Source organism: Ambystoma mexicanum, chromosome 4p (genome assembly GCF_040938575.1).
Source record: "Ambystoma mexicanum isolate Mex_15411 chromosome 4p, UKY_AmexF1_1, whole genome shotgun sequence".
Classification (NCBI taxonomy): Eukaryota; Metazoa; Chordata; class Amphibia; order Caudata; family Ambystomatidae; genus Ambystoma; species Ambystoma mexicanum.
The window spans coordinates 812,932,650-814,086,082 of NC_090927.1; the positions used below are offsets into that span (position 1 = coordinate 812,932,650).

The window sequence follows — 1,153,433 nt, forward strand, 5'->3', positions numbered from 1 at the left end:
CGCACCTGGTCCCCCTCAATCTCTCAGCACTCTTCGCCTCCCCTGTCTCGACCCACCACCTCATTCCCCCAATCACCTCCTTCCCCCGTGGCTTCACCCTTCCTGAAACCCCTTTCCCTCGATTTCTCATCAAGTGCAACTGAAACTCCTAGCCACCCACACCCCACCTTCAAATCCCCCAAAACAAACCCGATCATCCTAACACACGCAGCCACCCAATCCCGCCCAAAGCCAGCCAATTTTACTGCTCGCCCACTATTCCCATCGACCATCACCCACCCTACCCCTCTCCACCTTCCACTCTCTCTGCCACCACCCCCTTCCGCTCCAGCCCCGAGACCAACCTTGCCTACCGATGTGAACTGCATCCTATTTAATGCCCGATCCGTTGCAAAAAACAGACACTGCATCTTTAACCTCCTCGCCTCTGACAAACAAGACCTGGTTTTCATCACCGAAACTTGGTTCTCTGACGACTTTGCCCCAATCGCTAATGAAGCCTTCCCCCCTGACTAGTCCCTCATCCCGCTGAACCGTCCCTCCAGAGGAGGGGGGAGTAGCATTCGTCTTTAAATCTCTCTTCCATGCCTCAATCATCGACAACCAACCTTTCATTCCTTTCTGCGAATCTCTCCTAGTTAAACTATCCATCTCCCCGTCGCTCTCACACAGCTTCCTAATAATCTACAGGCCCCCTGGCTACGATAGACAATTCGCAAACAACCTCTGCGACTCTATTGCCACCCTTCAACTAAACCATCCCAACCTCACCCTTCTTGGAGACTTCAACATATGGCTCGACATCCTCACCAACCCTATGACACACTCTCTGGTTGACGGTTTAGATGCAATTAACCTCCAACCCCACATAAATGGCCCGACTCACTATAAAGGACACTCTCGATGCCATCTTTAGCTCCAACACCCGGATTCATTTAAACCCCCCCACCCCTATCATCTGGTCCGATCACTTCATTCTCTCGTTCGCCATTCACTCACCCGACCCCCTTCCCGTACTCGAATCTGAACCTCTGAATCTACGCAAATGCTGGAAAAAACTAATAATCATCCCAGACCTAGCCGACGCACTCCTCCAGTCTCCACCACCTACCTACCAACTCAATAAACAACTAACCCCTGACGCCTTTGACTCATGGCTCAACGCATCTCTGATACGGCTCACACCCCCTTGCAAACTATCAACCCGCCGTGGCCTCTTCCCCAGATGGTTCACCCCTGAGTTGAAGACCACTAAACAACTGTACAAATACCTAGAACGCAAATGGCAGAAAGACAAAACCCCGGAGAGCAGGGCAATCTTGGCCCGACACCTTTACCAGTACAAGGCCGAAATCCGGAAAGCAAAAAAAGCCCACTACATCTCCCGAATCCTAAACTGCAAAAACCCAAGCAAAGAACTCCACAAAATCATCTCCGAATTCACCAAACCGGCTTGCACCACGACTGTCCCGACCCCCTCACAATCTCTGTGCGACTCACTCTTCCTCCACTTTTACACCACGGCTCTCGAAAGAACAAATACTCTAGCCACCAAACTGGCTTGCGTACATCCAGCTGCCAATTCTCCCCCTATACCGGCCAGCCCACCAGCCGCGACCACTACGCAACCAACGTTCGAATCGTTTAGTGCAATATCAGCAGAGCAATTTCTCAAACTTCTTTCTGCCCGCAAACCATCTGGATCTCCGCTGGACCCTTGCCCAGCCACAACCCTCAAAGAAATTTTCGCTTACACCTGCGCAGGAGAACACGCAAGATCCATCATAAATGCCTCCTTATCCTCTGGTATCTTTCCTGACGCATTCAAAATGGTTCATGTCAAACCTCTAATTAAAAAACCTTCGCTCGACCCCCTCGAGCCCAAAAACTACCGCCCCATCTCAAACACCAGGTTTCTTGCCAAACTCATTGACCGAACCGCCTACTCCCAACTAAATGACTTTGTCAAAACCAACAACCTCCTTGATCCCACACAATCAGGTTTCAGAGCCTGTCATGGAACAGAAACCACCCTAACTTCAATCTGGGATGACCTTAAAATGACAGCAGACTCCGCGGGATGTGCCGCACTAATCCTTCTTGACCTATCCGCCGTCTTTGACACAATCAATCACTCAATCCTCCTAGACCGCCTCCACTCCCTAGGAATCCGTGGAACCGCTCTTAAATGGATAGCTTCATTTCTCAAAGATAGGTACCAAATAACGACACTCTCCACCTACACCTCCCAAGCCAGACCAGTCGACACAGTAGTCCCACAAGGAGCATGCCTATCCACCCTCCTATTCAATCTCTACTTAATCACCCTCCCACCGATAATTCGTTCACACAACATCCTGTGCTACAACTACACCGCCGACACTCAACTAATTCTAAAACTCCTGAACTCACACCCAACTCCCGACCTGACCTGGCCTCCTGCCTCCTTGACATAGAACTCTGGATGTCCCAAAGCCACCTCTTGTTAAACCCCTCCAAAACGGAAATCATGATATGTGGCAACGGAGAACTTCTTCCGCACCCGCAGCCGCCATGGGCAACTCACCAACCCCCTCCAACTCAGTGAAAAATCTTGGATGCACCCTTGACTCTGGCCTAACACTCTCGCGCCAAGTCAACAACGTCTCAAAGTCCTGCCACTACCACCTTAAAACCCTTAGGCGCATCTTTCCATATCTCTCCTTTCCCAACAGACTCTCCGCAGTCCAATCAATCGTTATATCAAGACTGGACTATGCAAACCCCCTATACCTCGGAGTCCATGCGTACCAACTGAATAAACTCCAAAGGGCACAAAATGCAGCTGCCAAACTACTACTTGCGCTCGGCCCGAGAGACCACATCTCCCCAGCCCTTAAGACGCTGCACTGGCTTCCAGTAACCCAAAGGGTGACCTTCAAAACCGTATGCATCTCCCATCGAGCATTGCATAAAACCGGACCTCAATATCTCCAAGACAAGCTAAAACCCTACCACCCCCCTCGCACCCTAAGATCAAGCTCAGCCGGCCTCCTAGTCATACCTAAGACAAACTCAGTCAGGTTAGGTGGGTCATCATTCTCAACCTTGGCCCCCACACTGTGGAACTCACTCCCACCCCACATCTGCCTAACTGAGGATTTAGCGTCCTTCCGCAAACTGATGAAAACCTGGCTCTTCCCCAAAAACCAACCGGTACTAAACTAGCCCAAACAGCATCTCAATGACACCAATCCAACAAACTACCTGATGCAAGAAATTGACAGCTAATTAACCCCTAATATAAACTAGAAGGACAAACAGAATTAAACGAATAAAGTAGATCAAAGCAGCGAAATGGTTAAAAAGAGTAAATCATATGGAATCAATAACGAGAATTAAACTGCTAAAATTGACAGAATGCAGGTGGAGTGAAAGAAGTGAATGATGTGGATGAAACAGTTAGAATGGATGAAGCAGGTGGAACAGATGAATGCGCTGAGTGGAAGAACAAATAACTATATAGTTCGAATAAGTGTGGAAATCGAATGAATATGTAGATCGGATGAGTGTATAGAACTGATAAACATGTTTAACGGATGAGTATGTAGAGCGGACGAGCGTGTATCGCAGATGAGTCCGCAAATACAGAGAAGCGAGTAGAACGCAGGAATGCGTAAACCGAACGAGTGTGTAGAACAGATGAGTATTGTGGCGCGGATGAGTATGTAGAGTGCACGAATGTGGATAGCGGATGAATACGGAAGTGCTGTGAGTGTGTAGATAACCGGAGCAGATGAATGTGCAAACCTGGCGAATGTATAGAACCTATGGGTGTATAGGGCACATGAGTGTATAGGGCGGGCGAGTGCACGGAGCAGATGGGCGCACGGAGCAGATGGGTGCATGGAGCAAATGAATATATAGAGAGGGTGAGTGCGCATGACAGACGAGGGTATAGAACAGATGAGTGTATGAGTTGAAGTTATAGAACAGGATATTACTGTTGGATGCATGAAAAGCACGAGTGCAGAAAGGGGACGAGTGCGGAAAGGGGACGAGTGCGGAAAGGGGACGAGTGCGGAGAGAGGGTAAGTGAGTAGCGCGGATGAGTGCGTACATTTCAGAGCAGCGAGTAGAATTCAGGAATGCGCAAACCAGACGAATGTGCAGAACGGATACGCATAAACCGGATGAGTATGTAGAGCCCACGAGTATGGATAGCAGATGAATAAGGAAGTGCGGAGAGTGTGTAGATCGTCAGAGCAGATGAATATACAGACCTGGCGAAACTATAGAATGAATGAGTGTATAGAGCACTTAAATGTATGGAGTGGATGAATATATGGAGTGGATGAATGTATGGAGTGGGTGCGTGTACGGAGCGGAAGAGCGGACAAGTGTACGGAGCGGAGTGTACAGAGCAGACGAGTGTACAGAGCGGATGAGAGTATGGTGTGGAGATGAGAGTATGGTGTGGAGATGAGATTATTGAACAGATAAGTGGATGCTGCGGATGTGTGTATGGAACAGATAAGTGTATGGAGCAGATGAATGAGTGTATGGAGCGGATGAATGTATGGAGCGGAGCAGACTAGTGCACGTGGGGTCGACCGGAGTGTATTATACCAGACTGGGGTGCACGGAGTGGATATGTGTGCACGCTACGGACTGGAGCGCATAGAATGGGACGTACATGGTATGGTTTGGAATGCAGAGAACGTTGAAAGAGCATATAACCCACCATATCACACCACCACGCTTACTCTCTCCTTTACATCACCACTCAACTAGAACACAGAGATACTATGTGACACCATTCGGTATAACTGTTCTCATACCAACATCCGCTGCTTACTCCACATCACTCTGAATAAACACTGCTGGTTTCACACCCCCAGCCAGGCGTTCTCCTCAGGCCTAACACAGCCACAACCGTTCTGGATAAAACCTGCCAGAACGAACACATTCTCCTGATCCTTCAACCACCACACCTACCGCTAAGAAGCAGCTATTACACAAATACCGCATGAGCTGCACACATACCCGGTGCTCACATGCACCTTTGACACTCTCTACTGATCTGAACTTCGGTTCCCAAGGGCGTTCAACCTACCAGCACATTCAGACCATACCAATAGTATATAAGGCGCTATAAGTGCAAAATAACATAACATAACTCCTCCTATATCTACAGGTTAAATATCCAATCTGTTCAGGAAGCTCACCGCCCAATGGGCTTCCTGAACAGACAAGACAAATACCAAGTCCGCATCTCTGCAAATCCCAAATCCTCCACATGACCACTACCCCCTCTGAACAGAACACAAATCTCCTCTACCTAAGACCACGAGTATTCCGTTCTTCTGGGCAGCGGCACAACTCCCACATATCGCCCTTTACACAGGATACAAGCAAAACATGCCCCGCAGCACGGGACGAATACCCCGCTCTACAAATTGCTGCACAGGACAAATTCACTTCCCAAATACCCCCTCTGCGAAAGACAAATAAATAAGCCCCTCCGCGCAGGAAAACAAATATTTCGTCGTTCATCACGCGACCACATATCCTAAAATGTAAAGTGACTGACCACAGAATTGCCTGGGAACTACTTGCATCGCAGCACGCGTTGGTTCAGAATCTCGGAGACATTAGCGTGTTGATCAGCTCGCAGGCACGTTGCTTGCACTGGCGCCTTCCTTCCTCCCTTCACACTCTCGGAAAGTAGCCCAGACAGCAGGCGTGGCTTATCTGAAAGCGACGTGAAACTCACGTGGGGAGCAGGGGTGGGGCGTTGCTAGGCACCGATCCTTAGATGGGAAGTAAACACTACTCTTGGGACAGGCAACGCACATCAGCTGCTATTTAAATCCGCAAACCTGTTAACGGTCGATTACAGCTTCGCTGGGTAAACTAAAACAAGTAGAGGTGCGTTATATTAACCGTAATTGACGTGTGTCCAAGTGTCGTGTACGTCAGTTACCCGGGTTTTCCAGGGACCACGGCGAAGGGTTGCCGATGCGTGTCGGATCCGTTCTCTGAAGTGATGATGTGCATACTTTGCTGAAAAGCTTCCTGGTCGAGTGCATTATTTGGTCTCCCAACTATTGTTCTGTTGAACAACTATCGAAAACTATACTATAGAAGGACGGGTAAAAGGTATTTCCTTTGAAAAGCATTGTAATACTAATCACATTTTTTTCAGTTGAATTAATGCAAGGCTACAAACACCAGAATGCATTATTGTTCATGAAACCCCAGTGCTAGATATTTGTGGCCCAGGTGGCATTTAGTTCTCTGCAATTTAACACTGTAACTTACAAAGGTAATCAGTTGTGGTCAAAAATACGTGTGACCTTTGAGTTTGAAAGCTACCCTCCTTACCAAAGCTTTGACCAGTTATATTTCCCGAGCCACAGCATTTTAAGGAACATTTACTGTAGAACGGGAGTCTCCAACCTTTACTTTAGCAAGAGCTACTTGTAGTTAATCCATGTAAGGCAGGAGCTACTGACAGGGATGGCGTCAGGGCCTTTCAATCTTTTCGAATCAAAGCAATATATTCCTTTCTATATTATTTTCGATCTGGGGCTTTAAATGTGCGCTTTGCAGTGCTCATGTTACAACATTCATTTGCTGGAGCCCTTCAGGCCATCGTTTTGAATTGACGACCTGAAGGGCTCCAGCAAATAACATTTGTAACGTGAGCGCACACTAAAATCAAACAAATGCACCCAGGTGTCAAAAGCTGCTAGCCTCTGGGGTGGTTAAGTCCACGAGTATGATCATTTGTACCAAGATTCTTTTGGTTGTTTATTTGCTTTTTATATATAAAAAATGAATGACTTATGCATTTGCCATGACATTAATAACTTCAAATTTGTTTTATTTAATTATTGATACAGATGACTCTTAAAAATAGTCAAGCATATCAGAATGTGGGAAACCAATCGGACATTCAGTGTGAAGGGTGACACTGCTCGCTATCCACCAATGCTCAGCAAGCTGGTGTCTAGCTTGAAACCGCAACAGCGCTGAAATGCTGTCAGATGGGAGCAAAGTTTTGATTTCAGGAAGTTCATGTCTGAACAAGGCAGATTCACATAGATAGGCAATAGCATCGGCTGATAGTGCATATACCCTCCTTGCCATAGTGTTGCACCTAACTGCCCACCTGACATGGCGGACATGAATTCAGGACAGGTTTTCAAATCTCTTACAACAGAGAGCCATGGAAGGCACTGCGCTCCTCACACTTGCACCATCTATATAAGTGCATTTGTTTTCTATCAAATAATTAGCAACTTTGAAAGATGTCACTGGAACAGCATTTGCATTGCAGCATTTAGTTTATCCACTTTTCAGGATTACAGGCAGCTTCTTTTGCAAACATTATTTTCATAATTGTGTGTATTATAGCAAAATGCCTATTAACGTTCAGAACCGTATATTAAAGAGGCACATTTTCTTTTACGCTGCAAGAAAAAAATCTGTTGGATAGGGCGCCTGCATCTGAATCCAGGATTTTAACAGTGGTAGTTTATTTAGTTACAAAGGATTGTGAGAGCCCCTCCACTGAAAACGAACATGGGTCAAATGCCCTCTTCAATGCAATTTCTTCCACTCAGGGCGGCCTACAACCACGTTTTAGCTCCATGCACCCTTCACAGAGGAGAAATAGTCATTTGCATATCAGTCTTTGTCCCACCCACAATGGCTGTCCACCACTGAAATGCTAGGCATATCTCCTCTGAACAAGAGTATCATCAGCAACCCCAGACATCTGTGTTGGCCTAGTCGGGCCTCATCAGTGAGGTGAAACTGAGCCTCTCTAAGACATAGTGAGCAAGTGGTCCATGTCTGGCTTACCTTGGGTTTATTAGCTTGAAACCCCAAGTTTTACAATGTTTCAAAGGATTCTAGGAGCCCCTCTACTGAGAACAAACATGTGTCAGATACCCTGTTCTATGAAATTTCTTCCACAGAAGAGGGTCTACAACCACGTTTTAGCTCACTGCCCCCTTCACACAGCAGAAATATCCATTTGCATATCAGTCTTACTCCCGTCCCCTTCCCTCCATATTCTTATGGGGGCATTCCGTTCTGCGGGACGGGACCGGAGCACTTTTTGAAGCATCAAAAATATTATTGTCCTTTTATTTTTACGCGAGGCCACAGCGCGTGGCTGTAGCACTGCCTTCTTGAGCCCCTCCCTGTGCATCATCCTTTTCTCCGCCCGGTCGGGGTCGGACGCACTTGCATTGTGGATATTTTTGTTTTTTCCATCTTGTCCTTCAAACTTCTCTTTGTCTGGAGTGCTTAGGCCCAGAACATTAGTGGGATTCTTGTCTTTCCTGCAAGTCACTATCCGTTCGGGCACTTCAGCGTAGGCTCGTCAGGTGGGATGACGTGTTCCAGTGGTTACCTCTGGCTCACCTTCAACAGTTCATCGATAAGAAGAGGAATCGCCCAGAGAGTTCCTTACTTTTCAGGGCACCCCGGCCATGTGACTCATTCACAGGGTCGTCCGGCATTGGGAAGGCCTTTAACGGCTCTAACCTTACCAGGGTTGGCACTGAGGTATTCCGAAAAGGATCTAACCTCCGAGGTTCCCCTTCAAGGGCTAATTCTACAGTGTTAACTCTTGAGAATTGTGAATGTCAGCAGGTGCCACACTTAGATAGAATTGTGAACATTAGACTGAGTCGCACCTAGATAGCATTGTGAAGGTTAGCAAGTGCCACATCGAGATAGAATAGCGAATATTAGCCATTGCACATCGCCATTGCACATCTAGACTGCATTGGAAATATTACCAATGCCACATTTAGTTAGAATTGTGAATGCTAGCTTGATTCATATCTAGACAGGATTTTGAAGGTGGGCCACTGCCGCTGGATATAATTGTGAATAATGGCTTGCGTCATATATAGACAGGATTGTGAACGTTAGCAAGTGCTGGATCTAGATAGAAATGCAGATATTCACTCGCCACATCTAGAAAGAATGTGGAAATTTAGCACATATCACTTCTAGATAGTGAGGCCAACAACTAACCCACTAACAATTTCACCCCTCTGCATACACCTCTCAAACTCTAGCCAAACACAACCACAACCCTAAAGCACAACAAACCGCCCAAACCTCACTACACCGCAATAACAAAACAAACCACTCATAGCTGCGCACGACTGCTAATGACCAGAAAACATCGCCAAGCTCAGCGAATGGTGTTAACCGAACTGAAGCTGCTAACAGCACATCACTGCTCTCTTGCAACCTGCTCATTCCCACTAACTAACCCCCCACCCCCTTTCCTTTTCAAATCCGCCAGAGCGCCAGGGGACCACTCCGGTGGGGATAGAGCGCGCTACAAACATCCATTAACATTACATCCCCAGTCGGGGACTAAACATACCCAGATTTTTCTCAAGGTTCCCCGGAAAGGGGCTAAAAGTACTGGGGTTGCTCCCGAGGATCCCCAAATAGGGGCTAAAAACAAAACCTGCATAACTGAGGGTCCCCACTCTGGGGGTCTTGACACTCGGCATCAGCCTGAGGTTCCCCTCAAAGGGGCTAAACTCCATCCCCATCCTGCTGAGGAAGCAAAAAAGGCAGGAAAAACTCCAAAATCTTCCCGCACCGGCCCTGCCGAGGTTCCCTCTCAGAGGGCTAAAGTCGATTCCGAGGCTAAAAAGGCGGACACACATCCAAGGTCTTCAGTACCGGCTCTGCCGAGGCTCCCTCACAGAGGGCTAAAAATTGACTCCAAAGCTACTATAAATTCTGTGGGGACATTGGCTTCACATAGGCTTGTGACGCAGATCTCTTCAAAGAGTGACAAAATGGCAGCTCCACCTACGCGGTCGGAGGCCTCCATTTTGTCGGGTCCCAACGGTCGTTAACAACTTTGTCAGGAGGACCTGGGATAGGGGTTGAGCCGCTCTTTTCATTGCCCAGCCTGGATAGCAGAAATCCATTGTGGCCGGCAATCGCCTGGCGCTCAAGATTTCCTCTTCCTCAAACAGTTGCGCTCAGCCAACGTCCACTCCTCGGCATAATGTTGATCCAGTCAGGCGAAGACCTTTGTGACAGCCTACCTCAATGGAGTTGTGGGGGTACCGTCCGTTGGATCGGCCATTACCCACTCCTCAGCTTAGGCCATCCCCGGAGGATGCATTCTTTGGCAAATACCAGGCTCTCATGCACTCGGGCACGATGAAGGTGTATTTTAGGGAACTCTTCAACAATATGTACCCTTAGCCTCTTAAGCCTCATCCTGCTCCTCCACTTTCCTAACAAGCTCCGGAATTGCCTCCTCCACTTTCTCCAGTGCTGCCAACTCCTGTTGTGCTGTGCCCTGAGCTAAAGTGGCCTGCTACACCATGTATTTTGGAACAGCCTTCAGTTTCCGGCAAAAAGGACGAGGGGTAGATGGACAAAGATAATGAGGACCCTCCCCATTTCAGAGCGTTTCATGACAGGGTGCTGCATTTGATGGTGTTGCTAGAAATTCCAACTCCTGCAGGAGGGAGCCCTCTCGGGGGGGGGGGGGGTTTGTGGGGGGCCCTGACCTTAAAGTCACAAGAGCTGGGGTCTTTTTCTTCAAAACGTTGTGCTTGCAGAAGCCTGCAACATGTGGGAGAAACTGCATACTGTGCATCACATTAACAAAAAAAGTACACACGTTAAAGTCATCAGAAGACATTCCATTTGCTTCCTGTCCACTTCTTCCTCTACAGTAGTGGCGGCGGCTACGTTTAAATCTCGGCCTTCTTCCTCCATCTCCTCTGCCGCTTCACAGGTATTGTCTAAAGAAGACAAGATCCCCAATGGTATCGGGAAGAACATTTTTGCCAATACAGGGCTTCAGCTATGTCGGGCAAACGCAGAGGTCATACTTGCGGCAGCCAACCTCAAGTTATGGAAGGAATTTCAGGACTGTATTCCTCAAGACAAGCTGGAGGACTTCAAGAAAGGCCTGTCTGATCCCAGAGTGTTGGCTCAGGATCTGCTCAAGGCAGCGGCCCATCATGTGGACACTTTGGCCTGGGGCCTTATGATTCAGGTCGATGTTTCCCGCCAGGCATGGCTCCATGCTACAAAGTTTTCAAGGGAAGTCCAAGAAAAGTTACTTGACCTGCCCTTTCAGGGAAAAGAGCTTGTCTACTCCTCCATTGATGAGGAACTGAACAAAACAAAAGTGAGTACGCTAACAGCTAAGTCTTTGTCTGTTTTAGCAAAATGGTCTATGCTCAAAAATCTGAATCCCGATCAAGATCCTTCTTCGTGTTTTAGAGGTTTTACGGACTGAAGAGCGCACCAGGCAGACTGTTCCTCCAGTGGGCCCCCGTGCAAACAGCAGAGACAAGGCAGCCATTCTTACTCCTGGTCCTCAGCCTCCTCTTAATCTACAGGTCCCCTTGCCTCTATTAAATCCACAAAATCATGTTTTTCATCGGTCCCACGTGTCTCCAGTGGGAGGGCAGATTTCGTCTCAGCTGGAGGTGTGCAGGACAATAACAGATGACCGGTGGGTTTCATCCGTTGCCTGGGCTGGCTTTTGGCTACCCCTTCCAGATACCCCACATTCTCACTCTCCTTTAGGACAGACAGGGTCTCTTTCTCTCGGGCCGAGGTGCAGAAGCTCCTGAACCTCAGGGTGGGGGGTGCGTGTCCCTCCATCGGAGTAGAGGAGGGATTTTATTCTTGTCTGTTCACAGTGCCCAAACCCACCAGGCTGGCCTGCACACTATTCTAAACCTGTCCAACTTCAACCTTTCCCTTCCTCAAGAGAAATTCAAGATGATCACGGCCAACCAAATCCGATCCTCTCTTCTAAAGTGCAGCTGGCTCAGGAGGATCTCCAGGATGCTTAGATGCATATTCTAATATGGCCTCAACACCGCTAATTCATTCTCTTCTCGGTAAGGACGGAACATTTCCAATATCGAGTCCTCTTGGTCTCAGTGCAGCATCGCGGGTCTTTAAAAAAAATAGTTCAGTCATTGCAGCGTTCCTCAGGCTCTAAGGAATCCACATCTATTCATATTAAGACGACTGGCTGCTTCGGAGTCAATGTCTGCAGACAGCAGCAAACAATCTTCAGTCCCTTCTCCAACTACTGTTCCGACTTGGGCTGTTGGTAAACGGGCAAAAGTCGATGACGGTTTCTCAGGACCTGATTTTCTTAGGTTTTCGCTGGGATACCATCAAAGCCAAAAATCTTTCTAACGGAAGCTAATAGATGAGACGCACACCACTAGCGCTATGGAGCAATTGGTCTCAAGCTTCAGACCCAGACTGACTCCCAAATGAAAGCAACCCCATCATCTATTCTGGCGGATCTCCAATAGGGGTCGACTCCTGCCAACCTCTCGGTGGGATCCTCTTTTCAAGAGCCGTCACCACAAGTCACAATAACGACAGACTCCTACATTCTGGGCTGGGGGGCTACGTTGAATCATCTGGAGGTTTTCGACCTATGGACACCTCCGGACAGGATGTCTCGTATCAATTACCCCAAGCTCTTGGCAGGGTTTCTGGCATTGAAAGCATTTCGGCCTTCCATTGTCAGCAAGGTAGTGAGAATATGCACAGACAATTCGGTTGCTATGTTCTATGTAAACAAACAGGAAGGCACCAGGGCTCCGCCACTTGTGAACCTAGCCATCCAGATTTGGGAGTGGGCAGTGCAGAACTATATCAGGCTACAGGCAGTGCACATTCCTGGGCAGAACAATATTGTGTCGGATTCCCTCAGCCATCAGTCTGTGGCAAACCACGAGTGGGAGATCAACGAGAATTTTCTTTTCCCCCTTTTCTCACAGTGGGGCACTCCGACAGTGGACCTGTTCACGACATCAGCCAACAAAAATCTTCCGTACTATACCTCCAGGGAGGGACTCTGTGCATCTTCCTTGTGGGATGCGCTCGAGATTCTGTGGTACAGCATGCTAGCGTATGCCTCCCCCCTCCCCCACAGCCCCCCTACTGCCCTTGATTCATTGGTCGCTCTGGAAACTAAGTAGTGCCAACAGTTGCACTCTGCTGTTCATAACTCCTTGGTGTCCAACCAGGTTCTAGTTCTCTGAACCGCAGCACCTGTCAATACGCAAATCCAATCAGGTTGCTGCAGATCCCCAATCTTTGGCACCAGAACAATCAACAGGTGTGGCATCCCTCCCCACAATCCTTCAGTTTAGCAGCAAGGTTCCTGAGTTCAAATCCTTAGTGCAGTTTAGTCCATCAGAGGACAATATGCGTATGATTCAGGCAGCATGCAAACCTTCAACAAAAGCCCAGTACTAAAGCAAATAGCTTGGATTCTGTCACTTGTGCCTTGCCAAGCAGCATGACCCTTGTTTAGCTTCTATTGAGTGGGTCCTGTCATTCATATCATATTTAGCACCCACGGGCATCCACATTTTGTCATGCAGAACGTATTTGTCTGCCATTGGGGCTTACCTTAGCATGGATAATTGCTCTTTCACTCTGACAAATTCTGTCATAAAGAGACTTTTCTCTGAGCATCTTCATCTCTTCTCTCCAGTCAAGCCACCTCATCCTAAATGGGATCTTAATGTGGTCTTCACCTCTCTGTCACAAACCTATTGAGCCACTGGCTACTGCAGAACTCCAGTACCTCACCTGGAAAGTGGCCTTCTTGGTAGAGGTTCCATCGATCTAAAGAATAAGTGAGTTACAAGCCCCCAGTTTCCTATTAACCAATCGATTTCCTTACTGGTCTACTTTCCAGCCCGCCTTCAGATGCCGAATGGGCCCTCCATAACTTGGACGTTAGGAGGGCACTGAAGTTTTACCTACAAAGAACAAGCAACTTCAGAGGCTCTTCGCAACTCTTGTTGAGGTGTTCCGCAGGGGTCTAACCTCTCTCCCTGGCTGTTCAACCAATACCTGGCACTTCTTGCCCACCACACCACCACCTCTGCCCCAACTTTCATTGTTCTGCGGACGACACTCGGCTCATTTTCAGGCTCCCTTCCGCCACCTCTTCTCCTCTCTCATCTCTGACTGTCTGTCCGCTATCCAGGAGTGGTGTGCTGCCATTGATCTCTGCCTTAATGCCAGTAAGACTGAGATTCTCCTCATTGGCACACCTGCTCCCTGCTTACCTATCGCTCTTTGGCCAACCTCCCTTGGCCCTCTTCCTTCTCCCACCTGTGAGGCTAAAAACCTTTGGGTCATTTTCGACTCCACACTCTACTTTTCTCCTCACATCCTGCTCTCCTCACATCTCTGACATCTCTAAGAAGTTACACTACCAGCTGCACCTCCTTGGAGGTATTCTTCCTTTTCTCTCCTTCCCCCAGAAGCTCACGGTCTCCAGAGCTCTGCTTCTCTCTAGGCTGGACTACTGCAACAGCCTCTTTCTAAATCTGCCTTCTTCTACTCTCTGCCCTCTACAACTCATCCAGAACAGGACTGCAAGACTTGTCCTTGGCCTCAAGCCCAGGGATCGTATCTCTCCAGGACTGAAATCTCTGCAGTGGCTCCCAGTGGCTGCGAGGATTAAGTTCAAAGCCATCTGCTTTGTCCAGAAGGCCTTCTGGGGCCGGGGGCCTCAATACCTTCAACTCACTCTTCCTAAATATCTTCCCTCTCGAGCTCTTCACTCATTCGCCTTCAACTCCCTCAGGGTCAATCGCTTCTCCAAGCAACGAGTTGGTGGTAGAACTTTCTTCGGCTGGGGCCTCCCTCTGGAACAGCCTCCCTGAAACTTGAGGAGAACCATCTCCGGTTCCGGAAGCACCTCAAGACCTTCCTCTTTGCTTCTGCTTTCTCACCTCCTCTTCCCCTGCTGAACTCCTGACTGAAACTGCACTGGTCACCTACCCTCGGAACTCGGGCCCAGGTGCCCTCCCCCGCCAGCTGCACACCTGCACTGCCTCCGGGGCAACCCCTGCCCTTGGGGCTGTTTCTGTATCCCTACAGCTCCCACCAGCTCTTGACACTTGATGTCTGCACTTGCCACAAGCTGGCTGCACCTTTTACCTATTGTTTATTTGTTACAGGTGATCCTATGTTCTGCACTGCCCCTGCCACTCCCCCCGCACTTTTCCTTTCCCCTCTCCCCTGCACTTGCGCGATCTCAACTTCACTTGGCCCAGTAAGATGGTTGTCTCTGTGGTCCCTCTGTACCCCATCCCTGACCTCGTCGTGCCTTGAAACACTTGTGTATAGGCACGTTATAAATACCATACCATATAATGTCATATCTTTGTTACCTTGGGGAATCCGAAAGGAATCCCTACCTCCAAGGCTTCCATCTTGTGTTGGATTGCTTTGTGTATTTCGGAAGCTTATACGGTACAAGACCTGCAAGCTCCAAAAGGCATCCACGCACATCTGATGCGAGGGAAAGCAGCGTCTTTTGCTTTTCAGAAATGTTTCATGGGAGACCATTGCCAAAGCAGCTACATGGGCATCACCTTGGTCTTTATGTAAGCACTATTGCCTTGATCTCAGTTTGCGGGCTGATGCCCAGTTTGGCCAGGCAGTGCTCAAAAACCCTTTTCTGTAAACTATTTCCATCCTCCCGTCAAATGCTTGGCAATCACCCGAAAGTATGGAGGAAAGGGGATGGGACGTGGGAGTATAACAGTTACTCACTGTATTTTGGTGCTGGATTGCCCTTGTGGGTGGGACAAAGACAGACATGCAAATCGATACTTCTCCTTCGTGAAGGGTACAGTGAGCTAAAATGGGGTTGTAGACCCTCCTGAGTGGAAGAAATTCCATAGAAAAGAGTATTTGACCCATTTTCGTTCTCAGTAGAGGGGCTCCCACACTCTTTTGTAATGGTAGTTTATTTGTTTCTTTTGGGGCTGCACATGCATGGTGAATTTACAACCTTGCGATTTTTGGCTGCATCCTGGCCTTGCGTTTGCCATATATTCTTAGGCGTGCTTGGTGGTCCATGATAATGGTGAATTCTTTCACATAGAGAAATAAATGAAAATATTTGCAGGCCCACACGACCGCTAAACTTTCTTTTTCTGCCTGGGAGTAGGCTTGTTCTATGAGGGACAGACTCCTGCTGGCATATGCCACTATAAACCGCAAATGGGGCATTTTGGGGTTATGTGGCATCAGTATGGCTCAGAGACCGACCTCTGGCATCAACGATCACCTCAGTTGTTCTGTCGGCATTGAAATATGCCTTGTCTTCAGCTTTTGTGATGTTGTGACAGATAATTTCAAATGCTGCCTGGCTCTCCAACCATTTGAATTCCTGCTTGTATTTAGTGAGTTCTTTTAGCGGTGCACGGATGGTGACGTAATCCTGCAGATATTGTGAGCAGTAGCTTGCCAGTCCCAGGAACGATCGTAAGTCCGAAATATTTTCTGGCCTCAGGGGTTCCTTCAGTGATGCCCCTTTGTCAGGGTCTGGCCGAAAGCCTTGTTCCAAAAAGATGCGTCTGAAAAATGTGAGTCTTCTTGCGGAACTCAGACTTGGTCTTATTTAGCGTCAGATGAGCTATTCAGACATGATGTAGGGTGGTATCGTGTTCCTCTACCGACTTGCCGAATACCAAGGCATCAGAATAATGTAGACAGTTTGGGATGTGCCTTATGACATTATGAATTTCTTCCTGAAAGATCTCGGCCACCAACGATACACCAAAACTCAAGCATTTGCATCCAGCTGCTGGTATCCTTTGTTAAGGTCCAGTTTGGAAAATACTGTCCCTCCATGAAGGAGGTGAATCATTTCTGTGATTCTTGGTGCCTTGTGTCTTTCTCTCTGGGTTGCCTTGTTTGCCCTTCTCATGTCTACACATAATTGTCTAGCACCATTGATTGCCTTCTTTGTGACCGGTACTATAGGAGACACCCACGGCGTGGGCCCAGTTGCTGGTTTGCTCATATGTTGGTCCAGTAGTTTCTTGATTTCATCTTCCACCTGGCACTATATGTTGAACGGTATGCCCCTGTAGTGTTGGGCCTCCGACTTGATTGTTGGATCAATGTGGAGTTACACCTTGCAGTTTCGTAGCTTGCCTAGGCCCTTTAAATAGATTTGGGAATGCATTTTCGACATCTTCGTCATTTGCAATGTGTTTATGCACCATCATTTGGTAGAGCACATGCACCAGTCCCATGTCTACTGCCGTCTTGAAATCAGGATGCAGCCACTGTTTGTTTCTGTTTTCAATACGTGAAGTTGGAGGAGAGCGGAGTGCAACTTGTGAGAATAGGTAGCTGATATTACACCTCTACACGGCAGAGGAGTGTGTGACTCGTAAGGGTAGATGTATACAGATGACAGTTTTAATTTCAGCGTTTATGGTAGGTTGTCATACGCTTCCTCGCTCAGTGTGTTCACTGTTGCCCCCGGTGTCGATCAAGAATTGCATTTGGACAATACGCCCATGGATCACTAGCGTTGGGCTGTGCACCTTGGCTGCATCCTGTCCGAGTGTCCACACATACCCCTTTTTCCCCTGATCATCTACAGACAGTGTGGATTCGCTGCCTGACGGCGCTCATACCTTAATGTATCTGACATTCCTCTTCAAATGCTGGTATTCGTGCCCGGCCGGTGAGCTCTGTTCTCTTCGGGTGTAGAACCTGCTGCTCTTTTTCTACAGGTCAATTTTTATTATTTATTTTTTTTTTCTTGAGCCATGTTCACTCCAACTTCATTGCTGTTCAGTCGCGTCAACCTCCATTTCTCCTCGCATGATCCTTTCCCTTGTCTCATCACTGGTGCGTTCTTGCAGGTGGACCGGAAATGATTGTCACCACCGGTGCTTGCAGCTTGCAACAGTATTCAGATGCTGTCAGATGGGATCAAAGTTTTGATTTCAGGAAGTTCATTTCTGAAAAAGGCTAAGGCTGATTCGCAGAGATAGGCAATCACATTGGCTAATAGTGCAGATACCCTCTTTTCTATAGTTTTTGCACAGAACTGCACTCCTGACATGGCAGACATAATTTCAGGACAGTTTTTAAAATCTTTTACATCAGCCTCAGCCACGGGAGTCACTGCACACTTTACAATTGCACCATCTGTAAAAGTACTTTTGTTTTTCATTAAATAATTTGCAACATTGAAGAATGCCTCTCGAACAGCATTGGCATTGCAACATTTAGTTTACCTAATTATTAGGATCTCAGAAAGCTTCTTTTGGGAACATTATATTCATAATATGTGTGCATCACATGTTACTCTTTATTGCCACTATAATTTGGGCACTGTAGATTAAAGATGCACATTTTCTTTTTACGCTGGAAGAAAGAACTGTGGTTTCCAACTCTGGATGGAAATGGTACATATTTTGCCTTTGTTTGGATGGTGCATCTGCACTTGGGTATTCAGCAAATACCATATTTTGCTTTGTCCAAAAATAAAATCCATTGCCAGTTTATCATATCCTAATTCATGCAAATTACTTGCATGCCAAGTCACTGAATTCAGCTAAGCAAAAGTAAGCCAAAGCCTACTTTGTTGACTACACAATACAAGTTTTTATGTTAAAATAATTGACAAGACTGAAAAAATGAACATTTGGAAACCATCTGATTAAGTTATATGCAAACAAAAGTGTAAATCACAACACCAAACCAGATGATATATTAGTCGTTATATTAACATTTTGATCAAAGAGTGTATGGTTGTAGCGAGGGGTTACTTATTCATAATGGGTGGCGACCTGCCACTCGTCTGCCCATTACGAAGGAGGCAGTATCCCAGGGAACAGCTCACTGGATTGCTGCCTTTCCCTGCAGGAATCATGCAGGCGATTCTGGTGCTTGACCAATGGACAATGCTGGCTGGCATATATAGATCTTTCAGACACATTGGGGGCTGCACCTTCACATATTATTTGCAATGTAATCAACATGTGTTTTGCAGTGGCAGTGCTGGCATGTCCCACGTCCTGTTGGTGACCAGGTATCTACTGGACTATACCATGTGTTTGAGAATTACTTGTAAATTGTATGGCGTTTTGCCTATTTTCTTTTAGCAAAAAGAGTTCTCATGAATTACAACTTTAACCCAGTAACGAAAAGGATGACACTCCCGTGCCAGAATTTGAAAATATACATACAGATCTCTCAAGATCTCCCAGTTATAAACCCTATTAATTGTTATCTCATCCCATGGCTTTCCTCAATGTTCACTCCTTGCATCCACCACCCTGTTTTGTACAGTGCTTTGTTACTTAATAACTGGGCCTAATCTACATGAATCCTATACATATCAAAATATATATATTTCTGATGTTTGTTAATCTGCTTAGAATCACATGCTATGCATAGTCCGACATCCAGTGGTCACCGCTGAGAATTGCATCTTGTTTTTCGAAAGTCGAAAAGGGACGTCGACATAGATATGTCTGTAACACTATCCCTATAGTGACGTGTAGAGTACCCAAAATCCCTCACGTGTTGAGGTCCCTCAGATTATTTTTTTCCGCCCAGAATCTGGTCGCCTTAAGCGAGCTTGTAAGAGACATTGCCATTACTCGACCTTTGGTCGTTTTTTGTTAATATCGTTAACTAAACATCACCTCCATCCCTCTTTCGACGGCCATTCCACACCGCTGAGACCAGATCTTCGACAGACAGTGGTTCGACGGACGGTGATCCTATCGGCGCTGCCGACCACGTGGCCTGGCCTCGCCGGCCTGCACAGTAGGGAGAGTGGGGGTCGGGGTGGACATTTGTTTCTTCTAGAATGCCTTTCCTTTCCTCCCCTTTCCTTACGGGTCGTTATCACTTATAACTTCCTCAGCTATGGAGAGGACTCCTTTTAGATTTTGCCCAGTTTGTAAAGGCAAATTTCCATGGAAGGACAAGCACAAGTGGTGCAACCGCTGCTTACCCCTCGAACATGAGGCTGGTTGCGCGGCCTGCAAGCTCCTTCGACCAAAACCTCTGAAGGAACGCAGGGTCAAAAGGTGGGCAGCCTATGGGATGTTGAAGGCTGATTCCTCGCCCGCTGCCGCCGCCGCTGCCGAGTGTGACGAGGGAAATAGTGATAACTTGACCTCTGTAACGGAGGTTGTTGATTTCCCCCCCCCCCCCATCGGAGCGCTCTCGCTCCGTACCGTCTGTCCCTGGCCCCGACAGGCACGGCTCTGACCCTACTTTTGGGGATGTACACCCCGGCCACACTGACACACAAACAAGTCACTAAGCACACAACCCACGGTCATTCGTCGAGTAAATCGAGGAAGGCCTCAGCGCCAACGGAGACACCGACACAGCCGGCGGCTTCCACCAACCGTAAGGGTCGGCAGCCCTCCCCGCAGCCGCATGCGCGCCTAGCAACTGGGCCATCTAGTACAAAGGACGCTACCACTAAAACATCATCCGTTGAAACATCTTGGATGAAGGCGTCCGTCGACGGCAAGGTTCCAGCTCTGCCGAAAACTACTCACCACCAGCCCCCTACTGAAAAGATGGTCATGGAAAGCATAGCAAGGATAGTCTCCCAGGACTCTCAGAAACAGCTGGTGAAGGAGTCACCGAAGCCCACTCAGGTCAAGGAGACGCCGAAACCTAGCGAAGGTGTGCTGAGAACGCCGGAACCTCCCCCTAGGTCAAAGGAGAGACCCAGAGGTACTTCTCCACCGTCAGGCCCACGGGAAGGCTTCTCGGAAGTGCGACAGGGGTAACTCCTCCACTTTATGGGAGAGATCTCGACGCCTAGAGGCAGAGGAGCAAGCCTTTCTGCCACTAGACCGTTCTGGGTCGTTCCAGTGGACTAGGGAGAGATTTGATTCCTGTATGAACAGGCTGGCTAGGTTTGTGTCCACTTCTGTACACACTACACCTAAAAGGCCAAGGGAGGTATTCCCTCAAGACCCTATAGCCAAAGTCCAAAGACTTTTCAACCCCCCCCCCCCTTGAGGAAGAAATCGACACATATGACCTCACTGAAGAGGATCCCCACTTTCAGGAAGAGGATGAATTCATAAATACTGAGGATTTAGAAGACCCTGGTGGGGGCTTTGAAGAAGACCTCAACATGGGTGAGTCACACCCTTGGCAGTCCCCAGGGGCGTCATGGACCCTGATGCTTTGGATCTGGCCTCTCCACAGACTACGCCTGTCAGAGATCCTTCACCTGTGGACGATCAACCCACATTTAATGCCATGCTACGCAAGGCGGCGGCACACTTTCAAATCGGTACGGGGGAGACTACCCCAGAAGTCGATTTTGTTGAAAGAATAATTAAAGAAAAGCCACCTGCTAGTCAAGCCATACCTCTCCTCGCCTCCATCAAGAGACGCCTCATTCTCTCTTTATCTACACCAGCCTTAGTTAGAGGTGTGAACCCACGGATCGAGAAGCTTTTTAGCCCCTCACCCTCAGATCCCTTATATATTAGGGGTCATTCCATACCAGATTCTCTGGTGGTGACCACCACGAGAAAAAGGGCGAGGGGTTCCACTGTCCACCAGTGAAGCACCTCCAGATAAAGAGGGGGAAAAAGCTCTATGCTCTAGGGAAAAGGATTACATCCTCTGCAGCATTCGCCACGCCTTTTGCCAAAAATACCGCTCTGTTGGCTAGTTACGCTGATGCCCAAAGGGGCCTGTTGTAACGCTCACCTGATTCCCGCAGAGGCGCCGGTCTTGACTGGGTGAATGCCGTATCTTCAAAGGTGATGTGTAACACACGGTTGGCTCTTTGGGCTGGACCTCTGTGCACTGTATGTCTGACTCAAAGAGTAAGATGTCTGCAGATAGAAAATATGGGATTAATGAACTGGGGTTATTGGGTGCCTCTCTCCTCTTCCCTTTCTCTTCTCCTGTAGAACCCCAAAGGTTAACACCCTCACCTTAGGTAAGTGAACGCCGAGCTCTCCATCTGCCTCGGGGCAGGGTGCCGTAACCAGTTTCTTCACTGGATAAGGGTGCAGGCCTCTTGACCTCAGAGGACTGCTGTCCGTCGTTAACTGCGCGAACGGTAAGTTCTGGGCACTTCAAATGTCTTAAGTCTTTTGTAATGATATCTCTTGTTTTGCAGGGTTCCGGCGATGGCGGGCTGATGAGAGTTGAGGATCGAACCCGCGTGAGGAATAGAAGCGCCTGGAAGCACGTAAGTAAGCGCTTGTAGCCTGCTTCACGATGCGCACTAACTGTCCCTTTTTATCTTGCAGGTACAAGTTCAGAGCTTTAGAGAAGCTGAAGGGTGCTGGAATACCCACTGGATTCAGCGTGGGAAGGAGTAATGGCACGTGAGTAATAAAGTTGCCCAATGTCTTTAAACGCACCTTCTTTTGTCTTTCAGATGCGGGATGCAGCGCCGAAGGCCTCCGGAGCGTGCGAAGAGCTGGTAAGCTTTTGTCTTTCAGATGCCGGAATGCAGTGCGAAGACCTCTGGAGCATGCGAAGAGTAGGTAAGCCTTTATCTTTCAGATGTCGGAATGAAGCGCGAGGCGTTGGGGACAGCCAATGGACCAGGTAAGAGATGCGCTGCCACTGAAGACCGTAGTGCTAACCTGTTCTTTCTTTGTCTTTACAGGTGCTGCTGAAGACTGGATTCCAGGATGGTAAGCCTTTGTTCCCTTAGGCCCAGGATCAGAAGCAGAAGACACGATGAGCGTTCTGTTGCAGAGAATGCAGAATAACGCAAAGCAAGATTCATCCATCGGGTGTGGTTTAAATAGCCTCCTGTAGTGCTTAGGGGTCTCCTTCCACAGCCACGCCTAGGTAAGAAAAGAGTTCCTGCTTTCCAGAAGAGTTCCAGTGTTCTGAACCTAGGGAGTGGCTCCTGCCCCACCCAACAGGAAAAGTAGTCCCAAACAGAAGAGGATCAGGGGTTCAACTGGCAGGTAAGTAAGCAGCATGGTCTGCTGCAGGTAAGTCCACCCAAGCATTATGAGCCCGGCGCTTCCAGCGCTGGGACTGGGCATCTTTATGAGCCTGGTGCCACTGGCGCCAGGACAGGGTCCAAAAGGTCCCAATTGGGACTGGCTGGCACTCGGAACCGGGGTTATGGGTCTGCTTCCAAGGGAGTCGGGCAAGTCCTGATCTTTTGGAAGCAGAGATCATGACACCTGTTGCGCAAAGGTCTACAAGAAGTCCCCAAGCCTTTTCGTACCTGCTTATTGGCCACCGTCACAGAAGGCACTCGAGTGAACCAAAGCATAATCAAGAATACTTTAGATGCTGCAGAAACGGCTGGCCGTTCTTTAGTCCAGGGCGTACTCCTTAAGACATGTATGGCTTAGAAACTAAGGTTTCAAGCCAGAAACACAGGCATCCCTCATTAACTAACAAACCCCTTGAGGATTCCAACCTGTTAGGTAAAGCGGTTGATGACGCACTGGAAACAGCTAAGAAGAAGCATGAAACATTAAAAACCCTGAACCAAATCACGAGACACCCAAATAAGCGCGGATATGGCAATAGGCGCTTATTTCGAGGCCAACGACAAAATCAACCGTACACCTCAGCCAGCAACTGGTCCTCCCCTCAGGGAACCAGTGGCTACAACACGCAGCATGATCAAAAAGGCCAAGGTCGTGGCAAAGGAAGAGGTTGGGGCCCTACTCCTAGAAGCTCCCTGGCCACCGCCACCAAATGACCCGAAAATTCGGGTCCCCTCCCACGCATCCCCGGTCGGGGGCGGTTAACGTCTTTTCTGCAGGCATGGGAGGGGATTACCACAGACCGTTGGGTACTGTCAACAATAGCCCACGGTTACTGTATCGAGTTCAGCCGGTCCCCGACATTCTGTCCTCCAAAGGGAAGAAGTCTCATACCAGAACACCTTCTCATCCTTCTGCAGGAAGTGGAATCGCTGCTGCAAAAAGGAGCCATAGAGGTTGTGCCTCTGTCACAGGTAAAGTAGGGTATTTATTCAGTGTACTTCCTTGTACGCAAAAAGGATCTAACCATGCGCCCTGTATTAGATCTGCACCCAGCGAACAAATTTGTAAAACCGCAAACATTTTGTATGGTGACTTGCAGGAGGTAATCCCCCTGCTAACACAGGAGGATTACATGGCAACACTGGACATGAAAGATGTATACTTTCATATTTCAATGTTGCCAGTGCACAGAAAATACCTGTGGTTCATGATAGAAGGCAAACACTATCAGTTCAAGGTGCTACCCTTTGGCATAGCATCAGCACCAAGGGTATTCACAAAGGTACTGGCAGTGGCAGCAGCACATCTGCGCAGGTTATCCATTCCAGTTTATCCTTACCTCGACGACTGGCTCATAACGGGGGATTCTTGCGAAACATGCCTCTCAAATACCCAAAAGACTATAGACCTCCTGTTCCACTTGGGCTTCTCCATCAACGAGAAAAAGTCCAGTCTAGTACCCAGCCAAACCAAACAATTCCTAGGGGCTCTAATTCAAAACAAAGGACGGCCTTGTCTTCCCCTCCAACGAGAGGGTCCAAAACATGCTGTTTCAGATCCCTCAATATGTAGTCGGTCGAGAGGTGATGGTACGCAAAGCCATGCGGTTGCTAGGAATGATGGCTTCATGTATTTACTTGGTTCCTCACGCGCTCCTGCGCATGTGCTCAATGCAAAAGTGGCTCAACAGCCAGTGGTGTCAGGCCAGTGGACAATGGGGCGATCTGGTGGTTGTCTCGCAAGCCCTGGTTCTCTCGCTGCGGTGGTGGTCGAGGGAGAACCTCGTGAAGGGGGAAGTCCTTCACCACCCCCGCAGTGGAAGCCAATCTAACCACAGACCCATCCCTCACAGGATTGGGGGCTCACTTGTCCCATCAGACTGCATATGGAGTTTGGTTGTCAAGTGTGGCGTCCAACCACATAAATTTGCTGGAATTGTTGGGGGTCTTCAAAGCACTAAAACCCCTATTTTTTCTCTAGTGTGAAAAAAAGAAAAAATAATGATGGACATGGAAGACATACTCATACATCCGAAAAAGTATTAATGGTACATAAAACTAGCAGAAAGTACCATGGTACTTCAACTCAGATTGTGAAACAATTCAACAATTATAAAGTATGTATATGTGTACACTTCACATGCTTTGTGTAAAGTCACATATCATTCAGGTAACTCCCACCAACAGATTTCACTCTTTCCACGTTATATTTTGCTCATATTTCTTCCATCTCACTAGTTTGACCTTTCTTTACTATTCTGTCTTTTGCTATCCTCACATGACTGCAACTGAAACAACTGGCGATTGGTATGTTTTGCTATGCTTACTTTTGCACAAATGGCATTATTCACAAATTGCATGTTTGTATATGTATTTTTGATGAATTGTCCGAATGCAGTATTTGACTCGCCCTGATGAAGGAGATTTTCTCCGAAATGCATTGGCAAATTAAGTCAATATTTTTGGATGCTGTGACATATTTGCTTCCTCACTAAAAAGCTATTAGTGACCTTCTTTTTGAAAAAATTCACCTTTTTGATATAAATTGGTTATTATGAAACTAAGAACAGTGTCATTCGTGATGATTCACAGAAACTTCATTTAAGTTCGTCATATCTAATTGTGAATAATCTACAATTTAAAAATTAGTGTTTTGAAATTTCTTATCCCCACTGGGACCAAAAGGAGAGCGACTGCGTGGCTCGGCTTACTACCTAGCCTTCTGCTTTGTGTATTTTTACAGTTATGCTGTCTCCAGACTCTTCGCGGTCAGCTCCCATCAAAAGTGTAAATTGACTAAACCTTTCCAGACTCTTTAAAAATGTCATTCAACGTGATCAGATTCAAGTGGTGCCCACTCATTTTTTGCTTTGCTAAAGCAATGTTTAAATCCATGGCTGAAGTCGAGGCTCTGATCGGTCATTGGCAGTGCTGTTCTCGTGATATCCGAGGACTATGGGAAATGTAGGACGGGCAGCCGCTGTACCCCCGTCTCCAGGAAATCCTCCAACGCCGGAGGAAAGGAGCAGAGAAGTGTTGTCTGTCAAGTCGAACAGCTGGAATTCTGCCTTTACCGAGTCTAGCAGACGTGTGTCTGCTGCCATTGTGTACCGTGTGAGCTGGTAAGGCTTGGCGTAGCTTCTGAGGTGTAACAGCATCCACCCCCAAAGGCAGCGCCAACCCCCTATGGGCATGGAACAGCCACAGAAGAGGCGGGACAAAAATGTTGGCAAGCGGCTCCCATGACCTGTCCTCGGGGCCATACCCCTTGCAATCGATAAGATAGAATGGCGGCCCCTTTCTCAATCGGAAATCCAAAATGGCTGCCACCTCATACGCTTCCTCCCCTTCCACCTTGACAGGAGGAGGCCGACGAGGCAGGCGAGAAGTGGGAGAACAAGGCTTCAGCAGGGAAACATGAAACAAACCTTCCACAAAGCCGGCAAAGAGACGAACAGCCACTGGATGGAATTCAGCAGAAATCACAAAAGGTCCAAAAAACCGGGGCAGTAGTGTCCTTTTACCCGGAATTTTTAGATTCTGCGTGGAGAGCCAAACCCGCATCCCTTTCTTGTATTCTGGAACCAGAGTACGACGTTGATCTGCGTAATGTTTAGCCCTTTCTTGGGCCTGGACAAGATGGTCATGAATGGACTTATTCAACGCATCCATGTTACGGAGATGCGCCTGAGTGGCCGGGTTCTCAATAGGAAGAGCTGGGTCTAATGGCAAAATCCGTGGGTGTTGGCTGTAAAGTGCAAAAAATGGGGACACCCCGGATGCTGAATGCACCGAATTGTTGTTGGCGAATTAGGCAGGGGGTACCATTGACAACCATTTATCTTGATGTGGAAGGCAGAGACACTGTAAGTATTGCTCCAGGGTAGCATTGACCCTCTCAGTCTGTCCGTCTGTTTGCGGGTGGTAGGCAGAGCTGTACCTGTCACCAATACAAAGGGAATAGGTCAATGCCCTCCAGAAGCGGGAGGTGAACTGAGTTCCGCTGTCTGATATTATGATTGCGGGTAAGCCAAAGAAGCAGAACACGTTCCTCCAAAACAGATCTGCCAGTGCAGGAGCCATCGGGAGACCCACACAAGGCACGAATATAGCCATTTTCATGAAATAGTCCACGATGACCCAATTCGTGTCGTATCCACGAACAGGAGGTAAGTCAACTGTAAAGTCCACAGAGACCATGTACCAGGGTTTATGCGGCACAGGCAAATGTAGCAAAAGACCAACGGGCTTGGAGCGAGAGGACTTGCACTGGTAACAGGCTGAGTAGGTGGAGAGAGTCTATTACATCTTTCGACATAGAAGGCCACCAGGCCCAGCAGCGTAACGATTCCAGCGTCTTTTGTTGACTGGGATGCGCTTCCATGATAGTCATGGGACCAAGCAAGTGCTCAACTTTGTGCTTCACCAGGTGGCATGAACAAACTACCCTGGCTGTATGGCATACTGTGTACTATGTCAAGGTTAAGAGCCATGCATTCTTCAGGATGTCTAGAAACCCAATTAGAGACCACTCAGCGTAACTATAATTGGGGTGTACAGGCGCACACCACCCTGCAAGGCAAAAGCAGGGACTGACCTCCAGGCTCAGTGCGGGACTCCATGGGCAGGCGAGACAGCACGTCCGCACAAGTGTTCAGGCGAGCCGGACGGTACGTGATCACAAAATCAAACTGCAAAAAGAAGACTGCAATGGTCCGAGAAGACCGTGACCGAGTGGCGCGCTCCCAATAAATGATGTTTCCATTCAGAAAAGGCCTCTTTTATGGCCAACAATTCCCACTCCCTCATTGGATAATTCTTTTCGTATTAGGTCAATTTTCTGGAGAAAAAAGCCACAGGGTGCATCTCACCCGAAACGGGACAATGCTAAGAAAGCACCGCCCGACCGCTGTGCCTGATGCATCAGCTTCCACTAGGTAAGGTAAGACCGGATTTGGATGTTGCAGCACCGAGGCTGAGGAAAAAGCTGCTTTAAGAGCATCAAAAGCCATCTAAGCCTCCATATTCCAAAGATAGGGTTGCTTAGAACTGGTCAAGGCCGTCAGGGGCGCCGGGATGGAAGAGCAAGAATGGATGAATCATCTATAGAAATTCGAAAAACCCAAGAAAGACTGAAGGGCCTTGATTGTAGTGGGAACGGGCCAGTCGAGTACAGCTTTAACTTTGGAGCGACTCATCTGAATGCCGTGGTTTGTCAAATCGTAGCCCAAGAACTCCACCTCTGTGGAGTTAAAAACACATTTTTCTGCCTTCACAAACAGGTGATGGTCCCTCAATCTTTGTAACACTAGACAGACGTGTTCGTTGTGGAGTTCTATCTAGGATGAATAGATTAAAATGTCATCCATATAGACCACCACGAATTGGTCAAGATAATCATGGAAGATATTGTTCATGAATGCCTGAAAGGTATCGGGAGTGTTACACATGCCAAAGGGCATGACCAAATACTCAAACAGCACATATCAGGTTTTAAAAGCTGTTTTCCACTCGTCCCCTTTCCTAATGCAGACAAGATTGTAGGTCCCCCGAAGGTCTAGCTTAGCAAACACCACTTAAGACCCCAATTGATCTAAGAGCACGGAAATCGGAGGCAGTGGATATTGATTTTTTTTCTTTTTATTTTTATGGTACTGCATTTAGAGCTAGATAGTGAATGCAAGGCCGGAGGCCACCCTCCTTCTTGGGGACGAAGAAGAGCGGAGAAGCTGCGGCGGACCTGGAGGGCCAGATGAACCCCATAGCTATGGCCTTATCAATGTATTCTTTTAGCACTTTATCTTCAAGCAGTGTAAGGGAATGTACTCTACCTGACGGTATCTTGGCACCGGGCACCAAATCTATTGGGAAATCGTACGGCCTATGAGGTGGCAAAGTCTCTGTCCCCCTTTGTCAAAAACATCCCGGAAGTGTAGATACTCATGCAGAATGCGAGAGTCTGAGTTGGACGTTATGGCCCCAATGCATGCCATGTATGCCACCATGGCCTGACGAGAAGACTCAGGGACACGTGTGTGTTCTGGAAGCAGTTATCGTTACATAGCTGTGAAGCAAATTGTATGATTATTTTTGGACCAATCAATAGCAGGATTGTGGTGTTGTAACCAAGGTATTCCCAGAATGACCCTGAATTGAGGGGCCTTGATCAAGTCGGAAGATGTCTGCTCAGCATATCCTTCAGTTTGCATGTGTAAGGCGGAGGTGTGTTATGTGACCAACCCAGACACCAAAGAAGTGCCGTTCACGGCGTGACTGCCTCGGGCTGTGCTTTGTTTAACACAGGAATGCTGTTTGTGACGGCATAATCGTAATCCTTATAATTTTCAGTGGCGCCAGTGTCGATTTATGGCCAAGGCTGGAAAAGACTAATCAGACCCCGCAGTGAAAACCACCGGAAGACTGACCGGAGCAGCGGCGGTGCCCCCTGGGAGTCCAGAAAACACCCTTGGCGTAGGGACTCCTTCTACTGCTGGGTTTTTGTGTTTACCAACTTTTTAACAGGTTTCCTAGGACAGTCTTTAAGCTGGTGTTCATCTGATCCGCAATACATGCATAAATTGTGCGACTGGTGGTGTTCTTGTTGGGTGAGTGTCAATGGACCACATACAGCCCCTACCTACATAGGTTCAGGTGCTGAAGGCACAGGGCCTGCAAACTTACATGGAGAGACCGGATGAGGGAGAGGTTTCCATTCCGCCATCCTTTCCGTGCGTCGATCTGCATGACCAGATCTAACAGTTCCCCGATTATAGTTGGAACAACAGGGACAGTGGCAAGAGTGTCTTTGAGTTCTCTGAGAGGCCTTGGTAGAAAACAGTCGATTTCTTTTCTTCAGGCCAATCCGTTTCAGCAGCTAACTGATTGAATCGGGCCAAGTATGTGAACATAGAGGTATTCCCCTGGCGAAGACTCAGGAACTCCAAGTCCAGGGCTTGTGACTTGTAGCGGGTATCAAAAACCCTAATCATGGCTGTAATAAGTGCATCACGATCATATAACAGGTAGCTGTTTGTTTCTATTAGGGGATTGGCCCAGGATGCGGCCGTACCACCAAGGTGTGAGAACACAAAAGCTGCCTTTGTCGTACTGTTGGGAAAGGCAGTGGGGCAACAGAGGAAGTGCAGCTTGCACTGATTAATGAACGTTCGGTACTGTTTAGGGTCACCGGAAAACTGCATGGCCATAAGGACAGGAGTCGACTCATGTCTGAGATATGAAAAGCCCAAACCAGATGCCGTAACCCATGAAGTGTCCAACCCTTGAAAGCGGGTGCTAGCCAGATTTACAAACCGTCGATCCTATGACGCAATGCGTCATGGGCTGCTGTCATATCGTACCGAAGATCGGCTACTAGTTGCACCAAGTAGCCAAGGGGTCTGCATTTTCCATGGCTTCTGTCACTCACTGGTCGGTGATGAAGCGAAGCAGGGATGGCAGGACTCTATAAATTAGGGCTCAGGCAGTGTTGGAGCTCAAGCCTCCTCTCTGAGAGGAAAAAACTATTTTCTGTGATATGACCCTTTGCTGAACCAATTCAGCACACAAAGGGCCTGATCACTTAAAAGAGCAGAGAGAACACCCCACCACGGATCGAGCTAAAAAGGAAAAAAGCACAGATCAGTGATGTGGTAAACGTAACAGAGGCTAGTAATGGGAATGGCAGTTTAATGAGTACCTGAGTCAAGCTCCCCTCCTTCCTAGAGGACAATAACCTTGGTTTCCCTATGATGCAGAGGTAGAGATATGGCATGTATACTAACTTGTCAAACAGTACGGCAATATACATATTTCACAGGAAGAAGAGGTTCTTACTGTGGTTGTACAGAGGGACGGGTTGAAAGAAATCCACAAACACGACAGGATAAAACAATAAAAAGGGTTATTAGTGTGGGAAGTCTTGACCGGGCGGCACGAGGGGTTCTCTAGGTACGAGTAGGGACACTGGGTGCAGGGTGTCCGCAAGTGCACAGAGACAAAATCCACAAGTAATCAAGCAAACAATTCAGTAGAAGGAAGGGTGCAGTATGAGTCGGTACAAGAAGCAGGAATGGATAAAGTTGGATGCACGCAGGAAAAACAGAATGTTGGATTACCATGTGGCGGAGTGAAGGCTGGAGCAGTCCATATAGAACAAGGCTGGGTATGCGGACAGAACGTTCTGAAAAGGCCATGCGCGTAGAAAAGCCTGTTTCGGTTTTGTGTAATCAGAGCAGACAAACGTTAAGCAAGGCATTCCGTGTAAGAATTGCCGGTTTTGGTTCACATGGAATTCAAGCAGAGAACGTTATCTGAGGGCAGATCGCGTAAGAGAAGCCGGTATCAGTTCATGTCAGCTCAAGGCAGACAAAACGGTAAGCAAGGCAGTCCAGAGAAGGAAAGTTGGTTTCGGTTCACGGGTAATCAGGAATAAGTTCAGGCAAAAGAAGACAGAACTTCAAACGCGGGGAGCTACTTCAAACAGAAGCAGCGGTTGGTGGTTAAAGCAATGTTTAAATCCATGGCTGAAGTCGAGGCTGTGATCAGTCATTGGCGGCGCTTTTCACGTGATATCCGAGGACTATGGGAAATGTAGGAACAGGCAGCCGCTGTACCCAGTCTCCAGGACAGCCTCCGACGTTGGATGAACAGAGCAGAGAAGCAGAATTCTGCCTTTACCGAGTCTAGCAGATGTGCGTCTGCTGCCAGTGTATACCGTGTGAGTTGCTAAGGCCCGGCATAGGTTCCGAGGTTTAACACCCTTTCTGTGTTTAAACATTTTTATTAGAGTAGTATAGTACAAAAACAGTTATCCATTTTAAGCAAATATATAACATCAAATGTCAAAATGTATGTAATTTATGTGAAAGAACTTGAACAAGTAGTTTCATTTAACTTATTAGGATTGGATAATGAATAAGACAAACGGGGGGCATAGACATAGTGAGAGGACATGAGGCAATATGTAAGGGAGGGTAGGGATACATGACTAAAAAAAATCAATCATGAGTGTTGAGATAATGTATGAACATATTCCATTTTCTGTAAAATTTATGTAAATCGTCAAATGAAAAAGCATGTCATTTTCCCATTCGGTGGATGGAGCAAATAGAATTCCATCAAGTATTGTGAAAACATTAGTTGTGTTCTTCCAATTACATGTAATATTTTGAAAAGCAATATTTTTAAACAGGTTAAACAGAGTAGGAGAGTCAATCTGTTTTTATAACTGAGTTAACAATCATGAGATTAGCAAGCTTTAATGGTTCTGTTAAATGGAAGATTGTATTGCATGCGTGACCAAATCTTGGACCAGAAAGCATGAACCTATTTACAAATGAAAATTAAAAAAGTAAAATCTGCATTTGGTTCGGAACATGACCAACAGTTGTTGGGTAAATTATCTACAGCTTTGGCGATAAGCAAAAGAGTAAGAAAAGCATGATGAAAAACGAAAAATAGGTTTGGGGCGGCAGGGGTTGTAGACTGACATACTTTCCAAATTTTGGTCCAATGATCCGAAGAGGGTTGAAAATCCCAATCGATCTCCCATTGTCTAATAATACTGAGATTAAGTGAGTTTGGAGAGGGAGAATCATTTAGAAATATATCAAGTTTGACGGCAGTAATAGCAGGATTCTTAACTAGGAGGTTTAAAAAAGGAGAGGGATTTTTGGTTGAAAGTACGTAAGTGTAAGGATTTAGTAATGGACTTGATTAGTGATGTGTAGAAGGAGAGATATGAATTGGGGATATTATATTGCAAACAAATCCTTGGAAAAGAGATTACCTCTGAGTTGTGGAATAGTTGTTTGATAAATTTGATACCTAAAGTGTACCATCTGTATATAGTAGATTAAATTTGGTAGAATTCTGCTTATGAAACCAAAGAAAAATGTCCTTAGGGTTAGTTTTAATGAACGCGTTAGCGGGGAGTTTATTCCATATACCTTTTTAAAAAGTGTAGTGAAGGAAAAGTAGTGATGTTGGACCAGGATGAGGTCATTAGGAAGCGGGAGAGTGGAGAAATATAGCTAGCTTCAATATTGAGCCAAAGGGGAGCATTCTCAAGGTGGGATTCATAATGTTTAAAGGCGGTTAATTGTTTTAAGACAAAAGCTTTGTGATATAATTGACAATTAGGAAATGTAACCCCTCCTGAGGATTTGGGAAGTCTTAATTTATTAATGGAAATGCGTGGTACTTTATGATAACATAGGAATTTAAGAAGAAGGGAGTCAAGTTTTTTGTAGAAAGAAGTATGAATTACAGTGGGAATCATGGATAGTGAATAAAGGATAATGGGGCTGATCATCATATTAATAGTGTTGAGACGTGCCCACCAAGATAGAAAAAGAGGCGACCATCTTTCAATTATTTCTGTAACTTTTTCAATTAGATAGCTTTAAGATTGATAGTAGTGTGGATATCTTGCGATGAAAAGCCCTAAATACTTAATATGAGAGAGTTGCCAAGATAAGCATGATAGAGGGGTATTGGTAGGGTGACATGCATTAGTGAGGGGCATGACCTCAGATTTATAAAAATTCAGTTTGCATCCAGAAACAATGGAAACCTTATTTATAGTAGAAATTACATGGATGGAAGAGGCAGGGTCAGAGAGGTAAATTAGGATATCGTCTGCGTATGCAGATGATTTAATTTCTATATTATTTATAAAGATACATTTGATGCTAGTATTCATTCAAATGCTTTGAAGAAGGGGTTCTAAAGCAAGATTGAATAATAAAGGAGAGAGGGGACAACATGGCGAGTTCCTCTTTCAATTTGAAATGAGGAGGAGAGGGAATTATTGATAAGGATACGAGTGGTAGGTGAAGAGTAATCCATTTTAATCAGATTGATGAAGTATGTAGGCAGGCCATGCCAGGTTAATGAGTGGAACATGAAAGACCAAGAGACGCAATCAATTGGTTTCTCAGCGGCGAGGGCAAGAAGGACTAAATTTTCATGTGAATTTTGAAAGTGAGCAAGAGTGTTAAATAAGAGTCTGGCGTTAGATGAGGCAAGGCGACCTTTGATACAACCGGATTGATCGGGATGAATGCATTTGGGGAGGTACAGTTCTAGTTATTTAGCATAAATCTTTGAATCAGAATTGATGAAACAGATGGGTCTGCAGTTTTTAATTATAGATGGATCTTTTTCGGGCTTGGGAAAGAGTATTCATCGGGCCTCACTAAATGATCCAGGGCTTTGTCCAATTTCAACAAAATAGGAGTATAATTCTAAAGGTTTAGGTGTAATGGAATCAATTAAAGTTTTATAAAAATCTCATGTGAATTCCTCAGGGCCAGGCGCTTTATTGGGTTTGAGATCAAGTATGGCTTGTTTGATTTCAGTAAGGGAGATAGGTGTGTGAAGGGGAAGAAATCAATCGGGTTGGAGAGATTTTCTTTTTTATTTGCTTCAAAGAAATAATTGATATCGGCGGTGTTTGGAGAGGGATCAGAAGCATATAAATTAGAGTATTGTTTATGTCTTGTGGTTTGGTTAATCTATTACCCTCCGAGGAGATAATATGGATTTTCTTCTTAAAATACGACGCTAACATTTTGCCAGCATTGTTGGATCCACTGTGGAATTTGGTTCAGGACCCGAGTAAGGAGCTAGCAGCTTTTGTCAGTACAGGGTTTATTGAATTCAATATGTTTAGCCATAAGAGCGTTCAACGTGTTAGGATCTGGGTTTGCATAGTAGGATTTCTCAAGACGTTTGAGGCTAAAAGGTTGTTATGGGTGAATTCAGATTGCCATTTTATAATGGCAACAAATTGAATTATGAAGCCACGGATGGGGGCTTTAAAAGCATCCCAGTTGTTGTACATAGAAGGGTGCTCAAGGCGATTATTAAAGAAAAATTATTTAATGAAGGAATTAGTTTTATCTACAAAGGATTGATCTTTAAGAAGAACAAATCTACATCTAGGAGGGAACCTAGTGGTGGGAGTCAATTCAAGAGTGGTGGACACAGGGACATGGTCTGAGATAGTTATGGGGCCAATTCCAGAGTTTAAAATGGAAGAAGTTAATGAGGAGTTAGCAAAAAAATGATGTAGTCTGGAAAAGGATTGATGACCTAGTAATAGGTAGGTTATTGATGATTGCGTCCACAATGATCCATCGGCCTTTCTTCGCTAACTGGTGTGAAGTCTAAATGCTTATTGGTTAAAATAGATATTCCACCTTTCTTATCCAAAGCATTTGAAAAGTGTATGGCTGATCCAGGGGGCTCTAATCTTGATATTTTCATGATGAGGTGGGGAATAGAACATAAAATCTTTAGTTTCTGGATGGCAGAAACGGCAATAGTCAATTAGGTTTAGGTTTTGTAATACATTTAGAAAGCTGTTCCGGGATTTGGAGTTGATCAAATTCGAGGAGGATTTACGGTCAAGAGTGAAGCCAAAAATCTGGTTCATATCACCACAAAAAAGAGCTTATCAGGGTTAATGTGTGAGAGCTTTGTAGGAGAATTTGACCAGAAAGGGGCGTTGGGAGCATTGGAGCCATAAACATTAACAATAGTAACGGGTAGGTTATTGATGATTGCGTCCACAATGATCCATCAGCCTTCTGGATCTATTTCTTCGCTAACTGGTGTGAAGTTTAAATGCTTATTGATTAAAATAGATACTCCACCTTTCTTGTCCAAAGCATTTGAAAAGAGTGTATGGCTGATCCAGGGGGCTCTAATCTTGATATTTTAATTATCGGAGCTTAAATGAGTTTCTTGGAGATATATAATGTCGGGTTTCTGCTTGGCCAGTTGGGGAATAATCTTGCTGCATTTTATTGGATGGCCCAACCCTTTAACATTCAATGTGTTAAGTTTAATAGACATTAGAAAGGATAAAAAACAATAATGACAGGTGGAGTGTTGGACGCGTGTTGGACCTGCGACCATCCTGCTACCTTGCTGCTACTGTTGAGTAGCTTTTCTATCTCTACTACCATTGGGAGGCTGTAGGCGGACCCTCTCCCATAAAACACTCACTCCCAACACGGAGTGTTGGACGAGGGATGAGTAGAGGGAACACCATGGAACCTCATTTAATCTCAAATTTGAGTGAAGCGCCAAACACCCAGGCACCTCGTACCCGGAGCCGCATGAAATTGCCCGGCATTGGGGGACCGCCAGGCTCCCAAGAAGAGGAAGTGAGCAGTGCAAGAAAGACATCTGCTGCAGAACATGCATGGGAGCGGGTTACAGGGGAACCATGTGCGGACAGAAGCCGAAGTGAAAGTCATGAACACACCAAAACAGATCAGGAGCCACACTACCCAAACCCGCTCTGCCCGAAAAAGTCTCCTGGAACAAGGTATGTCCAAATGCATGCTCACAGAACAGTTAGATGCTCACACAGAGCTTATAGACAAAAGTCTCCCCGCTTCCCCTCCCCCGATTAAATTCCTCCTTACCTGGCATGGGAGAGCTGCAGAGTCTGGATTTGCGCGGCGTTTTCTCCCGTCCAGATCCATCGCAGTCTGTGGTCTGCGAACCGGCCGGAGGAAGTGCCCATGCGTAGGTTGCTCAGGCCTTCCGGCCGGGTCAGACAATGGCCCGGCGGCGCAGAGGAAGCCGATGGAACTAGCGACAGCGGGGCGGCTGCCCCTGCTGTGTGAGATGCCTCTTGAGAGGGTGTCTGGAGTAAAAAGCAGAGAAGCTTTCTGCTTACCGTAGGAAGAGGCCTCCTTTGACTTTAAACAGAGGAAAAACTAAAAATGGACCAAAAACATTAAAATCACTCATGCAAAGTCCTCCCTATGTGAGTCTTGATTCGCCTGGTTATGTGGATGCAATGGAAAGTCCAACTCCAAAAGAAAATTGTTTGATGGTAAATCAGACCTCAAACAATTGTCGGGAAAGCGATAAAAGTGGAGAAGCCAACCTCCAAAACTTCATCGATATCACACAAAAAAATAAATTGAGCCCACATAGGAAAAGAATAATGGGTGGTTTGGAAAAGGGAAACAAACAATCCCCCAAACAGAAACCCACAAACACCCTGCTACAAGAAAAACAAACAAGACAAATAATGGTGCAAGTGGATCACAGAAACAAGCCCTTTCCCAAAAGTTCATATCCCGAGCCAATTCACTATCAGAAGTGAAATCAATAAAATGGCACTTTAAAAAGAAAGAACTACCAATTTAATTGAAAAATAACACCAACCAGGAAGAGCCGAAAATGTACCCCAAAAAACAGTAAGAGGAAATGGAAATGTCAGACCACGACCTCCTCTTAGCCTCTGAGAGATGCAAGCAAATCCTTTCCCATGAAGATTGGCCAGCTCTAGAAAAAAGCGCCAATAGACGAGGATACAACGGCCACAGCGTTTTGTGGCAATAGAAGTGCTCTTGTAGTAGACATTAATGAACAAACCCAGAAACAAATACAAGCCCCAAATGAAACAAGCTTGGAAGATGAGGCCCAGCTGGTTCCTAACATCAACTCCGCAGATATCGAGAACGAAAAGAAACTTTGGTGAAGTAGAAGCCAATAAATCAATACTAAATATGGCTCCGGGAAAAAAAGAAAAAAGCTGCCAATAAAAGCGCAATGAGCCTGGAAGAGATCGAAAACAGCAAAAAAAATCCAGCAAACAAAAATACTTCTGCTATTCAACCAGTGAAAAACCACCACAAGAAACAGGCGCTGTATCGCCATTAGATTCACAGACTGAAGAAGCCGGACATATTTCCCCAGGATACACTACACCGAAAATATAAGACAAAAAACCCAGACCAGAACCTGTAGCATCTCAGAATCCTTGGCCAAATGCGGACATCTGTGCTAATATGCAAGCGGCAGTCGGCTCAATGTTAACGATAACACTAGCTCCCTTCCTGAAGTTATATGAAGCATTGCACGAAAACTACAGAGCTCAATCCACCTTACAGGCCCTTATTCAATATAAATTAATATATGAAGAGAACTACATTGATGCCACTAAAGAAAGGAGGTCCCGAGAAAAAGAATCAGAAAACGTCATCTTTAAGACACTAATCGATCGAATTGAGGATGCGTGGGAGGATAAGAGAGCCTTTGTACACTGTTTCCGTGACACCATCGCCTTACTCAAACCGGATGCCAGCAAAGATCTTGTCCAGACTGCAAATAAGAACACATCAACAGAAAAAGTGGACATAGCGGTAAGGATGACAGAGGACCAAAGAAAGGCAAATGAGGATGTCGATCTGAGCAAGAAAGCCGAAATTCTAACTAAAAAAGCGATAGTCCTTATTGACAGGCAAGAAGCTGCAACATCTGACAAGAAAAATAAAAGAAAACAGGGAAAACTGTAAAACAGCACAGGTTGACTGTCTAAAACAAAACAAGGATATCTTCCCATTGTTTAACGTGGAAAATACAAATGATCCATAAAGGCAATAAATGGGAGCAAGGCCAAAGCAACCTTTAGAAAAGCAAAATAAAAGACAAATGGTGGCTGCGGAGAATCTAACTAAAACGACTAAAAACTTGCCAAAGCAAAAATGTGTGACAAATGAAGGAACACAACAGTTCATTTGAAACTTGAAACCTCTAGGAAAAGAGAACGACCCTGAGTCAAAAAATAAACGCATACAAAGAAAAGAAGAGGTCTTAGAACAAAAGAAACAAGAACGAGAATACATCAAAGACGTTGAGCTAGAAATGACGGAAGAAAGCTCCATAAGTGACTGCAATGACCAAGAAGCATTACTACTCTTGTCAGTTTATGAGGACGAAAGCTCACGAGAGATAGAGGAGCAGGATGTCGAAGAAAAAGCATACAGGAAAAATAGCTCAACGAATGAAGAACTGGAATGTATGGAAATAACATCACTGATCTTCCGTACATTACAGGAAAAAAGATCCGCTAGAGGAAAAGAATGAAATAGAAAAAACGAAACGCATCCTATTTAAAGCAATGATAGACCAGTCTATCCAAGACCAAGAAAGAAGGAGAACACACTGCATCAGGAGCTTGCAATCAAAAGAAGCTCAGAAACAAGGGGAAAAGAAAGACACAAGGAGCGATAAGAACAAACGGGAGCCAGAGGAAACAAGAGCAACACATATAAACTACCAATGGAGAGAGTCTTAAGAGCAAATGACAGCTAGATTCTAAACAGATGAAACGTAATGAAGCTACTGCACAATGTGCCTCAACTGAGAGTTATCGAACCAAAGGATATAAGAATTGTGGCTTTTCCTAAAGAAGACGAAATGGATAGAATATGCATTCATCTAAATTCAAAGGCAGTAATGAATCTAGTATGGCTGGCCGCGGACAAACTCTGAGTACTTGGCTTTGATATCAAAATGGAAGGATCACATCAGAGCGAACAAGAAACAAAGCAGGATGCACCAAAGAAAGAGTCTTGAAAAATCAAAGCACTCATCTGTGGAGTTAAATGCAGAGGAAACTGATCATAGACCTATGAGGTTTTCCCCAATGCTGGCTACAAAAAGAAAATGCTAGACCAAATATCGAGAGCCGCCAGAAACGACCCAATTCACGTCTTGGAATACACAAGGATTTCATCTTCTAACTGAAAAGTTAAATGAGGAAGTGCTGACGGCCGATGACACATGCATCCAAAAGTGCTGGCAACAAGAATCCCCATACATACACGGGGCCTCATGCTTCTTGAAAAAAGCCTATAAAGGGAAAAAAAGGCAGACCCTCCGCAGGCCTTTTAACAATCATAAAGAACAACTATAGCAGAAACATAGTACGCGCGATACAACCATCTCCTCTGATACAGATAATAATCACGCAACAGGAAGCAAATGGAAGAAATAAACAAAAGGAACAAAAAAAAACAAATAAAAAAGCCAAGGATGGAGAAGCATTACTGGAAACAGTCACGAAATACATAAATATGCTGAGATCTGAATACCACAGTCCGGCCATAATTATGTGTGGAGATCTAAATATAGACTGCATTAACAGAAAAAATGCACAGATAAATACGACCAGTTACAATCGACAAAAACGGTCAAGATCTCAAAAATGGCTTATTGAGATGGAGAACCGTGATCTCTTACAAGTAAATGGAGCTTTAGAGGGAAATCCCACATGGGTATTCCATAACGCAAGTGCAACATTGGACTATATATTATTTTTTGTCGATCGAAACTTTTGGCAAAATAACCTCCCTGAAAATTGTACCAACAACAAGCAGCGATCATAGAATCCTAATTCTCTCATGTCTAGTCCAGCTACACAGCAAAAAAGTGATAAGGAATTAAGAAAAACGTGGACAACCGAAGTTAATGTGAGTAATGGTCTAAACAGACTGAGATTGTCAACAAAATCAATCCCAACATTAGTAAAATCAATAGACAAATGGGAAACAGAAAATGATGTGGAGTATGAAGCTTGCCTCACAATTTTCAGAGAAGCAAATGGAACAAATAGAAGGGACACAAAAACTATGACGCACAAATTTGACTACGAAATAGCAGGGGAAAAAAACGTCAACTAGCTAGAGACTTGAGGACTTTGAAAAGACATGATATCGACTGTGTGAAAATAAAAAGAAAGGCACCAAAAGCATATCGTAATTGGGCCGAATCACACAGAGCATTACTCTTTCAAAAGGATTCAGAAAATATGCAGATGACAATCCGCAATAAAAATGCCAAATTTCTGTGGACTCTGCTAAACCAAAAAATCAAGCCTCAAGGCGAAGAACTACTCCACCCCATTCCCGAAGCAAAATGAAAGCAATACTTTCAAGAGACACATAACTGTGAGGCCTTGGAAGATGCTTTAACACAAGACTCCACCGAGGAGCAGGAGCTCCAACGAGTAGGTCCCGACACTGCAGGAGCAGCGGGCTTACAGAGGAGAAGCTCCCACCACCCATGAGCCAATTTCGGTAAGCGCTGCTTCTTCACGCTAAATCGCCCAAATCTGCAATTTTATCCCTCCATAATTGCAAACGGGCGTTCCTGGAAGCCCTGATTCAAAACCGAGTGTCCAGATTCGGATTGCCTTAAAGAAGCACTTTTAATGTGCATTTCCTGCATTCTGGTACACGAGGTACCAAGCATCTTCCAAAATGGCCACCCGTTTCTGCCTGGAGCCCATCTGCCTAGCCAGGCTCCCCACAACAGCCAATGCCGCCATCTGATTGGCCTGTGACCGTCCTTAACAGCCATTGGCTGCCGGCAGGCAAAGCCGGCCCACAATCTCCAAGGCACACTGGTCAATGCTACTGCCTGTTATATGCCTGTTCCATGCCGTTCGACTGCCCCTGCCGGTCTAGACCATCTGTATAAGGTAACTTCTATGCTGCTCCTACACTGCCTCTTTTTACGACACCTCCGCCTGCCTATTATCCTTCATCCGTTACTCTGAACTGTCGTCCTGCACACTTGAGTACAATCTACAAAACTACTCGGCTATGTACTACAATTGTCGTTTGTTGGCTCCTACCAACCAGAAAGCATCACTTGCTCTCTGCTGACTGTGTACTGCCTGGGCCAATTTGTTCATGCTTACTGACGATTCTTAAACTGGCTCAACTATAGTGAACTTGCCCACTGCTATTTGTGTGCTGCCATAGTTAAAACCAAACCTACTCTATGCTGGTATTGTACTGCCCTAGCTGACCTCAAACCTGCCGATAGTGATCTGTGCACTGCCTTAGTTAAGCACACCTGTTTATTACTGATTGTGTACTGCCCGCGATTTTGAACCTGCCTATTGTGGTCTATGCACTACCTAGTTAAAAGCACACCTGCTTATTGCTGATTGGGTACTGCCCGCGATTTTGAACCTGCCTATTGTGATCTGTGCACTGCCTTAGTTAAAAGCACACCTGCTTATGCTGCCTATTGTGTTCTATGCATTGCCTAGTTAAAAGCACACCTGCTTATTGCTGATTGGGTACTGCCCGCGATTTTGAACCTGCCTATTGTGATCTGTGCACTGCCTTAGTTAAAAGCACACCTGCTTATTGCTGATTGGGTACTGCCCGCGATTTTGAACCTGCCTTTTGTGATCTGTGCACTGCCTTAGTTAAAAGCACACCTGCTTATGCTGCCTATTGTGATCTATGCATTGCCTAGTTAAAAGCACAACTGCTTATTGCTGATTGGGTACTGCCCGCGATTTTGAACCTGCCTATTGTGATCTGTGCACTGCCTTAGTTAAAAGCACACCTGCTTATTGCTGATTGGGTACTGCCCGCGATTTTGAACCTGCCTATTGTGATCTGTGCACTGCCTTAGTTAAAAGCACACCTGCTTACTGCTGATTGTGCACTGCCCGTGCTGATTAGGAACCTGCCTATGGTAAATTTAAAAGTACACTTAGTCTCTGCTGACTGTGTACTGCCTTAGTTGAATTCGAACCTGCCGATTGTGATCTTTGCACTGCCATAGTTAAAAGCACACTTGCTCACTTGTTTGCACATTGTACCTTAGACCATTCTTTGATTGTTTAATTTAGGTGGACCTGCAGCTAGAGCTGCTCCCACCTGTTTGCACATTGTACTTTAGACCATTCTGTGATTGCTGAATTTAGTTGGACCTTGCAGCTACAATTGTCCAGTCGCCAGTGTTTTAGGCATTTTGCGCTAAAATTCAATCTAGATGCCAGCATGCTTGCACATCCTCAGTGTATTTCTACAATTTAAATCTACTGTATGCTAGCTCACTGTACTCCCTAGTCATTAGTGCCCCAAGCATTAGCATTTAAGACACACCACTGCTTAGACAGAAATGTCCCCTACCTGCCTTATCACAGTCACCTTAATCCTAACACTCATCCCCGCTATACTTAGCATAATGGCCTCTACTATCAAAACTAGCCCCCCCAAGGATAGAAACTTGAGACTCAGGTCCAGACTGCCCAGTTATTACGAACCTGTAAGTAACCATCCGAATAATGCCAATAGACTTACTAATACCCAGCCCAAAAACCTACCTCGATTAGTCAAGCAATCCACTTATACTGGCGCTCAAACCTCTACTAAAGTACCCACAACCTTAGAGACCATACTACCTAAAACTTGTCAAACTACTAAACACAACAACTCTTTGACACTAATAGGATCCCTTATTAATGCAAGATCAGCGGTGGCCCACGCCACAGAAATTGCTGACATCCTAAATAATGACAATCTGGACTTACTGGCCATAACTGAGACCTGGCTTCACGATGCAACAGGACCAACACTAATGCTAGCAGTGCCCGACAAATACCAAATTCTCAGAGCTGACAGGCCAAATGCCAGAGGCGGTGGACTAGCCATCATCTTCAAATCTACCCTTCCCATCAGACCCGCCATTCCAGCCTCCTACTCATCCTGTGAAACACTCACAGCCAAAATGTCCCTCTCTAATAATCGTACGCTCTCAATCCACCTGATATATAACCTCTGGGGCCGCTAGGCACCTTTTGAAGACGATCTAACCAAACTCATAGCTAACAATACTAAAGATCACTCCCAAACCTGTCATGATGCCTACCTCCTAGGAGCCAGGTCCGACCCAGCAACCCCAGAGGCAGGCATCATTCCCCCCAGGGAAGTGCCAGCGGGCCCAAGCTGGGGCCCTTTGGACACAGTCCTGGCGCCTTAGGCGCCAGGCTCATGTTGGACCCCTGTCCTGGCGCCTTAGGCGCCATGCTCATAAAGCTAGACATATGTTCAAGTGTTTTAATGTGCACTTACCTGATGCAGACCATGCTGCTACATCCAGGCCCTCTTGAGGCCTGAATGGAACTACTTTACCTGTGGAACTACTTTCCCCTGGGTGTGGTCGGGGAAGGATACATACCTGATCGGTGGAAGGATACATACCTGGAACTTCTTCCAAAGCTATTTAAACCACGCCCGATCAGCAACTCACGCTTCGCGTTGTTTCTGCTCCTCGCAGCTGGACGCTCACCGTGTCAGCTCCTGCATCTGGACTTCAGCCACGCCTGTCAGCATCCTGGGACACCTGCTAAGAGAGAATTGGAGAGAAAGAAGACCTTACCTGCTAAAGCTGCATCACGGAGACATCACACCGACAATCCTGAAAGGGAAGACATCATTTTAAAAGCATTTCGCTTTGATCGCTGCAACGCTGCATTTCACTCACCTTTCCTGGGCACCTCCATCTTCAGCAGCGTTCATCCGGACCCGCAGCCACTTCCCTGAGCCTAGAGAGAAAAAGACAAGAACACAAGGTGAGAGAAGGAAGGGAATAGGAAAAGCTCCGTTTCCTTCTAAGACTTACCTGTTGGGTCATTCCCATTTCTTTTCGGGTCCTGCCGCTTCCTGGCATTCCGGTCCCCGGCCCCTATGGGGAAAAAAGACAAAGACATTGAATGAGCGAATGCAAAGACATTACCCGAACGATCATCCAGAACTTACCTGTCATTTACTGGAACTGCACGTTTCACTTCGGGTCGGCGCCATATCTCCGGCATTCCGAACCCCGGCCCCTAAGGGGAAAAAGACATAAGCATTAGCGCTTGCTGCAATAAGACAATGAACATTTTTATTAAGCTTGAACCTTTGAACTTGTTACAGAACTCTTACAGCGCCTTACCTGAATAGTCAAGCTTATTTGAACTTCCATCAAACCTCAATCCAGTGAAGTAACTGGGTTTCAACGCGCCCCTTCATCAGAAGCAGGATGGACAACTCATCCTTCCAGACCCTAAGGTGAGACTTCACGGGGAATCGAGGAAGGGTATCGTGGAGGGTTGGAAGGGAGTGGGAGGCTTGAGCATTATTCCGTCAGTAGGTAATACTCCCTTTTCACGCACGGGGGAATATTCCTGCGAGTCAGAGAGTCCATCTTCAGAGTCCTGCGCTTCACCATTGAAGAAGCATCAGCACTCGAAGCCAGACGTGCGCCTCCGTGGGAATCAGGTGAGCGTGACAGACCCTACTGTTGGGAGACTTCAACCTTGGCTTTAATGAAACGGACAATAAACATGCAGAGTCAGTCGCAGCCCTGATCAAGGACCATGGGCTTGATCAAAAAGTCCTCTCCCCCACCCACATCAAAGAGGACCCTCAATTGGGTATCTGAACTGAATTGTAATATCAGTATTACAGATATTGCTCCTCAAACATGGACTGATCATTATCTAATAACTTTCTCCACCACACTAGATCTCCTGAGCCCCAAAATCGACTACACGGTTCCTCCTCTCCCAACTAGAAGCAAGAAGGATATGACTGCTGAAAATATTATGCCTCTCCTCCTTCCAGCGATATCAGGACTGAAAAGTAACAACCCTGACGCCTTAGTAAATACTTTCAATGATGCTATGATTAAAGCCCTAGATGCTACTGCCCCATTCAAACTGCGCAAAGCAAAACAGAAAGACCACCTAAATGCCTGGTTTACACCCCACCTCAAATCTCTAAGACTACAAAAAAGAAAACTCCAATCTATCTGGCGCCACTCACCCACTGAAAGTAACAAAAATACTCTAACTGAATTTGCCAAAGCCTACAAAAAAGAAATAATCACAATCAAGAAGAACACCTTCAACGATAGGATTGAGAAAGCTAACTCTAATACTAAAGAGCTATTCGCCATCCTCTGCGAATTGGAATCCCCCATTCAACCCACAGACAATGCCCCCAAAAACAAAATCTGGTGTACCAAAATCCAAACTGCCCTCTCTAACAAAATGTCCTTGCTCCAAAGCAAAATTGCAAAAAAAAAAAGGCCACACTGTTACCCTCTGACCAACAAATACCCCAACCTCAGGAGAAGAAGTCTACCGCACCCTTCAGATTCAAGACTATCTCCATAATTGACACAGAAAAAATAATATTGTCCCTCAAACCATCCAACTGCAAGGGCGACTCCTGCCCTGCACAAATAATAAAGGACGCAGCTAGGGACTTAGCCCCCTTCATTACCAAGCTCATAAACTCCTCCTTTAAATCCAACACGGTACCTACCAACCTCAAAGAATCATGGGTCCTCCCACTACTGAAAAAACAAACCTTAGACCCCACTATCCCTACCAACTACAGACCCATCACCACTGTGCCGTTTCTACTTAAGATCGTAGACAGAACCGCTTACATACAAATCTAGGACTACCTGGAAGCCAACCACCTGCTTGGCTCACGGCAATCTGGCTTCCGCCCACTCCATGGGACGGAAACAGCTCTATTAGACCTCAAGACACAAATTGAGGAACTAAAGGATACTGGAAAAACAGCCCTGCTCCTCTTACTGGACTTGTCGGCAGCGTTTGACTTGGTAGATCATGCAGTCCTAGGCAACCACCTCGAATCTGCCGCCAACTTCACTGGAGATGCCATTGCTTGGGTCCAATCCTTCTTAGCTAATCGCACTATGCGAGTCTTCTCCACCTCCGACTCGGCTGACCCTATCAAAATAACTTGTGGTGTCCCACAAGGATCTTGTGTCTCCCCCACCATGTATAACATCTTCACCAAGCCTTTGTTTGACAAGTTGGACAGACTGGGTGTCACCTACACGAACTACGCAGATGACACCCAGATCCTCATACCCCTTTCGGGCGACCACGAGACAGACTCAGCCTTGGTGAACAAGATATACACCCTCATTCAGGCATGGATGGCCTCACATGGCCTCTGCCTGAATGACGATAAAACCGAGATACTAATCCTAGGCTCCGAAGCTAATATCCAAAAACTAGGCCCAAACTACACATCCTTCAGCATTGATAACAACCCCATCAAAGTGATGCCTGTGGTTAAAACACTTGGATTCTATCTGGACTTCTCCCTCACTCTCAAGAAGCAGGTCAACTCCCTCGCCTCCTCTACCACCTACACCGGCAAACTCATCCGCGCAGCCAGACCGTACCTCTCCAGCTCTAGCTGCATCACTCTAGCTAATGCTCTCATCATGTCTAGGTTAGACTACTGTAATGCCCTGTACTCGGGAGCTAACAAATACATCACAGACAAAATTCAAAGACTGCAGAACAATGCCTTGAGAGCAGCACTAAACATCCCCCACAGAGAGCACGTCACCAAATTCAGGAAAGAGGTTAATTGGCTAAAAATAATGGACAGAATCTTACTCCAAACAGCTTCCATCACCTCTAAATGTCTGAACAACCTAGCCCCCCCCGTATCTTATGGAAAGAATTACGAGGAAAACCTCCACGCGACCCATGAGATCGTCCAACACCTTTAAACTAGAAACTCACTGGTTTAAGCGATCGACCGCGGGAGGAACTAGCTTCCCAGTCAAAGCTGCTCACTGTTGGAACAAGTTACCTCTCGACCTTAGAACTGAACAACCGTACCCTAAATTTAGACACAAAATAATTAACTGGTTGCGGGCCAATGACACATAACCTGACTAACACCCACCTACAAGTATATTATACATAGCTTTATAGTTTGACCTATAAACTTAATCATATATTCAGCTACTAGACAGTCTTGCTAGAATGCTTCGTACTCCTTTAAGCTATGTCTTGTACTTGCACACGTGTTTGTATACTTTACTGTATATATTTCTTTTTACCTTGTGTTCGGTATACTCATGCCAAATATTGTATTACTGTATATATTTCTTTTTGCCTTGTGTTCGCCATATTCATGCCAAATATTGTACCAAGCTTAAGTCTTCATGTACATTGCTGCGCCCGGTTACCCAAGGGTTTGGTGCGCATTACCAAATAAATAAACAAACAAACAAACAAAGACATAACGAAAGAAACTGGATGGGATATAAAATTTAAGAAAAGGGGAAATTGTGTTAATGATCACAAAAGCAAGCAGATCGAAAGCACCAGGGCCTGACGAATGAAACACGAAAGCAGGCCCCAGAAGAATGGGCATATATGTGTAGTACTCTTCACAAGAATTGTAAATGGAGGACGGATACCAGGATCATGGACAACATCGATAACCATTCCCATACATAAAAAAGGAGACACGGCGACCCCCGAGAATTACCGCCCAATATCTCTTCTGGACGTGATGGGAAAACTTTTTGCTGGTATACACCTAAAAAGACTAAAAGAATAGTTAATAAGTTCAGGGAACTACGATCACAGGCAAGCAGGTTTTGTAGGAAATGTAGATTGTAGTCTAAACCTACTAATTCTCAACCTACTAAAAGCAAAAACCATTAAAGAAAACCAAAAATTGTTTATTGCTTCAATAGACATGGCTGCAGCCTTCGTCAGAGTAGATTGACAAACTCTGTGGTCAAAGATGGCAGAAAAAGGCTGCCCACCAGATCTGATAAAAGCCATCAAAGCTCTGCACACAAATACATTGATGCAAGTGAGATTAGACCAAAAAGGAAATCTATCCAGTGCAATCGCGACAAATAGAGGGCTAAAACAAGGCTGCCCGCTAGCGTCCATACTTTATAACTTCTATATCCTAGAAGTGAAAGAGTGTCTGGATACATCGAGAACATGTTCGCCAAAAACAGGCGAAACCAAAATAGGTTGTCTCCTATATGCAGATGACCTAATAGTGATGGACAAAACTCCAATCGGCTTACAGAAAAAATTGGAAGCTCTAAACACATATGTGAAAGAAATCAAACAAAAAATCAATCTGGAAAAATCAGCAATAATGATAATCAAAAAGCCAGGTCCAGTGGCAAAAAGAGCATTCAAATGGCACATAGACAAAAAATAATAGTGAAAAGTACAAAATATCTAGGAGCAATCATAAATGCAAACTGGAGTGACCAGCCTTGGATTGACCATCTCCAGCATAAAACAGACCAATTAACAGCACAGGCCTTAATCCTGAAAAGTAAGTTTTGCAAATTCTCAGTGCATCCGATCGTGGAATTCTACAATGTGAAAGTAATTCCATCTATTACATACGCAGGCGGAACGGCCCTGAGAATCCCGATGGGAAATCTGGGACAGACTTGAGGCCAGATTCTGGCGCAAAATCTTGAGACTCCCGTCCTGTGTACCAATAAGTATAATACGACATGAACTGGGACTACATTCAATGCAAGTCTGAATTGTCTGGAAAGCTCTTGCCACCTTCAGAAAGATCATTTTGTTCAACTGTCCACCACAATACTTAATATTGAAAAGAGAAACCGAAAAAATGCCTTTCTGGCCATTAGTTGAATGGAAGACAAAATGCAAGGAGATATTGCAAAATATGAGTGTAACAACTGAAACCCTGTGCAAACAGCCATAAAAAGTGAAAACACTCCTGTTGTCTGTTGATTGGACAGAAACAGAACGTGCGCAAGCAGCTTCGAATTGCCATACTTTGTCAACTAAGATCACCAGAGCTCCACAGACTTTGCCAGGATATCTAGAAAAAAGCACAAACCAGAACCATAGACATCTAGTGCTTTCGCCTGAATATCTTAAGAACGAAAATCAATCTGTTGAAATATGGCCTGGTAAAGGAAAAAGGATGCTGACTGTGCAAACAAGACGAAGAATCAACACAACACTTAATTCTCTTTTGCCCAGAACTGCGAACAGAAAGGGGACGTCTATCACAACCAATATTAACGCCAACATGTGATCTAGACCCGGACTAATGGTGGTCAGCAGTGTATGACGAGCCAAATCGAAAAACTACAAGAGGCTTTGGAATGTTTCTGGAAATAATGTTAAAGAGACTGGACCAAGCCTAAAGAACAATTGAATAATGGACCTATTAAAATAGAATGTTACTAGGCAAAAGTAAAACACGTAGCCAAACCAGAACTGAAATTGATGAAGGGAAAAGAAAAAGAGGAAGTGTTTGGCTTGTGTTGTGAAAGTGGGAACATTTCTTTCAAAAGCAAAAGTTTTTATTTTTTTTACGCTGAAAGCTTTAATAATAAAAAAAATAATGACAAAAGTACAATGTGAAGCATAAAGAAAACAAACATTAGTATGTAGCCATAAGTAAACTTTTAAAAATGTCAAAGCATCAATGGAATAAAGATTACTAAATTCAAATGTAACATTGGAGTACATAGGGAAAAACATAAGGAAGGGAAGGCGACAATAGAAAAAAGTACATGTAGGAGTATATAAATTGAATATAAAAGGATGTATAAAAATAAGTAATGGCAAAAGAGCAAAGGTAAGATTAGTTGGAAAGTAAGTGAGCAAGAGTATCATGAAGGATACCAGAGTACAGAGATGAGAAAGTACAGGCGAAGAGAAGCAAGAGCAAGAGGTATTAGTTCCAGTTACATTTTGTATAGGCATGAACATGGATAGTAGTCATTAAAAACAACAAAGCGGAGTAATCAAATGATTAGATAAGCAAAAAGGAGATCGTAAATCGGAAATGGTAGTTGCGGAGTATAAGCATCCTCAAAGTTAATCAAGTTTGTAAAGTTGAGAGAGTAGGATCCATAGATTTAATGTGAGATCTTGATTTGTCTCTTAGATGAGTTGAAGTGGATGGAGCGTCAAGTCGAATAGAGGAAGTTGATCTACTACGTTTGGGTGTATATTTGATGTGTTGATTTCTGAGTATTTTGAAGGCCGACGGTTTAAGTGGAGGATCAAGTTTTGAAGTGTTGACCCAATGGTTCAGAGAAGTTACATCCATCGGTGACGATTGAAGAGCCTGAAGCAGATTATGAAGGTCATTTGGATCAGTAAATTTCTTGGTGGGGCCAATTGGAATAGTAATGATCATCCTTGCAGGATCTAGCAGACCATATCTAACGTTAAGAGATTTTAACAGAGGTCCCATGTCCAGGAATCTTTTCCTTTTGGCTTGTGTAGCCCTGGAAAAGTCTGGAGAGATAAAGATTCTGTCGTTCTATAAGAGGATGGGGGAGTTCTTCCTAGCAGCCAGTAGGAATTGGCGCACTTGCTGATGTCATAGAAAGCAAGTAATAAAGGGTCTTGGCAAGGTGTTGCTGTTGGAAACACACGGTCGAATCCTGTGGGCGCTTTGCAGGTTCAGTGGAGGTGAAAAGGTGATCCCTAGAACTGAGGGGATCAAGTTGATAAGAAAATGAATAGGATCATCTTCAGTTTTTTGCGAATATGTTACTTGAGATCAGTACGAGTAGCGTGTTGAGTTGGATTGGGATGATGAATGAAGTCAGCAGAGGATGTGATTGAGAGCTGGTTAAAACAATGGAAGTTTCATATCAGAGTACAAGTAAAGGGGACAGCCACAAGTTGAATTAATAAAATGGAGGAAATGGGACTGATGGAGTCTTAATGGTAGGTTTGTCAGAAATTGCAAAGAAATAATTAAGAAGACCCAAACAACGCAGTGATCATTGTAGTTCAAGTAGACAAGTAATAGTATGCAAATATGACTAGTTATGATGCCTTCATATTCTGTTGTAGATTGGAAGCAGTATGAGTGCAAGGATTAAGGTTATTTAATAACTTTAATTACATTACAAATTGTCTTCTAAATCTAAGTGGTCAACACCTTTCCATATCTAACTGCCTCATTTACGTATATTCCTACTGTTACATCTCTGGAGCTCGCTTTTTGAAGCAGCTTGATATTTTGGCCACTGAAATCGTCGCTTGACAAGCTATTATAGCACGCCCCCTAATCACGCCTTCCCTTTTTAATCAGCCATCATTTACACCTCATAGTGACAATGGCCACAACACACATTTTCTATTTACTTTTGTTATTGGTAGTTAACTTAATGTTGGAACATAGCCCCAAACCCTTCAAGCCCAGACGCAGCCCCTCCTCTCAATGTGCACACATATTTTGACTGCTTTGTAGGAAGAGGAGAGGCAAGGGGCAAGGGAAGAGGCCCAGGGACTTCTGACTCAAAAATAAACACACAGTTCTCATTTTGGTGTCACATGGAAAGAGCTACTGACTGGGAAGCCTCAGGTGAGCTACGGTAGCTCGCGATCTTCTGGTTGGAGACCCTGGATTTACACTCTGATTCTTTTAGTTGTGGTCAGGGCTGGTCTGGCCTATTGGGAACTCTGGAGATTTCCCGGTAGGCCTCAGCACTCTGGGCCTCTTGTGTGTTGCATTTCTAAATGTTCCCATCGGAAAAGGGTTGGACTTGATAAAAAGGTGTAATATGGGTACACTTTGAAAATGATTTCCAGGGCCTCTTTTGGTTCCCAGTCCACCCCTGGTTGTGGGTGCAGCATCACCCTGTTCATGTTCTCCATTTGCTGATCTATGGCGGACTCGGTGCGGGCCATGGCAAGTTTTTTTTTTTTTTTTGAGTGAGCTCTGCTTCTGGAACAACTTCTTTCAGAATGCCCGAGACTCGCACCCTGCAATGACCAGAGATCGAGTGCTTCATTATTCAGGTATCTTTAGAAATCATAATGCTTTATTTTGATTCGCAATCTCATTACGAGGTTATCAATAGTTTCCCCTTTATTTGTCATGTCATGTGGAAGATGTCTCTCATAATCCACATTGGTGTACGGAGCAAAATATGTCGACAGCGCCTCTTTCAGGTCCTCAAAAGAGGCTGTCTCATTGTCTAGCAGCTTGCAGAGAAGATCTATTACAGCAGGGCATACCCCCCAAAGACAACATGTTTTTTTTTTCCTTTGGTCATCTATGAGCCCCATGGGTCCTATGTGTACCCTCTCGTACCCATCTTGCCCAAGGTTGCTGATGTCCATCAGGTTGAATGCTGGGGGTAGATGCAGAGCCAGGGAATCGCTCTGAGCTGTCTGAAATCCCCCCAATGCCCTTGCAGGCCATATGGCCAGTATCTCTTGCTCTGACATGATGAGGGGCTGCACTTTGATGGGTTTACATAACAGCAACTTCTGACTTATTGCGACAGTGTTGTGGGTCCTATGTCTGTTGTGTATTTTTTTCTTTTTTTATGTTCCCTTTTGGTCTTGCCACCTTAGTTTGCTGGCCTCCCCTTGATCGTGCTTGCAGGGGATATTGGAAGCTTCTCCAGGGATTGGTGGCAGCAATTTGCTCACAATTGCAGGCCTCACCACGACCTGGAACGTTGGTGGGCCGTAGTCCGCTCACAGTGTCCCTTCCTGTGGACGGATCTGTTGGTGCACTGTACTGCTGTGCTTCGTGTCCCCCACAGCCACCGCACCTTGATGTGCCACCGCTCCCACCTTTACAGAGCCGGCTGCAACCGTTTCTCTGCAACAGTTTCTCCGGATCCTTGCGCACGACACACTGTGCTTTGAAAGGTTGTACTTTTTCACCTCCTTTTTACATGTGATTTAAGGAAAGTCATGTAAACACAAGGTCAGAATTAGCTTTCCATTCGGCTGGCTGGTGTGTACCAGGAAGCAACTTCTAGTTATTTCCTACCGAGACTGCAGCAATAACTCTAATGCTAGCTAACATTTTGTTGTTTCCTGGCCATTACCTTTGTGCATTGTGGCACTTTCTTAAACATGGGCAGATATTGTTATGCTTTTTCTCCTTTTACTGAAAAAAACAGCTTTAACGTGAAGCGTTCGTACCAAGCTGCATTCACTCCCCACAAGGCTACTGGTGGTCACAGCCTGGAAGTATGCATGCATAAGGGCATACAATCAATTACAAGGCTAAGGCTTGCAATTAGTTTACTACTGTAGCATCTAGAAACCCCTATTCAAACTTTAGGTGCTATATTGTTGCATGTAAACTGCATGCGTTGCTAGCAAAAAATAAAAGCATGCACTCTTTTGCCTAGAAGCGTATTTGTAGATGCTAAGAAAATACATAAATGATTCTATGTATTTTAAATTAATTATTAGATTAATTCCCACCACTGGTCATTGCATCAAGATATGAAGCCACCTTGCTATGGAAACCATTTCTTATTCAAGTACAACACAGAATGGTTCTGGTTCTCTTTGCCCAGCAGACAATGGACTATGGTATTTTAATCTTATTAGCACATGTATAGACACTTCAAAGTTTGAACTGGTGTTCTTTGAGGTACATCATAATCATTGTTCCTTTTTCACCTAATGCGAGGGTGAGGCCTTCCATCATGTAAGTGTGGCGTGTGCTCACAATTGGCCATAAGGTAGTACGCTATAACTTTAGTGTAGTTGAGGCAGATTGTGTTTAAAATATAGAGAGATTTAGCAATAATTCAGGCTCAGGATACTCTAGATGAGCTTGGAAGCTTTGGTTGAGAAGGACTAGGAAGCACATTGGTGATGCAAACAGAACTTGAATCCCAGATTTCCGCAAGCTGATTGGATAGCTGTGGCCTTCTCTTCTGCATTCTATGCAGTGCCGCTGTGGTTCGCCCCACAAATTCCTGGAACCAAGCAAAGCGGTCTGCCTCTCTGGATGAGGAGTGAGGGAGGAATCTGGGGTCATCCTGTGTTCGATCTGATTCAGGTTTGTGGACAGGGCATCTCCTCCACAGTGTGCTGCAGTTGTGCAGCTGGCGCCATCCCTACATATTCCTCCTTGTTTTGCTTTTGTCACTTTGTACTCAAACATGCTCCCAGTTCTGGCTTCTGATATTTCCTTTTGAGGTAATGGTGGTATGTCAACAAATTTGCAGTAGAACACAAGTGGATACAGCCTCTGGATACCATGGACGTCTGTGTTCGGAAAGGGTTTTAAAAAATCGATCTTGCCAAGGCAGTGTTCTGGTTGTGAGTCCTACCCACACGTGTCTTGCCAGCTTGATTTCTTTGTCGATTTGTTCCTAATTAAGGAAAAGACAAAAAGCTGCTCAAATTGAGTGCACTCAGAAGAATCAAGACGGCTGCTGAATTCAGCTCTGAAATGGAACAGGTCAGCTTCAAGGCGCATGTTGAAATTGTCAGCCATAATCCAGCGTTTAGCACAGCACAAGATGGAAATTCCATGTATTGCAATCACTACAAGTAGCCAACTCATCTGCAAAGTTGTCAATGCCCTGATAAATGTGTTAAATGTGTTGAATGTTTTGAAAGTTTCCGGGCCCTTTTTAAGCGCTCATTTTGCAACCACAGTGAATGCCCCTGGCATCATATCCTCAAAGGCTAGAACTAATTCAATCTGCTTTACTGCTTTGGAATATGAAGTGAGATAAGAATCTTCATTGCTGCACACCTCGATTCGAAGGCTTTGTAATCGTGCCAAATAAAGTCTACATTTTGGGAATAATAGCTGCTGATGTTTGGCGATGGTAGGAACTTTAATCTTGATTGACTGGGTGTTTTGGTGGGTCAGAAGGACAAGAGACGACTGTCTTCCACTTCAAGGGTTTTATTTTATAAAATAAAATAAGTGAACTCCTAGATATCTCTAAACTATGAGTTTTCCCTGTCTAACACAAACTAGCAAGTGAGTTCATCCGTCGCCATTGAGGCCAAAAGAAAGAACTGTCCTCTGTCCAAATTTAATCTACTCTGTCCCTACCACTATTCAGAAAAGAGCCAGGGCACAGGATAATGACTTTCCTTTGTTCTGCTTCTCAGCAAAGTCACTTTAGTAGTTGTTGATTCCCAGGTAGTTCTTGGCAACTACTTTCATTAGTTCATACAGTTCAGAAATGGGATTCTTCAGCTTCTCTAACGTGTCCTTGACACCTTGCTTTTCCCTTCTGAGGTTCCTTCTATCCCTTTCTTGATTTTCTATATGTATTGCTCTTTCTTGACTTAATGTCCACTCTTTCCTGGCTGAGCCATTTAACAACACATTCACCAGGTGTCTTACTTTGCTTCCACTCTTCATTATTACTGGGACGAGTAGGGAGGTTCCAGGGTTTGAGTATAATTTTGCCAGTTATGATTGTCACTTGACTTTCACTCTTACTGTGTCACGTATGATTCATATACCCCTTATATTTGTTATCCGTCCCAGGTCTCCCGCTGTCCCTCTTACCTTTCCTTGGGGTTAGCATCACCGGGCCTGTCGGCAGGATGGGAAACTCTTCTAGCGTTGTTAGGTTGGCTTCGCTCTTCTCTCCTTCTTGCGCTCTCTCTCTGCACTCATTCTGCTATGCAGGCGGGTCCGTGGTCACGGGGTTGTTACTCGACTAGACCGTCCACCACGTCACGGTCACGCCACCGCTCCCTATTCGGCTTCTTCATTGTGGTTACCTTTCCCCAGTTTCTCCGTATTGCAGCTGTTCTCGTGTCACTCTCGCACGCCAGCTGTCTTCCTGATCTGCGCTTCTCAGCTTCTCTCAGCTTTCGCAGCAACATGGGTTTGAAACTCCCAAACTTCCCTCAGGGATAGAGCTCCTCCATTTCTTTTTATAATGTGCAGCTGGGCCTTGCCCAGTGGAGCTATATGGTCCTTTCTCACTTTCCACTTTCCATGGTTCGTTCTGTTTCGCTCTTCTTCTTAGTATTACCAGCTTCTGATGCTTGATGGTTCTGTCTCACTCAATCACTCTTCTTCTTCTCAGTATTACCAGTCTCTGAGGTTTGAGTGTTCTGTATCACATGAGTACTCTCCTTCCCAGTATTGATAACATATGTTTACTCACGTTGAAACATTGGTTTTATGGCACCGTAACACAGTAGCTTGTTCTTTTTGGCCTTTTTGAAGCTTTGTTGTTACTTATGGGTTGTAAGTGAGAAACTCGGTGTGTTCCTTAGTGGAATTGGAGTAATTGTCCCCAAATGCGAAGTCACTCTCATTGAGGTCCAGCTTTCCTCTACCACTATGTAGGGCACTGTATTGCGGCTACACCTCCCTAGCCTCACAGGGAGAAGTGACTGAATCCCGCAATTCAACACACTGGATTGATTATAAACCCACAACATCTAACTTGTGCATTTACAGTGATCCTGCTGGGAAGTGTGTCAGCATGAGACATTTGAATGCACAAGATAGGAACCATTTGCTATGCTGTGTGCCTGAGTGGAATGGTGCAACAGGTGTAACATGGAGTTTGTGTAATGTTTTACTTGCAGAAATCCACTTGTAGTGCTTGTGTGCACACTTAACGGGTGGAACCCGTGTCGTCACGAGCACAGTGTTAATTTAGGACTTGATGCCGAACACAGGCATGAGTATGTGGGATTTCATAATCGACCCCCACCACCCCCCCCCAACCTAGGTTTCATCAATCCGGTGCATATTTCCCCAGGAGTGTAGTACCTGACAAACCATAGAAGGTGTGTGGATGGGCATATTTAAAACGCCATGCAAAATCCAAGTGGGCATTTCAGGTTCACACACCCGCCGGTCCCCGCCCTATCTGAGACTGTGCATGGATGGAAATTAATATTGGATAATGTGAGGGGTCAGAAATGAGAGGCGGACACAGAGTGGTATTATTTACCCCACCAGACATCTTTATTAAAGCAAAGGGGTAGGAGAAAGGCCTCTCTGTCCCTATCCTATCAAGAGTTTCTCTCTGCCTAGGAAACTAAAACTAAAGATCAGTCTGTGTCTTGTCATCAAAATTATAACAACGGCCATGGTGTCCGAAATATATCTGGCCCTCACACTAAAATAGACAACTAAAGTGTAAGGAAAAGTGTCCCTGACTTGGCTTTACTCAAAATGTTTGAAGGTGAAAAACGCATGAGTAAATCTAACAAAATGGTTTCTCCAAAAGAGAAGTCCTTAGCTCCAGAAGGTGGTTCCTTTACCCTGGATTACTTCAGGAAGGATGTGTGAGAAACCAAAGGGTGTTTCAATTTCTAGTCCCCGGGAATCTCTCTCAGGTGGCCAGGGCACAGCCATCGCCTTTAGATTCAGACCCTGGGGGTGAACCAGTGCGGGAGGATCACCTGGGTGGGGGATCTTCTGGGGGTGAGGCAACCGATGGTGAGACGCGGTATTCCCCCCCCTTTCCCGTGCCCATACCCCAATATATTTTGTAGGAATCTCCAACATCCCAACTCTCCCACCCGCACCCCTTTCTACACATCCATTGGCCAAGGGCAACTGGGAGTAAAGAGGCTAACCCTTACATATCTCATTGGACATGTCCCGCTAATCGGGCCAGGCAAAGTCAGGCACTTGACCTTAATCACCTACATCTCATACCCATTTGCTCCCCCCCCACGGATCAAAGGTGGAACATAGAGACCCACTTTGAGCAAGGTGGAACACGAGAAGGAGCAGATCTTCCGGGTCCAAGGTGAACTCATCGGAGCAGGACGACTGATCGAGAGACTAGAGCGAAAGGTATGGAAACCCTGAAGATCCCTGCAGGAGGTCGTCGCCTCCGATACGCAGAGAAAGCCAAATCCCAGACAAGAAGAATCCTCCATTGTGTTTCAAGGACACCAGCAACCCTCCTGGGTGAACGACAGAGTTGGGGAGGCGAGGCTAAGCCTGTGGTATTAACCTTGACTTGTGAATGAAAGCCGCAAAGACAAGATAAGAATGCACACAGCCGGTGAGTTAGCGAAACACATGAAAGACTGGTTTGTGTCAAGGAAAGATTGAAGCCGCAACAGTGTATCGCACAATTGAAGGTTGCGTGTGTGCTGATGAGACGCAAAAGAAAGCAAACCAGCAGTGAACTTTGTTACTGATACCTGCGAAACCAGTGATGGAGAGTAGCAGAGTGGTCCGGCGAAAGGAAATATCCCACTCGAAAGTCTCTGTGAAATGTTTTGATGTCTACTTATAAAACTACAAAGTGAGCAAGCTCTGAAATGCGCAATAATCAAGATTGACCCGACGAAAGGGGAAGTTAAAAAGGTGAATGCTTTAAGTGAAAGATTTCTTTGAACTTATTGTGCTTGTGGTATGGAACTACTAAGACCAAGAGACACTGGTGCAAAGCTGAAGTAAAAGTCAAAGTGGTCCTACGAAGGTCTATGCTAAAAGCCTTGCACATTCGAAAGTCTTCGACGTCAGTGAAAGGTCTGAGCCCGACTGAGGGAGACCTGGAATATTAAATAAGTTAGGCGAAGGGACACCCTAACGAATATGAATGTAGCCTGCAAGTGCTGCGATTGCGAGGTCCGAGCCAACCTGAGGTAAATCTACGTTGAATCAGGTACTTTGTGTTGAGCGGTCCGAGCCTGACAGAGGGAGACCTATGTGAACTTTTGCTAAACTGTGAAAGAACTTTTGGCAAACTGGAATAAGTGACTTTAACGTGGAAGGCCAAACGGGCCTCGACCCACGTTTTTGAACTGCCTTTTTTTGATAAACTGAGCCACAGTGCGTCATTCTGTTTACGGGGGCTTGCCTCAACTCTGTGTTGTCCAATATGGGGAGGAGAGCCGATTCCGCCACCTTGATTCTTTGTTATAACACTGACTTTCCTTTGCATACACATTCCCCTTTACACACTTATTGTACAAGAGATAGGGCAGGCATTAGGTTTTGTTAGTATAGGCCATTTTGATTTGATATAAGACTGACTAGGACTGTGTTTATTTGTATTATTTGATGTTCAATACTTCTCCCATCATAGCCAGAGGGCAAGTAGGAGGTTTTCCGAACCCCAAGAATCTAATAAAGGTTTTGAAACTTGTTCCTCTTGTGTCAGTATCATACTTGTGATACCATGCCTCCCTTACAGATGGTACAATTAATGTTTTCCAAAGAGGGTTAGAATGTCTTTTCCAAGTAACAGTTTCTCAAAGTTAGTTAAAGTCTCTTTCATACAACTGTTGTTTCAAGGGTGGCAAAGTGTCTATTCTATACAACTGCACCACAGGTGGTAAAGTGTCTCTTTTGCACAGCTGTTTCAAAAGATGGAAAAAGGTCTCTTCGATACATCTGCTTCATGAAGGCTAAAAGGTCTTTCATACAACTGCTTTAAAAATGACTTCCCCTGCCAGGAAGTCCTCATTGGTTTCCTCAGATCCCCTGGTATACTCCCCTGCCAGGTATCCTTGTACAATGTCTCTTTTTTAAATTCATTTATTTATTTTTATTTAAAATTGTGTTTGATGCAAACACCTTTACAATACAATTTATGAATACAAAGATTGCTTAAACCAAAGGTTTTACAATTAAAAGAAAGAAAGAACGTTTCTCTTTTCTTTATGCCCTTTGGGTGGATTTCCTGGTATACTCTCCTGTCAGGTATCCCCTTCTGGGTTTCATAGATCGCCTGGTACACTCTCCTGCCAGGTATCTTTTCTCTCCCCAAAAGGCTCACTGCCTGATATGTACATTTTTTTCAGGTCGTCTTTCAATATCCGCTTTACTTATCTTCTAACATAGCACAGTAACACTCTTATACTGTCTATACTCCCTTAGATTTCACATGCCTCAAGCTCCCCCATATGGACCTCTCACATATGAAGACTTGTTCAAGTTCCACTTCTCAATTTCTTCATCAACACTTATTTGCTTGGGACAATGCTTGCTCCACTTTTCCCCATATAAACAATTCTTGGTATTCAAATGGCAACCTTAACTGTCCGTGTGCTTGTCGGTATGCCCTGGGGTTCCCGCTATCTTTGGGCCAACTTGTTGGTTTTTCATGGTGTCCGCAACCTCCTGTGCATTGCTGTGGCAAAGTCTTGCAGCGAGAATGTTGTCCCCCGCTTGGCAGTGTACGTCTTCTCTCTCTGACTCCATACACAACTTCTGATAACCGGTGAAAGTGGTCTTTAAATGTCCTGCGCAGCCGATTGGTCCTAAAACAACTAGTCTGCATGTTGTGCTTAGGGCTTCTCTCAATTCACATGAACTCCTTGTCCCTCTTCCTCGTCTCAGTACCTGAGGCACTATGGGATTGGTGTCCATAGTTTTTAAATGTATTCTTTTTGGGATTAGTGCCTAATGAATAGGAAATGAGATTTGTGTTTTTGGTACTTGAGGTATGAATGATATCCTGTCTAGGACAAGAAGGGGTTTTGGGATTTTACAAACGGGGGGGGATGTGTATAATGACAATAGGCCATCAGGGATTTTGGAATTCTAAGTTCTTCCTCACATGAAAGAGCAGAATACAGCATCTCTCCTGGGGAAGTTACCACTTCTTCCCCAACAGCGATCTCCTCTCATGTGATCCTCCCTCACAATACCACCCCCAGGGTCAGGGTCGGATAGCGGCTGCAGTCCACTGGCCACATGGGAGTAGATCGTAGGCTGGAGATCTATGATGACTCCACAGGATTCATCACAATGAGCAGGAGCTAAAAGCAGCTCTTGAGCATTGTAAGGAAGGCATGGTATCAAAATAAGACACACAAGTGACCACAGTTCACTAATGTTGATTGAACTTTAAGAAGGGTGTTATAAACGCCTATCTAATCCTAAAACTACAAATGGGAGCAAGCTACGACCAACAAATAATAGCGCAGTCCTAGTAGTGGCTCCTCAAAATAAAAGGGCCTATACTAAAAAACCTATTGCCAATCCTTACAGCTAAATACAAATCGTGTGGAATTTTGTTCATGAAAATGGAAGTGTTCACAAAATGATGGGTCAGGATGTTCAGGCCGTTGGCCCCCCTTCCCTATGTTTTCAGCATGGGACATGGCAGTTCACTCGAGCATAGCACACTCTCGGGCTTCTTCGGCACAAGGACACCCTTCCATTACCAACATCAGAGCCTTCCATGCCGATGTCTCTTAAGTTATCAACGTATCTTGATTTAGAGGGCCTAATATACAAAAACCAACAAAGTTCCTTTACAAATATTCAAGTCAGGTGAGTCACTCTTCACCATGGATCCCGCTCACCTGTGCTCAGATCCTTTTTATATCACAATCTTTTTAGTTTGGATCCCCCTCTCCAGTACTTAGAGAATGGGCCTCATTATAAGTCTGGTGGTAGCCATGCCGGTAAAACCAGCAGGCTGCCGCCAGACTTGCAAGATTTTCCGGGGCATTACAGTTCCGACTTCCTTTGTCTTGTCTTTAAATCTCTTCATAATCTCGCCCCTCCTTACCTCTCTTCTCTCCTCTCATTCTACACCCCTCTCGCTCCCTTCGTTCTGCTAATCTCTTCTTACTTTCTGCCCCCCCACCACCATGTGCCTCTTCTCATTTCCGCTCCTTGCCCCCTTACACTGGAATTCCCTACCTCTCTATCCGCTCTCCCCCCTCCCCAATGCCTCCTTCCGCTCCTCATTGAAAGAACTTCTTCTTCACTCCCCTCCCTGATACCTTTCCCTCTTTCCATTACCTCCCTCCGTTTATTACCTCTCCTTGTCCTCTTTATCTTTATCTTTCCCGTCTCTCTTATGATCTCATCTTTTATCGCTCACTTCACTCATTTTTTCTCTCCTTCTCTTTTCTCCTTACCTCCCCTCCCCTCTCTTCTTGCAAATTGTTCTAAATGCCGATTTTAAGACTTGATTCATGTATACTGTTTTGCTTCTACTGTTCCGTGTTTGATGTGTTTCTTGTTGTTAACTGTAAAGCGCCTTGGATGAAGGCGCTATATAAAATAATAATAAATAAAGTCAGGCGCTAGAAAAGGTAAATCCCCATTCCCATTGAGTCCATAGGACTCAATGGGAATGGGGAGCATGGCAGCACCAGCACCGTGTACAACAGTGCCTGTGCTTCCATGTAGGTCTGTGAGCAGGTGCCGTCCCGCTCGCCAGGTCAGGCCTGGCGGACGGACAGCAACCGCTCGCAGACTCGAAGTGTGCCGGTCTGGTAACAACTTTGCCAGTAGGCTTACCTGCACAGTTGTTACTGGACCAGCACACTCCTAATGAGGCCCAATATCTTTTTTCGGGTGACTCACGGTTCACCCCGGATCCCCCTCAGCCGTTCTCAGATCCCGTTTACACAATTGGTCTCCCTCAGCCGAGCTCGGACCAGTTGCAGCTCGTATCAGCTATCAGACTTTCTAATGTGCACAGGATTTAGCTTGATCCATTGCAGGACCACTTCGATTTCACAGTTTACAATTTTACACGCTCAGTTGAATACCTAACAGAGTCCTTCGAATGAGCACCCACGTGGTGCCAGACCACTCTGTATATGGTATCTATATTGGTTTCAAATGTTCAGACACTCCTTTGGATATTCAATTATATTTGCGTCGCTCATCACATACGTCCCACAGTCAGTTCTTTGCAGATTTCTTCATACAATGTTGCTGCTTGCAAACTTGGTTCTAACACAGACCGGTCTCCTATCAGTCTCCCTGACTGACCGGCTGTGCGGACTTTACTGGTGCTGCTTTGTTGTAGGATCCAAGGGTAGTACTACAGCGACAATTGCTTCTCCCCGCCTCGGCTATCGATGCGGGAGAGCCCCGGGTACCTTCGACACACAAGGCACCTTTCTTCAGCTTTAATTCACGGTCTTATGTTTCTTATTCTCAAGAGGCTCTTGAAAGTTGCGGGTATCCTCCGAAAAGGCCATGGGCAATTCCCTCCTTGCAACCCTTTCTGGTCTTGCCGTCTTTCTCCTCGTATTGAACTGCCATCTCGGAACTGCTGCTTCCTCGTGTGTTTTACCTTGCTCGGAGTGTACTTTTCGTGCTCGCCTTTTAACCGCTTCGGGAAGTGTAATGGAAGCCAGGTGTGTGTAATTATCAGTAATTGCCTGACTCTGCCTGACCCTTGCGTTGGGACATGTCAGGTCTACTGCTCAGGTGTCAGTCCATTTTCTCTCACAGTGATTGTCCATGCGAAAGTGGTTGTGTCAGGAAAAGAGGGGTTGAATCCCTAAGTATCCTACCTGATAGGGTGGGGAAAAAGTGTTAAAGGGAAGGGGATACCGCGTTTCACCATCCAGTCTCCCACTTCCCAAAGGCCCCTCATCCAGGTGATCCTCCCACACTGGTCCACCCGCAGTAACTGGATCCAAAAGCGATGGCCGTGTCCTGGCCACCTGGATGACATATCCTCAGGGATTAGCGGGTGAGACACCTTCTGGTTTCTCACAGTATCAGTATTAAACGGTGACCAGGAGGTACCACTGGGGAACTAAGAGCTAGTACATAGTGTAATGCAAATATAACCTCCACATAAGATGAAGACATATACTTTTGTCAATTATTTATTACCCCTTATGCTTTAAATATCATATTTATCTATCCTAATGTTTAGTTTTAGATTGCCCCAAATGCACAGTTACATTCACATAAGTGTATTTGTTCAGCATCAGCTGGCCAGGAGAGCCAAAAGTAGCTCCTGGTAGCTGTTGGTATACAGCTACACAGGCTCTTCTGAGCTACAGGCAGGAGCTAAATAGCTCCCAGCACCCCTTATTTTTAAACCCTGCTGTGCGATCGGCTCTACCAGTCTCCTTCCCTGATTGCTTGAAGATCCCTTGCTAGCACCTGCCCACTCCCCACCCCCACCATTTTAACTCCCCGCTCCCTTGTTTCTGTTTTCATCGCCATGTTCTTCCACCTATGATTGTAAAGTGCCCAGTCTCTTCCTGAAGCTAGGTTAAAGCTTATTGAATACTAAAAAAAAAAAAATAATAATAATTCAGATGCCTAGGCAGATGAACCCACAAAGTTTCTCTTGAGTATGCTGGGCAAAAGGAATGTAGGACCTGGCATTGTGTGGTGTATTGCCACAGTGGACAAGTTAAGCATATCTATCTGCTGTGATGAATCCGTAGTGATTTCTCCCTCCACCCCCCTCCCCCAAAGACCTCGGCCTCGGACCTTGTGGCCAGGTAAAGGCAGGCGCTTTCTGATCCTGAACTTGGCGGTGGTGTTCTGTGGGAGTATCACATGAGGGAGTAAACGGGTCAAGAGGAAGGGGAAAATCCTTTCTTTAACTTTTGCCGAGTTCCTAGAATATTGATGGTGTATTGTAAAGTGGAAAGCGTAAAGAATACAAACTTTCATTCGGGACTTCAAGTCCCAGAATTCCCTCAGTACTGAGACGAGGGAGAGGGATACAGAGGAACAAGGATGTTGGAGTGATCAGCTAATTGACCGGAATGACCTACACCTGAGGGGGAGGAATAAAAGGGCCCCCTCAGGTTTAGGTAGTAGAGAAAAAGAAGAAGCAAAAGCAGTTGTAGTTTGAGAAGCACAAGAGACGCGGGCTGTGTATGCTGCAGGAGAGAGGAGTAGAGAAGCTACTCAGACCGGTGTGAGTTCGGGGAGGGTCTGTGCCTCTAATATCCTAAACAGCAGAGGTCGCACAGCGGGAAGCGTGTTAAAGAAACGCTTACTCAAGAATACTACACCTTGTAGAGCTATTGCAGCAGAAGGCAGTTTAGTGTGAGTAGTCGAGAGGTCTCGAGTAGCAGGATTGCACCGAAGACTCTCGGAGGCAGAACGCCTCCAATTCAACGTGGCATAGGCAGCAGCAACCGTTAGAGACTTACAGAGGCAAGTTAGTAAATCTTTCAAATACCGAACAATTGTACCTTTCAAATGAATACATCTTACGAATACCAAACTGTTGCAGACTTGGAAAAGGGACTAACATTAAGCCAAACAAGGTCCAGGAATGAAAGTGTGAGTTTAGGTGAACATCAACAGCCTGGTGGGGCGGTTGTATTAGAAACCCAAGTATACCACCAATACCCAAGCCAAAAGACAGTGAGAACCTGGCAACATCAGTCCAATAAATGTTGCCAAACACAAGAGGGGAATAGTGAGAAGCCCCAAAGGTGTAAAGGTTGCTATTCAGGTTTGAGGATACCTATCATTGTGGTCGATGTAGATTCACATTGCTACAATCAAGATGGAAGCAGGAAAATACTTGATTCTAAACATTTGTTTTCTGTATTAATGCAGAAGGGAAAGAAAGGTGGCAAACAGGATGCCCTTCTGCAGGTGGTTATCCAGAGGGAGATGAGCATCATTTGTGGAGAGGTCCTGACAAAGATCAATGTGAATGTCTGTTCCCTGAAAGCTGTTAACCTGCTTATGTTTTAAAAATGCCATTTAAGCTGCTGTTAGTCTACTGAGAAAGTTACAATTGAAGCACTTATATGTTTAGGTAGACAGGCAGGCAAGTAGGCCCGTAGGGCAAGAGGTGATTTCCCGGAAGAAACCTGGTGAAAGGTTACGCCAGGCTGTAGAAGGAGCAATCGCTAAAGAGTGGTACCATTGGAAAGCAATATATATTAAGTTGTGACAGTTGGGGAAGAATTGTGAAAGCTGACTGAGAAAGTTACAATTCTTCCTGAAGTCATTACTTTTTTTTCTTTTGTTTTCTTTTTTGGTAAGATCTTTTTATTAGATTTTCATCAAAATACAACTCCATCACATAGGTTCCAACGAATTACACTAACAAGAACTGACACAACAATTACATCATAGCAATAATACTATTCATCTATTATCTAAAATCCAATTATAGCCTCATCTAAAAATACCAATACACTACCATCCTATGTGAATAATAGAAGAAAGTGTTTATAATATCTCACACCTAAACACATAATACATCACATAAGACAACAAAAAAGGAAAAAAATAAAAGGGCGGGTGTCCTCTCAGTCTCTTCTCTTTCCCTCCACCACTCCACTTCATCACTCATATAAAGCATTAAACGATCCCCATAACGAAAGACAATCTTCCTCTCTATCTTTATCTTTCAATTAAATGTTTTCATATTTAGATAGGATCTGTAATTCCACCAACCAGTAGGTTTCTTCCTAGTCTTCTAGGCCCTAAGGATTGACTTAATCGCTACCATCATAGCTTTATCTATCCAGATATTATGTTTCCTAATGTTTACACACTTCCCTTCATGTAGAAGTAAGATCACATTCGCAGCCGATCTCTGGATGACTATGCCAAACATCATCTCAATTCTATCAATTACTTCTCTCCAAAAATCCTGTACTCTTGGACTATCCCAAAGTAAATGCAATAGGGTACCTCTATCCATTCCACAACTCCAGCATGTATCATCCGTCCTGAACTTCAATTTGGACATCCTTACTGGTGTCCAATAAACCCTACCAACTACCTTCTGCCTAATTAGACATAGACTCATATCCAGACCTGAATTCGTACCAATTCTAAGAACATCTCTCCAATCTTCCTCCGAAATGACCACATTATCATTCGACCATGTATCCCTTAGCTTACTCCATGCTTCTATATAGCCTACCTCCATAGGCATGAGATGCATATATGTACGGTCCCCTATTTGGTTATTTGGTTCATGTTTTCCTTACTGCGATTCCCTCTTAAGTCCGTCTTCTATTTTTACTATTCCGTCTTCTATTTTTACTTATTTTCTCTCCGTACGTATGGAGGTCTTTTTTGGATAGACCCTTCTTTAGCATAGTCGGTCGTCTAGTCGACCGCTACACTTTGCCTCCAGGCCAGCCCAGCACATACCGCCGTCTGTATCGCATGTCAGACCGCGCGCCTATTGAGATTGGCTCACGCATTGCAGCGCACTGAATCACAACAAACACGCCATCCTGGCGGCGTTTCCAGGTATGAGTGCGTCTACACTGACAACCTTAGCTCCCGCACAGTTCGTGCACATTAGCCACATCCGTGACTTCCTGTCTTAATAGATTTTATCATGTTGATCCTTTCAGAAGATGACAACACTTTCCTTAGACGCTGGACCACATCAGTAATGGACCAGGTTGCCGAAATCGGTGTGGACTGACCTCTAGCAAAACATGATTATTTCACTCCGAAGAGTGAGTCAACTGATTACATTTATTTGTAATACACCACTACAATTATGGACTACATTTTTTTCATAATCTTAGTTATCTACCTTGTTATTTGAATTTCTGAAGTGACCTCACCCTTCATAGGAATGAATTAGAGGCTTCTAGAGGTGAGATTTTATTAATCAGATGTCTTCAAATTAACACATTGACAGCGCCTATATGAGCATTTATTTGATATAGATGCTTTCTCAAACAGTACTTTGTTTTTGGATTCTAATCGAACCCATAGAGCGAGAGTATAGAATGTTATCTGCCATCATCTGAAATACTTTTGAGGAAAATGTATTTCTTTCATTAGCACACAAAGAAGGAACAGCAACTTAGTATCATTAAGATACTTTGCCTCATGTTCTTGTTCTAACAACCATGTATGACTATATGGTGGATTATTCCATGCTAACACTCTTATGACTTCATTAGTAGTTTCTTATTTTCGTGCTAACAATTATCCTCTAATCTCTGTAGTGACATTCCATTTATTGAGGCTTATGTGAGCCTATTTACAATGATACATTTTGTGTGACATGATAGGAGTGTATTGAAATTAGACACGAGCATACCCTAGTTCTCATTGAGTGCTGAATTAGACACAAGCATACCCTAGTTCTCATTGAGTGCTGGCCTCTGCAAACCACAGAATGTTTCAGTTAGGTAATATCATGCGCTTCATTGACTTTGCCATTGACAATTACATTTTTAAAGGTGTGTAAAGACCACGGTTAACACCATGAACTGTTAGTCCTTTGATTTACCACTTACGATGTATTGGGAGAATACTAAACTATCCTTTGGTTTGTTTCTTAAACAGCATTATTTTTGCTTTTCAGTTCTAAAAATTGGCTCTTGAGGAAGAGAATGGATTCTCGAAACGCATCAGCCATTTTAATTGTTGATTTATCTACACAATCCTTTGTTCCTTAGTGTTATTTTCTGCATCTAAGAATCTAATGTTTAAGAAATCATTGAGCAAATAAATAACTGCTCGTTTTATGAAAACAGTCTCTTGAATACCATGTTTATAAGCTACAGTCATTGAATAACAATAGTTGGATATAAATAATTGTTGAACCGTTTGATTACGGACTAGTAACAGTGTGCAGGGGACGGGAGGATTTCACATTTTTGGACCCTCTTTCTCTCTTTACATAGTTGTAGTAGTGGACCTGTGCCAGATCCACTTTTCTTCCCCCGTACCTTGAAAACTTTAAGAATTGAGTACATTATTCACCTCTTATTTTTTTAAAATCTGGAGTGCATCCACACATCTTTCTTTTCGCTAACATGCATATATGTACGTACATTGTACTCCTGTCCAATCAACAGCTTACAAATCTCTGGTTTCTTTTCCAGTGATTTACCAGCCATACTCTTCCTCTGATTAGTCCACAAAATCAAATCCACATATCTACTCCGCTCTCTTCTCCCCAAGTTATACTTATCTTGTAGTTCCTCCAATTGCAGCAGTCTACATCCATCTAGTAAATCACTTAGATTTAATATACCTTTCCTAATCCAACTCTGCCAATGCAAACATTTTATCTTTGAATTGTAGTGTCTCATTATGCCATATAGATGCATCACGACTGAAACCAAAACTTTGACCATTCTCAATTAACCATGACCACAGAGCCAGTCTAGTCGCAACTATAGATTGTAATTTCAACCTCTTATTCAACAGCTTTCCCATAGTATAGATATTATCCAATTGATGAGGAGCACATATCTCACTCTCCATGCGTAACCATATTGGCCCTTTAACATTCTGTTCATCAAAATAGTGCAAACTCATCTTGAGTAAAAAGGCCTTATAGTATTTTACCAAATCCAGGCAACCAAATCCACCCCCCTTAACATCTTGCATTAGTATATATTTTGGGATCTTTTACCAATTCCCCACAAAAAAGTTTGAAACAGTTTGTCAATCTTCAGTAATTGTTTCTTTTAGATTCATAAAGGTATTGACTGCATAATGTACAATACCTTAGGTAATAGAACATTTCTAATCATGTACATTTTTGCCCATAGATTCAAATTCAATCTTTCCTATCTTTTAATAGACATTGCAATTTTGTCCATTACTTTATCAGTGTTATATTGAACTATTTTATTGAGATCACCAATTATATGTATACCTAAATATTTAACACCCCTAGGAGACCATTTACAGTTCCAGGATTTCAAAATACTACTATCACATGTCCTAGACAAAGGAAAATTTCAGTTTTGTCCCAATTTACTTTATGTCCCGACAGTTTCCCCACTTCCAAACATTTGTTTCAATATGGATCCACAAACATCTGGATTTGAAAGAATCATCATCATTTCATCTGCATAAAACAAAAACGTAACTTCTGTATTTCCAACACAGAAGCCCCTAATCTCCTTGCATTGTCTGATGTATGCTGCTAACAGTTCCAATGCCAAATTGAACAAAAATGGCATCAGGGGGCACCCTTGCCTCGTACCTTTTAGACAGGGGAAAGGATCTAGAAATCAATCCATTAACAAATACTTTTGCCTTAGCAACATAATGAATACAATCAATTATTCGCATGAACACTGGACCATACCCCATTTTAAACAGAGTGAATTTCAGGAAATTCCAATTAACTCTATCAAAGGCTTTTTCAGCGTCAAAGAAGCCTATGATCCCACTCTATTCTCTCCCATAATGTATGCCCATAACATTTAACACAGTCCTGATATTATTATAGCCAAATCTAACTGAAGTAAAACCTGCCTGTGATTCATCAATCAAATCTCCCACACAATTCATCAGCCGATTTATCCATATTTTGGTAAAAATCTTTAGATCCACATTCAACAAAGACATTGGTCTATAGTTTCCGCACTTTTTATGATCTTTGTCTGGCTTTGGAATTACAATAATCTGAGCGTCCTTCATCGTCCTTCATCGATTCACACAATACCCCTGACGATAGAAAATCATTAAAAACCATGCACAAAATTGGTCGCAAACATTTTATAAAATTCCGAAACCAGACCATCTGGCCCCGGTGACTTTCCATCCTTCAACTCTAATATTGCATTATAAACGTCAGCGACATCAATCATAGATTCAAGTTTAATTTTCTTTTCAGTAGGTAACCTGAGATATTCATTTTATCAAAGAAGTTACCCAGGTCTTCTTCACTAGGAGAGAGTTCCTCTCTGTATAATCGCAAATAGAAATCACACAAATACTCACAAATGTCTACATTCCTGTGCAAGGTGTCCCCTTCATCAGTTTGTATGGAAGTAACACACGTGTCAGTCATCATCCCCTTAAGTCTATTGGCCAACAACTTACCATTCTTATCACCGAACTCCCAGAACCTTTGTTTGGTCTAAAACAACCCTTTTCCTGCCAGATTTTGTACACGATTCCTCATCTCACCTTCTAGCTTCTTCAATTTTATCTTATTTGAGTCTATATCTACAATCGCACACGTCTTCTGTAGTGCCTTAACCTCCTCCTCCATCTCTTAGCATGCGTCGATCAATTCCCCTCTCAACACTTAATATCCACTGAACCCTCATTCTCCTCAAAATAGTTCTTAATAAAGTCTTCTAATCCAGCGATTACCAATGGATCTTTGAGTATACCTGCCTGCACCCTCCATCTTTTGGATTTCTCCCTTGTGCCCCTCAATTTTTTTTTTTTTAAATCTTTATTTATAATTTTCAAAACAAAGACCCAACGCAAACTCCTGACTCGAGGCAGATGGACGGGAGGGCTGGGTCTCCCCTCAGTGGTTAGATACTACTGTGCTTCCCAACTGGCCGCCATGTTGAGATGGTCTCACCCAAAAGAACCCCCTAGATGGCAGGACATTGAGCAACACAGCACAGAGACGCCTCTACGTCATCTTCCCTTTCTCCCCCGGGAAACGCGGGTCCACAGAGGAGCCCTTCTACGTGCCACAAAAACCACACTCCATGCATGGGATAGATTCTGTGCCCAAAGAGGCATCGCGTCGGGTTTGCAAAATCCAGTTTTCACTCCTGGGCTTCAACTTAAGTCTTTTCTTCTATGGTCGAAAGAGAAACCTCTAACACTAAGGGATCTCTACGAGAATAATTTCCCTCTAACCTTCGACCAGTGCAAAGTTAAATTTAATCTTCCTGAGACCGAAAGGTTTAGGTACATCCAGCTCTGTCACTGGATAACCAATCCAGGTGTAAGAAGGGCAGCAACTAGATCCCCCACAGGGTTAGAGCTGACGCTGATGGAAGGTCAACTCACCAGAAGGGTGGCTACATGCTACCGTCTTCTAGAAGAGGAGGCAAGAGAAGAGAAAATGCCCTATATGACCGCTTTGGAAAGGGAAAGGGAGCTGGGTAAGAGAAATTGATTAAGAGTCCTTGCAAAGGATATGGGGAAGAGCACACAAGGTCTCTAGATGCACCACGGTAAGGGAGTGTGCGCTAAAAATGTGTTTTCGTTGGTACTTTTCCACGCAGAAACTCCATGCGATTAATCCCGATTATCCGGATACCTGCTGGCATGGCTGTGGGGCAAAGGGGGACTTAAGCCATCTGTGGTGGTACTGCCCAATCATCCAGTCTTTCTGGCTGGAGGTCAGATCCAAGATTAGAGACATTTGTGGAACTCTTCTCCCCATGGATCCGCTGATAATGGTTTTGGGAGCCACCCCAGACAACGGTACATACCCACAGTCACGCCCTAAGGCGGAATTGATAACTCATCTGCTCATAGCAACCCGGCTTACTCGTGCCAGATTTTAGCAAGACATTGAAGGCCCCCATATCGCGTACTGGTGGGTTAAGGTATGGGATTTGCTGGGCTTGGAAAAGTTAACGGCCACACTGGAAAAAAAGACGGCTAAGTTCTCAAGAATCTGGGGACCTTTCTTGCCGAGAGGGAACATATGGTTTTCCAACCTCGCCTGATCAAATATCTCCTGAAACTTTAAGGGCCCTCTAAAGTGGATACTGGGGAATATGGAGGATATCGCTGAACTGGGATGAGGGCATTGGAGTCTGAGGCTGTGTTTTAATTGGAGGACAATATGGGCCAGGTTTTTTTTTTGTCTGTTTTGTTTTAAAAGCATTCAGCTTGAAAACTTCTCATATGATGCCAGTTATTAATGAATTTGATGTTTTGCTGACTCTATTCTGATAAAAATGAAATATCGTTGAGTTGATGGTTTGTAGTGATTCCTAATATGCTTCCTCATGAATGTATTTGATGGTCTTATGATTGTTTGATATTTCAATAAAAAATATTTTGTCAAGAAGAAAAAAACAAACAAAGAACCAACAACAAATAGAATGAAAAGAAAAATAGAAATAAAAACAAAAGGAGAGCAGAAAACAAAAACAAATCAGCACTTATTCCGCCCAACCGTGGGACTATCCACTTGTCCCAGTTCGTCCCTTAGTGTCCCGCCTCGGCCTCCCTCCTCCCCGCCCGCCCTCGGCTGCATGCGTTCATTGCATTCTTTTACCCATGCCCTATGCAATTTGTTTGATTGCTACTCCCTTTGTACCAGTTCGTTGTCTCTCAACTAGCTGATTGACTCTGGGATGCGGAGGATGAAGAGTCTCCCTTGCTATTCATCAGGTGTGTGACGTAGTGGCTCCAGATATCCGGGCGGCGTGCTTGTAGGGGCAATATTTTTATGAACTCAGTCTCCACGTCTTGACAGTAGAGAACGTGCTTCTGCCATTTTGAAAATGTGGGCACCGGGCCCTGTCCCCAAGCCATGGCTACTCTCCTACATGCTAGGACCAGCAATATATTTGCCAGTCTGGGTGTCAGTTAGTTTTGTCATTCCAAGAAGCGCTATTGTGGGGACAGGTTTTAGTTCTTCCCCAATTATTGCCTCTGTCTCTTGAAGGACTTGCGACCAGAAGGTGGTTAGTGCCGGGCAGCCCCAGGCAAGGTGTAGGAAGTCAGCTGCAAGTTTTCCGCATCTCACATTTCGCTGCTGACTCTGGATTGTGGATGCATCTTTTAGCTGTGGTGTAATATGTTTCCTGGAGATACTGGAAGTGGATAAATTTGAACTGGGAGTTCAGTGCAACCTTCTGTGTCTGATTAAGTATGTACACCCATTCTTCGTCAGGGATGGGAGCCTGCAGTGCCTCTTCCCACCGCTCTTTCGTACGTGGATTTTCTGGTGCCGTGTGAGCTAGGAGCGATCAGTAAATCGATGACACTAGTCTGCCTTCCCCTTGCGCCTGGATCACGCTATGGAACAATTGCCAGGTTGGAGGCTGACGTGGAAATGAAGGGAAGAGAGTCTGGATAGCATAGTGCAGTCTGAAATATATGAAAATGTCTACCGAGGAGGTACTTCCTCTTTCTTGTTGTGGTGTCATGAATGTATTTTCAATGAACAGATCGCCGAGTGAGTGGACGTGTATTTTATCCGCCCATTGGAGGAACACTTTTGCGTTTGTGAGGGGGATTCCGGGTATGAATCTGACGGGTAGGAGGGGAGAGTATCTGGTTGTTACCCCATACGTGTGAGCGATTATTTTTTTTCTTCCAAATAGCATATGTGGCTTGTACCACATTTAGCGTGGAGTGCGGCACTGACTGTTGGCTAATGACCGCCCTTAGCAGATTAGTTGATGCAAGGGCTCCCTCTATCTGAACGTGTGGTCTGATGAAATGGGTGTATACACAGTAGCTCAGAAAGTGTGCCTGCGCTGCCCAGTTATACCGTTCGAGGTCAGGGAACCCTAGCCCACCCCTTGTCGTTAGTAGTGTGAGGGTTGAATAGGACACTCTCGCCGGTTTCCCGGCCCAGATGAGATCTAGCGTTGTGCTCTTTAGTTTCCCTAGGTAAAGGCGGGGGGAGTAATATTGGGATATTGGTAAACAGATAGAGTTTAGGTAGGATTATCATCTTAACCAATGACGATCTACCCCAGATCGTCAGTGGTAGTGCTTCCCATCAATTTACTTTCCCCTGCAGTGATCTCAGTGTGGTTTCATAATTATCTTGGAAAATGTCTTTGTGGTTCAGGGACAGAAGGATCCCGAGGTATCGTACATGGGAGTCTTCCCACTTAAGGTTATATTCATCAGCAAATGGTTGGGTGCTGGGGGTTAGGAGGAAAATAATTGACTTAGAGTGGTTGGTTTTCAGACCAGAGACCGCGCTCATGCATTGTGGGGTTTAAGTTTTTGGAGGGGTTCTGAATAAATAACACAGCGTCATCTGCATAAAGCGAGATAACCAGTCTGTGGGGTCCTATGTTCAGGCCTCTTTGGATGTGTCGTGATCGTAGGCCGGAGGCTAGCGGTGCCATCACCAGCACAAAAATCTGCGCTGATAGTGGACAGCCTTGTCTGGTCCCGCGTTGGATATTTACAGTTGTGGATTTTGTTGAATCAAGGATGATGGTTGATTGTGGTTTGTTATAGATAGCGCGACCATTTTGATGAATTTGTTCCCCAGTCCAAGTTGACTGAGCACTGCGAACATGAAAGGCCACTCAACGGAGTCAAATACTTTCTCGGCATCAAGAAGGACTACAACTGCCTGATGTGAGGGTCAATTGCTCCCCTGGCTCCAAACATTCTTCCTATGCCGAACGTTGTATTGCGGCCAGGTACAAAGCCTACTGGATCGGCAAGCACCAGTGCCAGCATGAGGGGGGGATCAGTCTATTAGACAGTATTTTGGCTAAAATTTTGTTATCAAGGTTTATTAGGGAGATTGGTCTGTATGAACCGCATTCCTCGGGTGGTTTGTCTTTTTTATGTAGGAGAATTACGTTCGCTTCTCTCAAAGTCTGCGGGAGAATGCCTACCTCCAATGCCTCCGCGTACACCTTCAGGAGCAGTGGAGCTATTAGGGGTGCAAATGCTTTGTAAAATTCACCTATTAAACCGTCGGGACCAGGGGCTTTGGTGTTGGGTAGGCACTTTATTACTTCCAGTATCTCATCTAATGTAAGGGGGTCGTTCAGGGGTTCGCGTAGTTCCCTCTCCACCCAATACAGCTCTGTGTCTGCTAGGTATGTGCGCAATAGCTCGGGGTCACTGGGGTGTTTGGCGCCGTATAGGTCTTGGTAAAAGGCCAGGAAAACCTCAAGTATTTCTGCCTCTGTGTGGACTAGTGTGCCTTGTGGGGATCCGATTCTCTCCACTAGGGTGGGTTTTCTATCAGCTGCGATTAGTCGAGCCAGGATCGCTCCATACTTGATGGATCAGGTGACCACGTCGTAGGAATTTCACCTCTCGTTCTGCTGTGTTTCTAAATTTGAGTAGTTCTTCTTTAAGCTCTGCTTGGATATGTTTTTGATCTGTGGAGGTGAGCTGCAACTCCAGGGTTTTCAAGTGTTCTTCGCTCGCGGCTAGTTGACGTCTGATTGTTTTTAGGATTCCGTTTTCCTTGGCGATGCATACACCTCTTATATAACACTTCAGTGCTTCCCATAGTGTTCCTGCTGATGGGACCGAGTCCTGATTTATATTTAAAAATGATATGATTTCTTCTCGCAGCTCTGTTGCGAATACCTGGTCCGTTAGGGCTCTGGGTTTGAAGCGCCAGTGTGGAGCTCCTGCTTTCCCTTTGGGAAGAGTGCACTCAAGGGTCACAGTTGCGTGGTCAGAGAAAGTTCTCGGAAGGATCATGCACTCGCCCCATTGGAATGCACTTTGTGCTGAGACAAGAAGATAGTCTATTCACAAGCTTGTATTGTGGACCTCAGAGTGGAAGGTGTATTCGCGAGACTCCCAATTGCTGTGTCTCCATATATCTACCAAGTTGTATGCTTTGCATATCTCCTGGACTTGAAGACTGGCTTTGGACATCGGGTTTGCGTAGGCCTGTGACTTGTCTTTTTGCGGGTTTAGGTGTGTGTTGAGGTTGCCGCCCCATATAATGGTTGCTGCGCTGGTCTGTGTGAGATGGGAAAGGACCCAGTCAAAGTTGTTTGCTCCATCCACGTTGGGGCCGTATGAGTTCGCAAACACGATTTCCTTCCAATCGACAACTCCTGGAACCAGGAGGGCTCTGCCATTGCTGTCTTTTTCTACTTTTATCAAGCGGAAGTCGGCTTTAGGGTTGATGAGGGTTGCCACCCCTTTAGTGCCACCCCTCTAGTGTAGGATGAGTAGGAGGAGAAATAGCGATGACAACCCCAGTTGCGAGCCCAGGCGTGTTCTTTATTTGGGATTAGATGAGTTTTTTGTAACATGGCTACATCGACCTTGTGGCGCTTAAGGAACTGCAGGATCTTCCTAGTTTTGGATGGAATGTTGCCTCCTCTAATATTCCACGTTGCTACCTTGAATTGGGTTGGCATGTTCCATGTTCACTACGTTTGGGCTGTGTGTCGGCTTTCAGCAATCTGAAATGGTACTGTGGTCCATCTGGGGGCCTGGTTGTGTCTGTTTGGCATAGACTCTGTGAGCGGGGGGTGAGGTGGCGCGGAAGTGGGGCGGATAGTGCTTAATCAGAACAACATACGTAAACAGAACCTTACACGGATAACCCCCAACTCATCCGTACGCTTTTCCCCCCCAAAAAAAGTTAATGTTGCTGTGCGTGGGGCACTAGTGACCTGCCAGGGGTGGGTGCTCCTCTTACCATTTAAATCTGATGTCCTGACATGTAATATCGTTTAGTCATGAATGCGGATCGCTACTTCTTTGCGGGTCATGGTGGGTTTGTCTCTGCTCGCTCCCTACGGGGAGCAGCCTGGTTGCCACTCGGGGTCCCGCAATCATGCCTGTCAATGAATAAGGAGGCGTCTTCTGGTGAAGTGAAGAAATAGACTTTCCCTTCGAGCTGGACTCAGAGTTTTGCGGGGAAAAGCATCGAGTATGCGATTTGGTTGTCGCATAGCCAGCGTTTGACTACTGTGAAGGATCTCCTTTGGGCTTGGACCGCTGGGGAAAAATCAGGGAAAATTTGAATTGCATCTCTGTCATATTGGAGGTTGCCTTTCTCCCTTGCAAGCCTCAGAATGGTGTCTCGGTCTTTGTAATTCAGCAGTTTGGCTATTACTGGTCGGGGTGGTGCTGCGGGGATAGGTTTAGTGGTCGGGATCCTATGTGCCCTCTCAATTACAAATAGTTGTGAAAGGGCCGTGTCTCCAAAAAGGTCTCTGCACGTTTTTTGTACATGTTCCTCCATTTTGTTGTGTGCTGGTTGTTCTCTTATTCCGACCACTAATATTGTTCCGGCGGGAACGACCTTCCAAATCTTCATTTTTGGCCATAACTGTTTTCATTTGACTTTCCAGTTATGTCACCCTCAGCGTTAGTGATGTTGCGCCGTCGTCCAGATCTGAAATTCTCTGTTCGGCTTTGTCTAATCTGTCTTTGCGCTTGTCCAAGCGATGTTGCACAAGAAGTCTACTTTGGACGACAGCGAGTCAATTTTGCTGTCTAGGTTCCCAAACCCTGTTTTTAGGTCTAATAGGATCTCGCGGATATCTAGCTGCTGTGGGTGGTCTTCCTCCAGGCCCTCAGGGTTTTGTGGGGAGCCTGGGCGATTTTCTTGTCTAGGGGTTTTGGAGGAGGGTCCCGCGTCGAAGTTAAGCTTCTGCTGCAATTTGTACGATTTGCCCATTTTGGTGTTTATCTGGGGCTCTCCGCACATGGGTGAAGCAAGCGGGCTGATGTGGGACGAGCCAGGTCCAGGCAAGTTGGCGGGTCCTTCGGTGCCGGGATGAGTCGCGTGTAGGTGGGCCTCTTGTTATACCGTGTTTGAAGCAGCGCCGGCTGGTAACGCAATTCTGGTGGGGAAGGGGACTAGGTCACGCACCACAGCCAATGATTCCACAAGCGCAGGGGTCCGTGCTGTTTTGACTGGTTCTGTCCCCAGGATCTCTGAGAGATGCTTCTTGTTTACGGCGGCAGGGGGGGAATGCTCCCCCGTTGTGATTTTGCTCCAATTGGGGGGGGGTGGGTGGCCGTCAACTCAGTGGCTATTCAGTAGTTGCAGACCCAGGACCTTTGTGGATTCGAATACATTCGTAACTTGCCTTTCATGTGGCAATGGGAGCCAGTCCTGACATGTGTTAGAGCGCAGCCTGAGGTGTTCTGTGGAGCCCTTGCCAGGGAGTTCCAATTGAGTAGTTGCTAGTGTCTCTTAGGATGTATGTCAGAGGCTTGCAGGGCGGGCGTTGACTGAACTTTGCCAGTGTTATGGGAGCCACTGGGAAATGTTGTATTGTGGTTTCTCTTGTTAACACTTGTGGTTGCCCACTTGGTGCTGGAACTGCACTGTTCCCTTTAATTGCATGTGTCTTTCTTGATGGTGATTTTGTGACTCAGTGATCAGGGCCTTGTTGAGAGCAGGCGGGGAGAGGAGTTTGTGCGACTTTACGGCCAGGAAGTCTATGCAGCCAGAATGCTTGGGTGTGCCGGAGGTGGGCCATTGCTCCGCCCGTGAATCGCCTGCTATGGTGGCCCGTTCCAATCCCCAGATTTGTGCCCAGTTGCCTCCGGTCTCGCACCCGAGTATTGGAGAGGGTGGCTTTGCCCCGCGGCGCTCCGCACCCCTTCTTAGGGGTTTTCCTGCTGTCTGGTTGGGGCACTTCAATGAGGGGAGAAAGCGCAGGGAGGTCTCTCGCCCCCTCCCTCCGCCTGTTGGTCCGCCGCACCGGGCGGGCGTGTTCCTCCCGCCTGCACCACACGATCTGAGCCGTCCCCCTCCCCGCCGCCACACTCCTCACCTTTCTGGTGCTGACCGGAATGGGGCCAGCCCCACGGCTGGAAGCTGCGCTCCCTTCTCTGCAATCCTGCAGCGGTCGCGCTGCAACAGCCTGGGGATGCTTCGAGGCCCACCGCTCCACACCAGCTCCGACGATGCGGTGAGCTCGCGCCGACTCCCCGGCCCCTGATGCCAGTGGGTCAGGGACTGCCTCGGCGGTGCTCAGGGGAAGCTTGATGAGGCCTCGTGGATGCGGCCTTTTGCAAGGACGCCTCCCGCGGCATAGCCCGCACAGCGTTCTGGATCTCCCGGGGTGAGTTTCTTAGTAATTTTGGGAGAAGCAGATGCTACATTCTTTGCTGCATTCGGTATGGTGCAGGAAAACTGACTGCATGTCAGGATTGCGCTGATTTATCCAGGATTAATTAGGATTCCTTTGGGAGCTCACAGAGGCGCGGCTATCTTGGTTGGCCTCTAGCGCCCTTCCCCCGTGCCCCTCATATTAAGCTGCATGTCAAGTAGTGCATGATCCGAAATACCTCTCTTTAATACTCAAGCCCATTGTCTGACTAACCAGTCTACTACTAATAAGATAATAATCAATCCTCGAGTATGAATTGTGAACTGGAGAATAGAAAGAATATTCTTCTCCTTGATGTAGTTCCTGCCATACATCAACTAATCTATATTTGAATGCGAAAGCACGTAACCCTTCACTAACTTTCATTATTATTCCTGCAATCTGATCTTCGGTCTAGCTTGCTATTCATTACCACATTAAAATCGCCTCCCAAAAATGATATCCTCCCCTTACATTTTATCCAAAAGATCACTCAACAAAGCAATAAAATGCACATTTGGAGAGCACGGAGCATACACTGTCCCAACCGTCACTTTCATACCATCATAGAGTACATCAAGTAAAAGAAGACGACCTTCATCATCCTTTATTTTCTCTATTTTAATTGGCAGCCCTTTTCTGAACAAGATGCTCAACCCCTCGACCTGGAATCATAATAGTTAGAAACTACCTGCGAATATCTGGAACTAGTCAAACAGCATTCAGACTGCTCATTTAAGTGAGTCTCTTGCAAGAAAATTATATCCCCCTTATTTCTCCAAATCCTTTCCATAACTTTCCGTCATTTAATAGCACAACCGACACCTTTCATATTCCATGCAATAAAAGTTAACGGATTCATACTTCAGTGCTCTACACTAACTTACCTATAATATAACCTAAACAAATATGTCACTTTATCAAGCTAACCCACACTGCAATATAGAAAGTGAGAGGAAGGAGAAAAAGAAAATAAGAAAACAAAAACAACATATCACGTGTTCTCATCATGCAACGTTAGGAAAGACGCATGAAGGTACTTTCCTTGGTTCTAATGTGGCGCTTACCCGAAAGTTGATATTGTTTATTTCCAACAGGAAACGCAACATTCTAAGTTGTTTGAATAAACAGTATTTCCACGGCGGCCATTTTAAGATGAAGAATTAAGGCAAAAATTGAATAAAAAAATAATATGAAATTAGGAAAGCTCAAAAATAAAGGGAAGTAAACCACAACAAAATCAAGGTAAAGTCTAGATCCAGCTCCTGCATCCATGAAGCACACATTTAAAGCAATTCAGAACTCCCTTTTTTTTTTTTTTCTTTGACATTTTTGCAATTTCCACATCTCCATGGGGTCTGAATCCAGATCTGATAAAAAAATCTTCTGCAGATTTATTGCCAGTGAATGAGTGTAGACGGCTATCAATCGCAACTCTGAAGATGGCAGAGTAGATCATATAATATTTAAAATGTTTCTCACTAGCTTTTATCTTGGCTTTATCAAAGGCCCGTCTCCTCTCCAATATGTCTCTACTGTGGTCCACAAATATTATCTTATTGCCTCCCCATGCAAGATCTTTCAGTTCACGAGCCCTTCTCAAAATAAGTTGCTTTACCGTGAATCTTAAAAATGTAACAATAAGATGCCTTGGTGTCTCTCCTAGGGAGGGTTTAGGTCCCAGAGACCGATGTGCACTCTCTGTCTTCAAGGCAACTGTTGAGTCTAAATTCAGTAACTTTGGCAATGTTTTTTATAAATAATCAATTGCATTACCTCTCTCGGCATTCTCTGGAAACCCAGTTAAACGAAGGTTATTTCCCCGGGAAAGATGTTCTTGCTCAGACAACTTTAGAGTGATCTTCTCATTCATGATTTTTAGCTCTCTTACTTGATCCATCAATGTTAGAGTCCTTTCATCCACAGTGGTCAAAAGTGTCTCAGTTGAATCCACTCTCTTGACCAGCTCTTCAAATTTTTCTTCTGATTTAAAGAGAGTTGCCTTTATTTCTGCAATATCCAATGTCATTTTGCTCCTCAACTCCAGAAGTTTATCTTCTCTACTTTCTCCTTTGTCTTCTTGTTCAGCTCCTTTTTGTCTTTTGGCTGGCTGAGTTGCCTATGGGGTAATTGGCACAGACCTATTAATACATTAATAATAAAAACAGGGACTCCGCATATGGCACAGGAGCACAGCTGTTATGCTGCCATCCCTGGAGCCGACAGTTCTAGAATCCCTGAAGTCATTCTTAAAACAGACAATTCTGACCAAACCATTTGTTGCTGCCAAAGATGTGAAAGAGTTCGCATTCCAGGAGGTGTGAGAGTCTTTGGACTTTGACAAGTTACCTCATTGAAAAAAAGGACTTTTATGTTAAAGTTGGATTTCTTTAGTTTTCTTTTAAACTGTGAAGAAACCCTTGTTTGGATCTGGGAAAGAGGAGTTCGCCCAGTCCATGCAAGAGACAGTGGTTACATTGTGAACAAGGTTATATGGTGAATACGCTTGTGGAGTTGAGTTGCCATATTATATCTTTTTGTTTTGATTGTTGCATACGTGTGAGGGTTAGAGATTCCTTGGTTAGTGTTCCCTTTTAGTTTACTATAGGCAGGAAAATGCACATTAGGGTAGGGATAGTGCTGTATTTATTTAACCTGTTTTTATTTAATAAAATGGCAGAAGTTAAAAACACTTTACAAAGTTGACCACCTCACATTTCTGACCCCTCACACTGCCATGAACATGAACATCACATTCCAGTCTGGAACTCCTCTGCTCAGAGTGCTTCAAAGTCTTTTACAACAGGAATATTTACTGCTGCTTCCTGATTGCTTCTAATAATGGACAAGTCAATTTGGACCAATGCAACTACATCTTTCATGACATCCCTTCATGCATAAAATCCCTGCGCTAACGCTTGATCGTTAGAATCTGATGTATGAAATCCCTACCGCAATGCATCGCTCTCGGTCTGCAGGATTTGCATTATTGGTTGTGAATAAGTGGACATTTTACTTGTCATGGACACCTGTCCTTCCTTGCCAGGTATCTTAGGTTCAAGGAGGGCACAGGTAGCTATCCTCCTGACATGCCCTTTATAATGGACTGTCCTCCCATGGATTCTTCATCTTAGATATCTTCATATCCTGCTTTGCAGTCTCTGGAAAAACATTCAACAGCAGGGGGTGCTGTGCATCTATGGCGCTGGTGTCCCTCGACGGGTACCATTCCTGTGTCTGGACATCATGTCGATGATGGTCTAAGTCGCATGCACGCGCCTGTTGCATCAGTTCTGTTTTTCTGCATGCTCTCAGAACGGTTAGACTCGCCTCAGTGATTCTCTTGTCATGATACTTTTTGTGATTTGATCACAATGTCTATGCCGAAAACCGAATTGAAGAGACGTGCGGACTGTGCTTCGAAGATGTTGATCACTAATCCACACAGGATTTGTCGCTGGTGCCTTGGCGAAGTTCAGGAAGTCATCAGATGCAGTTGCTGCCATTCAACGACCTGTAAGGCCTCAAAGGAGAGAAGATCAAAGCTCACCTGCAGTTGATCAGTTTCAAAATATCCATCTTCCACACCTTTCAAAAAAAGAAAATCTTCTGAAGGTAGGACTTCAAACAAAGACAAGTCTCCAGAAAGGTTAAAAAAATTCTCCAAACACGCTCCAACAAACGATCAAGATCCAGGAATGATTCCTGTCACTAATCTTCAACACAGAAGAAGCCACACCATTGTTTGTCGTCTTCGGATTCATCGCTCGACACACATCAGGTACATGTTCCCCAAAAGACTGCCCTGGCAGCCGTCTGGTTTCATTTCCGTGAGAAAATGATGGAAGTGTTTTCGAAGGCACCCCCTCTTGGTCCCTTGAAAGAGCCAAAGAAGGCTATTGATCAAACCGTGTCCTCCAAGACCGGCAGGGAATCTGGTAAGGCTTTGACCTGCGTGGCTGGAAACCCTCTTCGATGTCTTCTCAAGTGGCATTGACAGCATCGATCCGCTGAGATTGCATCAGAGCCAAAAGCTTCAGTGACTTTCTCCTCGAAGGAGTTGAAGGGAACTTCGATGTTAGCGTCAAAGTTGACTTTGAGATTCAAACTCCAACCTAAAACTGATTTACGCAAATCCTTTGGGTCCATTTTCAAGGAAGATGAGGTAGACTACCCTTCAGGTATGAACGTTTTGGAAGTCCTAAATGTTCAAGAGGAATTTTATTTCCAAGCAATCCCGTCTAGAAGACCTTCATGTTTGAAGGATGCCAGTGATTTGGATACCTCCCCCTGAGGTTGAACTTGACATTCCTCCAGAGGGAGACTATTCTGCATTCATCAAGCACTTAAATCACCCATGAGACATAGCAATGCCCTTTGTACATAGATGGAACCCAGGAATTACTCATTGTCATTGTTGTTTGTACACCTAACCCATTTCTCCCCTCGAACACAATTTTAGTGGTAGGTGCGGCTTCACTCCACACACCCTGCACATACATACATACATACATACATGCAACACAAACACTATTACACATCACCTTTGCCATAAGACTGAAGATACTTTCAATGACACAAATTCAAACTGTAGCTACCCACATAACTCTCTCTCTCATCATCATCATTGTGTTTGATTCAGAGATGCAATTTGTATTCCATAAAAACAGTACAAATACGTTACTATAAAAACACCTTCCGTAAGAACTCCGGAAAAGCCCAGACAGTTTGTGGCCTAGCACAAATATGAGCATGCAAAAGTCGTTTGTCATAACATACTTCTTAGCATACATTTCCTCAAATAAAGTGGTTTTTCGGTTTGTAAGCAGGGACCAACCCACACAAAGTGAGTTGGCCCATAGTAGCTATATTAGAGCAGGTCGATATTGCACAAATCCCATTTCAAGCAATAAGGGCCGTAGGACACAGCCACTCACTTTTGCATGGGCAGGGCAAAAGAAAACCAGATGTGTGAATTCATCATAGGGCACATCACACATAGGGCAGGACTGATTACCATTCACCCAGACCAAGCCGCCACCAGCGCCCTTAGTGGGACACAGTTAAACCGTGCCTTAGTAATGGGTCTGTCGGGAATTCTGTCCACAGCAAATGTTTCTGCACATCTGGGGACATAATGATCATTAGCCCTCTGTTCTTGGCTTTCAGTAGCTCGCCACTTTCTCTATTAGAGCTTGCATACTCCTAGAAACGGGCTGTGCAAAGTTTTACCTCACCTCGGGACAGCATATTGCCAGGAGGAAACAGATGTGTAATATTAATTGCCCTCAGTTGTTTCATAGCATGGCTCAGCCATGGGATCTTGCCACCGGGATCTTTAGCAATCAAAGAAGTGATCAGCTTGTGAGTGAGGGTAGCTCTTCCATTGCCCCTAAGCTATTGCAGGACAGGCTGCAAAGAAACCACATCCCCAATTGGTCTGCAGCCCAATTCCATGCATACTCTAAAGTTTAGAGCCGACGATGGCAGGCTCAGCAGTTTCTTGAAGAAATAGTTCTCCACTATTTGGACAGCATCACAATTTGCATAGCCCCGCAGCTCAATACCAAATCTAGCCACTGAGGCCACCTTGCCTTTGCGCAGTTTGAGCAATAGATCAATTGGTCTGGCTTTAAACATGATCATTGTCCTAGAAACACCACCCAGGGCCTGCTTGAACCGCAAGTTTTTTTTGCACATGTGAGCAGTGGCACAAAAGCTGGCAGGAAATCTGACCCCCAGGTAGTCAAAATGATCGACCCTGGGAATCCCACTACTCTTACAGTGCATGGCCCTGAATTTAACTATGTGCCTTCCCTTCCAACAGACCATTACAGCCGACTTTGCCGCGTTCACCACTAGGTCTAAACCCATCCATGAAACAGCATAATCGGAGATAAGGGACTGTGGAGCTCTCGGGTGCTATGTGCCATCAGGACTAAGTCATCTGCATATACAAGGACCGGGAGAGACCTACCACCTATCCTAGGTACATCTGGAGAGGCGTTTAAAGAGGTATTAGTAGAGGCCATTAATATACAGACAGAAAAGGAGAGGCACCAGGACACAGCCTTGGCGCACCCCCAATTCAACAGAAAAAAAGACTCTGCAATGTCCATTAGCGCCGCTCCTTAGACTTGCCTGTGTAGATTCATGCAGTTTAGCCAAGAGACTCACAAAGCAGAGGGGCAATTCAGAGACCTGAGCACGTCCCACAACTTGGCACACTTCTCCTTGTCAAAAGCTGTGCTCAGGTCCATAAATGCCAGAAAGATAGGCTCTTCCTTTACATATAGTGAATGTGTGGTTACCAAATAAAGATTGAGAACCTGCTCTTCCATGCCCAACCACGGCCTGAATCCAGGATTTTAAAAAGAGTCTAAGAGCGATATAGGTCTATATGAAGCGGGAGATGCCCTGGTCCCTTTTTACAAATCGGCTGTATGATCGCAATAGACCATGAGGGAGGTTGTACCCCACCCGCGCAGATAGCATTAAAGCCCTGAGCTAAAACAGGGGCCCAGAAATCAGGGGCCATGATAAACGGGTCTGCTCGGACATTATCTGGGCCCAGAGCTTGATTACAATGTTGGCTACCTATGGCTATCTTAATCTCCTCCACCGAGCAGGCAAAGCTAGTCTTGTTGCAACCAAGAGCTAGGCTCCCTGGTCTACCCACAATATCGGGCCCCCAGTTCTCTTCCTCCCGACAGGCACTATATAAGGAGGAGAAATGCTCCAGCCAATCCTTATCATGAACATTGCTGACCGTAATATCAGAGTTGTATTTATATAGGGCACCACGCTGTCCGATCTCCCAAAAAGGTTTGGTATCATTGTCCCTGAGGCACCAACCCAGGCGCCCCATGCTTCCGCCTCAATGATCCTTTTCCTGACAGCCAGAAGCCTCTTATAACAGGGCCTGGCACTAACAATATTATTGTTTGAGCCCCCTTGGGACCGCAAGATGGAAAGAAGGTTCAACTTTTGTGCACTCCGAGTCAAACCAGCCCACCCTCTGTCGATTTCCAGTGGGGCGCAATCCGGTAGAGTTAGAGTGCGCCAAACCAGGTCCAGGCAAGCCTTCTCCATTCCCCCGGACGTACTAGCAAGAGTACATTATTACAAGGTAAAAGAGAAAATGATGCAGGGAGCCAGGAACTCTAAACAAATCCAATTTAGAGACGCAACCATCCTGCTATACCAGCACCTGGCAAACGGCACAGTCCTGAACAGGAAGGCATTGAAACACCCAACACAATGGCTCAAAGAAAAGAAGGTCCCATATCGCTGGGGCTTCCCAACTTCACTAAATTTCACATGGGAGACAAACCGTGGCAAATCCACAATCCAAACGAACCGGAGAAGTTTTTATGGCCCGAGGAGGAAAGCAGAGAATCAGAAAGAGAATCAGCGTCCCCAAACCTACAAGGACACTCTCCGCGGTGGCTTGGTCGAGAGTGGCTCAAAGGCACAAGAACATGGATAAAATCTGAGAAGCGGCCTACCCTGGACAAGGTCAGATTTCCTTTCTAGATCCTGCGACCCGGTCAACCACGATGGGATCGGACAGTATGCTCACATTAGGGGTGCTGCTAGCTCTACAAAGAAAAGATGAACCGCCAATTATGGCGGTACCTCTGTGGGGGTGGGGGGGAGAGATTGCCTCGGTCTGAGAACCAATAGCCTTAACCGCTGAAATAGAGGGAACTCTCAAGTATGCTGAGAGAAGTTTATATCTAAATTATATTTCTGAGTTATGCCGTTTATTGAGCAAGGGCCCAGTTGGCCTCTAGAATAGTCGGTGGCGGGTAAGAGCCGGATACCCTGTTGATTGAGGGCTGCACTCAACACTGACAGTTATGGGAAGGAGGAGAGGGGGAGGGAAAAGGGGGGGATTGAGGGGAGGGGGGAAATAACCATGAGACCGCAGGTGACGACAAGTCAGACCCCCATATACAGGAGGCCGAACATGCAGATCCAAACAATAGCGAAAGAACTAACGAGAGTCATGGGATCCGATAAAGAGCGTGAAATACGAATAATAACATGGAAATGTATAGGGACTTAACTTCCCGGGTAAGATGAGGTCCGTAGAACGTAGATTAGCCCAGCTCACGGCGGACCTCGTATGTCTGCAGGAGACCCACCTTCTACAGGCGGATGAACAACATGTCAAATTTAAAGAAATAGTGCGCTCAAAAATATTATTGTCCCGAGCACTCGGGCATGTGTTTTTAAGCATACTTTGATTGATCGTACAAACATGTCCTATGCACCTTACCATAGCTTTCCTCACTTTTACACATGCGAAATCAGGCAGCAGGGTGCGGCCATCTTGTGCTAATCTTATCCTTTGCTGCATCGCCCTAAGGTGAACTGCCCTGGTGGCACTAATTCATATCCTCCGCCCCTGAGGCTGACATCACCATTCCTAGCGATATTCTCTGCCTATCTCCATAATGTTACTGTGCAGCGTAGCCAAATGTGCCCAGTCATCACATACGTGTTGACGTCGGTTGACGCAGAACCCGGAATATCAACACACATCCTCTCACAACACAGCGCATCTCAATTTTGAATACAAAACATTACTTTTAAAGGAAACAGCAATACTCTGCAATTTATAATGTGCTTTTATTTCACAATAAACGCTCCGAGAACATCCAGCGATTGCCATATTCAACCACACTGGTAATTTCTTTCTTTGTTCTCGATCCACAAAAGTTTATCGTGAGTCAGTCTTCCTTTTGGGTATAAGAAGCACATTGGACGCACCCGTGAATTGCAAGCCTTTGGCATCAGCTTGGCACTATGACACCGTGAACGATGTCAGGTTGCTCCTTATAACTAGTACCTCGAAAGGGCATATTGGCCCGGGACGATTGTCCCAAAACAACGTCGTTGTGATCCAGCCATGTAAGTGTATCTGCAGCTGCCGGCTAAAGAAGCCATCAAGTGGTGTGTGGAATCGATGAGTCACAGAAAGGCAGGATGTAGATGTGTAGAAAACATAACAGAAATCAGTGACCGTTCTTTATTCAAATTTATCAATTTACCCATTAATTATGCACTGGGTGAAAACCAACAAACACAAACGTGTAATAATGGAAACACAGAGGAAACATTGTGGAAAGTTGGAGTCTACAATGTGTTAGAGAGGTTAGTGCTATGGGGTATGTTTAGCTCGCAATGGGATGCAGAAGTTGACGGAAGAATCCAAAGAACACATAGACAGCATTTTAACGGAATATTAGTGTAGAATTTGGAATTGGTGGAACCTGGGGGAACCCAAATGTGGACTACGTACATTTTGGTGCTGGACTGCCCATTTGCCCGGGACAAAGACAAGTACACACACAGGTTGTTTTTGTGTGTCAATGCAATATGCCATAAACAAGAACCCATTACAATGTAAGCCAGCAATAATGGTCAGATAATGAAGCGTTTACTCGTTCGTCTATAAAACCGTATATAGTAAAACTTACATAGTATTCCGCCTTTCCATTCTCTCTGCGTAACGCAGAGACTCCATTCAGATGAACACATTTTCATAAAATGAAATTGCATGTTCCTTTGTCCAGTTTTGGAATGGTGAACCTTATCATATTTCACGGTATTACACACCTCCATTCATTCCATTCGGAATCCTCCCTTTCTTTCAAGGCCGAAAAACAATCGAACCTTATACCTTGTAGGATGCGCGGGTGTGCACAGCTCACAAGCAAAATTTAAACACTGTGACCTTCACTTACAATGTGAGCGAATAGCCTTCCAGACGACAGTGGCATCTGAAATATTTTTGAAAAACAAACAAATTGTTTGCTGACATCCACCAATGCGGCACAACATTTCTAGTAATTTACTTTTTTTAATGAAAACAGTTTACTTCCAAATGCCTTATTTTTAGTGTCCCTCTGTTAAGCTGCTCTCTCTCCCAGTGCCTCGCACAACAAGCACCGAACACCTGCAGCTCAGCCCGTCTCCTGTTCTCAAAGCAAATCCGCTAATCATTTTTGCAAGTAGCAAGTCTCGAGCACTGACAAAATGTGCTTGTACGAGAATGTCAAAGCAGGCCCTGCTCCAACCCTAGTGCACAATCCATCTCTGCTCACTGACTCATGCCATCTCCAACCCCCTCCAGCCAGGCCGCTGTACCCTGAACCCATGACCCCTGTTCCCTTTGAATGCATCTGGTCCCCAGTCCCTACCCCCGCACCACCTCAACTTCACCTTCCATATACGTAATCAGGAGTGATCATATATTTTGGTAACACTGACACCTCTCCCCACTGTGTTTGAAACCGTAAGACTTCAAGGGCCGCAAATCACGGCCCCTGTGATAAGGCATCACATAGCAACGACCCCTAACACATGGCCCCATAAAAGTATAGGTCAGAGTGCACCTATGTCTCACCAACAACCCCCTTTGATGCGTTGTTTTGCTTACAGTCAGTAGTTATTGCGTGGCAAGTTTCTTTTGTAGCCTAGGTCTCATTTCTTTGTGGGAGGCATATTTATTCAGCTATTTGGACACATGCATGGTAAGGCAACTGTAGAACCCCAAACTTGCTTTCATGCTGATATCCATCTGACCCTCCCCCAATCAGTGAAGGAGCCACAAGAGCTTGACTAAAGCGGGAAGTGTGAAAGCACAGCGTTACACTGTATGGCATCCTCAAAAAGACACTTCTTGCCAAAAAAATTGACAAACAGGATACATTTCAAAAGACAATTTGGACGCTTTATTTGGACACTTTATATAAACATTGATGAACAAATAAATAGTTGCTAATCATTTGTACTGGGAAGTGAACTGTTCCACGAGGTCTGCTTTCAGTGGACAGGGCACGTTTGCAATGTTTTGTGGCAATGTGTGTGTCCTAGGAACAAAATCATGAGCGATTCCATGAGTATGTATGTCCAACGCAGTCAAAGTGAGATCTTTCACAAAATCGAATTCCATTTCCTGGTATATTGGCTTGACCACCCATTTTGTGCTTCTTTTCGTAAAGGCCATTGTGTAACGAAGCATCCCAAAGTTTCCTGCAGTCCTCGATTGTTCTCTCCCTACGTTCTCGTTATGCGCTAACACCGCGAGTAATGTCCAGAATTGCATCCAGTCTATGCCAAAATGCAATCTCTTGGGCTTGTACTTTAGGCACATATTGTGGAACACCTCCAAATCTCCTGTTTGACAGAATTCTGTGAGCCCCTTCAGATCTCTTGATGGAGTGAACCCCTTCAGATCTCTTGATGGAGTTTTATCAAACATGATCTTCTCAAGAGCTTTGTGTGGAGGTGAAGGGTGATGATGGAACCAACCACTTCTTTTTGCGTTCCTGCTTCTCCGATAAAGGTCCATGTGCACATTGGTGAAAATGTTGGTTCTCTGTCCATGAGTGAACGTTGGAACAGTGGTGCATCAATGAGTGCCATTTTTCAAGTAGAATTTCTACAGACCCACCACACGTTTTGGTGTTCCATCAAAGATGGTTGCTCAAAGACTGGGAGCACTGTAAAATATTTTTAGAACCCTTTATTTTTTTACCAGCAGCTGTGATTTCTTTTTTTTTTCTTTTTTTTTATTGATCGATTTGGGAACATGCCATATATCAAATTGATGGTGAATGTTTAGAAACTGCTCTTGCATGGCCTTGGCTATTGGAACATGTCTGTCAGTGGCTATGAGGTCAATTTGTATTCCCCTCGATTGGAGATCTGCCAGGCATTTTATAAAACCATGTTTCTCCATGGCCACTGAAGATTTATATTCGGACACCTGTTGTTTAACTGGCAAAATGGAGAGCTCTTAGAGCAAATACCAAATAAACCCAAAAGGGTAATGGAGAGACTGGCGATAAATACCCTGGGAAGAAGTGATATGGTGTCATATGCTAAGAGAGGATGACTGGAGAAAATACGACACAAAGCTGTCTCTTAAAAACTTTGTTATTGCAGTACAAAAATAGCACGAGAATAGAAGAGAAAGCACTAAAGAAAGGTCCCAGGAGACAGACAGTATATAAGGGGACCAAGTCCCATGTAATCTAATCAAGTCTGAATTGAGAGAGTATAAAATAAGAGACAAGCGTGTGAAAAATATATAAAGACTCATTGGCCACAACATATCCTTAAAGAAAGCATGCAATGCAGGAGTGTTGTCCCCAAGAAATAAAAGCGCTAATGGGGGAGATATCCAGGCTTTATTGAGGAAGAGTATAAAAGCATAAACCGGTGAAACCGAGACATTTGATCCAGAGACTATTGAAGTCACCAACCCAAGATAATAAGGATCCTGCGCTTGGATGAGTCTACCTGACCTTACCACTAGGATAAACAATTTAGAGTTAGGTTTGGACCGAGGACATTTTATTTCTAAGAGTTCCTGACAACTGATGAGCATTCTTCATTCCTTTAGATAGGCAGGGTGAACCCTTTAGCGATGGGGAAAGTGTTTCCATATATATATAATTTCATTATAAACCACAAAAATATCCTTAGTGTCCCATGCCTTCTTTCGATCCGCCACAGAACACTTTAGCAATAGTGAAAGGTAGGCCTGCTCTATATAAGGATATTTTTGAGGCATCGCCAAACTGGCTCATCAGCCCCAACTCAGAGAAACAGTTACTCCTTAAGACACCTTTTGAACAACTAGAAAATTTAAGTAAACAAGAGCTAAATAAATGGTGGGAAATTAAGACCCTCAAAATGTACCTGTAAGTAAATCGGATTCCTAGAGGCCTCCGCATATGTATTTTTCCTCCCTTTGAAGAAGATGAGATAACAGCTTTCAATGACTGGGTAGACTTATTAAACAACACATCAAAAGAGATGAGGATACGATTAATAAACCAAGCGGCAATGGTGCATGAAAGAATCATGAAATCCATAGAGGACACCAAGGAGGCTATTAAAAATTTGGAATGCCCAGAAATTACATTCAAGAATTACCAAATTTTAGATGAATATCTTAACAACTATGAAAAGGAACTAAAATTCAAAAAACAAAATGTTCATCAGATGAGGATGACTATATCAAGAATCGAATCTTTACATTCCAAAAGAAGTCTGATGCAAATGCAAAACAACAATTCAAGAAGAAAAGTCCAACAGACAAAGGTTTTGCCTCAACACCATCCTCTTCAGACATTGAAACCTCCAGCGAAAAGGAAACACTGGAGATTGAATCCACTCCGGCACCATCAAAGCCAATTAGAGAAAATACACCAAAAACTGATCAAATTTCTGAACCAATATCCTCTCCTTTTTTGGAAGGTTTTGAGGCACAGGAAAAGCTCGCAAACAAACCCAATAATTCCTCGTGGAGTGCCACAAAACCAAAAGCAACGTCCAGGTCCCTCCCTCTCCAACATCCCAGAGGCAAGTGGGGAGGCAGTAAAACACGCAAACGAAAATCAAGGAGTGGAAACAAGAGCCCAAAAATTAGAAAAGAGAAGGTAAACTTAATAATAAACTTATCAAATTTCACAGTTACTCCGGCATTAACTACAGCATTAAGCAAAGGGCTAACATTCAGCCCAACATATAGAGGAGACTATTTTCAGACCCAACTAGATCTCTATAAATTCTGCAGAAAATTAAAACTTAAAAAATTCTTTGAGGAAACCAAGAAAAATAAAGAGACAACCTACACCAATTCCATCTATACTTACAGAAAACATGGTTGAGGACACAGTGGATCGATTGAACATTGAGGAAGATCAAATGTATACAACAGAAATCTTTTTTGAAGAAGGAACAAGGAATATTCACTTGTCTATCTGAAGAGACCAGTATTAAGCCCAAATCCACATTTACACCAATATTCTCATCAGAAAATTCAATAGAAATCTTTCAGAAAACCGTGAGTGATAAAATTAGAAAAAACTATTTGAGTGGAAACCAAACTAGAACAAAAAGTAATTTGACTCGAGAAGAAAAATTTGCCATAAAAAAATTAGCAGAGGACACCTCAGTGATAACTAAAGCGGCTGATAAAGGAGGTAAAATTGTTTTATTATTTATTTGTTTAGTTTCGAAGAAACTTTACAAAATTACACTAAAATCACAATACAATAAAAAACACAGTATATCAAAAACACAGTATAACAAACACTGTAAATCAAATCCAAGTCAGATCAAATCCATTATGACAATAAAACAGTAAAAGACTAAAACAAGTACAATCTATCATACAATAATAAATCCAAGCATTTACCAGCAATTTACCAGCAATTACCAACCCTTTCGTTCAGACAACCCATTAGTGCACTTTACACTATCTGAACGTTTTTTAATAGTAAACCACAAATAATACATAGCGATATGGACTTTTTGGCTGTCCATGTTGAGACAATAAGCCCAAAAATGATCACCCTTTATGTATTCCAAATTGTGAACAAATGGTCCCAGCCACTTCATATATTCTGGGCCCAATGTCCTACATTCAGTGAAAATATGTTTGGCAGTCTCTGGGCTAAGTGCATTTTGTCACAAACGACAGTATCTGTCTTTTTTAAGAAGGCCCATCTGTGGACCCATTACTGTTAGTATCTGTAGCTGATTTATCCTCAGCCTTAGCCTAAATGCCTGCATACCCCTATTTGGGCATTGTCTATGGTAGGCTTGAGGCTGCAGATAATTATGCACAATATTTGACATACATGCGTAACTCTGTAGAGACTCTACGTGCCTATAATTTGCCACCCAATCCCACTGTCTTAACTTTTTGGAAAAAAACCCTCTTCAGTGTAGCATAGGGTGTGCCCCTGGTAAAATCAGAGAACCATCCTATGTCTTTGAACATGTTATGGACCACCAGTCCAAAACTGTCTCTACCATGTACCGGGGCAGCCAGGAGACTAAGCAGTTGACATCGAGGATTTGTATGGATTTTGATGTATAACAACCCACGTCTTCTCAACAATTCTCCTTTAAGAGAAGTAAAACCAAATTCGAGTCTTATATACTGAATTGTTGCAGATGGCCTGAGTCTCAACATTTGCGTCCAGAAACTGCCTTCTAAGATGTCTAACCATGATAAATCAGCCATGGCCAGGGTTCCAATCCATAGAGTATTGTTGGGCTAAAACTTTGTTTGTACAAGGCAATGATTCCCTCCAATGAATACCCTGCTGTATTCCTTACTAATTTCGAAATAGAGTGGATCATCCTATGGGCTGTAACCTTTTTTCTTACCTTTATACTCTTATAAGATGTTGTGCTATCAATATCTAACCCCAGATATGTATACACCTCAACTTAATCAATTATTCCCAGGTCACACTTAAGTATAGGTCTCTTCACCTTCTTAGCTGAGACAGCCAAAATGTTGGTCTTATCCATATTTATGGTCAAATTGTTTAAATCTGCATATTTACAGAGTGCCATGAACATTGCCTTGATACCCAAGAAGGTGTAATTTAAAAGAACCAAATCGTCTGCATACAATATGCAGGGCAGGGGACTACCCCTTATCCTGGGACAACAACCCACCTCTGTGTGGAGCCAGTCTGGGACATCCGCCATATACAAGTTATACAGGGTCGGAGCCAGGGTACAGCCCTGTTTAACTCCTTTCCAATTTTCAACCATCTCGGTAATGACCCCATCGTCCGTAAATCGGACTGATGCCTTAGTAGATAGGTGCAATCACTGTAGTACACTAACAAGCCATGCAGGACAACCGGCTTTAATAAGTTTTTCCCAGAGTCTGGGCCGATCAACCGTGTCGAACGCGGCTTTGAAATCAACAAAAATGATGTATAAAGTCTGGGTACCGGATTCGAGGGTACCACGTATGAGTAAATCCAATACCCTGAGGTTATGACTTGTACCTGAACCAGCCCGAAAGCCAGTTTGAGTAAAATGCAGGATCTTAGATTCCTCAACCCACTGATTCAGAGCAACCAATATAAATGACGCAAAGATCTTCCCTGTTACATCTAATAATGACAATAGTCTATAATTCTCGGGGAGCATCCTGTCGCCCTTTTTGTAAACCGGTAAGAGAACCGCATTATGCCATGTGTCTGGTATATACTGATTTTGGCATACCTTTGCAAATAGAGCTCGTAGAACGAGGGCCCACTGGTCCGGGTTCCTCTTAAGAACAATGTTAGCCAGCCCATTGGGACTGGGGGCTCTCGAATTATTCAATTTAAGAATTACTTCTTTCAAGGACTCTGTGGTGAAGGAGAGTGGCCACCCCCCCTCCACAGTAGCAGGCAGTATAGTTTGTATTGGGTCCCCCCCTCGATTTTTTTTAAATAGGTTACCCAAGTTTGCCCTTGTATAGGGTTTACTGTGTGTTTTCAAACATCCCCCTTGGCTTTTGACAGTACCGACCATATTGAACGGGTACACTTTCCCCTTAATAATTTAATCGTATGTTGCCATTCAGCATTCTGGATGGAATATTTCCATTGTCTAAGCCAACCCTGGTAGGATCTACGGAGATCTTTACAATGGTTCGCCGTCTCTTCACATTTAACTCCCTTTAATGCCAGACGGATTTGTTGATGCATAGATCTTTTTATATCCCGAATGTTTTTATCGTAGCAATTGGTATATTTATTACAAACCGCCACACCCCGTAATGCAACCTTACCCAGTGTACTAGTGAGATGTTGGATCCTTTTTTCAATCTCACACTCATTCATGCAATCTATATTGCTTATCAATGCACTTGGGAATTACCAAGAATACCATCTAATTTACTTAAAGTATTTTCAGTCCACCTAATTGTATTACCTGTGTGGTTAACTTCCAGATTTTTGACTCCACTCCTATCCCTCTCTTGTATAGAAATGTCCATATCCAGTATTACCGGATCATGATCACTTTGTTCCATACCATATACTGTAAAAGATTGTACCCATTGTAGGCATGCATTGTTCCCAAAGAGGCACTCCCTTATTACCTCTCCAGGTATATGCCCCTAGTATATCCCCTGTTGTTCTACCATTCAACATCCATACATCGTATAGGCCCAAAAAAGAAATCCATTTCCTACCTTTACTATTTGCTAAAATTTGATGCATATTGCTTTTAGCCTGGACATTTCCATACGTAGGTCTAGGTGTGTTGTCAATATACCGGGCATTCAAATCCCCTCCTACAACTATTAAGAACTTCTCATCCTCCTCCACCTTAGTGAGAATGTCCTCCAAGCTATTATGGATCTCATAAATTGTTTTAATGAATAGAACATACTATATAAAAGAAAGGCCTAAAACACTTGAATATGGTTGATTGCTGTGAAAAACTGGTAAATAACCCGTTACCGGATTTGGAATCCGAATGGAAATACACAATTAAAAACTGGTATGAACTGAGTCTGCTTAGTGAAAAAGAATACTATGGTCTACTCACCAAAAACTCTATTCAAGCAGCCATGTATTTTTTACCTAAAGTACATAAAACATTCAGCAATTTTCCATCATTATGACCAATAATAAATGGAATTAGATCAATCACAGAAAATATTTCTCAATACATTGATACACATCTCCAACTGCTAACAACTAATTTAGCCTCTTTTGTGAAGGATTCCAAACATATTATTCAACAAGTAAATCCAATTCCATGGGAAGAAAACTACCCGTTTGTCACCTTGGATGTAGTTCAACTCTACACTAGCATTCAGCACAACAAAGGCATGGAAAGCACATCAATCTTTCTAAAAACTAGATCCATCTCTTATCAACAAAATCAAATGATTCTAGAAATGCTCTTCTTCTGTCTCCATAATAACATCTTCACATTCAACAATACTTACAACTTCAAGGTACAGCGACGGGGTCGAAGTTTGCCCCTCCATATGCAAACCTCTTTATGGGTTTTTTTGAACTTCAACATGCATGGAAACATCCACTTTTCAACAATAATGTGAAATTCTGGGGACATTGCACAGCTGGACATCTATGTAACTCATCTTAATGACAACAATTACAATCTATCCTTCACAAAATCAGTTAGCCCCACAAATATAGAATTTTTGGATTTGGAACTCTTCATAGAAAATTCACAGATCCGTACTAAACTGTTTACAAAACCATCAGAAGGAAATGGTCTCCTTTATGCAACATCATATCATCCGAGACATACAATTCAAAACATACCGTATGGAGAGATTCTTAGAATAAAACGAAACTGCAGCACTATTCTCACCTTTCAAGACAATTTGAAGAAAATCTTTTCAAAATTCAGACAAAGAGGCTATGGCATAAACAATATTAAAACGGCAATAAAAAAGGCAGAAAAAATTTCTAGAGAATCTCTACTCATTGACAAACCAAAAATTGCAAACACCAGACGTAAGACCCAATTCATCACAACTTACAGTACAGAATCTAAGAATATAAAAAAGGTACTATCAGAAAATTGGAACATTCTCCTTACAGACCCAAGCTTAAGAACACATCTGGATGAAACAGAAAGCATATGCTTTCAGAAAGCCCCACCATTAAAAATCATATTAGTCCAAGCTTCCTCAAACCACTACCAGACACAAGAAAAATATTTTTTCAATCACTCACAAAGGGCACCCACAAATGTGGGCATTGTAAACTATGCCCTTTGCTAAGCACTGGGAAAAAGGAGATTGTATTACCAAATGGAAGAATCAAACAAATCAACCAACTTATTAATTGCAAATCAACATTTGTAATCTATGAGCTAGAATGTGTTTGCAAAAAAATGTACATTGGTAGTACAATAAGAAAACTCAAGGTGAGAATTTCTGAACATCTTAGAGCAATTAACAACAAAGACCTAAGATCTCTGATATCAGTCCACATAATGGAAAATCACCCGACGTTGGACCTATCCGATCTAAAGATTTTTGGCTTGGAAAATATCTCTTTACCTCCCAGAGGAGGAAACAAAGAAGACCTTTTGAGAAAACAGTAAAGTAAATGGATATGCATTATGGACACATGCATAACTGGTTTGAATTGCGACACAGAAATGTACAATTGTCTATGTTTTGCATCTTGTTAGATTGATTATGAACATGTCTGACTAATTTAAGTTCTATATATGATTTGTCAATGTATAAATAATAATATCAAAGTTCAGGATGTCATTAATACGGAAAATGTATCAACTGTGTTCAAGATCCCCTTAATTTGCATTGCAGTAATTAGAAATAATTATATATATCTCTCGCATAATGATTGAAAATATTCCTTTTTAGTCAAAACACTCTTATGTAAATATATTTAATGTAACTGTCACGCTCCAAAACGTAAATAAGGCTATCTGACATTCATATTTGAAGACCATCAAGTGAAATTTAAAAATTAAATTTGGAAAACCATAGAAAAGATAATTTCACTTTGTAAGGACAAACAAAATGGCCGCTGAAACGTCAAGTAACGCGATGACGTCGTCACATCGCGCATAATGACGTGAGCGCGGTGTGATGTCATCGCGCCTCGCGCAAGGTATAAATAAAGCGTTTCAAAGCCGAGATGCCGCAAAAGCAGCCGGCAGCACTCTGAATAGTAACAGGACCAGGAAGGACGTTTTTTTGAAGATTGAAATTAACAGTAAACCAAGGTAAGATCACTTAGATCTTTCTCAGCAGGCATCTCTTTGTTGGATAACTAACAAAATTCCAAGCCATTTTAAAATTAAACATTTATTATCTGGAAAGACCCTTCGTTTTCTAAGTAAGCCTTCTCTATTTAACAGAATCTACTAAGAATCACCAGCAGAGAGCTGACAACATAAACATTTTTGCAGAAAAGCACAGTTATTGCATTTAAACAACCATAAGTTAAACTGACTTGGACAAAGTGAATGCACCGCATAATGTGTGCATTAAGGAACTAAATAGGGTGAGTCAAGAAAAAACAAATTATTTTACATTATCAAAAAGTTTTTACTAGAATAATATTGGTGACAATGGTCTTTTTTTCTTTCCTTCTTTTTTCTCACAATAATGTTAATTTGATTAGGATTTGCTCTCCTGATGAACCATTGTAAGTAACAATGGGGAAACAGATGTCGAGAGTGGAAACAGAAATAATTGAGTGGGAAAATTGATATTATTCTTTGAGAAACTTTTGTTTATTGATTATTTAAGTGTGAAGTAAACACTTGGACTGAAAAACTTTAAACAAAAAAACAACGGAATTGCACACGTGGGACTGAAAAAATAATGGAATTATACATGTGATGGTAACATGTGGAACTAAAAATAAAAAGTACTTTGGAACAAAACAAATGACAAGTATTGAAGATTTTTTCTCTCTAAATTGAAAATTGGATCTTTAATTTGAAGACTCGTAACAAATTTAACCCTAAAGGTTGGCGCATTTGAGTAAAACTTTAATTTCTCATATCAATTCATTTTCTAACTGTTACTGTGTAGCAGCCACACAAGGATTTGAGAATTACTCATGCAGACAACAACATTGTTTACAGAATACAACACTTTATAGAAAGCTGTCGCCAGGGATAAGCTTTTTTTGGTTGCAATTTTTCTTTATTCAATAAGGATATTTTGTGGTTTATAATGAAATTAAAGTGTCCCACTACTTCTTCCGACCTGCCACAGCACCCGGTCGCAGTGGTTCTACTGTGAAATAAAAAAAAACATCCTGAGGCCCAAAACACCAAATCAGAAAAATCCAATTTTATTGCATTTATTTTTATTGTGGGGGTGCCCCCTGCAGTCTCCTCAACATCCCCCTACCTTTATATATGCCCTCACCCAACCCGTTTCTATTTGTTTTTTAAAAAAATTGTGAGAATCCTGCATGAAGTTTATTTAATTTTTTTTAATTCAATGTTTTTGGCCTCAGGATTTTCGCTTTTGTTTTTTGTGGGGAATTACCATCACGGTTATGAGTGTAAAAGTAGTATTAATAGGGAGTGCCCATCAGGTGGGAGAAAGAAAATGAAATTAAGTTGTGGACAAAGCAGTGTGTGATAAAGGATAATGCATTGTGATTAAAAAGTACAGTATTCTGAAATGTATTTTTCTTCTCCAGAATGACTCATTCTCAGGCTGAGAGCGTGATCAAGAACATTATTCGCGAAATAGCCCATGAATGTGCAACCAAAGGGCAGACTGTCTCAGAAACGCTAGTGGCCTTTATGGTAAGGAAGAAATACCAACATGACATGCATTACTTTACTTCAGGTAGCATCATCCCCATTTACACACTTTAAATCAAACTACTTTGGACTTCTGCCACAGAGAAAAAGCACATAAGATAGAAGTGTCAAAGTTCTGTGATGATTGTGTGGGCTCAGTTTTTACTTTTCCAGGTGTGTTCTGTTTTGAAATGCCACCTGCATTTTCTACGGCGCACACAAGATAATTATAATTTATTTATACAGATAACAACTATGTTTTTTGATTGCAAAAGAACGTACAATAAATAAGAGATCACATTTGACAGGAAGCTGTGAGCTGCTTAAAATGGGGTAAGTTCAATGGTACAACGTCCTTTCATCGACACCAGTTTTTATGACTGGTGTTTTTATGAAGAGTTTTTGCTGAAAAAACGTTTCCAAATGTTTTTGGGGGTGGGGAAGGGCATATAAAGGGTTGGTGGGTCAGGAATAACAAAGAATAGGTAGAGGACACAGGATTGGACGGAACACCACCCAAATATAATACAATATAATATAATACAAATATTTCAATGAGTTTTTCAGCAAAAACTATTCAGAAAAAACACCAGTCATAAAAACGGGTGTCGATCAAATGACATAGAACCGTTCAAATTACATTCGGACCAGTGCGAGGTGACAGAAATGCGAGACGCACACAAAGGTATAGTTTTCTCGATGTTTGCCATTTATTCAAGGAATAGGGGGTGAGATAAATGCCTCTTTCCCTATCCTAACAAGGATGTCCCTGTCTAGCAAACTAAAACTAAAGAAAAATGTCTCTGACCCTCCCACTAATACACACACCAAATCTTCAAATCATCAACTAACTACTATGATCCCTTTCCTGGTGTACTCGCCTGCCAGGAAGAAAACTCCTACAATTGCAATAGATCTTAGTGGCCATATTTGTTCCAAGATTCCCCACACCCGTATCCCTTGTAAGGAGGGCTGAACAAATGCTGTCTCTTTTTATAGTCTCTTGACTCTTGGCAATGTGGGCTCTGGGTTTCCCAAAACTGGAATTTAAGATAGGAGAATTGCTCCCAAGTTGCCTCTTACTACTTCTGTACCGCCTCTTCGCTGTTGACAGTGCGGGTTACAGGTTTCCCCCTGTTGGTATCCCATAAAAGGGGAGTTGCGCCCTTGTTGCCTCTGCATTTTATTTGTTAGTTATTTAAAATTGTTTACCATCAATTGGCCTGCTCGGAGCACCCCAGGGGCACCTTTTAACTTCAGGCTAACCCAGCGGTCTTCTTTCGTGTCTCTGCTTCACGGACTGCTTCTGCCGTGGTCCTCCTGAGTTCTTACCGCTCGGTTGCCAGCTCCCTTGTACCTTTGGCAGACTGCACACCTCTTCCACGTAACTCTGACAGCTCTGTGGATCTTCTGTGTCCTCTCGCACACCGAAGCATCACACGCTCGGATGGGAGCACGTCTGCCCCTTGGCTGGCCTTCTCTTTCTGACGCAACTTCCTGCTTGGCACACTCTGCAATATTGCATGCCTTCACTTCTTGTGTCGGCATCAGCTGCTGTCTTCCTTCTGCAGCAAACGCAGCTCTCCAGTTTGCCTCTGCTATTCCTCTCGCCTCTCTGCTTCTCGGCTGCAACTCATTCCTAAGTTTTAAATCTCCCACTCAGGTGTCTTGCTTTGCAACAACTAGACTGTGCATTCTGGACAATGGCACCTTTGATCCTTACTAACTCTGAGCCCTTCTTCCTCATCCCAGTACCACATGCATTATGGATCCTGAAGTCCATAGTGGTCTTGGTCCTTTGGTATTTAGTTAGTTTGGGCTGCTTTGTGAACTGCGAGTTGTCGGAGTTGGGGGATGTCATGAAAAGGGTTTTTGATTTAACATATTTAACATTGGAGTGAGGGCCTATACCCAAGTCAGAATTATTACAGTTAGATGATGTCCTATTTAATTCCTGAACTCCCAAGGTACAAACCTTATTCTGTCTAAAGGCCGTTTGATAGCATGTTCTTTGGGTACTTTCATGGGAGGGCCTTGTGAAATGACTGCATGCCATTAGATATTTAAGAATGATAGGACTCTCATCCCCACAAGAAGATGAATTCTACTTCCCTCCTGAAGGAGTCACCACTTCCCTTGACAGCCATCTCCTCCAATGTGATCCTCCATCATACCACACCCAGGGTTAGGATCAGGTAGCGGCTGCCTTCCCCTGGCCACCTCGGAGGAGATCTTAGTCTGGGGTTTAGTGATGACTGCAGGGTCCATCACATCAGATTGTGGTGATTTGATTTTGATTTATTTATATTGCGCACCTGACGAACTTAATCGTGTCTGGGCGCTGAAGTCAAAAACAAAAAGCACCAAGGCTTCTTCAAAGCTATAGTTAGGCAGAAACAACCATAAACCATTCAATAGTTATACCAGATTATAATCTCTCAGCCGAACAGATGGGTCTTTACGGCTTTACGTAATGCCTTGAGGGTTTTTATTTCTCGGATAGTTCTCGGGAGGTTGTTCCAGAGTCTTGGTCCGTAAATACTAAATCTTCTGTCCCCTTTACTTGCACATCTAGACTGTGGTACTTTCAACAAGTTCTTGTCACTAGATCCTAGATGGCACTTGATCTGATTCACGATATTCGTGAATCAGATCAATGGCTAATCCTAAGCCCAGCGCCGTTTAAATCCGGTCTCCCCGGCACGGCCGATCTACACCAGACCTAGGACTACACCCAGGCCTCTTGACAGTTTTACTGCCTTGCTCCGGTCAGACGATCTTACCTACGGACAGACTCTTCAACTAGTCTCTCCTGATGAAGGCCACCACAAATACTAGTTTCAACCCAGCGATTATGGCCGAAACACAACCGTGTCGATCACTTGTGGCACAACTGTGAAAATACCCTTTTGTTGTATGTTTTGAATTTTGTGTTGTGTACACTGTTTCTGTTTGAAAAACCACACCCGGGTTGAAAAACAACCACGGGCAGCACTGATCTGAGTTACCTATATCACCTATGTTGTATACTCACATGTGCTTGTAACTAGGGTACTCATCTTTCACATCCCGATGAGGGTGCACAACTGCATTTCCCTTTGTTTTTATTAAAATCTGTCAGTTTTTGCTCTCGTGCTTAGCGAGAGTTTGTATAAAAATTGAAGACACCGGTTTTTAAGATGGAAATAAATATGTCTAAAAACCGTGGATTTTTGTGAGGATCTCGCATCCTGATTATTTGTGTTATCAATATATGTACCCACCTGGGCATATCAGGACTTTGCCAGGCGCCCTTTATTTTCTTACCTGTGTCCAAAACCTATACTTGCCCTCACAACTAATCGTATACAATATGTAGGCATGTCGGCAAACAACAAACCAGTGTTCAACACAAAGTTCGGAGCTCTGTCCCGCTCACTGCTGTCTTTCAGCTCCCTTTCCCAAGTATAAAGCAGTTCCATAAAAGTCTCAGGATTGCCTTAAGTTAAAACATGATATAGAGTTAACCAACACTCAGGGTTCCCTTCACCAAGTTTCAAAACATAGTTCCAAACACAAAATATCGTGAGACTCCGTCCTCAAGTCACTAAGCAAGTTAAACCTCAGGGGTCCCTTCCCCAAGATTCACTTTCACTGTATAAGGATATTTTTCAGCTTTCTTAAAGGACTATGCCACACTTGTGCCTTCTGGATATGATTGGTCTTTATACAAGAATGTCTTTGCAGTTTGTTCATCTCCAAAGTTCCATTCACTCTGGAGTCCAATATATAGTTGGCTCACTTGTATTTTATTTTTATTTCTTTTTTGCATGTTGCAAGTGTTCACACAGCCCGGGGGCATCGAGGCGCTATTATGTCTCTTAGCTGCGTATTTTTAACACGCTTAATTACCCAGAGGTTTCTAATTGTGGACCCGGGAATCGAACTTGTGTTGTTGCTTTGTGTCGTCTTGTTTCCAAGGCGAGTACGTTGCTGCTGAGCTATCCTCCTGGGACAGTATTGATGACGTTCTGTTCACTTTAAAGTTCATTAAGGATTGACATCTTGGATTCAAAGCTTTATTAACTTGTAAATTCAACATACATAATTTGACTTTAGTTAATGAGGATTTCAATTGGAGACCTTTGAAAACGCTGTTTATCCTGCACGCAACCTCTCCGATACAAAGAAATCCTCAGCGTAACTTCAAACACTTGCATACTGGGTTTCCTTTCACGTAGAAACTCACTGGTTGCTGCTTTTGGCATTCCTGCTGTGCAGATCTCTCGGCTTTTGGTTCTCTGCCTCTGGGCTTCACCTTCTGCCCCTTACGCAATCCTGGGTTGGCTTCTGACCTCAGGAGAAATGGCACTGCGAACTCCACGAAAAGGGGCAGCCTCCAGGCACGGCTCCCCTTTCAGCATTTGCTCGGTTATACAGAGCCCAGTTTCACGGGCTACTCGCCTTTGAAACGCCAGCGTGCCACTCGCCTACAGCTCCTAACTGCTTCTTTTGACCCCTCTGCTGCTGCTCTTCCATCAACACTACGGCTTCTCACTGCTTCTTGGGTGTGGTCTTCCTTTGAAAGGCTGCAGGTGCGAATGTACGATTAGTCCTGCCTGATCATTAAGGGGACATGCCAGACCTCTACTACTCTCAGCAGGCCTCTTCCTCGTCCCAGTACCAGATTGGTAAAAGCACCTAGTCTTCATTACTCCCAGTTGCCTCTTCCTTTGTGGCCAGTTTTCGGCGTTCGGCGGTAAACCCTATACGTTGACCGGTATGGTAAGAACTCAGGGTGACTGGTGGTGTGGAGTTTTTGAGGGATTGCAGGTTTCATAGCACGATTCTGTGAGGACTCAGAAAAACTGTAGCTTTTATGAGCGCTGTGTTAAAGGAGTATGACAGAATAAGGGCCATCTCCTGCTTCAGACTCTGCATAAAATTAGGAATCTAGGTATTGAGATGAAAGAATTAAGTTGGAAAGCTCCATTTGAATGTTACAAAGCAAGGGAGAGCTCACTGAAGGCAGCCCTTTTGAATGTTAGTTCAGCAGATTTGATAGAATCTCATTATTTGGATTGCCTGTTTATTACGGAAACATGGTTTTCTGACTCTTCACATGCTATGTTTCACTTAATGGTCCCGCAAGACTATTCTATTCAGTTCATAAATGGAACAACCAGGAGAGGGACAGGGGTGGCTACAATGATCAAAACCCTATTTAAGCTGTCCCATCTACAAGTACTAGATTGGGATCCATACAGATGGGACATGCTTGCATATGGTGCTCTCAAACAAAAGCCATACATATTTTGTTTGGATACCGACCACCAGGACCAGCAAAAATATTTTTGGAAAAACTAGACCAGTTTCTCAGACGCCAGTGGTAAACATACAGAGTTACTGTGCCTGGGAGATTTTAACATCTGGTTGGAGGATGCCACATCTCCAGATGCTAAGGAATTACTGGAGATTTTAGCTACTCATGCACTCAGGCATGGCCACTGCCTTGATGTTTTGCTATACAGAGGTGAAATCCTAGAATCTCTAGACACACTTTTTGTTTCATGGTCTAACCATGCTGCAAGATAGTTTAGGTTGAAGCAAACTCGAGGAGGGTGTGGGGGGAAGTTTAACCCTACATCTATACAGTTTTGGAGATCTAAATATTTGTTGGATATATCTGGTTGTGAACTAAAAAATGCTTTAAAGCAAATCAATCCCTCCTCCTCTTGTGAGGAGTTTTTTAAAGCAGGGGTGGAGATTATGGATAATATCTGTAAACGAGCCGCTCCTTTGCTACAGGGTAAACTTAAGAAAATATCCAAGGACTGGTTTTCACAGGAATTACTTGAATATCTTAGATCCCTAGAAACAAAATAGAGGAGGGGGTGTACTACAAATATCATTGAGATGATTAAGACAACTCAAAAGGCATATAGTAAGGACATTTTTTTAAAGCTATAGCTAATTTCTTGACAAATAAGATTGGTCAAGCATCTAATAGGCCAAGAGAATTATATTTAGTTATTTCAAATTCTCTGGAAACTAGATGTGTCTCCTCTGCTTTGGAGGCCTCCCAGACGGTGAAAACTTACCTGATGCAGACCATGCTGCAAACTTACCTGATGCAGACCATGCTGCAAGCGCTCCAAGCCAAAAGAGGCTTGGAAGGGACTACTTTACCAAGGGACTATTTTTTACTCGGGTGGGGCTGGGAAGGAATACTTACCTGGGACCTCTTTGGAGGCTATTTAAACCACGGCCGAAGAGCAGCAAACGCTTTGCGTTATTCTGCATCCAGCAGCGTAATGCTCACCGTGCCTGCAAGTCTGCATCCAGTCTTCTGCCACGCCCGTCTCGAGTCTGGAGCTCCTAGAAAAAGGGAGAAAGAAGGAGAAAAGGTTAGAACAAGAGCAATACCTTTGATCCTTACCTGAATTCTCGATCCATCGCTCCTTCAAGCTGGAAGAAAGAAGTTATTTTATGCGCATCGCCTTGCCTGCTGCAGCGCTGCGCTGAACTCACCGGCCTTCGCAGCATCTTCACATTCCACTGCATCCTTCTGCATGTTCCCGTCACACTGCGGCACCTAAGGGGAAGACGAGAACAGCAAGGTGAGCCAAGGGAATACACAGAGGCAATATTAGTTACCCCCCATAGACTTACCTGATTTTACCACCGGGGGGGTACTATACCTCTTCACGGGTCGGCGCAGCTTTCACTGCATCTTTGCCGAACCCGGCCCCTAAGGGGAAACAAAAGGACAGCAACGTGAAACAAAGGGACAAACAAGGGGAAACCTCCTCACCACAATAGACTTACCTGATTTTACCGCCGGAGGCATTATTCCCTGAGACTTCATACTTTCTCTCAGCGCCTGAATAAAGGAGAAAGCAACAGGTTACATATTGACATTATTTTATCGAACTGTGTTGGATAATACAAATCCTTACCCGAATATTACCGGTTGCCACGAGGAACTCTTCGCTAGGGTCAAGCTGCAACCTGCAAGGAATCGGACAAGAGTGAAAGTCAGACATTTGAACTCTTATGAACTACATACTTACGGCGTCTTGCCGGGAATCTCAGTCAATATTGTTCTGGACTCACCAATTCCTTCGAGCCAGTGAAGCAACTGGTTAGCTACGCGCCCCAGTGCTCAATGCAGGATGGAGAGCTCATCTTTCCAAACCATCAGGTGAGACTATAAGAGGGGACATCAAAGGTGATCAGTGGGGAGAACAGCGGGAGTGGGGGAGGGTTAACGCTCAACTCCACGGGTGGTTAATTCCCTTTCTCCATTTGAAGAAGAATATTCCTACGGGCCAAGCAAACGAAGCTAGGTGGGCCAGTCCAGTCTGTCATCTCGGCACTATGCGTCACATTGGTGGAGGCCGCAGCTGTCCAGTTCAGATCGACGCTCCTGTGGGAGCCAGTTGAGCGTAACAGATGGAAAGCCTTGTGCACCATACACAGGGACCTAAACTCGATCCTTTTAGCCACCGGTAACCAGTGTAGCGAGCAAAGCACCAGGCTGATATGTGATCTATAAAAGGTACAAGTGGCTACCCTAGCAGCTAGATTTTTAAGGCGCTCTAGCTGGTGGATAAGGCCAAGAGGCTGGGCCAAATACAGTGCATTGCAGTAGTCAATACGACTCACTACAATGGTGGCTACGACCCCCGAGGGCGATGATGAATAGGTAGGTACGGAAGTACTCCACGAAGTACCCGGAGTAGAAAGTGCCCTGACTTACATACAGCATTCACCTGGGCCGACATGGAGAGTGAGGTTCAAAGGTACACCCACAAGTGCTTGACAACCGCAACTGGAGAAGGACAAACACCGAAAGAAGTGGGCCAGAAAGAGGAAGATCAAGAAACTGAGTCAGAAGAGGAGCCCACCACAAGTATCTCAGTCTTGCCCCCATTTAATTTCAGCCAGTTGTTGTTCATCCAGCCCCTCATGGCCAGTAGGCACTCACATAGCCGAGAGGACACCCCACCCTGGTCAAGATCTAAACAGACCAGAATCTGGGTATTGTTAGGCAGAATCACCTGCAGTTCCCTTTGGGAACACTACAGGTAATTAGGACTACAAGTGCAAGCACAATTTCACCTTTGGTACAAGCCTGTACTACACAGTAAAGTGGTAGTGATGGCTGAGCAGCCAGACTTATCTCAAGAGTTTAAGTGGGCAGTAGAGCAAGTTACATAAAGGATCAACTAATACAGTGATTCAAACACTTACTCAAGGCTTCTTGGTAAAAGAATACACATTTATTTACTCAGTCAGTTAGAAAACATTACACTAGCATAAGCAGCTCAATATCACACACTAATAAACCACAAAAATCCAACCGGTAAGTAATTGAACAAGTTTAGCTCCTGTGAAGTGGGAGAAAAATGGCACTTCAAATACTTATTAAAGGAATAGAAAGACAAGGTTATAAGAATAGACAGCCAAAATACATTCATAGGCAGGGCAAAGGGTTTCAGTTAAATTCAACTAGCAATTCTTCTCCTAGGCCTGGGCCAAAGATAAAGGTTAAGTCTTTGCCACAGAGTTTAGAAGGATTTGGCTAGGTGAAAAAGTTTGACGAATGTTTAGGGAAGGACAAGCCTTCGAAGTTGAGGAAAGTTTCACGCACTTTCTCGATGGCCGAAAAGATTTCCGGACCGTGTTTGCACAGTACCTTGTTAATGAAGAAAGCTGTAGCCAAGGCAGTTGTTCCTGGCAGTTTGAGCAGATCTTGCTGTTCCTGGGCTTCAGTCAGGGGGACAAGAAGGACGACGTCGGGAGGTTCCTGCACTGCCCAGGGATGAGGCCAAAAGCTGCAGCAAGATCGGTTTAAGGTGTGAGTGCCTTTAAGTCCACGAGCTGGTTTCGTTCCCTCTGGCTATCCGGTTTTCAACAGCACTCTGATGAAAATTCGACCAGATGGGGACGGTGCCCAGGTGGCTTGCGAGTTGGTTGTTCCCACCAAACTTAAGGGAAGAAGTTAACCTTGAAGGGCTTCTCTGTCAATTGGAGTTTCAGGCAATTCGGACCTGCAGCAGGGCTTCACCGGTTGTCCAGGAGTTGCAGCAGTCCTCTTCCTTCAGCTCATCTTCGGTTCTTTCGTTCCAGTGGTCGACTCTGCTTTCCAAGTCCCAGAGACCTGCTTTTAAACAGTTTTCCCCCATTCATTCCAGCCTGGCAATCACACCAGAGTGCATTTAGGTGACTAGGCACAGGGAGTTTCGGGCACCTCCCTCACATTCTGTCCATCCCAGACACTCAGGCGCCAGAGGAGGGCTTCAGCACTGAAGCCCGCCAAAGGCCAATGAACAAAGGGACCAAACCTGGCTTGGCGCGCAGAGACAAACACAAGAAGGACTTTTCTTAAAAGAAATGGAGAAAAAAGTTGACCGGCGTCTGTTTTTACAGATAGGTCTTGGGCGCCATATTGAACATGGCTGACACAATTTTTAGCTACCGTTGTTAGTGGTCGGGAAAAATCATGGTAGTTCATCTAAACCACTGCCACCAGCCATTTAAAAAAAAAGGTAACATTTTACTGTTACATGAGTGTTTTGACTCGGGGGAAGCTAGGCAACCCCTCCAGCACTCTATAGTAAGATAGTGTGTGCTGGGTCAGTAAATTTAAAGAGTCTAGTAAAGTCAATTTCACTTTACATACTCTGGGAGACGGTAGTCAGTCCCAGAGAAGGTATTTAAACCTTGGGAAGTCTGAAAGACATCCCTGTGCCACTGCACTGGAGGTACTGTGTGACACACAGAAAAAGTTGATGCAGTTCGGGCTGGACTGCCCCTTTTGGGGTGGGGCCACGCCTGATTTGCATATGGTCTTTCCCTTCTGTAATGGCTTGGCAGGCGAAGAACGGTGGTCTGGAGGGTTGCCCAGAGCATTGCCAGTGGTTAAGATTAAGTCTAAACCTTCCAGCCATCACCTCTTTGTTTTTACTGGAATTGTTTTAACATAACAAAAGAACACAAAAGTAAAACGCACACAAAATACATGGAAGAGTGGGTAAAAAAGGCTCACACTCTTCCAGGTAAAAATATCAAATCCTAGAAATCCAGCAAAGTTGCTGGGGATCTCAAAAGATGAGGGAAATTAGCACATGTTGAGAATTCTCCCTAACGGGTATCATCAGCATATGCATAGCACCAAAAACCGTGGGAGCGAACAAGACCAATCAATGGCCAAACATAGGTGTTAAATAGTATAGGGGACAGGGCCGAGTCCTGAGGGACTCCACAGAAAAGAGAAGAAAAAGAGGAGCAGAATGAAGGTACAGAAAGAGATTGGCCCCTCTGACAGGAAGGAAGAGAACCATGCCAGGACTGGACCGCTGAGGCCTGCGGCAACCATACGGGACACCAGTGTGGGGTGGTCGACAGTGTCAAAGGCTGCCGATAGATCAAGTAATATCAGGGCCCCCACTCCACCCTGGTCAACCAGCATGGTAAGATCGTCAACCAGACACCAGTACGCTCTCAGTTCCATGTCCTGGACGAAAACCTGACTGAAAGGAGTCAAAAAGAGAAGAAGTTTCCAGGAAAGAGGACAGTAATGGCGAGATCAGAGATTCCAGTAGTTTCATGAAGTAGGGAAGGAGTGAGATGGGATGATAGTTAGCCAAGGCAGAAGCGTCCAGTGATAGCTTTTTTAACAGGGGAATAACCATTGCCTGCTTAAGATTGTGAGGGATGAAGCCAGATTGACGAGAAAGATTAACTGCCATGGTCACCCAGGGGATGATAGAAGGCATAATATCCCTAAGCACCTTCAAAGGCACTGGGTTAGAGGGAGCTGCCGACTTAAGTCAGTTAACTACTCTAGAATCCTCCTCCAATAAGAACTTGGGAAAGTGGGTCCAGACTGGGGGGGGGTGGTGTAGGGTCAGTGACTACAGCATCATTAGTCTGGGTAGGATCTGAGGCGCCAAAGAGGTCATGAATATCTTTGATCTTAGAGACAAAAACTCAGAATGTGTGTCATGTCCTACCTTCATTGTTATCTGTTTTGTGTTGAGGAAGAGTCCTCTTTCTGTTGCATCAGTTGTGGACTGCGACCCACGTGTTAGGGGCGGGGTTACCACCAGTTCGCGCTGAAATAAAGATTCAGCTAGATACACCTTGCTGTCTCTGCGTCTCATTATATGTATCCTGCTTCATTGATCTGACACCATTGAATTTATTGAGTTCACTTGCATGCCTGCTATATCAGCGTATATATAACAATGGCAACGAGGATCTTTGCTTCTACTCCGATGTCCGGATAGCACAGGAACCGCATCCGTCACCCGCCAGAGTGCTCGACATCAGAGCATTCCAGAACCCACTACAAGAACTTGCCTGCTATTTCACATGTGACGTACAACCCGCCGCAAGTAAGGAGAAAACTTTCTCGCATCAATTGAATTCCACAAAATCAGCTCGGCCCACAATATGCGTGCCGTGTATCACAAGTGGAAAGGGAGAAAAATAAATATGCATGTGGCTTTACTACCATGTGAGCATCCTGAAATCCTAAACCTCAGTTTAGAAAAGTTTTGTGACATATTCAAGCTGCCTGTGAAGGGCTCACATAGATTAAGGCCAGATCACAGGCCTCAGCTCCTGTTAAACCACCAGATCCACACCCTATTGCCAAATTATAGCTCAACCTCCGAGACTGCTACACAGTGTCTGAAGTCAATGCAGACACTGGGATCATGAGCCCACCATCCACGTCTACGCTGCGCCATCCCACAGCCATAGAAGATGGTGGCTCTGAATCGCTTCAACTGCAAGCAATGCAACCTTTTGACATGGCAGACACCAGCAGTCTAGGACCCATGGGCCAGGTGGCACAAAGAACTGCACATCTACATTGACGCCTCCGGTGTGAGGGAAGAGCGCCGCCTACGAGGCATCCTACTACACTCGTTAGGTCTGGTGGTATGAGATATTGTGTTTGAAATGCCAGAATCCAACAGACACATTTCAAGGTATTATTGACTCATTAAACACCTACTTTGCACCTTTAAGAAATGTAGACTACGAACGACAGATCTTTCATACGCCCACCCAAGAAAGTGGTGAAAACATGGACAATTTTCTAATGAGGCTCAGGAAAGGGGCAAAATACTGTGATTTCGACAGATACTCGACAGAAGAAGCACTAAAGTCACAGGCCATTGCGTCTGCGAATCTCACGACTTCAAAAAGAAGTTACTTCAAAAGAGCAGAACACTAGAAGAAATACTACAATTAGTACGAGCTGACTCTGCTCTAGCATTAGACTGAATCTCTAGGAAACATTAAGATCACCCAATCTGCCGCAACTGCTACAGTTTGCCCCATCAGAACGACAAGGGATTCAACAGAACAGAACAGAAGAAGTGCTACAGGTGCAGTTTCAAATTTCCACATGTTGGCCCATGCCCGGCCATTGGACACAACTGTGACAAATGCGGAGGTGAAAACCACTTTCAGTCCGTCTGCAGGAATATTAATTTCTTCCAACCAACCGAATCAAACAGACACACAGAGACAAGATGGCCGGAGCTCAAAGTGTGAAAGCCCAATGCCCCACATGCAACTCTCGCCTACCGACACCAGGCGCCAGTCTCACAGCACATCATATGAACTGCCTCATGATGACAGGAGGCGAGAAGAAAGAAGAAACAACCTCGGCCATCACAGAAGCAGGCATGATTCACAAAGATGACATTCAGTCACACTCCTCCTCCTCCAGTGGAGACCACAAAAGGGGATATGTTCACACTATCCACAACAGCGTAGCTGCAGAATACAGCCCCACTTTACTGCTACAATTGAATGGACAAAACAGAGAATTCCTAATAGACATGGGGGCGACCATGAACGTAATCAATGACGATACTTACAAGTCACTTACCTACACAAGATCGCTGAAGGAAGCAGACATGCTGATATATCCATACGGATCAAACGAGCCCCTCCACTGTCGTGGAATGTTCTCGGAGACCTGTCAGTACAAGGACAAGTGCCAGAAGTTCAAAATCTATGTCATAAAAGGCGAAGTGCCAGGGGGCAGCATTCTAAGTTTTAAGTCAGCAATTCAAATGGGACTCATTCAAATAATGTATCAAATAATGTCAGCATACACAGCCAGCCCGAAGAGCATGATGCAGAAAATGTTTCCAGCCCTCTTCACAGGCCTGGGCGAAATAAAGGACAAACGGATCAAACTACACATAAACACACGTGTCCCTCCAACGGTGCAACACTACAGAGGCATTCCTCTCAACATCCAAAAACACGTTTGAGGATGAAATTCAGTCATTATTGCAACAGGACATCATCGAACCAGCCTTGGGACCGACACCCTGGGTATCCCTGATTGTGCTGGTACACAAGAAGGACAAGGACAGCATTCGAATATGTGTGGACATGAGGGTTCCGAACGTAGCCATAGAACGAGAGCGCCATCCTGCCCCCAGAATGACTGATATGATGCACTTATTACACGGGGCCAAAGTATTTTCAAAACTCGACTTAAAAGGGCTATCACCAATTAGAATTGCACCCTGCTTCAAGAAATATCACCACATTTTCAACACACCTTGGTTTATTTAGATATAAAAGACTCAGCTTGGGGGGTGTCATAAGCAGCAGAAATCCTCCAGAATGAGATTCACCAGGTAATTAAGCACACTCCGAATTGCTTAAATTACAGTGATGACATTTTGATCTTTGTCACCACTCAAGATATTCACGATGACGCTCTAAGAAGAGTCTGCATGGCCCTTGAAAACGCCCATCTTGCACTCAATCCTGATCAATGTGAAATTAGTAAATCCACCCTGAAATTCTTTGGCCACATTTTCTCGAGAGATGGTCTACAGCCAGACCCTGAAAAAGTTCAAGCGTTAGTGGAGACTCCCACACCCACCACTGTATTAGCAATACGCTAATTCCTCGGCATGGCAAGCTATTGCACGCGATACATACAAGACTTACCACTCCGTCTACTCACTGGGAAACATCACGATTTCCAGTGGTCCAGTGCATGTGAAGAAGCTTTTCAGGAAATTAAAAAACGCATAGCAGCAGCATCATGCATGGCATACTACGACCCTGACCTCAACACGGAATTGACAGTCGATGCGACCCAGTGGGACTGGGAGCAATATTAGCGCAATCCAAGTCAGGTGCATCCCGAGACTCCCTGTGAAGAATCGTGGCCTACGCAAGCCGCAGCCTATCCACCACGGAATGTGCCTACTCCTAAACAGAAACAGAAAGCTCGGCAGTAGTATCGGCATGCGAACATTACCACCTATTTCTCTACGAACGGCCGTGCACAATAATCACAGACCACCAGGCTCTTGCCACCATTTACGGCAATCCAACAGCTAGAATGCCGCCATACATTGCCAGGTGGGGGTTAAGACTACAGGAGTACTCTTTTAAAATCGTGCACCACCCGGGAAAGGACAACAACCCAGCGGATTTCTTGTCGAGACACCCTCTGCCAGCTCAAGAAGAACAACAGTCAAACAAAGCTAACCAATACTTAAACTACCTAGTAAGCAGTGCACTCCCCAAATCCATCACCACAGCACTAATGCGGGAAGCGATGCAAAAGGACCACCTACTTCAGACAATACATGCATGCCTGAAGTCAGACCAGTGGCACAGCAAACGGAAGGGAGATCAAACCCTAACAGGCGAGGAACAACATTTCCGCACATTCAAATTATTTGACACACCTTGTCAATGTCACCAGAGGACCTATTAGTAAAAGAAAATAGGATTATAATTCCATCCACGTTGCAAGGTCAAGTACTAGACTTTGCACACGCAGGCCACAGAGGCATAGAATCAACCAAGCGACAGCTCAGGACCAAGGTAAAGTTTCCATCAATGTATGAAAGAGTAGAGCAACTACTAGGAAAATGCCTTGCATGTCAAGCAGTGGCCCCACACACATTTCCAGAACCCATCGAACTCTCCTCAATGCCTTTGCAAGTATGGGACGAAGTAGCCATTGACATGTTTGGACCTTTAGCAAATGGCAAATATGTCCTGGTCATCATTGACGAAATGTCACGTTTCCCCGAAGTGCCCCTCATCCACTCCACCAGCGCGCAGACAGTGATACCAGCCCTAGACCAGGCTTTTGCAGACTATGGCATTCCATCCATAGTAAGGTCGGATAATGGACCACCGTTCAGTGGGCATGATTTTGCCATGTTCACAGAACACCTAGGATTCCAGCACCGCAAAATCATGCCGCAATGGCCACAAGCCAATGGAATGGCAGAGAGATTCATGGGAAACCTTAAGCACACCCTCCAGGTATGCTCCATCACCAATACTTCATTCATGCAAGCTATTTTCACACTGCTACGTGAATCTAGAAAAACACTGCATGCCTCGACCGGTGAATGTCCGTCGACGCTAATGTCGGGGCGCGTCATAAGAACCACTCTGCCACACAACCCGCAAGCCCTTGTAACCCTACATACGTTGACTTTGCAAGAACCAAGGACAGAGAAAGTAAGACCAGAATGAAAAAGTATGCCGACACCAGTAGACCAGCAAGGCCAACTTGAATTCAGATAGGAGATCGCGTCTTGATGCGACAAAGCCAAAATGCCAAAGACACACCTGCGTTCAAACCTGAACCATTGACCGCAACACACATTCACGGCTCAATGATAACAGCCGCAAGCCCTCAAGGAACAGTCACCAGAAACTCTTCCTTTTTCCGGACATATAGGGGTGACAATACTCAAGCAAATGCCACAGTGACCACTGCAGGTGATTCATCGGACATAGACTCTGAATACCGTGAGGAAGAAAGAGATGCCGATGACAGTGATAGTGACGGGGCACACATGAACACACCCCACAAGCTCACAGTCCTTCCATGAGGGTCATACGGAGACCATCGAGATGGATTGAGGAAATAAACTAATAGCCCAGCCATATGTTCAGCAAGGGGGAGATGTTATGTCCTACCTTCATTGTTCTCTGTTTTGTGTTGAGGAAGAGTCCTTTCTATTGCATCAGTTGTGGGCTGCGACCCACGTGTTAGTGGCGGGGTTACCGTCGGCTCGCCAGTTCGTGCTGAAATAAAGATTCAGCTAGAGGCACCATCCTGTCTCTGCGTCTGATTATATGTATCCTGCTTCATTGATCTGACACCATTGAATTTATTGAGTTCACTTGCATGCCTGTGCTATTCCAGCCTATATATAACAATGTGAATCAAATAATTGCTGAGTAGGTTGAGCTGTGGGGGTAAAACAAGTGGAGGAAGAGAACGACTTAACCACTGAGAAAATATCTTAAGATTGGGCAAGTGCAGATTCTACTTTGGATGTAAAATAGGACTGTTTTGTGGGTGGGGTAGAGTTGTGTAGGGTTCCCTTTTTGCTCTATCAAGAGAGGACGTGAGAGAGTTCAGTGGACAGAGGTAGAGTTGTGGATCCTCATGCGAGTGGGTATTCCTCCGTTTCCGTTTGCACAGCAGCTGGTGCATGTCTGTGTGGAGACAGCGGGCCTCATTTCAAGGTTGGCGGTCCGGTAATAACAGTACCGGTACGTAAATACCGGCATTGTCTACCGGACCGGTGCATTACAACCCGCAATGCCAGTGCTACCGGCAGGGACCCGTTGTGACCAGGTAGCACCTTACCGGAATGAGCGCGGACATGCGGCAGCAATGCTAGGAACACCGGCATACCACAAGGAAGTGCACATTACGAGGTGCAGGGGCATGCACTTACCGACATTCAGATGCTGGTAAGAGCGGTTATCATGATGCTGTCAACACCGGCATCGCGGGGCAGCAGTTAATAGCAATCTGCTGTGTTGAAACCTGCCGCAGGTGCACACAATCAGCACAGGTGGAGGCAATGGAGTCTGGCACAGCACAAAAGGAGCACATCCACACACCACACCCTTTCCAAACCCAAAATGCTACCATTAGCAGTTGCAATGCTGGGGCTGGAGGACATGCCTGCACTGCTACTACTCCAGCAGGCATTGAACCAGGGAATGCAGCAGAGGCGCAGGAGGAGGAAGGTGAGACTGGGCCAGCACATACCACCAGTGCAGGCAGTTGTACCCCACAGGCAGCCCACCAATCCCTCGCCTGAGGGCCAGTCCATTTGAACTAACCCCTGCACAGATCCACACCCTGTACCGCCTGGACAGGGACACCATATGCACAATAGTGGTCCTCATCCATGATGACCTGGTAAGCCTCCTCAACATCCGGACAGGCATCCCCCATTTTCTGAAGGTAGTGGCTGTGCTACACTTCCTTGCCTGGTCTTGCGCCTCCACGGGCTCTATTCTAGACAGACTGCCTTTCCACTGGCTGCTTTCACCATGCATCCCCTTTTCATTCAGTCTCAATGGTGCCCTGCTCTTGGCGTGTGTACTTGCTATGGGTGTTGTCTGTATGGCCCTATTGGGGCCGGTAGGAAAGAGGGCCTGTCTACCTGGCCAACTCTTCTGTGCTCTACTTGTCAAAGTGCATAATTTGGCTATTTGCGCACTACTTGCTCAAAACGCACCCCCCCCCCTCCTTTTCTTAACGGACTTGTGTCCCTTTCACTGCCCCAACCATAGCTCAGCCACTATACTTTTCTACATAATGGATTTGGAATGTCAGGTTATGTCTTTACCTCGAAGAATATACATCGAGGGCATGTGATTTATTTATTTTACCGAAAACTGTTTCACCGAATTTACATACGTAAAGTGAACAGCGTTTTTATCCCGAAACACATTTACCGTAAAGAGTTTCGGCATATAAAGACTTCATTTTTTTAATGTGAAATCGGTAAATGCACTTTATGCATGTTTTGCCAATTGTTTTTTTTACATAAAGTCAGAGGGAGCTGTCCAGTGCTGAAATAGATTGCATACACTAACAACCTGGTTCAGCACTGGACAGCTCCATCTGACCTGTGTAGTGTCAGCGAGTCATTTCAGCACTGGACAACGCCCGATGACTGCATACACTCATCAATGAAGTTCAGGACTGGACAGCGCCAGACACCCCCGTAAACCTGTATGCCGAATGCATTTTAAAAAAAAAACTTTTTATGGGGTGCCCCTCCAATATCCCGTTTTGAACCCTTTCAAACACCCCAAACATTCCCTTACCCCACCCAAAAATACATTTAATGTTAATACGGTAAAATACAGTGCACAAATTACAATGCTTTCGAGGAAAGAGTTTTTTGGGTGAAAAATACATTCAATGAAAAGTTTTAGGTAAAAAAGCTCTTGAGGAAAATGAATTTGGTGAAAAGACTGTATATCGATAATTGCCCCTACGATCACCGCCTGGACTTTATAAAAAAAAAAAAAAAAAATTGGCACTTTAGGTTCCCATGCCCCTGTATTTTCTTAAACAAAATATTGCATTTAGGTTTCCAGTGCCCCCTTTGATCATTGCTAATATATTTAAATTCTTCTTGCCGTGTCCCTCTGATTGCTTTGAGTATATTTAAAAAAATAAATAAAAAAACATTTATTAAACTTCAGTGTGCTCTGGCAGTCTAGTTCATTTGAACCCCCCTCACCTTATTTGCTCTGACCTTTGCCTCCTAGCATACCAACAGAGGCCTCGGTCACCCATTCTCCTCCAGTATCTCCACAGCAAACAGTAGAGCCCAGGCCAAAAACTACTGAGGTTCCTTCATGGATGTTGCTGTGCTGTGAAAACCTTTACCTGCCATGAATGAAGTGCTGGATCTCCTGTTATCCCTAACCCCTCATCAGCAAAGTGGTGGGGTCTCCCATCCTCCATTAAACCCGCTGAGCCTCCCCCCTCCCTCGTCCTCTCACCCTTGCCACATAACCCAAGCTCTAGTCTTAAATCTCTTTGCCATGATGGTGGCCCATTTTCAAAAGACACAGATATTTAAAAGGTAAATAGTAACCATCAATAAACACAACAAAATGAATGGAAATCACCCAACCGAAAGTCAGTTTCAAAGTTTTGCAAAGGCACAAGTCTATTTAAAATGGGTGGTGTGTGATGGGGAAAACCTTGTGCAACTCGCTGTGCCATGATGGAAACCCGTGAATAATGGAAACCGCAATCAGGGAAGACACACAAGTACAGGTTCGTCTCTCTCAAACCGGTTCCATGTAATAATGTCGCCACAAAAATCTCGCCATACAAAAATATCGCCTAAAAATGGCCGTTTTTTGTGGCGACATTATTGCATGGAACATGCGGCGACACCCCCGCAACCCCTAATTTTTTTTTTTTTTTTTTTTTTTTGCCCCTGTCCACATATGTATGGTCACCCATATAATATCGCTGCAACCTTTTCCCAGCGATATTATTTAAAGCGACCATATATCTGGGGATAATATTACCTGAGACCCTCAAACCTTGTCTGTGCGGTAGAGGTGGAGGACGTAGAGCTGCAGTGTCATCCGGTCCCCATCTTACTTGTGGGTGCCCAGGTGTATTCATGCCGGATTTGTCAAATGTGTGCATTGAAGTGGCAGGTAACCCGGGATTAGCCGTGTGTTTGCAGTGGATCCTGCATGGTGGAGATTGGTCAGAATGGGCACCTAGAACCAAACTTACTGGTATTGTTGTTGGTCGTCTCACCCCTGTCACTGAACTGCAGAGATCAGACTCACCCCCTTACTGTACTTATTTATTTGCATAAAAGGCCATTAAGTCGTATTGTAAGGCAAATAACAATAATTATGAAAATCCTACTGAAATTACAGACCTATCTTAACATATCTGCTTTTTAGTGGAGTCTACCCAAAAAGATTAAGTATGGCTTCTGCCACATATTCTGCAATTATTATTTTGGAAAAGGTGCCCCATTTACTGAACTATTATGAACTCTCATACAAATGAATGATAACATTTTGTATATTTTTAAGTGACATTTCTTATTAATCACAGGTGAAAGCAGTTGTGTTGGATCCAAGGAATGGATTTAATGTGGACAGAACCCTCACAAAAACCGATGTGCAAAAGTTAATTAAGGTATTTCTGAGTACTTGTCAATGCCTCTTCATTTTTTTTGTACTGCTCTAACAACAATGTGCTATCACTATAACGTGTTATTTGTGTTTTTATATAATACCAGTGAAATTCGTATTTGCTTATGTTTTTATGGTAAAATTATGTACTTGAGATTATTTATAGACGTTTACCAGGAAAGTGTTTGCAAGTGTCTGGTCCCATGCAGTGTGATGCAAGTATTAATTTTGTGTTTATAGGAGTTTGAGCAATGACCCAGTTGGCAAAAAGAGTGAGTTAGGACATAAACTAGGGACAGTTTGGACATATTATGGCTGTGATGGTGCAAACGTGGGGATTAGAGAGACGTTAAGTGGGGAGACAGGAAAGTGCCAGTGCATTCGTGAGGAGGAGGACATGGTGCTTAAGTGCTGATTTGGCTACATGGATGTGTGTGGTATATTTTTTGTATTTGTATTTATTTGAAGAACAGGGATGTCAACTTCGATCAGAAATTACTTGTAATAACACATTTACAGAAGGCAGAGGTATTCTTCGGAAGTATGTCCGTACAATAGCACATTGATCAGAACAAGTGGGGAGCCAGTTTGTGAGGGAGTGAACAAAGTGGGACATAGACGAAGGGCAAAATGAACAAAAATATAGGAAACCAGTGACTTCCAAAGGTAACATTAACCTTGGGAAATGTGAGCAAAGCTTGGAGGGTAGATGAAAGTTTACGGGGAGTGATTGCGAAGGAGGGAGATTAGGTTTGTGAAGTAGGAGGATTTGGCTAAGTCCACTGCAGAGGTGAGGGCAGCAAGATGATGTTTGCAGGTGAAGACAAGACCCTCTTTAGGCACACTCTAGAATAAAGACAACCCGCTAGGGAAATAGTTCAGGAGATAGTGTTGCAAGGATAACGAGGTTTAATTGTACAGAATACAAAATCGGCAAAGGTCTCTGCTGCTCGAGAGCATTCTGGGCTCACAATTACAAACAATGGTTTATAAGTTCAAGAATCATCACAATAAAGGGTACCATCCGGGGCCACTGATTGGAGGCACCCTACACATGGGCTTGCTCCATAGGGGATGCCAAGCAGTAATTGGCTGGTTCTTCCCCATCGATCTGGATCTACATGGGTCAGCTGGGCTCATCTTCGCGGTGAAGATCGGGGCATGCATAAAATACATTGTTCCTATCTAAACTAAACTAGCTAAGACTGAATATTCACTAATTGTGGCAGGCACCTGGGCAGCACAGGAAATGATGCCCGGGAGAAGGGAGGATAAAATACAGTTGTGCTGACCCCCACATTCAGATCTTCATTGATACCGCAGTTCCTGCACTCAAGGTCTCTTCCCTCCTAACCCCCTTGGGTTTGATCTCTAATGTATCCCTCCTGGTACCTCATGTTACAAGGGAAGCGTGTTAATGTAGAAATACATTTGCGCATACTTAGATCTTTTGGTGGACATTTTATGGGGGTTAGGACCCGGGGGGTCTCTTGCTTATCTAGAGTGCAAAGTGTGGGGGTCAAGTCAGTGGTGTGAGGCCGGCTCAGGCCTGGCTGGGTGTGGGCTAGAGACCTACTGGCAGCTAAGTGGAGATGAATGGACCCAGCGCGGAGCCTGTTGTCTCACACCCTTGCAGGGCACATTCTTTTAGAAGATACTAAATATTTGCAACACTGGAGGGACAAATGGGAATGGACTTCCGTGGGAACAAGGCTCGTGCGGAGTCCCTGTGCTTGCACAGAAACTGGGCCTTGTGGCCATGGGGCGCGCTGGCCTGTAATTATATCCATTCTGGGACTAATACAAAATGGAGTCACAAGTTTTTCTAGTGTCAGGCATCTACTTCTAAGCGCTGCAGGGCCTCTACAAGGTGCCCAGTGGTGCAGATGTCTCCCCCCCCCTTCGATTTTACATCGCCTCGTATGGAGTTTGCCTTATTTGGAAGCACCTAGGGGGGTGGGATAGGCTAATTTTCATCCCAGCACAGGCTAGGAGCAAGGTGGGGGGGTTGGAGTCTGTGATTTGCACCAGTATCATAGGTCACAATGCATGTTTGTTTTGTGGGTGATCTAGGGCTGAGGACAGGGATAGGAACGTGTGCATGTGTTGGTAGAAAAGTGTTAGCCAAAGTGAGTCATAAGTGCATAGTGAATGCCAGAACAGGCATGAAAAGAGGATAGAGACAGGAGAGAGGTCCTTGAATCGTTACGGTAAGGAGTGAGAGGTTGGGTGAGGATGAGGATGAGGAGGCGTAGAGGATGGAGGTACCGTGATGTTAAAGTGAGCAAGGGAGTGAATAGAGTGAGGGGGCAATGGAGAGGTCGGAGGAGGGGCCTGAATTAGAGATACAGACAAGGTCAACGCTGGTCGTGGAGTGAGTAGGAGGAGTGGCCGGCTAGGAGGAAGTTGAGATCAAGGTGGGGGGCTGTGGAGGGCTTGGAAGTTTAAAAGCCCTCGGCATGGCATGAGGATGTCGGTCGGAAGTGACTTGAGAAGAAGGTTCAGGTTGGGGAAAAAGGAGTGGAGAGGGCTAGGGGTTTGATAGAGAGACAGAACAGTGAGACAAGTATGAGGGAGGAGTTGAATAGTGCCATATTCGAAAGAGGAAGAGACAATGCCAGAGAGGAGCAAGAATGCTTTGGTATGGGCCTTATGGATAAAGAACTCTGCACCACTACCCTTCTCAAAAGGTTAGGGAGAGTGGGAAACGGTATGGTCATCAGTGTTGAGAGCAGCTGGTGTAGCAGAGTCATGAGGGGATAGCCACGTTTCTTTGAAGGCAAAAAGTGAAAGTTAAGGGTGATGAGAGTTAAAGGAGTCAGTTATGTGGGAAGACTTGCTGTAAGGGGATTGTGGATTTCAGCAGCCAAGTGAAAGATTGATAAGAAGTTAGGAACAGAAGCCGCTTTTGTGCGGTATGCGAAGAGGATAGATACGTTAGGAGATCATGTGAAAGTGGGAGCATCGGGTTTGAGGTGTGCGGGCGCACATGGGAGGAGGGAAATGGGGATGGGGAGAGTGAGGCAGACGTTGGAGCCAGTTGTGGCTGAAGGCTACGGGAGAAGGGGAGGGTAAGAGTGAGTACAATGAGGGAGGGATCAATGTCAAGGTGCATGATGATGGGTTTATTTAATTTATTTCTAAAGCGCTGGAACAAAGTCCCTGAGCCATGTTAGCTCTAAGACTGACAGACAACATGCAACATATAAAATCAGATAAGGGATTAGGTATAACATGGTAAAGCTCTATTTCATTCGAAAAGGAACGTTTTCAGTTTGCGTTTAAAGCAGGGAAGGCTAGGGCACAACCTCAGGTCAGGGGGAAGAGCATTCCATAATCGTGGTGTGGAAGTTGAAAAGCAGCGTCTTTTACCTGCGATAGTCTTGCCTTGGGAATTTGCAGTAGACCCATGTTGTTGGATCTGAAGCTGTGTGTGGCAGGTAGCCATTTAAGCTGTGCTGCAAGGTACATGGGACTATTTCCATAAAGGCATGAATGTGCAATGCATAGGGTACGAAACATGACCCTTTTTGCTATAGGCAACCAGTGTAGTGATTTCCGTGCTACTGACACATGATCAGTTTTGTGTAGACCTACCACAACACTCACAGCGTTTCTGCACACGTTGCAGGTTTATTTCTCCTTTCCCAACGCCTAGTAGGATACTGGCAAAGTATTCCAGACGGCTGCCTATGATTTGCCCTTGCCAAAGCGGCACGACTCAAAGCTTCCTGATGCAGCCTAATTTGTGCCAGGAGCTTAATGTAGTAAGATGCGTTTGACACTAAGCCACTTATGTGTGCACTCCTTGAGAGCTCTTGATCAATAGTTACTCCAAGTGTCTTCACTTTCTTGAGAGAAAGAAGAAGGCAGTCTGCAATTTGAAAGCGGGAGAAGGCCTGGTTGAATTTGCCCAATTTAGAAGCTGTGCCTAACTTCATGATGGGGCTAGGCCATTATGCAACATCCAGAGATGAATTTGGTTGTACGTGGCGTTGATTACCTTAGTGTCTTTGATTTAATCGCCTGTGAGTGGGAAGAGACACTGTGTATCGTCTGCATAGTTAGCATAACAAGATATTAAAGAAGGTAGGAGACGGACACAATCCCTGTGGCGAGCCACAGATTAGAGCATACCCTTCTGATATGGCATCCTCATTGAAAACCTCGGCAGTATGGTCAGACAGGAATGAGAGCACCCAGCTGACCCCTTCCTTGATGAATGACGCCCACTCTGCTGGCTAAGGTGGAATGATCTACCAAATCAAAAGCAGCCGTAAGATCCAAGAGCATCAACAATGAAGCATTGCCCTTATCCATGTGTTTAAGTATGTTAGTGTTCGGATCTAGCAGAGTAGATTCAGTGCTGTGTGCACTCTGAAACCCTGAATGCTTAGGGCCTAGTATATTATGTGTACTCGGTAAGTCCTGGATTTGACCATGCACAATTCTATCTAAAATCTTTAGGCGAAAGTGATGGTTTCTTCAAAAGAGGAGTGATCCATGCTTGTTTGACATCTGTTGGAACTAAATTTTATCTAAAAGAAGCATCTACAAACATTTTAATAAAAGGGGCAAGAGATGTGGCACATGATTTAACTACTTTGGCAGGGCAGATATCCTGCTTGCAACTGGTGGATTGTATCCTGATTAATATATCAAGAACCTCTGCTTCAGTCACCTCCACACATTTTAAAAGTTTAGGAGGATCTGGCAGGTGCCTGAAATGAACAGGTGGTGGTATGGAGTTTAGTTGGTAGAAATAGGCAAGTGAATACAGGAAAGGAGTAGGCAATGGGGCTATATGTAACCGAAAGACCATTAAGACCCAAAATAAGGATGTTGCATGGGCTTGTGAGGTAACATCAGCTCTGTGGTAAATGGACTCACTTGGGCAAAGGGACCCGATGTGTGAAAGCAGGAGCCTAGCAAAGGGCAAGTACAGTGATGGGGGGGCAAGGAGGGAGAAGTCTTAGGTGGGAGGATGTGCAGAAAGGTTGAGGAATGGGAACATTGAGAGTGGGGTTATAGCTTGGGTACGGCCACAGGAATAGTGAGAGATGGATGTAGCCACGTGTGGGGAGAGTGGGTGTGTCCATGTGCAGAGTTATAGACTGGAAGTAGTAATTTGAAGGATGATTGATTATGCATGGACAGCCCAATTGCAAGAAGGCAGTGGGGATAGAGGGTGAGGAAGGTTATAAAGAGTGGGAGTTGCAAAGTTTAGGATTTTTTTTTCAACAGGACAAAAACTTTGTGGGGCAGGAATAGGCTGGAGCAGTAGTTTAGTCGACTGAGTTCTAGATTGGAGATCAGAATTTCAGTTGAATGGTAGGTGAGGGGAGAGCATGTCCGAATAATGTTGAACAGGGTTAGTCTAGCAACCGTGGCAGTCAATATTATAAATTGATGGAGCCTGAGATTGCTGTCACAGAGGACACCAAGGTTTGAACCTTGGAGATGGGCGAGTAGGTCAAAGGAGAAGGATATTTTGTAGATGGGAGAAGAGGAGAAGCATTGTGGTCAGGGAGATTCATATATTCTGTTTTAGAGGAGGGCAGCGAAAGACAGCAAAGAGCCATCCAGAGGAAGATGGCTGAAAGATAATCAGAAATCCTGTTGGAGAGTACATGGGTGAAGTCATGGAAGGTGAAAAGGATATGGGTGTTGTCAGCATAGAGGCGACAGAAGATCCCAACGTAGGAGATGAGCTTCCACGGTCAGATCCCTATTAGATGCCCACTGGAAGAGGGGTCATATCAGAGGGCTGCATAGTCAAGGAGATGGTAATTGATCGGTCAGGGAGGTAGGAGGCAATCCAGGCTAGGGCTGAGTCTTAGTATTTTGAACTGTATGCAGTATTAGCCAGTACATACAGGATCCAATGTTTCATGGACTAACAATCAAGAAAACCTTACAGTACTATAGCAGCATTTGCAAAGAGATTTTACATTCTTACCCAACATCCTAAATGGTTTGTTAAGAATAACGAAAAAAGGGTCATACCTGCCTTTTTAATAGTAACCTCATGTGATACCTATTGGGAGCCGCAAATTGGAAGTCAGCATGGTACTCGACAATTCGTTCTTAATTGGTAAATGGGTAGGAAGGCACAGAAGGGTCGAGAAATTAATAGGCACAATGTTATTGTGGGGGAGTGTTTTTAGTATGGCAAGGACCTATTTGTCATGGCAATGCCTTGTGGTTAGCTTTATTTTTTTAAAAAACTTTATTAGTGGTCCAGAAAACACAAAACACAGTTACAGCTTCATTGTGCAAATTGAAATCAACATGACAAGGTAGAAAATCAGTACATATACCATACATCTTCCCGAGGTGGTGAGTCTACACATCTCCATCGTCATCAGAAATCATATCACACAGAAAAATTCTGAGGGGTCCCCACATATCCTTAGGTCTGCTCACCGATGGGCGGGTGAGGACAAACTGTTCTTCAGCCTCATTTACATAAACCAGTTCCCGGAGGAACTGCTTCACAGTGGGTGGCGTCAGATTTTTCCATTGTTGTAGAATGCATTTTTTGGCCACTGCACACGTGACATTGAACAGCCTTCTGATCTTTTCAGAGCACTTTCCTATATCTTCGAATAAATATTTCTGCAGGGCTAATATCGGGGGGGTTTGTGTGATTTCTTCAAGTATATCCGCCACCTCCCTCCAGAACCCAGCCACCGCCGGGCAGCTCCAGTACATGTAGAACGAGCCAGCGTAATCCGTTTTACATTTGGGGCATTCACCTGGACTATCTGAAACAAACTTGGCTATTTTGGCCGGGGTATAGTGTAATCTGTTAAGAATTTTAAACTGGATTAAGCGTAATCCAGCGTTCAGGGGAAACCTTCTTGGTGAGAGAGCAGTACCTGTCCCAAGTCTTATCATCTATAGGGATCTGGAGATCCTTTTCCCATTTGTCTTTGTTCAAATTAGCCGTGGGTGAGTGTGCTTATATTATAGCATACAGGCTGGATACCCTCAAACGGTTTCCGGCCATTATCATCTGCACGCAAGGGGGTTTAGGGGGGGTTCATCGGGGAAAGACGCCCAGCATTTCTGGAAGGCCGATCTCATACGATAGTATTGCAGCACCCTAAGTGGGCCCCTGCCAAACGCCCCAGTTGTCGGCTGAAGGATCGCGAACTTCCCTTCGATAAACATATCTCCCAGTCGCATCTCATCATTGGGGTCCCAGGCTGAACGTAGGCTGACATCATGCGTCGGAGGGATACCAGGGTAGTTCCAGAGGGAAACCTCTGGATTGGATTGTACGGGTTCGACACTCCCAGTTTTTTAAATATTGCCCTCCAGGCACCAATCGTACTGCTTACCGGGTTGAAGTCGCATGTATCTCTATAGTGTGCGTCAAAAATTACAGACTGTATGTTCCTGGGGGAGGTGGTGAGCTCCTCTACATCCACATGAGGGGGGCCCCCGTCTCTGGAATACCAATATTTAGAGAATTGGGCTTGGGAAACATAATAATACAGCTCAAAGTCAGGTGCCGCTAGGCCACCCGAGGAGTATGGCTCAGTTATCTTTCCCCACCCTATTCTTGGGGCCTGCCCATGCCATAGAAAGGTCGTAGCCATTGACCTAAGTTTATTAAAGAAGAGTCTTCCCGGCCAAATCGGTATGTTCACAAATAGGTACAATAATTTGGGTAGAACGATCATTTTAAGAACTGCTATCCTACCATGTAGTGATATCGGAAGGCGGTCCCATAATAGCAATTTCGTTTTCAAGGCCTGTAGTGCGGCATCATGATTGTCAGTGTATAACCTGTTTTTCCCGTGCGAAACAAGTATCCCCAAATATCTGATGGACTCATTGGACCACTTCAGCCCGCCCAGAGAGCTGGGGCAGCCAGTTGCTGGTGTAAGGGGGAAAACCTCCAACTTATCTTTGTTTATGAAGTAGCTAGAGTGTGCGGTAAAATCTTGAATCTCTGCCATTATAGGTGCTAGTTTGTTTTCCGGTTCACGGATATATAAGAGCGTGTCATCCGCGTATAGGGATATTAGCTGGGTGGCCCCCTTCAGGTTAATGCCTCTGTTGGAATGTCAAAGCCTGACGGCTATTGCCATTGGTTCTATTGTCAAGGCAAACAGTATGGGGGAAAACGGGCAGCCCTTCCTAGTGCCCCTCCCCAATAGAAACATATCCGAGATTGACTGATTGGTCAGTACCCGGGCCCCTGGTTCAGTATAAAGCAATTTCACGTACCTAATGAAGTTCGGGCCTACCCCAAATGACTCCAGTACTGCTAGAAGTAGGCCCAAGACACAGAGTCGAAGGCCTTCTCCGCATCTAATGATACGGCCACCGCGTTTCTGCCCGGGTCAATCTGGGCCATTATACCAAAGAGCCTACGCAGGTTAAGTGCTGTAGATCTAGCTGGGATAAACCCATTCTGGTCAGGGTGAACAAGTGTGGGGACTGCCGGTACAAGCCTGTTGGCCAGTACTTTGGCGAATATTTTGGCATCTGTATTAATAAGAGATAGCGGCCTATAGGACGACATAACCTGGGGCAGGCGGCGCGGTTTAGGGAGCACAGTTATTAACGCCGCTCTCATGGACGGGGGCAATATGTTACACTGGTGGGATTCCTCCCAGACCCGTAATAACAATGGAACAAGCTCCACACTGAACTCCTTGTAGAACTCTGCACCCAGGCCGTCTAACCCTGGAGCTTTATTGGATGTTAAGTCTTTAATCGCCTCAGCAATCTCATCTGTAGTGAGAGGTTGGTCCAGTGCAAGGCGGGTCTCCTCATGGAGTTTCGGCATCGTCAGTTCCTCCAGGTATATCCTGATCTCCGTAGCTGATTTAGTGTCTCTATTACTATACAATCGTTCGTAAAACCCAGCAAACTCAGCATTTATCTTGTTCTCATTCAGTAAAACCGCGCCGCTGGGCGTCTGTATGCTAGTAATTCGATTAGGGTGTCTGTCCTGTTTAAGTAGATTGGATAGTGTCCTGCCTGCCTTGTTGCCCTCGCCATACCTACGGGCTCGGATCGGGGCCGCCATGTACTGTCCTTCCCTAGAGGCTAGATTGCCAAATTCCTGGAGATGTTGCTGTATGTCCGCTAATATGGCCTTATCATGGGTGTGCGAATAAGCGTCCTTCAGTAATTTCAGTTCGCCTTCAGTTTGGGCCAGTTCTGCCCTGATTCCATTTAGAAGACCCACAGATTTAGACAATAACGTGCCTCTCACCCAGACCTTGAAGGATTCCCATACAGTGGAACATCTATCGACTGAGTCGATGTTAATCTCAAGGAACTCCGAGATTTCAGTGTGCAACCCCTCCACCACCTCGGGGTCCCTCAGCAAACCCTCGGGCATCCTCCACCTCCTAGGGGGTCTAGGGCAATTGTGAAATGTGACCTCAAGTGTTATCGGGGCGTGGTCAGACAGTGTGCGGGACAGTATTTCACATGACTTCGTTACAGCAATCACAGCGGGGGAGACAAACCAGTAATCGATTCTGGACTCGGAATCATGTACCGACGAGTAGTACGTGTAGCCCCTCACTCGCCAGGCATCCTCGAGGAAGAGCTGAGAAAGGACACTTCGCACAGTGAGAACAGCCCTACTTGGTGCTCTAATAATCGTGCTGGATCTATCAAGTACAGGGTCCATAGCAACATTGAAGTCTCCTCCCCAAACTATAGTAGGGATATCAATAGCAGCGATCAATTGGTATACATCTGTATAAAAGGCTGGGTCATCAATGGTCGTCCCATATGTGTTGACCAGCGATATCCGCTGTCCTGCAATTGAGCCCCACACAAGAACATACCTAGCATGGGGGTCTAGTTTATGGCCATCAAGCCGGAGTCCAAGATTCGGTTGTATGAGCGTAGCGACACCCCTGGACTGGGATGAGTAGTTGGTACAGAACCTGGACTTGCCCCAACCAGGCATTATGCACTCATTATCGGTACCAACAGTATGTGTTTCCTGTAGCATAAGAATTTGGGCACCGTGCCTGACAATGTAATTTCCCACCTTCTTGACCGTCAAACGATTATTCAGTTCCCTTGCATTCCATGACACAAGTTTAACCCTCAGTGCGTGAGCAGAGCTTTACACAAAAATGTTTGGATAGTATCACCAACCTCTTGGATGCAGTATCGGACATTATGGACCGTGTCAGTGCCTCCCAGACCACTTGTTTAAACAGTAACTTATAACTGTCATGATCTCTGCTTCCAAAAGGTCAGGACTTACCCAACTCCCTTGGAAGCAGACCCATAACCCAGGTTCCGAGTGCCAACCAGTCCCAATTGGGACCTTTTGGACCCTGTCCTGGTGCCAGTGGCACCAGGCTCATAAATATGCCCAGTCCCAGCGCTGGAAGCGCCGGGCTCATAATGCTTGGGTGGACTTACCTGCAGCAGACAATGCTGCTTACTTACCTGCCAGTTGAGCCTCTAATCCTCTTCTGTTTGGGACTACTTTTCCTGTTGGGTGGGGCAGGAGCCACTCCCTAGGTTCAGAACACTGGAACTCTTCTGGAAAGCAGGAACTCTTTTCTTACCTAGGCGAGGCTGTGGAAGGAGACTTCTAAGCACTACAGGAAGCTATTTAAACCACACCCGATGGATGAATCTTGCTTTGCGTTATTCTGCATCCTCTGCAGCAGAACGCTCATCGTGTCTTCTGCATCTGATCCTGGGCCTAAGGGAAAAAGGCTTACCATCCTGAATCCAGTCTTCAGCAACACCTATAAAGACAAGAAAGAACAGGTTAGCATTACGGTCTTCAGTGACAGCGCTTCTCTTACCTGGTCCATCGGCTGTCACCAACGCCTCGCGCTGCATTCCGGCATCTGAAAGACAAAGGCTTACCTACTCTTCACGTGCTCCGGAGGTCTTCGCACTGTATTCCAGCATCTGAAAGACAAAAGCTTACCAACTCTTTGCACGCTCCGGAGGCCTTCGGCGCTGCATCCCGCATCTGAAAGACAAAAGAAGGTGCGTTTAAAGACATTGGGTAACTTTATTACTCACGTGCCAGTACTCCTTCCCACGCTGAACCCAATGGGTATTCCGGCACCCTTCAGCAGCTCCGAACTTGTACCTGCAAGATAAAAGGACAGTTAGTGCGCATCGTGAAGCAGGCAACAAGCGCTTACTTACGTGCTTCCAGGCGCTTCTATTCCTCACACGGGTTCCATCCTCAACTCACTTCAGCCCGTCATCCGCCATCGCCGGAATCCTGCAAAACAAGAGACATCATTACAAAAGACTTTTAAAGACATTTGAAATACTCGGAACTTACCGTTTGTGCAGTAAACGACGGACAGCAGTCCTCTGAGGTCAAGAGGCCTGCACCCTTATCCAGTGAAGAAACTGGTTACGGCACCCTGCCCCGAGGCAGATGGAGAGCTCGGCGTTCACTTACCTAAGGTGAGAGCGTTAACCTTTGGGGTTCTACAGGAGAAGAGAAGGGGAAGAAGAGAGAGACACCCAATAACCCCAGTTCATTAATCCCATATTTTCTATCTGCAGACATCTTACTCTTCGAGTCAGACATACAGTGCACAGAGGTCCAGCCCAAAGAGCCAACCGTTTGTTACACATCACGTTTGAAGATACGGTATTCGCCCAGTCAAGACTGGCGCCTCTGCGGGAATCAGGTGAGCGTTACAATAACCACTTCCCACAAGAACTTTCTCAGAACAGAGAACCATGCAGTGGGGGAACCTTCCCACTTCAAATCATGGGGTATTAAAGAAACCCCCATTTCCAACCCCCTATCCCGCCCGCCACCCTCACCGTCTCCCCCAACTCGATGGTGTCCGACCCTAAACTTGTGGAATACTCCTGGGGTAGCCATGTTGCCTCACATGACCGTCATCCCCGGCCTCCGGCACCACCACTCAAAGAAAATGGCCGACTGCAATATCAGTATATCAGGGCCCCTAAAGTAGGGCCAGGTACCGCTGGATACCAAATTACTAAAGTATGTTCACCTTAGTCGGCCGGCCGAGGTCTATTGTTCGGGGCAGGTCGTTCCCCTCTTGGAGGGAGGGGTATAGAGGACTCAATATATGAAAGGGCTTCAGATGGATTCTCAAAAAAGTGCGACCTTCCAGCATGCTGAATTCTCATTTTGGCCGGGAACATCAAGGCGTATGTAATCTGCTGTTCTCTGAGGAGCTTCTTGACCGGTTCATAAGAGCATCTGCTCGCCTGGACAGAGGCGGAGAAGTCAGGATATATATGTATACGGTTGCCTTCATAGTGCAATGTGCCGGTCTCCCTGGCTAAACGAAGGATTGTGTCTCTGTCTCTTTAATTCAGGAGACAAGCAATTATTGTTCGAGGCGGTGCTCCTGGTTTGGGCGCTGGTGCTAGAGTCCGGTGCGCTCTCTCCACAAGTAAGTGTTCGGATAGTGCCTCGGGTCCAAATAAGGATTTGAAAAGTTCTTCCACATGCTTCTCCCTTGCCGAAGGATTCGGCCACACCAACCACGCGGACGTTGTTTCTTCTGGACCTGGATTTGAGGTCCTCACACTTACTTTGCAGTTTGCTCATCGTGTCTTTGATGTAGGATATATCTCGGCTGTGTTGCCCAATAGTATCTTCGTTCACACTTATCCTGCCTTCAGCCTCCGTGACACGTGCACTTTCCTTATCGATTCTGGCCTTCAAGGAGCCGATGGTGGCAACTATCTCATCCAGCTTGGTATTCACCGCCAGGAATCCGTTCTGAACTAGCGTGGCCAGTTTATCCTCCCTTTCCAACACATCGTATTCACCCTGTTCTCCCTCGTCCGACCGCGTGCCCGTCACAGCGTGGCTAGCTGTATTAGTGAATGTGTCCATAGGGCCTTTCTTCTTGCCACCAGGGGTCTTGGAGGCTCTGTTTGATTTGCTCGGCTCCCCTATGTTTATATCGAATCTTTTGCGTATATTGGATCTGTCACAGGATCACCGTAGGGTCGAGGCCCCAACTCCCGGCAGCGGGCACGAGGGGACCTCAACTAAGTGCAGCAAGTCGCCACCGCAGGCCTTTGAGATCAGGATGGATTGTATCCTCCCACGTATATGATGTCCAGTGCACCCAGCCACATGACCAGTATAATGGCACCCAGGGCTCCGCCAGAGCCATTAGGGCAAAACCAGAATGGCCGCGTAGCAATGGCAGTATGATGGCGAGTAACCGTCCCGGCCAACACGGATCTACACCTGGCAAAACATAGGGTGCATTTTAGTCCATCCGACAAAGCGACTGTAGGTCCGGGGAGACGGGTAGAGATCAGGAGGTCTGCAGCCCCAGATCAGGAGGTCTCGAGTGATATCCTGGAGCCCAGTACCAGATGCCGCCCCTCCAAACGAACAAACGAATCCAGAAACACTCCCAATCGCTCAACCCAGTTGATAATGGATGTCTGTAGGGTTACCAGAAATCAGCAACACGGAAGCCGTGTACCGACCGCAGCACACCAAGTCAGCAGTTAGGAGCGCGAGCACCTCGGTCCATGTGCTTGGTATAGCCGGCCAGAGCCGCCAAGCCAAGCGGAGGGGCTCTCAGGGGAGTAAGTGGCAGGGGAACCACATCTACCAGGGACATTCAGCACCACGAGGGAGCGGCCCTCGCGACTCAGCTGGGGCACCGTGTCTCCTCCTCCCACCCCCGGCAGCGGCTTACTTGGTCCGCCGGGTCCGGCTTTGTCAGGATCCTGTACCAGCGGGAGCCGCGTACCTCCAGGGCGAGGGAAAGAGGACAGCCAAGCAGCGATGAGTCGAGGCCGGGTACCGAGGCACAGCCAGACCATCCAGCACAGCGACGGGCCCTCTCCGAAGGATAACAGAATCGGGCGCGAAAGTGATAGCTCTGCCCCGCCGCGGCCTGCAGCAGGCAGCAACCACGACTGTCGGGTAAGTTCCCCTGGAGCCGCACGTCAGCCGGCAACACCACCCTTGTCGGCGAAACTTCGCGAGGGCAGACCTCGGCAATGCAGCACTGTGGAGGGCTCAGATTTTCACCATCCATGTAGGAGCCCAACTGCAACCGGCACAACGGATTACAGCCCACCAGCCAACCTGTGAGCGGATCTACAAGCGCAGGATGTAAAGGTGATGCGAGAGCTTTGGGCTTAAGTGGCCATTTTCTCCGTGCGCAACAGTGCCCCCTTGTGGTTAGCTTTCAAGGTTTTTAGCAACCTTGAGAGAGGACAACGGTTAGTCAAACAGTCCCGAAATTTGCTCTTGACTTTCACATATTTCTCACATTTTCTTTGGAGTTTGAAAATTGCTCTTTAAACCTGGGCCAGGTGTCAGTGTAAATCTTGAATTACCAGGTCTGAGAGGGTAATGAGGAGAGCGGGCGTGATCCACCCATATTGGAGGCTACCAAGAGGTTGATTATGGCAATGAGGATGGTTTCATGTGATGTGAAGTGGTGTGGAAGTTAGAGATGTGGGTACGGGCCATTTCAGTGGAGTGATGAAAACGGAACTCTAATCGAAATGGGCCAGACTGATTTTTGGTTTCTGAGACTTTTAGGATAGTGGAGCAGAGGGGAAGAGAGACTGGTCAATATTTCACAGGCCTAGCCATGTTCAGAGGTCTTCCTAATTATAGACAGAACAGGGGTGGCTTGAAAAAAAGGTGGGAAAGATCCCCAGAGAAAAGGAGAGACTGAGGGGGGAGGGAAGAGCAAAGAGCAAGTTAGAGGTGCTATCTCTTTAATAATTTGTGGTGCAAAGGGATTCATTGTGCATAAGACTGATTGGCTAATCAGAGAAGGGGAGTCAACTCAGTGGGTGATGTAGGTAAGAACAAATAAAAGGCTGGAGGAGAGGTGAGCGGAGTTCGGGAAACAAAGGGACAACAGAAAGAGAAGCATTGGAGGGTTTCCTGGATCTTAGTGATCTTAGTTGAAAAGTAGAGGAGCAAGTCATTGGCTGAAAGGGAGGCAGACTTAGAGCAAGGGCTTGAGGCATGGCTTGGTTTGAAGGGTACAAGAGTTTATATGGGTGTGAGCAGGTAGAAGAAATAAGATTTGTATAGTATTGTAATTCATCAGCATATAGGGCATGGGGAGAATCCTTGTTTGTGATAAAGGAGGGAGAAGGGCTATTTGCACCAACAACGTAGATGAATGTTCATGTCTCTCTTAAGTTGAAGAATCATGGTAAAGAGCCAATGATCAGGGCAAGGAGTGAATGCACCAAACGTGCTTGGCAGTAGGGCTGAATGTTCAAATGAGAGCACAGATTTCCATTCCGTAGGGGGCCAAATAGTCTGACGCTAATTTGAATCTGGAGGTGATGAAATGCGTTGATGAGACACAGGAGGATTAACAGAATTCCCATGTCTGTGAGTAAGGAGGTTTTGGAATGAGAAGATGTGGTCATATAGGAGAGGGTCTAGTAAAGTTGGTTTGCATTGGAGTTATTTGGAGGTTGAAGTCCCTCCATGAAAACGATTTCAATGTTAGTTGGAAGGGTGTCAAAGGAGGAGGTCGAGGTTGGCAAATAATGAGTTAATTAGGTCTGTAGTTCAGGAAGGTAGTGGCAGGGGTAGGTTTTAGTTGTCATTTGGAAGTATGTCCAAAACGAGAGAGGGCGGAAGTAAGATGGGGCAGCGGGGACAAATGGGGTGTCCCTACATCATTAGGCCAACCTTATTTTTCCAGGGTGAGTGTACAAAGGATTCAGGGTCCGTCTGAAGGGTTGTAAGTATCACACTGTCATAAGAGGTTATCCAGTTCTCTACAATGCTCATGACCTCCATGTGAGGTTATGAGAGTCAGTGGACAGAGCGAAATAACTTTTTTTGTGCCAAATAATAGATCATTTGAAGTCCGAGGTTAAGAAAAAGAGTAGAATGAGGGAAGAGAGATGTGCCGGGGAAGTAAGGCAAGGTGGATAGAGCAGGCTAGAGCTTTGTGGATGATAGCCCAGATGTTGTTTGTAGGTGGTGTAAATAATGAGATATGTGACAAAGTCCCTTGTCTGGTTCTGGAAACTTCTATTGAGGGCCCCACGCTAGTGGATGATAGGCCCTGGGGTGGCATGGGCAGGATCTCCTGGTCACCCACAGTTTGTCCGCTTCATAGGGCAGGAGACACTCACATTAATACATTACTGACCTTTTAAGAAACATCAAAAGGTCATCTTAGCTTAAAGTTCAGCAACTCAACCATTAACAGCAGCCCTGTGACCTTAGTGCCTAGCACTCCCGCCTTATCATGAAGTGCCATATTAGAAAAACTGTCCCTTAAAGAGACCAGGACAACAAGCGATAACAGAAAATCATAGAAAATACTGTGCAAAAAATCTTTCTTCTGCTGGAGCCCACTCTGACATCAGGGGACCATTGTAAATTCATGCAGAGGCACGTTCAGAGATCAGGAGTATATGGAAATCTCGTATGCCTCCAGAAAAGAAAATTATGCAAGACTGCTAGCCGCTTTGACAGTGAGGGATCTTGGACCACTTTTCCTGCGCTTACTAGTCTTAGGAAAGCAGCACACCAGAGCTCCTGTGGCTCCGTGCAGACAATAGCATAAGCAGACATGAAATTCAAGATGGTGGACCAGCCATTTAAAGACCTGGCTCGCCTCTGGAGTCCATTAGTCAACCCAGGTGAATCTATTGACCCCAACCAATCACAGTCCCTGACCAATTTGCCATCACAGGTGCAGACCCCCAAAGATAGCTCAGCCAGCCCAGCCATGCCTAAACGCCCAGACCCTCAATCATTCAGTGTGGGTGTTTAGAGATGGATGTGTCAGGTGCTTGGTGCGAGTTCGCTGTATTGGAAAGGGGTGATGGTAGGAGTTTTGAGAGGAGTTGGAGATGAGATGAGGGGAGAAAGAGGTGTCAGAAGGAGGTTGGAAAACATCAGACGGAGGAGCCAGGAGAAGGTAAGGGGGAGGCTGGTTAACATCGGGAGGAGTTGGTGGAGGAAGACAAGGAAGATGTTGGACAAGAGCAGGAGTCAGAGTAGACTGCACAGGAAAGTCTGAAGGGACAGGTAGGGCCCAAAGCAGGCAGTGGAGGAGACCCTAATCTTAAGGGGTTGGGTCCAGATTGGGAGGATGAACGAGCATGAGGCAGGTTGTCGAGGAGAAGCAGGAACAGAACGGGAGTAGACAGATGTTTGGAAGAGTAAAGGTGTAGACACTGGGGGTGGAGGGGATGAGCTTTCTATCAATTGCCCTGGGGCGATTAAGAGCAGAACTGCCATTGAGATTCTACCTGAGCCTTGACGTGAAATTCACCTATACCAGCAGCTACTAGCAGAAAGCCACTGATCAAGAAACACTGCAAAAGAGAGACTAACCTTAGACAAGAAGGATGCAGAAACCCCTTCACCCGATGCCAAGAGGAGAGACTTCAAAGACGCAAAAAAGCAGAGTGCTGGAAAACCTGCAAGCCCACGACTGACCAGACCTTGTAAGTCAAGGTGAGACAGTTTGGGGCAGGTTGAAGAGTCTTGCTGTAAATAAACCTCATTATTATCACATTTTGGTGTTGTGCCCTTTTTGTGCGACTCAATCGGCTGTATAACAGATATGATGGCAGAGGAGAAGTGTAGGTAAGAGGTAGGAGTTACAGGTAAGAGTTGGGGGTGGGAGTCCTATTATTATGGGCAAATAGACATTGGGAGAAAGTTAATAAGAGATAGGAGAATGAGTGTAAGAGCACATTGATTCATGGTGGTGTGTGAAAGTGTTGGGTAAGGAGGGCCTCATTCAATTAGCGGGTCAGTGGGATGGCTTGATAGGGAGGATGATCAGTTAAAGCTTTCAATAGGATGGTGAGGATTGAGGGCAGAGGTCTCAGCACTGGGGTCTACTGGGCCAAACAGTAGATGCCCCTAGCCTCCTTGACTCTTTGTCTTGACATCCTGCATGTAGGACAACTAGGGGCCCACAAAGTATGTGCTGTGGCAGGTTTACATGACGGCCACCAACTGGGTACAGGTGGAAGGGATGAAGGATGTGCGACTAAGATGGCCCATAGATTCTTGCTGCGGGTTTGATTATCCCTGTGGGACACAGTTTACAATGGATGAATTGATGAGTAGAGGATGGGGACGAGGTGGGGGGACAGAATTGTGTCTGTCCTGTCATGTGATGGCCTCCAGCAACTAAGAGTGTGGCAGGTCTGATCTTGAAATGGACGCCATCTGTTTTCCAGCTGCATGTGCTAAGAATGAAGTGTGTGAGAGGCAGATGGGTCGAAGATCTTCGCTGGCCTGCAGGTGTGGATGTTATGCTATCTTTTATTATATAGCACCATTTTCACCAAGTCTGTTGGTGCTTAGGGCCTGCAAGACAATGGGATGGGTTTTGTTAGTAGGAGCAGAGTGAGCAGTGCAAGATGTATTTGCTGTTTTGTTGACGCATGAAGATTGTAAGGAAATATACTTTGTGTTCAGGTAAGCTTCTATGTGATTTAGAAACATAGTCGTTTGGGGCATATCCTGGGTATACTCTGAGGTGGACACGCATGTTGTTTATCTGTTTGATGCCTCTTATGTTAAATGTAACCGTTAACATCGCATGGGGTGGTCTCTAGACTAGGGTTTAGTTTGTATGCATGATGACCTAGGTCTATTCCTTCAATGCCATATCAGTACTTGGTGGTGGTTCTGGAAATTGGTGTACTATTAGATGTTGTTTGGTTTAGAGTGTTAAGTATTGTGGTTAGATGTGATGCCAGTTATGGTGTGAGGCGAGTGTTGATGATCCCTGCAGTCCCCCATGGACTAGTGGGTAGCAGATGGGGCGAGCAGGCAGTCAATGCCCATATTCTCTTGTCATGTGACAGGTCAAGCCATTAGAAGGATGGATGTCAGAGATGGAGGGGTCTGGGTAACAGATAGGGTGGCAGATAGGGTAATGAGGCTCTGTATGAGGGGACTAGGGCTGACAAAAATTGATGTCTGTGATTGTTCGAAAATATTTCACCTAATGGAGAAGTGACCCAATGTATTTAACCTAAAAATTAAATTAACTTTTACTTTTTTTTTTATAATGTGGGGGGGACCCCCCTCAACCTCACTTACCCCTCCTTACCCTAACTTAAACCCTTACCCCACACCCCACCTATTATGCACTGTACATATTCCACATTACCTACCATTTTCAGTCAAATAAATTCGGCCACTTCTCCTTAATTGAAATTGTATTCAGTGAAATCTATAGCAACGGAGAAAAATAGCCTCTTCCTCCAACATCTAGAGACTTTAAAGATTTGTCAAGCCAATGACGTATTGGCTTAAGTGGGTCCTGGCTATGGACTTAATGGTACCAGGTTTGAGAACCCCAAAAACTCGCAACCTGAAGACAAAGATCAGGGTGTTCAGCTCGACATTGGAGTAGGACCAGACAGTGAACTAGCCAAGACTTGTAAGAGACCGTTCCTTCACTCATCAATGTTTGGTGAAAAAAAGTCTGGCTATGATATGATATGATAGTTTTATTCTCGTTATGCAAAAATGTAAGGTTCACTGGATCACCGAGAGTATGGTTAGTGACTGTATAATAGAGGTTGATAGGCTGGCAAAACCTATACTTTCTCTTAGAACTGTGGTTCTTGGAACTCAATGTTTCGCTCTCTCTCACCCTCCAGTTCAGTCAGTCATTCACAGTCTCTGGTTCTTTTTCTAGTATATTCCAAGCACTTCTTTCTTGGCCCTTTGTTTTTGACTGATGTAGAGGAAACCAGGGCCTCATGGTGTTTCTCACGGATTCAGCTACCATTTACCACCACCACCACGTACCCTAGATCGTTCAAAAGGGTTCAGGGATCAGGTACTACACTAATCATTGAACATCACGGTAATGACACCTTTCCCTTCCTATGTGGCTTTGGAATTGTGCATTCTTAACTTCAGGACACAAAAGGGGATGCCTCCCACTAATCATGTTACTCCTACTTGGCTCTGGCTCCTGGGACAAAGTCCCTTGCCTGCTCCAGAGATGTCTAGTGGGGTGACCCAGTGGGTTGGGGTGACCGGGTACCTCCCTGGCCTGGACCTGGCTGGCCCTTGGCAGGGCATTCTCACATCAATCAGGATAGACCCTCTCTGGGGGACCTTGTCCTGACCCTGGGAAACACTGTAGGAGCACCAGTTTAAATGCTATGGATTGTGGCCCATAGCTTCCAACTTCGCAACCAACATGCAATGTGCACAACATATGTTTCTGATCTGATTAATGTAGCCCATTCAGATCTCATCAAGGGTGTCTCCCTTAGCCATGCCCCATGCTTGTGTAAACATCAACCGAAAAAGTGTTGTAAGTGGGAAAAGGACAGAGCCCCTTTAAGAGGGAAGCCCAGGACTAATGGGAAGGAGCGGGAGGCAGGAGGAAGGGGAGGAGCAAGGGAAGGAAAACGGCAGTAAGGCCATAGAGGAATAAAGAGAAGGTTAGAGTGCACAATGGCTCCTGTGTGGTTATTGGGCATACTTGAAGCAGCCCCAAGAGGGGGCCCAACAACTGGCGACGAGACAGATGCGACCCCACGCTCTGCAGCATTAATGGAGGGCCCGTGTGCCCAGCAGAAAAGAGGGGCCCGTGCGCCCAGCAGTAACGGAGGGCCTGAGTGCCTGCAGTGAAGAGGGCCCGTGTGCCCTGTAGGTGGGCCCATGTGCCCGGCAGTAGCGGGGGGCCCATGCGCCCTGAAGAGGGCCTGTGTGCCCTGTAGGTGGGCCAGTGTGCCCGGCAGTTTGTGTGGGCCTGCGTGCCCTGAGCAGGGGCCCGTGTGCCCTGTTGGCGGGCCAGTGCGCCCAGCAGTTCGTGTGGGCCTGTATGCCCTGAGCAGGGGCCCGTGTGCCCTGTCGATGGGCCCGTGTGCCCAGCAGTTTAAGTGGACCTCCGTGTCCGTGTGAAAGCAGAGGCCCGTATGCCCTGCTGAAGGGCCTGTGCGCCCAGCAACTAAGAGGCCTATGTGCCCTACTGGAGGGCTACGCGCCCAGCATTCCAGAAGGGCCCGTGTGCCCTACGCAGGAGCCGAGGACCGAAGTGGAGCCGTGCGGGAGGAGACCCAGCAACTGCGGAGCCGCCAGAGAGGGAGAGGAGAAGACCGCGTCTGCGACGCCCACGACCGCGCTGCAGACCCGGCTGCCCAGCTGATCCATCCCGCCCACCTGCAGAGGAGAAAGGAATCACCCGATCGCAACACCTCAAGTAAGGAGCTAGGACGGGGGCTGGGAGTGAAAGGAACCCCGTGTCTCCCACAACGTGACATTGCAAAGCGACGAAACACTAGCCTACCAAGATTAACCCCGTGTCTCCCACAACGTGACATTGAAAAAAAAAATAATAAACCCAAGCAGTGAAGATAAAAGCCAAATCTCGGGGCCCAGCAGCATTAACCCCGCGTCTCCCTGTAAGTGACACTACGGAAAAAAAAATAACCCGCAAGTGGCCATACCCTGACCGACGAGCAAGAAAAAATTGGTCACAAGGGACACGTGCACCCGGTACATGCAATAAGTGGCCCCACAGCGCCACACGCACACATGAGGTACGGTGCCTCTGATCAGAGAAACGGAACACACCGCCCTACCCACTTTAGAGCGAACAGCCCGCAAAGGCCTGCAAGCCCGCTGCACAGCGCCCCAGCTGCCCCAACCATAGTGAAGACGGTGAAATTTGGGCGGGAAACCCACCAATGAAATAAACGGCCCAGAGGTCGTCAGCACAGCACCCGTGGCTGCCCCTACCTAATGCGCACAGCCACAACACTAGCAAGTTTGGGCGGGAAGCCCATGACCCAGATACACGGCATGTAGGCCGTCAACAAAGCACCCCAACCAACGCACGTTTCCACAACGGTGCCCCAAATGAGGGGTAAGGAGAACGACAGAAAGACTGCTACAGAGAGGAGAGTACCACCCCAGGAGCAAAACAACCAGACACCTGTACACAGAGAGCACTAACTGGGACACCCATACCACGCCAAAACACCCGGAGCCACCCACCCAGTGGATCTATGTTATTGGAACCCCCATGCAGCGCTACAACAGCAAAGGGACACATTAGTATCCCCCACCACGCAGGCTACCAGTGCAGAAAATTGACAGGCCCACAGAAGGACGAAACCAACACAACTGTGCAGCACCACTACCAGAGCCAGCACAAGAGTGCACCCACCCTGCCAACACCCAGCCACCCCGACCAACGCAATACGAGACGGGGGAAGCAACGGTAGGGACACGAGAACGCAGTGGAACCCGCGACCAGCCGCGCCAACACCACCACAAGGACACGCACAGGAAAGAAAGAGAAGACAGACATGAGAAGCCGCCCAAATTCATGTGTACCAGCAGCAGAGAAGACCCGTACCAGACAGGACCGGCAAAAGTAAAAGCAACGTCACCCATACAAACCGGAGGATCAAAACATAACGATCTGCCGCCAAAGATCACACGCAAGCGCACCGTGACTCCATACCCAAACTAAACACCGGCCACCATGACTGACCGAGCGCAAGCAGATGCCGACGCAAGTGTGCAAGCCCTAGCAGACTTGGGCCCCACTCCATATGCCACCATCATGAGAAGGCCCAACCCATTCGCCTTGATCCCGCACCACGACCAAGGAACAAGATGGGAGGAATGGGTCGAAGAATTTGAGGACTTTTTAGGTGCAATTGGGAATAAAGACCCGCCCAACAAACTCAGCATACTTAGGAACTTGGTAGGAAAAGAGGTAAAGGACATCATCAAGACAATCCCAGCTACAGACAAAACCACGTACCAACGTCTCCTCGATACACTAAACGACAAACTCATAACAGGATCCAACAAAGACTACAAAGGCCTTGCATTCAACCAACACAGGTAGCGTCCACACGAATCAATTGGGGAGTTCGTCATACGCATCCAGCAGAAGATAGGAGACTGCGACTTCGCCAACTTCAATGATGAAGAAGCTATAAGACTAAGGATCATAGAAGGGTGCAACTCATCAACGTTCAGGAAACACCTTCTCATAAAGCCCCTACCCCTAGGGAAAATACTGAATATGGCAAAAACATACGAGAGAGTTGAGGCACAGGCAGACACCATTGAAAGGAAAATGGAACGCGACGCCATCGCAGCCCTCACGGAAGAGCGACCACAATACTCTGAACCCACTCGACCCTGGAGAAGGAGGAAACCGAGAAGACACTGGCCAGAAAGCCCAGACACAGAACAATGCCACGGGCAAAGGTGGAAACACACCCACAGACAACCATACCTAGCCTATGGACGAACATGCTGGGGCTGTGGCCAGGAAGGTCACCTTCAGAGAATGTGCAGGACAAGACCACCCACAAGCTCGACATGCCAACCCACACCCCAGGCAAGAGTCCCGAGTACACCTAGAGCACGGTTAGACATCGGAAAAGACATCACGGTTGTGAACACCAGCCCACCCAGAAGTCTCAGGAATGCAAAACCCCTCGACCCTTACGGGTGGGGTTCGTGTGCCAAGTGCTGGTCCTTGGCACACGAACCCCACCCGTTCTGCGAGAGGACTATGAGCTTCGCAACTGCCCAGTGCTCTTGGAAATATTGTACGGGTGGGGAAGTAGAAGTCACAGAAAACTGCAGTACAAAGCAACCGTATCAGACAATGGTGGAAGAATACCCCCTAGACAAACCCCAAGACCATGCCGCCCAATGGAGGACAGCACAGACAAGACAGCCCAAAGGACAGTCACGACGTGACCCGAACCAAGGAGACCGAAGAGTGCCGGATACCATCCGTATGATACCGAGTCTCGCCAGAGGACACAGCCGTCTCAGTCACCGGACAGCACTACAGCACGCACTCATCAGCGTCCACTACAGGTCATTCAAAGTAACCCACAAGAAGGACTACATGCCCGAAGAGCAGGTGACAACTATGACAGAGAACCACGGCAAAATGACGCCAAATGACTCCCTCTTCCACAAGCTATACTTTGAAGAGCAGGAACCAATGAAGGGAGAAGAGATTGAGAGAAAGGAAGAGGAGAGAGCAAAGACCTATGAAACACTGCAACAAGAGAGCGTGGAAGAGACCCACGAGCAACCAAGCAGGCCCCACCGGGCCACAAAGAGACCCCAACGTCTCATCGAACAAATGTGACCCAGGAAGTCTCATGTTAAGCAAGGGGGAGGTGGTGTAAGTGGGAAAAGGACAGAGCCCCTTTAAGAGGGAAGCCCAGGACTAATGGGAAGGAGCGGGAGGCAGGAGGAAGGGGAGGAGCAAGGGAAGGAAAACGGCAGTAAGGCCATGGAGGAATAAAGAGAAGGTTAGAGTGCACAATGGCTCCTATGTGGTTATTGGGCATACTTGAAGCAGCCCCAAGAGGGGGCCCAATAAAAAGGCTCTCTTCCTTACTCCCAGCGCTGATAACTCAATTAGGAAAGCCGAATGAGACACACTCTTCAACACTATTCAATCCATGGCCTCACCAAGTCCACAGAAATATGTTAGGGACACCTGCATGGCAAGCCAGCTCGCTAAAGGAGCCCCATGTGCAAAGGTGGCAAAAGTGCTTAAGGTTAGGGTAATGGCACAGCGCGCAAGTGTTTTGTCATTACTTACTATTGATAACACACAAGCCCAGGCTCCAGAGCACAGACACCCCAGGGAGGCACCACAGTAGAAGCCTGGGATGTGTAGGGGGTAGGTTTGGACTTTTCTGCAGATATATAAAGCATTGGTCCAGTCTTTGCATTTTTTTCTTATACTCGGGTTAATCAATTAACACCACCCAGTCAATGGGTTTCAGATTTTTGCCCTCTGGTGCAGACCCATGCAGTAATCCCAACCCCTAGGGAGGGGACTCAGGGCTGCACAAGTGCAGGCTGTCTGAGGGTGTGGTATTTTTGGAAAGAAGCTGATGGCAGGAGCATGGAGGCACTTTCGGGCAGCCCTTTAACTCCACGTAGCCATGTGGTTAAAGGGCTGCCTGTGGGGCCGGCGCCTCTGATTTAAAATAACAAAAGGCAATGTGGGGGCACTGTAATCATACTTTTGGTGCTCCCGTTTCCCCTTTTTTCTGATCATAAGCGCAGAACCCCGCAGGCAGTACTTTAACCATGTGACTCTGTGGGATATGAGGCTGCCTGAGAGGGTTTGTGTATCTAGAGCCGATCAGGGTGTGTCTGGCAGAGCTCTGGCTTGGGGACACATTTTGGAGACTGCCAGGGGTCCGCCCCGGCTAGCCCTTGCCCACTTAAAACCCTATTATTGGGTAATCAAAGTGACATTGGACAAACAAGATATTCAAACCCCTTTAAATACAGTTGTACAAATTAAACCAAATCAGAGAGAGGGGCGGCGTCACAGTGGTCCTATAGTATAAAATAACACATAGAGGTCCAGCAGACAGAGTTGTTATCAGCAACGTATAGTAGAGATATCTTTACCCATCACCAGATGGACAGAAGCCAGATTTAAAATTGTATAGGAAGTGGTAGTGGTGGTTGATAACTAAATCTGTAGTTGGAAGGTATCGTTTCACTCCAACAGTTTGGAGAGATCTAAACCATGTGAATCGGGAAGGTTCTTTTTAGGGGTCAAATTGTAGCATGAGTGCAATAGAGTGAATGAAATGCCTCGTGAAGGAGATGGACAAACAGCTAAAATAGAGAGGTGCAGAAACATCTAAAGTGGATTTGAGTACCGCTTGGGGGCAGGATATGCTATTGAGGTTAGTTTAATGAGATGAGGGAAGTTTCTCGAGTAACAGGAGGGGAGAAGTTGAAATGAGTACTCAGAAAAGAGTAGAAATACAGGTGCTATGTTTCAAATACTGTGAGGGATGTCCTTATTTTAGAGGTTTTGTTATGAAGGAATTCATCAGTATTAGTACAGTGATCTTGGTGGAGGGTAAGGTTTTTTGAGCGTAGAAGAGGAAGCGAGTTCATGAATGATACAATATACTGCCTTGCATTTTTATCTCTATGGAGGATTTTTCTGTAGAAAAAAGCCTGTTTACCTCTATAAACGTTTTTTATTCTAGCTATAGAATCTTTCTATATGATCCTTTTGGACAGGAGGCAGTTCTTTGTCCATTTTGTCTGCAAAGCTATGGACTGGAATTTGAATGACCATAGTTTGTGTGGACCAAGGCCAATTCTGTGGTTTTTTTTATATTATTTCTGATTAAATGTCCTTATAAAATGTACTTGTTGCCTTGCCCACTGTATACACATCGAAATAGCAACTGAGAGAAAAATAGTATGTGTGCAAGACTTTCCTGGTATTAACTGTCACATGAACAAATGTACTCCTGAGGATCCAGGCCTCGCCATGTACCTACATGGTTCCAACTTCACTGTCACTTTTCTAAATCCAGAACCATGTGCAAGTAAAAGATATCATCACGAGTCTGGCGGTAACCCTTAAATGCGGCGGTAGCGCTATTACCGCTGCATTTAAGGGTCTGCCAGATCATGGCTTTGGCAGATTTCCCCCCCAGCTCAGAGCTGGGGTGAAATCGCGGCAAAATTGCCGATTTTCGGCACGTTTACCGCCGGCGGTAAATCCGCCGCCGGTAATAGCGTGAATTTTCCGTATTGGGCCCAATGGGGAATGAGGAATTCCCGAATGGGCCCAATGGGGAATGGGCAATAACCCTTCCGCCAAACCCGTGATCCGGCGCTAATAGCGCCGGGTGGTTTGGCGGTAGGGCTATTAGCACCGGCGCTAATAGCGCCGGCGTTACCACCCAACTCGTGATGAGGCCCAAAATGTATCAGAAAAGGAATGAATGTATGGTCCTTTCAGAATTGTTATCCTAATCTAATGGGTTCTGAAGATTGTCTGTTGATTATGATAATCAAGAGATTGGGAGGTGGGGTTGGTTGCGCTGCATTGGAATTGCAATGAAGAGCATAATTACTAGATGTAAGGTTATGTTAATCTTCTGATTAAAAAAAGATTGAACTTGAATTAGTTGATATACATTACATGTCTGTTTGTTTGGAGATATGATTAACAGAAAATATATTTCTTTTAATTTGTTCTTTAGCTCTGTGTCGACAGACTGCTTGACACAAAAAGCCCATCCCTTGACACAATAAAGATGCAAGTTTACTTTGATATGAATTACACTGACCGAGGTAACTTTCTATAAAAAGTTTTTACTAATCTGTTTATTGATGGTTTTTCAAAATATCAAAGTCAAGATTAGGCATTAGACAAAGATCCACACATTTATTTTACAGTTGTCACCCCATCCACACTCTTCTCCACCCACACTCTTCTCCTTCTAGCTTACCTTTACCTCCATCTCTGCTCTTTTCTGCTTTTATCTGCATCCTTTACCAGATGTCTTTGTTAGCCCTACTCCAACAGCAGTATTTAGACTGTTGAGTAGATAGATAGAGTACTATCTATATTCTTGAAGCAAAGGGAACCTACTCCCTGTCAAGGGCTGGCCACAATAGGGGTCCTCTTACCTTGTTTGTTCGAACTTAAGAGTTAAGAGTAATCCTTCCTTGTAGACGCAGCATACCGGTACAGGATGGCAAGAACCAAAGGACAAATTCCAAGGCCAATGGAAAAAGGTGGTGGCAGAAAGAAACCTCTGGCAGAAGAGGCCTGCAAGCTGGTATCAGGCAAACGGTGTTACAGGGTCCTGCCGATGACCCTGTGAAAGGGGGCAGAGGAGAGGGACCCTTCCTTACTGGGGCAGGAGGCTCATGCTGACAAAGGCCAGAAGCAAACCTGCCCCAGATATAGAAAGTGGGAGTTGGGAGTGCCCCAGTCCATGGAGAAAAATAAAACATATGCCTTGAATGTCCCCTCTAGTACCACTCCTCTCCCAAAACCATCCCGAAAAAAGTTCTGGCCATGTGTCTCTTTTCCTTTTCCTTTTCAGAACTGCAACTTGGAGCAAACAAGGAAACCTGGACGAGAGCTAGGACAACAGAATCAAACAAAAACAGGGAATGGACTGGGAGCCCTCTTGCCAAACATGCATGAGACAGCCAGCACCTTTCCTGACCTTCTAGACAGACCCTAGGTCAATGGGGAACCTGCTGAAACTGAGCTGCGAGCGTGGGGAACTGTACTGGGGCAGGGTAGCCACTGAACACCCCTCTCACAACAACTCAAAATTACAACAACTCTCACCAACATCAGAGGAAGGCCATCAGAAGAACCAGCACCCCGAGTCCTTGGTTGCTAGCCCACCAGCACCACAGGCTGTTTACAAAACTGTGCTGGAAAAAGCGTGGGAGCTTGGAGGGATTTCTAAAGCCTCTAAACTGTGTAACTCAACAGCTGGGGGAAAAACAGGCACTGATTGGGGCAGAGAGTCAGGTGAGCATTGCAGCCAGTGGGAGGGGGGATGGAGACACAGAACCACCAGCAGATCCATATACAAGGGGACAGAAGGAGAGGCAGTGTGTGGGTTGTTCAGGTGAGGTCACAGGAGGAGTGTTGGTGGCTTGGTGGCAGAGTTTAGTACAGGTGAGGAGAGAGTGGTACCACTTGTGTGTAGCATGGGACAGGGTAGTGAAGGATGTGGGGGGCAGGGGGTTGTACAGAAGGTGTTAGAGAGAAGGAAAGAACGAAACCTTGCCCCGGATTTGTTCAAATTATTCTTGGCGGATTTACCGGATCATCTTGGTCATGTCCACTGTTTTCCTCCAAAGATCAACCGAGTTCCAGTAAGTTGTATTGCCTATGCGGACAATCTAGTGCTAATTGATAGAACTCAGATTAGTCTCCAACGGTTGCACAGTTCTTTATATGAGTACCTATCGATCAATGAGCTCACAATTAACACAGAAAAAACAAAAATTGTGTCAATTGGCACTGTTTCAGGTAAAAAGGCTAAGGCGTTTAGGTGGGCTTTAGGTGGCCAGTTCCTTGAAACTGTAGACTCTATAAGAGACTTGGGTATGCAGTTCAACAACTCCATGTGTGAACACCAATGGGTGAAAGATCTAAAACTAAAAACAATGAGTCTTGCCTTCCAAGCGGCAAAAATAAACAAAAGCTATGGTAAATTTTCTTTATCCCCGACTCTGACGTTCTACTTGCAAAAGGTAATTCCTATATTAACATTTGGAGCTGAGGTCAGCTGGAACATCAGCGAGCATATTTGGAACTCTTTAGAAGGGTGTTTTTGGCGCTATGTTCTACGAGACGAACTGTCACTGAACTCCTTGCATAGCCATGTGATCTGGAAATCAATCACATTAATGCGAAAAATGTCTGTTGAAAATCCAATGCCCGCCTAATCGAATATTCAACAAAACCTATTCTGACAATAATGTTACCTTATTAGACATGTGGCGCCTCAGAGTACAAGCCTGGGTCGATGCCGCGGGAATCTGAGTTCAATCTTCTCACTAGACCACAACACGCAAAAAGGAAATTTGAATCTTGTGCTTGGATCATCAACATCGACAAACGGGAAAAACTATCCTCAACAAACTGGCTAGGCATTGGTCAAAAAAAGTTAAATCTCCAGGCTCATTAATTAATGCATTCTCCATCTCGCTATTACCGTGAGCAATTCCTCAGGTTTCGACTGAACATTTTGAAATCTAAGGAAATTCTTTGACAAAGAAAAGATAAACTAGCTAAAGACAATCTATGCCGCTTCTGCTCCTTGGCAGTCGAATCACTGAGACACTTAGTCATCGAGTGTGAGAAAACTAGTGCCTTCCGTTCTGTACACCTGATTCAATTTGCTCCTCTAGATAATGACATACTCGCTTGGTGGCTTAAGATTTCATCTGGTGCAAATGTTAAACATGTTGGTGCAATTGTGAACTATCTAGATGCACTACTGAAATGCCTGCTTTGAGCAGTGATCTCAAGCCTCTATTCTGTGTTTGGGAGGAAATGAACTGGTATAGAATTGACTTTTCGCATGTTATGTACAAACTGGCTGATGTGTCTTTATCTTTGCTTTTGTTCACTTATTTTTTCTTTCTGACGTGAAGAGCTATCGGTTTTGTAAGAGCCTTTTGAGTTATGTTTGTGGAATTGAAACAAAAGTTTTTACCTATGTTAAAACTGTAGATTTTTCAATAAAACAAAAAAAAAAGGAAAGATTGAGAAAGGGTGAGAGATGGGTGTAGGAGATTGAGAGTAGTAGCTAGAATGAGAGAGAGTGAGGGTTAGAAGAAAGTGAGGCTAGTAGAGAGGGGTGTTGGAGTAGGTTGTGAGAAGAAGGGTGTCAGAGAGATGTAGTCGGGGTCCGCTAATTAGTGCATAATAAAAACCACATACTAAAAAGTTAGCATAAACCCAGCAAGAAATGCTGTTTATTACAGCTGGCTGAGCATAAATCAAACAGATGGATTAGCGCTGATCGAGAGTCTGACATCTGATTGGAATATGAACAGCAGTTTTATCACAAGAAATACAAGAAGCGGAAGTCGGGAGAAACACTTGCAAGTTGGAGGATTTCTTTTTCTGTGCTTCCCAGGGATTTGATTGGTTTGCAGTCTCCTCCACCTCCTCGATAGTTATAATCATTAGTGAAAGCGTCATTACAGCAAACAGTTCAATAGTTTCCCATCGCCTCACCTCCCCATGTGGTACCACATTTTATTCGCAACCCACCCCGGAACATCTTGTTAATGAAGCAATATTTGTGCTGACCGCCGGAACTTTAATATACTGCCATTGGTCGGCACCTTTGAGAATAGGACACAAGACACCCTGCAGCTAGTGGGAAAGGGGACATTCACATAATACCTGTTAGATAATGACCTTCACAGACTCTGTGGAAGGTAATTTGAGGGCTGGCTCCATCGTCCGAGCTTAGGAAGTTACCGTCTGATCGGTCCTCCCAGGAACGCCACTCCGTCCAGTGTTCCTTTCCCACGGCCACCTGCCGATGGGCATCGGCGGTCATGTGACCGGCACACCGGTACAGAGCCAACCTCCATGTTACCATGTAGGGTGGCTTGTTTGGCTGACCGCCCTGCAGTTGCATCACTTAGTTCTGGTTGTCTTAATTCCCATATGACGAGTAAATTGAGCCTCGTCCCCCCCTTTGAACATCCATGTTGTTGTGGTCACCTGTTTTTAAATGAAATGTTCCCAGATCCAGCTAGCTCCGGGGGATTTCCCACTACTCATTTGTGATTGTGCTATTTTGGTCACCCGCCTCCTTTAGCTAATCATAGAGTAATGTCTTGGACCAGGTTTACATCCACTGTATCATTACCCCCTACCATTCTCAGTGAAATCCTTTATACAGTGTGTCTGTGGCTGAGAGTATCTGTGTTATTCCCCATGTAGCCACCCCCACCGTGCATCTTCTTTACTCCCGCAGTTGGTAGGTGCATCCTCCTATCTTGTGCTGAATTAGCACCTTTAACACAGAGACATGGGGAGGGCGGAGAATAGTGAGAGTGAGTGTAGTGGAAGGGTGAGCAGAGCACCATATCCAGTGCTTAATTTGTAAAAAAAAAATAAGTGCCAGTCCCCAAAACATGTTGGCCGTATAATTCCGGGCGCGGCGCCACCCGCAGCGCGGGCGTTGCGCAAGCGCGCCGCCCGCACCAGTTCAGTGCTAGACCTAGATCGGCCCACCACCAGGTCATCACACTGCTGCTGCTTCATGTCACATGTTTGGCACTGCATGAGCAACTGCTGGCACAGGCTAGTAGTGGGATGGATGGGGAAGGGCACACATGGGTTGAGAAAGTATAATGCTTTAAAGTTGGAAAATACTTGTTATGGTAGGTGTAGTGGTTCCAGAATTCCGGCAACCTCAGAGGCAAAAGAGTGCCAAAAAATTCCAGAGGCAAAAGAGTGGGTTATAGCCCCCTCAATCAATCCCCCCCCTTTAGCAACGCCTGCTCCTCCTCACCCCTGCCCACAGACTCAACTGTCCCAAATGTCAATAAGGTAATGCCCAAAGGCCTGGTCCAACAGGGAAACAGGGGTCTCTTTTGTATGCTACCGTGGGCATGTTTCATCACTTAGTGTTAGTGCAACGTGCTGTCGGCAATATTGACCAATTTCACTTGCACAGTGTGCATGAAAAAGCAACATTAAACACGCACTTTCCCCAAACAAAAATCTCAGTTGCTATGAATTAAGGTATACATTATTATATGTATTGGTGAATTATACAGATTAACTATTCAAACGCGCCACTGGCATCCAAAGTGCACAAACTGAACATTATTCGGTGTTCCATGAAGTAAATGTTGCTATCGATAAATCGTTCATTGTGTTTGAAAATGCATTTTAAGTCCCGGTGCCTATTTGAGTCCCCCCTTCTGGCCTTTCTGATCATTACCGGCAGGAGGCCAAATTAGGGCAACTGCACCAGTGCCACAAACTCACAAATGAAGAATGCAGTGCTGCATTGAATTTTTTGGCTATTCTGCTCCACTGGTGCTAAACTGCACTGTGCACAAGGCAATATTGTGGATGATGGGGATGAATTGCACTTGGTGACATGTTTAACTGCTTCATTTTCATTTTTTCTAAAAATATGAATGCGTCATTGATGCCGGCTCACATCCACCACACATTAAAAAGAAAGCCACATACTAAGATGAACGTCTAAACCACTGATATATACCATCACCATGTTTAATAATGGCCTGGTCGAATAAGTGGCACCTGACAAGAGTATAATAACACAGAATGGCCATTTAGTGCTATTATTGTTTGTATATATTTGCTTGCATAATGACGTGAACAGTAGGGTAGCCACCTAACTTGCAGGCATGGAGCCCTACTGCCGTCCCCCTTCAAATGCGCCCTCTCTCTAAGCAGACCGAGACAATAAATAGGTGGTTTCTGGCTGATTGAACCCTTTATATACCTCCCTCGCAGTGTCAGTATAACTGGGCCACCCCGTAAAGCAATTCCTGTTTGGACCTGTGACAGACATGGCACGTCCCTATTGGCACAGCGGGCGCTCAACTCACTGAGCTATTTTACCAGCCGAAGCCCCTTAAGCACAAAAACTCATGTCAAATAAAATTGTAGTTCCTGTCCACCGCATTGGATGGAACAACGAGCGAAGCAAATCACAATCCATGCATGTCTTGTAACGCAGCACATAAACCCCTCTCATTCCAGTTCCTGGCAATAACCCCCCTGGCGTAATCCATATGGCTAAATGGTCTTAAAACGAGTGCGGCTTGGTGTCCATCCACATAGTGCTATGCTGGCGTGCTCCCCACCCCCACTTAGGCAACCACACCAGCTGGGGAAAACAAGCATGAATAAATCACACCAAGACATAGTGACGCCTATGGTGAACAAACTCTACATGCCTCTGTCCCGCGCGTGTAATCCTACCTAAGAAGGGATCTTTAACACTGAATGAAAAATGGGCGCAGGCCCAAAGCCATCCGAATGAAACATCGTACCTTAAAGTGTCCCTGCCATCACTACAGTGATTGTAATAACAAACCCCATGCACAAATGAATTCGAAAGAAACTACGGTTATGGCGCCCATTTCCCATATGACCTTAATCGAGGTGACGGATATTAATGCGTTAATATTAATTAATTTGCAATGCTAGACTGCAGTCCCACAACATTATTTGTTTCCTTTTGCTAGAGAGCTTAATTAAAACGCCTGTCTTGTTCATGGCCACTAGTAGCCAGTATGGCGATCGGCCTGCAAAAAAAAAAAATATTTGCTTCCAAGTTTATTCCTGCAATGGCTGCTGCAGCATGGAGAAAATGCACAGCTGAGCTTAACTGCCAACAGATAATTGTCAAGATACATATGTGGGGGGGGAGGGGCTAAACCCAAAGGTGCACTTTTTATAAAACATTTTCAGAACACTGAAAAGGCGTGCATCCCGGAGGTCAAATGCGACATGCCTGATGATAGGTAGCTCGAACCCTGCATGTGGTTTCTGATAGACTGATGCTCTACACGTTGAGCTACTGATGTCTCATGTGCAACTAGCCATCAACTTTACAATAACATAAATAATCAAATGCAACGCGCGGCTGCGCCAGCCCTGCCCAACTGCCCATGTACGGCCAATTCACAACATGGCTTTAAATTAACAATTCCCCCAGAAAGCAGATGTCACAGGTTATCCAAATAACACCTGCGTCCCCCTCACCATCACCCAGGGCGTAACTAATGTTTAACCCTTCGTCGCACCTGTCTGCCGAGCCACCTTTTGAGCAGGGCAGGCCCATCGGCAAGCCCAGAAAACATTCGCACACACCCAGCTGCCGTACCATCCCGCTGCTAGGACTATGCTAAGAGCAGCAGCCATAACACCGCTCCGCTCGCATTGCCCCGCGACCTGCCTGCCAGCTCGGGTCAAATCCTGAGCCTGCCGCAGTCGTGGGCACACGACGAGCGGAGCAGGCAAGCAGCTGCCTGCCTCCTGCACACGCCAGTCACCACAGCGTGTCACACCGGCCGGCCGCAGTCAAAGTTGGGGGGTTGGGGGGGGCTTAGTACTTACTGTTACGTTACTGAGTTCAGTTGAATTTACACCGCACACTAAGCCAGCCAGCCAGGCCTTCTTAAACTGCCTGCAAGTAGGCCGCGCACGGGACCACACGTGCAGGGGCAGGCTTTCCTTCCTCACGAGTCACGCCATGCCTTAACAAAGCACGTGTGCCTCGTGAGGTGAAGGTGGCCTGCCTCGGCAACAACAACAGACCCACGTGATCCACCCCCACACGTCATCATGTCATTTCACTGGCTGGAGACTCAGATGAACAGCCAATGAAAACTGTACATTCTGTTACTATACAGAATGTATCAAATACTGCATAGTAACAACAGAATGTTGGTTTCTATTGGCTGTTTGTTGCTATACTCCCAGGCCCAGCAGCCAGCCATGGCCTGCAACTGCTAGCAGAGCCGCAGAGCAGACTCGGAATGATTTATGATCTTAGAACTTTGGAAACTGAACAAACAAAGTAATTGCACGTGCCCCAGCCATGTTCTGGTCCCCAAAAAAGAGTGCCGGTGTTGGGCACCGGCAACGACCCCCACAAATTAAGCACTGACCATATCCATATCCCTAGGTTTGGGAAAGAGAATAGTAGTAGTTGTAGTGGTGCAGAGACGGGAGCATAGTATTACTGTGGATAGAGAACAGTAGTAGTAGTGCGGCTAGGGTATAATATGTGTCGTGCAGAGAAAAGAAGGGATTAGGAAGCAGTGGTAAGATTAACTACACTGCTGTAATCTGTTACTTGTGTCGATTTATGTCATCAACGCTGCGTTTGTCTCTACATATGCAGAGCCTCCAACACCCCATCTGCATTGTGCTCTTCACACATACGACTCGAGTCTGTGATCTCCCATGGCCACGCTAATTAGCAATCCTTACTCCCCTTCCGTGCCTCATACAAAGGCTGGTAGTATCAACGCCAACTTCGCATTTTACACCATTTAAATACGCCATCTACGTCCTGCTCTCCTTTTGTGACTTGCTTAGTCGGCTAGCATCAGTAAGCTTAGTACAACCAACTGTGTTAAATATTGAATGCTCCCTTTGACGCCTCAACAGCAATATTGTTAGCCGTGCCCAGGACTCTCTAGTGCTCTTTCCGAATCTCTGCACTCTTCACAAAAGCGACTGCTCACTTGCTGCCAATTGCCTACCTGTTGCTAACCTGCCCTCACAGGGCACTTTTAAACAATGTCGGAGTGTTACTTCCTGCCTGTGCATATCTGCTGCTCAAAGTACCTGTATTGATTTACTGTGTACTGTGTTTGAGCTTAGCTAGCCTGTGCACCATGCATCGTGTTGTGCTTATGCAGTCTTACATTCTAATATGTTAATTTGCCCATACACTGTGTTGTGCTTAGATAGCCTGGGCATCTTAGTATTCTTAGCTTATTCTCCGCACCTTGCTACACTCGCCTTGCTCTGCACCAGTACCCACTGCCTGCGCATCTAGACATGTTGCTCGGACTTTAGCTCTCTAGGTCGTGCTTGTGTAGTTTGATACCAGAGTGTTTGCTATTCCAGTCTTCTCCTGCATCTACATTAGTGCGCTCTATTCATCACCTTTTTCCCCTCTCCCTGTATAATATCGTAGTGCAATGTTTAGAACACTGCACACTATCTCATATTGTTCTTTATCTTGTCACGTATGAGTTACCCCTCACAACGTTAGCGCCCCTGGTCGCCCCTTCGTTTGTGGTTCCTCACTGTCATCTTAGCATTTCCACACCACAGCCATATCGCGTCTTATTGCTTCATTACCTTACTGTCTTATGTACTTGCTATCTGCGCAGTTATATCTGACTCTAAACACTTGCTTAGCTGCTCATGCTATAATAGCTGGCTGCTCTTGCTTATATGCAAACTCCAAATTCTATTGCCCACATGATACCTCACCCATCAGTGACCAGTCAGATCTTGGGCACTCTAGTTATCTGAGCATCTGCAAAGTACTTGCACCGCCACCTGCCCCCCCTGCCCCTTACCTCTAACTCTCGCCACTATGCACTTGCAGCACACTCTACGCCATGCCTTAGACTGCGCACCGTGCCTATTATTCAAGCTTGTCTCCCTGACCTGGATACTTACCTTATGTGCTCCCCTTATCCAGCCCACCCAGCGTACACCAACTCAGACACTGCCTTCAGTCACCTACTCAGGGCACAACTTGTCTTTAAACTTGAGAGGACCATCCCACAGTCTCATGTCTACTGCCTCACATGAGCTCTGCAGTGGCCTCCTTAACATCCACCAACAACCCATACCTCAACGCCCCAGCCCTTTGGCTAGAACATTTTGCTACTAAACCCACCCCCAATCAACCTTGCATGCAAGGAACTTCAGACTGGGCTCCAGACTCCATCGCACTGCCCGTCACCATCCCATTAACCGCTCTCCCAGGAATTCCACACTGCCTCCAGCAACCGCCTCTACCATCTCCCCGCCTCCTGGCATTAAGAATACCAAAACTAACGCTAGTACCTCTCATACACCTAAACAAACCATGGTTAAGGGCGCGCTGGCCAACGCCAGGTCCCTTCCTGCCCATGCGCTGGATATCGCTGACCTGATCACTTTTTTTGACCCAGATTTCCTCGCCATCACAGAGACCTGGCTTCATGCGGCCTCTGGACCATTACTCTCATTGGCCTTTCCTACAGGATACTCGATCATCAGAGGTGACCGCAACACTAGTCAAACCAAAGGTGGCGGTATCGCCTTTATTCACAAAAATTCCATCGGCCTCAGAGTCATTCCCAATCAACATATCCCCTCTGCTGAGCTATTATCAGTAAAATTAGCCACCTCTCTTAACCAAACTATAGCGCTTCACCTCATCTACAGGCCCCCTGGACCTGGCTCCACATTTGCTGAAGACATCTCCTCCATCCTGGCAAACAAAACCAAGATCAAATCCCAAATTCTACTACTTGGTGATTTTTACCTGGGATTCCAAGATCCTAATGACCCCATAGCTCAGGATATCTCTAACACACTAATCAACCTAGGCTTCTCCCACCACATCAGGGAACCTACTCGCAACAAGGGCAGAACTCTTGACTGGTTAGTTGAACTAAATTGTAACTTCAGCATAGAGTCTAACCAACCATGTGCGTGGACTGGCCACCATTTGATTACCTTCAACATCATAGCCAACGACTTTCGTGTCAAACGGGACATTGCGCCTGCAATCTGCACAAGAAACAAGAGGGACATAACCTGTGAAAAACTGCTCGCCCCTCCTCATACCAGCTCTTAATAAACTGTCATCATCATGCACAGATCCCACTGTACTCTCGGATACATTCTATCAGACTATGCTGAAACCTTCGGACGCTATTGCACCTATTAAATCCAGGAAACCCAAACCGCGTGCACTCCTCAACTCCTGGTTTACACCACACCTGAGAGTGCTACGTAAAGAAAAACGTAATTCAGAAGCCCGATGGAAAAGCAACCCTACTGACCCTAATAAAGCCAGCCTCTTCTTAGCATCCCTGAACTAAAAAGATGCTATCTTTCAAGCATGGTCTTGCATTTTCCATGGTCTTGCATCACATTACTTTGCTGACTGCCACTCTCACCGTTTTGTACACTGTGATTACCATTTCTCAAACTATCTGTCCTCCCACACTGCCCCCTTCTGGCTATTAAACGCCTACTACTGCTCTCCCCATGGCCATCAGACATTCAAAATGTGGAACTGCCAAGACGTTGTGCAAGTGCCCCTTACCAGCTGGCAAAGGGGCATCTTCTGCCACTGCCTTTAGCCCTCAACTGACCACCCAGTCTACCTTCCCCAGTAGTACTGCATGCAAGATAATAAATGTACATTTTACATATGTTAATACTTGCACTTAGTGCTAAATTTCAGTTATTCATTTTCAGTCCCATTGTTTATTTCCCTGGTTTATATGTTGTTGCATTTATCAACTTCCTTGCACCTGGTTTAATCTCAGCTACAGAACCAGTGTATCCTGTAAATGCACCACATCTCAGGTTTGCTGCCTCTACTTTATGTAATACATCCTCTGACATAATTTCTGTTAGATATGACATCCTAACTACCAAATAAATACAAGCACAAAATAGTCTAGTGACAATGGTTCAGGGGGTCAAAAATTGCTTTTTCAACTTGGCAAAAGAGGCAATTATTTTGAAGCATACAAATCACAGGGTATCCATAGTTATTTCTTTAAACAAGTTTATTTTTTATTTAGCAAAGGGATTGCACTCGAGTATAGTCAAGAGTTCTAAACATTGGAAACTGCTAAAACGAATATAGAGCACTTGTTTCTTTAATGTGATTTAGTTTAAGAAAACTCAAACTTTACACATTTTATAAATAATAATACATTGTAACACATAAAATAGAGCACTTGCAAAGGGAATGACATTAGCAACTCATAAAGTAAGGAAACGATTCTCCACCATTTCTGAAGCTTTCCCAACTATTTTTCTATCCTGTCCCCACAAATGTATTAATAATTCTTCAGACATCGGTCATACAGGTCTAGAAAGATCATCTAAATGTGAGTGTGTACAGAGCCTTTCCTTCTCGTGTGGAACATTACCAGCTCCATCAATGCTAGGTTTTCCATGCCTTTCATCTTACCCACAACCTTAAACAATATCTTTTCCCCCACCATGAGAGCTTCACAGAACCAAAACCTGTCAGACCAGTGCAGATGCTGACATTGAGAGTGGGCCCTCATTAAATAGGATAAACATTGGGATGGGCTTCAGTTGACATCCAACACTACATCAATCCTCCCAAAGACGACATCCAAACCTTCCATTAGTGGGGACAGTCTAGAAAAATATGAACATAGATCTGAAGCACATTTCCAGCTCGTAGGAGAGTCCAAAACCTGAGCCTGTACAAACGTATAGGCCCATATACCTGAAGCATATATGTTCATTGATCAAGCTGTCTGCAAGGTCAATCTCGAATTGGGGGACAGCCAGGGTCTAGGACTATGAGATCATGAAATATCTATGTCCAACACAGCACCTTGTGAAACCTACCGCTTATGAAAGATTTTGCTGGCTTGTTGTATGGTCTCTGGAGTCTTCCTGACCTCCACTGTAGGAGGGTTATCCTGGTCCAAATCCTTGGTGCGCCTCACTAGACTTTGATTGCAGGCTTAAGGTGAAGAATGGTCCAGAGCTCACTCTTTTTCAACTGAACCTGATATGTAAAGGTATGCAGTGATGTTACCGAATATATATATATATATATATATATATATATATTTTTTTTTATTTTTTTTTACCGAAAACGGTAATATCGAAACAATTTTACTGAAGAAATGTTTTGTTTTTTTAAAAAAATAGATGGGTAGTCGGGTAAAGGGGTTAAACGGGTAGAGAGGAGGGTGGGGAGGGGATACAAACAGGAAAAAACGGGGGCTTGCAGGGGTAATATTTGTTCGATATTACCGTTTTCAGTAAAAGAACATTCAGTAACATCACATCGAACCATATGGAAAGCTTGCAAATACCATGAAGCTGATTGGAGCCTAGAGCTAAGTCCAAGCCCTGCAAGGCAGTCCAGAATAAGGGGTTGACATCAATCAAAAGGCAAGGGTTAGTCCAAATTTATGGATGGATACTTTTAATCGGAAATACTACTGTATGTATAAATATATTTAAAACAAAAATAGTATGTATCTAATTGTATGCAAATATGTTCCATCTACAGTACATTGCCAAAAGTTGCTATATAAATAACCAAACCTTGCCAGATATATAAATATTGAAATCAAATAGTACATGGTGTATAGTAAGTAATTTGAAGAAGCAATATAGTCCCAATGAGAAAAATATTGATTTTGTGACCGTGTCACAGAAATATTAGAGTATCTTGCAGTGTTTTATAGAAAACATCAGCATGTTTGGGGGCGTCGCCAGCTGCTGTAGATAGCATGTTTTCCATACTGTTCGACTGGTCCTCTCTTAAGGTCTAAGCCAGCAAGGTGTCTGACCAGCTTTCAGAATGCATTTAGATCTGGAAGACTGACTAGTCAGTGAAGAGGAAACTCATTTGGTCTGTGAGTGACGCAACAGGGTCAGGAGCTTGACTCTATCGGGGGAACTCCTCTCTTCCTGTGAAAAGCCTGTATCATACGCGCATGTTAGGATAGAATGAAATTCGCCTGTACAATGGATTAACTTGGATCTTGCCCCGCGCCCTGATGCCTCTGGGCTACCGGCACGTTATAAATTAAAATACATGCATACAAGCAAAAAAAGACACATATGATAAGCGCATCTTAAAAGCGGAATCCAACACTAAGGAGCTTTTCAAGATACTAAAAGAACTTGAATCTCCCTCTGCCCCGTTGGACATCTGTAGTAAAGCTAGCACCTGGTGTGTTAACATTAAAAAAGCGCTTCTTGGCAAAATATCCTCACTCCAAGCCAAAATCGATGACAAAAAAATCAGCCTCCATATTGACCCGCAGCTCAGTTCTCCGCATGGCACACCCACACCTATCGCTCGCACCCATAAACCCTTCAATTTCATTCCAGTAACAACCATAGAGGTTGAAAGTATCATCATTAAACTCAAACCATCCAGCTGCCAGGGCGACTCGTGCCCCGCTCCTATTATCAAGGAGGCTTCACACAAATTAGCTCCCTTCATTACTGCCTTCATAAACTCCTCGTTCAACACAGGCATTGTCTCTGACAACCTGAAGGATGCTTGGGTTCATCAGTCCCATGTGGGGTACCCCAAGGATCGTGCGTGTCGCCGAAACTCTATAATGTGTTCATGAAACCACTTTTCGATATTCTGGATTATCTGGGTGTCACCTATACGAACTACGCGGATGACACCCAGATACTCATTCCCATCACCGGGGACCACACGGCTGACACAAAAGCAGTAAATGCCATCTACCAGGTCATTCAGGCTTGAATGGCCCAACGTGAGTTCTGTCTCAATGACAAAAAGACAAAGCTCCTCATCTTGGGCTCTCATCATAGACTGAACAGACTAGAGTCCACCTTTTAAATCTTTCATCATCGATGGTAATACATTCAAAGTATCCAATGATACTAAAACTGTAGGCATCCATCTTGACTCCACATTATCGCTCTCCAGACAAACGAATGCTGTAATCTCGGCATTCCGCCTACACATGCAAACTAATCACAGCCTGCCACCCATTCCTCACCATGGCTAATTGCACCACGCTTGCCAGAACTCTGACTATGTCAAAAATCGACTACTGCAATGCCCTCTACCTAGGAACTAGTCACGTAACCTTAACAAGCTTCAGGTCACCCAGAACAATGCCATTAGAGCATCATTAAATATCCCTAGCAATCTGCACATCTCTGACAGCAGACGGAGCCTACATTGGCTCTTAGTATCCGAAAGAGTCTCACTTAAAACACTTGCACTGACGCATATATGTCTTGCCAACCAGGCGCCTAGCTATCTGGCTAACCGTTTCACCCACCATACCTCTACACGCCATCTAAGAGCTGCCCAGGCCCACTGTCTGTCCGTTCCCAGATTCAAACTACAGAAATCAGGTGAGGTGAGCTTCCCAGTCCTCGCCACAAATCTCTGGAACTCATTGCCTAAACTTCTTAGAGCTGAACCCTTATTCTACACGCTTCTGGCTGACTTGATCCTGATTGTAAATACTTTGTAAATTATTTGTAAGCAAACCTAACCTGTATATTTTTTGTGATTTTTTGTATGCTCTCACGGCTCCTCTTGTACATTTCTGTTGTAATTCCTACCTTGTGTACTGTAACCTAAAATATGCACCCAGGTGCCTTTTGGCCAGGCGCGCTATACAAATAAACAAAATACAAATACAAGATTATGTGGTAAGGAACTTCCCAATGGTGTTCCATACCCGCAAAAAGACTGCGTAGTCTGACGTGGTCGTGAAGGCAACTTGTTCCATAGCCATGGTATTCCACAGACAATGTAATCCTTGGACATGAGTAGGAGGTGCATCCTTCTGTGATTTGGCAGTTTGTATTTTGGCCGTGGTGATGAGTGCATGAAACATTTTCCTTTTTTATTAGGTTGATCCTCATTGGTCATGCCCATTAACTCCAGTTCCAGCAGCTTAGGACAGAAGGGTAGATCCCAGTCTAAAATTGCCTTTTTAGAGGAATGTACTTAATTTCAGAATGTGGTCATCTTTGGACCTTTCCACCAGATTTGAATCATGCCGCTTGGGGGGACCAAAGTACCTCCAGCATTGGTTGGATGGACTTATGTTTGGGCAATATTTTATTATTATTATTTTTTTTTCCGTAGTTGAGCCACCAGGGGACGCAGAGATGTGCTGACCTCTCTGCGTCTGTCCCCTCCTCAGTGGTGGTAAAATGGGCCTTAGACCCCTCCCAATATCCCCTTGAGGGGTACATCCGACCCTCTCAAGAAGACTCTGACCGTCTTGAGCAGCAGATAGTGGGGTTTCTCAAGTCTGGGCTACCCTGTAGCGGCAGAGATATCCGTGATTTGGTGGAAAAGGCCTAGAGCACCAGTCACCCGGCTCCAAATCTCTGCGTCGAGATGTGCAAGTCGTGGTGCTCTGCAGTCGGCCTGCTCTAACTTAATCTAATTGCCATCTGCGTTTCTTTTACTGGCCAACATCCACAAAGATCGCCAGCCCTGAAATGAGGGATCTGAAGTGCGTCCAAAGGCAGCTGGGTGTCTCCTTTGGCACAGACTTTGGCACCGGGAGCAGCACTATAGTGGGGTGTTCCAGCGGGGGCGAGGAGGTGCCCCCCCGCACGGAATGCAGAGCCACTTAATGAGGCAATTTAGCACCCACACAGATCGCGGAACCAGTGCCTCGGAAGGCGCCCCGAATCCTCAGGTGGGCAGAGGAGTGAAGCAGCTGACCCCGGGAAATTAGCCTGTCTCCCGGCCACTACAACGCTGAGGAGCAGGACCTGGTGAGGCAACCTGGAACTTTCTTCGCGCGCAAACTTTGCCTCCTGCCGAAACAGTGGAATCCAGCGCCCCTCTCCAGTGGCGGACAAGGTCAATGCTCCCCCCTCCCTCCCTGCTGGGCCCGTTGGCCTTCTAACCTGGTCCCCCAGCATCTTGTCCCAGACGGCAGGTGGAGTGGGGGCAGGAGCCTCAGTCCCTAAAAGGCTGACTCCCTGTGTACCTGGGACCTCGAGGTGGCAATCAGCAATTGAGGGTACATGGCACGGAGGGAGGGGTGTCCCCCGGATCTAATGTTGTGAGCCTCCGGGAGGGGGGCCAGCCTGACCAGGAGCTTACACCGGCACTCTGCCTGGGACCGCAAAGAATTGGGATCCGCCCTCTGCCTACCATTCCGGGTGAGAGCAACTCACCCTGTTTACAGAGCCGCCTTGCCCTGGTGGATCCCTACAAACTTCCTGCTCCTCCATCTCCCCAGCCCCTGCTGCGGCTTCTGCTGGACCCCCACTGGACCCACGATCACAGGACTCGCATCCAGTTCCCCGCCTGTTCAGTTGCCCGGTGTAGAGAAGAGCAGGCGCTCCCATGAGACCGGGGGTGCATGGTCTTGCTGTCCGCTGATGTGGGGCTCGAGGAGGTGATGCCCCCCCCCGTATACACCTTCACTCTTGAGATCCCTGAGCCTGGAAACCGCAATAATAACAGCTCCTATCCTTGGGGACCAATAAAGACACGGCCCCCGATGGCCCCCTCGTGGAGGGACCCTTGTGATCCTGCATTGTAGGCCCGGAGGCCACTCCAGCTCCCGCCGGCTTGCCAGCCCCCATATTGGCTGTCTCACCCCGTCCAGGGGCACCGTCGACCAGACTACCGAGAGGGCAGAGACACCTGGTGCCCCCGCTGGGTGATCCAGTGTAAACCTCCAAAGCCTTACTCTGACCCCCTCGAGGGGGATCCAAGGCCACCAGCTGGGTAGTGCCCGCACCGTGGCCGGGCTCCTGGTCCCGTAAACCCCCATCAATGAGCTGGGCAGAATCACTAAAAAAGTTTTGCCATTCTTCATCTCCTACCCCGGGGACACCCAACAGCCCTGCCACCGTGCAACCAGAAGCGATGGACGTCCAGTCTATGAGTAAGGGCATGCCGGCCCTCCTGGAGGAGATCCGAGGTTTCAGGGCAGACATTAGCAAGAGCCTGGACTCCCTAGACAAGAAAGTGGACTCCATAGAGCAATCAAACCTCAGTCGACCTCCTGGAGACTCAAATAGACATGCGCCTCTCTGAGCTGGATGATTTGGAAAACTGGGAACGCCACAGCAATCTGCGGTTTCTGGGGTTTCTGGAGCGTGAAGGCGAAACCCAGGCAGACATTGTAAGAGCTGTTAATGCAGTCATCAGAAAACTCTTTGACAGGGTCAACACTAGCAAAACAACGATCGACAGAGCTCACAGGGCTGGAGCCTCCACCAGGGGTCCTAGGTCGGTACTGGTGAAATTACACTACTACATGGAAAAAAGTTAAATCCTGGAACTGGCACAGAGGAAGGGGCCGATCGAATGGGAAAATGCTCAGAACACGATATTGCAGGATCTCTCGGTCTTCACTATGGCCCGACGAAGATTGTGGCCCCCTGATGAAATGGCTCCAACCTAAAGTGGTGAGAAATAGATGGGGGAACCCTTCCTCCCTTTCGCTCGAGTATGAAGGCTATAAATACTCTTTGGTCACCGAGGACTCTTGGGCGACTACGCCGGGGAGCTGTCCAGGGTGGCAGGGGAAAAGAACCGTCAGGCCCCCGGAAAGCCGAAGGATTCACTGAAGACACAGGGCCCGTGGCCACAGGAAATTCAGGAGTTATCCCGGCGCCCCCCAGCCCCTCCAATAATTGACTCCAAGCCATGCTCAGCTGGAGATGGAAGACCACGGGATGAGGATCGATTTTTTTTTTTTTTTTTTTTTTTTTTTTTTTCCCTAGCCCCATAACGCCTGCGCTAGTCCTTTGAACTTCAGCCATGGGTGGCCCTTGTGGTGATAATCCTCTGATGACCCAAAGTGGGTCCTGCGGGAGGGGTGAACGGATGATGTTTGATGTTGCTTCTGTTGAACTATTGGGGGAGGTGGGGCTCAGGGAGGTGGTGTTTAAGGGCTTTGGCTAGCCCGAAGAAGTGAGGCGAAGGTGGCCTGGCCAGACTGCATATAAGATGTCGCGGGTAGTCCAGGCGCTCTGGGGGAAGGGGGGTTGGTTGGGAATTTTGTTCTTGTTGTTCTGGGGGTGTGTTTGCTTTAAACTACCGAGTGGGGGTGAGTCATCTGTGAAGTGCAAAGTTTTATGAGGGCTCTGGGTATGCTGAGACAAGAAGGGGACGTAGGCTATGTGTACCTCCCTGGAGGGGACTCGAGAAACCTTTGCCCCTCTGGTGGCTGACACACATACAGTACTGATGGTAGGTTCACTAAATGTCCAGGGCCTGAACTCCCTGCACAAAAGATCCTTAGTGGTGAGGGAATTTAATAGGTTGAAACTGCATTTCTTGTTTCTTCAAGAAACCCATTGGGTGAGAGGGAGGGAATTAGTAGGGCCAAGTCCATCCAGGAAGTGTTCCATGCCTCATACTCAACTAAGAAAAGGGGAGTAGCAATACTTGGGTCGCCTAAGACGCACTGTGTACCAAAGGCCCATCGTAAAGACCCTGAGAGCTGTTATGTATCGTCGAGGGGGAGATCAGATGTAGTATGGTGACGTCGGTCTCCATATATGCCCCTAACGAGGCCCAGGACCAGTTTTGGGAAGGGCTGAAAACAAAGATTAGGGCATTCATGGAGGGGTCCCTTATGGTGGGTGGGGACTTTAACATGGTCCTCCACCCCGAAAACGACGAAGTCTGATCACCCCTACACAGACACTCGAACACAGAGGCGGGTGGCAACCGCTTACCGAAAGACTAACGATGACCTGGGTCATACGGATACTCACTCGACACGGCTGGGTCACGACCCCTTATTCACCTTTCTTTCCAAACCCCACAACACATTCTCCAGGATCGACTATATCCTAGTTGATGGTGTTCTTCGAGAAAGGTTGGCCGACTTTGGCGTGGAAGTGGTCCCTTGGTCGGACCACCACCTAGTTCGGGTTCGAGTGGGGGTCCCCCCGGAACTCCCCTGTGACTTCTAGATTGTCATGTAACGACCTGCTGTTGCGAGACAAGGAGGTGTCCCAGTCCCTTCTCATGGCCATAAAAGAATATTTTTCTATTAATGATAATGGCGAAGTGGGTCCTGCGGGAGTTTGGGAGGCCTGCAAAGCCACAATCTGGGGTGTTCTAATTGGTATGGGGGCAAGACCGAAACGGGAATGGGGAAAAGAGAAGCTCCTTAGAGATAAAATGGAGGCTATCCAACCAGGGGGCAAACTCAAATCCCAAATGTTCCCGGGTAAATGGGCTGAGCTACAACAGCACAAAGCAAAACTGTCGGCCCTCTTGGTGGGGCAAACGAGAGGAAATTGGCCTTTTTAAAACGAAGATATATGGAGAAGGGGGAGAAGGTGACCGGATTCTTGCCTGGAAATTACGGGAACTCAGGAACAGTAGGAGAGTCGATTCAATAACATTACCCGGGGGGAGACCAGAGCGTGGACGACTCCCAGATAGCGGATTAGTTTCACTTATATTACGAGCGTCTCTACAAATTAGAATATATGGGAGATGGGGCGGATGCTGACGGCTTTCTTGATTCGCTCCCAATCCCTCGCCTCCCTCTTGAGAAAGCTGACCCCCTTGAAAGACCCATCACTCCCCAGGAGGTAATTGACACCATAGGCTCTATGAACTGGGCACGACGCCGGGTGATGACGGATTCACTGTACTCTTTTATAAGACCTTCCATTCTACCCTCGCTCCGTTCCTAGCTCAGTTGTTTAATGCAGTCCTAGACATGGGTACTCTCCTTCAGTCCATGCTCTCGTCCCTTGTAGTGGTAATCCCAAAAGAAGGTAAGCACCCTACACAATGCCAATCCTACTGCCCCATCTCCCTTCTTAAGATTGATGTCAAGATCTTAGCGAAGCTCCTCGCTAATAGGCTGACTCATCATCTCCCTTCCCTCGTGCATGGGGACCAGGTCTGGTTCATCCCGGGCAGGCATGGGTCGGACAACATCAGAAAGACCTTAGATTTGATGCACAAATCAGCCAGCAAGAACATTGAAGCCTACCTCCTCTCATTAGATTCAGAAAAGGCCTTCGATCATGTAGAATGGCCCTATATGGCCAAAGTCTTGCAAAAAATGGGTCTGGGTGAAAGGTTTTGTGGGAGGATTGCGTCTCTGTACAATGGCCCCTCTGCCAGAGTGGCTGTGAATGGCATAGTTTCTGCCCCTCTCCTCCTCTCCAGAGAAACCCGACAGGGCTGCCCTATCCCTCCCCTCTTATATGCTCTAGCAATGGAGCCCCTAGCTATTAGACAAGATCAGAGAATTATGGTGGTCTGTTGTGGGGAAAACGTTTTTAAGCTCTTGCTCTTTGCCGACATCCTGGCCTACTCGACTGACCTACATAATTAGCTTCCGAGGCTCTTGGACCTCATTCATTTCTTTGGTAGTTTTTCGAGGCTAAAGATAAACCCCTTGAAATTGTGCATAATGCCCATGGGTAAGGGTGACAGGGAAATCGAGGGGAGGGACACGGTAGGGGGTATGAGAATTCAAAGCAAAGTCACCACATACTTCGGAATTCTTCTCCCGAGGGACTCTGGATCCCTCTTTGAACTGAACTTCCCCCTATCCTCTCCAAGATAAAAGCAGACCTTGAGCGCTGGGCTCCCCTGACTTTGTCATGGTTCGGCTGTATGTTCGCCGTTAAAATGAATGTCCTTCTCCATCTCCTTTATCTCTTCACGGCCCTCCTGTCAGGGTTCCAGACTCATTCTTATCGACACTCCAGGCTTCGGTTCAGCAATTGCTTTGGAACGGTAAGAGGCCAAGGATTAGGCACGGTACCCTGACTCTCCCGCAGTCTTTTGGGGGTTTTGCTCTCACGCACTTCCGACAATATTATAAGGCAGCCGAACTCAGGGTAATGCGGGAACACATGAGGGACAAAATGGGCACCTATTGGACATACATAGAGGACACTCGCACACATCCCAGGAAAGTTAGAGACCTCTTATGGGCCTCAAAGAAGGACCTACACTCTCACGTCAGGGACCATCCGACGCTTTCTGTACTATGGTCTTTATGGAAATGTGACCGGGCGAATGCAGCCCGGTCCTCCTGGCCCTCTCCCTTATACCCCTTGTGGGGACCCCCCTTTGACCTGGGGGGGAAAAAAGAGATGCAAGATACGCAATCATGGTCAGACATCGGCTTGGAAAGGGCCGCCCAATTATTCCATCAGAGTGCCTTTATAGAGTATGACAAATTGTCTGAAGTTATGGGGGATCGCTCGATGTCGATCTTCGAATACCTGCATGTAAAAGGGACCCTGACCAATCCTAGATGGTTTGCGGAGCTTACTCGTCCCCTCACACCCTTAGAAAAAATAATCGTAGTCTTCCTCAAGGAAGGGGTCGCTGGCCAAGATTTATAGGGTCCTCATCACAGCACAACTAGAGGGTAGACAGGGATTCAAACAATTCTGGGAGGAAAACCTGGGGATGGCTTTAGAGGAAACAACATGGGCCACTGTCTATAGGGTGCTTTATTTCGGGTTCTCTCTACACATCAGCCATGGAACACAACTTCAAGGTCCTCCATCCCTGGCATCTCGGTCCTGATAGGGTGTCTAGAACTTTTGAGCTGGATCAAAGATATAGTGGGCATTTCCCCATCCTTGCACCCCCTCGAACTTCTCCTGGGTGTCCCCTCTCCGGAATCGGACTTGAGCAGCTTCCCTAGGGTGGTCGAGGCCATAAGAGCCAGGAGACTTGCACTAGCTCAGAAGTGGAAAAGTTCCTCTGCTCCGTCTAAGAAAGAGTGGCTTGCTAAAATGTGGGCAATCTTCACCCATGAGAAATTATCAGAGATAACTCACGACTCAATGGAGTCCTTTTTGCTCAACTGAAATGTGGTTCTTCTGCATGTAGATGTGAGGCGCTGAGACTATGAGGATCTCTCCCCATGAGGCCCGGCCGTTCTTTGGTAACATCCTCTCAGCCACTTGAGTAACTTTTCTAATGTTGAACCTACCTAGTCAGTCATCACTCATTACTTTATCCTGAGGCCTTGATTGTCTTTGTACCCAGAACTCGGTGGGACTTGTGAGTTGTTGTGCCGGTGAATTATTGGGTGGGGTGCGGGGGGTGATTACTGTGGGGAAACTCACTTGGAGATTCTTATGTTCATTGTGTAATTCCTCCCGTTTTGATTGTAAAATGTGCAATAAAAACAAGGTTAAGAAAAGGAGTCGTAGTTAACTACCAGGCTGACATGATCCTGTAGGCAACCTCCCTAAACTGTGTCGATCTACCTGCCTATGTAAATTCGTTCCATGGTTTTTGCCATGATTCCTTTGGCATATTTGAGTGTAATGCTTTCTCCCACATTGTGATGAACCCCCACTGCATTTGCTTTTCCACTTTTTTATGATTTTATACAGTGGTGAGCAGATGTTTGGTGCCTTCACAATGAATTATACATTTCTCTAGCTGTGTATATTGCCTACAGACTGCCCCCTTAATTGTCTCCTGTTGAACCCAATGTCTAATTTGGAAGAAAGCAAGACTATCTTTTTATGAAAGACCAAATTGCTTTTTTACATCTTGGGATGGGTTTTATTAGCTGCCCCTCAAACATGTCCTGTATCACCACGCAGCCGCATCGCCTTCATCTAGTGAAATGTGCTCCCTTAAGAGCAAGAGTGAAGTTTTGATTCCAGTGCATAGATGTGAACGGGGAGGGAAATGTGGTTAGGTTGTATTTACTAGCAAGTATGTCCCATGATTGCAACATTGTACCGGTCATTGAATTGCTGTACTCTCTGGGGCCTAATATATTTTTTAGGCAACTACATACCTTTTTTTAATGACATACCCACCACTGTCTATTTGCACCCACTTCATATCAGACATATTCCATTTGCACATTGTACACAACTGGGATACATTCAAATGTGCTTGGAATTTAGGGAAGGCCAGTCTACCTCTCTTTTTGGGAGCTTTAAGTAGTATATTGGTAACTCTGGTCTTCTTGCCCACCTCCAACCCCAGACAAAAGCCAATTTGTAAATTAGTAAATTGTTTGAAAATTTGAATGGGTGCGCCTAAAAAAGGTACAGGAAATAGGGCAACACCATCATTTTAATCTTTTCAGTTTTACCTATCCGGGATAGAGGTAATTTGAGTCACTTAGTTAAATCATGTCCAATCTGTGTAACCATTTTTGTATAGTTTGCAGTGTAAAGACTAATTGTAGGTATATGGATGCCAAGATATTTGATGCTCTTGTTAAAGCATTTAAATGAGGATATTCAGGAGCTCAGATTTGTGAGTGTTATTTTTAAATCCCACAATGAAGCCAAACCAATGTAATTCCTCAGTTGGTGGGTAAATCCAATTCACGGGATTTCCCAGCAGAAGAAGTAGATCATCCACAAAGAGGCAGATTTTGTGTTCCACTTCACCAAAGTTCGCACCCATCACCCTTTCGATAGGACAATTTGTGTTTGCTATAGAGAGTGCAAATAGCAGGGGTGAGAGTGGACATCCCTGCTTTGTACCCCTTCTAAGAAATAAGGTCTTTTATAGTTCCCAATTTATGTATATTCTGGCGATAGGGTTTTTCTAACATGCGTCAACCATATGGGTATACTCTGGACCAAAGCCCGTGAAGGACATGTTAAATAAAAAGGGCCAGTTCACCCTGTCAAAAGCCTTTTCCGCGTCTAGAGTTAGGAGCGTAGCTTGCATCTTCCTCCTCTATACTTTCTCTATTGGGTGCAGGATTCTCTTTATATCATCAAATGTTTGTCTACCTTTTATGTAGCCTGCTTGGTCCCCATTAATTAGTTGAGGCATGTATTTTTTAAAATATTTTCATCAGTACCTTTGTGTAGATTATGGCGTCTACATTTGTTAAAGCTACGGGGTGGTACAAGCTTCATTGCACAAGGTTCTTTCCCTGTTTCTGGATAACTATCATCTTGGATTAATTCATCATATTGGTGATGTACTCTGTTTGAGAGTTAAATAGTTTTGTTAGCACAAGTAACAGCATTGTCATCTCCCTCTTTCTCTGAGATAGTCCCTTGGAGGTATTGGGCCTGTGTTAAAGAGTTGAGACCAGGTCCAGACAGATAACGTTGTTGGCTTTTCTGAGGGCAGTTTTCTCCTCAGTACAATGTATTAAAACAATGTTCAAAAGGCCTCAGGTTTACTGGCCTTAGATGAACCTGTTTGCCCTACTGTATGGCACACCTCTCCCGTGTATGTGAAGGCTTGATTATACCTTAGAATTGATGCCAGCAACCAGCTGGCCTTGTTAGATTGCAAGTAAAACTTTTGTTTTATCTTCAATAATGTTTTTGTTCTGCTTGCCAGTTTTGCAGCAAGGTCATCTGTCCCATTACAGCTCTAAATTTGTTCAGGGTTTGTCAGTGAGGTTTTCCTTCATGCAAATGTTCTAACTGTTGTAGCTCCTCTTTCAGTTTAGTTTCCATCTTCTTGTGCATCTTTTTCCTATTGCTCATTATTGAGGTGACATTGACTCTTACAATTGCCTTTAATGTGTCCCAGATAGTTTCTTGTCTGTGGTTTTCCCCAAGGAAACTTTCTGTTTGATTAGCAAAGACTTGTCGGGTCTTTAAACATGTGTGGTCGATGTTTCGCCCCTTCAACCTCTATTAAAATTGAGATTGTTGCATGATCAGCTATTGGAGAGAGTGAATGGCAATTTGGGTACCGTATGTGTCAAGGGTTTTGATTTGCTGTCTATTCAGGAGTAGGTGTGGTGGATGTTGTAGCAAAAAGAGTAATCCCGAACTTCTTTCTGTTTTTCCTCCATACGTTCACCAGGCCAAGTTCATTGAGCTTCTTTTTGAAGTTTTTGAACACATAACGTTCCGAACTTCTAATATGAACATCGAGTGAAGGTGAGGCTATCAGATTAAAGTTGCCCATAAGGATAATTTACCCCTCTGCACATTCGGGCAGCGTGCCTAAGTCCAAAATTAATTTATATTGACTAGTGTTGGGTGCATGTATGTTTGCCACTGTGGACTATGCCCTGTGTACTTTTTCTTTTACAATCCGGTATCTCCCCTCGGGATCCCGCAAAAGATCTGAGTGTAAATGCTAGAACTACGTGCAATGTTAGGGCTAGCCGTATGGTTTTGGAAGGTAAAAGCATGCCAAACCTTAGAATGCAGTTTGTTTTATTCTACCCTGGTCGCCGTAAGTGAGTTTCCTGAAGAGCAATTATGCCGGGTTGATTATTATTAGATGATTTCAGATTTTTGGCTGGCACGTTCAGACCATATTCTGTGAGAATATCTTCACTCTTGTGTCTAATTTTCACTTTTCTTTAATTACGATGGCAGCTTTATCGAATTTCCTCCCTCTCCCTGTACGGAGGTCTGAAGGCTTTTACATAAAGTGATGTTCTTGGGCCTGACAATTTAGCCCAGATTGTATGTACTCTTATTTGTACCCAGGATCGGTTCTCTACCTTGATGCTCAGCGTAGCCCCCACAGTCCCTTAAAACATTCCCAATGATATAGTAACTTTAAAACCTTTTAAATCAGATGTTGTGATGTTTGACACTATAGGTGTCATTAGAGGCAAGGCCTCTACCAGCAGATACACAATCACCTGCGTTCTTCTCTTACACCAATTAACCAACATCTATGTATGCTGACTCCACTTTAATTTGATGACTAATATTTGCCATAGCGTTGCGTTTCAGTGCATTGTGAAATGCAACTTCTACCTGTGAATGTGTAACTATTTTATTACGAACCCATACACCACATCCAGAGCCTGTTGCTTTGTTGGGCTTATTTTTTCATCATTTGGTTCTTTTTAGAGGGTGTCTTTTTCTTTTCTTTATTCCTGGTCTGTCCGCACACCGTTCTATCGATGATGGAAATATTTGCTTCAGGTGACTCTGCAAATTATGACCTGCCTCATAGAAGAGAGGATCATGTGCTGTTCGATATTTACTGAGAATAGTAATCCTGTCGGGTAGAGCTATCTAAAGCAAATATTCCTTTTTGTCAGCTCTGCTGAGTGTTCCTGGAATGCCTTTATTTTGTTGCGGGTAACATTTGTCCGGTCTTGTAATCTGAGGATTTCTGAGCCTGCATATTGGATGGGTATTTGCTTATACGCCTCCTTTTAATATACATTCCTTGGTCTGGAAGGATGACATTTTTACTACAGTTTCTCTTGGCTTAGCTCCTGGTTCTTGCAAAGCCTTTCCAACCTGATGTGCCTGTTCAGTCCCAACTTTCTGTGGATTGGATGATCCCAACATCTGGGCATAACATTTGTACATGCTTTGGATTATCTTGGTTCTCTGAGTTATTTTAGAGATTTTTTGTGCAGAGATTGTCTCTGAGAACGATTCTCAAGGTCCTTGCATTTTGGCTCGAAAGTGATAGCCAGTTGTTGCAAGTCTCTGATTTTAACAGTATGTCCTCCCTCTTTTCTGCTGAGGGTTTGTATGTTCTCCTCATTCTGAGAGATCCTTTCCCCCACAGATGTAATCTTTGCTTTAATTTCTGTAAATCTGCTTAAAAGATCCTCCGATAATTGCCTAAATTGTGACTGAAAAGTCACAGTGAGTTGTTCTTGAAATATTTGTAAGCCGTATCGGAGGTCTTCCTTTGTGACCACAGTAGATGGCATTAAATTTGGTTTCACCATAATTATATTATTCTTATTGCATGGCACACTTAATACCGGAGACCAGTTTCTAAGCACGAGACCGGGATTTGAATATTTGTTGTTATGCATTGTCTTGCTTCCAAGACAATTGTGTTGCCCCCGAGCTATTTTCCCGGCATGGTGGTTGTTCTGGCTTTGTTCTGCTTAGGAAGAGGACATCGTTGCGTTCAGCACCTTCTGAGATCGCCCTGTTTGGGCCGGCTATTCATTGACATTTACATATGTATTGGCCTGGGATAATACCTAACATGGAATAGTGAAAGCCCCCTCCAAGGTTTGGGATATGTTAGTCACCTTGTTAACAGTAGAGAGTTGTGGTGGGAATCAAGAGAACCCAGCACTTTGTATTAAGATTCCTAAGTGAGCCATGAAAGAAGGATCAGACCTGTTTGGGGTGGGTTTGCATTATTGTTTTTATTAGTGATCAAGGTGCCGACACGTGTTTTGACCCCACAAGGGTCTTTATCAAGGATGTGGTAGTTGTTAACCATGCTATAGTTGACAATATTATACATGTGTGTCAAAATGTGTGCGCAAAAGAATGGTTATAAAGTGACAACCAAAGGTGATCAGTATTAAGGGTGAGTGAGGTGAGGGGAGTGAACCAATGTTTGGGGAACAAGTTGAATACCAAGTGTAATATGTGTTTTGTATTACATATTTACATTACGGATTACATTTCATAAATTTCACATTCAGTATTTTTTTTGAAAAACGTTATTTACATGTTGCATTGTGTAGGAAATATACGGACGAACATATTAAGCGGAAATGCCGAAGGAGGGGGGTCAAAAAGGAAAAAAATGAAGTAGATTAGTTGATCAGTTCAACCTAAATGGTTAAGGAGCCGCTATAATCGTGCCAAGGTAGCTTGATCTCAAGTTGGCTTACCAATTAATATGATCAGGTTGGCTTGGTAAGCATGATGTTTAGAGCTTCTGGTCGTCGTTCTGCTGAGTAGCAAGCTAAGGGAGAAAGTTGAGGGGGTTAGATTTGGTTACTTAGCCTGGTCTAGTCAATGGGTTGTGTGTCACTTAGTGCGGGTGTGTTGGGATAAGAGCAGTGACTATCCGTGGGCATGCTGCATGTTGAAGGACATGTTCAATGTGCCCTCATGCACTAAACACTAACCTGGTCCAAATCAATGACCCGCCCAGCTACAAAATCAATCACTTCATCAATTGTAAAACCAAATATGTTTTATATGTGATTCTGTGTTTGCAAACTAAAGTATATTGGAAGTACAATCGGGGGACTTCGAACAAGGATACGTGAACATCTGAGCCTCCTCAAGTCATCCAATGCAAGATACCCATTGGCCGCTCATTGGCAAGAATTCCACCATATGGATAACAAACGTGACATCAGGTTTGTTGGCTTGGAACTTGTCAAATGTGATACTCGTGGCGGGAACCGTTAATTTATGCTTCGACAAAAGGAAGCTAATCTGTAAATACAGAAGTGTGAATCTAGGTCTGAACAATGAACATGAGTTGAATGTTTTTTTGTAATTGACCAAGTCACTAAAACTTCGGGTCGACCCACTCAGCCTGATCAGACATTAACAGAACCTAAATAACATAGCAATGGATCTCATATACCCAAACGCTCTCACCCTTTAAACAATCCAACTACCACTAGGGCCTCTTTCTTTTTTTTATCCAACCGCACCCACAACATAATCCACAACTCAATCCGACATCATGGTGTTCACCGTTCTTATTACGGGGGCTCTAGCCTACAATGGGTTCCCATCATTACACAAGAACTGTTATTAACACACCCACCACCCTTAGTTGAGGAATACCTTCACTCCTATTGCATTTACGAGTCAGTTCCACCTAACATATTGGTCTTCACCACTCCAGCACGGGCCTCTCTACCCTACAAAGGGGCACCTCATCATACATAGGGACTGCTTCTCACATACTCTCCCTTGCATCGGGCATGCACAACAGCGCCCTCGGTCCAGCAATTATTTCACCATTATTGCAACAGCAATTCAGCTCCACCTAACATACTGACAAATTGATTCAATCCAGAGCTGAACTTGGTATACACCGATTAACTAAATTGCCCGTGGTCAACAGGCAACATTATGTTAAGTCTAAATCCAAGCAATAATTACTGACCAGCGCTATCAAATCTTCTAAGCCCCACTGCATCCAACAATGGAGCAACACCCACCTCCCAATCAGGAGTCCTTTCTCTTCCCACCAATTGGAGATGGCCTCCCAGCCAACCAATCGCCCTCCTCTTACTATTTAAGCAACATTCAAATTTGGCGGACCGGATCGACAAGATCACTGTGACTGCTCATCCTGACTGCAAAGGCTAATCTGGCCTTTAAGGTAAGCCTCTTGCACTCGCCGGAACTCCCTGGATGTTAAACACATGCTTGTTATCGGCCCCATCCAACTCCTTCTCATGGCAAGCTCAGCCTTATGGACTCGCAACCGTCCTCACTGCCGTGACCTCCCGACAGTGGCAGCTCTTTACCACAGGTATGCAGCCTCACAGCTAAAACTTTGAAATGTGCATATATCTAATGCTGGGACCTTCATCCCACTGTGCCACATGGCCAACCACTAATAGCACTCTGACACCTTTAACCTGACTTCCCTTACAATTGCACCTCACTGCGACAAGTATTATGTAGCCACCAATCTGGAGCTCGCTCACTGTCAATTACTCTATATTGGCCACCCCGAGGTACTCAAACTTGGGACAGCGAGTCACCCACCCACAGCACCCTCAACTATCCCAGTGAGATGTCTGCAGGCCACACAGCGCAATGATTAGTACATACAAAATACGCGCAGGATCTTTTCAATAGTACACCGACCCGTGGCGATCATGAGAACATGGAGTGAAAACTGAACAAGGAAATGGGAATCTAACCCCACAGCCAACTCTTTAGTTTCCGAATGCACTTGGCATCGAAGCATCAGACCATTCTCTGATCCTAATCAGCAACATGCAGCATGCCCACGGATAGTCACTGCTCTTATACCAACACACCCGCACTAAGTGACACAGAGCTCATTGACTAGACCTGGCTCACTAACCAAATTTAACCCCTCAACTTTACCCCATAGCTTGCTACTCAGCAGAACGACGAACAGAAAGCTCTAAACAGGGCCCTCATCATACTTACCAAGCCAACCTGATCATATTAATTGGTAAGCCAACTTGAGATCAAGCTACCTTGGGGCCATTATAAAGGCTCCTTAACCATTTAGGTTGAACTGATCAACTAATCGACTTCTTCATTTTTTCCTTTTTCCCCCCGCCTTGGGCATTTCTGCTCAATGTGTTCATCCGTATATTTCCTACACGATGCAACATGCAAATTATACCAAATGTGAAATGAATAAAATGTAATTCGTAATGTAACTATGTAATACAAAACACATTATATTACGCTTGGTATTCACCTTGTTCCCCAAACATTCGTTCACTTACCTCACTCACTAACACTGATCACCTTTGGCTATCACTTTATAACCATTCTTTTGCGCACAAATTCTGACACACATGTATAATATTGTCAATTACGGTTTGGTTTACAACTATCACAACCTTGATAAAGACCCTTCTGGGGTCGAAACATGTGTTAACACCTTGATCATTAATGAAAACAGTGATGCAAACCCACCCCAAACATGTTTGATCCTTTTTTCATCCTTTGAAATCTTTGGGACAATTGAGCACTGTCCCATGGGAATCTACGAACTGGCAGCAGGACATATGCCCTAAGAAAACATTGATCAGCGCTGCATCCCAGTGTCCCCAGTGCTCTAAACTCAGACAACCTTGTTAACAGTGTGGGGAATTTCTTAAGTCTACAAAAAGTAATGTCACAGTTCATTCATGGGGATCCACACTTCTATATTTCCTTTCGGGTGCCATTCCATCGCCTTTTGCTAGCTTTGCTGAGTTTTATTTCCACATTTGTGGGATCGCAAAGAACTCCCCCTTGTTCAAGCACCCCAGGGGTTTAGATGTTAAGAGGGGTTCAACAACATTATTTAAATAAAGCTAGTGTTCCCAGTTTATTGGACCTCACTGTTGATGGTGCTAGGTCTTTAAGGGGGTTGCAACCATGATCTATTGTTCCCGCCCGCCAGTGGATCAAGTCCTCTTCTCAAAACTCAATTGAAAACTGATGCATCTGCATGCCTTCTTGCGTCTCCGGGGTTTTATATCCAACGATCTGACCGTATGACCATAATTAATCTGCTAACCAGCTGCACAGAGTGAGGGGTACCCAAGCTCACCTCAGAGTGGTTTCACCGCTGTCCTGGGCGTGTTGACTGCAGGTCTACCCGTATCATTGGTAGGGTGGCCAGCCAGAAGGACGCAGACTCTCTGAGGGCATTTTGCAAGACGTTTTATTAAAGTAAAATGATGAGGCTTATATTTCACTATCACTATGGATGGTCCCTGCCTATATAACTAACTAAGGTGCTCGTCAGTCATACGTGAATTTCCAAATATGAGTCCACTGTCCAAAGCTAACCTTACTGACCCTACCACTATAAAAACTAACTCATACTAGGAGGACGACTCCCTTCTCCTGACGAAAACCTCTAGTATCGGTATGTTGGATTCTTTTTTTGTGTGTGTGTTTTTTTTTGGTAAAACATTTGATTAGTTTTTAAACAATAACATGATTGGTTAGGTTGCAGTAGGCATTTTCACAGCAGATAATCACATGGTAGACAGTCATATAACACCCCCAAAACATATCCCCTGGGCACACCACTTTGATGAAACATTCTGTCTTCTGTTTCCCATTTACCCAACATTTTCGCTGCCTTCACTGGGCACCATCATTCAGTATATAGTCTTCTTTCTAATGAGATACATATGTGCACATCCGACACCCACACACTGTACTTTGGATGTTCTGGTGCACCACATTTTGCAGCTATGTTGCGTTTTATGAGACCAATCGCTGTAGATGAGAATACTTTTTCTTAGCGATCCTATGAGGTTGCTCCCCAGATCCACAATAACAATAGTTTTGGTTCGCTCAGTATTTCGATACCCATAGCTGCTAACAATCGAGCGAGACACAACTCCCAAAAACGTCAAATAAGTTGACATTCCTACAGGATGCAAAAGAAGGTGCCCTCCATCCACCTGCAAATTAAACAATTTGGGTTTTCAGTGTGTCCCCGCCTAAAGAGCAAGGTACAAGGGTAATATACCCTACGCAGAATTTTGAGTTGTACTAGTCAAATCTAGATGAGATCTCCACTTCACTAGGACACATTAGTGCCTCAACCCAGTCTTCAGGGTCAACTAAACCCATATCTGATTCCCATCTTATTTTGAGGTTGGAGTGCTCATGTGTTGCAAAGGAAGATATGACTTGGTATAGGGTGGAGGTGAACTTAGTCATAATGTGCTCCAGCAGGAGATTCCTCTCAAGCAGTTGGCATTGTGGGATTTCTTAGATAACTCCTATTTGTCTGCGTAGTGCATGAGAGAGCTGTATAGAGTGGCAGCATTTTGTATCTAGTAATATCTATTTTCCAGGCTGTTGGTTTCCGCGTATCCTATGGAAATACTATTCTTCTGATAGGCACACCCTCCTGACAATTTATCGTTCCACTTGTCCTCTTGTCCTGGTCTGTGCATGATTTAATTGACTCATTTCTTTGAGGTTTGGCTCATAATGTTTCCTCTCTTCTCTATTATGTCCTTCTTTTAACAGAATGTCGAGTTTCTTTCCCCTTTTCCCAGGGTGTTGTTATCCAGTGTTCTTCTCTCTCTACATTCAACTCTTGAGTAATCCTTTCTCTGGTATCATAACACTTTAAGCTTATCAATTTTAAATCGAACTCAGTCTCATTATTTCCACTGAGAGGACTGGCTTGCATGGCATAATGATTTCCCTCCGGTCCTCCCATATTCCCGTTCTCCCCGTGACCTTTGCGTGTGAAGGGGAATGTCCTCTGGGCAAGATACCTCAGCAAACGCCCCTTTGTTTCGCTCTGCCGTTGGCTTCCTCTCGCTCGGCTTCCCTTTTCTCCTCTGTCTGTGTTTCATGGGCTGACTGGACACCCTGTCGTGAGATACCTGCGGTGGTATCCGCGATGGTTTACAGACTGTTGTCCAGCATGTATCTTTTGTGGTCTTGCCACCACCTTCTTTTGCTGGGGACTTGCTGTAGCTCGGGCGTCCTGTTTTTCAGTGTCAGGCGAGTTTGAAACTCGCAGGCTTCCACGCTTACACTCACTCCACCTCCTGTAGGTGTTGCGCGGCTCTGGGTATTCCCTTGCCGGCACAAGCATTCCTCTATCTCTTGGTGTTACTCAGGTCAGGGCCTTCCCTTGTCTCTCTCTCTCTCTCTCTCTCTCTCTCTCACTCTCACTCTCACTCTCACTCTCACTCTCACTCTCACTCTCACTCTCACTCTCACTCTCACTCTCACTCTCACTCTCACTCTCACTCTCACTCTCACTCTCACTCTCACTCTCACTCTCACTCTCACTCTCACTCTCACTCTCACTCTCACTCTCACTCTCACTCCCACTGTCTTTCTCTCTCCCCCCCCCTCTCGTTGAGTACACATCATGTAGCGTACTCGTCCCAGTGGATTGAGTATATTGATTCAAATGAACATGTTCTTTTCCTATGTGATAACTATGTCTATCAAGTGTTTTCTTTTCCCCAGTCTTGGTGTTTAACAGTCTCTGGTATTGTGAAGCCTCTCATGTAAACCATGGTGTGCACAGCTTTAGGGAGTTTCTCATGGGAACGGGAGTCCTTGTCCCCGAAGGGAGAAGTCTCTGCCGTTAAGGTCCAACTTGCCTCGACCCCTAGGGAGGGTGTTGCGATGCAGACTAGCCTCATAGGGGGGCTACCCCTGGGTGAAAAGGGACACTTCAGGCCTGCCAGATTCCATAGTAGACTGCTGGTGGAAACGGGTGGCTCCTCTGTGTGCGACCGATGGGTTGAAAGAAAGACATTGGAGCCAACTGGTTCCAAATGCTGAGAAGAGGTAAACTGCGCGAGGAAGACTACTTGTGGCGGGAATGCCAGAAGCCAGTGCAGGGCTCCTGTGTGTCTGGTGGTAGAAGAAAACAGAGAGGCACTTACCGAAGACCAGTGTGAAGCAGAGAAACCCAGCTGTTACTGCGTGAAGCATTGACACAGAAAGCTGAGCTACGCAAGGAATAAATTACCCGAAGACTGTTATCGGGAGGCTGCGAGAAGGAACGCCACGAAGAACCAGTGAGTCCACACTGACATGAAGAGAACAGCGGGGCGTATTGGCGAGCACGCAGCACGCAGCATGCAAATAATTGAACAAAATAGAATGGAGCAAGATAGGCGTTCATCAAGTAAGAAAGAGAGAAAGTGAAGGTGCATCAGCTGAAGAAGGCAACCTTTTGAAGTTTGCCCATATGCACAAAAATTACATTTAAGAAACTGTATCAAGTCAGCATATAAAGGACAAAGTGAACTAGCCAATAGGCTAAAATGGTAAATTACCAAGAGTGGAAGTGTGAGCAAAACATTAACGAGGCAATAAGCCATGGACAGAATGAATTGGCCAGAATGTATGTGAAAAGTGTGTGAATACAAGAAGTCCTGGTAAGAAAACATACCAAGCAATTAGAAGTGGATGATTGTAGATACAAGAAGACCTGGCAAAAAAGGATACTAAGCAGGCACGAGAAAGATATCAAGGTTAAAGAAATCCTAAAAACAAATATTGCAATCAGATTTGTGTTGACCAAGAATAAAGAGGTCCTGAGGAGAAATAAAAGGACTGTATTAAACAGAATATAAAAGAGACCCTGGCAGGAGAATATACCACGCACCCTGACAACTCAAAGGACATTTTGTAAGATTTCTGGTATTGATAAAAACGAAAAGACAAGAACTGTAATTGTTAAGAAAACGTGAAGAAGGATCTAGGAGAAGGGAGATACCCTCTGGAGTAAGGAGGAAATATCTTCAAGACTTTTGTTGGAGTTGCTTATTGCTTTGTCCATTAGAACACTTCCAAAACACTGAAGACCAAATATGTCATCTTTTTTCCAATTAAAATTCATTTCCTTTGAATGTGAAGGTCAGAATAGTACTTTGGACACAGAATGGTTTTGTTTTGGACATTTTTTACACTGACCGATCCTTATTTTTGAGTTTTGGTAGGGAAACCCCTCTACTACAGGGACAGTGAGGCATTTTGCCAACCCCTTTTTATTTACCAATAAAAGTCTTTAGCCAAAACCATGTCTAACTTGTGTCTGAGTTTCATTCCTGACTCCTCACAGTCTGTAGACCCGATGTGCCGACATGTATATAAAGAGTTAACCCGGCAGCCATCTTGATATGGTTTCACACTGGCTTCCTGCATGGAATGGGCACCGGCGTTACCATTCTAACATGCAATAGCTCAAGACGCTGACGCATTCTCAGTCAGAAAAGGCAGTACGGTGCTTCAGGGCATAAACAGTGAGCTGCCCCCAAGTCTCCACAGGTGGTGCTGCCTCTGGTAAGTGAAACCTATATGCTGGACATCTTTGCTTGTGAGGGGTATTTGGGAAGCCGAACGATCTGTCACATGACAGGCTATTCCCCCCCAAAGCAAGGCCCACAAATGCATTAGTACAAGAGAAGAGGCAAGGAGCATGGACCCCCCAAATCTGGCTCCGATGGACGCTTGGCCAGTGCATAGATCTTCCAATCCACCAACAAGTACAAAAGATCTCAGCATACCATAGTTCCACAAATATCTTCTACCTTACATTCTGGATGGCTGTCAAGAAGGACAAGACAGGGCACGGTGTCCCAATAGACGAGCAGAGAGCAGGCTTGAGCTGAGAGACATGGAAGCTAGGCTTGACGTGCCAGGAAGAGGGTTACGTAAAATGGACAGCTACATAATTGATAACACACCCCATAGGTAAAAAGAGCTGTAGCAGATAGGTTACATAGGGAACAGGCATAAGAAAACACAAAGACAACCAATTCAAGTCATCACCTACCTTGTAGAACCGGGCAGGGGACTGATAGCGGTTGCCATGAAGTGCCATGCATCCCTGAGCTAAGCAAAGACAGGTAGAGGATATTCAGCAAGCATGGGTCATATTTTCCAAGACTGATGAGGCATCTGGTACAAGAGTATGTGTGGCACAGAGGGAGGGGGGAAAACACATGGGTGCGGACAATATGAAACCAAGAACAGAATGTGTGTAAGGTGAATTCGGCCGTAGGTAGATATTTAGGCCAGATGTCTTGCATATCAATAACATAGCAGTGTAAATATTGTTTGAGAGCCTGATTAACATGCTCAGTTTTGGCCATTTTTAGGAGGGTGGTATCCAGAAGAGGGAGCATGTTCACTTCTGAGTAACTTGCAAACCACACTCCAGAATTATGATATATAAATATACGGAGGCCCATTTTAAGGCATGGTAATTTCTAGTAATTTGTGTAGTTTGACTATGCCTCATCATCTTAAAAGACCAGCAACATATAAGAAGCCAAAGAAAGGCAGCTTATCCACTGGAGAGGGATGTGAAATTGTGGTGTAGGTGTTCACAGATACCATATTTGCTGTGCAACCATGGGAGACCAGAACATTCATCTGTAGGTTCGCCATCAATACTGGCATTGAATCAGCTTGGTGGTAGCAACTACTGTCTCATACCACCAGTGGAGTTTCTCCTTTTGTAAGGACCTGGTTGGTATCAATAGTATCGTGATAGTGAAATACTTTTTTAAGGCAATTACTTTTCAAAAATTGATTAGCAGAGTTTGCTCATTAAAATGTGTTTTATTAGCAAACAGATCTATTTGATTAGCACTTTTGTACAGTTCATTTTAATGTCAAAAGAAGTTTTTCAAACCCAAGAGAAAAAAACAAGTACCAATGCAGCATTTTTGTGTTCTTCTGAAATAAGACATCGGCAATATAAATGTCAGTGAATGTAACATTTATCTTCATCAAAAGACACAGTACATTTGATTAAAAAAGACTCTGAAATATTTTTCAGTGTGTGGCTCTGGGCAGCTGCTTGCTGTTGGTGTTGTATAAGGCATTGTACCTGTATGCTTGTATGCTTTATGCTTGCCCCATCATGTGTTGTCTAAAGAGAAGCTTAGAAATTTCATAAATCAAAAAGTTCAATGTTGGAGTAAAGTTGGAACTATAGCGTAAGTATAGGGTATGGCGGGAAGGGTTATTGGCTACTTCAGATGGACAAGTATCTCCCCTGCCTGTAGTAATCCACTGATTAAAAAAAAAAAAAAAAAAGAAAAGAAAAAAAAGCGATAAATACCACTTCCTGTGTGTGTGCTGGAGCAGTGATGGACCAGTGAGGGCCCACCGATTACCAGGTAGGCCGGAGTGCGTTGTTCTCATCCTTCCTTGCATGTGATATTTATCGCTTTTAGCACCCCATGCCATCATGCAGGGTGCTGATACTTCTATTTTCATTTTTTTTTAAATTCTCTTTATTGAATTTTTCAACAAATATAACAATCCCCATAACTCCACCCCCCCACCCCCTTGCCTCCTCCTCCTCCTCCTCCTCCCTTGGTGCTGCTTCGGAGTTTCTGCTGCTCCCTGTCGCCTCATGGTGTCTTTCCAGGATCATTCCAGGTCCAGAAGTCTTAGGCGTTGCGGGCGCCACCCAATCCTGAAATCGTCTCTGAGAAAGGTTAGGACCTCTCACCACTCGCCTGCAAAGTTCTGTATTGCATTTTTTAATTGCGTAGGAAGGCCATTCCATCGCCACCATCTCCCACACTTTGCGCAACCAATCTTGGAACATCGGTATGTTTGAGCTCTTTCATCTCTGGGCAATAATTGTCATTGCAGCTAAAGTGAGCATCACCCTCGCTCTTTCCCTGCCCTTAGGTTCGCCTGTCGCTTCCGCTGGTCGCAGGCACAGTAACGACCATTCCGGGGGTATGCCTCCCCCTGGCCCAAACAATTGTTCCAACGCTTGTCTGATGTCCTTCAAAAACGGGTCTATTTTTGGGCATCTCCACCAAATATGTTCCGCTGTACCCTCCTGCGCACAGCCCCTCCAGTAAATTCCTGTTTAAATCCTACGCAGGCTAGCCGGAGTGTAGTGCCACCCGTACAGTATTTTATACCAGGCTTCCCGGGTTTTTGAGGCTCTCGCTAGTTTAGGGATTTTTCTCCAAAGTTTCTCCCACTCCCTCTTCTCTATCTCCCTGCCCAAAATACATTCCCACCTTCCCATATATGCCCATTGCGGCCTCGAGGTAGCTTCATCCAGAGTCTTGTAGAGCTGCGAAATTAGGCCTTTTGAGCCATTGTTGGTCATCAAGAATTTCTCAAAGGGTCGGTGGTCTAGTGGCCGCCTCCTTGTTCGTGGGGTGTAGGAGCCAGTGGCGCAGTTGAGAGTAGCTCAGTATTTCACCCTCCCCTAATGCGAAGTCCCTTTTACACTCTACAAAGGTGCTGATTCCCCCCCCCCATAAACATATCTCGCATCCACCGGCAGCCTCCTTCTCGCCAGTTCCTGAATGCCCCCCTCTCCAGCCCAAGAGTGAAGTCTTTTTTTGTTGAATATGGGTGTGAAGGGGGACGGGTAGGTTGTAATTTCCTTGTGTTTGACCAGCCTGTCCCAGTTGTCCGCAACTAATTTGGTGATAGAGCTCTCATACATATGACTTGGCCGGTGTTGTTTAGGTAGCCACAGGACCTCCCCCAATTCATGCTTTGTCACTGCTCTATCCATTTTAACCCAGTGTTTTCCTTCCCCCCCCTCCTGAAGCCATTCCCTAATCACCCTTAACTGGGTCGCCTCATAGAATTGACGGAAGTTGGGTAGGGCTAGTCCCCCTTCTTTCCTCTGGGCCATAAATTGCTGCCTACTTACCCTTGCTCTTTTCCCCTCCCATATAAACTTGTTTGTTATAGCTTGGAGCTCCCTAAAGAAGCTAGCCGGGACAGCTTGGGGGATAGCTTGAAATAAGTAGAGTAACCTCGGCAGAGTGACCATTTTTATTGCCTCCAGCCTCCCAAGCCAGGAGATGCGAAAATTCTGCCACTCATAAAGGTCCTTTTTAATTTTTCTCATGAGGGGGGGTAGTTCGCTGCGTACCACCCTGTAAGAGCCGGGGTAATTCTCACTCCCAGGTATGTGATTCCACCCGGTCGCCAGGCAAAAACCGTTGTCCCTTTTAATTCCCCTCTCTCCTCTTTCCCCAGCGTCAGGTCCATCAGCTCGGACTTGTTCATATTTATGCGTAGTCCTGATGCTTCCCCAAATTCTTCTAATAATAGCCTACACTGCCTGCTCGACTCTATGGGGTTGGTTAGGGCGAGCAACATGTCGTCCGCAAAGGCCGCCACTATGTTGTCTACCCCCAAATGGGATTCCCTGTATTCCTTCCGATTCCCGAATTGCTTGTAGAAGGGGTTCTAGGTAAATCGCATAGAGCAGAGGCGATAAGGGACATCCCTGTTTTGTACCTCTTTGGAGTTGGAACGGTCTTGATGTTGTACCGTTAACCACCATCCTCGCTCGGGGACCCTCATAATTTGCCTCAACTTGCCTAAGTAAACACCTCCCAGCCCCATCCTTTTCCATGGCCTTGAAAAGGAAGAACCATTCCACCTGGTCGAACGCTTTTTCAGCGTCTAGGGATAGAAGTGCTGCCGGGGTGTGAGTCTTTTCCACTTTTTCCACTAGGTGTGCCACCCTCCTAATATTATCCGCTATCTGCCTCCCCTTTACAAATCCCGCCTGATCCTGATGGATCAGGTCTGGGAGTAGCCCCTCACGCCTATTCGCTAGGATTTTGGTATCCATTTTTGCATCCACATTAATGAGCGCTATTGGGCTATAGGAGGATCTTTCGAGGGGATCCTTACCCGTTTTCACGATCCAGGAGATCTTGGCTTCTTTCATGGATTAAGTTATTTGCCCACTATCTTTAAAGGAGTCGAAGAGGTAGGTCAATTGTGGCACCAGTACCCCGGCGAAGGTCTTGTAAAAGGATGCTGAGTACCCGTCTGGGTCAGGGGCCTTACCTGCAGGCAACTTCCGAATAACCCCCCTCACATCCTCCTCCGTTATCTCTTGTTGTAAACTAATCTGGGTGTCTCCCTCTATTTTACGCAGGTTTACCCTTTCCAGGAATTCCTCCTGGGCTTGGGCGTGGGGGTACTGCAATGTATATAGTGTCTCGTAAAATTTGGCCATGGTTTCTTGAAAGTCTTCTGTTCGTGTAACACTGTCCCCTAAGTCTGTGTTTAGGGCTGTAATTGTGTTTCTGATGCTTGTTAATCTGCTTGGAATGACATGCTGTGCATATGGTCTGACATCCAGTGGTAACCGCGGAGTATTGCATCTTGTCTTTCGGGGACCGAAAGGGGACGTCGGCATAGGCGTGTCTGAAACACTATCCCTATCGTGACGTGTGTAGTGCCCAAAATCCCTCACGCGCAGAGGTCCCTCAGATTTTTTTTTTCTGCCCAGATAACTGGTCGCCCTGTAGTGGAGCTCTTCATGAGACATTGTTTATCTTACCGAATTGTCGGTTTTATTCCCCGTTAAGTCGCTTCGCCCATCAAGAACATCTTCGACGAGGACTACGGGGGAATCGTCTATGGCTGTGGGCTCCGGCGCCTAAGATCTGGCGTTCGGACTTCCATGTGGTCGGGCCTTCTGGCCGGCCTACACAGTAGGGAGAGTGGGCTCGGGGTTTGCCATACTGTAATGTCTTTCCTCTTTTCCACTGCTTTCCTTTTTGGTCTGGTCACCCTTCCCTTCTGCTATGGAAAGGACTCCATAGATTCTGCCCTGTGTGTAGGGTCAGATATCCGTGGAAAGACAAGCACACGTGGTGTAACGCTCGTCTCCCCCTAGAGCACAACGAAAAACGGTGTTCGGCGTGTAAACTCCTTAAACCTAAACCCTGAAGGAGCGCCGGTTGAAGCGGTGGGCCGCGTACGGAATGTCACGCGTGGAACTTCCCTCCCCTGCCGCGACACCAGCCGAAAGTGACGGGGGTACATCGGATGACCAAACGTCCAACCCGGACGTTATAGACCTTGAGGCGGACTATTCTAGGGCCGCAACGCCCGTTCCTGACCCTTCCAGGCTCGACTCCGGTCTTGCTACAGGGACCACACCCAGTGACAGGGGCGTACAATCGCACCGCACAAAGCGCACAACCCAAGCGCCCTCCTCGACGTCTTCGTCGAAGAAGGCGAAAGTGCCAACGGGTTCGCCGGAAACTTTGGCGGTGCCCACGGATCGGTCTGATCCGAAGCCTTCCCCGCATCCGCAGCAGCGCATGACGACTGGACATAGCAAACATAACAAGGGCACTACTCCCCAAATTACACGCGCCGAAGTTTCCGTACAAGAAACTTTGACGGTTTCCAAGGCCCGTACAGGCCCGAAAACTACGAGTAGGGCTCTACCCGAGAAGCCATCCGCTGGCCTTTCTGGAGCCGCGGAAGACATCTCCACTGCCGACACATCATCGGAGGCGTTGTCTCCCGAAGATTCAGTGACGATACGTAAGAGCATCAATAGGATTGCTACGGCGATGGCCTAGTCCCGGTTCTGTCCAGAGTTATGGGCCAATCCGCTGAAAAGTTTTCCACAGATTTGGAAGACGATCCCGAAGACTCTTACGAAGAAAGCCAGGTACCCCTCTCAAGCACCCTGAGGAGATCCCCCTCAACGCCTTAGGGCGGAGAACACGGTTCCTACTCAGCTAGGTCCATTTGGGTCATCCAAGTGGACCACGGAGCAATTTGAGGGGTGTATGGATCAGCTGGAGCAATTTTTCAGGGTTTCTGATCAACCTCCGCCGAAAAGAGCTCGGGTAGACCCTAACCCTCAAACACAAGATGTCCAACACCTAGATGTCCAACACCAAGTTGGCTATCAAGAAGATGTCCAGATGGACACGTATAGAGACATCTATACAGAAGAAGAGGAGTCCTCTTTTCTGGAGAGCTATGGGGAAGATCAAGGAGCAACGGACAACTGGGAGGACACCCAGCAGGACGATCACAACTCTGATATCGTTTGCCTCGATTCTCCCCCATCCACCCCGATTCGACAAGCTTCCCCGGTGGATGATCAAATGGCTTTCAACAGCATGTTGAAAAAAGCAGCGGAATTCTTTAAAATTGCCACACTTGAAGCCTTGCCCGAACAAGATTTCGCGGAGGACATTATTAATGAAAAGCCTCCGGCAAGCCAGTCCATCCCTCTCTTGAGCTCTGTAAAGAGACGGCTGGCCCCTTCCTTACTCACACCCGCTCAGACTGGGCTGTGAACGCAAGGGTCGAAAAACTTTTCCGACCCTCCCCCACCGACCGGCTTTATATCAAAGGACACGCAATCCCAGACTTGCTGGTGGTGACCAACACTCACAAGAGAGCAGGGGTTCCCCTTGCCACGGGAGAGTCACCCCCGGACAAGGAGTCCAAAAGGTTGTATGCCTTAGGCAAACGGGTTACGTCAGCAGCGGCCTATACCGTCCGGATTGCCAATAACACGACGTTACTAGCAAGCTACGTCGACGCCCAATGGAACCTACTCCAAGAAGGCCTTCAAGAGGTTCAGGAACCAACCAGAGCCAAGCTTCTTGCCATTTTCTCGGAGGGCAAACTTGCCAATCAGAATGTGGTAAAGAATACCCTGGACACCGCAGAGACAGCAGGCAGGTCTCTCGCACAGGGTACTCTCCTAAAGAGGCATGCGTGGCTGCGCACGTCGGGCTTCAGGCCTGAGACCCAGGCATAAATTATCAACAAACCCATCAAAGAGGCCAACCTCTTCGGGAAGTCGGTAGACGATGTATTGGAGACAGCCAAGAAGGAGCACGAGACTATTAAGTTGCTGCACCAGATTTCCCAGAAACCCTCTTCACAGAGGGGCAGTAATTCTCGGCAGTCCTTTCGAGGACAAGCCCGCGCCGCTCAAAACAACTTCGGCACGGGCAACTTCAACTCAAGCCAAACTGCTGCAAGCCCCACTTACTACCCCCAAAGGGGTCAGAAGCGCGGAAGGAATAGAGGCAGAGGCTCCAATTCCAGAGGAGTATCAACTTCGGGTCAGAAATGACCACCAAGTCCAGTTCACCTTCCATGTCTCCCCAGTCGGGGGGCGATTAACATCCTTCCTCAAGGCATGGGAGGGGATAACTTCAGACCAGTGGGTCTTAAAGACGGTCGCCCATGGTTACTGCGTGGAATTCGCCCGACCCCCACAGTTCAGACCGCCGAAACATCGACACCTTTCACCAGAACATCTGCAAATCCTAATCCAAGAGGTGGAAGCGCTGCTGGGAAAGGACGCCATAGAAGCCGTTCCGATTCTTCAGGTAAACGAGGGTATCTATTCAGTGTACTTCCTTGTACCCAAGAAGGATCTCACCATGCGTCCTGTTCTAGACCTGCGCCCAGCGAACAAGTTCATAAAGCCCCAGGAGTTTTGCATGGTAACACTGCAAGAGGTGATCCAATTGCTAAAACAGGGGGACTTCATGACAACATTGGATATGAAAGATGCATACTTCATATTTCAATGCTGGCAGCGCACAGAAAATTCCTAAGGTTCGTGATTCAGGACAAACACTACCAGTTCAAGGTACTCCCCTTCCGCATAGCCTCGGCGCCAAGGATGTTTACCAAGGTCCTGGTAGTGGCAGCGGCACACCTGCGCAGACTTTCAGTTCCAGTTTACCCTTACCTCGACGATTGGCTCATCACGGGGGACTCGTTCAACGTTTGTTTTTCGAACACCCAAAAAACAGTAGACCTGCTGTTCATTCTGGGCTTTTCTATCAACGAAAAGAAATCCAGCTTAGTCCCCAGCCAAGTAAAACAGTTCCTGGGGGCTCCAATTCGTACGGAAGATGGTCTAGTCTTCCCTTCTAGCAAGAGGGTTCAGAACATGCTCTCTCAGGTTCCTCTGTATGTAGCCAGTCGAGAGGTGACGGTAGGCAAAGCTATATGTTTGCTAAGAATGATGGCATCATGCATATTCTTGGTTCCCCACATGCGGCTGCAAATGCGTCCCATGCAAGAGTGGCTCAACAGCCAGTGGTGTCAGGCCAGCGGACAATGGTAATATCTGTTAGTTGTCTCGCCAGCCCACGTTCTCTCTCTGCAGTGGTGGTCGAGGGAGAACCTCTTGAAGGGGAAAACCTTCACCACCCCTGCAGTGGAAGCCACTCTCACGACAGTCGCATCTCTCACAGGGTGCGGGGGCTCACCTGCTTCAACAGACAGTGCACGGAGTGTGGTCCCCTCAGGTAGCGTCCAACTATATAAACCTACTGGAGCTACTAGCAGTGTTCAAAGCATTGAAAGCCTTTCAGGAGCAACTGCAAGGGAAGACAGTGCTGGTCCTAACCGACAGCACAACGGCAATGTATTACCTGAACAAACAGGGGGGCATTCACTCTCCAGGGCTATCCAAGCTGTCCTAAAACATCTGGATATGGGCTCTCAAACACAAAATGTTCCTGATATCCCAACTTGATCAAGGGGAACTCAATATTCTGGCAGACGTACTCAGCAGAGATTTTCCTCTGCCAGAAGAATACGAATGGCGACTGCACAAAGACATTGTATCCAACGTCTTTGCAGAATGGGGGTTTCCAGAGATCGACCTGTTCGCTACTCAGGAGAACTCCCAATGCCAAGATTACGCCTCCAGGTACCCCCAGAACCGATCCAAGGGGAACGGTCTCTGGATAACTTGGTCGGGGAAGTTTGTCTACGCTCCCCTCCCCCCCCCCCCCCCCGACTCCCCTTCTGAACAAGATAGTACACAAGATGCACCAGGAACCAGTCACCATGATTCTGGTGGCTCCCATGTGGCTCCCATGTGGGCCCAACAACCTTGGTTCGCGGACCTGATGGAAATGTCCCTCTCCCCACCAGCCAAGCTGCCCTGCCCATACAACATGTTGTCTCAGGACAGGGGGGAAGACTCTGCACCCATGCCCACAAACTCTGAACTTAGCAGCCTGGCTCCTGAGGTCATAGAGTTAGGACATCTGCAACTCCCTCAAAGATGCATGGACATACTGAGGGAGGCAAGAAGGCCTAACACACGTTATTGCTATGCCATTAAATGGAAATGTTTTGTCATCTGGTGCAGTTCCAAAGGCGTCAATCCCACCGATTGCTTGCCTTCACACATTGTGTTATATCTAACGCATCTGTTGGACTCTGGGTTAGTCTTCAATTCCTTAAAGGTTCACCTAGCGGCGTTGTCAGCCTACACCACGTCACAGCAGAAGGTGTCGTGGTGGAAAATACCTGTGATTAAAGCCTTTATGGAAGGGGTTAAAAGAATGTATCCCCCATCACTCACCCAGCCCCTTGGTGGGATCTAAATGTGATTTTAACTAGGCTCATGGGATCCCCTTTTGAGCCTATGCATAAAGATAGTCTGAAAGACCTGACTTACAAGACAGCCTTTCTAGTAGCTATCACTTCTATCAGAAGAGTTAGCGAACTACAGGCCCTCTCGGTTTTGGACCCCTTTGTTACAGTCCACAAAGATAAGGTAGCTCTGCGCACACATCCCAGATTTCCGCCGAAATTTATTTTGAAGTTCCATGTGAACCAGTCAATCGAACTACCCACGTTCTTCCAGAGACCTACTAACATGGCCGAAAGAAACCTTCACACACTAGATGTGCGCAGGGCAGTCATGTTCTACATGGATAGAACTAAACCACTGAGGAAAACTAAACAATTCTTTGTTTCAGTGGCAGCTGGTAGAGAAGGGGACCCTGTCTCTAAATCAGCAATATCAAGGTGGATTGTCAAATGCATCACACTATGTTACACTCTTGCAAAGAAAGAACTGCCCTTCAAGCCTAGAGCACATTCTACGTGTGGCACTGGGGCATCCATAGCATTCATTGCAAATGTTCCCCTAGAGTCCATTTGCAAAGCGGCAACCTGGAGTTCTGTACACACCTTTACAAAACACTATTGCCTAGACACTCATTTTAGGTCTGATTCTCAGGTGGGACAAGCAGTACTAAGACATCTTTTTTTCTACTGTTCCTTCTCACAACCCACCTCCAACTCCGGGTACTGCCGCTAGTCTATGCAGAGCATGTGATTCCAAGCAGATTAACAAGCATCAGAAGACATGCTTTACTTACCGTAAAAGCATTTCTGATGATTGTTTCTGCTTAGATTCACATGCGCCCTCCCTGCCTCCCCGCTCGGGGTGGAAGGAACATAGACTTCTTACTACTTTCTCTCTTCGTGTACTCACTCACTATATCCCTCCCTCATGGCAGAAAAAATACAATCAGAGGGACCTCGGCGCATGAGGGATTTTGGGTACTACACACGTCACGATAGGGATAGTGTTTCAGACACGCCTATGCCGAAGTCCCCTTTCAGTCCCCGAAAGACAAGATGCAATACTCTGCGGTTACCACTGGATGTCGGACCATATGCACAGCATGTGAATCTAAGCAGATACAATCATCAGAAATGCTTTTACGGTAAGTAATGCATGTCTTCTCAAGGTCGCTCCCCGAAGGAGGCGCGCCAGTGGAGCGTCTGCCTTGTTCCCTTTAGCGTAGAATTTTTTCCTCACAAAGAGTAGGGCCCCCTCCGCTTTTTTAGTTCGTAAGATCCCTATTTGGCCCACCACCCTCCTGTATACCCTCTGATTGAGCCTATTGGGGGTTCTCAGCTACCTTGTCTCTCACCTACTCGACCTCCGCATCCACCAGGGTCTCCAGGGCCTGCAGCATCTTCTGTCTTTGTGCTTTGGCTGCTATAATTTCCACCCTCATTGTGGCTTTAAATGCGTCCCACCTTGTATCTTCTCCCGTGTCCCCTCTTTTGTTATTGTCAAAGAACTCTTTCATCTTGCCCTCTATCTCCTCCCTTATTATGGGATCCCTCAATAAATGTTCCGGGTATTTCCAACCCCATAACCCCCTTCTCCTCTCCCCCATTCCCAGCTGCATTGATAGTATTTTGTGATCTGCTATTCCCATGGGGCCAATCTCTATCTCCTTGACTTTTCCCACCAGATTAGCTGAGACCCAGATATAGGACCTCATTACACGGTAGGCGGTAAACCATGGCGCTATTAGCGCCATGGTTCATGCCGGTAATTTACCGGTACCGCCTTGGAGGAAAGGGGAATTACCACCCTATTCCAAGGTTGGGAAGGCGGTAATTCCTCCTTCCTCCATTGCCCTTCCCCATTCCCATTTTTGCCCCATAGGGCATAATGGGAATTGGGAAGGCGCTAATTACGGTACCGCAAATTGCGGTACCATAATTAGCACCCCGGTCCCTTTGCGGGTTCGTTTTTTAACGCCTGCTGAAAGCAGGCGTTAATGTACCAACCCGCAAAGGGACCTCGTAGTAAGGTGGTAAGGGTTTACCGGTACCGGTAAAATACCGGTACCGGTAAACCCTTGCCGCCTACCGTGTAATGAGGCCCATAGTCAATTCTGGACTGTGTCTCATGGACTTCAGAGAGGAAGGTGTAACCCTCAGCATTCCCTTTCAATTCCCTCCAGACATCCCTCAGGCCCATACTCACCATTTTGTCCCTTAGTCCCGCCGAGGCTACCGCCCCCCCTTCCACCGCTCCTGGTCCCCCCCTGATCTATCTTTGGCCTTATCCCAAGCTATATTTAGGTCACCCATTATGATTATCTGGCCCCTTGCCCATTCTCCCAATTTCTCTAAAAAGTCACGAAGGTCTCTAAGAAGTCCTGCCCTGTAATGGGTACATAGATGACCCCTATTGTATATATCTCCTCGCGATTTTGCCTCACTATTATAAATCTGTCCTCCTTGTCTCTAAGAGTGTCCTCCATGCGGAAGTTGACCGTGCTTCTGACGGCCAGCGCCACTCTTCCCGATTTCGTGGGGCCCGATGCCTGGAACATATGGTCGAACCCCTTTAACCTAAATCGGCTCTGATCCTTACGGAGCAGGTGTGTTTCTTGTAGCCCCAGAAAGTCTGATTTTCCCCGTTTCATGAATTGCTACAGCTTTTTTCTTTTCAGCGGAGTGTTGAGGCCCCTAACGTTATGCGTTACCCATTTGAACTGTGGTTTGTCTCCTGCTCCCGCTGTGTGTGTCCCCCCAACTCCCTACCTCCAATTGTTTGCACCGGACCAAATTCCCAGGCGAGCGAACCACTTATACTTCGCCCCTTGGGCAGCACATGAAGGGTCCCCCCCAACCTCCTCCCTACCCCTGAAGGTCTTAACACAAGGTCTTCCTGTCTCCCTCCTCCCCTCCCAAGGCTTCCTTGCCCTTACTGATACCATGATGTTTGCCTGTCACTCCTCCTCTCCTCCTTGTGCACAAAAACAACCTTTCTGTCCACCACCCCTTATGTTTGTTCAGACACTGAGTCAGTTCTCCTCGATCCTAGCCCTCCCTTCCGCAGATGGATCTGTTTCCCCTCCCTTCCCAGGGGGCCCCTGTCGTGCGGGTCTCCTCCTTTTCACCTCACCAACCACTGACCACTTCCACGGTCTGGGTCTCATCCCGATTCCCGCCTCAGGTAAGCTGCCCACCGCACCCCGCTCCCTATCCGACTTCTGATCCAATTCGATTTGTAATATGTCCGCTCCTTCTTGCATCGTAGTTATCCGCTTCTGTGAACTGGCCCACTCGAACAGGAGCCCGAATGGGAAGGTCCACTTATACCTTATCCCTTTTTCTTTGAGTTTCGAGGTGACCGGGCTCCATTGTCGTCGTTTGAGCAGGGTACTGCTGGCGAGATCTTGATACAGTTCAATACGTTGGCCGTTCAAGGATATCGGCTCTTTTTGTCTGGCGGCCCTGAGAACTGCTTCTTTTTCAGCATATCTTGTGAATGCAGCCAACACGTCTTGCAGCCTGGCTTTCGGGTTCTTGTTGAGGTATCCCACTCTGTGGACCCTGTCTAGCTCAATCTTATCAGGAGAGGACTCTCCCAGCAGCTCTGCATAGATCCCTTGAACAGTCTCCTTCAGGTCCTTGTCCTGCACCGTCTCCGGCAGAAACTTAAATCTGATATTGATCCTTCGGGACCTGTTTTCCATGTCTTCCATTTTGATTTCCAAGTTTGGCGTTGCTGTATCAAACCTCTCGATTGCGTCACTATTCTCCATCGTTTCTCTGCCGACCTCCTGCAGGCCTTTTTCAACTATATCCGTTCTCTCACCCAGCTGTCTCACTTCCTGCTTAATTTCTGCCATTGCTTGGTTAAGGTCCCATTTCATTAATTGGAATTGATCCTGGAATGTTCTTCCCAAGGATGTTTGAAGGGAGAGCAGCTCCCTGCGCAAGTTTTGGCGTGCAATTTGTGCAGCCAAATCTGAGGTCTCAAGGTGCTCCTGCCCCGTGATTCCCCTTTGTGTGGCTCTGCTCTCCTCGGCCGTGTCTTTGTTCGCATACATGGTTATGATGGGGCCTGGAGTGTCCGCCTGCAGCAAACCACTTTTGTTTGCCTTGCTTTTGTTTTTGGCCGCCATAATTGTGGGATACTGACAGGTATGGTTAGCCACTGAACTCTGCTTTGGCCGCGATGCTCTGGCCAAAGGGCCCCTCCGACCCTGTCTGTGCTTCCCCTTAGGCTGTTATGCCTGTCCAGGCTTGATTGCGATGGTCTAGGTGTCTTAAGTGCTGCTTTAGAGGCTAGTTAGACTTCATTCCCGGAGTAGATGGAACTGTGCGGGTCAGAACCAATATAGGTGCCTGTTGCCAATGCCGAGCCCGCCTGCCGTATTTTGCCGGGCTCAGTTTGTCCGGGGAAGGCTGATGGCAGCCTTGCGCGTGCTGCCTCTTCACCCCGCCCCAGGCCTGCTCTCGTTAGGGGGCTGGTGCCGTGGTGTCTGCCCGGTCATGCAGCAGGAGCTGGCCCACCAGTCCTGCAGCGAGGGCCCCCCATCTTCCCCCACCGGGTCTCCTCCGGACGGGGGGTGGCCCACTCAAGATGCTCCTCGAGGCTAGTGTGGCCGGGACCCCGTCCTCCCCGCCGCTCTCCGTACTCCTTCTCTGCTGCTAAAGCCTCATCACCTCGGGCCTCTGCGGGCTGACGCCTCAAAAGCTCCGGCAGGGAGCCCGCAGCCGCTCCAGATGACCTCCTCTCTCCGGGGGGTCCGCCAACTCCCGGCACGGCAGGAGTCTGAGTCCCTGTCCGCCGTGTGTGTGGTGGCTGCGCCGGCGGGCCCCTCCTAGTCAGGCCCAGAATCGATGCGCACTGATTCTCTGCAGCCGGGCAGGCTATAAGTCCCGGGGGCCTCGTCTCTGCAGACAGATCTGGCGCCCCCCCCTGCCAAGTTGATATGAGGGCTGTCTCTTCAACCCGCCAGGGGACTTCGCGCTGGGGCAGGCCGCCGGCCCTCTTCCCCTTCCTGGCTGGCGCTGATCGGGTTAGCACCCGGGGGTGTAGGCTCACACGTTTCAGCTCACCCGTTGGGTGGGGAGGAAGCCAAACACGCAGTCAAGTCCGCAGTCGCTCCCCCGAGGCTGCCCTTCTCTTTCCTTTGCTTGGGGGAAACAGGAATAGGACTCTGATGCCGTCCCGCCTTCACCCGCCGGTTTCTTCAGGACCGGTGTCAGTTGGCCCGACGCGCCTCCTTTCTCCCTCGGGCCTCCAGCGCTCGCCGGACTCCGTGCCTGCTTTCCTCTTCTCCTGTTGGTCGCAGTCACAGCCACGGTTACTCCCGGGTGCTGGGGAGTGCAGTACGTTGTTTTGTGCAATTCTCACACGCCTACTTAAAAAAAAAAAAAAAAAATCTAGCCTATGTGTACAAGGTTGGGAATAGCAATTTCCAGGGCTTGAAGGCATGAGCTGTGCAGGTAAGTGGGTAAAGGGATTCATCTGGGGGGCTCAGAGGGAGGAGGGGTCGAGTGAGTAACACCAGTGGTAGGCTATGGGAAGATATAGCTCTGGGAACCGGTACCAAGATGGCAGTCGGTGGTGTGGTGCAGGGGCCAGCATGGAACGTGGCGGTTACTTGCAGATTTCCCTTGTGTTGCTGGTCTCCCAATTGGCCAGTACCTCTTTCCCGGGTAGAAGTGTGGTTTGAAGGCTGCCACTTTCAGTGTAGCTGGTTTAAGTGACAGATTGATGATATAAAAATATCAAGGAGTTTGGGATCAGCGTATGCGTTGAGCACAAGCTGCACATATACATGTAACCAGCAAGGCACAGAACTAGGTTTTCCATCAAAAAGCATTTGACTGTGTGATAATCTACATTTGCAAAAGTGTTCTCTTGTGCTTGTCAGTATGGTGCCCCTTCACCTATACATTTAAATATAGTTTACACTGTGAGATTTAGATGCATTAAACTGAACTTTACTGAAGAACTTGCAGTGTTTTATAGTAAACATTCATAATTTTATTATGCTTACTTACATTTTAGGAATGGGATTGCAGGACTAAAGTTAAAAAAACGTTAACATGTACTGGTCCTTGCAAAACAGACAAGTTATCATTCTGATTACTATTGCAATTATTTGTAAAAGAAACCACTTTTCCTGGCTAATACAGGTCTTTTAAGAGTGGAAGAGATCATTTCAGCTGTACTCTCCATCCGCCCCTTTGAACTTGCTACGAACAAAGGTAGAAGGGTGGGGAAGGGTCCTGAGGGTAAGGGAAGAATGCAGGGTGAACTGCGTTTCTTTAGAATAGTGTAATTTAAATCACCAGTTGCAAAGCCAGACATTCCGGCACAGCCGATCTGGCGCTGGCTGGTTTTGTGTGGCACCTCTGGCGCAGCTCCCATTCAGGCGTGCCTTGTTGGACACAGCCAACAGAGTGCAGGGAGCTATCGCGTCGGCTTAGCACAGTGAACAGTAATACCCCAGTGTAGAGACCTATACGTGCCAGGATATTACTGTTTGCTTAAATATATTTTCAGTCAAAGCACTAATAAATGCAGTGCTTTGGATCACACCACGCTCTCTATACATGGAGCTGTACATGGTCCCATGTACAGAGCATGCTGTGTTTGGCTTAAATATACTGTCATCCAAACTACTGCATTTATTCATGCTTAGAATGACAATATATTAAAGCAAACACTAACATCCTAGCACAACTAGGTCTCTGCGCCGGGATATTACTGTTTGAAGTACAATCCCAGCACGGACAGATCCCTGTGTGGGAGCTGCACCAAAAGAGTTGCGCCTAAACGGCCGGCGCAAAATTGGCTGCACCAAAATATGGCACCTGCAGTGCTATAAAAGTATCCAATTAATAAGCAATCCTTCAGAACTATGTTGCAAATTATGATGACGTAATGCTCATACTAACACCATTTGGTATACAGGAGGGATCATTTTCTTGCCGGATTTGCATTCAGGCAGGTTAAGGCCAAGACAAAGAAGCATCCTGGTAAAAGTAATGAATGCAGTTGTTGATTTGTGAGTGACAACTCGGGTTACTGTCTTGTGGGGACACTGATTACAACTGTCTTGGGCACTGGTCTTGGGCACTGGTGGGTAGGTGTTGGCAAAATCATACTGGGGAAAAAGTAAGCCACAGAGGCCTGTCTGCTATTGCAACATTCCACTGTCCACTGTTCTAGAACCTTGTGATAGCAATGGTCTGTTCGTATCTGCTTGCTGTACCTTTCTCTCATCAGTAGGTGACACCATTCGAGATTGCAGCTGGTCTGTGTCACAGATGACCTTAAGAACACACAGACTCTCAGAGATGGTTCAAGCGCTTGAAAGATCTGAGAGGGCCATCTCTCACTCTTTTATAGAAGAAGTGTCCTCCATAACCTAGGCAATGCTACTCACCAGGTTAGCTTGTTGACCACTAATATCTTTCCTTGCTGTCAGTAGGGGCCTGAAGGCAATCACCTTTTCTATTTTAACTCCCTACTGGACCTTCTAAACTGGGCCTAAAATACTGATGAGGTTAGTTCTATTCCGATGGTGTCATCACTCCTTTCCCACCGGTGACCTGTCCCTGTGTGCCAGGGGACATCAGTCACTACCTGATCCTGCGCCTGGTGGCTATATGAGGGAGGATCTCATTGGAAAGACAAACTCTGGGAGAATATCATGGTGCCATCGGAGGAGGCATGGTATCTCCCTTCGTCTTTTGAAGATAACCTATCCTGGCCCGAATGGCTTACTGTAACACCTCCCCTCACCCACTTAGGAAAGATTTTGAAGACCTTCTAATGGGAGCTGTATTTAAGTATCACGATCTGACTTACCCTCTAAAGGTAAGGAAAATGCCTCCTCCGCTTCTAACTACAAGACCTCTACAACTGACTTACCTTTAAAGAACAATTACACAGACTTTCCAGGCATAACCTATACGAATTTAAGAATGGACTTCCATTCCCATAACTACCAAAGAACTGCAGCGAAGAAGATGAATGATGGAATGCAGCTCAAGGAAAACAAGCCGCGCACTAGCCGTTGTGAGCGAATACCTGTGCCTGGGAGATTTAAACCAGTGGAGCAGCTGACGAGAGAGTTGCTGGAGACGGATCTGCCTCTCAGTACAAGCCGAGAGACTGTGTGACTGGAAAGGGAGCTGTGGAGCAGACCGGCTCAAGAACCGAAAACAGGGACGCTGACCGCAAGAAGTAACACGCAGTAGGAATGCCAGAAGCCAACAAAGGGCTTACCGGCATTTGTAGGTGTTTGGAAGCAGCTGTCGCCTTACCGAAGTCTGAAGGCACGAAGCGGAAGAGCCCAGCAGTGACCGCAGCATGTAGAGAAGCCAAGAAGTTGACATGGCAACCGAAGAGGAGACACCAAACAAACACTGCCGGCTACCACGAGAGAAGGAGAATACGCCAGTCAAAGCCAGTGAGTTCACCCAGGGGAAGCGGGGACGCCAGGGCGTATTGGTGACCATGCCAAGAGCCACTACATCTTAATAAAGTACATGAGAGAGCAAGAGCCAACAAGTATTTCTTCAAAAGAGGGAATATAAGGAAAATACAAAGCTTTCAAGATTATGAGTGTATGCGATATATATGTAAAAGAAGCCCTGGCAGGATGAAATACCAGGCAAATGAAACATTAGAAAAAACAGAAACAAGAGTCTATCTACTTTTGAGAGGTGCACAGAGCTTGCATGAGACACGCTCTGGCATGGAAATATACCAGGCAAGTTACAAGTATAAAGAGCATATATAAGAAAGCCCTGACAGGAGAGTATACCACGCAATTGCAAGTGAGTGCATCCTAGAAAGTCCTGGCAGGAGAGTGTACCAGAAAGTTGCAAGTGTGTGTATGAAAAGAAGCCCTGGTAGGAAAAATACACCAGGCAAGGACAGGTTTAACATTGTATAGGGAATTCATGTAGCAAAGCAGTCTTTGGAAGAGCAAATCAGGATCAGCAAAAAGGCTGTGCTGATCACAAGAGGAGGAGTGGAAACATGGCAGGAGAGTACACCAGTTATCCTGAACAAGACAAAGACAGAGAGCCAAGTTGTTTTTCTACATTTGATAAAGAGAAGCCCAACAAACTGACATTGCTGAATAAGCAAACAAGTGAAGAGAAATCCAGGGGAAGGAGACCATGTTCCGGAGCAAGGAACTCTATCCTGTGGACCTTTTATGTTGGAGTTAAACATTGGCGTTTTAAAAAAAAAAGTGTATTTTTTATTTTGGTTCAGCAATCACAAGGAAACGGTTTACACATGTTATGTCCTTCTGCCACTCCTGAATGGATGGGGGTAGTGAGCTTTCCATTTCCTGAGTATGCATTGTTTTGCCAATATTTAGAAAGGATTTAGTCTTTTTTTTCCAACAGACCTTGCCATTGACCAAACAGTGTAGACATCGGAGTAGCATCCATATGTTTACCAATAACTTCTGACATTACTGTATGTATTTGTTTCCAAAAGTGTGATAAGCTTGGGCAGGACCAGAACATGTGTAGGCAACCCGCTTCTTCCTCTCTGCATCTCGGGCATGAACCATTATGATCTGTGAAAGCTTTCTTAGGTTTGTATAGTGTATAATGTAGCATATGTAATAGTTTATATTAAATTAGTTTCACTCGACCATCCATAGATACTGATGTGGTAAACTCACACATAGCCCCCCATTGTTCGGCACTTATTTCCTGGTTCAATTCCCTCTCCCATTTCTCTCGTGAGGGATCTCCTCGTATCGGGGAGACAGCTAATACCTCCCTGTATAGGGTAGCTAGCATATGTCTGCAACCGCTAGAGTTGGATATATAGGCCATCAATTTATTTTCTGGGGGTTTAGCTGGGCATGAGTCCTATCTAGCCCAAATTGATGCTTGGAGCCGGTAATATTGTAATTGTCCCATTTGAGTGTCACCATGTTTTGCTAATACTAGACCCTCTATCGACAGGAATTTCTCCTCCGGAAACAAATCTCCTATACATTTATACCCAGGCTTCCCTAGGATTTACGAATAGTGGTGTCTCGTGTAGGTGCAAGGTGTGGAAAATTCCTCAATGGAAGCCAGTGAGATTATGGAGTTTTCCCATCTGTCCTTTGAGCACCTGGAAGCGCATCTTTCAATGTGGTGGAAACAGGGTCATAAGGGCACTCGTCCTTATATGTGTCATCTATGAGTGTCATTGTTTCCTTTCCCTCTATCGCTGATTTTTTTCAACTTAACATGTGGTGGGGTTTCTCCTAAGTCATACCAATAGGAGGCAAATTGTGTTTGAGCCGCCATCCAGTTGACTTCCAGATTGTGTCAGTTGAACCCGCCTTTAGTATATGGCAGTGCCATTGATTTCCCTCTTTTTTTCCGCACGGCTCCAGAATGCCATAAGAATCTGGCTAGGATACTGTGCAATTCTTTAAAAAAGTCTCCCCGCTAGTAAAAGGGGAATCTGTGACCATACTGATGTTTTTGTGTTCATATATTTCGTCAGAGTGGCATAATTGTCCATTAATAGCCTGGCTCTTGTCCTAGAGACCATTATTCCCAAATATTTTTATCTGGCGCCCATTATAGCAGGGTTTGTGTCCGAGGACGAGATGTGGCGTCTGTAAGGGGAAACATCTCAGATTTCCCGTAGTTCATTGTGAACCCAGAGTGTGCCCCAATTTGGGTTGAAGGTTATTGCCCACATGCACGTATATCCACTAGACCAAAATAAAGGACACAACCTACTAGGGAATGATACCAGGAGAGTAATTGCAATTAAAACTAATTCATATACGATATGAAATGCAAGCAGAGAACTCTGCTGCCTGAGAGCGTTCTGCCACACAATAAACAGGCAGCACATTATGAACCAAAAAAACGTCACGAATGATGTAACAGGGTATGAAAAATCATTTTCAATTGGTTGGCCCTCAAGGCGCAGCATACTCTATAGGTGATGTCAGGCTGGGATTGGCTGCTGTGACTGGTTTGATCGGCTGGCACGTGGGTCAGCTGGGCTCATCTCCACGGTGTGAAGGTCGAACTTAGTTCATGAAGAGTTACATTTCTGACTAATCTAAACAAAACAATCATTAGCATACAAAGAATAATGGTGGACAAACTTTTATATGGATAGGGGCCTTTGTAAAGTATAGACGGATATATGGGCATTCTAACCCTTGCATTTTATGGTGGTTGGGTGGCACTGCGTCCCTCTCCTAGGTGCCTTATCTGTGGGGTTTGATCTATAATTTATGCTCCCTGGTACCTCAGGACTCAAACGACTATATAGACAGATGTTAGTCTAGGAGAGAATATACCGCTGCACAGGATTAAGTATATGGTGGGTACTTTGGTGTGATTGTTGGGGGGGATCATGTAGGCAGTTAGAGAGTGGAGGGCAGGGGGCCAGTGGATCATGGCCTGGGAGGGAGGGGGTAGAGAGGGTATGAGTAGGTGAACTGAGATGAATAGGCACAGGGTTTGTAGCTTGCCCCGGTCTCAAACTCTGCACTGAGCACATTCTGTCAGCATTTGATACTAGCTAATTGCAACAATAAATGGCTGGACTTCCGTGAGAACAAGGTTTGCGCTCAGCTGGCAGGGGGTGGAGATGTCGTGGGCTGTCTGTACGCAGTGCTGGGGAAGATAGAGCTGACATCTCAGTGGAGTGAATTTGAGCCTAGTAAAAGATGGCAGGACACAAAATGGAGTTTCTAAACACATGTAGGTTATTGCCGTACTGGGTAGTGTTATGGTGCGTGGATATGTATGAAGGGGTTGGGGAGGTGTCCCCCCTTAGCTTTCAAGTGGTCTGCTGACTGCAGGAATGCTAAAGGGGGGTGTGACGATGCCACCTCTTCCCCAACAGTGTCCCTGATGTATAATAAAACATTGTCCGCATACAATGATATTATCTCTGGGGTTTTAGTTATTCATATACCTTTATTCATATGTCTGGCCCGAATAAGATTTGCAATATGTTCAATTACCATGGCAAAAAGTAACGGGAACAATGGACATTATTGACGCGTCCCTCTGCCCAATTCAAACGGGACAGATTATGTTTGTTAGAAAAGCTATAGGTTTTGTATATAATTTATGAATATAGCTTATAAATGTTTCGCCCAGTACGCATTTTTGAAGGACCATACATAAAAATGGCCAGGCTACAATGTCAAAAGCCTTGTGGGCATCTAGGGCTACGGCCACTGCCTGAGCTTTTGCAGATATACGGGCTATAACATTAAATAAACATCTGAGATTAAGGAACCTCACTCTCCCAGGTATGAAACCATCCTGATCCTGATGTATCAATGCTGCCATTAATGGTAGTAGTCTATTAGCCAGCGCTTTGTACGCATTGTCCTTTTTGAACATTTGTGAACCATTCCAGGCCAAAGACATTATCCTTTTCAGAGTTTAGTTTATTAGAGTGTGAGGGCCAGAATAGCACTTTGGACACAGGGCGTTTTTATTTTAGGACATTCTGACTTTGACAGACCCTTAATTTTGGTTTTAGGTAGGGAAACACCTCTTAGAGCAGTGACAGACTGTCAAGGGCTTGATCATTTGGACATTGCTTACCAGGTCCTGGCTGCAAAGATCCTTTCCCCTTCTTCTTGGAGGCAATGGATCGCAGGTCATCCAGGACGAATCAGAGTCTATGGAGGCAGGAGACGCATCCCCCTTCCGTCCCAAGCGGATGTTAACCTGGGCAGGGTCGGGGGCGGGGCAGGTTCCCCCACACCATGGGCTGTGCTGCCTCCCGGAATTTACATGATGCAAAGGCAGTGAAACCACAATGTCCCACTGGGCTGGGAAGTGCTGTTGATGTTGCTCTTTGTCAGAGGAGCTACCCTCTTGTAGAGGTCCCATTAGCAGAAAAGCACTGGGGAGAGTTTAGAAGCAGGGATACGAGAGCAGGTAGAGCAAGGACTGAATAGCAGGAGATGAGGTAATGAGCTAGTTGGCTGAGACATGGCTGAGGTAGGCAGGTTTGCAGAATGCAGGAAAGTAAAACAAGCTGGTAGGCAATAAGGCAAGGAATAACCCTAAAAAGACTGGAGAGGCAAGGAACCAGACCTAACCCATCAGAGCGTTAAGACGCACTGAAGAGAGGACACGCCAGACTTTTATACCGAACGTGACGTCCTCTAGCGTCAGCAGTTTCCTAGGAGACGAACGCTTTTGCCTGGAATAGAGTCTCGTGAGCAGAGCATAGAAGACTGCGCCATGACGAAAACACGGCACGGCCCCGACCTAGGAAGCATCCCACAAATTGCTATTCCCAGGGCTCACAGACGCCAACGTGCCCACCCGCACCACCAGGGATACAATTGCCAGGAACCATCATGTACGTGGCACGGAAGCGTAACACAGAGAGGCATTTCCCCACCCCCTTTTTACTTTAATACAAGTCTTTAACCAAAACTATGAATCCCTTGTGTCCGAGTCTCATTTCTGGCTCCTCCAAACTACATTCAAGCCCCATTTGGTCTCCTTTCGGCTATGCCCTGATGCCTCTCCCTGTCTCTCACTCTCGCTCTATACTCCTCTCCCTACTCAGGCCACCTTCTCTCCTTGTATCTCCTCTTTCTGTCCCTCTGTTTCTCCTTTTCTTTCTACACGCTACCACTACCCTGCCCTCAATGGGACTCTTTCCTAATATACCACTCTCCTTCTCTCCCCTCTCCACTCCATTGCTGCTCTCCCCTTACCCTACACTACTACTTTACCCCCTTCTAGACAGTGACCCTCCTTCCACTCTCCACACTTCCTCTAATATTCTTATTCACCCATTTTACAAGCACACTCACAACAGAGTACCTGAATGCCTCCACACTCCTGGCCACCATCAACCCTCTTTCTGTTCTCTTGGTCTTCCATTTCCCCCTTCTCTAACCTCCCCTGAACAACCCACACATTCCCTTTTCCTGTGCCCTTGCCTATCCCCGTCTCCCATCTTCTTCCATTGGACATCCTAGCCTAGCCAATCTTGCCCTAACGCTCCTCTCGGGAGGTCTTACAATTGACATAATACATAAAACCCCTTTTTTCTACATGGGTCCATCATGACGGAAGGTTGGCAGCCCATGTTTGAAGCATTCCAGTTTGTGTCAGGGGGCTGCACTGTGGCTGAGCTACATGGTAAGAATAGGAGGGGGGACTTGGGGTTTTGAGAAAACTTGCCTGAGGCATGATTTCAACAGTCTGTACTTTAGAGCTCTGTTAAAGCTGCTGGAGCATGGTGTGTGCTGATGTTCTCGGGCGGCACGCACTGTTCCTTGTTGCCACACAGATTCTCTGCTGCTCTGGTTGGGGGCCCTCTCTCTTCCTGTTGGTCGGAGCAATCTGACGACTGGAGTAGCCTGCTTGGAGGCTCCGGTGGGTTGTATTCTTGTGGGTGGTCCACTCCGGCTTTATGGATGCCCGGAATAACTAGAGGGAAACTGACAAACATTTGCAAGAAGAGGTATGGGAGTGAGTCACAGTGGCAATGTTCATATACATGCAAGCACATGGGGAGGGGACAGAAATTGTGACCCGCTCAACTGCCAATTTTTTGGACTTTCTTTAGACTGTCATGGCTCCGCCATACCTGCGGCCCCAGTCTCTCCTTCTCCATTGGCAGTGTTAAACTTATTGGGGCCTGAGGAACTCCATTGTTCCCTTGCCACATTTGCGGCATCTGTTGACTCAGTGTTCCCGCGACATAGGGGCTGTCATGTTTTCTGTACCGTGCAGGCGCGGGGTACCTGCCGTGCAGTTTGTGCTATGCGTTTAGCCTGGTTCGTTATCAAAACAAAAGAGCAGGCCGGCTGGTAGTCTCACTCAGATGCCAGTACCTGTAAAAGCAAATCAGTAGTGCAGGACTTTGCATCGCAATGCCTCGCATCCTGCTGAGGTGAATCGGAGTTCCTTGTCTTCTGGTTTTTCTACTGATTAGTGCCTGCCCCGACCTGGCTCCTCTTTTGCCTTTGTCGGTATTGGTTTCCCTTTTCTTTCTTTTCCTTCCTGACTTTATGCTCAGTAGCATTATCTCTTAATATTTCTTCTGGAAATTCTGATGAGCCACGTTCAGTGACTTTTACTGTCCCTGCACCATGCTAATGTGCGGGTAGTCCTTCCTTTGGTAGTTTCGGGAGACCTTCCTCTTACCTGTGCTGAGTCACTCATTCCTTGGACCTGGGTGGGAGAGAGGTTTTCACACTGCTCACTCGCAAGACCAGACTGGACAAGCAGGTCAGTGACACTGTGGTGAACCACCAGAGGATCTGGATAGAAGGTATGAGGGAACAATAGGGGTGCACCTTGACAGATTGCAACTCCTCACTGATTCTATTCACCTTGAAATAGATGTATTACAGGAACTAAGGGATGAGCTGCTGGCTCTTTATAGGGACGACTCTGGCCTGAAAGCAGAACATGTCATAATGAAGGAAACCCAGTCAGCTATTTAGTTAGCAGTTTTCACAGAAAACATGGTTGCACAATCGGGTACCATGGTTTACGGTGGTGACCTTTGGAAGCCATTGGACCAAGTTATACAAATTGAGCATCTTCTTACAGAGGGATATGCCGTACATTAGGGGTTGGACTACCTAGGTACTGGTGCCATTCCTAACCAACCTCATGTGGTTCCTACAGCAAATACTGGAGACACTGCCCAGGAGCCCATGCAGGCAGGTACACGTCGAGTTTGATTCATAGAAGCAGAGACATGCTGGCGGCATGCCAATTGTCTTTGTTTGTATTGCCTAGTTCAGGTCCTTTTATGAGTAATTGTCCAGTATGTCCTATTAAACCAACAGAAAACTGAAGGGCCTGCTATCTGGAGGGCCCTACTCTCTCAAAATTGAATCTTCCCAGAAAATGAAAGTCTCCAATGACTCCATCTTTATTTGTTCTGCAGGTATAGCTGATGTGGGGAAAGAAACCAGGTGAGAAAGGACCAGGCAGCCCATGTTCAGTTTATTAATGGAACTTCCTTGACCTTGGGGCCAGTAGTGTGGCAAAGATCAGTATCTCATTTCATCAATCAATCTCAGGAAACCCTTGCTTCTGATGTGATACTGACTCCCTCGTAACCTGTGGTTCTAGGTGTACCTTGGCTCACAGCATCAATTCGGAAGCCTATCTCGTGATCTTTGGATCAGATTTCTCCACCTCCCATTTCTTTCAGGAAAATTGCCAGTGGATCCTTTCTAAGCCAGCAATGACAGTAACCTCTACAATTCCAACTCATCTTCTTTCCTGTATACAATTACCACCGGAGTACACAAATGATCAGGATGTTTTTGAGAACCAGAGTGTTCATATTACTGCCACCCAATCAGGTCTTTGATTGTGAAGTCAATCTTATTCCTGATCATCCCCTGCCCACTTGTGATATTCATTCCCTTACTGAGAAGGAGGGAAACAAACTCAAGGTACTTGACTGTATGTCTGGACCATTGGTATTGTGAGAAACCTGAAGGTACTCTCACATCTACTCCCCAGGGATCTTCTGTTCGGGTGACCCGGGAAAGGGCCATAACTTTTGGATCCCAACCCTGGGTGTGGACTAGCGAGGGAGGATCACCTGGGTGGAGGGCCCTTGGGGATTGGAGAGAGGGTACCTGAAGGCGAAACACAGTATCCCCCTTTCCTCACATTAACATATCCAACCCTCCCTCAGTATTTGTAGGATATTGTTGTTCATATCCCAATGTCCCCCCTGAAGTGTTCCAAAGTACTGCGAAGAAGATGCCCCAAAGAACAGCACAGGCTTCATATAGGAAACACCACTATAGTACTGGGACAAGCAAGAGGGGTTTTGAAGACTACAGGGCTGATGATCAGGCATGCCCTGTGAATTGGATTGATTGTGGTCAGGCAGTTGAACCTGAGACAGTACAACTACAGCCTGTTAGAGGCCCAAAGGTGTATAAAAGGTGGAGTTCACAAACGCCAGAAGAGAACGAGAAGCCTGTGAGAGGGAGAGAGCAGCAGGAGAGCCACTGCAGCCTGTGGGAAGCTTGAGGAGAACGGGACACTGAGACGCTGAAGGATGGCAGAGTGAGATAAACTGTCATTGCGTGGTGAGGGAGCCGTGTCTCCAAGGAGCCGGAGAAGGTGGGAGAAGGGTACCATGAAAGGTAGCAGTCTCTTTGCTGTGGCCAGGAACTGCTTGTTCCCCGGAATGGCAGTAACCATCCAAGGGCATCCGAAGGGCAGGCGGTGAGACTCTGACCTCAAATCCCAGAAAGCATCTTACCGAGGAAACCAAAGAAAAGTACTTTGCAGCCAGTGAGTTTTAAGAGAATGCAAGGAAATCCAGTGCACGTATGAAAGTGTGGAATTACATTGCAACAGAGTGGACACGTGTGTTCGTCACGCTCTTGAAAGTCTCTGAGAGAAGTAAAGGAACGAACTAAGACGAATGCAATACTTGAATTGGATTTTGCAGAAACATTGTGTAAGAGTGGTCACGTTTAAGTAATGTGTTCCAATATCTCTGACTAACAAAGGACATTGTGAAAGTATCACGAAATAAGAATACTATGAATAAGAGGTTGAAAGAGTTGAACGAACAACCCGAGGGGAGCTAATCAAGTGTGAAGGGGAGTAGAGGCTGCGCCAGATTTTAAGTTGAACACTATTTAAGTTCTTAGATCCCCACATTACATTATTAGACGTGAGGGCAAGCATAGCTTTTGACAAAGACAGACTTGAGTTGGATTTCTGGATTTAGGGCCTCATCACAAGTTGGGCGGTAGACCTTAAATGCAGTGGTAATGGTGTTACTGCTGCATTTAAGGGTCCTCCCAATCACACGTCTGGCGTGTTTACCCCCAGCTCAGAACTGGGGGTAAACACACCAGTAAAATGCCCATTTTCGACACAGTAATACCGCCAGACGGGTGGGCACTAACGCAAATAATGTTGGCCGGTATCCCAATCGGGATACCGCCCAACTCGTGATGAGGCCCTTAGACTTTTCCTTTGTTTCTTTAGCTAGGGCTAGTCGCAGCATAGCTGTAGGGAAAGTTAGGCATTAAACCCATCCTGATATTTTAATAAAGGTTTTAAAAACGGTTACATGTGTTGTCTGTTTCATCACTTGATACCATGCTTGTTTCACAGTATATAACAACTTCAAAGTCCCTTGTGGGGTCTCCTTTGTTCGTCATAACTAAAAAAAGGAGGAAACCCTTCAGCCTGGCATCGACTACCGATCATTAAGCGAGATCACGCTCAAAGATCATTACCCATTGCCCATAATCAAAGACATCATGGAGTCCTCACGATAAGCCCAGATTTATATTTGTACCAGTTAAGACCTTCCCAGAGCCTATCATTTATTTCAAATAAGACGTGGACATGGGTGTACAATAGCATTTTAAAGCTCCTTTTGGGGACTGCAAGTATAAGGGGATGCCCTTTGGACTCAGTAATGCTCCTGCAGTGTTCCAGCGCATTATGGAGGGTTTGGTAGGGCAGACTCTGTGGTTGTACCTTGACAACATCTTGCTATTTTCGCGCTATTTTCAGACACACGTGTCTCATGCTCAGGAAGTCCTTGAGCATTTCAGAAAGCATCACTTATATGCTAAATTAGAGAAGCATGTGGTCCACGACTCTCCTGGGGTATGTGTTCAGTCCAGAGGGAAATCCTAAGGACCCAAAAGAAAAACAGGCCATCATAAACCGGAAGTCTCCCATTACCTCAAGTCCGTTCACCGTTTTTTAGGCTTCGCTAATTATGTTTGTGGGTTTATAGCCTATTATGCACGGTTATCACGAATTTGAAAAATCCCATCACTTTTTTCTACAGGAAACTCACTTCCTGAGAAAAAAACTGCTCCATCATTAAAAAGGAGTTATTAGCGATTAAAGCAGCGTCTGAGAAGTGGCAGCAACATCTGTAAGGAGGAATCAACAGAGTTGAGGTGCACACAAATCATTGTAATCTTCAGTTTCTTTGTACCCAGCAATGTAGAAACCGTTAACCGGTCCAATGAGCGTTTTTTTTTTTTATGCAATACGACTTCATCAGCTTCTTCTCTGGAACTCGGAATAAAAAAATTGGATGCCCTGTCTCATTTCCCGTAGGAATCTGAAGAAAGGAAGCACCCGATTATATCCAATTCCCTACCAAAAATGTTTTTGGTGGCCGTGGTGCCCCTTCTGGAACAAGTATTTCATTACAGAGCAATTGATCCTGCCTTACCTCAGATCTCACAAGTTTCAGAAAAAGGTATAGAGAATGGTCTTTTATTCCATAAAGAATTGTTTATCTATCCCCATTGCTGATTTACAACGCCAAGTCCTGTCCAATCTGCACAATTCTAGGTTAGTCACCAAGGGATTTGAGCAAACACAGAACTGTTTTATCTGCATTTTTGGGGGCCCAAGTTGGGGCTTTGGATGCAGGAGTATGTGAGAGTATGTTGAGTTTGTGCCCGGGTGAAAGTGGAATGAAAGTAACACCTGGGACTTGTTCATCCTCTTAAGGTTCTGCCATGGCATACTATTGCCACAGATGTTATTGTTGGCTGACCCGTCTCAAATGGATTTACTTGCCATGACCGGGGTTGACTGCTTTTCCAAGATGGCCCATTTCGTTCTGTTATCCTACCTTACTTCGACACAACAGATGTCCAATGCCTTTTTCTATCATGTGTATCGGTTACATGGCCTGCACGGTTAAGATCGCTTCTTGCAGGGAGTCGCAGTACACCTTTTGGCTCTGGACCTCCTTGTGAAAACATATATGTATTCATATTGCCTTCAGCTCTGATGAGCACCCACAAACTAATGGCCAAACGGGCCGTACTAACCAAACTGGAAAAGTACCTGCATTGCTTTACCAACACCATGCAACCATGAGCTATCTCACTATGGCACAAGTGGCCTATAGTAATTCCTTGCGGGCGGTCACAGGAGTCAGCCCTTTCCTGTGTTGCTTTGGTTTTCACCCGAACTTGTTGATCTTATCATCTATTGGGCCTGGAGCTCTGGCTGGTTCCAATGACTAGGTTCCTCATCTTCAAGCTGTTCATCACCAGGTTCTGGAACACTTGACTGCCTCCCAATCTGCGGTCAAGACTGCTGCGGACAAGAAGTGATCCTCAGAATCCACCAATCAGGTAGGGGACACAGTTTGGCTGTCCACTAAAAATCTTCCCTTGCATAATGCTGTGCACAAGGTGGCTCCCAAATATGTGGGCCTATTCTGCGTCTCAGTGTAATTTGGCAGTGACTTACCACCTTTGGTGGGTCCATCCTGTCTTCCATATTTCCTTGCAGAAACTCTGTCTCCAGGACCGTTTTTATTACTTAATGTCCCGTCTTGGCCTGCTTGTGGTTTTTAGGGCTCCTTAATACAAGGTGGAAGACATCTGCAAAACCTGTGCCCACCATGGGCTTCCCTACCTTTTTGTTTCTTGGGAAGGGTATAATTCTTGCTTGGGACAACTACTAGGACCCAACCACCTACATTCATGCCCCCTGATTGGTTCACCGCTTTGGCTTCGCCCTGCATTACCCTTGGAAAGCAGATGCTTGTGTGGTTCTTGGGTGAGCGGCATGCCACAGCGATGCCGTACCTGGAGCACCCTTTCTCCTTATCCATTGGCAACGTTACCGTCAATGGCAACTGGGGGCATCTGTGCCCTTGCTGCGTATGCAGCATCTGTTGACTTTGCAATCTCCCAAGATGGGGGCCGCCATGTTTTCCATCCAGATGTGTGATTATATGCATGTGCATTACCCTTAGCATGGTCTATCGCACAGAACAATGACCAGGCCAGCTAGGAGCCTCGCTGTCTTGCTGGTATCTGTAAAAACACTGCAGTAGGGGGTGGGAGCTGAAGTGTCAATGTCTCAAGCCCTGCTGAGGTGACAGAGTTCCTTGTCTGCTGATTAGTGCCTGTCTCATACTGGCTTTTCTTTTGCTTCTGTCTTGCATGGTATTTGTATTGCTTTATTTTCTTTTGTAGCGGTTTCCTCAGTAGCTACGTTCTCTCTTAATCTTCCTCCTGAGTTTTGTGACAGCCTACGTTCCGTGACTTTCACTCTCTTAGTTCCAAGTTTATAAGTGGGTAGTCCTTCATCTGGGGTGTTTTATTTCTCTTACCTGGGCTGAGCCACTCATTCCTTGGCCCCGCTAGGTAGGGTGTCATCTTGGTCTGATGTTACCACCACCTTCACTGTTCCAACTAACTAAATGAAACTACTAGTCCCTCATTCCCCTTAGATTATGCCACCTTCTTCTCCTCTGTTACCTTTCCCTTTATATTAGTTGCTATCATCTCCTCTAGCCGACCTCCACTCTCACTGCTACTACCTCCCCCCCTTTAACGTCCATTGCCTCCTATTTGTCCCCATCTCCTCCTTCTGTCTGGCCACTACCTTCGCCAACACACTCCAGATTCTCAAAACGGGAGACTTCTGCATCCCACACTGCCAGAATGGGGCTGCACCAGCATAGTGCTGTCACCAAAATCGCTGAACAGTTAAAAATGGTATAGTACAATGATACATTGATGGTCCGACATGAGCAAATGAGAATTCTAGTGTTTAGGGGTGAGGAGTTGAAAGGACCTACAACGGAAGGAGGTGCAGTGGATTTTGGGCAGAGTGAGCCTAACTTGATTCAAAGAATGGACAGAATGGGATGGGATATAGAAGAACAGAAAAGAAGAAAGATCGGGGGGGGTGAGGAGGTTCGACCATGCGGACAGTTGAATACAATACAATGCGCGAGCAACGCCAGAGGTATTTGGATCTCAATTCGTTACGTGGACGCCGGAGTGATTCTGCTGTGATTCTGCTTGAGAAGAGAACTGGAGTGCTGTTCCAACAACCAGCCCCTCCTTTATAAACTGATTCCGGGCGCGGAGTCTCGAGGAGAATCCAGTCTTCTCCAGTCCGCTCCAAGGACACGAGCGGCGACGAGAGGTGAGATACGCCTGAGCCGCTTGGAATCCCTCATTGCGCCTTACTTACACTGTAGTGTTAACACGACACGTTATTAAGATTGTGCACACGGCGCCTGTTGGATTGGAATCGTATGTTGTGACTACACAGTGCATTAGTCTAAGTCTACGAGGCAACGCCATTCTTCGTTTTTCTTGCATGTGTACTCAACTTTGGGTAAGTAAGGAACATAATTATTCTGTGAGACATTGTCACATCCGAGTGAACGATCATGAATACCATTATGCCAGTCACAAAGCGCCCGCTCACGAGACAAAGACTTAAACCGCTCTCAGCTACTGAGGCCTCATTCTCTCTTGTTGACAACCTGGAAAATGAAATGGAACTACGCACTGCTGCACCCGTCACCCAAGAGATACCACAGAATCTAGACACCTTGTCTGGGGGAGACGAGAACACTTGCTGCACTTACGGAGTCGGCAAAAGAGAGGGAGAATTGCTTGGGTGCGCCCCCCTGATCAGATTGACTGACGTCGAGGCATGCAATATGCCGGCCTCTCCAGAACCAGAACACTGATTCACAATGCCTGAATGCCCCCAATATAATCAACCCTGATTTGAAGCTGATCACAGGCAATGTTCTGCAGGAGGGTCACAAAATGGAGAAAGGACAGACCACAGTGGCTGATCTACACAATTATCCTACATCAAAAGAAGATGTTGTAGACCCCAAGAGCCGAAATGAAATCTCGACTGAAAAGGGACTGAACAACATCCTGAACACCTCGTTGGCGCAGATAAAGTGTATAGATACATGAAAGGATTGCAAAAACGAGTTTGTACCATCAAAACCTATGCTGACCGGCGAAAATAAATCCATACACAACATGACGATTTTAGGGAATAGGCCAAATGCTGAGTCTTGCTCATATGATCCAGACTCGAGCTACTCCCTTCCGCCAGTCAAATGGGAAATGTCCTAGAAAAAGAAAGCTTTGTTAGCAAAACAACGATGGCAAACTAAGCACGATCAAGGAACAAAATCTGATGATACAAGGCCCCCAGCCTTCCACACGCCTCGTGTACGTGCAGCTCGACTTTCATTTGACATCACTGAAATAGAGCTGCTTATGTCGAACCAAGAAAAGAGGAAGGGGGTTTTCCTCAAACAGGAAAAAGGACATAACAACTCAACACCCAACTTCAATACCTCTGAGTACTAAGCCCACAACCTGCTCCACATTTGATCCCAATGCATAATGGGAAGCAAACAATGCCAATAAAGCATGAGATTCCAGCAGCTTGTGAATTGGAAATGACTCCACCCTTGGAAAAACCTACTGACAAATGCCAATGTATTCCGACAAACTAACATCAGCAGAACTCCATCCCGACCACAATGCTAGATCTCCAAAATATGCTGATTACAACCACATCACAAGCTTTGCTTCCTCTTTTGAAACTATATGAAACAAATGTGGAAGCACTGAAAGATCAAGCTACCTTACTGGCTCTAATTCATTCGAAAACAGATTCATATAGAAGCATTCATAAATAAAATCCAAGAACGAATGAATATGGAAGCTGAAACGAGCATACGTTGGCAGAACAGACTATTTGACCTTATGAGAAATGACTGCATAGATAAAGCTGAATTAAATAAGGTACTGATAACTATGTTGAAACCAAGTATCATAACTGATGAATTGACACTGATAAAAAAATTGCTCAACTTAATGAGTACCTTTTTTTTATTAATCGTCCAATTGAAGTCTTGTCACCTAACAACTTAGATCCCACGAATTGCAATCCAAACCACGAGGCATCCAATGTAAATGGAAACGTCGGAGCAACTACCGCTAAATCAAATCACCTCCACCCAACCAATTAACGAAGGGGAAAGCTAGATTATTTCAGACAAAGTTGGTGAGGCCATCCAGCCTACTTGGGAAGCACCCCAGGCAGTTGATCAGAGTAAATCCGGAAAGGAAACTGACATTTTTGAGGTGAACCCAGGACAAAACAAAAAGGTGAACCAGAAACCAGAACTCAAGCATAAATCCAAAAAGAATCAAAAAGGCTCAAGAGCGTTCCTGAGAAACGTAACCCTTCCACTGAAGGATTCTAAAAAAACAGCAAAAGACAACCAATTTATTAGAACCACCACATGACATCTTCCCGACCTCAATGAAGTCGATAGGATTATCGCAGATGGTGCCAAAAACAGTGCCAATTGTCCGTAAACCTTCAACCCAAGAGGTTAATGATAACGAGACATTCCAACCACCGATGAATAGAAATGTGCCAAACTTGAGCTCTCTGATAGTCATTGACCAATACGATGAGGATTATCTGGATGAAGCGATAGTGAGTCACCTGTCTTGTGAAGAGATAACAGATGACGAGTTCCAAAGCCCCTCTGCAGATTACTCATGCGAGGATGTATCCAATGGCAATCTAGACAGTACCCATGGAAACCAATCAGAAGCCAACGACTTATCTTCCAACGATGAAAATTCAACTTTAGAGCCTACCTTGGCTAATAGCCCTAACCAACCAAACCCGACTAAGAAACTGAAAGGAACATTATTGGCAAGGCCCAAATTCATTGATCCTAGGAAGAAACAAATGGAGAATAGAATACAGATACAACGAACATCTGAAGATAATGAAGGGCTGATCCTAAATAGAGCCAACATAATCCGCCTATTGCGTGCGATCCCACAGTTGAATTCCATATGCTCTAATGACATAAAACTAGTGAAGTTCCTTGATGATCATGCCTTGGACGATGTATGGGTGAACTTTCACGAGAGAGCAGTAATGACAAATATTCTGAGACACGAAAACCTACTAAACCAACTTGGCTTCCACTGCATACAACATGTTGAGCATGACGCAGACGGCACTGAGTCTGGTAGGAGATGGCAACACGAAAGAGCTCATGACTCAAACCAAGTAGCAAGAGAAGAGGAAAACACAAGTCTATGCTCACCACATAAAGAACACAACAGAAAATTGAGTAATTACTCACATGAATGAAAACTGAGTATCCTGTCCTCCAAACCTCTGATTTGGAGAGACATGGATTACGTGGAAACATCACGATCTGAAGCAAATACCTTACACTATTAACAACCAACTCGCGAGAGAGGCTACGAGATATCTTTGTGCTCGTGGAATTCGCGAGGTCATTCGCATTACCATCAGAACAAATCAATCTTCAATTGCTTTCAGATAATCTGTATCCAAGAGACATAGCTCACGCGACAACCGGTTGTGAAAATTACTTCACTTTTATGAATCCAGGTTTACAAGGACAGAAAGCTCGCCCTGCGGCCGGCCTCATGACTTGGATAAGAGCTGACGTGAATTTTGAAATCTTGGATACCAGTAATGTGAACCCTTGGATTCAAACTACGACCTTGAGCTACCAACCTGTGACTCTCGATGCCGAACCAGTAGGAGTCTCTCCAACGGCTAGAAAGACCCTGAGAATTGTGAATTTATATTGGAAACCATCTGCGATAAATGATGAGGTCTTTTTAGATGCCGTATTTACGCACATTGACAACACCATGTACTACTTTCAAAATACAGAATTCATTATATGTAGCGACCTAAACATACACATATATATGATCGCCAAGGGAAAAACCTTGATGAAAGCTCTTATTCCCAGGGCAAGACGCTCGACTAAAGAGATGGATTGCCGGCATCTCTCACTTGTAACTAACCCGCTGAACATTAAAGGGGCACTACAGCCGACCTGGTCGAGAGGCCCTTCTGCGGCAATCATTGATTATATGTACGTCTCCCAAGAGATTAAAGGAAACCTTATGAAAATTGATACCATCTACTCCAACAAAAGCGATCATTGGATGCAGTATCTAACTTGGGCAACAATATATCAAATACAAAACAAAACTGTCGTTACCCCGAGTTGAACTAGACGGCAGTCGAATGAGACTGCGCCTAAATACCACCCAGATAGGCTTACTTCCCGAAACGTCCTTGTAACGCAAAGGACCGGAATGGGTAAGCTAAACCACGAATGGCTCCTTAAACCTTTCCACCGAGAAACGGCCTGCAAGAGTAATCCACGCTTGCAACAACTCCATAGTTACAACCCCCATCAAAAAGAAAAGAAAGCTGAAATGCGTAGGAACATCAAAACAATTATCCAAAGTCAAAAGGGAAATAACCAATTGCTGATGAAGAGAGAGAAATACAAGTACACAAACTGGACTAAAAACAACAGATACCTGTTAGTTCAACAGGATGCAGAAAAAATGCTTGAAGCTTTGAGCCACAAGAATATCAGAAATGTATGGAACATCTTAAATCAACGTGACAGTTCCAACGATAGACTAACCTCGACTTCCCTGAATCAAAATGGCTATCCCACTTTTCCGAATTATATAAAATACGAGATTCTAACTCGAAGGTGGATTTGGCGAAGTATCCAGATAGATGGACACTTGAATATACTGAAGAGTACATTGCTGGAATAATATCAAAGCTAAACATGTCTTGTGCACCTGGCCCTGATGGGCTATCAAATGCGCTCATCAAACAGAATTCCCAACACTGGACGAAACTTTGTATGCAACTGTTCAGTTTGATCTCCAAATTAAATGCGATACCGCGAACATGGCAAACGGCAATTCTTGTCCCCATCTTCAAGCAGGGTGACAGAACATCCCCAAATAACTACCGCCCTATTGCCCTGCTTGATCCACTTTGGAAAGTGGTTTCCTCGTACCTGTTCCAAAAGCTATCCATCTGGGCTGTCGAGCATCATGGGCAAGCAAAAAGACAAACTGGATTTGTTAAAAAGATCGGTACAAATCTCAATTTGTTGTTACTAAACCTCCTAAAACAAGATGCTATTCAACAAAAAATTCAAATTTACGCAGCCTTTGTCGATCTGAAACTTGCTTTTGCTATGATCAGTAGACAAGCGCTCTGTACTAAATTGGAAACCTGGGGATGTCCCCCTGAAATTCTGGAGCCAGTGAATTGTTATATAGTAACACCACCATCCAGATGCGCATGACTGCAGAGGGTATTGTTTCTGAACCAATTATGACATCAAATGGTCTAAAACAAGGCTGCCCTCTGGCGGCAATACTTTTCAATCTTTTTACTTCTGACTTCGATGAGCATATGAACATCTTGTCTCGAAATCCGCCGACGTTAACGAAACGGCACTCCCGCAGTTGATGTACGCAGACGACATTGTGATTTTTGATAAGACACAGCGAGGCCTGCAGATATGCCTGTAAAATTACATGAATCTGAACGAACTGACGATCAATACCCAGAAAACTCAGATCATGCTCCTCACAAAGAAACAAGCAAAATCGAAATCTGCCTGGTTTCTACAACACAATAAACTTTCTCAGGCAACTATTGTGAAATACTTGGGTGTATGGATCAATCAGTCCAAATCTGAGATGGAATGGTCCTTGCACCTTAAATCCAAAGTACATGCCTTTGCCAGACAAGGCATCTTTATCCATAGGAAATATGGAAAGTATTCTTTGAAACCGATCCTCACTTTTTTTCGGCAGAAAGTAGTAGCGATCTTAACCTATGGAGCCGAAGCTATGATTAACCTCAACCCAGAAATATGGCAACAGCTAGAGGCCATATTCTGGCGCAAGGCGTTATCATTACCACCAGCGTTTCCCATGGTAAGGATTTTCTACGAGATTGCAAGTCAGTCACTCCAATACATTGTACTATAGAAACATCTTGACATGTTTCAGAAAATTCAGAATGAAGATCAAGTTCCAGCAATGGAGATTTTCTGTAACAATGTACGCTCACCGAAGACAAGTGTATTGAACACCTGGAAAAGGAAAATGGAGCTCGCACTTGAAGTCACAAATCTCAAATTAAATGCTGATTCTGCGTCCACAGCATGCGAAAAAACAAATTATGCTTAATGATTGGGTTCAGACAATGCATGTTAAGACACAATACCGTATGAATCTCAACTGCAACTCGGAGACTAGGGCGATTAATCAGCTTCCGAACTATCTGCAATTGTTCCCAGACAAATATATACGAGATCTATTTCTGCATTAACGCCTGAACCTGCTGCCAACACTTGAATGGTTGGCAAAAACAAAGCAAATACAGAGTGTACAGGCGTATTGCAGATTTTGTAAGGATCAAGAGCTTTTTCACCTAATAATGGAATGTAAGGAGCTGATGCAACAAAGAAATGCCCACAGAGAAATGTATTTGACTCTCACAACACAGTTGGATGTAAAAGATCGATGGGACAAGATCCTCCTAGGCAATAACAACACAATGATATACGTGATCATCCAATACTGGAGAACAGTCATAAAGGAAGAAACAAAACCATAGGATGGAACCGATTGGACCCAGGAATATGTAAATGACGAAATGTATAGAAATGAAAAGTTTAGAAATAAACTAAAACATTTTAATTAAAAAAAAAACTATGCAAAGAAGATTGAAGAGAAGGCAGAATTGAAAGGAAAGCAAAGAATTTGAGTCTAAAGAGGGTTTGATAAAGCAGTGAGATAGAGCATAGGGTCTGAATGGAGCAATTGAAGATAGAGCAAAGTGGAGCAAGCTGATATGATCGGATTCCAATAATAAGGCGAGAAATGACAAGAGTAGAGATGAGTAGTTGTGTTGCATGGAAAATGGGGAAAAGGACAAGCTTTACGGATATTATAAAGATGAAATGGCAAGTGCAGGCAGTAAACTAGATATGAGACTTGAAGGAGAGAGATGAATCAAAATTAACACCCAGATTCTGAGCTGAGGCAAAAAAGGGGAGGTGGGAAGGGGGGGAAGAAGATGGAGACAAGGGGTGGGGTGGGTAGGAGAGGCGATGGTGGAAGATGGAAAGAAAAGAATCTCAGTTTTTGTGTGATTCAGAAGAAGAAAGTTAGCATGCATTCAGGATTGACTAGCCACTAGGCAGGAGGATGTGGTAGAATGAAGTGTATTGGAGAAAGAGAAGGATATGAAGATTTGTGAGTCATCAACATAAAAGTGTGATGAAAGACCAAAAGATGAGACAATAGAGGGTAAGGGAAATGTGTATTGGGACAGAGAAGTGGGTCCAGGACAGAGCCTTGAGAGAAACCGTGACGGAGTGGGAAAGTGGAGGAGCGCTGACCATCCCAGGAGACTGAGAAAGAATGGTTTGTCCAGTAAGATTCAAACCAGTTTAAAGCTGTACCAGAAACACCAAGTGAGGAATGAGTGTGAATAATGGTAGGATGGTCCATGGTATCAAATGCCGCAGAAAGATCAAACAGGATGAGACTAGAGAGTGTTTAGAATGGTGAGCAGGGAGAAGTGAATTGCAGATAGAGAGAAGGGCCAGTTTCAGTTGAGTGAAGGAGGCGAAAACCAGATTGGTGTTCAGGAAGCCGAGAATGGTGATCAAGATAGGGTGGAAATTGGGAGTAGACGACACGCTCAAGTATTTTGGACAGAAAGAGAAGTAGAGAGATGGGACAAAACTTGGCAGTAATGCAGTGGTCAACCGAGGGCTTTTTAAGTATGGGGATGACAGCATGTTTGAAACTAGAGGTATAGGTAGCAGAGGCTAGGGAATGGTTAATAAAAGTGGGAGAAGGTGGGGAAAGACTTTGGGATGCGAGCTGATGGAAGAAGATCAAGTAGGGAAGCCGTAAGGGTGGTACAAGCAAGAAAGGAGACCATGTCAGAATCCGCTAGGGGAGAGAACGAGTCGATAGAGGATAAAGCAGGAGGGGGAGTAGACTAAAGGGGGAGAAGGAGAAAGCGAGGATCTAATTTGATTCACTTTGTTAGTGATGAAATTTGTGAAATGGGGTGAGAGGATGCAGTTTAAGGTTTGAAAGACTACGAGGATGAAGGAAGCGAGAGAGAATAACTTCAGAGAAGTACTGTTTTTTTACTAGTTGTGGGAACTGGGTCCTATGTAGAATGAAGATCAGATAGTACAAGGTGATCAGCAGGAGATTGAGATTGCTTCCAGCATCTCTCAGCCAACTGAGTAGTGCACAAAGGGAAAGAAGATCTGGAGTAACCCATGGCTGAGGAGGTTTGCAGAGAGCCATAACGGGCTAGCAGGCAGAAGAGAATCGAGCATAGAAGTGATGCCAGAATTGAGAGACTCGAAAGCAGAGTCAAGAGCAAGGAATGACAATTCAGGAGGGGAAGGCAAAGATGGGCTTAAAGGAGGAAGGAAAACCGAAGGGTCAAAGGATCTGAGGATGCGCCGGAAGAAGGCATGAGGCGAAGGGGAAAGGGAGTAAAGGGTGGCAAGAAAGAAGGATAGCAGAAGATGGTCACGGGAGGAAAAAGGGGTGGAGGAGACAGAGGGTAGGCAGACAGAGGAAAAAATTTGATCGAGAGAGGAGCTTGAGAGATGGAGGAGGGCGAAGGAAACTGGAAGAGATGGTAGGAGTCAAGCAGAGGAAGAAAGGGCAGGGAAGCATGTGTGGTGTTGAGGTGGAGATTGAAATCGCCAAGCAGAAATAATGGGGAAGAAGGGAATAAGATGAAGGTAGCTAGAGAGTGAAGATCCTCAAGAAAAGATGAGAGAGGGCGAGGAGGACGGTAAATGATTAGGAAAGACCGAGAATGAGTTATGGAAAATGAGGCATAATGGTACTCAAATGCAGAGGACGACACAAGAAAGGGGGGAGAAAGAAGAAGCAAGCAAGCAAGTAGAATACATAGAATGAGAGAGAATGACAGTTCCACCGCAAGTTCCTGTGAGGCAGGGGAGTGGGAAACATTGGAGAAATAGGTAGTCAAAGAGTCGGGGTGAAGGTATTAAAGAGAGAATCCAACTTTCAGCTAAGAATAAGAATTGTAGTTTGCGACTGAAGGTGTCAAGGGTTAGATGTGATTTGTTGGAGACAGTTTGAGCATTAACAAGACTGATAGAGATATGGGGAGCAGAGGATGAGGGATTGGGAGAAGAACAAGTTACTTACCAACTGGTAACGTTCTTTTGACTGACGTGGTACCCGGACCTTCTGGACATGTCCATCTGCGTCTTCCACAAAGAGAGGATCTTCTCTCGCAAGAGGAAGGTCTGTTTCTCCATCCAGAGGTCAAGACACTCAGCCATCACGCATGGTTTCTGAGAGGCTGTGATACAAGGATTGGGACCTCCCAGATGACATAATGGAGATTTTGCTTTCGGTCAGAAGGCCAGCAACCAAATCCTTGTACCAGTGTCGTTGGAATAAATTCAGTAACTGGTGCAAGGACAATAATGTGGACCCTTTTCAATGTGACACTCCTATGGTGCTTTCTTTTCTGTTGCATCCGGCCAATCTGGGGCTCCAGATTGGAACAATAAAGGGATACCTGGCAGCGCTTTCCATCTTTAAGTGCTCCTCTGAGGAGGTTTCCTATTTCAAGGTACCATTAATTGTCCAATTTCTGAAGGGACTCACTAACTTGTACCCTCCAGTACCATTTCATGTCCCTGCTTGGGATGTAAATCTTGTGTTAAAGTTTCTATCATGTATACCGTTTGAGTCTTTACATTCCTGCTCGTTAAGGCTCTTAACACGGAAAACGTACTACTTTTCATAAGGATGAAGTAGTCCGGAGTGTTAAACCATAATTCTTGCCGAAAGTAGTTTCTGACTTTAATTTGTTGCAAAAAAACACTGCCAACTTTCTACCCTCCTCCTCATTTGGCCAAAGAGGAGGAGAGGTTGCATAGACTAGACCAAAAAAGGGCTCAGAGTTTTTAGACTGCGAAATGGCAAAATTTCGCCACCGTCAACTTTTTGTGGGTTATACCGGTCCTAGGTTAGGATTAGCGGTAACAAAACTAGCGGTGGATTACACTGGCTATTGGAGAGTGTTACAGACTTTCTGGAAATGACCCACCGGAGGGCTTCAAGCTCATTCCACAAGGGTCTTGGCAACTTCTGCGGCTCTTCAAAGGGGTGTCCCTGTAATGGACATCTGCTCAGCTGCAACTTGGGTGTCAATGTATACCTTTGTTAAGCATTACTGCTTAGACTCCTCTTCGTCTCAAGAAGGCCTTTTTGCCAAGGCAGTTCTTCATTCCATTCATGATAAATCTAAATAGTACTCCCTCCTCCAAATTGTCACTGCTTTGGGAGTCTATCAAAGATGAGGAATACGTGGGAGGACACAATCCGTTCAAAGAGCAAGTTACTTACCAACTGGTAACGTTCTTTCGACTGGATGTTCCTCCCACGTATTCCTCCTCACCCCTCCCAGCCTACCCCGCTGTACAATTTACATGAATTACACTCTGCGCTTCCTTAGAACTTGCAGTCTGGGGTATGCCTGGTTAGTTCCTCGAATTATGGAATGAAAAAACAGAACTGAAGCCAACGGGCGCGGCACAAGCTACTTATACTACTGGTGATGTCGACATGCCAAAGCGGCCTTTGAGGGATGTTGATGCCACAACATCGTGCACAGCGCCCTCTGCCGAGACATTTTTTCCAAAGCAGCAAAGCTGGCGAGATACGTATATCAAAGATGAGGAATATGTGGGCGGCCATAATCCATTCGAAATCTAGTTTTGAGGTTGCACATTTTGGGGATGGGTTTTTATTGTGCACAGTAGAAAAATGAGTAAGAATAGGAGTGTCAGGCATTGAAGTAGCGAGAGCCTGGTACGGGGATAGGAGTTGGGAGATGAGAGGAAAAATAAGAGAAGAATCTGCAGAATAAGGCCAGAAAGAGGTGGTCACAATGTGAAAAGCATCAAAAGATATGGGCAGGCCACGGCCGTAGAGAAGACAAGAAAGGCAGAAGGGTAGTGGAGACAACATGGTGAGACGTATGTCAGGGGAGAAGAAATACCATGGTCTGCAAACAGGGGCAAACAGGAAGTTGCCTCTAGGATATGGCACCCTTTGAAAGGGACTCCCAGGGCTCAGGATGCCCAGCAAGAGCAGTTTAAAAGGAGAGCTGGATCCCAGCAATACTACGTTAGTAGTCACTGATCCAGTGGGTGGACCTCACTATCCCACTGCCAGATGGACAGGGCAAGCAGGGAAGGAGGAGGTGGACACCCACGGCAGCTGTCATGGGAGCACCCAGAGGTGGTGCTGCAGCCTGATCCTCAGTGCAGAGAGCGATGGAGCTAGGAGGACGTATGCACCAGATGTAATGCCGGCAGAATCACTGGAAGATTGCATGAGTAGTCACATCCAGTGGGAGGGGCTTCACTATCCCATGGCCCGGTGGACAGGGCAAGGAGGAGGTTGGCACCCATGGCAGCTGTTGCTGGAGCACCCAGAGGTGGAGCTTCAGTCGCGTCGGTGCAGAGAGAGCTGTGTGCTTTTAGACTGTCATCCAACATCTTGTGGGACATTTTAATGAGAGCTTGTGTCTGTGCCTTTTATAAATATGCAACGGCTGGGATTGGTTAGTTCCCCTGAGTTCACCTTGGTCTGCTCTGAACCTCCCTTGTACTGCTTTTGCTGTGCTTAGCTCTCTAGCTTCCCCAGCATAGGATGTAACAGCTGGAAAATGCTTGATAAACGGTTTAAATTCTTAGTTTCTTTCTTATTACTGTGTATGTGATGAAACCGTAAGGTCTTATCCCCAGTGTAAGTATATCCTTTCAGGGAACAATACTTTGGTAACTTTTTCGGTGCTATTTACTTTGCTTTCCGCAAGTCATGTACTGACCACATTGTACCGACAACAATCCCAAGTTTACTGGGACCTTTCGTATAGTGCGAGAGGAAACTTTTCATGTTGCATCTGTGGTTCTAACAGTGTGTAAATACACACTGCCCATCTTGAGTGAAGGGAATAGATTTCCCTTAAAGGGAAAGGTATCTTTCGTCAGCTGGTGTGTTGGGACTACTGAACAGGAGCTTTAGGTTCTCGCTATGGGGAAGGGGCAAGTTATATGTTCCCTTTGTATTTTTTTTTAACATAGCAAGGATCAAGGTTAGTTTGAACATCTGTTTTACTGTTGCGGGTCTGGGTAAGGGCCACATGACTAGAGTTGTTATGCAAAGTCGGCATGTGATGGTCACCCTGCCAAATGATGAGGAACAAGGCAATGTGAGCAGGGGATCCTTCCCATGCTTCCTTCCGGTTCACCGTCCACTGGCAGGCACCCGCCCCCAGAGTAATCCCTTTGGCACTTGGAATGGGACCTCATCACAGTAACGCAGATACTCTACTTTGTCCTTCTCAAAGTGAGTTGTTTCATAGGCTCTGAAGGACATTCATGCCATGTTGTGTGCATACTTCTGGTGTTTTCCAATAAATCGAACTCTCATTGAGATATATACAGATATACTGATTGATCATGTCTGGTCAGTGAATATGGAATTAATGAACACTAAAATAGTAAGTGCCTCTAAGGTCCAGTTTTGTGGATATCCGTGATGACTCCTTAATGCCCACAGGATTGATACCCTTGAATGTGATACAGGCCAGGAACTTGAGCCTTTTCTGGTATCCAAAAAGAGAGAAATATTTCTTTCCAGGGTTGCCCCACACTGTGGTGATGATCCCTCCTACCAAGTGAGGATACAATATATATGTTCAACCAAAGGAAGGGATACATACATTATAAATAACACAAAATATTGTACCATATGATGCCAGGTGTCTTAACACAACCATTTAGCAAATATAGGCTGCTTATTGTGTAATTAATAGCACATACGATGTTTCCTAAAATATCATTTTTTAATTCATTAACAAATTCAAGCAGAAGTATCAAAAAACATTTTAAAAACACATATACACGACATAGCAGTATACAATGATTACAAATTCATATTCCACCTCGCAGAATCAAGTTCACAAATGCTTGAAACCCAAATCGCAGTAGCAACTCAATTTATCTTGCTTTCTACTGTGTTGACATAGCCCAATTTATATATGTTTCTGTCCTTAATGTTGTGAATAACTGGACATTCATCAGGGGCAGAAATTTGACTTGTGCTGTAGGTAGATCTCTTTTTATTGGTCTACACATCAGACTCCTATATCTAAGGGTACATACAAAAAGACAAAAGCACATTACTAGATGGGCATCTTGGGTTTGATTATTAAACCTAGCCATACCCTAATCACCAATAGGGTGGACAAGTATACAATTAATAATATACCTGAGCCAGGAACCTGTAGAGATAAATGTCTTCAAGTTCATAAACAATTCCAATTCTTGTTCTTCACCTTTCTAGTGGAATGGAAAGTACACTCTCATGGACCAATACCTAAAACCAATTTAAAAACAACTACCTTCAATATAAGCAATGATAAATATTAACCAACTTATTTCACCCAATCACCAACAACCACCAGGGGACATAAACTTTAATCTCACCCAGCTAATATACCTACATATATTCGGGTTCACATCCACCCCTTACCTTAGGTAAATGCTGTCTAATTGATTTCAATCAGGAAAGTGGACCACATTTATTCAGGTGCCGTCTGTCTCATAAAGGTGCCCCTCCGCTCTATTCCGGACAAATCCAAGCAACCAATACCACCATCCTGCATGTAGTTAAACACAGACTCGACATTAGCAAAATGCTGGAAAATGTTACCAAACTGTCATGCACTACTGGATTTTGCCACCAGTACCAGCCTTCCTCTTACCTCTTATGGGTGAGACAACGTAATTCAATCCTGCGTCTGTCCTAATCCTCTCTAAGGGAAAAGAGATCCGAACCTCATTCGTTTGGCACAACAAACACGCAGATATGCGCAACGTGACGACGTCATCACGTTAAACATAGCGCAATGACATCATGCATCATCGCGCCCGTAGTTGTAACTGTTGTCCCAGCAACCAGAGTGGACAATAGTTACCGCAGATCAGATACAAAGACAAAACCTCACGGTATGGTGATACCTAATTAATCTTTCAAAGAATTCCAACATCTACTAAACATCTTTTCAATTTATTTCTGCAACATTATTACAATACCTTCATATATGAATGTGCAAGTGACACCCATAATATACATTACAAGAATACAGATGGGCATAACGAATAACACCCTTTGGTACATAATGTATATGAAAGCCGTTTCATAATAATACTCTGCCCCATGGTCATTTTTACAGGCAGAACAATTATGGAAACTACAGGAAGTGCAACGCTCCATCTACCGGGCTACACTAATATCGATCTTATTTAATATTGTGCCACTCAATATTTTCATTCAGCCCTGTCACATGGCTATTTGTTAAAAAAAATGAGTTTCTGCTCCAAGTTGATTACATTTCTATTTCTCTTCCTGTGTTCTCCACTTTACCTTCTTCAAGATACACCACTCAAATTCCATAAAGGAATGACCCATCTCGTGAAAATGTTTCACTAACGGGGCTTTGTCAGTATGGTTCTTAAGACAGCTCTTATGTTCAGTCATGCGTGTCTTGCGCATGATTGAACATAAGAGTGTCATGAGCGTCTTGCACTTCCTGTTAGTTTTCTCTATGTACAACAAGACACACGGACATCTGATCATATAGATTACATTTTCTGTTTGACAATTTGTATGTTCTTTTAAAGCCCATTCTGAATTCAAATCCAGATTAACAGAGGTCATTTTGCGTGTTAAGGGGTACATCACAAAAGAGAGAAACACCTGCTGGAGCGCGGGAGGCTTTAATCTGGCCATTGGCTAGGTTCTCTTCAAGGTATTGACGTAAGATTTATTATTAATCTCTTTCAGAGAATATATGTTGCAATACTGTCATTTGTTTACTTTGCATGTGCTCTCCCCCCATTTTTTCAATCATTTGCCATCTTGCGGTCCGTTTGGAAGAGTCCCTCTTTGTCTTTATCTCTATGTGGCTTTTGACATTGATAAGATATTTATAATGCGCCTACACAAGTGTTTCAAGACGCAACAAAGTCAAGGCAAGGCAAGGCAAGGGGAGGGGATAAGGGAGAACAAGACAAACGATCTTACTAGGCCTAGTATCATTTATATCTTATGTGCACAGACAAGAAGTGCAGGGGAGAGGAAGGGAAGAAGTGCACCCAGAGCAGCAGGGCTGTGAGTTAAGTGCAAGAAGGGCTGGGCCTCCTTGGGGAATCACACCCAGGTAATGGAAGGAAGGGCAGCAGGCAAGTGCGAGGGACTGGAAGGGGGGGGCTTATATCCTGTATGACTCGCCAAGCAGCCAGTCAGTATAACCATGCAGGAGGAGGGGAAGGTTAGCAGAGGAGAGGCAGAGGAAAGGAGGAAGGGAAAGGTTAGCAGAGGAGAGGCAGAGAGAAGGAAGAGGAGAAAAGGAAGGTCTTGAGGAGCTTCCGGAATTTAAGAAAATCTGGCTCAAGGCGGAGAGCGGCAGGTAGGTCATTCCAGAGGGATGTGCCTACAGAGAGAAGAGATCTACCACCCAGTCTCTGCTTGGAGAAAGGACTCAGCGGCAGAGAATTGGAAGTAGATGAGCCAGGGCTCTAGTAGGAAGGTACTTAGGAAGAGTGCGTTGGAGATAGTACGTGCCTCCGTCCCAGAAAGCCTTGTGGACGATGCAGAGGGTCTTGAACTTGATCCTTGCAGCCACCGGGAGCCAGTGGAGGGATTTCAGAGCCGGCAAGTGTCAGTCTGAGGTGCTGAGGTGACACTGCTGGTTCATTGTTTCAAAATCTCCTGCTTCATCTTGCTCCTGTGCTGGATTTAGGAGCTGCTATTTGCACGATTTGAACATTTTGTTGGACTGCAGCTTTAAGGCAGAGGCGTGCCTGGCAGAGGTGTGCCTGGGGACGCTGTGAGCGCAACAAACAGCTCCACCCCCACCATGCAACAAAATCCCACGGAACGGCGAAGCGGCCGCGAAGTGCCGGCAAGTGTCAGTCTGCAGTCTGCAGTACTGACGTGCCATGCGGCCGCAGCGGCCCTTCTCCGTATAAAGGACATAAGACTGTGAGTACTGGGAATTATGTTTACTAATTAACCTACTCTCGTGGCATTTTGCCATGACTGAGAAGCAGAGGAAAAGACAGAAGGTGGGTTTCCCCTTGTGGTTTGAACTAAAGAGGTGACTTGTGTAACCTTTCCCCAAGGGCCCAACCAACATAGTAAGATGCGCGTAGCCCTCCCGCTGTTGTGTTTATTGGAGACTGCTTGTTAAGCAGTGACGCTGGCCAATCTCATAAGAGGGGATCTAAGTGAGGACGGTTTGGGCTGCTTGGAGGCTCGTCGGGAGGACTGTATTGTCTTACCTTCGACCCAATTCCCTGAGGCCAGTTGTAACCAGGAGCGGGAAACTCCAGTACTACAGCCATTGGCTGAAAATGTGGGACAGAAATCAAAGGGCTGTCCCTTTGAGGTACGGATGTCTATTACAGTGAAGACTGTCTCTGCGATAAATACTCTTGAGAATGCAGGGCTGCTCTTGATCGATCCAAATACACAGGACTCCTCTCCCTGACATAGCCTGTTAGGTTTTGGAGGTTGTGCTGCCCTCAAATCTACCACAGCAATATCTAGAGGAAGTGGAGCAGACCGACTTGAGCCCATCGGCTATTCAGGGAGACATCGAGCTGGGTAGTCAGCCCTTGGTCCCAGAATGAATGCCCTTGACGAAGTAAGAGTTGCAACCACGGCCCTGTCAAAGGAATTGTTAGTTCCCACCTTCAAGGATGGTGGGTCTGTACCCTCTCCATCAAGAATATACAGGTTTGCAAAGTCCCAGGGGAAGACTTTGGGAAATCTTCAAGCCCAGCTGCTGCCTAAGAAGTGTTGGCAGCCTAGAGGGCTGCTGCCAGAAACCGCCGCAGCCATATCTCGATTTACTTACCAGCGGTCAGGGCCTATTCTTCCTGTATCCCGTATAGGTCTAGTTGGGGAGAGCTGTAAACCTATTGACAGGGCAGCACCGATGGGTCTGGTGCGACCTAATGAGGACAAGTGTTTAGCATCAAATGTCCCAAAAGACAACTCGGGGGAGAGGAGCCTCCGTGAAGGTCAAAGGGAAGGAGGCTGCCTTCTTAAAAGGAGAGCGGATCCTTCAGTTGATCCTAGATCCCATCCGCTGAAAAAGAGTGGTCCTCGTTTCCATCACAGAATTCCCCTATTACAGACTAGGACCTTCTGTTGGACCTGCGGCAGCGCAGGTTGAAAGTCAGGCCCGAGACCTCCATCTATTGACCCAGGTTTAATTGCAGCTTTGACATTGACTTTGGCCCCCTTCATGAAACTGCATGAAACAATGAGTGACCAAATGAGGGATCAGTCTGCTCTTATTGCAATGCTGCATACAAAGCTCATTTCTTTGGAGGAACCGTCGATTGATTTAATTAACCTCTCTACATACTCTATCGAGGATGTTGACATTTAATCTGCAGAAACGGTTTCACCCTTGAGCAATGGCCCACAAGAGATTAATTTGAGAGAGGTATCTAGAGGCTCGATGGACGCTTCCCAGAAGTGGTCGCTCAAATTATAGAAGCCCCCAAGAGTCATCTTGGGTTACCGCAGGCGATTCGGCCGCAAGATTAAACTTTACGATAAAGGGGCTTGATGATTATAGCTACCTTGACTCCCCCTTGCTGACTAAGAGGATGGCAAATGTGGGGGCTAATTTGGGCCCTACACTAATGGAGTCTGTGAGGATGACTGGAACTTTAAAACGCTGGGAGAGAAAAGATCATTCCTATCTAAATCTATAAATAAAGGCAAGCTCACTAAAAAACCAGTCCTCAGTAAGCCATGTTAAATTTCACTCCCCTGTCTCAAATACAGATCATTTGAAATCCCGCAAACTGGAGGAACTTACCAAGGAAAAAGCGGGTGCTCATATGTTGGTATTGGAGAGAACTTTGATAATTAAAGACAACTTAATTTTAAACAGAACAAATGTCATGCGTCTGAACTCCATTTTAACCTCGAATCAAATAACATCCAAGGACATACTGCTGGTGGAATTTCGTGAGGAGCACCTACAGATATTATCATATTACATCTCTCCTCAGCTAGTAAGACCGACATTTTATTGAATCGGGGGGCACAATTTCCACCATTGGGTTTTGTACTTTGGGAGTGTGACCGGGGCAGTTCAATCCATAGCCATTGCCCTCGAACTCCAACATTGAATGATCAGCAAGAAGGGCCTCCTCTCCATCGCCAGATTACCCAGTACCCTGGGTAGATATGAATGAGGAGAGAGAAAACGGCCTTGCAAAGACATAGTTCATTGCCACTGTCATCTCGGCTAGAAAGATCTGAGCAGGCCCAAAATTCCTGGCCAAGCAATGAGTACCAACATCAGGGGCTCCCGCATAACAAGAGGGCCCAGAGGACTGGAGGTAGTTGGCGGGCGCTTTGGTGAGAGGTAATAAAAGCTCATAACTTTCCACACTGGGGGGTTTCGAGCGACAGTACGACTTAAGCACACAAATTCAAATCTGTACCTGGTCATCCAGGGCTTTCTCCATTTGTTCGAGGAGGGCATCATAAAACAACCCGATTTAGACATTATTTGCCTGCAGGAAACGTGGTTCAGGTCCCCACCACTCTTGGAGAGTTTCACTAAAATTTTCTGCGCTGCTGAAAAAGGCCTGAATGTTAGGCCAACAGCAGGTCTTCTATTAGCCCTTCGAGCAGAAAGGGGTTACGAGATTGTGTCAGACTTTCAGCCGTCCCCACTGATCCAGGCTGTACTTCTCTGCTTGGGTGCACCTTCAATAAGAAGTGTCGAGACGATTTTGCTGATAAACATATATTGGAATGTGGCTTCTAAGTGGGGGGAGACATTTTTGGAGACAGTCATTGCACTGATTGACAATGTAAGAGCTGATTACCTAAATTTGGAGATTCTGCTTTGTGGAGACCTCAATATCCACTGTTTTGATGGCACAAGAGACCTTATTGAATATATGCCACCTTTTCCATCTCAACAAGTTAAGAGAGGTCTACGTTGGGACAGGAATTGTTAGAAAGGAACATCTGTATGGTAAACGGTCAGATTCTTGGGGATCGTTCTCCACAGGCAACATGGAATAGAGGAACGGACTCAAAGATTTTGGATTATGTCTTTGCTTCAGAATTTTTTCTATTGGATCTCTTAATTCTGTAGATTTGGGATACAGTTAAAAGCAATCATTGTTTGCTGGTCTTATCAGTTCCAAACTGGCCAGTCAACACTTCCAAGCACCAAGCGTTACCTTTGGAAATTGAGCCAGGAAGAAATAGGCTGAGGTCAACTGTACCTCTCCCCTTAGGTGGATTTAACGGTCGCCAGGCAGACAAATGGCGACCAGGCCCCTGTGCTAGGCCCCGCCCCTGCCACACAGCACAGGGCCCTTTCTGCTGTGATGTCAGTTCAGCTCCTAATAAGCCAGGATAGCAACGCGCTTTAAAAAGGTTGCCTTAGGAAAGGGTGTGGGCACCTTCACCCCAACCTCTTTTCTCCTTCTTGGCCCCCCGCCCATGTCCCCCCCTTTTGGATGCTTCAGCAAAGAGGAACAGCAATCCACTTTCTCCCCCCCCCCTCCCTCAGCGGGCCGGGACCGAACTCCGCAGGCTCCCATAGGCATGTGTGATACCAGCTGTGTGCCATCATGCTTTACCAGCTTAAGTAGAAGACTGTCGTCCAGGTCAGGGGTGGGCAAAGTATTTACAAATGACGCAGAATCGCCAACATTCTCCTAATGCTACACTTTGGCAGACAGGCGAATTGTTCTCTGTGTTAGCCGCCTTGGGTCAAATTGACCTTTGACACGGTTTTGCCTGACGCAGAAAAACATGAAACGCTAAATTTCTCTTGAGGAAAATGCATGAAATTGCTGATTTCACCCACTGTGCAAAATGGAGAATTCTGCTGTTTGTAATGTGAGAATTTCTGCCAGCCCTGCTATTGGAATGCTACGTTGCAGTATATGTGTTTGGTTTCTGTAAAGACGAGTATGCATGCAAGATGCTTCACAGGGCAAAAGAGATGGGGGAGGGAGAGAGAAAAGGGTAAGTGGAGGGGATGAATCAGCATTTTGGGAAAGGACATGAACATTAACGGCGCTCTTTGAGCAGCACATTTCGGCCTGGAATGCCGCCCATTCATCCTTCCGCCCCATTTCCTCACCCTCTGTGTTAGGCGAGGAGTGTTACTTGGTCCTTAGGAGGGGGAATGGGGAGGTGAAAGGAAGGAAGGAAGGTGGGTGGGGTGCTAGCACCTATGGGTGATTTGCTGCCGCTAGATGCAATGAGCGGTGAGCCTGGTAGAGTGTTCCCGCCAGGGGGCATCATGTTTTGCCTGCCGAGAGCCAGCACCTCTGCACGGCTCCCAGTGAGGGAGAGATGGGCGAGCAGATGTATGGGCCGGCCCGTGAGTGTGTGAATGAACACGCGGAGGAGCAGAGAGGTTGTAAACGGCCTGATGAGAACATTGTAAAGGGCTCTGTAATTCCATATTGTACAGTATACCGACCGTTATACAGATCCGAGGTTTTCTCTAGCCCGTGCTGTTTAAGCTTAACACCATCATTCTGCTGTTTTGCAATGCATGGCTGCAGCAACGCCCGCACAAACAGAATGACATCACTTTTCTGCTAGAAGGACGTGTATGTTCTCTAGGTTTAGAATATTTAGCATTGATAGCAAAGCCTTCTAAGGAGGCCCAGCTGTTTCTGTTAGTCAGACCCCTAGGTAACTGTAATAAAGACAACTTAATAAACAATAGCTTTTGTCCCCAAAGTTTGTGACCACAATTAACTCCGCCCACCCAAAGCTCCACCTCCATGAACCGCCCGCCTAGGGCCTTGTATCAGGTGCTGCCCACGGGGCCCTTTGCCTTAAATCTGCCACTGCCTGATGTACCTTTAAATTTGCCAGTCATTAAGACCAGGGACCATGCCACTTTTAGAGCCTTTATCCCAACGCCAGTGATGGTGAACAAACCAGGATTCATTACTCAACATAAATATGACCCTGAAGTGGCCAAGAAGAAGGACTTGAAGAAAGCGTTAAAATGAAATTCCTTAAACCTAAAACCAGAGGCTGGGGAACATGGCAGAAAACTCAAACAAGCCTTTAAGAATTGGTTGAAGGCTCATAAACATTTAATGTTGCAGAGAGAGTCAGAAACCATGCTACTTCATATCTCCTCAAAAACACAGCAGAGATATGGAGATTGATTAACCACCTTCTGGCGCCACAAGAAGCTCTGCTGTTGAATCCCATATTAACAGAAAAATGGAAGCAACATTTTGAAACTGTTTTTGTCGGCCCTGACTTGAGGTTGCCCCAAACTATCAGAGACCCAGAAGTAAAATGATTTTTCTTGACATCAGAGAGTGACATAAATGCCTCGATACTCGGGGCCAGCAACTCCAGAGCGGCAGGCTGCGACGGAATGACTAATTTACAACTGAAACAAGATCTGGAATTCTGGGCCTCAGAACTGGAGTCATGGTTCGACCATATTAAAAAGATCAAAGAAATTCCAGCTTCTTGGACAAGTTCAACCATCGTCCCCATTTTTAAAAAGGGGGACAGGGCAATGCCATCTAATTATAGGCCCATTGCCCTCCTAGATGTCAGCGGTAAAATCTTTGCCTCTCTGCTTCTAAAAGCCCTATCGAATTGGGCAAAAGCAACACTGCACTATGACCCCTGGCAAACAGGGTTTATGAAAGGCATGGGAACAGTGGTTAACCTTTTCATCCTCAATATTCTCAAGACAAAGGCAAAGGCTAGGAAGGGGTCAGAACTTTACATGGCATCAATTGATTTGGCACAAGCTTTTGATACCATAGACTGCCAGCGTCTGTGGGCCAAATTGGAAAAGTGGGGTTGCCCGGCTAAATCCCTGAAACTACTCCACTCAGGAACATTACTACGGGTGAGATTAGACCAAAGGGGCCTGCTGACCGATCCCATTGGAACATTTAATAGACTAAAACAAGGATGCTGATTGGTGCCAGCTGTCTTTAATTTGCTTATTTCATACGTAGAGGAGGCCTTCGAAAATGTTAGATGTTTTCCACCCCCATTGGCTGGTGTTCACATTGGAAAACTGCTCTACGTGGATTACCTGATCCTGCTTGATCAGACAAAGGTGGGCCTACAAAGGCAGCTAAGTGCCATGGAAAAGTACGTTGAACTCAACGGGCTGAAGATCCACGTTAAAAAGTCCAGATTCCTAACCTTTGGGAAAAGGAAGAAGGGGGCCACACAAAAGCTTGGTTCCTTAATGGTGAGAAAATCATGGAAGCATCGGCTCTGACCTACTTGGGACTTTGCCTAAATGACAGTGCTGCCGACGCCCAAAGAGAACAAGTACTGCGGAACAAGACAAAGAATTTAGCTGTGCAAGCCATCATCATAAAGAACAGATATTGTAAATTCTCCTTGATCCCAGTGATCCAATTCTTTCGATTGAAGGTGTCTGCAATTTGAACCTATGGGACTGAAAAGTCGATCTCACTTTCTGCATTAATCTGGGGGAAACTTGAGGGGATTTTCTGGAGGAGGGTACTATGCCGGCCAAACTGTCGCCATCCAGGTGATAAGGGCGGAATTGAAGCTGATTTCCCTCTATTCCGTTACGATCTGGAAGACCCTCTCACGTTATAGGAAATGCGGTGTAGAGGGAAGTGAAGGAGGGTTGGCGGCAATTCGTCTGGCTATGACTTTCCCCTCGGAAACCCTAGTGAGTGCTTGGAGTTCATTATGTAATGACATCTTAACTGACCGGGGTGAAACATTAGAATCCCTTCAGCAGAGGCCAGCATGAGTAAAGAGAAAACTGTATGGCTTGGACTGGATTCAGTCTATGGAAGCCAGAGCTACATCAAAATGTATGGCAATAACTTTATGGACTCAAGAGCAAGGGGCTTGTTGCCTCTGTATGTGTCTAAATCTATGTGTAAATTTAGGCGCCATAAATTCTTGAGAATGAGGATGAATCTATAGCCAACAAAGTAAGTTCTCGAAGCCAGGAAGCCACCGCAGATAGAGGATTATAAGTGTTGTTTAAGTGCCCATGATCGTGAAACTTTATTCCATCCTATTCTTCAGTGTCCTAGCTGTAAAAACATTCGATCAAAATGGCTGGCTAAGTTCTTTGATACATTTTTAACTTTGATGGCGGAGGAGTGGTGGGGAAGAATGATGTCTAGTACACAAACATCGCTGACCTTGGTATTGTTGGCTTTTGTCAAAGAACACTTTGAAGTAATAGCAGTTAAACAATCCTAACTTATTATGTGGTCTAAAATTACAGGAGCACTCATTTAAAAAGGGGCCCAAAAGGGCCTACCTGGATTTTGTTATAGGTGCCCGGCTTTGATAGGTAGATTGTAAAGCATGGGTGCTCCCGGTGAGGGGGGGGGTTATGCAATGAAATGTTGACAGATTTTGTATGAGATTTTTGTATATGTTAAATGAATAGTATTACGTTTTTATTTCTTCATGATAGCTAAGGTTTAAGTTAAAAACCAAATACTAATAAAAATAAATGATTTCTGAACCGGAGAGATGCAGTCCCTGTGCTTGAGGACAGGGATAAGTCTTGCGGTCCTGTTCTGGATGAGTTGAAGAGGACGAAGGGTAGAGTTAGGTAGATTGAGAAAGAGGCTGCTGCTGTAATCCAACCTAGACATCTTTGATCCTCTGTAATCACTCGTTCCCGGCAATGAAAATTGAAAAGTATCTCTTTCTTTCAGAAAGGAGCACCCTTTCTATTTTTGATACTGGGCATGCTTTTTTCATCTGAGCTAGCATATTCTCACTTTGAGCGTGTTGAATTTAGTGTGCAAATCATATTTACCTAATTGACAACATTACACCGAGGCAGCCTCGGTACTAGTATCAATGATGCCCTGGTGAAGTGATGTACTGGCTGTTAAGAGCACCATAACATTGGCTTCCCTTGAGCTTATAACCTATGCTGGAGACCCGCTACCAGTCAGTGTAGAGGCCGAAGCGCGAATTAATGCATCATTTATTACATTGCCACAGGAGTAAAATGAGGGTCCAATATACTGGCTATTATATTATACCTCACAAAACCTTGTTGCTCACGATTTTCCCCAGTGTGTCTGTGTTTACACCTAAAACTGTGCAGTTAGTTCAATATTTCTATTTATTGTTGGCATATTATTTTCTCAAATGTATTTCTGATATTCAATCATGGTTAAACTCTTTGGAAATGCTTATTTAATAGTTTTCTCTTGAGCGTGCATCTCAAAATCCTATTTCATGAATATTTGTATAATAAAATATTTATTAAAATTGTATTTTGCTTCTTAAACATTGATTTATAATATTTTTATGCATATTTAAGTTTCAATGTTTCCATTTTCATTGCGCATTCAGGTGAATTTCTTGATGAACATCACCGGGTTCTGGAGTCCAGACTAGCCCCTGTGTGTAGAGAGATCACAGATTGTCGAGCCCGGTCAGCGGAAGAGCTGGAGAGCCTTTACAGGAAGATTGTTAGCTATGTCTTGCTACGTTCTGGGCTTGGATCTCCAACAGACATCAAGGTCGTAAGAGAAGCAACAGGTCAGCATTGACTTTATATCTTCAGCTTCCAGCGTTCCAAATAGTCAATTAAGTTTAAAATATGCATACATTTGTAGGCATCCCTTGAATCTAAACAAATGTTTAAATTTTCTAATTGTGATTGTAAGTTCATAAAGTGTAAACACAAAAGAGCTGTTGTACATAAAGGTTTCAAATGAGAAAATAGTGAACATAGGCATTTTTTGACACACGTTCGAAACAGTGGGCATCTTAAAATGCAAGGTTTACCGCAGGATTTTTTATCCAAATTGGGTGTCAATTTGTGAAGCAATAATAAACCTTCAAAGAGGACCTGCTTACTGGTTCATATTTATTAGCTGGTCTACATGCTCAAAAACAGCTAGGCCAATTCACAGCAATGTAATGCACTGTGTAAGTGTATGAAGAAATCTCTTTATATTAATTGGAAATAACATTATACGGTTACCACCAAAGTTACATTTCTCTGTGTCAATCCTTTGAGATCTACTTGCATTTACTGCCTCTGAATTGTAATTGTAGATTTGCTTGTAAAAGAAAAAAAGGCAAATCATTTTAAAAATGTGATTGAACTAATGGTAAGGTGCTAACCAAAAAGACAGACCTGAAATTCAAATCCTCTGGTGCAAGGCACCCTGAAATAAGTGTGTTTTTATTCGATGATATCGCAAATGGACCCTGGAATCTACCATGATGTGCTAACTGATGTCCACTGTACTGCACATTTGTTAAATCACCTACACAGAAAGCATGTATGAAGCTGCACTACACACTTCCCGTAGGTTGACACAGGCAAAGACGACATAGGTATAAGAGTGCAGAGGTATCCCGCTGTAGTGCCAGTAATCCGGGTGCTACATTTCAGAATTAAAGTGCAGCCTTTAGTGAGACAGCACATACGTCACGTAATGACAATAAAAAGGATTATCACGGCGAGATAGGTGACATTGTATGAATAGCTTTTGTTTCTATAGGTCCAATAGCAAAATTATAAAATGCCCTCAGATTAGTCTTGCGTGTCTTCAAGGCATTTGCTTCTGAAAAATAACCTTCATCATAGGAAATACAATTATGCTGTTATGCTGTTAATCCTCCTCATTGTGCGTTCTTTTGATAGTGGTGAGCCAGAGCTTTACCAATTAGTAATATGCAGTGCTGAGAGGGCATGATAGTGGTGATTATGTTAATGATATGATATAATATTTTATTTATATGGCGCTCGTACACAGGTGTTTCAGAGCACAACCAGACGAAGGGAGGGGAACAGGGGAGAAACAAAAACAATGATCTTACTAGGCCCAGTGACATTGAGAACGCGCAAGTGCATGGGGAAGGGAAAAAGGGGGAAAGTGCAGAGCATATGAGAGAAACAAAATAAACAGTAAGTACATAAATAATTAAATAGAGTGTTAGCAGTGGTAGTGCAGCTTGTAAGAGGTAAATGTGCTAGGTTGGTCAGATAGGGTGTATCCGATAAGTGCAGAAGAAGAGTGGGTGGGGAACTGTATGGGTACAGACACAGGCCCCAGTGCAAGGGGTGGCCCGGAGGCAGTGCAGGAGGATGGCAGGGTGAGCAGGTACCTGGGCCCGACGGGCAGAAGGTGGCCAGGTGCAGAGTGCCGAGGTAAAAGGCAGATCAGCAGAGAAGTGGGGCAGAAGCGAAGAGGAAGGTCTTGAGGAGCTTCCAGAACCGTAGATGGTTCTCCTCAAGTTTCAAGGTGGCAGGGAGGCAGTTCCAAAGGGAGGCCCCGGCCGAAGACCGAGCACTACCTGCAGGTCGTTTCTTTGAAAAACGACTGACCCTGAGGGAGTTAGAGGTAGAGGAGCGAAGGGCTTGAGAGGGGAGGTATTTACGGAGGGATAGTTGAAGGTATTTTGGACACAGGCCCCAGAAAGCCTTGTGGACAATGCAAAGGGTTTTAAACTTAATCCTTGCATCCACTGGGAGCCAATGAAGGGATTTCAGAGCTGGAGAGATACTATCCCAGGGCTTGAGGCCAAGGACAAGTCTCAGTCCTGTTCTGGATTAGGATGAAAGGTTCACAGCAGAGAAGGTGTCTATCACTTGCCTAACTATTCTTATAAGGTACCACAAAAGATATTTGTGCACAGTACTTTAGCAGAAGCACGTAGTAAAAACATCAAATGCTGTGTTCCAATATGAAGACAAGACATGCAACACATAAAGTATACAAAAATACCTTAAACACTAAAAGAATAAAATAAATTCAAAACTATAAATAATATGACAATAATTATACATAATCAAAATATATTTCAAAAATACATCTGAGATGTGGTATCACGTCTGTGGAGTTACCTTAATGCAGATTGTCTTCTTAGTGGGGGTTTTGGCGAATCTAATGGTCCCCTTTCCCAATTACAGCAGCAGTTTGCAATTGTCTCTTTTCATGGGAAGGCTCCCTGTACCGCCACTTTCCGAATTGCAACTGTAACAACAATCACCACAGCAGACCGCAATGCCTTTGTTCTTTCCACAATAATTTCCCTATTCCCTTTTGCAAGAGCCCTTCAGATGCTTGAACAACTCTCCACAAGCAAACCCTCCCTGAGCCTTAGTCAGCAGATCCTTGGTGCTTGATGGCCAACCAGTTCATTTCATGACTACACACCCTCGTAGTTGGTCTCCACCCATTCCCTGTCCCTCTAGTCAGAACCTTATTGACCTGTATACCTGAGATTAGGCCAACCCTATGACAAGATCATTTTGAGCATTTCTTCCTCCTCCTCAGACACCATTTTGTTGAGTCAGCAAAAGCCACAACAGTTGCTTTTATGTAGGGGTTAGTCCCTTGCCTCATACAATTTGTGTACTTGGAAGTTACACTGTGACCGTGATTATTTCCCCATGGGGCGTCGTCGTATTGAACAGCAGTCTTGTTTTGGATCTCAGAATGTGCCCTCTTGATATTTTTGTTGAGTCATGAGAACTGGCTCTATTCATGTTATCCAGTACACAGAGGCAAGAGATGAGTGCTAAAATAGTGCTTGAACCCTTCATCATGGTCCTTGGTTCATGGCTGTTGTCAGTGCCAGATACAGAAGTCAGAAGGAAAAACATGTGGTTTCCCGACCATGTTTCCAGCCTTGGCATTACATGTTGAAATGGCCAATTTGTTGCCCTTCTGAAAACCTGACCAACCTCCACGAACTGTGTTTTTCACCTGTTTCGGAACAGCCAGCCACTTTGACTTTAAAGTCTTCTACATGCTAGTAAGACTGTTTGGCGAGTTAGGAACTTTCTCCAAGATTGCTTCTGAGATACAATCTACATTCACAGTTCAGCCAAACTGTATGAGCCCTTTATCTGATATACAGCTGCGATGTCTACAGTTGAGGGCCCTTGGGTTGGGTAATCACCCTTATCAGCAGCACATGGCAGTCCTAATAGTTGTCCTCTCAGCCAATCAAAATGCAGTCAATTACTACTGAATGTTTCTTCATTCCAACTCTTCTGTCTTCAGTGGCACACAAAGAAACAGCAGAACGCTTGTCTCTGTATTTAAGAAACAGTAAAACAAAACATTGCCTCTCTGAGAGCCTCCTTTTTTAATTCACTATCAATGTGACAGGTGAGCTCTAACTGAACACATCAAAGTGAAAGCTGAAACATCGAAAATGTGTTCACTTTTGTTTAGAGCAACCCTTTACTTTTGCATTACATCAAATGCATGTTTGTGTTAAAACCCTTCCACTTCAACCAAGTTTATACCTAAAATGCTTACCTTAGAACAGCAACCTTGACTGATAAATACTATAAAGGAAAAACACATTTCATTTACCAATACCTTTTCTCTATTAAGCTAAAGTTTTTTTACTTCACAACCACAATTCCAAAACCTATATTGCCATTGTTGAATCGTGGAATTTGGAAACTGCTTTTAAGTGGTCATCAACTTGTTCCATCTATTGCTGTAATCCCGTTTATACAAACACATTTAGGAAATGCTTCATGATTAACTATGTGTTACAGCTAGAGTGAATTATGAATATTATGCATGCATCACACTTAAATAGAATTGTGACATTTAGCCAGGCGTCAGACTTTGATAGAATTGTGAAGATTAGCCATGCGGCACACCTAGATAGAATTGAGAAGATTAGCCATGCATCACACTTACATAGAATTGTGAAGGTTAACCATGTGTCACCTTTAGATAGAATTGTGAAGGTTAGCCATGGATCACACTTAGATAGAATTATGGAGGTTAGTCATTTGTCACAACAGATGGGACTGTGTAGATTAACCACATAGAAGAATTTAGCGATTAGCCAAAGCACTAACCACCCTGCTTCTACTTCCTCAAACGCACCACTCAAATGCTATACATGCCCACTGGGCTAGCCAACCTATGCCCTAGCACACAAGAACACAAGCAACTCACATTTATAACAAACAAACCCGGACACTGAACCTTACCCGTACGGACACAACAAGCCAGTAAGCACAACCTTAAATACCTGCCAATCTACACAGAAAATGCACATACACACCCAAAACAACAAACAGCCAGACAGAAAACCTCCCAGGCATTGGGCCTTACCTGTGCAGATACAACAAGCCAGTGCACGCAACCTACATCTGCACGCCAACACACACAGATGCCAGTTTCTCCTGGTGCTGGACCTATCCTATCATTCTTCCCTCACTAACCAACCCCGTTCTCTTTCTTGCAGAGCCACGTGAGTGGGTGGACACTGCCCTTGGGTGGTATCGTTGCACGGTATAAATCAACATAACATAACATGAGTGAATATACTATTGAATTCGTATGTTGCATTTTTACAGTCTATTTTTAATGGCATTAATGCTTACAGTTTGTGTGATATAAAGATAGATCTTAATTCTGTGATTTGGATATCATACAGACTTTTGCATGTGTTGTAAGCCCTCCTTTTTATTCTTGTGATTGTATAAATGTGAACGGTTTACAATAAACCAAACCCAACAAACAAATGAACAAAATTGCTATTTCCACTATGTGCTAATAGTCCTATAGACCTTCACAGTTGGGATAATGACCCTTCCCCAAAGTGTGGCCCTCTGCATCGCCTTGGGTCATAACATGGCAATAATGACCACTCCATCGGTCTATTAGGCCATGCTAGCACATACAAATCATTATTGATCTCTCTGCCAATCAACATGCTTGGAACGCAGTCAATAAATACTGATATAAACTGATTCCAAACATTCTGACTTCAGAAGCAGACTGGTAAACAACACGAAGCATTTCTCTGTATTCAAGAAACAAAAAAGCAGTTTCTAGTAAGATATCTTTAAACAAAACACTCCCTGCCTGGGAAGGTGTATTTTAACTGCACCTTCAACGTGATAGGCAATCTCCATTTAACACACCTGAGTGAAAGTAAACCATGAAAAAAATGCTTTCACTTCGGAGAAAAGGTTTACTTTTAAATTACACCTGGAATACTCATGTTAAAACCTTTGTAGTTCAATCAAGTTTACAATTAACATTCTTACCTTACACAGAAAACCTAGGTGATTCAATGCTACGAAATCATTCCACATTCAATTTACTGACACGTTTTTTCTATTGACTTTTTTCACTATTAAGTTAATGCTTTTTACTTCATCACCACAACCCCCAGACCTATATTCCTGTTACCACCATTTGCTTTTGGCGTTAATGACCTCAGAAGGGGTCATTATCATGTGAGATAATGATTTCTAGCCCTCAGCAATGCTTTGGCCCAACACTTGGGGATGGGGTATTATCCAGCAACAAAAACTCCTCCCTCGGTCTATGCGGCCTAATTGTTAAATTGCCAGACAATTCGCTAAATCTCACATGAAGCACTGTGTAAATAATGTAGACTTCAAAGAGGAAATGATTACACAAAATCCCCCACCATCCTTCGTCACCACAACCAGTTAATCCACCTAGCTTGTTACACTGAAAGTTGAAATCCTTTGTTTAACTACTCTTGGCATGTGTCCTGGTTGGATACGGCATGGACTATGTCTTGAAGTTCCATGTTTACACTTCAGAAAAATGCTTAGGCATGTTCCTAAATGTTAATGCAGTTTTTGCCCAGGCCTCTGGTGAGTATTGTAGAACCATTATCCTTAAGGCAGTGGTCTTCAAACCTTTTTATGCCAGGCCTCCCTAGACAAGTACTAGACAAGTATTTCTTGAAGTTGAGCCCCCGCCCCGCCCACACTTGCCCCTGTTATAGGGGGGACTGGGGATTGGAGGGTTGGGGTTAGTGGGTACGAAGAGTGACCAGACCTAGGCAGGTAAAGTCAGATGGACTGATCCCAACGAAGTTAATATGTAGTTGTTGCTTTGTTGGGGGGTTGAACTGAGTCCCAGGGAGTGTGACACCATCCCAATGAGGGAAGGTTTATGCTCTTCTGGTAGCAGGCTGCTGTTATAATTATGGACAGACGGGCATGATGACAACAGAACATATTTTGAGATAGTAAACGATAAAAGAATCAAAAGACCATAATGTACAAAACAAGACAAATGCAGAAAATTAAAGGGAGGGAGGTGGCAATATGCCGCGAATAATAACATTACTCTACAATAAATATGAACAAAAAGCATATTCAATAATGATTAACAAATTTCATTTTAGTGCTGGGTACATTTATAAATACATTCCATTTGTTGATGAATTTTTCCATGTCATTAATAGAGTAAGCATAACATTTTTAAATTCTATGTACATTACAGATAAAGTTCAACCAAGCAACAAACAACTTATCTGACCATTTCCATTTTGAGGAGATGAGATGAATTGCTAACACTAAAAAAAGTTGAAATAGTTTAGTAGGCTTTCTTTTTAAGATATCAGAGTAGCTATGAGGACCTACAATTAAATAATCTAAAGTAAGAGGTGCACTGAATTTAAAAATGATATGCATAGTTGACCAGATTTCTTTCCAGAATGTACAAACACATTTACATTTCAAAATAGAGTGCTTAAAATCTGCATTAGGTAGCTTACAGTACCAGCAAGAATTTTGAAAGTTGGTAGAAAATCTGGATATGTGTATAGGAGTAGTTTAAGCCTGATTAGGGGTAAAATGTATTAGTAGCAACTGAAGTGTTGAAACACTGCAAGCAAGCAGATCTTGTCTCATATTTTGTTAGAGCAACTCATTGATGGCTCTCTTTCCAAGCCCTTAAAAAAAATGGAGTAGAACACAAAGTTATCATCTGGGCATTTACCTCTCTGGACACAACAAGCCCGTAGCATACAATCAAAGCACACTCGGACACCCACAAATGCCAGTTTCTCCTTGTTCTGCAAGCATCAACAGAAGAGCACAACCTCGATCCTATCCCTGTTCCCTCATTAACCTAGCCAACCCACTTTCTTGTTCATGCAAATGGTAGCAGTGCACAGTATAAATTAACATAACATCTTAGAGATAAGTAAGTTATAAAACTTAACATCCTTCGTTGAGTAATCTTTAAGATATCCGAAAAAAACTTTAGCTGGGGCTTTTGGGGTTAATTCAGGTAAAACAGATACAATTGCAGTTATAATTCTATTATAAAGATCATAGTCCTTGGTCTAGTTTGTAGATATATCGGTGAATGTGTTAAAAGGCAGCAATGTAATATATGGTGAATACAAGTGATGTCTTTCGAATACTTTATGCGTATACAATGTTTTTAACTAGGTCACTTTCCTCATTTGCACATTAATCATGCATTTTTCACTATGGTCCTTTTGGTCGAATATTTTGTTATAATATATATAGATATGTTGTGTGTTTAGGGGTAGGGTATTGGGGTGGTGGGTGGCAGGGTGAGTTTGTGGGGCATGGGTGGGTTAGATAAGAGATTGAGTTGAACCCCTGTTTAAAAAAAAATCACCCAAATCGACTATGCACAATTAATGTGCAAACGATAATTGTATTAAGATTTGTGTTAATAGGAATTCGCTTATTGAACCAAAAACAAATATCATCCATCGTGGTTAGGGTTAATGTTAAAGAAAGAAGATCATTCAATGCTATTTTTAGAAATCAGTGTTGGATATAATTTGGAGTTAGGCCATCCAGTCATGTGAATAAATTCCATAACATGGAAAGGAGAAAACAAGTCCAGCTCAATTTTACACCAAACAGGAGGATCTCCTGACAAATTCTCACAGTTAATACATGTGACTTATTGGCACAAAGTGAATGCTTTATGAAGCATCTGAAAATAATTTAACTCCACCTAAAGATTTAAGCAATTTCAGTTTATTAAGAGCAATTTAAGAGGTCTTTGTATTCCACAGAAAGTGTGGTAAAAGATCATCAAACTTTTTGAAAAAGCTTTTGGGAAGGGAATTGTGGATCATAGCTAATGTGTATACGTGGCATTTATAACGTGCCTGTACACAAGTGTTTCTAGGCGCGAGAAGACAAGGAGGAAACAAAGGGAGGACAAAATAACGATCTTACTAGGCTTTCTGTCATTCAGATCGTGCAAGTGCGGGGGGAGGGGACGGGGAGAAGTGCCAGTGGGTAGGGGAAGGGAAAGTGCGGTTAACTTGCAAGTGCAGCCAGCGGGTGGCTTATGAGTGCAGAGAGAAGGGACTGTTGCAGATACAGACCCTTAAGTGCTGGGGAGCGCGGAGGCAGTGCAAGGGCAACTGGAAATGCAGGAGCCTGGGCCCGAGTTCAGAGGGTGACCAGTGCGCAGAGCAGTGTGGTGCATCAGCAAGGGAGAGGAAGAGAGAAAGCAGAAGCGAAAAGGAAGGTCTTGAGTGTCAGGTCCCTGGGCAACAGGAGTTGTCAGGTTAGGCATTATTAATTGCCAAAAATGTTGTAGTGGTTAAGGAAGGTCATTTACATTGAAAAGGCATTTCCTTAATCTAATCATTTTATAAGCTAGCAACTATTGTCCCACTCATGATGGAGGACTTCCTGTTCAGCAGTGATGGGCCAATGACCATTGTGATGCTGTTTGGAACCTCTGGAGTCCCGAAAATCGAAATCCAAAGGGGTGTCCACCGATGACTCGAGGGGCGACTCTGCATCAGGAGGAAGCCCGGGGTTCTCAGTCCTGGAGTGGTTCCCGCCATTCTTCTTCCACGTCGCGGCATTCTCGGAAGCGCCGTTCCCAGTCGCCTTCCCTGTCCTCCTCGGAGTATGGAGCCACGAAGAAAGTGGCATGCCCGACGAAGTCCTCGACTCCGGAGGAATGGGCTGCCTTTAAAGAGCAGATGTTGGTGATTTCTCAATTGCAGTGCACGTTTCCGGTCGCGCCTTCTAATGAAGCCGGCAAGGAATGGTCTCGTACCGTGGCTAGCACGCCTTCGGGCTCCTGCCCGCAACGCAACACGCATCAGGAACCTTCGAGGTCCCGTTCGGACAAGGCTTCGGATTGTCACAAGAGACTTGCTTCCAGGTCTCGTTCCTCGTCCCCAGCGAGACCGCTGCAGCCTGCTAAGGGCTCGAAGCCTGCGTCGACTCGGTCGGCGCAGTGTCCGTCCGACTCGGACGTCGAGGCTTTGCCTTCTTATCAGCCCACGCCGCCGTCGGCACCATTGTCGACGCCGAAGCCTTTGGCGCCCTCGACACCTTTGGGGAGTTTTGCCAGAAATGTACCATTGGAGTTCCCTGTTCTGGTGGGTCCTCAAAGGAAGGCTACTGCTAAGTCTGTGAGGCCAGAGGTGGACTCCAGGCCCTCTTCTGTTCCCAGGCCAGGTTTTCATCTCCCTCTGGACGACATCTATGAGGAGGAGGAAAGGTCTGACTTTGAGGATGATATGGCTCCTGTCTTGTCTGGAGACAGTCAATTGGAGGGGTTGAGGCAAACCCTTCATGATGCCAGTGGGTTGGACACTTCTCCGGAAGTGAAATTTGGCAGGCCTGAGCCTGGGGATCATGCTGAGTCGTCATACAGGCGGCTCACAGCTAGGGTCACAGAGTATATGGGCTGGTCCAGTAGTCTTGAAGATTTTGTACAAGATGATCTTACGGACATTTTATATCAAGGTCCGTCCTCTGACCCAGTGTTACCTTTGCATCTCACTTTACAGAAAAGGGTGGTGGCTGCTTGGCAGTCACCGGAATCTCTTCCGAATTTTAACCAATCATTGACAAAGAAGTGCCGCCCTTCCATTGGTGACCCCAGCTACTTATCCACTCACCTCACTGCCAAGAGTTTGGTGGTTCAGGCGGCAACGGCCACCTCGAGGCAGGCAGCGTACCCTACCATCCCTCCTGATAGGGACGACAAACGCTTCGACGGTTGGGCTCGCAAGGTATTTTCTGCGGGGAGTATGGCATTGAAATTGCCTTAGCAAGGTTTTCACACACTCTGTGGAATTGTGTTCCTCTAGCGGCTGAGCATATTCCCGAGGGGGAAGAAAGGGATCGGTTCCTTGCTCTCGTGCAAGATGGCAAGGATGCCATGTGCGTATCCCTTTAGTCGGGTTTGGATAAGGCCAACAGTGTTAGCCGGTCCATGGCTGCGAGCACGGTTATACGCAGGTTTCGGTGGTTGCGGAAGTCGGTTTTTGCCCCGAATGTGCAAGCCCGTCTTTTGAACATGCCCTTTGATGGCGCACATTTGTTTGGCAACAAGGCTAACGAGATCCTGAGAGGATGCTGACCTCGAAAGCTGCGGCGAAATCTTTAAGCGCAGCTATGCGTTAACCTCTGCCTTTTCGTCCTAGGGGACAGCAGTGGCGGGGAGGTTCTTTTCGTTAATACTCCTCCTTTGGTAGAACGAGAGGGGCCGCCAGTCAAAGGGGTCAGCAAAAAAGTACCCATGGTGGTCGGGAAAATGGAGGTGCCAAAGCCGCTTAGGCAGCTGCCTCTTTGCCTTCAGGCACTGCTGCAGCCGCTCCAAACAGTCATGAGGCCATGTCCCATGGTTCGCCGGTTGGGGGCAGACTGGCTCAGCATCTCAAAGAATGGCAAGCCATTACTTCGGATGCGTGGGTTCTGGATACTATAGCCCACGGTTACTACCTTCCCTTCCTAAAGTGGCCTCACGACAATCCACCGGGGAATTTCGCTTTGAAGCTTACAGATCCGCTCCTTGTGCAGGAAATCCTGACCCTGCTGGAGAAAGGTGCTATAGAACTGGTGCCTGTAGCGGAGAGGAGCAAAGGTTTGTATTCCCCTTATTTTTTGATCCCAAAGAAAGACAGAGGATTGAGACCCATCCTGGACTTGCGTTGGTTGAACAAACTTCTCAGGAAAGACAAGTTCAAGATGGTCACTCTTTCTCAAGTCCTCCAGGTCCTTCAACTTCAGGATTGGTTGGTGTCTCTGGACCTACAGGATGCATACTTTCATGTGCCCATTCATCCAAAGCACAGGAAGTACCTGAGGTTTGCGGCGGACGACTTGCCCTTTCAGTTCAGGGTCCTGCCCTTAGGATTGACCTCTGCCCGAGGGTCTTCACCAAGCTAATGGTGGTGGTGGCAGTGTATCTCAGGCGAGGGGGTGGGGGTTCAAATCCACCCCTACCTGGATGACTGGCTGATCTGTGCACGCTTTCCCGAACAAGCATTGGCTCACCTCAGTCTCACCTGCCGCTCCCTCCACAGGCTGGGCTTCTCCCTCAATTTCAAGAAGTCGCATCTGACACCTTCCCAACAGCTCCAGTACATCGGGGCTGTGTTGGACACGTCCTTGGGGAAGTGCTCGCCTCCCAGCGTGAGGGCTCATCACATTGTGCAGATGGTGGATAAGTTTCAACGTGCCCAGAGTCTCCCGGCTTTCAAATTCTTAAGGTTGCTCAGCCTCATGGCATCCTGCATTTTTCTGGTGCCAGTGGCCAGGCTGACATCCCTGCAATGTGTCCTCAAGATGCAGTGGTCGCAGTTCTCAGGCAAGATGTCGGATCCCGTTCAGATTCCACTCTCGGTCTCGCAGGATCTTCTGTGGTGGGCCAACGAAGGGAACCTGATGAGGGGGGAGCCGTTTTGGCAACCGTGGCCAGAGGTGGCTGTAGTGACGGATGCCTCCCTCACAGGTTGGGGCGCTCATGCCAGCGACTTGACCGCCAGTGGTCGTTGGTCTCCGTAGGGGTCCAAATTCCACATCAATCTGTTAGAGCTATGGGCCATCAGGCTGACCCGGAAGGCTTTTCTGCCATCTGTGTGGGGGAAGAGTGTCCGGATCATGATGGACAACACAGTGGCCATGCATTACCTCAACAAAAAGGGGGGGTAGGGTCACTCCCGTTGTACAGAGAGGCAATGCAGCTCTGGTTCTGGGCCATCCAGCAGTTCATCTGGCCGGAGACGGAAATGTGGCGGCAGAGGCTCTGAGCAGGCAGAGAACGGTCTCTCACGAATGGGAGTTGGCTCAGGAAGTCCTTCAGGAGATCTTCGCCCTTTGAGGAACCCCACAAGTGGATCTCTTCGCCACCAGTGCCACCCGGAAGCGCGAGAGATTCTGCACAAGGGAATTTCCCTCAAGAGGAGCCTTAGGAGACGTGTTCGTAGTGGATTGGCCATTCCCACTGCTGTACGTGTTTCCTCCAGTCACCGTCATTCCTCAAGTGTTGCGGAGGTTCGGTTCCCACATGATCCTCATTGCTCCGGATTGGGCCAGGAGAGAGTGGTACCCGGACCTTCTAGAAATGTCCATCTGCTCTCCACGCCGTCTTCGAGATATATATATTCTCCATCCAGAGGTCAGAACTCTTAACCTTCACGCTTGGTTTCTGAAAGGTTGAGGTATAAGGATTTGGACCTCCCGGATGATGTGATGGAGGTGTTGCTTTCCACCAGGAAGCCAGCAACAAAATCCTTGTGCTGTTCGCTTAAATTCTATGACTGGTGCAGAGGACAAAATGTTGAACCTTTTCAGTGCTCCATTCCTATAGTGTTGTCTTTCTTACTTTCTTTGGCCCACAGGGGCCTTCAAGTAGGTACCATTAAGGGTTACCTGGTGGCACTGTCTGAAGAATGTTCTTACTGTAAGATTCCTTTGATTTCTCAATTTCTTAAAGGACTGACTAATGTGTTCCCGCCGTCTCCTTTCCAGGTGCCGGTTTGGGATTTGAATTTGGTTTTGAAATTTCCAATGGGTGCTCCATTTGAACCTTTGCACTCTTGTCTTTTGAGGTTATTGTCCTTCAAGACCGTGTTCTTGGGTGCGGTTACTTCCGCTTGCAGAGTGAGGGAATTGCAGGCACTTTCCTCTAAGCTGCCCTTTACTGTGTTCCACAAGGATAGGGTGGTACTAAGGGTACGTCCTTCCTTTCTACCTAAGGTAGTATCTGTATTTCATTTGAGCCCGAAAGTGGTTCTCCCTTCTTTCTATCCTCCTCCTAATCCTGTTAAGGATGAGGAGCGACTCCATAGGTTGGATCCTAGGAGAGCTTTGAGCTTTCATATTTCTAGGATGTCCAAGGTCAGAGTGGACGATCAACTCTTTGTGGGATATGATGGACACTGATTGGGCCAGGCTGTTACCAAACCAAGATTGGCAGGTAAGGACCCTCCTGCAAGGGTTGCAAGCTCATTTCACTAGGGGCGTGGTTACTTCCACAGCCCTTCAACGGGGAGTTCCTATTAGGAATATTTGTGATGCAGTCACATGGGCTTCTATCCACACCTTTGTTAAACATTACTCCCTGGATACGATCCATTGTTAGGATATGGCCTTTGGTCAGGCGGTTCTTTATTCCGCCATCTGATTGGGTACTCTAAATTCTTTGCCCTCCTCCATTTTCTGGTACTGCTTTGGGAATCTGTCAAAGATGTGGAATACGTTGGAGGACACAATCCATTCGAAGAACAAGTTACTTACCAACTGGTAACGTTCTTTCGACTGGATGTTCCTCCAACGTATTCCACATCGCCCTCCCAGCCTGCCCCTCTGGAGAATTTCCTATGCGATTGCAGCTTACGTTTCCCAAGGCTATGTGCAGTCAAGCAGGCATTGGATTGGTGCCACACATTCTGGTGGAAAAACATAAACTGAGGCTACAGGCGCCATGCGTCCTATTTATAACATCTGGTGACGTCGCCCTCGACGGAGGCCTTCGAGGGACATCGACCCGACGTCATTGACGCAGGACACCCTCTGCCGAAAAAGTTTCTGAAGTGCACAGCTGTAGACATTACATGTCAAAGATGTGGAATACGTTGGGTGAACATCCAGTCGAAAGAAGGTTTCCAGTTGGTAAGTAACTTGTTCTTCTAAACCATTCCAAATGTATTTAATTCATTTCTGTATTAGCCTTTGGACAAAGGAACAATCTTTGATTTGTCTAAATTAAGTTTTTAACCTGATAATATAGAAAAGGCTTCTATAACAATATAGTAAGGTGGGAATAGAGATTCATGGTTTGTACAAATACAGTAGAATATCATCTGCCTATGCTGATATTTCCCTATAATATTTCCATTAATTCTGATATTCTCTAAAAGTGATTCAAAAGCTAAAACAAAAAGTAAATTGACAAAGGGCACTCTTGATGGGTTCCTCTTAAAATAGAAAAGGATGAGGATATAAGACCATTCATAGCAATTCGAGAGGAGGGATTGGAATATAGAATGTTAATCATGTTAATGAAAATATCACAGAAATGATGCCGCTTGAGTGCCTCGAACGCGATTAAAAATGTTTTCAGCATCAAGGGTAATAGCTACACAAGGACCTAATGAGTTCATTGTATATGCTAGTACATTGCAAAGTAAGTGGGTATTATATGCAGCATAACAAGCTTTGATTAACCCCTACTTAATCCACATTATTAAGAAGGGCATTAATCTATCCAACCTATTTGTTAAAATGTTCACGAAGATTTTAGCGTCCGAGTTGATAAGACAATAGGGCAGTCATTTTTAACTAGATAGGGATCTTTATTAGGTTTAGGAAATAAAATCAGCATTGCTTCAGTAAATGATGCAGTAGTCGTAACCCCAGATAAAAAGGAAGATTATAGTTTAAGAAGCAGAGTGGAGAACATCTCTCCAACTCTGTAGACCTCTATTGAGAATCCATCATGACCAGGAGCTTTCCAGTCTTAAGATTTATTAATGGCTATTTAATTTCTTCCGGATGAGTTGATCTAATGAGGATAGGTCAATTGAATATACCTTAGGATTTCTGAAATTCAAAATAAATGTATTAATATCTTCATTAATATCAGAATCAGTATGGTACAACTGTGGATACAAATCGTGAAAAGCTTTCATAATATCTTTGAGAACTGTTCCATCTTCTCCACTTATGGATATGACTGTACTTTTCTCTTGTTTATGAATCAGATGGGAGGTTATCAATTTGCCTGCTTTCTTGGATCCACTATAATATTTAGTATTTTTATGTAATGGGACGTTGCAGGCTTTTTCTGTACACAATTTATATATGCAATATGTTTACAGCAAGTTCTCTTAATATATTGTCTAGTGGCTTATTATGATAGGCTATTTGTAAATATTTGACTCAAGCAGTTGTGTAGAATATTAATCAGCATTATTTCTTTGAATCAATACACATTAGATATTGTGACCTTGCAATGTGGATTCATAAGTTTCCTAGTTGTTATTTTGTTATTTTCAGATGTATGTAATGAAATATTCAATGTGAAACATTCTGATGTAAACTCACAGACACTCTGCATAAACCTTTTGGTATTTTAATAAGAAAGTATTAAATGCCCACCTGTTGGTTAGCTGTGGAAAGATATCAATCAAGAGCATTACAGACTGGGGCATGGTCAGAAATAGTCAAAGCACCAATATGATATTTCAATGCATGTATTAGTGTGGGATTTTGAAATAGATTCAAAGATCTTTTATGGGGTTTGGAGCTGATACATTTCGTGTTTAGATTTGCGATCCATAGTGAAATCACATACTTGATTACAGTCTCTACAAAACATTATTCTTTCATAGGATAATGAAGCTAATTAAAATTTGAAGACATTCTAAAATTTGGGGTTTGGAGTAGTAGAATAATATACATTAACAATTGTGGCTGCGATTTCAATAATGAAAGCCTCACTAATCCATCCGCCTTCGCTGTCAATTTCTTCCGTAAGCTTATGGAAGTTAAGTGTCTTTGCCACTAAAATAGCAACACCCCCCATTTTGTGAATTGCAGACAAGAAATAAACTTGTCTGATCTATTGTCTCTGTACTTTGAGATTTTCCTCTGAAAAATCTAGAGGAGTCTGTGAGAAATCAGAGGGTGTCTCACTTATCAGTCCCTGGGGAATCTGACTTCCAGGTGGCCAGGGCATGGACATCGCTATTGGATTTAGACCCCAGGGTTGGACCAGTGCGGGAGGATCACCTGGATGAGGGATCCTTGGGGAGTGGATGTGGGACATCTAATGGTGAGACGCAGCATCTCCCCCTTTAAAATCTTTATTTTTATTTATTTAAATTTGTGCGCTTCACGCACGGGGGCCATAGAGCACACATAGAGACAGACAAGACAGACATGGGTGATAAGTAGAGGAGTCAAATAGCAAACTGATCAGTCAGACGATTTTAACAAAGCAGTAGAGTCAGTCAGGAGTGACTCCCTCTTTCCCGATCAAGTATGAGCATTGTAACTCTCCCCCCACCCCGTTCCCTACACAAACACATATACATTCCCTTTACACACTGGGGAAAGACAGATTCAAACATGTCACAGTGCCGTGGTGAGGCAGAGCCAGGCAATTGCCTGGAACAACTCACACCTGAATCCCCTTTACCTTCCTCACCTGGATAAAAGGCAGAGCTCAGGAACACACTTGGAGCAAGGCAAGGAATGAGACAGAGCACAACAAGGTGCAGCCTATTCCAGACTGCAGCTGAAGCGAGGAAGTCAGAGGGAAAGTCGCAGAACAAAAGCAAGGAGGACGATGCCCTTGGGCCGTTTGACAAGTAATCGCTGGACTCGGAAGCAGCACGTGTGTGGCGAAGAAGTGAGGCCAGATAATCCTGTAACGCATGTCCAAGATACCAGGGGCCCTCCTGCCTGACCAGTCGAGTTGGGGGAGAAGTGCAGCCGCCGTGTTATCGCCCTTGGCTCCATGATCAAAGCCGTGAGCCGAACCTTGTATACAGCCGGTGTGTTGAAGGCAACTGTGTGAAACCGAGCTGCGTATGAATAACGGTTATAGGTGGCAACAAGGTGTCCTATGAAGTCGAATGGAAAAGGCGTTTGATGAAAGACAGGAATGAAAAGGAAAAGCCGATAATTGTTGTCTGAACTTTGAGAAGTGAACGCACAATATTAAGTAGCAGAGTGGTCCAGCACTTCGTGTGTGCCCAAACGAAAAGTCTCTGCCTGAATGTATCCCGCTAACAGAATTTAGGAAATGTGAATATGATTTATGAGGAAGAGAATCGAAGTGGTCCTGCAAGAATTTAACTCAAATCCTTTGTACAATCGAAAGTATTCGGTTTGTAGTGAACTGTGAAATAAATAGGAGTCTGAGCCCGACGGATGGGGACACACAGTGGAAGGTGAAAGTGGTGTGAATTTGGAACTGAACTATACAGGGGCACGAGTCAGATGGAGAGAGGCCTATGGTAAATTGTAAAGGGAGTCTGAGCCGGGTTGGGGCGGGGAGGGCTAAAAGTGGAAGTAAAAGACTCTTGTTGCTTGAAAAGTAAACTCCTGAGGAAAGGAACTTTGAACACTTTTTGTTGAACTTTTGTCTTGCAAGGGAGAAGCCGTCCTTGATTGAGCAAGAGACTTTTGGTTGCAGAGAGCTGATATATGAACTGGAACCGTACCTTTGTGCTTTGCCAAACTGAAGTGTGTTACACGCCCAAGTGTGCCGCCTTGTCCCGTGGTGAAAACGTGGGGAAGGGGAACCAACTATCCAGTCATCCCGACATGTTGTTTCATGACACACTTTATCTACATCATTTCACACACTGTTTGTTTAGAAGTAGGGATTAGATTTTTTTAGTATAGGCCCTTTTATTTTGAGGAAGACACTACTAGGACTGCGTTATCTTTATTTTGATGGTCGTAGCTTGCTCCTATCCTTAGATTTAGGTTTAGATAACCGTTTTTCAAACCCATTGAAGTTCAATAAACACCCTTGAACTGTGAGCACTTGTGTCTGTTTTCCCTGTTTGGTACCATGCCTTCCTTACAAGTCTCTTGAATACAAGCAATATCTAATTTTAGTTTAGCAAGATGAGAAAATATTTGTTGCCGTTTAAATGGATGGTTACTGCCTTTAATATTCCAAGTGACTGTATTAAGATGCATATTGATGAATATAAATTGTTTGACAAATCTTAATAACCATAAAAAAACACATGAGCATAGATACATTGTATGAAATGTATCATTTATAAAGAATGACACATGATTTCTTTTCTGAATAATATAGAAAAAATGAGCATTAACGAGATATAGGAAGTACCACACAAGGGATATGATATGATAGGTTATTTATAATGCGCTTAATACCCAGAGGTTTCTAAGTGCGGACCCGGGGATTGAACCTGTGTTGCCCTGTGTCGTCTTGCTTCCAAGGCGAGCACGTTGCCCCTGAGCTATCCTCCCGAGACCACAAGGATGGAGGCAAAAAAGTTGCTTGAGGTATATAGGAAACATTAAAAGTTATTACGTTAAGAAGCAGATATACAAAAAGAACAATAAACCAATCCCAAATCATGGGTGGACCAGCTGTCACAAGACCAGCTAGTTTGTAGGGCCCAGTTGATATTTCTTTTTTAAAATAACTTTTTATTTGGCGCCTAGACAAAATAAGGCAAACTGAACAATATAAATCAGTATGATACCATGCTTTATTGTTTATACATTCAAAATGTTACAATCTTCATGGATTATCATTGTTATAATTATTATTATACAAAACATTAATGCAGTTGTATTTCTTGTGAAGGTCTACAAGCATTCTCCGTAGCTGCACATGTTCATAATGATATATTGGGCACATCAATTAGCAAATAAGCACTTAGAAGGAACACAGTTAACCATTTGGTTAGTGTAGAATGTGGATCTTTGTGGGCTGCTAAAACTGTCAAAGGGGCCATTTGGGAGAAGCAGAGTGGTGTATAGTCGAAAGAGTGATATTCCAACAGACATCATATGAAGATTACACGCATTGTAGTCAGATTCTGTTTTTCCCAGCCATCAAAATGTTTGAGTGCAGCATTCCCAATCACCAAGGAAAGCATGCTCCGTTCAATTTCCACCATGAGACATTGTCAGTTTGGCTAAAGCCCTAAAGGAGGCCATTTACCAAATTATACAGGTTGGAGGCGGCACTCTATATCCTTGGTACACTAACAGCCCTTTGAGTTCCAAAAAGTAATGGCCATAGGACCCATCAGTGTAGATGACAAGAGCATGACATTTGTTTAACTTTGATTTGTAGGAGCCCCCATGCGACATATATTTGAGGCATAAGTAATGGTATACAATAGGGGCGTGACTTGCAGCCAATGGATTAGGTCTGCCTCTGAGACTGCTCCTGCCAGATCCTAAATGATGTGATGAAAAGACAAACTTCTACGACGTGAAAATGGTAGGCAAGAGACTGCGATTGTAGGTGAACCTCCCAGGAGTGTTCGGCTGGAAAGTGGAGAGAGGACAGGCGGTGGCTGGCGAGATACGCTATACGGGCTGAAATGCCCTCTGGAGGAGCCTGAAATAAAGATGGTAGGCGTGTGGTGAGGCAGACTGCAGAGGCGAGCGGAAAGCTGAAAGGTCTCTGAAAGTCTGCAGACCTAGGGGAAGAAGAGGTGAGTAGACGGGAGTCGCGTTTGCCGAGACGAGTGCAAGGACCCGCTACAAAAAAGGAGGGATGCCGGTGACCAGGCTTAGCCAGCTCTGAGGAGAAGAGCGGAGAGAGACGAGAGCGGCCCTCGTGAAGGGCATGTGCTGCGTGAACTACCCAGACTGCGACGGATTCCTCCTAGTGCACAGGAGGACAGCAAGCAGGATAACCCAGCCAACGGGGCGAGAACAAGGGGCGCATAAATATTCTCCCAAAGGCACACACAGGAGCTGCACGGGCCCCCCTAGCAAGTTGCTTTGATACAGCAGGTGCACCGGGTACCGAACAAGAGAGCAGCAGACAGGGACAACGTACAAGGGAACCTGGTCCATGCAGTGAAATGCTGAAGGTCCCTGTCACACCGGGCCTACAGCGGATTGTGGAAGGGACCACACAGTGAAATGCAGGCCAGATCACCCGGACACTACAGCGACAACAAAGAGCTGCTGGGCATTACTTCGGAGGCACGAGAAGAAGCCAGGTGGGCTCGGTGGCGTGCTGGCATGGTGGGTCAGGGTATTGGACACTTATGCAGTGAGGTGAGGCCAAGGAAGGTGCTAAAGAGAATCCAGGCCGAGTGGTGAAATCAAGCTCACAGCCACTGCAATACAGGGTCGGTGGCCGACTACGGAAGGATCAATGTGCTGCCAGAAGATGGCGCCCATGAGAGGGGCAAACATGTGAACCCGGGCCGTGTGGCGACAATGTGATGCGGCCACTGTCAGTGTGCCAGCACTGGGAGAGATGAAAGTAACAGGCTGGTTGGCAGCAGCGGCAGTAAGAAGTGTGTTAAACGAACCCAGGCTGAGTGGTGAATTGAAGAGCGTAGTGTCTGCCACATTGGGCCTGAAAGAGCCAGGACAAGTGATTGCAGTTGGCTTGCAACTACTGGATGAGTGTGTAGGGAAACCAGAGATGGGGGTGAATATTGTAGTGCAACCTCTGCTGCGTTTGAACCGAAGCAGCCAAAACAGACACAGCGGACTGCTATTGGGAAGCAAATACCATGAACAGAATCAGGGACTCCTATAAGGCTATAAGTTAGGCACTGGGCGCTGAACTGTGAGTCAAGCCCTAACGACTGGAACATTGGGGGAATAGCCTAAGGGAGCAACCTCCTGGTGCCTGAGAAACTATAGTGGCCTGATGGCCGGACACTGCCCCCCCTTCTAGAGTACCACACGCAAGAGGCCCACCCAGGTGGGCAGCTGCGACTGGGGCATATAGAACACTGCTCGAGCCAACAAGAAAGGCATCTGGAGCAATATTTTAGGCAAGGGCACTTATAGCAGCGTGAACCAAGACGAATAGAGATTGCAGACCACTTGAGAGAAAGAAGGCTGGCTGAATGCCTCCCAAGTCGGCTAAAACCAAAGCAAACCAACCAACATTGGACAGCTTCGCCAGATCCAAGCAACAAGCACCCGGGAGAAACAAGAAACCGGAGCAGGAGGAAGAGGAGGGAGCCATGGAGTTGCACAACCAAGTGATGATAGCCATAGCGGATCTAAAGGCCTCACTGGGGACACAAATGGAAGCAGTGAAAATAGACATGTGATTGCTGCGCCAGGATGTGCAGAACTTGGCAGAACTCACTGCCACGCTAGAGATGCAAGTAAAGGAGAATATGTGCGCGCTCCGAGACACACAAGTGGACGTCCATGTCCTGCAGCAAAAGGTTGGTCTACTGGAGAACAGAGTAGAAGAGGCAGAAGGAAGGGCCCGAAGAAATAATATACGTATAGTAGGCCTGCTGGAAGGGGAAGAAGGAGCAGACCCGACTACGTTCATAGAGAATATGCTGTTCGAGGAAATTGGGCCCGGGAAACCTCACACAGGGCTTCACGATCGAGAGGGCGCACAGGGCACTAACCAGGCGGCTCCCTCTAGGAGCGCCCCCAAGACCGATCATCGCTAAAGTCCTGAATTGTAAGGACAGGGAGAAGATTCTGACCTATTCAAGACCAGCGGGAGAACTGAAGAGAGCCTCCGCGGACTTAGCGGTTTACCCCGACTACACATTCCAAGTGCAGAAGAGCAGGGCACAATTCTGTACAGCTGGATTGAAACACATGCTGATGTACCCAGCACGGCTCAAGGTTATATACAAAAACAATACCTGGTTCTTTGACCTTCCGGAGGAAGCGCAGGCATGGATGGATAGAGAGCAGACTGAGGGTTCCTAGTATTAACCACGGCAACAGGAAGGTAACACGCTGTTTGTGACATTTGCCACAGTTGCAGTGCAGATTTTTTGCATGTGTATTTGATTGGTATCTCGCATCCGAAATGCAACTATTTTAATTCGTATTAGTTGTTCTATAGACAGCAAACCTTTGTGGTACATACACATGCCGTGAACATTTAAAGCGGCTGTGTTTATTACTTTGTGTACCGTCGCATTTAACATTCTTGTTATTGTAAAGTTGTCTTGAACACTAGGTTGGAAACAGTAACATTGTGAGCAAACAAGAACCGTAGCACCTTCGGTTCTGATCGCTTTAGATCAGTGGACAGATGGTATAAGCTTTGAAGGAGACACCAGCACACGGTGTGCTTAAATGTCAGAACTAGAAGTCCCGGCTCTTAAGGAAACGTCAGGCGCTTCAGCGCTTCAGAGCCAAGCCGGTTTTCGCCAGTCCCGCCGGCCCCTACATAACATCGGCACCATCCCCGTCCCTCGCTGAGGGTTGTTAGTATTACCACGGCAACAGGAAGGTAACGCGCTGCTTGCAACATTCGCCCCGGTTGCAGTGCTAATTTTTTGCATGTGTATTTGATTGGTATCTAGCATCTGAAACGCAACTATTTGAATTTGTATTAAGTGTTCTGCAGACCGCAAACCCTTGTGGTACATACACACCATGAACATTTAAAGCAGCCGTGTTTATTACTTTGTGTACCGTAGCATTTAACATTCTTGTTATTGTAAAGTTGTCTTGAACACTAGGTTGGAAACAGTAGCATTGTAAGCAAAGCAGAACCATAGCACCTTTTGGTTCTGATCTCTTTAGATCAGTGGACAGAGTGTATCAGCTTTGAAGGAGACAACAGCATACTGTGTGCTTAATTGTGAGAACTACAGGACCCAGAAGTCCTGGCTAGGTTCTTAAGGACACGTCAGGCGCTTCAGTGCTGGGGCTTCAGAGTCAAGCCGGTCTTCGCCGGTCCTCGCCGTCCACGGTGTTGGAGGCGATCCACTGATCTAATTCCGTTTTGGACAGAGGCACTATCTCCAATTAAGGTAAGAATTGGCCTCATAAATAACAGGAAGTTGTCATTTCACTTGCTATGTCAGCAACGCATGGCAGTGGTGAAACCGGCAGTTCAGAATGCCATGGAAGGACTGAGATTACACGCGCAGGACCCCGTTCATGCCTCACCACACTCGGACACTCAGGATCTGGGTCAACCCATTAGTATGGGAAAGCTCTGTTAATAAAGTAAATACTAACAAAGAGCTAAAAGTATGCTTACTGATTACTAGATCTATGAACAAATACGCTCTTTGTATTAAACTAATCAGTGTGGATGACTTAGACATACTATGCCTGACTGAAACTTGGCTCCAAGACCCTAGTGGCCCAACAATCAAGAAGGCAGTACCGATGGTTACACCATCCACCACAAAAACAAGGAAACAGAGATTGGGGTGGCATTGCGGTCATAGTTAGGGACTTTATTCATATGTTTCCATCTACTATAAACTGCCAAGGATGTGAAATTCTTCACCTTACAATCACACACCGACCAACAATAGTTGTATCAATGTGCTAGTGATTTATAGACCACCCTCACTAACGTCGGACTTGAATTACGAAATCATCCAGCAGCTTAACAACATTAAAGGCACAAACACTGCGTCACTAGTACTGGTAGACTTCAATAGGTGGAGAGGAAACCCAGAGGAAAAAGAGGCAATTGAACTGGAAATGGCATTAAACAATATCGAGTTCTCGGTACTTAACTCCGAAACGACTACTTCTAATGGGAACCAACTTGACTGGGTAATCGCCCACAAGCTTGAGGCACGAATGGGAAACGCCAACCTTTGCAAATGGACAGATCACTTCAAAGTATCTTTCTTGCTACTTATAAAAAAACACCCAATTGAAAAACAGCAACGAACATAAAAACATTCAGAACAGGAACTATAAGAAAATAACCACAGCACAGTTAGAGCAATGTCTTAAAACTATCATGGAGGAAAGTTCAGCGGACGGCACATGTGAGGACATTGTTGTTAAATACAACTCACATTTCCAAGTACTAGTAGATGGGTGGTACCCATCAGGAACAAGCTGGTTGGAGCCAATAAAAAACACCAAAAGTGGTTTGATACTAAGATAGTGGAGCGGAAAAGAGAAAAGCGAAGGGAAGAGGATATATGGCAGAAATCGCCATCGCAGACTAACAAGGACAAGTGGAAGAGTATAGAGAAGCATTATAAACTGCATTGGAGAAGCAAAAAATATTTTTTTCAATGAATATATCTCATTGGCATCAAACTTGTCCAGCAAGCTGTTCGAAATTTTGAAATCAATAGAGAAACCCAAGTCACTAACCCCACCAATTGTGCCTTCACAGGAAGACTGTGAAAAGGTGCAAGAGGCCTTTGCAAATAAAATAAAGGCCAGAGAAACAATACAAGCAACGCAGGCCACATCATAGGGCCAGCAAAGCATACCCACACCGATAAAGCCACCAAGTAATCTTTGAATTTACGACCATTAGCACAGAAGAGATGCAAAAATTACTAGTGTCCATGAAACCAACTTCCTGTGCAGAAAACATTCTCCCCCCGAACATCCTTCTTAAAAACAGAGATCTTCGCACCCTTGTTTACCAGGATGGTGAACTCCTCATTTAGAAAGGGAAAAATACCAGAGGAACTAAAGACAGTTACATTCACACCCCTAATAAAAAAGCCAGGATAGGGCCCAAAGGACCCAGGTAACCTCCGCTCTTTACATAATTGTAACTTCTTACTTAAAATCATGGATAAGGTGGCTACTGCACAGTTTCAAACCTTTGTGGAAGCAAAGGACATCTTGCATAAGCAACAATCTGGGTTCAGAACGGCACACAGCACAGAGACAGCTATGTTGGGTTTGCAAACCCACATGGTGAGCATTACAGACAAGGGAAAAACGGGTGGACTTATGCAACTAGATCTGAGCGCAGCCTTCGAGCTGTTGGTTCATAAACAGCTCCAGTGGGTTTTGGAAAATCTTGCTAACTGCTCCCTTGAAGCAACCAGATGGGTTGTCTTCTTCTATCTCAGACAGGAAGTTTATGATCCACTGGAGGGAAGAATTCACTAGTGAAACGCCCATTGATTGTGGCGTTCTGCAAGGCGCTAGTCTATCCCTGCTTTTGTTCAACCTCTACCTGAGGTGTCTCTGCATAGTGCTCGATAATATATGAGCTTATTTCACGAACTATGCAGATGACACCCAGTTGGTGGTGGAATTAAGCGGGTGTTACATCAACGACCGTGCCAAGGTAGAAGCCATATATAACATCATCGAAGCCTGGATGGAGAGAAACTGGATGTGTCTGACTGGGAGAAAGACAGAGATGATGATCTTCGGTTCAAGCTAAACATCAGCCCAGAGTTCGTCTTTCACCATTAAAGACTCCTTCATCACTGGAAGTGAGAAAGTGAAAACACTCGGCTTATTCCTAGAAGCCTCGATGGGTGCCGGTGCACAGGTCACGTACTTACACAAAAATTGCCAATACTATCTGTCTCCTTAAGTCCATCCGACCCTACCTAAGCGAGGAGAACTGTGCCACCATTGCTAGATCAACAATTCTGCTCGGCTGGACTATGGGAATGCACTGATGTTGGGTGCAAGCAAGGGATGCCTAACTAAATGCCAGATTATTCTAAACAATGCTGTGAGAATAATAAAGAGTAGAACCAGGAGAGAGCATATCACCAAAGATAGAACAGCTCTCCATTGGCTCCCTGTTGATGACCATTACTCTTCAAAAGCATGGCATTAGTACACAGATGTTTGTTTGGTCATGCCCCAGCTTATCTCCAAGAAAGGAGCACACAATATATACCAACAAGATACTGAAGATCAGAGGCTCTGGGTCAGATCAATTGCTCGACCTTTAAACGGTCTAATGGCCTGGGTAGAGGGTTTCCGGTGAGAGCAGCCCAAAACTGGAACAGACTCCCAATCGAACTAAGGCTTGAAAGGACCTATAACATTTCAGGAAAATGCTGAAAACTCACCTTTTCAAGTGAATGTTAATGATTTAGTATACCTTCCTCGTTAGTTGAGCTGATCTTCCATCCTGTTTTGCTTGCATGTCCTTTGTCTTTTTGGTGCGCGCTGATGCCTGTGGGCTTCAGCGCAATATAAACCTATAAATAAATAAAATCAAATAAGAGAGAAGACAGGCCCCGGAGAACACGAAGGTGAGGACAGCCAAATGAGACGCAAAGGAAGCCCCACCCAACCCGAGGCTAAGAGCCACTAAGGTACTTTGGACTACTGGTACTGTACAGCTGAGTGCATAGACGGAACAGCAACTAAATATACATCCTGGGACCAATGTGCTATTTTGATAGGGGGCCAGCTCCCTGGTGCAACAGGTTCTGTATGTTTAGAACTGTCTTACTTCATATATGGCGGGAAGCATTATCGGTCATCATTGGCCAACAAGACGGAGAGGGCCATGCCCATGGCTGAGCCTGTCACAACCCTCATGTTCTATTTTTTAATTTTGTAATTCTTTTTTAGGGCACCTGTTTTTGTGCCACCCGCTGTGCACCAGCCTCAAGCAGGACTGCACAGGGTGAATGCAGGAAGCGGAAATGCCTGAGCAAGGGTAACAATGCTGGGCAGTTGTTTCTAGTTGGGGAGGTTCAAAGGGGGAGGTGTTGCCTGCGTGTATGTTGAACAGGATAAGCATCACAGTATTCTGAGCTATGGTATAACAAGGGGGGATGGGGAAGCCTGCTGCGTGGTTAGAGATAATGGGTCGACTAGAAGGAGGAAGAAGCAAATGGCGGGAACCTTTTAATGCACTAACCGGGAATGTAAGAGGGTTGAATGCTTTTGTAAAGCGAAATAGCGTATTTTCATATCTTAAGAGGTGTAAAGTGTATGTGGCCATGTTGCAAGAAACATATCTCATGGCTAATAAACAGGCATTATTAGTGAGTAAATGGAGAGGGGATCTTTGGTTCCCCGTATTCTGCCTATGCTTGCGGGGTTCTGATATGGATTGCGCCCTTGGTAGCTTTCAAGGTTACTCATATAAAAACGGGTAATGAGGGCAGGATGGTACTTGTGCAAGGCCTCCTTGAGCAGAGGGACACATGTTTGGTAAACACGTATGCCCCCAATCACAGCGCCGCTATGTTTTTTCAGACTTTATACCCATGGCTAGGCCCCTATAGGTATAGTGGATGGGTGGGGGGAGACTTTAATTGTACGCGGAACCAAACCCTAGATATACTAAACTGGCTCCGCCCGCCAGGACATTACAGGTGCTCCTGGATTCTTTTGCCCTTGAAGATGCCTGGAGAGTTCTCCACCCGGATACCAGACATTATTCACACTTTTCAGCACCACACGCTATATACGCAAGGATTGATTACTTTTTGGTGGGACAGGAACTGACACACCATATTACATATGGCCAGTACAGAGGAAGGGTCTTGTCGGATCATGCCCCGCTTAACTTACACTGGCAATATGTACCTACCAGGGCCCCGATACCCACGTTGAGGCTTCGGAGTGAATCACTCAGAGATCCCCCATTTCATGATTGTATTAAAGATTGCATCACTGAATACGTTTCGCACAATCTGGGCAGTTTACCCAGTGTGGGTAACTTTTGGAAAGCATTGAAGGTGGTGGTTAGAAGGGCTGCTATAGCGGAGACCAGCAGTGTCCAAGCAAACATCAATAGAGAATTGGCCTCTGCCGAAGAGCGATTGGGGGAATTAGAGCAGTCCCAAGGGCAAGATCCAGATACAAATGAGAAGGCTAGGGACCTAAAACAAAAATGCATGGACTGCTAGTAGAGTCTGGGCAAGCATAGTTTTGCCAAATACACGGAGAGGCAGCACACAGGAGGAGACAAGCCCGGCCGATTACTAGCGAAGCTGTACAAGAAAGAAGGGAAACAAAGCCCCATATACTCGAACACTAGACAGGGGGAATTATGTCACACTCAAAACCGGGTTAATGATGCGTTCTGTGAATTCTACCAACGACTGTACCAAGAGGGACCCTCGGCACAGAGCACCCACCTAGGGGATGTGTTGGATGAGATTGAGCTCCCGGGGCTGACCCAGGAGGAAAGGGATAGTCTAGAGGCGCCCATCACTATAAGAGGACACACACAATATAATAGCAGGTTTGCCGACAAGGAAGACGCCAGGTTCGGACAGACTACCTAGTGAATTTTATAAAGAATATGCACAAGTATTGGCCCCCCACCTGCTTAGTACCTTCAATGACTCTTATGAATCGGGGCGTCTCCCACTTAGCTTGAGAGAGTCCATAATCATACCTCTCCTCAAGCCCTGTAAAATGCTGACAGAATGTAGCTCTTATAGGCCCCTCCTACTGCTTAATCAGGATAATAAAATATTGACGTCCATATTAGTAACTAGAATGAAAAACGTGAAACACAAGCTAGTGCAGCCCGACCAGACGGTCTATGTTCCAGGCCGAAGTATGGCCTGGAACCTGAGGAGATTGCATCATGTGATGGATAGGATGGCATCTTGGGATACACTGTGTGCTGGACGCAGTGAATGCATTTGCTTCAGTGAGGTGGGACTGGCTATATGCAACTCTAAGGAGATTCAGCTTTGGGCAAACATACATCAAGTGGGTGCAATTGGTGTACACTAGACCAATGGCACGGGATAAAACAGGTAGATGCATGTCAGGGGTGTGGGAACTAGAAAAAGGTACGAGGCAAGACCGCCCATTGTCACCATTGTTGTATGTCCTCGCCATGGAACCGATTGCCCAGTACCTCAGGAACGAATATAGGGAGGCTGGTATTGAAGTAGATGGGGCCAGACACTTGGTATCCCTGTAAGTGGACAACACGCTGTTATATATTCAGAACCGGAGGATAATCTGGAGCTGCTGCTGGAGGATTTATCACTTTTTGCAAAACTGTCAGGGATTACCATTAGTATGGAGAAATCGGCATTATTCCTGATAGCGGGTCTGTGCAAGATAGAGCGAAGAGCGCTGCCTGTGCTTGCGTTACAATGGAAGGTGGGTATGTTCAGATATTTGGGAGTTAAAAGTGTACCACGACCCAGAGGTAAAACACAGACACAATACGCTACATGCCCTAGAGGGCATTAAGGGATCCATGAAGTTCTGGGCTGAACTACTCCTCTCTATGGTGGGGAGGGCGTCCTTGCTGAAGATGGTGGTGTTGCCTAAACTACTACACTTCTTTGTTAATGTCCCTGTTTTACATATCCGGTCCCTTTTTTAGGGCCCTGGAGGGTATCTGTAGAAGCTTCCTGTGGCACCTCTAGTTACAAGGAGCAAATGGAAAGAAGAGCATGGCATAATTTTTACAGAAGCACAATGGGGGAGGATACTGGGTTACCATAAGAAGGTGTCGCGTAATGCGCAAATACAGCTACTAGTGACGCACAGGGCATATGACGCCTCAACGGATCTCAAGGTTTCCAGGGGCGGCAGCGCAGGGATGTCCCAGGTGTAATGCAGTAGATGCAGAGATGCTACATATGTTCTGGGCATGTCCAGTGGTGGGGCTGCTCTGGCTGGAGGTAGCTGATAGACTAGGAAAAGAGGGGGGTAGCATTGGATGTGCTTTCCCCGGGAGCATGCTTCCTGGGTTGCTTCTCTCGCCCAAAAGGTCGGAAACATTTCTCAAAATGAAAGATCTTGTGTGTATCTTAGCCAACGTAGAATTGCTATGGCATGGAAAGCGACCAGAGGCACTGGGATAGGAGTGGTGGAGAGGCCTGTATAGATGGGGGTTTGGGGGGGGGGGCAGAAACTGTGGCATGGAAGGGGACGGTGGAGAGGGGCCATGAGGAGGCCACGGGGCAGGGAATTATGGAATGGGAGGTGTTGCTACAGTCTCTCTTCACTAAGGCAGCCACGGGAGAAGCAGGGGCGGATTGACCTGGACAAGTGAGCCACAGGGCTTCTAACTGCTTTGAATGGAGTTCGTTATAGTATAAAGCATGATGTTTGCAAGGTGGGAGGGGGGAACGGGATAAGGTGGGGGAGTGAATGGGGTGGGAATGTTGGGATACTGAGTAGTATTTATAGAATGTGATAGTTAATTATTTGCATCTGATATTGTGTTAAGTTGTATTTATGATTTGGTAAGACCAATAAAACAAATTTTAAAAAAAAAATAAGTAATGGTATACAATTCTGTAGATTAGGGTGACACCCTTTCGTGACATTTGGGGATGGATACGGGACTTCAGCATGTGAAAGCATCCTTTGGTGTATCGATAATGTACCACATTAAATTGATATGTTGTAATTGGGCATTTGTAAGCAGCCTCGGTTATCTCCATCAGCTGCTACTGAATTGATGTATTGGCTGGACATGGGGGTGGGGGTTCACTCTTTTCGTAAACATTGGCTGCTGCCTTTTTTATTTGTTTGGAGAAAATGGGCTCTGTTGGGTAAAATGTATTTATGGTTTGGTTTGCAGTTAGCGTTAGTCTTTTGAGTAAATTGTTGCAGTGCTGTACATTATAGGAATGAAAGCATGTCGATGGTTGGCATTTACTGCATGCGGTTCTTTCTTTAGTAATTATCGAAGTTTTGGAAAACTTACTAGTGCTTACAATACGTTTTCATATTTGTAGCAATAGAGAGACAGAGATGATGGGATAGTGATGCCATGAAAGAATTCACAGTGTTGCAGGATAGGAATTTAGTTGACATTACATGATACAATTGTGTTGGCATGTTCTGCTCGTGAACACAGAGACAGAATGGCTATATCATTTCCAGAAATGTAAATGCTTTAGAAATCCTCCGTCATAGGCTGTGTTTTGTACAGAACAAAGACACAGAAAATGGTAGAAGGATGTTGTAAATAATTCTAATATCACCATTCTGAATTAGGGATTGTGCCATGTGAGACAGAACTGAAACATACGTTTTCATTCTCAGCAATGTAAATGGTTCATTTATAATAGTGCTGTAGCATGGTGTCTGTTTCCACACAATAAAAATGTTCCTCGTTAAAATGATTAAAACATGGCAGAAATATATGCCCGGAGTGATTGACCAATCCCCTTCACCCTTGAATTTCTATAACACTTGTAGAATTGCTATTAGAACAGAAGATATTATAAATATATTTTGATAAAAATATAATTGATGTGCCATATGGTGGGTGTACCTAAGCAGATCATGGCAAATGATTGTGCCTCTTCACCATAAGGTGGCAACAGCTGGACAATGGTGTTAGGTTTAAGGTCTCATAATGGCATTCCCTTGCAAATGCCTACTCAAAAGCTGATACTGTTGGCATTGACAATGCTTATTTTCTTTGTGATATTTCATAATGTTGACTGTAACATCATGCCTGAATAATCCACAAAGTCTTGAGGATCTTTCAAGGGGTTTATTAACAAAATCACAGGAGGTATGGATGGTTCTTGGAGAATGTGTTAGAATCGTAAAATAACGAGAAGCACCGGCTGGGAAAAGGGTGTGAAAAGGTGGCGCTAGGGCCGTCCCTCTTTCTCTCACTTTCCGTAGGGATTCCCACTCTAGCACTGGCATCCGTAACCCCAGGTAGTTGTGCGGGGGGGAGGGGGTGTGGCCCATCTGATTTTAAAGCATTGTCTCCTTGCTACTCTTTTTTTTGTTTTCCTCCCGAACTCCCACTGTCCAACTCCATCCACCTACTGTCCTCCTAAATCGTTCTTCAATGTTACTACATTTTGCCCTACCACTCTCTCTACCTTCTCCACTATTCTCTCAGCTTTAAAACTAAAACTACTCCCTGCGCTACTCTTACTACCACTCTCAATACTGTCGCTCTCTCTTATCCTACTGTTTTTACTACTACTGCCTCTTTTCAACTAGACTCTCGCTCTACTACTGTGCTCTGACTGCCCTCACAACTATTGCTCTCACTACGAGTCCTCACCTCTAGCTTTTGACATCAATACCTTGTATGTTCTACTACTGGCACTTCCTCGCCAATATTACTGCTCGTCTCCTGTCACGTAACTCAGGGATATGGTGCCCTGCTCACCCCTTCACTACACTTACTCTCACTATTCTCACCCCCTCCTCACTTTTCTTCTATATCTCTTCTCCTCACAGCCCACTTTTACACCCCTCTCCACACTCTGAAACGCACTCCCCCTTCACTAACTACTGCTACCACACTACTCTACTGCTATCTTCCACTCTGGCACTATCTCTCTCTCACACACCTTCAATACACTCTCATCCCCAATTTCTATTGTTCAGTACACTACTCTAGACACCACTGATACCACTTTCTCTCAAATACCTCACCATTGCAACGTTCTGCCACAAACTCTTAAATACTCCACTCCACTGTCTTTCCTTTGTCTGGTCTCTTGGTCATCCTCCAGCTGCACCGGCGACCTGCCTCGTACAACCCACACCCTGCCTCTGCAGCTGCGTGCTGGTGCTTTAGTGCTTTCCTCGTATCCCCATTGGCTGCAGTGCTCACCTCGCTCCTTGTACCAATTGGTGCCCGCCGTTCCCTCTGGAGGTGGGCTGTGCAACTGGGAAAACCTAGAAACCCCTCAAAGCCCCTCCACCTTTTTCGGCACATTTTTTCCAACAGTCTCTGGGGTTTCACTGTCGTGCTGCATTGCTGGAACTTTGTTTTTCTTTTGGCTTGGTGAATTTGCCACTACTCTGCAGTGCTCGATGCTGTTGGATTGTGGTGCCGGTTCACAGAGTCTGCATGAATGGCTGCATTTCAGGTTTTGCAGTTGTTTGGCTCCAATCCTGGTTTTCCTGGCTGCCCGCTAGGGGATTCTGGGAGTCGTGTTCTGAAACAGACACATGGAAAGGATGGTGGCCAGCTACTGTTTGGGGAGGCAATGAGATACGAGTGGTGTCAGAGTTTACGTTTCTGGCACATGGGGGAGAATTTTCAGGAACAAGAGAACCCCCAATTTCCACTTCATCTGTCTGGACTAGGGTTAGTTCTGACTTGCTTTAATAAGCTTCCTGTCCCAGGTTGAGTAGGGTCCCTTCCCATTTGACAGTGTCATGAACCTGCCACATCACATTGGTGCGGGGGGGGGGGGGGGGGTGATTCTCAAAAGGGTATCTATTTCAGAATGTATAAAGGGCAAAGTGGATGCATGTGTTCTGGTTTCTCTGAAAAATTGCTGCATTGTCCTGCCAGGACAACCATCAATATCCTAGAGTCTTGTGATATGTGTACATATAACAAGAACCTACTTTATATCCTCTAGCATGTGTGGCACATGGAATATGGATTCCGTAGTATTCAGCCTCCTACATCAGATATTGCATGTCGAGAAGCACTTATGAGGTCCAGTGCTACAGATAAAGAGGTACAACAAAGTTGGTTTCGATATTTAAAAAAATCAAAAAGTAATGTTCCGTTTAGTGCTACTGAAACATAGCAGAACATTCATCCTATAGTACTACCCATTATTCTACAAAAACCTGATTTCGAAGGGATTGTGTCCTCCGACGTATTCCTTATCTATGATATTTCTATCTCCAGCTTGCTGGCCTCGGAAAAATGTTTTCCCAGTAGAGGGCTCTGTGCGTCGACGTCCGTCGAGTAGGTGCTCCTCGATGGCCACCGTATCGACGCCGACGTCATCATGCTTATAAATGGCCACGCGCAGCGTCCGTTGCTCAGTTCCGTTTTTCCGCGCTTCGTGTGCCTCGGAATACCGTTGCTCAGTTCATCAGTCGATATATATTCATATTTCCTCGAGAAAACCGACTCGTACTCGATGGCTTCCTCCTCCGACCCGACGACTCCTCGGTCCGGTTTCAAAAAATGCCGAGACTGTGGGAAGAAAATGTTGTTGACGGATCCTCACAGGATCTGTTTGTGGTGTCTGGGAATCGAACACCAGTGTTCGGAGTGTGAGGAATGCCTATCCATGACGGCGAAAGCCTTGAAGGAGCGTAAGGGGAAACTCGAGAGAGGTAAGTCAATTTTAACTTCCTCGAAAGTTTCCACGGTAGAGTAGAGACATTCGTCTCCTCGCCGTCGAAAGCATTCTCGGTCTAGGTCTCGAAGTGGCTCCCACCACTCGTCGAGGTCTAGACACTCGAAAAAAAGACGAAGAAGATCCCCTTTATCGTCGTCTTCTAGTTCCCCTGAAAGAGTAAATTGCCCCACTAAACACAGCTCTGAAGCTGAGTGGGAGGAATTCAGAAAAAAAGATGCTAAGCGTCTTCGAGAAAGCGGCCTCGTCCCCCTCGAAGTCAGCTGAGGGTGATACCCCGGGTGAAAAGCCCAAAAAATATAAACGCCGCGAGTCGAAGCACCCGGCGAAAGAGTCGACCCGAAAGCGTCATGAGCCATCAAGAAGTAAAGCATCTTCGACGCCATCGTCGAAAGCCCCTTCGAAGCATAGATCGGCGCCATCGACGCTGTTATCGAAGGGTTCTTCGACGCATCTGTCGATCGAGTCGCCGATAAAAGAAAGACCCACGGCTACTCCACAGCCAACGGTTACTCCGAGAGCCTCTGACACAACATCGAGAACGTCGTCGACATCCTCGAGCAGGATTCCAATCCTCTCGAGTTCTTCGAGGCCTCTTCCAGTTTTCTCGACACCTTTGTCGGCGCCTTTCTTGGATTTTTACATCGGCGTCGACGACATCGACCTTTTCAAGGCCACTGATGATGGCTCCCTCTGCCTTAGAGATGGGTTTTATACCATTTCACAGAACAGAGCATCCCCCCCTTAACTTCAATTTTTGAAGAAAGGGAAGATTCTGATCAGGAAAGGCCTTTTGGGCTGCAGAGGACCACATTACCTGAACCAGAGACTTTTGCCTCTGAGGAAAGAAGGTTGAAAGACCTTCAGGATGCATTACAGGAAGCAAGTGGCCAGAAGTGGAATTTGTCAAACCAGACCCAGGGGAGCATGCTGATACCCCTTATAGAACCCTAATGTCAAGAATTATGGAGTTCATGGGTTGGTCTGCGCCTTCACCTGTTTTTCAACAGGATGACCTCACAGATATTCTGGATAAAGGTCCACAGGAGGATCCTCTGGTTCCCTTTCATTCTGCTTTACAAAGAAAGATTTTAACTAACTGGGAAACTCCTGAAGTTGTCCCTGCGGTTAACAAGAAGTTGTCAGCGAAATATAGGGTATCTGCTGCTGACCCTGAATACCTATCTAAGCACCCTACTCCAGAGAGTCTTGTGGTCCAGGCTGCAACTTCATCAGGCAGTACTTCTGCTTACCCCACTGCTCCTCAGGATAGGGATGATAAAAAATATGATGCCATGGCTAAAAAAGTCTTCTCAGCCTGGAGCATGGCTTTAAAATCTATTAATGCAACTTGTACGCTCGCTAGGTTCAGCCACACCCTTTGGGAGTGTGCTTCATCGGCGGCTGACTGCATACCGGAAGGAGAAGAAAGGGACGCATTTTTAAATATCATCAGAGATGGTAAAGATGCAATGTGTGAGTCCCTTCAAACTGGCATTGATTCTGCTGATTCTGCTGACCGTATGGCCATGGCGGCAAGTACCACAATCCGCAGGCATGCGTGGTTGAGAAAGTCCGGCTTTGCTTCTGACGTACAGGCCCGAGGCTTTTCACCAAGCTCATGCCGGTTGTGGCTGCAAGTCTAAGGAGGGAAGGGATTCACTTCTACCCCTACCTGGACGATTGGTTGATCAGAGCAGTTTCTTCGGAACAAGCTCGGATCCAACTAGATTGTCTGCCACTCCCTTCACAGGCTGGGCTTCTCCCTCAATTTAAAGAAGTCACAGATGATGCCATCACAGAGACTCCAGTTCATTGGAGCAGTCCTGGACATGTCCCTGGGAAAAGCCTCGCCACCAGAGGTGAGGGCTCAAGATATTCTGCAGATGGTCACCAGGTTTCAAATGCCTAACGTCTCCCAGCCTACGACTTTTTGAGGTTGCTAGGCCTCATGGCATCCTGCATATTCCTTGTGCCAGAGGCTCGCCTGAGAATGAGATCCCTTCAGTGGGCACTGAGGACTCAGTGGTCACAATTCTCAGGGAGGATGACAGATCTCCTCCGGATTCCGGGCAAGGTAGCCCACGACCTTCAATGGTGGGCCTCTCCAGAGAACATCTTGAAAGGAGAACTGTTTTGGCAACCATGGCCGGAGATAACAGTAGTCACAGACGCCTCACTCACGAGGTGGGGAGCCCATGCCAACGACTTGACCATCAGGGGTCGTTGGTCACCATCGGAGTCCAGACTACACATCAACCTGTTGGAGCTGAAGACCATCAGACTGGCACTGAAGACTTTTCTGCCGTCTGTACGGGGGAGAAACGTCCTGATAATGACGGACAATACAGTGGCCATGCACTACCTCAACAAAAGAGGAGGCGTAGGGTCACTGCCACTGTGCATAGAGGCGATGCAGCTCTGGTTTTGGGCAATTCAGGAAGGAATCTCTCTATCAGCAATTCACCTAGCCGGAGAGAAGAACTTGACAGCGGACACTCTGAGCAGGCAGAACACAGTCTCCAACGAATGGGAGATAGCTCAGGAAGTCCTTCAAGAGATCTTCGCCCTTTGGGGAACCCCTCAAGTGGATCTGTTCGCCACTAGTATCAACAGGAATTGCGACAGATTTTGCTCAAGGGAATTTCCCCCGAGAGGAGCTTTAGGAGACGCGTTCGTAGTGGACTGGGAGTTCCCACTTCTGTACGCGTTTCCTCCGGTCCCTGTCATTCCTCAAATGATCAGGAGGTTGAGAAGGTTTTGGAAGACCATGATCCTAATTGCCCCGGATTGGGCCAGGAGAACGTGTTACCCGGACCTTCTGGACATGTCCATCTGTCCTCCAATTCGTCTACCATACAGAGAGGATCTTCTCTCGCAGAAGGGAGGTCAGGTTCTCCATCCAGCCATCAAGACCCTCAACCTTCACGCTTGGTATCTGAAAGGTTGAGGTACAAGGATTGGGACCTTCCAGATGACGTCATGGAGGTGTTGCTTTCGGCCAGAAGACCAGCAACTAAGACTCTGTACCGCTGCCGCTGGAATAAATTTTGCAGCTGGTGCAGAGAAAAGAATATCGAACCCTTTTCATGTGGTACACCTGCGGTGTTATCCTTCTTACTTTATTTGGCAAATTCGGGCCTTCAAATTGGCACTATTAAGGGCTATCTCGCAGCGCTATCGATCTTTAAGCGCACTGCAGAGGAGCCATCGTATTTCAAAATTCCATTGGTAATAAAATACCTGAAAGGTCTAACTAATGTTTACCCTCCAAGACCATTCCAAGTTCCCTTATGGGACTTAAATCTAGTTTTAAACTTCCTAAAAGGTGCTCCTTTTGAACCACTCCACTCTTGTTCATTGAAGTTTCTCACCCTCAAAACTGTTTTATTGGTAGCATTAACATCTGCTAGAAGGGTTAGCGAGATACAAGCCCTGTCTTGTAAACCTCCTCATACAACTTTTCACAAGGACAAAGTAGTGCTACAGGTGAAGCCTAACTTCCTCCCAAAGGTAGTTTTCGGAATTTCACATTACTCAGAAGATTACTCTACCTTCATTCTATCCTCCTCCCCATCTGGGGAAAGAGGAAGAGAGACTACACAGGCTGGACCCTAAGCAAGCCTTGAGTTTTTACATCAGTAGACTTGCTAAAATTAGACAAGCAGACCAACTCTTTGTAGGTTACGCAGGACATAAGTTGGGATTACCAATAACCAAACAAACCATCTCCAGATGGATTATTTTAGCCATTCTGGAATGCTACAAATTGGCAGGGAAAGAGCCCCCTCAAAATCTAAGGGCTCATTCGACCAGGGGTATCGCAGCATCCTCAGCTCTTCAAAGAGGGGTACCAATTAGAGACATATGTGCGGCTGCCATATGGTCGTCCGTACATACCTTTACCAAATTTTATAGCCTGGATTCCTCCTCTAGTCAAGAGACTAGATTTGGTAAAGCTGTGTTACACGCTGTTCATTCTTAAAGGGTAATATGGTATCTCTTACTCTCGCCTCCAATCACATACCACTGCTATGGGAGTCTATCATAGATAAGGAATACGTCAGAGGACACAATCCCTTCGAAGAACAAGTTACTTCTTACCTTGTAACGTTCTTTCGATGGGATGTTCCTCCGACGTATTCCTTATCGCCCCTCCCATCCATCCCCGCAGTAACATTTCCCTTGTGGTTGCAGCTTGCGCTCCTTCAAGGGTAGTAACCATTCATACAATAACTACTTTACTCTACAAAACGGAACTGAGCAACGGACGCTGCGCGTGGCCATTTATAGGCATGATGACGTCAGCGTCGATGCGGTGGCCGTCGAGGAGCACCTATCGACGGACGTCGACGCACAGCGCCCTCTACTGGGAAAAAAATGTTTCCGAGGCCAGCAAGCTGGAGATACAAATATCATAGATCAGGAATACGTCGGAGCAACATCCCATCGAAAGAACGTTACAAGGTAAGAAGTAACTTGTTCTTTTTGACATCGAACATTTACCAAATGAGAATGTTAATGGGACAATGTCATTATAACCACAACAAATTCATGAGATTTCGGCAAAAGCAGGGGTCTGCAACCTGTGGGTCTCCAGATGTTTTGCACTATCCCTCCCCACTGATCCTGCTTGATAGGGCTGATGGGAGTTGTAGTGTAAAAGATTTTAAGAGTCAAACTTTGCAAGCCCCTCGGCTAAAGTAACAACTCAGTTAGATGAGGCAATGGAAAGATGCAACAAGTATGATGACTGAAATAAGAAACTGTTCTACCAGTCATCTGCTTTTAAAGAGTCCTCCAAAATGCTGCCTTAGATTAATTGGTCCATTTTAAATTGAAACGGACAACAATCCTGTTGCAGTACAAATTCCAACTCCAATGCCTATTCATCCCTCTTTAAATGTGTGGTTAATTAAGAGGCTGTACACCAACTCTTTTAGAACAGGAACCTCCTGAACATATACATATACATGTAAACATACACGGGCCTACGCATGCATGTAATCCATACATATAAACATTTATGAACATTTGATGGCAGATTTTCTCATCAAATTCAAAGGTTTTGACATCATTGAACAGATATTTTCTTCAAATGCCCAAATGCATGATTGCCAGCTTTTGCCATTAAATTCCAAGTACACACTATATTGGCAGAGATTGCCATCAAATGCTCATGTTCTCGCACCATTCCCAGTTACTTCCCTATCCAGATAAAAAACGTTCTGCCATGTACTTCCACCGCATATTCAGGTACTCAAGCTGATGCCAGACATTCCTGCCATAAGTCCTTGTATGCTTGTGGCCACGCACTTCATAATGACAGTGCATGAAACAGGATCCTTTGCTTTCAACAGGGAAGGGGTATGGTGTCCCTATTCTACCTCTGCTTTGGGGCACTGGAGATGGAGCAATAACATAACATATAATATAATTGCTTTAAATGTAATACACAGGGTTGTTTATGACTTGACACTGCACTGACACTAACCCTATATGCTTTGCCATTTCAGCTGCTCTGCAAAGTGTGTTTCCTCAGACAGAACTTGGCACTTTTCTTTCACTTGTTAAGAAGGACAAGGAGCGGCAACTGAAGGAGCTTACAATGATTGTCACTGGGATTCGACTATTCAACAAGGACTGTGGAAAGGGTGGCGAAGGCATTGATGAACGTAGGTATCATACAGAACTTGGCAAATCTAAGGGACATCACTTAAATCAGTTGGATGAGAATGCATATGTGATACATCAGGTGGTTAGTTCCTTGTGGGATTTTCTGCAATGTGAGTATTCTTATTACTGAGAAATGATTGTTAAGAGAATGTGTCTAGAATATCAGAATGTAACTTGCCCAAAATAATCGGCAAATCCAATTCTGTTAATGTACTTATCATTTTCTGTAAGGTGGGGTGTTTTCAAAGCCACAGAAAATGAGCAATATTGAAGGAGTGGTTCACTCACATGTTTGATTCAAATAATCATACTAACCTCTGCATCGGACCATATATCGATGTCTTGAATTAATTTGTTTCACAGAGCTTCATTTGAATTTTTAACAATTTAAATCTGCGAACCGCCATTTTGTGATAATGTAATGGGCTGAGCAATCGACCTATGGTCAAGTGCTCTGGCGGCAGTACATCCTAGCACACGCTGCAATATGTGACATCAGCTGTCACATAAACTATGCAACTCCCCTTGTCATGACGTTACTGCAGAACAGACTTAAATGTACTGTGTACATAGTGACAAAATCACGTTTCTACATGCAAAATGGGTAACATACACACTTGTTAACTGCATACCCACACTGATTTTGTTTACTCGCTTCGCACAATAAAACAAAGGTGGTTAACGTCCGAGAAAAGCGTGTGAGTTGTGTTGTATTCCAAATATTTTTAACAAATGCTTTGCATAACACTGTTGTTTTTGATAGTTGGTAAAGCTAATCTACACGTCACCCCATATCATTGTCATGCTGCGAACATTAGGTAGTGTTATATTCACATGGTGACGGGGGACACCATCTTCTGGAATATAATTGCCATGACCACAAAAGGCAAGACTGATATATCTATTGGTCGTTAAATAAAGCTTTAATATTCTGCTCGCATGAATATATATTACATCATTTCTTTTTTTATGTCTAGTCGAATACATTTATAATCACCTTTTTTATTTGCCAACTCGCTGTGGCAAATGCAAAATATTCACTTTAAAACAAAGAAGTTGAGAGCTTGCAACGTTTCATCCTGTGGAATGGCACACTCCCATCTATTGTAAGCATCAGCTATGGTACAGGATCCCTTTCCTGAGAAGGCTGAAAGTCGGCAGTGATAATTTTACAGCCATGTTCATGTTTAACTTATTTTTTTATCATCAGTGTGTGTCCACTTTAAAAATTCTTAGACATAAAAGTTATGAACTTTTAATATTATGAACATCATCTCCTATACTAACAATCTGCTGTATAATATTTATATACCAAAAGATTGAAGGGTCTTCACTGTCTGTGCTCCCAACCAAAAAGAATGATTGAGACTTTTAGAGTTAAAAGATATTGAGACCAAGAAACTGTAACGTAGTCACTTTTTGGTTTTATGTGTGATTTTTAGTCAAGCATACATCATACAGTGTGTTCCTATGAACATAAACTTCACAGCTTGGTATTTCAGGAAAAATTAGAACATGGAGTGCCAATAGAAAACGCAACTGTACAAATTATGATTCCAAAAAGTAGAACAAAAGATATAAAAATTACCGATAAGAAACGCCAGAAAGCGAAACTGCACAAATTGTGATTCCAAAAATAATTAAAACAAAAAATGCCAAGAAGAACCGCCAACACGTGTTTCAACTCAAAAAGGGCCGTCCTCGGGGCGTGTAAATCTATGAGTTGCTAAATATCAACCAAAGAGCACATTACACTGAACTAGAAATCACATTGGTGCATTGAAATCATCAAACACAGAAACATATCATATTTGTCTAATACTGAGCAAAGAACTCGTTAGTCGTGTGTTGTCACACACTGCTTGAATTCATTTTCTCCAGGTTAAAAGTCTCCAAAATACTGAAATCTACCCATTCACAAATCACAAGCTGTGATGTTTATGTTCATAGGAACACACTGTATGATATATGCTTGACTAAAAATCACACATAAAACCAAAAAGTGACAGTTACAGTTTCTTGGTCTCAATATCTTTTGACTCTAAAAGTCTCAATCATTCATTTTGGTTGGGAGCGCAGACAGTTAAGACCCTTCAATCTTTTGTTATTTAATCTAAGGGTTTTTTGAGAAATTACCCCTGTGGTTCATCACTGCTGTCACATACCTTTCAACACACTAAATAACAATCTCATTAAGCAGTATATTGCGAGTTATGCGCACATTCAAATACAGGATAATTTCTCACACTTATTAATAATATTTATATACAACGTGGGAAATTATTCATTGTGTAAGCCTTCCATGAAGATACATTTTGGTGTAAATAGCAGATGAGCGTAGACTAATAGAAAAAAAGCAAAGTCTGCATTTGTAATAGGTTGACCTTGTATGTGATGTTCATGTTGAACTTTACCACCATATCCCTCTTCCTTGTCCTGGTATGTATTTTAAACTTGACAAACTCACCTGAAGTAATCATTTGAGAGACTTCATTCATCAGATCTTTTTAGAATACCCACTATATTAGCTTTAACGATAAAAATGCATCATCCACATTAAAACATTATCACTGTAACTTCATAGTACCGTTTTTATCTTGCATGCTAATTTCTTGTTTATAATCACGACAGTAGTGCCTGGTACACATCACATTTCACATATCATCAGGTAAAATATTTGTACCCATAGTTACCTGTTATCATGTTATTACTTTGGTCTTTCAAAAAGATTAATGCAGAAGGTCCATCTACATACTATAGTCCCTTCAAGTCACACTCTGTGTACATGCAATGCACCTTCAATTGTAGTGGTTCTGTTATTTCTGTCTAAATGTTTATAGATTGCAGGTATTAGCCCGAACCTATCAATATGCAACCAGAATTGAAGCAGAGAGGAAGATTTACCATGTGTAAATCAACATGTGTTTCCCTGCAAAGAGTTTGATATCCCCTACCTACTCGTATGATTATGGCGAGTTTTAGAACACAAACATAAGTGAGTTCGGTTTTAGTGTACATGAGCTCTTTGTTTTTACATGTTTTACATTTATGCACTAGTCAAAATACACTCTTCTGTAACAATGACGTTTTAGATTTACTACGTGATTTGCTTTTTCTTCATGTAACATTTCCTAACTTTTAGTCCCAAGAAGAATACATACAAATACAATAATTCAACAGAACTCAATAGCATATTGAATGAAAGATAAACACTTTGACATTGATGAGAAATTGATTAATGTATATTTCCAGCAGGCATTTTTTATATAGTAAAAGAAATGTAATTGACCACACCACTTTTTCATTGAAATCTGCTGGTTAGCATTGCAACAATTGCAGACTTGGGAGGTCATTCCACTGTAGCAATATTCTTTGGCTTGGAGTCTTCTCAAAGAAGAAAACCTGTTTTCAGACTGTGTTTCCATCACCAAGAATGTCAAAGTTATATCTGTGACAAGCTCAAACCCCATTGCTTCGAAGACAGGTTCTGTGACCCGTCCTTTTTTAAAAACTTTTTTGTGAATGCCAACTTGTAATGCATTTGGCCCTCATCACCAACAGTTTTAGCCTGTTGTCTACCCGCATTCTCATTTTGAGCCAAAACCGCTAGTCTTGTTCTTGCCTCTTGGCCATTCAAGCTGAAATGCAACCTTTTTGGTCTGTACTTCAGACACATGTTGTGGAAAACATCCAAATCCCCACTATGGCAGCATTCTGTGAGGCCCTTCATATCTCTGGTCAGTCCTTTGTTGCATACCATTTTTACTATGTCTGTATGAAGATGTGACCCTGGCTCCAGCCAATGTTTCCTCCGCTTGTCTTCCTTACTCAGAGTTGGATTTTGGCAAGCATGATAGCGTTAGTTTGCCTCCCATTAAAATGTGTTAGCAGCATGGCGAACAAGTGATTGCCACATTCCCACCAGTGTGTCCGCTGAACTTTCACATCATTAAAAACTCACCCAGAGATGATTATTTATGGACTGCAACCATTTGATCAGTTCTTCACAGCTAGATTTGTCCCTGCAGCACTGATTTTCTTTGCAACTGACTTTAACGCATGCCATCCATCGAATTGATGCCTGATCCTTCAGAACCTCTCACATGACTTAAGCAATTCCCACATGTCTGTGGCTATTTGATTTGAACCAGAATCACACACACCTGATGGCCCTTTTCCTTGCCCACAGGGATGAAAGGTGGAGCACAAGAGCACCATACGAGCAAGGCAATCCGCACGACGTAAGAGCTAACTCAGCACAGCATTTCAAGATGAGAAAGACAGCGCAGACCGAGGGGGTGACAAGGGGAGAAGCGACATTGCCCTTTCCGAGCCAGGCCCGTGAAACCTCTACAAACGGAAACATAAAACCACAAACAAAGGCCAGCGTGTGTTGCAGCAAATGTCTACGGTACACAAGACCCTCCTCCGCTGATGAACAAGCCGGTGAAGGACGTTGGTCTTTGTGGTACTGACCTTGACTCCAAGGATAAAGAAAGGCAAGCAGTTCATCACAACTGGTGTGTCGAGGGGAGAATCAGTAAGAAAGCAAACTGTGTTGAACGAGAGGTAGTCAGCAGCTAATTTTAACTTTGAGAAGCTAAAGAGGGGCAAAACCAGCAACCGAGGAGGCCGGCACCGCGTGGGTGCTCAGGCAGGAAACTCTGGGTGATTACCCGATGGTAGAAAGACTACCGTAACCAGAAGCCCTTGGGAAGAGGCAAAAAGAGGTGAAAGTGGTCATACAGCGGTCTTGTAAAATCCTCTGTATCGTCGAAAGTCTTTGACCGGCAGATGATTGCGAAAGCCAAGGGAAGTGAATCCCGCATTGTAAAAAGACATTTAATACATGAACTGTATTTCGTAAAGGCTAGCAAGTGTGAACCCGCCAGAGGGATAATAATGCGAAGGTGGTGAAGTCTAAAGTCCTGTGATGAATTGTATATAACCATCAGCGAGAGTGAACCCGGCAGAGGGAAGCCGACAACCAAAAGGTGGCAAGAATGAACCCGGCAGAGGGAAACCAGTAACTAGGGGCAAAGCCCAAAAACCTGTTTAAAAAGACATTAAGATTTGTGAAAACAAGAAGTATTGCAAGACAAGGGGAAGGAAAGTATCCGCCTTGTCCTTTTGGGATCCGAGCCCGGTCGAGGGTGATTCAGGGGTTGAAAGCTGTCACCCAAAGTTCACTTAGAAGGGAACTTTTTTATGAATTTGTTGAATAGAATTACTGAGGGGTTTGCACCCAGAAGAGGGGGACCCAGGGGTGAAGCCGTCTCCCAAAGAATACGTGAAGCAGAACTTTGTGTTTGTGGAATGCATCAGGCCCTCGAGGGCAAAAAACTTTTTATTGAAAAGAGACTTTACCATTGAGGAACCTGATAGCTGGAACGGAATCGTCGTCTCGTGCTGAGAAAGCTTGAGCGTGTGCTGTGCCAGCTGGAACGGAACAGTCAGCTAGTGCTGGGAAGGCTTGAGTGTGTGCTGTGTTCCAAAGTCCCACCTTGTACCATGATCAAAACGTAGGGAAGGGAAACCTCAAAGCAATCACATCCTGACTTATTAGTTGAACACTGTTTCCTTTATTTTGATACCCTATTCGACACTCTTTCTGTAATTAGTGTAAGGAATTGGCAATAGGTTTTTCTTAGTATAGGCCCTTTTATTTTGACACAAGACCACTAGGACTGCCTTATTTTTCATTTGATGGTCGACGCTTGCTCCCATCGTAGATTAGGTTGGGCCTCTTTCCACCCTGCATTTATAGTTCAATAAACACCCTTAAACTGTGATCACTCGTGTCTGTCTTTACTGTTGTCACCATGAGCTCCTTACAAAGCCTGGCCAGGGGAAGGTCCGGGCACGAGCAGCACCTGGATGGTGCGCACAAGCTCTAACGTGCACTTGGAAGGCAGAGGCACGATGTGGGTATGCTGCAGCCCGTCGGCAAGCCAGAGATTCCAGGGTAGACTGAAGCTGAAGCTCAGAGCCCCAGACGAACCAGAGGAAGCCAGCAAGAACCCAAAAGGTATCCAGGTTGCTGGGAAGGTTGGTGAGGGCGTAAGGAAGTTGTAGAAAACTCCCAAGACTACCGAGCAGGGGCAAGGAGGGAAACCCTGGGAAGGAAATACAAAAACTGGTCTGGGACCCACAGCCAAAAGGTAAGGAGAGGCATCCACGTCATCCTCATGGCAGTACCTGGCAGGAGAGGTAACCAGGTCTGCCAAACACCAAAGGAACTTTTGCAAGCTGTCCTCTTTTGTGTAGGCCTTTCAGGAGAGTGAACCAGGTCTACCAAAGCCAAACACTAAAGGAACATTTGCAAGCCATCTTCTTTGTGGCAGTACAAGAATAGGAAAGAGGCCAGGGTAAGGTAGTCACTTCCCCCTGGTATTCTGAAATGTGCCAAAAGTATAAAGCAGCCAGGGCAAGGGAGTCATCCCCCCTGGTATTTTGAAATGTGCTAAAAGTGTAAAGAAGCCAGGGTAAGGGAGTCATTCCTCCTGGTGTTGTGAACTGCAGAGTAAGCCTGGGAATAAGCCTGGGATAAAGCCTGGGATAGGGGGACATTCCCCCTGGTATTGTGAACTGCAAAGTAAATCTAAGAAAAGGCCAGGTGAAGGTAGACCTTCCCCCATGTATTGTGACCCACAAAGTAAGCCGGAGAAGGGAGGCATTCCCCCCCCCCCCTTGTGTTGTGAACTGCAAAGTAACAAGTAAGCCTGACAAAAAGGCCAGGGGAAGGGAGACATTCCCCCATGTGTTGTGAACTACAAAGTAAACATGTGAAAAAAGGCCACAGGACGGGAAACATGTAACTGTGTGTTGTGTCTTGGGAATGGATTGAAACCTGCGGAAGGGAGTCGTTCCCTAGGGTAAAGGTCCCACCTAACAATTGGAACTGTATAAACTGTCCAGAAGAAGGCAGACATTTTTCTAGACAAAGAAGAGCCATCACTTCATTAGTTTAGTTACAAGTGTAAGGGACAGGAATAGTTTTTTGAGACATGACAATGGACTCTTGATTTACATTAACATCCTGACTGAATCCTTAGTATTTTAGTTGAGCTAGGGAAACTCCTCTTAGAATTGGGTAAAGTTAGGTGTTCTCTTTAATTCTGATCTTTAATAAAAGTGTATGCCAACAACCATGCCACCTGTGTGTCAGTCTCCTCCTTCACTCCTACAGTTCCCTCAAACGCTACTTGTCTGTCTTCAGCTTCAAATGGGTGGTTACTTCTCCTCACACCCCATGCTGAAGTCTGGGCCTTTGTCCTTATTACTTATTAGTACTGAAGTTGCCTTGGTGGATTCCAAGTGGGATAAATAGGGTGTCTGTGATTCGATAGGTAAAACTGGGGAAATTACACCAGTTTATTCCACCCTTCCTTTAGAAGGTATTTATTGTATAACTGGATTCACAAGGAATGCTGTAGCCTCTTGTGTTGAGGTTGTCGGTTGTGGAGGACATTGTGTTGAGTAGCAATGATCCCTACTTACTTTCCACGACTCAGTGGAGCTCAAATTCTGGAAACTGCACACGGGCATCCTTCATCTCAGCATTGGGTCAAGAATTCAAAATCTCTGTCAACAGTTTCTCCCAAGTCACCATAGTTTGACTTTATGCATTCCTCGTTTGTGGTGTTTGAGTTATTGATATGATATGATAGGTTATTTATAACACGCTTAATACCCAGAGGTTTCTAAGCACGGACCCAGGAATCGAACCTGCGTTGCTCTGTGTCGTCTTGCTTCCAAGGCGAGCACGTTGCCCCTGAGCTATCCTCCCAATACAATTCTGTTCTTCTTTTTCCTAGCCCTCTATTTTAATGGAAAAAATAAAAATTGTAAGTCGGGTTTGTCAGTGCTAATTTTAAATGTGCACATTATATCAACTCAATCTTTTCAAAGAGAACTTATCTTTAAAAATCATTGCACAAAAAAAACTGATTTTAACAATTTTGCATTTTGATAACACATATAGTAGCTGATTTTATGGCTGCGTCTGTCTCATGCTAAAATAGGAACATGACCATAAAGCAGAATTCAATAAGTAATAAATCTAACTAATTTACAAATTTGTGTATGTGTGTAAAAAAAAAATCTTTTCATAAGCAACTGCAGGTTATCAGTTTACAAAGCTTTTCAGTTGATGTACACATTTTCAAAAACAATAACCAACAAATATGTTCACTCCTATACTGTTTGGGTGGGGCTGCGTGATCCAGAATTAATACTCCATCATGTTGTCATCCAGCTGCAAAAGGAATCATTTTACACTTTTTTATATATGAAGAATAACCACACAACAACAACGTTTCAACAATACTCCTAAATATTGACACACAAAGCTATAACCTCTGAGTCGATCCCTTTACTAATGGTTCACAATAAAAAAAAAACTTGAATTTAATACACCTGTTGCACCTATTCTCCTTGTGTTTCATCATATTACAATTGCAACAAGATGGAATCATTTAAAACTACAAAACTGAAGTGAAAATGAAAACATATTGATGGCATTATGCATTGCTGTTTGGACTTTAGAGATAGCCATATCATTTCGCTAGTATATTTCACTAGTTCTATTGTTGTTTTGAACATGAGTGTCTAGTCCTATCCATTGACGAGCACAAAGCAAACACTAGCAATGTACCTGTTCTTCTTGTGTGTAGCCGTATTATCCGTAAAGATGACTGCCCATTGCAGTATTATCCTTCAGCACTATAATTGAAGAGGTAAGTGAAGAAAAGGAAAAAGTATGTACAATAGCATGATGCTATACATTCTATAAGTATGGCTATAACATGTACACAGTGTACTGACAGTGTTGATTAATACTCTGTGATTTGTCTAACTTAACATTACAAAAATACATTACATGTTGTACTTCGCTTGTTTCATATGTGTGGCGAGTCAGAAGAAGGACACCGACTTTTAGATGGCATGATGTACTTAGATTTATCCAAAAGAAGAGAGAAGGCCTAACTTACCCTATGACTATGGGTGTTCTCTGACTACTTTACTAACTGATGTGCTTGTCAGTCTGTCGTGAAAGGCCAAAAGGAAAATGTCTGCTGTCCAAAACTACTTTAACTGACCCAACCACTATATAAACTAACTTGGAAGTGGAGAATTACTCCCGTCTCCTTAGGGTACTGCTAGTACCAGTCTATAGAGTTATTTCAGTAGTAAGAATTCCTCTGAGTCTTTTTGGATATCTTGCATCAGTCTCTGTATCTCTTCAAGGGCGACTTGTTATTTTCCCTTATCCCCCCCAGAGTTCCCCTTTTTGGTTCTTATGTCAGAATAGGCGTTTTCTCCTGACCAATAAAGATTTGTATTACTTTGGTATGTTGATCTCCAGTTTAACGTCCCTTGTCTGATTTCTTTAAATTCAGCTTCACCGTTATTATTCTCAGCCCTACAGATAAGGGTTGTATCAGCCACGTTTTCTCCCTAAAACAAGGCAAACACTCCAACAAAATAAAAATAGGGAGTGAAAGTACTACCAACAAAAATAGGAAATGGACACTTGGGACCTTGGGCTCCTGCTTCAACTCACACAGCTCCATGAATATGCTTGGACCCCTATTGCACGTAGTACCACAGGAAGAAAGTACTATTATTACTGCCTGATCGAAAGAAGTAAACCTGTATCTTTTAATGTGTGTGAATAACTAGGTGCAAAGAAATAATTATTATAAAACATGTTTTCCAATTAAAACATATTTTTACTTTTTTATTAAAAACTCCCATTACACTTACATTTTTACTCCCTAAAAATCATTTTATTCCCAGCTTTCAGAAATAGGGCGTAAAATACTCCCACTTCAAAATCTTATCTGGAGCACTCATTATTCCTATTTATTTTCTCTTCATCCTGCGGGCTGTAGTTTGCGCTTTATAAATCTTATACAATTATATATTGGGTTAGCTCTCTCCTCGTTTCCCATGATATGGTTATCCATAATTGGCTTCTCTGGGTGTTATTCTTTTCTCTTAAATTATTATTTCCTCTTTCTCCCTGTTAGGCAGAAACCTGTGCAGTTCCCTCTGGGACCACTGCAAAATATTTAAGACTACAGGTGTTTGGCAGTAAACCCACTTGGTAGTAGTCTGTACCACACAGATTCACTTGGTAGCTGTGGCTGAGCAGTCAGACTTCCCTCAAGAAGAGGTAGGCAGTATACAGTGTATTCACAATAGGTCAAAAGAACACAGTAGAACAAGCAAACAGTGACCAGAGCTTGGTGTTAAAGAGATATAATTATTTATTTAAAAACGCATCTAATAAAACACACTGGCACTAATATCAAGCAATTCAAAAACACGGTCAATAAAAGATATACACTCCCTTCAACGATTAGTTAGACAAGTCTTAACTAAAGCAACACTTATTTTTAGACAGTGGTGAGCGCTTAACGAAGATGGCACTCTAATCAAACGGTTTAAAAGGGAGAGAAAGGCAGAGCAAAGATGGAAACAGATCCCAACACTTTCGGAAGAACACAGTAGGAGAAGAAGGCAGGTTAAAACCGTAAAGTCAAAGTTAACAGGCCAGACCCACTTTAAGAGGCTCCGGTCGAAATGTGTCCAAGGTCACACGGTTCAAAGTGCCCAAAAGTCTCGCAATAAGTTCAGAAAGAGTTGGACCAAAAAGAAATGGACCAGTTAGATGGTCAAGGCAGCCAGCACAGTCCAGAAGGTTAAGGGGTTATTATTACCTTGTAGCAATCTTTAGAAAGGGAGGCCTGGCGGACACGGTACCTTAAAATGGTGAGAATACTCCAGCGGGGGCAGTTGCTCCTGGCAGCGGGTGCAAGTCGGTGCTTTGTCCGGGGGAAGAGAGGATCTCGTTGGGGAGGAAAGCAGGAGTCCGTTGCACTGCCAGGGAAGAAACCAGCCGCGGAGTTCTCAATTAAAAGGAGCAGTCCTTTTATTCGCGGTCCAGTGGTAAGTGGCTGTCCGGTTGCCGGGGTGCTTGGCACGGGCAATTCGACCACAAGACGTCCTGGGATGCGAGAAAAAGAAGGTAAACTGGTTGTGCCCACCAGTCAGGGGAAGAAGACTCTCCAGCCGGGAGATCTTCTCTGTCGTCGGGAAGTGTTGTCGGTTCAGCAGGGCTCCACCGGTGGTGTTGTCGTAGCAGGTCAGCTCAGCTTCTCCCTCGTCAGATTTTCAGGTCCTGTGGCGACTTCTGAAGTTCCAGTCCCAAAAGCCCTGCTTTTATGTAGCTCACCACTTGGGCCAATCACACCAGAGTGCGAGTTGAGTTACCAAGGTAACTCAGTCCAGGGTGCCTAAACCCCCTCCCACACCCCCTGTGGTACCCAGACAGAGTGGCACCACTTGTGGAGGCTTCTGTGGAGAAGCCCGTCAAAAAGTGGAACAAAGGGCGAACACAAACGCCATTTAAAACCGAGTTCTGGCAGAAAATACCAACCGGTGAATTAATATTAAATTAATATTAAATTAATAAACCGGCGGTATGTTCGAGGCTATAAGAATTAAATAATTAAAGTTGGTAGCCTCGGACAATGGGAAAATCCCACAGAGATATATTCGCGGTCGAATATAAAAAGTAGTATCCACTGCCACCAGCCAAAACTCGATCAGGGGGGACGGAGACGTGCCCCCTCAGACAACAGACCCCGGGGCAATCTAATTGCCCCGACCAGTACGTCCACAATATGATGGTTTGTACTGGTTTCTGTTCATAATTTGGGACTAGCAAAGCCAATGGTGACTTTACATGCCCTGGGAGACAGTAGTCAGTCCCAGGGTATGGAGTCTATATTGGGAGGTCACTATGACACCCATGTGTTACTGCACGGAGGGTGCTGTGTAACACACATAAGAAAAACATATGAGACCCTATGTAGTAAAAGACCCCATAGCCCATGAAACACATTAACATTCAAAGGAACACCATAAATCATGTCCAAGAGTGAGAGAAAGAGTCTTACTCTTGGCAGGAGAAAAAAAAAAACCTCCAGAAATCCAGCAAAGCTGCTGGGGGACTCACTAGGTTAGGAAATTGAGCCTAAACAGAGAATTCTCCCTAACACACCCCATAGTTTAAAGTCCTTTCCTTAAAGGGGACTTTTTTGCTGTGATTTCTACTGAGACAAGTTATTTGCATAACATACGGCTTATTGTTTGGCAACCCATTACATTTGTTACCATCTATTCTGTGGGGGAAATTTTCCGGGAGCCTTGTTGCATTGTGACCATTTCTCCAGTCCGTTTGTTGTAGCCTGTACTTTGGCATTCAGCTTCTCGTTCATTTTTCTCTCCTCTTGGTGATTTCATTGTCCATTGGTAGGGCATCTGACACCCCATGTTCGTTCCTGCTGAGCGATTTCGGCGATGTCGCAGGGACCGACAGTCCACCACAGGGTTCCCGTGGTCTCACCACCACTTAATGTTAGGATCCTGTCCCACTGCTTTCTCTTGCTCGGTTGGCACCCTGGCTTTGGCATCTAAACGTTTCTCTCTCCAGATCCCATCTCAAGATGTCTCATGCTCAGCTGGCGTCTTCGGTATGGCGTGCCAGCGTCTCTCTCCTGGTTTCCCCTTTCTGGGTTTCTCATGCTAAGCTGGTGCCCTGGGTGTGGCGTTCCAGCCTCTCTCTCTTTTTTGTCCGTCTCTCTCTTGGGCTCTCGTGTACCAGCTTCAAGCGATATTCAAATGGGCAGGCTTATCGGCTTGTACTGACTCTACCTTCTACTCTGTACACCAGATGCCCATTATTTAAACTACTCATCCCAGTGTATGGGAGCTTAATATGTAAAGGCACATGCTTCTTGTTTGTAGGATTCATGCATCTATTCTGTCTCTTTGTACCCGTTGTTAGAAGCATTTGTGGTGGTGGTACACCTCATGTACGCAATAAGGTGACTATTCCTCACAGGAACTGGAGTCCTTGGTCCCAAAGGGGGAGCTTCTACCCGTGAAATCCCACTTCGCTCTTGCCCTAGGGAGGGTATTTGCAGAGCAGGCTCTCCTCCAAAGCCTCACAGGAAGGGACTCCCCTTTGGGGAGAAAACAAATTCCCTCGATTCATCACATACCCTTCCCCTTATCTCTGTGGCTTCTCCTTCCAGGCGGATGGGAAAGCAATGTAGGTAATCTACATTCCCTTGTTCCTGTCCTTTTTGATGTTCGACTGGAAATCAAAAAGTTTGCACGTCTAAAATCCACCTCATTACTCTGTCGTTATCTTTTCGTAAACTCATCCAGTTCAGGGGAGAGTGATCTTTGATTAGTCTAAATTTTCCGCCAGTCAGGTAATATCTTAAGTGGGAGATAGCCCACTTCATGGCTACAGCTTCCAGTTACACAGTAGCATAAGATTCTTGTGGAAAGGGGTTTCTGCTTGTATATAAAACAGGGTGCTTGATCCTTTATACTCTTGTAAGAGCACCGCCCCTCACCTGATCTTAGAAGCATATATCTGTAAAAAAAATTCCTTATTAGTCTGACCTTTTTAAGCACGGTTTCGCCGTGAAGGATGTTCTTAAGGCCATTGAAGCCTTCATGATCTTCCCTGTTCCAAATCAATTTCTGTGACTGGGCATTTTTCAATTTGTCATTTCGATTTGAGGTGATGCTTGAATAGTTAGGAATACACCTTCAATGCTAACCATTCAATCCTAAGAAGGCGCAAAGATCCCTCTTGGTCTTGGGGATTGCTGTTTTCAGAACAACCTCAACTTTTTCAATGTGTGCTTTAATAAGTCCATTCCCCATGAAGAACCCTAGATATTTCCCTGCAGACTGGCCCAGATGGCATTTTCAGGGATTGGCTCTGAGTCTGGCTTTCCTTAGGGCCCAGTGATCTCATAGAGGTGACGAAGATGTTCTGGCCAACTACCACTATGGATCACAGTATCATCTATGTAGGCCCGACAAAAGGAAGAATATAGTTTTAAAATTCTGTCCATTCATTGTTGAAACGTAGCTGGGGCTTTGTGGAGGCCAAAGGGCAAAACCTTAAATTGAAACAGACCCTGTGGGGTCAAAAAGGCAGTCTTTTCTCAGTCATCAGGGTTAAGGGGGGCTTGCCAGTATCCTTTAGTTAAATCTAAGGTTGATCTATATTTGGCAGATCCTAATTTCTTTACGAGTTTATCATTCCTTGGCATTGAATAGTTATCGAACAAGGATATCGAGTTCAGTTTTCTGAAGTCGATACAAAACCACAAATAGTTGCGTTTTGAAACTAAGACGCTAGGCGAACACCAAGGACTTACTGCAGGCTTGATGATGTCTGTCTCCAGCATATCATTTACTTCTTATTCCATCACCTTCTTTTGGGCTTTACGGATTCTGTATGGTTTAAGATTTACAATCTTCTCAGCCAGTGTTTTAATAAAGTGAAAGAAGTTGGTAACCCTTCCTGGTTGATCTAAGAATATGTGGGGAAACTGCTCTACCATCTCTTGAAGATCAGCTTGTTGCAGGGGGGGAGGTATCTCTGTGAAGAATAATATGTTTTCCTTAAGGGAATCCGTAAGGAGAGCTGCCATGGTAACAGTAGTTTTTCCCCTGGGCCTGCATTTTCTAACGCCTATCGGGTTGTGCTGTAAGGTCGTTCAACTGACCCTCTGTTCTAGTACCTTAGAGGGGCTGCACCACCGTGAGATCATTTTATTTTCTGAAGTGGACAACAGTACCGATACTGACTGTCCAATGGAGAAGGTGTGGGTGGCAGCCTGTCTATTATAGACAGCATGTTGATGTTACTATGCTCGACCTAGATGTTTCTTTACAATTTTTCTAACAGCTTGCATATGTGATTTTAACTTCTGTGTTGTCTGAGAAATTGGTAGTAGGGCTTCTTCTTTTTCCTCCCATGTTTCCTTCAGCATGTCTCGGACGATGCACGGTTCCCTTCCATAAAGAAGTTCAAAAGGGGCATATCCTAGGGAAGCTTGAGGGCAGGGGGTCCATGACTTCAAAAAAGGCTCATGGTATCATTACGTCCCATTTCTTTCCATGTGTCTCGACCAATTCTCTTAGTATTCGCTTCAAGGTTTGCTTGAAACGTTTCACCAGACCGCCAGTCTCGGATGATAAACTGAGGTCTTAGGATCTTGATATTTAATCATTCTTTGACCTCCTGTATCAGATGTGACATTAGATAAAAGTTGTATCCTTATCATTCAGGATCTCTTTTGGAAATCCTGCTCTAGAGAGGAATGGCGAGAGATGTTTTAAAATGTGTTGCATGGTGTTATTGCATAGAGGGAAAGCTTCCAGGTATCGAGTAGCGTAATCTACGATTACTAGCATTAAGTGGTTCCCCACCTTTAAGGTTTCCAGGGGTCCCACTATATCCATATCAATCCGGGAAAATGGGACTTCAATTATTGGTAAGGGTTGCAATGGTGCGGGAGGTATGAAAGTATTGGCAGTCTTTTGACAAATCTTGCACATCGCTATTAAGTTTCTAATGTCAGCATAGACCCCCGGCCCATAGAAACGAGGTATTATTTGATTGAGTTTTGCCTACTCCCTGGTGGGCTGTGGTTAGATGGGAGTGTGCTAATTCCAAAACTGTACGTCTCTGAATCTGGCGTATAACCATTTGGATTCGACATACTCCTTCAGGTGTTGTATCACCTCTATATATAATAACCATATCTTTAAGAAGAAACATTGGTCTAGGTCTTCTTCCGAGATTACCTTGTTAAAGGCCTCGCTGAGGACCGGATCATTTCTCTGGGTGAACGCCAAATCTGGTACATGAACAAGTTCTTCTGATTCTTCATATTTTCTTTCTATGACTGGTAGTTCTGATTCCTTTATGTCTCTCCCCGTTTGGTCACTTCCTGAGGGAATGCCTTCTTTAAAATACCTTGGGTAACTTTTTTCTCCCTCTCTCACCATATAAGGGTGTTTCCTGTGATTGTGTAAAAGTATTTTTACATCTCTCAAAAATCAGGGTCTATTTCACTTTTCCCCAGGCCAACCCAGATTTCGAAGTGGGCCCAACATAGGTTCCTTTGGGAGGGGTTAGGGTCAGAACAGTGGAAATTAACCATCTTTCACCTGGGAGAAGTTCAATTTCTACATTGCTTTGCAGATCAAATCCTATGGATTCCGCTATAACCACTGTGGGGGGCCCAGAGTCTATCATCTGGTGTGGATCCCACTACTGACACCATTTGTGGTGAGCCAGAAGAAGGGCACAGACTCTTAGACGGCATGGTGTACTTTTATTCATCCAAAAGAAGATGAAAGGCTTAACTTTCCCTATGACTATGGGTAGTCCTTGCCTACTTTACTAACCAATATGCTTTTTAGTCTGTTGTGAAAGTCAAAAAGGAAAAGTCTGCTGCCCAAAACTACCCTAACTGACCCTACCACTATATAAACTAACTTATACGTGGAGAATTACTTCCTTCTCCTTAGGGCACTGCTAGTACCTATAGAGTTCTCGTAGTAGCAAGAATGCCCCACATAGCCTCTTTGGGTATCTTGCATCAGTCTCTGTAACTCTTCAAGGGTGATTTATAGCTTTCTCTTATCCTCAGAGTTCCCCTTTTTGGTTTTTATGTCAGAATAGCCGTTTTCTCCTGGCCAGTTAATATTTGTATTAGTTTGGCATGTTGATCTCTTCCCTTGTCTGCTTTCTCTAAATTCAAGTTCACTGTGATTATTTCTATTAATTTTCTCTTCTTTTTGTATATCTTGGTTCAGCTCTCTCCCCATTTCCCAGGGTATGATTATCCACAGTTGGGTTCTCTGGCTCTTATTCTTTTCTCTTATATTATTTTTTCCTCTTTCCTCCCCATAATGTAAAGCCATTTCTTTAAAGGGGACTTGTATGCTGTGATTTCTACTGAGACTAGTTTGCAAAACATACAGCTTATTTCTTGGCAACCCGTTAACCATTTGTTGCCCTGTTACGTTCTATTCTGTGGGGGGACGTTTACGGGAGCCTTGTTGCATTGTGACTGCTACTCCGATCTCTGTTTGTTGTAGGCTCTACTTCAACGTTCGGCTTCTCCTTTGGTTTTCTCTCCTCTTGATTTCCTTGTCCATTGACAGGGCGTCTTAAACCCTGTGCCCGTTGCTGCCCATCGGTTTTAGTGACATTGCAGGGACTGACTGTCAACCATGGGGTTCCATTGTCTAATGTTGGAATCCTGCCCACTGCTTTCTCTTGCTTGGTTGGCGCCCTGGCTTTGGCCTCCGAGTCTCTCTCTCTCTCTCTCTCTCTCTCTCTCTCTCTCTCTCTCTCGGACGTCCATTATTTAACCTGCTTGTCCCAGTGTATGGGGCCTTAAGTTTTAATGGGACATGCTTCTTGTTTATAAGCTTGGGGCATCTATTCTGTGTATTTTCGTCCTAGTTAGAAGAAGTTGTGGTGGTGGAGCACCTCATGTAGGCAATAAAGTGGCTATCTCTAGGGAGTTCCTCACAGGAAATGGAGACTGTCCCCAAAGGGGGAGTCTCTCCCGGTGAGGTCTCACTTGCCTCTACCCCAGGGAGGGTATTGCAGAGCGGGTTCACCTCCCTAGCCTCACAGGAAGGGGCTCTCCCATGGAGAGAAGAGATTCATTCCCTCAATTTGTCACATATGCTATTGGCACAAGAGTAAGCAGGACAGTTTCATACTGCTGTCTAAAGAAATGTGAATGATTAAAATCAATAAGTAGTAGTGGATGTAGATGGTTCTTAACCAAAGGCTACGCTGTGAATACATAACAATGTACATGGGGGAAATGAAGAAGGATGCAAGGAAACAGCACATTTAAAACTCGGATATGCAGAAATGCATACCTGCTCCCCCTGCCTAGTGCATGATGAAAAGCAAAACACAGTTGATGATGTGATTGTTTCATCATTGTGCAATATGTTAAAGATGTGCAAGGTGTGAGTCAGGCATGGTATCAAGCGATGACAGAGACAGCAGATGTAACAGTTTTAAAAGCCTTTATTAAAGTATCGGGATGGGTGTAATGCCTACTTTGTCCTACAGCTCTGGTGGGAACAGCCCTACCTAAAGAAACTAATCTGTAAGTCCATCTCAAAGGTCTTTCTGTGTTAAAACCTATGCTTGCTCCAACATCTAATATAAAAATATAGTGTGGGGAAGTTCTAACTTAAACAGTGTTCAACATAAAGTATGGAGCAGTCTCTAGCCCCCTTCACAAGTTCAGGATACAGTTCTAACCACTAAGTTCAAAAAGATGCTTAGTGTTCCCTTCCCCCAAGCTTAAGCACTGTTTCACCAAAACAATAATGTTCCAAAGGAGCGTGGGGGGTTCCCGTCCCCAATCTCCAAGCATTGATTTCCAAAACAACAATGTTTCCTCTTTATCATATTTCAAAGTTGCCTTCACACTTCTCCTTGTTGGCGAGTCCTGGTATATGCGCAGTTAACAGGCCGTACGGCCCACCCATTACAGGTCACTCAACCAGTTGCCCTTACCCAGCTTTCCACCATTTTGGCAAATTACAGGGTTTCACCAGTTCTTAGCTTCAGGGTTTGCCTTTCTTGATACTTCTTTGGTTCTCCTTTCTATAATGTACTTGCTTGACTTTCATTTGTAGCTTTGTTTTACCTAATCGGTATTTGCCTCGCACTTCACTGGCTCCCCTCTGGTTGCTCGTTCATGACTTTCACTCTTTTGTTTATAGTATTATTGTTTCGTGATACTTTCACAATGTCCTCCGTTAGTCAGAGACTTTTGAACAAGTATCGCTTAAATATGACCACTCTAGACACAAGTTTCTGCAAAATCCAATTAAAGTATTGCATTCCTCTTAATCCGTTCTTCTACTTCACTCCGACTTTTGAGAATGTGCCGACTGCACCAAACTACTCCGCTACCATGTAATTCCTTCACTTTCATATGCGCACCGGCTTTCCTTGCGTTCTCTTGAAAAACACTGACTGTGACATACTTTTCTTCGGTTTCCTGGTAAGATGCTTTCTGAGATTTGAGGTCCGGTTCTTACCATCTGCCCATCAGACACACCTGGATCGTTACTGCCATTCAGGGGGAACAAGTAGTTCTTGGCCACCGCAAAGGGACCGGTACCTTCCACAGTACCCTTCTCCGGTCTCCTTGCGGACACGGCTCCCTCACCACGCTATGACAGCTTATCTCACTCTGCTGTCCTTCAGCGTCTCAGCGTCAGTTTCTGCTCTGACTTCCTGTGGGTTGTGGTGGCTCTCCTGCTCCTCTCTCATTGCACAGGCATATCGCTCTCTTTGCTGTTTGTGGACTCCACCTTTTATGCACATGTGAGTCTCTAACAGGCTGCAGGTGTGAAGTCCCAGGTTCAGTTGCCTGACCACAATAAGTCCAGTTAACAGGATATGACTGACCTTCAGCTCCATAGCCTTCAGGCTCCCTCTTCTTCGTCTCAGTACTATAATGGTGTCACCTACAGGTAATCTGCATTACTCTTGGTGTTAGTTTCTTCTTCTCAGTATTTGGTCTGACTTCAGGGGGAAAAGTATAATCTGGATAGCAGTACTCTACACTTACCACCAACTTTATCACTATGCCAAATTACGATTTCTGGCCTGGAGTGAAGGATTTGCTTCTAGGAAAATCTTGGAGGTAAATCCTCCAGCTCACTACCCAACAATCGGCAGAATTGTAGCAATTTCCACCACTGTAATTCTGCCAAAAAATCCCCATTTAGTCCAATGGACTGAATATGAATGAGGAATTACACTGCACCACCACATGTAATCCGGCGGATATTCCTCTGGACCAAGTGGTGGCAACTGTAATTAGTTTGAGCGGTTTTCTGGCGGATTTACGCCAGGATACCGCCCCAACTCGTAATGAGGCCCTGCTGGTGTTATGCCACTGGAAAAACAGTCATTTTTATTACAAAACGCATATATCTCTTGTCATAACCGATGTGGCTGTCAAACTCAGAGTAGATTTGCTGATGCTTTTAATTGCCATTAATCCAATGTGTCAAAAAACCTACTGAAAGGAGTTAAAGTGCAACTTTAATGAAGTAATTGAAGGGCCAGGAGAACATAATTCTAATAATTTGTGTAAGGATGAAAATTGCATCAGAATAACTGCACCTTTAGAATATGATGATCAAAAATTCCTGTGCCTCTGCTTACTATCCACATTACGTTCTCTTGTGGGTAGTGATAACACCAGCCTTAGAACTAAGAGACACCATGCATTTTTACTCTCTAAAAAAACGAAAATGTGCCTAACAAAAATGAGAAACAATGAACATATCATTGCTTCAACCCACAAAGCTCCACTGATGTTTTTTTGAATTAGTGACTAGTAGTGCAGTGGCATAGGAAGGAACTCTAATAATATTAATGCCCCATCACAAGAGGAATTTTAAGGGGAAAGAACATCTTTTAATAAGCAGAAAGTATCACTATTGGCAAAGCTAATTACTTTTTTCTCCCTGAAAAATCAGTTTCAGGCAACGGCCTCCCTGCCTCTCTCCATCTTGAGCCGGACCTCTTTAAGTTCCGGAAACTCCCCAAGACCTTCCTCTTCTCTTCTCTTCTCTTCTTTTTTCTCTCTCCCTCTCCACTGCTAATCTCCTTTTTATTCTCTTCTGCTTCCCTGCCTTTTCTCTTCCCCAACCTGCTCAGTTCGCTGACTGGTCGCCTTGTGCACCTCCAGCGCCTCACAGGTCCCTGGCTCCCCCGCCAGTCCTGCACTTTCCTCCGGGGCCCCTGCACTCTGCTTTGAACTACTGCACTCAAAATACGTTCCATGTGAGTGGCAACCACTCTGCACTTAACTCGGGCCCCTGTGGACTGCGCACACTTGTCCCCCTCCCTCGCACTTCCTATCTGCGCACGTGCACGACCTTGAATGTACTATGCCCAGCAGGTTTTTTGTCATGTGGTCCCTCTGTTTCCCCTCCCTATCGTGTTTCTGTATGTCCTTCTCCCGCCCAAACCCCCCACCACCGACCCCTACTTCTCTCCTTAGTCTTTGGCACAGACTTATACCAGTAGAAATGCCTCTGGCCTAATATGCTAGTATGCTAGTTAGAACATTTGGAATCTTCAAGGCATAAGAATGACTACTTTATCCCCTTGTTCCCTTCCCGCCTTGAAGTGCTTTGAAGCACTTTTCTTGCATATAAGCGCTTTACAAATAAACTATTACAATTACAATTTGACTCCAAGTAGGTAGCAACATTGATTACAGCCCTGGTTGTACCCCTGACATAGGAAGTGAATTGACGGGGCACACAAAGTATATAGTTTTGCCCACCCTTCCACACCATAGCCTAAATAAAATTAAACAAGAGCCTTATTGAGGTTTATTATGGAGCACTGTTGAAAAAAATCACACATATATGCCTTTTTAAGTTAATAGCATGAATTCATCAGAGATACAACTGATTGAGTGCCTTCTTCTGTAACTATGGATCCCTCTTCTGTAATTCTTTGTGATCAGTTAAATAAGATGCAGGGAGATGCTAGAGACTGCACACACAGAACACATGGTTATATTGAAAAGCCCTCAGTAGTTGAGCATAGAAAGAAAAAGAAGATGCTGTTGTCTATATGGGTACTAGAATGTCCTATCCTTCAGCAAACACGCAACACATTGCCTTCAGTGTACTGCCGAAACATCTGACTTGTTTTTTTTAAATTTGCTGCTTTGTTTGTCACCCTCAAGGAGTGATACTTCCACCCATACCCTTCTCCGGCCCCTGTGCTTGCCTCCAATACTAGTTGATAGAACACTGTAAAAAGTGAGATTTTGTAGCACCGGGATATTTGCAGACCCACAGTACTTTGCAAGCAAGGGATATTTAAATGCCTCAACATATGATGTTCATTTTAAGAATGTCATGACTCTGCATGTACACAATTCATTTGCAGTGCATACAAGATTGTTTGCAACATACACCAACCTTATATCATTGTGTAGGATTACACACGTTCACAGTGAAACTGTTTTTGTATAGAAGCGCGTTATCATATAATGTGTGAAGGTCTATGCCCAAAGAAACTCTGAACACTTGGAAACAATGCAGATTGTGTGAAACACATTCTCCTGTCTGCGCACTTAAGCCCTCGAGTACCGGGATGCGCAATTCGAATGTATAAACATATCTAGTGCGCTGATACTATGGACGAGTAATCCCAGGCATAGTCCATACCCATTATCCCTTGTAAATTCATACCCATTATCCCTTGTAGGCTAAGTAAATGATATTGCAATGTTGCCCTTTACCTATAGGGTAATGTAATTAATGTTAAAGTAGGAGATGCTAAGCATCACATCTGTCTTTTCAAAATCTTTAAAGGACGAATTAATACTAGATTTTTATAATGCGTTAACTTACAAGGGGGCCGCCTCAAAGCACTTGCGTGACATATGTACAAAGAAGAGGAAGTATGAGATTTGGTTACACATCCAAGTAGCCTGCTTACTTCCAGTCAGTATCCGATATTTGAGCTGGCAGTCCGATTATATAATGTGGGTGACGCTTTCGGTAAGGCACAATGAGTAATAGAAATTCTGTCGCGTGAACTTTATTCATGTTACAACAAGTGGATGTAGCTACACGTCTGCTAACCTTTCACAGAGCCAAGGGAGGAAGAGTCAAGGTTGTCCGGTAGTATCTTAATGTGCTCTGGGGCAGAAGTTAGTCATAAGGTAAAAGTGTGGTAGAGTCAGGTTTAGGAGTCGTGGGTGGGGAGGGAACATTTTTGGTTAACGTGTGCAGGCATTTCTTGGTTAGATTACTCTGTTCATGGAGCCAGTTTTTCATATTAGTTTATAATCTCTTGTGTTGTATTTTTCTGTTAGGGATTTTAGGTGTTTACGGTCACCCTTGCATAGTAGTATAATGCAAATGAGCAGAATATCAAGACTAGTTGCTTATTTTAAGAGAAAAAACATTTCAGGTAATTGCTGTGGTTTGTGCCTTATTAAACCTTCTGGAATAGGTGAGAATTGTCTGTGTGCGCAGCTAAAAATCTTCTGAGTGGCACCCAGAAGAAAGCTGGGCAAGTGCACAGCTTAGAGGGAACATTCTAAGGTAGCTCACAAAGTGTCTTACCACAGTAGTCTGTTGCGCATGTGGAAAATAATGTGCGCACAACAGCCAGCCGGTTACGCACATAGATAAAAACAATTAGAGGGAACAGTGGTGGAGGGTCCTTGGGGATTGAAGAGAGGGTGTGGGAATGTTCCAATGTTGGACTGTTCCCTCTAAGCTGTGCTCACAAATGCCATATTACATATTAATTTCACCGATAAACGAGATTGCCTAAAAAATTGAACATATTGCAACACACAATCTCGATATAAAACATTCAATAATCAAATCACCTGTAAACGGTTTTAGTGTCACGATAATCCTGTTACAATACACATGTTTTTATGCTATGCCAGGAACAGAGTTGTACATTTGAGAATTAATTCAAAAGAGGATGATTAAAAGTTGTTTTTATGGGGGGCAGGAGGGTGCTGACAAGATGGCCGCTTGAGTGTGGAGCTCGAGCCCACAAAATCCGAACTCTAAATAAATCCGTTCATGCCTGAATAAACAAAATCTTGCTGCTACCCATATGCTACAGGAGGGTTTGTGTACCCCTGGTCAAAATCCTGAGGCGAATCGGAGCACCGGTGCGGCGTGGCGAGCTCCTGCAAATCCGTCTGGCCCGCTCTCGGGCGGCATGCTTTGAGAGGGGGAGGTGACAAGAGGCTCTCCCCGTGTGGCGGCGGCGCTTCTGGCTTGTCAACCCGGAGATATGCAGCTGGAGAGCATTGCAGTGGTGCCGTCTTCGTTGGGGCGACATCATTTGAAGTTGGACCCATTTGGTGGCGCTCCGTACTACCCCCAAACCATCCTGTGAAGGGATGTGCCTTGAGTTGGCATGGCCACGCCTGGGCCCAGTGGTGGTGCCTGGTGCAGCTTGGGCACTACCCCGGTCTGATGTGGTGTACAGTTTCTTCTGGACATAGAACATTGTCGACCGATCCTGTGGGGGTCTGCCATGGACTGTTCGACTACCGTTTGCTGCAGTGAGCAGAGTGCACGTGGTCCACTCTGCGCCCCTGGAGACTCGGCGCGGCTGCCCGAGGACTGCCACTGACTGGATTGCCCCATGCTGCTATCTAATCCAGTCTGCCCGTGGTAGCTGCCCCCCCTCTACAACCCGGCTGTGAGACATTGCTCTGGTCGTGCGCAGCCCTGTGGCCCTGTTCGCTGGACCCCTATGAGATTGAGGGGATGGTGAGCGGCTGCCGTTAACTGAGTAAGTGGCCCCTGGTGCTGCGTCTTCTCCACGGCTGTGGGGCCCCGATCCGATATTAACCATCGCGCGCAGACTGTGATAAGTAGTGGACACTGGGACTAACGGCTCGCTGTGCAGTAGCCGCAGCGACTATAAACCCCCTTGCTGGCTGTTGAGCCTGTGTACCGGCATACGCAGGTCTATCATAGCACGGCCCGAGCATCATTTCTGTAACCTCCTTTTAACGCACCCTCTATGCCTCATTATCCCTGCGGTAGTGCGACTACGGGCACTAGTATGAATCCTGTGGGGGGCCTTGCCGCGAACACCACGGACAACGCTGGGAGGGGGTTGGTGGCCCTACAGACCTTTAGTGTGGTCACATACTGAACTGGGTGTGGATGTCAGAGCGGGATCTGCGTGATGCTTCCCTCACTGAGCTCCGCTTCTCAGTAAGTGAGGCCAAAGAAGCCTCAATCTTTCGGATTTGACCACGTGTGCATGTACCACCCAAAAGTTGTTTGTACTTCAAAAAAGACTGTATTGTGATGAAACGGTGATCATTCCTCCCAGAAACCTGGTCTGGGACACTGCTCATCTGACCAGGGAAAGGCAAACGCTTCCTGATCCTGGCCCTGGGGGTGGGGTACTATGACAGGATCACATTGGGGGGGAACAGACTGGGAACTCCCCCTGTTTAACTTTCTCCGTAATCCCACACTTTTGATGACTGTTTGCCGAACTTCAGAAGTTAAAAGAGCTAACTTTGCTGAAGGGTACTACACGTCCCATAACCCCATGAGTACTGGGAAGGGGGCTGAAGAGGCATGCCGTAGCAGCAGTCAGGCAATTAAGCATAACAGCCCACACCTGAATGAACCTGGAAGGCATAAAAGGCTCCCCTAGGTGCTGGCAATTTGAAGGAGCTGGAACTGTGACTGGAATGCAAGCTGTAGCAGTAGTATTAGAAGGAAGAAGGCACAAGGCTGGCAAACCAAGCAGAAGTGGGAGAACAAGAGGGACGCCGGAACCTGGAGACAGCAGATTTCATCTGCGTGTTCTGAGAGGGTCTTGTTCCCCCAAACTGTGAAGTGCAGAGGCTGCGCAGAAGAAGGCGTGCAAAAGAGCGGTCTTTCCCCATGTGATCCTGATTGCTGTGGTTGCTGTGCAGTGAACGTGCTGGAGACCGAGGCGCAGAACATTTCTCAAGCTATGGCTCTCAGGAGCAAGCAGGGCTCCATAAACGTGTGGCTGGACCGGAGACACCTTCACAGAGGAAGGGTGTGGGTCCCTAAGAAGCCAGAAGCAGTAAAAAATGTGGCAGAAGTCGTGGAAGCAGTGCGACACGAAGAGCAAGTGTTCAAGAAGCTGGTGAGTGAAGCACAGCATTCTAATACCTTGTGCAAACATTGCAGCGAACAGTATCCATTTCCCTATTCACTTGCCTATGGTTTAAATCGAGTAGAAGTTGTTCTTTGAAGCTGTGATACCTGAGCAATGGAAATGTAGCACTTGCGTATAATATGAGTTATTTTTATTTGTGTGAGAACTAAACGGTGCTTAAATCTATTGTTCAACCCTTAAAAGACTATTACTGTCTGAAGGAGTGGTCGCATGTCACTAATTTGGAAGAGTGAATGTTGCAAAGACCATTATCGGAAACGTAACCTTGATAATACAATTATTGAAACCTTTAATTTGTGAAAACTACATCAAGGAGTAGTCACTTGTGCCTAATTGTAATTCCCAAAGGAGGACTGAACTCTCCTTCACTTTCATACCGGAATACAATTCAATACCAATCTTTAAACTTTAAAAACTACCTTAAGAAGTGGTCACGTGTGCCTAGTTGTGACTCGTAAGAAAGACTGAACTCTATTCTTACTTTAACGCGGCATACCTTTCATATACAAGAAGTTAAAGTATATATATTATTGAAGAAACAAACAAGGATTGCCCAAACCAAGTCTTCCTATATTAACAGTAAAACCAATCTTTCTCAGAATTAAGAAGCACTCTAATGATTACTGTGAAGTTAATAAATGTTCAGCTAGTCTAAGATACATATGTGCAAGCATTACCTGTAGCTAAGAGAGTAGCACCAAGGCTTCTGGTTAATTACTTGGGCTGAGAACGTTTGGGAAGGGAAACTGGCTGCTTGTAAAGATTATTTTGAAGTTGATAAAAGCTGTAGTGCCAAAGACTGTGGAAGATGGAGAGAAGTGAGTCTTAAAGGCACACCACAAGTTGTTATTGTGGCAGACAGACAAGAGAGGCAAAGTGGCTGCCCCTTTTGAAGAGAAGTATTCAGAGGAAGAGTGCCTTGCCTACTTGAAGGTGTTTAAGTGCTTTTAAAGTGCATCTTGTCGAAGCCTGTCTAGAAGTACAACTCATTGAAGCTGTGGTAGAAATAAGTACTGAAGCTGTTGTACTATATCTGGTTGTCAGTAGATGCAACATTGTAGTAGTCTAAACAAAGTGGAGTACTGTGAGACAACAAAGGTGACTGTTCACATAGTGAATCAAGTACAAGTGAAGTTGTTTAAGTGGAAGCAGCAGCACTGAGAAGACATCTGACAAATATACCATTGTGAATTCTAAAACTGTGACTAAAGAAATAACTGTTAACCAAGAACTACGTATCACTGACTGCTGTGGATGTTGCATTTCTTTTGGACTGTGGCAAGTCTTCTTGAAGAGGCGACTAAGCATTGTGGTTGGGATTACCATTGGTGCTATTTGGTGGAAGTGGAAGTGGATTTTCACCAAGGAGAGGAGATTTTCTATCATTGGAACTTTGGTTAACACACTTTTACTTTCACTTTGAAAAATCAAGAACTGATTTGAGACATTTCTTTCTTAGGTTGAACACTAGCAGACTTGACCTTGAATCCTGGGGACGGAATGCACCCAGGTCATCAGAAGGATATTCAGAAACTGTGAATGTTGTTCATCTCTTGTTGTATTGCCATATATTTTCTTCATGCATTTGTTACTTGGTGTGAGGGCCAGTTATCATTTTTTTCCTTTTAGCTTTGGTTTTTTATCACATTTCGTTTGAGAATAAAATGGCATATTCTGATAAATCATCACAAACTGTTGTCCGCCTCACATTACTGACCCCTCTCAGTAAAAGGTGATGTTGTATATACCACTAATATTCTCTTAAAACTGCATACTAAATACACAAAAGTACATGCTGTCTTACCTCTGTGTCCTGGGCAGTTTGCAATTATGGTGTACATGACAATGTCTTTGTTTCTCCTGGATATTGGATGATGGAAAGCACATTTAGAAATGTTACATCTCATTAAACATTAATTTTAAATAAATCTATATTAAGAAAGTAAGCAAAACAGCGTAAAGACAGCATGGGTCATTGAGAATGCAATATATATTGATAAAAGACCAATATTGAGCATTTGTCATAAAAAATGACTAATATACAAATACAAATATTTACATTAACAAGATAGCATACCTGAGAGACGTTTGTGTTTTCAAGTAAACCAGTCATCGTTGCAGATTCACCCTGGTGATAATATATAATGTGCCAAGAGACTGAGTAAAAGAAATGACACCAGGGTTTGGGGCTTTGAGTTGCTCAGCCAGACGCCTAGGTACTTAAAAGAATCCTTTCTCCACCTAGGTACAAAGAATAACGACTTTTCCCTTGGAGACAATTTCCGAAAGCCAGTGTTTTAGTTTTCCCCTTGTTAATTTCAAGGTCGTTCTTTTGGATGTATATTTGTAGAGCGTTCAGTTGCCTCTAGAGGCCGACGGGAGTCTGATCAATTAGTACCACATCATCCCTGTATAGAAGACGGGGCAACTGGACTCCACCGTCCTTTGGGGGGGAATGATCTAGTTGATAAAAAAGGCTTTAGCATGTCCTCCACGAAGAAGTTTCAGAGGGCAGGGGCCATAGGGCATCCCTGCTTGACACCTCTCAAAGTTGCCATTTCATTAGAGAGGAGCTCTACCCTGTTCAGTCTGACTCTTGTCCGAATGCATGGCTATAATGGGGTGCAGTATTGATTTCGGGTAACTCTTGCCTTCCATTTTCGACCAGAGTTTGCGTCTGTCAATCTGGTCAAACGCTTGAACCAGGTCCACGAAGACCATGTAGATCTTAGTTTCGCCCTTTCCTGAGTTGCTCTTCAGCAGTTGTAATAGGAGGATGTTCACCAAGGTGCTCAGGCTTTTAAAAAAAACCAGTCTGAAATGGGTCAGAAGATCTAGATTCCTGGCACCATATCTGAAAATGGTCTAGAATGATGGAACTGTAGAGTTTACCGATGACGTCGAGGAGAGCGATTGGCTGGTAGTTCTTTGGGTTCCCCTAGTTGTCCTTTTTGTGGATGGGAACCACTATCGCTCTCCTCCAAGAACTTGGCAGTTGGTGAGAAGTGGTTATTCGATTGAATGAAATATAGATGAAAATGGCCCAGTCATCGGGAAACTCCTTAAGCATGGAGTTGGTCAACCCATCAGAGCCAGGCGCTCTCGAACCATTTAATTTTTTGATTCGTCTTGCAATATCACTCATCAACCGAAGAAACCCATGGGTCACTGTGATCAGAGAAATTGGTGATTTTGTGGGTGTCCCAGACCTTCTTGTACAAGCTTCTGAAATAGTCCAGATTTCTTCGCTGATCGGGTTAGATTGATCTGATTTTGGAACCATCTCTTCAGCTTTTAACAGAGACCAGAATTTCTTTGGGTCTTTGCCGGCCAAAGCTCTCAACATGGCCTCCGAATCTTCCTGGTATCGCTTGTACTTTGGAGAGGATAGCCAATTTTTGTAATTAAACTTGGCGGACCGGGCTGTGCAAAGGTCCTCGGGTGAACCGGACATAGTTGCTATTCATGCTAGTTTTTTAACCTCTTTTCTCTGGGCTACCAATTTGGTGTTAAGGGTATGTTTATGATTGGAAGCCAGGTTCCCCTTCTTAAGGTAATAATGGAACTGTTCCAGAAGAGGTGAATATTCAACCGAGGATTGGGTTCGTTCTTCTGCAAGGGGGAGGGCTTCTGCTCACTCCCCTCTGTGTATCGGCATAGAAGTGCCGTTGTGGTCGGCACCCATTTGAGAGGTGAGGCTGCTCGGCTGGAGCTGCCACTATAAAGCCGCTCTGTGTGACATCCTAATACTGCGAATGTTTTAAATTGTAAAGGTGTCTATGGAGTACTGATTTTAGTGGTACTTTGTGATTTTACTAACTAGGACGCCGCATCTGCGGTCAGTCATTTTTCTTCTTCTGCAAGGGGGCGGGCTTCTGCTCACTCCCCTCTGTGTATCTGCATATATGTGCCGTAATGGTCGCCCATGCTGCGGACAGGCGCAGCAGGCACACCGCATTTGCGCCAAAGGCGCGCTTAAAGCAAGCCCGTCTGTGCTCGTCCGTGCTACGGGCATGGAGGGCTGCCTGATATTCTATCCCAGGGAAAGGCTTTTGTCTCTTGCCCCACCAAGCATAATGCTCCCTTTTGGGTGGGCAGATGAGCCTGTCAGTGACATGGGTGTAGGTGTGCAACATCAGCTGACAGCTGATCTCATTATAGAGATGCATTCCTCATTACTGTTAAATGCCAGATCTCTTCTGGCTCTTGCAGCAGAAGTTAACTTCCTGCTGCATGATCGCTGGCCTGCTATACTATTCCTAATGAGACCTGGTTGCAGGAAAGCTCAGCCCCTGCTCTTATTCAGGCTATACCTGGTGGCTATAAGATCATTCACCTGGATCAACCTGTTCCCCAACATGGTGGTGGGGTGGCTGCTATCTTCAAAGCAAATTTTGTCCTGACTCAACTGTGTTGTCCTCATTTTCCATCGGTAGAGGCCCTGCTGTTGAGATGTGTGATCTCTCACATTTCCTGCCACTTTCTTTTGATCTATTGTCCCCCTGGATCCTATGCTGGGCTACTTGAATCTCTGGTTGACCTCATAGCCGATCTTCATATCAAATGCAAGCATTTGATTGTGCTGGGTGCTTTAAACCTGAAATTCAATCTTCCCAGAGCCCCTGCTCTTGATGCTTTCTTTACTAGCCTTATGGATTTGGACTTCTATCAACATGTGCTAGGGCCTACTCATAACATGGGGAATACTCGTGCTAGAGTATTGGTTAATAAAACCCTACTTGCATTCCAATCGGCTGAGCCCATTTTGTGGACAGACTGCTATTTAGAGACCTGTTCACTCCTGCCAGTGCTAGGACAGCCTAAGATCTCACCACTAAAGTTTGGCAACGGGCCTGGCGCTCGGTTCATCTACAAACCCTGGTATCTTCTATTCAAACTAAATGTGCGGTTGCTCCGGGTTCCTCTTTGTCGCTTCATCTTTTTTGGCAGCAGCTGATGAAATAGTTCCGCTTTGGCGTACTCAAATTTGTAGGCTTCCTTTTGGAGCCGTGGTTTGCAGAGCAATTGAGCTCGGCAAGATTGAAACTCATACAAGCAGAACGCAAATGGCGTAGTGATTATGACCTGCATCTCAATGCCCTTTATGAAGACAGCTCTACTGCCTACTCAGCTGCTATTCTTGCAGCAAAACAGTCTTACTTTGCCCTGAAAATCGAAACCTCATTATGTCAGACCAAGGCCTTATTTGCAGTGGTTAAATCTCTATCTTCCTCAGCAAATTGTATACCCACTGCGAAGCCGACCCAGGAGATATGCGATTCTCTATCCCTCTCTTTTATTAGAAAGATTGAGACTATTTGTGCAAATATCTCTGTGAACACTGCATTAGCTGCCAGTACACCTAATTCTGGCAACAATCCCTCTGACTCTGTTATGGACACTACACGACCAGGTTGGTCCTCTTTTCGGAAGAGTCGGTTTATAAGGCCCTCCAACCGATCAAATCTAGTGCACCTTCCGATGTGGTGCCATTGAGAGTCTTGAAGGAGATTTCATCTGACTTCTTAGGGGTTATCACGGATGCCTTAATGCCTCCTGTCAATCGGGATTTATTCCGCTGGGGTTAAAAGCCACAAAGGTTATCCCTTTCTTTTAAACGTGTTTATTTTAAACAGACAGGTTATGGCAATACAAAGCATCACTTGCGACATGTAGCATACAGTAATACCATTTGACGCTCCTCCCACCCCACCCTTCGGTCTCAAGTTCCTTCTTCACTTCCCTGTAGGGGGTCTCCATCCTGAATAGTTCTCCTGGCCAGTTGGGGCTTGAAAGTCAGGGCTGGGAACCTTAGGTCAAACTCCAATACCGGACCCCAGATGTTGCGAAAGCGATGCAAGGTGCCTGCTCCGGCAGCCGCTACCTTCTCGGCGATCAGGATGTCCAAGACTTTCATCCACCAGAAAGGCATGAGGGGGCCTTCTGTCGTTTTCCAGGTGCGGGCTATCACGTTCCTGCCCGCAAGTAGGCATTGTGATAATAGTTTGGCCTTGGGGCCAGACCTGGGGTAGATCCCGGGGATCGGTGCTCCAAGGAGGATAGGCTTGGGGGCCAAGGGCATACGCACCTGAGTGATGTCCGCTATCGTCGCCAGGCATTGTTTCCAAAAGGCTTGGGCCTTGGGGCAGGACCAGCACATGTGGAAGAAGGAGCCTATTTGGCCGCACTGCCTCCAGCATTGAGGGTTGACCGTGGAGTTCATGTGGTGGAGTCTTAGGGGAGGGTAGTACCACCGGAGGAGGATCTTGTAGGCGCACTCTATATTCGTGATGCATGATGAGGAGGTGTGAGCCCGGGACCAGATGTCAACCCACTGTTGGTCTTCAATCGGATGGCCCAGGTCCGCCTCCCATAGGGCCATATACCGGGTCTTGGAGGTTAGGAAGTCCGTTTGGAGGCGCTTGTATAGAGTGGAGATCCTTCCTCGGGACGGGAGCTCCTTGAGGGTCAATTCGATGGCTGTGGGGGGGATGAGTAGCCGCCTGGCGAGTCTGTAGACGGGCGCACCAGTGGCGTAGCTGGGTATATGTGAACCTATCTCGTTCCTGGATCCTAAAGAGTTCTTTGCATCGCTCAAAGGTGCAGGGTTGGCCCCTTTCAAAAAGTTGACCCAGGGTCTGTAGGCCTCCTGCAATCCAGGCCTTAAAATTCTGGGGAGACAGACCAGGAGAGAAGGCCGGGCTCATGAACACTGGGGAGAGGGGGCTGAGCCCCGTCGGGATCCTCTTCTGTTTCAACGCCTTTTCCCACACCGAAATGGTGTTTGGTGGATGCCAGGAGATTCCGCCACTGTCGCCGTTCCGGAGGGGGGACATGTGGGAGAAAGCGTAGCGGGAGGGGCAACTGCGCTTGTTCGAGGTCCACCCATCTAGGGCGGTTGGTGAGGACTTGCCATGATTGGATCAAGACAGGTGAGCCGCCATTTGGTATTTCTGCAAGTCAGGGATCCCGAGCCCACCCAATTTCGCGTTGCCCAGCATCGTGGATTTAGGGATCCTGGGCTTTTTCCCCCTCCAAATAAACTGCAGCATTTTCTTCTGTAAGCGTTGAAGGGCTGGCGCCGGAACCGGCACCGGCACCGGGAGTGTGGAGCATGCATACAGAAATCTTGGTAGTAAGTTCATCTTACAGGCTGTAATACGGCCCATCAGCGATATCTCCTGTGTCGCCCAGCGTCTCAAGTCTGCCTCCAAGTTTGTAAATAATGGGGGAAAAATTAGCCCGATAAGTCTTGCTTGGACTGGCCGGGATCTGAACTCCCAAGTAGCTAATTCCTTTGGTCGACCATTGTATTGGGCACAGCGGGACCAGGGCTTCTCGGCCCACTCCCATGGTGACTGATTTCCGGTAGTTGACTGTGAAGCCTGTGACCCTGCCATAGCTCGATATCTCACCAGGGCTTGAGGGAGGGAGGAGCAGGGTTTCGTGATAGTCGGGAGGACCTGATCCGTTGGGCAAACGGTTCCATAATTAAAGCAAAGAGAAGTGGCGATAGCGGGCATCCTTGTCGGGTTCCGCAAGTTATGTTGATGGGGGAAGAGAGGGTGCCGTTAACTCTGAGAAGGGTTTTGGGGGCTTTGTAATTTGCCAGTGTCATGGTACAGAACTCTGGGCCAAATCCAAACACCTCAAGGGTGAGCCTCATGAAAGTCCAATCCACTTTGTTAAACGCCTTGGTCGCGTCCAGGGCCAAGAGCACCAACTCCCGGGAATCTCGGGAGGCGAGTTCCACCAGATCCAAGGCTCTTCGAATGTTGTCGGCCGTGGAGCGGTGTCTGAGAAAGCCACTCTGATCTGCACTGATTATCTCCGGCAAGAATCGAGACAGACGAGATGCCAGGATTTTAGAGTAAATGTTAGCATCTATGTTGAGCAGGGAAATGGGTCTATATGATGCAGGGTTCTTCGGATCGCCCCCAGGTTTGGGTAGTAAGACCGTAATTGACTCCTGCATGGACGGGGTTACAGTGCCCGTGGTCCTGAAAGAGTTAAACAACTGTACCAAAGGTGCTAATAGTTGGGGTTTGAAAATCTTGTAGAACCTGGTTGTATAGCCATCAGGGCCAGGGGCTCGGGATTTAAGAGCTTTTATTGCCTCATCCTCTTCCTCGTCAGTAATCGGCGCCTCCAAAGAGTCACAGGCTGTTCTTTTTAGCCGGGGAAGTGCTGCACCCCGTAAGTATTCCTTCTGTTCCTCCATGTCCCGCGCTGAAGCGGTCATCACCTGAGTCAGGTGGGCCGCAGCGAGCTGCAGTTTGTCCTGGTCAGCGTAATGGACCTTGCCTCGTTGGTCCTGCAGGCCCACAATTGTATTGTTTCTCTTCGCCTTGGCAAGTTTGGTCACTAGTAGCTTATTTGCTTTGTTGTTTTTAGCATAATAAAACTGTTTTGCTTTTGCCATTTGGTGGGCAGTGTGTTCAGCATAGTGGGCCTCGATCTTTTTCTGTGCTATCCGGATGGCCCGCTGAGTTTTAGGGGTCCAGCCCTTCTCCTTATGGGTCCTTTCTGCATTTTTAAGATCTTCCTCAAGGCCCTGGCGAGTTTGACGCTTGTGTCTATGATAGGCCATATAGAGTCCATCTGTGCTGTTCGGGGTTAGCTGGTTCCGGCACTCGGATTTCCAGGGTCACCGGAGCGTGATCAGACAAGATTCTGGAGCCACTTGTCACATAGTTGGTAAACGTGAAAATTTGTGGAGACACTAGAAGATCTATCCTGGAGAAGGTTCTGTGGACATAAGAATAAAAGGAAAAGTCTCTTTCGGATGGGTGGAGAACTCTCCATGAATCCACCACCCCCAAGGTTCTAAATAGTTGTAGGAGAGCCAGGGCTATGGTGAGGTCTCGAGCACTGGGTGGGTGCGACTTGCCTTTCGAGGGGTCAGGGACCCCATTGAAGCCCCCTCCAATCACTATCTGGCCTTCCAAAAACGGGGAGAGGGTTGTACTCAGGGATTCATAGAACAGCGCCTGGCTGAGTTGGGTGCGTATACAGAGATTATAGAGTAGAGTTGTCCTAGTAGTAGGCATTTCACTGCCATGTACCGCCCCTCCGGGCAGCTTATAGAGTCCAGAATCGGAGGGTTCAGGCCCCTCCCGAATAGGATAGCTGTGCCATCCCTCTTGGAGTCCCCAGACGCGAAAAGTTGCTTCGGAAAGTCTCGGGAGCGCAGGTGGCTGTGGTCTGCCGGCAGCAGATGGGTTTCTTGTAGCATAGCCACAGCTGCACCGTCGTTCTGAAGCTTCTGTAGAATAGACTTGCGTTTGGCGGGTGAATTTAGTCCCTTGACGTTCAGGGAGACGAACCTCAGAGTTCGATGTTCCGGGGGCCAGGTCCGGGGAGGTTGACGAGTCCTGGGGGAGAGGGGGAGAGGTAGAGGAATCAGCCATCATGTTGCGGCGTGTGTAGCCATTCCCCAACCTGCCTGTGGGTTTTTTTTCTCGGGCCGCCAATGGGAGGACCGAGTTTTAACTGAGGGTGGCTGACCTTTTGCGGGTGTAATGCCTCCCTTGGCCAACAGGGCCATCGAACAGTGTTTAGCCAACATGACTAACCTTATGAGTAATCTTAGTGGTTTGTTCCAAGGACTCATAGATGGATTGTGCCTTCGAACCGGGCATGAGCTGTGGAATAATGCCCGCTGCTTAAATAATAAAGCTTATCTGTGTTCCTGAGGGTGCAGATCGGATCATGGTGCCGGGCTGTGACCCGGGATCAAGGAGGAAGCTCCAACATGGGGTTGCATCCGGCTATTTCCTCTTCCGGAATCTGGGAACCCTCGATCAAGAGTCTTGTGTGAGACTAGGGGAGGCCACCAGGTTTGAATCAGCCGCTGCTTCGGAGGGCGGGAAAGACTAGGGTTTGGAAGCATCTGGGCGCAGGATGTCGGTAGCATCTTCCAGGTGGCTAATTTTCCTGGGCGAGCCCTTGTAGGAAAATTGCAAAGCTGTGGGAAAGAGCCATCTGTAGCAGATTTTTTGAGCCTGAAGAAGGGTGGTTAAAGGGCGAAGGGCTCGCCTCTTTTGAAGAGTAAGCGGAGAAAGGTCCTGGAAGATCTGAAGAGAAGTCCCTTGGAATGTAATTTCGTCTTTGGAGCGGCTTATTGCCGAGATGGCTTCCTTCGTAGTAAAGAAGTGCACCGTAGTAATGACGTCGGGGGGGCCATCCGATTCCACTCTGCGTCGGGGGTTCAGCCTGTGGGTGCGATCTAGGAGAAGCAGTGAGTCTTCGAGGTCAGGGAGGAGAGATTGGAAAAAGAGGCCCGCATATTCAGCTAACCCCTTGTCTGTGATCGAGGTGGGAACCCCCCGAATGCAGAGATTGTTGCGCCGGGCCCTATTTTCAAGGTCTTCTTGCTTGTATTCCAGGATGTCGTACTTGTCCTGCAATAGTCCGATTGAGCGTTGGACCTCCGTTAGCGCTGAGGCATGGTCTTGAGTATGATCCTCAACAACTCCTACTCTTTGTTCAACCTCTGAGACCTTTTTGTCTGTGCTTTCCAATTTAGTTGTGAGTTTCGCCATACAAGAGCGGAATTCTGATTTGATATCCGCCATGAATTCACGAATATCTTCTTTGGTCGCCAAAGGTCCCTTGTTATCTAGGGATTCCCGTGAGATAGAGGAGGATGAACCTTGTTTTTTAGCTTTGTCGGAAGCGGACAGCAGAGTTGCTATGTCCGAAGACTTGGTGGCCTTTTGTTGCTTGGACATTGCACTAGTTGTTAGAGGCAGGACAATGGCCGCCGGGAGCGATGTAGCGGTAAAGAGGAGCAGGATGGTGGGCCGGGGTGCCCCAGGAAGAGCTCAGTGAGAAGCGCATGCGTGCTAGGCCTACCTTAAATCTCTCAAGGGGCTCCCGCCGAAGGCTCCCGCTGCCAACCGTTGGGGGGAGGGTCTCCCATCTTCGCTCCAGGAATTGAATCGCCTCTAGGGCCGTTACATATATCCATGAGCCGGAAGGTGGGGCCCCACCGAGCATCCAGGTGGGCCATTAATGCAGCCGGGTAGATCTCCGTCCACTGGATGTGTAGCTGTAGGGTGGTGTGGGCCGGGGCGCCCCAGGAGGAAAAGGGAGAGGGTGCACGAAACGGGGCCGATGTATGCGGGGCTCCTTGCCGGTTCCAGCGAGGGGGCCCTCACCGGCCGATGGAAATAGTCCCCGTTTGTCTGGATATCCGGATGTCCGTCTGTCCCCTCCGGCTCGAGTGCTACGGGGAGGATCGCCTCCGACTCCTGACTGTGGCCGCCATCATACGTGCGTCCGCCATCTTGAATTCTTCAAGCCGCAGCGGGGGTGGACTCTCCCAGCTTTCATCTTTGAGCCGCTAGTGCCCCATCGGTTCCGATCCACATAGCTGGCATTGATGGATCGTATAGGCCACAGGAACCGCGCAATTGTCATGATCACAGCAAAAGTTCCTAAAATTGCTTCCAGAAAGAATTGGTCTTCTATTTACCATTCTTGGATGTTAGGGAGAGCAACTCAGGGCAGTGTTAGGCATAGGTAGTACTTCCTGACACTCAACATGGCTGCCTTGGTTATGCTGGTAGGGTGTGCAGTGTAGGTCTAGTTGTTCTCTCTCTGCTCCTATTTTTAAGCCCCTCCCCTCGAGCGTTCCCTGCTTCGTGTTCGGAAAGAATACAGTTTAGCGCTTATCGCTGTCCAGCTTTAGGTCCAGTCACTTGTTTCAGCGCCACTAGTTAGCCTTCCCTTTCAGTCATTGTTGTTCCCTCTTTTGCCCGTTATTCATTCTTTGAGTTTCCAGTGGTCCCTGCAATTTTCCAGTCACAGAACTCTCCACAGTCTGTTCGTGTGTTTCTAGTCACGGACTTGTCATTCCTTCACTCCTGTTGCCCCGTCACCTTCCAGTCACGGAACCGGCCTCCGTAGTTCAAGAGTTTCAAGTCAGGCTATTCCGCAAGTATCTTTTACCATTATTCCCTTGATTATCATTGTGTTTCTATGGTATTGTGGAGTTCCCTGTGTTGCGCTGTAGTCATTAATGAAGCGCGTATCGCGCGTAATGTAATGGAGCCTGGTTTACGCTCCATTGGTTACTGAGTGTTTCCTGAAGCTTTTAGATCTTAGTTGATGCGTGTTTTGTAAGCATTGTGTTCAGTTCATTCCGCTGCAGGCATTTCATTGTTTGTATATTGCAGCGCACATTTTACTCAGTTTGAACGCTTGAACGCTCCGTAGGTTGCGAGCGTGTTTCCTGAGGTGAATTCAGTTCCTGTTGTGATGCACCATGAATGCATGCTGCGTAGTAATTTCCCTCACATCAAAGGCATTCCCAACACAGTAAAAATCTTTAGAGTCCTAGTTACCAGTGGTGCTCCATTGGGTTTTGGCCAATTAGTTTCCTTATTTACATACCGTCAGGCACAGTTGTCTTAGGTTCATCCTCATTCTCAGATTAGTGTGCATGTCTGTTTGCTGTACCTCCTCCAGCTCATTGAACACTAGTGAAAATTCCCTTCCTTGCCACAATAGTCAGCACCATCTTCCCTCTGCAGAACTAGAGCCCCTGCACAGATGCAGGATGGAGAGCTAACCAAATAAATAATTAAGGTAAAGAGAAACGCTGAAGTATAGTGTCAGCATTCTGAACTTAGTTGAATTCCATTAGAAGTGCTTGCCAATATTTTTAGAAATCTCTTGTGTTTGTTTTAGGAATCCTTTAGTCACATGGTTGAAAGGAGAAGTGGAAGCAATACCAATTGAGAAGAACTGTGTCACGTAGTTCCATCGTGAGTGTCCCCGCAGAGTCCAGGTAAGCGTTACAGCAATTTTAGCTGAAGCAGCGGGCCGTCCACTGGCGGCTTTAGAGGAGCGACTGCATTGCGTCGGCTCCAGGCCACGCCCCCCGTTATCCCTTTCTTAAAAAAAAAAAAGTTTGCTACATCCCTCTTTGCCATCTCATTTTCTGCCTATTTCTCTCCTACCTGCTCTCATGACATTTTTGGAATCACTGGTCTCTCCTCTTTGGTCTTCCTTTCTTGGACTATCTGGTTGTCTTGACCCAGCCCAGTCTGGCTTTCGGCCAAGCAGGGGTACTGAGAGTGTCCTGGTCTCCGTCCAGGATGACATGGCCAGGCTGGTGGATGCGGGGGTTGTCGAAGCCCTGGTATTGTTAAACCTATCAGCGGCTTTCGACACAGTTGACCATCCTACCCTGCTATCCCGCTTGGCCCAAGTCAGTATATTCGTTCAAGTATTGCCTGGTTCTCCTCTTTTCTGGCAGATGGATCTCAATCTCTCTTGCGCTCTCCTTTTTTCTCCAACTCATGTCACCTCACTTGTGGTGTGCCTCAAGGCTCTGCTTGGTGCCCCATTCTCTTCAATATTTACATCTTGGCCTTAGTGCATCTCATCCGCTTCTTCAGCATCGGGTGCTATTCGTATGTCGACGACACCCAAATCTTGATCCTTTTAGATCTTGATAGGGCCGAGGTGTCGTTGTGCCTCCACCAGTGCCTGGTGGCCGTGGGGAGTGGATGGGCCTAAATTGGCTAAAGTTGAATGGGGACAAAACAGAGGTGCTTGTGGTGGGTACTCCCCCTGACCCTTCACTTTGGATCTCATCTTTCTAGCCCTCTTCTTTGGGTTCTCTTCCCATTCCTACGGCAAAGGTTAAGAATTTGGGAGTAATGATGACCGCCACCCTGTCTACGGATGCTCAGATATTATCAGTCTATCAGACTGGGTTCTTCCTTTTGAAAATTCTGAAACCGGTTCTCCATATGATACCTCTTCCATTGCGCCCACTGGTAGTGGCTGCATTGGTATCTAGCCGGCTGGACTATTGCAATCCTCTGTATCCTGCACAGTCTAAGGGTCTGGTACTCTGACTGCAACATTTTCAGAACATTGCAGCGCGGGTGGGGACAGGGTTACCCTACGGTGCCCATATTTCTCAGGTCCTGTGCCATTTGCATTGGCTGACGGTTGCCCAATGCATCGAATTTAAGGCTCTCTGTATTGTGCATCACACCCTGCATGACCAAGGGTGGAGTATCTTCGTATTAAATGTTTTCGCTACCTTCCGAATCGTTCTTTGAGATCGGAGTCAGCTGGTCTGCTCTTTGTACCGCCCTTCGTCATTCTCGGATTGGGGGGCTGTGCCTTCTCTATTGCTGCGGCACAGCTATGAAACAAGTGTCTAACCATCTGGCCTTTAGGAAGGCTCTTAAAACGCACCTTTTTCAATCTCACTGGCTGATGGCTGCTCTGTGGGGCTTCTTTCCTCCTCTCCAGCGCCATGATGCCTTTGGGCGACCGTGTGCTTTATAAGACGTCTTAACATAACAAACATGTCCGACGTCAAGATTTGTATCCTGTTGGTAGATATTTTAAGGCGTAGCCCTCCGTTATAAGTGACGAGTGTTGTTTGCATTCAAATCTGGTCCTGGACACCGGGGGCCTTCCATTCCAACATCAGAAAATGGTGATCGCTGTTTGTGGTCTTGATGACTTCAAATTTCTTCACAAAAGGGAGGAAGTTATTAGAGACATAAATATAGTCTATGACTGAATTTCGCCCCATGTGATCAAATGTGGGTTGAGCAGGTATGTCACCTATACAGTTACCGTTGAGTAGGTGCATGTCTCTGGAGTCCATGAAAGCGCTCCAAGTGTCGCCTCTAGTGTTCCGGGAGTCTTCAGAGTTCCACGCTCCGTCCTTTTTTTTTTTTTTTTTGTCAGGCCGGAGATATTCATATCTCCACAGATGAGAACATATGTAGACTGTTCGTTGACAAAGGCATCATCCAGGAGATCAGTGACCTGAACTAAGAACACTTCATTTCTAATCCGGGCTCGGTTCCAGTAAAGATTGATGACTTTTAAGTTGCTTGGCATTTCAGAACCCCTAGCCGATACCTTGGTTTCCCATCCGATCACCAATTCCTGTGTCAAGAGGTTCGTTGACATAGATTTTAGAAGGTTGAGGGGGTTACCCGACTTGACCGCAGTCGCTGATGGAAGTCCTGCCGGACCTTTGGATGCTGGATTTAGCGATATTTCAAAACCGTTCAAGACAGTTTCTTTCCTCAGTCATGTCTCCTGTAAACAAGAGGTCAAAAGCCCCCAGATTTATTTCGCTAGACTCAGTCAAATGGGCAAAACCCTGAATATTCCATGAAGCCGACTGTAACTTACCCGATGATGAAGTTGGCGTCATTACAGACAAGTCCCAACTTTGTCTTACGAGGTTACTTCTGAATTGCTAGCAGTTATTTTGAACTGATAGTGCACGAAAAATCCAGGTCCAGTCTGTTGATACCAAGCTGGGCTTCCTTGGAATTGTTTTCAAATCGACACAATCCACGTGTCCCGAAGAGGCGTCTGATTGGAAAGTGACGTTAATCTTCAGTCCTGGGCCAGTCGGGACCCTGCCTACACCTAGTTGGTCCTGATAGTTGATTGATAGCATCAGGTGTTGGATCCTCTATTTGAGTTCGGCCAGCCTTGTTTTTCTTTGTAGGTTGAGGGCAGTCTGAGGGTACCTTGCCCAAGAATTTTCCATCTGTCAGGTCAAACCCCATAATTAGAAAACTTTCAGATGCTTCGAACAGCATATTTTTGACAACCGGCGAACTGATGTGGAGAAGCACAGCGTCTAGGCGCCTTTCATCAAAGAATTCAATCAGTGGCAAATCAGAGGATCATATCTGTCTCAAGTTGGGGAAACAAGCGAAAGAGTCCAGTACTGTTCTGCGGTTAAGAATGGTTGAGTCGTTACAATCCAACACTCTTTCTAGTTTGAAAGTACGAGATTGTACATTTATGTGCCCCGGCCTCCCCGAAGCCCAGCTATGATTACGTCCTATGGTCTCATACGGTCTTGAATCTTCTGTCCTTCCTGAATTTTCTGCACAGGAATCACGGTCTTTGGAGTGAAATGGGAGCACTTTGTGACGCTTCTGATCTTTTCGCGTAGCTCTGCCAGGGTCAGGAATTCAGTGGAGCTGCCACTGTTTCTTGTTCCACATTGCCCTGTGAATAGGTTGAAAGATCTAACAGGGCTGACAAAATAGGGATGGCAGGTTTTGCAAAAAGTTTTGCCATCGAGGTAGCGACCCTCGCGTCAGGAGGCAACTTGCTCAAACCTGGGTGAGCCAGGTTTCTCGACTTTGTAGCTGTTTTTCTTAGGGCTGGTTTTGGAGCGCCCACCAAGGAACTCAGGTTTACTTTATAACCTTGTTGCGCAACATCAGTAACTTTTTTTACTGGTATTGTGTCCCTCTTAGGTGGCCCAGAGGTCTTTTGTTGAAGACTGAGAAAGCCAGATTGCCAGGAACACCTTCGGCCTCGTCTGCCACTGAAGTATTAGATGATATCTCAGCATTGCAGATACGAGGACCGTGCTCTGAATTTTTTGAGGTGTTTCTTCCCTCTGATGGAACTCTGGGATCTCCAGCCGGGCGAGACAAATCGCCTGTCAGGTCCACAGGGAAAGACTCATTGGTTGTCTGGATGGACTTCAAACTATTTGCATGCTCTTTGCGACATGATGTGTTGTCGATGTCACGTTGAGGTTGCTTCCTTGAAGACCGGTCTTCATGTGCAGTGATAAAACCCTCCAGAAAGATGAGTTTCGAGTGGGTCATGGCCAGAAGAGTAGTATGATCTTTCAGGGTGTCGTTTAGTTGTTCATACAACTTAGTAAATGGTGCCAAAGCAATCGTGATCATTGACATTATGGAGAATAGATCAACTTTCTATCTCTTGTGAGTAGGAGTTGTACGAAATTCAACATTGGACTGGTCAGTCTGAGTCTGAGTCTGAGGCAAAAGGGGCGATAGACGCTGCTGTAAAAGAGGCCGAGCTGAGGCCCAGAGGTTCATCAGAAGTTCGGCTTGCTTCTCCACGTGACAGGGAGTCCTGGTCTCATTGTAAATCAAGCGGAACTGATTCTTGCTGTGTCCGATGTAAGCTAAGAACTGACTCGGGCCACCACTGGATGGTAACAAATTCTGGCGATCATTGGTCGCAAAAATGTGTCCCGGAATTTGCACATTTTCCATTTCCGTCGTTGGCCCCATAGTTGGGGTCCCATTAAAAGACAGTGGAGCGTTGAGCAGGCTCCTGCCCCCAAGGCTATAGGCATCATGGGGGCAGGGATCATTGGCATGCTCCCGATATTGCCTAAGGTCAAGCTGCTGCTTGATCTGTTCAGCCTGCCTGTCGCGAGAGAAGATGGTGGGTGTTTAGACGTAATAGCAGGTGCGGTAAAGTTAAACGGGGTGGTCAAGTTAGATTTTACAACAAGGTCTTTAACAGTACCGTTAGGGTCGCTGTTAAGCCACCCCCAAGATTCCACACCTTCCAAGAGGTCTGCATCAGATAAATCACCAGGACTGGGTTTGAAGATAGTTGAAATCAATTTTTTAGAAAACATCAAGGGCACAGTGGGACCCCTGGGGGGGGGCTCGTTTGGAGAGTTTATGAAATGGCTGTGTCTTCTGGGTCGGTCTCGATGATGGAGTCGCTGACTTCTTTTTATTCTCTTTCAGCAAGCGTTTAGGCAACATGTCACTTATGAGTGCCTTTGTCATGTTTGGTCGAAACCTAGCGGCAGAGTCATTGTATACAGGGCTGGTGGTGTTCAGTGGGGGGGCTCTCACAAGGTCCATTTCGTCAAAATCGAGAACACGTGGAGTCACCCCTAGAGTGGGCTCTTCCTCCCGGTCCTGATAAGGAGAGCCCATGCTCTTATTATTGCTGATGGGTATGCTCATAGAGGAAGCAATTTGTCAATTGTTATCTGATTTGTTGTTTGAATGCTCCCTCGTGTGAGATGGGGGTGACGAAGGAAGTTGTCCTGCAAATACAGAGTCAATGTGCGCTTGAGCCGCAATCAGAACGGACTTGCCAAGTGGGCAACGTACAGGGTCTATCTCCTACATGGCATCATGGCTGTTGTCTGCCAAAGGCCTCATGCCTTCAAAGGGACTAACCATGTTCAAAACGTTTTTAAAGGGCCTGAGGTTAATGCAGCCAGTGCAATGAGGTTCCCCTAGGTTAACAGGCAATTGTAACGACGGACAAAATTGACTGTCTATGTCCGACAAATGTTCCTGAATCTGAGCAGACATCTGCATAGGCAAGCATGGTTTAAGCCCTGAAAGGATGTTACACTCGGCCTTTGAGGTAAGTGAATCACAAGTTGTGAGTAGGCGGAAGGGAAGATTCTGTGTCTGTTGAAGTTGTTCGCGAAGATGAAGTAGAAGAAACGGCTACAGTTTATTTATGGGCAGAAAAGGCCGGGCTCAAAGATGACTGTGTTGCAGGTGAAACGGACATTGTAACATTTAGAGTGGTGATCTTCGGTGTACTCACCAATTGGCCTTTAGATGCAGAGTCCAGTTGGACCGTGGGTAGCACTGGAGGCCGGTGTCGAGCAGATGGAAGACCTCCTTGCTCCGTGGTCTGATGTTTGCAGCTCCGTAGTAAAATGGCCTCATCCATCAGCCACCAGACACACTACCACGCTCGCCATGCTTCGCTACTCTGTGTGGTTTTGAGAGTGAGCGTGAGCAGGAGGGGGGAGTGTCAGGCAATGGATAGGGAAAATGGACTCAGCGTGTCAGCCCACTCAGCAAGTCAGCACGGCTCGTGTCGGCAGGCTGACAGCGAACAGCAAAATCCACAACAGGTAAGAGGGAGTCCTCAGTCAACCAGGCACTCTACCACACTCCGCCACGCTTCGTTACTCTGTGTGGTTTTGAGAGCGAGCGTGAGCAGAAAGGGGAGTGTCAGGAACTGGATAGGGAAAGCACTCAGCGAGTCAGCCCACTCAGTGACTCAGCAGGGCTTGTGTCGGCAGGATGGCAGCGAACAGCAAAATCCAGTGCAAAATCCACAACAGGTAAGAGAGAGTCCTCAGTCAACCATACACTCTACCACAAGAGACAATACAAGGTTCATGGTTACCCGCCATAATCATCGCACAAAGAGCCTCCCCATTATTAGTGTAACCCAGGCCTGCTGCCATGAGAGCCCTAACGCCTCCGTGCTTTCAGAGCTTCGCAGCTAGTTAGCAAATGTTTGGCAGACTTGAGTTAGTTGGTGCCACACAATCGGCAGAATCGTAAAGGCCTTGGAATGTCATTCCAGGCACCCATAATTTCCAAAGTTTTTACTGAGTTCGTTTTAAGTTTGAGGTAATCCCAGACCAAGGGGTTACCAACAAACTGTCGGATATATGAGGGTGTGGCTTGATGGCCGCGTAGGAGGACACATCCGTGAGGAGCTCCCGTGATCCGACACTGATTTGTACAGAGATACAGAGATTGAAGTTTCCAGCGGACACTGCACGCAGGCAATACAGCCATATGTGCATGAATACCTGAGGCATGTCCCGAGCACTGGAGGGGACCGATTAGGTGCCGGTGCGAGAAGCTGCGGCCGAAAAAGAAAAAGCGGGGTGCCCACGGCTTGGACGTGGGCAAGATGACGGATCAGGACAAAGGGTCATAAACTGACCACAACACCGTACCAGGAGCGCTCGCTGGAGCGGCGTGCTAATGCCCGGCACTGCAGCATGCAACGAGGGATGTCTAGCCTGGAGGCTTATTAGCGGACCCAGCCGGGCTGAGACGCAGACTCCGTTGTCAGTGGATGCGGGAGGGACAAGGGTCCCCGTACCAAGCTGGTGAAAGCGCCCCTGGGCGCGGGCGAGGTGGGCGGACCGGCTGGCGTTGTGCGCCTGGGGTCCTGCTGCTGGATCAGGATCCCCAGGAGAGGGGGGACCTCCATGGGGCCCGGGCCTGAGGGGACTGGAGAGAGAGTAGAGTGCTGGGCCGCACTGAGACTTGGCAGCGGGTGGGAAGCACTGGAGCATCCCTTGTGCGGCTGCAGCAGGCCCTGCAGTGAGCGGAGTGCACGGGGGCCAGGACTGGCCTTGCCCGGCCCGACACTCCTGGAAACGGGCCAGTAACGGCCAGGGGACCTGGAAAGGGGTCCCCCACGAGATCCTGCGGAAGGCGGATGCGCCCTACGAGAGGCGCCTGACCCTGTGCGGCGCCCGGCTCAGGTGGGGCGCGCACCCGAACTCGGGCAATGGGGTGTGTTAAGACCCCCAGCGGTACACAATTCATAGGCAGGGCGGCCGCCGGCTCGGGCGCTGGCAGGAGAGAGGAAGCCTGAGAGCCTGGACCGGGCAGCGAATGTGGAGTGCCCGAGGTTGGCGAAGCTGCAAGAAGGGTACAGGGCAGCACCGGAGCGCTCTGCTTGGACAGACATACGAGACGTGGGCACTTGAGGCCAGAGCCCCCACATAAGTAGGCTTGTTAACGAAGCAGATCTACGGGCCATCAGGACATGGTCCCAGTGTGGAGAACTTTGGGGCACCGGATGGACTCACGAAGAGGCAGTACACAGGCCAGGTGGACTGCACTGGCACTGGAGGACAGGTCGAGGCAGGAGCCTTGTGAAGGAAGGTTGCAAGTACAGATGTGCGTGGGAGGACACAGCCCACTCTGGTAGGGAGATCAATTACCGTGTCAGGCCTGGCCCTGACACTTTGGGGAACTCGGTGCGCCTGAAAAGAGGACTGCAGGCTGCAGGCTTGGGCCGCTTGCCCCCGATGCACTAAGATGTCTAATAAACCCCTTGGACAAAGGGTCAAGCAGCCAACACTGGATGACTTTGCCAGAACACCATCAAGCACAGAAGGGGCCAGGAAGAAAGGAAGGACCTCCAACGAGGGCCCCGGCCCTATGGGCAACCAGGAGGTACTAGAGGCAATCGCAGACCTGAAGGTGGCCTTGGAGACCAAATTGGGCCTAGCAATGGACGAACTGAAAGCCGCACTTGAGCTCAAGGTAGGAGCAGTGCAGGAAGACGTGAGCTTTCTTCGGCAAGATGTTAGGTCACTGGCTGAGCGCACGGGGCCCTAGAAAAAGAGGTGGCCCCGAACACAGTGGCCTGTGCGGCTCATCAATCAGAACTTCACGCCCTAGCGCAACGTGTGGGCAATCTGGAGAACAAGGCAGAGGAGGCGGAGGGACGCGCCCGAAGAAACAACATTCGCATTGTCATATTGCCAGAAAGTGCTGAAGGAACTAACCCCACCAAATTCATCGAATCCATGCTATTGCAGGAGATACCCGGGGGAGCCCTATCCCAGGGGTTTGCCGTAGAGGGGGCACACAGGCCCCTGATGAGGAAGCCACCGCCGGGGAATCACCCTAGGCCGGTGATGGCTAAAATTATAAATTACCTTGACTGGGATGAAAAAAATCCTTTAGCACTTTCGGAAGGGAGGCCGGATACAAAGGGGGGCTGCGCTCATAACGGCATACCCGGATTATACCTTTCAGGTACAGCGTAGCCGTATGAACTTTGGGTCAGTGAAAAGGAGATTGCAGGAAGCCGGCCACAAGTACATGCTGCTCTATCCGGCTAAACTGAAGGTATTCCACAGGGGACGAACCTTGTTTTTTCACACTCATGAGGATGCCATGGGATAGCTTGACGAGCGGAGCTGCCCCCAGGAATTGGAGATCCAGGAAAACGACGGTGAAGATAAGTAGCAGGTATTTGAAGCTTCCTGGGAGCTATAGCAAATGACATTGGGACTTGAATATAGCATTGCATATAACTGGCGGGGGTACATGCCTGGAGCCACAGTTATAAATATGATCCGGGGGCGCTGGAAACTTTTGATATTAATAGGGGAGCTACACGGAACCTGACCTCATAACCCCCACTGAGTAACTTAGTTAGGTCACTGGTAGTCCGGTGACACCCTGCTGAGCTGTGGGCCTGGGATTCTAGGGCAGAGCCAAACGCGGGGGGGGGGCCTGAGATCCAGGGATGGAGCTGGGCATCTGTTGGGGTTGGGGCCTGGGTAGGGGGATCAGGTGGGAGGACTGTGGGGGTGTGCAGTGGTTTGAAGTTGGGGAATTGGGAGTTGGGGAGTGGAGGGGGGGGCGTTGGATGGGAGCGGAAGGGTAACGAGCCAAAACGTGTATCTTCATAGGCGGGATAATAGGCGGAGGAGGAAGGTGGGACACTGCAGTTATGGCGTCAGGGTGCCTTAGAGTGGTCACCTGGAACGTCAGGGGCCTAAACAGCTATTTGAAACAAAACAGGGTGATGATGTATCTGAAAAGGCTGAGGATTGATATAGCGTTATTACAGGAGACCCAACTCACTAGGGAGAAACTAGAGGTGGTCAAGAAGAAATGGAAGGGGTGCATGGGGGGAAGCCACGTATTCAGCATACGCTAGAGGGGTTATTACATGGGTGGCACCGGATGTACCATTTCAGCTGCTCCAGGTTGTGGCGGACCCGGACGGTAGACTGCTTGTCATTAAAGGGATGTTAGAAAACCAGGAAGTGTGCATTGTGAACCTGTACGTCCCTAACCAGGATACAGCGGCCTATTATAGGACGCTCTATAGCAAAATTAGCGTCCTGCTGGATGGTGGGATCCTATGGGGCTGGGACTTCAACTGTGTACTTAACCCTAGGATGGACAGATCGGATGGCAGAATAGATAAACCCACCCATGCAGCGCGGGTGCTACAGGCCCTCCTGAGAGACTTTGACTTAACTGACGACTGGAGGCTGCTGATACCTGTAGACAGGCAATACTCGCACTATACAGCACCGCATGCCCTTCACATGAGGTTGGACTACGTGTTCACCTCCACGGGGCTGGCAGAAGAGATTGAAGGCGCGGAATACAAAGCCAGGGTGCTCTCAGTGCACTCCCCCCTGGTCCTTGAGTGGCGACACCAGCCCCCAAGGGCGCGGATCCCCACCTGGAGACTCAGGGCCAAGGCCCTGCAGGACCCGGGATTCTGGGAGGACTTGAGAGAGGCGATCACCGAATATTTTGAGATCAATACTGGCAGCGTTAGCTCCATGGGAACCGTGTGGGAGGCATTTAAGGTGGTGATGCGGGGGGTCGCCATATCTAAATCCAAGGGACTCCAGGGGGGCTTAGAGCAGGAGTTGAAGAGAATTGAAGAGGAGCTGGAGGAGATGGCACGCAGAGGGGGCACCTCAAATGAGGACAGAAATAAAATAAGGCAGCTACAACAAGCTAGCGGGGAATGCTGGGACAGGCTGTGTAATATAAGCTACAAGAAATACGTGTAAAGACAGCATGCAGGGGAAGACAAGCCAGGCAGGCTGCTGGCCTGGCTATACAAGAGCGAGAAGCCGCGATCGGTGATCAGGGAAATTGAAGGGGATGGAGGGCAGACCCGGAACACCCAGGAGGGGGTGAACGCAGAGTTCTTGGAATATTAGAAACGCCTCTATGAGGATTCAGGTGGCCCGAGTGACCATACAATCAAGGAGACGCTGGAGGGCATGGACCTCCCCACCTCCCCACCCTAGATGATGCAGAACGCGCCGACCTAGACGCCCCTATTACAATAGAAGAACTCGAGCTGGTAGTCCAGCATTTGCCCACCTGTAAAGCCCCTGGGTCGGACGGGCTGCCGAGCGAATTCTATAAAGCTTACAAACAGGAGCTGCTCCCCCTGCTGCTGGCCATGCTGAATGAGTCGTACAAGCAAGGCAGACTACCAGAGTCCCTGCGAGAGGCGGTGATCATTCCGCTTCTGAAGCCGGGCAAGCCCAGCACGAACTGTGGGTCGTACAGACCCCTCTCAATGCTTAACCAGGACAGTAAAATCCTTACTGCCGTGCTAGCGAACAGGCTAAAGGCCGTTATTGGTAAACTGATACACACAGATCAAACAGGCTACGTCCCGGGCAGGAACATAACTGATAACCTCAGGAGGTTGCACCATATTATTGACCAAACAAAAGACCCAGGGGAAATAGCTATAGCCTCATTAGACACGGTTATGGCCTTCAACTCAGTTAGATGGCCCTGGCTGACCGCGGCCTTAGAGGGCTATGGAATGGGTCCGGGGTACCGCAGGTGGGTGAAAATATTATACAGCTCCCCGATTGCCAGAGTCAAAACTGGGGCTATCATCTCAGATAAATGGCAGCTAAGTATGGGGACCAGGCAGGGTTGCCCATGGTCACCATGTTCTACATACTGGCGCTGGAGCCACTGGCCATTTGCCTGAGACAACAATACAGGGAGATAGGCATCCGTACTGTGGGAGGCACGCATCTTGTTTCTTTATATGCTGATGATATATTGTTGTATCTGCGCTACCCGGAGGAGAACATGTAGTATATACTGGATGTGATGGAGCGATTTGCTGCCCTCTCCGGCATAGCGGTGAACCCCAAAAAGTCCAGTGTGTTCCCCCTGGGGAGGTACGGGCATGTCCTGCCCGAGAGCTTGCCAACGTTGCCAATACCCTGGTGCACTAGGTCGTTCCGATACCTCGGAATAGACATATATCATACAGCGGGAGAAGAACATGTACATAACACGGTAAAGGCAATGGCAGGAATCAAAAATAGCATGGGATTTTGGTCCAGGCTACCCCTGGCTATGGTGGGGAGGGCCGCTTTGCTCAAAATGGTCGTCCTGCCTAGACTGCTGCATTTTTTTAACATCCCGCACGTAATCCCGAGGCACTTTTTTGCCAGCCTCCACAGCTTGTGCCGGGGCTTCATTTGGAACAACTCCAGGAACAGGGTGGCCCCCTGGAAATTGCAAAACTCGTGTGACAGGGGGGGGGGGATAAACTTGCCGAACTTTGAACTGTATTACCTGGCAGGGCAGCTGCAGTATGTAGCGAGGTGGCTGTCTGACGAGACGGCAGAATCTAGACTGCTGTGCGGAGAACCGGCCCCCTTTTTCCTCAGAGAAGTAGTGTGGCTGTCCAAACCAAGGGTCCGGGAGATGGCGGTGCTTCTAGTACCGGGCTGGGAGTTGTGGCATAGAGAGTGGCAGATGTCGGGACATTCGGTTCCGTTCTCCACGCAGGTGCCGCTGGTGGCACTATGCATAGGAGACCCCCAGCTGATGCAGGGGTTCCGCAGATATTGGGAACCAGTGGGCTTAGCCACCCTGGGAGATATATGGCAAGAGGAGGAGGCGTTGGAGTTCCTGAGACTGACAGAGGATATGGGGTTGCATGAGGGGCTGTATTTAACCTACATTAGAATGTTGAAGAGGGTGCGAGCAAGGTGGCCACCGGCGGTGCTCACTGCGAAACCGGATGCCACTATGGAGATGATGTATGATGTCTCGGAGGGCGGGCATGAGGTTTCTCGTATATATGAACTGCTGGGGACCAAGGTGGGGAAGGAATTGACTCAATTGAGACAAATGTGGAAAGAAGAAGTGGGGGAGCCCATGTCGGATGGGCTCTGGGAAAGGACCCAGAGATATCATAAAAAAGTGTCTCAGAACGCTAGGTTCCAACAAATTCAACTGTATGTCACGCATAGAGCATACCTCACCCACAGTAAGGTCGCCAGGTTTGGTGGTCAGGTGGCTCAGAAATGCCCTAGGTGCGGGGAAGTGGAGGCCGGGCTGCTACACATGTTTTGGGCCTGCCCGGAGGTGGGAAAGTTTTGCTTAGAATTAAAGACACGCCTGGCAGGATGCAGCATCGCTATGGATGTGGAGTCGGCCTGGGCATGCATGTTGGGGGGGAAGGTGGGGGTTTCCCTAGGCCACGTAACTCAAAGCACATAAGCAAAATGAAAGATCTAGCATATATCCTGGCCAAACGAAGAATAGCAATGGGCTGGAAAGCGGCCCAGAGACCAAGGATAGAGCTGTGGTAGGCTGACCTCCTGAAATGGGCGAGGTCTGGTTTGAAATGGTATGTAGAGGAGGTAGGACCCCTACTTGAATGGAGACAGCTAGTGGCCACCATGAAAGGCCCACCTCAGTCCGAGTACAGTGATGTCGATACAGACAATGAGACGGCAAACCCGCCCGAAGAATCACAGCCTGGTGACAGGGATAAATTGGCTCATTTTGGGGGGGTGGGAGGGAGCGGGACTTGAGAACTTAGCTTGTAACATTATGATGTTGAACTGTACGCGGATGTCCCAAGTTTCGTATGTTTGGTGTGTTATAAAATAATAAAAATGTTTTAAAAAAAAAAAGAACTGTCCAATATATTTCGGAATGTACTCCCGGTTTAGAATATACCCAAAAAATAAGCTGCTGTTGGATTCCGTGGTAAGATTCACTATATACTGCTCACTATAACAAGAGTGTACAATTCCTCTCGTAGCAGCTTTATAGTGTAAAAGTGTCCAAGTCAGCGAATGACCCGGGGCCAAAGCCAACCATCTAGCAGCAACGGTGCTAATAAGAAGCAGTGCCTTGCATATAGGCAGCCTTGGTCCATATAATATCAAACATAAGAAAATTCAGGGTTCAAGTCTGGGCATTGGCAAGTCTCCAGTAGGTGTTCAAGCATTGCTACTAAGGACATTGACAACAGTAATATCAAATTGAGTCAATCAAAATAACGCATCAGAACACCCACATAGAACATAAAGTTTAAAATAATGATACATCATTTTTGAATGTATGACATGAATTATTAAAAAATATTCAAAGGATTTTAGAGAAACTAGTACTTACTACATGTTGTAGAATGTAGTAATAGTGAAAGCATAATTAATTCAATAGATTATATCCTCATTCTTGTATGTTGAATGACTATGGGAGTAGCGTTTGGCAGTTCTTGATGACCCTTTCTGGTGCTTGTTGAAGATTCATATATCTCTGATGAAAAATGCACGCTGCATAAACAGAAGTGATTGTTCCTGACATCCGCTAATACATCATTGGCATAGCTGTCAACCTTGGAATCTGGAAAACGACAGTTGAGCAAACATTGTCATATGAACGACAAGTCTTTAGGGGAAATGTGCAGCGCTGTACCAGGATTCCTCTCATGACTGAAGTCGGGACATACAAAAACAATACAAGGCAGCATCTTATTAGACAAATTAAGTTCTGAAAAAAACGTGTAAATAAAAATGTGACCTTGCATGAAAATAAAATATCTTGAAAAAATAGAGTAGAAGTGGAAGCTGAATCTTAAAAATAAACTGATTGTTACTAAGCCAAACAAACTTTGAACTTTGAGATATGAAAACATGGATTTAGGGAAACCTTGGGGTTTGAGAACATAAGAAAATTAAAAATTATAAAAATGTGAAAGTAGGAAAATAAACACAAGAAAAACCTGTTGGCAGATGTTGTTCATAACGTAAGACAGCGTCCTGGAAGAGGGTGTTTTTTTTTTTTAGTCGAAAGCAGAGAAGTTATCTTAAATTCGAATAGAAGGTGACTTCATACACGGTGATAAGGAGACGAACTGTGAAATAGGGCCAGCTACATGAACGACTGTCCTTTAAATTGGATGAATATTGTTTGATGGGGCTGGAAATACATTGACATGTTATTCAACTTGATGTGTAGAAATGTACAGGCATGGGTGTTGGATATGATACCAAAAGGATGGGATAAAAAATGCGCCCAGAAACAGGCAGGACCGATGACATATTTTTTGGCAGGCAGAGCCCTAAAAGCAGCCAATGTAGACATTGCGTCTGCAGTGGCCATTTGGCCAATGGCATGTGAAGCTAGATTTATTTGACTTGTACGTTGTCTGCGGAAGGAGGGTCATTTTGCATCCTCCTTGACCCGTGACCCACACCCATTGTCAGATGTTCGCTAAAGTTAGCCTTGCCTTTGGTTTTGGGGAGGTCGTCAAATGTCTTGGTATAGGATGGACCAATGACATTGGGTTTATTTACGAGGACAACCTTCAAAGTACTATCTAGAGACACCTTGTCTGTGGGGGCAATTTGGCCATTGGCATATATTGATCTATTTATTTTTGCTGCCAATGGATTTTGCACACATAATGGAGTAGGTTGTCCAAAAGGAAGTCAGATCCAGCATATGCTGGTGGCGGACATAACAATAAACCCATGCTCAAAACATAGTTGCTTGTGTGTGATTGTATATGTATATATGTTTTTCCAAATTGAACTTTATTATCATTTTCAGTAAAACAGTACGATTTCCCAGAACTCTCCTCCTCAAATCTCCCCCCGTAACCACTCATCAACCTATGTTGATCCGTGTCGCCTTGCTTTCAAGACGAGCATGTTGCCCCTGAGCTTTCCTCCTAAGCCAATGACATGAGAAGTTTCAATTCAAGTCCGGGATAATGTTTTCCTCTGGACAGAGCAGGTTCAGGAAGCGCAGAGGCACAAATGCCCCTGTGCCTCTTTATGCCGAGAACTCCGAATTCACTCTGGGGCCCACCAGAGTGGCCCAACACATCCCATGCAGCATTCTCCCACAGTCCATTTGTCCCTCATCCTTCAGCTCCTCTTCCACTCATCAACCATATTTTTCGAAAAAGGGGATCCACTGCCCAGCAAGGTTGTAGCGGGACTCATCTAGAAGATGTGTTGAAGTTCCATATCGTAGATGGCCTTAACCTTTGCCACCCATGCCTTTTCCCTGGAGAGGCAGGGGCCCCTCTACCTCTGGGCAAGGCAGGTCCTCGGCACCACCAAAATGACCTGTACAATGTGGCCATCCTCCACCCCACTCTCCTCTTCGTCCAACCCAATCCCAAAGAGGAGGAACCACAGTGACTGCTTTCTGCTGATCCCATTAACCCCCTTAGTCCAAGCCAGGACCTCCCTCCAATACATCCACACAATAGGACATCCCCACCACATGTGATAACAGTCCCCTGGAACTTCATGACATTTCCAACATTGTGGGTCATGCCCCTTACCCATCTTAGCTAACACTGCGGGTGGGATGTGCCACCTGTGTAACAATATTAGGGCCTGGTGCCTTTATTGCATTGAATGTGCGGCTCCCCGACACATTAGTGCCCACAGGGCATCATCAATGTCCCTCTCTAGATCCTGCCCCCACTTGACCCTAACCATGAGTGGATACCTGGGTTCCGCCAGTAGCATGGCCTTCTATAGCTTGGCAATGAGCCCCTGTGTGCACGCCCTTGTGATCAAGATAGTCTCAAAACCAGTCAGTCCCCTCCACAGGTTGTTGCCCCACTGCTCTATCAATTAGATTCCCTTCAGATGCAGGTAACAAAACACTGAGAGCTTGCCCACCTGTAGGCATTCCTCCAGCCTACCGAGTGTCAGGAAGTCCCCCGTCTCCCACAGTTGCCCAGCCCTACTGAGACCTCCCTCATACCACAACTGGAATGCCAGGGGCTCCTCCACCCCATCCCTTAAAGGCGAGCCCATATGCAGCTGATGGGTGATGGCCAGGTAGTGACCCATCTGTCCCTCCCGTCCGTCCTTCCACAGGGACCGTAGGACCTCCACTGGGTGACTCAGCACTCTTCTCGGTACACGCGCCCTGGGCACCCACAGCCACTGCCCCAACGAGACCGGGTCTTATACGGCATTGTCCATTTTCACCCACTGCTTATCGGTGAGTGGATCTAGATGGTCCACTATGACCCAGATCTGGGATGCCTTGTAATATGTCCATAGATCCGGGAGCCCCACACCTCATTCCTCTTTGGGCAGGGTTTAGACCCTGAAGGCAACCCTGTGCTTCGCACCTGCCCATAGAAATTTCAACAACGCCACCTTGACTTCCCCCAGAAATGCCTTCGGTACCACAACGGGCAACAATTGAAATAGGAACAGAAATTTGGGCAACACCATCAATGTAATACAGTTAATTCGGACCATGCACGAGAGCCGCAGTCCCGCCCACCGCGTACCTCTGCACGCCAGACCACAGTGGCAAGTAGTTCTTCACAAAAAGGTCCCCAAACGTTCTTGACACTAGTATCCCCAGGTCGCGAAAAGAGTCACCCTTCTCTCTGAACAGCAGCCCTCTTATATATTCCACGTCCGCCTTCGTCAGCCCCCCCACCATATATGCTACTGATTTGTCCAGATTGACTTTGAAGCCTGACAACATCCCATACCTCTCCAAGCTATCCAGCATACGTGGCACCAAATGCGTTGGTCTAGTAATAAACAGCAAGGCGTCTTCTGCAAAGAGGCTGACCTTGGACATCGATTCCCCCCTCCCCATCGTAACTCATCTTATACCCTCATCCTCCCTGATCGCCACTACCCGAGCAACGGGGACAGTGGACACCCCTGCCGCGTACCCCATTGCAGTGCAAAGGCCAGCGACCGTTTCCCGTTCACCACCACCCTGGCTGTCGGACCGGAGTACAAGATCGCAACCCAGCCCCATCCCATAAGGACTTGCCCCATGAAGGCCCAGCTCACCCGGTCAAAGGCCTTCTCTGCGTCTAAGGCCAGGAGAAGAGCCCCATCTGTTTCCACCCCCGGCGAGTTAATAATATGGAGCGTCTTCCACATGTTATCGGCCCCCTGTCTATGCATAATGAAGCCCACCAGGTCAACATGAACCAATTGTGGAAGACAATCCTCCAGACGAGACGCGGGCACTCTGGCGAATACCTTTGCGTCCACATTTATTAGCGAGATCGGCCTGTACAAAGTACAATAAATGGGGTCCTTTCGACCTTGGGGAGTACCACTATCAAGGCCTGAAGGAACAATGGTGTATAGATATCCCCTCCACAATGGAGTTTTATGGCTTGGCCAATGGTGCTGCGAGCAGCTGCGAAAACTGTTTATAGAAAATTAGTAGTGAAACCGTCCTCCCCCGGGGCCTTCCGTGCCTTCAGTTTCTGAATCGCTCTCAGCACCTCCTCCCTCGTTATTTCTGCCTCTAACATCTTCCCCTCCTCCTCTGTAAGTGTGGGGATCAGAAAACCCTCCAGATAGGCACGCATCTGCCCAGCTGGTTCCTCAGTCGCCCTGGTGTAGAGCTGCTGATAGCAAGCAGCGAACTGGCCAGAAATATATACTTCCCTTTCCACCATTTCTCTGGCGGTGCTCGCACCCTGTCGACAAACCGGTGTGCTCTACACCCTTATACTCTTGTCGCCAAAAATGAGCCGCGGCGTTGCCTCTTTCATAGTAGTTTTGCCGCACAAATCTCATTTTCTTCAACACCTCACCTATGGACGCTGAGTGTAGCTCCTGCCTCTTCTCTCTCATCTCACGCAGAATCTCCTCCCTGTCAACAGCTTCCCTCCCCAGCTGCATGCACAGAACTCAACTCCCCGCAACCTGGCCTCAACCAAGCCCCTCTCCCTCTTTTTTCGAGCCCCTTCTGCAATGAGCAGGCCCCTAAATGTGGCTTTCGCTGCCTCCCACACCGTGGCAATGCAGCCCTCCCCAGTGCCGTTAGCTTCAAAATGCTCCCCTATCTCCTTCCCCAGGAACAACCGGTCTCTCTGCAGCATATTGTTGCAACTCCATGAATATTGCCGTTGCCCCTCTTCTAACCCTCTCCACTCCGCCACCACCAACTCATGATCAGAACGGGTTATTGCCTCAACCCTGGGGTTCCCGATCTATCCTGACCGCTCCTGTGGAAACAGGAGTAGGTTGATCCTGGTGTTGGACTTGTGCGGGGGTGAAAAGAACGTGTACTCCCCAAACCCCCCTCCTCCCACCTGGCCGTGGGAAATGGCTATGCCAGATGTCTACCCAGTCGTGATCCTGCAGTAGGTTACTGAAGTCCACATTTTCCTTAAGACTGTGCCATCGGGGGTACCCCGCTCGCTGACCACCAATCAAACACTGGGTCAGCCACTAAGTTAAAATCCCCCCCAGAAGTGTGGTCCCCTCTGCCCAAGTATCCAACATCCCAAATATCTGGTGTAGAAATTTCACCTGAAACTCATTGGGCGCGTAGAGTGTAGCCAGCGTGACTCTTGTACCTTCGTATTAACTATGAACCCAAGGAACCGTACTCCATACCCTGAACCCCCGTCATTTGGAAAGCTTTCCCAACTATCATACCCACTCCCTCTTTCTTGCCGGCCTTGTGGGAAGCCTAGTAGACCTTGCCAATGTCCTTTCCCATTATCCCCGCCTCGGCCCCTCTCTTGTAGAGTTTCCTGCAGGAGGAGTACTGTCAATCGCTGCTTGCGGAACATAATGCCGGTCAGTGACCTCTTATTTTGAGAGTTAAGCCCCTTCACGTTCAACGTGGCCACCCTCATCTCAGCCATCGTCCTTCGCTACCCTTCGCCATCTACCCGTCGGTTTCCCATTCAGAACCTCCCTCTATCCTCTTCCCTGCTGACTGCTGCCGACAAACGTACTGTTTCCTCCTCCCGCCCGGTGTATATGGTCCAAAGCTACTCACTCCCCTTCCTTCGTTCCTAGGACCATCCCTATGATTTCTCGAATTTTCCTCTCCAGCCCAGCCACCGACTCCCCTACCTTCTCCTTTAAGCCGAAGAAGCAGAGGTAACTACGCCTCTGCTTATTTTCGATGTCGTCCACCTTTAGGGCCAACTCTGCTTCCTTCCTTCCAATGTCCCAGAGGCGGACTTCTACCTCTGTCTGCAGCACCCCCGAGGAGGTTTGATTTGCCTCCACCCCAACAATCCTTTCTTCCAGGGTCACCATCTTGGCTGTTAAGTCTGCCCTTTGGTCCTAATGTCCCTCTCATTCCCCAAATCTTCTCCAGGATCATTTGGATGTCACTTTTTATGACCACTATCTCGAGGGAGGTGGGCCCGCCACCGGCCTTTGCAGCCGCCATATCGCTGCCTCCGGGGGGCTGGTACTTTTCAAGCGCTGCTCTCCAACTCATTCACCAGGCTCAGCGTCTCCATTGCGTTATTCATCCTCTTACACCCACCCTACTGTTGGAGGGATCTCTTCCTCCCAGGTTCCTCAACTCCCGCCGCTTAGGGCACCCTGCTCTTCTCCTACAGCCCTCGGGGAGGTGGGGGGGTGAGCCCCTTCACCTCCGGGCCCGCTATCCCCAGGCCAGCTATTCTCTCCCACTCCTCACTGTGTCCTGGCGCAGTCTGTCACTGGTCAGGTCTATCCGTCGTCCAGTCACTGCAGAAGATATAAAGTGTACACAGGCTAACCCAGTGTTACACACGTCAGTAGATGGATACAAGCTACCGATTATACTGCAGTTGACCACTAATCAGCACGCATGTTCAGAAGAAATAAAACAATGTATTCATACAAGACAATAAATCGCGATATCAAAAACAGTCATATATAATTCATTTCACACATTAAGCACATAGACAAGACATCAATCAATAGTTAGGCCTGAAGGAACGCTGGCGGTATAGATTTCCTCTCCACAATGTTGTATAGTTGTATAGCTTGGCCAACGGCACCTCGAATAGCTGCGAACACTGTTTATAGAAATCAGTAGTGAAACGTCCTCCCCGGGGCCTTCCCTGCCTTCAGTTTCTGAATGGCTCCCAGACTATATAGACAGTATTCAATATAGACAGCATTCAATAAGATTGAATGCTGGTTGCAAAGAACCCAGACATGAGTGGGTTATGGTACCCCATACTACAAACGGCAAGTAAGAAATTACTGAACACTCCAGATTTATGTTGTACTGAGAAGTGAGTGGCCCAAAACACATAGAAGCAATTGAAGTGATTAACTAGAGGTGCTGACTTTATATTTTTGCATTGTCTGTTCCCTTATGAGACGGGCCCCCTGGGAACAAAAAAGAGGGAATTGCCCAGATTATACAATGTGTCCACCAGTCATTCTACGATACGCACTCCCCCGAGCCTCCTCAACCTCTCGGGGTGGGGGGGGGGAGAGGAGGTCTGCATGCGCCTCGCCGCTTGGTCCCTTCACCAACCAGTGGCTCCTGGGGGACCCCAACCAGCACCTTCTCTAGGGGGTTTATAGACCGGCCTCCGCCCGCTTCCTCAGACTGCCCAACTGGCAGGCAGCTCCACCTCATGATCCCGGGGCCCTCAGTTGACCCCGTCCCTCAGCTCCAGGCCTCACCTCTCTGCTCCCTCTCTTCCAGCAGGGACCACACTCCTCCCAACCTCCGCACCATACTTCTAGCCAAGCAGGGCTCCCGGCTGCTCAGTCCTCCCCCGTACACTAGGAGAAGAAGCGGGAGGGGTGCAAAAATCCGCCACCGGCGGGTGAAGCACTACACTGCGGGGCAACGGGGGCCTTCCACCACTCCTCCATCTCAGCAGTACTGTGCGCCTGGGATTAGCCCAAACTACGCCTCTACCGGCCGCTGCGCTAGGCTGTTTCATCGCTTGGGCTTGCCGGCCGCACCAGAGCCCAGAACCACTCCTTTTCAGGTCCGAGGGGGCCTCATATCGACCCCACCTCTGCCGCTCCACTTCTGCTGCTCGGGGACCCGACTTTCATGGTCCCGGGTTGTTAACACCACTGTGACACCTCTGGATCTCGGGGCCAGAGCATTATGGTAAGGCTGCCATATTGCTGGCGCCCCTGGTGGCTTCCACTGTACGTATATTTTGAATACTCAAAACATTAGTCTTTCTGAAGTTTGGCAACCCACTATGGATGAACTTGTGAAAATACGATAGAGAAGTAAGCAACATTATAATACCTGCACTCATCCACAGAACAGCTTTCACATTGTCATCTCCAATAGTGACACAAAAAACAACTTGCATCCTTTTAGTCTTATAAAAAAAAAACACTTGTAGCAACACAACGAATAATTTTTAAAGGAAATATGCATTCTGACTTTCATTGCATTTGAGAGTACATGTTTCAGTGTTTATGTACATGCCACACATCTATATTTATAAAAGTGAAAATGTGTGGGTGGCTGGGTTTTGTGGCAAAGCATTGTTCCGTATACAGTGACACAGTTTCATTAGTTTGCACTACCTTTTGCATAGTTCCCTATTGGGACCCTCCAGACAATACTGGCTACATGACATGTGGACACCCCACCTGTTTCCCCGGATTTCAGCACAAGTTAAAATTTGTTTGTGGCTTGGTGAAGCGTTGTTGCTTATACAATTCCACACTGTTTCAGCAATCTACACAAAATTTTGCATAGTTGCCCGTTGGGACACTCCAGACATGACTGGCTACTGTGAGGAACCTGAGGGCGTCCTCACTTCTTTTCCCCTTGGATCCTCCTTTCAGGTCGCCAGGTAAAGGCCATCGCTTTTGGATCATGACCCTGGGGTGGATATGCAAGGGAGGATCACCTGGGTGGAGGGAACTTGGCGAATGGGGAAAGGACATCCCTAGGTGAAACATGGTATCCCCCTTTCCCTTTCCAGAATGAAGCCTATATCCCTCAAGCTTTATAGGCTGCTGTCAGCCCTTATCCCCTTCTTCCCCCCAGAAACATCACCTTAACACTGGGACAAGGAAGAGACCAACTATGAGGGTTTATCCTCATTTGGGTAAGACCAATATAAATCCGTTTTATATTGTTAATCCAGACACACATCAATCCAGTACCAAATCAAGGAAGAGACAACACAGAGTTATGCACACTTCCTTTAATTAAAAACACCACTCTGGTACTGAGACAAGGAAGCGGGCTATGGAGGATTTTAGTTGGAACAGCCAGGCATGTCTACCCATCAGGTTTTACCATGGTCAGGCAATTGCACTCACCCACACCTGTGGTCATTTAACAATCTCAATGTGTATAATAATGGTGGCCGCTAAACACAAGGAGGGAGGCGGCCTGGAGAGAAGAAGTGGACTGGAGAGCCGGAGCGGCCTGTCTGGAGAGGAGACTGGAGACGAGCCATGCGGAGCATGAGAGGGAGGGAGGGAGGGAGAGAAGGAAGGAGGGAGGGAGGGAGGGTGAGGGAGGGAGACGCTGTGGCCAAGGCTGGCCAAGACAGGGGGTCTGGAAAGCCTGCTGCCCTCCCTGCCAGGTGCACGCAGCAGGAGCTGCTGGGCGCAGAAACCTCCCAGGTGCTGCAGAACTCCTGTAGAGCAAATGGTTCTCTGTGCCTGTCGCCAGGCAAGAGCAGAGCTACTCGCTGCAGGACTCCAGTAGAGTGAGCGGTGCTCTCTGTGGCTACTGCAAAGGGAGAGCAGAGCTAATGATAAGAAAGCATAGCAGACAGGGGAAAGAAACCCCAGCGAGCTGGCGTATGCAACCAGTGAGTGAAAACAGGGAAACACCCATAACGGCGTGCTCTGGGGACTGGAAACAAGCACTTTTGAATGACGAACAAACTGAAAGTTGTTATAAGCACTTTTTAATGCCAAAACAAGTCATTTTGAATACCTAACTAACTGAAAGACATTGTAAGCACAATTGAATGCCGCACATAACTAGTTTTGCTTTGAGCACTTGTTAATGAAGTGAAAGCAAGATGGTGCAATTAGTAAATATCACAGAATTAATTGTGCGAGACACAAGTGAGGGCAAAGCCAAAAGAATACCAAGAAGGGTATGAGAGGAGAAACTAAGTAGTGGCCAAAGCTACAGGCGTTCAACGTACTGCATGTTAAGAGGCAACCTGTATGGGCAAGAGCCACAAGATTACAGAAAGTGTAACAAAGTGCATAGGGGGATCAGTTGCGTACCTGTAATGGGTAGACCATCTGGTCCGACAATTACGCCTAGACCAAGGCACCCCCTCTATGGAAAGAGACCATGAAAGCAAACACAAAGAAGCTGGTGTTTTGCAACAGCCGCTTAGGTGATGTTGAAGTCAAGAAACAGACTTACCTATGTGAACCAGTGAAAAGTATTGATAAGAAAAAAGATCGGAATCGTCCCAATGAACTGTGTTGTTTTGAAAAGCTGGAAGATTTGAACTCTTGGGGAGGGAACCCTGATACATTGTGAACTGTATTGAACTTGGGGAAAGTGAAGCTAATTACAAGCCAAGAGCTGGATGAAGCTCAGAAATGTATTTTTAACACTATTCATTGTTGATACTGACATCCCAATACATTGTATACAATTAGTTGTGAAGGCAAGTATAGGTTTTGGACACAGACAGACTTTTGATTCGGACTTCCTGACACAGACTACCCCTAGTTTTCTTTAGGTAGGTGAAATCCCACCTTAGCATTGGGTAAGTTAGGTCTTACTCCATCCTGCCTTTCAAGTTAATCAAGCCTTTTGAGAACCAATCTTGAACCTGTTGTCTGTCTCTTTCCTGTTAGCTTCACACAACATAACATTTGGACACCCCACCCTTTTCCCCGGATTTCTGCACCTTTGCACATGAGATGCTTGTCTGGAATCAGCGAAACATCAATGTGGTTGCAGAAGGACTGGTCCCGACATGAGGAATACAACTCGAGGACCCCATGGGACCTCACAAAACCATGTTTCAAGGCCCTAGAAAGCACGGTTTCTGAGATATTTGCACCACAAGGAACTGCACCGCACTAGGGTGAGACAACAGGTGGTGAGAGAGCACAGAAGGTCATAGTATGCAGCAGCACATCAACTCCCATCTCCCCCCAATGTCTGCTGTGGGGTATGTCAGCCAGCCACACACGCCCCTTCTCAGTGCAGTTTACTTCAGGGTGCAAAGCGCATCAAGTGATAAACGAATTGAAAGAGCCACCTACAGGAACATCGATTTTTAACAATTGATGAGAATGTTATGTCTGTCTACAGAACCCGTTAGGAGAACAAGTACTTTTGCTAGTATACTATAATAGTGAAACTACATGCTAGCTGGACTCCCAATGACCCATTTTGTGTTTTGTTTTATGTGACTTCAAGTATACATTTCAAATTTTAGAATAACTTTTGGATGTTTGAATTTCAAATTTAGTATTTGTTGAAGCTCAAGACAATGGGCCTCATTACGACCCTGGCGGAAATCGGAAAACGATGGCGGAAATGCAATACCGCCATCGAATAGCGCTCGGTGCGACTATGACCCGTCACCGCAAAGTACGAATCCATTAGCGACACCGTAGTGAACGCCAACGCTAACTGCACCAAGTACGCGCGCGCGCGCCATGCCAAATCGTAAATACCACCATGGCGCAAGGGTACGCGAATTCCGACCCTAGCGGACATGTACCTAACGCCATCAAGCATGGCGGAAAGTACCATTCCGCCATGGTGAGAAGTACGGCATCGCGAATCAACCGTAAACGGCCCCACTGAGTGCCTGTACACCGCTCCCTGCCCACAAAGTACAACTCCCCGTAGGTGCAATGAAGTCACAATGCAACCAGTGAAATGTACAAGTCACCCATGCATGCCAACGAACAAAAGAATCACAAGAGGGGCCAATGGGAGCTGCAGGGCACAGATGGCACGAATACAGAAGCCATTCCAATGGACATGACCACAGTCCCCCCCCCCCCGAAACGCCCGCAAACACAGGCACCTGTGACCAGCAATATTCCGAAAATCACAACATTCCACCAGTCCACCTGGCTGACCGGCATCCGTTACACAAAACCCAATCCCCCTCCCCTGAGCATGACAACATTCAAACAGTCATATTGGCAGCCCCCATCCCTGACCTCACTGGGCTCCGTAGGCAAACGCGCCCAGCACAGTACCACGCAACTAAACTCCGAAGCTGGAACCCAATGCAGATCTCCTCACAATACATCGCTCCCCAAATAGGAATATGCCACATCACTCGCAAAGAAGAACGCTACACGGCCCATATCAGAATAGAAATTTAATGCACAACAAAATCACCAAGCCCATACAGCCATAAGTCCATGAACTCCAAAACACATATCACCATTGTGGGCTGCATCCGCAAGGAATGACCAGCTACTACTTGTGAGACGCCCTGTTCCATCATGGTACACAGAGCCACATTCACGTACGAAAAGGCAACACGGAAGCGCACAGAACCGCAGGGCCGTCCCAATGGGGAGGCACTAGTCCAGCTGAAAGGCCGAAATGTTGCTCCGAGCCACTAGTACTGCGTAAGGGCATGTGGCCCATTGGCGATCGTCCCATAAGATCGTAATGCTGCTCCACTGATTAACACGAAGCAGCAGGTGTTGGGAGTAAAAGCCATCTGCAGGAGTGGCATACAGATGGCAGTGGCAAAAGGGGAGGAGATACCTGTCAACCAAAAGAAAAGAAAGAACAGAATGGCCATCAGAACTACATTCGAACAACTCACTTCAATGATCACACTAAATCCACAGCCATATGCATGCTAGCCCACTCCAAAGGATCATCACCACCCCAAAGCCACTTGCGACTCATAACCATCTATATCGAGGTGTAAACACCATCACAAACGAGTGTACCTGTGCATGCGTCTGTCAAAACAGATTCCATCAGATGGGAATGTTAACGTGCATGGACACAAGTGTCTGAAGGCGCGTCGAGACAGGGAGGGCTCAACAAGGCCAGATAGACGATGGTCCCACTATGGCAGCCCTGCATCACATAGCGCAGGGGAGGCGGATAGATTCCAACAAGCCCTGTACATGGCAAACCCTGTATCAAATCACCTGGCCATGCATCCATTCATCATTCCCTCATCCCGGTATAATAACGCCTGATTATTTACTCACATAACATTAGAAATTTCCATTGAGTCTGTGCGTCATGCAGCCTGCAAAATCCACAGTGCCCCAGCCCGTAATTCAAGTGTTGTGAAGTAACATGTATTTGGGAACGTCCGGCCTCATCGCCCACGTCGCTATTGCGCATCCCAAACTATTCATATCAATCATTGCTTCCTCGCCATGGCCCCTGTCTCAAGGACATTGAACAATAGAACGTTATATTTGCAGTCAGACCTCTGGGCATCTCCTCGCCGCTAGCTGAAAACCGAAAGCGCCGCCCTTCGAATTCCTCATTTGCAACATCACGTTGAAAAGGCATCTGTGGCCGTTTGAAATCACAAATTAATCCATCTAGTGCGGCTGTGTGTGAAAATGGCAACTGCCTTCACCCACTAATGGGACGCCCCGCCCGTCGTTGCAACTCGGTACAGTGATGCATGAGGGCCCACCGTTACTCGAGTACTACGTTCCACTGACCCATCACAAGTCTGTTCGCGACTGCAAAGATTGTATGTGAAACAATGGGACCGTAGCCGATTGTACATATCAACAAATGTTACACGGCCATCGGGTCCAAATACATGATTGCATTTGCAAGATGCCATTCCTCGAATTGCAGCGTTGTGTGCGGGACGTGCTCGCCCAAAGGGGAGAGCTGCTTGCACAGGTGGAATGAATCTCCACAGGTGGAGGCCATACAGCCTGAAAACACATGAATTGCACACCCGGTCTCCTCCCACAACCACACCGAAATGCTACCGGCAGGACTCGCGATGTTGGCCCTGGGGGACCTGATAGCACTGCAAGTACTCCAACTCCAAGAAGCAGACGAACACCAACTACAACCGGCCGCACGGAGGAGACGCAGGAGGAGGAGGAGGCCAAGGCAGGGCCAGCAAGGGCCGCCAGCACAGCCACTACCACCACGCAGGCAGCCCGCAATCCCACGCCTCCGAGCACATCCGTTCAACCTCACTGATGAGCAGATCCACACCCTCTACCGTTTGGACCGGGACACCATAGCCGCCATTGTGGACATGACACAGGCTGACCTTGTCAGCATGATAGATAGCCCAACCGCCATCCCACCCCTACTGAAGGTGGTGTCTGTACTACACTTCCTGGCCACAGGCACCTACCAGCACACAGTCGGACAGTTGCATGGCATTTCTCAGCCACTGTTCTCACGGACACTATTGCAAGTGCTCGATGCCCTCCTGCAGCACGCAGACGACTACATCTCTCTACCACGCTCGGAGCAGGAAATTACCAACACAAAAGTGGGATTCCATGCACTTGCCGGCATACCGGGTTGCATTGGTGCCATCGACTGCACCCATGTGGAATTGGTCGTCCCACATGCCATGGAGGCCCAGTACCGCAACCGAAAACAATTCCATTCCCTGAATGTACAAATGGTGTGTGACTCCAACAGGATCATTACACATTGTTGTGCCAGATTCCCTGGATCAACCCATGATTCTATGGTCTTGAGGAACTCCACTATACCACGCTACATGGAGCGACACGCAGGGAACAGATCCTGGCTACTCGGTGAGTCTCATTTCATGCATGATGATGTGGGGTATGTGATGCGGCAATGACCTGGCAGGAAGGGGGGGGGTGTGCGTACGTAGCAATGGCATTCCACATCATACGTTTATCGTCCACATACAGGTGATGCTGGGTATCCACTGAAGAGATGGCTCCTCACACCAGTCCGGAACCCACGGGACCAGCATGAGGAGGACTACAACCATGCCCACTCACGTACCCGTGTAGTCATTGAACAGGCATTCGGCCTACTGAAGACTCGTTTCCGCTGCCTCAGCAGGTCTGGCGGGGCACTCCTGTACCGCCATGAGAAGGTTGCAAAGATGGTCATGGCATGTGTCATGCTCCACAACATGTGTGTACGTAGAAATGTGCCCATGCCCCCTGACGCAGAACTGCAAGCACCTGATGATGGTCATGATGAGGGTGGGGATGTGGCAGCACCTCATGGAGTCTGCGAGGCACCGGAGGGCCGTGACATTCGTCAGCATCTCATTGATGCATGCTTCTAGCACTCACGCCTGGTGGCTGATACATGGACACGGGACTCGTGGCACTGTGTGTGTCTGGTACATGCACAATATGGACTGTACGCCTATGATGGCCTAGTACACAAAGATCATTGTCCACACATCTCATTGGTTGATCGTGCACTGTTTATGGCATATGTGATATCATGTTGAACACCCTATCGACCCGCCACCCAAGTGAGCCCAACACACCCCCTCCACCCTCCTACCTCCCCCCCGAACACCAGTGTCCAAAGATGCTCATTGTCAGTGGGCTGTCGCTATTGCAAGCCCCCTCTGCGGGTATCAGGGGCACCCCTGCCTGTGGAGCGCAGGTTCCTCCCAGATCTACGTTGGGGGCTGCCCTGGACGGAACTTGCAACGGATGATGTCTCTGCCTGCTCACGTCCATGCATGTCCCTAAGGGTTTGTGAGAGCTCAGTGAGCACACGGCGCACTGCGGCAAGTTCGGCACATACGTCTTTGGACGTCGCATGCAGTTCCCCCCTCAGGCTCTCGGTGCTTCTCTCCATTTGGACTCTAAGGCTCTCGGTGCTACTCTCCATTTGTGCCCTTAGTGTCTCTGTACTTCTCTCCATTTCTGCCCTAAGTGTCTCAGTTGATGTTTCTATGTCTGCCTTGGTGCCCCCACATTCATCGGCATGGTCCTTGAGGAGCGTGGCCAGTTGCTGCTGTTGCACGATTAACTGGTCGAGGGACTGTTGCCTCTGCTGGGCCATGGCCATTTGCGGGGGTGTCGCAGAGGGGCTGTTGTCCTCATGTTGCCTTGCCACAGGGCTTGTGGGGGATGGCCAGTCGTCGTCTTGTGGGTGCCCCTGCGTGTTATCCTCATGTTGTACGGGATGGGACAGACAGGGGGATTGGGACAGGTCATGGATGGATCTGACTTCGACATCCCCGTCTTCTGTGTCGGAGCATGCTGCCATCAATGGGGTGTCACCTATGGTGCTGCTGCCACCAGAGGCAGTGCGTTCTGTGGCATCCGTTGGGGGGACCTGTGGTGGTGGTGTTGTGGGCATGCTGGCTGCTGGGGTGCCTGTTGATGTACCCTCCTCTGTGCTGCCACCTGATTTGTGCTGCTGCCGTGTCTTGATGCGTGCAGCTGAGGTGGAGGGTCTTTGGCCGTTGGTCTTGGCCCTCTTTGCAGGTGTGCTGGTAGGGGTGTCCTGATGCTCGTCGTTTGGATCGGACCCTGTGGTGGAGTAAAGGAGGGCGAGGGTTATTAATGGGTCTGTGGGTATTGGAATGGCATTGTATCACATGCATTGGGGTGGTACCTGAGGGTGATTTGGGTCGGGGCCTTGGAGGTGCTTTCATTTGTGTGTGGAGTGAGGGTGCAGTTGTTTGGCAGCCTGCAGTTAGGGTGTGCCTGCTGCACGTGTAGTGGTTGTTTTAGGGGTTTTTAATTATTTATGTATTTATTGTGAGTTTTAAAGTGCGCTATCAGGGCGATGTGTGTGGACGTTCTCCTGGACATGTGTTTCTGTTGCACTATGTGGACACATGGTACTTCACATGATTGGACATTGTGGATTTAGCATTGTTTTATCTGGCCCACCTACCTGAATCTTCGGATGTCTGCACTCCTTTCTCCATCCCTCCGACTCCCTCTATGCTCTCCATTCCGATGGTGGAGGCACAGATTTCTTCCCAGGGGGTCAACTTGATGGGTGATTCAGGACCTCCCCCGGTGGCTGTGGCAATGTTGCGGTTGGCAGAGAGTATGCTGCGGACGCGTATCCGCAGCTCGTCCCATCGCTTTCTGCATTGCTGTGGGTTGCGGGGTGCGGTCCCCACCGCACTTACCCGCTGTGCCACCAGAGCCCATATGGCCTTCTTGTTCGCAAGTGCCGTCCTGGTCATTTGCGTGGAGAAGACGACGGCAGCATTCTCCTGGAGGGTCTCTGTTAGCACGGTGAGTTCCTCACGGGAGAAGTGGACCTGCCGCTTGCGGTCGCACGCTTTCTTCGCTACTTTTCCCATTTTTCTTGGTTTCGCTAGGGTGGATGACGGGTTGGGGTGTGTCTCGGGGTAGTGTTTTTAGTGGTTGTGTGGTTTTTGTGGTTTTATAGGTGTACGGGGGGATGTTTCCCGTTCCGGGTCCATGTTTTTGCTTCCGTTTCCGTATATTTACGGTCACCGTACTTTCCGGTAGGCGCACACTGCGGTGTCCGCTGTGATGGGTGGCGGTATTGCACCTAGGGCGCCGTACGGCGGCGGTGTGGGCCGTTTTGGGGTCATTTCCGCCATCGCGGACTTTGCACTTCCGCCATGCCGTGGTGCTCGTGCCCGATGGGTCGGAATGGCCCGCACTTTGCTCCTTCGTGCAATGGCGGAAACGCTATTTACGCTGTGGCGGTCCGGTCAGTCACTTTCCGCCAGGGTCGTAATGAGGGCCAATGGGTCTATCGCTGACAGTTTTACAAAGATATGAACCCTTGCCACATACTCTCAGGAAGGTGATCATTACAGATTGTAAACAAATCAGTAGCCCATAAGAAACAGGATTATAAATATGATAGTATCTGGTATTCTTTGTTATGTCACATATCCTTGTATACATTGGTGTTTGATATAAATATAATTTTTGTATAACAGAGTACAATGCGACACAATGGAGATCTGGTCACTGGCCGGTACCAATAATAAATTTTTTTAAATAACAAAAATCTGATTGATTGAAAAAACAACAAATAAATACAAGTCGTATTTTATTGAATATTTAGAATGAGAAACAACTATGAATTGAAAAAAGAAAATTATCTTAAAGATTATGTTAAACTCACTTTGATTTGCCTGTGTCGACAAATCCAGTAGATACACCTGAACCACTCTGAAAACTCTGCCCTTATCTTTTTTAATTGTTTTTAATTTGCATTTGTAAAGTGCCTAAGCCCGAGGGCATCAAGGAGCTGTTGCAAACCAGTTGCATGGTACATATACTTGGAACTATATGGATTTACAAAAAAAGTAAGACATTGCACATTTAAAGTTTAGTCAGAGTGAGGCAACAGGAAGGTCTTGTCGCTTCTGAGTTCATTCATGACAAAGTAAGGCGAAGAGCCACGTTTTTAAAGTGTTCCTGAATGCCCAGTGAGAATGTGCAGCTCTTAGTGAGGGCGGAAGGGCGTTCCATTGGAAAGCTGCTATGGGCGGGAAGCTCACCCCTCCTCCTCTTGCACACTTGTATTTCGGTGGGATGATCCGGTGGGCATGGGAGGCTCTGACCGGTCTGGTAGAGTTAGCTTTAACAATTCTTTGAGCAAGGTATTCTGGTGCTGTGTTTAGAAGGAATTTGTGAGCAATGGCAACTTATACAACAGATACAGTTATCAGTCTATGGCTATAACATTGGGAATCCACCGTAAGTAGGCTATGTAGGACACAAACCTATATCAACTGTTAAAGAAAATGAATTTGTGGTTCAAATGAAAGTAAATATAAAGAGTAGTGGTTTGGTTCATTGTTTTAAAATATAGAATATGCTAGAAACGAGCAATTATAAAGGCGAGAAGAATGTGGTTCAGCATTATCTATATATAAAAGAAAAACATTGCAATTCAAATATAAGGCCATAGAAATATTTGGTTGAAAATGTACAAAGGTATAATCTGTGCAGACAGTATTTCTGTTGATTTTCTTTTCTTTCAAACTTTGTGCAATCTTTATATTGAAAATTAAAATCACATAGGAACAATGATTGAGTGATGGTTAAAAAATAGTATACATTAATATCGCATATGTGGAACATAAAAGGTTGATTTTACTGAATTTTCAAATAGGTTGATCTGTATAAAATGATACACATGATACCCATTCATTTCTTGGAATATGTGGACTAATGGTGCCACGAAAATCATATAAGTAACATCACCATTCTCAGAACTAAGCATGTAAGGCACGCTACCCGGAAGTCTGTTTGAAGAGTTACACATAGTGGCTGAGGATAATTTTCCGATATGTAAGCCATGCAAGTGGTGCTTTCGTGGCAATATGTATTTTCTTGTAAAGTCAGCATCACTTGACCACAATGTCAGGCACACCAAGTGGAAACGTCTTCCATTCGGCATGATATGATAGGTTATTTATAATGCGCTTAATACCTAGAGGTTTCTAAGCGTGGACCCAGGGATCTGCTTCCAAGGCTAGCATGTTGCCCCGGAGCTATCTTCCCGAGACATGGTTCTGGATCTGGTGAATCTTCGTCCCTGGTATCAGTTTTCTCTGCCATTTCTTGCTGCCTTTGCTCAATAGCATTTCCTTGTCCTATCTGGTTCAGAATACTAGCCATGATAGATGATGAATGAAAACTAAATGTAGAAACACAAAAAACAAGGAAATTACATTTAAAATCAAAGTTGAATTTAAGATTGTGTTTTTAAAAAACAGTGAAGTTAGTCAAGTATGTTGATTCAGGTATAGGGAGCGATAGTCCATAATGAATGTACAAGAATAAATTAACCTGCGTAGGGCTTTATATTTTCAATAGGTCCATCAGTAGAACGATTACTCAAGGTGTAATATATGGCTAGTAAGCACATAGAGGCTAGCACTTAGCAGTAACAGAAACACACAAGTAAACCTTTTTTTGTTTTTAAGGTGATGGTGGAGTTAGTAGCCGTGTACCATAAACTGAAAGTCTCATAGGTCATAAATAAATAAAAATAACACTGAACCACGAAACACAATAATACTGGCCTGGCAGAAAGGGTTTGTTGATACTTATTAAAGACAGAGGCGTCTTGCGCTTTTCCATGGAAACACGTCAGTGTATTGGGTACAGGGGACATTTAGCTCTGTCGTACCATAACGTCATGACAAGGGGAGTTGTATACTATATGTGGTAGCGGATATTACATATTGGGTTGTGTGCGCTATGATTTACTGCCACCAAGGCACTTGCCCTTAGATGGATCGCGTAGCCGATTCCATCTTCGCAAGATGGCTTTTGGGGACCTGAGCAGTTCGCAGATTTAAGTTGTTAAAAATGTAAGTGAAACTCTGTAAAAAGAAAATACATTTAATATGGTGTGATGCATAGGTGAGTAGGATTATTTGAATTAAATATGTGACTGAACCACCCGTTTAAGAATGGTTTACTGATTTATTTTTAAAAAATGGGTGGCGCTAAAAATTGTGTTGTTTAGACCAGTGGATAAATGTTTACTAATCTAGCTAATCATCTTAATATCAATTGGAACAGCTTATGAAAAGCCTTCATTTCGATTGGATTGTGTTCTCCCACGTATTCCTCATCTTTAATATTTGTTATCCAGGTTCAGCTGCTTGGGAAGTTTCATTTCGGCAGTGGGTGCTGTGCATCGATGACATCGACTCGATGTCCCTCGAGGGCCTCGGTCTCGAGTATGCTGTCATCGAAGGTATATATAGCACGCACAGCGCCCATTGGCTTCAGTTCAGTTTTTCCGCGAATGCTATTGCTTCGAGAAATACAGCGCGCTTCATTATTTAATCATATGCGAGTATGTCTTCGTCGACACTGACTACCCCGAAGAAAAGGGTTCAAGACGTGTCGCGATTGTGAATCGAAGATATCATTGACCGATCCACACTGTATATGTCTATGGTGTCTCGAAGTGGAGCAGAAGACCTCGGCCTGCTCAAAGTGCCAGTCGATGACCGGGAAGGCCCTGATGGAGCAAAATGGGAAATTGGCGGTAGGTTGTACACCAAAATCATCTACACCGACCAAAAAGCTTTTGACCGACGAATGGAGTGACGACTCTCCTTGGAGGAAGAAAGTTAATAGATCGTGGAGTGTCTCCCACCGCTCCTCATCGAAGGAATCTAAAAAGAGGCACCATAGGTCGTCTTCTTCACTTCATCAGCGGACACCTCCCCTGAGAGGGTATCTTGCCCTACCAAAAAATCCACTCCTGCCGAATGGCAGGCTGTGAATGAGGGACAGGCAGCCAGGAGTGGAACTTACGTAAAACCTTTATTCAGGATACAGGAATTCAAAAAGGAACAAAAAGTTCAAGAATGCTTCTTCTTTTTCTTGGAATATGGATGTGACTTCTCGACCTTGCAGCTAGTTCTCGTAAACCCACAGCGTCTCAGGCACAGTTCGCTCCCCCTCATAGTCCTAGAAGAGAATGGCAAAGAGACACCCAGTCTATCATTTGTTGGGGTCCAGGTAGCCAATCAGCACGGACTTGGCTTGGTTCTCTATAAATATCCCCATAAGCCCCGCCCCCTTTCTCTTGGTTTGAAGGAGGGATGCCTGCGCGGCCCGCCAAGTCCGGGTCCCCGCGAGGAACCTCCGTCTTGAAGAGGTCTGGCACCCTCGAGGTCTCTGTGACGCTTTCTGAAGGTGAGTGTTGACGGTGAACTCAGAAGCGGGTCTCTGCCTTCCGCGTCACTGGGTACGGCCTCGACTGTGTTGTGAAAGGAACCACGTGGGAAGCCGGCGTCTGCCTGTGAAGGCGTTCGGCTTGCCACGGTCCATGCTGCACTCGGAGCGGAACCCCGCCCCGGTAAGCCAGCGGTTGTCCGGGAAGGACGGCCCAATCGCCTCCGTTCCGGTTTTTCCGTTCGCTGGAACAAACTCTTCCCGCGTATCCTATACTCATGTAAGCAGTGTCAGCCGTAGTCCTTTCATCCACGTCTCTCTTAATGCTGTCTTCCGGGGTTCCAAGACTGTTAATTATCTGGACTGTGCTCTCCCGACCTCGCAGCTTGGTCGCTTGGTACCCCCTCTCAGGTGGTCTTCCTTCGATCGGGTGCTCTCTCTCATGTGGTCCCTCCTCTCGCCTCTTCCCTTTCATGCCGTCCATATCCCTCCGATCACACGGCTTTTAGAGCAGAAATGCTAAAAGTCTTTGAAAAGCAGAGACCCACGGCAAGCCATGCTCGTACCGCGCCTTCCAAAGAAGCCGGTAAGGAAAGGGGTCGACCTAATTCCTGCGTGCCCTCCAGCCCAGCACGAAGGCCTGACCCTCACCAAGAGACGTCAAGGCCTCATTTAGATGTTGTATAATTGAAGGATCCGTCGAGCCGAAAACATAAGAAACACAGGTTGAGGTTGACTCTTCCATAGATGCCGGCTGCACCTTTGACGCCAGCCAAGCCCTCGACATCAGTGTTACCTTCGACAGCAATGGCGTCAAAGCCAGCTGTGCCATCAAAGCCAGCTGCGCCATCGACGTCGAGCACCCCATCAAAACCTATGGCGCCAGTGAAAAATGTTTCTTCCAGCGTCAAATCCAGTGTTCATCAAACCCTTGATGCCTGAAAAAACGCATACACCTTTACCAAGGAAGGACTATTTTAAGTCTCTTACCTCAATTTTAGGAAAATGATCCCTCAGATAATGATGCACCATTTGGCCTCCAATGTAGTACGCCAAATGTGCCAAAAAGGTTAATCTCTGAGGAATCAAGGTTGAAAGACCTTTATGACAATCTGCAGTTGGCCAGTGGGGTCGACGCCTCACCTGAGCTTCAGTTTGGAAGACCAGCGGCTGGGGAGCATGCTAATGTACCATACAGACAGCTCATGTCCAAGGGTGCAGAATATATGGGGTTGAGTAGGCCTCCGTTACCATTCAAAAGCATGATCTGATGGACATCCTGGATAAGTGTCCTCAGTCCGATCCTTTTTTAACTTTCCACATTGCTCTGCAAAAGAGGGTGGCTGCGAATCGGGAGATGCCAGAAACCAATCCTGCTGTGAATAAAAACTTGAACAAGAAGTACCGCCTTTCCAGTAGTAACCCCGACTTCCTGTCTAAACCCCCCACTCCAGAGAGTCTGGTGGTACAGGCAGGTACCACAACTTCTAAGCAAGCAGCTTACCCTACCATCCCTTCAGATAGGGACCACCAAAAAGTAGATGGATGGGCAAGGAAGGTATTTTCTGCAGGGAGTATGTGGCTCAAATCAGCCAACTCCACATGTCCCCTTGGAAAATGTACATTCACTCTATGGGACTGCATTTCCATGGTGGCAGAGCACATTCCTGAGGGGGATGAAAGAGACTGGTTCTTACCCATGATTAGAGATGGCAAAGAAGCCATGTGTCTCTTCAGTCAGGTCTGCATTCTGCTGACCGCATCAGCAGAGCCATGGCTACTAGTACCATTATGTGCAGATATACGTGGTTGAGGAAGCCAGGTTTTGCCCCGGATGTCCAATCCAGACTCCTCAACATGCCCTTTGACGGGTCTTATCTTTTTGGCAACAAGGCTGATGAGAGCCTTGAAGTTGCAGACCTCAAAGGTGGCAGCCAATTCTTTAGGTACCGCTATTAGGCAACCTCAGCCTTTTCGGCCTAGTGGACAGCCTTGGAGGGGTAGATCTTTTTGCTACTACTCCTCAGTTGGAAGGACGAGAGGATCGGATGGTCAAAGAGGCCAAAGAAAGTTCCCTTGTAGTGGGCGCGTCGAGGTGCGAAACCAGCTCAGGCAGGGGCCTCTTTACCATCAGCCACCTCTGAGGTCTTGAGTCACAGTTCACCAGTGGGGGCAGACTATCTCAGCATATAGGAGAATGGCGAGACATTTCTTTGGATCCTTGGGTATTGGGAACCATAGTCCATAGGTACTGCCTTCCTTTCATACAGACACCTCAGAGCAATCCACCGGGGAGCCACTTTTTGAGGATTCCAGATCCGCTCCTTGTGCAGGAGATTTTAACCCTGCTAGAGCAAAGCGCTATAGAGCAGGTGCAAGGGACAAGGGATGGTATTCCCCTTATTTCCTAATACCCAAAAAGGACAGAGGACTGAGACCCATCTTGGACTTGAGATACTTGAACAAGTTCCTCAGGAAGGACAAGTTTAAGATGGTCACTCTTTCTCAGATCCTTCAGGCCCTCCAACTCCAGGATTTGTTGGTGTCATTGGACCTTCGGGATGCTTATTGTCATGTGCCAATCCATCTCAAGCACAGAAAATACCTAGGGTTCGCAGTTGGCGGTACTCGTCAATTTCGAGTCTGCCGTTCGAGCTGACCTCCGCCTCAAGGGTTTTTACCAAACTGATGACGGTAGTGGCAGAGAGTCTCAGGAGAGGGGGCATTCACATTTACCCCTACCTGGACGATTGGCTAACCAGGGCGCGTTCTCCCGAACAAGTCCGGGATCCTCTCAATGTCACCTGCCACTCTCTCCACAGACTGGGATTCTCCCTTCTTTACAATAAATCCCATATGACACCTTCTCAGAAACTCCAGTTCATCTGTGCTGTTCTGGTTACATCCTTGGGAAAGAGCTCGCCACCCGAGGTGAGGGCTCAAGACATTCTACAGATGGTCTCCCAGCCTTTGATTTTTCTGAGTTTGCTCAGCCTCATGGCATCCTGCATCATTCTGGTGGCAGAGGCCCGCCTGAGAATGAGATCCCTTTAATGGGTTCTTAGAACTCAATGGTACCAGTTATCCGGAAAGATGTCGGACCTACTTCACGTTCCAAGCATGGTCGGACAGGATCTTCTGTGGTGGGCCTACAAGGACAACATTCTGAAGGGAGAACCCTTTTGGCAACCATGACCAGAGATAACTGTAGTGACGGGCGCCTCACTCATGGGGTGGGGAGCCCACACCAACGATCTGACAGTCAGCGGTCGTTGGTCTTCATCAGAGTCCAAACTACATATCAATCTTTGGAGCTGAGGGCAGTCAGATCAGCGGTGAAGGCCTTCCTGCCCTCTGGGGAAATCATGTCCTTATGACGGACAACATGGTGGCCATGTACTACCTCAACAAGAGAGGAGGTGTAGGGTAATTTGCAGAGAGGCAATGCAACTCTGGTACTGGGCAATCCAAGAAGGTATCTCTCTATCCGCTGTTAATCTAGCCGGAGAAGAGAACCTGGCAGCAGACGCTCTGAGCAGAGCACAGTGTCCCACGAGCGGGAACTAGCTTAGGAAGTCCTTCAAGAGATCTTCACCCTTTGGGGAATCCCGCAAGTGGATCTGTTTGCGACCAGTGTCAACCAGAAGTGCGAACTGTAGTGCTCCAGAGAATTACCCGCAAGAGCTCTACGGGACATGTTTGTAGTGGACTGGGAGTTTCCACTCCTGTATGCATTTCCTCCAGTCCCTGTCATTCCTCACAGGATCAGGAGGTTGAGAAAGTTCAGGAAACACATGATCCTAATTGCCCCGGATCGGGCCAGGAGGACGTGGCACCGGGACCTTCTGGGCATGTACATCTGTCCTCCAATACGTCTTCCACTAAGGGAGGACCTTCTCTCGTGGGAGGAGGGTCAAGTTCTCCATCCAGAGGTCGAAACACTCAGCCTTCACGCCTGGTATCTGAGAAGCTGAGATACAAGGATTTGGACCTCGCAGATGAAGTAATGGAGATTTTGCTTTTGGCCAGAAGGCCAGCAACAAAGTCCTTGTACTGTTGCCGTTGGAACAAATTCTGCAGCTGGTTCAGGGACAAGAATGTAGACCCTTTTCTGTGCAAAACACCTGAGGCGTTATCCTTTCTACTATCCTTAGCCAATCTGGGGCTCCAGATTGGAACTATTAACGGCTATTTGCCGGCACTATTCATCTTTAAGCGCTTGTCTGAAGAATGTTCATATTTAAAAATTCCACTGTTGACACATTTTCTAAAGGGGCTCACCAATGTTTCCTCCTTTCCAGGTTCCAATTTGGGACCTTAATTTGGTACTAAAATTCCTAATGTGTGCACCCTTTGAAACTTTACGCTCATGTCCTCTATGGTTGTTAACCTTTAAAACCATTCTCTTGGTAGCTCGAACTTCAGCACGTAGAGGGAGTGAGTTGCAGGCACTTTCGTCCAAGCCACCCTTTACAATCTTTCACAAGGATAGGGTTGTTTTGAGGGTTAAATCTTAATTTTTACACAATCAATTCTGATTTTCACATAGGACAGAAAATTGTTTACCTTCTGTCTATCCCCCACCTCAGCCTGGCAAGGAGGAGGAGAGGTAACATAGGTTGGACCCTCGCAGAGCTTTAAGCTTTTATATATCTGGACTGTCAAAATTTTGCATTGATGGCTATACGGCCCACAAACTGGGTCAGGCTTTTACAAAACAGACAATATCCAGTTGGATCATTCTGGCAATCTCAGAATGTTGGTCTGGCAGGGAAGGATCCTCCTGAAGGATTAAGGGCCCATTACACCTGGGGCATGGCTACCTCTACATCCCTGCAAAGGGGTGTACAGATAAAGTATTTGGGAAGCAGCAACGTGGTCTACTATTCACACGTTCACAAAATATTACTGCCTGGAGTCTTCCCTCGGTCAGGATGGGAGCTTTGAAAAAGAGGTCCTGCATTTGGTTCAGTTGTGTGGGGAGTGTTGGCGAGTGTGGCGACACACAGACACAAACTGACCAGAGGGATCTTTGCAGACGTGATTGCTCCCGGAACGGTGTTTGTAGGTGGAGCCTACTGTTCAAAAACTCCAACTTCCGCGTATGCAGAGCATGTGGGGAGTGTTGGCGAGTGTTAGCACTCTGGAAGCGCTGACAGAGGAGGGCAGTCGGCTCATGCAATGTGGACCATCTACCCCTTCTACTTTTCACTCGTGAAAAGAGTCTACCTTCCAGACGCCAACTCTGCTGTGTTCCGGCTCTGCTTGCACTGTTCTCATTGAGGACGGTGCTGCGAGCGAAAGGCAAGTGAACCTGAAGGGTAAGGAGAGCCGCACCCTACTGAAACCTATTGAACTTTATTTGTTTGGCTGGGACTTAAAAGTATCTATTGTGACCCAATTGATAGCACGTGTCTCTGACTAGGGCCGTATAGGACTATTGCATCTTGGATTTAGAGCCACTCTATTTGGCAATTTTAGCACAGAGACCTAAACGAATTTCCCGCCAAATTGTAATTAAACAGTTATGGCTATAAAGGCGTGGCTGCCCAATAAAGTCTATGGAATCAGCTAAGCAAACAGGAGCTCGGACTAGTCTACAATTAAAAATGGGAAGCATACTACCAGATTCTCCTTCGTTGAACTTGGAAAGTGAACCCCAGATTGAAACAACTGAACTGGGTGGGGAAGGGGGCCCTAGGGCTAGTTTCAAAATGGAAAAAATGCGATCATCCTGCAAATGCTCTTGTACCCCCCCCCCCCTCCAGCAGACTAATATCAATATAGAAAATACCAATGGAACATCATCCCATGGTATGTCAAATTCTGAACTTGCGGCTAAACTAGCAGGAGACTTGTCTGTACTATCAGAAAAAATAATGAATCAAAGACTGAAAAGCTTGTACTTCATAAAAGATAAAATGGAGGCTCTGGAATCCGAAGCCCTGACAAATAACAAAACAAATGCCGAAGAAGAGCCGGTGACTCTGGAGATCGGAGACTTGCCATCAGTCCCTACGGTATCGGAGAGTTGTCCTCTGCCTTTACCGGAACTGATACCTGAAAATTCTCCTAATATGGGGAAGGAATTTTCTCCAACGATCCCACCGCAATTTGACTCAAACGACAATGAGGAGTGTTCTCATAATATCAATGACTCAATAAATGCTTCTACAGTTGAGGATTTAAATACTGAACCACCCCCCCAAAAAATGCCTTTTCAATCTTTAAAGCTCCACGAACAGAAGCTGAGAAGAACAATACTTCCAGAGGCAAGAAAAGAAAGAATGACGTCCTAATTGAAAAAAAGTAAAAAAAAATATGAAAGCGATCCCAAAGAAACAAATGACTGGTGCAAGAGCTTTCCCGAGGAGTATTCCTACTCCACCACAGGAACTCCCCGTAGTAGCTTTAAAAAAGCAAGAAATGAACTATCGTTGAACATAGTTCCAACAAGTAAAATAGCCTTGGAAACTGCTGTGGATGAAAAGAATGACGACAATAGCAACATCTCATTCCAATCGGAGGGGGATCTTAGCGATCTGGTAGAGTTAATAGTAGAAGATGAAGATGCTCAACGGAATAATTTAAGAGCCTCAGAATGGCAGGAGATTGACAAGCAAGAACAACTGACCTGTCTAAAGGGAATAGAGGCAAACCAAAGGACCCCAAATCCTAATAAGGAGAAATTAACATCAACCTTCCTAACGTTGGAGGAAAAAAGGAAAAAGGAGTGCTTAATTAAAAGATGTGATTCTGAAAATGGGAATCAAAGAACCAGAATAAGATCTCCCTCTGCCGAAATGAGATTCCCCAAGAAAAACACTGTCATTCAGAGAACAAGTGACTGTCAAACAGAATATGGAGGTCTGCAACAAGAGTAAAAATAACAACTATGATAAAAGGCAAAAATCACACCATCACCCGAATAACAATGGAAACACCAACAGACCCGACCGGGCCAACAGAAGGGATGATCCAAAGATAATATTGGCGAGAAGTAATGTGCTAAAACTCATCCGCCATATGCCGGCCCTACGAAATATTACATTGGAGGACATAAGAGTGGTAGAATTTATATTAGAAGACAGAGGTGATAGACTAATCTTGCACTTAGAGTCGATAAGGACTAAAGAAGCTCTGTGGAAAAAAAAAGGAGACTACTCGCCTTGGGATATGACTTGAAGGAACATACTTCAACTCATACCGTAGAAAATGCAGCCATAAAAAAGCCGAGCCAGCAGAGCAACTCCGCAAAACAGGCCCAAAAAACCCCAAAGCCACCTATCCGGACATTTTTGAAAAAAGAATTATCTGAATTGGGGAAATGTACGATCAGAAATGAAGAGGGTGCCAAACATGACCAACAAAATATGAAGAAACAAAGGAAAGCTCTCCTAGACCATAAGGATTGGTCATGGGTTGCCGGAAGCATGGTGAAAAATAATTTATAGACTTTGGACCTGATAGAGGCAGAGGAGCTAAACCTAGGCTGCTGGAATACCAAGGGCTTTGAGTTTCTCTTCACTGATAAAGACGTAATTCTTGGGGGATATAACATCATTTGCCTCCAAGAGATGTGGCTGAGAAAAAAAACAGCATGGGATGGTTATGAGGTGTACTGGAACCCGGCATTGAAGGGAGTGTTAGGGAGACCTTACTCTGGCCTATTGACTTAATAAAGGTTGATGGTGGTATCAGAGTAGCTTCCCACTCCACCCCAAATGCCTATACCAAGATCCTGGAACTGGAACTAACTCCAACAAGGTGCATCGAGACTCCTATGGTGGAATATGCATGGATTCTGACTAGATTCATCAATCAAAAAAATAGCCCTAAAGGAAACATCGAACTAGTATCAGCACATATATATGATATGGAAGTGGTTAAATGACGCCGGATTTATAGAGCTGAAAGGAGTAAATTAAAACGGAGTCCTCACTCTCAAAAAGAGCTCCTCCTCAGGAAATGTAGCCAAACCTATCAAAATTGCATAAAGAGTCATGAACAGATATTTAAACAACAAGACACAGAAACGATCCTGCGAGTAATTTGCAGTAATAATTCCTGTAATTTATGGGAACTAATTAACAACGGCAGAGCCAGTCGAAATCTGTCACCTCTTTGTAGGAGTATCGGAAGAAAAATGGGTAAATTTCTATAATGAACTGTTCATGGCTGTGGCCACAAGGCCTCAAAAAAGGGAGGAAAGGTTGACCCTATGAGGGCGGTTTGAATTTGATAAGGAAGAACTGGTGAGAATGATTAAGAGACTTAGTACATTGTGAGCTGCTGGTCCGGATGGGGTCGCTAATGATGAATTGAGAAGCAACCCGGAAGCATAGGCTGGTTTTGCATTTTCGCTGTTCATACAGATAACGTAAAATCGCAGAATTCCATAATCCTGGAAGGAGGGCTAAGTAGTCCCCATTTTTAAGAAGGTCGATATGACAGATCCGAAGAACTACCGCCCTATCGCCCTTCTGGACTCTTGGGAAAACTTTTTGCGTCACTTGTACTTACAGATCTGAACACGTGGGCATATTCGAGGGGCATTTTGGACCCTAGACAGACTGGCTTCCTTAAGGGGGTGGGGACCCAGCTGAACCTTTTCACCTTGAATCTACTCAAACAAAGAGCCCTATTAAACAACACCATAATTTGTATGGCCTTCTTCGACCTCCACCATGCTTTTGATGTGGTTGATAGATCAAGATTGTGGGACAAAATGAAAGCATGGGATTGCCCAGTGGATATCTTGGAAGCGGTCCAAGCCCTATACTCCGGGACATCTATTCGGGTCAGATTAGGCTCCGATGGTCGACTGTCCAAACAAATCTGGACATTTAAGGGCCTAAAACAGGGATGCGCGTTAGCCCCTATTCTCTTCTGTTTATATATAGCAGACTTGAACATCTCACACAACATCATCTGAGCGTTCCCACCGAAATTGAATGGAAGGTAATTAGCATGGTTACTATATGCAGATGATATTGTTTTTTTAGACCAGACTGAAAAAGGATTGCAGAGGAGAATAATTGCCTTCAATGTCTACCTTAATAATAATGGTATGAAATTGAATGCAGGGAAATCGCAAGTCTTGATTATGTCAGCCGCCAGAAAAAAGAAAAGAACAGTCTTTTCATGGAAAGTTGATAACACATGCTTGGAGGTTACTGACGTGGTAAGTTACCTGGGAGTGAAAATAAATAGAAATACTAACGAAAGTACCCATGTAGTCTGGCTAAATTCCAAATGGCAAGCACTCACGAATCAGGGAATTGCCATCCACAGACGTTATGAAGCCTTTTCAATATTACCAATCCTAAAGTTCTACCGACAAAAGGTCATCCAAGTTCTGACCTATGGGGCAGAGACCTTACCAAACAGAAATAAAAACATATGGCCACAAATGGAAGGCATGTTTTGGTAAAGGATTTCAAGGCTTCCGAATTGTTTATCTACAGTAAAAATTCGACGTGAGCTGAGATGATCTTCATTGGCTTCTATTGTGCTGTGGAGGGAAATTTCGTTTTTCAGGAGATGCATCATGCAAGAAGCCTCTAACTCCTATTCTGTACCGTGCTTAGAAAGTGATCACTGAGAAAAACTGCTAGACGATTGGTATGTGAATACGAGTAAAACCCTAAAACTCCTAGAGGCTGACATGACCACATTAAAGGAAAACCTGCTAAAGGTAAAAGATCTTCTGGAAAGAGCTGATTGGATTAAGTCCATCAAAGCTGGGTCTGACCTATCAAATGCATTTAGGTGGTGGACGGAGAAGAGGGGATTAAATGAACCTCCTGATTATTTCTGAAAATTTCCATTTACATTATATAGAGAACTTCTCCTTTGGTGCAGAATGAACATAATGCCAACGAAAGAAATCCAATTCAAGCGTAGCCAAAAGGGAATTGAGAATAATAACTGTTGGTTCTGTAACAAAAAGGGAATAGTGGAATCTCTCTACCATATAGCCATGATCTGTGAAAATCTAGAAGTTGAACGAGCCTCTTATATGGGTGAGTTTAGGAGGGGAACACTAAGCCCATAGGGCTACTGGCACTGGATCCTGATTGGCAACAAAAAAGGTCCGACCTTGGCAATGTTGAAATTTATCAATGTAATGATAGGCCCAAAGAAAGAAGACAATGAGTGAGGGGCTTAATCGGGGCATTTTTATTTTTCTTCTTCTTTCCCTTTCTTCTGCATAGAGGTGCAGATGTCCGGGCACTCGATGGGAAGTTTAATTTGAGAATGGAGTGTGAGAGATGATAATGGCCAATTTTGTGAAAGGTTGGAGGATTGGTTTTGGAATTATTGTCTCTTTCTATCTCTAAGGAAAACCGTTTAAAGGTTTTGTGTATACTAGAAAAGAAAAAAGTGAATTTGTATTTTGTTTACTTTCTCATTTCTCCTAGTATGAAACCAATAAAAACGTTTAAAAAAAACAAAAAAAATGTGGTTCATGAGAACTTTAAAAAATTGAATTCTACTCCCTCCTCCAAATCAAATACTGCTTTGGGAGTCTATCAAAGATGAGGAATGCATGGGGGGACACAATCCATTCAAAGAACAAGTACTTACCTCTGGTCACATTATTTCAACTGGATGTTCCTCCCACGTATTCCTCCTCGCCCTCCCAACCTACCCCTCAGAAGAAAGTCCCATGCAATTACAGCTTTTCATGGTTGTGCAGGTATTTCTACTGTGGGAAAAAGCAGAGCTGCAGCCAACAGTGCTATATATACCTTTGATATCATCCTCGAGACGGAGGCCCTCGAGGGACATCGAGTCGATGTAAAGCGCCCTCTGCCGGAATAAGAAATTCTGAAGCAGCTGAAGCTGGACAACAAATTTCAAAGATGAGGAATACGAAAGGCCACCAGGGGGGGCGCATAGGCGATGGCTGCCTGAAGACGCTGCTCCCGCCGAAACTTGGCCGTGTTGAGGGATTGAGCCCCCCCGCAGTCCCCGCACGGAACATCTCCGGTTCTCAGTGGCGGTGAACCCCGGGGGACCCCCCCCGGGCGAAAGCGATGCCGAAAGACCCTCGGGTGCCCGAGAACGAGACCTCGCGGCCCAACGAGAGGATCCACGAGAGGCCCCGCCCGCCTCCGGAGCTGCGTGTGGAGTCGTGGTGCGCGGTAGCCGTTGAAGCCTGCAAGCGCGCCTGACCTCTCCACCCCACCCCAGTCACAGAGCACGCCAGCGCTCCGGCGGGGACTCCACCGTCGGGGCCCCGCGTCACAGGAGGACGGTACCAGCACGGAGCGGAAGCCCCAGGCGGCGGCGACTTGAGCCGCGGACCTGGACCCGCCAAAGGAGAGGCAGCCCGCTTGACCCGAACTCCCGAACACGGAGTCGAGCAACAGGGGCGCCGAGGCCCGTCCAACGGACCCTGGCGAGAGCCATCAGAGCGGTGGACAGTGGACAACAGCGGGACACGGCTGGTGAGGAAGGTGAGAGGCCCAGGCGGGAGGAGACTTGCACAGGTGGTGGCCCCTGGGCTCCTTCCCAGGGCGAGTGCCCGCCTCGAGACGAACTCTGAAGAAAACATGGCCGATAGTATCTAATCAGCATGCCGTGGGCGCTGCGCCCCCCTTCCCCGGGGGCCTAGCCTGGACCTTCATCCGATCACAATTTGACACACATCGTCGCCACCTCCCCACCACAGGGACAGACGACCACAAGCAGCGGGAAAAGGGCGTGTAAAGAGTGTGAGGCCCCCACTGGAGGCCGGTGGGGCGTGTGCCCGCTCAAAGATAGCTCCCCACGGAGCGGATTTGCCTGAAGGAGAGAGGGCAGGGTCATCGCTCTTGTCCCCCGAGGACCGCCGGCCGGAGGGAGAGGAGGGGAGATCGGATGAGTTGGCGCCACACCCTCCAGGAGTACCGTTACCAGGACGCCAGAAGGGAGAATAGCGGCCTGGAACGGATGACCAGAATGTCCCAGCCCGAGACCTCGCCCCCGCCCACCCTTACAATGGAAAAGGGCTTTGCCTCGGTCCTGCAGGAGATCAGAGACTTGTGGGCGGACATTGCCCAGAAAATGGAGAACATGGACCGTAGGGTGGACAAGGTCGAGGACAGACTGTTGCAGCTGGAGACCAACCAGTCCTCAGCAACGACCCAAGAGATGGACATGTCCCTGAGAATAGCTGCTTTAGAAAAAAGAGACGAGGAGAGGGCCAGGCAAATGGACGATTTCGAAAATGGGGAACGGAGGAACAACCTCAGAATGTTTGGGGTGCCGGAGTCGGAGGGAGAAACGGAAAGAGAATTGAACCGGGTGGTGAGGGACATCATCGCCCTCCTTTTCTCAGACAAGATGACGACCGAACCAACGTTTGATCGGGTCCACAGAGCGGGGGTAGAGCTGGGGGCCCCCGGTCAATTCTGGTCCGCTTTCATTACTACACCGAGAAAGCGAAGGTTCTGGAGGAGGCCAGAAAGACACGGGAGATAACCTATAACAATGCACAAGTGTTCGTTTTCCAGGACCTCTCTTCATACACGCTGGCCAAACGCAGGATGTGCGCCCTCTAAAACAAATGCTAAAAGAGAAGGGGGTGCTCTATAGATGGGGGTACCCCTTCTCCCTCACGTTTGAGTACGAGGGTCAACGGTCGACCCTGATTACAGAGGAGGACATAAGGGGAGCCATCCAAGAGTATGTGTCGGACTCATCCTCGCAGAGAGAACCCACGGGATTTGCAGCGGAAGGAGCCAGAGAACGCAGGCCACAAGGACAGAGGAGAAAGAAGAGGGGTCCACGGAAATTTAAGATACTGAACCCGCCGTCCCCAACGACGAACAGGGAGGATGCCGACCCCGGACACGGAGGAGCGGGCCGGTCGGGCCTGGGATAGTCTGGTAGCTGAAACACCAATCTGGAAGTGAAAAAGGGTACGGGGAAACCGGGAAAAGAACTTAGTTCACGATCACAACGTCCAGCCTGGCTCAAAGATGAGTTGACTTACAGGACCATGGGGTCCAAGGACATAAGGGGCCTCCCAGAACAGCAAGTATGTCGGCTACCTGGGGGAGGGGGATTGAGGAGGGTGCGGGGGGGAAAAGGAGGGCTCAAAGAGGAGTGATTTCCGACATTAGCCCAGCCGGAGGCGGTAGGCTGGTGGTCCGGCCAATTACCACCAATGGTGGAACTATTTGGCTGGACGCCGGGGTGGGGGGTGGGGGTTGAAGGAATAGTTGGGGTTGTTCAGTTCGAAGGGGGGACCAGGGGGCAGTTGGGGACAGGTTTAAGGCCCACCTGGGGGTGCAGGGGGCAAGGGAGATCAGGTTATGACACAAAAGGAGCTGGAAAGGAAAAGTGCCATGAGTCAGCTATCCAGTAAAACGTTGATCCTAGACAATGGCTGAGGATCTGCCTGCCCTGGGCGTGGGTTCCCTTAATGTGTGGGGGTTGAACACCCCAACCAAGAGATCCTTAGTCTGCAGGGAATTCAGGAGGGCAAAGCTTGACCTGCTCTTTCTTCAGGAACAAACTGGGCACGGGGGAAGGAACCGAAACTGCGAGGAGGCGGGATCGGGGAGGTCCTCAGCGCATCCCACAGAACCAAGAAAAGAGGGGTAGCCATTCTGCTAGCAAGGGATGTTGGCTTTGAAGTGGAAGCCACGGTGAAGGACCCAGAGGGTCAATATCTGCTGGCAAGGGGCTCTTTGCAGGGCTCCCCTTTGACTCTGGCAGTTGTATACGGCCCCAATGAAGGCCTGGCGCAATTCTGGGAGGGAGTGAAGGACCGATTGAAATTTTTTGTTCACGGGATGTTGGTGGTAGGGGCGGATTTCAATATGGTCCTAGACCCAACCGCGGATAGAAAACGCTTGGGGCCCCAGCCCACTAGGGCTGCAGATGAAACCATGGCCCGTACCTTCCAGAGGGTCAACGTGGAGCTGGGCCTGGTGGACACCATTCCGACTCCTAAGACAGGGCTCCCCTCCTTCACATACTACTCAGCAATCCACTCATCATACTCCTGTATAGACTACATCCTGGTAGACGAACCCCTTCTCCCATGTCTCTGGCCACAGGGTTGATCCGGTCCCTTGGTCCGACCACGACTTGGTCCGTACCACCATAGTAGGGGGACGGCGGAGTGGCAGTAGAGGGCGATGGAAATGTAATGACTCCCTGTTGAAGGACTAAGTTCTGGCACAGGAAGTGCAGGACGCCATCTCGGAGTACTTCGAGTTGAATGACAATGGCGAGGTGGGCACACACGTGCTGTGGGACGCCTTCAAGGTGACCTTACGTGGTGTCCTCATTAGAATGGGAGCCTGTTGGGCAGAAACCTGTGTAGTTCCCTTAGGGAACACTGCAAAAGATTTAGGACTACAGGTGTTAGCGGTAAACCCACTTTGTAGCAGTCTGTACCACCCAGATTTACCTGGTAGCTGTGGCTGAGAAGTCAGACTCCTCTCAAGAAGAGTGAGGCAGTATGCAGAGTATACACAATAGGCACTCAGACACAATAATACAAGCAAACACTGACCAGAGCTTTGGTATCAAAGTATATCATTATTTATTTAAAAATACACTGTTTGAAACACTCCAGCACTCTTGTTGTAAAATATTCTAAACACAGTTACTATTGTAATATATACACCCCTTTTTCCTTATCAGATAAGTCTTAGTAAAACACCACTTATTTTCATACAGAGGTGAGCGCTTAACTAGATGGCACTCCAATAAGTTTGTGAACAAGGGAGGGAAAAAAAACAGAATATGGAAAGGTACACCACTCTAAGATTCAGGAACACTGTTAGCAAGGCAGAAGAGCAAAAGTCACTGGTGAGCCAAAGTCCAAAGGCTGGGCCCACTCTTAGAGAGAGCAGAGCACAAATGCGCCCAAGATCGCACAGTTACACTAGGCTTAGAAAGTCTTGCAGAGAGTTCAAAAAGAGTTTAGAGAGGCTTAGGAAAGTTTAGCCAGGGTGTCCCAGGCTAACCCAGGTTCGAAAGCCGGGGGCTAAATCTACCCCGTACAGTCGGTAGCAAGGGAAGCCAGGCGGGACACGGTACCTTAAGTGGGAAGGATCCTCCAGTGGTGGCAGTTGTTCCTGGCAGTGGGTGCAAGTCGCGTTGTTGAACTGCAGGGGAGAAACCAGCCGCTGAGTTTTCTGGTTAAAGGTGGTACCTTTGGTTCGCGGTCGTGGTAAAACGTGGTATCCCGGTTGCCGGGGTGCTTGGCACAGGCAAGGCGGCCACGAGGTACGTTGGGAAGGCGAAAAGACGGTGAAACTGGTTATCCCCACCAGTCAAAGGAAGAAGACTCTCCGGCGGGAGATGTCCTCTGTCGTTGGGAAAAGTGGTGAGACGGTCCAGCAGGGCTCCACCGGTGGTGTCGTCGTGGCAGGTTGGCTCAGCTTCTCCCTCGTGGGATTCTTAGGTCATGTGGCGACTTCTGAAGTTCCAGTCCCCAAAGCCCTGCTTTTATGCAGAAAACCCCCATTCACTCAGCCTAGCTGTCACTCAAACATGCTAAGTGGTGAGCCGGCCGGCTCACCACTTGGGCCAATCAGGACGGAGTGCGACTTGAGTTGCCTAGGCAACTCAGTCCAGGGTGCCTAAATCCCGCTCCACCCCTCCTAAGTACCCCAGACAGAGTGGCACCACTTTGGAGGGCTTCTGTGGAGAAGCCCGCCAAAAAGTGGAAGAAAGGGCTTGACTTGGGTTGGAGTCACAGAAGAGAACACAAACGCCATTTTAGAATCAAGTTTTGGCAAAAAATACCAACCGGAGAATTAATATTAATTAAATAAACCGGCGGTATGTTCGAGGCTACCGTAAATAATTAAATAAAGATAGTAGCCTAAAACAATGGGAAATTCCATAGGAAAATATTTGCGGTTGAATATAAAAAGTAGTATCCAATGCCACCAGCCAATACCAAATCAGGGGGGACGGAGACGTGCCCCCTCGACTAACAGACCCCGGGGCAATTGAATTGCCCCAGCCAGTACGTCCACAATATGATGGTTTGTACTGGTTCTGTTCAGAATTTAAGACTAGTAAAGTCAATGGTGACTTTACATGCCCTGGGAGACAGTAGTCAGTCCCAGGGTATGGAGTCTATACTGGGGGGTCACTATGACACCCCTGTGTTACTGCACTGAGGATGCTGTGTAACACACATCACAAAAACACATTAAGCCCTATGGGGTAAAAGACCCCATAGCCCATTAAACACATCTAGATTCAAAGAAACACACTCAAATCATGTCCAAGAGTGAGGGTAAAAGAGTCTCACTCTTGGCAGGAGAAAAAAATAAACCCCAAAAATCCAGCAAAGCTGCTGGGGGACTCACTAGGTTAGGAAATTCAGCCTAAACAGAGAATTCTCCCTAACAGAGCCCAGAAAAAGAGGGAGAGCGAGGCCCAGGAAAAGTCCCTGAGGGAAAAGATAGCCCAACTTCAGCCGGGTGACCTCCCGGAGGCACCCCTGGAAAGGGATCAGATTGCCTCCCTAGAAAACTATAAACTCTGGTTGAAAGACCTCCTGTTAAGACTGAGCGGAGCCTCCAACTAGTGAAACAAAAATATTATGAGAAGGGGGACGGAGCTGACAAAATTCTGGCCTGGAAACTTTTTTTATTTTTTTATTTATTTTTATTTTCAATAAAACCAAACAAAATAACACACATTCCAACTGTTTAGGACGTACATAATCAGCATCAAACCATCACATTATACAGTATAATTGTCCATCCTCCCCCCTCCCAACCCACAAACTAGAGCCGGCACACTCGCGTCATCTATGGGAGCATTATCAGGTATCGCAGTGCTTGTGCACTCATCAGAGTCCTCTGATTCGTTATTGTCTTGGTGAGGGTTTGCCATAGAGGTCACCAATTGCCGCCAGGCCAACAAGGGCCCTACTTCCTCCCCCCCCCCCCTAGTAACCGCTTCAAACCAAACTAAGGATTCCGCCTCCGCCCATCTGAGGAGGTCCCTCCACCATAGCTCCACCTTGGGTCTGTGGGCCGCCTTCCAACCCATTGCGATCCTGCGCTTGGCCAGGATGTAGGCTAAGTCCTTCATTTTGCCTATGTGCTTTAAATCCCGTGGCCTGGGAAAAATCCTGAGCATCCATGGCCAAGCTGATCCCACGTCCAGCTCCACTCCCCCACCAGCCAATTTAGTTTTAATCTCATCCCAAAATCTATGCACCTCCGGGCAAGTCCAGAACATGTGTAGCAGCCCCGCTTCCTCCTCCCCACACCCTGGACATTTCTGCGTAGCCGAGCCTCCAGACCTTGCAATTTTCCTGGGAGTCAAGTAAGCCCTGTGAGTGACATACAATTGGAGTTGTTGGAGTCTCGCATTCCGGGATACCTTTTTATGGTACCTTTGGGCTCTCTCCCATTGCCCATCTGTCATGGGTCCTCCTACTTCCTCCTACCAGTCCTGCCTCAATTGAGGCAGCTCCTTTCCTACCTTTGCTCTTAGAAGCTTGTATATTCTAGATACCTCGTGCCCGCCCTCCGAAACATCATACATTGTTTCCAGAGAGGCATCGGGGTCATCCGCTAGCACTGTCTCCAGCCATCTCTCCCTTACCCATTTCATGAGCCTAGCGTAGGTTATATACTGGCCTCTATGCACCCCTGTCTCTTCTTGCAACCTCTGAAATTCCAATGCCTCCCCTTCCTGCCATATGTCCCCAAGGGGGGCCAGGCCCACCGGTTCCCAATATCTACGGACCGCTTCGAACAGTTGAGTCGTTCCCGCATAGTGCCACCAGTGGGGCCTGCTGAGAGAACGGCTCTGTGTCACCCATCATTCTCCACATTCTGCGCCAAACCTCCCAGCCCAACCTCAACAGCCGCCCTCTTCCCACCAGTTTGTTCTTTTGTAACCACACCACTTCGTTCAAAAAGTATGAGGCCGAGTCTTCCTGCAGAAGCCTGGCTTCCGCCGAGTCTTCAGCCGACAGCCACCTGGCCACATACAGCAACTGCCCCGCCAGATAAGAAAGCTCAAAATTTGGCAGGCCTATGCCCCCCTTGTCACATGGGTTCTGGAGTTTCCACAGGGCCACTCTGTTCCTGGAGTTACCCCATTTGAAGCCCTTGCACATGCTATGAAGTCTCACAAATAGGCTCCTGGGAATCAAAAACGGGACATTCACAAAGAAGTGCAGGAGTCTGGGCAGGACCACCATCTTAAGCAAGGCCACTCTCCCCATCATGGTCAGTGGCAATCTGGACCAAAACACCATGCTGTTCTTGACCCGACTTTATTGCTTTCTCTGTATTATGTTGGTGCTCCGCCTCGATCCTGTGGTAAATATTGACTCCCAAATACCTAAATGTCTCAGTCTGTTATGGTATCGGCAGACTAGGCAGCCTCTGTAATGGGACATTCTTGTATCTACCCAAATGGAACAGACTAGACTTCCTAGGGTTCACCGATATGCCCGAGAGGGTGGCATATCGGTCCATCACCTCTAGCACATACTGCAAGTTCTCCTCCGGATAGCGCAGATAAAGCAGCATGTCATCTGCGTACAGCGATACCAGGTGTCTACCACTTACTGTACTAATCCCCACCTCCCCGTATTATTGCCTCAGACATATTGCCAGCGGCTCTAATGCCAGAATGTATAGCATGGAAGACCAGGGGCATCCCTGCCTGGTACCCCTGCTGAGTTGCCTGGTATCTGAGATTATGGATCCTGTTTTAACTCTCGCCACCGGGGTGCTGTATAACAACTGGACCCACCTGATATACCCGGGTCCCATTCCGTATCCCCTCAGGGCTGCTTTCAACCAAGGCCATCGCACCGAGTCAAAGGCTTTGACCGCGTCTAGCGACACGATGGCCAGCTCACCCGTATCTTCCTCAGTCTGGTCAATGATGTGGTGTAGCCTCCTATGGTTATCTGTGATGTTCCTGCCGGGGACATATCCCGTCTGGTCTGGGTGTATCAGCTTACCGATCACCCTCTTCAGCCTTTTGGCCAGCACTGCCGTAAGTATTTTGCTGTCCTGATTCAGCATGGACAAGGGTCTGTAAGACCCACACTCCGCGGCCGGCTTGCCTGGTTTTAGGAGTGGGATGATCATCGCCTCGCGAAGGGACAATGGCAGTTCCCCCTGCTCATAGGCCTCGTTGAACATAGTAAGCAGTGGCTGAAGCAGCTCCTGTTTGTATGTCTTGTAAAACTCGCTCGGCAACCCGTCTGTCCCGGGTGCCTTACACGTGGGCAAATGTTGGATCACCACCTCCAGCTCTTCCGAGGTGAAAAGGGCGTCCAGTTCCGCACGTTCTAGGTCGTCCAGGATGGGCAGCTCTATGTCCTCTAACGTGTCCAGTATGTCTTGGCTCCTATCCTCCCCTGCGTCCTCATATAAGTGTCTGTAAAACTTGAGGAACTCCTCGTTCACCCCCTCCTGGGTATTACAGATGTGACCTTCCTCATCCCTTATCTCACTGATCACTGTGCGGGGGGGTCTCACTCTTATACAGCCAGGCCAGCAATCTGCCCGGTTTATCGCACCCTGCATGTAGCCTCGCCTATATTTCTTGTAATTTAGTCTACATAGCCTATCCCAGAGTCCACTGCAGGTTAACTGTAGGTCTTTTATCTTATCGCTATTCTTCCGGGCGGTATCCTCATGTCGCGTGAGGCCCTCCAACTCCCTTTCTGTTTCCTGAAGTTCCCTTTCAGTGCCCCCCTGGAGCCCTTTAGATTTCGAAATGGCTACTCCACGCACCACCACCTTGAACGCCTCCCATACTGTTCCAACCGAGCGCACACTGCCCATGTTTATATCAAAATATTCCTCGATGGCCTCCCTCAAGTCCTCCCGGAACCCCTCATCTTGTAATGCCTTAGTCCTAAGTCTCCATGTCGGGATCCGCGCTCTGGGGGGTTGGTGTCGCCACTCTACCACCAAAGGCGAGTGGTCAGATAGTACCCGGGCCTTGTATTCCGCTCCCACCATTTCTCCCGCTATCTCAGCCGCTACGAACACATAATCTAGCCTCGTGTGCAGGTCATGTGGTGCTGCATAGTGCGAGTATTGCCTATCCATTGGATGCAACCTTCTCCACACGTCTTCTAGGCCTAGATCTTTTAACAATGTCCCCAGTGCTTTGGCCGCCGGCGCCGGCTTCCCCGCTTTGGCGGCTGACCTATCCATTTTGGGATTCAGGGTGCAATTAAAGTCCCCTCCCCACACCACCACACCCCCAACCAGGGGGCTAATTTTGCTGTAGAGGGACCTAAAATAAGCCGCTGTATCATGATTGGGGGCGTACAGATTTATGATATGCACTTCCCTGTTCTCCAGGAGTCCTGTCACCGCCACCGTTCTGCCCTCTGGGTCTCCCGTTGAGCTAAGCACCTGGAGTGGCACGTGCGGCGCCACCCAAGTGATAACCCCTCTAGCGTACGCAGAATACGTAGCCCCCACAACATGTCCCCTCCATTTTCGCCTGACAACCTCCAACTTCTCCCTTGTGAGATGAGTCTCCTGCAACAGGGCCACATCAATGTGCATCCTTTTTAGATACAGCATCACTTTGTTACGTTTCAGATAGCTGTTAAGGCCCCGTACACTCCAGGTCACAATTCTGAGGTTACCCGATGCCATCTACTCGGTTTGTTCCCAACCCACCTCTCCCTTCAATGCTTCCCTTGATGGTTTGTTTTCTGGCTCTGCCCCCTCCCCCCCTCAACAGTTTCCCCCCTCCATGTTCCCCAACTCCCATCCACTGCACACAACCCAGCCCCTCCCCCCACCCTGCCCTACCCCAACAAATGCCCAGCTCCATCCCTGTATCTTAGGCCCTCCCGCGTCTAGTCCTGTCCCGTCGCCGAGGACTAGGACCCCGCGGGGCGTCACCGATCTAACAGTGACCTAACTAAGTATATTACTATTGGGTACAAGGGATGCCTCCCAGGAGCTCCCAGTCTATTTTAGGATTGGTGCGTCCAGCGGGTCCAGCCAGTTGATACTACAACACACTCCCCACAAGCTTAATACAACTCTATAATCAAGTCCCAATGTCTTGGCCATGTCACCCTAGGTGCCACAGCCGTCTGCTACTTATCTCCTGCAGCCCCCATCTGGACATCCGGTTCCTGAGGTCGGCCGTGCATGTCCAGCCAGTCCATTGCCTCGGTCGGCGTCTCGAAAAAAAGGGATCTGTTCTTATAAAACACTTTCAACTTGGCTGGGTAGAGCAAGATGTAGCGATGGCCTGCTTCCTTCAGCCTCCTTTTCACCGATCCAAAGTTCATCCTACTACGCTGTACAAGCAGCGTATAGTCCGGGTAGGCCGTGATTTTTGCGGAACCCTTTTCGATCGTTCCTCCCCTCTGGAAAAATTTGAGGATCTTCTCCCGATCCCGATAGTTCAGGGTCTTTGCGATCAGCAGCCGCGGGGGGCTCGAGGGGGCGGTCTCCTTGTCAAGGCCCTGTGCGCCCTTTCAACCGCGAACCCCTGGGTCAGCACCGCGCCTGTTATCTCCTGTAATAGCATGGATTCCACGTATTCTGTGAGGTTTGATCCTTCCATACCTTCCGGCAGGCCCGCTATACGGATGTTATTGCGTCTGAGGCGCCCTTCTGCTTGTTCAGCTCTGTCCTCCAGATTGCCCACCCGTTGCACAAGGGCATGGAGCTCCTTTCCATGTGCAGCGCACGCCTCCATGTTTGGGGCCATCTCCTTCTCCAAGGCCCCAGTGCGCTCCGCAATCGTTCGCACGTCCTGCCTCAGCAGGTTCACCTCCTCCTGGACCGCTCCGATCTTGAGGTCCAGGCCCTCCTGCAGCTCTTTCATTGCCTGGCCCAACTTGGTCTCCCAGGCCACCTTTAAGTCTGCGATCGCTGCCAGCACCTCCTGGATCGTGCCCGGTGTTTCCACTGTTGCCGTGGGGGTCCATCATGGACTGTCAGATCCTGGGTCTAACCACTTTAGGGGACATCCTGCTATGTTAACTGGGCGAGGGCCTGCCGTGCCTCCCTCCGCACAAAGGTCCACGTGGTCACGGACCACTCTCAGCAGGCCAAGCATGTACTTGTATGTACTTGTCTCTTCTCTCGCGCCCAGAGTGTGTCGTCTCCTCCCATGTGCTCGTACCCTCTTGGTGTCGTGGCCCGGTCTCTGTCTTGTTCCTTCCGTGGCCAGGGCTCGAGTGCGCTCACCTATTCGCCGCACTCCCTTTGTTCCCCCTCTTCCGCGATCCCAAGGCCCAAGGATGTTTCGCTGTGGAAAACTGCAGCCACCACCGCCCGCTCGTTCGCGTCGGCCCCAGGATCTGCGGCCACCCAACTGGTGCGCTGCCACAATGAATCCTCCTGGGTTCCGCCGGCGTTCGATCCGATTACGCCGCGGGCCCAGCGTCGGTTACCAATGTGCTCGATGAGTCTCGGCAATGCACAGTCCATAGGTTGTACCTGCTCCCGGTACGTGTGCCCACAGATGTGCGCCGCCTCAGTGAAGCAACAGCGCTTTCCGGTCCAGTGCCGCGGTCTGCTTCTAATCGCTGGTCTTGGAGTTTGATGCAGGGTCTTTACAGGACCTACATCTCGTGACCCCTGTTGTCCTCTTTGTCTCTGCCGCCATCTAGTTCCACTCGCCGATCCGGGGCCCACGGCACGCAGACGAATATAACTGTGTCCTCACCCTCCACTCGCATCAAAGTTTCAGCGAGTGTAGCCATCATCTTCACACGCATGGGCATTATTTTCCAGTACCGGCTGGTTCGCATGCACGCACTTCTCCTCCAGGATCATTGTGGGATCAGCGGAGCTACACGAGAGCATGTCCCTTTACATGGCCGTCCAAGCCACGCTCCCTCCTGGCCTGGAAACTTAGAGAGATTCAGAGGAACAGAACGGTGAAGGCAGTGAAGAATGATCGGGGATCATTAGATCACGATACCCCAAACATTGGAGCAGCCTTTTGCCGTTATTATGAAAAGTTATACTCGTCAGAATATGACGGGGATGACACTCAGATTGAGGGTTTCCTGGACTCCATCCAGATCCCGTCCTTGACAGGCGAAATGGCAGAGGGTCTAGAGGGCCGGGTGACGGAAGAAGAGGTGGAACACGCGATCAGTGGGATGAAGGTGGGAACGTCCCCGGGGGAAGACGGCTTCTCCGTATACTTCTACAAGAGGTTTCGGGCTATCCTAGCCCCACACCTCGTGAGGGTGTTTAACAGGGTGTTAGAGGGGGGCTCTAGGCCGGATACCATGATGAGGGCCATAATCGTGGTTCTGCCCAAAGAGGGCAAAGACCCCAGTGAATGCTCCTCATATCGCCCGATTTCCCTCCTCAATATAGATGTTAAGATCCTGGCCAAGGTGATGGTTAAACGGATGGAGGGGATAATGCCCAAGCTGGTTCACGGGGATCAAGTGGGTTTCATAGGGGGCAGGCAAGGCTCTGATAACATCAGGAAGACGATAGCCCTAATCCACCATGCCCAGGAATCAGACCTCGAAGCAAGTCTGCTTTCCCTGGACTCCGAGAAAGCTTTCGACAGGGTAGAGTGAAGGTACATGCAACTCATCCTCTGTCGAATGGGCTTTGGGGCTCACATCAGGAACTGGGTTTCCACCCTATACGTGGCCCCAACGGCGAGAGTACAGGTGAATGGATAACTTTCTGACTCATTACCTCTCACGTGGGGGACGCGGCAGGGATGCCCACTCTCCCCTTTAATATATGTCCTGACGATGGAGCCCCTGGCCATAGCGGTCCGAGCCCACCCCAACATTAAAGGGATTAAAAGAGGAGAGGTGGAGTTCAAGCTCTCCCTGTTTGCTGACGATATTCTAGCATACCTGGTGAATCCCAGCTCCTCGCTCCCCCCCCCCCTACTGTCCCTGATGACGACCTTTGGGCAATTCTCGGGGCTAAAAATAAACGCATCAAAATCAGTGTTACTCCGTATGAGGGCTCAGGACCCGGACTGGACCACCGGGATAGGTGTGCGGGGATTGTGGTGGGGAGGGACTCCATTAGGTATTTGGGTCTGGTCCTCACGAGAGATCTCTCAAAATTGGCTTCAGCGAACTATGGGCCCATTATGGCGGAGATTAAATCAGATCTGAGGAGGTGGGGAAGTATGATCCTATCCTGGTATGGGCGCATGACAGCGGTGAAGATGAACATCCTCCCGAGACTGCTGTATCTTTTCACGGCACTCCCAACGGGGGACCCCGACCAGATGTTTCGAGACTTAGAGGGCATTCCGAGAGTTTGTATGGCAAGGGCGGAACCCAAGGATAGGGAAGGCCATTCTAACGTTACCTAGGGAGGAGGGTGGTTTCGGGCTGCCAGATTTCCTTCTCTACCACCGGGCCGCCCAGCTAAGGGCTGTTGGAGCATATGAGGGAGGGGATGGGCACCTATTGGTCTTATCTGGAGGACATGGATGCCCACCCTCTGAAAGTATGTGACCTTTGTGGTTGCCGCGTAAACACATCCCAAATAGACTGCAGACCCACCCAACCCTGGGAATACTTTGGTTGATATGGAAAGAAGGACCCACAACCGCACACCTCACTTCATGGCCCTCCCTGATGTCTTCGCTCTGGGCCCACCTGCTCAAACTAGGTAGCAGGGGATTCAGGAATGCCCAGTCCTGGTCGGATGGGGGGTTGGAATGGGCGGGGCAACTGTTCAAGGAAGGCGAGTTCCTCGAATACGAGGAGCTGAGATGCGCTTGGGCGGGGGTCTCTTTCAGTCTTTGAATATTTGCGCCTGAAGGGCATCCTCTGTGACGATACTTGGGGCCTGAATCTGCAGAGACAGTTGACCCCCTTTGAAAAGTTACTAGACACGGCCACAACAAGAAAGGGGGTAGTATCCAAAATGTACCAAATATTGAACACTGTTAACTTGGAAGGGAGGAGAGTGTTTTGTGGGTTCTGGAATGACTTGGCAGGAGAGGCTCTCTCGGAGGACGCATGGTCCAGGGTATTTAAAATAGCATTCCATGGGAACCTGTCGGACATGGAGCACAACTTTAAGATCTTACAGGGATGGCATAGGGACCCATTGAAATTATCCAAGATGTTCTCGGGGGTGTTCCCCAGATGCCCAAGAGGATGTGGCCAAGTGGGTGTGAGGAGTCACATGTGGTGGTTCTGCCCTAAGGTACAGGGGTTCTGGGAGAAGGTACGCGGATGGATGGGGGAGGTCACAGAGGAACTACTCCCACTCAATCCATTGACGATGTTGTTGGGCTTCCCACCGGAGGAGGCGGAAATATATAGGTACCCAAGAATGTGGGAGACCATGTTGCGAGCAGGCAGAGTGGCCCTAGCGCAAAGGTGGAAAAGCCCGGAGACCCCCTCTAAGGAAGGCTGGCTAAAAAAACGTAAGAACATGTTCCTCATGGACAAACTGACGGCCATGGTAAACAACGAATCAAGCACCTTCCAGGCAAATTGGTATGGGGTTTACCAGGCATGGGGGTGGGATGCTCACTGACATTATGTAGACAAAATGGGGCGTGAGGGCGATGGAGCCCAGAGAGTACCACTCAAGGACAATGGTGTAACCCATGGCCCAGGAGACAGCGGATCCGTCTAAGCCAGCATTTATGTGAACGCATAGCACAGCTCCAAGGCACCAAACTACGAGTACTGATGACGACTCCTGCGATTGGTTTTTCGATGGGACACTGATTTGGGGGAGGGGTGCAGTTGGGGAGGGGGGAGAGTGGGGTGGGAGGGGAAGGAGACCCCAGGGGTTTGATGACGATGTTAAATGTGATATTCATATTGCTCCCGGTGTTGTCATTGTTTCTTTTTCTGAAAAATTGCAATAAAACCAAAGTTTAAACAAAAACAAAGATGAGGAATACATGGGAGGAACATCCCATCGAAAGAACGTTACCAGGGGTAAGTAACTTGTTCTTCTTCATGCTCAGTGTTTTAGAACAATTTAGGGATTTCACATTATCCAAAATGTTCTATTTCAAAGGTTGAATTGGCAAACATTCATGATCTGTGGGCTGCAGCACCACTACAAGGATTCAACCATATTGGAGGGATAGAGAAGGAACTGTCAGGCAGAGTTGGGGGAGGAGATAAGGGAGAGTGATGGAAAGACAGGGGGAGAGGAACATCCGACCACCGAAAGATGATACGAATTGGGGCCTGAGGATCTGGATGGTAAAAACCCCTCCCCTACATTACATCACATTGGGGAACTTAAACAGGGATGACCCAGATTGTCCCCAGATGGAGATAGACTGATAAAGGATTTGCCTTTAGATAAGAACGACTAGCCAGACAGTACCTTAGACAGTAGAGGTTACAGATTTCTAGAGACCATCCTGGGATAGGGAGGGAATAGCCCACACTAGACGATAGAGATGGGGCGAGCTTTTAGCGAGCCAACCCTCTTTCCCAGCCTGGTGCATTCTATTGAACAGAGTCCATTTGTCTAATAATCGAATTATCTATCTGTCTTATTACTGAACAATCTGATATTGAGGACAATAACAGTTGATAGACCTCAAACTGTTTTGTTTGGAAAATGCATTTCCTGCAGAATTTGCAATTTGTTAAGGCCATGTGTGACAGAGACAGGAGAGGCAATGGATGGATTCCTTACCTACCTCAGGTGGCTAGCAACTTAGGCGATAACACCAATTGTACAATTAGGGACATGATAGTAGTGGGGTGCAGGAGTCATCACATAAACAAGAAACGGATTGAGAGCAAAGTTCCAAACCTCGAAGAAGCCATGCACATTGGGTACAGTATTCAGAAAGCAAGGCCATGAATCAGTACACAGAGACCGGTCAAACGGGCAAGCTCACCGTTGACAATCAGTCAAGTGAACTGTAGGATGCTGCGAGACGAGACCTAAGAAGCAGATGGAATGAGCAAAGTATTGGTGCCTGGACACAATTGCTTTCGATGATTTTGGATGACGCACTTTTTGCCACAGCTTTGCCCTGGTCGGCCATTGATGACCATGGAACTTATCTTGATTTCCCACGGGGTGTCTCCTGGTATTGAATCACAGGCAGCCACTGTTAAAAGTACAAATAAAGCCACCTTTGTGAATGCAGAACCTGCTTGTTTGTTTGAAGTTGACTTACTAGTTTCAGTCTGATGCCTTTGTGGACACCGCCACAATTCTACATTTAAACTCTCTGTTCACCTGCATTATATTTAGGACTTAAATAGATGTTAATATTGTTTTTTCAATCAAACCCGTGTTGCGCTTTTTTGGCCTTAGGCACACGACCACCCGTAGCCTATGTTTGCCACACCAACCCTGCTGCTACAATTCCCGAAGTCACCTTTGTGCACAAATTGTTGATTTACATGTTTCAGAAATCTTCCAGATAGAGTGAAGTTGCTTCCCTGCAACATAAAGCAATTGAGCGATGGACACATTTTCATTGCCTATGTTTACCAATGGTTAGCAAATAATACATTTTTCTTCTCGAACTACTAAAATTAGGATGGTAAAACACTGCAAAGGTGAATCTGCACCTCTTTTTTGTGGAACATTATAGCCCACATATCCCTCTTTTAATGTTTACCCTGCATTGCATAGGCGAAAACATGATGTATAGTCTCTTCTATTGACCGACAATGGCTATTTAGGTTTGTGATGTGATTCGTACAGTTCTCCAACAAAGAATGCTACAAAAAATTTCACAATCTCGCATTCGTTTGTGCATCTAGTGCCAACTATTTTGAAAGAGGCCGTTCCTGCTACAACCAAGCATATCGATGCCGAGCTTCAATCATCCCAGGAGAAGATATACCAGTACACGGCTCTCCTAGAAAGGATGGAGGCAAACAAAGGCAAAAGCACTGAGTTTGCAGTCCCATTGTTAAAAGAAGCACTATACAACTTGCGGCAACACGAGGCCTTCCTGCACGTCATTCTGGTAAGATGTCATGTTGAATGCGGTTTTTTAGACGGACGTGTAATCCTGCCAGACAGTAAGTGCAAACCTCTCTGGCAGTAACGGCCAACCTGCGACCCTCCAGATGTTTTAGCTTATGATTCCCATCGTCCCTCGCCATTGACTGTTGGCTAGGGATGAAGGGAAATGTTAGGGTAACACAACTGAAGGGCCACAGATTGCACACCACTGGTCTATGGCATTGTAAGCAAATGCTATGCAAGTAAAAAAGCCTATGTTATGGTTGTAGTTCTATGGACTCCCTGTGTATCCCTTTGCTGAAGAGTCCCTCAGGGTTCTGTCATGTCACCCATGTCACCCATGTTTCATCATCTACATGGAACCACTGGTGATCTGTTGACCAGAATGGATATCGAGGTACATCAATATGCTCTTGTCGCTCTGTTATATCTAAAAATGTGGTCTACACCGGATTTCTTTCGCCTTAAGGACCGCCTCAGAGCCATCGAGGACTGGTTTGTCCTCGTTTCCCTTGCTTTGCTCCTTGTCAGCACCATTTCGGGAGTGGATTGATCCACTCTCTCTTTTAAGCATCACTCCAACCATGGTGCCCTCTGTTAAATCTCTGGAATTCTCTCATGACTCTTAATCTACACTTTAAAGCACACATATCTCACTTTACACAATCTAGCTTTTTTTCAGCTACCTTTGCTTCGTAAAGTAATACTTGTTTTCTCCTTTCGACTAATACGCTGCCTTTCAGGCCTTGGTTCTCTTTCGCCTCGATGGAGCAAAGGCTGTCCTCGTGGGCCCTCCTGCTTCCAGCTAAAGGATCAGACTCGGCGATGCCTCTTATTACCAGCATGCATATGTTTGAGCATATTGGCCCCCATTCTGACTCACGCATTTGGCAAGATTTGCTGCATCTCTTGCAAGGCAGTGGTGATTGGGCGGCGCCTTTATTTAGCCAACAAGCTGTACATTTCCTGGGTCTGGAGAAGATTAAAGTACAGAAATCCTACTTCTGGAAACCCCACTGTTGAAACACGCATTACAAATCCGTCTTTTGCCTTCTCCTGGAGTTCTAAAAAGTTCTTTAAACTATTCGGGGAGATCGGGGGGGGGGGTGGCGGGGGGTGGGCGGGGGGGGGGTTGAGGGGCATTTATAAAGCCTGCCGATCCCGGGGCATCTGGGCATTGATTTCCAATCGCTTTTTTTTATCTATTTTAGTTTTTCTATACATTCTGATTGTAGCTTTTATTCTTGTTACCCTTGCACACTGTCTGCCACTTTATTATTTGTTATTTTGTATATTAATTGTTAACTTGTATATAAGTTCTATAATGTTATGATTTTATTGTACAGCACTGCATTGCCTACGGGCCAGGGTATCTGCACTTTATACATTCTAAAATAAATAGCTACCAGTAATTCCAGTATGGTTATTGGTCATTAGAACATCTTGGTAGATCTGAAGGGTCCAGCCCATTGTCAGCCTTCACCGCATGTTCTGCTTTGCCAGGGGAGACGCGCTTGGAACTCCACTCCGCAAGAGACAATAACAAGACATGGCACGGAAAGCCAAACAGGGCCATGGGGGTCTTATCTGTCAGTGGGACCCATCGCGGAAGATACGAAAGCAGATCAGAAGGCTAAGACGCCAGTGCAGACATGTCGACATCTTTCTGCCCTATACCGAGGCAAGTTTTTTAAGGCATTTAGTCATATGGATACGAAAGTACACCATACATGGAGACCACTTAAATTGCTGGGTGCCTGCCATTCGCTTATATGTCCACTAGGTGTCAGAGTGCTGCCTTGCTATTTGTATTCAAAGATTGCCTTTGTGCTTCATATTACATTGCATGTTGTTCACGTTTCCTATCTTAAAAGTGGCAACGTGGTATTTTTCCATTGAAGATACCGTTATTATTCCTTCTAATTCGGTCTTGGGGTGGCAACTTGGCTTCAGGAAAGCAGCACAGAGTAGTTAGTACATGCAGAGTAGAGTTCTACAAAGGCATGTCCCAATTGAGATCTTCTCAGTGCCCTACCCCATGAAAATGGAGAGCCTGAAACAAAAGACTAGTCGGTCACGCAGTAAAATTTAGATGTTGAAAAAGACCCTTCCCTTCTTTGTAGTTAGCAGAAGAGTCTTTGAAGCCTACTGGGTTTTTCTTCAGGAGCAGTGTATAGTTGTAGTCTCGGTTTACTTCAATTGAAGCAATTCTACTAAAAGGGGCGAGAGTAGAGATGTGCTGTCCTTGTGACACAGAGCTAGCTATTAAGTCGGTACTTACGTCGTTGGTATAATGTAAATTGGTAAAAATGTTTTGGGCTGAATTTTTTATCGCAAAGAAGTAGATGAGGGGTAGGGATCATATATATAGAAGGGGTGGGTTGGGTGATGAGGCGTGGGGACGACAGCTTTTCCGGCGGTCTCACCCCGCGTGTTGCAGTACAAAAATGATCAATTAAGTCACTCTGCCAAGGGTTCTAAGTGGTTTTGAGACCCAGATCTTCTGTTGAGGTATTTGAAGCTCTTTTGGTAAATGTACCCCACCTTCGAGGGACTTGCATTATTTGACGTGAGATTGCCAGATATTTGTATGTAGAATGTAATTGTAGATGTCATAATTAACACTTTGTGGCATAAATCTAAAATCTGAAATATTCTAGGGTGGCCCCTTGCACATTCTGTACCATCCTTCGCTACTGTGCTGCCCCACGCATTCAAACATGTGCTATATGAACCCATTTCTTTCTAGATGAGAAATGCTGAAGGCACCTTTAGTCCAGAAAATATCTGCAAACTGAAGTTTGGAAAAAAACATTTTCTATCCTAAAGAGAGATGAGATCTCTAATAGATTTTAGAAGACGTGAGAACCTTATTTTCCAGTTCGCCAATTTCTGCGTTTTCCTCATTCAGGCAGGACAACCTGCCTGGCTAGATGGCTGAAAAGGACCTCCATGTACATAAATATCAATTTTTCAGTTGATGATGAGGCCTTGAGACACACTCAACAGAACCCAACCAACTCTGCCCTGAAAGAACCCGGTTATTTAATCGGCATTTTGCCCTTCCTTGACAACAAAACATTTCAATGGTCCCACCTTTTCCCAAGAGTAGATAGAAAACTCACTACTAACACTACTGCATAGGTATTTTCCTCTATGAATCTGCATCTTCCAGTATAGAGACAAGAAAAGGAACCTCATTAAAACAAACAGTCTATGTGCACACAGACCGGCTCAGGGTAAAAGCAAGACTTAATAAAGCAGTGCATTGCAACAGTAACCCTCTTATGCTGCCAGGACTATTTGAGCATGATGTGCAAAGCCAGGGGGAGAGGATTTCCAAGGGGGTAGTCCAGGCTGATGCTTGATAATAGGAGAGCAGCCTTCCAACTAATGTTAGCCGGGGGCCTCTGTCGGACCAGGCCGCCTTTTTATGAGGACCTGGGTGTGTTACAGGTTGTCTGGTTTCTTAGCTCATTGATGATGCTGAACATCTATTTCTGGGTGTTGCATAGAGGTTGTGATTCGTTTGGTGTAGTATCATTTTTTGCTTGGGGGATTTTGGCTTTGTATAGTCGTATCTGTATTTGGTATGTGATTATTTTTTCCTGCTCATTGTAGTTTTTCCTCCATTCTTGTTCCATTTTGCGGTTAGTTTTCCTGTTAGTTTTCTTCAGTGCTCTGAGGTGGGTTGTGAACCATCTCACTGTTGTTTTTCAGCGAAGGAGGTGAACGTTTTTTCTAGTATGATATCGTCTAGTGTTTTTGTAATCCATGTTTGGATTGTCTCAGTTCTTTCTTCAATGTCGGATGAATCCAGGATGGTAATCGGTGGTTTCATGGATTTAAGTATGGTGTTTAGGTCCATGGTATTTATTCATTTCCGGTTTCTTTTCTGAGTTGCTGGTGTTTCTGGGAGGTTATCTGGTGTTCGCGTTGGTGGATGGATCACAAAGGGTATTATAAGCTGGTCTCGCATTGGAGGTGCAGTTGTAACCAGTTTTGAAAAAAAGATTACATCTAGAGTGTGTCCTGCCGAGTTGGCTGCTATCTTCACAAATCGCTGTAGATGCATCATTGAAAGTTTATTTGTCCGCGTTTTAGGTGAGTTTGGGCTTTCTTCATCAAACCAGATATTGAAGTCTCCTAGTATGATCAGGTGGTCATATTTTATGGTGATGTTGGTAATGGCATCGACAAATGTGTCAGTGAAAGGAAGGCTGGATGTCGGTGATCAGTGGATGCGTAGGAAGGAAAGGTTGGTTTGGTGGTCCAAGGCTAGGTGAAGGAGGAGTGATTCACGGTTTGGGATGTTTAGTAGTGGTGCTGTTGTCATCTTGAGGTGTTCTTTGTGTGCAACAGCAAGCCCCTCTGCTCTTTTTCCTACTCTGTTGGCTTCTTTCAGTTTGAGGTTGTTTGGTGAAAAGTTCTGTGTGATGCGAGAAAACCGAGGCGTTTCTCCCAGGTTATTCCAGGCATCCTTTGTTCAGGTGGCCAGGGGAGGGACATTGCTTTTGGATCCCAACCCTGGGGGTGGACGAGTGGGGGAGGATAACCTGGGCAGGGGGTCCTTGGAGACTGCGAGAGGAGCACCCTTGGGCGAGACGCGGTATCCCATTTTTTTCCAATGCACCCCTACCCGATATCCCAGCAGTCTTTATAGGATTTTGTCACCAAAATCCCATCCCTACCCAAGCACTTTCCCTTACGGAAAAGACAGAGCAAACAGGGGAACCCCAAATTACCTCTAAAACCCAATACAAGTTGTACCTCTTCACAACACTACTATTCCTATAATCCCATTCCTCCATGGAAATCCACAAGGACGGGGGCGAGGAAGAGGCTGATGGGAGTCATGGGCAATGGATTCCTATGGGCAGTCTCCATGATGTCCCGATAACGAGGTCAAGCAGAGTCAGGCAAAGAGGGACAACTATTCACACCTGACTCCAATTAACCCTAGCCTGGTGTATAAAAGCAGCAGCCAGGAACAGCATGGTGAGAGGGAGCTGGTGGGAGGAGGACGCTCCACCGGCAGAGGGGGACGGAGAAAGGAGGGGAGACACATGATACGAGTGTCAGGATTACATGGTACATTTCTTTGGTTTCAAAGGTCCACAACCTCAAAAGACATACATACTGTTATCATTCCAAGATAATTTTCATAGATTTCAATTGCTCACACTTAAGTAAGAATACATCATTTAGCAACAAAACCCTTTGGATGTAGTTTTACTTAATAGTGTGATGTTTGGGGTATGTTTGAATTAGAAATAGAACTTGTACAAAAAAATTCCTTAATGTATATTCAGGAATCGCTTATTTCCCCAAAGCAAGATGGAGGGTCTTTTCTGCAGCAGTGATTGGTGTAAATAGATTATGAGGTAGTTTGGAATGCTGCTCAAGGTTCTAAACTGCCTTTCATTTTAGCTGTCTTTGTGGCAGGTCGCAGTCTACTTAGCTCTAAGAGTATATTTTAAAATATTTATAGTTAGCTTTTTCCAGAAGAGCTTTAAAGAGATTTCCGAAGGTTTTCAGAAGAAAAGACATTAAATTCAAGACTTTCCAAGGAGCAGTGAAGATACAGATGAAGCAAGCTAAGTGATTCACTTTTTCAAGACTTCTGAAATTGAGTGAGGTTTTCAATTGCCTTATTCTTTTAAGAGAGACATTTGTTTAAGAAATACTAAAAAAACGGAATTTTCCATTATCAGAATTGATTCCGTTATTATCTGCATATTGCGAGTATATATTTTTGTGTTCATTCAGTTTTTACATGCGCAAGGTTTATCTACTAACACTCGCGCGGTTTAATTAAATATATATATATATATATATATATATATATATATATATAATATATATTTTTTCCTTTACAAATAGTTAAGCTCGGGCTGTATTTGTGTTTTAAACTATTTAGTAGTTCCGTGCGCGAGCGTATCTCTGTCTCGCTTTTTGCAGTTATAGTAAGGTTAGAGTAAAGAACCTTACGTTCATTACGTGCCGTTGCGTACATGTCTTTTCTTTTTTGGAAGCTGTGCGCGGCTCGTTAACAACTAAGCAAGCGTCGGATGGATGCGCGGTTCTTCAGTCAAGAAATCGAGCGACGGTAGTCAGCGCGGTGCATAGTAAGCAAAGCAAGATTCGGATTAAAGCGCGGTAGGTTATTTTTTACGTCGGAAAGAAGCGCGGTTCGTGTATCCAGAAGAGAAGCATCAAATTCATGTGCAGATCCAATTCAGTACAGCAGTCTTCGTATTGTGTGCACGCAATTCAAAAGAAGTGTGCACAGACTTTTCTGTTTGAAGTACTATAAGTTTAGTTTTAGTCTAAAGCAATTCAGTTAAGGGTATTACAAATCCTTTTAATATATAAAGACATTTCAGCTGACATTAAAAAGGTTATTCAAGTTCTACAGAGGTTTCTGCTCAACATCATCTGAAAAGAAAAGAAAGCCTATCAGCACTAAAGCATAGGCAACAGGTATTTCAGGAAAAAGAAAGCAAATTATAGTAAAAGAAAAAGTATACATATCTATCACATATATATCAACATATATGTTATTATTCTTCCTAGATTTCACAGACACTGAGGCGAGCAATCAAGCAATCCATTACCAGAGGGCATCAGTGCAGTTCCGTGAAGATCTGTCTTTGTTTTGTTCTCCAATTCCCCTTTCCCCTTGGGTTTGCCAGCTTGGTAGTTTTATCTGCTGAGAGACTGTTAGGCGGGCAGACTTGGGGGGGTCTGGTGGGCCAGCATCACTCCTGCAGGAAGACTCAAGATTGGACCTGACAACGAGGCAGGATGACAATGGTGGAGTGCAGGAGAGCTTTGGGCTTGTCAGAAGGGGGGAACTAGATGCTAGGGAGAAGTTGTGATTTGGGGAGGCAGCGGCTGAGGGCGCCGCCATGGGACTCTGATGGGAACTTGACTCGACCTCTGCTAGGTGGCGGTGAGCGCTGGACTGGGGTAGTCGGGAAGCGTGGGAGGGAGTCATGGAGGAATGCCTGTTTTGTGGCAGAAATCAATGTGCCACAGTATGTGAGTGGTAATTAGGATGGTCTGACTGGGTGAGTGGTAGTTTCAGGTGGGACATGTGAGAGGAGTTTGATGGGCGCAGCAGAGGTCAGGTTGGATTCTCATTTTTGTTGATGGAGGTCTCAGGGTCTAGTGGTTCTGGATCTGAGCGGCAGTCAGTCCCTGCTAGGAAGACGGGTAAGTCGTCTGATGTGTCTAGGAGTCTGTCTCCTGTGGATCGGGTGGGGGTTGTCCATGGTGTTGCTGTGTCTTCAAGGTTCTCTGTGTTGGAGCAGGAGGAGGCAGAGCCTCTCTGCTCTGAGGTGGTGGGAGATGTGGGTGGTGGTGTGGTGTCTGGCGTTGGGTCTTGTGTGCCGAGTAAGGGGGTTGATGCTCCGCAGGAGAGAACTTTTGTGGTTCTGGTGGCCAGTACTGTGGAGGGATGGGATTTCAGGCAGGTGTGCCCGATGGAGATTGCGATTTCAGTGGAGGAGTGGGCTCATTCACCTCGGTCCATCTGTAAGGTGAGTGGAGGTAAGATTTTAGTTTGCTGTGTGTCTTTTGAGCAGCAGGAGATCGTGTTGCGTTTGCGTAAGGTGGTGGGGATTCCAGTGGTGTGTTCTGTACCGCCTGGTCATGTGGTTAGTGGTAAAGGGGTGGTCTATGGTGTTCCGGCTAGTACCGATTTGGACTTTTTGATGTCTGAGCTTAAGGGTGTTGGTGTGGTTGGGGTACGTTGGTTGGGTCCTAGGTATGGGGATGGGGTTGTAGTTTCGACTACTGTCTTGGTGTCATTTCAGTCTGTGGAGGTGCCCCGGTTTTTGTGGATTGGATTTGAGAGGTTCCAGGTGGCAAGATATGTGCCCCCTCCTTTGTGGGTTCGGTGTCAGAAGTTTGGTCATGTAACCGGTGTTTGTAGGGGGCAGCAGTGTTGTGCGCAGTGTGGCGGTAGACGACATATCAATGAGTGTTTAAGTAAGACGGTGCCTGAATGTAGGAACTGTGGTGAGGATCACTGTGTTATGTTCAAGGGGTATCCTGTGTATGTCCGAGAGGTTCAAGTACAGTCCGAGAGAGTGTCTCACAATTTGTCTTATGCAGAGGCTGATGCGCGGTTGCCAGTTGCTGGTGTGGATCGGGTTGAGAAGGTTTGTCTAACTGGGGATGGGCTCTTGCCCCCTTAGGGTGTTCCTGTGGATGGTGTTGTGCAGCCACCGGTGGTGGGTGACTTATTGGTGTTGACTAAGTAGAAGTTTTTGTTGTTTATGATTGAGGTTAATTGTTCTTTTCAGACGCAGAGCAAGACTGAGAAAATGATGATTATAGTTAGAGCGGCTGAGAAGTTTATGGGTATTGTTGGCTTTACAAGGGAGTATTTGAATGAGGTGTTGTGTAGGGGGATTGTATGAGGTGTGGTGGCTGTATTTTGGTGTGGGTTTATTGGTGGTGTTGCTTTGCTGTAGTGGTTGGTCTGTAGCAGCATTTGTGGGAAGTTTGGCGAACCTCATCTATTTGGATGGAAATCGCCGGCTCCTGGTTTCTGGGAGTCACCCCAATAAGAATAAGCATAGTGTGCGAGTCAGGGGGATGCTGCAAGGTACCGGAGAGCAGGAGAGAGCCCTAGCGAGCTGGAGAGACCCTGGAAGAAAACCCCCCAAACACTGACCCTGCTACCAGACCAGAGAGAAGATTGCAATGTGGCGGAGGAAACTGTCCCTCCAGAAGGCAAGACCAGGGGCAGCTGGGGTTGCTTGGTGGCACCAACAGTTAAACTCCTCCCCTGGGCCAAGCAGGCGAACCCAGGTATCTGAGGGCAGAAGAAGACCCTGACCTCCTACAAACATCCCCTTTTGGCTCATACAGCCAGCTCCCAATGACAAGAAGTGCCATTTCGGGGAGCAATGAAGGAGCAAAATCAGCCCATTGCATTCTGGGACTAGAAGTCCCCAAACCTTTTTGTTAAAATTGTGACTTTTGTAAGCAGTGTCCGACCCGGAAGACTGAGGCCTTTGTGAAACCAAAAAGGGATCCAGGCCCGGCCAAGGGAGAACCTTGAGGTACTTCAAGAAGGGTCTGAGCCCGACGGAGGGAGACCCAGTGGTGAAACTAAAAGACCCAAATGAAACCTTCAAGACCAGCTGCGTAGTGTTCCGGCACCACGTGGGTGCTCGTGTGAAAGACTCTGGCTGATCCCCCTTTGTTTTGCATTGAAACTACAAGAACCAGAAGGCTATGCGAGAGCGGCAAGTAGAATGTCAAATTGGTCCTACATAGGTTGAGCAACATCCGCTGTACAGTCAAAAGTCTTTGACCGGCAAGTAATTGAAATCTAATGGAAAGGAATCCCACATGGTGAGAGAGAGGATTGGCAAGAGTTAACCCAGGAGAGGGATGCCATCGAGAGGGGTCTGCACCCAGAAGAGGGGGACAAAGGGGTGAAGAACTATCACTCTAAAATTGTGTGAAAAGCCATAGTGAACCCGGCGGAGGGAAGGCTGAGTTTCGAGAGGGGTCTGCGTCCGGAAGGTGGGGACCAAGGTGCAAAAAACCACACCCCAAAATTGTGTAAAAAAGGGGCGGAGTCTGATGCCTCAATGAACAGTAGTGCAGACAAGGGTGAACCCAAGAAAGGGAAGCTCACCATGAACTTAAAAGGACATAAAAAATTGTGAATGTAACGGAGAAGATTGGTTACAGAGCTATCTTGTAATACACGCCAGAGTAAACCCGGTGAAGGGAGGCTAACATCCAAGACGGGTCTAAGCCCAGAAGAGGGGGACACGGGGGTGAGGAAGTACCACCCGAATGGTAAACGAGCAAGTACTTTTTGTTTTGCTGTATCAGACCCTCGGAACCACAAGATACATAAACCTTGAAGGTCCTGATACTGTTAGAAACATGTTGTGGGTTTGCGCCCGGAAGAGGGGGAATGCAGCGGTGAAGGCATCACCCCCGAACATTTGAAAGGAACTTTGTTTTGTTATTTTGGAACCCATCAGGTCCCTGGAGGCAAACTTTTTATAGAAAACAGACTTACCCAAGGAAGAACCTGATACTTGCAAAGGAACTGTCAGCTCGTGCTGGGAAAGCTCGAGCGTGTGCTGTGCACAGGACTGCCACCTTATCCCATGTTCAAAACGTGGAGAAGGAAGACCCCTGGCTAAAGCCCATCCTGACATATTTGAGAACACTTCTTTCTTTATTGAAAACCCCATGTCACACTCTTTCTACATTAGTTGTAAGGACTGGCAATGGTTTCTTTTAGTATAGGCCCTTTTACTTTGACGCCACAAGGACTGCCTTATTTTTCATTTCATGGTCGAAGCTTGCTCCCATCTTAGATTTAGGTTAGATTAGGCGTTTTTTCAACCTGCATATTGTTTAAATATACGCCCTTCAATCTTGATCACTTATGTCTGTCTCTACTGTTGCCACCATGAGTTTCTTACAGTGATTACAGTGAAATGTTGTGTTAGCCAGGCTTTGGTGAGGAATCTGATTCTTAGGGCACTGAGGAGTTTGTATATCCCTGTGCTGTTTTGACATTGATCTGGCGTTGAAGAGGTTGCAGGGAATCCTTGTCATGGTGCATACCTCCAAGGGGCCAGACAGGGCCTCCAAGGGGCCAGACAGGGCCCGGCACCCTCAGAGGCAGGCAACATGTATACTAGGGAAGTCCCAGCCACCCCAGATAGGGGCTCTTTGGACTCAGTCCTGGCGCCGTTGGCGTCAGGCTCATAAGGGATAACAGTCCTGGCACCATCGGCGCCAGGCTCATACAAGATATGGAAGGAATAGTGTTTGGTGCAAACTTACCTAGCAGACCTTGCTGCAATTTCCTTACCTGGCAGATCATTCTACAACTTCCAGATGAAAAAGGAACTACTTAACCACACGGGAGTGGCTGGTGGCAGGATACATACCTTCAGTGGAAGGATACATACCTGGGACTACTTGAAAGGCTATTTAAGCCACGCCCAGACAGCAAACCACGCTTCGCGTTGTTCTGCTCATAGCAGCTGGACGCTCACCGTGCCTGCTCCTGCTCCAGTCCTCGACCACGCCTGCCAGCATCCTGGAAACACCTAAGGATAGAAAAGGGAAGAAGAAAACAGGTGAAAACAAACCTTACCTGTTAAAGCTGCATTCCGGATTCAGCGCGCCAACGTTCCTGCAAAAAGACATAATTTTAAATACTCACCGCGTCGCATACATCTCGGCGCACTTCTCTTACCTGCACGTGGCGCCTTTGGCTCTGCAACGCCCATCCGGATCTCCTGCAGCATTCCAGCACCTACGGGGAGACGAAGAGAAGAAAGTAAGGTGAGAAGGGAAAATAACCAAGAAGCACTTACCCGTCAAGCTAATTCTTCTTACCTTCGGGTCGATGCCATTCCTTGGGCATTTCAGCACCCCGGCCCCTATGGGGAAAAAGCAAACATCACATTAGTGAATGCAATAACCGTAGCAAACAAACTATTCTAAACTCACCAGCTTTCAGGTCGGACTCAGCTTCTGCTTCGTACCGGCTCCATTTCTTCGGCATTCTCGAACTCCGGCCCCTAAGGAAAAAGAGACAGGAAAAGACAGTAGTGGGCCTACACCAAAACTCACCTGAAATCAGGTTTTCGACGGAAACCACCCTCAGCCCGGAGTCTTCCATTACCTGCAAAAGAGAAGAGGAACAGTTTAGACTCAAGCTTGCCATAAACATTTACGGTACTTACCGGAACAGACAAGCAAACTCGAACTTACTATCCAGTGACGTAACTGGATCCCAACGCGCCCCTGCATCAGAAGCAGGATGGAGAGCTCGCCTTTTCAATCCCGAAGGTGAGTCTCCACAGGGAATTACAGAAGGGTTGCAAGGAGGGTGAGAAGGGGAACGGGAGATCAACACAAAACCCGCAGTGTTAACCCTTCCTTTTCGCTCACAGAAGGGTATTCATCCGAGCCAGACAAGCCGGATTTGGGAACCCAGCCCACTCCATCTTCAGGGTGCTGAACATCTCCTTCGAAGAGGCCACTGCCGTCCAGACCACGCCCATGCCTCCGTGGGAACCAGGTGAGCGTTACAATCCTTTTGGTTTCGAGGTTTGTCCTTTGAAGGTGCCGTTGGTAATTTTATTTGGCATTGGTGTGACTTTCTTCTGATTCTGCACTGGGTTTTGCTGCTTCCGTTTAGCCATTGAGTATGTCTAGAACATTGCATTTTGTGTTAATGTGTGCTTCGTGGTTGTCTGTCTGAGCGTGTTGATGATTCCTTATGTCTCACCAGGATTTTTTCCTGATGAATGATGTTTTAGATTAATTGGTTTCAATACATGAAATCTGGTTGGCAGAAGCCAGGCTGCAAAATGTAGAAATGGTCCATCTTGAATACAGACCCTGCACTGAAAAAACAGTTAAAATGTGCGTAAAGCAGCACCAGGGGGCAGGTGCAGCTTCTTTGGAAGGTAAGGAAATTACCCAGAGGGGTATAATAGGCTCTTTTCAAGAAAACAAATTGTCTAAATTTAGCCGCAGTATTCACTGAGATGTGGAGGGATCCCAGACCCAAGAGGGTGTAGCCATTGCATATTTGTGAGCCTTCTGACACAATTTAGAGTTACATTTCAAGCATATAAATAGCCGTTTGATGAGGCTTATAACTCCAAACACCATGGATGGAGTTGCATGAAACCCTACAGAATAAATCAACAGCGTACCTTAAATATTTGGGAGAGTTATCCTTGGGGTTTGCATGGCAGGGGGAAGTTAGAGAAGTTTCCCTTTTGACTCTGTCCCCTTGGATACAACTACATGAAACATTCCAGACCTCACATTCCGCTCACTCTGCATTGTGTTGGGAATTTCTGTCCTCGATGAGGAAAGATTATAGGGCTGGTCAGTTTCATTGTCTTCAATTTCATAATATAGTACAAAAGCCACTTTATGGATGAATGTCAAACTTGGATGAGACATTGGTAGTGTAGCAAACGCTACATATAATGCAACACAGCAGATATGTTTCAGGTTTTGTAGAAAGGATGGCGCAAAGGGTTTTGAGTGTCTTCCCCAATACTGTACAGGAGGGTTCTTCTTGGTACAATGGTAACATCTCTGGTTTCAGAAAAAAAAATCCCAATCGCTCAAAGAAAAGTCTCTGAGCTCAAAGAAAGGTTCCCTGGGTGGTCTCCCTTCCCAGTCGCTCACTCTCCACTCTTCCTTCTTGGCTCCTCTATCGGTATGTGTTCAGCTCATTGGGTTCTCATCCTTGTCTCTTGTGAGAATCCCTTTGCCTGGGTTTCAGGCACTATGTGCACTTGCCAGTTAGGCCAGCAGTGGTTGGTGTAACAACCTCTTGCATCAGGAGGCTGGCCACCTGTACTGCTCTATAGGATATGCCGCTTCTCCTTGCCACCTCTCCTTCTTATGGTCCTGGCTTTATTCCCCATAACCTGGCCTCTCCTACCTCCTCAATGATTCTTAACGGTCTCATGCCTAAGGTGACCTCCTTTTCAAATTCATTGATACACCTCTCTGCTTTTTCTCCAACTCCTCCTTGCTCCACTTTGTGCTTGTACCTCCACCGAACCTCTTGCCACACCCTGTTGGCCAATACTGCAATTCACTCTGTACTTGTTTCTGGTTCTTCATCTCCACCTCTCTCTCATAATCAGCCCTCCTGAAATCTTCTTTTAACCCCATCCTATATAGTGTCTTCTCTTCTTTGGCATGGCAGTAGGCTTTGGTTAGGCCCACTTTGCAGAGAAGGAAGGGTCACAGGCCATGGCCACAAGTCATGGGCATAATGCATGGCAAATGGACACTTCTAGCCAGTTGGGAATGCCTGGATCATGGACAAAGTCTTTACTACAGCAAAGTGAACACTGTCCGTTGCCACAAGCCAGTGCCTTTTATGGGAGGCATGGTGCTGCTTGGGACCAGAAGGTCCTATCCCAAGTAAATTGTTCCCTGTGCCTAGCCACAAGCCTATCAGGTGGCTTGAGTATCCCAGTCCAGAGCTCTGTTTAAACTAGCCACTAGGCATGGTGGCTTGGGGAGTGACTAGGGCACGCACAGCTCAAAGTAGCAAGTGGGAATGGTCACCGTCCATGCTCAACAAGCCCATTGGGTGACTCTGGGGCTAGCTATGGCCAAAGGCCCTGCCACAGGTGCATTCATTCGGCCATGCCTAATGGACCTATCCCGGCAAAGGTAGCCATAGGGCATGTGAGCAGGCTTGCCACAGTGGACCTATTGGGTGGCACTGGGGTTCCTGGGTCAAGGCTCAAGGCTGAAGGCCTTATCCTAGTCAAAATGTCCATAGGCATGGCATGGCTGTATGCCATGCTCTGTTGCCCAATCAGGGGGTTCATGAGGTCTTGGAGCAGGGTCTGTCATTGTAGCCACTGTGCACATTGGCTGGTTTGATGTTCTGTGCATGGCCGCAGTTTATGCCAAGCAGCCTATCAGGCCGCTTGTGGGATCACTGAGCAGGGCCGAAGTTCCTGCCCGAGCCAAATGTAGCACCACATTACACATGGGTTGTAATAAGCAGCACCAGTTGCTACTGCCCACATGAGTAAGTACACATGGGCTGTGTACGCTGTGGGTGTGCTATGCCTGTTTTACAATGGTGGTAGCGGGGGGGGGGTGGTGTGTGTGTGTGTGTGTGTGTGTGTGTGTGTGCTGCAACCATAACGTCTCTTTAACAATGCATTTTCATTGAATTTCTATGACTTTTTTAAAGTGAAACAACTCCCCTAAAACACACATTTTAGCAAAGAGATACCAAGTACCAAGTAGCGTATTGTGTGTTTAGTTCTGTAAAGTTAGATGTATCACTCATATGATCATATCTAATCCAGTCTGTAATATGTAAAAGTGTCAATAACTATATAAACGCCTGTACATCATTTTCCTTTTGCAGTCTAGTTTGGTCTTTATTTCTCACCTGTAATAAGAAGATGACAGCGCTACTCACAGTAATAATCTATGAAAGGTGGGTTATGATGATACAACCTGCTGCCAGTGCCAACAGACAGTGTGGAAGGCAGCTTGCGTAGCAGAATTCCAGCTTCCATGAAAAGATTAATTAAAGAAAAGACTGGATTTTCAAATTCCTGTCTCCGAAACCAATTTTCCCTAACAGTTAGTCATTAGTTGATGAGGAGTGTGGTGAGTTGTCTGAACTCCCCGTTCAAATGGTTTGTGCCATTCCACGTATTCCTCATCTTAGATATCCGTATCATCAGCTTTGCTGCTTTGGAAATAAAATTCCACACCAGAGGGCGCCGATGTCCCTCGAGGGCTGCCGTAGATCGTCGAGGTCATCAATAGTATAAATAGCTTGCGCTGCGCCCGTTGGCTTCAGTTCTGTTTTTCCAAAAGCTTTTGCTTCGAGTGTTTGAAACAGAGCTTCAGTTTTCGTCAAAGATGTCTTCATCTTCTAATCCTTGAACCCCAAAAACTGGCTTAAAAAAATGGCATGATTGCGGGAAGAAAATGTCCATCACTAATCCCCATTGCGTCTGTCTGTGGTGCCTGGGTCCGATCATCAGACCGATGACTACGGGTCCTGTCAGGCCATGACAGGAAAAGCTCTCAAGGAACGCTGAGGTAAATTGGCGGTGGGGAGGGAAGCTTCAAAAGGCTTCTTCGAAGAAGGATAAAGACTCTGGGGAGTCTAGGGACTCATCCCGGTGCAAGGCAAAGAAGTGTCGATCGAGGAGTCGGTCGAGCAAATCTTTGTGTTCTTCATCAAAGAAGGCAAAGAAGAGACGTCATTGATCTACCTCTTCTTCTTCCTCTTCTTCTGATACCTCTACAGGGGTTATCACATGTCCAACTAAGAATGAATCCCCAGAAAATGGGATGCTTTCAACGCCTCAATGATGCAAATCTTCGAGAATGCGGACCAACCCCCTCGAAGAAGTCACGCGAAGACCATGCCCCAGCTCATCCTTTGGATGACAGAGGAAGGTCAGACTACCAAACTCTAAATTTGGCGAGAAATTTTCAAGGGTATCGTCTAGAGAACCTTCTCTGATACCTATAAAAAAGAGCAAATCGACAAGCCTATCGGTGCATAGATCGAAGGCAACGCCGGACAAAATGGCGTTGGGGTACAAACCTTCATCCACACCACTGTCGAAGGTTTCATCAACACCTTTGTCGAAGGTTTCATCGACACCACAGAGAGGCAATAGATACATTTAGTAACAAACTTATCCAACTACGAAACCGACATAGCATTAGTATCAGCACTTAACAAAGGCTTATCGTTTAGTCCAACTAACATAGCAGACTAATTCCAAACTCAAGTAGACGTCTTTAAATTTTGCAGAAGATTATAACTGAAGAAATTCTTTGAGGCAATATCACCGAAAAGGAATGAGCCTACAATAACACAGGAAGTATCAGAATTATCAGTAGAAATGGCTGTAAACACTGCCAATTTATTAAATCTTAACGAAGAGGAGGAATATACCATACAAAGATTTTTATGTCTTGTTCTTCTGTGAACCTATCAGTCAGAGGAAACTACACTCAGACCTCAATCTAGGTTTATGCCTATACTTCCAGAAAATAACGTCATTGATATATTTCAAAAGGCTATATGTGAAGAACTCAGAAAAAACTATCTAACAAATAAACATGTTAAAATACGGTTCGACTTGTCCCTAAAAGAAAAACAAGAATTAAAAAATTGGAAAGGAATAAAGCTGTCATTAAAAAAAAAATGCAGATAAAGGTAGAAACCTTGTTCTCATGAACAGGTCTGATTATGTACAAGCAGGAAAACGGCACTTAAATAATGAAAATTGATGTAAAAAACTAACAAAGAACCAACTGATCCCTCTTCAAAAAGAGTGGCAAGAATTGAGCAAATCTTGGCAAAATGAAGGCCTATTAACCGAAGAACAATATCTGTATATGAAATAGCCAGTTATGGCCACAATATATTTTTTACCAAAATTACATAAAAAGTTTAATACTTTTCCATCATGCCGTCCTGTCATTAACAGCATAAGGTCTCTGACTGAGAGAATATCAGAATATATAGACATCTACTTACAGCTTCTAGCAGCAAATTTGAGAGATACCAAGCATGTTATCCAACAATTAGAACTGATTCCCTGGGAGGATAACTATCGATTTGTGACATTAGACATAGTTTCATTATATACAAGCATTGAACACAGAAATGGAGTGGAATGTGCAGAATACTGCCTAAAATCACGATCAATCTGTGGAGGGGAATGGATATGCACACACCTAACGTATTCAAAATCTTTAAGAAGTGAGTGTAGATAGTTTTAAGTAATCTTTTAAGGTGCGGGGGAGAAAACGTAACCCTGGCACAGGATCACAAATACCTATCCGTACTGAGAAAAAAGAGGATCCAAAGATAGGAGCCCTCCCGTCCCCTGCACACTATTGGTATCCCGTATAATAACGGTTAAGAATAAATCTAAAATAAAGCATAGATATATGGTGATGTAAATTTTTAATCATATCATTTCAAGACAAACAAATGCTTCAAATTTAAGAGTTCAATGGTTAAAGACCATTTTATTTGAAGAAATATACATCAATAAATCTTGTGATGCTGAGACCAAAACCAAATGTCAAATAATATACAATATACAAATTGTTTGGTACCATGTGGACCCAGTGCGTATATAATCACAACTCAAGTAAAAAATGGCTGACGCGTTTTGGGATCCTGTCCCTTCTTCTAGAGCCAAGTGGATTGTAAACTGTAAGGAAAATGAAATGAAAAAAGCGCATGTCAGGTTTTTTGACTAGTAAATACTCCTAAACAAAAGCGCTCACAAAGCATGTCTAAAGGCAAAGGCAAAACCCATTAATTGTGGAATGATCCATTAAAATTCCTATATTTTTAAAGAACCAAAATATAGATCATATGTATTAAACCAGTTACATATTCTTCCAAAAGCACCTATCCCCCAAGGGGGAGTTGGCAATGTGACCAATAAGTAATCCTCACAGTCAATTTGTCTGAATTATAGCCGAGATGAGGTGAACAAACATATTAATTATCTACATGAAAACATCACAGAAGATACCCAGATGTTGTTACAGGACACGGATTAGAAAGCACAGGTAGAGACTAACATACCTTTAAATAGTGTTCTTGGAAAGAAAAAGTGACAGCCTCAAGGGCGTGATGTGCGGGTGTTGGTCCTCAAAATTCAGGACAAATGAACAACTTCCCTGTCAGGGCGGTAATCTAAATGTGTAAAGAACAATCATATGATATAATAATAACGTCTGAACTGACTGAATCAGAATTTCACTTACAGACTCCAATAAATAGGTGTATGTTCTGAGACATATTCAAAAATGCTAATAGATAGCCTGAGAAAGCAAGCTAATGGAACTCAGAGAGTAAATGTAAGGCATACCTCTCACTACATATGCAGTCAAGTCCAAGATAGTTAAATGCTCTTAAAAATGCTGCGGGCTGAAGATGGTGCCCAGTGGTAGTTAAGTCCTCAGGATGCAATGAGTTTCTCAAGTGTTCTAAAGAACGAATCCTACAACAAAATAAATTGTCTAGTTATCTATTGTCCAATGCACTAATGAATATAGTAGTATTATAAATGCAGCTGACCTATGGATAAGTGCTACATGGAAGGTTCTAATGCTTACCCACGGCTTAGATACAAGTAGACCAAAATGTTAGCAATCCGGAATTCACGGTGTAAGCAACTCGAAGGCTGCGTCTGAAAATCACGCTCGCGTTTTGAAACTTCTTGTAATACACAGGCTAAAGGCTCCGGCCGCGAGTAGAAAGCTGCGGGCGGAGCGTGCCTCTCAAGGGTTAAGGTGGGCTATGCTGTCGCTAGGGAAGCCGACCCAGACTGCGGACTGGTATCTAGGGGGCTACTTGCAATGATCACGCTCGAATGGGCAACATAGATGACGGACTATGTGCTCTAATCTGAGAACAAACAGGTTATACAGGAATCGATATGGTGCATGGGCGCCATCATGGAATGGAGTTTGATAACACTACTGCTTATGTACCTAGTGTAATGAGATGTAGCCAACATTAATGAAGATATTGGAAAATAGGACGTTCCATGGTAGCAATGTTAAATGATGAGTCAAGTGCAATGGTGCTGTATATAGAGCAAAATTTGTGATATTCCGCTGCTGACGAATGTCACAAAAAAATGGGTTCAAAAAGGGACCAAATAAAGATATAAACAACTAATAAAGATTATAGAGTGGTCACAGTGGCAGGCGGTGCTGGGTAGGTGGCAGGTCATGATATCCTTAATATACATTGATATTAACATTCCTACACAAGTTAACGTTCATTACCGATTAGTGGGGCTCTAAATGAACAACCAGATGCGTAGTAAATCTTACATATAAACTATGACAATATTCTGCTTTACCTCCCATTAATTCAGCGGGCCGGTTGACAAATCCCGGACTTGTCAATGTTTAACAGGTATTCCACTGTACATTAATACCAACTTCAAGTACACTGCCACAGGTGGATGATGCCAGTGCGAGCTACATGCAGATGTGAACACATACAGTGAGACAATGTTCTTGTCATATTGTAAAGGTCAAAAGAAAGTAAAAACATATCCAGTCACATGTATTTCAAATAAAACATCTCAAGGAATACTCCTCATTGAGTCCTCTGGGGCTGAGAGTGTCCAGAAGATCTATCCAGTATTTTTCTCTGCGTGATAGCGTTGATTGGTAATCACCCCCTCTATATGGTTTTTTGACAAGCTCGAAGACCATGTTCTTCACTTGGGCTACTGTGTGTGAAGATTGTGAGAAGTGCCTGGCAAGGGGAGATTTCACATTGTTACATCTAATGTTGGACTTGTGTTCCGTTATTCTCTTTTACTGCTCTAGTGGTCTGACCAACATACAATTTACCACATGGACATTTGATGGCATATATCACTCCTGTAGAAATACAGGTGGCAAAATCCTTCAGCTTGTATTTTCTACCGGTCAGTGGGTGTGTTACAAATTCTCCTTTAATCACATTGTTACAGTGTGAGCAGGCTAAGCAAGGATATTTTCCCTTTTTCCTTGAACTTAACAGCATCTGTTTTTCTTTCGGAGGCTTCTCGGCTCTCACTAGCTTGTCCCTAAGATTTTGTCCTCTTTTAAAAGCCATCATGGGGGTTTTTGGGAATAACTCCTGTAGGAGAGGATCACTATGGAGAATACCCCAGTGCTTCTTAATGCATCTCCCTACTTAAAAGCTTTGTCGGGAATATTTGGAGATATAAAGTAGCGGTGTGTCTTTGTTTTTAACTTTCGGAGTCAATAGTTGTTCTTTGCTTATGGCAGAGGATCTCTCTTTAGCTGCTGTTGAAACTGAATGTGGATAACCCCTCTTCTCAAATTTGTCCAGAAGTTTAGTACACTCCATATCAAGGCCTGCAGGGTCAGAAATAATTCTTTTGAGCCTTAGGATTTGACTGTAAGGCAAGCTGTCCAACATAGATTTCGGGTGAAAACTTGAGAAATGTAGTAAGTTGTTCACGTCAGTAGGTTTATGGTAGACATTCGTTGATATCCGGTTGTCTTTGATTTCCAAGCAGACATCTAGGAAATGTAGAGACGGGGCCCCTCTTTCCATGGTGAACTTAATGCTGTGATGTGTTGAGTTAAGGTAATTGAAGAATGATGTTAGTTCCTCCTGTGTTCCACACCAGATGCCAAAGATATCGTCGATGAAACGTTTCCATAGTAGTATCGTGTCTGACCAATCACTATTTTCCAGGACGTGAGTAAATTCAAACTTGTACATAAATGTATTGGCGTACACTGGGGCCATTGCTGACCCCATTGATGTCCCCGTGATTTGTAGATAGTAATTACCTTGAACTCTAAAATAGTTGTTCCTAAGTATCAGGTTCAGTAAGTTCATGATGAGTTGTGGATCTCCTCTGGTTGCTTGTGAATTCAAGAGTAGCCACACCACAGATTGAATCCCTTCATTGTGCGGGATAGAAGTATATAGGCTACAGACATCCATACTAAAAAGTATGCAGTCATCACTCAATGCTCTAACTTCTTGTATACAATTGATGAAGTCAGTCATGTCTTTAAGGTAAGTTGGAATTACTTGAATAAGTGGTTGTAGTAAACGATCAATGTATATAGCCAGCGGATCGAATATGCTCTCTGTTCCGGCCACTATGGGCCTGAGGGGAGGATCATTCCGGTTCTTGTGGATCTTTGGTAGTCCATAAAACACTGGTGTAATGGGATGTTGATTAATAAGAAACTCACTCGTTTTGTTGCTGATCCAGTCATTTTCTACAGCTTCTTCCACTACTCTCGTAATCAATGTACGTATTTTAAAGAGGGGATCTCCGTCCAGCTTCGTATATGTGTTAGTATCATCGAGGAGTTCTAGGCATTTTCTTATATAGTCCGTCGTGTCCATTATGACTATGGCTCCGCCTTTGTCGGCTGGTTTTATAGTTAATTCTTCATCCTTAGCTAAGGCTTCAACATGATCCAGTTGACACTTCTTCACATTGTGGGGTGTAGACATCTGATAGTTGATCCGTTTTAGATCTGTGAGGACGTTTTTCTCAAACAAGTTTAGGATCGAGTTCTGAACATGCGGGTCAAAGTCACTTTTTGGTCGAATCTCTAGCATTTCGCCTTCTGAGTACCTGGTTCTCAGGTTTCCATCTGAGTTAAAGAAAATCTTGAGTCTCAATTTTCTAAGAAGCCGATGAAGACACATTTTTTCTTCAAATAATGTGGTGTTATTAGTCGGGACAAAAGATAAGCCACGATTCAACATCTCGATTTGACCACTGTTGAGAATTTTCTTTGAAATGTTTACCACTAAATTTTCGCTCATCTGTTCTTTCTTTTTTGATTTGATTTGCCCTCTCCTCGTTTTTCTTTTTGTTTTTCTCTGAGCCCTAAAAAAGCCCCAGTGTCGTTAGGTCTTGGTGATGTTGTAGGCGAGGTTGTTCCTGTGGAGTCCACTGGTGTGGTGGCTATATCCGATGACTGTGGAGTCCTCTTCAATGTCTCTGTGTTGGGTTTAGAGGTCCCTGGTTGTGTTGGTTCACCTATGCTACTAGAGCTACTCTCATTCCCTGAATTAGAAGAGTCTGGATTCCTGGGTCTTGTTCTATCTAGGTTGCGATGATGATAATACTCTTGCCAGCTATAGACAATATCGTTTAAGTAATCAAAGGTATCTCTCTTAAACTTCCTGAGTTTTCTTTGTTCGATATCTGACTTGTATGTTGAAAGTTTATAATTAATGTCTATCAATAATTGTGATAGTTCCTCTGATGACTTAAATTCACTAAGTTGGATCTTCAGTGTTTCTACTTCTAAGTCTATCGATGTGAGAGACTTAGATAATTCCTCTATCGTTAGTAAAATAAGGTCAAGAGAACACTTATTAAGAATACGATCCCACTTCTCCACAAAAGCTTTATTCTCACTGCAAAGCGTGGGTCTCAAATAGACTCTTAAACCCCTAGGGACTTTTTTAGATTTGAAATACTCTACCAACGTGCTGGCATGGAGTTTTTGGGCAATTTCTTACTACCAATAGTGTGCAGGGGACTCAGGAAGTTTAACTATAAAACCAGCCAACAAAGGTGGAGCCATAGTCGTAATGGACACGACGGACTATATAAGAAAATGCCTAGAACTCCTCGATGATACTAACACATATACGAAGCTGGACGGAGATCCCCTCTTTAAAATACATACATTGATTACGAGAGTAGTGGAAGAAGCTGTAGAAAATGACTGGATCAGCAACAAAACGAGTGAGTTTCTTATTAATCAACATCCCATTACACCAGTGTTTTATGGACTACCAAAGATCCACAAGAACCGGAATGATCCTCCCCTCAGGCCCATAGTGGCCGGAACAGAGAGCATATTCGATCCGCTGGCTATATACATTGATCGTTTACTACAACCACTTATTCAAGTAATTCCAACTTACCTTAAAGACACGACTGACTTCATCAATTGTATACAAGAAGTTAGAGCATTGAGTGATGACTGCATACTTTTTAGTATGGATGTCTGTAGCCTATATACTTCTATCCCACACGATGAAGGGATTCAATCTGTGGAGTGGCTACTCTTGAATTCACAAGCAACCAGAGGAGATCCACAACTCATCATGAACTTACTGAACCTGATACTTAGGAACAACTATTTTAGATTCCAAGGTAATTACTATCTACAAATCACGGGGACATCAATGGGGTCAGCAATGGCCCCAGTGTACGCCAATACATTTATGTATACGTTTGAATATACTCACGTCCTGGAAAATAGTGATTGGTGAGACAAGATACTACTATGGAAACGTTTCATCGACGATATCTTTGGCATCTGGTGTGGAACACAGGAGGAACTAACATCATTCTTCAATTACCTTAACTCAACACATCACAGCATTAAGTTCACATTGGAAAGAGGGGCCCCGTCTCTACATTTCCTAGATGTCTGCTTGGAAATCAAAGACAACCGGATATCAACTAATGTCTACCATAAACCTACTGACGTGAACAAATTACTACATTTCTCAAGTTTTCACCCGAAATCTATGTTGGACAGCTTGCCTTACAGTCAAATCATAAGGCTCAAAAGAATTATTTCTGACCCTGCAGGCCTGGATATGGAGTGTACTAAACTTCTGGACAAATTTGAGAAGAGGGGTTATCCACATTCAGTTTTAACAGCAGCTAAAGAGAGATCCTCTGCCATAAGCAAAGAACAACTATTGACTCCGAAAGTTAAAAACAAAGACACGCCGCTACTTTATATCTCCAAGTATTCCCGACAAAGCTTTCAAGTAGGGAGATGCATTAAGAAGCACTGGGGTGTTCTCCATAGTGATCCTCTCCTACAGGAGTTATTCCCAAAAACCCCCATGATGGCTTTTAAAAGAGGACAAAATCTTAGGGACAAGCTAGTGAGAGCCGAGAAGCCTCCGAAAGAAAAACAGATGCTGTTAAGTTCAAGGAAAAAGGGAACATATCCTTGCTTAGCCTGCTCACACTGTAACAATGTGATTAAAGGAGAATTTGTAACACACCCACTGACCTGTAAAAAATACAAGCTGAAGGATTTTGCCACCTGTATTTCTACAGGAGTGATATATGCCATCAAATGTCCATGTGGTAAATTGTTTGTTGGTCAGACCACTAGAGCAGTAAAAGAGAGAATAACGGAACACAAGTCCAACATTAGATGTAACAATGTGAAATCTCCCCTTGCCAGGCACTTCTCACAATCTTCACACACAATAGCCCAAGTGAAGTACATGGTCTTAGAGGTTGTCAAAAAACCATATAGAGGGGGTGATTACCAATCAATGCTATCACGCAGAGAAAAATACTGGATAGATCTTCTGGATACTCTCAGCCCCAGAGGACTCAATGAGGAGTATTCCTTGAGATGTTTTATTTGAAATACATGTGACTGGATATGTTTTTACTTTCTGTTGACCTTTACAATATGACAAGAACATTGTCTCACTGTATGTGTTCACATCTGCATGTAGCTCGCACTGGCATCATCCACCTGTGGCAGTGTACTTGAAGTTGGTATTAATGTACAGTGGAATACCTGTTAAACATTAACAAGTCTGGGATTTGTCAACCGGCCCGCTGAATTAATGGGAGGTCAAGCAGAATATTGTCATAGTTTATATGTAAGATTTACTACGCATCTGCTTGTTCATTTAGAACACCACTAATTGGTAATGAACGTTAACTTGTGTAGGAATGTTAATATCAATGTATATTAAGGATATCATGACCTGCCACCTACCCAGCACCGCCTGTCAATGTGACCACGCTATAATCTTTATTAGTTGGTTATATCTATATTTGGTCCCTTTTTAAACCCATTTTTTTGTGACATTCGTCAGCAGCGGAATATCACAAATTTTGCTCTATATACAGCACCATTGCACTTGACTCATCATTTAACATTGCTACCATGGAACGTCCTATTTTCCAATATCTTCATTAATGTTGGCTACATCTCATTACACTAGGTACATAAGCAGTAGTGTTATCAAACTCCATTCCATGATGGCGCCCATGCACCATATCGATTCCTGTATAACCTGTTTGTTCTCAGATTAGAGAACATAGTCCGTCATCTATGTTGCCCATTTGAGCGTGATCGTTGCAAGCAGCCCCCTAGATACCAGTCCGCAGTCTGGGTCGGCTTCCCTAGCGACAGCATAGCCCACCTTAACCCTTGAGAGGCACGCTCCGCCCGCAGCTTTCTACTCGCGGCCGGAGCCTTTAGCCTGTGTATTACAAGAAGTTTCAAAACGCGAGCATGATTTTCAGACGCAGCCTTCGAGCTGCTTACACCGTGAATTCCGGATTGCTAACATTTTGGTCTACTTGTATCTAAGCCTTGGGTAAGCATTAGAACCTTCCATGTAGCACTTATCCATAGGTCAGCTGCATTTATAATACTACTATATTCATTAGTGCATTGGACAATAGATAACTAGACAATTTATTTTGTTGTAGGATTCGTTCTTTAGAACACTTGAGAAACTCATTGCATCCTGAGGACTTAACTACCACTGGGCACCATCTTCAGCCCGCAGCATTTTTAAGAGCATTTAACTATCTTGGACTTGACTGCATATGTAGTGAGAGGTATGCCTTACATTTACTCTCTGAGTTCCATTAGCTTGCTTTCTCAGGCTATCTATTAGCATTTTTGAATATGTCTCAGAACATACACCTATTTATTGGAGTCTGTAAGTGAAATTCTGATTCAGTCAGTTCAGACGTTATTATTATATCATATGATTGTTCTTTACACATTTAGATTACCGCCCTGACAGGGAAGTTGTTCATTCATCCTGAAATTTGAGGACCGACACCCTCACATCACGCCCTTGAGGCTGTCACTTTTTCTTTCCAAGAACACTATTTAAAGGTATGATAGTCTCTACCTGTGCTTTCTAATCCGTGTCCTGTAACAACATCTGGGTATCTTCTGTGATGTTTTCATGTAGATAATTAATATGTTTGTTCACCTCATCTTGGCTATAATTCAGACAAATTGACTGTGAGGATTACTTATTGGTCACATTGCCAACTCCCCCTTGGGGGATGGGTGCTTTTGGAAGAATATGTAACTGGTTTAATACATATGATCTATATTTTGGTTCTTTAAAAATATAGGAATTTTAATGGATCATTCCACAATTAATGGGTTTTGCCTTTGCCTTTAGACATGCTTTGTGAGTGCTTTTGTTTAGGAGTATTTACTAGTCTAAAAACCTGACATGCGCTTTTTTCATTTCATTTTCCTTACAGTTTACAATCCACTTGGCTCTAGAAGAAGGGACAGGATCCCGAAACGTGTCAGCCATTTTTTACTTGAGTTGTGATTATATACGCACTGGGTCCACATGGTCCCAAACAATTTGCATATTGTATATTATTTGGCATTTGGTTTTGGTCTCAGCATCACAAGATTTATTGATGTATATTTCTTCAAATAAAATGGTCTTTAACCATTGAACTCTTAAATTTGAAGCATTTGTTTGTCTTGAAATTATATGATTAAAATCACGAACAATCTCATACCAAAATCAGAACACCATGATCTTGGAAATGTTAAAATTCACATTGAAAAATAACATCTTCACCTTTGATCAACAAACCTATTGTCAACTGCAAGGAATGGGTGCAAAGTTTGCTCCGGACTATTGCACTATGTCAATCATCTAAACAACAATAGCTATAACATAAAATTTACAATGAAGGAAAGTCAAAAGAGTGGAATTTCTAGACCTCGAACTTCATACACAAGGAGACAGAATACAAACAGATCTTCATATCAAGCCACAGCAGTAAACCGTATCCTGCACGCACAGAGTAATCACCTGTACCACACAATAAGAAACATACTTTATGGAGAAATATTACAGGGGAAAAGGAACTGTAGTACATTGTAATCATTTGGACACCCTAAGAAAGAAATCTAAACACAGAGAATTCCCATCTAAAGCCTTGGCCAAAGCAGAGAAGAATGCAAACAGAATTTCAAGAAACTATCTGCTTACGGATAAACCCAAATGCAAAAACAACCCATCAAAAATAAACTTCATTACAACATACAGCAGCGATGCAAAAATTATTAAGGGAATTTCTATGAAAACATTGGAACATTCTCAAAACCGATTAAAATGTGAGAAAATATCTAAATGAGAAACCCACAATTACATTTTGAAAAGCTCTGACAATAAAAGAACAAATAAGTCCCAGTATGCTGAGAACAACAACAACCGAAGAATTTATGCATTTTTTTCAATTTACAACAACCCACTAGAGTTTATCGATGTGGAAATTGCAAAATCTGCCCAAAAATGAAGTTTCACTTTACTGAATGGCAAAACTAGAAAAATTGAACAATACATAAACTGGAATAGCAAGTTTGTAGTTTATGGTATCAAATGTACATGACATAGGAAGTACAATCAGATCAGTAAAAACAAGGTTTCTAGAGCTCCTAAGAGCCATTATAAACAAGGATAGTAGATACCCCTTGGCAACGCATTTTTGTACCAAAGAGAATGAAATAGACTCAATTAGGTGCTTTGGACTGGAAAAAGTCCAAGTGCCAGCAAGAGGAGGAAACAGAGATTTAGTGTTGAGAAAGAAAGAGGCAAAATGTATCTGTCTCATTGATACATGCAACACTGGTTGAAATTCAGATGATGAGATGTACCATTGGCTATAATACAGCAGAAATGTAAAGCTTAAAGTTTTTGAACTACAGCAGTTGTCAATGTGAAGTGATGAATGCTTGTTTATGCTCACCAGCACTAATATGAATGAAATGTGCAATTGAATTTCTCCTTGCAAGTACAAAACATATACACCGCAGCAAAAATGTAAAGTTTAAGACAGTTTCTGAACTGGGGAATTGGTGAATATGAAAATAATTTTATTTATTTTAAAATTTGTTTATTGGCATTTTCAATGACATCGGTTACATATTTCCATGTTATGCCTTTTTCCTGTGCATGTAACATACATTTTAATTTTAACTTTAACAAACGGTAACAACTGTCTCCATACAATGTTCACGTGATTCAGCTTCTCCTGTCCCTAGGGGGGTAGGGGTGTTTGGGGGGGGGCAGTCAGGTTGTTTGCAGGGTGTGGGGGGATGCTTCCCAGAGGCCCATAGCGATTCTCGTTAGTTCTCTTCAAATCTCCCTGTTTGGCCTGCAATTGTGTTCGTTCCCAGCCTTTGGCTCAGGGGGGCTTGTCGTCGGAGGGGAGAAACATATGTCTAGTGAGTTCTTTCCATGCTTCCAAGGCTCTGCTGGACTCATCTGTTGATCTGGCCACGCTTTCCTCCCAGGCCTTGGTCTCAGCCAGGAGCCATCGATCTGCTTCTCCATGCCATGCTTTATATTGTGGTCCTGCTGTTTTTTTCCAGGACATGGCTATGGTTCGTTTGGTTAATATGCACGCTATGTCCATAAGTCTAACTATGTGCTTTACCTTGGCTAATCTGGGGTAGGTTCCTAGCAAGCACTCCTCCGGTGTCCATTTGTATTTAGTCATGCCTGCTTTCTCACATGTCTGTTTCACCTTTTCCCAAAGTGTCTTCGTTTTGGGGCATTCCCACAACATGTGGATTAGATCTGCTTCCTCCTTGTTGCACCATGTGCAGTTCGGCTGCATTTGCTTGCTAAATTTGGCTATCCGTTTCGGGGTTAGGTAGGTTCGGTGCAGTACATTCATCTGTATTTGCCTGAATCGGTGGTTTCTCGACACCTCCTTGGGGAATGTAAGCGCCCTGTTCCACTCCCCCTCTGTCATTTCCCTGCCTATGTCTGTTTCCCATTTCCTTTTCATGTGCATGCTTCGGGGGTTAGGTGTATCATTCAGTTGCCTATATATTTGGGATATTGGTCTGCAGCCCTCCCCCATGCTGTACAGCAGCGTTAATAGCGCGTCAGTGTCCGGTTCTTCAGGCCATGTTTCCCATTTGCTTCGTGCCGTGGCGCGAATCTTCTGGTACCAGAGGAACTGTCCCGGGTGTATGCCCTCACTGTCCCGCAGCGTGCTAAATTCCTTGAAGGTACCCTCCTCGTATAAATCTCCCCAAGTGTAGACCCCTTCCCTTTCCCATGATCTGATTTGTTTCAGGTCTGTGGCCTCTGTGTATAGGTCTGCAATCAGTGGAATCTCTGGTGAGTAGGCCTTCTTCACATGGGCGAGTGCCCTTGCCCTGCGCCAGACTTCCCTCCCCAGGGTGACTATGTGGGGTGTTTCTCCCAGTAGTTTCGGTGGTGCCCAGATCAGTTCTTTCAGGCGGTGAGGGAGGCTCATAGTCTGTAGTAGGGGGTTTTCATCGGTAGGTTCGTCTGATAGCCATTTAGTTATAAAGCTGAGTTGGGCTGCTAGGTAGTATTTTTCTAGGTTAGGGAGCTGAATGCCGCCCCTGGCGTATGGTAAGGTTAGTGTCGACAGTGCTATTTTGTGCCTGTTTTCTCCCCATATGAACTCCTTTATCAGCGATTCCAGTAGTCGGAAGAAGGGTTTTTTGATATAGTAGTGTACGTTTTGGAACCCATACAGGAATCGCGGTAAGACAATCATCTTGACTATGGAGGCCCTTCCCATCATTGACAGGGGAAGTCGCGACCAGAAGTTCATGGATCTGCGTAGGGTCGGAAGTGCTGCCTTTGTGTTGTGTTCGTGCATCAGTGCGGGGGTGTGCATTATCTGGATTCCTAGGTATCTGAACTTGGTGGTTTGCCATTTTATCCCTACCTTCGGGAGTGCCTCCATCTCAGCGTGTTTTAGGGCCGCTAGGGGGAACATGCAGGACTTTGACTTATTGAATTGGATCCCGGACACTCTGGAGTAATTGTCCAAGACTTCCAGCATGACGGGTACGTTGAGGTGTGGGTCTCTAACATATATAAGGACATCGTCCGCGTAAAGTGAAATGATGTGGTCTACCCCTCCTAGTCTTATGCCAGCGTCAAAACTGTTTCCTAAAATAGATTGCTATGGGTTCCAGCCCCAATATGTACAGCATTGGGGATAGCGGACAGCCCTGCCTGGTCCCTCTTTGTATGTCCCAAGCTTCTGATATGTGTTTCCCGGACTTCACTCTGGCTCTTGGTCCAGTGTACAATATCTGAACCCATCTAATGAACCCGGGTCCAAAGCCGAATTCTCCAAGTACTGCCACCAGCCACTCCCAATAGATGGAGTCGAATGCCTTTATGGCATCTAGGGACATTAGTGCGTATGACCTCCTGTCTTCATTAGTTGGGCCATGATGTGTTGTAGTCTGCGGAGGTTTATTGATGTGTTTCGGCCCGGTATAAAGCCGCACTGGTCGCTGTGTATTATGTCCCCTATTATTCTGGACAGCCGCCTGGCTAGTATTGTTGTTAAAATTTTAGCATCATAATTTAGCATCGCTAGCGGGCGGTAGGAATCGCACCGTTCCGCCGGTTTGCCTGGTTTAAGGACCGGGACCACCAGTGTTTCCCTCATGCTTTCGGGCAGCACTCCCCTCTCATATGCCTCTTGGTACACCTCATGTAACAGAGGTGTGAGAGAGGGTTCATATGCTTTGTAGAACTCCGAGGGCAGGCCGTCAGTGCCAGGCGCCTTGCACGTTGCCAGGGACCGGATAGCTTCTGTTATATCGTCAAGCGTGATTTCAGCATCTAATATCAGGGCTTGTTCGTGTGATATCTTATGGAGTCCTATCTCGTCAAGGGTGTCTGCGATCTGTTCTGGGGGGGCCTGTTCCTCGTGTGTGTAGAGTTGTGTGTAGAAACGTTTGAAGGTGTCGTTTATGTTCTGCTGCGTGTGATGTGTGTTCCCTGCCTCATCTCGCAGCGTGGTGATGGGGTGTCTAGGGTGTTCCCTCCTGCATAGCCAGGCCAACAGCTTGCCCGGTCTGTCCGCCTCTGTGTGTGCCCTGCTCGTTTTGGCCACATGGTCGAGCTTTTCCAGCCTATTCCACGCTGAATCATTTTCTCCCCTGAGTCTCCTAAGTTCCGTTTCCCTGTTCTGGTCACCTATGGGGGCTGCCTCTAACCTTTCTATCTTCTTTTCCAGCTGGTCTAATTCTTTCCTGAGCTGTCTCCTGATTCCCCCGGCCTTTGCAATGATTTCCCCCCTCATCACCGTTTTCAGGGCGTCCCATACCGTGCTGCTGTGTTCCACACTTCCCACGTTGTTTTCTATGTAGCTATCTATGGAGTCTTGTAGCTCCTCCCTAAAGTCTGGGTCTTTAAGTGCTTCCGCTGGCATTTTCCACATGGGGATCGGGGGTCTGGGGCCATTGTGGTTCCATGTCACCAGGAGTGGGGAGTGGTCAGATATGGTTCTTCCTAAGTACTGCGCTCCTTCCACCTGTGGTAGGTGTTCTCTGCCTATGAGGATGTGGTCCAGTCTCGTGTATAGTTTGTGTGGGGATGAGTAGTATGAGTATCCTCTCTGTGTTGGGTGTGCTTCGCGCCACACATCTGCCAGGTCCAGCCTATCTATCATCGCAGTTAGGGCCATTGTTGCTGCTGATGGACCCTTCGGATGGGGGATGGATCTGTCTATTGCCGGGTCGCATACACAGTTGAAATCACCTCCCCAGAGGAGCAAGCTATCTCTATATTGCGTGATTTTGGGGTATAGTGAGTCCAGATGTGCCGGTATGTTGCTGTTGGGAAAATAGGAGTTCATTATGCATATTTCTGTCTGTTCTATGTGCCCCCATAGTATCACAAATCTACCCTCCGGGTCAACCTCTGATTTTCTCAGGCGGAAAGGGAGCTGTGGGTGTATCCAGGTGTACACTCCCCTGGCATATTTGGAATAAGCAGTGCCAAAACCCTGCCCCCCCCAGTGTGTTTGGAGTTTGGCCAGTGAGTCGGTCGTGCAGTGGGTCTCTTGTAGTAGCGCTATCATCACCCCTTTTCTGTTCAGGTAGGTCTTGATTCTGTTTCTGCGAATGTACGTCCCCAAGCCTCGTACATTCCATGTCAGTATTTTAACTGCTGTAGTGGTCATGGTGGTTCTATGCGGGCACAGAGTCCGTTCAGCTCCCCTCTTTTTGGTGTCCGTGTGCATGGTACTAGCGATAGTAGCCCCTTCCCTGTGTGGGACAAGATGCAAGTTTCCTCCTCCCTCGTTTCAGTCCCTCTCTCCCTCCTATTCATTCTTGGAGACTTACCAACAGTAGTAACTTCCATTCTTTTGAATGGGAACAGCAAACCATGTAACTTTGAACTGCCCCCAGCAGTTGCTTCCAACTTGCAACGCTCGGGGGGTCCCGAGCCTTCCAGGCCACTCCCGGCCTTCCGGATCAGGGTGCGTGTAGGTAGATTGCCTACACAGTTTCCGTGGGGGTGGGTCATTTTACCGTGCTCGTGTAGTCCTTCGAGCTCTCGTCCGATTCGGCAATCGGCTTAGTAGTGTTCCGCTGGGATCTCATTGTCTGCATTGGTGGCCCCACACGGGGGGGCCTCACCTTTCTTGTTATGGCGTTGTGTGGGCCGTCATCCCATATCCGGTTTTGGTAGATCGTCTTTGCCATCAGCCAGGTTGTTATGTTCCAGCCATAGATTTGCAGCAGCTGGAGTCTCAAGGAATGTCGCCCTTCCTTTGTGAAGGACCTTGAGGCGTGACGGGTAGAGCAACATATACTTTAGGTTGTGTTTCCGTAATTGCGCTTTTATTGGGATAAAGGAGTTCCTTGCTCGTTGCACAGCGGGTGTGTAGTCCGGATATATGACTATCGTTGAGTCTTTTCGTTTGATTTCTCCTCCTTCTCTTGAGTATCGTAATATGGTTTCACGGTCTCGGAAGTTCAGAATTTTAGCTATTATTGGTCGTGGGTGTGAGCCTGGCGGTGGGCGTTTTTGGAGGGATCTATGGGCTCTTTCCACTGAGAATCCCTGGGAGAGCTTCCCTGGGCCTATCTCCTGCAGCAGCAGCAGCAGCGTCTCGACGAAGTCGGTCGGGTCTGGGCCCTCCATGTCCTCAGGAACCCCTAGTATGCGAATATTGTTTCGGCGGGCTCGTCCCTCGGCATCTTCGGAGCGCGCCTCCAGCCTTGCCACCTTCTGCTCAAGGTCCTGAACTTTCGTTTTCAATTCTTGGGTGTCCTCCACGGTGTCTTGTAGTGTATTTTCCGCCGCCGTGACCCTCTCAGTGAGGTTACGAGCATCCTGACGCATGAGCTGTATGTCCGCTTTCACCTCCTCTATCTTCCCCTCCACCGATGTGCGGAGGGCAGATATTGCCTGTAGGACCTGTGCATGTTTGAGGTCTTCTTCCTTCTGGGAGGGTTCGCCCGAGGGTTCCTGGTCCTGTTGTGGTTGTCTCTGGGGTTTGGCCGTCATGAATGAGTCCATTGTGACCAGTTTTAGTTTGCTCTTGGGGGGTGACATCTCCCTCCCAGGGTCCCTCCTATGTCCTATTCCAGGTCTTGACCTGCCGGTTGTGTGGCCCTGGCTTACTGCCTTCAGGTGGAGCTGTGGTTCCGGTGCTACGTGCCCGGTTAGCGTCTGGCGGCCTTAGTAGTTATATGAGCCTTCTCGCCTCACTGTCCTAGTTGTTGATTCGTGGCTCAGGCTGGTCCTGGCTTCGTTGGGGCTTGTTCCGGTGGGGATTATCCCTGTGGCAGTTTCGTCAGGCAATGGTGATTGCCCCGTATCCGTCCTGCTGCTGCCTCCGTCCCGGGGGGGGGGGTGTCAGCCTGCCTTTTGGGCCCAGTGTGTGACCGAGGGTGCCCCCTGCTTTCGGTGGTCGGCGGGCCCCAGCCGCTTTCAGAGCAGTTTCCCCAGGGGCACGTTCGCCCCTGCGCCCCCCAGCGGCCTGGCAGGTGCGCCCGCCGTGCCGCCAGGCGTGCTGTAGTTATTGGCGTGGGCCCTCCGCGTTATCCAGCCATCCGGGGGCCCAAGCTAGGTTGGCCAGTTCTATGCGTGCGTTGTGAGCTGACACCCAGGGCTCCCCAGCCACTCCGGGAATCCTCCTCGTGGGCTTTTCTGTCCCTTTACTGTTCAAGGGCACGGATACGGGCTGCTCTTGTGCCTGCCTCCTCACCTGGTAGTATGTGCGTTCGTTTGCCTCCCTCGGGTCCTCCGTTCGTGCCTCGCAGTGCGGATGTTGTATGCTAGCTCTTTCGCTGTAGTCGCGGGGGGGGCGGCCCCCGACCCCGCGGCGACTGGTGTCCCGGATTCAGGAGGGACGACCCTCCGCCACCGCGCTGGGGCTCGTCCGGGGGGCTGCGTGCCCGCTCCCCGCTCTGTAGTCGCAGGGGATCTTCCTCCAGCCACCGCTGCTTATCCCTGGATTTGGGGCCTGTGTGCGTTCGCGGGGCTGCGGGCCTCTCCGCACTGTAGGGCTCAAGTGATCTGTGTCCGCTCCCGCCTTTCAGGGGCTGCGGCCTCTCCTACGTCGGTTGCTCAGGGTTCGCCGGTGTTCCGCTCACTCAGCAGCCTGAGCCCAGGCGGAGCCGGGGGTCCGGTGGCCCGATCAGTCGAGCGCGTCCTCTGCTGTGGGCTCCGCAGGGTCTCGATTCGGCTGCCGCTTCAGACACAGCTCGCAGCGGGCGGCGCCATCTTGCAGGCCCTAGGGGCTCGGTTTCGGGCTCCGCGTTTTCTGTCTTCTCCTTACCGATTCGGCTCAGGAGTCGGGTCGAGTGGTGGGGATCGGTTCCCCTGCAGGAGTATGCAGTCAGATCGTGTCTTGTAGGGCTAATCAGACATTATTAGTTCTTTTAGCAGGATCTCGGACGGAGCTCTAGGGGAGCTTGTCTTTACGGCATGCGTGCCTAGCCACGCCCCAATATGAAAATAATAAATACATGTTCATTCATAATACTTTACAAATCCATTATTGTCTGATTAATATAAGGATCACAAACCAGCTGTCCAAACAATTAACAGTCTGGAGTCAGAAGAAATACAAAGCTAATGAAAGAATTGATTTGAAAATGTATAAAGAAAGAAAGGGTGAGTGGATTTTCTCAACCATCACAATAAGAGTTTCTTATAAGTGGGGGTTAGAGGAGCCTTCCCTCCAAAAATGTGTATGTAATGTTGCTATTGTTCTCAATTTGGTTTTTAGACTCTCTCCTGAAGATCCTTGTAACACAAAAGATGAAACGCATGTTGAGAGGAAGAAATACAGTAACATGCAATATAGATAGAAAAATTAAGCAAAGTGATTAATAACTTCGGCTTAACCAAGAAAGGAAGAAATATAGTAACATGCAACATACAGAAAAATTAAGCAAAGTGATGAATAACCTGTGCTAAATCAACAATGAGAAAAAATAAAGTATCATTGAAATGTACAACTATTGTTTGGACAATATGATGTGTTCTTGCCAATAACATTCACCCGAATAAAAAAGGTTCCAAAATTGGCGCATACCAAAAGATATCATTCGAGACAATACAGTTTACTTCAATATTGTTACTCACAATATAGATATATGGTGTTGGTGACAATTATAAAAAAGCTAACAGATTCACCCAGGACTAGTTTATCACTTGACCGGACATAGATTCTAAACATGTCATTGACACCAATGTCGACACCTTTGTCTAAGACACTATCGACGACTTTATCGAAGTCAGCGTCGACAACACTGACGCCTGTGTCGAAGACGGCGTCGATTCCTTTAACGTCATCGATGCCATTGGCGAAACCAATGCTGATGCTGTCATGGCCTCAACCCAAGGGTAAGATTTATACCCATTTGCCAAGGAAAGACTTTTTGAAGTCTATGGGCCTCATTACGAGAATTGAGGTAATGAAAATAGAAAGGCGGAATGGTATTACTGGTATCGTTAACGGTTCCGGGCCATTACGAGCCGACAACCCGCCAATACCGCCCGTACCGTGCCCCTCCATAGAGGCTTGCGCGCGTACATGCGCCCCTTCGCAGAGGAAATACCGGGATGCCGGTAATAGGAGGACATCACAAGTTACGCAGGCATGCACTTACCGGCATCCCGAAGGCGGTAAATAGGGCCTGCACGACAGCGGCCATACAGGCATCGCGAACCACCCGTAAACAGCAACCTGCAGTGAAGGCAACTCCCATAGGTGCACACAATCCCCACAGGTGGAGTCAATGTAGCCTGTCCCAGTATAAAGAGTACACCCACACACCATACCCCTTCCCACACCAAAATGATACCACTAGCTGTTGCAATCATGGGGCTGGAGGACATGCCTATACTGCTACAACTACAGCAACAACACCAACTACAGCAACAGCCACAGGCAGCCCAGAGGAGACGCAGGAGGAGAAGAAGGGTGAGACGGGCCCAGCAATTTGCACCAGTGCAGCCAGTAGTACCTCATAGGCAGCCACCAATCCCTTGCATCAGACCCAGTCCATTCAATCTAACCCCTGAGCAGATCCACACCATCACCACCATTGTGGACATGATACATGACAACATCGTCGGCCTCATTGAAATACGCACCGCCATCCCCCCGCTACTAAAGGTGGTGTCTGTGCTCCACTTCCTGGCCACAGGCACCGACCAGCACACAGTGGGCCAGCTGCATGGCATATCACAACCACTCTTTTCACGCATGCTGACCCAAGTGCTGGATGCCCTCCTGAAGCACTCTAGCACCCACATATCCCTACCACGGACTGCCCAGGAGATTGCCGACACCAAAGTAGGTTTCCATGCACTGGCAGGCATGCCCAATTGCATCGGTGCCCTCGACTGCACCCATGTTGAATTGGTTGTCCCTCGTGCCATAGAGGCTGTGTACCGCAATCGCAAGCAATACCACTCCATCAATGTACTGATGGTATGTGACTCCAGCAAGATCATCACACATTGTTGTGCCCGATATCCCGGATCATCTCATGACTCAATGGTGCTGCGTAACTCCACGCTACCCTGTCACATGGAGCGACATGCTGGACAACGTGCCTGGCTGCTTGGTGAGTTGCCTGACTGGCCCATGACAGTGCATCGGGGTTGTGAGGTGGGGGGATGCATACTCCACCACGGTGGGAATGGGCGGTGAGTGGACAATGCACTCGGAGCTAAACACTTCTGACCTGGACCTCCCAACCCGAACATGACACATCACTGCCACACATTGGACCAATGCCGTATATCAATGACAACATGTAAGACGCACAACCAGGCCACCATGGGTATGTCAAGCAATGCATGACCAAACATGATTGCTACTGTGCCTATGTGGCTAGTGTGATTATGCACAGAGTAGTAATCACTGCAATCATGGGAGGCAAGAATCATTCTGCATCCACAGTACATCCGCATCCGCATTAACATGCAAGTAATCACCCTACAACATCTGTTCAACACCATCCAGACTAGCACACCATATTGCAGTACACAATACATCTAAATAATCTTTGTGCATACGTACAGGGACATGTGCATGTCAACAGCAAATAACTGCGGCCATGGCTGTGAATCCTGAAGGTGGCAGCTCAGAATGACTTGCACAGACCTCTTTGTACTCCGATGCAGGTGATGGAGGGTATCCCTTGAAGCCATGGCTACTTACCCCTGTGCACAACCCGCGTAACAGCCATGATGAGGAGTGCAATCGGGTTCATACCCGTAGCCGTGTTGTGATTGAGCAGACCTTTGGCCTGTTGAAGGTGCGGTTCCGCTGCCTAAGCAGGTCTGGTGGAGCACTCCTTTATAGGCCTGAGAAGGTGGCAAAGATCACCATGGCCTGTGTCATGCTGCACAACATGTGCGTCCGGAGAAATGTACCACTGCCACCTGACATTGACATGCATGCACCGGGTGAGGATGATGAAGATGAAGACGGAGGAGAAGCAGCACCCCTGCCAGTACGTGATGCACAAGATGGCCGTGCTGTACACCAATCACTGATTGACGAATACTTCTGAACCACAGGGACGTTGATGGATATGTGTCAGTGATACACTGAGCACTGGGTCCATGTGGACATGCACACAGGGTATGTGGGGAGTTGGGCACTGTCCACTGTCATGAATAAAATGTATACACACGAAATGAACAATGTCCAGGCATTAAATGATTTTTTACACAACAGATGTATTAATGTAAACTACAGAAAAGTGCACTGCATGTCTCCTCCCAGCGCATTAGTTTGATCGGGGAGTGGGCTGCCCCGCCTGTGGCCATGGCCTCCCTCCGATTGCTGGCCAGGATGTTGCGGACCCTAAGGCGGAGGTCATCCCACCTTTTCTTGCAGTATTTGACTGTCCGTAGGGTGGTGCTGACTGCAGACACCTTGCGGCTACCTCCTCCCATATCTCCTTCCTCTGCTGCGCCTCCCTTTTGAGGTTATGGGTGTTTATCTCATCAGCATGGGCAGCAAGGGTGTCTGCCAACATGTTAAGTTCCTCATCAGAGAAACGCTTCTTGCGCAGGCGTGGGTTGGATTTTCGGGTTGCCTTAGACATGTTCTGAAAGGCCCTGGTCTCTCCTGTGCAACACTGGTGGTTTGGGAGGATTGCAATGGATTGTGTTTTTAAAGATGACCGCCGGCGCATTTCCCATCCGACGCAATGACGTTACTTCCGGGTCCTGTATTACGAGCCCGGTATTAGCATGGTGTTATTACCGGGTCGGTATTAAGGGGTGCCTCCTAGACAGAGGCGGTATCGGCGGGTCCTGTGATGCCGCTATCGGGGGGGTTGGAGGGCTCGCGCACTTGTAATCAGCTGCTATTAGCAGCGTCAAACGAGCACAGACCCGCTACTTACTCCATGCCGGTAACGGGCCTGTTTTTAGCGGGATTCTCGTAATAAGGCCCCATGTCTTCTATTTATGAGGAAGCCTCTGAGGATGATTCTTCCCCATTTGGGTTGAAATATGGAACATAGGACGCTCCTGCGGAGCTGTTTGACCTAGAATCGAAGATGTCTGATCTTTGACTGCCTTCATTCAGCTAGTGGCATAGACACTTCGCCTGAACTGGAGTTTGACAAACCTGATCCAGCTGAACATGCAGGTTCAGCATACAGGAATATTATTAATAGAGTTCATGGGCTGGAGTAGGAATTCTCATACATATGAACCGGACGACATGACAGATATTCTGAGCCAGGTTCCTCCAAAGGATCCAGTACTGCCTTTTCATGCAGCCCTTCAAAGGAAGGTCATGTCAAACTGCGAAACTCCAGAATCTGGACCTGCAGTAAACAAGAATTTTGCCAGAAAATATAGACCTTCATCCACTGATCCAGACTATTTGACTAAGCACCCTACACCTGAAAGCTTAGTGGTCCAAGCAGCTACATCCACCAGACAGTCTGCTTGCCCTTCTATTCCCCCGGATAGGGATGACAAGAGGATTGATGCCTGGACTCGCAAGATTTTCTCTGCAAGCAGTATGGCTTTAAAGTCAACTAATGTTACTTGTATCCTTTCGAAGTTTACCTACATCCTGTGGGACTGTGTTAGCATGGCGGCTCAACACATTCCGGAAGGCGAGGAAAGAGACGGATTCCTGGCTATTGTAAAGGATGGAAAGGAGGCAATGGGGGAATGTCTCCAGTCAGGACTGGACACTGCTGACAGCATCAGCAGGTCCGTGGCTTCTAGCACCATGCTACACAGGTTTGGTGGCTGAGAAAATGGGCTTTGCACCGGATGTGTAGGCCAGGCTACTCCATATGCCCTTTGACGGCTTGAGGTTTTTCGGCAGCAAGGCGGACGAGTCTAGAGAAGCTGCAGACCTCTAAGGCGGCATCTAAATCACTTGGCGCCTCCATACGTCGACCTCAACAACACTCCTACTCATCTTCCTGGAGGGGTAGTCAAAGAGGACAAAAAAGATTCCCTCGTGGTGGATGAGGAAAGGGTGCTAGATCAGCCCCAGCAGTGGCAACTGTCCCCTCATCTGCTGCCACTCTGAGGCCTTGACCCACAAGACCCTGATGGAAGGCAGAATCTGTCAGCATTACTTCAGATGCTTGGGTACTGGAAACAGTAGCCCAGTGTTACTGCCTTCCTTTTCAGAAAAGGCCTCTGGATCATCCACCGGGATACAACTGTCAAATTCCAAACCCGCTCCTATTGCAGGAAATTTTAACCCTGCTAGAGAAAGGTGCAATAGAACATGTACCTGTAGCGGAAAGGAACAAGGGTTGGTATTCCCCCTACTTTCTCATTCCCAAGAAAGGATTGAGACCCATCTTGGATTTAAGAAATTTGAACAAATTCCTCAGGAAGGACAAGTTCAAGATGGTAACCCTTTCTCAGATCCTTCAGACTCTCCAACTCCAAGACTGGTTGGTATCATTGGACCTTCAGTATGCTTATTTTCATGGGCCAATCCATCTCAAGCACAGAAAGTACCTGAGGTTTGCGGTTGGGAGTTCTCACTATCCGTTTCGAGTTCTGCCATTCGGGCTAATCTCCACCCGAGGGTTTTCACCAAGCTGATGTGGTAGTGGCAGCAGGTCTCAGGAGAGGGGGGGATTCACGTCTACCCCTACCTGGATGACTGATTGATGAGGGCTCTTTCACCCAAGCAAGCCCAGGAACATCTCAGTATCACCTGCCACTCCCTACACAGACTGGGCTTCTCCCTCAATTACAAGAAGTCGCACATGATACCATTCCAAAGACTCCAGTTCATTGGAGCAGTCTTGGATACTTCCTCTGGGAAAGCCTTGCCTCCCGAGGTGAGAGCTCAACACATTCAGCAGATGGTAACAAAATTCCAGAATGCCAACATCTTCTGGCCTTTGATTTTTTTGAGGTTGCTCGGTCTCATGGCATCCTGCATTTTCCTGCTTCCAGAGGCCCGATTGAGAATGAGATCCCTTCAATGGGCTCTCAGGACTCAGTGGTCCCAATTTTGGGGGAATATGTCAGATCACCTGCAAGTACCGAGCAGAGTTGCTCAAGACCTAATTTGGTGGCTTGCGAGGACAAGGTTCTCAAGGGAGAATCTTTTTGGCAACCATGGCCGGAGATAACAGTAGTGACGGACGCCTCACTCACAGGGCGGGGAGCCCACACCAACGATCTGACAATCAGCGGTCGTTGGTCTCCATCAGAGTCCAAACTACATATCAACCTTTTGGAGCTGAGGGCGATCAGACTAGCGCTGAAGTCCTTTCTGCCCTCTGTACGGGGAAAGAATGTCCTGATAATGACAGACAACACAGTGTCCATGTACTAACTCAACAAGACAGTAGGTGTAGGGTCACAACCACTGTGCAGAGGCAATGCAGCTCTTGTTCTGGGCAATACAAGAAGGAATCTCTGTCGGCAGTTCACTTAGTAAGTGAGCAGACAAAGCGGAGGATGCTCTGAGCAGGCAGAGCACAGTCTCCCACAAGTAGGAACTAGCTCAGGAAGTCCTTGAAGAGATCTTCACCCTTTGGGGTACCCCTCCAGTGGATCTGTATGCGACCAGTGTCAACCGGAAATGCGATCAGTACTGCTCAACGGAATTTCCTCCAAGAGGAGCTCTAGGAGACGCGTTTGTACTGGACTGGGAATTTTCTCTCCTGTATGCGTTTCCTCCAGTCCCTGTGATTCCTCACATAATCAGGAGGTTGAGCAAGTTCTTGAAAACCATGATCCTAATTGCTCCAGATTGGGCCAAGATGACGTGCTACCCAGATCTTCTGGACATGTCCATCTGCCCTCCAATACGTCCTCCACAAAGAGAGGATCTTCTCTCACAAGAGGAAGGTCCAGTTCTCTATCCAGAGGTCAAGACACTCAGCCTTCACGCATGGTTTCTGAGAGGCTAAGATATAAGGATTGGGACCTCCCGGAAGACGTAATGGAGATTTTGCTTTCGGCCAGAAGGCCAGCAACCAAATCCTTGTACCTGTGTCGTTGGAATAAGTTCAGTAACTGGTGCAAGGATAGGAATGTGGATCCATTTCTATGTGGCACACCTATGGTGCTTTCTTTCCTATTACATTTAGCCAATCTGGGGCTCCAGATTAGTACAATAAAAGGATACCTAACAGTGCTTTCTATCTTTAAGCACTCCTCTAAGGAAATGTCTTATTTCAAGATACCATTGATTGTACAATTTCTGAAGTGTCTCCAATAACGAGTACCCACCAGTCCCATTCCATGTCCCTGTGTGGGATTTAAATTTAGTATTAAAATGTCTTATATGCATTCCTTTCGAACCTTTGCACTCTTGTCCTCTAAGGCTTCTCACATTGAAAACAGTCCTACTAGTGGCTATTACATCAGCCCACAGGGTGAGTGAGTTACAGGCTCTCTCTTGTAAGCCTCCTCACACCATTTTCCATAAAGATACAGTAATACTCAAAGTCAAACCTTCATTCCTACTCAAGGTAGTCTCTGACTTTCATTTGTCTAAAAAAATTACATTGCCATCTTTCTATCTTCCCCCTCATGTAGGTAAGGAGGAGGAAAGCCTTCACAGGCTGGACCCAAAAAGGGCTCTCAGCTTTTATATTTCTAGACTGGCTAAGTTTTGGCAAAATGGCCAACTTTTCATTGGATATATCGGCCACAAATTGGGCCTGGCAGTAACCAAACACATTTTATACAGATGGATAATTTTGGCAATTGGAGAATGTTACAGACTGGCAGGTAAAGAACCTCCAGGTGGGCAAAGAGCTCACTCCACTAGGGGAATGGCAACTTCTGCGGCTCTTCAAAGGGGTGTCCCTGTGCAAGATATCTGTGCAGCGGCCACCTGGTCATCTATGCACATATTTGTAAAACATTATTGCTTATATTTGACATCATCCCAAGGAGGTCTTTTTGCAAAGGTCGTTCTTCATACGGTCCATGATTAGGGTTAATTGGTATTCCCTCCTCCCAAATTTTCTCTGCTTTGGGAGTCTATCAAAGATGAGGAATATGTGAGAGGACACAATCCATTCGAAGAACAAGTTACTTACAAACTGGTAACGTTCTTTCGACTGGATGTTCCTCCCACGCATTCCTCATTGATCCTCCCAGCCTACCCCGCCATACAATCTATGTGAATTACACTCCGTGTTCCTTGAGAGCCTACGGTCTAACAGTACGCCTGGTGAACTCCTCAGTTAAGGATATCGAAATAACAGAACTGAAGCCAGCGTGCGGGGCTCAAGCTATTTATACTATGGATGACATTGACGCTCTACGGCAGCCCTCGAGGGACATCGACGCCACGCCATCGACATCGAGAACAGTGCCCTCTGGTGTGGATTTTTTTTTTCCGGACATATTCTATTTTCTGAATTTTCTAAATAAATATTCACTTTTTTATGTTTATGTAAGCAACTAAGTAATCTCTTACAGTAGAATGTGAAATATTAATGTATTGAAGGGTGTTATGATGGAACCATGTACCATAAGCAATGTTATCACCCGGGTTAGGACGTCATTTGATATCTCTGCCAATTAGGGTTCTCAAAAGGTGAGCCTTACTTCATGGTATGGGCTGCCTTTCCAGACACTCAATCTGCCAGACACTGATAACGCTGCCATTTTCCCTCCCAGCAGCCTCCTTCTGCTCCTCCCTGCACCGGCTCTCCCTCCAACCACCACAGACCAGCATCCACCCACCCACCCCATCCCGTTCCACCCCCAACTTACCTCTTCCAACGCTACTGCGACTGCTCCGAGTATGTCCAGTCCTTACTCAGTAGCAGCCATGGAAAGGCAAAAGGGATTATGAGCAGTTGCCTTCTCCCCTTTCCCATCCCAGCCATTTACTTTTGTAGCTTTTTGTTCAAACTTGTGCAATGGGATCATTTCAAAACTTTAAAATAAGCTATAAGCCCCTGATACACGTGCAAGGATGTTCCTGCTAATACCTATAACCTTCTTGGTGGGTCTGCATTACTGCTTGGTATTGGCACTGGGGCCTGGACCATTACCACATGGTAATGCCTGCCACCTTGGGGGATATTCTTTAAACATTCCCCCTTGAAGACATCACCTCTTGATTCTAAAATGCTTCACTGACTTGTAACAAAGTACTTTTTCCTATATGTTTCATCTATTGTTTTGAAGCGATTTTGGGGCATTACACTATAGTATTCTTGGTGTGAAATATTATTATATGTGATGTTTAATTCATTTAACTCATTGGTGCAGCTTGGAATTATGGTTTCTCACTAGGTACTGATGAGGCACACTGTTGCTTTCCCTTACTGCATTCATGTATCTTATATTTTGAAGCAAAACTTGTTGTTAGGACCTAGTGTCTTCTCTTTTTCATTATTAAGCCTTTAGCTGTAGTTCTATGTTGAGCTTTGGGTGTCACATCTTTGCTTGCCATGGCAAAGTGTAGATGCAGTTGCTTCTGAGCCATATATCTGATTTTAATATATTTGTCAATTTGGTATGCTGCAGGATGTTTGGAGGTGACTAGGCTGGGTGAAAAAATGGTGGAAATAAAGACTCCTATATTTGCCTCAACATTGTGGTTTGAATGAGAGTGTAAAATAGTTGATCAAGTAAAGATTGTGTGGTGCTTGGGACAAATGTTGTTATTGGACAATACAGTAAATATATAAAAAATCGATTTCAATTGCTTTCTCCCATAGGTTCCTCATCAGATAGATATCATTCCAGCATCAGCTGCTCAGAAACTTCGACAGGGGGCGTAGTACTACTTGACTCGATCGTCGATCCCTCTTGACTGAACCATTCCACTCATCTTCTCCAAACGTGATGTTGGCTGCCATATATGCTATATCACTACGCCCCCGTACCTCAGTTCAATTTTTCTGTGCGCTCAGCACGCTTCTATTTGGAACGCTCTTGTGAGAGAAAAATGTCAATTCAACTAACTGTCAAATTCAATCGACTTTCCTTGATATGTCTGCTACTAAGACGTCCAGGTTCAAACGTTGCCAAGACTGCAACTCCAAGATTTCGATCATCGACCCACATGGCATCTGTGTGTGGTTTCTCAGTAAAAATCACAATATGGGGGAGCGCAACTTGTGCCAATAAATGAATCCGAAATCGTTGAGGGAGTGATCGGATAAATTAGCATTCTAAAAAAGCCTCCGTTGAAGTCCCCAGTTCGTTCGACCATCAGATCACCGGGACAAGCGACAGAGGGACCCATGCCCGAAAAGGAGTACAGGCGTCATAAAAAAGCAAAGAAACGATTGCACTCCCGGACCAATTCATCCTCCTCATCGTCCCATAAGAAAAGGCACGACTGATTCTTTGGAGGATCCCGGTAAGGTATGCCCGAATACGGGCGCTATGAAGGAAAGAGTGGAAGGCATTCAAGTAGCAAATGCGCCAAATGTTTAAGATGGCCGCAGCAGGTATAACTCTGATCTTGTTGCTGCAGGCCCCCACGGCACCAATTGAGTCTTGTGGTTCTGGCGCCAAGTTAGCCAAGTCTGGTCTTATGCCTTTGTGCTCGGCTGCGATGACCGGAACATCATCAATAGCGCTGAATGGCCCTGAGTTATCAGCAGCGTTGGGCCTGGTGGGAACAATGCCATCGCTGACAGTGCTGATCGTTCCTTTATCCCCAATTCCCGTCCGACATTTTCTGACACAATGTGATCGATTTTCAATGACGAAGGGGACCAGGCGCCTTTTGGCATAGAGCCTATGGGTGAAGTGTCTGGAGGAGATGACTGTTTTACCGACCAGGCGGATTTGATTGCTCTGGCTAAGGGGCTACATGATGCAAGTGGGTTGGATAAGTTTCCTGATTTTGGCATGCAGCAGGCCGCTCTTTACGGTCACCCTAATGTGCAGTACCGAAGGGCTGTGGAGAGGGTGATTGCTGCCTTGGGTCTGGGCGCTTCAGCAAAGCCCCTGTTGGCATATGGCCTCACAGAAATCTTAGATAAGGGTCCGCAAATGGAGAGGATCTTTGCCTTTTAATGTGGCCATCTCAGACTCCATTTCAATATTATGGCTAAGACCTTCTCCACTCCAGCTGTGGATACAGAGCTTAAAAAAAATAAAAGCTAGGGGGATTTGCCCTTCCTGTCTGTCCACCCCACGCCAGAAGGCCTAGTGGTACAAGCCACTACAGTAAGCTCCAGATCAGCCACGTCCATCTCTAACCTGCCTATGTATAGGGAATTTGCAAAGGACTCCCACGGAATGTGGACACTCATTGCGGAAGCAGTAGAGCACATCCCAGCTGGTGACACAATGGATGGGTTCCTGCGGATCATTGATGATGGCAAAGAGATGGCATACTAAGCACTGCAGTCAGGCCTGGATCCTGCAGATTGCGAAGGCCATGCAATGTGGACATCTACTTTAAGTAGGTCAGCCTACCTTCAGAGCTCGGGTTTCTCAACACAAATGTGTTTATCCCGAAGGCTGATGAATCCTTGGAGAAATAAAAGGATTCTAAGTTAGCTGCCAAGTCGCTAGCAATCTTTCGGCTACTTCACCAGGGGAGCAGGCTACAGACGTACATTCCATTTGGAAAGAGAGCGCAGCTCCCGCAAGCCAGGCAAGGGCAGAGGTGCTTCTAGTATCCCAGTCGGGGCAAAGGGCCTCTATGGGCCAGCAGAAAACAGTAACTGCAGCAGGGGCGTCGACGTTCTCCCACATATTTTTCCAGTTGGATGGAACATTTCAAAGCACTTGCTTCTGTGGAAAGAGAGAAACTCTGATGCCTGGGCATTGCAGCTCATCGAATGGGGGTACTGTCTAACATTTTTAAGAAAACTGCCAGACAGAGCCCCTTCACCCTCACCCACCCCCAGCAACAACTGGAACAGGAGCTCCAGGAAGGACTGAGAGCCCTGTCATTGAAAAGTGCTGTTGAGCAGGTGCCACCCGAGCAGAGGGGATCGGACTGGTATTTCTGTTATTTTCTGCCACCCAACAAAGGAAGAGGACCCAATCCCATTTTGGATCTCAGGGCCTTGAACAAGTTCCTGAGGGACGACAAATCAAGATGGTGATATTGAAAGGAATTCTCCAGGCTCTGCAGCTTCAGGACTGACTGATGTCGCTGGATCTTCAGGCCACTTATTTTCATGTGCCAATCCATCGAAATACAGGTGTTTTCCGAAGATTCATCATCGGGGGCACTCATTATCAATTCAAGGTGCTCCCCTTTGGCTTAACATGCGGGCCCCAAGGTCTTCACCAGGCTGATGGCAGTGGTAGCAGCGTACCTCAGGAGATCTGGTGTTCACATATTCCCATACCTGGATGACTGGCTGGTCTGAGGTTGGTCTCGACGCAGGAATCGACGCAGCTCGAGGAAACCGGCTCGCTGTTTCACAGGTTGAGCTTCTTCCTAATTTTCCTGAAGTCCCACGTCCCATCAAGTCAGAAACTCCACTTCATCGGTGCAATCCTGGACACATGGGTGAGGAAGACTTTTCCCCCTGAAGAGTGACCAGGGTCAGGCAAATGGTAGTGCTTTTCCAGAGCCACGACAGTCTACCAGTGGCTTCCTTCCTCCGCCTCTTGAGGATCATGGCTTCCTGTATTTTTCTGGGGTGAGAGGCCAGATTGTGCATGCGATCTCTGCAGTGGCTGTTGAGGGATCAATGGTTCCAGTACTTCGATGCCATGAAGGACAGTCTGTGTGTCGAGGTCAGTGACCAACGGCCTATCTTGTCCGGCCAGCAGAGAGAACATGTTGACGGGGGAACCCTTTTGGCCCCAAGCCAGGTGGTTACGGATGCGTCTTTGAAGGGTTGGGACGCTCACTGTGGGGACCTGCAGGTGAGCAGCTTTTGGTCACTGGTGGCCTATGAACAGGCTGGAGTTGCAGGTGATAAGGTTCGCCCTGATGGCCTTTGCGCCCTCCCTGAAGGGGAAACATTATTCTTTTTTTTTTTTTAAACACGTTTTATTAATTTTAATAGTTAAGCAAACAGTGCAGTCAGAACATGTACAGGGCATGTAAAGCGACCCAACATGCAGGCTTCTGGTGTATCAATGGGCATTTCTTTTGTCATACACAGTCACCTGTTGAACCACGCATATAACCGTTAACATCCCTAACACCCACCCCTCCCACCCACCATCAACCTCCCCCCTTGTTGCTTATCCAGCCTCAGTATCAAATTCTCGCATGTCAAACAGGGACCCCCTCTATTGCACAGTGGCGGGTGATGTCTGTCCCACCTCGGCTCTCGCTGTGGCTCTCGCAAACAAGGTTTGTGTAAGTGTAATCCATTTCGTGATCCCCTCGTTAGTTTGAGAATGAGTCGCATAAGCTGTCCTCTGCCAAATTGTTTCGGTCAATGCCCACTTTTTAAGGTCTCGCCACCAGTCCTCTAAGTGAGGGCCATCTGGGGACTCTCAAGACATCGCTATCCACTTTTTAGCCAGGATAAATGCCAAGTCTTGCAGCTTAGAGGGAGATCGTAGGTGCTTGGGGCATGTAAAGCAACCCAACATGCAGGCTTCTGGTGTAAGTGGGTGAACACTAAGGCCTCCCCTGTGCAGTCTGTCTGCTATTTCCCGCCCCCCCCAGTACTGTGACAACCTAGCACAGGACCAAAACATGTGCAGCATCCCCACGTCCCTGGCATCACATCTAGGGAAGTGTTGTATAGTAGTCCCGGGGAACTTGGAAATCCTGAGAGGAGTCAGATACGCTCTATGCGTGACGTACAGTTGTATCAACTGCAGACGCGCGTTCCAGGACAATTATTTGTGGTACCGCAATATCTGTGCCCGGTGCATGTCTAGGAACAGGGTCCCCAGGTCCCGTCAGAGTAGGGTCTGCTCTCTAGAAGGAATCCGTACAACCGAGAAATTGTGTGTGGGCCTTCTGCCAAGTTCTCCAGCATGGGGTCTGGCATGGATTCACATGCTCATGAATATTCCCCGTCATCAGGCCGGGAATCCTCGGTATAGAAAAAATCAGTATCAGTTTTGTTTCTGATCTGTCTTTCTTAGTAGTAACCAATCACTGATCTCTGGGTCATACTGGCCCCAGCCAATGACTGCCCTCTCCCTAAGCCCCGCCTCTGGCAGCCATCCTCAGATTTTTACCGCACGTTCAAGTGTTGGGAGTCCCTGTGCTGTAGCTCTCAAGCTTTTGCTGCGTTTTTGCGCTTTTTTCAGGAGATTTTTCTCATTTTTCGGTTAAATAGAGCCTCAAGCTCCACCATTTCTACATCCGATCAACAGGGACCTGTTTCGGAGTTTCTTCGCCCCACAAGGGTGAAGTTTTCTTCGAGTTACGCTTTTGGAGGATTCCAAAAGATCTGCGGCCTACCTCTACAGACATGGCCCAGGACAAGGGAAGCTTGACGCCCGGATCCACGCTGTTCAGGAACTGCCCTGGATGCGGATTATATAACGTTTTCAAGGAGGACGAGCATTTGCAATGTCTCTACTGCCTTCATGAGGACAAGACGCACGTGGAGCACCGGGAGCGCCGAAAGGTCGGGCTCTTCGGTTGCCAATCAGGACGCTACTTCCCCGGCACGTTCGACCACGAGCCAGCGCTCTGGTTCGGGGAAGAGGAAGTCCGAGAACCTGGGTAGGCTGCTGGAGCGGACCCGGTCGATCTCGAAGGGGGAGCGAGGTGCTGACCCTCCCCACAAGGCGAAGGCCCAGGACGCACCTAAGCTGGTGAGGGCTTTGATCCACCCAGCTAAGGCCTCTACCGAAGTGGTCACTGCGACCCTGGCGGAGCCGGCTGAGACTACGCCAGTGGAAACGGCCTCTGGGCCCAGAGTATCCCTGCCACCGCGGAGGGAATCCTCTTTCCAGCCCATCACTAAGACCCCCGTGAATCCCCCGGCTGAAAAAGAGGGGGGGGCTGGTGGCCATTACAGACTCGGAATCAGCCTCTGAGGAGGAACTGGTGGAAACCGAGAAGGGCCTCAACGAAAGGTCCATAGGCCTCAACGAGAGGTTCATAAGCCTCAAAAAGAGGTTCGAGAAGGTTCGATCCCAGGGGACGGTTCCCGCTGACGTGATCGAAGATGGCGACGATGACGACGAACAGGGCCCAGTGGAGCGGCCATCCCGTCCGTCGCAGCCATTGCCCAAGCCCCAGGATACCTCGGCGGCCATTTTGTTGACAATCCAATCCTTATGTACCGAGATAAAGACGAGATTACCACGCACCCCGACGGAGGAGCCAGAACCAGGCCCGTCGGGAAGCCCTCCGAACAAGCGGAGGAGAGTCTATCCCGCTCCGCCCTTCGTACCTGCGAGACCGGTGGACCCCTCATCCCCCTCGCCGGACCCTAGAGAGGATATGGCGATGGATACAGCAATGGGGACGGACGATGATGGCGGCGATGACACGACGGACATCCTGTCGTCACCCCCCCCCCCACGGGCGCCTCCAGCTGACGAGGTTGGCTCTTTCGACGCCATGATAACCAGGGCATCCAAGCTCTTCCAGTTCTACCCTGAAGAACAGAAAAAGGAGGGGTTTCTGTACCAACGATGAGAGGCCAAGAGGAAGACGGTCCTCGCGGTGCCTTTACTCAACGACTTCTGGGACGAGGGGCTTGTTGTCCTCAAGAACCCTTCCACGACACCCGCCAAGAGGGACAGGTACGAGAAGAAGTACCGAGTCCACGATGCCGCCCCCTTGTGCCTCAGGACCCAGCCCACGCCGGACTCAGTAGTCTCGGCAGCGGCTAAGAAGAAGGCAGCGGGTGCGGCGGCTTCAACTTCCACTTCCCCGCCTGACAGCGAGGGCAAGAAGTTGGACTCTATGGGACGACAAGTCATCTTGTTGGCGGCGACGACGATTAAGGCGGCCAATGCCTAAGCGATCGTAGCCCGCTACGACAGGGAGCTCTGGTTCAAGATAGCTCCCCTGCTAGACTTCCTGCCGGATGACAAAAGGGCAGAGGCCCTAGAAATTCTGCAGGAAGGCGAGATGGCGTCGGATCACGCCATAACGGTGGCAACGGACATTGCCGATACCAGATTTCGCCAACTGGGCAACGGAGTTTGCCTCCGACGATGAGGATGGCTCAAGGCGTCAGACTTTCGCAAGGACGTCCAGACCCAGAGTGTTGGACATGCCATTCGACGGCAACAACCTTTTTGGTAAAGCGGTGGACGAGTCTCTACAGGCCATCAAGACCGACTCGGAGACGGCCCGGGCCCTTGGGGTGCTTCAACAGCAACGGCCCTTTCGGAGCTCCGGAGGCAGACAGGGTGCCTCCAAAGGATCCAGCGGTGGCTCCTCCACTTACCGCCAGGCGGCCCGCTCCTCTTCCCAGGAGGCCTACAGAGGTCGCGGCAAGCAAGGGGATCCCACGGCCATCGCTAAGGAGGCCAAGGCGGCAAGGCCGCCTCCAAGCAGGACTGACCCGGCTGGGTTGTCGGGCCCCCACCGAAGCACCCCGGTGGGAGGCCGGCTGACGAAGTTCGTCAGAGTGTGGGTGTCCATCTCCACCGATCGTTGGGTGCTGGACACCCTGGCCAACGGGTACTCGCTGGAATTCCAAAGGAATTGCCCTCGCATTCCTCCCGTGGCCAGGAAGGAGAATCACGTCCCTCAACTGCTGTTGGAGGTAAAGGCGATGCTCAAGAAAGTTGCCATCGAGCTCGTCCCCAGGAGGCTCCGGGGCTCCGGACTGTACTCGAGGTACTTCCTCGTCAGAAAGAAGACAGGCGGTTGGCGCCCCATCCTGGACCTGCGTCGGTTAAACAAATACATCAAGGTGCAGAAATTCAGGATGGTCTCCCTCCAGCACGTGCTGGGACAGCTGGAGGAAGGCGACTTCCTATCGTCATTGGACCTGGAGGATGCCTACTTCCACATCCCCATTCTAAAAAGGCACCGGAAGTTCCTCAGGTTCGTGGTTCAGGGACGCCACTACCAATTCAGAGCCCTACCGTTCGGATTAAAGTCGGCACCCAGGGCTTTCACCAAGTGCCTGGCACCAGTGGCGGCATGGCTGCGCCTACAGGGGATCCACGTCTACCCCTACCTGGACGACTGGCTAATCCGGGCAAGGACAAGGGAACTCGAACATACGGCGAGGACCGTCCGGTTACTCACGGAGCTGGGGTTCGCCATCAACTACCCCAAATCCCACCTGGTTCCATCGCAAGTAGCACTGTTTCTGGGAGCGAAGCTCGATACAGTGGGGCAATTGGCCTCCCCTTCAGAGGAGAGGACCAAAACCATCCTGGGCAAGGTGCGGCGCCTGTTAGCCAGGGTGAGGTCCATCAAGTCCCTTCTCGGGATGATGTCCTCATGCATCTACCTTGTACCCCTTTGCAGACTTCGGATGCGTCCGCTACAGGAGTTTCTCGACACCCGCTGGTTTCACGCGAGGGGCTGTTTGGAGGACAGGATCCCTCTCGACGAGGAGTTCCGTCGGGCGATCCTATGGTGGGGCACCCAGCTCACCTCACTACAGGCACGGACTTTCAAACCCCAGCGTTTCAGGAGACGGTGACGACGGACGCCTCTCTGGAGGGTTGGGGGGCCCACACCGGAGATCTCCACGCAAGAGGCCTGTGGCTCCCGGAGGAGAGGTCTCTCCACATCAACATCCTGGAGCTCCGAGCAGTGTTCTGGGCCCTCAAGTCGTTCCTTCCGTCCCTATCCAAGGAGGCCCAGGATCTGTGGCACTGGGCCGTCGCCCAGGGTATGTTTCTGGTTCCCTTCCACTTGGCAGGAATTAAAAACACCATCGCCGACTCACTCAGCAGGGAGCTGTGCTCGTGCCACAAGTGGGAACGACGCCAGGATCAAGTGGATCGGCTCTTCCAATGATGGGGCAAGCCCCAGATCGACCTGTTCGCGACGGCGACGAACTCCAAGTGCCAGAGGTTCGCCAGCAGGTTCCCACAGCCGAGGAGCATGGGCGATGCTTTCTCGTTCCCTTGGGACGGCCTGTTTCTATACGCGTTCCCTCTGTTGCCGTTGCTGCTCCGCCTCATCATCCAGCTCAAGAAGTCCAGGTGCAGGATGATCCTCGTCGCACCGGCGTGGCCGAGGCAGATCTGGTTCCCGGACCTTCTGGACTTGTCAACGTCCCCACCAGTCAAGCTGCCGGCGGACACGGATCTTCTCTCCAGAGAAGGAGGGGCCATTCTCCATCACGACCCACAGTCGCTGAACTTGCAGGCCTGGCTCCTGCGGCACTAGAGTTTGGAGGGTACGATATACCGGCTGATTGCAGAGAGGTTCTTGCAAAGGCCAGGGCGTCCTCAACTCTCAAGTGTTATGGTCATAAATGGAAGAGGTTCTCTGTCTGGTGCCGTGCACAGAAGATTAACCCTCTGCGGATTACGGCCCCTCAAGTACTGCCGTACCTACTGTCGCTGGCCAAAGCTGGACTGGCTCACGCCTCCATCAAAATACATCTGGCTGCCATCTCCCGATATACCAGGACTACGGGACGGGCGTCCTTGTGGTCTCACCGCCTGGTGAAGGAATTTATGAAGGGACTATTCCGATCGTTCCCGCCGGTGAAGGCTCCTGCCCCGGCGTGGGAGCTTAATGTGGTGCTGACCAGGCTCATGGGGGGGCCCCATTCGAGCCTGTGCATTCGGCGCCTTTGAAGTTCCTGTCGTGGAAGACAGCGTTCCTCGTGGCCATCACCTCCGCACGACGAGTGGGAGAGATCCAGGCCCTATCTTGCAAGCCTCCATACTTGACTTTTCATGACAAGAAGGTGGTGCTGAGGACGCACCCCTCCTTCATGCCCAAGGTGCCGTCGGACTTCCACCTCAACGAGCCCTTGGTGTTACCAGTTTTCTTCCCGTCGCCTTCGACGCCGGCCGAGAGGACTTTGCACTCGCTGGATGTAGCTAGAGCGCTGAAGTTCTACGTGGACCGCACGAAGAGTTTTCGGAAGACGTCACAGCTGTTTGTGAACTGTGGTTCTTTCAATCAAGGGAGGCTCCCTTGAAGACTTCCATTTCCAGATGGCTCTCCGGCTGCATCATGCACTGTCACCGGTTGGCAAACCGACCGCCGCCGGCCGTCCGAGAGCCCATTCGACCAGAGCGATCGCTGCTACCACGGGGTTCCTGTCTGGTGTGCCCCTGCTGGACATCTGCAGGGCTGCTACGTGGAGTTCGACGCACACCTTCACAAGATTCTACTGCGTCGATCGGGACTCCAGGGAGGAGTCCAGGGTCGGCAAAGCAGTGCTGCGCAACCTGTTCGCCTAAATTGAGCCTGGTGAGGAGGTAAGAATTGCTTAATGTTGAGTTTTGGATGTAATGCTTAATGTTGAGCCTTTGCCACCTCCCGTGGTTGTGCATGTGTGTACTGCTATGTATTCTTTTATTCATGAGCATGTGAATCCATGCCAGACCCCATGCTGGAGAAGGAACAAGTTACTTACCTGTAACTGTTGTTCTCCAGCATGGGTCTGGCATGGATTCACATGCAAACCCTCCCGCCTACCGCTCTGCGGCTCTTCACTTGGTCATACTGCCACTTTGCGTGCTACCAAATCTGAGGATGGCTGCCAGAGGCGGGGCTTAGGGAGAGGGCAGTCATTGGCTGGGGGCAGTATGACCCAGAGATCAGTGATTGGTTACTACTAAGAAAGATAGACCAAAAATGAAACTGATACTGATTTTTTTTCTTTACCGAGGATTCCCAGCCTGACGACGGGGAATATTCATGAGCATGTGAATCCATGCCAGACCCATGCTGGAGAACAACAGTTACAGGTAAGTAACTTGTTCCTTATGTAACAAAGCATCCCAAAGTTTCCTGCAGTCCTCGATTGTTCACGCCCTATGTTCTCGTTAATGGCTAATACCGCTAGTAATGTCCTATATTGCATCCCGTCTATGCCGAAATGCAATCTCTTGGGCCTGTACTCTAGGCACATATTGTGGAACACCTCCAAATCTCCCGTGTGACAGAATTCTGTGAGTCCCTTCAGATCTCTTGATAGAGTTTTATCAAACACGATCTTCTCAAGAGATTTGTGTGGAGGTGAAGATGGAATCAACCACTTCTTCTTGCGTTCCTGCTCCTCCGACAAAGGTGCACACTGGTGGAAATGTTGGCTTTCTGTCCAAGAGTGAACGTTGGAACAGTGGTGCATTAGTGACCGCCATTTTTCTAGTAGAATTTCCAGAGACCCACCACAAGTTTTGGAGCTCCACCAAAGATGGTTGCTGAAAACTGGGACCACTGTAAAATATTTTCAGAACCTTTTTTTTTTTTCCGGCAGCTGAGATTTTTTTATTGATTGATTTGGCAACGTGCCATACATCAAATTGATGGCAAATATTTGGAAACTGCTCTGTCATGGTCTTGGCTATTGAAACATGTCTGTCTGTGGCTATTTGCATTCCCCTCGATGTGAGATCTTCCAGGGATTTGATGAAACCATGTTTCTCCATGGCCACTGAGGATTTATATTCGACACCTGCACGACCACCAAACTCACAATTGTCTTAGCTTCCATGTCCTGAAAGTGGTATGTTCAGTACTTTGCTGAAAATCCGGGGCTGTCACACTGTCCATCGCCAGCTAGCCTGAACCGTTTCAGAGTATGTCCTTTCAATTGGCATTTGTTCAATGTTCCAAGCTTCACTAATAGCAGGGAATAAATATTCACGTTGATATTTGTAGTGTACTGGAGGGCGGAGCGACCTCTGAACAGGCCCATGAGATTCAGAGCTCGCCCTCCGGCACCTTAAAACAAGATAGCTGCACCTTGGGGAGGATGGGGTGCAGGATTCTCTTACTCCAACACCAATCAATAAGGACAAGTCAGTGGTTTGGCAAAGGGAAGTCCATTTAATGACAAGTACAAAAACCGGGGAAACAAATGGAAATCATGAGCTGTGATCGCCTGTCTCACTTCAACTTCCAAATTCTTCATGCAAACAGTAACTTTTATAGCAAATTCTCATCATCATTGACGTGTAAAACGCAAAGGTTTGACATGCAATCTTATTGGTCGGGAAAGGTAACTTAAGTATAGGTACTATATCTGTAAATGGTAACAGAGTGCGGGGATTGGATAACTCTTATCGGGTGGGCATCTATGCCCATCCCTCTACATCACTCGTGATAGACATCACTAAAAGTACGACGTCTTATTGGTTCTACTTGCTATAGGACCCTAGATTATTTCGTCCATCGTGATTGGGTTGGTTACACCCCTAGACATAATCTCCACTTTAATTAGCAGCATGCAGAATGGACACCCAGGTGCGGGATGGCCCAAGATTCACCCTGCCTCCCTTCCATCAATCACTACCTTCAGGCCTATGTGTCAATTAGTTGGCTGAGAGTGGCCTCGGACTGTAACGTCTTATCTGGAAAAGTTATGGCATCCTCTGGGTTTGGATGACATCAGACGTGGGCACTTCTCTGCGCCAGGCTGGTCACGTGTCAGTTCACCGTGAATTGGCTTCAGTTTTCCTCTATTTGTGTGTTAGATCCTTTGTTCAGCCTCGCCACCTGTCTGGGCCTCCTTATCTCAACCTTCACGGGGCAGGCTTCTATGCTCTTAAGTTTCAATTCTTCAGAGTTGCTGCTCTCCTCCCTTCCTTGGGTTGACCTCAAACTCCTAGCCATGAGCTGCTTCTTGCTGAGTTTCGATTCCGCTCTTCTGTCTCACTTTTGTAGGGAAGGGTAGGTCAATAGGACCCCCCTCCCACTACATGTCCCACCCTGGTTGAGACCCATGACTCGTCGGCAGCCCCCGGCCTCCCTGGCCCAGGCGGCGGGGCGGCTGCTGGCCGACACGTGGGGCTGCACCATCACGTTATGTGGCTGAGAATAGACGCCATCTTGTATTGAGCCATCCATCTTGCTAGAAACGTGCATATCTAACCCAAGGCAGAAACACTGAATGCTGCAGAGTGACCCCCACTTGACTGCGCTCACAGAGGCCCAGACTTCCCCCACCTCCCACTGCATGGCAGATCCGCTGAAGACTCGTTCTCACGAGTCACCAGACGCGATCGAACAACAAAATAAACACTGTAGCTGTTGACCTTCCGCAGTACATCATTGCCCAAGCTATGAACGAGAATACTAGGATGTAACTGAGATCAGCCCAAACCCTGCAGGCCCTGACCCCTGCACCAAGCCCCCAGCTATAGACGGCGTGGCGCCCTGCACCCATACCCACCCCGAAAGCCCTTGCAATGTGAAGAAACCATTTATGTAATTTGTGCCTTGTTGACTAACGTTAGCTGCTAATATAAAGGAGAATGGGTAAAGAGAAAGTTGTGCAACCGATATTACATGTAATGAAGAGATATACAAAGACTGGACAGCTGATAACTGAACAATAACTTGTGTTGCTCTCTTAATACACTCTTTACACACACCTGCTTGACACTACCTCATGTTCGTATGTCAACTGTAAATGTGAAATGCTATGTAAAAAAGTATGATCAGCTAGTATCCCATGTAAATATAAATGCATATGAGTGCTTTCAGGAACCCCATGTGTTGTTAGTCGCCCCTCAGCCTTACGACAGTAAAACCGCCTTGTGCAAGATGCCACGCACGGAGCTGCAAGACAATTTCCCCCTCCCCCTGCCCAGGCTCTCTCGAGATAGGCGGTGTTCAAACAGCAAAGCCTTGCTTTCCCTCCCGACCCTGCTGGACCTGTTGCAAACATCTGCCACCCTCCCCCGTGTTAGAGGCCGCCGCAGCCTGACTCCGTGACTTACGAGCTACTTGGTCCTAAATCCTGCCGCCTTTTAGGCACCGGTTACATGCCCCCACGGGTCAGTGGTACCTCCGTCGACCCCGAGTTAATGACCTTAGAAAGAGGGGCGCACACACGTGCACCAACAGATCATAATACCATCCCTCACCGAAATTGCCAAGGATGTTTAGTCAAGCACCACCGCCCACGCCCCTGACTACGCCCATGGGATCTGATTGTTTGAACCTAAGGCGCCTCCCGAACCGATGTATTAAGACACCCCAGATCGCATATCAATGTGCCTGGCCATGTATTGATCTAAAGTCAGCGCTTACAAGAAGTTGCAACTCAACAGGACACATGAAGTGTGATGAATGGGTGGGAATGTGTGGCCAAAAGGGCAAATGTTAGTTTAGCTATCAATCGATGTTACAAGGCATGTCTGGCCCAGCGCTACATCCCAATGAGCCCAGCTGACCTCCCACCCCACGTGGCGCAGCACCAACGTCCGCCAATCCTGGAGAAGAAACTGTATACAATGTATACCACCTAGCCATCACCACCCAATCCCTGAGATCTGTGGCCCCTATAGCTTACCTCATGCATGACGTGTATTTGTAATATAACTAACTGTCTTTGCTATTGTCAGACAGAGTGCTCTCGGAGTTTGCAGAGTCCTTTGCATGCCCTATATTGAATTATATAAAGCTCTTTTTGATCTTACCCGCACTTGGTCCTGGCCTCATTCCCCTTTTGGGGTGTGTCCATTATTGCCTCTCACTAAGGGGGGTGCGTTTCTGGGGACACTTGCATTCACTTTGAGCTAATTTATGAATCCTGGCCTGTTCGTCCTCAATCATCCTAGGCTTAGTTCTGCTTTTATAAGATGGAGTCGCACTTGTATAATGTGCTTCTTGAGGTAGATATATAGTTGGCGCTTGCCGGTCTATCCTCCTACTAAGCATTGCAAGCAGTATCGTTTCCTTAGCTTCTTGCGTTCCAAGCCTATTTACAGGCATCTAGCCACTAACATACTTCCATTCTGTTTAAATGGTTATGTTTCTACATAGTTCAGCATTGTTTCTTCTTTTATGTGCATTACATCCTTATTCGCAACATTTCGTCTTTGTTTATCACCTTTTGGTTGTCGTTTCTTTCATCTATAAGTCTGTCCGGACCATTGTGACGTCAGCATTCGCCTCCAATGAGAGCCCTTTGGGTCTCTTCCGGGACAGTTTGTAAGTAGTCTTCATTTTGCGTCAGCTGCTGGTACGGTTGTCTCAATTGGTATCGTGCGGCCCATGGTTGTCTGGTTATTGGTGCTTCAATAGGTATACAAGTCCTGCTGATGGGCACGGGACAGAGCCCTACTGTGGCTCTCTGTTGACTTATTTGCTCCTTATACGTCACATATCTTGGCGAGTATGCTTCTGGCATCTCAAAATGGGTGGCTGGAGTGCAGGCCATATTTGGGACCTCCTCTACACACCCCCCTCTGGTCGGTTTATCAACCACTTCTTCTTCCTCCTTTAGATTACTCTTACTTGGATCTTCTGTATCCACTTCTTCGTCTTCTGGTTTTGTACATGATGGTGTAAACGTGTGTTTCTTTGGAGTCCATATTTTTATCACTCCTTTCAGCAGAGACGTCTTTATGGGAGGGCAAAAAGGGGCACTTGCCCCAGGCCCCCACCTTGCAGGGGGGCCCCACAAGCCTGCTGTATCTAAAGAAGTAACTTACATTGTTCACCAGACTTAAAAGGCACCTTTTATGGTATGCTAATGAGACTCTAAGCCTATTTTGTATTTGTTGTGTACAGGTACATTCTGCTCTGCTTTCTGTGTTCACTGTTACATTCATAGTTTGTGCAGTCACTGCAATACAACTCCTGTAGCATTCCTCCTGTAGTGGAAGGGGTTCTAGAGAGAAGACAACTGGAACAGATATCACAGGCCTCTGGCAAGCATATATTTCTTATTTGACACAAAAAATGGGTTGTCCTTTTGTACAATTCAAAGGTTTTTCTGGACGTCTATAAATAAATTGCACAAGCCTGTGTTTCTATTGTATCTAAAGCTTTTAAATGCAAAATAGAAACCTGGATACAATCTATTAGGATCACATCAATTAAAACAAATAAAGCTAGAATAATTCCCATTTTGCATAATATGCTTCCCTAACGTTTTGTTTTTAGAAATTGTCATGTTGGATTATGTGAATTGTGTACAGGTCAGTTCTATCAAATGGGATTATTTTAATTCATGGTAGGAACTGGAAAAGAAAATGGTAAAGTGCAGACATTAGAGAGTGGGTGCAAATTCCAGTGTCACCTCTTAACCAATGTGCAATTCTGGTCATCTCATTTGATCTCGTGTTGCCTAACCTGTCGAAATGATCTGTCCCTAAAACTTTGGAAATTGTCACTCTTCAGAGGGTTTGTGTTCTCAGTGTGTCATCTTCAAAAAAGCCACACTCATGGTTTCACCTGCTCTAGTGTTGCTTCCGCTATAATAATGGTGAGCTTTGATATATTGCACACCAGAGCCACTTTGCTCTCTAATGGCAACACTTATTGATATCCATGTCCCTCTTCTAATCTCACTATGCCTGAATATGGACTTGTTCCTGTTAGCGTCTAATCTTCATCCACTACCTATGCTATGGTATCTGTATCTTTCTCCTTACTTTCAATTGGTTTCCCGTATGCATGCGCGAGCACTTTTGCATTCTTTTAGTCACCTAATTGGAGTCATCTGTCTGTTCTGGATTATGTGCACCTTTTTCATACGATTTGTGTACTGCATTTAGACTATGGCCGCTCTACCTTCCTCGTAGCTGCTATTGATGAAAAGTGTCCTGTACTTATGCTATAACACAAGAATCCTTGTCGTTGCCTTCTAATGTTGACCTTGAAATGCTTCTTGTTTATCATTCAGATTACAGCTTGAATTAAGAGGGTAGTGAGACAGAAAGTGAGTACCCATGATTATTTTGATCGCTGCAAAGCAGCACATCAAGCTATGGGTTGTGAGTACGATGAGGGGGGCACAACCAGATATTTTGGATCTTTTAATTCCTTTGGTTCAGTGGAGGGGGGGCCCAAAGGAGGTGTCTGTGCCCCAGGCCTGAAAAGTGTTTAAGATGGCCTTGCCTTTCAGGCTTCCTGCTGTTTTTACATGTTTGTCTTTGTTCCAGGTCATAAGCTGACACTGACCATTTGGCCTACAATAGATCCATTTTCCTTCATAATGTCTACGTCTTCTGGGATACACAAATGTTGTTCCTTCTGGTGCAAATTTGCTGGCCTTCACAAAGTCTCTTATTTCTTCATTTGTTAGGTCTCTCGGCTTCCATCCTGGTTTGACGTCAATCATGATCTTCATCCCGATGGCTTTCTTTGCGCTTTTTTGGCATTGTGTGATGATTATCTTGATAACACAAAATCCTAGTAATATGATAAATAACAGGGCTCCCAGAAACTTGAATATGTCGGCCATCCATTGTGGGACCCATGAAAATAGTGTTCCAGACCAGCTGTCATCATCGACTTCGTCAGTTTCATTGATCATCTGGTTTTGTAGGGTTGTCAGCATACTTATGGCTTCTGTTAAAGTGCCATTCTCTTCGTCATGCGAAGGTATAAATGTGCAACACAATTCTCCAATTTTTGTGCAAACACCTCCATCCATCGCTGTGATCATGTCAAGTACATATCTGTTCTGGTGGGTCATCAGTCGGATTGCTCTTAGTTCTTCCTTAATAGCATTGAATCCTTTTATGGTAGTGTTAATGGTCTGCAATAACTCCCATATGGTTATTTGCAACCATTTAGTATTTACTCCAACTTGGATCCATGGCATGAGGATCGTTGTGAACACTGATGATGTGAGGCTGAAGAGCCTGTGTTCATACGGGATTGCATGGAATGCCTCTTCCGATTTGGCTGAGAAGTAATTTTCTCTCTTCATTCGGGATACCAGTTCTGCAGATCTCCTTTTCCTCAGGTGGGCATCTGCTTTTGGAAAGCTGTCCATGTTCAGGTCACTCTTCGGGATCACTAGTACAGGAACGTGGACGTTCACTATTGTGCATATGCCTCCCCAATTTCTCGGCAGCCTTATGTATGCTTTGGATCCACACGCCCAGTAATGGTCCATAATTTCTGCGATTCCGTGAGTCATACCTGGAGCTTCAGAGATGCGTCCGCAGTTCTGATTCTCTCCCATCTTCCTTGTGCCATTGTTCCTGAAGCACAATTTTGGGCTTTTCAGTGGTGGCATGATGCCTACCCCCGGAGCATCAGGCCAGGCCCAGCACCCCCGGAAGCAGGCATCATGCCCTCGGGTACAAGCCCAGCGGCCCCTTATAGGGACTCTTTGGACTCAGTCCTGGCGCCATAGGCGCCAGGCTCATAAAGGGAGGTGTTTTGTGCACTTACCTGCTGCAGACCATGCTGCACGCTTCAGGCCTCCCTGGGACCTGAAAGGGACTATTTTTTCATAGGGACTATTTTTTCACTCGGGCGTGGCCAGGGAAGGATACATACTTAGTTGGGGAAGGATACATACCTGGGACTTCTTTGGAGGCTATTTAAGCCACGCCCAGACAGCAGCTCATGCTTCGCGTTATTCTTCTTCCTGCAGCTTAATGCTCACCGTGTCTGCTCCTGCTCCTGGACTACAGCCACGCCCGTCTTGAACCTGGAAGACCTGCAAGGAAGGAAGGAAGAGAAGAGAAAGGTGAAAACCAAGGATTATTTCAAGCTTCTTACCTGCATCCGGAATCTTCTCGCCAGCATCCCTGAAGGAAGACTTCAACTTAAAAGCATCCCGTTGCTCGCTGCAGCGCCACGCTTCACTCACCTGTCCTGTCCTCGAGACATCTCCCGGTTCCATCGCGGCTGTCAGCATCGGACGCCACATCTCTGCACCTAGGGGAGAGAGGAAGAAACAAAAGGTGAGCAGTAGGACACACAGAAGGAAAGCCTGATTAACAGCCATAATACTTACCGGCTTTTCTTCCACATTTCGGGTAGGCGCCGGCCCGTTGGCAGGTACCTTACCCCGGCCCCTATGGGGAAAGGACTAGAGACATTTCAGAGGAATGATAAGGACATCTAGAGGGACCGTCCTCATTACTACTCACCTCGGCAGGTTAACCCCTTGACGCATCGCCTTCATTCTGCACCTGAAATAAAGGACAGATCACAGGTGAGAAAGACAGCATAAAGGGGGCCTCACTTGAACTTTGAACTTTCATACTTACAGCGCATCGCTCAGGAAAGTCAAGTGGATTTTGCCAGCGCCATTCTGAAAACCAGTGAAGTAACTGGACAAACGCGCGCCCCTGCACCAGAAGCAGGATGGAGAGTTCAACCTTCCAAACCATAAGGATATTCCTACGGGCCAAGGAAGCACGATTTGGAGGTCCTGTCCAATCGGTGTTCCGGGTCCTGCGCATCACGCTAGAAGAGGCCGCAGTAATCCAGACTAGATCAGCGCCCCAGTGAGAACCAGGTGGGTGTTACAGAACGCGAAGCCTCCCTACAAATTCCCACCCAGGCGCTATGGAAACTTCTGAGACTGACCAACTGGCCCAACTACTGGGGGAATTACGGGCCGAGGTACACGCCGCTCGTCAAGAGACTAATGCCCTCAGAAGAGAAGTGATTGTAACAAGGGAAAGGACTGATGACCTGGCTAAACAGCTTTTGGAAGGTCAAGCTGGACAAACTCCTTTACCCGGTTCCGGGGGGAACCCCACTCCTGTGGTTTCCAGTAACCCTGTGCTGATTAATCTACCTGCAAACATGCCGCTGGCCCCACCTGAACGCTTTGCTGGGGACCCCAAACGGTTCGCCGTATTCATGAATCAGTGTCGTTTGCACTTCCTATGCAGACCCGGGGCCTTCCCTAATGATCAGACCAAGGTAGCCTTTGTGATCTCATATCTCAGCGGCTGTGCTGCCGATTGGTCAGTCCCACTGGTAACTCAAGATGACCCGATTCTTCGTGATTTTCAAGGATTTCAAACAAGCATGGAAAGGTTATTTGCTCGACATTCCCAGGGACAGGCTCTGGATGACGAACTTCTATCTCTGCGACAGGGCAATCAAGACCTTCTTTCCTACATTGCAATCTTCAATAGACTAATTGTGGAAACTGGTTGGCCAGAGGATAAAAGAATCACGTTATTCTATCGAGGTCTACGCGGAGAACTTAAAGATGTCCTGGCACAAGTTGTAAATCCGCCCCAAGAATGCACTGAATATATAGACTTAGTGGTCCAGTTGGATCACAGGCTGCAAAACAGAAAAGCAGATCGGTCCAAGTTTGAAACCCGGGTGTGGGCCAAAACCCACGCTAACCCCAAGGGGGCTGATGCCTCGGAGCCTATGCAAATCGGAGGAGTTAAAGGACCCCTAACTCAAAAAGAACGGGAAAGAAGACGACAGATGCAATTATGCCTTTATTGTGGGTCCTCAGGACACTTTCTACAAGATTTCCCGGTTAAGCCGCCCAAGAAGGTGGTAGAAGCCGCTGATAAAATCCATGGAAACTCTGTATCGGGAAACGACCACGCCCGGCAAGCGTAGGGGTCCGCTTGCCGAGCTTGAAAACTAACTCTCAGACCTCGCATTTCATTGTGCCAATGGTCCTCATAGATCCGGAACAGCCAAAACGGTTGCATGCTATATTGACATACATCGATAGCGGGGCTATAGGAAACTATGTGGATCGAGAATTGGTCTCTAGGATAAACCTCCCTCTGCGTCCTTAAACCAGCAAAGATGTCATCACCACTGTAGATGGAACCAAAATTGCCTCTGGACCGGTAACACATTCCACAGCTGAGGTGACACTTGTAGGTCCGGATGGCCATCGGGAGGCAGTTGTGTTTGATGTGATCAAGGCTCCACAGTTTCAGCTTATTCTTGGAGTCCCTTGGTTAGAGACACATAATCCTCGAATTGATTGGCGAGCGAAGAGAATAACCTTCCCAGATTTGTGCACAAACCTGCTACCCAGAAAATCCAAAGATTAATCTAGCATCAGTAACCTCTGTCCCCGTGCAACTACCTCCAGAGTACCAAGACTTTCAGGACGTCTTCCAAAAGGAACAGGCCAAAACGTTACCTCCCCACAGATCGTACGATTGCCAAATCAATCTGGTGCCCGGTGCACAACCCCCTTGTAGCAGGATTTATGCCCTTACTGAACCTGAGAATCTGCATTTGAGACAATATTTAGATCAATACCTCACCAATGGTTTAATTCGCCCGTCAAAGTCCCCGGCATCTTCAGCTTTGTTCTTCGTGCCTAAAAAAGAGGGTGACCTTAGGACTTGTATCGATTACTGCGCATTGAACCAGATAACTGTTAAAAATCGTTACCCTCTGCCTCTGATCCCTGAACTCCTTGACCAGGTGAAGGACGCTTGCATATACACCAAGTTAGATCTCCGGGGGGCTTATCATCTGGTACGAGTAAAAGAAGGCGACGAATGGAAAACGGCCTTCCGTACAAAATATGGACTATTCGAATACCAGGTGATGCCTTTCGGGTTGTGCAACGCGCCTGCTGCCTTCCAATTCTTCATGAATGATGTCCTTCGGGAACTCATCGATGTCTGTGTTATTGTGTATATCGATGACATTCTTGTGTACTCCTCTTCGGAATCTGATCACAGAAAACATGTCGGGGCCGTCCTAGAGAAACTGCGCCAGCACAAACTGTTTGTCAAGCTGGAAAAATGTGTTTTCCATACCACCGAGGTTGAGTTTCTCGGATTCATCCTGACACCTAAAGGGGTCCGAATGGATTCACGGAAAGTGGATGCCATCCTCAAATGGCCATCACCTAGTTCAGTGAAAGGTGACCAAAGCATGCTTGGTTTTGCCAACTTTTATCGCAGGTTTATCCCGGAGTTTTCACGTGTGGTGCAACCCATCACTGCACTCTTGCGAAAAAATAAACGTTTTGAATGGACCGAGGAAGCCGAACAGGCCTTTCAGGAGTTGAAAGCTAAATTCACGTCCGCACCTATTTTGAAGCACCCGCGTCCTGATCTCCCATATATAGTCAAAACAGACGCGTCCAGCTTAGCCATGAGAGCTGTCCTGTCTCAGAGAGACCCTGAAACCAACCAACTGCACCCCGTAGCATTTTGGTCCAGAAAGTTCTCACCGCCGGAGATAAATTATGCTATTACCGATAAGGAACTATTAGCCATTAAGTCCGCCTTTAAGGCTTGGCGGCATTATCTCCTCGGCGCCCGGCATACCATCACCGTGATCACTGATCACCGAAATTTACAATATTTAAAAACTGCCAAGGCCCAATCGTCTCGACCGCTCCGATGGGCTTTGTTCTTTGCTGAGTTCGATTTTGTAATCACCTACCGCCCCGGTTCTAAGAATGGTAAGGCGGACGCTCGTTCCCGAATTGGAATGGAAGAAATAGACACAAACTCAGAACCTGTGCCGATAATTCCCGAACAAAGAATTTTGGGAATAACCACTTTACAAACCCTTGAAGACATTCAAGCACGAGTAAAACAAGTCCTGGACTCTTCAGCCTTGCAGGATTGGATCAAAAAGGGGTCTAACTTTTCAGTTAAGGGGGGGGCGTGGCTTGGACGCCATGTGAAAGGACGTGCCTGAACGGGAGCTCCCGCTGATCCGAACATTATCCGGCTGAATCCGCGCAACGGCCGCTACGATGTGGCATAGACGGTGATGACTGTAAATGCGAAGCTCGGCTGCACATGTGGATGCATTTTCATACGGGATTGTGCAGCGCTTGTGTCCCCAGGAGCCGCGTGAAGTTTTTGGGCCGGAGCTTCGCCGGCAGACAAAATGGCTGCCGCCGCTTGATGTTGGGACAAAGGATCGGGGACCGGATTCTGGAGGCGACTCCCTCAGTTCACGTTCAGCGCGATCCAGCGAAAGCAAGCTTGACTGGAGGTAGCCGAAACTGTGTGGCGACGGGGGGACATAGTGCCCCCAGGTTTGGGGCCTAAGCGAGATCGAAGGGACGCTCCTGATCGAAGATATGACGAGCAAGCTCCTGAGGGCGAAGAATAAACAGCCCACGCCCGACGAATTTGCCAAGACATCGCCTGGCACCGAGGGGACCAGGAGCAAAGAAAAGGCCCAGCCCAAGGAGATGGCCGCAGGAGGAACGAACCAGGAGGTCCTGGCGGCGATCGCAGATCTGAAGGCGACATGGGAGACCAAACTCCAACTTGCGGTGGCCGAATTGAAAACTGCGATGGAACTTCAGGTCGGGGCGGTACAGGAGGACGTGAACCTCCTGAGGCAAGATGTGCGAACCCTGGCCGAGCGCACAGAGACCCTGGAGAAGGAGATGGGCCCGACTGTGGCGGAATGCACCGCGCACAAACGAGAGATCCATGCCCTGGTGCAGAGGGTAGGCAACCTGGAAAGCAGGGCTGAAGAGGCAGAAGGTCGGGCCCGCAGAAACAACATCCGGATTGTGGGCCTACCGGAGGGAGCTGAGGGCCAGAACCCCACAGATTTTATTGAGACTTTGCTGCTGCAGGAGATCACCGGAGGTGCCCTAACGCAGGGATTTGCAGTGGAGAGGGCACACAGGGCCCTGATCAGAAGGCCACCGCCGGGTAATCCGCCCAGGCCCGTGATCGCCAAGATCCTCAACTACAAAGACCGGGAGAAGATTCTGGAACATTTTCGTAAAGGGGGCACCATACGGCGAGGGGAGGCAACCATCTCTGCTTACCCCGACTACACTCTACAAGTGCAGCGCAGTCGGATGAACTTTGGGGCGGTCAAAAGGCGCCTGCGGACGGCCGGTTTCAAGTATATGTTACTCTACCCAGCCAAACTTAAGGTCTTCTTCAAGGCTAAGACGCTGTTTTTCGACACCCGGAGGAGGCCATGGAATGGCTCGATGCGCAGAACTGCCCTCAGGAGCCTGATGAGCAGATGGCGGACGGAGCAGGGAGAGCTAAGTGAAACAGTGGGCCTGGCGGACTTTGAACATTTGGACTGGAATATAGTCTTTGCCACTTTGTGATGGGGATGCATTTTTTAACTGTTTCGAACATGGTCCGCGAGCGCGGATATAAATGTGTAGGGGGCAACCGAGGGCCGTTTTATTCGTACCCCAGGGTGTGGTTAGGTTAGTCACTGTGTGGGGTGTGACACCCTGTCGGGTTCTCTACGGGGGCTTCCGTGGAGAACCGAACACGGGGATGCCTGAGATCCAGGGATGGAGCTGGGCGGTTGGTTGGGTTAGGGGGGTGGGGGGTGTTAGTTGTTATGTGAGCCTGGGGAAGAAACTGAGAAGGGATGTAGTCGGGACTGGGGGGAGGCGATCAGACCAGAGGGGGAAGTGGGAGCTACGGATAAATCATGGGAGACCTTAAGGTATTGACATGGAATGTTAGAGGGTTGAATAGCTACCTGAAGCGTAATAAGGTCATGTTGTATTTGAAGAGGCAGAGGATAGACGTGGCCTTGTTACAGGAGACGCATTTGACACGGGATAAACTTGAAATGGTGCGGAGAAAATGGAGGGGGACAGTGGTTGGATCCACATTCTCTGCGTATGCCAGGGGTGTGCTGGTTTGGGTTGCACCACATGTCCCGTTCAAGCTCTTGGGGGAGGTTGTGGAGTCGGACGGGCGGCTGGCCATGGTTCGGGGGATTGTGGAAGGTAGAGTTGTCTGTATCATAAACACTTATGCGCCCAACCAGGACACAGCGACTTACTTCAAGACACTGTGCGCGAGACTCGGTGAAGGGATGGGGAGCACAGTAATCTGGGGTGGAGACTTTAATTGTGTGCTTAACTCCAGGGAGGACAGGTCGGATGACAAAATGGTTAGGCCCAGCCCAGCGGCCAAGGTGTTGCAGTCGCTGCTAGCGGATCTAGGCCTGGTGGACGTGTGGAGAGCGAGACACCCGGGTGGGAGGCAGTATTCGCACTATTCGGCTCCGCACCAACTGCACACGAGGCTCGACTACTTTTTTGCCACTCCAGACATTCTTACGGAGTGTGAACAGATTGACTACAGGGCGAGGGTCCTCTCGGACCACTCGCCCCTAATCATGCATTGGCGGCTGCGCCCCCCACGTGCACGGATTCCAACATGGCGCCTTCGGGCGGAAGCGCTACGGGATCCGGTATTCAAGGAGGACATGAGGGAGGAGATAGTCGCGTACTTTGAATCGAACACAGGGAGTGTCAAATCGGCTGGTACTTTGTGGGAGGCTTTTAAGGTGGTGATGAGGGGAGTTGCTATCGCGAAGTCCAAGGGATTAATGGGCGGAATCCTGACCGACCTGCGAGAGGCCGAGATCGAGCTGGAAAAAGAATTGGAGAAGGGTGGGACCGATGTGGAAGTAGTTACTGAGCTGCAGCAGCGGTGCTCTGGGCATTGGGACAGACTTTGTAACCTGAATTATACGAAGTACATTGAGAGGTTGCATGCGGGTGGGGACAAGACAGGCAGGCTCCTCGCTTGGCTATACAAGAGCGAAACCCCTAGGGCTCCGATCCGATCGGTCATCGCTGAAGGGGGTGCGGAGATCGATACGCAAGAAGGGGTAAATGGGGCATTCGCAGAATACTACCAAACATTGTATGAAGATCGGGAAGGGGGGAGCCGAGAGGAGATAGATGAAGTACTCGGGGATATAGGCCTGCCCAGAATCAGCGATGAAGAGCGAGAGGAGATGGATGCTCCGATCACTCTGGAAGAGCTCAGAGAAATAGTGCGACAGCTGCCCACTTGCAAGGCCCCGGGGGCGGACGGGTTCCCCAGCGAGTTTTATAAGGCGTATGGGGAGGAGGTACTCCCACCCATGCTGGACATGTTTAATGAGGCGTTTGAGCTGGGACAGCTACCAGAATCGCTCAGGGAAGCGGTCATAGTGCCACTCCCCAAGCACAATACACCGGGACACGGTTGTGGCTCCTATCGACCCTTGTCAATGCTGAACCAGGACAGCAAGATCCTAACAGCTGTCTTGGCGGCTAGAATGAGGAGAGTGATAGGCAAGCTGATTCACCCTGACCAGACGGGCTATGTCCCGGACAGGAATATTACCCACAACCACAGACGCCTACACAGAGTGGTCGAATGGGGATGTAGCAAAGACGGCGAAATGGCGATAGTGGCGCTGGATGCGGTCAAGGCGTTCGACTCTGTTCGTTGGCCGTGGCTGCTGGCGGCACTGGATCACTTCGGAATGGGGCCAGGGTACAGGAGGTGGGCCGAATTATTATATAGCGCGCCTCTAGCCAGAGTTCGTACGGGGGCAGTAGTGTCGGACAGGTGGCAGTTAGGTAGAGGCACCAGGCAGGGATGTCCTTGGTCCCCAATGTTGTACATCCTGGCCCTTGAGCCCTTGGCAATTTACCTTCGGCAACAGTATGACCCGGTGGGCATAGAGGTGGGGGGGGAGAGCCATCTGATATCCCTGTATGCCGACGATATGCTGTTGTACCTCCAATACCCTGAAGAGAACTTGCAATATGTCTTGGAGGTGATGGAGAGGTTTGCTTGGCTTTCTGGTATAGCGGTCAACCCTCGGAAATCCACTCTGTTCCCGCTGGGCGGCTATGTGGGGATACCGGCTGAGAGGTTGCCAGTATTGCGAATCCCATGGGCGACAAGCACCTTTCGGTACCTTGGCATAGACGTATATCACACGACCGGGGAGGAACACAGGCACAATACTGAATTGGCAGTGGGGAGGATTGAGAAGTGCATGAGGTTTTGGGAGAAACTACCCTTGGCGATGATGGGCCGGGGTGCCATGCTTAAGATGGTCGTGCTACCTAGGCTGCTGCATTATTTCAATAACATTCCATACATGATACCCAAGGGGTTTTTTGCTAGACTACATGGGGTATGTAGAGATTTCTTATGGCAGGGCACGCGTAACAGGGTCGCATTGTGGAAATTGCAGAAGGCTTATGAGAAAGGCGGCGTGAGGCTGCCGAACTTTGAGGCCTACTACGTGGCAGCGCAGCTGCAGTACGTGGCCAAGTGGCTTTCGGACGACGAAACCCAGGAACATAGACTGTTGGGAAAGGACTGCTCCCCCTTCTACCTGCGAGAGATTATTTGGGTATCCAGCACATGGATGAGGGGGCGTCCTAAGATGCTAGCGTTGGGCAGGAACATGTGGCGAAGAGCCTGCCGGATGATGGGAGATCCCCTGCCGTGCATGCCGCAGCTGCCGCTGGTGGCCTTGGCAGGGGGAGACGGACAGCTTAGGGCTATCCTGCGAACATACTGGGAGTCAGTGGGGCTGGTCACTTTGGGGGACATTTGGCAGGAGGGGGCCTTGGCGGAGTTCGCAGATCTGGAGGCGGGGGCGGGGCTGCATGCGGGGCAATACATGACGTTCCACAGAGTGGTCAGAGAGGTCCGGAGCACTTGGCCCGAGACCGTATTGGCTGACGAGCCGGATGCGACGCTGGAGATCATGTATGACGCATCCAAGGGCGGGCATGAGGTCTCCAGGCTGTACGAGATGCTGATGACAAAGGTTGGGAAGGATTTGGGGTACCTGAGGTTGGAATGGGAAACAGAGATGTGGGCCCCGATGGCGGATGGGCAGTGGGAGCGCGCCCTGGGGTACCACAAAAAAGTATCGAGGAATGCCAGGTTTAAACAGATACAACTATATATCACGCATAGGGCATACATGACCCCCCTGAGAATTTCCATATTTCGAGACGCTGGACGCCAGGCGTGTCCTAAGTGTAACACAGAGAACGCTGATATGATTCACATGTTCTGGGCCTGCCCTGTGATTGCAACCTATTGGGGTGAAGTGGCGCAGAAGCTGGCAGGGAGGGGCATTGTACTTAGGATAGATTCGGCCTGGGCCTGTTTGCTTGGAGGGTACCCCAGGGCGCGCAAGCTTCGGCACGTGGAGAAGCTTAAAGATTTGGCTTATACACTTGCCAAACGCAGAATAGCCATGGGATGGAAGAATTGTCAGAGGCCACGGGTGGAGGTATGGTGGCGTGACCTCCAGAAATGGGCTGCCGCCGAGACGACAGCATGGTGGGAGGCCAGCAGGGCGGGAGGGGAGGAAGAGGTGAGCTCCCTCACGGCATGGAAGGTGCTATTGGCTGAACTGTTTAGTACGGGGTCGACCTCGGCTGGATCTGAGAGCGACGGAACCCCACCACACGGAACGGACAATGATGGTGGACACCCTACAGGCTCATAGGGGGGAGGGAAGGGGATTGTTAAGTTAATTTCGTTCTGTTTTTTCTTTCTTTTCTTTTTCATATCTGTTGTTTGGCCTTTGTTGTGGCTTGATGTGTTCTATTTATGTTCTGTTGCACTGTGTGGTCGTTATAAAATAAAATACATTTTAAAAAAAAAAACTTTTCAGTTAAGGATGGCTTACCTTACTTCCAAGGACGCTTATTTTTGCCAGAAAAGGAATTGCAAGAACTGGTTATTTCCCGTCATCATGACACCCTGATGGAAGGACATCCTGGCATTGCCAAAACTGAGGAAAAGGTTAGACAACAATTCTGGTGGCCTTCCTGGCGAAAGGATATTAAATCTTTTGTGATGTCCTGTGGAGTTTGTGCCCAAAACAAAGGTCAAAAGACAAGATCCGCTGGTCTTCTTCAGCCCTTAGACATTCCACCAGCACCTTGGCACACCCTGTCACTAGATTTTATCACGGACCTGCCCTCTTGTAATGGTTACAATACTATTCTGGTCGTGGTGGATTTATTTTCCAAAATGGCCCACTTTATTCCGTTGAAAGGATTACCTTCAGCCTTTGTTCTTGCCAAGGAATTCCTCGAGAATATCATCAGTTTGCATGGATTCCCGTCCATACTAGTCTCCGATCGGGGAAGCCAGTTTATTTCTCATTTTTGGAAAAAGTGTTGTCAGCTGGCACAAATCGACGTAAGACTCTCGACCAGCCACCACCCACAGACCGATGGTCAGACAGAGAGAACGAACCAGACCCTTGAACAATTTCTACGATGTATGTTGCACCAATCGGAGGGTAATTGGAAGGATATTCTGTGGGTGGCTGAATATGCTTATAATAACTCGATACACTCTGGAACGGGTCAAAGACCCTTTTTTACCCTATATGGACATCACCATCGTACTTCAGACTTGGACTCACCTTTGAGCCTTGAAATGCCCGCAGTGGATCATTTGCATTCTACGATAACTCAAGCCTTCAAGGATGCAACTGCACATTTGCAACATGCGAAAGAGAAATACAAAAAGAATGCGGATCTACATCGAAAGGAGGCGCCTCCGTACCAAATTGGGGATCAAGTATGGTTGGCTACCAAACACTTATCGCTCAAGGGACCTCGAACTTTTAATCCAAGGTATTTAGGCCCTTACTCAATCAAAGCTATAATTAACCCAGTAGCAGTCAAGCTCGATCTACCAGCCAACATGCGGATTCACCCCGTTTTTCATGTGTCACTTTTGAAACCAGTACAACCAGGAACCAGATTAATAAAGCCACCAGACCCAATCCTGATAGATGGAGAGCCAGAATTTGAAGTAAAGAACATTTTGGATTCCAAAATCTTAAAATCAAAGCTTTTCTATCTAATTGATTGGAAAGGGTACGGGCCTCAGGAAAGGTCTTGGGAACCCAGTGATCACGTACATGCACCTCGGCTGGTAGAAAGGTTCCATCGGAATTTCCCAAACAAACCGAAACCTCCAGAAGGAACGACCTTGGGAGGGGCCTTGGGGGGGAGTGCTGTCATGATGCCTACCCCTGGAGCATCAGGCCAGGCCCAGCACCCCCGGAAGCAGGCATCATGCCCTCGGGTACAAGCCCAGCGGCCCCTTATAGGGACTCTTTGGACTCAGTCCTGGCGCCTTTGGCGCCAGGCTCATAAAGGGAGGTGTTTTGTGCACTTACCTGATGCAGACCATGCTGCACGCTTCAGGCCTCCCTGAGACCTGAAAGGGACTATTTTTTCATAGGGACTATTTTTTCACTCGGGCGTGGCCAGGGAAGGATACATACTTAGTTGGGGAAGGATACATACCTGGGACTTCTTTGGAGGCTATTTAAGCCACGCCCAGACAGCAGCTCATGCTTCGCGTTATTCTGCTTCCTGCAGCTTAACGCTCACCGTGTCTGCTCCTGGACTACAGCCACGCCCGTCTTGAACCTGGAAGACCTGCAAGGAAGGAAGAGAAGAGAAAGGTGAAAACCAAGGATTATTTCAAGCTTCTTACCTGCATCCGGAATCTTCTCGCCAGCATCCCTGAAGGAAGACTTCAATTTAAAAGCATTGCGTTGCTCGCTGCAGCGCCACGCTTCACTCACCTGTCCTGTCCTCGAGACATCTCCCGGTTCCATCGCGGCTGTCAGCATCGGACGCCACATCTCTGCACCTAGGGGAGAGAGGAAGAAACAAAAGGTGAGCAGTAGGACACACAGAAGGAAAGCCTGATTAACAGCCATAATACTTACCGGCTTTTCTTCCACATTTCGGGTAGGCGCCGGCCCGTTGGCAGGTACCGTACCCGGCCCCTATGGGGAAAGGACTAGAGACATTTCAGAGGAATGATAAGGACATCTAGAGGGATCGCCCTCATTACTACTCACCTCGGCAGGTTAACCCCTTGACGCATCGCCTTCATTCTGCACCTGAAATAAAGGACAGATCACAGGTGAGAAAGACAGCATAAAGGGGGCCTCACTTGAACTTTGAACTTTCATACTTACTGCGCATCGCTCAGGAAAGTCAAGTGGATTTTGCCAGCGCCATTCTGAAAACCAGTGAAGTAACTGGACAAACGCGCGCCCCTGCACCAGAAGCAGGATGGAGAGTTCAACCTTCCAAACCATAAGGATATTCCTACGGGCCAAGGAAGCACAATTTGGAGGTCCTGTCCAATCGGTGTTCCGGGTCCTGCGCATCACGCTAGAAGAGGCTGCAGTAATCCAGACTAGATCAGCGCCCCCGTGGGAACCAGGTGGGCGTTACAGTGGCACTATCTGCAATGGTCCCCCTCTATCTTCGACCCAGGTTAGTAACTTTTTACCAATTTTGGCCATAGAGGTTTGCACAGTGTTGTGAGTTTTCTACTGCTTCTTTGCAGGCTCCAAGGAACATCCACGCTCGGCATATCCCTACTCCTCTTCCCATCCATTTGGTGAAAGCACTGTTCCCCAAATCTGCATTTGGCCTCTATTCTTCCAAATTTGGGCTTCTTCCAGAGTTTTTCCTTGGATGTTCAGTCTCGGGTTAATTTCCCATCTTGTTCCTGTTCCTTTCACTTCTGGCTTTTCATACCTGATCACGTGATTCCTGGTATGAGCTCTGTTTCTTGTCTTAATGTCCTGGACATAATCCTCTTCATCGGGATATGCTGCTTCAGTTGCCCATATCAGTGAGGCATCTTTTCCCATAAACTGTCATCTGGTGTTGCACATTGCTACATGTGAAAAACAGTGTGCTGTCGGGACATCAATTTCTACAGCCACAAAGATCTTGGATTTTCCCATGCTGTACGGTAGGAGTGCACACACGAAGCATTCTCCTTCTGAATTTCGTCTTCCAACTTCTTTCATGTGCTGGTACCAAATGTTGTTCCCCAGATGCGCTGTGCTGTCCAGGTAATCGTTGAATTCATTGTTATCTTCATGTGGGCTTCTCTTGATTCTATAACTACATCTCTAACCGCGTCTGTGCGACTCTTCTGTGCTGGAGGGCTCTCGGGCATCTCAATCCATAGTGCAGGCTTTTCCATCTGTGCCATTCGAGTGGCCACGATTCTGTCTGCTTCTTCCTGGTCCTCATGTATTTTTTCTTTTCTGCGTGTATGTGCCCATGTTATCCAGCCTGACACAGGTCTTGCATATGGCTGTATATTAGGTCTGATGCTTGTCCCTTGGGTTGGAACTTGTGTGTTTGTCGATAGTCTCTGTGGGTTTATTTTTTAGTTCCTCATGGAGTTTCTTTGTTCTCGCTATGAACGGGAATAAATGATCTATCAACATTTGTGTCCTTGCAGTGACTTCTCTCGTAGCCACTTCTGTCTTCTCGAGGGCTTTTGCTTTGTCTGCATTAGTCGGCTTTCCACTTGCTTTCTTTCGGTCTCTCTTATTGTTCTCTGAGGCTGGTTGTTCGACAGGCAGTCTTGTGCTCTCTGCTGCCTTTGCTTGAGGTTCTGCAGCCATTGACACCTGCCCTAGTTCATGTGGACCTAGTGTGTGGGTGCGTGTAGTGGTCAGTACTATGTTTTCATTCGTTCCGAGCTGACCCTGTCTCCAGCTTTTCTCTTCATCTCTTAACTCAAGTGTGTCAGTATTACTGCTAATTACATTACATTTTAGTTCATTTACCATACCATCGGATTTTCTCGGGACTTGAATAACTATATAGCGTCTAGGTGCTTGTGTGGGACTCATGCGTGCATTATCAGGTGGGTGCACTGCAATTGGACGGCTTAGTGCACCAATAAAGAATGCAGTTCTGATGACGACAAAAAGACATTGATAATCACCATGCATATACATATGATCGTGCAGTAAAACAGTTGGCAGCATTTCCTTCCAGGGAAGCAGGGGCGCCCCTCTGCTGGTGGGATGACCAGGTTACTGTTCTGGGCCCCCATTTTGATCCTAAAAAAATTTCAATGTTCTATTCTTTTCGTTCACTCCATTGTTGGTTCTCGAAAGTTAGTGTCTTAAAGTGTCTGGTGCTTCGCAAGTGTCCCCCCTCTTGTGGGTGACGATTGTCTCTGGATATGGGATACAGTTCCCTTGCTACACTATGGAAAAAGATTAGACTAACACCTTTGGCGAGTCACATTCATTGTGCATATTCAAAATAGGTGAGATCCCAGTCCACCCCCTGAATTTGTTTCAGTCCTGAGGACATGCTCGAACCTGTTCAATGCGAAGACATAGAACACTAGCACTCAATCAAAATCAAAGTAAAAAAATAAGATAAAATAAAACAGTGAAATTCTCGTCTCTGCTCCCACGATCTGTCCCACGGCAGAAAGATGAAGTGCTGCCTCGGCCTCCTCGATCTGTCCCTCGGCGGAAGGTTTCACTGGAATCTCCTCAAGTACTCTCTTTGAAAGTTGGATAGCTCCACCAGTCGGCTCTCCTCGGGTGACGGGGACATTTGTCTTGTTTTGATAGGTTCAAGATTACAGGCCCTTCTTTTGGCGTGAACAGTCCTTGCACTTTCCTGCCGCGTGGATTGCGACTACGTAGTTCAGTTTGACCCACAGTTGGTTCAAATGTTCAGTGTTTGTTGGATCTCTGATGAATGTAAGAGTGTCTGTGGTTCTCCCGAAAAGAGCCGGGCACTCTTCGATTATGCGAAAGAAAAGTGTGTAAGTGAGTTCATCTATAATTGGCTGTGGTGGAAGCATTTGTGTGACCTAATCACTGTATTCAGGTAACTGAATGTAGGCTTCTGCGATGACAGTTGAGTTGCCAGATTACTTTCTTGTTGGCAGGATCTTGAATAAAATCTGTGATACTGGTGACTCTCCCTACAAGTGACGGATATGTCTCTAGCACTAATTGGAAACAGGACAGTACATCCCTTGTGATATTTCTGTTAGGTGACACCATAGATGCTGCAAGCGACGTCCTGCTCTTTGATAAGTCAGGATGCTGTGTCTAGCTCTTTAGGTGAAAGTCTTTGATCACAATCTATTGAGTCTTGTTTCCTCCGACGCTTCAGTGTGATTGCTTTACAAGTTCGAGTTAACAAACGTGTTGTGGCTTAGATGCGCACTTGTCTTCTTCACTCTACAACTGAGATGCATAGAGTGTCTGTTATGTCCTTTTGCCCTTCTTTTTTGCTTAGTGGAACTGTCCAGTTTAAGCCACAACTTGCAAACGGGTTCTTTGTTTTGGCTTTTCTGCTCATGCGTCCTTCTTCCTCGTCATGGATCTCGTCTGCAAGGGCTGAGGTTCTTCCCCGTTGTCTGTAGTTTCTTTGTGGTGGGGTGCAGCTTGGGGGCTTTCTCTGATATAGGGCTTAATGTCATTGAGAAAAATCCATGCTCTCCTGCCCTGCAATTTGACTGCTGATGGAGTGCAGTCTTCTACGACGAAAGGACCATTGAATCTCGGCTCATCCCACCTTTTCCTCGTGTGGTTCTTGATTAGGACTTCGTCTCCAGGGAACACGAGTGGTATGCAACGACCTTGAGCTGGGTCTGCTGCAGAGTCTTCTGTAATGCTTTGTGCTGTGCTGCACCCTTTTCGTCACCGCTGCAGCTGGTCTAAAATTACAGTAAAGTTGGATGTCGTACAGTTCAGGTATTGTGACAATTTGGTTCCCAGGACCTCTTTGGTTGGCTGGGCATCACATCTAGCTCTATCTCATGGGGTGAGAGGGGTATTCATTCTCCTTCCCGTGACTATCTTGTGCGGCGTAAGATGATGGTCGGAGCCTGGTTGGTTCCGAAGAGCATACAATGCCAGTGGAAGGCAGTGCAACCATTCCCTCTTTAGAGTAAGCTTCAATTTGGCTATCCTTTCCTTTAACAAGCCGTTGAGCCTCTCACAGATACCATTACCTTCCGGATGATATGCCGATGAGAACTTGTGCTTTATACCAAGCAGCAAGCTGATCTGTTCAAAGACTGAGTTAACAAAATGAGCCCCGTTGTCTGACCCTCATCACCTCGCACACCCCCCATCTAGGGAACACTTCCCTCACCAGGAATTTGGCCGCACATGTTGAGTATGGGTGTTTACAGGGACCTGCTTCTATCCATCTAGATAATGGACACACCACTACAATTAAGTACCTGTACCCGTTACACACTTGGATCATGTCGACGTAGTCGATATGTAAGTGCTGAAAAGGGCCATTTGGCCGGGGGAGGACTCCTCTCACTACTTTTAATGTGTGCCCAGCGGTGAATTGCTGGCAGATTATGCAGTTCACCATAAAGAAAGCAACATGCTCTGCTAAATTCGGTATGAACCAGTCTTCCGCGAGCGTTGTTGCTAGATTCTCTTTTGACATATGTAATGGGTAATGCAATTGTTCCAGTGCTATTTTTAATAGGGCTATAGACATGACTGGTTTACCAGTGCTGTCTTGCCGCCATAATCCGTCAGAGGGGTTTAAAGAACACCCTCAACGTTTCCAAACGTTCTTTTCATCTTGTGGTGCCTCCCCTTGTAGCTCCATCAGATGTGTCAGCCCCATGTTACTATAGGCCTCGGTTGTGGTCCGTGCTACCATCATTCGTTCATGGGTGCACGCCATTTCTACTTCCATGATCGTCTCACTTTCGGATGCCATACGCTTGGCTTCCGTGTCTGCTGCATGATTTCCGCGCGACACAATCTGTCACATGAGTATGGGCGGCGCATTTCACGACCGCTATGCCCACTGGGAGCTGTAGTGCCTTAATCAGCCTGTCCAATAAGGCTGCGTGCTGCACTGGCGTGCCGTCCGCTTAGAGGTAGCCCCTCCTTTTCCAGCACGGTAGGCCTGCGTGCACTGTGGATGTCACATAGGCGGAGTCACTGTACACTGTTACTTCCTGGTCTGCGTGATTCTCAATGGCGAGTATCAACGCCAATAACTCTGCAGCCTGTGCTGAGTAATGAGATGGTATTCGTGCACTGACGAGTACTCGAAAGTCTCTGTTTGCTATGTGTTTTCATCACTGCAACGCCTGAATATCTTTGTCCGTCTTCTTGGACGATTCTTGAAGAACCGTCAGTGAAAACGATCTCTCCTCCTGCTAAGGCGTTTTCTTTTACCCTTGGGATTTCATCATAGTATTCTTCGTAGTTTGCACAGTCATGTATCGGCTCTCCTTCAGTGACCCGCTCAGCTATGAATGTAGCTGGGTTCACTGTTTTACATCGAACTATTTTGATCGATGGGTTAGATCTAATCACCTCATAGGTAGAAGCTCTTTGAGCTGTCAGCGTACCCTTTGGTTTTTCTAAGATGGCAAACAATGAGTGCTCAACGTATAACGTCATGGAGCATCCCATTACAAGGGTTGTCACTTTCTCTATGGCGAACGCTGCGGCAGCTAAACTTTGTTCGCATGGGAATTGGCCTCTCATTACTGGGTCCAGATTCTCACTGTAATATGCCAGGGGCTTGTACCCCAACAAGGTTTTTTGAGCGAGCACTGCTGTCATAACGCTGCCATTCGTGTGTGAGAACAGGTAGAATTCCTCTGCATAATTAGGAATCCCTAGGACTGGAGCAGTGCAAATTGCTCTCTTGAGTTCTGTAAACCCCTTTTCCATTGCCTCGGTCCACTCAATCTTTTCCTTTATCATGTGGGCCTTCTTCAGGGCCTGGAGCAAGGGCTTGGTATATGAGCTGTAATCGAAAACCCATGCTCTAACATAATTGCACAGGCCTAAAAAGCTCTGCATTTGCTTTATCGTGAGTGGTTTTGCCGTGTTCATGATAGCTTACGCCCTTTCTGGGGTTACCTTTTCCCCTCATGCAAAATTAACTGGCCTATGTACAGCACCTCTTGTTGACAATATTGTAGTTTTTCTTTGTGAACCTTATAACCTTTCTCAGCCAGTATAGTCAGTAGCTGAACTGAATCGCGCCTGCATTGTTCTTCTGTCGTGCTGCAGATCAGAATGTCATCTACATACTGCAAGACGACGCTTTCTACTGCAATATTGCTCAGGTCCATCTGGAGGACTCTGTTAAAGATGGACGAGGACTCGCAGTACCCATGTGGCAACGTTGTGCTTTTCAGACGCATTTGTCTGAATGTGAACATCAGATCTTGTGAATCACGGTGCAACGGGATTGAGAAAAAGGCATTTTTCAAGTCAATCACCGTGAAATATTTTGCCTCGACGGGTATATTACATAAAACCGTCAAAGGATTAGGGACTAGAGGGAACTTGGCTTCAACAATATCGTCTAACGCTCTTAAATCATGGATTAAACGCCAAGACCCTCCTTTTGATTTCTTGACTGGATAAATCACTGTGTTACAGGGTGACTCTGACATCACTAGGATGCCCTGTTCCATCATGGCGGAAATAGTCTTTGGGATCCCTTCATCCGCCTCTCTGGATATGGGATATTGTTGTGCTCTTGGTAAAATTGCTCCTGGTTTCAATTTAATTTTCACTTCTCCCACCCCCTTCAGGAGGCCTACGTCATATGGTCCTGTGGTCCATACTGAGACAGGCACCTGGGCCACGCCGTCATCAGAGTATTCTGGACGTATCCGTGTCAACCTCATTCTCTGGGGCACTTCTCTTTTGATCAGTTTTACCCAAAATATGAGACTCACTTCTACCCTTGTATCTTCTGAGTCTGGTAGTTCTTCAAACAGATCGTCATCGGTGACATCGGTCACTCGATATCCTTCTTCAATGGCGATAATCGCACACCATTGTCTGCCTTCATCATTGTAGCCTTCAACTAATGCTATCCTTCTTTGCACTACTGCAGCATAGATCATCAAGGGAAATATTTGTCCCTCCTCTTCATGCATTGGTATTCTCGTCCTGAATAAAAATGTGTCCGGGGTTCTCCTGACCTTGTCTGCGAGGCCTGGTAATCCCACCATAAGTACACGTATGCCATATGCGAAAACCTCAGGTTCCAGTGGTATAGCTCTCATGGCTCCGTGTCCTGAATAGGCTCTGATCATATCGCACACGTTCGAATAATGCATTCCCGGGGTAGAGCATACTATGCCCTCCTCTGTAAACGAGATGGTCATATTCAATTTTGTCATTAAAACTCGACCCAAAATGTTTACTGGGGTCTGACGCGAATACAACAAAGGTACATTCATTTCGCATGCCCCTATGGAGACTGGGAGTGCGTCTGTAAAGGGAACTCGACTGTGAGCTCCTGTAAAACTGAGTATCTATAGCCTCGCCGGACAAGGAAAATTTGCCTTCTAGTATGCATGAGCGTGTTGCCCCCGTGTCAACTAAGAAGGAATATTCTTTACCCCCTATGGCGACATTCACCCTAGGTTCCCTATTAGGGTCTGGTGTCACTGATAGGATAGAGCACATCAGGGTTCCCAGTGAGCTGTCCTAGTTCATATATAAGTTAGGTCCACTGTACACTGTGTATTTTCTCCATTCCCGGGGTTGCCTCCCCTAGCAGAGTTTGTGCCCCGAGACATTTGCGGTGGTGCCTGTTGGAATTGCCCTTGTGGGAAGTTCCGCATGCTCGGGGGTTGAACCCCCCCCCTGCTGCGCTCCCTGCTGCGCACCCTGCTGCATGCCTGGTGCTTGCTGCTGCACTGTGTGATTCTGTGCACCGCCCTGTTGGGAGAATGCAGGTGGACTCTCCGTGCCTGCTCCCATTGCTTGGCCATTTTGCCACACGCCTTGGCTTCTGCACAAGCGCGCCAAATGCCCTGTCCTTCCACACAGCCAACACACCGGTGGTGGTCGGGCTATTTGTCCATTCAACATATCTGGACTGCCAATCTGCATGTTTTGAAAGCCTCCTTGATTACTCTGGAAACCTCCCTGATTACTCTGCCATCCTCTTCCTCTGAATCCCCTTCCCCTTGGGTATTGTCCTATGAAACCCTGGTTATTTTGCTGTGGGATAGCCACCTGTTGTGCGTTCTGTTCAGCTGGGCTAGTTAGCATGGCTCCTTCTAGAGCATAATTGGATAATTTCTTTTGCACTAGCTTTGCTTCCTCACCTTTACGAGTTGCCTCCTTTTTCCAATTCTTTTCTTGCAACAGTCTACAGTAGTGTGCGATAGTCAGCTGTATTTCAGCCCAAGGTTTGGCCTCAACTCCTACTAATTTCTTGAGTTGCTTCTGCACTGGCTCTGGCAAACCTTGGCATAAAATGTGGTAAAACACAGGTATGGATGTTCAAGATTCATGCGTTGCAAGCATCCACGCGTCTTGGAAATTCTGGATATAAATCAGCGGATCTTCTGACTCCTTCATTTTGCGAGTCATTATAGCTCCCATATCGGAAGTATCTGGGTAAAGCACTCGTAGCACTTTCCATACTGCTGCTCTGCAATTGTTGAATGGTGCTTCGTCGTGGTCAGTGTTAATTATGGTAATACCATCTACTTCTGACTATTTTGTTTTCTCCACCTCCCTCCGTTACCTTTCCCCTTACTTGTTCTATTGCCTAGGAACATTTTCCAAAGCATCACTTTTCATTTCAATCACTGCAAGCATCGTTCCTCTCTGGATCCTCTGGATCACCGCCTCCTTCGGTCTTTTCGTCCGATCGGCGGCCCGTATGAATGAGAAGGGTTATGCTTTGTCAGGTTCCTTCAGACCCACTGCAGTTTTTTGATGGACTTACACTATCATTGTCCATGGGAAGCTTTTCAGTCTACTCAGCCGAATGGCGAAGGTCTCGTGATATAGCCGAAGACCTAGAGTTACTTCGTGTCGACGGTCAATAGGTGCCTCATCAATAATCAAAATTCACTAGTTGGTGGTCAAAACCATCCTCGTCGCTACCAATTGTACTGGAGGGCGGAGCGACCTCTGAACCGGCCCATGAGATTCAGAGCTCGCCCTCCGGCACCTTAAAACGAGATAGCTGCACCATGAGGAGGATGGGGTGCAGGATTCTCTTACTCCAACATCAATCAATAAGGACAAGTCAATGGTTTGGCAAAGGGAAGTCTGTTTTTAATGACCAGTACAAAAACCGGGGAAACAAATGGAAATAATCAGAGCTGCGATCGCCTGTCTCGCTTCAACTTCCAAATTCTTTATGCAAACAGTAACTTTTATAGCAAATTCTCGTCATCATTGACGTGTAAAACTCCAAAGTTTAACATGCAATCTTATTGGTCGGGAAAGGTAACTTAAGTATAGGTACTATATCTGTATATGGTAACAGAGTGTGGCGATTGGATAACTCTTATCAGGTGGGCGTCTATGCCCATCCCTCTACATCACTCGTGATAGATGTCACTAAAAGTACGACGTCTTATTGGTTCTACTTGCTATAGGACCTGTCCAAGAGGGGAGGAAATCACTGACGGGCCCATAGGTCAGCACTCACCCTCTAGAACTTGTAAGACAAGATAGCTGCACCATGTGAGGACAGGGGGTGCAGGATTCACTTACTCCGACACGACTCAATAACGAGGACTCAGTAGTTTGGCAAAGGGAAGTCCGTTTAATGATACATACATCAAACAGGGAAACAAATGGGAATCAGCTGTAGTGCGATCACCGGTCTCGCTCTGACTTCCACGAACTTTGGTAGAACAGCAATTCTTATAGGCAAAAATCGTCATCACTGACGTCTAATTTCTATAAAAAATCATCATGCAATATAATTGGTTAGGAAAGGTAACTTAAGTATAGGTGCTGTATCTGTATATAGAAATAAAGCATGTGGATTGGATAACTCTTATCAGGTGGGCGTCTACGCCCATCCCGCTACATCACACGTGATTGACGTCACTACAAGTACGACGTCTCATTGGTTACAGTGCCTATAGGACCCTAGATTACATGGTCCATTGTGATTGGGTAAGTTACACCCCATAACATAAATCTCCACTTTAATTAGCAGCATGCAGAATAGACACCCAGGTGTCTAGTGCCCCAAGATGCACCCTTCCTCCTTTCCATCAGTCAGTGTTTTAGGGCTATGTGTCAATTAGTTGAATGGGTATGGCCTCGGAACTGTAGCCTCTTATCAGGAAAAGTTATGGCATCCTCGGGTTCTGGATGACATCAGGCGGTGGTACCTCTTCGATCCTGGCTGGTCACGTGTTGGTTCACAGTGAATCTGCTTCAGTTTCTAGCCTTTAGTGCATTTAATTCTGTGTCAGCCTAGCCACCTGCATGGGCCTCTCTTATCTTGACCTTCACGGATGGGCTGGTATGCTCTGTAGTTGGAGTCTTGTGAGCTCATGCTCTCCTCCCCTTCTCTGGTTGACCTCAATTTCCTAAGCATGAGTCACTCTTTGCTGAGTTTTGATTCCGCTCCTTCTCCTGCCTTTGGCTGGGTTTCGAAACTTGGCCTGTCAGGCCTCTGGCCGCCTGGGTACCTTTCTGCTTTTACAAAATGGAGTCGTACTTGTATAATGTGCCTTATTGAGGTAGATCTATGATTGGTGCTTGCTGCTCTATCTTCTACTGAGCATTGCAAGCACTATCAATTTCTTAGCATCTTGCGTTTCAAGCCTATTTACACACGTTTAACAGGACGGTTGCTTCCATCTTGTCTCGTAGCACCATTTCCTTACGTTTTAACATTGTCTCTTCTCTCCGTACATTACATTTTTTTTCGTAGCTACTTGCACTGGCATGCTTGTCTTCAATAGCCACTTTTGCTCATTCATGAGTCTGTTTAGGCCCTTGTGTCATTTCCAGTGGCCTCACAATTATAAGGGGGTAGAGTCAACAGGCTTCCCTAGCCAGTACCGTGATGGGTGGTCGGTAGGACCTTGCAAGAAGAATACTGTGTCGGTAGTTAACCATAGACAAAATCACCACAATATGCATGAAACAATGATCAGCATTTATTTGCAAAGAAAAGAAAAGTTTTGTCTGAAGGAATTCTTATGTGCCGTGGCACAACACAAATACATATAAAAGTGCATGTATACTCTGCACGGTGGTGGGTTAGTAAAAGGTGGTTACAGAACATTCAGTGTATCGCCATTGTACAGTGAACACTATTAAGTTGATAACAGTCTCTTATACATATTGTTCAAGATCACAAAATATCAAACAGTGTCACAAGTTGATGACAATCTCTTATGTATATTGTTCAGGGTCACAATATACCAAACAGTGATCTTGAACAATATGTATAAGAGACTGTTATCAACTTAATAGTGTTCACTGTACAATGGCGATACACTGAATGTTCTGTAACCACCTTTTACTAACCCACCACCGTGCAGAGTATACATGCACTTTTATATGTATTTGTGTTGTGCCACGGCACATAAGAATTCCTTCAGACAAAACTTTTCTTTTCTTTGCAAATAAATGCTGATCATTGTTTCATGCATATTGTGGTGATTTTGTCTATGGTTAACTACCGACACAGTATTCTTCTTGCAAGGTCCTACCGACCACCCATCACGGTACTGGCTAGGGAAGCCTGTTGACTCTACCCCCTTATAATTGTGTATCTTTTCTACCCTCAAGAGTCAGGCCCCCGAAAAAAGAGGGTTCCTTTGCCCATATATTTTTTCTCCTTTTTTTTTTTATTTCCAGTGGCCTTCCATTACGGCTTTTGGGGTCTCTTCTTGGACTGTGTGTAGGTATTCCTCATTTCGTATCAGCGGCTGGTATGGCTGTCTGATAGGCTACTGTGCTGCCCAGGGTTGTCGAGTTATGGTTGCTTCAACCAGTACGGATCTTCTTATGTACACAGGGCAGAGTCCCAGTGCGGCTCTGTCGGTTCGTTTGCTCCTCCTACGTCACATACATTGGTGAGTACCCTCTTGGTAGCTCGAAATGAGGGGCAGGGGTGCAGGTCATGTCTAGGGCCTCCTTTACACTCCCCCCTCTGGTCGGTTTATCGACCACTTCTGCTTCGTTCTTCTCCTCCATTTCTTTTGATTCTTCAGTGTTTTGTTCTTCATCTTCAAGATTGGTACATGAAGGCGTGAACATGTGCGTCTTTGGAGTCCATATTTTCATCACGCCTTTCAAACTTCTTGCTGTTTTGACATGTTCATCTTTGTTCCAGGTCATAAGCTGGCACTGTCTGTTTGGACTGCAGTAGATTCACTTTCCTTCATACCTTCTTCGCTTTTTAGGATATGTGAACTTCGTTCCTTCTGGTGCAAATTCGCTGGCCTTCACAAAGTCCATGATTTCTTCATCTGTCAGGTCTCTTGGCTTCCAGCCTGGCTCGACATGGACCATATTTTCATCCCAATGGCTTTCTTTGCAGTTTTCTGGCATTGTGTGATGATTATCTTGATAACGCAGAATCCTAGCAGTACCATGCCTAGTAGGGCTCCCAGGAACTTGAATATATCAGCCATCCATTGCGTGACCCATGAGAATAGGTTCCCAAACCAGCTGTCATTGTCCACCTCATCCGTTACATCAGTCATCTGGTTTTTTAGTTGTCGACATGCTTATGGCCTCTGTTAGGGTTCAGTTTTCTTCATCGTGTGATGGTACAAATGTGCAACATGATTCTCCGATTTTTGCACAAACGCCTCCATCCATCGCAGTGATCATGTCAAGCACATATCTGTTTTGGGGGGTCATCAGTCTGATTGCTCTCAACTCTTCTTTGATCGCGTTGAATCCTTTTATAGTGGTATTGATGGTCTGCAATAACTCCCATCTGGTTATCTGCAACCATTTAGCATTCACTCCAACTTGGATGTGGGGCAGGAGTAGTGTTGTGAATACTGTTGAGGTGAGGCTGAACAGCCTATGTTCGTACGGGATTGCATGGAATGCCTCTTCTGATTTGGGAGAAAAGTAATTTTCCCTCTTCATCCTGGATACCAGTTCCACAGATCTTCTTCTTCTTAGATGAACATCTGCTTTCGGGAAACTGTCCAACTTTAGGTCATTCTTAGGGATCACTAGTGCGGCAACGTGGATGTTCACTAGTGTGCATATGCCTCCCCAGTTTTTCGGCAGCCTTATGTATGCCTTGGATCCACACGCCCAGTAATGGTCCATAATAACTGCGGTTCCTTGGGTCATTCTCGGAGCTTCAAAGATGCGTCCGCAGTTTTGATTCTCTCCCATGTTCCTTGTGCCATTGTTTCTGAAGCATAGTTTTGGGCTCTCCAGTGGCACTATCTGCAGGGGTCCCCCTCTATCTTCGACCCATGTTAGTAACTTTACTAGCTTTGGCCACAGAGGTTTGCATAACCTCTGTGAATTCTCTATTGCTTCCTTGCAGGCTCCAAGGACCAGCCATGCTCGGCAGATTACTACTCCGTCTTCCCATCCATCTGGGGAGACCACTGACCCCCAGATCTGCATTTGGCCTCTGTTCTTCCAGATTTGAGCATCTTCTGCAGTCTTCCCTCGAACGTTCAGTCTCTGGTTAACTTCCCATCTTATCCCTGATCCTTTGACGCCAGGGTTCTCGTACCTGATCACATGATTTCTGGTGTGCGCTCGGTTTCTTGTTTTAATGTCCTGGACATAGCCATCTTCATCCGGGTAATCCTTTTCGTTGGCCCATCTCAACGAGGCGTCTCTTCCCATAAATTGTCCTCTGGTGTTACACATTGCTACGTGTGACATACAGTGTGCTGTAGAGACATCAATACAGCCACGAAGATCTTGGATTTTCCCATGCTGTATGGTGGTAGAGCACAGACGAAGCATTCGCCTTTCAACTACCTTTGCCCTACTTCCTTCATGTGCCGGTACCATATGTTTCCGAGATGGGCTGTGCTGTCCAGGTAGTCATTAAAGGGATGGTCTAGTAAAAAGTTTTATTTAAAAAATAGGCAACATAAAAAAAAATACTAGCATTCTCTTTTTTAAAACTTCCTATGTAAAATTTTGAGCTATTCAAGCTCAAAATTCGCAAAAGCAAGCACATGGGCGCATCCATTTTGTGAAATGGAGGCCCTCCTGTGCTGGCTTTTGCTTTTGAGGCACTAATGAAGGAAAAGCCAGCCAGCTGTAGTAAACAAAAGCTACCGCTGGGTGGCTTTCCCTTCATTAGTGCTGTAGGCGGAGGACGGGGACCGGAGACCAGAGCAGGAAAGCTGCAGCTGAATCTCGGTAAGTGCTATTTTTTTTTTGGAGGAGCCCGGAAAACTTAGAAATAAAACCGCAGCTTTAAAAACGTTGTATTTATGTTTGCAGTCGCTTTTGAAGCGACCGCAAACATAAATACAACGTTATTGTGTTGGAAAACGCTCCGGTTTTTCTTTCCAAGTTTCTCAGGCTCCTCCGGCTCGGAGGAGCCTGAGAAACTCGGAAAGAAAAACCGCAGCGTTTTCCAACACAACCGCGTTGTTTCTGCCTGAATCTGCTTTTCCCACAGGGAGCCCGAGAGCCCCAAATGGGAAAGCAGATTCACGCAGAAACAACGCGGCATTGCTGAAAAAAACCGCGTTGTTTCTGCCTGAATCTGCTTTCCCATTTGGGGCTCTCGGGCTCCCCACGGGGAGCCCGAGAGCCCCAAATGGGAAATCAGCTGTAGGTAGAAAAACTACGCGGCATGTAAACATAACCGCGTTGTGTTTCTACCTGCTGTGGCTTTCACTTTGAGCCCCAAATGGGAAATCAGCTGTAGGTAGAAAAACTACGCGGCATGTAAACATAACCGCGTTGTGTTTCTACCTACTGTGGCTTTTCCCCTGGGAGCACCAGAGACCCAAAGTGATAGCCACAGCAGGCAGAAACACACGCGGTTGTGTTGGAAAACGCTGCGGTTTTTCTTTCCAAGTTTCTCAGGCTCCTCCGAGCCGGAGGAGCCTGAGAAACGTGGAAAGAAAAACCGCAGCGTTTTCCAACACAATAGCGTTGTATTTATGTTTGCGGTCGCTTCAAAAGCGACCGCAAACATAAATACATTTTTAAAGCTGCGATTTTATTTCTATGTTTTCCGGGCTCCTCCAGCCCGGAAAACTTAGAAAAAACCGCAGCTAGTGCTTATTTATTTATTTTTTAAAAAAAATAGCACTTACCGAGATTCAGCTGCAGCTTTCCTGCTCTGGTCTCCGGTCCCCGTGCTCCGCCTACAGCACTAATGAAGGGAAAGCCACCCAGCAGTAGCTATTGTTTACTACAGCTGGCTGGCTTTTCCTTCATTAGTGCCGCAAAAGCAAAAGCCAGCACAGGAGGGCCTCCATTTCACAAAATGGATGCGCCCATGTGCTTGCTTTTGCGAATTTTGAGCTTGAATAGCTGAAAATTTTACATAGGAAGTTTTAAAAAAGAGAATGCTAGTATTTTTTTTTATGTTGCCTATCTATTTTTTAAATAAAAATGTTTACTAGACCATCCCTTTAAGTTCATTGTTATCTTCATGAGGGCTTCTCTTGCTCTTGATTCTCAGCGTTCTTCTGTCGTTTGCTGTGACTATGTTTCTGAATGCATCTGTGCTGCTTTTCCACTTCGGTTATCTCGATGGAGCAGGCTGCCTCGACTACATCGCTGTGGTAGGAGGAGGATTTGTGCTTCCTTTCCTTTTGCAGTCTGCCATAAACTTCCCGTAACCACCATTGGTTCACCAACCTCCCAACTTGTGGCTGTGTTGTAGGCCTGCGGCTTGTTCCTTGCGTTGGAGCAGGTGTGCTTGCTGTTATAGTTTCTATAGTTCTGTTTTTCAGCTCCTCATGTAGTTTCTTTGCTTGGGCTATGAATGGGAACACACAATTTATTAGCATGTGTGTCTTCTCTGTGAGTTCTTCCGTGGCCTCTTCTGTTCTTTTGAGGGATTTTGCTATTTCCTCTGTCTTTGGTAATTCACTTGGCTTTTCTTGGTTATCTCCACTATTCTCTGGAATTGAATGTCGGCAGGCAGTCTCTCCTTCTCTGCTGCCTTCGTTGGAGGCCTTGTAGCCATTGACACTTGCTCTTGTCTGTGTGCATACTGTGTGTGGGTGCGTGCAGTGGTCAGTGCAACGTTTTCATTCATTCCGTGCTGACCCTGTCTCCAGCTTTTTCCCTCATTCATTACCTCAAGTGTATACGTATCACTGCTAATTACATTCAGTTTTAAATCATTTGCTTCATCATTAGCTTTTCTTGGAACTGGAATCACTATATAGGGTCTGGGTGCTTTTGTGGGATTCTGACGTTCATTATCCTGTGGGCGTGCCAATAGTGGGACACTTCGTTCACCAATAAAGAAAGCAGTTCTGATTGTTAATGACAGAAAGACAATGATGATCTCCAAACATATACACATGATAGATTTGTAAGACATCTGGCAGCATTTTCTCCCAGGAAAGCAGGGGCGCTTTTCTGCTAGGGGTAAAACCAAGTTACTGTTCTGGGCCCCCATTTCGAATGAGTTCATAGTCAGTTATTTATTCCTTCTTTTGCTCTGGTCTCGTATTTCGAGAGTTTGTTACTATTAGGGGACGAGTGCTTCTCCAAATGTGTCCCCTCACGTGAGTGACGACGGTAGTCTCAGGGTCCTCAGTATAATTCCTGTACTAGACTACGCAAAAGGTTTAGGGTAGCAGTTCTGATACATCAGTTATTCTTGCGTATCTAAAGTAGGTGAGGTCCCAGTGGATGCCTCGAATTTGCCTTGGTCCTGAGGACATGCTGGTGACATTTCATTGCGAAAGAAGAAACTGAAGAGACTGCTACAAATTACACAAAAAATAGGATGCTTGAAAAAATAAAAATAAAATAAAAATAAAAGTGAACGTGTGGCAAAAAATCGCAAAAATTAGATGTTGTACCAACAGGAACAAAAATAAAAGCAGAAGTCAATATATGAAAAAATAGAAAAAATGGGAAGGATGCAGAAAAGGAAAAATAAGATGGCGAAGTTCTTGTGTCTGCTCCTTTCGTTCGGTCTCTTGGCGACAAGTTGAAGAACAGTGTCTCTTTTCTCTATCTGCTCCACACTGAAATGATGATGACAAAATTCTATTTTGGATTTCCTCCTCCTAATGCTCTCCTCAGCAGTGGATGTCCATAGTTGCTTCTAAGTTGTGCTGCAATAGCCCTCAGGAGCCTGTTTAGTTGCGCGTTTTTTGCTGGATCACTGAGAAAAGTGGGCACATCAATGTTGTTGGGTCTGCCCACTAGTTCTGGAAAGTTTTCAATGAGGTGAAAGAGAACACGATATGCGTATTGGTTGTCTTCTGGTGTTAATGACATTTGCTCTGATTCTCTAGCCTCTAGATCACAGGCCTTTCTTGCAGCGCGATTAGTCTTGCACTTTCCTCGATCTGTCTCTCGGTGAACAGTCTCACTGAAAACTCCTTAGGAATTCTCGCTGGAAATCGGACAGCTCCACTTGGAGTATGATACCATGGAGAAGGGTCCTCATGTGTAGGAAATTGACTGGATCTCTTAGGAAGGTGACAACGTCAACATCAGCAGGCCTTCACACCATTTCTGGATAGTCCGTGACTAGTCTGAGCATAACATTGTGTGCAAGCTGCGTATCCGCGGGTGACAGAGACATCTGCCTTGCTTTGCTGGGACCCGATCACAAGCCCTTCTTTTGACGCAAACAAGTTTTACACCTTCCTGCTGCGTGGGTTGCAACCAAGTAATTTAATTTGTACCATACTTGGTTGAGAAATTCATTGTTTCTTGGATCTCTGATAAAGGTTAGTCTATCTGTGGTTCTCCCGACAAGTCCTGGGCACTCCTCTATGATTCGGAAAAATATGGTATAGGTCAGTTCAATCGATGATCACTTGAGGTGAGCGCATTTGTGCCCTTTTCACTGTATTCAGGCAGCTCAGTGAAAGCTTCTGTGATGACAGTCAGCAGTTGCCAGATTACCTTCTTGTTATCTGGATCTTGAATGAATTCTGTGACACTTGTTTCTCTTCCTATGATTGACGGATATGATAGCACCACCAATTGAAAGTACGTGAGCACATCCCACTTGAGGCTTCTGCTGGGGGGTACCATTAGGTTTGTAAAGAAAGTCTTTGATACTGGTTGATTCAGGATACTGTGTTACGCTCTCAGAGAATATTTTATTGGCAGTCTGTCAGAGTCTTGATTCCCTGTACTACTTGGGCGTGACGTGGTTAAAACGTTCATTTTACCACTGTTGTTGTGGCTTTGGATGTGCTTCTCTTTACCCTGCAACTAGGATGCACAGAGTGTCAGTTTTTTGTCCTTTATCTCTTTCTCTGGTTTTGAGGAAATGTCTTGTTTTTAAAGCCACAATTCACCCAGCGTTCTTTTGCCTTTATTTTGCTGCTCATGCGTCCTTCTTCCTCGTCATGGATCTTGTCTGCGCATGCTGAGCTTCTTCTCCTTTGTCTGTAGATTCTTCAGCGTTAGGTGCAGCAGGAGGGCTCTCTCCTACAAAAGGCTTAATGTAATTTAGGAAGATCCAGGCTCTCCTGCCCTTGAGCTTGACAGCGGACGGCTCTACGATAAAAGGGCCATTAAACCTTGGCGCATCCCACCTTTTTCTGGTAAAGTTTCTTACGAGGACGCTGTCTCCAGGGAAGACGAGGGGCACACAAAGGCTGTGAGATGCGCCTGCATCAGCACTGTCTGTTGTGGTTTGTGCTGTGCTGTCCCCTTTCCGCCATCGCTGCAGCTGGCCTGAAATGACAAAGGTGCTGGATGTCCAACAGTCCAGATAGGCTTTCATCTCTTCTCCTAGTACCTCCCTAGTTGGCTGGGCATCACATCTAGCTCTGTCTCAGGGGTGGGGGGGGGGGTAAGAGGGGTCTCATCCTTCTACCAGTAACTATTTCGTGCGGCGTGAGATGATGGTCGGAGCCTTGGTGGTTCCGAAGAGAATACAATGCCAGTGGTAGCCAGTGCAACCATCCCTTCCTTAATGTGAGCTTCAACTTGGCTATCCTTTCCTTAAGCAAGCCGTTGATTCGTTCATATATCCCATTCCCCTCAGGATGATACGCCGACGAGAACTTGTGCTTTATACCAAGCAACAAGCTGATCTGTTCGAAAACTGAATTTACAAAATGGGCCCCATTATCTGATCTCATTACCTCGCACACCCCCCATCTAGGGAACACTTCCCTCACCAGGAACTTTGCGGCACAGGTTGCATCGGGGTGTGTACAGGGACCTGCTTCTACCCATCTTGAAAAGGGACACACCACCACAATTAAATACCTGTACCCATTACACACCTGGATCATATCGACATAATCGATATGCAGGTGCTGGAAAGGTCCATTTGGTCTGGGGATGATTCCTCTCACTACTTTTATTGTGTCCCCAGAGGTGAATTGCTGGCAGATAATGCAGTTTACCATAAAAAATGCAACATGCTCTGCTAAATTCGGTGTGAACCAGTCTTCTGCGAGCGTTGCAGCAAGAATTTCCTTTGACATGTGTATGGGGTAGTGAAGCTGTTCTAACGCTACCTTTAGAAGGGTGACGGGCATTACTGGTTTACCAGTGCTGTCTTGCCTCCACAATCCGTCAGGGGGGTTTAAAGAACACCCTTGACGCTTCCACAAATTCTTCTCCTCCTGAGGTGCCTCCCCTTGGAGCTCCATTAGCTGAGTCTGCCCCATATTGCTACAGGCCTCTGGAGTGGCTCGTGCTATCAGCATTCTTTCATGAGTACGTGCCACCTCCACGTCCATGATTGTTTCATTCTTGGATGGCATGCGTTTGGCTTCCGTGTCCGCTTCATGGTTTCCACGTGACACGAAATCTGTCCCCTTGGTATGAGCAGCACATTTCACAACCGCTATGCGCACTGGGAGCTGTAGTGCTTTTATCAGCCTGTCCAATAAGGCTGCGTGTTGCACTGGCGTGCCGTCTGCTCAGAGGTAGCCCCTCCTTTTCCAGCGCGCTAGTCCTGCGTGACCTGTAGACATCACATAGGCGGAGTCACTGTACACAGTTACTTCCTGGTCTGCATGATTCTCAATGGCGAGTATCAATGCCAATAGTTCTGCAGCTTGTGCTGAAAAGTGAGATGGTATTCGTGCACTAACGAGTACTTGAAACTCTCAATTCGCTATGTGTTTTACCACGGCCACGCCTGTATACCGTTGTCCGTCTTCTTGGTCAATTCTCGAAGACCCGTGAATAAAGACGACCTCTCCACTTGCCAGGGCATTTTCCTTTACCCTGGGGATCTCATCATAGAATTCCTCATAGTTCACACAGTCGTGCACAGGTTCTCCCTCAGTGACTGGCTCAGCTATGAACGTAGCAGGATTCACAGTTTTACATCGCACTATTTTGATCGATGGGTTGGAGATAATCACCTCATAGGCGGATGCTCTGTGACGTCAATGTGCCCTTTGGCTTCTCTAGTATGGCGAATAGTGAGTGCTCAACATATAATGTCATGGAGCACCCCATCACAATGGATGACGCCTTCTCGATGGCGAACGTGGCAGCAGCTAGATTTTGTTCGCATGTGAAGTGGCCATTCATGACCGGATCCAGACTCCTGCTGTAATATGCCAGGGGCTTGTACCCCAGTGAGGTTCGTTGTGCGAGCACTGCCGTCATAAAATTACCATCAGTATGAGAGAACAGATAGAATTCCTCTGCATAATTAGGAATCCTGAGAACTGGGGCCTTACAAATTGCCCCCTTGAGTTCTGTAAACCCCTTCTCCATTGCTTCATTCCATTCAATTTCTTCTCTTGTTGCCTGGGCCTTTTTAAGGGCCTGTAGCAAGGGCTTGGTATACGAGCTGTAGTCAAAGACCTATGCTTGGACATAATTGCACAGGCCTAAGAAGCTTTGTATTTGTTTTATCGTGCGCGGCTTGGCCGTGTTCATGATGGCTTCAGCCCTTTCTGGGGTCACCTTCTTTCCCTCATGTGAGATCAGTTGCCCTATGTACAACACCTCCTGTTGGCAGTACTGCAACTTTTCCTTGTCAACCTTGTATCCCTTCTCAGCCAGTATAGTCAATAGTTGGACAGAATCGCGCCTGCATTGCTCTTCAGTCGTGCTGCAGTTCAGGATGTCATCTACATATTGCAAAACACTGTCCACCGCAATATTGCTTAGGTCGATTTGCAGGACTCTATTGAAAATAGACGGGGACACACAATACCCCTGTGGCAACCTCGTACTTTTCAGGCACATTTGTCTGAAAGTAAATGATGTCAAGTCATGCGAGTCACGGTGCAACAGGATTGAGAAGAACGCATTTTTCAAATTGATCACCGTGAAATATTTTGCCTCGGTGGGTATGTTGCATGGAATTGTGGAGGGGTTCGGGACTAGAGGGAACTCGGCTTCAACAATATCGTTTAATGCTTGTAAATCTTGGATTAAACGCCAAGACCCTCCCTTTGATTTTTTGACAGAGTAAATCACTGTGTTGCAAGGTGATTCTGACGTCACTAGGATGCCCTGCTCCATCATGGCGGAGATTGTCTTCGCAATTCCTTCATATGCCTCTCTGGACATAGGATATTGTCGTGCTCGTGGTAAAATTGCTTCTGGTTTCAATTTGATTTTCACTTCTCCCGCCCCTTTCAGGAGACCTACATCATAGGGCCCTGTAGTCCATACAATGGCAGGCACTTGGGCCATGTCATTATCAAAGTATTCTGGACGTATTAGTGCCAACATCATTCCCTGTGCTACCTCCCTTCTGGTCATTTTGACCCAAAATATGAGACTCACTTCCACTCTTGTCTCTTCTAGGTCAGGGTGTTCTTCGAACAGATCGTCATCGGTGACTACAGTCACTCGATACCCTTCTTCAATGGCAATAATCGCACCCCATTATCTGCCTTCATCGTCATATCCTTCAACCAATACCACTTTTCCACGTACTGCGGCAGATTGTATTGTTAAGGGAAATACTTGTCCCTCCTCTTCGTGCACGGGTATTCTTGGTCTGAATAGAAACTCATCAGGGGTTCTCATAGTTCTGTCTGCGAGGCCTGGCAATTCTGCCATAAGCACTCATACGCCATATGCGAAAACATCTGGCTCCAGCGGTATATCTCTCATGGCTGCACGTCCAGAGTATGCTCTGATCATTTTGCACATGTTTGAATAATGCATTCCTGGGGTGGAGCACACTATACCATCCTCAGTAAACGAGATGGTCATATTCAACTTTGTCATCAAGTCCAGACCCATGATATTTACTGGGGACTGACGTGAATATAATAGAGGTACATTCATTTCGCGCTCTAGAGAGTGGGAGTGCATCAGTAAAGGGAACTGTACTATGAGCTCCAGTAAAACTCTGGGTATCTATAGCCTCGCCGGACAAGGAGAACTTGCCTTCTCGTATGCACGAGCGCGTTGCACCCGTGTCAACTAAGAAGGTATTCTTTCCCCCCTATGATGACTTTTACCCTAGGTTCCCTGTTAGGGTCTGGTGTCACTGATGGGATAGAACACATCAGAGTCCCCTGTGAGCTGTCCTATTTCATATACAGGTTCGGTCCACTGTATACTTGTGGGTTTCCCCCATTTCCAGGGTTAATTCCCCGCACTGGGATTAGTGCCCTGAGCCATTTGCGGCGGTGCCTGCTGGGGTTGTCCCTGTGGCAAATTCCCCATGTTCGGTGGTTGAACCACTTGCTGTGCACCTGGCTGCAAGCCTGCTGCTGCACTGTATAATCTTGTGCATTGCCCTGTTGTGGGAAAGCAGGTTGATTCACCATGCCTGCCCCCATCCCTTGGCTGTTTTGCCATATGCTTTGGCTTCTGCACATGCGCGTGACATGTCCTGTCACTCCACACAGCCAACAAACTGGAGGTGGTCGGGCCATTTGTCCATTTAATGTAGCTGGACTGCCCATCTGTGCGTTCTGGACACCACCTTGAACACTCTGAAACCCTGCTTGGTTATTCCGAAACCCTCCCTGATTACTCTGCCATCCTCTTCCTCCAAAACCCCCTATTCTTGGGTAAAATCCTGTGTTACCCTGATTATTCTGTGATGAGTTAGTCACGTTTTGTACACTTAGCTCGGCTGTGCTGGTGAGCATGGCTCCCTCGAGACCATACTTGGAGAGCTTCCTTTGCACCAGCTTCGCCTCCTCTCCCTTACGCGTTGCCTGCTTCTTTCGATTCTTTTCTTGCAACAATCTACAGTAATGTGCAATTGTCAACTGGATTTCAGCCCATGGTTCAGCTTCTATTCCTACCAATTTCTTGAGCTGTTTTTGCACCGGTTCTGGTAACCCTTAGCACAATATATGGTAGAACACCGGGATGGATTTCATCCAAGATTCATGCGTTTCGAGCACCCATGCGTCTTGAAAATTCTGGATATAAAGCAACGGATCTTCTGACTCTTTCATTTTTCGAGTCATTATAGCTCCCATATCAGACGTGTCTGGATATAGCGGACGCAGCACTTTCCACACTGCTGCTCTACAGTTATTAAATGGCGCTCCGTCATGTGAGGTGTCAGTTATGGTTACTCTAGGGTATCCCGCCTTTTTCCACATGTCGTCTGCTCTTTCACCAAGTATAGCAATTAGGAGCCCTTTAATGTCCCCTATGGCTAGGGTGACACCCCCCGTCATTTTATCTAACTCGTGTAACCACTTCCCAGCTCCCGATGTCAGCATTGGAAGCTTATTTTTCAGGTTTTCTCGGTCCATATGCGGCCAGGGGATATATTGTGGTCTTGCTCCCCCCTTTTCTAGCAGTGGGAATTGGAATGCGCAATCCTCCTTCTCCTTCCCCGTACCTCTCCGGTCTTTCACCGGGGTGGCGTCCCCGCCTTGCCATCTACCTGGCAATGCCCTCAACCTGTCCGCATAGGCAGGTGCTGACGTCCCCCTCTGACCGTGGGGTGCTTCTTTATGTCGGCTGGACTGTCCAGCGGACTTCGGTGTCCTACTTGTGGACCCATTAGCATCTGACCATTGTACCTCTCGGTCCCTTGGGAGCCGTTTTACGCACCGTCTCCCTTCGCCATGTGCCACTTCCTCCGTTTCCCCACCGGAGTCAGACTCTGAATACTCCCAGTTTACACAACTTCTTGCATCTTTGTTCTGCCCAATTTCTAGCCTATCTAGGGACAGTCCCCTGCTCCCGCTACTTCGGGTGACCTCCTCGGTGTCATATAGCTGAGTGCTCTCTAAGCGCTCATCCTCCCTTCACCCTTGGGAAGTTAGTTCCAGCCCCATCTCGTCATAGATGTTATCAATCGTTTCCCCAATGCTTCTGGTGTCGAAGTCATCGTCAATATTTGTCCCGCTTGTACCTGGTACCGCATTGCTTGCAGGAAAGAACTCTTCTAGGTCTTCCCAGTCTACAACAGGATTAGGTTTAATGACTTTCCGCTCCAAATACTCAAGATCTCGTGCCCTCTGTCTACGCTTGTGTTCTGCTTCCTCATTTATTTCTTTTCGCTTCTTTGCTTCTTCTCTAGCCATATCCACTTCTCTCATTCGTTCGTTTCTACGTTCCTTTGCCCTTCTAATCTCCTCATCTTCTCGCTTCTTCACTTTCTTTTCGTGCACTCTCCTTTCTTCCTCCAACTTTAGCATGTTCTGCCTGTACTTTTCATAGGCAGCGTATTGTGTGCGACTGAGCGGTATTCCTTGCTCTTCGCGATATAGTTGTTCTCGCCTCAACCTATCCTTCTTTCTTACCCTCTCGTCTCTCATGTCCTGTTCTTTCTCCTTTTCCTTTCTTTGCGCCTCATCAGACCGTTCACTCGGTCTTATGTCATCACTTCCTTTTCCATCTAATTTCAATAATATCTGTCCTTTCATTCATTCGTCTTTTGCGAATGCTAACTTATCACTTCCTTTCTGCTTTTTTCCCTCTCTCTCTCTATCAAGAGGTGCACTAGTCTTTGCCTGATCCTTTCTTCCATCGCTGCGCCTCTCCTTGTCCCTCGGGACTGTGGAGGCCAAATGAATTTCCTGTTCTCTTTCGTCTCGTCACTACTGGATGTAGGTGACTCGTATGCAGGGTTGCTATACCCTGTGGCTGCTTTGAGCTCTCAACGGGTAAAGGCCCTCTGACTTGCTTCCCTCAATGACTGGTTCCGGCGGGGCTGGTGGCGCGGTAGGCGTTTCACCCCCCTCCGTACATACATTTAATATCCAGTCTGCGGGTGGTTCTTCTTCCTTCGCTTGCTCGAACATTTTCCAAAGTTCGAGAACAGCAAGGCGTTTCTCAAGCTTCTTGCCGGTATATGTGGCGCGTAGAAATGTTATCACGTGATGTAAAACAGCCTTAGACAGTGACCCGTTCTGGGGCCAATGCATAAACATCTTATTGGCGGTACCCTTAACCTACTCCTGGCTGTATTTTTCAATTTTACTGCATGCTTGGGCAGCTGCTTACATAAATGCGCAAGTGGTGTAACTTCCTCCATTCTTAATTTTGTCACCAACAATATTCACACAGTTCTTTAAGCTTTCCACTAGTATGAGCGAGCACCACATACGCAAGCTCCAATCCAACCTTTTCCTTTTCTCCAATCCAAATTGTATCAACAATTTACTCAAAACTCATCAATTCAAAAGCGATTCCCTCTTAGTTATGAAATCGGGTAAAGCAAAATACATTGCAATCCATCAACAGTACAGTAATTTCACATTTGACATACACAGGACATATACGACAAACTAGACAGACTAGACGGACGCCAGCTGGTCATACATATACCTGCCTTCTAATCACTACCCCACCATGGGATTTGAACAAACCCCCTTAATTATGTCTTTAACCGTTATCGTAGCCTAAATGTCCCCCCTCTGTGGGCTCTGGGTTCACGTTCCTTCTGACCACTCTTTAAAGCGCAGGAACAAGGCAAATCTTTAGATTTTTACTTCAGGTGCCCCCCTGGTATTCTTTCTGTTTTTACTTCAGGTGCCCCCCTGATATTCTTTCCGTTTTTACTTCAGGTGCCCCCCTGATATTCTTTGTTTTTATTTCTTATGCTCAAGTCATTACCCCCTATATATATACAGTCTTCTCTACTTCTAACTATTTTATTGTTTCTCCACCACCCTCAGTTACCTTTCCCTTACTGGCTCTAATGCCTATACGACATTTGCCAAAGTAACGAGTTTTATTGCTTTACTCACTGATCGCATTGTTTCCTCTCTGGAACTTCGGGATCACTGCCCCTTCCTCTTCCTGCTTTTAAGGTTTTCGTCCGATCCGCTGCTCGTGGGAATGAGAAGGGTTATGCTTAGAAAGGCGGGTTCCTTCAGACCCACTGCAGATTTTTTGAAATTTTTTACTCTATCATTGTCCAGTGGATGCTTCTCAGTCTACTCAGCCGGAATGGCGAAAGGACTCGTGATCTTACCGAAGGCCCAGAGTTACTTCGTGCTTTCGGTCTAAGGGTGTCTTACACTATATCAATCGATAATCTATAATCGATGGCCGTAACCATCCTCACGCTACCAAGTGTCCAAGAGGGGAGGAAATCACTGACTGGCCCATAGGTCATCACTCACCCTCTAGAACTTGTAAGACAAGATAGCTGCACCATGTGAGGACAGGGGGTGCAGGATTCACTTACTCCGACACGACTCAATAACGAGGACTCAGTAGTTTGGCAAAGTGAAGTCCGTTTAATGATACATACATCAAACAGGGAAACAAATGGGAATCGGCTGTAGTGCGATCACCGGTCTCGCTCCGACTTCCACGAACTTTGGTAGAACAGCAATTCTTATAGGCAAAAATCGTCATCACTGACGTCTAATTTCTATAAAAAATCATCATGCAATATAATTGGTTAGGAAAGGTAACTTAAGTATAGGTGCTATATCTGAATATAGAAATAAAGCATGTGGATTGGATAACTCTTATCGGGTGGGCGTCTACGCCCATCCCTCTACATCACACGTGATTGGCGTCACTACAAGTACGACGTCTCATTGGTTACAGTGTCTATAGGACCCCTAGATTACATGGTCCATTGTGATTGGGTAAGTTACACCCCTAAACACAAATCTCCACTTTAATTAGCAGCATGCAGAATAGACACCCAGGTGCCTAGTGCCCCAAAATTCACCCTTCCTCCTTTCCATCAATCAGTGTTTTAGGGCTATGTGTCAATTAGTTGGCTGGGTATGGCCTTGGAACTGTAGCCTCTTATCAGGAAAAGTTATGGCATCCTCGGGTTCTGGATGACATCAGGCGGTGGTACCTCTTCGCGCCTGGCTGGTCATGTGTTGGTTCACAGTGAATCTGCTTCAGTTTCTAGCCTTTAGTGCATTTAATTCTGTGTCAGCCTAGCCACCTGCATGGGCCTCTCTTATCTTGACCTTCACGGACGGGCTGGTATGCTCTGTAGTTGAGTCTTGTGAGCTCATGCTCTCCTCCCCTTCTCTGGTTGACCTCGATTTCCTAAGCATGAGTCGCTCTTTGCTGAGTTTCGATTCTGCTCCTTCTCCTGCCTTTGACTGGGTTGCGAACCTTGGCCTGTCAGGCCTCTGGCCGCCTGGGTACCTTTCTGCTTTTACAAAATGGAGTCGTACTTGTATAATGTGCCTTATTGAGGTAGATATATGATTGGCGCTTGCCGGTCTATCTTATACTGAGATTGCAAGCACTATCGATTTCTTAGCATCTTGCGTTTCAAGCCTATTTACACACGGTTAACTGGACGGTTGCTTCCATCTTGTCTCGTAGCACCATTTCCTTACGTTTTATCATTGTCTCTTCTCTGCGTACATTACATTTATTTTCGTAGCTACTTGCACCGGCGTGCTTGTCTCCAATAGCCACTTTTGCTCATTCATGAGTCTGTTCAGGCCCTTGTGTCATTTCCACTGGCCTTCCATTACGGCTTTTGGGGTCTCTTCGTGGACCGTGGGTAGGTATTCCTCATTTCGTATCAGCGGCTGGTATGGCTGTCTGATAGGGTACCGTGCTGCCCAGGGTTGTCGAGTTATGGTTGCTTCAACTGGTACGGATCTTCTTATGTACACAGGGAAGAGTCCCAGTGCGGCTCTCTGTTGGTTCGTTTGCTCCTCATACATCATATACCTTGGTGAGTACCCTCTTGGTACCTCGAAATGAGGTGCAGGGGTGCAGGTCATGTCTGGGGCCTCCTTTACAGACCCTAGATTATTTGGACAATCGTGTTTGGGTCGGTTACACCACTACACATAAATCTCCACTTTAATTAGCAGCATGCAGAATGGACACCCATGTGCGGGATGGCCCAAGAGTCACCCTGCCTCCCTTCCATCAATCACTACCTTCAGGCCTATGTGTCAATTAGTTGGCTGAGAGTGGCCTCGGACTGTAACTTCTTATCTGGAAAAGTTACGGCATCCTCTGTGTTTGGATGACATCAGATGTGGGCACCTCTCCGCGCCAGGCTGGTCATGTGTCAGTTCACCGTGAATCGGCTTCAGTTTTCCTCTATTTGTGTGTTAGATCCTTTGTTCAGCCTCGCCACCTGCCTGGGCCTCCTTATCTCGACCTTCACGGGGCAGGCTTCTATGCTCTTAAGTTTCGATTCTTCGGAGTTGCTGCTCTCCTCCCTTTCTTGGGTTGACCTCGAATTCCTAGCCATGAGCTGCTTCTTGCTGAGTTTCGATTCCGCTCATCTGTCTGACTTCGAGCTAACTTATGAATCCTGGCCTGTTCGTCCTCAATCATCCTAGGCTTAATTCTGCTTTTATAAAATGGAGTCGCACTTGTATAATATACTTCTTGAGGTAGATATATAGTTGGCGCTTGCCGCTCCATCCTCCTCCTAAGCATTGCAAGCAGTATTGTTTCCTTAGCTTCTTGCGTTCCAAGCCTATGTACAGGCATCTAGCCACTAACATACTTCCATTCTGTTAAATGGTTATGTTTCTACATAGTTCAGCATTGTTTCTTCTTTTATGTGCATTACATCCTTATTCGCAACATTTCGTCTTTTTTTATCACCTTTTGGTTGTCGTTTCTTTCATCTGTGAGTCTGTCCGGACCATTGTGATGTCAGCATTCTCCTCCAATGAGAGCCCTTTGGGTCTCTTCCGGAGCAGTTTGTAAGTAGTCTTCATTTCACGTCAGCTGCTGGTACGGTTGTCTCAATGGGTCTTGTGCGGCTCATGGTTGTCTGGTTATTGGTGCTTCAATAGGTATACAAGTCCTTCTGATGGGCACTGGACCGAGCCCTACTGTGGCTCTCTGTTGGTTTATTTGCTCCTTATACGTCACATATCTTGGCGAGTATGCTTCTGGCATCTCAAAATGGGTGGCTGGCATGCAGGCCATATTTGGGACCTCCTCTACCGTAGTACTGCGTTTTACAAAGGAACTGGAGTCCCACAAATTGACAGAAACTGGGCAACATATTAAAAGTAGAGCCACTGAAAAGTAAAGCTGCTGCACACAGTAGATTTCCACCTGCCGGTATCGGTTGAGCGGACCAGGAAAATTTTGTATGGAGCAGATCACAGGTGGCTTGTATTTTCAAGTTAGTGCCTTGTGATACATGAGTCACATTCAACAATGACTTCCCGCATGCTCCGCCCCCCCCCCTCACTGGATGGACACATTTCAGCATCAGTATAACCTCCACCAGGCAGCTGTCCAATACGATGTATTTGGGCTCCTTTATTAGACTATCGTCCTGCATGAATGTGGTTTGTGACTCAACTGTGGTGGACATATCGGCCGAATAGGACACACTGTAGTCGACATCTTTGTCTAGTTCCTCGGTCAATTTTGTTGAGGCTTCAGTCTCTGTTATTTGAACACAAATTGGAGAAAACATTAATGTCGATTGTTTTTTGGGTGGCCCTTTTTTTGTTGGTGTCGATTCTGTCAAGTGGTCTGCGAGTAATTCAAAAGCATCTTCATTATATTCAGTTTCATCTTCATCTTGCGGATTTCTTGGATTGTAGCAATGGTCCAACAACACTTTGCTGGCTTTGTCAGTCACATTCAATTCATTTTCTGGCCATGGGGCATATAACATCTTGAGTCTGCTTATTGATTTGAACACGCTGCGCCTCAAATAATAATAGTTGCTCCATGGTGAAATCAGTTTGGCAAGCAGCATCTCTGGTTTCAGTCGCTGTCTGTGTCTTCATAGTTCGTTTACATCTGGGCCTCTAAGAGATGGGTTGTAAAAACATGTTCAATGTAAAACCAACATACAGTATATAGCACTTTAGATTTTTTAAAAAGCACATTATGAAGACACCAGCCCAAAACACTTTTTGTAATCGAAATTGTTTGTTAGCTACCCTTGCGTTCTTGATTTTCTGTGAAACCGTGTTCTTCACTGTAATGACTGCACCAGCAAGTTGGTCCGCCACCTCGGATCCACGTGCCTCCTCTGTTTCCCGATCTTGTATACATCCCTAGAATAGAATATTGATTTAAAAAAGTCAATGGTATTTGAAATCAAATTATTTCCCTGCACACATGGATTACATAGATACCCTCGTACACTGTGTACGTCATTTAGTCAAAATATACATTTCGAATTTCACGTGATTGATGACTAGTGTACTCGATGAGAGATCACCATGCAAAACACATGATTGTAATGTTGCACTCAAGCATTTAGCAAAAGATGCTTGTTTATAATAATGTCACTGTCTAATAGTATATGTACGATATACCTTCTTTCATTCAAGGGAACTGTCAGTATTCATACCCCAGGCTCTGGATCAGCTTCAAAGGATGATGTAATTGTAGTCGAAGTACCAGCATCATCCTGTAACACAGTACTTGTTTTAGTATGGATGAAAAAAGTGGAATTGTGCACACACAATGGGATGCAGACAATGGTACACATCAATAAAAACCCATAAATGAAACATGTCAACAAACGACAGGATACGTAAACTTTATCATATTATCTCTAATTCCATGTATAATACATTTCCAGAACTGAATAGCGAAATAAAACTACCTGATACGCGCTCAAAGTTGTTGTTGACTCTGGGAAAGACATGATTGCAGAATCTTGCTCCTTCATATTCAGTGCATTGTCATGGAGTTGTAAAGGAAAAATTAGATTTGAGTTAGAAATGTTAACCTAAAAAAATTGACATGTAAAGCAACCGATTACGGAAAGATTATGCTTATTTCCAAGGGCACTATAGCATAGTTTTCTGTGCCCATAAATAAAACCAGGGACAGATGTATAGCAAAATGGGGTTTAGTTATTAAGCAATACAATCTTGGCAATATGAAATGTATTATAAGGAACATGTACACCTAAAACACCAATCCGTCCATGTAGGTGCCTGTTCACTACCACAAGGCCTACAGCTAAATCATGAACCGTGACTCACCTGAGGCAGCGTGTGCATGAATAGAGTTGGAATTGCATTTGGAAGCAATTTACGAGACGTACGGAGTCGATGCTTCTTTGTGTACTGCGATTGGTCGTACATATTCGTGTTCAAGTGCAGGCTGCAGAGGCGGAATCGATCGCCTCTCAAGACATCCTGGGCTCTACTTTCAAGCTCTTCCAGCGCAAATCCACAATATCTGACCCATTCTCTTATTAGATCTATATTCCTCGGGAATATATGCATTATTGTGCCTTTAGGTTTGTTATGGGTCTTAGAATGGCAACCGTTGTCAAATCACTATCGGTAGAATCCGAGGAGCTTAGAAAAAACCCTTCAAAGGCTAAAATGGCACTAACCTGATCTAACAGCAAGTCCCTGGTATGCAGCAAATGTAGAAATAAGAATCCCCCTGATCGATTTTGCTCCACCCTCTCCGGAGGTAAAATACACCAGAGCGGGTGTGAGCAAGTCCTCCCAGGGAAACCCTCAGGGGAAGAAAACCCTGGACGATGGTGTTCACAGGTGCTCCGGGTGTGTCTTGAGGTAAGCCAAGGTCATCTCGATGATGTCATCTGGGAGTATACAATACAGGTAAGATAACAGGTAAGAATATTTAGCACGGAACTTCAGGAGATGTGCAGAAAAGGCAGAGATCTACACTTACTGGAAGAATGTTGAACTCTCAGCCGAGAGATTCGAAGTTATCGGAAATCACGATTTCTGGTCCCTAAAGCCGGAAACGTTATATCAGTTTCCCTTGAAGAGAAAAGATATGCTTTCTGTAAGAGAACTATTATGAAAGGATAGAGGACCAGAGAAAAGAAAGAATGCTACTTACTCTGAAGGGGATGGTTGAGGGAGCGGCCAGTCAGAGAGGGTGCCGGAAGCACGAGAGTTGCCGAGGGAAAACAAGGTTCTGTTAAGCCTGGAGAGGAAAAGAAACAAGGAGGAAGGAAGGGAAGGAGAGTGAATTGCAGGGAAGAATAGTGACAAGGAATCACGTGGTAGCGAACGTCTATCTAGTGGCGAAATTTACGAAGCGTCCCATTCAGGAGTAGCGACGCGGCAGGTATCCGTGTTTCCTTTCCTATATGGGATCATGTGACCGCTGGCCTGCGTCGTAGAAGAGCGTGCAAAGTCTATACCGTTGTGAGCCGCTACGGGAAAGCCGTCCACGGCCATCTTGGACAGGCGGACGCAAAGGGCTCCGCACAATCGTCGGCGCTGCCAAAGCGACCAATGCCGCAGAGATGTGACAGTATGCCCCCTCCTTAGGGGGGGCGAACCCGGTTTACCGGGGTGGAAACGAAAGAACTGCCGTATGAGTCTAGGGGCATGTACTCCTGTGGCAGGTTCCCAGGTTCTTTCAGCAGGAGAGTAGCCTTTCCAATCCACCAGGAACTGCAGTCGGCCTCTATAATACCGGGAATCACAAATAGCAGCCACCTCATATTCTGGACCGGTGTTTGTCATAACCGGAGGGGGTTGTGCCTTGGTAAGACGTTGGAAACGGTCCTTTACTGGTACCTTGACCTGAGAAACATGGAATACTGGATGTATGCGGCACCACGATTGGGGTAAGGCCAGGCGAACAGCGACAGTCCCTACTAGTTCCGTTATTTTAAAAGGGCCAAAGAATTTAGGAGATAGTTTAGATGGAACCAGATGTCTCGGAAGAAATCTTGAGGACAACCAAACCAACTCCCCCACCTTTACTTCCGGCATTTCACGGCGATGACGATCAGCAAACCGTTTGGTCCGATCTTGTGCTGTTTGGAGAGACAGTCGGGCCATTTGTTGTCCACTCCGTATGTTTGCTATCAAATCTTCGATCCCTGGGCAACTGGTGGAGGGTGATGATACTGTAGGCACAAAAGAAGGGTGAAAACCATAGGAACAGTGGAAGGGACAGGTCTTTAATGAAGAGTGGGTGGAATTGTTGTAAGCGAATTCTGCTAAGGGAAGTAGATCGACCCAGTTCTCCTGTGCTGCAGAAATAAAACACCGTAGATAACATTCTAAGGTTTGATTGAGGTGTTTGGTTTGTCCATTGGTCTGGGGGTGGTATCCGGAACTAAGACTTCTCTTGATTCCCAATGTATGACAAACTTCTTTCCAGAAGCGAGAAGTGTATTGAGACCCTCTATCAGATATTATGGTGTCTGGTAATCCATGTCGGGAAAACATCTCTTTGATAAATAGCTTGGCCATGTGGAATGCTCCAGGGATCCTTATCAATGGGATAAAATGTGCCATCTTGGTAAAATAGTCGATAGTGACCATAACGCTAGTGTTCTTGAAGGAAGGAGGAAGATCCACGATAAAGTCTGTGGAAATCACTTGCCAAGGTTTATCTGGGATGGGCATGCGAGCCAATAAACCAAATGGTGGGGATCACAAAGACTTAGATTGTATACATACAGTGCATGCTGCTATATAATCTCGTACGTCAGAGTTCAAGGTGGGCCACCAGAAATGTTGCTTAATCAAATCAAGAGTGGTTTGATAACCCCGATGTCCCATAGCCCAGGAATCGTGACACATCTGCAGAACCTCCACTTGCAAGGAGGGAGTAGGGATAAGAACTTGTTTCCCATGGAAGTAATAACCTCGATCCTTCGTGAGATGGTGCGATGATACAAGATCTTCACATACTTGCAAATGCTGAGTAGTGTCTTGGTTGAGCCTTTGTAGGAATGCGGTCAGCACTGCAACAAATTTGGCATTTGGGAACAGTTTTTCTGAACGAAAATGGTGAGAAGGTAAGTCCTTTCGGGAAAGGGCGTCTGCTCGAAGATTTTGACTTCCTGGGAGAAATGTGAATTCGATTCGGAATGGTAAAAAAAAATGGGCCCATCTAGCTTGTCTACTATTGGTGGTCGGAACTTGCTGGAGCACTCTAAGATTATTTTTATTTTAAAATTTATTTATTGGCATTTGTGGTTATATGCATTACACATTTTCATTGGTCAGGTCCTTAACTCAGGCTGACTGACTTACTTGCAGGTAACATGCCATTATATTCACAAAGGTTAACAACATTAATACAACATAAAAACATTAACTGTCTCCTTATGGGGGGTAGCCGGAGGTTAGTCCGTCCTCGGAGGGGGGGTGGGCGGTTGGCACGGCTTTGGGGGGGCCATCGGGAATCTTCCTGGGGTGGCCTGGTTGACGGGGGGCCGTATTCCAATGTTTGTCCATTCTGGTGGGTCAATAGGGTATTCGAGTTCATTGTTCAAGGGGGTTTATCATCGGAGGATCGAAATAATTTAGCCATAGTGTCTTTCCATGCCTTCAGTGCCATGCTTGATTCTTCAGTGGATCTGGCTATGCTGTCTTCCCAGGCTCTGGTTTCAGCGTTTGCCCACCTTTCCAGTTCGATGCGCCAGGCTTTACAGCTCGGACCCGCAGGTTTTTTCCATGCCATGGCGATGGTCCTCTTGGCTGTTATACACAACAGGTCCATCAATTTCACAGCGTGTTTAAGTTTGGCTAGCCTGGGGTAGCTACCCAGGAGGCATTCCGCTGGGGTCCATTTGTATCTCGTGACTTCAGCTACTTCGCAAGTCTGCTTCACTTTTGCCCAGAGAGTTTGTGTCTTAACCCAGTTCCATAGCATATGGATCAGATCTGCTCCTACCGTCCCGCACCAGTTACATTGTGCTTGATTGCTCTTATTAAACTTTGCTAGTTTACTTGGGGTCAGGTAGGTGCGGTACAGCACATTGATTTGTATTAATCGGAATCTCTGGTTCCTTGACACCTCCTTCGGGAACGACAGTGCCCTGAGCCATTCGTTGTCAGACATTTCCTGCCTCATGTCCATTTGCCAGCAGGCCCTCATTGCTTCGCTTCGAGGGTTGGGGATGTTGCGCAAAATGCTGTATATCTGTGATACTACCTTCCCGCCATCGTTCAGGTTGTATATCAATGTCAGAAAGGGATCAGCCTCCGGTTCCTCAGGCCAGGTGGCCCATCTCGATCGGGCTATGTTCCGGAGCTTTTGGTACCACAGGAATTGTCCGGCGTGGATATCCTCCTTCTCCCGTATTTCGGCAAATTCTCTAAATATGCCGTCCATGTAGAGGTCGCCCCAGGTATATAGCCCTTTCCTTTCCCACGATCTGATGTTGTTCAGGCTAACGTGTGTTTCGCCCAGGCCAGACAACATCGGCACTTCTTGGTAGTATGGTTGTTTCAGATGCTGGATCATCATAACTCTGTGCCATATTTTCTTGCCCAGGTCTGCCAGGAATGGTGGTTTGCACATAAGGTTTTTAGGGGCCCAGATCAATTCTTTTAGCCGAAGCGGCTTTATCAGCCCTTGCAGCAGGGGGGACTCGGAAGTGACATCGTCTGCTAGCCATTTGGATACATGGCTCAGTTGGGCCGCCAGGTAGTATTTTTCTAAGTTTGGTAGTTGAATTCCGCCCTGCTCATACGGCAGGACCAGCGTAGATAAGGCCACCCGGTGTCTGCTGTTACCCCACAGGAATTCCTTGATTATTGCGTCAAGGAGTTGGAAAAAGGGTTTTGTAATGTAGAAGTGCACATTTTGAAATCCGTATAGGAATCTGGGGAGAATGATCATTTTAGCTATTGAGGCCCTGCCTAGTATAGACAATGGGAGCTTTGCCCAGAATTTTATGGATTTCCGAAGTATGGGTACCGCTGCCTTCGTGTTATGCTCATGCATCAGCTCCGGGGTGTGCATTACTAGGATCCCAAGGTAACGGAAAGCCGTCGTCCGCCACTCGACGCCCACCTTGGGGAGTTCATCGGTGCTTCTATTTTTCAATCCTGCTAGTGGGAACAAGCAGGATTTAGTTTTGCTGAATTTAATGCCAGAGTATTTGGCATAGTTGTCAAGGACGTCCAATATTGTCGGGACATTTTTATGGGGGTTATTTACGTATATCAGGACGTCGTCGGCATATAATGAGATGATGTGGTCTATTCCTGCCAGCCTAATCCCTGCATCAAAGAACTGGTTTCTAAGGTAAATTGCTATGGGTTCTAATCCCAGAACGTAAAGCATGGGAGAGAGTGGGCAGCCCTGCCTAGTGCCCCTTTGGATGTCCCAGGCTTCCGACACGTATTTCCCAGATTTGAGCCTAGCCCTCGGATTATTGTATAGGATCTTAACCCATTTGATGAACCTTTGGCCAATTCCAAATCCCTCCATAACCGCTATAAGCCACTCCCAGTATATGGAGTCAAACGCCTTAATGGCATCTAGAGATAGTAGTGCTAGTTGTTCGTCACATGTGTTGGTTTGGGCTATGATATGTTGAAGCCTTCGCAAGTTCAGGGACGTGCTTCGGCCGGGTATAAAACCATTCTGGTCTATGTGTATGACGTCTCCAATCACTTTAGAGAGTCGGTTTGCTAGGATCGTCGTCAATATTTTGACGTCATAATTTAGCATAGCGAGCGGTCGGTAGGAGTCACATTTATCGGGAGGTTTATTGGGCTTGAGCATTGGTATCACCAGGGTTTCTCTCATGCTGTCTGGTAGGATGCCTTCTTCGTAGGCTTCTAAGAAGACCTGGTGTAGTAGGGGGGTCAGGGAAGGTTCAAATGCTTTATAGAACTCGGGGGGGGGGGGGGAGCCCATCGGTCCCCGGGGTTTTACATGTGGCTAGGGAGCGAATGGCTTCTGATATGTCCTCTTGTGTGATGTCAGAGTCTAGGGTTTCGGATCGTGTTGGCGATAGTCTGGGTAGCCCTATTTCTTCTAAGGTGTCCAAGATTTGTCCTTGCGGGACTTTTTCTGTATGAGAATATAGTCTGGCATAGTAAGCTTTAAAGGCGTCATTGATGCCCTGTTGGGTACCATGCACTACACCATGTTCATCCTGTAGTGTCGTGGTTATGTGTTTAGGGTGCTCTCTTTTACAAAGCCAGGCTAGTAACCGGCCAGGTTTGTCCGCTTCTGAGTGTGTTCTGTTTGTTCTGGTTATGAAATCAAATTTGGCTAATCTGTCCCATGCCCCTGAGCAGTCCTCCCTAAGAGTTCTGAGGTCATTTTCCCTCCCGGGGGTATCCACTGGAGTGGATTCAAGTGTTAATATCTCACATTCTTTCTGTTCAAGAGCGGTCTTTAGGGTTCTCCTGATTCCTCCGGCTTTCGCTATAACTTCCCCTCTCGTAACTACTTTTAGGGCGTCCCATAATGTACTGGCGTGTTCGACGCTACCTGAGTTTTCGGTTATATAGTTCTCTATAACTTCATGTAGTTCCTCCCTGAAAGCTGGATCTATTAAGGCCTCGGTGGGCATTCTCCACATGGGGATGGGTGGTCTGGGGCTATTGTGTCGCCAGTCTAGCAGTAGGGGGGAGTGATCGGAGATAGTCCTCCCTAGGTATTGCGTATCTCTTACTTGGGGTAGGTGTTCTCTGCTTATAAAGAAGTAATCAAGCCTGGTGTGGAGTTTGTGGGGTGATGAATAGTATGAGTAGGCCCTTTCGACTGGGTGTGTTTCCCTCCACGTGTCGGTCAGATCCAGTTCCTTTAATAAGGTGACCAGGGATAGAGTGGCTGCGGAGGGACCCTTCTGTGGGGACCAGGATCTGTCCAGTTCTGGGTCATGAACACAGTTAAAGTCGCCTCCCCACAAAAAGAGGCCCTCCCTGTATTGCACCATCTTGGAACCCAGTGTTTTCAGGTGGTTGGGGATGTTGTTATTGGGGAAGTATGAGTTAACTATGCAAATCTCTTTGTGCTCAAGGGTGCCCCATATTATGAGGTATCTGCCCTCTGGGTCCACTTCCGTTTTATGCAGGTGGATTGGTGTTCGTGGGTTGATCCAAGTGTAAACCCCTCTGGCGTATTTCGAGTAGGGTGCTCCAAAGCCCTGTCCCCCCCAGTGCTCATTAAGCTTTGCGTTTGCTTCCTTGTCACAGTGTGTCTCTTGTATCAGGGCTATGTCCACTTTTTTCCTGCTTAGGTAGGATTTGATTCTGTTTCTGCGAAGGTAGGTGCCCAGGCCCCTTACATTCCAGGTCAGTATCCTAATGTGCGTTGCCATCTAGGTTATGTTGGAGGCACGGGAGGGTCTTGCTTCTCCCTGGTATGTCTGCATTCTCATCTGGGGCCTCAAGGTCATCCCTTGCTCGTGGACTCCCGCCCCTCCCAGCCACCGTTCTGGCCCCCTGGCCCTCCAGTTGTGCTTTTTCATTTGGAGACCAACTAACTACTTCAACTACCATTCCGGGGAATGGATTAACACTACAAAACAACAAGAAGAAACTGCCCCCAGCAGTTGTTTCGAACTCACAACGCTCGGGGGCTCCCAAGCCTTCCATACCTCTCCAGGTCTTCGGGTTCGGGCAGTGTGTAGCTGCGTTGACTACACCTTGTCTGTTGGGGGGGTTCAGCAGCTGTCTTGTGATTGGGGCTCCTGTTTCCTGCCCAATCTTTCTGTTTCCTTGATGCGCATCTGGGTTCATTCGTTACGTTCGATTTCACTTGCGTTGGACTCTTGCGGAGTCATCTTTTGCTGCTTTTCGCCAGTTCCTCTGTGTCTTCCGCTAGGTTATTATGCTCGAGCCATAGGTTTGCCGCGTCCGGGGTTTCCAAGAAGATCGCTTTCCCTTTGTGTATTATTTTAAGTCTTGCTGGGTACAGCAGCATGTATTTAAGATTCAGTTTGCGTAGTCTGGCCTTTATAGGTACGAAGGAATTTCTTGCCCGCTGCACCACCGGCGTGTAGTCAGGGTACATGATTACTAATGCATCATTTCTTTTGATCTCTCCCCCTTCTCTGGAGAACCTCAGTATAGTTTCTCGGTCCCTGAAATTCAAAATTTTTGCAATCATAGGTCTCGGGTAAGACCCTGGGGGTGGGCGTTTCTGGAGAGATCTGTGGGCACGTTCCACGGAGAACCCCTGGGTGAGGTTGCCTGCCCCAATTTCCTGTAGTAGCAATGATTCTATGAATTCTGTGGGGTCTGAGCCCTCCATGCCCTCCGAGATTCCCAAGATTTGAACGTTGTTCCGTCGGGCCCGGCCTTCTGCTTCCTCGGACCTTGCTTCTAGTCTTGCCACCGTTGTTTCTAGCGCTTTGACCTTCGCTTGTAGCCCCTGCGTCGCCTCTGAGGTCTCACGTGTGGTGGCTTCTGTGGCGGTGACTCTTTCAGCCAGGTTTCGGGCATCTTGCCTTATTAATTGGAGGTCTGATATTATCTCCCCCCTCATGTCCTCTACCGTTGTTCTCAGTGCTGCGATAGCCTGAAGGATCTGTGAGTCACGAGGGTCTGCCGCCGGTGTTGGTGCCTCGGCCATGTTGTTCTCCGCGTGTGGTAGCTGTTGTTTCGGTTTGGGAGTAGTAAATGAGTCCATCGTTATGTTTTTTGATCTGCCTTTGGGAGGGGACATTACACCGCCTGATGGTTCTGGTTTTGCCAGTGCCGGTTTTTGGTTAGTGGCCCCGTTGAGTTGTGAGGATCTCTCCTCCGGGGATCGTTTCAGAGCTGAGTCACACCTTGGCTTGGTGCTCGTGTTCTCCCCCGTTGTGAGGGGTGGTTAGATGGTTCCACAGTCCCGCTATAACCGCGTCAGCGTTCGTCCGTGGCGCCCCCCCGGCGCCACCCACAGCGGATTGTCCGTGGTCTTGCAGTTCGGGTAGCTGGATGAGTGATAACTCTCCTCGGGGTTTGGTGGTGTGGAGCAGTTCCTAGCGTTGGTCACCGCCGCACCCTGCAATTGATGGGGTGGGCGGCGGCCCCCGCCGGTGGGTGGCGGTGTGGGGCCTTGTGTCCGCTCGTAAGGGCAGGCACTTACTTCTAGTTTGCTGGTCGGGGATGCGGTTGCCCCTCCTGATCCGGGCCTTGTCCCTGGCTGGGTGATCCGTGGGTTTCCAGCTGGGGCCCTCACCGATGCTCAGGTGCGTCGCTTCCGCGTGTGCTCGCGCTGGCGGGCCGGCAGGGACAGCTATCGGCGGCGCAGGGTCCCCGAGGGTCCTACTGCCCGCCGCCTCGCTCCACTTTCTGGCTGCCGCAAGGTTCTCCGCTTTCTCCCTCCGCGGGGCGATGCAGCAGGGGCCCGACGGTCGTCCGCTTCCTGTGCTTGGTGGAGGAGTGTGGTTATGGCCGCAGTCCGCCCTTCGATCCTACGCTCTCGGCAGGCCGTAGCGTTGTGGGTCCCACGGTCCAGCCGCCATCTTGGGCGTCTTGGGGGGGAGTTTCAGGGCGCTTCGTTCTCGGCGTTATCCGCTCCGATTTTCTCCGATATTTTCGCCGGTCCCCCAGAGGTGGTTCACCCGTGGCTCAGCTGAGTTTCAGCGTCAAAAATGCATTATTTCGGCCGCGATTGTTCGCGCTTCAGGATCATGGGCAGGAGCTTCGTGGAGAGCAGTCTTCACTCCATGCGTGCTGGCCACGCCCCCCGAGCACTCTAAGATTATGATGATCTGTGCGGACCTTAATAGGGAATGGCGACCCTAGAAGATGATGTCTCCATTCTTCAAAAGCTCTTTTTATAGCTAAGAGCTCCTTCTCAAGCACTGAGTAGTTTATTTCCGAGGTGCTGAAGGTCTTGGATAAATCTGCCACTGTTCTTTCTTCGCCCTCATCTGAGCATTGTAGAAGGACAGCCCCTAAAGCATGGTGGGAAGCATCTGTCTCCACAATAAATTGCCGAGACTTGTCTGGCGTCAATAATACGGACGCTGAAGAAAATACGTCTTTTAAACTTTCAAAGGCTTCCTGGGCTTGACCATCCCATGCAAATACCACTCCCTTCCTTAATATTTTAGTAATAGGGAGGATGATTCCGGAGAAATTAGGAATGAATTTCCGATAGAAATTCGCGAAACCAAGAAAATGTTGAACGTCCTTGATATTGGTTGGAGAAGGCCATTCCAGTACTGCAGAAACTTTCTTGGGATCCATGGAGATTCCTTGTGCCGAAAGAACAAATCCCAGAAAGGTAACACTATCTTGATGGAAGGCACACTTCTCAGTCTTGCAATACAAGAGGTTTGACTGCAAACGATCCAAAACTATGTTCACATGATGAATATGATCTTCCATACTTGAAGAAAAGACTAGAATATCGTCCAGATAGATGACAACAAAATGAAGGAGAATATCTGCAAACAGATGGTCCCTAAAGCGCTGGAAAACAGCAGGGGCGTTAACAAGGCCGAAAGGCATGCCTTGATATTCGTAGTGGCCAAACGGGGTCCAAAAGGCAGCCTTCCACTCGTCCCCTGGAGCAATCCGTATCAGATGATACGCTCCTCGAAGATCTAGTTTAGTGTAGACTGAAGCCCCCTGAACGGCTTCTAGGATGTCTGGTATCAATGGCATTGGGTATCTATCGGGCACAGTGATCTTGTTAAGGCCGCGGTAGTCTATGCAAGGTCGCAGTTCTTCTGATTCTTTCTTTGGGATAAAGAATAGCGAGGCTCCTGCCGGAGATTTAGATTCCGTAATAAGGCCGTTCTGAAGGTTGGCATGCAGGTATTCCTTAAGGACCTTCTTTTCACGTTGAGATAGAGCATACATACGTCCAAAAGGTAGCAGGGAGTCAGGCAGTAAGTCTATATGGCAGTCGTCTCTTCGATGAGGAGGTAACGTAGGGTATTTTGGTGTTGCAAATACAGACTGAAAAGATTGATGACATTTAGGTATAAGTCCAAGTTGACTGACCAGAGGCGCCGAAAGAGGACTAGTCATCTCCGACGGTATGTGAATTCCAACAGTGTCTTGGGAAAGGCAATGCTTTATACAATGCTCCGACCCTAAGAGTAGGGTTCCTGCTGTCCAATTTATGTAAGGGTTGTGGACCCGCAGCCAAGGAAGACCCAAAATAATTGGGAAATGAGCAGTTTTGATCAGATCGAAGCCAAGGGTCTCTCTGTGGGAAGCAATTATGCAGGTAACTGGTCTGGTATGTTCCCGTATGGGTCCCGAGCTTAAAGGATTACCATCTACCCCCTGAATAGAAGTGGTAGAAGATTTAACCTCTCTAGCAATCCCTCTTTCTGCAGCCCACTGGTCGTCCATAAAATTCCCAGCTGCCCCACAGTCCACCAAGGCAGGTATGCCTCTTAATGTTTGATCTGGTAATAAAATGGTCAAGGAGAGGACTACCATAGACTGGTCATCAGAAGACGGTTCCAAGGATAATCCGAATCTTTGTGGGGAATCTGCTGTCGGTAATCCTGCCATTTTCCCCTTTATGGCAGGACTTTGGCGTTTCCCTGCACCGAAATCGGTGCACGATGAGGTGGGACTATGGGGCAATCACGTAGAATGTGTGAGGAGGACCCACAATACATGCACAGACCAAGGGTCTTTCGTCTCTCTCTCTCTCCACCCCAGAAAGAGGGCCTCGGACTGAGCCAATCTGCATGGGTTCGTCCCCTGAAGGTGACTTGCTAGGAAGGGGGTGATATTCCGGCAGTGCCCTGACACTCTTTCCCTTCCTTTTCTCATGAGAGCGTTCATGCAGCCGATAGTCGATCTGCATTGTAAGTGTAATCATATCAGCCAGGTTTGCTGGACGGGGAACTTTTGCCACTTCATCCTTAAGTTCCTCAGACAACCCTCGACGAAAGAGTGTAAGAAGGCCATCATCAGGCCATCCTGTCTCAGCGGATAATTGTTTAAATTGGGTGACATAGATCATAAGGTCTTTAGATCCCTGTTTTTTCCTGAGTTGTTATTGTGACTTCTTGGCGACTAAACCTTGATCTTAGGCTATTGGTGAATGCGGGGTAGGAGTCGAGAATGACATTACCTGAAGTGACCAGCGGGGTGGCCCAGGCTAATGCAGGACCGGTCAAATGTGAGATTAGGAAACCCACCTTGTCTTTATCCGTCGGAAAAAACCGGGGCTTGAAGGTAAACTGGACAGTACAACTATCTAGAAACTCCTTCAACTTGTGGGGATCCCCATCATATTTACCCATTTGTAAAGAAGCTGGAGGGGTCTCAGCAAATGCTCTAGCGACTTGTTGCCTAAGTTGGGCATTATCTTGTTTAAGAGACTGAACTTCGAGAGACATGGCTTGCATCGCAGCCATGAGTTGCTGCATTTGTTGCTCCATGGGAATTGCTGGAAGATCAGGCGGGTTCCTGCGCCAAGTGGGCGTTGCTAACTGTCAAATCACTATCGGTAGAATCCGAGGAGCTTAGAAAAAACCCTTCAAAGGCTAAAATGGCACTAACCTGATCTGACAGCAAGTCCCTGGTATGCAGCAAATGTAGAAATAAGAATCCCCCTGATCGATCTTGCTCCACCCTCTCCGGGGGTAAAATACACCAGAGCGGGTGTGAGCAAGTCCTCCCAGGGAAACCCTCAGGGGAAGAAAACCCTGGACGATGGTGTTCACAGGTGCTCCGGGCGTGTCTTGAGGTAAGCCAAGGTCATCTCGATGATGTCATCTGGGAGTATACAATACAGGTAAGATAACAGGTAAGAATATTTAGCACGGAACTTCAGGAGATGTGCAGAAAAGGCAGAGATCTACACTTACTGGAAGAATGTTGAACTCTCAGCCGAGAGATTCGAAGTTATCGGAAATCACGATTTCTGGTCCCTAAAGCCGGAAACGTTATATCAGTTTCCCTTGAAGAGAAAAGATATGCTTTCTGTAAGAGAACTATTATGAAAGGATAGAGGACCAGAGAAAAGAAAGAATGCTACTTACTCTGGGGGGATGGTTGAGGGAGCGGCCAGTCCGAGAGGGTGCCGGAAGCACGAGAGTTGCCGAGGGAAAACAAGGTTCTGTTAAGCCTGGAGAGGAAAAGTAACAAGGAGGAAGGAAGGGAAGGAGAGTGAATTGCAGGGAAGAATAGTGACAAGGAATCACGTAGTAGCGAACGTCTATCTAGTGGCGAAATTTACGAAGCGTCCCATTCAGGAGTAGCGACGCGGCAGGTATCCGTGTTTCCTTTCCTATATGGGATCATGTGACCGCTGGCCTGCGTCGTAGAAGAGCGTGCAAAGTCTATACCGTTGTGAGCCGCTACGGGAAAGCCGTCCACGGCCATCTTGGACAGGCGGACGCAAAGGGCTCTGCACAATCGTCGGCGTTTCCAAAGCGACCAATGCCGCAGAGATGTGACAGTATGCCCCCTCCTTAGGGGGGGCGAACCCGGTTTACCGGGGTGGAAACGAAAGAACTGCCGTATGAGTCTAGGGGCATGTACTCCTGTGGCAGGTTCCCAGGTTCTTTCAGCAGGAGAGTAGCCTTTCCAATCCACCAGGAACTGCAGTCGGCCTCTATAATACCGGGAATCACAAATACCGGCCACCTCATATTCTGGACCGGTGTTTGTCATAACCGGAGGGGGTTGTGCCTTGGTAAGACGTTGGAAACGGTCCTTTACTGGTACCTTGACCTGAGAAACATGGAATACTGGATGTATGCGGCACCACGATTGGGGTAAGGCCAGGCGAACAGCGACAGTCCCTACTAGTTCCGTTATTTTAAAAGGGCCAAAGAATTTAGGAGATAGTTTAGATGGAACCAGATGTCTCGGAAGAAATCTTGAGGACAACCAAACCAACTCCCCCACCTTTACTTCCGGCATTTCAAGGCGATGACGATCAGCAAACGTAGTAGTGAACGTGTATCTAGTGGCGAAACTTACGAAGCGTCCCATTCAGGAGTAGCGATGCGGCAGGTATCCGTGTTTCCTTTCCTATATGGGATCATGTGACCGCTGGCCTGCGTCATAGAAGAGCGTGCAAAGTCTATACCGTTGTGAGCCGCTACGGGAAAGCCGTCTACGGCCATCTTGGACAGGCAGACGCAAAGAGCTCCGCACAATCGGCGGCGCTGCCAAAGCGACCAATGCCGCAGAGATGTGACAACTGTAAACCATACATGCAGGCATTGATTGAAATTCTGTAAAAAAAATAAAGAAAATAAAAAAGGTCCACATCCTAAAAAAATAAATTTGCATAAAAGCGTGAGAAAGATGGAATTATGTCATACATTTTTCTATGCAATGTATGTTTTGGTCACTGAAGCAAAACCTGTGTAGCATAGCCAACTGTATTTTAGGATAACTTTCATAAACAATTGATTGATGTGACGCAAATCGTAACATGTTACTCGTCCCTTGAATGTACGATCATGCATCAAAAGGAAACGTGCTTATAGACACGGTCCGCGAAGGATGCAATTCTATCCCAATTGACACTGATGACAATTGCTGTATATCGAGAACAGAACAAATTAAACTCAAGTCAATGGTAATGGCAATGAGATGAATGAACATTACACTACTGGGTACATTCGTTCGAAATAGATAGAAATTTAGAGATCAAGAAGATATGATTAGGTGACCTGCCCTTACCTTGACCAACAAACAGTTAGATTGAGCAAGCGGGGTAGTTTTTTTTTCTGATGAACGATCAAAAGTTTATTTCATAACAGCAAATAACAACAAAATATGGCATTAATCTTTAAATCGTACTCCTTGTCAACCAAATTCAAAACATACGAATCAGTTCATCATAAACTACCACTAAACATCCTATAAAAGAAAAGAATAGAGGTACATAAAGGGGGAAAAGAAGAAGAAAAGGAAGAAAGGAAAGAGAACAACAAAGCCAAAGACTGCAAATTACAAAAGCAACAATCCATGCAACAGACACAAGAATATCACAAAAACATTGTATAAAACCATAAGTAATGACACATAACAGTAATATACAAAGCCAGGGATACATCAATCCCGAATGAAAGTTCAAGTTCATCCATAGACATCAAGAAAAACGGCTCCAAATGTCCCAAAATTTCTCGATTTCATCCTTATACTTGTAAATGGCTTTTTCATACGTTGAGACAGTAAGAAGCTCCTCCACCCATTCATCAATATTAAAAGAAAGGCTTGACTTCCAGAACCTCAATATTATTTTTTTAGCAACCATGCATGCTCGCAGCAACCAAATTTTCTTGCCAAATTCATCCAGCAAAGAAATATCGCCTAGAATGAATAAAGAAGCATTCATGGGAATTGCAATGTTTAAGACTAGACTCAATCGTTCACAAACCTTTTCCCAGAACTGCAAGACCAAATAAAATGACTGAGGGGAACCTCTTGAGCGGTTGCACTTCCAACAGAGGTCAGTGTCCAAAAGTTGCCTCCTGAACAACCTCTCCGGAGTCCAATAGGCCCTAAACAGTAATTTCGTTTGAGAAGCTCTGAGGCCCCAATCCAAACTCACCAGACAAGTGTTTTCACAGATGTTCTTGGGTAGCACGATCATGAGTTGACTTGCAGTGCTCACAGATGTTCTCATGATAAATATCAAGGGGTTTATAAAGAATTAGAAAAGTGGGTGCGTATGTGAATGAGTGACGTGAGGTTTTATGTAGAAGGGGCGCAGCCTGCTTCAGGGGAGCCTGCCTGGAGACACTGGGTCTGGGGAGGTCATGTGAACAATGGCCCCTGTACGTAGATACCTTTGAAGTGTACATGGTGTTTGGCACCTTGGCCGTTACCACCCCTGTCAGCCCCCTTTGGGAGGGCACGGCCACAGGTGCTAACAGTCATTGATTCTGGTGGAGTGGATGGAGGGGAAGGAGGCATGCAGGAAAGGGCCGGAACACTGCTGAATGGCGACACACTTATGTGGATTGCAGGGGCGCGGCCTGCTTCAGGGGAGCCTGCCTGTAGACACTGTGTCTGAGGGCATGTGAACAATGGCCACTCTGTGTAAGGTACCTTTTGAAGTGTACATGGTGTGTGGCACCTTGGCCGTTCCCACCCTGCCCGCCACCTTGGGAGGGCACGGCCACAGGTGCTAACAGTCATTGATAGGGTAGGGTGGGGGACAGACGGCCAAGAGGCATGCAGGAAAGGGCTGGAACACTGCTGAATGGAGACACACTTGATTCACTGAAAAATTGAAACAACCATTGATAAAAGTTCAGTTGTATTTTATTTTGTTGCTGATTTTGATGGCACAAATGTACTACACATTATAAACTTCGGGTTGCAGCACAGTATTGGAAAATCCCCTGTACTGACTGCTGTCACTGGGGAATGTGTCCCTAATGGCACCAACGACACAGGTGGGTATTACTCGTCGGACGTGGTGTCCAAGCCTCCCATGAAGCCACCATGTAAACGAACGATAGGCCACCAGCCTGTACCACCTGTGGAAGAGAAAGATACAAACTGTTTTTAAATTAACAAGATAAGTGTATTAAACCTTAGTTGAAAATGCAATCTTGTATCCAATGGCATTGTTGCCAGTACAAATGTTACTTCATGGATCAATCCACTTGACCTTTAAAGTGTAGACACATTACAATATTGAACGACTATGCATTCCATTACATTTGGGACACAAAGAAATATTGCTTCATGGTTGTACATGAAATAAACATAAGAAGACCACTATGATTTCCCCAAATCGCAAGTGATGTATAGAATTGCAAGACTACATTCATTTGGCAGTGATACATCAAAGTTACGACAATATAGGAGATAACCATGAAATGTTAGTGGCCTAAGTGACATCACAACTAGAGTACACTTACTTGTTACTTGAATTGCGAGGGCGAACTGTTGCACGAAGTTTGTGCATAAGCACCATCATAATCCTCAACACGGACCGTGTGAGGCAGGCTGCCCTGAAGTCATGCAGCTCGGTAACACATTGCGGCTGTGTCTCGCCTTCCGATATGTAGGACAAGCATCCAGAGTTTTCTCGGCAGCAGCAGTTCTCTTCCCCGGTTGGCATTAGCGCGCACCGATTGCAGGTACACCAAGTGGAGATGTCGTCCATGCGACTAGGCTCAGGCTCTTGAGCTGTTGATTCGTCCTCCCAACTGTCGTCCGAAGCCCCATTGTTTCTGCATCTTTCTCTTTCGAGTAATTCCGCCTCGGAATACTCTGGCTCGTACTGGTAGGGCTGTATTGTTGCCATTATGCGACAAAATAAAAATAGATAGTAATGATAGCACTAGTATCTGTCCGCACGGAATATGAGCAACAAAGGTAGCTGAACAGAGCACAGAAACAAGGCACAGGATACACAAAAAAAGACAGTGAAACGATTGAAAAAGCAACTCTGATGTTGTCTGATGAGAAGCGGTCTGTTTATACTTATTGAGGAAAGAGGCGTCCTGCCATTTCCATGGAAACACCTCATTAGCTGGCGCACAGAGAACGTTGACACGAGACGTGCATTGGCGTGTGAAATGGGCGGTACGCATCTAGTGATCTCAGCCTCAGGGGTGGGGTATATGATTTAGTGCCGCTATGGCAGTTCACCTTAGGGCGATGCAGCAACAGATAAGATTAGCACAAGATGGCCGCGCCCCGCTGCCTGATTTCGCATGTGTAAAAATTAGGAAAACTACGGTAAAGTGCATAGAAAATGTTTGTACGATCGATCAACGTATGCTTAAAAACACATGCCCGAACCCTCGGGACAATAATATTTTTGAGTGCACTAGTCCTTTAAGCCACCATGATCTTGACTGCCCTGCATGGGGTGAGGAGAACATGGTACTTGGAACTCCTGGACTTGACCATCTGCCTACCACTCCAGTTGCCTTGATGGCTGGACCTCCTATCCCAGTCGGAAGGTCGGGTTTTCACCCAAACCCAGAATCCCTCCACCTACATGCGCAGCGTTTGAGAGGATGAGATATGATGACTAGGACCTCTCAGAAGAGGTACTTGAGGTGCTACTGGCTGCACGCAGACCATCTACCAGATCTCTGTACGCGTGCAGATGGAGAAGATTCGGGGCATGGTGCTGGGAACGCAGGATAGGCCCTATCATTGACCACTACAGTGATGGAGTTCCTTCTATCAATAGCCTCCTCAGGCCTTCAGATTGGTACAGTGAAAGGGTACTTGTTGGCTTTGTCTTTTTTTAAGAGGTCTCCAGATAAAGGATCCTTCTTCCTGATCCCGGTTATGACCCAATTCGTGAAAGGCCTTGTAAATAGGTTCCCGCCTCCCCCAGTTTTGGTTCCAGACTGGGACCTAAACTTAATCTTGATATTCTTGATGGCGGTTCCATTTGAACCTATGCATTCATGTCCTATCAGGCTACTTACCCTGAGAACAGCTTTCCTGGTGGAGATCACATCAACAAGATGTGCAAGTGAGCTACAGGCCTTATCCTACAAGCCACTTTTTCTATGATTCATTAAGGAAAAAGCTTCACTCAAGGTGCGTCCTAAACTCCTGCCTAAAATAGTCTCTGAATTCGACGTGTCTCAGAGCATTCATTTGACAGTATTTTGTCCTCCGCTGCATTCCTTCTAAGGTTGAGGAGAGGCTGCACAGACTGGATTCTAAGAGGGCTCTCTGCTTTTATGTGGCTGGGACAGCAGAATTCAGGAGGGATGACCAACTCTTTGTGGCTTTCTTTTTCTCAGGAAAGGTCTGGCTGTGTCAAAACAGACACACTCGCTGTGGATCACTCTATGCATTGCAGAGTGTTATCAGAGAGCATGTAAAGATCTACTACCAGGTATCAAGGCACATTCCTATTCCACGTTAGGTGTTCTAATGATCCAATTTCTTGTTCACAGGGGTGTGCATTCATTTGCTCACCAACATTTTTTTTTAATACTTTTCAGATTGAGAGTCATTGTTTTTCTCAACATTTTACAACATATAGTGACACAAAATAACAACAGTGATAATCAACATCAAGAGAGGATCAAATGTATTTTGCTCCTCTGAACGTAGTTTAAAGGAATGGTTTGCCCAAAATATTTTATTGGCCAAAAAGATGGGCAATAATAATAAAAATATAATGGCACTGTTATTTTTTTTTTTTAAAGTTCCTATGTAAAATTCTGAGCAATTGAAGCTCAAAATTTACAAAAGCAAGCACATGTGTGTAAAAGGACATAAACAGTAATACGTTGCATATACATTGCTGTAACGGTGCAAGCGGTTGCTAAGTAACGTGCAACTGAAGCCGGGAAGCAGTTGCTATAGTGATCGTCCATTTCTTGGGTTCACACATGTGCAGAAGCTGTGCAGAGCTGAATGTATGAGTGCGGCCATCTTGGACAGATCGGGCGGAGAGCAGGTCTCCCTTTGAAAATGCCTGATTGTGATCAAGGAATCCAAAGTCACCATAAAATCACTCAAATGAAAAACTGTTATGATATGAAGAGTGGCACCCCAGTTGTAGAAGGGCTGCTTATAATTGTCTAAATCGTTGGGATGCCTACAGTTTGAAAATTGCACAGCCCGTAAAATAGCACCATATATATGTGTATGGGTGCCCTTGAGTGGGTGTATGCCTACCTGTATGTATTGCATTATTTATATATGGGATGTAAGTAGTCCTTGTTGTTCATGCTGCTTCCAAAGAAGAGGGAGATGGATGTGTCATGCAGTGGGCTGTCAAACAAGGGGAGTACATCGTGGCCCATGTTGATAGGTGGGTGGCAGCAATAACTTTGTTTCCAAATACAATCCCACTGTGGCAGGGCCTATATGACCTGGAGTCTATGAGGTGTAACAGGCAGTGGCTGTGCGAAGTCTGCAAATGAGAAGAGTATATTTTTCAATGAAAGGTACCCTATTCCTAACCATGTGACATGAGATGGCCTGAGTGTGTTATGACTGGGGAGCTGTGCCCATATGGAGACATAAAGGGGCAGTAGTAGCAGTAATATGTTTAAATAGGTATAAAGAATCCCTATTAACATGAAAACATCCTACTCCACCAACGGGGATATAGATATATGTAATACAATAAAGAGCAAGATGATACGTGTTGTTTACTTGCCTCCAACCCCCTCACACAGGAACTCTATAAGGTTTTCCAGCATCACTAGTCCTGAAAAAATGGACCGTCTGCTATAACTGATTTACACAAATGTATAACAAGTTTATTATTCAAATAATTCAAACTGAATTTAAACAAAAAACACTACCCTCACCTAACACAGTGTACTAAACATTAAAAAACAAATATAAAACAATTATAAAACATCAGATAACTTATTTATACGACACAGAAGATATCACATAACACACAAAAAAATCTCAATGTGTCACTAAAACAACAAGCATCCCAACATGTTTCTGTTCTTAACTGCCCAGTTCAGGCGAACATTCTTCAGGGGACAAATTTAAAAGCATCCACTAATCTCTTCCACACCGTGTTGAAAGGGTAGATTCAGGCACCCAAGAGGGTAAAAGGAAAACAACCTCCAAGCCTGTAAAAATAAAGGAAAGGAGAAACCTAATGAGTTCCAAAGAGGGAAGGAAGTACTACAAAATGTAAATGGAGGCATGGCACAGGGATTATGCCACACTCACAAGGGTCCCAAAGGGCACCCGCAGATTTACCTTTAAATGGTGAAACTTCAAAGCACGTCACAGGATGACAAATTTGCTGGTTTCCCTCCAAATGAGAAATCAATACTTCAACAAAGCGTCACAGTCCGCTAGAGTATCGCCACACCTAAGTCAGACAAAACCAATACACAGAGACCACATGCTCTGTTATATCCAGAAATCACACTGGTTTCAATACCACTACACATAAAATCAAGGCTCCAAATAACAAAGTGAATTACCTCCACAAATGTAGGGATGAAGACTGCAATTCACAATTCAGTAATGGACAAGTTGAAATGGAAACATCCATATGATCAAGCAATAAAGTACAGAGTCAATCTGGAAAGCAATGGGAACATAACAGTAAACACCATTTATCTGGCATTACCAAAACCTCAGCTAACAACATGCCGTCAACATGCACTAGAGGGCAAACAGAAGGGGGTGCTTATATTTCACACACGTGAGGAGACCATGCATTATCTAATGTGTAAAGACAACTAATCAGCGTCCATGCTGTCCAACCTCCACAACGTAAAAGAAACGCAGAAAATGGATAGCCACACAACATGTGTAAAATAAGTGTAAAATAAAGTACCCCAACCACCAAATAATGCAAAAGGTGTCCCGACATGGAGACAATATCATGCACAGAGTCACATCCAAAGGCGAAATGCTGGTAGCGTGCTCACCTATACACACGGCGGAGTTTATTCACTCCACTTGCAGCATTCAAACATACTCGGCCAGCACTCGATTCAGAGGAGCCATGGCTGCTGCACAATCTCAAAGCGTCTATGGTTGCGCAGCAACACATAGAAAGGACTCTGTTAAAGCGTCTATGGTTGTGCGGCAACACAAAGAAAGGACTCCACTTCTCGAAGTTAATCAGGAGTACAACAACCAAGGGGGCCATATTGGAACAGACCCAAGATCAACTGGTGTAGAGGAGTTTAGTGAACACTCAGCGCATCAAAAAGATGTAAATTGCACTAACTTCATCAATTAAACTAAAAACCAAATTGTTCACCAAAATTGGGTGCCCACATGGTATATGCATCACACAATGTCCAAAATTATATTTGGCTAACCAAATGCCAATCAATGCTTTCATTGAGCCCTAGCACATTGCTTTGTAATTTGAAAATTATTTTATGCTCTATATTCAATAATTTTCGATCTGTTTCAATTTTGGTATTTCCATGCACCTTTTTCAAAATCAGCCATGTAAAGTCATTGAAACCATGTTTCTTTTCAATAAAATGTTTCACAAGAGGGGCAGTTATCACTTGATTCTTGATACAGCTGCGATGTTCCACCATTCGAACTTTACATTGCCTATTTGTTTTTCCCACATAATGTAGGCCACATGGACAGGTGATCAGATATACAACATTAGCTGTGTTACAATTCGTCATTTAAGTGAAGACCCACTTAACATCAGGTAGAATTTGCAATAATCTAGTTTCTTTTGTTTGTCCACACATGCTGCAATTCCCACATGGAAAATGTCCTTTTACTTCAGGCAAACCCCACAGTCTAGTTTGCCTAACTTGTGGTATCTGCATGTCTGTCACATCATTTCTGATGAGAATATTTAGTAAATTCTGGCTTTTTCTGAAAGCCACTAGGGGAGGCAACACTTCTTTACCACGATATATTTTCTTCCAAGTTTTCATCACAATGTTTTTGATTTTGTAGGACAAATTTGAGAAAGTATTAACAAATACAGTGCCAATCTTTTTAATTGGCCTACTACTTTTCTCCAAAAGTGCCTCACGATTGTTATTGTAAGCTCTTTTTGAAGCATTTCTTATAACTCTAGGCGGATAGCCTTTGGCCAACAACTTGTTGGTCAATACATCCACAAAAATTGTCCAAATGGCACTTCAATAGCCACCATGCTAAACATTTAAAGAACAATTTGCCATTTGGACAATTTTTGAGGCTGAAGCGCAATAGTAGTCTTAAAGATGATTTTGCCCGAAGTGCGGATGTATTGACCAACAAGTTGTTGGCCAAAGGATATCCGCCTAGAGTTATAAGAAATGCTTCAAAAAGAGCTTACAATAACAATCGTGAGGCACTTTTGGAGAAAAGTAGTAGGCCAATTAAAAAGATTGGCACTGTATTTGTTAATACTTTCTCAAATTTGTCCTACAAAATCAAAAACATTGTGATGAAAACTTGGAAGAAAATATATCGTGGTAAAGAAGTGTTGCCTCCCCTAGTGGCTTTCAGAAAAAGCCAGAATTTACGAAATATTCTGATCAGAAATGATGTGACAGAAATGCAGATACCACAAGTTAGGCAAACTAGACTGTGGGGTTTGCCTGAAGTAAAAGGACATTTTCCATGTGGGAATTGCAGCATGTGTGGACAAACAAAAGAAACTAGATTATTGCAAATTCTACCTGATGTTAAGTGGGTCTTCACTGAAATGACGAATTGTAACACAGCTAATGTTGTATATCTGATCACCTGTCCATGTGGCCTACATTATGTGGGAAAAACAAATAGGCAATGTAAAGTTCGAATGGTGGAACATCGCAGCTGTATCAAGAATCAAGTGATAACTGCCCCTCTTGTGAAACATTTTATTGAAAAGAAACATGGTTTCAATGACTTTACATGGCTGATTTTGAAAAAGGTGCATGGAAATACCAACATTGAAACAGATCGAAAATTATTGAATATAGAGCAAAAAATAATTTTCAAATTACAAAGCAATGTGCTAGGGCTCAATGAAAGCATTGATTGGCATTTGGTTAGCCAAATATAATTTTGGACATTGTGTGATGCATATACCATGTGGGCACCCAATTTTGGTGAACAATTTGGTTTTTAGTTTAATTGATGAAGTTAGTGCAATTTACATCTTTTTGATGCGCTGAGTGTTCACTAAACTCCTCTACACAAGTTGACCTTGGGTCTGTTCCAATATGGCCCCCTTGGTTGTTGTACTCCTGATTAACTTCGAGAAGTGGAGTCCTTTCTTTGTGTTGCCGCACAACCATAGACGCTTTGAGATTGTGCAGCAGCCATGGCTCCTCTGAATCGAGTGCTGGCCGAGTATGTTTGAATGCTGCAAGTGGAGTGAATAAACTCCGCCGTGTGTATAGGTGAGCACGCTACCAGCATTTCGCCTTTGGATGTGACTCTGTGCATGATATTGTCTCCATGTCGGGACACCTTTTGCATTATTTGGTGGTTGGGGTACTTTATTTTACACTTATTTTACACATGTTGTGTGGCTATCCATTTTCCGCGTTTCTTTTACGTTGTGGAGGTTGGACAGCATGGACGCTGATTAGTTGTCTTTACACATTAGATAATGCATGGTCTCCTCACGTGTGTGAAATATAAGCACCCCCTTCTGTTTGCCCTCTAGTGCATGTTGACGGCATGTTAGCTGAGGTTTTGGTAATGCCAGATAAATGGTGTTTACTGTTTTGTTCCCATTGATTTCCGGATTGACTTTGTACTTTATTGCTTGATCATATGGATGTTTCCATTTCAACTTGTCCATTACTGAGTTGTGAATTGCAGTCTTCATCCCTACATTTGTGGAGGTAATTCACTTTATTTGGAGCCTTGATTTTATGTGTAGTGGTATTGAAACCAGTGTGATTTCTGGATATAACAGAGCATGTGGTCTCTGTGTATTGGTTTTGTCTGACTTAGGTGTGGCGATACTCTAGCGGACTGTGACGCTTTGTTGAAGTATTGATTTCTCATTTGGAGGGAAACCAGCAAATTTGTCATCCTGTGACGTGCTTTGAAGTTTCACCATTTAAAGGTAAATCTGCGGGTGCCCTTTGGGACCCTTGTGAGTGTGGCATAATCCCTGTGCCATGCCTCCATTTACATTTTGTAGTACTTCCTTCCCTCTTTGGAACTCATTAGGTTTCTCCTTTCCTTTATTTTTACAGGCTTGGAGGTTGTTTTCCTTTTACCCTCTTGGGTGCCTGAATCTTCCTTTTCAACACGGTGTGGAAGAGATTAGTGGATGCTTTTAAATTTATCCCCTGAAGAATGTTCGCCTGAACTGGGCAGTTAAGAACAGAAACATGTTGGGATGCTTGTTGTTTTAGTGACACATTGAGATTTTTTTGTGTGTTATGTGATATCTTCTGTGTCGTATAAATAAGTTATCTGATGTTTTATAATTGTTTTATATTTGTTTTTTAATGTTTAGTACACTGTGTTAGGTGAGGGTAGTGTTTTTTGTTTAAATTCAGTTTGAATTATTTGAATAATAAACTTGTTATACATTTGTGTAAATCAGTTATAGCAGACGGTCCATTTTTTCAGGACTAGTGATGCTGGAAAACCTTATAGAGTTCCTGTGTGAGGGGGTTGGAGGCAATTAGTATCAGTAAGACAGGGGTTACTAGCCCCCTTAGAAAAATTGCCCTTGTGCGCTGGACGCCGCCTGTGTGTCTAATGTCACTGGGAGTATGCCTCAAAAACTGATCTAGAGCCCCACATATATCGTGTTGTCAGGAGATGGTGATTTATGTAAAGGTGGGTATCATTTCGTTGAGGCCTGTGGTTTGGCTTTGAAGCTTGTATATCCACCCCAAGCTTCCTTGTATGGAAGGGCGTTGGTACTAGTACTCACTAAATCCACCACCCACCACAGGATGCCATCTGGTCCATGCTCTAACTCTAGTGTGAGACTAAAGGTGCATTGTGCATCCTGCACCTGATTTTAGAGCGATGTTCTCCAATCCTCTTATTCACTGGACGGAATGTTTGGCCTACATAGCGTAGCACATATGGACACTGAATTGCATAGATCACTCTGCGTGTCTTACAGTTCGTAAAATTTTCAAAAGCCAGTCCCTTTGTCCTATCTTGAAGGTTTTGATTTTGCCGGTAAATCTGCAGACCGTACAGTTGCCACAGAGGTGGTGACCTATTATTTCTCTTAGGTCCCACAGGGTACTCCTTGTTTCCTGTTTCTTCATCCTGGAGTGGGTTAAGCACTATTTCAGATTTTTAGATCTCTTTAGTGCCATACATGGCAACGGCTCTCCTGGCATGTTGGCTTGTACAATTGGCCAGAATGTCTTGATTATAGATCTTATTTTGCTGGTGTCAAGACCAAATGTAGTTATACAGGTTAGGATGGTATCATTGGTGTCCTTGTTTCTAGGAGTCAGAGGCTCTCTCTGGGTGTAAATCTGGCTCTTTTTGGAATTTTTCAAATGTTTTTTGGCATTTAGATCTCAATCTTTTCTCCAGATCTTCTGCATGATGTTTGTAATCCGTAAGTTGAGTGCAGTTTCTACGAATTCGCAAGTACTGTCTGTATGGGAGATTTTCTTTTAGGTTCTTAGGGTGGTAGCTCTCAAAATGCAGTAGCATGTTTCTATATGTGCTCTTTTTATATAAGGTGCTGTATAATTCTCCTTGTTGTTGGCCATGGTTAGGTCCAGAAAGTGGATGGAGGTTGAACTACTGCACATGGTGAAATGTATGTGCGTAGTCCTACCATTGAGCCAAGTGTGGAATTCTTCTAGGCTATTCTGGTTTTCTTGCCAAATAAAGATAATGGGCCTCATTACAAGTTTGGAGGTAGCCTTGCCGATATATCGTCAGGCTACCTCCAAACTTGCAAATAATTCTGGCACCCGTGAATGGGCAATTACCGGGGCATTCCGGCCCCGCTGAACCCGGTATTTGCCCATTCGCAGACGCTGTAATAGGATGCTCTCCATTACCATTTGAGCCCCATAGGGATCAATGGGAATGGGGAGGTCGGATGCACCGGCACTGTTAATAACGGTGCTGGTGCATCCGAATGCTCTGCTCACAGGTGCCGTTCCGCCCACCAGGTCCGACCTGGCGGGTGAAAAGGCACCCGCGGGAAGAACTCATAGTTTGCCGGTCCGGGAACTACGGTACCAGCAAGCTTACCGGTAGCGTAGTTCCCGAATCTGCAAACTTATGAGGCCCATTGTCATCTATGTACCGCTTCCATTTCTTGATCTTATGACGGAAGGGGATCACGCCGGCGAACACGTGGGTTTCTTCATATAATGCCATATATAAGATGGTCAAACTGGGGCAATTGCTGCCCCCATTGCAGTCCCACAGATTTGGAGGAAGAACACCCCATCTGATAGGAAATAGTTCCTGGAGGGTGCTATGGTAAGGAGTTCCACAATACTGTGTTTGGTTCATGTTGTGAATGGGATGTTCCCTTATGCATTCAAGTGCTGCTTCCAGAGGAATACTCGTATACTGTGCCTTCATGTGCATTGTTACCAGGAGTTCTTTATTTAGATCAAACGTTGTCCTCAAAATAGGTCATGGTGTTCATGGTATCTTTTAGATATGAGGTGGTATCCTGGCTCAAGGGTTTGAGAAAGTGATCAATGAACTTGCACAGTGGTTCTAGGGTTGTAACACACCAAGATACTATTGGTCTTCCTTGTGGGTTTCAGGGATCCTTGTGGATCGCGGGCAGTGCATAAAATGCTGGTGTCCTGCCGTGAGAGTTGTTCAGGTATTTGTGCTCCTTCCTGGTGATCCACCTGTGTTCATAGGCATATTGGGTTACATCCGCAATCCGTTTTGATATTTCTTTTTTTTTAATAAACTTTCTTTATTGGTTTTACAAAACAAGCAAACCACAACTTACGTATTCATCCCCAATCAACCCGCCCCTCCATCCCCCACCCCCCGCGGCTCACAGATTTTCCATACATGGTTCTATAACTGATACTTTTGACCGTATCTACCACATCCTGCAGGAATTACTGAAACTCCCTCTTACAAGTCAGAGGATACATTAGAGCATTACCAGTCACATTCCGAGGGATTTGCCGCTTGTTTCTCGGGTGTATATGTTCTGTATTCAGAGTCACCCTACGCATCTCATGTCCTGAGTGGGCTACACCTCACTCTGGCCCGTCATTTGCTGGGCACAATCCAGCTCAGTGAGGCACTTTTATGGCATCGCCTCTGGGCTTGCGTCCCTTTTTGCACTTCCGAGTAGCATTGACGGAATGGGGGCCTATAGTCAAACGGTCGGCTACTAACTGGAAGAGTTGAGGCACATCTGGTTTCCCTTTGCTTACATGTGTTCATAGTTTCCAGCCAACTCTCGAACGTGGGGGTGGTACTTTTCCCCCAGGACCTTGCCACCAGGTACCTGGCTGTGACTGTGGCCATTCCTAGTAACTTCTGCATAGTGCAAGTTCCTTCTGTGATTAGGGCAAGTAGCCATAGTTCCGGCCAGTAACTCTGCGCTGTGTGGAGCATTGCAGACATTGCCCCTTCAATCCTCCCCCAGAAGGCACTGTTGCATAGGCAGGACCATCCTACATGATAAGTCTGCTGATTCTGTGCCACATCTTTTACACAGGGGTGATCTGTCCAGAAACAGTTTATGTAGTTTGGGGGGGTTATAATATACTTGGTATAGGAATTTGGAGTGGATTCATCTGAACCGGAAGTTCAGAGACAGTGACCGGGTTTGCATGCAAATCATTTTCCAGTGTTCCTCACTCAGTGGTGTACCCAGTGCTACCTCCCATATCTTTTTATAGGGCTTGTCCTTTGCTGCCTTCCCTCCTCTGGTCAATCTGTATATGATCGAGACAAGTTTCTTGTTAGATAATGGATTCATTATTTATTGTGCGGGGTGTGGCGTGGGAGCCTGCGGGAATTCAGACCATTTGGATTTTAGTATTTCTCTGAGTCTATAGTACAGGAGTAGAATGACCGCGTTATGTTCCCCCTTTGTTCGCAATACATCCCATTCCATAAAGTGACAATCCTGTGTCACATCGCTTGGAGTCTGCACCCCAAGAACCTGGAAGTGCACTTGGAAGGATCTTTCATAAATTAGAGGAACACCTACCACTTTGTACACTGGGAGCTCAGGGAGGTAGCAAGTCTCCGTCCCCAGGATTCGACCGATTTGTTCCCAGGCTTTTCATCTCACAGCGATGGGTTGGATCTCACGCCGGGTATGCACCTTTGTTTCCCCAGGTCATTCCCAACAGGCCGTTCGGGGTATTAATTTCTTTGGCTAGGTGAGTATGTAGGGAGTCAGCCACGGGGGACCTCCACTCTGCTATGTATTGGGCCTGTGCCGTCAGGTAGTATAGGTGCATGTCAGGGTATTCCAGCCCACCTTGTTCGTAGGATCTTGTGAGGAAGTTGCACGCTATTCTGTCTACCTGCCCAAACCAGCCAGGTCATTATGCTCAGGACACGGGTCCAGTACTCTGCTGGGGCCCATATGGGGACGTTATTGAATATGTATAGTAATTTAGGGATCCATTTTGGCTAGGGCTATCCGGGCGGCATGGGATATCGGTAGTAGGATCCATGATTCCACTTTTTGTTCAACGTGTCCAGTACTTTCAGATAATTATCATTGTATAGGTTGCATATCTTAGTGGAAACCTTAATACCCAAATATCTTATCCCTTGGGGGCACCATCTAAACTCATCAACCACACCTATCTGCTGTACCTCGGATGTTAGGGGAGCACCTCGGATTTGAACAAGTTGATTCTTAGCCCTGAGAATTCCCCAAATCGAACATTCTCTTGCGTCAGGGGTGGAAGTTTTAATCTGGGATGCTTGATACAGAGTAAAATGTCGTCGGCATACAATGATACAACGGAGAGGTGCATGTGTACTCTGATTCCACGTTGTGTATGTAGTCCACGAATATGGCAAGCCAGGCACTCCATTGTGAGGGCAAATGGAATAGGGGAGAAGGGGCAGCCCTGACGGGTGCCTCTGAAGGAGTATATTTGATCCGGGACTACACCATTGGTGATCACAGCCGCCCTGGAGGCTGTGTATAGTAATTTAACCCAGAGAAAATATGTAAGGCCGAATCCTGAGCCATTGAGGACCTCGAAGAGGAAGGGCCACTCGACAGAGTCGAAGGCCTTCTCTGCATCAAGGGCCACGACCGCCACTTCTCCAGATCTACATTATGCATTAGGGTGAATAGTCGTCTAAGGTTGTTCTGTGTAGATCGGCCCGGAATGAATCCCGCCTGTTCCAGTAGGATTAATGCAGGCATGTGCCGGAGGATACGGTCTGCTAGTATCTTGGCGAGTATTTTGTTGTCAGTGTTGATCAATGACAACAGGCTATACGATGTTAGCTGCCAGGAGTCTTTATCGGGTTTTAGAAGCACTGTCACTAGCGCTGACCTAGTGGATTCTGGGAGGGTGCCCCTAGATAGTGCGTTTTCATACATGCTCAGGAGGTTGGGAATCATTAAGTCAATATATGCCTTAAAGAATTCTGCAGTTATTCCATCTAGCCCTGGGGCTTTACCGTTGAGGAGGGAAAGTATAGCTTTACAGGCTTCCTCTGCAGAGATTGACCGTTTTGATATTTCTGCTGAAGTATCCTTTTTGCGCCTTTTGTAGTATCATAGATGAGGTCTCCCACCATTTGTTGGTATTGTTCCAAGGACTGAATAACGATACCTCCCCCCTTGTCTGCTGGCTTGATGACCATTTCTTTGTTGCTGCTAAGAGATTTGAGAGAAGCTCTCTCACTCACTGATAGATTGTGTCTGATTTGGTGTTTCCTGGAATGTATTGTCGCCATCTCCTTGAGGACACATTTTTCAAAAGAGATGATCTCCATTTTATCCTGAGTCCTGTGTCAAGTTCAGTCTCGGTCCTGGTGTTGTCACTGAAGTAAGATTTCAGTCTGATTTTTCTGAAGAATTGTTTGAGGGTACAAAAGACTTGTCCCTGGCATTCGTCAGTGTCATGTTTCCCAGAAATATTTCTTCTTCCGTCGTCAGCTGGTCCTGTATTTTAGCATGTATCCCTTGGGTGGTGGTTATAGTCAGGACTGTGAAGTCCCGACTACATGTGGTTGCTTTGTGACTGTAACCTGTCATATATTTCTTATCATCCAGGAACAACACAGATTCATTCCTCACAATGAGTTGTAACGGTTTGATTTTGGCTCTCTGGTACTCCCTTTAGAAGTGGCCAGGGAGCTCTGTACAAAAGCGCTTCTTAAGTTCTTCTTAAGGGTACATTCCACCAGGGGTATGGCAGCATCATCTGCGTTGCATGGTGGTGTACCAGTAAAGGAAATATGTCGAGCAGCAACGTGGTTGTCGCTCCACGCATTACTGCCTGGATGTTGCACGTGGTCCAGATGCTCGATTCGGCAGAGCGGTTTTGCAGAACCTCCTAGTTTAAGGGCTTTAATCTCGCCTCCTCACTCTGTACTGCTTTGACACTCTATCTGATAAGGAATCTGTGGTAGAATGCAATCCATTGAAGGCAAATTTACTTGCCAATAATGTTTGTTCAATGGATTCTTCTCCCGCAGATTCCTCATCACCTACCCATCCAACCCTACTATGAAAGTGGTCTGCAGTTTATATTTGGTTTCACTCAGGTTGATGACTTGATGTGGTAATGCTGTCAGTCAGTGACGTTCAGTACAGTCCTGTGCCTCAAAAGAAAATGTTTGTGGCTATTTTCAGCCCGAATCCTATGGATTCTTTCTCTGCGGCTGCTTATCTGCTGAGGAATCTGCAGGAGAAGAATCCTTAGAAAGAACATTAATGGTAAGTAGTTTCTCCTTTTATAGTTGGTTATGTTTTTCAAGGTATTTCTCATTGGCATTATTTTGTATAGCATTGTGCCTGCATAACACATTAGTAGCCATTCAGGATCCACTGCATCTTGTGATAAAGTGTTGTACTGCATAATTGCAGTTGCCGCAGAATAGACTTTGAAAAAAGTAATCTTTCATAGAAACTGTAGGGGAGGATTGGTCCAAAAGACCCCCCTCCCCTGCACCCTCTCCCCAGGTGAGGGCCATGGCTCGTCAGGGGGTCCCCTCCATACCACCAGGGCCCAGGTGGTGGGTGGGTCACCTGCCGAAGACATTGACCAAACCTGCTGAATTTAGCTAGGCCTCGGAAACCATTTTGTCTAATGAAGACGGTGTGAGCCCTGCGCACCGCAGCGCGGCCCCCACCTTCGGAAAGTTTCAATTATCCCTGTGGCCACAGCTCTCTGGCAGATCCGCTGAGAGCCCGTTCCCACGAACAAGACGGACATGAGCTAGTGTAAGATACCAACACTGTAACATTTCACCTTCCGCAGTGTATCGCTGCTCCCAGCATGACCCGGCCAGCAGGGCCTGGGTGGAAAAAGAACTGTAAAATGGTCCTTTGATAAAAGCAAAGTTCCCAAATACTAATGACAAAACTACCTGTGATGGAAGCGTTCTCTCCACAACCTCTCTGACTAAAAAACCTGTAAAATGTATAAATATGGCAGAATGCGTGCTCATATGACATTAGGAATGAAGCACCCACATCACTGCAGTTATGCACAGATAGTAAAAGTGTCCCAGGGTTTTTTTGTTATGTGTATCATTGAAAAGATTACACCCCACGGTCCCGCGCCATAACCGAACTAATGCTGATAGAGTGCAAAGAAAGACAAATGCAACCATATTGAGGGCTCGTGTAAAGGGTGCATGAAAATGCACCCTTCATGTGTGTGTGTCCAAGCCCACTATGTGCCACTGCCGTCAGTCTCAGTGGCGAGTTGTTTCTATGTGCTCCACCAACCTCACTACTACCTCACTCACCGCGAATGTATAAGCATATAACAAAATGTTGTAGTTGTCAAAAACATAGTGTAGAAGTAATGTGCTTGGATTGGTTATATGAGAGGCATTAACAATGTAAAACGTGAGCTTTAGAATTACTCGATTAGTATTGTATATTATTTGAATGTTAATGCTACTTCCACCTAAAATCGGCAACACACGAGGAAAAGACCTTTGTGGGCACGTGCAAGGCCATTCCCCCTCCCTCCCAGCAAAGCCTGCCAGACGAGAACGCAGAGGCCTGTGCCGCACTGCCCCACCTCCCCCAACTCGGCTGGAGCCACTTCAAAGATTTGTAGTTCCCTCTGCAGCACCCAAGGCCACGGCCCGCCACCTGTATTATTTACAACCCAGCAGTAAACCTCAGCCTGAAAACACAAATCCAGAGGCGCCCTTTCTTAAGCCCCACGACCCACCGGCTAACCTTAGGTTAATGGCCCCTGTAGAATTAGGACATCCAATATTATGGCAACATCACAGCAACACATCCATAATGACTTCTAACAAGACATGATGACATGTACCGCCTGCCCCATGCCCCGAGACCCAACCCCACGACCTATGGTACCCGGTCAACAGGACGCTGGTAACCATGTACTGATGAATCGCCAACAAACCCCACTCTAGGTGCATTCCTCCTCTGTTGCATTAACCTGTAGAATAACCTATTGGAAGATTTACTAAAGAAGATAATATTGCAAATGGTTGAATGACTGCGGTGTGCATGGCCTAGGGCAAAGAAGTCAGGAAAAGACATTCATCTCTGACACTGGCCACAGTGGCACAACGACACCGCCCGGATGAACCCAGCTGACCCGCCAGGCCCAGCCCAACCCACGAGGCTAACCAGTGACATCCTCCAGCCGCGGCCTACCACATCGCAGCAGCACCTATAGCTAGTCGTCGCCACCCAATGCCAATGAACTTGTGCCCCCTATAGTATGTAGGTTCTGATGACGTTTTTTGTAAATATATACGCCTGTCTTTGCTATTGTCAGACAGAGCGCTCTCGGAGTTTGCAGAGTTCTTTGCATGCCCTATTCTGATTGATAAACTCCCATTTACGCTTACCCGCACTTTGTCTTGGCCTTATTCCCATCCTGGGAGAGTCCATCATTGTCTCTCATTGCGGGGAGGATCGTGCTGGTTGGGGACGCTTGCCTTCAGTGGTGACCCCGTTGTGATTATTATTTTTCTCCCAACATATCCCTACCGTCCCCTTTGGCACGAAATTCTCTGGTCGAAAAGGGATACGCACAGTGCGCCGGCTACGGGAGGCTGCCCGCCAGCGGCGACCGGTACGCTCAGAAGTGCGCACTCAACAGAGGGAGGGTACGGGATCCCCGTTGAAAAATCCCCTTTGAGTACCGCTCGCCGGGGCCGACTGTTGTGGACGGACCCAGTTTCGGAGACTCTCGGTTCAAGACGGGCATGTGAGTATTGAGTGCAAGCGATCATAAAGGGAGTAGAGGAGGAAATTTAGGACAGGGAACGAGGCTGGTTAAAAAGGGGCACTTTGGGTCTACTAAGACCATCTTAAACTTTCTTTGCTTTTTTCTTTGCATATGGCCATTAGGATTAAGAAGTGAATAGAGATAAAGTGACGGGAACCTAGCTCCGCGAGGGGGTGGAAGGCGGCGCCGCATAGTGCTATCTTGACTAGTACTGGGAATATATGAAGAAGTGGAAAATGAGATAAAGGTGTCTGGTAAAGGAAGACACAGAGAATATATTAGTGATTGCTATTCTTTATATTCTTTTCTTTAGGTTTACGGGAAAATAAAAGTGGGTTAGTACAAAAACAAAGACATAAGCTAAAGAGAAAGACAGTTTTACTTTAAAATTGAGAAACAAACATATATATATATATATATATATATCAGAATAAGACGAACCGGGACACCCGGTAGGGAGGAAAGGGAGGACAAATTGAACTGTGAATAGAGTGCTACTATGGGTGTGTGAACATCATATGTGTCAGAACATATTTTTGTATAATGGATGTGTAAAAGTGGTCAGAAATGTATAGCTATGGAATGGTCATGGTAAGTGTGACTAGACGAAATATCATAAAGACGAGAGTAATGTGGGGAAGTGAGTGTTTACCTTTTTGATTTGTGGGGTAACATTGTCGAAATTACTGATGGTTTGCTCTTGTACGTGCCCCTAAAGAGGATAGAATAGAGGCTGTGCGCAGCCGTTCTTATGGTGTGCAGGTGGAGGGAGAAATACGCAGGTCCCCACGATTCAGTAAGACATAAATACGCGAACTCACATGGTGATACGTTTATATTGAAATATCGAGATATATAGAGATACATAAGTGTCAGGTGAGCACGAAGTATGGGGGCAGAAACACCCTTATCACATATTTGTAAGAACCTACCTGGGTATGCAGAACGGATTAAGAAATTTCATGACCAATGGATCACAGAGTTGAAGGGGGAAGGGTTACCTCGGATATGGCCCAAAGGGGGTTCATTTGACAAGAGTATCCTAGATATGGTAGCCACATGCATTTGTTTGAAATACAAGGGGAAAAAGTTGCATAATAGGAGGGAAATACTAGACCTATGGAGGCTGTTTGAAGAGATACCCCCGCCTAAGGCAAGGGAGTTAGATCCTGATCTACCATCTACCACTGACAATCCACTAATGATACAAAAAGATGATAAGTATTGTCTGAAGAGGTACCACCGATGGAGGTAACTAGGTTGTAGCCAATACTAAACAAGCCAGTGCCCGCGGAGGGATACAGTGACCCATTTTATGTGCCCCCATCAACAACTATCACCACCCAAGGGCCAACAACACCCCCGCCATACGAGAGTCATAGGGAGCGAGAACAGGTGAGCACACCAAGGGTGGACATAGAAAAATTAACAGGCGATTTAGAATCAAGGCTCTCTAGCCAAAGATGAGCTCTCGAGAATAAAAAGTATATGCGAGCGGACTGCACTTAATGCAGCTAGATCAGAGCATGCATCCAGAGCACAGAGCGAGAGTAGAACATTTGAAGAAGGGTGGAAAAAAGGCAAGATACTGTTTAGGATACAGGAAGAACCAACACGAATAATTGAACTAGAGGAAAGGGAAGGATGTACTGATAACGAAGAGAGGCCCACAGGAGGCAGAGGGGAGCTACTATGTGATATAGGGGATGATTTAGAAGAAAGTGAAAGGCTAAGTATGGCAATGGGAGGGGAAGCGAAGGGTTGGATGGCGCATGCTCAATGAGAACGATGGATGATGAATGGACAGGGCGATTAAGGAACAGGTTGGGAAAAATGGCATTGTTAGGAAAATCAGGAATGAAGGTGAGTACAGATACAACGACAAAGGGAAAGTTGCAGCTCCCACTAATACACAGGGGAGGAGGGAGGCCGAATTACATACCCTGGGCTCAGATGGATAAGGCCAATTTACTAAAGTTATTGCCCCCACTATCAGGAGGGGCGAGCAAGTGGATATATGCTTTTGAGAAACACACAGCCGGGGTACCTGTAGCGATAGTGGACGTGAAAAGTTTGCTAGTATCAGCAGTAGGGGATCAGGCTGACAGAGTGTGGGTGAAAGCTGGCTTCCCAGGAGTAACGTTAGACTGCGATCGCCATGATGGTGCCTCTTTCAACACAGTGCGTGCAAGGGTGTGGGATGCTTTGCGGGAAGCGTTTCCAGATACCCCAGATTTGCAGTCAGTAATGCAATGTACAATGGATGACGGGGAAGATGCTATGGATTACATTTTTCGGGTCCAAGAGATGTGGAGAGCAGAAACGGGCACGTCCTGGTATCAATCAACATCATTATTTTACTTCATAATAAAGAGGGGGCTCCCAAAAGAGGTGCAAAACGCGCTCGACAAAATAGCGAGTATTGAGGCGAAAGGATGGCCCGAGATTCAGAGTATAATAGTGCACCACTGTAAGCGAATAAAAGAAAGGGAGAAGGAGGTGGCGCAGAGAAGATTCGCAGACGAAGTGAAACTAGTACAAACAAAGCTGGTGAAGGTCGCTGCAGCAGTGGCTGCGCTCCCGCACAGCAGGGAGGGAGAGGAGGAGGAGGAGGGGCTGGTAGCAATACAAGGAAGGATGGCAACTAATTGGGCAGGAGCAGGGCAGCGGCAGTGGAACGAGCAGAGTGGAGGTCCGCAGTGGCAAGAGTGGGCCCCTCGAGGGGGACGAGGTGGGTACAGGGGCCGAAGAGGAGGTGGACAAGGGTATGCGGGAATGGGAGGAAACGGATGGCAGGGTCCCAGAGGTGCGCAAGGGAGTTGTTGGAACTGCGGGAGGTGGGGACACTGCTCCAGGGAGTGCAGAAGTAGACTAAACAGCGGGTTTCCAGAGGTAGAACATTATGGCCATCCCCATCCGGGGAGCCCATATGGTCTCCCAATGGGACAACAGCAAAGGAACCCAGCGCAGGGGCACCATGAGCAACAGCAGGGACACCAATACAGAACACAGAATTACCCACAAAACAATAACACTATGCACTACACGCCAGGCAACCCTTTCGCGACAACAGCAAACGGAGCTCCAGCACCAGCCCCCTATAATGGCGTGTCAGTGGTTTCAGGGAGTATGTTCAACCAAGGGGGGGCAGTGAGACACCCCGCATAGGACAGCCCACAGAGAACACTTGCATGTCCTGTTCTATCTACCACCTACGATGCAGCAGAGGAGCCATTGGTAGGGGCGCAGATAGGAGACAAGCAGTTCATATTCATGGTGGATTCGGGAGCGGAGAAATCATGCATTAGGGAGGGCCGGTTCCTGTTATCTAACCGGAAGTTAGAGACGCAGGGGTTCTCTGGGGCTGTAATTGAAGTTCCTTACACAGAAGCTTTGGATGTGACAGTGGGGGGTAAAACTGTAAAAACACCCTTACTGTATTATGAACATTTGCCAATAAATTTACTAGGGAGGGACCTTCTTAGCAAACTCAACATGACAATATCATTCACTGAGAGGGGTATAGTGTGTTCAACACCAGGAATATGCCCATTACGTGTAATGCTGGTAGTACAGGCTCACACAACTGCACCGGAAATACGTTGCTTGCCAGTGGACGAGAGAATGTTTATTGAAGGATTAAAGACGCTGGCCCACATAGTTCCTGAGCTGAAAAGGATGGATTGGAGAATACCGGCAGAGTTCCTCTTCCGCCCAATAGAGCACCCTGACATAGCACCAGGATCAGTGGTATCCTTAGACTTGCATGCTGTACAGGTATCTGCGAGAAGGATCTCTGTGATTGGAATGGACATAGACGGGTGTGAATGGCGCACAGTACTGTGTACCAATGCCGATATTGCCCTGTGAAACTTAACTGATGAAGATCTCTTTTCAGATTTAGAAAGCGATGGCGAAATAATAATGGAAATAGCAATGCCCTGTGACATTTTGATTCAGGCTAGACAGATTCCTGTCCAGTTGATGGCAGTGGTGGGAGCACCACCGTCATTTTTTGATGATGACATGAGACTAGTACCAAACAATTTGTGGACAACAGGCCCCCATGACGTAAGGTTGTTGCATGGAGTACCACCAGTGATAATAAAGCTCAAACAAGGGGCGATTCTACCCCGAGTGAAACAATATCAATTGTCCCACGAAGCTGAAGAAGGGATAAAAGAGACAATAAATGCACTGCTAGCACAAGGGATAATAGTGCCTTCAAACTCCCCACGTAACACATGTATCTACCCGATCAAAAAAGCAAAGGGAGGGACTTGGAGGATGATCCAGGATTTACGCCCCCTAAATGATGTAATACAGAAAGAGTTCCCTTTGATCCCGAACCCTGCATCAATATTATGCAGTATCCCAAAAACGGCATCACATTTCACAGTGGTCGATTTGAAAAACGCATTCTTCTCCATCCCCTTGGCAGAAGAAAGCAGATACCTGACAGCATTTACACTAGGGGGGAAAGAGATATGAACATTGCAGATTACCACAGGGATACTGTGAGAGCCCAAGCATATTCAACCGCATACTACATGAAGACTTAGGCAACTTATCAGTTGAAAGCACAATCATTCAGTACGTAGACGATTTACTCGTCTGCGCACAGGATGAAGAGACATGCAGAAAAGATTTGGTAACACTCCTGTCCCTGTTGGCAAATAAGGGGTATAAAGTAGACAAGGAAAAGCTACAATATTGTCAGCCAGAAGTCCTATACTTGGGACAGCTAATATCAAAAGACGGAAAAAGAATAATCCCTGACAGGGTAGAAGCAATAAGATCAGTAAGAGAACCCACAACAGTGAAGGAGATGCAGAAATTCTTGGGAATGTGCAACTATTGTAGAGCCTGGATATTAGATTATGCAGCATACACCAGACCCTTACTGCAAGCACTCAAGGAGGCCCAACAAGAGAACAAGAAAATAGAATGGTCAGAAGAAATGAGCGCCTTGTTCAAATCGTTGAGTTGATTTCGAGTGCTCCAGTACTCGCTAATCCTGATTATGAACGCAAATTTTACCTGTTCTCACACTGCAAGGGGACACTCATGACAGCTGTACTGACACAAAAGACTTCCCTAGGACACAAACCGTTGGCTTAATATAGTGGCACTTTTGGATGCGGTAATGCAAGGACATTTCGCGTGCGAGCAATCGCTCGCTGCAGCCGCGTATAGTAAAAGTATAGAAATAGAAAGTATAGAAAAGCGCCACAATAGTAATGGGATGCCCCGTCACATTGTTTGTGGAGCACTCATTATTTGCAATACTTGAGAGATCAAAGAGTACACTGACCACACAGCGAGCAACCGCCTATGAAATAATATTGTCCAGCGCCAATATCCATGTGGTACGATGCAGGACAGTGAATCCGGCAACATTCATTACAGAAGCATGCACACTAGAAGACCTGCAGGAACACGATTGTGCAACTTACACAGGGGAAAGAGAGGAGGGCACAGTGGTGTGCGAGAATGCCCTGAACGAGGGGGAGGTGTACTTTGTGGACGGGTCAGCATCGATTGACATGGACACGGGAGAAAAACATGTGGGTTTGGCAGTGGTGAGATTAGAAGACGGTGAGTATGAGACACTAGTGCAGTACCGCCTCCCATCACATTTCTCAGCACAAGCAGCAGAACTCATTGCCATAATAGAAGCATTACATGCAGCTAAAGGTTGTGCAGTGACAATTTACACAGATTCAGCCTACATGATGACAACAGTACATGGAGGTCTGGCAAGATGGGGGCGGAGGGGGTTTCGACGAGCAGATGGGACTCCAGTGCAGCATGCAGAGTTGCTGAAGGAGTTAATTGAGGCACTACGAGATCCCACAGTAGTAGCAATAGTGAAGTGCCAAGCACATACGTCCAATACAGACGTTGTGTCTTTGGGAAACGCGGCAGCGGATGCTGCTGCCAAGGAAGCCTCATACTTTGAGAAACATGAAGCAGGTGAGTACGTGTTGCAGCACAAGACAAACGAGGAGCTTCCAGAAGGGTACAATACGATGCCTATATCACAAATATTAGAGTTACAGGAAGGAGCAAGTGAAGATGAAAAGATGATGTGGGTGAAACGAGGGTGCAGCCAATCAGCAACAGACTTACTCTGGCGACAAAATAACTCAGGGAAAGTGGTAATGCCAGTAAACTTATTAGAAATAGCGTTTCAACAATTACCCTCCCCAGCACACAACACAAAACAACACATTGCAGCAGAGATACAAGAAGAGTGGTTCGTACCCTGTCTTCAGGAGCACATATCTAGATTGACAATGGAGTGCACAACATGCCAGATATACAACTCAGGAATGACATTACGTACACTCAGGGGAACAGTTCCAAAACGGATTGGGCCATTCAGAGAGCTACACATTGACTACGCAGACATGGGAGAAAGGTGTAATGGGGCACGTTACATGATTGTGGTTGTATGCCCATTTTCGAGATGGGTGGAAGCAGGCCCATGTGCACGACCTGATGCTAAAAGCGCTGCAAAGTTCCTAGTGAGGGAAGTATTTCCACGCTGGGGAATTTGTGACGTGGTTCGCTCAGACAACGGCACTCACTTTGTGAACGAGCTCTTCAAAGAAGTAACAACACTGTTGGGAATAAAACATAAATTGTGCTCGATTTATCATCCTCAAAGTAATGACGTGGTAGAAAAGATGAACGGCCTGTTAAAAGGAAGATTATCGAAATTATGCTTCTCATTAAAGAAGAACTGGATTTACTGTTTGCCCCTTGCGCTGTTTGAGCTGAGAAATCAGCCAAGCAAGGACCACCATTTGTCCCCGCACAAAATCGTGACCGGGAGACGAATGCACACAGCACACTCCCCACTGCGCCAACACCGCCAACACTCAGATGCGCATAGAAGCGCTGCGATATTGGGAGATGAGTTCACAGAATACTTAAAAAAGCTCACTAGGGCAGCGCGCGCAATATCAAAGCAGCTCTCATCACCATTCACAAGAGAAGAAGGGAACACAACAGGGTTACCTGCTGAGGAATCTGCAGGAGAAGAATCCTTAGAAAGAACATTAATGGTAAGTAGTTTCTCCTTTTATAGTTGGTTATGTTTTTCAAGTGATTTCTCATTGCCATTATTTTGTATAGCATTGTGCCTGCATAACACATTAGCCATTCAGGATCCACTGCATCTTGTGATAAAGTGTTGTACTGCATAATTGCAGTTGCCGCAGAATAGACTTTGAAAAAAGTAATCTTTCATAGAAACCCACATCTTTGTGTACGTTTTGTAAGAAAAATATGATTTGTCTGACCTGTTGAGTTTATTTGAACGACTCACAATATAAATGCATTAGTTGAACGTATATTGTCGTTGATCACTTAAATAAAACCCTCATAAGTAATTTGCTCATAGATTTATTTAGAAAAATTCATAAAAATAACATTTGAAATCAATAGACGAAGTGATAGACTTTTTCTATAATATAAGCCTTGCATCAAACGTATTTCTGCTTTAAAACCTGTGCAATCAATTTACAATAAAATTAATTCATGTGTAAATCTAAGCCCTTGAGCACTGCACAAATTTAACCTTCATGATTTTTACATTCTTGCCATAATAAATGTTTTCATCAATTTTCTTACAACATGTATACATTTGGCACCCAAGAAAAATGTGGGGTTGTTTTAGTTTCTGTTAGTGATGTAAGTAGAGGGTTGGAAAGTTTCTCACTAATTAGTTCAACTAATTTGTGCAGCCTAAAATAGATTGTTCTATGTCGTGTATGAAATCCCACTATGGTCCGCCCCACACACTGGGCGTCTATACACCAATTCACAAATAAATAATGTTGGTTAGCGCAACATATTTGCCTTACCAACTTACCTCAGTGGATTATCTTGAAAAAACCTGAATAGAATGAATTTTAAGAGTACAATTGAAACCTTATTTTGTCGAGATATATATATATATATATATAGTTTTATTAGGTAACTATTAAAATAATACATTAAAAGTAGCGTGGTACTTAAATAACTCATAGCATTATAGAGCCCGAAATGAATCCTATCTGACGACCAAAGGTAAATAACCTGTGTTTTATTAATGTTAGGTGAGAATCAAAGTCAATGCTTTATCTTTCATGTTTGGACAGCTGTTGGAACATGCACGAGGCCTCAAATGAAAATGTCCGTAGTGACAGAATACAGCACTTAAATTTGCTACAGAGCCTTAATTCCCTTTATTTGCACTGCACATTACCTTATGTATGACATCACAAATGGTATCACCTATGGTGCAACGGGTGATGGTGTTATTACCACGTGTCTCAACGATTACATGTCAGCTTTCAAGCACAATTACTTGAAGCCAGTCATGTCCTTGGCACTGTATTGCTGTTTTAGTAACGCTCCATTGCTACACTTAAGATGTGACAATGTACAGTCACACATGACTGCGGGCGTCCCTCCTCTAATTATGTATATGATTACAGGCATTTTATATAATGATGTTATGCCAGTGTACGACAAAGTTCAGCAATCTCTAATGCTGAAGTAGCTTTTGGGAAGCGAGCATAATGCAGTGTTTTTAGTTTCTGTTGAAGCCAAGTTGCGCAATTACCTTTTTTGAATTTCTTTGACTTATCAATATTCTTGCTTTACAGTCTGATGTGCAAAAATGTGCAGAACAAGTGGACACCTTGGAAAAGCAATTGGGCGCGCAGTTGGAGCAATTAAAATGTATTGTTCGATCAAAGACCGCAGTGCCTACTGCCCAGGTTTACGTAAGTGTTGCAACTGCATGAAATATGTGGAATAAATAACGAAAACCCTCTGGCTAAATTGAGTTGGTGCTAAAGATGTCTTGAACAATGGGTTAATTTAAAAAGCTGAGCTACTTTTTTTTTTTAAGTGGACAAGAAGTGCTAAGTCAATGTTTTTCATTTAGTTGCACTGATAAAAACCTATGAAATTCAATGCAAAAACTTTGTTAAAGGGATGTTCTGGTTTAGTTGCCCTAATAAAAACCTAGCAAATTCAGTGCAAAAACCTGTTAAAGGGATGTTATATTTACTTTGCACTAATAACAACCTATCCATATTATGGTTACAAGTAAAACCGAAAACCCCCCAGAAATTCACCAGTTATGGTTAGCTAATAAACCATAACTCGCGCCACCACTGTGCCCTGCTAAGACTAACACCCATGACATCAAACTAACTGTTCCACTATAAGGAAAGTATGCAGCATCTCCACGGGCCACACAACATTTCCCACGCACTGCCCACAGCCCATCTCGTAACACCAGACATGTCCAGCATGAACTCAAGCCCATCTGCGGGCAAAACCATCAATCCAGAACACCCAGACCCGGCTCTCACCACCCTCATGCCGCCTTTTGATCCATTCTCCACAGGGGCAGCAATTCGCTGGGGCATCTGGATACAGGGATTCGAGATGCATCTCGATGCCAGGGACATCACGGCAGACAGGAAAAAATGCACTTTCCTCCTACTCCACATCGGAGCAGCGGCACTGCGCCTTTTCAACGCCATCCCAAACAGCGACGCAAATAACTACAACGCCGCCAAAAATGCGCTTACAAACAACTTCAACCCTGACCTCAATCCCGACTATGAACGCTTCCACTTCTGTATGGCCAGACAGCGGGAGAGTGAGAAGGTGGACAACTTCCATGCCCACCTATGAGAAATGGCAGTCGGCTGTGAGTTCCCTGACGAGGAATTTGCCATCCGCCTCCAAATAATCAACGGAATCTCATCGGAGAAACTGAGGAGGGCCATCCTGTAGGAAAAGAACATGACACTATCATGCATCCTCAAAATGGGGCGTCTTCGAGAACGCACGGATAACCAGGTGGCAGTAATTGAAGCCGCAATCCAACGACTTCCACTAGACAACCCCAGGAAATCAGAGAAGGTTGCAGCCATATTGAGATGCCAAAACACCAGAGAACCGGGAGACAGAGGAATTAACCCCTCCAAGCCTCACATGCCTCAAGGAAGAGAGAACATATGCAAGTGGTGCGGTGGCCCATGGCACAGGAGAAACATGTCTTGCATGGGGGTCAAACTGCCACAAGTGCAACCGCCTGAACCACTACGCGGCTGTCTGCCTACATCCACCAAACAGTGGTGACCATGAACAACCAACACAGAGGGTGCAAGAACACCGAAGAAAATGTGCTCCTCGAGAAACCTCATCACCCAAACAGAAAAGGGAAAGCGAGAGCTGTAGACCATACCCAGAGATCACCAGACACAAGTGAAAGCGAAGAAAGTGAAGACGGCACATACCCCAACAGACAGGACAAAGAAAGGCGAAGGAAGCCCAGCAAGAGAATACACAGGGTACACCTCATCTCAGCAGTAGAACCCAAAAGGTACAAGCAGCGGAAAAGACTGTGCACGGTCCTTTCGGACAGAAAACCCCTAAAATTAGTCATTGACACTGGCGCAACCATCAACATCATGCCAGGAACAGCGTTCGACAAGCTCCACCGAAGAGCGAGGCTCCAAGACAGGAAAGTCCGACTATAGGCATACGGCTGTAAGAAACCATTGCCAGTACAAGGGTCGTTCAGATCAGACTTTTCACATAACACCACATGCCGAGCCCGCATTTACGTTGGTGATGCTGGCTGTGAAACACTTAAATTGCAAAACAGCCGAAAAAACTACAGCTAGTACAATTTACATTCATCATCCAACACACTGAAATCAATGACCTACTAGAGAAGCACCAACAAGTGTTCCAGAGCATGAAAGGCAGATCTATCAAACTACACATTGACCCTACCATCGAACCAAAGGCAGTGCGCCATCGCCGGGTGCCGTTCCACATGAGGGAAGCTGTAGAAAAACAACTCGACAAACTGGAACAAGCAGGCACAATAGAGAAGACAATAGAGAAGACATCAGGGCCTACCCCATGGGTGTCCCTCCTGGTGGTAGCACAAAAACCCAAACAACCCAACGCAGTACGGATCTGCATCGATATGAGGCTCCCAAATGCAGCCATCAGAAGGGAACGCCACATCACACCGACCATAAACTAACTCATCGCTGACCTGACCGGAGCGACAATATTCAGCAAACTAGACCTCAGGTCGGGATACCACCAACTCAAATTGGCGAAGGAGTCGAGGTACATCACCACCTTCTCCTCCCACCTTGGACTGAGGAGATGCACGAATTTGAACTTCGTAATATCGTCGTCAGCTGAAGTTTCAGCACGAAATCCTGAAGGTCCTCAATGGCCTAGAAGGAACAACCAACATCAATGATGACATCATTGTGTATGCAACAAATGACAAGGAACACCAGAAGCGCCTCGCTGCAGTTCTGCACAGACTTGAAGAGGCAGGGCTAACCCTGAATGTGGACAAGTGCGTATTTGGAAAATAACTGTTTCTTCGGGTACATCTTCAACGCAAGAGGAGTCTCACCAGATCCGGCAAAAGTAAATGATATCAAAAGCACCAAGGCCCCGCAATCTGCCACGGAAGTAAGGAGTTTCATGGGAATGGCAACGTACTGTGCGAGATTCATCCCAGACCTCGCCACCATAGCAAGCCCCCTCCGCGAACTAATGAAAAAGGACCAGAAATGGGAGTGGTCTTCCACCCACCAACAGGCCTTCCAACTGATCAAAGACTCGCTGTCCGCTTCCACCAACATGGCATTCCTCCTAGTTGACACCAGCCCAGTTGGCTTTAGGAGCTGTGCTCACCCGAATCGACAAGGAAGGTAACATACACCGCATTGCCTTTGCCAGCCGTGCGCTGACCAAAACGGAACAAAATTACGCACACATTGAGAAAGAAGCCCTCGCAATCCTGTGGGGATGCAGACATTTCAAAGTCTATCTACTAGGCAAATGAGCGAAGGTATTCTCAGACCATAAGCCCCTTATCCTGATATTCAAAGGCTCAGCACCACACCCCCCAGCACGCATCGAAAAGTGGATGCTACATCTCCAGCCCTACAACATAGAGGTGGAATACTGAGCAGTAGCGACAACCCAGCCGACTACCTGTCGCGCCACCCACGGCCCACCCCTGACCAGGAGGAACGACACACGACGGAGACAAACAAACACGTGTGCCACGTAGTTGCCTGTGCCTGACCACGAGCCCTTACCCTGCAAGAAGTAGCCGACGAGACCGAGGCAGACGCCATCCTAACCCACACCACTCTTGCCATCCAATCAGGAAACTGGAAGAACTTCCTATCCTCCATGGCGCAGTGCACAAAACCTGCTCAAGAGAAGCTGCAAGCACTTTTCTGGATCCGCCACAAACTTACCGTAGCCCCCGAAGGAGTGATACTTAAGGTGCACCGTATTGTACCCCCCACAGCACTGGAAGAAAGAGCCCTCAAACTAGCCCACAGCGGGCACCAAGGGATTGTAAAAACCATGTCATACTTAAAGTCCCAGATGTGGATGCCCCACATGCAACAAGGAGTGATGGATCTCGTAGAGTCATGCACAGCCTGTCAAGCCACCAGGTGGGCCAAGAACCCAGAACCCATCATCAGCGCACCAAGGAGCAACCAACAGTGGGAAGCCGTCAGCATAGACTACTGCACCATCACTGGGGAGGGCTACCTACTAGTCCTGGTGGACGAATTCAGCAGATATCCGGAGGTGGAGCACGTGGCGTCCACCAATGCCGAGACAATGACTTTGGCCCTGGAGAATATATTGGCAATGCACGGCATCCTGTCCAAAATCAAAAGTGACAATGGACGGCCTTTCACCAGCCAAGAACTAAACCAATTTTTCCAAGACCTCAACATACGACACAAGAGGATCACCCCACAATGGCCATAAGCAAACGGCGATGCCGAGCCATTCATGGTATAGCTCAACAAAGTTATCCGCATCGCAAAGGAACAAGGCCACTCCTGGCTGAAGGCAGTATACCGTTTCCTGAGGACCCACCGTCAGACTCCACACTCATCGACAGGGATCAGCCCAGCCGCCCTTATGTTCGGAATACCGATACAAGCCGAACTGCCCATTCACTCGAACTGGGTGGCACCTGACCCAGATGTCCCCGCCTAGACGGGTCAAGCGGAACAAACAAGAGAGTTGCACTCGCGCCGCCAGCCACCGTGAGCTGCTGCTGGGAGACACGGTACTGTTCAAGAACTGGGCTGCGCCCAAAAAGATGTCTCTAAACTTCGAGTTCCGACCCTGGACAGTCAGTGCCACGAACCACAGCATGATCACAGCCACCAGAGGAAACGAGACAGTAACCAGGAACATAACACACTTCCGGAAGGTCCCGGCGACTCTATGGGAAGAAGGCTTGAGGACCCCAAGGAGAGAAACCGGATCACCCACTCAGCAAAGCGACCCTGAGCTTCTGGGAGCCCACGACACACCCCAAGAACTGAGAACACTGGCTCCGTGCGAGAGCGAGGCCAAGTCAGAAAGCCTCCTAGAGGAAGAAGCAGAGAGGTGTCATCCCCAGTACAATCTGAGAGAAAGGCAGTAACCATCATCCCGCCTCCAAGGGTATGTTGCACAAGGGATTTACCATTGAGCATGCAAGATCCTAAGAGACTAACTACAATATACTAACCCTGTTTGAAATGTTATTGTTTATGACCGAGAAAAGTATTCTAAATTTGGGAGGAATGTGATGTCACGTTGTCAGGGAAGAGCCCGGTCACGTGTCAGGGGGCGGGAGCAGGAAAATAAAGGAACCACCGGAACTGACATCTTGGCGCCAGTCCAGGTTTATGCAGCATACCGTGTGGTCCTGTCATCCTTTCCGCGCTGCTCTGCACCACCAGGCCTAAGCAGGCCCCATCACCTTGACGGGCCTTCTCAACCACGGAGGGCCTGACACAACACCAATGGCTAAAGCTACCAAAGTGAAATGCACTGAGTGAGTCGCTTACTACCTGGTCAGTAGTCCTACAGGACCACCTCTATGCGCCGCCACACCAAATCCAACCAATGCAATGCTCTCAGAAAGGTTGTTCCTTTTTCAGCAAGTACTAGGCTGTCTTACTCCACCTCATCTTCCTCAACCAATACTGTAACCACACAGCCTACTTCTGTGGTACACAAAATCCCACCAGCTACCTTGCAAGCAATACAAGAGGCTGTTGATCCATATCTTTGGAAGACAACAGTATATACTGCAACACACACTCTGCAGAGGGAAGCAATTTCGACATGCGTTTGAAGCTGTAATCAAGGAGCATGAGAAACACTGCCCACTACCTTAGAAGTAACACACGTCCAACATCTTCCCCTGTCCACCTGCCCCTCCATATTAGTGCTTGGTGCCTCTTCCCTCATTTCCCTCCTCACCTTACGTTCTAACCTCAGCTGCAAACATTTTTTTTTAAACAACAAAAGAATGGGTTCCATTAGGAACCACCTTTCACAGTTAAAAAATAGAACTAAAAAGAAATCTTATAGAATCCATCTACTTTACATTTCTCAGTAAAGTACATAGACTCAATATGTTTTTCCAACATTTCCATTAGCATTTTGTGTTATGCTAATGAGAATAATGTGACGTTCATCCCCCATTCCAGGGACTGGAACAGGGGATAACAGCTCAGCAGCCCAAGTTATCGGCCCAAGCGAAGTGTGTCTGTGTGCGCTCTGATGTCTGCGGGCTTCGGCGCGTTATAAATAACAAGGGCTTCGGACCATTATCCTCCATTGCAGCCCCTGCAATGGGGGATAAAGGCCATTAGGACCCCTGGTTCCCAAAGCGGGAACCCGGGGTGCTAAAAAATAGATTTTTCTTCCTACAGCGGGACGCCTATCTTTTCAAAGATGGCCACCATGGAAAGCGAAGGTGGGGCTCCGTACAGAGCCCCTCTTCCCTTTCCATGGCAGCCTGTAGAACCCTATGACCATATTACCACAAGCACATTTATTGTCCCTTTCAAACCTAGCCTACTTCGAATAACTTTACCACATAGTCGGTCCCAGGTGGACATGGCCACTTTTACACCATTTTTGCATCCCTCGCAGTCATGGCCAGTAGCCAGATTGTCTTCGTCATGACCTTATACCATGACCCGGACAATCTGGCCACTGCACAGGGCCTCAGGCTATACCTCAGTCACCAAAGGTACATCACTATTTTTTGTAGCTACATTTTGACACTTGTCAAAAAAATAAAACGTGGGCACATTTGCAAAACCATGCTTTAATGTCCTTGCCAATGCTCCTTACACGAGTTTGCTTTACAACTGCCCATGTTTTATTTTTTCAAAAGTGTCAAAATGTGTATACATACAATAGTCATATAACTTAGCCCCCACTTGACAAAATACATTCAGTCTTTACACAAATATTGAAGGTTGGGTCTATAATCCTTCTCAAAACATTTGTTCACGTTCTTCAAACGGCAACAAAGTTCTAAGCCATCTAAAAATGTTGAGACGCCCCCTCTTGAGAAAATCCCACCAAACTTTAGAAAAACATTTATATCTTGATCTGATATCTTTTTGCAAACTTTTTTGTAGATTCGTCAAATAGCACCACATTTATAAGCCTTTACATTATTTTGGGAACCCCCTCTAATATTGCCCCCTCTTGACAGAATCCCACAAACCTTTGCAAAACCATTCTGAATTAGGTCTATAATAAAATTCCAAAATTACATGCAGTTTCATTGAGTGGCGCCAAAGTTATAAGCTGTGCAAAAACTGCTTTTCACCAACCCTGTGATGCAGAAATGGCCACAGATGTCCTAGGACATCTGGAGTGTCCGTGAACACCACAGGACTGTCCCCGGACATATGGGGTGTTTGCAGACTTTTGGGGATTAAAACCACCCGTTTTTTGGCTTCTTATGGCCATATCCCATCCCTTCCTCACCCTCCCCCCACCTCCCTAGAAATGATTTGTTGAGTTTGACAAGTGCAATGTTGCTTTTTTTTTTTTTTGCCGTGGTGTCCCCAGACACCAGCAAAGGTCTGCCACCATGGCGGCCATTTCAGGAAAACTGGTGCATTTCATGTTTTTTTCTCCATCCAATCAGCGGGCGCGCCCGATGTCCGCGGACTTCACATCGCCCGATTGGCCAATCAGATGACGATCTGCGGACCGAACAGGGAAATGGGTCCGCGGAGCGGAACCAGATATCACAAATTTTTTGGACTTGCGTTTAACCCGTTTTAAAGAAAACTACTGGACGGATTAAAACCAAATTTATAAAAGCACACTTTCGGGACCAAGCCACCACTCCTGCCGCACATTTAGTGAAAATCCATCCAGTGGTTTCGGCTGTAGGTGTGAGCAAAGTTTTTTCCCATTATGTCTATGAAAAAAAAGAATTTTGGGATCCCCTTCACGAAACCTCACCAAACCTGGCAAAATAATTCAGAGCGGGCCATATACTTTATTTTGCAAAGTTTGGTGAGGATTCGTCCAGGGGAGCGAATTTATAAGCTGCCAAAAAGTGCTCTTCCTATGGGTTTAGCAATTTAACCATAAAATAGCGATATACCTTTTGGTGACTGAGGTGTAGCCTGTGGCCATGGGCAGTGGCCAGATTGTCCGGGGCATGGCTTAAGGCCATGACCCGGACAGTCTGGCTACTGGCCATGGCCATGAGGGACCAGTAATGGGGTTAAAGTGGGCATGGCCACCAGTACCGGCTGTGTGGTAAAGTTTTTCAAAATCGGGATAGGTTTGTATGAGAAAAAAATTTGCTCGTGGGTACAGATTGATGTGCTGGATGAGATTACAGCAATATGCACGAGGAGGGTCAGCAAGAACTTGAAAGCAAGGTTTTGCAAATATATCCTGTGTTTTATTTTTGTTAAAAGTGTAAAATTTAAATACACAACACAGTAATATAACATTGGTGTCTGGCCAAAGGACCTGGCCGTTAGCAAAGAGAAATGTGTACAGTAATCTGGTTATTGTGCCATGCGGCATGGCTGAAGCAGTAGGTTTGAATGGGAACAAATATTCTGCTTACGGTTACAGCCTGAAGTGGTGGACTATATTACAATGAACGTTAGGAATAATCTGAAAGCATGTTTTTGGAAATATGTCTTGTTTTATTTTTCAGGCGGAAGCCTATGCCCCATGGATTTGGAGAGTCCATGAGCACTGACCATTGGTTACATTATTACGGTATAGTGGACACTGAGCTAGGATGCAGGTTAGGTGCAGTGAATAATAGGCGTGGTTTGGTTTGGCTGGGGTCATGGGGGAGCCTTATGCTGTAGGCAGTTGGAACAATGATTTCCATCCACAACATGTACTGCTGATAACGACAGACATAAATATGTGTTGCAAAAAATATGTTTCGAAGGGATTGTGTCCTCCGACGTATTCCTCATCTTAGATATCTCCTTCCAGCTCTGCTGGCCTCGGAAATTTTTTCTCTAGAGGGCGCTGCGCGTCGACGTCCTCCGAGTCGATGTCCCTCGACAGCCGCCGTGTCGACGTCATCCTGCCTATAAAGGCCGCGCGCAGCGTCCGTTGCTCAGTTTCGTTTTTCTGCGCTTACTCAGTGCCTCGGAATACCGTTGCTCAGTTCTTAGTCAGATTAATCCTATTTACCTCGAGTTATTCGATCCGTACTCGATGGCTTCCTCGTCGGAACCGACAACTCCTCGATCCGGCTTCAAGAAATGTCGAGATTGTGGGAAAAAGATGTCGTTGACCGATCCTCACAGAGTTTGTCTGTGGTGTTTGGGAGCTGAACACCATTGTTCGGAATGCGAGGACTGTATGTCCATGACAGCTAAGGCCCTGAAGGAGCGTAGGGGGAAGCTGGAGAAAGGTAAGACTTTTAAAGCTGCTTCTTCGTCGACGAAGTCGAGACATTCGTCTCCTCGTCGCCATTCGTGCTCCAGGTCTCGGAGTGGGTCTCATCACTCCTCGAGATCGAAGCACTCGAAGAGGAGACGTCGAAGATCCCCTTCTCCGTCTTACTCTTCCTCTGTTTCGCCAAAAAGAATCCCTTGCCCCACGAAACATAGTTCCCGGGCTGAATGGGAGGAATTCCGAAAAAATATGATGAGCGTCTTCGAGAAAGCGGCCTCGACCCCCTTGAAGACTGCCGAGAGCGATGCTCTGCTCTGGTCGAAAGACCCGAAGGTCAAAAACGCTGCGAGTCGCAGTACCCGGCGAAGGAAACCTCTCGAGCGCGTCTCGAACCCTCGAGTAGGACTATGACCTCCAAACCTTCCTCGAAGGTTCCGTCGACGAGGGTTCCGTCGACGTCGAGGTCGATGTCTTCGACGCCGTTGTCGAAGGGACCTTCGACACACGGGTCTGTCGACTCGACGCCAGCTTCGACACCGGCGTCGACGCCAGGAAAAGTCACGGTTACCACACATCCAGTGACTATCCCCAGGTCCTCGAAGTCGATGGCTTCGAGATTGTCGAGTAGAATTCCAATTCTGTCGAGGTCTTCGAGGCCTCCGCCTTTGTTTTCGACGCCACGCTCGAAGACGTCGGCGTCGACGGCGTCGACGACATCGACGTTTTCGAGGCCGATAATGACAAGTTCGGCACCCTCTGCCTTGGAAATGGGATTTACTCCCTTTATGAGTTCAGAACAATTGAGAACTATATCCTCAATTTTAGAAGATGGTGAATTGAACAGGAAGACACATTTGAGTTACAGGGACCTGTAAACCCATTTAGAGAGGAATTTTCCTCTGAAGAGCGCAGGTTAAAGGATCTTCATGATTCCTTACATGAGGCAAATGGGTTAGACACTTCCCCCGAGGTTGAGTTTGCTAAGCCAGACCCAGGGGAGCATGCTGAAACCCCCTACAGAGCCTTAATGGCCAGGATCACAGAGTTCATGGGGTGGTCTGCACCTTCACAATCTTTCCAACAAGATGACCTCACGGATATTCTTGACAAAGGTCCACAGGAGGATCCTGTGGTGCCTTTTCATAAAGCTCTTCAGAGAAAGATCATGACAAACTGGGAAACCCCAGATGTAGTACCAGCAGTAAATAAAAAACTGTCTACAAAGTACAGGGTATCTTCTACAGACCCAGAGTTTTTGTCTAAACACCCATCCCCAGAAAGTCTGGTGGTACAGGCAGCATCCTCTACCGATGTCAAGATGGCTTATCCTACTGTCCCACATGACAGGGACGATAAAAAATATGATGCTATGGCAAAGAAAGTCTTTTCAGCATGTAGCATGGCGTTAAAATCTGTTAATGCTACTTGCACCCTTGCTAGGTTCAGCCATACACTTTGGGAGTGTGCTTCTACAGCGGCTGACTGCATCCCGGAGGGAGAAGAAAGGGATGCGTTCCTGAATATTATACAGGACGGTAAAGACGCTATGTGCGAATCCCTCCAGACGGGCATTGATTCGGCTGACAGTATCAGCAGAGCAATGGCGGCAAGTACATCAACCAGGAGATTCGCTTGGTTGAGAAAGTCTGGTTTTGCCCCAGATGTGCAAGCCAGGCTCTTGAACATGCCATTCGATGGCTCTTCTTTGTTCGGGAAAAAGGCGGATGACAGTTTAGAGAAACTGCAAACTTCAAAAGCAGCAGCAAAATCCCTAGGAGCTGCAATCCGTCAGACTCCTTTTCGTCCCACAGGAACCTCTGCGAGGGGCAAGTCCTTTCGCTTCTACTCCGCATTCGGAAGAGGTAGAGGACGACCGGCTCAAAGGGGTCAAAGAAGAACTACCCGAGGTGGACGGGGTAGATATTCAAAAGCCGCAGCAACAGCAGGTGCCTGTTTACCATCTGCATCAGCCGCCCCAAAACCACTCTGAGGACTTCCCTCACAGGACACCTGTAGGAGGCAGGTTGACTCAACATCTGGCGGTATGGCAGGCTATCACGTCAGATGCTTGGGAATTGGAAACAGTTGCCCAAGGTTACTGCCTGCCTTTCCTACGTATACCTCCGAGTCATCCACCGGGGATCAGCTCTCAGAAAGCTCCAGATCCGCTCCTCTTGCAGGAAATTTGGGACCTGCTAGAGAAAGGTGCCATAGAACCGGTACCTGTAGCGGAGAGGAACAAGGGCTGGTACTCCCCTTACTTTCTCATTCCAAAGAAAAACGGAGGACTGAGACCCATCTTGGACTTGCGAGAATTGAACAAATTCCTCAGAAAAGACAAATTCAAGATGGTCACTCTTTCTCAGATCCTCCAGGCCCTTCAGTTCCAGGACTGGTTGGTATCTCTGGACCTTCAGGACGCTTATTTCCATGTGCCTATCCATCTCAAACACAGGAAATACCTGAGGTTCGCAATTGGCAACTCTCACTATCAATTTCGAGTGCTGCCATTTGGGCTGACCTCCGCCCCGAGGGTCTTCACCAAGTTAATGTCGGTAGTGGCTGCAAGTCTAAGGAGGGAAGGGATTCACGTCTACCCCTACCTGGACGATTGGTTGATCAGGGCTGTTTCTCTGGAACAAGCTCAGATCCAGCTAAATCACGTGTGCCACTTCCTTCACAGACTGGGCTTCTCCCTCAATTTAAAGAAGTCACAAATGATACCATCGCAGAGACTCCAGTTCATAGGAGCGATCCTGGATACTTCCCTGGGAAAAGCCTCGCCACCAGAGGTGAGGGCTCAAGATATTCTACAGATGGTTACCAAGTTCCAGCATGCCCAACGTCTCCCAGCCTTCGACTTTTTGAGGTTGCTAGGCCTCATGGCATCCTGCATTTTCCTAGTGCCAGAGGCTCGCCTGAGAATGAGATCCCTCCAGTGGGCACTGAGGACTCAGTGGTCACAATTCTCAGGGAGAATGACAGATCTTCTTCAGGTTCCGGCAGGGTGGCTCGAGACCTTCAGTGGTGGGCCTGTCAGGAGAACATTCTGAAAGGAGAACAGTTTTGGCAACCCTGGCCGGAGATAACAGTAGTCACGGATGCCTCACTCACGGGGTGGGGAGCCCACGCCAACGACTTGACCATCAGCGGTCGTTGGTCTCCATCCGAGTCCAGACTACACATCAACCTGTTAGAGCTGAGAGCCATCAGACTTGCGCTGAAGGCGTTCCTGCCAGCTGTACAAGGGAAGAACGTCCTGATAATGACGGACAACACGGTGGCCATGCATTACCTCAACAAAAGAGGAGGCGTAGGATCACTACCCCTGTGCAGAGAGGCGATGCAGCTCTGGTTTTGGGCAATCCAAGAAGGAATCTCTCTATCGGCAGTTCACCTAGCCGGAGAGAAGAACTTGACAGCGGACGCTCTGAGCAGGCAGAACACAGTCTCCCACAAGTGCTCAGGAAGTCCTTCAAGAGATCTTCGCCCTTTGGGGAACCCCTCAGGTAGATCTGTTCGCCACCAGCCTAAACAGGAAATGCAACCTGTTCTGCTCAAGGGAATTTCCCCCGAGAGGAGCTCTGGGAGACGCGTTCATAGTGGACTGGGAGTTTCCGCTACTGTACGCGTTCCCACCGGTCCCTGTCATTCCTCAAATGATCAGGAGGTTGAGAAGATTCCGGCGAACCATGATCCTAATTGCCCCGGATTGGGCCAGGAGAACGTGGTACCCGGACCTTCTAGACTTGTCCATCTGCCCTCCAATTCGACTTCCACTCAGAGAACCTACTCTCACAGAAGGGAGGTCAGGTTCTCCATCCAGACATCAAAACCCTCAACCTTCACGCTTGGCTTCTGAAAGGCTGAGGTACAAGGATTGGGACCTCCCTGATGATGTTATGGAGGTGTTGCTTTCGGCAAGGAGGCCAGCAACAGTCTTTATACCGCTGCCGTTGGAACAGATTTTGCAGCTGGTGTAGAGAACAGAATATCGACCCTTTTTCATGTGGTACACCAATGGTTTTGTCCTTCCTACTATATTTGGCAAATTCAGGCCTTCAAGTTGGCACCATTAAGGGCTATCTCGCAGCGCTATCCATCTTTAAGCGTACTGCGGAAGAACCATCCTATTTCAAATTACCCTTGGTAATACAGTTTCTAAAGGGGTTAACCAATGTTTATCCCCCAAGACCATTCCAAGTTCCCCTATGGGATTTAAACTTAGTACTAACTTTCCTGATGGGTACACCTTTCGAACCTCTCCATTCTTGTTCGTTAAGATTCCTTACCCTTAAGACTGTTTTATTAATAGCACTTACATCTGCTAGAAGGGTGAGCGAATTACAAGCTCTTTCTTGTAAACCCCCTCATACAATATTTCACAAAGACAAAGTTGTCCTGCAAGTGAAGCCTAATTTCCTCCCAAAGGTGGTTTCTGAATTCCATATCACTCAGAAGATTACCCTACCATCTTTCTATCCTCCTCCTCACCCGGGGAAAGAGGAAGAGAGGTTACACAGGCTAGACCCTAGGAGGGCTTTAAGTTTTTACATTAGTAGACTAGCCAGGATAAGACAGGCAGACCAGCTGTTTGTAGGTTACACAGGTCACAAGCTGGGGTTACCAATAACTAAGCAGACCATTTCCAGATGGATCATTCTAGCCATTCTGGAATGTTATAAACTGGCAGGGAAAGAGCCCCCTCAAAACCTTAGGGCTCATTCGACCAGAGGTATTGCAGCTTCATCGGCCCTCAAAAGAGGCGTGCCGGTTAAAGACATATGTGCGGCCGCTACATGGTCGTCTGTCCATACCTTTTCACGTTTTTACAATCTGGATTCCTCCTCCAGTCAAGAGACTAGGTTTGGAAGGGCTGTACTGCATTCTATTCATCAATAGAAGACAGCGTGAAGTCAGTACTCCCTCCTCCGATAATAGAATACTGCTATGGGAGCCTATCTAAGATGAGGAATACGTCGGAGGACACAATCCCTTCGAAGAACAAGTTACTTCTTACCTTGTAACGTTCTTTCGAGGGGATGTTCCTCCGACGTATTCCTCATTGACCCTCCCATCCATCCCCGCAGTTCTACTTCCCTTGTTGTTGCAGCTTACGCTCCTTCAGGGTGATTAGTTAGTCCAGAAAGTATTATTGTGGGCTACAAAACGGAACTGAGCAACGGACGCTGCGCGCGGCCTTTATAGGCAGGATGACGTCGACGTCAATACGGCGGCTGTCGAGGGACATCGACTCGGAGGACATCGACGCGCAGCACCCTCTAGAGAAAAATTTTTCCGAGGCCAGCAGAGCTGGAAGGAGATATCTAAGATGAGGAATACGTCGGAGGAACATCCCATCGAAAGAACGTTACAAGGTAAGAAGTAACTTGTTCTTCTTAAAGGAGGTTTATAGTTCTTTCATATATATGAAAGAGAAATTATTAATACTTTATATACAGTGATCTAATTGTTTCTGTCCATTTTATATTTTTCTCTAGTATACAATTGTCCATTAGCACCCTGAGCAAGGGAGCCAGTCAATCGGGTGGCTAGGAACGCGGGCTTGATCCACCTGTACAAGCCCGCGTTCCAAGCCGACTGATGGCTGGCTCTCCCCGCCACCATCTTCTCCCCCACCCTCCATCCCATTTTCTTTTTCACTCCCCCCATCCCCTTACTGACCTTATTTCGGCGGCAGCGGGTGCTGCTGCCGCATTCGCTCCTTCTCTTCGCCTCCTGCAGACTGCCATAGAAAGGGAAGAGGAGTTATGTACGGAACCCTGCCTTCCCTTTCCATGGTGGCCATCTTTGGAAAGGATTTTCCTTCCTATAGCCGCAAGTGTCCCGCTGTAGGAAGGAACCCTTTTTTCAGCATCCCGGGTTACCGGTTAGGCAGCCCGGGGTGCTAATGGCCTTCATCTCCCTTTGCAGAGGCTGGTACAGGGTATAACAGCCCGAGCCATTGTTATCCACCCTCGCTTCGCTTGGGCCGATAACTTGGGCTGCTATCCCCCGTTCCAGCCCCTGCAACGGGGGATGAACGCCACCTTATTTCCATTAGCATAACACAAAATGCTAATGGAAATGTTGGAGAATCTTATTGAGTCTATCTGCTTTATTGAGAAATGTAAAGTAGATGGAGTCTATAAGATCATTTTTTTTAGTTCTACTTTTTAACTGTGAAAGGTGGTTCCTAAACGAACCTTTAAAAAAATGTTTTTGATTTTTTTGCAGGAGAGGTCAGAAAGTAAGGTGGGGAGGGAAATGAGGGAAGAGGCACCAACTACTAATATGGAGGGGCAGCTGCACAGGGGAAGATGTTACGCATGTTACTTCTAAGGTAGGGGGCAGTGTTTCTCATGCTCCTTGATTACAGCTTCAAAAGCACTTCAAAATTGCTCCCCCCTGCAGAGTGGTGTGTTTCAGTATATACAGAGTACTGTTGTCTTCGAAAGATATGGATTGCTTGCAAGGTAGCTGGTCGGATTTTGTGTCCCAAAGAGGTAGGCTGTGTGGTTGCAGTATTGGTTGAGGAAGATGAGGTGGAGAAAGACGGCCTACTACTTGTCAAGAAAGGAACAACCTTTCTGAGAGCATTGCAGTGGTTTGATTCGGTGTGGCGGCGCATGGAAGTGGTCCCATAGGAGTACTGTCCAGCTAGTCGGCGACTGAGTACAAAGTTGCATTCAGTGCATTTTACTTTGGTTGCTTTTGCCTTTGGTACATTCCCAACAGTGGTACAGAACTGCCGCACTCATGATTCTCTCTGGGTGCTAGAGGTAGGCACTTCCTCTACCTCATCTTCTTGGTCCTCTTCATTGTGTTTGGAAGTACTGTGCTTTTTTTGTTGTGTAGGTCCTCCAACTGGTGGTGGGGGTGGCTCTTTGGGAGGAAGGATGGTAATAGCTGATGCCACATTTAAGATAAATAGCAGTTTTCCTAATATTCTTCCAAGTATGTGAAAGGTGCTAGATTGTTAATGGATAATGAGTAAGAATAGGTGTAGGAGCTGTGCAAGGGTATATTTTGAGCTTGAAAGTTCCTAGATTAGCAGGAAATGCAGTCCCGAACCGTTTGAGAAGCACAGACCCGTTCGCGAAGTGCAGACCGACCAGTTCGCAGACGCATCATCATGCCGCACGTGGTCACGTGACACTGTCCAAACAGTGAGCGACGACGTCAGATGTTTGCGGACGTCGTCTAACGCAGAAAAAGTTCCAAAAGGTATACAGAAGTGTTAACAATGATGCTAGAAGATGGGAAATGGCAGAGTTTTAAGGTGAAACTTTGTAAATTGGACAAAAATGTTGCTATATTGGGGTAAGTATGATATTAGTAAGTTGTAGAAAACTAAGGGTGCACTGGTAACCTATGAAATTCACTGAAAAAAACATTGTTAAAGGGACATTATGGTTACAAGTAAAACCGAAAAACCTCAGAAATTTGCCAATTATGATAACTCGCGCCACCACGTGCACTGCTAAGACTAACGCCCATGACATGAAAGATGACATCACAAATGTCATTGATGCCATCACTGATGACATTGCATACTAAATTAATTTCAATAAACAGTCCCTACAAGTGGTCGAGTTTATAATGTTGGAAACAAGAGGTTATGGATGATTGGAAAAACTATGAACTACTGTATGTATTAAAGAATGTACTCATGTAAACAAATCATTATATTCTAGTGTTATTGTTAGTAGAGGAACCTAATCATACATATAGGCAATGGTTGCAGCATACACCATAGAAGTCAAATATTTTTAATCTGGAAATTTCTGTTAATAAAATAATAAATGCTTCCTTGTGTGTAAACCTCAGGGTACTCTCCCAAGTAAACCCCAAGAATCCCTTAATCAGGTGGCCAGGGAAAGACTGGTGCGCTCAGATCCCAACCCTGGGGTTGGATGTGTGAGGGTAGGGTAACCCGGGGTTATGCTTGGGGGAATACCCCAGGCGAGACATGGTACACCCTACTGTATGACACCGTTTCCTCATCCTACCCAGTAGGGTATCTAGAAACTCAACCCCCACCCCTTTTAAGACACACTTTCTCACGCAGCACAAGTCACTGTGAGTGACAATGTATTAAGACCTCCCTACCTGACATTCCCTCTGTTACCATACACAATTTCAGAACCCACACCCTTACCCCCCACCCCCCCAAAATCCCAACAGATACCGGAAGCAAAGCATAGAAGAACCGGGAGAGGGAAAGTACATATGTCACCCCGTGCCCTACAACAACCCATTTGTGCCCAACACTACAGGTACCCCCTTCACCCTGAAGAAAACCCACATGGGTTTTCCAGTATTCTTTGGAAAAACTACTTGTCCCATAATCCATCCATACTGTTTTTTCCTAAAACCACTGGGATGTGGAGGAGAGGGATTGGGAGGATAAGGATTACCCATAGGAATCCCTGGGACATTAACTCCTACGGACGACCACCATGTTATCCCGCTAACGAGGACAGGCAGGGTCAGGCATTCCCTTCCAACCACTAACACCTGGATCCAATCACTACTCCCAGGAAGTATAAAAGGCAGTGCAGGAAAGCACACTTTGAGCGGGTTGGGGATGCTGGAAGGTGCAGGAAGCTGGAGGAAGACCAGAACAGCCGTAGAGACATGGATGAGGAGAAAACCACCCTGACACTGTCTCTGTGAGTCCAGAGGAGACTGTACTGTGTAGAGAGAGCTGTACCTCCAGAATGCAAGTCGGGGGCAGCTGGGGTTGCCTGGCAGTACCCACAGCAAGACTCCTCCCCTGGGCCAGTCAGGCGAGCCCAGGTCTCTGAGGGTCAGCAGAAGAGACCCTGACCTCAGAACATTATCCTCTTTTAGATCCTGCAGCTCCCAATGCCATTTTGGGTAGCTGAGAAGTGAGAGCAAAATCCTGACAGTGCATTCTGGGACTGAAGTCCCAAAACCCTTTTTGAAAACTGTGAGGTGTGAGAGGAGACACGAGCCCAGCGGAGGGAAGTCTTCTTAATGAACTTTGGGCGCAGGGTCTGAGCCCGACAGAGGGAGACCCTTGGGAACTTTGTGAGTGAACCAGGCACCACAGATAGTGGTCCGGTGCCAGGTGGGCGCTCATTTGAAGGTCTCTTGCTGGTGCCCCCCTCACCCGAACAAGGAGAAACAACAAATACCAAGAGGCCTTAGGGGAGGCCGGCGTGAGGTGTCAAGGTGGTCATACGAGAGTCAAAGCAAACCCCCTTGCACAATCGAAAGTCTTTGACACGGTGTGGAGACAGATATGAACCCGACTGAGGGATGCCTGCAAATTGGGGTGAAGCCTAACACACCCTAGAACCTTGTGTAAATTGAACTGTGTGAAGCCTGACTGGGGGCTTAAGAGAAAGCCTGACTGGGGGCTGACACCCTCACTTGGGTAAAGGGTCCAGAATGACTTTTTGTTAAAATATGAACTATGGCAAATGTGAACCCGACAGAGGGATGCCAAGAGAAAGCTAGGGGAAGGGAACCCCCGCTTTCTGATGAGATTTTCAAATATGAACTGTTGAAAGTGTGAAGCCAACTGAGGGAATTGTGGAACTGGCTTTTGTGCCCGGCTGAGGGGAACGCTGTGCACACTATGATTTTGTGAAGCCCGCACTTGCCATAGGTTAACCGTGACCCAGCAAGGCGAGATCACCCTTCGGAAGTCTGTTTAAATGGGAAAGTATTTTGAGGGAGGCTGACGATTGAGAGAAGGATCGGAGCCCAGCTGAGGGGGATCCTAGGGTGAACCATAATCACCTGACGTGAAGATTAACAGAAGGAACTTTTGTTTTGTTGTATTTTTGACATATCAGACCATTTGAAGCAAGAGACTTTGCATGAGAAGAGACTTGGGCACAGAAGGCCCTGATATAGAGAAAAGGAACTGGAAACCCGTGCCAGAGAAGCCCAGGAGTGTGGAGTGTGCTTTGCTCATGAGTCCCGCCTTGTCCTGTGATAAAAGCGTGGGGAATTGAGACCCTGGCCAGAAAATCCTGACATCATTTGGTGAACACCTCCTTTCTTTTCTTGTGAACATTAACCCACACTATTTTGTAGTATAGCGGTAAGGATTGGCAATAGGTTTCTTTAGTATAGGCCCTTTTTATTTGATTAGACTCCACTAGGACTGTATTATTATGATTTGATGGTCGTAGCTTGCTCCCATCTTAGATTTAGGTTTAGATTAGACGTTTATCCCACCCACTTTACTGTTTAATAAATACCCTTGAACTGTGATCACTTGTGTCTGTCTTACTTTGATGCCATGCCTTCCTTACACTTATGAGAGTTTTGAGTAATGTTAAACATGGAATAAATAGATAACAATTGAAAACGTACCACACACTTGTGTTAGTAGAAATAATACATTTACAAAATGGACAATGCATACACATTTGAGACACATACAGGGAAACTAAAGTAAGGAAGAAAGAAACAGCACCAAAAAATGACAATAACATTTGAGTTAATCATAGTGTACACAAATTGTGTGTTTGAGACATGCTTATTTACCCATTTATGTGCACTATGAGCTCAGATTAAACTCTAAGGAAAGTATGTTAAGGACATATAAAAAGCGTATTGTGAAGATATATAGCACCTTTTAAATTTGGGAAATTCCCATTTTCAGTAAAAACAAAAAACTAGCCTAATCATGTCAGTAAACAAAAACAAGTGGCCCAGGTATGTGATGTCATCAATGCTATTTGTGATGTCATCTCTCATGTCCTGGGTGTTAGTCTTAGCAGTGCACGGTGGTAGCGCAAGTTATGGTTGCTTAGCTTGCCATAACTGGTGAATTTCTGAGGTTTTTCGGTTTTACTTGTAACCATAATGTTCCTTTTAATAAAGATTTTTCATTGAATTTCATAGGTTTTTATTAGTGCAACTTAACCATAACGTCCCTTTAAGAAAGTGTGTATATATATTTCTGAGGCTTGTGGAATCTGCTTAGATCACATGCTGTGCATAGGACGACACCTATGGGAAGCTGCGGAGTATTACAGTTTGTTTTTTGAAACTCGAAAATGGGCGTCGACACAGGGCGTGCCAGTAATACTATCCCTAGTGTGACGTCCACTGTACCCAAGATCCCTCACGCATCTAGGATCCTCAGATTGTTTTTTTTCCGCCATACTGGTCGGAAGCATTTTGCGGAGTCCCCTGGCCTTAGCCATACTTTTGCTAAAATATTGATTAATTTACATCCTTTCCCCATCCCAACGTCGAACTTCGATACTCGACGCCGGCTGGAGTAGAAATCGACCGTCGGCTGCTGCATGACGGATTTGGGCCTCGGAAGGCCTCTGGCCTCGGCACGGGCCTTGGAAGGCCTCTGGCCTCGGCCCTGCAAGTAGGGAGAGTGGGGGGTTGGACATACTCTACACTCTTGGTATATAGGTACACCTTATACATTTCCTACACTTAACAGCCCGCTGCCTCAAGGTGCGTATGGAGGGTACCCCTTTTCAATTCTGCCCCAAGTGCAATCGCAAATACCCTTGGGTCGACAGGCACGCCACGTGCAATCTCTGCTTGCCGAGTGACCGCCCCGAAGCGAACTGCAGAGCGTGTAGTAGGTTTAAACCTAAGACACTTAAGGACCGTTCGACGAAGCGTTGGGCCCACCACGCCAGGCAGGCGGCCATGGCAGCGGAGGGTGCCTTCAGCGATGGCAGCGACGCCATGCTTTCGGACAGCGAGGGCATTACGGCGTCGAAAGACAGCCGAGCGCAGGTCCCCGACCTCGGAAGGTCGTCCGACAGGGTGGCTATGGGGAAGACCCCCGGTGACACAGGCGCTTCACACACCACTCACACAAAACACACAAAGTCCAACCAAGACTCGACGACGTCGAGTTCTCAGAAAGAGGCACAAACAGAACGGTCCGAATCGGTGTCTTCTAGGCGTTCTCGATCGAGATCGCCGCATGACTCCAGGCAATCATCCACTCTTGCCAAGAGTGCCTCGCTCCCTAGGCTAACAGAAGTTCGATCGTCGGAGGACGAAGACGACTTCCACCCCCAGGCCGTGCTCCAGGAGTCGGAGCCCGCAGACAAGATCAGCACGGCCCCACATTCGAAGGACAGGGGCTCTAGGACTCTACCCCCAATCCTCGACGCCAGGAGTCGAAAACCTCCGGAGCCACAAAGGGACAGGGAAAACACTTTTCCACTCACGGGGAGGGCGGAAAACAGCAGAAGCAGCCTCTGCACTCTTCCACACCTGTGAAACACTCCTCTCCTCCTAAACAGACAGACAAGACCAGGTCTGCTGATATTTCTTAAACCAGCAAATCTACTCAAGATAAATCTCCTAGACTTTCTGAGAGAGTCATTCCCAGTTCCAAAAAATGGTCGAGTGATGACATAGATAGGGTCTTGTCAAGGATGTCTTCTTTGGCAGACTTTTACGATAAAAATCCAGACCATTTCCTTTCATATGATCCACAAGGGGCTACACCCTCAGGCTCTAATGATCCTATCCCCCCGAGTAAGAAGCCCCGGTTTGAGACACCGATGAGGTCTACAGACCCCTTCGAGGTACAACCATACTCACGGCCATACTCACTGTATCAAGGAGAGACTTCCTTTGGTGAGGACCAAGATTTTGGCATGGTAGAAGAGCAAACCGGGACGGGCTACTCTGGGGATGATGAGGACCAAGAAGAGGAAGAGGAAGACCTTGAAACCTACAGAGTAGATTCCCAGGTAGAGAAGGAAGCCCCGGTTACCGTCTGCCCTGTCGATAACCAACCCCTCCTGAACGAGGTTCTCGCAAGTGCAGCAGAACATTTCCATATTGACACCCACGGTGTCCAGGAAGAGAGGGACTTCGCCGAGGAGTTAGTGGGAGAAAGGAGGCCTGTTGGCCAGACCATCCCTATCCTTAAGTCTATTCAGCGAAGAATAGACCCGTCCCTGGTGGACCCGAACCTCACCAGAGCAGTCAATCCCAGAGTTGAAAAACTTTTCAGGGCAGCCCAGTCTGACCCTCTCTATATAAGAGGACATCTTAAGCCAGACTCCCTAGTTGTCACTAACACTCGTAAGAGGGCTGGAACACCCTTGTCATCGTCCGAAGCTCCTCCAGACAAGGAGAGCAAAAAACTATATGGTTTCGGCAGGAAAGTAGCCTCAACGTCCGCCTATCAGGCAAGGATTGCAAACTCCACCACCCTGTTGGCCAGCTACAACTGCCATCAGTGGGAAGAAGTCGCGGCACTCATAGCCTCTGCACCAGAACCCTTAAAGGGCCAGTTAGCACGAATTTCCGCAGAGGGTAGAGCCATGTCTGGTTGCATTTTAAAAGCAACTTTTGACGCCGCGGACAATGCAGGCAGATTGATAGCAGAAGGTACTGTTATCAAGAGTCATGCGTGGTTACGGCAGTCTGGTTTTAAGGCAGAAACCCAGGCATCATTGTTGGACAAACCGGTGGAAGCCGATCTGTTTGGTAAGGCGGTCGAGGACACGCTGAAGAATGCCAAGGACGAATACGAGACACTCAAGTCCCTTGGTCAGTTAACCAATAAACCCCCTAACCAGAGAGGGAATAGTAATTTTCGTCGCCCACGCGGCCAAAATTCCCAGAGAGGATCTAACTATTCCCAGGGGCAGGGTACACAATGGAACAACAACAGCCAACAGTCTACCCAGGGTTATGGCAGGGGTAATAGGAGAGGACGTGGTAAAGGCAGAGGCAGCCCCAGTAAAGGAGGCGGCACGCCTTCACCAAAGCAGTGATGCTCAGTTCAGGGTCCCTTCTCACACAACCCCAGTAGGGGGGCGCATTTCCAACTTCACCCAGGCTTGGGAAGGGATCACATCAGACAGATGGGTGCTGTCAACAGTATCCGCAGGGTACTGTATAGAACTACTGCAGTGTTCCCGGAACCATCCTCCACGACAAGGAGTACTCTTTAGAACATCAGAAGATTCTCCTCGAGGAGATCGCCAATCTGCTAGCAAAGGACGCGATAGAACTCGTCCCGGGACACCAGGTAAACAAGGGTATTTATTCAACTTACTTCCTTGTGCCAAAAAAAGATTTGACAATGCGCCCAGTATTGGATTTATGGCCTGCCAACAAGTATGTCAAGCCCCAAAAGTTTCGTATGACTATGCTGCAAGAGGTAATCCCCCTCCTAAAAAAGGGGGATTACATGGCAACCTTGGATATGAAAGATGCCTCTTTTCATATTTCCATGTTCCCAGCGCACAGAAGGTACTTGCGCTTCAAGGTGGACAGTCGGCACTACCAGTTCAAGGTACTGCCCTTCGGGATCGCTTCGGCACCAACGGTATTCACCAAGGTACTGGCGGTGGCGGCTGCACACCTACGCAGGGAGGCAATCCCGGTGTACCCTTATCTGGACGACTGGCTCATAACGGGGGAAATCCCAGTAATTTGCAGGACGAACATTCAAAGGACTATCGACCTCCTCCACAAATTAGGCTTCTCAATCAACGAGAAAAAGTCAAGCCTGGTGCCAAGCACCTCCAAACAGTTCCTAGGAGCAATCCTAGATACTCAAGAGGGGTTGACATTTCCTTCAGAGGAAAGAATTCGGAATATACTACTGCAATATCAGTCCGGTCACCAAATAACGGTACGCAAAGCAATGCGTTTGCTGGGCATGATGGTGTCATGTATTTACCTGGTCCCCCATGCGCGCCTGCGCATGCGTCCCATGCAGGAATGCTTGGCGAAACAGTGGTCTCAGGCAAGTGGTCAGTGGGACAATCTAGTGGTCGTTTCGCCAACACTAGTACAAAGCCTTCACTGGTGGACAAGAGAGAATCTTGCACAGGGAAAACCCTTTTACGATCCCGAAGTACAGGCAGTAGTCACTACCGATGCATGTGTGACGGGGTGGGGAGCTCACCATCTCCACCACACAGCTCAGGGTCTCTGGTCTCCCTCAGTCGCCAAGAACCACATCAACCTGCTAGAGCTTCTGGCAGTATTCAGAGCGCTTCAAGCGTTTGAGCCCCACCTACTAAAGCTGTCAGTGCAAATCCGGACGGACAGCACAACAGCCATGTTCTACCTGAACAAGCAAGGAGGGACTTGTTCGCCAAATCTGTCCAAGCTTTCCCAGAAAATCTGGATATGGGCACTCAGACGGAACATCTTCCTGTCATCACAACATGTTCCAGGGGAGCTCAATTCCCTAGCGGATGCTCTGAGCAGAGACTCCCTCCCAGAGGAACACGCATGGGTTCTACACAGAGAGGTCGTAGAAGATATCTTCTCTCAGTGGGGTTTCCCCACTATAGACTTATTCGCCACAAGCGAAAACAGACAATGCCCAGGATTTGCATCCAGGTTCCCCCAACCAGACTCCCAGGGGAACGCCCTGTGGATGAACTGGTCAGGGATGTTTGCGTACACTTTTCCACCAACTCCTCTCATCAGGAAGGTGGTCAACAAGATGAACAGCGAGTCGATGACGCTCGTCCTAGTTGCTCCCATGTAGGCAAGACAACCGTGGTTTCCACACCTACGCAGGATGGCGGTGTGCGAGCCCATCAAACTTCCAGCCTGGTACAACCTACTGTCCCAGCACCAAGGTCAAACAGTGCATCAGCAACCCAACTCAATGAACCTGGCAGCATGGCTCCTTAGGTCATAGAGTTTGGACATCTCAATTTACCACAGAGGTGTATGGACATCCTAAAGGAATCTAGGAAACCAAACACAAGGCACTGTTACTTTGACAAGTGGAAGAGATTCGTTATCTGGTGCCAGAGTAGACAAATCAACCCAGTTGATTGCACTCCTTCCAACGTTGTAACGTACATGCTCCACCTGCTGGACGCAGGTTTGGTTTTTAACTCTCTGAAAGTACACCTGGCAGCCCTCTCGGCTTACACCACATCCCATAACAAAGTATCGTGGTGGAAAGTACCAGTAGTTAAAGCCTTCATGGAAGGAGTAAAGAGACTTCACCCTCCTATTTCGAACCCACCGCCAGGATGGGACCTCAACGTGGTGCTAGCTAAGCTCATGAGCCCCCCTTTCGAACCCATGCATAAAAGTAGTCTCAAACACCTGACTTATAAAACGGCCTTCTTAGTAGCCATTACCTCTATAAGAAGGGTCAGTGAAATTCAGGCTCTGTCAGTGCAGGATCCTTTCTTTACTATCCACAAAGACAAACTGGTTTTACGCACACACCCTAGGTTCTCACCTAAATTTATATCTAAGTTCCATGTAAACCAGTCCATCGAGCTTCCGGCTTTCTTCCAGAACCCGCAAAGCTCAGCTGAGGTGAAACTACACACCCTTGATGTGCGTAGGGCGGTCCTCTACTATGTAAATAAAACCAGACCGCTAAGGAAAACAGATCAACTGTTTGTCTCCGTAGCTACAGGCAGAGAGGGGGATCGCGTCTCTAAAGGCGCTATCTCGAAGTGGATTATCAACTGTATACAGCTGTGTTACTCTCTTTCTGAAAAAACTCTGCCTTTTACGCCAAGAGCCCACTCTACTAGAGGCATTGGGGCCACTCTGGCTTTCATTGCAAATGTTCCCCTCGACACCATTTGCAAAGCAGCTACTTGGAGCTCTATTCACACTTTTACTCAGCATTACTGCATTGACACTCATTCCAAGATAGATACACAAGTGGGACAAGCGGTTCTAAGACACCTGTTTGCTCATGACCCTTCTCACATCCCACCTCCTTCTTCTGGTACTGCTCGCTAATCTATGCACAGCATGTGATCTAAGCAGATTCCACAAGCCTCAGAAGGGATACATTACTCACCGTACGTATTTCTGATGCTTGTATCTGCTTAGATTCACATGCGACCCACCCTTCCTCCCCTCCGAGAGAAGGCGCATGATTGCTTGTAGTCTTACCTTTCTGTCTATCTGCTTGGATTATCTGTACTCACGCTACTCCTCATGCTTCCTCATGTCAGAAAAAATACAATCTGAGGATCCTAGACGCGTGAGGGATCTTGGGTACAGTGGACGTCACACTAGGGATAGTATTACTGGCACGCCTGTGTCGACGCCCATTTTCGAGTTCGAAAAACAAACTGTAATACTCCGCAGCTTCCACTAGATGTCGGCCTATGCACAGCATGTGAATCTAAGCAGATACAAGCATCAGAAATACGATTACGGTGAGTAATATATCCCATATATATATATATATCTATATATATATCATTTGAGAAAACAAAAGGTGCATTGAGCCATGCTTTGAGGTTGCACTCGTTAGGATTCCAACAAAAATGCCCAGAATGAACGCTGTTAGCCAAGACAGATGTGAAGGACCAATTCCTGTTTATTTCAGCACACGATAAAAAGGAAACACAGTAATATGTGTTTTTAAACCTCATGGCACTTGTTCACATACCAAAAATAAATACACACATTTAAAATACATATACTAAGTTCAATACATCAACAATCATTTGACAAATAAGTACATTTCGAATGGATTGTGTCCTCTCATGTATTCCTTATTTTTGATACATTTACAATATCCAGCTTTGCTGCTTCAAAATTTGTTTTCATCAGGGGGCGCGTGCGTCAATGCCTGTTGACTCGATGTCCCTCGAGAGGAAAATCTTGAAGAATGGCTTCGTCTTTGGCGTCTTCCACTCCCAAGTCGTGTTTTAAGAAATGCTGTGACTGCGGTGCGAAGATGTCCGTTGCGGACCTCCATAGGTTCTGTCTATGATGTCTGGGGTTGACTCATCCATCATCTGAGTGTGAGGAATGCCTGTCATGACATCGAAAGCCCTGTCTGAGCATAGAGGGAAGCTTGCAGCAGGTAGGGCCCAAAAATCCCTTTGGACTCTGATAAAAAATAAATTATTCACACGAGTCGGGAATGGTTTCTCTTCGTCGCAACAGAAACAAACTATCACAATGACATAGTGGTTCACACCACTTGTCGTCGAAACATGGAGAGAAACGGCTCAAGATCGCCATCTTCTCGTCTGCTAGTTCCTCACCGGAACGGGTCGTTTGCCCCACTAAATCTGCCTCACCGGCCCAGTGGGAAGAGTTTAGATTAAAAATGTTAGATGTTCGAGAACGCGGTCTTGTCCCCCTCAACTACACCCAAAAGCCATGCTCTGGACGAAAGCACAAAAGCAGTGGGCAAGACTCCTCGAGAGCAGTCGAAGGATCTCTCGAGTCGAGGAAAAGTCCCCTCAAGGACTGAGTCCTCGACGTCATTGATGCCCAAAGACTCGACATCGACACTGTCTGGGTCAAAAGATGCGTCATCGACGCCTATAATTTAGGAGACGCCATCTACACTTTGAGTGTCGACCTCCTCGATGCCACATGTGTCGAAGCCATCGACGCAGCCTTCAGCAAGTTGATGTCGACATAGACAATCTCAACAATTTCGACTCCTTTAACCACTAATATGACCTCTACTACAGTGGAGAAGATATATGCTCCTTTGCCCAGGTCTGACTATTTGAAGTCCTGCTCCTCTATTTATGAGGATGCAGAGGAATCTTCTGATGAAGCCAGACCTTTTGGTTTACAGTATGGAACACCATCAGTGCCTGCGGCATTAATCTCAGAGGATTCAAGAATTAAAAACTTACAAGAATGCCAGTGGGTTAGACACCTCGCCATAGGTCGGATTCCGCAGGGCAGACCCTGGTGATCATGCAGAAGTGACACACAGGCACCAGATGTTAAGAGTTATGGAGTACATGGGGTTGGTCGAGATCAACTCCAGTCTAGGAGCAAAACGATTTAACTGACATTTTGGACAGGGGTCCACAAGCGGACCCAATTGTACCTTTCCATCAAGCCTTACAAAGGTGTGTGGCTACCAACTGGGAGGCACCTGAAGCTATTCCGGCTGTAAACCAGAAGTTAACTTCAAAATAGAGTTTAAAGCTCTGATCCATATTAATTGTCCAAACATCCAACACCAGAGAGTCTGGTGGTTCAAGCTGCCATCTCTACCAGTAGGCAGAATGCCTATCCTACAATCCCTCTGGCTAGGGATGACGAGCGTTACGACGCCCTGGCCAAAAACGTTTTTTCGGCTGGGAGTATGGCCTTGAATCGGCTAATGCTACATGCATGTTAGCAAGGTTTACTCACACTCTTTGGGAGTGCATTTCCATGGCGGCTGACCATATCCCCGAATCGAAAGGGAAGAGCTAGATGGGTTTTTAAACATTGCCAAGGATGGGAAAGATGCGATGTGCGAATCCCTCCAGACTGGTCTCGACTCTGCTGACAGTATCAGCAGAGCTATGGTGGCAAGTACAGTGGTGCGCTGGTTTGCCTGGTTGAGGAAGTCCGGATTAGCCCCAGAAGTACAATCGACTTCTCAACATGCCCTTTGACTGCACTCATTTATTCGGAAGCAAGGATGATGAGAGTTTGGAGAAGCTGCAAACTTCTAAGGCAGCAGCCAAATCCCTTGGGTCTGCAATCAGACAACCTCCAAACCGCCCCACGGGTACACCCTGGAGGGGTAGGTCCTTTTGTCACTACCCCACATTTGGAAGGGGCAGAGGACTGCCAGCTCAAAGAGGACAAAGAAGATTCCCCTGCGGTGGATGGGGAAGAAATACTAAGTCCGCAATAGCAGAGGCTGCCTTACCTTCAGCCACTGCGTCAGCCGGCCCGAAACCTCTCTGAGGACTTGATTCACAAGACTGTTGTGGGAGGCAGACTGTCGCAGCATCTGACAGAATGGCAGGCTACTACTTCAGATGCATGGGCATTGGAAACAGTTGCCCATGGTAACTGCCTACCTTTTCTGCAAAATCTTCAGTCATCCACCGGGGAACAGCTCTTTAAAAGTTCCAGATCCGCTCCTTATGCAGAAGAAACTAACCCTGCTAGAGAAAAGTGCTATAGAACCAGTACCTGTAGCAGAGAGGAACAAGGGTTGGTACTCCCCATATTTTCTAATCCCAAAAAAGGACGGAGGATTGAGACCCATCTTGGACTTAAGAGACTTGAACAAGTTCCTCATGGAGGACAAGTTCAAGATGGTAACTCTCAGATCCTTCAGGCCCTCCAGGTTCAGGATTGGATGGGATCATGGGACCTTCAGGATGCTTACTTTCATTTGCTTATCCATCACAAGTACAGACAGTCCCTGAGGTTCGCCGTTGGCAGTTCTCATTATCGGTTTCGAGTTCTGCCATTTGGGCTGACCTCTACCCGAGGGTGTCCACCAAACTGATGGCGGTTGTGGCAGCAAGTCTCAGGAGAGGAGGAATTCACGTTTACCCCTACCTAAACGATTGGCTGATCAGGGCCAGTTCCTCAGAATAGGCCCTGGAACATTTAAGCTATACCTGTCACTCCCTTCACAGACTGGGCTTCTGCCTCAACTTCAAGAAGTTCCATATGATACCATCACAAAAACTCCAATTCATTGGGGCAGTCCTGGATGCAACCCTGGGAAAAGCCTCGCCCCCAGTGGTGAGGGTTCGAGACATTCTGCAGAGGGTGACCAAATTCCAGAATGGCCAGCATCTACCGGCCTTCTGTTTTCTGAGTTTGCTCGGCCTCATGGCATCCTGCATTTTTCTGGTGCCAGAGGCTCGCCTAAGAATGAGATCTCTCCAATGGGCTCTCAGGACACAGTGGTCCCAATTCTCAGGAAAGATGTCAGACCTCCTTCAAATCCCGAGCAGAGTATTGCAGGACCTTCGGTGGTGGGCCTGACAGGAGAACATTTTGAAAGGCGAACCTTTTGGCAACCATGGCCTGAGAGAACAATAGTGATGGCAGCCACACTCACAGGGTGGGGAGCCCACATCAACGATCTGACAATCAGCAGTCACTGGTCCCCATCGGACTCCAAACTACATGTCAAATTTTTAGAGCTGAGGGCACTCAGTCCCAGTTTGGGATCTCAACTTAGTGTTGAAGTTTATGATGGGGGGCTCCTTTCGAGCCATTACACTCCTGTCCTTTGAGGCTACTAACCCTTAAAACCATCTTTTTAGTAGCGATTACATCTGCCCGAAGGGTGAGTGAGCTACAGACTTTATCGTGCAATCCTACTTACACTGTCTTTTATAAGGACACAGTGGTGCTGAAGGTAAAACCCACTTTTCTACCCAAAATTGTCTGAGTTTCATCTCACACAAAAGGTAACTTTACCATCTTTTTATCCTCCTCCACATCCTGGGAAGCAAGAGGAGGGACTTCACAGGCTTCACCCTAAACGTACACTGAGCTTTTACATATCTAGAATGACAAAGTTAAGACAGTATGACCAATTATTCTTGTGCTACTCAGGTCACAAATTGGGTATGGCTATTACCAAACAAACACTATCCAGATTGATTATTATGGTGGATTGTGTCCTCCAACGTATTCCTCATCTTAGATGTATTCCATCGAGCTTTGCTGCTCTTTGGAAATTTTTTCGGCAGAGGGCGCCGTGCGTCGATGTCGAGTCGATGGTCCCTCGCAGGTCTCCGTCGAGGGTGACGTCATCGGGTATATAAGTAGCATGCGTGGCGCCCGTTGGCCTCAGTTCCGTTTTTTCCGCAGTATACGTTGCTTCGGAGATTCGGCGTGCCTCGAGTTCTGTGAAGATAGTAAATAAAGAATGTCCTCGTCATCGACGCCGACCAGACCCCGAGATCGGGTTTCAAAAAGTGCAAGTCATGCGGTTCAAAAATGTCGATCACAGACCCGCACCGAGAGTGTTTGTGGTGCTTCGGAGAAGGACACGACATGGAGGCCTGTACGAAGTGTCAGGCGATGACTGGGAAGGCCTTGCGAGAAAGGAGGGGAAAACTACAGGTAGGTCGCAAATCCGACCGTAAAGCCTCTAGCGTCGAAAAAGGTGATCGAAAAAGGAAGGATAGAGAACCTTCCAGGACGCCGAGCGAAAAGGACTGCTCGTGTCGACCGCTCGAGGTCACCGACGCCGTCCGAGACCCAACGCACCTCGAAGGGCAAATCTTCGAAGAGTGCCTCAACGCCCTCGATGCAGGCTCCGTCGACGACCACTATTTTGTTGACGCCATCGACGCCTTTGTCGACGTCGACCCTGAAGCCCTCAGCGCCAAAGGCTCTAGCCAAGCCAGGCCAGCCAGAAAAAGGGAAAGACAGGGTTACAAGACCTGCAATACACTCGGAGCCCTGTAATACACCTCAGAGCCCTGTAATACACCTCAGAGCCCTGTAATACACCTCTTTTTTTCAAGTCCCTGACCCCAATTTTTGAGGAACAGGAAATATCTGATGAGGAGAATGTACCTTTTGGGCTAGGATATGGCACCCCAAATGTCCCAGAATGCCGGATTTCAGAAGAAAGCAGAATGAGGGACTTGGTGGAATCATTACACAATGCAAGTGGCATTGACACATCTCCTGAAAATGACTTTGGCAGACCAGAACCAGGAGAGCATGCCAGTCCATCATACCTTCAGTTAATGACAAAGGTAGTAGATTACTTAGAATGGGCTAGACCATCAGCCCAATTCATCCAGGATGATTTGACAGATATATTGGACCATGATCCCACCGAAGACCCAGTACTACCCTTTCATGTAGCCCTGCAAAATAGGGTGGCCAAGAATTGGGAAACTCTGGATTCTATTCCTCTGGTAAATAAATCCCTCACCTCAAAATACCGCCCTGCCAGTAGCGACCCTGGCTATCTGTCCAAATATCCCACTCCCGAGAGTCTGGTCATACAGGCAGCCACAGCTTCTAACAAACTTGCGTACCCTTCTATTTCTCCAGACAGGGACGATAAGCATGTGGATGGCTGGGCACAGAAGGTATTTTCAGCTGGGAGTATGGCTTTAAAATCTGCCAACTCCACATTTGCCTTGACAAAGTTTTCGTACACTCTGTGGGAGTGCATCGCAATGGCGGCGGAGCACATACCAGAAGGGGACGAAAGGGAAGGGTTCCTAGCCATCGTTAGAGATGGAAAGGACGCCATGCAGGAATCCCTTCAATCTGGATTGGACACTGCGGATAGTGTAAGCAGGTCCATGGGCACTAGCACGGTAATGCGCAGATTTGCGTGGTTACGGAAGTCGGGTTTCCCACCAGATGTACAGAACCGCCTTCTGAACATGCCCTTTGACGGGTCTCACCTTTTTGGCAGTAAGGCTGATGAGAGCCTTGAGAGGTTGCAGACCTCAAAACCAGCTGCCAAATCTTTAGGGGCTGCTATTACGCAACCTCAGCCTTTTCGTGCGCCAGGACAATCGTGGAGGGGACGATCCTATCGTTACTACTCCTCATATGGAAAGGCGAGAGGAATGGCCATTCAAAGGGGCCAGAGAAAGGCAAATCACGGTGGACGAGCAAAACGTGCAAAGCCAGCTCCAGCTGCAGCCTCTATGCCATCAGCGGCTGCAACAACCGCCACAAAACCACTTTGAGGACTTGCATCACAAAACACCTGTAGGAGGCAGGCTGTCACAGCATCTGCAAGAATGGCGCGAGCCATTACTTCAGATGTTTGGGCTCTAGAAATAATAGCCCAAGGTTACTGCCTTCCTTTTCTAACCAGACCCTCCAGGATTTTGCGGCATGAAATGGCAAATTTTGCAGCATGAAATGGCAAATTTTGCGGCACAAACCATTATTTATGGTGGCATTTTTGCAGCACAATTTTTATTGACTGAAGGGTGCAAGATTGGTACATTGCAGGAAAGAGGCTGTGTGCAAGGCTACAAGAGAGCCAGGGTTTCAATATATGTATCTTTTATATCAAATAGGAAAAGTCCTAGATGTCTCAGGCTTGGCAGAACAGTGTTTGTTTTGGCTATGTTTTTTGGTTCAATGTGCATGCCTATTTAATATTAACGTTATTAATCATCAGTTGTAATGCTGAAAATGTTCCCCTTCTATGTTCCCCAATCCCTCAAACACCCACACAATTCTCTCACCCAACACACCTCACACGTCTCACCAATTCCCCATCACAACTTGTATTTTTGAACCCCACGCTCAGTCATACACATACTCGCATGCTCTGTCACATTGCCCAGTCACTGTTTGCGCTCTCTAGTCCCTGCCAAACTCCAAATCATGCTCCCAACTGACACTGTCCACTCCCCAATTCCTCCTGCAGTATACAGTCCTTCATTCTTGCATGCTACTTCTGCATCTTTCACCCTTTCTCCCATTCTATCACATGCTTCACTCATCCTTTCTCCCAATCTGCAGCCCACTACTACCCCTGAGCCCACGTTCCTTCCACTTTCTGTACCTCCACTCTCTGATTTCTGGCCCACAGCCCCACTGGATCCGCTCTGCTCTCTTGCCCACTGCTTCCCCCTCTGACCCACTGCTCTCTCTCTGATCTCCCTTCGCTTTCTTGCCTACCATGCCACAGCTCACCCATCACTCCCCTCTCACTCCTTTCTCTCACATATTGTGACCATTTTTAAATTTATGAAGAAAACTCAGGCTTTTGTCCTCAAAGAATGGGGCATCTAAAAATAGAGCAGAATATGTGCTGTTTTTAGATAAGCCATTTTTGGAAATGAGCAGGCCACCTTAATCTCAAAGGTGACCTGCGCATTTCCACGGGGCAGAGCTGTAGCGCAAATGATGCGCTGGCCAGCCACCTTGAATACGTTTGTGTTAGAAACACTCTCCCGACAATGGTCTACAGGCTCCCAATGCATTTCACCGTGAGTGGCACTTAAGGGTCCTGCCACTGTAAAATGTAACCCAAAAAAACACATTTCCATCCCGTTTGGGGAACAGAGATGCAAGTGAGACAGCAGCTGTCACACTTAATGTTTTTTTTTTAAAGTATTGCATGAGTCAGCAGGGTCAGTAAAGACCCTGTAAAGCAGTGGCACCCCTTATGCACATATTTAAAGTGGGCGCATGGAGTGGCCTACAATTTCTACACATTTAAAAGCGCATCTTCCTTGTCAATTTGGGATGCGCTTTTAAATGCGCAGAAACGCCCCTTGATTTGCGCAAAGGGGTGAAAAAGGGCATCTGAATGGGCACATATAAGAAGCGTCCATTCAGATGTCCGTTGTAGATCGGACAGCTCTTTTTTTTTGCTCAAGTGATGAAATGTGTTTGCGCATTTCATTTCTTGAGCCCCAAAAATAAGAGTTGAGCCCCTTGGCCGGACTTTTTTGGGTGTTTTTGGAAAAACTGCTGTTTTTGCGCTTTTTTGCAAAAACTGCCGTTTTTCGCTGCATTTTGCGGGATCGCAAAATCGCTATAAGCTGGAGGGTCTGTCTAACGCAACCTCAAAGCAATCCACCAGGGAGACACCCTTTGAAGTTTTCAGACCCGCTCCTACAGCAGGAAGTTCTAACCCTGCTGGAGAAAGGTGCTATAGAACCAGTACCTGCAGCGGAGAAGAACAAGGGATGGTACTCCCCATATTTTTTGATCCCCAAAAAGGACTGAGACCCATCTTGGACTTAAGAAACTTGAACAAGTTCCTCAGGAAGGACAAGTTCAAGATGGTTACCCTTTCTCAGATCCTTAAGGCCCTTCAACTTCAGGACTGTTTGGTGTCATTGGACCTCCAGGATGCTTATTTTCATGTGCCGATTCATCTCAAGCACAGAAAATACCCGAGGTTCGTAGTTGGCGACTCACACTATCAGTTTCGAGTCCTGCTATTCGGATTGACCTCGGCCATGAGGGTCTTCACCAAGTTAATGGTAGTGGTGGTAGCGCACCTCAGGAGACGGGGGATTCATGTCTACCCCTACATGGACGATTGGTTGATCAGGGCACGTTCTGCTGAACAAGCACTGGATCATCTGACAGTCACCTGCCACTTCCTCCACAGACTGGGCTTCTCCCTAAATTTCAAGAAGTCTCAAATGACACCTTCCCAACAGCTCCAGTACATAGGAGCTGTATTAATACATCCTTGGGAAAGAGCTTGCCTCCCAAGTCGAGGGCTCAAGACATTCTTCAGATGGTTTCCAAATTCCAAAATGCCCAAAATCTCCAGGCCTACGACCACTTAAGGTTGCTCAGCCTCATGGCATCCTGCATCTTCCTGGTGCCAGAGGCACGTTTGAGGATGAGATCCCTTCAATGGGCTCTAAAGACTCAGTGGTCCCAGTTCTCCGGTCAAATGACGGATCTTCTCCAGATTCCGAACAAGGTTCGACAAGATCTTCTATGGTGGACTTGTACAGAGAACATCTTAAAAGGAGCACTTTTTTGGCAACCATGGCCAGAGTTTACAGTAGTGACGGACGCCTCACTCATGGGGTGGGGAGCTCATGCCAACGATCTGACAATCAGCGGTCGTTGGTCTCCATCGGGGTCCAAACTACACATCAACCTTTTAGAGCTGAGAGCAATCAGACTAGCGCTGAAAGCTTTCCTGCCATCTGTCAGGAGAAGAAATGTCCTGATAATGACGGACAACACAGTGGCCATGCATTATCTAAACAAAAGAGGTGGTGTAGGGTCACTACCTCTGTGCAGAGAGGCAATGCAGCTCTGGTATTGGGCAATTCAGGAAGGAATCTCTTTAACGGCAGTTCATCTAGCCGGGGAGGAGAATATGACGGCAGATGTTCTGAGCAGGCAGAGCACGGTGTCCCACGAATTCAAGAGTCATTCAAGAGATCTTTGGGGAACCCGTCTAGTAGACCTATTTGCGACCGGAATCAACTGGGAGTGCGAAAGGTATTGCTCAAGGGAATTTCCCCCGAGGGGAGCCCTGGGAGACGCGTGGAATTTCCCACTATTGTACGCGTTCCCTCCGATTCCCGTCATTCCTCAGGTCATCAGGAGACGGAGACGGTTCGGGAACCGCATGATCCTAATTTCCCCGGATTTGGCCAGGAGAAGGTGGTACTCGGACCTTCTAGACATGTCCATCTGTCCCCCAGTGCGTCTTCCTCAGAGAGAGGACCTTCTCTCACAAATGGAGGGTCAGGTTCTCCATCCAGAGGTCAAAACTCTCAACCTTCATGCTTGGTATCTGAAAGGCTGAGATACAAGGATTGGGACCTTCCAGATGACATCATGGAGGTGTTGCTTTCGGCAAGATGGCCAGCAACAAAATCTCTATACCGTTGCCATTGGAGGAAGTTTTGCAACTGGTGCAGAGAAAAGAATGTCGATCCTTTTCTATGTTCTATTCCGGAAGTACTGTCCTTCCTCTTGTCCCTAGCCCATAGAGGTCTAAATGTTGGTATCATTAAAGGTTATCTTGCAGTGCTTTCCATCTTCAAGTGCTCGTCGGAAGAATGCTCCTATTTCAAAATTCCTTTGGTAGTGCAATTCTTAAAGAGACTCACTAATGTGTTTCCTCCTTACCCATTCCAAGTGCCATTTTGGATCTCAATCTGGTTCTAAAATTCTTAATGTGTGCTCCTTTTGAGCCTTTGAAAACTTGTCCATTAAGATTACTGACATGGAAAACTGCTTTCCTAGTTGCTTTAACATCTGCAAGAAGAGTGAGCGAATTGCAGCACTGTCTTCTGGGCCACCCTATACCGTGTTCCATAAGGACAGAGTTGTGTTGAGGGTTAAACCCTAATTTTTACCTAAAGTAGTATCCGATTTTCATTTAAGTCAGAAAATAGTTTTACCCGCATTCTATCCTCCACCTCATCCTACTAAGGAGGAGGAAAGATTACACAGGTTGGATCCAAGAAGAGCTTTAAGCTTTTACATCTCTAGGCTTTCCAAGCTTAGAGTGGACAACCAACAGTTTATCGGCTATACCGGAAGGAAATTGGGTCAATCTGTGACAAAACAGACAATATCAGCTGGATTGTGCTTTGCATTTCAGAATGCTACAGATTAGCACCAAAAGACCCACCAGAAGGGTTAAGGGCTCATTCCACCAGAGGCATCGCCTCTTCGACAGCCCTTCAAAGAGGTGTTCCAATAAGGTCCATTTGTGAAGCAGCAACTTGGTCTTCACTGCACACCTTATCAAAATTCTATAGTCTTGATGCTTCCCAGTCTAAGGAGCTGAATTTTGGTGAAGCAGTACTATATTCAGCCATCTAAGGGCATTGAAAAATGTAACCCTTCCTCCAGAGAAATTATCCATACTGCTTTGGGAGTCTATCTAAGATGAGGAATACGTTGGAGGACACAATCCACTCGAAGAATAAGTTACTTACCAACTGGTAATGTTCTTTTGATTGGATGTTCCTCCAACGTATTCCTCATCGCCCTCCCAGCCTACCCCTCTGTAGAATTTTCCGGGTTATTGCCAACTCAACTCTCGCAAGGCTGTTATCTGTCTGCTGGTACAATCTACACAGTACAAAATCAAAGGTGAAAAAGGAAAAACAGAACGGAGGCCAACGGGCGCCACGCATGCTACTTATATACCCAATGACGTCACCCTCGACGGAGACCTTCGAGGGACCATCGACTCGACGACATCGACGCATGGCGCCCTCTGCCGAAATAATTTCCGAAGAGCAGCAAAGCTGGATGGAATACATCTAAGATGAGGAATACGTTGGAGGAACATCCAATCGAAAGAACGTTACCAGTTGGTAAGTAGCTTGTTCATTGGCAATATCAGAATGTTACAAACTGGTGGGAAAAGATCCTCCAGAAGGCCTATAGGCTCATTCAACCAAAGGGCATGGCAGCTTCCTCTTCTCTACAGAGGGTCATCTGTACACACCTTCACTAAACATTATTGTTTAGAATCTTCCTCAGGTCAGGTAACTGCATTTGGCAAAGCAGTGTTGCATTCAGTGCACAAACATCCATGAAATCTATTCAAATGTCATATACAATTCTGACTCCCTCCTCCAAATACAATAAACTGCTTTGGGAGTGTATCAAAGATAAGGAATATGTGGGAGGACACAATCCATTCGAAGAAAAAGTTACTTACCCCTGGTAACGTTCTTTCGACTGGATGTTCCTCCCACATATTCCTTATCGCCCTTTCCAACCTACCCATCAGTAGAATTTCCCTTGCGATTACAGTCTACACTCTATCAGAGTAACCGTCCGGTGCAAGATAAATCCTGCACTCATAAAATCGAAGCTAACGGGCGCCGCGCGTGCTATGTCGACATCGAGATGGAGGCCTCCGAGGCACATCGAGTCGACAGGCATCGACGCACAGCGCCCCCTGCGGAATTCCAAAGCAGCAAAGCAGGATATTGGAAATATATCAAAGATAAGGAATACGTGGGAGGAACATCCAGCCAAAAGAACGTTACCAGGGGTCAGTAACTTGCTCTTCTCAGACAATTGCATAAAAGAACAAGGAAGACAAAAAATTAAAACTAATATCGAATTAGAGACCCTACATAACATCTGAAAATCAATGGAAAGCAGCAGGTGCAGTCTAGTTGCTGGAGACTGCTTATTGGTTTCTGTAAGGAAGGCCTGGTATCAACACTAAGACAGACAAAAGTAACCACAGTTCAAGGGTGTTTATTGAACTTCAAAAAGGGTTTGAAAAATGCCTATCTAATCCTAAAGCCAAATATGGGAGCAAGCTACGACCATAAAATAATAATAATGCAGTCCTAGTGATGTCTTTTCAAAATAAAAGGGCCTATACTAATAAACCTAATGCCAATCCTTACCTCTAAATACAAATAGTGTGGGAAACAGTGTTACAAAAAAAAGAAGTGTTCACAAAAAGATATGTCAGGAGGTTCAGGCCGTTGCCTCCCTTCCCGCGTTTTCAGCACGGTACAAAGCAGTACACTCGAGCTTAGCACACTCTCTGGCCTCTCTAGCACAAGGATATAGTTCAATCATTAGCACCAGGGCCTTCTGTTCCAAAGTCTTGTTGCCTTTCAAAGTCTCTTCTTTCGGAGGGCCTGATGCGACAAACAAACAATACGTTATTTTCCTCTTAAGATTTCACAAGTACTCAATTTATTTTCTCAGGCGATTCACTATTCACCTCGGATACCCCTCAGCCGGGCTCAGATCCTCATAACACAATGCTTGTTGGATATTCATGGATCCAATTTCTCGGGTGATTCACAGTTCACTGCGGATACCCCACAGCTGGCTCGTATCCTTCTTTAACACAATGTTCAATTAGACTCCCTCTGCCGGGGTCGGACCAGTTTCAATGCAATTTGTTAACACAAACTTGCTTTAATCAAAAGCGTAGGATATTCATGCATCCAATTTCTCGGGTGATTCACGGTTCACCCCGGATCCCCCTCAGCCGGGCTCAGATCCCTTTTCAAACAATGTTCAGTTAGTCTCCCTCCGTCGGGCTCAGACCAATTTCATCTAGTCTGTCATCAATTTTCTTTACGCTTTTAATATCGAAGTCTTTCAATTGTGCACAGGATTTTGCTTGACCTGTTGCAGGACCACTTTGATTTACAATTCCTTGTCACTCTTTCGCTTTTGTCACCTTTTCAGTTGGATACTTTACAGAGACATTTGAATGAGCATGCCTGCAGTGCTAGACCGCTCTATTTAAGGTATCATATTTTGGCTTCAAAGTTCAATCACTCATCTGTTCAATTTTACTCACGTTGATTATCACATACGCTTCATACACTGTTCGCTTCAGCTTTAACTATACAGTGTTGCTTCTTGCAACCTTGACTTCAACACAGACCGGTCTGGTATCAGTCTCCCCAACTCACTGGCTCTGCTAACTTCACTGGTGCTGCTTTGTTGTAGGAGCCAAGAACAGTACCACAGCAGCTATTGATTCTCCCCGCCTCGACCATCGACGTGGGTAGCCCTGGGTACCTTCGACACACAATTCAGGATTCTTCAGTCTTGTTTCCTGGTTTTATGTTTCCTATTCTCGAAGGTTCATAAAAGCAACAGTTTCTCATCGAACGACCTGCCTGCCCCCCTCAGACTTGAGCTGGATCTTCTTAAGTTCCGGAAACTTTTCAAGACTTTCCTTTCCTCTCGTCCACCCTGCCCACTGCACTCATCCTCCCTTCCCCCTCCATCTCCCCTGGCATTTGCCATCCTAGGCCCCAAAGCAGTTGCCCACTTGGGCACCCCACTCCTGCACTTCTCCCTCTACCCCGCCCCCTGCACTTACCACCTTGCCCTGCACTATAGGATTGTCACAAGGCCAATATAACTGTTATTTGTTCTACTTACCTCCTTTGCCCCCCCCCCAAATCTTGTATGTGTGTGTGTGTGATATATATCTGGGGCCCACATAAAAGAGAAAGGAGTTGTAAAAGGGAGAACCTGAAACAACCCAGAGGGATCTGGGACACATGTGAAAGAGAGTCCAATATAAGTACAGGTAATCTGAAATCCCAGTCTACAGACACTTCAAGGAACACAATCATACGATAGTACAACTGAGATGTATTGTATTGGAACTGGTACACCCAGCACCAAGGAGAGGAGACAGGACTAAGAGATTGGCACAACAGGAAATGTACTGGATAGACACATTAGAATCGTTCTATCCTCTTGGCATGAACAAAGAGTTTCACTTTGGAGCTTTTTATAAATGCATTTCCACCCTCCTCTCTCCTGTGAAATATGTTGTACATGATGTCATTGTCAAAATAAGAGGTGTGATTTTCCAAATTTTGTTTATAAGGGTCTTGATCTCATGCAGGTACACCTATTGACAATGTAAGATGGCTGTTCAATACCATGAGCTATAATTTTTAGTTTTTTAATCTTTCTTTATTGGCATACTTGGCATATTACATTACATCACATTATGACATGACGTATAACGAGAGAGAGATTGACGGGCACAACTAGGGACAGGATACAGTACATGACGGAAGGGTACACTTCAGAAACATGGAAAGGTTATTGTAGCCAACAACAGTATAGGCTCAGTGCCAGCAGAATCTCTGTGTTAAACCTGTTATGAGTCTATGGGGGTATCTTACGGAGGCGATGTACGCAGAAGATATACTTTGAGGTGGCCCCAGATGTCTCTCGGGAGGGATTTGATGGGTTGAATACCTGCCAATTGTTCTTCCATATCATTAGCCCACACAACATCTCTCAGCCAGTGATCTTTAGTGGAGATTCTTGCACTTATCCATCGCAGTAAGATAAAACGCTTGGCACGAAGGAGACATAGATTTACAAATTTGCTCAATCAAACCAGAGTGGGTTCAAAAATACGAAGTAAACAGTGCATTGGTGAGGGGACAACATTCCTGTCTGTCATTTTCGACAACATACACATAACCCTCACGAAAAAGGGGCAGTCCCATAACATGTGAAAGTATTTGGTGTTAGCACTATTACACCTGGGATATGCATCCGTTCCCTCCCTGGAGAACAACCGTAGCCCATCTGGCGTTTAATGTTAGCAGCGCAGCGCTTTCAATTTCATCAGCTGGAATCTTGAGTTGTACAACACTTTACGTGTCTGCACACATGTCCGCCCAGAGGTTATCATTGATGTCCACCCGTAGGTCCTCTGCCTATTTAGCATTAGCGAGCATTGAGCCGTGGCATTATCGAGCGCTTCTGGATAAAATGGTATAGAGAAGACACTAAGCCATGGTTTTCACTCGCAGTTAAGATGTACCCCAATATCGTATCGCTCTCCGGCTCCACCAGGAAACCATCCCATTGCTCTTAACATGCCCTGCGCAGGCCTGCATGCTGCAACACAGCAAGGTTTTGCATTGTATGCGCAAAGGTATGTTGGTGGTAGGGATAAAGTTACCCAAGAGTACACCGTACATGTGGAACCCATATTGCTCGGGGCAGGGAGTGTACACAGTTCCATTGGGGGAGATCCCTATGGTATAGGCCAGAAACACCTATCCCCTTCCATAGTTCACGCCAGGCAAATGCAGTTGTGCTAGCTGGGTCAAACTCGCAGCTATCTGTAAGGCAGGCAGGGAAGATTAATGACCTAAGATATCTGTCGCCAGCGGAGTGTGCTCCCCGTTTAACATGTGGGGGGGGGCCCTCCGAGAACCAAAAGGCTGTGAATTGGGCCTGTGCTGCTACCCATTATAGATAAGTTAGGAGCCGCAAATCCTCCCTTCTCAAATGGCTGCGATAATGTGACTCACTTAAGTCGCAATGCCCCGGAATGCCACACAAACCTACATATTTCTACCTCCAGGTCCTGGAAGAATGACCAGCCAGGCCACAGTGGGATATTAAGGGAAAGGTAGAGGAGTTTGGGGAGCATGGTCATCTTAATGAGCGCTATCTTGCCAGCAATGGTGATGGGTAGTCGGGCACAACTGTTAAGTTTAGTCACCAGCTGTGTCATAAACGCTGCATAATGGTGGTCATATATCGTGGCACTGTGTCATGCAGCTACAACCCTCAAGTAGCGAATGGTAAAGGGGTACCAAGTAAACCCCTGCATGTCATGAGGCTCACTCAGTGGTGACATCCGTAAGGGGGGGAAGAGTTCAGACTTGTCACAATGTACATTGAGGCTTGATACCTCCCCAAAGTCTAGGATATCTTTCATGATGGGCGCTGGGTAGATGTGGTGGTCTCTGTTGTATAATAGCACATCATCAGTATAGAGGGAGATCATTTCAGGCATTCCTGTCATTTGGATTTCCTGGTGTCTGTGTTTATGCTGCATCAGGTCCGCTAATGGTTCAATGGCAATAGCGAATATTAGGGCAATGGGGGACAGCCCTGGCGGGTGCCGCTAACTATTGTGAATTTTGGAGGCAACATGCCATTAGTGTTGACCCTAGCCGTCAGAGCCGTATATAAGAGGCACAGATATGAGAGAAACCCTGGACCGAACCCGCATTTCACTAATACTGCATATATTTTTATTTTTTTATTTATTGATTCGGCTGAAACATTCAACCTTTCAATATAAACAAATCTTAACAATTTTAAAAAACAGGCAATACAATTAACATTAGGCAATAAAATAAAGGATAAACTAAAAATACATATTGTAACTAAATTTCATTCACTTTATCCATGATTAGTTAAATCCCTTAGACAATTAAAGGTCTAAAAACAAAAAAAAGACAAAAAAAAAGTCTTCGATTCCACTCCTTGGAATATCCATTCTGTGATTCTTCAGTTAAAACATTTTGTAGTTCCAATTCATACAAAAAAATATTTGTTGCGTAACCTATTGATTTAGAATATGCATGGACTACATGTCTCCCTAGGTCTTTTGCATCTATGTACAGCACATGTTCAAACAGTGTCTTAAAATGTTTTGTTCTTATATTTTGCAGCTCTAAGCATTCAGTGATAAGGTGCTCCAGAGATTCCACTCCTGTATTTAAAAAACCGACAAGCATTTGACATTTGACTATCATGGAGCCTTTTAGTTGTAACTTCCCTAGTTTTCCACACGTTTAGTCTCAGGCGGAGGAGTCCTGAACGATGCAGAACACTAGGTGATTTCAACAGATATGCGTCGGGATTGCCAAATGATTTTAATGCAAAATTATTCTCTTTAAAAATGGTAGTTATTTCACAGTTCTCTAATCCAAATCCAGTCACTTCGCCACATCTTTACTTTAGCTTTCTCTGGATTTTCGAGAAGTAGCTCTTCTGTTATATCTGCCTCCTGCAGATACTCCTGCTCCTTTAACCTCCATTGCTCAATAAATTGATCATTTGATTCCTTGACATAAATTGCTAGTTGCACTACTAGCCCATTTTGATGTTTGACCGATACACACTTCCTATACAGCATGCATACCTTCCATTTGTATGTCATATACAGATATTAGCCCCAATTCATGCCTTATTAATGCTATTGGTGTGGATATTGGTAATTTCAACAGACCCCTCGAAACGGCACCTTCAATCTTGTTCCAAAAGATAGCTGATTTATATACTTTTGTTTCCGCCCCATATAACAAGATAGGTACGGCTTTTTGTTTAAAGTATGTTATTAATGGAGGGATAGAAAATGTGCAATATTTAACATTAATGATTCGAGCCTGAGATAGCAGATTATTGCATTGCAACTTTAGGCCATGTTCATATGGTAGATCTTTCGGATGATTATTAATGTTGGAACCTAGATAAATATAGCTTGATACAATTTCAATCTTTTGATTATTTAACATCCAAATATGGCACCGATTGCGCTGTTTGGGGTTATCAAATTGCAGTAACTGGGTTTAAAAAAAAATATTTAGTCATTTTATTAACGGTGACATATTTCTCCAGGGCCTGCAACATTTTGCGTAATCCCATTGGTGTCTTTGATTATAAGAGAAGGTCATCCGCATATAATAACCATTTGATTCCCTTATCTCCAATTTTCAGTGAGTAGGTTACTACATTTGCAAATTCTACACCCAGATCTAGTATAAAAAAATTAAAGAGGGCTGAAGCAAGTATACAACCCTGTTTCAGCCCCCTTGACGTTGGGATGGGTTCAGAGAGCAAACCAGTGCCATCTAGTCGTATTTGTTAAAACGGTGCTGTTTGGCAATGATGGCATTTATGGCAAGAAGGTTAATGCCTGTTTCCAAACCTTGCAAAAACCCTGTTTGCCAATGATCTCTGAAGTTCTCTTTATTTATCCAAGTAATAAAATTACAAAGAACTAAGCCGGCAAATATCTTTCCCGGACAGTCTAATCAGGCTATCGGCCTGTATGCTGCCGGGTCAAGTCTATTTCTCTTTTTGAAAAGCGGGATTTAATTGACTCATTTCTGAAACCTATGAGCATAAAAACCTCTACATACCTTCGAGATACAATGCAAACCATACAGGTGTTCGAAGGTATTGATTTTGATCCTAATAAACAACTGCTAGTGACTTTAGACATCTGCTCACTCTACACGAGCATCCCACAGACAGATGCTATAGAGTGTATGCTCACATTTCTGACAAAATTTCAACTACAAAACCGGGTCCCTGCTAACTACATTATAGATCTTCTCACTCTGGCTCTATCTAAGAACTATTTTGAGTTTGACAGCCAATTTTATTTTCAAACTAAGGGTACCGCGATGGGGGCTACTTTTGCCCCCAGTCTGGCTATTCTATATATGGCTGATTTTGAAGAGACCCATATCCTTTCGACCAACAATCCCTTCAGAAAAAATGGAAACGGTACATCAACGATATTCTGTGTATCTGGGAAGGCACAGAATCAGATCTAAAACTGTTCCACACCTGGCTCAATAAAATAAATCCCAATATCCAATTCATCATAATGTTGAGTAAATCAGTTATCAGCTTTCTAGATCTACAAATTGAACATACCAATGGGGTCCTTAAATGCTATCTCTTTAGGAAACCCAGTGACCGCAACACTTTGTTGCATTTCCTCAGTGACCACCCCAAACACATCAAGGAAAATTTACCTTATGGTCCATATCTCCGCATTGGAAGGAATTGTTCTGAAGTTAATGACTTCTATGAACATGCAGCGGACCTCCCCATCGCATCATTTCACAATCCAAAAAAAGAGCGAGGTTTTATAACAGAGACGCCCTTTTGGCTGAGAAAGAAAACATCACGGCTCGAGATTCAAGAATGACCTATGTCATTACACATGGTACTCATACTCCTGACATTCGCAAACTTATTTCTAAACACTGGGCTTTGACTAAACTTTGTCTACCCAATGAACCCCTACCCCGGTTTGCCTATAAGCGAGCGAAGAACCTGAGACCAATTGGTCCACTCAAGATTTGTCAAACCAGCCCCAAGACTAGGACTTTGGAACCTGCGTACAACACAGGGACATTTTCCGTGTGGCAATTGCTCTTCCTGTAAATTTACTCACAAAGTCAAAGACTTTAAGATCTCTGACCGAGTATGGACCCTCTGCAATTTAACGAACTACAAAACGAAACAGGCCATTTACATTATTGAATGTCCTTGTGGCCTGCGGTATGTAGGCCAAACACAAAGAGCGGTCCATGTGCGAATCTGTGAGCATAGATCTCGCATTAGATGTAAGAATCTTCCAGCACCCTTGATAGCTCACTACATGGAAGCACACCACTCACCTCACGAAATAACATGGTGGACTGTTGACACTGTCGCCAATTCCACCAACGTCACGAGCAGCTTGCTGCTAAAAGAAGCAAGGTGGATACATCGTCTAGACAGTTACTACAATGGCCTTAACGAGGAGTGTATATGGCCTATCTAATATACACTGCTCGACATCGATGGCCCCCACCTGTTCCCCTTGTATTTCTGAGCATTTTCTGATTCAATCATACAAAGCCCACGGGTTTCTCTTACAAACCAGAAGCCCATAGCAGGTGAGATCAACTTTGACTATTGTGATGTACTACAAGACCCAACGTCCTCTGCACCTTCCAAACAACTTCTGTATGCAGGTCCTGGAATGCCTCATGTTACCTGCATTCTCGTCGACAAGTCCACCATTTCATCAACTGCAGCTCCAGACTGCTGACACCAGGGTAATTTAATTCCCTCCTTTCCGTGTGTAGTTCATAATGTCTCATTGCACTCCAATATATGCTTTCACTCCTTCCCGATGCGTGCCTGGTTGCCCAGCAACCCGCGACTACTTGGACCGGCACTCCCGGGACCGGCATACTCCATTAGTGGATGTGTCTACGCCCTTTCATTTGCCTTTAGGGTACGACATGCCGATTTGCTCATTGTCAGCATTGTGCAGCGCGTTTGTGCCTCACATCGACCCCTGGATGGGATATTATTACATTCCCACCCGAGGGTCTATGATCTGACACGCGGATCGCTGCTTTTCATTTTCGCACACCCCCTAGCTATACTGCTCTTGGTATGGTCCGCTCTTGATCGAGCTAGGTTTCCTAGACGACGGCCATAGCTTCCTTCACTATGGTTACCGCGCCTCAACCATTTCACTTAGAGCTCCCTGCCGCGTGTGACAACCACCGCGCGGGGTGCTGACTGAACGAACAAGCCAGCCTCCGGCTCTTTCTCGAACAGCTTTCTAGATCTAAGACAGGTAATGTGATAACTTACCCGTGGCGAAACTGCATATATATTTCTTTGATCTCCTCAGTATGTAATGAAGCTAATCCAAGGATTCCTGCTTTTATGACTTTGAGCATTTATAATGCATTAATGTTAGAACAGGACATCCATTTTCCTTGAAGACAGATTTAGCCCTAAAAATATAGTACACACATTTTTCCTTGCTGATTCAGTTTGCATCTTTTAATATATATATTTTAATTGTTTTTGGCGATACGTACTGCTAAAACTACCCTTCCCTACCACCGCCCGCATTTTCAGTTCTCCGAATACTGGAGGACTCCATGTTCCAGCACGCAAGAACAATGAGCCGTTCGTCTGTTCCACTGGAAAGTGAGCTAATCCACTGATGCCGTGCGGCGGATACATCTAGACCCTATTCCCTGGTTCTACCAAGGTCTCCCTACTCAACACCCAGGTAGGCCTGCCTGCAAGGTCATCAATACATGTGCTCTTATCACGCTCCGAGCAGCCTTACCCAGCACTTATACCACACTGTCACTTCCCTCACTGGATGCGCCATCCCAGCCCCCGAGTGTCTTCCACCTATTTATACTAACCCGATTTCCCTCATGAGGAAGATTACAATCATTTTCCATATGGTGTCACTGTTATTTGCATTCACTAATACTAACATGGGTAGGAGCATTCACTTGACTCAATACTAGCCTTCCCTGGTCTGCATCCTATTTACCTTTGCCTTTAGATATCTGCTTTTTCAGAATGCCGAGGTGGACTCTTGAGCATGCCCCCGGTTGAAGTACCATATGTGACTTTGGACATACGCGTGTGTAGTCACACATTGTGCTTACTCCTGCCTCTGCAACAGGGTAAGTAATCTGTGGACTCGCCCCCCTTTTTCTAGCTCTCCAAACACTCCCCATGGAGGAGGTTTTAAAACAACAATGTGTTGGTGCACTCATTTACCCTATCTGATACATATTTGTATCCTTTTTCTCTTTTCTTTGCTTCCTTCTCCCACAGAGCCAGCAGCTTGTCTTTTTCGCCCTGAAGAAGGCTAAATATAGATGCCACCAACTATTGGCATAGCCGAAATGGGTTTTCCAGTGCACGACAACTTCAAGGGGGGAATGTATCTCCAAAATACCCTCCAAAGTAGCACTGGACATTCCTTCTTAAAAGATTTGGTATCTTTACACGTTGGCACTCAACAAATTTGAAGACTTGTTCAAATAGCTAACAGGTCCATAGTCCTGTAAATGACTAAAGCCCTGTATGTTTTACATATAACAATATCCTGATTCCTTTTTTGCCCAACAGGATTTGTTCAATTTACTCTCTAAACACAAGTCTGTTACTGTGTAGATGACTGTAATTATTACTTCAGTTTGACTATTTTTTCTACTACTTGTGATTTGTCTTGATCTAAGAATCTAATTATGTAAATATATATATCTTTTGTTTGCAATCTTTTGTTTGCACATCTTTTTTCTTCCAAGGTTTGCTTTTTTCCCCTTTTAGGTATTAGATGGAGATTTAAGTCACTAATGATCAATACATAATCAATATGCTTTTCCGATGATATTTTGGCGAGGACTTCCTCTACATGTTTGAAAAAACAGTCTGGTGTCAAATGAGACCTTCCCCAGTAGATTTTAACAATTATAGTGTATATGTCTTTTGATAATTTCACAGCTTGTATGAAAGGTGTAAATGAAGCATACATATTCACTATAAAACCTTTTGGTTTTTTTATTGCTACCATTAGTCCCGCCATCGGGCGCCCCCTTGATGGTGACAATGCAGGCACTAGGTCTATTTCATATCCATCCCATATTGGGGCCTCTACCAACCATGTTTCGTTGAACACCACTAAATCAAAACCATTTAGCTCACTACTCGTTGAGCTAATAAGGTGTGAGAACCCCCGGGTGTTCCAGCTTATGAGATGGATCTTTTCTACTATTGGGGATTGTTATGCCTGATGCTGGTGATTCCCCATGTCAATTTGCCTCGCACTATTTACTCTGTATATTTGCGGGCACCTCCTAATGGAATCAGGCTTGTCTCCACTCACTGTTTGATCATCATCTTTGTATAAGTTAAAGCCCATTAGATGTAATGTGTCTTTTTCATGCCAAGGAATACCTGCTAAAATAGCAGAACATACAGATATTCGTGACTTCAATAAGTCTTGGTTATCCAAAAACTCAATTCTATCAATATCTGATGTATTTATATTCGGCAACTGTGGAATCTCTTTGCAGATATTTAGAACACTGGACCGGTTTAAATAAAAGTGCTCAAAAGGATGCTCTCTGCATTCAAGTATAAAATAACGGAGGCCAGTTCCAGTTCGATTGTTATTTGGAGCTGCCTTTGTTTTATATGTGGATTCTTTGACCACAGCAGTGTTCTTTTTCCATTGTGCAGTAGGTCCTAAATTGGCAACATCTTGCAAATTTACTCTGGGGTTCATTGGCCAAGGCCTGGGGCTATGTAGACGTGGCTGGTACCCTGAGGTTAATGGTTGTTCTGTATTAGTTCTTAGTAAATCATGCTCTTGGCCATGTATTGTTCTACAGTTTAATTTATTTGCTCTCTCATTTGAGACAGTCACCTCAGACATAACTTTCCCCTGCTCGACAGGTAAGCTGGACGACGCAGGGATTTGCTGTAATAAACTTGTTGCTCTCTTGCACTAGAGTTGTTTCCGCAACCAGATCGTCCAGTGGTTTATAGGTCAAATCAATCGTGGATATTTCTTTGTCACTAATAGCTTGTTGTACTAGTATGTGTTTGGAGACCTTCCCCACCTCCTTTTTACCTTCTTTTTGTTTTGAAGAATTTATTATTTTCAAAAAGTGTCTCGTCTTTGCACTTGTTTTAATTACTCTTTGTACGTTAGCTAGCTTTTTAATGTCTTGATGCCCTAGCTAATGATCCTTCTTGATTTTTCCTGTATCCACTTTTGCTGGTATATCAAAACCATCTCCTTGTGACTTCATACTTTTAACATTTGGTACTTCCACTGCCGGACTATTAACCTCATTACATTTAGCAAATATGTTATGACACGCTACACTTGACTGTTTTTTTTCAGTAACTTTTGGATTCCTTTTCACTTGTGGGCTCTTTTGCAGTGCCATCTGTTTACGATCTTCTGTAGCCTTGTTCTCTATGACCTCTAAATTCTGAGTCCCAACGTTTATCAGGCTACAGTGTCTAAAGATTTCATACTGAGGCTCACTCCTCCTTATTCCCTCAGGAGTTAGGATTTCTGCCTTTTGATTAGAGATTTGTGTCAATAGGATTGTTTGGTAGTTAAAGGTTTTGATCCATTGCTTCATATAACTTGGCAAGGGATAACAAGGCTGTATTTGCTAGAGTAGGATTCACACTCAATTCTATAGTTGCATCATCATTTGGACCCTCTCTAGGCCATAACGATTGCTGCCCCTTGCACAGCCCATTCGGTCGTCTGCGGGATGGTGGAATAGTGCATATATAAACTGCCAGGAAACAGAGTCAAATGATTTTTGAATTTCATGTGCAGCTGCCACTGCTTAAGCCCCAGGGTCTATCTGTGCTAATATGTTGAAGAGGCGTCATACGTTTAGAGCGGTGGACCTACCAGGAATGAACACTGATTGGTCTTGATGAATGTGTGGCATAAACGGCATGAGTCAGGAGGCCATGATCTTTGCAAATATTTTGATATCTTTGTTGATTAACCCTGCTGATCCTCGCAATTCGCTATGTCTCGCCTGATGGTTTTAAGTACACTGAACTCGGTAGATATGGCAATGTGTGTATAAACCTTAAAGGCCTCCCAATGTGTACTGGTCAAGGGCACTGAGCCCACATTAGTTTCAAAATATAATTTTACGTGTTTGTCCATAGTGGGTGCAAATGCTAGGTCCCGTAGTGCCTGTGACTTAAACTGCCAGCTACTGCAGGGTTTGGAGAGTGACTTCAGCGCTAAGGTGATACAAATAGGTTAATGGTCAGAGTAAGTTCTGGGAAGCATGCAGGTCTCCTTAACCCCACCACCCCAAGTAGTGTGTCAGAGACTAGTGTGACGAACGCATGGTGGCAACAGTAAAGACAGACACAAGTGATCACAGTTCAAGGGTGTTTATTGAACAATAAATGCAGGGTGGAAAAACGCCTAACCCAAATCTAAGATGGGAGCAAGCGTCTACTATCAAATGAGTCATGTCAAAATAAAAGGGCATATTTTAAGAAAAACCAATTGCCAATCCTTATGCTAAATACAAAAGAAGTGTGGGATAGGGTTTCAATAAAGAAAGAAGTGTTTGAATGGATTGTGTCCTCCCACGTATTCCTTATCTTTGATATTCCAATATCCAGCTTGCTGCTTTGGAATTGTTTTTTTCATTAGAGGGTGCTGCGTGTCGATGCCGGTCGAGTCGATGTCCCTCGGAGGCATTGTCTCGATGACGACGTCATCATGGGTATAAGTACTCGCACACAAAGTCTGTTGCTCATTTCAGTTTTTCCGTGCTTCATGAGCTTTGGGAACGTAACTCGCGGTTCTGCGAAGAAATCGAAGATCTTCGAGTTTTTCGGCTAAAATTCTTCAATCCTTCGTTCGAGATGCTTCATCGGCTCCATCTACACCCCAATCTGGCTTTAGAAAATGCAGAGATTGTGTGGCAAAGATGTTCTTGACAGACCCACAGAGGGTCTGTCTGTGGTGCCTCGGGGCAGAGCATCCATGTTAAGAGTGTTTATCGATGACGTCGAAAGCCTTGAGAGAGAGTAGAGGGAAGTTGGAGAGAGGTAAAACCCCTAAATCCATTACCCCTAGTAAACATACCTCAGACGAGTCGAGACCTTCGTCTCCTCGACGTAAAAAACACTCTCGTTCATGATCTCTGAGCGGATAACACCATTCATCTGCTTTGAGGCACAGTAAAAAAAAAAGCATCATAGATCGCCTTCCACCTCATCCTCCAGTTCACTGGAGAGAGTTGCATATCCCACTAAGCACAGTTCCCCGGCTCAGTGGGAGGATTTCCGTAAGAAAATGCTAAAGGTGTTTGAGAACGTGGCCTTGCCCCCCTCAAAGACACCTAGAGGCGATACCCCAGGAGAAATACCTGGTAAACATAAGAGCCGTGAGTCTTCCACCTCGGCAAAACAATTTCCTCAAGCACGTGAAAAATCCTTGAGTCGAGATAAAGACTCTGTGGCGTACAAAACATCGCCACTATCGACTCACATGTCGAAGCTGAAGACTGCCTCATCGACGCCTTTGGCGATTCCGTCGAAGGAGAGGTCATCGACGCCTATGACGTCAACCCCCTCGATGTCAGTCGGGTCAATACCCTCGACAACTTCCTCGAAGACGATGTCAAAGTCAATTCTGTCGACGACCTCAAGACCAATATCGAATACATCCAGTCCAATGACGTCCACGTCGACTAGTATTTCACCACCTGTAATGACTACTATTGCCCCTATTTTATTGGAAAGGAGCTACATACCTCTGTCCCGCTCAGATTATTTTAATACCTTATCCTCAATTTATGAGGAGGAACAGGATTCTGATGCAGAAAGACCCTTTGGTCTGGAGTGTATGAGGCCTTCCATACCTGAAGGATTGGTCTCAGAAGAGGCCAGATTGAAGGACCTGCAAGAGTCCTTATAGGAAGCAAGCAGGATTGATACTTCTCCAGAGATTGATTTCAATAAACCTGAACCTCAGGATCATACAGACAGTAATTACAGGACACTTATGTACAGGGTGATGGAATATATGGGTTGGTCTAGGCCCACACCTATATACGAGCAAGATGACCTCACTGACATACTTGATAAGGGACCACAAGAAGATCCTATAGACTCCTTTCACAAGGCCTTACATAAGAAGGTGTCTACAAACTGGGAAACGCCACAGGTGAACCCTGTAGTCAGCAAAAGACTGATAGCAAAATATAGGGCATCATCTGCAGATCCCCTATACTTGTCAAAACACCCTACCCCAGAAAGCTTAGTTGTTCAAGCTGCAACTTCGTCAGGTAAACAGACAGCATACCCTACAATTCCGCAGGATCGTGATAATAAAAAGTTTGATGCCATGGCCAAGAAAGTTTTCTCGGCATGTATCATGGTCCTGAAGTCTGCTAATGCAACATGCACGCTGGCAAGATTTAGCCACACCCTTGAGAGTGCTTCAATGGCAGCTGATCGTCTCCCTGAAGGGGAGGAGAGAGACGGTTTCTTGAATATTATCAAGGACGGAAAGGACGCTATGTGTGAGTCCCTCCAGACCGTTCTCGACTCTGTTGACAGCATCAGCAGAGCCATTGCGGCTAGTGCGACAATCTGCAGATTTTCTTGGTTGCGGAAGTCTGGATTTGCTCTTGACGTACAGTCCAGACTTCTGAATATGCCCTTTGACATTTGGTAAGAAAGCTGATGACAGTTTGGAGAAGTTTCAAACTTCCAAGGCGGCGGTCAAATCCCTTTGAGCTGCGATAAAACAAACTCTGAACCACCCCACAGTTGCACCCTGGAGGGGCTGGTCCTTTCGCTATTATTCTGCATTCGGAAAAGGCCGAGGACAGCCAGCTCAAAGAGGCCAGAGACTATTTACCCGTGGTGGATGGGGTAGAGGTACTAAAGCCGCAGCAGCAGGTGCTACCTTACCCTCAGCCTCTGCGTCACCTCCTCAAAACATCTATGACGTCTCTTGTATCACAAGACTGCAGTAGGAGGCAGGTTAACCCAACATCTGGCAGAATGGTAGGCTATTACTTCAGGTGCTTGGGCATTGGAGACAATTGCCCAGGATTACTGCCAGCCTTTTCTATGCACACCTCAGTCATCCACCGGGGAACAACTCTCAAGTTTCAAGACCCGCTCCTTATGCATGAGATTCTAGACCTGCTAGAGAAAGGTGCCATAGAACCAGTACCTGTAGCAGAGAGGAAAAAGGGTTGGTACTCCCCCTTATTTTCTAATTCTGAAGAAGGACGGAGGAATGAGACCCATCTTTGACTTACGAGAATTAAACAAATTCCTCAGGAAGGTCAAGTTCAAGATGGTTACCCTTTCTCAAATCCTTCAGGCCCTCAAGCTTCAGGATTGGTTGGTATCTCTGGACCTTCAGGATGCTTATTTTTTTGTGCCAGTCGATCAAAAGCACAGAGTACCTGCGGTTCACCATTAGCAACTCTCACTATCAGTTTCAGGTTCTGCCATTTGGGCTAACCTCCACCTGAGGGTTTTCACCAAGCTAATGGCGGTTGTGGCAGCAAGTCTCAGGAGAGGGGGGATTCACGCCTACCCCTACCTGGACGATTGGTTGATCAGGGCCAGTTCCCCGGAACAAGCCCTGGAACATCTAAACCATAGCTGCCACTCCCTCCACAGGCTGGGCTTCTCTCTCAACTTCAAGAAGTCCCACATACCATCACAAAGACACCAATTTATTGGAGCAGTCCTGGATGCATCCCTGGGGAAAGCCTCGCCACCAGAGGTGAGGGCTCGAGACATTCTACAGATGGTGACAAAATTCCAGAATGCCCAACATCTCCCAGCCTTTGACTTTCTGAGGTTGCTCGGCATGATGGCATCCTGCATTTTTCTGGTGCCAAAGGCTCGCCTGAGAATGAGATCTCTTTAATGGGCTCTCAGGACCCAGTGGTCACAGTTCTCAGGAAGGATGTCAGATCTCCTACAAATCCCAAACAGTCTCGCTGGACCTTCAGTGGTGGACCTGCCGGGAAAACATCTTGAAAGGAGAACCTTTTTGGTAACCATGGCCGGAGATAACCGTAGTGACGGACGCCTCACTCACGGGGTGGGGAGCCCCCACCAATGACTTGACCATCAGTGGTCGAAGGTCTCCATCGGAGTCCAAACTTCATATCAACCTTTTAGAGCTAAGGGCAATCAGACTAGCGCTGAAGGCCTTTTTGCCCTCTGTACGAGGAAAGAATGTCCTGTTAATGACAGACAACACAGTGGCCATCTACTACCTCAACAAAAGAGGAGGCGTAGGATCACTACCACTGTGCAGAGAGGCAATGCAGCTCTGGTTCTGGGCAATAAAAGAAGGAATCTCTGTCGGCAGTTCACCTAGCCAAAGAGAAGAACACGGCGGCGGACGTTCTGAGCGGGCAGAGCAGTCTCCCACGAGTGGGAACTAGCTCAGGAAGTCCTTCAAGGGGTCTTCGCCCTTTGGGGAACCCCTCAAGTGGGCCTGTTCGCGACCAGTGTAAACAGGAAGTGCGAACTATTCTGCTCAAGGGAATTTCCCCCGAGAGGAGCTCTAGGGGACGCGTTTGTGGTGGACTGGGAATTTCCACTCCTGCGGGTTTCCCCCGGTCATTCCCCATGTAATAAGGCGGTTGAGGAGGTTCAGAAAAGGATTGGGCCAGGAGAACGTGGTACCCGGAACTTCTAGACATGTTAATCTGTCCTCCGATTCGTCTTCCACAAAGAGGATTCTCTCTCTCTTTCTCTTTCTCTCTCTTTCTCTTTTTCTTTCTTTCTCTCTCTCTTCCTCCCTTTTTCTTTCTTTTTCTTTCTCTTTTTCTCTTTCTCTCTGTCTCTCTCTCTGTCTCTCTCTCTCTCTCTTCTCCCCCACCCCACATATCCGGACTCTTGGCATTCACGCATTGTTTCTGAAAGGCTGAGATACAAAGATTGGGACCTCCCGGATGACATAATGAAGGTGTTGCTTTTGGCCAGAAGGCCAGCAACCAAATCCTTATACCGCTGCCGTTGGAACAAGTTCAGCAGTTGGTGTAGGGATAAGAATGTTAACCCTTTCTCATGTAATACACCAATGGTGTTATCTTTCCTTTTGCACTTAGCAAATCTAGGTCTTTAGGTCGGCACAATTAAGGGTTACCTAGCAGCGCTGTCCATCTTCAAGCTCACAGCTAAGGAATCCTCATATTTTAAAATGCCCTTAGTAATTCAGTTTTTGAAGGGGTTGACCAATGCCTACCCCCAACTCCTTTTCAAGTTCCCCTGTGGGACCTAAATTTAGTCTTAACATTTCTAATGGGTACTCCTTTTGAACCCCTTCATTCACGCCCATTGAGATTTCTTACCCTCAAAACTGTCTTTTTGGTGGCAATAACTTCTGCCCGAAGGGTGAGTGAGTTGCAAGCCTTATCTTGCAAACCTTCACACACTGTCTTTCATAAGGATAAAGTTGTTCTTCAAGTGAAGCCTAATTTCCTCCCAAAGGTTGTTTTGGAATTTCATATCGCCCAAAAATAAATCTTGCCTTCCTTCTACCCTGCTCCTCATATGGGGAAAGAGGAAGAAAGGTTGCACAGACTTGACCCAAAGCGTGCTTTCGAGTTTCTATATTAGCAGACTAGCAAGACTAAGACAGTCTAACCAATTGTTTGTAGGATACACAGTTCATAAGCTGGGCCTAGCCATCACCAAGCAAACCATTTCTAGATGGATCATTCTAACTATTGTAGAATGTTACAAATTTGCAGGTAAAGACCCTCCAGCACATCCGAGGGCTCATTCAAACAGGGGTATCGCAGCTTTGTCAGCTCTTTGTTCAGCTGCCACATGGTCGTCTGCACACACCTTTAGAAGGTTCTATAGCTTGGATTCCTCCACTAGCCAAGAAACCTAATTCGGGAAAGCAGTATTGCATTCTGTGCATAATTAAAGAATAACATTTTTACTCCCTCCTCCTATATAAATTACTGCTTTGTGAGTCTATCAAAGAAAAAGAATACGTGGGAGGACACAATCCATTCGAAGAACAAGTTACTTATGCATGGTAACGTTCTTTGGACTGGATGTTCCTCCCACATACCCTAGTTCCGTTCACCCGATAGTGTGGTGTTAATGAGTCACCCCTGGGTCTTCCTCTAGACCCCTTTCAATTCTTTTTAGCTTTTCTTAGTCAGTCTCTCCTTTGCTGGCCCCCCCTCTTCTGGGTGCTGACCCTTCTCTGATTGATATATTGTTCTGCTTATATTTGACAGTTCGTTTCCTGCTTTCACTTAGGGTGAGGATTCTTCAGTCGTGGGTCCCCCTCTTCTGGGCGTGGACCCCTTTCTGCTTTCACAACTCTATATGTCTTTTTAAACAGTTCCGGTGGACAGCCGTTGGCTGGGTTCACTCTGTCAACACACAGTTTCTTGGAACTTTAAACTTTCCCCCTCCTCGTCGGCATCCCTCGTCTGGGTTCACTCTTTCTAACTTCACATTCACAAATGGTTACAGGATTCACTTCTCTTAGTTTCTCATGTGCCAGGACTCACTTCCCTTCTTTCACAGATTGTAGATCAAAGTCTTTCGATTGTACTGGGATTTTGCTTGCCCTCCTGTATGACCATTTTGACCTACTTTGGTGGCTCTCCTACGGCCTTCTGGGATCTGTAGTTTTGCTCGGATCACCCAGAGTCTCTTGTGTTAGCACACACGTGGTGCCAGTTTCCCCTCAGCAGCTGATCTCCCCTTAACACTTTTCACAGTTTATTGAACTTCGTTCAAACTTGCCACTTTGCGATTCTCATTCAGCACATTCCGGTTCTTATCGGCTCTCCCCTTGACTCACTGGCTGTGATTAACCGCTTGGCTTTCGGCTTCACTGGAGTCGAGGCCGGTACCACGGTTGTGGGAGCTTCCCTTGCTCCGGCTTATCGTCATAGGCTTGCCCCGTGTACCGTTGACATCTGCTGCAAGACACTTGAGCTATTGTTCCCAGCCTTATGCACTCTTCCACGAAGGGTCAGCGGGCCTGGAATGAAAAGGGCAAGGCTGCTTCTCTCCTCGCAACTCTCTCGATTCCCACCGCCTTTCTCCTTCTCGTGAGTTGCCGCGCCTGGTTAGTCATCTCGTCGTGATGTCTCCCGTGTTCGTCCTGTGCTCTCTTGCTCCACCTATCCGGGTGGGGAAGGGAAAGGGGTGTCAGTTGTGTGTGATTCTGATCAATTGCCCGACTTTGCCTGACCCTTGTATTGGAACATGTCAGGTAAATGGGTCTGTTAGTGCGTTCTCCAGTGTGTCTTGCAAAAGTGTTTGTGTCGGAAGGGGGTGGGGGGGTAGTGGTTTTGAATGCCCTACGTGGTAGAATGTGAAAAGGTGTCAGAAGAAGGCAGATACCACGTCCCACCTGTCGGTGTCCCACTCCCACTTCCCGAGGACCGCACACCCAGGTGATCCTACCTCACTGGTCTACCCCCAGGAACTGGATCCAATAGTGATAGCCGTGTCCTGGCCACCTGGATGACAGATCCACGGGGACCAGCCAGGGAGACACCTTCAGGTTTCTCGCACTAGTAAAATATCGATGCAGAGGAAGAAGTCATGAATAAAGAGTAGGAGCGGTCGCAGGCATGTAGTGCCCTCCAAGCTTCCACCAGTTCCAGGGTAGCCATTCCCCCCTTAATAATACAAGATGCTTTCAATAGGGGTCTGTGGGTGTGGTAGATCGATCTGGTTGCAAGTCAAGAATAGTGTTGAAGTCACCCCCCCCCCCCGACAGTACTGGGATCAACATGTGTACAGGGCTAGGTTTTCTATGATATCCGCATATCATTGGGGATCATCAATTTTAGGACCATAGACATTTAGCAACAGCAGATATCTGCCTGTCAGGGATCCATACATCAAAATGTACCTGCCAAGGCGGTCGATACCTGCTTCTTTATGTTGTAATGGGAGAGTTTTGTGTATAAGTATCATCACACCCCTAGACTGCATGGAGTATGTAGTGTAGAATCGATTTTCTACCCTAGTTATCTTGCAGATACAGGATTTTGGCATTATGTCTCTCTATATAAAGGAGTAGTTTCCGCCTTTTCATTTGCTTTGCAAGGTACGTACATTCCAGCAAAGGCATGTTACTTCTCCCATCAGGACAGCCACGGTATCATACCGCCACCCCTTATGCCTGACCCCTGCCACATATTTGCCCCAAGGCCACCTACAGTGCCCATTGTCCTCCCATTGTGTCAGAATGATTCCTAAGTGCAGTTTTATGAACTCCAATTCCCCCTCAAGCGCCTGCCCACATCCCTGTTAAAACTGCGGTGATGATATCCCACCCAAAACATTCTGTGAGGGGTCAGAAATGCGAGACAGACACAAAGGTAAAGTTTTCTAAAAAAATGTGCCATTTTATTAGATTAAAAAGGGGTGCGGTAAACGCTTATCTTTCCGTAACCTAATGAAGATGGCCCTGCCTATCAAACTAAACAAAAATGACCTAGTGTCCAAAAGGTCTCTGACCCTCACACTAGTACACACAACATATACAAGCAATGTTTGGCTGTTTTCAGTTCAACAAAACAATATACCAATTCAAACTCAAAGGTTTTAGAAAGTACTTCTTGTGACCAGGGTTGAACTTGCTTCCCCTGGATCAATTCAGGAGTACCGTGGACACAGTTCAGATTTAATAAAGTTCTGTGAAATAACAAAGTTCTGTTCAAAGTAGCACTAAAAGCCTTTTCCGTTCACTGCATCCTCCCACTTGGCAAAGTAAATGTCTTTCACAAATGCTTGGTCACAAATCAAAACAACTGTTATTTTCCACAGTTTCCTGATTGGCAAAGTAAATATCTCTCCCTCAAAACACAAATTCATAAACCAAGACAATTGCTCGCTTCAAAAATGCCAATTAATTATTAGCACATCATACTTATTCTTCAAAGTAAACACTTTTGTCAGGATAGCACAGCAATTACTTTAGGTAATGCAACAGTTCATCAAAAAGGTGATAAAATTTAGTTCTCCCCAACAAACCTTTTCACCACAAACACATGGCTTTAAATCATCGTATTCTTTCCCAGTATACTCGCCTGCCAGGTGGGAAAAATCAGAGGGTGTTTCACAACCTAGTCCCCGGGGATCCCGTACTCGGGTGGCCAGGGAAAGGCCATTGCTGTTGGATCCCGACCCGGGGGTGGACAAGCGAGGGAGGATCACCTGGGTAGGGGGTCCTCAGGGAGTAGGGTTGAAGAACCTAATGGTGAGACATGGTATCCCCCTTTTTCCACAACCATTTCACCTCTATCCCTGCTTATTTTATGGGAAACTACAACTCCCATAATTCCTCCCCACTTGGTCATGACAAAAGGACTGCACCAAGGAAGAGGAGGAATGAGGTTAGGATTACCTCCCCTGACTTGCATTGGCCTTGTCCCTGTAATGAGGCCAGGGAGAATCAGGCACGTAGCTCTAACACATAGCTCTAACAATGCATACCTGCCACTTATTAACACTCCCTGTGAAGATAAAAGGTGGTGCGCACAGACACACTTTGGGCAAGGCTGGGTACGAGAAGGAATAGCTTTTCTGAGGCTGATGCAAACCAGGCTGTGGAAGGTCAAAGGCCAACGGGCTAACCGACAGTTGAGTGGATCAAGAGAAAGCAGGCCAGAGTTCCATGCTTTCGGGAGTCTGTGAGCGTTCGAAAAGTAAAGCCGAGCGAGCAGAGGAAAGAAACCTGTAAACTGTCAGAAAGCAGCCCACAGCTCTCCCGTGTGAACTGCAGAGTTGGGGAGTAGCAGAAGAGGCGTTGGTAACGGCCTTAAGCTGCAGAAAAGAGATGAAAGAAATTAATTTAACATAGCCAGTGAGTTACTGAGGGAAACAAAAGTCTGGTTGATGTTAAAGGGAAAGTGACTGTTATTTGAAAGTTGAAGGTTGCACGTGTGCCGATAAAACACGGATGATGAGAACAATTGTTGTAAGACAAGGATACAAAGTAGCAGAGTGGTCCTGCGAGATGAAGTCATAACATTCAAAAGTCTCTGTGAAATGTTACGAATTTTAAAAGGTTACAAGCGGAGAACAAAGGAAACGGTTATAAGGAAAGAAAGTTGAATAAGAGGAAATTAACATTTGTGAACTGTGAAATGTAAAATATAAGAACTTTGTCAGTAAAGGAGAATAAGAACTACAAATAAGAACAAGTCCGAAGAGGTAATTGGTCGAGTATGAACGTTGAAAAAGAGTGAAAGAGAATAAGAACAATTACCAAGAGGTATTCATATTCTACGTGAACTTTTGAAAAGGCCAACAGGGCAGACTAACGAGAGTAAGAATCATAAACATCAAGAAGTATTGTTGCCACAAGAAGTTTTGATTGTAAATTGAAAGATTGTTGAAAGGGAAGTCGAAGTGGTCATGCAGAGGTCTTCGTAAATTCCTTGCAGTCTCGAAAGTCTACGGCAGTGAAAAGATATACGAGCTAAACGTGGGGAAGGAAACACCCACGAAGGAGAGACAGGCTCGAGCACGGCAGTGAGAAACTGTGTGATAAAGTGAAACAAGACATGTTTGGGGTGGCAGAGGGAAGCCTGTGCAGAACTGTGAGATATTTAGAATATATGATCTGAGTATTGATGGCAAGGCGGGCGAAGCCTAAAGAAGTGGTTGAACTACCAGAAGTTAAGAGCCTAAGATTGAACTGCTGAATTGTACCAGTAAGCCAAAGTGTGCAAGACTGACAGAACTGTGCCATTCAACCATCCTTTGTTTTTTTGAGTGACTCTCTAAACCCTGTGGGATTGAACCTGGGGAAGGGAGATGGTGCTGAAGCCATTCTGACATTTCCTTTTGAGACACTATTTTCATTTTTTGTATTCCCTAAACACATTAGTTATTCTAAGAAGTAGTGCAAGGTTAGGTTTTCTTAGTATAGGCCTTTTTATTTTGACCATACTGACTTGGACGTATTTGTTACTGTTTAATGGTCGAGATTACTCCCATTTTAGAGTTAGGGACAGTTAGGAATTCGACCATCCCAATCAAAGGTATAAATAAAGGTTTTCAAAATTTGTATCCATTGTGACTGTGTCTATTGCGCAATACCATGTCTTCCTCGCACAGGACTAACTTCTATTGGTCCTTTTCCTGGTTTACTTGCCTGCCAGCATGAAAACTCCTACAACTACAATTATGTTCAATGCTAATGCGTCTTCCAAGATTCTCCACACGAGTATCCTAGGTGAGGAGGTTTGACCAATAACTGCTTTTCTTTATAGTTTCTTAACGCTTGACAAAGTGGGTTACAGATCTCACCAGATTGGTATCCTATAAAAGGGAAGTTGCACCCTTGTTGTCTCTGGATTACTCTTCCATTGCCTTTTGGCTGTTGGCAATGCAGGTGACAGGTTTCTCCTCATTGACGTCTCATATAAGGAGAGTGGTGCTCCTGCAGCCTTTGTATTACTCTTATGTGGCCTCTTGACTGCTGGCAATGCGGGTAACAAATATCCCCTAATTGGTGTCCCATATAAGAGGAATTATGTTCTGGCTCCCTTTTTTCACTTGTTCGGTATTCAAAATCATTAGTTCCAATTAAATGTCTTAGTCGCAGCGCGCCATGGTCACCTGGCGTCTCAGGTCAATTCACTGGTCTTCCCTTGCATCTCCTATTCACTTGCTGGTACTGCAGTGGAGTTCCTTGGGTCTGTCTGCACAGCTGCAAGCCCTGGTATGGCTGATGCAGGGAGCGCAGTCCTTCAGTGGAGCTCTGACAGCTCCTTGAGGTCTCTGGTTTTGCCTCCGTACCATAGTGGTTCACGGCATGTTGGGAGCTTGTCTCCCACACAGGTGTAGCCTTCTCCTTAGCTGCTTCCAGCTGCGCTTTCTCTGCACTGCCACCCTTTCTCTTCCATGTTGTCCTCAGCTTCTGCTTCCACAGCGTATCCCACATTCAGTCCTGCTGCCACCTCTGCTACTCCATCAGTGTCTCCTTCTCTCAGCTGCAAATCATTATGGAGTGAGGCAAGAGTGGTGTACTATGTTGCTGTGCTGGCAAAATTACGGGATTACTGCAGTCTTTCTACAGTGAATGCAGCTTGGTGGAGGAGCCCACTTCAAAGTACTTCAAAACCCTCAGCCCCTCGCAGAGCGAGCGCGGAGTGAGGCAGGAGTGTTGTACTGTGTTCTACTGTGGTCTCTGGAGTTTGGAGGAGAAAGGAGTGTTCCAATTAGTCGCCGGAAGGAAGAGGTGAGCTGTGATTTGTGACTCATGCAGCCCCAAGACTGCAATGATTATTGCATGCGAGTGTGGTATACGATCATACTACCTTTCCCCAGGAACTTAATCAGATAAACCTCCCATGAATCTGGGCGTACATTACCTAAACTGAGCCTCTGCCAGGCAAAGGCAGAGCACCTGCAAATAACTGCAATCTGAGGGGGAAAAAAAACAGCAAAAAAGTACAGGCCGCCAGCAACACACGGGCGAGAGCGAAGGAAAACAAAAATACACAAATAACTAGCTCCCCAGGTAAAGCACGGGGCGGGGACAGGGAGGGGGGACCATTGCTGGGTACTTTCTGAAGGCCCCCAATAAGCTCCACTTAAATAAGTTTCTTTTTTATTTGTTTCTTATTTAATAGACCTTAAATGTGTGCTCTTGATGAAGGGAATAAATCGTCCCAAAACTCATTGAGCTGAGAAATTTGGATTCCATCAAATTCACCTTATGAAGACTATTTTTACATAACTGTTGGATTATATGGACTCTTGTCAAGTGACCATGTGCTAATCTTGTTTGAATTCTTAATTTTCTACATGAACATTTGATTCGTAACACTATTCAAAACCTAAATATATGTAAGCATTGATATATATATCATAATGTAAAAGTGCATAGTGTGAAAGAATGAAAGGTGAATCCAAATCTTAGTACATAAATGCATTGTTAAAACATAAAAATAAATATGGAAGAAATATCAGCACAAGATGGACAAAAACAGAAAGAAGAAAAAAGAAAGACATGACGTTACATTCTTTAAAGCAGCACAATGCGTATTATAAAGTGAACAGACAGCAACCTTGTCTGATAAGCTAAACAGTGAACAGACATCAGCTATCTCAGAAATGATGAAAAAATTGAAAGAACGGAATGGATAGAGTCCGAAATCTATAAAGAGCTGCCTACACATAAAGAACAACTTATCCCTGTCCTGTGAATAAAGTGAAGCTACCCAAATGTGGTGAACCAGAAGAACAATTTGAGGTCATTCTCATTTTTATTTTTTTAAAGGGTCAAAATGTCTAACTTGCTGCACCAAATATGGTGTCAGAAGTGGGATGTTGATGACCCAGCACAGAGTCAGACCCTCGTCCGTAGCAATTGGCCAGTCCTATTGACCAGCTCCCACCTATAGGACATTTAGGGATAAAACCATCACTAGGGATGTCTCCAAGATGAACCATGATGGAACAATCTGAGCAAACCGCCCCCCATATAAAACTTACAAAACCCCCCTTCGATTCCGAGGAGGAAGACCTCGACTCCCCTAGTTCCGAAATGTTTTTAGACCAAGAAATCTTTAGCGAGCATGTCTCTATGACATCACTCGAGGATCTCCTGAAACGGCGGATTCAAAATCCGACCAGAGCTGAACAGCTCCTCCAGGAAAGTCTGAACTGACTAGAGGCAGGACCAAGCTTCTGAGTCCTCCCTAATGGGGTCTTAGAACGGTACCATGAGGGAGAAGACGTAAGTGCTTTTTTTACCAACTTTGTAAGGCTCGCTTGTCAGTTCAGTGGGACGAGGCCATAAAGGTTTGCTATCTGGCCCCTCTACTGAGGGGAAGCCTCCAGGTCTCATTCCGAAATATCAACCCCCTTGGAATTACCCCCTTCTCTGAAATAAAATGAGCTCTAATGGAAAGTGTGGGACAAACTGAGGCCTTCTTTCCGCTGAAATTTAGGAATATCCAACTGCTTCCTAACGAATGCCCCATAGAATTGGACAGCCGAATTCAAAACACCCCAAGCCAGTGGTTAGTGAAGAAAAGTTTTACCTGAGGTATTTGAAGCTGTGGCCTTGGAACAATGTATCCAAGCTCTACCTCCTTCCCTACAAAAAGTCATGCTCCAGCACCCTCCTCAACCCTCATTTGCAATGGCCATACAAATAGCTCAACCCCACTCAGAGGCATAAAAATACCTTTGAGCTAATAAGGAACAGAACATCAAAGGGATTCTAAACCCCCTTGTAAAACCTCAGTATTGGAGACCCCTACAAAACCTGAGAAACCTGTCACTAGCCATTCATAACTGGGGATGAGATGATTTGAAAAACTCCCACTTCCCCTATAGTGAAACCCAGAGTAACACCAGGAGAGGAAATTGGAAAGGCAAAGTTTTTTGGTCCGACTGCATATACCTGCTTCTCCTATAGAGAAAAGGGACACTTCACCTGCCTCTGTCCCCAAAATCAGACAGAGGAACCCATGGAAATAAGATGGGTAGGAGCAGAAGAACAGCAGTAGGAAGAGGAGGAAGACGAAGGTGAAAGTCCTGAAATATTGGAGGGTTGTTACTGCAACCCTCGACACTCCAACAGTAAAGAAATTGTCTGGGTTAACAACATCAAAGCTGAAGTCCTAATTGATTCTTAGAGCAAGTAGAGTGCCATCCGGTCCAACCTCATAAGTCCTGAAGATCTAAAATGGGGAGGGGAAGTAAGGATTACTTATGTCCACAGGAATGTAGAGACCTACCCAAGGATTCCCCCCACCTATAGGTTAGAGGCTGCTCACCAAAATAAAGACGGCAGTAGTCCCTGGTCTATAGTATCCGGTCTACCGGAGGAAGTAATCCTAGGAACCAACTTCCCCACCTTCCCAGATCTCTAAGACCATCCTCCAAGAGGAACATCTCCCAAATAGTCTCCCCTATTCTCTTGGCAAACTTTTTTAGGGAGGAACCATCTGTGTGGGCCTGGGAAACTAACCACCAACAAGAAATGGTAGACCACGAGAGGAAGAACCCTTGGTGAATCAAGGAAACGAAGATCGAGACAATGTGGTCCTTTCAAGTTGGTTCCCACTTCCAAATCAAGGGGAAGCCTCTCATTTAATGGCTGGGGTATGTGACGAATCTGGACAATTTGTCCCTTCTCCCCAGAGTGGAGCTACCCCTTTGAGGCTAGGGAGATAAGCCCACTAGGCAAGATCCTCCCTATGGTCTGGGCAAGTGGAACCTCACTGGGAGTGACTCCCCTTTTGGGGACAAGGACTTCCATTCCAGAGTGGAACTCCCAGTCCAAACCACCTTGTCTGCATATGTGGATGTGGAAAAGTCTTTAATATCTCCTGCAATTACTATATTCCAGAAGGATCCTTCCTTACATGTGTTGGCTGCAGGCAATGCTGAACACAGCTTGACCATCATGGTCAGTGAAGGTCACCTTTCTGTTTATTCCTATGACGTGTATAAGAAAGGAAACTTCTATGGGGGAAAAGGGAACCGCTACGCAGAGACGAGCCTCTGCATCATTGATGTCCTGGAGGGGCAGAGCCATCCTGGGCCATGGAGCCAGTGGCAACGAGGAGGCCGAGCAAGTCACAAGCCGAACACCTGAGGGTTGGCGTTCCACCGGACCGAGGAACCGCGGTCGGAGAAGGAGCAGAGATGAGAAGACCTGTGTCTAATCTGGTGGCGTGACCACATACGACTTGTGGTGGGCAGGTAGGCCTGTAACTGATGCAGAGACCAAAAGGAATGAGGGAGCCTGACTTTGGATCGGAACTAGAGAGACCAGTAGCCACAGGGAAAGGCAACGAGATTACAGGAGCCTGAGAAACCCTGCGCAGACCCTACAGTTACAAGGTACGAAAATTGTGATCAACAGCTGTCAAAGCTATCAAGGTTACGGGAGCATGAGAAACCAGACTGTTTCAAATAACCTATGAAAGGGGTATCGCCAAAAACACAATTTGAGTAACAGCTGAGAAAGATATCAAGGCAGGGATGTAATTTGGGGGTTGCTAGGGGTCGCAGTTGCAACCAATGCTGTCTCCCTTGCGCCCCCTGGCTTGGCCTTAGCGATCAATATAGGTGGCTTCCTGGGCTGTGCCGCTGCAGCAGGCGGCACTGGGTCTCGTGCTTTCAAGAGTTCTGTAATTTTTCAGTGGTTGCTTAGCAACCACAAAAGGTTACAGAGCTCTTGAAAGCGGGGCGTGGTGCAAACATGTTCCCATGAGGGGCCAGGCTGGGCCAGCAGCTCAGGGCTATGCCGCCTGCCTCACTCACTCTGCTCAGCTGTTAGGGCCCAGCATTCCCAGGCTGTCCTCACACTGAGGCACGGGGACACAGCGCCTGGGATTATGATGGCTGTGGACACGAGGACTATACAACGTCCCCGAGCTGCACAACTGCAGGATCTCTGCAGCAGTGCCATTTCCCCGTCCCGCTTAATCGCTTCATGTCTCGCTTGTATTGCCTTGCTGCGACCTGTGGTGTTGAAGTGTGGGAGGTATTGCAATATTCCGCTCTCTTTGTGTTCATGGGGAGTGTGTGTAAAGCATTGCATGACCCTTCATATCCTGCAATAAGAGCAAAGGGGGGGGGGGGCAGACAGACTGGTGCGATGGGGAGTGGTAGACTGGAGCACTCCTTAGAAAATCCATTGCTACAGTCACTGGTTCCCACAACGGGTGGCTCACCAAACTAACCTTTTTGTGTGGTGTTTCACCTGGCTGTGCGCCGATGGTAGGGCTTATGCATGTCTGCACTATTTCCACAATTTTGTGCGGTACAGTAACTGATTCTAGAAAACATATGCTCCCATTGTGTGACTTGGGTCTTGGTCGCGATAGACGGCAGACAGTGCCGACCATGCAATGCATTCTGCATTGTCTGGGAATCATACGAGAGCTACCAAGAGTGGGGGTGGTCAGGGATTTGGGAAGGTTGGAAGTCGAGGCAGAGCATGGCCCGGAATACGAATGAGCATGCCATGGACATACGTTACTACCATGGAGCATCTGCGGCTCTATACCCGGCTGGGGGACAATTGTTTTCTTTGATACCTGCTATGTACCCCTGGGTTTACCTGGGGCACCCATTTACCCACATATACAACGTGAATCTCTGCGGTCGGTGTAATCTGCTAGTAGGGTGCACACTGCCTTTGTGCATGTGTGCATGTTTCAATCAACTGCAGGCATGCATTCTGGGGGCACGGCGCCAGTTCGGTGTGCAGTGCGACTTATTTTCTTGTTGCTTCCCATGCTCATTTTACAGACACTGTCCTGCTTCCCCTGTCTGCTGCACGTCGGTGCTCAGGTCTGATGACAGCCCCTAAGACTCAGTCGCTAGATGACAATAACATTTCTTGCTTGCTGGATGCAGGGTTCTCCTAGTGGGGTATGTGAGGGGTCAGTAATGTGAGACTCACAACTGTGTTTAGCTTTCTCAAGGTTCAACATTTTATTTTAAACAAAATTAGAAAATAATCCTTAACTAAATCTACTCTACCAGGGGATTCCCTACCTAGTATAGGATCTAAGGGAAAACCTCCTAGCATACACAAAATTAACCCTCGCACTAAAAACAGCAACATTCAAAGTAACATGAAAACAACATCAATACAAGGTTTACCAAACAACCAGTGTCTTGGAGGACTTCTACATCTTCTGGGCAGATCTTGCTTCCCCAGGAATGTCCCAAAGTCAATTTATTCCAAGGAAAAGAAAGTCTTGAGCAAAGGTTTGAAAAGTTCCAACGAAACAAAGGTTCACACAAATAAAAATCCACTGGTAAAAGTTCCTTCTTCACTTCATAAAAAGATTCCCTCTCCAAGTTCCACAAAGAAATCAACAGCACCAATGGGATTCCTGGATCACCCACTTCCAGGAAAGAAGAGGTAAAGTCGAAGACAAAAGTACCACTTATGTTTAACAACAACTCCTCTGCTTGCAACTTCCGCAGCATTCTTTACAGACAGTTTGTCAGGATGCTTCGGTTTAGGGTTTGCTCTCTCCCCAACAACTCCCTTCTACTAGTGACACTGTGCAAGCAGTCTTCCTATGCCCCACAGTTGACTTCTGCTTCAACTACTTTCAACTACTACAGTTCTGACAAAAGTATTGGCGACCACAGTTCTACTGCTGCTACTGCAACTTATAATGCTAGGCAACTTCAACAAGACTTCTTCGACCTCTACAGGTTGGCATGGCACTCTTCTCTCATGTATGGCAAGAAAGGGCAGCCTCTTTGCCTTTCTTTTCTGTCTTGCAGCTACCACAAAATCTGTCTTTAGCTTCCAGACTATTTTTCCTCAACTTGAAGTACCCAACTCCCTTCCCCAGCTTTATATTCACCTTTTCCTCCAGTAGTTACCCCAAAGATGTATTGTCACTCTTTCAGCCTTTGATAACCTACTCAACCTTATGATAGAGGATTCTGGGGTAACAACCGCTGAGCGACTCAGAATAACAGTGTTCATTTCTTAAATTAGCTATATTCAGTTAACAAGGTTTGATCTACTGGCCTGGATATTACTTGTTCTTTGTTCTGCTTCAGCAACTTCTACAACTTCTACATTAGTGTTCCGTATATTATAAGAAGCAAGCTTCTTAAAGGAAACAATTAGGCTCACACGATTTTGTTTGGATCTTGAACTGCCACTTAAAAAGATGAGCATTCCCTCCTTTTGGTCAGTGTTAAGCTTCCATGGTAATAGGGAGGGTGCGTGTCTGCAGCACAGTCGGCATCCACAAAGCCCTGCAGTGTGATATTGTTTACTGTGTGCATGGTTCGAGTATGCACACCTTTTCTCTAGCTTTGTACTTGGGAGTCAGAACTCATGCAGCCTCTCAAGCGGCATCCGTAAAACCCATCATTCAATAAACTCCTGTATATAAGGATGGCTCGCTGCACCCGTATCTGGCCGGGGCTTGTCTGTAACCCTGCATACATTGCGCACAGTGAGCGCGTCTGTGTACACGGTGCAATGAAGGCAGCCCAGTGCCCATGTTTGGCTGATGCTTGTCTGTAACCGAAACTCTCAGCATGGAATTTTTACTGTGTGCATAATCCACATATATCACCCTTTTCTGGAGCCTTGTACTCAGCATGCTAAAGTCATGCAGCATAGCCTACGATCATCCATCAGGCTCAGTATTCAATGAGCCTGCATGTGTCTGGTCCATATGAGTAGCCCAGCATACGTTTGCCACCTTGTGCCCAGAGTAATTCAGTCAGCACTGCGTCCGTTTTGTACGCTGACCTCTCTGCAATGCAGTCACTATCTACAGTTCTCAGTATGCGATGTGCTTTTAGACTGTGCCCTTGCCCTATGCACTCCGCTCCTCGCTACCCTTGGACCCTCCCGCAGCTCAGTCTTTATTTCTTTATAGCTGTACAGAAATGGACACGGAAACAAGAAGAGTATCCTCTTTCCAAACAAATTGTCCCCTGGCACAGATTTCTCTGGGTTTTTATAAGGGTTTACAGAATGAGAATCATACATAAAAGAGTAGGATACATTTAGTAAGTTACAACTAAATCAATACACTTTTTTCGGCCTTGGGAGACATGGATTAACAACTCTGCGTTATGCTTGAATAATTCTTCTCTACCCTCTGGGAAGGCATCATGAAAAGGACACAGACAACAGATTCCAGATTCAAAACAATCGGTGGTATTAACTTAAATGTTAGGATGGAAAAAGGCCTAACTTGCCCCATGCTAAAGTGAGATTTCCTAACTTAAATAAAACTAAGGAAAGTCAAAGAGTTCAACTTTAGAAATCTGTCTGTATCCAAACCCTATACTTTCCCTCACAACTATAACTATACAATGTGTAGGGATGTGAGCACCCCAAAAAAAAACACTGTTTAACACAAAGGCCTTAGCTTCTTCCAGCTTGCAGCTTTCTTTCAGCCCTTTTCACCAAGTATAAAACAGTTCCAAAAAGCAAAGGCTGAAAATTCCCTTTCTTAGAGTTAGGATGCAATAGTTCTATTGGGGTCTTGGGGTTTCCTTTCCCCAAGTAAGGACTCAGGGTGTCGTTCCCCAAGTTCTAACTAACACAGTTCAAACAACCTTCAGATGAAATGTTCCTAGTTAGTGTCAGGTCCATCTTCGGAATTCCTGCAGGAGTGATGATAGCCCACCAGACCCCCTAAGCCTGCCGACCCAACAATCTTTGATTAATGACTATCAAGCTGGAAAACCCAAGGGGAAAGGGGAAGTGGAGTATACAACAAACGCAGGTTTCTTCAAATCCCTGGACTTCAGAATCTGACCTCCTCACGACTAGCTTGTTCAGAAGACAACCTAAAAGATAATTACAAACATATTACAATTAATCTGCGACTTCTCTAATTCTTTGTGTTATTTACTTTTCCCAAGCCTCCTTTGCATACCTGCTGCCTATGCTTTTTAGCTGATAGGCCCTTTAAATGTTGAAGATTTGTTATGTTTGCTTCTACTAAATCTTCCTCATATATCTCCTCTGTAGTTTACTTGCTCTGGTCTCTAAAGTCTTTAACTGGAAGTTGTTAATTGATAAGGTCTTTGAATAGTTGTCCTTGTGCTGTGTACATTTCTCTGCACTTAAGTAAAACTGCTCCAATAACAGTCTCTCAGAAAACATTTACTATGAAGGCAACGTCTTTCTTCAAGAAAAAAATAGTCTTATCTTTTTTAAATAACATTTCGCCAAACACTCAATGTGAAGCTCTGCGCTTCCCTGCGAGCGTTCGTTCATCAAAGAGTCAATAAATTACTTTTCAACTGCTGATTCGACTTCAAATAGCCTTCGCGTCGCGGCCGCCTTCTCTAGAAGGCATAAATGTTCACTGGAAACTGACTTTAAATGACACAGACAGTTTTTGAGATGAAAACGTTGTACTGCGCATGCACGTGCCTCAAAGCCGCTGGGCCTTTACTCTCAAAGGCCCAACAGGAAATCTCCTTGCGCAAACAACGACAAATCCAAAAAACTATGCGGCTTGTAAATATAGTTAGTAACGCATGCAATGTTATTTACTCTAATACCTTAATAACAAACTATGCAACGCTGTTTATCCGCTCGCTTATATTAGTAAAAATGTGTGACAACATGCTGCAACCTGCATTAACTCCTTGCCAGCTGGTGTTTTACCTCATACAAAAACTTTATTTACATTAAGTATTAAACTTGCAGTTCATTTAATTTTATTAAAACATTACTAAATATATTTTCTGTAAACTGCACACAGAGATTAAAAGGTTCACTTAGCTTCCTTTTTCTGTAGTTGTGGTTTTTTACTTTTGTTCCTCAAAGTGATCTTCAGTGGATTCTTAAATCTTCTCAGGAACACAATCTATAGATCTTTTCAGCCCTTCTGATGCAAAATGCTTTGCTTGACTGGAATTATAACTCAAATGCTGGAGCTGCTAAAACTGTGACCTGCTCAGATAGTAACTTGAATGAAAGGCAGTTTAGAATTCTAAAAGAATTCCAAACTACCTCACACCCAGCAACAGCCAATCTATGCTGCTGCAGAGAGCCTCCATCTTGGCCTGGGGAAACAAAGGTTTCCTGAAGGATACATTAAGGAATTCCACTGCCACTGTAACCCATGCTATTTTTACAAATCACTAAACTTCCCCTAAAGTGACTGTCTAAATCTTAGACCGTCCACCTCTCCAGACGGAGTGTCTCAACCATGAGTAGTATGGGACCCTGACAGTACCCCCTCCATAAAGCCCTGCCCCAAGATCTATCCTCCAGCTCATAACCCTTCCAAAGCGCCAAATACTGTAGTTGCCCACGAACAACTGAAGAATCTAATATGGCTTGCACCTCATTCATTTATTTTCATCATCAGAAAACACTGGACCAGGAACTCCCTGAACCCTTGTGTCCTTTCTACAGATCTTTAACAAATGTACATGAAATGTAGGATGAACCTTTAATCCAGGGGCAATTTCAGTTTAACTGTAACTGGCGAGTAAACATGTTCTACTTCAAATGGTTCAGTGTAACAGCGACTAAACTTGTTCTTCCCTTTCAAGGCTAGATTTTTGGTAGACAACCATACCTGATCCCACCTTATGATATTCGGGAGCCTTTCTACTTTTTCTATCAGCAAACTTCTTGTGACTTAACTTACTCCTCTTTAAGCCCTGCAGTGCTCGCTGCAGATTCTGACTCTTCGCTCTTAACCTACTCTCAACATCTTGGACCTCAGAACCACCCCTCTCAAAAAACGTGGATGGAATCCTTGATTAACAAAGAATGGTGACATTGACATATCCTTTGCCATATTATTATAACAGAATTTAGCTAACCATAACAATTCCACCATCCTTGATCTGCACCCAAATAACACTGTATGTACTTTTCCAATTCCTGATTTACCCTTTCTGTTTGATCATTTCCCTCGGGATGATAACTATTAGTCAAATGGGTACAAAAGGTAGCAGGCGCCCCTCTCTAGAAAGAACATGGCATGATAACCTGTTCTGTGGTTTTTTCCCACTTTGAGAGTCCGCAGCCATCGCTTTTAGCTTGCTGTACTTTTCACAAAGGAGGAATACCATTTGCATATCAGTCTTTGTCATGCCCACGAGGGCAGTACAGCACCGAAATGCCAGGCAAACCTCCTTTGAACAAGAGTACCAACAGCAACCCCATACACGTGTTTCAGCCTTGTTGGGCCTCATCAGTGAGGTGGAGCTGTGCCTCTCTGAGCACAGTGAGCAAGGCGTCCACGTCTGGGTTCCCCCAGGTAACTTAGGGTGACCAACCCCAAGTTCCTTACAAAAATACAAAAAAGGTAGCAGGCGCCCTTCTCAGAACATGGCATGATAACCTGTTCTGTGTTTTTTTCCCACTTTGAGAGTCTGCAGCCATTGCTTTTAGCTCACTGTACTTTTCACAAAGGAGGAATACCCTTTTGCATATCAGTCTTTGTCCCGCCCAAAAGGGCAGTCCAGCATCGAAATGCCAGGCAAACCTCCTTTCAACAAGAGTACCAACAGCAACCCCATACAGGTGTTTCAGTGAAATGGAATTCTATCTTCAATTCTTTGCAAAACGCCTGCCAGAATTTAGAGACAAACTGAGCTCCCTGATCTGAAATCAACTGACTAGGTAAGCCATGAAGTTTCACTGGATTCTGTAGAAATGCTCGTGCCAAGGATGTAGCGGTAGCGGCCCCCTTGATAGGAATAAAATGTCCCGCCTTGGAAAACACATCCACTACCACCAAAATAGTCGAACATCCTTTATCTGGAGGCAAATCTACAATGTAATCCATGGATACAGTGTGCCAAGGATGAGGCGGAACTGGAAGAGGCACAAGTAATCCTGCAGCTTTCTGATGATCTGATTTAGCTCGAACGCAAATAAATCTCACGAGTCTTGACATAATTTTCAGTGTCTTCACACATTCCTTTCCACCAGAACTCTCTTCGCAGCAACTCAAGAGTCTTTTTAAATCCTGGATGTCCTGCCAGTGGTGAATCATGACAGGCCTTTAGTGCTTCCTCTCGTAACTCCTCAGAAGGCAAAAACAACCTTGTGTCGACATATGGTAAACCTTTGTTAATCACACACACCATATCTTCAGCTTCCCATTCCTATAGCTGCTAGATGGACATCTGCTTCTGAATTTTCTCCCGAAAATCTTTCCCCTTCTCTACTTCTCCCACAATGAAATTCTTTTCTACCAACAAGGGGCTTGGCGCATAAGAATCATTCTTTATATATCCTGGAAACATCGAGATAATGCGTCTGCCTTCCCATTCTGACGCACTGGCTTGAACATGACAGTCCTATGTGAAAAAAGAGGAAGGCGAGGCGCGCACTCCAGTTTCCAATCAAATATACCTGGTGCAAAAAGTAACTGGGTTAAACCCCAAAAATGAACAAGTATTAACAGGGTTGAATCCCAAAATGAACAGGTATTAACAGGGTTAAATTCCATTTGCTGCAATTCAGTTGCTCTGTTCTTCTCCAAGCACTTTCTTGTCACAAACAATCAGGTAGGCTGTATTTCTTTTCAGGTGTTACTAATTAGTTGCTCTTTCAGTCTCAAATGATTCTGGTAACTGTAGTGATCATATTTTTCAATTCAGGTGACCAGGAACCAACACCCCTCTAAAAGCACAAATCGTTCCCAAAAAAGGTTCCTGGTCACCTGAATTGGAAAATGTGATCACTACAGCTACCAGAAACCTTTGAGACTGGAAGAGCAACTAATTAGTAACACCTGAAAAGAAATACAGCCTCTCTGATTGTTAGTGACAAGAAAGCGCTTGGAGGAGAAGAACAGAGCAACTGAACTGCAGCAAATGGGATTCAACTCTGTTAATACTTGTTCATTTTTGGGATTCAACCCTGTTAATTCCGTCATATTTGGCAAAGACCAACGCAATTGTCTAGGAGTTAGTCCTTGCAGAACGAAGGAATGTCACATTTCTGTGATCTGTTAATACTGTGACACGATGGCGACCTCCCAAGAGATAACGCCTCCATTCCTCGAAGGCTGCCTTGATGGGCAAAAGTTCTCTGTCAGAAATTGTGTAAATTCCTTTCAGCCAGAGAGAATCTTTTCAAATAAAATGCTACAGGATGAAGTTTACCAGTGTTAGGATGACGTTGAGATAACACACCTCCGTTTCCAGGAAAAATGGCTGATCAACATCTGGATGTAAATTTCTCTTTCAAAAACTGAAACGCCCTTTTAGCCTCCTCACACCATTCAAATTGTACTCCTTACTTCAATAGCTGAGTCAAAGGAGTAACTACTTGTGAAAAATCACGAATAAATCTCTGATAAAAATTTGCCAAACCGATGAAACTCTGTATATCCTTCAGTTGTAGGTTGAGGCCAATCCTGCACAGCCTTAATTTTAGCCTAGTCCATCTCAAGCCCTTCAGGCGATAAAACGAATCCCAAAAGTTCAACACAATCCTTTCAAGTTTAGCAGACAGGTGATTCTCTCGCAACTTGATGAATACCTTTTTAACATGCTCTTCATGCTGATCTTGCTCCTTAGAAAACATCAATATATCATCTATGTAAACAACTACAAACTACAACTACTTGATTGTTAAAAAATTGAAAAGCTGTCTGGGCATTACAAAGTTCCAAGTAACACAGTTCAGACATCCTTGAGGTTAAATGTTCCTAGTTAGGACTCAGGGTTTCCTTGCCCAACTTTCAAGTGGCATAGTTCCAAAAAACACAAAATATCTTTGTCTCCATAGTTCAGTTAATGTTTTTTGAATATTTGTTCAGATCATTTGCAGCTTGCATCTAAGTTGAACATTTCACTGGTAATCAAGCTTCAGTATCCCTTGCTTGTATAACCTTTAAAGTCACATTAGATTTCAGCATACTGTGGTTTGTTTAATAACATGGTTGGCTTGTAATATTCATTCAACAATTCAATATATAATGGTTTACTTGCATTTAAAGTGTCTTTTCCCCTCTTTGGGTTCCAAAGGTGTTCATTCTGTAATGGTTACAAAGTTTGACTTCAGTTCGGCATTCAATAATGATATCTCTTGCTTAGGGTTCATTTCTCCTCCAATTATAGTTCGAGTTGTTTGAATGATTCACTGATCAGAGACTTTCAAAAATGTGTTTCTTGCCACACGCAACAACTCTGATACAAGGTATTCCCCTTTGTTTGGGAATTGACAAATACAATTGTTTGTTTCACTTTAATTGACTGATTGAATGGTCAGAGACCTTCGAAAACGTGTTTCTTGCCCCACGTGACCACACCGATACAAAATATTCAGGCCAGGAAATGCTCAAGTTCATGCGCACTGGGTTTCTCAATCCCTAGATACTCACTGGCCGCTTTAAAATTGTGTGCTGCAGTGTGGATCATACAGTGTCTGAGGGGCAGGAACTGGAGCCCCAACACCAAATGTTGGGGCTCCAGTTCCTGCCCCTCAGACACTCCTGGGGTAGTCCTCCACCATAGGGGTACAAGCATGTTGAGTAGAAAGGTAATGTGCAGCCTTCCAGCATGGCTCATTTCACAGGTTCCAATCTACTCCAGGGAGTCCCAGCTCCCACGCCAGCACCGGCATCCTGCTCCTTCTCCTGTCGTTTCTCTTTGCCACTGGGTAGTGTCCATTTGTACACCTGCGGCTCTTTGACAGGCTGCAGGTGTGGATGATCAATCCGCCTTACCTGATATAAGGAACTCATGGTGGCAACAGTAAAGGCAGACACAAGTGATCACAGTTAAAGGGTTTTATTAAACTGTTAATGCAGGGTGGAAAACACCTAAAGTAAACCTAAATCTAACATGGGAGCAAGCGTCAACCATCAAATGAAAATAAGGCAGTCCTAGTGGCGTTGTCAAAATAAAAGGGGCCTATACTAAGAAAAGCCTATTGCCAATTCCTTATGCTAAATACAAAAGAGTGTGGAATACAGTATTCAAAATAAAGAAGAAAAGTGTTCACAAATAATAAATCGGGATGTGATTGCCTCGAGGTCTCCCTTCCCCACATTTTTAGTACAGGACAAGGTGGGGACTTTGGAGCACAGCACACACTCGAGCCTTTCCAGCACAAGTCGACAGTTCTGTTTCAGCTATCAGCTTCTCAAGGGCCAAGTCGCTTGCCTTCTTACTCTCAAAAGTCTCTTGCCTTTGTGGCTTGATTTCTCAGTAAAAACAAATAAAAGTTAGTTCCAAATGTACGTTGTGTGATGGACCCCTGGGTCCCGCTCGCAAGTTGAGATCAACAACTTTATCCAAAACAGTTATTTTCTTAATGAGCTTTGGGTGGTGACTTTCCACCCCTGGATCTCCCTATGTCAGGCTCAGACCCCAAATGCAACACTTCTTGCTTGAACAAATCTTCACCAACAATTCCTCATGCGCCTTTTAGACTTGGCCCCTTTCCATTAGCATGCCCAGGCCTGGTTCACTCTTGCTAATCTCCACGAAACACAGATCATGTGCTAATTTTCAACATGCGGGATTCACTTCCCTAAACTTTCACTACAGTTCTTAGGTCAAAGGATTTAGACTGTACAGGGATTTTGCTTGACCTCCTGTCTGACCACTTTGACCTATCTTGGCGGCTCTCCTATGGCCTTCTGGTATCTGTAGTTTTACTCAACATGGGATTGGCCAGAGTGTCTCGAGTTAGCACACGCGTGGTGCCGATTCCTTCTGCAACTGGCTCTCCCTTTTACAATTTACATTTCTTTGAACTTTCTTCAAATGACTATTTTGCGACTTTCATTCAACACAGTTCGGTTCTTATCGCCTTTCCCTTCGACTCAACGGCTGAGATGAACCACTTGGCTTTCCTTGTATCTAGAGTCAAAGCTGGTACCACGGTAGCAAGAGTTTCCCTGGCTCCTGCTTATCAGCATAGGCACGCTCCGTGTAACGTCAGCATCTAGCTGCAACACACTTGGGCTATTGTCCTCAGTCTTACGATTCCTTTTGCAGAGGTTTCGGGGGTCTGCGTCAAAGAGCGCACGGTTGTGGCTCTCCTTGTTAGCCTCTTGATATTTGCTGCCTTTCTCCTCCTCTTGAACTGCCATACCTGGATAGCCGTCTCGTCATACTGCCTGCCTTGCTCATACTGTGCTCTTTTGCTTCACCTTTTATACATGTGGGGAAAGGAAAAGGCCATCCATCAGTAGACCTCTTTGTCAACCAGTACAACACTCCTCAGTTTGCATCAAGGCAAGGTCAGGGTCTCCAGTCCCTGGGAGATGCTCTACACCTGGTTTGGTCAAACCTAGCACTTTACGTGTTTCCACCTCTCCCATTAATACACAAAATATTGCTCAAATTCAAAATGTCACAGAATATAACAATGATTCTTATATCTCTGTTCTGGCCTCGCCAGATTTCGTTTCCAGACCTCCTGGAATTAGCAGGGACTTCCAAATTAGATCTCCCATCATTGAGGGATCTGTTGACTCAACAGAAAGGGCAGATTCTTCATCCCTCCCCTCAATTGCTGAACTTGAAGGCCTGGTTCCTGGAAAAACTAGCCTTCTCCCACTTGCATTTGTCAGTGCAAAATATAACCATCATGTCAGCTTCCAGGAAAGCTTATACTAAGAAGCAACATCGTAGCAAATGGTTACGGTTCTGTCACTGGGCCTAGGACCGCAACCATAATCCTCTAGAAGCTTTTATTGAAAATGTCATGTTCTTCATGTCTTATCTAGTTTCCACAGGTGTCAAAGTAGACACTTGCAAACATTACTTATCGGCTATTGGAGCATACCTAAACAGAGAACATAAGTCTTTCTCTCTTTCGAATGAAGCCATTCGTAGGCACTTTGAGGGCCTTCTATGTTTGCATCCCCCTATTCGTGAACCTCCACCTCAGTGGGATCGCAACGTAGTTTTGTCAGCTCTAATGCAAAAACCATTTGAGCCCATGCTATCATGTGAATTCGAATTTCTAACCTGGAAAATGGCATTTTTAGTAGCCATTACTTCAGCTAGAAGGATTGGAGATCTCCAAGCTCTCTCCTCAAAGGAACCTTATATAGTTTGCCATAAGGAAAAAGTAGTCCTCTGTATGGTCCCCTCCTTTCTACCAAAGGTGGTTCCCGATTTTCATTTGAATCAGGAAATCTCTTCCCGTTTTTCTTCATAGGCCGCATGCTTCCACATACCTAGATGTTGTAAGAACTCTAAAATGTTATCTAGAAAGGACCAAACCGCTCTTCATTTACGGTGGTCCATCTTCCTGGCAATAAAGCAGCTAAAGCTTCCATTGCCAGATGGGTTGTCTCCTGTATCTCCAAGACTTATGATATGAAAGAGTTTGCGTCTCCGCAGAGACTTCAGACTCATTCCGCAAGAGCCAAGGCAGCATCTGTAGCCTTCACTAGTCATGTTCCCATTGTAGAAATCTGTAAAGCTGCTACCTGGTCTACCCCACTTGCCTTTTGCAAGCACTATGCTATGGATACATCCTCTAGAAATTATGCAAAATTCCGCCAAGGGGTGCTCCGCAAATTGTTTGCCTGAATTCCATACATGCTGTCTCCTCCACCCTTACTTATTCTAAGGCTTGTTAGTCTGGTGCCAACCAGTTGTGAAGGAGGGAGAGCCTGGACTAAGAGAACCTTAATCACCATGAAGGTAATTTTTCATATAACCTGCTACAAACTGTTTATTTTTGTATATCTCGACAGGGGATGACTGTATATTTGCTTGGTTCTGGCTCAGTTTCTCAGGGTTTAATTTGTTGACACACCTTCTTTCATTTCATACAACAGTCGCACGTATTTTCTTTCCTTTACATATTGATATTAATGCTACATATGGTGATCCATCCATTCTTGTATGAAATGTATATCATACTAGTGATATCATAACCATATGTTTCTTATTGTACTAAAGAACAACACTATGTGATGCCACTTCCTGTTTTGTCAAGGGGTGAAAGGTTGTGTGCCATCACCTCCTGTGATGCCACTTTGGTGCGGGTACAAATTACATCACAACCTGTGATGTCATCAGAGGTCAGGGGTCGTGTGATTTCCCTTCTGCTACCCCTGGCATTTTGGTAAAATAGCATCTCTGTATCAAGGTTATGGGTGCCTGAGAAACCTGTGTGTGCAAATATCCTATGAAAAGAGGATTGAGCCAAGCACAAATATTGTGAATAACAGCTGGGAAAGCCATCAAGGTTACGGCAGCCTGAGAACCCCTTGTGTGCAACGTTCGTATGAAAGGGGGATTGAGAAAGAGATAGGAACACTTTGACTTGACTGTGAAAGCAACAGAAGGTACAGAACTCTGATAAGACACAGTGGACCGCCACCCTATCTGACACAACTTGTGTAAAAGAAAATAACTTGTATAAGGATCACAGGATTTTGGGAAAAACCCAGCGAATCAAAGGAGGAAGTATTCTTTTCTTTTGGTTGTTCAGAAGAAATCCTGGAGGAGTAGAACTGTTTACAACAGGAGACCATTTTTCTTTAACAGGAGCAAGTGAAACACTGACTTCATACAAAGACTGGGAAGAATATCCTGTGGTGAAAAGAACTGTTAAACCCAAGAACAAACCAAATACAAAATTGAGCCAGGTAGAACCCCTGTTGAGGCTATTGTACAAAGCCTCACATTTCCCTTTTTGTTAGACGGTTTTCTAAAATGGTAGGGCCAGTTGGAGGGATAGGACTCGGACTGAAGAACTTTATTTTGGACATGCTTAGCTTTTGTTTTGTTAGGTAGGGAATTTCCCTCGTAGGAATAGGGCTTGTTTGGCATTTTGATCCTTTTTTCAATAAAATGTCTTGGAATTACGTCAAATTGTAGAGTCCTTCTTCTGGTTCACCACAGTGGTGTGCATGTACTTTACAAGATGAGTTTTCCCTTGCTTGTGGCTTTTCTATGAATTATTTTAGTGGAGTGTATGACTCTTCCTTGTTTTTACTTGCATGTTGATGTCTTTGTTTTCTTCAGACTTGGGTTTTGGTTGGCATTGTTTGTATCTATTTGAGAAAGAATATTTACATTGGTTAGAAATGTGTGTGTGTTAAGTTATTATTCTTTAGTTCTTGGAAAGAGATGTTATGGTAACTTGTGGTTTATTACGAACTTTGGAGGATGACTACACATTCTTGGTCTTGGGTTCCTTTTCAGCACTGGGAACAGTGAGCTTTTAGCCCAATTTATCATGGCCATTTTGCTGTCTTTTCTTCTCAACATTTTTAGGGGGGCATGGTTAGGGTATTTTATTTTTTAAGGCATGGGTGCATGCATGGAAATGACCATGATGAGTTGACCACCTACGAGGTGTACCAGATCCACCTGAAACTGCTCGCTGGCAGCACTTATCAAAGTCAGGCAAACACTCACACATGACATTGGAAATCCAAGACAGACAGGACGTGGTAAGGGCATATCCTTGGACAGCACCCTCATAGATCAAGATCCAACTGGACCTATAGATACCCAAACCCTTTTGAAAGTGCTGCTCGCTCATCACTAAAGTAAGGTAGTCCTACGGTAATCCTACCACAGTGGTTTATTGGGTAGTAGCACATTATTGTAATTCCCTTTACCTGGCTCAGCCTAAGGGTCTAAATCAGCAGCTGCAACGACTCCAAAATCTGGCCGCCTGGGTCGCCACCGGCTGCCCTTATGGAGCCCACATATCCCCAGTTCTCTGTGCCCTGCATTGGCTACCAGTGAACCAACAAATTAATCTTAAGGCACTCTGCATACCTAAGGGGCCGAATACCTTCAGGAGAAATATATACCTCATGTTCCCCGCCGGACACTGCGCTCGGCCTCGGCCGACCTGCTAATGGTGCCCGTATACAAATGGGCCTGGGTCGGAGGCCATACCTTTTCAGTGACAGCCGCAGTGCTGTGGAATGATCTCCCCAGGACCATAAACAAAATTTCCAACTATCCAGCCTTTAGAAAGGCCACCTTTTTTTAGTTATGCTTGGCCTGCCAGGTTTCCCTCTATCTAGCGCCTGAGACGTGCGCTTTACAAGTTGATTTAACATAACATAACATTCTTGTGTGCTTGAATATGGGTGGTTCTCTTATTATTTTCTACCTACCTAACAGCTGCCTCATTATCTTTCTTTCTCCCTCAAATGGATAAAGGACTACTTTTTAGGAGTTTGAGACAATACCATTTTATTAATTTTAAACAAAGGTATTTGTAGACTTTTAATTGCATGAACGATCCAACAGTCCTTCATTGGGTGACCACTTGGCCCTTAAACCCTTTCAGAATTTCCAGGTGGGCCAAGGTGAGATGTGTGCGTTAAATAGTGAAATGTCACTCGTGAACCCCAGAAAAGTGGCGGTGCAGAGAGGGATGAAATTCCAAGGAGAAAAACCTAATTTCAGGGACACTCTTAAGAACCATTTCTCCTGCAAGGTGGTTTCCTTTGCTCATCTATGTCTGCATCGGGAACCAGCAAAGAACATATGCTAGGTCTGCAAGACCTGGCATGGAACATAGACTAGAACTAGCAGTAAAACTCTGCGAGTCAGAAATCGCACACACGTAGCGCTAGAACTTAGTGCAAGGATACAATAAAGGGGGAGATGTTTAAGAGCCACTTTTCTGCATTAGATGTCTCTCCCCACCTATTCTATCTAGTAAAGAGGCACACAGATAGGAGGCGGGAGACCCATTAAGCAATTAACAATACAGATCCCGATTCAAAATGAGGAAATGGCGTTAGTTTTCCAGAGTGTGAGTTGCGAGAAAGAAAGAGGTGTGAGAAAGGGAGAAGAAGGCAGTATGAACCTGCATTGTCCCAACCAAATTAATTGGAATAGTTATAGACAGTTGTAGCCAGAGGTCGTTTAACCAATTGGGTCACATGGTGAAGCATACAAGGTTTGGGAAGAGGTGAACCTTTGAAACTTAAAAAAAAAACTATGACCAGATGTTGGAAGGGGCAGAACTTAGTTGAGAGTTGCGAGAACCACCAACATGTGGCGTTGCCAATATTGTGATGGAAATAAATCCTACTTACTAGTACCGTGATTTGGAGGATTCCTACTATGAACCGATTATAGGATACTAGGTCAATAGGGGCATGTTACAGGTCTTGCCCAGGCTTTTACCACCACTACTACTTCCAGTAGAAGGTGCAACAAGAGACATTGTCCATTCCAAGAAAGAAAAAAAAGACACTTGCCGAAGACAGATGTCAAGATCCACAACCAAGACTGTGACAAGGAAAGACACAGATAAGAAACTTCACTAGGGGCACTCAAAACTTCCTATGTCCTATGACTGTGAGTGACTTGTTGAACATGATCAGGAACACTTTTGTTAGATTATAAATGGACTAAGGACATTAGGTCCTTATAGCTTAATCATTCACTGGATCCTTTCTCTCGCTTACCTCATTCCCTTTAGAAATTCCCTCTGGTTTGTCTTCAGCTATCATTGGAATTACTCCGAGGTGTCTCTTACCCTTGGAATCGGGAAATGGAGTTCATCTGGCCTGATCCCGTTGAATGCTGAAAGGTGGGTAGGAGCGCTAATTCAGGTAGTTACATGGTCTGTTTTAAGAGTAGTTGCCTGTACCAAAGCAAAGAAGCCTTGCTTTGATTTATTTTTTGATTGCTTAATCCTTATTACCTTACCCTTTTTTTAAAAAATTGTTTTTCGAAAATGAACCTAGTGGTAAAACCTGTGTTATAGCATCTGAATGTCTTGCTAGACCTTCCTCCTTACAACGGTTATGCAAGATCTTCCCTGTACAACTGGGTTCTTTTATAAAATACTCTACAATTCTACAGTATTAGGGCTGTTTCCTCTTCTAATGCTGTCAGTGCTATACTTGAGCATCAATTGGTATTATGTGATGGAAGTTTACAGATAGCACATCGATTCTAGGTGCAAAAGTAGTTGGGAGCAGGATCTCACACTTACCAGTTGCAAATGTAGGCGTTCAGTAGAGATCTTCACCTTGGCCATAACACTGATCTAGGACTTGGATGTCAGGGTCGACAAATATTGGTATCCTGTGCTCTGTCAAATGAAGGGGACTATTTGCAGGCTGATGTCCTTATTGGCGCTCCAGGTCAATGCAAATACCTCTTCACCAGTGAGGGCACTAATGCTTCTGGCACGAAAACTCTACGCTGCACATGAACTTCAGCAGCTGCCAGGTATAGCTTTTTATGACTGGCTGCAGTGTGAAAGTGCTGTGCTAGGGGAGGAAGATTAAAGATAGGTGTGTTGCACGCTTGTGTTGTGTGGTGGTGTGATACCTTGTGTCCTGTTCACCTTTCAGCAAGTGCTTTTATGTCCTTGAATTATTCCCATGGGGTATATGGGGTGTATATATAAGAAGAAAAATGCAATTATACATTGCAGACTTAAACTATAGAGAGATTTGACCTCCTAACGTATCAATCTCATTTTTGTCCTTTTCTGGCCGGGCAAATAAAGGAAAACAGGCTTTTGCTCCGCCCAAAGCACCATCTTCAGATTATTCACTGTTGGTCTGTGACAAGGAATTTGCCCCAGCTTTGAGAGCTTTTCTTGACTTATTTTATCAATGTCTGCCTCAATTGGCAAATATATTTCTAATCTATCCTGTGCATGTCACCCTGCTGTTCATACTACTAGCCCAAGTGCCTGCTTAGCTGCCTCCTGGACTCATACATAGAGTTCTCACACAGGATCATGGCAGGAAGGAGAAGGTTGGGCAAGGTAGCCTTTAAAACCCACAAATTACTTTTTAAGCACCATGAAAGTTGTGGGAGGAAAAACATTTTTCAGAGAGACCCACACCAAGATTGCATTTAGATCCCATTAAGGAGATATTGGATTTACCGGACTTAATCCTGCAGGGTGATACAAACGTTTCAGATCTCAAATGAGACTCCATAGTCCCTTCCGCTCATTGACGCAGATTACTCTTTTCAAGCTCGCTTTAATGCAACTTGTACAAAATATTTGATCAGAATTCAAAAGAATTTAGCGACTTCTAGACAAAATGCCTTCCCAACCACAGACCCCAAAGAAGAGCCAGGATGCATCGCCATTAGTACTCTTGCAGCTATGAAGGAAGCCATCTCTGCCCAGGTCGATTTAGTCATGTTCACTGCTATCCGGGCCCATTGAGGAGCCTCGCGAAGAGCCAAGTGCATTGGAGGACCCCATCGGAGATCCATGTCATGACTATTCGGATGAAGAACAGCTGGTGAACAAACTTGAGGAAGGGGAAATTTCACAAAGATTCTCTGCGCGATTGAGCATGAGTGGGAGGTTTATATTATTCCCAAGCAAAAAAAGCATGACTCCCCAGGTGGGTCTTTGCACCAGATGACATTGTGTCTTTTCACATTCTGATTTCAAAGACTGATAAAATGTTTAACCTCCAGGTATGCATGGATGAGAAATAGTCAGTCCTTTACAGGGCACAGGGATGAGCAGCAGCATAATACCACCATGATACCCATCCTGAATACAATATGGGAGACAGAAGAAACAATTCTCCAAATGCCCTTACCAGCACCAATGATCATGTCAGACCAGAGAAGAAATACAAAGCCCTGGACACCGGTCCATTGTGTTTGAGGGGCCACCCTAAACCAGACTCTGTCATCACAGTGGCAGTGTCAGACTCTGTCTTTATCTTCTTGCAGGAGTGATGCTGGCCCACCAGACCCCCTTGATATGCCAGCTCAACAATCTTTAATAATTAAAATTACCAAACCGGCAAACCCAAGGGGAAAGGGGAATAGAGGATAAAATAACAACTGCAGATCTTCACTGGCGCTCTACTGGACACTGGCTCCCTGATTCCTGGTTTCCAGCTACTCTGACTCCGTAGATGGTATTTCTTTAGTGCTGAATTGATTTAGTTTTCATCACTATGCGGTGTCTGTGAAAATCTAAACACAAGAATATACGGGTTAATAATACTCTTATAGTTCTTAAAATTCATGAAATAATTAAAGTTCTTCTTTGTAGAAACTTCCAGCTTTCTTATTTATTGTCATCCTTGAGGAATAATGTATCCGTGTGTGATTTTATTCAACTATGTAGACTTCTCAAGTTCTTTAGATAAAGGATACTATTAAGCACTGAGAACAAAAATATAACTTGTCTGCAGAACGCGACGTAACGCGCAAACAGAACGGAGTCGAGAAAAATGAAGACACGAAGCAAAAAGAGAACCGCTCCCTAATACATACTGGTAACACGGAAAAAATGCTCCGCAATACTAACTCAGTAATGGAAAACTAGAACACTGAGTATAATAGAATTTTAAAACAAAGTCCACTACGTCACTAAAAACGACTAGATGCCAAACCAGGAAGTAAATCAATACTATCGGGACGCACGCAACTGACGCACGTGGGTCCTTTACTCTAACTAAACATTACCGTTTACACAAATATAAACGAGTCGCGCGTGTAACAAGAAAATACTGCGAAAATGATGCTGAATACACGCGCAACTCATAAGAAAACAGAATCGAAATAAACACTACTGAAAATAGAACTCTAAATTAAAATAAAACCTACGCAATACAATAATACGCGAACACGAAGTCGCGAACAAATAAATAAATAAACGCAATGTTGAATTTCTTTCTCCAAACTTGCGCAGTGCAAATAATAGTTCTTTTCAAATAATAAACCAAAATGCAGATAGTACAGTTTCTTTGTTAATAACTCATAGTTGAGTTCAGTCAAAAAGATGAACTTTTCAGATTGAAAGACTTAGTTTGCTTCATCTGTAAATATTCTTGTATATAATGATGACTTCTTCTTGAAGATATCTTTCTGTGGAGTTTTCATCTAGGATTTTCTCAAAAAGGTTTTCTAAAACTTTTTAAAACTAAATATCTAGGGAGCTATAGTATCAACAACCTTTCTCTTTGGGAACTGGAATGAAAGGCAGTTTAGAATCTTGGTGAAAGTTCCAAGCTACCTAACAGCACTCTTCCACCAATCACTGTTAAGAAACAGAGCCACCATTTTGACTTGGGAAATTAGGCACTTCCTGCATATTTTAACATTAAGGAAATTTAGATAAATAATAAGATGTGAAATTCAGAACAAACACTCAAACATCACTCTTACACATATATGTAATGATGAAATTTCTTAAATGAAAATTTTCTAGTGTAATGTCTTTTTAACAATGTGGAAATATGCCATGGAATCCTGACAGGCAGTGAGGCACAAGTCAGCCAATCCAGCCCCACCAGATAAAGGAGGCTGAAAACTAAACGCCATTGGCCGCAAAGTAACCACCTAAGCATCCTTGACTATCAGGGGCACCAATACCTTGGTGATGACAGCGCTTTATGACAGGTGAGCTTTGGCACAAAGTTAATACATTCCTGGGGCACCTACCAGCTGACCTGAAAGAGGAGGCCAAAACCATTGTCGAGAAGTTGGAGTTACATCAAACCACACCATCGACTCTGCCGTTGATGCAACGGAATCAGAATTCAGATAAATGGGTGTTCTCAGAACATAAGATGAAAGCAACTAACTTATGCTTGGAATTTCAGGCACAAATTCTTGACATACCCATTTGACATGCACAATCTCATTGGTAACAAAAGTACAACGGCTACAAGCTCCCTATGAGAAAGAAGATCCTTTTGAGGTAGTACCAGTTGATTCTGCCCTTCCACTGGGAGGGACTATACTCCCCATCTTTGTCAGCCACGCACTCGCCCTCTTCAAGATACCAGCAATCCTCCACCAAATACACTGCCCAGAGATATCGCTGAAGATCGTAACATGCCCCAACCCAGGCATCTAATCAAGCTTGATTCCATATTGACCCGCCACTCACATTGCACCCCAGTGAGAGACCAGGTCAGCTACCACATAAGCCAGTAGAGCGCAGTTACCTCGGACAGTTGGGTGTGGGATATAGTGTCAAAGGACAAGCACTGAAATGTATTTAAAAACCACCTTTGTCACCATCATTGATAACGCAATCACCTCCTCTTCAACAGCTACAGCAAACAGTGCACAAACCTTTGCTACAGGGCGCAGTGGAATGAGTAGCAAATGAACACAGTGGGAAAGGCTTTTGATCCTGTTATTTTCTAGTATGGAAGAACAGAGAAGTGTGCCCTTTTCTAGACCTGCGCTGCCTCAACAAATATATCAAGTGCTACATGTTCAAGATGACCACTTTGCAACAGATCATTCCGTGGGTCAAAAAAGGGGATTTCCTTGCAAACATAGTCCTGAAGGATGCATACTTCCACGTCCCCATTCTTCTAGCCCACATGCATTACCTCAGATTAACAATGGGCACCCACCACTACCAATTTCGGGTCCTACCCTTTGGGCTCAGAACGGTGCCAAGGGTATTCAAAAAATGCCTAGTGCTGGTAACAACACATCTGTGCAGACCAGACATAGAAGTCTACCCCTATTTTGTCGACTGGTTGCTAAAGGCACCTTCCAAGAGTCAGGCCCTTCACAATGTCCACCTAACAGTCCCATCTCTTGCCATTCTAGGATTCAATGTCACCATCAAAAATGCATGCTTATTCCAGAACAAACAGTCTGGTTCCTAGGGGCAGACTTCAACTCCACCAACCTAAGACCACCAACCAACACCACCAACCCACAGGTCAGAGCATCAGATTTCTGCTCTCTGAGCTGGTGAAGCAGTTAGCATCAATAAAAACCTGCACTGTGCACAAATACAAATACAATACAAATCGCTCCTGGGCATGTCGTCCTGTATATTGCTAGTACCTCATTGCGGACTTAGAATGTGCACCATAAAAGAGGAGATGGACGAACATTGGAACGTTTTATCATGCGAGCCAGTAATTCAGATATCATATGGCGTTGCAGGTTTATACACGTCTGACTGGTGATTGATTTCCTATCTTTAACAAATAATGAATTGACCATATAGGCCACTCAGTAGTAGTAATTGTGTTAGAATATTAGTGAAGCCAAGTAACTGGGGCAATTTGGAAGTCACATTGGTAATTGGGGGTTCCTATTCTTCCTTCTTTCTTCATTTTCTCTTTTCACAAATGTATTTAGTTTGTAAGAAATTGATTTCAATTTAACTTTCAATTACAAACAGTTGTTCGTTTATGGTTTTTAAATAAGAACAACAAATAAATAAGAGTTAGAAAAGACTGCAAATCAATATGGAGTCCGAGACTCCTGATCCAAAAATACATTAGTGTACCGGTCAGAGTTAATGCATAAATAAGAACCCCACAATACTATTGCTACTGGTAGCATTTTCTGTACATTGAACAGTAGGCTCAAGACACAGGCTCCTGGGAAGAACACCTTGGATTGAGCTACTGCTTTCATCAATCACTCTGCTGCTGTACTAGAAAGATCAACCTCCCAAAGGCGAGGTCTTTCCAGGTACCCACATCCAGTCACATTGAAAACTAATGCTTTGCTGATAAGTTGAGGAGCCCATCAGAACCATCACCAAGCGAAAGGCCTGTTATCAGAAGTGGAGTCCACACTTCATATCGATGTCATAGAATTGATGGCTGTTTGATTGCCTTTAAGGAGCTTTCAAACCACCCTCTGAGGAAACGCAGTGATGGTGCAGACAGGCATCACAACATACATTCACTGCACAAATGAGCAGGGGAGCACCAGGTCAACCATGCTGTTTGTGGAGGACCAGGTTTTGTGAGAATGGGCCCTAAAGCATGAAGATTCCTATTAAGGCAGAACACCTTCAGGGTTCTAGTGGATTGCTTCAGAAGGAAATGCACAATATCCTACAAATGTGAGTTTGATGATAATGAACTGCAACACATCCTCATGGCTTAGGGAGTCCTACACCTGGATTTATTTGCCACGAAAGCTAGCACCAAGTGTCCACACATTGCAAGCTGGTTTTGGGAACCAGGATCTCTGTGGGCTGAGTTTGCCATCCCATGGCCCTACAGATTCCTGTATCCACTCCCTCTGTTTCACTTGGTATCCAGGGTGCTGAAGAGAATGGGGGAACAACCATGCAACATGATCCTCATTGAACCTGCTTGAGCCAGGAAGATTTGATATCCCATCCTGATCAGCGTGTCAGCCTCAGAACCTCTCTCTCATCTGAAGGTGTATCTAGCCCGTCTGATGTGACAGGCCTACCAGATATGACATCAGAACACAGGATCCCTATCACTCACAGCATGGCTCCTGAACACCGCAAATATGCACACTTGAATTTGTTAGTGTTTGATGTTCCGTCAATTGTATGTTAAAATAGGGTTATCAAACACAATCCCTATTCTAAATAACTCATCTCACTCCACCAACAGGGAAATGGATTGTATGTATAAATAAGGAGTCAGATGATTTCTTTCTACACAATCACCTCATCACCCAGAACCAGCAAACCGCTGATGACCCGGCACACAAAGTTCTGACAAAAATGGACTGTGTGCAGTAATTCAAAAAACTCATCAAATGTATTTATTCAAATCAATTCAAATATCTAAAACATATAATAGACCCTGACATCACACAGTGAAACAACAACACTAAAACTAAATCTAAAACAGCATAACCAAAAATTTACAGGACACAAAAGATATCACCTCAAAACATACAACATTCTAAATGTGTCATAAAAACATCAATCCCGACATGTTTCTGTTCATCAAGCCCAATGTAGGGGGAATATTTGTAAAATGTATAGATTTCTTCAACACCGTGTTGAGAGGTTCTTTTCTAACACCAACAATGGAGGGCCACTGTGCCTAAAAATCTAAACAAAAGGTGGATACTGAATGATTCCGGGCCAAGTTTCACAACACGCAAATCAAATTCTGTAGATCCATCACACTGAGAATCAATATCAGTATAACGAAACACGTAGACGGGCCCACTAGTTGGCCCACCTCTACTGGTTCCAAAAAATGAAACTCAAATTACCTTCAATGGTATTTCTTTAACAGGCGTCTTCTAATCAATAATCGCCTTATGTACCACAAATGGGACACATACCGTTTCTAAACAGCGCCTCAATTCGCCAGGGTATTGTAGAGGTCCTGTAGTAACAGACAACAGACAGAGAGTACCATAATTCACCATACAATAGTCGTTGAATGGTCTGCAAAATTGCATAGGATAACAACAACATTATTACCTCCACAGGGATTGTAAGTGGCACCCAGGTTCCTCTGGTCACAAAAGAAATATGTGGGCGACAAATTATGAGTTTCTCAATGTCCAGATGACTCACACACGCACCTGGGGATAAAGACAAATGTACAGTGTGATGCGGTGCAACATCCTCTATAAACCCATTCTACCATCAGCACCCGGTGGTAAGCTTGTACGTATTACACACTTGTGACACATATAGCCAAAACTCCCTACACAATGTGGGTCGATAGAGAAGTTGAAACCTTTTCGCCAGTTAATCCTCGATTGTAAAACAGCATGCACCATATAATGGACACCCATCCTGACAAGCCAACGAAAATGAAAACAACCTCTCCAAGTGATTACATAACCTGCGGTTCTGTAATCCACCGGGACACCATGATGTAGCTGCCGTTAACTGCCCACCACTAGGGTAATTGGACTAGCACAATGGAACCTATAAAATACGGGCTCACCTTTATGCTGAACGATTCAACTTCCTTCTAAAGATGACCCAACAGCCCGAAATGAAGCACTAACGAAAACAGGCACCGCGCTCTGGATTCAAAAGCAGATGCGGGGTCGCCAACATAGAAAATGGCCCCAAACACACAGGCCATATAAAGATAGACAAGGTGACTAACTACAACCGTAATGCAGAGCGCCATATTGCAACTAGACAATCTGCATGGGGAAGACCTAGCAACGAATGGCACAGACATGTCCAAACCTCCCAAAACACAGGGGGCAGGGGGGTAAAGAGGAAGTTAAGGTTCCAACTCAAGGCTGTAGTGTTGAAGAAATCTATTGAGCGCCCCATGCTATCAACGGACATTTATACATTTTTGTTACTTTTTTTATCGTGACAACAAGGTAGCGTCCTGATGTATTATCAACATAATGTTTTCACCATCAATGCATCAAGGACATTATTAGTGCTACCACATTAATACACAGGAAGCAATCTACCGATAAATTAAATTATCTCACGTTATCTCCAGTTCTCCATATGTGTACCTGCTTGATACCCATATTTACACATTATGTGATTAATGTCTCTGCACAGCACAATTATTAAACACAGTATTCAACAGAAATTATGCATAGGGTTACAAAAACCACCACGGTGGACGTTGTACCAATACAGTGTTACAGAATTGCATATACATGTTACAGTGGTCATTCATTTGTTGCACAAAGGTATGGTATGAGTGACATGGCTAAACATGAGGATACATGAAAGGGCACCACTATCAAAAGGCATCACATTGCAATGTTGATATTCATGTCTCTCATTCAACCCTAATACGTGACTTTGTAACCTGAAAATAGTTTTCTGTTCAAAATTTAGTAGTTTCCGATCAATCTCTGCCTTATTGTTCGCACAGATCTTTTTTAATATAAGTCAAGTGAAATCATTGTGTCCATGTTTCAGTTCAACGAAATGCTTAACCAAAGGTGCTGTGATCACTTTGTTTTTAATACAGCTCTGGTGTTCCACCATGCGAACATAGCATTTCCTGTTTGTCTTGCCTATATAGTGTAGGGCACAAGGACATGTGATCATGTACACAACATTCTGGGTGTTACAGTTGGTCATTTCATTCAGATCCCACACCAAATTGGGCAGAATTTGGATGGATCTCCTTTCTTCCGTTTGAGCGCACATGCTACACTGCCCACAAGGAAAATGTCCCTTTACTTCTGGCAAACCCCACAGTCTGGTCTGTCGTAAGGGCCATCATTTCTGATTAGCATAGTTCGTAAACTTTGACTTTTCTTAAAAGCCACCAAGGAGGGGGAGGGGCAATGCATCTTTTCCATGATACACTTTCTTCCACGTTTTCTTAATTATAGTTTTGATCTTATACAACACATTGGAATAAGTATTAACAAATACTGTACCTATCTCTCTGGTTGTTTTTGTTGGTTTTCTCTAGTAGAGCTTCACGGTTGTGATTGTATACTCTTTTTGAGGCATTTCTGATCACAAGGGACGGATAACCCTTCACCAGTCATTTCTGAGTCAGAGCATTGGCGCTTTTACTGTAATCCTATTTCAGACTGCTATTCCGTTTAAGCCTCAAGAATTGTCCAAAAGGCACATTCATCTTCATATGCTTTGCATGATGGCTGTTAAAATTCAACAACACATTTTAGTCTGTAGTCTTGTTATATGGTTTTATTTTCAATAATCCCATAGAATGGAAAATTGTAATGTCCAAAAAGTGGGTCTCAAGTTCATTGATGGACCTAATGAACTTGAGAAACCAGTTTTGTTGGTTTAACCAGTCCACAAAAGCCACAAGGGCACCATCGATAGGCAGGACGTTAAGCCAGAAGATGGAGACTCTATTTGGTTTAGTATGACAGAAGATGTTTGGAACCCTACAATATCTGGGTGTCACAATTGTTGCCATACTTTTTGGAACCTGTAAAAGCAGGGCACTCGCAAGCATTAGTCAACGTTCACCTTTCGGCAAGTACTTTTTACAAAAAGGAACTCCAGGCATCTTCTCTATTCTGCGACTCCACTGTTAAACCCTTACTGTGTGTGACCTACCTGAGTGGAAACCAGAGGCATTCCTACCCAGAGGGCGAAGGTGGCAGTTGGGAGGACAGTTCCTTTCTCCTCCTTAATTGCCTGCATGTGTCTGTGCAGTAACACTCTTAATCACCCCATGCCTTTGTATGAAGATGCTGGCCAGTCTTTCATTTCAGGCAACTTCATATACCACCATTCCTAGCAGACCACCATTCCTAGCAGATAGCCCACAGTACAACAGCCCACCAGAGCCTCCCACAAGATATGTCCTGTCAAGACAACCCTAACGGTATCCGGCAGAAAGAAACCTTCTATGCAGCAATGTGGAGTACTATGTGCTGCTACCAGACCCAAGTGTATGCAGGGAGAGAACAGCAGTGGTATGACTCCCTGAAAAGGACTCTAACATACCACTTACAATGAATTTGGTTGTGGAGCGGCTCCCTGACATGAACTCAAGCAGAACTTCACAACATACATGTAATGTTCACGTGGCGCAGCTACCTGTCATGAACTGAAACATTACTCGATTTGGGCCTTCATTGAACAGGCTTGGTGGGCCCATGAGGCTGGCGGGGTGGGACATAGCCCTCTTTTCCTGTGCTCTCCTGTATGTAAAACCTCTGCGATGGGAAGGATCTGGCAAGATTGACCCAAGGAACCATTGGGAGAGGACAAATGGGAGAAGCAGGGGATGGACAAAGCTGGGGATAGGAAACATGATTGCGTGGGTTGTTCGGGTTAAGGAGGAGGAGGTGGCAGATGACGATTCCAGAAGCAGGAAGGAAGTTGGACAGACGAGTGTAGTTAATTTTCAGAAAGGATGATGTGTTGGTTGGTGAGAGAAATAGGTACTGAGTTGTGAATTTTTGTGTAAGGTTTGTGAGTGAGAGTGTTAGCAAAACAGATGCTGAGTGGAAGGGTACTGAAGGAGTGAAAGGAGGGTGATTGAATAGAAGGTGGGATGGTGTAGTAGTGGTATGGAGAGGGGAGAGTGGTAGTTGTGCAGTGAGGATAGAGTAGTAGTGGTGCATTGAGGGGGGAGTAGTAGTATTGGGGAGAGAAGTAGTGGTTTGGAGAAGGGCAGTAGTAGTGGTGTGAAGATGAGAGTAGTAGTGAGGGTAAAAGGAGTAGAAGGATGACACCAGGGGGGTAGAGGTAGACTGAGAGAGACATCAGGGGGGACAGAGGAGGAAGAAGCAGGCAGAGATGGAAAAAAAGGGGTGGGTACAGTTGTGGAGAGGAGAGTAGATGTAGGAAAGAAGAGTGCGAGAGATGCAGGGAGAGGAACATCACGGCACAAAAGGAAGACAATAGACTGGGGCTTGAGAGTCTGCAACTAACCTGGGGATAAAGTAGGTCATTTCTAGTAAGTCTCAAAGGAGTCAAATAGATAAGGCAGTTGCCTTTAGGCCGTTATGGCCATTCTGTTAGAACGTAGATAGTAGGGATCACTGATGAGGGTTGCCAGTTATATGGTCGAAAATAAAAGGATCGAATGCCTTTTGATCGACAGTAAAATTATCAAAAAAAGAAAAAAGGGTTGATTTTTTTAAACATTTTTTTTATTTATTTTTTTTACCGCCCATTTTCTTTATTAAAAACATTTTTTTACCAACCCCAACTACAAAATATATATAACTAAATAAAAAAATGCAACCTTTTTTTTTTCTATCATTTGACTGGACACGATTATGAGTAGTTGCTAACCTGGGGAGTAGGGATACCTGAGTTAGGGAGGGTCTTGCTGATTCTAGATGAGGGAGAAAAGGACAACCCTTAGAGTCCCATCCAGTAAAAACGCTTGAACTGTCTTTGGGAATTGGTGTGTTATTAAGGACATTAAGCCATCTATGAAATTACATGAATGTGACATTAAGTACCTTTCTTGGAAAGTGACCTTAATTGTCATCACCTCTGCCAGGCGTATTGGAGAATTACAGTTGTTGTGTGTCAAGCCCCCCTATTTACTATGTTTCATGAGGACAAGTCATTAGGCCACATCCAAAATTCCTACCCAAAGTCATCTCACCTAGTGAATCCCTTTCACTACCAACCTTCTTCAACAAATACTTAACGCAGAAGAATACACACTGCATTTACTGGAATTGAAACGGGTGTTAAAATTCCACATTCATCATCCTCATCAAAAATACTTTATTCGGCTAAAATGCCATAAGTCACATTGTTAAACACACACATGCATAAAAACATTAAAACAAAGTCAATCAGAATTCATTACCAAAAAGAGAAAAAGTGTGTATGATGAAGTGCAAAGTGCATAATAGGCTGAGACATACAATTAAAACAAATCTCTAAATAGTTGCCAGGAGGGAGATTATACTCACAGCCCTTCTACCTCTTATGTAAAACAGCAAATAAAGTTTATATTACTTAATCACATAACTGTCCTTATTTAAGATACAGATAGATTCAGAGTCAATTATCTTCTCTCCTTTTCTCGTCCGTTTTCTTCTTGGGAGCCAGGTTTAATAAACATAGTGAGCGACACAAGCTACAGTATGTGGATTTGATGGTCCTATACATAATTCCAATGCCTCAGCTAAGGAGCAAGCTCAAGCATCCTTAAGCAAGGGGCGTAAATATCTTAGCCTCAGCAGTTTTGTGACAGTGCAGAAAAATAGGAAATTAACCACTGTTTTCATCTCTCATACAGAGCAGGCCCTTGAGTCTCCTACTGCCCAGCGGTGAGCTATGGTAGCCAGCGGTAATTTCCCAAACCGCAGTCTTAGAAAAAGCAATCTTGCAAATGGTGGCATCAAGTAGTTAAGATAACTTTCTAAACCAAATTCAGATTAAAACTAAGATATATTGGACCAGAGTACAGTCTGCCTGCAATTTCAATTATCTGTTTCCTTGAAGTCATTGTAGCTGCTCTCTTCATCCTTCTATGGGGCCCCTTATCTATGTTATGTGGTTCCTCCCGCAATCTAGCCTCATTCAATTTGAGCAAACTTTTTTCATATGGGCAACCCAAGAAATACATTTGACTCACTCACGATCTAGGAGGTGTTGCAAAGCCTCTTGCTATTTCCCCAGTGTGAGCTCCAAAGCCTTGCCCAATATAAAATTGGAGAAGGAGAGGCCAAATCGCATATGGGGCGTACATCAGGTTCCAGGTGAATGAGTGCGTTAGGGGAGGAGTGCAGGAGCTCTAGAAGTTCTTTCATGAATTTGTTTTCCTCCCTAGTAAGGCTGGAAGTGTTCGAGTTGCCCCATAGCTCTGGGACATAAAGAGTAGCAGGGATAACCTGTTTTCGGTAAAGCTCAATGGCCAAGTGGACTGCCCCTCTCCTGTGTCTGTTAAAAAAAGATAATGTTGCTCCGCTGTATTTCCCTATTGTGATACGTGCCTTCTCCACCTGGCTTGTCCAATGGCCATTTTCATTAAACCTGATCCCTAAATAGTCGTAAAATGTAACTTGTTCTAAAAAAAAAAAAAAGCCTTCTGCTACATTTTTTAATCTTCATTGTTGAGCGAATGTTGGCCTAATCACCATAACTTTAATTTTACCAACATTTAGGTTTAAATTGAGTTCACCACATTTGTTCACAAAGGCAGAAAACCGTTTTTCAGCCCTTTGGGTGTTGTGAATAGCAGGACAGCGTCATCTGCGTAAAATAAAGCAGAGAAACTGTCTTTTCCCAACGGCCCGGTTATTACTGTATTGCTCCTGGATCACAGCGATCAAATGGGGAGGTGCTTTTCTTTTTGGGAGGACCAGCCACAATTTATCTCTAGGGACTGCATCAAACACGGTCCTCAGGTCCATAAGAATTGTGTATAAATTCATATTTTTTTAGCATAGTGTACTTTTGTCTTCCTTGCTTTTATGCTTCTGGAAGCCAGCCTGTAGGTCATTCATTATATTAGAACACCCTAGTGGGTGTTTCACAATGCTGATTGGTCAATCAGCGGGCTATACGCACTGGTATAGCCCGCAGATTGATTACAGCCCATAGTTGAGGTTGCAATTACTTACCTGATCCCACAGAGCTGTCGGGGGTGAGTGGTGGGGGGGGACTTTCCGTTCCGAAATTAACATTGCAAGACCAACGTGTGCCACGTAGCCCTGCCCACAGTAACCAAGCCAAAGTAAACGCTTTCCGTGTTCAGGTTTCAGGAAAAGCGGTTCAAGAAGTTTAAATTGGCATAGAAGAATTGCATTTTACGGTTATATGGAATGTAAATGTAGCATTTTGTGCGGCAACAAAGTTACAGGGAATCTTGGCCGCACGTCGTCACGTGCATTGGTGCATGTAAATAATAGAAAAGAAAGTCAGACAAATTTAAATGGATAGCTTGGTAAATGAATGTTTATGCACATGCTGCTTGCCAATGTTTTGTAACTGCATGTTAGTGTGGAATAATTGAGAGCTGACATTTCTGTTGGTGGGGAAAAAACACACCTGAAAAAACCTTAATTAGAACAGGGGCCTGGCATACCCACACCTGATTCCACTTTTAAAGCATTCTCCTGCCACCCAATCACCTTCCACCACCCTATAAAAAAAGAGACATGTTTAAGTGAAGTACAAAAAATTGCAAAATGGTAAATCTCCAACATTTATTTAGCATTTTACAATTTTCTGTACTTCAATTAAACAGGTCTCATTTATTTTTCTTTATTTAAACACTGAGGGTGTTCTAATAGCTTTATAGACCTGCAGCTTTGGGCCATACCGGGTGTTATGGTCCCTCATACCTTGTTAAAGGCCCTCGCTTCGCTTGGGCCCTCGCTGCAGGTCTATTGCTATATTATTCTCGACTGCCCATATTCGGAGGTGGGACAAAATGTCCTTTGCGAATATCTTCTCACCCGAATCCCTTAGCGAACTATAATTTTCTGGCAAGTCCCTGCCCACCTTGTTGTAAATCGGGACTATAACTGCTTCCTGCCATGCGTGAGGTACTGTGTTCAATTTGATTAGTGCATTAAAGAGTTTACATAACACAGGGCCCCAAACAGCAACCTCATCCTTATATCGGTCAGGTGGGACACAAGCTGGGCCTGAGGCTTTGCCAGTCTTTTGAAAGTTTATAGCTTTTACAACTTTGGTCAGATTAAGAAGAAATGCATCCTTCGAATGGATTGTGGCCTCCCACGTATTCATTATCTTTGAAATTTCCAATATCCAGCTAGCTGCTTCGGAATTTTTATTTCAGTAGAGGGTGCTGTACGTCGATGACTGGTTGAGTCGATGTCGCTCCACGGCTTCCGTCGTGGCGTCAGTGTCATCACGGGTATAAGTAGCTCGCGCAGCGCCTGTTGCTCAGTTCCATTTGTCCGCGCTTCACAGCTTCGGTAACATAATGCTCGGTTCCGTGTATTCATTGAATTTCCTGTGAAATTACTCAAGGATATGGCCTCCTCATTGGCTCCATCTACTCCTCGGTACAGTTTAAAAAAATGCTGTGACTGCGGGGCTAAGATGTCCATGACAGATCCACTCAGGGTCTGTCTGTAGTACCTAGGGGCAGAGCATCCATGTTCGGAATGCGTCGATGACGGCCAAGGCCTTGAGGGAGCGCAGAGGGAAATTGGAGAGAGGTAAGCCTCAGAAATCCATTACCCCGTCCAAATGCAAATCATCCAACAAGTCGAGGCCTTCGTCTCCTTGTCATAAAAAACACTGCCGATCACGTTTCCAAAGTGGATCGCACCATTCCTCGTCTTCAAGGCATGGCAAGAAAAGGCACCATAGGTCGCCATCCCCTTCTTAATCTAGTTCTCACAAGAGGGTTGTTTGCCCCTCGAAACACAGTACCCCGGCACAGTGGGAGGAATTCAGAAAGAGTATTTTAAGGGTGTTCGAGAACACGGCCTTACCCCCCTCGAAGACACCTAGAGGCGATACCCCAGACGAAACACCTGGGAAGCACAGGAGCCATGAGTCCTTGACCTCTGCTGTGGAAACTCCTCGAGGGAGTGCTAAACCCTCGAGTCGAGAGAGCCTCTGTGACGCACAAGAAATCATCACTATCGACCCACACGGCAAAGCCGAAGAGTGCGTCATCGACGCCCTCGGAGCCCTCATCGAAGGAGAAGCCATCAACGTCTCACTTGTTGACATCCTCGATGCCGTACATGACAGTATCTTCAACACTTTCAAAGAAGACGTCGACATTGGTGTCGTTTCAATCGATGACTTCGGAGAGGTGGAAGCTGTTGACAATTTTATCGAAGCCATTGACGACATCGACGATTTCGACAATTTTGGCTCCAATTATGAAGTCTATAGTGCCTTCTTCCACCTTTTGAAAGAACTTACACACCTCAACCTCGTTCAGAATATTTCAAAACCCTCTCCTCAATCTGAGGATGCAGAAACATCTGACGAGGAAAGACCTTTTGAACTTGAATGAGACATCTTCTGTTCCAGAAGAACTTGTGTCGGGAGAATCCTGAATACAAAATCTGCAGGACTCTCTGCATGAGACAAGTGGCATTGATACTTCCCCTGAAGTTGAAATCAGCAGAGCTGATCCAGGTGGTCATGCTGAAGGCAATTATAGACAGCTTATGACTCGAGTGATGGAGTACATGGGATGGGCTAGACCCACACCTGTTTTCGAACAGGATGATTTAACTGACATACTCAACAAAGGACCACAGGAAGACCCTATTGTACCATTTCACAAAGCTCTACACAAGAGGGTATCTTTCAATTGGGAAACACCTGAGGTTATCCCAGCAGTTAACAAAAAGTTAACAGCTAAATATAGAGGATCAGCTTCAGACCCTTTATATCTTTTGAAGCATCCAACACCGGAAAGTCTGGTAGTACAGGCTGCAACCTCATCTGGCAAACAAAATGCCTATCCAACAATCCCTCAAGATAGGGATGACAAAAAATATAATGCCGTGGCCAAGAAGGTTTTCTCATTTGGTAGTATGGCGTTAAAGTCTGATATTGCCACATGCACACGGGCAAGATTTACCCACACTTACTGGGATTGCGTTTCAATGGCGGCTGACAACATCCCCGAAGGGGAGGAACGGAACAGTTTCTTGAACCTTATCAAGGATGGAAAGGATGCTATGTGCAAATCTATCCAAATCGGTCTCGACTCTGTTGACAGCATCAGCAGAGCCATGGCGGCTAGTACGGTAATCCGCAGATTTGCATGATTGCGGTAGTCAGGATTTGCCCCAGACGTACAGTCCAGACTTCTCAACTTGCCCTTTGACGGCACACATCTATTTGGGAGTAAAGCTGATGAGAGTTTGGAGAAACTGCAAACTTCCAAGGTGGCAGCCAAATTCCTTGGAGCTGCGATAAGGCAAACTCCAAAAGCGCCCCACAGGTGCGCCCTGGAGGGGTAGGTCCTTTCACTATTATTCCTCATTCGGAAAAGGCAGAGCACAGCCAGCTCAAAGAGGTCAGAGACGATTCCCCTGTGGTGGACGGGGTAGAGGTACTAAGACTGCAACAGCAGGGGCAGCTTTACCCTCAGCCTCTGCCTCAGCCGCCCCAAAACCTCTCTGAGGCCTTGCATCACAAAACAGCAGTAGGAGGCTGGTTGACACAGCATCTGACAGAATGGCAGGCTATTACTTCAGATGCTTGGGCATTGGAGACAGTTACCCAAGGATACTGCCTGCCTTTCCTACAAACACCTCAGAGTCATCCACCGGGGAACAACTCTTTGAAGGTTCCAGATCCGCTCCTTATGCAGGAGATTTTAACCCTGCTAGAGAAAGGTGCTATAGAATCAGTACCTGTAGCGGAGTGGAACAAGGGTTAGTACTCCCCATATTTTCTAATTCTGAAAAAGGATGAAGAATTGAGACCCTTCTTGGACTTAAGAGACTTAAACAAGTTCCTCAGGAAGGACTCAACCAGGTTCCTAAGGAAGGGCAAGTTCAAGATGGTAACCCTTTCTCAGATCCTTCAGGCCCTTCAACTTCAGGATTGGTTGGTATCATTGGACCTTCAGGATGCTTACTTCATGTGCCAATCCATCACAAGCACAGAAAGTACCTGATGTTCGCTGTTGGCAACTCTCACTATCAGTTTCGGTGTCATGATGCCTACCCCCGGGGACCCAGACCAGGTCCAGCAACCCCGGAAGCAGGCATCAAGTTATTTTGAGCAAGCCCAAAAACCCCTGCTAGGGGCTGTTTGGATGCGGTCCTGGCGCCTATGGCGCAAGGCTCATATGGAAGGTCAGTCCTGGTGCCATAGGCGCCAGGCTCATAGAGTAGAGCTTACCTGATGCAGACCATGCTGCAAGCTTACCTGATGCAGACCATGCTGCAAGAGCTCCAAGCCAAATGAGGCTTGGAAGAGACTATTTTACCTAGGGACTATTTTTTTACTCAGGTGGGACTGGGGAGGAATACTTACCTGGGACTACTTTGGGGGCTATTTAAACCACGCCCGAAGAGCAGCACACGCTTTGTTATTCTGCATCCAGCAGCGTAACGCTCACCGTGCCTGCAAGTCTGCATCCAGTCTTCTGCCACGCCCGCCTCGAGTTTGGAGCTTCTAGAAAAAGGAGAAAGAAGGAGAAAAGGTTAGAACAAGAGCAATACCTTTTGATCCTTACCTGAATTCTGATCCATCGCGCCTTCAAGCTGGAAGAAAGAAGTTATTTTATGCGCGTCGCCTCGCCTGCTGCAGCGCCGCGCTGAACTCACCGGCCTTCGCAGCATCTTCACATTCCACCGCATCCTCCTGCATGTTCCCGCCGCATTCCGGCCCCTAAGGAGAAGACCAGAACAGGAAGGTGAGCCAAGGGAATACACAGAGGAATATTAGTTACCCCCCCCCCCATAGACTTACCTGATTTTACCACCAGGGGGCCTATTCCTCTTCACGGGTTGGCGCAGCTTCCACTGCATCTTCACCGAACCCCAGCCCCTAAGGGGAAACAAAAGGACAGCAAGGTGAAACAAAGGGACTATCAAGGGGAACCCTCCTCACCGCAATAGACTTACCTGATTTTACCGCCGGAGGTATTATTCCCCGAGACTTCATACTTTCTTTCAGCGCCTGAATAAGAGAGAAAGCAACAAGTTACATATTGACATTATTTTATTGAACTGTGTTGGAAAATACAAATCCTTACCAGAATATTACCGGTTGCCACGAGGAACTCTTCACTAGGGTCAAGCTGCAACCTGCAAGGAATCGGGCAAGAGTGAAAGTCAGGCATTTGAACTCTTACGAACTACATACTTTTCAGAGTCAATATTGTTTCTGGAACTCACCAATTCCTTCGAGCCAGTGAAGCAACTGGTTATCAACGCGCCCCTGCGCTCGATGCAGGATGGAGAGCTCATCTTTTCAAACCATCAGGTGAGACTATAAGAGGGGACATCAAAGGTGATCTGTGGGCAGAACAGCAGGGGGTGGGGGAGATTTACACTCAGCTCCATGGGTGGTTAATTCCCTTTCTCCATTTGCAGAAGAATATTCCTACGGGCCAAGCAAACGAAGCTAGGTGGGGCAGTCCAGTCCGTCATCTCGGCCCTACGCGTCACATTGGTGGAGACCGCAGCTGTCCAGTTCGGATCGACGCCTCTGTGGGAGCCAGGTGAGCGTAACATTCGGTTTCTGCCATTAGGGCTAACCTCTGCCCCGAGGGTCTTCACTAAGCTAATGGCAGTTGTGACATTGAGTCTCAGGAGAGGGAGGATTCATGTCTACCCCTACCTTGACGATTGGTTGATCAGGGCCAATTCCCCGGAACAAGCCCTAGATCATCTAAAGTATGCGTGCCACTTACAAGAAGTCCCACATGATAACATCACAAAGACTCCAAATTATCGGAGCAGTCCTGGATACATCCCTGGGAAAAGCCTGGCCACCAGAGGTGAGGGCTTAAGATATTTTGCAGATGGTGACTAAATTCCAGAATGCCCAACATCTTCCGGCCTTCGATTTTCTGAGGTTGCTCAGTCTCATGGCATCCTGCATTTTTATGGTGCCAGTCTCGCCTGTGAATGAGATCTCTCCAATGGGATCTCAGGACCCAGTGGTCACAGTTCTCAGGAAGGATGTCAGATCTCTTACAAATCCCAAACAGAGTCTCACTGGACCTTCAGTGGTGGGCCTGTCGGGAGAACATCCTGAGAGGAGAACCTTTTTGGCAACCATGGCCGGAGATAACAGTAGTGATGGACGCTTCACTCACGGGGTGGGGAGCCCATACCAGTGATTTCACCATCAGCGGTCGCTGGTCTCAATCGGAGTCCAAACTACATATCAACCTTTTAGAGCTGAGGGCAATCAGACTAGCGCTGTAGGCCTTTCTGCCCTCTGTATGGGGAAAGAATGTCCTGATAATAACAGACATGTACTACCTCATCAAGAGAGGTGGTGTACGGTCACTACCACTGTGCAGAGAGGCAATGCAGCTCTGGTTATGGGCAATGAAAGAAGGAATCTTTCTATCGGCAGTTCATCTAGCCGGAGAGAAGAGCACGACGGTGGACGCTCTGAGCAGGCAGAGCACTGTCTTTCATGAGTGGAAACTAGCTCGAAGTCCTTCAAGAGATCTTCCCCCTTTGGGAAACCCCTCAAGTGGATCTGTTCGCGACCAACGCCAACCGGAAGTGTGAACTATACTCCTCAAGGGAATTTCCCCCGAGAGGAGCTCTAGGAGACGCGTTTGTGGTGGACTGGAAATTCCCACTTCCTCCAGTCCCTGTCATTTCTCACGTAATAAGGAGGTTGAAGAGGTTCAGCAAAACCATGATCCCAATTGCCCCAAATTGGGCCAGGAGTACATGGTACCCGGACCTTCTGGACATGTCCATCTGTCCTCTGATTCCTCTTCAACAAAGGGAGTATCTTCTTACGTGAGAAGGTTGGCTTCTCCATCCGGTTATCAGGACTCTCAGCCTTCACGCATGGTTTCTGAGAAGCTAAAATACAAAGATTGGGACCTCCCGGACGACGTAATAGATAGAGGTTTTGCTTTCGGCCAGAAGGCAAGCAACCAAATCTTTATACCGCAATCCGTTGGAATACGTTCTGCGGCTGGTGTAGAGGGAATATTGACCCTTTTTCATTCAAAACACCGATGGTATTATCTTTTCTGTTGCATTTAGCAAATCTGGGATTCCAGATTGGTAGAATCAAAGGTTACCTAGCAGCGCTTTCCATCTTCAAGCGCACTGCTGAGGAAGTCTCCTATTTTAAAATACCTATTGTAATACAGTTCTTGAATGGGTTAACTAACGTTTATTCCCCAACTCCTTTTCGAGTTCCCCTGTGGGATCTAAATGTAGTCCTAAACTTTTTAATGGGTACTCCCTTTTGAGCCTCTTCATTCGTGCCCATTAAGATTTCTTACCCTCAAAACAGTGGGAATAACATATGCCCAAAGGGTGAGTGAGCTACAGGCTTTATCCTGCAAGCCTCTTCACAGTGTCTTTCACAAGCACAGGGTGGTATTAACAGGGAAGCCAAAAGGTGTAGCCGAACTTTCTCCCCAAGGTGGTTTCTGAATTTAACATCAATAACCTTTCCATCTTTTTACCATCCTCCGCATCTGGGGAAAGAGGAAGAAAGGATGCACAGACTCGAGCCAAAACATGCTTTGAGTTTTTACATTAGCAGATTTGCTAAACTGAGACAAACTGACCAATTGTTTGTAGGTTACACAGGTCATAAGTTGGGCCTAGCCATCACCAAACAGGCCATCTCTAGGTGGATTATTTTAACAATAGCATAATGTTAGAAATTGGCCGGTAAAGACCCTCCAGAACATATAAGGGCTCATTCGACCAGGGGTGTCGCAGCTTTGTCAGCTCTTCAAAGAGGGGTACCAATAAGGGATATTTGTGCAGCTGCTACATGGTCGCCAGCACACACCTTTACAAGATACTACAGTCTGTATTCGTCCACTAGCTGAGAATCTAAATTTGGAAAGGCAGTACTGCACTCTGTGCATACTTAATGGCTTAAATTGTACTCCCTCCTCCTGGTTATATTACTGCTTTGGGAGTGTATCAAAGATAAGGAATACGTGGGAGGACACAATCCATTCGAAGAACAAATTACTTACCCATGATAACGTTCTTTCGACTGTATGTTCCTCCCACGTATTCCTTATCACCCCTCCTACCCTTCCCCGCAGTAAAACTTCCCTTGTGGTTACAGTCTGCGCTCTCTAAAGGTTCCTAACCGTCCATTCCAGACAATGCTTCGCTCTTCAAAATGGAACTTAGCAATCGGTGCTTCACGAGCTACTTATACCCGTGATGACGTTGACGCCACGAGGGAAGCCGCCGAGCAACATCAACGCACAGCACCCTCTACTGAAAACAAATTTCCGAAGCAGAAAGCCGGATATTGGAAATATCAAAGCTAAGGAATACGTGGGAGGAACGTCCGGTGGAAAGAACGTTACCATGGGTAAGTAACTTGTTCTTCTGTTGTAGCCCTAGTGTGTTAACAATAGCTGACAATGTTCTGTTGGTACAACCCTCCCCGTGCTTGTAGTAAAGGTTAGCAAAATGTTTCTCCCATACTCCTGCAGAGATACAACATTGAAGTGTTCTGTCCACAGCATCAGCCAAAAGGCTACTGAGTCACCCTCTTCCTGTGCTTTGCTAAGAAGCTTCCACCTTGAAGTAGTGTAGGTCTTTCTTTTTCTTGCAACAGTTTTCTTAGAGTGTTGTCTCTGAGATCAGAGGACGGCTCTGTCCACACCTGTACCACCTGACAAAGTGGCCATCGCCTGGCGTTTAGCTTGGGGGCACTCTTTATCATACCATCTTGCTTTGTTTGCTATGTATTTCTTGACCTCTTGTGACTTACTAGTTATATAGGGGAAGAGGTTATTTATAAGACAGCCATATTCGATAAAAGCCTTCTCTTCAGTTGTTTCTTTGCTGCATATTTCGGAGATATTTCTCACGATAGCATTATATATTATGGGTTTCATATCTTAATCCATAATCCTGGCCCACTTTGTTTTTCGGGTGTGCCCTGTTTTCACCAAGGGCACCGCCCTGGCCGTCACAATGGCAGACTGCAAAGAGTGATTGTCTATTCTGAAATGTGCACAATGCGGCTTATGATCACTGTCTGATTTATTTAAAACCTCAAAGTTGCATAGCCTCTTACAATCTTTTGCAAATACTAAAATGTAACCCATCAAAGTGCTTCCAATAGGGCCAGAGAAAGTCAGGGTAGCTGGCTGGTCGTTTTTAAAACGACCATTACAGGCCCTTAGACCCAGATTGTTTAGAGTGCAAATCGTGTCGATAGCTTGCGTGTGTACCCTTTGATTTTGAAGCATCTAGGTATGGAACATCCCAGGCACTGTCCTGTTCATCCCACAGTCCAACTAGCTCTGGTATGGGCTCCAACTGCAAATTGAAGTCACCTCCCACTAATACAAAGGTCCCTATCTGGTCGCTACAATCATTGTTAGTTACCAAATCACGTAGGTTCCCTGCAGTGTCTGACCTTGTTTTAAATGTTGGCCTATTCCTATTGTATATGTTGAACAAAAGGATAGAATTTTCACCAGAAGTCTGCACAACCAGTTCCTGTAAATCTGGGGTACCAGTAACTTTGTCAATTATTCCCCAGTTTAGGGATGTGTCCACTGTGAAGGCATCATGAAGCAAGACACAGACAACAGATTCAAAGCTCAAACAAAACGTCTTTATTAACTCAAATGTCAGGACGGTGTTAGGCCCAACATGCCCTATACTAAGGTGGGATTTCCCTACCTAAATGAACTAAGGATGGTCTGAGTCAGTACGTTTAACTTAAGTCTGTGTCCAAAACCTATACTTGTCCTCACAACTAAAGATAAACTTTGTATAGGGATGTCAGCAACCAAAGTAACAGTGTTCAAACAAAAGCTCTGAGATTATTCCAGCTCCAGGCTTGTTCCTAGCTCCCTTCCCCAAGTTCAGGATAGTTCAAACAAAAGGGTCACAGGGTTTCCCTTCCCAAGGTCAACACAGTTCCACAAGATGGTTTTGGGGTTCAAGGCTTCAAATCCACAGTTAAATCCACTTGTTCGGCTTGCCTTTTATTTCCATCACTTACACAACTCTGAGGCCGGCCAGCCTCAGCCCCTTGGCTCTTCTTGATTCACTCCAAGGAAGAGTTCCTCGGTCTGGGCGCAGTTGTTGGGCCATATGGTTCAGGTTTCCTTTCTGCATCTGTGTTCTAAATCCATTTATTCTTCTGATGCACTTTAACGGCCTCTTGCCTTCATCAACATTTGACTCTCGCACACTTTACTTTGTGGTATTTCTTCTGGTTACCACCTTGTTGTCACACTATCCAATAGTGTCTTGTTTTGTGTACTTTTTTACTTGGTTTGCAAATGCTGTTTCTTTAGCTTTGCTTTGTTCACAAATGCTCTTCACGTCTATTTCATTTATCTGAAATTCTCATATCTTTTCTATAATCCAGCATTCAATCTTATTCATGATTGTCACCTTGTTTGTTATTCAGAAGTTCAACTTTGGTCTTCTGACCCATTCATTATTATTCAAAACTTCTTTCATGCTTGGCAAATTGTTCACTATTCAATAGTTTACTTTTCCGGTCTCCAGACCTGTTTGTCTTGCATTTCATTTTGTTCAGCCTTTGCCGGCACCCACACCATGCTCCTGGAGCACCCCGGCGTGACTGAAACTTCCCCGTCACCCACCAGTGTCTGGCTGTTCCTCCGGGTGCACTTGTTTTGTTCGCGAGTTCTCGCTCGATCCTCTTTCATTCGTGAGGCGCTCTGGTGAGCAGTGGTCTCTCTCCAGTCTATCCTGCAGCAGCCAGAGGCTTCTCAGTGTTCCCCCACTCCCAAGGGGAACACACAGCAATGGGCATCGCTCAGCTCCAGAACCTCTCGCGGCCCACTGTGGCCTCAGTGTCTTCCTGGCTTTCCTTCTCTCTCTCTGTCGTTTTCACCGGCTCATATGTTGCCTGCCCTGCCTTGGATGGCCACGCTCTCTGGCCCAGGTGCTCTCCCTTGGATGGCTGTGCTCTCCGGCCCAGCTGCTCTCTTTCTGCTGTATCTGCCTCCCTTTATACAGCTGCATTGATTTAACAGGTTGCAGGTGTGAACACTCAGTTTCACTTGCCTGACCATAGTCATTGGGACATGCCTGGCCCTCACAATAATTGTCGGGCCTATTCCTTGTCTCAGTGCCAGAGTGATGAAATGAGCTGTTAGTGTTCACTACTCTTAGTCACCACTTCCTTGTCCCAGTACTATCATGGTTTAAATGAGGGAAAAGTAGGGGATATGATTACAACAACCTATAAAGGCAGGGTAAAGTTGGTTCTCACTACAAAAGGCGGGATACCATGTCTCGCCTGTGGATATCCTCTCCCCAACTGCCAAGGACCCTCCACCCAGGTGATCCTCCCTCGCATCTTCACCCCAGGGTCAGAATTCAACAGCGATGGCCTTTCCCTGGCCACCTGATCAGGGGGTCCAACTGGAGTAAGGGTACCCTCTGATTTCTTACACCATCTTGATAGTTAACCCACCGCTCAGCCTTCGGGCCCTTTCTTAGCCAGGATATCAAAGGATCAATATCCTTGAATGGAATATGACTCAATAGCCCAGATTTCTTGAAATAGTATCAGATGAAAGCCCTTGATAAATTAATTCCATTCTGGTTCATCTAAATGCTTTGCAATGCCCGTAATGTTCCACAAAAGGATTTTACAAGTGAAATTGGCTGCTGGGGATATGCTTCTCGACTCCAGTCAATCGACTGTTTCCAGACCCCCGTCCTCTGTACAGTTAGCCTTGCTCACTATTCTCAGTCACCCTGTGATATTACCCGAAGAGTACACTGTCCTAAGTGAGCTTCACAAGAGATTGAACTGTGCCCATTTGGCACTTCAATACTACTTTGTTCTGGGGCGTGTTGGCTAAGCCCAGTTGTGGAGCCTACCAGGGGATATGTACGATAATCAGTGGCCGGGAGGTCCCAGGATTGTAAGAAGACTTGAATAGAATCAGAAGGCCCACCTTGCACAGTTCTTATGATTGATACACAGCCCTTCACATATCTTATCCAGTAGATACATTTGTTCTTGAGCAAGTCTTGATCTTCGTAACAGTCCTTATCCAACCATGGGACATTAAGCATTGTAAAGTTTGGGTAATTGCTGGTGCGCATTTTAATGCTATCATGGTGCTGGTTAAATTCTGGGGGACAGTTTGCCGCTGAATGTCCCTTTTGTAAAACATGGGGGAAGAGTTGTTGTGCGGCCAAATGCCCGCCCTGCAGAATAGATGGAGCCCACCTATTAGGTATTGCAGAAGATCTTAAGGCTATCTGTGGCTTACTTCTGGCAACTAGAGATGGAGCAGAGTTATATGTTGTACTATGTAGGGGTGTGAGTCTGTTCCTTCTCTCAATGGTTGGGCAACTACTAATTAAGTTGGTGTGTGGCCCTGAGCCCACACTCCCTAATCTAGTTGTGGCTTCCCTGGCAGCTAAGTTGCTTGGAGGAGATTTTGAAAGGAAGGGTTTCCCAAGGAGCTTAGCGTTGGTGGATAGAGCATCAACACTTACTTTTTTTCATTTTATTTCACTAAGGGGTTCTGCTAGAGTTTTCCCAATTTTGCACACAATTAAATTCGTAATATCGTGAAGATACTCCTTCAGGTCAGGCGCTGCCCCATCTGTGACGTCTATAGGGGAAACTCGGGTGCCAATCATTTTTCTTTTGGTTCACTTATCTTTTTCAATTGATGAGGGGGCGGCTTTTACTGTAATCACTGTTAACCTTACTACACTTAATACTCTGTTTAGTGGACCTGCTTTTCTTGAAAGACTTCTTCTTTGCAATCTTAGTGCTTTGATTTTGTGTGCACTCGTTATCTAACGGGCCATACCTATTATGCTGGGTCAATGAAGGGTCTATTATAATGACCTCTTCTGAGTTTCCATTATGATCCTCCAACTCAATTAGCTCTGCCCGTGGTATGAGATAAAGCGTACTATCTCTCCTAGGAATGCCCCTCATAAGAAGGGAGTACTTCGACCCGTGTAGTTCCACTATATTTGCTTTGTGAATTGTCTGTGCTTCCTCCCCCCCTTCCTCCACCTATCTGTAAAATGTAATTTGTACCCCCCTCTTGCCCTGCTCTTTTGGGAGCAAGAGGATCCCTACAGACAGCTCGAGAGAAGTGAGCATCCATACTTATCATGGTTTCTCTACATGTACAGGGAGAAAGGAGATACGATTGTCCTCTGGATTATTAGTCACACAATTAGATTTAATTACAGTGCTTTGATTCAAACTTGGGTTCATTTTTCCCTCTGGAGTCTCAATCTCATGTAAGAGACCGTTTATTTCCGAGATTAAAATATTTACCTAATTTATCGGTTCGAACATTGTATACATTTTCTTGCCTCTACCATTTGGGCAGATGGGTATAACACCGTTTCTTTTAGACATTACTTACAATGATAATTTGAAAACAACCAAATAAAGCCAAAAAGTTAAAGGTGAAAAAATATGTGCACATTTTCTCTGTTTTCACAGAATACACTAATACACTGTTGGACTAGTTCTATTAAAACCCTTCAATATACAATTCTATGACAATTAACAGCCATAAATATAATATCATAGATAAAAAAGAATTATGTTAAAAGGGTTTGGTGTAAAATTATGTTCTTCTGTGATCTTTGTCACCGACCATCTAATTTAGTCAATTGAAAACTATTTGCAGGGTTATGCAGACTCACATGCAATCCTCGGCGCCCCCACAAATCAGCAGCTGCTTAGGTCAAATAGTAGTTGTACCAACAGACTCATGGTGAGGCACGCCTAGTGGCTAAAGGGGCCACCAAAGTCTGCCTACCTCCCTCACCCTGAAGTCGATGGTGCTAGAAATATACTGTTAGTTTCACAGTGGAGTGAGTAGAGCAGTCCCTGGCCTCGCCACACCAAAGCCACGACTACATTTTGCATTAGCCCAGAGGGGGCACAGCAGCGAGGGTGAGGGGGTCCAAAAGCCGGCACCCACCCTGGTTCTGAACAACTCAGTCAGTAGCTAGCTGTACTGCACGACCCACCCACCAAGCGCAGGAGATGTAGCGTATACTGCGCATGGAGTAATGATTGGTACTGTGAGGAATCTGAGGACGTCCTCACTTCATTCCCCAATATATCCTCCTCCCGGGTGGCCAGGGAAAGGCTGTCGCTATCGGATACTGACCCTAGGGGTGGATATGCAAGGGAGGATCACCTGGGTGGAGGAGACTTGGGGAGTGGGGATGAGGCACCGTTGGGTAAGACACCCTATCCCCCATTTCCCTTTTCTAATGAGTCCAATATCCACCAGGCCTTTGTAGGTTACTGCCAGTCCCTTCCCTATCCTTTACATAAATCATCCCCCATTAAACACCAGTCAGGTACTGGGACGAGGAAGGGACACACCAGAGTCATACATCCTCTTTTTATTGACTCTCACACACACACACAAACATCCCTTTGGTACTGGGACGAGGAAGAGGCATCAAACATTGAACAAAGACTGTTGGTTTGGCAAGGAGTGGTCTAGTCTTTCTGACGCTCAGGAACGCACATTTTCTTTATTAGGGTGGGTTAGGGTAAGTACATATCTATTCCTAGGCTTACAAGTGCAAGTGGGTGCACTCTAGCGTGCTAAAAACACATGTTGAGCCACTCCGGGCTGTCTATGTGTCTGTCACTGTTCGGATGAAATTCTGGAAATTTTAATAGGTTTTCTCCGTCAGGCAGGTACGAGTGTGTTTCTTAAAATACTGGAGGGAGTACATTGTATTCTCCAGTGTGTTCCTCTTTTACAAAGTTATGTTGAAGAATCTTGTAGGGCCCTTAATGTTTATTTCTCCAGGGTCCTAATGTGGAAGACTCTGCCTGTGCTTCTTTTCTTGGGCACTAGGTTTGGTCTCCCAATAGCCGACCGGTTTCTGTGGTATACAAGTGGTTAGACCACATTCCTCAGGGCTTAGGGGGACATTAAGTTGGGTGCCTCCTAATTTACAATGGCAGTGTGGTCTGCATTATTCAATGTCCTCTCCCTGTAGGGGTGACAGGAAGGGGGGGGAAGAAAAGAGGGGGGAGGGAAATGACTTGATAGATTAATTCCTACCTAATTGGTCTTGCATATAGTGCTAGTACTACACACTGTACATTGATTGTGCACAAAATGGAAGGGGAGGCTTACCCTTTCCATGTAGTCAGTGGTTCTGGGCACGGAAGGGTGAGGCAGCCTGTGACCTAGGGGCCAAACACAGTTCTAAATACTGGGTTGGAGCGCATATAAATGCAACTGTAAGCAATAACGCCATGCATACTGGCATTTTGTTCACTCATTGAAAACTTGTTAATTAACCAAAAATTGCTAGTGGTTTACTGTGCGGGTGGCCGCGTGAAGGCGCACCAATTCCCACAGCAAATGTCCCACATCCGACGGGATCCGATCACTCGGTCCCGTAATTGTCTTTGCTGAGGCCGAGTGTATTGCATCTGCGCCTGCTACGCGAAGTGAAGGCTCTCTAGAGCAGGGGCTTACCTCCTGCTTTCGTCCGAAAGAGGTCTGGCGGGCCGCGCGCGAGGTGTTCTCTACGCCGTGGCTCACCAGATCTCCTTGTTTATGGTTGTCATGAACGCGCGTACCAAAACATGGCCGTCTGGGAGTGTCCTCAGGCGGCCATTTTTGGGTCAGGCTCTTCATTTGATTCTAATGAAGAGCGCTTCTGTCTACCTGGAGGGTGCCTGGTTGGTGAATGGAATCACTTAATTCCAACCAGGCACCCTCCAGGTCACACTATCTTGCGACACATTACTGATAGACAGAAGCGCTCATCATTAGAATCAAATGAAGAGCCTGACCCAAAAATGGCCACCTGAAGACACTCCCAGACGGCCAAGTTTTGGTACATGCGTGCCCCACGCAGCGGCGTCATGACAACCATAAACAAGGAGATATGTCGAGCCGCGGCGTAGAGAACTCCTCGCGCGGCCCGCCAGACCTCTTTCGGACGAAAGCAGGAGTTAAGCCCCTGCTCTAGAGAGCAGTCCTGCATGCGCTCGAAGCCTTCACTTCGCGTAGCAGGCGCAGATGCAATACGCTCGGCCTCAGCAAAGACAATTACAGGACCGAGTGATCGGATCCCGTCGGATGTGGGACATTTGCTGTGGGAATTGGTACGCATTCGCGCGGCCACCCGCACAGTAAACCACTAGCAATTTTCGGTTAATTAACAAGTTTTCAATGAGTGAACAAAATGCCAGTATGCATGGTGTTATTGCTTACAGTTGCACTTATATGCGCTCCAACCCGGTATTTATAACTGTGTTTGGCCCCTAGGTCACAGGCTGCCTCACCCTTCCGTGCCCAGAACCACTGACTACATGGAAAGGGTAAGCCCCCCCTTCCATTTTGTGCTCAATCAATGTACAGTGTGTAGTACTAGCACTATATGCAAGACCAATTAGGTGGGAATGAATCTATCAAGTAATTTCCCCCCCTCTTTTCTACCCCCCCCTTTTCTGTCACCCCTACAGGGAGAGGACATTGAATAATGCAGACCACGCTGCCATTGTAAATTAGGGGGCACCCAACTTGATGTCCCCCTAAGCCCTGAGGAATGTGGTCTAACCACTTGTGTACCACAGAAACCGGTCGGCTATTGGGAGACCTAACCTAGTGCCCAAGAAAAGAAGCACAGGCAGAGTCTTCCACATTAGGACCCTGGAGAAATAAACATTAAGGGCCCTACAAGATTCTTCAACGTAACTTTGTAAAAGAGGAACACACTGGAGAATACAATGTACTCCCTCCAGTCTTTTAAGAAACACACTCGTACCTGCCTGACAGAGAAAACCTATTAAAATTTCCAGAATTTCATCCGAACAGTGGCAGACACATAGACAGCCCGGAGTGGCTCAACATGTGTTTTTAGCACGCTAGAGTGCACCCATTTGCACTTGTAAGCCTAGGAATAGATATGTACTTACCCTAACCCACTCTAATAAAGAAACTGTGCGTTCCTGAGTGTGATCATAGTATTGGGCAACCCACACTAGGAATACCCACAACTGTCCCTTGTGTTTTGTCTAGTCTTTCTGACACCTTAATTGATGCAGAGAACTTTAAAATGAGGAGACGATGGCAAGAGGCAAAGGAGTGGGAACCGGAGAGAAGCCAGGTCGAGACTCGCAAGCAAGCCGGGGGAAGCAGAGAACCGTCATTGCGGAACGCTGCAGAAATACCGGGAGCATAGAGACGCTTCCTGGGCATTTGCAGCTGCAGCACCATGAAGACCGTGCTTATCGGTGCTCCAGGAAAGGCAGCAGGGTGAAGAAAAGTCCGAAGGAGGTTTTCAAGCACCATACTGAAGCCGACAGACACGTGACTGGAAACTGGTGAGTCTGACCAGAAGGCAAACGCACCTGGGGCATGTCAGTTGTTCAAAATAAGCTATGAAAACTTGAATATATTAAAGGTCCGGGAACGGGGGGGTCTGGGAACTGTTAAAGAGGCATTGCCAAGAGTCAAGTAAGCATTTCGAAGAATAAAGCAGATCTCATTAGGCATTACTGAAAGAGCTGAATGGTTGTGATGAACATTGGCAAGAGGCAAACACACATTGCCAAGAGTCAAGCAAACATTGCCAAGAGTCAAGCAAATATTATAAGTGTTACTGACAAATATGAATGGTTGAGAAATGAAAACCTGTATGCAAGAGAAAAGCGCCAGATGCTTTGGTCAAGTGAAATGAAACGGTGTATACGTTTCCTAGCAGGATAGTGTACTGGGAAGTTTGTGATGGCGTGTGTAAAAGAACTAGATTAGAAACTGAGTTTCCTAGCAGACCAGTGTAGTGGGAAGCCTATGTTGATCTTTGCAAGCAAAAGCTAATAAAGTGAATGGTGGCAAAACAAGCGATAATAAAGCTTCAAGGATATGTGCCAAAACTGTGGCATGAAGCAAACACAGGTAAGGTGTGTCGGTTGCATGACCTGTGATGGGTGGACCGTGTGGTCCGACAACTGAGCCTAGACCAAGTACACCCACCTAAGGAAAAGCCACTTTGTGATTGAATAAAGGAAGACATATGTAAAGTGGAATTGAGGAACTGAAATTGAGTAGCTGAACTTTATAAATTGGTCAAAGGTAAACAACCAGAAGCGCTGGGAAGTATCTCAAGGAATTGAGTGATTTTGGAACATTGAGAGATGTGAAAGCTTGGGTATGGGAACCCCTCTTTGATAACGTGAACTATTTGAACAGTGAGGAAGGGAAACCCCTTTTCCACTAAAGAGCTGGAAGAAGCTTTGAACTTTTATTTGAACACTTCTCATTTGATGCGGACATCCCTACACATTGTATACATTTAGATGTGAGGGCAAGTACAGGTTTTGGACACAGAACGAGCGAGCACTCGTAGCGTTACTGTTCAGGAGGAAAGCAGAACAGATTTTACTGAACGAGGTGGAAAACCAAATCCAAACAGAGGATGCAGAAGGAAACACTGTGACCAGCTGATGAGTCCAGAAGTGGAAAGCGAAAGCATGCGGTTACTGCCGAGCCAAGAGGTTAAATCCTTAACAACAAATGTAACAGGGAACTCCTGTTAAAAACCAGACGAGACATCGCCCGGATAAAAGTGGAAAGTGAAAGCACGTAGCTCTTGCTGCTTATTGAACAATAAGGGCATTGAAAAAAAGAAAAACACTCCAGAAAAGGCTAAAGTATCAACAAAAATGTCACAGGGAGTCCCTGTTAAAACTGGATGAGACATTGTTTTCAAAATAAAAGAGTCTTATACCTCTGACCACTTAAAAGATACCCTCAGGCTTATCCAAGATGGCTGCCGGAGAGTTAAGTCGCACTCTCACGAGCTCTCAATCAGGCCTTTTGAAAGGCGTATCATATTAGCTGAGGAGAGCACTGCAACAGGGACATGGAAGTCGCAGCCCGCGTGTAATCAAGATGGGAGATAGCCAGCAGACAGTGAAAAAAACAGAAGAAGCAGAGTTTGGCGGCCAGTAAGCAAGCTGGTGGGTTTCCCTCGGCTGGAATAGTTGCCTTGGGACTCCGTGACAAGTGTAACGCTCACCTGATTCCCGTAGAGGCGCCGGTCTTGACTGGGCGTATACCGTATCTTCAAAGGTGATGTGTAACACACGGCTGGCTCCTTGGGCTGGACCTCTGTGCACTGTATGCCTGACTCGAAGGGTAAGATGTCTGCAGATAGAAAATATGGGATTAAATAACTGGGTTATTGAATGTCTCTCTCTTCTTCCCTTTCTCTTCTCCTGTAGAACCCCAAAGGTTAACGCTCTCACCTTAGGTAAGTGAACGCCGTGCTCTCCATCTGCCTCGGGGCAGGGTTCTGTAACCAGTTTCTTCACTGGATAAGGGGAGTAGGCCTCTTGACTTCAGAGGACTGCTGTCCGTCGTTTACTGCACGAACGGTAAGTTTCGAGTAATCCTAATGTCTTTAAAGTCTTTAGTAATGATGTTTCTTGTTTTGCAGGGTTCCGGCGATGGCGGATGACGGGCTGAAGCGAGTTGAAGATGGAGCCCGTGTGATGAATAGAAGCGCCTGGAAGCACGTAAGTAAGCGCTTGTTGCCTGCTTCACGATGCGCTCTAACTGTCTTTTTATTTTGCAGGTACAAGTTCGGAGCGGCTGCAGGGTGCCGGAATACCTACTGGGTTAGATGTGGAAAGGAGTAATGGCACGTGAGTATTAAAGTTCCCCAATGTCTTTAAACGCACCTTGTTTTGTCTTTCAGATGCGGGATGCAGCGCCGAAGGCCTCCGGAGCGTGCGAAGAGTTGGTAAGCTTTTGTCTTTCAGATGCCGGAATGCAGCGCGAGGCGTTGGTGACAGCCGATGGACCAGGTAAGTGAAGAGCTGTCACTGAAGACCGTAATGCTAACCTGTTCTTTCTTGTCTTTATAGGTGTTGCTGAAGACTGGATTCAGGATGGTAAGCCTTTTTCCTTAGGCCCAGGATCAGATGCAGAAGACACGATGAGCGTTCTGCTGCAGAGGATGCAGAATAACGCAAAGCAAGATTCATCCATCGGGTGTGGTTTAAAGAGGATCAGAGGCTCAACTGGCAGGCAAGTAAGCAGCATGGTCTGCTGCAGGTAAGTCCACCCAAGCATTATGAGCCCGGCGCTTCCAGCGCTGGGACTGGGCATATTTATGAGCCTGGTGCCACTGGCGCCAGGACTGGGTCCAAAAGGTCCCAATTGGGACTGGTTGGCACTCGGAACCTGGGTTATGGATCTGCTTCCAAGGGAGTTGGGAAAACCCTGACCTTTTGGAAGCAGAGATCATGACAACAAGAAGGTGGGGCCTGCTGGAGTAGAAGCTGTGAAGATCAGACTACTCAGAAGAGTCAAGTCGAGGGCCCCAGAGCGGAAGAAGAGGACCTCCGGCGGAACAGAGGCATTGAATAGGCATCCTCCCTGACCGGCTGCTGGAGTGTGAAAAGGAGAGGAGTCCCGGGAACAGCAAGAGCCCCCACCAGAGAAGAACCACGATGGGAAGGCAGAACACCGAGACTGGGCATACGTGTTGTGTGCTACTGAACAGCTGGCCTGAAGCCGGGAGGACTCGGGGTGACGAGAAACAGAGGGGGAGGAACGTCTCCCCCCCACAGTAAATGCGCGATGCAGGGCGCAACACTAGCTGAAAGGCAGGCGGGACCGGGAGGGGGCCTCCCATGCAGTTTGACTAGGCAGATGAGGGAAGATCTACTTATATATACAGAGGCAAATTTGTTTAAGGTTGACACCAACAAGGGACATCGGGGATACCTTGAGACTAGCTACTAAAGGACAAGGATTTGGGGAAAACGCCCATATAAGTGGGCTTAGCAACTACAGGCAACAGATGCATACGTCTCTTCCACTCAAAACCTACCAACATTCCCCGGAAGTCATACAATAAGGGTAAAGTATCAAGGCATAGAGGACACCAGCTGGAGCACATAGAAATAAAGGACAGAAACTGGAGCATTCAAGAGGGGGAGAAATACTTGGTGACCGCAGGGAGTTACTTCAAGGAAGGTTTAATTGCCACTGGGTCCGCACATACGTGGAAGCAGCCAAACAGGGCTTGCTAAATCACGTCGAGGTATAAGCTCTCCTGCAAGTATAAGGAGAAGCGCAGGAGAACGGGACCACACACAGATGCCAGGATCAAGGGGGAAGCAGACCCCTTTGCTGCCAACCACAAAGAAGAAAGCCAAGTGAGGTCAGCTAGAAAGGAGATGTCAGTGGTCTCCATCAGAGACAACTTCGGGGGAATCTAGGTCAGCAAAAAAGGTTGACGAAGACTTTCAGGCAACCGGTGAAATGGCCCTCAGCAAAGAGGACTAGCAAAAGTGTTTGAAAGGTATGGAGGAGAGGATGACAGTATCCCCCCAGGAACAAATGGTGAGCCTAAAAGAAGAGCTGAACATCTCCCTGAAGGAAATCAGAGACATCAACTCCCAGGGAAATGGGGTGGACTTAACTGAACAAGGCCTGTCGGAAGTGGAAAAAGAAGTGCAACAGAACTCAGTGTTATTGGAACAAATTGCCTCTGCCGCACAAAATCTGGAAATCTAGACTGAAGACTTAGAAAACTGTTCAAGACCTTCTAACATAAGAATTGAGGGGCTGGCTGAAGCAAACTCTGATGTAGACCTGAAATCTATAATGCAGCAGTGCTTTGCTACCCTTCTGACGGACACAGTCCGAGATGAGATCCGGATTGATCGTATACATAGAGTGGGACCTAAGAGGAGCAGAGAGGGAAACCGACCAAGGGACGTCTTGGCGGCATTGGCATCTTATGAAGAGAAAGAGAGAATCTTTAGGGAGGCAAGGGGTCAGGACACGATCATGGTTAACGGATCGCAAGTAAGCCTATTTCAAGACCTAGCCGCTTCAACGCTCCAGAAAAGAAGAGCAATGGGCCCAGTGACGAGAGTACCAGTTGGAGGGAAACAGTCCCCTATAAATGGACCTTCCGCTTTGGACTGGTGTTCCCCTGGGAAGGCCGACAGCAAAGAGCCACCACATGTGAGGAAGGACTGGCTATCCTAGGCCTGGAAGTGGACGGAACAGACTATGGAGATCAAGGACGCAGAGTACAACAGCAGAGACACAAGCCCTTGGAATGGACTACTGTGCATGGAAGGAGAGAGGACAAGCTGAAAGGCCCCCGACACAATAAAAGAGGAGAATAATAATAACACAATTTTGGCATAACAAGTAAAAAAAGAGAAGCCTGGGGAAAAATGGGCAAACTGAAGAGAAGGGTGTGTATAAATGCCGTCCTCAAGGACAGAGGGTCCTGTCCATTGGGAATGAGCAAGTCTTTTCGGGAGGGCGTGGGGCACCACTTGGACTCTTAGAAGGTTGGAAATAACCTTGCGGGTCCAGGAGGAACGTGGTTGGTTCCCACTTGTTGGGATGAATCCTAGGATACCGAACCTGGTCCGAAGAGGGGTGGGAGGGGTGTTGGCAGGGTTCAGGGGGGACTGCAAAAAAAGTTTGCAAATACATATGGGAAGGAGGAGTTCAAAGGGGGAACACAAAGCAGTGAGGGGGCGGCGGACAATAGAGTAATGACAAGGCCACTACAAATGTACTCACATAATATACAAGGTCTAAACACTCCGATAAAAAGGAAGAAGGTAGCCACACAGATGCGGATATAATACTCTTACAGGAAACGCATATTAGGGAAGGGGATGCTCATAAAACACAAATACAGCAGTACGCACAAATATACCAGGCAAATGCCCGCAATAGAACGGCGGGCATCCTGGTGGGCCTAAGAAATTCTCTGGGGGCAAAAATTATCAAAACTTAAGCAGACCCAAATTGGAGATATGTCTTTTTGCAGATGCAGCTGGAGAAAAGGGTCTTGACAATAGGTACAATATATGCCCCCAATATAGGGCAGGAAACCTTCCTGTATCGGACGCTGGGGAAATTGGACACGTTTGCGGAAGGTGAGATCATCTTTACAGGAGACTTTAATCTAGCCTGGGACCCCAAGAAGGATAGGAGCGGGCCAGCTATTAGTAAGGGGATACACCCATCAATGGCAGTTAGTGAGCAGATGGGGGATGAGACCTTTTGGAGGACTAAAAAGCAGCAGTACCCAGGGTATACATGTTTCTCCCATGTTCACCAAACGTATTCTAATATAGACTATGCATGGGGCAGCCCTGAAATATTAGGGGCACTAACGGATATAGGGATAAACCCGATCTCTGTCTTGGACCATGCACCGATAAAGATATACCTTAGGGGGCTGAAACCAAGAAACTCACGGTGGAGTTGGAGAATGCCGGGAGAACTCATTAGGGACGAAACCGTGAGGGGCAAAATTAGAGTATTTTTCACTGAATGATACGCAGGAGGTCCCCTCGCATACTGTGTGGGGTGCTTTTAAGGCAGTCTTGAGGGGGGAGTTAATCTCTTTAAAAGCTCAAAGACAAATAAATTGGAATAATAGTTGGAGACGGCACTCGGATAGGCCCAAACAGAGCTGACAGGGCGCAAGAATAGGGAGAACTATAGAAAAGTAAAGGAAGCACAGAGACAACTGTGGCTGCTCAGAACTACAAAGGCTGAGAGTGTATGCATTTAAACTTAATAGCTTGCGAACGGATAATAAAATGTATGCGGGAGCGCAAGAATTATGCAGCCATTCCTTACAGCGCTTGGCCACGCCCCCCCATTTGATGGCATTTCTTTGGTATTGAAGGCAATACTTGGCATATAATGGTAGCACTACAACTTGACAGGCTTTACTTTACATATTATTATATACCTGGCATGTGAGGCAGTGACTGGCATGATATGGCAGAAACTGTATACAGTAGGCTACACTTGGAATATTATAATAGTACCCTAAAATGGTGGACACTAAGCATATAAAGATTATGCCTGTCATGTGAGGCTATGAATTTCCTAAAATGGCAGAAACTGTTCACATGAATTTGAATGTGGAGGTAGTGCTCCTGCTGGTTCTGCCTGGTATACCCTTGTCATATCATGAACCCAGCCACAGCATAATAAGGCCTCACTTAGCCAAAATATGGTTGGTACCTAATAGTATTTCGTTTGATTTAATAAATATATTATTTTGTTTATTTATACGCTTATTGCCTTTCTTTTAGCTTTATTTCAGATTTGACTCCATTAAAAGAAAAACATTACACGGTTAAAATGAACAATTTCAATATGCGCAAATATATAAAACCGTCATAATAATAAAATACTTCATCAGTTGTCGAATCTATAAGAACATCTTCAAATTAATTCTTTGCTAGCACTCTATTTCACATCTTTAAATAGTCATTACACAGTCAACATATTAGTGCTCTACATGATACATTACTTCATCTAGATACATGGCAGTAGTAGGAAAACCAAACAACTATTATACTCTTAAATCACTTGAGTGCATTCTGTCTAGGAATTCTGACATATTAATGCGCGCTTTTTCCTCTTTCTCTCCGGACCAGTCTCCAAAGAAAATGTGCTATTGCAAAGGTTAAATCTATATAGCTGGTCAGATAGCACAGCGAGCTAAGCGCTCACCCTGATATCTGTGTACAATCATTGGTGGCAGGTTCGAATCCCAGCAAGGTCAACTCACCCTTTCATCCTTCCGAGGTCTATAAAATGGTTACCACTCTGTGGGATAATAATGTCTTCTGTTATTTGAGTGCTCTGAGACCTGTGGGTGTGTAGCGTTATATAAGAAATACATTATTATTATTCTGCACAGCGTAATTACGTCTGATAGTGTCCCTACACCACGATTATTTAAGCAAGGCTTTAAATTAGAGTTTCTAATATTTGTGTATAACGGGTACATGAATAAAAAGTGCTCTCCTGTTTCTTTCGAGCTCTTGCAGTAATAACAATAGTCATGTTGGGAGCAGCTGCACTGTTTAGTAAAGGTGTCAATCGGAAGAATGCCAAATCAAACTTTTAGGTAGGGTCTTCAGGCCTGAGTCAGCCCCACTTAACCCAGATAGGTTTCATAACCCACATCTAATTCATACGAACAATATTCTTGGCCTAGCCAGTTTGCTAAACATCATGTAACAGTATTTCCCAGAGGGCGCTAGAAAGCCATCCAAGATGGTGGCTCATTAGAGAGCTCCGTACCGTGCCCACAGAAATCCTGAAATAGTGCCATTTCGAGTCTGCTCACTCGTGGAACCAGCAGTGAAACTAGATTGACGTCCTGGAGAAGACATACATGTAGCTGACGGCGACTGGAAAGCAAGCTTTCAGCTCCTTCGCCGGGAGCCAGCGCAGCGCGGCACAGCCTTCCACCTTGGTGGCGCCCTAATAACAGCTGGAGGGGCGGGCAGAGCCCAGTGGTAGTGTCCCCTGCAGATGCGTTGTGTGCCTGATCTGAGCATCGCTGCAGGGGCTGTGCCGCCTTGGCGCAGAGTGGCCCGTGCGTGGGGGCTGCCGAGTGCTGGTGGCTAGGACGGTGTCGGGCCCACCCTGCGGTGTCCAGCGGATTGCCGCGCGGCCTTCCGTACGTGCTACACTACAGCTGCATGGAAGCTAGGAGGGATCGGCGCTGTCCGGCAGTGGACCTGGTGACATCGGGGGTCTGCGGGCAGGGATAGGTGGTACCAGCCCGTCCGGAGAGAGCTTGGACACCCCCGCCTGGCGGGCCTCGTGTTGGTGGTCCCCTGCCTGCCCCCCCCGCCTGAAACACATCATCAGCATAAAGAAACCGGCAGGTCCCGGGCGAGCGGAGGCTGCGGGCGGCGCATCGGCCGTGTCCCCTGGAGCCGCAGTGACTACCTCAAAGACAACTGCGGTGGCCTGTACCCCTCCCTCTATCGGGGGTGGCAACCGCCATCTTCAACCCAAAGCACCGGCGAGTGGAGTGTCCGCCCTCCCTGGGGCCGTCTCATCTGTTTACACCCAGGTAACATCTACGACGGTGCGGGCGCCCCCGGGGGCTAAACGAGTGGTTTTCGGTGGCCTCTAGGGCCCGGCTGTCTGACTCCCGATGCGGGGGCACCCCCTCGCCGCCTCGGAGGCATGCTTCGCCCGGGTGGCGTCTCTAGAGAGATATCAGCTCACCTTCAAGGGCCAAGGGCTGCTATATCACCTAATCACCAGTGTGGCGACGCACCCCACGACCTGAGGCAAACCCACCACCCTGCCTGGATATGGCTCCTCATCATCGGCATTGCAGACCCCTCTTTGGATCTAGAGTTGACCCCACTTCAGCAACAGGTGGGTCTGCTTCAGCTTCAAGCACTTGACGTGGGGGTCAGGGTGGGTTCAGGACCTTGCTGTGAATTCGCGGCCCCGTAGGAGGAGACACCTGCCTAAAACATTGCGGCATCCACATCACGACTCTAGCACTAACATTGTGGAGCTGACACAGCCTCTGTGCCCTGGGGGCGCCGGCATTAACATCATCCGGAATCTTGACGATGGGCGGTGCAATCCTCTTCAAACCCAAACTACGTTCATCTCACGCTTCAGAGTCACTGCAAAGTAGCAACCGGTGGTGATCCACTAGCGGGGCAGGGCCCGCACCGTAGCTGTGACTCTCTGGTCGGGGGGACCGTCCCTGTCAGATGCCCCGAGGCCATGCCGGCCCCCTGCAGCCGCGCTTGGCGCCTTCACTCCCCACCGGCCGCTGGGATAGGTGGGTACATTTCAACTAAACGAAATGGGTAAAACTGATGAAGGTCAACGCAAGCTGCCCTTTGAGGTCGGGACCACTCCCAAACCATCAAAACAAATGCATCGACAGTGGCTTGGCCCTCCACCATGGACCTAGAGGAGGACCTTATGTCTCCCCCACCAAATGACATTCGTGAAATCCTTCTGGAGCTTAAGGCTGGCATTGGTAATCTGGATATCAAAATGGATGCACTTTCGTCCAAAGTCCATCTATTGCAGCACAGATAAGACGAGCACAGTAATCGTCTCGACTCTGTTGAACAAAGAGTATCGGATCTAGATGACAACACCTCTGTACTGACCACCAGAGTCACGTCGCTGGAACGGCAGGTGAAGGAAGTGGTCGCGAAGAACGAAGACCTTGAGGGACGCGCCCGCCGAAGTAATATTCGGCTTGTGGGGGTAGGAGAGCAGCAGGCTCCGGCAAAAATGGAGGAGTTTGTCAAACACCTTTGTAAAGACCTCTTTGGAGCAACGGAGTTCTCCTTGCTCTTTGTGGTAGAGAGGGCACACCGGATCCCGACTAGCCGCCCAGACCCTGGCACCCCACCGCGCCCCATTATTGCAAAACTTGTTCATTTCCGTGACCGGGTGCCATCCTCAGGCTAGCACGGGAAAAAAGGTGACTTACAATATGAGGGTGACAAGATCCAGTTCTTTCCTGATTTCTCACCCTCAGTCCAGGCGTCGCGGAGAACCTTCACCAGTGTAAAACGCCACCTACAAGAGGGACATATCCAATATTCGATGTTTCCAGCGAAACTGTGAATCCTCCACGGCAGCAAAACACAATTCTTTACCTCCCCAGAAGATGCCAGCGCTTTCCTAGATGAGCTAGGATGCCAGCCTCTGCAAAATAAGTCAAATCGGCGTCAGAGAGAGTGCGGCAGAGCGGACCCCCCCCCGTGAAGCGACTCAGGGAGGATGCTGCGCCTTCATCTATATGTAACGGAGGGAGGTACAGCAGGGCACTATTGAAACTCTTATCATTGTGCACTGTTCTTGGGAGGCACTAGCGCCCCCGGCTCGGCACTATTTGTTTTTTGGGTAATCTGGGGGGAGAGTTCCATTACGGGTGTGTTGGGGGTTACCCGTTGGGCCCCTATCGGGGGCTGCCACCGGTACTATGCATCTTACTCTTCATACGCCAGGGGCGTTGCAATTCTGATTAGCAAAAATATAAACTTCAAGCTGGTGGAAGTGGCCAGAGGCACAGAAGGCAGGCACCTGCTTGTGAATGGGATCCTGGCGGGAGTACGCCTGATCCTGGTGAGCTCCTACGGCCCAGACATGGACAATGCCACCGATTTTGACTGGGTAATGCAACATCTCGCAGACATCTCTAACGCGACGGTGATCTGGGGAGGAGATCTCAACACTGTTCTAGACCCCGAGCGTGACAGATCACGTACAGACTCCAAGTCAAACGCGAGAGCAAGTTCTCAAGTCCGTGAAATCTGCGACACCTATAACTTGACAGACATATGGAGGCATTCCCACCCATCATCCTGTGAATATACGTTCCACTCGTGGGTGCATGGGACCAGCTCACTCCTTGACTACCTCCTAGTGTCCAGGGACAGTGCATTACACTGGAGCGAGTGTTCAATCTTACCGCGCACCATCTCGGATCACTCCCCTGTCCTGTTGGTCACCACCCTGGCAAATCAACAAGCTCGAAGCTGCTTGTGGAGGTTTAATTCGGAGGCGCTCCAAGACAGTGTTTGTGCAAGAACTTCAGGAGGAGATCAAACTGTTCCTCGACTTAAACCAAGACACAACCCCCGCTTTTGGAACCCTCTGGGAAACTTTGAAGTGCTATACGAGGGGGGTCTGCATTGCAAAAGAATGTGGGGTGCTAAAAACGATTTGCTGCGATCTATGCAAAAGTGAGACTTGCCTAAAAAACCTGGAAAACTCTTACAAATCCACTGGTGACCAAGCCACGCTCAGCCTTATTAGGGCTGAACTGGACAACTTCAGGTCTATGGCAGAACGGGAGGCTTGCTACCTTGCAAGAAACCACCGGATACGCCCATACGGCAAGGGACAAAAACCAGGGGCCCTTCTAGCGAGGATGCTAACAGCGGACAAGAAGCCCCCTACCATTGAGTGCATATGTGATCGGCAGGGAAAGCTGGTGTATTCTGAAGAAGAGATTGTGGCAACCTTCCGTGAATACTACTACAGATCCCAATCCTCGAACTCCCCTGATGCCCTTTGCCAGTATCTCGATGATATCGAACTCTATTGGTTATTTGATGAAATGTGGGCACACCTCGACAGATAGATCACTGCAGAAGAGGTCCTGCGAGCCATAAAAGAACTGCCAGGATCCAAGGCACCTGGTCCGGATGGCCTAACGGGAGAATTTTATAAAGCCATGGGGCCCCTGCTGCTCCTCTACTGGTGGCAATGTTCGAGGAAGCGGAGGAGGCCGGGCGCCTACCCTCGACACTGAGAGAACCAAACCTGATCTTACTGCATAAGATTGACAAACCCCCTGACGAGTGCTGCTCGAATCGACCCATAGCACTAATCAATCTAGATAATAAAATCCATGCCAAGATTTTGACCAGCAGGCTACTTCCCTTAATGCCCGGACTAGTACTGGCTGACCAAGCAGGGTTCGTGCCAGGTAGGAGCACTACATTTGGCATCCGTCGGATGTTCAGCATCATGGAAGCGCTAGACCCAGCCACTCAAGCAATTGCCGTGTTCTCGAGGCCGAAAAAGCATCTGATTCTGTTGAATGGCCATATCTGTTTGCTGTACTGCGCAAAATGGGCCTGGAGTCGTGCTTTCTCAGACTAGTCTTGCTGCTATACAATCAACCCCAGGCGGTCATCTCTATAGGTTCCGCGAAATCCACCCCCATCGAACTGCAACGCGGCACCAGGCAGGGTTGCCCCCTGCCGGCACTGTTGTTCGCCTTGGCCATGGAGCCCCTAGCGGCTATTCTGAGATCCAAATTCATGGATAAAGGCCTATCTATAGGACCGCATAAACTGATCCTGTCCCTCTATGCCGACGATGTGGCCCTCTTTCTCAGAGACCCATCCGATAATCTGAACCCAGTGATGAGAGAAGTTCTTAAATTCGGCACGTTCTCAGGGCTAAAAATGAACAGCAAATCAATAATTTTCCCTTTGACAGAGGCATTCACAGGTGACTTCAATTTTTGATGGGAATATTCCAGGGTCCTGTACCTTGGGATAATGCTGTCCCGGAACCGCAACGACATCTTCCGCGACAATTATGGCAGAACCATGGCGCAACTCACTGAGAAGGTAACGCGTTGGAAACAGCTTCCTTTGACACTCTGGGGGACAGCCTCAATTGTCAAAATGATTATACTCCCCAAACTTCTATACCTCTTTACAAATGTACCACTATTGCTACCACAGAGGTTCTTTCGCCAACTGAAGAGTCTCGTCTTGGACTTAATCTGGGCAGGTAAACCCACCAGAGTCGCATATCCCATCATGACTCAACCCACGATGAATGGTGGCCATTCTCTACCTGACGTGAAATGCTATTATTGGGCTGTGCAAGCTCAGTTTTTGAGCCACTGGTACGCGACCCAATCGGTGCGCCCACATGTTCAAATTGAAAGAGCTTTGGCCACCCCTTACCTCCTGAGAGCAGCAATCTTGGGTGAGTTAACTGTTCCAGCGAATACCCTGAACATGGCACTGACCACATATGCGGTCTGGAAGAAGATGGCACGCAAGTATAACATCGTAGATAGATACTCGCCTCTCCTTCCAGCAAAATGTATTCTCGGAATCCCTCTTACAACAGAGAATGTGTACCTTCAACTCATAGACAAGCTGCACATTGTCCCAATCGACGACTGGTTTGCCGACGACACCTTTCTGTCACTGCAACAAGTAAAAGAACAGGGCGCAATCACCTCCATAGACATATTTGTTTACTTCTGGCTCCGGCACGCACTCAGCTCCAGGTTCTCCTCTTTCCCAAAGCGGCCATCCACCTGTAAATTGCTGCATGATACAATCCTGGCGTGTGGGGAAGGCAAGCTCGTCTCGACTATCTATAAAGAACTACTTGCAACAACACCACCCCCATTGTCTACTAAATCCAGATGGTAAACAACCCTAGCGGATGTCATCAGTGACGAGGACGGGCGCTATAAACGGAAACAAACGCAAAAAGTTGCCCTCAACTCAAGATTCAAACTAGCCCATTTCCATTTTCTCCATCAAACTTACCTTACCCCAAGTAAATTGCATCGGCACCATGAAACTATTTCCTCAGCCTGTGAGAGGTGCAACTTCACCCCGGCAACTTTTTTTCATCTGGCCTGGGAGTGTCCCTCTATCAGCCGGTACTGGGACGAGATCCTGACCGCAACTTCAACGATTGTGGGAGAACAGATCCCAAGGTGCCCCTTAGTGACCATGCTGGGTTGCACACGTAATCTACCTTCCGCAATAAGGAAACTCACGAACCTACTGTTGGTGTTGGCGCAACGCCAAGTTGCGATGTCCTCGGGCAGGGGTCCGCCACCATCACGGAGACAATGGCTTCAGGATGTCACTTATTGCCATGATGTGGAAACAAACCTTATTAAAACCTTGCCACTCCACACCCGCCCTCCAGAAATCTGGGGTCCATATGTAAACTACTTGCTGACTCAGGCGGACTAGAGGTGGAGGACCGAATCCAGACCAATGCTATATAAGCAAGACCGGTCCCTGAGGTCCCTTACTATGCATTAAAGCATTTAGGGGCATTGTTAAAGTTAGCTGTGATACATCGGGGTACGAAGAGGGGAGGTGGGCGGCGGATCGGAGTGAGTTGATTTTGCATGGTGTAACTTCTTCTGGGGTTCATATGTTCCTTTGGTTAACCTGGTAACAAGTTGTTGAAAAAGTACCAAAATAAAGTTTAAAAAAAAAAAAGAAATGTAACAGTGTTTCCCATTTGCCTTAAGAGCCTTTCCTCTGATAATTTGTTTAGTACATTCAGTGATAGATTCAGGTGACATTCACAAGGTTGTCCGCCAAATTCTTGGGTGTTTTACGCATTTCAGCCCATGGGCTTCTTCGCAAGTCAGCACCTCTACCAAAGATCTCCTGTACACCCCTATGTAGGTATTTATTTACAAATGTATCCTGTACTGCACGGGTTTCAGCATACCTAAGTGTTATATGCCTGACCATCCCAGAACCAGGTGTAGGAGCACTGTTGAAGCACCAGTTGTCAATGAACGTACCCTTTTTAGGAATTGATTTTCTGCCACTGTGCAATTATTTGGTGCAATGATAACCCCAGATTTCGGCTCCATAGAGAGTTGCTTACTGAAACTTTGCTTTATAAATTTCCAGCATTGGTTTCGGAATGGTATATTTTTCTGGTCTTCTGAAACAACCAACAGATGCCCTGTCTGCACGAATGTCGTTGGTCTTTTGTGGACTTGGTCAAACCATGACCCCCTGGAATTAAATTTTAATCTCAGGAAGTCAAATGAAGATATTACTTAAATTTTTTCTTTCGTTAACCCTGTATTCATTTTCCAAGTTGGTCTTTTTTCCGCATACAGACCATCGCCATTGTTTTTCATTGATTTATTTCCAAACATTTTTCTGCACATATTTCTCTGAACCATAGGAATTGTTTTTTGTCATCACTTGCTGCTTTTGAAATAATAACCCTCTCCTGGACAGCGATTTCACATTCCTGGATTTTCAAGGGATAATTTCCTGAAGATATTAATCTTCATCAAAAAGCACTAATTAAAGTTCTGAAATGGTGCAAAGCAAAGTTCCACAGTGATAAACACAAAGTTACAAACAAGTGCAAAACCAAGTTCCAACTCCTGTCGTTCACCACCATTCAAGTGAATGCCTCCCTGCTCCTGATGTTACAGGACTCACAAGTACCAGGGGGAATGACTCTCTTCCCCTGGCTTTTCAAGTGTTCCACAATATTGAGAGGATGATCCTCCTCTCTGTCTTTAACAAGGTTTCCAATGCAACACCAAGGGGTATGTTTTTCTTCCCTGGTGGTCTTCTTAACTTTCACAATATTAGGAGGAACTCTCCTTTGTTGGATTCTCTCCAAGTGTTCTGGCAAAACCACAGGTTCACTGTCCTGCCAGGTCGTTCTCTTTCTTAGTCTTCAAAATGCCAAGAGGACTTCTCCACTCTTGGCTTTTCTCACAATGTTCTGGCAAAACCCTGATTCACTCTCCTGTTAGGTCTTGCTCTTCATAATACAACTTCAAGTAAATAGTTATGGGTCCCAGACCCTGATTTCCCTTTTCTGGGAATCTGGAAGACCTGGTGCAACAACCTCCAAGGTACCGCCATGAGGTAGAGGCCTCTGGATACAACTCAGTTTCTCATGTGGGTCCCAGACCCTTATTTCCCTTCTCTGGGAATCTAGCAGACCTGGTGCACTAAACTTCCAGGTAGTGCCATGTGGAAGATCGCTCTGGATGCACCTCGATTTTCCAGGTGGGTCCCAGATCCTTGTTTCCTTTCTTTGGACGTATGGCAACCTGGTGCACTAATCTCCCAGATACTGCCCCCCAATTTCACATGTGGGTTCTAATTTAAGTATAAGGCCCTTCCTTTTAATGATCCCCAGGACACCCTGGAGCAGGGCATCCTGTTCCTTTTCATTGTTCCCCGAAACCAGAAAATCCTCCTAAAAGATCTATACTTCTGGCATACCACTAAGTAACTCCTCCATCATGGGGTCTGGCATGGATTCACATGCTCATGAATATTCCCCAACGTCAGGCTGGGAATCCTCTGTAAAGAAAAAATCAGTTTCAGTTTCGTTTCTGAACTGTCTTTCTGCTCATAACCAATCACTGGTCTCTGGGTCATACTGCCCTCAGACAATGACTGCCCTCTACCTAAGCCCCTCCTCTGGCAGCCATCTTCAGATTTTTACCACACGTTCAAGTGTTCGGAGTCCTCGTGCTATAGCTCTCGAGCTTTTACTGCGTTTTACTTTTTTCCTAAGAGTTTACTCTTATTTTTCGGTCAATTCGAGCCTCAAGCTCCACCGATTCCTCAAGGGCGAATTTTCATTGAGTTTTCTCTTCTTGGAGGATTCCGGAAGATCTTTGAGGCCTACCCCGCGTAGACATGGCCCAGGACAAGGAGTCACGACGCCTGTTGGATCGAAGCTCTTTAGGATCTGCCCAGGATGTGGATTACAGAATGTCCTCAAGGAGGATGAGCACTCCCGGTGCCTCTACTGCCTTCACGACGACAAGTCGTACGTGGAAGAGGACTGCGCGTTCTGTAAGAACATGTCCGCCCGGACATTGAAGGACCGTCAGACTCGACCCACTAACTGGCTGGAGGTGAAGAGCCCAGCAGCAGGTGAGAAGAAGTCTGAGCGGTCTTCTAAGACCTTTGAGGGCGCTCTGGTGACAGGGGCCCAACAAAAGGCAAAGCACCGTGAGTCCGCGGGCACCGGGAGCACCGTTGGTTCAGGCTCCTCGGCTGCCAGGCAGGGCGCGATGTCACCGACGCCATCATCCACGAGCCAACGCTCTGGCTCGGGGAAAAGGAAGTCGGAGAACCCAGGTAAGCTTCGGGAGAAGTCCCGGTCGATCCCGACAGAGAAAGCCAAGTGGGGGCGAGGCGGTGACCCTCCCCCCGAAGGTGAAGGCCCCAGACTCGCCCAAGGTTGTGAAGGCCCTGATTCACCCGGCGAAGGCCTCGATTGAAGGAGTCGTGGCGGCCCTGGCGAAGCCTGTGGAGGCTACCCCAGTGTAGACGACTTCCGGGCCTAGAGTTTCCCTGCCAGCCCGGAGGGAATCATCTTTTCAGCTGATCGAGAAGACCCCTGTGAAACCCCGGGATGAGAAAGAGGAGGGGGACACAGTAGCCATAACAGACACAGATGCCACCTCCGAAGATGAGCTGGCTGGAGTCAAAAAGATCCTGGACAAGAAGTTTGAGGAAGCCAGGTCCTACGGGAGGGATCAAGACGAGGCGGACGAAGAGAGCAACAGTGGGGCTGACGAGGAGCAGTGAGCCACGGAGGAAATGGAGGTCCCCGCACCTCAGCCGCCGCTCACGTCGCAACCAATGCCTATGCCACAGGACAACTCGGGAGCAATCTTCATGGCTATCCAGACCCTGTGTACGGAGATAAGGATAAGGTTGCCCTTATCCCCAGCGGACGATCCAGTGGCGACTGGACCGTCATGAAGCCCACCGAACAACCGCAGGTTAATCCATCCTGCCCCTACCTTCCAGCCTTCACCTCCATCCCCTCCACCGACGGATGAGACGGGAACGGAGACGGGGACGACGGGGACGGCCGACGACAATGGTGACGATGGGATGGATCTCCCATCACCCCCTGCTCGGAAACCCCTTAGTCCCCCCTACAAAATTGGCTCCTTTCACGCCATGATCGCCAGGGCATCGGAGCTTTTCCAGCTTTGCCCCGAAGAGCAGAAGGAGGGTTTCCTCTACCAACGACGGGAGGCAAAGAGGAAGACCGTCCTCTCAGTCCCGTTACTGGACAACATCTGGGACGAAGGACTGTCACTGCTGAAGAACCCATCCACGGCTCCTGCGAAGAGGGACCGGTACGAGAAGATGTACCGGGTCCCAGACTCCGCCCCTATGTGCCTCAGAGGACAGCTGTCCCCGGATTCAGGGGTCTCCACGGCGGCTAAGAAGAAATCGGCAGAGGCGACGGCATCAACTTCCACTTCCCCACTGGACGGCAAGGGGAAGAAGCTGGACGCCATAGCATGACGACCATCAAATCGGCCAACGCCCTCGCGATCGTGGCACGCTACGACAGAGCTGTGGTTCAAGATCACTCCCCTTCTGGATTTCCTGCCAGACGACAAGAGGGCGAAAGCCCTTGAAATCCTACAGGAAGGCGAGGTGGCTTCGGACCACGCCTTCACGGTGGCCACGGACATCGCCGACATCGGCTTTCGCCAGATGGGCAACAGCGTTTGCCTTCACCGGCGCCTTCACCGGCGCGGTTGTCTCAAGGCCGCCGACTTCCGTCAGGACATACAGACCAGGGTACTGGACATGCCCTTCGACAGGAACAACCTGTTCGGCAAGGCAGTGGACGAGTCACTGCAGGCCATCAAGGCAGACACCGAGATGGCCCGGGCCTTGGGTTCTCTCCATCGACGGCCGTCCATTCGAACCTCCGGAGGCAAGTCTCAAGGTGCCTCCAAAGGATTCGGTGGTGGCTATGCGTCGCATGGCCAGGCGGCACGCTCTTAGTCGCAGGAAGCATACAGTGGCCGCAGCAAGGCCAGAGGACATTGTCGTCATTGCCAAGGAGGCCAAGGCGGCAAGGCCCCGGCGAAGCAAGACTGAACCGGCCGTGACGTCGGGGCCCCCACCCGAGCACCCCGGTGGGAGTCCGGCTGGCGAATTTCGTCAGCATGTGGGAGTCCATCTCCACCGACCGTTGGGTGCTGAATGCTCTGGCCCACGGGCACACTCTGGAATTCCAAAGAAAGTGTCCCGGTCTACCACCCGTGGCCAGGAAGGAAAACCATGTGCCGCAGCTGCTTCTGGAGGTACGAGCAATGCTAAAAGAGGGCACGATAGAACTCGTCCTGAAGAGGCTCCGGGGCTCGAGTATACTCGTGGTACTTCCTCGTCCGAAAGAAGACCGGAGGCTGGCGGCCCATCCTAGACCTTCGCCGCATCAACAAATACATAAAGTTCCAGAAGTTCCAGATGGTCACCCTTCAGCAGGTGCTGGGACAGCTGGAGGAAGGCGACTTCCTGCCGTTGCTGGGCTTGGAGGATGTTTACTTCCACATCCCCATACACAAAGGGCATCGAAAGTTCCTACGATTCGTGGTCCAAGGGCGACACTACCTTCGGGTTGAAGTCGGCACCAAGGGTCTTCACCAAGAGCCTGGCACCGGTGGTGGCGCGGCTGCTCCTGCAGGGGATCCACGTATACCCCTAACTGGACGATTGGCTCATCCGAGCAAATTCAAGGAAACTCGCCGTCGATCACACAGCGAAGACTGTTCGCCTGCTCACGGATCTGGGATTCTCGATCAACTTGACGAAATCCCACTTGGTACTGTCGCAAGACGCCCTGTTCCTGGGAGAAAGACTCGACACAGTGGCACGGTTGGCTTCACCGTCGGAGGAGAGGACGAAGGCCATCCTGGACAAGGTACAACGGCTGTTGACCATGGAAGTGGCCAGGGTGAGGTCCATCTAATCCCTGCTCGGCATGATGTCATCGTGCATCTACGTGCGTCTATGCATGTTGCAGATGAGGCCACTGCAGGAGTTCCTCGACACCTGTTGGATGCAAGTGGCGGGCAGCTTCTAAGACAAGATCTCCCCCAACGAGATGTTCCGTCAAGCGATCCGGTGGTGGGGCACCCGCGCGCACATCGCGGCGGCCACAGACTTCCAGACCCCAGCGCATCAGGAGACGGTGACGACAGACACCTCCCAGGAGGGATGGGGAGCGCACACCAGAGATCTCCATGCAAGAGGTCTTTGGCTCCCAGAGGAGAGGTCGCTACACCTCGACGTCCTGGAGCTCTGGGCTGTGTTCTGGGCCCTCAGGTCTTTCCTTCCGTCCCTCGGGGGCAAGGTGGTACGGATCTTCACCGACAACACCACCACGATGTTCTACATCCGGAAGCAGGGGGGCACCAGATCCCCAGCCCTATCCAAGGAAGCCTAGGATCTGTGGCACTGGGCCGTCGCCCAGGGGATGTTCCGGGTATCTTCATCTGGCAGGAGTGAAAAACACTGTCACCGACTCACTCAGCAGGGAGCTGTGCTCTTGCCACGAGTGGGAGCTTTGGCAGGACCAAGTGGATCTCCTATTCCGCCGATGGGGCAGTCCCCAGATCGACCGGTTTGCGACAGCTGCGAACACCAAGTGCCTGAGGTTCGCCAACAGGTTTCCCCAGCCAGGGAGCATGGGCAAAGCATTGGGACGTGTTAGGGAGAATTCTCTGTTAAGGCTAATTTCCCAAACCTAGTCCCCCAGCAGCTTTGCTGGATTTTTGGGGTTTATTTTTTTCTCCTGCTAAGAGTGAGACTCTTTTTCTCCCACTCTTAGGCATGATTTGAGATATCCTTTTGACTTTGTATGTGTTTTATGGGCTATGGGGTCTTTTACTCCATAGGGCTTCATGTGTTTTTGGTATGTGTGTTACACAGCACCCTCAGTGCAGTAACACAGGGGTGTCATAGTGACCCCCAAACATAGACTCCATACCCTGGGACTGACTACTGTCTCCCAGGGCATGTAAAGTCACCATTGGCTTTACTAGTCTCAAATTGTGAACAGAACAAGTACAAACCATCATATTGTGGAAGTACTGGTAGGGGTAATTCGATTGCCCCTGGGTCTGTTTTCCAAGGGGGCACTGTGCAGTCCCCCCTTGTCGAGTTTCTGGCTGGTGGCAGTGGATACCACGCAAAATATTCCACCAGAATATTTCTTATGAGATTTTCCCATTTGATTTTAAACGCACCACTTTTTGGTGCAATGTTAAAGATACCGCCGGTTTATTTATTTAATATTAAATTCACGGTCGGTCTTTTTGCCAGAACTCGGTTTTAAAATGGCGTTTGTGTTCGCCTCTGAAACTCTAACCCAAGTCGAGCCCTTTGTTCTACTTTTTGGCAGGCTTCTCCACAGATGCCCTCCAAATGGTGCCACTCTGTCTGGGGTCAACAGGATGTGTGGAAGGGGGATTAGGCACCCTGGACTGAGTTGCCTTGGCAACTCAAGTCGCACTCTTGTGTGATTGGCCCAGTGACAGCTAGGCTGATGAATGGGGGTTTTGCTGCATAAAAGCAGGGCTTTGGGGACTGGAACTTCAGAAGTCGCCACAGGACCTAAAGAATCCGAAGAGGGGAAGAAGCTGAGCCATCTGCAACGACGAAACCACCGGTGGAGCCCTGCTGTACGAATTCACCACTTCCCCGACGACAGAGGAGATCTTCTTCCAGGAGAGTCTTCTTCCCTTTGAGCTGGTGGGATCAACCAGTTCACCTTTTTCGCCTTCCTGGATCGTCTCGTGGTCGAATCGCCCGTGCCAAGCACCCCAGCGGCTGGATAGCCACGCTTCACCACTACCGCGAATAAAAGGGTCGTACTTTTTAACCGGTAAACTCAGCGGCTGGTTTCTTCCCTGGCAGTGCAACGACCTCCAGCTTTCCTCCACGTCGAGATCCTATCTTCCTCTGGATGAAGCCCAGACTTGCACCCGCTGCCAGGAACAACTGCCCCCGCTGGAGCTTTCTCACCATTTCAGGTACTGTGTCCCGCCTGGTCTCCCTTGCAACAGACTGTCCAAGGTGTCCCGTAAATCCTTGACTCTCTATCCTGGGGTGACCTCGGACCTGTTAACATTACCTTTCTAACTTGATCCAACCTCTTTTGGCTTTTCTGCAAAGACTTTGAGTGCATTTCCACTGTGTGATCTTGGGCACATTCAGCATTGCTCTCTCCAAGAGTGGGCCTGGCCTATGAACTTTTTGCTCTACAGTAGACCCTGCCTTTCTTGACTTGCTGTGGTTTCTTAAAAGTGTTGGTACTGTGTGATTTTCCTATTCTGGCTTTTCTCTCCCTTTTTTAACAAATTATTGGAGTGCCATCTACGGTTACGCGCTCACCTCTGTTTTGCTAAATAAGTGGTGTCTTAACCTAGACTTGTCGAATAATTAACTAGGGAGGTATATATATTTATAGTGACTGTGTTTGAACTTGCTTGACATATTAGTGGCAGTGTATTCTTATAAGTGTGTTTTTAAATAAATAATTATATACTTTTATACCAAAGCTCTGGTCAGTGTTTGCTTGTGCTACTGTATTTTTAGCCCTATTGTGTATACTCTATATACTGTCTAACTCATCTTGAGAGAAGTCTGACTGCTCAGCCACAGCTACCAGGTAAATATGGGTGGTGCAGACTGCTACCAATTGGGTTTACTGCTAACTCCTGTAGTCTTAAACTTTTTTGCAGTGGTCCCTAAGGGAACTGCACAGGTTTCTGCCTAACAGGATGGCCTGTTCCTGTATGTGTTCCCACTGTTGCCCTTGCTTCTGCGACTCCTCAATCAACTCAAATGGTCCCGGTGCATGATGATCCACGTCGCACTGGCGTGGCCGAGGCAGATATGCTTCCCGGACCTTCTGGACTTGTCCGCGTCCGTCCCCCCTCATGCCCCCCAGCGAAACTGCTGAAGGATGCAGATCTTCTCGCCAGGGAAGGAGGCATCATCCTACATCACAATCCCGGATCGCTGAACCTGCAGGCCTGGCTCCTGCAGCACTAGAGTTCGGAGGCTATGATATCCCGGCGGACTGCAATGAGGTACTTGCAAAGGCCAGGGCATCCTCGACTCTTAGGTGCTATGGACATAAGTTTAAGGGGTTCTCTGTCTGGTGCCGTGCACAGAAGATCAACCCTCTACAGATTACGGCCCCTCAAGTGCTGCCGTACTTGCTGTCGCTAGCCAAGGCGGGGCTGGTGCATGCCTCCATCAAGATCCATCTGGCGGCTATCTACCACTACACCAGAACTCCGGGGCGGTCGTCATTGTGGTCTCACCGCCTGGTGAAGGAGTTCATGAAAGGACTGTTCCGCTCTTTCCCTCCGGCTCCGGCTCTGGCGTGGGAGCTCAACGTGGTTCTGACCAGGCTAATGGGTCCCCCATTCGAGCCCCTACACTCGGCACCGTTGAAGTTCCTATCGTGGAAGACAGCTTTTCTTGTGGCCATCGCCTCCGCACGACGAGTGATAGAGATCCAGGACCTCTACTGTAAGCCTCCTTACCTGACATTTCATGAGACAAGGGTAGTGCTGAGGACGGACGGGTGTCCAGTCAATTCGTCGAAAAAAAACTGGTCGACTGCAATTTGATCGACGCAATTTGGTCGAAAACCAAATGGTCGAATTTTTTTATTTATTTATATATTTATTTTTCGGGTTTTCGTTTAGTAAAAAAAGGGGTTTTTAGAGAAAAAAAGGTGTTTGCGGGGGGGACCCCCCCAAAAAATAAAAAAAAGGGTTAAAATAAAAAAATAAAAAAATTCGACCATTTGGTTTTCGACCAAATTGGTTCGACCATTTGTCTGGTCGACCAATTTTTTTCGACCAAATGTCTGGCAACCCTGAGGACGCACCCCTCTTTCATGCCCAAGGTGCCGTTGGACTTCCACCTCAACGAGCCCTGGGTGTTTTCTTCCTGTCGCCTTTGTCGCCGGCTGAGAGGACTTTGCACTCGCTGGATATGGCTAGAGCTCTGGAGTTCTGCGCGGACATCACAGCTGTTTGTGAACTTTGGACCTATGAACCAAGGGAAGGCCCTCTCGAAGGCTTCCATTTCCAGATGGCTCTCCGGCTGCATCATGCACTGTCACCGGTTGGAAACCGACCGTTGTCCGTCCTTCAGAGAGCCCATTCAACCAGAGTGATCGCTGCTACCACAGCGTTCCTGTCTGGTGTGCCCCTGCTGGACGTCTGCAGGGCTGCTATGTGGAGGTCGACGCACACCTTCACAAGATTCTACTGCGTTGACTGGGATTCCAGGGAGGAGTCCAGAGTCAGCCAGGCAGTGCTGCACAACCTGTTCGCTTGATGGTGAGCCTGGTGAGGAGGTAAGAGATGCTTAATGTTGAGCCTTGCCACCTCCCGTGGTTGTGCATGTGTGTACTGCTTTGTATTCTTGTATTCATGAGCATGTGAATCCATGCCAGATCCCATGCTGGAGAAGGAACAAGTTACTTATCTGTGACTGTTGTTCTCCGGCATGGGTCTGGCATGGATTCACATGCAAACCCTCCCTCCTACCCCTCTGCGGCTCTTCTCTTGGTCCTACAGCCACTTTACGTGCTAACAAATCTGAAGATGGCTGCCAGAGGAGGGGCTTAGGTAGATTGCAGTCATTGGCTGGGGGCAGTATGACCCAGAGACCAGTAATTGGTTATTAGTAGAAACACAGTTCAGAAACGAAACTGAAACTGATTTTTTCTTTACCGAGGATTCCCAGCCTGATGACGGGGAATATTCAAGAGCATGTGACTCCATGCCAGACCCATGCTGGAGAACAACAGTTACAGGTAAGTAACTTGTTCCGTCTCATGCAGCTGTATTTGGTGGTATGCCATGGGCAAATTAAGTGTGGTGAAATATTTTGCAGAGTTCATGGTCACTAGCATTTGAGTTATGTTTTGCAAAAGCAGGTTAACAATCAGCCACTCGTGGGAAGCTTTAGTGAGGAAAATTGAACAACTGACAGGAAACATATAGCAAAGAGCATAACCTGTCACCTGCAAGGAGACGCGGGAACTCCTATCCTTTAATAGGTAATACAGAACATTGAGGGGACTATAGAAGAGTACATCTGGCCACAGGGAAAGACCTATATTGGGCTACAGACCAGACACCAGAGAGGAGCAAGAAGGAGGCTAAATACAGGTAGTTGCTGAGAGTGAGAAAGAAATGTAGGAGTCTGCTGAGGGGTAGATCGTACCTCTTTCCTATTCTGATTTCTGCCAGTGCCTGTGAGCCTGTTGAAGGCTGTATCTCAGGTGTGGACTGAGACCAGACCAGGAGAACCAGGGAGAGACACCAGAAGAGATTAGACCAGGAGCCATTGTCAGAGAAGGAGAATATTTGGCTGGAGGGTATGCACATCAAGGCTGACAAAAACCTTAAGCAAGACCTATTTTATGTTAGGAGGGTGCACAATAGTATTATCAGCCTAGCAGTTGGCCAGTGGCTACAGGCTAATAATATCTGAACCTGAGACATACTGTAAGGCAAAGGGGGAGAAGTACATTTCGGTATAAGTTAACAAGCAGACTGGGCACTGTATTCCGGAGACTGCATTTGAAAGCCAAGAAGAGGCTTGGTTATATCACTGAGACTAAGTTTAAGCATGGAGGCACTCTGGCTTCAATGCCCCGGAAATGTATGCAAGGCATGGGAAGATCAGTATTCCCATAGCTAAACCATTTGGCGACTGTTATTCCATCCATATACCTTATAGTAGGATACTGTGTATTCTTTACAGTGTGTTGTCCCTAAACACTATAGAATTAACCCCAATCTCCCTTACACTGTTAATATAGAGGGTTGAACTTTACTTGTTAGTTATGCATTCTGCTGTTCGTTTATTGCACTATTTTCACACACTTGGTTGGGCATTTCTATTGCTCTGGTTATATTTTTAGCTTCTTGTAAACTAGGATCCGTATCCTAATAGCTTTTTTTCAACAGTGTGATCAGATGTGTGAAGAATGAGTTAATCATGCAGATTCTCTTATGATGTTCCTCAGAATTTTCATGCAGCAAACACCTGTGATGAATCCAGGGAATTCGTTCCCTCTCCCCAAGGGGGGGGAGAGGGGGAACACCCCCTTTGGTACTAGGGAGTTGAGTCCACCAAGCTTAACACCCCAGGGGACAGGGTGTGTGGGATTACAATGAGGGAGATGCCCCCCTCACAGGATAGGTAATCCCTAGAGAGGGATATGTATTATCCTCCCTTGTCTCCAGAATTCCACACGTTTGTTGGCATTATGGGGCTTGACGAATGCAATGAGGCATGCACCCAAGGGTGGAGTGGCTTTTGACCCTCTGCATGCACCATATGCAAGTCCACGCAGAAAACCAGTCTTAGGCCCTCATGCTACAGTAAGGAGCAAGAGCACCTCCACGTTGTTGTGAGGCCAGAGATGGGCCCAAGGAACCGCATAGGAGCCACATAGAAGAGCCTTCCTGGGAGGCATGGTCTGGTGCAGAGCAGAACGCAGCAGATGTAGTGTTTGGGTAGTGGTCAACCCAGCAGAAGCCTCAGGCGACGAGACACAGTGAAGAGGAAACAGGACCTGCAATAGAGGAGATGCAGAGATACCACCGGGAAGCCGCTAGATGCTGACAAGGAGGAAGCAGCAGCTTCCACACCACCAAAAAAGACCTACGCCTCTCTGACTGACCCGACTGGAGGAGCACCGTGAGACAGCAAAAGGTGCGTGTTTGCTTTGGGCCGCCGAGAGGTGGGCAGCATGAGTGAAGCAGACCCTGAGAGGCGGTGAGAAAGAGATGACCCCCAAGCAGGGGTGAAAGCAAAAGGACACAGAAGTGGGGTGGGAAACCAACCCTGAGAGGGCGGAAAGACAGAGGAAGGGGTGAAAGTGAACTGGGAACCTGACAGACAACCGAGAAGAATTACCAAGCCCAAAAGTATAAAACACCTGGAAATGGTACAAGGTAAAAGACAGTAAAAACCAGGAAAACTAGAGAGTGGGAAAAAATGTAGGATAAACAGTAAACTAACAAGAACGTTTTACCCAACACAGTGGGGTAAACGAGACAATTGTGTGAAGTGGGCACTGGAGTCGGGGAGCCCTTTTTGAAACCGAAGATAAAATAGGGCGTCATATGCCAACCATCACTTAAATCATTGGGGCAAGAAGAAGCCATTGCTTTGTTTTGTTTGATTGTTATTTCTTTTCTGTATTTGTGGCAGGGATAGGAGTTAGGTTAAGTTAGGTTCTGGACGACGCAACAAATCTTATATATCTGGATATCCTTACAAGCATCCTTTTGGCATATTTCTTTCCTTACGCTCGGAAGGTCTGGAGAAGGAGATAAATATTTGTGTGACTAAACAGTTCAGTATCCAAACATATATAATTCTGACTTAACACACACCCTACTGAGGGTGACAATCTATTTTGTCAACTCACCGACATTTGAAATGTTTATGCAGAAAGAAAAGTAGCACAATATTTTTTTTATTTCAAAATTTACATTTAATTTTGCTGAGAGCTTTTTCATTACTTTGTGGCACCACTGATATTCGTTCATCTTCACTCTGGGGTTCTGCAAGGTGCTGTAAGATCCGTAGACCCCCATTTCCAAAGCAATGATATGGGTGCTGCCTTGAATTGGTGGCCGTTGAATCAGTGACCACCTACAACTCTCAAACAGACCCATAATGAGTCATGCTAGATTTCCCATTGGGAACTGGGTTTATCTGGTACGACTGGTGAAGGTATTGCTAAATTGTACATATTGGTTTTTAGTAGTAGATTGGTTTTAGTTCACTGTTGCTACATATAGGTACTTGCCTGTGGGCTTATCCAACCAATGCTGTTTTCTGAAAATAACTGAAACGTCCTCTGAAATCTTTGCCAATATTTAGCTCTGGGAAGCTAATCCCCAGAGTGGACAATTTTGAGTATCTGGGGGTTAGATTTGAATCGAATTTTGGGGGTTAAGTGCATGTCGATAAGCAGCCCACAAGATGTAAACAGGCTATTGGTGGGGTTGATAGAGCTTTGAGTCTGTTTAAAACAAGCCAATTGAGCTTGTGCTCAAAGTTTATAATGGCAAAGCCACCTTTGTTCCTAGTTATGGTATGGAGTTGTGGGGATATGGCAAGATTGAGCACATTCAGGTGGTGGAGAACACCTTTTTTAAGAGTATATTGGGGCTTCCTACGTCGGCCCCTAATTTTGTGGTGCACCAGGAACTGGGCTGCTGGTTTCTTGGTGATCTGCATCCTAGCATGTACGTCACTGGCTTAGAGTTTGGAGGAATAGTAAAGCCATTTTGACTCATGAGCTAATTAAATATCTGGTACCCAAGGACCCCCATTTGATGATCCCCTGGTTAAAACCTCACTGATGGACATGGATGGGACTCATTGTTTTTACATGGTAGATCTTATATCTTTTAATGGTGTAAAATGTGTGAAAGCCAGTGTACTTTAGTCTATTAGAGACAAGAGAGATTCATTGGAGATCATGAGGCCTGATAACAGGAAACACACGATTATTATTTTGTATTTGTATTTTATTAGGATTTATATAGCGCTTAAATCCAAAGCGCTTTACATGAGGACAAAAGAATACATAACAAGCATAAGCAACAAAGAAACAGGTATCAGAAAACAGTACTTAGAACAATTTACATGACCAGTAAGGTATTACATTACTGGAACGGGACCGAGGTGAGGGAGGTAGTAAAAATGTAGGAAGCGGTATAGGACCAACGTGAAGGAGATAGCTCAGGTATTATGATGGGGATTGGAGGAGGTAAGACTTGAGAGAAGTGCGGAAGGAGGTGTAGGAGGAGATGGAGCATATGGGGAGGGGAAGACGGTTCCAGTGGAAAGGGGCGAGAAGTTGAAAAGATCTGAGGCGGGATGGGGCACAGGGCAGGGGAGGAGAGGTGAGAAGGATTATGCCCCCAGGTCTCCAGAAGTATCTGTGTTGGGATCAGAATGCTTCTCAGTGTATTTTTTATCACAAGGGCACATTTTAATTGTATTCACTTATAAGCAGTGGTGGCGGGCTGGTAGAAGGGGAAAGAGGACCAATCATGTGTATTGTGTGATGCGGCTATCTTTTATTGTTTTGTCCCACATTCTCATCCAATAGAGAGCATACATGAAAATTAGCAATGGTGCTTTGTTTTTGTCTTTTTGTTCTGGTGGCCTATCCCTGCCTCTTGTCTATGACATCAGGGCACTGCCTTTTATGACAAAAAGAGAATAATTATCGATTGTTTGAGAGATATATAATTTCATAAAGCACTAAGTTAACAGACATGCACTAAATGTAGCAATTGCCTGTAAACCCTAATTGGAGAATTTAGAAAGACATATCTTTAACAAAAGTCTATATATTATTGGTTTCTGTTGTGCAAGTGCAATTATTCGCTGTAGTTTCCATTGATATTTTTGTTGTTAATATTTGTGTTGTTGCTTCTATTATAATAAAGCAGTTTGCATTGGATGCCTTTCTTGTCCTTCACAGCCTCACTTCATTGCTGGTTCAAACATATGGAACAGTTTCCAGGATGAGATTGTACTGCTCAGTGTTCTCAGCAATATGACGGCAAACCTCCAGCCATTCCTGGGAATCCATGAAGAGCTCTTTCCTGCCCAGGTCCTACAACCGCTTCTTGATGGAATTACTGTGAAAAGCGACGAGGAACGGAAAATGGAGAATAGTGGTACTCACACTAGACATTTTATCCTTTTGCTGTTTTTAAAATAGTCATAGTCAAAAGCATATTATAACTCCCTTGCAATTCTTTCCCATGTATTTTGTGTTCCAGAAAAACAACTTTCAATGGTCTGTTAAAGACCTTCACGTTAGCTATATATCTCCTGCGCAATGTGGATCAGTTTCCCAGTGACAGCAAATCACGAAAATGCCAGGGGTAGTAGAAGAGACATAGTATGCCAACTGATGTCACCGGAATGAAAGTTATATGATGACAAAGTGGGAAATTACAAGTGGATGTAAAATATCAACTTAAATATTTACATTAATAATAAAATAACCAATTGTTTTTTATTTATTTATTTTTGCATTTTTAAAGCATTCACACAGCCCGCGGGCATCGAGGCGCTGTTACAGGAGTTGGTTTTTTTTTTGTTGCGTAATTGTTTTTTTTTTGTATTAGTTGCGTATTTTCAACGCGCTTAAATACCCAGAGGTTTCTAAGCCGGATCCGGGGATGGAACCTGTGTTGCTTCGTGTTGTCTTGCTTTTAAGGCGAACACGTTGCCGCTGAGCTATCCTCCGGGGTGAATTGTTGCTAATTGAGGCCAAAAATAAAACGTTCTTACCTGGGATCATATTTTAAGTTGGCTACTACCAGACTATGCCATGGATGGGGCAATGATGTGACCCGTTTACACACAGAAAACATTTGTCCGGGGGCACTGCCTTCATATGCCACTGCAGCTGCAAATGGGCAGTTACTGTAACCTTATACCAGGTGTATCCTCCCACGCAAAGGGTCATCATTTCAAGCTGAGCTCAGCCGCACACTCCGAAGTATTGCTGTGATATGTGAAGTGTTTCTTTCTATATGATGATACTGCCCTTTTATGCCTGTTACAGCTTCACATGCTTAATGTGTAAGAAATAGCCTACCGATCCAGGTGTTACCTTAAATGGACATATGCTACCATCATGTGCCAGGGGCAAGGAAAATGCTATGCAATGTCAGTTAATGCTTCTCATGCATGGTACAGTCACCAAATATAAAGTACAGGCTCACATGTCGAGTTGCTGTCATCCCTTCAAATGTCTAGTAATGCCAACTGGTGCATCTTACTGCCACACATGCATGGTTTTCAGGGTGTTGAAGGAAGAGACTGACACACAGGTGGCATGTTTTGGCCAAATACTTGTATTTGTATGAAAAAAGAAGACACATCTATCCCTAACCCTAACAGGGGGTTCTCTGCCTCAACTAAACACTAAGGAACTGTCAGCATGTCCGTAAATAATAATGTCCAGTGTCCAAAATCCTACTTCTAGTCCTTAAGCTTCAAAATAGCACGAAGTCTTCTTGGTCGAGAGGAATGGCGCCCTTCTTCTGGACAAACAAAGTTCTACACAGCAGGGAGAATGTCTCCCTTCCCCTGGCCTTTCTCACGCTGGTTTTGGCAGTTCAACGAAATAGGGATAATGTCTCCATTACCCTGGCCTTTCTCAGGCTGGTTTTCACAGTTCAACAAAGTAGGGGGAATGTCACCATTCCCCTGGCCTTTCTCGGGCTTTCTTTTGAGCCTCTCCAGCGGCTCCGTTGCACAGACCTGGTGCTCTCCCCAGTCAGGCACTGCCACAAAGAAGACTCACATCTGAGGCATTCCTCCTCAGTTAGCGATGGGTCTCCGACCCTGTATTTATCAAACTGGATTTCTGCCAGTATTGCTGGTATACTTCCCTGCCCTGCCAGGTATACTGTGTGCCCACTTTTGGGTCCTCGACCCCATCACAAATGTTTCTGGTATTTGGGACCCAGACCCCTTCACTTAGGCTTTTCCTTCTCTCGTTCGGATCCCAGACCCCTTTACAATACTCTTGGGTCCCAGATCCCTTTTGGCTTTCTTTCTCCTGGTCAGGTCCAAACCCCTTCATGGACCCAGGCAGCCCCTGTACCTTGTTGTCGGGCTCCCGACCCTAGGCGTCGGTCTCAGGCTTCTCCAAAACTCCAGACGGCTTTCCTCCACTTCCTTCTGTTTGTACGCTGTCTCTGACTGCTCTGTTGTACTTCTCCGAAGTCAGGTTGCGCGTCTTGGTTTGACAGCGTCGTACAGCATTCTCTCACGTCTGGACCACCTTCTCCATCTTGTCTCGGTCTATAGGGATCATCAGAGTTTCACCGTCAGCATCCCGATCAGCAACATTGTCTTCAAATTCTCCATCTACAGGTATTGTGACTTCGCTCGAAGTGCTTCCAGGGAGGCACTGATCCTAATATTAGTCCATCTTCTATTTGTAAGCAGTCTCCCTTGAAGAACTAGTCTGTTCATTAAAGTTGCTTTGAGGCTTCTTCATAACTCCAAGCCTCTTCTTTGTCTCAGTATGTTGTAATGAATGTCCAATGGGGTCAACCCTACTCTTCCTTGTCCATGTACTAGAGGTATTATTGGTTTGACACAAATACATGGGAGAGGTTGCAGGATTAGAGGAAGGTAAGGACAAAGGTGGGTACAGGTTGGGAATACTGCGTCTGCCCATGATGTCCTCCCTGTATCACAGAGGAAGGAGGAATCCCTCCCCATAAATTCCTCCCACTGAATACCACCCCCAGGGGGACTATCGGTTAGCAGCCTTACCTTCCTGACCTCATGAAAACTGTCTCCCCCTCAGGGAGAAGGGATGACATCATAGTATTAGTCAAAATGGTCTAATCGCCATTTTGTGTCAGATTATTTAATCATATGCCAAGTGCAGCTTCAAATGCCCCAGTACAGAAATCCCCTTCGTGATAATGCCTCATTTGGATGGTATGGTCACCATGTGTGAGAAAACATTTCGCTCATGCAATTGCTGTCATGATATGCCACCCCTTGCCCATATACAGCCATTGGGAAGCTGCCAAGGGCTAGAGGAGGGAAAGTGGTGGAAATTCCTGAAAGTAAAAACAGTTTGAGGGGATTGGGTCCTCCGACGTATTCCATATCTATGACATGTAATCACCACAGCTGTGCTGCTTCGGAAACTTTTTTCTGCGTCCTGCATCGATGACGTAGATGCGCCGCCGTCGAGGACCTCCTGCGACGTCCGACGTCATCCGATGTGATAAGTAGGACGCACGACGCCCGTAGCCTCCGTTCCGTTTTTTCCGCTAACGTGTTGCTTCGTGAATCTCGGTTAACGCCTCAACTCTTTGGAGTTCTGTTCTTCTCGGTTCTTCGAACCTGTTCGTTTTTGTGAAATCCTTCGTGTGAAGATGTCTTCTACTTCGTCTTCGACCCCGCGTCCGGGCTTCAAGAAGTGCAGGGAGTGTGGGTCCAAGATGTCAGTGACGGACTCGCACGACGCCTGCCTCTGGTGCCTCGGGGAGGCCCACGACACGGATGACTGTATCGACTGCCAGTCGCTCACGTCCAAAGCCTTACGCGAATGTAAGCAGAAGTTGTCGGTAGGTCGGGTGTCCAAGCCCCGTAAGTCGAAGTCTGCGGGGCTTTCGACAGATGATTCGAGAGGTGACTCTCCGCGTCATCGTCGGAAGTCTCGTGGGTCTCCTTCTAGGAGTCGGTCTCGACACTCCTCAGCCTCTTCGAGGCATTCTCAGAAGCGCCGACCGCGGTCGTTTTCCAGGTCCTCTTCGGAGGACTCTGCCCGGCACGTCGCTTACCCCACCAGCCGTGCGACGCTGGAGGAATGGGCTTCCTTCGGGAAGAAAATGCTGGCGATTCTCGAGTCGCAGGGTACTAAGCCGTCTGCGCCCCCGAGTGGGGTCGTCGTGAGAGGTCGAGAGACACTGCTCGCAAGAGTGGTTGGCACGAGTCACGGGAGAGGTCCTGTTCGTACAAGGAGACTCGTTCTCGACGTACCCGTTCCAGGTCCCGGTCCTCGACGCGTTCGAGACCGTGTGCACCTGTGAGGTCTTCGAGGAAGACATCGACGTCTGAGGCGTCGAGGGCATCGACAGGCTTTCTCGAGGCTCTGGCTCCGAGGAAGTCGTCAAAGCCGTCGACGCTCAGGTCGTCGAAGGACACGCTCGAGGCTACGGCTTCGAGGGCTGTGTCGACGCCGCCGATGCTGGCGGTGCTGCATCTGACGTCGACGCCGATCCTCTCGGCGCCGATGCCTGTTCTCTCGACGCCGGCGCGAATTCATTCCACGCCATCAACGCCTTTCGTGTCGGAGGTACCCCGTGGCACGGGGGAATCCCCTAGGAAGGCTCTGGCTAAGAGCAAGCACTCTCGGGTGCCTTCTTTTCGCCACCTGGAATATATTTCAGAGGCGGATGAGGATTTTGATGGCCTGGGTCCTAGTCAGGTTCCCGATGAAATTGTCTCGGGCCATAGTCAGTTTGACGATTTGAGGCAGTCACTGCATGATGCCAGTGGACTGGACACCTCTCCGGAGGTGGAGTTTTGTGGGCCTGAGCCTGGCTGTCATGCCGATTCCTCGTACCGGCGCCTTATGGCTAGGGTTTCTGAGTACTTGGGATGGTCTGCTCCCCCAGGGGAGTTTGTGCAGGATGATCTCACAGACATCCTTGATGTTGGTCCCCCAACTGACCCGGTACTGCCGTTCCATATGGCTTTACAGAGAAGGGTGGCGGCGGCTTGGACTGCTCCGGAGAGTCTCCCGGCGGTGGGCAGGTCCTTGTCGCGAAAATACCGTTCAGCCAGTAGCGACCCCTGCTACTTGACCAGGCACCCCATTCCGGAGAGTTTGGTGGTGCAGGCGGCCATGGCCCCGGCAAAGCAGGCGTCGTACCCTACCATCCCTCCTGATAGGGATGACAAACGTTTTGATGGCTGGGCGAAGAAAGTGTTTTCTTCTGATGGTATGGCGCTTCAGGCGGCCAACTCCATTTGTGCCTTGTCTCGTTTCACACACACTCTGTGGAACTGTGTTGCGTTAGCGGTTGAACATATTCCCGAAGGGGACTAACGGGATGGTTTCCTTGCTATGGTCCAGGATGGTAAGGATGCCATGTGTGAGTCCGTTCAGTCGGGTTTGGACTTAGCTGAATGCGTCAGTAGGTCCATGGCGGTGAGCACCGTGATACGCAGGTTTGCGTGGTTGCAGAAGTCCGGGTTTGCTCCTAATGTGCAGTCCCGGCTCCTCAACATGCCCTTTGACGGTGAACACCTTTTTGGCAGCGAGGCTGACGAGAGCCTTGAGAGGTTGCAGACCTCAAAAGCTGCAGCGAAGTCGTTGGGCGCTGCAGTTCGCCAACCTCCGCCTTTTCGTCCTAGGGGACAGCAGTGGAGGGGTGGTTCCTTTCGCTATTACTCGTCCTTCAGTAAAGCGAGAGGAGTTGGCAGTCAAAGAGGCCAACGCAGGGGTACCAGAGGTGGACGACAGCGTACCCGTGGTGCCAAGGCCGCTCGGGCAGTTGCCTCTTTGCCCTCAGGTAACGCCGCAGCCGCTCCCACTCAGTCATGAGGCCATGTCCCATGGTTCGCCGGTTGGGGGAAGGCTGGCGCAGCATCTTGTAGAGTGGCAAGCCATTACTTCAGATGTGTGGGTTCTGGAGATCATAGCCCACGGCTACTGTCTTCCCTTTCGGCACAGGCCTCGCGACAATCCACCGGGGAACCTCTCTTTGCAGAGTCCGGATCCGCTCCTTGAGCAGGAAATTCAAGCCCTGCTGGAGAAGGGCGCCATAGAGCTGGTGCCTGTAGCGGAGAGGAACAAGGGATGGTATTCCCCATATTTTTTGATTTCGAAGAAAGACTGAGGATTGAGACCCATCATGGACTTGCGCGGTTTGAACAAACTCCTCAGAAAGGACAAGTTCAAGATGGTTACTCTCTCTCAAGTCCTCCAGGCCCTTCAGCTTTAGCATCCTTGAGGTGTCACTCGACCTCAAGGATGCTTACTTCCATGTGCCGATCCATCCCAAGCACAAGAAGTACCTGAGGTTCGCGGTTGGCGACTCGCACTTTCAGTTTCGCGTCCTGCCGTTCGGATTGACCTCCGCCCCGAGGGTTTTCACCAAGCTCATGGTGGTGGTGGCAGCGCATCTCAGGCAAGGGGGGATTCACGTCTACCCCTACCTGGACGATTGGTTGATCAGGGGGAGCTCTCCCGAGCAAGTCCTGGATCATCTGTACGTCACCTGCCACTCCCTTCACAGGCTGGGCTTCTCCCTCAATTTAAAGAAGTCCCATTTGACGCCAACACAGCGGCTCCAGTACATCGGAGCAGTGCTCGACACTTCCATGGGGCAGTGTTTTCCTCCCCAGGTGAGGGCTCTTCACATTCAGCAGATGGTGCACAAGTTTCAGCATGCCCAGACGCTCCCAGCGTTTGAGTTCTTGAGGTTGCTCGGCCTCATGGCATCCTGCATTCTTCTGGTGCCAGAGGCTCGCCTGCGGATGAGATCTTTGCAGTGGGCACTCAAGACGCAATGGTCGCAGTCCTCCGGCAGGATGTCGGACCCGATTCAGGTGCCGCCCTCGGTCGCCCGGGACCTTCTGTGGTGGGCCGTCGAAGGCAACTTGATGAAGGGGGCTCCATTTTGGCTTCCCTGGCCGGAGGTGACGATCGTGACGGATGCATCCCTCACGGGATGGGGAGCTCATGCCAACGGGCTGACAGTCAGCGGTCGTTGGTCTCCGTCGGAGTCCAGACTCCATATCAATCTGTTGGAGCTGAGGGCCGTCAGGCTAGCCCTGAAGGCTTTTCTGCCGACTGTGCGAGGAAAGAGTGTCCTGATCCTGACGGACAACACAGTGGCCATGCACTACCTCAACAAAAAGGGGGGGGGGCGGGCAGGGTCACTTCCTCTGTGCAGGAAGGCAATGCAGCTCGAGTTCTGGGCCATCCAGCAGGAAGTTTCGATCTCGGCAGTTCATCTGGCCGGAGACGAAAACGTGACGGTGGCCGCTTTGAGCAGGCAGAGCGCGATCTCTCACGAATGGGAGTTTGCTCAGGAGATTTTCCTGGAGATCTTCGCCCTTTGGGGGACCCCTCAAGTGGATCTCTTCGCCTCCAGTGTCAACAAGAAGTGCAAAAGGTTTTGCTCGCGGGAATTTCCTCCAAAAGGGGCCTTAGGAGACGCGTTCGTGGTGGAGTGGTCATTCCCGCTGCTGTACGCGTTTCCTCCAGTCCCCGTCATCCCGCAAGTGCTGCGGAGGTTACGGAAGTTTGGTTCCCGGATGATCCTCATTGTTCCGGCGTGGGCTCGGAGGACGTGGTACCCGGACCTTCTCGACTTGTCCATCTGCCCTCCACGTCGTCTTCCCTACCAAGACGATCTGCTCTCACGGGAAGGGGGTCAGGTTCTCCATCCAGAGGTCAGATCCCTCAACCTTCACGCTTGGCTTCTGAAAGGTTGAGGTATAAGGATTGGGACCTCCCTGAAGACGTGATGGAGGTGTTGCTTTCGGCCCGAAGGCCAGCAACAAAGTCTCTGTACCGTTGCCGTTGGCGTAAGTTCTGCGACTGGTGCAGAGTTCAGAATGTGGATCCTTTTGCATGTGACATCCCCATGGTTCTGTCCTTTTTACTTTCTTTGGCCCACAGGGGCTTGCAAGTGGGTACCATTAAAGGTTACCTGGCGGCGCTGTCCATCTTTAAACGCTCGTCTGAAGAGTGTTCTTACTTTAAAATCCCTTTAATTTCACAGTTTCTGAAAGGGCTCACTAATGTGTTCCCTCCGTCACCTTTCCTGGTGCCCGGTTGGGATTTAAACCTTGTTCTTAAGTTTCTTATGGGTGCTCCGTTTGAGCCTTTACATTCTTGCCCTTTGAGGCTGTTAACTCTGAAAACTGTGTTTTTAGTTGCGGTTACTTCCGCTCGCAGAGTGAGTGAGTTGCAGGCACTTTCAGTTAAGCCACCCTTCACTGTATTTCACAGGGACAGGGTTGTCCTTAGAGTTCGTCCTTGTTTTCTTCCGAAGGTAGTGACGGAATTTCATTTGGCCCAGAAGGTTGTTCTTCCGGCATTCTATCCTCCTCCGCATCCTGGTAAGGAAGAGGAGAGGCTCCATAGGCTTGATCCTAGGAGAGCTTTAAGCTTTTATGTTTCACGCATGTCTCGGGTCAGAGTGGACAATCAACTCTTTTTTGGTTACGCTGGAAAGCGTTTGGGGCAAGCTGTGACGAAACAGACTTTGTCTCGCTGGATTATTTTGGCCATCTCGGAGTGTTACCGCTTGGCGGGTAAGGACCCGCTGGCTTGCGGGCCCATTCTACCAGGGGTATGGCTGCATCTACTGCCCTGCAGAGGGGTGTTCCTATTCGCAACATCTGTGATGCAGCCACCTGGGCTTCAGTACATACATTTGTACGTCACTATTCCCTCGATTCCATCCGAGGACAGGATCTGGCCTTTGTCAAGGCGGTCCTTTGCTCTGCTATTTGATTGGCTATTCTAAATTTTGATTCTAAATTCTTTCCCTCCTCCTTGCTCTGGTACTGCTTTGGTAGTCTGTCATAGATATGGAATACGTCGGAGGACCCAATCCCCTCGAAGAACAAGTTACTTTTTTACCTGGTAACGTTCTTTCGATGGGATGGTCCTACGACGTATTCCATATCGCTCCTGCCCTGCCTTCCCCGCTGCAGAATTTCTTTTGCGATTGCAGCTTACGTTGCGCAAGGCTTCGTGTCTGACTGACAGTTGACTAATGTCACACGTTCTGGGGGAAAAAACTACAACTGAGGCTACGGGCGTCGTGCGTCCTACTTATCACATCGGATGACGTCGGACGTCGGAGGAGGTCCTCGACGGCGGCGCATCGAAGCCATCGACGCAGGACGCAGACGCCGAAAAATGTTTACGAAGCAGCACAGCTGTGGTGATTACATGTCATAGATATGGAATACGTCGTCGGACCATCCCATCGAAAGAACGTTACCAGGTAAGAAAGTAACTTGTTCTTCTTCATGGTGCTATCCCTGTGGTCATATGTAAATCTACTCTGATTAATCCTTGAATAACATGAATAATCTCTTCCCAGAATGAAAGCTTAGGACATCTCCAAGTATGTAACATAGCAACCCATTGCCCACCTTTCTGCCTCTATACCTTGAAGTCTCATCAGAATTAGTTCCTCTTACAAAGTCATCTTTGAGGGGCATGTAGGAGAATCTAAAATTCCTTGTGGTTGGGGGACAGGCCCCTTTCTGTAAAGTGTGCGGCTTGACGATCCTACGTGCTACGTGCCAACGTGCATGGTCCTTTCCTCAAACTGAATCGGAATTGGTCGGAATCAGACCGTTTGGCAGACGAGCAGAGCCGAGGTGAGCGAGTGAGGACTTGATCGATTTGATTTGGCAAGAGCTGAACAGAGCTCTGTCTGGGTTCTACACAGATGCATCACTCCGGCTGTAGACCTGTAACTCCGGCTTGACCCAATGTAATTTTTGGTGTTGCTGTGTGCAGCTGATGAGTGCGGTCTGCTGCTGTCGGAGCGACACCGGCAATGAAGCTGGTACTAGACTAATATTCTCAAACTCCCATATATAGCAAGAAATCAGACCACATGAGGAAGGCTATGCAAGCAGGAGAGATGATACAACACGAGGAGAGACAATTAAACCTGACACATCACAGTATGCAAACGGAGGAAGCTGTCTTACAAGTGTCGAGGATCCCACTATATTCAGAAATAGTGGGAAGGTCAATCACAAATGTAATACTTCCTCGAGGAATGCATTATCTGAATAATAAAGTCCACGTTACCTTCCAAAACTTGACATCAACGCTGGGGATACAGGGAAGCGGTAGAGGATGCAAACAATTAAGAGTGGATGGACAAATGAAACAACTTCCCTAGTCAAGACAAGCGCTGTAAGGCAAATACAAGGAACAAATACTAATGACATGATACTGGACCATTTCTTTGAGCGTTTGTGTAGCAACATGGAAGGGATTATGGAACGTACACACCGAGTGATGCCCAAAGGGGGTAACATCTCTAGGCAGCTACCTCAGGGGTATGGGAGGGAGGCAGTTCAACTTACGAGCACTCTGAACAGTACATTCCAAGCACCCGGAGGAGAGCATCCAAGGACAACAAACGGGCAGAGGCAAGCAATCGGTGAAAGCTGTTTTACACCTAAAAACATCACAATGAGAAGAGACTCCAACATAATGCAACAGATGGACACGTTGGGACCAGCATCCATATCTGCTTTGCATTTCGTGCTGGAGTCTCTGTTATGCCTGTACGACAATATCAAATAAACTGTCCAAGGAAACTCAGGGAAACTAGACCTACTGGAACAAGGAATGAAAGCACTGTTGGCAGATGGAAAGCAAGCAGCACACCCGGAGGCCCCCTTGCTCAAGGGGTGGGAGGAGATGCACCACATTACCCAAGAAGCACAAGGTTCACATGTGGAACCCACGTTGAGGATTGAAATTAGTACTGATGGCGAGAGATTGAACAGCGGGAATGGGAACACTCACAGGAAGAGGGCCCACCAGACTCTCCTTCGCCCTTATGTGAGCAGATGAACGCAAATAGCACAGAAGGGGCTGAACAGGAGAGGTCAACAAAAGAAACTCCCCTACAAGGAAGGGAAGACCTGGAGACAGCTTATCGAGAAGGATGGGTGAAGCAAAACAAACAAAAAAGAAAAATCAATAAAAGCTAAAGAAATCGAAGAACTTGCCGGCACCAAATGCCAACTAAAAAAATAAATCGGAACAATTTGTGGGTGCTCTCTCGCTGGCTGAAAGATACAGGTAATATCACGAATGCCAAGTCCCAAAAAAATGGAGTAGAGGACCAAGGAAAGGAAAAGGGACTGGGAAGAAAGAAAAAACAGTCTAAAGATAACTACTTACCTGGACTCACAAGAGAAGGATAAGAGTGATCAATCTAACCCTGTCCTTGATGAATATAAAATGGCCATGGAGACTACGAATGGGGAACAAACTCCACAGGAGACATCAACATCTATGGAATCAGTAGAGAGGGTGCGAACAACATCGGCAGAGGTTCACCAGGAACATGGAGTGGAACAGGTGGAGGGGAGAGAGAAATCTAATAAGAACAGTGGAGAGGTATCCTTGCAGAGGGAAAAAACGACAAATGAAACATTTCAAGGCGCGGAGATGGGATGGAGTGTGGACGGAAATGATAACATGAACAGGGGGAACATCATAAAAGGTTTCCAGGCTGTTTCACAATTAAGAGCATTGCGCTTAGAGGACATTCTGAGAGTGGCCTTCCCAAAAAAGGGGGTGGAAAGATCTGTATGCACCTTTGCCTCAAACCTCATTGCACAGTGGATCTGGAGCAACTGAGCACTAAACATTTACCCTGGAGGAACTGCTGACACAGGAGCAAGCAGACTTTTCTAAACCCTATTCAACCAACACAGAGTCTGCAAAGATCAACAGACACAATCCAGGGGTTACAAAGATTACCTGGGACTGGGGACGAATGGGCGTGGCTGGAAGTGTCCATAGAAATGTTTAGGAAAGTCAAACAAAGTCAGCGACAGCTTTGAAACAGATGACGTGAATATAATATTGTGGAACATCTGTGGATACTTCAAGTTAATAAACATCCCCTCCATGCCTTTCAAAGATGAAAACATCATGATCTTACAAGAGACAATGGCATTGGAGGATTTTGAGTTGTCCGGATTCAGTACATATTGCAAACATGCTACTCGCGGTGTCCATGGTCGACCAAAAGGGGGTCTGTCGGAGGTGGTTGATTTAGGATGGGAATGCAGCCATCACGAAATCAGGGTATCCTTCTTGGATATAATGGCTATTACATATCGAAACCCACACCAAACCTCCTGATTGTAATCATATATGGAAACCTGTCAAACAGTCACATTGGAAAGCTGCAGACTGCGTTAGCCAAACTCTTTGAGAAATGTCTAGGAAAAGCTAGGAACACGAATCTACTAGTAGCTGGAGACCTTAACGTAGCGTGTGGGTGGCAGGAGGGGGAAAAGTACACACTTCAAGGAGGAAACACCAGAACGAGAAGTAAACAGTTGGGGGAGTGTGGGGGGCCTTTGGAACTCTTTCATGGCAGAGTGGGAATTGTGGCCTTGTACAACAGGAGAACAAGAAAACATTCCATACATGGAAGAGGGGAGAACAAACTTCATGGATTGACCACATTTTTACCACCATAGAAAGAAGTGGAAATAACCTAACACGGGGGCAGGAGAGGGGAAGTGATCATCTGCCTATTAAGTACAAAATACCCATGCAAATGAAAAAGCACCACATGGAACCCGCGTTGGTTTACACTGAGTTAGCTAAAGGGGGAACGACTATTAGATCGAATACTAGAATAAAAAGGGTCTTTACAGAAATCTGGTCCCAAGAACTGGCACGAATGGAGAATAGGGATGTACAGCTCACAGTGTGGAACTACAATATTAAGCTAAAAGCATGTTTGGAACAACTATCCTAAAAAGAAAAATGGCACTCAATTAACTTACATAAAAATCCCTTTGACATTAGAATAAGGGAACTAAAAACAACAAAGAATACAAATTGGCCTTTGTAGAGCTACATTCTGCTTGCACACTCTATATCATAAAGAAAAGAGAAAGATAATTGTGCAACATAAAAGAGAATTAAAGTCAATCAAAAGAGAAACTAAGATCAGGAGAAACCAAGAAAAATATGTAAAAGAAAAATATGTAGCCCCAAAATATGAACTACCAACAGATCTAGGAAGTAGGGGGGATAACATAGGAAATTAGTGCCGATGGGACCGGAGTGCTGCGATATGGGCAATAGAAAGAGCAATGGGCTCTAGGGCCCCAGGCCCAGACAACATCCCTCCGGTGGTTGATTGTGGGCAAAGCTCCAACAAGCAGGGGTCTCTGTTACCAAGGTAAAAATGCTGGCTCTGTTACACACAAATACCTTGGTAAGAGTGAGGCTTGACAGGGGAGAGGCCACGACGGACCCTGTTCAGACACATGTGGGGTTAAGACAGGGATGCATGGTGGCTCCCACATTGTACAATTTGTACATGACAGATGTAGCAGAGATCTGGGATGGGGCAGGCACTAATCCAGTCAGACTAAGATCAGCAACACTTGACTGGATAGCCTTTGCCAATGATGTAGTGCTTTTTGATATTCCCTAGACCCCCCCTCCCCCGGGACTACTACGGAAACTGTCATGTTCCATATATATGCAGTCGAGAACAATCTTAAGGTAAATGGATCCAAATCAAGAGTGTGTATTCTCAATGAGGCAAAACCCAAAAACAATGAAATGGCAAGTGGGAGATGAGCCATTGGAGCGAATATCCGCCCTGACCTATTTGGGATACAAAGTTGGAAACCTCACATCCCTAGAGCAACAAAATATTTGGTCCACTACTCACAAAAATTAGGCTTGTATATGCGCAGTTATGCGCTTTTTGGCTGACTCCCCTGATTAGGTTTTACCTAATGCAAGTGGAGCCATCGATATTGTACGGGCTGGACATCAAGGTAAATGACCTAGGAAAATATTTAAATATAATCCAAGGTAAACTCTGGAAAGAGACCTTGAGGCTGGCAAAATCAGTACCAAATGCTGTGATACGGCACGAGTTTGGGTTAATCTCACTTGCTACTAGGGAAACATGGAGGAAACGTACTACGAACTATGCAAAATTGCTAAATCCTCGGTTGGATTCCCTGTATGAAAAATGGGGCAAAGCACAAACATTTACTTCGGGAACCTCAAAACACACTGAAGGCTGAGATGAGCAAACTATTAGGTGAAATCGGCTCATCAAGAGAGGAGCTGACAATCAAGCCAAAGTAAAGAGATGGGGGAAAACATCAGAAGAATTAGTAAAGTACAGTTTGTATAGGGAATATTAAAAACCGTGTACAAAAGGGAACAGGTTTCGAAATATCTGCTCATTTTCCCATGCCCAAGAAGGAGACTACTATACTTCTGTTTCGATTAAATCAAATGCCCACCCTTGAGAGAGTAGGAACCTGGAAAGGGTGTACAGAAAATAGAAGCTGTAGGCTATGTGGCACTGCCGAGCTCAAAGAAACCAAAAAACATCTGGTCATGGGCTGTGATGCCTTAAAGGAACAAAGGTTAAGATACCTAGATACATTGCATGAGTGTGAAGCCCTGTGGGTTAGATTGATGAGTGGACAAGCACAGAGTCTCATCCTAGGACTGTGCAATGTCCTATATAACATTTTTGAGAAGCTAGGAAAGGCAGCAGTGGAAGCAGAAACCCCCAAACTGGCTTAGTCTGCAATGGTGTAATTTGAACTGTATGTTTTCTCCACAGTGTTTTCTTTTTTGCCTGCATTCTTCTGCTTTTATATTCTCCTTTTAGAATCAATATTTGTAATTGTGCAACAAATGTAAAAGAATAGTTATTTCTAACTCTATATATCTTTTTATATATCTGATTTGTTTTTCTTTGAATGATTGTGAAAGAATCTCTTCAGTTTTTCATATTTTGTTATGTAAACAGCTAGGATTCAAAACGCAAATACATTTCTTTTTTTAAAGTGGTTCTGAAGGTGATCTATTTGGATCCGCAAAACCTCTCCCACCCAACCTCAAGTGTATAGGAAACCCAGTGGGGGTGACGCTCCAGGTGTGGAGACAAAGCAAGGGTGTTCAGTGGGAAATAAATGTCAGTTTGCAGACTGCAGCTTGCTGTGAATGGAATTACAGAAAGGAACCATCAGAGAGCCTGCAAGCTGGCTCACAATAATGGTGCACACTTCACTCCATAAGCTAACTGCAGGCAGTTGGGAGTTCAGGCGGCTTGCTAGCTGCACAAACATAGTTGCACTGAGGGGAAATCCACACTGGCGATGCAGGGAGCCAGACTGCTTTGCCACCGTTATAGTTCCGGCTGACCCATGTGAGGGCATCCTCCCATCTGATCTCCCTTAGATCTTCCTCTAAGGTGGCATGGGAAGGGCCATTGCTTTTGTATCCGGTCCTGGGGCTGGATATGCGAGGGAGGATCCCCTGGGTGGAGGGACCTCGGGGAGTGGAGGAAAGGTGCCTTTAAGTGAGGCATGGTATCCCCCATTCCCTTGTCAAAATACATCCTCCCTTTCCCCAACCTTGATAGGTTATAACCATTCTGCCCAACTGTTAAACATTCCACATATATCCCATTCAGGTCTCTTTACGACTGGGACGAGGAAGAGGCGACTAGGAGGAATGGACACTTCCACCTATACACACCACTTTGGTACTGGGACGAGGAAGAGGACTGTAGAACACGCTTCTGAAAGTCAGGCATGTCCCAGTCATAGAGTTAATTGGAGTCAGACAAAGGGCTTGCACCTGCAACCCCTTAAGAGACTACAGGTGCCTATAAAAGAGAGTTACGCACATGAGAAAAGGAGACCGGGTTGGAAGCCAGGGCGCCATGGAGCTAGCTGGAGAGGAGAAGCCAGTGAAAAGGACGCTGGCGGCTGCAGGAGAGTGTAAAGGACGCCGAGGCTGGAGAGAGTCGCTATAGAGTCCAGGGCTCAACACATTTTGCAGATGGTCGCCAAATTCCAGAGTGCCCAGCGTCTTCCGGCCTTCGATTTTTTGAGGCTGCTCGGCCTCATGGCTTCCTGCATTTTCTTGGTGCTAGAGGCTCACCTTAAAATGAGATCCCTTCAATGGACCCTCAGGATGCAGTGCTCTCAATTCTCAGGCAAGATGTCAGGCCTACTTCAGGTTCCAAACAGGGTTGCACAGGTCCTATTGTGATGGGCCTGCGAGGACAATATTCTGAAGGGAGAACCTTTTTGGCCACCATAGCCGGAGATAACGGTAGTTACGGACACCTCCCTCACAGGGTGGGGAGCTCACGCCAACCATCTGACAGTTAGCAGACGTTGGTCTCCATTGGAGTCCAAACTACACATCAACCTTTTACAGCTGAGGGTGTTCAGACTAGCGCTGGAGGCCTTTTTGCCCTCTGCACGGGAAAGAATGTTCTGATAATGACGGACAACACAGTGGCCATGTACAATCTCAACAAGACAGGATGCGTAGGGTCACTACCACTGTGCAGTGAGCCAATGCAGCTCTGGTTCTGGGCAATTCAAGAAGGATTATCCCTATCGGCAGTTCACCTAGCCGGAGAGGAGAAAACGGCAGCGGACGCTCTGAACAGTCAGAGCACAGTCTCCCATGAATGGGAACTAGCTCAGGAAGTCCTTCAAGACATCTTCGCCCTATGTGGAACCCCTCAAGTGGATCTGTTCACAACCACTTTAAACCGGAAGTGCGAACTGTTTTGGTCCAGGGAATTTCCCCTATGTGGCGCTCTAGGGGACATGTTCGTAGTGGACTGGGAGTTTGCACTTCTCTACTGATTTATTCCAGTCCCCATCCTGGAACCTTTTCATTGCAATATACCTATGGTGTTGTCTTTTTTGTTACATTTGGCTAATCTGGGGCTCCATATTGGGACCATTAAAGGATACTCGGCGGCTCTTTCAATCTTCAAGCGCACCTCGGAAGACGTATCATATTTAAAAATACCATTGATTATACCATTTCTTAAAGGGCTCACTAATGTGTTCCCTCCTACAACTTTTCAAGTTCCAATTTTGGTTCTTAATCTGGTATTAACATTTCTGATGTGTGCTCCCTTTGAGCCACACCACTCATGTCCATTAAGACTGCTAACATTTCAACCCATCCTATTAGTTGTGTTAACATCAGCCCGCAGGGTGAGTGAGTTGAAGGCCCTTTCCAGTAAGCCTCCATTTACCAAATGTTTTACAAAGATAAGGTTGTCCTTGGGGTTAAACCCTCTTTTTGGCCAAAAATTGTCAGATTTCCATTTAGCCGTGAAAATTGTGCTTCCAACTTTCTTTCCGCCCCCTCATTCTGGCAAGGAGGAGGAAAGGCTACATAGGCTTGATCCCAAAAGGGCTTTGAGCTTTTACATTTCTCGGAAGACAAAGATACTCTGACACGGTATGCGCTGCCCAGCACAGGGGTAGCACAAGCCTCTTGCCCCCAACACGGTTTTGGGACCTGCGAGTACAAGAAACAAAGGCCTCCGCAACCCCATTGGGGAAAGGGGGTTAGGATCTCGTTGGTTGGATGGGTAGAGAGGGAGTTAGGGTAACTGGGTAGAGCGTTAGTGAGAGGTTCTGGATAGATAAGGGGAGTAGGGTAGGTGTTGCCCTTGCTTTCTGGTTTGAGGCTGTTGCCTCTGCACTCCACATTCACACTGCACACTGCCTGTTACCTCAAAGGTAGTCTACTTGATCCCTAACCTCACATACATCACACATGGTCTGTTACAGTTTGCCAGAATGAATACAGTTTGCCAGAACAAATTGTTTGCCACTACAAGACCAGTACTAGTAGGTCAACACATACACCAGTACAGGAAAACATGAGATAGGCATGCCACACCTAGCTTTGCATGTGTCTTGTCTGTCAGAGGGCAATGGGCTTGGATTTTGCTAAGGCGTGTAGTCACTGCAAAAAGAGCTGTGCATGAGTACATGTACTGACATACAGCACATAATGCACAACAAATCAAGGGAGTGCGTATGCACTGGGAACACAATCATGGAATGCATGTCAATTAGCTCTACTAGACGCTGTGCTGCACGGAAACCGCCTTATCAGTACAGCGGCAGCATTCGTTCCGCACAAATACAGGGTGTTGGGTGAAACGGGTGGGGTTAAGGCATGCAAAAGCATGTGGTCCCGCTTATCCTTTGTGAGGCAGAGGCCCTGCATGCACCCCCCATGCTCCTGTGACTTACCTTGCTACTGGGCAGGGGCCAGAGAATTCTGGGTGGGGCTTGGCCCCTGCACGCTGTCCCTGCTCTGCAATCTATGGTGATCTAGTGGCGCGCTGTCTATCTTTCCTGTTGCCTCCCCACACTTATCTTTTTTTATGCGAGGGACCGGCAACTCGCTCAGGTGGGGCGTGGCCCCTCGCACGTGCTCCTGGTCCTGGAGCTCAGGAGAATACATCATGCCTGGTTGCTTTCTCGAGTGCAAGCCCCGGGCTGGGCCCGCGCATGTCCTTTTTTCCAGGCGCGTTGTGAAGCGCAGCCAAGATGGCCCCCCTACGTAGTCCGATCGGTCCTGGGGATTGTAGTTCCCAAGCCGGCAGCCTGCTTTCCCTGCATTCTGTGTCTTCTGTGAGAAACCTGACGGTGTCTCCCCGACTAGTCCCCAAGTATCTGTTATCCAGGTGGCCAGGACACGGCCATCGCTATTAAATCCAGTTCCTGGTGGTGGACCAGTGGGCGAGGATCACCTGGATGGGAGGTCTTCGGGGAGTGGAAGTGGGACACTGACGGGTGAGACGCGGTATCCCCCTTCTTATAACACCTTTTCCGCATCCTACCCCGTAGGATATGCAAAGACTTTACCCCTCCCCCTTTCCAACTCTAACACATTTGCACAGCACAAAAGACGAGAGTTGTTTATCTGACGTGTCCCAACACAAGGGTCAGGCAAAGTCAGGCAATTGACCAGAATCGCACACACCTGATGGCTCTTTCCCTTCCCCTCATGGATAAAAGGTGGCGAACGAGAGCACCACATGAGCAAGGCAGACCGCACAACAAGACAGCTATCCAGGCACGGCAGTTCAAGAGGAGGAGAAAGACGATGCAAACCGAAAGGGTGACAAGGAGGGAAGCGACCTTACCCTTTCCGACCAAGGGCCGTGAAACCTCTGTGGAAGGAATCGTTAGACCGTGAACAATAGCCCGAGTGTGTTGCAGCAGATGTCAACGGTACACGCAGCGTGCCTACGCTGATAAGCAGGACAGAGGGAGGCGCCTGCTACCGTGGTACCGGCCTTGACTCCCGATATGAAAATAGCCCAGCGGTTCATCACAGCTAATGAGTCGAGGGGAGAACCGATAAAGAAACCGAACTGTGTTGAACAAAAGTAGCAAACGGCTGATTACAAAACGTACAAAGAACTGTGATTGTGAAAAGGGAAAGCCAGCTGCAGATGAGCCAGGCACCACGTGGGTGCTCACTTGAGAAACACAGGCCGATTATCTTATTGTTGAAACTACTAGTACCAGAAGGCCTTGGGAAAGGCGAAAAGAGGGTCAAAGTGGTTATACCGGGGTCTAGTAAAATCCTCTGTACAGTCAAATATCTTTGACCAGATTCACACTAGGGGGGTAGTCCTAACTGTAGTAGTTAGTAATTGCAATTAGTCAAATGCAAATTAATTCAGCTGTGTCGAGAAATCATGCATGGTAGAACATGGCTTTGTGTCATAACATGAGATACCGTACAGTGTACAAACACTCTATTAGTAGTATGACACAGCTTTTTATATTGCTGTTGCTGTTTATAAATAAAGTTATTTCAAAGAAGTGTACAGGTGAAACATTGCTTCATGTACAACAGCCAATTAGTGCACAACAATGCAACATTTAGCAAGTGCGGAGGAGGATACACAAAACTTGGCATATATCTTGAAACATGTTGGCATCCTTTATATACAATACAGTTTTTTTTTTAAATCTATTTATTTACATTTTTTAAAAGTTAACACCAAACAAACACACAAGTAACATATGCAATTCGGCAGAATAAAACCATCCTTATAAGTAAATGACAATCAGAATAAAAAGCAATAGCACATTTGAAGCAAAAAATTAATCCAAATCACTAACATCTAACAATAGCTTTCCAAATAACAGAGAAAAATTAAAAAAAATAAATAAATAAAATAAAACACTTGGGACGTGACCAGACACACACACACAATACAACCACCCACCCTACCAGACGACATCAAGCAAATTCTTATACGCTCTGTCTAATCTTCAGACATAAAATTCATTAAACGGTACCCCCTACTCTCGAGTTTGCGCTGCAGCTCGGTGGCATGGATCTTGAAATCTTTGGTTTCTGTGGCTGAGTATGAGAAAAGCTACATATTCAACACTGACAACCCATTCCACGAGAAGATCGGATTGTGGTACAGATATATTGACGACCTCATTTTCATCTGGCAAGGCAACAGGCAAGAACTGCAGAACTTCCATAAATGGATTAATGCCCAATCCCAGGAAATCCATTTCACCATCAACAATAGCAATGTCAACCTCAATATTTTGGACCTCAGCATCACTGTCATGGAAAACAAATTAGAATGTTCTATTTTAAAAAAAGAAACTGTCAGGAACACGATACTGCATTACAAGAGCCACCACCCGAGGAACCTATGCCACAACCTATCCTATGGGCAGTTCCTCAGAATCCAGAGGAACTGCACAGAAGCCAAAGATTTTAAGATCCATTCCACCGAGCTGCAGCGCAAACTCGAGAGTAGGGGGAACCCCAAAACATTATTAAAAAACACCAAGAAGAGAGCTCTCTCTACTCATAGAGAGACACTGCTAATCCTGAAACAATGCGACCGGCCAATTGAAAACATTTTAGCGTGTGTCTCCACCTTCAATACTAACACATCACAATTTAAGGGCATGATTAAACAATTCTGGCCCATAGTACAGCTCAGCTTACCGGAGGAACCATTACCCAGAATGGCACTCGGGAGATCCAAGAACCTGAAAGACCTCCTGACCCACGCAAGATCCAAACGTGAAAGGGCCAGATCCACACTCTGGAATATGCGCGAGATTCGAGGCCATCATCCTTGCTGAAGCTGTGCAGTATGTAACCAAACTCAAAAAATGAACTCGTTCCCTATAGAAGGCAAAGAATGGGAATTGCACCAATTCTCCAACTGCAAAACACAGAATGTAATCTACCTCATCGAATGCCCATGCAAACTACGTTATGTAGGGCAAACCTCCAGACCTGTGCATAAAAGAATTGGAGAACACAGATCCAGGATCAGGTGCAAAGCCCAGGCAGCACCCATAGTCTCTCACTTTTTGGAATTCCAACATGGCCATGACTCATTTAAATGGTGGGTGATTGATAAAATACTGGAGTCCTCCAACAGTTCCAATGCGCTGCACTTTAAAGAAGCTAAAAACCACCACCAAAGGTCTCAAAGAGATGGAACCTTTTGAGTACCAATAGCTTCTGTCCCCCCTTCTGCAGCCAATCCAGCCTGCCTGACAGCACCCAGCGCTAGAGTCATGCCAGACTGTTGGCCACCATATGCTGGGCCTGCACTCTTCTATAATACCATATGGCAAATAGCGCTTTCTGAATACCACTTGCTATTGACATCTCCTTCACTCCCCTCCCAGCAGGCTTCTACGGTCTTTATGCCAGATCTCTGCGGAAGACTTCCAATCATGCCCTATTTATGGCCCACACATGATGGCCCTGCTCACTCTAAGACTATTATGCATACGTCCTCCCTTTGTTTACGTGGGAACCTTCCACAGTGCAGGCACACTTTAATACCACCATGCATACGCCCACCAATTCTTCCTCTAGGTACCCCAGACAGTGCATGCATCGCTGCCCAGGCTCCGGCACGCCTTGCCCAGTTCCCCCTTAGCAGGCTCATGTTTGCTTAAAATCCATCAGCTGAGCCCGCAACAACAGACTCATGTGTCTGATCCTCTTTTGTAACACAGCCTTACTGGCCGCCTCTCCATACACTTCTCTGTGCGTATTTCTCACGCTCATATGCACAGCTTATAAAGCCTGACACTCGTATATACTTTTTGTATTCATAGAGGCAGGCCCCATCCAAATGTTATCACGTGACCCACGCTCCCTGGACTAGCTCCATAGCAACGGCAGCCTTCCCTGAGAACGCATGCACGGGAATGATACACTATTTTCCAACACATGCATGGTGCCAATGTGCACACAGCTCCAGCTCTCTCTTGCAGATGAACGCGCGGCAGACCCCTCTACAGCTCCATTCAAGCCGCCCGCTACTCTCAAGGTTAGTACTTCCCTACATGTGACCCTGGACACGTATTCCTATTATTTTACTCCGGGCCCCACTCTAATCTGGACCCGCCCATGTCTGTTTGCTCTTTTCCCTTCCTTTGGCCCTCATTCCGAGTAGGGCGGTATGGGATACCGGGCACCGGTAAGGAGACCGGTGCCGGTAATCCCTTACCGCCCTACTACGAGGTCCCTTAGCGGGTCCCTTAACGCCTGGTCTGACCAGGTGTTAAGGACGGGACCCGTTAAGGGACATGGGTGTAAATAACGGGCTTGGCATACGCCGGCCCGTTATTTGCGCCCTCCCCATTCCCATTGAGCCCTATGGGGGCATTCCCATTGAGCCCTATGGGGGCTCAAATGGGAATGGGGAATGGTTTGGTAAATGGGGACTCACCGGTCCCTCCAAGGTCGGAATGGACCGGTAAGTCCCCATTGAACCAAACCGGAGTCGGTACTGGTATGGGAGGCAGTCATGGCGCAAATAGCGCCATGACTACCACCATACTCGGAATGAGGGCCTTTATGTTTTGGACCTGCCAGCCACTATTCACAGAACTGCTTCTAACAGACGGGATCCTTTCATCAAGGGGAGTTAGAGCCCAGAGGCGCGCGGCTGAGTCAGCAAGGTAATTTTACTTGCCTTGTTCCACTTTTTCTCATTAGATATACCACTACCCACTACTCTACGCTTCACCCGTTTTCTGACTTTGAGTATGCCTTCATCTTTGCAGGCCACTACAGTATGCCTTACCTGCAACATAGAAATGTGCCGGCAAGTGCGTTGAAGCTACATACATTCAGAGCCTGTATCTCATTCCAGCTCTGTCCAAGGTCAGTCCTTTGGGCCACAGGACCCAAAACCCTTTCACGTACCTGTACCCACTTTAATGGGTGCTTTTAACCTTCTCTCTACATGCCGTATCTGGTAGGATCTAGTCTCTGGTCTTATATTCAATATACACATATATTGTTTTTTATCTCTAAGGAGACCCACTAACACTTGGCCCCAGAAGAAGGCTGCTACACAATCTAGCCGAAACGTCAGTGGTCATCATGTCCCTGCCGGGACTACAATGAACTATGACCATATGAACTTTTACTACTTTCATCCTGACGTCAACCAATTACTAACTCCACACGAAAGTGGATTATCGCATCAGACTCCTGTGTACATGTCACCCTGCCACCAGACTAATAAACCCCCAAAATAACTTAGTCGGCCTAGTCCATGGCACTGTGGCGACTCTCATACCAAAGATAGCAGGGGCCTTTTGTTTTTGAAAAATATCAGTTGGAACAGCTTTATGATGCTAACAGCACCCATTGAATTTGTGATTGCACAATCTATGGACTAATATTAAGCAATATTTAGCCAAACCATGCCAGTGTGGGTACATGCTTTGCAACTGACTGTATTGATTTGTTTTCACATATTGCATCAGTACCTTATTATTTGTACTAAAATGTTTTCTTTTTCTAAAAAATACATGAAGTCTACATGTTTTGCCAATTTAAAAAAGGCAGCAGTAGCTAAATCCCAGTGGTTGGATCATTCCTTTCCCAGTGATACAAACTTGTCAATTGTGTTGCTGGTTGTTTCAGAAGGTTTAAAATAAATATTACAAGAAATAATTGCAGTTACAAATGCTTTGAGGACAGGACAACCCCCCTGTATACAATGAAGGTTACACTAGCCAAACCAAAAGACTAAAACATCAACTCCCATATATTCAGCTTTGTACACAAAATAGTTTTAAAACCCAAGTTGTTACAGTTAATATGTCTGCGGTGGTGAATCACTCACTTCAAAGGCCTATGTGCATTCTCTGTGAGCCCTGTTTTCTGGTGCAGGATACAAAGGTGCCAGTTTGCGTTTTTCCAGCACCCTTTTCAACTGCAAATGATACAAGCTTACTGATCCATTGTCGGCATTGTGTTAATTCATGGGCGATACAAAGCACCCAGACAGGATAGTTAGAAAATGTCAAAGGATTTACCAGCAGCAGGTTCACAAGCTGGGCACTGGGGAAGCGGGAGATGGGTATTATTCTTAAGCAGTACTCTGCAATAACCAGAAAGGGCAGGTGGATTCCAAGATGGAAGACAGGCCAGATAAAGTTGTGGTACAGTTGCTAATACCCAGATTAAGAGAAGGTGAACCTAACAGGGCAACAGTTCCCAGCCCCTTGCCAATTTCAAGAAACAGGTGCAGTCCCTCACAAAGAGCCCAGCCCAGGGAAAGGGAACAGAGCCATACCAAAGCCCACAAGCAGAGTCTGACAGTGTGGATGTTTGGAGGAAGGAGTTCGGAGGGTGGAGCTGAAACTGCAGAATGGAGTTTGGAGCAGCTTGTAACTGGGGACCCTGCAGCCCCTGCAGCCCCTGATCTAGTGAAACAAGAGGCCTTCGACTGCAGTTTAAACTTTCCAGCACAAAGAGTGCCTTGCAAATCCAGATTGTTTTCCCTTTTCTGCCAGGAGGGTTCCCTTCCACCATTGTATTAGGTCACTCCTGTCTTCTGCCTGCATCCTGTCCTGGGGGTCCTCCAAGGTCGTTGACAATGTGGTGGTCCTTTCTTCATTGTGCACAGATTCAGTGCCAGGGATCATCATGCCAGAGTGTGAGACCGCTGTGTAGCTGGACCAAAAAACTGAAACTAAGTCAACTCTGTACCAGCAAACCCTGGATCTCCCCCTGAGGAACCAAGGCACAAAATAAGTGGGCCCAGCAGATTCAGGAGCGATCATTGGGTGAGCTATATCCCTCTCCGCCTCCCTAGGGTTTAACGTGGGCTAAGTCCTAAAAGTACCTCTCCCTTGCCTTACCATAATCTGTGTAGTTCCAGTCAAGTATCCTCCCTGGGCTTTCCCTTAGGTGGTGGGATTGGGGAAGACCTCCTAAGAGCTTTGATTCGTTTGCTTTTAATTCTTTTACATTCTATTGTTGGCTTTGCCAAAAGTAGTTCAGCCTACCTTGGACTCCTACCTCCCTGCAAAGGGTTAAATTGTGTATTGCGACATTTAGGGAACTAGGTCTAATCTTTTCAAGCAACGAAGGGATTTCAGTGTAGTGTATTATTTGTATACGGCTGTGAATTGTATTTTAGCTCCTTTAATTGCTTAACGTGGTCTTTTTTCATTTGCATTGTCATCTTACAGTGTTCTAATTGTCTGATCTAGCTGTGTTCAAATTAAAGTGTCAGTTTTCTGTAGCCAGAACTCCCCAAAGTGAATGTCCATATGTTAATAGTGTGTAGTAGTTTACTTACCTATAGGTTTTGAGTTTGTCCAAGGCCTTAATAAATATAAGTGTATTTTTATACATTCTACCTTAATTGTAATATGAAACATTCTGTGTGTGCGCGCTTAAATGAACCCTTCACCTCCCCACACCCTCCTAAATCCTAAGCCTTACTGCTCAGTCTCTCTACCTTGATAGTTTGGCTAGATATTAGTGCATTTCCCTGTTCACCAGAATAGGTGGTCTCTCAGAATCTGTTCACATGGCCATTTCTGAAAATCCATTTTAACACCCGGTAATCCATCTACCTCCAGCGTACTCCTTTGTAGATGGGAACAACTCTCAATATTTCTGCCTTCCTTAATACTTTCTTCAAGATGTTTCTGCTCCTTCTAGTTAACTCTCCCTGTCTGACTGCCCATATGTCTGTCTTCCGTTGATTGCCCTCCTTCATCAATGTACCTCCAGCAGTCAACTTTTCTCCTTCAAAACAAATCTCTTATGAAGGCCACCTTCGTCCTTGCATATAATTCTATTCAGCTGATAATGATAATCCTCCAATGTTCCTTTGTCCAGATGATAACTCTCCTCCTCCATTACTACTCCTTCCTGATGACATCCTTCCTCCTCCAATGTAGCTTTCTCCTTCCAGCCTCCAACTACATCCTCCCAGCAATCCCCTCCTCAATAAATCTTTTAACGCCAATCCTCTACAAACACTTCCTCCAGATCCTTCTGAAATCCTCCTCTCCACTGGACTGTGCTGGCTTCGTTTTATAGTCTGTCCTCCCCTTCCCTTGTGTGCCATTTTGGGATATGGACTGCCCTGTGAGTGATTGTGATTGGTTGGTGATTAGCCAGTCGCTTTCTCTGCACTGGAGGCTGGCTTGGGCTTGGGGTGGGACAAAAGTCCTATAAGGTGCCCCCTGCCATCTTTGATTCACTTGGGATACTCCCCTTGGCAGTAATTGCTGAGTTTTTTTGCCATAGTGTGTGACCAAATGGAAGGAAACCTTGTTTGGAGGTATGCAGGAGCATTCTGCCTTAAGAAAATGTTGTGTGCGCTCCTCAGTATGGACAGTCTGTCAGTTGTATGGTGTGGTGTGTTTCTTCCCCTTATCAGAGTTATGTGGCATCTCTGGTTGATTCTCGAGGGTTACATCTGATTTTATAGAATGATAAAACAGATGAATTTTGTACTAAGATTTTTTTTTTAAAACAACTAATTTTTGTTCCGATGTTTTTGGGGTACCCCCCCAAACCACCCCCTTTTCTTTTTAAATACTTTCCCCAACCCCTAAAACGACTATATATAGTTTTCTAAAATTCGTTTTTATTTTTTTTAGATGTTTTGGGTTTGTTAAAAAATGCATTCTTTGTTTTCTATTCGATAACAGCACTGCATACCATTCTGGAGACTGCAGTGGCAATGCAGAGAGTCCACATTGTTGGTTGTAACTCAGGGAGACCTTTGTGCTCCAGGCAACAATGTTCCAATGCACGTCCATTACAGGCACTTAAGGAAAAACATAGATTTTTAATTCTCAGATAAGTGAATGAAGGGTGAGGTAACTTCCTTTAATCTCTCAGCCTGGCTATGGTTTAAACCTGTTTTAGCTGATCCCTCTGCCCTATGGTAAGTGTCTCCACTGTCTTCCTGACAAAGACTTTTGGGATCTGATGTATATGGGGTTTAAGGTTTTGAGAGATATGCCTGTGATTGCCCCCTGTCTTAGTGTGGGGACCCAATGAGGGTAGTTTGGGATCCATGTATACCTCCTATGGGTCACTCTACCTCTTCTCAGTCCCAGGGTTAGGCAGGGAACATTATCACTAAGGATTCAGGAACCCTTGCGAACTCCAACAAATAAGGACTCTGATCCTCCCAAGGGAGTGGTGTGAGACACTGGATGCAAAGCCCAAACCCATTATAGGGTTAGCTGCAGGTGGCAAAGACACAAGGTTTTGAGTTGATTAACTTCCCTGGTAATTCCCTGTTCATTATTTTGATGCAGCCTTTATCAATTGAAAGCAAGCGTCCCCCAATAAGGCAGTAACCCCCCTTAGCGAGAGGCAATAACGGACACACCACAGGAGGGAATGAGACCACGACCAAGTGCGGGTGAAGTTAAAAGGGTTTTATATAAATCGATATAGGGCATGCAAAGGACTCTGCAAACTCCGAGAGCGCTCTGTCTGACAATAGCAAAGACAGTCATATTTATTACAAAAATACGTCATGCATGATGTAAGCTATAGGGGGCACATAGTCTTGGGGATTGGGTGGCACTGGCTAGACTATAAATGATGTGTAGAGGTGCTGCTCCAGGATTGGTGAACGTCTGCGTGATGCCAACGTGGGGTGGACGGGTCAGCTGTGCTCTTCGGGGTGGAGCTGCAAGGTCGGACGCGGTCTTTATCGATGATTGGTGGCTGCACTAACACTTTGCCCTTGTGGCCACACACACACACACTCATCATACTATACAATTCCAGTTGTCCTGCAAATGCTACAATGCATTACTCTAAGGTCAAGTGGGAGACCGCGAGTAACAGTATGCAACATGAAGCTTCACCAATACATCAGTATACAGTTACCCTTAACCTAAGGGTCTAGTTTCATGAGCCCAGGTATCTGGTCAGGGGGCACGGGGTAAACTGTTTTGTCATTCTATTCTGTTAGATGTAGTGAGGGTTGGTTTTACGATATGTTAGTACATGAGCGAATAACTATCTCCATGACCCGTTAAACTCGGAGTGAACTGGAATACCATTGGGTCAACAAGGGCACATAACTGGCCCCTCAAGGCGGAGTGATTTGGGACCAGGTAGCTCATAATTCACTTGGCCAGGCAATAGTGGCCTCTGACATGGGGGAGGTAATCCGTTGAAGCAGGTCCAGCAGGAATGTGGGGAGGTGAGGCTGTGCTGCTCTGGCACCAGCGAGCCCAGCGGGCCTTGGCGGGGGGAGGGGGAGAGGGCCTTGTAACTCCAAGCAATTCTCTATTCACTGGGCTGCACAGTTATACCATTAGAGAGGACGAATGCTAAGGCTGGGAGCATTAGGATAATTACACATTTCTGTCGTTTACATACGCGTACATTTCTACATTCATAACAATGGAGGCTTCCAGTGGCATATGCAATACATAACGTTAGTCGATCAAATACTTGTAATTCATGAGACATGCAGTTGAATAACAAACGTGAGGTAGTATCAGGTCGGGTCGTGCACTCAGGAGCATGGAAGCAATATGTTAATCTAACATTTTCGTTTATAGTAAAAACTGGCCTAATGCCCTAGATGGCCTACATGCTATTCAAGCGTATTTCACTGCAATACACACAAGCATTATATATATTGCTTTTCACCTGTCCTTTGTACATTAGCAGCAAACATTAGTTAGCACAAGGTGGGGATTTCCGAGAAATTGCATTAAACCTTTAGGGCACATGGTGTCTTGCGGCGGGCAGGGGTCATCTTGCTTTAATATCCTTATGAGTTTTACCCCTTTCCAACACACATTTTAGCATTGCAAGTAACCCCATAAACTGTCGGGGTTTGGTATGTGTAGTTAGCACTTCATCTGGGGGTTCTGGGGAGGGGGTCAGGGAGGGAGGTCATGTACACCATATATTTTGAATGCTGGGTGTTAGATGCAGGTTCGGGGCATACCTGATTGGGATGGTTCTTGTTATTTTCCAGACTCCGGCTACAAGTCAGGTCACTTCTAGGGCAGTGATGTACTGCGGAAGGTAAATGATAGTGTTTGTTCTGATACTTGTTTGTGTCTGGTTGCTCGTGAGAACGGGCCTTCCGCGGATCTGCCATGGGGTGGAGGCGAGGGGGAAGTGCAAGGCTTTCTGTGCATGGTCAGCGGGGACCAAACTACAGCTTTCGCACGCAGGCTATTTCGCTTGGGCTTGGGTCAGTATATCTAAAATGGAGTCTTGGCATTTACAAAATGGTGTCTATGATATGTTACACTACGGGTCGTGTGGCCTTGCGTGTCGATCAGCAGCCACCCTGCCTCACGGGCCCAGGTGCATGGGGGGCTGCTGACGAGTCATGAGCCTCACGTAGGTGGGCAATATGGGGGAGGGAGTCCTACAGACCTATCCTCCCAAATATTTCCCCCCTTTCGTTACTTAAGTAACAAAAACTGTAACTCGCCCAACCTCTGGCGTTCCTTCTCATTGGCAACCACTTCATCCCATGCCGGTGTTCCCTTTATTGGCATCCAGGCTCTACACACCCCTCGGAGACTTTCCCCCCTCCCAGCATATTCTTCCGGTGTGCAAGTCATATACATACATCCCCCATTTCCTTCAAGATCTACCCATACCTCTGTATACCATTCTCATTCTCGGGGCTCTTTTATTGTAGTATGGTTTAATCTGTCCACTATGTCCCCATCATAGTATAATGGCACCATTCTGTACTTGGGTTCAGGGTCCTCACCTGTTTGTACTTGCGCTTCTTGCATGATCTGGGCTGCTCCTCTATTGTTGCCCATTGTCACCATCATCATTGCACAATTAAGAACTGCGTTTGCGCAGCTCGAAGATCCAACTGGCACACACAAAAAATGTTATCAAACCAAGTGCTTGGGTCCACTCCACCTTCTTTCTTCATTCGTTCCCCCAGATTGTGCACCTCTGCGATAATGTGCGCTAGTGTCCCATTATTCGCGTCCTCGGAAGGCAAAAATGTGCAGCACGTGCTCCCGATTTTTCGGCAAACACCTCCATCCATCACCGTTATCAGGTCTAGGACATACCTGTTCTGCATGGTCATTAGCCTTAGGGCCCTTAGCTCCACCTTGATCACGTTGAACCCTTCTTCAGTGTCGTTGGCCAGTTGGATCAACTCCCAGCGTGTGATCTGGAGCCATTTTGCGTTGGCTCGTGCCTGGTCACTCGGGACGAGGGAGGCAAAGAACGTTTCATTGGAATTAAACAGCCGGTACTTGTCAGGAATCTGTGCCAACAGGTCTGAGGAGGCTTTGGATATGCTGTTGGACGATCTCCGGTGCCTTGATATCCCAGTTTGCGCGTTGCCCGAGGACAGGGGATACAGTGGCGGTTCTTCTGTTGGTTGTGAATTCTCTGGACGATGGGCAACTGGCACTCCTTTCCTTCCATCGATGTGACTCTCCGGGATCACCATCAAGGCCGAGTGCAACGTTCCCAGAGAACATGTGCCCCTCCAGGATTGTGGGAGGTGCAAGTATGCCTGTTTACCGCAGACCCAGTAAGTATCCATAAGTGCTGCTGTCCCTTTCTTCATATCTGGGATGATGAGCGTTCGATTGCAGTTCTTGTTTGTACCCATGTTGTTTTTCCCCTCACCATGGAAGCGCAGTTTGTACGATATTTCTTTTTGCAGCTTAAATGGTTTTTCTATGGCCGTCACCCAGGTTAGCTTTATGATATGCTCCTTCCAAACTGGTGTGCAGGTTTTCTCGATCCATTGCAGTTTCTCTTCTGGCAGCCCTCATAGCGCTTCAGCTTTGCAGGTTATTACTTCATCCTTCCACTTATTGTCCAAAAACAATGTCCCTTTATTCACGAAAAAAGGTTCTTTTAAACATATTACTTTTTTTTCTCATTTTGCAGCATTTCAAAAGATACTGCGTGTGCCTGGAAGGTGTTCTTAATTCTACATAGGGTGAGATGAAGGAGAAACTGGGCATCTGTAAGAGGCAATTCTTTAGGCAGCAAGACCTTGGGTGTGCCTGAGGCATGGGGAATTAAGGAAAATACATAGCAACTCTCATTAGTTCTCTGTTTTGCAGTGGAGCTCATATCCCCGTAACATTTATTTGACTGATGTGGATGTCTAGGGTCTTCTATTGTGTCTAGGCCCAGGCCAGAATACTCGTAATATTTCTTGCTCCCCACCTCCCTTCTCCTTCTGCTGCTTTTAAGGTAGCTTTTCGCATCTCTTGCAGCTTGTGGTATCATGCCCTCTTTCCCCGTGCCCCCCTTTTCCCATTCATTGTATAAGGCCAAAAACCTTTCTGCCATCTCTGCATTTTCTTCCTTATTTGCGGGGGGTCCAGCTTCTGCGAATGGGTTAACTTCTGGTGTGGGCAGGGTGGCAGTAGTGTCATATAACCATGATATAACGGAAGGATTACGATCATTTAAATCATAGACACTCTATCCAGAGACATTATATGGGGGAGTTGGGCGTGTGGTTGGCCTGTTGTTGGTGTCATTTGGAGGCTGTGCATGAATAGGGTCCGTGTCATAACCTCATATAAGCTGAAATCCATCCCATATTAGATAGGCCCCCTCTTTAACCATTTTTGTTCCGTTCCATTCCCCAGGTTGGTTCCATTCCTTCCCCCCTCATTCATCTCAATAGAGATGAATTCAATAGCCCAGTAAACAACAAGGCCAAACATTGTAAAAAATAGAACCACACACACAAAACAGCACACACTCATACGAGTATCTACGTACATCAAAGTTCTCATTGACATTTCTAACTGCCCTAACATTATTCGTTGCGGGCTGCCCGTTCGTTGCCTTGGGTAATCTTATGCATCAAAATATAAAAGCACATTAAGCATACATAAACAGTTGCATATGTCATTTTTCATCAAAAACCGAGATACAGAGAGAGAGAGAGAGAGAGAGAGAGAGAGATAGAGAGAGAGTTTTCAATATTCATAGTTGCAAAAATTATTTAGTTTTCATTCCCCTTAAATCATTTTATACAGTTCACTTTCCCTTTAACATGTGTTATTGTGTACCCCTATGATAGAGCTATGTCTCTATTTTTCATCTATTGTGACACTTCTGATGTGCTTTGTACTTCTTCGTCTTGTTCTTGTGTGACACTATCATAGGCTTTTCGTACGTCTGTTAAATGTATCCAATATCTCAGGCCCTTCACCTTTACCGCCGTCGGCGTGCAATACACTACCTCGTATGGGCCATGAAACCTTGGGGCATTCCACCTACGCACAAAACTCCTTACATACACCATTTCACCTGGCATTAGCTGACCTGTTGGGTTCTCTTCTGTGGATTTAATTGCCTCATTTCCCTCTTCCCGTGTAAGTGGTGGTGCAAGCTGTCTTGCTATCATGCGGGCTGCTCTGGTGAGTTTTGTCAGGTACTCATTAAATTCCTCACCCAATACAGTGGCACTTTTGTGGGCGTCTGAATGTCTGCGGAGTGGGGAGTGTGCTGTGTCTCCCTGTCACTATTTCGTGGGGTGACAGATGTTGGTCCTTGCTGGGCTGATTTCTCAACTCAAACAAGGCCAAGGGCAGACAGTGTACCCAATTCTTGTTAAGTGAGGAACACAATTTTGACAACCTCCCCCTTCAGTAGGCCGTTTATTTTCTCAACCACACCATTACTTTGCGGATGATAAATCGAGCATAGTTTGTTTTGTGCCTAACAATGCTGTTACTTCCTTGAAGAGATCATTGACAAAGTGTGTGCCATTATCAGAGCGAATCACGTCACAAATTCCCCAGCGTGGAAATACTTCCCTCACTAGGAATTTTGCAGCGCATTTGGCATCTGGGTGTTCACATGGCCCGTCCTCAACCCACCTTGAAAATGGACAAACTACCACTATCATGTACCGTGCTCCATTGCACCTCTCTCCCATATCTGCATAATCAATATGCAGTTCTCGAAAAAGGCCTGTTGGTTTTGGTATTGTTCCCTGCAGTGTTCTCAATGTCATACCTCAATTATATATTTGGCATGTTGTACACTCTATCGCCAACTTTGACAGCTGCTCCTGTAACCCCGGCACAAACCAGTCCTCTTGTATTTCTGCGGCGATATGTTGCTTCGCATTGTGTGCTGGAAAGTGTAGTTGTTGGAAAGCTATTTCCAATAGCTTGACTGGCATCACCACTTTTCCTGTGTTGTTTTCTCACCATAGGAGATCTGTTGCTGACTGGCTACATCCCCTTTTCTCCTTCAATTCTTTTTCTTCTTTTGTTGCTTCTTGTAACTCTAGTATTTGTGACACGTGCATGGCATTATAGCCATCTGGGAGATCTTCTTATACCTGTTTGTGTATCAGGTACTCACCTGTCCTTTCTTTCACTAGGTAAGATGCTTCTTTGGCAGCAGCATCCGCTGCAAAGAGATAACATCTGTGTTGGTCGTGTGGGCCTGGCACTTCACTATAGCTACCATGGTGGGGTCTTTCAATGCCTCGATAAGTTCCTTCAGGAGCTCTGCGTGTTGCACAGGTGATCCATCTGCCCTGTGAAACCCCCTCCGTCCCCACCTTGCCAACCCTCCATGCACTGTAGTAGTCATACAAGCTGAGTCTGTGTAAATTGTGTCTGCACACCCTTTTGCTGCATGCAATGCTTCAATGAGTGCTATAAATTCTGCTGTTTGAGCGGAGTTATGGGCGGGCAGGCGCTGCTGTATTATCACTTCGTACTCACCTTCTTCTAACCTTACAACAGCTATTTCTACGTGCTTTTCACCTGTGTCTGGGTTTATGGATGCCCGTCTATAAAAAATACTTCTCCTTCATTTAATGCATTTTCACTCACCACGGTGCTTTCTCCCTCTTCACCTTTGTATGTTGCACAGTCGTGTGCCTGCATGTCTTCCACTGTGCATGGTTCTGTGATGAATCTTGCAGGGTTCACTGTTTTGCATCTTACTGTGTGTATGTTTGCGCTAGACAAAATTATTTCATATGCAGTGGCTCTTTGTGTTGTGAGTGTGCTTTTTGATCTTTCCAGGATTGCGAATAGGGAGTGCTCCACGAACAAGATCACGGAGCACCCCATCACTATCGTTGCGCTTTTTTCAATGGCGAATGCTGCGGCTGCGAGAGATTGCTCGCAAGCGAAGTGTCCTTGCATTACCGCGTCCAACGTTCCACTGTAATATGCCAGTGGCTTGTGTCCCAGGGATGTCTTTTGTGTCAATACTGCTGTCATGAGGGACCCTTTACAATGTGAAAACTGGTCGAACTCGCTCTCATAATCTGGATTCCCAGGTACTGGCGTGCTTGAGATCAGTTGTTTGAGTGATGTAAAAGCATTCTCTAGTTCTACGGACCACTCTATCTCTGTATTTTCTCGTTGGGCTTCCTTGAGTTCCTGCAATAATGGTCTTGTATATGTTGCGTAATCCAATATCCATGCTCGGCAGTAGTTACACATGCCTAGAGATTTCTGCATCTCCTTCACTGTTTTTGGTCTTCCCACTGCTGTAATGGCAGCTACTCTGACCGGTATTATTTCTTACCATCTTTTGATATTAGTTGTCCCAGGTACAATACCTCTCGTTGGCAGTAATGCAATTTCTCTCTATCTACTTTGTAGCCTTTGTGGGTCAACAATGTTAAGAGAGCGATGGAGTCTTTCCTACATTACTCCTCATTTTCTGCGCAGATGAGCAAATCTACATATTGAATGATCGTACTATCTGCTGTCATATTTCCTAGATCTTCATGCAGTATTCGGTTGAATATGCTGGGGCTTTCGCAGTACCCCTGGGGTAGTCTGCAGTGCTCGTATCTTTTTCCTCCTAAGGTAAATGCCGTTAAATATCTGCACTCTTCTGCAAGTGGTATAGAAAAGAAGGTGTTTTTTAAATCCACTACTGTGAAATGTGACGCATTTTTTGGGATGCTGCACAGGATGGATGCCGGATTAGGGACCAAAAGGAACTCTTTTTGGATGACTTCATTGAGGGGGCGTAGATCTTGGATCATCCTCCACGCCCCTCCTTTTGCTTTTTTAATGGGGTAAATGCAAGTATTACATGGCGAATTTGAGGGCACTATTATTCCTTGAGCTAATAATGCACTAATTGTCTTTTATCCCTTCTGCTTCTCAGGACAGGGGGTACTGTTTCACCCTGGGTAGTTTAGCTCCTGGTTTGAGTTTTATTTTAACTGGTGTGACCCCGTGCAGTAGTCCAACATCGTGGGGACCTATGGTCCACAGGTTACAGGGCACTGATTTCATGTCATCGTCAAAGAAGGAAGGAGGGCCTCCTACTACTGCCATTAGTTGTACTGGCACTTGTCTTTCCTGTATCATGATATCACAGGTTATAGCTATTTCCATTATTATTTCCCCATCACTCTCTGAATCGGTGAAGAGGTCTTCGTCTGATAGATCTCTCAATGCAATGTCGGCATTGATGCACAATACCGTCCACCACTCGCAGTCGTGTATGTCCATTGCAATGATTGCTATTCTTTTGGCTGAAATCTGAACTGCATGCAAATCCAATGACATTACTGTCCCGGGCACAATCTCTGGACGTGCCATGGGTCGAAAAATAAACTCTGCAGGCACTCTCCATTCTAGGTTTTTCAATTCTGGGACCACCCGTGCCAATGTTTTTAACCCTTGAATGAACATGTCAGGGTCCACCGGTATGCCACGCACTTCTGGTGCTGTCGCTCGCGCGTGCACCACCAGCATTACACACATAGGGCAAATCCCTGGTGTCGAGCAAACTATTCCTCTCTCTCTGACGGATATGGTCATGTTAAGCTTACTGAGAAGGTCCCTTCCCAATAAGTTAATCGGGGACTGGTCATAGTACAATACGGGTGCCCTTACTGTCTTTCCCCCTACGGTGACATCTAAATCTTCTGTGTAAGGAACTTTGACAACCGCCCCAGAGAACCCCTGCGTCTCCAATTTACGATTAGATAGCGGAAACCGGCCTTCACGCAAACATGATTTCTCAGCTCCCGAATCCACCATAAAAATGAATTGTTTACTCCCTATCTGCGCCCCTATCAATGGTTCCTCTGCTGCATTAAAGGTCGTGGATAGTACTGGACACGCAAGTGCTCTCTGCCGGCTGTCCTATGCTGGGTGTTTCGTGGTCCCCCCCCTGGCTAAAGACATTACCCAATGCCACTGCCACTCCCCCGTACGGTGCAGGTGCACCGTTTGCTGTTGTGGCAAAAGGGTTGCCCTGTGTGTAAGGCATGTGTTCACGGCTTTGTGGGTGCTGTTGTACATTATGTGGTTGTTCCCTTTGTTGTTCTGGGTACCTTTGCTCTTGTTGCCCTTGTCCCCCTCCCATGGGCAACCCATATGGGCTCCCTGGGTATGGGTGACCATAAGGTTGATCGTCTTGGTAATTGTTACTGTCTGCTTCTGCATTCTCGCGAGAAGTGTCCCCACCTACCACAGTTCCAACAGTTCCCTTGCCCTCCCCTAGGTCCTTGCCCCCCATATCCGCCATTTCCCCCGTGCCCTTGACCACCCCCTCTGCGTCCTCTGTACCCACCTTGTCCTCCGTGGGGAGCCCACACTTGCCACTGCGGTCCTCCGTACTGCTCCTGTCCATTCCACTATGTCTGCCCATGGCCTGCCCAATTCGCTGCCATCCTCCCTTGTATCGCTACCAGTCCTTCCTCCCCTTCCGCATCCCTATCTGTGGGGAGTGCTGCTACGGCTGCAGCGACCTTCACCAGTTTCGTTTGTATTAACTTCGCCTTGTCTGCCAACCTTTTTTGTGCAACTCCCTTCTCTCTTTCTTTTATTCTTTTGCAGTGGTGAACTATTATGCTTTGAATTTCTGGCCAACCCTTCGCTTCAATCCCTGCTATTTTGTCAAGTGCCTTCTGCACTTCTTTTGGGAGCCCTCTCTTTATTATGAAATAGAATAGGGACGTTGATTGATCCCATCCCGTACCTGTCTCCACTCTCCACATCTCCTGCACTCGAAAAATGAAATCCATAGTATCTTCCCCATCATTCATGGTACATTGCTTCACTGACTGTAAATCTGGTGTGTCTGGGAACGTTTCTCTCAAAGCATCCCATACTCTCGCACGTACTGTATTGAAAGAGGCTCCATCGTGGTGGTCACAATCCAGTGTTACTCATGGAAACCCAGCCTTTGCCCAAACCCTATCTGCTTGGTCACCTTCTGCCGATACCAATACACTTTTGACATCACCCACTGCTAATGGCACCCCCGCGGTATGCTTCTCAAATGCATATATCCACTTACTTGCTCCTCCCGATAGTGGGGGCAGGGATTTTAATAGGTTTGCCTTATCCATCTGAGCCCAGGGTATATAGTTTGGCCTCTCACCTCCTCTATGTATCAATGGGAGTTGTAATTTACTTTTACTCCCTTTCCCAATACTCACCTTTGACCCTTTCCTCCCCACAGTGGCCATTCTTCCCATCCTGTTCCTTAACCTCCCTGTCCACTCCTCTTCCACTTCTCTTCCATGGCTCTCCCTAGTGGGGTATCATCCAACCTTTCTGACCTCCCTCCAGCTGCTGTCCCCAACCTTCCATTTTCTTGCTCATCATCCTTTATAGCACACCACTGCTCTTCCATTCCCCCAGTGGCCATCCCTTCCTCTCCTGTGCTTTCTCCGAGATCATGTGGTTCCAACTCTATTATCCTAGTTAGTTCTTCCTGTATTCTAAAAAGTATTTATCCCTTCTTCCACCCTTCCTCTTTGGACCTGTCGAGTGTTTGTGCCCTAGGCATTAGTTCTGTTCTTGACATGCTTGTCCCACTCTGTCCACACATGTTTCGTATTCTGGATAGCCCATCTCTGGCCATTGAGAGCCTGGAATCTAAATCTTCTGTTAGTTTTTCAATGTCTACTGCAGGGGTACTTACCTGTCCACTAGGTCTGGTGCACTCATAGGGTGGTGGTGCAGTTGGTTGTGGGGCAGCTGTTGGGGCAGTGGTGGGCACATACGTGGGATCACTATACCCCTCGGCGGGAACTGGTTTGTTTAGGAGGGGGTACAGGCGTGTTACCTCTATTGACCCTTCTTTCCCCCTTCCCTCACCTTCGCTTTCATTTGCTGCCAACGGAGTGGTGGGCCGGTCAAGTGCTATATCTTTCTTTTTAAGTGGGGGCACTTCTTCAAACAACCTCCAAAGATCTAGTATCTCTCTTCTATTATGGAACTGTTTTCCCTTGTATTTTATGAATGTACATGTGGCTACCCTGTCCAAGGCACTTTTATCAAATGACCCTCCTTGTGGCCATACCTGGGGTAGCCCCTCTCCTTTTAGTTCCGTGACCTACTGGTCATGGTACTTGTTTATACGTTCTGCATAACCAGGTAGATTCTTACAGATATGAGCCAGGGTTGTTTCCTCCCCCATGTTATGCTTTCGTTGCTCACCCTCCTGTGTTGTCTGTGACTATTACTGTGACTCACATATATGTTTCTTATCACTACCAAGTCTGAAGTGTAAAAATGTTTGTTCACAATATTAATGCCTTAAATCTTACCGGGTCACACTTACAAGGACCACACCACAAAAACCCTCTAGTACCATCAATTCAACATAATTTCTCTATAATGCAATTTTGGAACACTAATAGTATAGCATATGCAACATAAAACAGACATTCAACAAACTTCTTTTTTTAAATTAGTTTATTTTAAATCAAGGCAGGTTGTCAATTACATGTAACATGTACAGTAACTTAGGCATGCTGATCCCCAGGCCTCCCCCACAAGTCTTGTCCCCACCTTCCTTTTGGTCTTGTGCTGGAATTGTCCCCCTTGGGTCAATCGTTTACCTCTTTCTCTATGGGTCTATTTCAGGGTTTTCTTGCCCCCTCAGGGACCATCGGGCCTTGATAGGTTTGTAGGTCAGGGCGGGGAAACATTGGTCATATTCTAGTACCGGGGCCCAAATGTTCTGGAATCGGTGAAGAACCCCTGCTTTTGCCGCAGTCACTTTTTCCGCGATCAATATGTCCCGTAGCTTTGCCCACCAATGGGCCATGAGGGGTCCATCTGGGGACTTCCAATTTTGGGCCAGCACCGTTTTCCCAGCTAGCAGGCATTGGGTCAGCAGTTTCGCTCTGTTCCCAGAGCGTGGGTAGACCGCGGGGATCGGGACTCCCAACAGGACTGGTTCTGGTTCTGGTTCCAGCGGGATCGTTGTCCCGGTGATTTGTGTGATGGTTCCCAGACATAGTTTCCAGAATTGATGGATTTTCGGAAATGTCCACCACATGTGGAAGAAGGCGCCTGGGTGGCCACAGCCTCTCCAACAAGCATAGTCTACCTGGGGGTTCATGTGATGGAGTCTAAGGGGCAGGTAGTACCACCGTAGCATTATTTTGTATGCACATTCCCTGTTGGTGACGCAGGTGGATGAGGCGTGTGCTCGGGTCCAGATGTCTACCCAGGTCTGGTCCTCCATCGGGTGTCCCAGGTCGGCCTCCCATTGGGCCATGCAGCGGGTTCTTGTTATCAGAAAGTTGCCCAGGAAGCGGCTATATAGGGTAGATACCCTGCCTCGAGTCGGGGGGTCCTTGAGTGTTAGCTCCAGAGCGGTGAGAGGTCGAGTTGCCGCCTGTCGAGTTTGGGGGTGCGAGCTCCAGTGACGCAATTGTATATAAGTATATCTGTCTCTTTCCTGGAGCTGGAACTTTTCTTTACATTGTTCAAATGTGAGGGGCCTCTCTCCCGCATATAGCTGATCTATGGTCTCCAGGCCGCCGCTTATCCAATTTCGGAAGTTTCGATGGTTCCATCCGGGTGCAAAAGCTGGGTTGATGAAGATCGGGGATTGTGGGCTCAGACCCCTCGGGACTCCCTTTCGTCTTAGTGCCCAGTCACAGGAGCTTAGGGTATGTTTGGTTGCTAGAAGAAGGTCTCCCCAGTGAGTTCTGAGGGAGGGTGGGATGTGTGGCAGGAATCGCAGAGGTAGGGGAATCTGTGATTGCTCCAATTCCACCCATCTAGGGCGGTTTGTGATCATTTGCCATGCATGGACCTGTGCTAATTGGGCTGCCACTCTGTAGGCCTGTAGATCCGGGACCCCACAGCCCTCCCGGTTTGGAGCCCCCCCAGCAGTGTTTTGTAGGGGATTCTCGCTTTTTTACCTTTCCAGATGAATTTCAGCATCTTCCTTTGTAGATCTCGGAGGGTTGGCGCAGGGATTGCTACTGGGAAGGAGGAGCAGGCGTAAAGAAACAGAAACCTCGGAAGGAGATTCATCTTGCAAGCTGTTATGCGCCCCATTAGCGAGATCTCCTGGGTCGCCCAACGCTTCAGGTCTCCCTCTAGTTCTTTGAACACCGGGGAAAGTTGGCTTTGTACGTGTCTTTTGGGTTTGCCGGGATGAAAACTCCCAGGTAGGGGAGTGCCCTTTTTTCCACGTAATTGGGCACATCTTGGCCAGTGTCTCTTTCTTCCGGGGGTAGGCCGATGCTTAGGGCTGTCGACTTGGTAATGTTTACTGAAAAGCTGGACAACTCTCCATAGCTGGCTATTTCTATTAGGGCGTGTTTCAGGGATGAATGGGCCTCCGAAATCATGAGCAGGACATCATTGGCGTATAGAGCGATTTTGTGTTGCGATGGGCCGACCTGCGGGCCTTTGATCTGTTTGTTTAGCCTAATTCTTTGGGCCGAAGGGCTCCATCGTGAGTGAGAAAAGCAGAGGTGACAGCGGGCAGCCTTGTCTAGTTCCACAGGACAGGGGGATTGGGCTAAAATAGATCCATTAATCCTCAGGAGAGTCTTTGGTCCTTCGTAGTTAGCCAATACCATCGTCTGGAATGCTGTCCCAAAGCCAAAGGCCCCGGGCATGTCTCATGAATGACCAGTCCACCCTGTTGAATGCCTTGGCAGCATCTAGGGCCATTAAGACTAGTTTCTGGGAGTTTCGTGCTGTGAGGTCCACTAGATTTAAGGTTCTCTGGATATTATCTCCTGCTGTTCGGTGTAGGACGAAGCCAGCCTGGTCTGGCTGGATGATCTCTGGTAGGACGCAGGCCAGGCGATTCGCCAAAATTTTAGAGTATAGGTTTGAGTCTATATGCAACAGTGCTATCGGTCTGTATGAGGTCAGGTCTCTCAGATCTTGCCCTGGTTTGAGCAGGAGAATGGTGGTTGATTCCTGCATCGAGGGGGGTCACCGATCCCGTCTCCCTGAAAGAATTAGAGTGTTGCCAAGGGGGGAACCAGCTGGAGTCTGAATACCTTGTAGAACCTGGCCGTGAATCCATCCGGGTCCATCGAGTTTTGAGTGACTTGATAGCTTCCTCGATCTCTTCCCCCATGATCGGTGCCTCCAGCTTCTCTCTCGCCGTGTCGGAGAGGCAGGGCAGCGCCGCACTTTGTAGATATTCCTTTTGTTTCGTCTGGTCTCGTGGGGTACCTGTCATAACCTGGGTCCAGTGGTCCACCGCCAGTTGCTGTTTTTTGCGTTCTGAGTATTGAATGACTCCTTGGGAGTCACGCAGCCCAGAGATCATATTAGTTAGTTTTAGTTTGGCCAGTTTGGATTTTATTTGCCTTGTTGTTCTTCGCGTAATATGATTGTTTAGCTTTAGCCATGAGTATTGCGGTTTGCTCCGCATAGTGAGCTTCCAATTTTTTCCTGGCTGTGCGTATGGCTCGTTGTGTCCTGGGAGACCAGCCTTTTTTCTTGTGGGCTTCCTCTGCTGCTCCCAGTTCTTCCTCTAGGGCTATCTGGTTCTGCCACCTGGATCGGTGATAGGCCGCTCCTTGTGCAACCAAGGCGCCTCTGATCACTGCCTTCATGGCGTCCCAGTTATTTTCCACAGAGGTATCTGAGGTTGGATTCTCTTCAAAGAAGTTCTTGATCGCAGTTGCGATCTTGTCCCTTGTTGACATGTCATTGAGGATTGGGTCATATAGCGACCATCTGCGTGGAGCATTGAGTCTGGGGGTTTTGTGCCCGGATCTCCAGGATTACTGGGGCATGGTCAGATAGGGCTCTTGTGCCGATGCATACCTCCTTGACAAAGGCGAGTGTTTGAGGGGAAGCCAGGAGGAGGTCGATCCTCGAGAAAGTTCGGTGGACGTAAGAGTAATAGGAAAAGTCTTTTTCGGTGGAATGAATCACCCGCCGTGTGTCTACCACATCCAGGGATCGGAACAGATGTAGGAGGCTTAGCGCCTGGGTGAAGTTGCTCGGAGTCGGGGGTGAGAGCTGTCCCTCATAGGGTCTGGTACCCCATTAAAGTCCCCTCTGATTGTTTGGCCTTCTACAAAGCTTGAGAGGGAGGCGCCCAATGAATCGTAAAATTTCGGTTATCCAGTGTTGGGGGCATACACTGAGACGAAGGTGTATAGGTCTCCTAGCGGGAGGCATTTGACTGCTACGAATCTGCCTTCCAGACATGTTTTCATTTCCAGGACATGGGGGGGTTTAGGTCCTTCCTGAAGAGGATCGCAGTGCCTCCTTTTTTTAGTCCCTCCTGAAGCAAAAAACTGGAGTGGATACAGCCGGGAGCGGAGCCGGCCCACGTCTGCAGGTAGCAGGTGGGTCTCCTGGAGCATGGCCACTGCCGCCTCTTCATCCTGGAGTTTTAGCAGGATTGCTTTTCGTTTGGTGGGAGAGTTCAGCCCATTGACGTTTAGGGAGAGGAGTCTTAGGGTTTGGTGATCCGAGGTCGGGTCCCTCTCAGTCATTCGGCCCGAGGGGGGGAGTTGAAAGTGGGTGGACCAGTCGCCATTGTTGGTGTGCGCTAAGAGTGTGTCATCCTGCACTTGGAGTTTTAACACGTGCCCCCAACGGGAGGTTGTAACTTTAACTAGCGGGTGGCCCAACATTGTGTGTGTGGACGCACCCTTGGCCAACTGGGCCATCTTGAGAATTGAAGTGTTGTGCAACGTGGGTTTCCAGGAAATCGGTGTTGCAACTTTCCTTGGAATGGGCAAGATCGTGGGTACATTCTGCCGCCGCCCTTGCCGGGGTATCTTCATTTAGCAGTAAGATGATGGTTGCTTGTGCAGCCAGGCCAGGTGGTCGGGAGGTAGGTGTGTTTTGGGTCCCTAGGGCGCAAGATTGCCCTTAGTTATCTCCTCCTGTTGTTCCATTGTACCTTTGACCATGATGACCGCCTCGGCTTTGGGGAGGGGGGCCGCTCCGGGTCCTCAGTTACCTCTGGGCTTGGCGAGGAGGTCTCCCTGGGTGAGGTTGGATGCATGATTTTGTTTGCGTCCTCTATATGACTGATTTGTTGTACCATGCCTTTGTAGGAGAATGACAAGGCCGTTGGGAATAGCCATCTATAACGCATCTGTTGGTCCTGGAGAAAGAGTGCCAGAGGTCAGAGAGCTTTTCTTTTTTTGGAGGGTAAGTATTGAGAGATCTTGGTAGATCTGAAGTGGAGTGCCCTGAAAAGAGATTTTGTCCCTAGTGCGGCTGATGGCTGAGATGGCCTCTTTAGTAGTGAAGAAATGGACCCTGGTAATGACATCTGGGGGGAGGTCTGAGTCCACTCCCCGGCGCGGGCGCAGTCTGTGGGTGCGGTCCAGGAGAAGCTGGGAATGGTCCAGATCCGGGAGCAAGGCCTGGAAGAAGTTCCCTATGTATTCCGCCAGGTTTTTATCGGGAACGCCTGGAATCCGGAGATTGTTGCGACGCGCTCTATTTTCGAGGTCCTCTTGTTTGAACTCCAGGATCTCATTCTTGTCTTGTAGTGCTCTAATAGCGTGCTGGACTTCCCCCAATGTGGTTGTGTGATCTTGCGAGCGATCTTCGATCTCTCCCAGTCTCTGCTCCACCTCCGTCACCCTTAGGTCCGTCTGTTCTACTTTGGTGGTGAGTTCTGATAGGCAGGAGCAAAGTTCCGTCTTGATATCCGCCATGAAAGCCACCAGGTCTTTTTTGGTAGCAAGGGCTTCACTCTCTTCTTGGTGTTTCTGCGGGGTAAGTTTACGAGGGTCCTGTTTTTTCCCCTTGTCTGCTGTTGTGAACATAGTGGTAATGTCTGAGTTTTTACTGGCTTTCGTTAGTTTAGACATGCTAGCTGTGCAGGGTGGCCACGCCAGGAAGGATTGGTGGAAGAAGACTTGTGGAGGAACAATCACACCGAGAACTCTGTTGAAGTGGCTTTTGCGGATCTGAGCGCGTTATTGGGCTGGGCAGTTGAGTACCCCCAATGGTCACCCTTGCGACGCTCCTCCTGCGTTGGGGAAAGGGCTGGGGGCCAGCTTTGTTAACTGGAGTTGGACCGAGTTGCTGAGTGGTAATGTGGGCCGGGGCGCCCCAGGAAGCTTTCGGGGGGATGAGAGGTCTTGTAGCGTTGGGCCTCGGCTGGTAGGGACCTTCGTCTGCTATGTTGGTTGGAGCAAGCATGGATTTGTTGTAGGCTTGATTTGCTTTTCGGGTGAAGAGGGGGACCCAGCCAGTGCTGATTCAATATGGCGCCAGCAGTGTATATCCTTTCCCTGGGTGGTGCCTCAATGCCGCCTGCGAACAAAAGGGGGGGACCTCTGGTGGTGACGGGGCCAGCTTCTGGGCAGCTGCCAACAATCTGCTGCGTTGGGGAAGGTGGCAATGCTGGTAATTAGTGGCCGTGAGGCCCGTCCCTGGACTGCCACCGGCCGATCCTATAAATGGGGCAAGTCCTCGTGGATCTGTTGGCGGTTTATGGGAGTGGGGCCAATGTTGAGCCCGCAATAGCAGTGTCCAGCAGTGGGGAGGATGTTCAGGCCAGTGTTTCCAGGATGGTTGGCCTGGAGGGGGTTCCGCACTGGTACCTCCTTGGGATATCCTCTGATGTCAGGGTCTCAGGTCGCAGCCAGTTCGTGTGTTGAAGTTGGCCGGGGGGTCCCCACTGTGCCCCGTGCTCCCGGAGTTTCAACTGCTGGGGGGAGGGGCCCGGCCAGCCGGGGTTCGATGTTGGGGGCTGGAGGTCGTTCACGTGACCTTCCTTGAAGCGGGGTGGAGGGGCCTCCACCCACGTTGTTCGTTGCGGCTGTCCGTCGGCAGCGAGGGAAGCCCAGCCCGACCCAGCTGTACTTGCTGTGCCGTGTCTCTTCTCCCGGGTAGGTGTTTCCCTCGCGCCGCCTGCTCCCGTTCGTGTTGTAAGAGCGGGGGGATCCCGGCTGTGGTCTCACCACCGCTCCAGCTGTTGCATCCTACGCTCTGGGGCCGATGCAGGTTCTCCTGTTCAGGGCGCCGTCCGCCTCTTCCCCGTCCTGGGCCACCCTCCGAAGCTGGGACTGGGGGCGCTCACACGATGCAGGGCGCTAGACCGCCTCTCTTCTCTGGGCTCTCAGGTCTTCTCGCATGACTATCACAGTGGGGTCCGCCTCCCCTTCCTAGGATCCTCCGCATCCGCCATCTTGGTTTTCTGGCTGGCGCTGTATGCTGGTCTTCGAGTGCCGAATTCGGGCATAACGCTCCAGCGTTAGCCTCTGGATTTTGGCCCACTTATGCTCTGGAGGTTCCGATCACCTTAGCTGGTGTTGGTGGCCTAATTACCACACATGAATCGCAACATTTTTACGGCAGCAGCGGGCCATCCACGGGCGGCTTTAGAGGAGCGACCACATCGATGGCGCTCCAAGCCACGCCCCCATTCAAACTTTTAACATACAACACTTAACAACGACCCTCCCTTTTAAGGCCTTTTCACCCTCACCCAATTCTCCCCTTTGAGCCTTAGAGGTTATATCGTTTCCACTAGTACTTAATCACCCAGAGTAAAGAAGAAAAAAAAGCAGTTTCTAATGTATACACTGTGTCTCCCTTTTTTCAGACACCCTCGCTTTTATTTTCCAGTATTCAACTTATTCCCAGTACTAGTCAAGATAGCACTATGTGCGCCGCCTTCTACCCCCTTGCAGAGCTAGGTTCTCGTCTTCCCTTTTACACCTTATTATCCAAATGGCCATATGCAGGGAAAGAGAATAGTATTGATATTTTTAAAGTACCCACAAGTTTACCTCTACCTGACCTCTTATAATCTGCCCCCCCACTCCTTTTATTGTCACTCGCACTTAATACTCACGTGCCCGTCTTGATCCGAGAGTCTCCGGACTGGGTCCGTCCAGGCGGCGCTGCCTCACACTCAATGGCTGCCCCCGGCGAGCGGTTTTGGAGCGGGACCCGTACCCTTTCGGCTTACTGCATGCGCACGTCTAAGCGTACCAGTTGCCGTAGGCGGGCAGCTCTCTTGAGCGGGCGCACCGTGCGTCTCCACTGCGGCCCGGAACGTCTCGTGCCAAAAGGGGACGACAAAAGGCAAATCACGCCTTCGCGGTCACCACTGAAAGCAAGCGTCCCCAATAAGGCAGTAACCCCCCTTAGCGAGAGGCAATAACGGACACACCCCAGGAGGGAATGAGACCACGACCAAGTGCGGGTGAAGTTAAGAGTTTTATATAAATCGATGTAGGGCATGCAAAGGACTCTGCAAACTCCAAGAGCGCTCTGTCTGACAATAGCAAAGACAGTCATATTTATTACAAAAATACGTCATGCATGATGTAAGCTATATGGGCACATACTTTCGGGGATTGGGTGGCACTGGCTAGACTATAAACGATGTGTAGAGGCGCTGCTCCAGAATTTGTGAACGTCTGCGTGATGCCAACCTGGGGTGGACGGGTCAGCTGGGCTCTTTGGGGTGCAGCTGCCAGGTTGGACGCGGTCTGTATCGATGATTGGTGGCTGCACTAACACTTGGCCCTTGTGGCCACACACACAGACTCATACTATACAATTCCAGTTGTCCTGCAAATGCTACAATGCATTACTCTAAGGTCAAGTGGGAAACAGAGAGAAACAGTATGCAACATGAAGCTTCACCAATACATCAGTATACAGTTACCCTTAACCTAAGGGCCTAGTTTCATGAGTCCAGGTGTCTGGTCAGGGGGCACGGGGTAAACTGTTTTGTCATTCTATTCTGTTTGATGTAGTGAGGGATGGTTTTACGATATGTTACTACAGGGGTGAATAACTATCTCCATGGCCGTTAAACTCGGAGTGAACTGGAATACCATTGGGTCAATAAGGGCACATAACTGGCCCCTCAAGGCGGTCGGATTTAGGACCAGGTAGCTCATAATTCACTTGGCCAGGCCATAGCGGCCTCTGACATGGGGGAGGTAATCCGTTGAAGCGGGTCCAGCAGGAATGTGGGGAGGTGAGGTTGTGCTGCTCTGGCACCAGCAAGCCCCAGCGGGCCTTGGCGGGAGGAGGGGGAGATGGCCTTTAACTCCGAGCAATTATCTATTCACTCGGCTGCACAGTTATACCATTAGAGAGGACGAATGCTAAAGCTGGGAGCATTAGGATAATTACTCAATTCTGCTGTTTACATACGCGTACATTTCTACATTCATAACAATGGAGGCTTCCAGTGGCATATGCAATACATAACGTTAGTCGATCAAATACTTGTAATTCATGAGACAGTCAGTTGAATAACAAACGTGAGGTAGTATCAGGTCGGGTCGTGTACTCAGGAGCATGGAAGCAATATGTAAATCTAACATTTTCGTTTATAGTAAAAACTGGCCTAATGCCTTAGATGGCCTACATGCTATTCAAGCGTGTTTCACTGCAACACACACAAGCATTCTATATATTGCTTTTCACCTGTCCTTTGTACATTAGCAGCAAACAGTTAGCACAAGGTAGGGTTTTCCGAGAAATTACATTAAACCTTTAGGGCACGTGGTGTCTTGCGGCGGGCAGTGGTCATCTTGCTTTAATAACCTTATGAGTTTTATCCCTTTCCAACACACATTTAAACTGTCGGGGTTTGGTATCTGTAGTTAGCCCTTCATCTGAGGGTTCTGGACAATGGGTCATGGAGGGAGGTCATGGACACCATATATTTTGAATGCTGGGGGTTAGATGCAGGGTCGGGGCATACCTCATTGGGATGGTTCTTGTTATTTTCCAGACTCCGGCTACAAGTCAGGTCACTTCTAGGGCAGTGATGTACTGCAGAAGGTAAATGATACAGTTTTGTTCTGATTCTTGTTCGTGTCTGGTTGCTCGTGAGAACGGGCCTTCAGCGGATCTGCCATTGGGTGGAGGCAAGGGGGAAGTGCAAGGCTCTCTGTGCACGGTCAGCGGGGGCCAAGCTACAGCTTTCGCACGGGCTTGGTTCAGTGTATCTAAAATGGAGTCTTGGCGTTGACAAAATGGTGTCTATGGTATGTTACACTACGGGTTGGGTGGCCTTGCGTGTCGATCAGCAGCCACCCTGCCTCCCGTGCCCAGGTGCATAGGGGGCTGCTGATGAGTCATGAGCCTCACGTAGGTGGCCAATGTGGGGGAGGAGGGTCCTACAGACCTATCCTCCCATACACAATTGGCCAAATAAACCTAACCATATCAGTTTTCTTGGCGTAATTCTTGATCTCTGTCACCTTGTGGCAAGTAGTGTCAGATGTCGGATTGCCAGGCTTGTACCAGTAAGCTGACTGCCAGGCTTGGACCAGTAAGCTGGCCCTGATACACCACGACAGCAACTTCCACTCCCATTTTTCACAATGTGACCAATATGTTCATTTTCAACCTTATTTATGTGGTTAAAGTACTCAGCATAGCCTATTTAAACAGCGTATTTGAAAGCAAACATTTTGGGTGGCTTTCTTTCCCATACCTGGTTGGACCTCACTGACTTACAGGAACCTATCAAAGTCTCTTCTCCGTAAACCCTGGACCCTAACCATGTCCTAGAAGGGGTTTCTTGACCTCTTCAGCTCCTCCTGTTTTTGGACACAGGAGTACCTAAACCCTTGCTTTGTATCATTGCTGGCTTAAGGAGATTGTGCACCCTTTCTTCTTGTGATTAACTAGTTGCTGGCTTCCATCTCGTAACACATCTAGGTTGTGATGGCAGATTTCAAGCCAGTCTGGTAAAACTGCAGTAGCCATTACTGAGGGACGGCTAGAGCGAGAAGGAGAGGTTTCACTTTGGGCCTGCCTTGTTCTTTGCTGTTCTACTCCTGAAATGCTCTTCCTGTCCCGCTGTCCTTCCTTCTCCTACCTTCTGGGCCTGCCTACGGGGAACCTGGTTAGCCTTAACCTTCGAAAGAGGACTAAATAAGTTGCATTAGCTGATCCACACCTCTGGCTCATCATTATCTTTTACTTTTCCTTCCTCCTCAAGATGTCCCCCACTGACAGTCCCTCCTGATTACTGCTTCTGATCTGTTCCCAGGTTCTTCTCGCAGTGCATTCTCATGAGGTATACCCTCTTTCAAGCCCTTCAACCAGCCCCCCACCTCCTCACTACCACCTTTGGTTCGGAATGCTACCACCTCAGCCTCAAAATCACCTCCACTCTCTAATGTTGCCACTTCCTACTTGATCTTAGTATCATTTTCACTGTCCGATTTTACCAGCACTTACTTAGTACCACTTCCACCTCCCTTGGCAGTCTATTTAACTCTTCTGCATGTGCACAGAAAATGGCTCGAGGTAAGCTTGCAACTATGTTTCCTTGGAGAGGAGATGCTCTGCCAGGAGACAATATGTTTGTTAGTGTGTATCCTGTGTAGGTAAACCTGCTGTCAGAAAACTGTGCACTAGTAACATAGTATCGAGCACAGGTCTTCAGGGCTTTCTATTGGGAATGTTGCTTCTGTTAAGAAGAACGTTCTGGGTTTGTTGGCAAAGGGGTGCATACCCATCTCTTCTGTATCTGTCCCCTGCAAAGTGATTGGAACAAAGGAAGGGTGACCAGGGGATCCTCTTCATAATGCCCCCGGTCCATTATCCACTGGCTCGGAAGGGCACATTGGCCCTTAAGTCATCCACTTGGTGGTCCCCAGAACTAGACGGGACTTTTACATATTACATCTCCAACCCGGCCCATTTTTCTGCGGCTTCTTTCGAGTCCAAGGTGCTTAAATCCAATACCAACTAGCCGCCCAATGACAGACTTTCTAGCCTCATGAACTAAATCCAACAGCATCTTAGTGTGAGAACCTTTGGGCCTTGCGAGAAGCAAGACTTTCCTACACCCAATGAGGAGAAACACTTCGAGGATGCACCCTAACTGGACTAACTAGTTGTTCTGGCCCAGTACCAGAAGTCTCCCATTTTATAAAGAGGCTGACTGTAGACCCTCCTTTTTGTTTTTTATTTATTTTTTTGTTTTATTGTTTACAGCGCCAACCTAGCTCGAGAGCAGCGAAACGCTGTACAGAGTATGGGTAACCAGCAGTTGGGCTGGCATTGTTTAACAGTAGCGCACTACTGTGACGTCTGCATCGGTCTGTGCGTCAGTATGTGCGCCCCTAGGAATTGGTCCTTGGTCACGTGTTGTTGAAAGAGCAATGTTTTGAGAGGTTTGTGAAATTCGAAGATTGTGGGGGTATTCCGAGCTGACACGGATCGAGTTCCAGACAGTGGGTGCATGACAAGAGAAGGACTGTTTCGCGTCTTTGTGGACGAGTTGTGATTCAAGCGGGTTGGTCGATTAACTGTGCGAGGAGTATGTTCCACGAGCTAGGTGGAGCTTAGTCACCAGGTACGCTGGTGTGCAACTCGTGACTGCTTTGTAGATGAAGCATGCAGTCTTGAACAGTATCCTGGCTTGCAGTGCAAGCCAATGTAGTTTGTGTAGGATGGAGATCATTCGGTGAAATTTCCAAGTTTCCATAATAAAACGTGCTGCAGCGTAGTGTAGTGCACTGCTTTTTGGAGAGCCAAGTGAGCAGCTGGCTCCCCTATTATAAATACTGATGATTCATGAGGAGGTATCAGGGGAGCATGAGCAGTTGAGAAATGGAATACAAAAGAATGCTGATGGGATGAAGTGGTATTCATAAAACTTGCTGTCTTCTCTCCCCAAGACGAGTGGATAGCAGGATGTAAACACATTGTATCAAGAGTGATAGTATGTATATTCCTCTGATAGACGTTTCTTCACAATTTGGCGCTACTCGGTACTCAAATCAAGAGTGAAAACATGGGAGCTAATTTTCGAGTTTCCGAGTAAATTACACGAAGGGTACCTGCTACGTTTACACTTTTTCGTAGGCAGGGCCCCTCGGCGCAATTTTCCACTTTTGTAGAGCGGAGTGCAAAGTGGTGTGTAAAAAGGCAGCATACATGCGTTTACACTGCGCCATACAAAATGAGTAAACGCAGCCTGCTATGTACGCATGGCAGGCAGCGTTTGCAATGGAAGCCTATGGAGTCTGACTACTTTTTGATGGTGTTTGCTGGATGCAGGCGGACTCCATAGGAACCCACAGCATTTGGGCCAGCATGAAAATACATGCTGGCGAAAGACAGGAGTATTTGCATGGCGCAGAGGAAGGGAAAGGAGGAATCGTAACATATGATCCGCTTCTCTGCTCCTTCATATCAATGACAGAAAATATGGCGTGGACTAAAAGCAATGCATGAAATGGTACATTTTTAAAATGGGCTCCACAGTGTGTGTGTTTGTATATAATACTCAGTAATAATGTATCGATAATTGTGATTCCTAATTTCCAAGAAGCTGTGTTTCATGGTCCTTGCCCGATCTTTATTGTGATACATGCGTGGTGATATGTTGGAGAGGGCAGAGTGAGCAGAAGGATTTCAATTTCCCTTTAAACAAAGCACATGCGTGCCTTTAAATCTGCTTGTTTTACGTGCATGCTATCTTCATATATTTCTCCATGCTGCATGCTTTTTTAATCCCCTAGGCTTCAGAATGTGATTCCTTTGATGACAAATCTGTAGTCCCTGCCACCTGGTTTCCAACCGTTGGTGTGTAGCACTCGGCATTATTGTACAATGTACAGTTTCCAGTTTTAACAGCGTTTCCTTTTTATATTGTTTTCTAGGAAAGAGAATCAGCGTTTCCGATTTCCGAGTGCAAGAGTGGTTTTTCCCAGAAAACACGCCTGGATTTGAGAGACTTCCCATTCAGTATCATGGATTCTGTGGTTACGCTCTTGCTGCAGCGGATGGCCTTCTTCTGCCAGGTGTGCTCTCTTAATCACAAACCATGTAATTGTCCTCAAAGCTATGCGTTCATGTGTCCTATTTCAGATGTGTCCTGCTGAAAAGCGGAGATGCTCGGAAGGCTTCTTCATGTACTCTTCTGGGTGACGGGAAGATGGAATAGCCACTCCGCTCAGGAGATTATTCTATATGTTGTGCAGAAATCTATCTCAAATGTGCACTTCACTGATGTCAACATTGGAGCAGTCAAGTGAGCCTGTTTTCCTCCGAGGTCCACTCTATAATTATAATAATAATGCTGTTGGCTCGGCTAATGGTTAATCCAGTTCTTTACACTTCTACAAACAGCTGTCATGTTCACAGAATGCAAGAGGTCATGCAAGTGACACCATCTGCACTTTCAACCCCTGAAAAAACTACAGGAGATGACATATGTGGCACATGAAGTCAACATTCAAATCTAGTGTCTTCAAAGCTAAGAAATGGTGGGAATAGACATCCATACTGGGGATACTGGGCTGCCCAGGTTCTGAAGCTCAACACAGCTTCATGGACATCGCGCCTCGTTGCTCCTTTGCTCTGGGTCAACCGGCGCACCGCGCTCTTCATCGGAGAAGGTCAGCATGATTGAATGGTTGGTTGTGTTCTACTACATTCATGTATCAGTGAGACGGTTTCCAGAAAGAAGGCCTGCGTCCTTTCCTATGTACAATAGCTGCTCAGGGCACAGCCAGAATGCAGTCACTTGGTGACTCTGGATAACGAGTAGCGCAGTGCTGCTGCCTAATTAAATGCAGCCTTCCTTTTGTTTCTGCCCACTGCATTTCACTGATTTTACGGAGTCGGTTACCGGCTCATTCTACCCTTACACGATAGTCCAAGTCATGTTGAGTTCTAGTCGGCAGAAGAGAAAGCGTCAGAACCATTTCTGCAGTGGAGAAACACACCGGATACCTAATGATTACCCTCTTTATGCTCAAACAAACCAAGGCTAAAGCGTCCATAAAGGACGTCTTACAGGTATGGCCTTATTTTCTATTGTCTGTGACTCTGTAGATGGCAGAATAGTGTGTACACGTATTCATGCTTATACGGAAAAACGTGTTCCATAAAGCAAAATAACAATATACATACACATGAGCAATATCAGAAAACATGGGTGTATAAAAGAATACAATCTGGCGAAATACAGGTTACAAAAGGCCAACATTTCATAAAAGCAGAATTTCAGCTAATCAAGATAAAAACAGGTGAGACCAATATTAAGATGCAGGCGCAAAATGGCCTTAAGTGCTAGTAGTTGGCAAGGCACCTTCGTGGGGTCTGCCCACAGTAACCAAAGTAGAGTACTTCTTTTTGAGGAGGATATATAGCAAGTCTGATATAATAAACGGCAGATGACATCTTCTTTATAACTCAGTGCGCTTTGACACCAACCTTTAAAACGGGATTGCTAGAGACGTTAATCGCAGCCCAGTGCTCATATCCGGTTGCAAAACAGGTACATTTTTCAAGTGACTAAAATAATTGCCTTTAGGACGAGGGGTTGCTACGAGTGCAGCTTTTTGGCATAAACCTTTCTTAAAGTTTTCTCGAAAAATTCACAGAAAAAGACACCATCATTAAACAGTGAAATAGTCAACTTTACATATAGTAACGAATGGGATTGCTTACTGTTGGTAGGTTTTTCTGTAATCCGCTGCTGAGTGGTTCAGGAAGACCAACCTGCAGTAGATGCACAGCGTTTGCAGCAAGTACCTTCCAACTCCAACGGTAGTGCGTGCAACAGAGCAGACTGGCGTTATCCAGTGAGGCCAGGGTATAGCTCATCACTCATCAGCACAGTAAGGGAAATATACGCTTTATAATAAAGCAAAGTATTAAGAATTATTCTCAAAAGAGAAGTACTTCAAAACCAGAGTACAGTATGTCTAAGAGCCTCTACCATCAGCACCCAGAACAAATATCCGAGTAGGCTGATCGGTGTGGCATGAGCCTTTAAACTCTCCCACAATAATTGAAGGGGAGATATGTACAGTCTCATACTTATACACCAAGTATTAAAAAATCTCCTAGAATAATTGATCTGTTTCTCTGTGTCCGGCCTCACACGGATGTTACATCATAGCATCCTTCTTAAAACAAAATCGTCGACACCCTGTGTTTCGGACACCAGCATGTAGTGTACAGGCCAAACTTCTATCCCACTCTGTGGTCTCCTAGCAGGCTTTTATGAGGACATATGAAAGTGTTTCAGGGGCCAATTAATGTTTCCCCACTTGGATAGTGATATAAAATAATTGAGTGACGTTCTGGATCATGTAGAATTATTTCATCATTTAGAGATGTCATCCCTAGAAAATCAGGAAATGTTCTTAAATGCACTTTTCAGCCCCATACGTAGATATTTGAAGGAAAGGTCCTCTTTAAGTATAGCAGGTTTTTACCGTCCGTGCTTCCCGAATCTGCTTAGAACGGCACATGTTCTAGGGAAAGGTGTGACAAAAGGATAATGAGCTAACATGTCATTATTGCTTTAGCAGTGCTGGTGATTTTGAAGGTTTTTCCATTTATAATTTTTATATTTAATTATGCTTTGCCCATAGTGTCTTGTATCAAATAGGCCCGATTACTCTAATCAATCAATCAATTAAAAAAAAGAACACCCCTAATGGCTCTCTCTGCTTGGAAATCCTTCATTGCATTTCCACTCCTGCCTGGATGCCTAAAATATTGGGGAAGGAGGGACAGATCTTTCTCGGTGGCACTTTGGAACTCCCGCCTGTCAGTCTCAGGAAAGAAGAGAGCCACCTACATTTGAGTAAATATTTAAAACGCTCTCCTCTTTCCAAACCATTCTTCCATCACCAGCTAACTCACCATGATACTAGTAAGATATATGGTGCCAACTGTTCAACTTGCCTATGCGCCCTTATGGGCGTAAGATTGCACTATAAAAATACTATTAAACTGAACTGACTAAACCAATGTGTTACCTTTCTCATTTACAGTGGAAAGGAGACTATTTGTTCTAATCGCCTTTTGATATGTCATGTGAAGGGAAGGCCCTTGGCCCTAAATAATCCATGTGGTTCAGTGATGGCTTGTGAGCAATAATTATGTTAATCTCAATAATGTGGCTGGCTATTGGCAAAAGCAAGCTATTTCCAAGTCATGAAAACAAATAAGGTCTTTGATATTTTCAGGTGGACTAATTTATGTTTGTGTTCTGGTTTTTCAGGTAATCCAGAAATCGGAATTTTGAAGCACAATGAAAAATATTATATTTTCAGTTCCAAGGACTCAGCATATGAATTTGCACAAAATCCAGAGAAATATATTAGTTTGATTGGAGAGAAAGCAAAGCAATGTGCAGAGCTCATCCAGCTTCTAGAGCTCCATCAGCAGTTTGCTTCTGTCACCCCTTACTCTCAAGTAAGTGGTAGGGTTGTGCTGCCCCTGAATATATCTGCCATTTTCTGTCATGCTTGAAATGACTTTGTTGTGGTATTGTAGGATTTTAAAAAAGAAAGTGCAAATAGATCTTCTTTTTCTCTGTCTATGTATAAACGTCAGATTGTCTGTCAATATTATCTTGGTCACTACATGATTATTTCACTTTTGCAAGAAATAATATGAGTAACAGTTTGTGTATGCTTAAAGCTAGACGTGGGACATTTCAACTGAAACCCGTTTAATGTTAAATGTGTGGGTCTTATCCATTGAATCAGAAGCTGTTCCCCTAAGCATGCATAACAGTACATTGTAGATTTCTTTTCCGGATGATGCCACTGTTGAGTCGATAGGGGACAGAAAACTTCAGGTGAAGTTCCATGAATTTTATCCACATGTTTTACGGCATTGCATCTGCTTTGTATACGCTCAAGACAGGTGAATGCCACAGCCTCATCCACAGCTTATACAAATAAGCTTATCAACGCCTGCAAACCTTTCCTATCTCGTTCCAGCTGCACTAGAGCGCTAGTGCTCTCAAAAATGGACTACTGCAATACCCTCTTTCTCGGCACGTCAGAACCAACCTGAACAAACTACAGGTGCTTCAAAATAATGCCCTCAGAGCCGCCCTCAGCATCCCACGACACACCCACATCTCCAGCATCAGGCAAGATGCTTACTGGCTCCCTGTACGAGACAGAATCCCTCTCAGATCCCTCGTCGTCCATAAATGCCGCTCCAATGACGCACCCAAATACCTGCCAGACAAGTTCCACAATCACACATCAACTAGACCAACTAGAACGCCATACTCCCATTGCCTTTCCGTTCCCAAATTCTCCCTAAAAAAAAGCAGGTGGCGCCAGCTTCCCTGTTCTAGCTGCCAAACTATGGAACACTATGCCACTAAACCTAAGAGCAGAACCTTCCTTTTGGACTTTTAGAGCCAATACAAAAACATGGCTTTCCAACAAAAATTCTGCTTAATGTACTTCTTCTCCGCATGACCTTGTCGACCATCTTGTAACCCGGTCTATTACACTTATTGTTGTTATTTCACAGTTTGTATTGTATATTTTTGCCATGCTGTAACTGTCTCTAAGTCTCCGGCGCCCGGTTACCCCAGGGTTTGGCGCGCGGTACAAATAAAGAAACTAAACTAAACCTCTAGGGCTACTAAGGGCCGGTAACCTGCCGGTAATTCTGGCGGGTTACCGGCAAACGCGCCTTGTCTCCACTGCCCCATATCCTGGTATTACTGGGATACTACAGGTGGCAGAGTGACAGTAAGTTTCCATTCCCATCGAGTCCCATAGGACTCTATGGGATTGGATTGCCGCAATCACGGGCACTGGTACTCCCGCTGCCCGTGATTCTGGCATTTTTCTGCCGGTAGGGACCGGAACTACTGGTGCTGGAATTACCAGCGATTGTTCCGGTATGTTGTCCCAACAGGCAAAGTTGTAATGAGCCCCTATGAGTTACTTAATTTTTTTACCACATTTTTGTTTTTTATTCTTGCTCCAGAGTTGTCAGCAAAGCAGCTTGTGTTTCTCCTCCAGCGGGTACGTCTGTCCTGAGGAAAGTTTTGTAGTAGTGGGATGTTTTTCTTCAGATGAGGTCTTGGTTGGAGTTCTAAAGGATTTGTCTTGGATCCCATATCTCTCAATATGGATTGTGTCTAATCGTATCTTCCATATGGTTTAAGTTCTTTCCATCTTTCTATACTCGAGTGAATTTATGTATTAAGATGAGACTTCAATTCCAGTACCCCCCCCCCTGAGCTTACTCTACTGCACCATTCCCTATCTTCTCTTCTAAGGGTGTACACACCTCTGCGCCTATAGAGGAGTCTTCTTCTCCAGAGTTGGTCTGCGCCGACTCAAACAGTGCGGCCACCAAGTGCCTCCAGGCCATCAATGACTCTCCCAGGTCATCCCCCTCTGTTAACTGCCTCCCCCCCCACACCACTGTCTCCGCTTCTACCCATTTCTGGAGGTCCCACCACCACACCTCCCCCCTTGGTCTATTGATAGCTTTCCAGCCCATGGCGATCCTGCGCTTGGCCAGTATGTAGGCCAAGTCCTTTAGTTTACTTACAAGTTTCATCTTACATGGTCTGGGAAACCCTCCCATCATGCACGCCCACAAAGATTCCACCTCTGGTTTAATGCCTTTCTCATTCAAACGGTGGGCCACCTCCCCCCAGAATCTTCTTATTTCAGGGCATGCCCAAAACATGTGTACCATTACCACATTCACTTCTCCACATTTAGGAAATTTCTGCATCCCTGCATTCTTGAATCGTACAATCCTCTGAGGAGTCATGTACGCCTTATGGGTGATGTACAGCTGGATTTGTTGTAATCTCGCATTTCTAGATACTTTTTTGTGGTACCTCTGGGCTCTCACCCACAACCGTCCCCCATGGGTTCTCTGGCTTCCTCTTCCCAGTCTCCAAAGAGCTTTACACTGCTTTGGGAGTCTAAGATGAGGAATACGTTGGAGGGCACAATCCATTCGAAGAACAAGTTACTTACCAACTGGTAACGTTCTTCCGACTGGATGTTCCTCCAACGTATTCCTCATCGTCCTCCCATCCTACCCCTCTGTAGATTTTCCGGTGTTATTACCACTTCAACTCTTGCAAGGCTGACACCTGGCTACCTACACTATCTATACAGCACAGCAAGATGGGAAAAACAGAACTGAGGCCAATGTGCGCCACACGTGCTACTTGTATACCCGATGACGTCACCCTCAACGGAGGCCTTCGAGGGACTTCGACTCGACGGCAATCGACACGCGGCGCCCTGTTCGGAGAAAAAATTTCCGAAGCAGCTAATGCTGGACGAATACATCTAAGATGAGGAATACGTTGGCGGAACATCCAGACGAAAGAACGTTACCAGTTGGTAAGTAACTTGTTCTTTGCATATAATTGTTACACTGTTGTGCATATTTCAATCATAGGCAGTTTACTCAATTTATCACATCATTATACATATTGTAACACAGGCCATGCATGACCATCAGTTTCGTCCGCTGGGCTTTTTCGTGGCGTAGCTTATGCTAAACAAAGAGGTTGTAGAGGAGGAAACAATAAAAGAGGGAGAATACATAGAACATGTAAGAAGACTAAGACCCAGATCAGATCACAAGAATCAACAGATAGTTTGACCAAAGAGGAATCCAAGAACTTGATTATCAATTTGTCAAGCAGACAACTTAATCATGACAAGGTCAAAGTATTGAACAAAGGACTTTCTTTTGCACCTTCTAATACTATTGATTTAGTGAAACCACAGATAGCTCTACATACATTTGTGAGGAAATTGAAATGAAAAAAGTACTTCCATTCTAAACCACCCATGCCTTGCACCTTAACACCCAAGATAACCTATTATATCACTGTGGCAGGACAACATTTACAAACTCCTGGGTATTATGCCAAGCTAAAAAATAATCCAACCAAACAAATTCAGCAGGAATACAATGTGATTTTTCTAAAATGGCACTCTAAAGGGTTCTTACAGATATCTACATAATGAGGAACCCACGCTACCCACCGTATACTTCCTCCCTAACCTCCAGAAGCACTATTCGATTCTCCCTGAAGTTAGACCAGTTGTAAGTGGGATAGGTTGGGTAACAGAAAAGGTGTCTAAATACATAGATCTGTTTTTGCAACACTTGTTACACAACTCTATTCCTACTTCTGAAACTCCACGCATCTAATACTAAAACTGGAAAATATTCAAAGAAAACCAGAATATTTGTTAGCTTCTTTTGATGTTAAGGAACTCTAAATTTCCATAGACCACTCCTTAGCCATCAGTGCTCTAACAGGGCAGGGACTGGAAGGATAGGGGACAGTAGACGGCTCATTCTCACAGCAGTTCTTAAATGTGTGATTTCAGACGGGAAGGAGAGTTAACTGGTTGTAACATTGAAACTGCACCAAAATAGTCTCATCAGGATGTATAAAGTAAGAAGTTAGATGCCCCCAACACAAGTGTTTGTCCTTCCCGCACGGTCGCAGAAGTTAGCGCCTCGCCAACATATGAAGGGTTAGCCACCCCCCTACCGAAATTCTAGCCTAAGTGCATGCCTGGAAGCAGCCTATTGTGTGAGGTAGTTAATACGTACCTACCCTGTGTATGAGTCTCTCTGTCTGGTAGCTCTATACCACCCAAGCTGTGCCACAAGTGGCCTGGCCGTTAGTAGTTGTCCCCTGGTTCTCAAACAACTGGAGACGAAGGTTGTGAGAAATCTCGCTGTGTGGAGGCCTGCGCAGAATCTTGATCCTACAAGCCACGCTTGTTTTCGCGGCAGTGCCCACATGCAGCACTCCATCAGAAGACAGTGGCCCTATCTCATCAGACTAGTGATCTCTATAGCGGTGCTAGTGAGTGACTTAAGGAAGGATGATCGTGCTCCCCACTTTGAACTATTAGGAAGGCACTGCTGTTCCCATATGTTTTGCTGCAGATAAAGACATAACCTTGCTCCTTGAAGGGGCTTATCTAGAGGCCACATCGAGAATGGCCCTAGGGCAGTGGTCTTCATCTGGGGGGCTGATCCCCTTGGGGACCCAGATTTCCAGGCAGGCCCCACACCCTTTTTAATGTAAAATATAAGCAGATTTTCTACTGCTTATATTTTTTTAAAGCAGACATCATTATTTTTTAAAGAGCCTGGGCCACCCCACAGACATCCTATGGGCCCGGTAGGGGGGGGGGGCAACCCTTAGATGGAGGAGGGGGGCCAGAAACAATATTTTTACTCGAGGAGGGCTTGGTATGAAAATCTTTGAATACCACTGCCTTAGGAGCTAATCTCCCACTTATATGCCAAAACCACAGCAGACAGCGATGTATATGATGGGGACAATGCTGTGTCATCCTCCTCTATATGTTCCCCGACAGGCAGGGATACCGAACGCAGTGCAGGCCTGTCAAGTACACAGCATCACTAGACCCACAATGCGTTTAAAGGGTCCCAGACACCTAAATTTGATGTCGCTGGCAGAGCAGAATCCCAAATAAAACAGTGCAAATCGTTCACTGAAAGACTCGATATTTTCTTTGCAGCCCTTGGCGAAACTGACAGTACTATTAAGAAATCTATGCTACTCTTCTTTGCTGGAGGGGCAGTACACACAATCTACTCTCAAAGACTCTTTCAACCCCTACTACATGCTGATTACAAGACTGTTCAACTGTGTTACGCAAGTCAAGGCACCCAGGTTCACTTGATGCATTCCACCAGAGGACAGCTAGACACATCATACACTGTACAGAATGAAGAGGATGAAATAAGGACACCACTTATACACTGCTGTTTTTTTTACTCAACTCCATGGTCTAATTTATCAGGAGCCCAGAATATCACTGTAGCCTATCGTCAAACGGAGACGATCTTACAAGATGGCTGCCACCAGAGTCACACGGAGGAAGGAATTAAATCGGTCTGTGGAAGACGCACAAACCGTGAAGACTCACCCAGCAAAAAGAAGTGACTTGAGAGATAAAGTCAGTCAGCTAAAGTGCCACCGAGAGCAAGTTATGCGTGCACGAGTCAACATGACTTCTGTGAGGGATCCCTGCCCAGCGTCGGATCACACTTGTGTAAGATGTGCAAAACCCAACAATTTTGCAAAGTTGTGCAGAGCACCAAAGCCAGGCACAACTACCCCCTCAAGACTACAAAAGAAGCATACTCCAACCACGATGCACAACAATTTAATCAGAATTGGTCATAGTTCTAATTGACACCGGGGCGTCAGTCAGTGTCCTGCCATGGTCCCAATTCCAAGGACACACTCCAAGGCCATGGCTTGTGCTACCCAACGTGCACATTTTTACATACAGTGGGTCTCATTGGGCCACTGTACGGTGTGCTTCACTTGACAGGCGCGCCACACTAGAGTTTACAATGATCATTACTTAGAACGAGCCACCTACTGTGTAATACTCGAAGCCAAGGACACCTGCTGAGCTGCGGCACAGCATAGCAGCTGGGGTTGGTACACTTTGCATTCAGCATGTACCAGGAAAAGGTTGACTTGCACCTACAAGAATACTGTGACCTAATTGAAGCGATTGCTTATCTAAAGGATCACAAAGTTTGCATGTACATAGACCTAACAGTACAACCAGCAGCTCTACGACATCTGAGATTTCCAGTCCAAATGCTAAAAAAAAGAGTGACTGAGCTGAAAACATGGGAATCAGAAGGAACATTTGAAAAGGTGAACGACCCCATGCCAGGGAATTTCCCCAATTGTCGTTCAAACTAAGCCTAAGCAGTTGGATGCCATCTAGATATATATAAGTCATGAGCCTACCTAACAAGTATTTTGGAGGTAACAACACCCAACCTCCAAACTGGACAATATCATTGCTGACCTGCTGGGATCCATGTTCTTTTCAACACCAAACCTTAACACTGGATATCACCAGGTATCTCTGCAAGAGGCATCCAGATATATCACAACATTTCCCTCTCACTTTGAGCTTTTCAAGTTTAAACCCCTTAGCTTCAAGGTCTAGTCAGCTGCTGAAGTTTTTCAACACAATAATTGGGAGACTGCTAGCGGGACATCCCTGTGTGTTGAGTGTGAGTGACAATGTGCTGTTTTACGCATCAACAGAAAGGATCAACTCAGCGGGCGAGCTGCAGTATTTCGCCGTGTCCGAACAAATAGCCTCAAATTGCACAAAATGAAATGCAGTTTCTTGAAAAAGGAAGTGACATTTTTCAGATCTGTATTCCAGGAGATATCATTCTGTAGACCCAGAGAAGGTAGCAGCTCCTCTTCCCATGTCCCCATCAAAGGTAAGGAGCTTCCTCACCATGGCAAAACTCTGTCTGCATTTCATCCTAGATTGGTCCACACTGAACGAGCTGCTGAGACAGTTTACCAAGAACGATCATCTGCGAGATGGATTCCCAAGGAAAATAATCTATTTTGGGACACACAACCAGTACTGGTTACAGATATCACAACTGCGTTCTTTGATCCAGCAAGAAGCTTGGAAATTCTGGCGGTTGCGTGCCCTGTAGGCCTGGGTGCTGTTCTGGTACAACTAGCTCATACTGGTACCCAATGAGCAATTGCATACGCCAGCAGCACCTTCACGCCCTTTTACCTATATGGCGTTGGTCCTCACACAAATTAACAAAACTGGATGAGCACCAACAGCTTTAAACTCAGCCGGAACAGAACAGAAATCATGATCGCACCCAACAATCCGGACCGAAACTGCATCCAATGGGAAGCTGAAGGAACCTTCATAAGTAGTTAAAATCTAAGAATATTAATGGACAACAATCTAACACTGGAACCACAAAGAAATGCATCTTCCACCTATGCACAATCAAATGTATGCTACCTTTCCTCACCATGATGTATTGAGACAGTGTTCCACTAAAGGTTTCAACTGCTGCTGTGGAAATCGTGTTTGCATCTCAGCCTCCATTAGGCTCCATGAGGCAGATGCAACTCCAAGATGGCCGTCCGTAATTTCGCATCTGCCTTTCATTGCCCCCATCAGGCTGAATTAGCCGTGATTGGCCAACTGAATTTTCTTCTACCAATCCCCTTCGACGGCAGGCACACGCCGGCCCACCCACTAAGGCCACCCAACAAGGCAGCTTCCTGTCCTGAGCCTGTCCAGAGTCGACAGGGCCAAGAACTCTGTCTATTTGCGCCACAAGCATTTGGCTCTGCAACCTCTTGATGCCGTAAACCTAACTGCCTGGTAAGCACCATTTTGCTAACATCACCAATGACTTGAACTTGCAGTGATCATTCCGATGTTCGTAACGCTGCACGTGATTGGATACTGTTACCTAAAATTGTGTACGGACCTATTATTCTCTAATTACAGCTTTGTGATCATCTCCTTATTGTGCCCTTTAACTCACTACACCTTGTGCTGCTGTACTTAGTCATCATTCCCACTGTGCATACTTTTCGGCCTAGGCTTTCTTAGCATATTGCGTACAATCTGATTACTTTGCGTGCATTGATCTAAGTCCATAATGCTAATGGTGTTAGGCAGAAACCTGTGCAGTTCCCTTAGGGACCCCTGACTACAGGTGTTGGCAGTAAACCCAATTGGTAGCAGTCTGTACCACCCAGATTTACCTGGTAGCTGTCAGCTGATCAGTCAGACATCTCTCAAGAAGAGTTAGACAGTATATAGAGTATACACATTAGGTACAAAGAGACAGTAGCACAAGCAAACACTGACCAGAGCTTTGGTAGAAAAGTATATAACTATTTATTTAAAAACACACTTGTAAAAATACACTGGCACTAATATGTCAAGCAAGTTCAAACACAGTCACTAGAAATATATACACCTCCCTGATTAATTATTCGACAAGTCTTAGGAAAAGGACACCACTTATTATCGAACAGAAGTGAGCGCTTAACCAAGATGGCACTCCAATAATTATTTAAAAAGGCAGGGAAAAGGCAGAATTAGAAAAGCACACAATACCAACACTTTTAAAAGAACCACAGCAAGTCAAGAAAGGCGGAGTCTACTGTAGAGGAAGAAAGTTCATAGGCCAGGCCCACTCTTGGAGAGAGCAAGGCGGAATGTGCCCAAGATCACACAGTTGAAGTACACTTTAAAAGTCTTTGCAGATAGTTCAAAAAGGAGTTGGATCAGTTCAGAAAAGTTAGTTAACAGGTCCCAGGTCATCCCAAGATAGAGAGTCAAGGATTTACGGGACACCTTGAACAGTCTGTTGCAAGGGAGACCAGGCGGGACACAGTACATGAAATGGTGAGAAAGCTCCAGCGGGGGCAGTTGTTCCTGGCAGCGGGTGCAAGTCGGTGCTTCGTCCAGGGGAAGAGAAGATCTCGACGTGGAGGAAAGCTGGAGGTCGTTGCACTGCCAGGGAAGAAACCAGCCGCAGAGTTTCCCGATTAAAAGGTACAATCCTTTTATTCGCGGTAGTGGTGAAGCGTGGCTATCCAGCCGCCGGGGTGCTTGGCACGGGGGATTCGACCACAAGACGATCCAGGAGGCGAAAAAGAGGCGAACTGGTTAACCCCACCAGCTCAAAGGAAGAAGACTCTCCGGAATGAAGATCTTCTCTGTCGTTGGGAAGTGGTGAGACGGTTCAGCAGGGCTCCACCGGTGGTGTCGTCGTTGCAGGTCGGCTCAGCTCTCCCTCTTTGGATTCTTTAGGTCCTGTGGCGACTTCTGAAGTTCCAGTCCCCAAAGCCCTGCTTTTATGCAGAAAACCCCCATTCACCAGTCCTAGCTGTCAATCAAACATGCTAAGTGGTGAGCCGGGCGACTCACCACTGGGCCAATCACACAAGAGTGCGACTTGAGTTGCCAAGGCAGCTCAGTCCAGGGTGCCTATTCCTCCCTCCCACGCATCCTGTAGACCCAGAAAGAGTGGCACCACTTTTGGAGGCTTCTGTGCAGAAGCCTGCCAAAAGTGGAACAAAGGGCTCGACTTGGGTTGGAGTTACAGAGGCGAACACAAACTCATTTTAAAACCGAGTCCTGGCAAAAAGACCCAACCGGGGAATAAATATTAAATAAATAACCCGGCGGTATCTTTAACATTGCACTAAAAATGGGTGCGTTTAAAATGAATGGGAAAATCCCATAGGAAATATTCTTACGGAATATTTCACGTGGTAACCACTGCCACCAGCCAGAAACTCGACAAGGGGGACTGCACAGTGCCCCCCTTGAAAACAGACCCAGGGGTAATCTAATTAACCCCTTCCAATACTTCCACAATATGATGGTTTGTACTGGTTCTGTTCACAAATTTGGACTAATAAAGCCAATGTGACTTTACATGCTCTGGGAGACAGTAGTCAGTCCCAGGGTATGGAGTCTCTGTTTGGGGGTCACTATGACACCCCTGTGTTACTGCACTGAGGGTGCTGTGTAACACACATACCAAAAACACATGAAGCCCTATGGAGTAAAAGACCCCATAGCCCATAAAACACATACAAAGTCAAAGGACATTCTCAAATCATGCCTAAGAGTGGGAGAAAGAGTCTCACTCTTAGCAGGAGAAAAAAATAAACCCCAAAAATCCAGCAAAGCTGCTGGGGGACTCACTAGGTTTGGGAAATTAGCCATACCAGAGAATTCTCCCTAACAAATGGCGTCCTTACCTTCAGCTGACAAGCCTTGCTTCCATCCGCTTGTTGATACCTTGGTTGATTAACTCCACTATAACCCTTGGCCCTGTCTCAGCTATTGCCTACATAGGAGTGCACCTCCCGTGCGAACTAGCCACTTGTAAGCCTTGAGCTCTATTCAGTAAATTGCCTCCTCCTTTCAAGACGTGCGTGCCGCCCTACCTCACTGATTTACCTGCATTATGTAGTTGAATGTGCCTAACGACCTCTGGATCGCTTGCACCTTTAATTTAATAGTAACTCTAGTACTACTATCAGCCTAGGTCCAACTGCTTCTGTGGTCATTTATCCTGTTTGTACCTACAGCAATTGTAGTTCTGACCTGGTTGAATCCGATTTGTCTAGCTGCATATTAGTATACCTAGTTGGCTACACCAGACTGCGTTTCACTGTATCTAGGCCGCCAATACTTACTGCACCAACAGTACTTTAGTGGATATTATCTGCCTAATTGTTTTCCTGGTTGATTGTGCCTGCCTGTACCAACAGTAACTGTAGGTACGCTGACCTGCATGTGCCTATTCTACCTAGCGGCTCACCTTCCCTACTTGACTACACCTGCAATTGGCTCACCTGCCGGCTCTTAATGTGCCTATTTATGACTATATTATAGTGAACATACTACATTCAACGTTTAATCGACCTTCTAGTCAATTATACTCTCAATTATACTGCCTACCAACTGACTCTTCCAACAGCACACTAGCTGCTCCCACATAATTGTGCCACGTCTACTGTTTAACATGCTTTTGTGTAACCTATTGCACTCCTCTCAACTGTTGCTCCTATTCCTAACCATCACAGCTTGGGTGCTGTTTTATGCGTCCCAATCACAATTCGCTAATTCATTCCCACCTATTACTCCTTCTGTCATGACAGATCCTATCTATAGTGTCTCTGCGAATCAACCATCTCATCAGATATTGCAACCACTTAGCCGCACCATGGGACACCCCTTGCTATGTGATAACTTGTTTAATGATATCACTGTACCTACCGGTCCTCTGCCTTATGGTTTGAACACTTCGCAAAGAAACCCATACCTAACCAACCTTGTTCACTTCACTTCGCATCAGAAACAAGAGACTAGGATCAAGATTTTCTCGCTCTAGTGGTTGTACCAAGAATCATCGCACCATGTCCAAACTTCCCTCTCCTAGCCCTAGCCACATTTGTGCCCTTCATATCCACTCCTAAAACTAATTTTAACACCTCAGCTTCACCATGCACAGATACACAGATCAAGGGCGCCCTCATCAACGCCAGATCTTTCTGCTGACCTTATCACGACTCAAGAGCTTGACTTCATTGCGATATTAGAGACTTGGCTACATGCAGCCTCTGGACCCTCACTTTCCCTGGCTATACCTCCAGATTACTCCATCACTAGATGCGACCGCAACACCGCACAATCTAGAGGGGGTGGAGTTGCCTTCATTCATAAAAACTCTCTTGGCTTTGAGAGCCATACCTAATGTAAATATTGAGTCTGCCAAATTAAGTTTGGTCAAGTTACCACTATCTCCTAACCAAACGGCCACCCTACACCTTATTTACAGACCACCCGGCCGGGCAATATCTTTTGCTGATGAGATTACATCCTTATTACTAGACAAATCTAAAACTAAATCGCAAATTATCCTCCTAGGGGACCTCAACCTGGGCCACCAAGACCTGAATGACCCCACTGCAATTGACTTTGCTAACACATTAACTGATTTAGGATTCACCCATCGCATCCAAGAACCTACCCATATCAAAGGGAAGACACTTGATTGGCTAGCTGAAGCTAAGTCCAATATTAGTCTACAATCTAACTCACCTTGCGCATGGTCGGATCACCATATTATTACTTTCAAAATAGAAGCAGCCTTTCGCCTCCCACCAATCATTGCGCCGGCCCTCCCCACCAGAAACAAAAGGGACATAACTAGAGAGAAATTACTCCCTCTTATCCTCCCCACCCTTAACAAAGCTACACACTCTTGCTCTGATCCAACAATCTTAGCGGACACCTATAATTACGCCATGCTCTCAGCTTTAAATTCAATCGCTTCTATTAAACTCACAAAGCAAAAACCACACGCACATCTCAATTCGTGGTTCACACCACAGCTAAGAGTGCTCCACAAAGCAAAACGCTGCGCTGAAACTCGTTGGTGGAAAAGCCATCCTTCTGATGCCCACAAGGACAGTCTCATCTTAGCCTCCCTCAATTACAAAGAAGCCATCCTCCAGGCTAAAAAAAGAGACTTAAAATAATCGCATTACGCAAGCAGACTCCAACACCAAAGAATTATTCAAGATCCTAAAGGAACTCGAATCATCTGCCACACCCCCTGATACTTGCATCAAAGATAGCAAATGCTGTGCAAATATACAGACCGCATTACTGGATAAAATTGCATCCCTCCAATCTAAAATCAAAAACAAACAAAATTGTCTACAGATGGATAATCGTCTGACCACTCCACTGAGTGCCGCCCCCCTCGCCACCCCTAATAACAAACCTTTTGCCTTCTCTCCACTCTCTATTGCTGAAGTCAAAGGTATCATCAACAAAATTAAACCATCTAACTGCCAAGGTGGTTTGTGTCCTGCTCCTATTATCAAGGAAGCTTCTCATGACCTAGCCCCATTTATCACAGCCTTCATAAATTCATCCTTTAAAACAGGCATTGTCCCGGACAATCTTAAGGATGCTTGGGTTATCCCTTTGCTCAAAAAAACGTCCCTAGACCAGAGTATACCAACTAATTACAGACTTATCACCACCGTCCCTTTCATGCTCTTCTAGATCGTGCAGCTTACCTGGAGATCCAGGACTATCTTGAAGCTAACAACCTCCTCGGTCGGAGACAAGCTGGTTCCGTCCCAGGCATGGGACCGAAACGGCCTTGATTGATCTCAAAACACAAATCGAGATCTTGAAAGACAATGGGAAATTAGCCTTGTTACTACTTCTAGACCTATCCGCTGTTTTTGACTTGGTCAATCATCAAATTCTGTGCCAGCACCTCATATCTGCCGCCCACTTTTCTGACTCTGCCACTGCTTGGATGAGTTCCTTTCTAAGCAATAGATCCATGAGGGTCTTCTCCCCCTCAGCTTTTGCGGACCCTGCTCCGATTTACTGTGGCGTCCCTCAAGGCTCTTGTGTGTCTCCCACACTTTACAATGTGTTTACTAAACCACTCTTTGATGTTCTTGACTATCTGGGTGTCTCATACACTAATTATGCGGATGACACCCAGATACTCATCCCCATCACGAGTGACCACACAGTCAACACTAAATCCTTGAATGATGTCGATCTGGTCATTCAGGCCTGGATGGCCCAACACGAACTTTGCCTCAATGATGACAAGACGGAGCTCCTTATCCTAGATTCCACTCAACGACTCAATAAACTAGACCATCATTGACGGCTATGTCATTAAGGTCTCCAAGGACACAAAAACACTAGATATCTATCTTGACTCCACACTTTCCTTGACGAGACAAACCAACGCAGTTAGGTCAGCGTCGGCCTACACCTGCAAACTTTTTACGGCCTGTAGACCATTTCTGACCACTCCCAATAGTATTACATTTGCTAGAACTCTTATCATGTCCAAGATAGACTGTTGTAGTGCCCTCTACCTTGGGACTAGCCAGTCCAACCTTAACAAATTGCAAATTACTCAGAACAATGCCATCAGAGCGGCATTAAATATACCTAGAAACCAACATATCTCCGACTTCAGAACCAATCTACACTGGCTTCCTGTCAAGCATAGAATGTCACTGAAAACTCTTGCACTGACACACAAGTGCCTGGCCAACAAGGCCTCCTCCCCCCCCCTACCCATCCAACCGCCTTACTCTCCACACTTGTACCCGGCCCCTGAGACTCGCCCAAACACACAGCCTATCCCTGCCCAGATTCAAACTACAAATAGCTGGGGGTGTGAGCTTCCCTGTCCTGGCTTCTAAGCTCTGGAACTCTCTCTCCAATGCCATTAGATCTGAGCCTTCTTTCCATTCCTTCAAGTACAAAATCAAATCATGGCTCTTCGCACAAAACACCTGATTTACTCTCCAGCTGTCTCTGATACTGCCTGTGATCCTCATCTTTGAACTAGAGATCACTGGCCTTACCGTCTTATTGTATATTTTGCCCTGTATTTAACTTATGTCTTAACTGTTAATTGGCTCAATTCTGTATGTTTATGTAAACAGGTTGAGCCAAGTTCACTCGCTACTGTATGCATCTGCAACTGTGTTCTGCATGTTTATGCGCCCTGACGCCTGTGGGCCTGGCGCGTGTTACAAATAAATAAAATACAAAATACAAATACCTTCCCATGCAGAACACTCCCCGCAATCTCCCTCATCATGTCGAGAATAGACTACGCCAACAGTGTCTACCTTGTAATGCCAGATTACCTTACCAGAAAACTACAGAGAATACAGAATGCAGCAGCAAGTCTACTCCTGATACATATCAAGAGACTGAACACATCATACCAGCACTGGGAACCCCACACTGGCTACCAGTCAAAAAGACGATTTACTTCAAAACCCTTTGCATAGCGCACAGAAAAAGGAGCAGAATTCATACAGGAAAATATCTCCATCTATAGACCAAAACAAATGCTCAGATCGAGCAGTGATATATGCCTGAAACCAAAGCAATACTCGAAACAGAAATATGCCGCATCAGCGTTATCTTGCATCTCAGCAAAAAAGTTTGAACTCACTCTCCAAGGAACTACGAACAATAGAAGAACACCTAAAATTCAGCAGACTACTAAAAAATCCTGACTCTTTAACTCGCCCATCTAAACAGGAACCGCTACTGAAGAGAAACACCCAACTTCAAAAAGAGGAAAGGCACCATTGTCACTATCGTACCCACCTGCCACCTAGCACAGCTATGTGCACTCATTCAGAGACTCGGTTTATGGTATAATTGCGAAATTACATTAACCTACAAACTGCCCCCGCATTTTGGGAGAAACCTGAAGGTACTCTCACATCTAGACCCCAGGGATCTTTTGTTCAGGTGGCCAAGCAAAGGCCATCGCTTTTGGATTCCAACCCTGGGGGTGGACAAGCAAGGGAGGATCATCTGGGCGGAGGGTCTTTGGGGATTGGGGAGAGGTGCCTGAAGGCGAGACATGTTATCTGTCCTTTTCCAACACTGATTTAGCATACTCCCCTAAGCTTTTATAGGATATTGCCATTCCTATCCTATCCTACCCTCTCAAAATACACCAAGTTCTAGGCCGATGAAGAAGCCTCAGAGTATTTCTCTGAGAGGCATAACTCCCTTACGAAATACCTGTATGCTACTGAGATGAGGAAGAAGATTCAAAGAGTAATGCATAACCCCGTTTCGAAACACCAGTTTAGTACTGAAACGAGGAGGAGGGCTATGGAGGAATACTATGACTCAAACCAAACGGGTACCGTTAATAGGTTCAGGCAAAGTCAGGCAATGGAGTCTGATACCTAGCACCTGCAACCTATTATTAACTGGCAGTAGTATAAGAGGAGAAAGCCCCAAGAGCAAACTAAGCATTGGGAGAGGAGCAGAAAGGAAGCCAAACCGAGCTGTCGATGAGCAGAAGAAACTGGAATGGCAAGACACTGTAGTGAAGCAGAGGGAGGTCGTTTGCGGGAGCGTGCGAGAGAATTGAGTCTGCGTGGAGCTGACAGCAGTAATGAAGGGAGGCCGTGTGAGCATGGCAGCTTCAGAATGATCGTTCCCCTTGGTGGAGAAACAACCCAGGAGTGCCTAAGGCAGAAACTGTGGAAGCAAAGAAGCCGCAAGAACCCACAGAGCTACCAGTAAGTTTCAGTTTAAGTAACCCGGTCTGCGAGTAAATGCAAGTGACTGGATACAGTGTAGTGGAGTGGTCGCGTGCAGTCGGCACAATGTCAAAAGTCTCCCAAAGAAGGGGAGAAGCCTTAACAAGAGGACAATTGAATGTAGAAGCGAACATTGAACTGAATGATGCGAAGGAGCGCAGGAAAGTTAGTGTGTGGAACATTGTATCAGAGTGACCGCGTATAATGAAAGACGCGTGTTTGAAGAATTTTGAACAATGGGCAAACTTGCAAGTATCAAGGAAGGATATTGTGCAGCAGAAAAAGGGGAGCAAATTGAAGTCTGAGAAAAATGAGGAAAAGCAATGTAAAGTGGAGCCCAAGAAAGGCTACTGTTACAAAACAGAAAATGGAATTAAGAAATACAGAGAACTGACTGTGCAGTCTTTCAACTGTGCCTAGAACAGAGGGCCCCAACCAACTATGAAAGTAATTATTGAGAACAAGAAACCTGCTGCTGAATAGTGTGATTAGAGACTTTGAACTTTGGGAAGGAGAACCCAGAGCCTTGTTGAAGAGTGTGATAAGAAGCCTTGAATTTTGGGAAGGAGCACAGAGTCGTATTGAATGCTGGAGAACAGTTGTTGAACCTTTTGAATCAAAGTGCTTGATGCCTGGGGAAGGGAATCCTGGGCTTCTTGGGAACACTATCTTTGGAACATTGTTTTGTGAATCTGTGATTAAACTTGGAGAAAGGAACCCCAGGCTCGTTTGGAACATTGTGCTGTGAACCGGTGCTTGAAGCTTGGGGAAGGAAATCCTGAGTTTCTTGAGAACATTGGCTTTGGAACTAATATGCTTTGAACTTGGGGAAGGGAGCCAAAGAAGAGCCCCAGCAGAACTCTGTTTTTGCATTTTACTTTTGAACACTATTTTTGTTGAGCAAGAAAATCCCTACACTCTGTTTAGTTAGACGTGAGGGCAAGCATAGGTTTTGACACAGACAGACTTTTGTTTTGGACTTAGACTTTCATTAGTTCCTTCAGTTGAGGGAAATTCCTAAATTAGAGATAGGGCAAGCTGGGCCTTACACCCATCCTGACATTTTAACAGATGTTTTCAAAACTGTTACATCTGTTGTCTGTCATGTCTTGATACCATGCCTGTCTCACAATGTATTTACTTGTTTTATCGCTGCACAGTTTTGGACTCATCTAATTTCCTGTCCCATTTCTGGTTTTGGATTAAACCAGCAGATGCATTCTGGTATATGTATGCTGTCCAAGAGGCAGAGGGTTGGAGGAGGCATACAATGTAACTTTGTTTTCAGCAAGCTAGTAAGAGTCGGAGAGGTCCTGATTGCATTCACCTTTTCCAAGCTACTGCAGGCTAGGCTGCTGAGAGCTAAAGAGACTTCAATTACAATCCACTGCTGCAGGCTACTGAAGCCGGGACTGGCCTTGATTGAAAACAGCTGCCTGAGCCTGGACTCGGCTCCACCTTGCTGGGCTGTGGGCTTGGAGGGCCTTTATACACTCACTTTGAATAGAAGCAGTTGTTCAGTCAAATGCTTCCAATGGGAGTTGGTGCTTTCTGTGTTCCTGTGACCAGTTTGTGAACCTTTTCTGAATATCCTGATTTTGGATTGTGAATCCTGTTTGTTGTTGCTGCCTTGCAGTGCCTTTTCCAGTCTGCTGTTGCATCCTGCCTGTTATTGAACCTTTCCTTAAAATTCAGCTTTTACTTCTGAACCCTGCCTGCCTTCGTTACAACCCCTGTTCTGTTTTGCTTTTAAGGACATCCAGCTCTATACTTGTATATTTGCTGCCTTTCTGACTTTCTGCAAACAACCTGTTTTTCTATAAGCATTTTTGCATCACTGACTTGCCCTGTTTCTGCCTAAGCTGTTTTCTCTCTTTCTCTCTGCTATCCCAGTCCCTTGCTTTTCTGTCCTTTTTCCTGTTATTCAGTGTCATGAATTTGCTGAGTTAGTAGCTTCCTCCAGTATTTATTTCCTTTGTGTTCCTTGCTTGCCTAGTTACTAGACTTCAGTTCATAGTTCTAGTGCTCATTCTTAGTGCTCTGAGTTTCCTGAACCCCTCATATTTGCGGTGTTTGCCACAACCTGTCTTGGCTGAAACCATTGCTTTTTGTCCCCTGATACTCCAGTCTTTGCTTAGTACTTTCTTTGTATTGTATTGTATTGTATTGTATTGGAACTTAATAAAGCGCGAACAAGACCAGTAAAGGCATCAGTGCGCTTGGAGAGTGAGAGAAGGAGGTCCTCAAGAGGTACTAGAATAAGAACGTTTTTAGGCGTTGAGGAAAAGAAAGAAAATTAGGAATGTTATGAATTTCAACAGGATGAGCATTCCATAAATTAGGGCCAAGCACAGAGAAAGACCTCCCTGCGGCACGCGTTTGGAGGAAGCGAGGGATACATAGCAAAAAAAGGTTGGATGACCGGAGAGCTCTGTAGGGTCTATTCAGGACCAATTTAGATTGTAGGAACTCTGCCCCAACGTTGTGAATAGCTCGATGCACGAGACAGAGGGCCATAAACTTGATACAGCTTTTCACAGGGAGTCAGTGAAGTTGGTGTAGGAGCTGTTGAGAGTGAGTCAGTCTGGGAGCATTCAGAGCAAGACTGGTGGCTGAGTTCCGAAGAATCTGCAGACGTTCAAGGAGGAATTCAGGCTGGCCAAGATGGATTCCGTTACAGTAATCGATAGAGCCCATGATAGAGGCCGTAACAATTTTGGATCTGGAATGGGCTAGGAGGAAAGGGAGACCCTTTTCTAAAAGTGAGTTTGGCAAAGCCGGCTTGACAGGTTTCCATCACTTGGGCTGATCTGGATCCAGAAGACATCGTTTTTATGGCTAAGCTTTTAACAACAGAGGCAGGTTTGGGGCATGGGCCAAGACAGGAGGACCAGTAGTAGGAGGTCCAGAGAGAATTAAAACAGGCAGAGCCAACCAACAGTATCTCGGGTTTGTCACTGTTAAGCTTAAGCTAGTTTGTGGACATCCAATCAGCGACTGCAGAGAGGCAGTTCTTTAGCTTATGAGCAGGATCATTAGAGGGAGAATTAAGACAAAAGAGAATTTGCGTATCTGTTACGCTCACCTGGCTCCCACAGAGGCGTCGATCGGAACTGGTCAGCTGCGGTCTCCACCAATGTGACGCCTAGGGCCGAGATGACAGACTGGACTGGCCCACCTAGCTTCGTTTGCTTGGCCCGTAGGAATATTCTTCTGCAAATGGAGAAAGGCAATTAACCACCCGTGGAGTTGAGCGTAAATCCCCCCACCCCCGCTGTTCTCCCCACAGATCACCTTTGATGACTCCTCTTATAGTCTCACCTGATGGTTTGAAAAGATGAACTCTCCATCCTGCATGAGCGCAGGGGTGCGTTGATAACCAGTTGCTTCACTGGCTCGAAGGAATTGGTGAGTTGCAGAACAATATTGACTCCGAGATTCCCGGCACGACGCCGTAAGTATAAAGTTCGTAAGAGTTCAAATGCCTGACTTTCACTCTTGTCCGATTCCTTGCAGGTTGCAGCTTGACCCTAATGAAGAGTTCCTCGTGGCAACCGGTAGTATTCTGGTAAAGATTTGTATTTTCCAACACAGTTCGATAAAATAATGTCAATATGTAACCTGTTGCTTTCTCCCTTATTCAGGCGCTGAGAGAAAGTATGAAGTCTTGGGGAATAATACCTCCGGCGGTAAAATCAGGTAAGTCTATTGTGGTGAGGAGGGTTCCCCTTGTTAGTCCCTTTGTTTCACCTTGCTGTCCTTTAGTTTCCCCTTGGGGGCCGGGGTTCGGCGAAGATGCAGTGGAAGTTGCGCCGACCCGTGAAGAGGAATAGTACCCCCGGTGGTAAAATCAGGTAAGTCTATGGGGGGGTAACTAATGTCCCTCTGAGTATTCCCTTGGCTCACCTTGCTGTTCTTGTCTTCTCCTCAGGTGCCGGAGTGCGGCGGGAACATGCAGGAGGATGCAGTGGAATGTGAAGATGCTGCGAAGGCCGGTGAGTTCAGCGCGGCGCTGCAGCAGGCGAGGCGACGCACATAAAATAACTTCTTTCTTCCAGCTCGAAGGCGCGATGGATCGGGAATTCAGGTAAGGATTAAAGGTATTGCTCTTGTTCTAACCTTTTCTCCTTCTTTCTCCCTTTTTCTAAGAGCTCCAAACTCGAGGCAGGTGTGGCAGAAGGCTGGATGCAGACTTGCAGGCACGGTGAGCGTTACGCTGCTGGATGCAGAATAACGCGAAGCGTGTGCTGCTCTTCGGGCGTGGTTTAAATAGCCTCCAAAGTAGTCCCAGGTAAGTATTCCTCCCCAGCCCCGCCCGAGTAAAAAATAGTCCCTAAGTAAAGTAGTCCCTTCCAAGCCTCTTTTGGCTTGGAGCTCTTGCAGCATGGTCTGCATCAGGTAAGTTTGCAGCATGGTCTGCATCAGGTAAGTTTTAATCTATGAACCTGGCACCTATGGCGCAAGGACTGACTCTCCATATGAGCCAGGCGCCATAGGCGCCAGGACTGGACCCAAATAGCCCCTAGCAGAGGTTGTTGGGCTTGCTTAGGATAACTTGATGCCTGCTTCCGGGGTTGCTGGACGTGGTCTGGGTCCCCGGGGGTAGGCATCATGACAGTATCATCGTTGTAAGAAAATAAATGAATGCCATGACCAGAAATCAATTTTATGAGAGCCAACATGTGCAGGTTAAACAGAAGAGGAGAAAGAGCTGATCCCTGCAGGACCCCACAGTCTAGAGTAATAGGGGAAGAGTTTAATGGAGGAAGAGAAACAGTCTGAACCCGGTTAGAACGGAAAGACGACAACCATTTCAGGGGGTACCAGAGATTCCAACCTCATGAAGACACTGCAGAAGCCTTTGGTGATCAACTGTGTCAAAGGCTGCAGAGAGGTCCAGGAAAATAAGGGCACCAACCTTTCGTTGACCTGGTCTACCTGTCCTGTACCTGGTTATTTCTTTCAATGCTGCTTTCTGCCTCCATTACATCTTGGTCCACTGGTGTGCCACTGCTCTGTATCCATTTACAGTGTGACCCTGGGTTGGTCTCCGTTCAGATCAGTTAAGGGAAAGACTTCTGTAGCTTTCGTCTAGTCTGTTGGAGTTTTACCTGCCTCAGTATATTATCTCCAGTTTCACTGTTTTTTCGGCACGCCTAACTCATGACGCTGCTGTATGCCAGTTGTTAAGAGTAATCTGCTAGTACTGATCCCAAGGGTTTTCCATAACCCCTGGAGACCCCTTATCATATTCCAGTAGACACTTTATTCTGATCAATCTGTGTTGCCCAGTAGATTTGCTTGCCTTTCCTTTCTCTGTGTCTCTTTGCTTACAGCCAGCTCCTGCCCCTGTATTTCCTGTGAATACCTGTTACAACTCAGATCAGCTTGGTATGTACAGTCTGTTATATGCTAACATTCCCTCGTATATCTCCCCTAATCTACAGTACTTGCTCTGAGGTATAGCTTTTGGCCTGTGCCCGTCAGCCACACTCCTGACAACCACAAATCAATGTAAAACCAAATTGAGCCTAACTGGACTGGCCCAATGAAAGGAAAGCATAATATTGCCAACCGTGAAATAAGGAATTCAGCTTAATCGAAACACTGCAACTAACAGGAATTCACAGACCTCACTCACCACCAATCCTACTAAAACCTTCAACTTTCATATAATCTCACTGCTGAACCACCAAATACAACACACAGATACCCTTACCTCACAGCACTCTTACTCCCAGAATCTCACTAAACAAACACACACTAAATGAATCACCATCACGATGCCACAGGCACACAAAACAATACAATATAGACCCATACGCCAAAACAACACCTAACTTATACCATCTAGACGCAAACCCAACACGCAGTGACTGAAGCTACCAACAGCACATCAAAAGCTCTCTTGCGCTATCCTCTTTGTACCATTAACTAAGCCTCCCCAACCCACTTTACTTTTCAGATCCCACTGAGTGCCTGGAGACCATGAAAATTGCAGCATTGCATGGTATAAATCTCAAAAACACAACATCTTATCACTGGTTACCTCTTATACAAGAGTATGTTGAAGGTGTTCGAGAACGCGGCCTTGCCCCCCTCGAAGACACCAAGAGGCGATACCCCAGACAAAAGACCAGGGAAGCACAGGAGCCATGAGTCCTCGACCTCAGCTGTGGAAACTCCTCAAGAGCAATCCGATCCCTGGAGTCGAGAGAAAGCCTCTGTGACGCACAAAAAATCATCACTACTGACCCATATGGTAAAGCCAAAGAGTGCGTCGAATACCTCCTCGACGCTGTACATGACAATTCCTTCGCTTCGTCAAAGACCTCGACATCGGTGTCGAAACCATCACCGACTTCCGAGAAATCTAAGCCCTTGACAGTTTTGACTAAGCCGTTGACGTCATCATCGACGATCTCAACAATGTCAGCTCCAATTATGACATCTGTAGCGCCTTCTTCCACCTTTGGGTAGTAACGATATCAGAACGTTCACCGCTCCCAGGAAAGAAACAGAGCTCCCTGCAACGCTCCTAGGGCCAGCACAGCAAGACACACTCAACGGGCAGGGCACCCTCACCAGCCGCCACGCTGAGCCTGCACAGCAGACGGAAAGCCTCGTATTTCCCAATCTGAACGCTCTTGCTCTCACAAGTTGAATCAAATGTGGAAGAAAAATGCTGTGCACAGTGGAGACCGCGCACAGGTATATTAAAAAGGGCAAGGACAACACCCTACACTCCCATAGAAGCTAAGGTGAATTAATATAGGGGAATGCCCCATCGCAAAGGGTCTATGACAAAGGCTTAACGACACAGATGTACCCCGATTCAATGCGGCTCTGGCAGCAGCGAAAACAACAAACCTTCCCTGGCGCGATCCCGGCTGCCCCATCTCAACATGTACCCTGCATCTTAAATAGCATGATCATTTTACCACCGCAGACTCGCCTCCCAGTAGAAAAGCTGGACCCGAGCACTGTCGCCAAACTGAAATCGTCTAGCCGCATACAAGGCAACATGAATCTAGATCAGGTCCAGAGCTCCTCTGGGATCCCTGGGAATGACTTTGATGGTGCCACTAAATCTGACATTTGACTCTTGCTTGGCGAGATCTGTTCAATCAAGACCAGCCTCACTGAGACAGTCTCAGACCTACAGACAAGGATGGCCAAAGTTGAAGATCGATTGGAGGTGGTGGAAAACACCCAGCAGTCGGGAGACTTAACGGCGATGCAATGTGAAGCTAGGTTCCAAGACCTAGAGCAGAGGGAGCGAGACATGGAGCTCAAACTGGACGATCTCGAAAACTGGGAGCGAAGAACGAACGTCCGTATTATGGGCCTCATTGAGAAACAAGGAGAAACCCCATCCAGACTCGAAAGTAGAGTAAAAGCCCTGATAACATCCGTATTTGATAGCGCAAACCCCCCCAATCTGGAATTTGACAGGCTCCGCAGAGAAGGAGGACCCCCGAGAGGCCCGAGGTCGGTCCTCATAAAATGTCACTATTATAGACAAAGACAGCAAATCTTACAAAAAGCGAAGGAAATGGAGCCAATAGAATTTGAGGGTTCTAACGTGAAACTGTTCCAAGATCTCTCTGCTGCTACCCTAAGCAAAAGAAAAGGGTGTTGTCCCATTACTGCCTAGCTGCAAAAACGGGGAACTCGCTACCATTGGGGGCACCCCTTTTCCCTAACCTTCAAATAAGATGGAGAGAACTACAGACTTACCTCAGAAGATGAGGCCAAAAGAGCCCTGGCCCACCTGCAAGCATCCGCATCGGGCCCGGGCACAGACATTGCCAGGACACCCACAGGACCTCTACAAGAGACTATGCCTAAGTCCCCAAGAAGGGGACGCGCCCCTGCAAAATGGAAATGCAAGCGCCTCAACACGCCTTGAAATGAGGTGCCCTTTGAGCTCTCTCTCGGTTTCTTCTTTTTTTCTCAATGTTGCCCATAGAACATTCGAAGAATACCGGAATGGGTTTGACTATGCCTCAAGTGAAAAATGTCACAACTCTGCATGGGGACTGCAAGGTGACCCTAGGTCGCTGCCGGGGATGGGCTACTCTGGTCCTCATGAAAAGGTTACAAGGAGATGCTATAAGAAGATGAATGTTTAAGTTCTGCGAATTTCGCAGCAGGTTTTTCTAGCCATTTAGCTCTTTAGAAGTGTTAATTGTTGCGTTTATATGCCCGGAGAGGGGCCCGAGTGGAGTGGCCCTTCTCTTTCACAACGGCCTCTCTAATGTCAGGAAATGCTGAGCAGGGTGTTTTCCAATGACAGGGGAGAGGGGAGGAAAAAGGGGCACACTCATCCAGGGTAAAGGAAATCTCGAATGTACAATCTCATATCTACACAATCGCAACCATTCACATCATGTAGACAACCATTCTCTGAATATATGCTTACCGGTCACTCTCGAATAACACACAGCGCTATGGCTCCACACTCGCTATACATAAACTGCTATGGCAACAAATGACAACATAACTTTTGTATCCCTTAATGTTAAGTGTCTCAATACACCACAGAAACGTTCCATGTTGGCACAACAAAATAAACTCTCAAAATTAGATATACTGTACTACAGGACACTAAGTATGCCCAAGGTGGGGAACGCAAGATAATCAGCAGGGAGATCAGGGGTCATGATATGGGCCCCGGGGACTGGAAAGAAGGGAGGAGTTGGTATTTTATTTAGGAGATCACTAGGCCCTCAGATAGACCTTGTACAAAGGGACAATCAAGGCATATATGTAGCCCTGAAGGGGAAACTGAGGTCACGTACAGTCACGTACAGTCACACTTAGCTCTGCTTACGCGCCTAACCAGAATCAGACACAATATATTGAATCTCTATTCGAATTTCTGGGAGGGTACGCTAGTGTGTGGGGGAGACTTCAACGTTGTTGCCGATCCCAACTGGGATTGGAGCTCAGTGAGACAAGCGGCCCACCCGCCATGTAGTCTACAGGGGGACCGATTTCTAAGTCAACAAAGAGAACATCATCTGATAGACTCCTGGCGCACAGTACACCCAGGGTAGAGGGCTTACACATTTTATTTCCCACCTCACCATACATATTACCTATTTGCAGGAGCGGAACATGAAAGTTCTGTGCTAGGTGCGTCCGTAGAAATAGTCACCTGGTCCTACTGTACACACTAGATCTGGATTTAGGACCTCCTCTTGAGATAGAACGGAGATGGGTCTGTAATGATTATCTCTGTAAAGACCCAGTGTTTAAGGTCATGCTCACTGATGCCCTAAAAGATTATTTCACGATGAATGACACTGGGGAAATGTCTCTGAACACGGTCTGGGAAGCAGGAAAGGCCACAATAAGAGGCATCTTAATAGCCGTGGGGACACATAAAAAGAAACTTAAACTAAGAAGGGGAGAGGATCTCAAACTAAACATCTCGCAACTGGAACGAGACCTCCCTATGCACCCTATAGATACAGACACCGTACTAGCACAGATCAAGGGGTTCAGAGAGGAATTAAAAAACATCTGGCACGGCAAACCACTGACACAATTAAGATATCATAAACAAAAATTCTATGAAAAAGCCCACACAATGTTAGCCAACCGTCTACGCAAACAAAGAGCAGATATGGCGGTAAATAGAATTAGTAGCGACCAAGCTATAGCTCTCACCAACCCCCGCAAAATCGTAAAATGCTTGCTGGATTTTACGCCACATTATATTTTGCAGAAGGAGATAACTCAGACCTTGAAATTGAACGATACCTAATGAAGTTGCCACATCCCCCGATAACACAAGGACATTTGGAAATGCTAAATAGACCAATTACCACTGGAGAAGTCCAGAGCGCCATCTCCAATCTAAAAACAGGCTCGGCACCAGGGCAAGAAGGCTACACGCCAGCCTTTTATAAAACAAACAGCAATACGCTCACCCCCTTCCTTACTAAACTTTTCAATTCCAACAACAGGACAGGCTCCTCAATCATTTACTGAATCACTAATATTAGTAATACCCAAACAAGAGAAAGACGCTTAGGAATGTTCCTCATACCGTCCAATCTCCCTCATCAACGTGGACGCGAAAATTCATTCCAGTATTCTAGCTTCCTGCTTAGCCCAAGCCCTCTCCCAACAAGTCCACACTGACCAAGTCGGATGTGTTTAAAAAAAAAAAAAAAAGAAAAAAACGGGAGCGGACAACATCCGAAAGACTCTGGACCTCATGGTTGGTCCCAATGATGCAGAAGATTGTCCCATCTTGCTATCAATTGATGCCGAACAGGCCTTCAACCACATCGAGTGGCCCTTTCTACGGGCATTGATGAAGTGGTCAGGCTTGGGCGAGGCATGGACCCAAAGCATTATATCGCAACTCCTCAGCCAAAATTTTAGTCAATGGCATAGCATCAAACCCCTTCATACTGACACGTGGTACGAGACAAGGCTGCCCGCTCTCCCCCTTACTATATGCCCTGGTGGTGGAGCCCTTTGCTCAAGTGGTCTGGACCAATCCTTCGATTCATGGGATTGCACAAGGGAGGAGGGGGGGAATACAAACTAGCAATGTTTGCAGGTGACGTTTGGATGTACCTCACTCGGCCATTAGACTCTATTCCCGCCCTTTTTGACAACATGGAGAAATAGGAAGCATTATCGGGATTTTGAGCTAACCTACAAAGGACAATATGAGTCCCCTTAAATCCAAACACCAAGATTCCTCCCCACTTGACAGCGAGATGAGGCTTTCGAGTACAAACGCCAGCTATTCGGTACTTGGGAGTGGAGATCACAGTCCCCCTAACAAACCTCTTCGATGAAAACTATGCCTGCCTGTGGAATACTATTAAAGAAGACCTCAGCAGATGGGCCAAGCAGCCCCTCTCCTGGGCGGCACGGTTCACCTCGATAAAAATGAACGTTATACCCCGGTTCCTCTTCCTCTTCCAATCTCTCCCAATAATCGTCCCTGACGCCTTCCTAACGGAGGTCAAGCATACCCTATTTGCATTCCTTTGGGCAAACGTGAAACCTAGAGTCCCATACACAACTCTGAATTTGCCGAAGGACAAGAGAGGCATGGGATACCCTAATTTATTAGAATATTACAAAGCCTCCCAACTTAGGATCCTCTCAGATCACCTATGGGAAAACCCTGAAAAGCAATGGGTAGCCACAGAGAACTCCCGATTTGCACCAGTCACTCTGGGGGAATGGTTATGGTCCCCCTTTCCACCATACCCCAAAGAATATGAGAGCACCCATTTCTAATGGTGTTATGGTCATTGTGGCATCCCTCCCGCTCCATGAAAGGCATTACAACATGGCCGTCCCCTCTCAGTTGTAGCTGGCCGCCCCGCCACTCTAAAACTTGAGGAGAACCATCTCCGGTTCTGGAAGCACCTCAAGACCTTCCTCTTTTCTTCTGCCTTCCCTCCCCCTCTCCCCTGCTGATCTGTTCTCTCTTGGCACTGTGCACCTGGCCACCCACTGTCCTTCGGGCCCAGGTACCTGCTCACCCTGCCACCCTCCCTCACTGCCTCCGGGCCACCCCTTGCACTGGGGTCTGTATCTGTACCCATAAAGCCCCCCCTTTTTCTTCCTGCACTTATCAGACCTACCCTGTCTGCTGCCTTAAACCTAGCACTTGCAAATTGCTGGCCGCATTACCACTGTTTGTTGCCTTTGTTATTTATTTATTGTTATTTATCTGTTTCTCCTCTGCTTTGCACTTTCCACTTCTCCCTCCTTCCATGCACTTTTCCCCTCCCCCTCTCCCATGCACTTGCGCGTTCTCAATGTCACTGGGCCTAGTAAGATCGCTGTTTTGTTCTCCCCTGTTCCCCTTCCTTGCCTTGTCGTGCTCTGAAACACTTGTGTACGAGCGCGATAGAAATAAAATATCAATCAATCAAGCAATCATACACAATTACCTGAGTGAGGTACTCCCCTTCCAGCCTTAGTATGAGGCTGGTCTAGTAAGAGTTGTGCAAATGTGGAGAAAGGGGTCCTATATCTCCAAGACAGAACTAGAAGAGGCCCTGCACGGTGTAACCATACCTCCCCTACTCTATCTTCAGCTAAGAAGCGTCCTACGGGACCCACGCTGGTGCCTCTCTCTCCGTCGCTCACTTACACCATTTGAACAAATCCTCAGTGTGCCCCGAACTACCAAAGGGTTGATGGCTCAGTTATACAGTGCACTACTCACCAGGGGTCACCTTACATGCCCCACATCTGAAACCACATGGGAAACAGACCTGGAGCTGGTGGACCAAATAGATGCATGGAGGGTTGTACGCAAGGCTGTGTGGAGCGCCTCAGTTTCTGTGCAGTATAAAATCCATAATGCTTGCCTTTTGATGAGATGGCACTACACCACTCAACGGCTATCCAAGATGTTTCCCAGGATCACCCCATACTGTTGGAGGGAATGCAGGGAAATTTGTGAGTACTGGCACCAATGGTGGAAATGTGAGAAAGTCCAGACATATTGGAAGGAGGTCCTGGGATGGATCCAAGAAATAGACGGTATTACCCGAACACTCACCCCACTGTTAGTACTGTTTGGGGTCGAATCAGACGGGGAAGACTCATACACAATGCTCTCACACATGCCACGAAATTTGCTACTTGCAGCAAGAGTGTGCCTTACGATTAAGTGGAAAAGTAACACACTGCACTCGAAAAGGGAATGGCTTACAAATGATCACTCAATCTACGAGATGTTAAGCATAACGGCTATCCTTTTGCAATCCTGTACACACATAGATTCGATCTGGTTACCCTTCAAAGAATACTACTCGGCATACAGGGACTCCCTGAAAATAACATGCTAATCCGGAACAGTGTCGCCTGCAGAACTGTTTACTGGAAAACCAAGCGTGCCCGGCTGCAATCAATTCCGATTATACCATACCATGAATGTACTTTGGAAATGTTAATGACTTCCTAAAAACCTGATGTTACCATAATGCTTTTCGAGATGAGTAGGTGAGGGAACAGGGAGAGGGAGGGAGGGTATATCTGGGGCAAGGGGGAAACAAGTTAAGGTCTCACTATCACGAAATGCTTTCAATGCCTACTCATTTGTGTCAGCTACTGTGATATTAATATGTAACATTGATTGTTTAAAAACCAGTAAAACTACATGTAAAAAAAAAAACCTGCAGGTCTCTCTGCGTGAGGCAAGTGGCATGACACTTCCCCTGAAGTTGAATTTGGTCGAGCTGATCCAGGAGATCATGCTGAAGGCAACTATTGACAGTTCATGACTAGGGTGATGGAATACATGGGATGGTCCTGACCCATGCCTGTTTTCGAACAGTACGATTTAACAGACATACTCGACAAAGGACCACAGGAAGACCCTATTGTCCCATTTCACAATGCTCTAAAGAAGAGAGTATCTTCCAACTGGGAAACACCTGAGGTTGTCCCAGCAGTTAACAAGAGGTTAACAGCTAAATATAGAGCATCAGCTTCGGACCCTTTATACCTTTCGAAGCATCCAACACCAGAAAGCCTGGTGGTACAGGCTGCAACCTCTTCTGGCAAACAAAATGCCTATCCCACAATTCCACAAGATAGGGATGACAAAAAATATGATGCCAGGGCCAAGAAGGTTTTCTCGGTTGGTAGTATGGCATTAAAGTCTGCTAATGCCACATGCACACTGGCGAGGTTTTCCCACACCCTTTGGGGCTGTATTTCGATGGTGGCTGATCACGTCCCCGAAGGGGAGGAAAGGGATGTTTTCTTGAACATTATCAAGGATGGAAAGGACGCTAAGTGGGAATCTCACCAGACCAGTCTCTACTCTGTTGACAGCATCAGCAGAGCCATGGCGGCTTGTACGGTAATCTGCAGATTTGCGTGGTTGCGGAAGTCAGGATTTGCCCCAGATGTACAGTTCAGACTTCTCAACATGCCCTTTGAAGGCACAGATCTATTTGGGAATAAAGCTGATTAGAGTTTGCAGAAGCTGCAAACTTCCAAGGCGGCAGCCAAATCCCTTGGAGCTGCAATAAGGCAAACTCCAAACTGCCCCACAGGTGCTCCCTGGACGGGTAGGTCCTTTGGCTATTATTCCACTTTCGGAAAAGGCAGAGGACAGCCAGCTCAAAGAGGTCAAAGACGATTCCCCGTAGTGGGAACGTTTTTTGGGATATCCACAGGCAACCATTTCCTTTAAGAGATTGGATCTTTATCCACAAGCAGAAAGGCAGTGGGGCACCTATGCCAGGTAGTTATTTCTAAAATCAAGCTAATCAATTAATGAACCATAAATACATTAGTTTCACAAGAGTAATCTAAGATATTATGATTTGTCTTATTACCTGCAGATATCAGACATTTGGACCACTGATTGTGTTGAATATATCCACAAATGACCACTCCTGATAAAGGAAAAACGCGAGTTTTTTAAGAATAATCAGCTTTGATTCTATTGTGGCAATATGAACTTAATATTGTAACTTTGTATTAACAGCTGGAATGTTGTTCTTTGCTCCACTATATTTGAGTTATATTAAAACTAATAGTAGAAGATTGAGTCTTTCGTCATTTTGAATTTTCAAAAGATAAAAATCAGAATTGTTGGCAAGAATTGATTTCATAATTTATCATTTGGATCCCTTTAGAGTCAACATATTCGGATGCCTTTAACAAATTGAATTTTCAAAATAATTGTGAAATAAGTCCACTGACCTCTAATCTAATCATAGATAATAGTTTGTCTTTGTACAATCCCCCTAGTGTGCAGGGGACGGGAGTGATCCACAGACCGTGGACACTTTCATTTCTGTGTACTTTGTTCATCGCACCACAGTGCCAGTGTTGCGTCATGCTCCCCTGCACCTCACTAATTTAGCTAGCTCTATTTAATTCTTATTGAACCAGGTGTGCACCTGTTACCCCCTGTTTTTGTACTAAAACTGCAACAGCAGGGGCTGCTTTACCCTCAGCCTGTGCGTCATCTGCTCCAAAACCTCTCTGAGGTCTTGCATCACAAGACAGCAATAGGAGGCAGGTTAACACAGCATCTGACAGAATGGCAGGCTATTACTTCAGATGCTTGGGCATTGGAAACAGTTGCACAAGGTTACTGCCTGCCTTTCCGACAAACACCTCAGAGTCATCCACCGGGCAACAACAAGGTTCCGGATCAGCTCCTTATGCAGGAGATTCTAACCCTGCTAGAGAAAGTTGCTATAGAACCAGTACTTGTAGCGGAGAGGAACAAGGGTTGGTACTCCCCATATTTTCTAAAGGACGGAGGATTGAGACCCATCTTGGACTTAAGAGACTGGAACAAGTTCAAGATGGTAACCCTTTCTCAGATCCTTCAGGCCGTCCAGCTTTAGGATTGGTTGATAACATTGGACCTTCAGGATGCTTACTTTCATGTGCCGATCCATCAGAAGCGCAGAAAGTACCTGAGGTTCGCCGTTGGCTACTCTCACTATCAGTTTCGGGTTCTGCCATTTGGGCTGACCTCTACCCGAGGGTGTCCACAAAACTGCTGGCGGTTGTGGCAGCAAGTCTCAGGAGAGGAGGAATTCATGTTTACCCTTACCTAGACGATTGGCTGATCAGGGCCAGTTCCCGAGAACAGGCCCTGGAACATTTCAGCTATACCTGTCACTCCCTTCACAGACTGGGCTTCTGCCTCAGCTTCAAGAAGTCCCATATGATACCATCACAAAAACTCCAATTCATTGGGGCAGTCCTGGATGCATCCTTGGGAAAAGCCTCGCCACCAATGGTGAGGGCTCAAGGCATTCTGCAGATGGAAATTCCAAAATGCCCAACATCTTCCGGCCTTCGACTTTGAGGTTCATCGGCCTGATGGCATCCTGCATTTTTCTGGTGCCACAGGCTCGCCTAAGAATGAGATCTCTCCAATGGGCTCTCAGGACCCAGTGGTCACCATTTTCGGGAAGGATGTCAGATCTCCTTCAAATCCCAAACAGAGTCTCAGTGGAACTTGAGTGGTGGGCCTGTCAGGAGAGCATTTTGAAAGGAGAACCTCTTTGGCAAGCATGGCCCGAGATCACAGTAGTGACGGACGCCTCACTCACGGTGGGGAGCCCATACCAACGATTTGACCATCAGCGGTCATTGGTCTCCATCGTAGTCCAAACTACATATCAACGTTTTAGAGCTGAGGGCAATCAGACTAGCGCTGAAGGCCTTCCTGCCATCTGTACTGGGAAAGAATGTCCGGACAACACAGTGGCGATGTACTACCTCAACAAGAGAGGAGGTGTAAGGTCACTACCACTGTGCAGAGAGGCAATGAAGCTCTTGTTCTGGGCAATACAAGAAGGAATCTCTCTGTCGGCTGTTCACCTAGCCAGTGAGAAGAACACGACGGCGGACGCTCTGTGCAGCCAGAGCACAGTCGCTCACGAGTGGGAACTAGCTCAGGAAGTCTCAGGAAGTCCTTCAAGAGATCTTCACCGTTTGGAGAACCCTTGAAGTGGATCTGTTCATGAACAGAAGTGCGAACTGTACTGCTCAAGGAAATTTCCACCGAGAGGAGCTCTAGGAGACGTGTTTGTGGTGGACTGGGAAAATCCACTCCTCTACGCATTTCCTCCAGTCCCTGTCATTCCTCACATAATACGGAGGTTGAGAAGGTTCAGGAAATCCATGATCCTAATTGCCCCGGATTGGGCCAGGAGAACATGGTACCTGGACCTTCTGGACATGTTCATCTGCCCTCTGATTCGTCTTCCACCGAGAGAGGATCTTCTCTCGCGAGAGGAGGGTCGGGTTCTCTATCAGGATATTGGGACTCTCAGCCTTCATGTATGGCTTCTGAGAGGCTCAGATACAAAGATTGGGACCTCCCGCATGACACAATGGAGGTTTTGCTTTCGGCCAGAAGGACTGCAACCAAATCTTTATACCTCTGCAGCTGGTGTAGAGATAAGAATGTTGACCCTTTCTCATGCAATACACTAATGGTGTTATCTTTTCTTTTGCATTTAGCAAATCTGATGCTCCTGATTGGTACGATCAAAGGTTACCTAGCAGCGCTTTCCATCTTTAAGCGCACTGCTGAGGAAGTCTCCTACTTTAAAATGCCTCTGGTAATACAATTCTTGAAGGGATTAACTAATGTTTATCCCCCAACTCATTTTCAAGTCCCTCTGTCGGATCTCAATTTGGTCTTAAACTTTCTAATGGTTACTCCTTTTGAGCCTCTTCATTCATGCCCATTAAGACTGCTTACCCTCAAAACAGTCTTCTTAGTGGCATTAACATCTACCTGAAGGATGAGTGAGTTAAAGGCTTTATCCTGCAAGCCTCCCCACACTGTCTTTCATAAAGACAGAGTGGTATTAAATGTGAAGCCTAACTTCCTCCCCAAGGTTGTTTCTGAATTTCAGATCGCTCAGAAAATAACTTTGCCATCCTTTTGCACTCCTCCACATCCGGGGAAAGAGGAAGAAAAACTGCACAGGCTTGTTCCAAGGCGTGCATTAAGTTTTTACATTAGCAGATGGGCAAAACTGAGACAAACTGATCAATTGTTTGTAGGTTACATGGGTCATAAATTGGGTCGAGCCATCACCAAACAAACCATCGCTAGGTGGATCATTTTAACAATTGCAGAATGTTACAAATTGACCGGTAAAGACCCTCCAGAACATATAAGGGCTCATTCGACCAGGGGTGTGGCAGCTTTGTCGGCTCTGCAAAGGGGAGTGCCAATAAAGGATATTTGTGCAGCTGCCACATGGTCGTCTGCACACACCTTTACAAGATACTATAGTCTGTATGCCTCCACTAGCCAAGAATCTCTTTTTCAAAAGGCAGTACTGCACTCCGTGCGTACTTAATGACTTAAATATTACTCCCACCTCCAAATTATATTACTGCTTTGGGAGTGTATCAAAGATGAGGAATACGTGGGAGGACACAATCCATTCGAAGAACAAGTTACTTACTTACCCATGGTGACATTCTTTTGACTGGATGTTCCTCCCACGTATTCCTTATCGCCCCTCCCATCCTTCCCTGCAGTAAAACTTCCCTTGTGGTTACAGTCTGCGCTCTCTCAAGGGTAGTAACCGTCTAACTCAGGACAGTGCTCTGCTCTTCAAAATGGAACTGAGCAAAGGGCGATGCACGCGCTACTTATACCTGTGATGACGTCTACGTCCAGACAGAGGCCTCCGAGAGACATCAACGCTACAGGCATTGACGTACATCGTCCTCTACTGAAAAATAAATTCTGAGGCAGCAAGCTGGATATTAGGAAATATCAAAGATAAGGAATATGTGGGAGGAACATCCAGTCGAAAGAACACCATGGGTAAGTAACTTGTTCTTTGGGTTAAGAGGGTGGTTATGGTGTAGGACGCCCTCATGGATGATGATCAATGTCATGACAGAACACACGTTGGAGGTTTAATCATGATAGCTAGCCAGTTTGGTGAGGAATTTGGCAAGTACCTGCACCATGTCTGATTGTGTTTGGTAGCTCCCCACCACCCGAGCTGCGCCATGATCGATTGCTTCGTAGTACTTGCCCTAATTTAACATTCATGCTCTTATTGAGCTAAAACACAGGAAAAAAATGAGGAGAACCCATTCCATTTCCTTGTGCAAGTTGACTATGGCTGCAGATCACAATATGCCACTGCCCACGTGGGGGTAGTGAACAATATAAAAGTGCAGTAATGTGGGAATCAGTGGGAACAAAACATAAGAATAAGATGTTTGCTGTTCTGTTCCATTACAAGCGTTATTTTATTGAGGCTCCAAATTGCTTAGGCCCCTACACAGCATGCTTAGAGTGAAGGCAAATAGTACATGCTGTGTAATGTATAGCATTGGAGATTCTCATAGTCCATAGGATCATACATTCTGTTACAAATGACTGCTACCCTTCTGATTCCCAGTACAGATTTGGTAGGTGTAAACATTAAATAATTAAGGTTGGAGGGAATGTATATGCTAAGAATGCATATGCATGGTGCATGTAACAAACTTGGATTTAACTTTTGACCGCTTTAAGAAGTGGTTTCCGGGCCAGCCAAAAGTTAAGTTTTCATATGTTTGTAGTAGAAACACATCTGAACATTACGCATCCTGGCATTATTTTACCAGTAGCGTTCCCCACTTGTGATTTAGTGAGGCTCCTTCTTCTAGTTATTATCATGAAGGTCATCAGTACAGCCTTGAAGGTAATGCTAAACATAAGCTATTTGCAAAATACCTCCTGTTTATCACCCATCTCATCACAGGCATGGATGTGCTGCTCCCCTGTGGTATTTGTTGTGTTCTATACTTTTGCCTATGTTCTGGTCTGTTGATTATGTTCCAATCTGTGTTCCAGAACCCTGGCGGGCTCTGGAACACAAGGCTGTTGGTGAAGGGCTAGGCTGGGTGCCTGTTGCTCCCTTCTACACTTAATAAACCCTAAGTGTACCTACCCATGCTGTAGTGTCTTCATTACATCAATATTCTCTTGGAATACCACCTGTGGTAAATATTAACAATTGATTTGATTGTGTCCTCCCACGTATTCCTCATCTTTGATATACTCCGATATCCTGCTTGCAGCTTAGAAACATTTCTCAGCAGAGGGTGCTGTGTGCCATCGTCGTCGACCTTGTGTCGTTCGAGGACAACTTTCCCCTCGAGTATGACATTGATGTTGGTATATAAGGCACGCACTGCGCCCGTTGCTTCAGTTCCATTTTTCCACACAGCTGCTCGAAATGGTTCTTTGCCTCGGTGTGTTCGATAACTACATAGTTTGCGAGTTGTAGCCAAAAATGCAAACCCATACCCCGAAACAGGCTTTAAGAGATGTGCCGAGTTATCAGCTAATATGTCTATAACCGATCCTCATCGGGTATGTATCTGGTGCCTGGGGTAGGGCTGCATCATCCTGGACAATTGTGCCTCGTGCCAATCTGACTGGAAAAGCTTTAAAAGAGAGGAAGGGGAAACTTGCTTCGGGCAAACCCTCCCCAAAATCATCTTCGGTAACCCCCACACCAAAATCGTCCGAAGATAAGAGCCCAAGAGAGAGCTCTGCACAACGGGCCACGGGGCACGGCAAGCACTCAAAGGGCTAGGGGTCTCATCATTCCTCTTCATCGGCTTCGAGGAGATTTAAGAAAAGGCGTCATCACTACAGATCGTCCTCTACAGATTCCTTGCCCGTAGAGGAACTGGCAAGCTGTCCAAAGAAGGGGGCTAGTAAGGGAGAACTGGAGAAATTCTGTCTGCAGATGTTGGAGGTGTTTAAGAAGGCAGCAACATCAGCCGCTTCGAAGAAGTCGTTGGAGACTCTCGACTCATTGCAGGGAGTCAATGAAAACCGCTAACTGCGCACCCAAGAGCCTGGACAGCAGGTTGTCAAAGACTTCGAAGGACTTGAAGTCCTCAAAAGCATCTTGTGCGCCACTCATTGCCTCGACTCCTCAAAGGGACACTCCTCCTCCGACCTACTCGACACCGTCAAAGTCTAGGTCATCGACGTTGAAGTTGTTGGAGTCAAGGCCCTAAATGACCTTTTCGGAACCGTCTAAGGTTTACAAACCGTAAGACAAGAGATTTATGTATGTCTATGGGCTCTATTTATGAGTAGGTGAAGGAGGAAAACTCTGATTATAGCCTTGGCCTGGAGTACGGCACTCGTGGTGTTCCAGAGGAGCTAATATCCCAGGGATCACGAATGAAGGACCTTGTGTACACCCTAAAACATGCCAGTGGTCCGTATACTTCTCTAAAAGTTGATTTTGGCACCCTTGAACGCACAGAACACGCTGATGCTTCTTCTAGATTAGTGATGGCAAAGGTAATAGAATACCTGGGCTGAGGCAGGTCGGCACTTTGGTGTAAAGCGCTCTATAAATAAATCAATCTTTCAATCATCTGTTGAGTATGATGAAGAGGATGACTTGACTGATATTTTGGATAAGGGGGCCACCTAAGGACCCAATCCTTCCTTTTCATACCAAGGTCAGGAATAAGAGGGTCTTGAAGATTTGGAAAAGACTGGATACCACTCCTGCAGTCCACAAGTACTTCACAAAGAAATACATAACTTCATCAGTGGATCCGGAGTGTCTTTCGAAACATTCAAGTTCACAAAGCCTTGTCGTTCAAGCAGGCACTGTCCCATGGTTCTGTGAGTCTAGTAAATTACCCCTCCATAGCATAGATGGTATATTTTGTTGGCCGAAAACCAACCGCATCATATATCAGCATTGTTGGTACAGACTCATAAGCATAACCAGAGAGCGTCCATTTTGTAGGAATAGAATTTGCCATTTTGATGGTATTTGCTTTTCTTGCTTCTGTTCAAACTGCTTTGCTATAAGTGAATTCTATTTCGTTCTTGCTCATGCATAGAGCAAGGCCACAAGTTACATGTTGAAACGCAGCCCAGACAACCTAGACACCAATGCCCCGGTCGCCTCCCTCACAAGTCCTTGGAAGTAAGCAAGAAGGCATTTAATCACTATGCAGGTGCCAGCTAGTCTCGCTGGAGCTCCTGAAACTATAGAAATGAACAGTTAAAGACTGAATTATGCTCTCTTCTGCGGCCCCCCTTCATTGAGCCCCTGTAGATAGAGTTGACCTCGAGCCCATTAATAGAAACTTGAAGATACTGAGGCCTGGAATATGTCTCTCACCTGCACGCAGCTTGCTCGAAAGAACAAGAGCATTATGTTCCCTAAAACAAAGAATAGTGTCTGCATCTGTTGTAATTGCAAACTATTGCTAAATGAAGATCTGAAGGGTGTCATAGTCGTCATAATTGTCAATCATCAAACCATTGCAAAGAAAGATACATTATGGGTGGTTTTGAAAGTGTCACTACTGATAATAAGATGATAATTTTGTATATATGTGACTGTTGTAAAATGTTCGCTCTCTTGCGTCCCACGAGGTCTGGGTGACACACGTCGCGGGACGTGAGACCCAGTCGGCCGACTGAGACTATTTGCTTTGCAATAAACCCTAGATTTTGGGAACTGAACCTCGTGTCTGGCGTATCAGTTCGTGTGGTGATTGTGCCTTGTTTCCATACACGAGGGTCCCCTAGGGGCCCCATCAAAATGGCACCCGAATAGGGACCCTCCCCCACTTGCTCCATCGTATACATTGTAATATAAGAAAGGCGAGAGGAGAAAATGAAGCGAGGACGAGACGGTCGAGCCGGGATCAAGAGGTGTTCGGGGCGCCCCTGTGAAAGTGATGAGAGACTCCTTTTGCATATCTGTACACAACTGATCCCTGCTCGGCGTGTCCGGCCAGAGAGCAAGGAAGCCAGGGTCCCGAAGCGAGGCAGAGTGAGCCAAATACGCAGACACGTCGATTCTTGGTTGCATCAGTATATGGACAAATTGCGTCTTGGAAGACGAATTGGTTGATCAGGTGAGTCGTGCCCCGATTCTAATAGCCCCGATATTGGTTGAGTGTTGCTCTTGCAAGATCAAACGTCCCGGGTAAGGTACAAAAAAGTTTAAAACATGCCTGGGAATTTGTCTTCCTGTCTAGTGGGATTTTTCCGCTGCGGTAGACAAACTTTGGAGGGTCACAAGCGTATGAGATGTATGTGAAGTATGGTATAGGGGCAATAATGTTTTGTGAAATTTGGCATAGGCAAACCAGACACAAGGAAGATTTGCAATGGCCAAAACATGGGAGTTATGAGATGGCGCGTTTAGATTATTTGGAATCAGTATTGCTGCAGAAAAAAGCACGCACAGCCACATTTGACGTCATTAGGGACTGGAGGAAGGAAGCTATGATTCGCTTGAGAAGCAGGGAGAAACATGTGCGCAGGCATAAATCTAGAGAAGAAAAAGCGCAAGAGCAGGACAACAAAGAATGGGATGAGCAAATAAGACAGACGGATAGCTGTGTCAGGATAGGTGTAGACAGAATATATCCCCAACAAGAGTTGCATTTATCAGACAAATTAATTAATAAGATATTAAATGAAGAGACAGGAACGTCCCAAAAATAAGAGTGACACAATTGCGTTGGCGCCCATTGCACAACCAATCCCCGTTGTCCAGCCTCCATTACAGCTGCAGCCACCATTCCCCCTTCCAGTTGTTCCATCTGCACCAGCCCCTCCCCTCCTTGCAATTTCACTTCCCCCTCCACCTACTGAACTATAATCCATTGCTACACGAGAAGAGAGTATGGGAAGAGCGGAGACGGCACAAAGCGAGTGTGCTAGAATAACCCGCAGTGCGGTTAGCAAGGAAAGGAAGAAGGAGTTGAAAGAACAGGCAGAAATGTATATAGACGGAGGCGATGAGACGCCAACGTTGGACCCGATGTATGATTATAGGAAGCTGAGTGAAAAACAGGTATTGTTGGAATGCATGGGAGAATATTTAATGGAAAGATGGAAGCAATTAATTGGAATGGTGCCACCGCAAAAGTTGCGGGATTTGAATGCATTTGGGTGTATGAGAGAAAGAAATTTGGAAATAAAAGATCATGTGGACAGGCTTTTTGAGTTTAAAAATTAACTTGATGAATTGTATGCTGAAATGTTTTCTACGCAAGGGTTCAGGAACAAGGACGTAAGGAGAGAGAGGCAAGAGGCGGTACCACATGTACAACGGCGATTTTTACCGCTGTCAAAACAGGCTAGTGAGGAAATGAAAATATGCACACGAGAGGCGCTCAGATGGATCACAGATGCTAGTATTCCTACAATGGAAGTGCATTAAATATTTGATCAGTACACACTAGCAATGTAAAGAAAGGCACTACAGATGATGGTTGAATATTTACAAGATAAATACATAGATAATAAGCAAATGTGTCCATCTGAATTAATGGCAGTATATAAGAGAGCATTGACACGAGAAACAGGAGAGACTACCTTATCCCTTGACTTGGCTATAATACTACACATGAGGTAGGGGGAAGGTAAAACAAGTGCGATATTTCCCATGAGAGACGTTCCACCCACTTTTGTACCAAAAACGGAGATTCCTGGTATAAACGGATTACCAGCACAAGTGACAGAAGCACATTATACAGCACAATATGCACATGTCCCTTTCTCCAGACAGGAGGTGAATAATATAAAACAAATGATCCCCGATTTAAGGAAAAATCTGGCGGGATTCTATAAAGAAGTAGGGTCCTACCTGAAACCATCCATTTTTACTATGAACGATATTGATCTAATATTCCCAGTAATTTTACCAGCAGACATATGGAGGCAGATAAGAAAAGTAGATGATCAGGATAGTTTTGGTGACACGTGGGAGCATTTAGCGAAAGAGGATGCGGACAGGAAAGCAGGCGAGAAACCATCGTCAAATATGGCAGCATTACCAGCACGTATAATACAGAAATTGAAGGAAATAGTTCCAGAAAAAAGAATTGTATGGGACAAACTAACTGCATGTGTACAAGGCAAAGATGAGTTAGCTACAGACTATTTTAATAGATTTCAGGAAGTGTTTACAGATTTTAGTGAGCAAGATGTAAGTACTGAGGCGGGGAAAAGATTATTTGTTGATGAATATGTATGGGGATTAATACCTCCAATCCAAAACTTGATAATGACACCTGAAAGTGCATAGCAAGCAAAATCACTGAGTGAAGTATTACACATTGCCCAATATTATGAGAACAGGGTGAACAAAGCCAAAGAAAAAGAAACGAGAGATAGAGTTAACCTGAAATCAAGGGTGATACTAAAGCAAGTAGCGGGCCACAATAGAGGAAGAGGAAATGCGCAAGGGAGAGGAAGCAATTCCAACATGCATGTAGGCCCTCTGGGATTAAATCCGTGTGCATATTGTAGGGGAGAGGGACATTGGCGAGCACAATGTCCACATTTGCAAAAACGAATTGGGTATGGTCAAAGAAGACAGAACAGAGGTCACCCGGAACACATGGACAGGATAGAAATAATAGTATGCAGCAGAACCAGAATAATCAAAGTCAGCACAATGGAGGTGGGGGCAGAAATATTTTTGATACACAACCAAATACATACTATTCTGGTGATTACACATCAGATGACATATTGCTTCCCCGATCGGCCATCCCAAGACAGGGGTTGGAACCAGGGTCTATTCCTGTTAACCAGAAAGGACCCTACGTTGAAATGAAAGTTGGGAACAGGGAGCACAGTTTTTTTGTAGACACAGGTGCACAGAAGTGCTCAATAGACCATCACTTGGTTCCAGAAATACCGCTGTCAGGGCAAAATAATTTTTCAGTAGGGTTCTCAGGCACCCCAGTAATTAATCCTGTTTCCCAATCAGTACCAGTGACACTAGGGCCATTCACAGAATATTTTCTGTTCTTATTGACACAGAATTGTGGAGAGAATCTGTTAGGTTTAAATTTGTTGAAAAAATTAAGTGCGATCATCCATTGCACTCCTGATGGAGTGTTTCTGACAATATCACAGCGGAATATACCAGTGTCCGAGTTCTTGTCCAAACCTCTGTCAGGAGAATTAATTGAAGTACTGACTTGCATATGGGCAATGAATGACCATGATGTGGGATGTTTGAAGATAGAGCCAGTGAATATTGTTTTGAAAGAAGGAGTAACATTGCCACGTATTACGCAGTATAAGATTTCGACTGAGGGCGAGAAAGCATTGAAAAGTATTGTCTCAGATTTGGTCAAAAGGAATATGATTGAAGAGATTACAGGTAGCACTTGTAATAGCCCTATTCTCCCGGTGTATAAGAAAGGAGGTAATGAAATACCGTTCCGTTTCATAATTGATTTACGCGCACTCAATAGAGTGGTTGATCCTCAGTTCCCACTGGTCCCAGACATCACCACAATTTTGACAATAATACCTGCCTCGGCTGCATACTTCAGCGTGATTGACCTGAAGAATGCATTTATTTGCTTTCACGTTAGGAGGGCGGTCATTTACATTCACACGTACTCCACAAGGTTACACGGAAAGTCCAAGCATATACAGCAGAGCATTAAAAGAACAGTTAGACATGCTAGCATTACCAGCAGGTTGCGTATTATTGCAATACATAGACGACTTGTTAATTGTTGCTGATACAGAGGAGATTTGTAAAAAGAGTACCGTTTTATTGCTAACACACTTAGCAGAACATGGTCATAAAGCGAGTTTGAAAAAATTCCAGTATTGTCGAAAGGAGGTGGTTTATTTGGGCTACCTACTTTCGAAAGAGGGGAGAAGACTGACACTAGAAAGGATAGAGAGTATCTCTGGTATGCTTATTCCAAAACAAAAACGCAGAAAGGAGTCAGAGCCATAATAGGCATGGCCTCCTATTGCCGCCAGTGGATAGCAAATTTTGCGATGATTGGGAAGCCGATGGTGGCATTGACAAAAAAGGATGTTGTGATGCCTTTGCAATGGAATGAAGAATGCCAAAGAGCATTTGATCTGCTCAAAACTGCGTTGTGCTCCGTCCCAGTTCTGGGCACACCAAATTATGAAAAAGTTTTTAGACTGTTTATGCATGAGAATGAAGGCTGCGCGCTGGCTGTTTTAACACAGGAACAAGGAGGAAGAAATAGACCATGCGGTTATTTTTCTTCTGCGCTGGACCCTGTAGCATGCGCTTTGCCGCGTTGTTTGCGAGCTGTTGCAGCGGCTGCTGCGTCAGTGAAACAAACTGAAGGAATGGTGTTGGGGCACACCTTAATTTTGATGGTGCCACATGCCATAGACGTTCTCTTAAACAGAACACAGACGCAGCACCTCGCATCTGCCAGATTAACTAGATCTGAAATTGTCCTGTTCGCACCAAACATTCAAATTTTGAGGTGCTGCGCTTTGAATCCTGCAGAATTAATGCCACTGCCCAGGGAAGAAATAGGTGAGAATGAATCACCGCCCCATGATTGTTTGATGGTTACTGAAGAAGAAACGAAGGGAAGAGTTGATTTAACAGACACGCCACAAAAAGAGCCAGACAGAGAACTGTTTTGTGACGGCTCCTGTTTTAAATTACCTGATGGCACACCAACTGCTGCCTATGCCATTACGACACAAAAAAAGTATTGTAGAAAGCAAAAGAATCCCCTGCAACTCTGCACAAGCCGCGGCGATAATAGCGTTAACCAGAGCATGTGAAATTTCTGAACATGAATGTAAACATATATACTGACAGTCAGTATGCCTTTGGGGTGGTACATAATTTTGCCCGACTCTGGGCTGGGAGGGGTTTCCTGACATCCCATGGAACAAGGATTCAACATGGCCCTTTGATAGTGCGATTGCTTTCTGCACTTACGTGCCCGAAGCGACTAGCAATAATAAAATGCGAAGCGCATAAAAAAGTAACATGTAAAGTAGGGGAAGGAAACGCATTTGCAGACAGAATTGCGAAACAAACTGCCACTGATTTGAGCACCAAAATGTTAACAGAGGAATGTCAGAGGAAGTGCCCTGCATGATAGAGAATGGGATTGCTACAGTCAAAGAGATGCAGGTGGATGCAACTGCTGATGAAATACAAGAGTGGTCTGAGGGCTCTGCAGAATTAGATCTGGAAGGTTGTTGGGTGGACAAGAAGAATAGAAATTTGATAGATGATTCAACATCTGGCTACAGTGTGGCAGAACACGCACATAAGAAAAAGTGCAGAAAGGCTAGTACAAAACTGTATAACGTGTTTACAGCACAATGTTGGAAAAGGAACAGCTACTCCAACAGGTAGTTTTGACCCCCCTCTCCATGCCATTTGAGGTGATCCATTTAGATTTTATAGAAATGGAAAGGTGTCAGAACTTTAAATATGTACTGGTGATAGTGTGTGCGTTCAGTAAATGGGTGGAAGCATATCGACTGAAGGATTGCACAGCTATGAGCACTGCTAAAGTGATGCTAAAGGAGTACTTTTCACGGTTTGGCCTGCCCCGGGTCATATGGTCAGACAAAGGCCCGCATTTTGTTGGCGCCATAATATTACAGATTTGCGCAGGTCTTCAGATTGAAAAAAGATTCCATTGTGCCAGGCATCCGATGAGTGCAGGTCTTATTGAACGGCATATTGAATTATAAAATTAGTAAAATTTGTGCAGGGAATAAGTTAAAATGGACGGATACCTTGGCTTTAGCTTTGTTGTGCATACGCACATCTGTGCAAGCGAGGACTGGACATTCCCCTATGAGGTTGTAATGGGGAGGCTCGCTAATGTTTGGTGTGCGCTGCAGCCTGGGCGGTTGAATTGAGTAGAATATCCTGTGCTTAATACATATTGTTACATCTTAATACAGAAGCTTCGTTTGATTCATCAGCAGGTCCAGGAGGCTCTTCCTGTCAGATATACTGGTCCGGGGCATTCTCTGCAACCAGGTGACTGGATTCTTGTGAAAAACTTTGAAATCATCGCTTGCCCCAAGATGGCGTGGGCCCTATCAAGTTCTCCTGGCAACACAAACGGTGGTCCGTGTGGACGGTAGGAAGGCGTGGATACATGCCACGCATACTAAAAGAATTCCATCGCCGTTGAAAGAACTGCCTGATCCAAATGACCAGGAAAAGACAGCTGCCTCCGGATCGAAGGAAATTGTCGCCATTTCTCTGCCACAAAATCTGCCTGAATCTGATGCAAAGCCTGAAAAGATTGCTACAAAGGAGAAAGGGCTAAGAGTGCCCCAACCCGATCCAGCACAGCTTGCATCGCTGCAGGTTGACCCGAAACCTGCATCATCACTGTGGCGCCCACCATCTCTCGCTGCGCCGTAGGCTGGCTTCGAGCCTGGATCTGGAAGTGCACAAGCACTATTCGACAATCACGCAGTACCCGGAGCAATGAGGTACAATCTGCGTCCTCGAAATAGGAAGTGATCAGATCTTCGTTTCATTTTCTTTGATTGCCTCTGTTTCCCATCACGGATGAAGTGGGAACCGGAGGCCTAGAGGAGAGAGGCGTGGGAGTTGTGCAAATCTGACAGCTCAGGAATGCGGCTCCATGGTGCTATCTTTGAAAACAAAATCCATGTGTTGATCACCCCGTGCGAACGAGCGGGGCTCATATGGTATGAAGGCAATTGATGATTGCTCTGGAATTCTTGAGCAATGTGCAGAAGCACGATAATCTTGCCCAACGTCTAGCAATCCAGGCTGGCGAGAACTGACTTAAACACTTTGTTAGCATTTCCGAACTTACTGATATTTCAACGAGTGCAGCGGTGAGCGGTATTCACGACGAACATTGTTGGAGAAGAAGAATCAAGTAAATGCCTGTACCAGCTTCTGCCGCCTCCTATACAAATGCTGACAATGTAGTGAATATAGAGACTGTAAAATTGCCGAAGAATAATTGCCGTAAAAGGTGTATGCTAGCACTCACTATAATCATGTGTATTATGAGTTTATTAGCACGAAAACAATAGTCCTTGTATTATGGTATTTAGAAGAGATACGTCCGTTAGGAGTGTTTTTACCTATTACAAATATTTCTGTCACTGAAAGCCCAGTCGATGTAATTTCCTATACTTTGTCCCCAATGGAGGAAAGACACAGGGAAGGTTATGGAAATAACACGTTACTTCTGATAATTAATATGACACATTCAATTCTGAGAAAAAACAATTGTTGGGTATGTACCCATATACTGCAACATGGTGGGAAGGGAATAGGTTGGTATGTACAGCCATTGCCATTAAGCTCTGCATGTTACACGACCCTAAGTGCACTATATTATGGGAAATGGAACAAGAGTGAAACGGATCAATTAGATAGGACAAACATGGATGAATTCGAAGACATTATAATGAAACCTGTAGGTTGCACTATACTTCGTAAAGCAAGACAAATAACACCAGTAGTAAAGCCACAAGATAGATTATATGTGCCATATAAATCATCTGTAATCCCGTTTCGCATGAATTTAGAAGGGAATAAAGATACAATAAATTACAGTCCTCGCACTGTTCCATTTTGCTTGAGAAAGAAGGGCTCCTATTCAGTAGGAACATTCACCAGGTGTATGAGCATTGCAATCCTTGAAAGAGAGGAAGAACCAGTATACATAGGTGATCCTGTAAATTTCATATGTGGGGAAAAAGCTTATCCCTGGTTGCCGAGAAATTGGGGAGGTACTTGTTACTTAGGGATTCTATTTCCGGGGGTATTCCTTTCAAGAACATCAGACATAGCAAAATTGTCTAGATCAAGGCCTCGGCGAAATGAGGAAGGAGGATTAATTGCAGAAGATATAGCAAAATCATTCATACCATTTTGAGGGAAAGCAATAAATCCATATAATATAAGACAACTGTCCATAATTTTAGAGAAAACAATAAATGAAACAACGGATATATTGTACAATATGACCCTAGAGGAAAAAGCAATAAGACTGATGACACTTCAAAATAGGATGGCTCTCGACATAATCTGGGCTGATCGTGGAGGAATTTGTAAAATCGTGGGGTCATTGCATCGTGTTATGTATTTGTAAGTGATTCCTCCCCTACGATTTTTGAAGCGATAAAGAAATTACACGTCCTGAGCACTGAACTCCATCCTCCAGAAGGTAGTTGGGAATTAGACATAAGTGTAACGCTCACCTGGTTCCCACGGGGGCGCTGGTCTAGTCTGGATTGCTGTGGCCTCTTCTAGCGTGATGCGCAGGACCCGGAACACCGATTGGACAGGACCTCCAAATCGTGCTTGCCTGGCCCGTAGGAATATCCTTCTGCAGATGGGAAAGGGGATTAACAGTCTGCAGAATAGTGTGCGAGCTCCCCCCTTACCCCCTTCCCCCTTCGTTCCTCTCTAACTTCCTCCAAACCCCGGTTTAAGCTCACCTTATGGTTTGGAAGGATGAACTCTCCATCCTGCTTCTGGTGCAGGGGCGCCTGTTCGTCCAGTTACTTCACTGGTTTTCAGAATAGCGCTGGCAAAATCCACTTGACTTTCCTGAGCGATGCGCCGTAAGTATGAAAGTTCAAAGTTCAAGTGTGGCCCCCTTTATGTTGTCTTTCTAACCTGTGATCTGTCCTTTATTTCAGGTGCAGAATGAAGGCGATGCGTCGAGGGGTTAAACTGCCGAGGTGAGTAGTGATGAGGGCGATCCCTCTAAATGTCCTTATCATTCCCCAGAAATGTCTCTTGTCCTTTCCCCATAGGGGCCAGGGTACGGTACCTGCCAACGGGGCGGCGCCGACCCGAAATGTGGAAGAAAAGCCGCTAAGTATTATGGCTGTTAATCAGGCTTTCCTTCTGTGTTCCTTCTGCTCACCTTTTGTTTCTTCCTCTCTCCCCTAGGTGCAGAGATGTGGCGTCCGATGCTGACAGCCGTGATGGAGCCGGGAGATGTCTCGAGGACAGGTGAGTGAAGCGTGGCGTTCCAGCGAGCAACGCAATGCTTTTAAATGGAAGTCTTTGTTCAGGGATGCTGGCGAGAAGATTCCGGATGCAGGTAAGAAGTTTGAAATGGTCCTTGGTTTTCACCTTTCTCTTCTCTTCCTTCCTTGCAGGTCTTCCAGGTTCGAGGCGGGCGTGGCTGGAGTCCAGGAGCAGGAGCAGACACGGTGAGCGTTAAGCTGCAGGAAGCAGAACAACTCGAAGCATGAGCTGCTGTCTGGGCGTGGCTTAAATAGCCTCCAAAGAAGTCCCAGGTATGTATCCTTCCCCAACTAGGTATGTATCCTTCCCTGGCCACGCCCGAGTGAAAAAATAGTCCCTATGAAAAAATAGTCCCTTTCAGGTCTCGGGGAGGCCTGAAGCGTGCAGCATGCTCTGCATCAGGTAAGTGCACAAAACACCTCCCTTTATGAGCCTGGTGCCTATGGCGCCAGGACTGATGTCCAACATGAGCCTGGCGCCAAAGGCACCAGGACTGAGTCCAAAGAGCCCCTATAAGGGGCCGCTGGGCTTTTACCCGAGGGCATGATGCCTGCTTCCGGGGGTGCTGGGCCTGGCCTGGTGCTCCGGGGGTAGGCATCATGACAATAAGCTCCTGGTTTTGGGAATTATTAAGCACATGGGGATGGAAATTGGTTGCAATTTTAGCTGCAGTGCTCGGAGTTTTCTTAACATGTTGTTGCATACACTGCCTACCAATAACTTGCACTGAAGTAGGAGATGAATGCATACACCTGATTACACACAAAAAAACTCCTGGACTGAATTCAAATACAAATCATGAAATGAAAACAGTGAAAGAATTCATGTCAATTAATGTTGAGAATAACGATGACTATTATAGCAGTATGCAGAGTTCAGAATCAGATACATGGTCAGAGGAAGGCGCAATGTTTGGTTGATGCGTTTGGCTTACGGCCAAGAGGAGGGTTTGTGAGTCTAGAAAATTACCCCTCCATAGCATAGACGGTATATTTTGTTGGCCGAAAACCAACTGCATCATATATTCAGCATTGTTGGTACAGACTCATAAGCATAACCAGAGAGCGTCCCTTTTGTAGGAATAGAATTCGCCATTTTGATGGTATTTGCTTTTCTTGCTTCTGTTCAAACTGCTTTGCTGTAGGTGAATTCTATTTAATTCTTGCTCATGCATAGAGCAAGGCCACAAGTTACATGGTGAAACGCAGCCAGACAACCCAGACACCTATGCCCCGGTTTGCCTCCCTCACAAGTCCTTGGAAGTAAGCAACAAGGTATTTAATCACTACGCAGGTGCCAGCTAGTCTCGCTGGAGTGGCAGAAACTATAGAAATGAACAGTTAAAGGCTGAATTATGCTCTCTTCTGCGGCCTCCCTTCAGTGAGCCCCTGTAGATAGAGTTGACCTCGAGCCCACAAATAGAAACTTGAAGATAGTGAGGCCTGGAATGTGTCTCTCCCATGCACGCAGCTTGCTCGAATGAACAAGAGCATTATGTTCCCTAAAACAAAGAATAGTGTCTGCATCTGTGCTTATTACAAACTGTTGCTAAATGAAGGTCTGAAGGGTGTCATATTCATCATAATTGTCAATCATCAAACCATTGCAAAGAAAGATACATTATGGGCGGTTTTGAATGTGTCACTACTGTTAATAAGATGATCATTTTGTATATATGTGACTGTTGTAAAATGTTCGCTCTCTTGCTTCCCACGAGGTCTGGGTGACACACGTTGCGGGAGGTGAGACCCAGTCGGCCGACTGAGACTATTTGCTTTGCAATAAACCCTAGATTTTGGGAACTGAACCTCGTGTCTGGCGTATCAGTTAGTGTGTGGTGATTGTGCCTTGTTTCCATATGTGAGGGTCCCCTAGGGGCCCCATCAGTTCCTCTGGACAGGGAGGATAAAAGGCTCAATGCTGTGGGAACATTTTCTTTTTCTGCTGGGTGTATGGCGCTGAAAGCAGCCAATGTAACCTGTGCACTAGCAAAGTTCACCTACACTTTGTGGAAGGTGATTACCATGCCATCTGAGCACATCTGAGAGGGTGAAGAAAGGGATGGTTTTATGAGCATTGTTCAGGATTATGTGTTAATCCTTACAGTCAGGTCTGAACACTGCAGACTCTATTAGCCGCCCTATGGCTGCTGGTACAGTGCTTAGACGATTTGCCTGGCTGTGAAAATCAGGGTTTGCTTCTGACCCGCAATCCAGGTGGTTGGATATGCCGTTTGAAAGTTTTGTTGTTTGAAACAAAAGCAATCGAAAGCCTTGAGAAATTGCAGTTGTCTAAGGCAGCAGCAAAATCTCTTGAGCATGGCCATTAGGCAGCCATAACAGAGTCGATCGACTGTCTTCTAACCAGGGATGGTGAAACCATTCATTTCGGTACTATTCCTCTGTCAGGAGAGCAAGAGGTCAGTTTACGCAAAGGCGACAGAGAAGGCAAACACGAGGCGGCCGAGGTCGTAGGAGCACAGGAGCTGGTACAGCATCTGCTTCCTTGCCTTCTGCACCGACCGGTGCCCTCAAACTGCTTCGAGCATTTGTCTGTGGTGGGAGGCAGGTTAGCCCAGCATCTGAATGAATGACGATGCATTACAACAGATGCGTGGGTTCTGCAGACTGTTGCCCATGGCTGCTGCCTCCCATTTCTGAAAAAGCCACCAAACTGTACCCCCACAAGGCCAGTCCTTTTTTTTTTCAACTTTATTTTTGGTCTTTTCGAACAGGCAATAACATTGCATACAGATAGAAAAAGAAACAAAGAACAAAGACTACGTTGCGTGATCCCGGTTCCCCCTCTCCGCACCCGATTTCCCCCCCCCTGACACCCCGCCTGTACGTTTCGAGTTCTTGAAGTAGCACGTGTATTTCGTTTAGTGCTGAAGCAGTCTTGGTGGAACAGCAGAGTAACTCTTCAGAGGTCCGCCGGCCACTAATCAATCATTGTTCAAGTTGAGGATGACAGTAGATCGTTAACATAGGGCCCCCATATGTCTGGTGGCCGAGCATGTAGGGGCACAGTCTGGATAAAGCTTACATCGACGTCGTGGCAGTATGCCACGTCTTGTAGCCATTTGTTCTGGTTAGGGGGTGGCCCTCTCCCCCAGGTCGTAGCGACCTGTCGTCTTGCTAGTATCAGCAGTAAGCCGGCCAGTCTGTCGCGGGTTGCAAGTCTCTAGTGCATCCCAACATTGTCACTGTGGGGCAGCATTTGGGTTGTTCTCCTGTTATTGCAGATGTTGTGTTTAGCACATCACTCCAGAATCGTTCGAGTGACAGGCACTTCCACGCCAGATGGATAAAGTCTGAGGGAGCCGTGCCGCATCTCTCGCAGCCTGCTGATATTGTCTCGTGATGTCAGAGTCTGGCCGTCGTATCGTACGTCTGATGGAGGAAATTGAAGTGGATAAGCTTGTACCGTGAGTTCAGAGATACTTTTTGTGTTTGCCACTGTACGTAGGACCAGTCTTTGCTTATTGTGTCTGCCAGTGATTTGTCCCATCTGAGTTTGGGAGTCGTTGGTTGGTGTGCGGTCGCCAGTAGTTCTTTGTAGATTCTTGATACCAGTCTGCCATCGTCCCCGCCTGAATCACCCCGTTTAGCAGCTGCCATGTAGGTGGTTCTGCAGGGAACAAGGGGAGGAGGGTTGCAAGGGAGTGTCGAAGCCTGAAGTAGATGAATATGTCCAGTGGAGAGTTAGCCCCCCATTCTCTAGCTTGCTGGAGTGTCATAACGTTGCCTTCCACAAACCAGTCGTTTATTGTGGCTATCTGTAGCTTATCTATCAGCCGGAGGTATACTTTCTCTGTTGTGAGTGGCATTCCCAGCATGAATCTTGCTGGAATGAGAGGGGAGTATCTGACAGTGATTGGCGATCTTTCTCCAGATTTCGTATGTGGTCAGCACTATGTTCAGAGTTTTCGGCAGTACCTGGAGTTCTCCTATGATGGTTGCACATAGGAGGTTGGGAGTGACGAGAGCGCGCTCAATGTGAACGTCTGGGCGGACAAATTTGGTGGTGTACCAGTGGCTCAGGAATTGTGCTTGGGCCACCCAATAGTAGCGCTTGAGGTCGGGGAGTGCGAGTCTGCCTTTTGCGATGGGTTGTATTAGGGTTGTGTAGGCGACCCTTGCTGGTTTACCTGCCAGATTAGCTCGAGGATGAGGCTGCGTAATCACTGGAAGAAGTCTTGTGGTAGCAGTAGTGGTATATTCACAAACAGATATAGAGGTTTAGGTAGTGTGACCATTTTAATGATTGAAGTTCGGCTCCACAGTGTGAGAGGGAGGTGCTTCCATCTGGCTATTTTCTCGTCAAGCATCGCTAGCACTTTTCCGTAATTGTCTTTGAATAGGGATTCGTGACTCCTGGACATCATGATTCCCAGGTACCTGACTCCTGATGTTTCCCATTTGAATTGGAAGTCCTCTTCAAATGCCGCTGTGCTTGGGGTCAGCGCAAACACAACAGATTTAGTGTGATTGATCTTCAGGCCAGAGAGGGTGCCGAACTTAAGGACTTTGCGCATTACTGGGTTTAGGTTCGTTGATGGCTCGCCAACTAAGAGGTCGACATTGTCGGCGTAGAGGGACAGGATCAATTTATGGGGCCCAATGGTGAGGCCTTTGTCAATGAGTTTGGATCTCAAGTTAGCTGCCAGGGGTTCTATCGCGAGGGCGAACAACAGGGCCGACAGTGGGCAGCCCTATCTAGTCCCTCTTCGTAGTTCAATGGGTTCAGACTTTGTTTTCCCTGTGAAGAGATAGGGACATTCGATGGAGTCGAACGCCTTCTCTGCATCGAGAAGGACGGCAATTAGGTTAGCTTCTCGGAGTGTTGGGGGCAAGCACCCCTTCGTTAGGGCCTCCTCGTACATTGACTGAAGGATTGGAGCAAGAGTAGGGCCCAGTGCCTTGTAGAAGTCTCCTATCAGGCCGTCCGGGCCTAGTGATTTATATCCTGGCAGTATTTTAATGGCGGTCAAGATTTTGTCTGTTGTGAGTAGTTTATTCAATGGACCCTCAGGTCCCCTGTCACCCAGTAGCGTTCTGTGTCGTCCAGGTACTATACGAGGCCTTGGAATTGTTTAGGTCTAGGTAGAAGGTGCGCAATGCCACTACTATCTCCCGTTCCGTGTGAACTAGGTTCCCTTTTGGGTCGCAGACACAGTCGACCTGTGGTGGTTTTCTATCTGATGCCAGTAACCTTGCTAGGAGTGCCCCGGGTTTCTGTCCCTTGCCGTTTTGCTTCAGTTGGTGGACTCTAGCTAGGAAACGGCACTCCCGGTTGGCGTTATTCCTGAAACTTTTCAATTCTGTTTTGATAAGGGCTAGTCAGCTGGGGTCTTCCAGGGTTGCATAGTTTTTCTCCAGGTCTTTCAGGCAGGACTTGTTTTTTTGGAGGTCTCTCCTAATTGTTTTCAGAATGCCGTTCTCTTTGGCCATGCATATATCCCTGGTGTAGCATTTCAGGGTGTCCCATAGGGTTCCATGGTAAGGGGATTACTCTCGGTTGATGGTAAGGAAGGATTGTATCTCGTCTTTGAGTTCCTGGGCAAACACCGGGTCCCGAAGTGCTCCTGCTTTAAACCTCCATACCTCCATGTAGGGCGTTTCATGCGGATATCTGTCGGGATGCCTTCTAGGGTAACTGGGAAGTGGTCAGATAGGGTCTGGGGTAGAATCTGGCATTTGCCCCATTGCAGATCCCCCGATCTGGACACAAGTAGGTAGTCCAAGCGAGAGCTGGTACCATGCACGCAGGAGTGGAATGTGAACTGGCAAAACCCTTGATGGGTGAGTCTCCATATGTCCACCAGATCTCAGGCCTCGCTTAGTTCGCGAACTTGAAGGCTTGCTTTGGTGACTGTCTTTGTGGCTGCATGCGATTTGTCCAATGCTGGGTCCAGTGTGGTGTTTAAGTCGCCGCCCCAGATGATCGCGGTGTTGGTAACCTCGGCAAGCTGTCGCATCACCCAGTTGAATGAGTTGGTGTCGTCGATGTTTGGCCAGTATGTGTTTATCATGAGCAGTTCGGTACCCTCTAGTGTCCTGCGCACCAGTAGTGCTCTACCTTCTGTGTCTCGTGCTACCGATATCAGCCTGAATTGTGTGTTCTTGTTGATCAGGGTGGCCACTCCTCTGGCGTAGGAGGAAAAGGAGGAGTAGTATCTGTGGCATCCTCCCAGGGGGGCCCACTGGCTTTCTGAGGACAGGAGCAGGTGCGTTTTCTGTATAAAGGTGACATCCACATTGTCGTGTGATATCTTATGCGTTTTGGCTGGGTTGTTTCCTCCCCTAATGTTCCACGTTACTAGCTTGAATGGTCATTGGTGACAGATTGTTGGGGCGTGTTTTCGCTGGATCACTCCGGGCATTGTTGTCTGATATATTATATGGCATTTATAACGCGCCTATACACAAGTGTTTCACATGCCTTTCCCACATGCTGGGATCTTGTGAGGGCGTGGACAGAGGTGGCCGGAACCGCGGCAGGTGCAGTCTCTAGAACTATAAACCCCAAACCTCCCTTTCCTTCCCTTGTGGGCAACCCCCAACTCGCCCATTTGATGAACCCACCCCCTAAACCATAAACTGTGAAACAGTGCTGTGCTTGGGTCGCTAGAGTCCAGCCAGGTTCGCCGGCTCCTTTAAACCAGTGCGTGAAGCCGCGACTATGGGTTGTGCTGTCTGGCTGCAAATTGGTCTGTATGAGGTAGGGGTGAGTTATTGGTCGTCTTCCTCCATGGTTGTGTTGCTAGATATGCCTGTGTATAGCGTTGGTCTCCACGGTCCCTGGATGATCAGGTCGGGTCTCGTCTGCCCCTGCCAATTCTATTCGGTCTTGGATTTTTGCGGGCAGAACGGCAGCCAATGTCGTCTAAAAAGCTGCTGACTGCCTCGAAGGAGGTGAATAATTGCGTTTTGCCTGCATGTTGTATGCATAGTTTGGCCGGGAAGAGCATGGAGTATTGAATCTGGTTTTCTCTGAGGCGTCTCTTCACTCCGGTGAAGGTCTTACGCGTGGATTGGACAGCCTGCGAAAAGTCAGGATAGATCTGTATCTTGTCACCGTCATAAACTAGCTCCCCTTTTTCTCTTTTGAGGCGTAGGATTGTGTCCCGGTCTTTGAAATGAAGCAGCTTTGCAATGATAGGGTGCGGGGGGGCGCCCGGAACGGTGCATGTCGCAGGTATATGGTGCGCTCTCTCTATCACCAAAAGATCTTTGCACATAGTCGCAATTAACTCCTCCATTTTATGCGGGGATTGTTGTTCTCTCACCCCCACGAGCCTTATATTGTTGCAGCGGTTTCTTCCTTCCAAGTCTTCGTATTTTGCCATTACAGTTTTCATTTGGGCTTCTAGTGTGGTCACCTTGGCGATGAGGCCAGTGGATCCATTCTCCAGGCCCGACACTCGAGCCCGACACTCTTTGTTCTACTATGTCTAATCTGCCCTTGTGGTTGTCGATGTTGGAGTTGGTCGACTTTGGTGGACAGGGTGTCCAGTTTCAAATCTAGGTTGTTGATCCCAGTTTTGAGTTCCAGGAGGATGTTGCGTATGCTGGGCTCTGGGCTCTCGGAGGTGTTGTCTGTAGGGTCCATCCTCGACTCTTGGCGGGGGGGGGGGGGTCGTACCACTGTTCCGTGGGTCCTGGTAGCAGAGAGCTGGATTGGAAGTTGAGCTTCCTCTGCGATTTGTCTGCTCTCCCCATGTGTGGGGGCTAGTGTTCCAGGCCTGGGGGGGGCTTGATACAGGAAGATTGTATGCTGTGTTGGATGGTAGCCGTGCTGAGCACGCTGGGGGTTGGGGGTGAGAAACAGCCCGCCTGCAGGGATGGTGGATGAGATGTAGATCCGTTGGAGGAGATCAGCAGTGTGGGGGCTCCTCTCACTGGCTCTTTCCCTTGTCTTAGAGCAGTCCGGTGGGCAAGTGGCTTTGCATGGGCTGAGTGGTGCAGCCGGGCATGTCAGCCGAGGGACACTCCCGCCCTTCTGGGGTTGGTGCGCGTCTAGTGTGAGTGGGCTTGGGTGGACAGTTGTTGGTGGCTTAAAGGCTCTTGGCACTGCGGTTGGTGGGGTATTGCCAGTTTCCCGCTATGGAGGTGCCCGAGGTGCAAGGTGCGGGCGCCTTAGTGTGTGGGTGATGCTGGGTTCCCCACCTCCTCACCTCGTGCCTATGTTCCGAGGCTGGAGCTGCGTGGCCCGGAGGTAGTCAATTCAGGAGGCAGCCGCCGTTTAGCCGCAAAGTGTTCTGACAGTGGGGTGTTTGGGGGTTCAATGAGTTCGCCCATCTCACCCAGCCAGAGCCCTTGTGTTTGGTGCGCCTTTGTTGGGCCAGGTGTGCTGCAGGCTCTTTAGGTTTTTCCGTGAGGGAGCCGGTGAGCTCGCCAGACCGGACCTATGCGTTCTGCACATTTGCTTGTCGGTGGGCCAGCCTGCGGGTGGTTGGAGGTACAGGGGAAGGAGTGGGTGCCGACCGCCATGGGGATTCAGATCGTGGTGTCAGCAGCCTCCAAACCGCGGCCGCCCCCAGATAGCCAGCACTGTGGGTTGTTGGACCCGCCCGGAGTGGCGGCTGATCGGGTGCAGTTCCCTGGAGCGCTGTGGGCGGTGTCCGCAGGTGCCCTCCTCCTTCTTTCCCCGCTGGTGTCGGTGAGCCGGCGGCCCCCCTGTGAAGTATAGGGTTGGATGCACAGGGTGGCGGCGAGGGTGCTCTGGCTCTGGGCGTGTGACGCACTGCGGGTGTGGTCCACTCCGGGTTGTTTGGCACCTTCTTGCTGCTTTTAAAAAAATAAAAAACCTTGGGCTTTGTGTCAGGGGCGGAGGGGGGCCGAGGTCCAATGGAGCCGCAGTGGGCCCCCCAGTTTCGTTCGGCAGTCTATGCAAGGCAGTGATAGGTGTCCACCCCCCGGCAAAGGGAGTGGGTGCTAATGCGGGTAGCCGGGGACACTAGGGGCCTCATTACGACCCGTGCGGAATGGGTTAACGGGTTCCGCTAATGGTTGTGGACCCGTTAACACCATTCTGCATGATTACGAGGTCCCCTCGCGGGACCCGGTAAGGACGCCTGGTAAAACCAGGCGTCGTTACCAGGTCCTGCGAGGGGACCAGGGAGCTAACAACGGGCCGGTCGTAATCGGCCCGTTATTAGCTCCCTCTCCCATTCCCCTTGAGCCCTATGGGGGCTCAGATGGGAATGGGGAAGGTCCGGGCCCGGGTTCCCTGAGGGAGGAATTACCGGGCCCTCCAAACTCAGAATAGCCCAGTCATTCCCCATTCAGGGAACCCGGACGCGGTTTTGGTGGCAGCCATGCCACCAAAGCCGTAATGAGGCTCTCGATGTTGTGGTAGTGCCACCGTCCCGCTTGTTTTCCGGCCCTCCAAGTGCATCGGGGGAGCCGCCTTGCGGTCAGGCGTCTCTCTCAGTGCGCCCATACATGATTATCTGTCTTGAGGACAGGAGTGGGTCGCTCGCATCCACTGTGGGCTGCCGCCGGTCCCAAGCCGCTCCCTGCGGGGCCCCGAGAGCGGGGTAACGCTCAGCACCACCGGGTGGCCCCTGCCAGCCCCAGGAGTAAATTCTTGCGGTGCTCCGCCTCGCATTTCTCATGGTGTGGGGGGGGGGGTGAAGCTGCGCTCTGCACCCACCGATGGGGTCACAGCGTTATTCTGGCAGCACACCTGGGGGTCTGGTGGCAGTCTGATCTCAGCAGTCGCTATTTCAAGCAGTATTTTCAGGAGCCTGGCGTGGAGCTCACTGAGGAGCAGCCATCTTGGTTGGGCTCTCTAGCACCCTCCACAAGGCCAGTCCTTGAAAGTACCAGATCCGCTCCTCCTACAGGAAGTTCAGACATTGTTGGAGAAGGGTGCAATCAAACAGGTACTTGTAGACAGAAAGAATTCAAGGCTGGTACTCTCCTTGTTTTCTGATCCCGAAAAAGGACGGAGGGTTGCCACTAATCTTGGACTTGAGATGCTTGGTTCCTCAGGAAGGACAAGTTCAAGATGGTCACTCTTTCGCAGATCCTCCAGTCCCTTCAGCTCCAGGATTGGATGGTTTAATTGGATCTTCAGGATGCTCATTTTCATGTGCCAATTCATCTCAAGCATGGAAAATGTCTGAGATTCGTTGTTGGCAGTTCTCACTATCAGTTCGGGTACTGCCCTTTGGGCTAACTTCCGACCAAACTTATGGTGGTGGTGGCAGCGAATCTACGCAGAAGGTAATTCACAGCTATCCCTACCTGGACGATTGGCTGATCATCAGGACAGCACCTGCTGCTCTTCCAAAGGCTGGGTTTGTCCCTCAACTTCAAGAAGTCTCGCATGACACCTACCCAAAAGCTGCAATTCATTGGAGCAGGCCTGGAATCTTCCTCTGGGAAATCTTCGCCATCTGAGGTAAGGGCAATCCACATATCGCAGATGGTGAACACATTTCATAGTGCCCCAAATCATCTGGCCTTCGATTTTCTGAGGTTGCTCAGTCTCATGTCATCCTGCATTTTGTGGTGCCAGAGGCCCACCTGAGAATGAGGTCCCTTCAGTGGTCACAGTTCTCCAGAAGGATGACTGATCTGGTACGGATCCCGAGCAGGGTTGCGTAGGATCTCCTGTGGTAGGTCGTCAAGGAGAATGTGTTAAAGGTGTAACCCTTTTGGCAGCCATAGGGAGATTAAAGGTTACAGACGCCTCCCTCTCAGGCTGGAGGTCACACCAACGGTTTGACAATCAGCCGACGCTGGTCTCTGTTGGAGCCCACACTGCATATCAACATTTTGGAGCTCAGGGCAATCAAACTAGCAATGATGGCCTTTCTGACCACGGGGAAAGAGTGTCCTGATACTGACGGACAACACAGTGGCCATGCATTACCTCAACAAAAGAGGCCATGTAGGGTCACTACCACTGTGCAGAGAGGCGATGCAGCTCTGGTTCTGGGCACTGCAGGAAGGAATCTCTCTGTTGGCAGTTCATATGGCCGGAGAGGAAAACATGGTAGAGGACGATCAGAGCCGGCAGAGCACTGTCTCCCATGAGTGGGAGCTAGCTCAGGAAGTCCTTCAAGAGATCTTCACCCTTTAGGGAACCCCTCAAGTGGATCCATTTGTGTCCAGTGTCAACGGGAAGTGCGACTTATTCTGCTCCAGGTAATTTTCTCAGAGAGGAGCTCTGGGGGATGCGTTCGTAGTGGACTGGGAATTTCCACTTCTGTATGAGTTTCCACCGATCCCCGTCATTCCTCATGTTCTCAGGAGGTTGAGGAAGATTCAGAAATCCATGATCCTGATTGCTCAGTATTGGGCCAGGAGGACGTGGTACAAGAAACATATGTAAATGTCGATCTGCTTCCCAATTCATCTTCCCCAAAGGGAGGATCTCCTCTCGCAAGAAGGAGGTCGCATTGTTTTTCCAGAGATCAGGACCCTCAAACTCCACGCATGGTTTCTGAGAGGTTGAGGTACAAAAATTGGGACCTTGCGGAAAACATCATGGATGTGTTGCTTTCGGCCAGAAGGCCAGCAACAGAATCTTTGTACCGCTGCCGCTGGAACACATTTTGCAGCTGGTGTAGAGATAAAAGAATTTACCCATTTTCAAATGATACACCATTGGTTTTGCCTTTTCCTCTACACCAAACACATCAGCTGCTACAGGTTGCTATGGCCAAGGGCTATCTGGCTGCGCTGTCCATTTGCAAGCGCTCTTCAGAACAAGGTTCCTACTTCAAGGTTCCAATTGTCCATTTTTTTTACAAGGGTTGATCAATATCTTCCAGCCGGTTCCATTCATTGTTCTGGTCTGGGATCTCAATCTGGTTTTAAGCTTCCTGATGGGTTCTCCTTTTGAACAATTACATACTTGTCCACTTAGGATGTTGTCTTTGAAAACAGTATTCTTGATAGCCATTACCTCTGCTCGCAGAGTGAGCAAGCTTCAGGCCTTATTTTCTAAACCACTGGTCTTCCATAAAGACAAGGTCGTTTTGATGGTTCACCCTTCTTTTCTAATGGAGATAGTGTCAGAATTTCATGTGATGCAAAAAAATGTTTACCAGCTTTCTACCCTCCTCCTCATCCATCTAAGGAGGATGAGAGGTTACACAGAGTTGACCCTAGAAGAGCCTTTAACTTTTATATTAACAGGGTTTCTAAGATAAGAGTGGACAACCAACTTTTTGTTGGTTACACAGACCACAGAATGGGACATGCGGTTTACTAAGCAAACAATGTCTCGTGGATTATACTGTGTATATCTGAATTTTACAACTTGGCATGGAAAGAGATTCCCGAAGGTCAAAGGGCCACTAAACTAGAGGTGTAGCCACTTCTTCAGCCCTCCAGAGACGGGTACCGCTGCAGGACATCTGCAATGCTGCGCCCTGGTCTTTTGTGCATACATTTTCAAAGCATTACTGTTAGATTCCCTTTCAGGCTGGGAATCCAGATTTGGAAAGGCTGTTTTACAGAGAGTTAATCAAAATTGAACTCTTCTCTCCCACCTCCTGCAAAGCACTGCTATGGGGGAATATTAAAGATGAGGAGTACGTGGGAGTACACAGTCCATTAGAAGAACAAATTACTTACCCCTGGTAATGGTCTTTCGACTGGATGGTCCTCCCACGTATTCCTCACTGCCCCTCCCAGCCATCCCTTCTGTCCTTCTGTCAAGGAGTTTCCCTGATTTACACCTTCCTCTCTGTTAATGCTCAAGTATTTCTCCTCTTCAAGACTGCTGTGCTGGTGAGAGGAAAAACATGGACTCAGGCAACAGGCACGGTGCATGACTTTATATACCCACGTCAACAACATAATCAAGGAGGACGGAGGCCCTCGAAGAGCACAAGGTCGACGACAATGCACTGCACCCTCTGCTGAGAAAGTTTTCTGAGTTGCAAGCAGAATATTGTAGTATATCAAAGATGAGTAATACGTGGGAGGAGCATTCAGTCAAAAGAACATTTCCAGGAGTGAAGTGCAAGCACGTCCATTCTATTAAGTGAAAAAACTTTTTGGAAAGGAAAATGTGGACTGCTTTGATGCCCCCCAACTGCCACCTTTCTCATGTAATGCATAAAAGGGTCCAAATTGACCACTTTGTGGATTGTACAGTAGTTGTATGAAAAACTATTCTACACGGGTATTGTGTACTTCTTGTTTGTTTTGCGCCTCTAAGAGTGGCGATGCCAAGCATCCATCATGGCACTTAACCTTTGCAGCATGGGACACGGTGCAGAGCTACATACTGTGACTACAATTTGTATCCTCCCCAAACTAAGATGACAAGAGTTATGCAGTAAACTCTTGGTTTTATTGTAGTGGAGGCAAGTGTGAGTCTACTATCACTATCACTGTCAATCTAGTTACAATTGCTAAAGTGTTTAATTATAAGTAATACATTTATCTCCTATGTCTTTCTCTAGACCAAAAGTGGTGAGAGGTTTTTCAAGCCAATTTCAAAGTGTGACAGTGGCACTCAGACCGATACACACTTCATGGAGACCAATATCGTGAGGTCCTACGAGTGGAATGAGTGGGAGCTGAGAAGAAAAGCCCTGAAACTGGTTTGTGTCTATCGCTGTTGTAGTAAATAATTAACTATTAAGAAAAATAATCATTATTAAACTTCACCCTTCTGCATTTATGCTTTGTGGTCTGCATGATGTCTTCCCATTTTATTAGTAAGGTTTTGTTTTGCACCTTGTACTCCTGTATGTGTTGAAATGGCATTCTGCAGATGTTTTAAGGCAGAGGAGAATAACAGTTTCTTGAAAGAGGCTTAAATTCTATTGAAAAAGGGATGGACCTTAAATGCATAGAGAAAGCTTTTTTGTTTAGTACTTGGATCTAGTACTGAATGGATATTGAAATGTATAAAGTCTGTTAGAACATTTTATTATATCTTTGAAAAAATTCTAAATGTAAACTTCAAAATTGGTCATCACATTGTGCACCCTGTGTCTGGGATATAGATTTCAGCTATCATCATTTGCTTTCTCTGATGAACAGTTAACACCATAGACAGAGAAGTGTATCCTTCAGAAGAGAGATTATGATCTATCAAAACAGGGTGTGATCATTTAAAAAAAAAAGAAGCCAGTCCTACAGTGAGACAGATGTACTCTCTCCTAGGGGCGGTGGCCTCCTACATCTTCATTGTAGCCAATGTAAGGCCACTCCAGGAATGCTTTGAAAACCTGTGCTGCCAGAAGACCAGAAACTGTGAGGATCATCCCAGTCTTAGCCAAATGGCAATGGCCTCACTGAAATGGTGCTACCAGGAAGAGAACCTTCCAGAGGGCATGCCATTTCAGCCCATAAAGACCCAACAGTTGTGACAAGGTCATGGATTTGACCCTGTCAGAGGGGAGTGGGGACCCCACTCCACCTGGGGCTAGAGGCCTACCAGTGTGTTTTCCAGAGCATGGCTGGCCCCTGATGTTAGGGTAGGGAGTTGGGACGCCCCCAGTCTCGGTTCCCCCGACATGTACCTGGTTATGAGAAGAAAGTAACACGTTTCATCACCCCATGCCTGCCATACAACATGCTACCCAGTGTCCTCTCTGCTTTATTTCAGATTCCTCAACGGCAGATTCCACTCACCGCCACGCTTCAGGAATACTCTTTTTCTAGGTTGAAAGATTTCGGGTTTGCTTGAATACCAAAAAAGTAATCTTAAAGTCAAAACAGTCAAAGACAATGATGATCCTCACTGCTACGGCATGGACACGACAATGGTGGTACGCAGCCCTTGTCCACCTATCCGCCCAAACACACTGGACTCTTCTATGCAGTTAGGATCTTTTATCCAAGTTAGACCACAGGGACTTCTGTCACAGCCTCGCTACACAGAACCTGACAGCATGGCTCATGAGGTCATGCAATTCGGTCACTTGAATGTCCCAGAAGTCTGCATGAATGTTCTCAAGGACGCAAGAAGACCATCAACCAGGTCCTCTTATACTATCAAAGTGAAGAGATTTTTTCTCTGGTGCCTGAAGGTATGAACCGATGTGGTATCCTGTCAAAAGAAGTCAGTACTGCCTTATCTTTTGTACTCTAACAAAGGAGCAGAGCAGTGCGGAAGGTGCATCAGCAGTTCTTCCCCTAGGAGCTCCGGATACACTTTGAGCCCTATGTTTGATGTGGGGGCCGAGTGCTCGTAGAGAGTAGAGGATAGGATAATAGTTTTAATAATATCGGGCTGCTCCTCAGGACTATTACAAGTAATGGTGGCTATCTTGGCAGTGGGCTAGAAGCACAATTTGGTGAGTGAAGCCCTACGAGAAATGTCTGCAACATGGCGAATGAAAAGGGAGGAGATAGTGCAGGAATTGGTCCCCGATGCCCCGGTACGAACTGGGAGACAAAGAATGTTTTTATTACGGCCATGGAGTGTTAGCAACCATTTGATTTTTTTTGCTCGGTGGGGAAACATGATATAGGGATTCTCAAAGAGTTTGTGGTTTTAACTTTCAAGATGAAACACTACAAGTCTAACATTTTAAAGGAAGAGATTTCTATTGAAAATGTAGCTCCTGGGGAGGGTTGGCTAATGCTGGATGTGCAAGCATGGTTCCTGCTGTGGGCGGCCCATGGTGCTGGGCTTGAGTAGGTTGAGGTTCAAGATCTCTGTTGGACCAGATGGAAACAACTTTTCTGACGATAATAATCAGTGGGAAGTGGAGGGTAGCATAGATGAACTGCCAGAATATAATTTATTATTTATGGGCTCTGGGCGTCTGAGTTGGGGGCTGCCCTTGAGACTTCTCTGGGTGTTGTCTTTGGCTGTTAAGATATTTTCCCTCTCCCTTGTGTTAGGATGTTGGGGACGGGGCAATAGATATGATTTTCAAGTATGTTGCCCTTTATTATTGTACTAAAAAATACGCCAGCACCATACATATAGACCAGCCCCTTTATTTAGAGGATGATTCAGGAAGGGGCAAACTTAAAGGAAAATGAGCATCCAAAAATGGTCAGGTGGTCCTCCTTGGTTAACTGGATATTTTCACTTCTGGGAGACACCCAAAATGCCCTCCTCTTCTTGGGCCGTCCAGGCCTCTTGAATGTCGACCCCAGTCCTTACAGTTCCAAAGAGATTTCATCACCTATCTTCTGGGAGTTGTGGCCTTTTGGGTTTCCCGGTTTCCTGGCCCGTTCTTCTCATGTTTCCCTAGATGCAGGCTTTGCAGGGTCATGTAAACAATGACTCACTCGGGTGATGTGTCTTACCAGCAGACCGGTCAATAGGAGTAGCCAAGAGACACAGCTGGGGAGGCGTCCTACTGGGGTCCATTGTGTGTCTTCTCTCTCCTCTTAACATAATCTTTTTGGGCCCCTCTTGTTTCTTCACCCACCCTTGGGTCCTGCCTAGTGTTAGCCTGGCTTGCTGGAAACTTTCTGTTCTGTGTGCCTCAACCTTCTATACCCTGTTCACCTTCTGGCCTTTACTGCCTACAACACCTGATATTAGTCTCTCCAAGCCACCTTCTCTTGGCACTGTCGTCTAGGCTACCATCACCTCCTCTGCATCAGCTTCTCTGTCGGATGTTTCTACCACCACCTCCTCTTGAATACTCTGTGCTTGATGTTACCACCTCCTCCTGACTACCTCCTTCTTCTTCTGCTGTTACCTCCTTCGGCACCCTTGATCTTGACCACCTACTCCTGATATCAACCTTCTCCTACTGCACTTTGGCTCTGTCACAGGGTTTTTCCTGGGGCCATCAAGACTGCCAAGACCATGTGTTAGAGTTTAGTATTTTTTGTTGAGGATTCGGTACAAGGGTCAACTTTCCAAACAATAAAAGAATTTTCTGGATGGTTTTTCCCCCTAAATTGAAGTTGATCCTTTCCCCCTCATAAACAACTACCCCTTTTCAGTGTGCCCTTTATACTTTTCATGGGTTCCTAGGCTTCCTGACCTCTGGATTGATCATCCTAGTTTTGTCACCACTTCCTTGCATTGCATGCTTTTGTTTGACCCAGGCATATTTCTGCTGTGCTTCAGCCAGATATAGGCTTTCTGAAGTGCCATAACGCAAAACTTAAACAGGTGCAAAGTATTGCCAGCAGACAGGTCAGTGGGCGTAACTGATAGAGAGGTGTCTCTTGAGTTTGGCCTCGTCTGGCTTCCTCCAGGCTTTTCTCGCTTCACTCTCTTCTCTCACAGTAATATCCCTAACCCTAACTCATTCCTCCTCCAAATGTTTGGTCTTGCTGGAACCTTCCTACTCTGGCTACCTAGGTGATATCTCCCTACTGACTCCTCAGTCCATCTTTTGCTGTCTGATGTTCTTGCCTCTTCTTTCGTTAGTCCTCCTTCATCTCCTGATGTTACCATGTCCTCCTCCTCGCATGTTGTCACTTTTTCTGCCAGTTATTAGCACGTCCACCCCTCCTGCTCAGCTGGGCTTCATCTCCTCTAGGGTATCCCCTTCTCACCCCAGTATTTTACATCCCAGTTCTTTTGTACCATGTTTTAACTATACCTCCACCACTCGGTCTCCCTTCCTCCACCCCATGTGCCCCCCCCACGTTGCCTCCTCTGTCACTGCCATTCTCCTTGGGGCTTACCACCTCCTCCTGCAACCCTTGTCACACTGCCTCCACTTGACTTTCCGTCATTCTCCATGTTATCACCTCATCATGTGAACTCTCTCCTTCTGATGCTACTACCTCCTCCCTTACCCTTTTAACTCTCACCACCTCCTGGTCTCCATAACTGCCACCTCTCCACTCTCCTCTTTCTCTCCAGCCTCTGTTTCCTCCAATGCTCCAGGACTCCAGGCACTTCCAAACCTGAGCTTCCTGCTCATCCATCCCATATGAGCTGACTGGTGGCTTTCTTCCTCCTCATGGGTGGTACTCTTATTCATGGTCTGCACCTGTGGTCCGTAATTGGGACAGGACGTTGATTTCTTACTGTTTGAGTATACCTAGGGCTGCTTTAGGTTTAGAGGGCCGGAGCAAGTCTACCTCCCTGTTTCTATTTTTCAAACTATTCGGTTGGATGTGAGAAGAGCTTTCCCGTGTGCCTCCCTTTTTTGGGGCATTTGTTTTCTCTTTTTGCTGTCTCCCCTCTCTGAGAGGCATATTTTTTTTAATTTGATTGGTCACATTGTTCACATCATTGCAGCCTCCATGCATGCTCTTGATGTTCAGGGTCCAAGTTGGCCATAGGATGTAGTAAGCACTTCTCTGCGGCTGACCCTCACAGTGCCTGTGCACGCTATATGTGGAACCTCTGTCAGGTGAGTTTCTTTCGGTCCTCTGTTGTTATCAGACCCAAGGCACTGAAAACTCACTTTGTCTCCATGCTCAAGAAGGGTCCGATACTACACTCTACCGTGGACTTCATTGAGGGATGGAAGACTTTGCATCCTAGCGGAAAGAGAGAGCCTGGATTGGGAGCCGTCTCTGATTCTACATCGTCTCTCAGTAACGGTGTTAAGGTAGCCACCTCATACACCGATGAACCTTCCATGCCTGTTCACTCCGGGGGCACGTCCTCGCGAGTACCTCTCTGTCTGAGAGCACCAAGTTGCAAGACTTGGCCTTCGGTACCAGATGACCTTTTCACTCGAGATAAGGTTCAGAATATACCTAAGAGGAATGTTCCAACCTCCGCACCATCCTGAGTAGACAAAAGTCACTCTAAGGACTTCCAGGTCTCTAAGAAGGTGGAGTTAATTTCCCTTCTTCTGGAGTTTGAGTCTCCATCTCTCCAGGGTCCCGGTACCCCTAAGCCGGCACCGGCGGTGCCTAAGTTTGCCATTTTGTTACTGCCAAACAATAAACAAAGTCATATTGCTGGGTGGGGGTGGAGGGCTACTACGCAGTGGACAAGAAAGCTGCACTTCACTAGGGCTCAGCAGATCGAAGCTTCATTTCGACATCGAGCACCCTTTTGGAGACGCCAAACCATCCACTAAGCACCGGTTGTTGATTGTTATTTGGTGGATGCTGATGACTAATGGTGAACCCTGGAGGTGTCGGAGACTAGTGGCTGGGGATGGTCTCTGGCTCGTGGTGACCCGGGTAAGTTGTCGCACCGCCCGCCATAGATAACTCTGATGTAGTCACTCTACACTATACATCAGCGCAGTGGCCCGCCTCAGTCGGCCTTGTGTTGCAGCCTGCTGGTTTCCGGTTCCCCTAGAGACACTGTACTCAGCACTCGGGTGAGGCCGACGGTAACTGTCATAACTGGGGGGATGGGGAGAAAGGTGCTTCAAGCTGAGTTGATTGCAGCATCTGGCCCGCCCGCTGCTGATCAACCTACCACAGACATAATATATGTTGCTGCTGGGTGACTGGCCAGGTGAAATTTCTTACTGGCTTTCGATCAACCAGCATTCAGGTGGTCAGGGAGGGTCCCCAGGATTAAAATGGGTAAAAAAGGGTTGTTTCTTTGATTTAAAGAGTTTGGTAAGGGTTGACTTGGAGTGTGTATGTGAAATTGGTTGAGGGGATTTGAAAAGTGGATGTTTTTGAGAGTCATTGAACTGCTCTGAGTTGTAAGTTCCTTGTATATATTCTTTAAATTGTTTTTTATTTTAGAGGTGTGAGCGGGTATTCTACTCCGCACACCCAGTGTAAGGGTTGTCCTTATACCCTTTAGTTTGCTTGTCTGGTTGGCTGGAGCCCTCACCTGAAGGTTGGGTGGCATCTTATGTTAAGTCCAATCGTAGATAACTTTCTGAAGATGGCCTTAACTTTCGTTTGTATTAGCCGTGCAGGCGGAGCCCTCACCTCGATTTTCTTGGTCGATTGCCGGGAACAACTAAGAAACCGGGTAGGGGTGAAAAGGGCATCTTTGGGTGAAAATATTTGTGCCGTGGGTTTAGCTCGAAATTATGTTTGTGAAATTATTTTTGACAACTTGGGGAGGAGTATGAAAACTCCTTTGAATCATTTGTGCCAGGTGTTGCCCAGCTATAAGGCACATATTCTAAAATACCACAGGCAGTGGTTGCGGTAAAAGTAAGGGGAAAGGGACCAATTCTTGGCCTGTTGAGGGAACATATGATACAGGGATATTGGAGAACCTGCATACCTTTGACTACAAAGCACAAGGGCTTGAAGTTAGAGAAGCGGTTAAACATCTTGGAATTATGGAGGATGTATGAAAAAGGCGGGAAGGGCCCATAATGTTGAAATCATGGAGAGAGGGCAGAAAAAGGAGGGTGCAGGAATTCCTTACCCCATATGAGGGGGGATACACATACCTTGAGTTTGTACCACCATTTTCCCCAGCAGCTACGCTATTGGTTGCAAGACGGACACATGTAACGCCTCCATCAGTTACGATTTCTAATAACTGGGGTTTTCACGAAAGTGGAAGGGTAACTCCTTCAATGGTTAGGGCTGCAGAGTGGTTGAAAATGGAGAGGAGGAAGGGGGTAAACCTCCCACCCAACCCCCCAACTGCTTGGTTAGCAGATAGATTAAGGGTGTAGGAGCAAGAAAGAGTGAGGCCAGCAGTCAGCAGAGCGGATGAAGGATTGTAAACGAGAGAAAAATAAGAGGTTAGGCATTTTCTTGCTAGGAGGGAGGATAGGCTGCGAAGAGTGATGGAGACACAAGAACATGAAAAAATGAAGGAAGCGCTAAGGCTAGTGGAGGAAGAGGTAGTGCTGCTATAGCAGCAAAGAGATGAAGAGCGGGAGGAAGTGAGAACACAGGTAAGGGATGTAGAAGGAGGAAGGTGGGGACATGGGCAGGTTCTTGTTAGGTAGGACAAATCAGTTATCAGAGCGGTTGAGGTGGATCTGGAGAACAGGGATGTTGCCACAGGTACAGGGATTGAGCAGGAAGGTTGGGAGACGGCACCCTATTGAAGTGGGAAAAGTGAACAAAAGGCTCCCACCAATCCCCTCTCAACCCTGGCCTAGAGGATCACGGCCCAGACACCCGCCACGAGAGGAGTTTGCCCATCTACCAGATGACCAAATACCCTGGTACAGGAACATACGGATGTGCCCACTCGCATGCCCACCCGCCTGCCCACCAGCCTGCCCCGCACATGCCGACACCTGCGGCATGGATGGACTCGACTGAACCATCCAGCACCAAATCAACACATCGTTAGAGATGCCATGACGACCTAGCCAACGGTCAGCACACCTGTGCAAACATACACACCGGACACTCCCACACCAATCCACAAGAAGAACATACTCAGTGCTATGACGTAGGTGACCGACACACCCACGGACGTGCATCTTTATTATTTTCCACATAGGCTTTTAAAAATGCAGAAACACAAGATGCACAATGAACTCATCTAAAAAGGCTTGCTCACGCTTCTTCTAAACCCACGCATCATAATGAGAAATATAACAAAGACACGATACTGGGGATAGAGCAATATGATACCATAACCTAAAGCGCTATGCATCAAACGATTCCACCTATGCACCAGGCCCAAGTAGGCCGCAAGCAAAAGCTTCCATGAACATTGAATGAGCATGAGTTCGGTTGCTGACCCTCAGAATGAGCCCAGCGAAAGCAGACAGTCAAGGGCACAACGTTGCAAACTCTCATACCGCAAGCCGACGCCAAGGTCACACCTGCAAGATAAGCCAGGCACACAGTGAGAAATGCAATATTAATTGTGCAGAATTCTGCCTCAACCACGGTCCCACCTCACGTGACCAAGCCGAACCTGATGGGGAGCTAAGCCCAGGAGGAAGAAGGCGCCTGGATCCCCCGTCTCAAGACACAGGCAGATACAATTAAGCGACTCAATGGACATCTGCAGCGGTGGGAGTAGTCGGCCTTCCTGCTTATGAATAAATCCTCACATTGTCTGCACATACCCATAGTGAAACATTGTTGCAAATGACAGGTGCACCGTGAGCTGGGAACAGCGATGGTCCCAGACTGGGGGCTCGCGGGTGGACCAATCAGAACATGGGGCTCCTACCACTGACGCCATTAACATTGACCAATCCTCAGGGGTCTTCATGTAACAATTTTTATGTATCAAACTGAAGGGACAACCCAAGCATACCACCTGACTGACCCTTAACCACTAACAACGTTCTCTATACGTATGCTGTACTAACCCTACCACTCGGGGAACCAATCCAGGGTGGCGATAGGTTTTTTGCTAACTTTCTCAGGTGACGCAAGTAGCGCGTCATACTAAGGTAAAAAGGGCCTGCGAGCCCCACGATGTGGAGAGAGTGTCAGGACGGACGCGTACGATCCTTGACCCATCCCTGCCGTTTTGTTTAATAAACAGCAGAATCACCTTGCTTCTTGCGTGTGTCTCATACTCTATCTCTTTTGGGATATACGGGAGGAGTTGGGGCCTCCCTGCCCGGAGGTCCGCGGACGGCCCAGCCGACCCCGGGAGAATTTCCCCCCGACAAGTTGGAGGCACTGCTGAGATCTGTTTAAGGTCCGCTTTTATTTTATTTTTCCAAGTACTCCCATTGCGGGGAGGCCCGGCGGCGCGGCCCCCTCTGCCGCTGCCCCCTTTTTGAGGACTACAGGACCATCGCGGAACTGCGAGAAGACCAGACAGCGCAATCCGGATATTGGCCCTCGGGAGCCGGTTGAGAAGTATCCCGCCCGCGGTTGGCGAGTGTCCAGACGTAGTCCAGACGAGGGGAGGTGGCGAGCCGCTTGGAGGGGTGCACGCAGTCGAGCGGCCCCGCATCAAGAGAACTTGGTGAGTATGCCACGCCCAACAAGCAATGTGAAATTGTGAGGGAGGGGGGAGGAATTGAATACGGGAGGTATTGCACAGGTGCGCGGCGAAGGTTTGATAATTTAGTGTTGGCAATGAAATGGATGGTAGCCGGACGAGTGCGAGAGCAGTCCGCTACGTTACGGGAGAGAAGGGGGCGGAGCACGAAAACATCACGTGCGGCCGCTCATAGAAACTGATTGGCCTAGGTCGCGACCATGTGTAAGGGTGTGTGTGTGCATGGTTTCCTACGATTTGGCAATTATTGATCAATGAGTAGATGAGGATCCCTATTGATCGAGCAGGAAACTCAATAGATAGATGACGTTTCCCTGTAGGCGGTAGCTAGCTAGTTGCCCAATACGGAAGATAATTGGCTGGTTAAGCCCTCCTGTCGAGGGGCGTATCACACGTGAGGCGACGCAGCGTGCGCAGTCCGATTATATTATTGATTACCTTGTTCCAGGAGTGACAGGAAGACAGCTGTGGGGTTAACGGGGGTAGATTGTAAGTGTATTTTGGACTTAAAGAATATATGAAGAACTTACCAGTGGTTTGAAGATATCGGTGACGTCACCAGCAGGGCTTTCATAGGACATCTCGAGAACCAGGCATCTTTATTTTTGAGTGGCGGGGAGGAGAGCTGTGTTAAGGGCGTGGAAACGGAGGTAAACTGTAATGAGTTGATCGGGGGAAGGCGAAAAGGGGGACGTGGCTGCGCACGGAGAACGCCGGCCACGGCAAGTGTAGAAGAGGGAGGAGGAGCAAGTGAAAGTAGGACGGCAGTATAAGAACGTCACAAGGGGCACGCAGCCGCAGGGGCCTACGTGCGCCTGGCCACAGGGGGCCGTAAGGGTGTTGTATAAAGGAAGAAACGAAAGAAAAGAATATACAAATGTAAATACTATATTTTACTAATTTTTCATTAGCGGACTATCGCAAGTCCCCAAACTTATGGGGCCAGGTAAAGATATAAGGCTGTATATTGTAAACTGCTAGTAAGATAACCGCTACCAAATAGGGGAAGGATAACAAGTGGAGCGCTACTATGTCATACGGGGCAGGATCGGGGGGGTGGGGGAACACCCTCACTACCCCGCTGCAACACATATGTAAAACACTGTCACCCCATAGGGAGAAACTGATCAAGTATAGCATAGAATGGACACAGGGGACGGACAACAAAATGACGACACCATGGCCGCCTAATGGTAGCTTCGACCCATATACCCAACACTCACTATTAAACCACCTGCATAATACATACAAGGGGAAAAAGTTGACACACCACGTGGAGGTGTTCAACTTATGGAGGATGTTCCAAGGGTCCCGACCAGGACCAAACGGAATGTTCATTGTAGGGGAAACAACGGGAGATAAGGAGATTAAGGAGGAGGGAGAGAATGGGGAAAAGGAGAGTGAAGGCACACAGAACACGGGGAACGGACAAGAGGGAGGAGAAAAGAGTAACAACTCAAACGAAAATGAAATAAAAAAGGAACAGAGCGATGATATACCCCTAGCGAAGGTAGTGAAAACAGAGGGAGGGGGGTTGTATCCTTTAACAGAACTAGGAGAAATAGCAAGAGAACAATTAAGGGCGGCTGAGGGGTACTCGAACCCGGCATACAGCCCGCCTCCATATACAGCTACAGGTGGCCACACGGGAGGGGAGCGGACTAGTACAACGGGATCAGCTCATAGGAAGATGCTAGCAGGGGAGGGGAGGACTGAAGAAGAGCAGACTACGGACGTAGGAAATGATGAGTGGGTAGCTGCGCAGATACTATTAAAATTACGAGGTTCATTAACAGGAGAAGAGAAGGAGGTGGTAAGGAAAATGGACGAGGATAATACCAGGGAGAGTGAAATGAAAGGGGAAGAGGGGAAAAGAAAGGGGGAAGAGCTGTTAAGACAAAAGGAAGAGACTTTGGAGGAACGATTAGCAGAATTAAGGGATGAGCAGAATGCACTGATCAAGCAGCTCAAGAGGGGGGAAAGAGAGAGAGCACGGGAAAGGAAAGAAGGTAAGAATGAGTTGGAAAAAATGAGAGAACGAACTGAGGAGCAAAGGAGGGAAGCTGAAAGGCAGCAGCAGAAAGGGTATCAAGAGCAGCACTGCGCGACAAGAAAAAAGAGGAAGAGGAGAAAGAAAAAGAAATGGCAATATGGAAGAAGAGATTACTGTCAGAAACGACAAGGAAATACGAAGAAGGGAGGATGATAGAGAGTATATTAGAACGGGAGAGGGAGAGATGGGAAAGGAAGAAAGAAGATGAAAAGATATTGGAAAAAATGAGTAGTGAAGTAATGGAAGAATTAAAAAAGAAAAGAGAGGAAATTGGTAGAGAAATAGCGGAGAGAAATGAAGGGGAAAGAGAAGATAGGAGAAGGGAGAGTGAAGTAAGGAGGGATGTATATAGAGGTACAGAAGTAGCAACAACATCGGCACAAAGGGGAGCGATTAGTAAAGGAGAAAAGGGAGGAACGGACCTAATAGACTTAAGAACAGTAACGATTGGGGGGAAAAAGACAGTTTGGGGGTTGCCATTTATAAATGACTTTTGTAGTGAGGAAGAAGGAGGAATGGAGAAGGAAGGAAGAAATAGTGAAAGGGAAAGCCTAGATAAACTATACACCACCCGGGCAAATAGAGACTCACCATGGATCTGCAGGAGAAAGGAAGAACTGCAGAGAAGTGAGGAGGAAGAGCAAGGAATAGCGGAAAGGCAGACACGTGAAGCCACGCCGTCACCGTCCCGTCCTACATGCTCCACCACCTCACGCTCATTACGTGCAACATGCCCATCTAAACTCGCGCCCTTCACAAACGAACTGACACCCTATGCAGGAAGGCTTAGAGACCTCCCTGGACGCAGGCAGGGAGAACGAATACACACGCCCACAATAAATAAAGGAAATGATGAAAGAAGGGGAAGTGGTGGAGGAGAAAGAGTCAAGACCAGGAGAAATATGGACGAAATTGACGATGTAGAAGAGACGGAAGAAGAGGAGGGGTGTGCGGACTCGATTTTGTGGAACCCAGGGGGTCAAACGGGACACAACTTAATGCCTCTTCTAGAGAGGGGAGGGGTTAGACCACAATACGTCCCTTGGAAGCATGCAGACAAGGAAAATATAAAGTGCAGACTCCCATCATTAAGTGGAGGTGCGGGTAAATGGATATATGAAATGGAAAAACACACCGCAGGACAGAAATTGGCAGTGGGAGATGTAAAGGGCCTTCTAATATCAATATTAGGGGATGCTGCGGATGACATTTGGAAGAGAGCGGGCTTCCCCGGGGTCACAATAACTAACACATCTCACGATGTGGCACCATTCGCAAACTGCAGACATGCATTATGGCAGGCACTGAGGGTACAGTATCCAGACACATCAGACATAGGAGCAATTACCTCGCGCAAGATGCGTGAGAACGAAGATCCTGTTGATTATATCCAGGAAATTCAAGAGAAGTGGCGTATGGAAACTAGAAAACAATGGGACAAAACACCAGCAATATTCTATCATATACTAGTACAGGGGCTCCCAGAAGCAGTCCAGAAACAACTGAAGAAAGTAGTGGGGATGGAAGCAAAAGCATGGCAAGAAATACAACTGACTATAGTACATCATTGCAGGACATGGCAAGAAAAAATGAAAAAAAAAGGAAGAGGACAGGAAAACGGAAGAGGCTAAACTAGTACAGAAAAAACTTACTAAATACACGATGGAAGGCGCACTAATAACTACACCTAGCACAATGACTCAAAGCCCCACACAAGTAGTGGCTGCACAAGACCCCTCCCAAATACAATCATCGCAGACCGTAACACAACAGATGCCGCCACTCCAACCATACACGACTAACATGGGAGGAGGATACTGAACGCCAGGAGCTGGGTATTATAATTACAACAGGGGAAGGGGAGGAATAATGAGAGGGAGAGGATACGGATATAACACACAACAACAGGTGGGGGGACTTAGAAATTCCTACCCCACCGGGCACCCAGTATACCAGGACAACACAGGAAGCTTTCCATGGCAGAGCAGGGAACCACTGGTGTGTTGGATTTGTGGATTAGTAGGACACATGTCACGCACGTGTAGAGTGAGACCAGGCACACCATCGTGGAGTGAACAGGGACAACAAGAGCTCACACAGGAACAGCAGGGCATCCAGCAACAGCAGACATTGCAACAGGGAAATGGACAGCAACAACTAGTAACACAACAACAGCCACGGACATATCCACCGCCTCAACAACAGGTAGCGATAACACAACAACCCCAAGCACAGCAAGTACATCAACCTGCACAAGTCCAAGACCATAACATAACCTCTACCAATACCCAACTACAGCAAACACAACTGGGTAGGGTGACGGTCCTGGGACACAACCCTTACACAGGAAGTGGTCAATCATTATACCCTCAATAGGACAGCCCACAGACGACCTTGGTGTGTCCCATCATGTCGGTAACACCCAATAGTGCGGAGGAACCACACATAGAGGTAACGATAGGTGATAAAAAATTATCATTCCTTGTTGACACCGGGGCGACAGGTGAAGCCATGAACACCCAAGGATTCTCTGGGGCTAGGGGGTTGGTTCCCTTTACTCATAACATTCCCTTATCAATAGAGGATTATGACATGTCAGTCCCACTTTTATATTCTAGGGCCTCACCAGTCAATATACTGGGGAGAGACATAATGAGCAGGTTGAATATGACGATCTCCTTTACGGAGAACGGCATAATTTGCTCCACTCCAGGAATTAACATGCTCACTGCACGACAGATTATGCAAGCATACTGTGGATAGACCGTGATTAGGGCTGAGCCAGTAGATGGTGAACTGTTCCAGTACGGGACAGACAGGGCATTTGCATGGATGCCAGGAATAGAAGGGAAGATCTGGAGGAGGCCAGCAGCGTATTTGTTTAGACCAGAAACACCAACCAATGAACCAGAAGGAAAGGTGATTTCAGTGGACATAGAGAGCATTATAGCAACCGCTGATTACATTGCAGTGCATGCCCAAGACAGAGAAGGAAGAGCATGGAGGGCAGAGATAGCACTAGCAGGGGGATGTAGACTCACCCAGGTGTCAGATGAGGAGCTCTTCTCAGGAGAAAAGGAAGAAGGTGAAATGGTATTTATGATGAGTGTGGAAATATGGCTAAGGGTGACGTACAGACAAGTGGCACAGAAAATTGCAATGGCACTCGAGGCACCCACGTCCACCCCAGTTCCCTTTTTTGAGGAGGATATGGCAAAAGTACCCACATCATTATGGACTACTAGCCCCTATGACGTGGGGTGTATAAAAAGCATAGGGGCAGTAAGAATAAAATTGAAAAAGGGTGCAATACTCCCCAGAGTGAAACAGTACCCACTATCAAAAGAGGCAGATGAGGGCATATATGAAACAATAACGGCCCTTATAAATAATGGCATATTGGTCCCATCAGAATCTCCATGCAACACAGCTGTATACCCAGTGTGCAAGGCTAAAGGTGGGTCTTGGTGCTTCATACAGGACCTCAGGCCTTTGAACAACATAGTGGAAGCAGAATACCCCATAGCAGCAAACCCGGCCACAATATTGTGCGGCATTCCAGCAGAGGCATCACGGTTTACAGTGATCGACCTTAAAAATGCACCCAGACTCACAAGATCTGACAAGCTTCACTTACAGAAACACAAAGTGGAAACACACCAGATTGCCACAAGGGTACTGCGAGTCACCCTCAATATTCAACAGAGTAATACAGATGGATTTGGGTAACATTGAAGTAGAAAGCACAGTGTTGCAGTATGTGGACGACATAATAATTTGCAGCACAAACGAAAGTAGATGCAGAGAGGACTCATTAAAGATGCTGACAATATTGGCTGAAAAAGGTTACAAGGTAGACAAGGAAAAGTTACAGTACTGTCAGGAACAGGTACTTTACATTGGCCAGCTCATATCCCAATATGGAAGAAAGATTGCACCACAAAGAGCACAGGCCATTTAAAAAACGCCATTGCCACAAACAGTGAGAGAATTACAGCAGTTCCTGGGCCTGTGCAACTACTGCAGAGCATGGGTATTTGATTACAGCTCATACATAGGACCCCTACTTGAGGGGTTAAAAGAAGCTAACAAAGGGGAGGAAAAGTTGGGGTGGACAATGGAAATGAAAGAGGCTTTTGATGAACTGAAAGATGCAATATCAACCGCTCCGGTACTGGCCACCCCAGATTATGAACGACAATTCTTTATATTTTCACATTGCGACTCAGCAGTAATGAAAGCAGTGTTGGCTCAAAAAACAAGCATGGGCTACAAACCAGTAGCGTTTTACAGCGGCCACTTGGATCCTGTGATGTTAGGTCATTTCCCTTGCGAACAAGGTCTCGCCGCAGCTGCCTTTGCGGTAGAGAAAGCATCAGCAATCACCATGGGGTGCCCAACCACACTATTTGTGGAACATGCACTATTTACAATATTGAACAAGCCTAAGTCCACACTAACCACGCAGAGGGCGTCAGGTTATGAGATAATATTATCTAGAGCTGAACTATCAATTGTTCGATGCAGCACGGTCAACCCTGCAAGGTTTATAGCAGAAGCAATTAAGGAAGGAGACTATGCACACGGTTGTACAAAGACTACTGAAATGTATTCATGTACTAGAAGGGTTGAAGAGAACGCACTAGACGGAGGTGAGCTCTTGTTCATTGATGGGTCATCAACAATTGACCAAAGTGACGGGATCAAGAGAACTGGGGCAGCAGTGGTAAAAATGACGGAGGTACCGGTGTGTGTGGCGATGAAATGCGTACAATTACTACAGCATTACTCTGCTCAAGCAGCTAAATTAGTTGCACTGATCTTGGCATTGAAGGAAAGCTTTGACAAACGAGTGACCATATATTCCGACAGTGCATATGTCACGTCTACTGTCCACTCAGGGTTGTCCAAATGGAGGAGAAGAGGGTTTAGGAGAGCTGACGGCACTCCAGTGCAACATGCCCTCTTATTGGCTGAACTATTTGAAGTAATAAATGACCCCCAAGAATTAGCCTTGGTCAAATGCACCGCACACACTAATGGAGAAGACCATATTTCAAAAGGGAATGCAGCAGCAGACGCACACGCGAAGTATGCTGCATATTTTGGCGAGATATGGAACCCCCCAGAGTCAGAGAGAGGGAGAGGGAGGGGAATAGCTAAGGAGATGTTAATAAGAGAAGGGTACACCCATCTCCCAGCCACACAGATAATGGAGCTACAAGCGGCTGCACCAATGGCAGAAAAAGAAATATGGGTAAAAAGAGGATGTACAATGTCACCAACTGACGCACTATGGCGCCAGGGTAGCACTGGAAAGATGGTAATGCCACTGGCACTATTGAACACTGCCCTGAGCCAACTACAGCACCCAGCCCACACAGGCAAGGAAGTAATTGCAGCACGAATTAGGGAAGATTGGTTCTGCCCCGAATTAAATTCCCATGTATCAAATTTTATCAGCAATTGTCTCACATGTCAGCAGTTCACGGCCGGTCACACGCTGAAGGTGATAAAAGGTACTATACCCCGGCCAGAGGGACCCTTCCCACACATCCATATTGACTATGTTGATATGATCAACGTATGTCAAGGAAATAGGTATATGATTGTAGTTGTATGCCCATTCTCGAGGTGGATTGAGGCAGGGCCCTGCTCACACCCAGATGCATTCCGAGCAGCTAAATTCCTAGTGAGGGAGATCTTCCCCAGGTGGGGAGTGTGCGAAATACTGCGGTCAGACAATGGTCCGCATTTCGCCAATGAAATGTTCCAGCATATCACATCCTCACTGAACATCAAGCATAAATTTGCATGTGCATATCACCCGCAGGCCAACGGTGTATGTGAACGCCTGAATGGCCTATTAAAGGAGGCAATTGCAAAAATACAGCAAACAACAAAGAAGAGTTGGCTGTATTGCCTTCCGCTAGCCCTATTTGAGCTAAGGAATAGACCAGGCTCCGACCACCACCTCACCCCTCACGAGGTGGTGACCGGACGTCAAATGCGCCTTCCTCTGACGCCAACATCAAGAGCATTCACCGACCATGAGTACTGCAACTGTCCTTGGTGATGAAATGTACCAATATGTGTCTTCTTTGATTACTAGTGTAGTGTTTGTGTCTCAACAGCTCGAGCGCACGCGGGGCGGGTCTAAGAGTGATCAACGAGAAGACGCGGATGAAGAATTGGAAAAGGGAAAACTGTGCAAAATTGCTAAAGGTGACCACGTACTACTCCGCAATTTCAACAGAAAGTGGAACAGCCCACGCTTCACTGGCCCCCACCTGGTAGAGGAAGTATCAACGAGAGCAGTAAAACTACAGGACAAACGTGCCTGGAATCACCTACACGACGTAAAGATCTGCAAACTCCAGACCCGCCCTAGCGTCACCGACAGGGCCTTTGGAAGAACAGCAACAGCGTCGCCAACGGAGGAAGGGACTTCTACCGCAGCTAACGGCCAAAGTGTCCCCATACCCTGCCACCCCCCTGATTCCCCAGAGACAACTACTGAAATAGAAAGGGGTAATTACCATACCGCCCACCCCATGGTTACACGATCAAAGAGTAAAGAAACCTCTACCAGTTGAGCCCCAAACCCTCTGCCCATCGACCCCCTACCCACTGCAGCAATAACCCAACTGAAGGACATTGTTTTGCACATACACATGTAAACACTTGAATGTTCTCTCTTTTTTCTCTCGCACATGCAGGTACGGTGTATTATTGTACTGCTAAGAAAACAGATAACTAACAAAGTTCACTGCCCAGGAGGAGTAGATGATACCCTCAGACAATAACTACCCTGAAGAATTATCCCACCAGTTTGTCTATTACGTAAAAAGGCCAAAGTACCTGAAAAAGAGGAGGGTACGTGTCTACTACACAGCACTTCTCTTGGCCATAGAACAATCAATGCCCCACCTCTGCCCATACTTGCCTGTGCTAAGAGATAGATCACTTAGATTGGCGTGGGAACAGCTCTTCGCCTGGGTACTGAACAACTACTTAATAGGGAGAGCTTGAAAACAACAACTAACACTAATAACAAGCATATTGAGAATTTTCAGGCAGGCAACTTTAACGTCGCAAGAATTAGCTGCCGGACTGCAGCAAGGTAAGAGCAAAATGCCGGTGAGACTAGCCTCTGTAATAAAGATGATAGGGATTTTGATGATCACCGGGTTCGTGGCTGCCTCTGTATGGCGGAACAGTTATGCTATCAATATTTTTGCTGTACCCAAATCTAATATACCCCCACCCCAGCTGCAACAGGTGTTACGTCAGGTGGTACTAGCAAAATTCCACACAAGGGAAATAGAGTTAAACGCAGCACATACTCAGACAATAAAGATATTGACAACTACATACAAAATTCAGCACACGTCTCAAACAACATGTGGTACCAACACATGACGCAAATGGGTAAACAAACAACAGAAGACAGCTGCTATGTCTGCTCATTGATCCCATACGCCATGAGTGCTTCCCGAACTTTCGTTGCCACGGAAATAGATGAAAAAACAGCACGGTGTATAATATACCTGGCACTGTTCCAAACGAAAGGGAGATTTCAAGGGAACACGGTGCACCTGGTATGGAAAACACGAGACACATACCCGTACAAAAATAACTTCCTTAAGAGTTATTTGAGTTACCACAAGGCCAGTTTACATGCTGAAGCATTCAGATACATAACAAGTGGCCCTGAAAAAGGAGAAACAAAGAAAGTTACACTACAGTACCTACCATGTGATTGGTACGCCACTGAAGTTCCTGGTAAACAAGGATGTTGGGAAAGACCACTGATAATAACAGGGAAGGTGTACCTGGGTGACAAATGGGACACAGGAGTGGTTGGCAGCAACATGGTAATGAGAGAGGATACTACAACTATTGCTGAACACAACAACAGATGTTGGATGACTTGGGTCAAGTACGTACCCATGCTAACGTGGATAGAGAAGGATGAAGACCCAATAACAATACTGCCGATGACTGCACCTAAGGTATGCTACCAACACAAAGGAGAAGTGGACGTAGGATACAACACCAACTGTGCGAGCGTGACAGAGCTACCTGAGGGGGGAGCAGGAACAGCAGTAGTAATGGACCATTACTGGTCCTGTGGAGACAAGGCATACCACACACTGCCCCCTCCGTGGAATGGTGTATGCACAATGGTACACGTTAATGTACCATCACTAGTGGTGCCCCAGAAACATGTGAATGTGGCGAACTTCCCCAAAATGGATGAAGGAAACAAGAGGAAGAAGAGATCTGCACAGCTTCAGAAGGGGCCAGAGAACCAAAACAACGGCAACAACACTGTCCTGAATAGAAAGAAAAGACAAGGAGAACCTCTGACAGGAAATTACCTGTGGGGAAGGTCGGAAACAGCACTCACTTCAATTCCGCCAGAACACAGACTATTCAGCAGAGCAGCAATGTTCTTCTCCTCAATAATACATCCGGGACTACAGGCTTACGCAAACGCAAAATGGCTCCAGATAACTAGATGGGAACTAATGATGACAATTAACTCTACAGTAAATGGATTCAACGCAATAAAAGAGGAATTGCGAGCAGTGAGGATGGTAGCACTACAGAACAGATATGTACTGGACCTCCTCACAGCAATGGAAGGAGGAGTTTGCGCAAAGATATGACAATCATGATGCACATTCATTCCTGCTAACGATGCTGACAATGGTACACTGACAGAAACAGTATCACAATTGGCCCAGATGCACTCCAAAATGATGGATGAAAGTAAAGGTGTGAAAAAGGATGAGAGCTGGTTTTTGACGCTATGGTCATGGATGCCATCTTGGCTGTCAGATGGACTGAAGATTATAGTTGGATGCATTATTTTGGCTGGAGCTGCACTTATAATAAGATTTTGGAAGGCCCGGAAGGCACGCACCACAGACGAGATGATTGAAATGGTCGGTATGCACCCCTTGATGCCAGCAGATGACGGCCAACACACAGGCACAATAATAAAAGAGAGAGAGAGGTTGCGCAACCAGATCATCACCAACCACCTGGACCCACCATCTGTGAAGCTCGAAAACCCAAGAAACCCAAGGAGCTACATAGGGAAATGGGTATACTGCACACCTGGAGGAACCTGTGTATATATGTACTGGTCATTTGAAGACCATGTTAACCACTATGGGCATTTGGGAGGAGTAACTAAAATATGGAGAGTGAGAGGAGATAAGGAAAAGGATATGTTTGTGGTCGACAAGTCGACCAGAGGGGGGACTGAAGTGGGAAAAGTGAACAAAAGGCTCCCACCAATCACCTCTCAACCCTGGCCTAGAGGATCACGGCCCAGACAGCTGCCACGAGAGGAGTTTGCCCATCTACCAGACGACCAAATACCCTGGTACAGGAACATACGGATGTGCCCACCCGCCTGCCCACCAGCCTGCCCCGCACATGCCGACACCTGCGGCATGGATGGACTCGACTGAACCATCCAGCACCAAATCAACACATCGTTAGAGATGCCATGACGACCTAGCCAACGGTCAGCACACCCGTGCAAACATACACACTGGACACTCCCACACCAATCCACACGAAGAACATACTCAGTGCTATGACGTAGGTGACCGACACACCCACGGACATGCATCTTTATTATTTTCCACATAGGCTTTTCAAAATGCAGAAACGCAAGACGCACAATGAACTCATCTAAAAAGGCTTGCTCACGCTTCTTCTAAACCCACGCATCATAATGAGAAATATAACGAAGACACGATACTGGGGATAGAGCAATATGATACCATAACCTAAAGCGCTCTGCATCAAACGATTCCACCTATGCACCAGGCCCAAGTAGGCCGCAAGCAAAAGCTTCCATGAACATTGAATGAGCAAGAGTTTGGTTGCTGACCCTGCAGAATGAGCCCAGCGAAAGCAGACAGTCAAGGGCACAACGTTGCAAACTCTCATACCGCAAGCCGACGCCAAGGTCACACCTGCAAGATAAGCCAGGCACACAGTGAGAAATGCAATATTAATTGTGCAGAATTATGCCTCAACCACGGTCCCACCTCACGTGACCAAGCCGAACCTGATAGGGAGCCAAGCCCAGGAGGAAGAAGGCGCCTGGATCCCCCGTCTCAAGACACAGGCAGATACAATTAAGCGACTCAATGGACATCTGCAGCGGTGGGAGTAGTCGGCCTTCCTGCTTATGTATAAATCCTCACATTGTCTGCACATACCCATAGTGAAACATTGTTGCAAATGACAGGTGCACCGCGAGCTGGGAACAGCGACGGTCCCAGACTGGGGGGCTCACGGGTGGACCAATCAGAACATGGGGCTCCTACCACTGACGCCATTAACATTGACCAATCCTCAGGGGTCTTCATGTAACAATTTTTATGTATCAAACTGAAGGGACAACCCAAGCATACCACCTGACTGACCCTTAACCACTAACAACGTTCTCTATACGTATGCTATACTAACCCTACCACTCGGGGAACCAATCCAGGGTGGCGATAGGTTTTTTGCTAAATTTCTCAGGTGACGCAAGTAGCGCGTCATACTAAGGTAAAAAGGGCCTGCGAGCCCCACGATGTGGAGAGAGTGTCAGGACGGACGCGTACGATCCTTGACCCATCCCTGCCGTTTTGTTTAATAAACAGCAGAATCACCTTGCTTCTTGCGTGTGTCTCATACTCTATCTCTTTTGGGATATACGGGAGGAGTTGGGGCCTCCCTGCCCGGAGGTCCGCGGACGGCCCAGCGACCCCGGGAGAATTTCCCCCCAACACTATCGTAGTGCTGATTATGCTTCAGTACCTGTAGAAGGGTTAGGGAATGTGGTAAATGCAGTAGACCATGAAGGAGAGGAATGGGATGTCAGGCAGGGGGAGCAGGGCGTACCCACCCTACCTCCTTCTCCAGTAGCAGCAATAGAGAGCACACCATTTAGTCATAGGACACGTCAGGGTACTTGCATGGCCGTAGCAAGTAGTAGGGGATAGATGGGGGAAAGCCCCGGTAAAAACAGGTGTAACTCAGTTTCCGTTGCGTCAGAAGGGTCTGAGAAGCGCAACTTATGTCCCGTGGTCACACATGGACTGGAATAACTTGATGAAGACACTCCCTTTGCTCACTGCAGCGCTGGGGAAATTAATGTATGCATTAGAGAAACACACTACCAGTGCCATGTTGGTTATTGGGGACATGAAGATCGTATTCACGTCCCTATTGGGGGAGGAGTCAGATGAGCTTTAGAGGAGATCAGGGTATCCAGGAGTTCAGTTGAATGCAAATGCCCACAATGGAGCGGCTTTTAATAATTGCAAGGTGCAGGTATGTTGGGGCAATGCAAAATATGTATCCCGATAACGCCTGATATAAATTCAATTTTAGCTAAATCTATGAAATTGGATGATAATCATGCCCGAACACATCCAGTTAATTCAGGAAATGTGGAGGGCAGAAACGGGAGAAGCATGGGACAAGAATGTGGTGATTTCCTACCACATGCTAAAGAAGGGACTTCTGTAAGGAACTCATGATGGCAATAGTAAAGACCGACACAAGTGATCACAGTTCAAGGGTGTTTATTGAACTTTTGAATTGGGTTTGAAAAACGCCTATCTAATACAAAATCTAAAGATAGGATCAAGCTACGACCATCAAATAATAATAACACAGTCTTAGTGGTGTCTTGTCAAAATAAAAGGGCCTATACTAATAAACCTATTGCTAATCCTTACTGCTAAATACAAATAGTGTGGGAAACAATGGTATGCAAAAGAGAAGTGTTCAAGAAATGATATGTCAGGATATTCAAGCCGTTGGCCTCCCTTCCCCACGTTTTCAGCACGGGACAAGGTGGCACACTCGAGCTTAACACTATTTCTGGCTTCTCTATCACGAGGATGCAGTTCAAATCTCAGTATCAGTGCCTTCTATGTCATTCAAAGTCTTACTTCAGAGGGCAAGATGCGACAAACAAACATTCAATAGTTCCTTTATCGTCAGGATTCTCATGTACAACTTCTTGGGTGATTTTCTATTCCGCCTGGGGCCCCCTCCGCCAGGCTCAGACCCACTTTAACACAAAGCATTCAATTGATCTCCCTCTGTCAGGCTCTGACCAAATACTTTCGACGGTGCGCAGGATTTTATTAGACCCATCGCAGAACTACTTCGATTCACATTTATTCAATTGATCTCTCTCTGTCAGGCTCGGACCAACTTTATCTACTTTTATCACTTCTCAGCTGGGTACCTTAGAGACCTTTGATTGAGCACCCACGCAATGCCTGACCACTCTGTCAAAGGTATTGTAGCTTGCTTTAAAGTTCAATCACTCAAAAGCAGTTTAACTTCATTTGCATCTCTTATTACACGCGTTTTAACAATGTTCGTTCCAGCGCTCACCATACAATGTTGCTGCTTGTAACCTTGGCTTCAACACAGACCGGTCTTGTATCGGTCTCCCCAATTCACCGGCTGTGTTGCTTTCACTGTAGCAGCTTTGTTCTTGGAGCCAAGGACAGTACCACAGCAGGTGACGCTTCTTCCCACCTTGATTGACGCAGGAGGGCCCCGGGTGCCGGGTGCCTCCGACACACAATGCTGGATTCTTCAGCCTGGTTTCCTGGTTTTACACTTTGTGTTGAGGTTTCATGAAAGTAACAGTCCCTTGTCAAAGAGGCCAACGCAACTTCCTTCCTTGCGATCTCCTTCTGTTTCGCCGTCTTTCTCCTCTCATTAAACTGCCATCCTGGAACTGCTGTTTCCTCGTGTGCTTTGCCTCACTCTGTGCTCTTGTGCTCCTCCTTTTAACCATGTGGCTAGAGAGGCAATAGGGGTCAGATGTGTACAATTAAATACCTGACCCTGCATGATCTCATTAGCGGGACAACATGAGGGTGGTTGTTGGTGGTAGTCTTTCCCCTGTGTCGTAAGGTGTTTTATACTGGTAATCTTTACTACTCAGTCGTCTCTTCTTCTTCACAGTACTACGTGAAGATGGGGAGGGGAAGATGTTATGTGTTTGCAAATGTCCCAAAATGGTAAAGGGGTTGTGCGATTATAGGTGACTGCAAGAAGGGGGATCCCGTGGCTCGCCATCAGGTGTCTCTGCCCCACTCCCCAAGGACCTCACTCAGGTGATCCTCCCAATCTTGTCCACCCCCAGGGTCTGGATCCAAAGGCGATGGCCATGCCCTGGCCAGTATTACCCAAATTGACCTTTTACAATTGACCTTTTGCCCAATTGACCTAATTATAGTGGTCCTAATTGACCTTCTGCACAATTGACCTTTATATTATTTTATAGATGTATTGGGTTGGTTTTGGATTATAAATAATATAAGGGGATTGGGAGGGGGGTTACAGGGGGTTTTGGATTGGGTGGGGGGTTGCAGAGGGTTTATCCCTGCATATAGGTCCTAATTGACCTTCTAAATTAGGTCAATTCTCCCGAGGTCAATCCTCCCGAGGTCAATTGTGAAAAGGTCAATTAGTATACAACCCCCTGGCCACCTGAGCAAAGGATTCCAGAGGTCTGGGCAGTGAAACACCTTCTGGTTTTTCACACTTCCCAAAGAAGTCTAGCATGGTTTAGATAAAGTAGTAGGGACAGAGGCCAAACGTTGGCTGGAAATTCAAGCACATATTGTGCATTTTTGCAAGAGAAGACAACAAAAAATGAGGGAGAGTCTACAGCAGGCGCAAAAAGCAGAGTGGGTCATTTGGCGTCGCTAGTTTAATGGGGCAATGGGAAATAGGTATGGAGGGTTCTATGGGATTCAGTGTTAGTTGTGTGAAGGTTGGGACAGGTGTCATGAGATTGGCGTGAGCGACCGCAGTACTTTAAAATGGGAGCACAACAGATGCAAGCCCTGCCATATGCCCCGGGCTCTGTGTAATCGCACCAGGCATGGGTTGAACAGAGCCCTCTACACTTGCACGTACTGAACATCTGCATAGTAGGTTCGTCTTACCCCTCCTCATTGTCTCTTCTTTTGTTGTATTTCATTATTTAACATTGTTGTAATTACATTGTCTATCATCCCCTCTCCCCTCCCTGTTGCCCTGTGGGCACTTTGAAACAATATTTGCTTCCTGTATAAGCGCCTAACAAGTGAGCAATAAATAAATAAATAATACTCAGTGACTCGGGCTACACAGACCTTTGGGATCCCACTGACCATGCCAGCACAACCACTGGTGCAGACATGGGACAAAAGTCCTTTACCTCAAAGAACGGTTACTCACTATACTGGAACAAGTGTTTTTGGAGGAAGTCCTTTTTTGCTCTCTGCTGCTAATATGTACCAGGAGTAGGACAGCCCACGGGGGTCTGTGATGTGTCCAATCCTGTCCATTTCCACTAATCTGGAAGAGGAACCCCGGATAGGTATGCAGGTAGGTGACTGAACGCTCTCATTAATGGTCGATACAGGGGCTACAAAATCTTACATTAAGGAAGGTGAGTTCCCCTTGTCAGGCAAAACAGTGGACACACAGGGATTCTTTGGGGCTATCCTGTCGGTTCCTTATACTGAAGATCTTTGTATGAAGGTAGGTACTCCGCCCATATTTTGTATTTTATGGACACCCGAGTGAATCTTTTGGGAAGGGACATCCTGAGTAAGCTACAGATGTTGATTGCTTTCACAGAGGAAGGTATTGTATGCTCAGAGGGAGAAACACATAATACGGACCCCAGGGGAAAGGGTCACTAGTCTAATTATTATAATCCTACAGTTTTTTAATATTTATTTATTTGTCACTTTTTACCCAAGAGACTGGGAACTTTTCTGTTTGGAATCAGAAAGAACAGTGTTACTTTAGGGCGGACCCTACTATATCAAGACACCAGAAACAAACAACGGTGGAAGAGAGATGGAGACAGAGATAGAAGTGGAGAGGAAGATAGTATTGGAAATGAAGATTGAGGTCAAGGCAGAGGTAGAGCCTGAAGGAAGACTCGAGAAGCTTGAAGGAGAGACATGGAGGGTGTGGTTCAAGAGAATCCACAAGAACGTCTTGCAGGCCGACTATGTGTTGGCAGCAGTCGAAGGAGAAGCGGAAAGTGGAGAAGGCATCCCACACAAAGACAAAAGGCCAAACGTTATACCAACAAAACGTGGTGGCCAGTGGGCGAGAGTAAGGCCAAGAAAGAGAATAGGCATAATGCCCTGTCGAAACAAAGACATTATTTATGAGACGCCCGGAAAGCGTTGTACCAGTCAGCCGGGATCCAGCCCAGCAGAAGGAGGGGAGATTGGGTTGTGGTGGTATGACCTGTTATGGGTGGGCCGTGCCATCCGACAACTGTGCCGCGACTGCTAACCACAGCCTGTTTCCAAGTCGTGTAGGCGGGCATGAGAAGCATCCAGAGTGGTGGTGGCCGAATGACCCGTACGGAAGGGATGGTCAAGTCCAACACCATCAGAAGAACAACCAACAGTACAGGGCCCAGGAAACAAGCACCCAACGAGAGAGAAACTATTCATTGTCACAAGATCCCAGTGTCAGGAAACAAGGTCCTGTCTATCTGGCATAGGTGGAAGAGGGCACCTATTCATTGGTTATCTCCTTTAGTAACATGGCACTCTCCTCACCCTTCTATTAGAGCTAGAATCAATGGTCTAGTGTTCCTCAAAATTTGCGTGTCCCTCTGTGACACAGGATCTTCACAGTAACTACTATTAATGGGCTGGATACAGTGAGCGCCTTGTGTCTCTTTTTCACAGATACTGACGGTCTTGTTTCCTTGTGTTCTGCCTTCCTGTTATTTTGACCTGGCTACGACATTGTCCTTGCCTTTCCCATTCTGCTTTTACCCTTCCTCCCCTTTCGGTGTTTCCTCACAGAGCTTCTGCTTCAGTTCACGTGCTGCCGATTTGTTAATTGGGGAGATTTCTAGTTGCGCTTTCCTCCTGCTGCTGCCTTCATTCTGCGCGTCGCTCCTGCAGCTATTTCCTATCTACAGTCCTGCCACAGTTCCTCTTTCTACGGCCTTGCTGCAGCTCCTCCTCAACACTGCCATTCTTTCTGCATCCTCCTGTTCTCAGGTACTGCCAACCTCTCCACTGTGGACTGTTTATCCTCTCCATTGCACTCACCCGCTTCCTGCTGACAATTCAAGAACCCAACTGGTCAGCAAGTCATCTTTCTGGCAACATTTTGCATTTTGACAACATCAAACTCCTGCAGGCTCCTGTCTTGGGTTTTTCCCTCTTCAGAGGGATTTCCCTGAGAGTGCACACACTCCTGTTTCCATCACGAGGTAGATGCTTTCTGGGGACTCCTTCAATCTCAACCAAAGGAACAGAAATCAGCTCAACCATTGAGAAGAAGGTCAGTGGTCACTTTAATTATCACTCAATCACCAACAGTCTAACACATTACATTACAATTGCATTACCCAGGCAGAACCGGTGAAGCACCAAGAGCAGTTAACAGGTGCTGTTAAAATTCTGTGAGGGATCCGAGGGAAAGCTAAGAGAGACTTGGAAAATAGGCAACAACAAGCTAGTATGAAGAACTGGTAACTAAGTAAACAAGCATACAAGAATTGTTAACTAGCAGAGAAGTAACACTCGCCTCAGCAGTTGTGAATTGAGTACCCAACTCCCAGAAACGTTATTCGGGGGGTTATCTTCTTCAACTCCACAGAGGGAACAGAACCCCATCCAGGGGTCTTCTGTAGTATCACTGGAGAGAACAGAGTTCTGAAGGGTGCTTTCAAGGACAATCGTTGACAAAGACGTAACATCCCAAAGCACAGGAGAAATAGAAGCCCTCCTGCGCACACCCCAGAAATATCTAGGGCTGATCTTCCGAGTAAAAACCAATCACCCTCTTAGAGACATGTCACCATCGCAGATATCTGTAGGCCAGCCACCTAAGCCACTCGTCGTACATTTTTGTATTACTTTTCTTTGGATGCGTCCTTAAAGAGGGATGCAGGTTTTGTGCGACCGTTTTTCTTGAACCCTCGCCGGACCTATGTTGTCCACCAATTAAATCGATCTGCAAAGTGTGGTTTCCCAGCAAGCTGGGAAGGAGGGACCCATTTGGCGATTACATTACTCTTTATCCTAGCTCTACCAGCCGCCCCCCTCTATGCATATGCTGTGTTACAACCTCCACGGCAGAATAAACTGTGGAACCGGCAGTTATCAGTTGGTGATGCACGGGTGGGGCCTGAAACGAATGCAAGGAGGAATGCCTGGACCTACTGAGCCTCATTTTAAAACTCTTAAAGTGACAGCATCCCCTTGAGGGGAAACTTCCTGTCCAGCCTGCCATGCGGAAATGCCCGACCAGTTGTGAATGAGGGACAGCAAGGACTAGGAGTACTGGAAACACCATGAAGGTAATCTTTTCAGACTTCATGGTTCTCTGTGCTTCCCTTTTAAGTTAGAACATGAGTTACCTGAAGTTGTGGCTCATTTGTAACAATATTAAAACACTTGCTTTTAATGTTAGCTGAATGAAACGGATGCCAGGTGAAGGGATGGGGTTTTTTGTAACTTGTATCTGCATTGGAGGGGGGTACCTTACCCCTGCCTTATAGGGATTTACTGGGACCTTGGTCATCACCAATGTTTCCATAACTGGTCTGTCCCAACTGTTTGTGGAAGTGGGGAGAATCCAGGACCACGGGCTGGCCTGTTAAGAGGCATTGTGATTTTCCCTGGCAAAGGAGTCAAGGGAGGGTGACAAAGGGATCTCCATACTACCCCTTCCCCAAACATCCACTAGCTTGGGGTTCACCCTGCTACCTCGGCCACCTCCTTCAGTCCTCAACCTACTTCTCTTGATGTTACTGCATATTCCGGCATGCTTGCTCTTATGGCCTCTTTGTTTCAATCTCTTGGCTGTGTGGTGAACCAGAAGAAGTAATTGGACTCAAGGGGGACATTTCAAGTATGTTTATTAAACTAAAAGGAAAAATGCCAAACTATCCCTACTGCTAGGAGGGATGTCCCCACCTACAAAACTAAGTTAAGGGTGCTCATCTTTTGTCAAAATAAAAAGTAGTCCTTGGTCCAAAAACCTAACAGCTATCTGGCCCTACCACTGTGGAAAAACATAAATTAAACCAGAGCACCATGCTTCTGGCTCATGCTTTGTCTGGCCCAGGTTTCGGTACTATCTCTCGGGATATTATTGTCAGTTCCAAATAAAATGTTCAGTATCAGTTCACCAAAGAATACTCTTCAACTCCCCCTTTAACTTCCTTGGGAAATGTTGCACGTCTTGATATAAATCCAAAGTCTTGTATCCTTTTAACATAGGGATGTTTCTTTTCATCCCTTTTTCCATCTGTTTGGTTGATCCCCTCTTGGCTTTTGTTTTGCTTGTTTGAACCCTCCAGATTTGTTTCTACTCAGATAATGTATAATGTATATTCCGTCCCTGTCTAGTAGTGGCTAACTGGTCACTCTCAGTGCTGGCCTTCCAGCGTCCATCCTTGCTCCCTCTGTTCCACCACGCTACCGCTGGCTCCACAGTGCAGCATGGTTCCACCCCTCCAAGACGTTCTCACATCAGATAATGTATAATGTCACTTATTTTAATAGGGTTCTCCTGACCCCTCTGATTCTCTAGCTTGGATGATCTCTTTAGCCGTAGCCAATATTCAGGACTCTGGTTTCTAGGACTACTGTAACCTGTTCTACTCTCTTCCTTCCACGCTCCTCCCTCTGCTCTTTACAACGCTGGTATCTGTTACCGTCGGGTCTGCTCCAGCGGAATAGATCCTCAGCATGGTGATTTTTGTACGTTCTCCTCTCCTTCTCCAGTATGTCAGCGTGTGCTCTCTGGACTCCACATGTCTCGGCAGTCTCCTTCCTCATTTTCAGAGTGGAGAATGTGTTCCTCCATGTAACCCTTGTTTCGGCGTCATTCTGCGGGTCCCAGACCGACCATGGCTGCAGTGTGGTCATGTCATCAGGAGAGACGGCTCTTCCGTCCCTGTCTAGTAGTGGCTAACTGGTCACTCTCAGTGCTGGCCTTCCAGCGTCCATCCTTGCTCCCTCTGTTCCACCACGCTACCGCTGGCTCCACAGTGCAGCATGGTTCCACCCCTCCAAGACGTTCTCACATCAGAGGCTTGCCTCTGCATAGGATTCCTCTCCTCCTTTTAAGGTTCTGTGTCTGTTTATTGCCACTGTATTTGAAAGGGGCATGTTATTTCTTTTTGACTGAGTTCAAGGGAAATCCAGCATTACCTGAAGCCAAAGAGGTTGACGCAATGTCACTATTTTTTGTATACAAACCAGAAGTAACATTAGTCTTTTCTATTCCTATATATGCCGACAGTGTATTCTTCATAGGGAGTTCTTTATAGTAATGGGAGTCCTTGTCCCCTACAGGATAGTCCCTCCCAGTGAGGTTCCATTTTCCCCAACATCTAGGGAGGGTCTTGCATAATAGTGGGCTCACCTTCCTAGCCTCAAAGGGGGTGGCTCCCCCCGGAGGAGAAGGGACGAATAGTTGCAGCTTCCTCATGCTCTTCACTGGTATCACTGCTCCAACCTCCTCCATCTCTGCGGCCTCTGCTTTACCCAACTCTCTTCAGTCTTTAGCCACAGCCTACTCTAGCTTCCTGCTCTCCAACCAAGCATTGTGGTGTGGTGGTCTGTAGGAGAAAGGCAACAATTACAAAGGCCGCTGGCAGGAAATTGTCACATAAGACACTGCCAGTGTGCAGTGTACTATTCCTCGCCTTGCAGCCTTCACACAGAGGTGGTTTTGCGAGAAGAGTGAGTAAGTGGGTTGGGGGAGTGCTTACAGGAGTAGAGGAGAGGGCAGCGAAGGACAGTGGCTGGGGGGAACAGAGTGCAACAGTTGACCTGTGGGCCAAAGGAGAGAACAGGAAAGGGGTATAGTGGAGTAATAGGGACAGCAGCCATTTGGCAACAATCATTTGTGGTAGTCTCTTGCGCTTCAGAAAGCCTTAATCACATACAGGTCCCAACTGATTGCCTGGTTCTATGGTGCTCTGCATGGGCTGGGCTTGTAGTTGGTAGCTACAACTGTGTTTGTAAATCAGCACAAGATTGGGATTGGCTTCTCTTGTTGAGTGCACCTCTCATCACATTTGGTTTGGGGGCCGGACCAAGCCTTCATTTGGCCTAGCTGCAATCTTGGATCGTAAGCCTCCTGTTCTCACAGCATGATGTAAAATCTCTGGGTTAGCTAAAATGTCCTGCATGTTCAGGAATTGCTGGCTGATGGTGGATTTGCAACATTCTACTCGCGATGAAGGGAATGCTGGGGAACATTGAACTTGTAAATTTGTCTCATACGCAGGTACGCTTGCGGTTGGTAATGAAGATTCCCGCTGCTAATAGCGCAGGGAGCTCTTGATTCTATTAAAGACAAGGAGGTGAGCATTAAGCTTCATCTTCTTCTTTATTTTCCACTCTCCAGCAGTTTCAACAAATATAAACTTTGTAAACTTTCATTTTCAAATGTAACTTTTTTTTTTCAAAAGAAACTTCAAGTCCCAGCAATCCTGTAGTCCCATAGTCTCTAGCCATGTGACCTAGTCCTTCCTGTTCCTTAGTCTTTCCTCTTCATGACTGCTCGAACTGCAATCCTTTCCCAAACTGTGTAACCAACTGGTCAACTTGTTCTGAACTTCCTGCTTAATGCCGGAATGGCCTCTCATATTTGAACTTGCGAGCTCACTCCAGGCAATACGATCCTTTAGGCGTTTCAGCTGTTCTTTTGCTCATCCCCTAATGCCAGGAGGAAACAAAATGCACATGTTAGGGCGGGGAATACACACCCTATTCTGGAAGGAATAATCATATTAATTATAAACACTGCATCAAGTCATTTATTTCATCATTGCATCCGCTTGTTTATCCGGGATGGGAATTTAATGCTCGCCTCGTTGTCTTTAATAGAATCAAGAGCTCCCTGCGCTATTAGCAGGGGGAATCTTCATTCTATGTCAAGACGGAGGCGAGCATTAAGCTTGTTCAAAGCTTCTTACTACTGAATCAGCTATTGTATTAATCGGTCTAAAATAGAACGTCCTAAACGTTGTATTGCTACCCCAATCTGCTGCTTTCATGATGTCTTGCAACGCTGCGCCTTGCCCTAATGCTTTTGAGGCCATCGCCCCTCTGACTGAGTGCGCCCCAAATCTGGACATATCAATGCCTGCAAGGTTCATGATGTCTCTGACCCATCTCGCTATTGTGGCTGTAGCTACCCCTCTATGTGGTTTTCTGTGCGCTATTAACAGCTGGGTTGTTCCTGCCGGCCTCACTTCTGCCGTTCTAGTCTCCTATTCTTTAATAAATGTCCCTACGCACCATTTAGGGTGATCTTGCATGTATGGGTAAGTGATTGAGGAACAGTCTGTTTTTGTCCTTCTGACTATGTTGAATGTCACTCCTTCCGGACCGATTGATCTCCAGAGCTTTCACGTCCGCTACTCTCCTGCATGATACCATGCACAGGAGCATAGCTAGTTTCCCGGATAACTGTCCCAGAGACAGATATCTGTTGTTTGGCCAATCTGCGAGAAGAGAAATCTCAGCACTATGGACACGTCCCATAGGGTTTGCATCTTGGTTGTGGAGGCTTCCTAAATCTAATCCCTTTCAAAAGTCTGATCACTGCTATATTTTCTCCTACTGGTATTCTATCTGCAGGTGTCCTGCTGAGATTGCGGACCTATAGACTCCTATAGTCATGTAAGCTTTACCATCTTGTAGCAGTTCAGCTAGGAAATTTAGTATTTCGACTAGAGAGGCAGAAACGGGATGAATCTTTCTCCTTCTGCACCATGTCGACCACCTATTCCAAGCTGCGTCGTAGCTCCTTCTGGTGGAGGGTGCCCAGGACTCGGCGATGAGGCTCGCAGCTTGCACCGAAATTCCAGGGAGATTCCAGCATCTCCTGCTATCCTGCACGCCATCAGCGGCAGTGTCCCTTTCACTCTCAGAGGGTGAAATGACGCAGCTGGGTCCGTGAGCAGGTTCAGGTCTCGAATAGTCTATTAACAGTTCCATGAGCGTCAGAAACCATACTTGCGATTTCCATATTGGAGCCACTCCTATAAGGCTCGCTGCTTCTCTGCGCACTTTCGCTAACACCCTGCTCATCATTATAAATGGCGGGAAAGCGGAATGTCTGCTCTCTCCAATCCTGTAGGAAAGCATCCGCCCCTGCTGCTGCTGGGTCTAATCTCCAGCTGAAGAATCTTTCTTTCTGTGCGTTCAGTCTGGACGCAAACAGATCTGTGTGAATCGGTCCCCACAGTTCTTCCAGCTGTCGGAATATCTCTCGATCCAGCATCCAATTGCTGGAGTCTGGGAGGTATCTGGAGTTCCAGTCCGCTATCACATTCAATGATCCTGGAAGGTACTCGGCTACCACTGAAATCCCTGTTTCCAGGCAGGTGTGCCAAAAATCCTTGGCTATCTCCGCCAGCAATCTGGATCTCGTCCCTCCTAAATGATTTATGTACTTGACTGCTGAAATGTTGTCCATCTTCAGCAGAATACAGGAATTCACTTTTCCTTTCGTAAAAGCCCTGATCGCAAACGATCCGGCTAACAGTCACAGACAGTTGATGTGTAGCCGGAGTTCTTCCGCGCTCCACCTCCTACCTGTCTGGAGATCCCCGCATCGTGCTCCCCAGCCTGCTCGGCTGGCATCTGACTCTATTATCAGATCTGGACGGTCGCCGAATATGGCTCTTCCGTTCCATGCTTCCATGTTCGCTAACCACCACTGTAGTTCTGTCCTGAATTCCTGATCTATCTGAACTAAGTGGTGATAATGCAGGCCCTGTTGTAGGTGTCTTATCTTTAGCCTTTGCAGAGCTCGATAATGAAGCGGACCTGGAAAAATCGCTTGTATCGAGGCTGCTAACAAGCCTACCACTCGTGCTATAGTGCGGAGGGAAATTGCTATTTTGCTGAGGCATGCTCTCAATTCTCTTTTTATGTCTCATCTTTCTGCTTGGAAGCTCTAGAGTTGCTGTCCTGGTATCTAAGATGAACCCTAGGAATTCTAATCTCCTGGTTGGTTTAATTTCCGACTTCTCCTGGTTCACTAGGAATCCCAAAGACATCAGGAGCTTCACCACCCAGTCGATTTGGTAAAGGAGTGTCTCCTTGCAGCTGGCCATCAGTAGGATATCGTCTAGATATATAATCATCTGTATCCCTTTCTCCCTGATCGCTGCTTGTACTGGTTTCATGATCTTCGTGAATTCCCATGGCGCTGAGGCCAGCCCAAAAGGCATTGTGGCAAATTGCCACAATTGCCCGTCTCAGTCGAATGCCAGGAAGGGGCGAAACTCTTTGTGTACTGGTATCGTCAGGTATGCATCTTTCAAGTATATCCTCGCTAGCCAATCGTCTTGCCTGAGTGTATCCCTGAGCTGATGGGTCCCTTCCATCTTGAAGGGGTTGTAGACCACCCATCTTTTCATGTTTTTTAGGTTTATTACCGGCCTTACTTTGTCCTTCCGGTGGACTAAAAACATGCTGCTCACAAATTTTGGGAACGTTTCGCATTGCTCTATCGCTTGCTTCTCTGCTAGCTTTTGCAATTCTATGTGTAATTTTCTCTATTTGGGTCGTGGCTAGAGGACGGGAAATCTGACCTTGAATGGGAGTCTCTATGAAGTCTATGTGCATGCCTTTCACTGTCTGCAAAACCCAGGCGTCGCTGGAAATCGTGCGCTAGTTCTCCCAGAATATCGCTGTCCTCCCCCCCAACCGGAGGGTATGCGAAAACTCTCACCTGTGGGGAAGTTGTGTCCTCTTCCCTGTCCTCTGCCTCTCCTCCCTCACGGGAAATGACTTCTCGGCGGGAAGAATGTGTCTGGTTGTCTGTTCTCCCAGTAGTTGTTTCTATTTCCCTGAGGCCTTCTGAACGCCTGATAGCGACTGGTCGCTCGGCCTCTGAACCGACCGGTCCCGCCAAAAACTCTCCCGGGGAAGATTTTCTTCATTGACGCTTGGGCCTTTTCTAATGAGGTATAGGTTCCCACGAACCTCCCCATTTCTTTGCCAAATGTGTCGCCGAACAAGAGTCCTTGTGCCGCCTCGCCTGCTTCATAAGACGACAGATCTCCTAATTTGTTGTCAATTTTAAGCAGGAGGCCTCTTCTGCGTTCCGATGAAATAGCGCAATTTGCGTTGCCTAATAGGCATACGGCCCTCTGCGCCCAGTTGGCTAGGACTCCTGGGTCCACTTCCTCACCAGTGTCCTTAGCCCGTTCTGCCATGTCCATCATTTTTGCTAATGCAACAGCTATGTCCAGGACTTTTTCCTGGCAGCTTTTCCAGGAATGGTCTATGCCTTTCCTGGGATCCCTGTTCGACTTGGAGACGAAGGAGAGCATCTTCGGGTCGAGTTCCGGGGCTTCTGCCACCTAGCCTGGTAAGTCTGGTTTCGGACACTGCGCTCTCATCCTCTGCCTGACTTCCTTCTCTAATGCCTTACGCAACCTCTGCGTCATGTATTTAGCTACCCTCAGTGAGGGCACCCATTCGGATGATCTGGGGTTTCTTATTTCTTCTGGTTGGAACATATCAGAGGTTTCCTCCTCTTCTAGGTTGTTCATTATTCTGAGTCTTTTCTTCGGAGGAGGCTGGCTCTCCTCGTCCCCTTCATTAGCTGCTTCCTCCTGTGAGGAGGCCGGGGATTCTTGAGGTTCCTCTTCTGGGAAATCCTCCTCTCTGTTGCCCATATTGTCATCCCCTGGGTAGAGGGTCTCGAGGCTCGGCACCTGCAATTTCCTCATGAACGCTTCCCTGGGTTTGCTGAAAGCGTCAGAAGCCTCTGGGGCTATTGGTCTTGCCCCTTCCATCTGGCCCGGGGGGGTCAGAAGAGTCTCCGCTCTTACGGGCCTTGATACACCCCTTTGGACCCTTCGCAGAAGTCCTAGTGGACGTGCTTTCTTCGGTGCTTGTATTTTTCTTACTCAAAAGGAGCTCAATGGTCTGGAGTCTCTCCTGTAGGGGTCTAACTCCTTGAGCTACTGCCTCTGATAGTGAATCCCCCAGCACTTCTTTAAAACTGTGGGCCAGGTCTTCATAGCCTGCCTCCTCATCACTCCACTCAAAATTGGACATTTCTTGTGCTGTCAGGTGCCTTAGATTTACCTTTGAAATGTGTAGTGGCACGTCCACTTATTCACTTTGCGAGGCTGCACCTTCTCTTCACTCAGTCCGTGACTGTCTTTCCAGGGATTCTTTCAATATCCCTTGGGTCAGATACCCTTTAAAGAACTTATAACCAGCAAAACTTTGGTGTACTGCACTCAATTTGAATTTAATTGCTGCTCCGTAGTGACAAACGCTCGTTAATCTCTTTGAAATCTCTCCTGCAACGGAGATTCCCGAGCTAGGCTCCTCCTCCCCAAGGGTGGGGGCTTGTCTTGCGAGTGTTACGCTCGTTTGGAGATAGAGGGGATTCCCTCCATCTGTGAGCCGTGCTCGCTCTCTGGCTCCGCCTCCACAAAGGTGGGGGCCGGAGCTGCTCCTCTACGCGGCAGGCCGCGGAGATTCCCCTCGCGAATTCCCACGGTGGGGGCTATGTACATGCTACGCGAGCGAGGAAAGAAGGGCTTTCCTGCTCACGGATGGCTCTGCCCCCCCATGTCCCCCCCAAGGAATAATAAAGTTAAATTTGAAAATGAAAGTTTACAAAGTTTCTATTTGTTGAAACTGCTGGAGAGTGGAAAATAAAGAAGATGAAGCTTAATGCTCGCCTCCGTCTTGACAAAGAATCTGTGTACTGGCAAGTTTGTGTCTTGTGCAGAACTCTGTACCTAACAAAGCTTCCCACGTTTTGCATTCTTTTATCAAGCTCAGGTGTCTTGAGTTCCCAGAGTATCTTGTTGGGGCTCTGAAATAAGTTTTCTTATACAAATGGTTTAGGTTACAGTATTAGAACAAATGTTGTTACAGGCACATTAGAGAAACTGGCTCTGAATAAAGGGGAGTGTTTATTTCTCTCATTCAGGACTTTGGGTCTGCCTAGAAAGAGCTTTCGACTCTCATGTGGGGAGGAGGGTCAATATGATTATCCATCGCGACTGTAATCGTATATTGCAGTCAGACAAAGCTACCCGGTTTTTCCTGTGTACCCTTATTGGGGGGGCTGGGGATAGTCCAAGCTGCCCGGACAGTCCTGCCTGTGGCATAGTCCCCTACCTCAGTGCAGTAGTGGATGGTGGGTTTGCTGAGGGGAGCATGCCGAAAACCCCCTGCCTATCTCCGTCAGTTGTTAGGAATCTGAGGCATCCTCAGCATCCTCACTTCTTACCCTAATGTATCTTCCTCCCAGGTGGCCAGGAAAAGTTTGTCGTTATTGGATCCTGATCCTGGGGGTGGATATACGAGGGAGGATCACATGGGTCGAGGAGACTTGGAGGGAGGAGATGATGTACCCTTAGAAGAGACATGGTATCTCCCTTTTTCCTCTCAATATATCTCCTCACTCCTCCACACCTCTGTGGGCTATTGTAGATCAGATCACTATGTTCCCATTGGCATTCCTTCAAACGCACACCACTTTAGTACTGGGACGAGGAAGAAGCAACAAGAGACAAAAGACTCTAGAACCAACAATGTGCGGTCAAGTAGTCGGAGAACCAATCATCTTGGCGGGATGTTTAAATACCCTGTGAGAAACCTACTCCCCCGGGATCTTTCATTCAGGTGGCCAGGGAAGGGCCATCACTTTTGAATCCCGACCCTGGGGGTGGACAAGCGAGGGAGGATCACCTGAGTGGAAGGTCACGGGGGATTGGGCAGACAATAACCAAGGGTGAGACATGGTGTTCTCCCTCTCACCATTTCCCATCTGAAACCCCTTCCTCAGCTTTCATGGGATATTTGCAGTCCCTTTCTATCTGCCCCTCCCCATTTCTGACAAATACTGGGACGCAGAAGAGGCAAACAAGAGTAGGAGGATTACCTCCATGAAACACCTTGAGAAACAAAAGGAAGACTGCCACCTACTACCATTAGGTTGTCCCATTAATAGGGTCAGGCAGGGTAAGGCATTTCACACTGACAAGTCACACCTGACTCTTGACTCTTATGTGAAGTATAAAAAGTGTGGTTTTGCACAATCAGAAGAGCGAGCTGTGCGCCCTGAATTAAGCCAAGGTGCCAAGGAGCAGGGATCTTAAGGGAGAGGAGCCTGGATGATCCAGAGGAGAGCAGTGTGCTTCGATGCTGGCACAGTGCCTTTAAGGGGCTGCAGCGTGGCTATGCAGCCGTGTCTACAGGGAGCTGGACTGAGGCAGCCCATGTCCTGCTGGCAGCATGTGTAGGAGTGCTTGTTCCCTTGGGACGTGTGCCAGTCCCAAGGAGGTCTGAGGGGCAGGTGGTGAGACCCTGACCTCGATCCCATATGCCTTGAGCGGACCGCTCACCAGCGCAACGCTACCGCGTGAGTTTCGAAGGGGAACGTTTTGGGAAACTCAGGAGCATGCGGCTAGCTAGAGCAGGAAGGGAGAAAGAACAGAATTTATAAGCAGCACAAAACGGAGAGAAGCGCTGAGAGAGCGGAAAGGAAGAAAAAGGCTTCAAGATAAATGAGAAGGGGGCGAGTGACCCAAAAGTGAAGGAAAGGTGCAAGGAAGCACCGGAAAGCGAAATAAAGTAAACAAGAAGGGTGCGAGTAACCCTGAAGTGAAGGTGCATGTGAGCACCGGTGAGTGAAACAAGTGTGCAAGAGGCACAGAAAGGAAAAGGACAGGTGCAAGGGTGCAAGACAGCAAAGAAATTAATGTGCAAGAGGCACAGTGAAGAGAAAGTGAACCGAAAGGGAAGGTGCCAGTGGCACGGCAAGCTTAGACAAAGCAAGACAAAGAAGGTGCAAGTGAGCAAAACCAAGTGAACAATAACCATGGGGTGCAGGAAGCACCTGGAACAGGAAAGGATAGAAGAGAAGCAAGTACAGGAAATACAGAAAGGGGCCAAAGATCAGAGTGGTCGCGCTTAGGGTGAGCTAAGAACCTAGTATTTTCGAAAGTCTCTGATATTAGCCCATGAGAAGGTTGTATGTGAAAGGAACTATAAACAAGAGAAAGGCGCATCTTGAAAGTTAAACTTTTTGTTTGAAACTGGAAGGCCTGAGCATAGGTAAGGGAACCCTTAGAGGCCTAAGAGAAACTGTGTTGTTACATTGAACTTTTTTTTTTTAATGTAACATTTTATTGGTTTTGTAACATACAAACTGTGGTCCTTACCGGACCAAAAACACAAAACAAACTAAAACAATAATATCGTACAGTGGTACACTCAAACAAGCAAATCATACAAAATCGCAATAGCGTTGCTATACTACGAAGAACGATCCCCTGTTGCCAGCACGTTCTACGTACAGGGGTGTCACGTCGAGTCCGGTTACATGCTTCACACCTCGTCTTCCCATTGGTGCCATATCTTGTCTGCCTTATCGGGACAACCTTGGCTTTTAAACACTCTCCTTTCTATGGCAATGCAAATCTGTACATCAGTGATCCACTGGTTTATTTGCGGCGTCACCGCAGCACCCCATAATTGTGCTATATTCCTTTTTGCAACTGCATTAGTTGTCATAAAGCAGAGTTTTTCATACCTTGACAAGTCAATTTCACTGTCCGCTCCGAGGAGTAACAGTTTCGGGTCTCTGGGGATTGTTTTATGCAGTACTCTAGTTAGGATGTCACAGCATTGCTGCCAATACTCGCTAATATTCGGGCATTCCCACAGTGTGTGAAAGAAGGTTCCATCTTCACTATGGCATCTTAAACAATTGGGTTCCGCTATCTTGCCCCAGCGGTATAATACTACCCTCGGGTAATAAATTCTATGCAATATTTTTAGCTGAACTAATCGCAGTCTGGTTGAAATGGCTACCTCCCTGGGGAACATCAGTATCTGAACCCAGTCTTCCGGTAATATCTCCCCAACTTTGGTTTCCCGCTTCGTTTTGAGGCGCACCAGCTCCGTTGTAGCGAAGGAGGTGATGGCATTGTACATGACGGTGGTGACCTTAGCCTGAATGCTATCCGTTATTATATTGCGTTCTATTGGTGTAGTGTCTGGCATGTCAGCTAGTATGGGGAGATGTTGCTGTAATGCGTGTCTGAGCTGCGTGTAATGGTACCTTTCCGTCTCTGGGAGGTTAAAGGATATAGCCAGTTCTTCGAAGGATCTGATGGCGCCGTTGGTTATAATGTCGCCCACTCTCTCTATACCACATCCCCTCCATACTGGCCATCCCGGTAATTTGGCTACTTCGTGGAGGTTCCTATTATTCCATAGTGGTTGGATTGGTGTGACCTTGTCTCCCCATCCTATGAAGATATGTGATTCTGTCCAAATACGGGGTGTCTGTGCCGCCATGTTTCGGGAAGTCGCTCTGGACGTTGCTTTGTACAGCTCCAGTGGGGGCGATGCCCGTACATGTGGTAGTGCTGGGTCTGCGTGCATCGCATCATTTACTACAGACATGTGACTGGCCCAGTAGTATGTCTGTAATCTTGGTAGGCCAATCCCACCTTCCCATATTGATCTTTGTAGTGTTTGTAAAGCAATTCTCGGGCGTCCCTCCCATAAGAGTTTTCTGAGTATGTTATCTATATTCCGAAATTCTTTCATAGGTATATATAGGGGGGCGTTCTGGAGCACATACAGGTAGCGGGGGAGTGTCAGCATTTTGAACAATGCAGCTCGGCCTAATAGTGTCAGAGGCAGGGACCTCCAATGTCGTACATCCCCTGTGAATCTCTCCGTAATGGGTTGTAGGTTATTCAGTGTATAATCATCTAGGTTCCTCGTGACCTTAAAGCCTAGATACTGGAAGTGATCAGGAGCTATTCTATATGGGCATGACTCAGGAACCTCACTGCCTAGAGTATTTAATGTAAATAGTGTAGATTTAGCCCAGTTTACTCTCAAACAGCTAAAAGCAGCATATTTCTGGAGCAACTGTGTCACTGCATTTCGTTCTGGGGTCCCTCAGGTATAGCAATAGGTCGTCTGCATATAATGAGACTTTGTCTTCCCACCCCAAACCACCCGGGATGCCACTCCATATGGGTGTCTCTCTTAGCAACTGAGCCAATGGTTCCATTGCCAGTGCAAAGAGCAGCGCTGATAGTGGGCATCCTTGTCGGGTCCCTTTCCCCAAAGCAAAGGGACGTGAGGTCCAACCGTTCACACGGACCTCAGCCATCGGTGCCTCATATAGCAATTGGACCCAGGATAGGAACTGCTCCTGAAAACCCATTTTTCGCATGATAGCCCAGATTGCCTCCCACCGGACAGTCAAAGGCCTTTTCAAAGTCTATTGCAAGTACACCCAGGGGAATATTGAGGGTCTGGGCCCGCTCAATGGCTAAATAAAGTCTTCTTATGTTCATCCTCGTGGATCTGCCCGGCATGAAGCCACATTGGTCCGGGTGGACTAGAGATGTTATGACTTGCTGTAGGCGTATCGCTAGAAGTTTGGCCAGAATCTTGGTTTCAACATTAATAAGGGAGATAGGCCTATATGACCCACATTGGTCCGGAGGCTTATTCACTTTGGGTATAACAATTATTGTGGCCTTCCTCGGGCCTGCCGGGAGGGATCCCGTTGTCCGGGCTTGTTGGAACATGCGTAGTAGGTGGGGAGCTAGGTTGCTACAGCTGATCTTCTTCCAGGTTTCTATGGGGAAACCGTTCGGTCCAGGGGTCTTCCCAGGCTGGAGCTGGGTCATAGCCCCTGCAATTTCATCTTCCGTGATGTCTCTTTCTAAACCAGCAATTTGGGTCTCATTGAGGATCGGAAGAGTGATATCATCTAGTATAGAGTTTTCAGGGGGAGTTGTGGGGGCCCTGTATAGGTCTTCAAAAAATTTTGCGAATTCCTCAGCTATGTCTCCGTCTGTGAGGCAGGATTCCAAGTTCTGGGACACAATCGATCTCACATGGCAATGTCTCTCGTCCCTCTGTTCAAGCCAGGCTAGGACCTTCCCTGCTTTGTCTCCAGTGTCATATATTCTGGCCCTCATTGCACTATATGCCTGTTTGGCGTTGTCCAGTGCAATATTTTGCAGTTACTTTTGAGCCAGTATCAGCGCTCTATTAGTATCTGGACTGTCGTAAGTGAGATGTGCGTCTTCTGCTTGTTTAACATTCGTTTCTGCTTCATGAAGTGATTCCAGGTGTATGTTCCTTTGGGCCGTCGTCCAGGAGATGATTTCTCCTCGTAATACCGGTTTATATGCCTCCCAAAGTACGGCGGGACTTTCTACTGTTCCCGTATTGGTCTCAAAGTATTCTGATGTGACATTTTGTATATGGGTGAAGCCCGCGGGGAAAGGGCGCGGGTGTTGGCGTCCCGCGGAGGGGACTTGTCTGGCCCAGGAGGGCCTTCGTTCTTTGGCCACGCCCCCCCCACCTTCAAAGGCTCGGACACGCAAGCCCGCTGGGTGAAGCCCGCGGGGAAAGGGCGCGGGTGTTGGCGTCCCGCGGAGGGGACTTGTCTGGCCCAGGAGGGCCTTCGTTCTTTGGCCACGCCCCCCCCCACCTTCAAAGGCTCGGACACGCAAGCCCGCTGGGTGAAGCCCGCGGGGAAAGGGCGCGGGTGTTGGCGTCCCGCGGAGGGGACTTGTCTGGCCCAGGAGGGCCTTCGTTCTTTGGCCACGCCCCCCCCACCTTCAAAGGCTCGGACACGCAAGCCCGCTGGGTGAAGCCCGCGGGGAAAGGGCGCGGGTGTTGGCGTCCCGCGGAGGGTGTTTGCGGACCCGTGGTGGTGCACCTGGACTGTGAGGTGAGACTGAGGCACTTACTGTGGGGAGGGCCAACAAAGCCAATAAAGCCTATAGCGTGTATTGTGGAGGGCCAGACCCCTACTACCCCCCTACTACCCCCCCCCTGCAGGTGCTCAAGGCCATATCATGGTGGGTCCTCCCCAGGAAATCGCCAATGGAGCCACGGAAGGTGGAGACATTTTCTCTCCTTTTTCCCCACTTCACCTCTCCAAATCCTCTCTTCTATCGAGTCTACAGGGACCCTTGGCCCCGCTGGTGAATCGGAAGCCAATTAGGGGCAGAAGGCTGAGGGGAGGTATGTTGCGTAAAGCACTGGGGGCTACGCAGGCAAAGGGAACTGGCATCGGGAGCCTCTGTGGGAAAGGAGTTCCTGTCCAACTGCCCTCGGTCTCTGCTTGCACCAAAGAGGGAGCCTCGTTAGAATCCTTGCTCAAGCCACCCTGCCCCCCCAGCTTGCAGGTGGGGCCCCTACCTAGTCTCTCTGGGACCTCCTGTGATCCTGTTTCAATCCCTCTTCTCACAACTGGACATTTAAGCCCATTTCTGGATGACCTTGGGACCCCTGTCAACCTGTTAACCCCTGGAGGGGGTCTTGACTGTGTGGCTACAGCCGGACTTCTGGATACTTTGGCCAACGGATGTGAGAGGATCTCAATAGGGTTTTCAAAACTGATCAAAGGGAATGTGTCGCTGGCCCCATCTAGGGTTCCACCTCTGTTGCCTTCTCTGGCGCCGGCCCCTTTTCATCTATTTTCCGGCCGAAACCATGAGGTTATAGTTCCTCATACTCATGTTGAAGCTGAAGCCCATCCCGCCGCCTCCCCTGTGCCCATGTTTGTGGCTCCTGAGGCCTTGGGTCCAGTCGACTTGAGCAGGGGAGAGAAGTCCTGCCATCCGTCCAGATCTGGTTCTAGGCCAACCTCTGATGCTCCCCCAGGGGTTGGCTTCTTGCCCCGTCTTAGCGCTCCCCTGGCCTCTAAATCCATCCCAAATGGTGAACATTTTCTACCAGCCCAAACTTCCTCTGATTCTGCAACCCTCCCTAGCTGTCCCTGGAACCTCCTGTTATCAGAGATGGCCGAGATCAAAAATCTTTTGTTAGTGTTGATCAAGGGGACACGGGGGACTTGGGGGGAGGAGGGTACGGGTAGGGAAGGTGAGAGCGCAGTAGGGTCCGGCCCTAGGGGTCCTAATCTTGCCTTTGATAAAGGGTCACATCCCCTGATCCCCTGTCCATCCCTGGCTACTTCCGTGGCTAGGTCTCCGAGGAGCCGCCCAAAGCTAGGCTGTCCCCCACTGTCACCCCGAAGGAGTGAAACCACTGTTCGAGACTCAAGGACTAAGCCCCCATTGATGCAGCACCCTGTGGGGAGGAAGGCTAGTGCCTCAATCCCCGGTCCGGGCAGGCCGAGGTTGGGGCGCCACACTAATGAAGGCTGTAGTAGCTCCATGGTCCTCCTTCATGGTGTTCTAAAACCCACTTTTGGCACAAGAGAACCAAGGGACGCCCTGCGGAATAAATGTCTACATTGGTTGCGGGCTGTGGGGGAGTGTGAGTTTGTGTCCATGGGCTCTTTGTTGGAGTGCACCAGACTGTCCAATCCTTCAGCCAAAACGGACATCGTCAAACTGGTTTTTGGGAGCGCCCATCTGGCAAGGGCCGTATTGGAAAAATGTAATGGCCATTGGCTGATAGGGAAAAGTGGTATTACTGTCAGTGCACCCCCTATACCTGCCCTTGTGTGCCCTGCAAGAGCCTCCTCTGGGTTTAGTCCTCTTTCAGGGGCAAATCTAACCGCCTTGGGCCCGAGGCGCTGCGGGAGATACCTGAGGGAAGGTGGTTGAGGGTTCCTGTTTATTGGCCTAGAGACCTGTGGGGGGGCACCCATGGATGGTTTGGTTCTCTACTTGGGTGTGTTGTCATTCTTCTTTTTTTTTTTTCCATGCGTTCATGTATTAGAACTGTTTTTTAGGATGCACTTTGATGGCCTTCCAGGCCGAATAAAGTTGTTTGACTGACTGATATGTTCTATTAGTTCAGGAGACCCTAGATAATAGTTGTTCAATCTCCACCTCGCTGGAGGAGCTGGTTTGCACGTCGTAAGTGATATGAGTAGGGGGGAGTGATCCGAGATGCCCCGCAGAAGATATTCAGCTTGCGTTACTGTGTGTGTTAATGTCGCAGGCATAAAGAAATAATCCAGTCGTGACAGCGATGCATGCACTCCTGAGTGAAAGGAGTACCCCTTTTCTTCCGGGTGTAGGTCACGCCACACATCCCTGATGCCAAAAGCCTCTACAAACGTGGCCAGATTGGTTCGGCGATTGGGGTCTCTGTTGTGTAGATGCGTGCGGTCTTGTACATTGTTCATGACGTCATTGAAGTCTCCTCCCAGGGCCAGAACATCTGAGGTGTCGCTCGTTAGTAGGGGCGTAATATCTTCCATAAGTCTGGACTGAAGAGCCGGTGGGGCGTAGATCACCATAAGGGATATCGTCCTGTTCCAAAGCGTGCCCGTGGCATATGTGAATCTGCCCCCGGTGTCCTGTATTATTTTGGTGAGGGTGAGCGGTAGCCTGTTATGGATTAACATCAATACTCCTCTGGCTCCCATAGTAAAACCAGCTTGTATGATTGTGCGGTAGTTCGATCGTTTAAATAGCGCATTGGAAGTCCCTGCCAAATGGGTTTCTGTTAGGAAGGCTATGTCCGGGCTGTGTCGGTTCAGGAACTGTCTCACTAGCCTCCTTTTCAGGCTGTTTCCTAGGCCGTTTACATTCCAGGTGAGTAGTTTCAATGTTTTGTTCTTGTTATCCTGCAGAGTCGCGTTTGTGTGTATGGTTCCAGCAGGCGATGGGGCCTCCTTTAGCAGGGGCATTGGACTCGCTTGATTCGTAGCAGGGAACAGAAATTGTTGTCTGAGTGATCACTATCTTCTGTAATATGTAGTATTTCATTGAGTGGTTCCAACTTGTAAACTTGTGCCAAACTCCCCCCTCCCCATACTTCATCCCCAACCGAAGCATCTGTCGCCCTTTTAACAGTTCAAACTTTACTTAAACAGTATATCTAGGCAATCTAGAACTTTGCCTATCGTTATGTGTACGTTTCTTGCCAAAGAGGGGCGGGACGGTATCAGCCGTCAGCCATTACTTTCTTCCTGTCATGTGAGACACGTTATGTTTGGATTCGCTTTCTTCCACGTCCCGTGATTTCATTTGTTTTATCCTCTACCATTTTTTTATCATGCATTCCCTTGTTGTGCCACATCCACCTGTCGCTGTGGTGAGTCGTGGTCTGGTGGTCTTTCTGGATGTGGCCTATTACGGTCGTTTCCAATCTTCTTCCTTCCAGTCCAGTCACCCTCAATGTGCCTTTCTGCCCAATCCCATGCCTCCTTGGGATTCGTGAAGTGTACTGTCGTGCCTTTGTAGTATATTTTAAGTTGAGCAGGGAAAATCAGGCCATATTTCATTCCACACGATTGGAGGCGTTTTTTAAGTGGGTCAAAGGACTGGCGCGCTTTTTGGACCTCCCTCGTGAAGTCAGGGAAGAAGGAGATTTTCGAGCCATTGAAGGTGATGGACCCTTTTGTTCTCGCCATTTGTAGTATGGCATCCCTGTCTCTATAATTCAGAAGTCTTGCTATGACTGCACGCGGTGGTGCACCCGGGGTGATCCTGCCCGATGGGATGCGATGCGATGGGCCCTTTCGATAGAAAAGAATTTGGAGAAGGATTCAGCATCGTATATATCCAATAGCCATCTTTCAAAGAACAACTCCATGCATTCTCCTTCCGCCTTTTCGGGAAGGCCTAGGATGCGGACGTTATTGCGCCGTGATCGACCTTCCCCTTCATCTACTCTTCCCTCCAGGGACTTTATACGTTGCAACTGTAACGCTCACCTGATTCCCGTAGAGGCGCCGGTCTTGACTGGGCGTATACCGTATCTTCAAAGGTGATGTGTAACACACGGCTGGCTCTTTGGGCTGGGCCCTGTGCACTGTATGTCTGACTCGAAGGGTAAGATGTCTGCAGATAGAGAATATGGGATTAAGGAACTGGGTTATTGAATGTCTCTCTCTTCTTCCCTTTCTCTTCTCCTGTAGAACCCCAAAGGTTAACACTCTCACCTTAGGTAAGTGAACGCCGTGCTCTCCATCTGCCTCTGGGCAGGGTGCTGTAACCAGTTTCTTCACTGGATAAGGGGAGCAGGCCTCTTGACTTCAGAGGACTGCTGTCCGTCGTTTACTGCACGAACGGTAAGTTTCGAGTAATTCTAATGTCTTTAAAGTCTTTAGTAATGATGTTTCTTGTTTTGCAGGGTTCCGGCGATGGCGGATGACGGGCTGAAGTGAGTTGAAGATGGAGCCCGTGTGATGAATAGAAGCGCCTGGAAGCACGTAAGTAAGCGCTTGTTGCCTGCTTCACGATGCGCTCTAACTGTCTTTTTATTTTGCAGGTACAAGTTCGGAGCGGCTGCAGGGTGCCGGAATACCCACTGGGTTAGATGTGGAAAGGAGTAATGGCACGTGAGTATTAAAGTTCCCCAATGTCTTTAAACGCACCTTGTTTTGTCTTTCAGATGCGGGATGCAGCGCCGAAGGCCTCCGGAGGGTGCGAAGAGTTGGTAAGCTTTTGTCTTTCAGATGCCGGAATGCAGTGTGAAGACCTCCGGAGCGCACAAAGAGTAGGTAAGCCTTTGTCTTTCAGATGCCGGAATGCAGCGCGAGGCGTTGGTGACAGCCGATGGACCAGGTAAGTGAAGAGCTGTCACTGAAAACCGTAATGCTAACCTGTTCTTTCTTGTCTTTATAGGTGTTGCTGAAGACTGGATTCGGGATGGTAAGCCTTTTTCCTTAGGCCCCGGATCAGATGCAGAAGACACGATGAGCGTTCTGCTGCAGAGGATGCAGAATAACGCAAAGCAAGATTCATCCATCGGGTGTGGTTTAAATAGCCTCCTGTAGTGCTTAGGTGTCTCCTTCCACAGCCACGCCTAGGTAAGAAAAGAGTTCCTGCTTTCCAGAAGAGTTCCAGTGTTCTGAATCTAGGGAGTGGCTCCTGCCCCACCCAACAGGAAAAGTAGTTCCAAACAGAAGAGGATCAGAGGCTCAACTGGCAGGCAAGTAAGCAGCATGGTCTGCTGCAGGTAAGTCCACCCAAGCATTATGAGCCCGGCGCTTCCAGCGCTGGGACTGGGCATATTTATGAGCCTGGTGCCACTGGCGCCAGGACTGGGTCCAAAAGGTCCCAATTGGGACTGGTTGGCACTCGGAACCTGGGTTATGGATCTGCTTCCAAGGGAGTTGGGAAAACCCTGACCTTTTGGAAGCAGAGATCATGACAGTAACATGCTGGTTATCTGGCGATTAACTCCTTGCAGATTGTCTTCGGTCTCCGATATGCGAGCTTCCGCCTCTCCATTGCGTGCAGTCAACTTCTGCAAGTCACGCCTCAGCAGGGATATCTCAGCCCCTATGGCGTCCATTTTCTTTTCCATGGATGTCCTGGAGCTGGCAATGGCGCTCATTACATCCCTGAGGGAGATGTCTTCTTCCATAATTCCAGATTGAGCTGATGCTGGTCTCTCTGGTGAGCGGGACAGCGGGGTGGTTGCATACTGTTCTATCCTGCTTTGTGTGGAAGTCTTCCTCGGCCTGTCCTTTCCCATCCTGCGAAGCAGGCTTTATATTACGAGGAAGAGCACGTTCTGCGGTTGGGAGCAACTGATCGTTACGCCGCGGAGATAAACTGGCTTAGTTGTTCAGAAGGTCATTGTGTTCGGGCCAGCCCGACGTTCTCTGGGCGTGCGGGGCTCAGGCAAGTGGTCCCTTGTTCCCGTGTTGTTAAGGCAAGTATGGTTTCCAGGCTCTTCCTGATTGTCATTAATGTTATGGTATGCTCTTTTCTTCACTGCTTGGAGCACTGTGGTTTCTTTGCCGACTTGACAGGAGATGATTATTCTCTTTACTGCAATCCGTGTCAGTGACTATGCATCTAGCCTGCTTTATGGTGGTGCCCCTTCTCCAAGCTGCAAAAGTGTCCTGCGTGTGTCCAGGGTATAGCGCACAGCCCGCACCGAGTGGGGGCCACGGGCGCTGCGGGGGTTCCTCCTCGGCAGCGCACCCCGGGCAGATGGACTGAATTCAGGGCCCGCCCCGCCTCTCCTTGCCGGGTCTTGAGGCTTCTTCCCCCCGGCACAGGTCGGCAGAGAGGTAGGTAGGAGGCTGGCAGGCGCTCAACGGTGTACGGAGCGCCCGCTTCCACTCGGGAGGCCAGAGGGGGGCGGGGAGTCCGGCGCAGGTCTCCTCTCTCTGCCGGTCCGTTCCCTCAGTTACCCGCCCTCTGGCAATAAGCTGATCCGTGCAGGGGGAGGAAGGGCAGTCTCCTCCCTCCGCAGCGGCGATCGTCTCTCCGCAGCACCTCTTCCCCGGCCTCCTCCTCTCCTTCCCTCATCTCCGACTGTACCATGCCATCCTGCTCAACCGTCTCCGTGATAACCTGGGTATCACTGGTCAGGCTCTGGCATGGCTGACCTCTTTCCTTTCCGGTCGACCCTCCCAGGTCCAAATGGGCTCCTTCCTCTCTGACATCTTTTTCTCCACCTGTGGTGTCCCCCAGGGATCCAACCTCTCTCCCTGGCTTTTCAACCAGTATCTGGCACTCCTTGCCCACCGCATCGCCGCTCTCTGCCCCCACTTCCAGTGCTATGCGGACGATACCCAGCTCATTTTCAGGCTACCCTCGGCCTCCTCCTCTCCTTCCCTCATCTCCGACTGTCTGTCTGCTATCCAGGAATGGTGTGCCGCCAATGACCTCTGCCTTAACGCCAGTAAGACTGAGATTCTACTCATCGGCACACCCACTCCCTCCTTCCCTGCAGCTCTCTGGCCGGCCTCCCTTGGCCCCCTTCCTGCCCCTACCTGCAAGGCTAAAAACCTCGGGGTCATCTTCGACTCCACACTCTCCTTCTCTCCTCATATATCTGACCTCTCTGAGAAGTCACACTACCAGCTGCACCTCCTCAGAGGTATTCTTCCCTTCCTCTCCTTCCCCCAGAAGCTCACTGTCTCCCGAGCCCTGGTTCTCTCAAGGCTGGACTACTGTAACAGCCTCTATCTTAATCTGCCTGCCTCCACTCTCCGCCCTCTGCAACTTATCCAGAACAGAACTGCGAGACTTGTCCTTGGCCTCAAGCCCAGGGACCGTATCTCTCCAGGACTGAAATCTCTTCACTGGCTCCCAGTGGCTGCGAGGATTAAGTTCAAAACCCTCTGCATTGTCCACAAGGCCTTCTGGGGCTTGGGGCCTAAATACCTTCAACTCTCTCTTCCTAAATATCTTCCTTCACGAGCCCTTCGCTCATCCGTCTCCAACTCCCTCATGGTCAGCCGCTTCTCGAAGCAACGAGCTGGGGGTAGATCTCTCTCCGCAGCAGGGTCCTCCCTCTGGAACAGCCTTCCTGCCTCCCTGAAACTCGAGGAGAACCATCTCCGGTTCCGGAAGCACCTCAAAACCTTCCTCTTCGCTTCTGCCTTCTCTCTCCCTCTCCCCTGCTAAACCTGCTTAACTCCCCACTGAATTCTGCACTAAACCTGCATCTGGGCCACTCTGTGACCTCGGTCCAGGGCCCAGCCACTCTCCACTTGCACTGCCTCCCTGGCTCCCCCTGCACTGTGGGACTGTCACTGTATCCCTACAGCCCCCTTCCCAGCACTTGCTCTGCACTTACCTCGCACTTGCCACCAGCTGGCCCTTTTATTTATTATTTATTATTTTATTACGCTACTTACCTTGTACTGCACTTTCCCCCCCACCTCCTCCCCCTGCACTTTCTCCTTTTCCCCTTACCTCTGCACTTGCGCGATCTGAATGACACCTGGCCTAGTAGGATCGTTTGTCTGTCTTCCCCTTGTTTCCCTCCCTCCCTGCCTCGTCGCGCCTTGAAACACTTGTGTATAGGCGCGTTACAAATACCATATCATATCATATCATATCATATCATATCAGTGTTTGCAGCGTCCTTAGGTTCGCGCTCAACAGCGCCCGGCGGCCATCTTGGAGACTTCCAAGACGCCGTCGCTCCAACTCTTTGGCAGCTTATTTCTCTGGAACTGGCTGTCGGTTGCACACTCGAACCACCGGGTGCGAATGACGTTATGTTCCGACACTTGGAAAGATCTTGCTCTTCACATGGAGATTTAGTTTTTTGGTAGGATATTGCAGGATACGGCTGCCGGCCTCAGGAGCACCGAGAGCTCACGTCTTCATGCTACGTCCGTTCTGTTTTTTAAACTGAAGGGGCCTGAGCTTGGGGAAGGGAACCCTAAGAGGCCTAACAGAGATTAACTTTTATTTGGTGAAAAAAGGAGGCATAAACTTGGGGAAGGGAACCCAGAGAAGCCTGGAAGAAACTGTTATATTTTTTGTTTGATTTGAAACTTGGAAGGAGTGAAGCTTGGAGAAGGGAATCCGCAGGAACTAAAGACATTGGGTACTTGTTGAACAGAGTATAAGAAATGTGTGTAGAAGTGCTAATGAACAACTTCTTTTTTTTTTTTTATAAACATTAAGGATACTAACCAAGCCACACCTGGTAAGACCACCTGAAACCAGCCATGGTATATATTTCTTTTTGAATCACTATTTTTCCTTTAAAGAGACTTCCTACCACATTTTATCAGCGAGTGAGGGGAAGCATAGGTTTTGACCCAGACCGAATTTGGTTGTGGACTTTCAGAAATCGACGGCCCTTAGAAACATCAGTTGAGGGAACCATCCCTTTAGAGTTAGGGCCAGTTGGGTATTGCCCCAACCCCAGCATTGTAGTAAATAAAGGTTTTGTAACTATAACACTTGAGTCTGTGTGTCCCTTGAAACCGTGCCATTTTGCAACCCGCAATACAGGAAGAAGAGGGAGGTCATTGTCGGCTATGGCTGTGAACAAAAACAGACCAAGTCTCCCTGGGAAGCCGTGCAGAGGAAAGCGAGTGCCGGTGTGGTGGAGCGAGGAGGCTCACTGACGAGAGCTGTGGCAAGAAAGCAGCAGGCTGCGAGGACGCAGAGAGCAGAGAAGAAGTTCTGGGGTGTTTGCAGGTGCGAGCAAGCCAGACGAAGCTTCACAGAGCTCTTATTTGAGACGCTGGTAGAAGTGGTGACCGTGGAAGCCAGAAGGAGCCGGAGGAAGCAAAAGCAAAGCCTGCTTCACTGTAGCGGGTGCTACGGTTCACCGCCAGAGAAACCAAAGGCGTCAGAAGAGACCGAAAAGTCTGATGAACTGGGAAAGGGACACCAGGGCATATTGGAGGCGGCCGTTGAAAAGAAATAGCAAAGAGTCGAAAGCTGAAGCAAAGTAAAGATTCAAATGATATTTCATGTATAACTAAGCCCTTTTTGAATACCGATCTGAATTAAATTACATTTCACGTATAAACAAGCACTTTTTGAATACTGGCTGAATTAAAGCCGTTTTGTGTGGAAACGTATGAATATACAGAAATTGTGAGCTTTGAGAGAACACACATTGGCCAGAGTCAAATGAACTATATCACAGAAGTGTGTGTTTCAAGAGAAAGTATGAACTTTCAGAGAAAAAGCATTGGCCAGAGCCATATGAACTATATTACAGAAGAGTGCGTTTCAAGAGAAACAACTATTGGCAAGAGCCACAAGAATATGGGGAAGTGCACCCTTTCCATATTGGCTAACCAGAAAAGATAAAGCAACAAGATGATGTGAAACGAACCTGAGCTAAATCCCACTGTAAAGCTGAAAGCTGAAATAGTGGCAATGTGCAGGTGAAGGAGAAACCAGTGAGGTGTATCGGTTGCGTGACCTGTAATGGGTGGACCGTGTGGTCCAACAACTGCGCCTAGACCGAGAACATCCATCAATGCAAAGCCAATTGAAATACCTGCAATAGAGCTTATGGGTGAATCTGAAGGGAACCCAGTGTGAACTGGAACTGGGGATTTGAACTTTGTGAAATTGGGTTAAAGACATGAGGCCTTGGGAAATAGAGAACTCTTTGGGTCTTGTGAACAATCATGAAACCTTGGGGAAGGGAAACCCCTTGGTGTCTTGTGAACTACTTGGAAACCTTGGAGAAGGGAAATCCCTTTTTGGGAGACTTTGTGAACTATCTTGAATCGTGAGGAAGGGGAGATCCTTTCAAACCCAGAGCTGGAAGAAGCTTGGAACGGTTATTTAAACACTTATGATTTTGAAGCTGACATCCCTTCTCAGTGTATACAAATAGTTCTCCAGCATGGGTCTGGCATGGATTCACATGCTCATGAATATTCCCCGTCGTCAGACTGGGAATCCTCAACAAAAGAAAAAACAGTTTCACTTTCGTTTCTAAACTGTCTTTCTCTCCTAAACCAATCACTGGTCTCTGGGTCATACTGCCCTCTCCCTAAGCCCCTCCTCGGGCAGCCATCTGTAGATTTTTACTGCCCGTTCAAGTGTCTGGGAGTCCTTGTGTTTTGCTCTTTGAGCTTTCTGCGTTTTCTACTCTTTTTCAGTATGAAATCTGCTTTTTGTTCAATCAAACCTGTGTGCTCCATCGTCTATCCATCCGATCAACGGGAATCTGTTTTTTGGCTCCATTCTTCGCCCCTCAAGGGCTTTATCGTCAAGTGTTCTTCTTGGAAGTTTCCAGAAGCCAATCAGGCCTACACAGCGCCAGATCATGTCAGAGGAGAAGGCCTCCCTCTTCAAGCTCTGCACCAGCTGCGGTTTGCGGAATGTTTTCACGGAGGACAAACATTCCCATTGCCTGTATTATTTGCACCCGACGCACAAGGAGGAAGATTGTGAATTTTGCCGTGGCTTCTCCAAGTGCATGTTGAAGGACTGCTAAGCTCGACTGGCAACGTGGCTCAAGGCCCAGGCCTGTACCCAGAGTGGTTGTCTGGGGCATGCCTCATCCAGATCCAGCCAACCTGAGCAGGCTTCTAAGTCCTTTGAGGGCGCTCCTTCCGTGGGGGCCCAAGACAAGGCCAAGCACTGCAAGTCCGCTTCCGCCGGGGTCACCACGCAAGCTGGTTGTCATGATGCCTGCTCCCGAGGAGCCAGGTCAGGCCCAGCGTCCCCGGAAGCAGACTTCATACTCACCAAGCAGGCGCCAGGCTCATCATGGCAGCACATATGGTAATGTTTGGGTGAACTCACCTGAGGCAGACCATGCTGCATACTCACCCAAGGCAGACCATGCTGTCTGAAGCTCCAAGCCAACTAAGGCTGGGGAGGAACTATTTTCTTTCAGGAACTCTTTTCTTACTCGAGTGGGGCAAGTGGAAGAACACTCACCTGAAGCTCTTCCAAGGCTATTTAAACCACGCCCGGATGGCCACACGTGCTTCGCGTTATTCTGCATCTGCAGCAGGACGCTCACCGAGTCGGCTCCTGCATCCTGGCTCCTGCCACGCCCGCCAGCACCTGGAACACCTGCAAGGAGAGAAAGGCAAGCATTAGGACATTACCTACCTTCATCCAGCATCCGGATTCTTCACTCCATCGATCCTGCAAAAGAAAGTCAAGGGTTAGAAGCGCATCTCATCGCTCGCTGCAGCGCCGCTTCCACTTACCTTCACGTGGCGCTGTCTAGCTCTTCAGCGGTCATAGGCGACATCGGCCGCATCCCAGCACCTACGGAAAAGAAAGACAATAGTTAGAAGCGCTCCGCTTCTCACGCTGCCGCGCCGCTTCCACTTACCTTCACGTGGCACCGGCAACCTTTTCAGCGCCCATAGGCAACATCGGTCGCATTCAAGACCTACGGAGAAAAAGGACAAAACAAGGTGAGCAACAAACTAATTGCAAAAGGACAGATTACTCACCTTAAGTCTTAGCTGAATTTTGTTGGGACCTCAGTTCTCTTTTCGGGTCGGAGCGGCTTTTCTGGCTTTTCCGTACCCCGGCCCCTATGGGGAAATAAGACACACTCATTAAGGTGTCGGAGCAAACCACTACGGCACACCTTCATTAAAAGTACTCACCTGAGCTTACCTCTGCAAATCCATTCCTCCACACGGATTCCTCACCTAGTCCCTGAAAATTAAACAAAGGCCAAGGGACAAATAAGACTTGATCTTTTGAACTATATACTTACGGCAGCATTTTGGTAAAGGCAAGCAGACATCAAACCCTCGCCAAATCCGAGATCCAGTGAAGTAACTGGAAATCTAGGCGCCCCTGTGTCAGAAGCAGGATGGAGAGCTCGTCCATACAGAAATTAAGGTGAGAGTCTGCGGAAGGCACAGCTAGGGTTCGAGGGGGGTGAGAAGGGGAAAAAGGGGGGAATCTCACACACAATCTAGCAGACAGTTAACTCCCTTTTCCCATCTACAGAAGGATTATTCTACGGGCCAGACAGACGAGGTTTGGGGGTCCAGTCCAGTCCATCTTCCAAGCACTGCGCTTTACCGTGGAAGAAGTTGTAGCAGTCCAGAACGGGTCGGCGCCTCCGTGGGAATCAGGTGAGCGTTACACTGGTCCCGCGACGCTCACGGCGAGTTAGTCGTCTCCATCTGCTTCAATCTCCAGTGCTTTGTCGAGGAGAAAATCGGCTACCCCAGGGAAGCTGCGAGAGAGTCATCGTCTTCCATCGAATTGCTTGCTGCTGCCCTCTCGGCAGGCGCCTCGGTGACGGCCAGAGTGGTGCTTCCTCCCAGGTGGGAGCTTCGGCCAAACCAATGGAGAAAACCCCAGAGAAGAGGAAGTAGGAACTCAGCCCTAATCCAACCCCTCAGGAGCTGAAGAAGGTGGGGGAAGTGCAGGAGCTTCGGGGCACAGACATTTCATCATCCGATGAGGAAGTTGTTTTCGTCTACACCAGCCCGGATGAGATGGGGCACGACAACGAGAACGTCGAGTAGTCGCCCACCGGAGGCGGCGACGATGACGGGTCAGGGGATGACGACACAAGCGCTGGGCCCAGCTACCCTGTTCCCCAGATATCCCAAGAGATCTGTCACAGGATATTCTGTCAACCCTCCACACACTGGTGTTGGAGATTCAAAGAAGACTGCCCACGGCACCACCCGTGGCTCCACCGGCGGGGACCCAGTTGACAATGGGGCCACCTCTGCCGAAGAAAAGGAAGAGGCATCTCACGCCTCCTTCCCAGCTGTTGCTGCCTTCCCCCCTGCAGGGACGGACATGGCTACGACAGTGGCCTCACACCACCACCAAGGGCTTCTCCACTGGATGAGGTGGGATCTTTTAATTCCAGGATAGCCCGGGCATTGGAACTTTTTCAACTCACTCTGGAAGAGATGAAAAGGGAAGGTTTCCTGTACCAATGCCAGGAGGCAAAGAGGAAAACCATTCTGTTGGTGCTGCTCCTGGACGACGTCTGGGATGAAGGGCTGGCGCTTCTGAACAACCCTTCCTCAAAGCCGGCTAAGAGAGACCGGCTAGAGAAAAAGTATATGATTACCCTTGAACTCAATAGTCAAAGAGGAACAACACACCCCTTTCAAATACGGCAGCCGAAATAAAGAGACTAGGAACCTTAAATGGATGAGCGAGAATCCTACACAGAGGCGAGCATCTGATGTGAGAACGTTGTGGAGGCAGAACTGCACTGCACCATAGAGCCAGCAATGGTGTGGAGGAAGAGAGGGAGCAAGAATGATGCCGGAAGGGCGGCACCGAGAGGTGCAAGCTAGCCTCTACTGAGATGGTGACGAAAGGACCGTCTCTCCTGGTGGTGTGACCACGCTACAGCGGTAGTGGGTGCGGGGCCTGCAGAACGACGCCGAAACCAGGGTTACATGGAGGAACGAATCTTCCACTCCAAATAAGAGGAAGTAGACATGCAGAGTCCAGAGAGAATGCGCTGACATACCGGAGAAGCCGGAGAGGAGTATGAACGAAAATCACCAAGCTGAGATGCTATCCCCCTGGGCCAGACCCGACAGTAACAGAGGTACCAGGGTTGCCCTGGGCAGAGGGAGGCAAGTGGAAGGAAGAGTGCAGGAAGCCAGAATGGGTTACGGGAGCCGTAGAAACCGGAGTCCTGAACATTGGTCGCGGCCAAAGAGATCATCCCAGTTAGGGAATCAGAGAGGTCAGGGGAACCCTATTGAAACTAATGAGATTGTACATTTTTTGAGTAGACACGAACCTGGAGGGTTCAAACAAGCAAAGCAAAAGCCACAAGGGGAACAACCAAGCTGCTGGAATGGGATGAAGGAAACATCCCTCTGTTAAAAGGATATAAGACTTTGGATTTATATCAAGACTTGCAACTTTTCCTAAGGGGGTTAACGGGGAGTTGAAGAGTCTTTTTTTTGTGAATTGACACTGAACGTTTTATTTGGAGCTGACAATAGTATCCCGAGAGATATTACCAAAACTTGGGATGGACAGAGCCAGAAGCCTAGAGCTCTGGTTTAATTTATGTTGTTTTTCCAGAGTTGTAGGGCCAGATAGCGGTTATGTTTTCGGACTGAGGACTACTTTTTATTTTGACAATAGACAAGCACCCTTAACATAGTTTTGTAGGCAGAGAAATCACTCTTAGCAGTAGGGATAGTTAGGCATTTTCCTTTTGAGTTTAATAAACAGACTTGAAATGTCCAACTTGAGTCGGATTCCTTCTTCTGGTTAGCCACACCATCCAGATGAAAGTATGTATACACATTACTAAGGAACCCATGACTCCACTGCTAGGATTGACCATAGTCTGTTAACAATCCATAGCATTGTCTAGTGTCATTGGGCCTCATTAGGACCCAGGCGGTAAACGGTTTACGGCGGCGTAAACAGCGCCGACCCTTACCGCCTGATTCCGAGGTCCCTTAGCGCCATGGAGGTTTTAACACCTGCTTTTAGCAGGTGTTAAAATCCATGGCGCTAAGGGACCTTGTTGTTAATTACGCCACCGTAATTTACGGTGGCGTAATTAACGTCTTCCCCACTCCCATTATGCCCTATGGGGCAAAAATGGGAATGGGGAAGGGTAAATGGGTTAATGGGGACTTACCGCCCCACTCACCTCAGAATGGGGCGGTAAGTCCGCCAACCACCATGGCGTAAACATAGTTTACGCCATGGTGGTAAAGGTACGACCCAGGCGGTAACTTACCGCCTGGGTCGTAATGAGGCCCATTGACTGTACAATACTGATCATAGCCCTATCGCATTGTCTCTCGCATTTCCACTAACATCAAGCCTGGTTAAAAGGCGATTTAAATCACATGCTTTAATGGGCATGTTATTTCAACAAGAAATATGAGAGTCCATTGTAGAATATGTCTTATTGAACAAGCGTAAAGTGACTACAATTGCAACACTATAGGTAACCTTTAAGTGATATGTTAGGGGTAGCTCTATGTCCAAGGAAAGATGTATGCTGAAGGACTTGCAGGATAGACAAATTACACTGGAGATAGAAATTAAAATAGTACACCAGCAGTATGATTTGACAAAAAAACAGACGCGGTTGACTCCCATGCATAAAAAGTTGATCCAGTTTTATGAGACAGCTGAAACTCGGGTCATGTATTTTGGTAAAAAAATAGGGTTTGTCATTATGGAGAGACAGACCGACCAAGTAGCACCCTAGCCTAGGGTGACTAATAGAGAGAGGGATGACGCTCTCATAATTACAATAGAGGATGAGGACGATGTTGTACACATTTATCCAAATAAGGTTAACAAAACGTTTATGCAGTACTATGAAAATCTTTATGAATCTGGAACGTCATGCGGGGATGCTGGTCTTGCTTGATTTCTAGATGACTTAAAATAACCACATGTAGTCAATGCATTAGCACAACAACTGGATGTGCTTCTAATTATTGAGGAAATTCAGTTATTCTTACCTTTGCGAATGGTAAATCCCCATGCCCTCATGACTGAATTTTGATGAAGCCTATTCTAATGTTCTCGATCCTTGGTATGCAGTGATAAAATCACGGAAGAAATGTCGCCTGTACAAAAAATCACAGCAAAATTGCTGTGGTTTGACCCGGTAAAGGTGTACTCCATTATACCATTTAAGGGGAGCAGGGGTTGTGGGGGTGTCCCCCGCTTCCCTTAAATGGCATAATGGGTCCGGAGGTTGCATGGGTGTCCTCTGCATCTTTTACATGGATTGCGTGGCAAAACCACTGCCTTTTTGCCATGATATTTTGTGTCAACGGCTATTTTTGACGCGATTTTAACACATGGAACCCGATCCTTATATCTGTAAACTAAACAAAGATTTGTTTACAAACTATGGGCCTTATCACAAGTCTGGCGGTATTCCAGCACAATTTCCACCGAGAGGAAATAGCGTTACTGTCGGGTCATGCAGCGGTATTAGTGCTGCATCACAACCTGGGGTTAATAGGTGCCCCACTCTGACAGTAATGCTATTACTGCCCGGCAGAAACTGCGCCGAAATAAGGTTTCACAGGAGAGGACCCGAGACAAGGTGCCTGAAAACCGCTTAAGGAAACCAAAGTTCAGTGAGGGAGAACTGGCGGTCCTCACTGATGAAGTTGTTGCCCACTGTGAGGAGCTGTATGACAGTAGGCAGCGAAAAACCTCACGCCAGTGCAGGACAGCCATCTGACATGCCTGTCCCAACACCGCCAGGAGTCCCTGGTGACTGGAGGGGTACCGTAGAACTACGGGTCCTCACTGCCTGGGAGGAGAAGTGCAGCACCGTCCTGGACATGGAGGGCATTGAGGGAGTCACAGGTGCGGAGGCGAGTGCCAGGGGGCAGGCAGTGAGTCAACCCCCAGCACAAGTCCATGCACAAATTTCAGCCTGGTATAAAATGCCCCAGGGGAGAGGGACACATGTAGGCAGACCCAGAAGCTAGGATGGCCAATCAGGGTGTAGTGACACGGTGCCACATCAGATACCATCTACAGCAGCCATGGGGCAGGGCACCAAGGGCATCCCTGAGCATAAAAGCAGTGGGAAGCGGTGGCAAGTGACCTATTCAAGTGCCATGCACATCGCACCACCCGTGCTGGTGCACCCTGTGCCAGCGGGATTGTGGTGCATGAGCAACCTTGACACCGTGCAGCAGCCACACCAACATGTTGCGGGCCCAGTTGGCCTGCCCCATGTTGGCATGGCAGATGACCCAGATGGAAGTACATGTCCCCCTACACCGACATGGGTACAGCTAGCCAATCACTGTACATCACATGGAACACTGCAGGCTGCAACGCAGTGCCCCATAGAGCCATGGCAGTACCATAGAGGAAGCCACCACACCCACTCCCATAAGGTGTGTGCCACCCCGGAGCTATACATCAGCTGCCCTGCATGGACGCCCTGCCCCTCCCCCCCCAGGCACAGGCCAAAGGCCATCTGGCCATGTGCCACACACATATTGCAGCAACCATTCCCACAATGCTGTGCCCACATGCCCAAATGTGTGAGGTCTCACTCTGTACCATAGCACTTTTGTCTTGCATGCCAACACACATGGAAGAACCATACCTGACAATAATTCATATGTCCTCTACAGGCACTCACACATCACCAGATTCAATGTAGGAGGGCGAGGGGGTAGGCCCATGAGGAAGTGGTGCCTACAAGCCCTCAAGGCCAGCCACCACCACCCCACAAGGGCACACACAGGCTACACCTAGGCGGATGGACTGCTGTGAGACACCACGACCCACCAAGGCCAAGCCTACAGCAACACCACAGGCCACCAGGAGCACCCCAAAGCCCACTTCACATCCTCTCGTAGCTGCAGTGAATGACAGAGAGAGGCCACCCGCAGGATTGTGTGGGCCATGTCAATGAACAGGGCAGAGGCAGCTGCCAGTACTGCTGCACTGACTGTGTATGGGCAGAAGGTCAGGGAGAGATGGTGGACGGGGTCTCAGCCCTTGCAGAGGCCATCTGCCAGAGCACGGAGGTCACACTCCTGCGCATCCGGGGGCCAGGCTTGATAGCCTCCAGTTGTACAACACCCACTGAGGGGTCGCAGCAGAGTAAACCCAGGCGCCGGTCCCAGTGCCAATTGGGTCCCAGAGCACGAGGGGCTAGCATGTGGGGAAAGAGTCCACAGAAATAACATTGAGACATGTTTTGCCGTGACTGGCCGTGCTGGGGAGTTGGGGAGGGGGGAGATAGTGTGCTGGAGAGTTGGTGGTGGGAGGGGCAGGGGTATAGTGTGCTGGGGAGTTGGTGGTGGGAGGGTGAGGGGAGTTGTGTGCTGGGGATTTGGTGGTCGGTGGGTGAGGGGGGATAGTTGGTGCACATCATTTAATTAAAACTGTTGAACTTCATCAATACAAGGACATTCCTGATTGTGTCATTGTGGAGTTTATTAATAGAGGCGAGTGTCACACAGTGGTGCATGACTTGTGCCATGTGAATGTGTCAGAAGAAATTGTCCTACAGTCCCTGGCAAGCCAGTCTCCTATCCCTCACGTCATCTCTGGCAATGCATGCTTTTGCCTCTGCCACAGGCACTGCATCCTCATCCTCTGAGGATGGTATGTCCACGTCAGGGGGTAGCGGAACATTTCTCTTCAGGCAGATATTGTGCTGCATGGCACACAAGCACAATTCTACCCACTTTTCCTGGAGCGTACATCAGCTCTTGAATAAAGGGCTTTCCTTTGTGCAGGCCACAAAGGCCAAGGCCTTCAAAACTTTAGTAGAATTAAAAAGATTCTTCAGGAATATTAGACTGAAATATGTCTTTGATGTCTACATTCCAGAACATCAGAGAGACAACATGGATGTGCAAAGCAAAGAGAAAAACCTCACAGGTTTTAAAATGAAATCAAACTTTGACCCCCCCCACCACACACTATACCATCAGAATTTACTTCATTTGAGAATATGGTCACCAAGAAGGTTCTTACAACTATCAACAAAGAAAACTATTATCGAGACAACCTCACCAGGGAAGAAAGGACAGCTTTAAAAATACTCAGTATGGACAGTAGTCTTATCATAAAACCAGCAGAAAAAGGTGGAGGGATTGTGATCCAAGATACGCGTGACTATGAAACTGAATGTTTATGGTTACTTTCCGACACCAAAGCATACCGGGAGTTGGACATCAATCCCACCAACAGTTTGAGAGAAGAAATAAGGGATCTAACCATACACATAGAAGCTGAGGGAAGGATCTGTGCTGACGAAAAGATATTTCAGAACAAAATTAACCATATGACACTAGCATTTCATATACTCCCCAAAGTACACAAAGACTTGAAAAAACCTCAGGGACGCCCAATAGTGTCAACATGCGACTCACTCTTGGAACCTTTATCCTTATATACAGATTTCTTCTTAAAACCATTTGTGACCCAAATGGCTTCATTAATAAAAGATACCACACAGGCTCTCAACATATTGCAGACCATTGCGGTTGGAGAAACATGTTTACTGGTAACCATGGACGTGGAAGCCCTGTACAGTCCATTCCCCAAACAGAATGCCTTGATGTACTACGTAATGTTTTGCAAAGAAGACACAATACAAACTCTGTCCCCACGGCTTTTATTCTGGAATGCAGTAGAATTGCCATGACAAAAAAACGTCTTTCTATTTAAAAATAAGTTTTTCAAACAAATAAAGGGCATCAGCATGGGAGCAACTTTTGCCCCAGACATAGCCAACTTATTTTTGGCTGACTATGAAACAAAGTACATCTATGCAGACACGTATCCATACAAGCCGTGTATCCAAACCTGGTGATGATACATAAACAATGTCCTCCGGGAGTAGATGGGCACAGAAAGCCAATTTATGACATTTGTTGGGTGGCCCAACCAATGCGATTGCAACATCAAATTCACCATGACATGGGATAATAACGCTGTGGACTTCTTGGACCTTCACAACGGTCTGTTGCATTTTGACAGTTACCATCTGGCAGGACTCGAACAAAAGCTACTTTATGGACAATTCCTCAGAATCCGGAGAAATTGTACGGATCAAGAAATGTTCATAAAACATCAAGAAGGTCTACAACAACATTTAATCCAAAGAGGCTATATAAAAAAGTTACACATACTCGAAATAGGGCAGTAAACACCCCTAGAGAGGTTTACCTAACAGCTAAATCGAAAGAACCGCTGAAAAGACTGGTATGTGTCACCACATACAGCCTGATTAGTAACATCTTGAAGAGCACCATCAATAAACACTGACACCTTATAAAAAACACCAGCACCTTGTCAAGGAAACCAGTATTTGCCTTCAAAAAGAATATGAACTTAAGGGAACATCTAGTTCATACTTACCGAGAAACCAGGCTACGGTCAACAATAGAGAGAACTTGGGGCCTACCCCCAGTCAAAGGACACCACAAATGTGGGAAATGTGCAGCATGTGAGTTTACGGAAAAGAAGCTCACATTTGACCATGATAATGTTCACTGGAACCTAAAAACACACACACCAACTGCAACAGTAAAATGGTGATTTATGCCATCCAATGCCCATGTCAACTGCTCCATGTCGGGGAAAACTAAAAGACCTGTTAAGCAAAGGATTTCTAAGCATCGCTCTTGCATCAGACATTCAGTAGCAGACAAACTCCTCATCGATTACTACAGACAATTAAAACACACGGATCAGGACCTCAAGTGGTTTGTCCTACAAACTGTGAGTCCCAATATAAGAGGAGGCGACTGTGAAAAACAATTAAGAGAACTGGAACAAAGATGGATTTACAAGTTGGACAGTGTCCGTCATGTCCTGAACGTAGCCATAGAATGGAATGGCTTGCTAAACCGATAATTGATACCTGATATATTAAGTACAGCATTAACAGTGCTCCCTACAGATTGGTGCTGCTGGGACATTACCATTAAGAGACAATTGGACTTTATCCCCCAGCCAATTGAAGCGTAGAGCTATCCAACCTTGTCTGAAAAATAATAACAGTGAAACAAAGAGATAGATAGATTGGTACAATGATTTAGTCATGTAAGCACCCAGTTTCTGTTTGGCTATAGTCCCAGTAGAAAAACTGAGCCGAGCCAGGATTCTTATGTTAATATAGAAATACTGGTTGTTTGACAAACATCGGGACATGTGCATCAAAAATAAGAGTTGCCACCAACATGATAGTGATTAGAGTTATGAATCTGAATGTACAATGTTTAAATTATGAAGTCCTTTGAAATAAGCTACATGGCAATTACACACATCCATTACGGCGACAACATTGGTATGTGGTTCCTCTGGGTGACACAACGTCCTGGCAGTGGGCATTACTACATGAGTGTTACCATATACACAGCGTAGATGTGCGTAACACAGACAGCGCTCATGGACACACATATGTCGGAGCCGAGACACACTATAGTTTTGGAGCATGAGTGTTCAATTGATTAAATCCATAGTAGGAACACGGTACACTTTCGAACTGTTAGTCTCCATAGCCTCCACGTTCACCGCCGTATGATAACACGTACATGCAATTATGCACCCTTTATCAGGTTGAGCCAAGTGTAGGAACCGATACAGAACAGAATTATATACCTATAATATTTTGACACACAGAGACCTGACTCAGGCCAGGTTTATTTACCTATAAATGTGTCGGGACGCAGAGACCAGCAGGGTACATTGGTAACCTTGAACTAGGTCCATTATAAGATGGCCACCAAAAAAAGTCCTTGCTAGCCTCGCCTCTCCGTGGTGGCCAGTCACCAGGGCAACCGGTGCGGTAGCTCAAAACAAACCATTTTGTGCTCCACGCACACAGACACGACACAGAGTGCACAGGAGACTTTTCAATAAAGAAGCGGCTAGGTAAGAATTTAAAAATGATCTTGTTGAAAATGTATCTTGTTCAATATGGACAGCGTGCGCTGCCGTGTTATAACACACGGCCCACATCTTGGGAATGGGCTGGATTGGGAAGGGTAATATACTAGTGGCCTTTACTTTCGTGTAGAATGGAAAAACAACGAACAGCAGCGTGCTGTCTCACCGTTTTTTAATTCCCCCTGGATAGGATTACTGAACTGATCATTAAGGACCCTTGAGGACCATCCAGTCATGCTGAAACCACAGCTGATTTTCCGGGCGGAACATTTTTTATGAATGGGGTACGTTTTTCTAACACCACAAGCTTACCATACACGTGTAGCTTTCCAGACTAAACTATGGGGTGGAAATGGAATGCTAGTACATGCATTAAAAAAAGCCAAAGTAGTTATGGCTTTTCCTGGTTCCTTCAATAGGTCATAAATAAAGACAATCTAAGTCCGAGCACGCACACACCACTCTTGGATTTGCGTGGCCGCAGCCAGGAGCATGGCAACATTCGCTATTATGTGCTACATTACTTAAGCACAGTAAGTCTCCCCTCCTGGGGACGCTGCTTCAGCTACATATGTAGCTTTTTATATTTGTTTTTCCCGCAAAAGGACACTCTGTACTGTACATTTGTTTGTGTTCTAGACTTGCACCACAAGGAAGGTTGTGAAGAACGCAGACCACAATTCCTGGTGCTGATAAAGGCCATTTTATCTACAGCCATCTAAACTGCTATAGGCCGAAACACAGTTGTGTCGACTTTTTATGTATATTGGTGTCGGTCACACCCACCTGGCACCAAGAATTTGATGTTTAATTCAACACCGATATTGATAGAAATAGTAAATAGTAAATAGTATGTCCTGGCTTAGGGAGTGCACTTTGGAAGAGAAGAAATTGTCAAGGTCAGATGCTGATAGGGATGAGTTGATGGACGGGTCAGGTGCCGGAGGAGAGAGAAGTCGGGTTAGGGTTTGGAAGAGATGTTGAGGATGAGTGGATTGACTGTGAAGAAGGTCAGAGAAGTAGGTACGTTTGACAGACTTAATACAGTTGTCGTATAGGATGTGATAAGAGAAATGGGTTGTGTGGTTAGTAGAATGGTGTTTGCGCCAGCGCCTTTCAAGACTGCCAAGGAGGCGGCGCATAGAAGAGAGACGAGGAGAGAGCCAGGGTTGGGCAGGTCTGCCAGTGGGCCGAAAGGAAGAAAGAGGGTAAAGTTGATCAAGGCTTGATGTGAGACATGAAGAGAGAGTGGACGCAGCTTCTTCTGCAGAGAGAGAGAGCGAGAGAGAGAGAAGTGTGTGGGAGATGGTAGAGAGTGTTTGCAGGTATCATGGAAGAGCAAGGAGTTACAATTGCGTAGATCACGCCTTTAGAAAGACTTGGTGGAGGAGAGGGAGGAGGTGCTAGAGGGAGTAGGCGGGAGCAAGGAAGCTGACATTAGGGTGTGATCTGAAAGGTAGACGGGGACAGTAGATATGGAGGAGGCAGTAAACGATGAGGTGAAGATCAAGTCGAGGGTAGAACCAGAGGTATGAGTGGGAGGAGTGGGAAGTGGGAAAGTAGGTGAGAGTCAAGTATTGATAGGAAGGGGGTGTTAGATGAGTAGAGGAAAGATGAAGATTGAAGTCTCCAAGTAAGACAAGAGGTGTTGGACTAGGTAGAATGTGACCAAGGAGGTGGTCAATCTCTTCGCAGAATGAGCCAATCGGTCCAGGTGGGTGGTAGATAATGAGAAGAGAAATGGCATGAGGAGCAGTGAAGATTTTTTATATAAATTCAAATGAGGAATATTCTGGTAAGGGTACAGATGATGGAATAGATGAACATTTAGGACCGTAGAGTAAGCCAACGTCCATTGGCACGAGGGATATGTGCAAAAAAGGATAGAGAAGTAGTAAGAGAAGCAGCAACAGTTATGTGAGAGAAACCAAGTTTCAGTTATGCAGAGAAAATTAAGATGTAGGTGTAGAAAAAGGTCCAGAACTGCCATCCTCTTATTGCAGAGGGATCTTGCATTCCATAGTCTTAGGTTGATGGTGGTGGAAGTGTCAGTAAGTTGATTGAAGTGGGAGTGTGGAGAGAGAGACATTCATAGCAATGGACACGCGTAGAGAATGATTTGCGAAGAGCGAGAGACGCAAATGAAGTTAGACAAATGGAGAGGTTAGACAAATGGAGAGCTGTGAAAATGGAGTGTGGAACAGTGTGGGATGAATTGAAACGGGTCAATGACCCTTGTCCAGCCTCTGGCGTAAGAGCGACTTTCAGACCCTTCCTGGCTTGGTCCTGGCGTACTTCTAGCCTAAGTTAGTGAGTACCTGCACTTCTTTTTTTCTCCAACATTGGATCTTTCATGGATTCACATGCTTAGAATATTCCCCGTCGTCAGGCTGGGAACCCTCGGTATATTTATGAAGACCTTTTCGAGGGGATTGGGTCCTCCAACGTATTCCATATCTATGACAGTAATCACCACAGCTGTGCTGCTTTGGAAATCTTTCGGCGTCTGCATCCTGCGTCGATGACGTCGATACGCCGTCCTCAAGGACCTCCTCCGACAGCCGATGTCATAAGTTGGACGCACGACGCCCGTAGCCTCAGTTGTAGTTTTTTCCCCAGAACGTGTGGTGCCAATCTTCTGCCAGTATGACCACAGAAAGCCTTGCGGAAACGTAAACTGCAATCGCATAAGAAATTCTGTAGCGGGGTAGGCAAGGAGGGAGCGATATGGAATACGTCATCGGACCATCCCATTGAAAGAACATCACCAGGTAAGAGAGTAACTTGTTCTTCAAGGGGATTGGGTCCTCCGACGTATTCCATATCTATGACAGACTCCCAAAGCAGTACCAACGTAAGGAGGTGGGAAAAAAATTTAGAATATACAACCGGGTCCTGGGTCCTTCTACGCGGGTTACAGAAAATCTAGCCTCCCGACCAGCGAGCGAGGAACCACCACTCTCATACCCGGAAAAAGGGGAGATACAGGATTCGGAGTCAGAGCCTAGAGATTCTTTTTCAGAGGTATCTTCATCCCCCTCGAGGGATCCTACATGGGAGTCGGAAGCAGAGATGGAGGCACTTAGGAGCCCGGCTCAGCCATCACCACCGGATGACATCACCACCGGATGATATGAGCGCTTTTCACACGATGATGGGCAAAGCCTGTATTGAGTTTGGTCCGAGCCCTGAAGAAGAAAAGGAGTGCTTCTTGTTCGACCATATGGGGAAAAGAAGGAAGTCAGTCTTCTCAGTTCCCATTCTAGACCCCATGTGGCAAGAAGGTTTGAGGACCATGCGCCATCCATTTTCAGAACCAGCAATAAAGGGCAGGTTGGAGAAGAAATTCAAGGCTCCAGACTCTACACCTAAAAGCTTAACCGCTCAACCATCTCCAGAGTCAGTGGTGTCAGCTGCAGCAGCTAGGAAGGCCAGATCGCAGCACAAATGTTCTACCCCTCCGGATAACGAGGCTAGAAGACAGGACGCGTTTGGCAAAAAGGTTCTATCCGTAGGAGCGACGACGGTTAAAGCAGCTAACTCGCTGACAATTATGGCAAGGTATGATGGGGATATGTGGCATCGTTTGGCCTCTATCCTAGAACACCTTCCTGAGGAACATAGAAAGTTGGCCATGTTACTGGTCCGGGAGGGAGAAGAAGCGCCAAACCACTCGATTAACATTGCTGTGGATTTGGCAGAGTCTGGGTTTAAGCAAATAAACAACACAGTGGTTTTGAGAAGGCAAGCCTGGCTGAAATGTACTAACTTCACACCGGAAGTCGAGTACAAGGTACTCTGTTAGGGAGAATTCTCTGTTTAGGCTGAATTTCCTAACCTATTGAGTCCCCCAGCAGCTTTGCTGGATTTTCTGGGTTTATTTTTTTCTCCTGCCAAGAGTGAGACTCTTTTACCCTCACTCTTGGACATGTTTGAAGTGTGTTTCTTTGGTTTGCCTTGTGTTGAATGGGCTATGGGGTCTTTTACTCCATAGGGCCTCATGTGTTTTTGTGAGATGGGTTACACAGCACCCTCAGTGCCGTAACCCAGGGGTGTCCTAGGGACCCCCCAACATAGACTCCATACCCTGGGACTGACTACTGTCTCCCAGGGTCTGTAAAGTCACCATTGACTTTACTAGTCTCAAATCCTGAACAGAACCAGTACAAACCATCATATTGTGGACGTACTGGCCGGGGCAATTCCATTGCCCCGGGGTCTGTTAGTCGAGGGGGGCACGTCTCCGTCCCCCCTCATCGAGTTTTGGCTGGTGGCAGTGGAAACTACTTTTTATATTCAACCGCGAATATTTTCCTATGGTATTTCCCATTGTTTTAGGCTAATACCTTTATTTATTTATTTATTTATTTACGGTAGCCTTGAACATACCGCCGGGTTATTTCTTTATTATTATAACTCCGGTTGGTATTTTTTGCCAAAACTTGATTCTAAAATGGCGTTGGTGTTCACCTCTGTAACTCTGACCCAAAGTGGAGCCCTTTGTTCCACTTTTGGCGGGCTTCTCCACAGAAGCCCTCCAAAGTGGTGCCACTCTGTCTGGAGTACTTAGGAGGGGTGGAGGGGGAATTAGGCACCCTGGACTGAGTTACCTTGGTAACTCAAGTCGCACTCCGTCCTGAATGGCCCAAGTGGTGAGCCGGCCGGCTCACCACTTAGCATGTTTGAGTGACAGCTAGGCTGGGTGAATGGGGGTTTGCTGCATAAAAGCAGGGCTTTGGGGACTGGAACTTGAGAAGTCGCCACAGGACCTAAGAAGCCGAAGAGGGAGAAGCCGAGCCGACCTGCCAAGACGACACCACCGGTGAAGCCCTGCAGAACCGTCTCACCACTTTTTCCGTCGACAGAGGAGATCTCCCGCCGGAGAGTCTTCTTCCCTTAACTGGTGGGGACAACCAGTTGCTGCCTTCTTTTCGCCGTCCCGAAGCATCTCGTGGCCGCCTTGCCTGTGCCAAGCACCCCGGCAACCGGGATACCACTTTTTACCTGAACCGCGAAAGAGGGGTAAAAATCCTTTGTGACCGAAGAACTCCACGGCTGGCCTCATCCCTGGTAGTGCAACGACCTGCAGCCTTCCTCCCCGTCGAGATCACCTCTTCCTCGGGACGACGCCGCGACTTGCACCCACTACCAGGAACGACTACCACCGCTGGAGGAATCTTTCCACTTTTAAAGGTACTGTGATCCGCCCGGCCTCCCTTGCCACCGATTGTACGGGGTAGATTTAGCCAACGGCTCTCGAACCTGGGTAGGCCTGGGACACCCTAACTAAACTTTTCAGAACCGTAGTAAAGCCTTTTTCTCTCACCTGCAAAGACTGATAACATTGTGTGATCTTGGGCACATTTTTCGCCTGGCTCCCTCTAAAGCGGGCCCCGAACTAATTCTCCTTGTTCCACCATTGACTGCCTTTGCTAACCTTATGTGAAAAGTGTTTTACCTTACTGCTCTCTTTATTTCTGCCTTTTCCCTCCCTTTTGGTAATACTTGTTGGAGTGTCATCTAACGTTAAGCGCTCACCTCTGGTTGGAAATAAGTGGTGTTAACTTAGAATTGACCAACGAATAATTAGGGATGTACATATGAGTAATAGTAACTGTTTGACTTTCTTATCTTTTCTAGTGTGCTGGTGTAATTTATGAGTGTACCTTTAATAAATAAGTTTATACTTTTACACCTAGCTCTGGTTAGTGTTTGCTTGTGCTACTGTGTCTCTGTACCTATTCTGTATTCTCTGCATACTGCCTAACTCTTCTTGAGGGAAGTCTGGCTGCTCAGCCACAGCTACCACAGTGAATCTGTGCGGTGCAGACTGCTACCAAGTGGGTTTACTGCCAACACCTGTAGTCTTAAATCTTTTGCAGTGGTCCCAAAGGGAACTGCACAGGTTTCTGCCTAACATACTCGATATGCCGTGTGAGGGTGACCAACTGTTTGGTGAGAAAGTCGACGAGGCCTTGAAAGGTATGAAGGAGGATACGGATACGGCCAGGTCGTTGGGAGCCCTACAGAGTGGAAAAGCTTTTTGAGCTTTTCGTCCCTTCCGCGGAGCATCAGGAAATTCCCGTTTTACTGCATCTAGAGACCGAAACTTCAGCAGGCCATCATACGCCGCCCAAGGTTATAGACGGGCGGTCCAGGCAACGCGAAGAGGAAGAAACTACCAGACTTCGAGAAGAAGAGGATATTAATCATCAGCAAAAGACAGGCAGTCAAAGTCACAACAATGACATGTTACAGGACGTCCTGGAAGGAAGGGTGGCCCGGCGCGTCGACGAATGGGAAAGTATAACAGACAGCTGGGTATTGGACATGATAAAACTAGGCCACTCTCTGCAGTTCAAGGAAATGCTGTCACAAATTCCAGCTGTGTATTCGGCGCAGCCCCATCTTCGCATATGACATCAAGAAGTGGAGCTTATGCTGCAAAAGGGGCTATAGAATTTGTTCCAGTGGCCGAGAGGGGTCAGGGAGTTTACTCTCATTACTTCGTGGTCAAAAAACCCAATGGCAAGTGGCGACCCATTCTGGACCTTCGGACCCTCAACAAGGCCCTAAAAAGTTTAAAGTTCAAGATGCGTACGCTTCAGGAAGTCATCCGATCAGTACAGCCGGGAGATTTTCTGGCATCGTTAGATCTACAGGACGCATATTTTCATATACCGGTGCGTCAACAACACAGAACATTTCTGAGGTTCGTAGTCGGTCGGAGCCATTACCAGTTCAAAGTACTTCCTTTCGGACTAAAGTCATCTCCCAGGATGTTCACAAAGTGTTTGGCTCCAGTGGCAGCGTGGCTGTGAAGAAAAGGTCGTCATGTTTACCCATATCTGGACGATTGGCTGATAAGAGGATTGTCGCCAAGCATAACTCAAGCAAGCCTAAAGGCCACCATGCAACTTCTGAAACGCTTGGGGTTTGCGATCAACTTCGAGAAATCCTTACTATCGCCCTCAAGAAACTTAGTATTTCTGGGCGTGGAGTTCCAAACCCAATCAGGGCTAGTGAGGCCCTCCGTGGAAAGAATTCAGGAACGGTCTCAAAAGGCAAAGGAATGGAAAGTGGGCACCAGGGTGTCAGTCAGAAAATACATGTCGCTGCTAAGGGCCTTAGCATCTTGTATTCCATTGGTGAACAATTGCCGTCTCTTCATGAGGCCGATACAAGAGTTTTTGGCAGATCGATGGTCCCAGAGTCGAGGCCTATGGTCAGACAAGTTGAGCAACCTGTATGTGCTCAGGCTAAACATCGAAGGGGTCGACCGGTTGGGTTGTTGCTTCCGGTACCTCCCAGGCCCTGGCATACGTTGACTATGGATTTCGTTACCGATCTCCCCAAGTCGAAAGGCTTTGACTCCATCTGGGTAGTGGTGGACACGTTCACAAAAATGGCTCGTTTTGTTCCTTGTAAAGGCATTCCTTTGGCCCCGGTCTTGGCGGACTTGTTTTTTGAACATGTATTCATGTTATTCGGCCTTCCTTCGGTCATTATATCCGATCGAGGATCACAGTTCACCTCTCGGTTCTGGAGGTCGTTGACAAAATTACTGGGCATTGATACCAGGTATTCTTCGGCCTATCATCCTGAGACCGATGGGCAGACCGAAAGGACGAATCAATCTATGGAGCAGTACCTTCGCTGCCTTATATTGCAACATCAGACCTCCTGGTTGGCCGTTTTACGGCTTGCTAAGTTCGCGTACAATAATGCGGCTCATTCAGCTACTGGTTATTCTCCCTTTTACGCCCTCTACGGCCAACATCCCAAGGTCTTGCCGGTCCCTAATGCTTCTAGTTCTTCGAATCCTGCGGCCGCGACATGTCTTAGGGATCTGTCTGCTGTACATGCTAGTACTGTGGTTCATCTCACTGAAGCAAAGGCTTCTATGAAGGCCCGTGTGGATGGCAAACGTCGAGCTGCTCCCCCTCTGGTGGTGGGTTCTAGGGTCTGGTTGTCTTCACGTCATCTTCGCCTAGTGGGTTGCCGGAAACTGCTACCTCGTTTTGTCGGCCTGTATGTGATCTCTCAGGTTGTGAATCCGGTGGCTTTTCGTCTAGTGCTTCCTAGTTCTTGGCGTATCCATCCTGTGTTCCATGTCTCCCTCCTCAAACCTTGTCCTGATTCCGTCCGTCTTCGAGCCCCTGTTGCGTCCCTGACCTCTCCTGATGTCTTTGAGGTGTCGGCCTTTTTAGGGTCCAGATGGTTTAGGGGTAGGCTCCAGTATCTGGTGGATTGGAAGGGTTACGGCCCGGAGGAGCGTTCATGGGTTTCCGCCTTGGATCTGAACGCCCCTCGGTTGGTGGCCCGCTTCCATAAGGATCATCCGTCCTGCCCACGGGGTCGTGGGCCGTTGGGGGGGGGCTATGTTAGGCGATCCTCTGCACACCAGTCCACTCCACATCAGAACACTGCACACATTCCCCCAACATCTCCTCCCACGGTTCGAGGCTCAAGTGATTCGGTGAACCCAAAGGACCGAAAACACCGTACCAGCTTTGGTGTACGGGCTCGACTGCAACCCTTTCTGCATTGGCAATTGCCTTGGAGAACTTATAGCAGAAGGGGCGGCGTTACGTCTTCACGTCGGTCACGTGATCCAGTGTGGCGTTCCTCACGTGACCTTGGTGGACGTCACATGACCTAGAGACGTCACATGACCCAGAGACACACAGTATAAAGGTCTGAGAGACAGAATGCTCATTGCTTCTCAGCTGTCTTCAGACCCTGTTTGGCGTTACGGATTGCTACTTGTTACTTTGATCACGGAACTCTACCTCGGACTCCTTCGGACACCCCTTTGTACCTTTGCTTGGAACTGTTTACCTGTTGCCGGATCTTTGGACTTCACCTCGACTTGTCTTTGGATCATCCCTTGATACCTTGCTGAGCTTCTACGCCATTTCCCTTCTTGGGATTTAAGTTAAGCCCTCTCTCCTACAGGTGGCTAACCCTACATCCACGCTCTCCTGCGGTTCTACTATTCCTGGGACCACCGCATCATCTGAGTCTCGAACCTCTCTACTAGGTTACCTGGGTTTCCCCAACACCAGATAGGTAAGACTCTTTAGATCTTATTGTTTACCTGATTGTATTGTAATTGCCTGGTACTTAACCTCGTTCCCTTTTGATAGCAGCATCAGTGTTCCAGAGGTTCCCGTGGATCTGGGAAGACATCTCTCACCTGTGGCCTCAAAGGTCGCACAGCGGGTTTCTATTAGTTCCCCTGTGCGTCACTTGGGGACGGAGGTCTCATCGGTCTACACGACTCTCAAGTCAGAACAGTTGGGCTCTGAAGTCCTTTCTGCCTTGCATACGAGCATCGGTTGTCAGACTGCTAACGGACAATACAACAACGATGTTCTATCTCAGGAAGCAATGGGGCACACGGTCCAGGACGCTCTCGAGCGAAGCTCAAAAAATATGGCATTGGGCCCTCGAACAGAATATCACCATAATGGCTTACCATCTTCCAGGGGTAAAGAATATACAGGCAGATTCACTCAGCAGGGAACTGAACCAACTGCACGAGTGGGAGCTGGACGATGGTCAGCTAGCAAAAGTCTTCAGAAAATGGGGTCATCCATCCCTGGATCTGTTTGCGACCCGAGAGAACAAAGTGTGCACGGTCCGCAAGCAGGTGGCCATAGCCCGGATCGATGGGGGAGGCGTTCTCCTTCCCATGGACGAACAAGGTTGCTTATGCGTTTCCTCCGTTTCCACTCATCCTGCGGACACTCCAGTGGATTCACAAGTACCCATGTCGGGTATTGTGGTGGCTCCTTATTGGGCGAGACAGTCGTGGTTCTCGGATCTACTGCAGCTGTTGATAGCGGAACCAGTGAGGTTCCAGAAGATTCCGAACCTTCTATCTCAAGACAAAGGAGTGGTTTGGCACCACAATCCAGACTCCCTCAACCTGACGACCTGGCTCCTGACTTCTCCGAGTTCGGGGACTTGAACATTCCCTCGGAGTGTCGACGAATTTTACAGGCAGCACGAGCTCCATCTACGAACGCTTCGTATGCAGGCAAATGGAAAAGATTCTGTATTTGGTGCAGGGATCATCCAGAGGTAAATCCCTTGAACGTTGGAGCAGAGCAAATTCTCCCATATTTATTACACTTGGTGGAGCAAGGATTGGCTTTTTCCTCTATTAAAGTTCATTTAGCGGCCATCTGGAGATTTACTCGAAAAAGACATTCAACACCTCTTTTAAGCGATCGACTGGTGAAGCATTTCCTGAAAGGCCTTTTTCGAACTTTCCCGCCAGCTAAGAAATTTCCACCAAACTGGAGCCTGAATCTAGTACTGTCAGCACTAATGAAAGCTCAGTTCGAGCCGATGTAATCGTCATCGTTGAAGTTTTTGTCATGGAAAGTGGCCTTTTTAGTAGCCATTATGTCGGCAAGAAGGCTTTCGGAAGTACAGGAATTGGTCATTGATCCTCCATAACTGCGGTTTTTCAAAGACAAGGTAGTGTTAGCAACCAATCCTCACTTCATTCCTAAAGTGCCGACGACATTCCACAAACATTCTGCTATTGTTCTTCCAACATTCTTTGCAACGGCTTCTTCTGCGGCGGAGAAAACTCTCCACACGTTGGATGTAAAAAGAGCTTTGAAATTCTATCTCAGTCGTACTCAAGGTTTTAGATGTTCAAGGCAACTGTTCGTAGTTCTTTAAACAAGGACTGGCCCGCTGGGTGTCGTCGACTATTGCTTTTTGTCACTCTAAAGCAGGAAAACCATTGGAAAGACGCTCGAAAGCTCATTCAACAAGATCCACCTCGTCATCGGCGGCGTTATGGTCTGGAATTCCATTGATGGACATCTGTCAAGCTGCATCATTGTCGGTGCCGCACACATTTACTCGGCATTATTGCCTAGAGCAACAACATGTGGCAGATATGCAGATGGAGCGAGCAGTCCTTCGGCATCTGTTTAAGTAAGGTAAGCCCCATATAGGGGTATACATACTCTCGTCATTATGCCATATGTTTAGTTATTGTCAGTGTACCTTGATGGAGGTTTTTTCGTATACCCAACTGCATATGTGGCTAGGATAGTTTTAGTTTGCATTGCACGCCTCCATGTTAGGGGTACTGCTGTATAATCTATTCTAAGCATGTGAATCCATGAAAGATCCAATGCTGGAGAAGGGAGTAGTTTCTTACCTGTAATTCCATTTCTCCAGCGTTGGTATCATTCATGGATTCACATGCGCCGGCCGGCCTCCCCTGAATGCAAACTCTATATGTTCCCTCTACTTTGGGGGCTAAAATCTGAAGGAAGCTGCGGGGGGGGGGCTATTTATACCCCTACGTCCTATTGGGTCAAGCGTACGCAACCGAAAACGACGTAGATAGGAAACGGAAGTGTCGACATTTTTCCTATAGGAAAGGTCTTTATAAATATACCAAGGGTTCCCAGCCTGACGACGGGGGAATATTCTAAGCATGTGAATCCATGAAAGATACCAACTCTGGAGAAATGGTGTTACAGGTAAGAAAATACTCCCTTCCGTTTAAAGCACTGCGCATCGCAGAGTCCAGCGACAAACATTCCTACAGTCCTCCAGAGACCTCCAAGAAACCTCCCTGAGCACCAAACTGTTACCTGGTACATTTCTGATTCTGCACCATGACAAACCTGTGACACACACCAACTATGGGGATAACTGCTCCGTGGCCTCCTCGGGCAGTACAGCACACTGGGACTCAGTGTGTGAGCACTCCTACTGCAATCTACTCGTCTCCCTGAGGCTTGTGCCTGATGCAGGGGCAATTCAGGTGGTGCTCTGAGACTGTTAAGTACTTTGGTGTGAAAATCAGTGCGGATAAGCAACAGTAGTTTGATTTTAATTACTCACCTATTACTCAATATTTGTAATTACCGATCTATAAATGGATAGCGATGCCACTGTCATTGGCTGGTCGTGCAGTAATAATTAAAATGATTGTCCTACCCAAACTTGGGTACTTCTTCCAGGCAGAGGTCAAAGTGGCCAGGAACTAAAGGGTACGACGTTCCCGTATGTTCCCTTACTTCTCGGGGCAATCCACGATCGTTCCCTTACTTTATGTAACCCGAATTACCATTCCAGGACGGCAACTTTAAGAACCGTCACTCTACCTTCATAAAGACATTAGGCCTCATTACGATACTGGCTGTAGCCCAGCTGGTGCCGGTATAGTATTTTTTTTCGGCGCCCAGGAATGGGCAATTACCGGGTCATTGTGGTAATCGCCCATTCCCGGCCGCTAGAAAATATTCTTCCCCATTCCCATTTGAGGCCCATAGGGCTCAATAGGAATGGGGAAGCCGGATGCGCCGGCACCAAATCGTGATTGGTGCCGGCGCATCCGACATGCTCTGCTCACAGGTGCTGGTCCGCCTCCCACGTCAGACCAGGCAGGCGTAGGGCGCACGCCCGCATAACTCGTAGTTTGCTGGTCCGGTAACTACGATACCGGCAAGTTTACCGGTACCATAGTTACCGGACCAACAATCTTGGAATGAGGCCCATTATTTCTGTTCCGGTTCGGTCCATTAATGGAAATAATTTCTTTATGAAATCAGAGTGACTTCAAAAAGAAACCATTTCTTTTTGAAGTAATGCGGCTGCCCTCCACCCCATGACACAGAGGCCTCCACATCCTCTGCAGATGACGGGAACAAGCATTCCTGGCTGCTGAAGGGACCTGAAGGTCTCAATCCCTGGACCAACGGATTTAAGGTAAGAAAATGTATTTTCTTTAAATGTGTGTGCGTGCATGTAAGAGTGTGTGTGTGTGTGTATATATATATATCTATGTAATGTAATGTTCATTAATGAGTGAGTGCATGGTGCGTCCTGGGTATGCCTGTGTGAGTGTTTGGTGAAAGGGTGCACACTGAAATGTATGGGTGACTCGTTGTGCGCGTGTGAGTGTATGGTGAAAGGTGCACACGTACATGTAAGCTGCCTGGGTGTGCCTGTATGGTGAAAGGGTGCACACTTAAATGTTTGGGTGGCTGGGTGTGTGTGTGCGTGTGCATGTATGTGTATCGTGAATGGTGTGTGTGCTTGTTTCCAGGGGATCAACAATACCTACATTTCCGGGGGGGGGGGGGGTAACCCTTCAAATGTTGGGAGATGGCAGTGGGGGAGGGGCAAACTTTGTGTGGGCGCATCCAACTTCTTTATGGGTTTACAAGCAGTTAACTCTCTTGTTTGTCTAAAAGCACCCACTTATGGACTGCTGTGAGAATGAGCAGTCTCCTGTCCCCTCTCTACCCTTCCAATCACTCCCCTGGCATGCAAGCACTAAACCCACGTCATGATTTCAACTGCCTAAAAACTAACAGTGAAATGCTTTACATTAGTAATTGTCAGGCCTTTGTTAACGGCGAAACACAGGCGCCGCTTAACATCTGTGTCCTGTTCTGTCTGGCAACGGCTTTGTAGGTCAGCCAGGTCGAGTCAACATAGCACACAATTTAAAGGGTGTGGGGGAGAGGATTGAAGCCCAGCCAGATCAATGGTGCTGTGCCCCTGCTTGTGTTTGATTCCATGATTACTTATTGATAATCTTTATTACTTGTAGCCCCATTCGTCCTTGTCCCTGTACTTGTGTATGAGGCAGTTTGCCTCATACACAAGTACTGTGATGAGGAAGCGGGACATGGAGCTAATGCCTGGCTTAGTTATCTGTAATCTTCATTACTCCTAGACCCACTCTTCCTCGTCCTAGTACTTACATATGTGGCAAGGTGCCTCATAAATCGGCACTGGGACAAGGAAAAGGGACGTGGAGGTTAGTCTGGGCTGATGTGCTGATTTTGTGGGTTGGGGCAGGGGGTTGGAGGTAGAGGGGATGAGGTGGGGGTGGGGATTGTGTGATAAATGTAATGGTAATCCATCTCCAAGCTAAGCAGGCATATGTGGTATTAGTGGCTAGAGAGGCATTTTGGTGCAGCCAGTCTAGTCATTTCTTAGTTTGGCTTGACCTTTTTAACTGGGCATCTCTGATAAAGCAGTTCTGCTAAGTGTAATTACCTGGCTAGACTGGCATTTGGGTGCTGCCAGTCTAGCCGTTTCTTAATATGGCATTGTATATTTTTCTGGGCATCTGTGATAAAACAACCATGATACGGGTTATTGCTTCGACTGGCATTTTGGTGCAATGAGTCTAGCTATGTCTAAATGTGGCCTGGCATGCTTTACTGTAATATGTTATGTGTCTAGACTGGGTCTAAAATGTGCAGCCAGTTGGGCATGTTTTCATTGTGGCATGGCATTTGTAATAGCACAGCATTACATTAATTCAAGCATTAATGTTCCTGTGCAATGTTGGTGACTTGCAAGTATTGGATTTTTGGACTGGTGTTACCCTACAAAACAATTGCAAACGCTCTTGCTTTTTAGGCAATTTGTCTCAGAAATTGTGCTGTGTAATGCATTAAAACACACACATAGATATATATATCTCACCCGTGATTTGTTGCCGAGCTGTGGGGTGGGAGGGGATTTGTATGATTCAGTGTATGCTGGTGATTCTGTTCTTAAGATTGTCCGCAAGATCATTGCATAGTTTTGGCAGTGTGTCGGTGCGTTATTGCATCCCGGTGAGTTTCTCATCTCATTTATGATGTTGAATAATTCTTTTGAGGGTTGGTGGTTTTTTTCGATCAGCTCGTTATATTTCTTTTTTGCTTTTAGAATTTTGGGGTTTTATGCTCAGATTTGTAGCAGGTATTTTATTATTTTTTCTTGGTCACGTTTGTTCCTCCATTCTTGTTCTAGTTTTCTGTTAATTCTTTTCATCATTTCTTTCTTGATGGGTCGATGCGTTTTTCCAGGCAGATGGCATTCATTGTTTCTGCAATCCATCTCTTGATTAGGTTTGCTTTTTCGTCTGTCAGTTGCATCTAATGATGTGGTATCTAGCTTCGAGAGTTCTAGTCGCTCTTTAAGTTGCTGTTCTTGATGGTCTTCCAGTTATTTTTCCAAATTAATGAGTATTATTATTTTATTTTTTGGTGGCTTTGATGGTGTTGGTTCATGAAAGGGATAATGAGGTACTCGCTCCATAGTATTTAGATGGGTGATGACGTTGTGACCAGGTTTTTATTAACAAAGATTGCGTCCATCCTTTCACCATCTGTTGGAGGTTCAAGTTCCCAAGATGCTTGATTAACGTTTTCTGCAAGTTGGGGTTCTCATCTTCAAACCATGTGTTGAAGTCTTCGAGAATGATCGGATGTTCATGCTGTATGGCTAGGTTTGTTACTGCTTCTATGAAGGTGTCTGTGAAGTTTGCGTCATAGGTTGGTGGCCTATAGATTAGAATGAATGTGTGGTTTGATTGTGGGTCCATGGTAAATTGAAGGACAAGGGACTCGCAGTTAGAGATTTTTAAGGGATCGGCTTTAGGTGTTCTTTATAGGCAAGTCCTCCTCCTCTTTTCCCTTTCCTGTTTGTGGAAACAAAATCATGCCCTCTTACCTTCAAGGGGCTTAGTTGCAAATGTCCTGACTCCGCTTGACTCAGGGCAGTGTGGAGATGCTCAGAGGTCATCCTTGCCAAATAAATTAAACCGAACGTGCGGTTTGTAAATAGCATTTGTTTAATAAGGCGAGGTGAATGTATCCGAGCTGCTCATATGCATATATAAACACTCACTCCAAAGTATTTGTGTTGTGAACGCTGATGACAAGTTATTCGCTGTAGGACTCATGCACAGGCATCTAATATAGTAGTTGGAGGCTGTGCAAGAGAAGAACTAAATCATTATGTATATGTTGTGACAGATAAGTGTCAACAAGTTCTAACCGCCAGGCCAGGAGTACCAGTGGAAATTGGATACTGCTGAATCCCAAGAGATTTGAACCTTTTTGGAACTGTGTTGATCTTGGGGAAGGAAACCCCGAGATACCCTGGAACTGGGACGTACTTGGGGAAGAGACCCCCGAGATCTTTTGGATTGTGTTACACTTGGGCAAAGGAACCCTGAGTCTTTCTTTGTGAAACTATTTGAACTTGAGGAAGGGGAAGCTGAACCAATCTTGAGCTGGAAGAAGCTCCGAACCTTTATTTTTAACACTGTTTCCTTTTGGTGCTGACATCCCTACACATTGTATATCTTTAGTTTTGAGGGCAAGCATAGGTTTTGGACACAGATCGACTTTTAAGTTGAATTTACTAACAGACTATCTTTAGTTTCTTTAGGTAAGGAAATCCATCCTTAGCATGGGGCATGTTGGGCCTTAATGCATCCTGACATTTGAAATAAAAGTTCTTTTGTTAAGGAAGTGAATCTGTTGTCTGTGTCCTGTTTCATAATGCCTTCACAACTCCTATACAGCATGTTTCCTTATTCAGCATGTTTCACTGTTTTGAGATAGATTTGGCCTGCTCTCCACCATTCCATAATGTTTCATTTTTCTATGAACAGGATGCGGGACACTTGCTCCTTTCCCTCTGCACTTTGGCATCTGAAATTCTGTACTATTTAGTCCCATGCATGATTGGGGGCTCATTCAATTCAATCTACATTCGGCGCAAGTGTTTGTTTGCACTTATCGCCCCAACACATGTATTGACAAACTTAGCTGCACTGAAAGTCCACGTTGGGGGGGTAAAACACTCCCTCTGAGACACTTTCTAAATAATTTGACAATGTAGGCATGATCTCTCTGCACTGAATGGAATTGCCATCATGGTGCATTTTTTCCAAATATTTCGGACACTAGTCGCATAACCAATGCGGACGGTGTCAATGAGTTCCTCTCGTGCCTGGGAACTGGTGTGCATGAGTGCACAAGCGGTGCAACAGCATGTTTGCACTTATCACTCCTCTTGTGGTTTGATACAGGCAGCTGCATTTTAAACCCCAACAATGGGGTCTGCCAGTACACTCATTTCTTAGGTCTGGCTGTTTGACCTTGCTGACACTCATCTGTCACAATATATACATAATGTTGTCCTTCTCTTGCACAGCCTCCAACAACTACATTAGATGTCCCTGCATGAGTCATACATCTATTACATTGTCATCAGTATTCACAACACCATTATTTTGGGGTGAGTGTGTTTATATATGCCTCTGAGCAGTTAGGATATATTCACCTCACCATAATAAACATGTTATTTATAAACTGCAAGTTCGGTTTTATCTATTTGTAGGGATGACCACTGAGCATCTCCACTCTGCCCTGGGTCAAGCGGAGGCAGGACATTTGCAGCTAAGCCCCCTCAAGGTAGGATGGCATGCTTTTGTTTCCCCCTTTAAGAGGTTGCTCAATTAAAAAATGAGATGTTGTCTGTAAAAATAAGTTTGGATAGTCTCACCCTGTTTCACTCACTACTACCATCATTTTTTATATACCATAGGGATCCACCGTCACAGGATCTGCCCATCTAAATTACTCTCTGATTGTCCTTGTGAAGGCTAACTACAGTGGGTGCACATGAACTGCTTTGATTAAGGCTGAAACACAGCGTGTCAACGATAGACTTTTCAGTCTGTTCTCGAAGAAATGCACAAAATGCATAATTTTTATTGTGACCTAGAATAAGAATCAAGCGTTTAATTCTATGATCAATGTATTGGATCATCTATTTTTTTCACACTGTATACATGCCTTCGATGTATATGGGGTTATGTTTTGTTCCTGTGTATATATTAGTTTAACTGTGGAACTTTATGCATGTGGCAGTTTGCCATACAGGGTGTGAGACCTTGTGTTTTATATTTGAACAACTGTTTAAATAATTGTGTATGAGTGCATTAGTGTATGAGTGGTATATGTTGTCAGTACTACAACCAAGCCTATCCAAAATCTGCTCCCTGATCAATTGTGTTATGGAGGACAATTGTGTTATGGAGGACAGCTTTACTTGTGGCAGTTACATCAGCCCGCAGAGTCAGTGAGTTGCAGGCTCTCTCTACATCAGTCTTACATTCCACAAGGACAAGGTGCTCCTGTGCAGCCATCCTTCTTTCATTCCCAAAATAGTTTTGGACTTCATATTAACCTGGAAATCTCCTTGCCTAATTTCTTTCTGAACCTGTCCTCAGAGCAGAGTAGAGTGCTGTACAATTTTGATATGTTCGGACCACAGACATTCTACTTGGACAGGCTGGTTTGGCTCTTCTGAGAGGCTTTTCGTCCATTTTGGGGTCCCACTCGGTGTCAGCTGACATCCAAAGTGCCTATATCTTGCGGGATAAGTGTTGTATTTCATAGAGTTGCACGTCTCAGAAGTTGTCTTCTCTGAAAGGTTTACACGCCAATGCGATATGTGCTCAGGCAGCATTGGATGCTTTTCAGCGGTATGCTCCTCAGGAGGTGATTGCCAGGGCTTCAGCTTGGGCCTCACCTTCTGCATTTTGCAAGCAAACATGTATGGATACCAGCCCTTGGGCATGATGTCAGATTTTGCATGGCAGTGTTGCCATTATTTCTTGTGTATATTGTTGTTGGCGTCTAGTTGGCTATACACAAGAAATATATTACAATTGCCTTGATAAAGACGTTGAATGGTCGAAACACGTGTCAGCACCCACAGTGATAATAAAAGACCTAATGGCACTAATATACAACGATTGGACTGTTTATTCATCCTCATTGTAGGACTCCACAGAACATAGGAAATGCTTCCATAATATGTCATTTATAAGTCAAGCGTCAACATTGTAGGGATCCAACACACACCTGCTATACCTTCCTTGACTATATTCAGCAAGTTTAGGTGTGTGACAGAGTTCTGTTTGGGGTTAATATATGGGAGTGGGGAACAGCTGAGCATAAAGCATTGGTTTGATTTATGTAGCACTTAAAGGAATAGTGCGCTCACAAATATAATTGTCCCAAAAGATGGGCAATAATCCAAACATGCTTTAAACATAATTTTAATGGAGGTTCCTATGTAAACTTTTGAGCAAACAAGGCTCAAAGCGTTTACATGGGAGCATCCATTTTGCCATTTCAGGCAGCCTGCTCAGCTCATGTTAAGGGCTGCCCTGGCGGCACTAAACCAGCAGCAAAAGCACCCTACTGGGAGCTTTTGCTTATTGCAGCCAGAGCAGAGCTGCATGAGCTGAGGAGCATGCCTTCACTTTCATTTTACCTTTTCGGTGCTCCCCAAGCCAAAGAAGCACAGAAAATGTAAAATCAAAGGCAAAAAGCAAAGGGGCTGCAATTATAAATACAACGTTGTTGTATTTCTGACTGCGGCGGCTTTCGCTTTGTCTACTGGGCTCCCCTGCGTCAGGACAACCCAGGAGACTCAAAGTGAAAGCTGCTGCAGTCAGAAATACAATGTTGTATTTGTAAATACTGCGGTTTGCTGTGGCTTCAGCTTTGAGTCTCCTGGGATCCCCCAACCCGGGTGGGAGAAAGGAGGCTAGGGAAAAGGAAGTGGAGGTTCTAGAAATAGAAGGCTGGAATCTAAAAGGGGAGGGGAATTGGGCCCAATTGTTGAAGGACATCGAGAAGCCAGCAGGAGAGGAGGCAAGTGCATATAAAAGCACCAGCTTCCAATGCTGCCGTGCATGCTCATGTGTCAATCAACTGCTGGCAGAGAAGACCACTAGAACCGGCAGGGCCTGTACCACTATATACCATGGACCTGTGAAGTCTGGCACCACCTTGTCCCGGTGTGAAACTGCAATAAGTAGCCCAGGGCCCATCTTGCTAGAACAGGGACCACCTGAGAGACCAACATCCAGACCATCCAATGCCAGGATCCACTCAGACAGGGTCACCTAAGAATGATAGACTCTCACCAAGCCTTCAGTAAAGCCATCAAAACCAAACACTTTATCTAGACACTCATTCTCTTCATGCAGGCTGTACACCAAACCAGTGTTTACATGCTTTTGCCTTGTTTCGAGGGGATTGGGTCCTCCGACGTATTCCATATCTAAGACAGTAATCACCACAGCTGTGCTGCTTCGGAAAATCTTTCTGCGTCGATGACGTCGATACGCTGTCTTCGAGGACCTCCTCCTATGGCCGACGTCACCGGATGTTATAAGTAGGATGCACGACGCCCATAGCCTCAGTTCCGTTTTTTCCGCAAACGTGTTCGCTTCGGGGATCTCGGCGTACCTCGACTCTTTGGAGTTTCTGTTCTTTCGGTTCTTCGAACCTGTTCGTTTGTGAAGTTTACCGGGATGTCTTCCTCTTCTTCCACCCCGCGTCCGGGCTTCAAGAAGTGTGGGGACTGCGGGTCCAAGATGTCGGTGACGGACTCGCACGATGCCTGCCTCTAGTGCCTCGGGGAGGCCCACGACACGGATGATTGTGTCGACTGCCAGTTGCTTACGTCCAAGGCCTTGCAGGAGCGTAAGAAGAAGCTGTCGGTCGGTAAGGTGTCCAAGCCACGGAAGTCGAGGTCCACTGGGCTTTCGACAGACGATTCGAGGGGCGACTCTCTGCATCGTCATCGGTCCCGGAGTGGGTCCCGCCACTCCTCTGCCTCTTCGAGGCACTCACGGAAGCGCCGTCATCGGTCGCCTTCCCCGGCCTCGTCCGAGGACTCCGCCTGTCGGCGGGTTGCTTATCCCACCAAGCATGTGCGACTCCGGAGGGATGGGCTTCCTTTGGTAAGAAAATGTTGGCGATTCTTGAATCGCAGGGCACCGGTCCGTCCGCGCCTCCGAGTGGGGTCAGGCGTAACCGTACTAGAGACACCGCTCGTAAGCCTTCGGGCTCGGGTGGTCTGCACGATTCGCGGGAAAGGTCCGCTCGGACAAGGGGAATCGTTCTAGTCATGCCCGTTCCAGGTCCCGGTCCTCGACGCGCTCGAGACCGTGTGCACCTGTGAAGTCTTCGAAGAAGACGTCAACACCTGTGGCGCCAAGGTTGTCCGAGGAAGTCATCGACGCCATCGGCGGCCAGGCTGTCGAAGGACATGCTCGGGGCCTGTGTCGAAGCTGTCGGCGCTGCGCTCGACATCGACGCCGATTCACTCGACGCCTTTCGAGGCTGTTTTATCGGAGGTACCCCGTGGCACGATGGAACTCCCTAGAAAGGCTCTGGCCAAGGCCAAACATGTCTTTGTCCCCCATTCTGTGCCCACTTTCCACCATCTGGATTATATTTCTGAGGTGGATGAGGGTTCTGAAAATGGGATGGTTCCTGAGACGGTACCAGACAAGATTATCTCGGGACATAGCCAGATTGCGGACCTGCATCAGTCGCTGCACGACGCCAGTGGTCTGGACACCTCTCTGGAGGGGGAGTTCTGTAGGCCTGAGCCTGGCACCCATGCCGAGTCCTCGTACCGGCACCTTATGTCGAGGGTCACTGAGTACTTGGGGTGGTCTGCTCCGCCAGGGGATTTTCTGCAGGATGACCTGACGGATATCCTCGACCAAGGTCCACCAACTGACTCCATGATGATTCCATATGGCTCTACAAAGGAGGGTGGCGGCGGCTTGGACTGCTCCGGAGAGTCTCCCGGCAGTGGGCAAGTCTTTGCCGCGAAAATACCGCCCAGCCAGTAGCGACCCCTGCTACTTGACCACGCACCCCACTCCGGAGAGTTTGGTGGTGCAGGCGGCTACGGCCCCAGCAAAGCAGGCATCGTATCCTACCATCCCTCCTGATAGGGACGACAAGCGTTTTGATGTTTGGGCAAAGAAAGTGTTTTCTTCAGGGGGTATGGCTCTTCAGGCAGCCAACTCCGTATGTGCTTGTCACGTTTCACGCACACTCTGTGGAACTGTGTTTCCTTAGGGGCTGAACATATTCCCGAAGGGGACGAATGGGATGGTTTTCTTGCTATGATACAGGATGGCAAGGATGCCATGTGTGAGGCCGTTCAGTCGGGTCTGGACATGGCAGATTGCGTCAGCCGGTCCATGGAGGCGAGAACCGTAATACGCAGGTTTGCGTGGTTGCGGAAGTCAGGGTTTGCTCCTGATGTGCAAGCCCGGCTCCCCAACATGCCCTTTGATGGTGTACATCTTTTTGGCAGCAAGGTTGACGAGAGCCTTGAGAGGTTGCAGACCTCAAAAGCTGCAGCAAAGTCGTTGAGCGCTGCAGTTCGCCAACCTCCGCCTTTTCGTCCTATGGGACAAGAATGGAGGGGTGGTTCCTTTCGTTATTACTCATCCTTTAGTAAAGCGAGAGGAGCTGCCGGTCAAAGGGGCCACCGTAGGAGTGCCAGAGGTGGAAAACAAGGTACTCGAGGTGCCAAGGCCACTCGGGCAATTGCCTCTTTGCCCTCAGGCAACGCCGCAGCCACTTCTGCTCAGTCATGAGGCCATGTCCCATGGTGCGCCGGTTGGGGGAAGGCTGGCGCAGCATCTGGTAGAATGGCGGGCCATTACTTCAGATGTGTGGGTTCTGGAGATCATAGCCCACGGCTACCGTCTTCCTTTCCGGCAGAGGCCTCTCGACAATCCACCAGGGAACCTCTCTTTGAAGACTCCGGATCCGCTCCTTGCGCAGGAAATTCAATCCCTGCTGGAGAAAGGCGCCATAGAACTGGTGCCTGTAGTGGAGAGGAACAAGGGATGGTATTCCCCTTATTTTTTTATTTCAAAGAAAGGCGGGGGATTGAGACCGATCATGGACTTGCTCGGTTTGAACAAGCTCCTTCGGAAGGACAAGTTCAAGATGGTTACTTTTTCTCAAGTCCTCCAGGCCCTTCAACTTCAGGACTGGTTGGTGTCTCTAGACCTCAAGGACGCTTATTTTCATGTGCCAATCCATCCCAAGCACAAGAAGTTCCTGAGGTTCGCGGTTGGCGACTCGCACTTTCAGTTTCGGGTCCTGCGGTTCGGATTGACCTCCGCCCCGAGGGTCTTCACCAAGCTCATGGTGGTGGTGGCAGCGTATCTCAGGAAAGGGGGGGATTCACGTCTACCCCTACCTGGACGATTGGTTGATCAGGGCACGCTCTCCCGAGCAAGTCCTGGATCATCTGTCCGTCACCTGCCACTCCCTTCACAGGCTGGGCTTCTCCCTCAATTTAAAGAAGTCCCATTTGACGCCAACACAGCAGCTCCAGTACATCGGAGCAGTGCTCGACACGTCCCTGGGGCAGTGTTTTCCTCCCCAGGTGAGGGCTCATCACATTCAGCAGATGGTGCACAAGTTTCAACATGCCCAGAGTCTCCCAGCGTTCGAGTTCTTGAGGTTGCTCGGCCTCATGGCATCCTGCTTTCTTCTGGTGCCAGAGGCCAGGTTGCGGATGAAATCTTTGCAATGGGCTCTCAAACTCCAGTGGTCACAGTCCTCCGGCAGGATGTCGGACCCCGTTCAGGTGCCGCCCTCGGTCGCCCGGGACCTTCTGTGGTGGGCCGTCAAAGACAATCTGATGAAGGGGGCTCCATTTTGGCTACCCTGGCCAGAGGTAACTATTGTGACGGACACATCCCTCACGGGGAGCTCATGCCAACGAGTTGACAGTCAGCGGTCGTTGGTCTCCGTCGGAGTGCAGACTCCATATCAATCTATTGGAGCTGAGGGCCGTCAGGCTTGCCGTGAAGGCTTTTCTGCCGACTGTGCGTGGAAAGAATGTCCTGATCAACAAAAAGGGGGGGGCAGGGTCACTTCCTCTGTGCAGGGAGGCGATGCAGCTCTGGTTCTGGGCAATCCAGCAGGAGATTTCGGTCTCGGCAGTTCATCTGGCCAGAGACGAAAACGAGACGGCGGACGCTCTGAGCAGGAGATTCTTCTGGAGATCTTCACCCTTTGGGGGACCCTTTAAGTGGATCTCTTCGCCTCCAGTGTCAACCGGAAGTGCGAAAGGTTCTGCTCGTGGGAATTTCCTCCAAGAGGAGCCTTTGTGGTGGAGTGGTCATTCCCACTGCTGTACGCTTTTCCTCCAGTTCCCGTCATCCCGCAAGTGCTGCGGAGGTTACGGAGGTTCGGTTTCCGGATGATCCTCATTGCTCCGGCATGGGCCAGGAGGACGTGGTACCCAGACCTTCTCAACTTGTCATCTGCCCTCCGCGTCGTCTTCCCTACCGAGACGATCTGCTCTCACGGGAGGGGGGTTGGGTTCTCCATCCAGAGGTCAGTTCCCTCAACCTTCACGCTTGGCTTCTGAAAGGTTAAGTTATAAGGATTTGGACCACCCTGAAGATGTGATGGAGGTGTTGCTTTCGGCCAGACGGCCGGCAACAAAGTCCCTGTACCGTTGCCGTTGGAGAAAGTTCTGCGACTGGTGCAGGGTTAAGAATGTGGATCCTTTTTCATGTGACATTCCTGTGGTTCTGTCTTTTTTTGCTTTCTTTGGCCCACAAGGGCCTGCAAGTGGGTACCGTTAAAGGTTACCTGGCGGCGCTGTCTATATTTAAGCGCTCGTCTGAGGAGTGGTCTTATTTTAAAATCCCTTTAATTTCTCAGTTTCTGGAAGGGCTCACTAATGTATTCCCTCAGTCACCGTTCCAGGTTCCGGGTTGGGATCTGAACCTTGTTCTCAAGTTTCTAATGGGTGCTGCCTTTGAGCCTTTGCATTCTTGTCCTTTGAGACTGTTAACCCTTAAAACTGTATTTTTAGTTGCGGTCACTTCCGCTCGCAGAGTGAGTGAGTTACAGGCACTTTCAGTTAAGCCACCCTTCACTGTGTTTCATAAGGACAGGGTTGTCCTTGGAGTTCGTCCTTCCTTTCTTCCGAAGGTTGTGTCGGAATTTCATTTAGGCCAGAAGGTTATTCTTCCGGCATTTTATCCTCCTCCGCATCCTGGTAAGGAAGAGGAGAGGCTCCATAGGCTGGATCCTAGGAGAGCTTTAAGCTTTTATATTTCACGCATGTTCCGGGTCAGAGTGGACGATCAACTCTTTATTGGTTATGCTGGAAGGCGTTTGGGACAAGCTGTTACTAAGCAGACTTTGTCTCGATGGATTATCCTGGCAATTTCTGAATGTTACCGCTTGGCGGGTAAGGACTCTCCGGTAGGCTTGGGGGCCCATTCTACCAGGGGGATGGCTGCCTCTACTGCCCTGCAGAGGGGTGTTCCTATTCGTAACATCTGTGATGCAGCCACTTGGGCTTCAGTCCATACTTTTGTACGTCACTACTCCCTCGATTCTATCCGTGGGCAGGATCTGGCCTTTGGCAAGGCGGTCCTTTACTCGGCAATTTGATTGGGCATTCTAAATTTGTATATTCTAAATTCTTTTCCCACCTCCTTACGTTGGTACTGCTTTGGGAGTCTGTCATAGATATGGAATACGTCGGAGGACCCAATCCCCTCGAACAACAAGTTACTCTCTTACCTGGTAACGTTCTTTCGATGGGAAAAAAACTACAACTGAGGCTACGGGCGTCATGCGTCCTACTTATAACATCCGGTGACGTCGACTGTCGGAGGAGGTCCTTGAAGACGGCGTATCGACGTCATCTACGTAGGACGCAGACGCGAAAGATTTTTCGAAGCAGCACAGCAGTGGTGATTACTGTCATAGATATGGAATACGTCGTCGGACCATCCCATCGAAAGAACGTTACCAGGTAAGAGAGTACCTTGTTCTTTTCCCTGTCACACTGTCTATGCCTTCTGTAACGAAGAGACATCTGTAACCTTAATCAAAAGTTCTTACATATTCCTGTAACAGCGCCTCGATGCCCACGGGCTGCAAGTGCGCTTAACAAATGCAAATAAATAAAAAATAAAAAAAATAAGAAGGAGGTGCAGGGGACAATTGCAACACCACAGACTAAGTGACTTTTGTTTGACTGCCAGAAGGTGGATCCTAAGGGAAGAAAAGGGCAGACTGGAGCCGTATGCTAGTTTCTTTACCGTTGTGGCTTCCTGGATATCGAAATCTCCTTTTCTCTAGCCCTGCTCCCATGTGACCTCCTGGGCAATCCACCACAGCTGCTGTCCTCCTCTTGCTCCTCCTTCCCCTCTCACAATGTCACTACTCTGTAACAGGTCCTGTTTCCCACAAAGTCAGTAGTTTTATTGTCTCTTTTGTAATGTGGCTAATAAGGTGATTGAGACAGTAACCAATCCCTTTCTTCCTTAGCTTGGGAACACCTGCAGTGCCGTACCTTCAAACTGCTCAATTTTTCACCCTGTATTCTTCCACTTTACTATTACCAAAACATGTTCTCCGGAATAAAGAAGGCCTATCACTAGGGTAGCTGGGAAAACACAATAGGATATGGAGGGGCTGGGTAGCCTGGGAGATCTGCCATATGTATTCTCTGCATCCTACATCAAGTGGCAGCCTCCATCCAGCTCCGGGGGGGGTCACCTCAGTCCCACTACAATCCCATCCCCTAAACTTCAGCATGTGAGTTTGTCACAGAGACCTCCTAGCCTTCTTGTGGCACAGATGACCGCAGGCTGAGATCCACCTATTCCTCATGTAGAAAAGTATAGGCCCAGGACCCATAGACCCACCACCACCAAATTTGGTTATGCTTTCCCTCTTCTTAACTCTAGGTGCACCGTTAGGCAATATTTCAATCAAGGCCCTGTGCAGGTCCACCGTGGCAAAGGCTGGAGAATCATAGCGCTACCTCGAGCTGACATTCCACTTGCCTGGTTTTCCAGAGAACTGGCACCCCTCTAGGTCATTTTGCACGTGCAAATGTTTGTAGCAATCTACATTCGAGCGGAAAGCACCTGTCTCCCTCATCACTGTCAAAGAATCCCCTGGCACCTTGTTTGTAATCAAGTCAGGCTTTGTTCCACTGATGCGCTCTGAGACGTGACACCCGCTCTGCGCATGGCCCCACAAACTGAATCCTAAGACTATGGTGAGTCTTACTCTGCCTGTAAACCACTCTGAGCTTGTTTCTTTGAAGGATCCTTCCCCTTGACAGTCCTACTGGGCCCTCTCTGGATAGCTTTGGGAGACACATGTTTTCCTTTCCTTTCCTACTAGCTGAGGAAGCTTTGGGAATCCCCATTTACCCTCGCAATAATGGAGCTGGTAGCTCCCCTCCCCAAGCGTGCTCTTTGTTAGATGACTTCGTACTAGAACCAATCAGCCTGCAGCCTCATCCCAATCTTCTATCACAGCAATCAGGCTTTAGCATTAAAGTGTCCCGACTTATAGTGTTTGGTCAGTTGTTTCTAACTGAAGGATGTCTGGGCACAGGGAGCCACAAAGCAGCCTTCACAGTACGAATGTATGAAAAGTAGTGGGGAAAATCCTGCTTTTGGGGCATTTCAGAAGGACTATGCCCATTCTCTGATCTTCCACATCAAATGCCTCAATGCTGGGAATCCGAAGAGGCCCTGGATTTATTTTCAAAGTGTCCCCATATAACAACATACAAGCGAAAATAGCTACTTTATTGTGTGTGCTGAATGCAACAATTTCAAAAATGCTGAGCGCTCTCAGAAAAGAGGCCTATGGTGCAGAGGCCCACCAGGAGAACTCCAGACTTCCCTGTAGGCCAGTCCGCCACTGCAGACATCCCAGACACATATTTCTATACTCCGAGGGGATAGTAAGAGTTTGTGTGGGGATTATTCCGAAATATTCTTTTGTTGCCTGTAGAGAAACTCTTACCTGCAAGGGATCTAAATGTAAGCTTGTTAGGACTTATGGTTGGCCCTGTAATAAGCCACTCTTTTGGCTTGATGCAAATATGTTTAATGGTAACACAGATTTCCTGTTGTGCTTTGGCGTCCTCTGTGGGAGACCTACGCGTTTGCAGATTTCCATCCATATCTGTGTTTGCAAAGAAACAAGGTGATTTTACAAACAAGTCCATCCAAGGACATTGCCTTTCTGTTGGGCAAACCTGCCAGTACCACATAAACCTTTCTGGACACACTAGGCATCATTTGTGGCCTATGCTCCTATGTTGATCATACAAAGGCACAGAAGCAAGAAATGCTAATGGATTTTCACTGTAACTACTGTTCATACTGTTGTGTTTGATTCTGCTGATAACTGCAGGATGTTCACTTAATGCACTAGTTGCCTAGTGAGGCCCATTTTGTTATGCTGACACGATGAAGGATGTGTCATGAGGTCCACATGGGATGCACAGAAGACTTGACACTGGATGTACGATTTAGCAAGTAGATTTACACAAAATAGGAAAAGTAACACAAGGGGTGTTCCGATAGAACCTTAAAAGAAATCATAGCCAAGTCTCCTACACTGAGTGCAATGATGTCTTACAATCCAGTGGTGGTTCTGGGTTTGTGAGGTTCCCCAAGACCACACGAGTCTCAATAGTTTGTTGCTGGGCTTCCCAGGAGTTCCTGAACCCTTTCTTCTATCCTTATGCCACAAAAGCCAGAGTCTGTTAGTCAGTTGGATTGTCTCATCGAACAGCTGTTGGTATAACTGTTGTCTTTGTTGGTGTGAGCGGGGTCCAGGGGTTGTCACCTTTGTTCCCTAACAAACTTAGCCTCGCCTCAGGACTGCAAACCCTTAAGAGTCAAGCCTTGGGACCCCCTCATCATTGCCTTGACTACTCAATCTCTGTTTCCCTTGTCCTTGGGTCAATCTGGCAGCCTTGTAACTTTCTGTTCTTTCTAGTTAGGGTCTATCACTTAGGCTTTTATCACCTCCTTTCTACTGCCACCACCTCATCTTCTTTTGTTACCACCACCACCACCTCCTCTGTTATTACCACCTGCGGGCCTGCTGTTACCACTTCCTGATCTGCTCTTCCCACCTCCTTCATTTATACCTCCTCTCCTACTGTTACCACCTTTCCATTGTTACCCTCTCCTCTCCTGCGGTTTCAATCTCCTACTCTGTCTTCTCCTTCTCTTGTCTTCAGCACCTCCTTAACCCTGCTTGTATCACTCTCCAGCATTCTCCAACCGCCTGCCACAACCTTCTCCAGCAACTCAGTGGTTGACTGGGGACTTAGGTTTTTAGAGTTTTCTTTCTGAGTTGCGGTTTTGGTTAGTGGCTGCACCTGTGTCTGGTAAGTCTGTCCAGATTGGGCTTGAATACTCCTCTTGAACTCTTTGGGGAAAGGAGGCTGAACCAAGTCTTCATTTGGACTGTTGACCATTTTGGATTTTCTCACTTTCCAAACTTCCACAGCTGCCTCTGCTGGCCCTGGCTTGCCTGTGCTCTCATTGTGTTAAGTACCAGCTGGAATACCTTGTGGTAAGCTCTGAGTCCATCTGAGGGTGCAGAGGATGGTAGTTCATGGCGAAATTGTTGACATTTTATCTGCAGTGAGGAGCAACTCGCCCAGTGGGCAAGCAATGTTCAACCGTGTAGCATACGCAGAAGACTCTGCAACTGAAGAACTGTAAACTTGCAATATTGAAGCAAAGTCAATTTTTTTAAACTCACTGAGCTTCAAACCCATAGCACAAAAATAACTTCTCTGATAGTGTGATTAAAGAGCCATGAGGCTGCAACGTTGTTTCAGTGGGTGAAACTAACTTCATGTGAAATGAAGAATTTTTCTTCTTCCATGCTAGGGTTTTGAATTTGCTTGGATTCATTGACTTTTTTCTGCTGTGCACCGGGAACTAAGGGTGGATTACCAGGGGATCTTCCCCATTCCTCCCCCAGGTCCCGTATCAACTGGCCGAGGGAGACCCCTTGCCCCCAGCCACTCCATTGACAAACCCTAGAGCAGGGCAGGGGACTTTGTTAAAGATTTTAGTCTTGATTGGCATCTAAGCAAGGCCATTTTCTACACATTGACTAGGTGGCTCACAGCCTGCTTTCCTTTCTCCCACAAGACTAGGTGGCCTCCGTTCCAAAGCCACATGTTGCAAGCTAGGGGATTGGAATGGGTGGGACAGGGCCGCCTCTGGGGCCAGAGACCGTCACCCCCACTGTGATGAAGGCACCATAGGATGTATATGATGGGTCCCCCTGGTTCCTCAGCCCCTCCCTAGCCTTGCTTTTTTCCCCGAGCAAAACCTTCTTTTGTTACCTAGGAAATGTTTTAGCTATAGTAAAACATATGGGGTGAAAAATCAAGTGGTTTATAAGCCAACTGATTCATAAGCTGTGCAATGGAGACAAAGTAAACTTGCTCAAAGAAAGACAGGTGGGTCATGTGACGATTCATGCGATCTCGTTACTTCTCCCCAGAGGGGAGTCCCTCCCTCTGAGGCTAGGGAGGTGAGCCCACTATGGAACATTCCTCCTGGGGGTGGCGGTCAGCGGAACCTCATAAAGATAGACTCCCCTCTTGGGGACAAGGACTCCCATTTCGTGTTCCATGTAGGAACTCCCTATCCCACTTTCCCATGTGCCCCTTAGACCATCAATGCCTCAGAAGTCACTTGCTGAACAAACCACTATCTGCTATTGTAATGCATCTCCCAGTATTGAAACTCAACACTGAGAAGAAGAGGGGCGGAGGAATGCTGATCACTCCTCCATGATAAATAGAAAATACTGTAAAGAGTGGAAACTGTGGAGTAAGAAAGAATACTCCAGAAAGAGAAGGACAAAGATTCTCAACTCAGAAGAACTGAACTCAGAGACATAAAAAGCAAAGGAGGACTGGCATTAGAGGTTATATTCACCGAACAGGTCAAGCCCTGTAAGTTCGAACCTGGAAAAGAAAAGTTGAGGCATTCCGGTAGGTCCTCGGTCAAGAGGATGTGGAGAAAGAAGAGGAAGTCAAGTGGTGCAGGAGCCGGCAGGGAGCCGAATATTGTGTGTGGCAAGCATTGCCAGGTGGTGGCCTGACCTCAAGGAGGTGGACCACATGGTCTGACAACAATGCCAAAACCATCCAGCAGAATACGCTGCAGAGACCAAAGCCAAGAAGGAAAGGAAGATGCAGGACAGCGTCATCCCGAATGAACAGGAAGAACCGGTGACGGCAACCGTACAAGTTGGAGGTAACGGAAAAAGGCGGGGGACCTGGAAGGGGCCACGGGCAAGTACTAAACAGAGAATATCACGAATACCGAGAAATTAATCATACTCGTCCCAGTAACTGTGAGTAGTTCAAATATAACGAATACCAAGAGACTCCTCATACTCCGTAGCAACGGTAAAAACAGTACAAAATGTAACGAATACCGAGAGACTCATCATACCCGTCTCGGTAACCGTAAAAGCAGCATAGAGTATAATGAATACCGAGAGACTCATTATACTCATCGCAGTAACTGTGCAAGCCACAGAACATATAACTAATACCAAGGGACTCCTCATACTGGTTAGAATCCGTGTGAAAGCAGCAGAATATATATCAAAGACAGCGATTACAAAAGCAGTAAAGATACTGAAGAAAGTCAAAATACTGGTAATACATGTCTGAGTGGTTGGGTAGAGCAAGACAATCGTGAATCGGAACAAAATAACCTACATGGTGGTTCCCATAAGTGGAAGTGCTTTGAAGATAAAGTGGTACAAGGGATCGGGGACACTGGTCTCCGTGGAATGGGAGACTGTGGACCAAGTACAAGTGAGAAAGAAAGATATTGAGGCAAAAGAAACCCAGAGGAATTTAAGAAACTGATCAACTACGTCACAAGACTATTACGTCTGAGAAAGCCTTTCCAGGAGAAGGGAGTCATTCTCCTGGAACCCCTTTTGTTTGTTAGGGTAGTTTTTAGATGGAGGATGGACTATTTGATTTGGAATACCTCACCGACAATGAGCACCCTAGTTAGATTGTGGCAAGTTAGATGAAGGAGAGGGCGGAGAATTAAGAGTAGAGCAGAAAGAGCAGAGTGGTATAGTGGCAGAGGAGGGAGAGCGGAGAGGCAGAAGTGGAGGAGTGAACAGAGCAGAAAGGGGAGATGAGAGATCAGAGAGGAGTTGAACTGTGAGAGAGGCAAGGAGAAGAGGTGGAAGGTACAAGACCATAGGAGGGTTGGAGGAGAGATGAGAAGAATGGACGGTGAAGAGGAGAAAGAGGAAGGAAGAAACTAGGAAGACCAGTACAGAGGAGAAGCGAAAGGAAAAAAAAGTTAAGGTGTGCGCAGTGTGTTCTTCGTGTTCTGCTGGAAACTTTGCCTAATTTCCTCGAGCTGTCTGATTCTGCCAGGAGGAATTCTTGGAGTCTTTCTACACTTGCTGCTATACATCCAGGAGGCAGGACTTAAATACTGTCACAGACACGGAGCGTGCAGTGTGCACAGTGTGTTCTTCGTGTTCCTCGTGGTTCCTTCGGGCTCTGGCGATCCTCTACTCCTCAGGTACACTATTGGCCTTCTCTAGACTGAACTGGTTGTACAAATCAGATACCACATCTCGACACGTGTGAGTTTGTGTGACTGTATTCTCTGTATTTAACTACTCTGCCTACGGGTGCGGGGCTCCTGGCAGTTTATAAAAGGCAGGATTTGTGTCTTTAACCCGTGCTCCATGAAGCAACGGCAGGCTTGCTTCTTCTCCAACCGTATTTTCCTGGAGACTGCGGGGTCGTATTTATTCTTTTTTTTACGTGTCCTTTGATCTGGGCTTAACGGTTATTTTTTTTATTTTTTCCTCACCTAAGGGCGTACCGAATTGTCTATCTGGTGATCGGTATGGGGGCTGGCCTACGAAGCCAAAAAGGAATGCCTATGCAAATGGATGCCATTTTGCCAGATCCCCTTGGCAACACCCATGTGCCCCTAGATTGGGTGAAATGTTGGTCTCCTACCCTTGGCCATCCAATGAGTTCTACTTCCCTCTGTGTGCTGCTTCCCTCGGCCACCTCGTTGGTAGGGAACTTGGGAGTGGATCGAAAAGAGGGCATTTCTACTATTTTCTCCATGGCCACGCAAATGCCTTCGAGTTTCAACGAGCATTGCCATCCTGCTCCCACCCACAAAGCTCTGCTAAATAACACTGACATCTTGGGTGCCTTTACCATACCTGCCATTGCTACTGGAAAATCCTATTCCAATACCCCTAAACAACAAAAATCGATCCAGCCAATATTGGGACAAACATTTATGGATAATTGTATCCTGAAAGTGACCTCTACAAGTACTGAAATCAAAATACCCAAAGCATTTAGAGGTAACACTGTGCTGGACCACTCGGCCATGACCACCCAGGATTTTATTTGATGGGCATAATAACATTACCGACATTAGCATAATTGAGTTTGCACATAAAGGAATGGACCTGCCTTCTGCTGGCGAAACCCCTATGTGCCTGACGTCACAGTCCAGAAGCTGGTACTTCGGCTCTGGGTGGAAATCCTGAGACCGCTGCCCACAAAAAAGACCCTCTCCAACGCAAATTGAGATCGATTAAGCGAAAATGTGCAATGAGGCGTCCCAGCCCGGTGTCTACTAAAACATCGGTACATTCCCTATTTAAACCTAAATTAGGGCTCATTCCAGAAGGGGGGTGGGGGGGGGGGTTAACCCTGCTGCTACTGCTCTGAAACCTAAGGTGGTGGAATCAACTGTCCAAACTGACATGCTTACCCCTACCAATGCCCAAGCACATCGTGCTGCACAAGTGCGCAACCTAGAGATGCCCTTGAAAACACCTAAGGCCCCTAAATTTGATGATCCCCATGAGCCGTTGGCTCATGCGCTGTCAAAACCTTTGCCTTCGCGATGGGGCTGTGGCTCTGGGAAGACTAAGATGCTTGACCAACGGGCCATAACAACAGACTCACTTATGCCACAGGGGCTAGGCCTTTTGCCCTCTAGAGATCATTTACTAACCTCAGTTGGGCAGTCTAAATCCACTATAAATGTTCAAAGTGTCTTATACAATGAGAAATGTGGCCCGCAACTCTCACTATCTATATGGGGCCTTCTACAGGGTACTGTTATCTCTAAGGAGAAACCTAATTACTCTGACACCACTCTACCCTCTCTAGATACTGGGGCTGCGTGGGGGAAGTTTCAGGAGTAAAACATCCCACCAGCAACCCTCTATCCATCTATTTCCTCAGGCATAAGAGATTTGGTATAACGGCTTCATAAACCATTGACCAGGATTCCCCAGTCTGCTATGCCCAAAACAAAAAGAATGGGCCAAATTGGCCCTTCCAAATATCTTTAGACAACTCTGCAGGGCCATACATGTAACAGTGCTCCTACTGGGAAATCTCTGAACTTAGTCAGACTAAAGTCTGTTGGACTTGGAAGTCCCAATCTGCTTAAACAGATCAAATGTCCTGACTATTTTCACAGAAATACCTGCTCTTACTCTTATCTGCTCTAAGGACATAGCAAGGGTGGCTTTCCCAGACAGAGAGTGTCGGGATATAAGTCTGTTACTCCTCTCTTCTCCTTTGGTTAAGGAACATAAACTTACCCAGACTGGCCCCCTGAGGAATTTGGGCTTCGAAGTTGAATCCAGATTATCCTGGGAACCAGAGAAGTCAGTTACTCACAGATCAGTTAAAGGGTAAATTCTCTGTTGATCCCTTGCGGGGCCACCAGGGAGTGGCGGAAGTAATTAAATCAGTAAAAAAACAGGAATCAGATGTTGACTGGGCCACTATCATCTTGACCTTGTGGCAGAAACGTGTCCCCTAGTCAATCTATTCTGGCGATTGAACCGAGTGGAAATCCAGATTTATGTCTTAAATCGTGGATTTCTAGAGGTAATTCCCACTTATTCGCTAATCCGGACTGTCTGCTACATTTGAGAGACGCCAATATTGTATGCTTACAAGAGACATGGATGACATCTACCCCATATCTAGATGGTTATCAGATCTATGACCAGTTGGCCAGACAGAATGTGAGGGGTAGACCGGCAGGGGGTCTTCTGATTGCTGTGGATAACTGCCTAGGCCTCAGGGGTATCGCTCTTCTGGGCCTACCTTTTGGGGCCTTGGGGGTGAATCTTGCAACCAAGAATGGCAACCTGAAGCTACTAATTATAAATATCTAATGGCATAGTGGCATGTCATAGGTTGATGTTTTTTGTTGCATCTATTTCCCATGCTATAGCTGATTGCTCCTCTATTAATGACAATGGGCATGTTTTACTTGAGGGGCAGGGGGCGGGGGGATCTAAACTGTGAATGTAAATTAGAAATGCCGGGCTGGGAAATTTGTGAGATGAATATGGAGACTCTGGGCTGTTCAGGAAAAAACTAGCGGGTTCCGCCTGGTATGTGGGGCTGGGTAATGTAGGGCTACAGCCCTTGGTTGGGCACCCTAAAGCCCAAATTGGAGACACTGCTTGGCTTACTTGGCGACATGGTGACTCTACCTCCATGCTTGTCTATATTTTTGGGGATGACTGAGTACAAGTTGTATATCGTTCAAGGTCAATATGAATAATTGTCCTAAAGGCTGTCTTTAAGTTAGATCTCCCTAATGGGAAATTCCAGAACCAGCTATAGGTTGTACCTAGCCCATCTGGATATGCTATTAGATGGACTCCAAAAGATATTGAGACCCTAAATTAAAACCTAAGGACCCTTCTCAATCAAACTACCTTGGAGTGGAAAATGGATACCTTTAATACAATGGGTAATCTGTCACTCGTGAAGGTAGCGGTATGGGAACTAGGTCAACGGCCTATCAGAGTTGTCCCTGCTTCTCGACATTCTCACTGCTACAATCATGATTTGGCACTGGCTAAGACTACCATGCGAAAAAAGACATTAGGAGACTTAGGTCATTGAACCTTGATGGGGCAACTTTATTTCAGGGCATTAGAAAGAATAAACAATCTTATATAAACCTCTGCAAAACCCTTAAGCCTCGCCTTTTGCAACAAGACGCTGAATTAATGCTGCAGATCCTTATCGAGTCTAATGTGAGGGGGCCTTTTGGGCTATTGTCAATGGACAAGACACCCATTCGGCCATCTCCCAATTAAACCCGATCCTTGAACAAGCATGGTTGGATTTCTACGGCGATAGATTTGCCCTTAATCCATTTTTGGGGGAGAGTACCCAAAAGACATCATACTAACAGGTCCTGCTGTTAAATGGGAGCCCCCCCTTCACATCGATACTGTCCTGGGCCTAATCTTAAAATGTAAAAGATCTCGAGCACCTGGCCCTAATGGGCTGACCAACAATACTTTTTAATCAGACCCAAATCTATCGGCCAATCTACTGTATTATGAATTCAAGAATATCCTACAATCTGGGGTCTGTCCGGAATCTTGGTCGTTAGCACATGTTATACCAATCTTTAAGTGTGGCAGTAGGTTGGAACCGAAGAATTATCGGCCTATTGCCTTGATTGACGCAGACTGCAAAATCTTCTCTGCCTTCCTTCTCTCTCACCTTAAACATTGGGAAAAAATCTGTCACCCACTTGGTCCCTTCCAGACAGGCTTTCGCAAATTCCACTCTACTAAAATCAACGACATTTTGGTCAAATGTTTTCAGGACGCTGCTTGGAGTAGGGACAAGGGCCATATTTTTATGGCCTCAGTGGACCTCTCGGTAGCCTTCGACTGTGTGGATCGCCAAAGGCTGTGGCGCAAGCTTGCATCTTGGGGTCTTCCGAGGGGCCTACTGAGTTTTTTGGAAGGGGTCTATGAAAATTCTGGTGTTAGAATTTGCCTAAATCAAAAGGGCGATATGTCAACTACTGTGCACACATATTGTGGAGTCAGACAGGGCTGTGTCCTGGCTCCTTGCGTCTTCAATCAATATGTGTCTGATGCAGCTGAACACATTCACCAAGAGGGATTGTTGGCCCCTAGAATGGGCCACAGTAAGATCATATGGCTGGCCTATGCGGATGACTTTCTGCTATTCGACTCTGCCAAGATGGGCCTCCAATGCCTCGTGGATACTTTTGTTAGCTATGCCAAGACTAATGGTCTGATTATTAATCCCTCCAAGACTAAAATCCTCGCACTTTCCAAAGGAGCTCATAAGAACGTAAGTCATACTTGGAATTTGGAGGGTGTAAGGGCGGGCACCTCTAGCAGCTTAATCTACCTGGGCTACCATGTTGGTGTATATAGGGAGTCGAGAGGGCAGCTTGATGTGCTTCTTAATAAAGCTAAAGCATTGGAAAATTAGGTCCTAAAAATCGATCGCAAATATGGGCGATTTTCCATAAAACCAGCCCTCCTCCTCTTTGAAGGGAAAATAGCCCACAAACTGACATATGGCCTGGAATTATGCAGTTAACTGTGTCCAAATTGAATGCTATTGAGGGTGCAATCTGGAGACAGATCCTCGGCCTACCGAATGCGGTCCCCCTCACTGCCATTCGATTTGAATGGGGTTATGTCTCCTTAAAGTCTCGTGTGCACTGGAGGATGCTCACGATCTATGCAAAAATCAAGGCTCCATTACCCAATACCCTATATGAACTAGTTGGAAGCAATATTGAGTTCTCAGGTTTTCTAACCAAATTCTGTAACTCATGTGAAATGATTCTCCAAAATGTTGATTCTGATTTGGAGCAACTAAACACCAATCCAATGAAAACCAAAAAGAAGTTGCTGGACTATGATTGGTTGCTTACTGTAGACAGTTATCCCTCTTACAAATCTATGAATCACCTATCATACGAACATAAGAAAAGAGGTTCCCCTTCCAAGATACTCACTATGTTTCCAAATAGATTACATCAATCTCTTTTGTTAATATTACGTTGGAATATCCTTCCTACTTTGGATACTATGTTGAGAAGAAATCAAATTAAGGTGAAGATAGCCTATGTAGATTCTGTTACCTAGTACCTGAAACGGATAAACATCTCATCCTTCACTTTACTCAACTTAATATCCTAAGAGATTCTTGTTAATGCTTACTGAAGGATCTGTACTCTGGCCAACCTACTGATCTTGTGTGACAACACTGCCTATGTGTACAAAATACACGAGAGGGATTGGCGCTGTCTGGATTTATCTTCAATCTCCACTTAGACCGCCCTAGATATCTGTGTGGTAAAATAATATTTGGCTGTCTCCTGTACTGACTGGATTGTCTGTCATTTTTGTTTCTTTCCTACTAATACAGGTAGATACATTTGTATACGTCTTAAAGATTCTAAGGATGTGACTTTTTGGTTATTTCCTTTTTTAAGAAATTGTTTTATGCTATGAATGCTACTTGATTACTTTTCTGCTTTGCTGATTATTTTGTTCTGAATTATGATTGTGAATTGTTTTTTCTTTTCTCAATGTTTGTAATTTCTTTTGTAAAGGTTTAATAAAACCATATACAATAAAAAAAAAAATAAGTTGAGATAGAGGGGAACGAGAAAACAAGGTGGAATGTTGAGGAGGAGTGGAATGTTGAGGAATGAGAGGTGAGGAAAGGAAGGCATGGGCCAAACCATACCCTGCCCATTCTTTCTGAACAATATCATACAGTGGTTTATGGACCTAAGGCTGCTACCAAAGGCCTGGTAGGGTAGCCAGAGCAGGCTCCTGGACAACTCGCAAAACAAAGCATAACATGAGCATTGCTGCATAGCAATTTGCTATGCAATTATGTAGGTTTGCTAATCAAATGGACACGTGTGTAGCAAAGTTAGCTATTTAAGTTGCCCTTTTCAATAAAAGTACAGCTCGCCCTGCATGCCTCTCTTGCCCTCGGTGCACTCTTCATCCTCTTTCTCTGTTCACTTCAAGTGCTAATGGAGAGAAATTGCAGCACAAATCTCCTCCACTCTTAAGGGCCAAAGGCATGTGTGGGTGTGCTAGGCAACAATCTATTTTAATTTTTCGAATAATTGCAAACCAGAGGTAATTTGGGTGATACTTTTATTGAGCTTTCTATATCCTGTCTGGTGAATACAGTATGTCATTCCTATAATGTAAGTTGTTACATAATGCATAATTACAGTATTGATACTGTAAAACACTGTATCATCTCCATGCTTTATAGTAAAGTTTAGGTTAGTGTATCTAAATTTCATATTGTCAACTACATTTAATATTTTGGGGGAAGATGCATCATATTGACGACTGAACACTTTTGAAAATGATCACATGATCAAATGCTTTTGCTGGCAAGCCGAGTTCTATAACTGCAGGTTGCATACATCTTGCAAGTGGTGCTCAACCCATTAGCAAAACCCATACTCAATATCTCCAGAGCTCTGGTCCTCTCTAGGCTGGACTACTGCAACAGCCTCTACCTCAATCTCCTGTATTCTCCCTTCGCTCCTTCAACTAATCCAGAATACGACTGCAAGACTTATCCTTGGCCTCAAGCCCAGTGACCGCATCTCTCCAGCCATAAAATCTCTCCACTGGCTCCCGGTTGCTGCTAGGATCAAGTTCAAGACCCTCTGCATCATCCACAAGGCTTTCTGATGCCTGTGACCCGGTACAACCAACTCTCTCACCCTAAATACCTCACTGCGAAAGCCCTTTGGTCTTCTAGCTCCAACTCTCTGCAGATCAGACGCTTCTTTAAGCAGAGAATGGGAGGTAGATCTCACTCCTCCGCATGGGCCTCTTTCTGGAATGGTCCTCAAGACCCTCCTTTTCTCGTCTGCATTCCCTCTCCCCCTCCCCTGCTAACTCCCCTGTCTGCCGCAGTGATTGGATGCCTAGTTACCTCTGAGTTCTACAGGGCACCAGATCCCCCGCCCGCCCAGTCTGCCTCCTCCTCGCACTCCTCCTCGCACTTAGCATGTGGACCTTCACACCCTGCACCCCATGCATTCCCTGGCACTTGACCTCCTGGTCTCCCCTTAGCACTTGGCTATCCCCTGTGGCCCTCTTTTCGCCCCTCCTCCACTCCCCTTCACTTGCATTCTTTTTTCTTTACCCTGAACTTTCCTTCCCACCCTAGCACTTCGCATTTTGTGCAGACCAGCACACCCTCGCACTTCTTTTTACTGCACTTGCACGATCTGAATGTCACAAGGCCTAGTAGAAATATTATTGTTGTCTTTCTCCTCTCTCACCCACCCTTTTTTGTCTTGTGGCACCTTGAAACGCCATTTGTTGTGTAGGTGCCTTACAAATATCCAATAAATAAAATAGAATGTCATGAAGTATTTATTTATCACCCTGTTGATTTATATCAGTACCCTGAAAGTAAGATGACCACAAACTTGTTCCTTCGTGTATGCCTTTCCTCTTGCATTATAAATCCACAAAGCAAACTAGGTGCTTACACAAAGTAACAATCAATAGTTCCATCTACTCTGTACATCTACAGATCTACTGCAATACCAAGCACTGTAGTTAGCGTCCAGAGCTGGCTTTTCTTTATGATTGATTGATTAATTGTATAATACATTACCACCTACAGGAGACAGCTGGCCAAACTGTTTTCAGAGCCTTTTTCATCACATCTATTTATTTGTGTCAATTCATGCAGCTAACCTTCTACATTTTACAGACACTCATTTATGGCTCGCAAAGTCTTTTCGGCAACTCACACAGTCGAGTAGATTTTATAAAGGGCGAGTAGCATTTGCAAAAGATGTTTGAAACTTTTATTTAACATTTACTTTATTTGCAGTAAATGTCAAACACAAGTTTCACTGTGCATTGCTGGCCTCTTAGGCTGAATAGGTAACCTAAGTTACCTGACCTGCAGGTCTAGCTGAAGTTTAAAAAATTTGCAAGGTCTGACTCCTCCCACTAATGTCTTATTTCAGTGATTATCAAACGGCTGTATTGTTGCTAATTTCATGTCTACAAGTTACTTTTGGTGACATTAACAATACTAGTACATAATTGCTAATCAAATGGGTCAGCTGGGGGGCGTGGCCAGCCAGCGTGCAATGAGCACGTAGCTTAGCAGAGCTCCTGCTCCACCGGCCTGAATCCTGAATTAGGGTGAAGTGCTCAGCAACAAAGCGAGCAACATACGATAGGCTGCAGGGGCTCATGGGACCTCTGTGCGGTTCGTTTGGAGAGAGGCAGAGCCGAGGGACACTGTGATCAGCAAGGCCAAAATGACCGCTGAAGCCCGGCAATTCAGAGCATCGAGGAGTCAGGGCGCACTAAACAATAAGGGGCGCATTGAGGGGACAGAGGAAGAGTGAACACCCCCCGGAATACAGGGGGTGCGGCCCGAACCGACGGCACACCACACAACACCGGAGGAGGTGAGACATGTCCCCCCCCCGGAGCAGCCACTGAGGGGCCAAGCCCACAAAGGGGTCGCAACCCTCCACCAACGATGGCTGAGGCGGTGTAAAGGGTGCCAAGGCAGGAGTCCCGTACAACGGACCATCGCAGAGGAGGAGCACCGGGAAACCCACCATGCACCACAGGTGAGAGGAGAGGAAACCTGCTGCGGACGGCGGGGCGGCCAGCGGGCAAACCAGTGAACGGATTAAGCAGCTGTGGATACCAGCGGGAGGCCCCGGGGCCCATCGGGAGAGGTGGTGGCCCACATACGAGATTGGGAGGACCATGAGGGTGTTCTGGTCTCCCCCCCACCCCGGGGCGAACTGTCATCAACGCTCTGGGGGCCGGGACAACCTGTGACACTGATACAGGGGCATACATCAGCCGCCAACTGCTGACTTGAGCGCTGCCCCGGTACTACATAGTCCAACACTGGGTTCGGCCAACAGCAGCGTCAGAGAAACAAACGGACGCCGCTAACACAGAAGCACCAAGCTGCATGCCATAAAACAAGACCTCCTCTTAACATACCGGAACGGCACATCTCAGACTCCAACCAGGACCTTGGCTTCTGCGCCAGGGGGGAGCTAGGACTGGGGCTGCCCTGGAAATAAACCCCTGTTTGGGAACTTCGCGCAGCAGAGGTCCCCCACCTCGTTGGGGTGACACACACAAGGAAATGGGGCGGGGCCCTGATTACGCGCATCAGAACACAGCATACGAAAGGAGGCAAGGTGTGGGCAATGAAGGAGGCACTTGGCGCCCGGAGGGCTACATAAAGCTGTCTGGACATATGAACTTCATAGGGAGACTCCTAAGATATAAGAGACTGTTGGGCCCTGCAACAGGAGCGAGAAGCTGAGGGGAGGGCCAGGTCACACACAGCCTAAACACCCCAAGGCAACCCGAGGTGGGACTACACAAGTGGACATAATTCTGGGCGACAGCGGACCCGGGACGAGATGGGGAGATCCCAGCAAAATATTGAGAAGTACACCGAAGTGCGGGATAAGCAGCAGAAGCAGCCGGAAGTGGACCGGACTGGTGAGGAGGGGGCAACAGGTGGAACTGGAGAAGTAGTGACTCTGGATGCCTTGATGAAAGAGATTGTCGTCCTCTGCCACCTTGGAAGGAAGCATTAAGGAAATCGGAGCAGATGTAACTCTACTCAGGGTGGACCCCCGCAAAGTATGTGAGCGCGTCACAGAGGTGGAACAGAGAGTTAGCACAGTTGAGGATGACATGCAAACTCTCAAAAATCAGGTGGCAGGGTTTGTAGGGACGACGAGAACCCTGGAGATGAGGGCCGTGGACGCGGAGGGACGCTCAAGGAGCTGCAACTTCAAACTGGTCGGGGTGCCGGAGAGAGAGGTGGGACCCTGTGCTGAACTGTTCGTGGAGAACCTGGTCCTGAAGGTGCTGGGATTCAAGGCCCTATCGAAATTCTTTACGGTGGAGAGAGCACACAGGGTGCCAGGAAGGCCCCCCCAACGGGGCGCTCCTCCAAGGGTGACGGTGGCCAAGATAATGAAATGCCGTGACCGGGATGCCCTTTTACAGGAGCCTCGGAAAATGAGCTTCTACGAAATCAGAAATACGAAATTGCGCATCTTGCCGGACTTCACACTGGAAGTGCAGCGGCAAAGGAGAACCTACGATGCAGTGAGGCGACGACTGCGAGAGCTAAACTTGAAATATATGATGTTGTTCCTGGCAAAATTGAAAGTAATCTCTGGAGGGTAGTCCTGGTTCTTTACCTCCCCGAAAGAAGTGTGGGAATGGCTGGAATCTGGGTTGCATGCAGAAAACCTGCAACACCAGGACGAGACGGAGGGAGCACGCCCCAAGGCAAAGGACTGAATGGAAAGGACTGCAAGGTCGCTGGTATGGAGACAATGGCAAGAAGACCACCAAGGGAGAACATGAGAATGAAAATAGGGATTTGAAGCCCTGAGCGGGCGGAGGCTGTGCGAAGCTCCCCCCCCAGACACTTGACACCGTTGACTACCACCCACGAGGGAAGATTGGGAGGTGGGGAGTACTAGTCAAGGAGTCCATGCACCGGGAGAGGGTGGTCGGTACCTCAGGGAATACCAACCAGTTGTTACGGGAGAAAGGTTGAGGAGGTGAGGTCCACGGAGGACATTTGGGAAAGGGGGATGGGGGGGAGGGTGTCATGTTGGGGGGGAATTGGGGTTGAAAACACTGAGTTGGGGAGGGGTGTGAACGGGGATGAGGATCAGGGACAAGGAGGAGATGAGCGGCCTGTGACGGCAAGAACAAAGAATATGGAGGAACGGGGACGGGTCTGGGCATAGGAATTGGCGACAGTGGGGAGAGGGGGGTTGGGAGGGACTCGAGAGGGACAGAGGGGTAACCTGAGAAATTGGTCCAGCAACTTAGATGGGTTGGATGGGAGGCCTAAAAATTGGGACGTGGAACATCCGGGGACTGGGGATGTACCAGAAGAGACGGAGGGTGGGGGAGTTCCTGAAGAGGCAAGGAATACAAGTCACCTTTATACAAGAGACGTACATGGGTAAGGAGGAGCTAGGAAAACTGGGGAAACTGTGGGGAGGACAGGTAGTTGGAACGACCTACTCAACCCAAGCAAGGGGGTTGCTCATTGGTAGCTAGAGGGATACCACTGAAGGTGGAAATAGTGCTGAAAGATGAGATAGGCAGGAGGGTGACTGTGGTGTGCTTATGGGAAGGTAGAACAATCTGCCTGGTCAACTCATACGCACCGAAAGTGGATGATGGGGAATATTTCCCGCCGGTACTGTGCAGGATGGGGACATACAGGGGTGATATGGTGGTGTGGGGAGAGAACTTCAATTGCCACTTGGATGAATGCCTGGACGGGTCCGGGGGTCGGGGGTCCCCAAGAAGCACATGACAATGGCACTCCATAAGATAATGAAGGAACTCGACCATGTGGAGATGTGGAGGGAAAGACATGGGGAGGAAGAGGGGTACTCCTATTATTCGTGCGTGAATGGTTCCTACTCCCGCCTGGACTACCTCCTAACAGGAAGGGAACATTGTCAGTACTTTGAGGAGCCGGAATACCTGGGACGCACCCTATCGGACCACTCCCGCTTAGTGGTCACAATGTTCGGGACCAATGAGAGACCTCCCCGGCGGCTATGGCGACTGCAGAAAGAGGCGCTATTGGATGGGGCGTTTGTTGGCGAACTTCAGGGAGCGATTACAACCTATTTTGAGCTAAATGAGGGGTCGGTAGAATCAAGGAAGTCGCTCTGGGAGGCCTTCAAGGTGACAATAAGGGGGAAGTGCCTATCCATGACAGTAGGTATGCATAGACGGCTCCTCAACACACTACGACGAATGGAAGCCCAGGTGGCCACCTAGATGGGGAGGTGGCAAGGGGCACCCCCCGGTGGGGGGAATGCCTGGCGCAGAAACTTGAACTCCACCAGGAGACCCTGGTGAACCTGTCGCAGTGTGATAGTAGCAAACGGGATGTTCGATTACACAGGGAGGGGGATAAGGTGGGTAAATTACTGGCCTGGCTGATTAGTAAGGAAAACCCGAGTCGGGCTATTACCCAAATTAGAACTAACTCGGGGGAGGTAGTGGGGACCCAGAGGGAAATTAATGAGGCATTCGCAACATTCTACATGGAACTGTATACGAGTGAGAATGGGTATGTAGATGTAGATGTGGAAGATCTTATGGAATCACTGCGGTTACTGAAACTGGGGGTGAACCTAAGAGAGGAGTTGGAAGCCCCAATCGAGGAGGGAGATATCTGCTGGATGATCTGCACTATGAGGAAAGGCAATGCACCTGGTAGTGATGGATTTCCGGTAGAATTTTATTCCATGTTTATCGACCTTCTGGTGCCGCAGCTCCAGAAGGTGTATGAGGAAGCTTTCCAGAATGGTCATCTCCCAGAATCTATGAGAGAGGCAGTGATCACTGTGATATTGAAGAAAGGGAAGGATCCGTTCGATTGTATGGCGTACCAGCCGATATCCCTAGTAAACGTTGATGGGAAAATGCTGGGGAAAATTCTAGCCACCATACTGGCGAAGGTAGCGCTGCAACTGGTCCACCCGGATCAATGCGGGTTTGTCGGAGGAAGGAACATGTCTGGTAATATTTCTCGCCTTCATCATGTCATGGATCTAGTGAAGGCACAGAGGTATGACATGGCGATAGCCTCCTTTGACGCCATGAAGGCGTTTGACTCGCCAGAATGGAAATGGCTATTTAGGTTGCTGAGGGAATTTGGGTTTGGGGATAACATATGTAGATGGTTGGGCCTGTTATATAATAAACCAACAGCGATGGTGAGGATCAATAATTGGGTGTCTGGATCATGGGAACTGGGTAGGGGAACACGGCAGGGGTGTGCAGCTTCCCCAATTCTATTTGCCTTGGCCCTGGAACCAATGGCAGCATTTCTAAGGCAGGAAATGATGGAGGCAGGGATTGAAGCGGGAGGTCTGAGGCATGTAGTGTCACTATATGCGGATGACCTACTGCTGTATGCAACAAACCTTAGGGTATATCTCCCGTAGCTGCTCGAGATACTGCAGAATTTCCAGTTCATGTCTGGCTTTGGCATCAATGTGGAAAAATCGGTGCTGTTCCCGCTAGGGGGGGTTACGACCATATGTGGTGAAAAAAAGTCTTCTTTAAAATGCCGGACGCCAAGGTAAGGGAATTATTGTGGAATACGGGGAGGAAGAGGCTATCCCTGGAAATATTGCACAGATCTAGAGAGGATGGAGGGTTGGGCCTGCCAATCTATGGGAAATACTTTGTGGTGGCACAGCTACAGTCGGTACTGCTGTGGGATCAACCTGGGGGGAAACCCTGAAAGGGCTGATAGGTGATTTGCCACCGAATCGGAGAGTGGTGGAACTGCTGTGGCACCCACTGAGTAATAAGGGGAGGTCCACGGTGTTCGAGGCGGTGAGAGGCACTTGGAAGAAATAAGTTGGCACAAGAGTGGCCAGGGGCAGTCTGATGGTAAACTCCCATGGGTTGTGGATCAGAAACTTTGCCAGGCGATTGGAAGGGCAGGAATACAGAGGCTCCGGGAAAAAGGGTGTGAGATGGTGGGGGATCTTTTTGAGGGTGGGAAGCTGCTTACCTGTAAGGAATTGTATCTAAAGTTCGGTCTCCCACAGGGTCTTTTCCTGGCATACGGTGCAGTGGTCCGACGACTGACAGATATCTGGGAGGGAATCCCAGAGGAACCGGAACCAAGTCCGGTACTGCGGGTACTGCTAGACCAAACGGGGGTAGGGCACGATCTCCAGAATTTACAAAGCCCTGTGGGAAGGGGATCCCGGGGGGGAGTTGAAGGTTAAAGAAAAGTGGGAGGCGGACATGGGATACCAAATTTCAGAAAAAGAGTGGCCTCAGTTATGGGAATTGGTCCAGAAGACATCACGAACGCCCGCTTCCAACTGGTCCAATTTAACATCATACACAGGACGTATGTAACTCCAGTGAGGCTACGGGCGATGAATAAAGAATTGTCAGATGAATGTCCCAGATGTGGAATAGGCCAGGCGGATTCTGGCACATAAGGGAGTATGGTGTAGTAGCTAAATACTGGGACGAAGTGATTAAAGGGGTGAATAGGCTGTTGGGGACCAAGTGGGAACGGAATCCGGGTGTATGTATATGGGGTAAACTCCCAGGGGGGAAAAGCCAGGCACGAGAGATGGGGGTGGGGAGGAGAGGGGAATAGGGAGGGTGGGGACCAAGGGATTTGCCGCAGAGTCACCCGGCTCTCAGGGACACCACAGACCACAAAGGATTGTCTGCCATCAACCATGGAAAGAATGGAGAGGCCTGGAGGACACAACCTGGATACTTGAATATGGAGGGAGGGGGGAGGGTGATGGGGGGTTGTGATCACGGTTATGTTTAAAAATGTTAATAAAAAGTTTTTTTTTTAAATGGGTCTGTTTGCTAATTGAAAAATGTGTAATTAGCAAACTCTGCTAATCAATTTTTGAAAACTAATTTATGCCTTGCAAAAGGAAGGGGAGAAATCATCTAGACCGCCTGAATGTTCCATCGCCCAATCCCATTGGGTGACCTAGGGTACCCGATGAGGGTGCTTGGTTGCAGACTCCAGGATTACCAACTCCAGATTCTGGCACCATCAAGAACTGCCAAGAAAGATCCAACAAAAGTTAGGAAAGAAGTGTGGCACACTACAGATCTCAGAGACTGAGAGTGATTATTTGCTGCTGTGAAAGGGGACTGGAGTTAAGGTGGGGAAAGAACGAGTACCAAGGTCCTACAGAAAGACCATCTGATTTGTGATAGCTCGAGATCACCCTGTGAACGCAGACAAAACCATAACCCCTATTTTTGGTTTGAATCAAAAATAAAAGTTCATAATAAACCTGTACTCTGTTTTGAGTGGCCTGTCAAACCCTCACACTTACACTATTTTACAGGTATACTTTGAACTCCTTATTGAAGAGGCATTGCTTTAACTTCTATGATTCTGAAACGTTTGCTTGGAGGTGCAAGCCAGGGAAGAGTACAGGTAGTGCCACAGAGGTCTTTGTATTAAGAAAAAGACAAAGCGGAATCCATGCACTAACAAGACTTTGTCAAACGGAGATAACACAGTGTAGTAACAGTGTAGCAAGTAAGTATCACTTTTAAATATGGTTTCTTTCAGAGTCAATATAGAAAAGTCCTTACTGAAAGACAATAAGCAAATAACAGGCACATACATTTAGATTCAAGCAAGCAGGTTCTCAAAGTCCAATAAGCGGCCAAGGTTGCACATAGGAGCAGTCTTATGTGGGAGAGATATACCTCAATGAGAGCAGTTCTTGAATTTTCGTTGGAGGGAGTCCTTCAAGAGTCTATGGAAAAGAGGCCCGGAAATGAAGAATGACTTTAAGAAAATGCCTGCAAGCCGTGCTAGATGGTCTAGAGAGCAATACCCTGCAAGCACGCAAGCAGTTTGCAGGATGCAGTTGGTATTTTCCAGAGGTGGTTGCTGTGCACATTGTTCAGCAACCACTGAGGATCCCAGTGACAGCACACCAAGGCAAATGGGAGCCCCTGAGCCCTGGGAAGGATGATTATTCAAGATTTTAATATTCCCAGGTCAGGTGACAAGAGTCAGAGGAGCAAACGAGAGGTGGCTGTGGTAAATGGTTTTCTGTGATGCAGAGCACCAATATCGTCTTCAAACACATCTCCTGAGGATAGGGTCAGCTTGGTGAGATTCAAGGAAAGGACAGATGATTAGGAAAAGCTGAGGAAAACTTACAAGATGGGCCAGCCTCTGAAGATGGACCAGGGCTGCGATTTGGGACGTGCAGTCAAAGGAAGGGAGGTGCCACAGCCTATGTTGCTTCCTAGGTGAGTGGAAACTGCACTAGAGTGCTTGCCTGGGATCCTCTGGTGAAGATTTTCTGGTCAAATCTTCATGGTTCTGGCAGTGAAGGGGCACCACCAGCATAGCCACATAACATAGAGAGGGTATGTTTGTGGTACCCCTGCACTTGACGTCAGATGGACTCTTAAGGCAAAGCACAAAAACGGAGAGCCACACTCTTTCAGGCTTTGGATTAAGCCTGACTGGGAGGAAAAGGAAGTAATAAAACCTAACATGGAGAAATCATGGGGCTCTGGCGAGAGACCCAGCAAAATGTGGAGTGGAAGTAGTAGTGAATATAGAGTTGCCTCATGAGGAGATGCAGGTGCAGAAAGAGATGAAGGTGCAGGAGGAGTTAGAGGTGCATGTCAGGTAGAGGAGATACCAAAAAAAAGAGATTGGAGAAGGTGAAGATCAGGTAGGATGGGTTGAGAGAAGCTAAGGAGATGGTGGCAAGGGAACTCAATGACTATTTAGCAAAGAAGCGGGCGCCACAGGTGCCTAAGAAAGAGAGGGACAGGAGGCTGTAAAGAGGGAAGGTGAGGAAGAGATGAGAAGAAAAGGTGAAAAGGAGGGGAATGGAAAGATTGAGGAGAAGAATGAGGCAACCACCTACCTCATGCAAGTAAGGTGGGTGGAGGAACGAGCATATAGCGGAATGCAGAGGAAGTATGCAAAGAGACCGAGCAACTCAAAAAAGGGAAACTGAGTTTAGGGAAGCACCACTACCCCCTAGGAACGTGCTTGAAATGAGGGGCGATTTACCCCATTTTGAAAGTATAGTTTCAAAGATGAAAATGGGTAAGTGCAGATGAAGGGTTTCTGAGGTGTTTGGGCACAGGTTTCTTTCCTCTTTCTGCTAAAAAACAAAACACTTTAATGCAAATCTTTTTTGACAGAATTTCCTTTTTGTAAGAACAAATAAAATTTCACATTTAGGTCTACTTTATGTAAAATGCCTTTATATTTACTATTTTGATTGCTTTCAAAATAAAATGAGCTCTTTCTTTTCATTTTTATCGGAATATTATGATATTGTAATAGAGAACCCCTGCAATAATATCACTGCTGGAACTGTCCTTCGAATTACACTCCCAAAATTCTCTACGTTCAATTTGGTAACCCCTCATTTCACTTTTTTCTGTTCTGTTAGAGATACTAGTTTCCTGCAACTCAACTTGTTGGAGTTTTTTGTGAGGGTCTTATTAAAAATATTTGGCTCTGTTTGCTGCAGAGACCCAGCTCGTGGACTATGGTTGGTGGTGTATCTCTAAAAAGCTCTATTTATGTACAGGGATAGGGTATAGGTTTGTCTTTTTTTTATTATGCTTTAATCAACAATATAGCACATTAATTGTGTTTTGTTTTTAGTGAAACTTGGAAGAATAGTATGTACATTTTACCATTGCAGTGTCGAGGCAGGGAGCACTTTGAACCCAGGGCTAATGCAATGGTGCCATGCCTTATGTCGCATAGCCGCCATATGGACTTTGGGCCAGTCAACCAGGTTCTGAACCTCCATTCCCATTTGGTCAGAATGCACTAGCCTCAGCAATGTTGAACTGCAGGTCCATAAAACACTCTGAAATATCTAAGATGAAACAGGGGGCACTGGCACTCAGTACTGCTACTGTCAATGGTACCACAGCACCAACATTGACTTTCATTTAAACTTTTCCTTGGGATGGAGAAGTGGGTCCTCATCCTCTATAGCAAGATCGATGGGGATTGCGGGCAAAGAAACCTGCAAGCCTCTCCCTTAAGTAATATTCTTTAGACAGTAGGGTGCTGATTAACATGCTGGTTACTTTAATTTCAAGCATCCATATCATTGCTTTAAGAAAAAAGCTTCCTTGTGGAATTCCAAAGACCATTCCTTTCCCACAGTTATTTTACCTGTTTTAAGGACAGAGTTTGTTATGGTAAGTGAGGAGTATTCATGACGAAAAGCTGGAATTAATGATGTCAAAGAAACCCCAGGTCATTTGCTGCACCTGGTTGTGTGCCTTCTGTAAGGAACGCATGGTGGCAATAGTAAGACAGACTCAAGTGACCACAGTTCAAGGGTGTTTATTGAACTTTTGCAAGGGTGCGATAAACACCTATCTAAATCTACAGATGGGAGCAGGCTACGACCATCAAATAATAATATTTCAGTCCTAATGGAGTCTTGTCAAATTAAAAGGGCCTATACTAAAAATAAACTATTGCCAATCCTTGCCACTAAGTTACAAAATAATGTGAGGTAATGTTCATGAAAAAGAAAAGTGTTCACAATATAATGTCAGGGTTCTTGGGCCGTTGGCCTCCCTTCCCGAGGTTTTCTGCATAGTAGCAAGGCGGGTCACTTGAGCCAAGCACACACTCTGGCTTCTGTGGCACAAGGATACAGTTTCATTTTCCCAGTTCAGGACCTTCTGTGTCCAAGTCTCTTTACTTCTCACAAGTCTCTTAATGCAGAGGGCCTGCTATACCAAAACAACACATACATTTTCTCTTCAATATTCAACTTGGGTGTTTACCCTGGATCCCACTCTGCCGGGCTCAGATCCCTTTCAAACAAGTCTCAATTAGCCTCCCTCAGCCAGGCTCAGACCAATTTGGATTTACTTTAAACTATTGAAGAGTTTCAACTGTGCACAGGGTTTAGCTTAACCCATTGCAGGATAACTTTGATCTCTTTCCCCGCAGTATCAGTTGGATACCTAACAGAGACTTTCGAATGAGCACCCACGTGGTGCCGGACCACTGTGTGTGTGGCATCTTTTCTTGCTTTCCCAAATTTCAGTTACAAAGTTTAATTATTTCTTTTGGCTGTCAATTGTATTTGCGTCGCTTATCCTAAACTCTTCACACACTGTTCTCTTTATACAATGTTGCCACTTGCAACCTTGGTTCAAATCAAAGGGTGGTTCGGTACTAGTCTCTTTGACTCACCGGCTGTGCTTTCATTTTGGACGCCACTTTGTTGTAGTAGCCAAGGACGGTACCACACCAGCAATCGCTCCTCCCAGCCTTGGTTATCGATGCGCAAGTGCCCGAGGTACCTCCGACGCACTGTGCAGGTTTGGTCAGCCTTTAATTACTGGTCTTCAGTTTCTTGCTTTCCAACGTTCATGAAAGTAACAGTCTTTATAGGTCGATGCTTCCCTCCTTGCAACCCTCTCCATCTCGCCATCCTTCTCCTTGTATTGAATGGCCATCTTGGAACTGCGGTTTCCTCGTTTGTTTTGCCTCGCTCCCAGTGTGCTTTCATGCTGCCTCCGCATTTTATTCACTGAGGATGTGTGATGGAAGTCAGGTGTGTGTAATGATCCGTAATTGCCTGGGCATGGTGTTGGCACATGTTCGGTTTACGGCTCTGGTGTTTGTCTATTGTCGTTCAAGGTGAACTGTCTGTGAGAAAGTGTTTGTGTCAGGAAAGTGGGGGGGGTTGAGTTCCTAGGTGTGGAAAAGGTGTTATAAGAAAGGGGATACCCCGTCTCACCCTCCAGTGTCCCACTTCCACTCCCCTAAGAACCCTCATCCAGGTGATCCTCCCGCACTGGTCCACCCCAAGAACTGGATCCAAAAGCGATGGCCATGTCCTGGGCACCTAGATGAGCGGTGCCCAGAGACTAACGGGTGAGACACGTTTCACTTTCAGTGCTCCCAGCCCCATGTATATTTCAACAGTCACTCCTTTTTGGCACCATGCTGAAACCTTTGGTGTCATTTTTTTACTGGCCTTCCCTCAAGATAAGATCTGTTTCGGGAGATTTTTCACAGACAAAGCACTCTGTGGCATGCTCCTGTACTCTCAAAAGCAATATGCTTGTTGGATGGGCAGCACTGTAAGATCCCAGTTAGATTATTGTAGAACATTCTGCTCCCTATACCCTAATATCATCTTCTACTTAAGCTTTTTACACTATGTATACCTTTGACTAAGGATAATTGTATCACATTTATATAGCTTATAGAACTCTATTTTGGCCTTATTTGGGAGTGGGACTATTATTAAATGGCCATCCTTTTCCATTGGTGATGTTGATCTATCATCTTTGCCTTGCACAATCTTCTGCCTGAATCTTAGTATGGCATTCATATCCCTCTAAGCTGATTCTTCTGCAATCCTGACCTTTCATTTTTCCACCAAGCTAACATGGTTCATTGATATCAAAGTGTCAAAATGTTAACGTTTTCCTCTTGTTCTATGCCACGTTACCAATGTCTACCTATTTTAGTGTAAACTGAAACATCTACTTTAACACCACTCCTTCCCTATGCACAATACCATTGCCACTTTAATTGTCTGCAACACCTGTATCTTTGGTAGTATATTGCGCTATTTTTCTGCTTGCACTTGATGGGTAACTCATAGCTGCACATTGAGAGGCTTACTGTGGAGCTCCATCGGGGCACAACGTTAATGGAAGGCGTGAAAGCCTTGAGTAAGGCGTTAACGCCTTCCATTAACAACATGCCCCTTGTTTTACTCATTTGGGTGGTGGGGAGGTGGGGCGAGACCCAGCTAGCATTTCCGCCACCTTCCTACCACTCTGCCATACAAATGCTCCAGGATTTGCGCAAGCATGTATTTTCATGCCAGTGCAAATGCTGGAGATCCCCAGGGCGTCTGCCGGTTTTATGCACCTATATAAAGCAGCCAGACCCCATATGGATCCATTGTAAATGCTGCCTGACATGCTTGCATGTCGGAGAGCTTTTAATTGTAATTCTGAATGCTGCTTACCATGCATGCATGGCAAGCTGTGTGCACAATGACAATTAAACACTGCCCTACATGTCTGCATGCCGGGCAGTATTTAATTGTATTGTGAACACTGCCTACCATGCTTGCAAATGGTGAATATTTGGCGGCGGGGACCTGGATACGTCTGAATGCAAACATACCAAGTCCCTGCTGTCAAATTACAAATATGAGCAAAATGATGTTCTATTTGTTCCTCACTTTCTTATTGCATGTCAGTGCTATTTTCCTAGTGACATTTTCAGTTATTGTATGTTCTTGTTTCTGTTTCATCTGTAGGCCAATTTACGCCAGAAGGTTACCCATTCAATGCAGACTAATGCCAGTCACATGAGAAGAGAAAATGCAACTCAAGTGTACCTACCGAAGCAGGTGGCCACTCAGACCAAACGGGATAACTCAAGTAATGTGCCAAAGCCACAGATCTACCTGGCTGGCCTCCGGGGTGGAGGAAAGACTACAAAGATGGTCAAAGTCAATTTAACGCGAGATGTTGAGGAGTCCTAAATAGTGAATGCAATGTACACTTTGCAGTAAAAAAATGGGAAAGCTATATATTTTTTGTTGAATTATTTGCATTGTAATTCATTGAATAAAATATTTATTATAATTTTAAAACACATAGCATATTCATTATATAGTTTTTGGCACAATGGTTCAATTTATGTACACTAGTTTACCTGTCTGCAAAATGTTCAGATGTAAAAATGTAATCATTCCAAATATTCACACAGTATTCAATTACAAAGATAGCACAAACGTGATTGTATGTATTAATATATAACTCATTAGTAATTGGTAATGTTCCCCATATTGGGATAATATTAACAATATTTGAGTTCTATAGTTTGTGATGTTAAACTATTCTCTATGATCTCAATTTAAATTGAGTTATTGGATAATTGTTTCTTTCATAACTTAAGAATCACTTTCTGGCCATATTCATAAAATTAAAGCCATTTATATGACATTGAACCTTTGTCAAAGTAACCACTGTGGATTAATCAAGTATCTTTTTATAGAGTACTTCAACTTCAGTTGTGTTTCTTCAGTTTGTCAAACTATTGCCGCACAGAACAATCATTACTGAAGAAAATGGGACACTTCATGGGATGCTGATGAGAGGATTACATTCACAATGGCTTCTATATTATAATTATGAGAACATTAGAATATTCAATCTCAATTAAAGACAATGGACACAATTGAGCAATAATCTGTGGTATCATAGCCGCTGCCATGAAATTCGGATGTGTTGAGCATAAACTCAATTTTCTTCCATTCTTTCGTGCCTGGGCAGTTTCTAAGGGAACAAGGGAGACAGGGGATTGGCCCCCTGTCAAGGGAGAGACTTATTTTACTGCCTTCTTGTGGCATTTGGTATGGGACTAAGAGTTACAACCAGAGAAGGGAGTGGCTTGGATGACGGTCATGGCAGGCACTTGATTCTCACTTTGCCAGGCCTGGCTCCTTCTCCCAGCCCCTATACAGATGCAATGGATGGGGGCGCTACTTGGTGGGGTGAAGGAGGAACTGACATGTCTTAGGTGCCTCAGTGCTGCAGGTCTTCTGGGATCTCTTAACGCTGAGGGACAACTGCTCTGCCATCTTGGTGGCCTACATAGAATAGCCCTCACACCTCTAATGGCCTGACTGGAGCTTGGTGCTGACAACATCACTGGTGTAACAGTGGAGAAAGTGGGGGACCCCGGAACTTGGATCAGATTACAGTAGTAGAGGTGGTGTTTCAGCGGGGGCTGCCCTGCACCCCGGGGTACGGCATTGCTCCGTACATCCTGATTTCTGACTAGGGCACCTGCAGAAGCATGTTGTTAAGGGCCATGCTGGTTTCATCTTGGTGGTGTTCCCTTGAAGGCAGTCCTGGTACTTCATCAGCCTGAGTGCAGCTGATGGAGTGGCGTGTTCCTTGGACCCTAGACTGGCAGGAGCCCCTGATACATTCATGATAGTCTTTTTTTTTACTTCCCTCTGTGTAACCTAGCAGAGCTCTCACTGAACCAACAAACTGAGAACAAGGTGAAGCTGGGGTGTCCCTCACCTGCGCAGCCCCAATCCGTTCATGGATCTGATGTGGTTGTAAATGCCCCAGCAACCAAATGGGACCTCCAGCACCTCCTAATGAACAAAAAAAGGAATTTCAGAACAGTATAGCCAACCTTTCTCAATAGGTCTTTTCCCTTGGCCATAAAGTACTGGAGGCAGGAGGATGCATTGTTGAGTTTGAGAACACAGCTTGTAAACAGGGGTATAATCAATGTTGGCCGGACAAATACCTACAATCTAAGCAGGAAGACACTAAAAAGTGCTTGAGGCGCACCAAAATTCATGTGCAGGGAAGGTGCAGGGCATGTGCAGGGCATATCAAAACATGAATAAGATGGTGACTAGGAAAGCTTTGTCCTATTCTGTCCTATTTTGAAAACTTCAAATCACTTCCAGGTGACTCAGAGCTAAATCCATCTGATTTACTATTCGTTTCAGCATGAGATCGGTTTTCTGCCTGATGTTCTCACCCGGGTCCTTTTTACCAAATTAATGAGCGCTTCCTAAAGGCCTTGGGGAACATTCAACAGCGATCAAATTTAGAGATGGCACTATCACGTTGTTCAAGGATCCTTCACCATCAATCATGTTAACACACAGATTATGTGATGTGGCCTCTTGACCTGCAATCATGATGTGCAGTATTGCTGGGGTTTCCCCATGCTCTCTTGCTTACCTACAATGACCTCATCTGACCCATTTCCTCCCTGAAAGAGGCTGAGCCTCTCCTTCATCCAGACTAAACAGATCTCTAGGAGAAATCCATAGCCTCTTCACTGAAGGCCAGAGCGATGACAGAATATATTCTTCAGGGTTGGTCAAGGGCAGGAAAGACTTACCAGGCTACGAAGGGCACAGATGGATGGATCTAACCTAGGGAAGTAGTGGGTAGCGCTTGCTACCGGAACAGGTGTGATACAGGGGATTATTATCAGTCATTTACTTTATTTATTTTATTTTATTGTGCATTTGTAAGGCGCTTATACATCAAGTAAATTGTGTTTCAAAGCACCCATTCTGATTTTAGTCCTGGATACTGCTGCAACTGATGTCCCACCCAGGGATGATTTTTGTCTTTTTCTTTTGGGATCACCCTTCTGTGTTCCCTATTCCCAGGTTGCATGATATTGGTAAGCATTTAATCTTGCAGCAAGAAAGGTTCAATGTCCCTGCCACTATTCACTTAGTGTCTGATTTGTTATTGCTCCTATATGGGATTATTTTGTCATTCTCTCATAGGATTCCTTCTGATGATGTCCTGATTCATTAACTATATTTAAGAGCAATTTCTCCAGCATGGGTCTGGCATGGATTCACATGCTCATGAATATTCCTCGTCAGGCTGGGAATCCTCGGTAAAGAAAAAATGAGTTTCAGTTTAGTTTCTGAACTGTCTTTCTACTAGTAACCAATCACTGGTCTCTGGGCCATACTGCCCCCAGCCAATGACTGCGCTCTACCTAAGCCCCTCTTCTGGCAGCCATCTTCAGATTCTTACTGCACGTTCAAGTGTTGGGAGTCCTCGTGCTGTAGCTCTCAAGCTTTTACTGTGTTTTGTGAATTTTCAAAGAGATTTCATCTAATTTTTTCGGTCAATCGAGCATCAAGCTCCACCGTTTCTACTTCTGATCAACGAGGACCCGTTTCCGATTTTTCTACGCCCCTAAGGGGTGCAAATTTCGTAGAATTTCACTTCTTGGAGGCTTCCGGAAGATCTTTGAGGCCTACCCCGCATGGACATGGCCCAGGAAAAAGGAAACGCGACGCCTGGGTCCAAGCTCTTCAGGGGCTGCCCTGGATGTGGACTGCAGAATGTCTTCAAGGAGGATGAACACTCTCGATGTCTCTACTGCCTTCATGAAGACAAAACGCACGTGGAGGAGGCCTGTGCGTTTTGCAAGAATATGTCCGAGCGGACGATGAGGGATCGTCGTACCCACCTCACCAACTGGCTGGAGGGGAAGAGCCCAGCAGCGGGTGAGAAAAAGAAGTCAGAGCGGTCTAAGTCCTTTGAGGGCGCTCCGGTGAAGGGGGCCCAACAAAAGGCTAAGCACCGCAAGTCCGCGGGCACCGGGAGCGCCGAACGGTCGGGCTCCTCGGCTGCCAGGCAGGGTGCAATTTCACCGACACCATCAACCACGAGCTAACGCTCTGGCTCGGGGAAGAGGAAAGCAGAGAGAAAAAGGTAAGCTTCGGGAGAAGTCCCGGTCGATCCCGACGGCAGCTGAGGGGGAGCGAGGCGGTGACCCTCCCCCCAAGGTGAAGGCCTCAAGCGCCTCCAAGGTCGTGAAGGCCTTGATTCACCCGGCTAAGGCCTCTATCGAGGGAGACGTGGCGGCCCTGGTGAAGCCTGTGGAGGCTACCCCAGTGGAGGTGTCCTCGGGCCTAGAGTTTCCCTGCCACCGCAGAGGGAATCCTCTTTTCAGCCCATCGATAAGACCCCCGTGAAAACCCCGGTGGGAAAAGAGGGGGGGGCCGTGGCCATCACGGACACGGATACAGCCTCTGAAGAGGAGCTGGCTGAAGTCGTGAAGATCCTGGACAAGAGGTCCGAGGATGTCCGGTTCCACGGGAGGGATCCCGACGAGGCGGACGAAGAAAGCGAGGGTGGCGCCAACGAGGTTCCCGTGGAGGAGGAGGATTCCACTCCCCAACCGTTGCGCCTGTCGCAGCATGTCCCTGGGCCACAAGACAACTCACGGGCGATCTTGATGGCGATCCAGGCCTTGTGTACAGAGATAAGGACAAGGTTGCCCTTACCACCAACGGCGACCCAGCGGAGCGTGGACTGTCGGAGAGCCCTCCAAACAATCGAAAGAGAATTCATCCACCCCCTCCTTTCCAGCCTTCTCGGCCCGCACAGCCTTCTTCCCCATCTCCTGATCCGAGGGATGATACGGGAACAGAGACAGCCACAACGGGGACAGATGACGACGATGGTGACGACGGGATGGACCTTCCATCACCACCTCCTCGGGACTCCCCGCCCGACGAAATTGGCTCCTTCCATGCCATGATCGCCAGGGCATCCAATCTCTTCCAGCTCTGCCCCGTGGAATAGAAGAAGGAAGGGTTCCTCTATCAACGACGGGAGGCCAAAAGGAAGACGGTCCTCTTGGTCCCGTTGCTCGATGACATCTGGGACGAGGGGCTGTTGCTCCTGAAGAACCCATCCACGGCCCCTGCCAAGAGAGACCGGTAAAAGAAGTACCGGGTTCCGGATTCCGCCCCCATGTGCCTTAGGGCACAGCCTACCCCGGATTTGGTTGTCTCCGCGGCAGCCAGGAAGAAAGCGGCGGGGGCGGCTCCGTCAACTTCGACATCTCTGCCAGACGGCGAAGGGAAGAAACTGGCGACTACCATCAAAGCGGCCAACACCCTAGCGATTGTGGTTCGCTACGACAGGGAGCTTCGACGGGAACAACCTGTTTGGCAAGGCAGTGGACGAGTCGCTGCAAGCCATCAAGGCCGACACGGAGACAGCTCGTGCCTTAGGCGTTCTTCAGCAACGATGGCCTCCCTTTCGGGGTTCCGGAGGCAAGCAGGGTGCCTACAAGGGATTTGGCGGCAGCTCCTCGACATACCGCCAGGCAGCTCGCTCCTTGTCGTAGGAGGCCTACAGGGGACTCGGCAAGCAAGGAGGATCTCATCGTCGTCGCCAAGGAGGCCAGGGCGGCAAGGCCCCGCCAAGCAGGATTGAACCGGCCGTAGTGTCGGGCCACCACCTGAGCACCCCGGTGAGAGGCCGGCTGGCGAACTTCGTCAGCGTGTGGGAGCCCATCTCCACTGACCTTTTGGGCGCTGGATGCTCTGCCCTGCGGACACACACTGGAATTTCTAAGGAATTGTCCCCGTATTCCACCTGTGGCCAGAAAGGAAAATCACGTCCCACAACTACTACTGGAGGTACGAGCGATGCTAAAGAAGGGAGCCATCGAACTTGTTCCAAAGAGGCTCCGGGGCACTGGAATATACTCGCGGTACTTCCTCGTAAGGAAAAAGACTGGCAGTTGGCGGCCCATCCTGGACCTTCGTCGTCTAAACGAGTACACCAGGTCCCAGAAGATCCAGATGGTTACCCTCCAGCACGTGCTGGGACAACTGGAGGAAGGCGACTGTTCAAGGCCCTTCCCTTCGGACTGAAGTCGGCGCCCAGGGTGTTCACCAAGTGCCTAGCACCAGTGGCGGCGCGTCTGCGCCTACAGGGGATCCACGTCTACCCATACCTGGACGACTGGCTCATCCGGGCAGAGTCAAGGGAACTCGCCGTCGAACACACAAGGAAGACCGTCCAACTGCTCACGGATCTAGGATTTTCAATCAACTTTGCAAAATCCCACCTGGTACTGTCGCAAGTCGCCCTGTTCCTGGGAGCCAAGCTCGACACAGTGGCAGGACTAGCATCTCCATCGGAGGAGAGGATGGAGGCCATCCTAGGCAAGGTGCAACGGCTGTCGAGCATGGACGTGGCCAAGGTGAGGTCCGTCAAGTCCCTACTCGGCATGATGTCCTCCTGCATTTACCTCGTGCGCCTTTGCAGACTACGGATGCGACAACTGCAGGAGTTCCTCGACGCCCGTTGGATGCAAGCGACGGGCAACTTCGAAGACAGGATCTCACTCAACGAGACTGTTCGACAAGCGATCCGGTGGTTGGTCACCCGCGCGCATCTGACGGTGGGTATGGACTTCCAGACCCCAGCCCATCAGGAGACGGTGACGACAGACGCCTCCCTGGAGGGGTGGGGTGCTCATTCCGGAGATCTCCACGCAGGAGGCCTTTGGCTGTCGGAGAAGTCACTACACATCAATGTCCTGGAGCTCCGAGCCGTGTTCTGGGCCCTCAGGTCGTTCCTTCCATCTCTCAAGGGCAAGGTGGTGAGGATCTTCACCGACAACACCACGACGATGTTTTACATCCGGAAGCAGGGAGGCACCCAGATCCCCAGCCCTATCCAAGGAGGCCCAGGATCTGTGGCATTGGGCCGTTGCCCAAGGGATGTTTCTGGTACCCTTCCAATAAAAAACACCATCGCCGACGCACTCAGCAGGGAGCTGCGCTCATGCCACGAGTGGGAATTGTGGCAGGATCAAGTGGACCACCTCTTTCGACGATGGGGCAACCTCCAGATCGACCTGTTGGCGACGGCGGTGAACACCAAGTGCCAGAGGTTAGCCAGCAGGTTCCCCCAGCCGGGGAGTATGGGCGATGCCTTCTCGTTCCCCTGGGACGGCCTGTTCCTGTATGCGTTCCCTCCGTTGCCGTTGCTGCTGCGACTCATCAACCAACTCAAACGGTCCCGGTGCAGGATGATCCTCGTCGCACCGGCGTGGCCGAGGCAGATCTGGTTCCCGGACCTTCAGGACATGTCGGCGTCCCCCACAGTCAAACTGCCGACGGATGCAGAACTCCTCATCAGAGAAGGAGGCGCAATCCTCCACCACGATCCGGCGTCGCTGAACTTGCAGGCCTGGCTCCTGCAGCGCTAGAGTTTGGAGGGTACGATATCCCGGCGGACTGCAAGGAGGTGCTTGCAAAGGCCAGGGCTCTCGACTCTCAAGTGTTATGGACACAAATGGAAGAGGTTCTCTGTCTGGTGCCGTGCACAGAAGATTAACCCTCTGTGGATTATGGCCCCTCAGGTGCTGCCATACCTACTATCCCTGGCCAAGGCTGGGCTGGCGCACGCCTCCATCTAGCAGCGATCTCCTGCTACTTCAGGACCCCGGGGTGATCATCTCTCTGGTCCCATCGCCTGGTGAAGGAGTTTATGAAGGGACTGTTCCGGTCATTCCTGCCGGTGAAGGCTCCGGCCCCATCAAGGGAGCTCAACGTGGTGCTGTCCAGGCTCATGGGGCTGCCATTCGAGCTGCTGCATTCGGCACTGTTGAAGTTCCTGACGTGGAAAACGGCGTTTCTTGTGGCCATCGCCTCCGCACGACGAGTGGGAGAGATCCAGGCCCTCTCCTGTAGACCTACGTACTTGACTTTTCACGATACGAGGGTGGTGCTGAGGACGCACCCGTCCTTCATGCCCAAGGTGCCGTCGGACTTCCATCTCAACAAGCCCTTGGAATTACCTATTTTCTTCCCGTCACCTTCATCGCCGGCAGAGAGAACTTTGCACTCGCTAGACGTAGCTAGAGCGCTGAAGTTCTACGTGGACCGCACAAAGAGTTTTCGGATGACATCACAGCTGTTTGTGAACTTTGGACCTGTGAACCAAGGGAAGGCCCCCTGGAAGGCTTCCATTTCCAGATGGCTCTCCGGCTGCATCATGCACTTTCACCGGTTGGCAAACCGACCGTTGCCCGGCCGTCCGAGAGCCCATTCAACCAGAGCGATCGCTGCTACCACAGCGTTCCTGTCTGGTGTGCCCCTGCTCGACATCTGCAGGGCTGCTACGTGGAGGTTGACGCGCACCTTCACAAGATTCTACTGCGTCGACCCGGGATTCCAGGGAGGAGTCCAGAGTCGGCCAGGCAATATTGTGGAACCTGTTCGCTTAAGGTGAGCCTGGTGAGGAGTTAAGAGATTCTTAATGTTGAGTTGTTGTATTGCTTAATGTTGAGCCTTGCCACCTCCCGTGGTTGTGCATGTGTGTACTGCTATGTATTCTTATTTTATTTATTTTATTTGTTTATTTGTTACACGCCCAGACCCTCGGGTGTCACGGCGAGGTTATAAGATAGCTTAGAAATTAGTCACATTCAAACATTACATTGGTTGCATTACATGATATAGGTTCCAACATATTCACAAGAATATACAGTGGCCTAAGTATTCACAACAGTATCCGATGGAAGGGGTCCTATCTTAGGGTGCTAATATTGGTTGAATAACCAGGTTTTTAGCTGTTTCTTAAAGAGCGTGAAGGAGGATGCTTTTTTGATGATGATGGGTAGGGTGTTCCAGTGTTTGGGGGCTAAAGTGGTGAAGCTGCTGCCCCCTGCTCTAGTGGTTTTGAATCGGGGGGGGGGTCCAGGAGGAGTTTGTCGTTGGATCTCAGTAATCTTATGTTAGTTTTAGGATGCAGGGTGTTATTGAGGTAGATAGGTCCTTTTTTTGTAATGCATTTGTGGGTGATGCATAGTGTTTTGAAAATGATGCTGGCTTTGATGGGGAGCCAGTGGGCATCTTTCCTGGTCTTGGATATATGGTCTGATTTTGTTATGCCTAGCGCTGCCCTCAGGACTTTGTTTTGCAAAAGTTGCATTTTGGCTAGGTTGGTGTTGGAGGTGCCCAGTAGTAATACATTACAGTAGTCCAATTCCGATAGGACCATTGCTCTGGCCAGGGTGAGGCAGTTTGCTGGGGTCAGAAATTGTCGGCTGAGTGCGATTAATTTGGAAGTGTAGGCCGTGGAAGAGGAAAGTGCATTGATCTGTTTGGTCATGTTCAGGCTAGCGTCGAGGTACACGCCCAGTGTTTTTACTTGTTTTGAAACTGGGATATTGGTGCCGTCGATGTTGATGGTTGAGTATTCTGGCTGAAGGGTTGCTAATTTGGCTGGAGCTCCTACGATGAGGACTTCTGTCTTCTCATCGTTAAGACATAGGCTGTTTAATGCCATCCAGTTTTGTATGATGACGTAAATTTTATTGATTGCTAAAGTGTCCTGGTCATAGTTGCCTGTAAGAGGTATAAGGATCTGGGTGTCATCCGCAAAATTTGTGTAAATGACACCCATATCGTCAAGTGCTGAGAACAGGAGCTTGGTATATGCGTTATACAGCGTGGGAGAAAGGCAAGAGCCTTGGGGCACTCCTATGGGGACTGGGATGGGGTTGGCTTCTTCTTTGCCTATGGACACTCTGGAGGTGCGGTCAGTTAAGAATGATTTCACCCAAGCAGTGGCTGCCCCAGAGAAATTGAATTCACGGGCAAGTGAGTTGCAGAGTTTGTCGTGGTCCACCAAGTCGAACGCTGCTGAGAGGTCCAACAACAGGAGAATGCAAAGTTTCCCTGAATCTCTAATGGCATCCATCTGGATTTTGAGGTCCAAGAGAGCTGTTTCAGTGCTGTGGTTGGGCCTGAAGCCTGATTGTCTGGTGCCGAGGAGCTGGTTAGATTCTAAATGGGTTTGAATTTGGTTGTGGGCTAGTTTGTCGATGATTTTGAGTAAGAATGGGACCGTGGTTATGGGGCGATAGTTAGTTGGAATGGTGGGGTCTAGATTTGATTTTTTTAGAAGTGGTGTAACCCAGGCTTCTTTAATGCAAGTCGGAACTGTATTGGAGTTGAATGAGGCATTGACAAATTTGGTGATGAGGGGGGTCAGGGTGGGTGCACAGGCTTTAACTAGTTTGGCTGGGACAGTATCTCCTTTGCAGTTGGATGCTTTTAGTTTGGAGATAGTATCGAGTATGAGATTGTGGGTGACTGGTGTGAATTGGAAGGGGGGGTTGGAGTTGTCACTGGAAAGGGTACAGGGGTTAGGGAAGGGGGGGGGTTTTGTAGCTAGGAGTAATTTTTTGGAGTTGATTTTGTTTTGTAACGTAGTGATTTTGGAGGCAAGAGCATCTTGAATGGTGGTACACCATTCTTTGTTTGTGTTAGTGGATGTGACGGTCGGGAGTGGATTTTCAAGTTCTCTAAGGATAGAGAAGAGTTCTTTGGAGTCGGATGCTGCATTGCTAATGCGAGCATTGTAGGCGTTAGCTTTATGAGAGATGATAGCTGATTTGTAGAGGGTATTTGCGTCTTTGAATGCTTTGGCTGAGTCCGGGGAGGGATGTTTATTATGGGCATGCTCAAGAGAGCGATTTTTCCTTCTAAGGGCGATTAATTCCGCGTTGAACCAGAAGTTGGATTTTTTGTTGAGGCGCTATGGTGTTAATCGCTGTGGAGAGGCATTTGTGGTAGTACTCAGCGAGAGTAGTTGGGTCATTGCTGAGGATTGAGTGGGTATCTAGCAATTTGTTCAAGGTGGGGTCGAAGTTCTCAGCTGTGAGCTTTTTGGAGTTTCTACTTTCGATGATGTCCATAGATATGTTCTTGGGTGTGCAAGGGTCGTCATTAGTGATAGTAAATTCTATGCAGAAGTGGTCTGACCAATTCAGTGCGGTAATCGGGCCTAAGGTGATGTTGGTGTTGAGGGTGAGGATCCAATCAAGGGTTCTGCCCTTGGTATGGGTGGGGACATTGACGTGTTGGCAGAAGTTCATGTCATTTAGTGCCAGGAAGAGGGCGGTTGCTTTGGTGTCTTGGTTATCATTAAAACCTAGATTCAAGTCACCAATGATGATACATTTCGTTTTGGGTGTGAGGAGGGGCGCCAGTATTAGTGGGATGTCTGTTTCTGGGTGGTTGTTTGTGCTAGGGGCTCTATAGATGACCACTATGTTAATTGTGGTGTTTTCATTCAATGAGAGTTTGGCGAGTAGTAGTTCGTACCCTGAGATTCTTTCAATGGAACTTGATCTAAGTTTGATAGTGTTTTTTGCTATGATGGCCACACCGCCTCCTGGAGTGGTGGTTCTATCAGATCTGAGAATGGTGTAGTCTGGTGGAATAGCCAATGCTAGCAGAGGGCCTGATGCTTGGTGTAGCCAGGTTTCTGTGATTACTAACATGTCAAGGTCAAGTTCGATGATGAGGTCATGAATATCAATGGCGTGGGCTCCAAGGGAGCGGGCATTGATGAGAGCATTTTTGAGACTAATGGGAGGGTTGGGCTCCTTAGTGGGAGTATTTATGGTTGGTGGGCCACTTAGTGGAGTAGTTTTAGTTGCTCTAGGCTGGGTGTGTTTGTCGTTTGTTGTGTGGGCCGTGGGTTTGGGTGATCTGGGAGGCTGGGTCATGGTAGTAGGGTTGCGGTGTGGTGGCCTTGTGCGAGCTCTTAAACGGGGTGTTCTCTCGTATCCTAGGATAGGGTGTGTTTTACCACTGCTTGAGGGGTTGAGGTGTGCATGTGGATCATCAGTGATGGTCGAGGTGGGATGGTGTTCCTTACTGGTTGCGTAGGAGTCTTTGAGCCTGGAAAAGAGAATGGAGGAGGATGGGAAGGGAGGTGTGGTAGGGAGGAAGGGGGAAGGACAGGGGATGGGATGGTGTCTTGGGCAGGCTAGTTTGGTGAGGCCATTACTGAGGGCGAGGAAGTGAGTGCCAGTGCACGGGGTGTCCGCTCGGACAAGGCAGAAGGGGAACATAATGCACAATATCCAACTTAACATAGCTAGGGATATAGGGGGTGGTGTAAAGTGAGGCTCGGCTCGCTTTAATGCACCAATTGGGCTAGATACAGTAGTTAACAGTGAAATACTGTTAGGCTAATAGCAAGAATCCTAGGAGGGCCTGTGAGCGGTCAGGAGCGACCATAAGGCACAACACAATATCACAGTGGTCTCTGAGCGACCATAAGGCACAACACAAAATCACAGTGGTCTCTGAGCGACCATAAGGCACAACACAAAATCACAGTGGTCTCTGAGCGACCATAAGGCACAACACAAAATCACAGTGGTCTCTGAGCGACCATAAGGCACAGCACAATATCACAGTGGTCTCTGAGGGATCATAAGGCACAGCACAATATCACAGTGGTCTGTGAGCGACCATACAATTGGCAAACGACCAGGAGGGTCTCGAATGGGTCAAAAGGTGTATTTGTAGAGGACCATGTTTATGCAGTAGGTGGTGAAAAACACACTGTTCAGGGCTGCTGAAACTGTAACAGTACTATGAAGGTCTCCCTATTGTGGATGCTAAATTTCAAATAAGCACGGAGAGCTGGATAGGCTATTTCAATTGGGCATACTGGACAGAGAATAGTATATGCACAGTGGCTAAGATTCAAGTAGCAAAGGCCCAGTGGGTAGCAGAAACTAAGTTACACAAAATTAAGGAGGGCATGGTTCAGTATAGTCTCCATAGGCTGCAATGACTACGATACTCATGGGCACAGTGGGCAGAGATCAGCCTAGGCGCAGTGGGCTGCAGTGACTAAGGTGCAAGTAGCAAGGCACGCAGGGCTATAATGATTGCATTTCAAATGGCATAGGCACAGTGCAGGCAACAAGGTAAAAGCAGGTGACCATATCGCTGGCAGTGATGGATAGCATATTATAGCTACCTATTGAACTGTGATGGGCAAGCCTGAGCACCCATGTAGTGGCTAGTTTCAACACATATGGGGAATACCTTATTGAAAAAGTGCGGTCATTATGGTAAGTCGAGCCTCGTGCTTTGGGACTGTGAAAGCTGCACGATAGTGGGCAGAGTTATATGAGCACAGCTCGCAGCAGCGCAAGAAGTGATACAGAATGGCTCTATGTCATTAGGTGGAGCGTAGATACTGGATCACGATTTCAAAGTTTTTCGTTTCCCTGCTGGAGGTGCAAATTGAGGCCCCAAGGCTTACCGTGATAGGGGCCCACCGTAGAGGAGGACGAGGCTCCCTCCGAACTGACTTTAGTGAACAGGGGTGAGGGGAAGGGCACTTCCTCGCCTTCCAGTCGCCAAACAGGCACAAACAGGGCCTTTATACGGCCTTAATGCAGGCCGCCGGCGCATCCGCCTGCCGGCGGATTCTGGATTCAAAATATGGGGCAGATCGAGGCTCAGCCTCGCTGTGGTGCCGCGTCGCGCCCGGCATGGGCGGGTCAGGCGGAAGATTGGGACACGGTCAGGCAGGCCGTGTGATGCCGGTCTGCGCTACAGCCTGGTGTCCGTGGCTGCGGGATGGGAGGGGGGCTCCTGCCCGCTACCCTCGAAGGTCGTCTTGCAGTGGGGGACCTGGGCGCAAACAGGGCCTTTATACGGCCTTAAGGCAGGCCGCCGGCGCATCGGCCTGCCGGCGGATTCTGGATTCAAAATATGGGGCAGATCGAGGCTCAGCCTCGCTGTGGTGCTGCGTCGCGCCCGGCATGGGCGGGTCAGGCGGAAGATTGGGACACGGTCAGGCAGGCCGTGTGATGCCGGTCTGCGCTACAGCCTGATGTCCGTGGCTGCGGGATGGGAGGGGGGTCCTGCCCGCTACCCTCGAAGGTCGTCTTGCAGTGGGGGACCTGGGCGCAAACAGGGCCTTTATACGGCCTTAATGCAGGCCGCCGGCGCATCCGCCTGCCGGCGGATTCTGGATTCAAAATATGGGGCAGATCGAGGCTCAGCCTCGCTGTGGTGCCGCGTCGCGCCCGGCATGGGCGGGTCAGGCGGAAGATTGGGACACGGTCAGGCAGGCCGTGTGATGCCGGTCTGCGCTACAACCTGGTGTCCGTGGCTGCGGGATGGGAGGGGGGCTCCTGCCCGCTACCCTCGAAGGTCGTCTTGCAGTGGGGGACCTGGGCGCAAACAGGGCCTTTATATGGCCTTAATGCAGGCCGCCGGCGCATCCGCCTGCCGGCGGATTCTGGATTCAAAATATGGGGCAGATCGAGGCTCAGCCTCGCTGTGGTGCCGCGTCGCGCCCGGCATGGGCGGGTCAGGCGGAAGATTGGGATACGGTCAGACAGGCCGTGTGATGCCGGTCTGCGCTACAGCCTGGTGTCCGTGGCTGCGGGATGGGAGGGGGGCTCCTGCCCGCTACCCTCGAAGGTCGTCTTGCAGTGAAGAAGAGCATATTCATGAGCATGTGAATCCATGCCAGACCCCATGCTGGAGAAGGAACAAGTTACTTACTTGTAACTGTTGTTCTTCAGCATGGGTCTGGCATGGATTCACATGCGAACCCACCCTTGTACCCCTCTGCAGCTCTTCTCTTGGTCCTACTGCCACTTTACGTGCTACCAAAATCTGAAGATGGCTGCCAGAGGAGGGGCTGAGGTAGAGGGCAATCATTGGCTGAGGGCAGTATGACCCAGAGACCAGCGATTGGTTACTAGTAGAAAGACAGTTTGAAAACGAAACTGAAACTGATTTTTTCTTTACCGAGGATTCCCAACCTGACGACGGGGAATATTCATGAGCATGTGAATCCATGTCAGACCCATGCTAGAGAACAACAGCTACAGGTAAGTAACTTGTTCCTTGTTATATGGGGGTGCTGTGGGGTAGCGGGGTGGAATGGCTCTGTTAATTTGGGTTGTCACATCATGCTCAAGGTCGGTTCTGCTCACAGACTTTTTCTTTTGTATTGGATGGGTTTGTTGTGTTGGGGTAGGGGTTGTTTGTTACTGGTTTTAGTTTCCAGAATCCTTTTGTAATGGGTACATGGGTTATTGCAATTCATAGACTAGAGGAAGCGTCTGTATCCTTTATATGGTTCTTGCATTTTCCTTTAAAAAGAATACTGTTACTAAGAGAATTAAAGCAATGTGTCTCGATTACAGACTTAGGGAACCAAGATCGCCATGCATCAGTAGACCTGTTTATCTCCCTATGATGAACACTTCTGCACTGCAGTCTCCTCTAAAAGGTTTTGCCTTGTTTGGCCAGAGATCCACTTGTCCAGGCTTGAAGTCCTCAGAGGCCCAAGTGGCAGACATTTAATATTCAATGATCTCCTACTAGGCCATCTGGTAAGCCTGTTACACTCAATACCCAAAATGAGAAATAGGAAGACTCCTTCTTGAGCATCCTTCTAAAGTATCCCTATTTGCTGCTTGTCACATTGTAATGGGGGGGGGGGGGGTGATTTTAACATGATTCCTTACTCACTGAAAGATGGGTACCTTGCCCATACTTTGGTAGACTTTAAAAAGGCGATTGTTGGCAAGCGGCGAGCCATGAAGATGTGGCTCCCGTGATCTCCTGATAAACTGTACCGCAAGGGGCTTCTCCGCTGCCTTTATCCCCGCCCCTGGATTTAGCCTAGGGAGTCCATACATTGACTTTGGATCCCCTAGGGGCTACGTTGGTGGAGCTGTAGAACGCTGGTGAGGACTGCACCTGGCTTAATGCAACACGGGGGAAACTACTGAGTGGATTCGATGAGAGCAGGGCTTTGTTTACCTCGGAGAACGGACACACTGATCTGTGAGGATGGGAGCGGAGGAGGCAAAGGGGTACCTCATACCACTAGAATAACGTCAACACAAACACCCCACGGATACAGGCGGAACAGGGAGGAACATGGTGTACATGGACAAAGCCGGTGACCCAAACTGAGTACTGGACACAAGTCCCCAGTAAAAATTGTGCTTGCTGAGCATGCTCCGCCCTAGCGGTCCCCTGACGAGACCCGGCCTAGCAAGGCATGTCTGCAAATCCACACTATAATAACAATCAGCAGCTCACATGGTGACACAGTCTTCGTAAGTGAAGATTTCGAGCTCTGGGAATATTAAAACGATGCTGCAGGGACAAAAACAAATTAACAAGAAAGGATTCCTACAGACCTGCGTCCATGTTTCTGCCTCCAGCAGTCTCATTTGGAGGCCACAGAGACCTTTGCAACAAAAACTGACCTACAATCCATGTTAGTATAGCTAAAGCAGCAAATTCAAGGCAGCACTTGGAAGAATAGATCTGAGCAAGCACATTAGAGACTATGCTAACAGGCCCATGAGCAAGCAGCCTGTCGGATAGAATGGTCACCCTAGAGCAACAAATGAAGGACATGCTGGCCAAACAGGAGGATGTGGAAAATCGCGCCTGCCGTAACAACATTAGGATCCGGGGATCCCAAAACTGTTCACTGACCAAGACCTGGATTGTAGTGGACCTCGTGCGTCAGCTCTTTCTCAGAGGAGACCGAGATGACTCTTGATCATACTCGCAGGGCCTTCACGTCTGACCAACAGAGAAATAACAGATGTCCTCACCAGCGTACACTTTTTTTTGGTGAAAGGTGGAGTGTATGCATGCCGCCAGACTACAGGGAAACATTTTCAGAAACAAGAAATTGTCTTTATACCAGGACCTCCCCCAAACTACTATGCTTAAAAGAAGACACTTATAGGGGTGCCTATTCAGGCTCACATTTGACTTCAACAGGAAGAAAAATAACATCTCGAAAGAAGAAGCAGCATCTGACCTCTTATCGATGGGGGACCCCAGTAAATCCCATAAAGCCAGCAATTGCATAAAGAGGAACCCGTGAGGAAGAGGAACAGACCTAAAGGCCCACCAGACAGAGGATGTGAGCCAACTGGCAAAAACCACCTCCAGAATCGAAATCACTCCAGGGACATTTCTGTCTCCTTAAATCTGGCCATTTGAAGTCCGATATTCAGACGTACGTCTGTCGTACTTACTGCAGCTGGTGGGTCTTTGCCTCCTAGTTCCCAAGATGTATGAAATGGCTCATCAGTTTTATAGTGAGGCCAGCTGCGGACAACAACATCTCCAGCACTTCTGAGGGTTGACAAGTGGGGTAGAAAGATAATGGGGTTGGGTGGGGAATGCCCATAACTTGCTTCGGGGGAGGGGGCGCTAGAGAGCCCAGGACCAAGATGGCCACCTTTCCGTGAGCTCCGGAGAAGCCCTGTGCTGGAGGGGGTTGTGAGCAGACCGAACAGGGTTTTGCGAGATGAGAGACGATGGAGAAACAACGGATGTGCTAAGGAACACGTCAGCGTTTTTTGGAGATTTTCCGCCTCCTGGATTTGCTGCGTGGAGTGGCGGGGCCGGAGAGCGTGGCTTGGTGAGTTGGAGCCGAGTGCTTGTGCGCGATCCGTGACATTGCCTAGAAGGAGGCGGAGGGGACATGAACACCCGGCGGTGAGCGGGTCATCCTGCAGGTGGCGGGACTCCCGAGGAAAAGCGGGAAGCGGCAGGTCCGAATTTCAAAGCATCATGGGCGTGTGTGGCAGGTGGAGTGGGGTGCCCGATTCGGAGCTGGCTTGAGGGGGCAGCAGAGCGCCGCCGGGATTCCTGGGCTGCTGTGGATACCTGGTCCGACAGCGGCTGCGGACGCCGACGCTCCCTGATGGGGAGTGTGGATCCTGTCGAGGCGGGCGGTGAAGGCCCGATCTGGAGATATCAGTGCGGCTGGGCAGGTCGGGCATAAGCGGACGGAGGGGAACGAGAGCCTGTGGGCTTGGGGGCCGCGGACAGCTCGGAGGAGCCACAGGTGCAGAGTCCCAGCATGCACTGTGGGCAGGCTTGCAAGCGGAGTCTCAGGCGCTCCGGAGGAGAGGGGCGGGGGGACGGTGGTGAGGACCCTGACCCCCCGGAGGCTTCTCAGGCAAGGTGAGGAGGCGTTTGATGGCCAAGTGGAGACACCGAGTCAGATTACTGGCTGAGTGTTGGCGGTACATGAGCTGCAACTAACGGCCCACAGTGTCACCAGGGGGAAACTTAATAGTCACATCAGGGCCTGGTAGGACCGTTGTCAGTGAGAGGACTGTGGCAAGGGAGCACCCAATAAGCAAACTTAAACTGTTTTGGGAGGAGATGTTTGAGGTGGGAGTTCGCAGTGAGCCCCAAGGGAGTCTCCACCTCTGAGATCTGGGAGTGAAGCACTGTTTGGAGCGAGGAGGGTTAATTCGCAGCGACTCCCTCCCCGGGTTACTCCAGTCTGGAGGGTGTGGAGCCTGGAGGGTGGGGATCTTCTGCAAGTGCAAAGCCAAGTGGGGCGGATCCTGGGTGGGCTGCAAGGTTTGGGCCGACCGTGGTGAAAGGGAGATAAGGTGGCGATATATCGAGTCAGGTGAAGCGGCCAGACATTTGAAAAGGGACTTGACTGGTTTACATCATCGGCCAGAATAGGGGGTGCAGGCCCGCGGCTATCCTGAAATCGCTGCCGCAAGGGGGTGCGGGCACTGTTTAAGCACGCCCTGGTAGAGAGTGGTTACGCAAGAGCAAGGTGGTGGATGCCTCCATGTTGGCTGACAATACAATAAAGTAGTTCCCAAGCACATTGTTGTTCATGGTGTATGAGCCTGGCCGCATGGTCGCCAGGAATGGCCCCATGAGGGCTTTTGAAGAGGATGCTAGGCTCTAGAGGCCAGAGTCCTGACTCCACCTGGCCAATGGGTTTGCCAGAGGGGGTTTTGGGCGAGGGTCGTGACAGAGTGGGCTAACAGCTGAGTCGCTATAATGTAGCGCTCGGTCCCACGTATAGACCACTACGTTTTGGAAATAAATGTGCTAGCTGATAGTACAAATGGTACGTGAGAATAGCACTGACCTTGTGTATCAGGAAACATGAATCACTTGTATGAACAGTTTTCTGGATGATGCCAGCATAAATGCTCACTGTGAAAAAAGGGATATTATAGCCTTTTAACTGACTGGATTAAATAGATATGAAATGGTGACCATAAATGTAAGGACAAATAACAAATGCATAATGCAGCGTGTTGAGAAGAAGCAGCATAGTGCTGTGCGTTATGATGTAGGACGCTAGACTACTGCAACAGCCTCTTTCTCAATCTGCCTTCTGCTACTCTCCGCCCTCTGCAACTACTCCAGAACAGGACTGCGAGACTTATCCTTGGCCTCAAGCCCAGGGACCGTATCTCTCCAGCCCTGAATTCTCTAGACTGGCTCACGGTGGCTGCAAGGGTCAAGTTCAAGACCCTCAGTATCGTCCACAAGACTTTCTGGGGCCGTGGGCTGCAAAACATCCAACTCTCTTCCAAAATACTTTCCTTCTCGAGCCCTTCGGTCTGCTATCTCCAACTCTGTGAGGGTCACATGCTTCTCCAGGAAGAGAGTGGGGAGTACATCTCTCTCCTCTGCAGGTGCCTCCCTCTGGAATGGCCTCCCTGCCCCTCTCAAACGTGAGCCGGACCACCTGAAGTTATAGAAGCTGCTCAAGACCTTCCTTTTCTCCTCTGCGGTCTCCCTCTCTCCCCTACTGACATACCTGTCCGCTGCACTAACTGTTTGCTTAGCTACCCCCAGAGTCGCTCTGGGTACTGTAAGGAAGGCATGGTATCAAACAGTAAAGACAGACACAAGTGATCACATTTCAAGGGTGTTTATTGAACTTCAATGGGTTGGTTGAACGCCTATCTAACCCTAAATCTAAGGATGGGAGCAAGTTGCGACCATCAAATAATAATAAATCAGTCCTAATGGAGTCTCTGTCGAAGTAAAAGGGCCTATACTACAAAAACTATTGCCAATCGTTACTCTCATAGCAAATGGGTGTGGGAAAATAGTGTATGCAAAAGAAATAGTGTTCATGAAATAATATGTCAGAATGACTGAGTACTGAAGCTACCTTCCCCACGTTTTCAGCATGGGAGAAGGTGGCAGACACGGGCAGCAGATCACACTCTGGCTTCTTTGGCACGAGGGTGCAGTTTAGGACTCAAGTCAGGGCTTTACACAACAAAGTCTCTTCCAACAATAAAGTCTCTTGGTCGTAGGAGCCTGGCGTATGCACACAAAACAAAGTTTGTTTGTTTCTTGGATTTTAAAGTTCTCACAAGTTAGGATTCGCAATTCATGTTGATCCTCCCTCACTTTGGCTCGGACCCCTTTTCACATGCAAATTCATGGTAGGCCTCCCTTGTCATGCTCAGACCTTTCTCCCACCATTTCTCAACAGGACTCCCTTGGTCAGGCTCGGACCCTTCAAAACACATATTCTCTTCACTGCAAGTACATTGAAGACTTTCGACTGTGCGTTGGATTTTTCTTAGACCTTCGCAGGACCACTTTGATTCACTTAACTTTGGTAATAGTTCAATTTTAACTTTCCCCTTCTCTAGCAGTTACGCTTCTTGCCTCGTTGCATCAAACAGAGACCTTCGATTAGGCACACTTGCGGTGCCGGACCACTCTGATATATTGTATCTTCATTTCACCATTCAATTAGTTCCCTTTCATTCGCGCCCATCCGGTATACGGGTCAACTTCACTCTCTCTTACCCAGATGCTTTCTGGTACTTTTAGTCCTTTACAACAATTTGCATAGGCTTCCCCCTCTCAGGTGCGAGCCTCATTCATTTAACACTTTGTTTCACTTTCTCCATATCAGCCGGATTCTGGGCAACTCACTGGCTGTATTTATCTTTGGTTGTTCGTCCTCCCCAACTCCACCGTTCACCCAAGAGGGAAAAGCAGGCATCTGTGTGGCACTTCCAAGGAGGGACCTCCTCCACTCTGTGGGTCTCGCCTCTTGAAAACTTTGTGGCCTCTTGGAAATGTAATTCCCTTTGCTTGCTCTCTCTGGCTCTCATTAGCTTTTGCTCAGTTTCTGGGCAATTTAATTTCCTCTGCCCGGTTTGCATCAGCCCAGGAAGGGCTGTCCTCTCTTGTGCCCAGTCCTGCTGGCTGAGTGCTTGGGAGTTTGGCAGGGATCCTCTGCCTGACTCAGCCTTGCAGCATCCCTCCTGTCTTCCGAAGAGCAACTGACTTCTCTTCCCTGGCAGGCTCCTTTTAAACACCTGTGAAAGGTTAATGTGTTGCAGGTGTGTGGTTAGGGTTGTGCCTGCCTGACCTTGTCAACAGGACAGTCTGTTGTCCAGATGGAAGAGTCTGTCCTCTGTGTCTGAGTGGGTGCTTTGTCAGTATTCCTCATCTTCTCAGTCCCTCTCTTCCTCGTCTCAGTGTTTGTGTAAAAAAAAAAAGGGGGGGAGTTGGGAAGTCATTGTAGGTTACAAAATAGTATGGGGCAGGAGTGTTGGCAATGGGGCAATACTGCGTCTCACCATTGGGTGTCCCCACCCCACTCACCGAGGACCCCCCACTCAGGTGATCTTCCCGCACTGGTCCACCCCCAGGGACTGGTTCAAAAGGCGATGGCTGTGCCTAGGGTGACAAGTCCCCAAGGACTAGGTAGTGAGACACCTTTTGGTTTCTCACAGTACCAAGCACCTCCATGATCAGTCTCCCCTGCACTGTCCCCGGGCCTACTGAACACTTAGGGGCTGTAACTGTAACCTCTACAGCCCCCTGCCTCCTTGCACTTACCCAGAGGCGCGCTGCCCTGGCTGCACTTCCCCTTTCCCCTCTCATTTTCCCCTGCACTTCCTGCGCTGTCGCACTTACATGATCTGAATGATACAAGGCCTAGTAAGATTGTTTGTCTTGTCCTCCCTCGGTCTTCCCCCTTGTCTTGTTACGCTGTTATAAATGACATATCATACCAAGGGTTGGCCAAACAGACATCTTTCACAAGGAGAAGTTACGAGAAATCAAATTAGGTCCCGGTGAAACCCCTGTAGAGCTGGGTGCCTGAGTACAAAACACCATCTTTCTATGGCTCAGGAAGAAAACTGTACCAGAAGTAATAAAAACCTTAACCGTAGAACAATATTTTAATTCCTTACCACCTTACCTGCAGAAAGCCATCCTTTAGTTAAACAAACCCAGTATGGCAATAGCTGTAGAAACAGCCCAAAACTATGCCGAAGCCAATAGGCAATTATGATCGATTCACTTGAGTGAAGAGATCAAGAAAGATTTAAACATTTTCTCTCGTCCTCAGTATTCCATAGGTGAAAGAAAAACAACAAGAGATAAAGTCAAAACATCTTTGCTAAATCAGAGATAAAAGACTCCGGGAAGGGAGACAGAAGAACTATAGTTGGCAAATAAATAAAATCAGAAGAAGGGAGAATCTTTAAACCCCCTCCAACTGTGTGCTTCTCCTGTGGACAATCTGGGCATTTGGCTAGACAATGCCCATTAATAAAAAGGAAGAGCCCATGGAAATTGGCTACATGACTGGCACTGAATGGGATGAAGCATACCTCCCTGAGGAAGAATTCCTAGAGACCAGGAGTAAGTATTACTGTGGGGTCACCCCTTTTAAACCTCATGAGTCCGAAGTTGTGAATGGAGTACCCCAGTAAAGGCTCTGATTGATTCTCGTAGCAGACAAACAGCAGTGAGAGCAGATGTCATTCTGGTTAGGAACTTGGGAAAAGAAAACCCTATGACGATAATAAGTGTATTTGGTGATGAGGAAGTATACGATCAGGCCCCAGTAAAAATAGGGGTTAGGGGTGAAACAGCTCAGATCAAGTGCCTCATTACGAGCCTGGCACTCTGGAATTAAGGATGCCAGTAGCAACGTACCAGCACCCTTTCCGGAACCGCCAGACTGCGAGCATGTCTGCAGGGCTCGGGGGCACTGGCCCCTGCAAGTATGGTTTTCACAAAACCACCGGCACTGTTAGCAATGGTGCCAGTGCTTCCGTTTCCGATTGGACTCCACAGGAATGGGAACTTACATTTTCCGCCGCCTGACATCCTGGGCCGCTGGGACTTGTAATGTTCCGGTGGCACTGGGATATCAAGCGACAGAAACAGTGTTACGAGTTTGGTGGCAACTGGCCGGTAGCCCTGGCGGGTTACCGCCAAATTCGTAATGAGGCCCCAACTCCGCTATTATTTCAGGGCTACCACAAGAAACTATAATAGGTACTGCTTTTCCACATTTTGAAACTATTTTTGGAAAAAGTTCATTCTTATCCTATTGCTTACTCCCCTTTTGACTCCTGGGATGAAGAGTGGTTTGTACCGGAGGGTCCTGCCTGGGAGTAGAAAACTAAATGTGAAGAAGAAACAATTTTTCTTGAGAAATCCCAAGTCATAATCTAAAAAAGAACCCTTGGAGCGGGAAGGCGAACCATTAGGGAAAGGCTGTGTGATGAATCCAGTGATGTCATCACTATCTCCGCAGAGGCAGCCTCTCCCCATGTGGCCAGTGGACGGCAGCCACATCCTGATCCTGACTACGTAGGCCGCTATATGAGGGAGGACCACATGGGGCGAGGTGACGCTCAGAGGGGTGACAGGAAATCATAGGATGAGACATGGTATCCTCCTTTTCCTTTTAGGGATAACCCTTACATTCCTCATGCATTAATGTCCTATTGTAATAATTTCTTTCAACCATCCATGGGACCTACCGATAATACCTTCCAATGTTCTATACATACATTACCACAAACTGACAATCATTTCCATGCATGTGAAAGTACTGTGACGAGAAAGCTGAATGGAGCAATGAGGATCAGTAAAGGCGAGAACCACAAAACGCATTCTAGTGGTTGCGAGTACATTATAGGTGCCGGGACATTTAAAAACCCTAACCAGCTGGCAGATGAGAGATGCTGCCTGGGAAAGCCTTGTACTCTCGGTACTAACCGAGGGACTAGTGTGCTGCAGAGAAGCCTGTGGAGCCAGCAGGCTCAGGGAGAAGACCAGAGGAAAAAACTGTAAGAGCTGGTCTGCCGCATAGAGCCTGTGAGAAGAAGAGGGAAGACTTCCTGGCAATCACAGGAACTGGAGTGTTATATCCACGCCGTCGAACATGGAGAAGCACACAGCAGGCAAGCAGGAGCTGCGAAGGATGTGGAAGCCGCCAAGAGAAGTCGGTGAGCCCGGGAAGTGGGGACAAGACGCTGAAACGCTGCTTCGCATTGACTGTGGGAGAACCGAAGAACACCACAGAAAGCCGGTGAGTCCTGTAAAACTCACGGTGGCAACAGTAAAGACAGACACAAGTGATCACAGTTCAAGGGTGTTTATTGAAAAATAAATGCAGGGTGGAAAAATGCCTAAGTTAAACCTAAATCTAAGATGGGAGCAAGCGTCGACCATCAAATGAAAAATAAGGCCGTCCTAGTGAACTCGTGTCAAAATAAAAGGGAATATACCAAGAAAAACCTATTGCCAATTCCTTACAACTAATTAAAGAAAGAGTGTGGGATAGGGTATCAAAATAAAGGAAACAGTGTTCAAATAATAAGTCAGGATGTGGTCTCCCTTCCCCACGTTTTTAGCATGGGACAAGGTGGGACTTTGGAGCACAGCACACGCTCGAGCTTTCTCAGCACGAGCCGACAGTTCGGTTCCAGCTATCAGGTTCTTTGATGGTAAAGTCTCTTTCCAATAAAAGTCTCTTTCCCCTTGAGGGCCTGATATGATATGATATAATCGTTTATTTATATAGCGCCTATACACAATGTGTTTCAAAGCGCTTCAAGGCAAGGGAGGGATCAGGGGAAAATACAATGACATTCTTACAGGCCATGAACAGTAAGGATGTGAAATTAACTATCGTACTTGGCCTGACAACATTTCAGATAGTGCAAGAGCTAAGACCGGGGACGTAATTTAGGGGTCGCCAGAGGTCACACTGCGACCTCTGAGGTCTCCCTTGGCCAGCACGATGTGGCTCTTTACTTCTGGAGTGGCTGGCTTTCTTATTCAGGCCCCTTAAAAAAAGAAGAAAATTAAGAACAGGAGTGCCACAAGTCTAACACTTTCAGCACTTACCCTAAGTAAGAAAGAATAGGAATACCAAATAATGTATCTTTATGGAATTCTATACAATAATTGCTAGACTCATTAAAGGTTTATTTCAGGCACACTTCAGAGGGTGAGTCACTGATTTAGTCTGTTCTTAAATGCCTCAAGTCAGCCTTACATCTTTCTGAGGTCGATAAATGAGTACCAACACAGGTTGGGTGATATTGGGTGTATATTTTTTCTATTCAAAGCGCTTAAGCGTAATAATATATAATAAAACATCATTTTCATTTGGTCATGGACGTCTGCTTGCATTCACAGTAATTTGGTAATATGGGCCTATACACACTGATCTTAACGATACATATGGCAATCCATTCTTGTATGAAATGTACATCACATTATAGTGATATCGTAACCATATTTTTCAAAGTGTAAATGCTATGTGATGCCACTTCCTGTTGTGTCAACGGGTGATAGGTCGTGTTCCATCGCTTCCCGCGATATCACTTTGGGGTGGGGTCCAATGACATCACTTCCTGTGATGTCATCAGGGGGGTCAAGGGTCGGGTGATGTCACTTCCGCTACCCCAGGCAATTTGGTGACGTCCCTGGCTAAGACATAGAAAAGGAAGGGGGGGAGAGTTGGAAGGAAATGAAAACAGACAGGCGACTTCCGTACTAGGCCTGACGACATTTCTGGTAGAGATCGAAGAAAAACAAAAGGTGAGGGAGAGAGGTGCAGAAAGGGAGGGGGGAAGAACAAAACAAGCCACTATCGTACTAGGCCTGACAACATTTCAGATAGTGCTGGAGGGGAGGGGGAGAAAAAAAACAAGTAGGGGAGGGGGGAGGGGACAGACGAGGGTACTATCATACTAGGTCCAGGGACAATTCTGATAGAGTAAGTGCATAGAAGAATGCATGGGGAGGAGATAGGAAAATGGAGTTAGGCAGAGGAGGAGAGAACAGAGAGTAAGCAGTCAAAAAGAGTGGAGAAGCAAGAGGGGAGAGCGAATACAATTGCAGAAGTCAGTAGTAACCCAATGTTGCAAGCCAGGATACAAGATGAAGAACAGCATGATTCAGGGCCACCATGAGTACAAGATGCAAAGAAAGTCCAGCATGATTGTTGAGAAAGGGTGGCGCACCGTGAATCAATGAAGTCCATAAAAGTCAGATCCAGCATTAGCCACAAGACGGTGATAGTGAAACCAGATTGTATCAGGACAGGCTCCTGCAGAAGTAGGCTGGAGGGGGTGGGGGAGGAGGAGCACGGTAGAAGAATCAAGCAAAACAGGCAACACCTGTCTGTGAGAAGGGTGGGGGGCACAAGGGAACATCACGGGTGGACCAGAGGAGTGGGGATGGCCTGTGGAGACAGAGAGAGTAAACACATGTTGGTGCATGCTTACCTGCTGTCTGAGCAGGGGTTCGGACCCTGGATCCTCCTGGTCCAAACAGAAATTGCCCTTTTCTTCGTCTGCCCTTTGCTTAGGACGCCCGGGCAAGAGACGCCCTTGATCTAAGAGTTAAAAGCATGAAGGAAGAGGCAGGGCTAAGAAAGTGGATGGTGCTTGGGCTAGGTGACCAAGATCCACTTGCACCTGCTCCCCATCTGCAAAGTAAAAGCGACTGGAGGGCTCCTTAAGTAGGGAAAAGAGCGGCAACCAGGAAGGCACCAGGTGGGTGGGGCTTGCTAATTGGGGAAAAAGAGCGGCAACCAGGAAGGCACCAGGTGGGCTGGGCTTGCTAAATGGGGAAAAAGAGCGGCAGCCAAGAAGGCACCAGGTGGGCGGGGCTTAGGCCAGGTGACCAAGATCCACTTTCACCTGCTCCCCATCTGCAAACAAAAAGAGGTTGGAGGGCTCTGTAATTAGGAAAAAAGAGCGGCAACCAGGAAGACACCAGGTGGACAGGGCTTGCTAAGTGGGGAAAAAGAGTGGCAACCAGGAAGGCACCAGGTGGGCGAGGCTTGCTAAGTAGGAAAATAGAGCGGCAACCAGGAAGGCACCAGGTGAGCGGGGCTTGCTAAGTCAGGGAAAAAGAGCGGCAACCAGAAAGGCACCCGGTGGGTGGGACTTGCTAAGTGGAGAAAAAGAGCGGCAACCAGGAAGGCACCAGGTCGGCGGGGCTTAGGCCAGGTGACCAAGATCCACATGCACCTGCTCCCCATCTGTTTCCAACAAACAAAATGTTCTATTCCACAATTCATGTTGGGTGATGGGTTCAACCCTGGGTCCCCCTCTTCCAGGCGTAGAGCCCTCAAACAGTTCTTTATCGATATCAGAACCTTCGGTGGCTGAGTCTCCTGCATCCAAGGGTCTGATAGTTCAAAAGGAAACTAAACAAAAACAACAAATAAAAGTTCCTTTTGGCTTGCACTCAAGGTGAGGATTAATCACCTCTTGGTCCCCCTCTTCCGGGTGCAGACCCCTTTCGAATATTTGTCTCGGTTCTCAGCCTCCCTCTTCCGGGTTCACCATGGCTTTGCTCAAAGACAGTTCACCTTTTAACTTTCAGCAGTCTTAATGTCTTTTCAAACAATTTTTGTGGACATCCCTCTACCGGGTTCACTTTTGTCAGCACACTGTTTCTCGAGACTTTAGACTTTGTTCCTCTCGATTGGCATCCCTCCACCGGGTTCACTCTTGCCACTTTTCCGATGTACAGTTCATGTGTTATCTTTCATCATGCAGGATTCACTTCCCTTAGCTTTTAATATTTTCTCAGTGAACTTTGGGTGATAGTTTTCCACCCATGGATCTCCCTCGGTCGGCCTCAGATCCCAAATGACAAGGAGCCGCTTCCCTTCCCCTTGTCTTGCATTACTTCTTGTTTCACAAATCTTAATATCTTTTTAAACAGGCTTCCGGTCTTTTCCCTTTGTTGTCGGCCTCCGTCTGCCGGGTTCACTCTCGCCAACTTTTTTGATGTACAGTTCATGTATTAACTTTTCATCATGCGGTATTCACTTCCCTTAGCTTCTGCAATCATCTGCAGTCAAAGACTTTCGACGGTACAGAGGATTTTACAAGACCCCTGTGTGACAACTTCGACCTCTTGTTCGCCTCTTACCAGGGCTTCTAGGTACGGTAGTCTTTCTACCATTGGGTAATCGCCCAGAGTATCCTGCCTGAGCACCCACGCAGTGCCGGCCTGCTCTGTTGCTGTTTTTCCCCCTCTTTAGCTTCTCAAAGTTCAAATGAGCTGTTGGCTACTTTTCATTCAACATAGTTCGGTTTCTTATCGATTCCCCTCTCGACTCACTGGCTGTGATGAACCGCTTTCCTTTCTTTATCCTTGGAGTCAAGGTTGGTGCCTCGAAGACGAGCGTCCTTCTCCGGCTTGGTTATCAGCGGAGGAGGGTCTCACGTACCATAAACATCTGCTGCAACACACTCTGTCTGGCCTTTGTTTGCGGTCTTATGTTTCAGTTCGCTGAGGTTTCACAGGCCTGGCTCGGAAAGGGAAAGCTCACTTCTCTCCTTGTCTCCCCCTCGGTCTGCACCGTCTTTCTCCTCCTCTTGAACTGCCGTGCTGAGTTAGCTCTTACGTCGTGCGGACTGCCTTGCTCGTCTTGTGTCCTTTTGCTCCAACTTTTATCCCTGTGGTGAAAGGAATAGGGCCATCAGGTGTGTGTGATTCTGGTTGATTGCCTGACTTTGCCTAACCCTGGGGTTGGGACATGTCAGGTAAACAGTTTTATTATTAGTCCATTTTCTTTCATGGGGTAAAACAGTGTTCATGTTGGAAAGGGGAGGGGTTAGTGTGTCTGACTGTCCTATGTGGTAGGATGGGGAAAAAGTGGTATACGGAATTACAACTGTTGTACCAATGGGGCTGATAAACTTGGAGGGATAACATGGGTAGAGTTTGGGCAACAAGTGGGAAGGACCGGTTTTATGATCATGAAATGAACAGGAGGAATTGTGGGAACTGTAGTATTTTGTTAAAGCAGGTTGGGAGTTCGGGAAATAATCAGAGGGACGTTGAGAAGAATGATTGGGAGTACTCAGGTAGGCAACAGAAAAACAGGGTTTCTGGGAGATGTAGTTTCTCACTGTAGCAGGGTTTGAATTCCCAATGGGTTTACCAGATGCAGAGGGGTTGTTGGATTTTGGTGAGGGAAATTCATAGGAAGTTGGGACTAACAGCCAAGTTCTTTTATATTCAAGTTCTTGTATTTGTTGATCAGAGAATTCCAAGGAAGACTCATCCCTTAGGAGTTTAAAATATCTTGAAGAGAAAACCCTGGGGAAGCGAGAACTCTGGAACTGTGAACTTTATCCATTGGGAACTTTTGTGTTGGCATTATGCCTTTCCTTTTGAACTTGAACATGTGTGCCCTTTCAAGGCCTGGGACCTTACCCTTTACACCTTAGGGTGAATTTTAGAATGTGAGGGCCAGAATAGTATTTCAGATGCAGGACATTTTGCTTTGGACATCTTGACATCTGACGGACCTTAGTTTTATTTGAGGTAGAGAAATACCTATTAGAGATTGCACATCAAGGCATTTTCCAAACCCTTTTAATTTTAAATAAAGGTCTATAGCTACAAACATGAGCTCTCTGTGTCTGTGCCTCATTCCTGGCTCTTCACAGTAGTTTTTGGACAGTGGATGTATTTCTTTAGACGTTTCATGACAGACAAACAAGCACCTTACTTAGCAATGTAGGTAGGGATCACCCATAGACATAGGGAAAGTTAGGCCATATACCTTTACTTTAATAGAAGAATATTCATCATGCCCTTTGAGAGTCTATGTCCTTCTGGCTCGCCACAGCACTCAATATAAAATATTTTTGTATGCTGATGAGACACTCATTTCGCAGTAAAACGTTAACGTCCCTCCCAAAGGGGATGACCACCATTGAAAGATTCAGCAACATATTCGTTTTACAATTAATTATGATAAATCAGTGACCATGAACATCATCGAATCCAGTCAGACGATGGACTCGATTAGACTTACTTTTCGATTCAAGTAGATTGAAGAAAGAATTGACTCCCTAGGAGTCCCTTTAACCTTGACCTATGACACTTTATATAAAGCAAATATTCCAACACTCCTGGTGAGATGTGGAAGGGATCTCGACAAATCTCATGAACAGGAAGAATAACTGTGATTAAAATGTCACTGATCCCCAAGTTTTACAGTTTTCCCGATTTATACCATAAATTCCCATTTAAAGGCAGTAATAAACTGCAAGAGCAAATGTTCAAGTTCATCTGGAGCAACAAGCCACCTAGAGTAGCTAGGAAACATTTCTTCGCTCACCATGGCAGGGAGGGTTGGGAGTCCCTTCCAGACCCAAATACTTATGCGCAGCCTAGTTAAACGTTATGTTTGACTGGAACCATAAAAGCCCAAACAGAAAATGGGTTTCTATAGAACAAGGGGCCTCCTCCCTTGCCTTGGGTAGCTTGCCTTTCTTGTCACACAGAGCTAGATTAGATTAGAAGCAGGGCTCCCTTTACAGTCCTCCAAAAGGCACCCTTACACACACCTTACACATCTTGAGCCTGGCATCGCAATGCCAGGCTCAAGATGCTGAAAATTCTGATGAGGCTGGGGCTTCTGTCCCCAGTTCTCTTAAACCCTGACCAGTAGTCCATTTGGCACCTGGGAGAGGAGAGGTAAGCTAGTAGTGGGCCAATTATATGAGAATGTAAACTCCCTTTCATTTGAGGAATGTAAGGCTGAATTTCCCATCACTGAAGGGGAAAGATTACCCTATACTCAGCTTAGGCACTATGTCACATATGTCGAGGTTAAGAAAAAAGTAACGAGAGAACCTAAAGGGCTAGAATTAATCCTCCTAACAAGGGGTGGACAACCAGATGTTACAAATTGATACATCATGAAGACACCACAGCGAAAGCTTCATATTTGCATAAATGGGAAGCAGGCCGTGGTATCATGTTGCAAACATCCTCATGGAACCATATCTGGGAAAGGGTGTACAAGTCTTATTGCAGTATGGGAGTAAGGGAGGGTGCTTATAAAATACTATTTGGGAGGTATATGTCGCCAAGCAGGCTGCATGAGATGGACAGGAAGATCCCTGGGGAGTGTTGTAGAGGATGTTGAGTAAAGGGAATGATAGACCACCTCTGACGGTCTTGCTCTGTATCCCAAATCTACTGCAAGGAAATCTTATCTCACATAAGAGACATGTCTAACATTCTCCTCCCAACGGACCCAGGAGTAGTCCTACAGGGGGACACTAACGAATAGGGATTGTACCCACTGAGAGGCACAGCTGGCAGAGTAATCACCCAACTCCTGATGGCCGCCCGGCTAAATCTGGCACTGTCATGGAGATTCCCAACTGGCTGGCCCAATCATGGCACAATCGTGGGGTAGGACATAGAGTTTGATAATAAAGTAATAAATAACAGCACTTTTAAATGACACATACCGCCCTTTTCATTCTGCATGGTTTCCAGCTGGTAACAATTTAATGCAGCATAAACACAGGAGATATGAACCTTTAATATTAAGAAACAGAGTTATTCTGCCCGTCGGTTGAACTGAAAGATACTTTTCCCGGGTAGGGGCGAAGACTCTTAAACTATAGAATATGAGCTTGTGCGGTGTGGAGAGGGTCGAGAATTAGGGCTAGGGGTAAAACGGCAGGGATTTTGTTTAACTTGCCTTCATTTTCAATCAATTGGTGATGCAATGTTGATCGTTATCAACTGTCTGTTGATTATGGTTTTTAAACTAATGAAAAATTTAAAAAGCTGGAAAAAAAAGGTGATTGTTCTGCATCGCTCACGGGGGAACTTTGTCTGGTTGAAACATGATGATTCCTCCACCCGATGAAACAACAAGTATCCTTTCTGTTCTCATGTCCTTGACGGTCATTCTCAAACTGATCTATTACTAATGTCATCATCTTTGATTCTGTGTCGCTCAGAAGAAGACATTGGACTTAGAGTCATCACAGACGGCTCACATGTTATAGCCTCCATGATGGGTGGACAGCCCGTATCTTCCTCCAACGATGTGACACTATGCTCCAAGAATCTTAGGACAATTACTAATTTTCAACTGTTTATTAGAAAGCAGATAGGTATTTGTAAATCAATAGGGGTTCCCAGATATGGGGTAGTACTTTCAGCTTACCTCGACCTCAAGCTGGCTCCCACCTCCCTAACGCAGACTTCCCTATTACTCGCAATGGTTCTGAAATATCGGTAGACTATCATCAGGTTACCCCTTCTGCCTATCGCTTACCCTATGGTGGGGTGGCTAAAGGCAGTGGCCTTATCTAACTATTTCCCTCAGGGACTTTCTAAGGGACATAATGGGGGTTCCTTGTTGATCTGTCTCTTTTTTTTCAATGGTTCAGTTCACAGATTCTCCTCACTTGCCTGTCTCCTCTCTCTCACACCCCTTCCCCTCCTCGTCACTCTGTTTCTCTCTTCACATGCCTTCCACTGATCTTATTTGGCTCTCCCACTTTTATCTCCATCCACCAGCTAGCTGCTCTCTCCCCTCGCCCTATGCTCTGCTTCCCGGCCTTCCCTTTATCCCTCTATCTCCACCCTGCCCACTTCACCCCTTGTTCTTGCCACTCTCTCTACCTCAACTCTCCTGTCTCTGCCCGCCAACTCCCTCGTGGTTTTCCCTCTCTCTAACACCCCTCACTCCCACCTACACCTGCCTCTACTCTCCTTTACCCTCCTCTCACTTCTCTGATAAACACAGGGAATTCATCCCCTCTCCCTCCAAGGGCAAGCTATCCCCTTTGGGACAAGGCAGGTGCACCCACTAAGCTTAACACCCCCCAGGGAACAGGCCAAGCTGGATCCCACTCTGAGTGATCCCCGTCCCTCCAAGGACAGCAATCCCTAGGTAGGGATACGTTTTACACTTCCTTGTCCCAAGAACACATAAAGATTGTTGCTTATATGGGAATTGATATGTGTAATGAGGTTCCACTTCAGGTATCAACAGCTGATACGGTTTCTGACCCTACTCAGGCACCGTCTTTCAGGCAGCCCAGAGAACCAGGTATAAACACACCTCCTCACTGCCGAGTAGAGGGAGATTCCATTTGTATGTGCAGAATCGAAGAGTGAGGCCATAGACCCACACAGGAGAGGATGTCTCCAGGGAGGTGAGGCCTGCGGAGGAGAACGCACACCTGTGGTGTATTGATGCATGGAGGAGACCATGGGATGCGTAGCAAAGCTGCTGCAACCGAGAAGCAGACGAGTATAGACTGCAGAGCAAGCGGGACGAGCTGGGCAAACAGAATGGTGGCAAGATGCAGAGCCGCCATTGAAACCCTGTCAGGAGCTAACAGGGAGGGAGCATCAGTGCAGAAGAAAGCTGCAGGACAACGACTGTGTAACCATCCCAAAACACCCGACATGAGGAGCACTGCCAAGGAGAAAGAGCTATGCGGATGCCCAGGGAAACTGGGAAGTGGCAGCAAGTTCGAAGACAACTCCAGAGTGGGGTGAAAACCAAACAATCCCAATGTGAGGTGAGAAGCAGATGAGTCAACAAGCGTCGAACATCAAATGAAAAATAAGGCAGGCCTAAGTGCATCATGTCAAATAAAAAGGCCTATACTAAGAAACCTATTGCCAAACTTTACGCCTAATACAAAAAGGGGCGTGGGATAGTTGTCAGGGATGGCACTCTATTAAGAGTGGCACAGGACACCCAGAAAGGGTTTGGGTGGTTGTGCCAAAATAAAGTGGACAGATAAGTACACACACAGCTGAAAGGAAAGAGAACGAAGAGTAGGCTAGAGTAGCAAAGAAAAAGGTACAGAATTAATTCCCTCTTGGGGTGTATGCAGATATAGGAAAAGAGTATTCCACGAACCTTAGGAAAAAACTCTAGCCTTCTGCACAGTTTGCTATAACAGAGGCCCACGCTGTTTGCTCATGGCTTGGAACAGCAGCTATGGGTGTCTGTAATGTAGAAACGAGACAAGGGAAGGGGCAGAGGTTGACTGATGGGAACCAACAGACAAGCTCTGTACAAAAGGGTCTATAAACAGTACAATAGAAGATACTTACAGACAAATCCAGGAAAAGGAGGTTGATAGCAAACTAGCAGAAGGAAATGAAGGGAAAGTCATGTAACAGGATAGGATAGCAGAGGACAGTAAGGAACAAGGTTGAGAGCTCAGAGGAGCAGGAAAGCAATGAGCAAGCCCACAGGAGCAGGGCTGTAAGGTAGAGAGCCCAGAGGGAAAGGGCTTAGGGCAGCAGAGTAAAGCAGGCTGCACGGCAAGGAACCCAGAAGGGCCGGGCAGCAAGGAGTGGGCCCTGAGGGGCAGGGCCGCTGACCGTAGAAGGTTGCAGAGGACTATAGAGGGCTGCTTGGCCGAGAACCCAGCGGAAAAAGGTAGGTAGTAGGCAGCGGAGCGTGATAAGCTGCAAAGTAGGAAGCCCAGAGGACAAGGGCTGTAGGCAGCCGGAGTGAGGCAGGCTGCAGAGCAGGGAGCCCAGAGGACAAGGGCTGTAGGCAGCCGGAGTGAGGCAGGCTGCAGAGCAGGGAGCCCAGAGGACAAGGGCTGAGGCTGGAAAGCAGCAGAGCGTGATCAGCTGCAATGTAGAGAGCCCGGCAGGGCAAGGGCGGAGGCTGGAAGGCAGCAGAGCGTGATCAGCTGCAATGTAGAGAGCCCGGCAGGGCAAGGGCGGAGGCTGGAAGGCAGCAGAGCGTGATCGGCTGCAATGTGGAGAGCCCGGCAGGGCAAGGGCGGAGGCTGGAAGGCAGCAGAGCGTGATCGGCTGCAATGTGGAGAGCCCAGCAGGTCAAGGGCAGAGGCTGGAAGGCAGCAGAGCGTGATCGGCTGCAATGTGGAGAGCCCGGCAGGGCAAGGGCAGAGGCTGGAAGGCAGCAGAGCGTGATCGGCTGCAATATGGAGAGCCCAGCAGGGCAAGGGCGGAGGCTGGAAGGCAGCAGAGCGTGATCAGCTGCAAGGCAGGAGCCTGGAAGAGCAGGGCTGAGGCAGGGAGCCCAAAAGGCTAGGGCTGTAGGCAGGACGCCCAGAGGAGCAGGGCTGAGGCAGGGAGCCCAAAAGGCTAGGGCTGTAGGCAGCAGGGTGTAGCAGGCTGCAAGGCAGGGCGCCCAGAGGAGCAGGGCTGAGGCAGGGAGCCCAAAAGGCTAGGGCTGTAGGCAGCAGGGTGTAGCAGACTGCAAGGCAGGAGCCCACCAGGACACTGGAACAAAGAGCAGGTGAAACCAGGAAACAGCATACAAAGTTTGTAGCTCGAAGCAATAAGGTGCCGGAAGGACTCTCAATGCAAGAGACTGAGCTCTCGCAGGCAGCAGCCTTTATACTGCCCAGCCCAGCACAGAGGCAGGCTAATTGGTTGCACCTGGCTCAGCACACCTGCAGACAATCGGCCACCTCCCTCTCTGTTCCTGAGCTGGTGGAAGCAGAGCAAATCCCTAGGGCTTCTGGGGATTGTAGTTCTGATGAAGAAAAATAGGAATAGCCAGGAATAGATGGTTATAGCCAAGTGCATTATGGTAAGTGTAGTTTTCTGGAAAAAATAAAAAAGCACCAAAGTCTTGCAAATGGGAAATAAAGTCCAAATAGTGAATAGCGGTTGATCCAAGAGTTTTCTGTAGATAAATGAATAACAATTTGTCCATATTGATCGCCAATGTATGCGCCCATGGCGCAGGCATGACAATAGTTCTCAAGAAAAGAAAGAAGTGTTCTCAAATGATATGTCAGGATGTGGTAGTCTGGGTCTCCCTTCCCCACATTTTACGCACGGGGTAAGATAGGAGCTTAGAGCACAGTACAGTCTCTGGCTTCTCCAGCACGAGACGACAGTTCCAATGGCAGTTCTCAGGATCGTCGATGGCCACGTCTCGTTTCTGTGAAAAGTCCCTTGCCTTCGAGGACCTGTTGTGTTCAAATAACAAAAGTTCAGTTAACAAAATGAAAGTTTGTCTTCAATGTTCGCTGGGTGATGGGTTCACCCCTGGGTCCCCCTCTTCTGGGCACTGACCCTTCTGATTTGATTTGATTTTGATTTGGTTTTTTGCATTTGTAGCGCATACCAAATGAAATGAACTATATATTGGCGCAGATGACACAGCTGGGTAGACGAGAAAGATCGAAACAGACTCCCAGAAAACGGGGATCGTCTACCCAAAAAGGAAGGTCTTCAGTGCCTGGCGAAATTGGAGAAGTGAGCTCATTGTTCTCAAAGGTAGTGGCCGGGAATACGACAACCTGGGACCAAAAAGTGAGACTCTTTTGTCACCTCTAGTTGTAAAAGCCGAGTGAGGCATGATCAGAAGATGTCTGTCGCTGGATCGCAATTGTCTCGTCGGGTGATATGGCAGTATGAGCTCTTGGAAGTACGAAGGAGCAATGCCATTAATACATTTGAAGACAATACAGGCTGTTTTGAATTTAATGAGATCCTCAACTGATAGCCAATGCAGCTCCCGGAGAAATGGAGACACGTGGTCAGCTTTTCTTAGCCTGAATATAAGTCTAACAGCCGCATTTTGTGCTTTCTGGAGCCGATGAAGCTGTTTGCCAGGAATACCCAACAGTTGACTATTACAATAGTCCAAATGGGCACTAGTTAGTGCTCCTACCACAGATGGATGAGCTTTAGTTGGTATGTAAGGCAGTGCTTGGCGTAGCATTCGCAAAACAAAATATATTGCTTTGATCTTGGCTCCCACCTGGGCGTCACTGCCCAGGTCTTCTTGCCACATACAAACCAGATTTTTGACTTTAGATACAGATTTGAGGCTCTTGCCCAAGAGCGATGGAATAGGCAGCTTCTTGGCTGCTAACAGCAGATTTTTAGGTCAGAATAGTATGAGTTCAGTTTTTGCAGCATTAAGTTGCAAATAGTTCTTAGACATCCAGCTGCCTACTTCTTCCAGGCATAGCCCCAATTTGCTAAATGTTTCTTGGAAGTTAGTAATTCGTACAAAAATCTGAGTGTCATCAGCATATGAGTGGAAATCCAGCCCATAGCGTCTCAAGATTTCAAGAAGTGGCCGAATATACAAATTGAACAGCAGTGGGGACAGGGAGGTTCCTTGCAGAACCCCACAGTTCAAACAAATGAGGTCCGACAGGAACTCCCCCAATCTCACACACTGCTGACGGTTGGTCAAAAAAGACCTGAGTCAATTTAGTGCTGAATCAGACACTCTTCCTACCTCCTGTAGTCGTTCCAAGAGAATTTGATGGTTTACTGTGTCAAAGGCCCCGGACAAGTCTAGCATAACCAGGAGTGTGAGCTCCCCTTGATCCATGGCCTTTAATAGTTCGTCTTGTACTACTAGCAGGGCAGTCTCGGTTCCGTATTTTGGTCGGAACCCAGATTGAAATTTGTCAAGTAATAATTCATGTTTCACAAGATCTTGGAGTTGGTTGGTTACAACCTTTTCGAGGACCTTTGCTGGCCATGGCAGTCCTGCAATAGGACGATAATTCTGTAGTACCTCAACATCTAATGATGTTTTTTTCAATAGAGGTGACACAACTGAAAGTTTCAAACTCTCTGGAACAATCCCCTCCCATAGAGACTTGTTAACAAAAGTGGTAGTAAAAGGGATGAGACCATGTGCCAGTTTCTTTGCTGCATAAGCTGGCAGAGGAGAGAGAGAATCAATTGTGGGTTTGAGAGCACTAATAAGTGGAGAGATATGTTCTTCATTGACTGGATGAAAATCGAAAACAGATGGTGAGGTCTGGTCTTGGAGGTTATTTACTTCAGTCACTTGTGGGCTAGCATGTGCCAATGGAATTACAGAAGCCGTTTGTTCAATTTCTGCCCTTATTCGTTCGATCTTGTCTATGAAGAAAGAATTAAAAAGGTTGGCTTGTGCTTCAGAAAAGTTAGGCACTGCATTTTTGCAGGTTGGATTACAGAACCTCGATATAATGGAGAATAGTTCTCTCGGTTGATTGCTAGCAGATTGTACTTTTTTTCCCAAGAACACTTTCTTGGCCAAAAAAATAGCCAGCTTGTATTCTGGCAAGACATTTTTGGCAGAAATGTTATTCTCCAAAATTGGCCTCTTGAGCCAAGTCTAATTGGTCTTGCTGACTGATTTGCGTAGGTGTTGCAGATCAGCGGAAAACCAACGTTGAGAGGCCTTCTTCTCAATTGTTTACCACAGTTTCACATATTAGTTCTTTTCTCAATGAACACTGGGTGACAGCTTCACCCCTGGATCTCCCTCTGCCGGGCTCAGGCACCTCTTCTTCACATTCACTTTACTTTCAAGTGTTACGGGATTCACGTCCCTTGCTTTCTCTCATTGCAGGATTCACTTCCCTTGCTTTCTCTCAAGGCAGAATTCACTTCCCTTGCTTTCACACAGTTTATAGATCAAAATCTTTTGATTATACAGGGATTTTGTTTGACCCTCAGTATGACCACTTTGATCTATTCCGCTGGCTCTCCTATGGCCTTCTGGTATCTGTAGTTTCTCTCAAATGGGGTTCGACCAGAGTCTCTCGAGTTAGCACCCACGTGGTGCCGGTTTTCCCTCTGCAGCTAGTCTCCCCTTCAATACTTGTTACAGTAGTTTACACAGTTCATTAAACTTGCTTCAAACTTTCCACTTTGTAACTCTCTCACTCAACACAGCCTGGTTCTTATCGATTCTCCCCTTCGACTCACTGGCTGTGATGAACCACTTGGCTTTTGGCTTTCCTGGAGTCAAAGCCGGTACCTCGGGCGCGGGAGCTTCCCTCACTCCTGCTTGTTGGGACAAACTCCTAGATGGGTCCGAGGGCCACTAGGAGTTCACAGACGCTTGGAAGGCCCAACACCTTCCCACCAAAACGAAGGTAGACCCAGTCAGACAGCAAGTTAAAACTGCGTTTTATTACAGCAAAACCAACAGGGATCAGTACAAGGATAGAAGAAATCCAAGGACCATTCAACGTCTCCCGGCTCGCAGGCCAGTTTTGTCCTAAAGTTGCATCATAGTGACATCACAACCTGGGCCCCTCTCCATAAAACCTATCGCACTACTGGATTGGGTACTGAGTAATAGTCCACCTATAGTGGACACTATACATGTTAATCTACTGGCTCTCGCGTGTCAGGTGGCTGACCTGGTCCATCCCCAAATTGCTATCTCTAACAATGTTGCAGTTTGAGGGTCTTACCATTGGTACTTGCCCATTGCTACCCACCCCTAGGATACTGAACTGTGGTTGGTTAGAGCTGACATCCCCTGGCCTGGGATCCGCAAAGGTTCTCAGCTCTTGATGTACCTTCTCGAGGTAATAAGAATGACTATGTGTCTGCATTGTAACTTGTGTGCACCACCCTAGACCATGAGAGTGCTCATTCATCTAATGCAACACTTGTCCCACATTGTAACATCTTTGTTGCAAGCTTCTGTCTTGCGGCGTGAGATGAACTCCCTTTACCAGCGCTGGTTTCTGTCCATTGTCTGAGTCGGCCGGGTCACGTGTTCGGAGACCATGATTTGGAGTTCTGCCGCTCTGAATTATGAAGAATTATTTGCATTTATTGTAGCTGGTGTTACTGTCATTCAGGGAATGGAATGTCACTCATGTCTGGTGGCCTTGGCAGCGGGTCCTGTCTCAGACATTTGCTCTGGTCCAGCCTGAATTCAACTCAGCTCAGCTCTTGCTGAGAGGCTTCTGGCCTGCTGTAATTTTCCTAAACCATTATGCTGTTCCTACAGTGTCCATGCTATTCTATATTCTCCATATATTAGACACACATGGTTCTGTTAGGTCCCATAGGTGCTCCTGCTGTTCCATAAGGTTACGTGCATATAAGCATCTGCAAGCTTTATTCAGGATCTCTTGCTTCTTGCGGTTTTTGCATTGCTGCGTTATAGGAGGGGGCGAATTTCCCCATCCCTCTGCATGCTGATCGGCGTAGGCTTGCCCTGTGTACCGTTGACATCTGCTGCAAGACACTTGTGCCATTGTTTGCGGTCTTAGGCTTTCCTCCACAAAGGTTCTGCAAGTCTGGGACGAAAAGGGTAAGGTCACTTCTTTCCTTGCCACCCTCTCGATTCCTGCCGTCTTTCTCCTTCGTTTGAACTGCTTCATCTGATTAGCCGTCTCGTTGTGCCGTCTGCCATGCTTGTACTGTTCTCTCTGGCTCCACCTTTTATTCCTGTGGGGAAGGGAAAGGGCCATCAGGTGTGTGTGATTCTGATCAATTGCCTGACTTTGCCTGACCCTTGTATTGGGACATGTCAGGTAAACAGCTCTGGTGTTAGTCTGTTGTCCTTTGTGTTGTGCAAAAGTGTTCACGTTGGAAAAGGGGGGGCAGAGGTTTGGAATGTCCTACGAGAGAGGATGAGGAAAAGGTGTCAAAGGAAGGGGGATATCGCGACCCCCTCCCGTCGGTGTCCCACTCCCACTCCCCTTATACTCCCCATCAAGATGATCCTCCCTCACTGGTCCACCCCCAGGAACTGGGTCCAATAGCGATGGCCATATCCTGACCACTTGGATGACAGATCCCCAGGGACTAGCTAGGGAGACACTTTCAGGTTTCTCACATAGAGCCCTTTTATGTTGCATCCTTTAACTACACAAAATCCAACAGTAAAGACATAGCACAGCGGTGGCCCTTCCCTGGGTTTATTCCACTTTATTTGATTTTATGTTGTGCCATCAAGATGTTACAACAGAAAGAATCGTGTGCCTTGTGACTTTCCAAGACAGGAACTTGTGCATTTTCAAAGCCTGTTACTTCATGGCATAAAAAAGAATAGAGGTCTCTCCGGGGTGTTAGAAGCAATCAGGGCGGGAACTGCAGAGTGTAAGGGAGGAAGTTGGGGAGGCAAAGATCTGATCTGCAACTGAAGCACATGTACATATGTGGGATAGAAAGGGTGTATGGGAAGAGAGTGTTTGAAGAGAGCGTGATTGATGAGAGACGGAGGGGGAAGGGATGGAGAGAGATGGGAAGAGAGAATGGCATTAAGGGGAAAAGTGGGTGATGCTGGAGAAGCAAGTGAGAGCATGTGATTCGAGAGAGTGAGTGGTTTAAAAGAAGGTTCTATGGTAAACACTAAGACACAGGAGTGTTGCGATCTGGCAAGGACTTCCTGGTCTCCTACAATGAGGGCGAGTTCCCTGCTGAAACAATTGTCTACGTGATAACAAGGGACACGATAGACAAAAGGTTCAGGCGAAAAGGAGAGGGAACACCTTCTGTGGTTTTCAGGCTGGGGAAAAAACGGAAAATAATAGGTTATGGTCTGTTCTTGAGCACACCCCTTAAATAATCCCGTTTCCATTACACCTTGCCCTACCTGTGACGCGATATGGTCCTGTAGATGAATTTAGGAAGGCATCCCCTGCTGTGGTTTGAAAGTCCACAGATAAGAGAAACACTTGTCGTTATGCTGCCATCAGGACTCCATTTTTAGGTTTTGTGCAAAGTTAGAACGGACCTAACCGGAATGGCATGAGGATGCACTTCTAACGGAAACAAAAGGGGATAGTGTGAATAATCCTACAGATCCATCATTGAAACCCTGCCTAAAGTCTTCTCCCAGGTGGCCACGGTAAGGCAGACACTTCCTGATCCCAACCCTGGGGGTGGTGTGACCCAGGGTGATGAGGAGATTCCATGGTGGAGACACAGTATTTTCCCTCTGACACGAAGATTCTTACCAATATACCTAAAGAGGTTATGGCGTAATTGTCATTTTAATGTCTCTCAACCTTATTAGATTTGAGGTTGTATACCCCAAGAGTATAAAATCAGCACAAACTATACCAAAAGAAAGAGCCTTTTTGGTATTTGTAAAATGAACAAGCGGCAGGTGGGATTTGCCTTAACAAAACATTCCTTTATTCAGGTTTAAGAATCACAGGGAATCAGTGAGACGCCGAGTATTTAGTAACTAAAGTTCTTCCCGATCTTACGTAGTGCCTGGTCCTAGGGCACCATCGTGAGTCCTTCAATAGGGGTGGGCGTGGAGACCGGCGTTAGTACGCCCAACAGACATTCTCTGCGTCTTCGTTACAGTGAGTAGATTCTGTGGCGTTCTGCAGTTCCTAACAAACGGAAAACAGCCACACCACAAGTCAACACAGGTGTCCTTATAACAACATCTGCCTCCCCTTTCTTGGGCTCAGCTGTGTTCCTTATTCCCGGACACGTGACTACACAGCGTATTGTGTTCCACCCACCTCCTGCAGTATGGAAGGGGTCTGCCCTTGCTTGATTCCTTCTCTATCCGTCTGCAGTCCTCCCCAGTACCCGGCCCCCCAGACAATTCTGTGGATCCACAGGTGCGGCTCCATGCACAACGTCACCTGTCACCATCTGCCGAGCCAGGGGTAAGGATAATGACGTGGATGACAGGTATGTCTGTGCGCCCGACCCTTACATCTTATGATGCTTCGCTGGTTACTGTGGTTTGACCTCATATTGGTTGACGGTCCTTTATATCCAGGTGAATGGTTGCTGTTCATCATGGGATAAATGGGGGTTAACAAGGAGGAGGTGTCTGTCTTTGGATCGCAAGGCATTCTGTGTATTGGAGTTTTTCCAAAATTCACTGCGAGACCAGGATAAGCACTTGATCGGCCCCCTGGATATGGATTGATGGGGGGACCAAATCAGAGGCCCCTCACAGTATCCTAAACTAAATACCTTCCTCAATCCCAAGGGTACAATGTGAAGGATTATGGAAATGTTGTCTTTATTAAACCATTTTCCTCTGTGATAGCTAATTATCATAGTCCCACTGTTAAAAGCCCGAAGGGGATTAAATCTACCCTTACAAGCACTGTAGAATTTGAAAAACCTAACTTTACTGGAAGAAACTATAAGTCCCAGAATCCAAGAGGTACTGAGACAAAGAAGAGGGCAGAAGAGGCATGCAGATGTAGCAGTCAGAACAATAACTATATATCTAGGCAAGAAAATATCACTAATAGACTAATGAAAAAGCAGTATAGGTTTTTGAAACAGCAGAGCAGCATATTAATGTACAAACAGTACAGTAGCTGTGGCTGTATTAACAGCACAACAAATAATGGTTTATGAAGAGCACAGCAGCTCTATGTGTGCATTAACCGTAACAGTGATTATGGATGTTTAAGACATAAGAGCGGTTTGTGACAAGCTTCTTAATGAGTCACAAGACAAGTCCAATACATTTTCAATTCTTTTTATACATTTGTTAAAGAAAAGAGTTAACTGGGGCTTCAAGACTAAGGGTGGTTCCTGTATTATTTCCTTTACCCTTGAAGGGGGCTTCTACCGCCTTAGTCCAAGCTCCCTACTCAAATAGGTCTGGTGACAGACAGTACAGATTCTCTAAAGGCAGGTAACCCAGGTAACCCCTCATTTCTAGGTTAGCCCTATTATAGGGAGGCCTAAAATCCATGGCCTTATCTAGCTCCCTCAGGGACTTCCTATGTGACGTAGTGGGGTTTTCTGGTCACTCGGGAGTACCGTTCATCATGATGGCTGTCTCTCAATCTTTTCCTGGCTCTCTTCTCCTTAGGCTTGCCTCCTTCCTCTGTCTCTCTCTATGTCTCTCCACACTCTGCCTCCTGGTCTTCTCTCACTCTCTGTACCGCCTGCCTCTGCTCTCCAGCTCCCTCCCCATCTCTCTCCTCACTACACTACATCTCCTGGGCTACATTTCTCTTCCTTCTAAGGTCTATCCAGCGCCCTCCTGATCATACCACTTCTCTCCAAATCTCACTCCTGCCCACACAAACCCTGCTTGTACTCTCCTCCACACTCCTGCCCCCTCTCTCGTTGTCACTCTTACTCTTAACCCCCCCCTCGCTCTCCCTCCAGGTTAATCTTCAATCACTCTCTCACTCACACACTGTCAAAATGGTACCCCCCTCTCAGACCCAACACCTTATCTTGAGTCTTTCTAAATACTTTAGAATATCATACAGGTTCTCCCCCTCTTGCTAAATGCTCTTCGACGGTATTTTGGTCTTCCTTCAGCTTCTCCGACCTTAGCCAAAATCCTCTACTTACAGACTGATTCTGCAGTTTTTTATAGCACTGTCCTTCCTGTCAAGAAAGTTATTTCTCTCACTTCCCATTGGACATCAAAGTGAGCTGTTTCCCTTGGCTAATCTTTTTCTGTATATTTCCAACTCCTTCCATTCCTTTTCCTTTTGGGCTGGGATTCCCCTTAGAAGTGTCCATAAGGGCCTTTAGCCTCACCCCCTTTTCCGCCGCCATCTTTGCCATGCGTTTACTGTGGTTGTGTGTTCTCTGTACCCCTCCTGGATCAAGTAAATTACTCTTCAGTCTGGGATTGGAGAGTGTTCTGGGTCTCTAGTGCTGGTCAGCTTCCTGTTGCGTCCAGCTCTACCGCTGTTGCTCCCTGGGTAGTCGGTGGTAGTTTTTTACGCCTAGTCCATTTCCATTTAGGCAACCAGACCGTTCTTCTGGCTGCACAGTGGGTCCATGACTTGACGCTTTTCTCTGTGCTGTGCTGCTTTGCCGGAACCACTATCCATCCTAGGAGTCTGCAGTGTGGCGTGGCCCCTTTAAGGGTACGCACGCGACGGAGTGACGTCAACTCCGTCGCGTGCCTGTTTAAATAAACGGGGCGGCTCCTGGTGACGTCAGTTCACCGGGGAGCCCACACCAGCAACATCTCCGTCTCTGTGTCTGATTATCACAGGGGGTGGGGGGCTCACGGAGGCGGCTCATAGGAGACAGCTAACAGTGGCGACGAGACCGGGATCGCTTCCTGGGACACGCAGAGGAGTTCCGCCGCAGCGCAGATGATCAGATGTGAGCGCGCGACGAACTCCGACTGCAGAGAAGGTAGCGACGCACGCGGCCGGCGGCCATTTTGAGTAACAGGCCTCGGAGGCTCACGGCTTCGTAACGAAGCGTCGGTGAGCCATCCGGGCTCAATTTTTGGATATTTCAGCGGCGGATGGCCGCTGAATACAGCACGTGTTAATTTCATGAAGAAATTTTGACAATTTTCACCATTTTCGTCGAGCAGAGGCAGGGAGACTCCATGGGGAGCCTGCTGTTGAACTAGGAGTCTGTCTTTTTCCTCTACTCAATTTTTGGACACATCATCGTCTGCATACTGGCTGAAGTGACACCTTCACGAAGATCACAGCTGGTGGTGAGTTGCGGCCCCTTTCTTGCCAATCCTTTGGGGTGCCTGTGCGCTTTCCACCATGAACCAGGCAGCTGCTGCTGCTGCTCCTCCTGCTGCGGGTCAGCCACCGCCTGTGCTTCCACCTGCCCCTCCGCCAAAACCACCGGGGTCCCTACAGCCGATGCCTGAGTTTGATATCTCGGGTGCTCCATCGGGCCTGGGACAGAGGTGGAAGATGTGGATGGACAGGCTGGAGATGTATTTCAGGGCCACTATGGAAACAACGGACGACGGCAAGCTGGCCACCCTCCTGTACTCTGCTGGTCCGGCGGTGCATGAGGTATTTATGTCCCTACAACCGGTGGACGGATCGTTTGCGGCGGCAAAGGAGGCACTTCATAACCACTTTCTGCCAATGGCCAATGCGGACTATGAACGCTTTCTTATGGGAACGGCTCGCCAAAAAGATGATGAGACTCTGGATGTGTTCGTTGGGCGGCTGCGGCGTCTGGCAGCACTGTGTGCCTGGAATGACCCCGAGGTCATGATTAGGAACCAACTCATTCAGGGGTGCAGCTCGGGGAAACTGAGACGCCAGATCCTGCGAGAGCCGGGCATCACCCTCCCTCGCATCCTAGAACTGGGGAGGTGCCACGAGGTCTCTGAACTGCGTGCAACCAGGATGGAAGCGAGTGTTCGCCCACCCAAGGTGGAAGAGATCTGTGCGGTCGGAAGAGGCCGCGGGGTAAGGCGCCCCATGAACAATCAGAGCCAGCGCGCGCAGGGGTCGAATGTCTCGTGCCCGAAGTGTGGCTATGATCTCCCGCACCCTGCGGAGTGCCCGGCGATGGGAGTCAAGTGTGGCAGATGCGGAGGCCCTGACCACTTCGCCAGAATGTGCAAATCTGCCGCCCCCAAAATTGTGCCGAGGGGACCAGTTCGAGCTGGCTTCTTCCGGCCCCAGAGGGCCTCCAACGTTGCCCAGGTGGACCAGGGTGACGAAGGAGCCCCTCAAGAGGAGGAAGAAGATGACGAGGACGAGGAGAACGTGTTTTTCGTGTCCAGCGTGAGCGTGCTCAAGTCCCGCTCTAAAAGACAACCCAGGTGCAACGTGCTGGTTAATGGAGACTCTGTGCCGATGCTAGTGGACACTGGGGCATCGGTGAATGTAATGGCCCGCCAGCATTACAAGAACATGGTGGCCCCACCTGTGCTGGCGGCACCGAGGGCACGCATATTCGCCTTCGGCGGGGACCGGCCTTTGCCTCTAGACGGTGTATTCGTGGCCGGTGTGCAGTATGGGGACTCACAGATACGGGCTCGATTCTACGTTACACCCGTGAGTGACAACACCCTGCTCTGCTGTGCCGCGGCGGAGGCACTGGGCATTGTCACATTCGCCTACGCAGTGTACTTGGAGGACATCCAAGCCCTCCTCGCCAAACATGGATCCCTGTTTGAAGGCATTGGACAGCTGGTGGGTGAGCCGGTCCGGCTCCATATCGATGAATCCATACAACCAGTGGCGCTGAAGCACCGACGGGTTCCTTTCCATCTCAGAGATCTGGTGGATCGTGAGCTTGACAACCTCGTGGGGTTGGACATAATCGAAAAGGTTGAAGGACCCACCCCCTGGGTATCCCCCATTGTCATCGCCCGCAAGCCCAAGCAACCCGATGCTGTGAGAATTTGTGTAGACATGCGGCTGCCTAACAAGGCCATAAAGAAGGTGTGGTTTCCTGAGTTGGAGCGGAAGGTGGAGGCGTTCGTGGCCTCTTGTGTGTGGTGTCAGGCGGCGGCCCCGGCCCAGAAGGAACCGTCCATTGAAGCTATGCCCCGCGGGACTCGACCATGGGAAGTGGTGCACGCCGACTCGGGGTCTACATCTAGAGGCACGCACTTTCTGGTGGTGGTAGACGAGTGGTCGAGATACCCGGAAGTTGAGTTTATAGACTCAGTGGCGTTTGAAAACGTGGTAGTGGCGCTGGAGAAGATCTTTGCCACTCATGGCCTCCCCTCTGTGCTGTGTTCAGACAATGGAGCCCCATTCCAGGGGGAGAGTTTCGCAGAGCTCATGAAAGAGTATGGAATTCAACACCGGCGGGTCACCCCATTGTGGCCTCGCGCCAACGGGGAGGCCGAGCGAATGATGCGCACCCTCAACAAGGTGTTCCGCATTGCCCATGGAAAAGGGGATTGTTTGCAGAGGGCGTTGTACGTATTCCTAAGAGGGTACCGCACCACCCCTCATTCATCTACGGGGGTGGCTCCGGCAGAAGCACTATTCCAGCGGTGCCCGAGAGATGTCATACCGGAAGTGGGGGACAGAGACCCCGCCGTCATCGACAATGAGCAGGTGGAAGAGGACCGACAGGTCAGGACACAGATGGAGAACATTCGGAGGGGGCTTAGACCCCCACACATCGTGTTGGGGGATGAGGTACTGGTGAGAAATCGTCACCCCCATGGAAAACTGTCTCTCACGTATGAACCCGCCCCCCTGGACGTGGTGGCCGTCAAGGGGTCAATGGTGACTGCTTCGGATGGTAATTCATCGGTGACTAGGAACGCGTCGTTCTTCAGGAAGATTGGTGAACCCAGAGTGAACAACCCGGACAGCCAAGAAAGGGAAGGCGCTCTGGATGAAGGTGGGGGAGAACGCGCCGTGGTGGAATCGCCGGCTCGAGGCGGACCCAGTCCAGGGACACCAGCCAGGGACGGTGGCAGGAGGTACCCCCTGAGATCAGGGCGTGGGAAACCTGCCCGTCTCAGTGACTATGTGACGGACTGAGCTGGGAGGCTGACCGGGGATTAATGGTCAGGCCATGACAGGTACACACGGGGGATCCAGGGTGGCTGTCAATAAATGGGGGTGCTGTTAAAGTTATAGTGTGATATTGGTCATAGATGTGTGTGAGTTAAGTACTCCTGTTTCCAATTTGTTGTTATGGAAAAGGAGGAGTGTGGCGTGGCCCCTTTAAGGGTACGCACGCGACGGAGTGACGTCAACTCCGTCGCGTGCCTGTTTAAATAAACGGGGCGGCTCCTGGTGACGTCAGTTCACCGGGGAGCCCACACCAGCAACATCTCCGTCTCTGTGTCTGATTATCACAGGGGGTGGGGGGCTCACGGAGGCAGCTCATAGGAGACCGCTAACATGCAGCATGTGCATGCTGGTTGCTGTAGTCACCCGGGAACCGTCTGAGAGAGTAAAAAAAGGGACCTGGCCAGGACAAAGGCTGATAGGCATCAGGACAAAGAAAGTAGAACCGATAAGCATTCACGGCTGAACAGTCCAGAGGCAAAGGTGCATGAAGCAGTCCAGTTTATAATAGGTTAAAAAAAGGGCACGGCAACAATATGTGGCAAAGCAACACACACCTAGTATACATGTTACGTAAAACAACACATCATCTAGAGATGCAAGCGCAGCTAAGAAATTGCAGGGCTATGAAACAGCATACCAACTTTGCTTTGTATGAGTATATGACAGTCGAGGCAGAGCTGGGCAGGGCAGCACTGATATTAGAACGTGCCAGCAGGGGGCCTCTGCATGTCAGGCACAGCAGCACTACCGTCCCCAACACATGGGTTTCTTTTTCTCAATATCCTTGTACAGTATATGTTAGCATTCAGTTACGGTTGACATAAACCCAGAAAGGCATAACGTACTGCTGCACAATGGATTTACTGAGTCATATGAGCGTTTGTTTATTTAAAAATGCATTGTTTTTTTGTGTTGCAAATCTTAATTTAGAAGCACTTCTCCATCTACGGCACCTGACACAGTGTTCAGCCATGCGAGTCGTGAAGTCAACAGTGAAAGACTACACACCAATGAAAAACTGGAAGATATTGGGAGGTGGGTGAGCTCCGTTTTTCCACTGTTACAGCGTCGTTCCAACCCTCCTTCCACACAGCTTGTTTTTTTGTGTCACAGAAATAAACCACTTATCCTTGAAGCATGTGTACAATCGTTACTGCAAAGAGTGTGCTCACAAATGTAATACTATTCACCCATGCTCATTGGCAACAGGCAGCAGACCCACTTCACAGAAACACAAATCCGTGGCTTTGTGATACCGTTAGCACCTTCACTGCGCCAAGTTAAGAATAGGGCCCTCGAGACAAATCAAAGAAACGGGGTGCGCTCAACAAAATCCTATACTTGTACAGCGATTACTCAGTACTGTTCAGCCCACCCCTCTTTCCCGACTACCGCCTGCTGCCACAAAAACACAACCAGCAGCCAGCGCCTGAAGCACCAAAACATTCATACATCACCATGCCACTTCTCAGTACCGGTGGATACTTCCCTCTGTGAAGCCCTGCACCAGGCACTCAGTGATGCTCACGATTCTTTCAAGGTTTACTGATGACTTTTTTTAATCGCCGTTTTAAACACTTTTTTTTTTACCACAGAAAGTGGGGTGAGGGGACGCTCTACAGCCCCGCCTTAGTCTCTGCATTCACCATCTATCTACCTTACCAAACTTACAATTTGTGGTTAAGAAAGTGGTGATAAATGGGGCGAAAATAAGGTCGATAAAGTAGCCATTCGGCAAAAGTGGGGTATACCGGTGCTCACAGTCACCTAAAGCTATGTTTCTGATGGGCAATATCTGTCCATTTTAACATGAATGGACAGATCCCCAGAGTGACTGTGTTTGGCATAGGAGGGATAGTGCTGTGGGGAAAAAATGAGACTGGCATTCCTACAACTACACGGGCACCCAGCCTTCAGCCTAAATCCTTATTGGCCCACATCAAGTATAAGGAGCCCTCATTGGTTTATGTGGCGCATGAACATGGAAAAGTAAATCAGTATTTCGGCCAATTCATGCCAGAAACATTGCCAGTTGCCATGTCAATCTGATATTCTGCTTCCCAGCCCCCCCCCTCCCTTCTCTACTACGTGTAGCATTGGTTTTGGCCATAGTTTGGAGGCAGCATTTCACGGCACTGTGTTAACAATGAGCGAAAAGGGTATTCCCTTTTATAATTGGTTCTGCAGGGTAACACATGAAAAAATGCTATAGGTAGCAGGTCACCAACAGTGTACAGGAGCATTTACCAACAGCATTCGCTCACTTTACTAAGCATCAACATATTTTTTTTTAATTAAATTATTTAGTTTATTTACAAACTTTTTCATTATCTCCTTCATATTCCTTTCTATTAAAAGCCACTGTCAAAAGGAAAAAAGAAAGAAAAAGTAGAAAAGAAAAAGAAGAAAAACCCCAAAAAACGGGCAGCGAAAGAGAGGAAAATAAAAATAAAAGGAAAGGACATGTTAGAAAGTCAAGGCAGACGCGTGTCTCACATGGGCAATTCAAAACTCAAAGTTTCTCATTTCCCAGTGTCCAAGCCTGATCAAATGATGATCAGTAGGTTACCATTTGCTAAGCTCGTTCTTAGACTATATTGAGGTCTTTCCGATCACTTCTCTCCAGAATTGGACCACTCTGAATATTAGTCTTTTGTGACCGGCCAGAATTAGGGTTGCCCAGCGATCTTCACAGGATAGCGAGGATGCTTCTGAAGGAAGCATAGCGGAATACTTTCTTCTTTCATTGGTGAGGGCCGCGCATTCCCGGATGAGGTGATGCAGCGATTTTGGATGGGAAACAGATTGGCAAAATCGACATGCATTTAAGATAGCCGGAATTTGTTTGGTTTGTATCAGAACCTCTCTTGTCGGAAGTAGATTGAGTCGCATTCGGAGGAATAAGTCTTGGGTCTGTTGGCAGGAGAAAAGCCTCAGGTATGTTGGTAGTTGATTTAAAGCTCTGCTCTCATAAATGCAGTTTATCACCAGCTTGTATTGGCTTTTCTTCTCTATGCTCTCTGTCCAATCATTGCTCTGTGTTCTTGATTTCACTGCGAGAGGTCGCTGTTGCAACATTTCCAATGTGCATTCCAGTTTGTCTATCATCTGTGCACAGGCTGCTTTCCACATATTAAGCACTGTATCACGTGAGGAGTTAGTTTGGTCTTGCTCTTAAGATGTCAATTGGTGGTAAATGGTCCTCTATTGTAGTTTTTCTGAACAGGTCCAATGATTTCCACGCTATGATTGAATGCATGGATTGTAAGGCTAGTTCAAGACGTATTAGTTGAACAGGGTATGTCTTAAGGAGCGACAGGATTTTTTGCCAGAAAATACTTTCAGGCAGATCCCAATTCTGCCACTGTAGTTAAGTACAGATACAACCTTCTGGTGGTAGAAGACAATAAGTGGCCTTAGGGAGAACTTCCCATATTTTTTTGTTATAATCATACCTTGAAAGGCCAGTGACTCAGTTTTGGCTCTCAGATGATTCGCCCAGTCGTTTTCACAAGAGCTCGGGTTTAGCCAGGTATTTGATGGTCTTGGCATGTTCTAGTTTGCTTGCATTTAAGTAAAGCGCAACTTCCTTCTTCCTTTTTCCTTGCTGGTATGCAAGAGACATAGATTGTGATGTCATTGTATTGATGGTAAGGTGCATTGTCTTCTACATATTTTGCTAAGACATTCATTTGTCTTTGGAGGCCCTCTTGCGTTCTGTCGAGTAGTACGAGATCGTCTGAGTACATGATCCAAGGTAAAGAAATCCCATTGAGGAGGATTGGTGGATTTGCTGTTATTAAATTCTGAGAAGCCGCAAGGTCCAAGATGTATACATTGGAAAGCGTGGCTGCCCTGTTTGAATCCATTCCAAGTTGTTATTTCCTCAGTGGCATCAACATAATTAGCATGGGCAGCTTATGGGAGTAAGCATAAATGTTGCACTTCCATAACATACATTTCCAGGACTTGAACAATCCACAGAGATTTCTCCAAGAAATTCAAGATAAATGAATCAACTGACACCCACCTACGCACATTTGTGGCCCTTAGGGGCAGGGATACCCTAAACATTTTGGGGAGGGACTGGACGACAGTTTTGAAAGCTGGTAGTGAGTGGGGCCATTAAACCCATTGTGCTGCTAACCCCTGCTCCTAACCCCTTCATCTTATCCCAGGAGGCTGAATAGCCATTACGCCTTCCTTTGGTCCAACAGATGCATCTTGCATCCCAATTCAGTGGCTATATAGTGTCACAAAGTGATGCTAATCATTGGAGCCATTGGAAGCTTAGGTAGCTAAAAGCTGAGCCCAGCAGTTGAGACTTTGGCTTGGTCATACGGGGCACATTGATATCGCCTGGGTATGCTTTTGTCCTCTTCCTCTGTACCTTTGCTGCTGCTGCCATGTTAATGATTGTTTACATGTAAATAAATTCACAGCGCTCGGCTACTGCTGTCGCACCATTGGCTATTGGAGCCCTTGCTGGGTGCTACAGCAGAATGCTGCCTTGTGTCTCAAAGTGGGAGGGCTTTCCCAATCCAGGGGCTGGTGCTGCCAATGGTAGCCCATACATGCAACCCCTCCTGATTTTTCCCTTTCTTCCTCCTAAAGTAATTCTACCCCAATGCAAACCTATGGAAAATTTGTCTCTACCGCTTCGCGTGACAAAATCTCCCTCCCAAGTGCAGAGTTGCCAAGTTTGCATTTTGTACATGTGTGCCATTTTCATTTTTACAATCTGGTTATGTGTGGCATTGCCATACTTTTGTTTGACATTTTGAGTGACACTTTAAGGGGCACCCTAATGGCAAAAGCCTAACAGAACGTGGCAGAGAGCAGCTGGTTTGCTGGGTTTACAGCAGTAGATGGGAGTTGGGGGAGCCCCACAACGTCACTCAGCCGCGTGCAGGTGCCCTTAAAGGGGCAGCACCCCACTCCTCCTTTTTCATAACAAACAAGGAACAAAGGATACCTATCTACAAAATATAAGAACACACTGCACACAAAGAAATGCACCCCTTTAATCACAGCCATCCCCATCCCGCATATCAATTCCAGTCTACAGGGTGTTCCCGCCAGTTCAGGGGTCCAGAACATAGTCACTCAGGTGGGCAGGCTTCCTCTCCTGACCCTTTGGGCATACCTCCTGCCGGATCGGGCCCTCCTCACCTGAGCTCGCCCGAGGCGGGGAGCTTGGCGGGTGGACCAGGCCACCGCCCTCGTCCGGTACATGAGTCACGTCCCTTCTCTGCACCGCCTCCGGCCTGGCTTCTCCCAGCTTCTTAAAGAAACTAGCGTAGGGGATGACAGAGGCAGTCCCATCCAACGCTGTTACCATCGAGCCATGTACTGCTACCACGTCCAACAGACCAGGCTTGTATGTCAGAGATAGTTTTCCTTGCGGATGACAATTCCTGACCAGCACTTCATCGCCAGGGACAAACTGCTGGGGGCAAAGTCCTCGTTGGTTGTTCTCCTGCTCAGTCCTGACTCCCCTCCCTTTCCACCTGCTCGTCGTTGATGACTGCTGGTTCTCGTTCCCCTACTTCCGGGATGAGGCCCCTCGGGCACCACTTGAACATTGCTTCAGCCAGAGCCACACCAGTGGATGTGTGTGGGGTGGCCAAGTACTCCCGTAAGAACTGGTAGAGGACCCTCTACAGACAGTGACCCTGGCCTTGAGTGATGCATAAAACGTTGTTCAAAGTCCTCATGAAACGTTCTGCCTCACCCTTTGCCCGGGGCCACAACAGCGTAATCTTTCGATGATGGACCCCATACTCCTCCATCATTTGGGCAAAGCTATCTCCCTGGAAAGTCGGACTATTATCCGAGCACAGCACCTGGGGCAGTCTGTGGGTGGCGAAGATCTTCTTCATAGCGACTGCCACATTCTCAAAAGCCACCGTCTCTATGAACTCTACTTCCGGGTACCTGGACCATTCATCCACGACCACGAGGATATGTGTGTCCCGGCCTGTGGATCCAAAGTCAGTGTGGACGACTTCCCATGCTTGGTGCTCCTCGGCATGGTCTTTAGGATGGGTTCCTGCTGAGCTGAGGATGCTGCCTGACACCACACACAAGCCGCCACAAACTCGTCGACCCACCTCTCAAAATTCGGAAACCACACCTTTTGTCGCAGGCCGGCCTTTGCTTTGGCGGTGCCCTGATGCCCTTGGTGTGCCAGCTCAATCACCTGCGTGACCTTCACCTGCGGGATCACAATTCGGTCACCCCAGAGCAACAGTTCTGACTTAGAGAATGCCAGCTCATCCTTGACCATCCATAGCTGTTCCAATGCTGCTTTTGCTTCCTGGGTCCTCAGCACCAATGTGTCTACCACAGATCTCCATGAACCCTTTTGCAGAGCCGCTTTCAGGATGATGAAACACTCGTCCTCTGCTGCCGCCTGTTCTAGCTCATGGATCAGTACTGAGTTCGGAGTGGCCGCCTCCACCACCAGCTGGACATGCTCATCGGCCTCCTCTGCACAGATGTTTTGCAGCCCCTCTGCCTCCCCCCTCGGGTGTCTGGACCGGTAATCGGCTGCATTGTTGTTGCTGGGTCGGTACACGAGGGATACCCCGTACTCCAGCAGGGCCTGCATCCACCGCTCAATGCTTGACGGCTGCTTCGAGGACAAACCCGCAAGTATGAGCAAGATGGGCTTGTGATCCGTGACCACAGTCACCGGTCTCCCTAGGACGTACAGCCGGAAGTGACGACAGCCCCACAGGACTGCCAAGGCCTCTCTCTCTATCTGAGAATACCTTTGCTCCGTCTCCGACAGTGCCTTGCTGGCATAAGCGACTGGCCAGACCTCCGAGTTGGAGTCGATCTGAGTGAGCACGGCACCCAGTCCAAATGGGCTGGCATCAACCACAATTTCAGATTGAAGAGACGGGTTAAAGAAGGCCATGGTGTGCTCCGCAGTCAAGGCCTCCTTAACGTCTCCAGCAGCCCCCACTGCCAGGTGATATCTTTCTTAGTCACAGCCTGCAGCGGTTCTGACTGGGACGCAAGGTTCTTGATGAACTGGCCACAATATGTGACCATTCCCAGAAAACTGCAGACTTCCAACACGTTCTCCGGAGGTCGAGCCTCCACAATGTCTTTCACTTTCCGTGGGTCCGGTGACACATCCCCTTCTTTGAAGACAAAGCCAAAGAACTCGATCTTGGTTTTCAGGAATTCACACTTGTCCCTGTGCAGTGTCAGACCAAGGGATTGAAGTCGCTCAAGGGTCCTTGCCAGTCTGCCCTCGTGCTCTACCTCTGACTGTGCAAACACCAAGATGTCATCACTTATGTTCAGCACTCCTTCCAAGTCAGCAACGGCACTGCTGATAATGTTCTGGAAAACTTCACCCCAAAGCTCAGGCGCTTTTAGCGTTAGAGACCACATGTGTGGTAAATGTTGTTATGTACTGCGACTCGGGGTGCAGCACTACCTGATGATATCCGGCCCTCAAGTCCAGTTTTAAGAAAAACCGGGCTCCTTGCAGCTCAGCAATGATGTCATCTATGGTGGGGGTAAGGTGGCGTTCCCTTTTAATGGCTTTGTTTGGAAGCCGCATGTCCACACATATGCGCACTGAATTCGGCTGCTTAGGTTTCCTGGTGATGACAATGGGAGACAGCCAGGGTGTCGGGCCTTCCACCTTATCAATGATGTGCAATTCTACTAAGCTGTCCAGATCCTTGTCAACCAAGTCCTGCAGATGGGATGGGACTCAGCGATGCTTCAAAGCGATCAGCTGGATGGACTCATCAATGTGGAGTCTCACCGGATCCCCTACCATGTTCCCGATGACCTCAAATAGCTGACTGTATTTTGTAAGGAGCTCCTGTACATCTTTCACATAGACGGAGTAGGCAAAACTCACTATGCCGAGCCTATCTGCCGCTGCACAGCTCAGCAAGGTGTTACTGTTGACAGTCGTCACATAGAAGTGGGCCCGGATTGATGCCCCTCCTTGTCCTACGTTGGCCACAAACGCCCCATCCAACAGGATGGGTTGCTCACCACCGAAGGTAAAGATACGTGATGAACCATGATGAAATTAGATCATGAAGAATTTAGAATTCTAAAATTTCCTGTTTTTAAAAAAATTACTGTGATCTTTTAAAGAAATGTTGTAATGTTTTATCATTATATCGTATATGTGGAAAATTGTATGTAAATGCATTCTGTACTTTTATTCAATATGTTCTGTAAAGGTTTTATTAACCTTTACAAATAAAAACATTTAAAAAAAATAATCTGTGCTTTAGGAGTCAATAACTTCAGCGGGCGTTCCAAGGCATCATAGTGTTACCGTGCCATGACATTCACTGATGCCCCTGTGTCGACTAGCACGGGACAGAGGACCTGTTCACCTGTGCCAGGCACTGTGGCTGCCCCCTGTTGTTGAGCCGCAGAACACCAACACTCGACACAAAGAATAAGTTGTCCTCCTCATCCTCCTGAGTGGCAACGACCTGGCCGATGTTAAGCAGGCTCTGTTGCTGGACCACAACCGGCAGTGGAGCCCTGCACATCCGGGCATAGTGGCCTGATGCCCTGCAGTGGCCACATGAATTCCCCTATGCTGGGCACTCTGCGGGGTGTGGGAGGCCATACCTGCACTTCATGCAGGAGTCCATTGTTCTTGTGCCACGATCACGCTGGTTGCCACCTGGACGTCTCGCGCATCTGCCACCTTGGCCACGGCCTACTGCACATACCTCTTCCGACTTCCCCTGGTGCACCCCCGTCTCTATTCTTTTTTTTTGTTAAACTTTTATTTATTCAGCTTGGTAGCACAGGTACAGGTGAGTTACACACAGGACATGTACAATCAAAAGCGAAAAGTAGGCAATACAGATGAGTAGAGCGAATGAAAAGATCAGTTCATACACATGAGTGATGCATACATGATGGATGCAGGGCTAAGGGGGAGACAGTTCAGGAGGTAGAATGGGAGTAGCGAGGGGAAAGGGCTGGGGATGCAGGGCCTGAGTCCGTATCAGCAGGAGACATGAATGATCGAAACTTTAACCAGATATCTCTAGGTCTGGAGTGTGCGGGCTGTTGTACCGCCCAGGATTCCTCAGTGTCGGAAGCCCATATGACCGCCCTAAGCCACTGTGCATGAGTAGGTGTGGTAGGCCGGAGCCAGCAAAATAGGATAGAGCGCACTGCAAATAGCATACAGAGGCCAGCCAGTTTCCTAGAGTCACGATGTAGTTCTGGGAAGTCGTGAAAAAGACACCTCATTGGGGATGGGGTGATAGGGTGTTCAAGGATAGCTGAAATAGTAGCGCATACTGCATTCCAGAATTGAGTGAGTCGGGGGCAGGACCAGATCATATGAATATAGCCAGCGTCGTCACAGCCGCACCTGGGGCACCTCGGGGAGAGATCATTCCAGATGCGGTGGAGTCTGATCGGGGTGTAATGGTACCTGTGGAGTAATTAGAATTGAATCATTTTAAAGCGGGAATTAAAGGAAACCCCATGGGTACGCGCGCACATATGGGCCCATCGTTCGTCGTCATTTCCAGTCCGAGGTCAACCTCCCAAGTGTTTTTTAATTTGGAAAGTAGGGGGGCGACCTGGTCTGCACCAATGTGTAAAGTCTAGAGATTATGCCTCTCATGGGGGAGGGTGAGGACAGTTCCGTAATCGCAGGCTCATCAGGTGGCAACGCAGGGAAGGTCGGGTATTTGTGCTTGAGTATTTTTCGGAGGGACGAGTATTGGAGCCAAGCGGAAGGTCTCCGTCTTAAAGACAGTGGAAGGTCCGGCCATTCTATGAATAGCCCTGTTCAAAAATGTCCCGGAGCAACTCATATCCCACTTCCGCCCACTGGCGAACGATGGAGGGAGGTACTTGTGGGACCTCTGGTAGGAAATTCCAGAGTGGTAAATTACCAAGAAAGGGATGGGTGATGCCCAACAGTTGCCACGCTTTAGATAAAGCCAGCGATGCGCAGGACACTGGATCAAGTGAGTTTAGTACCTTTGGCATGGGTGTGATCACTAGGGAACGGATGTCACAGTCGTTTACTGATAACTTTTCGAGCCTGACGTGGGGCGGAGGGTCTGACGTTTTAAACCAGTATGCGGTATGTTGGAGTTGTGTCACCAGCCAGTACTTGAGGAAATCTGGAGCCCCGAAGCCGCCAGCTTCCATAGGGGCAGTCAGGGTCTTAAGTTTAAGCCGGACCGTGCCCGAGTGCCAGAGGAAGGTGTTAAGGGTACGTGTTAACACCTGGAAGAACCCGTTGCCCGGCTGCTGTGGGATATTGGCAAATCTGAATAGGAGCTGGGGTAGTACTACCATCTTCAATATTCCAATCCTGCCAGCCAGTGAGAGCGGGAGTTTGCTCCAGCCCAGTGCCCTTACTGTGAGATCGGTGAGGTATTTTTGGTAATTCTCTTCGAAGACCCGTTCAGTTTGATGTGACAATACAATACCTAAGTAGGTAAAGACAGATTGAGCCCATGTAAATCCCAGGGTGTCTGGAGGGGCGAGTGTGCTGGCCATGAGAGGGAACAGGGTAGATTTAGAACAGTCCACTTTGAGACCGGAGATACGACAAAAGAGAACAAGATCTTCCAGAATCGGGGCCAGATTGATATCAGGGGAACGGATGAAAAAAAGGGAGTCATCTGCATATAAGGAAACTATGTCAGAGGAACCAGAGGTACGCAGACCCCTGTGCGCATGACATTGGCGAAGTATGTCCGCAAATGGCTCTATTGCCACAGCAAAGATTAGGGGGGAAAAGGGACAGCCCTGTCTCATGCCCCTAGCTATTTGAAAAAGGGGGGAGCACCGGTCTTCAGTGCGAACTCTGGCTACAGGGTTGGAGTAGAGCAGCCTGATCCAGGAGAGGAAGGTGGGGCCGAATTTACATCTATCAAGCACACGCCAAAGATACTTCCACGAGACAGAGTCAAAAGCCTTTTGCATATCAAGTGTCACAGCTACCGCGTGGACATCTGGGCTCACCCTGCTTATGGTGTTAAAGAGGTGCCTCAGATTCAAGGAGGTGGAACATCCCGGAATAAATCCCGATTGGTCAGGGTGAATAATGTGTGGCATATAAGGTGCAAGGTGTAAGGCAAGTAATTTGGCAAAGATCTTGACATTGCAATTGATAAGTGAGAGTGGACAGTAGGAGCCACATTGAGTAGGGGGTTTACCAGGTTTCAGTAAGACTGTTATTATGGCTTCGCGGAGCGAGGGGGGGAACTCACCTACTTCCACTGACTCTTCCCAAAGGGCCATCAAGTGGGGGAGAAGAAGTGATTTAAAGTGCTTGTAGAATTTGACGGGGATTCCATCTGATCCCGGAGATTTGCCAGAAGAGAGCAAGTCCATAGCTTCCGAGAGATCCTCGAGGGTGAATGGATTCTCGAGGGAGCCAGTGGTTTCGCGGGAAAGGAATGAGAGGGGAAGATTATCCAAATGGGCGTCAATTTCCGATGTTGTGGCACTGTCCCTTTGGGCATATAGAGATTCATAGAAGGAGAGGAATTCAGAATTGATATCTAGGGGTGAAGTGGCTAGGGTACCATCAGGTCTCTCTATCCCGGGGATGGGCGGGGCTCCAAACTCTTGGCCGAGAAGTCTAGCCAGGAGGCGGCTTGGGCATTCACCCTCGCCATATTTCCTCTGCGAGACTCGAGTTGTCCAGAAACCTTAGTTCACGATCCGCAAGAGAGCGGAAGGTGTCCAGTTCTGTTCCGATTAACGCGAGGGTTTCAGGGATTTGGTGAAGCGTGCATTGGGCTTCAAGAGCGGACAGCGCAGCTTCACTTTCGGCAATTTCCCTTCGGATAGTTTTGAGGATGCCGTTTTCCTTGGAGAGGGCAATACCCCTGATATAGGCTTTGAAGGACTCCCAAAGGGTGGCCTGTGAGGATACCGTGTTGGTGTTGATCTCGAAGAACTCGATTGCCGACTCCAACTCGGAGCTGAAAACCGGGTCGAGGAGGGAGTGTGGCTTCATTCTCCAGTACCTGGTCCGACCCTGGTCTGGGCCCCAACCCAAGGTAATAGTCACCGGTGAATGGTCAGAAAGAGTTCTGGGTAGGATCGTTAGAGAAGATATATTCCTTATAAGTAAATCAGAGACTAGCCATCTATCGATTCGGGAGTAAGAGTCGTGTACCGAGGAGTAGAAGGAGTAAGAGCGTGAGTTGGGATAGAGAAGTTTCCATGCATCAACAAGGACCAGGCGGGGGAGAGATGAGAGTGTAGTGTAAGCAGCCTTGGTGAGTTGACGGGGTGTAGAGCCAGATCTGTCAAGGTCTACATCGAATATGGTGTTGAAGTCCCCTCCCCATAGGATTGGTAACAGCGGGAAGTTATCGAGGAGAGCTGTGAGATGTAAATAGAATTCAGGATCATCAATTTTAGGACCTAAATGTTTAACAGGACCACCTCTTTGTTTTGTAGGATACCATGGAGTAGCACATATCTGCCCTGGGGTCGATCAATGTAGCTATGGGGTTAAACTTAAGGCTTCTGTGGATTAGGGTCATAACCCCCTGGCTCTGGGTAGAGTAGTTAGTATAATACCGCTGAGGACCCCATGTTTTAGCAAACTTTTCGCAGTACTCAGTACGGGCATGTGTTTCTTGCAGAAACAGGATCTTAACCCCATGACGCTCGGCCTGGAGCTGTAGTAGCCTCATTTTCTTATGGTTTCCCAGACCCCAAACATTCCAGCTCATGAATGTCAGGGTGTCCTCACCCAACAGCCCAGGGGTAGTCATCAGGGATTGCGGGTAAATGGCACAGTGCCCCCCATGATCGATATATAGCACATATGGATCTGCAATGCCATTGAGTCCATAGTGCCCTGCACTCTACCTCCTCCTCCGATACCAATCCTTTTTTTAACATAGAACCCAATTCCCCCCACCCCCTCCCACATCTCTCCCCCAAACAGAGGAATGATAACCCCATAACCGAACAACCAAATCCAAACCAGTGGCATCAACGCCTGGGGGGCCTGTGAACTGGCCTGGCGGTGACGCTCTGAATCGGGAGGCTTTTTAGGATAAACATGGTGCCCAGAGATGATATCAAGCGCCACCCGGGTAGGGTCCCCTCCGGGTAGCCAAGGCACGGTCGCGTGATCGGGAAACAGATTGCACAAGATTGGGTTAAACAGTTTCTTAAATAATCGTATCATGACAGTATGTGGGTTCAACAACACATATGAAAGAGATATTATGGTAATAGATGAAGAGAGCGGTCTCCACCTACATCCTTTCATCAGGTAGACCATACTGTAGTAGATCAGTGTCTCAATTCGTGAACAATAAAGTTAAGGAGCTAAACATTAAGAATTTATGTTGCGGATGTGACTTTGCTGTAATAAGACAAGGACTCAACCACGGGCAACCAGGTAAGAAACTTAGTATGTGTTGCAGAGAGGGTTCAGCCAGGGAAGTGTTCATCGAGGAATCTAGAGGCCTCCTCCGGGAGTGTGAAGAAATACACACGGTTAGAGTGCTCAATCCGCAGCTTAGCAGGGTATAGCATGGCATATTTGACCTGCAGATCTCAAAGCCTCATCTTCACTGCCACAAAGGTTTTGCGTTCCCGCTGAACCGCCACCGAGAAGTCCGGATACAGGTGGATCCTTGCTGCGCCCAAAAGGAGTTCACCCTTAACTCTAGCTCCCCTGAGAAGGGCGTCACTATCACGGAAATTAAGGACTCAAGCTATAATGGGGCGTGGCGGTGCGCCCGGTCTAGATTTTGCCGTGAGGACACGATGCGCACGCTCAATTGCAAACTGAGGAGAGAGCTTTGGAGAGTCTATTAGTTGTAATAGCATGCGTTCGACGTAGTCCTCCATAGGTTCCTGTATACCATCTTCGGGTACTCCGATAATGCAGAGGTTGTTGCGCCTCGAGCGGGACTCAAGGTCCTCATTTTTCTTCTCAACCTCGGTGACCCGGCCAGAGAGAGCCGAGACTTCAGCCCTGAGAGAGCTCAAGTTATCCTCGGTAGTGCTCACTCGTGTCTCAATCTCAGCAGCCCGGCCGTCCGTCTTTTCTATATGGGCCTTAATGGAGGATATAGTGCCGTTAATGGCGTCCAGCTTACTATGGAGCGTGGTGAAACCCTCCCGAACGTACTCCATCATTTTTTGGGACTCAGCCGGGTCTGATGTTGATGTGTTGGGTGGTTCCTGATCGGGTGCCTCCCCCGCTGGCCCAGCCGAAGTCTTTGTAAACATGTTGATCGAACATTGTTTCTTTCTAGCTCCCTTGGTCATGATGCCAATAGGACGGTAGGACCAGTGACCCAGGGGAGTAGTAGGGGTGTCGGAAGGGATAGATAACAAAGGAGAGACCGACAGCCGTCCAAAGTGTCCTGGGTGAAAAGGGATCACTGCAGATAAGATAGAGTGCTCAGCTGAAGCTGGGTGCGGGGGCTATGTTCACCGTCGCCCGCTAGACCGAGGATCTGGAAGGTTGCGAGGTGGCCGATGAGAGGGACCACCAGAGCGGATCGCACAGGGGGTCCCGGGCAAGGGCTGAAGGTGGAGGAGCAACACAATGCGGCAGCTGATGAGGGAGTAGTGGCCGTGGGCTCAGCTGTAGTGGAGCAAATTCGGGAGTGCGCTCCCCAGATGGAGTGGTCAGGCGGACAGGGCCCCCTGCGTAGTGAGCATGGGCCACCAAGGGCAGGCAGGGTGTCCAGACCCCGGCCGCTCTGAGGAGGGCAGTGCGGAGGATCCACAATTATCAGGGTACACGGATAGTGCTGACAGTCCAGTAGGCCCCCCCCTACCGCAGTTTATTGCGGTCCAGGAGCTCAGGTGGTCATTGTAAGCAAAGGAGCTGGGGGCGTAGCACCTCTATGGACTAGTGTGAGAAGCCGCAGGGGCCGTGATTGATGGGGTCCACAACCAGGGGTCTGCGCTAGCCGTTATGCGCCAGTGCTTGAGGAGCGAGGGGGTCCAGTAACCACCAAGACGTGGCCTCCCAATAGTGTTAGTGTGGGCCAGGGGCCAGGGCCCCGAGTGATTAACTAATGTGGAGATCTGCAATGTGTGGCACCAGACGCCACTGGTGCCGGAGATGTAGGAGCAAGGATCCGCTCTCCCTCCGAGGGAGGAGGCGGCACCAGAGCCCCCACTAGGCAGGCTGGCAGGACCCCCCATGGGTCCGAGTGACTCACCAGAGTTCAGGGTGGGACGGCGTCCTGCGAATTGGCCTCTGGGTGATGGGCCTCCAAGATAAACAGCACGCCGCCCGAGGAAAGGTGGCGGAGCAGCCCACTCTAGGTGCAGGAGCGCCCCCCGGGTCCAAACAGGGGGCCGATGCCTCTGGCCGGGCCGCCAACGATCGTGCAATGCGGGGGGAGAGGCCGGATCGGGGCGCAACGTGCCCCTCCCCCACAGCAGGCTCTGAAGCCACGGTGTAGCTGGCGCTCTGCTCCGGAGCTGGGAGGCGGGGCGGAGCAGCGCCGGCTCCCGGCCCGGATTGCGGACGCTGTATCTCAGCCGCTGGGCAGTCCCGGAGGGTGGCGTTCGGGGAGCACACTCCCAAGGTTTAGGTGCAGCAGATCCGGTAGCAGGGTCTGGGTTTGGACTGGAACCTATGCTGTATTTGTGTGAGGAGAGTGCCTTGCGACACAGAGCTCACGATCAGGCGGCCATCTTATTCAAGCGCAGCAGCGCCCCCCTCCCTGCCTCCATTCTTGATGCGCTCACCTCGGACACTTCCTGACACCGTCCAAGCTCCAAGATGCGTGTCACCGTGATTCTAAGTTTGCGCAGCACCTGTCTGTGTAACTTGCTTGACGCGCACTCTTGGATCAGTTGGTTGCAGACCATCCTGTCCGCATCTTCCTATGCACATAGCTGAGCCAACCGGCGTAACCTGCTGTAGAAAGTGTCCAATCTCTCATCCTTTTGGCGGGTAGAGCACATCACAAAACGCTCATAGCGTTGGCCAGTGGCATGAAGTACTCCTTCAGAGCGGTCTTGGCTGCATCACATACGAGGCATTGGGACTGAACACCTCATGTACTGCAGGCCCTGCAGAACATATTAGCGTCGCCAGCTTGCTGTCGTCATTGGTCTCACCCGTGGCTCTGAAGTACATATCCTACCGGTCAATCCACATTTTCCATCTTGGCCCCAGACTGGACGGAACACCCGAGATGTCAAATTCAGGCATTGGTTGAAGTGCCCCTTGCTGTCTCATCACAAGCGGAGCCTGGGGAGCAAGAGGTGCTCCCGCCGCCTGACCGTCCTGCATGGCAGTGAACGCACAGGCACCCCAGCCAAACTAGATGGGGCCGCAACTCGCAAATCTTCCCCCCGAAGATGAGTGTGACAATGTCCGCCATGCACTGTTGATGTAGCACACAGAGGATGAGTGTGACAATGTTTTTTTTTTAAAACAATTTTTCTTTATTTTCATTTAACACCAAACAAACACAAAACAAATGAACAACAACTCACAACATTTGCTCTTCTACTTTCGGGTTTAAGTTCATATTGTTCGTTATCAGTGCGGGTCACGGCTAGGCTCCCTCCTCCTCCATCGTGATGTCCTCATGCCGGTCTGTGTGCTGCGCACGGGTGCGGATGGGTCAGTTCTCTCCCCCCGGGTCGCTCTAAACACTTGTGCTATTTTCATCGTCATTTCCGAATAGGTCTTGTGCTAGAGTGTTCCACGCCAGTATTTTGGCCCCACTGTTATTTTCTCCCCTTTGCGAGGCCCTTGTCCAGACCGCCTTTTCCGTTACTGAACACTTTTGTAGGCCCGCCCACCAGCCATCTATCGAGCGTCCTGCGCTTGCTTTCCATGCCATTGTGATACGGCGCTCTGCCAGTATTGTCATCAGGTCTTTCATCTTTGCCACGTGCACTCTCTGCTTATAACCCCTCGGGAACAGGCCCAGTATGTAGGACGCTGGTGACCAGGCCCGCATGTGGATTCCTGCCTTCGACGCTCTTCCCTTTATCGATTCCAGAAGACTGTTACCCTCGGGCACGTCCAGAACATGTGCACCATGTCTCCTGTACTTCCTGGCAGCATGGGCAGCTCCGTATTTGTCTGTCCCCCATGTTCGACATTCTTTTAGGCGTTAAATATGCCGTGTGCACTATGTAAAGCTGCATCTGCCTGAACCTTGCATTTCTGGAAACTTTCTTCGCGTATTGGAGGGCTCTGTTCCATTCCTTGAAGGATTGCTGGAGCTCCTCCTCCCATTTTGTTCGAGTGTTCAGTGTCCTGGAGTTGATGGTGCCCAACAGTTGTTCATAGAGCCTGGACACGGTGTGTCCCCCCTTGGTTGCATCGTATCAAGCATCCAGTGGCCCTCCCATGTCTTCCTCTTCCGGTAGGGTCTCCCACCACTTCCTTATTACTTGAACCATGCTATTATGCAGTATGAATTGGCCGCTGTGTATGTTTTGCTCCTCCACCAGGGTCTGGAAGTCTACCCAGTGTCCTCCTTGCCACAGGTCACCTATTTGGGCCACTCCTTTGTCTTCCCATTGTGTTCTAAACATTGCCAGGCTTGCGATACGGGTGTCCAGCAGTCCCGCCAGAGGGATTTGCCTTGAACAGGGATCTCTCATGTCCTGAGCTTTCCACGCTCTTTTCCACAGTGCTCGACCTAATTGGTCTATGCTGGGAAGGGTTTTGGTCTGGGTCACGTTTATCCACAGGAGTTCTCTTAAGTAGTATCTCTGGAGCGATGGTCAAAATAGTATTGCGTCTATAGAGGTGTCCTCACCCAGCCACCGAACCACGAACTGAAGTTGTGCTGCCAAATAATATCGCTCAAAGTCTGGGAGCTTGATCCCTCCCCATTCGTAGCCCCTTTGTAATGTGCTCGTGCTACCCTGTTTCTCCCGCCCCGCCACAGGAAGACCCTTGTCATGGAGTGTAGTCGTTTGAAGAAGGACCTAGGGATGTTGTAGGGGATGTTGGTGAAGTAGTATAGGAGTCGGGGTAAAACTATCATCTTCAACAGGGCCGCCCAGCCTATCATCCCCAGCGGAAGTGTTTTCCAGAACTGCATGGCGTTCGCTATTTTGTCCAGGGCTGCCTGTATGTTAGCCATGTGCGTCTCCGTGGTGTCGTGATATATGTCCACCCCAGGTATCTGAAGGTGATTGGGGTCCATGTGAGGCCCAAGTGTGGCAGCTGGTCTGATGCCGCTGTCCTTAGATGCGCCAAGGGGAACAGTGAGGATTTTCCCTTGTTGATGATAATTCCTGATAACCTGCCAAACGATCCCAGTGCCTCTAGTAGGTCCGGTAGGTGGGTACGTGGGTCTTGGACATAGAGCAGTATGTCATCTGCGCATATCGAGATCTAGTGTGTTTCCCGTCTATCACTATTCCGGCGTCCCTGTACTCCGCCCTTAGGAAGGCCGCAAACGGTTCGAGGGCCAAGATATATAACATCGGGGACAGCGGGCACCCCTGCTTCGTTTCCCGCCCTATGTTCCACTCCCCTGAAACATGCCTGCCCGTCTTTACCCTAGCCCTCGGGTCCTTGTAGAGCAACTTTATTCAGCGTCGGAACCCCCTACCTATCCTGAAGTGGACGAGGGCCCCCAAGAGCCAGTCCCAGTTCACCGAATCGAATGCTTTGATTGCGTCCAGTGACACCACTGCATATTCCCCCTCTTCTTGATCCATCTTATCAATGACGTGATGGAGTCTCCGAAGATTCCATGCTGTGTTCCGTTCCGGTACATACCCTGCCTGGTCTGGGTGCACCAATGTGGGTATCACCCTTTTCAGCTGGTTGGCAAATGCCACTGACAGGATCTTGGAATTTTGATTTATCAGAGAGATCGGTCTGTAATACCCACAATCGAGGGGCGGTTTCCCTGCTTTAAGTATTGGAACTATTACAGATTCTGACATGCTACTCGGGAGTCTCCCACTCGCATATGCCTCCTCCAGCGGCCAAGCTATCTTTGTATCTTTTATAGAATTCCCCTGGTAACCTGTCGGGCCCCAGGGACCTTCCTTTTGGTAACTGGGTGATAATTACCTCCAGTTCCTCCGCAGTAAGGGGGGCATCCAGCATATGGGCCTGTTCCTCTTTCAGTCGTGGGAGTCTGATTTCCGCAAATGCGTCCTCAAGGTCTCCCTCTTCTGCCTCCTGAACTTTTGTGTATAGTTTCTCGTAGAATTGCGAGACACCGTATTTATACCCTCCTGGGACCTTTCCGGATTGCGTTTATCGGTTCCCACTTGGTCTCCTGTTTGGTTAGCCAGGCGAGAAGTCTACTAGGCTTGTCCCCTTCTCCATGCAACCTCTGCATGTACTTCCCATAATCTAGCCGCGCTAACCTCTCCCAGGCTGCCATACACTGTTGTCTCAGAGTGGTGAGGTTGCCCGGTTCTCCTCCCTTCTCCCCTGCCCGTGCTTCAGCCCTATCTATGTTCCTTTCTATCTCATCCAGTTCAGCCAGGGTTTCCCTTCTAAGGCCTCCCGTTTTCCCAATCGCCTCCCCCTGACCACCACCTTAAAGGCCTCCCAAGTCGTTCCCGTGCTGTCCACGCTACCTGTGTTATGCTCGAAATAGTCATCTATTGTAGTTTTGATATGATCTTGGAATTCCCCGTCTAGCAGTGCTTCCGCCCTTAGTCTGCACGTGGGTATGGGGGCTCTCCTGTATGTGTGCGCCCATGTTGCTCCCATTGGGGTGTGGTCGGACAGGGTTTGTGCGTGAATGTGTGCCCCAGTGAATTCGCCTAATGTTTCTTTGCCCGTAAATAAATATTCAATTTCGGGTGAATGTACCTTGTGGGGCGCTGTAGTGTGTGTATCCCCTTTCGCCCCGATGTACCTTTCTCCAGACGTCTTCTAGCTCGAGCTGGTCCAGTATCTTCTGTAGCACCACCGCTGATTGCGTGGCTCTTTTGTGTTTGTCGTCTGACCGGTCCAGCCTGGGGTCTAGTGTGCAGTTAAGATCACCGGCCAATATGGTCGTTGCGTTCCTGTATGGAGCCAGCCGGGGTGTGAGTGATTTAAAGAAATCTTTTGCGTCGTGGTTTGGGGCATAGGTGTTCACCAGACACACCTCCCGGTTCTCCAGCATTCCGTGAACGATCAGGACCCTGCCCTCGGCATCTCTTTCCTGTTTGATGAGCTGAAATGGGGTGCCTGGGGCGATCCAAGTCGCTACCCCCCTTGCATAGCTACAGTATGTTGAGCTATACATCTGGCCGCCCCACTTCTTGGCCACCTTAGCTTGTTTTTCAGCCATCAGATGGGTCTCCTGCAGCATTGCAGTGTGGACTTTTGCTTTGTTTAGCCAAGCGTAGACCTCAGTCTCTTGACGTAGGCGTTTAGCCATCTGACGTTCCATGTTACCACATTTAGTTCATCCCGGTTCCTGTGTTTGGCAGATTCCAGTGGCCCGCTTGTTCCCATCGGCCTGTTTGGTTTTTCCTTCCCTGGTATGCTAACTTGGGGGGCCTGTTCATTGCCTTTTCTCTGTTATTCTCTTGGTGGTTTGCGGATCCTCTCTCTCTCTCTCGTCTCCCCCTGACCTGGCAGACCGCCCTGCTGCCAATGTCCGTTTTTTGCTGGTTCTTCTCCTTGGTGTTCCTCACCGGCTTCCCGCGTTTGGGTGGAGACTCACTTGTACTCTTTTGTTGCCTTTGCCGTGTCCCCATCCCTCAATATGTCTGCCTCATCTCTTGCCCTCTCTGAACAAACTTAACCACATAACTACAACTACTTTAAACCAACGCCCAGCTTCCCAGCCCCTGCTCGGGCCCCGCCGCATTCCAAGTGCCGCCCTCCATTCCGCGGGGGCACTCGTCGCGGTGTAGTGCCTTAGAACTGACACTGCTAACGTTGTCACTACTTGGGGTCCCCTCTGTGGCTCTTGGCGGTCCGGTTCCGGAGGCCTCGAGCTCCCAGGTTGAACCGCTGGTTTAGGCCTTCGGTTCTCATTCTGCTGATTGTCGTGCTATATCTTGTTTCAGCAGGGTGTCCTTAGTGTCTTGTTCCAGCGAAGTATTATGATGTCCGGAGGCCCACTGGAGTGTCTTTTGGGCCCCTCTTCGCCCAGCCGTTAGTTTGTGTCTCTGGGGTATGTATTTAGTCCTCACTCTCATTCCCTGCCTCGCCAGGGTGCTTCCCGGTTCCTCCCGTCCCCCTCTCTTGGTTGCGGGATCCCCTGTTGGTCCATCCACTCCTGGGCATCCGCCGTGGTCTCAAAGATCTGTGTCCTCCCATTGTGCAGGATTTTGAGCTTGAACGGTTACAGTAGCATGAATTTCACCCCCGCCGCCCGAAGGCGCTCTTTGGTCGGCCAGAACAGGACTTGTTGTCTTTGCACAAGTGCCGTATAATCTGGGTAGATGGTTATCCTGGCTCCATTGCGTGTTATCACCCCGCCCTCTCTTGAGAATGTCAAGATTTTCTCCCTGTCTTTAAAGTTCAGGATCTTCGCGATCATGGGTCTCGGTGGCGCGCCCGGGTGGGATTTCTTGGTTAGTGTTCTGTGTGCCCTCTCCACTACGAAGCCCTGGGACAGGGTCCCTGCGCCTACTTCCTGAAGCAATAAGTTCTCTATGTAGGCCGTGGGGTCTCTGCCTTACTCCCCCTCCGGCAGTCCCACAATGCGCACATTGTTGCGTCTGGCCCTGCGTTCTAGTGTTCTGATCCGTTCCAGCGCTTCTGATATTTGTGACTGGGAGGTGGTCACATTCACTGTGTTACTCTGCACTTCTTGTTCTACCGTAGTCACTCTCTCTGCTAGGTTTCTTGTGTCCTGCCTGAGGAGCCCCACGTCCACAATCACTGCTTGCCCTCTATTGAGGCCTTTAACGCCTCTATGGCCTCTAGGATACTGCCTTCCACCTATCCGATCTCCCCTTGCGTGGCGTTCGATGTAGCTGTGTCCACCACAGTTGCCCCAGGTTGCGGGTCTTCATTCTTGCGGGCGAATGTCTCCATGCTTGTTTGCCTCCCTCTGCTACCTTTCTGTTTGTCGGGCATGCTGATGTCTGTGGCCTTGTGACTCTGCTTGGATAAGAGCAGTGTGCCCCCGGGTGGCCTCCTCTTTGTGGTTGGCGCTCTGTCCTTCTTGCGGGCTGTCTCAGACTCGGCCCCGCTCCCCTCAAGCCTCTGTCGACTCTGCCACTCCTAAGCGCTTCCTTGGGGCCTGTTTTGCGGGGTCCATGCCCTCTCTTGAAGGTGTGGGCTTACTGGCTCCCGATGGGCTGAGGTCCCCTTTGTGATCCCGCCCATATGCTGTCTGTTCGTGGGTGGTCCTCTCCACCTCTCCCTCCCTGCTGCCTGGCCGTTATGTCCGCTCTGTTCGGCTGTTTGTCAGCAACCGCACCGGGGAGACGTTACTGTCATCCGTCTCGGTCATGGAGTGAGGCTGCCCTTGGCTGATTGATCTGCCCCAGCGTATTGGAAGAGGTCTGGCAGGTCGAGGGGCCTCTCACGCCTTGTGTGGTGGCCGTGTTGTGCGGGTCGGGGGTGTCTCTGCCACCCCGGGGGCTTCTGTTCGCTTGTGGCTTCTCCCTTGCTTGTCTTCCTCCCTTCGAGAGTCACTGTTCGCCTCCCCCCAAGTGTTGTTTCGGGTGGGCTGTGTCCTCCCACGTATGCCACGTGACTCTTGGGTTAGCCTCCCAGCCCGGGGCCAGGCGCTCCTGTTGTTTCCCGGCTCCCTGGGGTCTTCCGCCGCAGTCTGGCGGGTACATTTTCGGGTTCTCAGGCTGCGCCTCTGCGTGCTGCTGTGCTGCTTTGTCCCCGGGCCGATGGCTGCCCGCATGCCTCTCGCTTTTGAGGGCCGTGGCAGGGTCCCACCAGGCTCTGCGGGGCTCCCCCGCCGCCGCATGGACGTGTTACGGCAGGGTTCCTGTGTGCTGGGGGGAGCACCCTGTCGGTGTCTTGGGCTGCGGGTGCCGTCGCCTTTGTTGTTTCTCGGCCCTGCTCTCCTCTTCAGCTGTCCTCGGCTGCCTGCTCCTCCGCCCCTCTCTGCACGGCGCAGTAGTGCGCACCTCGCTCTTTGCCTTCGATGGAGTAGGCGGGTGGGCGGGCTTGACGGCTCCCCCGGTCCTTCGCCAGGTGGTGTGCAGGTGTCCACTGGGCCTCCCTGCTTCGTCGGCGGTTCGCGCTCCTGCGCCTGGCCGTCTCGCGTCCTCGGCTTCCACTGCCCCTCGGAGCACAGGCGATCACTTAGTGGGTCGCGTCTGCCATTTTGTATGTGGCGGTCCCGTGCCTCCTCCCTGCTTCGTTCTGGCCTTTCCGACCTCTGATTTTGTTCGGGCTTTTGCCCGTGCGCGCCCTGGATCCTCTGGGTGCCGTCCCCTCGATTTGTTTGTGTTCTGCTGATTTTCGGCAGTTTTCTAGGATCATGTGGTGGATCACCCGGGAGCTCTCGGTGACTCGCTTACTCTCGCATGGCCGTCAAGCCACGCCCCCCGAGTGTGACAATGTTAATGAGACACTGCTCCTGAATTCTTCTGATGACTCCACCAAGTAAAAAGGGCATAAACTGCCTTCTGAGGCACCTTGGAAAAATGACCAAAATGTGAAAATTGGGGGCATCAGGCATGCACCCAGAATACCCCAAGCCAGCAGTGCACAAATTGGGCAGATGTTGCTGCCAAGGGACCAAAAATTGAGCAGGGTGGTCCCAGGGGAACAGACAAAGGAATTGCAGGCCTCCCCCAGCTCCTCACCTCATACACAAGGTGAAAATGAAGAAAATCACTTTCAAAAGCAGAGCATGTGCAATATCAGCTGTTCCGCTGATAAGGGATCAAAAAGAAATTCAGCCCGGATGGCGCACAAGCACTCTAGATTAGAGCTGTGACCATCCCGAGCATGTTACACAAAATGGTGGCCAAACCGTGTAGCTCTTCTTCTCTCTCCACGGCATTCAGAATGGTGAAAATAACCTCAAAGATGAAAAAAAAATCACCCATCCACGAGCCCCTCACCCCCACTAGCAAAGGCCACGCACACACACTTGTTGCTGGGTCGGGCTCCCGGTCGCTCTGCCACGGCCGGGAACGCCCACTTTATTTATACTGCACGAGGCGGAGTGCAATGTCACTGCCTCGTGCATGTGCCCTTATAGGGGCAGCACCACACTGGTCAGCTAACGTTGGTGACTAGAGTAGGTGGCAGACCTGTATTATTGTATTTATATTATTTCTGCACAATTGGCAGACCTGCACTACCAAGAAGTTGTACTTGGTTGTCCTTATGTACTTGTTTCAGGCATATTTAAGCATATGTTGCATCCTTATGGCAAATTAGGACATTTACTAAAGAAGTTGATGTTTCTTGTCTTCCTGCATCTGTTGTAAATACATCTATTATATATTTGCCAAAAACATAGGAGTTTGTGTATTTGTTATATGTATTCACTTGTGTGTAATAATAAAATTATAATATATTTTTTCAACAAGTTGGGCCTCATTACAAATCAGGCGTTAAGGGGTTAACGGCGCCGTAAACGGCGTCGACCCTTAACGCCTGATTACAAGGTCCGTTAGCGCCATGGTGATATTAACGCCTGCATTTTGCAGGTGTTAAAATCCATGGCGCTAAGGGACCATGATGCTAATTACGCCACCGTAATTTACAGTGGCGTAATTAGCGCCTTCCCCACTCCCATTATGCCCTATGGGGCAAAAATGGGATTGGGGAAGGGTAAAATGGGGAATGGCGATTTACCGCCCCACTCACCTTGGAATGGGGCGGTAAATCCGCCATCCACCATGGTGTAAATGTAGTTTACACCATGGTGGTAAGGGTACGACCCAGGCGGTAACTTACCGCCTGGGTCGTAATGAGGCCCGTTGTGTGTGTTGTGATTCTGCATTGCTTTGTGTTTCTCTTGGACAGTCCGGGTATTTTCAAGTTAGGATATCCATTTGTTGCATACTAAGGTAACCACAATCAGTAGCTTTCTTTGAGTTTAGTTTTCACAGCTTGTGTATTTTTTGCGAACTTAGACTAGAGTAGGGGCACCCCTGGGAAACTGTTGAGTTAGCTCCAGCAACCATGGGCCCCTTTGCCTTAAATCTGGGGCCCCTTTTCCTTAAATCTGTCAATGTGCACCTGTACATAATGCACATGCTAACACACTCGTAGACCTGGGGGTGGGATCGTTAACAGGTGGAACAATGGGTCTTCCCCAACTTATATCTATCTGCATCCATTCCCCACTGCAATAACTTGGATGGGCCAGTACTAAGCATAATGAGCCCTCGATCGGAAGGGGTAGGAGCCGAATGTGACAAGTGGCACATGCCACAGCGTGCCACAGCATGCCACCAATCTCTGGACTGGCTGATGTAAAATGTACAGTTTAAGGGATTTCAAACACATTCAACAAGTGAAAAATAGCCTCTCAATCATTGTGGGATTGTTTTATATTTAAACACTTTCAGCAAATACATAGTTTAAGCACTTATCATGCCCCAGCATGTCACCAATCTCGGGACTAGCTGATGGCAAACGTACTGTTTAAATGACTTCAAAGACATTAAACAAGTGAATATAAATCCTCACAACCATTGTGAGATGATATAAATCAAATTAAAAAAAAAAGAATAATAATTAAATTGAGATGAAAATGCATGGTGCTAGTTCTTATGACCTAATCCGAAAGCAGGGCCTGCAAGTCCCTTTTCAGTGTCAATTCTAACGTGGCATGCCACCTAGATATTTCTTTATATCTGCTTCAAATCCGTTTTTTCATTGCTTCAAAATTACTTCGGGCATCTCACCTCTTAGGCTCTTGTCTTATATTTCATAACTTACAGCAATTGAATGGTTTAAAGCACCTGGAACTCCAGCATGCCACAGCATGTCACAGCTCTCGGGACTAGCTGATGGCAAATTTACTGTTTAAATGGCTGCAAAGACATTAAACAAGTGAATATAAAGCCTCACAAACATTGTGAGATGTTATAAATCAAATTTTAAAAAAAGAAATTAATTAAATTCCGATAGCTCCCTCAAGCTCACAACCTCATGGATTGTAGTTAGAAGTTCTACCATTGCACCAATGATTTAGGTGGAAGGTTTCTGGTGCTAGTTCTTATGACCTAATCAGAAAGCAGGGCCTGCAAGACCCTTTTCAGTGTCAATTCTAACATGGCCTCTTAGGGTCTTGCCTTTTATTTCATAACTTGCAGTAATTGAATGGTTGAAAGCACTTGGAACTCCAGCATGCCACCAATCTCGGGACTTGCTGATGTAAGATGTGCAGTTTAAATGACTTCAAAGACATTAAACAAGTGAAGAAATAGCCTCACAACCATTGTGAGATGTCATAAATCAAATTTAATAATAAAAAGCCTGTGCGTCACCTTGCGGCTGCTAGCTGTCTGTCTCCTGTGCATTACACAATATGGCCTAGGTAGAAGTAGAATCCTCTGACAGCAAGTAAAGCAGAGAAGGGCCTTCAAACATTCTGCAGGACCCCTCTCTGGGAAAGCTGATGGAGAAAGCAGCATGGGCAGGGCCGTTATCCCATAAGCAGGACTTTCTCCTGGGCTGGGTCGCCTTTTCGCAAGGGTTGACAACTGTGAGGACCAGAGTCTGCAAGAGACAATGGCAGGAGGAACATAAGGCCAATGGCAAACTACTGTCCGAATCATGCAAAGGACACACAAAATAGTGGCATGCTAAGGGAAAGGTGTGATGGAAGGGACAAGGTGACATACCCATAGCTCTCAACTCTAAAGGGCTGACTCACCCGCCAAGCCTCCTGCGTGCCCATTCATTCCAATGGGCGTCTCACCCGCCAAAAACAAAATCGGGTGATTTCATCCGCCTTTGCAAAACAAATGGTTGAGAGCTATGCATACCCCTTAGCCCACAGAAAGACCAAGAGGGCACTGAATGGGATTCCAGCTTGGCCACTCCTCAGGAAGGAGAACCGTGCAAAAGGCACAATAAGAGAGTTTAGAAATGCAGAGATAGTTCCCTGGTCGACCCCTTTCATCCAGACCTGATACTCCACCCGAGATCCTTGGAGGGGAAGCCCCCACTTAAGGCCAAAAGGTCCTTGAGCCAACGACTGCGTGCGCCTCTAAATAAGGAGGTGAGAGTCTCATTGAATTCACAATATCACAGGCCTTCTCTGCCGGATAAAGTAGCGGAAACTCTGGAGGTGGACTCATTCATGGTGAAGCACACCAAGGACCTGAAAAGGGCATTGATCGCTCATGAATAGCATGCCAGGACACGCTCCCCAATTCCATAGGTCCATTGGCCAAGATCATTCAAATGGTGGAAGAGACCAAAGAGGCCCTGCCTATGGATGTGCATATTCTGGCTAATTGGGCACAAAAAGCAGTTTGTTTAATAAGTAATACCAACTGTATGATAGCAGCAGAGTGCAGACGATCGATTTTAGTAAAGATCGACCTAAAACTCAGGAAGTTGGCATCCTCTGAGGCCGCTGCAGCAGCTAAAAGGGCTTTTGTTTGGAGAAGCTTTTGTCAAAGACATGTCCAGATTTGTTTGCACCTTTGCTGCTCTGGACAAAGGTCAGACATCGTTAAAAAGAGTGTTTGTGCCCTGTGTATCCGCCAGGGACGCAGAAGCAGAGGCCTCTCTGCCAGCCACTGAGGAGGCCAGAGGCCCTATAGAGGAAACAACTGGTGACAGCAGGAAGACAGAAGGCTGAATCCTTCCTTCCCCTCCCGTGGAAGAGGCAGGCGTTGGGGCTGGCACTGCAGCAGCAGGTTAGAGTACAGTCATATGCACACAGCGCAGCAGCAAGCAATGCAATTCCCGCGATAGATGGTAGGCTAGCGATGCACCTAAGCGCTTGGGAGGAGCTTACCGTGGACTCTTGGGTCGCAGAGACTGTGCATGGTTGCTGTCTGTAATTTTTAAAGAGCACAGACAAACGAAACTGAAGCAACCTTTCGCAGTTTCAGAGTGTTAGGCAGAATCAGATGCAGTACCCTTTGGGAACACTACATGCAATTAAGACTACAAGTGTCAGTACAATTTCACCTTTGGTACAAGCCTGTACTACACAGTTATGTGGTAGCATTGGCTGAGCAGCCAGACTTATCTCAAGAGTTTAAGTGAGCAGTAGAACAAGTTACACAAAGGGACCAACAAATACAGGGGTTCAATCAAACACTTACTCAAGGTTTCTTGGTAAAACAATATACATTTATTTGCACAGTCTATTAGAAAACATTACACTAGCAAAAACAGCTTAATATCATACACTAATACACCACAATACACAACCAATAAGTTACTGAACTAGTTCAGCTCCCCTGAATTGGGAGCAAAATGGCACTTCAGTTACTTTAGAAAGGAGTAAAAAGACAAGGTTATAAGAAATGCAGCCCAAATACATTCATATGTAGGGTAAAGGGTTTCAGTTAACTACAACCTGCAATTCAATTCGATAGGCCTGGGCCAAAGTCAATGGTTCAGAGTCTTTGTATAGGATAGCATAGTTCTTGTAGATAACGGTTAAGTATTTGCCACGGTTCTTAGAAGAATTTGGCTAGGCGAATAGTTAGACAAATGTTTAGGGAAGGACCAGCCTTCAAAGAGGGGAAAGTTTCACAAACTTTCTTTGTGGTTGAAAAGATTCCTGGACCGCGTTAGCACAGTACCTTTAAGGTGAAGAAGAGCTGTAGCTGAGGCAGTTGTTCCTAGCAGTTCGAGCAGACCTCGCTGTTCCTGTGCTTCAGTCGTGGGGACAAGAAGGAGGACGTGAGGAGGATCCTGCACTGCCCAGGGAAGAGGCCACAAGCTTGGATAAACGTTGGTTTAAGGTGTGAGTGCCTTAAAGACCACAAACTGGTATCCTTCCCACTGGCTATCTGGTTTTCCACAGCACTCTGTAGAAAATTTGACCAGGAAGGGGACGGTTTTCAGGCGGCTTGTGAGTTGGTTGGTCCCATCAAACTCAAGGGAAGAAGTTAACCTTGAAGGGCTTCTCTGTCGATGGAGTTTCATGCAATTTGGACCTGCAGCAGGGCTTCACCGGTCGGCCAAGAAGTTGCAGCAGTCCTGTTTCCTTCAGCTCGTCTTCGGTTCTTTCTTTCCAGTGGTCAACTCTGCTTTCCAAGTCCCAGAGACCTGCTGTTAAACAGTTTTCCCCCATCCATTCCAGCCTGGCTGTCACTCACACAGCAGGGTGGCTGTCCTTGCCGGACAGCCAGCCAGCCAATCACGCCAGAGTGAATTCAGGTCTCCTAGGAGACTAAGCACAGGGAGTTTCGGGCACCTCCCTCACATCCTGTCCACCCCACTTCAGCACTGAAACCCGCCAAAGGCCAACGAACAAAGGGATCAAACCTGGTTTTCCACGCAGAGTTAAACACAAGAAGGACCTTTCCTAAAAGAAACGGCAAAAAAAGTCAGCCGGAGTCTATTTTTACAGATAGGTCTTGGGCCCCATCTTGAAAAACATGGTTGACCCGATTTTTTGCTACCATTGTTCGCGGTCGGGTAAAATCATGGTAGTTTGATCTACACCACTGCCACCAGCCATTTAAAGTAGGAAAGGGTAACATTTGACTGTTACATGAGTGTTTTGACTCAGAGGATGCTAGGCAACCCCTCCAGCACTCTATAGGAAGCTAGTGTGTACTGGGTCAGTAAATATAAAGAGACTAGGTAAGTCAATTTAACTTTACATGCTCTGGGAGACGGTAGTCAGTCCCAGAGAAAGTGTTTAAACCTTGGGGAGTCTGAAAGACACCCCTGTGCCACTGCACTGAAGGTGCTGTATGACACAAAGAAACACCATAACCAAAGAACACAAAAGTAAAACACACATCAAAATACATGGAAGAGTGGGGAAAAAAAAGCTCACACTCTTCCCAGGTAGAAAAATAAAATCCTAGAAATCCAGCCAAGTTGCTGGGGGTCTCAAAAGGTAAGGGAAATTAGCACATTTTGAGAATTCTCCCTAACAGAGAGGAGGAACAAAGCCTCGTGGACAAGAAAGTAGGAGAGTTTCTAAAGAAAAGGGCGATAAGGCCAGCGCAGCAATGTCTTACTGGTGAAACAGTAGCTAAAGGTCAGGCCGGTGATGATCTCAGACAATTTAACGCCTTTCTCGTGTACCGACACTGCAAGATGGAGGAAATCCATCTCTGCAGGGACATTTTGCAGAAAGGGCACTGGATTTGAGGGATGCCTATCTAGCAGTACCCATTCCTGAGATGCACCAGCAATTTTTAGAATTCCTCTGGTGATGGCAAAGGTGGGAGTTTATGTGTCTCCCTTTTCGGACTAACTTCAGCACTGTGGTCCTTCACAAAGCTACTCGGGAGTGAGACTGATTTTATACATCGAGGATATTTGTCTCATGGCGCAGGATCTGATGCGGCTGCCAGAGCAAATGGTCCCAATGACGGGTCTCCTAGAGAAGCTGGGGTTTCTCATCAATTGGGAGAAATCCGAGACCAGGCCACAGCAGAGAATGGAGTTCCTGCAGTTTCTCACAGACTCAAAGCTGGGGCAGTATCTCTGCCCCTGTAGAAAATTAACGACCTTTTGAAATATCACAGTATTGACTTTCCATTAAAGACTAAACTTTACTTGACAGTCTTAGGTTTGCTCAATCACCTCTTCTGTTTAAAAGTTATTTTAACTAACTGATCAATTTTCCATCAATCATATGTCATAACAAGTTGCATTCGTCAGTCATTTTACAGTCACTTATCTAAGAAGGAATCTGCTTAACCTCCAAGGGAACCTGACAGCAGGTGCGGTCACTAAACAGGCAGACAACACAGGGCGGATCCCTGCCGGATTTGGAGGCGGTTCATTGCATGTTTTATTCTTCGTTATACCCTGTTCGAGATGGAGTCATTCATTAGGAAGCTACAGCGAGACAGTGAAAAAGAAAGAGGAATTGGGGATGAGGAATTGTGAGGTGATAGGACCATAACGTTGTGATTCATGGACTAGGACAAGTGTCTTGCCTGAGGGCAATAGAGTTTCAAACTGCAAAGACTACATTGTCACAGAAAATGTTTTTTTCTTTGATTTTTGTGTAATGTTTTTTTCTTTTTTAAGATTGCTGCTTGAGTTTTAATAAAGAAAAGTACGCATAGTACGAGCCTCTGTGTCTTTAATAGAATCCTAACTTTCCTGAAAGTAAGTATGGAAAATCTGGACTCTACCACAGTACTAACTGCCTCAGAGTTTACCATCAGACAGAATTTCTGGTTAGTCCCTTTTTTCTGGCAATATATTCCATATCGTGTCATGGAGTGCCCCCTACATTTCTCTGTCAACAGAGCTGCCAAGTCTCCCTAAAATCGTGGAAGTCTCTAACAAAAGGAGACAGACACCTGCACTCTCGTATTTGAGCAGGATTCTCTCAGCAAAGATCTTCAGCTGTGCTTCAGACAGTCCCTTTTGTTTGCGGCAACACTGGGTTGAAGTAAATAACACATTGCTGAACACAGCACTCAACGGCACATGCTGGTCTGACTGGGGCTAAGCTGTGTCCTGTACTCCTCGACTGCTGAATTTCCAGCTGATCTCAGTAGCAACTTTGGATAAAGAGGGATTAATGGGATAGATAAGATGATCATGTGTGTAATTTCAGCACAGGTGGTGTGCGAGAGGCTACACAGACCACGTGATGGTCTGACATGCATATTCTGGCACACAAACATGACTGTAGTGTCTGACAGGACATATTCTTGCTTTGTTTCTAAATTTGATTAGAAACCACATCCTGCAGTCTCATATGAAGCACAGTTTAGGGTTTCTAAAACAGACCTTTCGTTTTTTAATTTTACATCAGGAAAGGAGAGGACTTTACAATTCTCTTATTGATTTAAGTTCATCACTACCAGGTCGGTGCTGGGGACCCCGGTCAACTTCAAGGGATAGGCTTCATGGATGGACTACTTCACCCTAATATCTACCTTCCTTAAGCCTCAGCCCGAGGAAAATCCAGACACTTCCCAACAGACTGGTGTCTCTGAATGTCACTGTGGCTCATATGTCTCAAACTCTGCCCGACCTCTATTGTCCTTCAAAGGCATGCATGAAATGGACAACTGCCCTCAGGGCCACAGCTTTATGGAAGAAATGGCAGCAATTATATGGCTTTTCCCCTAGTCCATGTTGGCAAGAGAGTAACAATATTCTTATACTGCAGGCCCATGTGAAATATAGCTTTGTCTTAAAATCTATGTATCATATGTTTGTCCTTCTGTAGGCTGTTGATTTCTTGGAGTTATAGATGTGTGTGATGTGTTGCATTTTGATAAGTCGTTCATTTTGTGAGGCCCATTGCTTCAGAGTCACATTTTACATGTTACTGTGTGGGATCTCAGCAGTGAGTCAAAGAATAGAAGAAAAGCATGACAGGGTTTAGTTAAAAACAATATTTCCAGAGACACTTGGGCTAGATGGAGCCTGGGGTCCCCTGGTATATTAAACAGGCCAGACATTTCAGGCGCTACATAAGGAAAGAAGGAAGGCCCTTTACCTTGGAATAGGGGGTGCAGAGAGTCTGGGCTCCCAAAGCATTGATACGAACAGAAATGCGACATTCACAAATAGAGTGTGAGGTGTTCCTTGGTCTGTTGTGGTGTGGTCATGTCCACCTTTACATTTTTCATCATCCTATCATGATCGTGATGGACCTAAAACCCCTACTGCCAATTTTCCAAGGGTCATTTCTTCGCACACCACTCCCATTAGAGCTCTTAACTGCAACTGTCAGATTACTTACATGGTCACCGTCCATTTCGATGCAGTGGCTGGCAACCCCATGGAATACCTGCTGGGTTATCCAGGTCTTCGGGCGTCGACATCGAAGGCAGTGGAAGTTGAAGCGAAAGCTCTGGTTAGCATGGTCAGATAGATGACTCCTCTAAAATATATGTCACTTTGATTGTCCTGCTGTTTTTAGCTTTGTGCATAACCTGCTTTTCATGAGAATGTGTTAACAAGTCCACCCCTCTGTACTCTGTCTGGTCTGCCACCGGTTCCCTCACCCTTCTTCAGTCCCATTGTCCCTCTGTGCTGTTATTCCCCTCAACCCTACACCCGCTACCTTCCCTTCCTCTGAGTGTTCACTGTTTTTCTGTGCATATTACCTCCCTCAGCTCCCATTGTTTTTCTCCCATTCTTGTTCCTTGTCTCCCCCCTTTACCTACTGCTCTCGCTGCGCCTCTGTGGCCTCAGCCTGGTTAAGTGTACCTCACTCTCTGCAGCTTGCTATGGCACCATCTATCTCTCATATCTTCTCAAACTGCTTCTCTATCTCTTATCCTTCACCCCTTACTAAGTCTGTCAGGAAGAACCTCAAGAAGGACATACTGAGCTCTGACCCAGGCCTTCCATTTGCAGGCACCTACGTCATTGCCTCTGCCAGAAAGACTCTCACAGACATCCTCTGTCGTTCCCTCACCCGTCCTATAGACTCTTCATATGATTGATCTTCTCTCTCCTTTCTCTTCTTCGCCCATCAATGGTGGCACCCGCTGAGAGGTCTTTCTTGCTCTCTACACCTCCAGGTTCATCATCAATGTCTACTGCAATGGTACCATCATGGACAAGGGTCCTCAACCCAACCTTCTACTCTTTGATAGGCTCCTCCCCCGCTTTATTAACCACCCTCCGCCTTCTGTACCAGCTCCTTCAGCTGCCCTGGCTCCCATGCCAGCTGTGCCCACCTTGGCTCCCTTGTCACCTCCTAACCACCCTTCTACCCTTGCCATGGCTTTCTTGCCACCACCCCACGCATTGACAACCCCGTCTGAGTTCTCCTCTTGGATGAACCAGTCACACACTAACACTGTAGCTGGGGCTCCCTTGCCCCCTGTGGTGCCCCCCGCACTGGCTCCCTCCTCACCCATTATGGTCCCGGCTCCCTTACCGGCCTTGGCTCCTCTGCCCCCTTCTACCCCTGTCCCTCAGGCTCTATCGTCACTTAGGGACGCCTTTCCCCCCTGAACCTCCCCCATAAGTCTTTCACTGATTGCAATCTGCTCCACATTGCCATGGTAAGCACTCGCTCAGCTGTCAAACACTCCTCTGACATCTGCAAACTCCTTGAACTCCTGGATTGTGATGTTCTTGCCATCACTGAAACCTGGTTCAAGGATTGCTCTGTCACAAGTTTTGACACACTTCTCCCAGAAGGCTACACAAGACTTTCTCTTCCTAGACCAAACAGACCAGGCGGGGGAGTAGCATTGATCTTCCCTGAGTGTATCCCTGTGTCTGTCATTCCCACTCAGGCCTACTCATCCTTTGAGTGACTGGTATGCAGGCTCTGCCTCTCTCCTAGCTCTTCACTCCTGCTTGCCACCTTCTATCAGCCACATGGTTGGCCCTCCCTCTTCCTTTCGTAATGGGCTGACCTGGCCTCCTCTCTCCTTTCCTCCTCTTCTCATCTCCTCCTACTGGGTGATCCCAACATCCATCTCAACTCACCTGATTCCTTAAGACGTTTATGCAACCTTTGCGACTCTCCCTTTCTTTCCATCTTACCGTCTGGCCCAACGCACAATGCTGGCCACACCTTGGATGCTCTCTTCTCAACTGACATTCCGCTATCTATCCCTCTCACTACTTCTCTCTCCTGGACTGATCATTGTCTCCTCTCTTCTCACTTGAAGCTCTCTTCTCCCCTTGCATAGGTAAGCCCAGCACTGCCTCCCGTCTACAAGGTCATCCGACCCATGAAAAGAGTCTCAGTAGCTGCCTTTGCCTCCACCTATTATGCTCCTTCCACTCCTGCGACTGACTCCCACCCTGCCACAGCCCTCTCAAACTTTAACCTCTCTGTTTCCAATACTCTTTATATTCTTGCCTCTGTCATGAGGGTACGACTGAAGCCTACAAAAAAGGTCAACTTTTGGTGTGACTCCAAATCAGCTTCTGTTAAACACAAGTGCCGGGCAGCCAAATGTAAATGGGATTCCTCTGGCGCACCCTCTGCCAAACTGGCCTACCGCCTCCTCCAAAGGCAGTATAGACTCTGCCTCTGCTCCCAGAAAAGAGTCTTTATACAAGTCTGCATCTCTGCGGTATCCAATAACACGGACACACTTTTCAAAGTCTGCAAGGAATTAGCCAACCCTACCGCAGCCTCCTCCACCATTGCACCCACCCAGGCAATTTGCTCGGCCCTGGCTGCACACTCACCTCAAAAACAGTGGATATCCTATCCTCCCTCTCTTCCTCACCACCTCATGTAGCAACATCTCTTGTACCACCATTGGCCACCTCAACCTCTCCCCTTCTTTTCCCTTCTGTCTCCCCTGTCACACCTAAGGAGGTTACTAGACAAGTCTGGTCTATGAAAACCTCCTCTAAACAGGTGGACCCCTGTCCCTCCAGAATCATCAAGGACAACATTGACTCTCTCGCTCCAGCCTTGGCTGACCTCTGCAACCTCTCCTTCGCACCTGGAGTTTTCCCCACCACTGCTCTTAAGCACTCCCTTGTGCACCCTCTCCTGGAAAACTATCGCCTGATCTCTATCACTCCTTTCCTGGGCAAACACCTGGAGAAGTTTGCTATTTCCCAGCTTACCCTCCGCACTGAATCTGTTGGCTCCTTTCACAACCACCAGTCTGGTTTTAGAGCATCCAGAGGCATGGAAACTGCTTTTCTGAACACCCGGGAAGATATGCTCTCAAATCTTGGTTCTAATTCTCCCTCTGTCCTCATTCTACTTGACCTCTCCTCTGCCTTCGATACGGTGAACCACAACACACTCATCGCACATCTCTGTGATACCCTGGTCATCACTGATCAGGCCCTGGCATGGCTAACCTCCTTTCACTCCGACAGCCCATCCCAGGTGGAACTGAGGTCTTTCCTCTGCCCTATCACTCCCTCTACTTGCGTGTTCCCCCCAGGGATCTGACCTACCCCCCTGGATTTTCAATGGCTACATGGCCCTCCTGCCCCGTATGATAGCCACCCTCACCTCCAATGTTCAGTGTTACACAGATGACACACAGCTCTCCTTCAGGCTACCCTCCGCTCTTCCTCACTAATACCTCACCGTCTGGCTGCAATTCAGTTGTGGTGTGCTCCAAATGACCTCTGAACAGCATCCAGAGTAGAATCACTCACTTCAGACAGCAGTGAGGGTTTCATGTCTGTTTCAGCACCAGAGGTTTAGGCTTCCTCAGAGGTGTACTCAGAGACACCCCTGGCCAGGATGGTCTGTAGCACCAATGGATTCTCATGGGCTACCACACCACGTCCTCCTCCAATGTATCCAGTGCCTCATCACCTGCACAAATAAAAAAAAAACATGAATACAAATGTTAATAGCATAGGCCACACACATAGGTATTACAATGTTGTCAGCCAACACATGAACCTGCCATGTCACACATGACACAAAGTCAGGCACGCACGCAGTGTCAATGAAAGGGAAGGGGAGCCTGAAAGCAGACAAGGATGTGTGTCAAAGGGCAAAATAACACATATACTGCATAGCACCTGCATCACACACAAGCATGTGACTGGCATAGTCCTTCCACAAACATGACTGATGCCAATACACAGATGGCACATAGCATAGCCTTGCCAGAATTGTCAACCAGCCTCAGATGGAAGTTGAATACTACTGACCATGAGCCATGTACAATGCATGTCAGATGACATTTCATGGAATTCACTATTAGAAAACACACGTGTCATAGGGTGCAACAACACTAGGGTGTTGTAATACAGTGAGGGCAGGAATACGGATTCAATGATGCTAGGTCACATTGACATCACGCAAGTGAATAGGCATATTGAAGGGGATAACAGGGTTTAGATGTGTGTGGGTGCAGCGCAGTACATGGGTACGGCCTCAACTATGAATAAAAACACAGATCCAGTAATGTCAATGTCGTGGCCTGATGGCACTGTACGGGTAAGTGCCGTCATCATGTGTAAAGTGTTGGAAGTGGGTTTTAGGGATACAGTAAACCCCACCCCCAAGGGCAGGGGGTGGCTGGGAGGCAGTGCATGGGTTAAAATGGTTGCTCAGAGGACTGTGTCGTAGCAGACAGTGTTGGCAGGTGGCAAGTGCGTTCTCTCAGTCATCTGGGACTACAGCAGGGGAGAGGAGGACAGAAAGCACAACACATGAGGAAGCATCAGAAGTGCCTGCAGACCCAGAAAAGCTACACCTCCAGTTACAGAGAGGCAGGGAGGCTGTACCAGAGGGAGGCCCCAGCTCAACACAGACGTGAACCACAAACTAATTTCCATGAGGAGCAACTGACCCTAAGGGAGTAAGAAAGGGTCGTGGAGTACCCCTAAGTACTGTTTGCTGATTTGCTGGACTTGCTGTGTTTTGTTATGGAAAGCTGTTGGAAGGCCTGCTGCCGTGCCGTGTAATCGCGGCTTCTACTGTCCAGGAGGACATCTTTTTGTGCAGCACCTGGTCTGCCTGACTCTCCAACAGCAAGGTGACTACTTGCACAGCAATTTTTTTTTCTCTTCTTGTTTGTTTTTAAATCCGTTTGGACTTGATTGGACTCTTGTGGACTTGTTTGTAGTTAACGGCTGTTTGACTTTGTACACATTGAGTTTGCTAAGTGTGTATTTGTATTTTTTCTTCCTAGGGCACTTCCTGGAAGGAGGTCCTGCCCACTTTCCCTTCGTGACGCCCAGCTTGCTTTTTTTTCCTCTCTTTAAATACTACCATCTTGGCGCACCCGCGCCGCGCACTACGTACCGCTAAGTACTGTTTGCTGATTTGCTGGACTTGCTGTGTTTTGTTGTGGAAAACTGTTGGAAGACTTCACTTGAGCCTGCTGCCGTGCCGTGTAATCGCGGTTTCTACTGTCCAGGAGGACGTCTTTTTGTGCAGCACCTGGTCTGCCTGACTCTCCAACAGCAAGGTGACTACGTGCACAGCAATTTTTTTTTCTCTTCTTGTTTGTTTTTAAATCCGTTTGGACTCTTGTGGACTCGTTTGTAGTTACGGCTGTATTACTTTGTACACATTGAGTTTGCTAAGTGTGTATTTGTATTTTTTCTTCCTAGGGCACTTCCTGGAAGGAGGTCCCACCCACTTTCCCTTCGTGACGCCCAGCTTGCTTTTTTTAACTCTCTTTAAATACTACCATCTTGGCGCACCGCGCACCAAGTACCGCTAAGTACTGTTTGCTGTTCGCGGTGCGTGGCGCGGGTTGCCAGACCTCCTGCCCATAGCTGGCTGACTCTGTCTTGCAGAAACATTGCACATGTACATGGAATGAAAGGGTAGGAAGCCATTATTATTATTATTCATTCTTTTATTTATTGTTATTGCTATTGTAACACTGTTTAATGTGCTAAAGTCAACGGCCAGACTACTGGTCTACCTGCTAAGCACACATTGTGAATCTGTTTAATGCTTGTAGACACAAAGCCAAGCTTACTTGTGAATTGAGTGGAAAAGTATGGCGATATACTCTCACTCTCTAGTGAAAGAGGTTTATTGAAGAGGTGTACACTTGTGGTAAAATGGAAAAACTCCCTTAGACGCTGAAATCCGGCATGCCGGCAGTAAATGCTGCATTGTTCAAGGAGGGAGCCGCTTTGAACACAAAAAATCCAGTTGCAACACCGCTTACACCAAATACCCATTGTTCAAAAAAAAAAGTGGCATCTTGTTTAGGAGAGAAGAGAGTAGGAATTAAAAATAGGAACCGCTTGATGTTAAAGGTTCCTGATATCCGCTCATACTACAACTTAAATGTAGACATGGAGGAGGATTCTCGCCAAACACAACAGATCAAAAACAAATATCCGAAACATGATAAGCTCCTTGAATTGAATACTCAACTTGACATCGAAGTAGCTGCTATTAAAGCAAATGCTCAAGTGATGTACAGTGCAGGGGCTGAAAATATAAATCAGACACTACAATGGAGCATGAAAGCAAACGGTGTGAGAAGGATAGAGCGTATATACCTAAAATACTTGAATTGCTGAGAGCCCTCCTAAACCATGCTCAGTCGAGGCTCAACAGAGATTGAGAGAAGCCTACCAAAATCTACAAATCATAGGACAAGTAGATGAGGAAGCACTCAATTTTATGAACTTTAGCTCTGCCTCCACAAGTGAAGAGGAAGTTGTATTTGTACACTCAAACACAGGTGATTTAATGCAAGTGGATAACCTGTCCCCAATCCCGATGCAACTCCCTTGTAACACTAACATGCCGAGAGTAGAGGAGGAAAATATAACGGGTACATCAGTAAATCAAAAAACAAAAACCTCCCTAGACATGTCTGAATGTTCTGAAGAAGAAGCTTTTGTGAATTCACTCTCATTTGTTCCCCCAACTCCTAGGCAGCCTATGAGAGAGAAAAAAAACCTTTTTGGTGAAAAGCCTCGCACTTTATGGCTTGCTGAAAGTCATGCAGAAGAGGACCTAGGACAGGTGGAGAGCAATACAACTCTACTGGCAATGAATACAGCTTTGTTATCATTAGCCAAATTATATGAAGCCATTGACCAAATGCTAAACTATCAGACTATATTGTTGAACAAATTAACAAATCAAAAAAATAACTGCCAGGCAATGGGTGAACGGAGAGAGTGCGTTCAACAATACGAAATATTCAGACACTGTGAGACAAAAAACTCCTGAAACTCAGACCGAATCCACTCTTGATCAAAGGCCTAAGTTAGCTTTGCAGCTAAACAGTTTAACTTTGGTGGAGCAACCAGCATTGGTAGACCTGTAGAAGTGTCATAGCCACAATCACGGAATAGTGTAAAATGTAACACTGGTGAGCTGACTACAAATAAAATGCCCCCAGTAGCAACCAGTGAGGACACTACTCATGAGAAAACACAACATGAGGTTTCTAGTGTCCCACTCAAACTGGATGCTGCAAAACAGAACAAACAAGATAAATAGGGTCAATTTCTGACAAACAAGACAAAAAGGGAAATGACTGCTGCAAAGACTGGCAAAGGCAGAACTAAAAATAGAAGAATTCTGAAGATAATAAGTGTTGCAAAAGAAACCATTGAAAAACCAAAAGTTATTCAGGAAAACAGCGGTAATACAAGAACCTTGCCTGCAAGTGGTACAAACAAAATAACCCCAAGTTTATTTTACAAACCGTTAAGTGATTTAGTGGCTGTAGAATCAGCCATGAGAGAAAATGAAAGAGCCCAATCTCAGATACCTCCCATTATTGAAGTGACAGACTCATGGCCGAGTGGATTAACTGAGGCTCAAATGAGAGAGGAAATAAGCAAAACGGTTGAAAACTACATGGCTAATAGGTTAAAGGAAACCACGGAAACTGGTCCAAACAAGAGGGAACAAAATATCATGCCACAATGTTCGCTGATGAGAGGCTCTGAATCTAACATGACAGCACAAAGTAGAGAGTCAATGGAAACTGCCAGCATGAGGAAAACCGTGCAATGGCAAAAGAACATGAGTATGACCAAAGATCATATATTCAAGTTGAGAGCAGTGACCCAAAAGAACAGCCATTGCTTCATACTGGAATGCAGAGATCACCCATTCCAGCAATTTGATTTGAATCAATCAAGTGTCATAAACATCTCCAAGGAGCTATCCCAACTAAAGAATATAACAACATCTGATATCAATAGAGTTGAATTCCTGGACGATCAAGACCTGTCACATTCTCGAATTTCTGTTCACTCAACCATTCTTGCAGACATAATGTGACAGGCAAGGGACGCTCTCTTCCATATGGGCTTTAATTTATATCAAGATGACCCTCAAACAAACAAAGAAATCATGCCAAGCTCCAAGAAATGGAGTCCACGTGTCTATGGCTCCAACTCCACTGGTTTAAATGAGGGAAGATGCAATTCGTTGATCCGTTCGTAACAACCCACAACAAAAGAAAAATTCCAACTCACATGTTGGAACACTTGTGGATTTAAGCACTTTACGAACACTGCAAGCACCGAACTTTATGGAAGTGACATAGTGGTTTTGCAGGAAACCTGGATGGTGGAAGCCCCCATCTGGGATGGATATGAAATATTTTTACAGCCAGCCTTATGCCTGCCCCGTGGTAGACCAATGGCAGGCCTCTTAATAGCAGTAAAGAGATCAAGGGGTTTTAAAGTATCAATGTATGACTCCAACACCCCTTTCATTCAAACCATCAAGTTGAGTAGTAGTTCACACCTACTCTTAATTGTTAATATCTATTGGGGAAAGTCACATTTGACACCTGATTGCTTTTTTGACCTACTACAAGAGGTTTTCGATAAGATTGCCAAGGAAAATAATGTTGACTATGTAATGGTTATGGGTGATCTTAACCTACATCTGTTGAATAAGGGCAAAAGGGCAACAACGGTTGAAGAGAGAAGATGGTTCACAGTCATGGAAAATATGCAGTTATTCATTCTAAATGGGTCAGTTGGGCGGGACATGCAGGCTGCCAGTACGTGGCGTAATGGTCCATTTGAAGCAATAATAGACTATATATTTGTAAATACAACAATGCTGAATGCAATCCAATCCATGACTATAAAAGCAAAAAGGAAAAGTGATCACAGTCAACTCTGTCTAACCTGGGAACATGAGGAAAATCAGTGCGAAAGTGATTGTCCCGCCTTGTCATGCCTGTTGGACATATCTCTGGACCCGGAACGACCTCTCCATACAGAATGAGTTACGCCCATAGAACCACTAGACCATTCTACTCAAAATGGAGGTTGTTCGATGCATTGCCCGGAAAACGACGTCTGCATTTTTCACGTTGTTAAAATTCACGTGACTTAGTTCCGTCACGTGTATCACGGCAGTGCGTACATAAGCAGCGTAGAAACTCCGATCGCTGCTTCTGATTAAGTCAATTTTGGCATTTTGTAGCTGAACTCCGGACCTGCGTTCTCGCATTCCCTTCAGCAACTTCTTTGGCCTTTTTTGTGCGTGTTTTCCTCCACACGCTAACTCCTGTCTGCAAGCGCGGCTGTCCTGAGCTGCGTGTATCCTGTTCGCGTGCCAAATCTCCACGCGGACGCTGTCTGCAAATCCGGCTCTCCTGAGCTGCGTGAATCCTGTTCGCGTGCCAAATCTCCACGCGGACGCTGTCTGCAAGCACGGCTGTCCTGAGCTGCGTGTTTCCTGTTTGCGTGCCAAATCTCCACGCGGACTCTGTCTGCAAGCGCGGCTGTCCTGAGCTGCGTGTATCCTGTTCGCGTGTTAAATCTCCACGCGGATGCTGTCTGAAAGCGCGGCTGTCCTGAGCTGCGTGAATCCTGTTCGCTTGCCAAATCTCCACGCGGACGCTGTCTGCAAGTGCGGCTGTCCTGAGCTGCGTGTATCCTGTTCGCGTGCCAAATCTCCACGCGGACGCTGTCTGCAAACGCGGCTGTCCTGAGCTGCGTGTATCCTGTTCGCGTGCTAAATCTCTACACGCGGACGCTGTTTTCAAGCACGGCTATCCTGGGCTGCGTTTATCCAGTTCGCGTGCTAAATCTCCACACGTAAACGCTGTCTCCAAGCGCTGCTGGCCTGGCTGCGTGTATGCTATCGCGTGCAATCCTGCACGTGGTTTTCTGAACTACTTTGAACCTTTTTGTTCTTTGTGGGAAAGGAAGTATTTCATGAACTATTGGAAAGTGATTGTGCACAGTACTTTGGACGCTATCCTGTGGTGCACCAACCTGGTATCTAGCGAGAGCCTCGTGCCATTCGGGATAAGTCTCTCTTACTAATCTTCCCTTCCTTTGTCGTTTGTTCAACTCCTAGTTTTCTTCAAGAAACTTTTGTGGATTACTTCAGTTTTGCCATAAGGTCAGTGTCTGAATTAATGATAATACTGTGTTATCTTAGTAATTCGACTGGGACAGTTTCTTATGATACTTTATCTATCCTAGGCATACTTCCTACACAAGTCCCACGCCCTTTAAAGTGATCCATCTCTCTGCCTGTTTCATTCAGTCAGAGAGTTGTATCATTTGGAAGGTCTAAATTGACCTACCTACAATCAAGTCGAGTGAAAATAGGATCCGGAAGAGCCCTACCGAATTGTATCCTTTTTTGGTTACCGTATCCTTTTCAATTGATACATTGGTGATTTATGACACACCTATAAAGGTGCCATAACCGCAAGTAACAGGAGGAATAGAATTAAATGGTCTAATGCCTCTCTACAGGATTTTGACAAACATTTATCCATGTGTCCAGGGTTAGATTACGTCACAACGATGCAAAAATATATATAAGCAAGAAACAGTTCTCAAGGACATGGTTACAAACACACTCACGTATTTGATAATGATGTCAAAATGAAAAAAGCTGACATGAGGAAGCAGATACGCTCATTACACTGTTTAACACTGCAAGAGAAACTGTCTCAAATAAAACATATACGGACAGTCTATAAAAATTGGATAAGAGGAAGAAAGGCGCTACGCTATCAAAGGGACAGCGAGGACATGTTAAAAAGAATAGCCTCGAAATCCTCTGCTGATATTTGGAAGGTTTTGCATAAAGCCACTTATAAAGATCATACTTCTGTGCAACTTAATTCCATCTCTGCCAAAATTTGGTGCAAGTATTTTTTTAAAATATATCAGATGCCAATATTAACCCATCATATGCCCCTTATGGGTGTAAACTGGGATCATAATATAAAATCTGATCAAGAGGATATCATATATTATATTTCAAAATTGAGCTCCTCAAGGGCTCGGGCCCGGATGGGCTCGATAATAAAATGATCAAAGAAGAAGTAGAAGTCTGGTCTTTAATATTAATGAAAATATTTGCAGAAGTGATGCGTTCCGGGAAGTTACCCATGTCATGGAAAAAATCCATATTGATCCCGCTGTTTAAGAAGGGAGATAGACTTGACCCTGGTTCCTATAGGCCAATAGCCCTCCTCGATTGTCCGGGGAAAATATTTGCCTGCCTGCTCCTGTGTGAACTTAACAGCTGGTTAGACAGAGAGAACTTGAGGGACCCGTGGCAGATGGGTTTTCTCAAGGGCCTGGGCACAGCCATTAACCTACTAACGATAAATGCCATCATTGCAAATCATTCAAGTAAGAATTTACCATGATATGTTGCATTTGTCGATTTTAAAACTGCATTTGATTCCATCCTGAGAGAGCTGCTCTTTATGAAGCTGATGAGAAACAATTGCCCCTGGAACATCTTGAAGTGGATCATTGAGCTTCATCAAGTTACCTCACTCCAGATAAGATGAAACAGTGATGGACTGCTGACAGACCCCATTAAAACATCGAGAGGTCTTAAGCAAGGTTGTATACTTGCTTCAGCAATCTTTAATTTCTTCATTTTCGACATGGGCAAAGAATTTCTCAATATCACAACTGACTCCCCGAAGCTACGCCAACATGAGATCAAATGGCTTCCATATGCTGACGACCTCCTTTTACTATCTAAGACACCGATGGGGTTACGCAATATTCTCCAAGTATTGGAGAAATATGCCAAAACCAATGGGATGGTCATAAACAACAAAAAAACTAAGGTGATACAGTTTGGAAATTCCCAACAAAGAAACAAAAAATATAAGTGGACGTTAGACAATGAACCGCTTGAATCGGTGTGGGAATATACTTATTTGGGAGTGAATATCAATAACAACCCAAAAGACATCCCATATCAAACCACTGTATTGTTGAAATGGAATAGTCTAACCTCACAATCCAGAATCATCAGTGGCAAGTATTGCAAATTCACCATTGCGCCTTTGCTAACATACTACAAGCAAAAGGCCCTCCCAATACTACTATACGGGGCTGAAACAAGAGCATACAAACCATGCAACTATTGGGATAAGAAAGAGGGGGCCTACTGGAGAAGCCTTTTAAAGCTTCCTAGATCTACACCTGTAGCCCTCATAAGACACGAACTAGGGCTTATATCAATACAAGCCACCTATAAATGGTAAACATGCAAGTTATACAGAAAATGTGCTCTGGAAAAGCATAACAATGGGCTGGTAAAGCAGTTAGCAAACTATGTGAGGGAGTCAGGGGACAGATTCTCTAAGCAATGGACAGCACAAGCACAGAGATTCATGCGAGAGGCAGACATAGGGGATGAGCTTCTGCTTCAAAATCCTGACAAAGCAAAACAAAAAATATGGGAAATTGATTGGATCAGGACCAGGGAACTATGCCAAGCGTACAAATGGTTTAAGCAAAATCAGTTTGCCCTGAAACCCTTTGGCTCCCCCGAAGAGCACCTTTTAAAATATCCCAATGTCATGCTTCGAGCAGGACTTCTGGGCTTGAGGCTAAACCAGTGGAAAACCAAAGAGGTCACATCTAAATGGTTTGTTACTGTTGAAGGAAGCAGTTTATGTTGATTTTGCAATAATCATGAGTAGTCTTTGGAACATCTGACCACTGTGTGCGTAGAATTGGCATGTTTGAGAACAAAATATTTCAAAAACCTCTTTAAACATCTATTACACATGGATTCGAAAAAACTGTGGAAGTATATATTCCATGTGTATTCAAGAACAGTAGGTTACGCAACTATAAACTTCCTGAATGAATTGAAACTCGAAGCTGATGATGACCAAAAAGGCAAAGGTTAAAAGTGAAGTGCGCAAGTCTTGTGGTGAACCATCTGATATGTCAAGTTTGAAATCCATTTACATTTTGATCTTCCTGTAAGACAACTGTTAACTGTTTCTACCTTAGAATATGTTGTTCTTTTCTCATTTTTTTTATTTTTTTTTAAATTGTAGTTGTCGCTTGATTTTAGCGTCTACTTCACTGCTTGTTGCACACATTTCTTTTACATTTTTTTTTATTGAGAACTTTAATGAATGTACATGTAGAAGTGACTGACTTACATCAGGATAATTGAAATGTATTTGTCTGATATATCTGTATACATCTGTATTTTAAGCATGTGAGTAACAATGGAAATGAAGTATATGTATTTTGTATAGAAAGGTTGCATTTTTCAGCCAAATCAAATAAATAAAAAAAAGAAAAAAGTAAGAAAGGAATGATCAAAGACCATGAGAATGAAGTAAATACTGGAGGTGAAGTTGAAGGAATTGCTGGCCCAGGACCCATAGGGACTTGCTAAGAATGCACAGGGTTCAGGAATGAACACTCATAGCCACCATAGGAATTGCCAGTCCTCTGGAGACAGTGAGCTGCTGGGGGATGAAGATGAAAGGAAGAATGCCTCTGAGGAGGAGTAACTTGCAGGGTGACCTCACAGAGACGTCAGTCATGTGACGATAGAAGGTGACTGTTGAGTGGAAGATCATCACAGGCTATCCACAACCACAGGTTGGAGCAAGAATAGGGCCAAGAGAGGCTGGACAGAGAGTGTCATGGAAGGAGGGAGCAGGTGTGGTGACGAGGATTGCCTCTGTGTACAGCACATGGTTTGTATGCAGTCTGCATGACAACAAGCACATATCATTCCAACATCACATGGGTCACACATGGCAGGCAGTCATGACAATGTAGCCTGAACTGGCAGACAATCATAACACATCACCCAAGCAACATACACATGGCCTGTACACACACGCATCACCACTCATTGGACATTCCCTCATACATTGGCAGGTCTCCCACTCCTTGGATCTGCTCGACTGCAATTAAATCACTAGTGATCTCCTCATGTCCAGTGAGTTCATCGTCCTCTGGTGGTGACCCACTGCCAGTCACCAGAGTAGAGGCAAACTTTGCAGCCAGCTTGTCTTTTGCTCGGTGTCGGAGGTCATTCCAACGCTTCACAACATCACCAGCTGTGCGCCTCTCATAGCCCAAAGCGCTAATATGGTCCGCGAGGCACTGTCAGTGGGTCATACGCCGAGCAGGTTCATGTGTGCTCCCTGCCTGCACTAGCATGTCACAGCCGTGTTCCAACATGTAGTCCACAAGCATGTCCAGTTCCTCATCACAGAAACTCCTCTTTCTCGAACAGTGGGACTCCTGTGCCGTGTCTGGGGTCTTAGCCTGTACCGCTGGAGCATGCTTCTGCTTCTTGTGAGGTGGTGCACACCCTGAGTGGCTTGTACCGCTCTGGTCAGTAGGGGCTGGAGTGCAGGTGGACTGGCCTATGGAATCAGCCACCAATGTAACTACAGAAGATCAGCTTCTGCGCCACACGTGTCTTGGCCTTAGTGACAAGGGACTTCGCCCCTGAGTCACACTGGGCCGGGGCCAATCCAGTCCTGGCTGGGTGACCCTGAGCAAGGGTGCCAGTTGCTACAGCTGCCCCTGCAGCATCAAGACCCTGGCCGGTGTGAACAGCAGATGACACCGCTGCTCCAGATCTCTGGGTGCCGGTCCCTGGAACTTGCACCGCATGTGTCTTGGCCTTCGGGACATGGAAATCGGCCATTGGGTCACCCTGTCCCTGTGCCGGGACCACTACAGTCCGGGCTGGCTGACCCTGAGCCTGGGTAGTGGTAGCCGCAACTGCCCCTGTAGCTTCCACACCCTGGCTGCTCTGGACAGCAGATGGAACTGCTTGTCCGGGACCACGGGTGCTGGGTATGTCAGCAGCTGCTGCATCTCCCTGCCCCGGTTGGGTGGGGGGCATAGTTCTGCCTGCATGGTCCTGGGATCGTATCTCTCCAGCCTTGAAATCCCTTCATTGGCTCCCAGTGGATGCAAGGATTAAATTTAAAACCCTCTGCATTGTCCACAAGGCTTTCTGGGGCCTGGGTCCAATATATCTTCAACTATCCCTCCGTAAATACCTCCCCTCTCGAGCCCTTCGCTCCTCTACTTCTAACTCCCTCAGGGTTAGTCGTTTTGCAAAAAAACGAGCTGGGGGTAGATCCCTGTCTTCGGCTGGTGCCTCCCTTTGGAACAGCCTCCCGGCCACCTTGAAACTTGAGGAAAAACATCTTTGGTTCCAGAAACTTCTCAAGACCTTCCTCTTTGCCTCTGCCTTTGCCCCCCTTCTCCCCTGTTGATCTGTTTCTTCTCATGGCATTGTGCACCTGGCCACCCTCTGTTCTTTCGGGCCCAGATATCTGCTCACCCTGCCACCCTCCTGCACTGCCTCCAGGCACCATCTGCACTAGGGTTCTGTATCTGTACCCATACAGTCCCTCTCCCAGGTTTCATCTGCACTTCTCAGATATACTTTTCTGACTAACTTTCACCTGCCACTTGCTGGCTGCACTACAATGGTTTAAAGCCCTTATTTATTATTTATTATTTTTAATATTTATTTGATTTTCTCTCGTCTGCTTCGCACTTTTCCCCCATTTTCCTTTCTCATGCATTTGAGCTTTCTTAAATGTCACTGGGCCTAGTAAGATTGCTGTTTTTTCTGTTTTTTCTCTCCTTTGTTCCCCTCCCATTTTGCCTGGTCGCGCTCTGAAACACTTGTGTACGAGCGTGATATAAATAAAACATCATTTCATTTTCATTTCATTTTATATCATTTCATTTCATTTGGACACCTTGCCCACGTGGACCACCTTGGCCACCCTGGTGACGTCGCCCACCTTGGCCACCTTGGCCACCCTGGACACGTCGCCCACCTTGGCCAACCTGGACACGTCGCCCACCTTGGCCACCTCTGGCAAGTCGCCCACCTTTGCCTCCCTTCCCACTTGTTGCCCTCCCAGTCATGGCATTGATGGACTAGCGCAATGGGAGGTGTAGCCAACAATTGTCCTGGGCAATTGGAGTGAGGGGGCAGGGTATGTGATGGAAAACGTACCACTGTGCTCCAGAAAGGCTCTATGTGACCTCTGGTGAAAAAATACCGGGTCCCGCCACGCCCAGGCACCCCAAAAACAAAAATCAATGTGTATGCGACTGCTCGGTAGCCCACGTGTGAGTAAAACACATCCTGCAATACGCTGTGTCACCCAGCAACACAAAAAATGCATAGGCGAGGAACACGTAGGCTACTATGAACTCAAAAATGGGGTACGCGACACAAAGGGGCAACCACAGTGGGAAAAATGCATGCACGACTCACCTTCTGTCTCGTAGAATGAAAAAAATCACGCGTGCGCGTAGGCAACTCCCCTCCCAAAACAAGAAGTACGCACTGCCATAGTATTGAACTATTCGCGTGTGAACCCACAAATATATGAAGTTCACACGTCCGTCCCCACGAAAAGCACATACAGTGCACTGTTGTCCTATGCAGACCTTTAACCCGATACTGAACGGCAACGCCCAACGTCCAGCGAGTGTCTTGTAACTTACGCGCTTAGGGCCTTTCCTCTGATTACACGCTAACACGCTGTTTCCGCACGTGCGGAGTCACTCTGTTTCCAGCCGGCCACGCAAAAGAACACGGAAAACCCACGCTCCTGCCTACAAGGCCATTTAACTGGCTCCAACTTCCCGAGCTGCCTCCTACGAGCCATCTGCTGCTGCTAGCCCACTCTGTGTGCCTGCTGCCCACATGCCCTGCAGTTTGGTGCCTGCTCATCAGCCATTGCCAGTGATCCTGTTGTTGTGACCACCTCTGCTGATCCTGTAGACTCCCAACTGCCATACCACCGCTCCACAGCCCAGACCCAGGACCACCTTGCCCACCCACACCGGCCTCGGGTGTTGCCATGTCTGACACCACACCATCTAATGCAAGTGGCAACCCCCAGCAGAGAGGCAGAGGGCTGTCGGCTTCTCACCCAGGGAAGTTGGCATCCTGGTGGAGCAAGTCCTGAGGCATCATGATGCCCTCTTCCACGGCCCATCGCAAGTCGGTAATGAAGGACGGAAGAAGATCTGGGGGGACATCGTGGGTACCATCAACAAGAAGGGGGTGGCATCCGCGACTACCATCATGTCCACAAGCTCTGGGAAGACTTCAAGTCCAGGACCCACAACAAGGCTCGACGCCTCCTCAAGGCAGTTGATGATCGAGCGAGGCGCCGGGGCCAGTTGACCACCGACGTGATGAGGGTCCTGGAGTGCTTCTACCCAGGGTTGTACCCCAAGGTCTTGGAGTTGGTGCTCTATCTGGAGTCGACTGGTGTGTTCATGTTCACCCTAGTGCATGTGCATGTTGACGTGTCGCTGGAGTGTGCAACTTGGCCTTATGTTTGGCATGCATCCTCTACAGATGTCTGTGTGCATGTCCCTGACAGTGATGCATGTGAGTCCATTCAAGCGTGTACCACATCAATGGTGTCTGTGTTGCAATGCGTGAAGCGCACCGGCATGTAACGATGCACACATGTTTGCATACCTGTGTCTGGTCTGGGGCATGCGAGAGGTGTGACACATGGGTGCTTATGTCACCATTATGGACATGCATGGTGTACATATGCGTGTGTCTGAGTAGTAATTGTGTGTGACTGCCCAACACTCTGCACGTTTGTTACTTGAGTTCTTGATTTGTGATTGCCTCCCGCTACCAATTTGCCCTCGAGTGCACTGTGACGTGATAGCTCCAAAGCCTGCCTCAGTACTGTCAGGTGATGTGTGTGAATCAGATGTGTATATCCCATGATGTGTGTGATCTGACTACACAATTATGATCTTGTGTCAGTGCCTTGTCCATGGATGTGAATGTCTGTTGTGAATGACAGACATGTTTGTGAATGTGTGTGAATGGCACTTCCCTGTGTGTATTGGAGGGTGATGATGGTTGTGACCTTTGACAGTGCCACTGATGTATATTTGCATTGTGACAAACACACATACCCACTTATGTTCAGTAGCCTGATGTTTGTGTTCTATGTTTCCCTATCCACAGCAACAATGGAAGAAGAGGGCGGAGAAGGCGCTGTGGAGCACCGCAGCAGGGATGCCGCCACCAGGCACAGACGCAGGGCCCAGTCCTCCTCCCAGGTACTGTTATCTTCCGGTAGCGAGGAGAGTGGTGCCGCGTCCACGACAACTGCCGCAGCTGCTGAGGGGAGGCCCAAGAGGGTGAAGTTGGTTGTGGGCACCTCGGCAGTGGAAGGGACAGGTTTGCCCACACAGGGGCAGTCCGATGCGGAAGCCAGTGGGGAGTCATCCAGGTTGGTGGTGGTGGAGGAGGCCACATCAGCCCAGCCCATGGGGCCCGGCAGGGGTGATGAGGTAGGTGTGACTGGTGCATTCCAGGATCAGGGGCCGGAGGCAGTGCAGGTCACTGTGGAGGGGCCTGTGACTGATCTTGTCCCTGGAACTGCGACTGCACCAGTATGCACCTGCGGGCATGCCTCAGGCCAGACCCATCCGCATGTGGCGGATGTATCCACGCAAATAGATCTTCCACTACCTGCGGATGAAGCAATTTGTGACAGGGTGGAACCGTTGCTAGCCGGTATTGCGAGGCGTACAGCCAGCATTCGTGATGATGTGCAGGCTTCCAATCGGGGGCTTGCACATCATCAAGATGAGGTCTGTTGCCTCATTGACTGGCTAGCTCAGTTCCTGATCATGAATCTGGTACGTGTGCTGGCCACTGCTGCAGCCCCCCCTTGTCCTTTTCCTCCTCTGTGCGTCAGTCGTCCTCCCTGCCGTCTTCTGCCCCAGATACCACCAGGGCCTCCTGTGTTCCTGTCCCAACCCCAGCAGCCCATCTGGTGGAGATCACATCCCTGCCACAGTCGGGAGTCGAAGGAGGATCAGCAGAGGTTGTCACCGCAGCGACAGGAGCTATGGCAATGGAGGAAGTGCAGGCACCAAGCAGCAGGGCACGTGCACGACGGCCCCAGGTGGTGTCATCATCCCGGAGGCTGTACTTGTGGCGCAGGCACCAGGCATTTTGGCAGCAGCAGGCTCAGGGTAGGATGCAACAGGACTCAGGCGTTCATCATCAGAGGGGCAGGTATGGGCCATCGGGCAGGAGGCAAACGTGGACCTTACGACAAGGATGTCTTCCGTGTTGGAGTGTTTGGTCCAGCAAATCGGGGCAGAGCGGCAGCGGGCACAGGGGGGGCACCTCACCATGGCCAGGGCAGAGAATTCACTGCATCGGTCAGAGAGTAGGGCAGAGGTCCTCGAGGAGACTAGCAGGGAGTTTGAGAGGAGCATGGAGGAGTCCCTGCAAGCCCTCGAGGGGGAAGTCGAGGCACGCCTACTGGAAGTGGACACAGTGTTTGATGAGGCCCTAGCGGAGACTATGAGAGAGCATGGTGAGGAGATGGACTAGCCGGCTGCCTTTGTATACAGTTCTTTAGGAGTAGGTTTCCTTTGTTTTTTCGTTTTATTTGGAATTCCTGGACGTTGCTCCGCATCTTGTATATAGTGATTTTTGTATTGTATTTTTAGGATTTTGCTACATGTTTTGGGACCATGGACCCTGGACCTTTGTAAATATTTGGATTTTAATTTGAACAGTTTTTTTAACCATGAAGGAATGGTTTTCACATGTTATGTGATTTCATTTGCACATACGTTAACGGACAAGGGCCACATTTTTGACTCTTTCATTTTTTACATCACATTGATTTTGGTTTTCACTTTCCTTTGGTTTTTGATTTGGTTCATGCATGTTTAATTTGTTGTTTTTACTGTGTGTGACCTAGATATATGTATTTTGATATAATGTTTTGACATTGAAATCGAAGTGGTATATGGTCTCAATGGTTTATTGCATGTTTCACTCCTCCATGACTCATTTGTGTGTCTCTGCTGTTCACCAATGTTGTTCATGTTTGTGCACATGCATGCATGTGTGATGTTAGGATTCACATGACATAGGGAGCATGACCAATGGACGGGTGTTGAGGTGCACCAGGGGGATGCAGCGTGTGGTGGCATTTTAGTTGGCATGTGCTGCGTGATTGTATGTTGGTCCAATGTGTTTTGGGGTGGGGGCTGGGGATATGTGGCGGGGCCTGCCTGCAGGATGCCGCCACTGGTTAGGGGGGGTGGGGACATGAGGCAGGGCCTGCCTGCAGGTTGCCGTCACAGGTGGGGACATGTGGCGGGGCATGCCTGCAGGTTGCTGTCTCTGGTGGGGGGTGAGGGGTGGGGACATGACGCGGGGCCTGCCTGCAGGTTGCCATGACTGGTGGGGGGTGGGGACATGAGGCGGGCCTGCCTGCAGGTTGCCATCACAGGTGGGGACATGAGGCGGGGCCTGCCTGCGGGGTATGGTCACGGGTGATGGGCTGGTCATTTGGTGTGGGCTGCCTGCGGGGTAGATTCACAGGTGATGGTGGGGGTCCCATGTGGTGTGGGCTGCCTGTGGTGTATGTTCACAGGTGATGGTGGTGTCCCATGTGGTGTGGGCAGCCTGCGGGTTATGTTCACAGGTGATGGTGGGGGCCCCATGTGGTGTGGGCTGCCTGCGGGGTATGTTCACAGGTGATGGTGAGGGCCCCATGTGGTGTGGGCTGCCTGCTGGGTATGTTCACAGGTGATGGTGGGGGCCCCATGTGATGTGGGCTGCCTGCGGGGTATGTTCACAGGTGAGGGTGGGGGTCCCATGTGGTGTTGGCTGCCTGTGGGGTATGGTCACGGGTGATGGGGGGACCATGTGGTATGGGCTGCCTTTGGGGTATGTTCACAGGTCTTGGTGGGGGTCCCATGTGGTGTGGGCTGCCTGTGGGGGTATGTTCAAAGGTGATGGTGGGGGTCCCATGTGGTGTGGGCTGCCTGCAGGGTATGGTCATGGGTGATGGTGGGGGTCCCATATGGTGTGGGTTGCCTGCGGGGTGTGGTCACGGGTGATGGGGTGGCCATGTGGTGTGGGCTGCCTGCAGGGTATGTTCACGGGTGATGGTGGAGATCCCATGTGGTGTGGGCTGCCTGCAGGGTGTGGTCCACAGGTGATGGGGGGGCCATGTGGTGTGGGCTGCCTGCGGGGTATGGTCCACTGTTGGGGTCTGGCTGTCCTGTGAGGAGGCGTCTGCTTCCAGGGGAGTTGTGCGTGTATCACGGGGTGCATGCAGGCCTTCCCACGTGATTTGGCTGGTGCGAGCAGGGTATGCGATTTCGCTGGGACACGGACGGGGTACGTGCGGGCCTTCCCATGTGATTTTGCTAATGCGAGTGGGGTACATGATTTTTCTGGGGTGCGGACGGGGTACGCACGGCCCTTCCCATGCGATTTGGCTGGTGCGGGCGGGGTTTGTGAGTTCAATGGGGTGCGGATGGGGTACGCGCGGGCCTTCCCACGCAATTTGGCTGGTGTGAGCGGGGTAAGCGATTTGGCTGGGGCGCAGAAGGGTTACGCACAGGCATTTTCATGCAATTTGGCTGGTGCGAGCAGGTTACGCTCTGATTTTTCAAACGATCACGATGGGGGGCTGTGTGCTTGGTCACGGATGGAGTGGGCCTTGTGCTGTATTGGGCATTTCACTGGCTTTTGCCTGCGCAAGGGGGTGTGTTGGGGGCGTTACTGGCACTGCTTGGTGTTCATTGCGCCATGGCTACTGATGCCTCGGAAAATGCATGAATACACGTGCCGCGCAATTGCTGGTTTGCGCCACAGCTGGTGCACGCGTGGCACATGCTCCTTTTTGGCGCGCGGCACTTGCTCTGCTTCTGCGCTGGATTCAATGAATTGGGCCCTAAATCGGAAGATTTATCAACATTTGTAAATGATGTTTTCATGATCGTGCATATACTCTGATATATAAGTTATAAATATTATCAGTAGGATATGGTTGTGCTGTATTTATCACAGTTCGTACAGTCAAGTGTGAAACGCATGAATTAATGTACAAACACACACACTTTAATATTGCGTCCATACTGTTTTGGAAAACATGTACACAATACATGTTGACATTTAAAGCATTACACAGTAATAGGTTTTGGATTTAACTGTTTTTAAAATTTAGTATTATGCAAGAAAAGCACAAGATGCAAATACTTTCAGTAAATTGTTTCTATCCTACAAACTTTCAGAATCGCACATGCAGTTTATTTTACAATGTAACTCAAAATAACAAAGAGAGCATGGACAGTTCACATTAGAAATACAATTTGACATTTTCATGGTGTGAGATATAGTGGCGTTGTGGTTAATGGAACTATGCCAGCAAGCATGAAATCTTCAGTTCGAATCCATGGAAAAGCATGAAGTATTGAGTTTGCATCAGCCATGGAGCCTCTTAATTTTATTTTTAAAGAAGGATTATAATTGGCGCTTTGTATTTTTATTTTTAAAAAGGAGGATTATAATTTGAAAAACGAAGAGACAGATTTACTGTGCACGTGAAACGTTTTTTGTGGCATGGCATGTGACACCTGCCAGTGGCACGTGTCACTTGTAGTGGTGACATGCAGTGTGTATATGACACATGCCATATTCGGCTGCTACTCCTACTGAGCATGAGTCTCTACACCTTATTTACATATCTAAATAATCGACAATACCACATTGCTTTGACGCTGCATAGCTTTCATATCATCAAACGTTTATCTGAGCTCTTTCCATCCGTTTTGGACAACGTGGGCCCTCCCACCGGTCTGGTAGGCTGGCCATAATAATCGGCAATGACAGAGAGAAGGGGCGCGGTTTCCCTTTCCCTCGGGCTCTCCTCTCCCCTTTCGTACCGCCTCCTGGTGTATGTCATTGCGAATGTCGGGCGGATGTCACTTCCGGTTCAGGGTTGGCACTCTCAGTGCAGGGCTTCAGATGCAACCTGATAGATAGCATCCCGAGCAGCCATGGCCGCCAAAGGTGAGTGACGGGATATCCCACGGGAGGAGTGGGGACACCCTTTCCTTCCCATGCCCACCTGGTGGGCTTCAGACAGTGCTGCTTAGGCTTTGCAGGTGAAAGACTAACTGCTGTTCAGTTGTTGCCAAATGTGTATGGGGTGCTAAGAAATGCATAGGGGCTGATAGCTCCTGTTCCTTAATGTGTGGAAGGAACTGTCTGTCGCCCCTGACAACCTTTAGGATTTCTGAACATAGAGATCACAATATAGCGCAGCTTCCCTCTTACCTGCCATTCACTGGGGCGTGAGCTACCTATTTGTGGAGGGGCAAACAGAGGCAGATAACGAACAATTAGAGACGTGTAGCGACTGTCCCGTGAGCGATCAAAAGTATGCTGTGACGTCGGGTGTGTTGTACCACGGCTTTCGTGTCCACTCATCATGAAACGCTCCTGGGACGCAACACGGAACCCGAGGTCTCCCACCATCAATACCTATCTCATGCCCTCTTGTTTGCACCGTAAACATACAATAATTTGATTTTATAGTGTGTGTCTCTGTGTCAACCAGCCCACAGTCCTGAACATATAGTTGTTTGCTATTTTTTATGTAGTTTTATTTGTGGCTGTTACAGGCTATTCCATTTAAGTTGTTTTGTACACCACCAGAATAACATATAAACTAAACTATTTTGGGCACGGTTAAAGTTGGGAAATTAAGTCGTTAAGGATAGGTATTTTGCACCACTGTTTCAATAGATCTAAATTTACCCTTTATATAATAGTCTTCATGTGGTTAGTTTTATGATGATTTTATAATATTGCATTGGAATTATAACAATTTCCATTTGTGTTTTGCGTATGTTTTCTTCACGGAGAGTACTATAAACGAGTAAATGTGCAATTATTCATCTGTACATAATGGATAATTGTTTTGATGTATTCTAAATTAATTTCTATAATGTTTATGCAAGGTTTGATATAAACCAATGCCACTCAATAAATACAATAGAGGTGTCGTGGTTTATAGTGATAATGTCGAAAAACATAATGTTGAAAAAAAAAATCTGTCTTTTTTTTGTTCGAATTGGGGGGGGTCCCCTCAACCCCCCCTTTTAAAAAAAAAAAAAAAAAAAAAAAAAAAAAAAAAAGTGTTTTAACTTTCTTTATTTTTTATTTACATGTTTTTTTGGGTTCCGCGAGTAGTAAAAAAAAAGCATTCGAATATATTTTTTTTTTTACCAAATGTTTTCGACATTATAACTGCACACTGTGTCTGTCTATAGTGAGTGAGATCACACGACCCCTGCTACCCAATTATGAGGCTTGGCAGGCCTCTAAGACATGTTGTAGGGGTGTGCAGACAGCACTCGGGACACCAGCCTTCTACTCCGCGCTCCGCACGTGCACTGATTAGTGCATGGCGTCATGCCCCATTTATTCAACATGTGGCCTGACCTCACATACCACATACGTAAGGTCGCTTAAGTAATCCTCACCACACTCCTCCTTTTCTATATGAGTGGAAAAAAAATAACGACATGTTGCATTTGAACAAACATAACCTTGGTCTTTGTCCTACGGTCATTACATAGTCCTGCAACCATGCTTGCGGCCTCCTCGATTCTCTTTGCGGAATCCTCCTTTCTTCTGACAGGTCGGGACCAGGGTCCACTATCAACTTTTTGCATCTCTTGAGTTTTCGAGGGGTCTCCATCCTCTTCACTCCCTAATGACCATTGGCCTTCCCTTCTTATCCTCCCAGGGGTATGCCTTTTGGTCCCCTTTTATAGGACTATCTGACTCAATTTTCCTAAAGAAACTCAAGTTTCTGGTCACAGTACTACGGCCATTGGCCGCAGTGATAATTGGTCGAGACTCATAAATCGGGGACATTTTGCCTTCAGCATTTCAGCAGAACCGTATCCCTCAATGTTAGGTCATAGACCTTCCGACCTCTCTGGGCTTTCTTGCTCTCTGATCCGCTGCTGTTGCCTGATCATCAATCTCTCCTGGGACCTGGTGTTCCATGTCAGTTATCAGCCTCGGGGCATGTGTTGAACAATGCTTCTGCCGGGGGCATTCCAGTAGTGCAATGCATGGTGGTGCAGTACTTTCTCAGAAATTGGTATAGCGCTCTTCAGAGGCAAGATCCATGGGCAATTCTGAAGACTTTTTTCACTGTCTTCATGAACCTCTCTGCCTCTCCATTTGCCCTTGACCATATGGGCGTTATTTTACTATGGCGAACGCCGCACTCCCGCATGAATGCAGCAAGAACCTCACTCTGGAACAGAGGTCCATTAACAGAGCATACCCCCCTCTGGCAGCCCGTGTGTCCCAAAGATTTTCTCCAATACCTGTAGCACATCTGATAACGCTGTGGAAGGGATACACTCGACTTTAGGAAACCGAGACCATTAATCAATTGCAAGTGTGTACATCTTCATATGGACCCAAAATCGACATGCACCACCTCCCATGGCTTGGAGCTACGCGGCATGGATTAAATCCTCAGTTCCCTGTTCGCCAGGGCAGACACTTGACAAAAGACACTCTTTCATGAAGTCATCAACTCTTCTAGTCCAGGAAACCACACTTTAATGCACAATCAAGATTTCATTTGAGCTGATTCCTGGTCCCCGTGGTGGGCTAGCTCAATCATCCTGGGGATCAATTGGGAAGGGATCACAATCTTTAATCTTCTCAGTTCCAATCCATTATCCATGAATGCGAGTTTGCCCTCACCCTTACAGAGTTGTTTGTGTCTTACATCTGTCTCTGTCCTTTAGTCTAGAACACCATCTCCAGTCTCCGCCAGTGATGGCATCTTTCAGAATGCTGAAAAAAATCAACTTTCTCTGACCCCTCTCTCAGTTCTCCTATTGACATCGAGCTAGGCAGGCCGCCTCTGTGACTAGAAGTATAAAATCCTCTGTATCAGCTGCCTCTTCTTCTGAGGTCACTTCACCTTGTGGGGGATTTCTTGACAAATAGTCTGCTGCATTGTTATTACCTGGGCGAAATATAAGACTCCTGTTATATTCTAGCGGTGACAGCGTTCATTCTCGATCCTTGCTGGCGGTTTAGAAGAGGAACCCAGCATGATCAGGATCAATGGTTTGTGATCAGTTACAACGGTTACAGGCCTCCCATAGATATACAAATGAAAATGCCTGAAACCCCACAGCACTGCTAATGCATCTCTCTCAATTTGCGAATACCTCTGTTCAGCTGCGGATAACGCTCTGCTAGCAAAAGCCACCGGTCTTACATGGCCATTTGTCCGATTGAGTGAGCACCGCCCCAAGCCAAATAGAGATTGCCGCCCTTCCTCCCCAGTTTCCCCCAATCTGGTAGAAGTTCACTGGGAGTGTCCCGTTGCAAATGTTGTCCAGAGGTAACAGGCTTGGAAGCCGCGGTTTGTGTGTTTGAGCAGGGACGTCTCGATCATATTCAGGGGCTCACACATCAGTGAAGCAGTGCAAAAGGCCTTCTGTGGCCGCTGACCTTTTCTGCCACAAGGATGTCCCATATCTTGACCCACCACAAGGATATGAACAGGCCCCCTTGAGATTTCGAAGACCAGGTGATCGTGATCCTCCCCGCTAGGAGAAGCTGGGTAATAAGTTTAGCTGTCGTCCCACATCTTGAGTAGACCCCCCAACCCACTAACCAGAGAAGCCAAGAGCATCACTTCAGGTTTTAACCTGGGTGATGGCATCAATCAGGGTGAGTACTTCCTCCCACCACATATGTAAGTGCCTTGGCTCCCACAGTTTGGCCAGCACTGTGGGTCCAACGCATTCTGAATGTGGTGAAGCCGCACTGGGGGACAGTACCAACAAAGAAGCAGTTTAAGAGCACATTCTTTGTTCGTCACACAGGTTGAGGAGGAGTATCTTTTCGCCCAGATGTCCACCCAAGTCTGGTCCTCAATTGAGCACCCGATGTCCTTTTCCCATTGTGTCATGTATGCAGGGCAAAGAGTCAGCATGTCCTCCTGCAGTAACTTGTATATCTTGGAAACATCCCCCCCCCCATTTAGTCCCTCCTGCAAAGTGAGTTCAATGGGGCTGAGGTCACATACGGCCTTCTGACGGACCTGTGGGTGCGTGTACCAATAAGAGTTGGGTGTAGGAGAATCTGTCGCTTTCGGTAAGCTGAAATGTCCCCTTACAGTTCTCGAAGGTGCATGGCTGGCCTTTGTCAAATAGCTGCGCCAAGGTTTGCCACCCGCCCCTCATATAGTTTTTAAAGTTTGTAGGGTGCATGCCTGGCGTAAAGACTGGGTTATAGAAGATCGGGGGTGCGGACCCAATCCTGTTGGGATGCCCTTTGACTTCATGGCCCAGTCACAGATTCTCACTGTGGATTTTGTGGTGGAATGTATTAGGGGTGTCACGGTATTAGTTTTATGATGGTACAATAACCTTATTGCCAAATGACGGTATATCATGGTTATCGCGGTATAGCAGGTGGAGTTAACTAATCTTAACAAATATTTTCTAAAAGGTCATAAATTGTCAGATTTATCATCACAAACACAACCAGGCACCCAGGGTCAGAATTGGGCTTTTCAACATACTTTCCACTGAAATGCCACCCCGTGCTTCCACCAAGCACAAACACACATGTGGAGAGGAGGAGGGGGGGCAGCCCTGCTGCGACTGGCAAAGCAAACTGAATAGCTTTTCTTAAGTGGTCCTTTAGACTTTTAGCTCCCCCACTGGCTACTGGTGAAGATGAACATGTTGCCATCTTGATAACCTGCATGCCACAGATCATTGGAGCCTGATGGTAGTATACGCTTGTGCGCATACACACACACACACACACACACACACACACACACACGCACTCTCTCTTTACGTTACAGCCTTTAGTTTACTTGTGGGCCAAAAGGTGTTCAGTAATCACGGACATGTTACCCTTTGGTATGGCAGCAGGGAATACCCTCAGAGATGAGTACATTTTTCAGTGTGACTTATTATATGTAAATTCAATGATGGAATCAGGGAAATCCCCCATTGTCATATGTTTAGAAAACATTATCCATTATAAATATATAAACCCCAAAGCCGCCAACCCAAAGTAAACCCTTTTCCTTCTTGGCACTGTATTTATTCTTCCTATTGCTAACATATTGATTTTGTGTCAGGCACGTGTGGTTTATGGAATGGCATTAAAAACTGCTCCAACTGAAACTACTTGGCAGACGGCACATCCAACGGTGCAAGACCAAGACTGCGCAGCACTTGCTTACTGCAGCCTTTCCAAATCAGATTGAAAAGCACACTTAACGGTATGAACGGTATACCGGTATAAACAATGTGACGGTTATTATTGTTCAATTAAGTGGTTCACGGTATACCGTTACATCCCTAGAATGTATGCCAGGCAAGTGTTTTCATGTGGAGTGGGGGATATGTGGGAGGGAGCAGAGGGGCAGTGGCAGTCTTGAATGTTCAATCGCTGCCCATTTTGGGAGGTCTGCCGGGGAGAGCCATGCCTGGAAGCGTGTTGTGCAGCTACATCATATTTGTTCAGGCTAGGGACCAATAATCCACCCAAGCGAGCGTTGCTCATCATTACCCTTTTAGGGATCCTTGCTTTCTTACCCCTCCATATTAACTGTAACATGTTTTGTTGTAGGTGAAGGGGGGGGGGGGTGTAACTGGAGACAACCACGGGAGAGTGGAACAGAAGTATGGGACCCTCGGGAGAAGGTTCATTTTACAGGCCGTGATCCTCCCCATTAACAAAATCTCTTGGGTGGCCCAGCTCTTCAGGTTGGACCCTAGTTCTTTAAAGAGGGGGGCATGGGGGAAGAATTTGCTGCATATACCTCACCCGGGAGGGCCGGAATGGGCACCCCTAAGTAATCCATGGATTTCTCATTGCAGTGAATTGGGCATTAGGGGCGGAGGGCACCTATCTCCTCTGAGGTCAAACCCACTCCCAAGGCCGATGATTTGTGATAATTAATAGCGAATCCCGCTACCCTGCCAAACCTCTGTAGTTCTGAGAGGGGTGGATGTTAAAGTGAGTAGGACATTGTCCGCCTAGAGGGAAAGCTTATGGTGCGTCTGGCCCACCTGGACCCCTTCAATAGCAGAGTTGTTTCAAATTCGTTGGGCCAAGTGTTTCATTGCCAGGGCGTAATGCAATGGAGATAGAGGGCACCCCGGCCTAGTCCCACAAGTTGGTGAAATGAGCACCCTCTGTCCCTGGATAACCCACAAAGTAGTTTTCGGCTCCGCTATAGTTGGCTAGAACCATCCGTTGAAAAAGTGGGCCCAACTGAAAGGCACCAAGAGTTAAATTTAGGATGGACCAGTCCACTGTGTCAAAAGCTTTGGTTGCGTCTAAAGCCAGCAGCGCCATTTTCCGCCGGTCTGAGACTGCCACCAACACCAGGTTCAGGGTCCACTGAATGTTATCTCCTGTGGTTTGGCCCCTCATGAAGCTGGTTTGATCAGTCACTTATTTTGGGTAGACCCAAGGACAGGCGGTTGCCCAAGACTTTAGAATAGATGTTGGCTGTTTTATTTTGCCAATTTCTTAACCAGGAATGTATTTGCTTTATTTTTTGACATAGTGTCCTTGTTTGGTTCGGACTGGGCTGTTTCTTCAGCATAGTGGGCTTCTAATTTGTTTCAGGCCACCTGCAGGAAACGGTGTGCTTTAGGAGGCCACCCCTTTTTATGTCTACCTTCTGCTTCAATTATTTCCCTCTCTAACCAGGCTTTGGCCTCCCGCCTCCGCTTCCGATAGGCAGAGGCATAGGCTACGAATTCTCCTCTAATCACAGACTTTATGGCATCCCATGTGATTATTCTGTGGGGTTTTCCTGGAAGTAGTACCAACTGGCTTTAGTGATTGCATCCCTAAGAGCCATGTAATTCAGGATTAGGGTCATAAAGGCTCCATTGCGGTCTGGGGGAGGTTTTGAGTTGTGGCCTCGGAATTTCAAGAGAACTGGAGCGTGATCAGTCAATATCCTTGGTTTTTTGGCACCTCATCGACGTAGGACATGAGTTGGGGGCGGGGGATGCCAGTAGTAAGTCTATTCGGGAGGCAGTTCGATGTAAATGCGAGAAGAAGGTAGTCTTTCTCTCCTTGGTGTAATACTCTCCACGTGTCAACGACCCCCAAGGCTTTGAATAGGTGAAGGAGACCCGGAGCAACATTGAAGTCTATCGGTGGGTCTGGGACCGCATTAGAGTCTCCCCCCAATGACGACTTGACCCTTGAGAAAGGGGAGAAGCTTAGATTACAGTTCCAGGAGAAAGACTTTGGTGGAGGTGTAAACAGAGATCAGTGTACATAGTTGGCCAAATAACATACCTTTGATCCCTGTCTATTAGCCCTCTGAGCTGTAGAGCGTTTCCAGTTCCCTGATTGCCACCCCCTTTTCAAGGACAATTGCTGTGCCGCCTTTTTTGGACCCACTGGAGGCCAGATATTGAATTGGAAAATTATTGTTCCGAAGGCGGCCTCTGCAAAAATACCACTGAGCCGTTGAGGTCCTGCAGGTATTGACGTGTGGATCTGCGTTTGGCTGGAGCATTTAGGCTTTTCATGTTGAGCGATATGAAGTTCAATTCCTGATTGGGGGGGTGGGGTAGAGGCATCGCCAAAGAGATTAATTCTGCAGTGGGAGGGGGAGGATCCAGATGGGTCTCATCCGCCATCTAATCCTGATCCTGCCATTCTGCAACCAGATTTTTTACATATAACTCCAACTAGGAACCAGTAACCATAAAACAACAATAGGATTGGGCTCATTGCCCCGTTGGATTCTATGTGGGATCTTAGCCACGTTTTGGCATAGGCCATGTGAAGCCGGGTGGCTAGGTAAAATTCATTTCTAGTTTGTGCCTGCTTTACTGCAAGGTGGTTTTGCATCAGGAGGTTTCCGCTAATGGCTAGCCAGATGATATTCAGGTTTGTTGTGAGGGTAGTCTAGCTTTTCATTCTCTGGCTACATTCGCCCTGGTGTTGGGTTTAGGCAAGGGCATCTCTTTTCAGGGATGTAAGGGGGCTGGAGGGAGCTTGTGTCCGGGAGGGTGCCTGCTATCCAGGGCTCTGATGGTGTGGGTTGTGTCCTCTAGCACAAACTGTAGAGTGGCGGGGAACAGCCAGTGGTATTTGACCCTCTGATCCTGCAGAAAGGTGGTCAGCGGTCTGAGCATTCTGCTCTGTACCATGGCTGTAGCTGGGTCCTGAAAGATTTGGAGCTACATCCCTCTGGAAAGTCTACTCTCTACGTGTTTGGCTAGCTGTGGGAATTTCTTGTTTGGCAGAGAAAAAGTGGACCCTTGTAATAACGTCTAGCGGAAGGTTCGAGGCTGCCCCTGCCGGCAGCCTATGAGTGCGGTCCATGAGCAACCTTGATTTATCAATATGCGGGGGGAGAGTTTGGAAGAGGTCCCTTATATATTAGTTTAGTGCTTGGTCTGAGATTAATGAGGGGACCCCTCTGATCCGTAGGTTGTTTCTAAGGGCTATGTTTTCCATATCCTCCGGCTTGTATTCCATTGTGTCGCTTCTACCCTCCAACATTTTAATCTTGCTCTGCAATTCCGCCACTGTCGCTGCCTGGTCCGTTGTTTGGTCTTCCACCTCACCCAGCATTTACTCTGCTTCCAGTACTTGTTGGTCCAGGTGGTCTAACTTAGATGAGATCTCTGCCATACAGTTGCAAAATTCTAGCTTCATTCCAGACATGAAGGACTGTATGTCCTCTTTCGTGGCTAGTTGTCCTCCCAGCAAGAAGTGGAGAAGAGGGTTGAGTCCTCGCCACGTCTAGTTTCTTCCCCTTTTCCATAGGTTGTAGTAGCGTTGCAATGTCTGCATTCTTTTGGGGTTTTGACATGGCTAATCTGCAGCTGGTGGTTTCCCTTTGTGCTGGTTGAGGTGTGGGGAGGGCAGTTCGATGGCCCTTCGGCAGGCCTTTGTGTATTCCAGCAAGGCGGATACTATGGAGTGGGGAGTGGATGACAGTCTCCTTCCCACTGCCACTCCTTCCCACTATTCCTCAGTTGGGGTCCCCTCCAGCACCCGCCAGCATTCATTTAGATGCGCTCCCAGTTTCACTCCCCTACCCTGCCACACATGGGTAATTTAGCTGTTCCTTCTGGGCAAGTGTCTTTGTTGTCCCTGGTGCAGTGATAGGGCATAGGGAGGCTGCACTCCGGATTCAGGGCTATGATTATGTGGCTACTCCAGGTGCCCAGTAGGGTCGGCTGTCCTTCAGTTGTCTCTGCCGCCGCACCTCCAACACAGGAGTTGGACAGAGAGGAACTTATCCCCCAGCACTCGATCGAAGGGAGGGGAGGAGGGGTCCCTCATCTATTAATGTCCTTTCAGTGACTTTTCAGCACCTGCCGGCTGCAGGCCGCCTCTGATGCCTTTGATGCAGGGCTCATCCTCATCACCGCTTTCCGATGCCCGTCCCGCACTGCAGCATTCCACCACTGTTGCCTTGCCCGGCAGAATCGCTGCCTCAGAGCCAACTCTCTCTGCGGGCGCACGCCGGAGCTGGAGAGGGAAGTCGGGTGGCAGAGATTTCATAGCTCGAGTGGCCGCCATCTTACTTGGGCTCTGCCATGGGTGCGACAGAGCCGTTCGTTTAAATACCTCGGCATCCAGCTGTTTCCCGGTGCCACTGCTCGCTGTGAATGCTCCCCCTCTATTTATGAGCGATGCCTGAGGTTTACAGGCATCTGCGATGTACCGAAACAAGCAATAGCTGCAGCATATCCGGGCTTCACACGGAGGCTTTCATTAAAGCGTCCACATCACTGGCGCTTCAAGCCACGCCCCTGATGCTAGACATTCTTATCTACTGTGCTCATGCTTAGCAATGTGCCAATGGCGACATCTCACCCTCTTACAATGCCATTGACATGCCACCTTCACCTTGTCTATCATTACCTGCTGAACGTTTTTATTATTCTCTCTCACTTGTATGGCACAAGTGAATGTTTTTGCTCAATATGAATTTCAGAAAAGTAGCAAGCATTGTGTGGGAGCTTATTCAACTAATAAGAAAATAGTTGTCTTTTCTTTTTTTAAAAAAAAACCTTTATTTGTTGATGAGGTCGCAATACATCCAGACCCAGAGAGCACATCGCGTCCAGGAGGAAAACACCAACACAGATTATACATTTGCGGCCTCAGCCATACCCCTGATGATTCCCATACTAATCTCTGCCTCCCCGTACTCTCACACCTAGGCCTTCGCGCAATGTGCCAGCCCAGCTCCTTCCCAAACCGAACATCCCGACACCCGCAGTTCTTGTGGTAATATAAAAAGACAGAGGAAAAAAGTAGGAGCAGTACATTATGCAGTCATAACAAATTAACCGATTCCCATCATCCCATTCTTAAAGAGTTGCATCCAGAAAGCGCCCGGGCTGCCAAATTATCCTTGGGAAGGCTCCCCTTTCCCGTCTCCCGACTGCTGTGTCCCTTGTTATAAGAATGCACAAACTGGACCCCACACATCATTTGGTATAGCATTGCTGGGTAACGACATCACAACACCAGGCCAGGTCTCGGAGCCACTTATCAACAGATGGAGTAATGTGGTAGACCGGAGTAATAAAATGCACTATTTAGCCAGAATCATACAAACGGACAATAGTTTCCTACCCCCACCCCTCTGCCCACTTGGCGATCTCCAGGAGCGTCCCAAACAAGCAACACAGAATGTCTTGAGGCACCTCGCAGAACACCATACGCCCCGTTATCTCAGTTACTTGCCACCAGAAGGACGACAGAAGGGCATTCTCACAGCACATGTATAAAACCAGCATTTTCTGATCTGCATCAAGGGCTTTTGCCATCATTCATCAAATCAAATTTCCTCTGAACAGCAGGGGATAAATGGGTGCAATGCAAAAAATGTTATTGGATAAGTTTAAATCTAGAGCATATCACCACATTCTTAGTATTCATGTACTGCCACTGTCTGTCTTCTAGGTACATCCCTATATCTGCCGCCGACTGCGATCGGCAAGGGAGCACTGCCAGCGGGGCTGACCCCTGCACCATCTGGTAGATGGTGGACACCACCTTCTAGCATTCTTGGAATTGACCAAATACTTCAGCATCGCCAACCCCAGAGGTTCAGGCGGGAAAAACAGGGACTCCCGAAGCCAAAAAGATTGAAATGGCAGCCCAAACACTCACCCCCTTCCCCAAACCCCTCCCTCCCACCCACAGCCAAAGCTTGGCCTCCACCTGCTACCACACCACACCACAACCCTTCCTTCCACATAACAATCAAACATGTGAGAGATCCCCAACCTCGACCAATCCCTCTAGCCTGCCATCACATGTCGGGTGATACACAATGTCCCAGACCAATAGTTCTGGGGTGTATGCGGTTACCACCTCCAGTCTTGAACATAGCAGCCGCCATGCATACTGAATGTCCCAGACCAATAGTTCCGGGGTGTATGTGGTCACCACCTCCAGTCTTGAACATAGCAGCCGCCATGCGTGCACCATGCGCGCCACAGGATCAAACAGACACTTCCTTATCCACCACTAGATACTAAAGTGCTCTCCAGAGAGTACGGGTAGGCCGATCGTTTTTCAATCCGCACATGTGGGAAAGCCTGTGAACCCGCCATCCAATAAGAGGCAAACGAAACCTGGCCCGTCAAATAATAACATTCCATATCCGGCACATTCAGCCCACGTAGCAGTAAGTGTCTCCCATCAAATTCGGAGGGGTTTTGAAACCCCAGACCATACCCAATTAGTAATGACCGCAGCTCCTTGAAAAACAGAGCCCGGCCACACTGGAATATTAAGAAACAAGTACAACAATTTAGGAAAAATTCCCCATCTTTATAACAATGAATCTACCTATAAAAAGAATCGGGAGCGAGGCCCACCGACTTTACCCCATAGCACCTCCAGGTACACCCAATGATTATCTTTCAGCAACTGCACCCGACATCTGCTGACCGCGATCCCCAAGTATTTGGCTCTCTCCTGTTCCCACCGGGACCCTCCGGCCAGCATCAGGAGCCTCCTGAGTGGCCTATTTCAAAGGAAACGGAATGGTTTTTGTCCAGTTCACCTTCAAACAGAATACCTCACTGAAAGTCTCAACCTCTCGCGATATAGGCCAAAGATTACATCTGGGATCCTTAATATATGGAATAACATTGTCCGCATACATGGAGATCAGTTTGCTGGCCCCACCCATTGCCAGTTCCCAGCGCCCATGCAAGGTCCTCAAGCGGACTGCAAGCGGTTCCATAACAAGCGCAAATAGGAAGTCCCATGCACCCTGAACTAACATAGACATCAGAAGATCATTCCTAATTTACTTCAAAGTAGGTGTGCTTGCCAGCAAATTACTGTCTCAGTTTGTTGTTTCCCAACCTTGTTGGAGTGGCACAACTGCCTGGTCAGCACTCACTAGTGAGAATTTGTCTCCGATATAAGCATGTCCTTTTCAAATAAATTAACCTTCTGACAACTAAACATGCTATACCACCTTTAGCGTTCAGCAAAGAATAAGCTGCATGTATCCCAGGTTTAATAAATGACATAGAAAGGTCAATCCCATCCATAGAAAATCCAGAAAAAGTAGTTAACAATTTGGAAAGATTAATCGGGAAAGGAAAGGAATTTCACAAAAACTCCATGCCTCACTTTTGCACAATACTATAAAGACCAACGCATCCCACGAGGTCTTAGAGTCTATCTAAGAACTACACTCTGCAAAGAGAACAGTTATTTTGTCCAAAAGTGGAAACGAATTCTAAACAAGTGTCCATTCAACCTGATATTATTAACAATAGAAGAATTGGCTAAATCTATCACCAAAATAGATTCAGAAATCACAGAATTGAAGGATCAATTGTCGATTTTATTGTCGCAGGAAGAACTAACTAAAATACTAAAGACCTCAACACCAAATTACACTCTTACAAACACGATCTCAAGCAGAGAAAGATAAGGAAGTTCCAAAGAGATACATTAGATTACTCAAGAGATATAGTCCACTCATGGCAGGAGTTTTATCAACAGAATCTACAACAATTTAAAGAACAATCAATAGAATTAACCAGAGATGCAACAGTAGCTCTGATCCTACTAGCGATACCTCAAGTAAGGCAAAGATCAATCCACAGCATCTACCAGAACGAGTAATACTTGCACATCGGTAGTGACTATTTCGATTCCCACACTCCCAACACCAGCTAACGGACGACGACGATACACAACCTTATTTAGTAAGACCAGGAGAGGAAATAAGATAAGAAAGCTAAGGAAAGAAAAAAACAGCAAACTAGTGATTAACATTTCTACCAAATCTTTCACTAAACAACAAATGGATCTCCTTCGCTTAGGCCTATCATTCGTACCTGTGAAGAACTCCAACCTAGATGAGACCTGCGCTATTGTTTTGAATCTATTCCACTGACTGCAGAACGATAACAAACATTTGATTTCCTTGAAATGAAAAGTACATTCAACCCATTGATGCTCAATTCAGCACTTGAGTTATTTGAGACCAAAATGGCGAAAGACCTTAAATCCATTAAATGCTTCCATATATGGGGTCAGAACATGAAAAAACATCAATTCAAACTACTGTCGGAAGACAGATCCATCGAAATCAAACCTACAAACAAGCGAGGGGCGATTGTCATTATGGATTCTGATTTTTATCAGAGGAGTTGCCTCCTGCTTTTAAATGAGAACGACGCAAATATATGCCTTTAGAGAAGGACCCCACCTTCAGCATTCCACCTACCATTGAGCATGTTCTGTGCAATGGATCACAGAAAAAAACAGACTTGCTGGCGTCATGGAGAATGAAGATTCCCCCTGCTAATAGCGCAGGGAGCTCTTGATTCTATTAAAGACAAGGAGGCGAGCATTATGCTTCATCTTCTTATTTATTTGCTCTCCAGCAGTTTCAACACAACAAATAAAATGTCCATCTATCCGATGGCACAAACACATTTTTTTTTTTTTTTCTTTCAAAAACTTCATTTCCCATCAGCCTAGGCCCTGAACCCAGTGTCCTGGTCATGTGACCTAGTCCTTCCTCTTCCTGTAAACCTCCTCTTCTTTGACTGTATTCCAACCAACATTGCAAACATCTCCTGAACTGACAACTTGATCTGGGAGGTCTTTGAACTGTAGAACTGTGAAACGAAATCTCGCCTCCAAACTTGCGATCACGATCGATGCTTTCCGATCAGCTCACGTGCTTACTCAGCCGTTCTTCTGATCTTCTCCTAAAACGGAAAAAACAACAGTACAAATTAGGGCGGCGGATACACACCCTATTTCTGAGGAAAAAATGCACTTGTTATTTACTCCGTACATATCTTACTATTACAATATCCTCTTTTATTCTTCCCTCGTGTATCTCGGGTGGGAAATTAATGCTCGCCTCCTTGTCTTTAATAGAATCAAGAGCTCCCTGCGCTATTAGCAGGGGGAATCTTCATTCTATGTCAAGACGGAGGCGAGCATTATGCTTGTTCAAAGCTTCTTACCATAGCTTCTGCCAGTGCATTAATTGGCTTAAAATAAAACGTTCTGAACGTGCTATCACTCGCCCAATCGGCTGCTTTCAAAATATCCTGCAATGTCGCTCCTTGACGGAGTGCTTTGGATGCCCCCGCTCCTCTCACAGAGTGTGCTCCAAACTTCGCCATGTCTATCCCTGCTAGACCCATGACTTCTCTAACCCACCTTGCTATGGTGGCTGTCGCTACGCCTTTATGCGGTTTCCTGCGCGCTATCAACAATTGCGTCGTCCCCGCTGATCTCAGCTCAGCTGTTCTATTTACATATTCTCTTATGCATGCGGCTACGCACCATTTAGGATGATCTTGCATATATGGATACGTTATTGACGAGGAGTCTGTCTTCGTCCTCCTGGCCAGATGAAAAGTCACTCCGTCTGGCCCGTATATCAATCTGTCTACCTCTAAAGCTCTGATGTCTGCCACTCTCCTGCAGGAGATCATGCATAGAAGCATCGCTAATTTCTCCGATAGTCTTCCTAGTGTTAGGTACCTATTACTGGGCCAGTCGGCTAATAGTCGAAGCACTACTGTAACGTCCCATAGAGATTTATACCTCGGTTGCGGAGGCTTTCTGTATTTTATCCCCTTCAGGAGTCTAATTACTGCCACGTTCTCACCCACTGGTACTCCTTCAATAGGCATATGGCCTGTCGATATCGCGGATCGATATACCCCTATCGTACGGTAGGCTTTACCGTCCTGCAGAAGTTCTGCCAGGAAATTCACGATCTCTACTAGAGGGGCCGAAATGGGATGAAAACCTCTCGCCTTGCACCATCTTGACCACTTGTACCAAGCTGCATCGTAGCTCCTTCTAGTCGATGGAGCCCATGACTCTGCGATGAGGCTCGCAGCCTGAGACGAAATTCCCGGGAGATTCCAACGTCTCCTGCTATCTTGCACGCCATTAGCGGCATCGTCCCCTTCACTCTCAGAGGGTGATACGACCCAGCTGGGTCCGTGAGGAGATCTTCCTCTTGCGGAAACACTCGGGGATAGTCCGCCAACAGTTCCATTAACGCCGGAAACCAGACTTGGGACTTCCATATCGGTACTACTATGATCAGATTGGCTTCCTCTTTGCGGACTTTTGTTAGAACTCTGCTTATCATTATAAATGGGGGGAAAGCATATAGCGTTTGCCCTCTCCAATCTTGCAGAAAAGCATCTGTCCCTGCTGCTACTGGGTCCAGCCTCCAGCTGAAAAACCTGCCCATTTGAGCGTTCAGTTTGGACGCAAATAGATCTACGTGAAACGGTCCCCAGAGCTTCTCTATCCGCTGGAATGTCGCTCTGTGCAGCATCCAGTCGCTGGTGTCTGTGAGATGTCTGGAGTTCCAGTCTGCCACCACGTTCTGGGCTCCTGGTAGATATTCTGCCGTCACTGCTGTTCCCGACTCCAGACAAGAGTGCCAGAAGTCCTTGGCTATCTCTGCTAGCAATCTGGACTTCGTCCCACCTAAGTGATTTATGTATTTGACTGCTGAGATGTTGTCCATCTTCAGAAGTATACAAGAGTTCACTCTGTCCTTGGTGAAGGCTCTGATAGCAAAAGAGCCGGCCAGGAGCTCCAGGCAGTTTATGTGAAGCTTGAGCTCCTCCGAGCTCCATCTCCCTCCCGTTTGCAGTTCTCCGCATCGGGCACCCCAGCCTGCTCTGCTGGCGTCCGATTCTATTACCATGTCCGGGCGGTCGCCAAAAATGGCTCTGCCGTTCCATGCCTCCATGTTCTGGAGCCACCACTCCAGCTCCGTTCGGGCTTCTTGGTCTAGTTGGACTAGCTGGTGAACGCCGAGCCCTTGCTGTAGGTGTCTTATTTTCAACCTCTGGAGCGCTCGGTAATGAAGAGGCCCTGGGAATATCGCTTGGATTGACGCCGCCAGCAGACCCACAATTCTTGCGATTGTTCGCAGCGATGTGGTCGGTCTGGCGAGGCAGGTCCTTATCTCCCTTCGAATATCTCTGATCTTCCTGTTCGGCAGCTCCAGGGTCGCCGACCTGGTATCTATAATGAAACCTAGGAATTCTATCCTCCTGGCTGGTATAGTTTCTGATTTCTCTTGGTTCACTAGGAATCCCAAAGAGGTTAATAGATTCGCTACCCATCTGGTCTGATATCGCAGCGCCTCTTCGCTGCTTGCCATTATTAGGATATCGTCTAGGTAGATGATGATCCGGATGCCCTTCTCTCTGATTGCTGCCGCTACTGGTCTCATCATTTTCGTAAACGCCCAGGGAGCGGACGCTAGTCCGAAAGGCATCGTGGCGAACTGCCATACTCGCCCGTCCCAGTCGAAGGCCAGGAAGGGTCGGTATTCCTGATCTACTGGGATCGTGAGATACGCGTCTTTCAGGTCTATCCTCGTGAGCCAGTCGCCCTGTCTGAGCGTGTCTCGCAGTTGGTGGGTCCCTTCCATCTTGAAGTGGTTGTAAACTACCCACTCGTTCAAGTCCTTCAGATTTATTACTGGCCTCACTTTCTCTTTCCTGTGGACCAGGAACATATTGCTTATAAATTTCGGAGCTATGCAAGGCTCGATGGCCCGTTTCTCCGCTAAACTCTGAAGTTCTGTTCGCAACAAGGCTGGTTCTGTTCGCGCTGTCACTATCAACCTGGGGGTTCTGTATTGGACTGGGGTCTGAGTGAATTGTATGTGTAGGCCTCTGACTGACTGAAGCACCCAAGCGTCGCAGGAAAGCGCGCGCCAGTTCTCCCAGTACGTCGCTGTCCTCCCCCCCTACTGCAGGGTAAGCGGATACTCTCACCTGTGGGAACGTATTGACCTCTTCCCTGTCCTCTGCCTCGTCTTCCTCTGGGGAAACGGCCTCTGGGTTGGAAGAAGGTGTCTGGCTTCTTATCTTCCCAATATTGCGCTCTGTTCGATTGAGGCCTTCTGGCTGACTGATAACGACCGGACGCTCGGCCTCTGTAGCGACCGGTCCCTCCAAAAACCCTTCCGGGGAAGATTTTTCGAATGGAGGCTTGCGCCTTCTCCAATGAGGTGTAGGTCCCTTAGAACCTCCCCATCTCCTTTCCGAAGGTTTCGCCGAACAGCAGTCCTTGCGCGGCCTCTCCTGCTTCGTAGGAGGACAGGTCTCCTAGCTTTTGGTCTATCTTCAGAAGCAGTCCCCTCCTACGCTCTGAGGATATGGCGCAGTTCGCGTTACCCAATAGGCATACGGCTCTTTGGGCCCAGTTCGCTAGTACATCCGGGTCAATTTCTTCGCCTGTGTCTTTCGCTCTCTCTGCCAGGTCCATGATCTTGGCTAGTGGGCCTGCTAGATCCAGGACTTTCTCCTGGCAACTCCTCCAGGAGCGGTCGATCCCTTTCCTAGGGTCTCTATTCGATTTCGCCACAAACGCTAACATTTTAGGGTCTAATTCTGGCGCTTCTGCTACCTTCCCTGGGAGTTCCGGTCTGGGGCATTCCGCCCTCATTCTTTGCCTCACTTCCTTCTCTAAGGCCTTGCGCAGCCTCTGCGTCATGTATCGTGCCACTCTCGGGGAGGGCACCCATTCCGAAGATCTCGGGTTCCTAATCTCCTCGGGTTGAAACATGTCTGAGGTTTCCACTTCTAGGTGGTTCAGTTTTCTCAGTCTCTTTTTCGGAGGCGGCAGGCTCCCTTCGTCTCCGTCTTTATCTACCTCCTCCTGTGAGGATGTCGGAGATTCTGCGAATTCCTCTTCTCGAGGGGCCTCCTCTCCTGAGTCTCCCATATTCTCTTCCCCTGGGTAGGGGGTCATGAGGCTCGGCACCTCCGACTTGGCCATAAAGGCTTCTCTGAGCCTATTGAAAGCGTCGGATGCCTCCGGGGCCTTTGGATTCGCCCCTTCAGGTTGGCCCGGGGGGTCAGAAGAGTTCACGCTCTTCCGGGCCTTCGTACACCCCTGAGGGCTCTCTGGCGTGGCCCTGGTGGACGTGCTTGTCGATGGTACGGTGCTTCTGTCCTTTTGGCTTAGGACAGTCTCGATAGTTAGCAGGCGGTCCTGCAGGGGTTTGACTCCTAGAGCCACTGCCTCTATGAGTGAGTTACCCAGCACGTCCTTGAAGCTCTGAGCCAGATCTTCCGAGTACGTGGCTTCTTGCTCCTCCTCACTCCACTCAAAATCGGCCATGATACGTGCTGGTAGGTGCCTGATAGTACCTGCAAAGGTGTAGGGGCACGTCCACTTCTCACTCCTTTATCTAGAGGCTGCACCTGACTGCAAAGCAGCTTCTTTACTTTTTTCAGTGTAGGCACTGAGTTCACCAATTCGCTCGAATGAGCGCACTCCGGTAAAGATTACAGATCTGTTCCTCGGCGAAGCCCCGCCTCCGCGAGGGCGGGGGAGCTGGGGAAAGACGTATCTCCTCCGGCGTCGCCCGCGATGGGCGTTAACTCTGTTTCTCGCGCCTCCCTCACGAAGGTGGGGGTCTCGCTCCCTCACTGTCGGCGCGAGTGTGGTGTCCTAGGCCGGCCCCTGAGGTGCTGATACTGCAGCACGGGGCCAGGCTAAAAACGAATTAAAGTAAAGGATTGTCGAATCCTCCCTACGCTGCGCGACTCCTGCGCGCTGCACTAATGATAGGTCATGAGAAAAACGCTATATATCATCGCTACAACTGATAACCCAAGACAAAAAGCTGACAGAAATGCGCAGCTAAGTGAAAGGGTACTTATCTCTTTGGAGAGCAGGAAAAGAAGAGGAGGTTTACAGGAAGAGGAAGGACTAGGTCACATGACCAGGACACTGGGTTCAGGGCCTAGGCTGATGGGAAATGAAGTTTTTGGAAAAAAAAAAAAAAATGTGTTTGTGCCATCGGATAGATGGACATTTTATTTGTTGTGTTGAAACTGCTGGAGAGCAAATAAATAAGAAGATGAAGCATAATGCTCGCCTCCGTCTTGACATAGAATTTATTTACTAGTGTTTTACGGTCTTCCCAAAATTCACAAGCACTTACACGATCCACCATTTAGGCCTGCCGTTGCTGCTAATGATGGAATCTTCGATCCTATAGCAAAGTATTTAGATACGTCAATGTACCTAGGGTTGCAATAGTTTATCTAAGAGACACCAACCCACATCAGGAGAACTTGAGACGTTTGAGAACAATTGGACTCTATGCACCCTAGATTTATTCACCCTAGATGTCTAAAGCCTCTACACCTCTATTCCCCAAGGCCTTGAGGCGCTGGAATGGCTCCTACATCAAGATCCAATAAGATCTTTACATTAGAACTGACCAAGATGATCCTATACAATAGCTTCAGATATAATCAACAGAACTATTTACATATTTAAGGAACATCAATGGGGTCCGCCATCGCACCTTTCTATGCCAATATATTCATGTTCTCATTTGAATCTCAGCACATCTTAAACATCCCACATGGTCCAGTAAATTGGCCCTTTGGAAAAGGTATATTGATGATATCTTTGGAATTTGGCAGAGACTGAGAGATAAAATAGTCGCATTTTTGTAGTTCCTTAATGAATGCAATCCAAGAATCAAATTCACACTAGAAATAGGATCTCCAAGCGTTCACTTACTTGATGTTAAGATTACACTACTTAACAATTCCATTAGCACATTGATTATCAAAAACCTACAGATGTCATCAATACCCTTCATTACACCAGCTATCATCAGCAACAGTTGAAGAATAATCTTCCCCTGAGCCTACTTCTAAGATTGAGAAGAATCATCTCCGATGATAATGAATACATTGAGGCTGCGGAACGCCAGACAGAAATATTCAAAGCCAGTGTCTACCCAGCCTCTGTTTTAACAGAAGCCAAGACTAAGAGCATTGCACACAACAGAACCTCTCTATTGAAAAATAAAAGATGACTAGCCATTGATGTATCTAACTAAATTCTCAAAACAAAGCATGCAAATCAATAGTCTCTTCAAAAAGAACTGAAAGATAACAAGACTAGACCCACAATTGAGCAAATTATTCCCAAGACCGCTGATTTTGGCATACACGAGAGGACGCAACATTCAAGATCACCTGGTGAAAATGAGAACCGTAAACCACTATTCCTCAACAAACCTAAACGTGACACCTTTCCCTGTTTACACCGCTGCCATTGCAGTAATCTCCAAAAAGGTGACCAAGTGAGACATCCCTGCGCAGGTAAAAAAATGTAATTGCGACAATATGGCACATGTCATTCAAAATGTTTTAATATGCAGACTAATTTGTCCCTGTGGCAAGTTCTATGTTGGTCAAACCAAAAGGAAAAAATGAAGGAGCCATTATCGGATCACAAATCCAACATCAGGACTAAGAATCCGAAATCTCAAGTAGCCCAGTAGCCGGACACTTTGAGACGAACAAACCTAATATTTCTCAACTTAGATTTGTGATTATATAAACAATAACAAAACCGCCTACAGGAGGCAATACCCATGACTTACTACTCCGCAGACCAATGTTCTGGATTCACAAACTTGATGCATTAGAACTATCTGGAATGAATGGTCCAAGACTGGCTCCCAGATCATATTGTCAGTGCAATCGCACTGAGAGACCCAGTACAATTTTCGCTCACAAGTCTAATGAAATCTAGGCTTCACCCACACGAGAGCAAATTTGATGAGAATATGAGCCACATTTACCAACCTATAGGGTCCCATTGGCACTACAACATAGTGAGGTCGCTCATTTCCACATTCATGACTGTGAACATACACAATTAGATGTTTGAATCATTATTATGACAATGTACTACCTTCTGCTTGTCCGCTAGACAGATTGTGGTACTCTCCATCCAAAATGTATCTAGGGCGTTTATATATCTGTATCCGTGTTAGTTAATACACCAGGTTACTTCAACATCGATGCATCAGTCCATTATATGAGTGAGGATAAACCAGCCTGTACTCAAAATTTGAATGTAACTTATTTGTAGTCCCTTGGACTTATTCGTGATTTTTATGCAATGTGTTATCCAATTAATACTGAATCGGCTCCGTTCTTGCTGTGAACAAACATTTGTGTAGACATGATCGCCAAACTAGTGCGGTATTCAATTGAAAACTCAAACGTATACATCTGAATGATACCGATTCTGTTTAGAACTCTGTAAAGAACCATCTGTCTAGACCATCTAACTCATAATATTTCTAACTGACCTGTTTTATTTTGAATGTGAAGTTACCTTCATTCTACCAGATATAGGAGTCCCGATGTAGAGCGATCAGTAAGGTTCCCATTAAAATTGTACAGTGACATCCCCTATTACTGTAGAATATTGGCCTTGTGCTGCCACAATAGAGACAATTTGGGTTTCTCCCAACACATGCCTTTCTCAGGTGACATCTGCTCAGTTCCTGAGTTTTAGCTTTTCTTTAACCACATCCATTTGATACAGCGTATATTCAATTGTAGTAATGTAACGGTCTCACACCACTTTATTTGTCATCATGCGTGCCTCTTCACACGCATTTGTGGAATGGCCATTTGGGTTCCCGGTTTGCTCCTGAGAGTGTGCACAACCCTGTGAGTATACATTTTCATTTGTTAAGCCACTTAGGAACCTTTAAATTGTAGATGGAGATTGCAGAACATTGCCATATTTTATGTCTCTAGTTAGATTCTGAACTTAAATGCAAATCGCTGATTCTCAATACTGCATGCACATGTGTTTCAGGCTCACACTGATGAGTTAATACAACGTGAGTAGTTTTCTCTTCCATATTACATTAGGCCACAAATCGGCATCTGGGCGCTCTGTAATTCTACTATAAACATGCTTTTCAGAATATCCCTCAACATATTGTGATCCCGAGAAGATACCTAATCACCATAACCACCTCAATAGGGAAGGTCTCTATCTCTAGGTAGGCTCCACTAACCCTGTTATTTCTTACCCTAATCCACTGCCACATGCTTGGTAATCGCCTTATTACACTTCTTACCATAGGTGGATGACCCGAGTACTGTACAGGTGATCCCTCCCTTGAACTTCTTTCACGTATGAGGAATATTAGAAGGAATTATTGGAGTGTCCAACTTGGATTTCTGAATTTATTACTAGTCTTTTTGTATTAGCGTTATGACTTGGTGTCATTTACTTGGTTATGGACTTGGGAAGGTCAGAACTTACTTGAAGTACAACTATCTCCTAAAGCAACAAATATCGCTCTTGATGTAGGGATTGATATCCCAAACCGTGTTTAGCTCATTTTTAATTTGTATAATCTATTTTGACTTGTTTGTTATTGTAAACACGAACTGTGTTCTTTTGATTGCTTGACATTAAAAACTGAGCAAGCTCAGTGCAATCTTTTAATTGTTCTGTATCTACAGCATACTAAATAGAATCAAATATAGACTCTAATTCTTCCTAGGTTCTGACTGAGGTTATCCACAGTTATATAGGTGTGTATGGGACGGGAGCGTCCTTGAATTTTGGACACTACTTCTTTCTTTCAGTAGTGACTTTCTGTGCCAGAGTTGATATTTTTTTATTTAAAAAAATAAATAAATTTCCCCTCCCACGCACCTTGAGATCAGTCCTAATTTACTTCAAAGTAGGTATGCGGGCCAGCAAAATACTGTCTCTGGAGGACAATGGGCACCCTTTTCGTGTCCCTCGCCCCGACTCGAAGGGAGCCGAATGCGTGATAACACCGATATGCGCTGTCACCCGAGAGTACAGGAGCTTCACACATTGTAGATAATATGCCGGGAGTCCCACGTTAGCCAATACCGCAAATAAGTAATCGTAATCGACCAAATCAAATGCCTTCTCCCTATCTAAAAGCTTGACAATCGCCTGCACCGAGAGGTTAATCTGGGCTAATGCAGCAAACAGTCTCTGCTAATTAAGAGCAGTAGCGTGCCCCAGAATTAAGCCAGACTGATCACCATGCATGAGGAAGAAATGTAAGCAGCCTATACGCCAAACCGTTTAGAAAATAGCTTGGTGTCCAAGTTAATTTAAGATATCAGCCGTGCTTCCAAATCCTCCTTGTCTCTTATAGCTTTGACCTCATGCTGTATAGACCATATTGCCTGTGTCGACTCCGCACTGGCATCCTCCAGGACCCCCCTCCGATATGGACCCACTCTCCTTCTCAATACATTCCTGCATGCGGTCCAATTTTGCGTCATACTTTCTAGTTTGGTTTTGATAGAAGCAAACCCGCTTTTCATTTCTGCCAGGACAATTCCCAGCTCTGGAGTTGGGGATAGACCAGCCACACTACTCGGACTTGGGGCACCGGGACCCATCTGTGCCCCCCCCCCCTGCTCCATGCTGACCTCTGATACTGACCCTTTGTCTGCACCTACAGCCAGACCCTCCTTGCGCGTGAATTGCAATCATCCTTGCTTCTTATTGCCTTTGGCCATCAAATCTGTGCCCAATGACACTTAGCCAACAACTTTCGGGTAATAATCGTGGCAGTGGCCTCCAGAGGTGCACCGCAGGGCTGACAAGTCATGCATCCACTATCCAAGTCCCACAACCGGCCTAGAACCAGCCATTAGGCACTACAAGCACCAGGGTCTAACCAGGCCCCTCTTTCCTGCCTTCAAACCCGGTGAGTCCCACCAGAAAGTATCCTCCACACTAGTTTGACTGGCATTTTTTTATTCATGGCACTGGCTGGGGTCACACAATAGGAGCCAACTCTCTCGTTTTTTGGGAAGGACAAGAACCCCATCTAAACTCCAAGCTGGCAATGGCAAAGATGTATTCAGGAAGGTCCTCAGCAGCTTTCAAACTCTCCACATGCCTGCGCCACAACGGACCCCTCCTGAAGTCTTCCTTCAGTCACAATATGGGCCTTCCCGCTGGAGGCCTACTAGCTTCCCCCTGCCACCCCACTCGGGTATCACCTCGCGCCACAGCCTTACCCGGTGGCCAGCAATCAATTTACACACTCCTCTCGCGTGCCATGAGCAGCAGCTCTCTGCTTCCCTCATACGTATTACGGTGCTCCTCTCAGCCACCTACAGATCCTCACAGGGACTACAGGAGGAACGCTTCACCATCCGGAGCTGTTGGCACCACGGGCTGCTGTCCTGCTTAGACGGGCTCACATCGAACTCCCTCCTGCTCCCGAGCCCACCCGTACCGCTCTCCAGCTTCACAAACAAGGCGGCTCAGCTGTATAACTAAACCGACACCCATTGTCGCACTGCAGGCCCGTTTCACACGGTGCAGCGCTCCAACTTATTAACAATCTGACTCTGCTATGCGGGGTCAGAATAAACTGAGGATTAGCCTGCCGGGGTCCCGGGCTCACACTGCCTCCAGCCAACCAAATATGAAGGCTACTAATGCTATAACGCTGTCACAAGCCTTCCCCTCACTGAGTCATGACACTGAACTCAGTAGGCAACAGCCATCTTTGTTGCAAGCACCCCCTGTTATAATTGTATTTAGTCATTCTAACAGTAAGTAATAAGCCACTCGGGTGTGACTCCATGGGTGACCTTATGTTTGGGTCATGTGTGCACTGCTTATATAACTGCTTGTAGAGTTGCTCTATGTTAAGAAAGCCTTCATGATTTGTCAGAATATAGCTCTTGCCAATCCATTTCAACCATTTAAATATGGGAGATTTCCTTGAGCTGATTAAGATTTGTGCCCGATTCCCTAACCGTCTTTTCATTGAGTCAGCTTGAGTAAAGGTTTGAGGACCTTCTGTGAACAAATAATCTGGGCCCTACTCTCTTTGCTGCTTTGGTGTCGTCTTTGCTGCTTGGATGTTTTTGGCCCAGCCCTGTTATGCCAGTGTGTGTGGCTACTGATGGCTGTTAGCTGCTTTTTTGGATAGAGAAGATGAAAATACGGAAGACACGATGGTGGTAAGAAAGAAATGCCCTTCGTTTGAATGTACGCCTCACCCGTCTCATCACTTCTGTCTATCTCTCTGATCATCACCTTCTTTCTGTATGAATTATTCCTCAAGCTCCTTCACATCCCTTAGCTTCTTCCCTTTAAGCCACCCTTCTGTGGTTGCGACTTACACGATTTCTATACACCACTCTTTGTTTCTTCCTGTATCTCTGTCCTAGCTTCTCACTCCTCTTTGCAGTCTTGTCTGCTGATGAGGATGCTTCAACTCTTTTCTCATCTCTAGATACGCTCTACCCTACTTCACCCTTTTATTCTACCCGTAAACCTTCCCAACGATGGCTCTCTCCCCATCTCCATTCCATGCGCCGCCTCCTTCGCTATCTACAAAGTGGCTTAAGTCCAAGTCTACGGCTGACTATTCTTCATACTTTTACTATAATGCTCTCTATGATGACTGCTTATTTTCTGCCAAACACTCTTATTTCTCTGATCTCCTACACATGCCATCAACCCATGCTAGGCGTCTTTTTCAAATTCTCTCACATCTCCTCTCTCCACCTACTCCTGACTATTCGGCTACCTTTACTCTTTTAGCTTCTGACTTGGCTCAATTCTTTTCCTGAAAGGTGGCTTTTCTTTGCTCTGATATTGAATCTGCCGTTTCTCCGATACCACCTATTTCTCCTATCCCAGTTTCCTCTGTTTCTATTTCCTGTTTCAAACCTATCGCCAACATGGAGACTTCTCTCCTATTAGCTAAAGCTCATCCGACTGCTTCACCTACTGATACTATCCTGTTGGCACTCATTCCCAAAGTCTATCCATCTCTTGCTTCTTACCATACCTCTTTCTTTAATATCTGTCTCTTGACTTCAACTTCCCTCATACTTTAAACGCGCTTCTATTATTTCAAAGAAACCTACAGCTGACCCCTTGCTTGTCTCAAATGTTCATCCTATTTCTTTGTCTTATCTCTCTGAACTACGGTTGGTGTATTCGGAAGTCTCTATTTTTGTTTCTAATTCTTCTATTCTTCCGCGATTTCAGTCAGGCTTTCGCCCCTTACTCCACTGAAACTGCTCTTCTCTCTGTTCTGAATTCTCTGCTCACTGAACGCTATTCTAAACACTTCTCTTCTTATTCTGTTGGATCTTTTGGCTGCATTCAACATTGTTGATCACTGTCTTCTACTGGCTTCTCTCTCATCTTTTGGTTTTTCTGGCTTTGTCCTTTTTTTGGTTCTAGTCATACCTGTCCCAAAGAGCCTTTTCAGACACTTTCTCGCTTGCCCATGGTGTCCCAAAAGGGTCTGATGTGGGCCCTTTTCTGTTTCTTAGTTATACTTACCCTATCACTGTGGTTATTTCCCCGTTTGGTCTATATCATTTTTATGCTGCTGATACCTTTTTTCCTGTACGTTTCTTCTTTTACTTCTGCTATTCATCGCAGACTGTCCGCTTGTCTGTTAGCTATCAAATCTTGGATGTCGACTTATTATCTTACACTTAACACTCACAAAACTGAGGGTCTCTTTTTTTTTTTTTTTTTTTTTCCTCCTATTTTTCCCTCTTGTTTTGCTTCACGCATCCCAGTTTTTCTATTTCTTGCACTGCTCGCAATTTGGGACTTCACCCTGATTCTGCTTTATCCTTTACTCACCATATCTCTCTGTCCTTGCACGCCTGTCGCTTCCATTTATACAATATCCGTAAAGCTTGTCTCTTTCTCACTTTTCAAGCCACAAAATTCATGATATCTTCTCTGCTCTTCTCCCGACTGTTTTACTGTTCTACCGCTCTTTGGTCTTCCACTTACTCCTCTTGATCCTATGAAATCTGTCTTTAATGCCTTTATCTTCTTTGTCTTCTCTCCTTGTGACTCTTTCTTCTTCCCTTTCTACTCTTGACTGGCTATCTTTCCAATCTCAACTTAAATTTAACTTTTTAAGTCTTGTTTTCAAGTCTCTCTATGGTCTTGCACCCGACTATCTCTCTTCTCTAGTTTAATTCTACACTCCCTCCCGATCTTTTTTTTTTTTTTTTTTTTGTTCTTCCCAATTTCTTCTCGTAGCTCCATGTCCTCCCTGTGCTCAGTCTCGCTTTTGGTCCTTTGCCCTTCTGGCTCCCCTACATTGGAATTCTCTTCCTTTTTCTCTTCTTTGTGTTTCTGTCTAAGTCTCATGTTCTCCACCCTGGTTAATATGACCGATTCCTTTTATTGTTTTTAAAAAATGTTGTACCATTTTGATTTTCTGTACAGCACCTTGGCTTAAGGCGCTATCTATATAAATAAAAATGTAAATGTTTGTTTGTTAAAAATCTCATATCTCCGAAAGTTCTTCGATTGCTTTGAAATTTTGACACAACCTTGCATTCGAATAGGTGCGTGTTTTTACATACCTACTATACATAGATGTCACACCTGTGACAGGTAAAAAAACATCCTTTTTCTGAAAAAAAGCGCCATCTGTTGGACGTAAAAGCAACACACGCTATACAATATATTTTACTGAAAAACCGCACCATCTGCTGGACGTAAAAGCAAAACACGCTATACTAAATATTTTACGACTACATTTCAATGTTTCCGATTTAGAATGGCTCAAATACGTGCCGAGGAAGCAGCAGAGGGATGTGCAGCCACACTTCAGGAGGCACGGTTGCGAGCACAGCAATAACGTTCTGCAGCTTCAGATCTGCTTCGTGTCAACAGAATGAAAACGAGAAACAGAAGATCGGCGTCGAACACGACTCCGTGCTCAGCAATCATGCAATTACAATCGCCTTGCATTCCGGTACAACCCATCTGATGATTCTAGTTTGAGCCGGCATGTTCTCATCGGCACCATGACTGAAGTGAAGGAATGTGTTGCGCTGCCGGGAAGATTAAACTGCCTCAACTTGGAGAACCGCCAGAACAATTAAAAACTACAGACAAGCATTGTGAAATTAAACCTATTAGAAACGTGCGCTTTCTCTGTTCTTTCTTTTCCATTTAATCAGACTGAGCCACAGCAACTCGTGGCCCGGGGACAGCTAGTATACAATACAAATACAAGTATGCCAAAGGGGTCACTTGTGAGTACTTTTCGAGCTACAGCTTCATCTGAAAAAACAATGCCAGCATTTATTTTAATCAGCGGGGGCAGGCTATGGTTTCTATGTAGACATCCCCTCTCAAACCGAAGCCAGAATACACATGATTAACATTTTATTAGAACCCAGCGACCAACAGAACCAACACCTGGAATATTTAATCTTTTGCAGCTATAAATGTGGGGTGCATCAGGGGTAAAGTGGTTGACCAGCCCACGTGTGGAGGTCCAGAGCAGTGGCATTGTCACTCTTCATTTCCTCCTATGTTAACTTTGCTTCCAACATCGGTCAGGCACATGGCTTTAAGTGGGTGGGAGCTCTGCGGGCAGACCCCTGGTAGTCTTTTAAAACTGTCAGTGAGCCAGGGCATTGTCAGTGCTACCTCATTCCCTAGGAGTAGGTGCCTTCAAGGCCCTGCACATGAGCGCGCGTAGGTTATTTGCAATAAGGACGAATAATGAATATGCTGTTAAAGCAGAACAGCCAGCAGTTCAAAAGGCTGACGGTCGCAGTCTATTTACTCTTAGGGTGTTTACTAATTTGCCTGCTTAATTCATTATGTGTCAACCAACTAGATGCGAAATCAACATGCACTCCTGTTTTTTGTCTGGTGATTTGTGAAGTTTTGATATTAGTAAGTAAACAAGAAAACTTTAGTAAGTTTAAGGTGCAGAGGAGATAATAACCAACCCTGGCATATGGATTGTATAATATGAATCAAAGAACAAATGGGAACTCCCGTCCCCTGAACACTGTCAAATGGCTCCAAATATTTTTAGTCCAAGAAGTTTAATTATATTCTGTGTTTGTTTCAGTATATTTCCCATTATCACATTCATATCAAAGAGCAATATTACAAAGATTTAGATGCATATCAGAAAAACTGACAATCAGTATCCTTATGAAACGTAAGTAATTTATTTTGTGGCCCAGCGCGTTTCGAGGCAACCTCTTCTTCAGGGGCATATGAATAGATTTCAAACAATATCTGGAAAGAATATTAATGAGCATTAATGCATGCTATGTTCAAGAACGATTCAATAATCTGGCAAAAAAGAGCATTAGTCCTGCTTATTCACAGCATAGTATAACATTGCATTTTATGACATCACGCCACGCATGCGTGTTTGGACGTCCTCTCTCAGGACTTCAGCCTGTGCTATATATTTGAGCCATGACATATCCATTTGGCCATCATTTGAGGGCTTGTAACTTACCATTAATTTGTGGCCTTATCGCGTTACTTTATCTTTTATCCTGACGTCACGCTTGCGAATGCCCGCGATGATGTCACTCAATTTATAGTTCCTCCATTAGATACACGCAATTGCGTTATTACATCATCAACATTGGCCACTACTTATAGCGGCCATTTTTTTTTTTCTTTTTTTTTAAACTCTGTTTATTGAGTTTGAGCAACACAACATGAAGAAACAAATATAAATGAGACATGAATCATTGGCATACATAGGATGAAGGCAGCATGGCGGTAGAAACAGTTTACATAGGCCCTCCGGGCCAAGGACCGCAAGACATCAATAGGACAAGGTATGCAAACAGTGTTTATCGTGCTACTTATGTACCCCCTCCCGCAGGGCTCAGTGAACATCTAGCTATTTACCCCATACTTTTTCAAATTTACGGGGGCAGCCCCGTGCGTTATAAATCCGGCGCTCTGAGGCTGCGCACCTGTCCAACTCGTTGCTCCAGCGATTCAGGCACAGTGGGTCGGCTGATCCCCAATTAGCTGCTATAAGTCTCTTGCCTGCCCCCAACGCAATTGCCAGGAACATTTTCTCATATTTAGACAGGTCTACTTCACCCCCGATGCCTAAGAGTACCATCTTAGGATCCCTAGGGATTGGTGTTGCCAGAGTGGCTGAGATTGTGTTAACACAGCCCTCCCAGAAGGCCTGTATCACCTGACATTCCCATATCATATGGTAGAAGGTGGCAGGTTCATTTTTGCAACGGACGCATGTCCCCTCTTCCATTCTACCCCATCTGGCCATTACCGCGCGTGAGTGATATGATCGATGGAGGATTCTCAACTGTATTAGCCTAAACTTGGATTCTATTCCGATTTCTCTGGGGGACATTAATGCCTCCACCCAATCTTCAGGTTCCAGGTGACCTACATCCCTTTCCCACTTTCTTTTGAGCCCGTCTAGCTGTGTAGCCCCGAACGAGTTAAGGGCCTGATAGAGAGTGGAGGTGACCTTCGAGGAGATGCGTTGCGGGAAAATGTTGGTCTCAATGGGAGAACAGGGGGGTATGATCGTCATGTCAGGGAATTGAGTGGAGATGGCATGGGTCAGTTGCGTGTGCCGGAACCGGTCCAAGGTCGAATTGTTCTTGCATAATCTCGAAACCCAGGAGGCGACCTTCTTGTATCACATGCGCTAATGTATGTATTCCCTTTGCTTGCAGTGACCAAAGGAGCCATTTTCACTATTTCTGGGAGGAGCGCGTTGTGCCATATGGGTTGTGACAGTGTTGGCTGTCCTTTCCAGCCGATTAGTTTGTGTGCGTCCCGCCAGGCGCGGCGTATGTGGTGGGTCATTTTGGACAGCGCCGGGAGTTGAATAGCGGCCATTTTCAACAACAGATTATCATCCAGATTCCATCCTTTGAAGGGATCTGGCGGATAACCCTAGTTTACTCTGTGTACTCTGTGTGTGACCTTTACACAGGAAGGTCGTCTTGGAGAGGATTTTCGCTTCCTTATCCACAGGTCTCAGCTTTTTTGAATAGGATATCTCTTATCCTTGGGGTTTGTTCCTTTTTAACATCATGGGACACTTGACTTGGCGATACTTGTTCAATGCTAAGCGCTATTACTAGACCCACCACAGAGGGACCTTGGACTCCAGCTTGAAAAATCTTTTTCATCCAAATTGGCCACTTTAGGTAAGCCCTTTTTTCTTACCTTTAAAACATCCTCGTTGTATTTCAGTGCCTATTTCCAATCGGATAGAATACCTTCCACTCTTTACATAGGTGTGGTGAAGCAATTTTGAGAATCTTCAGTTTATTCCTCTATCCGCATCCATGTCATATTTTTACCTGAGCATAGCAACTTTTACCTAAACAGTTACCACGATTGATGGTAAGCCTTCAAGACCGTTTTTAATACATTATTCGGACAGTTTGCATTAGGATGCTAGTCCTCTGTCTAGAATTTACTTAGTAATTGCACTTCGAGGAGTGTTAACAGACAAATAACTTATTGTATATCAAATCCAGTCAAGATTTGGAACCACCATGAGTTCTTGCTGTTGAAAAAACCAAAATGAATGTAATCATGTTGACGCGTTTACATATTATTAGGTTGACTCAAAACTATAAATGCGATGTTATACTATGAATAAGCAGGTCTAATGCGTGTTTTTTTTTTTTTGCCTGATTATTGAAATCGTTCTTGAACATAGCATGCATTAATTCTTAGAATTTAATATTCTTTCCAGATATTGTTTAAAATCTATTCATATGCCCCTGAAGAAGAGATTGTCTTGAAACGCGTTGGGCCACAAAATAAATTATTTATGTTTCATAAGGATCTTGTGTCAGTTTTTCTGATATGCATCTAAATCTTTGTAATATTGCTCTTTGATATGAATGTGATGATGGGGGGGGGGGGGAATATACTGAAACAAACACACAAAATATAATTTAACTCCTTGGACTCAAAATATTTTGAGCCATTCGACAGTGTGCAGGGGACGGGAGTTCCCACATTGGGAACTTATTTGTTCTTTAATTCATTATGTTCTCAGACGGTTTGCAGGCTTGAACCACTGCCATGAATATGGCTTATTTAAAAATAAATGTTGCTCATTCTTGTTCCCAAGATGCTCATTTGAGTTTGTGCAAGGCAGCAGGTAGCTTCCATTGGTGGTTTCACGTGGGTGATTTCAGGGCCAGCTGAAGATGCATGTGGCCCGTGATGACCAGCTCCAGACCCCCTCCATTAGGACACACCCAGGACAATTTGTTCAGGCCACCTATCCAGAGCCCCTCTTTGATTTTGTATCCCACTTAAAGCACTGGTCAGGCAGTAGCAGGGGCATTGCACTTTGATGTATTGTGTTCCGGCAGTGCAGTGAGATTGGTCTATGTGGTTCACTGTCTGTGGCCTCTTTCGGACATGCAAGCAGGGAGGGCAGGACTCGAACGGCGACAAGTGGCACATAGAGGTGTCCTCTAATTTTGTTCCCTATTGGCAAAACGGCACCAAACTTTGTCGAACCATTCAAGGTAAGATCTAGAATGATATTGCACAATTTCATGCAGTTTCATTCAGTGGCGCCAAAGTTATAAGCCATCCCAAAAACTACTTTTCATCAACCCCGTAATGCAAAAATATGTATGGATGCCCACGAACATCTGAGATACGAACATCTGAGATGTTCGCAAACATTACAAGGCTCCCCCGGACTGTTTGAAAACTTCAAAGGTGGAAAACATCGAGGATTTTTGTCTATGACCGTATCTCCTCCCATCCTCTGCACCCCTCAACTCCCCAGAGATTGTAGTTTGACAAGTGCAATGTTGTGTTTTTCAATACTTTTGTTACCGCGATGTGCGCGGACTACGGCGGCTGTCTGCGAATCCAACATGGTGACCGTTTCAAAATATCTGACCCAGCTTACATTTTTCACAATCCAATAAACGGGCCTGTCAGATTTCCGCAGACATCACACCGGGCTCTGATTGGTCCAGGAAGATGTCCCCAGAACGAATAGGGAAGGGAGCCTGCGGACCGAACCCAGATATCACTAGTTCTTTTTGGCCTACTTTTTTTGGCCATTTAAAAAAAAGAAACTACTGGACGGATTTACCCCAAATTTACAAAAGCACATTTTCGGGACCAAGCCGCTGCTAGCTGCAAATTTGGTGACAATCCGCCCATCGGTTTCGGCTGTAGGCGTGAGCAAAGAAATGTTTCCATTGCGTCTGAGGAAACCACACATTTTGGGGACCCCCCTATATAACTTTGCCCCCCCCCCCCTAGACAAAACCTCACCAGACTTCGCAGAATCGATCCGAGGGGGCCATATAATTATTTTGCAAAGTTTGGCGAGGATTCATCCAGGGGTGGGACAAGGGTATAAACTGCCCAATAAATGCTTTTCTATGGGTTGAGCAACTTGACCATAACCGCACGCCCTCTACCGCAGGCCGTTATATAAGGTGTGAGGACTCTGTATAGCAGGGGTCTGCAACATTTGGCTCGCCAGGTGCTATGGACTAAAACTCCCATCAGCCTTCGCCACTATAGTCAGTGGTGAGAGCTTATGGGGGATGTAGGCCAAAACAGCTGGCGGGCCAAAGGTTGGAGACCCCTGCTGTACAGGATGTAGTCAAAGAGCTGTGTTCTGTTGAGGATGTTTGGAAATCAGGAGACTTCCCAACAGATGAGCTCCCTCTTCTATGTCACTTAGGGTTTGGGGACAGGTCAGTTTTATGTCAGGCCGCGCAAGATGCACCCGACATTTCCCAACTTATATTGGCTGCTTGGGAGAACTTTGTTTATTGGAAATCTATTCAAAGTTATAGGCTAGTCAGTCCCAACAAGAAACAACTGAGATGTCAGTGAGTGATAGAGCACTGTATCTGTTGGTGTTGGGGGGGTGGAGGTTGTTGGTTAAAGAGGTCAGAGACCTTAAAAGCCGTTGAGGCTTGCGTCCTCTCGTATGGTGGGAAGGTGGTCGGTAAGAGGTGCACATGGATTGAGATTTGACAGAATTGAGTGACTGCCCAACAGCTCAGGGCTTTCTTGGGCCTTCTATGGTGTAGGTAGATTGTCACATGCCAGACATTCCTGTGTGTGATTACCCCTGAAGCAACCCTCTCTGTCGCTCTAGGAGTGGCAGTGACCTGTTGGAGAGAGGGTGACACTTAACTCGCATGTACCCTGGGAGTGTCTACTGCGCAAACGAACAGTTATTGTGTGACGTGGAAGGAAGGTTCGGAATTCACTTTCCATCCAAGCTACCATGCAACTCGCAAGAGATTACAATTTGTGCAATTCTCGAACATTTTTAAATTGCAGCATTCGTGTTGTTCATTGCAATCTAGCACTTATTATTAATGAAACCTCCCACTTTGAGTAGTCCTGGTTTTGTATTTGCAACATCTTTATGTAGATATGGTCCCTGTGTTTTTGTTTATCTGTTCTTTCCTGGATTCTGTTGATTTATTCAAGGGTTACATGCTTTTTTAAAATAATGAGAAATAAAAAAAAATGGAAAGGCATTTGAAATGGAGCTTTCATTTTGTTTTTTTGTGGTTTTTAGAAGTGTTTTTTCAAGTTTGGATTTTTTTTTTATTGAATACAACTCGCCTACTATTCGGCATTCAGTAGAATACAAAATATGCTTTTGGTGCACCTCTACTGCCAACTGACTCTTGTTTTGTGTTTCGCTCCCCTTCCTGTATAGAAATATTTAAGTTTCCATTGGACACTCAGCTGCTGCTCTGGGCCCCAATCCCTAGCTTGGCTTGTCAGCCCCTCTCTTCTATCCCCCATCCCTTTTCAGTCTCCATTTTTCTCCAGCCAGAAATGCCATCACTGAGGTTGTTTGTTCTCTGTACCTCTTCTTCTATCCTTGGTGAGTCAGTGTTGAAACCGGGTTCGGGGCTTGTTCCTGGGTGTCACCTATTCCTGTACAGCCTCTTGCTAGTTCCAGTCCCTCTGCCCCTCTTCTCCCCTCTAGTCAGTCTGGGTTTGGTGGGGTGGGTGTTGGATCTCCTATTCGGCTCTTGAATGTGGGAGGGCGGGGCGTGTAGTTTATTACCATTGCGGCAACCAGTTTTTTTTTTTACCACTGTTCAACGCAGGGTCTCATCTGTTGGGCCCAGATGCATTGTGCTACATGCAGGTTTTTTTCTGGATGGTGCTGCTTCCCAGGAACCATCTGAAAAATAAAAAATAAGAGAGCTATTTGGGCCAGAGCCTGATGGGCATCAGGACAGGGAAAGCGATACCAAAGTACATGCATGACTCGCGCATACCGTGGAACCAGGAACAAGGATAATCCTCTACTCCCACACATCCCATCTCTGGGTTATGTCTGGCTCTGGCATTGCCTCAGTATCCCACCTCCCCAGGTTGAGAGGGGGACTCTTGGGGGTTGGGGGGGGAGGAGGGGGGCCCTGACGGGTTCATCCACATGACTCTGTCAAACTTTAAATGTGAGATGATCTCTTAGGTGGGAAACGCATTAAACCACCACAGTCTCCAGCCATGATTTTACTAGTGGCACCTCTCCCTTCATCCCAGAACTCCCAACACCCACACAGTCTGCTTTCATCCTGCAGCTGCACTTTGACGGAATCCTCCGAGTACTCCAGATTAATCCCTGTGGGAAGACTGCACTGTAACAGTGGTTCTGAAATAAGAACTGTTGGAGACCCACCTCTCTCCAGGATATTGTGGGCAAACTATTCGACACATTATTTGGTTGAAGGAGGGTTTTGTGAATGCAAGCACATTTGTGGACGTGTCTTGCAAAGAATTAGTGCTGCCATTTGCTGCAAATTCATGGTAGATGATACCAAGTCCCTCCTGCATTTGGTCACAGCCCCTTCATATTTGCTCCATTAAGGGCACTCTTTCATTATCGGCAACATCCGATTGTAATAACCGTGGCATCCACTTTTCTACTAGTGATCGTCTCACTGGGTATTGATAGAATAAGTAGTCATTGCATGGTGTGATTAACTGTTACGTTCAGTCCTTATGATGTGTAGAACATGAAGGATTTGCAGGGGGCAGTCAATAATAGTTTTTGTTTTCTAGTACAATCTGAAGCAAGCTTAGGAGAATTAAGCTCCGTAAATATCTGTTTCTATACTTGATTTATACAAAAGCACTGGCAGTCTTTTAAAGTTTCATACAATATGCAACACTGATGGATTATGTATGTTATTTATCCTCGCACTGTTTCCTTTCCTGGTTGACATTGTTGTAACTTCCCGAAGAGTGTCCTACCCTCGAGACAGACATTTCCAGCACAGTATACTTGAAATAAATGGAATCAGTAATTGTACCCCAGGCCCACCTCCCTTTCAAGCCCTACTTCCCCAGCTGAGCAACGAGTGGACCTCCACCTGCCCACAACGCGCTGAAAGGCTCTGGGATGTAGGAAATACTTCTTTGAGGAAGGAAACAGCTGGTTTATGTGATCTGCCATGACGTTCAGCTGTCCCTATAGGTACACAACTGATAGCGAGAGCAGAAGTGCCTCCGCCCAGGTGCCTGACTGGAAAGCAAGACTTACCAACTGTGGAGACCGCATATCGTCTTCCCTGTTTAGGTAGGCCTGTGCGACTTGGTTATTGGTGCGGATGAGAACGTTCTTAACCTCGATGGAGGGTCCCGGAAAGGCTTTGACTGCTTTGAAAGAAGCAATCTGTTCTCTCCAGTTGCAGGATCCAGCTGCCTCGCAAGAGGACTTATCCCTTCTGTGCTTCGCCCTCCGTAGTCCACCAACATGTCATCAGGCTGACACCTGTCCTGTTTACAATCAAATCTACTGGGGCCGGATCCACAGACGCATTTGTTGAGGTTCTGAATCTGTGATTCTGAAAAGAGGCCATTCTTCCTGGTAGCAATGGAGACCCCTCTACTCATTAATTGACAGAAACATGGGAACAGTATTCTGGGAACTCTGTATATAAAGGCCTCCTGGGTTTTCTTTTAATGCAGCAGCAAATATATTGCAAAATGCCTGTGTACTGTTGGTGACATGGCACCTATTGAGTTTTCAATGCAATATTCGGAAAACGCTCTTGGGCAGAACCCCACACCACACCCCGGATTACCTCGAAATAGTTTGGTCGCTCAAGTCCCTTCAATAAAAATATTTAGGCCCCACCCATTTGAAAAAATTCACCTACTGCCTCTGACAGTACAAAGCCAATTACCCCCAGATGCAGCCTCCTTTATTTAACTCTTTGCTTTGGACTCTGACGGGCCACTGCACTATATTATCGCGCTGTGATATTTGCATCGTAGCCTCTGCCTTCCCAACGAACGACTAATCCCCTGCCCAACTCTCTCCCCCGCGCCACACCAACACGTCTCCAAAGAGTGCTACAGTTGAACTATGCGCCACTTGAGACTTGTATAATTGCACATTTGCCTAATCCTCTTTTCCTGCTTAAAAGCATATTTTTCTTCGCACCCTTTTTTGGGTAAGCAGTTGGACCTGTTCATTGAAAATGTGAACATTTGTAGAGTGAAACAAACAGGATATGCTTAAACATTACTGCCCAGGCACGTCATGGTATTACTTTTTGCATAGTACCTTTTCCGAAACAAAGCCTTTGCTAGTGAATTGGTACTGATTAATTTCTTTTTTATTTTTTTAAAACGCGCTCATTACTGGAGACCAGTAATCTATAACATGCAGTCAGTGTATCAATGTGACTTTTTCCGTGTATGCAACAAAACTAATTGTAGAGTTCCAAAACCCCACCACCTTTCAGACTGCCTTTCCTGCTCGCAGATTAACAATGGATCCCACAAACATTGGGTTGCTTAACAGAACAATTACTAGGATTGTAGTAAAATAATTTAAATGTGTATATACCTCAAATTAAGTGAACATCACTTAAGAGCCTGCATGTGGCATTCATAATATTTTGAAGCCATAATATTTTGAAGCCTTTTCAATAGTTTATGTATTAATAAATGCATGTAGGCGGAGGAGGGCATCCCTGTCTCTGTAGTTCAATAACCTTGCTATTACTGTGCGTGGGTGGGAACCCGGAACAGATATGCCGGTCGAGACCCTCTGGGCTCTTTCCCCCTGAGAAGAAGTTGGACATGAAGTCTGTGCGCCACTGTTCCAAAAAAAGAGTTCCATACTGGGACCCTCCGTTCTCTCTGGTTGCCCTAGTATGCCAAGGTTATTCCGTCTCAACCTCCCTTCACTGTCTTCGGCACGATTTTCGAGGATGGTCACCGCTGCCAACTGCCCCCCCCCCTTTTTTTTTCTTCTTCTTCACTGCATCTTCCATATCCGTTGTTCAGCCTCCCCCCCCACTTGTGAGGAGAGCTTGCGCAGGTCCTGGGGCAGAAAGGAAACCTCTGAAGACAGCCCATTTATTTTACCTTCCATTGAAGTTCGAGAATCATTTATGGCTCCCATTTTATCCCTTGGTGAAATAGCCGAGTCATCCTCGGTGGTTGGGCAGTCACAGCGGTAGTCTGTGGAGCCACTGGTCCCCCAGCCGCAAACTGGTCCATTTTGCTTTGGTGTAACGCTTTCCTTTCCTTATTGTTTGCCATTCTGCCCCAGGAGGAGCTCCCCGCCGTAATGCCACCTATCTTCTGAACCCCACATAGTACACTGGCCTCTCGGATGCATAAATTCAGTAGTCGTCCACTCTTTCTGCTGGGCACAGGCATAATGCATCTTCCCAATGTTCACCCTCGCTCCCCTTGTTATATTCCACCAGCAGTGTCAGGAACTGCCCTCTGGCCTGGCACTTCATTGGGCCCCAGATCGAGGGTCACAGTCCGGTGTGCGGAGCAGTGTGACTCTAGGTCCACCAGCGGAGACAAACGCGGCTCAATCCTCTCCCCCCTCTCCCTTCAGGGCAGTTCATTCTCCAATATTTTCCTTGGCCACTAGAAGGCTTGTGCCCCCAGCGTGGATCCGCAGTGGCTCCAGGGAAGCGTGCACCAAGCTGTGCCATACCTGTATGCTGTGGTTGCCTTTAACCCGCCCGCCAGCAGGAGCCTCCTTCACTGCCGCCCCGATCTCCTGTCGGCTATCTGCTGCCGGCGCTGCACAGGGCTCTACACCTCTTTCCAGCCCGTACAACAGAGCCTAGTCCACCGGCCACAAAGTATCTCTGCGGTCTGCCACTCTCCTCACCTGGGCACTTGCCAGACCGCAATGCATACCCGGTGCCGTTGTGCAGACCCAGTTGCTCGTCTCCGGCTGTTATGCTGTGTATCATTGCTGGCTGTCCCCTGGCTCCTCTTCACGCTCACCCGCCGGTCGGCTCCCTTGACGATTCCTACCCAGTTACTCCAAGTCAACCCGACCTCTTACAGGGAGCAACAGATGACTTTGTTGGGGGTCCAGCACTATGCACGGACCCAAGCAAGATGGCACCCGCACCTCCCAGTCGTGGAGGATAGCCTCCCTGCTCTGTTGCGTTTTCCTGCTTCCTGGCCTCGTTTCGCACTCGGAAGCCTGCAATCTGCCGCTGACACCCTCACTGCTCAGACGGGTGAAGGTGGTTTCGAACAGACTCGACCAGTATTTTTATCAAGGTAATAAAGGCCCGACGGAGCACCAAGCTCTCACGTCTGCATCGTGCGGCTGCTCAGCCACGCCCCTGATAATCCCAGTGTTGAGAGATACTCTGCATGTTCTCAAGGCAGGAAAAACGATTTACTACAAATATGGGCCAACAAATTCAGGTTTCAAGCTACTAGCCAGCCATAAAGTCACAAACCACCTCCATTCTTCACAAACATGCAGCTCATGATTTTTTACGCGCCACAAGTCAAATCTCATTAACCAGGGGCTAGTAGCAAGTGCCCATTTTGCCCCATGACTAAAAGGATATTAGAAAACAAAAACTGTTCTCTTTGGACCACTGAGGTATTCTGATGAGCCACAGTTGGTGCTACATCAAAAGTGCACCCAGGATTATTTGTATTTTTTGTGTTAGAATAGGGCCGATTGCTAGGAAAAGTGGCCAGATGAATAGATTCCATTTGTTTTGGCCAGAGGTCCAATATGTTGGGATCATTTCAACATATTCAGAATTCAGGTTTTTGTCAGCAGTCGCTTAACTTATGAGTCTTCCCTGTTGTACGCACCATTTTAATTATTGCCTGTATATTGTCAGCAGAGTTGGAAAATAAAATTCAAAGGATTTCTTTAGGGGTCATCGCAGGTGGTGGTGGCAAAGGAGGATTGCAAAGCTGGAAGGATGCTTTCCGCTTCCCTGGACTGTAGGATTGTTTCTTTCAAATTTAAGACAGGTGTGGGGTTTTTTCTCTGGCTTCCAAAAACCACTAAAACACGACCTCATCTAGATAAAGCGGTCTCTCAGCATAATTGAGATATTCTTATATCTCTGAGACATGTAAACCTCTGCTGGTTTAGGTGAATACCAAATAAAGGGCCTCCAAATGTTTAAGTACGGTTTTATTATGCACTCCGAGCCGGTGTCTGGCTTATTCAGGTTACCTGGATATCAGACTTATCTCAGGGGCGATGGTGGGTCCTGCCCTTCTGCACGTCCCACCTCCCCCTACCCTTCCGTTCCTGCCTCCAGTATGTTCCCCTGTCCCTAGCTGTGTCAGCTCTGCCGTTTTAAAGGCTGTCATGGAAAGTGAAAAGGGACCGGGTAGAGTTCCTTTCGCTTTTCACTGGGCAGCATTAGTGTACGGAGTACGTTTTTGTTTAATGAAGACGCTCGCCCACAAGCATTTTCATTTTAAAAATTGATAATGGCACCCCGGGCTCTTTGACGGGCTGATAATGGCGATAAAGAACTGCAGCAGGCTGAACCAGCAATGTAATCAGAAACCGCGTCATTATTACTGAAATATGTCACTCTCTCCATTGCTAATATTTACCACTGTCGTGTTTGCAGATCACTCGATAAAAGGCAGCAGGTAGGCTGTGTGGATTGTGGTCAATATATTTTTATAATGTATGCAGTAATAACCGTCTTTCAGTTTTGTTTACCACTATCTCCGAAGTCACAGTACATTACATGTACGTTTTTTTATTATTGATTCCTTTTATAAGGCATCGTTGAAAATACTCTGATTTTCAAAAAAGACATACTATATAGAACCAGGGTATTGTTTATCAGAAGTGACTTGGGCCTGCTTAAATTTAAATGGAATTGTTACTCTACATCCAGCTCGGTATTGCTTTGTCAGCAGTTATCCTGTTTATTGAAAAATCTGATTTTTAGAACAGCATGCATGAGCAAGTCTGGTTAATAATATCCCAATACACTCGGCTGTCTGATTAGCTGAAAATAATCACGTGGCCAAAGGGAAGGAAAAAAGATGAAAGTCTAGATTATGGGTGAACACTCTAAGAATACCAGCTATACTGAGTTGTGTTTTGAGTCCGTGATTTAAGAGTTGTAGTGTTTCCATTTTTTAAGCATAGTAACCTAATGTGGAGTAGTAAGTGCTCCAAGCCTCCCCTATATTTTTGCATGTGCAAATGTATCGGTTTGCGAATGACTCACTCCACCTGTTGCTTAACATTATAGGTTGTAAACAAACTCTGGTCAGGGCCATTTTAAGCATTTCTGGGGCCCTGTGCATGGACATCTTTTGGGCTCCCCTCCACCAAACCAAAGGAATTAAGTGATCAAGACTATCTGGTGGCATCCTCTCCCCCTCTGTGATCACAACCTATAGGTTGATATGCTGCCTCGCAGCATTCAAAATAAGCATGTTTACTCCCTGTAAGTCCCCTTACCCTCCTCATTCTTGCTCTAACCAGAATGATAAACACGTAGCATTTGAAGGCCAACATTAGCAATCTACGAAGAGGTTACTTCTCTTCCAGTATAGAAAGGGATCAGTAGCATCCGGGAAGGTATGACGCTTGTAGTATTAATGCAGGACTGTATGTAAAAGGTACATGTAACCCAGAATAGGCAGAGAACTCAGCATCAGCTGCCCCAGAGAAGGCAAAAGTGTGCAAGCATGGATAGAGTAGACACATTGTAAGGAAGGAGAAAGCTACACATAGCATAGCATGGCTAGTGGATGCAGATTAGAAGCTACCAGGATGGTGTGTCTAGCCGGACAGGCTTTGATTAGAATTGGGACATGGTTTTCAAATAGTGTTGCCATTGGAGATAAGGGAACAAGTGCTTGTGTTATGCTCAATATTATAGTGGAAGAAATCCTATAGCCAGTGAAACCATGAGTGAGGCTTTTATGAAGATCATATCCTGAGAAGGAAATCACTCTAAAGGGCTGACTGTTCCGAAAGGGTTGGGGAGTGGCAATTCTTTTTTTTTCATTTTTTTTTCTTTTTTTTTTTAACTGTTTATTGGCATTTAACCATCAGCACTGTATGCCGGCATTTCCCCTCTTCTCCCTCCCCCCCACCCCAAGGTACACCCCCAGTGTTTCAGAGATGTATTACTATTTCAGAGATTTATTACTGTGCATGAGTCCTGATGCTTCATTGTTCCATGTGTTGAGTCGCAGCAACCTTGTGCTTGTATTACAGAGATAGCCGTGTTATAATCACTCCTCTGCTTTTACAGTTACTATGCACCACTTTGCTCCTATCAATTAACTGTCAGACTCAATTGTAGGCGAAACGACTACGGTGTCCTCAGCCTGTCACATCAGATGAGTATACTCATCCCAAATATTACCGACATTGCCTCGACTTTGATTCAGCGACCCCCCCAGCCATTTTCCATATCGAGACATTGTTATATTTAATTTCCATTGTGAGTGTCTTGGGCCTCTCGTCCCCTCCCAGTGCATCACCACCCGTCGTTTGGCTAGTATAAGCAGTACACTAGCCAGTTTCCTGGTGTGCCTGGGGACTTCTTTGGTGTAACCCAGTGGATCTATTAGTGGATCTAAACATGTTGTTTGGCCCGTTATGTCACTGATGGTGTCAAATACCTCCTCCCAGTATCGCTGTACAGCCAGGCAATTCCAAGACCTATGAAGGAAGTCCACCTGTTCAGTGTTGCACTTTTTCCATCTCCCTGTGGTGTCTGGGTAGTATTCCTTTAGACTAGCCGGGGTGGGGTAGAACTGTTGAATGTATTTAAAGTGAATCAATTTGAATGGGTCCCCTTCTGACTCCCATGCAGCAGAATGTCCACACCTCTTCCGCAATTTCCCTCCCCAAGGAGTTTTCTCATTTTGCCCTTGGTGAGGTTCGGGCATTACTCTTAGTGTTCATGTACATAGCGTATAGCCCAGACGCCGCTTTACTACCAACCATGCCCTGTAGCAGTTTGTCCAACATGGGGGAGACCTGGGGTTGTTCTGGAAATGTAGTGAATACCTGGGTCAAACTCACCTGTAAACAGTACATAAATATGCCTAGAGCTGACATTACCCCTTTCTCCTTTAGCCCCTCCAGAGTCATGAATTTTCCCTCTGTTGCCGGAAATCCAGTATCCCCTAGCCTTTTCATGAAAGCCACATAGCCTGGTTCAGCTGTGATCGGGATCCAGGCACATGTATCACAGGAAGTCTGGGGAATAGAGAACCTCTCCCCTCTTTTTATGATCAAGGCGTGCCCATGCCCTGCAGGTCACTTCCACTAGATTCCGTGTTTAGTGCGCTCTGTTTGGTGCTGAGTATGACTGATCTAAGAAGGTCCGGCGCTGCCACCGTTCTTTCCACCTCCACGTGTCTTCTTTTCCCCCCTGTACTTTAGATACCCTGCCTGTACCACACAGTAATATATTTCAAGATCAGGTAGTGCCAGGCCCCCTGCAGAAATCGGCGCCGTTAACATATCCCAGGATACTCTGTGAGGTTTTCCCGCCCACAAAAACTGTGAAATGAAGCACTGGTCGGGCGGTTGGCGGGGCTTTGCATTTTGGTGTATTGTGTTCCAGCAGTGCAGTGAGACTGTTCTATGTGGTTCACTGCCTATGTGGCCTCTTTCGGACATGCAAGCGGGGAGGGCAGGATTCGAAAGGCAACAAGTGGTACATAGAGGTGTCCTTTATTACAGTGTGACGGAGTGACCATATTACCATTGGCAGGTTGCACTTCCCTGGATGGCCTGCCGTGTGGACAATGTAAGAGGGCCTGTGCTTCCAGGATAGCTGTTGTAACAACTGGCCACCACTTGCTTAACACAATATAAACGTTTGCCTGTTGACAAACTTGCCAAGTTTTCATTTTGCTTTAGCATGGCAGTTCCATATTTGCAGTATGCCTTTTTAATTTTATATGCGTGATAGTTTCATGTTTTATGTGCAAGACTTTGAGTGGCACTTTATTGCAATCAACCAATGACACTGTGGATGTGTTAGTTTAGGGATGTGTTAGTGTACATGAGTCTGTGTGGAATGCCTGCTCCAGTGATGTGAAAATTTAGCCCATAGCAGCAATACGTCCCATATTATGTGAGTACCAGGTAATGTTAATGAAATACTGTACTTGCATCAAAAATTGCAAGTGCCTTGACGCAATGGGAGGATTACCAGGGAGCGTGCCAGGTAGTTCCATTATCTTGTGGAATTTCCTGGTCATTACCTGGCAGTACACGCTTATTATGACCATGCCCAATCTATGACATTTGTGATGTCATCTTTCATGTCCTGGGTGTTGGTCTTAGCAGTGCACAGTGGTGGCACGAGTTTTGGTTGCTTAGCTTACCATAACTGGCGAAATCCTGGGGGTTTTCATTTTTACTTGTAACCATAACGTGCCTTTTAACAAAGTTTTTGTTCATTGAATTTCATAGGTTTTTATTAGTGCACCCTAATTTCCTACAACTTAATAATCTCATACCTACCCCAATATAGCAATATTTGTGTCCAATATAGAAAGTTTCACCTTAAAACTCTTCCATTCCCCACTTTCTAGCATCATTTTTAACACTTATATACACTTTTTGCAACTTTTTCCACAGTTTTTATAATCACAATGTTCGCGAATGTCTGACTCCACCGCAAACCTTTCCGGACAGTGTCGTAATGACCTTGTGCTCATCTAGGAACTTTGAAGCTCAAAATGTACCCTTGCATAGCTCCTACACCTACTCATTATCCATTAACAATCTAGCACACAGCATATACTTGGAAGAATATTAGCAAATCTGCTTTTTATCTTAAAAATGGCATCAGCTATTGCCATCCCTCCACGCCAAGAGCCACAACCAGCTGGAAGGACCTACGCAAAGAAAGAAGCGCAATACTTCAAAAGACAATGAAGAGGACCATGAAGATGAGGTAGAGGAAGTGCCTACCTCTAGCACCCAACGAAAATCGTGGGTTTGGCAGTGCTTTACCACTGTTGGGAATGTACCAAAGGCCAAAGCAGTTGCCGACTACCTGTACAATACTCGTATGGGACCACCTCCATGCGCCGCCGCACCAAATCCAACCACTGCAATGCCCCCTGACAGGTTCATCCACATGACTCTGTCAAACTTTAGATGTGAGATGATCTCTTAGGTGGGAAACACATGAAACCCCCACAGTCTCCAGCCATGATTTTACTAGCGGCTCTCTTCCTCTACCTCATCTTCCTTAACCAGTACAGTAACCACACAGCCTACTTCCGTGGGACACAAAATCCCACCAGCTACCTTGCAAGCTATAAGAGGCTGTTGATCCATATCTTTTGAAGACAACAGCACTCTGTATATACTGCAACACACCACATTGCAGCAGGGGGGAGCAATTGGGAGGGTCTTTTGAAGCTGTAATCAAGGAACATGAGAAACACTGCCCCCTACCTTAGATGCAACACACGCGCAACATCTTCCCCTGTCCACCTGCCCCTCCATATTTGTGGTTGGTGCCCCTTCTCCCCCCCCCCCTTTCACTCCCCACCTTACTTTCTGCCCTCATGCAAAAAAAAAATAAACATTAAAAAAGGTTCCTGTTTAGGAACCACCTTTCACAGTTAAAAAAAAAATACAAAAAATAAATAAAAATAAGCCTATAGACTCCATCTACTTTACATTTTTCAGTGAAGTATTTAGATTCAATAAGCTTCTCCAACATTCCCATTAGCATAGTCAACTATGCTAATGGTATCATGGACAATTGTATACTAGAGAAAAGGAAAAAAGCACATAAACATGTTTCTGTCCAAATTCTTCTCTCTAGTATACAATAAACACCATAATCCATTCCGTTAATGACTATCCAGTCTCTGCGTTCCCCAGTCCAGCCCATACCTTATTAGAAAATCCAGAGTGCACAATCGTACCATCACACAAAACAGCCCTTCTACTCTGTTAACTGTTATGTTTGTAACACTTCCTCATTGCCTGCTTTAAACCATTCATACATATATCCACCAATCACTTAAAAAAACTCTTAAGAATCAACATATTAAACTTCCAACTGCCACTTAATGTTCTACAAATCTTTTGCATCTACATTTCCCATACTTGTACCAAATAATTATACATAGTGCTCCTATAAATGCACATATGCATTGTGCAGTGAGAGAACTCCATGAATAAAAGGGGCAGTACGGATAGACAAGTGCTCATGGGAGCCCAGGAGGAAAGTGCCAAGGGAGGCCAAGGTAGAGTACCATTAGCTAACTTCTGGGGCAAAGGAGTACCAAGGGTGGGATACATCTTAACCATAACCTTCCTTTAACAAACAAAAAATGTCTGTCAATTTAATAGGTTTTTTTAGAATGTTTCATAATTATATAAGTAATAATTTAACATATATTAAACCACTTGTAACATTTTTTTTTAGCAATGCATACTTGTATCATCGTTATCAGCAGCGATTGCTGGGGATGGAAGTCATTGTTCAATTGCCTAGGGCATGGGGCTCGACCTTCACCCCAGCCCCACCAATCCACCCCCGTTATCCACTGCACCTACCAAGCATCCTAGTTCAGTGTCCATGATACCTACAGTAACAACCCCCACACTCTGGGTTAAAATGGACCAGCCTTCCACCAGCATGGCACCCCCACGTCCTCTCGCATCGCCTAGAATAAGCCCGGCAGCACCCACTGTAGGCCATTCCAACCTATACCTCAACGACCCAGCTCTATGGCTGGATCACTTTGCCAGGAAACCTACACCTAACCAACCCTGCCCCCTCTCTCTCAGAAATAAGAGACTAGGCTCCAGATTCCGCCTACGCCTACGCCACTCCCGTCACATCGCCAGGAAACAAACCCCCCTCTCCCCTGGATCTCTGTCAATTACCACCACACGCAAACCCACCTCCACCAAGGCTAAATTGCACATGTTCAAAGGCGCCCTCATTAATGCCAGATCCCTCACTGCACATGCACTAGACATAGCTGACCTCATCACCACGTCCGACCTTGACTTCCTAGCTATCTCCGAAACATGGCTTCATGCCGCATCTGGCCCCTTACTAGCGTTAGCCCTACCGCCGAACTACGGCATCACACGATGTGACCGCTCCTCCACCTCTTCCAAAGGCGGTGGTGTGGCCTTCATCCATAAAAATACTCTTGACCTAAGAGTGTTACCTGACTCCAAACTCACATCGGCCGAATTGCTGTCTGTCAAACTAGCACTCACACCTAACCAAACAGCCACCATGCACCTAATCTATAGACCTCCAGGACCCGCTCCAACATTTGTCAGTGATATCTCCACTCTCCTCCTCAACAATACAAAGATCAACTCGCAAACAATCATCCTAGGCGACCTTAACTTAGGTCTTGGTGACTTAAAAGATCCGGTGGCCTCTGACCTGGAGATTGCACTATCTGACCTCGGCCTTACCTTATACATCCATGAGCCTACCCATATTAAAGGTAGAACACTTGACTGGGTAGCTGGCTCCAATTGCAATATCAAAGTCCTTAACAATTCCCCCTGTCTATGGTCCGACCATCACATTATAACTTTCAACATTGAAGCCACATCACGAATCCCGTCACCGTTAGCCCCAGCACTCCCAACTCGAAGCAAAAAAGATATAACCAAGGAGAAACTCCTCCCGTTGTTACTCCCGTCCCTTAACACAGCCACCAACTCCTTCTCTGATCCAACCTCACTAGCACACACCTACAACCAAACAATGCAAACTGCCATTGATTGTATAGCACCTCTCAAACTTAGAAAGGCTAAACCTCAAGCCTATCTCAACTCATGGTTCACACCACAGCTAAGATCGCTCCGCAAAGCCAAACGCTGTGCCGAAAATCGATGGAAAAGCCACCCCTCAGACGAGCATAAAGACAGTTTCCTCCTAGCCTCACTCTCCTACAAAGATGCCATCATCACGGCTAAAAAGGAATCTTTCAACAACCGCATTATACAAGCCGACTCGAACTCCAAGGAACTCTTTAAAATCCTAAGAGAGCTTGAAACTCCAGTCGCCCCCCCTGACACATGCGTGAAAGATAGTAAATGGTGCGCCAACATCCAAGCAGCCTTACTAAATAAAATCTCCACACTACAAGACAAAATCAAAGATAAACAGGACAGCCTGAAGCGCGACAACCACGCTCATTCCCTCACTAAGGCCCCCTTACCAGACCCTACTAATATCACACCTTTCGCATTCTCTCCACTTACCGTGGTAGAGGTAGAAAATATAATTCTTAGAATTAAGCCAACTAACTGCCAAGGTGACCCGTGCCCAGCCCATACTATCAAGGACTCAGCGCATGAGTTGGCACCATTCATCACGGCCTTCATCAACTCTTCCTTTCAAACAGGCATTGTCCCGGACAATCTGAAGGACGCTTGGGTTATCCCACTGCTTAAAAAACCTTCCCTAGACCCGAACATTCCCACTAACTTCCGACCTATCACCACCGTACCATTCCTGCTCAAGATCCTAGACCGTGCCGCATACTTTCAGATCCAAAATTACCTGGAAACTAATAACTTGCTAGGTCTACGACAATCTGGCTTCCGCCCCAGACACGGGACAGAGACCGCTTTATTCGACCTTAAAACTCAAATCGAGGTTCTAAAGGATCAAGGCAAATTAGCACTGCTACTACTTCTCGACCTCTCAGCCGCATTCGATCTGGTCAACCATCAGATCCTGTGCGAGCACCTCCATTCAGCGGCCAACTTCTCTTCCTCGGCTGCGGCTTGGATCAAATCCTTCCTGAGCAACAGATCCATGAGAGTCTTTGCCCCAGCCGCAGCCGCGGACCCCTCCCCGATTCACTGCGGCGTTCCTCAGGGATCTTGTGTGTCACCTACACTTTATAACATTTTCACGAAACCACTCTTTGATGTACTTGACTATCTGGGTGTCTCCTATACCAACTATGCGGACGACACCCAGATACTCATCCCCATCACTGGTGATTATCTAGGTGACACCAAAGCCCTTAACGACATCTACTTGGTCATCCAGGCCTGGATGGCCCAACATCAGTTGTGCTTGAATGATGACAAGACGGAGCTCCTAATCTTGGGCACTGCACAACGTCTGAGCAGACTAGAACCGTCCTATCAATCATTCAACATAGATGGTAATATCATTCGTGTCTCAAAAGATACCAAAACGTTAGGTTTCTACCTTGATGCCACACTTTCATTAACCCGACAAACGAATGCTGTCAGATCTGCGTCTGCATACACATGCAAACTCATCGCAGCTTGCAGACCTTTCCTCACTACGTCTAACAGCGTTACGCTAGCGAGAACCCTTATTATGGCTAAAATTGATTACTGCAGTGCTCTTTATCTTGGCACCAGCCAAGAGAACCTGAACAGACTTCAAACGACACAAAACAACGCCATTCGTGCTGCGCTAAACATTCCCCGACACCACCACATCACAGAAACCAGAAGTAAGCTAAATTGGCTACCTGTCAAACAGAGAATTTCACTCAAAACACTTGCCCTTACGCACAAATGCCTAGCCAACAAAGCCCCGATCTACCTTGGTAGTCGACTATCGCGCCACTCTACCTCCCGTCCTCTAAGAACAGCCCAATCCCACTGTTTAGCGATCCCGAGATTTAAATTGCAAAAAGCAGGGGGCTCAAGTTTCCCTGTCTTAGCTTCCAAGTTATGGAACTCCCTCCCTGTCTCAATTAGAGCGGAAGACTCTTTCAATACCTTCAAAGCCAACACTAGATCTTGGCTTTTCAACCAGCATTAAGGCCATCTTCGCGCCTCTCCCCGACATACCCTGACCTGCCGTCCACTACTATCATCTATCGGCACTGAAACTACTGTACATATGTATATAAGATCCTCTTGCAAATATATATAATGACTCTTTGCTTGACCTGCATTTTTGGATCCCATGTTTGTAAATAATGCTCTGTTATACCTGCATTTCTGTAACCTTGTACTAATTGCGCCCTGATGCCTCCGGGCCTGCGGGTTTGCGCGTTATAAATAAAAATACAATACAATACAATACCCTCATAATGTAACCAATGGCCAGTCTCCACAATCCATTGGGCATGGTCGTCGGCCATGCCGCATACCACAATAGGCAAATCGGAATAGACATTTGTCCTGCCGAGGGCCAGGCCCACTGCCCACAACAGAAAAGTTATATCATTGTTTTTTGTACTTGGGTTTTCGACACTTTCAAAAAAGTAAAACACCAGACAGATTTGCTAATGCTCTTCGTGCAAGTTTGCTGCAATCCCGTCCAGCATTCCGTGCAGCAGCTGCAAGCAGAGCAGAATTTCTTTTTTGTTTTTCCCCATTTTAAATATAGAGCCTCGCTCATGCTGTATGCCCCAATAAGTAAATCGGAGTAGGCATTCATCCTTGCAGAGGGCCAGGCCCATTGTCCATGCACCAAACTTATATCACTATTTTTTTTTGTGCTTACATTTGGACACTTGACAAAAATAAAACACAAAACAGATTTTTTGCAAAAGCATGCTTTTAGGTCCTTACTGATGCTCCAGGTTTGTTGTAATTCAGTACAGCAGTTCAGGCTGTAGCCGCAAGCAAAATATTTTTTCCCATTCAAACTTAGGGATTCGGCCATGCTGCATGACCCAATAATCAAATTCGAGTACACGATTATCAAGTAATTGCAGGGTGGTAGAATGCGCAGACCACTACGCTTCATCTAGTATTTTAAACGGATTACCCTGCTACTAGTGATGGGGTTCTTTTGTGAAGGTGCCCTTCCTTCAAGTGTTGGGTTTCGAATAGGGGAGTGAGCCCTGTTCACCTTAGCGCAGGGTTATTCAATAAGTAACTATTGTAGTAATAAAGCAGTCTTGAGAACCGTTTTTGGTGCTATATTTATTGTTAAAAGTCAGCTGACGGGTGTTTCGACTCTCTAGGGTCTTTCTTAAAGTGTGTGGATTGTGGGCTAGTCATTGCCTCAAGGTTGTGCAAATGAATCTGGCATGCAGTCCCAATATATTGTATCGGTATGGTCGCAAATAAAGGTGGTTAATGATTTGAAGGGGTGGCCTGGTGACCTCGTGGGCACCTGGTTCGGCAGCCTCTGTAATTATCTGCTGATTAGCATTGTCTCGAAGTGTATGCAGCAGTAGTCACTGCGATCTGTTGATGCAATCCTGTGCAGTACCTCTATTTGTAGTCACAGGCACAATTGTAGCCACAGGTAAAACAAATCTTCCCATTCAAACCTATCCCTATTTTGAAAAAATTTACCACATAGCCGTTCCCTGGTGGCCATGCCCACTTTACCCCCATTGCCAGTCCCTCGTGGTCATGGCCAGTGCCAGATTGTCTGAGTCATGGACAATCTGGCCACTGCCCATGGCTACAGGCTATATACCTAGTGAATCACAATTATTTTTTTTTCTTTTTTTTTTTTTTTTGTACCTACATTATATGACACTTTTCAAAAATAAAACGGACACATTTGCAAAACCTTGCTTTCAGGTCCTTGCCAATGCTCCTTGCATGAGTTTTCCCGCAACTACATCCATGTAAGTGTCAAAATGTATGTACATAAAATAGACATAACTTAGTAAAATCCATTCAGACTGCACAAACATTCAAGGTTTGGTCTATAATACATCCAAAATCTTTTGTACACGTTTCTTAAACAGCAACAAAGTTATAAGCCAACTAAAAAAGGTGCAAATCCCCCACCCCCTCTAATTTTGCCCCTCTTCACAAAATCCTACCAAACTTTGCAAAAACATTCAAATCTGGGTCTTTAACCTTTTTGCAATTATTTGTGCAGATTTGTGAAATAGCACCAAATTTTTATATGCCTTTCAAATATTTTGTGACCCCCCCACCCTCTAATTTTGTTCCCTCTTTACAAAACAGCACCAGACTTTGTAGAACCATTCAAGGTCAGATCTAGAATATCACATCACACAATTTCATGCAGTTTCATTCAGTGGCGCCAAAGTTATAAGACATCCCAAAAACGTTTTTTCACCAAACCTGTAATGCAAAAATATGTATGGATGCCCCCGAACATCTGAGATGTTCTCGAACATTACAGGGCTGTCCCGGACTGTTCGAAAACTTCAAAGGTGCAAAACCACCCGTTTTTGGGGCGTTCTATGGCCATACCACATCCCATCCTCATCACCCCTCAACTCCCAGAGATTTTTTTATTAGTTTGACAAGTGAAATGTTGTGTTTTTCAATATGTTTTTACCGCAATGGGCGCAGACTACGCCGGCTGACCGTGAATCCAACATGGTGACCGTTTCAAAATATCGGACCCAGCTTACGTTTTTCACCATCCAATCAACGGGCCCTTCAGATGTCCCCGGCCATCACGCCGGGCTCTGATTGGTCCAGGAGGATGTCCTCGGACCAAATAGGGAAGTGAGTCCGCGGACTGGACCCAGATATCACTAATTCCTTTTGACCTATTTTTGGCTGTTTAAAAAAAAAAAGACTGGACGGATTTACACCAAATTTACAAAAGCACATTTTTGGGACCAAGCCAACGCTAGCCACAAATTTGGTGACAGTCCGTCCAGCGGTTTCAGTTGTAGGTGTGAGCAAAGAAATGTTTCCATTGCGTCTGAAGAAACCACATGTTTTGGGACTCACCCTATATAACTTTCCTCCCCTGGATAAAACCTCACCAGACTTTTCAGAATCGATCCGAGTGGGCAATATACTTCTTTTGCAAAGTTAGGTGAGGATTTATCCTGAGGGGACACATTTATAAGCTGCCCAATAAATGCTCTTCCTATGGGTTGAGCAATTTAACCATAACCACACGCCCGCTACAGCAGGCCGTTATAGAAGATGTGAGGACTCTGTATAGCAGGGGTTTGCGACATTTGGCTCAACGGGTGCTATGGACTAAAACTCCCTTCAGCCTTCGCCACTATAGTCAATGTTGAGAGATTATGGGGGATGTAGGCCTAAACAGCTGGCGGGCCAAAGGTTGGAGAGCCCTGCTGTACAGGATGTAGTCAAAGAGCTGTGTTCTGTTGAGGATGTTTGGAAATCAGGAGACTTCCCAACAGATGAGCTCCCTCTTCTATGTTACTTAGGGTTTGGGGACAAGTCAGTTTTATGTCAGGCAGCACAAGATTCACCCGACATTTCCCAACCTATATTGGCTGCTTGGGAGAACTTGGCGTATTGGAAATCTATTCAACGTTATAGGCTAGTCAGTCCCAACAAGAAACAACTGAGATGTCAGTGAGTGATAGAGCACTGAATCTGTTGGTGTTGGGGGTGGAGGGTGTTGGTTAAAGAGGTGCGAGACCTTAAAAGCCATAGAGACTTGCGTCCTCTCGTATGTTGGGAAGGTGGTTGGTAAGTAGTGCACGTGGATTGAGATTTGACGGAATTGAGTGACTGCCCAACAGGTCAGGGCTTTCTTGGGCCTTGTATGGTGTAGGCAGATTGTCACATGCCAGACATTCCTGTATGTGATTACCCCTGAACCAACCCTCTCTGCCGCTCTAGGAGTGGCAGTGACCTCTTGGAGAAAGGGTGACAGTTAACTCGCATGTACGTGGACGTTTCTACTGCGCAAACAGAAGTAATTTGTGCATTTTTGTTTGACGTGGCAGGAAGGTTCAGAAATCACTTTCCATGTAAGCTACCTTGCAGCTCGCAAGAGATTACAATTTGTGCAATTCCCGAAGACCATTTTTAAATTGCAGCATTCATGTTGTTCATCATTGCAACCTAGCACTTTGTATTAATGAAACCTCCCACTTTGAGTAGTCCTAGTTTTGTGTTTGCAACATCTTTGTATAAATATGGTCCCTGTGTTTTTTTCAATCTGTTCTTTCCTGGATTGTGTTGATTTATTCGACGATTAGATGCTTTTTAAAATGATGAGAAATAAAAAAACATGGAAAAACATTTAAAATGGAGCTTTCGTTTTGTTTTTTTATGGTTTTTAGAAGTGTTTTTTTAAGTTTGGAACACGTTTTATTAAATACAACTCAACTACTATTCGGCATTCAGTAGAATACTAAATATGCTTTCGGTGCACCTCTACTGCCAACTGATTCTACTGTTTTGTTTTTCGCTCCCCTTCCTGTATAGAAATATTTGAGTTTCCATTGGAAATTCAGATCAGCTGTTGCTCTGGGCCCCAATCTCTAGCTTGGCTTGGCAGCCCCTGCCGCCAACTCCCAACTCTTCCAAATGCCTTCCCTTCTGGGCTAGAACTTTCCCTGGAAGTTTCCATCAGGGCCTTCTATTCCCCCATCCATTTTCAGTCTCCATTTTTCTCCAGCCAGCAATGCCATCACTGAGGTAGTTTGTTCTCTATACCTCTTCTATCCTTGGTGAGTCAGTGTTGAAACCGGGTTCGGGGCTTGTTCCTGGGTGTCAGCTATTCCTGTACAGTCTCTTGCTAGTTCCAGTCCCTCTGCCCCTCTTTTCCCCTCTAGTCAGTCTGGGTTTGGTGGGGTGGGTGTTGGATCTCCTATTCGGCTCTGGAATGTGGGAGGGCGGGGCATGTAGTTTATTACCATTGCGGCAACCAGTTCTTTGTACCACTGTTCAACGCAGGGTCTCATCTGTTGGGCCCAGATGCATTGGGCTACATGCAGGTTTTTTTCTGGATGGTGCTGCTTCCCAGGAATCATCTGAAAAATTAAAAATAAAAGAGAACTATGGTGGACAGAGCCTGATGGGCATCAGGACAGGGAAAGAGATACCAAAGTACATCCATGACTCACGCATACCGTGGAACCAGGAACAAGGATAGTCCTCTACTCCCACACATCCAATCTCTGGGTTATGTCTGGCTCTGGCATTGCCTCGGTATCCCACCTCTCCAGGTTGAGGGGGGGACTCTTGGGGGCCCCCTGACGGGTTCATCCACATGAGACTGTCAAACTTTAAATGTGAGATGATCTCTTAGGTGGGAAACGCATGAAACCCCCACAGTCTCCAGCCATGATTTTACTAGTGGCACTTCTTCCCTCATCCCAGAACGCCCAACACCCACACAGTCTGCTTTCATCCTGCACCTGCACTTTGACAGAATCCTCTGAGTACTCCAGATTAATCCCTGTGGGAAGACTGCACTGTAACAGTGGTTCTGAAATAAGACCTGTTGGAGACCCACCTCTCTCCGGGATATTGTGGGCAAACTATTCGACACATTATTTGGTTGAAGGAGGGTTTTGTGAATGCAAGCACATTTGTGGACGTGTCTTGCAAAGAATTAGTGCTGCCATTTGCTGCAAATTCATGGTAGATGATACGAAGTCCTCCCACCCCCTACATTTGGTCACAGCCCCTTCATATTTGCTCCTTTAAGGGCACTCTTTCATTATCAGCAACATCCGATTGTAATAACCGTGGCATCCACTTTTCTACTAGTGATGGTCTCACTGGATATAAGTAGTCCTTCCATGGTGTGATTAACTGTTACGTTCAATCCTTATGATGTGCAGAACATGAAGGATTTGCAGTGGGCAGTCAATAATAGCTTTTATCTTCTAGTACAATCTGAAGCAAGCTTAGGAGAATTAAGCTCCGTAAACAATATGTTTCTATACTTGATTTATACAAAAGCGCTGGGAATCTTTTAAATACTGATGGATTATGTATGTTAATTATCCTTACACTGTTTACTTTCCTGGTTGACATTGTTGTAACTTCTGAAGAGTGTCCTACCCTCGAGACAGACGTTTCTAGAACAGCTTACTTGAAATAAATGGGAGACCTGGAATTCATTACCTCTGTCGATAAATTGTGGATCCATCAGTATATTTAAAAAACAACTCAAGATGTGGTTGTTCGATTGCGGCACTGAGTAATCTCTGCTCCTTGTTGTGGTCTTCCGCCCTGTTGCTTGCTTATGTTTTTTTGTGGCATTTGTCCATGTGAGCGCTCTGAGGCCTTCGGGTGATATTGCCCAATATAAAAACCAATATAGATAGATAGATAGGAATCGGTAATTGTACCCCAGGCCCACCTCCCTTTCAGGCTCTACTTCACCAGCTGAGCAACGAGTTGATCTCCACCTGCCCACAAGGCACTGAAAGGCTCTTGGATGTAGGAAATACGTCTTTAAGGAAACAGTTGGCTTATGTGATCTGCCATGATGTTCAGCTGTCCCTATAGGTACACAACTGATAGCGAGAGCAGATGTGCGTCCACTCAGGTGCCCGACTGGAAAGCAAGACTCACCAACTGTGGGGACCGCATATCGTCTTGCTTGTTTAGGTAGGCCTGTGCGGCTTGGTTATTGGTGCGGAGGAGAACGTTCTTAACCTCGATGGAGGGTCCCGGAAAGGCTTTGACTGCTTTGAAAGAAGCAATCTGTTCTCTCCAGTTGCAGGGTCCAGCTGCCGCCTCGCAAGAGGACTTTTCGCTTGTGCTTCGCCCTCCATGGTCCACCAACATGCCATCAGGCTGACGCCTGTCCTGGTTACAATCGAATCTACTTGGGCTGCATATACAGATGCTGCTGTTGAGGTTATGAATCTGTGATTCTGAAAAGAGGTACATGGTGAAGAACAATGTGCCATGGTTTTGTCAGGAGTGAGTTCCTGAATCAGCCATTCTTCCTGGTAGGAATGGAGACCTCTCTACTCATTAATTGACAGAAAAATGGGAACAGTATTCTGGGAGCTCTGTATATAAAGGCCTCCTGGATTTTCTTTTAATGCAGCAGCATGTTAATATATTGCAAAATGACTGTGTACTGTTGGTGACCTGGCATCTCCTGGAGTTTTCAATGCAATATTCTGAAAACGCTCTTGGGCAGAACCCCACACCACACCCCCGGATTACCTCGAAATAGTTTGGTCTTGCTCAAGTGCCTTCAAGAAAAATATTTAGGCCACATTCACTTGGAAAAATTCACCTGCTGCCTCTGACAGTACAAAGCCAATTACCCCCAGATGCAGCCTCATTTATTTAACTCTTTGCTTTGGACTCTGACAGGCCACTGCACTATATTATCGCGCTGTGATATTTGCATCGTAGCCTCTGCCTTCCCAACGAACGACTAATCCCCTGCCCAACTCTCTCCCCCGCGCCACACCAACATGTCTCCAAAGAGTGCTACAGTTGAACTATGTGTCACTGGAGATTTGTATAATTGCCCGTTTGTCTAATCCTCTTTTCCTACTTAAAAGCATATTTTTCTTCGCACCCTTTTTTCGGGTTAGCTGTTGGACCTGTTTATTGAAAATGTGAACACTTTGTAGAGTGAAACAAACAGGATATGCTTAAATATTACTGCCCAGGCAAGTCATGATATTAATTTTTGCATAGTACCTTTTCCGAAACACAGCCTTTGCTTGTGAATTGGTACTAATTAATTCCTTATTATTTCTTTAAACACGCTCATTACCGGAGACCAGTCTCTAAGTGCAGGACCAGGATTTGAACCTGTGTGGCTCTGCCAAGACAAACGTGTTGCTCCTGAGCTATCCTCACTGTATGCTATGTATCTGTTTGAACATGTATTTACTGGTGGACCTTTCCCTTCTTTTGTTTCAAATATTTAGTCAACGTTTCCAAAGAATGATATCCAAAATCTGTAACATGCAGTCAGTGTATCAATGTGACTTTTTCTGTGTATTTAACAAAAGTAATTGTACAGTTCCAAAACCCCACCACCTTTCAGACTGCCTTTCCTGCTCACAGATGAACAATGGATCCCACAAACATTGGGTTGCTTATCAGAACAATTAATAGGATTGTAGTAAAATCATTCAAATGTGTATATTCCTCAAATTATGTGAACATCACTTAAGAGCCTGCGTGTGGCATTCATAATATTTTGAAGCCATTTTAATAGTTTATGTATAAATAAATACATGTATGCCGAGGACGGTGTCCCCGTCTCTGTAGTTCAATAAACTTGCTATTACTGTGCGTGGGTGAGCACCCAGAACATGTCTGCCGGTCGGGACCCTATGGGCTCTTTCCCCCGAGAAGAAGTTGGACATCTTCTTTGGCGCCATGAGATCTGTGTGCCACTGTTCCAAAAAGAGTTCCATACAGGGACCCTCCGTTCTCTCTGGTAGTCCTAGTATGCGGAGGTTATTCTGTCTCAACCTCCCTTCACTGTCTTCGGCACGATTTTTGAGGACGGTCACTGCTGCCAACTCTCCTTTTTTCTTTTTTTTCTTCTTCACTGCATCTTCCGTATCTGATATCCATTGGTCAGCCTCCACCACTCGTGAGGAGAGCTTGCGCAGGAAGGAAACCTCTGAAGACAGCCCATCTATCTTACCCTCCATTGAAGTTCGAGAATCATTTATGGCTCCCATTATATCCCTTGGGGAAATAGACAGATCTTGGGTTAGGTCCTCGGTGGTCGGGGCGGTCACAGCGATAGTCTGTTGAGCCACTGGTCCTCTGGCCGCAAACTGGTCCATTTTGCTTTGGCGTAACGCCTTCCTTTCCTTATCGTTTCCCATTCTGCCCCAGGGGGATCTCCCCGGCATAATGCCACCTATCTTCTGAACCCCACATAGCACACTGGCCTCTCAGATACGTAAATTCAGCAGTCCTCCACACTCTGCTGGGCACAGATATAATGCGTCCTCCCAATGTTCACCCTCGCTCCCCTTGTTATATTCCACCAGCAGTGTCAGGAACTGCCCTCTGGCCCGGCACTTCATTGGGCCCCAGATCGAGGGTCACAGTCCGGTGTACGGAGCAGTGTGACTCTAGGTCCACCAGCGATGACAAACGCAGCTCAATCATCTGCTCCCCTCCCTTCAGGGCAGTTAATTCTCCAATATTTTCCTTGGCCACTAGAAGGCTTGTGCCCCCGGCGTGGATCCGCAGTGGCTCCAGGGAAGCATGCACCAAGCTGTGCCATACCTGTATGCTGTGGGTGCCTTTAACCCGCCCGCCAGCAGGAGCCTCCGTCACAGCAGCCCGCTTCACTGCCGGACCGATCTCCTGTCGGCTATCCGCTGCTGCACAGGGCTCTCCATCTCTTTCCAGCCCGTACAACGGAGCCTAGTCCACCGGCCACAAAGTATCTCTGCAGTCCGCACCCTCTCCTTACCTGGGCACTTGCCACACCGCTATGCGTGCCCTGTGCTGTTGTGCGGACCCAGTTGCTCGTCTCCGGTTGTTATGCTGTGTATCAGCGCTGGCTGTCCCCCGGCTCCTCTTCACGCTCACCTGCCGGGCGGCTTCCTTGGCTCCTCTGACCCAGTCACTCCAAGTCAACCCGGCCTCTTACGGGGAGCAACAGATGTCTTTGTTGGGGGTCCAGCACTATGCACAGACCCAGGCAAGATGGCGCCCACACCTCCCAGTCGTGGAGGATAGCCTCCCTGGTGTGTTGTGTTTTCTTGCTTCCTGGCCTCGTTTCGAATCGGGAAGCCTGCAGTGTGCCGCTGACACTCTCACTGCTCAGATGGGTGAAGGTGGTTTTGAACAGACTCAACCTGAACCAGGGTTAAGATCAAGGTAATAACTGCCCGACAGAGCACCAAGCTCTCGCGTCTGCATCGTACAGCTGCTCAGCCGCGCCCCTGATAATCCCAGTGTTGAGAGATACTCGGCATGTTCTCAAGGTAGGAAAAACGTTTTACTAAAAACATGGGCCAAAAAAATCAGGTTGCAAGCTAGTAGCCAGCCATAAAGTCACTCACCACCTCCATTCTTCACAAACACGCAGCCCATGATTTTTTTACGTGCCACAAGTCAAATCTCATTAGCCAGTGGCTAGTAGCAAGTGCACATTTTGCCCCATGTCTACAAGGATGTTAAAAAACAAACTGTTCCCTTTGGACCACTGAGGTATTCTGATGAGCCACGGTTAGTGCTACATCAAAAGTGTACCCAGCATTATTTGTATTTTTTTTTGTTAAATAGGGCTGATTGCTAGTAAAAGTTGCCAGATTAATCGATTCCATTTGTTTTGGCCAGAGGGATCATTTCAACATATTCAGAAGTTGCTTTCCGCTTCCCTGGACTGTAGGATTGTTTCTTTCAAATTTAAGCCAGGTGTAGGTTTTTTTTCTCCGGCTTAAAACAACCACTAAAACACGAACTTATCATCTCGATAAAGGGGTCTCTCAACATAAATAAGAGATTCTTATATCTCTGAGACATGTAAACCTCTGCTGGTTTAGGTGAATACCAAATAAAGGGCCTCCAAATGCTGAAGTACGTTTGTTTTATTATGCACTCCGAGCCGGTGTCTGGCTCATTCAGGTTACCTGGATATCAGACTTATCTCAGGGGAGATGGTGGGTCCTGCCCTTCTGCACGTCCCACCTCCCCCTACCCTTGCGTTCCTGCCTCCAGGATGTTCCCCTGTCCGTTTATTACTGAAATATGTCACTCTCTCCATTGCTAATATTTACCACTGTCTTGTTTGCAGATCACTCGATAAAAGGCAGCAGGTAGGCTGTGTGGATTGTGGTCAATATATTTTTATACTGAAGGCAGTAATAACCGTCTTTCAGTTTGTTTACCACGATCACTGAGGTCACAGTACATTACATGTACGTTTTTTATTATTGATTCCTGTTATAGGGTATCGTTGAAAATACTCTGATTTTCAAAAAGGACATACTATATAGAACCAGGTATTGTTTATCAGAAGGGACTTGGGCCTGCTTAAATTTAAATGGAATTGTTACTATACATCCAGCTCGGTATTGCTTTGTCAGCAGTTATCCTGTTTATTGAAAAATCTGATTTTTAGTGCAACAGGCATGAGCAAGTCTAGTTAATAATATCCCAATACACTCGGCTGTCTGGTTATTTGAAAGGGAAGGGAAAAAAAAGATGAGAAAGTCTAGATTATGGGTGACCACTCTAAGAATACCAGCTATACTGAGTTGTGTTTTGAGTCCGTGATTTAAGAGTTGTAGTGTTTACATTTTTTAGCATAGTAACCTGATGTGGAGTAGTGAGTGCTCCAAGCCTCCCCTGTATTTTTGCATGTGCAAGTGTATCGGTTTGCCGAATGACTCACTCTACCTTTTGCTTAACTTTATAAGTCGTAAACAAACTCTGGCCAGGGTCATCTTAAGCATTTTTGGGGCCCTGGGCATGGACATCTTTTGGACTCCCCTCCACCAAACCAAATGAATAAGTGATCAAGACTATCTGGTGGCATCCTCTCCCCCTCTGTGATCACAACCTATAGGTTGATATGCTGCCTCGCAGCATTCAAAATAAGCATGTTTACTCCCTGTAAGTCCCCTTACCCTCCTCATTCTTGCTCTAACCAGAATGATAAACACGTAGCATTTGAAGGCCAACATTAGCAATCTACGAAGAGGTTACTTCTCTTCTAGTATAGAAAGGGATCAGTAGCATCCGGGAAGGTATGACGCTTGTAGTATTAATGCAGGACTGTATGTAAAAGGTACATGTAACCCAGAATAGGCAGAGAACTCAGCATCAGCTGCCCCAGAGAAGGCAAAAGTGTGCAAGCATGGATAGAGTACACAAATTGTAAGGAAGGAGAAAGCTACACATAGCATAGATAGTGGATGCAGATTAGAAGCTACCAGGAATGTGTCTCTAGGCAGACAAACTGAGATTAGAAGTGGGACATGGTTTTCAAATAGTGTTGCCATTGGAGATCAAGGGAACAAGTGCTTGTGGTGTGCAGTATATCGATGCTCAATATTATAGTGGAAGAAATCCTATAGCCAGTGAAACCATAAGTGAGGCTTTTATGAAGATCACACCCTGAGAAGGAAATCACCCTGAAGGGCTGACAATTTTTAAAGGTTAAGAGACTGGCATTTTTTTTTTTAAAAAAAAACTCTGTTTTTGTGTTACTAAATGCCAATAAACAATCAATCAGCACTGTGGGCTGGCATTTCCCCTCTCCCCCCGCCCCCGGGTACACCCCCAGTGTTTCAGAGATGTATTACTATTTCAGAGATTTATTACTGTTCATGAGTCCTGATGCTTCATTGTTCCATGTGTTGAGTCATGGCAACCTTGTCCTTGTATTACAGAGATAGCCGTGTTTTAATCACTCCTCTGCTTTTACAGTTACTGTGCACCAGTTTGCTCCTATCAATTAACAGCCAGACTCAATTGTAGGTGAAACAACTACGGTGTCCTCCGCTTGTCACATCAGATGAGTACACGCATACCAAATATTACCGACATTCAGCGAGAATTTTTTTTTTTTTTTTTTTTTTTTTTTTTCTTTCCCCATATCGAGACAGAATGTTCTATCTAATTTCCACTGCGAGTGTCTTGGGCCTCTCGTCCCCTCCCAGTGCATCGCCACATGTTGTTTGGCCAGTATAAACAGTAGACTAACCAGTTTCCTGGTGTGCCTGGGGCCCTTCTTTGCTGTAACCCAGTAGACCTATTAGTGGATATAAACATGTCGTTTGGGCTGTTATGTCACTGAGTGTCAAATACCTCCTCCCAGTATCGCTGTACAGCCAGGCAATTCCAAGACACGTGAAGGAAGCCCTCCTGTTGAGTGTTGCACATTTTGTATCTCCCTGTGGTGTCTGGGTAGTATTCCTTTAGTCTAGCCGGGGTGGGACAGAAATGGTGAATGTATTTAAAGTGACATCAATTTGAATCGTGCATTAATGGCTCCCCATCTGATTCCCATGTAGCAGAATCTCCACACCTCTTCCAAGAATTCCCTCCCCAAGGAGTTTTCCCATTTTGCCCTTGGTGAGGTTCGGACATTACTCTTGGTGTTCATGTACATATAACCCAGACTTCGCTTTACTACCTACCATGCCCTGTAGCAGTTTGCCCAACATGGGGAGATCTGGGGTTGTTCCAGAAATGTAGTGAATACCTGGGTCAAACTAACCCGTAAACAAAAGTACATAAATATGTCTAGAGCTGGGTCGTTGCTTGGAGGCCATGAGGTGAGCAGCACATATTCGGAGCACTGTAGTGATCCTGAATGCGATACTGCTAAACTGGCCTGATATCCAGTAAAATTCGAACCAAGGCAGTATAAGGGTGTTGGAAGACTCGAGGAATGCCCAGGGAGAAGTTTACAGTGCGAGATATGGCTAGAAACACAGAAAACTAAACCGGGGGGAAGCCACGTAGAGGGCAAGTTGGCGGATGGGGGCCAGCTCTAACTGACGAGGAGCTGGAGAGCGTGCGCTGAAGGCACCAGACTAGGGTGACACAGGATATCTCACTGGTGGAGGTCCGGGTCGGAGAGAACCTGTGTGTAAGACCCGACCCCAGCCTACTTTGGGCTCCACCGCACTGAGAGGCCAAAGCAGAGGGGCAAACTACAAAAGAGCGGCAGCTGAGAGCGGAAGAAACTGGATACTGTCGGCACCGCAGAAGCCCGAACTCTACGCCAAGATGAGCCTGGATGAATAGGGCGGGCACCATGGCTTGAGCAGGGAGGGGTGTGCCTGTGGGCAGGGCACAGCCCCCTCCACTCCGCTCGGATAGCCATAATACGGCGCAAGGAGAGAATTGTAGCATGCCCGCGTAGAGGGCTCGACTTGGGCTGGGGTGGCTCGACTTGTGCTTGGGCAATGGCATAGCAGCCCGGGTAACCCCGCCAGGTGGAGAGAGCTGGGAGGAGTCTGGAGCAAGCCAGGACTTGAGGTTTCAACGGGAAGCAAGCGGCCAACACGGGCCCCTGAGGGAGTGCGGACCAACACTGCAGTGTGAGGATCCTCCCATACTGCGCAAGAGGGATCACTAAGGGCACCGACATCCCGGCCCACACGGAAGATCGAGGTGACACTGAGGAGAGAGAACGGAGGGAAGAGTCCACCAAATGAGGCAAAAATAAACACAGCGCACGGGCTAACAATCCGGAACACACGGCGAGGGAAGAGGACAACTGTGGCCCCCCCCCCTCCTCAGGGAGGCAGACCCTTGCCTTGGAGGGCTCATTGAGGGACAACGGCGCAGGCCCCTTCCGTGAAGGAAGGTACGCGTTGACCAGTTGTTGGACATTACAGCGAATGGAGCGCACCGCACAACTGGCCCAGGCGGGCCCCTACGACTACAACAGTAGATGCATCCCCCCCGGCTGGCAGCTCAGAGGGAGGCACAGCCCGCGGCCACTGAGCATCAGAAGACCCCGGCCCAGACTCGGTGGACAACCAGCGCCAGACAGGCGAGGGGAGCACGAACATCAGGGTCAGCATCGTAACGGGCCAATTCTGCGGCAGAGAACCTGATGAGTCACCAGGGGCTTTGACCTTCACAATCACAGGAAGACCTCCAGATAGGCCCTATATATTAAGAGACCCAACAGTGTAGCGGATGGCTTCTGATTGATGCAAGACCCTTGATTTGGTGGGAGTAAGAGACACAACCAACAGTGTCTTACACGGAAACCGCACTGCGACCGCGTGGCTAAGCTGGGTACCAACACCCGCAACAGCTAGACTGGACTCAGGGACACAGTGGCTTGCACGCAGGCAATAAATACCCAGACGGAGCAGGCAAGATAACTGCAAGCGCTACTGCCGTATGTGGGGAGTCACCATCCAGAATTTGCACAGAGCAGACCACCACTTGGGTCACAGCAGCAGGCGGCACCTGGTGGACGGGAGTGGGTGCACCCCACTCACTGCTGCTGCTCGGCAGAGGGCTGGGACACTGTAGAGGTCATCCTCTCGGCTGTGGAAGAAGTGGGAGAATACAACCTTCTCGCTGGACAATACCTGGGAACAGAAGGCTCAGAAAATCAAGCGTGTATCAACTACGGAGCGACGCGGAAGAACTATTGATAGCACTGAGCATGCATGAGGCATGGACACAAGACCTACAGCAACCTGGCATGTGGGGGAAATAATCCGCTGGCACAAGATAGCCTTTGACACGTATCTACAAATGGTGGGGCAGAACGTGAACATTTGCATGCACGAATAAGACAGTTGCTTGCGCAAGAACTGCCAGCGGCAAAGAGGAACGGGGGGGGCAACCACCGCAGAGATCATACCCACGGCGCACAACGCTTTGGAGGGGTGACCAGGAAGGCACTGCTGCACAACCAGTGGACGTGGGAGAACACAATCCACTCAACGACATACGCTGTTGGACCCTGCTACGGGCAAATTGAGACAGGAGAAGACTGCCAGACGGGGAGACAAACAACCTGCCTCGATAGAGGAATGCCAGGCATATCGAAAGGGAGTAAAGGCAAACAGTCCTTTGCTAGGAAATCAAACGGGGGCCAACTGTCGGAGGCAACCATGGCTTCATCTAGTACAGTACAGTAGGAAGCAGGCGAGAGCGTGATATTGGAAGCCATAATGGCCGTGAAGGCGTCTATGGAGAGCAAACTGGACACAGCTATGGTGGCCCTCAAGATGTCCCTAGAGAATAAAATGGGGCCCAGTGGTGGTGGACGTGAGTCCCCTCCGGCAGGACAGAAGGACCTTGGCAGACCGAGTGGGCACGGCAGAGCAACAGGTACAGCAAAACACCACGGATGTGGCAGCAACCTAGAATCAAATGTCAAACGTGCTGCGAGGGTCAAGGTCCTGGAACAGAGGGCGGAGGACGCAGAAAGAAGGGCTAGAAGGAATAACCTCCAGATTGTTGGACTACCGGAGGAGAGGAGGGGCAGGACCCTATGAACTAAGTTAAGAACCTGCTTCAGGAGATTGGAGCGGGGGTGTATTCCAAGGCTTTGCAATGGAGAGAGTACACAAGGCCCAGACCAGAAGTACCCAACCTGGAGACCCCTATCCCCGAGATCAATGATCGCGAGGATCATGAATTTCAAGGATAGAGAGAAGATCATGACGTTCTCTAGGGGGGGGATTGATAACCAGGATTACACTATCCTGGTACAGGGGCAACAAGCACGCTATGGCCCCGCCAAGGAACACCTCAGAGCGGCAGGCATCCGTTACATGTTGTTATACCCAGCGAAACTCAAGGTTATATGAGAGTGCAGATCGTAATTCTTCGAGACAATGGAAGAGGCTCAAACATGGATGGACCAACATGGTGTCCCGCAAGGGAGACCCAGGGATGCCAATAACGACGCAAATCTACCCAGAGGGCAACAAGACAGACAGCCATGGGAGAGAAGGTTCCCACACCATGGGTAGTACACAAGCCAGATGGAATTAAAGGAGCAACGAGTGATGGTATTGCCACAGGAGACAAGACGCGCTACACCTAGACTTGTTGTTAGGATACCAGTTCTAAGGCACCACGCTGCCGCTGGCCGGCCCCACCTCGGTGGGTGAAGCAAGTGAGGCAGCGGAGCCCGAGTAGGGGGAGGGAGGTTGGGCATTTGTTTGGAAGTTATAGAGTGTGGTTAGTTAGGAGGAGTAACGGCACGAGTGGAGGAGGAAGCACCAAGCAGCTGGAACGAAGCGCAAATGGACCTGCATCCCGATGAGGGCTACCAGGGAACAATAAGGCAGTGCACTTGTACCGGGCCTACACGAGTGAGACACAGCGCGACGGGGGAGAGACAGACCCACTACGGAAGGGAGAAATCAACCGCCCAGAGAACAAGTATGCTCAACGGCAGACAGGCAGGCCTATGGGAATGGACGGGCCACAAGAAAATACAAGGAAATGGGCCATGATAATGTGATCATAGCCACTTGGAACGTCGGGGGACTAAATGCCTACGTCAAGAGACTAAGGGTCTACGCCTGGCTGAACAAAGCAAAGGTTCTAATTGCTATGCTGCAAGAAGCACACCTAATGGTGGAAAAGCAAATCAAGATGGCTAAGAAATGGGGAGGGCAAATGTATAGCTCAACATACTCGAACTATGCCAGAGGAGTACTGGCATGGGTAGCCCCGGGAGTCCCCTTCCAGCTAATAAGACAAGAGAAGGACAAGGACGGTAGAATGGTGATCGTAGATGGAATGTTGGCGAACAAAGAGGTGTGCTTGATCAACACGTATGCCCCTGACCATGATGTGACAGAGTTCTTTAGGATGATTACACCCCGCCTGGCTCCCTACAGAGGTGCGCCATTCATATGGGCAGAAGATTTCAGCTGCACGTTAAACCCTCAGGTGGATATATCCGACGGCAAGCAGACAAAATGTATAATATATATATATATATATATATATATATACTGTTCTGACCTCTTACGACCTCGAACCCTTCCCTGGAGTCTACTCGACTGGAGACTGGGCCTGAAACACAGAATTGGTAGAGTTTAACTCCCTATTGTCTGTGTGCTCGAACCCCTTCTTCCCTGGGGTCCAACCCTTCCCTTTGGTCCACAGCTCACCTTGTTTTCTTGGAAAGTGTGCTCTCTGTCCTGCTTTCAGCGCAGGGGCACGTTGATTGATGCGGGCTCGTTGCTGCCTAGTTACTTCACTGGCAAGAGTCCGACAGGTAAGTATAATGAGTCTTTTGAACAGTTCTCTAACTTCGTTCCTTTCCTTCCTTAGATGATGGCCGGCGTCCGGGGATGGCGACGTGCTGCTGAGATGAGTAGCGCTGAAGGTGAGTGAAAGCGCGATGCACGATGCAACCCTTTTGTATTTGTATTGAACCGAGTTCTTTTTCTGTGTCTTTTTAGGTGCTGCGACGTTTTCGGCGTGGATGCCGGTTATGAAGAAGAAATGCGGTGAGTAAGCGCGGTATGCAGCGCCTCCAGATGTTTCCACGCTAACCTGGAGTGTCTTTTCCCTCTTGCAGATGGATGAGAAGTTCCGGAGACAGAGTCGGGCATTTGAAGCTCGTACAGTCTTTAAAAAATAAGCGAAGATTTGCTGAATGCTTACTAATGCCTTTTTTCTGTTCTTTTCCCTTTTCCTTAGGAAGCGGTGTGCCGGGATGGGAATGACACCGCCGAAGATGCCCGCAGAACGGAAGGAACGATGAATGATGGGCAGAAGCGCCGCAAGGTAAGGCTGTTCCTGACGGTGTTCTTGTTCTTGCAGGAGCTGAGCGCAGAAGAAAGATGCAGGCCTACTGGAGACCGAACCGAACACGGTGAGTGTCACGCTGCAGGTGCAGAAAACACAAAGCATGTTTCTCAGCCTGGGCGTGGCTTAAATGGTCTCTGGGTATCCCAGGTGTCTCTGGGTTGAACCACACCCAAAAGAATAGGCTGCACATGCAGTTCTGGGAACCGAAACATGTGGGGGCATCCATCTTGTCCCCATCAATGTACAAGTCCAATCCCCAATGTTATCCTATGGGAGTGAGTGAGTGAGTGAGTCTGGTGCCACAAGCACCAAGTCTGACTCCAAGTGGGTCTTTGGAGGGATGGAGAGACCCTTGAGGGCCATGTAGGTGATCGTGGCCTGGCTCCAGCCTAACATCTTGGAGGGCTGGGGACATGAGGGGCAGGAATCATGACACTCGCTCTCTATATTAAGGCAAGAACACTATTCGACCACTCCCCGATTGGAGCAACATGGATTTACACATACAGAGGAGACCCCATACCCACTTGGAGACTGAGGGTGGAATCACTGACAGATGAGGTTTTGCAAGAACATATGAGAGAGATGATAGAGGATTACTTTGTTCATACTGTGGGGAGTGTGGATAGCATTGGCATGGTCTGGGAACCCTTCAAAGTGGTGGTGGTCAGAGGAGCGGCGATAGGAAAAGCGGGAGGACTCGGGGGGGGGGGGGGGGGGATCCATTTTGGCTGAACTGGGGGGTGGGGGGGGAGTAGAAAAGGAGATAGGCATGTGCAGGGGTGTCAGGAGAAGAGCCGGAGGAGCTGATATTGCTGCAATTGCAGTGTTGCTCAATTTGGGAAAAAAACTGGGCAAATTAGACTACGGGAAGTATGTGCAGAGACTACACTCTGAATGGGACAGACTGGCAGGCTCACTAAACAAGAGAATAGGTGTGAACCAATAACCGCTATCGGGGATGAACGAGGTGGTGAAGTGAGGATCCAGGATGGGATAAATGAGGTTTTCTCACGGTTCTATGCAGATCCGTATTCTAGGAAACAAGAAGCGGAAGCGGAAGGGGAAGATATAACTGACACCCTAGGGGAGAGTCCCTCCCTAGGCTATCAAAAGAGCAGGCGCAGACACTGGATGCGCCCCTCACGCTTGAAGAGCTGACCACAGTGATAGCCGACCTCCCAATAGACAAATCCATGGGTCCGGATGTGCTACCAGGGGAGTTCTATAAGAAATACAAAGATACCCTGGCCCCACAGCTGCTTGAGACGCTTCAGGAGGCATATGTGAGGGGAAGGTTGCCACAGAGCCTGTCGGAATCGGTCATTATACCCATATTGAAACCATGGAAGCCGCCTCTTGAGTGTGGCTCCTATAGACTGATTGCCCTAATCAACCAGGAATCCAAAATTTTGACCGCAGCCCTAGCGAATCGAGTCAAGCGGGTCATATCCACGCTGGTACACCAGACCATACGGGAAATGTACCAGGGAGGAATACGACATGGAATTTCCATAGACTCCACCACGTAATCGAGAGCACGAACCGGGAACAGGGAGAATGCACGTTAGCGTCACTAGACGCGATCAAGGCATTTGATTCAGTAAATTGGGATGTGCTCCTGGGGACTCTTACCCATTTGGGGATAGGGGATAGGGGAGGGGTTCCTTCGCTGGGTTTGGCTTCTTTACAATTACCCTAGAGCAAGGGTGAAAACGGGAAGGGGTGAAAACGGGGAGGCGTATCTCAAAGTGGTGGAAGATCGGCAAAGGGTGTTTGACCCCTACTCTGGACAGATCCCACTTGCGAGACTGGTTGATAGACGTCCCTGACTGTCTACCGCAAAGATCGGAGACCTATGGAAAGATGGACAGTGGGTAGATTTTCAGACCCTGATGGACGAGCAGGCCATACATAGCGGACAATTCCTATTGTACAATAGCATGATACAGAGGATCAAGAAGAGGCAGAGGACGTTGGCGGGAGAAGATGATGAGAAGGGAGCGCTGGATGCGTGGTACGATGTGGCGGAGGGAGGACACACGATATCCAGACTCTATGAACAGCTCCTGCGGGTTAATAACAAAAGGGCGTTACAGACGAGCTAGATGGGAAGAGGAGCTCCACAAGACCTTCACAGACGAGGAGTGGAACAGGACACTTCAGTACGCTAAAAAAGTCTCCAAAAATGTGAGATTTAAGCAAATGCAACGGTACCTCCATACATCGGGGGTACCTCGCACCCAAGAGAATTTAGCACATGGGACACAAGGAAACCCAAAGCTGCCCACGGTGCCCGGAGGAACAGGCGGATATGATGCATATGTTCTGGTCCTGCGCGGTGATACGTAACTTTTGGGACACAGTGAAAATAAGGGCAGAGATGGGAGGAATCCAAATGCAATCATGGTCGCGGAAATCCTACCTCTTCGGGCTGTTCCTGAGAGGTGGCAAACAAAGGACGCATATAGAGAAAATGAAAGATCTAATGGGTATCCTAGCAAAGCGCCGAATAGCAATGACGTGGAATAAGAGTACAGGGCCATAAGCAGAACTGTGGTGGGCAGACCTTAAAAAATGGACAATAGTGGAAACGTCAGTGTGGACCAGAACGACACAGAGGGGAAAGGGAGAGGGCGGGGCCAGACTACTTGCATGGAACTCTCTCATAATGGATCTATTTAATAATATGGAAGGGCAAGACACGACAGGCCCTGGTGTGCCGGCGGAGGACTGAACCCTCTGAGGACAAGGTGAACAGAACCCAACCCAGAGGGGGCTGTGGATGTGCCACAAGGGGTTTGATGCGGGGGACAGGGATGAATAGCACTTAACGTGATGGACAGACAAGGAGAGCGCCTAGCCGAGGCGCCAAGCAGAGAGAGGATAGAGTGCGGATCCCAACACAACGTGCCAGTTACAGTGTGAAGTTTGATGATTGTTGTTGGTTTGTTTGTGTTATATATATATATATAATCTGACATTACCCCTTTCTCCTTTAGCCCCTCCAGAGTCACGAATTTCCCCTCTGTTCCCCAAAATCCAGTATCCCTAGCCTTTTCATCAAAGCCACATAGCCTGGTTCAGCTGTGATCGGGATCCCAGGCACATGTATCACAGGAAGTCTGGAGGAATAGAGAACCTCTCCCCTCTTTTTATGATCAAGGCGTGCCCATTCCCTGCAGGTCACTTCCACTAGATTCCGTGTTGAGTGCGCTCTGTTTGGTTCTGCGAGTATGACTGATCTAAGACGGTCGGGCGCTGCCACCGCTCTTTCCACCTCCACGTGTCTTCTTTCCCCCTGTATTTCAAACCAGTGCTTTAGATACTCCGCCTGTGCCAAGCAATAATATATTTCAAGATCAGGTAGTGCCAGGCCCCCTGAAGAAATCGTTGCCGCTAACATATCCCAGGATACTTTGGGAGGTTTCCCCGCCCACAAAAACTGTGAAATGATCAACTTCACATTCCGTAAGTATACCCTGGGTACCGCAATCGGAGCGTTCAGAAACAGGTAAAGGAACCTGGGGAGTAGTGGCATTTTAACTAGCGAAACCCGACCATGCAGATACAATGGGAGATTCTTCCACCGTTTCACTGCCGCCTGGGCTTGATTCAGAACTCTCAGATAATTGCTATAGTACACCAGTTTCATCCCTTGCAACATTGATACCCAAATAGCGAGTCTGAGTCATGTGCCACTGGAAACCCCATCTATCCCGATATTGCTCAAGAGCATCCATCAGTGGTAAAAATACTGATTTAGAGGCGTTCACTTTCAGACCAGATATTTCCCCAAAACTCTGGACATCCCTCATTATAGATTAGTTTTAGGGTCCCTGACGAACAGCACCATGTCATCCGTGTATAGCAAAATTACTATTCTATGCATGTGCAACTTCACCCCTCGTGTATGTGCGCCTCCCGTATCCGCTCGGCTGAATAGCTCGATCGGTAAAGCAAAAAGTAATGACGAGAGCGGCCATCCCTGCCGGGTTTCCCTCTCAAGGGCCATTTGTGGTGTCATCTGGCCGTTCACTCTCACCCTAGCCACCGGATGTGTATATAACCGCTTAATCATAGCTATAAATCCAGCTCCCATTCCCATTCGTCGCAGTACAGCGAACGGGAATGATCATTCGACCGAATCGAGCGCCTTGGTGGCGTCCAGTAAGCGGGCCACCACTAAGTCTTCAGGGGTTATTGCTGCCGTCGTCCCTAAAGGCCGCTGGAGACCGTTGGAGGTACATCGTCCTGTGATAAAGCCAGCTTGGTCCGCCCAAACCATTGCCGACATCACTGGTGACAACCTAGATCCTAAAATCTTTGCCAGAATTTTATTATCGAAGTTGATTGAGATTGGTCGGTAGGACGAGCAATCATTGCTGGGTTTATTCGGCTTTAACAGTGCTACGACCACCACCTCCCTCCGTGTGTCTGGTAGAGACCCACTCTCCAGACTTTGTTGATACATTCCCAACAGGTGGGGTCCTAGCCTTCCCGCGTAATGTTTATAGAATTCTGCCGTGAACCTATCGGGTCCCAGGGACTTCCCGTTAGGCAGAGATTTGATGGCATCTGATACCTCGGATAACGCCAACGGGTGATTCAGCATTTCCCTCTGGTCCTCGGAGCACCAGTGTAAAGTCACCTGCTCTAGGTATTCCTCTATCGGATTGAGAGGCATGTATCTGGGAAGAGTATAAATGACTATAAAAATTGAAAAACTGCTGTACTATCTGAGCGTCCTCGAACCGGTCCCTCCCCTGATCATCTGTAATGGCCTGGATCCTGCCGTTCACTTTGCGCCTTTTGGTTGCCTGGCTAGAGTCCGGACGGGTTTATGCCCTTCCCCATATTGATGCACGTTAGTCTGGTTGGTGATATACTTCACCTCCTGAAGTGCTAATTCCTGTAACTGGACTCAGATCTCTGCCTGTTCCCAATTTGTGGGGTACGGGGATGCCGTCTGCAGCATGCATATGCTGTTTTCTTTAATTTCAAGTTCTTGTCTAATCTGCCGAATAATCCCTATTTCCTTGGAAATACATTCTCCCCTCAGCATGCACTTAAAACTTACCCACAGTGACTGCACTGATCCCACATTCTCTTCAAAGAAGGCGTCTACTGCCGTTGTTATGCTTTCTCGAAAGACTGTATCGGTAAGCCCTTCTCTTTTAAAGCACCATGGGGGAGGGGAGGGTCTTCCCTTTACCCTGCCTGATAAATTCACTTCTAACATAACGGGGGCATGGTCGGATAGGGTACGGGTGTGTATAACCACTTGAAATCTATCCTTGATGCTGAGTTGTGGGGGTTCGAGTGGCATGTGTATTGTCTCACCGCTTGATTGCGGAGTCTCCACACACCTACTACGTCCCGTGAAAGGGTCATGCCCTGTAACCTGTTAGTCCCTCTATTCCCAGATCCTTGAGATCCCCCTCCCCCGTCCGGTCTAGTGCCATTTGCATCACTGCATTGAAATCACCAGCCCAAATGATCTTCCCAGGTGGTAGCTCCCCAAGTTGTCGATCCACCCATTCCAGTGTGTCCACCGTGTCTAGATTTGGGCCATAGTAGTTAATTAACGTATACAACTCCTCCTGGATAGTGCCTTGAACGATGAGGACTCTACCTCCTCATCTTTCACCACTGTGGTTTGATGGAACCCCACATTCTTGTGTATTAGGGTGCACACTGCCCCTTGCGTATGAAGAGAAGTACCTGTGACAGCCCCAGGCTCTCCCAAACTTGGATTCCATGTGTGAAGTGAGGTGAGGTTCTTGTAAGAATGCTATTCCTACTTTATGTTGCTGTATGTACAGCAGTATTTTCCGGCATTTGGTGGGACATTTCAACCCCCTAATTTGCCAGGTGTAGACGTTAAGCGTGGCCATGTCTTACATAACAGATAAAGCCTGTTCTCTTTTAGTGATGCCCATGCACCCAGGGTTGTCAGAGTTGATCTCACACCTCCCCCGTGTTTTGCCCATAGCATGATTGGTTGGTGACTCAGTGCGTGCCTGTAATCCAATTCCGTCAGTTGCCAGGTAGAACATGGATATTGTGGTGGGTGTACCCTGTGTCCCCCCCCCAACTCGTCAGTGAACCCCGAGTCCCTTCCCTCCCTCCTTGTCAACGTCTGAGCCTGCTTATACGAGCTTACCCACGTCCCCCCGTGCTGATCACCCCAACTATTCAGCTGTCCCCCTTTTCTGAACATGTACCCTCACCAGCATCCACTCGGGGAGGGGGGGGATAGGGAGGGACTATGAGCCCGACCTCCTAACACAAACAAATGAACCATAGACCTCCAGCCCCCCCCCCCCCCCTGACATTTTTAGGGCTTATAGCAGTGGACAGCAAAGCTTAGCCATTTTAAAAGGATATTTTCACACTAGGCGTAATCGGTCATTGTTCCCCTGCAGTCTGGGGCTCCTCGGCAGTGTTTCGAGAAAGGTTGTGGCCTCCTCCGAGGTGTTGAAAAAGATTGCCCGGCCACCGTGCTCTACTCGCAATTTTGCCAGAAACATCATTGTGTATTTCAACCTGCGGTCTCGCAGCAGTTTCTTGACCTCCAGAAATGTTTTCCTTGACGCTTGTACCTTGTCCGAGAAGTCTGGCAACAGTTTCATTGTACTGTCTTTGTACTAAACTGTGCCTTTCTCCAGAGCCTCGCGTAGTGCCACATCCGGTCCCGATAATTCAGTAGATGCGCTATTACTGGGTGCGGTGGTGCCCCCGGGACGGGCGTCTTACCACTTGGTATCCGGTGAGCTTGTTCCACTATGCACAGTTCCGAAAACCCTTCGGGGCCCAGAGCTTCACGCAGTATTTCTTCTACTAGGATCTCCATAACTTTCCGATCGGTCTTCTCTGAGGGACCTATAATTCTGATGTTATTTCTCCTTGATCTGGATTCGAAATCATCCTGTTTATCCACAAGCTCTTTCAAGGCCCTTCTCACTTCAAACATCTCTCTGGTGGTAGAGGTGGAGTCGTCCTCCACCTCAGAGACCCTCCTTTCCGCCTCGTCCAGCCGCTCACCATGGTTGTCAAGGCGGACCTGCATGTGGTCCACCTTGCAGGTCAGAGAGTCCAATTTACCGTCCAGGGATTGAATGCTGGATTGCAGCTGTGTGACCATCTCTTTAATGTCCTGAAATGCACCTGCTGGGTCTTGAGCGGGGCTTGAGAGTGCACTTCCGATGTGGTCTCCATTGTTTGTTAGGTTTGGCTGGAGCGGGCAGGTCAAAGTGCAATTTGGCCTGGTGCTTGCCTCCTTTCCCCGACTTGGACATCAACGGGTGCCGGAATAATCAATGGGCGAGGGATTGCCAACGCCTCTGATACTTGTTTTTTAAGGACAGTTCACAACTAGCACAACGTTGTCCGGAGCGATAAACGGTCTCCAGCCCAGTCTGACCAAGTTTATGATGTTGTACTTCACTAGTGGCGTGTATTGCCTGGGTTTCTGTGGGTAGCCAAAACCCTGATCTGTGGGTGTCTGCCTGGCGCCCTTTTGTATGAGCCTACTACTCTATTGTGCCTTCTTTGAGACCCGAGTTAGACTCATCCGTAGCCACAGAATTCTCTCCTGTATGCCCTGGCGAACCTGTAGTGGTGGGTGGGTCACGCCCCCCAGAAACCGCCACTGTGGGTTTGGGCGGACCGGGCTGCGTCAGTGCTGTGGCGATCTGTTAACTTCCAGTGACTCTCAGTGGGCTCTGGCCTTTGTTTACGGGCCGGCATTTGTGTGCAACCCCACCTGTGTAACAGATGACTAGTGTGGCAGACAGTGTTGTCCGGGCAGGCGTGGCTCCCCACGGGTCGCCAGGCCAGTCCCTTGCCTGCCGTCCGTCAGGTTTGTGAGGTGTATGGTCCGCTCCACCTGCGATCTCCGGGCACTCGTGGCGCATTCTGCGAGGTGCCCAAGGTCTAGACGTTATGGTGGTTTCAAGGTATGGCCTCCACCCTGCGGCCCCAGTGCATTCAGGATTGTTGAGTCTTGCCCACTCTCAGCACTTATACCACGTGAGAGAGGATTCAGAGTGGTTCATTTAATTCTCCTAACCTGCCACCCAGCGCGGGTCTCTCACCTTTCTTCCACCAGCAGTATGTGGCCCCTCGTCCGAAGATGCCACCTGGGTTTTTGTGTGCTGAGTGTTGCATCTGTGCTTTTACCCCTAAGATGTTGAGCCTGCTGTTTTACCTTCGGCCCAGATCCAGAGTGGACTGTGCCCTCTCACGTAATCGGGCCCGGTTAGATAGTCCAGCGTGTTCCTAGAGTGCCCGTGATCCGTGCTAGTCCGTGCCTCACCCCGTCCCCCAGGTCCTCCTCGCCGCCCTTTGTCTCTTCTGGCGATAGCTCACCTCCCTCTGCCACACTGTGCGTTATGCTAGCACCAGCAGACGGCGAGTCTGGGTATATTCAGGGAAAGTGGTGCCCCCGCACACACCCCTTACCGGTTCAGTTGGCCATGTCATTACGCACCTGGTCTTACACACTGGCAGATGTCCGTGGTCGAGTAGAGAGTCCTGACACCCTCCCCTCGTTTACAGCAGGGGAGATGCGCCTCGCCGGGTTGATCCCTGGCCCTGGTGGTCGTCAACGGATGCTACTGGGGTGATCGTGGCTCAGAGTGTCTCGCCTTCTGGCCCGCTCCGCCCGGGTTGTGCGGCTGGAAGGGGGGCCACCTTCACCTCTGTAGCTATTGTGTGGCTAGACCCCTGCCTTCCTTTTGTTCGGCCCGCACTGTGCTTTGCTCTGCCCAGTGGAGGATTTGCTGGGACGCGGGACTCGTTTCCACATTGCCGGGAGTCTGCGTATTCCGACCTCAGTGATCTCCTCGGGTCTACACGCAGCTTCACGTTGGGCTCTGTGTAGGTCCCGTCAGATGGCTGGGTCTCCTCTTCCCTCGTGGATGTCCACGGCTGGCTGCACTCCTGCACGGTCCGTCTGGCTCCTATGCCGCCCCCGGGTCCACTGTCAGCTGTTCGGAGGCCACTGGTCCTGTCAGCAGCGTCGTCTGTGTCGCAAGGCTTTGGGCGAGGACGCTTCCTGTTCTGGATCCCCCGGTGCATCCGCAGTGTACTTGGTGCTGTTGGTGGGGGGGTGGCGTTGGGCAGCCGCCGCGCATCCTCCACCCGTCATATTGCCAGTCACTTCATGGCTCAATGCTCTAGTTGACCAGGAGTCCCTTGTGTGGGGCTCCCTCTCCCATCGCTGCCAACACAGCGCTCTGCCGTCTTCACTGTCGTGGTGGAGGCCACAGGCGTGCTCCAGGGCTCCTCCTCCCCGTCCTTCGAGGCCATCCGCAAGCCGCCTCTCAGCCTCGATTTCAGGGCTCCCCAACTCTGATTTTCGTCTGATTTTTATTTATTTATTTATTTTTTTCTCAGCTTGTGCCGTGTCTACTCCTGCCCCAGAATCTCTGCATGTTGAGGGTCCCAACAGGGGAATCTACTGGATATTGCTCTGGATCTTGGTTAGGTGGCGCAGAGCTCACAGGCTTGCAGCCATTTTTGTCGGGCTCTCCAGCACCCCCCAGGGGACTGGCAATTCTTAGAGGTCAGGCAATACAAGATTAAATGAGATGCCCAAGATTACACATTGCTTAAGGGGTGAAGCTGGGAATTGTGTCAACTCTGTAATTGAACACTTTCTTTTCCAGCGCAATCTCGTTTTATAAAACTGACACGCATCACATTTCCAAACCTGACAATTTGTAAAACCAATATATTACAGAAGGCTGTTTCGCAAAATGGGAATGATTCTGGCTTCATTCTCTCCATCATCAAGGGAAGTATATGAATACCATGATACCAAACGATGTTTTTTAATAGTTTTAATCAAGGTTTGTCTTTTGTACTTTTAAGCTTTAAATACTTAGAAAATAATGGCTTGTGAAATTGTCATTCATAAACCTGCAGAAAAACCTAAACTTTTATACAAAAAGCAAAACTTTTTTTGTGTCAAATGAGCAGACCTTAAAATATGCTTGCCCAGTCTCGTCTGCTCTCTCCCGTCTACCACCCCTTCCACTCAAATGGCCTACATAAGAAGAAAGATCAAGTAATGAGCTAAACGATGCCACCAGCATGCAAGAAGACAAACCTCACAGAAGACGGCACAGTAATGCAAGAGAGATTATGTTTTGACCAGGATCACTATCATCTGCTGGCAAAGCGAGGATACAAGCATGAACACTTTGGTTCCACAGTCTTGAATTTGGATACTTATTCACCTCTTGGACTAATAGTTTATGCTCATCTTTGGAGGGGATTGCCTAGGTTTTAGAATGCCCCATCTGAACAAACCAATTTCTATACCTTCATCATACGAATGACATGTTAGTTTTTATAGATAGCAACCCCCATCTGTTGCTGGAACATTGCTGATAATAGCACCTCTTATGCTGCAAAACCAAGTACATTATATATGCAGATAGGTTTATAAACTTCAGACATAGGAAATGTTCAGCCAGCCTTGCTGGAATGTGCTCTTCTAATCTTCCATATGAACACATATCTCTGCAATGAGTGCTTAACACACTGAGTTAACTTCTGAACCGTTGTGGCACTCAATTTAGCAATATGGATTTCAACTTTGGCTATTGCACATGATCAACATAATTCCCAGAGGAAGGAAAGAATGCTATAGAAGTTGTACCATACGGAACACACAAACCATGTATTCCACAGTGAGCATAGAAAGCATTACATGATTAATTGATCAAGGCAGAATTAAGTCTGGTGAACAATAGATTCTTACTTTAGATCAGGCAGCCGTATGGGCCCCCCCATCTCCCATAAAAACGTCTCTGACTCTGGTGTAGTGTATTTATATTGAATAATTCACATTGCTCTTGGAGAAGTTGCTCATCAAGTCGGGCAAGACTAGGACTTTCCGATCAGTCCTTCTTTTGTGATGACGAATCCTGCATCAACATTTTATGTTGCTATAATATGTTAGTACTTTTTTTATATGTCTGTGGCTTGGCTCATAGAAAAATCTTGTATGGAGACCTGCACACAGATCCTTCTTTCCTTCTCCCTCCCCCACCCCCCAACCATTCCACTTCAATGGTCTGCCCCTGGCCATCCAAACAATCTCTTCAGTGGAACTCTTAAGGAGCCCTCTCCAAACCCTCTGACTCTCCTATCCAAACTAACTGCCCAGTCCACCTATCTTGCATTCTGCCCTCAGGGCAACTCTATATAATTTGTAAATTCGCAATAAATGTCCCCTGGGTCAAAATGATGTCCTACTCTTGCCCCTTCACAGCACACTATAGATCATTAAATCCAAAAATGCTCTTTTGTTAAAGACACTTTACCCTTGGACTTACTCTGCTCTCTGTTATTGCCTGATTTTTAAGTCATTTCTGTTTGAAATAGCACACTGTTCCATAATTACCAATATAAATGCTGTAGAAGAATGCTCCAGAACAGGAAGACATGCGTTTAAAACAACTATTGGAAGAATTTTTAACTTGTAGAATGTGTGTGATATGTAGGAGTCAGAGTTGGACTGGGGCATAAAATTGTTTTGGGCACCAATGAAAACATGGCACAATGTTGCAAATGGCAGTTCATTCCTTTTGTGACCGTTTGAACTACCCAAGGGGAGTTTTTGTCTTTATAGAATGTGATGCAGATTGTGCAATTTAAAGAAAGTTTATTCAGCACCATTGGTCAAAACTACTAGCCGCATAGTGAAGTAACTCGTGAAACTGGTCCCCGTTGGCCAGAAAAGTTGCCCACTTTGACCAAAAATGTTGCGTTTTTGATTCCAGGCATTGCCCTATAGGCCAGTCCGAGACTGGTAGGAGGGACCACTTTAGATGGTTGAATATCGGAGACATACGTTGCTGTAAAAGACACTGTCCCACCCCAAAGAGATCTCAAATATTTGCTACTTATATTTATGGCTATATGTTTAGTACACTGCACCTGCACTTTGTAATTTAATTGCCAAAACAGAAGTAGGATGTTTCTGAACTATTAATTATAAGGAATGTAGTGATCCTTTTGTAAATGTTTGCTGTTTCTACACAACACACCCACCACTGTCGACACTATTCTGATATTGGATCATGCAGTGCTCATAAATATCTGCATTCTGGACCCCCACCTCCTCTGCAGTGTGCTTTCCAGTTCTACCTTATAAATCCGATCTTTCCTACTCCAACACAGAAATGCAACCATTCATTGTTCCTTCTCCACACAGTTTGTGCATGTATCAATATTGTGTTGGACACCATCAAAGTGATGCGACATGGGGATGTGACGTGTCTTAATACGGCAAACAAGAATAAACAACAAATCTGTAAGAGAAGTGACTACGTTATCAAACTGCCTAATGCACGTGGTCTGCTTGCTATTTAGGGTCCAAGACAAGAATACCTTTTCGATCAAATCTATGTTTTAAACACTTGTATTAGAGGAAAATGCACTTGGAAAAGGATAGTCTGTGCTCACATTGTTGATGGCAAATGGCTGACTGTCTACATATGTTGTGGAACTACCCTAGACTTTTAGAATTATGGGTCCAGATTTATGCAACTATGGCTGAGGTTATAGGCAGTCTGTTGCAACCATCTGCTATGAGTGCGCTTTTTAGGGTATGGGGTACTATTTCAGGAAGACTCAAGAGAAGCTTCCTCAATAGGGGTTGCATGATTTGGTATGGGCTAAGCACTTTGGAGAACTGTTTGTAACAACTTTGTCTGTGGCATCTAGACCCAAGGACGTATGGAAGGAATTCCACAGCTTCCCGAGCTTCCCGGCTCAAATACGTGTTACATAACCATTTGGGAAATTTGGTAGGCAAATGATGTGCAATGTAATAACACTGATGAAAGTAGCAATTAATGAAAAACATTGTAAGATGTTCTGTTGATAACCTTCTTGTTGTGCAGTACTTTGAGCTGTGAGAACATGTACCATGAAGCAGTGCTTGTAGCCAATTGTGTTTGCCAACAATAAACAAACACTTATCTTATGGCAAAAGCCAGGAAACGGTTATTAATAAATGGAAACACCCCAAAAAACTAATTTTGAGAAATGCTAGTCTCGGCTGTATCCTTGCCCTAGCTTGAAAAACACTAGAACTAAAAGTGAAAGACTGGGTGACGGTCTACAAAAGTGTGTGTGTGGCTCTATAAGAAACTGTCATCCTGATTCATGGAAATTATTTGCGCATAAAACGCACATTTGCGCGCCATTCTTCCCGAAAATCCCCATATCTCAAACGGGGATTTTCGGGCAGAGAGACGAGCAAATGTGCGTTTTTTACGCGCAAATAATTCCATGAATCAGGCTGTGGATTGTTAAAGCTGTGGTAACTTTATCACAGCTACTAATACATACCTAGATTCTATTAAAATGTCCAGTTAGTCATGGATAATCACAATGAAGGTCAAGCTTCCGATTTTATGTCCGGAAATTACTGATGCAATCACACAACTACCAAATAACAAAACCCCAGGGCAGGATGGCATTATTTCAGAGAAGTGTATAACATTGAGCCATTTACCTGTTGCAATAGAGATAATAAGGACACTTGTGACCGAAATGTGTCCCTGTGACATGAGACGCCCAACAATCGTATTGCTGAAATAAAGAATCTTTTATGGTGGTCCCGTTCCCCTATACCCCTCGTCCATGTGCATGGTAAGATTATTTTCCAAGTATTAACCAGTCAACTCGCCCCTGTCACTATTGATTTCAATGTATTTTGATCAAAAAGGATATGTTGTGGGTCTGCATTAAAACGGACCATCCCAATGTAGCCTTCTTTATGCTAGTGGTTGTTGTAATTGTGAAGCTGCCCCTGGTAGCAATCCTTCCTGATACCATGAGGGCTTTCAAAATGTGGGTGATTATTTGGACTATATTGGCAACACTTCTGTGTCCGTGTCTTTTTTCAAGGGTACAACATGTTTATATCACATTGCAAATATACCCACGTCTGGCTCTGTAGAAATGCCCACATAGAGCTTGGGAACAGGTCAAGGATACCCGTTGTTACTGGGCATGTTTGCTCTCTGTCTGCAATCGTTCTTGTAGACTTTCAGAAGGTTTAAGCACCATGCTCGCTTTTTGATATCTGTGAGCAAGACCAAGGCTGGGAGTATTTTCAGATATTGCAGTGTATTCCGCTAGCACCGAACGTGCTCTGCTGCCATCCACAATTTGGCACAGACCTTTGGCTTTCATGCTTAATTTGCTTACAATCTCCCAAGATAATGACTCCACCCGACTCCTTCCACTGCTTGAATGTCTAGGGGTTAAAATTACACCAGGCGCCCATTAATTATATGGTGGCCAACTAGATTTATTTAAAGGTACCAGAAGTAGAATGGACAGTGAGTGTTTATCTGGGGATCAAAGAAACTTGTGGTCCTGGAAAATGTTAATATTACCAATGGGCAAAAGCAGACTGGCCTTTCCGAATTTCATTTCTTTTTTTGGGGCACTATGGGTCAAATAAGGTAGAACTCGATGTTGCACCCATAGGGAAATCCAACCATCCATCTCATATCCATCACAGAGCATCACACCTGCCTATTTAAATTTCAAGAGCCCAAAGTCTTCAAAGACCACATGCACTCCCATTTTTCACTTCTAATTACAGGTTAGATTGTTGCCAGTAGGTTAAGGCTTATGTTTACAATACCCAGGATGTGGTTGTTAATTGCGAGAAAGTCAAATAGCCAAATCCTCAACATTTTTTAAATGCATGTTAAGTGAAGGAGAGAGTCGCATGGATTTGGGACTTCAAGGGGCTGCATGCTAATGATTTACCAGACGGTCTCTATTTGTAAGCTTTTTTTATTTACTGGTTGTTTTCTGAGGTATTACTTCTGTCTGGTTCATATTTCTGGGAAGCCTGTGCAGCAGTAGGCTAACTCGCAGTTTCAGGCTTTGTACGTAATTACGTAGATGGAGGGTTAGAGCAGACACATCTGTGAATATCTGTTTCCTTTTTGAGCAGTTCTACTCCAACCCTAGATGTGGGAATGTATAGCTTCCGATAGAGACATGGCCAGCTGTTTCTATGCTCCTCTGGCAACTGCAGATGCATTTTACATGCAGCCACTTCTCACAAGTGAGAACCTAATGGAATGTTGGAACGTCGTTCACTGATTGATGAAAAAGCAATGACAAAGACTAAGTGTGTGTGTGTATGTATGTATGTGTGTATATATATATATATATATATATGTTGAAAAAAGAGGAGAGGGGCGCACTCCAGTTCCCTGCACAGTAAACCTTCTCAGCTACGCTACAGGTGTTCTCCTCCGACCGGTTTCTGTGCCAATACACGTCATCAGGGAGGCTGTCTTAACTTGCAGCTCACAGCAAGTGCAGGTGTTAACACTTAGTGATAATTCTGCTGCAAGGACTTCTGGTAGCTGTAGTCATCAGGTTTGCAAGGAACAGACTCACACCCAATCCCATAAATGGGGAAAGGGGGGGGAGTAGCCTACAGTGAGGCACTCCAAAGTTGGGCATATATTACCCCGGTGCAGCACCCTATAAGATTTCTGAAGATTCCACCCTTCAGAAAACTTGCAAATGTGTTGAAAAAAGAGGAGAGGGGCGCACTCCAGTTCCCTGCACAGTAAACCTTCTCAGCTACGCTACAGGTGTTCTCCTCCGACCGGTTTCTGTGCCAATACACGTCATCAGGGAGGCTGTCTTAACTTGCAGCTCACAGCAAGTGCAGGTGTTAACACTTAGTGATAATTCTGCTGCAAGGACTTCTGGTAGCTGTAGTCATCAGGTTTGCAAGGAACAGACTCACACCCAATCCCATAAATGGGGAAAGGGGGGGGAGTAGCCTACAGTGAGGCACTCCAAAGTTGGGCATATATTACCCCGGTGCAGCACCCTATAAGATTTCTGAAGATTCCACCCTTCAGAAAACTTGCAAATGTGTTGAAAAAAGAGGAGAGGGGCGCACTCCAGTTCCCTGCACAGTAAACCTTCTCAGCTACGCTACAGGTGTTCTCCTCCGACCGGTTTCTGTGCCAATACACGTCATCAGGGAGGCTGTCTTAACTTGCAGCTCACAGCAAGTGCAGGTGTTAACACTTAGTGATAATTCTGCTGCAAGGACTTCTGGTAGCTGTAGTCATCAGGTTTGCAAGGAACAGACTCACACCCAATCCCATAAATGGGGAAAGGGGGGGGAGTAGCCTACAGTGAGGCACTCCAAAGTTGGGCATATATTACCCCGGTGCAGCACCCTATAAGATTTCTGAAGATTCCACCCTTCAGAAAACTTGCAAATGTGTTGAAAAAAGAGGAGAAAAAAAAGCCGCACCAGGGTTATATATGCCCGGCTTTGGAGTGCCTCACTTGAGGCTACACTCCCCCCCTTTCTCCACTGTGGGATTGGGCGTGAGCGTTTTCTCTGCTGACCAGATGACTACATCTACCAGTAGCCCTTGCAGCAGATTTTTATCACCCGCACCTGCGGTGAGCTGCAAGTCCACCCAGCCTCCCTGATGACGTGTATTGGCACAGAAACCGGTCGGAGGAGTACACCAGTGGCCTGGAAGGTCATGCAGAGAATTGGAGTGCGCACCTTTCCTTGTTTTTCCATATATATATATATATATATATATATATATATATATATATATACACATATTGAGTTATATTTGTGAAATTGGCAAGGTTCTATTGAATGTGTCTGAAAAGTAGTGTATACTACGTTTTGGATAAAGAACGCTTTGGTGCAATTCAATGGTACAATAGTGTAGAATGCAGAGAAACAGTTCGGGCTGGACCAGTCATGTTGTGATGAGTGCTGCATGAGAAGTGTGAAACGCTGTTCCTGCAGTTTCTATTGTGTGTGATTCATTCTTCCTGATCTCTCCGCCGCCTTTGATACCATCGATCATTTGGTCCTGTTCGAGTGCCTTGCAAGGACCAACATCTTTGGCGTGGTTTTTTCCTGGTTCAGATCTTTCTTGTTTGACCGGACGCAGTCACACTCACTCTCCAATGCCCACCTTTTCGGTCGGCCCCTTCCCTTCTCACCTGTGGTGTCACCAAAGGGTCTGCTATCTCACCCATCTTGTTTAATGTCTGCATTCAGCCTCTGGCCAAACTCATATCCACCCATGGCTTTCACTGTTATTCTTACACTGACAGCACACACATTCTCGATCTTTGCTCGTGGAGACCGCATCCCACTTTAGGGCGTATTTGGCAGCAGTGGGGGATTGGATGAGTAGTAATTGGCTCATGCTGAATGGCAACAAAACAGAGGTGTTAGGCTTTTTCTATGCCTGACCGGCATCCCTGCCGGATCTGATTGGCTAAACGGTCCGCATTGTGCAGGGCCCACATCATGCATATGCCACAATCACGTAATTTGCCACAAGTGACTCGTTTCAAGCCTTCAGCTGCCTAAATTAAGCACTGCTTGTGGATCTCTGCCAATGACTAGGTTTGTTCCGTGACTTTGCGATGTGGTAACTTAGTGTCATTTGAAGGTAAGGAAGCCCCCATTTGTTAGGTTTGTTGGGTGTTTCGGGGTCACCATCAGCCAGAATGTGGGCATAACCACTGCTTATGAGAATTGTTTCAGCTTGCCATCATTTGAATGCAGTGCGTACATGTATGAACATTTTCCCTACTATGTGGAGTGTTTTTCTAGACACTGAACATTGAGCACTATGAGAATTAAGAAATGGGAGACTAGCTGGATATCACATACTGGAAGAGAGACTGTGGTCCTTAACATTTATATATTTACATTCTCCAGCCATTTAATTGTGCAAGTTACGTGATGTGTGTTTGGTTAAGCATGTTTACCCTGGTGCTATGGAGTTCACCATGAGGTGCGTGTCTGTGATCTGTTCACTACCACTATGCATTGGAATTTTCCCGGTTATCGCTCTGGTGATGGAATGGCTGTCCTCTGGTCTACACGCCTTGGGTTGCAGTATTATACCTTGGCTAGTGGTCCTCATGTTTGTGATGTGCACTAAATCATTTAGTGTTTGGTATAGTAGCCCCCATCAGTAATGGTTAATACTTTTCCCTTGGTTTGCCCACACAGATTCTAGGAGTCGAATTAATTCCTTTATGGAATGACCTACTTTTGAGGTCCCTATTGAATTGGCAAAGCCTGTCTTAACTGATGTGTGATACAGGCATAGACTGACATGGTATGTTGGAGGTTATGGATTCATCAATTTATTTTTGCACATTTGGATAGGGTGGGGTGAGGGCGTTGTTGGTGGAATCGCACATTTCACTAGTTATAATTGGTGCTTCCATCTTTGTGTTTTTTAGAATGGTAGATTGTTTGCTTGGAATTGCGTTTGAAGATCATTGCATTGAAGCTACATATTTCTAGAATCTCAGACCCAAGCTCTCCTATTGATTGGAGCTCGTGGAGTTGGGGTGTTGGAGTGTACCATTGTCCATTTCTACGTTACAATTGACTTCTGGTACCCCTGAGGAAGGTCCTCCATTTATAGGACTATGGACTGAAACATGTAGCGTTAGGTTGATGCAATTTAGGGCATTATGTGTATATATAGGTTTTATGTGTTGAGGTCATTAGTAGTGGTCATAAGGGCCATTTAGATTTGAGGATTGTTTGTAGGTGCAATTAGCTTGCACCTTGTATACATGCATTTGGTCTATGTATAATGTGTACGTCATTGTGATTTGGTCAAGTTGTAATGTTGATATGTTTTTTAATTGTTATTTATCATGAATTAAGAAGGATTATTATTTGTACTTCCATTTGGTGTATTACATCTCCTGTCCTCTTCTCCCTGTTAAAAGAATTTGTGTTTACTCCTATCTGTGTTCTTTTCCACCTTTCTTTGCATGTTCTTGATTGCCCCCAGGCAGTGGGTTTTCTTGAGATCCCTCCCGCTCAGGTGGATGGGGTTGTGCTGGTGTTGAATATATAGTTGGTGGTGGGCCCTCCTTCTGCGGCTGCTTTGTGGATCCCCATGTTTTGGCCCTCTTCCCTTGGTCCTTTTTCCACCCCAGTTTGTCATTAAAGATCTTGGCGTCAGAATCTCTACCACTCTTTCAGGGGATAAGCAGATTGGTGCTGTGTGCCAACAAGCCCATTTCCAAATGAAAGTCCTGAGGAAAGTTCTACCCTATCAGTTCGTTGGTGCTTTTGGCCCTGGACTATTGTAACACGCTGTACCTGGGGCCAACAGGCTTATCTTATCCGTCGGTTCCTGGTGGCCACTGTGAACCCACGAGGGTGGGCACACTGGCCCAGTGATATCCCCATGCTTTCCTGCTTCTTTGTTGCCTCCCGGTGACCAAGCGGATATCTTTTAAATCCCTTTGTGTGGTTCACTGTGCCAGTTATGGAATGGGTGTGGAATTTCTGGACCCTATGTTCGCCCCGTGCTTGCTTGGTGGTTATTCTGCGCTCCATGTATGCACGCATTGGTGGGCGTGTTTTCCATCATCTCTGCTTAACTGTGGAACTCCCTTCCTACGTTTCTCTGGGCCACTTAGGACGACCCTCTCTGAAGACGTATTTGTTTTGACCTTGAGTTGACTTTGTAGTCTCTCTCCTGCTCTGCCTAGCGCCAAGATGCCCATGGGTGAACGTCACACTTTATCAATTATACATACATGAAGACAACCATTAACGGAGTGTGTAGGGTTCAATTGCCGTTTATAAGTAACTACATTGATAATACATGAAATTAGTTTGAAACGTTTTGTTTTTTTTCTCCAAATTCTGGTTTAATTACATTTTCAACAAGGCAGAATAATTGGTTTACATTTACAATTAACTTTCCAACTCATTTGTTTTCATCCCTCCTTTTCCCTCCCCCCACCTCTCCGAGCAGAGTTTCGACAGTGAGTTATACATTTCACATTTCACAAGTCTACTTGGTTGTTGCTGAGAACAGACATTCCGCATTTTCATCATTGTTCATTCAGTTTTGGTAACTATAAAGTCAGTGGTTTCAGCTACCCAGGGGCATCTCTTACAATAGGAAGTATTAGGAGCAGACTACGAACGTGTTGTTAGTGTTTCTGTGACTCAGGGTCCGGAGAGGATTCAGCCAAGTATTCCCCTACAAAATTGCTCCACATCATCTTATTCTGGGCTGCTTTTCCGTGAAGAGTGGCAGTAATTTGCTCCATTGTGTATATGTTGGTCGCCACTGCAACCCACTCTCTCAGGCTGGGGAGAATATCCGCTTTCCACTGGGTGACTGAGCCTGTCCGTGCTGCCAGCAGCAGCATGGCTGCTATACCTTTAGTCTGATTATCTCCCCCGCAGACTGCTCGCGGCCGAACAGACCCAGGAGCAGGGTGGTTTCTCTGGAGATCCCTTCCACCCTTTTGATCCAACTAAGGACTTCTTCCAAGTATGTCCGAACACGGGGACACCCCCACCACATATGCCAATAATCCGCCCTCTCTCTGCACTGGCGCCAACAAAGTGGGCTCCTTGTCTGAAACATTTTAGTCTATGAGGGTCATATTGCCACCCGTGGAGGAGCTTAACAGCATGGAGTTTGTATTGCGCTGCTATTGATACTTGGGACGCTCCCCTACAGATGCTATTCCAGTCCTCAGGGTCTAGCTCTATGCCCAGGTCCCTTTCCCATCTATGTTTGAGATTGTCGGTCGAGCCCCTCCCACCTCCAGTAATGCGCTATACATACCGAATATCGCCGCCCTGGTTCCAGACATTGTATACAAAGGTTTTTCAAAGGGGGTAAGATCCCTCTGGATTTTGTCAGCCCATTCTTTCCTCAAGAGAGTGCCCTTTAGTTGCAGGAAGAGAAAGACTGATAGTGGGTGGATCTTTAGTGCTTCTTCAAGCTCTGTGATCGTGATGTATTTCCGGTTTCGCCACAATTATCCGACCCTCTCCAAACCTGCATCGTACCACACTTGGAATCTAGGATGGTCATGAATTTCTTCCCATATACCCGGGGACCATATGTGGCTTAATGGGGAGGGCCATGTGGTGATCCCTTTCATGTCTGCGCCTTCTCTCCAGATATCCCATATTGTGCCCAGTATCTGGTGGGTCTGGAGTTTGCGTGTGAGTTTGTGTCTGGGGACCCACAGCCATTCCGCCAGAGTAACCGGGATCAAGTTGTGGTTGTCTAAGTGTACCCATTGTAGTTCTTTACTCCTTCTCAGGTGGGGGATTAGTATTCTCAGTTGGACCGCCTTGTAATACCGCTGGAGGTCGGGGAGACCCACGCCACCTTTTTCTGTGAGCAAGGTGAGAATATATACGATATCCTTGGTTTTTTCCCTAGCCACAAGAATTTAATGATAGCTCTTTTCACTTCTTTGAAAAATGTGTCTGGGAGTTTTATGGGGACCATTCGAAATGGGTATAGGAACCTTGGAAGGCAGATCATCTTGATCGCATTAAATCTACCCATCCAGGAGATTGTGAGTTTTTGCCATTTCACTAGGTCTCTATGGAAGCTGGCCAAGAGTTGGGGAAAATGTGCCTCATTTATATTCTCTAGTTTTCTAGTTTGAAATGCGTTTAACCTCTGACCAGTATACAGAACACCTGGCCAACAATTCAGACTTGAGGGAAATTGTGGGGAAAGTGCTTTATCGCCTTCGTAGGAAATAAGGCTTTACTGTGAGTTTGCTACTAGCACACCCTTCCTTCTGATGCATTGCCTGCTGTGCCTTTCAGTGTATCTGTTATAACTTTGCACATGTCGTTGGTGGGTTCCACATTTTCGCTATAATCCACGAGAGGTCTATCGCTGGATTGTTTTGAGCAAGAAATCTAATGTAAAAAAGAAATGGTTTGGGGTTTCACATGTTTTAATTGCGTCAATTTTCACAACGGCTATTTTCACTGTGCTGTTTTCACCCTGGCCATTTTTGGAGTTTTCCTTTTTTTTCAATTGGGGTGGCGATAGGGGGGGGGCCCTTCCCAACACCCCATCTAACACACCGAGGCCACCCCATCCACCACCCCCAAATCACTCCAAAAACACAACACATATATTTATTTTTAAAAACAATCTGCAACAACTGCTGAGGTGAACCACAGTGAACAGAGCCGCAACGAAAATTGTTGTGTTTTAAAAACGCGGTAACCGATTCTGGCAATTGGAAGAACATTGAACTCCATGCATTTTGCGTCTAATAGTAAATGTAGAACATTATTTTATTTGCTAACATGGAATTCTCCAAATCTGACCTGAAAACGCAACCAAATTATTGTAATACTTAAGTCCAGCTGCTCCATTTTTGCATAACTAGGTTCTACCAAACAGGAAGGCCGTGTACCCAGGCTATCGCAAAACATCCTCGTTCACACCACCTCTGCTGCATCCCCACCTCTTTGTTTCTATCATCTGTTTCCAGCTTTCCCCTTCCCTTATCTTCACCTTGCTTCTTTTCTTTCCTATAGTAGACTGAGGTTTGGAAAACCCTCGGAGGGACATGGTATGCTGCACCGCTGACAAGCTGACAGCAGGTGCTTAAACTAATATGGAGGCAGTATGCACAGCATAAAAGCCTAGTAACATAACATTTGCCCCACTTCACTAAACTGAACCACCTAGGCATGGATCCATTTTGGGTTTCAGATCAAGAAGCAGCACACGGGACCATCATTGAGGTGCTGAATGGCACACTGCATCACATGAGCACATCTTTTCTCAAGCATTTGAAATGGTGGACCTGGGGACATTACTTTCCCCAGTGGATTGGTACAGACTGAACCTCATATTTCATATTCCAAAGGTTGCAATGTGTTAAAATTGAGTCTTCATTCTGTGCATGGTGCTCCGGCGCTTGATGCCGTCACCCATGCTGTTCAGATTCCCCAGGAACTTCTGTGGTCATTGGTGCCTGGCTTTGATATTGCCATTCATCCAGGGTACACAATTGTAAACTGAAAGCTACTAGCCAGGCATAAAAATCCAGTTGCCCCCTCCTCTATCCGCATACACACAGTACAATGTATTTTACTTGCTGAGAATTGAATATCCCTAGCTAACCACTAGTGGCAAGTGCACATTTTGAGGCCTGTATCCATCAACATATACACCTTACCCAGCATTTCCATCTTTATCCTAGCATTGCTGTTAAGGACATAATCGGCAGTGAGACAATGCACAGACTAAAACAAACCTGGATGTCTAGATTCTCTTGCATGAATTATCTCACCATAAATGCCGTCTCTTCTACTCTAGGATGGACCAGTCCTAGCCAGAGAAGCACTCTCCAACTCAAGTGCCTCAATCCCTTGGGCTGTACGCCAAACAACCACTGATTTCTCAAACCTCCCATCTCTAGGATTATCATGACCATTTTCTATAAACTTCAGCCCCTAAAAAGGAAAACAAAAGTATCCTCATTTAAGTTTTCAGGCTGGTAGCGCAAGTGATGGTTCTTGCTCACATCGCTGGTGCAAAGTCTGTTCTAGCTGACTCGCATAATGCATCCCTCGCTTCCTGTTTAAGCCTCCCTGCATGTAGCACCCTTGACTAGTTCGTATTAGTTCTATATCAAAATAATGTCAAAAGTAGATTTATTTATTTTTGAGCCATTGCCGTTCAGAGCATGCTGCATGACAAAACTAGAATGCACACTGATTTGTCTGGATATGCTAGGAGGCAGAGTGAAGAGTCTGAGAGACTAGAATATTAGGGAAGAATTGAATGTGTGATCCGCTGTGAGAGGCTAGGGGAACGGTCTCCAAGAAAGGGATCTTTGAAGACTACGGCAACAGGGCCCAGACGAGGACTCTTAGAGTCCCTATGTACTCTCCTTATTGCCTGAGCAGGGACCACTCCTTTATTAACCAGCGGAGAGGATTGTCGTGCATGCATCTGGCTAACTTTCATTCCACCTACCTAATGTAGCTTTCAAATGGGTACTCGCTGACAGGACGATTTGACAGATAAATCGGGTATAAGGAAGATAAATTGGTCACATCCACACTGCTATCCCTTTGGTTATTTGGAGATTTGATATTCTGGTCTGCTTTCCTCTTTGGCGAGTGCCTCAGTGTGCCTAGAATTGTTCAATCTGTGTCATTAGGAGTTCTCTGTAGTGGGTGAGCTGTTTGTAAAATGCAAGAGCCGTTGAGGGGATTTCCTTTGTTTTGGGTATTTATCGAGTGCAAGCATAACATTGTAAGCAGCAGAGCTTTACATCAGTAGGGGACTACAGCAATACATTAAACAGTTATAGGAGTAACCGCCCTTACAATGTTGCATTTACTACTGACATAACCATTTAGGGTGTCGGGAATAGTTGGCATTTACAGTTGGTGGGGAATATGGAACAGTGCTGAGGGAGGGAAGGCTGGTCCTCAGGAGGGACACTTTGCTCGGTTATTTCAGAGGAGTGTAGGAAGGGGCTCCTTGAAGGGGAGGGTCTTGTTCTATTTTCTATGAATGTGGAATATGAATTAGTCATGGGCTAATATCGCATCTGTGTAACTCATTCTAATACAGGCATGTGTAATAGTTTTGGGCTTCGTACTTACTTGATATTCGTTTTGGAAATTTGGTTGGTATCCATGAGTGACTGGACATTTTGCAAAGGTATGTTACACTGCTAAACAGTCAGTTTCTCATCTGCTCACGTGGGTGTAATGTTTTCCATACAAGGATAATTGTAAGTATTGTATCTTTTTGTTAACCCTGTACACATTTCCGTTTATGCCTACGAGTGATTTGGGGTGAGTGGTGTCTCCCAAAACCTGTGGAATGCTGCCCTGAAAACATAAAACACTGAAAGGATCTCCTAGAGCTCACAATAGAACTTAAAGCAATTCCCTCTCAAAATATCTTAACTGCATGACTTGACAATACAGGACTGCAAAGTGGGCTCGAAGCAATGAGCGCCTCCAGAGCAAATATCATGGGGACCCCCACTCCCCCCAACCCCAGGGAAAGTAAAAAAAACAAGGGCTTCAACACGCACAGTCTACAAATGGTACAGGTATTGAGGGACTGCAATCCTCACATTAACATTACATCGAGAATGCAACCATGGTATACAACCACTACAAGGCCTTTGAATGATGCAGTTTTCCCCGGCTCCCAACACCCTCTGTCCATCCCTCGCCGGGCGGGAGTAGGATGGGGTGGATTGTGGCTGATGTACGATTGACACACCCTACTCCCACACTCCCACTCTCCCACTCCTCTTCCATAACTGTATGAAGCGGTTCTGTAGACCTAAATCTGTGTACAAAACGCCAAAGTATAAATAAACGGTATTGGGTTGCTTTGCTGTAGCAAACTTGAGAGTATGATATATTTTATTTGTGTCACACCCATACACAAGTGTTTCAGAGCGCGGCGAGGCAAGGGGGGGGTAAACAAGGGAGGACAAAGCAACTATCTTACTAGGCCCAGTGACATTGAGAAGAGTAGCGTGGAGCCACCACAAAAGATTGCATTTTAATGATGTCATACTTTCTTAGTTTTGGTAAGTGGGAGCTATGTTTATAGTCTCGCTGACCCAGGCTGTCTAATTCCTGATGATTGAGAGGACCCAAATACCTGTTCACTTAATTCTACAGCAACAATCTTAAATGATCTATCATCCGTAACTGACATATTGTACATTTATATATGAGGAGCAGTATGTGGCCATCTTGTCACCAGAGAACAATACGCAATAAAGCATGAGGCAATTGCGCTCAAGGTCCAGTTAACATTTTGAAAAGCGCTCTCTGCAGTTAGGTGCTTTATTGATCTTTAGATGTCACCTCACGTCTTTGTCAGAGGGCCTACAGATTCTATAACTCGGGACAAAGGAAACACCAAAACACGTATTTCCTGCTTACCCAAACAACTTGGAAATTACTGAATGTAGGGGATCCATCTGCCCCACATTTAATGCTCTTGCTAAAAACTGTACCCACCTTCTGAACGACTAATCTGAGACATTCTTCACACTTGTGCTAACACAATGCCATTCTTGCTTTTCTATCCTTCTAGATTACCAGAGGTTATTTTTCCCATATGTTCCAATATGATCATCCATGGTTGCCCCTTTGGATAAGTCTGCATGTTCCAAGAACCTAACATACATAGAAGAAATGGCTAACTTAGAAATGTATGCACAAGGGTCTTCTGTAGTGCAGAACTTGGTGGAGCTCCACACAGAGCTGTACAGAGGAGAGGGAATGCCACAGTAGGGTAGTGGGGAGGGGAGAAGATGGATTGAGGAAAGGAGGCCTACCAGCATCCGAGATCAGTGGCGGTGCAGATGTTCTTTGAAGAATGGAGTCTTTGTTTCCTATTTGAAGCCCTCGATAATCACAAATAGTTCATAGTTCCTCCATTATGATCGGGTTGGAGACCGGAGGGGTATATGTCATTAGCATTTAGAGTGGCCATTATTTTTTAAGCAGTCTAGGCTGCATGGCCTTAGGGCAAGGTTGTGACTTGTAGAGATGTTGGTGTTTACAAATTGACTGCACTACATTGTAGACCTTTGGTTAAGCAGCAGTTATCATACAAACCCGTTTTTTAAAAATTGAATTGTTCTTTTATGTTTGTTTTATTTTTCAGAAAATGTCTCTTTGCTGTTCAAGCTGTATTGCTTGACTGTGATGACTCTGGTGGCTTCAACTTACATTGTAGCTCTACGTTACACAAGGACAGTGGGAACTGATCTCTACTTCTCCACCACAGCCGTTTGCATCGCAGAAGTGATTAAGTTAATACTGAGCTTGTCCATATTAGCCAAGTAAGTCTGTGTGGCCTTTTGTTTCTCTAGTCTAAACTATGTTTGCATTTGCAAAGGTATAAGATTTATTGTGGATTCTGTAATCTATTCAGTAAAACGGAGCATGCTATTTTTGCCCACTTTTCTCTAAAATGGAAGCAGTGTGTCAAGACACCACTTCCTCCAGTTTCACAGGGTGTTCTGGTTGCAGAAGCACAATAACGTTACTTGATAAATAAAAACACAAAAAGGGAAAAATGGGGGCATGGCACACATTCGTAGCCCAGCTCACCTGTGCTCCTATCGGCTTGCCAAACAGGAGTTTAATTGTGATGCCAGCAGCTGTATGGCTTTTGCGCCGCTTGCAGATTCCCTGCATCCCACCGCCCCCCAGTGGTAATCGGAGCTAGCGGAGGTCCTCACACATACTTACGACAACCAAATTCAAGTAATGCTGCTTGTGCCAGTCTCGGTTTTCTGAAGCTGGCTTGCATTTAATGTTTGTGACTTGTGTACCATTGCCCCGACTGTGTTCTCTGCGATCAGCTTTCCTTTTAGTCTCATGATGGGTTCCTGTATTGGCATTCCTTTCCTGGGATTGGCACTCTGCAGGATCTCCAGCATTTTGTAGTTTATAATTCGAAAATGCAGGTGATGCTTCAGGTTAATAGATCACCCAGGTAATGTTTTGTTTTTGGAAAACTCACAACAATCAAGGTGTTACCCCTTGTTTCCCGATTCTCCATGTCCTGTAATTTTAGTTGTAGGGCTATTGTGGTGTCCTGAAGGTCTTTCAGCAGTGAAACCTTGGTTTCCAGCTTGTTTAGTGATGTTTCTGTGTGATTGACCCGTTCTCCATAAGAAGCGATTTCTATTTTATTTTCAGATTCTGCGTCCATCGGTTCTGCTGCCTGGGGGGATATTCACAGATGTGAAGGTGTCATTTGGATCATCCTTTGGACCTTTGTTAGTGTAGTCTTGGTGTAGTGTCTCCAAGTGTCTCTCCTGTACCATTTGCATCTCTGCCTTTTTTTAAAAACTTTTTTGTGGCCATCTTTTTTGTTGCATTGGGTTCTTATCCGTCTAATAGCAGTGGTAGAAAGAAAGGTGTATAAGTGGGAGATGGCAAGACAGGTTGAGCGATTTAGCAGCTCGCCATCATTGTCAAAATGACTCCCTGATGGATGGCTTGCTTGAATCAGTGAAATGGATGCGAAAGAACGCTAATTCTTTTCTATTGGAAACTTCCAATAAACGTGACAATCTGCTTGGAACTCAACATGTACATGGTTCGGAGGTTCCGGCCGTGCTTGCTGAAAACACGGTCCAGTCTGGCCCCATGGCGAGTAATTTAGCAGTCGACCATGGAGGCACAGACTCTACCATGAACGCAGAATTTGCTGTGGATCAAATCATCAATTCAACAACAATTGAGATCCCAGTTCAAGCCCAAACATCCGACCATGTCTCCTCTTCAGGGAATTCCTTTGACATATTTAAAGGCCCTGCAAAAACTATTACATCGAGCCTCGAAATCAAGCTTCAAAGAGCTTCTGTAAAACCAGCCAAGCAACTTAAGAAAAAAAGTCTACAACTGAAACAAGAACAGCAACATGTGAAAAAATGTATAAGAAACATCACAACCCCTAAGAAGACAAGTTTGTTTGATCGGAAAGTTAACCCAATTCATGCAGTCTCTACTGCTTCCAATTGTCCACTGAGAGGCACAGGAGATTTACCGGAGCCTGCAAAGACTTCTGCTAAACGCCGGCGAGTAGGATCAAGTGATATTTCCACCAACAATGTCACGCCTGCCTCTTCCATTGATTTATGCAATTTATCGACCTATTCGGTCGACCTTGATGATACCAATGATGTTTCTGATGTGGCCCCTGGGGTTACCCTAATCGAGCCCCTGGTGATGGAAAGATCAGTTTCCACTGGAATCCCGAGACAGTTGCATTCTGGGTCCAATGTAAGTAAGCCTACTACCACCATCAAGAAAGCTCCTTAACAAATTGTAAGTTCAAAGTTAAATCCTAAACAAACTTTGAATCAGTCGAAATCTAGCTCGTTGCAAGCTCTTAGAGCTTCTGTACCCTCAAACTCCTCAAAAACATCTTGCCGGTGGAAACTCTGTCTTCAAAATCTTCATTCAGACGGCAACAAAGTCAATCTGAATCGAGCAAACATTCTGAAAGTTTTTGCATGTATTCCACCACTACGAGCAATCTCTTCAGATGATATTAAAATCGTGGAATACATAACGGAATTATCATCTGACCAAGTTCTTCTCCATATACTATCTGCAGCTGTGAAAAACGTGCTACTACAGGCAAATGAGGATCTTTTGTTCTATGGTTTTGATCTTACTGTTGAACCCTCTCTTATGAGATCCCCTTCACCCTTCAAGGCAAATCATGATAATGAAGAGCTTTGCGAGATCGACCAACGATCTGCCCTGCGCCAATCTCCAGCGCCCTCTTCAGACATTCGTAACGCCACAGTACATCAAGCATTTGAAAGAAACGCCATAAATGAGCGAAGATTCCCCAATGGGCCTAGAAAGTAACCATGAGCCAACTCCGCTCAGCAGGAATTAATTTTACTTTCATGGAACATGCACGGATTCAAGCATCTTTTTAACACCTTTCAAGAATCTCTGGATAATGTGTTTATTATCTTCTTACAGGAAACTTGGCTACGCGACCCACCGTCCTGTGATGGATTCACCATTCTGATAAATCCAGCCGGTAAAAATACCAAAGGTCGCCCCTTTGCCGGCCTGATAACCCTTCTAAAAATACAGAACTGGTGGTCATTAGTATCTTCTTCCAATCCTAATCCATTTGTTCAAAGTACATTGGTTAAACTATCACTGTCTAACACCACTTCAAACCTGCTGATGATCAATGGATACTGGAATCCTGAGATGATTTCAGCTTCATCTTTCATTGATGCAGTATTGACAGAAATCGATGAAACATTTCTAGCCTATCACAACGTTTCTGTGCTTATATGTGGTGATCTTAATTGTAGTTGATTTAGATAGGATCCAGCCATGATGACAAATGCTCGACTTGGCGATAATTAAGTCATTTGTAGAGGTCAAATTTGGTTCCGCGATCTCCTTCAACGCAATTGTCAAATGATGAATGGATCTATCAATGGCGACTATCCTCCTAAACAGACTTGCCATAGTACGTGCAGTTCAAATACCCTAGATTACATCTGGGCTTCGAGGGACCTTTTTGACAAAGCTATTTCTCTTGATGTGCAGCCGATGTTACACAGCGACCATGATCTGCTACGGCTTGTTTGGCTAGAAGATCGTTCCTGTGCGTCAGAAAAATATCCTTTTCAATTACAAACGAATGCCGGAGGCAATAGGTTAGTCACAAACGGCAAAGCAATTGCATCTTTAAGCCAGAGTTTAAAAGCGCTGGACACCGTTGAATACGCCCCATTGCTGAGTGACTACATCTTGAAAATCTCGAATTCAAGACTGCTTGGGTCTTCTCCAAAACATCTTTACAGTGCTGAAATAGCATCAGCAAAAAAATCACTAAGGAAGGACCTACGACAAATTAAGAGAGCTCAGCAATTCTTGTGCCAAGGCAAAGAAAGTCAAGGATCGGCGTAAGAGCTATCGTAACCGGCTAAGATTGCATTCAATTGCAATTGACCAAAGTCGAGCAGAAACAATGTTAAAACTCCTTGTCACCAAGAACACACGTGAAATTTGGCCAATCCTGAACAAGGGCTCCTCTAAATCTATTTCAGCAATTTCTAATGAAATCCCATGCAGTAAATGGCGAGATTATTTTACCGCCATTTATGAAGAGCCGGTGTGTGAAGAACTGAAGCAGATTATAGTGACTCCTGCTGTTTGGGACAGAACACCCTCCTGCGAAGAGCTTGAAAGCCTGATCTCTAAACTAAAGAACTCGCGAGCCGCTGGTCCCGACAAAATTTCAAACCTTATGCTTAAAAAGCACAAAGTATTGTGGGCCAAATTCATCAACGGGCTATTTCTTCAGATCACAAACAGCAAGGAACTTCCATCCTCCTGGTCAAAAGCAATTGTGGTGCCAATATACAAGAATGGCTGTCGGGCTGATCCAGCAAACTATCGCCCAATTGCCCTTCTTGATACAATCGGGAAAATCTTTGGTTCCACCCTGCGACAACGTCTGGTGAATTGGGCGCTCTCTGCGGGCATAGTTGATTGTCGCCAAACGGGCTTCACGAGCCAAGTGGGCGTTGAGGTAAACCTCACAATTTTGTCCATCTTAAAATTGTCAGCGTTGGAGGCCAAGAAAAAAATCTTCTTTGCCTTTGTTGTTCTCCGCCAAGCCTTTGATGCTGTCAATCGCAACAAATTATGGGCCAAATTACGATCTTGGCATTGCCCAGAAAAGCTGCTAGACCCCATAATCGCCCTGCACTCTAATACTTACATCTAAATAAGAGTGAACTCGCAAGGTGATCTCACCGAATCAATAAGTACATTTAAAGAGGTCAAACAACGATGCCCACTAGCAGCAGATTTGTTCCAACTTTTTCTTGCTGATTTGCCAAAGTGGCTAGTTTCTGTCCATTGCTTCCCGCCAAAGCTGAATGGATCCTTCGTTAAATATTTGGTCTATGCAGACGACATAGTGTTGGTTTACCAAACCAAAATTGGATTGCAACACCTGATTCTCCGTCTACACGAGTTCCTAACTGCTAATGATTTGCTGTTAAATACTGAAAAAACGAAGATCATGAGTATTGGCCGAGCCATGTCAAAGAAGGATAAGAGCTCCAGATGGTTTATCGGAAAAAAAAGCCCTAACTGTTGTCAAGTAAATTCGCTACTTGGGCGTAATGGTAAACGGCTCAATCTGTGAAGCCGCCTGGATTAGCGACCTGGTAAACAAAACAAAAAATCTGTATCCAAGGCGCAAAAATTAACAAGGATTACGGGAAATTTTCAACAACTCCTGTAATAATGTTTTACCTCCAGAAGGTAATTCGAACTCTTACCTTCGGTGGAGATTCAGTCTCGAATGTCAACCATAACCTGTGGCAAAAATTGGAAGGCATGTTCTGGAGGCGTGTGCTAGGCCTTCCTAATTCTATTTCAATGTCAGCTCTGAGATATGAGCTAGCCTTAAATTCAATCTACATGACAATCGTGTGGAAATCATTATCCACCTTACGCAAAATGTTGCTTTGTTCCTCCATTCCTGCATATAAAATCTTTCAGAATGAAGAAGATGGTCCTGACTCTTCCTTAATACTATCATGGAAATTCAAATTACATGTAATTATGGAAGATGCTGGCATATCCGAAGAAGAGCTACTTTGTCGTCCCCAACATGCCAAAAAGAAGCTAGCTGCATGGGACTGGATAACTTATAATAATCGCCTAGCACTTAAATCCACTCTGCCGACCATCAGAGGTTTGGTGAAACTACATCTGCAACCCAAATATCTTACGAACTGTCCATCTCGTCACCACAGGTCACAGTTCCTCAGACTCCAATTGAACGCCTTAAACACCAACAAAATGCTTTGGCTACGTAAGATCAAAGAGACAACAACCATCACCTGTCGATTCTGTAAATCATACGAAGTCGAGTCACTAAAACATCTAGTGACCGCATGCCCGATGTTGACTAACCTGCGCGAACGTCATTTAAACCGCAACTTTATATGCCCGATGTCTGGTGGGAGCATGTTGTAGCAGGCCAGAATATAAAGCTCTCTTGTGGTCTAATCAATTTTCTCGACGCATCTTTACAGCTAGTTTCAACCAGAGCTACAAATACTTTCTTATGAACCTGCTGAGGCTGTTATTTTCCTTTGTTTACTTTCTTTTTGTTATGGTCTGCTTCTGATCTTACTTTCATTTCTTTATCTTTTATCTCTTTTGATAACATCGATCTTGGTTTACAATTTATTTGTATGGAGTGGAGAGTTCATTTTTTCTGAAATTAATGTAACAAAAGTTCGATAGAATATATTGAACTGAAGTTTTACAATAAATAAATAAATAAATGGAAGAATAGATGGCTCGGGTGATGCATGAGAAGGAAATTATTTGATTTTGAATATATACCTCGCAGCAACTCCGCTTCCTATTTTACCGATAAACCCTTACCGCCTTACTATGAGGTCCTTTTGCGGGTTGGGGAATTTAACGCCTGCTTTTTGCAGGTGTTAAAAACCAACCCGCGAAGGGACCAGGGAGCTAATTGCGGTACCGTAATTGGCGCCTTCCCCATTCCCATAGAGCCCTATGGGGCAAAAATGGGAATGGGGAAGGGCAATGGGGGAAGGGAGAATTACCGCCCCACCAACATTGGAATAGGGCGGTAATTCCCCTTTCCACCAAGGCGGTGCCAGTATTTTACCGCCATGGACCAAGGTGCTAATGGCACCTTGGTCCACCGCCATCCGTGTAATGAGGCCCTTAATGGCAATTGGCAGTAAAAATGTAACCAAGAAGAGAGAATCAGGCATGCATCAGGTTGCACACAAATTATCGGCAGCTTGCTGCGCCTTGCTTATTATTTGTTTGGCTTCTACTGTGACCACAGGTGCAACTACTGTCTTTGCTATGGATGTGCCTTTATCACACAGTCGTTCCACTCTGGGTCCTTGCAGATCTTAAAAGGCCCCCTTTTGGAACTACTGCCTCGGTCCCTGGGTCTCTTCACTGAGCTCTCTCCGCCCCCAAGGAGATCCGGAGTACTCGATCTGGCTCCCAAGTCTATGCTCTACCAGAGGGAGTTTTGTCAAGAAGAGATTCAACACACCACTCAATACGTAAATTGTGGTATAAAGACCATTTATTATAACACAGATTTCTCAAGGTAACGGTATGAGATTCTGAGCTTAACAAGTTGCCAGGATGTCTTCCACTGAGGAGCGAGGATCATAGTCTGTCTCTAGTCACGGGTGTTGATCACCAATGGCTTAATCTTCTATTGTTCGTGTTGGTGGTCTGTAGGCATTGTTTTGGTGGCTGGCTGGGAAGTAGAGCACAAGAGCACCCACGAAGCATGTCTTCTCACTCTGCTATCTTGGCCATGGCCCCCGTTCACTAATTTTAGTTGTGCGACAGCTCCAGATAAGGAGCTTTCAAAAGGCTAAGCTAAGCCATATTGAGGTCATGAAGAATGGTTCTCCTGCTTGTCTGACCGTGCTATGGCTTCCTACTGTGTTAGAGGGATGGTGTCTCTGCAACTTCCCAGGTTTTCAGTTTACGACTTCTAAACCTGCCCCCCCAACTGTGGGTGCCACTAACGCTCAAGTTGGCTGGGTACAGAAACGGTCCCCTGGAGAGGCTCGTTGACTAGTTTTGGAAGGACTTTACCTCTCCTGGTACCTTGATCAAAAGTCCCAATTCTCAGACTGCTGGATTGCTGCTGTGTTATTCCATTCACCCTCACTTAATCTTTGGCTCTCAGGACCTAGGTACATCAGCAGGCACAGTTAGGGGAGTGGGGCACTGGGGGAAGCCCCCATTAATCACCTCTGGGGTTGTTTCTCCCACGCCCTCTCTCTTGCTCTGATAGGACTTTGTCAAACCTGCTCCTTTCTTGCAATAGCTGCTAAGGCTGTGGTGCCTGGCAGAGATTAAAACAAAGCCTAAAGGGACAGGAACTTGTGCAATGTAGATCTGAGGTGTGGTTGAGCAGGAGTAGGTCTTGTGGTACAACTTTGTGAGTGAGTGTAAGAGAACCCTGGGTGAAACCAGCCTGCTTGCCATTGGGGCGCTGAATTGGATCATGATGCTTCTTCAAGGCATGATATGCCTGAGTCTGCCTCTGTGAAATGGCAGTGGGTGAGCTGTTGCCTAACTTGGTCTGTCCCCTCTTCCACTTTTTCATGTGTGCATGCTGCTCTGACCAAACCAAAGGTGTGTGAGCTAGTGTCCAGTGCGAGGCTTGAAACTATTTATTTGAACTGTGGCTGCTGGAAACGAGCATTGGAAGGTATGTTGCACCTGTGGAGAAAAGAAAAAGGGTGCCAGCACCTAGCGGACCATATTAACGCATCATGTTTTGCTACATGTAAAGGATAATGTTGGGTTGGAAATCTGTGATCGTTGCTTAGACTATTGACATTAAGAAGGCAGTCTCTGCCTAATGGAGGGAGCGTACAATGAGCTGCTTTTCATTGCAGCACAGCAGCCGGAAAGAAACGTGTGATAAATGGAAACATAGAAAAGGATTGCAGTGTGCTGCATGTAGTAAGCCAACAAAAAGGAGGTTGTGTAACACAGACAAAAGCACAAACATACAGGGATGTGTTTGTAGCCCTAACCCTTTTATTGACCTTAGGGTATATAACTTAATCGGACGAAGCCCGTTCAGGGCGAAACACACTTTTTGTCCAAGACTGTCCACCATGACTTGAATAAAGGACATCATTTATTGCCTCAAAGGAGTAGGTTTTCTATTTTGGGAACGCATTGCAAGAGTAGTCCTGCTGCTTTTTTGACTCTGTTTTTTTGTGTGTATGTATGTATGTATGTGTGTGTGTGTGTGTACATATATATATATATATATATATATATATTATTTATTTCTGAGGCTTGTGGAATCTGCTTAGATCACATGCTGTGCACAGGCCGACATCAAGTGGAAGCTGCGGAGTATTACAGTTTGTTTTTTGAAACTTGAAAAAGAGCGTCGACACAGGGCGTGCCAGTAATACTATCCCTAGTGTGACGTCCACTGTACCCATGATCCCTCACGCGTCTAGGTAGGACCCTCAGATTGTTTTTTTCCGCCATACTGTCGGAAGCATTTCGTGGAGTTCTCTGGCCTTAGCCATACTTTTGCTAAATATTGTTAAATGTACCCATTTCTCCACCCCAACGTCGAGTCACCGAACTTCCACACTCGACGCCGGCCCAGAGAAGAATTCAACCGTCGACAGCTGCACGACGGATTTGGGCCTCGGAAGGCCGCTGGCCTCGTCCCTGCAAGTAGGGAGACTGGGGGGGTGGACATACTCTACACTCTTTTGGTATATAGGTACATTCTTGTATATTCCTACACTCACATGCCTGCTGCCACAAGGTGCGTATGGAGGGTACCCCTTTCTAATTCTGCCCCAAGTGCAACTGCAAGTACCCTTGGGTCGACGGGCACGCCACGTGCAATCTCTGCTTGCCGAGGGACCACCCCAAGGGGAACTGCAGAGCGTGTAGTAGGTTTAAACCCAAAACACTTAAGGACCGTTTGATCAAGCGTTGGGCCCACCACACCAGGCGTCAATAGGCCATGGCAGCGGAGGGCGCCTTCAGCGATGGCAGCAACGCTGTGCTTTCGGACGGTGAGGGCATTATGGCATCGAGAGACAGCCGAGCGCAAGTCCCCGACCTCGGAAGGTCATCTGGCAGGGCGGCTATGGGGAAGACCCCCGGCGACACAAGCGCTTCCCACAGCACAACCACAAAACACATGAAGTCCAACCGGGACTCGTCGAGTTCTCGGAAAGAGGCACATGGATCACGGTCCGAATCGGCGTTCTCGATCAAGATCGCCGCATGACTCCAGGCAATCATCCACTGTTGCCAAGAGTGCCTTGCTCCCCAAGGTAACGGAAGTTCGATCGTCGGAGGACGAAGCCGACTTCCATCCCCAGACCACACCCCAGGAGTCGACGCCCGCAGACCGCGTTATGGTGGCTCCCGAGCCCCTACCTCCACACTCGAAGGATCGGGACACTACCCCCGAACCTCGATGCCGGGCGTCGAAAGGCTCCGAAGGGGCGAAAAAACAGGGAAAACACTGTTCCACTCACAGGGAGGGGGAAAAACAACAAAGGATGCAGCCTCTGCCTACTTCCACACCTTTAAAACACTCCACTCATAAACAGACAGACAAGTCCAAGTCTTCTGCTCTCACAAAGACCCCTGCTCAGACCACCAAGTCTAGTCAGGATAAGTCAGAGAAACCTCCAGAAAGAGTCATCCCCAGTTCTAGAGAATGGTCTAGTGATGACATAGACAGGGTCCTGTCAAGGATGTCGTCATTGGCAGATTTTTTCGCAAAAAACCCTGAACACTTTCTCTCTTATACTCCCGACGGGTCAGCACCCTCAGGCTCTAAGGATCCTATACCTCCTAGTAAAAAGTCCCGGTTTGAAACACCAACACGGTCTTCGGACCCCTTTTATGTACAGCCCTATTCTCAGTATCAAGGAGAGACATCCTTTTGTGAGGATCCAGATTTGGGCATGTTGGAAGAACAAACTGGTACGGGCTACTATGGGGATGATGAGGACCAAGAAGAGGATGAGGAGGACCCGGAAACCTACAGAGTAGATTCCCTGGTAGAGAAGGAACCCCCGGTTACCGACTCCCCTGCCGACAACAAACCTCTCCTGAATGAAGTTCTGTCTCGAGCAGCTGAACATTTCCACATTGACACCCAGGGTGCTCAAGAGGAGAGGGACTTCGCTGAGGAGTTAGTGGGAGAAAGGAGGCCTGTTGCTCAGGCCATCCCTATCCTGAAGTCTATTCAGAGGAGAATAGACCCTTCACTCGTAAATCCTAACCTCACCACAGCAGTGAACCCCAGGATTGAGAAACTTTTCAGGGCAGCCCAATCAGACCCACTGTATATAAGGGGGCATCTGAAGCCGGACTCCCTGGTTGTTACAAACACCCATAAGAGGGCGGGAACTCCCTTGTCATCGTCTGAAGCTCCTCCCGACAAGGAGAGCAAGAAACTGTATGGTTTGGGCAGGAAAGTAGCCTCCACTTCTGCCTACCAGGCAAGGATTGCCAACTCAACCACCCTGTTGGCCAGCTACAACTGCCATCAGTGGGAAGAAGTCGCGGCACTCATAGACTCCGCCCCAGAACCCTTAAAGAGCCAGTTGGCACGAGTTTCGGCGGAGGGAAGAGCCGTGTCCGGTTGCATTTTAAAAGCAACCTTTGATGCCGCGGATAACGCCGGCAGATTGATAGCAGAAGGAACTGTTATCAAGAGACACGCTTGGTTACGGCAGTCTGGATTCAAAGCTGAAACCCAAGCATCATTGTTAGATAAACCGGTGGAGCCAGATCTGTTGTTTGGTAAGGTGGTCGAGGATGCGCTGAAAAATGCCAAGGACGAGTATGAAACACTCAAATCCCTAGGCCAACTAACCAATAAACCCCCTAATCAGAGAGGGAATGGCAGTTTTTGTCGCCCACGCGGCCAAAATTCCCAGAAAGGATCTAACTATTCCCAGGGGCAGGGCACACCGTGGAGCAATAATAACCAACAGTCTACCCAGGGTTACGGCAGGGGTAATAAAAGAGGACGTGGAAAAGGTAGAGGCAGCCCCAGTAGAGGAGGCGGCACGCCTCCACCAAAACAGTGACGCTCCGTTCAGGGTCCCTTCTCATGCAACCCCAGTAGGGGGGCGCATTTCCAACTTCACCCAAGCTTGGGAAGGGATCACATCAGACAGATGGATGCTGTCTATAGTATCCGCAGGGTACTGCATAGAACTGTTAGAGCGTCCCAGAAACCATCCTCCACGACAAAAAATACATTCCTTGGACCACCAGAAGATCCTCCTCGAGGAGATCGTCAATCTGCTAGCAAGGGACGTGATGGAACTCATCCCGGGACACCAGGTAAACAAGGGTATTTATTCAGCTTACTTCCTTGTGCCAAAAATAAATTTGACAATGCGCCCAGTATTGGACTTACGGCCTGCAAACAAATATGTCGAGCCCCAAAGGTTTCGCATGACTACTCTCCAGGAGGTAATCCCCACTCCTAAAAAAGGGGGATTACATGGCAACATTGGACATGAAAGATGCCTATTTTCATATTTCCATGTTCCCAGCGCACAAAGTACTTGCGCTTCAAGGTGAACAGTCGGCACTACCAGTTAAAGGTACTGCCCGTCGGGATAGCTTCGGCTCCAAGGGTATTCACCAAGGTACTGGCGGTGGCGGCAGCACACCTACGCAGGGAGGCAATCCCGGTGTACCCTTACCTGGACGACTGGCTCATCACGGGGGAGACCCCAGTAATTTGCAGAGAAAACATTCAAAGGACGATCAACCTCCTCTTCGAATTGGGCTTCTCAATAAACGAGAAAAAGTCTGGTGCCAAGCACATCCAAACAGTTCCTAGGAGCTATCCTAGACACTCAAGAGGGGTTGACCTTTCCTCCTGAGGAAAGAATTCGGAATATACTGCTGTAAATTCCGCAATATCAGTCCGGTCGCCAGATAACGGTACGCAAAGCAATGCGTTTGCTGGGCATGATGGTGTCATGTATTTACCTGGTCCCCCACGCGCGCCTGCGCATGCGTCCCATGCAGGAATGGTTGGCGAAACAGTGGTCTCAGGTAAGTGGTCCGTGGCACGATCTAGTGGTCGTTTCATCAACACTTGTACAAAGCCTTCACTGGTGGACAAGAGAGAATCTGTCCAATGGGGAAACCCTTTTACGATCCCGAGATACAGGCGGTAGTCACAACCGAATCATGCCTGAAGGGGTGGGGGGCTCACCATCTCCACCACACAGCTCAGGGTCTCTGGTCGCACTCAGTGGCCAAGAATCACATCAACCTGTTAGAGCTTCTGGCAGTATTCAGAGCACTTCAAGCGTTCGAGCCCTACCTGTTAAATCTGTCAGTGCAAATCTGGACGGACAGCACTACAGCCATGTTCTACCTGAACAAGCAAGGAGGGACTCGGTCGCCAAATCTGTCCAAGCTTGCCCAGAAAATCTGGATATGGGCACTCATACGGAACATCTTCCTGTCATCGCAACATGTTCCATGGGATCTCAATTCCCTAGCGGATTTTCTGAGCAGAGACCCCCTCCCAGAGTCCCAGAGGAACACGAATAGTGTCTACACAGAGAAGTCGTAGAAAATATCTTCTCTCAGTGGGGTTTCCCCACTATAGACCTATTCGCCACAAGCGAAAACGGACAATGCCCAGGATTTGCATCCAGGTTCCCCCAACCAGACTCCCAGGGGAACGCCCTGTGGATGAACTGGTCAGGGATGTTTGCGTATGCTTTTCCACCAGCTCCTCTAATCAGGAAGGTGGTCAACAAGATGAACAGAGAATCAATGACGCTCGTCCTAGTTGCTCCCATGTGGGCAAGACAACCGTGGTTCCCACACTTACGCAGATTGGCGGTGTGCGAACCCATCAAACTTCCGGGCTGGTACAACCTACTGTCCCAGCCCCAAGGTCAAACAGTGCATCCTCAACCCAACTCAATGAACCTGGCAGCATGGCTCCTGAGGTCATAGAGTTCGGACATCTCCATTTACCACAGAGGTGTAAGGTTTCCTAGATTCCTTTAGGATGTCCAAACACGAGGCACTGCTACTTTGACAAATGGAAGAGATTCATTATCTGGTGCCAGAATAAACAAATCAACCCAGTTGATTGCACTCCTCCCACTATTGTTACATACATGCTCCACCTGCTGGATGCTGGACTGGTTTTTAACTCACTGAAGGTACACCTGGCAGCCCTGTCAGCATACACCACTTCCCATAACAAGGTGTCGTGGTGGAAAGTACCAGTAGTTAAAGCCTTCATGGAAGGAGTAAAGAGACTTCACCCTCCTATTTCAAACCCACCACCAGGATGGGACCTTAGCGTGGTGCTATCTAAGCTCATGGGCCCCCCATTCGAGCCCATGCACAAAAGCAGTCTCAAACACCTGACTTACAAAACGGCCTTCTTAGTAGCAATTACATCTATAAGAAGAGTCAGTGAAATTCAGGCTCTGTCAGTGCAAGATCCCTTCTTTACTGTCCATAAAGATAAACTGGTTTTACGCACACACCCTAGGTTCTCACCTAAGTTTATTTCAAAATTCAATGTGAACCAGTCCATCAAGCTTCCGGCTTTCTTCCAAGACCCACAAAGCTCGGCTGAGGTGAAACTACACACACTAGATGTGCGTAGGGCGGTCCTCTGCTATGTAAACAAGACCAGACCGCTGAGGAAAACAGATCAGCTGTTTGTCTCCGTAGCTACAGGCAGAGAGGGGGATCGCGTCTCTAAAGGTGCCATCTCTAAGTGGATTATTAACTGTATCCAGCTGTGTTACTCACTTTCTGAAAAAACTCAGCCTTTCACGCCTAGGGCCTACTCTACAAGAGGCATTGGGGCCACTCTGGCTTTCATTGCAAATGTACCCCTTGACACCATTTGGAGCTCTATTCACACTTTTACTCCGCACTACTGCATTGACACTCTGTCCAAGACAGATACACAAGTGGGACAAGCGGTTCTAAGACATTTATTTGCTCATGACCCTTCTCACATCCCACCTCCTTCTTGAGGTACTGCTCGCTAATCTATGCACAGCATGTGATCTAAGCAGATTCCACAAGCCTCAGAAGGGATACATTACTCACTGTAATCTTATTTCTGATGCTTGTATCTGCTTAGATTCACATGCGCCTGCCCTTCCTCCCCTCTGAGAGAAGGCGCATGGATGATTGTAATCTTATCTTTATATATATCTGCTTGGATAATTTGTACTCGCGCTACTCCTCATGCTACCTTATGTCAGAAAAAATACAATCTGAGGGTCCTACATGCATGAGGGATCCTGGGTACAGTGGACGTCACACTAGGGATACTATTACTGGCACGCCCTAAGTCTATGCCCATTTTCGAGTTTCGAAAAACAAACTGTAATACTCTGCAGCTTCCACTAGATGTCCTATGCACAGCATGTGAATCTAAGCAGATACAAGCATCAAAAATACGATTATAGTGAGTAATGTATTCCATCAAGCTTTTGTGGAATGTCTCCACTTCCTCAGGCAAAGATTAAATGAAGCATTTGGAAAACATCACAGCATTACAGCTTTCATATCTCCTCCTGCAGATACCCAGTTATCTGTGCCAGTCTGTACCTGATTTGTATTCTTGCTCAGAAAGGCATGTGGATGTTCAACTCCCTCACACATTGCAATCGTCAAGGCCTAAATGGTACACTGTTAAATTGGGCAAAGTGGAGAGCATTAAAAAGAAATAAAAAAAAACAGTCCACCCTGTTGGTGTGCTCTCAGGAAGGCAGGAGGGGTTGGTTAGATGTCAGACATTGTATGTGCAGTCCAGTTGAAGCTCAGTATGTCAGGCCAGTCCCTTTACAAGATCACTGGTAGCACAGTCATCACCATATCAGGCTTGTGCCTCTAGAGCCTGAAAGAGGGGATATAGAGCCAGTTTGTGTTAGGCCTGCGACCTGTGGAGCCCAGTGTGGTAACTTTGTGTCATATACCGTATCAGCATTGTGTTACATATAAACATCCTAATTGACATAGGGAAGCATGGATGGCCATGTATGCCCATTCAGTAATAATGATCTTGACTCTTAATAGGTGGTCCTGCTTTACATAAATTAAAAAAGGAAATCTAATGAGTAAGGCGGCCAAAGGCAATAATTAGTTGAATATGGAAATTATTCCTACTCCGAAAAGCAAAGCTAATGAATCTCTCAATGAAGACTTGATACCATCTTTCGAGAACGAAAGACATGTCAGCAAGGGACCAAAAAGTGAAAGCTCTTAACTTGACTTCAAGCTAGATATCAATGAAAGTTCAGGAAAGCTGGCCAACCTTAACAGGAAAGTGAAAAATGTGCAGCTTTGATTAAAAAGCATACTGAAAGATTAGATGGCAAAAGGCTGATCAGCTTGGCAAAAACAGGGTTGGCACACTGTCTGAAAGGATGCATCTAAACAATTAGGACTTACGGGGCCAGCCCATGAAGTAACCATGCAGTAAGCTACGCTACATTGGAACATTATACGTTGAAATACTTTGAAGTCCCCAACTCTTCTGAATTCATTGTTCAAAAAGCACACCAAGTGCAATTTTCCAAGTACCAACTGGTCTTCTGCCAAAACCTATTATAGAGCATATTCTCAAGGCCTGGGATTGCGACTTAATGTTCATATGCTCTAGTGAGAAATGCATCTAAAGTACAGTGGAGATCATATTCATTATACAAACACTTGTGACAATGTTCGCTGCTTGGCATTGCTGGTGGCTGACATGGTAACAGTTCTAGGAGCCAGGAACCCTTTTACCAGGGGCGTTGCTAAGGGGGCTATAGCCCCTGATCTTTTGGTTGTAGCCCCGGATAGAATCTCAGGAGCTACAGCCAAAATACTAGCTAGCCCCCAGTCCCAACAGTTCCGACATCAGCTTAGCCCCAGGTCTTTTCCAGACGTAGCAACTCCCCTGCCTTTTACCTATATAATTAAGGATGAAGTATCCACAAAAAGGTACACAAAGGATCCTTTGGGATACAGCACTGCGGCCCCACCGCATAGCAGAGGTCAGTTACATGGCTCACCTCTTAGCAATCACCGCCACATGAGAGAACCCCACCCTCAATTAGCCAGGCCCTTGGGAGGAAGATTAGAAAAAACACAACTCCTCCTAGAATTCCCCACTTGGTTCAAAGTTGAAAACTGGACTATTCCATGTAAGGCAAATCGGGAATACCGGAGAGAGACCATTATGGGGAGCATCCAGCCAACTCCTAGAAAGCCAGTAGGACACCAGGAAGTACCCCCCCCCCCCCCCCTCGTATCCCCAACCCTGACCACCCATTGTTGTGGAAGGACTGAATCTCCCCTAATGTAACTGGTTTGCTAAAGGAAAAACCAGACCGGATCAGGAAACCACACTCATTGTTGGATGAACAGGAGAACTTGTGGGACAGGAGGCGCGGGGGGAGCAGGTGGGAGAGCAGGCCAAACGCCAGGGAAGATGACACAGGGGAACCCATACTCCTGCCCACAAGAGGGGAGAAAGTGTGCCCCCACTTATTAAAAACAAAGCAGAGAAACTATATTACAACTTGCCTATCTCTATAAAGGAGCTTATACTATTCAGACCGACGCGCTGAAAACAGGAACAGGCCAAAACCAATTTCAGGGGAGAAAGCATACAGGAAGTGAGAGCTGCAGGTAGACAGAGAGGCTGGGCAGGGCAGGCTTGTGAAAACCAGGATATCCACTGTGCAACTTCCAGCCTCTTTCTTACTAAGCCCAACTCTCCAAGTGTCACAGGAAGGACATGACTACAGCCAACTACAGTCAAGCCCTCCCGTGCAGTCGCAACTGGCAAATGCCTTAGAGACCACCTGAGTGAAGGGACCAGGATAGTATAAAAGCAGCTCCCAACACGCCTAGGTTATGGGTTGTTGGAGAGAACAGATGGCATGCCGGTAGAGCTGACAAAGGAACATTTGGGAGCTGAGGGGATTGGTTGAGTGGTGGAGAGCTGTTAACATGTTGGGGGGGGTGGCTAAAAAGAGTTGGTAGTGGTGGGTGATAGAAAACAATGAAGGGCATAACATCAGGAGAGTTGTGTAAGGTTGGAGGGAGAAAAGGTTTGGGTGAGAGATTACCATCTGGAGAGGAAGAGGAGGGTGGAAGATGATTATTGGAAGAGTTTGGGAGATTTAAGAAAGAGGTTGGGATGTTTTCGGAGGAAGTTGTGGAGCTTGAGGTGACAGAGCTGTTGTAGGAGGTTGGCGAACTTTAAGGTGACATTGTCCGAGGGGAGGTGGGTTGGCAAAGTCAAGTAGAAAGTCAGGAAGTTGGAAAACTTGAAAAAGATGTGGGAGGATTGATGGTGGAGGTTGCAGAAAGGAGATATGCAATATCAGGAGGTGGAAGGTGGTGAAGATAAAGGAGACCTGTAGCATCTGGAGATGGAAGAAATCACGGAGAAGGAAGAAGGTGCAGACTTGAACTCAGGGATGTGGAAGGAGTTTGAGGAACTGAGATTTGTTTGAGGGTTCAGAACTCTAGTAGAATAACAGCAGGGGAGGCAAAGTATTTTAGGGGGAGGTGGAAAACCTCAGTGGGAGTCAACAGGATAGAAACTGGGTTAGGAGTAGGTCCATGATCTGAAGGGGAGGAGCCCATGTTGGGAGATGGTACGAACATGTGGGTGGTAATAAGAACGGCAGGACCAACTGAGTTGTCAGGCAAACATGCAGTGGGAAAGGCCACCAGGACAGTCCACTCTGTTCCTCTCAGAATGGGCTGACCTGGCCTCCTCTCTACTTTCCTCCTCCTCCTCCTCAATTCCTCCTGCTGGGTGATCTCAACATCCATCTGGACTCTTCTGACTCCTCGGGTCCTTTCCGCAACCTATGCGATTCTCTCTCCCTCTCTTATTCTCGGGCTCCACGCACACAGCGGGCCACGCTTTGGATGCTTTCATCTCTACCGACATCCCTCTCTCTTGGACGGACCACTCCCTTCTCTCTTCACACTTGAAGCTCTCCTCTACTTTTGCATCGGCACACCTGGCGCCGCCACTCGGCTTCAAAGTCAGCAGACCCTGGAAAAGAGTTACAGCGGCTGCCTTTGCCTCCACTTACTCTTTGCCTCCCACTGCTGCGGTTCACTCCCACCCGGACACAGCCCTCGTGAACTTCAATCTCTCTATCTCTAACCCCCTTGATACTCTTGCCCCTGTCATGAGGGTCCAACTGAAGTCTTCAAAAAAGTGCCACTCTTGGTACGACTCCGATCTGGCTGCCCTTAAACAAAAGTGTAGGGCAGCTGAGCGGAAATGGAATTTGTTGGGTGGACCCTCTGACAAACTGCCCTGCGCCTCCTTCAAAGGCAATATTGACTCTGCATCCGCACCAAGAAAAAAGTCTTTATTCAAGCCTGCATCTCGGCGGCATCAAACACTGGCCAATCCTGCAGCAGCCTCCTCTTCCGCCACACCCAACCAGGACCTTTGCTCGGCCCTGGCTGCACACGTCCCTGCAAAAACCCAAGACATCCTTTTCTCTCTTTCCTCCACACCACATCATACACCAACACCGCTGGAGCCTCTCTTGGCTCCTCCACCTCTTCTCTGCTCTTCTCTCACTCTCGTCAGACCTGATGAGGTCGCCAGACAAGTCCGGTTTATAAAGGCTCTGATCTGGTACCCGGACCTTCTCAGCATGTTGGCATCCCCTCCAGTCAAGCTGCCAGTGGTTGCAGAATTTTCGCCAGGGAAGGAGGTGCAATTCTGCACCACGACCTGGGGTTGCTGAACCTGAAGGCCTGGCTCCTGCATTGTTAGAGTATGGTGGCTACGATCTTCCGACGGACTGCAGAGGTTCTCGCCAGTGTGTTATCTACCTTTAAAATGCTATGGACACAAATGAAAGCACGTTATGGGTTGGTGCCGTTCACAGAAGATTGACCTTATGAGGGTCACAACCCCTCAGGTATTACCGTGTTTACTGTCATTGGCTAAATCGGGGCTGGCTCACGCCTCCAATGTTTTATCAGGCAGCTATCTCCCGCTACACCAGATCTCCGGGACAGCCTTGACTGTGGTCGCACCGCCTGGTTAAGGAGTTAATTAAGGGACTGTTCCGCTCGTTCCCGCCTGTGAAGGCTCCGGCGTGGGAGCTCAATGTGGTGCGGACTAGGCTCATGGGGGCTACATTTGGACCTATGCATTGAGCTCCGCTCAAGTTTGTCATGGAAGACTAGGTGAGATCTAGGCCCTGTCATGCAAGTGGCCTTACTTGACTTTTCACGAGACTAAGGTGGTGCTGCGGATGCACCCCTCCTTCATGCCCAATGTTCTGCCTGAATTTGACCTCAATGAACCCTTGGTGTTGCCTGTTTTTTTTTCCGGTTCCTTTGTCGCCGGCTGAAAGGACTTTGCACTCGCTGGCTGTGGCTAGAGCGCTGATGTTTTGTGGCCCGCACTGAGTTTCCAGAAAACTTCTCAGCTTTTAACTTTGGTCCTGTGAACCATGGGAAGGCCCTGTCAAAGGCTTTCATTTCCAGGTGGCTCTCCGGCTGTATCACTCACTGTCACTGGTTGGCAAACCTGGCCGCCCGAGAGCCAGGCTGGTTGTGGTATTGAATATTAGGATCCAGTTGAGGGTACGTAAAGCCACGAAAAAAAGGAATGTATTGAGCGCACGTACGCCGAAGGCATCATGGCACTAGTGGCGGCTAGCAGAAACATAAACCGAGAGGAAGAGGAGAGCCATTAGGGGAAGCCAGTGAAGCAATCGATCAACAGACAACAACAAAAACTGTGAGTGTGGCATGGGTGGAGATAGAGCAGAGCAATAACTCTATTCCAGAAAGCCCCCGCCACTCATCCTTACCTTTCCATAACGTAGACTGCCATAGACTTACACCATGCATACTAGAGAGATTTGTGACCACCAGCATAAATCGATTCATGGCTGGACTGTTAATGTTGCATTACACACTAACTTACTTGCCAATGTTAACTAGTGCTACACCTAGAGAGAACTGTGAAGATTGCCCTGCATCGCATCTAGATAGGATTGTGAATGTTGGCATGTGCCACACTAAGACGGAATTAGATGGAATACTTCTCTCTAGCCTGCATCGCATCTAGATAGGATTGTGAATGTTGGCATATGCCACACTTAAGAGGGAATCGTGATCACTAGCCTGCCTCACATCTAGATAGGATATTTAAGATTAGCAAGTGCCACACTCAGATGGAATAGTGAATGATAGCAAGCATCACATTCAGACATAACTGCAAGGACAGCAATGCCAATTAACCGATCCACTAACAATTTCACCCCTCTTCATACACCTCTCAAACTCTAACCAAACACAACCACAAGCCTACAAAACAGCAATCTGCACAAACTTCACTACACTGCAACAACAAAACAAACGACACATAGACTCGCACAACAGCACACGGCGACTACCGACTGTAAAACACCCCAAGCCCAGTCAACGGACCCACCGGGCTGAGGCTGACAACAACACATCACTGCTCTCTTACACTTTTCCAGCTTATTCCCACTAACTCACCCCCCTTCCCTTTTTCAGAGCCGCCAGAGAGCCAGGGGACCACTACGGTGGTGATAGTGCGCGGTACAAATATCCTTTAAGATTAACAAACAGGTGGACCCCTGCCCCTCCAAAAGCATTAAGGACCACATTGACTCTCTCGCCAGCCTTGGCTGATCTCTGCAATATCTCTTTTGCCACTGGAGTGTTCCCAACTTCTCTTAAGCACTCCCTTGGGAACCCTCTGCTTAAGAAACTCTCTGTCGACCCCTCCATTCTGGCAAACTACCGCCCTATCTCTATCCCCCCTTTCCTGGGCAAACTCTTGGAGAAGCTGGCTATCTCTCGGTTTACCCTCCACACTGATTCTGCTGGTTGCTTCCACGACCATCAGTCTGACTTTGGAGCATCCAGAGGCACAGAAACTGCTCTTCTGTACACCCGTGAAGACCTGCTCTCAAAAATCTCAACAATAACACTCCCTCTGTCCTCGTTCTTCTTTACCTCTCCTCTGCCTTTGACACAGTAAACCATAACTTCCTGATTGCACGTCTCCGTGACACCCTGGGAATCACAGGTCGGGCACTGGTGTGGTCAACCTTCTTTTCCGACCGTCCATCCCAGGTTGGGTCCTTTCTGTCTACTATCACTCTCTCAACCTTTGGTGTTCCCCAGGGTTCTAACCTATCCCCCGGTTCCTCAACATCTACATGGCTGCCCTGGCACGTGTGATTGACACTTTCATCTCTAACTTCCAGTGTTATGCGGATCACACACGACTCTCATTCAGGCTACCCTCAGCCGCCTCCTCTATCTCGCGCATGTCTGACTGTCCGCAATCCAGTCATGGTGTGCTGCAAACGACCTCTGTCTCAATGCCAGTAAGACTGAGATTGTTCGCATTGGGACTCCTGCTCCCGCTTTCCCACTTTCGCTCTGGCCGGCCTCCGTTGGCCCTGTGCCCGCTCCCACCTGTGAGGCAAAAAACCTTGGGGGATGGGGGGGGGTCATCTTCGACTCCAGTCTTTCCTGCTTCACTCACATTTCAGACATCTCTAATGGTCCAATTACCAACTACACCTCCTCAAAGGTACTCTTCCTTTTCTTACCTCCCCCCAGCGGCTCACTGTCTCCAGAGCCTTGATTCTCTCCAGGCTGGACTACTGCATCGGCCTCTTTCTCAATCTCCCTGCCTCTGCTCTGCGCCCTCTGCAACTCATCCAGAACAGAACCGCAAGACTTATCCTTGGCCTCAAAGTCCAGGGACCACATTTCTCCGGCGCTGAAATCCCTCCACTGGCTCCTCGTGGCTGCAAGGATCAAGTTCAAGACCCTCTGCATTGTCCACAAGGCTTTCTGGGGCTTGGGACCTACCCATCTGCAACAATGCCTACCTAAATACTGTCCTTCTCAAGCCCTCCGCTCATCTACCTCCAACCTTCTGCGAGTGAGCTGGTTCTCCAAGCAGAGATTTGGAGGGAGATCTTTATCCTCTGCAGGGGGCCTCCCTCTGGAAAAGCCTCCCTGCCGCACTCTGTTTTGAGCCTGATCTCATTAAGTTCCGGAAACTCCTTAAGACATTCCTCTTCTCCTCCTCCTTCTCTCTCCCTCTACTCTGCCAACATTTATTTCTGCTCTATCCTCTCTCTCCTCCTTTCTGCTTCAGCTTGCTGACTGGCCGCCTGGTGTACCTCAGTTGCACAGGTCCCAGGCACCCTCGCCAGTCTCCTGCACTTGCCTTTGGGCCATTGCACTTGCATCCGTGGTCTGCACTCTGTCAATGACCCATGTGAGTGGCAGCTCTCAGCACTTACCTAGCTTCGGACTGACTGGGCGCATGTGGTCTCTCCTTCTCCCCGCCGCCCACTGCACCTGTCTGCGCACTTACATGATCTTAATGTACCATCCTTGAAGATATGTTTTGCCCTTGTCTCCCCCTCCTTGCATGGTGGCGCCTCAATGCACAACTGCAGAATCGTCGCCTGATATATTTTTTGTTATCTACCCTGTTAATGGTATTATATTCACTTGTTCCATGCACTCACTCTGCCTGTGCAGACTTGTATCATTCAGAAATTCAAGGGCTCTGAGTGACTGTTTCCCCCCCCCCTCTCCCCTTGTTCCCTCCCCCCTTGAGCGCTTTGAAACGCTTGCTTTGTTTATAGGTGCTTTACAGATAAACAATACCATACCATACCACACCACCGTAGGTTAGGCCCGCCAGCTAGGCACACAGTCTGCTGAACAAAAGGCCTTCTATCCTGGCGAACCCATGGACCATCCATGAAGAGAATGGTCCTGGAGAAATCTCAACCACAACCAACAGAGGACTGGAGAGTGTCCAGACTTTGTGTACACCGTAGGCAAGGAGTGAATATGTGATACGTGACCTCCCCAATCAAACACGTTCCAGAGACATTTTTGTGGAGAAAGACTGCAGCGAACAGACTGTGATGAATCTGGGAAATTCGTCCCTTCTCCCTTGGGGTTGGGGGCCACCCCCTGGGAGGCAAAGGAGGTGAGCCTGCTATGCAAGACACTCCCTAGGGGTCTGTTTAAGCGGGACCCCACTGGGAGTGACTCCCCTCTAGGGGACAAGGACTACCATCCCTATAAGGAACACCCTATAAAGAATACTCTCTGCATACATGGGAGTGGAAAAGACTGATGTTACTTCTGTTTGACATTCTGACTCTATTGACGTTGCTTCCATATCTTTGACTCAAGGTAATGCTGGAATCCCATTGAGTTCGGCAGCGGATGAAAAACACACCCCTTTGAAGTACGGCCGTGAGAGTAGAGACGAGGAACCTTGACTAGAGGAGGAAGAATCCTACGCAGAGGCAAGCCACTGACGTGAGAATGTCCTGGAGGGGCGGAGCCGAGCTAAACCATGGTGCCTGCATGGAGAAACGAAGAGAGGAGAGACGCCGTCGCACAGAAGGGCAATATTGCAGAGACTAGGGAAGAACTGTTTTACCTGGTGACCACGCTCAGCTGTGGGGGGTTCTGGGGCCTGCGAACAGACGCAGAGTGCAGTGTGATGAATCCTGGAGAGTCGTCACAGAATCCCAGCCTAAAGTCTCCTCCCATGTGGCCAGGGAAAGGCAGTCGCTATCTGATCCTAACCCTGAGGGTGGTGTTAGAGGGAGGTTCACATGGGAAGAGAAGGCTTTCAAGGGAATGTCGGGGAAGAAGCCGTATTCATCCTCCTGTGAGGATGATGTTTCCCTAGTACCTGAATATTTAATGGCATGTTGCCACAGTTGAGCCTTCTCTCTCAGACCTATCCAAGGTGCCTTTTTGTAAACATAATTAAGTTTCTGATGCTCGTGAATCTGCTTAGAATCCCATGCTGTGCATGTAGTCCGACATCTAGTGGAAATCGCAGAGTATTGCATCTTTCTTTCGAAGATCGAAAGGGGACGTCAACATGGGCGTGACTGTTACACTATCCCTAACGTGACGTGTAGTGTACACAAAATCCCTCGCGCTCCAAGGTCCCTCAAATAGTTTTTTCCGCCAACCTAGTTGGCCGCCCATGCGGAGCACACAAGAGGTAATATTGCTTAATTTGTCCCCACGACCTACTGTTGTCTAGTCACCCGACTATTCTTCTCGACGACTGCCTCGTGGGCTTCTTGCCACCAAAGACATCCTCAACTGCTCGGTGACTGGTGAACTGCTTGACTACTGTCGACAGTGTGGCCTCGGCCCTCTGGCCAGGCCCTTAGAGTAGGGTGAGTGGAGACCCTGGGTTTATTCTTCTCAAAGAATGTATTTCCTTTCCTTTTCCCCTCTTTCTCTTCTTGGTCTGGCTGCCATTACCCTCTGCTATAGAGAAGATGCCATTTAAATTGTGCCTGTCGTGTAACGGGAAGTTTCCTTGGAAGGACACCCATCGCTGTTGCAATCGGTGTCTTCCTCAAGACCACGACGAGCGTTCATGCAAGTCCTGAAAGCTCTTTTGACTGAAAACGTTGAAGGACAGGTGGACTAAACAGTGGACAGACTACGCAATGCAGGCTGAAAGCCATTCCCCCGTCAGCGCTAAAACACCTAAGCCTCGGAGTCGCCGACCACGACGGTGCTGTCGGGTGTATCAAGACCTTCAATTCAACCTCTGAAAATCCACGAAAGTCTTGTGGCTATCATCTTGGCAGCTAGAGAGCACAAGGGCACCCCCTTTCATCGAGGAGTATTCCGAAGCCTCACAGCCTCTCTCGAAGGCCTTATTAGGAAAATATCCCTCTTCTGGGCGACCCTTTCCACGTCCAGACTCTTCTGCATCCTCCCTATGGACTAGGGAGAGATGTGAACAATATATGGACAATATGGCCCAATTCTTTTGACTTTTCCGACGGATGCATTACTACCAAGAGACCCAGGGAAGAGGACTCCTGTCCCATTCCTTATAAACTGCAGGAAAATCCCTATCTCTGCACAGGAACACCAGGAGGATATCTTGGATGTCCCAGAGGACCCATCACAGGAGGAGACCTATGAGGATAATCCCTTTACACTGGACACAACTGATCAAGACCCAGATTGGGATCATGATCAGTCGGGGGATCAGGGCCCTTGGCTATCACCAACACATACCTGACCCAGACATCCCCCATCTTCACCCCCCACAGAGGGATTTGTCACCTGTCGATGACCAAATGTTGTTCAATTTTATTTTACACATGAGGCAGCTCCTGTTACGCTCACCTGATATCCACGGGGGCGCCACACGATGCTGGATGAGAGGCAATGCGCCGACCTGGACCCCTCTCCGCTGGTTTGTGTGTTGATTGGAGCAGGTTCTTATTTTCTTGTGCATGAAGCTCTCCGTCCTGCGTCTCAGTGCAGGGGCGCGTGTTATTGAGGGCGTTCCGAAGGCCTAGTTACTTCACAGGTCTTCTGCCCGTGCGTCGGGTCCAGTCTGGCTGAGACACTAACTTGTTTAGAGTGCGCAGGTAAGTGTCTTTTGGTCTTCGTTCCCTGTGCCTTTGTGTTTTTTCCCTTTCTTGGCTCTTGATGTCTTTCTGCCTCTCGCAGTAATTGTTGCAGTTGTGGAGCCGTAACGCTGGATGATTAAGGCTGAGCTAAGTATTTTAGCGCAAAGCGTGGCGCTGCGCAACATAGGCCAGTTTGCTAACCATTATTCCTTTCTCTCCTTCGAGCAGGAGCTCGTGTGCTGACCTTCCGGAATGCAGGTCGTTCGGTGGCCGGGTATGCAGGTAAGTGATTAATGGGTTTTGCATGTCATTCCGTCGCCGCTGCAGCTTAGCGTAGCGTGATGTCAAACTTGCTGCTAATGTTGTCTTTTATCTTGCAGGTCGCTGAGCACTCCAGAGATGGCAAAGCCACCAAGCTTGAATGGAGGATGAGGCTGTTACTCACAGGTAAGTGTTCCCGCTAATGCTGTTCTTGTTCTTGCAGGTTGCGGAGCACTCAGGAGACGGGTGAACCACTGAGTGTGGACTCATGAACAGATGGAAGTTGGAGCCGCTTCTCACAGGTAAGCATTCTTGAATAACGTTGTTCTTGTTCTTGCAGGTGCCGGTGGAATCCAGGAGTGATGCTGTAGAATCAGGTCCCCGGGAGAAGCAGATAAGCTGGAGCTGGACACGGTGAGCGTTACGCTGCAGGAGTGCAGAATAACGCGAAGCGTGGATTCCAGTTCGGGCGGTGCTTTTTATACCTGAAGATTCGACCACACCCAAAAGACTAGTTTGCATGCTTCAGTTCATGGAACTGAGCTACAGGAAGTGCCTCCATGTTGGAGGCCCAGAATGGGCTTGTCTTATGCTGGATAATGAGCCTGGCGCCAGAGGCGCCAGGACTGTCTCCATGTCTGCTGTTGATGGGTCTTTTGGATCCTTGGAATCACTGTGGGGGGCTGTAACCTGGCTGCTGCCAGGGGGCTGTTGCAACTGGGGGGGGGGATCAGGGATCGGAATCATGACGGCTCCAGACTCTGACTTTGTTGAGGATATCCTCTAGAAGAAGCCTCCAACTAGTCCAGCCATCCCCTTACTCAACCCTATGAAGAGACGCCTAGCCCTCTCCTTGTTGTCACTGTCTCTCACATGGGTGGTCAAAATTATTCCACCCATCACCTTCTGACCCACTATAGATAAGGGGTAATGCTACACCGGACTCCCTGGTGGTTACTACCACTCGAAAAAGGGTGGGGGTACCACTGTCCATGGCGGAAGCCCCGCCAGATAAAGATTGTAAGAAACTTTATGCCCTGGGTATGGGGGTTACTGCCTCTGCGGCCTCTCTACTAGGATCACAAACAATACTACTCTCCTGGCAAGCTACAGCAATGTTCAATGGGGCCTAGTCCAGGATGGCCTTCAAGTGGTCCTAGAGCCCACCCGATCACGCCTGCTGGTGGTCGTGGCTGAGGGCAGACAGGTTACTCGCAACATATTAAAGAACACTCTGGACTCTGCTGAGACTGCTGGATGCTCCCTAGCCAAGGGGACTTTACTTAAGAGACAGGCCTGGTTGAAGAACTCTGGCTTTAAATCTGAAACTCAGGCCTCCCTTATCAACAAATCAGTTGAGGACTTGAACCTTTTCGGGAAAGCTGTTGATGACTCCCTGGAGACTGCGAAAAAAGAGCACAAAACATTAAAGTCGCTCAGCCAATCACGGCTAAGCCCTTGCACCAGCGTGGAGGCTTTAACTCCCATCGGTCCGTTTGTGGACAATCTTACTCCCGCTCTCCCCATGGACAACATGGCTCAGGGAGTACCCCATGGTCCTTCGGCCAACGCTTTTCTAACCACCAATATCAACAAAGAGGTCCTCGTAGAGGCAGGAACTCTACTCCTAGAGGCTCCCCGGCCTCCTCCTCAAAGTGACTCACCGGTTCAGGTCCCCTCCCACGCTTCCCCACTTGGGCGGGGGGTCGCTTGTCATCAGTCATTGACGCCTGGGAGGGGAGCATCACATCAGACCAATGGATGTTAAAGAATGTTGCCACCGGCTGCTGCATCGAGTTTCACCGACCACCTTGTTACCACCCACCGAAGAGCAGAGGCCTGTCGCCAGAACACTTGTGCATCCTGCTGGAAGAGGTTCAGGTCTTTCTGGAAAAGGATCTTACCTTGCGCCCTGTTAGACCTGCGCCCAGCGCACAAATATGTCAAACCTCAAAAATTCAGTTTGACAACACTGCAGGAGGTAATCCCACTGCTGCAGCAGCAGGGGAATTACATGGTCATATTGGACATGAAAGATGCATACTTTCATATTTCAATGTTGCCAGTGCACAGAAAGTGCCTCAGGTTCATGATAGAGAATACCCACTATCATTTCAAGGTTCTCCCCTTCGGCATTGCCTCAGCACCACGGGTATTCACAAAGGTACTGGCGGTAGCAGCTGCACACCTGCGCAGGCACTCCATGTCTACCCTTACCTCAATGACTGGCTCATAACAGGATTTGTACTTAATATGCCAAGCAAATACCCAGAAGACAATAAAACTTCTCTTTGACGTGTTTCTCTATCAATGAGAAAGAATCCAGCCTAGACCCCAATCAAGTTAAACAGTTTCTTGGGGCTCTAATTTGGTCCAAAGACGGCCTCGTCTTTCTGTCCAACAAGAGAGTCCAAAACATGCTGTTCCAGATTCCTCACTATGTAGCCAGTCACCCGGTGACCGTACGCAAGGACATGTGACTTTTAGGGATGATGGCTTCCTGCCTCTACCTAGTTGCTCACGCTCGTCTGCGCATGCACCCAATGCAAGAGTGGCTCTCGAGCCAATGGTGTCGGGGCAGCGGCCAGTGGGACGATCTAGTGGTTGTCTCGGCAGCCCTCATTCAGTCTCTGCAGTGGTGGTCAAAGGAAAACCTCCTTCTGCAGGGAGAATCCTTCACCACCCCTGCAGTCAAAGACACTCTCACCACAGACTCCACTCTGACGGGGAGGCCACACCTCCTTCAACAAACGGCACGCAGTGTGTGTTCCCCAGCAGTAGCATCCATTCATATCAACTTGTTGGAACTGCTAGCAGTGTTCAAGGCCCGGAAGGCTTTCCAGGCACACCTCCCAAGGAAAGGCCATTTTAGTCCTCACGGACGGTACTACGGCCATGTATTACTTAAACAAGGGGGCACTCACTCTCTAGGGCTGTCCAAACTGTCGCAGAACATATGCAAGTGGGCTCTCACACATGTTTCTCCTTTCACAACATGTTCCAGGAATCGTCTAGCGGACATACTCAGCAGGGACTTGCCTTACCCATAGAGCACGAGTGGCGGCTGCAAGAGGACATTGTGCTCTATGTCTTCACAGAATGGGGCTTCCCAGAGATCGACTTGTTTGCCACTCTGTAGAACGCCCAATGCCCAGATTACGCCTCCATGTACCCTCAGAACTGCTCCAAGGGGAATGGTCTTTGGATAACATGTTCTGGGAAATGTACATCCCCCCCCCCATACCCGTGATTCCAGAATAGGGCACAAGATGCACCAAGAACCAGTCAGGATGGTTCTGGTGGCCCCTGTGTGGGCCTGCCATCCTTGGTTCTCACATCTCATGGTAGTGTCAGTCTCTCCTCCCAGGAAGCTGCCATGCCCGTACAACATGCTGTCTCAAGACCGGGGGCGGACGGGTGACACTACATCCTTGCCCACAAACTCTCAACTTGGCAGTCAAGCTCCCTGAAAGATGCTTGGACATACTCAGCGAAGCTTGATACCTAACTCCAGGCATTGCTACTCCAGCAAATGGAAGCGTGTTATCTGGTGTAATGGCAAGGACATCAATCCTTTTGAATGCTCACCTAAAGAAATTGTCCTGTATCTGACCCACTTGCTAGATTCAGGACTGGTTTTCAATTCTCTAAAGGTCCACTTAGCCGTGCTTTCGGCATACACCACGTTCCAGAGCAAGGTTTCAACGTGGAAAATTCCTGTAATTAAAGCCTTTATGGAAGGGGTAAAGAGACTTCATCCCCCATTTTCCAACCCAGCTCCTGGGTGGGACCTGAATGTTGTTCTTACCAGACTAATGGGGCCTCCCTTTGAACCAATGCACAAGGCTAGCCTTAAAGCGCGCAACTACAACACCGTCTTCCTGGTGGCGATCACATCTATAAGGAGAGATAGTGAACTGCAGGCCCTTTCAGTTCAGGACCCGTTCGTCACGATTCACGAAGATGTGGTAGATTTGAGCACACACCCTCGCTTTGCGCCTACATTTATCTCAAAGTTCCATCTAAACCAGTCCATAGAACTATCCACATTTTTCCAGAACCCCACTAATGTGGCAGAAAGAAGCCTCCACACACTGGGTGTAAGGAGAACAGTTCTATACTATCTGGAAAAGACCAAGCCACTAAGGAAAACAAACCAGTTCTTTGTTTCAGTGGCAGCTGGTAGAGAAGGGGACCCTGTATCTAAATTGGCTATCTCCAAGTGGATCGTAAGTTGCATCACTGTGTTTCTCTCTTTCCAAGAGAGATCTACCCTTCATGCCTAGAGCACACTACTCTGGGCACCGGGGCTATCGTAGCATTAATTGCAAAGGCTCCTCTTGATTTCATTTGCAAAGCAGCAACCTGGAGTTCTGTACACACCTTTACACAACACTACTGCCTAGATACACTCTCTACTTGTATTTGCTTAGATTCACGTGCGCCCACCCTTCTTCCGCTCGTGGAGTAGAAGGAACATGGACCTCTTTCACCTTCTCTCTTCTGTACTCTCCCACGCTGACTATAAGGCTCCCTCACGGCAGAATAAACACAACCAGAAGGACCTCGACATGTGAGGGATTTTGGGTACACTACACGTCACGTTATGGATAGTGTTATAGTCAAGCCTATGTCGACGTCCCCTTTCGATCCTGGAAAGAAAGATGCAATACTCTGCATGCGATTTCCACTAAATGTCAAGACTATATGCACATCATGTGAATCCAAGCAGATACAATAATCAGAAATGCTATTACGGTGAGTAATGCATGTCATATATCGGTCAGGGAGTTGATATTACTTCTAGTAGTTATGACTATACATTGTGTTTGGACCATAGATCCAGGAGAGAACCATTACCTCCTTTGAAATCTACCCTTAAAAATACATTTTATAAATTACTTAAACGGAGTGGATTAAGAAAAGTAAGAACATTATGGACTTCTAGTCCAATTTGCTCTTAGTACTGCGACGAGGAAGTAACCAAACTGTAATGAGTGGTCTAGTTGTTTTAATGACCCACACCTGAGCAGGACCTTTAAACATTTAAAGGCCTTTCAGGAGCGGGCCAAGAAGTAGAGTTTGGGGTCACCACTGTACTGGCGGTGGGACACTGTGCAGAGAACGTGGCGGAGGGTGAGATTCCTGAGACATGCAAAGGACGCACAGTGGGAAACGGTATTGAGGCCGGCTACCCAGAGGGAGAGAGAAGCTCTCTGCCTCCTGTAGCCCGCTCCTGTGTGGGCTTGTCAACGATGAGCATACAGGGCTGTGCAGGATTCATTTTCGGTCAGTGTGAGCAGTGGCAGGCTGACGGATGCTGTCAAACGCTGGAGGAGTCCCGATGAACGAAGAAGCAGAACCGGCGAGTCAGAAGGAGACGCCATGACATACTACTGAGTTGGTGACCCCAGGGTGCTCTGAAGGAGACCGCTGCGTAATTTTGAATGCCGAACATTTGAACTTAGCAAACTGTGTGCAACTCTCCTATTAAGAGATGTTGAATAGGAGAATATTGTAACCCGCATTGCCAAAGCCAAAGAGGGGCAATAGTAAAGGAAAGGGACACAACTTTCCTGAAGAGGTTTATCCAATATAACCTGCATTGCCAAGGAAAGCTGAAGAGTTCGAGGGAAGAAGTTGTAAACCATACTATCAACAGCCAAATGTTTTTGTGAATAAAAATCGGAGACTGCAGTAGAAAGACCATCTTTGGAAAGAGGATCAAGGGAGAGAGAACTGTAACCTGCATTGCATATGGCAAATAGATCAATGTGAGAATTATTGTCCTTCTGTGCATTATAATTGTGGAAGAGCTGCATGTCAAATGTGTTTAAAGTCAAAAGACTAAACCAAGAGCAATTTTTGATTCAATTTTGTTCATTGAGGATTTAAGTGTGGAAAGTGTGGAACAAGCCTTACCACAGAGTACAAGTTGTAGGAGTTTTATCCTGGCAGGCGAGCAAACCAGGAAAGGGACAAATAGTGGTTAGTCCTGGCAGGCGAGTGGACCAGGAAGAAGATAACTTGAAGTACTGTGAATGTGGTATAAGGTTGCGGAGGATAAGAAGTGGCAATTCCAATAATGTGTTTGATGAACTGTTGTATAACCATCCCGATTAAGGTGTTGCTGATGAAGGAGAAATATGATGTGAGAAAAAGTTATTGATCTTCAGAGAAAAGAATTACCTTGACTTCTGACGTGAGGTGTGAAGAGAAAGTCTTTTTGGTTGGACAAGCAGAAGGATGTGGAACTTAATTGTTTTGAGTGCGAAATCCCCTTTTGGATCTAAGTCACTTTGTCAGCTGAATGACATATTGAATGAAAAGAACTTTATATTGTACCTGGAGTGGAACTTGGCCATTGAAAAGACATTTCTGGAAACTGAACTTTGGTTTGAAACACCATGCATTGATCCAGTGGAAGGGGATCCAACCCTAGAAGGATACCTGTTTATGTATTTTATGTTTGAAATTACATGTTTTTAAGAAGTCTGAACAGCCAAATAATGTCCTGCATGATTTTTTGTATGTATGAGGGACCGATACTTTTGGACACTAGGTCATTTTCCTTAAGCCTTAGTTTGTTGGGTAGGGAAATTCTTGTTAGGCTAGAGAAGGATAGGCGTTTGTCTCACCCCTTTTCATTTAATAAAATGGATATTTGTGTGAAAACTATACCCATGTGCCCGTCTCGCATTCCTGACCCCCTCACACCATGGAGCAACATATCAACAAATACTCTGCTCTCAGTGTGGGATCACAGAAACTGCTGAGATGGACAGGACAAGGGCCCTCTTACCTCGTGGCGGGACCCACGAACAGACTCTGAGATCAGGGGACAACAGAGGAACGAATACTCCGCTCTCAGTAAGAGAGACACCGAAAATGCTGAGGCTGGCAGGAGAAGGAAGGCAGATACATATGCGACGGAGATGCGGAAGGGAGGTACAAGCGGCAAAGTCCACTCTGAGGCGCCACCCCGCTGGAGCACACCCAAAGGCAGAGAAGGTACCCGGGTTGCCTAGGGTGGAGGGAGGCGAGTTGAACAACGCAAAGGAACCTGGAGGGTTCAATAAGAAAATTCAAAGGGGTTACGAGAGTCCCAGAAATCGGAGTTGAATACTGACTGAGGTCCATGGGGCAACCACAAAGTTAAGCAATCCAGAAGACCAGCGGGGTCTTCAAATCCCTAGAGAGATAAGAGACATTGTTCAACCTGTGGCAAGAAGGGAAACTGGAGGGTTTAATCAGTCTTTACAAGACCTCAAACTAGGGGTAGGAAAACGCCCAAGTTGGTTGGAACAGACTAAGGGAATAGTCCCTCACCTTCAGGAACTTGAGACATTTTATTTGTGTATATTTGCAAACGTTCCTGATTAACTTTAAGGGACCTGAAAACATGTCATTTGTGAAATGTCAAGAACAAACATTTTACCTACGACCAGTATGTTGGCAGAGACCCAACTAACATTGGCCAACCGAAGCAAGAGCTGGGAGGCAACGGCTCTGGTTTATTTTTATGGTTTTTCCTGAAGTGGTAGGGCCAGATGCTGAATAGGATTTGGATTGAAGTCTACTTTTGGGTTTTGACAATTGACGAGCACCCTTGGTTTAGTTTGTAAGCAGGTTTATCCCTCTCGGCAATAAGGATAGATAGGTTTTTTAATTGTAGTTAAAATAAAGATGCTTGAAATGTTAATCTTGTGGCTGACTCCTTCTGGTTCGCACAACACATTGAGCATATACCCTCTCAAGTTAGATGTGCATTAGATTTGCATTATCCTATACTGGATCAGTGACTTGCCCTCTTCTCCTGAAGCCAATGACATTGCTTTGTGTAATCTAGATGATAAATACCCTTGAACTATGTCTTAGATTCACTTATCCGTTGATCCCATTGGCTGTCCTGACAGACTTTTGTCCAGATGACCAGTAGGGTCGTTCAATACTCAATGATTTACTCATCCTATAAACTAGTGATGCGTAACAGGAAAGTGTTATTTTTTATTTATTTATTTTTTTTTTCACCCCAGAGGCATCTATACAAATGCCTCACAAAACAGTCAATGTAATTCAAAGGTGCAAACAAACAATTTTTTCATCGCAAATGAAAATTAAGGTGGTGAATTGGACAGTAAAGAAGGCAAAGCAATGGGTCCCTCTGTGAGTACACTAAATAATAGGGGAAGAACCTGTATGAGTAATTGTGAAATAAGGAAGGGGCCTGGTTGGGTGAGAGAATCCACTTTGAAATGTAGGTACCGTTTCTGCCAATGCTCCATATTTTGCAACATCCACCTTAGCATTCCCCTGTAGCAATATGCAGTGCCTAACCATATATGATATGATCTGATATGGCATTTATAACGCGCCTTTACACAAGTGTTTCTAATATTAGAAACATCCTGTCGGAACGGAGTATAGACGATTGGTTGCACACTGGTAGTGGCCAGGGCCAGGCGTGTGGAGGAGCGAGCGTGTGGAAGGGCTGCCTTTCAGTTTTTAGTTTTAACTAATGCTGTCGGAGCCACCAATTTCCAAATGTTGTATTGGCGATGGTAGCGGGCCGAGTAGATTGATGGGACTAAGTACAGAACCCACAAATTCTGTGTTGTGTGAATCCTTATGCAATGCGAAAGGATATATGAAACATGGAATCCTGTAAAGGGCATTCACCTGTGTCAGGGTGAGAGTAATGTGCACCCTTCCAATGTAAACCTGGAAATACTCTGTAGCCATGCAAGCTTTTTAGTAGTATAGAATAGCAATAACTGACATGATGGGCGTCCCATAGCATAATATGCTGGTACCTGCGCATAGGATGGCAATAGCTGGCGAATGGTGACGCCCTGGAAAATGACTACACACAAGCCAAAACTATTGACATTGTCACTATTTGTTTATAGTGGTAGTATCATTTGGAGTGCTCCTGCAGCCCTGCCTGCAATCCCTAGGAGTAGCAGAACCACTGCAGAGGTCATTGTGATACTGTGCGTTTGCTCCTGAGGAAACAATGGGACACAATCTTACGGCCTATGACTGCGCGCTCTGTATGACGCGGTTTCTAAACTGTACCTGTAGGGAATCTGTGGTATGTCGCGTGATTCCTTGATTTTTACGGCTCCCTAGGCCCTAGCCCCTCTTAAAGTTATTTTAAAGGCGTCCTCTCGTTGTTTATACTTTCTTCCTTCCTTTCTTCTATTGTCTCATTTGTGGTTTTTACTATAGTGTAGACTTATCTCCAAGTAGCAGAACAGCACTTTACGGTGAATATTTCAAATGTAGCAGGAATAGTGTCATGAATTACTCCTCACACACTGGTAAGTGGAACAAGGTGTCTTTATTGCGAGACCCCGCAGCCTGCTGCCACGGCTCCCTCAGCTCAACGGCCACTGTGGAATGTTGATTGCCGAACATGAATCAACATTCCACCAGTGTGCCTATGCACGAGCCCGTGCATATTACAACATATCCTCTTCCCTTTGTTCAAATTGGTATTAACATTTTTATCCAATAGAAAAATTGAACAAAATATTACATGACTTGTCATAAATACAACTTCCACCTAGATAAAGACAAAATAACATGGGTGCGATTAAATGTACTTTCACTTTTAACAAATATAATCTCTAAATCTTATGGAAGGCCCACAGCTCCTACCCACACGGCCCCTTAGTTGTCCTACATCAGGTTGCTGATCAATAGCATTTTGACATTCCACATTCACCTCTGGACCAACAGGACCTGGAATTGGGACAATCTCTTCCTGATCAAGCCTGATTGTTTGTGAACCCAAAGGTTCATAATCCAGTACAGTTTCCTGCGATTCCAAATCAGATTCCACACCTGCCCTGTCCACTCTTTTGCAGCCTTTCACCACCACCCATCTCTTACTCCAGACAGAGCCATCCTCCAAGTGCACATGCCCTTTTCCAACCTTAACAACTCTCCTAGAGTGCATAAAAGAGCTGTAACCTTTGTGAACCATCCTAGGATTCTTTATATACACTTCATCCCCAGGCTTAACATTCAACTCCTTCCTAGACTTTTGTGAAGACACTGTGCTCTGCTGGCGCTCCAAAATACTGCGATGAATAGCTCGCAAATCCATATTACATGGCCCACCACCCCCCATAGCCACAGTTCTCAACGTTGTACCTGCCTTCCTGCCCCTCATTAGTTCAAATGGAGATCTTCCCGTAAGCATGGCAGGGGTTCTCCGATATGCAGCCAAATATTGTGTCAGCACTTCCTGCCAATCCAAACCATTGGCCAAAGCCAATTGTATGGCTGACTTAATCGTACCATTTGCCCTCTCAACTAATCCATTCGCAGAAGGATTATATAGAGCTGTCCTACAATGAGAAATGCCATGCTGCTCCAAAAGTTCTCTCATTGCTCTAGAGGTGAACTGCACCCCATTATCAGTAACTAAAGTTGCAGGTAATCCCTCACGATCAAATACTTTCCTCAAAAAAATCAATAACGGAATTGGTTGTAAAACAAGAACACGCCGCCACCTCAATCCACCTGGACGTATAGTCCACCAATGCCAACATATATCTGGACTCCGGCTCTAAACAGTCAAACGGACCCATGATGTCCAAAGCCAATTTCGACCATACCTGCTCTGGAACCTCTACAGAATGCATAGGTTGTGGACGCAGTACCTTGCTCTTATCGCTGACAGAACATGCCTGACAATCTTTCACCACTTGCTCAACGTCCTTGTCCATTGACGGCCACCAGTACTCCTCTCTGTCTCCTTTTGGTCAAAGATCGGCCCAAATGACCAACATGTGCCAATTCCACCATTCCTCCCTTCAGGCTTACAGGAGGTATCGACCTACTACCCCTAGACACACCCCAGGGACCCTGGGCTAATTCATAAAGAACCTGAATATAAGCTTTCCCTTCCGGCCTGTCCTTAACAGTGTGCCACCCCTTAACCAGACCTTCCCTAATCCACTTCAACTCAAGATCAGCCTCAGACTCCCGATCCCACAACGACTTCTCCACAGCTGAAGTCACCAAAGCAACCTGACACTCCTGCAAATCATCCTCCTTTACTATTCCTGCCTCACTGTCACCCTGTACCACTGGCAAGCGGGACAAACAGTCCGCAACAACATTAAACTTTCCCGGAAAATACTGCAAGGAAAAATTGTAATCCTGTAACTGTACTGACCACCTTGCAATCCTCTGGGATACTGCCATGACTTCCTTGGTAGAAAATACCTGCACCAACGGTTTATGGTCTGTTCTGACAATGTAGGGTATGCCCCACAAAAATGTCCTGAAGTGTTTTGAAGCCCATAAGACTGCCAAAGTCTCTCTCTCAATTACAGAGTACCTGGTTTCCACATCTCTCAAGGTCCTCGAAGCAAAAGCCACTGGGACCCATTCACCATTTATCCATTGCTCTAGCACTGCCCCCAGACCCACCTCACTTGCATCCACAGTCATAGCAGTTTTATTTTTCAGGTCAAATGACTTTAATGAAGGAGCATTCTCCACTTCCTTTTTGACCAACTCAAATTCTGCCGAACACTCCGCAGACCATGCAAACCTTACGCATTTCCTCATGAGAGCTCTTATGGCCACCGTTTTTTCAGCATAATTTGAAACAAATTTAACATAGTACTCCGCAAGACCCAGAAAAGCCCTTAGCTGATCCTTATTGACCGGAGCTGGCGTATCCCTCAACACTTGTACTAACTCCTTTTTTGGGCTCACACCTCGTGAACTCAATGTGTGTCCCAAATATGTGACCTCCTCCACACCCACCTGACACTTGGTCAGTTTTACCGTCAATCCTCTCTCTTTAAGAATCTGCATGACCTTCCTTACCCTGACATCATGTTGCTCCTTGCTGTTGCCCCAAACCAAAATGTCATCTTGAAAGTAGCTGGCACCCCTCACACCACCAAACAACTGCTGCATCAACCTCTGAAACACAGCCGAAGCCAGGCCAAAAGGCATGCGACAAAATCTGAATGCCCCAACCGGAGTCACAAATGAAGTAAGGGGTCTAGATACAACATGCAGGTCAATTTGATGATACGCCGTTGACAGATCAAAAGTTGAAAAGTATTTAGCTTCTCCCAATGTCAACAACAACTCATTAATATTTGGCAACGGATGCCAATCCACCCATATGCTGGAATTTAGTTCGCAGAGGTCTACACACATTCTGATGCTGCCATCACTCTTCTTAACTAAAACCACGGGAAACAACCACTCTGAGGACTCAATAGGCTCAATTATTCCTGCTGACTGCAACTTAGCCAATTCCGCTTTAAATGCCTCCCTCGCTGCAACTGGCACTCCCCTCACTTTATGAACTCTCGGAATTGCACCCTTCTTCAACACAATGCGATGTGTAAAACCCCTAACCTTACCAAGAGTGTCTGAAAATACTTCAGGAAACTCACTCATGAGCACTGTGGGAGTAACCATTATGTCATTCTCTTCCGCTCCCTCCATGACACTTAGAACCGGTTCCTTTTCACCTGGATGAATTTGTATTTTTAGTGCAGCCTGCTCATCCCAACCCAACACACTTGTGCCCTTTGAAGCCACATACAGTTTACCCGAAGTTTGCCTCCCTTTGAAAGAGAAATTCGACCAATTATAACCAAGCAGGTCGATGGAATTCTGCCCATAAGCATATGGTCTGATGTCCGGAGTCAACAAAGTAGAAATCTCTTTACCCAAAACCTCTTGATAGACTTCCGGAGACATCAGGGTATAAGGTGACCCTGAATCCACCAGCATATCCACAGGATGCTGGTCCACCAATACCGACACCCATGGACCCTTCCGCCCACATCCCTCAACCTGTAATATGACACTCTGATTAGAGCCACCGCCTGATGCCCCTTCTAGCCCCATGGTAGACTCCTCTGTAGCTACACTAGCAACCACCTGCCCCTTACACATGCGTGCAAAATGGCCCAAACGTTTACATTTCCTGCATTCCACATTGTTAGCAGGACAGGATTTCGAATCAGCAGTGTGACTCGACCAACCACAATTTTTGCACCCCTCCTTACTCTTAGATGCTCTATTGCCTTGTACCACAACTTTATCCAAACCTTTCTTGCTCCTTGGCACCAAAGCATGCACCATCTCCCTATTCCCATCCCTTTCAGTAACCACTTGTACGCTCGCCTTTGAGGCTTCAATTGCTCTGGCAATCTCCAAAACCTTATCAAGAGAAGGATTGCTCTCAATCCACAATCTCTCTCTAATTTTTTGATTAGACGTCTTCATCATTATCTGATCCCTTATATGTTCCTCTCCATTCCCCGGGAACCCACACGTAGCCATGAGTGCACGTAGGGCTGTAACATATGAATCTATGCTTTCCGTGGAACCTTGTGCCCTAGAGAAAAACTTATATCGCTCTAAAACCACATTAACTCTTTTACCAAAACGTATTTGCAATTTCTTCAAAGCAGTCTCGTAGGCACTTACAACCATTTCCCCTTCGCCTCCCCCTTGAACCATTACATTCTCTCCAGGCAGATGACGAAAAACCCTCAACCCCTCAGTACCAATACAATTCAGTAATGCAGCCTCCTTTTCATCATCGTTGAACTTTGCCCCAACTGCAGCCCTCAAATATACTTTAAAGGCATCTACCCACTGCTCCCAAGGAGCAACAGGCTCTCCAGGATTAGGCAGAAAAGCAGGTGGAGGCCTAGCAGCTCTATGCAACATGGCTGAATGTACTCGCTTGTTCCTTCTATCTCCAAGGATAACCTGCCCGCCTCTTTGCAATCCTCAATGCTCTTTGTTCCCTTGCGGCAGAGGATTACCTCACTGTCACCTTGTGCACATGCACCCACAAATATATGCAGTACTCCAAAGAATTTTGCACTGGTGAGTCACAACACGCCAACCAATGTAAAAGCAGACAGATGTCTCCCACTGTTGCCTTGAGCACGTGCACCCACACGTAAATTCAGTACAGCCAGGTTCTGGCACCTGGTGACTCAACTACTGATGCAAAAACTCACTTGCAGCCAACCCAGCCCAAGCACATCTGCCAACCTCCAGTTGTCAGCACTCCACAAGGTTTGTGTGCCCCAACCTTACCACCAACGGCCTTTTGGATTCACATGTGGCCCTCTCAACTTGCATGTGTCGCTGGGTCGTGTTATGCTCCTGCCTTCTCGCAAATTTGCCGGCAGTCAGCTGATTGCTGAGCGCCACCGCAGCCCCTCCTCCTTCCCGGAGGAGACTGCAGTCCGCGGAGAACAGCGTTGGATAGGGACGCTGCCGGGGGCGGGGCCAGCGGCCGGCACTCTGCTAATTACGCAGATGCTGTCGTGTGCAGGCCTCCGTAAAGCCCAACGGCTGCTCTTCCTCTCGGCCCGACTGGACCCGAGCAGCCAAAGGCTCCTCCCGAGAATGGAGCCCTCCTGCCCCTGTCGCGGCCTCCGGGTGAAACACGGAATCAAAGCAGCCGACCCGCAAACTCCCTGGATCTTCCAGCTGCTCATGGCGAGCCGGCAACGAACTGGCCCGCCGCGGTACCCTGACTGGGCACCTGGATAGTTCCTCTCTGCTCACGGCGAGCCGGCAACGAACTGGCCTGCCGCGGTACCCCGACTGGGCACCTGGCTTCCAGCTGCTCACAGCGAGCTGACAGCGAACTGGCACGCCACGGTACCCTGACTGGGCACCCGGACAGTTCCTCTCCCTCCCTTCTTCACAGGACAACCACACACCCGTCAAGAGGGCCCTTCTGTAGCCCGCGCTGTCCTCGATGGCAGACAAGGCAATGGCAAATGGCTCCAACGGTTCGTCCTCGCCGACAACACCGGGGATGAGCTCGGAGCCCGGACAGCTGTTCCGCGCACACGTGGGACGGGGTCTCGCCGAAATCCTCGTCGCCAATGTCATAAATTACTCCTCACACACTGGTAAGTGGAACAAGGTGTCTTTATTGCGAGACCCCGCAGCCTTCTGCCACGGCTCCCTCAGCTCCACGGCCACTGTGGAATGTTGATTGCCGAACACGAATCAACATTCCACCAGTGTGCCTATGCACGAGCCCGTGCATATTACAACAAATAGCTCAAACGTGCCATGCACTGAACAGTATGGCATGTGGGCTCTGGTAACTGGTAAGGGCAGATCACCGAATTCAAAATGTGGGGAGAGGATGGACAAAACATGTAATTTAACCAGCACTCAAACGGGTAGTAATGTTTGCTTTGCTCAGAAGCACTGCACAAAGTTACAATTTCAGGCATAGGAAGATATCGTACTCTGCCCAAGTGTCGAATCGGGGATTTGAACAGACATCTCCCGGTTACATAGTGAGAAATGTGTCCTCTACACACACATCCCGCCTTCCATTTGTTTCTAATGATAATGGCGATCATCCTCAAAAGCATGTGTTCAGTTGATGCCACTCTTGCCCAGTAGTCCGATCAGTAAGGCCGTTTTCTCACCTGGCGAATGCTGGAAAAACCACCTAGTGCCGGGTTACTCAAGATGCACTTCCTAGGTGCTTGAGGCAGGATTGCAGGAACAGTAACGCCTAAAGTCGTTTATAGTTTTAACTATTGGAGTCCCCTTTAAGAGCATGACCTCTTGGTTTTAGAAACCTAGCATTTGTGGCACAGGTCAGTAACCAGGTTATGGGTAGGGATACCATTTCATTGCGAATTATTGTTGAATGATGCAAGTGCCTCCATGTTGGGAAGCTAAACTGGAGAGCACTTTAGAGATCTAAGAAGTGATACCCCTTCTCATTTGCTCTTCAGTCCATCTTTCCCAGCACCTGGAGGTTGGCAATATTGTGCCTCCTGGCCCAGTATGTAGGGAGGATACTTGAGGGCTTCATGGGAAGTGACATTACAAAAAGTGGAATGTAAAATGCGCTATAATATATTAAGACAGCCGGATTTTCAAAAATGAAGTGGGTTTGACAACTGAATGAGCGCACACTTCTCCATTGTCTGCTACTGATGCCATTGGGCTTAATGTGCACCCTACCAGAATCTTACTGGCAAGCAGGATCAACCTTCCAGACCTCCATGGTTGATGAAGCAAGTATTATTTTATGGGCTAGTAAGGTTTATAGTCATAATCTCGAATACAAATATGTCGAAAGTCATAATGTCGAAAAAATAAAGTTGAAAACAAAAATGTCGAATTTCTTTTTTTTGTTGATTTTTATTCGAAATGGGGGGGTTCCCCCCCAACCCCCTTTTTTTAATTTTTTTTTTGTTTTACCCCTTTTTTTTACCACCGGAACCCCAAAAAAACATGTAAATTAAAAAAAAAACAATTCGACATTTTTGTTTTCGACATTATTGTAATTCGACATTTTGTTTTCGAGATAATGACTGGACACCGGCTAGTAACACTATTCAAACACATGGAGATAATTCTTTTTGCAGCGTGCAATGCAAAAGGCTTCCCATGCAGAGGTCCCATGATTGGCATAAACGTACCCTTTAGGAATGGGCCCCCTTCCTTGTCGGGCCTAGGCTCCCCCGTCAATCTCTAAAGATAGTAGTCCCTTTTGCTCCCATCCAAATGTAGTACCCTGCTCTGCCCCATTAATGAATAGTACCATCCATTCTCCCATCTAGCCATAATATTTGTTGGGGGCGGAGGGGGGGGCACAGAAGAGGCAACAAACAAAACTAGGGCAAAAACCAAGAAGGACAGGCGCTGAAGAGTAGCAAAAGTTTTATTCTTGAACATAGTGATATCTAATACAAAGCTGACACAAACGGTGAAAATCTAGGATTTGTTAGTTTACAGCTTAAGGGGACACTGCTTTTAAAATGGCGTTGTCGTTATAGAGACCAGAAAAACAATGATTTCTGGTGTACAATATATCGAAGTGGCCATTATTCTCATATGTGGAGCAACATTGTCATTTATGAATGAGGTATTTTGAATACTGTACACTCTGAACGGAATCTCTTCTACTGACTCCCAATCTCAACAAATATATTGCATGGAGAGTAAATGAGATGCCCAGCATCACACACTTGGGTTACCCATGTTGATACCCAAATTTGAGACCAGTCTAAAAAATAATCTGTTTTTGCTGAACTGCCTTCCCAATTTCACAAATGACATGATAAACCATCCTGCTACAGTATATAAGAAATCCTTATAAACAACTGTTCAAAAAACGTACAGGGGCAGGGGAAGGGAGGACCTCCCTCATGATTCTACTTATGGCTACCACGGCAGGGGGGATATTTTGATGGCACGATTCAAGTAGGCAAGGGCTGGAAGACTGCGCTTAATACTGAAATTATCAGTGATATTCAGGTAATGGTGGATGTAAGTGACATGTTATGCTCGCGATGTTCCAATAATCTTACATCCCGCAGGGTTCATGTGTGCCCCCATTGCCAATACGAATCTGCTCATTTAATGCATTTTCTTACTGTTCCAACTGCAGCCACGTTGGTTGCTCCAATTGGAGAGAGGGATTAGAAAGCGGGTTTAAGTGTTTGCATTTTTGTTTTTCTAATTTGTTTCTATTTTGTCAGCTCTTGATTTTCTATTTGTTTTTGTTGGCTTTCTGATATTTAACTGATTTATATATTGGCGAACTGTGTATATTTGAAATGGCATCACAAAGAAAATCTCGAAAAATAGTATGTTTGTGTACTCCTTCCTCTCCCCCGTCATTAATGGAGAATTACAAGTACCATAGTGAACCTAAACAATCTCCTCTGGGTTTTACTAGTGTAATTTCAAGGTGTAAATACTTAAACAAAAATCTCTATACTAACGTCACCAGCTGGTAGTCTTTTTGGGCACAGACCTGCAGCAAGTTATTCACAATGTGAAGTTCTACATAGAATCAATTTGTTATTTGCAGTCTCAGGAGGATAGCTCAGGGGCAACATGCTCGTCTTGGAAGCAAGGCGACATGGAGCAACACAGGTTCGATCCCCGGGTCAGTGCTTAGAAACCTCTGGGTATTAAGCGCGTTATAAATAACCCATCGAATCATATCGAACAAACAAGTATCATGGAAATAAAATGGGCTTTTTAAAAAAGGCAGGATTATTTTGTGATTTGCTTGGATCTGTGTCTTGGTAAAAGGCACAGATGTGAATTCCCCTCCTCGATGATTCCCTTCAGGGGCACGGGGGGGGTCAAGACTTTCCTCTCAACCGCTCCTGCAGAAAATCGATCCCTTCATCCCAGAAAGCAACTTCAGATCTGCTGTCCAAGTGTTGTTTCTTTCCCACCTGAACAGTGACAATGCCCTTTTGGAAGACCTTCCGGTGACTGCGCTGGCACCATTGAGATGTGTCCTGCATACTGCAGCATGACTCATCAAAGGACTCTGAAAATTCAACCACATCACCCCGATCCTCATCGAACTGCACCAACTCCCGCAACAAGCCTGTATCATCTTCAAATCATTCTGCATCATCTACAAGGCTGTCACCCTGACATCCCTCAAGCTGCCTCACTGGGAAACTCCCCATCTCTGGATGCCTACGATCCACCAAAAGTAAGGACATGTGCAGACTTCAACTTCGTTGGTGCAGGAAGGAAAGAACCAAAAAATAGGCCTTCTCTGTCTATGCCCCAAGACTCTGGAACCTCCCCCCTGTCAACATCAGACTCGCCCCCATGCTTCTACAGTTCCGGAAGGAGCTCTAGACCCTGCCCTTCAAGGAATAGCTCCTCACTAACACATACACAGGACATACCTTCCACTCCCCAATAATAACTGACACTGGGTGATCTGATCCTCACTGTTCCCTCCCCTGGGTGCCTGTAGCTCCATTGCTGACAAATTGCCCACCCTCCCCTGTTTTATCCCTACTCCCTTTTTGTTCCTGCTTCCCTAACCATGTTCTTCCCACTATGATTGTAATTGTAAAGCTCTCCTTTACTTCCCAAAGCTAGGTCTAAGCTCAATAAATACCTTAACGAATAATAACCTCGTTGTGTATAAGTAACCAGCAATCTCTACACACTATTAACCGAAAAGGCAAGAGGAATGCCGCCAGACTCTCTTCCACCTGTAAATAGAAAACAAAAAAATTGTTGCCACCAGATCATTCAGTCAAGCCCATTTACTTGCTTTGTATATGACGGTGATAGAGGAGTAGCAGGTAGGATCTTTTGTGTTAGTTGGAGACCCAAGGACTAGAAGAGCACCAAAATAGCAAGACTGGAGACTTCAAAAACGTAGTATTACTTAGCCTCAAAAAGCCAGATGGCCTGAAGGGTTGTTTCCCAAAACTGCTAAAGTTCCAAACTGATGCGCAGTTCCCAAAAAGAATGATCGTACAAGAGTCTTAATCCAAACCGGTGGTAGAGGTGGTTGGCCAAATTCTAAAATAAAGCGCAGTTCCCAATGCAAATCCTAATAGCAGTCAGATGTGATAATCCTGCAGCGTCTTCACTGATCCCCCGGTCAAATTTGCCTCCCATGTGGCCGGGGGAAGGCATCTGCTACATGATCCTGATCCTGGGGGTGGTTTTCTGAGGGTGGACCACATGGGAGGAGATGGCTGTCAACAGAGTGGTGACTTCAGCAGGAGAGGTGCAGTGTTGTTCCCTTTCTTGCGAGGAAGATCCATTAATTCCAGAGTTTTTGATCGCATGTTGTCATTATTCAGAACCATTTAATTGTAAAAACCTGAAACCTATTTTCCAGACGAGAGACAGTCCTTTAGCACGGCAGTGGTTCCATCAGCGAAGGAATAAAAGGCTAACGTGGGAACCACTGGAGACTCTGCCAAAAAAGGGAAGCTTGCCGATAGAAACTCCACGTTGCACTGATGAGTAAACCTAAATGAGTAGGGGCCCACAGGACGGTCCAATACGTTTGGGAAGCATTTTTGAATATTTATTTGTTTGCTTGTTAGGCGCTTGTACAATAAGAAATACTGTTTCAAAGTGCTGACGGGGCAAGGGAGGGAGCAGGAGTGGGAAATACATTAAAATACATTAAAAACACAATAAATATGAGCAGTGGGGGGAAGAGGAAAACAGGACGAACCTACTATGCCTTGTGAGTATTCAGAACATGCAAGTGCAGCAAGGAAGAGGCAGGGGTCAATGCTGTGGAGTCTGAGCTCATGGGTGAGCCACAGATGAAGTGCTAGGAATGTTGAGTGCTACACAGCCAGGAGCCGCGAGGGGTGCAATGTGGAAATAGACAGTAGATGGGCTGATTGGGTGTGGGAGGTCAGGGCCCTGAGGATGCATAAGGGCCCAGGACACCAATCGCAGCAACTGTGGGATTAGCAGGGGAGAGAAGACGGGAAAGAGGAGAGTTTTAAGGAGCTTCTGGAATTTAAGAAGATCCTGCTCAAGGCGCAGGGGGCGGGAGAGGCTGTTCCATAGGAGGGAGCCAGCTGAGGAAAGAACGGCCACCTACCCTCTGTTTAGCAAAACGCTTTACACACAGAGTTAGAGCCAGAGCAGCATAGTGGTGTAGTGGGGGAGTATTTAGTAAGGTAAAGTTGAAGGTAGTGTGGTCCCCAGGCCCAGACCGCCTTGTGGATGATAGAGGGATTTGAAATTAATCCATGCAACAACCCGAAGCCAGTGAATACTTTTTAGTGCAGGGTAGATGAGTCCCTGGGCTTAAGGCCAAGGATAAGTCTCACTGCCCTATTCTGGATTAGCTGGAACGGTCGCAGAGTGGAAGATGGTAGATTCAGGAGGAGGCTATTACAATAGTCAATCCTACAGAGAACCAGGGCTTGGGTCACATTGAACCTCTGGGGGAAAGTGAGAAAAGGGAGAATTCTTTTGAGAAGGAAGAGCTGAAAGAGGGACTTCTTGGCAATGTCCTGAGTGTGAGGGAGGGAAGAGAGGATTTGAATTTGACTTCAGGGTTTCTGGCTTCAGAACAGGGTGCAGGAGGAGAGCCCAAAGAGGAAGGCCAGAGTGAAGGATAGAAGGAGGGAGCAGGGGTCCCGATGGGAAGGATCTCAATTTTACAGGTATTGAGGCAGAGATCATTGGCGGTGCACCAGGACTGGATGGCAGATAGGCAGCCAGGGATGATGGAGGCTGAAAGAGGGTCAGCGGGGACTTTGAAAAAGAGTTGTGTCTCATCTGCGTACCACTGGAAGTTTGAAGAGAAGGAGTAGATGAGGTGTGCAAGCAGAGCAAGGTAGATGTTAAAGAGCCAGGGGGAGAGGATTGACCCCTGGGGGGCACCACAGGTGGAGAGTGATGTAGTAGAGGAGAAAGTGCCCAGGATGACATGGGAAGAGCGTCAGTAAGGAAGGGATGTCAGCCAGTCCAGTGCCCGTTTCGAGATACCAAGGGTATTGTGGAGCCTTTGTACGAGGATGGAATGTTTGACTGTGTCAAAGGCAGAGGAGAGATCGAGAAGTATAAGGACAGCTGGGGAGTGGAGTCCACAGATGCGAGCAGTTCTTTACAGGTGTTCAAAAGACCAGTTTCCGTGCCTCTGGATGTTCAGAATCCAGATTGATGATCATGGATACACCCAACCATTTCAGTGTGTGGGTTGAGTTGGGACAAAACCAACTTCTCCAGCAGTTTCCCCAGGAAGGGGGTAATGGAAATAGGGCGGTAGTTGGCAGGGCAGGTAGGATCTTATGAGGATTTTTAGAGGAGTGGGCGCATAAGGGAGTGCTTAAGGGAGGAGGGAGAAAGATCTTGTGACGAAAGAGTGATTGCAGAAATCAGCGAGAGCAGGGGCAAGAGAGCCAATGTTATCCTTGATGGCCCTCGATGAGCAGGGGGAATCCTGCTTAGAAGATGCCTTCATGGAGTGGGCAACTCTGGTAACTTCATGTGTGAAGGATGTCGACAGAGGAGGGAGATGGTGGAGGTGAGGGCATTTGGGACGGGTTGTGAGGTAGAGTAGCAAGGGTGGTAAGGATGTCCTGGATTTTGGAGGCAAAGTGTGAGGCCAGTGCATTGCAAATAATATCGTTGCAGAGGACCTGGGCGGGTGAAGCGGAGGAGGAGACTGAGGATGGGTTGGCTAGTTCCCTGCAGCTCTTGAAAGAGTTCAGCCATGTTATTGGATGCACCTGAAACCTGTGCCTGAATGTGGGCTATGTGGAAAACCAACCAAATGGAATTTAGAAGCAGATGTAAATATGGTTAAATTCTCCTGATAAGAGATGTAAATTGGGTAAAACATGGAACCAGCATTGCCATAAGCCAAAGGACATTACCGAAGAAACAAGAAGGCAAAAGTTGTACAATTCTTCTAACATGAGATGCCAATTTAGGGAAACCTGGAACAAGCGATTGCTGAGGGAGATTAAGAGAAAGGTTGACCGAGATGGAACAAACACTCATAAGGATGTCAGTATGGGGAAAATTGCAATACGTAATAACTGAAGTCAACAAAGTTTCACTATTGAAGTGCAATTGTGTAATACCGAAGAGGAATGTGAATGATGAGCGATACACGTCAGGTAGTAAACCTTTTGGGAAGAGATACTTGGCAGGAGAGTACACCATTGGATCTGCATGAGCCAAAAGGAAGACATTTCTGTCGGAGGAGTAAACCAGGACATCTAGAGAT

At 46.9% G+C, this 1,153,433-nt stretch overlaps 2 protein-coding genes across 4 annotated transcripts in view; both read left to right on the forward strand.

Annotated features, from left to right (window-relative positions):
- The first annotated feature begins 5,773 nt into the window (after positions 1 to 5,773).
- On the forward strand, positions 5,774 to 906,873 carry CFAP206 (cilia and flagella associated protein 206). Of its 2 annotated transcripts, none has more exons than XM_069606378.1 (13): positions 5,774 to 5,910; positions 100,211 to 100,319; positions 120,241 to 120,324; positions 147,336 to 147,426; positions 239,161 to 239,349; positions 278,817 to 278,975; positions 380,014 to 380,222; positions 527,707 to 527,826; positions 672,070 to 672,268; positions 723,863 to 724,003; positions 727,225 to 727,418; positions 788,263 to 788,403; positions 906,504 to 906,873. In XM_069606378.1, the coding sequence occupies exons 2-13, from the start codon at positions 100,212 to 100,214 to the stop codon at positions 906,729 to 906,731; spliced, it is 1,863 nt and encodes a 620-aa protein (XP_069462479.1). In that variant the 5' UTR covers positions 5,774 to 5,910; position 100,211; the 3' UTR covers positions 906,732 to 906,873. The 2 variants fall into 2 exon arrangements, with proteins under 2 accessions (XP_069462479.1, XP_069462480.1); XM_069606379.1 differs by lacking the exon at positions 5,774 to 5,910 and adding an exon at positions 6,007 to 6,141.
- Positions 906,874 to 1,009,615: 102,742 nt separating this feature from the next.
- SLC35A1 (solute carrier family 35 member A1) overlaps positions 1,009,616 to 1,153,433 on the forward strand; it is a 383,699-nt gene continuing 239,881 nt past the window's right edge. Inside the window, exons 1-2 of one of the 2 annotated variants that reach the window (XM_069606380.1) lie at positions 1,009,616 to 1,009,782; positions 1,104,697 to 1,104,874. In XM_069606380.1, the coding sequence (XP_069462481.1) occupies positions 1,009,770 to 1,009,782; positions 1,104,697 to 1,104,874 (191 nt within the window). In that variant the 5' untranslated portion in view covers positions 1,009,616 to 1,009,769. Of the gene's footprint in view, positions 1,009,783 to 1,009,857; positions 1,009,878 to 1,104,696; positions 1,104,875 to 1,153,433 lie in introns of those variants that run through there. The other variant, XM_069606381.1, reaches the window with a different exon arrangement.

What these genes read in the sequence shown, in the direction of transcription:
- CFAP206 (XM_069606378.1), top strand. Translation starts at nt 100,212, where the DNA reads ATGACTCATTCTCAGGCTGAGAGCGTGATCAAGAACATTATTCGCGAA. An exon ending in TGCCTACTGCCCAGGTTTAC is followed by an intron (nt 527,827 to 672,069) that starts GTAAGTGTTGCA and finishes TGTCCTTCACAG; the next exon opens with CCTCACTTCATTGCTGGTTC. An exon ending in GGATGGCCTTCTTCTGCCAG is followed by an intron (nt 724,004 to 727,224) that starts GTGTGCTCTCTT and finishes CTGGTTTTTCAG; the next exon opens with GTAATCCAGAAATCGGAATT.